The sequence below is a fragment of the Eurosta solidaginis genome, chromosome 4, assembly GCF_040869045.1.
Source record: "Eurosta solidaginis isolate ZX-2024a chromosome 4, ASM4086904v1, whole genome shotgun sequence".
NCBI classification, from domain to species: Eukaryota; Metazoa; Arthropoda; class Insecta; order Diptera; family Tephritidae; genus Eurosta; species Eurosta solidaginis.
The window spans coordinates 15,048,930-15,873,456 of record NC_090322.1 but is presented as its reverse complement, the minus strand read 5'-3'; the positions used below and the strand labels follow the sequence as shown (position 1 = coordinate 15,873,456).

At 37.3% G+C, this 824,527-nt stretch overlaps 6 protein-coding genes across 21 annotated transcripts; 2 read left to right on the top strand and 4 right to left on the bottom strand.

Annotated features, from left to right (window-relative positions):
* Window positions 1-6,328: 6,328 nt before the first annotated feature.
* On the top strand, window positions 6,329-11,214 carry Cht11 (Chitinase 11). Of its 2 annotated transcripts, none has more exons than XM_067778638.1 (4): window positions 6,329-6,620; window positions 6,674-7,480; window positions 10,225-10,372; window positions 10,445-11,214. In XM_067778638.1, exons 1-4 carry the CDS (start codon window positions 6,467-6,469, stop codon window positions 10,803-10,805), a joined length of 1,470 nt encoding a protein of 489 aa, XP_067634739.1. In that variant the 5' UTR covers window positions 6,329-6,466; the 3' UTR covers window positions 10,806-11,214. The 2 variants fall into 2 exon arrangements, with proteins under 2 accessions (XP_067634739.1, XP_067634738.1); XM_067778637.1 differs by having other exon boundaries at window positions 6,674-7,495.
* LOC137247669 (protein FAM32A-like) lies at window positions 11,015-11,839 on the bottom strand. The gene is made up of 2 exons (XM_067778640.1): window positions 11,433-11,839; window positions 11,015-11,378 (listed from the first exon to the last, which is right to left on the bottom strand). The coding sequence occupies exons 1-2, from the start codon at window positions 11,661-11,663 to the stop codon at window positions 11,256-11,258; spliced, it is 354 nt and encodes a 117-aa protein (XP_067634741.1). The 5' UTR covers window positions 11,664-11,839; the 3' UTR covers window positions 11,015-11,255.
* A 2,965-nt stretch (window positions 11,840-14,804) lies between these two features.
* LOC137249119 (dual specificity mitogen-activated protein kinase kinase hemipterous-like) lies at window positions 14,805-38,435 on the top strand. Its single transcript, XM_067780342.1, has 10 exons — window positions 14,805-15,536; window positions 26,368-26,810; window positions 27,154-27,333; window positions 27,400-27,620; window positions 27,693-27,833; window positions 30,777-31,519; window positions 31,582-31,923; window positions 31,977-32,750; window positions 33,629-34,160; window positions 34,233-38,435. The coding sequence occupies exons 1-10, from the start codon at window positions 15,143-15,145 to the stop codon at window positions 34,369-34,371; spliced, it is 3,909 nt and encodes a 1,302-aa protein (XP_067636443.1). The 5' UTR covers window positions 14,805-15,142; the 3' UTR covers window positions 34,372-38,435.
* Window positions 38,436-53,060: 14,625 nt separating this feature from the next.
* Window positions 53,061-116,691, bottom strand: LOC137249118 (uncharacterized protein CG3556). 9 transcript variants are annotated; one of them, XM_067780334.1, is made up of 7 exons: window positions 116,152-116,691; window positions 106,106-106,230; window positions 58,004-59,304; window positions 57,728-57,923; window positions 57,579-57,656; window positions 57,428-57,510; window positions 53,061-56,393 (listed from the first exon to the last, which is right to left on the bottom strand). In XM_067780334.1, exons 3-7 carry the CDS (start codon window positions 59,298-59,300, stop codon window positions 56,332-56,334), a joined length of 1,716 nt encoding a protein of 571 aa, XP_067636435.1. In that variant the 5' UTR covers window positions 59,301-59,304; window positions 106,106-106,230; window positions 116,152-116,691; the 3' UTR covers window positions 53,061-56,331. The 9 variants fall into 9 exon arrangements, with proteins under 9 accessions (XP_067636435.1, XP_067636433.1, XP_067636437.1 ...); XM_067780332.1 differs by having other exon boundaries at window positions 106,106-106,227; XM_067780336.1 differs by having other exon boundaries at window positions 106,106-106,227; window positions 116,164-116,691.
* Window positions 116,692-203,217: 86,526 nt separating this feature from the next.
* LOC137247666 (kelch-like protein 1) lies at window positions 203,218-210,596 on the bottom strand. The gene is made up of 5 exons (XM_067778636.1): window positions 210,326-210,596; window positions 207,378-207,667; window positions 204,881-205,100; window positions 204,711-204,815; window positions 203,218-203,472 (listed from the first exon to the last, which is right to left on the bottom strand). Exons 1-5 carry the CDS (start codon window positions 210,467-210,469, stop codon window positions 203,242-203,244), a joined length of 990 nt encoding a protein of 329 aa, XP_067634737.1. The 5' UTR covers window positions 210,470-210,596; the 3' UTR covers window positions 203,218-203,241.
* A 123,074-nt stretch (window positions 210,597-333,670) lies between these two features.
* bi (T-box transcription factor bifid) lies at window positions 333,671-815,315 on the bottom strand. Of its 7 annotated transcripts, none has more exons than XM_067780324.1 (9): window positions 724,119-725,117; window positions 722,034-722,499; window positions 657,643-660,311; window positions 520,719-520,832; window positions 516,524-516,686; window positions 374,681-374,827; window positions 373,365-373,441; window positions 336,374-336,630; window positions 333,671-336,132 (listed from the first exon to the last, which is right to left on the bottom strand). In XM_067780324.1, the coding sequence occupies exons 3-9, from the start codon at window positions 658,764-658,766 to the stop codon at window positions 335,216-335,218; spliced, it is 2,799 nt and encodes a 932-aa protein (XP_067636425.1). In that variant the 5' UTR covers window positions 658,767-660,311; window positions 722,034-722,499; window positions 724,119-725,117; the 3' UTR covers window positions 333,671-335,215. The 7 variants fall into 7 exon arrangements, with proteins under 7 accessions (XP_067636425.1, XP_067636427.1, XP_067636428.1 ...); XM_067780326.1 differs by having other exon boundaries at window positions 722,034-722,484; XM_067780327.1 differs by having other exon boundaries at window positions 722,034-722,484; window positions 724,672-725,117.
* Window positions 815,316-824,527: the final 9,212 nt, after the last annotated feature.

The window sequence follows — 824,527 nt, the reverse complement described above, 5'->3', positions numbered from 1 at the left end:
CCTCTTAAAATGCTCAGTAACACCTTTCGTTTGATACCCATATCGTACAAACACATTCTAGAGTCACCCCTGGCCCACCCTAATGGCGACATTTCGAAAAGGCGTCCACCTATAGACCTAACGCCCACTCCCTCTTAAAACGCTCAGTAACACCTTTCATTTGATTCCCATATCGTACAACTAGAGACACCCCTGGTGCACCTTTATGGCGATATCTCGAAACGGCGTCCACCTAGGGAACTAAGGATCACTCTTTTCAAAATACTCATTAACAGCTTTCATTTGATACCCATATCGTACATACATATTCTAGAGTCACCCCTGGTCCACCTTTATGGGGATTTCTCGAAAAGGCGTTCACCTATAGAACTAAAGCCCATTCCCTTTTAAAATACTCATTATCACCTTTCATTTGATACCCATATCGTACAAACACATTCTAGAGTCAGCCCTGGTCCACCTTTATGGCAATATCCCTAAATGGCGTCCATCCATAGAACTATGGCCTACTCTCTCTTAAAATACTCTTTAATACCTTCCATTTGATACACATGTCATACAACCACATTCCAGGGTTACCCTAGGTTCATTTTCCTACATGGTGATTTTCCTTATTTTGTCTCCATAGCTCTCAACTGAGTATGTAATGTTCGGTTACACCCGAACTTAGCCTTCCTTACTTGTTTTTTTTTAACTTTGAAAAGACTCCGAACACCATTCCTTCATTATATGACATTCGACTGCCTAGTCCACTGCCTTCCACTCTATTCGCAACATAACCTCTATTTAAGTTGCCAAACTATATAGTAAACAATGCTTGTGTTGGTGTTAGGCGATTGGAATAGAGAGTGAACATAAAACTTTACAGTTCCTGTGTGTTGTGGGAACATAATTCGCTAAATAAGAAGCATTTATTTAAATAATAATTTAAAAGGATGTGAAACTATTTTTTTTAATAAAAATTGACCACCACGGCAGTAAATAATTATAATTGGTGTTGGTTACATTTTGCTTTTACCATCTTTTGACAATCTCTATGCCAGTGAAATGAAAAAATTAAATCAGCTGATGAGATGAACCAACCATATAATTGAGCCATTGTCGCTGCAAATTAAAACATCGAGTATGCGGTTTTTTTCTGGATTCACGCTCCCGGATCCAAAAAGCGTCATTTGATACACCTCTTTATTATTTTGCATATGTATAAAGAGTGTTAAGGGCCAATTAATGGTGACTTCTAACCATAAAACCATAACCAGATAAAACAGCTGATCGAACTTAATGGAAATCAATTTTATTGATTAATGGTGCCATACCATAACGCTAACGCCATAACCATACCATAGCCGAACAATTGGTTTTTGGTTTCTCGCCATATCCATAACCTAAAAATATTTGAATTGGTGAATTTAATAACTTTTTTTAGATTTTATTTATTGTTTTGGATACGTTATACTAAGAGACTTATTTTTGTGTAATATGTTTGTGATTTTTTGCGTTTTCTTCATTTTTATGAAATTTTCACGATTTTTAGGTTAAAGGGCGAATTAATGGTGACTTTTAAACATAAAACCATAACCAGATAAAACAGCTGATCGAACCTACCTTATGGAAATCAATGTAATTGATTAATGGTGACATACCATAACGCTAACGCTATAGCCATACCATAGCCAACTAATTGGTTTTTGGTTTCTTGCCATATCCATAACCTAAAAATATTTGAGTTTGTGAATTTAATAACTTTTTGTATATTTTATTCGTTGTTTTGGATACGTTATGACTAAGAGACTAATTTTTTGTGGAATATGTTTGTAATTTTTTGCATATTCTTATTTTTTACGAAATTTTCAAGATTTTTAGGTTAAGGCACCCGTTGGCGCAGCTTATCAAATAAGTAAAAATTTGTAGTTTTTCTTAGATAAATGTATTTTGTATAATGTGGTAACACTAACAGTCAATTGGTTGAAAAGAAAATGTTAAGCAAAAAGTTGTAAAATTTATATATGGCAATGTCCTAAAATAATTGGTCCGTTATGGCAGGCATTAATTTGCAAAATATTTTCCCGGCATTCGTGGCTGACATTTCGGAGATATCACACAAAAGTGTAAGTAGAGATCATAATTGTATTTATTCGTTATTAAAGTTAATAATTCGTGCAGGAAATAAAACATTTCATCATCAAAGAATGTGTGGATGGTTTTATTTGCCCCAAGGCAAGAATCGGAACAATAGCACTATTAATCGATCACATTGGATATGGGTATGGTTACGATTATGGCGTTAGTGTTAAGGAAATTTAATTGACCCTTAAGGAAGTTTAATTGACACTTTATATTTTCTTATAGAATTACCAATAAGGTTGTCATGCTTACGATAAAATCTCCAAATGATGTTTTTCTTCTGTAAATTGATCACAGTGCAAAACTTTGTTGCCGCTATTTCCAAGGCGAATCCATACCAGGTAGCGGCAATGCGAATTCAACCAATTCGCCGTGCAGAAGAATTTCAAGTAAAAGAAAATTTTCAATGATTTCGATTACCTGACATATTAAAGTACAAGGCTTTGTATGGTAAATTATCAAGAAGAAGCAATCAGCTGTTGGGATAACACCACCTCTACTGAATTCGCCTTGGCTATTTCGTTTATTTACTTCGTATGCAAGGCGAATTCAGTAGAGGTGGTGCCAAGGCGAATCCATACCACAAGGCGAATCTATACCAGGTGGTGTTCAATCAATTCGCCGTGCAGATGAATGAAAAAAAAAATTTTCATAGGTTCGATTAACTGACATTTTGTTCTACAAGGCCTTTTATGGAAAATTATCAAGAAGAAGCAATCAGCTGACGCAAGGCGAATCTATACCAGGTGGTGGCAAAGCGAATTCAATCAAATCGCCGTGCAGAAGAATGTCAAGTGTTATGGAATCGCATTTACGGTGGAAGCAGTAAGGAAGGCGGTCGGCATGATGTGGTGGTGCACAGTGGCTAGTCATTGTCGGCTGGGGCGGGTCCTTGCCAACCTTACTGTTCCTGTTAAAGCTGTCAAATTCAAAAAAAAACCTGACAGAAGCGCAGAGACCGACTCAAAACGCTTATCAATACAAAATAAACGACATCCGGTCGAACCGGATGCCACGGACAGACCGTTAAATTCAAAACTTAAAAATTCAAAAAACTAACGCAAAAAAATGTTACAGAACCGGACATGGCCGGTTACTAACGCTGAAAATGGAAAAAAACGCTGAAAATTAACATGCATAAAGGAAAATGGCCGAATATATATAGGGGGCGCCGGGGGTGGTGTTGCGACGCCCGGTGCTGATCCCACCCTCAAAAACCATGGCCACCGACGCACCTGTATTTCGGTGGCCCCTTACCTGATAACCCTACGTGCATTCTAAATGAGCCAGAACACCAGAATTCCCATTTTATTTACAAATTTTATTCAATACTCATTTCTATTAACGTATGTATGCTACAAAAAAAAATACGATAGTGCAGGTTTCTTAACCAGGGCTACAGCATAGGCTCCAAAGCCAAAAAAAGGCTGCTTATAGCATCGTCCCAAGACAAATTCAGAACGAGAAAAAAAATGTTGAACTATGAATAGCTATTTACACTATGAAAATGTATGTAAGTGTGTGTAGTGTATAAAGTGAGAGAAAAAAAAATGATCCAACAGTTCACACTTTATTGGGCCGAAATCGAAAACGAAATCTAATATGAATACTTAAGTCTGGCTAAGCTTGTTCTGTTGGGGGGTTCTTTTCTTTTCTCTTACTTTTGCTCGTAATATTTCAAGTTATACATATATTTATGTCTCCCCCTTTTTTTTTGATAAGCGTTATAAACGCTTTGTTTGGAAAAAAAAATATGTAATTAAATGTACTTATGTATAGTAAATATACTAGATACAAAGTAAGAATTTGGTTGAATACCCTTTTTTTTTCATTCACAAAACACCTTTTAGGGCTATAAAGTTTGGATACAAATTCCGATAATTGGGGCTTTCTTACAAAATTATTATGTTGTTGTAGTAGAACGTATTTTTGAGTGTAACAAAATATCAATTTGGTATAATGGCATAGTATAATGATAATAATATGTAATATGTACTAAGAAAATTTGTTATAAAAGCAATAAAGATGAAATTGTTATAGCACTATGTACTATATGCACGTATATTATTTTCTTCTGGTTGTTCGAACGATATTGCCAGCAATAGTGATTCATATGTGTATATATATATATTGTATTTGTATGATATAAGAAAAGAAAGTTTAAATCTTCTAGCCAGTTCGTGCATAATCGACCAATGGCTGTGGTCGCAAATTTTTTTTTTCTAACAATTTATGGTTGAGCTCCAAAAATGGATCGCTAAAACGTTTCACGTGATGAAGACGGATTATTATGAATAAAATTTATAGAGCTAACTTCAATCATTTTAAAGCAACAAAATATATTATTAAAATGTTATAAAAAAAATGTATGCCCTTTGTTGTAAAGCTAACAATTTCAAATATTCAATAATAAAATTTGACGAATGTATAAAACTCTCTAAGTACTGCTTAGAAGTTTCTTTTAACTATTTATATCTAAGGTTATACTTTGCTGGTACTTACATAGCCGCCAGATTACGTACCATGGGCCTCTGCCGGCGTGGTTACTGGTGATGTTGTTGTTGATGGTGAAGGTGTCGCTGTTGTCGGTTATGGCGCGCTGTGTTGGTACTGTTGGTGGTTGTTGCGCTCTGGTCCGAGGTAAATGAGTGAACCTGGTGGCGATAAAACTTCGTGCTGACCTTTACGAGCCGGATGACTTGGCCATTTTGACGTTAGTTGTATTACGCGGCAGCGTACTGCTGGCCCTGGAGGCGGAGGTGTCGTCGGACGCTTTTCCGCAGGTGGTAGTGTTCTTCGTAAACGTAGAGGAAGGGGTTTATCTCACTAGGTGTGACTGTGAACGCCGACCTACTTCAACTGGATCTTGGGTCAACACAACACATCCGGGGTAAGGTTTATTACCACCCAAAATTAGACGCGTAGAAACGAGATTTGTCGGAATGAACGGTTTCGGTACTTTGCGCTATCGACTCCTTCCTAGTTTCTGGGCATTTACCTGTTTACGCGCACAGCCGGCGAGGATGTTTTGTGATTAGTTGAGTATCGTTGGGGAGGCGCAGTTGAAGTGAGCAATAAAGTTACTGAAGCAGTATATTAACTGAGCTTGACGCCTTTGCTGTTGAAGTTGTGTCCCTAAGTGTTATATGATCCCTTATGTATAATTGCAGGACCGCCAAAAATTTTGCTCAAGCAATTTACCAACCTTCCTCCTTTTTTTCTTGCCGGAACAAAGAGGATAAATATAATAAGAGCCGTCACTCGTTATTTTTTAGGCATTTACTCGATGTAAACTGTGAGGTAGTCGCTACTTTTGTTTTATGAGGGACATTTTTGAATTGCCTTCCATTTATCCATGCCGTGTTGTCACTTTATGCAAAGGTGTTTTTGGGAAAGAGAATTAAATAATTAATTAAATACAGTCGGAAAAATAAACACAAATACCCCATGAAAATGTATAGAAGACATTTATAAACATCACGCCCAAAAAAAAGTAGCGACTACCTCATAGTTTACATCGAGTAAATGCCTAAAAAATAACGAGTGACGGCTCTTATTTTATTTATCCTCTTTGGCCGGAAACTCATGGCAATTTTCGCTAGTGATGGCCGGTCTGTTTTTTCTTGTTTTTCGATAATTTTTATCGTAACTTTCGGTGTGTTCGCGCGAAAAAGTGGATCGTAGCCGTAGACCGTAGCAGCAGACCGTAACACAAGTCAAAAGAAAATTTTCATAGATTTCGATTAACTGACATTTTGTTGTACAAGACTTTGTATGGAAAATTATCAAGAAGAAGCAATCAGCTATTGGGATAACACCACCTCTACAGAATTCGGCTTGCTTGTACATTGTTTACTATATAGTTTGGCAGCTTAAGTAGAGGTTATGTTGCGAATAGAGTGGAAGGCAGTGGACTAGGCAGTCGAATGTCATATAATGAAGGAATGGTGTTCGGAGATTTTTCAAAGTTAAAAAAAAAAATGATAAAGGCTTTAATATAAATAAAACTATTGTTTTAATAACGACAAAAAACCCCCTTATATTCTGTATACATAAATTTGTAAGGATTATCTCACTTTAAAATTTGAATTAAATAATCTAAAGTTTTGTTTTGAAACTGAATCGAGAACTGTGCGTGTGAATGTGCGAATTTTCACGGATCAGCTGTTAGTTGCGCTACTTGGTAAAATTTACAATGTGCTTGTACGTCTTACGCTTCGCTTTTTCACACAGCTGACAAATTAGGAGGAAATTTACAACGATAGTTCATTTTTCATTAATTTAATTGTTTGTGAGAGAAAATTAGAATAAAAGACACCAATTCAACATATACTGTGAGAAAATGGCCGACTACGAACTTATGACCGAGCCCTCGCAATCCCAATCCTGGTGGCGCATCGGAGCTCTTATGGCACTCTACATGTTTACAACAATATTTGTATTCCTTTTGTGGAATTCTGCATACGATAACATATATTATCCACCCGATGTGCAGAGTAAGTAAAGCATAATTACATTTATGTTGGAAATTAAACATTTTACATTACAGCTGTACCCGAATTCTGGTATCGCCGTGCCAATCTATATGCCAATAGCGTGCATGAGAGCACACTTTCACATGACTTTCGATTGACCAAAAACCAGACAGCGCGTATAAAGTTACAGCATAATGCTTATCCACAAGATGGTGTACTAAATTATGGCCAGCAGCAACAGACGCAACAAAAAATGAAACCTAGTGCACCACAATTGGTAAAGAATGCGCCACCCACAATGAGTACAGCGCCAGAAATGCGTTTAGTTTGCTATTACACAGTACCCGAGGAAAATAATGAATTCGATGACTTGCGTTTGGCAAATGTAAATGCTGAACTTTGTACGCATATTAATGTGGGTATGGTTAGTGTAAATAATGGACAATTGATTATAACCGATAAAATGCGTCGTATTCTATCGCAAGACGTTACTGTATTGCGTACAATCAATCCAGCATTAAAGATGCTTCTGTGGGTAGGAGGTGGAGCTAATAGCGATGGCTTTCCAGCAATGGTAAAAAATCATACCACACGTAAAATCTTTGTACATTCGTTGAAGCAAACGTTGGCTATGTATAAATTAGATGGAATTGATGTGGATTGGGAATTCCCCAGTGCTTATAATAAAGAGCGTCAACATTTTTCACAGCTTATATATGAAATACGTCAGGAGTATAGACGCGAGAGGCGCGATTATATGCTGACAGTAGCTGCAGCTGCACCCGAAGGTATTGCGCTATTCGCTTATGATGTTCAGATGTTAAATGAGTATGTGGACTATGTGAGCTTGATGACGTATGACTACCATTTTTACTCGCACGGTACGCCATTTACAGGTAATTGTGTTGTGTGTTCGTAGTCTAAGTGGTTCTGAGGGCCTCAACATTTTCGGACAATGTCTCTTATCATTACTAAAACAACAACAGGTCCCTTCGCTTCCCAAGGTAGCCGGTTCTATGTAACGGAGCGACTTGGAATTTTTTTCCCGACCAAGGGATGTCATTTCAATGTAGTCCCATTTAATTTGTTGCGTCCCTCCCACAAATGGTCATCCTCTCAGCAGATCCTTGCAGCGGGACTGCGCCATATTCTCCTGCTCCGGGAAGGTAGCGAACCCAATCCGGAACCTATACCTGATCCTGGCCCAGAGAAATTGTTTTGCTTCGTTTGCGGGAAAATAATCTTTTTTTTGGGACGGTTACAGTGTTGTCAGTGTGTCACGTGTAAGGAATGGTTACACCGGACGGGATGTTCAGGGCTAGCCCCAAAACCCGGCGTCCTCGTAACTTTTACAAATCTTTTGAGGCATCATTCTGCTTCCCTGCTTCACTGCAAATTTGCGTCTTGCCAATCATCAGCATGGTTGTTGTTGTAGCAATGCTCGCCCCACCTAATAGCCGCGACCGATCACAAATTGTCATCAATATCCTCTAACGGGAGTCCAAGGAAACTTGCCGTTTCAACAGGGGTTGACCATAAGGAAAGGGGTGTTAGAGGCGTTGGTTCCACATTACAATTGAAGAGATGGTTGGTGTCATGTGGGGACGCATTGTAAGCGGGGCATACATTTTGTATGTCGGGGTTGATTCTGGATAGGTAAGAGTTTAACCTGTTACAGTATCCACAACGAAGTTGAGCAAGAGTGACACGCGTTTCCCTGGGGAGTATGTGTTCCTCTTCCGCGAGTTTTGGATAATTTTCGTTAAGTACTGGATTCACCGGGCAATTCCCGACATAAAGGTCCAACGCCTGTTTATGGAGTTCACCAAGGACCTGCTTGTGTTTTTTGACTTCATACGGCTGTGTTCTCAGGTGCCGCATTTCCTCAAAATGCTTACGGAGATGACTCCTTAAGCCCCTAGGCGGTGCTGGTTCATCAATCAGATGTCTGTTGGGATGCCCAGGTTTCTGGGTATTCAACAGGAACTGTTTGGTCAGCATCTCATTTCTCTCCCTGATGGGGAGTATTCTCGCCTCATTATGCAGATGGTGTTCTGGGGACATAAGAAGACAGCCCGTGGCGATTCTGAGAGCAGTATTTTGGCAGGCCTGTAGTTTCTTCCAGTGGGTGATTTTTAGGCTTGGCGACCATATGGGTGACGCGTAGCACGTAATCGGCTGGCTAATTGCTTTGTATGTAGTCATGAGCGTTTCTTTATCTTTTCCCCAAGTACTGCCAGCGAGGGATTTGAGGATTTTGTTACGGCTCTGAATTCTCGGAACAATTGCGGCTGCGTGCTCACCAAAATGTAGATCCTGATCAAACGTCACACCCAAGATTTTGGGGTGTAGGACAGTCGGTAGCGTAGTGCCATCGACGTGGATGCTCAAAATGGTCGACATTTGGGACGTCCATGTTGTAAATAAGGTCGCGGAAGATTTAGTCGGAGATAATGCCAGGTTTCGCGAGGTGAAAAAACTGGAGAGATCAGGGAGGTAGCCGTTTATTTTATTGCATAGCTCATCGATCTTTGGACCTGGGCCTGTGGCCATTATTGTGCAGTCATCGGCGTAGGAAACGATTGTGACTCCTTCCGGTGGTGAAGGTAGCGTAGATATGTAGAAATTAAACAAAAGTGGGGATAGGACACCACCCTGTGGCACCCCTTGTTTAATTCTCCTTGGTTTTGATGTTTCGTTTCTAAATTGCACCGATGCCTGCCGACCACCCAGATAATTTGCGGTCCACCTTTTAAGACATGGGGGAAGGGTAGACCCTTCCAGGTCTTGCAGTAACGAGACATGGTTGACCGTATCAAAAGCTTTTGATAGGTCTAGCGCTACGAGTACTGTTCTATGGTGGGGGTATTGATTTAAACCGCAATTTATCTGGGTGCTAATGGCATTTAGCGCGGTGGTAGTGCTATGGAGTTTTCTGAAGCCATGCTGATGAGGGGCTAGCTGCAAATTTGCTTGGAAATAAGGAAGCAAAATGGCTTCAAGCGTTTTTGCCACTGGCGATAGGAGCGATTCGGACGATACGACTCACCTATGTTAGCTGGTTTCCCAGGCTTTAGTAGCGGGACCACCTTGGCCATTTTCCATTTCTCAGGTATGACAAAGGTGGAAAGAGACAGGTTGAAGACATGCGCTAAATATTTGAAACCCTCTTTCCCTAGGCTTTTAAGCATCGGCATGGCTATGCCGTCTGGGCCCACTGCTTTGGATGGTTTAGCACGACCAATGGCGTCCTCAACCTCTTTAGCGGTGATGGTGATTGGTGACGCTCTGAATTTGTGTTTATGTGCGTGTCTATTGGCTCTCCGTCTATCTTTTTCGACCGTAGGATGCATTATATATTGTCGGCAGAAAGCGCTCGCGCATTTTTTCGCGTCCGACAGTACTTTGTCGCCAAAGGCGATGGAAACTTTGTCTTTGTGCTTAGTCGGATTCGATAGGGACTTTACGGTGGACCAAAGTTTACCCACAGCGGTAGAGAGGTTACAACCTCTTAGGTCATCAGCATGGTATTCAGAAACTACATATTTCTCAGGATTTTTAGTAGAACTTTGGAACATTGAAATAATAATTCGCTCTATTATCTTTACCTATTTTTTTTTTGTAGGACTCAATGCTCCGCTATATGCACGCCCGAATGAGCGCTCTATACTCGGCACTTTAAATATAAATTATTCCGTCAATTGGTGGTTGGCTAATGGTTTGGATCGTAAAAAACTAGTTGTGGGTCTACCAACATATGGACATTCCTTTACGTAAGTCTATTTTTAAAGCAAATGTATACAATTAGAGTCCCCAAGCAAGATAACATGTGATTTAATTTACAGTTTAGTAAGCGCTTTGAATAATGGGATTAACGCTCCTGCTGAAGGTGTTGGACGTTGCGGAAATTTAGGTTTCACATCCTACTCCGAACTTTGTTGGTTCAATACACACAATATTGTAGTACATCAAACATATGATCAATCAACTTGTTCTCCATATCTTAGCAGTGGTACTGAATGGATTTCATATGAAAATGAAACAAGTATCGCTTGTAAAGCGCTCTATGTCAAGGCACACCAATTGGGTGGTGCTATGATATTTTCATTGAATACAGATGATACTAAAGGCTATTGTCCACGAGCTTACAAAGCCAGATTTCCGCTTGTTGAGACGGTCAGATCAATTTTATTTGGCAAAAGCTGAAGCGTTAACGTTTGAATGTGTTTATTGTGTAGTTTAAGCAGATTCATTGTTATATGCAACGTGATATGGAATTCCAAAGAGCACACAAATACATGTATATGTACGCTTGGGGCGTTGGGTTGGTATAATCTAACGCCTATTTCAGTTTAAGTATCATATAAGACTTCAATGATTGTAAGTAGTTGTAATTACATAGCAAATTTAAGATGTTTTAAGTAGTAAAAGACATCATTTGCGCCCAGCAAACATTTGCACAGTATCTTCATATATAAGTGCTATTCAAGCTTATATGATGCATAAAAGTAGACTTATTAAGGACGACGATATATTATGAAGACGATTGTTTGCTGGAGCCCATTTATTTTAATTCTCAAATAAATATAATAACATGTGATTTAAATCTTAAATACTTTATTTTTTTTTTATTACACAGATGCGTGAACACAACAATTACTTTGTCCAAGAGACTTTTGGTATATCAAAGTGCTCTGTTAGCGTATCCAAATGCTCATTGAATTTTTCGACACGCTCCTTATGTGTTGTTGATGCGCGTTCCATGATGCGTTTGTTGCGCTGTAAATTTTAAAATATAAAATTTTTTTCGTATATAATCTTGACATCACTCACCATCTTTTCCTGCTGCTGCTTAAAAGCCAATTCCGCCTTTGTCAACTTTTGTGCTGTACTGCTTGTGACTTTATCCTCCAAGGATTCATTTACACTCGTTTGTAGTGCTTCCTTGGCACGTTCCTTGTCCTTCTCTTTATGTTTATGCTTACTTTTCTTCTTTTTATTGGCTTTGTCATCATTTTTCAGTTTTAATTTTCCTTTGGCCACAAAATCGTATGCATCCGACATGATGAAAATAGAAAAATGTAAATTAATAAAAGTTTTTTATTTAAATTAGTTTTTCTCTGTTTTGTTGTGTTTCGCCTGTTGACAATAGGGTAAATAAAAAGCTTAAAAGTACCTAAAGAAATCACGAAAAGTACAAAAATTTAGTAAGTTAACCTACAAGAAACGCTGATAGTTTTACTAATACACTCACACTTGTAATTGACAATGCTGATCCTGCGATGACGTAAACATTGATACTCAAATTTATGTATGTTCCTTTGTTCGCTCACGCATGTCCGCATGTTCCCAACGACAGCCTATAATCATGAAAAAGGACTCAAACTGGGAAAGCTTCGGACAACTGATACAGAACAAAAGAACATACAGCAGATACCATTATGCATGTGAGACAGATACATAATTCTCAACTGAATTTTATGTATGCGAGAACACTTTATCCGATTTAATCATGTTGTCACTACTGACTGTCATATGACAATCAAATGATTATCACGGTTGTTTTGTTATTTTTTAAATTCCGCCATTTTCAACCGACAAAAAGCATATAAAAAATAAGTTTAAAAAATGAAAAAGAGAGTATTTCAATGCTCCATGCTAAAAGAAAAAAATCGAAAATAATATTAAAAAATACCAAAAGCTGTCGGAAGGTATGGGGCGCACTCAAAAAATTGATTCGCGAAAAATAATAGTGGTTAGTGGTGATTCCGCATGAGGAAAGCGCTCTTCTGTTGATTTGTTATTTTCTGAATTTTAGTTGAACATTCTGAACTCGAATTCTTATAAAACTATTTATTTTAAACAAATAAAAAACACGTCTGCTTTTATCACGTACAAAATTAAAAACGTAGTGAAATAAAGTAAATAAAAAGCAAAAATCATTGTTTCATTTTTGGCGGAATATAACAATGGTCATTTATGATAGTATAACAGTCAAACCTGATATCTACAGTAAACTATCATTTATGACACTTTTTGATAGTTACAGTGTCATCACTGATCCAGGAAAAGGAATGAGAGTGAGCAGTACGGCTATATACTTAATCAGTAGGCCATGTTGGTGTATAAGAAGGAGACAAAAACTCACACGTACACAGTTGTTTACATCACATTTGCGCAAGTCCCCTTAAGTTTGTGATAGAAAGTTTGTATGAGGCGCTGATCGTTAGGTTGACATTGCTGACAATCAGATGATAGTCATATGATAGTCAGTATTCTTGTAGGGTAGTTAAAAAATGCTACTTTAGCTAATAAAAGTACGAGAAAGGTATATTACCAAAGCGAAAAAGAGTATTAAACACCACAACAGCTTGGTTAGACATTTGCCGTCATCCGGTGGCAAAATCCTGAGCCAGATAAATAATTTCAATTTGTGAACCAGATAATTTGTTAATTACTTCTTTTTAGGTTAGCAACGCGTTGACTTTGTGCTTCCTTCTGGCTTTTCGGCGGAGTTGGGAGATGCAATGCTTCACTGACCTGGAGTCAGATGGTGGTTGTGCACTCCTAACAGGAATTAGTGAAATTATAAGTGATCGCGTATTGAAATATTGGAATTTAAAACATGGCGTGGGCCACATAAAACCAACTCGCTTTACATATAACGGATCGTAACGGGACAATTTTTGCACATGGCAACAGGCCATATACTGGAAATTATAACGGAACAAATTACGGCTTATAATAGACAATTGATTGCTGAATAGTCGACTCGTGTTAAAATCTATGCAATACGCAGTGCATATCTAAATTAAATTGCGATTTTGATTGCAAAAATTTTGAATTCACTTTTTGTGAACATTTATTAATAAATTCGACAAGTTGATTATAACCTGGCGTGGTGCAATTGAAATACAAATCTCAAATTAAATTGCGAACAATGACTAAAATTGATATCAATTCGCAAGCTACTAAACGTGGTTCTGGCCTCTATGGTATTACCATTGTGTACTAGCTGTGGAAAAATAAATATTAAAAACTTTACTTGACTTTGTGACTGGCGTGGGGCCATGAAAGACCTATTGAATAGAAAATACTGTCGGAATATAACCTGGTTTTATGAGGATCTTAAGAATCCCTACCACAGAAATTATATCTCTAAAAAAAATAAGTGGAGTTTAAAGTCGCACTGAAAAACCGGCCCTAAGACGTTCAGCCATCACTTGCCTCATATAAAAGATACCTTACTAGGGTAATAATCTTGAGCAGGTGTCGAATTCTAATACGCGCCCAAAAGTGTCAAACGACGCGTCTTGACATCAGTATTAATAATCCGAAGGCGGAAAATAAAAATCATATCTCTGTTCGGAGAAATTTGCAATTGAAGCTGGTAATTTTCATGTGGTTGTTGTAATGTTGTTGTGCACTGAAAAAAGGAAAGGTAATAGTCTAGTTGAGAGGCCGACTGCTAATACGCTATCAAAAATATCGAGAGAGGTGTCCCCTGGGTAGGTCCAACACCGGTTTGGAGATCAAAACTATATCCGCCCAAAACACTTATGTTCACAATTTTTTTTGTGGGCACTAACATTACAACAACCACATGAAAATCGCTAACTTCAACTGCAAATATCTCCGGATAGAGATAAAATTTGTCTTTTTTTGCTTTCGGGTTATTTTTTTCGAAGTCAATACGCGTCTTGAAATTTCTCTCGATATTTTTGGTAGCGTATTAGCAGTCGACCCCTTAACTAGGCTTTTACCATTTTTTATAAGCCCGGTCGAAAGCCGTCATTGCGGAAAGATGTGTTGCGCAAAAATACTGTGGAACCCACCCCCTGGTTCGGAGGGACCCACGGGTCATTTTTTGGTTTCTCGTTAATATCTTTTGAACGAAATAAAACTTTTATTTTTCGCCTTCGGATTATTAATACCGACGTCAAGACGCGTCGTTTGACAACTCTCCCGAAATTTTTGTTTACTCTACCAGTTGAGTAGTCGACCCCTTCAACTGAACTTTTACCTTGGAATGTTGTTGTGCACTGAAAACAAGAACAGTGTTATGCGCAAAAATACTCTGAATCTAAATTTAGGTTTTTACCCAAGCTGGCAGCTCATTTCCATGTGACATTTTTTCTCGTTTGACATTCGTTGTTGTAATTGACAAATCGTTTTGCGCTCATAATTCGTTGTTGAATTTCACGCAACTTTAGTATTTTTTCTGATGTGGTCTGTAAAGTTGTGAAAAAGGCAAGTTTCATTTTAAAGTTGATAATTGAATTAAAAAAGGAAATAAGTGCACTACAACAGCAATAAAAGTATTGTGCTTAAGCGTGCAATCGAAAGTTTTCGATGGTTCGGTGGTAGTGCGACAGAATTTTGCGGCGATAAAAAATCTTTCGCAGTGAAAATTTTCGGGTGCGCAACATACACACGCACACTCACTAAAAAGCAACCAACCAAACTCGGGTGGAGTGCCAGAGGCAGAGGTGATGTAAAGTACAAACACCACACGGTCAAAAAAAGACAATCACGCACAACGCATGCACCACGCACCAGAGATTAAGCATACCAACGGTAGCAGCTCGAGCACCACTAACGTTAACAGTGGAATCCGTGAACCAACGCTATCGCAGTACCAACAGCAAGGACGTGCCATACACGCCGTCGCTATAGGCGCTGTTGTAAGGACAACACCACAAACGTCGATAACACCAACATTAAGAGCAGTATCAAACCAAACGTGCGCAACAACAATGGAATCGATTGGCCATAAATTGTATCAGCTGGAGAAGCGTCTGGAAGAGGAAAATAATTCACATAATCCATTAACTTTTTTAAGCGATACAACTGCAAGTGGCTCCACACCACGAGTTAGTGACAGAGTAGCTGAAATGTCGTTACCAATTGGCAGGACGAAACGCCCTAATCTAGGTTGTAAGTACCATTGAAAAATCCATATAAAATAAAAGACAAAAGCAGCACACTACACATAGTGCGCTGATAAGTGGTGACTCGAGTACTTGAACGAATGTGTTTATGTGAATGTGTTGCAGTATGTACTACCTTGCTAATACACAAAAGTCACAACTTCGCACGTTCTGTTCTGCATGGTTTTTTTCCTGCTCTAATTTTGCAAGCTGCGCGTCAGGCACAAAGGGAGGTTGCTGACATTAGACGCCAGCGGTGTTGACTTAAGTGGGCAGCTAAGATTTGTACTTGGTATTGTTGTTGTTGTTGTTGTTGTACTTGAAAGACGCTTGCTCTTGCTAGCTTAGCAGAGAGTACGTAAAGCATAGCTGCGGCAGCAACTGCAGCGCAGGCTCTTAACCACCCCTTACTAGCTGGCGGGTACCACCCACATATTTTGTAAAATCAAATTTGAGTATTTTTGTTTCTTACTACCCTCTCTGCATGGCATATTCTGTATGGAGCAATGTACATCTTGCACGATACTACAAGTAAACGCAACAAAAATACTGTCATACCCTCTGTGGTATTTCAACTTCTCTGTGTTTAAAAATCGTCGTTTGCTTTTGTCTTTTAATCAGTCGCTTCTGCTATCGTAGCAGTAGCGTCAGGACGTCCTCAGCAGCTGCGCTCTATTCAGCTTATCCTGCATAAGCTTTTGTTGGTGCTAACGATTCCTTTAGTGGCGTTTATTTCGAAACCTTACATCTTCTCTATGTGCATATGTGATACTTGTTCGTATTTTGTGTTTGACTCTGCTTTCATCATTGATATTTGTGTTATCGTCTTGAATATTTCTGACACTGCGAAGATACGTAGGTATATACATACATACATATGTACATATTAATGTTTCGCCGCTGTAGTCTGTTTTACGTTTCTGGCTTTGTCGTTGGTTTTGTTTTTGCTTTTTCCTTGGTTTTTTTCGATAGGCTAGTTGTCAGTGTTCGGACTTTCAAGAACTGTAAAAATAAAGCTGACTCCTCACAATGTTAAGATATATGTAGATATATTCATCACAAAGTTTTAGATAAGGGATTTGTTGTACAATAGCTCAGTATCTGTCAAAATAGCTTATTTAATATTAAGGTCCGTGAACCCCGGAGTTGTTGTTTTAGCGATAAAAACATACCCCTCCCACTTCCATGAGGAACTTGGGGTCGCCTGTTAAATATGTCTGCAGAAGCGGTGAAGCTATAAAGTTTCGTATTTCGCTTATTAACCCCTTTGAATCCCGGGGTCAGGCCGAATAGTTGCCGGAACTTGCTTCATCACGACCGTCAATATCGATAACACTGCCCGAAGCCTTCAGAGGAGTCTGTTTCGCTACAACAATAACATCGCGGACTACATAAAATTTTAAAAAGAACCCACTTCTAACCCACCTGAACGAAACATCGTATGAACCTGCTGTCGTTCATAGTTTAATTGCGCTCCAAGATTGTTTGCGGCTGCGTAACTTATAGAGACTTACCACTTTGCAGTATGTTCCTGGATGGGGAAAGCTCGGCCATCTAAACTGGTAATATATCATTGGAAAACATTGGTTCGGTTATTAGTCAAAAGTACTGTTTAATAGATAACTAATAAGTTTGACAAATTTTTAGTTAATCCACCAATTTAAAAAAATGTTCAGTTCAGACACTGGTCAGCAGGTTTGTTAACTAAAATGGCTTTGCTACACTTTGTTGTTCAATCACTCAATGTGACTTTGTTACTGTTTTATTGCTCAACTGCTAAGCTTCTGTTGTTTGCTATACATATTGTGTGTATGGTTGGGATTTTGGTATTTCCGTACGAGCAGCACAGAGACATTTTCGCATGTACATTTGAATTTTTCCTTTAGAGAATATTCGTATTCGTATATGTAGGTCTTTATAGCAGCGTTAACATTGACGTTGAACTCATTGTTTTCTGGTTTGGGAGGGATATACCAACGCTGTTTCATACTGAAAAGTTTGTACTGTTGACGGCATCAGAGTCGGCTCCGTAAAAGTTTTTGCGAGCTTTGTTAGTATTGTTATTATTATGGCCATTGCTAAACTAAAACTGTTTTTGTTGTATATTCACACATGTGCAATTCGCTTGCAATAGAGAAATATTTCTTTTGTTGTTGTTGTAGCAGTGCTTCTTATTTCTTTTCGTTTTGCCCATTAGCCAAATAAATGTTTTATTCTGTTGGCAGACCCAATTTGCGTTGATTATTTGGCCTATGTTTTTTGATGTTGCCACATACGATTGCGCTGGTCTCCTGATAGAGATATCAAAATCACAAAGGTTTGCTGAGAAAGGGATGTCTTGTGGTCAATTGTGTATTGAATTTCTTATTTTTGTAAAAGTTGCTTATGCTGATTTGTGGGTGAATGGGTCGGAAGAGCGTTGCAGGCAATCCATTTTTGGTAGCAATACTTCAATCGAAACCGAAATTCATTCCCAAACATCTGCATTGCCACTTGTAGAAAAGGGCAATGGGTCACATGTTTGTATAGTTGAAGTGTTGAAAAGGTTGAAATATTATTTATTGATTGAAATACTTTCAATGAAAACTTGTTTATACTAGGGCTGGGATTATCCGCATATTCGAATATCCGGATATCTATACGGATATCCGTTGACACGGATAAAATCCGGACGGTATGGATATCCGGTTAATATTCGTTTGTGAAACTATCCGGATATCCGGATTTATGAAAATCCGGTTAATAACCGTATTTTTTGATATCCAGTGAAAGCAACAAATTGATGTACCATATTTGTTTATTTAAGACTAGCAGACCCGGCAGACGTTTTTCTGCCCTAAATTTGACCTATTTGCATACATGTTAATACGCTTTTTCCGTCTAACTCTGCCCTACCCCTCTACACTCTTTCCTAATCTCTTTATTCACTCCTCCCTCCGTCTTTTTCGCTTCATCTCCATCTTCGTCTCATTCTATCTCTTTCTCAGTCTCCTTCTCTCTTTTCTTTTCTCTCAAGTTTTTCTCCTTCTTCATATCTTATTGCCAGTCCCAGAGGGTGGTATGTATTTTGTTCCAGTCCCATTCCGAGTCTCAGTCCCAGTCCCACTCCGAGTCTGAGTCTCAGTCCCAGTCCTAGTCCTAATCCCAGTCCCAGTCATCTCTATTATACTTCCCGGAAAAAAGCATCGTTAATACTAATATAGGCAAATTTATATACCAAATTTCAGGCAAATCGAATAGGACGTGTGCAAATAAGTATGTGGGTATTATTAATTCATGTCTTTATTTCGGCTTCGCATGCATATATATCAGTTTTGCCAGGTTGATGCGACTAAATCAAATATCACAATGAACTTCAGAGCTCTCAGCAACAGCTTTCATTTGATATCCATAATACAAACACATTCTAGCGGTATCCGGGTCAATGTTTTGGCCTATATTTCGAGACCCTAGTCACACAGCGGTGTAAAACTTACTCTGTATTATAGCACACATCAACAGCATCAATTTGATACCCATAATATAAAAATACATTCTAGGTGTATCCGGGTCCATGTTTTGGCCTATATCTCGAGACCGTAGTCACCCAGTGATGTAAAACTAAAGCATACATCAACAGCTTCAATTTGATACCCATAATGTAAAAACACATTCTAGGTGTATCCGGGTCCTCGTTTTGTGCTATATCTCGAGAACCTATCCTCCCAGTTGTATGAAAATTATCCTGTACTATAGCACTCATCAACAGCTTTCATTTCATATCCATATTGTATAAACACATTCTAGGGGTACCCAGGTCCACGTTTTGGGCTATATCTCGAGACCGTAGCCTCCCAGTTGTATGAAAATTAATCTGCACTATAGCACTCATCAACAGTTTTCATTTGATATCCATATTGTATAAACACATTCTAGGGGTACCCGGGTCCACGTTTTGGGCTATATCTCGAGACCCTAGACTCCCAATTGTATGAATATTATCCTGTACTATAGCACTCATCAACAGTTTTCATTTGATATCCATATTGTATAAACACATTCTAGGGGTACCCGGGTCCACGTTTTGGGCTATATCTCGAGACCCTAGCCTCCCAGTTGTATGAAAATTATCCTGTACTATAGCACTCATCAACAGCTTTCATTTGATATCCATATTGTATAAACACATTCTAGGAGTACCCGGGTCCACGTTTTGGGCTATACCTCGAGACCTTAGCCTCTCAGTTGTATGAAAATTATCCTGTACTATAGCACTCATCAACAGCTTTCATTAGATATCCATATTGTATAAACACATTCTAGGGGTACCCGGGTCCACGTTTTGGGCTATATCTCGAGACCCTAGCCTCCCAGTTGTATTAAAATTATCCTGTACTTTAGCACTCATCAACAGCTTTCATTTGATATCCATATTGTATAAACACATTCTAGGGGTACCCGGGTCCACGTTTTGGGCTATATATCGAGACCATTCCCTCCCAGTTGTATGAAAATTATCCTGTACTCTAGCACTCATCAACAGCTTTCATCTGATATCCATATTGTAAAAACACATTCTAGGGGTACCCGGGTCCACCTTTTGGGCTATATCTCGAGACCCTAGCCTCCCAGTTGTATGAAAATTATCCTGTACTATAGCACTCATCAACAGTTTTCATTTGATATCGATATTGTATAAACACATTCTAGGGGTACCCGGGTCCACGTTTTGATCTCAAGACCCTACACACGTAGCGAAAAAAAAGGTAGACGTTGGCCGATTCTCAGACCTACCCAATATGCTCACAAAATTTCATGAGAATCGGTTCAGCTGTTTCGGAGGAGTTCAGCCTCTAAAACCGTGACAGACGAATTTTATATATTAGATTTTGAGTATTTTCCCGGCAAGTATTCGAATTTTTCTCACCTTTTAAACCTTCCCTAGACCTCCACGAATAATTCAAGACCAAGATAAGATAAATCCGTTCAGCCGTTCTCGAGTTTTAGCGAGACTAACGAACAGCAATTCATTTTTATATATATAGATTAATTATTAATAACAATAAATTCGTGGGAAATTTAAATCAATTAACAGTGAATACAAAAAGGCTCGCATGGAGAAATATGTAATATGATGTTAAACTATTTTCTTCTTGTTCTGGTGTAAGAAAACAAGTGCCGATATCAATTCCCGACTCAAAAAATTTCGTGTGGGACGACCTACATTCCCAGCACTTGAAAATACCCTTTCAGAAGCTGTTGAAGTGGCAGGTACCGCAATATATCTTTTGGCGATTTTCGACAGAATGGGATATATTTTCCCATGGTCTTGCCACCAATTGCTGGCACTGAGATTGTGGTTTATTTGTTCTTCGAATAAGTAGCGCTGAAACTCGTCTTCCTCCCTTGTGTCACTGTCATTATCATTTAGGAGTATATCCATGGCCGCGAGATCACTGTTTTCCGTAGCTCCTTCTTGGGCAATCATATCAGCAATACCTTTTTTATTGTCATTTTTCCACATGATTTTTTATTTTGTTACGAAAAGCATCGGTCTCAACGTGCTTCAACTGTTTGAACCTCGGATCAAGACAACTAGACATATGTGCAAAAATGATATTTTCCAGAGATGGATCTTCAATTTCAAGTCTGCAGCTACTTTTTCTTTGAATGTTTAGCGATCCTGGTATCAGTGTTTTTAAATTTCAGATGCTTATTAATAATTTTACAAATGATCGGGTTCACTTTAGAAATTGAAATCTCGCTGTCACTGCTAAGCACATTTGTCGCAATTTCGAAAGCGGTAAGTAAATCTATTAGAACATTAACTGCATCCCAGTCACAGCCCGAAATTGCGATATTTTGAGCGGCCTTGTTGAAAATTGAACGATCAGCAATTACTGTAAGAATAGATCTAAGCTCTTTAACTCTTTCCAACATAAAAAGAACTGAATTCCATGTAGTTGGACAACTTTGGATTAGTTTTTTAACTTTCTTTTCAGTTTGTGTTAAATATTTCTCGAGAGCATATGTATGTACGTTGCTCGAATGATTGAAACTCATCACCAGTTTGAAACCTTTTGGATGACTCCACAACATTAGTTTCATTTCTAAATTAACACTCAATTGAAGTATATGTGCACTGCATGGATGACTGGTTATGTCAGGGCTCAAACCACGAACAGCATTTGCGTCCATACCATTATCTTGAAGATGGAAAACTCGATAGTGACCCCATGGACTTGATGTCGATCATTTGTTTTGGATCGTTTTTTCACAATATAAACAAAAGGCACTGTTCTTATTTTCACTTGTTTGTAAAATTGTAGCTTTTTAATTTTTTACGTTAATTTAATAATCTACAAACATATTTTGTGAATAATTTTTCGATGTTTGCTTCGTTCAATTCTGATATGCAGATATTCAACTTTTATATTCCAGAACCGGACATACGGATATCCGATTTTGCCGTTTACGTATCCGGATAGCCGGATTTTTGCTTAGCTATCCGGTTATTCGGTTTATCCGGATAGTTGAAAATCCGGATGCAGTTCACAGCCCTAGTTTATACCCACATATGATGTCTATTTGGTTGTTGTGCATGTAACGTTTATCTTTACGAAAAGTTGCATACTCTTCTGTTTGATGAGAATCTTAAAATATTTTAAAATTTTGTTTTACCTGGTCCATTTGTTTAATTTCATATTTCATATTTCTTTATTTCAGTCTATGGCATTTAAAGCCCTTACAGACTAGATAACAATGTTGAATTAAAATTAGATAATTACTTAATAGTATAGTACATAAGTTGAGTATAGACACAATAAAACTTACATGCAATAACGAGATTGACCAGTACATTTATCTGTTTGAAAAGATATCAGTAAGTATAGTTTTAAAAGTAAACTTAGAAAGAGCAAAATCAATAGCTGAAGAATCAGAGATGCGATTAAAGTCGGTCATAGCTCTAAGCAAAGGTGCGTTTGAGGCATAGAGGGTTCGGACACAATCCGTATAGAAAATCGGTATATTGCGAAGAGGCCTTATAGGGATATGGAATTGGAGACTCCTGAGGAGACAAGGTGCATCAACTACACCATTAATGATGTCATAAACAAACGTGAGCGATAGGACAGTTCTTCTGCATTCCAGGGACTCTAATTTGATAAGTGAGCACCTGGATTCATAAGATGGAATCGGTTCAGAAAAGTTCATGGAGCGCAGCGCGAACCGAACAAACGCTTTTTGCACACGTTCAAGCCTAACAATATGGCATTCATGATACGGCCTCAAAATAAAACAGGCATATTCCAGCTTCGAACGAACTAGTGCAGTGAACAATAACTTGAGGGTGTAGGGATCCGTGAAGTCTGTGCAGGAACGCCTAATAAAAGCCAGAAGTGAATACGCCTTAGCAATAGTAGAATTTATATGAGTCGTGAAAGAAAATTTCGAATCGAAGACAACCCCCAAGTCCTTTATCTCGTTAAGAGTTGAGAGGTGGGTACCATCGAGAGACTAGGAAGTGGGAATGAGGACACGTGATTTAGAAAAGCTTACAAGAAAGCATTTGCTAACATTTAGTGGCAAGTTATTGGCACGACACCAAACAGCAACGTTATCTAAATCAGATTGTATTTTACTCACGTCGTCTGAGTTTGCGATGGTATTAAAAATCTTTAGGTCATCAGCGTATAATAGAAAATTAGAGTGCTGAAAGCAGGTGGAAATATCGTTTATAAAAATTACAAAAAGTAATGGGCCAAGTATGCTACCTTGAGGCACCCCGGAGGTGGCTGTGAATGTGTTTGAAGAGTTATTGTCAATAACCACAACACAGCTACGCTGGTGGAGGTATGATTTACTCCATGATAAAAATATCGAGTGGAAGCCTACGCGAGTCAATTTAGAAATCAGGATAGAATGACTAACTTTATCAAATGCTTTTGAGAAGTCGGTGTACACAGTATCAACTTGACAACGGTCATTAAAAGAAGATATGCAAAAATCAGAGAAGATAGATAGGTTTGTTACAGTGGATCTACCGGCCATAAAACCATGCTGATTTTCAGTGATTAGAGGCTTAACAGCAAAGTACATTTTTTGTTTCACAATATACTCGAATAATTTTGAAACAGATGATAATTTTGCAATGGGCCTATAATTCGCGACATTGTTCTTGCTACCACACTTGAAAATAGGGCTGATGAAGGTTATCCTCCACGCATCAATAAATTCGCCGCACTCTAAAGATTTGTTGAAAATTAAAAGGAGGGGAAATGCCAGAGCCAAACAATATTTCAAAAGATAAGACGATAAGCCGTCAATATCAGTATGGGTAGATGATTTAATATTCTGGATTCCATCGACGATATCTTCAATTGATAGAGTCAGCGCACCAAAGTTAATGGGACTGTCAACCACAGTGGGCAACTCCTGCGGGTCTTCCGGTGGTGTCACGAAATTGGAGCAGAAGAAGGCTGCAAAAAGGTTGGCCGCTTCAGCTGTTGATGAAGCATGCTCAGAATTATAGATGACTGATAGACAGGGATACTTGAGCATCGTTTTTTGGACTTTACATAAGTCCAGAATGCCCTAGGGTTTTCCTTAATGTCGGATTCAAAATTACGAACATAGTTACCATGGAGCCTCTTGCCTAACGCTTTGAACGATTTGGAATAACGCAGGTATTTTTCTTTATACGCCATTAGCTTAGTGGCCTTGAACTTTTTGTAAAACCTTTTCCTCTGATTCTTAAGCCTCTTTAGTTTTCTAGTATACCATGGTATTCTGTAACACCGCTTCATTTTCTGAGGTATATTGTTTATGCAGATTTGATTTACAACGTTTTTAAATAAGCTGAAGCATCGAGCAAGATCACATCCCCAAAACAGGGCTTCCCAATCAACGGAAGAAACTTCCTGATATATACAGTCATAATTTCCATGTCTAAATGAAAAAGTAGGATCCTCATTCAGAGTTCCAATACTTTCGAAGTTATAGAATTCTACTTCGAGGATAAGCGGAATGTGGTGCAAATCAGAGCACGACAATGGTTCCAGGCATTCGGTGACCGTACAGCTAAAATTATCATTAAGAAAGACAAGATCAAGAATTCTCGACAGTTGATTGGTGAAGCCGTTGATCTGAGAAAGACTAACACTTGAGAAACTGTCAATAAGGTAAATCTCAGACGTGGTGTTTACATTGTTCGGAACTAATGAGTAGTTATTATCGACGTAAGACCATTCAATATTAGATAAATTAAAGTCACCCAATATGCAAAAGTTACCACTATCACAAGAACGAACTAAATCAGTAACATTATCTATATGAGACTTATAAAGTAAGTCTAGACTAGACGGTGGAATGTATGACAGATAAAAATTTCAGAGATGCCGCGAACTGAGACACACAGTTGGTCCAAAAGCGAGTCTTGATCCTTCAGCTCCACAAGCGACGAGTTGATGTGCCGGCGTATGGCAATTAAAACTCCGCCGCCTCTAGAGAGTCCAGTTTTGGAAAAATCGCGATCCTTGCGATAGACAGTGTACAGATTAGAGTCAAAAAACTCAGCATCAAGGAACTCAGGATTTAGCCAGGTTTCAATAAGAACGAACACGTCATAGTCCACAAGCGAACTCATATTGTACATTACGTTAGACTTAGTTCGCATTCCGGAGACATTTTGAAAGTAGACACTCAATTGCTTTTGGGTGCCATTTATGGAAATATTATCAACTCCTTCACCTTTTGAACAGGACGGTAGACAGCTATCAAGGTATGTGCTGCTCTCACAGCACAGGACTCTTAGTTTTTTGACGTATTGACATGCTTTTTAGAGTATACATGAACCACAGAATGAGTCGGCCAAAAGGAAGTATCCAGGACCTTATCAAAATATTTATCAGGAACCGATATTTTGAAGGAAGATAAATCTCTCGCATATTTAAAAGTAAACTTGAAGACATTGATGCCTCTATTTTCAACTCCATGCTTAGTGCAGATATAATTAGAAATGTCTTCTTCCGATAGTGATGCATGCAACCTTGATACAAAGATCACTTTACGAGGCGGAACGGCTGTCACTTCTCTTCGAACATTCTGAAAAACAGCAAGCTGTGTTGAAATGGAGGCCAAATGATTAAGATCTTGGCCCAAAATGCCAACAGCAGTTATGCCAATGATGTTTGCAGAGTCTATTCGTCGGGACGCAGCCGGAGAGACAGGGCAGCCGTCAGTAGAAACAGCAGCAGGCCCTGCAGACGGAGCAGCAGAAATAGATTCAACCGTATTAGTAGCATGGTTAATTGAGAGCGCACTACTGATCGCGGCAGTATTAGTATTGTCTGTATTTGTAGCAGCATTAATTTTAGGATCGTTGTTAACAGGTTTATTAGCAGGAGTGGTAACAGATGGCCGTGAGAAAAATGTTATAGGAGAATTTGCTTGTATTCACAGCAGATTTCTCTCTCTTAATGCTACTCCCAGTTTCATTCCATGTAATCTTTCCACCAAATATTAGATACAAATAATTGCTAGGATATAGCATATTTCCCACTTTTTAAAAAACTTATATCGACTAATTTTTATGTAGCATATTCGCAAACATCATTATTTTTGGAAAAAATAAGATTTATTTTGCATGTTGGCGTCGTCCGCGCACTACTTCCAAAACTGTATGCAGCTTTAAAAATACCGAGTGACCTGAACGCGAAAGCGAGTACGGAATTCACCATGCCTTTCATTTGAGACAATTTTCTTTCCACGCGTATGAGTTGTTGATTTCTCTTTCTATTCGATCCTATTTGTTTTTTTTTATAATACTAATTCACCAAACCCATTTTTTTCTCTCCTAGTGGTGATGTCTAACACAAACCGAAATGGACCACAAACAGAAATGCACAAAAAACTTAAACGAATACGACAACAATCTGGAATACTTACGATAAATGGGCAAAAATATCCAAGTAAAATGTCTGATTTAGAGCACTTAAGCGATTTGGGTAATGGCACTAGTGGGAACGTAGTAAAAATGCGTCACAAACCAACTGGAACTATTTTGGCAGTTAAGCAAATGCGTAGCACTGGAAACGATGAAGAGAACAATCGTATACTTATGGATCTCGATGTTATCCTGAATTCACATGACTGCCCCTACATTGTACATTGCTTGGGATATTTTGTTAATATACCAGATGTATGGATTTGCATGGAACTGATGTCAATGTGCTTCGATAAGCTACTCAAGCGTTCTAAACAGCCAGTACCAGAAAGTATATTGGGGAAGGTTACAGTTGCGGTAAGAAAAATGCTGTATTATTAGTTCAAGTGGGGAAAGAAATGGACATACGATCAAAGAAAAAGTTCCAAAACTGTGTTAAATGTGAAAATTACACTAAAGAGAAGAAATGTTTAAATAGTGAAACAGTGAAAGTATATTCAAAAAGCTCAAACTTGTGTAATAGTGTAATATATGTGTTCGTATTGCTTTGCCGATACTAGCCACTATACTATCGAGGAAATATTAATATTCGTGTTGCTTGGCCGATACTAGCCACTACACTATCGAGGAAATATTTATATTCACCACATACCTCACTCATGAAAATTGTGTTATATTTGTGATTATGCTTTTCCTTTAGACGGTGCATGCGCTTTCATATCTTAAGATGACACACAATGTCATCCATCGCGATGTTAAACCTTCAAATATCCTCATCGACGAACAAGGAAATATTAAATTGTGTGATTTCGGCATCAGCGGACGACTAGTGGATTCGAAGGCGAATACCCGCTCAGCTGGGTGCGCAGCGTATATGGCGGTAAAAGCTTGCATCAAACCAAATGTTATGTTGTTTTTCACTATATTTTAACTACAACGTTTTCAGCCCGAACGCATCGATCCTAAAAAGCCCAAATATGATATACGTGCCGATGTATGGTCGTTGGGTATAACATTAGTGGAACTCGCTACCGGCCGCTCACCTTATGAGGGTTGCAACATAGACTTTGAGGTGCTTACAAAAATTCTAGATCATGAGCCGCCCAGTTTGCCGTATGGTGAAGGCTCCGATTTTAGCCAAGATTTTCGTGATTTTGTTGATAAATGGTGCGTGCAATAAGCTGGTTTTCATTCTACTCTAAATTTTGTTTTGAATTTCTTTTGCTTATAACATTACAGTTTAACAAAAAATGTGCATCATCGACCTAGATATCAGGAACTTTTGCAGCAACCATTTTTTCGTCACTACGATGCAGCCGATGTGAATGTAATTCAATGGTTTAAGACTGTTGTCGAATCTGCCGACATAGAAATGCATAGGTATGTTGGAGTATCAGAACGCTTACTAATTTTTTTTTTTGAGCTAGTGTTAATTTTTGTAATCCACACTATTCTTTCGCTGCGAGCTAGTCTCGTTTCTCAATATTTTTGTCTACTTAGGATTTTCAAAATTTTTTTTTAGAAGTTTCGGTCAGGTTTGCATGTTTCTCTCAAAGAAAATTTGTTAAAATTTAAAGTAAAATTCAGTATTAAATCTTAATCTTTTAAATCTTAAATTTTTAATCTTTTGCAAATGTTGCATTATTGAATGCATTTCAAAATTATAATCACTTGAAATTGTTAATAGCGTTGTTACTGTTTTATTTGCGAACGCCGGTTAAAGCGCATGTGTAAGTTTTCTGCGTTCTTTTTGCTATAACGTTTGCTATTTTTATATTTTATCCTGTTAAATTTTCTAATTTTTACTCTAATTTTTTTAATACTTTCTTGTTTTATTAGAACGTCTACATTTCTTCTTAAATATTTTGACCCTTTTAACTCACTGCATCCAATTTCATGAGTTATTGATTTCTATTTGTAGATATCGCTCCTTATCCTCTCCACGATTCCCATTTATACCACTAACATACCTACTAGACTATACACTAATCAACATATATATAAAGAAATTGCATCGAAAATAAATTAATAATAAATTAATAAATTAATTGCTGATTGCTCCCAGCATATTTTTTTGCGTTTTATCATTTAATTTGTTTTTTCTTTCTTTTTATTGAAATTTTTGTAGGTTACCTTACTCCTAATCTTTAAATCCCTCAAAAATATTAAAACAACCAATAAATCATACACTCACAATTCAGTAAGTATGCTATTTTGTTTTTATTGTTTTATTCGTATTTGTTGTTGTATTCATATCATTGTTGCATCGAAAACTTCGTTTCAGTTTTTGGTTAAAAGTGGTTTAGTAAAAAAAAAATAAAGTTGATAATTCCTCGTAATATTGTGTCTTTGTATTGCTTGAACTGTGTTTTCTAAATTATTTTTAATTTATAAGATTTTGACCCTTTAAAATTTTTTGGATTTGGTTTTGTGGTATTTAAGAAAGAAGTAAGTTGATTTATTCTCCACTCTAAGTTTGCTTTGCGTTATACAAAATTGGCACAAAAACTAACTGATTAACAGCAAATAATTTGGCTTTAATAAAATAGAAACAGTATCGCACGCAATGTAAGCAAACATAAGTAAACTAAATCGTAAAAATATAAAAACTTGTGCTTGGGCAGTTACTCCGTAGTGTGGAGGGAAGGTATATGAAAACAACCCGTTAGTGACGTGAGAGCCTTAGAATAACATTGCCTTCATATCTCAAAAGCCTCTGTAGTATATTAAAGGAGCAGGATATAAAGGCTCAAAGCAGAAAAGACCTCTAAGTATTTCTGATTGATGAGCCAACACCGCCCAGGAGCTTAAGGAGTCATCTTCGTAAGCGTTATGGGGAAATATGGCACCTGAGAACTCAGCCGTACGAAGCCAAAAAAGACAAGCAGGTCCTCAGTGAACAAACAGGCGTCGGACCTTTATACCGGGAATTGCCCGGTGAATCCAGTACACAAAGAACAGTACCCAAAACTTGCGGAAGAGGAACGCACACTCCCCAGGGAAACACGAGTCACTCTAGCCTAACTTCGATCTGAATACTGTAACAGGTTAAACCCTTACCTATCCAGAATCAACCAGGGAAGCACCTTAACGTTAAGCTAATCGTTTATCAAAAAATTTCCACCGTTTCCGTTAAACACTTCGAAATATTATCGATAAAGAAATTATCAAGATAAATTGTATCTCGTTTTTAACCGAAACGAAAGGCTTTCGTTAACGTTAAAAACGTAAACAAAAACTTGATACTTTATGTTTGAATTGTGCTGGCAATGCTATAGCCATGATGAAGCCGTAAGGTGGTAACAGCGAGCGGACATACACACAAACTCCATGTAGCTTGTTTGTGTAATTCGTTGGTGGTAATGTCAGAAACACTCCTCCTGGTCCACCCCTGTTGAAACAGCAAGTTTCCTGCGACTCCCGTTAGAGGACATTGATGACAATTTGTGATCGGTCGCACCTATTGGATGGGATGAAGCACTGTTGTAGCAGTATTTCTAAAGCGCTTATATAAGGATGTCATTGTGCTTTGCAGGTTTTTCGCTCAGGCGATCATTTGCATTATAAAGTCGTTTGTTTTGACTCATTGCTTTGGAAGTGCCTTTGCTAGGATTTTGATCTTATATAAGTTTAGAAATGTGTTTACTGCTTTCAAACACTGTATATGTATATGTATGTATATTAACAAAAATAGAAATGAATATTTCTTGAAAATTGGAATTCGGTTAATTCACAGTAACCTAGAAACTAAATAAATTGATTATAGGCTAGTAGCGGATTCAGGCAATGCTAAAGTCTGAGGTATATCTTTTAAAGATATCAGTTTTCTATTTGTCAAATTTCCGACTCCAAATAGTTAATTTGATAATGCAAGAGCGTTTGTGTTGTTTATTTATAGTAATCCTGCTAAAGGTTTGTATGCTGTTAGAAGATATTACCTTTTAAGTTTTTAACTTGAAAATATGAGGAATGATCCTGCTTTAAATGCATCTTGGCACTATAAACTTTAAGCTCTATTCAACCAGTATCAAATTGAAAATAATTTTGTTACCTCTGTCCTCAAAGTCGAGGTGTTAGTTATATAGTTAGACATATGTAGTCATACGGTAGTAGAGCGGTTCATTTTACTTCTCCTACTGCACTCTGAAGGATATTAGGCTCTATATCCCAGTACTTGAAGAAGGGTAAGGGCTCCTAAAAGTATACCACTTTATTAAAAACAACACATTAAATTTCTCACCTGTACCATTTGTCACTATCAGTATTTATATCATGTGAATGAATACAATTTATCACAGTTAACTCACTTCATGATTTTTACAGAACTCACATGCCAATAATTACTGCAACAATAGCTACACTCAGAGGAGAGAAAACAGCAGCAACAACAAATAAACAAAATAAAATTGCCATTGCAAACATGATGCCAACAACAACAGCAATAACAACAGCGACAATTAATTCGAAAATGCCAGCAGCAGCAACTGCAAATCTCACACACATCCCCAGCTATCACAATTCTTACCATAACTCTACCTCATCAACAGCCATACAACCACAAACAGTTGCGTCACGTTACAAAAAAGACGATTACCTGCCACAATATCATCCACACTATGCAAATACGCCAATGCAGGCGTCACACCATCATCAACCATCACATCTACCTCAGCCGATAGCAAGCTATTACAACAACAGCAACGCCAACAATCATTTGCAGGGCGAACGAGGAGGAGGTGGAGGTGGTATTAGTCCTGGTATCGGAGATAGAATTAGCGGAGGTATAGGAAGTAGTATTGGCGGTGTAAGTGGCTATGGTAGTGGTGGTTCGGGAAGCAATAGTGCTAACAGCTGTAGTCCACAATCGCCGCCGAGCAGCAGCTATAAAGATGCATTACCCAGGGACGAGACAACGCATATTGTTAACGAAATGAGCAAATTGTATCGTAAGTCGCCTTTTCTCCAGCGTAAATACAGCAATGGTGCGGGGTTTAAGTATGCGGCCGGGACGAATGCTGTTGGAGGTGCGGAGAGTCCCAAAAAGGAATCTATGCTTAGCAGTATAGGTGATTTTGTGCAGTTGGCGCATTTGTAACTTTTTTTTTTAAATAAATCTCCGTTTTTGCAGGTCAATCGATAATACGCAATCTCACCACATCGCCATTCAGCCAAAAGAAGCATCATTCACCGCATTCGCATCAAGTGAATCCCTTGTGGCGCATGCCAAATGTACATGATATGGGTGGTAATGCTTTCGATACATATGATAGCCCGACAACGCCAAAAAATTTAGGCATTGGTTCACCAGCGATGGCAAGAAAACGATTCCAGACTGGTGCAGCTTCGCCAACCTTGCCTTCAGCAACGGTTGCAGAAACGGCTTTTAAAGAGCAACAGCCATCGTTGATACCGATCAATCGTAGTGAGATGAATACACAACAGCGGGTGCCGGGTAATCATAGTCCAATCGGTGAGTGTATAAAGTCATTTATAAAAAAGTGTTTAACTAATTTTTTTTTACAGTACTTCAACGATTCTATCATCAGCAAAATCAGCTGCGCGAAAAAGAGTTGGAAAAAAGTAAGGAACAGCAACAACAACCAAAGGAATCCACAAATCCTTTTCTCTCTGGGCATTATTTGTCAACAACCGCCGTACCCTCAACTTCACCAGCGTCTAATACGCCATTCCATTACAGCAACAATAGCGAAAGCAGCAGCAGTCAGCACCGCCATCAACTGCCGCAACAAACACGTTATCCCCAACAATATCAACAACAAACACACCCTATGCCACTGACCAGCGCTGCCTCCTCCTCACATTCAACTTCTAGTCAATCATCAACACAATCTTCCTCTTCACAAATTGCCCTAGGGGATTTGCACGATCAACAGCTCAGGTCACCGCCCTCATGCGAACCCCAACTGCCGCCAAATCAAAGTTCAGGTTTAATGGAGGCTGTGGCGATAACCTCTGCATTCGGCAATAGTCCTAGTCAGCTGCAGTATCAACCATTACCGCAGCAATATTTGCCATTAAATGAAACCGCATTACGTAGTTCACGTTCACCACCCACTCCCACTTCGCCGGAACAACTATCTTCCGATTGCGGTAGTGGTTTGGGTGGTGGTAACAGCGGCATGGGAAGCAAATTGAGCAGGTTTTATACGCGCCGTCAGTGGCAAACGACATCTACAACAACGTTGACGACAAATACGCATGCAGATGTGCGAGGAGGTAGTGGTAGCGGAAGTGGTGTTGGCGGTACGACTGAAAAGGATTACAGGAACGAGCATGGTAAGTTTACGTTTTATGGTTTGCTAACTTTGCTATTTGGCTTTTGCACTTAAGAACAGTTCATATGTTTAATGTTGAAGCGCACAAAAGTATGTTACTTGTTTTTATGTTTTTTATCTAAAAGCAAAATTTAAAATGCATATACCGAGAAGAAAGGGAAAATGAAAAGTGGATAAATTATTAATAATCGAACGCACTGAAAAATATATTCGCTCACTTTTCGCTTTTCTAAATTCTTTTCCTTTAAGATCTCACATTATCTTCTGTGCACTTTGCTTATAATTGCATACGTCATATTATATTTTTCTCTTATTTGTTCTCTATTTTATCTGTTTCATTGCTTTGCTTGGCCGCATATTCAAATTACGGCATACTTAATATGCTAATGCTTGCTTGTCTTCAAAAAATATTGCACATTTTGAAAAATGTCTTAACTCACTAATTTTTATAAACACTCGCCATACTTTTGTATTCGACCACTGTTTGAAAATATTAAAAAATCATAACAATGACATGCCACACATTCTCTAACAACACATTTGCATAACCTAATATATCTGCTCTACTCCTCACTCTTGCTACATCATTATTTATCTTAAACACTAATCACCATGTTTGCCATCTTTTCACCTATATCGACCAAAATTACTGTGTTCCTAAAAATCACCTATATATTTCTTATATTATTTCCCCACATGCTGACCTTGAATTTAAATTTTAACTGGCCGCTCGCACTAAACTCATCTTTACAACCATAACCACTTCTACTGCACTCAACACACCATATTTCATCAAACCTCTATTTCATGCACTCGCTTTATTTATCATCTTCACCTTCACTCAAATTCACCACTCCACCAATCCACATACTACCACAGGCTGGTTTAACACATTCACCGGCGCTATGAAACGTCAATTTGCCTCTTATGTTAAATTACAATTGCATTCTTCAGCTTCACCACCAAACAGCAGCAATACGCATGGGAAGAGTAGCGTCTGTGGCGGTGGAGGCAGTGGCGGTGGCGCGACAACGAACGTGCAGTCGGGTGCAAAACCAGCGCTTTCCTACTATCGCACACTATCTGCGGGCAGTAGCAGTAATACGAGCAATAGCACTTCACCAAGCGATGCGCTACCCAAACCTACGCACGCTGGTAGCACCTCCATCAGCAGCAACACTAATACGGGCAGCGATTTCTACGATGGCACCAGCGGTTTTCTTCGACGTTATGCAGCAGCAGGTGCAAGCGGCTCTTCAAATGCGCATCTCGTAACCGGTTTAGATCGCCGACATCGCAGTCCAGATCCTCCACCACGCTATAATCGCGGTCAATCGCCCCTACTGCTACGTAAACAACTGCTGGAATTGAGCGGACAGCCAACAAGCGGCTCACCATTACTCAATCGGCGGTAAGTATTACAAATTTAGTAACAGGTGCTTTGTATTTGTATGGCTAAAGCTTTTGATTATATTTCTCATAGGTTTGTGAGTGCTTCACCTCCCTTGCCACCGCCACGTCGTGGTTCGGAGAGTGTGCCCGGTTCACCTCAACATTTCCGCACGCGTATACATTATACACCTGAACCACAAAGGCGCATATATCGCACAATCGATCAATGAGTAGCGCTACAAATAATGCTTATGTGATATTGGTATGGTTTCGAGGAGGATGCGAGTGGTGATTGTGGTGGTAGCAATAGCTTAATCACTACTACCGCTGGTGCAACGGCGCAAGATGACTCTGCTTTAATAGGTGCGCGATCCACAACGACGCGTCGCTTACCTATGCGTCTCTCGGTTGGCAGCAGCGGTGACTCGCTGCATCCACATATGGCAGGAGGCACGGCACCGATTACCACCAGCCCAACGGTGGATCGTATGACCGCTTCGGATGTGGCTGATGTGTTGGCGCGCGAACGGGATTTGTGGCGCTTACATCGCGATGAGTAGCAGCACGTGAGGGTTATATTTGTGATGGTGTTATTATTTTCTAGAAAAAAAAAAAAGTGCAACATGTAGGTAATTTTCGAAAAAATGTGTTAGAAAATGCCTATTTAGAATTTTTTTACGAAAACTTGTGAGGTCAATAGGTGTGTTCATACAAAAACTTAAAAGTAAACCAGTTAGGGAACTGAAATGTGTGCTAACAATGAAACCGAAAGAAAACCATAAAAGTAAAACAACAATAATAATAAAAAAGAAAAATAAAAAAATCTATTGAAAATGAGTGAAAATTCTGTATTGATAAAAAAGTTATTCAAAAATTAAAAGGGCTATTCATGTAATCTCGAAAATATCTGACCAAGTTCGAAAACCGTGTAAAACCCTCACTCGTCTGTAATCATATCTTTACGAGGTTTACGATGCATTTATACGTTTATACGAATGCCCGTAATATAAAAAATAACCTAAAATACGCCCATTTCAAGGTTTAGAAATTTATATAAAATTATAAAATAATTTTGTTTGTCACGTTAAGTCTTAAAAATCATTTAAAAAGAAGTTGGTATAACTGGTATAAAATGTAATGAAGAAAAAAAAGCAAAAAAGGTAGGATGAAAACATTTTTAGCCACATCCTAATATGTATTCTCGATAGTATAGTTCGACTAAACTTGCTTACTCAAAAACACGCGCTTAAACATTTCAACAAGACATCCGGTTTTCTGCTTCTCAAAGGAACGCATTCAGCGCTCCAAATAGTATAGAATTTTTAATTCAATTGACTGTCATGTATTTAGGGGTTTACGCGAATGCACGAAACTGGTATAAAAATTGTCCAAGTAAAGTGTTTTCAAAATAGTAAATGAAAACTGCATGTTAAACTGGTATAAAATTTATATAGAATTGGCATAAATTTACCATAAAATTCTAGGGAACTGAAAGTGGCATACAAGTTGTTATGACAAATAAAGAGCTAGCGCAACTTTTGTATATTACAGTTTATGCTGATATAAGACTAGCGTATGAAAAGTTTAAAATTGATAGAATTTTGCCTACAGTTTATTGTTACAAAAAAAAAAAACTGGTCTAATAATTAGTACTGCAAAACTGCTTGCACATATGTTCATATATTTTTGGTGTGAAGAATTGGTACCATAATATAATAAAATATGCCTGTTTAAAGTAAACGTTAAAAAAACTAGTCTAAATCTATAAAAAGAGGAAACTGCTTACTAAACATTTTGCAAATATAGCTCAGAAAAATGTAAGTAACATTTATTTTATGAGTAAATTAAATAAACGTTCTGACAAACAAAATTTAGTTCCTTAATAAAAATTACATACAATTGAGCAACAATTTGTAATATAAAAGGGTTTATCTCTGCTGCTAACTTTTTCCAAATGCTAGTTTCTACCCTAACTTGTTTTGTAATAGAAAAGAATTTAAAAAATTTCTTCCAATAAAAATCTAAATTTTTGATTATTCATGGCCTCACGTTAAAATAATTCTTATGACTGATTTAAAATTATTATTAAAATTATTATTTTTTAAATATTTGTTTATTTGGAATTGTAATGTATTTTATAAGTCTAGTCCTTAGTTTAGGTTGTAAGTTGAATGCTAAATATGAATAAAAATATATTATGTAGATTAAATATTAAGCGTAAAATCGAGAAATTTATGCAATATCAAGCGAAGTCAACGAAGCGAAGAAGATAGCAAGAATAATAATATTTTATTATGAAAGAAATATATATATAATTATAGTAGTAGTAGCATAGTTACACAAATACACAATGCCAATCGACTGCAAAATCTGAAAATGACAATCCAAATACTAGCAAAAAAAAAAAATAGATTATTTCGTAAAACGTGTAAACATATATCATTTGTGAAAAAATGTTTCCATAACTTTTTTTTTTAAATACAAATGCAAACACATTTCTTGCAAATATAAGTTTAAAATAAAGTTTTATCTTTAAAACTAAGTACATGTCGAAATATCAAAGCTCATAGTAGAATGTTTTTATTTGCCACGAAAACCAACTGGTCTAAAATTTGATAGCACACATTTAAAAATTAAAATATCTTCAGTTTTCTATTTTTTAGTTGTAAACAAGCGTTTTTTTTTTTAGTTTCTTTGTAATATTTTTTTAAAATCAAAGCTGGTATACAAATTTTAACGAAACTAGTTTGTGTTATGATGACACCCAAAAAATATATATTTTTTTGGTCTTGTTGTTTTATATACTTTTTTTCAAACGTCTGCTTTTTCGAAATATTATTCCTATTAAAAGCCTAAACTTAGATCAAATTTGTTTTAAGCTGTAAATAAAAATTTTTTTACGCTGTAAAAAATAAGTTTTTTGCAAATTTTTTACGTGGAAAAATGTTTTAGACCAATTCAAAATTATTTTATTATTTGTCTTTGTTTTGTTGAAAACTATTTTTTAATACATACAAACATCTCATCACCTCGCCTGAACATGTCCTAATAACCACAAGTTCGAACTTAGCGTTATATAGTCATAACCTATAAAACACAACAGATGTAATAAAAGCATACATTTTATTTCATTTAAAAACGATTTGTAAAGTTTAATTTGAAAAATAAATAACGATTTCTAAATTTAAAATATAAATATATTAATAAGAGTACACAATGAACCCTTAATTACTTATAATTAAAAATTAAATACAATTTATCTTTTAAATGAAAAAAACTTTTTACTGTTCCAAATGCATACATACAAACATAAATTTAAAATATATAGAAATGTATAAAAATACTTAAAAACATACATATAATACTACTTTAGGTTTAACTCAGTGCTTTAGCTTTAATTTATTATGTTATTATGTTAATTACTTAATAGTGAAGACAACAAAGCAACAAGGTCAATAAAGGCAACATAACGTTACATAAAGCAGTTGATTTTTTGTTGACAGTGAAACTCAACTTCTTGAAAATAACTAAAAATGCTGGCATTCATTTTAGCATTTTCGACAACAACAACATTAATGCGTTTTTGTTGCTTTAAGTAAATAAAAAGTTCATTCTAAAGCAATTTAAACTGCACCTTAACTCTGACAAAATAAAAAATCAATAATTCAATACAAAACCAACCAGTTTTCCGTATATACTTTTTGCCTCATTTGCGCTGTTAATTATAAATACTTTAAGCTGCTGTTTTTTAGACTTAAACAAAAAAATAAATTTTAAATTATTAAAAAATTAAATAAAAATTAGTTTATTATTACAATTATTTAATAGTAATCACCTAGTTATTGTATTATGACAACACCTTAAAAATACGCATACTTACTGTATAAGAATATTTATGCTCCAGAAAAAAAATTGAAATTCCAAATAAAAGTAAAAATCAATTAAAAATTATATACAATTTCGAAAAACTGCAATTTTTTTTTAAAGGATAACTCCGTTAAAATTATAAACTGTCGAAATTAACCCTAAATATATTTAACCTTAACTAATATACAGGTTAGGATATAATAAAAAAATATATTTCCGTATAATTACCGTATATCAAAATCCATAAAAAAATTTTTCAATATACTTTCGGCATAAATTTTCGAAATTGTGTATAAAAATCAGTGGCGCCTCTAATTATGGAGAAAGAAAAAAACTAAACAAAATTGTTAAGCATGAATTCGAAACACAAAAAACAAATGCAAAACCGAAAAAAACTAAATAAACAAAAATTATAAACGAAAACGAAAAAAATTCAAAAAAATTAAATAAATATTGGTGTTCTTTTATTTATATAGTTTGCTTGCAGGGTAAGTATAAACTCTTACTAAATTTGTTTTTCAAATGTATGACGATTCGTTTTCATTTTATAATTTCACAGAACGTGAATTGGCCCCCATTACGGAAGGGTACGAATCGCCCAGGAACTATCGAATCAGGAATCAACCACCATCATCCGAAATTAAGTGTCCTTTTTGATCCTAATTCTTCATGTATATTTATCAGCACTTCCGTGTAGTTCGTTCGTCTCCTGAAATCCTTGCGCGATAGGCATCCGACCATAGATACCCTCGCGAAGGAAACTCGCCGACATCATCATATATATATTTAATATTGTTTTCAATATTTCATTTCTACATTTAATATAATCACCCTTATCGCGAGTTTTATTTTCACCCGAAAATATTCACAGTTTTTGTTCACCCTATCGCAGAGGGCGGCGAAACAATTTTTCGTGTTCGAAAAAGATTTCACCTTATCGGCAACTCTTTGTTCGGGCGAAATGAACAGCGGGGAAATCCAAATTTGTTCATTTATATTTTACAGGCGAACGAGAGGAAAACAAAATGTAAGTAATTTTTTGCTTTCCTATGCGAAAAAACGAAGACATGTGCTCAACTTTACAATTGGCGGAACTCCAAATTTTTGTTTCAATGGTGGAATTGGTAAGAATATCTAGCAAATATTAGAACGCCGGCTTGTTTAGCCTGGAAAATTGGAAAAAATGAACTTGTTATTCAAAAGTGCTGAAAGTAGTAATTTTTAGCTTACAGTGAATCATTTAGCTCCAAAGGGTTAGACTGTCTCTTAATTGCCTCCGAATCGCTTTCACATTTATATTCTCCTCGCGTTCAATCATTACCAACCTAAGTGCAACACTAAACGTTATTTTATAAATTTTTTATTTCTTTTTTTTTGTTGTATTTTAAGGAAATATATGCTTGGTTACAAAATTGTAAGTAAATTATTTGTTCACTGCTAATTCCCAATAGAGCATCAGCTGTTTGGAAGTGAATTTTTGTCCGCCTGAAATTGCCGATAGGCGGAAAAAGTTCACCCGAACAAAAGAAGTGAAGGCGAACACTTTTCGGCGTGAACTTCGCGATAAAGGTGAATATGTCATTTGAATTACTTACTTACCTAATTGGCGCTTAACCGTCTAAACGGTCATTTGAATTACTCGACATTTAATTGACTTTGTTAGGATTAAGTGTTAAAGCTCAACAAATAACGTTACTTTAAGCAAAAAGCGCCTTTCGTTTAATTGCGTTGGACATTCGTCCTTACGAACCAAATCTGAAACAGTGGCAACGTAAAAAAGCCAAACACAGGTGCAACATTGTTCGCGTATCGCCATCACTAGATTTGTCTTCATTCGAAAATGTCCATTCGCGTGTGGCGTTCAAGTTTTTACTTCGTTTTGTGAAATTGAAGCCATTTTGGCTACTTCCAAGTGAAATAATCTTAAGTCTTAAGAATGAGAACTGCAAGTATAAGCGGGAAGTATTGGCAACACCAATTTTCTTAACCACGCATTTGTTCAGCATATAATCCCGTTAGTCACCGGCATCCGTTATATATTCACATATATGGACGCACATATGTATATGTTATTCCAGCTCGCTATTTTTTAAAAATCGTGATCCGTTTCGCAAAATTCCACCGTGTAGGTTTTCTTTCGGTCTCAAATTGATGATTCTTATTCTGTGTCCAAATTCGCTAATTATAGTAACAAAAAACTCCGTTTTTTTCATCTTAATTAATATTAAAATAAAATTCGAACACTTATATACGTAAAGAAGCGCACATAGTTTTGCAATTACATATTTCTTAAGTTTTCCCAGTAAAATTTAATTTAATTTAAACATTTAATGTAATAGGCCATCTGAATTACTCAACTTTTAATTTAAGCGCCAAATACACGACACGAACATTTCCGCGAACATTCCGCAATCTTGTTCGCAGCTTTGGCCATACACCAAACGAACTTTTGGCCGAACATTAGTTCTCTTTCAGACAGCGATGAATACGGACAACAATTGTGCTGCAGCAATATTGCTCGCTGTGGCAATTAAGCGTAAAAAAAATTTATACATTTCAATAAATTCACTCAGAAATTTTTTATTGTCCATTTTACTTTTCCGCGCACGTCTGTTCCGTTCAGAAATTACTACGATTATGAGCTATTTCGCCATACACGCACGAACAGCTCGCGCAAATGCTCGCCAAAAATTAAAATATTTTGATTTTTGGCGAACATTTGCGCGAACTGGCAAACACCACCATACACGACAGAAAAGGTCGCAGAAACATGACATAACGGGAATGTTCGCGTCGTGTATTTGGCGCTTTACTCTGTTAGGATTACATGTTAAAGTTCAACAAATAGCGTTTCTTTAAACAAAACCCACCTTTCGTTTATTGCGTTGAACATTCGGCCTTCCGAACAACCAAATCTGAAACAGTGGCAACGTAAAAAAGCAAAACACAGGTGCAACACTGTTCGCGTATCGCCATCACTAGATATTTCTTCATTCGAAAATGTGCATTCGCGTGTGGTGTTCAAGTGTTTACTTCGTTTTGAGAAATTGAAGCCACTTCGGCTACTTCCAAGTGAAATAATCGTAAATCTCAAGAATGAGAACTACAAGGATACGCGGTAAGTCTTTGCAATTAAAATTTTCTTAACAACGCATTTTGGCGGCATATAATCCCGTTAGTTACCGGCATCCGTTTTATATGTTCACATACATATAATATTTATGTATGAATATGCTATTCCAGTCCGCCATTTTCAACAATTCCACGGTGTAGTTTTTGTCTGCAGCTTGCGCTAGCAGCGACTTCAATCGGTCACATTTCGACAATTATTTCTTATTCTATGCCCAAATTCGCTAAGTACTTACTTACTAATTATACTTACTTATTGATCATTTAACTTCTACAATAATTAAATTAATATCCAAATAAAATTCGAACGCTTACATATGTACATAAAGCAGCGGTCACAATGATGCAGTTACAGGTTTGTGAAGTTTTCCCAGCAAAAGAAATTTGTGTAGATCTGCGTACACATATATACAATACCACCAGTTGCATATATGTATACACATTGTACATATAAGCGCCGGTTTTGCATATTCGAAGAAAACAAATAGGCTGTCTTTTGTTATACTTCAGCCGTTTCAGTCGGCATAGTTATCGATATACATAACTAAAGATAGCAATGTTTTCGTTTCGATTGTGTTCGTAGCCCACGATTGCTAAAACCATAACTATGTATTATTTGAAAGACAACCGTATTAATTTTGGCGGAAAACAGCACATTAGTAAATGCGTTAAGGCTCCATTACCGATACTTAGCATAGACTTGACTTGGCTTGCGAACTGTCACTTACAGTTCTGTTAAATGAACATTGCATGTTACTGATTACTCAAAACTTAACTTGACTTAGAAGTCTGTTGAATTTTGATTTTCTATGTAAGTTCTAAGTGACGTTTAAATTTTGAGATGCCATTTGTTTGTTTCCATTTCATTTTGACATTTTGTCATACAAATTGACATTTATTTAAAAATAAATTTCAACGCTGATTATGATGCCAGATTTTATGCGCCAAGTGGAGTATAATCGTGGCTAAGTTGCCAAGTTTACGCCAAGCCAAGTCAAGTCTATGCTAAGTATCAGTAATGGGGGCTTTATTGTGTTGCTTGTGTTCAACCAACACAATTTTTTGGGTAAAAACAGCATATCTTGTTAATTCCAAAAATTGAATATCTTTTCTAGACAGACTACGTTTACTTACACATCACACAAAAATTAGGTAATTCTATACGACAGCATGACATTGCTAATACGCATCCAAAAATATCGAAAGAGGTGTCAAAGGACGCGTATAGACTTGTTGTTGTTGTTGTAGCAGTGCTTCGCCCCACCTAACAGACGCGACCGATCACAAACTGTCATCAATATCCTCTAACGGGAGTCCAAGGAAACTTGCTGTTTCAACAGGGGTGGACCATAGGGAAAGGGGTGTTAGAGGCGTTGGTTCCACATTACAATTAAAGAGATGGTTGGTGTCATGTGGGGACACATTGCAAGCGGGGCATACATTTTGTATGTCGGGGTTGATTCTGGATAGGTAAGAGTTTAACCTGTTACAGTATCCAGAACGAAGTTGAGCCAGAGTGACACGCGTTTCCCTGGGGAGTATGCGTTCCTCTTCCGCAAGTTTTGGATACTTTACTTTGAGTACTGGGTTCACCGGGCAATTCCTGGCATAAAGGTCCGACGCCTGTTTGTGGAGTTCACCAAGGACCTGCTTGTGTTTTTTCGCTTCATACGGCTGTGTTCTCAGATGCCGTATTTCCTCAAAATGCTTACGGAGATGACTCCTTAAGCCCCTAGGCGGTGCTGGCTCGTCAATCAGATGTCTGTTGGGATGCCCAGGTTTCTGGGTATTCAACAGGAACTGTTTGGTCAGCATCTCGTTTCTTTCCCTGATGGGGAGTATTCTCGCCTCATTATGTAGATGGTGTTCTGGGGACATAAGAAGACAGCCCGTGGCAATTCTGAGAGCAGTATTTTGGCAGGCCTGTAGCTTCTTCCAGTGGGTAATTTTTAGGCTTGGCTACCATATGGGTGACGCGTAGCACGTAATCGGCTGGCTAATTGCTTTGTATGTAGTCATGAGCGTTTCTTTATCTTTTCCCCAGGTACTGCCAGCAAGGGATTTGAGGATTTTGTTACGGCTCTGAATTCTCGGAACAATTGCGGCTGCGTGCTCACCAAAATGTAGATCCTGATCAAACGTCACACCCAAGATTTTGGGGTGTAGGACAGTCGGTAGCGTAGAGCCATCGACGTGGATGTTCAAAATAGTCGACATTTGGGACGTCCATGTTGTAAATAAGGTCGCGGAAGATTTAGTCGGTGATAATGCCAGGTTTCGCGAGGCGAATAAACTGGAGAGATCAGGGAGGTAGCCGTTTATTTTATTGCATAGCTCATCGATCTGTGGGCCTGGGCCTGTGGCCATTACTGTGCAGTCATCGGCGTAGGAAACGATTGTGACTCCTTCCGGTGGTGAAGGTAGTTTAGATATGTAGAAATTAAACAAAAGTGGGGATAGGACACCACCCTGTGGCACCCCTTGTTTAATTCTCCTTGGCTTTGATGTTTCGTTTCTAAATAGCACCGATGCCTGCCGACCACCCAGATAATTTGCGGTCCACCTTTTAAGACATGGGGGAAGGGTAGACCCTTCCAGGTCTTGCAGTAACGAGCCGTGGTTGACCGTATCAAAAGCTTTTGATAGGTCTAGCGCTACGAGTACTGTTCTATGGTGGGGGTTTTGATTTAAACCGCAATTTATCTGGGTACCAATGGCATTTAGCGCGGAGGTAGTGCTATGGAGTTTTCTGAAACCATGCTGATGGGAGGCTAGTTGCAAATTTGCTTGGAAATAAGGGAGCAAAATGGCTTCGAGCGTCTTTGCTACTGGCGATAGGAGAGATATCGGACGATACGACTCTCCTATGTTAGCTGGTTTACCAGGCTTTAGTAGCGGGACCACCTTGGCCATTCTCCATTTCTCGGGTATGACAAAGGTGGAAAGAGACAGGTTGAAGACCTGCGCTAAATATTTGAAACCCTCTTTCCCTAGGCTTTTAAGCATCGGCATGGCTATGCCGTCTGGGCCCACTGCTTTGGATGGTTTAGCGCGACCAATGGCGTCCTCAACCTGTTTAGCGGTGATGGTGATTGGTGACGCGCTGAATTTGTGTTTATGTGCGTGTCTGTTGGCCCTCCGTCTAACTTTGTCGACCGTAGAATGCATTATATATTGTCGGCAGAAAGCGCTCGCGCATTTTTTCGCATCCGACAGCACTTTGTCGCCAAAGGCGATGGAAACTTTGTCTTTGTGCTTAGTCGGATTCGATAGGGACTTTACGGTGGACCAAAGTTTACCCACACCGGTAGAGAGGTTACAACCTCTTAGGTGCTCCTCCCATTTCGCCCGCTTGTGTTCATCCACAAGCAATCTGATGCGTTGGTTTATATCCCTTATTTGGGGGTCGCCTGGATCAAGCTGCCTTATAAGGTCACGTTCTCTCGCTAAGTTTGCGGCCTCCGCCGGGAAGTGGGGCCGGATTTCGGGAATTCTCCCGGCGGGAATGAAACGTGCCGAGGCGGATTCAATGACCTTGCGAAAGGCACGCTCCCCTTGGCGGGCATCAGTCGGGATAGGGAGGGCAGCAAAGAGGTTGTCTGTAAAGGATTTATATTCTCCCCACTTTCCTTTTTTAAAGTTTATGAAAGTGCGTTTTTCGGTGACGATGAAGTCGGCGGTACGCTCGAGCGAAACAAGTATAGGCAGGTGGTCGGATGCCAATGATACCATCGGCTGCCAGTTGACGCAGTTTACGAGTTCTGCGCTCACGATTGAGATATCTGGCGAACTGTGACAGCTTCCTACCATACGTGTGGGGGCGTCTCCGTTTATTGTGCAGAACGTCGTTTCTTCTATTTGATCTGCCAACATCTCGCCCCTACTGTCCGCCCGCAAATGCCATAGATCATGATGGGCATTGAAGTCGCCTAAAATAATGCGATTGTTTCCAGTGAGTAAGGCTCTAATATTAGGGTGGTATCCACCGGGGCAACAGGTGGCAGGGGGGATGTAGATGTTGATGATTTCTAGGTTTGCATCGCCTGACCGGACAGATAGGCCTTGACGTTCTAAGACGTTGTCCCTGCGGTCGATGCCAGGATCAAATATGTGATATTGCACAGAGTGGTGTATTATAAACGCGAGGCCGCCTCCATTTCCGCTCTCGCGATCTTTTCTGTGGACATTATACCCAGAGCAGGACTGCAATGCAGATCGTGCTGTGAGTTTAGTCTCTTGAATCGCAGCAATGCGGATGTTGTGCCGCTTCATGAAATTGACTATCTCCGTAATCTTCCCAGTTAGTCCATTACAGTTTAACTGCAGAATTCTGAAGTGCATGAAGGGAGACGTCGCCACTCTGGGGGTAAGTGACGGGTGACTACGCCCGGGTTCAGGAAGGCCAGGACGCAATTGCTGTTGTGGCCCTGGGACTGGGCGTCCTTGGGCAAGCATTGGGGTACCCGGATGATTTGGGTTTGCGACCTGACAACATGGCGCGATGAAACCCGCCGAGGGGTTGCCGTCGCGGAGACCAGAACATCTAGGAAAGTGGCACCACCCGAGGCAGGAGCTGCATTGGGCGGATGTCGCAAACATATATATTCTGTGCTGGCAAACGGTGCAAACGGAGGTAGGGACTAAGAGTCTGTTTCCCTGACCTACACGATTGCTGCCGGAAAAGAGGGGGGAGAAGACGGGGGCAGGGGCTGTTGCTCAGCATTGCTTCCGACTCTACTACGAAGATTGTAGTTATGAGTGGTAGCAGCTGTTTGAGTTGTTGGCGCCGTAAGGCGCGAGCAGCAGCGGGTACTTGTTGTGGCTTGCTGAGCAGCGGGGCTGCTGGAAGGTAATGGGGGGGCGCTTAGACGTAGACTACGGGACGCCCTTGGGCGTGAACAGCAAGGAGCCACAAAAGATTTATAAAAGTTACGTGGACGTCGGGTTTTGGGATCAAGCCCAGAACAACCTGTCCGATGCAACCATCCCTTACACGAGACACACTGAACAGAGTATGACAGTCCTAAAAAGATTCTTTTCCGGCAGATGCAGCAAAACCATTTCTCAGGACCGAGGTCAGGAGACGGACCCGGATTGGATTCGATACCTTCCCGGAGCAAGAGAATATGGAGCAGTCCTGCTGCAAGGAGCTGCTGGGAGGATGACAATTTGTGGGAGGGACGAAACAAATTAAATGGGGTTACACTGAAATGACAGTCCTTGGTCGGGAAAAATCCCGAGTCGCTCCGGTACATAGAACCGACTGCCTTGGGAAGCGAAATAGACGCGTATAGACTTCGACAACAATAATCCGAAGGCCGAAAAGAAAAATTTTAGCTCGTTCAAAATATATTAACGAAAAACCGAAAAATGACCCCGGAGTGCTCTGCAAACGGGTGTGGGATCCATAGTATTTTTGCGCAGAACACCTTTATGCATTGGCGGCCTTCGGCCGGGCTTATAAAAAATTATCCTGGGTGGGTCCAACACCGGTTTGGAGATCAAAACTATATCCGCGCAAAACTCTTATCTTCACATTTTTTTTTGGGTACACAAAATCATTAACATTACAACAACCGCATGAAAATTTTCAATTTCGTTTGCACATATCTCTTGACAGATCCAAAATGTTTGAACTCCTTCCTATGGTTATTGTTGTCGAGGTCAATACGCGTCTTTTGACACCTCTCTCGATATTTTTGGACGCGTATTAGCAGTGTCATGCTGTGGTATAGAATGACCATTGTGAATTCATACAAGTGGCGAATGTATGATAAAAACGTTCACAATAGTAAACAGCCTCGATCACCTGTTCAATCGCTGTTCGATTACTTAAATCATTTGCTCAATAGTGTTGTTCAAACATTTTTGTAGACTGGTATATTGTATTCCCTTCAAAAAACGCGAGTACTCCACAAATAATGTAAGGAATACTCCTTTGGGAGTATAGGAGTATTCCAAAACTAATCTGTATTCATACAAAAAATGTGCTCCAATTAACATTGCGATGTCCTAGGAGAGGAGTAGGTGATCCCACTCTCGCTTTGTTTGTGAGTATTCCATAGAGTACATACGTGAGAGTACTTTCCAAAGTACTTTCACTGTTGTACTCCATGGAGCACCCACAGAGGATCATATGCCAAAGTACTAAAGAGGAATTGTGTCGGAAAGAATTATGGGAGTGAATTTAATTTAAAATGAAAGTAAATGAAGAGGGGCAATACAACTTTTATATTTTTTACTACGAATATTCTTATGTTATTTAGCATTTGTGTGAATAAAGAAACTAATATTTCTCTATACTATAGTATGTATACATAAAACCAGTGCGCATTTTATCAGGGTTGCCATAGTAAAATTTTATTATCAGTTATTTGTATGCAATATTTTACTTTTGGCAACTCTCTTCGATCGTCATCGTGTCGTGATCACGGTCGTTAAAAAACGAGCAATGATCGGCTGATGGTGGGCCGCAAACGCATTGCAAAGGAGTATTATTAGAGTACTCCAACATGAAGAAAATGGAACACGTAATCCAACAATTTTTGTAGGGTTATTTATATATTTTAAAATGTTTGCATAAGTGGCTGTTCAGATTTATTATATTGAATTTAGAAATGAATATTAATATGTAGTCTGATTTTCAGTATCATATATGGCACTTCAATTTAATAACGGCGAGGAAAAAACAAACCTTTCTTGCATTCTCTGGTCATTCGCGACAGCTTGAGTTGTGCTTTTTCGTTCATTTCAAAGATTCGGTTCTTCGTTCTTTCTGATGAACGAACAAGTTGTTTTTTTTTGTTCATCAGTTCCTTTTTTTCAAGCAAATTTGTTCACTGCTGCTCACACCCACGAAAATAGTCAACAAGTATAGATGGGGGTGTGTATGCAGCAATGCTTTGTGTAGGTATATTTAAATGTGATGAATAAATGAGTTAATATATATATACTAGCAGACCCGCCAGACGTTGTTCTGCCCTAAATTTGGCCTATCCGCATACATTTTAATAAGCTTTTTCCGTCAAACTCTGCCCCTTCCCCACTTTTTCTTAATCCTTTTATTCACTCCACCCTCCGTCTTTTCGCTGCATCTATCTCTATCTTCGCCTCACTCTATCTCTTTCTCTGTCTCCTTCTCCTTCCCTCTTTTCTCTTCTCTCAAGTTTTTCCCATTCTAATTCATCCCTTATTGCCAGGCAAATCGAATAGGACGTATGTAAATAGTTATGTGGGTATTATTAATTCATGTCTTTATTTCGGCTTCGCATGCATATTTATAAAGTTTGCCAGGTTGATGCGACTAAATCGAATATCACAATGAAAATTACTTTAAAACTCTCAGCAACAGCTTTTATTTGATATCCGGGTCCAGGTTTTGGACTATATCTTGGGACCTTCCCAGCGGTATAAAAATTACTCTGTACTAAAGCACTCATCAATTGCTTCAATTTGATACCCATAATGTAAAAACACATCCTAGTGTTACCCTGATCCACGTTTTGGCCCATATCTCGAGACCCTTCACAAATAGGTATGAAAACTACCCTGTACTAAAGCACTCATCAACAGCTTTTATTTGTTATCCATATTATACAAACACTTTCTAGGGGTACCCGGGTCCACGTTTTGGCCTCAATCTCGATACCCTAGTCACCAATAGGTATGAAAACTACCCTGTACTAAAGCACTCATCAACAGCTTTCATTTGTTATCCATATTCTATAAACACATTCTGGGGTACCCACGTCTTCGTTTTCGCTTATATCTCGAGACCCTAGTCACCCTCGGGTACGAAAAATACCCCGTATCAAAGTACTCATAAAGAGCTTCCTTTTGATACCCATATTGTACAAACATATCCCAGGATTACCCAGGTGCACGTTTTGATCTCAAGACCCTAGCCAGAGCGGGATAAAAATTATCCTATGTCTGTCTCCTGGTTTTAAGCTACCCCTCCACCAATTTTCAGCCAAATATGTTCATCCATTCCTTCCTCTTCAATCACTCTCTATCCATTAAAAAAGCGCATCAAAATCCGTTGCGTAGTTTTAAATCTTTAAGCATTCAAATGGACATAGGGACAGAAAAAGCGACTTTGTTTTATACTATGTAGTGATGTACATCCATACATACCTATAAACCTACGCCCGAAGTTAAATAACGCAGCGAATGCTATATATGTACGTATGTGTGTGTCGCATCATGCCTCACTCAAAAGCAATTAGCGCGGACAGTTCAGAGCGAACAAACACACATACGCATTTTTTGATAAAAATGTTACTTTTGTTTAAACAATTTGGCTGATATAAGAAAGGAATCAAGTATTTTTTTTGACGCAGATCGAAAGCAAATATTTCAAAGTTTTACTGAAAAGTATAATTTTTTAAATCCATCCTTCCGTTTATGAGTTATAGGTGTGCAAACAAAAATTTTATGATTTTTTACTACATTTTGGCAATTTGCCACGCACCTATAATATATATCTTCAAATTATATTAACTGTACCATCTCACGTAGCTAAGCTTTCAAATGCAAAAAACCGTTTTAAAACCGGAGCATCCTGTGTGAAGTTATGTGCATACATGACATTTAGCGACTTTATTTTATAAGATTTACTAGCAGACCCGCCAGACGTTGTTCAGCCCTAAATTTGGTCTATCCGCATACATTTAAATAAGCTTTTTCCGTCTAACTCGGCCCCTTCCCCACTTTTTCTTAATCCTTTTATTCACTCCTCCCTCCGTCTTTTCGCTTCATCTATCTCTATCTTCGTCTCACTCTATCTCTTTCTCAGTCTCCTTCTCTTCGCTCTTTTCTCTTCTCTCAAGTTTTTCCCATTCTTATTCATCCCTTATTGCCAGGCAAATGGAATAGGACGTATGTAAATAGTTATGTGGGTATTATTAATTCATGTCTTTATTTCGGCTTCGCATGCATATTTATAAGGTTTGCCAGGTTGATGCGACTAAATCGAATATCACAATGAAAATTACTTTAAAGCTCTCAGCAACAGCTTTTATTTGACATCCGGGTCCAGGTTTTGGCCTATATCTTGGGACCTTCCCAGCGGTATAAAAATTACTCTGTACTAAAGCACTCATCAACTGCTTCAATTTGATACCCATAATGTAAAAACACATCCTAGTGTTACCCTGATCCACGTTTTGGCCTATATCTCGAGACTCTTCACAAATAGGTATGAAAACTACCCTGTACTAAAGCACTCATCAACAGCTTTCATTTGTTATTCATATTCTATAAACACATTCTGGGGGTACCCACGTCTTCGTTTTCGCTTCTATCTCGAGACCTTAGTCACCCTCGGGTACGAAAAATACCCCGTATCAAAGTACTCATAAAGAGCTTCCATTTGATACCCATATTGTACAAAAATATCCCAGGATTACCCAGGTGCAAGTTTAGATCTCAAGACCCTAGCCAAAACGGGATAAAAATTGTCCTATGTCTGTCTCCTGGTTTTAAGCTACCCCTCCACCAATTTTCAGCCAAATATGTTCATCCATTCCTTCCTCTTCAGCCACTATCTATCCATTAAAAAAGCGCATCAAATCCGTTTTTAAATCTTTAAGCATTCAAATGGACATAGGGACAGAAAAAGCGACTTTGTTTTATACTATGTAGTGATGTACTTCCATACCAGAAACAATATAATATAGAGACATTGCATAGACGAAAAATCGTGTGAGGCAAGCTTCACAAAATTCTAGTAGGTCACATTCACCACTTACCACAGCAGAATTTGTTAAACTACCACTGTCTGTATTTGTTATTTAACAATTATTTGTACACTTTTTATTCAGCTAATGTGTTCAGAATTCACATTTTTACTCTCTAAAACTCCAATCAGTGTATTTCTGTGCTTAAATTATGTTAAAAATTGTGTTAAAGTTTTTGGTGTGGTGGAAGTGACCTACTAGAATTTTGTTACGCTCCGCTGCTTTCCACCGAAGTTTGCGCCTGCAACATCTTTATTTTCGAAAATCTTTGTCCATATATACCTATAAACCTACGCCCGTAGTTAAGTAACGCAGCGAATGCTATATATGTACGTATGTATGTGTCGCATCATGCCTCACTCAAAAGCAATTAGCGCGGACAGTTCACATGCGAACAAACACACATACGCATTTTTTGATAAAAATGTTACTTTTGTTTAAACAATTTGGCTGATATAAGAAAGGAATCAAGTATTTTTTTTTGATGCAGATCGAAGGTAAATATTTCAAAGTTTTACTGAAAAGTAGAATTTTTTAAATCCATCCATCCGTTTATGAGTTATAGCTGTGTAAACAAAAATTTTATGATGTTTTACTACATTTTGGCAATTTGCCACTCCCCTATAATATATACCTTCAAATTATATTAACTTTACCATCTCACGTAGCTAAGCTTTCAAATGCAAAAAACCGTTTTAAAATCGGAGCATTCTGTGTGAAGTTATGTGCATACATGGCATTTAGCGACTTTATTTTATAAGATTTATAGATAGATAGATAGATATATGTATAATTAACTTCATAAAAAGTTACAAATTTCGGAAGATCCAGGAAGCTGAAGGAGTACAGACATAAATTGTAAATATGAACTTTTAAAGTTTAATAAATGTAATAATTAGTTTCTTACAAAAGATATTTTTCATAAATAGTCCACACATATCTTTTTGTAGCAGTGCCACACATATCTTTAGTGTAAGTGGCATCATCGACATTCGTGCTCACTGTGAAATTCTACGTATGTTTGTATGAATTTACAATGTTCGCGAACGAGAAGAGAGAAAGAATAACATTAGGTAAAACGAACTAAAAGAACAAATAGAACCGAATCTGAAGATTTAGTTCACTTGTTAAGTTGAGAGACCCGGTTAATTGAACAAGTTTAGAACGAAACGACCCAACTCTAGCGACAGCAGTTCTCCCTGTCAGCTATTATTTGACAGGTAGGTATGGCAATGGAGGAATAGAACGATTTTTCACTTGTATGAATTCACAATGAGAATTACCAAAAATTAATATCACACATACATATATTTAAGTTCGGGGCATTCCCTAAGAAAAAGTGCTTAGTAATTTTTTGTGAATACCTTCGTGATCAGTGAGGCGTTCTACAACAAACATTTCTAAGTTTTTTTGTTTTGTGAATTTCTTCGCGACCTGTGGGGCATTCCATAATAAATATTGCTTATGAATGAATCCATTTCCGAGCAGTGCAAAATCATCTAAGTGCGTTTTCGGAATTTCGTTATTATCCATCACAAACTTTCGAGTGACAAACGGAAAGTCCAATTTCCAAATCTGTGTTTCTTGGCTTGTGTCTATAGTGCTGAATTTTCTCGTTTTTTTTTACATAATTTTTTTGTCACAATCCAGCTAATTATCACGTATACTTTGCAAAACAAACCCATTGTCTAATCTTCAATCATGCGTTCATCGACAGAAATAATGTCAAAATTTAACTTCGACTCCCACAATATGGTGAAACTTTGCACCAATTTTCAAAAATAAAAAAGCGGATGAACAAACGGACTCGTTATTGGATGTTATGTTGGAAGAGCTTAACAGCCGGTGGACCTCGTTGAAAACCTCTTGTGAAAATGTCTGCATATCTAAAGAAAGCGTAGTTTCTGCGGAACATAACAAATTTCAGCTTTGCGCTGATTCTTACTACATCTGCCAACGTATATCTTGGATCAATTAAACTCTTCCGGGGGAATCCAAAGTACCTCCGGTAAGTCCTTGCTTTGCAATTCCCAATTCGGTACCATGTATCAAGGTTCCTCTTTTACGGTAGCTATAATTTAATAATAACGACTTTTTTGGAGATTTGCTGTTGAAATATTTCCTTTGGACTAAAATTAAATGAAACAAAACTTTTTTTTTATTTTTTGCTTAAATATAATACGATTTTTATTTCCTTTCTAATATTATATTGATGTTAATATAATGTTATTAGTACTTATTAGCAAATATTGGCTTAAAAAATATTTTAATTTGCAAGCTATAAAATTAACGCATATCTTTTACAAATAATTTCGCAAATAAAATGTTTACAAATTTATTTATTATGACTTAACTTTTACAAAATTTTCATTGGCGTTGTGTTGTTAGTATCTATTTTTAAATTTTTTTTAATAACAAAATTTTTTCTGAACTTCCAAAAGAATATTTCCCTGTAACAGTTTTATAAAAAATACTAAGATTTAAAACACAAATTTTGATAAAAAGATTTTATTTTAATATCTAACTGCATTTTTTTGAAAATTAAAAATATGTTTTATCTTTATTCAACTTATCTTTGACGTGTTTGTTTAATAAAGATCGAAAGCATTTTTTGTAGGGTTTTTAACACAATATTTTTTTATAATTATTAATTATAGTTGATATTAATTTTTCGCATATTTTATTAATTCCACAATAACACGCACATACATATGTAGCTTAAGCATAAATATAGTAGTTTATACATTAATATTAATAATATTAATTTTTAGGCATAAAGACAAGATTTGGGATTAAAGATCAATCTGAAAGAGCTACTAGGATTCTAGCTCAATATGCATATTCTAGAGTAGTATGCGCTATTTCGTTTTCTACAGCGTTGTATATTTCGAAGTGAGGTTAGATACGATAGATATATTTTTTTGTAAGATTATTTATATGGGCATTCATATTTATATTTAATTTTTTAAATGTAATTTTTTTTTGAAAATAAAATATTTTACAAAAGAACAAATTTAAGAAAAAAGTTTTAAAAAATTTAAATTCTTTTTTTGCATAAAGGCAAAAACTTATTTTAAAAATTCAAATGAGCTACAAAATAAAAATTGAAAAAAATTTTCAAAATGGACCACTTTTGATAAACGAGAAAAAAAAGCTCTGCGATGCAGAAAATTAAAAAATTATAAAAATTTCAATAAATGAAAGTAATAAAACAATTTTAATTTAGTCAGTTAATCTTTTGTAGAAAGTTTGGTTTAGTTTTCCCTAAAAAAATTTTAAGACAAAACTTACTTTAAAAAATGCATAATTTCAATTGTAATGGTAATGAATTGTTAACTTCAAAAAGTAAATGTGGAAAAACTTCAAAATGTGCACTAGAGGAATTGGATACTAAAAGTGAATTAAAGGCTGTGAAAAAATTTACAATTTGAAAAATACAAATATAAAAACTAAGCTAAAGTTGTTAACAATCTCATCAATTAGCAATTCGAAATTATCCTATTGAAAAACTGGGTTGTTGTTTTGTTAGATACTGCGAACATAAACTTACTTAAATACAAAAATTTTTTAATTTTTTTTATCTCAGCAAATTTTTATTTATTAATTTTCAATGAATATATTTATTTATTATTTAGTACTATGGTAATTTCAATTTGCTTTCGAATATTTTTTTTCTTTCATTAACTTAAATTTTTATCAAAATTAGATGTTTTTATATGTAAATATATTTTAGTAAGTGTCTTATCTATATTTATATAATTCTACAGTTCTGTATGTTTGTATTATTAGTTGACTACTGTCTGTATAAATATTTAGTCGTTTTTTTGTATCTTAAATGAAGAGCATGTTTAAGGAGATACAATTTTATAAACCATTTAAGAATTGCAGAAGAGAACATGAAGGAGTGAAAAATTAACAAGGTTACATGCCGATAACAGTATTAATATCTAAGCAGAAAAGTGATTGATCTATAAAACTGATCGTTCAGCATAAAGTGGGCATGTGTGGGTGATGACAACAGCACAAAGAAGACCACAGCAAAAAACAACTTGCTCGAAGTGATTTCAGAAGTGGAATAAAGATCTTTCAACATAGAAGTTCCAATCGTATTTAGACTTCTGGATGGTTTATATCTTCGATCAAACAACCAAATGAGCAAACGATATTCCGCTCGGAGACAGTGGCCACGACTGCACACAGAACACCTCAGCGAAAACTACTTGTTCGATTTCATTTTAGAAAAGGGAATGAAGATCTACATAGATTCCGGCCGAGACATGTTAGGGGTTTGCTTTTTGGTAACCAGCAAACGTCCTATTTTAATGTTGCGAACTTCTCAGCCCAGTAATGTGGGCACACCTCTTCGAAAGAGCCCATTTTGTAGACGATAGTACCAGAATCCTGACAGGAATTGTTGTTGGGGCTTGCGCTTAAAAAAAAATTCGGGAAACAGTTCTAGGATTATGAAATATGATAGTCATCCTCTGAAAAAAGTACCCAAAAATACCTTTCAACAGCAGCCCATATTGTATATAAAAAAATTAGGCCGGATTTTGGGGCGTACAAAAAGAGTATATGCAGTGTGTTGTGAAACGATAGGAAAAGTAGTGATTAGGAACGAGGGTGTAGTATACATGCATATGCGTATGACCGGTAGATGCTTACATGGATAAATGTGTGTGTCTTGTGGTACTTTGTATATCACCACCCTTCATTTTGGAATCCCATTTATTATCATCAAAAGACGGCACGACTACTACGTTAACATGGACGTTCGATTTTGTTTACCACTATTTGTGTCATTAATTACTTTCTATCTTTAGATGTGTGTGTGTGTTCGTAAACTTCTCTTCCATGCTAGCTATATGCCTCTATATTTGTCAATGTTTGTGATGACCTTTATATTCAACTACTCTCCTTGTTATTATTTGACATGCCTTATCACGTTTATCAATATTTCTTTCATTATTACTTTACTAAATTTTTGTTGTTGCTGTACTTGTTTGTTTGTTTGAGAGTGTTTTTTATTAATTTTTTTACTTCCTACACCATTCTTTTATTTCTGTTGCTATTTTTTTTATATAATTTGGAATTTCAAAAAATATTTTTCTTGCCTTTTTCTGGTTTTTAATTTTGCGTTTTTGCCTTTTTGCTAAGGCGCGGAACTTTTGTTTGATTATTTTTCTATATTTCTTCTAAGTTTTAGAAATCATATTTATTTATGTGTGTATATTTGTATTCGCATTTGTTTTTTATCATTTATGGCCCCTTGGTTTTGATAGCAGTATATTGTAAGTATTTTTTATATTAATTTTAATTCTAATATTTTTTTAAATTTTAAATTTTTATTTTAAATATTTTTTACTCCCCAATTGTTTTTCGTTTTCTAACACCTACTTGCTCGGTTTTATTGCTGTATATATGTTTACAAATAAGTCGCAAGCTTTATCGAGCTTAGAGCTTTTTATACCAGTATAGATAATGTTCGCCATCCTCGACCATCAGTTCATCCACACCTGTAATTATGCACAAGTTAGAAAAGATATATTAAAAATATACTATCAAGTTAAAAATAATACCATTGAAAAGCTCTTGAAAGCTCACTGCATTCCAATAAAATTAATTTCAAATGTAACGAAACCTTTTATCAACAATTTATGAAGAAAAGGGTTTCAAATCTTTAAAACGATCGTTATTATTGTGCGGAGATTTGGGCTGTATAAAGCTTGTAAAAGCTCAAATCATATGGAATAAAAATAGTTAGGTATTTTATGGGCTTTTGAAAAGGGACGGTTTTTTTTTTTGTAGTAGCATATAGGCAATATGATAACAAGTGCTTAAAAGCTCAACGCTTTTCGCACTCTTCTATGAAGCTTGTTTGTACAAGTGATACACGTTTTTGCCTAAAAGTGTTTAAAATCTCACGAAAACTATCCCCAGCAATAGATTACAAACTTTATTTTTTGAAAAAAGTTGAACTTTGATAAGCTTTAAAAGCTTTAGGGGGATTTTCAACTACTACGATTCTACCAAAAAGCTCATCAACTTGTTAATTATCTCTAAAAAGTTGCACAACGTAAAAATCAGCAGTTTTAAAGCAATCATTGTTACGACATACATATATTCATTGAGTGCAAGCCGATTCGGATCTCCCTTCAGGAGTTCTTCTTCGTAATAAGTAAAGTGAGAAAAAATGCATGCCAAGGCTAAATTTTGTATAACGCCGTGATACTTTGCGCCGCAATGAATGCTCTTATATGAATTTTGGTTTAAAAGAGAAAAGGCCGCATGGGTGCGTTTTACATAATGTGGCCCTAAGGTTAGTAAACTCTTTGATAAACTCGAGAACAAGTTTAATTTAATGTATGACATATAGTGTTTCATCGGTTGATGTTTTATTGAGGTAAAAGGACGGAAACACCACTGAAAGCAAGTTATAGAAGAAAATAAATCCAGACAATATCATTAAGGCCCACGAACTCTAACCTCTGACTCGCCAGTTTCCTTTATTTAATAAAAATGTTCCCTTCTTCAAAAGCAAATTACTTACCGACTGGTGCGATTAGCTGATTACCGGGTGGATTATTAGGATCGGGCAGCTCGGGTAGGCGGTACAACAGCCAATAGTCATATCTGGGTGAAGAGATTGATGCAGCTCAATGACAGAGTTCATAAAAAAGGTGAATTAGTTAGAGCCTTACCCTCTTGGTTCTTCCTTCTTGCCAGCGAGTGTGTGTACATAGTGTCCATTGGGCCATTCGCGCGCCTCAAAAGCAAATCTGTTCAGATGAATTTGGAGATACACAGTACTCAAGATAACCTGACTTCTAGCACATTTAAAGGCACTTACCTATTATCTAAATCAGCTGCTTGTGTCATAGCCTTAAAGAAGCTTGTGTTTTTTGGTGAGACCAGCGATAGTGAGAAAGCTTCTGTGACATTAGACCCAACCCAGAGCGTATATGTGTACGAAACATTTTTCGAGTCCGACTCTTCGGCCGACGAAGTCAGTCCATAGGGTACAGCTAGTTTGGGTTCGCCATTTTCTAAATGAGTTTTTAGAGTATTTTTTAGAAATGTTTTTAATATGTAGCTTGAAAGAGTCAAGAAAATGGGACTAACTTACCTGATGCTGGATCACTGTTCTCGCGTATCACATGATCGCATTGTAAAGCACGCACAGCGCCCAGTCCCTTCCAACCTAACGCCAATATAATATCCGCGGTCAAACCGACGCCGATACCAGGATCTTGTCCATCATGCAACGGCTCTTCAGTCCAACCGCCATCCTCACGCTGTTGGCCCAAAATCCAACGCGAAGCAGCTGTACGATTCCACGAGCCAGCAGGATCATGTTCAAGATCTTGTAAAGCCTGCATAGCCAAAGCGGTGCTGCGTAACGAACCGAAGCTGCCGCGTGGGTCCTGTAAACTAGCCAAACCGCGTGCAGGTCGCCGCACAAAGTGTTGCAGATGGCGATGTCGATGATCGGTCACAATACAACGTAATGCTAAAATAACCATAGCAATTGTGTCCACACCCTGATCCGTGACACCACTCGCAATGTCTAGTAATCGACGTATCTGGCGCTTGCGCACATGCGCAGCCGCACTACACGCCGATAGCGTAGCCAAAGCGAACTCATTATCTTGCACCGGTTCATGGTGTTGCAGTGTAGCGACTAAGTCGTGACCGTGAAAGTGTTTCGGATCCTTGCAGAGCGAACCTAACGCCAGCACGTAGAGCGCTAATTTTTCTAAATTCAACGGCTTCGGTAAAGTATGATGACGATCTAGCATAGCTAAGATTTCGATTTCCATTTCTTTTACAGAAAGCGTATCCTCAAGTTCTTGTATGACCTGCAAATGACCATCCGCATCTGTGGGGTCACGTGCACCGGACAACTCTTTGGCTAATATAACCACGTGTGTATCATTACCCCAGCCATAATCGGCTGCACGTTTCTCCTTCAACCAATCGAGCGCTTTTAATATGGCTTCCTGCTCTCGCTTATCGGGGCCCGGGGAGCCGATGATATCATGCTCGGCTGTGGTTGTGGCAAAAGTTGTAGTACTGGTGCTTGTCGTACTAGCTAAAGGTGAGCTTGTGCTAATGGACTCTAAAGACGTTTCGGCGCCATTTACTGGTTCAATTGTGGAAACACCAAGTGCGGCAAGTGGGGAAGTCGTTGTAGAGGAGGCATTCTCATTCGTTGCCAATGGTGTGATATTATTTGCGTTTGATTCGCTTTGAGGAATGCTAGTCGAGACTTGCGCACCTGCGGGAGAGAGAGCAGGCGCAATCGTAGCGATGGACGAAACGGTTAACGAAGCGAAGATGGAAAGCTGAAAGTAGCCGATCAGTAGCGCTGTAATTACTGCGGAGTGACGGGGCGTTAGCATTCTGCTTATGGTTGGTAACATTTTGCTGGAAATAGAAAGGGAAAAAGATATGAATTTCGAAGGGGATGATAAGAAGACTAGTTACATTGTATATGTTTCAGTATAGAAACCATATCTCTTATGTTATATTCTAAACCATACGAGCATGGTGTTGGTTCTATTCTAAGTAGAACTGAGAAGATCATTGTAACATAAGAAATTATTCCCAAGAGCTTCATCTTATTCACATGTAATTTACTTCGGCGATGCGTACAAAGTCTGAACTTATTTTATATTATTACATTTATCGGAGTTGATCTGTTTATAGGACGGTTGTTTGTTTGTGAAACTTTTGGGCTGGCAAATGGGCTTTGAGGGTAGAGTCGTTTGAACTGCCAACATTTAAATACCTTAAGCCGTACTTGCAAGTGCTCAAACGCTTAGTGCGTATCTCCAAACATTATGTTTGTGAGGACTTATTTAGGCGTACGTCTTTTTATTCATGTATTTTTCAGCACTTGCATGAAGTTCTTCCGTCTCCCGAAAGCCATGCGCGGTAGGCATCCGACCATAGATACTCTCGAGGTACGCCTGTCGTAAGAGGCGACTAAAATACCAGATTCAAGGGGATGTGAGCGCAATCTTTTCAGGTTGCCAGTGCAATATATAGCTTCTCAAAACCCAATTGTCAACCTCACCTATCCGTGGCGAATCCTGTTTCATTAACAGCCGAGGCTCTGGCGACCCCGAACTCTTCATGGATCTAGGGGGTGGGCGGGCGGTCTGGCCTAGAAGGTCGCATGTGGTCATAACAAATCGTTCCCGAGATGGTCGGGCTTGGTACCGGAACGGTCCGGATCTGCATCCGGCAAAGGACCATCAATTCGATAACACTCCCCAAGGCCTTGGGGGAGTGTGCTTATCGCTACAACAACAACAACAAGAACAAAAACAACAGGAAGAAGGTCAACAATATCATCGTTTCTATATTTCACATTGTAATCCTAGTTAATAATTTCATCAAATATCGCTGAAGAATTGTTTACAATATTTAATTTCAACACAGTCATGGACTAGCTTTCATAGAGAACGGTTGTATTTTCAATAGATCTCTCTGTTAATTCATTTTCGCAGTGCAGTTATACACCAACAACTACAGTTGGTATATACACACTTTCCTTTATAGTTTTTTGTTTTTTGCAAACAAACCACGTGCCTTGCTAATAGTAAAAAATTTAATATTATCTTACCATGCCTACTAGAGGCTATAATGCAGGGGATAATAGGTTCACAGCCCTATCCTCTAGCCCACAACGCAAAAAAAAAAACACCAATAATCCGTGACGAGTTCCCTGAGCTACGTACACCCAGAATCACAGTATCGAATCCGAAATTCGTTGTTGTTGCTTCAGCAAATGAACAAAACCCACTATCGAAGTACTCATGTTTCACTGTTCAGAGACCTCTGCACGTAATCAGCAAGGATATTGAGCAAATTTCCGAGCTTAGAGACGGTAACCTCCTCCTTCTGGTCAAAGACAAGGCTACAGCAGAAAAGTTTATCGCCGCCAAACAACTTCCGGGTATATGCGAAATTAATTGCAAATATCATGACAACCTCAACTTCGTAAAAGGAACGATATTCGCGCCATTCCTAAAGCCACTACCAGAGGACGAAATAGTTAAAGAGCTAGCATCTGAGGGGGTAGTGAACGTTTTCAAGTTCACTAGAGTGATAGAAAATAAAACCACTCCAAGCGCTGTTATCCTACTTACTTTCGATGCATTCAAACTACCAGAAACCATTAATATCTCTTGGTACAAGGTCAAGGTAAGAGAGTATTTCCCAAACCCCATGCGTTGCAAATCGTGCCAGCTTTTAGGCCACACAATGAAGCACTGCACGAACGCACCATTATGTCAAATATGCAACCTACCCCCTCACTCAAATGCGCCATCTGAATGCACACGCATCAGGTGTGCCAATTGCAGTGAAGAACATCCATCTAACTTCAACAAATGCCCCAAATTTTTGCAGCAGAAAGAGATCCTTATAATAAAAACACAACGCAAATGTACGTTTAAACAGGCAAGGGAGTTTTACTCTGCTCAATTTCCCGCTACTTCATCTCCATTCTCCTTAGCTGGTATCTTATCCGGCAATAAAACTACCAACACCGCTTCAGTAACCAATTTAAATACAACCATCAACTCAACTACCAATCAAAAAGATCATGCAATAATACCCCGCATCTGAGCGATCAGGCGCCATCACTAAGTTCACCCAACTTTCTGGAAACCTTAAAATCTACCAATAAAACACCAAAAACTTTAAGTAACACTTTGTTAATAAACCAAGCAATCAAATTCCAACAACCTCAAATATTTCTAAACCAATTCACTATACGTCAAACTCGGCGATGCTATCGCCAATTACGCGCTTAACCAATGAGCTGCTAAGCAGCAATCGGTACTTCACCTCGCCAACTCGCGCGGACTCGGATTCGGATCCCGCAGTTGATTTATCTGAAGATGTAACGATGAGCAATCAGTTACCTCATGATGCCTTTTAATATACTCCAGTGGAACATCCACGGACTATATAATAACATCAACGAATTAAAATTACTATTAAAAGATTTATCTCCCTCCATTGTATCCTTACAGGAAACATACATTCCATTCAACAAATCTGCACCTATTTCAAATTCTTTCCATAGCTACTTCCACAACCTTCCACATAATACTACGTCAAAACAAGGTATATGTGTCATGGTCAAAAAAAGAGTATCGCACAAGTTGCTGAATATACAATCTCCGATTTCCGTCATTGCCATTGAAGTTAATATCGGTTTTAAATTTACAATTGTATCCATTTACATTTCACCACAACAACCTTTCGACCTCAAGAATCTGATGGACATAACTGCCAGTATTTCGACAGATATACTGCTAGTAGGAGACATTAATTCGTGGAGCCCATTTTGGGGATCCGATTCAGTTAACCCAAGAGGAAGAATTTTCGAGGATTTGATCCTCTTAAACAACTATATCGTCCTAAACGACCTGTCTCTAACTCACTTTACAACTCATCAAACTTTTACTCAAGTAGATGTGTGTATGTGCTCGGCGGGTTTAGCTCCTAAGCTTTCATGCTCGACATCCTCACAACTCCATGGAAGCGACCACTTTTATTTATACACAAAATTGACCACTGCTTCATCTATCCCAGGTACGCCTAAACCGAAGTTTATAGTAGAGAGAGCGGACTGACCTCTATTTCAACAGTTGACAAATGAGTTTTCAACAAAATTTCCGCAATCCCCTAACATTAGTAAAGAAACTAGCAATTTAGCAAAACTTATTCGGGAGGCAGCACATCGTGCCATACCCCAAACACAACACAAATGCCACAAAAGCATTGTACCATACTGGTCTAAACAACTTGCAACACTTAGGGACCAAAAACAATTGTTGTGGCATAATTTCAAAAAACACCGGTCTACCCCCAATCTGTTGGAATATAAAAAAGCAAATGCCTATTTCAAAAAGAAGCTAAAGGAAGGAAAACGTGAGAGTCTGGAAACCCTAACTAGTTCTATAACCCCAGTTTGCCACCCCAGAAAAATCTGGTCCAACGTTAAGAGGCTTTAGGGCACACACACCCCACCATCGCTAAAAGTAATTGACTCAACTGATGGCCCCATATACTCTTCGGTAGACACTGGAAATCACTTTGGTCTTACTTGGTCCAATTATGCTAAAGATTGCACCAAGACTTTGTTATTAAAAAAATCAAACTCTATCCGAAGAATACTCTATTAAGTCGGTTTCCCCGAGAGCTCAAAAAATAGAGTCCCCCATTACCCTCTTCGAGCTGGAAGTAATCCTTAGCTCAATGACAGGAAAAACTCCAGGGCGAGACCGTGTTTCATACCCTTTACTTCAAAACTTACCAACCAAAGTCAAGACCAGGGTCATCGAGTTATACAACCATATATTCAATCAAGGCAATTGTGGAATGCGTGGAAGAAGGCATCAGTTCTCCCCATTGCAAAAGCGAATCAATCCCCGACATCCATAGCTGGTTACAGGACAATATCTCTTTTGCCATGCTTAAGTAAGACATTGGAAAAAATCGTTGCTAAACGCATCATGTGGTTCGCAGTGTCTAATAACCTATTCGACTCACACCAAGTAGCATTTAAAGAAAACCAGGGAACATTGGACGCCCTACTTATATTTGAAAATTTTGCCACTTCGGCCGTTTCAACAAAAAACCACACATCCGTCCTTAGCATTGATTTCGAGAAAGCATACGATAGAATCGGCCCGCATGTAATTCTTCAACAACTTTCGAGATGGAAAATCGGAAAAAGAATATATAACTTTTTAAAGATTTTTTAACCAACCGTTTCTTCACAGCAAAAGTCAATAATAAGTTCTCAAATACATATAAACTAGTCAATGGCATCCCTCAGGGATCGCCATTATCAGTAGTCCTCTTCATAATCGCGTTTAACGAAATGAACAAAATAATATTAAGCCACAAAAGAATCAATCATGTTATCTATGCCGACGATTTACTGCTTTTCACCAAATGTAAAGATTTATCGGTGGTCCAAGACGACTTCATGAAAATTTTAGTAGACTTAACAAAGTGGGGCCAAGACTCGGGAGCCAAAATATCATTCAGTAAATGCAAACATTTCCATATATGTAATAAAAAGCTTTGCCCACCTATAAATCTATCTTTTAATAATGTAAACATAGCAAATTGTACTACTTTGAAAATATTAGGCCGTGTATTTGATTCTAAACTTACGTACAAAGATCATTGTTTGTATCTGAAAAAAGCCCTTGTAAGAAGATTGGACATAATCAAATATTTATCATCAAAATATAGCCTTGTTCATCCAACAACACTCGTCAATGCTACCAAAGCTCTTATACTGTCGAAAATTGACTATGGACTCCCGATCTACGGACACTGTGCGAAGAACAACATAAAAGTAATTCTGCCCGCATATCACACAGCAGCCAAAAGATGCATACGAGCGTTTCCGACCTCGCCTACGGCAGCCACTTTAACCGAAACCGGCCTTCCTTCCATTAAAGAAAGAACAACGCTTACTCTATATAAGCTGACAATAAAACTTATACAATGAAAGAATGCTGTGATGGAATTATCAGAAGAAAAACTCCATTATCGCGCCCATCAGCTTTCGCTAGATGTATAAATGCAGCCAAAGAACTAGGAATTCCCATCAAGCTGTAGAAGTTCGACTACAAGCAACCCGATCCGTGGTTTGAACCACACAAACTCTTAATTGTCGAAATGCAATCATACAAAAAAAGCACAACTACTTCAGCAGTCTACCAGCAATCCTTCCAAGAAATTTGTACAACCCTAAAAGATCAAGGTTGGACATTTGTATATACGGACGGCACAAAAACTACGAACTCCACAGCTTTTGCTGTTATAAACTCGAATGATGAAACCATTTCAGTAGGACACATGCTAACCTTCTGTTCCATCTCCACGGCTGAAGCCTATGCTGTTCTTCAAGCAGCACAATATGCTCTGCATTCAGGGGTGAAACACGTTATATGCACAGACAGCTTATCCACCATTCGATCAATACTCAACACATCTAACAAAAACTATCTAATCTCCTCAATTCGCAGTATTTTGGCACTAGGAAACAACTCAATAAAAATCATCCATAACCACTACTCAGCCATTAATGTAAGAGGTCTGAAACCAATCCTCCCAAGGGGTGCAAAATGTAAGGACATCACATATTTTTGCAGACTAAGAATTGGCCATAAGATATCTACACATAGCCATATGCTCACGGGTTCAGGAACTCCACAGTGTAACTTCTGTAACGCTGCCGCAGTCTCCGTCACCCTCCTACTTGACAACTGACAACATTTTTCGACTATACGGGCCAACATCTTTGGTAGAAACACCCCGTCGGAGACATTGAAAAGCTACGACATAGAATCCATCAAGAATATCAACGAATTTCTCTCATTATCTGAGCTTAAAAAGCTAATCTAGAGTTAGGCAGATGTAAGTTTATAAGTTATTGTATTTTACAGTAATAATACACACAGTACAAAACAATATATACATATGTACATATCAATCTATCTAAACTAGTATTCCGAATGTAATAACCAGAGAGCCGAAGGTGGCAACACTAGTGCTCCTATCCAGTGTAAAGCAGGGAATCGTCACTCCTTTTCCAATATATAATAATAATAATAAATAATTTCAACACTTAATGTGAAGAGTCATTTGAATTACTAGACATTTAATATACTCTGTCAGGATTAAGCGTTCAAGTTCGATAAAAGAACGTTTCTTTAAACATAAATCACTTTTCGCTTGATTGCGTTGAACATTGGTCATTGCGAGCCAAATCTGAAACAGTTGCAACGTAAAAAAAGCAAAACACAAAAAGAACAACACTGTTCGTGCATCGCCATCACTAGATTTTTCTTCATTCGAAAATGTCCATTCGCGTGTGACGGTCAAGTTTTTATTCTTTTCGTGAAAATTCGTGAAATTGATCGGCTAATTCCAAGTGAAATAATCGCAAATCTCAAAAATGAGAACTACAAGGATACGCGGTAAGTATTTGAGATAAAAATTTTCTTAACTACATATAATTCCGTTAGTTACCGGCATCCGTTATATATTCACATATACGGATGTACATACATATGTATGAATGTATATGCTGTTTCAGTCCGCTATTTTCAAATAGTGTGATCCATTTCCAACAATTCCACGGTGTTGGCAAAGAGGATAGAAATATTAAGAACCTTTAGTTTGTACTTTTCGCGAAATTTATTTTTAATGTCCCATTTGCAGGGTAATTTTAAATTGCTTCTACACATTTTCATGAGGTATTTTTGTTTGTTTTAAGGGAATGTTTTAAGTAAACAATTCATCCTCTTTCCAACAATAACAATACATATATGTATATAGAGATGGGAAGTGGGTAAATATCCGGTAAATGTTATTAGCGAAAGTTTGGATGTTTAGATGGTTGGATGTCCAGACGTTTGACTTTGTGATTCAATCACGCAAGAACGGCTGGGCGGATTTGAATGAAATTTGGCACATATATGTGACCCGGCCTATGAAAAGCTGGCTTATGACTCAAAAAAAATAATGCAAAAGAAAAGCTGCTAAGAAACTGAAGAAGTGCGTTGTTTATCTTTAACAGCTGTTTCTTTTTTGAGTCATAAGCCACCTTTTCATAGGCCGGGTCACATATAGACAATAGTCTAGAAGGATCTACTAGCTATATGTTTTTGAAAAGGGGGGAGACAATTTTTTTCGAAAATGGAAAGAGGTGGGTCGCATGACCCTTCGAACAATTACTTTTTAATAATTTTTACACTTATAACTATACGTATACTGACATTCACCAATATTACAAACACATTGGTCAAATAAGTCGGGGGCTTACAAAGTGAATAGTGACACCCTCCCTGCCCCTCTCCCCCTCTGGTGCAAAATCTATAAATTGTTATAACTCAAAATAAATTTTCTCCTAAATTAATAATTTTTGGTATCTGGCTCATACAGATCGAGATCTAAACAATTCTGGAAATTTGGTGGTGCTCTCCTTCTCCTCCCGCCATCTGCCTACTTCAATTGTTTTTGTTAACACGCTTTTATTAGCTTTACCTCTATGTTTGCTTGTAACTCTTCATTCGCTTCAACGCGCCTGCTGCCTTATTATGGATGGTTTTCGGGATCCGCATGGGATCCCGGCGTGGTAATTTCGGGACTATTTCGGGATCATTTTGGGACTCTTCCGGGATCATTTCTGTATAGTTTTCGGGATCCGTCCGCGATCCCGTCGGTGTTATTTTGGGACTTTTTGGGGGACTATTTCGGGATCATTTCTGGACGGTTTTCGGGATCCCGTCAGGGTCATTTGGACTATTACGGGATCATTTGGGGACCCTTACGCCATCATTTCTGGATGTGTTTCGGGATCCGTCCGGCATCCCGTCGGGGTAATTTCGGAATTTTTCTGGACTATTTCGGTATCATTTTGGCACCCTTCTGGGATCATTTCTGGGTAGTTTCCGGGATCCGTCCGGCATCCCGTCGGGTAATGACGGGATCTTTTCGGGACTATTTCGGGATCATTTTGGGACCCTTCCGGGATAATTTCTGAATGATTTTCGGGATACGTCCGGGACCCCGTCGGAGTTATTTTGGAACTTTTGTGGAACTATTCCGTGATCATTTGGAGATCCTTCCGGTATCATATCCGGATGGCTTTCGGGATCCCGTCAGGGTCATTTCGGGACTTTTTCGGGATTATCTCGGGATAATTTGGGGATCCTTCCGGGATAATTTCTGGATGGTTTTCGGGATCCCGTTAGGGTAATTTCAGGACTTTTTCGGGACAATGTCTGGATGATTTTCGGACCCTTTCGGCATAATTTCTGGATAATTTACGCGATCCGTCCGGGATCCCATCTGGGCCATTTCGGGATTTTTTCGGAATCATTTCTGGATGGTTTTCAGGGTTCATCTGGGATCCCGTCGGGGTTATTTCGGAACATTTTCGGTATTCTTCCGGGATAATTTCTGGATACTGTCAGGGCCATTTGGGGACCATTACGGTATCATTTCTGGATAGTTTTTGAGATCCCGTCGGTGTTATTTCGGGACTTTTCCGGCATCATTTCTGGATGGTTCTCGGGATCCGTCCAGTATCCCGTCAGGGTCGTTTCGGAACTATTTCGGCATTATTTGGGGACCCTTGCGGCATCATTTCTGGATAGTTTTCGGGATTTGTCCGGTATCCCGTCAGGGTAATTTCGGGACTTTTTCTGGATTATTTCGGGTTCATTTGGGGAGCCTTCCGGCATCAGTTCTGGATGGTTTTCGGGAGCAATCTGTGATCCCGTCAGGGTCATTTCGGGATCATTTAGGGATAATATCAGGATGGTTTTCGGAATCCGACCGGGATCCCGTCGGGGTCTCTCCCGTGTTTCGCTACTTAAAATGAGTGCAAGAAATATGATATTGATTAACTTTTGTGTGCCATACCTAAAACAGCATTACTCGTTAGTACAAAAGAAAACGCATCCGTAATTTGTTAGGAAGACCTGCTTCGCCGTCAGATATCTGCTCGAAGATAACTAGGATATGATCGACATCGCAGTTGCATCCCAATTGAATCTCGCCTTCAAGAGGGATTCATTTTGGGTAAAATTTACGCTCTGTAGCAGTTTTATTTCTATGATCGATTCTTGTTGTATGCAGCCTCGTAATAGCTACTATTACTCTCCTATTTCCTCGCAAGCCATTTCCTTTACGCTTCACTGATTACAGTATACGAATCCATATTTGGGGTACAGATATGCTTTAAAAACATTGGCAAGATCAGGGGGCCTACTCTGTATTGCGATGCGAAAGAAAAAATACGCGAAATCGCAAAATCGGTACTCTGTATCTTGACATTCGCATGTATATTTTGACTTTCGCATTCACATTTTGCCCATTCGCAATTTTTCTCCCTTTTCGCATTGCCGGCACTCTGTAAAGCGAAAGCGAATGTCAAACAGCATTCATTTTCGCATTTTTCTTGCTACAAATAATAGGCATTCGCATTGTTCAAATATGTAAGTATTAATTGATGATTTTATAAATTGATATCTTTATATTCATTTAAAAATATATAGGACAACTCAAAAAACAAAACAAACACAAAAGCAACAATTTGTAATCCTAGTGGACTTAAAATACGCAAATAAATAACAATTAAATCGAAACCACTTTTTTTATAAAGCATTTCTATTTGAAATCATGTCATTTTTTATTTGTTCTCTGATACAACTAGCAATATTTCCCATTCTATGATTTTCCACGTTTTCTGTATTTATCACGTTCACTTCTTCCAGTTCAATTTCTGAACTGGGAGGATTTCTTCATTTAAATCAATCCTTTCTTCATTTAAATCGTTCCATAATGCTACAGAATCCTGTTTTTAATTTGTTCAACAAAAATTAATCGTTTGCCGAAATTGTAATCGCCTTGCTTCTTTTGTTCTCTTTCTTTGAGTTTGGTTAGTGATGCATACTCAAGCAAAAACTTAACGAAAAATAAAAAATCGACATTGTTAGCGATGCGATAGCGCTACAGAGTTCCAATTACCTTTCGCATCGCAATTTATTTTCGCATCGCACTGCCTTTCGCATCGCAATACAGAGTAGGCCCCCAGGATATCGCATTGAGAATATGAGGTCTTCGAGTGACCCGCTTCAAGACTGGCATATTTATGCAAACCCTCAAATACACGCTGATGTCAAGCCTTACCCGTCAACTGCTTGAAAAGAGGGTCTTCTTTAAGTAGAAGAGCTTAAACAGAGCGATTGTTTCCCATGATTACTCCTACCGTCCGCAAAATCCCACTCTTCTCAAAATCTCTTTTATGACTTGATAAGTCATTTAATTTTCAATGCGTGAATTGTATTTCCTTACGGGCTGATGAGCTTAGCGAAAGTTTCACAGCATTGGAAGACCCTTATTGGCAACCAAATAAACACACCGTCAGTTACACGCACACAAACAGACAAACCGCAAACCGATATGGATTGATTGCCTTAATTCAAGGCCAAAATCATTCACGCACGTGCCGATTTAAGTTACCTCTTGCGGTTGAGTGATTTCCTTAATAGTGCGCTCACTAGCAATTTAATGTGCTCCTCCCTCCTTAAAATAAATATGAATGAATCAAAAACCTTTTCTGTATTTTGTATTATTAATCAGAAACTAAAGGATGAATGTAAAGTTTATCGTCCGTAACTTTTGTGACCACATTTTGGTAATGCTAAGTGATTTCCGGTGCTCTGGTGCCGCATTTAAAGAAGCATATGAGCAAGAGCTCTGTCCCATTGCCATCAAAGTAATGAAGTACACATTCTTTCATACCGTTAGCTCGAACTGACACATTTTCCTTTTTTTCTCATTCTTCTTCTTCTTATTGTGTCCAATTAAGTGGCGAGATTTTAGGTCGCACGCAACACAACACAACAAACCGGGCAGCAAAACAGCTACTACAATGTCGTTTACAGACACCTTCACTGTCATTATTAATGGTTTCACTTTATAAGCTCTGCGCGTCCCGCTTACACCTACGCGCTCGCACGTTGACTTTACTACATATTCGCTTGGACGCTTTGATGGCACTTCCATCATTATTCTTGATAATGATGGAAAACATCGGATTCCATTTGGTTTTGTCGTTCGTAAATGTCATTGTGCATTCGAGCGTTGGATGAATAAATGTGTTTGCTGAACGATGAATTGGTTGAGGGCATTGGTTGGGTGGAAATAGATGGATTGGTTGAGAGCATGGGGTGGACGGGAATGAATGAATGGGTTCTTAAGTGGGTGGCAATTTCTGGATGGGTGATGCGATGCTTAAATATTCATAATAATGTTAAGTTAACCTTCTGGTACTTTGTTTTTAGTTGATTTGATTTTAAATTGATTCTAACGACTGTTTTTTCTGGACTCAGTTTTAAAAGTTAATAATTTTGGGATAAGTTTTGTGCGAGTATCTAGATGGCCTTTGCAATGTCAAGAGCAGCTATGTACTGATTCATGGAATGTCTCGAGGCGGAATTGAAGTTCACCCCTTAGGGAAAGGATTGGAAAAGATTTATCAATTCTGAGTAACCAATTTTCTGTGATTTTCTCAGTAACTTGCTGATAGGTTTTCCACTTTTCGTATGATATCACATCAAGTCTGGACGCCAGCACTTTAACTTATCTCAAGAAAAGCGAATTAATATACCCAAACCTGTGTTCAACACCTTAGGTTTCACAAAATTTATGGAAGTCCCATTAGGGCAACAATACTCCCAACCACATATTGCATGGGGTATTTTTAATTAGGAGTTAAAGTCACGTCTCCCCTATTGCCAAATCTTCTATAGTCAAACTAAGCAAGATGCTCACTGTAAAAAAGATTAGAAGCATCTGATGCTATTGACTGAATCTTGTCTTTCTCTGACCCTGATAATATTAGATCAATTTTCAGATGTCTTGTAGAGTCTTCGACTAAAAATTGACGAGTTAAAGATCTTACGGCGTATAGAGACCTTTTTTAAGTATTCACATCAGCTATAAACTGGTATAAAGTTAGTCTTTTAGTTTTTTGAAATGCATTTCCTAAAATATGCACTATCCATTTTTTACAAAAAAAAAATTCTGTTATAAAAGTGAACTTATTTTAAGGAGATATACCCTTAAATGCTGGCTTGGAAGCAGTAACTAACCCAGTATGACTCCTTAATAATCGGCAAATCGATATTAGCAAAACTGGTCGAAATCGAAAAAAGTAATACGCGACGCAAGAAAAATTATTTTCTTAACTGGTCTAAAATTGGCCTAACAATTTCTTCTACTAAAAATCTGGCTCAAGAAATTAAGAAGTATAATGGCGGTTGCACATTCAAATTTTCCTTCGATCATTATCCCTTTAACTAGTCTTAACTTTGTGACACTTTTTTAAACCCAACTGTTCTAGAACTGGCTATAAATTGGTGCTTCCCTTTCTCCTCTGGTATAGGAAAACTTTTTCTTACCTTATCTTATGCCTAGTATAATTTCTGCTATAGAAAATCTTTTTGAGTTCGACCAGTTTTGGTAAAAAAATCAAACTGGTATACACTTTATTCAGTATACATATATTGGTTTAAAAAAATGGGTTTTAAACAAGTAAAATGCCTCCCATAACCACTATTAATTTAACATTTCTCTTTTTTTATAAATACACATTGTGAATTAATTAGCAATTAAGCATTAGCAAAAATAAGCAGATTTTCTAACTTGTCAGTTTTTAAAGTGATCTAAAATTTGATACATCTTGGTATATCTATTTTCCAAAATAAATTTTTCAGTATATCCGTCATCTGGTATAATTTCTGATATAGAAAAGGGGTTTGGAACTAGCGAATTTTTTATAAGAATAAAATAAACGTTGAACTCTGGTATAAATTTCCTAAAAAAATTTTTAAATATATATTTTTATAATGTTTATATATATATTTTTTAGATTTTCTAGCCTAAAATTAGCACCGGAGAATGTTTATTGAGATAATCAGAACTTTATAAAAATTATATATAAATATAAACTGGTATAAAGAAAACATTTTGATGAATAAAAAATCTCTACATTAAATAGCTGATCTGGTACAAAAAAAGCTTGTCTCAAATGGTTTAAAATTTAAAGGCAATATTTTACATTTGGCAAAGGGAAATTATTTCCCACTTAAAACAATGGTCGACTGAGAAGAAAGAAGCGTTAAACTGCACATAGTCATCTTCAGAGCAGCCTTTGATGTTGTTGTTGTAATTGAATAAAAAAAGGGTTCTTAATTCTTGAATCTTAGTAATATTGCACTGAAATTGGTATAAGTAGCTTAGACTCGTTTCGATTCTCGAGCTGCCACTACTAGACTTTAAGAACGACATTGACTTTGAGGACCAAAGAAAATGTAGTGACGAATTTTGGGTTACACTCCCCCATTTTATTTAAAGAATTTCGGAATACAAGTGAAGGCTGAGATTATCTGATGGATGAAGTAACTATAAAAATGTAACGACCTTTTCCTCCTAAAAGGCATTGTTCACAAAAATGAGGTATGTCTAAAATTTAGTCTTTTACTGTAGAGAATGTATTCTGAGCTCTGCTTTGAAGGTTACCGCTACCGCTGAGCATATTTAGTTCAAATTACTCTTAGTTAGGAATTTCACATAAGCTGGATCACAAACCTCGACTAAGCTTACCCCCAGCGGGTTAGGGGGTTAGAATATACCCGCGGTAGGTCGTAAGAGGCGACTAAAATACCAGATTCAAGGGGTTGTGTAGCGCAACCTTTTCAGGTTGCCAGCGCAATATATAGCTTCCCCAAACCCCATCGTCAACCTCACCTTCGAGCGGCGAATCCCGTTTCACTAACAGACTAGGCTCTGGTGACCCCAAGCTCCTCAGGGAACTTGGTGGTGGAGAGGGAGGGATGGCCTGAAGGTTTAATGTGGCCATATAAATTGTTCCCGAGATGGTCGGGCTAGCACCTTAATGGAGCTGTGTTACCGGAGCGTACCGGATCTGTATCCGGCAAAGGACCATCACAGCGATAACACTCCCAAAGCCTTAGGGGAGTAACCTTATTGCTACAACAACAACAACAAATAAGTTCACCTTTTCCACAATTAAAATTTTTTGTATGTATTGCGTAGTTTCGATTTCTTTACACAATTTTAATTTCCTCAACTGCTGACACAAAAACTGGCAGATCTACCGGCTGTGATGTTAGCGGCCGCAAGTGAATTAAACGAGCTTTATCGCCGCCCACTTGGGATGTTTTAATTACAAAACTCCGCGCGTTAATTACTATTTTTTTTTCTTGTGCACAACACACGTACTTCCGTGAAGACAAAACTCTTGCTACGATATATTAAAAATTCCTTTCGAGTTTTTCACTATATTTCCGCGCGAATGTCGTCTTTGTTATGGGTACAACCGCTGCCTTTGGCGGTGCGCACAAAACAAAACAACTAACTGAAGTGATGAGCGAACTCTGAGTACTGACCGCCAATGGCTATCTACAAAGCTTAGGCGGCAACTCAAATGGACACAGTGTCACACACACATACCGCCTTGCGTGAAAATGAACTCATTCGTACACAGAAATTCCCAGCCCGAAGATATTATACAAGTCAACTGATATTTGCTGAGACGCCCGTCACGTCAATTTACTACCCACTTGCGTGTATTGCCTGCCTACAAAAATGGCATTAACTCAGTGTGCACGTTGCTCAGATGAGGGGTTAGTGTGTAAAATAGCGGCACTGCTCATCACTAAATACCTGTCAACTGCCGTCTGTGCGTTGAAGCATTACAAACACTTTAATCCCTGAAGGCTGGCTATGGTAAACACTGCAAGTTGGAAGAAAAAGGTTTCGGAGGTGAATTTAGAGGTGGTGAGGTTTGTTGTGGTGGTGTCGGCATATGAGCAGCAAATGTTTTGTTGAACGTTGTCATTGTCAGCGCTGACGTTGCAGCTAATGTAACGTTGAATTACAAATACAAATGTTCGGTTGTGGTCTATAAAGTTAATTGCGCGTCCATCAGTCGCACGAAAGAAATTTGCGAAGACAAGAGTGTGGTGGACAGAGTGATAGCTAACTGGAAAAGCGAATCGGCGAAGTAATAATGCTTTCATAAACCAAAGCCTTGTACACTCAGTCTGGGGTAAAGTAGAACCTTGAACCAATTGAATTGACAGTCCTTGACAGAATATGAATTTAGCTCAGGAGGAGTCCACTGGTGTTCTAGACAAATGTTGTTGTTGTAGAGAGAAAAACGTTCCACTAAGGTTTTTAATATGACCACATTGAAACTTCTAGGCCATCCCGTCCCTCACCCCTAGTGCTATGAGAAGCTTGGGGTCACTGGAACCTCGGCTGCTAAACAAACAGGATTCGCCACAGGTGGGTGAGGTTGACTATTGGGTTGTAAGTTGCGCTCACATACCCTTGAAAGGTTCGAGCTACACTACCCATTGAACGATTTGAGTATTTTAGTGGCATACGTAGCTCGTTGACTTACTTTAGTTTCAGGCACTGCATCTCTATTAGGAAAAGATGCAGGTGTTTAGTCTTGACTTTGTTTAGTTTAGAGAAAATAATGAGTTCTGCTCCACAGTTGTTCGTTGGATTACGTGTGCTAGATACAGCGGTTCTGTTATAACTAAGCGTGAGTTAAAGAGTCCCAAAAGCACAATACTCCGAATATCAAGATGTGGTAAGTGGTAATGTAACTAGGGCGGGGTCACTCCTCTCTCCACGCGACAGAACCGCATAGCGCAAAATCAATTCCGATAATGTTACCACATACCATCATCAATTAACTTAGACCTCTTTATAAGTATTCACCTTACAAGACCCTCTTCAATAGTTTAAGGGTTTGCTCATTTTCATCTGACTTCTCATGGACTAAAGACCCTCCTTTCCTGCATTTTGTTTTCCATATTTGTTTTCATTCCCTTCCATTATGTTTCATTCTCTTCCATTATGTTTCATTACTATCCCACTGTGTTATACCTTCCAACGACAGGGAATACCTTCCCGCTTCATCCCGCAAAAGCTTATTGTCCACATTGTTACACTGAGACGAGCAGCAGTTGACTTTACTCACGCTTGCTTTCTCGACTTTAAAAACGATGTGTGAGTTTCGTATTATTGCTTTATGTTTGACTAGAGGATAGCAAGTGATGTGGCGGTGGTGAAGGCAGCGGGTATAGAAGCCAGCTACTTGGGGGTGATCGGTCATTCCATTCGTTGTCTCGTTAAGCCATACTAATGAAGTGGAAGTACCAGATTGCTATTTCAATTCACTTTTCATGGCTTTTCGCGTGAAGAATTCATTGTAAGCAATTTATGTCTGTGTAAGCATAGGCATATTTGTGTGCGAGGCTGTGTGTCTGTTGTTGACTGCGTATCATTGGTGTGAGTTTGTATTGCGTATGCCGTGTAGTTTCGTTCAGTGAGGCGCTTAATCATTTAGAGCTTTAGATAAATGGATATGAAATTTTGTTGCGCGATTTTTTTTTATTGTTGTAAATTTTTCTTTTTCTTTTGTATTTATTATTATTTTTTTATTGCTATTGTTGTTGAATAAAAATATTTCTTTTCTTATTGTAATAGTCATTTATGTATGTACGTGGCGTCAATGAAAGCAACGAACTCATCTCCCTCTCTCTAAAGCTCTGCTACTGCACATTTCTTTAAGTGTAATTTGTTTGTATTTATGTATGTATGTATGTATGTGGCTTAGTATGTGTGTGTACTTTCTATTTTCCTTTTCTCGTTATTTTCATTGTGATTGTAGGGGTCTGTCTGACTAATCACCACATAAGCTATGATTAATGCTTAACGAGAATAGAAATGAAAAAATAGCAAATAAATATGTAGTAAAAATAACTTAACTAAATAAAGCAATAAAGTTAAGCGGTACACGTGTTGGTGCTTATTGGTGTGTGCAGGTTATAAAAAAATAAAATAAATGTAAGGCGCGATAACCTCCGAAGAGATCTAAGGCCGAGCTTCTCTTCCAATTTGCGTCGTGCTCCTCTTGATTTTCCCTACAAATTGGCCGGACGGGACCTACATGTTTTATGCCGACTCCGAACGGCATCTGCAAGGCAGATGAGTTTTCACTGAGAGCTTTTCATGGCAAAAATACACCCGGAGCGCTTGCCAAACACTGCCGAGGGGCGACCCCGCTTAGAAAAATTGTCTTCTAATTGAAAAACCTTATTTCTAAAATTTTGATGTTGCTTTGCCCGGGAGTTGAACCCAGGGCATACGGTGTGATAGGCGGAGCACGCTACCATCACACCACGGTGGCCGCCGTGCAGGTTATGTTTAGCTTAAATATAATGTTGCCTACAATAGGTCAACAGGGTAATGGAAATGAATTTAAAAACAGTAGCAGGAAATTGGAATATAATGTCATAAAAACTTGCAGGAGGAAATACGATGTTCGTTGAAAGAGATCAAGAAGCAATAGGAGCAAGAGAAAATAGCAGTAGAAAAAGAAGTAGAAAAATATAAGCAAGTTAAAATAGGCCAGCAAAGCTTTTATAAATTGTACAAGAAATAGGAGTAGAAAAAGGAGTAGAAAAATAAAAAAATAGAGGCACTAAGAAAACTGCTGCTTTAAATTTGTCAAAATAGCAACGGTAATTATATTACAACATAGTAGTAGAAAAGAAGCAGATATTATAATAGAAAAATAAAGACAAATTTAAAATAAGTCAAAAAGGCCAAATATGTATTAGTATGGGAGGAATGGTAAAAAATAGTAGAAATAGTACTTAGCGCTAAAAGTATACAAATTCGAATTCAAATGAAAACACGAATGAAAGCCGGCATTGAATTGATGATAATAGGAACAAATAAGAAAAAAAAGTAGAAAAAGAAATAAAAGCTATGCGAGTAGAATGAATAGGAATAAAAATGGGAATAAGCCCAAGCATAAAAAAAGAAGCAGGAAAAAGTATATAAAGACAAATAGGAATAGAAAAAAGTAAGAATAGTAATATATTTAAAATGTGAATTAAGTTAGGAAAAGAATAGAAATGGGAAGAAGGATAATAACCAAAAAGGAAAAACGGACATAAATTTTAATAGGTGTAGAAAAGGGAACAGGAACAAGGGTAGTTATAGGAACAGTCATACCAAAGAGAATAATAATGAAGTGAAACATTTTGGGGACTCTCCTCTGAACGTGTCAGAAAAGAATCCAATCCCAGAATGCAGGTGAAGAATGCTCTATGTCGGCGAAAACCCAACATAACTAGTTTTATTTGAGAAAGGCTCATTTTGAACAACTGAAGGATTTTGCTCTAGGACCTAAGTCCAGGCATAGCTGTCGCTCGATGGCTAGATGGCCAGCGTCAACACATCCATATCGATTTATCCTGCCTGTCAAGCAGCGATAAAGCCCTTTGGCGAATACAGAATGAACATAAATTGTCTTGAAAACTGGCCTCAACGTGTACCACATTGCATACGCGTTGTTTTAAGTCCCAACTTACAGCGATACACCTAAGTACTGCGCGTTGTACAACCTAGCCAGTAAGACCATTGTTGTTGTTGCTTTGTAACAATTACTTGCTGCATGTAGGACAATATTCAAATCGAGGAGAAACAGCCGATCAACATCATGTTTCCTGGTGCTACTTCAAAGCAGTGGGAAAGCAAATTACAGGCCAAAATGTTAGGAGTTCAAACAATCTAGGGTACGCATTGAGGACCCTTATCAAGTTACTCATTATTGTAGTACGCTTCAAAGCGATTTTTCTCATTCCTGTGAGAAAACATCTTAGATTCATCAGTGTAAATTTGTTATACATTAGTTCTTACAAAAAATTTAAGTGAAAAATGTTTATTCGTATACATTAAGCGTTAAAAGCCAGCAAGTGCTCCCACGGCGTTAATTTCTCACACACCCATACATACCGCCGCCATGTATCGTTTTTCTATTTCTATAACTAACTGTGCTGATGCCGTTACAACAAACTGTCGGGTAATTAACGTCATTTAACGTCAGACAATTACTGTCAGTTTACGCGCATACTCGCCTTGTTCATACATGCCTGCTTATACAGAAACCCTTCCATTTGTTACTTTTGTTGCTTTTTTTGTCTAGTGAATTGCATAGCCCTCTGATTAATGTTCTCATCGCGATGGGAGATTTAAGTCTCCGTATGGTGGGTGGCAGAAGGTTTGCTAGTTATGTGGTAAGAAAAGGACGTAAAGTGTCGATGGGTGATTGGGAGCACTGGACAGGGTTGAGACTGATGCTAGGGTATGAAACGTTCCCCTTAAATACTTTGGAATGCCTGATTGATCTTTATGTAGTAAGTAGTATTTGCTAGAGAGTTGTAATAGGCGTCATAATTGGCTTATTCAAAGGACCTACTGATAGGGGTCTGTAATTGGTTGTCAATGGGGTCAATAACGACCATCGAAATGGCCCTACAACCATTGTAAGTCAAATCGGCTCTGTGTTTCTTCATGCTTGAATGTTGGGGCTTCCAAGTGGTAGTCAACGCTGACGATATGCGACTACACATTTATATTGATTATTCTTCACCACTACCACTTGGAAGCCCCAACATTCAAGGAACTGAATGTCGTATAATAGTCGTAATATAAATATTGCTACCTTAAATTTTGTTAGGGAGATCACCCAAAAGGTAGAGACACAGAAGTGACTGCCCTGTATCCATTTCGTATCTTATATCAGCCCCTTCGATGTTGGGGTGTCCTTGGACTCAGTAGGTACAAAAATTTGGATCTACACTTCCACTCCAGGTTGTTGTTGTTGTTGTAGCGATAAGGACGCTTCCCGACGGCCTTGGGGAGTGTTATCGATGTTGATGGTCCTTTGCAAGATGCAGATTCGGTACGTTCCGGTAATAAGCGCCATAAAGGTACTATCCCTCGGAACGATTTGGTATGGCCACATGAAACCTTCTAGGCCATATCGCCATCTCACCCCTGGATCCATCAGCAGTTCGGGGTCGCTAGAAAATCGGCTGTTAATGAAACAGGATTCGCCACGGGTAGGGGAAGTTGACTATTGGGTTGGAGAAGCTATATATTGCGCTAGCAACCCCTTGAGAGGGATTACGCTACATAGCCCCTTGAATCAATTTTAGTCGCCTCTTACCACAGGCATACCTGCCGCTTCCACTCATCTCCAGCCTTTGTGGCGACTTGAATATAAACAAGGAAAGATTATGTGCATCTAAAACTGTCCTGCCCGGCCAAATTCTATAAGTGGACATCTGTTTAAAACACACTCTGGAATGAGATCAGCAGACGATGTGATTGCTTGATTTACAGATATTGTTAGCACTGTCCGGTTTCCGGATTCTTCATACATTTTTTTCATTCATCGGTTTGAGTTATAGGAAAATAGCCCCGAGTTCTCCCCGAACTTTTCCACTTCCTAAGACTCTTGGTACCCTGCAATTTCCAGTCCGTGGCTAAGGTATGAAAAACAGCTACATTTTAAATTCAAGTATTATGTAGGATCAAAAAGTTCTAAGAAGCTTCCGAGCTAAAGCGATTGAAATTCAATATCAGCCGATGATTCAATCGAAGCTCTGTTTGAGTAAATAAATCGATATGAACGTGAGCTCCAGAAGTAAAATAAAATGCATTACAGTAACGATGGTAACACAAGTGCATACTTGTTATATCTTTCTATGGGTTTGTATGCATGTATATGTGTGTGTGAGTATAAAATGTGCGCAGTCTGTAATTGACATTGACTCGTTTTTTCTGGTTTCGTCGTGTTGCAAGTCGTTGCTCTATTGTCGGTGTCATTGAGAAATGCATTCTTGTTTATCCATCGAAACTGAGTAGCGACAATAAAACCAACAACAAAAATGTTAAATTAAACTGACACGACAACAACAACAACAACAACAGACAATAAAATAAATAGGCTTAGAGTAAATAAACAAAACAAAAGTAAAAGAAAAGTTAAGTAATGATTACTAAAACTAAAAATTGCGTGGTAAAATAAAAGTAGAAAAAAATTGCAAAAACTTAAAAATACAATATCCAAATTTTCTAGTTTTCCATGAAGATTTTTATGTTATTAAATTACAAATAGAAATGAAAATTGCTATATTATTAATAAAAAAAAACTAAATTAAATGCGTAAAATTGTTTATAAAAGAAAAAAATAAAAAATTGCAAATTAAAAAAATAAAATATTTAATTTTTTTTTAACAGAAATCGAAAATTGTAAAATATAACATATACATTTTTGAAACCGAAAACTTTTAATAAATTGAACACCTGAAATTTTTTATAAACAGAAATTGGTTGATGAAGTAAAAAGAAACAAAACATTTGAAAAATTTTAAAATAAAGTACTTAAAAATACAAAAATTGCACAAATGAATAAATATAGGTAGGTAGGTGGAACTGGCCGGTCCATGAGGACCTCACATAGACTGATTGAGTCCGTAGTGTTACCAGAAGTTTGTTTTAAAGACCAAACTGAAAAACCCTATCAAAAACCAGGACCTATGTTATAAAATAACTCCGTCCTCTTGGCAAATACTAGAAGCTTCCTAGGACTTAAGCCACTTGCTGCTTCTAGATCTGACAGCTGTATCAGTCCTAATAGCTCGAGTCTTAGCCTGGCAAGTGCAGGGCACGAGCACAGAACGTGCTCGATCGTTTCCTCCTCCAACCCGCACTTCCTACATCTGCTATCACTGACCAAGCCTAGTTTAAAGGCATGTGACGCCAGAAGGCAGTGTCCAGTCAGAATACCCGTCATGAGTCTACAGTCCACTCTTTTTAATGATAGGAGCAACTGTGTTAGTCTAAGGTTGTAAGACCTACACATAATCTTCGACACTTTACAGCCCCGCGCTTGAACCCACGCTTTTCCCGCTTGGTCGATCATGTGCACCTCTCGACTTCGTTTAATCTCGCCCAATCTAATTGGGACATCTACGGAGCAAGCTTAAAGGGATGCGCCCTTTTTAGCTAGTTCGTCCGCTTTTTCATTCCCATCTATTCCCATATGCCCTGGGACCCAATATAGATGTATGATTCTCCCTGTCCCAATTCTCTCCAGAGACTGCTTACACTCTAACACGCATTTAGATGCTGTGCTATGCGAGATTATTGCCTTAATTGCTGCTTGACTGTCAATATAAAAGTTAACACGGTTGCAGCCTAAGCTATTCTCTTGCAGGGTTTCTACTGCTTTAGTTACGGCTAATATTTCCGCTTGGAAAACGCTACAGTAATCCGGCAGCCTGTAGGATGTGCTTATTTCCGGATCAGCGCAGTATACCGCAGACCCTACTCCTTCCACTACTTTGGAACCATCGGTGTACACATGTATCGCCTCGTCCGCCATTTACGCACCCTTGCGCCAACCGTCCACCTCTATTGTGGCCTTAAGATCTCCCTCGAAGCGCAGATAGGGAATCATGTAGTCTGTTCGTCTTGTGATTGATGATGCTATACTACTATGGCCATATGGTCGGCGCTCAAGCTGCCCCGAAGCACCGAGCCTGGTTGCGGTCGTTAACGCTTTGTTCTTTGCTACCAGGTCTACAGGTGGGATGTGCAAAATGGCATACAGTGCAGCCATGGGGGTTGTTTTCAGGGCTCCCGTAATGCTAAGCATCGATATTCTGCATACCCCTCTAATTTTTTGAGGTATGTTGTTTTTTGTGTTTCGGGGAAACCTTTGATAACATTACGAAATTGCTTGATGATAATTACGTGGCGGTTTTCGAAATGGTGCCATCGCAATATGCCAGTAAATGTTTCTTTCTTTCGGTTCAATTTCTCTTAGAAAAACATAATAATTGAATATTCAATTATTATAAGCCGGTGTTAAACTCATGAATTCTTAATAATATGAAAAAGTATAACATTTAAAATGTCTTGTCTTGAAATTTTTTAAACAGAAATTGCCTTGTTTTATTCAAATAAAAATTGAAAAAAAAAAATAAAAAATATAACATTAAAATTTTTCATTTTTGCATGGAAAGATTTTTATATTTCATTCAAAATAAACAATTTACAGTAAAAATGAAAAATTCTGAGTTATTAAAAAAAATAACACGTTAATTTTTTATACACAGAAATTGCGTGGTAAAATAAAAGAAATTTAAAGAAAAAAAAAATTGAAAATTAAAAAATATAAAATTTTATTTTATTGAATCAGTATTAAGAAATTTTGGATCAACAACTCAAATTAAACATATAATAAAAAAATGTGTGCATACAAGTCTTATTTCAAATTTTTAACAAAAACACATGGAATACGCTAAATTTCTTTATACACAAATCTTAATAATTGATATTAGAGAAAAATTGTAAGTTTACAAACGGCGATGGTTACTAGGACATGTTTCTGAATTTCACTTCTTCATCAGCTAGCTTTTCAATTACAAAACCATTGTATAAAGCAATATGAGCAAAGCTCGCTAATTAAATACATATGATCATGTTGATATAACAGTAACAGCGGAAGTATTAAAAACAAATACTGTAAAAATCCGAACAAATGTTACTAAGCTTTCAAAAGAGCGCCTAAAAATCATATCCACGCCATTAGGAATAAACTACATACAGAGTGTATGTGCCTGCATGGTGATCAAAAGGAATATAAACAAAAAGGCAACTCTTAGAGACCAATTGTACAGCGAACAACGCAACATTCATATGGCGTAGCAGCTAAAGGCTTGCACTGATATGAATGTTGGAGATTCGAGTTCAACGCTCAGCTCCCGAAAAGCTAGCTGATGAAGAAGTGAAATTCAGAAACATGTCCTAGTAACCATTGCCGTTTGTAAACTTGCAATTTTTCTCTAATATCAATTACAAAAACCATTGTATAAAGCAATATGAGCAAAGCTCGCTAATTAAATACAAATCTTAATATATAAAAACACTTGTCACAACATTTTTGGGCGCGATGGACTCCTAAACTACTGAACTGATTTTGAATTGGTTTTGCACCCCGTGTGTAGTTTGATCTAACTTGAGAGATATGATAGGTTATATCTTTGTTTATAGTCGCAATATTATTTTATTGTAATTTGTTTTATTTGTTTATACGTAATAATAAAATGTTACGTATACGCAGTGGCACGCATATTTTCAGGTGGTGCGGATATACTTCCGTGTAATTTCTTGGTGTTTAATTAAACAACCTGCTTATCAATAAAAAATATTATAGCGAATGATATCAAGTATAGCACATCACCAGGCCAGCCGAGAGGGGGGTGGGGGGTTCTGAAGGGGCCCGCGATTTAGAGGTACTATGACATTTTTTTTTTAATTCAGGAGAGTCTTTAGTTGTGTAGAGCGTAATTTTCATACCCCTGGGTGACTAGGGTCTCGAGATATAGGCCAAAACGCGGGCCAGTGAATGCGTAGACAGTGTATACAATATGGATATCAAATGAAAGCTGTTGATGAGTGCTTTAGTACAGAGTAATATATTATCCAGAGACAGACTGGGACTGGGATTAGGACTAGGACTGGGATTAGGACTAGGACTGGGACTGAGACTCGGAGTGGGACTGGGACTGGAATAAAATACATACCACCCTCTGGGACAGGCAATAAGGGATGCAGAAGAGAGAAAAGAGAGAAGGAGATTGAGAAAGAGATAGAATGAGACGAAGATGGAGATATATGAAGCGAAAAAGACGGAGGGAGGAGTGAATAAAAGGTTTAGGAAAAAGTGAAGAGGGGGGAGGGCAGAGTCGGACGGAAAAAGCTTATTAAAATGTATGCAGATAGGCCAAATTTAGGGCAGGAAAACGTCTTCCGGGTCTTCTAGTTGTAAATAAAAATCTACATATTATAAAAATTCTGAATAAATTTTTTTAATTAAGCTCGATGTTAAGAAATTTAAATCTGCTAAAAAATATTGCAAAATATTAAATTAAAACAAGTAAAGGTTTCTAAGTTCGGGTGTAACCGAACATTATATACTCAGCGTGAGCTTCAATTGTACATTTCATTTCAGATAAATTACTTTTCTACATAACACGTGGCACCGCCCGTTTAAAAAAAATTTTACGATCCGTTATGCCTCCCGAAACATAGAAAGTTGCTTAGTCATAAAAGGGGCGGTGCCACGCCCATTTTTAAAAATTTGAAGTTTTTCCTATTTATTGTTATAAATCCACTTGGGAAATGAAATACCATTGACATAAAGCTCTTTTTTGCAAAGATATAGCTTATTTTGTTGGTCCACGACCCTTTTAAAAATCTTTTGTATAAATGTGGGCGTGGTCCTTAACCGATTTCGTTAATTTTTCTTCAAAGCATTCCTTATAGTAAAGGCAACCTTTTTGCCGAATTTTGTTACGATAGGTTTAACGATTTTTGGTTTATGATTAATAATATTTGTAAAATTGATTTTATCACAAGTGGCGGTCCCACGCCCATTTAAATTTTTTTTTCAAATTATTATCAAGAGTCTCATTATCAGTCCATATGGCAAATTTCAACATTCTAGGTGTATTATTTACTAAATAATCAGGTTTTTTGTGTTTTCCAAAATGTTATATATATAAAAATTGGGCGTGGTTATCATCCGATTTCGCTCATTTCCAACACTCAAGTTATCGTGTTAACGGACAGATGGACGGACGGACGGATGGACGGACGGATATGGCTCAATCAATTTTTTTTCGATACTGATGATTTGATATATGGAAGTCTATATCTATCTCGATTCCTTTATACCTGTGCAACCAACCGTTACCCAATCAAAGTTAATATACTCTGTGTGCAAAGCACTCTGAGTATAATTAAAATTGTTTTGAAATAATTTTTTTATCAGAGGCGTTTTTCGAAAAACACAGTCTTTTTTTTAAATCAAATATTTAGCAGTTTGGGCTCGACTTCTCAAAATAAAATATTTGTACAATGTAAACGAAAAAAATAAAATAAATATTGAAACATTAAAAAGAAATTGCTGGAATAAAACTCAATTAACCAAACAATGAAAGCTTAACCGCATAAATAAAACGGGGCAAAATACTAATAAAAAAATAAATTTTTTACATTTTTTTAACTCGTAACTTTTTTATAACAAAAAACTTAACTTAAAAAAGACTCATAAAAAATTGTTGAAACTGATTATGGAACTAAAATTAAATCTAAACTGAAATAAAAAATATTGTAAAATATTATTAAAAAATTAAAATTTTTTTCATATCTATTATTTTTTTTCAAATCAGTCAAAACTTTCTAAACTTTTTCAACGCGATGTTAAAAGTTCACTTTTAAGCACATAAAAAACTAGAAAAAAATTGAGTGCGATTTAGGTTAGAGTAAATTTTTTCAAGAAATTGTGCACAGTATAATACAAGAAAAATTTAAGTAAAATGCTTTAAAAGCAAACTAGCATAAGAAAAATAAAAACAATAACAAATATGCAGCACAATTTTTGTAGACGTTGAAAAATGTAAATAAACTTTAATTGAAGGAACGATAAACAAAAAGAAAAATAAACAGTAACAGAAAGAATTGTATTGTCAGTTTGCTGAGTGTAGTGCGAACACACACACACACACACACACATGTATAACTGTTATACAGCGGGCGTGGCGGTGATGGGCGGCAGCGTGTGCCAGCTTGATTGCCCCTATGTACATACGCTTATTTGTTACAACCTAGCAAAGTAAATTGGGTAAACAACAATAAACAAAAATTTGTATGCAGTGGTGTGGGTGATTGCAATACAAATGCAACTATAAACGAATTTCGAATTTTGCTGATGCGGCACAAACCGTTAAGGCAACTAAGGGTTACTGAAGGTTGAAGGGCAACACTTTGTGCCCTTACAAAGAGAATTGAATTTCTAGTTTTGGTATAAATATTTTTTTTTCTATGTTTTGCATAAAAGAAAGAATTCATGCAAAGCAAATAGACAATGTAAGTGTGTGTGTGCGTTTGTGTGGAGGTTTGGATGTTTTCATATGTGTTTTGAAGTTATGCAAAGCCAAGCAAATGCATGAAATTAAATATTCATACGAATTTTATGCTAAAAAACCGAAATTTTTTTGTTTGCAACTCAATCTGCTGACAACAACAAAAAAAAAAAATACACAAAATGCAAAACAAATACAAGCAAAACAATTTCTAATTTAATTTTATTCATTGCTTGCGACACAAAATTAACTTGTTTGTATGCAAATGTTAGCGCCCATATGTTAGGCTTTTCATTCCCATAAACTCAGGCAGTAGGGTTAAGCTCTTAAGTTGAAAAGGGCTATGTAGGAAACATCTTTCATTTCTTTATAACTTACGAAGCTTGTTCGTCTTTTAGGGTTACATTCTACCGATGTGGATATGTGCTAAAATTACAATGTCGAACTCCCTATGGGGTTTGATTGAGCCGAGACTGCTATTGCTTGGGTTTTCTTTAGTAGGACGACTTCGAATAAGTTGGAAAAGCTTCTGTATGTCACAATTTGGTTTTTTAAAAGAAATCAAACTATTTTGCAATGGAACTAGGCTTTCAAGCCTTCACATGCTCTTCTACTCATGGGACTGTATCCCCTGCTTTTTAGTGACTACTAGAAAGTGTGAAGCAGAGCTCCAGCGACTTTTGTTCGATGTATTTTTTTATGTTGGAACTTCACTTCATTGTCACAAATATGTACATACATCACACATTCCGATAGCTGGTCTTAATGGCGTTTGCTTGAGCCTTAATTGTCATTCCTTTGCTCTTGTAAATGTATATCATTTGAGAGCACTTATGCCGTACTTCGAATACCCTCCAGAAGGCTTAACAATCATTTCAACGTCAAAAGCGTTTTTGCAACGTAATACCCTGTGCTAAAACATATCCCCATATTGAATAACCAGTGAGTGCCGCTGGGGATCATTCTACCGGCATGAAAAAAGCACACATTCGGTTGGTGGAGCATAATTCGTTTTTACTTTTGTGCTGGCAAGTCCTATAATTCTATTTAGCGCATGCATCACTTCAATTACGCCTTTGAAACTTCGGGGACCTTTGGTTTGAATACCAAAAGTTTTTGGCCAGTAGATAATCCCCCTGAAACTTGGTTTCTATTTTATTCTTCGTTGTATTTCAGTGACTTCATTAGAAAATCATTTTACCGAGACGGTTATAATCCACATTCTATCGGAGCATTGGCTTAGGGTTTGATTGCGCCCACCTAGAGATTTGTGTGTGTAGTTCATACTAATATTTGTACTTTCCAATAATCCCAAAATCCTTTGTAGTTGTAAATTTTGCAGGAAAATGTGGAAAAGCTCTGCCACTCGACATCTCTGAACACACTCTGGATGGCTTAGCTGTCACATCTTCCAATTTAAGGGCTTCTCACTTTAAGATCTGTATCAGAGCGTTATACGAGGCTAAAAAGCATTAAACACATTTCAACGGCTCTAGAGGATCTGACGACCTTGGGTTTAACCAGAAGTTTATTTTTATAAAGTTTCGAGTTCACTAACTTGCCTTCGACTCACATTTTATGGACGTGGCAATCTTACTATTTTATCGAGCCATATTCTTTGTTCCTATGATTTTTCCTGAAAAAAATTAGGTTAAAAAAAGGATGTGTAGGGAATGAAAAAAAAGTACAGAGTGTTTTGAATATTTGAAAACGGTGTATAACAGGAAATTTTAATAGCTTGCGTACACATTTCGTTATGATCACGGGGTGATACGTATATGCATACACTGATAAATACAATAGTAATATATATTTTTTTAGTTAGTATCACTTTATAACTGACAAAGTGTAGATCCAAAAAGTCGACAAGTCCATTAAAATGTGTGTCTGCATTATTTCTGAGTAATAGCAAAAAGTGCAGGGTGTCATGCATTTAAAATTTACTAATATTATATTACTTGACGTGTAACTTGAAAACATTACATCTTTAAAATTTTTAAAATCTGAAGTTATTGAAATCTGATTATTAAGGTTAGATGCAATTCGTACTTATTTTAAAACACAGGGTGATACGTATACTGATTAAAAGCGTTACTAAAATATTTGTTGTTTTTGTGCCTACACCTTGATAATTGCTAAATGCTCCAACTAAAACATATTTATATACAACTTTTTTTAAAGTACAGGGTACAACTTGAGAAAAAAAATTTAATACATACTTGAATTTTTTCTGGTTAGAAATTGCGCTAGTTTTGCTGTAAATCCCTGGATTGGTAAATATGCACTAGAAAAAAAATTACAATAAATATTTTTCTATTTTATGAAAGTTTTTTCAACTAGAAACAAAAGTTTTTCTAAGCGGTGTCGCCACTCGGCAGTGAATTGGAAAACACTCCGAGTGTAGTTTTGCCATGAATAGCTTCTCAGTGGAAACTCATCTCCCTTGCAGTTGCCGTTCGAAGTAGGCGTAAAACGTGTAGGATCCGTCTCGCACATTTCTAGGAACAATTAAAAATGAGCACGACGCAAATTGGCCAAAATTCTCTTCTGATAAATTATTTATTTTTTTTATTTATTTAACACAGGCTTAATCTATAAGTGCAGGGTGTCGTTTAAAAAGAAAAAGAGCTGCATAGAAACTGAAATTGTTTTATGAATTTCATTGGCAACAAGTTTACTTAGTTGGTTTTAAGGCATTACGGCAGGCTTCTTCTATAAGCACAGGGTGACGCTTAGGAAGAAAGATCTTGCAATTATCAAGACATCCCAATAGACTTCTTATATAAGTACAGAGTATCGGTTAGAAAGAAAAAAAGTTGCACTAAATACTATTCTATTTTATGAATATGTATGCCCTACCACAGGCTTCACCTACAAGTACAGGGTGTCCTTACGAAGAATAAGCGCTATCGAGGAATTGTAATTGTGTTGTGAATTGCGTTGGCAGCAATTTTTTCTTAGTTTCTTCTAAGACTTTACCGAAGGATTCTGCCACAAGAACAAGTGACACCCCACTTAGGGAGAAAGAGAGAAGAAAGAGGGTGTCATGTAAACTGGTAAAAGAAACTAGATTGCAATGATGCGTTTTCAAATTCATGTCGCTCTTTAAACGGGAGTCATTGGTGCCGTATGTCGTATCGCTGTAGTCGTATCCCTAACGTAATCAGCTGTTTATCGTTACGACGGTAAACCAAAAACTAATTGGTTGGCTACGATACGGTTACGACCTTAGCGGCACCAATAATCGATTGCATTGATTCCCATAAGGTTGGTCGAATCAGCTGTTATAAGGTTACCGATACGGTTACCGATAAAGCACCGATGTCTGCAGCTTTAATTTTTTTTCTTAGTCCAAAAGCAAAACTGTAAAAATTCCACGCCAATTGCTTAAACAACATTTTTTTTTTCTACAAAGCACACCATGGCGTATACGTAACATAAGCCAACTTCTACGTATTTTTTGTAGCGTCGAAGGCGTGTGAAAAGGCACAGATAAAAACACGTGGTGAAAAACGCCGTATAATAAAAAAAACCGAATAACAAACCATGTTAGCTTGCATAAATTTCCATGTGTTGGCATGTAAAAGACCCACAAAAACACGCACCGCCATGGACACACGAACTTAAATATGCAAATGTTTGTATGAACCAGTTTGCTTGTTTGTGTGTGTGTACAAACCGGAAGCGATTGCGTTGACTTGGCGCGGTCGTTTGGCATGAAGTAAATGACATGTGGCGGGCAAGGAGGATTTTGTAAAATACATGCGCAGGCAGGCAGTGGGTACTGATAACTGCAAAGAAAGCTTGGTGCGGGGATGTGTTTTTAAAATTTAAAATTCCTTTATGAATTTTTGTGTGCATATGGCAGCTATGAGTTTAAGTATAAAATGAGTGTATGTGCTGTAGAAGGAAGCTTGTAAGAACTTAGCAGATTTTTATGTTTTCTTTTTATACCCAGTGGTGGTTGCAAAGGCATGTGCATACGTGTTAACTAAACTAAAGGAATATATAAAAATAATTTTTATCGTTCGAACTCTTGCAATGCATCCTTCTGTCCAAATAGCGTCTAGTCCCGGAAAATGGAGAGAGTGAAGTGATAGTTAGTCCATAGCAGACCTCATTGTCGAGGTTATAAATGCTGTAAGAAGTGTCTAGACAGCGTGACATCTAACAAAACTGATCGAAGTTAGCTGAACACGCTTTTTTCTGGTGCCAGCAAAAATGGAGATTGTGATCTTCAGGAAGTAGCTTACTCCCACCATCATCAATATGACGTCTGCGCATCAAAGAGTTGGGACAATTATTAGAGCACTTTCGAAAGCGCAAGTGGTTCAAAACCAATCATAAATAAGTTGCTTGCGTCTGTCTCGGATCATGTAGCTCGTTATCTATAGAGCATGGATGCATTAAGAATCGGCGAATATCGAGCAGTTTTCATTGCGTTCCAATACTATTGCGCACTGCTAGCAACCTCAGCTTATATTACGGTATCTGCGGATGATGTACCTCGAGGATTTATTTCTGGAGCTTGAGTCACGTTGTAAGCAACAGCCTGGCGAAATTCGCTTCTACCTGGCAGAACTCTTCACTGGGTACGGTCCTATGAATATCTACATTTCATGTGTATTGCTGACAACTCGAATTGCATAGCTTTTTGGAAGACTATCACTAAGAACAACAACGAATTGCGGTGGCGGGACATTTGGCGATCCGTTTGAGGCGGTGTCTTTCAAAAAATTACCTGCTTAAGTGACAGATGGGATATTGTCAGCAGTTGCGGGAGAAGATGGTTGTGAAGCTCGTTCCCGAATCGAAAGTAACGCTCATTATGGTTTCAGGTACGGAGAAGTACGCTGGAGTAGTCCTTCCACAGATCAAGATATCCATATACTCGAAAAGTTCCGGCTAGTACGTATGCAATAAAAATTCATATCTCACTGAGTTAAAATGTCTATTTTTCATAATAATCCGCAAGTGGGTATATAAAAAGCGCTTCAACTCTATACCTAACTCCTTACTTCTTGATTATTTTGTTACTTTCTTCATTTTGCTATCGCTTCCTTGCAGAGGCACTTAACGTTTTGTAGATTTTACATAAAGTTTGCTTGAAGTGTTGTTGTTGCATGTTGTTGTTGTTATTACTTTGTTCTGCCTTCCGTTGTCTTTCGCTTCATAACAGCTTGCGCGCTTCGTTTGGCGTTATCAAGTCAGTGCCATAATCATTGTAAATTCCTGATTGAGTGCATGTAGCTGGTGTAAGACTATGTGTAGGGCGGTGTATGTTTGTTTGTGTACTTGCTAGTGTACTAGTGTATCTGTATTTGTATTTGTATATGTTACCAAATGTCACTGTCATATAATGTTCACGCTTTGCCGGAAAGCGGTTTTTGGGCAACGGAAACTACAGTAGTTTGTGCGATGCCAACGAGCGTTTGAGTTGTTGCTTTTTAGCTGAGTTATGCACCGAAACGTGCACACTCATGCACATACATGCTGATTACTGTTTGCTGCTCTGTAGAAAATTAAACTAGTTGTGAACCACCACGCAACTGTGGTAAACCGGAGAAATACTACATGAGGTCAACAAACATGCTATGGTCCAACGGAATGATTATGAGATCTCAAGGTCCTTATGGCCATGTGTGAATAAGAAAGAAACAAGCTTCCTCCTCAAACTAAAAAGGTGAATAGTGAAGGTTCTTACAGGCCTCATCACAGGACATTGTGCCATTGCACGGTTGCTTCGACGACGACAGCGACGAAGAGGGCTTTCTCTGCCGCTGCTCAGGAGTACAACCAAGACGACTCAGATTTTTGGGCGTGGAACTTATGGTCTACTTAGGTTCATGGAGGAAAAAAGTGGTTTGTTCAGAACTATTAAGGAAGTAAGTGGTTGGATGAATGTGACCTCCTACCGGCACTCACCAAGGGCTTTCGCAATGGACAAAATGTCTCCAAATGAAAGTCTCTGAAAGTCCCATGTACGCGCCCTGAACCTAACCAAAACATGAATTCGAAGTCCAACTAGTCAGCCAACTGTAAATTTTGTGCCGCTATAACTGAAAATTTTGCCTCATTATATCTATTCCCTCGATAAATAAATGAGAAGCTACCCAGTTCTGATATGTTGAATTCTTCGAAAGGGTCTCGAAGAAGGGATAGTTACCCTTCACCATATATTTCCCCTACAGAAGTTTGTAGTTGCACCATGTACCCTTGTATTCCTAGTCCGACCCACTATGGTAACGCTGGGTTGATCTTGCTGCTCCGGACTCCAAAGAGAGCTCACATGGGCTGGATTTGGCCATTGTGTTACTAGGGGCCGCATGGGTATCATATGCTCAATGATTAATGAATAGTCTAATTCATCCTTTCAATTGCATGTATCTATAAAACTCTAAGTTGGCCCGCCAAACCCCTCACCCACAGTCTACAATGCTTATCCAGGCGAGAGGGTAACACATTTAACCAACGAGATATGACCCTTCAAATTATAAGGAGAAGTATAAACCTCTTTACCTCTAATGCTGCTGCGGTAATCCGCACCCCATATCAAAGAAAGACTCGCTGAGCCAAAAGACCTCTCTCTACATGCCTCAACCGATTATGGGCGTAGAATATATCAGCTTTATAAGGCTAGACGTTTTGATCAATGAAATAAGGCGCTTGAAAAATTCGTGTGAAGCAGAAAGCTCCTTCTCTAATGCATATCCTTATTACTGTCCCATACGGCTATATCCCAAGACTCAAATTAAAGAAAGTGGATTCCAGCTCGCTGAGCTAATAGACCACTCCCTACACACACTCTCCCAGGGGGTTTAGGGTTTTGAATCTACAAGCGGTAAGACATGCGTGTCCGACAAAGTGCTGACCATATCCGTATAACTGGAGTTATTCTTCGAAGTGTTTTTGTCGTTACTACAACAACAACAACTTTACCATGATTAAATAGACTTAATGATATAGTTGTTGCAACAGTTAATCCTATTCCCGGAGCTTCCAAAGATGGGGATATATTGCACAACTCCCGGAAACGTAGTTGAGACCTATAAGATGCATTAGAAGGTCGAACAAAGACAAACCTACGAGGCTATTTGCTGAAAAAGTCGGCAAGTCGGTCTTAGCAAATCGCGGACAGTGCCGCTGAAGACCTCTTATTACATCCCAGTTGTAAAATTATACATTCATCATATTATCAGAGTTTGTGAAGTCATCCTTGAGAGAAAATCTTTCTCGAGCGAACACATTGCATTGACAAGAGCCTATGCACGGACTTAGTTTGCTTTATCACTGAAGCGAGTTCACCGACTAATCTTAGATCTATTGTATAAAGCAGCCGTTACTTTGGCTTTATTTCTATGCTCGCTTGATCAAGTCGGCGTTGTAAAAGATCTAAAAAGGGCAGCCCTTTGAACTACACCGTCCGTCCTCCACTTGTGTGTCCTCCAGACTGAGTAAAATTCTGTCTAAAGAACACCACAACAATCACTTCGTAAGAAGTGAGGCAGGCCTATGGACAAACTCAGCAGAGGACTCCCTGGGCACACTCATCAATACTCACTTCCCTGGATGCGATCTAGCACCAGTAAAAGAATCTCTCTGCAGGGACTCTCAGCCCTCAGAAGGCTACTGGACAGGATAATAGACAGCGAAAAGATCAGGTTTGCCATAAATGGCTTCTCTCCATTCAAGTCGCCCGGTGTGGATGGCATTATCCCGGTAATGCTACAAAAGTTAGGTGATTCAGTGATCCTCTGGCTGGAAGTGGTATACAGAGCGAGTATCGCCCTGACCTATATCCCACAAAGCTGGAGAAAAACAAAAGTAATCTTTCTGCCAAAAGCGGGCAGACGCACACACGAAAATGCCAAAAACTACTGGCCAATAAGCCTCACACCCTTCATGCTCAAGGTCCTTCAGAGGCTTCTGGATATATATATTAGTTAAATAATAACAGGCGCCTTCAACAACATCGAAATCGGCACAATTGTGAAAGCCCTGCAAAGGGCCGGAGTTGACAACCACATTTGTTGATGGACTCAATCAATGCTCGAAAACAGAACCATACAAGCGGATATGGGCTCAGTGACAAAGACCCGCAAAGTGGGTAGAGCTACACCCCAGGTCGGGGTCCTCTCGCCACTACTCTGGGTCATTGCACTGAACGAGATACTATTCGAACTCGACAAGAATGGTGTTAAGGCAGTAGCATACGCAGACGACGTGGTCATTGCAGTCTCGGGGGCTTTTCCCTCCACGCTAAGCGACATCCTTCAGGGTGCGCTAAGCAGGCTACACACCTGGGCGGCATCGTGCGGCCTCAACATCAACCCTAGCAAAACAGAACTGATACTGTTCAGTAACAGAACGAAAATACCAACATTTCGACTGCCCTCACTAGATGGTACGGAACTCTCGCTCTCAACTAGAGTTAAGTACCTAGGCGTCGTAATAGACAACAAGTTAAATTGGAAAACCAATATCGAAAAAAGAGTAGAGAAGGCGTATATCGCATACTACTCGTGCAAGAGAATAGTCAGCAGAAATTTGGGGCTAAAGCCAAAACTCATGATGTGGCTCTATACGGCGATCATAAGGCCCATCCTGGCGTACGGAGCCATAGTATGGTGGCCTGCCCTGAACCAGCAATACAACACTAAAAAACTAGACAAAATACAAAGGGCAGCACGCGCAGGGGTAACAGGGTAGGGTATCCCCTACAATGAGAGGTGTAGGATCTGTAGACAGGAGGGTGCCGAGGATTCGGTTACTCACTTCCTCTGCGAGTGCCCAGCCCTCGCGAACTTTCGGTCCCGAACTCTAGGTAACTATGTGTTTCCCGACTTAAGGGCGGTGTCAAACTGCCGCATTAAGGACATCAGTAGGTTTATTGTTTTAACCAAGTGGTTTGAGTAAAGCAATACGCAGGGTACATCAGCCAACATATAGTTGGTTCCAGGAGAAAGTGCATCAAAAAGGCGCCTAGAGCGCTACTTGGGCCCGGCTCCATAGCCGGGCAGCACAGCAACAAACCAACCAACACCGTCATTGGTGTTGATTATATTATTATACTGTCTTCCCCTGTAGGAGACCCATACTGAACTTAGGATAACTTTGTTTAAGTATTGCTGATACTTTGAACGTTCTTCGGGTTATTCAAAAACTTTGGAGTTAAAGATGGGCAAGTATGGTTCCTTTCGGACCACTTCGATTATCTCATGTAGTTTTGTATTCCACCGCAAAAGTTTGCTAAATACATCGATAAGACACACACAACCCGCTAACGTCAAGCCGAAACGATCACCCACACTACCTTAAGAAGCCCCAAGCACCCGCTTTTATTGCCTTCAAGAGTTCGTCTTGTGTTACAGTTACATTTTTTGTTCTTGGTAAATTTTTGTTTTTGCTTCCTTTTTACTATCTGTCGCATTTGTGAGAGCAAGGCTTTTCCGATGTGTGTGTGTGTGTGTATGTGAGTATTTTTTACATCACACAATTTTCGGGTTGTATATCGATCGATGCTCTAGCAGCTGGCGTAGAAGTGATATCAATAACAACAAAAACAAAAACAAAACAATTTAAACAGCAAGCAAAAATGATGACGCCCGTCAAAAACAGCAATTAAAAGTTGCAAACATACATTTTTGTTGTTTTTCTGTGTTTTCATAAAATTTTACACATCGCTGCCTCTGTTCTTTTTTGTTGGCAACGCTTTTTGTTGTACTCCTTTGGTTGTTGTTTTTCTAAATTTTAGTTATGAGTTTGTTTTGTGAATTTATCTATTTTTGAATTTTTCTTTGTTGTGCTGTGAGTCAATGAAATTGTGATGGCAGTCTGAATTTACTATTCGCATTCACCAAGAGCTCGTTACTCTTTCCGTTTGGTTCTACAACGTCTCTATCTCCTTTCCTCCTTCTTACTCCAACTTTGTTTTAAGAAATCAAAGAAATTTTGTTCATCAACTTTTAATGCTGAAATTTTTAATGAACTGAGAGAGCTCGTATTTCCCAAATAAAAGGTTCAATAAACTCGCTTCTGCGTTTGGGTAAGCTCTAATGGGGTTAAGCGAAGATAATGAGGTATAAGTTTTTGGATTCAAGGGGTTTATAAGCGCAATACAAAGCTGTATAGCTTCACAGCTTCCGTAACCCAATTGTCAACATCACCTACCCGACGGAGAATCATACACATACTCAGCAGATGTGGCTCTGGCGAACACAAGTCCCTCATGGAATTTGAAAGTGGGGTCGGCATGGCCTTAATATAGTCATATTAAATCGTTGCCGAGCTGGTCGGGATTGTACCTTAATGGTGCTTGCTGGTGAAACATACTGGATATTCGGAAAGGGCCATTACCATCAATACCACTACTTAAAACTCTCCGGGAATGTCTTGATTGCTACAACAATACAACTCACAGAAGTTCCTGAAGAAGTTCCCATTTTTCGGTCCCCGTCCCACACCCAATTTGCAACTACTTAAGATAGTTATACCACAGTTAGCGAAAGACATGCATTTGGCGCCAAGAATCATGAACAAAGCGGCGAGAGAAACACAGATTTCAGTAAGCAATAAAATAAACCAAAAGATCTAATGGAACACCATTTGGCCGTAGGATAGACCGATAGGTGTAGGACGAAAGTTTTTGACGAGATCTAATGCTGCAAATGATAATACTAACTCTTTTAACATGCGGTAGCATTTTTTTACGCGCCCAACATGGGACTACTTTATAATTTCAGAGAAATCCAAAGATTTGATCATACAACACCCTGATTGGCTGCTGATACAGTAGTCGTATTAAGCAGTCTAAGAATGACTCCAAAACTTCTGTTTCTTCATTAAGCTACTACGCTTGGCAAATTCCGAAATATCTCCAAACAATTTAGCATTTTCAAACTTTTGAATTTTTATATTCGAGGACTGTACAAACTTCTTGACTTAGGTTAGGTTAGTCGACTCCTTTTCCTTGTCATTCAGACGGCTTCTCTCAAGGAAGCTTGTTGGTGTGCGCCTCTCTCGGAGTATTGGTGCATTAGCATGTGATGACACCCGTAAATACTCTCACTGCAGATTTATTTAGCTTGAGAAGGAAGCCAGTTTCCTTAATAACCATACATGGCCTAAAGGACTTTGAGACCTTGCAATCATCCCGGTTGGTCCACAGCAAGTTCGTTGCCCTAATCCCTTATTCCTCGATTTTCCTCAGGAGATGCCCTAGCGGTGGTCGTACGGAGCTGTCCGCCTCGCCTATGTACATTTCGTAATCTTTCCTGGCCATCTAATCTTTCATTTTATTCCTTTAAAAATCGCTCTGCCCCGGGACCCATCAAAATGAGACAATTAGTTGTCTTATGGACACCAGCGAGTCTCGACACCTCTGTACGATATCCGACTTTATCACAAAGATCGTTACGTTGATACTTGGGACCGTACAAATCCTGGTGCGGTCTGACTGCTCTCTTTATGACATTCACCTCTGCCTGGAAGGCACCGCATGAGTCAAGAAGTCGGTACGATTGATTTACCTGTAGATGCTTTGAATACTTTCCAGATTCAATTCTCTTTTTCATTTTCGAGACCTTTGTGTAGATTGTAATGCCCCTATGTTAATAATATGCACCTGGAAATCAAAAAGCTCTGTGATATGGTCGATGTCGGACGTTATATTGTTCCCGTTCCTGTTTTCGGTTGATTTCCACATGCTGAATTTTTTTTAGACATAGAGCTTTTCTAGAGCACGAACATTTGTAGAGACTTCAAGTGAAAAATTACGTTTAACCCTTCCTGAGGTGTGCTGTTTACTGCGCCTGATATACCCAGACATGCACCTTCCAAACCCAAAGATAAATGCTTTTTTTGCCTGGCCCCTTCCACCAGAAAAGATCTCCATACGTTACTATCGGTCAAATGACTGTACTACACATGCCATGGATGATATGCGGTGACAGTCCACATTTCCTCACGAAAGCTCTTTTGCAGCTTCCAGAGCTTTCTTTCGTCACACATAAAGGCTCATTTTCTAACTTTGAATTTGGCTTACTACAGTGTAATCAAGAATGACTTCACAACCTTCAAGGATGCGAAAGTTATGACGAAAAGCTTGGATCCACCTAAAGTCTAAGCCACTAAGAGAGAAATCATCTAAAGATAATCAGCTATGGACGGTCTTCCCGTGTTCTTAACACAACTAGGGGTTTATAAAGCTGAAAAGTCCCGCTTCTAACTTCCTCTATCTCCGCTTGCGGGTAATACCCTATTACCTGAATAAAGAGATATTACGGGATACATAATCTGAAGGTGATCAGTTAGGGACAATCTATCATTATACTAAGTACAATGAGCGGTTGTCGAAAGCTGAGAAGTCACTCCTCCATCTTTCTCGACCTCCTTATGTGGGCGTTAATTATAAGGCATTACGGGAGAAACAACCTAAAGATGATCAGCTGAGGACGGTCTGTCACTATTCTTACTAGATTTCATAAGCCACTTGTGAAAGCTTAAAAGTCCCTCCTCTGACTTTTTCGATCCCCAATTGCGGTTATTATGTTTCTACCTGAACTAAGAGACATTGCGGGAGAAATAACCTCAAAGTGATCAGTTTAGGACGGTCTGAAAATATACTAATAACAAAGAGTGGTAATCTAATGCTGAGAGGTGCCTCCTTAGGTTCTTTGATCTCCGCATACGGGTATAACATTTTCCTTCAATTTGTTTCCTCCAAAAATCCAATAATTTTAAAGCGTAATAAGAAAATTTGTCAAACAGTTAACACAAACGAGTTCAAGGAAATACAACAATTACTTGTGCAAGTGTGTTTAAAAAAAAAACGGCAACAACAAAAACCAATGCCAAAAGTGGTTAAAAAAATAACCAAACAACAAGTAACAAATTATTTACGACAAAATGGGCGCCTTGCAGTGCCTAAATTATGTAAATTGTTGTATTTGTACACAAAAATTTGTCTAGTTACAACAGCACTTAAAAATAAACCAACGCAAAAAAGAAAAACTTAAAATTTTAGTCACAGCTGTTAACTTAAATTTGTAGTGCCTCCGTATTATTTTAGCTGGTGCCACTCCTCCACAAATACTTCACACTCTTTTTGCCTCACACTTTTTCTTTTTTTGACATTTTCACTACACACTCTGCTCTTCACCCTCTTTCTTTGCCACCAACATCTCAATTTTTTGCACTTAACATTGGGGTTCCATGCTGTGGCTGCTTGTTTACGTTCGCTGCCATTATAATACTTTGTTGTACAGTTGTTGTTGTTTTTTGTTTTGCTTGTGCTCCGCTCGTGCACAACACTCATGCACTCACACACTCACCATACGTGCATAAGGACTCGTACATTTGTCCATTTTCTTATAAGTCGTTAGCCCGACATCGAAGGTCAAAAACAGCTGATTACATAATTAAGAATTCACGAAAATAGTTTCAAGAGTTCCTGTCTCTCTTTGTGCGTGTGTGTATGTAATAATGGGACGATGAAAATGACATTAAAAAAGCACGATTTACAAAGTGGCGCTGAAAAATAATTGACAGCGTGTCAAGTGAATATATATTTTTTTGAAGTCTCCTTATGGCACTGAATTTCATTTTCTCAAATACTAAACGAGCTCGGTCAAAGCGAGTTTGAGCTCATGAATGTTTTAATAGCTTCTCGGCAGGTTCCTAATGAGCTAAACTGATTCATTTTTTTACGTTTCAATATTGCGCGACCCGGAAAGATTCCGGAAGTCTGCCACGTCGCGTAAAACCGCGTAAAACTTTTGTGAAAGCACTTAGTTCAAGCTGACTTACCGCACAAAGTGAACCATCTTCAAATATATCTAAGGGGAGTTTCCTAAATTCTTCCAAAGTTTAGGGAGGCACATAAACAGGCTTTCGCAAGTCGAGAAAATAGGTGGTGATGATCCCTTTCTGATCTACGTGTCATTTCCATAGCCTAGAAGATTCAACGTGCTCACATATAATCGTTTCCGGAATGGTCGGGCTAGTACCTTTATGGTGCTTGTTAGCGGAATGTACCGGATGTATATCCAGCAAAGGATCATCAATATCGATAACACTTCCCAAAACCTTCGGGTAGTAATTGTATCACTACAAGATGAAGAAGAATAATAACATGGCTAGTTAGATGCCTCGACTAAGGGCTCGCATCGGCATTGCAAAGCTAAGGCAAAAAATAAAAAAAGTCAATAGACCTTTCTTAATCCGAGACTGAGAGGCCGTTTGACGACACTGGGCTGAGATAAAACTAACGCAAAAACTATTGAAACTCAGCGAAACTTTTCAAGTCTTACACAGACAGGTCGATTGATGACACCGAGCTTTGGTACAGCTCGCGAAAAGTACACTACCGGCACCAAGTGCCGAGAAGTCTGAGAGCAGCTATCGAACAATGACATAGACGTGATGTGGGTCCTACTGTTATGGTTGATAAGCTAAGGAAATTCTATTCATCTATGGAGCAAACTGTGAAAAAGGGTCAAGTCCAATGCCATTCGGGGCTGTAAGATTTACTTAACGTATCATAATAGAACTATGACCCAGGGGATATGACATTACTGATTAAAATTAGCTTGCGGCAGGGCTTTTCTGAGCAAGGTCAAGAGGTGTGGACATGGAATAAGCCCCATGATTACCTTATAACCTTAGTATGCACCCGAACTATTCGAAGGCTTACACTAGTGATTCTGTAAACCAAATTTCTAACAGCAACAACCCACAGTTCGAAAAACTAGGAAGCGCTATGTTACCGCTGCTGCACAGAAGCCGTTATTGTACAATGCTGAGGACTATCGTATGTACTTTGTGCAGTCAAAAGTCTCACATTGTCCGTAAAATAATTAAAAAAGTCCTTAAATCGTAAGTGAGACGCAGGTTCCGGTCTGAGCGCAGCAGGCATAGGCTATGGGGACGCAATGCGATGTCCGTGGGAGGATACAAAGTAAACAACAACAAAAGCCTTATCAATGCATGAGGGAAAAAAAATTCGGAAGAACATGTTGGTAAGACTACTATAGGAACTCCTGAATAAAAAGCCCGTGCACATACCATAGATAAGGAAGCTATAAAGGTCGACTCTGTGAGATTTCAGTGTTTCGGAGGTTAACAGTGTGTCTTCCTAGAATATACCGGAAACCCAAATAAACTGGGATGCTGATACAATACACTGAATTAACCTTATACCAAAATTAAAAGAAATGTTTTCCCAAAGACTTAAGTTACCCTTTGGAGTAAAATTATGGACTTAAATAATTTCGGGATGATTTTTTGAAGCATTTATTGGTTTAAAGGAGTGTGCCGGCGTCTATTATGTTACTCAGATACTGGGTTAAGCCATTTTCAAATTGAAAACTACTTGGATGTCTTAAGGGACCTAAACAGCAAACAGACTTTCAAAATAAGAATGATTTCAGGTACGGATCTCATTTTATTGTGGTCTCATGCATTTAAGGATGCACTGAAGGGCCGAAAACAATTTTCAGCAACGATATGGGATATTTTGGTAAACTGAAGAAATCTTCAATAGCTTGAGTAAGTAAAGGAGTTAGTTCCCAGAGAATATAGGGGTTAACGAAGACTTAGAGACTTCATTGGTTTAGATAAGAACGGCGCACTTTCGATTAAAGGCTTACGCAGTCTATTATGTGAAATAAGATCCTCTTCTAACTATCAGAAGGTAGCGATGCTAAGCAGAGACGGGCTCACCCACCGAAAGGTCGAACCTTTGGAAGACTTCTTGCCTCGCAGTCTCACGAATCCCGATAGGTAGAGGTCACGGGACCAACAATTTCTCATGTCATCAGAAGCGCTCAGTTGTGTTGTTGTAGCGATAAGGTTGCTCCCCGAAGGCTTTGGGGAGTGTTATCGATATGATGGTCCTTTGCCGGATACAGATCTGGTACGCTCCGGTAACACAGCACCACTAAGATGCTAGCCCGACCATCTCGGGAACGATTTATATGGCCACATTAAACCTTCAGGCCATCCCTCCCTCCCCACCCCCAAGTTCCATGTGGGGCTTGGGGTCGTCAGAGCCTCATCTGTTAGTGAAACAGGATTCGCCGCGGATAGGTGAGGTTGACAATTGGGTTTGGAGAAGCTATATATTGCGCTGGCAACCTGTAGGTTTGCGCTACACAGCCCCTTGAATCTGGTAATTTAGCCGCCTCTTACGACAGGCATAACTACCGCGGGTATATTCTGACCCCCTAACCCGCTGGTCGCTAAACCGCATGAATTTGAATTATTGCAAGATAGAATTTAAAAGCTCCAAATATGCTCATTACTTAATATCCACAAAATAAAATATCAAAACCAAACAAAATTAGACCCACGGGTCAGCTTTAAAAGCAAATTGCGTGCATAAAGATATTTTTTACAATAACAAAAACAAACAATTAAAAAATTTACGCACAAAGGACTAATTTTGTGTTCAGGCGACAAATTTCTAGTCTGATGGGTGTAGTAAATATTTGTGTCGGGCAGCTGACTAAGCGATTTAACAAATGTATGGGTGGACGTATGTATGTGTGTGTGTATTTTTGTAGTTTACTCATACCAAGTATTTTTTTCTCGGGTCTTTTCGATGAGTCCACTTGCCTGTGTTTTGGCGCTTTTGTATTTGTGCATTGGTCATGACCTGCAAACGGACGCTGAAGTAGCATCGTGTTGTTGTTTGTAGGTGTTAGAGCGCATGCATATGGGCTTTTAGGCGCATATAGTTTTGGCAGACTTACTCACGCACACATATACACATTCACAGACGGCAATAAAATAATTATATGAAGCAAAAAATTTGGAATGCGACTGGCAGGATGAGGCAGTTGAGATATTATTTGTGTGCTGAATGTACAGTGTAGCACAAAATGTATCACACGATAGAAGTGTCCAAAGAGAGTGCAGCTGCTTTTTGAAGATCTCGATATTTGTCAACTCAATCCTTAGTCGCAGTGGTCAGCCGAGGTCAAACTTGATTTGGTAGACGTAGTAAAATTGTTTTGAAGGAGGAATTGCTGGCGATGGAAATATCTCTCAGAAAGAACTGTTTAAGGCACACTAGGGCTAAATAGAACTAACTCGAAACACTGTCATAATTTAAAGCCTTTGAATGACAGGATTTTTAAGAGAGAAAGGGTCTGCTGCCTGAAGGACGCAACTAGCTTGAAGGACGTCATATACAGCCGAGCTCGGAATTCTCTATGAAGACATCAATTAAGTTCGAAGTCGACTCTCGCTTAAAAGCCTTCCCAAAAGTTCATTGAGCATGAGCAAGCTTGGGAGCGAGGGTCTTGTAAAGGGATAATAATAATTTGGACTAATTTACAAAAAGGACATATCCGCTGTCAAAGACTCCGACGACTGGTGGCTCTCTTCATTGAAAATTAGCTGTACAACCTAGGGAAGACGGCTTCTTTGCTAAATAAATTTAAATCGACAATGCAATTATTAGAACTATGAGAGTCTACTATGTCAGCAATCCTTCGTAGAGTGGCTGATTCTAAAGGCACCATACCAAACCGCAGTCGCCTCCCATTGAGAGGCGTTTTTAAAATTTTGAATACGAAGGAAGGTCCCCTCAAGATCAGAGAAGTTGCGTCTTCTGCTCCCAAGCCCTATGGTACTAATTAATTATTGATAGAAGAATCTACTTCGCCATTCCGTTTGGTGTAAGGCACGGAGACTAGCTTCTAGTGACTCTAGAACCTTTGCCTCCCAATATTACGAGTTTTCGATTTCCTGACAATTGTAATTGGCATATGTTAGAAAGACATGAGTAAACTTGGTTCATCCGAGATCGAAAGATACTTGAAAGACCTCTTAAAATTTCTTAGGTACTTCTGTGTCTGAAGCGACATGGTTCAAGCAAGGTGGAAACTCACTCAAGCATGTTAGCCTCCAGATTCATCATACAATCAGGGCCCTAAAGGCATCTGCGCCCATCGTATCACGTTTTGTCATGCTACATATTGAATTAAGCTTGTTAAGAACCAAATATACTCTATGGATTAGTATCCATTACTCCCAGCTTCTTGTATTCATCCCCTTGAACCCTCCTGCGCTCAGTAATTGTTTGCCACCATCCTAGATATTTCAATCCTGTGGCTCCAGGATTTCTCAACATCCACTGCAAACTAGCTATCTTTTGGTTTCCACTGCTTCTGCAACAAAACTTTTCCTACTGGTCAGCTTGACGACTTAACACTAGATGACCACATGTTGGACAGAATATTTTATCCGCCTACACTTTGCGCCGCATTATTTCATTAAAACTTTTTACATATTTTGTTACTCACACTCCAAAAATAGTTTCAACATTGTTTTGAGATGTCAACATTTTAGAATGGACTAAGACATTTAGGATTTATGTTGTAAATACTTGAGAATAAATGGACGATGGTTTTTATACGTGTATGAGTTTGATAATGACGGTATGTTGGTTACTCATTGTGGAAGCTCAACCCAGATGGCTTAGCTTTGTCACTTTTAGATAAGTTTTTGGTGAAACAATTGGTAAAGAGGCATTTAGTACGGGAAACGAGTAGTAGCAGCACAAGACAGCGCTGGGTGTTGACTCATGGACAGAAGAATACCCTTCAGTAGAGTGGTTTCAAACGCTGTCTGCAACTAGGTTAACTAGCCCGGTTACTCGATCTTTAAGACCGTTTCAGTATAGAGTACATATCATTGTGGCATAGCCCAAATGTGAGATGAGAGCCCTACCAACTGTTATTAGGTTGCCTTACGCACTGAGCATATAGCTTCTTCCCAAAGTAATGCTGGTATCAATCTACCTCCGGAGCTAAATACCATCCCTGCTTCTTATCTGACCTTAGTCACGATTTAATCTGTCTCATATTTACTAAATACTTTATTAGCTGGTGGATGATTCCTAGAATCAGATTAAGACTGGGCTCGGATAGCATAAATAGTGTAATTGGTAGTCTTTGCCTAATGATGATAGTAATACCATCATTCAGATATGGAGGCATAAAGGTTGCATTAAGAAAACCATGAACTGTTAGCAAAAAAACTCAGACTCAGATTAAATCTAAAACGCTCTGGATGTACTCAAACGTCACCCGACCCTTACTAGAATTTTCACAAAGCGTTTGCCAAAGGCTTAAAAATATGTCCTCCAATCACCTCTTGTTGTAGTTAAGTAACCTCTCTCCACATCATTGTCGCGGAAAGGTAGTATATGAAACTCTCTGATGCATGCCGGAATTTACACTGTACGACATGCTGAGTATATCCATTCTGACTAAGAAGTTCTCTCACCACACGCCATTATATTATAACATTTCCCCCCCTACCGACATCAGGGTTTCTAGTGCTGATAAAAAGAATCGGGTTGAAATTACCATATTGAAGGCGTCATGATAACTTCCATGGTCAAACTGCCAGTCTTTGATTCTTGTCTCTATCGATCTATATCCCTATAAAAATCGGGAGTACTCCATTGAATCATAAAAGGAGTGCTCCTTAAAGTGTATACAAGTACTCACAACTCATCCCCATTTAAATGTAGTAAATTTTTCATTTCGAGGTTTAACTACCCTTGCTCTGAGTATTTCATATCTTTGTTTATGACTACCTCATGGAACTCCCTTCTCAATCGGCATTTTCAGAGGGCCCTTTAGGTGCTTCGCTGCGCCCGATTAGTTTTTGTACATATCTCTTTGACCTAAACCAAATCTTATAAGAAACGTGAAAATAAAAGATATGTATATGTTCAGTTATGTTAATTACCGTCAACTTACCTGATAAAACAATATTCGGTGTAGTTGTTGTTTCGTTCTTCGTTAAATTAGTGTTAAATTAGTTTTAAATAACTTTTTTTCTTTTGAAAATTTAATTTTTTAGTAATGTTTTTAGTTCAGAGCTACTTTCAAAGAAAATTTTAAAAAATTTTTTTGTAATTATTTTTTTTATTTGAAGAATAATTTTTTTTTATTTTAAAATTTGTCCATTTATTTTTGAAACTTAAGATTTAAAACTTCCAAAATTTTTTTATTTCTTAATTTAAAATATTTTCTTTTTTAAGTTACTTTTTTAAGTTTTTAATGTTTGAAATTTTTTAAGGTTCTTTTTTGTATATTGCTTTTAGATATTTTTTGATGCAATTTTTTTTTCTATATTTTTATACTCAGTTGAGCAGAGCTCAGAGAGTATATTAACTTTGATTGGATAACGGTTGGTTGTACAGGTATAAAGGAATCGAGATAGATATAGACTTCCATATATCAAAATCATCAGTATCGAAAAAAAAATTTGATTGAGCCGTGTCCGTCCGTCCGTCTGGGCACTCATCTCAGATCGCTATTTAATCGAAATTTCGAAAAACCGAAAGAGTGCGATAATTCATTACCAAAAACGTATAAAGCAATGAAACTTGGTAGGCGAGTTGAACTTATGACGCACAATAGAGAAAATTAGTAAAAGTTTGGACGATGGGCGTGGCACCGCCCACTTTTAAAAGAAGGTAATTTAAAAGTTTTGCAAGCTGTAATTTGGCAGTCGTTGAAGATATGGTGAAATTTGGCAGGAACGGAGAACGACCACGCCCACTTAAAAAAAAAAAACTGTCTAAGTCAAATTTTATCAAAAAATTTAATATCTTTACAGTATATAAGTAAATTATGTCAACATTCAACTCCAGTAATGATATGGTGCAACAAAATAGAAAAATAAAAGAAAATTTCAAAATGGGCGTGGCTCCGCCCTTTATAATTTAATTTGTCTAGGATATTTTTAATTCCATATGTCGAACAAAACATTACCAATCCTTAAGAAATTTGGTAGGGGCTTAGCTTCTAGGACGATAACTGTTTTCTGTGAAAAAGGGCGAAATCGGTAGAAGCCACTCCCAGTTTTTATACACAGTCGACCGTCTGTCCTTCCGCTCGGCCGCTAACACGATAGCTTCAGCAAAAATCGAGATTTCTTTACTAAACTCAGTTCACGTACTTATCTGAACTCACTTTGTATTGGTATAAAAAATGGCCGAAATCCGACTATGACCACGCCCACTTTTTCGATATCGAAAATTACGAAAAATTAAAAAAAATGCCATAATTCTATACCAAATACGAAAAAAGGGATGAAACATGGTAATTGGATTGGTTTATTGACGCAAAATATAACTTTAGAAAAAAATTTTGTAAAATGGTTGTGACACCCACCATATTAAATAGAAGAAAATGAAAAAGTTCTGCAGGGCGAAATCAAAAGCTCTTGGAATCTTGGCAGGAATACTGTTCGTGGTATTACATATATAAATAAATTAGCGGTACCCGACAGATGCCCTTCTCGTGCTGGCCGCCTTGTCGCTGGCGAGGGGGCTTAAACGACTGCCTGAGGAATCTCTCTATTAGAGAACCTCAGACGGTGGTGAACTAAGAGGAATGCCTCTCGTGGCTTGCAACCGTGGGATTGTAAACAGATCTCAACAGGTAAGTTTACGTCTCCTGCGACTGTAAGCGACGGGAGGATTGCTGCACCAGCACCACCCCAATCCAAGGTGTTGAGGTACCCGTGCCGATGAATGAATAGTCAGCGGGTGGGTTAATACAATTGCGAACGTTCCCCTCCGACGCCCGGGCAAGGTCGGTTGTATAAGTGCCTTCTCAACGCATACCGGCTCTGCGGACGAGTGACCAAACTTTTCCGGCTTACTCGTGGGACTAACATGAACCAAAACACAAATCACCAAACAAACAAAAAAACAAAAACTCGGACGAAACGACACTGGACGCAAACGACTCTACAATGGACGTTACGCTGACGAAGACGGAGACGGCGACGACGATAAGGACAACGACTACGGACATTATTTCGCACAGGCCCCGTTGCCACATGCGACGGAGTCTGAAGAGGAGACGCTTCTCGCCTCCACTCAGGAGACGATTACCAGCGCTGGCGGTAGTACCATCCACAGTACACCAAAGGCTCAATCAGTACCAACAACAACAGATGGGTACCAACCACAGTACCCAGGGACCAACTTCCAACCCTAAAGAGGCTGGTGGTACCAACCACAGTACACAGGCCTCCAAAGGAAAGAAGAGGAAAAAATAGTCAAGGACAGATTAGGCGTAACAGGTACCAGCGAGCGCTGTATACTCTACGGCGAATATAAAGTGGCGCGATCGCAAGCCGTTCTGTTGAAATCGCATCTCTCACATCGGTTGTGGAGGAGTACGAACGCTTCCAAAGGGAGCATCCGACTCCTCAACAACCTAGAAAACCAAGCTCGGCTGGGGACGTTTCTCAAAAGAGAAACAGATCCAGCCATGAAAATAGCAGTGAGGCTGTTTCGAAAAAGCCCAAACGGGCGGACACGGAACAGACATCCAGGAGACACTTCAGTGAAGTCGCCAGAGACCACCTGCAAGTGGCCATAGTGGATGCTGACAGTCGATCGCCAGCAACAATTCAGCAGAACTGGGTGGAGATCGAGGTCGGGCTGTCGAAACTTGCCATGCGGCACGTGCGCGACAACCCGACTGGACCTCTCCTAGTCTTTGACTCCTCCGAGACCCTGAGAGGATACAGGATAATCAGGTGTGCCGACGAGGTCTCGTTGGAATTTCTAACAAGGTGTGTAGCACAAAATAGCGGAGAGATAAACAACCTCCAGCTAAGGCTTATACCTGCCTCAGAGGTTCCGAAGAGACCTCGTGCGCGCATTTGGCTTCCCCCTGGAGGACTCGGGAGAGGAGTTGCTGGATTGTATCAAGTTTTATAACAGCAACATTCCGGTCATTGCAGGATGGCAGCTAATAAAAGAAGAAACGCCGTCGAAAACCAGCAAACCAATCCTGGTGGCCATTTGAGAGGAGTCCCTAGAGGCTCTGGCCAAGGCGGACTACAAAATTGCCTTTGCTTTTCGCATGGCCAAGGTAAATGTATTCCGCGGCGAAACAATCCCTGCTGAAGAGGGAGAGGAGTTGCTGGATTGTATCAAGTTTTATAACAGCAACATTCCGGTCATTGCAGGATGGCAGCTAATAAAAGAAGAAACGCCGTCGAAAACCAGCAAACCAATCCTGGTGGCCATTTGAGAGGAGTCCCTAGAGGCTCTGGCCAAGGCGGACTACAAAATTGCCTTTGCTTTTCGCATGGCCAAGGTAAAGGTATTCCGCGGCGAAACAATCCCTGCTGAAGACGACCCTGATGAAGTTGAAGGGGCAGGTAATCTGCTGCAGGGTGTCAATATCAAATAATCTTTACCACTGTTAGGTCTGCTGTGCTTTAATTTGAACATAAGAAAGCATTTATACCTTTTTTGATTAAAATGCCTGCTCTTGGCTTACCTGCATTCGTTTTGAAGAACAGATTGTGTGTGCTGATGTTTAGCCCCCTGATTTCCTGATTGTGGACCCAGGGCTCTTGGATTAAGGTGATGTGGATGTCCTCCTCACCGATAAGATAATCTTAAAATCCTTCTCGGTGAGGAGGACATCCACATCACCTTAATCCAAGAGCCCTGGGTCCAAAATCAAGAAATCAGGGGGCTAAACATCAGCACACACAATCTGTTCTTCAAAGTGGATGCAGGTAAGCCAAGAGCAGGCATTTTAATCAAAAAAGGTATAAATGCTTTCTTATGTTCAAATTACAGGACAGCAGACCTAACAGTGGTAAAGCTAGAGGGCGTGTCCAACCAGGCCATCTACGTGGTCTCGGCCTACATGGCCCATGAGAGGATGGCTCCACCTCCAGAGCTGGCACACTTTATAAATAATAGCGGCGGGTGCAGCATAATTATAGGCTGCGACGCCAATGTAAGAAACACGATATGGGGCAGCTCCTCAACCAACGAGAGAGGTGAGTCCCTTCTACACTTTATTCTTAATTCTAACCTCAGTATTTGCAACAGGGGCCACAAGCCTACTTTTATATTCCCTGATTCAGACAGGTTTCAGGGCTGGGAGGAAGTTCTAGATCTAACTTTGACAACCGACGAGGACCCGGCGCTAGTGGAAAACTGGAGAGTGTCAGACAAAGCCTCTCTCTCGGACCACCGCTGGATCTTCTTCGACATCAAATTTGGATCTGGCCAGAGATGCCGCTACAGAAACCCAAGAAGAACAAAGTGGGATAAATTTGTAAGGCTATCTAAGCCAGCTTTAGAAATAAGCGAACCAAACATAAACTGCCCGCAAAAGCTCGATGAGCTAGTCGGCAAGGTAGAGCTCGCGTTAACTACCTCTTACAACAAGTGCACCCCATTTAGTATTCGTAAAAAGAAGTCCCCACCCTGGTGGAGCGGAGACCTTAGGAAACTTAGAAGGACAGTATGGAAGGCATTTAATGAGTGCCTCATAACCAAGGAGTGGCAGCCATATAGGGAGGCGCTCAAAGCATACAAAAAAACTATAAGGGTAGCGAAGGCTGTGTCCTGGTAATCCTTCTGCTCCTCAATAGAGAACACTCCAGACTGAGTAGAATTCTGTCCAAAGAACACCACAACAATCACCTCGTAAGAAGTGAGGCAGGCCTATGGACAAATTCAGCAGAGGACTCCCTGGGCACACTCATCAATACTCACTTTCCTGGATGCGATCTAGCACCAGTAAAAGAATCTCTCTGCAGGGACTCTCAGTCCTCAGAAGGCTACTGGACAGGATAATAGACAGCGAAAAGATCAGGTTTGCCATAAATGGCTTCTCTCCATTCAAATCGCCCGGTCTTGATGGCATTATCCCGGTAATGCTACAAAAGCTAGGTGATCCAATGATTCTCTGGCTGGAAGTGGTATACAGAGCGAGTAACGCCCTGACCTATATCCCACAAAGCTGGAGAAAAACAAAAGTAATCTTTCTACCAAAAGCGGGCAGACGGACACACGAAAATGCCAAAGACTACAGACCAATAAGCCTCACATCCTTCATGCTCAAGGTCCTTGAGAGGCTTCTGGGTATATATATTAGATCAATAATAACAGGACCAAACCTGTCAAAGGCACAGCACGCCTACATGAAGGGAAGATCAACGGAGACCGCCCGCCATGAGCTAACGGGCTTTGTGGAAAGATCACTACACTACAAACAATTCACACTAGCAGCTTTCCTAGATATAGAAGGCGCCTTCAACAACATCGAAACCGGCACAATTGTGAAAGCCCTGCAAAGGGCCGGAGTTGACAACCACCTTTGTGGATGGACTCAATCAATGCTGGAAAACAGAACCATACAAGCGGATATGGGCTCAGTGACAATGACCCGTAAACTTGGTAGAGGTACACCGCAGGGCGCGGTCCTCTCGCCACTACTCTGGGTCATTGCACTGAACGAGATACTATTCGAACTCGACAAGAATGGTGTTAAGGTAGTAGCATACGCAGACGACCTGGTCATTGCAGTCTCGGGGGCTTTTCCCTCCACGCTAAGCGACATCCTTCAGGGTGCGCTAAGCAGGCTACATACCTGGGTGGCATCGTGCGGCCTCAACATCAAACCTAGCAAAACAGAACTGATACTGCTCAGTAACAGAACGAAAATACCAACATTTCGACTGCCCGCACTAGATGGTACGGAACTCTCGCTCTCAACTAGAGTTAAGTACCTAGGCGTCGTAATAGACAACAAGTTAAATTGGAAAACCAATATCGAAAAAAGGGTAGAGAAGGCGTATATCGCATACTACTCGTGCAAGAGAATATTCAGCAGAAATTGGGGGCTAAAGCCAAAACTCATGATGTGGCTCTATACGGCGGTCATAAGGCCTATCCTGACGTACGGAGCCATAGCATGGTGGCCTGCCCTGAACAAGCAATACAACACTAAAAAACTAGACAAAATACAAAGGGCAGCATGCGCAGGGGTAAAAGGTGCACTTAGATCGTGGCCGACGGACGCACTAAATGTTATACTTAACCTGCTGCCACTGGCCCTTCACACCAGATATACAGCGATCAGCACAGCCATCAGGCTAAGGGAGTCTAGATGCTGGACAGAAAAACGATATGGCCACAGTGACATCCTAACAAGGCTCGCCGGTGTGGATTCGACAACAGATTAGCTCTCAAAAACACTGATCTTCGACAGAAATTACAAGGTGCAGATACCCTTTAGAACGGATTGGTCGGCCGACAAAGTTGGCAGGGAGGGGGTCACCTCACTCTACACTGACGGATCCAAAATGGACTGCGGCGTCGGCGCAGGTGTCTTCTCCAACCAACTAAATGTCGCAATCCCCATCCGCCTTCCAAACACAGCCATCATCTTCCAAGCAGAGCTGCAAGGAATAGAGAGGGCCTGCATCTTCCTGCTGCAGAACCGGGTAGACGGTAAGGTAGTCATATACTCCGACAGTCAAGCGGCGCTAAAAGCGCTAGAATCACCGTACATATCCCCAAAAGCCGTCGACAACTGTAAGAGGGTGCTACTTGAAGCAGCTAACCAGGCAGCTAACCAGGCAGCTATCACACTCAGCTGGGTACCCGGCCACAGGAACATTGACGGCAACGAAAAAGCGGATGAAATAGCAAAGGCGGGAGCATCGTTAGACATCACAGAAGCAGTCGCGTGCATCGACCACTCACATCAATTAAAAGAGACATTCTCACCTATCTTAGGAAAATAGCAATCCGTGATTGGTACTCTACGGACACCTGTAGAACCACCAAACTAATCTGGCCAGAGTACAACCAGGAAAGAACCGATGATCTACTAAATAGATCTAGGCAGGAAATACACAGAATCACGGCCACTATTACAGGGCACTGGCCGTTTGGCCCGCACGCGAGTAGAATGGGTATCCCCTACAATGAGAGGTGTAGGAGCTGTAGACAGGATGGTGCCGAGGAATCGGTTACCCACTTCATCTGCGAGTGCCCAGCCCTCGCGAACTTTCGGTCCCGAACTCGCGAACTTTCAGCCAACACATAATTGGTTCCAGGAGAAAGAGCATCAAAATGGCGCCTAGAGCGCTACTTGGGCCCGGCTCCATAGCCGGGCAGCACAGCAACCAACCAACCAACCCGACAGATGATGTTCTGGGTCACCCTGGTACACATTTTGGTCGATATCTCGAAAACGGCTTCACATATACAACTACCACCACTCCCTTTTAAAACCCTCAATAATACCTTTAATTTGATTCCCATATCGTAAAAACACATTATAGAGTCACCCCTGGTCCACCTTTATGGCGAGATATCCCTAATTGGCGTCCGTCTATAGAACTACCCACTCCCTTTTAAAATACTCATTATCACCTTTCATTTGATACCCATATCGTACAAACAAATTCTAGAGTCAGCCCTGGCCCACGTTTATGGCGAGATATCCCTAATTGGCGTCCGTCTATAGAACTACCCACTCCCTTTTAAAATACTCATTAACACCATTCATTTGATACCCATATCTACAAACAAATTCTAGAGTCAGCCCTGGCCCACGTTTATGGCGAGATATCCCTAATTGGCGTCCGTCTATAGAACTACCCACTCCCTTTTAAAATACTCATTATCACCTTTCATTTGATACCCATATCGTACAAACAAATTCTAGAGTCAGCCCTGGCCCACCTTTATGGCGAGATATCCCTAAATGGAGTCCACCTATAGAACTATGGCCCACTTCCTTTTTAATACCTTCCATTTGATACCCCTGTCATACAAACACATTCCAGGGCTACCCTAGGTTCATTTTCCTACATGGTGGTTTTCCCTTATTTTGTCTCCATAGCTCTCAGCTGAGTATGTAATGTTCGGTTACACCCGAACTTAGCCTTCCTTACTTGTTTTTGTTTAACGCGATTTTTAAAACATAAATTTTTGTTAAAATGTATTTTCAAAATAAAAAAAAAAGAATTCTAAGATAATTAAATATTTCTTCAGAATTTCTTTTTCCAAAGCTGAACTTGTTTCAAAAGTAAATATGTACTGCATTTTAGTATGAAAAAATGCAACGTTTTTTCTCGAAAATAAAGTATATTATGCAAAACCAAATTTTTTGTGTAATAAAATATATTCTGCAAAAACAACTTTTTAAAATAAAGTTACTATATTGAAAAATTTGTCAAAACGATTTTTTTCGAATCATAAGTTTTAAATTTTTTTTGTTTATGTCGGAATATTTGTTTTTTTTCTAAAATCGAAATTTTTTGAGAATTTTTAGGTCTTTAAAAGTTTTTTTCAAATATTTTGTTTTCTTTTATTTACATCAAAAACTTGAACTGATTTTTTTTTTTAATTTTGAAAATGCTGTCAATTTTAAAACGTTTTAATTAAAATTTTTTTCCAAAATGTTTTCGAAATTTTTTTATAAATGTTGGTTTTTTATTGAAGAATTTGGAAAGTCACAAAAAACAGCGCTTTTTAAAGTAAATTTTTATTGAACTTAGAAATAGAATGAAAATATGAAAAAAAAATGTTTGAAAAAAAAAATTTTTTTCCTTTGCAATATTTAACTTAAAACATTTTCTCCAAGATTTTTTTCCGAAGTTTTCTTTTATAAATTTAAGTCTTTTCATCGAAGAGTTTAAAAAGTGTAAAAAAAATGTAAAAAAAATTATGGAGACCCTGTACGTCGATCGCAACCAAACCTATGTAGTGACCACCGCGTGAGGTTTACGCAACTTGTGTGAAAGTTTGAACAAAATCGACCGACGCATCTCTTCAAACACCGGCGACCAACTAACACACATCTTAGCCTTTCTTTTTATATATGTGACCCGGCCTATGAAAAGGTGGCTTATGACTCAAAAAAGAAATTGCGAGAAACAGCTGTTAAAGATAAACAATGCATTTCTTCAGTTTCTTAGTAGTTTTTCTTTTGCATTATGAACAGTCATGCCCAGAAGGCAAAGCACAGTTTCTGACCGATATTTTGACTCCATTGCCATCGAAAAAAATGCTATCAAAAAAATCTGAGGATGTTTCACCAGCCACCAAAGTGGCATCGAAGGAACCAAAGGCTTCATCGTCTTTCATTTGTGCTCTTCTTTCTCTACATTTATAGTACATTTCTAAGCAAGTTAGGACTTTCTAGTTTTCACCACGTGAAAGAGCGTCTCAAAAACTATCGTAACCAGAAAAAAAGTGGAAAATTTTTTTTTTTAGTCATAAGCCTTTTCATAGACCGGGTTACATATATAGATTTTTATTTTTCACACTTCACTATAATATTAAAACGAAATGCAGATTTTCGTTGCTTTTGAAATTCGGCTTAAAAATTGCACAAGGAACAACTAAAGACTCTCCTGAATTAAAAAAAAATGCCATAGTACAGCTAAATTGCGGGCCCCCTCAGAAACTCCGGGCCCGGGCAAATCGGTTCAGTAGTTTAGGAGTAAATCGGGAACAAACATATGACACAACTATTTTTTATATTCAAATTTGTTTTTTGCTTCTTTAAAATTCTCTTAGCTCTTTTACGCAATCAATTCGAAATATTTTTTCGTTAAATGTGCTTTCCTGTAAAACCCTTTGCTTGCAAAATTTTCTTGTTGTTGTGCAATCAATATGCTTGCTGTGTCACTCCGAAAAACTTTCATCACTTCTGTTTGACTGTGCTTAGGTCTCTACGCACTTTCTGCGTTGTCTTGATTTCGTAAAATACTCCTATTTTCCTTTTAATTAATTAATATTTATGTAATAAACTCGTTATGCTATCTTTGTTGTTGTTCTTGCGCTTGTTAATAACACAGCAGCTGTTGAGGTTTGTTTTTGTTATTGCAGCCTTGCGTTTGACTCAATTCCTTATGACATGCGGTTATTAAGCAATTTTTATGTCATTTTAAGAAATTCCTTTTCGCTAAAAAAATTGAAATCTTGTCTCCAGTTTTTATAACTAACTTTTTTAAATACATTTTTGTTAATTTTACGCTTTTAGTATATTTTTCACTTTTTGCGAAAGCCTTGAAAACTTTTTATAAAACAGCGCCTGAGTGTATGCTTCAATTATACTATTTCTACTGCTACTGCTGTTACTTCACTGTTGCCGCTTTGGGGTGTCGCTACTGTTTTTTTACATTTTCATCCTTTTCGATTGCTGCTTGCAATGTTCGCTTTGTTTTCACGCTAGTTTCTCGTATTTTCTTTTTGGTGTCAAATATCAGTCACGCCACTCAATCACACTAACAATTGCTTTTGTTTGATGAACGATGCGCTGTAAAATTGTTTCGTTGTATCCTTCAACTGATGTTCTTTTTATCCGTTACTAACCTTGTTTACTTTTTCACATGAATTTTTAAAATTATTTTAATCATATTTTCAATGTTGTTTTTGTATTTTTTGTATCACTGTTCAATATTTTATGCTTTGTTCACCACAAGTTATCTTTGCGTCCTATTGTCCTTTCACAAAAGTATTCGCATTGTCGCCTTAAGTCACTTTAATGAATGAATGCGATTGCAGGCGTTTCAATGTCTGACTCATTTGACAGTTGTGGTTTGATTGGGCGCATTGACATTGGAAGTGGAACTCTTGGAAATACGAAGGACATTTTTGTGGAACTTTATTTTGTGTCATTTATTTGTCTTATCCTGGTTTTGTCCTTCAGCTTTTTTCATGAAGCACAAACTCAACTCGCTATTAAACACAAGATGCCGCTGTTTACTATTGTTGCGTGGTTTGAAGAAATACTAGTTGCAAGCATCACCCTGTTTTTCTGTAAAAAGGAGGTGCTGCGTGTGCTTAAGAAAAATATTTTATGGAATTGTCTTCACTTAAATGAGAAAAGCGGAAATGAAAAAATCTAGGAACAACAGAGTGAGCGCAACATTTAGTTAAGGAAAAGAATAGATTGAAGGATATAAAATATTTGGTTTTTATTTATGCGTGGCCTTGAGCTCGAAAAATTTAATAATTTAAATATTGAAGGCCGAAAAACAACAAATAAAAGTTAAGGAAAAGTGTTTTTCCACAAGACTCATAATTTGAAAACTTTTAAAATATGCTCCCATAATGTTTTATTATTCTTCTTGTGATTCTGTACCGAAGGCTGTGCTATTCAACGAGGCTTTATTATACTCAGTTGAGCAGAGCTCAGAGAGTATATTAACTTTGATTGGATAACGGTTGGTTGTACAGGTAGAAAGGAATCGAGATAGATATAGACTTCCATATATCAAAATCATCAGTATCGAATAAAAATTCGATTGAGCCATGTCCGTCCGTCCGTTAACACGATAACTTGAGTAAAATTTGAGGTATCTTGATGAAATTTGGTATGTAGGTTCCTGGGTACTCATCTCAGATCGCTATTTAAAATGAACGATATCGGACTATAACCACGCCCACTTTTTCGATATCGAAAATTTCGAAAAATCGAAAAAGTGCGATAATTCATTACCAAAAACGGATAAAGCAATGAAACTTGGTAGGCGAGTTGAACTTATGACGCAGAATAGATAACTAGTAAAATTTTGGACAATGGGCGTGGCACCGAAGAAGGTAATTTAGAAGTTTTGCAAGCTGTAATTTGGCAGTCGTTGAAGATATCATGATGAAATTTGGCAGGAACGTTACTCTTATTACTATATGTATGCTTAATAAAAATTAGCAAAATCGGAGAACGACCACGCCCACTTTAAAAAAAAAATGTTTTTTTAAGTCAAATTTTAAAAGAAAAGTTAATATCTTTACAGTATATAAGTAAATTATGTCAACATTCAACTCCAGTAATGATATGGTGCAACAAAATACAAAAATAAAAGAAATTTTCAAAATGGGCGTGGCTCCGCCCTTTTTCATTTAATTTGTCTAGGATACTTTTAATTCCATATGTCGAACAAAACATTACCAATCCTTGTGAAATTTGGTAAATGCTCAGATCCTAGGACCATAACTGTTTTCTGTGAAAAAGAGCGAAATCGGTTGAAGCCACGCCCAGTTTTTATACACAGTCGACCGACTGTCCTTCCGCTCGGCCGTTAACACTATAACTTGAATAAAAATCGATATATCTTTACTAAACTCAGTTCACGTACTTATCTGAACTCACTTTATATTGGTGTAAAAATGGCCGAAATCAGACTATGACCACGTCCACTTTTTCGATATCGAAAATTACTAAAAATGAAAAAAATGCCATAATAATATACCAAATACGAAAAAAGGGATGAAACATGGTAATTGGATTGGTCTATTGACGCAAAATATAACTTTAGAAAAAAACTTTGTAAAATGGGGAAGGAAATGAAAAAGTTTTGCAGGGCGAAATCAAAAGCCCTTGGAATCTTGGAAGGATAACTGTTCGCGGTATTACATATATAAATAAATTAGCAGTACCCGACAGGTGATGTTCTGGGTCACCCTGGTCCAAATTTTGGTCGATATCTCGAAAACGCCTCCACATATACAACTACCACCACTCCCTTTTAAAACCCTCATTAATACCTTTAATTTGATACCCATTTCGTACAAACACATTATAGAGGTACCACTGGTCCACCTTTATGCCGACATCTCGAAAAGGCGTCCACCTATAGAACTAAGGCCCACTCCCTTTCAAAATACTTATTAACACCTTTCATTTGATACCCATATTGTACAAAAGCATTCTAGAGTCACCCGTGGTCCACGTTTATGTCGATATCTCGAAAAGGCGTCCACTTATCTATTTAAGGCCCACTCCCTTTTAAAATACTCATTAACATCTTTCAATTGATACCCATTTCGTACAAACGCATTCTAGAGTAACCCCTGGTCCACGTTTATGTTGATATCCCGAAAAGGCGTCCACGAATAGAACTAATGCCCATTCCCTTTTAAAATACTTATTAACACCTTTCGTTTGATACCCATATTGTACAAAAGAATTCTAGAATCAACCCTGGTCCACCTTTATAAGGATATTCCGAAAAGGCGTCCACCTATAGAACTAAGACCCACTCCCTTTTAAAATACTCTTTAACACCTTTCATTTGATACCCATATTGTACAAACGCATTCTAGAGTCACCCCTGGTCCACGTTTATGGCGATATCCCGGAAAGGCGTCCACCCATAGAACTAAGGCCCATTCCCTTTTAAAATACTTATTAACACCTTTCGTTTGATACCCATATTGTACAAAAGAATTCTAGAATCAACCCTGGTCCACCTTTATAAGGATATTCCGAAAAGGCGTCCACCTATAGAACTAAGACCCACTCCCTTTTAAAATACTCTTTAACACCTTTCATTTGATACCCATATTGTACAAACGCATTCTAGAGTCACCCCTGGTCCACGTTTATGGCGATATCCCGGAAAGGCGTCCACCCATAGAACTAAGGCCCATTCCCTTTTAAAATACTTATTAACACCTTTCGTTTGATACCCATATTGTACAAAAGCATTCTAGAGTCACCCCTGGTCCACCTTTATGGCAATATCTCGAAAAGGCGTCCACCTATATAACTAAGGCCCATTCCCTTTTAAAATACTTATTAACACCTTTCGTTTGATACCCATATTGTACAAAAGAATTCTAGAATCAACCCTGGTCCACCTTTATAAGGATATTCCAAAAAGGCGTCCACCTATAGAACTAAGACCCACTCCCTTTTAAAATACTCTTTAACACCTTTCATTTGATACCCATATTGTACAAACGCATTCTAGAGTCACCCCTGGTCCACGTTTATGGCGATATCCCGGAAAGGCGTCCACCCATAGAACTAAGGCCCATTCCGTTTTAAAATACTTATTAACACCTTTCGTTTGATACCCATATTGTACAAAAGAATTCTAGAATCAACCCTGGTCCACCTTTATAAGGATATTCCGAAAAGGCGTCCACCTATAGAACTAAGACCCACTCCCTTTTAAAATACTCTTTAACACCTTTCATTTGATACCCATATTGTACAAACGCATTCTAGAGTCACCCCTGGTCCACGTTTATGGCGATATCCCGGAAAGGCGTCCACCCATAGAACTAAGGCCCATTCCCTTTTAAAATACTTATTAACACCTTTCGTTTGATACCCATATTGTACAAAAGCATTCTAGAGCCACCCCTGGTCCACCTTTATGGCAATATCTCGAAAAGGCGTCCACCTATATAACTAAGGCCCATTCCCTTTTAAAATACTTATTAACACCTTTCGTTTGATACCCATATTGTACAAAAGAATTCTAGAATCAACCCTAGTCCACCTTTATAAGGATATTCCGAAAAGGCGTCCACCTATAGAACTAAGACCCACTCCCTTTTAAAATACTCTTTAACACCTTTCATTTGATACCCATATTGTACAAACGCATTCTAGAGTCACCCCTGGTCCACGTTTATGGCGATATCCCGGAAAGGCGTCCACCCATAGAACTAAGGCCCATTCCGTTTTAAAATACTTATTAACACCTTTCGTTTGATACCCATATTGTACAAAAGAATTCTAGAATCAACCCTGGTCCACCTTTATAAGGATATTCCGAAAAGGCGTCCACCTATAGAACTAAGACCCACTCCCTTTTAAAATACTCTTTAACACCTTTCATTTGATACCCATATTGTACAAACGCATTCTAGAGTCACCCCTGGTCCACGTTTATGGCGATATCCCGGAAAGGCGTCCACCCATAGAACTAAGGCCCATTCCCTTTTAAAATACTTATTAACACCTTTCGTTTGATACCCATATTGTACAAAAGCATTCTAGAGCCACCCCTGGTCCACCTTTATGGCAATATCTCGAAAAGGCGTCCACCTATATAACTAAGGCCCATTCCCTTTTAAAATACTTATTAACACCTTTCGTTTGATACCCATATTGTACAAAAGAATTCTAGAATCAACCCTAGTCCACCTTTATAAGGATATTCCGAAAAGGCGTCCACCTATAGAACTAAGACCCACTCCCTTTTAAAATACTCTTTAACACCTTTCATTTGATACCCATATTGTACAAACGCATTCTAGAGTCACCCCTGGTCCACGTTTATGGCGATATCCCGGAAAGGCGTCCACCCATAGAACTAAGGCCCATTCCCTTTTAAAATACTTATTAACACCTTTCGTTTGATACCCATATCGTACAAAAGAATTCTAGAGTCAACCCTGATCCACCTTTATAAGGATATTCCGAAAAGGCGTCCACCTATAGAACTAAGGCCCACTCCCTTTTAAAATACTCTTTAACACCTTTCGTTTGATACCCATATTGTACAAAAGCATTCTAGAGTCACCCCTGGTCCACCTTTATGGCAATATCTCGAAAAGGCGTCCACCTATATAACTAAGGCCCATTCCCTTTTAAAATACTTATTAACACCTTTCGTTTGATACCCATATTGTACAAAAGAATTCTAGAATCAACCCTGGTCCACCTTTATAAGGATATTCCAAAAAGGCGTCCACCTATAGAACTAAGACCCACTCCCTTTTAAAATACTCTTTAACACCTTTCATTTGATACCCATATTGTACAAACGCATTCTAGAGTCACCCCTGGTCCACGTTTATGGCGATATCCCGGAAAGGCGTCCACCCATAGAACTAAGGCCCATTCCGTTTTAAAATACTTATTAACACCTTTCGTTTGATACCCATATTGTACAAAAGAATTCTAGAATCAACCCTGGTCCACCTTTATAAGGATATTCCGAAAAGGCGTCCACCTATAGAACTAAGACCCACTCCCTTTTAAAATACTCTTTAACACCTTTCATTTGATACCCATATTGTACAAACGCATTCTAGAGTCACCCCTGGTCCACGTTTATGGCGATATCCCGGAAAGGCGTCCACCCATAGAACTAAGGCCCATTCCCTTTTAAAATACTTATTAACACCTTTCGTTTGATACCCATATTGTACAAAAGCATTCTAGAGCCACCCCTGGTCCACCTTTATGGCAATATCTCGAAAAGGCGTCCACCTATATAACTAAGGCCCATTCCCTTTTAAAATACTTATTAACACCTTTCGTTTGATACCCATATTGTACAAAAGAATTCTAGAATCAACCCTAGTCCACCTTTATAAGGATATTCCGAAAAGGCGTCCACCTATAGAACTAAGACCCACTCCCTTTTAAAATACTCTTTAACACCTTTCATTTGATACCCATATTGTACAAACGCATTCTAGAGTCACCCCTGGTCCACGTTTATGGCGATATCCCGGAAAGGCGTCCACCCATAGAACTAAGGCCCATTCCCTTTTAAAATACTTATTAACACCTTTCGTTTGATACCCATATTGTACAAAAGCATTCTAGAGCCACCCCTGGTCCACCTTTATGGCAATATCTCGAAAAGGCGTCCACCTATATAACTAAGGCCCATTCCCTTTTAAAATACTTATTAACACCTTTCGTTTGATACCCATATTGTACAAAAGAATTCTAGAATCAACCCTAGTCCACCTTTATAAGGATATTCCGAAAAGGCGTCCACCTATAGAACTAAGACCCACTCCCTTTTAAAATACTCTTTAACACCTTTCATTTGATACCCATATTGTACAAACGCATTCTAGAGTCACCCCTGGTCCACGTTTATGGCGATATCCCGGAAAGGCGTCCACCCATAGAACTAAGGCCCATTCCCTTTTAAAATACTTATTAACACCTTTCGTTTGATACCCATATTGTACAAAAGAATTCTAGAGTCAACCCTGATCCACCTTTATAAGGATATTCCGAAAAGGCGTCCACCTATAGAACTAAGGCCCACTCCCTTTTAAAATACTCATTAACACTTTTCATTTGATACCCATATCGTACAAACAAATTCTAGACCCTAGGTTCATTTTACTACGAGGTGATTTTCCCTTATTTTGTCTCCACAGCTCTCAACTGAGTATGTAATGTTCGGTTACACCCGAACTTAGCCTTCCTTACTTGTTTTTTTTATGATCTGCTTGAAATTTGGTATACGAAAATCATATTTATGTTTTAGAAAGCGAAAGAGAATGAGGGAAGGAGAAAGAGGGGTAACGGGAGATAGAGGGAAAGAAGGAGGGCGAGTGGAGATCGCGGGAGAGAAAGAAATAGAGACGGAGGAAGGGGGACTAGGAAATACCGGGCAAGAACTTTAGAAATAGATAGAGATCAATAGAGAGGACAAAGTAGAAGGGAAATTGATGAGTAAGTAGAAAACGAGAGAGGACATAGAGTCTTAAGTCAACATCTATCCTATCTTATATCCATATTCTATGTTTAATGTTCTGTATTTGTTGTTGTTGTAGCTACAAAAACAATCCTAAGCCGGATATAAATCCAATCAGCCCAGCTACTAGTACCAGGTGGTGCTAGCCCGAATAAGGCGCAAACGACTTGCGTAACCCCTCACAACTTCGGATGTGTGCTTTTAGGTCGCTTCGTATGACAGGCATGACTTACCGCGGGGAATTTCCCTTTTCCACTTTTTAGTTTACCTAAGTTTTTTCAGCTAAGGGTTAAGAAGCTTCATCCATTGAAGTTTGCAGCTATCATTGTCAGCTTTTCAGCTCCTGCTATGTCTTTCTTTTTTGAAGCATGCCGCAGGCAAACTCACCTTCTCAACAAATCGAGGGGGACGCTTGTCATAACCTCGTTAAATACAATAAAGCAATGTAAAAAGACGAAATATCAAATGTTTTCGAAGGCGTACGTACAGCTTCCGCAAAGTTTTTGCTTCCTTTTACCGCCGTGTTTGGTTGCTGATCCTGCTGATGCTGTTATTGATCCTTGCTGAGATGATTTGTACTTTTCATTGTTCCAAAAAAATGTTGTAGATTTTGCGCACACACACGCATATATGCATGCATGAATGTGTTTGTAGATAGCTAATCATATAGTCCACATTGGTCCAGCTACTCAGGCGCAAACGGCTTTTGTCGGAATTTTCGCGCTAAAGGATATCGTATTACAAAGCGGGCAATTGACTGTGCCTTTCTTTGCATTAAATTGAAATCTATACTCATTTGCTTTTTGGTTTTCGGTTAGGTGGTCACAAATTTGGTGAATAGACATATGTATGTATGTACATAAATAGCTACGACCGTACCTACCTACAGATATTTGAGGCTGATTTGAGTTGTGACGCTCGTAGAGAGTAATTTTATGTGGAGAGCAATGAACTTCTACTTATTTGGATCTATTTATTTATTATTATTTGTAGAACTTTGCTTTTTTGCGAAACGAATATTGCAAAGCTTTCAGAGCTCTCCAAGCTTACATAATAGATAGAAAATGTTTATCATTCGTGGCCCCGCCTCATTTATTTTTGGGCTAGACACTCTTGGTGCAACCCTTACCGACAGGTTCTTGTTCAATGCACTTGAGCGATGTATGCCTTTTAAAGCAAAGCGAGACCGCTTGAATGTATGAAGTGATAAGGGGACTAAGATTTCTAGAATGCTTTTGAGCTTTGAATAACGTGGCAGCTTTTACTTTGGCATCTGGCAGTAGTCTAGAAAACCCAACTTCCCAAACTATTCGCTTTTCATTGTTTAGGAAAATTGTTGCTCGTAAGCTTCAAAAGCTCTGACTGTAAAACCCTTTGGTGTCCCGGGTTTCATAAAAGTATTCATAAAACCGTCGGGTTTATATTGTCAACATCATCGCAACTACTATCCGTACCACGACAGCAGAAGTTCTGAATTCTGTGGAAAGTATTTTACAATATAGCAACAAAAATAACGGTATTCAATGATGACAATACACAACAACAGTATTAACAAGTAAAGTTCGGGTGTAACCGAACATTACATACTCAGTTGAGAGCTGTGGAGACAAAGTAAGGGAAAATCACCATGTTGTAAAAGGAACCTAGGGTAACCCTGGAATGTGTTTGTATGGCATGTGTATCAAATGGAAGGTATTAAAGAGTATTTTAAGAGGAAGTGGGCCATAGTTCTATAGATGGACGCCATTTAGGGATATCGCCATAAAGGTGGACCAGGCCTGACTCTAGAATTTGTTTGTACGATATGGGTATCAAATGAAAGGTGTTAATGAGTATTTTAAAAGGGAGTGGGCCTTAGTTCTATGGGTGGACGCCTTTTCGGGTGACTATAGAATTTGTTTGTACGATATGGGTTTCAAATGAAAGGTGTTAATGAGTATTTTAAAAGGGAGTGGGCCTTAGTTCTATATGTGGACGCCTTTTCGAGATATCGCCATAAACGTGGACCAGGGGTGACTCTAGAATGTGTTTGTACGATATGGGTATCAAATTAAAGGTATTAATGAGGGTTTTAAAAGGGAGTGGCCCTTAGTTGTATATGTGAAGGCGTTTTCGAGATATCTACCAAAATGTGGACCAGGGTGATCCAGAACATCATCTGTCGGGTACCGCTAATTTATTTATATATGTAATACCACGAACAGTATTCCTTCCAAGATTCCAAGGGCTTTTGATTTCGCCCTGCAAAACTTTTACATTTTCTTCTATTTAATATGGTAGGTGTCACACCCATTTTACCAAGTTTTTTTCTAAAGTTATATTTTGCGCCAATAGACCAATACAATTACCATGCTTCATCCTTTTTTTCGTATTTGGTATATAATTATGTCATTTTTTTCATTTTTCGTAATTTTCGATATCGAAAAAGTGGGCGTGGTCATAGTCGGATTTCGGCCATTTTTGACAACAATACAAAGTGAGTTCAGATAAGTACGTGAACTGAGTTTAGTAAAGATATATCGATTTTTGCTCAAGTTATCATGTTAACGGCCGAGCGGAAGGACAGACGGGCGACTGTGTATAAAAACTGGGCGTGGCTTCATCCGATTTCGCCCTTTTCATAGAAAACAGTTATCGTCCTAGAATCTAAGCCTCTACCAAATTTCACAAGGATTGGTAAATTTTTGTTCGGCTTATGGGATTAAAAGCATCCTAGACAAATTAAATGAAAAAGGGCGGAGCCACGCCCATTTTGAAATTTTCTTTTATTTTTGTATTTTGTTGCACCATATCATTACTGGAATTGAATGTTGGCATACTTTACTTATATGCTGTAAAGATATTAACTTTTCTTTTAAAATTTGAGTAAAAAAAAATTTTTTTTTAAAAAGTGGGCGTGGTCGTTCTCCGATTTTGCTAATTTTTATTAAGCAGACATATAGTACATTGGCGGCCACCGTGGTGTGATGGTAGCGTGCTCCGCCTATCACACCGTATGCCCTGGGTTCAACTCCCGGGCAAATCAACATCAAAATTTTAGAAATAAGATTTTTCAATTAGAAGAAAATTTTTCTAAGCGGGGTCGCCCCTCGGCAGTGTCTGGCAAGCGCTCCGATTGTATTTCTGCCATGAAAAGCTCTCAGTGAAAACTCATCTGCCTTGCAGATGCCGTTCGGAGTCGGCATAAAACATGTAGGTCCCGTCCGGCCAATTTGTAGGGAAAATCAAGAGGAGCACGACGCAAATTGGAAGAGAAGCTCGGCCTTAGATCTCTTCGGAGGTTATCGCGCCTTACATTTATTTATTTTTTAGACATATAGTAATAAGAGTAACGTTCCTGCCAACTTTCATCATGATATCTTCGACGACTGCCAAATTACAGCTTGCAAAACTTCTAAATTACCTTCTTTTAAAAGTGGGCGGTGCCACGCCCTTTGTCCAAAATTTTACTAGTTTTCTATTCTGTGTCATAAGTTCAACTCACCTACCAAGTTTCATCGCTTAATCCGTATTTGGTAATGAATTATCGCACTCTTTCGATTTTTCGAAATTTTCGATATCGAAAAAGTGGGCGTGGTTATTGTCCGATATCGTTCATTTTAAATAGCGATCTGAGATGAGTGCCCAGGAACCTACATACGAAATTTCATCAAGATACCTCAAAATTTACTCAAGTTATCGTGTTAACGGACGGACGGACGGACGGACATGGCTCAATCGAATTTTTTTCGATACTGATGATTTTGATATATCGAAGTCTATATCTATATCGACTCCTTTATACCTGTACAATCAACCGTTATCCAATCAAAGTTAATATACTCTGTGAGCTCTGCTCAACTGAGTATAAAAAAATGTCCAAAAAACGCTTTAGAAAACTTTATTTGCGAACAAATTTTCGAAAAATATTTATCTCAATTCTTAGTTCGCGGGATTTACTTAAAGCTCACAAAGCTTTTGATTGCTAGTTTTCACTCTGAAAGCTGTTTTCGATTTTAGTAAGTTTTGAAAAATATTTTATTTCGAAAAATGTCGATAAAATCAATTAGGCTCATTTGCTGAACGGAAAGCTAACTTTCTCAAAGTTAGCTTCATGTGAAGGGTTAAACTTATAAATTTTCCACACATTTCAAAATTAACTTTGTGATAAAAAATGACTTCGGTCTGCAAGTGAGCGTCAGAGGTTTAGTAAAGTATTTTAAATAGAGCCATTGTCTTTTTAATTTTTAAACAGGTCCAAAAAATATGCTTTCCAATAGAAATCATTTCGAACGTTAGTTCAAGATTATTCTTTCCTTATTCTTTTTACAGCGCTATGTGAAAGCTTTGATGTACCACATACTTACTTTTAGATGTTAGTTATGCTATCAAACCATATACTGTGTTGGCTTAAGAAAGCATATTTGAACTTCTAAAAAGCTCCAAAAAGCATTGTTCGATTAAAAAGCTGTTATAGCTTAAGAAATTGTTTTTCTTAAGTTTTCTGAGTACCTTTGCGAAAGCTTGTTATAAACCATAACATGATTTTTTTCTCAACCACATTACTTTTGATTACTTTGAAAGCTTTTAGCAGCTTCAAGGGAACTGAAAAGGCGTCCGTCGATCAATTATATTTTACACCTTTGGGAATGTATTGTAACAGGAAAACACTCTTGATTTCTTTCGTGTTTTGTAAAAGTTTTCATTACCTAAGCTTTTTCAGCGTTTTCCGATTAGTGGCTTGTGATATCTTTATGAAACTTCTTTCTACGGCAGCTTCCATTAGTTTTATAGCGTTTTCTTTTCTGAAATAAATTGTTGCCTAAGTAAATGGTAAAGCCTTAATAGAGTTCCTCCTACCCCAGAAAATTTTCTACATTTATAGTGCATGCAAAGAACATATAGCTACCCCGTGTATTAGCTGATTTTCACAAACGCGCTGTCGATGATAATAAAAATTCATTAGCAATTATTTCCTTCATTTGAATTTTCTTCGCTAAAAATTTGTGAAGTTACGAAAATAAATCGCCATGATCAGCTGGTTTAGCAGAGTTGCACTGCCACACCGCCATTTTATGCAGGGTAAAAGTGTAACGCTTTTGCGTTGCGAGCAGGCAACAATTTTCACAAAAGAACGAAATATCCCGTTAAGGCGTTACCTGCTTTTTAGGATAGAACAAAATATATTTACAACCCTTGCAAAAGGAGTAACACCTTTGCCAGAAAAGAAAAAGCTATTAATTTCTCTTTCTCTCTCTTTTTCTCAGCCTTTACAACCCTTAACCTATGCGACTTACGCAAATTTTCTTAAGAAAAATACAAAGTATGTTAGCTTTTGAAAAGCTCTCAAGTCACTGCGGAGCTTACTCTTTACAACATTTTTTCCTAAATATTGCAATTGATAAGCATTAAAATATATATAACAAGTGCATGATATTTTCAAATTAGCTTTCAGATCAATCCCAAATTTGGTTAAAGCTTTCGTTTAAGCTCCTGTTGACTCCTTTTATTGTTATAAAATTAGATGTTTTCCTGACGAAAAATTTAACAGTGCATTTGAGCAAAGCTTTTTGAAAGCTTTTGGCGAACGTTTATTTTGTATTTTAAATTTAAGCCTTTTTAAGGCACACAAGATGATTTCTGTGCGTTTTTGGTGACTTCTGAAAAATATCGTGAACCGATAAATAAAGCTCTACATGCATAGAAAGATTCTAACACCTTTTAAATTCTTCACAATAATTGATCGAGCTTTCCATTTTTGTAATATTCATCAAATCGTACACACCCTTGTTATTCACCCTCAAACTTTTTACACCCTCATCTATTTTGTCTAGATACATTTGTAAAACCGTATGTACGGGTATCATCATTCTCTAAGCCTTATGAGCTTTGCAAATCGTGTTTTAATTTTTAGAATACTGTCGTACAGGTAAATTGGTTAAAATGTCATTATCCGTAAGGATATTTCAACATGAATATCAAACATTCACTTATATCGCACACACACATTTACATTTTCATTTACGGCATTTATGTCAATTTACTTTATTCTATTGAATCCTGTTATGCTGTTTGGCCAGTCCCCATTTTCTATTATCCATTACGCTTTTAGCTGTGCTGCGTTGACATCTGCTTAAATTTTACGTGAATTAGTGTTCCTTTTATATGGTATACTGCTGTGGTATGGTGGTATTGTGCTTGTCTACCAAAACGCAGACCTTAGTCTCAAGTCACAGAATAAGTAACAACAAAGTGCTTAAAAAAATTGTTCTAAATCGGGTCGTCCTCGGCAGTTTCTTAGCAAAAACTGATCTTACTTGCAGTTGCTATTCGAAGGCACCATAAATTGGAAGAGAAGCTTGGCTTTAATCTCCTCGGATGTATACCAAGCAATAATATTGTTGCTATTATACTGTGGCATTCGAATAAATTAAATTAGAATTTGAGCGGAATTAAGTAGCTGGAGATGCAATGACTTTACTTTCGGTAATTTGAAAAATTCAGCAATATGAATGGATTTTTCAGAATATTTTGCAAAGCCTTATGAAAAGCTTTCTATTTTATAAGAAAAAAAGCTCTATAGAGATCTTAGGAAAGTCAAAAGCCAAAACATATTATTCCCCCCACTCATCCACATTTTCTAGAAGTATTTAGAAAGCTATATGTTTACAAAAAGCTCTCAGAAAGCTTATAAGTCTTTCTTAACAACTTGTGTTTGATTGCCTTATTCAATTTTCTGAAGGGCTCACAGAAATCTGTGTTGAAAATGGGAACCATCAACAAAATATTCAATGCACCAGTACATAAAAATTTTTGATTTAAATATTTTATTACTACGTCAGAGAGAGAGAGAGCTTTTTATTAATAAACAAGTTTTTGAAAAGTTAGTTTTTTTTTTTTAATTAAAATAATCAGTGAGGAGGTCTATCGACCAAATTAAAAAACCAATGAAAGCTTCCTGATGAAGAAAAAATAACTGTTAAAGCTCTCTGAAGAATTGCAGATAAATATTCCCATTTTTTTCTATTCTTTTATTTTATTCACTCATACGAATATATATTTTCAGAAAAAATCTGAAAACTTTCTACTATGTAAAAGCTTCCGAAAAGCTCAACAGGTAGCCAGTGTAATAACCGTAAGGGATTTCAGGCTCTACCTGAGGTTGTAATGCATTTTTTAACCAATGATGTGGAAGCTTTTTCGAGCGAAGATACGTCTCATAAAGTCGGTCTTGCAAATAAACCGTGCCTATGGAAACGTTCGTAGAACTTGTCGGTCCTCGAACAGAAATTAATTTCTTTCCATTTAAAAGCAAGGTTTTATATCTATCCGAGACAGTTTCTTTGGTGCCTACTTCATATTAAAACAAGCTAAGATAAATTTTTGCATTTTCAGCGTGGTTCACCAACAAATACTATTTTAAATGCGGATAGAGATGCACCAAACCTCTTTATGTTCGTACTAGTAAGAGTTTCTGAAATCCAAAGAGAGCTTTATCCGAGCGTAATCTCTTGCACACTTGCTTGAAAGCTCTTAGAAAATGTTTTCTGCTTTATTTCTTCATTTTTTCAAAATTTGTCAGTGTATTTTTTTAACTTATGTGTAAATAAAAAGCTTGAACAAGTTTTTGGATAAAATCATTCCTATTGGATATATCGACCAAGTTTTTAAAATAGGTATGAGCTTAAAGCTTTTAGAAAACTTTTGGATATATAGGGCAAAAGCTTGAGGAAAGCTTTAAGATTATTAAGATTTAAATTAAGCAAATAACTAAGATGTATGGGCGAGAGCGTTTGAAAAGAGTTAGCGCGTATCAGACGAAAGCTTCGAATAACTTTTTCCATAAATTTCAAACAGCAGCTATACTCAATCTACCCAGCGACGTATATTTTCGTCCTGCCGACTTTTATGTTATTAAGCAGCCACGAGGTCCTTGAACCCCAAAAAGCTTGTGTGCCGTTATGATCGCTTACAATTGATTTGCAACAAAAAAACAGGAATTCATAATTTTCAGCTTCATTTACGAATTTGCATTTTCACTTATTTAGCTGACGAAAAAAAAAACTCCATTTCCCCCAAGGCTCTGCACCACCTATGCACCACAACAGTCGTTCTTTTATGAGCTCCGGCTAATAACGTCCCTCAAGCTAATTGTTTTTTCAAGCAGCGTGTAGAACAGTCAACATCGAAAGCGATGAGATTTCACATTTTAATTACTGCAAAAATACTTGAACAACTAAGAGATTTATGTACATTCACACATACATACGCATGCCCGTGCAAATGCAAATAACTCTAAGTGACTCGCTGACTACACGCTCGAGTGCGAGTGACGTTGGCTACACCAAGTGCGAGCGGAGCGAGTTGTTGATGGGTTAATATCAAGTGGGAATGTGGCTGACGCAAATTAATCCGCCTGTTGCCTGTTAAAATGCAAATACAAACACGTTCACTGGGGGGCATGGGGCATGTGAAGAGCTTGCTTGGGTTTACTCTGTACAACAGATTCCCTTCATCCTTCTAATGACGTTCTTCAGCAAAAGATGAAATTGAATGGCGCACACTTGGAGTGGGGATTGGGATCCCGGCAGTCTGGCACTTGACAGTTGCACAGGTGGGTGGTCGCATTTAAGGACGTATGAATGTTTGTTAGTTCGTTGGCAGGCACTTCGGCCATTTGCAAACGTCAGGCGAATCACAAAACATATAATACAACAAAAAAGAGATCCACTCGAAGCTTTGACATTGATAACTCTGGGTGGTTGGGTGGTTGAGGGTGTTGTTGGTTTCTTTAATGGGCGAACTGGAGGAACTGGGTGATACAGACTCAGAGGTGCTGCTTGGTAAATGAACGTGTGCAAGTGCTGAAAAGCTTGACGGAGGTCGGTTGCTGCATATTGGTGTTGTTTATTTGTTTGCTGGCTTGAGTGTGACTGAATTGAAGACGATAAGATGACGAAGTTGATGACGACAACGACAACGACGCAATGCGCTTGGATAAGCTGCATTTGAAGTCTCAATTACGCGACTAAATCAAAAGCAAAATGGAAATCGAAAGAAGCTGTGAATGATGTGGCTAGATAGAAAGTGGGAAGTAAAAATGGCGGCTTTGGCACAGTGTACAGATTTGAAAAATATTTCGTAAAAAATGTTTGCAAAAGAAGAACTTCTGCAATTGTAAAAGCCAAAGCACGAAGTTTTTGTCTCTCTTACGCGTTTCGGTGTTATTTGGTAGCTTCTTCAGGGAGTCTTCTTACGTTGTAGGAAGCACTCAGTTGACACCGTCAATCATTACGAAATCTTCCATTGTCTCGTGGTCGACGGTAGGGATAGCCTAGAATGTGAGCACTCTAAGAAGTCTAAATATCGACTCGGCCACTACCTTGTGGCAGCCAAGATACGTACACGCTTCTGTTCAGCAACGAAAGTGCGCACAGTGACACAAGGAAAGTTTGCCGTCGAAAAGCTGCACAAGGGACAGACAGCTGATGATTACATCCGCTTGGCTCTTACACCAGCTCATTGAGAGCAATCTTCGACCTGACGATGTGACCGAGCATACTTATCTCGTTACTTACCGTAAAACAACAGGTACGATGATGATTGTCGCACTGCCTCGGAAAAAAGCAGGCAGACAGCCAGGACCACGCTGCGTATGGGTATTTAAAGCATTATAACGGCGCGATGAAGAAAGAGATATGCCTTTTTAGAAGAAAAAAATTGGAATATAAATAATGCCTGAAAAGTCTACCAACAAATCTGGCGGAGGACGGAAGGTTTTGAGACCGTGTCAGATTCCTGCGGTAATGATAATGATGACGACCTGGTAACTGACGTACATACTGTGCTTAAGTTATGAAGGCAACACTTCTTATTGCTATCTATCGAGGGAGTAGTCGAACCAGATACTTTTATCGCCAAGGACGAAAAACACGTTCCGGCACGTGATTATGACGAATTGAGAATGGCTAAGGAATACAAAGGCGCCGGATAATGACGAAATATCCGCCGAGCTGTTCAAGCACTGTGAGTAATATGGTCGAATGAGCGTATGTCTCCAGATTGGAATTTAAATTTGCTTTGACCCATCCACAAAAAAGGCGATGGCGCAAACCGCACAGCTATCGTGGAATCAGTCTCCTTAAAAAAAAACTGAAGTCCATAGTCACCTTACTGATTGGACCGTATCAGTGCGGCTTCAGACCTGGTAAATCTACCATTGACTAGATCTTCACAATGCGCTAGATTCTGGAGAAGACTCATGTTAAAGGAATCGACCCTCACTGTCTTTTTGTCGATTTCTAATCAGGGGCCGTATCGTGTCATACGATCCGTGATCGAATGTCAATTTTTGTTTTTTCGATCCGTGATTTTAACTAACGATACGACCCCAGGCTTTGACAGCGCGAAAAGAAGTTGCATATATATATGCTGCTACGTCTGAATTTAAGTTCGCTGCAAATTTAATAAGGCTCTACCATATGACGTTGAGTAACACCACCAGCCCCGTAAGAGAAGATGAGCTGGCTCTTGGAGTTTTCGAGAGAACTGTTTTGTGGAAGATTTATGTTCCTGCTCCGCACAAGAGAGTGTTTCTGTCAACACCGCGGTTTGAAAGCAGAGAAAGGGCGAGGACCTCCACTGTGTTCAGAGAGGCAGTTCGTGGAAGACTTTATCTCCCTTGGACTTGCACCGCAACGTCCACAAATCGCTGAGGCAGCTAAGCGTCAACTTATGATGATGATGATGAGCCTGTTCCACTGTATCTACCAACATCTCGGAGGCATTTCAATTATTTCAATTTTGCCAGTTGTGCAGTCTATACACACTTACCTACATAGATATCCCCTTACATAAAAATATGCGTGTATGTGTGCGAGCGCACTTCTCCTTTTTTATATGGATTTCGCAATATGATGATTACAAGTTTTTTGCATGGCGCGAAAAAAATACTAAAATTGTACGGTGTAATGAAAAATGGAAGACAACATAATAAATAGCAACAACAATAGCAGCAAAAAAGAATGTAACAACAACAAATATGAGTCACAACTGAAATGTTAACAAAGCGCGTTTATTTGCACAAAAGCTGTGGTGGGATGAATGCCACAAGGATATGCGGATTAACAGTTGTTGGCACTTGAAGCAAAAGGAGGTCTACTTCTAGGCTGTCAAGTCGGAGGGTTTTGTTCGCATGTATGTATGTATATGTGCAAGCTATGGAGTATCGCAAGGCAAGGCAGGACTTCAAGCAGCTTTACTGCGTGGCTGAGATGTGTAGAGAAGAGTGTTTTTTATGCTTCTAACGGTAATTGCAGTATGCTGTGGTTGTTGCTAATGTCGCTGATGATGCTGATTTGATTTGTCAATTGCAACAAAAAAGCACAAATGTAAATAAAAATTGTTGAAATAAATTGAAAAATGTTGGAAAAATGTATGAAGGTATGTAGCGTCAGCTCAAAGCTGTCGCTGTCAGCACTTTTGCACGCAACAAAAATAATAACAAAAACAAAAAATAACAACAACAACACAATAACAATCGCATAAGTACTAGAATTGGAAACGTAAGTAAGAAATGCATTTAAGCGCGCTGTCATAAGAATATTTGTGTGTGTATGTAAGGAAGTGTGTGCGTGTTGGTATATAGAGTGCTTGTATATATGCACATGTATTCACATACAAGCAGATATTTATTTATTTACAAACCCTTAGTCATACACTGCATCATGGCATCTTTTCAGTTTGTCCAACCCTCTTCCGTTTTCTACTTTGTTGTTGCTTCGATTTTATGTAAACCAAACCAATCCATGGCGACGACCTTAGTGCGTTTTTTTGTCGTAACAGCGGGGTTTCAAGATAATTACGCTATGACAACAACAACGTAAATGTAATAAAAAAATATGGAAGAAGAAGAAGAAACAAAGTATATATGTATGCATATTTTTTAGACGATTTTGGTTGATAAAACCCAATTCAAGAGTTTTTTGGGTTTAAAAATTTAAATACGCGAAAGTTTGATTTAGAAAAGCAAGTAGCAGAGGTTAGGTTAGATTGAACTGGCCCGTCCGTGAGGACCTCACATAGACTGAAAGAGTTCATAGTGTTAAGAAGTTTGCTCAACGACCAACTGAAAAACCCCATCAGAAACCAGGACCTATGTTATAAAATAACTCCCTCCTCTTAGCAAGTACCAAAAGCTTTCTAGTACCTATGCTACTTGCTGCTTCTAAATCTGATAACTGTGAAACTCCAAATAACTGGAATCTTAGCCTGGCGTGCACATAGCACGAGCACAAAACGTGCTCGATCGTTTCCTCATCCAACCTGCACCTCCTACAACTGCTATCTTTGATGAGACCTAATTTACAACATGTGACGCCAGAAGGCAGTGTCCAATCAGAATTGACCCCACAGTGTCTATTTTCATTGATAAGAGTTACTGTGTTAGTCTAAGGTTGTAAGACCTACACATGATCTTCGACTCTTGAAGACAAGAGAGTAGGTATCCTCCTCTGCCCATTCCACATACCCATTGGATGTCTCTCCTTCATAAGCTTACACAGCTCCACAACATGACGTATCCAGTGAAGCCTTTGGGGTTTCCTTCGTTGCACTATATGCATTAGATTGGGTCGATTTATTAACCGATATCGCGCCATCGATTTTTCGATAGAATTTGGGCTCAGGAAAAAAAGTTCCACTACGCATACCCAAAAAAATAGTTTTCGAGCCTGCGAAAAAAAAATGGCGAAAGGGTAAGTTTTTCGACCAAAACACTCCCCAAAACCCAAAAAAAATATTTTATTTTTCAAAAAACTGTTATCGCCAACGTTTTTACAACAGTTTTGCTCCATTTTTGCTCGCAGGCTCGAAAATTATTATTTTTTGGATATGCGTAGTGGAACCTTTTTCCCTGAGCCCAAATCCTATCGAAAAATCCATGGCGCGATATTGGTTAACTTTCGTCCATACAAATCGACACAGGTAAATATGCATATATGTGTAAAGCTCGCAGATCACCGTTAGAGCTTTTCAATATTCACTTTTGGCGACACGGACAAGACCATACATTTTCAAGAAAACTTTTCAGAGTGATTCTATCAAGAGCTGCTTTGAAGTCGCTTCTATTATCCGGATTTGCTTCAAGTACCCGGCTTATTGTGAAAACATCGGAAGTCGGTAGGAGATTTACCAGGTCCGAAAGTCATATCGTTGGCTTTCGGACTCAGTCTTTCGCACAGTATGGTAGATAAAGTCTTATATCTTCTTGTGGCTGGTCAAAGAACAGTGAAATTCTTATCTTCAGATATGCGCTCAGCTGACCATACTTTGCATTTGTTTCGTACCTTGTTATTCTTCCGTATGTTGCGTCATCAAGGATTTTGGTAAGGGATTCGTCGTATTCTTCTTCTTCTTGGAGCGAAAAGGAGACCCACCGAAGGTTTTGGGTCTTAACGACGTTGATGGCCCATCACTGAATGTTGACGCGTTCCCCTCCGGAAAATAGCGCCATTAAGGTACTATCCCAGCGTTTCGATATGATTCCTTTGAACCTTCCAAGTTATCAAACCCTTGCTTTCGTAAGGATCTTGGGGTCGTCTGCTAAACATGCTTCGCCACGGGTAGGTGAGGTTGAAATTGTCAGTCACGACGTAATCTATTTGGTTTTGTGTTCTTCCATCAGGAAACTACAAGGTCCACGCGAACCTCTTACTGCGGATTGTCACATCTCGATCTTTTAGATGACGTTCAGTGTCGAAGCCTTACCTTTTCTTCTTTTTTTGTGAGAATAGACAGCCCAACTCGCCCTTTTAACGCATGGCTTCGTATGTCGTCTCCATTTTTGTTCTGTCCGTACGACTCTCCTTAAAATTTAATCCTTGCAGTCGACATTTTGATGAAAGAAACACCATTTGTGAATCCTTCTTCCTGTCCGTCTCTCTGCACAAACATTCAGCAAATATTTTTCGCTGTTGAGCCAACAATAGCAACATCGTTAATCCTTTGGCAGAGCACACATCCTATTGCCACTTCAACCACCCACTCAATCAAAAAGTGAGATGACATTTTTTACTCATAATTGAATATTTCCGATTTTGAAGTTGCACTTTTAACTTCCTGCACCTTTTTTCGTATTCTTCATACTCGATTTCCCGGCCTCTTCTCCCTCCTTCACGATCTTCCTACACTCAAATACTTCCTCACTTATAGCCCAAAGCCATTGAAATACTCTTTTGTTGGTGCTCCCCTTCAAGCACCCATAAATTTGTTGTACTGTTAAAATTTTTTAATAATAAATTAGCCGACAAAACGCTTGACGGACGAGCGAAGTAAAGGTGTCAGAGAAGCACGAGGTACGGGAAATCTGCGCTGAATGCGCGCAACGGATGTGAGTTAATAGAAATTGAAGATTTGTGTTGCATATTGTATTGGCATACTACACAAAAAAAAAAAAAAAAAAAAACGAAAAAATAGGAATCACAACAATATAAATGTAGGCAGCTTGATGGCGTATAAGAACAACAAGAATACAAAAATTACAATAATAACAACAACGAATGAAATCAACATTTTTCAGCACTAATTAGAGCGCCTTTTAATAATATAAAAACCATGTTCACCCCATACCTACTTAGAAGTTTGTGTATGTTTGTGCGATTCTACCCAACTTACCACAAAACGAGAATGAAGGTGAAATGGCCTCGTGTCGACTAAAGATATCCTAACGAAGTTATATTTTCTATACCGTAACGAATTTTTGGAAGTTTCTGATATTTTGCACCTTCTGCTAACGTTCGAATCCCTGAACTGTCGAATAAATAACTCCAATATTCAGTATTTCAAAATGGTCTTTATTTAGACTACTTTGGGAGTAGAGCACTACACAATTATACTTCACAACTAATAGCGAGATTAAATGCAATGATCAGGAATCAGTTGCGCTGCTTTTATATTCTCTGTTGCCTCGTTCGCATAGGTCTAGACTTTTCACGAACATGGAACAGTTGTATCGTATACTTGGTTATTTAGCTATACGCGTGTGTATGTATGTGTGTGTAACAACTTCTGCTCTTAGCTGATGACTACATATGTGTTATGTGAGATAATCGCTTTGCTTTAAGCTGCTGGTTATGTGTGTGAAATATGCTTCGTCACCTCCTATGTAAGTGTGGCTGCTTGCTCTAATGTGTACACGTACATAAATGTGGCTGCTTGCTGTTTATGTTGTTGTGATTACTTACTAACCACATTGTGATGCTAATAATCGCCACAATGCGAAACACTGCGTCGATCCGCCAAATTATATTTCATTCAAAGTGTTATCGAGATCAGTCTGCCAAAGTTGTTTAGGTGAACGCGGTGCAACTTTCGTATGAAATCGGGTATTCTATGCCAAAATACAGCTTGTCTCGAATTCACTTGTTCTTAACAAAATGAAGACGTGTTGATGCAGGACTGCAGAAATTTTCTCAAACAATAAAGAAATAAAGTCGTTCCTTACATGCAAAATGCAATGCCGTCTTCCTTTCCATTTTCTCATCGACAACCTTCACGTTCTCATTCCAAACGGAGCGTCATCGGTTGGGGAATAGTCAAAACGGCTCCGTATCGACATAAGGTTTGGTAGATTAAGCTTGCTTGGACATTGTCAAGATCCGTTGAAAAGCTACTCAATTTAAGGGCGATTTAGTCTAAAGAAACTTAAAGAATTTCTGTGTAGAAACGATAAAGCTTCCAAAAGACCTGTCTGGACACTGAGCAAACGTGAATCGAGAGAGATGGAAATACTTCCGCCTGGTTCTAGTCAAAGCTGAACAAATGAGTTTAAATGAGCCCAATAATTTAAACAGATCAGTTGCCATCCACTTCTGGTCTGAAGGATTCCGCTACCCTGCAAAAAAAGTAAAAAACTAGCAAAACTGATTAGAGGCCCATTTTTAAACGAGCAGATCATAGGTTGGCAACCGAACTGCGATTGTAAAGGGTTAGTCAGTGTCGAGCTAAAGTTAATTTGGAATTCGACGTCGTTTTGCGAGCTGGGTACACCATGCCCACTTCTATTTACATGTACATAAGTAAGCATATAAATACACTCATACACACCAACATATTTACAATGGCTGACATAGGCACCCTCAAAAAATTCGATAGCTCCAACCTACGCCCTTTCACATCCCTCACATTTCTGGCACATTCACGCCCACACTTCATGTGAAAGCAAAGCTTTCAGCTTCTTTTTACTGTTTTTTTTTTTTTCTTACTTTCCAATATTGTGTTTTGTCAATACGCCATTTCCTTTCACGTTACCCGCTCCTCCATTGCAATCTCTTTGAAGTCTTAGGCTTCATCAATTCACTTGGTTGCCTGTTGGCTCTTGGATTTTGTTGGTATTGCTGTACTCATAACGAAATTGGGCCGATACGGCTGGTTGACTGCTGCCTAACTGGGTGATTGTTGTTGTGCTGTTTTTTGAACAATCTCTCGGGCACGGCATGTCGTTCGAACGTTTGTCGTCGTCGTGAAGCATGAAAAGCAAGGCTTTCTAGTGGCGCTAACAAAAGCGTCCAACGCTGAAAAGCAAACAGGGTCGCAAGTAAAAACAACAACAACAACGAAAACCAAAATGTTTTCAATTACTCTTCACACATATAGACACACCGACGTGCACATGCTCTTATACCACTTAGGCGTGCACGGACTCTTAGTTCGACCTACACTTCCATATACCTCTGCCCGCAAATGCGAGCTATAGTTCTACTCTATTCAAATTCTCTATCCCACTCCGGCGCCCATTGCCACCCACAGTCCTACAAATTTCCTTCCTTCGCCCTTCTTTCCCTTGTCCTGCTTCTCTACACAACTTTCAACGCAGTCAATTGATACAAACAATGGCGACATTTTCCGTTGGAGTTGCATATTTCTTCGATTCCTTCCTTTTTGCTTTGTGCTCGTGTTGGGTTTGAAATGTGAACTGGCACCCCAAGTGCTAAGCTCTGGCAAAATCAACAAAAAACTCAGTCTACCAGCACTTAAACTCAGTCTACATGCAGCAAAACTCAGTCAAACCTTAGCAAAGCCTTGTAAAAGACGACGCAAGCCCAGTCAAACTCAACCAAAGCCCAGTCGGCCATAGAAAACATGCAACCCTCTTTTGTCGTTCACAGCACATACACTCTTACATATGCCTTTTACATATGTACGGCTATATAACCACCCAATTCACGCCCTCTATTCGTTGAGTCCATTTAAAACTTTTTTCCGGTCTGTATGGCTTTTGAGTTTGCATGGCAGCATTTCAATGACAATTCCGTGCGAGAAATCACAACAAAATACCTAAATAAAAATTGTGAGGAAATGTGCTAGGCGAGCGGAAATTGTTGTGACGGCCGAAGGTGGGTGCGGGTGATATGGGATGAAGAATGCGCGAGTTTGAGGAAGCCACACTTTGAAATCTTTGAAATGATCTCCATATGTTAGTCAACGTGCTTTTAATGAAATAAATTAATTGTATGGTATTATAAATATTTACGTAGGTGTGTGTGTGTGTGTGTGTGTGCTAAGAGTGGACACGTGTTCGCCAATAAAGGCGTAAATCCGCTTTTGATTGCATTTGATTCAATACCAATTGGCATTTCAATCAACAAAGAATTCGTTAAGCAAATATGAAAATGGCCGCAAGAAATATGAGGAGGAAGGCGAAAAGGTCTGCTCAGTTTATCAGCCTTAGGGGAAGGCTATTGCGCCAATCTGGATCCACTGGATATCAAGGTTCTGGTCGCGGCAGATATATGTTCCGATTTCATTGTTATTTCCTCCTGCATGTTTGAGGTAACTGGTCCACTATTCCCACGATAATCCAGGCGGAAAAGTTGGGACTTTCTCTAGCGTAAGACTACTAGGTCAACTGGAGGTCAAGACTCTGATCACGGTAAATATATTTTCCGTTTTCATAGATATTTCCATTTATCCCATCCTGCTTTTTTGGAGCGACTACCCCACACTTCCAACCAAAATTTTCGCATCTTCATAACCAAGGCTATTAAGCTTATCTGGATCATCTGAAGATTAAAGCTCTAGTTACTGTAAAGTTATTACCCGACTTCGTAAATATCTCTGTTTACGCCATCCTACACTTCTACACTTTTGGTGTAACTGGCCCACCATTTTTTTTTTTCTCGGACGTTGTGGCAGCGCACTGCCCTTAAGTGGTCCGATGAAACCAGGCTAATCCTGTTTTTGGTTTTTTTTTAATTCATACATACTTTTTTTTATGCATCCTAATTGTTATTTATGTGTTATTTATAATTTGTGTGTTACCGAGTCTTTGAGAGGCAGTGGCTTCTTAAGCGCCGAGATCTAAAACCGCTCAGCTACAGAGAAACTCATCAGCTGAGAAATATAGATTCACAAAATACAATAGACTAAAAGTAAATATAAATTTTTAATTATTAAGAGAAGATAGAACCGTCTTTTTTATGGCAAAGAGCGAGTCCGAAACATCAATTATTCTCGAGTGAGAGTTATAATCTTCACACAAACATAGAAAAGGTTCGTGTAGTTGGAAATTGCTTCTGCATTGTTTAAGAATTATAGGTTTATAATGCCTTGAAACTCGGCATGGAACATTCAAGTTTACTTCGTTCAAAAGAAAAGGGCTTGAAATCGATCCATTTAAAAGTCTAGCCATAAATAGTACATCTAGCATTTCTCTACGACTTGCAAGTGTAGGAAGACTTATTAGTTTTAATCGATTAGTGTAAGGAGGAAGATTATACGGAGAGTCCCATTGAAGATTTCTCAAGGCGAAAAGTAAAAACTGTTTTTGAATTGATTCTAGTCTATCCACATGAACTTGATAACGCGAATTCCAAATTATCGATCCATATTCCAATATCGGCCTCACCAATGATGTAAAAAGGGTTTTTGTAACGTAAGGATCACTAAACTCTTTTGCCCATCTTTTCACAAATGCTAAAACTCCTCTCGCTTTATTGACTGTGGCATTAATATGAGGGTTGAAACTAAGTTTGCAATTCATTGTAACTCCCAAATCGACAAAAACATCAACGCTTTCCAGAGTTTGGCCATTAATTGTGTAGGAAGCTGGCTGTATGTTCCCACGTGAAAAACACATGGATTTACATTTTTCTGTGTTGAGAGGCATAAAATTCGCATTACACCAAGTAACTAAACGATTTAAATCCGCCTGGAGTACAGAACGTTCTTCAACCGACGCGTATGACTTAAAAAGTTTTACGTCGTCGGCATACATTAAAATTTTAGAATATTTTATAGTTGTGGAAACATCGTTTATAAAGATCAAAAACAAAATAGGACCGAGATGGCTGCCCTGAGGCACACCGGACGGAACATCGATGACATTCGAACAAAGGTTTTTAAAAATGACTCTTTGAGTTCTACCGCAAAGATAGGAGGAGATCCAGCGAGTTAGGCCAGGTTGAAAACCAAGCAATTCGAGTTTATAAACAAGTAATGAGTGGCGTACTTTGTCGAATGCTTTGCTGAAATCAGTGTATATAACGTCAGTATGATGATTGTTTCTAAACCCATTAAAGACGTGAGTTGTAAATTCAAGCAAATTGGTTGTGGTTGATTTGGCTCTACAAAAGCCATGCTGAGAACTATCTATCAATGTAGAAATCGAAACTGTAAGGTGATTAGTAACGATTGCTTCGAAAAGCTTAGGAATAGCGGAGAGCTTTGCTATTCCACGACAGTTTTCAATAGACGACTTGCTTCCTTTTTTATGGAGTGGGATAAGAAAAGATTCCTTCCAAGCCGTCGGGAAAATGTCATTTTTTAAAGAGTGGTTAAACAGATCAGTAAGGGGCTGGTAAATGTATTCCGCACATTTTTTAAGAAAACATGTTGGGATCAAATCGGGACCGTATTTGAAGGATTCTTTTAGGGTCTTTAGATGTAGTAGAACATCTTCAGGCAGCAAATGTGGGGCATATATTGAGTTACTAGAATGCAGCTCATACGGATAATTTGTAGGTGATGAATCAACCACAGCACAGTAATTAGAGTGAAAAAATTGAGCGAAGAAGTTTGCAATCTCTTGATCGTCGCTGGAAATGCTATTTCTAAACTTCATGGCAGAAGGAAACCCGTTAGTTCTACGTTTAGAGTTTACGAAATCATAAAAAGACTTCGGGTGGCAAATAATGTTTCTTTTAATTTTACATATGTAAGCTTTATAACACTTTTTATTAAGTTCAAAATACTTATGACGGAAAATAGCGTACTGTGCATAATGAGAATGTAAACCGGTTCTCATATATAATTTGAATAAACGTGATTTCTTATTTTTTAAAGCTTTTAAATCTTTAGTAAACCAAGCTTGCACTGGTTCAATGTACGAGCATGTGCGTTTGGGCATATGTTTTTCAAATAAAGTATAAATGGTTTTATTAAAATGTAAAACGTTTTCCTCTACATCCTCTTTATATCGAGGCCACGTTATCTCAGAAAGCTCTTTATTTAAATTGTTGAAATTAGTTTTGGAAAAATTAAAGCATCTGGTAGAGACACGTGTTTTGTTAGTGCAGCCGACTTCGTTGCTTATGATTTCGTAAGTTATCTCAAGAGAAGGATGGTAAACGTCTTCTGGCAAAACAAGAGGTTCACACCGATTTATAGAGAATTTAGATACGTCGTCAACAAATGCTAAGTCTAAGAATTTTCCATACTTATTCGGAAAGACGTTGATCTGATTAAGGCAAAGATCAGTAATTCCATCCAAAAAGTCATTGTTATGCATCTTGGATGATACGGGGACAATATTGTGATCAACGGTATTCCAAGATATATGTGGCAGGTTAAAGTCGCCTAAAAGAATCATTGAGTCCGTGGGCTTTATCATCGAGTTGACTGATTGTAACAGTGAAATATGGTGCATATACACTAAAGATATACGCCGCCGCCGCCGATTTTGGTCGTTTTTCGCACGCCGCCGCCGAATGTCAAAAAAATTGGCGCGGCGGCGGCGGCGTCCGACGCGTTACTATATTTTCTACTCGTTTAAGACTGTTTAGGCCATTTATTGTTCATGTCGAAAATTGGTCGGATATGGTCGAAAGTGGTATCAACGGATGCGCATCACTGCCAGTTATAAGAAATTTAACTCTTTATAACCATTCAAAAGTTATTTAAAATAACAGGCGCTTTCGATGTCAGCTTAACACGGACTTTCCATCACCCAATTCAGCAAGTTATTAAAACAAAATACTAAAAAAAAAGTTTTATAATAAATTTATATGCTCACTTTGCATTTTTGAAAAAATTAATAATGAACAATGAATTCAAATAAAATGACCCAAGGCGAACATGTTTTTAAACTGTCCTCAAGAATAAGCGGAATCAGTGATGCAAAATCCTTTAGTAGGTTCTAGGGGCATAAACACTCCTTTGAAATTATTCTTACCTCATACTTAAGTTGAGGATATATGTACATATGAGAAGGGTTTGAAAAATCGCTTGGGCTTACATTCAAACATCTGTTGTTTATTTGCGAAATTATACAATAGCGTCTGAAATGTTAATTTAAATTTTCACAATTCATCCTTCAACACCCAAGTCTCCCGGTTTGACATTTCCTAAAGTTGGCGGCCCTATCCAAAACTAGTCCCTTGGAGTGAATCACATTGATTATAGCCTATCAACCAAGTTTAAATATCACCTACACGTTACGGCTCCTTTTACAATTGTGAATACGTAGGCACATATATCTATCAGGTGAGGCTTTGTCCTTCGAAAAACAATCAAAGTGGTGAAGCAAAAGCTTTTCCAAGACAGTGGAACTAATGACCGTGTGAGATACTACCCTAACGTAGTGGACAGTCGAACTTGTCTGAAAACTGAAGCTACGCGGTCATCCATAATGAGCTCCTATATCGGAAGGGCGGAAAACAGTAGTTAACAACTTTCAACTTAAAATCCGCCGACTTTCATTCTAAATTTGATTTAACGAAGACTATTGAAATCAATTTTGTGAACACAAACGTCTGCAATCTTTGGTCTACATTTTAAAAATTTTATCCAGGGTCCTTGTAAAATTTTAATTATGTAGATGCGCCGAGGATTATATGGATTTTCACCCATGACGCAATGACATCCACTTAGACTGCTTATGATTTCGAGGGCGGCATCTTTGGCCGAATAGTCACTCCCTAACGTTTCAAAGTGTAGCTCGGCAGCATAGCGCAACAAAAGCATCCGTTGGAAAGTCGTCGGAGCTACACCTATAGCTTCTAGGAATGTGACGTCGACGAAGGTATGATTTCGAAGTCGCAGTCGTATAGCTTCTGTACTAGCATATGGTGTGAGGCTCAGGAGGCGTGGTAGCGACTGGTGGTAGGGATTCCTACTGTTCACACATCGGAAATTTTAGCTCTTAAAAACAGCGGAAAAGACTGGGTATTAATAGACCATTCATAGCAACCCTAAGTCGCCTTTATGCGTGACCGCCAAGGAGCGACAAATGATTTAAAGAAATTGTGTTCACGACGATTATTAGGAGTTAACCCTAGGTGAAACTACGCTTTGCACGAGATATACAGGCAAAAGTGTGACTACTTTATGTATTCTATTTCTTTTCAGCAGACGCAGCAGTACCAATTCCAAAGACCGGGGTTAGGTTCGAAGCCTCTCTGGAGCATGCGAACTAGGGACAATCCCTTCGCAAGGAGCTACTCCTGAAAATTTTTGAACGGTCTGCGAGATTTTGATGCAAAAACATCGGCCCTTTCCGAAATGGCCAACACTTTGATTTCCTTAAATACATATAAACAAAAACTTTCCAAAATTTTTTTTTTAAATAGAAAAATCAAGCTTTTAAAGTAAGAACACCGGCGTACGCCGGCGCGCCGCCTATGCCGCCGCCGCCGATAAAGTGATCGGCGTAAACCTCTAATATACACTGATAGATCAGAAGACGGTGGAATATAGCAAACGGCTAAGTAAATATGACCCCGGCCTAGTAAGATTCGGATGCATTTAAACTCGATGGAATAAACTTCGGCTAAATTAACATCTTCAGATGGAATTGAAGAATGTACAGCTAGCAAGACACCACCTCCGGTCCTATTTAAGCGATCATTTCTATAGGTCTGATACTCACCGCAAAAAATTTCGGAATTTAAGACATTGAGTGACAGCCATGTTTCGGTAAAAGCAATAATATTATAGTAACAGTGAATGGTTTTCAAATATAAGTCAGTTAATTTAGTATTTAAGCCTCTAACGTTTTGATAGTAAATGCTTAAGCAAGATGTTAAATTAAGTTTTTTGGATCGGAACTTTGAGGAGGAATTTTTGCTACATTTTGAGTAATCTCAATAGTCTTATGCACAAATTCGCGAACAAAAGCCCCTGGCGGCCAAAATGCGCTGTCCAAAAGTTTATCAAAATCTTTTGAGTGAACATCAATTCTAAATGAAGAAATGTTTCTTTCGTAATTAACGACAATCCAGGCAGAATATTTTGCATTTTCTATAAGAAGGGCTATTGAGCTTATATGAATCCACTGCAGATCGATGCTCTTTTTTCCATCAAATGCCGGCGGGTTTACTTTTTGGTGGTGTCTACGAAGGGCGGAGTAAGTGCGGTATCACAGCTTCGATCGAAAAAGGATGACCAATGTCAAAATAATCTAAGAAGAGGAAATTAATTGATTCTACGAGCCGACCAGCTCAGTCAGCAGTAAGCCATTGGTTGAGACCAAAGTTGTTTCATGCAGTCAAGATAGAAACTAAGAACAAAGTAGAAGTTTTACGGCTTGAGAAGACTAAGAGATCACGCATGAATTTAATTTTTCATTAAAAAGGTTCACGTTCCACGGTGTTACTGGCTGTGAAATAGGTTTTGGAGTACGGTTCCGAGTAAAGGAACTTAATAGGGAAGAAATCACGAAGTACGGAGCTCATACATAGCAAGCTTCTTGGTTATAATTGGTAATAGTTCTGGGAAACGACTTAAAAAGTTTGACGAACTTGAACAAAATTGTTAGAACGACGGTTTGCTAATACCCGGTTCCGAATACCGAACTCATATTCAAACAAGTAAGGAAGGCTAAGTTCGGGTGTAACCGAACATTACATACTCAGTTGAGAGCTATGGAGACAAAATAAGGAAAATCACCATGTAGGAAAATGAACCTAGGGTAACTCTGGAATGTGGTTGTATGGCATGTGTATCAAATGGAAGGTATTAAAGAGTATTTTAAGAGAGAGTAGGCCATAGTTCTATGGTTGGACGCCATTTAGGGATATCGCCATAAAGGTGGACCAGGGCTGACTCTAGAATGTGTTTGTACGATATGGGTATCAAATGAAAGGTGATAATGAGTATTTTAAAAGTGAATGGGCTTTAGTTCTATAGGTGAACGCCTTTTCGAGAAATCGCCATAAAGGTGGACCAGGGGTGACTCTAGAATATGTTTGTACGATATGGGTATCAAATGAAAGCTGTTAATGAGTATTTTGAAAAGGAGTGATCCTTAGTTCCATAGGTGGACGCCGTTTCGAGATATCGCCATAAAGGTGGACCAGGGGTGTCTCTAGTTGTACGATATGGGAATCAAATGAAAGGTGTTACTGAGCATTTTAAGAGGGAGTGGGCATTAGGTCTATAGGTGGACGCCTTTTCGAAATGTCGCCATTAGGGTGGGCCAGGGGTGACTCTAGAATGTGTTTGTATGATATGGGTATCAAATGAAAGGTGTTACTGAGCATTTTAAGAGGGAGTGGGCATTAGGTCTATAGGTGGACGCCTTTTCGAGATATCGCCATTAGGGTGGGCCAGGGGTGACTCTAGAATGTTTTTGTACGATATGGGTATCAAATGAAAGGTGGTAATGAGTATTTTAAAAGGGAGTAATCCTTAGTTCTATAGGTTGACGCCTTTTCGAGATATCGCCATAAAGGTGGACCAAGGGTGACTCTAGAATGTATGTACGATATGGGTATCAAACGAAAGGTGTTACTGAGCATTTTAAGAGGGAGTGGGCATTAGGTCTATAGGTGGACGCCTTTTCGAGATATCGCCATTAGGGTGGGCCAGGGGTGACTCTAGAATGTTTGTACGATATGGGTATCAAACGAAAGGTGTTACTGAGCATTTTAAGAGGGAGTGGGCATTAGGTCTATAGGTGGACGCCTTTTCGAGATATCGCCATTAGGGTGGGCCAGGGTGACTCTAGAATGTGTTTGTACGATATGGGTATCAAATGAAAGGTGGTAATGAGTATTTTAAAAGGGAGTAATCCTTAGTTCTATAGGTGGACGCCTTTTCGAGATATCGCCATAAAGGTGGACCAAGGGTGACTCTAGAATGTTTGTACGATATGGATATCAAACGAAAGGTGTTACTGAGCATTTTAAGAGGGAGTGGGCATTAGGTCTATAGGTGGACGCCTTTTCGAGATATCGCCATTAAGGTGCGCCAGGGGTGACTCTAGAATGTTTGTACGATATGGGTATCAAACGAAAGGTGTTACTGAGCATTTTAAGAGGGAGTGGGCATTAGGTCTATAGGTGGACGCCTTTTCGAGATATCGACATTAGGGTGGGCCAGGGGTGACTCTAGAATGTTTGTACGATATGGGTATCAAACGAAAGGTGTTACTCAGCATTTTAAGACGGAGTGGACATTAGGTATATAGGTGGACGCCTTTCCGAGATATCGCCATTAGGGAGGGCCAGGGGTGACTGTAGAATGTTTGTACGATATGGGTATCAAACGAAAAGTGTTACTGAGCATTTTAAGAGGGAGTGGGCATTAGGTCTATAGGTGGACGCCTTTTCGAGATATCGCCATTAGGGTGGGCCAGGGGTGACTCTAGAATGTTTGTACGATATGGATATCAAATTAAAAGTATTAATGAGGGTTTTAAAAGCGAGTGGCCCTTAGATGTATATGTGAAGGCGTTCTCGCGATATCGACCAAAATGTGGACCAGGTGATCCAGAAAATCATCTGTCGGGTACTGCTAATTTATTTATATATGCAATACCACTAACAGTATTCCTGCCAAGATTCCAAGGGCTGTTGATTTCGCCTTGTAGAACTTTTTCATTTTCTTCTACTTAATATGGTAGGTGTCACACCCATTTTACAAAGTTTTTTCCAAAGTTATATTTTGCGTCAATAAACCAATCCAGTTACCATGTTTCATCCCTTTTTTCGTAGTTGGTATAGAATTATGGCATTTTTTTCATTTTTCGTAATTTTCGATATCGATAAAGTGGGCGTGGTTATGGTCGGATTTCGGCCATTTTTTATACCAAGATAAAGCGAGTTCAGATAAGTACGTGGGCTAAGTTTAGTAAAGATATATCGGTTTTTGCTCAAGTTATTGTGTTAACGGCCGAGCGGAAGGACAGACGGTGGACTGTGTATAAAAACTGGGCGTGGCTTCCACCGATTTCGCCCATTTTCACAGAGAACAGTTACCGTCACAGAATTTAGGCTCCTACCAAATTTGAGAAGGATTGGTAAATTTTTGTTCGACTTATGGCATTAAAAGTATTCTAGACAAACTAAATGAAAATGGGCGGAGCCACGCCCATTTTGAAATTTTCTTTTATTTTTGTATTTTGTTGCATCATATCATTACTGGAGTTGAATTTTGACTTAATTTACTTATATATAGTAAAGATATTAAATTTTTTGTTAAAATTTGAATTTAAATAAATTTTTTTTTAAAAAGTGGGCGTGTTCTTCATCTAATTTTAATAATTTTTATTTAGCACATATATAGTAATAGTAGTAACGTTCCTGCCAAATTTCATCATGATATCTTCAACGACTGCCAAATTACAGCTTGCAAAACTTTTAAATTACCTTCTTGTAAAAGTGGGCGGTGCCACGCCCATTGTCCAAAATCTTACTAATTTTCTATTCTGCGTCATAACGTCAACCCATCTACCAAGTTTCATCGCTTTAACCGCCTTTGGCAATGAATTATCGCATTTTTTCGGTTTTTCGAAATTTTCGATATCGAAAAAGTGGGCGTGGTTATAGTCCGATATCGTTCATTTTAAATAGCGATCTGAGATGACTGCTCAGGAACCTACATACCAAATTTCATCAAGATACCTCAAAATTTACTCAAGTTATCGTGTTAACGGACGGACGGACGGACATGGCTCAATCAAATTTTTTTTCGATCCTGATTATTTTGATATATGGAAGTCTATATCTATCTCGATTCCTTTATATATGTACAACCAACCGTTATCCAATCAAACTTAATATACTCTGTGAGCTCTGCTCAACTGAGTATAAAAATAACTTTCACTGTTAAAGAAGTTCGTTAAACCTTTGGGAAGTGTTTTGCCTTTGCATTTACTTTCGTAGAAGTGTCTCTTGTAAGGCCTGACACTTTCCTTTGGAAGTTGCTACTTCCACTTATAAATTAGTCCTCGCCAGAAACAGCAGATGTACGAAGTTCGGTAGTTGAGGATGCTATTTGTTCGTGTCCTCCGATCGCAACACCAAGGCTTTTGCTACTAGAAGCAGCCAAGTTGTCAGACCTTGAGCAATTGAGCTATGTCGAACGGAGTTATTTCATAACAAAGGTCCTAGTATTTAACTGGGGCTTTCCATTTCGGCGTCAAACAAATTCTGGTAACACTATGAATACATTCAGTCTGTGTGAGGTCTTTATTCAACCTAACCTAATCTCCACATAAAAAAGAACTTTCGGGTTGTTTGCCAAGGACTTCCCAATCCCAGCATCCATTCTACTTATATACATTGTCAACTCTTCTGCAAAATGAAATACTAAGAAATGAGATGTAAGAATTTCTTCCAATAAAATCGGTACCAAGCCTTGCGGTTATGATATTCAAGCTCCCCACTTTCTCTAATGGAAAGTTGTTAAGCTTCTCGGTATCAACTTCCCATACCAATGTAAGTAAATAAGCAATAAAACAAAGAAAAGAAGAAGCCCATAGGATAACAGCAACACTTAAAAGGACATGTGAGCGCACTGTCATCGGAACACGCCAACTAATATGAGTCTGCACAAACACCTTCATACATACACTCTAACGCAAAAATAGGACTACAGAAACTCCAACAGACTCGCATACACACACATAGCCCTGCAGCGTCAAAAGAAACCCTCCACGCATAGAAAGCCTCGTGCACTAAAATTAACTGTACATACACATCAAAAGCAATGAAAATTGAGTTCATGCGGGTATCCAAATATGACGAGATGACGAAAATCGTTGGTGTAAAGCAGAAGCGCAAACATGGCGGCATTGTAAGCAAATAGTCAACACCGACAGACTGACAAAAAGCACTTCGAAGCGCCGACATCGACACCAATCGTCAGCGTGTGATGGTGTTGCTATGACAACGCGCCAACGCCAAAGTCGGCAAAGTCCAAATAAAGGAAAACGAAAAGAAACTGGTAAAGGATACTAGAGCCAGAGTTGGGTGGAGCTAAAATGGGAAGGAGGAGAGAGAGAGGAGAAAGAGCGCAGCTTGGATTGTACGAAGATAGCAATGTGGGCTTCATAATATGCGGGTGCTTGGATCTTTTTTTTTGCTGTCGCTTTATATGTCCTTATGTATTGGTTATACATTTTGTTTCGTGATTTTTGGGATTCTTTTACTTATTTTTTGTTGTCTCACAAAGTTTTTTTTTTAAATGGTGATATTCCAGCTAAGCCGAAATTCATTGTCAATTGCGTGTCAGTAAGAAATGCGAACGTAACGTGAATCGTCAAAATCAGAGCACGCTGAGTTTAAGGCTCTGCTTTCGTATCAGGCTCAAATACAGCCTCCATCGCTGTATCAGCCCCTTTTTCAGTCTTAGCCGCAGCTGCAGTCACAGCGCTAGTCTCAGGCTCAGTCCCAGTCTCAGTCCCCGTTGAGCCTCAAGCACAGTGCCAGTCTCAGGCTCTGTCACAATCAGTCTCAGTCTCAGTCGCAGTGTAAGCCTCAGTCTCAGTCCTAGTCTTAGTAGTAGGCGAACCCGCAGTCCAGTCCCAGTCCCAGACCCAGTCCTAGTCCTAGTGCTAGTCCTAGTCCCAGTCCCAGTCCCAGTTCGAGTCCCAGTACCAGTCCCAGTGCCAATTCCACTTCCATTCCCATGGAGAAAGTCCCACTCTCAGACCCAGATCTTAATCTTAGTCTCAGTCACAGTGTCAGTCTGAGGATCAGTCTTAGTTCCAGTCCTAGTCCCAGGCTCAGTCCCAGTGTCAGTCCCAGTCTCAGTCCCGGTTGAGCCTCAAGCACAGTGTCAGTCTCAGGCTCTGCCACAATCAGTCTCAGTCGCAGTGTAAGCTTCAGTCTCAGTCCTAGTATTAGTAGTAGGCGAACCCGCAGTCCAGTCCCAGTCCCAGTCCCAGACCCAGTCCTAGTCCCAGTCCCAGTCCCAGTCCCAGTCCCAGTCCCAGTCCCAGTCCCAGTCCCAGTCCCAGTCCCAGTCCCAGACCCAGTCCCAATTCCACTTCCATTCCCAGGACTAAGTCCCACTCTCAGACCCAGATGTTAGTTTTAGTCTCAGTCACAATGTCAGTCTGAGGATCAGTCTTAGTTCCAGCCCCAGTCACAATCTCACTCTTACTTTAGCCTCAGTCTCGATTTCACTCTCAGTCTAGTCTCACAGTGCCAGCGGCAACCTCATTCTCAGTCAGAAAATTTAATTTCAGTCTTAGTCGTAATTTTTATCGAAGTCTTAGTCTCAGCCTCAGTTTTAATTTCAATCTGAGTCAAAGCTGCAATTATAATCCAAGCCCCAGCTTCAATTTTGATACAAGTTTCAGCCTCAGATTCAATTTAAGTCTGAAAGGCGATTTTGATCGCAGCCTTCTTCTCAATTCCGATAAAAGTCTTAACCTCAGTTGCAATCTAGTTCTCAGTCAAAGTCTCAGTCTCAACTTCTGTTTCCATATAGGACTTATGTAGTTGTAGAATCCATTAAAGCCTCAGCCAAAAAAAAGTTTTAATTGGTATTTAAGTCTCAGTTGCAATAAAAGTTATATTTGCAGTTGCAATCTCTGTCTCAGCTACCTTAGTAGCTGCCTTAGTCTCAGTTTCAGTCTTAGTCGCAATCTCTGCCTCAGTCTCAGTTTCAGTTTTAGTCCCAATCTCTGCCTCACTCTCATTTCCAATTTCAATCTAAGTCCCAGTCTCTTCATAAATCTTAACCTAGCTTCACTCTTACTCTTAGTATCAGTCTCAGCTGCGTTCCTAGTCTTAGATCCAGCTTCAATCTTAGAATCAATCTCAGTATCTCTACAAGGCTGGGCTTCAGCTATACTTTTAATTTTGGTCACGGGCTCAGTTTCAGTCGTAATCTCAGACTCAGACCCAGCACCTCTATCCCAAGCTCACTGTTGCAGTCTTAAGGCAATAATTTCGCATAGCACAGCATCTAAATGCCTGTTAGAGTGTAAGCAATCTCTGGAGAGAATCGGGCTCCCTGTCCTGTCTATATTGGGTCCCAGGGCATATGGTAATAGATGGGAATGAAAAAGCGGATGAACTAGCGAAAAAGGGCGCATCCCTTGAAGCTTGCTCCGTAGACGTCCCAATTAGACTGGGCGAGATTAAGCGAAGGCGAGAGGTGCACATGATCGACCAAGCGGGAAAGACGTGTGTTCAAGCGTGGGGCTGTAAAGTGTCGAATATTATGTGTAGGTCTGTAGGTGTTAAAAAGTTGCTTCTATCATTAAAAAGAAAGGACTGCAGACTCATGACGGGTATTCTGACTGGACACTGCCTTCTGGCGTCACATGCCTTTAATTAGGCTTGGTCAGTGATAGCAGATGTAGGAAGTGCGGGTTAGAGGAGGAAACGATCGAGCACGTTCTGTGCTCGTGCCCTGCGCTTGCCAGGCTAAGACTCCAGCTATTAGGAGTGACATGGCTGTCAGACCCAGCAGAAGCAAGTAGCTTAAGTCCTAGGAAACTTCTAGTATTTGCCAAGAGGACGGGGTTATTTTATAACATAGGTCCTGTTTTTTGATAAGATTTTTCAGTCGTTGAAACAAACTTCTGGCAACACTACGGACTCATTCAGTCTATGTGAGGTCCCCGTGGGCCAGCCAGTTCAACCTAACCTTATTTCTGATACGCATAAACTGAACTCAATTAAAGCAAAGTCCAATAGCTCTCTTTCAAATGCACGCCATACAAATCTAGTCGCTGTTCCAAAAGAGTCCAACCCGGCTCTGGTTTGCTTTCAGAACCTTCTCACAATACCTATACAGACTCGCCCAATTTTTGTTCAAAACAGCCATCCGCTGCAGTTCAATACTAGTCAGTGAGAGTTGGTCCGTTTGAATCCAAGCCCATCACCTCACTTTTTCCCATAGCGACACAATGGCTTGTCCACTCCACGCAAGGTGCAAGGATTTAGAATGGAACAAACAAAGCTGGTTTGTACCGAATGTGAAGGTACTTACAATAACAAATGCAAAACTTAGAAATAGCTCTGTGCATGGAACTGCACACTAACATGAGCGTTGAAATCCGAAGCTCTTTGGCAATATTTAGTAGGACGATTGTGTATGGATTTCACTTGCCTTCGAAACTCATCTGACCACAGAATAAAAATAAAAATAGCAAGAACAAAATTTAACTTAAATACAACAAAAAATTTCGCGTAAAACCATCACGCGCCACTACAAACTCGAAAAGGACGCGTTGAGGCTTTATTAGCCGTGAAACGTTTCCCTTTTCCCTCGTCTGCCGACGTTATTTTGACAGCTTCATCGACTTTAGAAAGCGAGCATATACTTCACAGCCTGCCTTATGTAGTACAAAAGTACGCGTATATAGTTACGTCCTTATTGGAGTAAATAACAGAAGACAATGCACTGAAAAAAAAGACTGGTAAAATAACCGAAATACGGGTCAATTTAACCGAAATTTCTGTAAATTTTTATCCATCGCAATAAGATGTTGAATCAACTGCGCACAAATCGGTGATTCGTAATTGACCGTTTAACAGTCAAATGAACAAAAAAGTTGTTGCGACAGCTTTGTACGAAAGTACCTATGTTGCGGCATTTGCAAGGCAGATGAGTTTTCACTGAGATCTTTTCATGGCAGAAAGCCACTCGGAGTGCTTGCCGAACAGAGCCGAGGGGCGACCCCGCTTAAGAAACTTTTCTTCTAATTGAAAAACCTTATTTCTAAAATGTTTATGTTGCTTTGCCCGGGGTGTCTAAGCTTTGGTGATTCAGCGGGCGAATCGGTTTTTTATAGTTAGATTATTTTATTTTTAGCGGACTGTATATTATTTTATTGTTTAGAGAGAGGTCGCTATGTGCCGGTTACACCTTGTATGTATGCATTGGGGGCGAGCACTGGGGGCTCCAAGGTATTGGCTGCGGGTTGAGCCACCTTGTTTTGCTTTGAAAAAACCCGCTTTGGGATAAAAAATTTAAACTATATCTTTAGAATATTTCACTAACCAGTTGAGAATTACAAGCACACTCAATGGCTAATGAAACAAACAAACGAAAAATGTTCATAGCTTAAGTCACTTAAACATACTCGCCCGCCCAGACGTCTTAGTCGTCTTGTGAAACTTCCATACGAGCCAGCGATGCGGCTCGAAGGACCAAATGTTGCGGGGGCAGTGTGGACCCGGGGAAGTCGGGCGCGTGCGTCGCAATAAAAAGAAATAAAAAAACCGATTTAATCTCAAACGATAACAATTTATTCACTGTAGAAAGAAGCGCAACTATTCGCTGTATTTAATGAAGGGGTTTAATTAATTCAAATCCAAAATATATTGGTTAAAAGAAAGAATTAATTAAATGCACACTTCACTATGCACTTGGAAACCAAATTTATTAAAATAGTTACGTGCAATATTAATTCAAATGCAAATTGTTAAATTGTAAAAAATATATAAAATGGATATTTGGTAGGATAACTCACCTGGGGCTAGCTGCTGGCTCGTGAACGTTCCAAAATAGAAGTGAAAGAGTTTAAAACGAAAAAGGTCCGCACCACCTGCCGATAGCTAACTTTAGTCGAGTTTTTCCCCTTTGAAGTCAGCGCTCGGCAAGGGTGGGCCGTTATCGGTAAATAATAATATTACTAAAATGTGCATTAGGGTGGTCGTGAATATTTAGGCTGGTGGCCTAAACGCGGGGTGTGAACCCAGCGTCTTCGGTGTGGTAGGCGGAGCACGCTACCATCGCACCACGGCGGTCGCCATATACATACGTAAATATGTGCATACATATAGTACACAGCATACATAAGTACAAAGTAGAGAGCGCAGTGAGCGTAAAATTCTCTTTGAAATTTGCTCATTGACTGTTGATCGCTGTTGAAATGACCAGTGAGATCAGTTGTGTTAACAAAAAAATCAGTTAGATTGATTAGGAATCTGTAAATTTTACAGAATTTTGTTAACTTAAGAGCGACAATTTCTCTTCTGTTGAAATGACTAAATTAATTTGTTCGCTTGACAAAGAACTCGGTCGAATTAACCATAATTCGATCAATTTCACCGAATCTCCGTTAAGTCAAGAACAACATAACCGATTTCTTGATTTTACTAGCTCCATTTCTTTCAGTGTGCGTTTGTGTGTAGTGAGCTTCATGCCTGAGGGATTTGCAGCAAAATGGTTCGTGTGCGTATTCCTAGCGCTGTGGGATTTTATTCAATTATCTTACTGCCTGTATGTTGTTGTATTCATGTACACACACACGTGGCTGACATGACAAAAGCCGAAACACAAATATGTTCTGAACTTGACAAAAAATTCGAAGTATGGTTATAAATACATATGTCCATTACAATCACTATAACAGAGACAGGGGCTTAGCAGCAGTTTTTTCTTGTTCTATATAAAACTAGGACAGTGAGATGCATTGGAGTTGTCTGGGACTGGTTTGAAGTGTGGCCGGGTATGATTTGATAGGAACCCAGTGCTTAGGTTGACTGTATTCGCACTGGGACTGGAAACAAATTTAGACAAGACCTTGGCTAAACTAGAATTTATTGCAAAAGGGTTAATCTGTACACAAAGTGGGTTTTCGCTGAAGCTTATTCAGGCATTCCATGGACACTCTTGATTTGCAATACCAGTTTGAAATGTAGTTCATCCAGTGTTTCCATTCACCACGGAGGTTTGTCCTTTCCACTGCTGTTTTTCAGTAGGTTATCTTAAACCAGATGCTACAGTTATCCGCATCGTCGAAAGATGAATCAATTAAATTAAACTTTCCCACCCGACATCCGAGAGATCACGTCATTAGAGCTCAGCGCGTTCTTCAAACTGTTTACCCTTTTATAAGTTACAAAAGTAGACCCTACATGTCATCCTCTATTTTAAAGTAAAGGTGTGATTCAACTCTTGCACTTGTGTCCGATTTACCTCAGCTCGTATGTTAGGTGCGGTCTCCCACGACAGACCCTACTCCACTGCGTTTGTATGAGCACTGATTTTTCGGCTTACTGCTGGCGGTGACCTATGCTTATTGCTATTGTCAGTCTTTTGTTAGATATGAGTTCGGTACGTTCCCGTAATAGCGATTTCTGGTACTAGCCTAACTTCAACGGGTACCAATTTTTGACCCCTCGAACCTTGGATCTGTGGACTTTTACGCCTTTCCCGAAAGGCATGCCTATCGCGAGAATATCTAGGATCCTTAATAAGCTGGCATGTCTTCTCACTTACCTGGGCGCTTGGGCTTTGACTCACTTCGGGTGCAATGGTGATCTTATGGAACTACACTTCAAAATCAGACACATTATTATCTATGCATCTGTAGTACTGTAGTGCAGACTTTCAATCAGTAGGACTCGCTGAAATTCAACTTTTGTTTTAATCCTAATAATATAAACTGGAGCCTCGAAATTCTTGGGACCAGGCTCTTGGGTGCATGGGGAAGGCAATAGTGGCATAATTCTCTTCTGAGGTAAAAGTCATTCTCATGTTGTTGTTATTGTAGCGATAAGCATATTCCCCGCAGGCCTTGGGGAGTGTTATCGATGTTGATGGTTCTTTACCGGATGCAGATCCGGTACGTTCCGGCAACAAGCACCATTAAGGTACTAGCCCGGCCATCTCGGAAACGATTTGGTATGACCACATGAAACCATCTAGGCAATAACGTCCTCCCACCCCCTAGATCCATGGGGAAATTGGGGTGGCCAGAGCCTCGGCTGCTAAAGAAACAGGATTCACCACGGGTAGGTGAGGCTGAGAATAGGGTTGGAGAAGCCATATATTGCGCTGACAACCCGTTAAAAGGGTTGCTCTACACAACCCCTTGAATCAATTTGGTATTTTTGTCGCCTCTTACGACAGGCATAGCTGCCGCGGGTATATTATAAGCCCTCTAACCCGCTGGGGTACGTGATTCTCATCTTCGTGGACTATGTTGCGGATAAAAGGCTAAGAGTTGCAATGCTGCATCTCTACAAATCCTCCTTCCTTTAAAAGGATCAATCGGCTGCGTTTAAAAATTACGATTTGAATCATAGAACTATTTAATGCTGAGCCATCCAGAATATTGCCACATGATATCGTGTCATATTTCCCACGATTTCTGTCCCTATTTTGTTCATCGTACAGCATCCGACCGTAAGCTTATTTTGTTGATGGCGCAGGCACTTTACTTCCGATACTGGGACAGGTTCGCTCAAGGCCTTGTTAAGCCCAAGTATGGGGGCACTGAAAAGATCTGGGCTTTCCACATCCATAATTTTGGTTTTTCTGTGAAGAGGTTCCCCTGTTATCGGCTAAACGAAACCACAACTAGGGTTAATATACCAAAAACATCAAATACTTTTCTCAAAACCCACTTCAAGCAACCAAATCATCATGCCACCAAGCTCTCGACATCCACCCATGTCAGCCATGATATCTGTTTAGCATGGATTCAGTTTAAGTGGCACTTTTCGTTTAATTTTGGATTTCACTTAATTTTGCGTTTATGTTACTCTTGTGTAGTTGTTGCTGTTGTTGACTACAGTTACTTTATTACACATTCTTTTTCCGGGATATAACACACTTGGGATTTTGAAGAGCGTAAAGCGGATGGTTTCGTTTTGCGCTGCAAGCGTGGGGGGGAGAGCGCATAAACAAATATGAAAGATATACATACAAATAGCGGAGAGGACAGGGATTTTGTTATAAAAGCACTCGTAGCTAAAATTGATTTAATTTTTTTTTATTTATTTTTTTTTTAGAATTTTTTTTTGATTTCTTTCAAATCTGAATTCTTTATGTCCGCTGTTATTGCACTCTCTCGAAGACAGTCAAACAGCCATCAAAGCCAAAAGCAAACAACCCCTATGTATACATGCATGTGTGAGTGTAGATATGTATTTATGTGTCAGTAAATAAGAGTAAATGACGCACAAACTTCCACACCCAATGGAATGTAAATGGCAGATGCCATACAAAAAATTGGAGGTGGACATGAAAATTAAATGCGTATTTTATTTATGTATGACAACGTATGCTATGTACAGTTGCTACCAGGAAAAACTAGATAATATTTTAGTAATAATATTTCTTTCATTTTAAATTTAGGTTTCTTTTAACTCATCAAAAGTTTCACAAAATTCACATTTTTTAAAGAAAATTAAAAAAAATTGTTGGAAGTTTTTTATTTTGTTTATCAACAATTATTTTATATAGAATTTACATATAGATATGCAGTTTTCTAAAATAAAAGGAACTTAAAGTCAAATTCTTCAAAAAAAAATTTGTCACATACAAAAAAAAAAAATTTATAAAAAATGAAGAAAAATGAAAAAAAATTAGATAAATTTTTTTTAATATCGGTGTGAATAGCAAACATGTGTACATACGTAATAAAATTTTTTATACGGTGTGTTGATTTTGAAAAATTTAAATATTGTTGTCTATTAGATATCAAATACATAGCTTTAAAATACAATTTTTGTTATTTTTTAGTTTTTTTTCATAAAAAAAATTTTTATTATAAAATATTTTTGAGTGATTTTATTTAGATGGCCACTAAAGACATTTTTTTCCTATGTATTTAATTAGCGAGCTTTGCTCATATTGCTTTATACAAATTAAAAAAAATTTAAGTACAGAAATACAGTTAAAATTTTAATTATAAATATTTTAAGAGATTTTATTTAGATGGTCGGAAAAGAAAATTTTTTCGTAAAAAAATTTAAATACAGAAATCAGTTAAAAAGGAATTTAAAATAATTTTTGGATTTGGAAAGTTTCGCATGAAACGATTTTTTTTTTCCAATATAGGTAATATAGTTAAAATCTTAAAATATTTTTGAGAAATTTTATTTACAAATTTAAATGTTTCCTTTTCTAAAGTTTTTTCTTGAAATAAATTTTATGGTTTTTTTTAAAGTTCACTCCGAGTTTCCAAGTAAAAAATTATCTTAATTTTAAACTATTTCAGACATGTTTGGATATCTTAGAGATTTTTTTTGGAAAAGTTTTGTTAAAATATTTTGGGGGTCAAAAAAAAATTAAAAATTAATTTTTTGTTTTCGAAGTTTTGACATAAACAAGTTTAATATTTTTTTTTTTTTTTTAAATTTTATTCCGACCAAGTTTTAGACAGATTTTTCAAAATTGAACAAATGAGAAAAACTTAAAAAAATGCAATACCAAAAAAAATTAAAAGAAGTAAGCTCAGTTCTCTGATAGATCAGGCACTTCGGGAAGTACATGCCTGGGCATGAGGAGTCGGGGTAACCGCCAACGCAGTAAAACCGATCTAGTATTATTTACTACGAAGTATAAGGTCCCTAATTGGACTAAGCCTAAGCTTGGAGGGATAACCCTGCAAGAAAAGTATAGCACAAAGTATCTAGATAGTAAGTTGTCGTGGAAACTCCATGCGGAAGAGGGAGCGAAGAAAGTCTCCGCGGTACTCTATGCATGCAAGAGGATGCTAGGATGCACGTGGGATATATCACCCAAACTCTCTTATTGGGTATTTACGGCAATTGTGAAACCCATACTTTACTATGGGGTTCTTGTTTGGTGGACAGCTACACAAAAAAGTACGTATACCAAAAAACTTGAGGGGGTATGCAGAGTATCAATGATTAGCAAATTAGCCTTAAAAACTACCCCCACCAGCAGCATTGCATGCCATTCTACAAATTCCGCCTGCAGACCTAACGGCCAAAACGATCGCGTTAGCAACGGCAACAAGGCTTAAGGCCTCGGGGCAGCTTGAGTGCAGGCCCTAAGGCCACAGCAGTATAGCGCCATCTAATATCGGGCAAAAAGAATATATGGTCCCGCGCCTGGGCTTCGCAAGAGATTTTGGGGCCACAATTAAGCCGGAGGGTTGGTGCTGGGGTGCAGAAATGGTAGAACATGCTATACACGAATGGTTCCAAATTAATGAAAGGGGTTGGGACTGCTGTTTACTGTGTCGACCCAAAAATAAGTGGATCTTACAGGCTGCAAGAGTACTGCAGCGTTTTTCAGGCGGAAATTGTAGCAGTGGAGAAAGCTGCAGAAATTTTAGAGGAAGCGTGCTTAAGCTGCAGTGGCGTCAATTTATATATTGATAGTCAGGCTGCGATTAAGGCAATAATCTCACACAGTACTTCATCAAGAAGTGTTCTGGAATGCAAAGAAGCATTGGGACAACTTCGCCTAGACCGTACCATACATCTTTACTGGGTTCCTGGTCATAAAGGGATATGAGGTAACGAAAAGGCCAATGAGTTGGCAAAGCATGGTGCAACATTCGCTGAGTCGACGATAGACGTCCCAATCCGTGAAATCAAAAGGAGACAAGAATTGCGTATGATCCATTAAGCAGGAAAGGCGTGGACAAAAGCGTGCGGCTTCAAAATTTCTAAGATCATGTGCAAAGCCTACGATATTAGACTCACAAAGTGGCTCATATCCCTGAACAGAGAAGACTTAAGGCTCACGATGGGCATACTGACTGCGCACTGCTTTCTGGCGTCACATGCTTGCAACTTAGGCCTCGTCAGTAACGGCAAGTGTATGAAGTGTGAGCTCCAAGAAGAAACGGTTGAGCACGTTCTGTGTTTAGGTCCTGCGCTCGCCAGGTCAAGGCTCCAGCTATTAGGGGCGGCAGAGTTGCCAGATCTTGAGGCAGCAATTAAGCTGGGTCCTAGAAAACTGCTATTATTTGCCAAGAGGATGGAGTTATTCTATAACATATGTTCTGGCACCTGATTGAGGTTCTTCCGTTTGGTCGTCAAACAAATTCTGTTAACACTATGGACACATTAAGTCTATGTGAGGTCTTTATTGACCGGCTAGTTCAACCTAACCTAAGCTACGTTTTTAAAATCTTGAGAGCAAATGTTAAAATGCTTAAACTTTTGAATGTTGTATGAGACATTTTTATTGCTATTAAAAGTTATTTCTTTGAATTCCGTCTATAAAAATTCGAAAAACTTTTTTTGAAAATTAAAAGAAACTTATAAAATAAAAACGAAAAAAATATAATTTAATTTGTTTGTGTTTTTTTGTTTCCATATTAATATATTTTAAAAATTAAAATTCAACAATTCCTTGTATAATAGTTTACAAAAAAAAAAAAAAACAAAGAAGACAAGTGAATTTAAGCACCAAAAATTTTTGTTTAAAATTAAAAAAATTTTATAATAAATTTTCTTTTATGAGTTTTTTCAATCTGTAGCTTTTAATTAACAGCAACTGTATGTATGTAAATCTGAACATGACAGTGCGTATTTTATAGTGACATAACGGCATATTTGCACAGCTACTTAAATGGGGTGGCTAAAAGTTGTAGCCCTTCCGATTCAAAATTACTGCCTACTGTTTGCATAACGCTACTTTTTCTATATCTTTATCTACTGTTTCTTCTTCTTCATTTTGTTTTGCTCTTTCCTCCTTTTTTCTGCTGTTTCTGCTTCATCAGAATGCGTATATAGCTATCATCCGGTGGCAAAGAGCCTGATCCAGATAAATAATTTTGCATGTAAATGCAACAACAACGATTTGAGCCAGATAGAAGTCTGGTTCAATTTGTGAGTCAGATAATTTGTTAATTACTTCTTTTTAGGTTGGCAACGCGGCCTTTAACATAACTACTTTTTCAAAAATAGATGTCGCTGCTTAGCCTTTCGCCGTATGAGTTAAATGAAAAACAGCGGCGGCATCTGTCTATCACATCTCACGTGTGCGAAAATATTACGACATCTGCTTCTCAAGTCTCTCAATGATCCAGAGCATTCCCTTGAGAATTGAGCGTGAGCCGGAGCTGTAAAACTCACTGGATGACGGCATATAGCTTTTTTCTTTAACAAATTCAAATCATCAGCCATGCGTCACAATCAGCGATGGCAGTCAACAAAATTGCCAAGTGTAGACCAAGCAACACGCCGCATCTTGTTGTTGCGATTGAGCTTGGAATGGAGAGTTTGGAAGGCAGTAGAATTTTGTTTGATGAGCATGCAATCAATACAGACATATTTCTATTTGTTGCTGTTGTTTTTTTGTTGTTAAATCACCCTCTGGGGCAGATAAACGCAAATTAAAAGAATGAAAGTGAAAAGCTTGTCACCCCTAAAAGTAGACTACAATCAACAACGCATTTACAAACACACGCAACATACGCGCTTAAATTTACTATGTGTGCATAAGTGTGTAAATGTCCAATGTATTTTTGTTTGCTTTTTTACTTATACTTCCATATACATAAGTACATAGACACGGCGAGTGTGAGTAGCGTTCGTTGTCAATGTGACAACAAATACCAATAGCAACAACACCGACAGCAACTGCAACAATGCCAACAACAGCTTTAATATCTAACAGCAGCATCATCATCATCACCACCCAAAGTGTTTTCTATGCTTCCGACAGCTGGGCGAGACTATTGAAATTTCAACCACCAAAGAAGCAATGCATGTTGTTGTTGCTTTCAAGTTGTAGCTGATGGCCGCTGGAATTATACATACTTTTATGTATTTAAACATCTTTATATACATACATGTATGAAAATATGTTAGGATGGGCAAAAAATGTAGCACAAACTTTGAGAGTTTAAGAGACCTAGAGCCCCGCAATCTTAATTCAAAGGTACCAAAATTAACAAAGAACCAATGAGCTAACGTTGAAGAGATCCTGAATAATGGAGGTATAAAAGAAATGAGCTCTTTAGAGCAAGAAAGCTGGAGCCTTCAGGAACCAGATAATTTTACCACACAGGAGGACGGATACTATTGATTGGAACATAAATTGTAAAAAAACACGGAAGGGAATAATTTAAGAACCTTAGTTGGGTTCTCCGTCCGACTACGACAAAACCGTTTTTCAATTTGCGCAAAATCGGTATACTTGTCAATCCTGTGTAAAAGGAAAGTAAAGAATTATGCCAATGAGTCCGTTGATCTTCATGAAAATCGCTTCAAAAATTGTAAGCACACCGCTGATCAAGTTTTGGCAGGCGTTGCTTATTAGATTCATAGCAGACCAAGCATCTAAACCAGGTTAAGGAAGAAATTGTGCTATGAAATTAGAACCCTCGTGTACAAGTTTTTGAATCAGCATTAGGCTGATCATTATCAAAAAATAGTCTCCCATATCAGCATGTAGTACATATTTTTTGGACACCCTAACATTTTGTAAGATGGATTTCGTCGAATGCTGGGTCAATCCAGAGTCGGAAAGGCAGTTATTTCCTTTCTAAAAGGAGACTCGTCACTTAATATTTGGTTCACACGCACACACACATACACCGTGGCGGAGAGCTGTACGTAGTTGTGATATTGAAGGGAAACTGCGTCCGAATGCCGGAGGAATCGATGAGCGTTGGCTGGGTTTGCAGAGAACTAGTGTCCTATCGAACAGTAGAGGGGGTTGCGATGGTTTACCAGCGGTTGGTGTCTTGGGGGTGTGAAGCGTTGGAGCGATTTCCTAGCACCCAGTCGTTGGTGAAATGGATGTCCGGCGGTTCGTAGATGGCGAATCGATGGATGTCGGTGGATAGGATTGGTGAATCGGCGATGCGCCGAGGACGAAACGGTTGATCGATTTCCAAGCATCTGGTGGCTAGTGAAATCGATGTCCGGCGAGTCGTCGATGGTGAATCGGTGGATTGGTGGATGTCGGTGGATAAGGTTAGTGAATCGCTAAAAATTTGGCTTCCCACTAATATGTCTTAAAGAAAAAGTAGCTTTCATTTAAATTTTTGAAAACCGTTATACTTATTCAATTAAAAAAAAAATGTAATTCTTTTGAAATTTCGGTTCAGCCTCATGCAAATTAACAAGTAAAAATATAACTTTCAATATAATTTTGGTTCGCCCTAATATTTTTTTATTAAAAAAATTTCCTTCAAATATTTGGTTCACCCAAAAACCATAAAAAAAAAATAGAAATTTTCATATAATTTTGGTTTCCTCTTTTTTTGGTTTTTTAATAAAAAAATGTTCCTTTAAATTTCTGGTTCGCCTTAATAGGTTGCAAAAATAATATAAATTACCAAAACATCGTTTTCCATATAATTTGGGTTCGCCCTAATATTTTATTTTCCAAAAAAAAGTTTCCGTTAAATGTCAGTCTCACTTTAATAGTTAGCACAAATAATAAAAATTAACAAAAACAAAATATAATTTTTCATACAATTTTGGTGCGCTATAAAATTTTTTAGTAAAAAAAAGTTTTCTTTAAATAACTGGTGCACCCTAATATGTTGTACAAATGTCAAATATTTTTTCATTAACATAAGACTTGCCCTAACATTGCTTTTAATGAAGTGCTGATCATTGTTGTAGCTGCCATTTTTGTTGTTGTTGTTGTTGTTGTCGCTGTGGCGTTTGATGTTATTGAATACGACGCGAGCTCGTATTTATTTTTTGTGACAACAAATAGCTTTCATCTACATATTCATTTTACTTATTTATTGATATTGCAATTGTTGTTGTATTTTGTCCCTTTATTAAACATTGCACGTGTAACACACCATCGCCCTATGACTCTCACCTCCTTCCTTTTGCCTATTTGCTTTATTAATTTGATTTTCTTTTGCTCATCGCACAGCAAAATCTATCAGCCATCGAAATTTTCTTGCTTTTATTAGTTGTTGTTGTTGGCTTGCGCTATTTTAATAACAAATGTAAAGAAAGAAAGCATTAAAAGTGCTTCACACACAAATATATGCATACACAAACAAGTACAAACACACACACACACATACACCCAATCACACACATTTCACTTGCCACAATTCCGCTTGAACGCCGCATTTTGTCGCTTTTAATTTCAGCTGAATTTCCTTTTCCGGAAATTCATTTCATTTAACTCCCTTGAGATACTCCCCTCCTCCCTTTTTCCAACTTTCAGTGAGGGTATGTGTGTGTGTAATTGGTGTTACTCTGATGCTGTGTGAAGCACTCAAAGTGCATAAGTAATTGCAAATGGTGATGATAGCTTGGACAACGGTAATGGAAACGTCAACGGAGCTGGAGGGTTCGCTCACATGGTAATGTGGGAACAACAAAACCCAATTTAAGCTGCTGAAGTTGAAAGTGATACGACTGTGTGTCTGTTGTCAATGTGCGGACAACCATTTTGAATAAATTTGAAATTGATAAGCTCTTGACATTCAAAGAACGGATTTAAGTTTTGCGAGTTAAGTGAGCGTAATTTAAAATGACTGGATGGAGCATAGTCTGAAAAACTTTTGGAGGTGTTGTTGGTTTATGTTCTTTGGGAAAGAAAGAAAGCAAGATGCATAGAACTCCTTTAAGACCCCAAAACACATCATAGCCGTGTATTGATTGGTAGAAGAACTTGCAGAGATCTGTTGAAATTTGAAGATATCACTCTTCAAAGATACACATACCTTGGCATTTTGGTGAGGTAAGGTTTGGCAAGGCATCGATCTTTCTGGCTCTTTAGTGTCTTTCAAGCGGTTGTCTATGCTAAATAAAGAGCGAAGGAATGATAATGGAAATATTGGGGCCGCTGGTACACATAGGTCATCTTGATGTCTTCTGTCTTCCACGTACCCCGGAGCGCAGCGACATAGAAAAGAACGAAATTGCTGTTGGAATGGTCGGAAAGGTTCTGAAATGGACGCAAACGAGATGGAAGATTACGTGCGACTATCGTTGGCTAATTTACTGAGAACTGTCGAGAAATATATACTGATAGGTCAACAAACTTGATATGAGCTTAACAGCATGATTGCAAAGTTACTAGAACAAGCTTGCTTCTCAAACTGACGAAATCTGCAGTGAAAGTACTTAAAGTAGTCGCACCGACACGATGTTGGCCAAAAAAGCATTTAATATATGTATAGTTCTCTCTGCAGAAGATATCAGGAAGAAACGAAAGGGATGTCGATTCATCGCTTTCCCCGTCGATGTTCAGGAATGCAGACGAAGATATTGAGATTTCCGGCTACACGTTTTTTTTATGATAGCCCAGCGGAAGTAAGGAAAGTGAATCCCTTTCTCTTAGCAAATTTCATAAAGGACAGTATGTGGTGGGACGAATGTGCACCCCACCCAGTTCTCATTTATCGCGTCTACATTGGCCAAAAATGATTTCGAGTGGTATTGTGCGAAAATATCTTTCATGCTCTCTTAACCTAGCCTAATGTTCGAGGCTGGTTGTATCGAGAGCCTGCAAGTTCAGCTGGTCAAAGCCAGGTTGGATTGAAGAGTTCCGAATGACGGTGATAGGAAGGTTCGCCAGACAGATAACACTGATTTGCTTTGGTGATCGCTAGATATTTCAAACAATATGTTATCGATATAAGTTTTTAAGAAAATGCCGGCAAGCAATTGAAATTTAAAGCTGCTTTTTGGAGGAGTAATTTTTAGGTATCTTCTTAGACATTGTCGGGACTTTCAAGAATGTCTCTAAACAGGCGATCGTCGAGGGTCTTAAGAACATTTAAGTACATCCAGCACTAACCAGAGGGATGGGCTGCAAGTTCAATTGCGATAGGGGCTGTATCAGGCCACAAATTCGATTTACAGGAGCACGCCGAGAGAGGGGTCCACCTCTGCTGTGGACGCTGGTAATCAATCAACTGCTAAGATGGTTAAATATGCGACCCGTCAAACTTACGGCATACGCTAATGCCGTTCCAGTTGTCATAATCGGTAAGTTTCTTTCAACAACATGCTCGGGCTCAGTGCCAAGGCGTACAAGACGAATATGGTGTCGTCTGCTAGGTGATTCAAGGCCCGAATTGGCACAGGGCTAAGCTAGAAGGTGTGAGCCTGCAGAAGAAACCTTGTACCAAATATTTAGGAACCATTATAGACAGTAAGAGGAGGTATGTAGGCTATCAATGCTTAGAATAACGGGCCATTCTGCACTATGCACATGTAGACCTGATAGCGAAGAACAAAGCGTTCACAACTGCAACGAGACTTAATGCCGCGGGGAAGCTTGAGCGCAAACCATATGCTCACAGGAGTATAGCGCTGTCAGATATTGGACGGTTAGACTCCCAGTTCCCCACCCTCGCTTCGATGGGTCTCTCAGCGCCGCAATAGAGGTGGAAGGTTGGCGTGAAGGTGCTGAAATGACAGACGAGGCGATACACGTGTATACCGATGGCGCCAAAATAAACGGAAGGAGTGGGGTGTGCATACTGCGCAGATCCGGAATTAAACAGATCCTACAAGCTGCCAAATCACTGTAGCGTTTTTCAGGTGGAATTTGTAGCCGTGACTAATGCAGTAGAAATACTGGAGGTAAATACCTAAATCTGCAGCCTCGTCTATTTTCACATTGACAGCCAAACAGCAATTAAGGCTATCATCTATCATAGCACAACATCTTAAAGTGTGTTTGAGTGTAAGCAATTTCTGGTAAGAATCGATATAGGGAAAAATATACAACCGTATTGGGTCCCTGGTCATACGCGAATAGATAGAAATGAAAAAGCCGATGACCCAGCTAAACAGGGCGTATGAAAAGAAGGCGAGAGTTGCTCATGATCAACCAAGCATGAAAGACGTCGAATCAAGCGCGGGGCTGCAAAGTGTCGAAGATCATGGGCAGGTCTTAAAATCTTAGACTAACAAAGTTACTCTTAACATTGAAACGAGGGAACTGTAGGCTCATGATGGGTATTTTGACTGGGCACTGCAAGCATGTGACCCCAGCTTTTTAATTAGGCTTTCTCAGATATAGCGAATGCTCGAAATGTGGGTTGGAGCAGGAAACAATCGAACACATTTTGAGCGCGCGACCAGCGCTCGCAAGGCTAAGACTATTAGGAGTGGCACAGCTATCAGATCTAGAAGCAGCAAAGGTCCTAGAAAGCTTCAAGTATTTGCTAGCAGGATGTAATTATTTTATAACATATGTAGGTCTTGGGTTCTGATAGGGGTTTTCAGGTTGGTTTTTGAGCAAACTTCTGGTGTAACACAATGAACTCATTCAGTTAAAGAGAGGTTCTTACGCGCCAGTCCCTTCAACCTATCCCAGTCATAAACGTTTAGAAAGATGGAGAACAGGCAGCAACCAACAAAAATGTTTGTTATTCCTGTCAGCTGGTTTCATGTGCGGGTACATACATACATATTGTGGCGCATATTAGCATCAGTATGCTGTTGGTAAATAATCACAACAAAAAAAAACTGCATGTAGCCACACTTATCTACAAGGCAACATAGAATATTCCATACACATAACCAGCAGCTTGAAGCAGAGATATTATCCCACATGCATATACATAGCCGGCATCTAAGAGCAGAAGTTGTTACTCACACATACCTACACACGTATGTGGCTAGAAGAAAAGCATAAACTACAGATAGGCATGTATATAGCTAATAACCAAGCATGAGATACAACTGTTCTAGAACACATGTTCGTGAAACGACTAGGCCTTAGGAGAAATGGGCGAACGAGGTAACCGAGAGTATAAAAGCGGCGCAAGCTGAGCAATCAGTTAATCAGTTTGATTTAAACAAGCTAGTTGTAAAGTATAATTGAATTGGTGAAGTACTACACCCAAAGTATTCCAGATAAAGACCATTTTGCAATACTGAATGTTGGAGTTATTTATTCGACAGCGCTTAGAACGTTAGTAGAAGGCGCATAATTATCAGGATGCGTTGCAATTTCAAAGGTGTATTTAAAGTTTGTCGCTTAGCAGTCCATATAAAGTTTAAGCGTAAACGTATATAGATGTGAAAAAAAAAAAAACGCAGCTAATATGTACATATGTATATGTAGAACATCGCTGAATCATCTTCATGCATCCTTCCTGCACATTCACTAAACTTCCTTGAGCTTATGAGAATGCACAGAAAGTGAAATTTGCTCAGTTGTTGAGCTCTTATTGAATTGGTTCGTCCATATCTACTTATTTTTTTTGTCTGCATTTTTTTATATTTTCGAATGTTCTTATTTTCTTTTATTTTTTATATTGCCGCATGTTGTAATATTTATTGAAGCCGCGAGCAAGATCTTTATCCTTCTTTACAAATATTTTCTTTTCCTGCTTTTGTTTTTTTGTTGCTGTATTTTCTTGTTGTACTTGAATGCGCATTCGATTGTCGATTGTTGAATCTTGGTCTTGGGTGCTGCTGCGAAACAATTTTTTTCTTAGTTTTATATATAATTTGTTTCTATTGTTGTTGTTGTTGTTACTGTTTTTATGCTCCAATACCGCAAACAATAGGCAGGATACAACTACCGTTGCGTTATTTATATAATAGCACCCTTGAGCCTCCAGCAACACAATTCGCTATCTGTTTATCCTTCAGACGAATTCTGCAATACGCATTTTTGCGCAATCAAAATAAAATCATAGACCTTTATAATATATATGTAGCTATATGTGTATGCACATAGGTATCCTGTTTGCAATGATAGAAGGAATGCAGCTGAGCTCCGTGTATGCAACATTTTGTATGTATATATATTAGCAGACCCGACAGACGTTGATCTGCCCTAAATTTCGTCTATCAGCATGACTTTTAAGAAGTTTTTACCTGTTACTCTTCTTCCCCCTCTCGACCCCTTTTCTTAATTCTTTTGTTCACTCCTCTTTTGCGTCTCCCTCTCCGTCTTTTTCATTCCTTCTTTTCTCTCTAGCTTCCTCGCCTTCTCCTTTACCCGCTTCATCTAACCGTATGTCTCTATCTTCGTCTTAGTCTATCTCTTTCTCCTTCTCAATCTCTTTCTCCTTCCCTCGTTTTTCTTCCTTCTAGTTCTTTGTATTCTCCATCCCTTGTTCCCAGCCCCAGAAGGTTGCGTGTGTCTTTGAATGCTTTTTCATAAAAAATAAAAACAAAAAATTTTGTCAAACAAAAAAAAAAAAAATTTAAGTTCCGAGTCCCAGACCTGCTCAATATGCTCACGAATTTCATGAGAAACGGCAGAAGGAGCTCAACCACGAACACTGTGATACGAGAATTTTATATATAAGGTGATGGTTCTTTTTTTCAGAGAAGGAAGCATCGAAAGCCTCAAAGTAAGCGTGCGACTCTAAACGCACTAAACCTCCTTCCGTCAAGTATCGATCCCCCAGTACTACCGTCAAGTACTCCGTCGAAAGGTGTGCTGCGCACTGCGCTCCATGTCCGTTGTGGTTACGTTGCTTTACTTATCGAGTCGCACGGCGTTTGGGATGGACGGAGACATGGCATAACTTCTTTGAGGTTAGCAAAGTTTTTATTTAGTTGAAGCTATGAAAAATACATTGGTTGTCTCAGGCACTTACAATCGTAAGCCTCCCCCCATTTCTTCGTAACCATCTGCCGATGTTTCTAAAAAAAAAAAACAGCCAAAAACAACAATTACATTAATTGCAAACATTTTCTTTTTTTTCATCAAACATCCCATATTTTTTTTTTATACCGCCCTCATCACTTACCGCTCATCCGAGATTCACTGATCAATATTCCTTAACCGCTGTTATAATTGCTCTTAGCAAACGTTTTGATCCTTTGATCGTTGCAACGAGATTGTGAGGAGCAAATGCAAATAATACAGAAGCTGATGCAATAATATCTCTAATGAAAATAAATGCTAGAATTGTTACAACAACATAACAAAAACAACGCGAAACGTAAAATAAACAATACGAAAATTCGTTTCACTTCTTGTTTTTGTGCTCTTGAACTGTGCGCAGGCGCCTGGGGAGCAGGTGGTCGATCAGCCAGTCTTTTATTCTAGTTCCTTTTTGTTTTCTATTTATTTGTAAGATTCTTTGTTTGGCTTCCACTTCTCTCTCCCTTTATTTATACTCGTGATAAGATCTGCCTTATTTTTTCCAATCTTCATCCGTTAAATGGTTTGAAATGTTTTCTGTGAGAGCTCATTGAAAGGACTATTTTGCATTGTTTTGCGAAATTCAGTTTATAAAGCGAAAGGATACATTTCACTTAAGAATAATACAAATTATAGCAATTGTGACAATTGTTTCTTTGTCAAAGTATTTGTAACTTAAAGACGCGACAAACAGTTTAAAGAGTTAATAAGCCGTTTGAAGGCGGAAAGGATATACTTTGTGTAGGATCAATCGTTAAGTAGCATAAATATTTAGCTGACACATAAGCAAGAAGAAAAGAGTCTCCTCATATGCTGTACGGTGGATCTACAGGAACTGCCTTTCATTGTGTCCTTAATTCTAACCATTTGCGTTGCACTATGACATCATGAGCAACTCCCGTAGAAGCCAGGTCCAATAACATAGTTCGATGCCTAGAACTTGTCGCCCTTGAAGTTGAAAGTTGTGCGACCAGTTGTAGTCACCGGATTTAGCCAAGGCACGTGCGATCACTACACCCTAAAGAAATATGATCAAAAACTATGAGGAAGTTGCTTCCAGTCCGATCGAGACGTTTCCTGTTTTCCTGCTTCATTTTCATGTGTTGATACGACAATGGGTAAAACTTTGAACTCAGCTAATATACAGCTTGCTCATCCATTTTTGGTTTGTCCTGCTTCTAGATGCGCATGGTGATGAGATGAAAGCAACATTTTATCACTTAACCAGGAGGCTCAAGGTCAGCATCAATTCTTGATGATGATAATCACCAAATTCATACCGCGTTGCTTCTCCCTGACCTCACTAACCCTTACTATAGCCAAATATTTGATGAGTAGCTGGTTTTCGATCAGAAAGCTCCCTAGAATCGCCTCCGGCGTCAATGGTTTAGCTACGTAATACCGGCTTAGGCTCGCAGCTTGCAAGGAATATCTGCTGTATGAACTGTCACCAAGTCCGCCCCGATTACAACTCACCCACTATGCCCATACTTCCTTATAAAGTGCGACCGATATTCTAACTTATTCTGTCTCAGTTGCGGACTCTATATCCGGGTAGACCCTGCGGAAACCAATAAGAACTATTACAGAATATTTTCGGGGATTTTAAAATCGTGATTCGGCACCGAATAGACAGGTGTTATATTTAAAAAGTTGTCTACCTTTGGTTCAAATGGATTAACCTCGCTCTCATAGCTTTTGTCTAAGTCACGCATGCTAGAAGGGTCCACCGTGAACTCACTGGCAAATATATTTTCGAATTTTGCCCTTATTTTGGCAGCCGCATCAAGGAGGTTTGACATTCCAGCTATGTGTTGTGTCGACTTTCACTTGGTGTTTGTTCTTACCGGGAAGGCCTTTTCGGCACCGTAGATTTGGTTACCCAGCGGACGCTAGTAAATCTTGGGTTTGGTTAGAAGACTAGTCAAGAAAGGTAATTTTCTCTTGTGCAGTGGTCCGAGGCTAAATTTTTGCTGAAGTTCATTTGTTCTTTTTTCATTTGTTTCGTTCTTACACTATTTACTTAAACGAGACCCTTCGGCCAGAGCCGTAGGCCATATCAAGTCCATAGCTACTCCTAAAGCTGGGTGGATAACCGTTTGACTTCGTTAGAGTCTAGCCAAAATCTCCCGGATGTTACCTTCAAGTAGGCACGGCCTCGCTTCCCTCGATCAGCCCCATTCCGTAGAAAGAACATGTCCAATCCGGCATAACACTCAGTTTCACCGAAGCACAAATTTCGTCTTGACCCTTATGTTTCGAATAGGGCTGTTGTCAACATAATCATTAATCATGCAGTACGGTCTTGTTTATCATCTTTTTCCATTTTTTAAAGAACTTCCGTATTGCTTCGGATCAGATACAACTTTGTCGTCCGAATCAATTACTACTTTGCCATAATATTTTGCTAAATTAGAAAGATGCTTCATGGTTGACCATAGGCTACCCACACCAGCAGAGTTGGAGGTCCTAAGGAATGCCAAAGGTCTTGGTACTTGGTTGGTCTTGATATTGGAAGGTTTTTCCGTCGCGGGGACTTAAATAAATAGCAATGATGATTGGTAATGAGTACGAGGCAACCTCCTCTGCTTCTCCCACGCGATAAGTTTTTGCCTTTGTGAGCATTATTTATGAAACAGACCTTAGACCCTACTGTGGAGCTCAAATTTTTCTATTTTCGTCGCAACTAGATCTCGTTAGTTCAATATTTATTTGCCCAAGCAGCCCTCATATAGTGGTTTCACATACGAACGTGTTCTTGTTACACAATTGCAAACTTTATCTAAACAAGAAATGCGGTTATGTATTCTCCACATCCATACCCCCGCAACACTGCCAACCGCTTAACCTCTTAAATATTATTCTGACGCTCAAGAGTTTGGTTTGCAATTCTTATTTTTCTTCACGCTCCGATTCGTACCTTCATTGAATAAAGAAAAATGTGAAGAAAATCCAAATAGGCGAAGGAAGTTCATTACAAAATGAAGAAGAAAAGAGAGGGCAGAAGGTTGAGCGTGAATGGAGAAAGAGATTGCGATGGAAAATTAGAAAATTAAAAAAGAACTGAAAAAAAAGAAAAAATATAATGCGGGAGAAAAGATAATCAAGAAAATAAGAAACAAAATAAAAGAAACACTAAAAAAAGAACAAAAAAATGCATAAAAAAGCTCAAGGGCTAACAAAGGTATACATTAATACGTACATAGACATACGGACAAGTAAGTACCCTGCAAAAATCGTGCGATTTATCCCTAAAGAGATTGGTCTCCGATTGATCTCTTTTGTCTAAATTTGCGCATAATTTATCCCCTTTAGACCCTTCCGGGTACAGTTGGGCTCAGTTTGAAATCTATGGAGCCCATATTATGTATTATTATATGTATTATTATATATTATATATGTATTATTATATGTATTAAAAAAAACGGTAACGAAATGAGTAAAATAAAAAAGATTACAGGTTATTGAATAGAATTATTAAAAACAAGTAAGGAAGGTTAACTTCGGGTGTAACCGAACATTACATACTCAGTTGAGAGCTATGGTGACAACATAAGGGAAAATAACCATGTAGGAAAATGAACCGAGGGAAACCCTGGAATGTGTTTGTATGACATGCGTATCAAATGAAAGGCCTTAAAGAGTATTTTATGAGGGAGTAATCCTTAGTTCCATAGGTGAATGCCGTTTCGAGATATCGCCATAAATGTGGACCAGGGGTGACCCTAGAATTTGTTTGTACGATATGGGTATCAAATTAAAGGTATTAATGAGGGTTTTAAAAGGGAGTGGTGGTTGTTGTATAGGTGGTCGAATTTTCGAAATATCGCCATAAAGGTGAACCAGGGGTGACTCTAGAATGTGTTTGTACAATATGGGTATCAAAAGAAAGGTGTTAATGAGTATTTTAAAAGGGAGTAATCCTTAGTTCCATAGGTGGACGCCGTTTCGAGATATCGCCATAAACGTGGGCCAGGGGTGACTCTAGAATTCGTTTGTGCAATATGGGTATCAAACGAAAGGAGTTAATGAGTATTTTAAAAGGGAGTGGGCCTTAGTTCTATAGGTGGACGCCTTTTCGAGATATCGCCATAAAGGTGGACCAGGGGTGACTCTAGAATTAGTTTGTACGATATGGGTATCAAATTAAACGTATTAATGAGGGTTTTAAAAGGAAGTGGTGGTAGTTGTATATGTGAAGGCATTTTCCAGATATCGACCAAAATGTGGACCAGGGTGACCCAGAACATCATCTGTTGGATTCCGCTAATTTGTTTATATATATAATACCTGCCAAGATTTTAAGGGTTTTTTATTTCGCCCTGCAGAGCTTTTTCATTTTCTTCTACTTAATATGGTAGGTGTCACAACCATTTTATAAAGTTTATTCTAAAGTTATATTTCGCTTCAATAAAACAATCCAATTACCTTACCATGTTTCATCCCTTTTTTCGTATTTGGTATAGAATTATGGCATTTTTTTCATTTTTCGTAATTTTCGATATCGAAAAAGTGGGCGTGGTCATAGTCGGATTTCGTTCATTTTTCATACCAAGATAAAGTGAGTTCAAGTAAGCACGTGAACTAAGCTCATTAAAGATATGTCGATTTTTGCTCAAGTTATCGTGTTAACGGCCATGCGGAAGGACAGACGGACGACTGTGTATAAAAACTGGGCGTGGCATCAAGCGATTTCGCCCATTTTCACAGAAAAGAGTTAACGTCATAAAATCTATGCCCTACCAAATTTCAAAAGGATTGGTTAATTTTTGTTCGACTTATGGCGTTAAAAGTATCCTAGACAAATTAAATGAAAAAGGGCGGAGCCACGCCCATTTTGAAATTTTCTTTTATTTTTGTATTTTGTTGCACTATATCATTACTGGAGTTGAATGTTGACATAATTTACTTATATACTGTAAAGATATTAAATTTTTTGTTAAAATTTTACTTAAAAAAAATTTTTTTTAAAAGTGGGCGTGGTCCTTCTCCGATTTTGCTAATTTTTATTAAGCGTACATATAGTAATAGGAGTAACGTTCCTGCCAAATTTCATTATGATATCTTCAACGACTGCCAAATTACAGCTTGCAAAAGTTTTAAATTACCTTCTTTTAAAAGTGGGCGGTGCCACGCCCATTGTCCAAAATTTAACTAATTTTCTATTCTGCGTCATAAGTTCAACTCATCTACCAAGTTTCGTCGCTTTATCTCTCTTTTGTAATGAATTATCGCAATTTTTCGGTTTTTCGAAATTTTCGATATCGAAAAAGTGGGCGTGGTTATAGTCCGATATCGTTCATTTTAAATAGCGATCTGAGATGAGTGCTCAGGAACCTACATACCAAATTTCATCAAGATACATGGCTCAATCAAATTTTTTTTCGATCCTGATTATTTTGATATATGGAAGTCTATATCTATCTCGACTCCTTTATATATGTACAATCAACCGTTATCCAATCAAACTTAATATACTCTGTGAGCTCTGCTCAACTGAGTATAAAAAAAACGGATCCCTGTACCGAACCTAAATTACTAGAACTTAACGACTACGCCGGAGTAGAATATTTTTTATTCCTTTCTGAAAACCGATCAAATCATAGGACATGCTCAAACAAAAGGGCACAGTTCAACGCATACAAAGAGATCAAAACTGGCATTAGCCGCATACTCCTTTGCGACTCGTCCCGGACTCATCCTAGACTAATGGCATTTTTTGCAAGGTATGTATGCATGTAGTATGTATTTGTATCTATATCCCATATTATCATTTTGTATGTGTGCTTGTTGTTAGTGTCATTGACGTTTATTTAAGGCAAGAAAAAGGTAATGAAAGCAGCAGGCTGATAAAAGACAAACGGGAAGACACAACTATGGCGAACTAGTGGGATTATAAAGCTTGTTTGCACACATATGTACATGGCTACATACATATATAGGCACTTAAATATATTTGTGCATGTTTTTCAAAAACTATTTACATTAAGAAGTATATAAGCCCATGTAAGTCACATCATGCCCTTAAACCAAGTGAGTCAAGCGAGTTCTGAGCGATTTTTTTTTAATTTGAAGCATATGCGAAGGCGCTTTATGTCTGGATCGGGCCCAAAAACCTTAAATTAGATATTTGAAAAAAGATTTAGCTTAAGTGACAGAATAAATCTTATAGCGTTTTCTTTTCTGAAATAAACTGTTGCCTAAGTAAATTGTAAAACCTTAATAGAGTTGACTTATCTTGTTTGGTTGATTTTCCGACAGGGTGGATAAATGATGTATATTGGAACGACGAACACTGACGATGGCACAACGCCGAAACCGGTTTGTCTCAAAACCAAATTTGACAAGGGATGACGGAAAATCGTTCCAATATACATCACTTAATAGAGTTCCTCCTACCCCAGAAAATTGTCTACATTTATAGTGCATGCAAAGAGCATAAATGGCTACCCCGTATATTAGCTGATTTTCACAAACGCGCTGTCAATGATAATAAAAATTCATTAGAAATTATTTCCTTCATTTCAATTTTCTTCGCCTAAAAATATGTGAAGTTACGAAAATAAATTGTCACGATCAGCTAGTTTAGCAGAGTTGCACTGCCACACCGCCATTTTATGCAGGGTAAAAGTGTAACGCTTTTGCGTTGCGAGCAGGCAAACATTTTCATTGCTTTTTAGAATAGAACAAAATATATTTACAACCCTTGCGCGGCGTACAAAAAGCGTAACACTTTTGCCAGAAAAGAAAACGCTATTAAATCATAATTCTTTCAAAATTCAAAAACTTCCAAAACGAAGTGGCAAATATAAACTTTTTTTTCGAAAAGCTATAGCATATCCTAGGGCGCAGCCCTAAAAAAGTGCGTCTGTTTGATCGAATAGATGATCAAATGTTGTTGTTGTTGTCGTAGCGATAACAACACTCCCCGTGGGAGTTTGCTTCTTAGTTAGCTACTCATATATCTCAAATTTCTAATCCTTAAGACGAGTTGAACTCTTAGACCCTAACGGCTGATGAATTTCACAATTCCGTTTTCAAAACTATTTATTTAGGAAACAATAACAAATAGAGCAAATCATCCCCATACATCTGAGGGAGTATATATAGGTACAGATTTGTATAAGAATAGTCCTTAAGCTATGCTGCTATCGTCAGAATATACAACTTAATCACTAAAAAGGCTTAAAACTATCAATCAAACCATGTTTTCTGGTGTTATTCAGAAATTCTAAGCATATTTTAAGGCGCAGCTGATCTTAACTTAGCCATAGCATCCTTAATTCATAAAGGATGAGCTTGGCGAGCTCAAATCTCATCCATACTTCGAAAGTTGTATGAAACGAACATTTTATAAATAAGTCAGCGGCACATTAGGCGCTAACATGGAAGTATCTGCAAACATGAAGAAACTTATTCTTAATAAACCTATCTTGATGATGCTACCTAATTTAAGTGCTTTTGTTCAAAAATATGAAGCCCTCTTTAAGTTACAGTTTCGCTTAATTAAATAATGATCTAACTCAGTGTATAGAAAAAAGCTTTTTGAATAACGATCGCCATCGCCAATTGTATTTTGTAAGCTTGAGTTTTTTAGAATCAAAAATGGAGCATATCCCAAAGCGCAATAAGAATCAAAATTATCGCCTGCTTACGGAAAACTAACTGTACATTTTTGTTCAGCTATTGATGCATGGTAATTAATATATCCAACTCCTTTTAGACAACCCTAGCAAGTTTGGGAACTTATTTAAAATATATGTAGCATACTTTAAGGCGAAAATAGCACGAAACATTGTTAATACTCATGATATTGTAAATATTTTGAATCCAAATGTTAGCATGAAGATTGCTCTCTGAAATATGTCATGTGTTTTGAAAATGTTATATTCCAATACTTTCAAAAATTTAATTTTTTCAAAACTGCAGTGCACTCAAAAATCACATATGGTGTAATATTTGTAGCTTTTATGTGTAAGAACGTTTCTTCACCTATTTCTGTATTACCCTTCACATGCCTAACCCTCAGCAGATTCTTCAACCAGGCAATCATTGACGCTTAACCGCCTGCGTACCTTTAACTAGGCAATCTTAGCATGTTTGAGCACTTATTTAAGACAAAAATTAGCCTACCTTGAGGCGCAACTCTGCTAAAGTGAGATATGAGGAATTGCAAATAGTTTTGCCTCAATTTATAGCGGTAAGCAAGCATAGATGTATGATGAGTTTTGAAAATGTCGCTCTATAATATTTTGAAAAAATTTATTTAAGAAAATTTTAAATCAGCCATTAGTGGCACTGATTCAGTGCTCAGTATGAAATATCTTTACATTTGCGCATTACAATACTTCAAAATACGGCAGTAAGCTTTTAAATATACACAATTCCAATACGCTTCTGAAAAACATGAAACCAAGCTTGTTTGAAAAAAAAAAAATTAAAAATATGTAGCCTACCTATAGGCGCATTTCGCTTAAAAATTCCTATAAATTGATAAACTTGCATGATATTGAAATACGCTTTAACTGAAATTGCAGCATAGAGGTCGGTGAAGCGTATAAATGATGATTTTTGTAAATGTCGCCTTAAAATGTTAAAAAAAAATTTAATTCAGCCATCAGTGCCGTGTGCGAAATATTTTTAAATTTGCGCATTACAATACTTCAAAACTACAACAGTAAGCTCACAAAGCTACACAATTCCAAACGGTTTCTGTAACGCTTCATTCAAGCTGATATATGTAGAATGGAATGAAAAATATGTAGCCTATCTATAGGCGTAGTTTGCCTGCAAATTGATATAACTTGCTTAGTATGCGAGATATTGCAAACTTTTTCAGGTAAAATTGTAGCATAGAGCTTTTTTGATTTTTAAAAATATTGGCTGTAAAAATTTTGAGAGAAACGCATATTTTAAAATTTGAAGAGTAAACGAAGAAAAAAGTCCATAGATATATATCCACTTAATTCACGTTTAACTTGTTTGGAAGTTTGAACCAAAAATACATAAAATTGCGGATTTTTGCGTTTGAAATTCTGTTTGAGCTTTCCCAGAGAAAGTATTTTTTACTCAACAGATGGCGCTGGCAGTTAAATTTTTTTTTTATATTTTTCATATAATAAGAGACATTTTTGTCGGCTGGAGTAATAGCATCGCCATATTTTTTTTTTTCAAACAAATTTTTTTCTTTTTGTCTTTCTAGTATATATACCCCTTATGGGCTTTCGGCTTAAGCCAAGCGTATGCCTTCAATTGTCATAGGCTTTCATATGCTCGTCATATCACTAAATAACATGCTTGACAGGCTCGAGTGCAATGACAACAACATCATTAAGGCAGACGGTATTAGAGCAGTTCAACAACTCAATGCTGCATAGTGAATTGAAAGGAATACAAAACAACAACAGCAACAAAGAAAAAGTAGCAAGAAAGAAAAAATCACATACAAACCGGCTGATATGTTGAGTACTGTAAACCAAACGAATAAAAAAAGAAGGGGTTTTGTACGAGATGACTTTGTCAATGCAAGCTGATAAAATTGAAGTGGGCCATATGGATGCTTACATAAGTGCATATGCACCCATGAGTCCTTAACACTACATAAAAAAATAAATAAATGTAAGGCGCGATAACCTCCGAAGAGATCTAAGGCCGAGCTTCTCTTCCAATTTGCGTCGTGCTCCTCTTGATTTTTCCCTACAAATTGGCCGGACGGGACCTACATGTTTTATGCCGACTCCGAACGGCATCTGCAAGGCAGATGAGTTTTCACTGAGAGCTTTTCATGGCAGAAATACAATCGGAGCGCTTGCCAGACACTGCCGAGGGGCGACCCCGCTTAGAAAAATTTTCTTCTAATTGAAAAATCTTATTTCTAAAATTTTGATGTTGCTTTGCCCGGGAGTTGAACCCAGGGCATACGGTGTGATAGGCGGATCACGCTACCATCACACCACGGTGGCCGAACACTACATACATAAGTACATATGCCACAACTACTTTGATGCATGTGCTAATAAAAAAATACCTACCAATGTACTTTGCATATATGTATGTACATATGCACATGTATTTGCATATGCATGCACTTATATAAATGCATGAGTACTAACACTCGAATGCGTTACATGTCATTTTCTAATTACACACAATTTTTGCTTTCTTTCGCCTAAACGAACATAACGAAACATCTGCTCGAGCATGCAAAAATCTTTGGTATGCCAAGCATATAAGCACTGAGATGAAGTAATAGCAACAACAACAAAATATTTTTGTTGAAATGTGATCGTAGTAGAAGAAAAATAGATTTGCCGTTGCAGCACTGATTTGCAAATGCTTAGATGCATAATTTTTTAAGAAATTTTCAATTAAAACTGTTGTTTAGCTTAGCATTTTTTTCTTGAAATTTTTTGTTGCTTAAGTTTTCACTTAAGTTTCATGTTTTCTATGAGCTTGAAAAGTCAAGTGTTACAGGTAATTAACATATCTATATGTATTAGATGTTTACGTCGATCACGTTATCGGCGGCGGCGGCGTAGGCTCCATAGTGTATCAGCGGCGACTTACTTTAAAAAACTAAATTTTTCTATTTAAAAAAAAATAATTAGGAAAGGTTTTGTTTATACTAATCCGGGGTTTTTGCCTCAAAATCTCGCAGATCCTTCAAAAAAAATCAGAAATAGCTCCTTGCGGAGGGACTGTTTTTCGTTCACTTACTTTAGGCAGGCTTTGTCCCTAATCCCAGTTGTTGTGAATAAATTGGGATAAAGTTTACAACAACTTAAGCATGATGTGGCTGAATGCGTTTGTAACACTTCAACCATCGTAGGAGTGCGGGTTCAAATTCCACTCCCAGGAGAAAAGGCTTTGAAGAGATTTACAAGGTATAATCGAAACAGCTGTCGCCTTGCCCGTCCTGATGTTACGTTGTTTAAATTTTTCCAAAACTATTAAATAAATTATAAATTAAAAATTGTTTCAAATTAATGTTTTCATACATTTAAAATCCACGAGGGCAGTCCCCGCTTAATTCATACCAGTTGTTGTTGTAGCAGTGCTTGACCCCATACAATAGGCGCAACCGATCACAAATTGTCTATAATATCCTCTAAGGGAAGTCCAAGGAAAGGACATATGAAGCAAGCAGGACGTATACTTTGTATGTCGCGGTTGATTCTGGATAGGTAAGAGTTTAACCTGTTACAGTACTCAGATCGAAGTTGAGCTAGAGTGATTTTCTCAAGGGAGAGTACGTTCCTCTTCTGCGAGTTCTGAGTACTTTTCTTTAAGTACCGAAGCCTGTTTGTGGTTATCACTGAGGACCTGCCTGTGCTTTTTTGCTTCATACGGAGATGACCTCTTCAGCCCCTGGTAGGTGTGGCCTCTTCAATCAGATGTCTGTTTGGATGCCTAGGTTTCTAGGTATTCATCAGAAACTGTTTTTTTCAGTATTTCCTCTCTCTCCCTAATGGGGAGTACTCTCGCCTCATTGTGTAGCTGGTATTCTGGGGATATAAGAAGACAGCCTATGGCGGTTCTGAGGGCAGTGTTTTGGCAGGCCTGTATTTTCTTGCAGTGAGTAACCTTTAGGCTTGATGACCAATTTGGGGAACGCTTAGCATGCAATCGGCTGGCCAATTGATTTATAAGTGGTAGTAAGCGTTTCTTTTTCTTTACCCTAAGCGCTGCCGGCAAGAGATTTGAGGATTTTATTACGGCTCTGGATTTTAGGTGCAATTGCGGTTGCATGCTCACCAAAATGTGGATCCTGATCGAACGTCACATGAAATTTGCTGAGCAAGTTTTGGGTGTTATTGATCACTTGCCAGAATTAGCCGAGGACATTCCCGTCCTTACTTGCTTTCTTCTTGTCTTTTTATGAGTACAGCTTTTCATATTAATTTTTTTGACTTCATTCTTCTTTTTTTCCGTTTTATTGTTATGTATTTACATTTCGTTTTTTTTTTGCTATTTGTTTATTTATTATTCAGTTTTTCTTTTTTTTTGTTTCCATCCCTACTTTCTGTCTTTCTCTTCTTTTTGACCTGCTTTTGCTTTTTATTTATTTTTGATTCCTTTTCTTTTTATTTAATTTTTTATCTTTTTATCTTTTTATCTCTTCCTTTTCGTCTTTTTATTATTGTTTTTCAATTCCGCTTCCGTTCTATCCGCTTACTTTATTTCTCGTTTGGCTTTTTTATTCTTTTTATGCCTTAGTTTTTGTTTTTTTCTGTTCCTTCCTGTTGCTCTTAATTTTTTAATTTTCTTGGTATTTTATTTTAATTTTATTTTTCCTCTTCTTTTTTTGTTATCCTTTTTCTCTTTCTCTTTGTATTTTTTTCCTTAAATTTTTTTTTTTCTTAATACTTTTTCTTTCTTATTAATTTAATCAATTAGTTTTTATTTTCCTTTTTCTTTTTTTTATTTTCTCTCTTTTTTGTCTCTTTTTAATTTTGTTTGTTTCAATTTTTTCTTTTATTGTTCCTCTTTTCCTTAATCCTTTCATTTGTTTTTTTTTTTTTTGTTTTTCTTTTTTTTTTTTATTTTTAAATTTTTATTTTACTTTATTCTTTTATTTTCCTTCACTTCCGCTTATTTTCCTTTACTTCCTTTTATTTTTCCTTTTACTTTTCCCTTTTTTCTTTTCATATAGATATTTGTTTTTTGTTTTTCTTATGCTGATATTTTTATTTCCCTATTTCTTTTTATTGTTCCTTTATTTTTATCTTTCTCTCTCTTGTTTTTTGTTTCTTTTATTTTTTTGCTTTCTCATTTATTTTTCTTTCAGTTTTTATTTTTCCTTGTCCTTCTCTTTCCCTTTTTTCGTTTTTGATTTCCCCTTTACCTTGTGTTTCTTTCTTTTTCTCTTTTTAATTTTTTTATTTTTTTTATTTTTATTAATGTTTTTGTTTTTTTTTTCTTTCCTTTTTGTTTTTGTTTTAAAAATTTCTTTCTTTCTGTCCTCTGTCGTTCCTTTTTTGTAATTTTTCCTTTTATTTTTTCTTTTTATTTTTCTTTTTATTTAGTTTAGTCAGTTTAGCTCTGTTTCTGTTTTTCTTTATCTCAAATTTTTCCTTTTATATTTTTCTTCTTTTTCTTTCCCTCTTCATTTTTCTTATATTTATTGGAATTTTTTTCAATCTTTTTTTTAATTTAAATTTTTACATTTCATTGCTTCTCCATTTTCTTTTTCTTCTATCCGTGTTTCTTTTGTTATTCTTGCTCTAGCCATCCGTTTGGTTCTTGTTTTCCGTTTTTTCTACTTTTTATTATTTTTATTTTCTATTTAGTCTCTATACTTATCTGTAAAGCTTGTTCCCCTTTATCATTTCTTTTGATTCTATTTCTGTATCTTCTTATTCTCATTCTGGCTTATCTAATTCCTTTTCTGGTTCTTCAGCTTTTTCCTTTTATTCCATCTATTTTTTTTTTTTTGTTTTTCTCTTCTTTCTTCCTCTCTTCATTTGCCTGTTTCCTCATTCGCACTTTTTCCACCTTCTTGTGTTCTTTCTCTATATCTTTATTTAACTTTTTACTATTTTCCCTCTCTTTGCCACTTTTCACCCTAATTCTTCTCAAGATACCAATATAATGGCTACAAATTTTGCGTAAAGAAGCTTTCATTCTCTCCATTCAGACTTCACAGGTCTGACCGTTAAATTGGCTTTTCCGTTTGGGAATTCATTCCATGCCATAAATACAACGCTATTATCGTTCGAAAATCGAAGGTGAAGAAATTCACAGACCCGCCCCACTTGATTAGCAAGTTCATTCCCCTACCTGAATTAGCTCAAAGACCTGCAGTGAAGGGCTTTGAAAAGCTCTAGCAGTGTACTGAAGTCAATATTTCTACGTCCGCCTCGATTTGATACATGATATGTTATTTGTGTGTCCCTAGGTATGACTGGTAGAAGAATTCCACAGCTTGAGTCGACCAGTCTCAATTATTACATCAACAGAAGATAACCATTGGTCAATGTCAACTCTTGCCCCTTCCTACCTTTACTATTAGACTACCGGCCAGAAATATTCACAGTTCCGATTGCCGCATTCTTGTCTCATTTTTTAAGTCCTTTATTAATGGAACATTTTTCCCTCTTAAAATAAAAAACGTGCCATTATCTGGACTGTGCAACCCTCCGTTGTAAAAACAACATTTTTTTATTGATAGCGTAGTGATTAACATATTTACATAATCACTCAACTATTTAATTAAAATTTTCCAATATTAAAAAATAAATGCTTTCTTAACAATGTAAGCCCTTCCCCCCTACAAAATTCTTTCCCCTAACACTTCATCTATTCGTTTGATGACATATCAAGCATGGCGACGATGACAATTTTTTTCTATACTGTTGACATATTACATACATACACACACTCGTATCGTTGTGTGTGTGGCAAATTTATATGAGGGTTGCTTAGATTTCCGTTAAACCGTCAGACACGCTGGCTGGCTTGGTTGATTGCTTTGCTAGATTTAGTGTTGGTTGGTGGTCGCAGTGTCTTGTTTGTCGATTGGTTGGTTGACAATTGGCGACATGGCGGCGCCGTTATTGCACAGTGGTCTAAGATGATGGAAAAAATTCGGAGTTTCATAAAATTTAAATGATAAAAGTAAACTGTCAATTTGTGTAAATGTAGCCTTTTGAGACACAAGAAAGAGAGTACGGAGATTTTACGCCTACGCAGTCCTCAGTTACAAGTATGCAAGAAACCTAGACTGGGGTACCACTGCCCACATCCTTCTTCTGGCTTCCTTTAAGTTTCGTGCGAGCACAAACACAATAAGTGGAGCCAATATTCCCTGGCCAGCGCGTCCTACATACGATTCATCAAGATAGTTTTGGCCTTCCTGCACTAACACTCGTTTGACCCTGAATAAGTCAGCCACTGTTTGATAGGTGCTCACACCGCTAAGATGGGCATCGAATCTTACGATTACAATTGCATTGACTAGGGTCGGGCTGGAATTCCCAGTCCATTTAACTAACGAGACAAGCTTCAAATTAGTAAATGGCTAGTTGAAGGATCATAGGAACCAAATACTTATAATTTATTCATCTGAAGGAACATCCGTTAGAGACTGGTTACTGAGAACAAAGTAATATCTTAGGAAATTTTCCATACTGTCCGAAGACTGACATCAGAGAGGCGGCCATATCGGATGGGTTGGTTTGAGCAGAGAGAATACAATAAATTCAGCGTCTTTGTAACCCGTGAAATGCTGCCAGGTATAATTGCCTTTGGTGTTTTTGATGGCTTACAGAAATCCATGGCCTTTTCTCTCGAGGTATATGTCAGGCCTGAAGTTTTTTTACCATACACCTTACTTCCTTGCAGAAAATCTGAATTTGAAAATTTGCGGTGACATGCTGTAGTATTAAAATAAGTACTGTCAAGCCGTCCGTTCGAATAAATCGAGGGGTAGAAGAGGCAATAATGATGATGAGCTTCCTTTGTCCGTGTATAATTTTAATTGGGTTACAGTAACAGCAGGAGAAGTGATGCTGAACATTAAAGTTTTGCAATTGGGAAAAGCTAGCCTCAAATAATCAAATCCGATAGAGATCTGCTCTGCTCTGAGATATTTCCTATTAGTCTCAATATATGGCTTATGAATTTTTGCTGAGTTTACGCAGCCGAAAGGATATCAATTCCGCTTAAGACGACTATGGACGGCAGAAAAAGTATTGAAAACTAAAGCAGAGCTGTGCAAAATTGGCTTAGAGGTTCAATGCAGTCCAACACAAATCGAGCCAAAAGCTAGCAGATTTAATAAGCTTTCGAATAAAGACATCTTGCTTGACATCTTATGGTAAACCAGCGCCTATACCGAACTGATCCGGCACAACATTTGTGATGGTATAACTAGCATCTCCTTCGCACACGAGAACATCCAGCTCATCCAGCGCCTGCCGAAAAATTAAAGAGGGTTTCCGCAAATTAATTCTATCACAGTTACAGTTACGAGGAACTCCCATCTCCTCGCCCTGCCTATATGATCTCAAATAACGAAAATGGAGGTTATTCTACGATCATTAAGGAATGAATTGGTTGGCCTAGTTTTTTTTTTTTAAGTTGAATTTAAAGGAAAATGGCGTTTTATTGAGCAAGCCAAAATCTTCAAAGCAATTGACGAAGTTCCGTATTGTAACGAATTTCGGGGGTTCCTGATAATTATGCATCTTCTGCTAACGTTCGAATCGTTCAATATTGCAAAATGGTTTTTATTTAAATTACTTTGGGAGTAGTACAATTATACTTCAATATTACGTACTTCACAACTAATAGCGTGTTTAAATCAAACTGATTAGTCATTCCTCAGCTTGCGCTGCTTTTATATTCTCTGTTGCCTTGTACGCATATTTCTCCTAAGGTCTAGATGTTTCACCTTCTAGAACTGGTGTATCTCCTGCTTGGTAATTTACCTATATGCGTGTGTATGTGTGAGTGACAACTTCTGCACTTAGCTGATGACTACATATGTGTATGTGAGATATTTTTCTTCGCCTTGTATGTGTACATGTACATAAGTGTGGTTGTTTTTTGTTGGGATTATTTACTAACAGCATAGTAATGATAAGATTCGCCACAGTATTATACCTTCAAAATACTCCAGAGTCTTTTTACGACCCTTCCAAGCGTCTTGTAAAATATTGTCATTTTTTTGAACCCTGACCCGCATACCACTTTACTTTACGCCTGCTCTAGGAAGCTTTTCGCCCCTTTTTCGAGCTTCCACTTCGACAAATATGAGCATACCACACCGCTGTTCTCTGCAGCCGACTGTGCAAACTGCAACTCATTAAATAAATTGAAATTCATGTCACCGGCAAAGCGACAAAAGTCACTGATTTCCTTTGCACTAAATAATGAGCGCCAACTCACACCTACGCTGTATCGGTGCCTGCTTGTAGTGCGCGCGCCAAATGATCCACCGCAAATGTCATTGAATTGCACAAGTGAAGTGTGCCATTTTCCAACTTTCTTGGAGCAACAGCATTCAGTTTGCGGTCTCATTTATTTGCTTGTACTAATTTGCAAACAGTTTTTTCGAGGATTTCCTTTTTTTGCATGTTTTGTTCTTTCATTTACATTTGATTTTCCATTTCTACATTTTTCTCCATTTTCATATTCGTAGCCATTGTGTTGCCCATTAAAAAGTGCTTTCATTTGATGTATTTGCCGAATGAGCAATACTTTTTCATTCTTTTCATTAAATCTTTTTTTTTCATTTCAATATGGTTCAGTGCAATGCACCAACGACGCCGTCGATGTCAACCATGCCAAGCTCCTTACTCGACGTCTCTCACCATGCTCCCTACCAGTCGTTCATATTTGTAGAACGCTCTCATATTAAAATAAAAGTAATAAAAAAAATTTCGTGCTGAATGTGAGAAAGAAAAACGAAGCGGAAAAAATGTCAACAGCTCCAATTAATTTGAAAAATTGACACAAAAAGCGCGCCCAATGCGCTACCAACGCGCTGAAATGGCGGCAACGTTCTTGGCGCTGGTGCTGTTGTTATGTTGGTATTTGCGAAGTCTTGGTTCTGGGTGGCTGTGCTCCTGAGCGGAAATTAAGTGATTTTGTATAACGACAAATATTACAAATGCGTGGGCGTGGAATGTGGGAGGATATGCAGCCACACGGGCTGTTTAGAAGTTTGCGGGTGCAACAGCAGCAACAATTTAAGTATTTATCTTTTTTTTTTTAATTTCAAAGTGCTATTCGAAATTGAAGCTCTAATTTGTATACCCGCATGGGACATTTTAGTTCTACCTGAGTGGATCATCGCCATTTTTAATACATTTTCTAACGCGCCCAACATTGGACACCATTTGTTTCTTCTTTGTTAAAATTTTCGTCACTCACTGCAAGCAAACGAAAATAATGTCTTTGTAAGCATTAGAATGAACTGATCTTCAACAGTAATCCTCAAAATCTTTGCCGAGACAATAGCAACAAAAGCGGAGATCTACTAAATCTAGTGAAAGCTGGTTTTAAGAGAATAGTGCCTGACGTTGACAGTACTACTTAATATAAGCATGGAAACCGATTCAATGCGCAGATCTAACGCTCGAAAGGATGATAAGTCTTTCCCAAACATGTGATGATCAGGTAAAGTAATTTTCCACTGTAGCTGTTAGCCGAGAGTTGCATGGAAATCTACAAAACGATGCTGTGTCTGTCTTTTTCTGGGTTGATCTGGACAATATATAGGTCCCATCGGCTCTTCAGCGGTCAGCCAGAGCTTAAAGTTACTCCTCACATGTTTTTCGGACTATCTTTTAATTTTTTCACAAAAGAAAGTATCTTTTTCACTTAATCTTCCATGTAAACTATCATTCTCACACATCTGACAATCCTCTCTAACGCGTTGTGGCTATGTGGGGAAGGTCTTGTTTTTGCGAAGCAGTGCCATCAGCGTAATCGTTCAAGACGGACTGACATGATCCTTATGATTTCGCTAGCGAAACTTTTTCTTCAGCTCTCAAGCTATTACTTTTTGCTGATCAGATCCACTGGGGTTGTTATTTTAACTTGCCAAGGAAGCTCGTTTCGGTTTTGGACCCATGTTGATTGTTGTGCTCAGGTAGATGGATGAAACTTTATCTGCTGGAATGCGGTACAACAGATGACAATATTCCTTATGACGTGATCTATAAAAATGTTCTCTTACCAGATCTATATCCGCCCAAAGACTATAAACAAAGTTTACACTCACTTAAACTATCGGGGAAAGTCTTTACTGCTATCACAAGCACAACAACAACAACAGTCGCATTAAAGTCGACCAGCTCCTCTACTTCCTCACTAGCTTCAGAGTTTTCAAAGCGTTATAATGAGAGGAAAAAGCGTAGCTAAATAGACGATTCACAAGGCCTCCTATTTGTCGTATGTACTATGCTTCAATAAAATTTTATATTGGAAACCATGGAAACAACACAAATCTTAAAATTTTACATGAATACGACACTTTTGTGAATTGCCAAAATAATATGCTGACGAACCTTAGAGTTGGAGCTCTTAGCTGCACTGTCCCTTTCCCATCTTTCCGCTATCACAGTTGAGTTTTAGCGTGACCAATGTAGAAGAAGTCGCTAGGAACAAGTTACTTGAGCTTCGCATTCATTGTGATACAGTGATCTCCCGTCAAACACTCGGGCACTGTACCACTCCAGTATAGGATCATATATTATAGCTGCTGGCTCAAAAATTGTACTGCTTGGTATGTTTGGCGTGGTCGTTGCTACACGATTATCTAGGCGCTGTGTATAATTTTTTTTTATTAAAAATGGCTTTTAAGTGATATACTTCAAGTTTAGCGCCGGGTTGAGGCTTTGTGGCTGAAGAACATAAACACATTTTATAACAAGCCGTCTGCCTTTAAGCAGACTCTCCTAGCTTCAGTGAAACCTGAGCTAAATATGGAGGAGCAGCCTCACTGAGACTACCTCTCTTCTCTGCCTGGCTGTTTACCGCATCCTACAGCTGTGTTTCTTTCGTGGACAAGATCATACTCAGTGTGGTCTCAAGAGAACAAATTTAGTATGTTCACTTAATAGTGGCTGTTTACCGATTAGTACATTCCGTAACTCTCCACATTTGGGTATATAGCGCTCGAACGCAACCGAGCTTAGATTTCCTCCTCAGTATTTTTGTAATTTCTTATAATTTTCTCTTCTTACCTACCCACTCTACCACGTTCTATTAATTTGGTTGCTGTTATTTCATATTCCATCATACAAAAAATTGAAGTGGCCGCACTGGCAATGGCGACTCCGGTAATTGCTCTGCATTGACTCTCGCACTCATTGAGTATTTAATTTCAATAATTATTTATTCGTATGAATAAGACCGGGCAAAATATAATTAAGCTAAAAAGTATAAGCTTAGAGTAACTTGAGTGGCATTGGGCGGCTCGTTATGATGAGGGCGGGGAACGGTACGAAGCAACTCTGTACAAAATGGCGTTGCCAGCAAGCAGCTCATAAAATGTCACCACTCAACAAGCAAAAACTCATGAATGCATTTCGAGTTCAACTGATTGATTGAACTTTAATTGGAAAAGTAAAAACAGTAAAAAAGAAGAAGAAGAAAATATAAATAGAAAGACAAAGGCGCTCAATTTCCCGTAACTAATAAATTAAGTATTTTTGCGCTGTCTAAAGTATGTACTTGAACTATTCCTTGGTCCGGTAATTAATGTGGATTCAAGTGCTTCTAAGCATATTTTTAATTGAGAAGATTGAATGTAGATCGAAAGCGGTCTTGGGAGGTTGGCGGCTTGTGTTTGTTTCGGTGATGAAAAGGCTTATTAAATGTTTGTGAAATTATATTTGAAAATTTGGGGAGGCAGAGTTTATGCAGAACTTCTGAGGACCAATAATTGATCATGACTAAAAATTTTGAAAAATTTGGTAGCACCAAGGGAGATTAAATCTTCATCTACCTGACTCTTCTATCTCGGCGGAAGTCTTATTCTTCCTCCTTTTCCAAACACGTACGCCGATAAGATTACTTTCTAAGCCGGACTGCCTTCCTTATGATAACAATTGTCTATTCATCCAATACGCTTGGGCTTTTATACGTTGACTATGCCCATGTCTGAGTCATTAAGGTGCCCAAGTGATGTATTCCTTAAATAGGCAGTGGCCACCCCACATAATGTGACCTAGGTTGGGTTAGGTAAGGTTTGGCTCAGTGGTAGCCACCCCGGCAGAGGAGGCTCACTAAGACAACATGAAAAGCGTAGGGTCGAATAAGATCGATCTGGACCCTGGCTAAGTCCCTTGGAGACCAAAGTGAGCTAAGCCCGAAATACTTTCGTCAAGCTGGACAGTAAAGCCTTGAGTTTATCGATGATTACACCTCGTCATCATCCATGCAGCTGCAACAAGAGCGGTTATCTAGTATGGTGAGATGTACCGCATGGACTCCCATTGGACAGCAACTTGTCAAACACCCCATCAGCGGTGAGAGAGGAGCCTTGGTGAATCCAATAATTTCACCAGACCGTCTGCTATTCACTTTAGGCTAGAAGGATATCTCTACCGTACTAGAAGCAGTGTACTTCCAGCGTTTTTTTAAGCTGAATCGAGGTCCGTCTAAAAAGGAGTAGGTCACAGTTGGGTAGAGGTGCTCCGTGTTCCCCACAGCCATCTACATTAGTTTTAATTACGACCTAGAAGATCTTAATCTTAAAACAGTGTGGCGCAACCAGAAGGTAGGTCAGACATTCCCATACCATCCTCGATCGCACGACAATTTAATTTGCCCTTAATAGATGTTGAACTCTCTAACTTCCGCTTGGAAGACGCTGGAATGACAGGCTCACTTAAATTTCTGGCTTACATCGAGATTCTAACAAAACAAAAATCCCACCAAACCTCCCGCCCGAATTCGACCCATCCGTGCACCAGTTAACTAGTCTCCTGTCCCAGATTAGTTTCTTTCCACACACCTCTCTCGAAGGGATGACTGTTGTGAAGTTTTCAAAGGGAGAAACTCAATCTGTATTTCACCTGGTAGCCATTACGCTTCCAGATACCTGGCGTTAACTTGCGGGTCACTTTAGGTTTGGCTAGGTTATAGTGGCAAGCCGATTAGCATTGCGATACAACTGAATCAGCTTATACTCTGAGTTGAACTATATTGTAAGTCTAATGTAGTGCAGTATGCCTTTAATTTAAACGGATCCAAGCTCCGCTAAACAGCTAATAAAGTGCTCGTTCGGACATTCCATGCGTGATCTGGTCCGTAGTCACCATGCTGGTGCCCCGAGATGCTAGTTCGTTTAGCAACAGTCAACATTCTATACCAGCCTTGAAGAGCTTTGATCGCTGTTGACTGTCAGAGTAAATTGCAACGGACATAAGATTCTTAGGCAATAGCCATCGGGAGGCTTCCTTCATGGTTGTTTGTTCTGCCCACATTGTTATTCTGTTTGGAGTTATCCGTGAAGATTGCTGTGGATTCTGGGTATGTATTAGAGATATAATGCTATTTGTCTAGCTCTGAGATTCTGCTAGAGAATTTGTGGACGACTTTAGATCAAGTAGAAATAAACTCATAGAATGTTTAGGGATGCTGGAGTCATGTGTAAATACCACCAAAACGTCATAAAAACTAAAGATGTCACCGACAATCTTCGAGTGATTGGAGTGACTTTAAAAACAGTTAGGAAGGGATCGAAATTCTATACAATAAAAACATCCATCATTACCATGGGAGACGTGTAAGAGCGTCTCCCAAGAGCGCCCTTAAGAAATATATGTAATCGAAAAATTATCCAATTATGAGCTCATAAATTGCCGACGGGAAATCAAGCTGACTTCAACTGTGTCCATAACAATCAAAAACTCTGAGCAAAAGCTTAAGTAGAAAGCCTGATTTTGCAAAAAGCAAGAAAAAAAAAAACAAATTAGGTAAGGGTTCCGTGAATTGCGCTTAACAGACTGACAAAACGGCCATATTGGTGGTTAGTTTTTTGTTTTGTTGTTTTTAGATTTGCATTTTGAATAGCGCTTCGGGTGCGAAGTCTTTAATACCCAACACATCTTATATATATGTGTGTGTATGATGTGTGTAAAGATTTACTACTACCGAATTTCCGCATATCATTTGGTAAAGGATCAAAAGGACGACTAAAGCGTTGAGCCACCACGACGTCCCTGCTGTCAAAGTCGAAAGCGTAAATGGTGTCCTAACAAGGAGCGTCATCACACAGCATTAACGGTATCTATTACGGATTAATGTAAAGCGAAAATATTTAATTATATAAAAGATTCTTCGCAAAGTTGTTTGATATTTTGAAGAGGGTCGTTGCCACCCTTGTGCGATGGATGGCTTTTATATGTACTTGTTTACATACTTTCTTGTATACTTATATAATGCCATACATAGCTGTATATAGGACTCATTCATATACGAGTATATATCGCATCATCTTGCCCTACTGTTTGCATCTTCCATCCACACAATTAACGGAAATCAAATAGACAAGCCTACTGAGCCATGCGGAAAATAATGAAAATACATTTCAGAGTGAGGTTACAAAAGGCAGAGATTCGATTAAATACGCACACACACTTAGCTATATGCGCAAAAGGAAATCTCAGAGTCCCTGAAGGATATTGAGTTCACAAAAAGTGGCATTCGGTCAAGTGAAAATCGAATAGCAGCATAGGTGGATTGAAAACTTTATAATAGAGGACCCCAGTAAAGTGTCCACTCATGGATTTGGCGGTCTTTCGTCGATGAAATTTGAGTCTGTCTGGATACAGAAAACTGCGAAAACATTGAGAGTATGGAGAAAATTCATGGGAAGTCCCCTATTGTAACTACGAGACCCAGCGGCCTCTACGATCAAAATCTCACGGAATTTTGAGGTTTTTATTGTGATGAGAACTCTTTAGGAAACAGGCAATTCATATACTGTGCCCTGACTCAGAGGTCTGGTTCTGCCATCTATGGACCGAACTTCAAGAAAAGGATACCGATGGGATACTACCCTACTACTTTTCAGGCAGAAATCTTTTCAGTAGAAGTTTGCGGTAGATAATGTCTACGCAGAGGCTTATCCTAGAGGATTATCTTCATTATGTCAGATGGCCAGGCAGCCTTACGTGTCTTGCTTGACACAATTACTCCTCCGATTATGGATGAATGCATTGGAGTCCTGGTTGATTTGGGAGCCAAAACAAAGATTTGTAAGGAGGGGACATCAAGGACATGAAGGTAATAAACAGGCAGACTACCTAGCCAAGCAAGGAGCTATAGCAGCATTATATGGTCCAGATCCTTTCTGTGGACACAAAAGGCACACACTAGTGAAACCATAAGTAACAGGGAAACAAAGTAGTTCATACAACACTGGATTGAATAGCCAGCGCAAGGACAGCTTAAATTGTTATTACTCCCATCAACGAGAATATCAGCTATAGTCAATAAACTAAGCAGAGGGGGGCTACGAACTATCAATGAGTGATGCACGGGACACCGTGCTCTACGATATCACCTAACCTTATCTGCCCAAATATTTCGTTGTGCTGCGTGATCCTTTTTCCCTACCCAATCGTGGTATTAATCATTGTGGGGTTCTGCTTCGCCCCGAGGATGAAAATTCTCGCCAGGTTTCTATACTCATGACATTTACGACTTCGGAAACTATGATGTTACTGAAATAGCTCCCACATTCATCTTTAACTGCGTTGTTTCTCAAGGTTCTCAATTATTTTTCCTGCTGTGTCCAGTATGCACAGTGGGCGGTAGGTGACTGAGAGTTGTTGTCACCTTTCCTCTTCGTAATGAGAAGTACTGTATAGTTGCATTTCATGAGGAAGGCTATTGCTTTCGCTGTGAAAGTGTCAAAGGAAGTACTCCGTCAGGCCCCGTAGCTTTCATACTTCGCAGAGCTAATTTAAGATCTCCTTCGCGGCAAGGTTTCACTCTGCTGTTCTCTTGCGTGAAATGCTCATCCTCTTTAACAGCGGGGAAAGTCTCTCCAATCTCTTAAGCTGACGATTACTCGCTTTCGAGGGCGGTTGCGCAGGTGACATCAACTGACATTGAAATGACAATGAAACTGTGGAAACTCCGATTAGACCAATCGAAAGTATGCGAAGAATTTTGGAGATTCGACGACCGCCTACAAATCAGTAATAAACTGGTGGGTTCGGCTCTTTGGAATATCACAGAAAGATTAAGTATCAGAATTAATATCGGTTTACACTTGGATTAATGGACCTCGCTGCTTCACAACTTCGAGTATAACATAAATGTATAGCTAAATGACCCAAACATCATTTGTTGAAGAGGATCCTACTAATTTCTACGCCCGATCCGCTGGTGTTTATTCAGATGATCAGATCTAGAGTAATGGCATTCGGAGTTTGGTCTTTATTCTTGGAAGTGTGAAGGTGAAAATGTTAGCTAATAGCGGGCTCAAATGTTTTTTAAAAAACTCCCTTGCTCTTAATCTGTTTTATCTCCATCACTTTCCGTCACTCTTTGGCCTGCTCTCTCTCTTCCGCTCCCTCTTAAAATTATTACGGACTTGGGAGGTTTACTAAGAATAAAGTGAATAGGACATCAGCGACCGATAGAGACGTTCTGAGTTGTCTCCGGGCAAAACCATAGCAATTAATAGTTTTTTCACCATTTTCAGTCTTTAAAATTTCAAAATTATTTAGAAAGTGGCCAAAAAGTGATTGAATAAATTTTGAAGCGCTTAAAGTCTTTAAAACTTTAAAAATCCAACTATTTGTATAGTTAAATATCTTTTCTGATGAATAAACCTGTGATAAATGCTTACAAGCTTTGCCTAATTCGAAAACATACCACATATGCACGCACACCTTTATCATTGCATACTTTTAGGCGCTTAAAATAACTTTTAAATGTCCCGTGAATAGATTCGCTGCACTTCAACACGCTTTCAAATTTCATTTGAAATTCAAATTGAATATTTTCAAATATTTTTGTTATTGTACGCATACATTTAACTACAAGTGTTCATGTGTATGTGTGTGCGTGCAGGTCAGTGCATTAAGCGATTTTTAACTACAGCCAAAAATATGCAACACGTTAAGGTTATTGCTCAGCGAATTTGCAGTTGATTCAAATATTCATAGTCAAAACTACAACAAATTGTGAATGTAACATGAGAAAAAAAAAAACAACAACAACAACAATTAACTGCACTTACCTGCAAGTGCAATGTATTAAAACTACATTCTTTTTTTCAATAAAGTTTTATGCTGAAAAAAATTCTATTGTATAGAAATGCTGTAAAATTTCTAAAATTCGTATTTTCTAATATTCTGTGGATAAACTTGAAAAACAAATGCATACTAAAACACATACGCTCCAATGCAAATATTTTTTGAGAAAGAGAAAAAAGAAGTATAGTTGAAGCATTTATTCGACTAAAGGTAGGCTTGATGGATATGTACAGAGTTGCCAGGTGTTTTTAATTTTTAAGAACGATATTTGTCGTGCCGCCTTTGATTTTTCTTAATATTTTTGTTTTACTACAAATGAGAGTTCGATTTGGAATGATAGCATTATTAAAGGCTAAATATGTAATGTGAAAAAAATTTCCCGAAAAGGAAATTTAAGGAAAACTATCTTTTGTTGAAAAGTAGTCAAATTTTATTAGTAGCGTATAGTTTTATAAATTTTTTAAAACAGAAATAAAAAATTTCCCAAAACTTCCTAACTGGGAAAAATATGAAACTTTTGGTGCTCGCTTGAAGTTTTCACTGTTGGCATATAAAAAAAATTTCCAATAAGGAATTTTTCATTTATACCACTTTTTTTTATTTTCGGCACGCAAAAGTAAATTGATCCAAAACTAAGAGAAAAAATTTTATCAAAATATTTCCAATTTTTTTAGACAAAAATATTGTTAAAAAAATTGTTTAAAAATAGTAAATAACACAAAATTTCCCCTGAGAGAATTGGTTGTGCTGTGTGAATAAAAGTTGATACATGCATATTAAACAATTTCTGAAATTTTCTTCAGTTCCTCACAGAAAAGTTGTATAATTAGTAATTTCAAATTGATGAAAATCATGCGAGTAAGCAAATTGAAATAAAACACAAAATTATTAGAAATTGTTTTGCCTGATTTAGAAGTTTATGTAAGATAAATTATTGAAATACGTTTCTGCTAGAAAGTGAAATATTCGTCAAAGCGAAATTTTTTTGTAGTAATAAACAATGAATACTTCTGAAATTCAAAACCAATTTAAGATGTTTTACCAAAATAAACGCCTAATAATAGTTTCCCTTTTGGAACATTTTTAAGTTTTTCATACTAATTTCGCAAAACTAGCATTGTCTGTTTAAAAAATAATTTTATTCCTAAGTTTCCGGGTCACATAATTGAAGAAAGTGAAAAGATCCTGAAAGGGAAATATTTTATGTGGTACATAAAAATGAATTCCATAAAAAAATTGTTTTGCCTGATTTAAAAATAGTATATGTTAAAATTTGGAATAATTTTGATAAGTTTTTACCAAAAGTTATTGAAAGAGCGAAAAATTGCTGCGGGGAAATTTTTCCGTAATACCAAATAATGAACTTTTTTATATTGAAAACTAATTTAAGTTATTTTCTCAAAATAAACACTTAAATAAAATTTCCCTTTTGGGAAGTATTCATACAAATTTCCCAAAATTACTATTGCCTTTTTAAAAATATTATTTTATTTCTTTGTTTCCGGTTCGCATAAGTAAGGAGTTTGTTTTTTTTTTTAAATAAAAACCAAAATACTCATTATTGTTCCCAAAATTTCCAGTTCGCATAAGTAAGGAGGTGTTTTTTTATATAAAAACCCAAATTTTCAGTATTGTTCCAAAAAAATTCCAAATATTTGCCCATCAGAATTTTTTGGTAAGGTTTTTGTTGATTTCTTTCTTCGCTAAATTGGCTCGAAAGGCTAAATATTAGAAATTATTACTTTGCAACAAAATTTAAAAAGAAAAATATCATAAATGAAGAAATTTCTTTGCTGATTTAAAATGTCATGTGAAGTACATAGTTTAGATAATTAACATTAGTTAACACTAGAAACTAGTTAAACACCCTTACAATCGACAAATTCACATAAGGGAAATTTTTTGTACAATGCTTAGTGAAAATTTTAAAAATTTAAAACGTCGCATGCGCTTTTAACTTCGTTTAACAGTTTTGCTTAAAGTTGTTAAAAACTTTGAAAAGTGCAAAATTCCTGAAAAGGGAAATTTTTTATATAGTACTAAATATTGAATACTTCTTCAATTGAAAACTAATTTAAGATATTTTCTCAAAATAAACACTGAAATAAAATTTTCCTTTTGGGAAATATTCATACAAATTTCTCAAAATTACTATTGCCTCTTTAAAAATATTATTTTATTTCTTTATTTCCGGTTCGCATAAGTAAGGAGTTTGTTTTTTTTTTTAAATAAAAACCAAAATACTCATTATTGTTCCCAAAATTTAAAAAATTTGAAAAGTGCGAAATTCCTGAAAGGGAAATTTTTTATGTAATACTAAATATTGAATACTTCTTAAATTGAACATAAGTTAAAGATGCGCTGTCTAAATCAACACTTAATTAAAATTTCCCTTTTGGGAAATTTTCAATACTCTCGTGCCAATCCTTCAAAATAACTACTGGCGCTTGGAAGTTTATTGTGTTAAATTAGAAACAGGTTTAAGTTAAATTTAAAATAAGAAATATTTAACTAAAATTTCGCCTTTTGGGAAATTTTAAAATATCCTTTGTGGATCATTAAAATTTTCCAAAATGTTTTAGTGTCTTAAAACAATTTTAGTATCCTTTCGGAATTTGCTTAGCGCTGGCAACTCTAACTTCACCAAAACTAACAGAACCATATACTAACGTTATATTTTTTCTGTTTTTGTAGCCACATTGTGTATGTTCATATTTCATCATGTTACCGGCGATTGGTTTTGTTCAATGCCAAATTGCCTGGAAGCGTTTTAATCGGTCAAAAACAAATTTTATATGTATGTATGTGTGCATACGTAAAGGTGGATAGGCAAACGTGCACTCGTTTGTAAATGTGTAGGTCTTTATATACATATGTATATATATGTGTGTATGGACATGCTTTTGTTTTTATACGTGGCATTTTTTCATAAATCCTTTTTATTATAAGTTTTTATTTCATAAAACAACGCAATCGCGAAACAAGAGCAACGTTGGTAAAAATTTTGCAAAATTCAAATTTTCAACATACATATGTATGTATGTATGCAGGTGTATGTGTGCGCGAGTGGGTTAGTATATGTGGTTGTGCTGGTTAAAGGTGCAGTAGCAGCTTATGGCGAAATTTGTTGCTGCCACAAATTTTCGGTTGCTCAAAAATTTCGTTGGTTCATAAAACAAAACAAAAATAATGATAGTAACAAAATAAAAATAACAAAAGTAAACTAAAAAATGTATATGAAAAGCATGGAAAACAATGGAAAAATATTGAAAAGCTATGAATAAAAAATTGCTGTGAATTAATAAAAATATTGTTTCGAACAATAAAATAAAGAAAATAATTTCACAGTAAAACAGCAAATTTTTTTTTCATGGCTTTAAGCAATGTTTGGTGCAAATTAAGGGAAAGTTTTTGAGAAAAGTAGTTTTTGCTGAAAAGTTAAAATTTTTTGAAAATTTAACTTGAAAAAAAAAAAATTTTTTTTTAAAATTTTTATTGCCATTGTTTAAATTTTGGAATTTGAATTAAAAAAAAAAATAAAAAAAAAAATTTTTACAAAGATCCAAACTTACCAACTATTTTAATGATAAAAAGAAACCTCCCGAAATGCTACCTACATCAGATCGCACAAAGTTCGAAGGAATTTGCCTCTGCAAGCATGACGTAGTTCATCAACTTATGCCATAATCTTCCCGGTCCCCCACCTTGCATCTCTTAAAAATGAGCTTACCGTTACGAGATAAACGGGGAAAGAACACCACCCTAGCATAGCGTCTTATATCAGTCTTCCCCAGTGACGAAAGTACTTTCCTTCCTATTTCATCAATCAGTCCCACTAAGGGTTTATTTACATCCAGATTCATTGCAGCATTGTTAATGGCATCTGTACTAATGTCATTGAATGCTCCTTCAAAATCTAGGAAGGTCACAAAAAAATAATCTTTTTCGAATAACGATGCTTCAATAGTAGAGACTAGGCTGTGTAGCGCAGTCAGCATAGCTTTACCCTTGGTGTATGCATATTGATAGCCAGATATGAGGTTGCTAACAATAGTTGTAGTGAGGCAGCTGCTAATTATCCTCTCTAGGGTCTTGAGTAGGAAGAACGATGTACTGATAAGTATGTAGTCCTTTGGCTCGTAATGAAGGGCCTTCCCTGCCTTATAAATTAAGATAACCGTCACTCTACCATTCGCATGGATTATAGTTTAGCGCCAGGCAAGCGGCGGAAATTTGCCGCAGCCAGTTAGCTGATATCTCCAAATCAAAAATTAGTTGATGGCCATATTCCGCATGATTTGTTGCAGGTGCTTCAGGTGGGTCAAGCATGTTACACGGAAAATATGTGTCCAGGAGCAGCTCTTCGGTTTCCCCTTCGGTGCTGGTCCAGGTATCCTTAGGCCTTCGCAGATAGCTAACATCTGTTAGCGTCTATGAAAGCATGATTCGTAGCCTGGATGTGTCAACGATACGTTCGAATTCAGTGCAGAAATTTCTACACGAATTTCTCTTCGCCTGCCTCAGAAATTGCTTGTATGTCCTTAGTTTTTCTGTTCTAGCCATTGTGACTTATTATCGAGTCTTTTGTCTCTGTTGAGCTTTCCTTTACAAGATTTATTTTATTTATTGTTGAGCTTTCCTTTACAGGATTTATTTTATTTATTTATTTACGGAGTGATTGCAAGTCATGGGACCAACAGTGTAGTTAATGCTTACCCTGTGGTTTTGACACTGGACAAACCTGTTCTAGGGCATTTGAGAGTGCCGATTTAAAGGTTGCTATCAGACCCACCAGCTCATCCGTTGATGAGTGGATAGTGTCGGTAGGTCTCTAGATAACATCCCATCATATAGTTTCCAGTTCGGTCACCAAATTCTTCATCCCTTTGGCGGAGGAGGCTCCTCCGATTTAAAAAATATAAACAAAAAAAAACTTTTTTTAAGTTAAAAAAAAAAATTTAGACAAATAAGCTACGAAATGTGCTTAAAAAATAATTCTTTCACATAGCCTTTAATAAGCAAAAACAATAAAAAAATTATTTTACTTATATAGCACATATATGTATAAAAAGAGGAAAATTTAATATGTTAAACTGATCAAAAAAGTTTTTAAAACATTTAAAAATTATAAAAAAAAAATTAAAAAAAAAAACAAAAAATTTTAAATATAAAAAATTTAAAAATAGGCCATCAAAAGTTCTTGAGAAGATAATATTTTATCCTCTCCCTTGATCAAAAAAAAAAAAAATTAATCCCTCTTTAAAAAATTCAGACATTTTTTTCTTGACTTTCAGTTTACTTATGTTTATAAAAGATTTAATACTTTTACTTTTTTCTCCATTGCTTTTTTTATTTCTACTATTTTTTTTTTAAATCTAATATACAAATTATTGTGAATACTTCCTTTAAACATCATCAAGCGACTCCAATTGCCTAGTCCATTCCGGCGTTGCTAAAACATATGAGAACGGACCTTCGGTTGGCATATTATTTTTTCGACACCATTTGTTCGTCGTTTCATCGAATTCCTCTATGATGGAACAGTCTTCACTAGTGCCGAAGCTGCCACAGGCCATTAGGCGACTATTGAAATAAACAGTGCCGGCAAAACATTTTGGTACTAGCAGTGGGGCCATCTGAAAGGTATGGGGAAAAGAAGCGAGTTAAAATGTATATTAGATGAAAGGGGAAGGTGGAAGAGAAAAAAAAAACTAAGTATCAAAACTGAGGATCAAGATAAGAGAATGTAGCTCAAGGTTAACGACTGAAAGTATCAGAAATTAAAAATGAAACGACTAACGATCAAACCAGTTCAACCTAACCTAACTTAACGATCAAACAGATCAAAGAACGATCATCAGTGATCAAAGACCAAAAGTCAACACTAAGTTAATGAGGATCAAGATAAGAGAATGTAGCTCAAGGTCAACGGCTGAAAGTATCAGAAATTAAAAATGAAACAACTGACGATCAAACCAGTTCAACCTATCCTAAATTAACGATCAAACAGATCAAAGAACGATCATCAGTGATCAAAGACCAAAAGTCAACACTAGGTCAATAAGGATCAAGATAAGAGAATGTAGCTCAAGGTCAACGGCTGAAAGTATCAGAAATTAAAAATGAAACAACTGACGATCAAACCAGTTCAACCTATCCTTAATTAAGGATCAAACAGATCAAAAAACGATCATCAGTGATCAAAGACCAAAAGTCAACACACCATGCTGAAAGATTAAAAAAATATCAAAAATCATTGATCTCTGATTAAACGTGGGGCACCAAAGATTAAAATTCAACAATCGAAGATCAATGATCGGTGATTAAATATTAATAGACCGAGGATCAATGAGCGAACATGATATATCAAAAATCACAGATCACAACTCATATATAAATGAGCAAGGTCATAGATTTTTTATCAAAGAAAGATCAAAGATCACATATCAGGGATTAAAAACCATAGACCGTAAGTCTAGATCATGCAAACAAGTTAAATATCACAGATCGTAGATTAGAGATCAAATGACTTAATATCACTGCGCTAAGATCAAATATCATAGATCAATAAATAGGGATCATAAACGAATGGCCAATCTTAAGATCAATAGCTATGGTAAATGATCTAGTGTGATAAATATTAAAGGCGTAGGGATTAAAGTGATTCCTCGTCAAACGAAAAAACTTAGTTTATTTTGATTTCTTGCTGATGGCATCCCCTGTGAGTTCTATCAAATATCGCTGGATCCCTCAAGAAAGCGCTTATAAGTAGTACAGCTCTAGAAGGACTATAACTATTCGCTCTCTAGTGTGACAGTCATCCACTTTCATGAAAAAGTTACACTTCATAAAAAAAAAATACATTTAACCAAACCTGAGTCCACTGATTATCGCGCGTATCGTACCGTTCCACTATATTTGTTGGTATGTCCCTGCAGTCACCGCCTAATGCATAAATATAATAACCTGCAGAGGCTAACTGTAATAGATGAAGAAGAAAACAAGTGCTGTTATGCAGAAAATCAAAGAAGCTTTCACTCTTACCGCTAGTACACCACGCGCTACTTCCATCGGAGCACAAAGCTCCCAACGATTTTTGCGCGGATTAAAACGTTCCACTGAATTTGTATCACGAAAACTGCCGATGCTACCAACCTGACCGCCAACAACATACAAATATCCGCCATGCTTCAAGCACGCAGCTCTCGTGCGACCCGTTATCAAAAGGGGTATTAAGGTGACAACATCATTGGTGGGATTCCAGCTATAGCAGATGAAGATGGAAAATACAATTTTTATACTCAGTTGAGCAGAGCTCACAGAGTATATTAAGTTTGATTGGATAACGGTTGGTTGTACATATATAAAGGAATCCAGATAGATATAGACTTCCATATATCAAAATAATCAGGATCGAAAAAAAATTTGATTGAGCCATGTCCGTCCGTCCGTCCGTCCGTCCGTCCGTTAACACGATAACTTGAGTAAATTTTGAGGTATCTTGATGAAATTTGGTATGTATCTCCTGAGCACTCATCTCAGATCGCTATTTAAAATGAACGATATCGGACCATAACCACGCCCACTTTTTCGATATCGAAAATTTCGAAAAACCGAAAAAGTGCGATAATTCATTACAAAAGACCGATAAAGCGACGAAACTTGGTAGATGAGTTGAACTTATGACGCAAAATAGAAAATTAGTAAAATCTTGGACAATGGGCGTGGCACCGCCCACTTTTAAAAGAAGGTAATTTAAAACTTTTGCAAGCTGTAATTTGGCAGTCGTTGAAGATATCATGGTGAAATTTGGCAGGAACGTTACTCTTATTACTATATGTACGCTTAATAAAAATTAGCAAAATCGGAGAAGGACCACGCCCACTTTTAAAAAAAATTTTTTTTGAAAGTAAAATGTTAACAAAAAATTTAATATCTTTACAGTATATAAGTAAATTATGTCAAGATTCAACTCCAGTAATGATATGGTGCAAACAAAATACAAAAATAAAAGAAAATTTAAAAATGGGCGTGGCTCCGCCCTTTTTCATGTAATTTGTCTAGGATACTTTTAACGCCATAAGTCGAACAAAAATTAACCAATCCTTTTGAAATTTGGTAGGGGCATAGATTTTATGCCGTTAACTGTTTTCGGTGAAAATGGACGAAATCGGTTGATGTCACGCCCAGTTTTTATACACAGTCGTCCGTCTGTCCTTCCGCATGGCCGTTAACACGATAACTTGAGCAAAAATCGATATATCTTTACTAAACTCAGTTCACGTACTTATCTGAACTCACTTTATCTTGGCATGAAAAATGAACGAAATCCGACTATGACCACGCCCACTTTTTCGATATCGAAAATTACGAAAAATGAAAAAAATGCCATAATTCTATACCAAATACGAAAAAAGGGATGAAATATGGTAAGGTAATTGGATTGCTTTATTGACGCGAAATATAACTTTAGGAAAAACTTTATAAAATGGTTGTGACACCTACCATATTAAGTAGAAGAAAATCAAAAAGTTCTGCAGGGCGAAATAAAAAACCCTTAAAATCTTGGCAGGTATTACATATATAAATAAATTAGCGGTATCCAACAGATGATGTTCTGGGTCACCCTGGTCCACATTTTGGTCGATATCTGGAAAACGCCTTCACATATACAACTACCACCACTCCCTTTTAAAACTCTCATTAATACCTTTAATTTGATACCCATATCGTACAAACTCATTCTAGAGTCACCCCTGGTCCAACTTTATGGCGATATTTCGAAAAGGCGAACACCTATAGAACGAAGGCCCACTCCCTTTTAAAATACTTATTAACTGCTTTCGTTTGATACCCATATTGCACAAACGAATTCTAGAGTCACCCCTGGCCCACCTTTATGGCGATATCTCGAAACGGCGTCCACCTATGGAACTAAGGATTACTCCCTTTTAAAATACTCATTAACACCTTTCATTTGATAACCATATCGTACAAACAAATTCTAAAGTCACCCCTGGTCCACCTTTATGGCGATATCTCGAAAAGGCGAACACCTATAAAACGAAGGCCCACTCCCTTTTAAAATGCTCTTTAAAACCTTTCATTTGATACCCATATCGTACAAACGCATTCTAGAGTCACCCCTGGTCCATCTCTACGGCGATATCTCGAAAAGGCGTCCATCTATAGAACTTAGGTCCACGCCCTTTTAAAATTCTCATTAATACCTTTCATTTGATACCCATATCGTACAAACGCATTCTAGAGTCAACCCTGATCCACCTTTATGGCTATATCCCTAAATGGCGTCCACCTATAGAACTATGGCCCACTCCCTCATAAAATACTCTTTAATGCCTTTCATTTGATACACATGTCATACCCATGTCATTCCAGGGTTTCCCTCGGTTCATTTTCCTACATGGTTATTTTCCCTTATGTTGTCACCATAGCTCTCAACTGAGTATGTAATGTTCGGTTACGCCCGAACTTAACCTTCCTTACTTGTTTAATATAAAATTCACGAACGAAAACTTACCAATAGACACGTCGATCATCTTCAACATCAGCGCCTATCAAATAGAGACAATCCTGAAACTCAGCAAGGCAATGACAACTCCAATATGGTTGGTCTTCCTTCAATGGCATGACGGTACGTATAGCTCGCGTTGTTATGTCATAACAACAAATACGCACGCCTTGTAACCAATCGTGAAAGCATAAAAAGTTTTTTACTATTGCTGTGCGATAGAGTCCCTTCATCGGTATAGTGTGACAAGGTGTCCACTCATCTTTGGAGCAGCTGTATTTAAGCACTGTTATGGAATGCTGAAAGAGATAGTAAATGTTAATATTTCGGAAGAGGTCAACATTTATTTAAGCTGCTGTGCCCTCATTCACTTCACAGGACCTCATCCAAGCCAAACTTCCTGAGGAAGTCCAGTGTGGTGTACGGCTTCAGTGAGTGTATATGCTAACTTTCTCAGTTAAGCGATCCAAGGATCATTAGTCTTAGTTTAGCGACTGAGGCGCTTCCGGGAAGGATGTGTTCTGCAGTTTTATCCTCGCTGTCACAGCAACGACATAGGTTATTGGACCATGTGCCTACTTTTATATGTGGCTATTTAGTCTGCAGTGACCTGTGAGCATGCCTGTTATATGTTAATTCCTCCTATCAGTGGATTTTCTTGCTGGAGCTATGGAATTTTACGTCAGTGTCGTTCTCTCTCCTACTGCTTGAATTCTTCTCTTATCTATCGCCATGATGGGCTAAGATCCTATAGGTCTTTCAACCGCTGCCTTTCTGAGCAGTCCGTGCGCCTCCTCGTTCCCATCCACCCTGGTACCTAAGCCAAACTAAAACGCCAAACAATTCAATCTCTCCAAGCACTCAAGGACTGTTGATAATCTAGTCTCAATTGACGTCATTGCCTCGAGCGCGGCCTGACTGGCGCTGAGTATAACAATTCTCTCATTTGTTTAGCTTCGTTGCATGTTGATCTCATTACAACACACAAAATGGGCTGAAAAATGCTCGGACAATGTCTGAGGGCCATGGATGCCATAGTTCTGGAGCCGTAGCTCACCGCTCCGATGCCCTTTCGTCTCTTTGGGCCATCGATGTTCCTTATGTGACTCTGTTTCTCGTGAAGATGTTCTATTTGGGTAGTGTCCCACGTAACGTTTGTTTCCCAGCTCTATACTTAAATGCTTTTCAAACCTAATCTGCTACTAGTATTACTCTGAGAAGCTGGATGTGTGATATTTGCCCTTTTATTAACTTTATATTCCGGGACTATATCACTTTACCTCTACAGAGCCCTGCTAAGCAATGTTTACCAGTGTGCGCCTGGCCGCATGCTCAATCACTATGTCGAACAGCACCTCTGTTGCCATTATTGGACATGTGCGCTTGGCTCTCGCAATGTACACACGCCAGGCGTTGGAGGTTGGTCAGTGATTTTTTTATAGACATTAGAATTTCTCTTGGTGTCCACGCAACTGCTCTATACATTATGATGGGTCTTACTCTCATGGTGTACATCTACATTAGGGGTTTAGGGCTGCATCCCCCAGGACTTTCCTGCAAGCGTCTGCACACCATTATTGCTCCCCTCGCCTTTGGTAGAATGTTGTCGACGTGCTTCGAGTCGAAAATGACTCCCAAGTATTTCATCTCGGTCACATGTTCCAATCGTACTTCATCCGTCCAGTGTTCTCTTCTGGTAAAGGGAACGATAGCCGTCTGGTTAGGGTTGATACTCAAACCTACCTCCGTGCACTATTATTTTGTTAACCTCAAAGCCCTTTGCAATATATCACAAAGGGTGTTCTTAAATTTGCCCCTTGCAATTATGACAATATAGTTCGCGTACCCCTGACAGCGTTTTCCGTTCTCTGTGAGCCTTTATAGAACTTCATCTCTTATTGGGCTCTATAGCAAGGGTGAGAGGACACCCACCCTGCGAACATACTTTGCGGTCCTAATCTGCACTGTGTTATCCCTAATTGATGTTTCGGAAATCATTGTACGCAGTAAAGCGTTATTCCCATTCGTATTGGCCTCTGAACCGCTCTTCTCTCTGTTGCCAAATGCCCATGCCCACTTTGAATCCCCGTTAGGCTGAGAAAGTTCAGCTCTCATGTTTTTATTTGAGGCTGAAATTGCATCACTCGGAATGTCGTCACTAGTTTTAGTGAACTCTTCACAGGTATAAAGTTCGACAGCCATATCATAAACCCACTTAATTTACTTTCTTCTCTACCATTCTAAATTAACCCATCCCTATATTCCGTAAAATAGGTTGGTGTGCCTAAACAAGTACGCCCTCGCGGTTCCATCAGTTACACTTCCTACAGTTTTATCAATAGGATGATTGCAGACGAAGCCTCTTAAAGCCGCCGCTGGAGAAGACCCTTGTAGATCGGCTGAACAACTTCCTAGTGCTAATTTTGTGTTGGACTAGTGTGGGTAATTTAATTAGCTAGACAGGTTCATGTTGCTTTAAACAATTTTTTTTGTTATGGATATTAGAGAAAAATTGCAAAATTTTCATAAGGCGATACACACCAGGACATGTTTCTGAGTTTCACTTCCTCATCAGCGAGCTTTGTGGGAGCTGCTTTTTGAGCACGAAATCTCCTACATTCATACTGGTGTAAAGGCAGATTCCTCTATCCACTCAGCCTTATGAATGACAAGCTGCACGCTTTGTAATTTTTCTCTTAGTATTGCCTTTTTGTTGCTTATGTTTTAATCTAAATTGTGTGGAATATTTTTAGGCTCGTTCAACGGAGCTTGATCAGTGACATTACACACCCACATCATTTGGGTGAGCAGTTCACACGGTTTTAGGAATTCAGTAAATGCATATTTTTTTGTCTTTCCCTCACTACGCTTTCGACAATTTTTTTCGGTCTGACTCCTTTTCCCCCACCTTCTTACTCTATTTCAATACATTTTCTCTCTAAATCAATCGAGCATACCTTATTATTGAATTGTACTGCCAATAAACAGCTATTACTGTCATCGTATAATATATTGCTAATATCTGATTGATCATTTGACGAAATATCAACTTTAAAGAGGCTTGTGTTGTCTTTCGTCCTTTGAGAGCTTCGGTTGCCCATTTTGGCACTTGTTTTAATTGGTCGATTTTATAAGCACTGTTTTTTTTTTTAAATAGTTTTCGACTTATTTACTTATTTTATAATTCTCTTTTCCCTTTGCTCGCCCGTATGCACCACTAACGTTTTCGCGTCTGATATCGCACTGAGCTTACAGTGGCCGGTGAAGTGCAATTAACTGTTTTTAGACGGCACAATATAAGAGGTGAGTGACAGATAAGAACCGAACAGCACTAATAGTATATGTGCCAGGCATATCAACAGTAAATCTCCTGATCAAATCCTACATATCCATACAAGTGACAGAAACAAGTCTACCTATATAAAGTTTTCCATAAAAGTTATCGGCTCTGCGGTGCTGTTATCACCGACACTTTGGTGCCAAATTTTATTCCAATTCAATAAACCAGGGCCCTAAATGTGTCAATATTGTACAAGTGTATATAAAGATATGTCTATCTGATAAAAAAGTTCCACATTTTAAATTACTAAGGGGTTTTTGTAAGTTCAAGAACAAGAGATTGCATTTTAGAGATGACAATCCCGCGCAGTGGGTGGTTTTAAACACAAGATTGCGTCGGTTACCGGTGAGTACAACCAAGTCCAGGGAGAAGTGGCATTTGAAGTCGTTATTAAGAAAGTCACGGTGCTACACAATTTCATAGTGACAGAGATGAAGTCATATTGGAGTGGACTTCTTAATTGACCATGACATCAAGATCGACACAAAAAAAGATTATGCGATATATGTAGGAACAAGAATGTGCCACTCAACTTCTGCTCTGATAAGGGGTTCAATAATTAACTAGTGCTGGTGGAAGAGAGTCGACAAAGACCACAAAATCGAAGGCAGTAGACCGGGCAGAGATTGGTCGAAAGAATGAGATTAACAAATTCAAACCGAATGTACCTGCGGGAAAATACTAGCATTGACAAAACCAATTGGACGCATCACAAAGAAGGAAAGAACTTAATAAAAAGAATGAAAGTATGGTTTGAAGCCAGGACCCTTTACTGTTGTGAATCATGGAATCGACGCTGATGATGCAAAGCCAATCCGTCAAGCTTTTCGAAGTATTCCATTGGCTGAACGACAGAGTGTGAGACAACGCACCATCATGAGTAGTAAGATGAAACATAGGTACGACAATAATAAGAATTCGGAAGGTTTCTTGTATGGAGATCTGGAGCTGCCTCAATGGCAGAAAGGGGTTTCATTAAAATTCCACTGTAATTGGGAATGCCCATACAAAGTTGTTAAATGGATCAGCGATGTCGTCTACCGCATAGGAGGAATTGGGAAACGTTGAAATAGAAGAAGGCTGATGCATTTAGAAAGGCTAACAGCATTTGGATCGGAAAATTTGTAGATCGAGGCGACAAGACTTAGGTGGGGGCAGTGTGGTGGATATAAGCAATTCCAACTCATCACTATGCCACTAGCAATTGAATGCTGCAAAACAACAGCAATGTGGGCTGAGGCCACAAGAAACGAATGATTGCTCACGCATGTAAACAGCAACAGAGAGCGCAGACTTCACTCACAAACATAGATACAGCAGAAAAGAGCCCATAAAACATTACTCACCATGGACACAGTAATAAAGAGCACGTACGAAATTACATAAACTACAGATGTATGTATATCTGTGGTCACAAGGCTTAACAGCACAAGTGTGTTTTTTGCGTTTTTCAGGAGAGAATTTTAAAGATTTAAATTATAATATGAAACAAGTTTTCGAGGGAATCGAACAAACTTTGTTTGGAATATCTCAGATGATATTATATGCATCTTATGCTGGCAGGTAACTTACGTAAATACTATTAGTTTTCCAAATACACCTAAAAACGTAATTTATACCTTTTTTCCTTAAACTAATTTGACATACACGAAAGACGTAAATAAACCTATGCTATTGTTCCGAACTCACAGTTGTTGTTGTTGTTGTTGTAGCGATTAGTTACTCCCGAAGGCTTTGGGGAGTGTTATCGATGTGATGGTCCTTTGTCGGATACAGATCCGATACGCTCCGGTAACACAGCACCATTAAGGTGCTGGCCCGACCATCTCGGGAACGATTTATATGGCCACATTAAACCTTCAGGCCATCCCTCCCTCCCCACCCCAAGTTCCATGAGGAGCTTGGGGTCGCCAGAGCCTCGTCTGTTAGTGAAACGGGATTCGCCGCTCGAAGGTGAGGTTGACAATTGGGTTGGAGAAGCTATATATTACGCTACACAACCCCTTGAATCCCCCGAACTCACAGTCTTACCATCTGGTGACATAATTCAAGTTATGCCGATATGCCGTAACAATAAATATAATGTTTTAGTATAAGACTACTTGTGTTGTTTTGTCAAAACTACTGTCATATTATTCAACTCAGTTAAGTGCATTTATTTCAATAAATTAACCTTTTGTAAATGTATGTAAATAATGTAATGCGAAAAATAAAAATGAAACATAGGAACTTCAACCAATTTTATCATAAAAAAATGAGATAGTAGTAAAAAAATAATGCAATACGAAAGTAAAAGATCTGAAATGAATTTCAACAATTTGACATAATGATGACAGCATATCCTATTGAGAGGTATCGTTCTCAATATTTTCAGTAGATGTAGAGACATCGGCAATATCTTGATAAATATTCCGTATATTTCCCGAGTTCAGATTTTTGTAAAAATTATGGAACATCGGATCGACTAAGTTCAAAATGCTTAACAAGTCTTCCTTTTTCTCTTTAGATATAAGAGGAGTTGTTAAAATTTTATCTTGGTTCCCAATTGCTAATGAACTGACACCACGCTTCGCAACATTAAGTGTCCTAAAAAGCTGCGTATCATCCAGAGAAGTTTTGTGTTTTACACAACCAAAGCGATTTTGAGTGTAGCGGAGCCACTTCACATCAGACCACGTAAACTTCTAGATCTTTGTCAAAATTCTTAGATTTATACGTTCTATCTGCATCTTTGTTATGCATTGCCTATTTTTACTGATGTGTTCCATTTGGGATTTAAAGTAATTTAAGTTCATTGTGTGGAATATTTTTGAATATTTTGATAAGGTAACAGGAGTTTCAACATCTTTGCAGTACAGACTGTACATTTTTGTTATTGATAAATCGGAGTTTAAATACTTTGCACTTGAATCTCGCCGACAATAGTGGCTTTCGTAGGCAGAAACACTATTAATATGCTCACTAATAGTTTCGAGGCGGCCGCCGTGGTGTGATGGTAGCGTGCTCCGTCTTTCACACCGAAGATCCTGGGTTTACGCCCCTGGAAAAGCAACATCAAAATTTTAGAAAGAAGTTTTTCTAATAGAAGAACATTTTTCTAAGCGGGGTTGCCTCTCGGCTGTGTTTAGCAAGCACTCCGAGTGTATTTCTGCCATGAAAAGCTCTCATTGAAAACTCATCTGCGTTGCAGATGCCGTTCAGAGTCGGCATAAAACGCAAATAGCACTTTCTTTCGGTACAAGGGGAGCATGAAAATTATTTTAAAAAAATGTATCGCATATGGCTGGAGGGATCGTCTTAAAATTTACTTTTTGGAAGGACCATTGATATAGCCCACGAAATTCCGAACCTTTAATGAGACAAATATGTGTCATAATGAAAGAAAACCTATTTAATGCAATATGGATGTTGGATAAACTTTAAACTACCTCTTTCTTCTATTGTTTATTAACTTTAAGTTATGTAAATATGTATTGCAATAAAAACACTATTCAACGATTTCTTGAAGCTAGCAGTTGGAATAAAAAAGTAAGTCAAGTTACTTTATTTGACACAAATAAGTCGTTTTGGAAAAATAACTTATCTCTTATTATGTTTACAAATAATAGGAAATATAGCATATAACAAGGGCATAAGTTAAGTAATGATACGTATTTGTAGGAAAATATATTGAATAAAACATTACAGGTATACTTATGCACGTTTTCGAACAATAAACTTATTATGGAACAAAAGCACAAGTTAGATATGCTGTTTTTCCGCACATAAAAAAATAACAATTAGCCGCTTCGCTTGCTGAATTCCAACAGGGCATATAAACACAAGTGAAGCGAAAATCAGCTGATATTAGAGAACTGAGATGTGTTGTTATTCCCTGTGCAAACTGCAATAAATTTTGAGCTGTTTGCCTTTTCTTAATATCTCGTTAACTATTGGAGTGATCTTCACAAAATTTTGACACAATATAAAATCGAATTAGGAGAATTCAACCATGATAATAACTCAATTTGGCCAAAAATGGACTTGTGCTGTTAAGCCTTGTGACCACAGATATGTATCTAGCCAAAGGCAATATTGAGACAGCTGTTAGCGAAAAGTGAAAATAACGCCGAGTCAACTGGAAGTATAAAAGCCGCACAAATAACCAATTGCTTGATTTTAATACGTTTCAAGTGAACTACGCGAATACATTGCGGAGTTCTACTACCATAGTAGTGCTGTATATAAAGAACATTTTATACGCAGAGCATTTAACTGTACTTATCCGATAGTTCAGTGATTCGAGCGACAACAGAAGGCGAGAATTCTTAAGATTCGTTACAATACGATAAATTGATGCCCATTAAAATGGCTGTCCCAAGAATCCAGAGAATTGAGTTAATTAACGATAGTGATCATTAAACACTCTCAGTACACAAAGTGTCTACTATGGTTCAATACCGCATTCTCTTCATCAAAAGTCAACTACAACTCTACTGTAATGTGTGGGTACAAGTTTCGGGATCTTGATATGAAAAAAATTTACAAAGTACCTAAACTGGTGACATAATAAACGCATACTGCGCTGGTATCGACATTTATTGATAAACATGACAGAGAAATCCCTTTAGTAACAGATACTTGATAATGGTTTTTAATGAAATCATGGCTTTTACTTATCTAAATTCAAATGCGTCAATTCGAGTGACTTTTAGATAACTACACAACATACAAGGTATGTGTATATTAAAAAATTATATATGTAGGCTTGGTTTTTTGGAACGTATCACTCGATTGTCTCTTCGAAAACGCGCTGTCTCCGAAAATGATTGAGGAACGTCTTATCTCAATGATTACTTCAAAAGCGCTTATCGCAATAAATATTTAAATATATATAAATATATATCTAATATATAAAATTCTTCTGTCACGGTTTTAGAGGCTGAACTTCTCCGAAACGGCTGAACCGATTCTCATGAAATTTTGTGAGCATATTGGGTAGATCTGAGAATCGGCCAACGTCTACCTTTTTTCGCTACATGTGTAGGGTCTTGAGATCAAAAGGTGGACCCGGGTACCCCTAGAATGTGTTTATACAATATGGATATCAAATGAAAGCTGTCGATGAGTGCTATAGTACAGGACAATTTTCATACAACTGGGAGGCTAAGGTCTCGAGATATAGCCCAAAACGTTGACCCGGGTACCCCTAATATGGATATCAAATGAAAGCTGTTGATGAGTGCTATAGTACAGAATAATTTTCATACAACTGGGAGGCTAGGGTCTCGAGATATAGCCCAAAACGTGGACCCGGGTACCCCTAGAATGTGTTTATACAAAATGAAAGCTGTTGATGAGTGATTTAGTAGAGGATAATTTTCATACCCCTGGGTGACTAGGGTCTGGAGATATAGGCCAAACGTGGGCCCGTGAACGCCTAGACAATGTTTCTACATTGTGGGTATCAAATTGAAGCTGTTGATGAGTACAGGGTAGTTTTCATACCTATTGGTGACTAGGGTCTCGAGATATAAGCCAAAACGTGGATCAAGGTAACACTAGGATTGAAGCTGTTGATGTGTGCTTTAGTACAGAGTAAGTTTTATGCAGCTGGGTGACTAGGGTCTCGAGATGTAGGCCAAAACGTGGACCCGGATACACCTAGAATGTGTTTTTATATTATGGGTATCAAATTGAAGCTGTTGATGTGTGCTTTAGTACAGAGTAGGTTTTATGCCGCTGGGTGACTAGGGTCTCGAGATGTAGGCCAAAACGTGGACCCGGATACACCTAGAATGTGTTTTTATATTATGGGTATCAAATTGAAGCTTTTGATGTATGCTTTAGTACAGAGTAAGTTTTACACCGCTGAGTGACTAGGGTCTCGAGATATAGGCCAAAACATGGACCCGGATACCCCTAGAATGTGTGTGTATTATGGATATCAAATGAAAGCTGTTGCTGAGAGCTCTAAAGTTCATTGTGATATTCGATTTAGTCGCATCAACCTGGCTAAACTGATAAATATGCATGCGAAGCCGAAATAAAGACAAGATTTAATAATACCCACATACCTATTTACATACGTCCTATTCGATTTGCCTGAAATTTCGTATATAAATTTGCCTATATTAGTATTTACGATGCTTTTTTCCGGAAAGTAAACCAGAGACGGACTGGGACTGGGATTAGGACTAGGACTGGGACTGAGAAGGGGACTCGGAGTGGGACTGGAACAAAATACATACCACCCTCTGGGACTGGCAATAAGAGACGAAGAAGAAGGAGAAAAACTTGAGAGAAGATAAAAGAGAGAAGGAGACTGAGAAAGAGATAGAATGAGACGAAGATGGAGATGAAGCGAAAAAGACGGAGGGAGGAGTGAATAAAAATATTAGGAAAAAGTGTAGAGGGTTAGGGCAGAGTTAGATGGAAAAAGCTTATTAAAATGTATGCAGATAGGCCAAATTTAGGGCAGAACAACGTCTGCCGGGTTTGCTAGTAAATAAATATTTATTTATTTAAAAATATTATGAAATCAGCGGTATTCGGTTATTGACAATTTTATTATGTAGGGGAGCTCGGAGTGTTTTTGAACACTTTGCTAATTTGCGGGAGAATTAAAAAGCAGCACTCCAAAAATAAAAAAGAAAGCTGAGCCTTAATAACTTCGGGTGAAAATCGCGTCGTAATATTATAACTGTTGTTGGTGTAGATATGCGGGCAGAGCATTATTAGGCAAAAAGTTATCGCAATGTCCAGCAATGTGCCATGCTAAATCGTATCCCGATCTCCCCTACTTAAGGGAATTCCCAAATTGATAATATTTTTAGAGCATAGCTTATTTTAGTAGCTCAATAAAACATCGCAAGATAAATAGCTCTCCCAAGGTCGGTGTGTAATGTGCGCTCTCCCAAATATAGAGTTGAAAGCTCAACGCATTAGCTAAGAAATGATGATCTAAAATATTTATCGCGATATATCTGACAAATTAATTTTGTATTCCTGACAGCTGTTGTTGTTGTTGGCGCGATAAGGACACTCCCCGAAGGTTGTGGAGAGTGTTATCGATGTTGATGGTCCTTTGCCGGATATTGAGGCAGTACGTTCCGGTAACAAGCACCATTAAAGCTCTAGCCCGACCATCTCGGGAACAATTTAGTATGATCCCACCCCTAGATCCATGAGAAACTTGGGGTCGCCAGAGCCTCGGCTACTAAATAGACTCGCTACGGGTAGGTGAGATCGACAATTGTGTTGGAGAAACTATAAATTGCGCTGGCAACCCATTGAAAGGATTGCGCCTCAAAAATCCTTTGAATCAATTTGGTATTTTAGTCACCCCTTATGACAAGCGTACCTGCCGCAGATATATTCTAAAACTCCTAACCCGCTGGGGGCTCCCAGTAGTGTGAAAGTGGGGAAATTGAGAAAGAATCATCATTAATAATTGGAGCTTTTTAAAATCTCTACCAGAATCAGACTAAAAAATTATATAAAATTTTACGTTGTTGGTTGCTAGGTTGGGTTGAAGTCGCTGCAGGCATACTTAGGTCAGTGCCAGGAGTCCTGTTGTAATGAGACAAGCATACATCATTATATCTCCTCTACGAGCCGTTTCCATTTCTGATAAAGGCTAACAAGCCCTTGATGTCATACTTCACGATTTGGCGTAGATTTTTGAGAAAGTGAGCACCCATACAGCGCTGTCTGGCACAACTTAACGCCGGGCAGTTGCACACATCTTCCTTCTCCTCGTCATATTTGCAACTCCTACAACTTTTACGATGGGACATGTAGCCTTGCTGCCTACCAACAAGGCAGTGCTCAGTTAGTACTCCTAGAAGTTTGGAAGTTTTACGCCTATTGATGGTGCAAACGTGACGGGATCTCTTAAGATTCCATTTTGACCAGGTGTGCTCAGATGTCTGATACCCTGCGACTTGTGATCTTCTATTGTTGGATTGATGGTGCAGCGGCGGTCTCTGGTTATTGTGATTGACTAGAACAATATAAGACACCCAAGGTCCGTCCCTTGGCAAGCTGGCCGATTATGGTTGTGACGTTTTCTTAGAATTTCGCTAGGTCGCAATTCATAGTGTTTATACCTATCACCTAGGTTGAACTTGCTCGTAAGTGTTCGAGGCTTGTTTATTTAATAGTTTGTTTTTTCAGCCCATTAAAAACTGCCAAGTTTAGGCGAATCCGGGACCTGCTTCTCTTTACACCTTTAAAAACGTATTTCTATTGATTCCATCGTTTGAATGGTAGAGACTTTGTGAATTTCCACGAACCAAGTATTTCAGTTAAAGCTCCTCAATATATGCTGTTAGCTAGCAATGCCTGCCAGCTGTCTAACTCAGAACATTAAATGTTCATTAGACATGAATCTCATTCTGTCGAGTTTTGTGGTCTAACATTTGTCAGTCTATTACCAGATTTGCTTCAAAGAAAGCCTTCACTGAAGTACTCTGTCTCCTTCGAGCATATTTATTTATGTTCCCGTCAATTGAAAGCACTACGTGAGATCAAGTCTTCCTCCACCTGTCTTTCCGAACTCAGTGGAGAACTCCCCCACTTCCTTTGCTTTCAGAAACGGCAGTCGATAGATGTACTTTGTTATCCGACGCGTCTTTGTCGTATAGCATGACCTAGTCGACGAAGGGGATTATTCGTTGCACTATGCCCATTGCTGCATAAAGCTCATATACATAGCTCACCATTATACCTCTTTCGATACTCGCTCGTCCAACACTATCCTAGATTCCGAGCTATATATCAAGATAGGTAGCAGTTATTGTCAAGAGTCATACTCCGATTTATTTCTAAGCTAACACTATTCTCGCGGTTAATGCTGGCCCCGTGATGGGCGAAGTTCTTCTTACTCTCAAATCACTGCCCTCGCGAGAGTGATGCCGTTTAGATCTGCTGCTGGTATTATCTTCTCTAGCATTAATTAAAGAAATCGCACGATAAGCAGTCGGCTTGTCTGAACTCTCGTTTGATTGCGAATATCTCAGAGAAGTCCTTCCGAAACAGTTATTTTACAAGAATAATGCCCTTAATTCACTCAGTCTAACGTACATAAGCTTTACTTATCTTCTTCTTACAAACTCTCAGTACTTAAGAGTTACTTCACACGAAAGGCATCTGCAATTGAGTTTTAATTTCTTGGTTAACAGTTAACTGACTCAATCACCCAGCTCAATGTACATACAGTGAATACGAACACACGCTCATACATACTCTTCTTTATATTTCTACTCCTTAATTGTTCTTGTTTAACCTAACCGCATTTTCTTTGCTCACTCAATTCTCCTCAACTTTACTACTCAACTGCAAACTCAGAAACAAACTCAAGTAGCGGTTGTTCACGTACAAACAAAAAAGCCGATAGATGGGGCTGTAAGTTCTTAAACGTTCGAAGGCAACAGTAATACAAAGTAGTGAGCATAGGTGTCGCTGCAAGCGCGTTTAAAAGTATTAACGTATGTGTGCAGTGAAGAGAAAACAATGGTAAATGTCTTCGTTGGCAAAGAGGGGGCGTGCATGAGGAAGCCAAGAGTGAAGGGACCATCGTACGTATTTTTCGTATTGCTCTTATCATAAATGAAGTTAAATTAAGTAAACCAACGAGTTGGCTTCCTGCGAGCTCGCATAAGCAACAGGTACGATGAGCAATGCCATGCTGCCTCGGAAAAGAAGGATGCTTCCTATAGACTCATGCGTGGCGTATTGAAGCGTTATAGAGAGAAAAAAAAGAGTAGCCTACCTAAAGTTAAAAAAATTTCAGGCAGAGCGGCTTGAGGTGCTTCAGAGGATGGTTGAAAAAATCCGATGTAAGAAGGAAGGTTTCAAGACCATCGACTTGGTAACTATGACGAAGTGAAAACGCAGTGTCCCGTTTAAAAATAGCAAGGCGCCGGGTAACGACGGACTACCCACTGAGCTCAAACACGAAAACGAATAGTTGGTAAAGAGAATGCATTAGCACCTATTCAAAATAGGGTTGGACTAGTGAACGCCTCCTGATTTGATTTAAAGTGTGCTGTGCCCAATCCATAAGCAAGGCGATTCCTAAAACTGCGTGAATCAGCCTACTTAATATCGCGTATAAGGTCCTATTTTGAATACTATGCGTAGATGGGCTTCAGTAAATGAATTGCATGGACCTTATCATTCAAAATTCAGACTTGGAAAATCTTCTTTTAAAGGGATCTTCACGATACGCCAGATCCTGGAGAAGACTCACGATAAGATAATCTATACAAACCATGGTTTTGTTTTTTCAAAAGCCGCTCTTGACAGCGCCAAAAGAAGCTGCTTCTATGTCCGAAATTAAGCTGCTTGCAAAGATAATAGGGATTGGCCAAATGACGTTGAGCTGCGCCACCAACTCCGTAAGGATTGGGAAGAACCCCTCCGAGCCATTCGAAACCAAACGAGGTTTCAGTAAACGCGCATACCTCTACTGAGTTGGAAGTGGCAAGCAGGGATATATTTGGTGTTCATTGGCATTCTCAACTGGTGTCAGCTAACTAAGATAACTGTCGTGACTTCTTAAGAACAGCCAAAATCGCTTAGGCGGTTAAGCGCCAACGAATGATGATGATGATGCCATTGAGTTAGCGAGTAGCCCGTCCTATGTAGGATAATATTATGTACAAAAGTTACATGCCGTATATTTTTGCCCAATGTGTATCGGTGGGGACGGAAATTCGATCATTCAGATATTTCTTACTTAGTCTTTATTGAACTACTTTCAACATGAAGTTAAAAAGAAGCCGTGGTGAAACTCTCCGTAATTACGACAGACTAAGAACCTTACCCACAGATGTCGTACGTCGATTGGTTTATACTTCTGGAAACGGACGATAGAAGTAATGAATTGGTTCTCATTAAGGTAGAGGAAGAGGTAGAGGTATAGGTAGAGGTACAGGAAGAGGAAGAGGTACGAGGTAGTGGTAGAGATGTAAAGGAAGATATATTAGCAGCATACCGACTTGCAGCTATAAGAATAGGAAGTGCTTATCGGACGGTGTCCGACTACGCGATCCTGGTCCTAACCCTGAAAATACGAGTGGACTTACTGGCAATTTATGGAAGCCGGGTATTTATGGAAGCGTAGGATAGAGGAAAATCCTCTTTACTCACGGTGTGCCACGGAGTTAGAAAACGCGGAATACGTCATATTCCACTGCCCCCGTTTTCACGAGGAAAGACTCACCTTGCATAGAGTTTTTGGGGAGGAACCTACCACGAGAAATTTAGTATTACAAATGTGCAACAGGAAGGAATGCTGGACTGCAGTGAGCAAAATGGCATTTATAGTCATGACACGCGTGATGTATGCTGAGATGGAGCGCAGAGAAATGCGCAGCCGAAGCAGTGGTGATTAAATCGACACTCAGAGCAAATAGCAGGAACCTGGACGCAGGGACAACAGTAGGCTCTTAAAAACGAATAATATGGAACGCCACCCTAAAGTAATGCGAAAGGGGTATCCGGGCGATGAGGGCGTCGGTTCCAAAAGTGGGGCTGTTTTTTAGTTTACGGACACACGGTTGCTACGACGGTAGCAATTATGGTTCATTAGGAATTTTTCAGCCCTCCCGCAAAAAAAAAAAAAAATAGGTAAAGGTAGAGACAGGTACAGTCAGAGGTAGTGGTTGTGGTAGAGATAAAGGTAACGGTAGAGGTAGGGGTGGACTTTCAAACTATGACACCACAGACCACTAATACTGCATCCCTCTATATCCTCTCTTTTACATATACACTTTCCAAAAGATCTTACTTGCAACCGCCATTGTGAGCGAAAAACTTCAAAGTTTCTCAAAATAGTCTTAAGATTTTGAGTGGCGCTTGCCTTTTATGGCCAACTTGTCTTAAGTGTTGTTAATTGCGTTGTTTAGTAGCTATTTGTTGCACATTTTAGCGTTGTTGTGGTTTATTAAAAAAATAAGGACACTCAAGGATATAACATAAGAGTGCATAAATCCAAAAACAAAAACATACAAAAAGCATATGCAACATGTACTTGGAAGCGTCTTTGCGTTCTTCTCGCGTGTGAATGTATGTAGGTACCGTTTGCTACTAAGTACTAAGCACCGACTTTAGCACTGTCGGCTTCCTTTTGAAAATCCTTTTTTTCGTGTGAATGAAGTGGCTCTCGAGCTCATACTTAGTACTCAGCTAAAGTGAGAAGCAAAACCAAGCATATCAGATTATCACCGAATTGTGAAGCGTGGAAAAGTGCAAAAGTACTAAAGCTCCGAACTTCTCAAGTACTAAAATGCATGTAACCCCATGCACGCACACATACATACATAAACGGCTAAGAATTTACGACTTTCTTTCTATGCTGTACGTCTACAAAGGCGGTTTCTTCAAAGCGCCATCGCCAAGACTTTTAAGTTGCAATTCCAAGTCAGCTCTCACTTCAAAAATGCTACTTAAAGCATGTGTGGGAGTGTGTGTTGCACTGTCAGACATACGTGTGCTGAATCAGGGCTTTGCATTCTACAGCACAATTGTGCTCTTATTCCATATGCGTCACGGGAGCCACTTTAAATTTTTGGAGACCCATATTCTAAATGGTATCTAGTTAGTGTTGAACGGAAGCTCAATGCGAAAGGGATCTTTAGAGGCAAGAATTATGAAGTGTACGAAACTTGAGGGATGAATCGATAGACTGTAACGAAATACCGACGTTCGTGTGGGGACAACAAACTATGAAAAATCGGGATTTCTTTCAGAAAACTAAGCCATCGCCGTACCCGTCTAAACGTACGCGATAATTCGGCTGTCAAAAACTTTTCTTGGATGTGGCCAGCTGGGGCAGAAAATCAGGCTTTAAGAAAAATAATTGCGAAGTTTACGGTACTTACGTTCATTCCGTAACCACCTAACGAAGAAAAAAAAATCCAAAAATATGCAAGGACATGAAGGTTCTGACTAGTGCCGGTCAAACCAAGCCAAAATATTGAGTTTGTGTGAGAAGACAAAAAATTTCGATTTTTAGGATACGACACAGCGAAGAAGAAATCCCGAATTTGCTTCTAGGATATTCAATTTTCTGGTTGGACTTTGCGCGACGGAGATAATAAATGAGCTGCAAGGCAAGGATTTCAAAGTCTGCGCGTTGGTATGGAGCTCCACGATAACAGAAGAAAAAGATTATGAAGAATAAGGTCGCGTTAATCGAACGAGGAAGAAAATAAATTCAAAAAGCTTTCGGATGTTAATTTTTTTCAGTCCAGGATCTGGCCTGATAGAGACATAAAATCAAGCTTTAAAGAAAGTCATCCCTTCGCCTTTGTCTAATCTAAAAAATATTGGGAAAGGAGCAACCCCAGTGCACGGAGCGCTCGTGAAACTGTCTGAAGTAACTTAAGCCTGGTTGGCTGTTATCTGTGAGTTTGAAACTCTTGAAGAAGTCTGAACAGCTAAAAGCCCGGGGTACGAATTTTGTTCCACTAAAGCCATTCTGGTAAGTTTATAAAGTTTATATACCGGATAAGCTTTACAAACCTAACACCCTTGAATTCTAAGAATCGAAGGCAGAAGGGTTTTAAAGTAACTACGCTAAATGCTCAGGGTGTTTTTCGTAGTACCACGAGTTGAGCAACCACCATGTTCTGGAGCGGTGCTCGCTTATTACAACAGTCAATGTCATATCAGTGGATTTACTTATCGCCGCGAGAGTCTCACTTATAATACCGAGAATATATGTATAGCGTATCCACGTGTAGAGCTAAGGTGAATTCGACTACCCTCATACGGTCGGAAGCAGCGTTATTTGCATTGGGCAGTTCTGAAAGTAATTGCACTTACCTTCTCGTATAAGCTTTCCCACCATATGTACCTTATGAAAATACGGGGGTGAATCTACTCCTTGAAGTAGACTACAGTTTGTACTACATATGTCTGACATACGCCTGCTGTGTAGAAGCAAGTTAATATCAAATCCAAATGCGTCTTCCTCTTAGCAATATTGGAAGTAAGAAACCCTTTTAGAAGTGCGAGATTGACAGACGTGCTGACCATCTTAAAGTAACGATTCCAAATTCTAATTTATCTAGAGAGCGCAATAAGAAGGTATTTTTAAAAATGCAACCTCATGAAACAAACCACAGAGGTGCCACGGAGCATTAAAATCCGGAGCGGCACATTGGCTATGGGAAGTCAAAAAGATCATATATGAAGGCTGAAGAAAAAACCTTTTCTCCGCACCCTTAGGCTATAGCAAATGCGTTGGACAAATCACTACAATGTTACCAAAATGCTTTATGGATCCAGATACTTCGAAAAATACTTAAATTGAGTAGGAAGGGTCGGAAATCTGAAGTGTGTTTACCTTGTAGCAGACGAACATAAAGGACCATGCCAACAAATCACCAACTTCGTAGAGATGACAATCAGAACTCCAGCTGTTCAAGAGGATTACACTACTCTCGAGGTGGGCATGCTTTCATTAGTATTATTAGACCACGATTCACTGAAACCTATATATTGTGCTTGACCTTACAGCCTGTGGAGAATTTAAGTGTATTTGATTACCTCCTCAGGCTTTTTACTCCATATCTCGAGGGGATTAGGACTCACCTTGATGGGAGAGTTTCTGCTTTGGCAGCGCGGTGCTTCATCCTCCAGCTCACAAAAGCGATAGATTTGTGTATCGGATAGATTTAATTTACTGAGGTGATATCGTAGACTACAAGGTTCCATATAGTACCCAGTGAGAGTTCGTAGGTCCTTTCTACTTAGGTGATTGTATTTGGCTGATAGTCTCGTTGCTGGGAGTATAAACTATTTAAGACTGTCTTCGACCTGGGCATGCAATCCCAGCTACTTATGGTCTCCCTAGTGTAAACACAAAAGGGCTCTGAACCATGGAATGCTACTATATTAGACTGCTTGGCTAGGCAGTCGGGCTGATAACAGAAGTGGCTTCTGTATGCGGGGAGTGTGCCATTGCAACAACAACAACAATAAGACTACAGTTAGCCGTACATCGGCACACTTCGTACATCGGTACTTCAAATACCTCTTCAATAGTGAGTAATTCGCAACGTGATCCTGTGGCAATTCCAAAGAGGTACCGGTGCGGGTGAAATTTCTAGGTCCTTTTACACTCGGCTCTTGTAAAATCAGCAAACAACGTGCATTAGTCTATTTTCTTTCACTCTAGCAATCAAAACGAAACATATTGAGCCAAGAGCCGCTATTCAGGTAGTTGAAGCTTAATAGGTTATATGCAAATAAATGTTGCATAATTTCAGGCGCATATGAAGATAATAACAATAGCGTCTTTGTACGTACAGTTGAATCTACTTGAATTGCTTTTTCATGCTTGCTTATTGCGCTCTCCTTTTTTTGCCAAAACTTAAGTAAATATATTTTTACCAATTTGCTAAATTGCACAATACCAAATTACCATTTAATGAAGTTATGCGCCTAATGATATGCTTCAAATTTTCTCTTTCCTTAACAAAATCAAGTTTGCATTAGGCCAGTCCCGATATGCTTATTAGTTTAGCAGGATGTAATTCGATCGCTATACTAATGATAGTAGAGAGAGAGCATTTTCTTGGCCCCGAGGAGGACAACAGCTCTTGACCATTTTTTTGTTGGGAATAAATTCTGATGAAGAGATTGAATATCATTTTTGAAAAAATAAAAAAAAAAAATGAAATGTTGCGAAAAGCTTATATATATATCTATATATCTATTGTATATCAAGTTTATGTATTTACTTTTATCTGACGTTATTTGCTTATTTTATGTCAGAGGAAACTTGCACTCCGCGCCTTAAAACTTTATGTTGATTTGTAAGTGCATAAAAATGTGTGTATCCGCTTTCTCTGTTGCGATTATGTGAGTGTACTGTATATGCATACATATGTATGTGCGTCTGATAATGTATACAGAGTAAATGTGACTAACTTAAATAAGCCAAAAATATGGATGCATTTTCCTTCAAAGCTTGAAGTCGAATATACCCAAAGCCTCACACACCGCACACACCATCTCAAGCAGCAAACAAAAAACGTCATATTCCATAGATACATTTGTAAGTACAACAACAACCCACACAACAGCAGCGACGCACTAAACCAGAATATTATTATCATTATTATGCAAAACCTAGGATGGTCTCAGTATGAAAATTTATGAACGTAAACTTACAAGCACACAAACATACATCACACACACGCCTACATATATGTATGAATATGTATGCACGTATGCACTTGTAATATTATTAGTAGTGGGTGTGGTTAGTCACAGTGCGCCAAAAGGCACACCCGCATATATGTACCTCCAGCCTCCACTCAACTCACGTTGTCCCTTTTCCCCCTCTGCTCTTGCTCTTTCTCCTCCCCTATGTTTCTCGCTTTGACCAATATTTTGCGTAATAATAATAATAATGGTTGTGCATGCATATCCAGTCAAGTCATGTCCAGGCGAGTCGAGTCAGAATTTAATGGACTGGAAAACTGTCCAGTGCGAAGTAGCAAAGATTTAACATAATAATAACAACAACAATGAAACCAACCAAAAATTTACAGCAACTACGAAAATAGCAATGGTCAACAATACAAGCGTGTAATAATAACTACAACAACAGCTTTTGGAAATTGTGTTCATGATTACATGAAACAGCATAATTTTATACCCAGTTGCACTTGTGTAGAACATTTTAAAGGATGGTTTGGAAGTTTTTTTTTTGCAAAAGTAGGCTGTGCCACATCCATCATTAGGAAAAATTGAATTTGCTTTATCTCCGCAAAATGTATTGTAGAGATTCCATATATGAGTGCGTGTGCAGTGTGAGTGGGAGTGAGAGTTGGAGTGAAAGGTAGATTGATAGTGAAAAGAGTTGGATTGCGGGAGTGGGAATGTGTGGGAGAGGGAGTTGTGGTGGGAGTGGGGTATTGAAGTGAAGTATAAAGACGAGAAAGCTTTATTGAGAGAAGAGGGGAAGCGAGATTCACTTTTTGAATGTACGACAACCAATTTTCAGGCAGCGCAAAATCTGCCTGGTTAACTCAGAATATTTTTGAAAATGCCTTACCTCAGGATTCTTTTTCATAAACGTACCAATATACTTAAAAATGTATTCCTAAAACAAATTCTGTGTTTTTCAAACCTTTTCACAAATGGGGCGTTTTCGAAACGGAATCCGAGAAAGGTGGATATTCAAGAAGCAGCCGATATACTATAATGTGGTTAAGGTAATAAGTTTCGAAAAAGCGACACAAAAAAACTGGATGAGTTCGGAAAATTACTACGCCCTCTTTTTGTGACATCAAACGATCGGAAAATTAGGAACTTTTGGAATACCCGTTAGTGATATAATGCCTAAAATTGTAAACAAAAGACACCTTTTTTGATATCGAAAACTTCGAAAATACGCAAAGTATGAAGTTTTTAAAAAACGATTTAAGTTATATGATTGGAATTTGAAACACAAGAAGTTTTGAGAAATCTCGATTTATGTATATAGTCATGTTCAGAATTTGCAATATCGAACGTTTTTCGAAAAACACAGCAAAACCAAAATAAGGTGTCTCAAAATTTGAACTCAAAAAATATAAAATACAATGAAAGTCAAGTGTTTGAAAATCGGATCACGAAAAAGTTTGAGGACATCGAAATATAACCACGCCCAATTTTTCGATGTTAACATTTTCGAAATTAACTGCAAATGCGCATTAGTAACGGTTGATGGAAATTGTAGCTCAAAAATCGGTGCGATAGAACGCCCACTTTTTTGATATCGAAATTGGTAAGAAGCAAAGATAAATAAAGTGTTTCGCTTAACATCTATAATGAAGTTCTTATAATTAGGCCTCGATGCACTGCGATCTTTATTTGGTTGTATTTTCAGCCGTTCACTGTATGTGGAGGCTTTTAATGTATATAAGTACCTCTACAGGCTTTTTACTCCATATCACGAAGGGATTAAAAGTCACGTCATCTGGATGGGAGCGTCTTTGCCTTGCCAGAGCGATGCATTCGCACAGAATGTGAACCGGCGTTTCATCTTTCAGCTCACAAACATGACAGATTTAAGTGATATTGAAGACTACAGTGTACCGGTAGCCAGTGAGAGTTCATAACTCCTCTCTGTTTATATTAATGAGTTTGACTGATACTCTCGTTGCAGGGAGTATAGAAATGTGGTCTCTCTTTATCCAATCCAGTGCCGTCTGAGCTCCTTTGTTTCCCAGTTACTTATGGTTTCCCTAGTGTGTGCCTTTGTGAGTCCACAGAGGAGCTCTCGAGACCGTAGAAAGCTGCTTGGCTAGGTAGTCTGCCTGTTCACCACCTTAATGTGCCTGATGCCCGGCAACGCATCCTAACTATAGTGAAGTTATGATTACATGGCAACAATAAGAAAACTGGGTGAGTTCGAAAAAAACTACCAAGCCCACATAGTTGATATCGAAACTTTCGAAAACAAATTTTCAATGAAGACTAGAGATATGATACTTTAAATTTGGTACACAAGAAAAACGGAAATCCCTTCCACAATTGCCGTACGCATTTTTTCGATATCGTCAGCTTCGAAATAATTTGATTAGAAATTAAAAGAAAACTTATTTTCAGAAATCTCGAAAATTAAGTACGTCCACTATTTTCGATATAAAAATTTTCAAAAATTGCAGAAATAAAGATAAGCTAGTTTCAAACCGAAACTAAAAAAAAGGGCGAGATATCGAAAAAAAGATGTTTGAAAATTCGAATCGAAAACATTTCTGAAATGGCAATATAACGCAAAATTTTTCGATATCGAAAATTTCGAAAATCACGTGAAATATGACCCAGTGATTACAAAATTTACAGAAAAATACAGTGGCAAAGAGAAAGAATTCAATGGAAAGGAGAACTAATTCCATTAGTGCCACGCCCCTTTTTATTCGATTGCATTATTTGCAGTACAACCCTCGAATTTTTCAACTTTATTAATAAATAAATCAATTTAGCTAGTCACAAGAGATGGTCTGCTTGGAAAAAGTATAATATTTTGAAAAATATATACATATGTATAAATATACAATTTTAGAAGGGCGTGGTACTGCCTCTTAATGCACATTTTCTCCAGCCCATTTATATGTTTTGACTGTAGAGAGAACTTAAAAATTGTTAAGGACTCTTAGGCCTACTTTCCGCATTATAGCGCACCAAATTTTTAATACAATCAGCAACTGGGTATATAGATTTCACTGCGAGGCGCATAAACTCCTTTACATTTGTTGTATGCTCGAATTTGCGTATATGTTTGTGATGCATATCAAATTTATTATTGTATGTAGCGAGGGCTACAGAATGCTCTATATATAAAACGGTATGGTCTGATATCAGTGCTGCCCAGCGTCGATGAGACATTGGTATGTGTCTGCTTCGATAATGGAGATTGAAAGCTTAAGCATGGCATGTTCGCATGACAGTTTACTGTTGTAGTCCAGCAAAAATTGTGTTACTGGCTGAATTGTTGGATCTCGATCGCCGTGTTCCAATGGCTTGTATTAGAGGTTTACGCCGATCACTTTATCGGCGGCGGCGTAATCTCTATTATATACCGGCGGTGGCGGCGTGAGCGGCGCGCCAGCGTACGCCGGTATTCTTATATTAAAAGGCTTGATTTTTCTATTTAAAAAAATTATACTTAGGAAAGGTTTTATTTGTATGTATTTAAGGAAATCAACGTTTAGGCCATTTCGGAAAGATCCGGGGTTATTGCCTCAAAAACTCGCAGATCGTTCAAAAATTTTCAGGAGTAGCTCTTTGCGGATGAATTGTCCCTCGTTCACTTACTCCAGGGAGACTTCGACCCTAACCCCGGTCTTTGGAATTGGTACTGCTGTGTCTGCTGAAAAGAAATAGAGATACATAAAATGGTCACACTTTTGTCTGTATATGTCATGCAAAGCGAAGTTTCACCTGGGGTTAACTCCTAATAATCGTCGCGAACACAATTTCTTTAAATCATTTGTGGCTCCTTGGCGGTCACGCACAAAGGCGACTTACGGTTGCTATTATTGGTCTATTAATACTCATGACTCTCGTGGCACACGGCGCATCCAGTTTTTTCGAGCTACAAATTCCCGATGACTAAGAGCTACAATTCCCGATATGCGAACAGTAGCAATCCCGACCACCAGTCGCTACGACGCCTCCAGACCCTCACACCATATGCCAGCACAGAAGCTATAAGACTGCGACTTCGAACTCATACGTACCTTCGTCGACGTCACTTTCCTAGAAGCTCTAGGTGTAGCTCCGAAGACTTTCTAACGGATGTTTTTGTCGCGCTATGCTGCCCAAGCTACACCAGAGGAACACCTTGAAACGTTAGGGAGTGACTATTCGGCCAAGGATGCCACCCTCGAAATCATAAGCAGTCTAAGTGGATGTCATTGCGTAACTCATGGGAGAAAATCGTAAAATCCTCGGCGCATCTACATAACTAAAATTTGACAAGGACCCTGGATACAATTTTTAAAACGTAGAGTTTGCAGACGTTTTTTGTGTTCACAACTTTGATTTCAACAGTCTTCGTTAAATCAAAACGATATTTTAGAATGGATGACCGCGTAGCTTCAGTTTTCAGACTAGTTCGACTGTCCACTACGTTAGCGTAGTAGCACACATTAGTTCGACTGTCTTGGGAAAGCTTTTGCTTCACCACTTTGAGTGTTCTTCAGAAGGCCCAAGCCCAAGTGATTTTACAAATCCTTCTCATACGTATGTACATATATCCTCACCTTAAGTATGAGGTAAGAATCATTTCAAAGGAGTTTTTATGCCCCTAGAACCTACTAAAGGATTTTGCATCACTGATTTCGCTTATTCCTTTAGCCAATCGCAATGTAAATTTTTTTAAAAAATCGGCACCTTTTTTGGGTAATTGGCTTTTTTTTAACAACTTGAGGACAATTTGAAAACATGTTCGCCTTGGGTCTTTTTATTTGAATTCATTGTTAATTATTATTTTTTTGAAAAAAAAATAAAAATATGCAAAGTGAGTATATAAATTTATTATAAAACTTTTCTTCTAGTGTTTTGTTTTAATAACTTGGTGAATTGGGTGATGCAAAGTCCGTGTTAAGCTGACATCGAAAGCGACTGTTTTTTTAATAACTTCTGAACAGTTAGAAAAAGTTAAATTTCGCAATTAGTTTGTTATAACTGGCAGTGATGCGCATCCGTTGATACCACTTTCGACCATATCCGACCAATTTACGACATCAACAATAAATGGCATAAACAGTCTTAAACGAGTATAAAATACAGTAACGCGCCGGACGCCGCCGCCGCCGCGCCGATATTTTTGACATTCGGCGGCGGCGTGAGAAAAACGACTAAAATCGGCGGCGTATATCCCTAGCTTGTATGTGACAGTCAAGTACGCTTCTGAAGCTATGCGCAGCTATTGAGTGCACCACTGATATTTTATATAAACATATGTATGTATAGGTCAATATGTGGCTCTTGAGTCTATATGATGCAGGCATGCATACAAATTACTCTCGATCATAGGCATTTTACACGAAGCTACGCAAGCTAATGGAGCCAAAATTTTGTCCACAAACATTTTGAATGGCCTGTGGTATGTACGTGTGAGTATGTGTCTTAGTTTAAAATCATATATGCATACACATGTATATACGTAAATATGTTTTAACCAAATCTGTTACACTTGTACGCACTGAGTAGGAATTTGGGTTTAGTTGAAGGTTTGGATGACCTGCTTGGTAGGAATTTTCATGCTTTAGTGTAGGACGCGTTCTTGTAAGGCTCTGAGACTGTGGAAAGGAAAGACTAGAAGTTAAAACCGAAACCCGAACGGTTGCCGTGCTATTAGTATGTTATCGAAGTAATAATGGTTTGTTATCGATGTGCTAAGGGTTGTTGTTGTTGTTGTAGCAATGCTCGCCCCACCTAATAGCCGCGACCGATCACAAATTGTCATCAATATCCTCTAACGGGAGGCCAAGGAAACTTGCCGTTTCAACAGGGGTGGACCATAAGGAAAGGGGTGTTAGAGGCGTTGGTTCCACATTACAATTGAAGAGATGGTTGGTGTCATGTGGGGACACATTGCAAGCGGGGCATACATTTTGTATGTCGGGGTTGATTCTGGATAGGTAAGAGTTTAACCTGTTACAGTATCCTGAACGAAGTTGAGCAAGAGTGACACGCGTTTCCCTGGGGAGTATGCGTTCCTCTTCCGCAATTTTTGGATAATTTTCGTTAAGTACTGGATTCACCGGGCAATTCCCGGCATAAAGGTCCGACGCCTGTTTATGGAGTTCAGCAAGGACCTGCTTGTGTTTTTTCACTTCATACGGCTGGGTTCTCAGGTTCCGTATTTCCTCAAATTGCTTACGGAGATGACTCCTTAAGCCCCTAGGCGGTGCTGGTTCATCAATCAGATGTCTGTTGGGATGCCCAGGTTTCTGGGTATTCAACAGAAACTGTTTGGTCAGCATCTCATTTCTCTCCCTGATGGGGAGTATTCTCGCCTCATTATGCAGATGGTGTTCTGGGGACATAAGAAGACAGGCCGTGGCGATTCTGAGAGCAGTATTTTGGCAGGCCTGTAGTTTCTTCCAGTGGGTGATTTTTAAGCTTGGCCACCATATGGGTGACGCGTAGCACGTAATCGGCTGGCTAATTGCTTTGTATGTAGTCATGAGCGTTTCTTTATCTTTTCCCCAAGTACTGCCAACGAGGGATTTGAGGATTTTGTTACGGCTCTGAATTCTCGGAACAATTGCGGCTGCGTGCTCACCAAAATGTAGATCCTGATCAAACGTCACACCCAAGATTTTGGGGTGTAGGACAGTCGGTAGCGTAGTGCCATCGACGTGGATGTTCAAAATGGTCGACATTTGGGGCGTCCATATTGTAAATAATGTCGTGGAAGATTTAGTCGGTGATAATGCAAGGTTTCGCGTGGCGAAAAAACTGGAGAGATCAGGGAGGTAGCCGTTTATTTTATTGCATAGCGCATCGATCTTTGGGCCTGGGCCTGTGGCCATTATTGTGCAGTCAGCGGCGTAGGAAACGATTGTGACTCCTTCCGGTGGTGAAGGTAGCTTAAATATGTAGAAATTAAACAAAAGTGGGGATAGAACACCACCCTGTGGCACCCCTTGTTTAATTCTCCTTGGTTTTGATGTTTCGTTTCTAAATTGCACCGATGACTGCCGACTACCCAGATAATTTGCGGTCCACCTTTTAAGACATGGGGGAAGGGTAGACCAGGTCCTGCAGTAACGAGCCATGGTTGACCGTATCAAAAGCTTTTGATAGGTCTAGCGCTACGAGTACTGTTCTGTGGTGGGGGTATTGATTTAAACCGCAATTTATCTGGGTGCTAATGGCATTTAGCGCGGTGGTAGTGCTATGGAGTTTTCTGAAGCCATGCTGATGAGGGGCTAGCTGCAAATTTGCTTGGAAATAAGGGAGCAAAATGGCTTCAAGCGTCTTTGCCACTGGTGATAGGAGAGATATCGGACGATACGACTCACCTATATTAGCTGGTTTCCCAGTCTTTAGTAGCGGGACTACCTTGGCCATTTTCCATTTCTCAGGTATGACAAAGGAGGAAAGAGACAGATTGAAGACATGCGCTAAATATTTGAGACCCTCTTTCCCTAGGCTTTTAAGCAACGGCATGGCTATGCCGGTTGGGCCCACTGCTTTGGATGGTTTAGCACGACCAATGGCGTCCTCAACCTCTTTAGCGGTGATGGTGATTGGTGACGCGCTGAATTTGTGTTTATGTGCGTGTCTATTGGCTCTCCGTCTATCTTTGTCGACCGTAGGATGCATTATATATTGTCGGCAGAAAGCGCTCGCGCATTTTTTCGCGTCCGACAGCACTTTGCCGCCAAAGGCGATGCAAACTTTATCTTTGTGCTTAGTCGGATTCGATAGGGACTTTACGGTGGACCAAAGTTTACCCACACCGGTAGAGAGGTTACAACCTCTTAGGTGCTCCTCCCATTTCGCCCGCTTGTGTTCATCCACAAGCAATCTGATGCGTTGGTTTATATCCCTTATTTGGGGGTCGCCTGGATCAAGCTGTCTTATAAGGTCACGTTATCTCGCTAAGTTTGTGGCCTCCGCCGGGAAGTGGGGCCGGATTTCGGGAATTCTCCCGGCGGGAATGAAATGTGCCGAGGCGGATTTAACTACCTTACGGAAGGCACGCTCCCCTTGGCGGGCATCAGTCGGGATAGGGAGGGCAGCTAGGCGGCTGTCTGTGAAGGATTTATATTCTTCCCACTTTCCTTTTTTGAAGTTTATGAAAGTGCGTTTTTCAGTGACGATGAAGTCGGCGGTACGCTCAAGCGAAATAAGTATGGGCAGGTGGTCGGATGCCAATGTTACCATCGGCTGCCAGTTGACGCAGTTTACGAGTTCTGCGCTCACGATTGAGATATCTGGCGAGCTGTGACAGCTTCCTACCATACGTGTGGGGGCGTCTCCGTTTATTGTGCAGAACGTCGTTTCTTCTATTTGATCCGCCAACATCTCACCCCTACTGTCCACCCGCAAGTTTGAATGCCATAGATCATGATGGGCATTGAAATCGCCTAAGATAATGCGATGGGTGCCAGTGAGTAAGGCGCTGATATTAGGGCGGTATCCACTGGGGCAACAGGTGGCAGGAGGGATGTAGATGTTGATGATTTCTAGGTTTGCATCGCCTGACCGGACAGATAGGCCTTGACGTTCTAAGACATTGTCCCTGCGGTCGATGCCAGGATCAAATATATAATATTGCACAGAGTGGTGTATGATAAACGCGAGACCGCCTCCATTTCCGCTCTCGCGGTCTTTCCTGTGGACGTTATACCCAGAGCAGGTCTGCAATGCAGATCTTGCTGTGAGTTTAGTCTCTTGAATCGCAGCAATGCGGATGATGTGCCGCTTCATGAAATCGACTATCTCCGTAATCTTCCCAGTTAGTCCATTGCAGTTTAACTGCAGAATTCTGAAGTGCATAAGGGGAGACGTCGCCACTCTGGGGGTAAGTGACGGGTGACTACGCCTGGGTTGTGGAAGGCCAGGACGCAATTGCTGTTGTAGCCCTGGGACTGGGCGTCCTTGGGCAAGCATTGGGGTACCCGGATGATTTGGGTTTGCGACCTGACAACATGGCGCGATGAAACCCATTGGGGGGTTGCCGTCGCGGAGACCAGAACATTGAGGAAAGTGGCACCACCCAAGGCAGGAGCTGCATTGGGCAGATGTCGCAAACCTATATATTCTGTGCTGGCAGACGGTGCAAACGGAGGTAGGGACTAAGAGTCTGTTTCCCTGACCTGCACGATTGCTGCCGGAAGAGAGAGGGGGAGAAGACGGGGGCAGGGGCTGATGCTCAGCATTGCTACCAACTCTACTACGAAGGTAGTAGTTATGAGTGGTATCAGCTGTTTGAGTTGTTGGCGCCGTGGGGCGCGAGCAGCAGCGGGTACTTGTTGTGGCTTGCTGAGCAGCGGGGCTGCTGGAAAGTAGTGGGGGGGGGGCGCTTAGGCGTAAACTACGGGATGCCCTTGGGCGTGAACAGCAAGGAGCCACAAAAGATTTATAACAGTTACGTGGACGTCGGGTTTTGGGATCAAGCCCAGAACAACCTGTCCGATGCAACCATCCCTTGCACGAGACACACTGAACAGAGTATGACCGTCCTAAAAAGATTCTCTTCCGGCAGATGCAGCAAAACCATTTCTCAGGACCGGGGTCAGGAGACGGACCCGGATTGGATTCGATGCCTCCCCGGAGTAAGAGAATATGGAGCAGTCCTGCTGCAAGGAGCTGCTGGGAGGATGACAATTTGTGGGAGGGACGAAACAAATTAGATGGGGTCATACCGAAATGACAGTCCTTGGTCGGGAAAAATCCCGAGTCGCTCCGGTACATAGAACGGACTGCCTTGGGAAGCGATGTGCTAGCGGTCAGTTATAATTGTGCTATAGGTGTGTTATCGACGAAGCATAGACGAGCTATCGATTTGTTATCGAGGTTTTATGAATTTGCTATCGACAACAAAGGTTTACAATAAACTACTGATTTTTTCTTAACGAGTTATCGGTTACTTATCGAAAAGTTATCGGTTATTAATCAAAATGTTACAAAGAAGTTATCGAAAAGTCTTTAAAAAAGTTTTCGATTTGTTGGTGAAATGTTATCAGAGTCTTAACTATCTTTTTATCGGCGTCTTATCGATTTTCTATCGAAAAGTTATCCATTCCTTGTCGAAGAAATATTGATTTGCTGCCAAAATTTTACCGATTTCATATCGGCTATCGATTTTTATCGGAATGCTACCAGTTTGTTATCAGACTCGGGGGACTAATGAGGCAACTCCATGCTAGTAAAAAATAGTACAGTACCAAACAATATGAGCTCAGGTCCTTTCTCAGTTTTATGTGACGAAGGACCGAAGCTCAAGAAGTCACACTCCTATTGCTTCCATGAAGTAAAGCTTATGTTATGGACGCCCAGTGCTGGAGCCCTTGCGACTTTATCGTTTCATAGAAGACCGAGTAAGGAAATAAGCAAGACAGTCTAGTCTATTTGTATTCACATTGATCTTATACCTACATCCCCTTGTTTATCGAAATGCCGGCAGTGGTGAAATACTACTGCATATAACAAACTTGATCATTGGAAGACTTTACTTTAAGATCAGCTAGTGCTCTACCACTATCTAGCCACTTTCGGTTCATTGTTAAATCAAATTTGAACTTTTCGCCAAAAATTCTTTCGCGCACACTTTCCTAATGGCTCTCATCTTTCCCATATTCAGCTTCTGCCCTTTGGACATCGCCCAGTCACCACCCACGCATATATTTTGTAGCTTTGGTTAATTTTCAGCTACTTGTAATTGTAGTGACTATGCATGGCCAACAGCTCGCAGGAATATCAAATGGCCAGATGAGGCTATATACGAACCCTACATACGCATTTAAATTGCCGAGCATAAGTAAGTACGAGATGGATTTTCGTTGCGGGCGAGAAAATTAAATTGGCCAAAAACTGTATCCATAACTTTCGGCTATAACCAACATAAATATGTATATATGTATGTATATGCATGAGTATAGGCGAAACAAGCAGTCGGTTGTTATATTGAGCAAATCGAGCTTGTGCAGGTGGGCATGAATAAGCGACGAACAACAGCTTTTGGGTGCGCTAGCATCGATCTATATATATAGACTACAACACCAATACAAGCAAAAGTGGCATGAAGAGAAAATATATACAGATACATATGTATGCGAATATGAAAAAAGACATATACCTGCTTCTATGTAAAAGCTCACATGTGACCATCTATGACGCTTGGTTGAACAGCTACAAGCGCTAACATAAAATTTCATGGCAAAGCAAACAGGGAGTCGAAAAGCTTATGGTTTGCTCGCCTCCTACATTTAGTTGTTAGCACGTTTTTGTTTGTGTGAATAAAGCTGAAGCCCTGCTGGTTTATGTATGTATATATATATATATATATATATATATATGTGTGTGTTTGTGTGTTATCCTGCTAGTCTTCTTTTATGCACTTTTGTATTGGTGTGACAAGTGTCCAATATTGGTTGGCTTATTTCACTACTATTTTACACGTCTGTTTTAAGAGGAGACCGAGCGAAAAACGGCTTAGGAAGCAGCTTTTCGTTTATTCGAAAAGTTTTGCTTGATTGTTGTTGCTTTTCCTACATAAATAGCTGTAGGCGAATTTTGTTCGTTGTCTTGTAAGCGTTTACATACACCACTGCTGTTTTAACCGGGAATAGGTGTTCTAATTCCTTGCCACTTACCAAATTTACTTTAAGACTTAATCAAAGATTGAACTGAGCTAACTTCAATTACATTTTTTGTTCGACTTTGATTCGTAGACTAGTTTGGATTACCTTAGGTCATTCAAACTAACTGATTAGATTAGATTATATTTGATTATATCAAAATTGTCTGATTTAGATAAAATTAAATTATATAATATTTGATGAGATTATTATATTGTTACGAATATTAGTAACACTAAGGGGTACTGTCATCTCTAAGCGGATGCTAAGCAGTGACTTGTATGCACATCAATAATTCGATCATTATGTCTACACATATGTACGTACACGCAGCGGAGAAGCAACGCACAAACACATGCAGATATCTTATCTGAGATGCTCCCAAAAGTATGCAATTATAATTGTGGAAGTGTCGCTCCCAAATACACGCGCATATGAGAGCTACACACGTGCATCTGCAGTTATAATTATATACCAGTAACTAAGTAAATTCTGGAAGCGCCTAGAAGATGCAACGAGGAAATCGCACAGTATAAAAGCAGCCACAGTAGAGGCGCGACAATTAGTTTTGATTAAGCAAGCTATAGGTTGTGATGTATCATTGTTATTGTGAAGTACTTTAATAAAGGCCATTTTGCATTATTAAATAGTGGATTTATTTATTCAACAGTTTAGTGATTCGAACGTTAGCAGAAGATTGCAAATAAGGGGAATTGCAGTAAATTCGTTACAGTTGGTGTCAGAAGAGGAATTGTTGAATAAATTCCAGAGTTGCAGAGCACAACAAGGACATGGCGAAGCTAAGTGAATTAAGGATCCAGCAACTGAAAAAGGAGTTGGAGAACCGTGGATTCAATACAACCGGAAATAAGTTCGAACTTCAAGCACGGCTACGAGAGGTATTGGAGTTGGAAGGAATTAATGTAGACGAGTATGTCTTTTATCCTGATGTGGAAGAGCCAGCGACTAAAATGGAGGAGAAGATAGAGACTCCGAATCCATTGGCAACTGTTGACACTAACGCAATACTAGCAGTGTTGAAGCAAATGTCGTCACAAATATCAACCGAAATGTCATCTCAACTGGAAGAACAGAAGACTTATATGGCATCACAACTGGATGAACAGAAGACAAGTATTGCATCTCAACTGGAATCGCAGGAGACACGCATAACATCTAAGATGGAAACACAGTTGGAGGAACAGAAGACATATATGGCTGAGCAGTTGAAAGCACAAGAATCTCGCATATCGCCGCAACTGTCAGAACAGGAAGCAAGGGTATCATCAAAACTGGAAGCGCAGGATGGAAAAATCGCTCAACTTCAGGCAGAAGTCGATGATTTGAAGGGTCGTATGGAGCAGTTGCAATTAAATCGTCAAGCTGTTCAGCAAGCAATCCAAAGGTAAAACACCATCCTTTGACGGTTCTGTTCCTTTCCAGTTCTTTAAGCTACAGTTTGAGAAGACCACAGCAGTGAACAACTGGAATGCTGAAGATAAAGTTGCAGCTCTATTCGTAGCATTGAAGGGGCCAGCAGCCGAAATCCTACAGACGATTCCCGAAGGAGAGCGGAACAACTATGAAGCATTGATGGCCACTGTCGAGAGACGTTATGGAAGCGAGCATAGAAAACAATTATACCAAATTGAGTTGCAAAACCGTCACCAAAGAGCGAATGAGACTGTGCAGGAGTTTTCCTCGGATGTTGAAAGATTGGCTCATCTCGCAAACGCGGACGCACCCGTGGAATACACCGAGAGGGTAAAAATCCAGAGTTTTATAAATGGCATACGGGACGTGGAAACGAAGCGAGCTACATACGCAAACCCAAAGCTGACCTTTGCTGAAACGGTATCACATGCATTGACTCAGGAAACTGCCTCCCTATTGAGTAAACCAACATATAAGGCTCATCGTGTGGAAGTAGAAATACCAGACTAGGTAGACACAATTTTGGAAGCATTAAAGGGTACGCAGCAGAAGAATAATGATGCAGTCAAATGCTTTAAGTGTGGAAAGCCAGGGCACATTGCGCGTTATTGCAACACCAACCCTAACAGTTCCAACAATGTGGGTGGTCGTAAACGCAGAGTTGAAGGAGATGAGCAGATCTCCAAGACCAATCAATCGTTAAACTAAAGCAAGTCAGCCCCAAGGGGCGACAGCTGGCTCCCTCGTTTGAATGCCCCATAATCTCTAACAATCTTACTGTCGGAGGACATGTGGATGGAAGGGAACGTTTACTGACTGTAGATATGGGTGCATCTCATTCCATCATTCGAGCGGATTTAGTCAACAAGAAAATAAGACCATTGTATGGAGCAAGATTGCGTACAGCCACTGGAGAAGACACCATGGTTCTAGGAGAAGTATCATGTGAAGTCGCAATTGGGAACGTCACGGTAGTACACAATTTTATAGTGGCAGAGATTGTTGATGAAATCATAATTGGAGTGGACTTCTTAATCGACCAGGGCATCAAGATCGACATGCAAAAGCAAGACGATGCGATATAAGAACATGGATGTACCACTTAATTTCGGCTACGAGAGAGGCTACAGCAGTAAACGAGTGCTTGTGGAAGAGAGTCAGCAAATACCACCAAAATCAGAAGCAGTCATCTGGGCAAAGGTTGATGGAGATTGTGGGACAAACAAAGTGTGGGTTGTCGAAGCAGCAAACAAATCAGCACTGAACATACTTGTAGGAAAAACCCTGGCTATGACAAAACAAGATGGACGTATTCTGGTAAGAGTACTCAATGAGTTCAAGTCACCATTCAAACTAACCAAAGAAGCTATTTTGGGAAGATGCCAAGAGGCTGAAGCAGTTATTAACTGTGAACAGCTCCAGGAACACGTTTCATCTAGTAATACTGATCTTTCAAATGACATCACGGCATGGACGCAGGGGCTAGGGGAAGCCTATCAGAGTAAGGCAAAACAACTGCTCTTAAAGTACGCGAACATATTTGACCAGGATGGTTCCAAACCAGGCCGCACCAACGTTGTGAAACATCAAATTGACACTGGAGATGCGAGGCCGATCCGTCAAGCTCCACGTAGTGTTCCACTGGCGAAGCGGGAAGTTGTGAGTCAAATCATACAAGAAATGAGCGACAGCGGCGTCATCGAACCATCAGCTAGTCCATGGAGCTCACCGGTAGTACTTGTAAAGAAGAAGGATGGAAAAATGAGGTTTTGCGTGGACTACCAGAAGTTGAATGACGTTACGAAAAAGGATAGCTACCCATTGCCAAGAATTGACGACACTCTGGACTCGCTATCTGGTACGAAATGGTTTTCCACACTGGACTTGAAAAGCGGATACTGGTAAGTTGAGGTGAAGGAGAAAGATAAAGAGAAAACCGCCTTCAGTGTCGGTGATGGTCTTTGGCAATTTACAATGATGCCTTTTGGACTTTGTAATGCACCAGCTACTTTTGAGAGACTCATGGACCAGGTACTGAAAGGACTACATTGATGAACATCTTGGGAACTTGGAGGAAGTTTTCCAAAGAATAGCTGGCGCTGGTCTGAAGTTAAGTCCCAAAAAGTGTGCGCTGTTTAAAAAGGAAGTAAATTATTTGGGCCACAAGGTAACGACAGAGGGAATCTGCACTGCGAACGAAAAGATAGAGGCTGTAAAGGATTGGCCAAGACCACAGAACCTACATGAATTGAGAAGTTTCCTTGGGCTGTGCACATATTGCCGCCGATTTGTACCAAATTTTTCCAGCGTAGCCCATAGCCTACATGACCTTACAAGACAAAATAAAGCTTTTGAATGGAAGAAAGAGCAAGAAGTGGCTTTCCAAACATTGAAGGAGCGGTTATGCACTGCCCCAATGTTAGCATATCCGATTCCAGGAGCAACATTTATTCTAGATACAGATGCGAGTGGATATGCTATAGGAGGCATTTTATCACAACTGGTCGATGGACAGGAGAAGGTAGTTGAATATTACAGCCGTTCGATTGGAAAACCAGAGAGGAACTATTGCGTTACACGGAGAGAGCTGTTGGTATTGGTAGAGAGCATTAAATATTTTCACAAATACCTCTACGGGAAGCGATTCCGGGTCAGGACAGATCACGCAGCGTTGAAATGGCTTCTGAAGTTCCGTAATCCGGAAGGAGAATTGGCACGGTGAATCGAGCGACTACAAAGCTGTGACTTTTCCATTGAGCATCGAAAAGGTAGTACCCATGGAAATGCTGATGCAATGTCACGAAGACCATATAGTTTGGAATGCAAGCACTGTTCAAAGGCCGAGGCTAAAGAAGACATTATAGATGTCCGGCTAATGGCTATAACGTGTACGGATGAATGGGACAAGGAACAACTAAAAAGTGTCAGCTGGAAGATACAGGTCTGTCACATGTTATGCTAGGGCTCGAACGAAGCGAAAGACCAAACAGAGAGGAGAGAGAGTCCCATTGCGAAGTCATATTGGGCACAGTGGAACAGTTTAGAATTCATATCCGGCTGCATCGAGTATGGGAGAGTGAGGATGGTCAATGCAAGAAGAAACTGATAGTTGTTCCCAGAAAAAGGATTCCAGACGTGCTCAGCGAGCTGCATAACGGTCCAAGCGGAGGTCATCTTGGAATCACGAAGACGCTCGAGAAGATTAAACAGAGATTCTATTGGGTTGGTTGCCGTCAGTCGGTCACTGAGTGGCTTGCGAACTGCGAGGTTTTCAGGAGAGCGAAAAGGCCCAAAACCCGAAGGCATGGCCAGATGCAGCAACATAACTCAGGTGCGCCATTTGAAAGAATCGGTATGGATGTCGCAGGTCCATTTCCTACTAGCAACTGCGGAAACAAATATGTACTGGTGGTTATGGATTATTTCAGCAAATGGCCAGAGGTATACCCAATCCCAAATCAAGAAGCGGAAACAGTAGCAGAAGTGTTTATAAACAATTGGGTTGCAAGGTATGGTGTACCAATGGAGTTACATTCTGACCAAGGTAAGAATTTCGAATCAGCTGTGTTCCAGGAAATGCGTAAGAAGTTGGGCATTCGAAAAACAGGGACAACTGCATTGCATCCTCAGTTTAATGGTATGGTGGAACGTTTCAATAGAACATTGGAGGAGCATTTAAGGAAAGTAGTAGACACTATAAGGAGTGGGATACACACATATCATTATTCTTGATGGCTTACCGATCGGCAGTGCATGAGACAACGGGCCAAACTCCCGCAAAGGTAATTTTTGGCAATGACCTTCGACTGCCAGTTGATTTGAAGTATGGAATAGATGCCGATGCGGAGAGAAATGTCAAGAAATCCACCGGTGTCTTGGAAGAAGTGCTGAGAGAGATACACGATCTGGTAAGGCAACGAGCCAAGATTATAAGTGACAAGATGAAAGCGAGGTACGATAAAGCAATTAATTCGGAAGGGTTTCAGGAAGGAGATTTGGTGCTGTTATACAACCTACAACGAAAAAAAGGTTTGTCCCCGAAATTGCAGTGTAATTTGGAAGGCCCATACAAAGTTATAAAACGGATCAACGATGTAGTGTACCGCATACAAACCATTGGCTTCGTGGTTTGCCACAAAATGAAAGTGGTTCATTTGGAAAGGCTAGCAGCGTTTAGATCGAGAGATTTGTCTGATCGGGACGATCAGACTTAGGTAGAGGGCAGTGTTAAGAATATTAGCAGGGGTACTGTCATCTCTAAGCCGATGCTAAGCAGTGACTTGTATGCACATCAATAATTCAATCATTATGTCTACACATATATACGTACACGTAGCGGAGAAGCAACTCGCAAGCACATGCATATATCTTATCTGAGATGCTCCCAAAAGTATGCAATTATAATTGTGGAAGTGTCGCTCACAAATACACGCGCATATGAGAGCTAAACACGTGCATCTGTAGTTATAATTATATACCAGTAACTAAATAAATTCTGGAAGCGCCTAGGAGATGCAACGAGGAAATCACACAGTATAAAAGCAGCAACAGTAGAGGTGCGACAATCAGTTTTGATTAAGCAAGCTATAAGTTGTGAAGAATCAATGTTATTGTGAAGTACTTTAATAAAGGCCATTTTGCATTATTAAATAGTGGAGTTATTTATTCAACAGTTTAGTGATTCGAACGTTAGCAGACGATTGCAAATAAGGGGAATTGCAGTAAATTCCTTACAATATGTAGATTCAATTGATTGAAAGTTTAACTACTTCGAGTCAGATTTGCTTTAAAAACAACAAGTAAAGACAAAATTAAATTGGGTGTTATTAGTCGAAATAAGAATTGATTAGATTGAATTGGCTTAGACTAAAATAACAAGATAAGATTACAGAGCTTAGATTAGACGAAATTGCATCATATTAAAAGTAAGTCTACATTTAATATGATTGGATTATATCGTATATGACAAAATGATATTGGATTAGTTTCGATTAAATAAAATAAAATAAGATCAGATTAGATTAGATACGATAATTTTAACTACAATTAGATTAGACTTGATTAAATTAGATTAGTTAAGATTAGATGAGCTTTGACTAGATGAAATAAGATTAGATTAGATTAGAAAAGATGAGATAAGATTAGATTATAATTGATTCGATAAGTTAAAATTGGGTTAGATTTGATTGAATAAGATTATATTAGATTGAACAAGATAAAATTCGTTTTGGTTAGTGGCGCGAGCAGAATCAACCTAGATTCTATTAGAATGCCGGGTCATAACTCGCGAAGCAAATCACTCACCTTTACCCTTCGGCAAAATGGTTGATGTGGCGATGGCGTGATGGACCAAACAATAAAATAGATTCAATCCCGATTTTTTTGGACCCACAGAGATTTTGGTTCATTTGTGTATGGCAGGAACAAAGTACGTTTGGTGTTGTCCGGCAAATAATGGAGCACCCTACCTTCTGGTGGCAATTCAAGTTGTATGTCGATCAATTCACAGGAGCAAATGTTGCGGTCGCTGAAATGTTAGCACCTTCTTTTATTTCCAAGGAATATACGAAAACTCAGCTCTGGTTGTGTCTTATTTATTATTATTGTATAAATAAACTTAACTTTTATTTCAGTTCAAAGAGTTAGATTTACAAAGTTTAATGATAAGTAATGAATATTTTGCCGGTATATATCTAATGAAAAAAGTGAAAATTTTGAGATTACAAATGTATATAAATATAGAGATGACAAAAGAATGGTGGGTCGCCGTACTGGTCACTTATCTCAACTGAGTTATGTGGCGTCCGTACTGGTCGCTTGTGACATCCAACAGTTACATTAGGGTAGATTCGATTGGACTAGATTACAATATATATGGTTTGATTAGACTATTTTAAATAACATTAGATTAAATAATTACATACTTATTATAGATTCGATAAAATTAAATAAGATCAGATAAGATTAGATACGATAATTTTAATTACAATTAGATTAGACTTGATTAGATTAGTTAAGATTACATGAGATTTGACTAGATGAAATAAGATTAGATTAGATTAGAAAGGATTAGATCAGATGAGATAACATTAGATTAGTATTGATTCGATAAGTTAAGATTGGGTTAGATTTGATTGAATAAGATTATATTATATTGACAAGATACAATTCGTTTTGGTTAGATTAGAGTAGATTAGATTGGACTAGATTAGGTTATATAAGGTTTAATTTGACTATTTGAAATAACATTAGATTAAATAATTACATACTTATTATAAAATAAAAAAAAAATGTAAGGCGCGATAACCTCCGAAGAGATCTAAGGCCGAGCTTTTCTTCCAATTTGATTTTCCCTGCAAATTGGCCGGACGGGACCTACATGTTTTATGCCGACTCCGAACGGCATCTGCAAGGCAGATGAGTTTTCACTGAGAGCTTTTCATGGCAGAAATACACCCGGGGTGTTTACCGAACACTGCCTAGGGGCGACCCCGCTTAGAAAAATTGTCTTCTAATTGAAAAACCTTGTTTCTAAAATTTTGATGTTGCTTTGCCCGGGGTGCGAACCCAGGGCATACGGTGTGATAGGCGGAGCACGCTACCATCACACCACGGTGGCCGCCAATACTTATTATAGATTCGATTAAAATAAATAAGATCAGAGAAGATTAGATATGATAAGTTTGATTAAAATTAGATTAGATTAGTAAAGATTAGATGAGATTTGGCTAGATGAAATAAGATTAGATTAGATTAGAAAGTATTAGATCAGATGAGATAAGATTAGATTAGAATTGATTCGATAAGTTAAGATTGGGTTAGATTTGATTAAATAAGATTATATTAGCTTGGACAAGATAAGAATAGTTTTGATTAGATTAGGGTAGATTCGATTGCACTAGATTAGATTATATAAGGTTATATGTGGTTATTTTAAATAACATTAGTTTAAATAATTAGATTGTTATGAGGGGCAATTACATACTTATTAACTTAACTAGATGAAATGCGATTAGAATTGATTATAGCATGTTCTATTGAACTGCTTTACTTTATACATAAGTCAAGTTTAGATTTGATCTTCTTCTATCTATATATAAATGCGAATATCTGTATGTTATTATGTAATGGCGCCTAAACTACACAATACAATAATGCAAAAATGCGCATGCTTATGTATTTTCCTCCACGGAAGTCCCTAGGCATACTTTTATATCGCTAGGTGACTAGGGTCGCGAGATATAGACCAAAACGTGGCTACGGATATGCCAAGAATGTGTTTATACAATATGGATATCAAATGAAAGCTGTTGATGAGAGATTTAAAGGACCGATTTCGCAAATTCTTTTTTTGTTAGAATATTCCTTGAAGTAGGTACGCGGATGGATTTGATTGCGAAATTTAAAAACTTTCCTGAAAAAGTGTAAAAACTAAACTTTTCTATACTCCCATACAAAATATTCGTTATATCTAATACTTAAAAGTCAATTTGAGCTTTAATGTGGAGTTTCTTTCCGTGAAGTGGACTAGGGACTGACTATTCGAACAAATTCTATTCATGGTATGATTTGCCTGAAATTCGGTATATATGTAGGTAGCCCTTTGCTTAGATTAGTATATACGATACGTTTTTTCCGGGAAATGGACCAGGTAGGGATTGGGACTTTGGCTGGGAATACGGGATGGAGAAGAATAGGGTAAACTAGAGAGAAGAGAAAAGAAGGAAGAAGAAAGAGACTGAGAAAGAGATAGGGTCAGACGAAGATAGAAAGTTAGGGATAGTTGGAGCGGAAAATCGGGGGGGAAAAGATGGAGAAGGAGAAAGAGACGCGGAGAAAGAGAAAGACAGAGGGAGGAGTGAATAAAACGACAAGGAAAAGGAGAGGGGGAAAGTAAGAGATAACAACTTCTTAACAGTTATGCAGATAGACAAAAGTTATAGCAGAACAACGTCTGTCGGGTCTGCTGGTTACAATTAGAATTGATTCGATCATAATTGGTTTTATTAGCTTTATTGTACTGGCTGGCAATTCGCGTTCTGTGAAGTGATAAAATGAAAATGAGTTTTCAAACATTTGAACAAATTTTTGTTTGAAATTTTTTTTCATTTTATCACTTCATAGAACGCGAATTGCCCCCCTGGATCAGGTAAGATTAGGTTGAGTAAAAGCTACCCAAGATAGGGAGAGCTAAGAAGCTATATTGTAGAGCATAGATCTTCCATTGTAACACTGACTTGCCGCTCGACCTTGGATAAATATACGGATATCCAAAAACTAATGAACTGAGAAAATTCGGCTTTCTTCTTGTTGTTTTTCATTACTTTCTATGCCAATGCAGTCAGAAGGGCTTTTCAGTAGATTGAGCGGAGTTTACACATATTGGACAGTGTCCTATTAAAATAACAAGCAGTTCCATCGAAATCCGAATAGAAATATCTGGATATGGTGTAGGAGCTAGTGTTTGTTCAAGAGGTGACAATTTATACTTTGAACTTTCTGCATATAAGTTAGCGCAGGGTATCAAATGATACTTATTAGTTGAATGTGATCGAAAGTGTGGTCAGACAATCTCACACCAACGCACACTGTTTTGTGGATTGTCGCCCCACGCCACTCTACTGAGACAGTTCTATGTCCGAACCTCTTAGTGTCTAAAATGAACCAGCGCTATTTTGCTAGTACCAAGTTGGGAAAATTACACATTTGTTTTACTTGTTTCTGCTTACCTGCCTTTGCAATAGATATGCTCGAGAACACGGCAATTTGTGTCGTTTATTTAAGTCACTTTTTAAGAAAAAAACATTAGACTGCTGAGCTGACGTCCTTAGGAGATACTTTATAGCACTTATATGTCAATGCTATAAAAACCACTTTGAGTATAGCCTAAAACTTTCTAGCCCAGTGTAAGGAAAGTTCTCGTACATAGTTGGCAAGCCAGTGTCAGAACATCCCCAGGGATATTTGATTTTGGGCCGACATAATGCCTATTGAGGCTTGTTGCCCTTGAAAGACTTGATAGCACAAATAATAGGGATTTCCCGCAAAGGGATGACAGGCATTCCTACACAGCCGACAACCGCCAACAGTGCATAAAGGGCTTCCTTGTGTTCTTGTTAAGAGTGAGAAACATAAAGAAGAGAAGAAATTCTGTGGGAACACTCTAATAGAAATCTCAGTAAAAAAATTCTAAGTACTTTGCCACATATTATTATGCTACCAGCGTTGCCATATTTTTGTGTCAAACAACTACTATTTACAATTATTACTTCCGTTCGCTTGTAAGGTGTGGCAAAAAAGGAATTAACATAATAAAAGTGATAAAAGTATGTAAAGGCAAGAGAGATTTCTCAGCGATAAGATGGTACGTGCCACAAATATTTGAAAGATCATGGAACAATAGCAAAACAAAAATTACAAAAAAAAAAAATTAAATCATAGACTCGCCCATTGAAAAAAGAAGTATTAAAAAACGCACTTAACTTTGTACGTAGCTACGTGCTTATCCGCCAAAACGTTTGATAAGATCTCAAAAAGTCATAATTGTATTGTGCGCTATTTTCTAGTTTTATTCGTACCTAAATTTTTTGTATTAGTAAGTGGGCCTATTATTCTTGTTGTTATTGCGCGACTTCCACGAACCCACACACACATACAGCCAATTGTCAAATCGTGTCAATTACAAGACTTACATTTATTTTTATACTCAGCTGAGCAGCGCTCACAGAGTTCTATATATCAAAATGATGAGGGCGAAAAAAGAAATTCATTTAGCCATGTCCGTTCGTCTGTCCGTAAACACAATAACTTGAGTAAATTTTGAGATAACTTAATTGTATGTAAGTTCATGGGCACTCATCTCAGATAACTATTTAAAATGAACGAAATCGGTCTATAACCACGCCCACTTTTTCGATATCGAAAATTTCGAAAAACCGAAAAAGTGCGATAATTCATTACCAAAGACGGATAAGGCGATGAAACTTGGTAGGTGGGTTGACCTTATGCCGCAGAATAGAAAATTAGTAAAAGTTTGGAAAATGGGCGTGGCACCGCCCACTTTTAAAAGAAGGAAATTTAAAAGTTTTGCAAGCTGAAATTTGGCAGCTGAGTATGTAATATTCGGTTTCACCCGAACTTAGACTTCCTTACTTGTTTTTAATCGTTTTACATTTTATGAATGATTTGGTCAGGCACTCCAGTACTTTAGCTTGGATTCCTTTTTTTCTTTGTTTTTCGGGTACCGTGACAGGTACTTGATATGTTTGCGATTGATAGCAGAACACCGTGGCACTTGTAGTCACATACGTTATGTAGTTAGCGCCTCTTTTGGAAAAGCGCATAAGTAACTATTGATAAAGAGTGGACTTTTCCGGACTATGAAGGTCAACGGCCTTTATGCACTGCGATATTTGATTAGACCTACGGTGTTTGGCTTACGGTTGAGGTATGAGGTGAAGGCTTTGAATGTATTTAAGATCCTACTTTAGCTTTTTACTGCTTATGACAAACGGATTAGGAGCCAGGCCACCTAGATAGAATAGTATCTGTCTTGCTAGAGCTACGCATTCGCATAGTAGCTCTTCTCTACTCGAGTTAATGAGTTTGGCCCTCTTTGATAAGCTATAAGTATTCTCGGTGCCATAAAATGTAGCACCTTCTTGCAAGATGATTTGTTGGTTCACTCATAGCCCTCAAGTCCCTCACGCCTGGGAAGCCTTGCTACTAAAACCTTATTTTTCGTTCCCAGATCATCGAGGACTGTAATACGGTTACAACTAGTGTAAGATAGCAGCGCACGCAAAGCATTGTTTTGCCATAAAGTGGAGTGTAGGCAAGGAAAGCCAGTATTGCTTTGCTCACGGACAATACGAAATAAGCATTCCGCGTTAGAGTTCTATCCAGCGTAGCTCCAATGTATTTCGATTCTGCAGAGAAACTGACTTTGCAACCGCGAAGTGTTGGTTCAAACATGCGCAGTTTTCTTCTCCTGGTGAGGTTTTATTAGGGCTGATAGATAATCGCTTGGTATTACGCCATATTTCTAGATTGAGTATGGCTTGTTGCATCAAAATGTTTTCCTTCATGCAATCTTTTTTATGAAGATTACCCTAATATATTAAATCCATATGTTTTCAGTAGGTGAGAATCTCATCTAACACTAGCGCTCTTAAAATGGGAGAGTACGCCCTCTAGAGGGATTTGACTCAGTTGTTCCTCCTTTCTCGATATTCCTTTTTCTTCTACTTAGTATGCGTCGTTGGTGGACTTGAAATAGTTGCAGCCTTTGATTAATTTAATTTTAAACTAGCCAGCGAAGCTTCATATTTGCATAAAACATTTCCCATATTCCTACTTCTAAACTCACCGTCATCATCACGGATGGGACCATAAATCTTCCGGAGAACTCTCCATTCCGAACCATACATTAAGACAGATATGATGAGCGACTTACATGAGCATGAGTTTTGTTCGTCGAGGGAGAACTTTATTTTTCAATTGCCTTTGTAGTCCAAAGTAGCCGTTGTGGGCAAGAGCATCTCTCCGTTTGATTTATAAGCTGACGTTGTTTTCGGCGGTTCCCAGATATACAAATTCCTTCACAATCTCGCGAATGCGCCGAATCTTTCTTGGATAACTTCAAGTACATACTTCTTCTTATCCTCATTGACGCAACACCCACTTTTTCTCCCTTTTCATCCTATCCAGAGACATGCGCACACATAGACAGCAGCTCGATGTGAAGAGATATCTCACACACATGTAGTCATCAGCTAAGAGTTGTTACTCACACATACACATGCATATAACTAAATAACCAAACAAGAGATACAACTATTCTAGAAGGTGAAAGGTCTAGACCTTAGGAGAAATATGCGAACGATGCAACAGAGAGTATAAAAGCAGTAAAGGATGAGGAATAACTAATCTGTTTGATTTAAACACGATATTAGTTGTGAAGTATAATTGTGAATTGCTATTCCCAAAGTAGTCTAAATAAAGACGATTTTGCAATACTGAATACTGGAGTTATATAATCAACAGTTCAGCAATTCGAACGTTAGTAGAAAGTGCATAATTACCAGGAAATCCCTAAAATTCGTTACAATATCAATATAATCATCAAAGGTCGGTCATTGTAGAATTATGTTCAAGGAGAGGTCTTTTCCAATCCTTACCGAGCAGAAGGTGTTGCTCAAAGTGAGTTCAAGATAATCTTTGCTTGAGCCTTATTGACCAACTTATACTACCATAGAAACTTCGTTAGTTTTATCATTTTGCATTTTGCTAGTCAAATTCAATCCAATTCAGCGTGTTTTCACTGTTGCTTTTGTTTTTGTTGTCAGCATAAATAATTCAATATTCAATAACAATCACAATTTCAAATGTCATATGACAAAATTTTGAAATTAAATTGAGAAATGCGAATTGAGAATCGCTTGACAGAAGCAAATGAAGGCAAATGTGCAGGAATGGACATGAACTGGGCATATGCTTGATGACCATGAGCTACATTCGAACAAACTTCATGCGTGAAATGTTTGATATAAGAACTTCAATGCGAATATTTGATTTTTAAGCTAAAGGGATTCATACGCCAACACTCATTTTCTCCATATGCACTGTTGCCCATCGCTGAACATTTGCCTTTGCACACAGCTCTCCATATTCGTTCACACATCATGCGTCACAACAAGTCACTTCAACAATTTGGTGACATTTTTAATGTCACCGTTTATAATAATTGCAGCAAAATGTTGCAACTTACAATTGCTACCAAATAAAAGAGTAAGTCAGGGAGCGAATGAGTTAACGTATGACATTGTTTTGCATGTGATTGAGCGTTTGATTGATTGATGAAGGAGTGACCGATTGTCAGGTGAAACGCTGGCTTAGACGCCACATGTCTGTTGTGTGAAATGTACTGGAATGATGCCGCTTGAATTGTAAATTGCTGACAAAGCATTAGCGAAAAGCTACTTACAAGGCGAGGTGGGAAAACGATTTAATAGTTGAAAATAGCAAAATTTAAGCGAAAATTGTAGTGCGTAAATAGGCGCCGGTCAAATTTGATTTGATAATTGGGCTTAGTAAAATACCAATATCAGGCAATGCGAAGGTAAGACATGCGTCGAATATAGAGTTTTCGATTGGTATAGATTTAGAGCTGACATCGGTCGTATTAAATTACAGACTAGCAAGCTGTCGCTCTACTCTATAGAGGGGTCAAGAAGCTAGGTTGAGGATGGGCTATTTGAGAAGATTACGTTTGTTGCTGTAGTAGCGATAAGGACACTGCCCGAAGGTTTTGGGGTGTGTTATCTATGTTGATGGTCCTTGGCGGGATGCAGATCCGGTACGTTCCTATAACAAGCAACATTAAGGTACTAACCCGACCATTTCGGGAACGATTTAATATGACCACATGAGACCTTCTAGGTCATATCGCCCTCCCACCCACTAGATTATCACACCAGATCTTATTCCTTGTGGAGCTGCACCATACTGGCAAGATGAATTTATATCGAAGTGAATTTTTGTTCGATGCAACTCTGGATAAAGTGCTTGTTTTTCTTCATTCCATCGCGGCCTGGTACTCATTTTATCAGGGTATTGGCACAAGCTGCTGAGCTGTTTAATTTCCATACGTACTGAAGAACTAGTGAAGATCGCATCTCATGCCGAAATATTGATCTATCTTCCACATTTCTTCCACTGTTATAAAGGCATAGAGGGTTACGAGAAGGCCGATGAGTTGGCAACCGAGGGTGCAGCACTCGATGAATCTACGATAGGCGTCCCAATCCGCTTGCGAGAAATCAAAAGAAGACAGGCATATGATCAAACAAGTAGGCAAGGCGTTGGATAGGAGCCTCCGGCTGCAAAATTCCTTACATCATATGGAAATCCTACGATATTAGTCTCACAATGTTGCTCATATCTTTGAGGTAGAAGACTTTAGGCTCATGGTGAGCATACTACTAGGACACTGCCTCGTTGGTAACAGGAAATGTAAGAAGTGCATGCGGCACCGTTCGTGTTCTGCGCATGCAAGGCTCGAGCTACTAGGGGCGGAAAAGTTACCAAATCTCGAGACAGCAGTTAAGAAAGGTCCTAGAAAATGTATAGTATTTGTCAAGAGCACGTGGATGTTTTATAACATAAGCCCGGGTACCTAATTGGGGTTTTTCGTTTGTTCGTTAAACAAATCATTTCAGACTTGATATTTTCATCCTGGAAAATTGATAGACCAGGTGATGCTCGCTGTCATTTTCTGTGCTTAGCTTCCGTCGCAGCCTTTATCTGTATGCCATTCAAACATATTGCTCGCAATATGGGGAATCTCTTTGCGATGAGTGATGTGATGGACGTCTTACTGGGACTAAAGTTCCACTTCTGTATACCACTCATCCGTCAGTCCCTGTGGTATAAGCAAAAAGAGGAAGCTTCACTTCATGGTGCTTTATTAATTCCTAAGAATTTCACAAAGTCAAATATAACTTGCAACCTTCTATCTTAGATATACTGCGCCATAGATAATGATGGTTGATGGTCTATGGTACGAAAGAACATTCCCCATGTATGTGACATTCGCAGCCGACATGTATTGCATTGCTTCGTCCATAAATTCACAGTACATTGCCATGCACAACCAACTAAAACTATACCTACTTGCAAAGCTCCTGAATTTATTAGTTAACTTCAGGTCGTCACATTATACACCACAGCTGTATTGCCATACGACTGGGTGATAACATCGGTAATCTGTTCTCGTTACGTTAATAACGGTGGGATGATCAAAGTATCCCTTTCATTTGCATGGTAGTGTGTTCGAATCGCAAACCTCTGGAACCTGGGGACACATCGCTTGCAGGACATTAACTCCGTATGTCGGTGTTCATACTGGGCAAGTAAGAGTTTAACATGTATTCAAAACGAAGTTGGGCCAAAGTAACTCTTGTAATCTGCTTCTATAAAAGTTGGATAGTGTTATTGATAGGGCGTTCACCGGGTGCGACCCAGAGAAGGTTTCTACCGACTCAGGGAGAACTAGACTTAGAGCCTCCTTTTGTTTATGTTGATCAAACAGCTGAGTGTTAAGGTGCTGATTTTCATTATAGTGTTTATGTAGATTTTTTTTTTTCCGTCATGGAGACGGGAATAGATCAAGCAATTGTTTGCTGGGATTTCCAGGCTTGTGACAGTTTAGCGAAAACCGTTTGTTCAGCATTTCATCTTGGTCTTTTATGTTAAGATATTTTGCCTGACTGTGTAGACGATGATCAGGGGTCAAAAGAATAAATCTCGTGGCAGTTCAGCAGCCATGCCGGCATACCAGCAAGCGTACCCGTACGATGATCCGTAATCAGCTTCAGCAAAAACTGAGATGGAGTAGCGAAGATAGGCAAATGGTGCGGGCGGAGCGTATGCCAATACCAAGATTTGTACAAGGGAGGAGCTTGAGAAATGAGAAGCTCAGAATCAAAACATGCCTTAACATCGTCACCCGGGGCATAAAAGAGCTCACGATCGTAACGAATGCCGGTTATATGATAGTCATAGCGAACACAACGAGAAGACTCTTTCACATTTTGCGCTAAGTTTAGTAGGTATCGGTGGGTCTGCCTTATGCCTGAACGATTTAGAGTTAATTTGATATTAAAAGTTGAAAAATGTCTACCCGTGGACTTGTCAGCGAGATACACATTCTTCCATAGAAAATCACCTCAACAGATCGTCATAAAAGCCTCCAAGCACTGGAATGGATTACAGACTAACCGCTCTTTACTTCTACTATATTTTCCTTCGCATTCGAGGTTCAGGTACAATTGAGCTACAGTTTAGTTCAACTTAACTCAGCAATTCGATCGTAACACACGATAACCAAGCTAGTCATATGACTTTTGTGGTTCAAAAATACATTCAGGCGTGAAACGACAAATCTATCGACAATCAGCCAGCGAACCAACCAATCTCGTACACATGGGTGGGAAAGGAAGTTAGGTGGAGTTGTTAAAAGGGCAAGCAATTCTCACATGTATAGTCAACACTTAAGCACAAGTTAATGCGCAGAGTGAGTCAATTATGTGGCGGTGCTAATTTGCATACAAAAGATATTAAAAAAAGAGCTGAAGAGAAGGTTTGTTGGTGAAAAATGCCAATCGATCGACAGCGATCCCAATCGAATTGAACGATCGATTTTGTGTGAAATGTGCATTCAACTGTGTAGAAAACATCCGGAGTTTTGGTATAATGCAGCGCACAAATGGTGCACTGAATAAGAAACGGAGCGGGTGGTGGCGCGATCAGTGCGATAGATGGCCGGGCGGACGATCGCTTGAGCGCTATCGGTATGGAGTAGGTGTGACAATAACAAGAGTTTTTGTTACAAAGAGAAAAAGGTAGATGAGATTTGCTAGACCGCAACTGTTAACTTATGAGCTGATTTTTGATTTTTGGTTTTGATAAGTTTGGACGCGTTGAATTCACAAGTGGGAGTGTAGGTTTTGATATACAAAAATTCAAACCGCGATCAGTGATCTTACTGATCATCAATCTACATTACTTCAAAAACGTCTACTATGCAACCTTCTATCCCAGGTTCTTTAGCATCAAAGAAACAATCGCTCTCTATGGGTTTTGATAGACAAAAGTTCAAACCGCGATCAGTGATCTTACTGATCATCAGTCCACATTACTTCAAAGACGTCTACTATGCAACCTTCTATTCTGGGTTCTTTAGCATCAAATAAACAATCGCTCTCTATGGGTTTTGATAGAAAAAAGTTCAAACCGCGATCAGTGATCTTACTGATCATCAGTCCACATTACTTCAAAGACGTCTACTATGCAACCTTCTATTCCGGGTTCTTTAGCATCAAATAAACAATCGCTCTCTATGGGTTTTGATAGACAAAAGTTCAAACCGCGATCAGTGATCTTACTGATCATCAGTCCACATTACTTCAAAGACGTCTACTATACAACCTTCTATTCCGGGTACTTTAGCATCAAATAAACCATCGCTATATATGGGTTTTGATAGACAAAAGTTCAAACCGCGATCAGTGATCTTACTGATCATCAATATACATTACTTCAAAGACGTCTACTATGCAACCTTCTATTCCGGGTTCTTTAGCATCAAATAAACAATCGCTCTCTATGGGTTTTGATAGACAAAAGTTCAAACCGCGATCAGTGATCTTACTGATCATCAGTCCACATTACTTCAAAGACGTCTACTATGCAACCTTCTATTCCGGGTTCTTTAGCATCAAATAAACAATCGCTCTCTATGGGTTTTGATAGACAAAAGTTCAAACCGCGATCAGTGATCTTACTGATCATCAATATACATTATTTCAAAGACGTCTACTATGCAACCTTCTATTCCGGGTTCTTTAGCATCAAATAAACAATCGCTCTCTATGGGTTTTGATAGACAAAAGTTCAAACCGCGATCAGTGATCTTACTGATCATCAATCTACATTACTTCAAAGACGTCTACTACGCAACCTTCTATTCCGGGTTCTTTAGCATCAAGTAAGCAATTGCCCTCTATGGGTTTTGATAGAGAAAAGTTCAAACCGCGATCAGTGATCTTACTGATCATCAATCTACATTACTTCAAAGACGTCTACTACGCAACCTTCTATTCCGGGTTCTTTAGCATCAAGTAAACAATCGCCCTCTATGGGTTTTGACAGACAAAAGCTCAAACCGCGATCAGTGATCTTACTGATCATCAATATACATTACTTCAAAGACGTCCTTCTATCCCGGGTTCTTTAGCATCAAATAAACAATCGCTCTCTACAGTATGCGCTGAAAAAAAAACACATCCGATAAACAATGGCAATTAATTTAAATAAATTGGTCACACTCACCGCCATTCGCTGCCAAAATTCAAAGTCAGTAATCAGCAGTTCACAACAAGCAAATGCGTACAATCTACAACCCAAGACTGTTGAGGGCAGGAATGCTAGTGTGCAATAGAACGACCGACAATGACTATGGGTTAAGCAATTTGTATGTGTGACCGCGGTCGGATGTAGTTTGTGTCGCTGCGATCAAAGTGTCGTTGTTGTTGATCTTGTTGGGGTGTCGATTGGAATTTTAAACGGTGATCGCACTCTCGTTTCTTCTTACGGTAGCCTATTTACGACTTTTAGGTCCTCACCCAAGCCGAGTAAAGCTGTGGATGGCAGAAAACGATTGAGGTTTCACTTTTTGAATTCAAGTTACTAAGAATTCGTTTATTTTAGGAATCTACGTAATAGGCTGGATGGAACCGCAAAAGACATTGCATCGACGTTTAAAAGATGTTGACTCTTAATTTCACTTCAAGATAGCGTTAAATTCAGAATTAGCTCCTAAAGTTTACTGCGCCTTATTTGGCTTCTTTAGTCGTGAAGAAGTTTCTTGTTGACCGTGAGAATGCCAAACTTTCAAAGCAAGATGTGAAGAGTTGATCTGAACTTATATTTCTGAAAGCACTCAAAGAGTTCAAAAACACGAGAGAAAAGAAAAAGCAAGGACCTTTTAGCACCTCATCAAGGAATGTCCAACGTCATAGGACTGGATCTGCAAAAGGAGATTTTTCGATGTAGCATTCTCAACCTTGGTATGGAGTCTGTATATATTTGGGATTTTCACCACCAGATGTCCTCTGCTAAAAAGTATTATGAGGGCACATTTAGCGTTGCTTTACATTCTGATGAAAGCCGAAAGCAATGTTAATAGCCAAGGCAGGAGAAAAGCATTTCGTTTGCACTACAGTGTTAAACGTGTCAGGGTGAGGGGTCAAAATTAGAACTAAATCCGTCTCCTAGTACGATAGTTCTGCGCTAACTCGGAACGTATATGGTGCTATGCAGAGGATGTAATACGGCGCTGCAGACAAGACGCTATAGGTTTCTAGAAGCACGCCTCTACCTCAGTTAATATCGGTAAGAAAGTAAGAAGGTATAAATTATGAAATATGTATTTCTTTTCAAGAATGTGCCCCCATCCGTCACTCACTGAGACCGTACACAATCATGGGTATTAGCGAACAAAAGAGGTAAACGCTTTAGGGTTATCCAAGATCACATACGCATTCTGCCCCCTATCGACTTACAATTATTGGCTGAAAAGGCCATTCATGATGCAGAAAATTGGCTCACCAGCTACAGACATCAATTGCAGACGCTGATTTGACGAAATAACAGTAAGCGTGAGAAATATCTACGGCTCGATACTAGATGACATAGTGGGTTGCGGTATATACATGGGAGAACATCCGGAAATTATCGCCTTAAAAGAAGTCCTATAGAAAAACTCAACAGATATGCGCAATTCACAAGAATGTCGTTTTCATTGAAAAGTTTTAAGATCTTAGTGGTCTCCATGGTTTCTAAAATTTGATTGAGACATAGCGTATAAGACGAATAGGAGACCTAGTAAATTCGCTGAAGTTGTATAGCAGGAGCGCCACGAATCTAGCTGTCAGCGGTCAACAGCTCCAGACGTACCCTTCCTTTGTCTGCCAGAAAGCGGTTGCACTCTCTTGCAATGTAAATAGGCAGATCTGGCCCGACAAATAAAGTGTGTACCTCTTCTGGTCAGATCGGATGCCCTTTATTCGGCTGGATCATATAATAAAGGTAAACTGATGGATTTGGTTACATGTAAAATACTAAGGACTTTCCAAAAATGACTGCTGCGGTAGAGAGCTGAGGGGATGATAATGAGCTAGAAATGTAGACAAATCCGTTTGTCGCTAGCCTGCACTGTTCAGGACAGGACATTTAATTAATGGGTTGCAAAAATCGGGGACTTAGATCGCTATAACAAAAATAAGTGCGACAGGACAGTTTTATGAGCTCTTCCGAGTGGGATTATAATGGGCGAACGGACTAAATGCATCTCTCTCCCTTGGGCAGGGACAAACACTCTATTTAGCCCAACCTAATATCGGTAGGAACATACCGAAGGCAACTATTATCTCTGACACAGTTGCAGTTCAGTTTTATGAGCTCTTCCTACTGGAATCATAATAGGCCAGCGGCTTGAATAGATGTGTGTTTTTCTTCTTTTTTTTGGAAAGGCGCAGTCACCACATCTAAAGCCAACCTAACATCGGTAAGAGCACAAGGAAGATGACTATAATCTCCAATGCAGTTGCAGGAATGCTTCCTTCTTTGAAAAAAAGTTACAAGATTTCAAACAGCATTGCAACTCTTCTTAAATATTTATTTCTACAAACAACTTAGGGATATCGATTTTCTTAAAAAAAAAAACGTGCCACGCTAATCTGACTTAGATTTACCGCCTGTGCTAGTTGCCAATGGTTTCAAGTCTTCTCCAAACGAAACTGAAATATTTTTCTAATCACTAACCGATGCAACTACAGATACGCATATCAGACCGCACTTTGAAGTGATTGAGAAATTATTTTAGCGAGCTGTGGCATTAAGGTCCCGACGGTACGCACTTAAGCTGTCAATGACAATTGCCGCTCCAACTGGTCAGCCGATCAGCTTGGACATTCGTGACGCCAACAACTCTGTTCACTTTGCTTCAACAGATGAACGAATGATTTGGAAATTATCGACCATTCAGTCTTCAGCTGCTCTCGCCCTGCTTGTCAGATAATCCCAGAGCTGCAGTGTCCAGCAAACAATGTGCACTCCCAAACAACGACCAAAGACTCCAATCGAGACTGGTGGTGTCAAGCAAATCAACATTGGAATTTCGCGCAATCCAATTGTTTTGGTCAAAGCAATTTTGTTGTTCCTGTGTTTGCGATTTGCGCTTAAAAATTAAAATAATAAAATTTGTTAAACCAAAAAGATCGGCGGCTTGTTGGCGTGAATTGCTAAATTGGCGGCGGCTATGGCTGTGTTGGCAGTGGCGATGAAGATTGCGACAGCGTAGCACGGCAGCAACTTATCAAAGTGACACCAAACAACATCAGCAAATTCCAGCAAATAAAAATTTCACTCTCAATTGCGCGTATTTAAGGCTACCGGGGATACGTGAAGCTGCGCGCGGAGCCAACGAGCTGTCGCTATTCACGCATACCAATAAGTTTAATGAGCGTAACAGCAACATACGGCGGAGTGTAGCAACGCTTTGTAGGAAGGATGCTGATGTGATGGTCAAATTGGATGCGATCCGTTTATACATAGCTCAGACCAGACTCAAGTTGGCTTGTCGCCATGAAAAGAAAGACATTTGAATGCCAATGTCGCTTGCGAGGTTTATAAATTTTTAGCTTTTCGGCGGTGCAGCACATAAAATGGAACTGTCAAAGCGAACAAGCAATTGTCTTATTGTGCTGCAGTGAGCTCATTGAGACGGCGATGGCAACTGCTGTGGCGTCAATACGCGTACGCGCAAAGAGCGGCATTGTAATATATGAAATTGTAGCAGCAGTGTTGATGAGATGACAGCGTCATTGAGTTACGAATACCGTGCGTTATACCGACGGCTTTACTTTACAAGTTTTCTCTTTATTTTCTTCTTTTTTTTCTGTCATCACTACTCAATCGCGTCAGCGCTGAGAAAAAAATCGAAGCAAGGATTATTGATGAATTCAATAAAAGAAATAGCCAACGCCACTTGCGCTACAGCTGACGTTTCAACCGCAAAGTCACCCTAGACGTGTGGTAGGACGAGGGAACAATTACTGAGTTCGCGATCGCATTTCGGACTGTCTACGGAAGTGCATGATAAATTCAACGATCAAATGCATAATAAAAAGAAATAAAATGTTGAAAAATGTATGCAAATGAATTATCGATAATTTGAAATGTCATCCAAAAAATGCCTCTATATAAATTAGCATGTTGCATGCAACGCGGTTTGGCTGTATGGTATACGCTTGTTAAAAGCGCGCAGTAGAAGGGGTGTCGACGATCAACCACGATCGACAACAGCAAGCGTTGAACAAGAATGTCAGCAGACGAGAAATAAAAACTATTCGAAAAAAAGTTTTCGTTTCAGTAATATATTGTTAAATTTTTGACTGAAGGCCAATTTAAATAAAAACACAACTTTTTGTATTATAGTTGTATAATTTATTCTTTTCGATATTTCGGCTAAAGGCTATTAATTCTTATCAAAATGTTTTCGTTTAAGTTTCGGTGTCGGTTACGTGTTAGATCAGGTAAGGTTACAAGCACTGGGCCTAGAAGTTGCATCCTAACAACGTCACCTACGGTCTCGTTGTGATATCCTAAACGATAAGTAACCCTTACTGCACGAGCTACTGCGGATCGTACCACTTTTTGGAGTCAATAAATTTAGATATCTCCGCGAAATCATTTAAAAACGACTGAACGAGAGCAGGCAATTCCTTCTACTTAGTATCGGACAGTAGTAGAAAAGATGCTTCACGCTTTCCACCTCCTCAATACCTCTGCAGCTACATCAGTAACCTTAATATTAGATGCCCATTCTAGAAACGTGAGCACCCATCAAACCATGATCGGTGCGTCATTTAACGAAGGAGGGCCTTTATTATAGGAAGGCCAAACCAACCTTGATAACTCGCAAGCAGGAAGCGCCGACCAGAGTCGACTTTGTGTTGTCAACAAATGAGTCCAAAGCTTTAAGCGCAGCCTAGTTGTCCGATAGAAATATCACTCTGTAATGGACGGGAAAAGCGGAAGGACATTCCTAGTCCCAGGTGCGGTGAAAGACCACGCTCCATAACTCCGAAAAGAATGAGGGTGGTAGCACTAAGTAAAACTCCGCCTACTTATCACGTGATTTTGATATAATTTGATTTATTAGGATTTACTTGTTATAACAAGTAAAGTTTGGGTGCAGTTTGTTAAGTTTTAACAACTTCCTCTTTAATTTATTGCTTTTGTATTGGAATTTATTTTTTTTTTTTTTCTTATTTTCCGTTTTCATTTTATTTGTTCCCACCGCTTTTTAATTTACACCAACGCTTACCAATTGTTATGGTTGATTAATTTGGCTACCGCAATTGTATTGGCTTCCTGTATGTGGGAACTACGCTTATGTCTCACAAATGTAATGAAATTTCATCAAGTCATGATGTCACCTAAAAGCATATGATGTGCATATGTGTTCGTAATTAAAAGTAATGCGATGAAAATAAACTTATGAGTTGGTCAAAAGTCGCCTCTGTACATATTTCATATGTTTCTCTTCAAGGAATTCATTGAGATGAGAAGTTGATAAGATGGGCTGACCAACAACATGCGATATGTTGTAACGGCATACTACTAGTATAAGATCATTTGATAAGTTTACGATCATATTTCAAAATTGTATTCAGTGATATTACTAATGGAGTATACCAATGTTTTTGTTTCTATAACATGTTTGGTATGATGTGATGCTTTGCAAATATTATTGTGATGTGTTTTAAAATCACGTGATATGGGCATTGTGCGGGAAGCGTCTTTATCTACAAAATGTTTAATTGAACGAAAGTCATACTTAAACGCTTTTTTTTGTAAAAAACGTGCGTTTTTGAGTCCCTTCACCTATTTATATTACAATGCTTTTGATCTCCCGCCATTAATTATCTACTAATAATCGCATGATGTGGACCATATGATATAATATGCATAATATTGGTTTGTTTTTAATAATAATTTTTTTTGGTTAAAATATATGTATATATAAATAATCCGTTACTCTTTTATTAGTTTCAAATTCAATTCTGCGATAAGCATACGCATGATTTTCATGTGATGTGATTCAACATCATACCACGTATGTCGTATGATACTTGCTTAATATGCACTTACCTTTAACTTTTTCTCACATGAGTTGTGAATATGTAGTTGGTATGATGCGATATTTTAAAAGCTAACACATGATTCAATTTAAGTTAAGTTTTGCCAAAACATTGGAAGTGAAGTTCCTGGTAATTACATATATCATACGATGTTAAAAAAGTCTTATGATGTACATCATATGATGTGTATATGTTATGCGAAATATTATTTTGTATTTAAATTTAGCTCACGTTAAACACTGATCTTTTTATGAGATATTTTGAAGGCGTAGTGATAGCTGAATGATGTTCACGGGATGCGATCTGCAATCATATGATGTATGCATATGACATTTGAGCGTATGAAACAAGTGTATGAATAAAGTGGAATAGATATTTCGCTAGAGAGTTATTCTAGCTGATGTTAATGGTAAAAAATGTTGCTTTTTCAAAACCGTTGATTTATTGACCTGTCAGATCCACATTAAGACTCTTAAAAGTAGTTTACAAGGGGCTAATCCGATTATTTTGGCCAAACCAGAATCTCAGTTATTTTTCAAAATTTTCTTAGCTTTGCACTATAAAAGTGATTCCAAAATTTAGAATTGACGTCCCACTGTTAGTAAAAGCTCTGACCTGTTCTTCTAATAGCGCCAACCTGTTCCTAGTCATAGCCTATTCACCTTATAAAAAGAAACCTTAATAACCATACAAACACTCTTTTGGTCTTTGGCTTGCAAAGAATTTCTCATCAATGCGTGGTAGAATACGAATCGCTAATGAAGTTTCTGCAGAAATCAATGCCATTTAGTAACTGATTTTACATGCGAATTTGTGTAACGACTAAATACCTTTTGTCCGAATATTTCCGCTGAATAAATACTTGTTTAAATTTCTTACTTTCGTGCTTTTCCTTTGTTGGTGTTGTTGTTGTTACTTTGTTGATATTCAACATTACCTTGAGCGTGTAAAATTTTTAAAATTCTCTCATGTACACTTGACGCAATTTTGTTGCAGCAATTATGCAACAACAACAACACGCGAAATCTCAAAAAAAGGAGATCTCTGTTACTTTCATGTTCAAATGGAATAAATTCAAAAAAGAGCAAAAAAAATCAACAGCAATCAACACTCACATTGCCGGTCGATAAGTGATTTGTTTCTCAGCTTCTTGTTGTGCTGTTGTTGTTTTTAATGATATTTTTTTTTTTTTTCGTGCACGCTCACACAATTGCTGGCAAATATGCGTCCCCAACATATAAGGATATGCAGTGACAATAATTGAGATATCAATGCCAAACGTCAGCGCCGCCACAGCTGCAATTTACTCGTTTTCACGTAGAGCTACTCACTGATTCAGGTCGGCAATTGAATGCGTGATATATGTGGCTGATGATGTTTTTGTTATTTGTTTGCTTCCTGCGCGATTTTACATTGATTTGTGGCTTTCATGGATCACCAAAATGAGAAAAGAGAAAATCGTTGATATCAATTTAAGGTGTTTTATTGTTTGCTTCAAATTTCTGCAGCCTTTCCAGGTGGCGGTAACTATATCTAAGTCTTCAACTTACACGGTCTTCGATTTTAAGAGCTCAGTGCTTCATCTGAGACCGAAGTTATCGGTTACTTTATGGGCCATTTCGTAAGTTGAAACTATGAGACTTACTCTTGTTGTTGGAATATTTTTTGCGCTTAGTTAGCTATCAGCTCAGCCTGAATGTTACCAGCTTTGCTGCATCTAAACCTTCTCTCAAGACGTTTCTCGTTCCACTATCCTTACTAAGAAATTCAGGCTAATTGTTTCCATAAGTAGAGACTCTAGAAACTGTTGTCTTATAGCATCATAACTTCGAAAAGATCTCACAGCTTCTGACTGGAAATCACCGCCAAAATATCTATAGTAGACTTTTGCGAACTATAAAAGAAGCTCGAGCCGTTAGACTGTTACATAGCGGAACTATACAAAGTGGCAGCACGGAACAGTTGATTTGTACTATTTTTATTTGATTTCATATATCAACTTCCGGCGCAGTTCGATTTTGACATCAGTCCATCAAATTTACAAAAACAAAGTACATGTAACTTTTATTTATGTTTGTAGGTTTGTAACCATGCAGCCACCTTGTATGGTTCCGCCATGCGATGTTATTAATATGATGTTGTTGTTGTTGTACCCGTTAAACAAAATAAGCACCCTCTCATGCGTAGTAAGCTTTCTACCGATCCAAAATAATGAAATGTATATGGGGTATTCCATCCCATTTCAACCAATTTTGAACCCGACCCCTTTAGAATTGGCTGAAAGTTTTTCTTCTTTTTCTAGCTTACGAAAGACGTTTTTCAGAATTTTTTCAAACTTTTTCATCCAACTCAAAAAAAGTTATGAATTTAAAAAAAAAACACCGTTTTCGTTTTCAAAATGCCATAACTTTTTCCAAAATTGACCGTTTGAGATCTTTTTTTTTTTAATTTGTTTTTAAATGTACTTTTCGGAAAAAATACAAAAAAAATTTTAGTTTTTTTTTTTTCAATTAAATAAAAAAAAAAAAATAATAAAAAAAATCGGCCCACTCCGGGATTAGTGGGGATGATTGCAGGATTAATTGAAGTTTTTTATGAGAAAAAAAGAAAAAAAAAAAAAAAAAATGGCAAAATTCGAAAAATCTCGAAAAACTGAAAAATTACAAAAAAAAAATGTTTTTAATTTTTTTGTATTTTTTCCGAAATGTACATTTAAAAACAAATTTTAAAAGAAAAAGATCCCAAACGGTCAATTTTGGAAAAAGTTATAGCATTTTGAAAACAAAAACGGTGTTTTTTTTTTAAATTCATAACTTTTTTTGAGTTGGATGAAAAAGTTTGAAAAAATTCTGAAAAACGTCTTTCGTAAGCTAGAAAAAGAAGAAAAACTTTCAGCCAATTCTAAAGGGGTCGGGTTCAAAATTGGTCGAAATTGGATGGAATACCCCATATGTATGCAGTTCTGCGCTGCCTTCTTAAAATCCACTCTCTGAAGATGACGTCACATAATCAACACATGAAGAAAATAAAACAAGTGCGTTTGACTATCTCACAGAAAACATAACGCGGCTTTCGCTCTCATTACTTAGAATTTGATAATGTGACACAGTTGCGCAGATTGTAAAATCGGGTGTTCGTTGTTATCCCGATCTTTGCTGCAGCCTAAACTTGCTTTGACAATCTGCAAGTCTTCTGCCGCTATCTGCGGTCTATACACAAAACCCAATTATGCTCCTGAAACGTTCTGAGTGACTTGTTTAGTTGTCGCATATACAATTTTTTTCATCACATGCTATTTTTCAACAAGGAAAACTGCAAACCTCAACTAGAATACCAACTGGATAAAGCACAAAAACGAATATAGACCGGCGTCTACAAGTGTCAAAGAGGTAGATGTAATCTGAGGTCCTTATCAATTTAGATTAGCCTTTATTCACTATGTGAATAAGGCCAATAAAGACCTCACATATGCTGCATGTGTCCATAGTGTTGCCCGAATTTGTTTGAAGACCAAATGGAAAACCGCCAATTAGGTAGCTGGACTTATGTTATAAAATAAATCGGTCATCTTGGCAAATACTAGAACATTGCGCGAGATCTGGCAACTCTGCCGCCCCTAGAAGCTGGAGCCTTGACCTCGCCAGCGCAGGATACGAACGCAGAACGTACTCAATAGTTTCTTCCTGCAGCCCGCACCTCTTACATCTGCTGTTACTTATGAGGCCTAATTTATACACAGTAAAAATTTTAGTTTACTTTTAATACCAATTTTGCATTTATATATAACAATACCAGAAAGTATAATATTAAAACCGAAAAATATTAAAACGCGACAATCAGCGTTGATTAAAGTTTTGTTTCAAAGCCATTTTGGATTAAAATTTATATTTCATGGTCTTAAAATAAAACTTTTTAGAATTAAAACACAAATTTAATACCAAAAATGTTTAAGTTCAATAGCAACTGGTATTAAAGTAAGATTCCACTTTTTACCGTGTAAGCACGTGACGTCAGAAAGCAGTGCACAGCTAGTGCGCCCATCATAAGCCTTAAGTCATCTCTTTTTAGAGATATGCGAAAGTCTAAAATCGTGGGACTTGCAGATGATCTTAGCAATTTTGCAGCCAGGCACCTCTATTTCTTGCCTGATGGATTATATGCAACTCTTGTCTCCCTTTAATATCTCCCTTACGGATTGATATATTTATCGTAGTTTCATCGAGTGCTGAACTCTCCTTTGGCCACTTATGCACATTTTCATTACCATTCATCTATTTATGACCGGAAACCTAAGTGAAGACTCTCTGTATTCCAGGACACTTCTTGATGAAATGCTGTGGGAGATTATTCGCTAAGCTTCAGCTCGCTTTCTCCAGAATTTCTGCTCATTTCTTCAGGGATACAATTTCCACCTAAACGACAATTCGGTGATCTGGATCATAATTAAATCTTCTCCGGTAAACTTCGCCACGAACGCGTCGAAGTCTACTTAAAGACTCCCGGAACTGCCTTATCTAATGTTGTCAGCGTCCTGGGTATTTGCATCATAATGCAAGCTGGTACGATGAGCGACTTGTAGAGCTTGATTTTCGTCTGCTTTTATAGGACTTTACTTCTTATTTGCTTAGTTAGCCAAAAGTAGCATCAGTTGACAAATTCGATGAGGTCAACAATCATCTGCACCATGGATATCCAAAAATTGAAAGTGATCGCCCTTACGCATAGCCAATGAGAGCACAATTGTGCTGTGGAATGTAGACCTCTTATCTACATTCATTATAAATTGTAACTTAATCGCCAAAGAGATCGCTTTTTAGCTCTGGCCGTGGGGAAATCGAATAACAATAGAAGGCTAAGTCTTTCCTTTCCAGCACAAGTCACTCTTCGCCGTTTCTTTCCAGCTCAATCCAAGCCGTTGAGCTTTAATGTATTTTACCGTGATAAGAGCAAATCTCTTAGAGCTCATTCCTTAGAAATATGCTATCGGCATTACCGGTTGGGTTATCAATCTGAAGCAAAACTTTTCTCTCGTATACTTCAAGCGCCGTTATATCTTCTTTCGACACCGTGCATGTTTCTGAGATATAAATCACGATAGGTTTAAAAGAGATCTATAGAGCGTAACATTTGTTACTCGAGAGAAAACTTGTCAATTGCCTACTTAGCACCAAGTACGAATTTTTCGTTGCTAGGTTAGTTTCCCTCGGTTGCTTGGAACACTTGAGAATGAGATCAAGTGAGAAAACAGAAATTGTTAAATATCGCGCAAGCTATGCAAACGCGGCGTTGTACGATCTGATTTTTCTGTAAACTTTGGTCAGAAGACAGCCATCTTAATTGATCATATCTAAGCCGTGTCATGAGTAATCTGTAAGTCTGGGGCCGAACCCTTCATATCAGTAAGGTCACAGCCAAATATATATGAAATAAGAGCTCAGACCCGAAAAGGTTCATCTCAGAGAGTAACATTGATTTGACAGCACAGGGTTGTGACAAGTGTGTACAACATACTAGGGGGGTACAACACACAGCCACGTTTAACTGTACCAAAATCATTCTCAGAATTTTAACAGGCCTACTCACAGGTCACTCCAGACTCAAAGGTCACATGTACAAACTAGTTGTTGTTGTTGTTGTTGTAGCGATAATGTTGCTCCCCGAAGGCTTTGGGGAGTGTTATCGATGTGATGGTCCTTTGCCGGATACAGATCCGGTACGCTCCGGTACAACAGCACCATTAAGGTGCCGGCCCGACCATCTCGGGAACATTAAACCTTCAGGCCATTCCCTCCCTCTCCACCCCCAAATTCCATGAGGAGCTTGGGGTCGCCAGAGCCTCTTCTGTTAGTGAAACAGGATTCGCCGCGGATAGGTGAGGTTGACAATTGAGTTTGGAGAAGCTATATATTGCGCTGGCAACCTGAAGGGTTGCGCTACCCAGCCCCTTGAATCTGGTATTTTAGTCGCCTCTTACGACAGGCATACCTACCGCGGGTATATTCTGATCCCCTAACCCGCTGGGGAGGTACAAACTAGTCTTATAGTCTCGTAGTCTCTGTGATCCTGGAATTCCTAAAGGTACTTCGATTGAATGAGGTGCAATAGGTTGAAGGCATATAAGACCAAAAGGTTGCACTAAGCCATGCGCACGAGCCTAGGGCCAGGGGCTTAGATATATCCGCGGCAGGTGTGCCTGTCGTAAGAGGCAACTAAAATACCAAATTAATTCAAGAGGTTGTATAGCACAAGGTTTTGCCATCGCAAAATATAGCTTCTCCAAACCAATTGTCAACCTCATCTTCCAATGGCGAATCCTGTTACTTTAACAGCCGAGGCTCTGGCGACCCCAAGTTCCTCATGGATCTGGGGGTGGGAGGACGGGATGGCCTTGAGGTTTCAAGTGGTCATACTTAATCGTTCCCGAGATGGTTGGGCTGGTGCCTTAACGGTGCTTGTTACCGGAATGTACCGGATCTGCATCCGGCAAAGGACCATCAACATCGATAACACTCGCCAAGGCCTTCGAGGAGTGCCCTTATCAACAACAACAACAGAGCGTGGTCTAACTGTCGAATTGTCCTTTATGAACCGCCGAGTAATTTGGTATAAAACATTCAACCCTGTTTCGATACTTAATTTAATATCTTTTTTTTTTACAATTTTACAAACAATATTGTACTTGCTTTGAACTCGAAAAATTATGTGAATTCTCGAACCCATTGAATATTTGCGTATGTAAATTTATTGAATTAATTTTGTAATTTCTTAGCGAGCGCAACTGACATCTGGTTAACTGTTTAGATAAATGACAATAATAAAAACGATAGTAAATATTTAGAATAGTGATAAAAATGGGGAAATTGAATAAAATTTCAAAAAGTTAAAATTTCATAAAAAATATGTACAGAAGTGAAGGGAAAGAAGTGCAAGAATTGCAGACTGTAAGGCATAACAAAACGGAAGCAGACACCTGTGACCACAGGTGATCGATAAATAGCCAACAAAAAAATTAAACAAAAATTCCACTTCATAAAAAAAAATCCAATAAAATATGCAAATCAACAACAAAATATTGTAAAAAGGGTTGAGCTCGCTGTTTGACTGTTGTAACAACTAGGGCGTGGGTGGTGACAGGAAAGCCATACCTGGTCAGGCAATGAGGAAAAAAAAAATATATAAAAAAATTAAAAAAAAAACTTAATAAAAAAAACTTTAATTTAAAACTGCCAATAAAAAAGAAAAACTTTGAAAAACATTTAATGAAAAACCAATTCGATAAAATGTAAATGAGCAACAATAAATCATTTGCTACTGTCATGCGCTCACCCCTCGTTAACGTTTTTACGTTTGCTTCACATGTAATTTGACTGTTGATCCGTTTTCGATTCGCCACAATGTGACCACAATAAAAGTCAATCGAATGTGATGAACTCACCCTCGCTCGCTGACCCTAGAGATGCTAATATAAATTAATAAATGTAAAATTTTCAACGCATTTACATACACTTGGGTACTAGCGATGTATAGGACCGAGAAATAGAACCCATGTTGGCAGGGACTTTAAAAAAAGCCGACCTATTCTAATTTTTGCTTAAAGGGAACTTCGTCAGTGCTGATATTGCACACTTTAGAGCTGGCCCTGTAAAATAATGTCCAAAAGAAGACACTTTATGTAAAATATTGCAGTGACGACTTTAAGTATTTTATAACAATCAAAACCCTGACTTATGAGGGCCATTACCTCGGTCCTGAGAGTACCGCAACCAATCTGAATATATATTTCCCATTAGTCTTTAAAACGGCTGAAAATCGTAGATATCTGCAATACTGCAATCTATTCTTTAAACCATCGCTTAGTGATCAGTTCACACCGCGCATGGACTTCCTACGCTTTTGAAATATCATGAACCGAGGACTGGCTCGTAGCCCCACCGAACGCTCGTAGCTTAATATGTAGTGATAAAGATATATGTGGCATTTGTATTGCATATCATGTTCACAGCAGACGTAGGGCATGATTCATGATGGGGCAGGCGACCGGTTAACTTGTTCACGGGTGGGCGGAAGTTGAACGGAAAAGTTGGTTGGGGGAGGGGGGGGGGGTCTTCAAGAGCTAAATGTAAGCCGCATGTTTAAGTGTATTTCAATCGGAAGTTGCTGCGATTAAGGATGCGGTGGATGAAATACTATCCAGTGCGGGATTTCGCTCCGCTGGCAACCTGTGGGGGGACACCACCTCTTGCAGGGTAGCAAGATCTTTCTGACCGAAAGTGAATGGCAGGAGGTCTGCCGAAATAATTGGGTACACTAAGGCTCAGCTATCAATGGCCATTGGGGTTTTACCAGGGCACTGTCCCATTGGATACCCATGGTACGTCTCAATATACTGGAAACTCCATCCTGCTGCAGCTATATGGAGGATGATTAGGTGGAATCGTCAAATCACCTTATGCTTGATTGCCCAGCTTTTGCCAAAACTAGGCGAAAGTACTTCGGTCGTGAATCACTTGGATCTCCCGAGGATTTATCCAAGGTTGAGGTCGGTATCATTCGAAACTTTATCGTTGCTACCCAACGATTCTTTAAGTAGCTAGATCTACGTCACCGTTATTTTATTGTATGTGGTATCAAACGGACCTTTACGTTGTCCAAGTAAGCTTCCCCTATCAGGGCAGCTACCACCTAACCTAACCTAACCTAACCTAGGGCATGATCTAATCACACTAAAGGTAGCTTTTTACCAATAAGATCGGTCGAATCAGCGAGTTTTGGCCTTAGATCCCATTTTGTGCGTAATATTATTTTGCAGGCTTACTGGGCCGGATTCATTCTGTGCTTTGCACTTAGCCCTCAGTTCAACTAAGATGTATGAAAGATTTCGAAATAACGTAAGTAGTTTTCTGAACCCATCGGGTACTAATTATATCCCAGTTCTTATAGAACAAGTTTGTACGGAATATGACTGGGCTATGGTCTCATGATTACGCAGTAAGATTACTCAAGAAATTTATAGAAAAGATCATATTGAAATATATTAGTTACTAGGAGTTGTTGTTGTTGTAACAACAAAAACAAAACCTGAAAATTTAAGAAAGTTAGAACGGATAAGCATCGTGCGCTACAGTGCGAGCACATTCGATCTCGATCGGATCTGTAGATTTCAGCTGTCTTCTGCGACCGGCATTCTTAACTCGCTGGGCTTATAAGAACGACACTAGTTAAGTGAGTTAGCCCAGCTCACCGGTTTTGCCGGGAGTGTTCGAGAGAAAAGTTCTTCGAAAGATTTATGGACCTCTACGCGTTGGCGATGACGTGTACGATTAAGACGATTTAACGATGAGCTGTACGAGCTTTACGTAGATATCAACATAGTCCAGAGAATTAAAACGCACCGGCTGGGTAGGCCATGCTGTGCGAATGAAAGATGAGGCGCCGGCTAAGAGAGTGTCTATCGGAACCCGCCTATGGAAGCGGAGAAAGAGCACGGCCCCCACTCCGCTAAAAGGGCCAGGTGGAAAACGAAGTGACTTGCGTGCCATGTTGGACGGCCATAACCGTTTAAACGGTTAAGCGCCAATTAAGTAAGTAAGTAAGTAAGTAATGACTGAGACTTTGCCCAAATAAGGATTGTCTTTTGAGCGTGGAGCTACTTTATCCGACCAATTAAGCCATACAATTGTCAACTGCAAAATAACTTCAAATAATAGGTTTACCCCTCACCGTTTTTTACTAGTATGGCTATTGACTCGAACCCATGGCTCCGTAGATTATTTTTACCACTCCTACATGAAGAAGACAATTCCAATATATCTGACATAGTTTTTAAAGAGTGTAAAATGGTTGGTGTCATTTTTTAAAGGGTAGCACATCAATTCTGTGGCGCCTTGGTGTTCGCTCCAACCTGCGCATCCGCCCTACACCATAGTTATTCCAAGCAATTTGAAGACTTGCTGTATAAGGCCACGTACTCTGGTCCTTTAAACATTTCTTATCCACCTTTCATTTCAGCGAAACGATTGCCACCTGATCCATTGGTCCTCGTTTAAATATGGCGAAAAGACTGTCACCTCGGCAGCATAATTTAAATTAGCATTCTAGCTTCCCGAAAGTCACCACGTACGATATGAGGTCTGTATGGCATAGCTCTGTACATCGATAATTTAGCTTCCAACAGTGATAGTTTCTTACAAGATATTTGTGTAACGATAAGGTATGGGGGGAAGGTGCGATTAGATATTCCAATCTCAAGTTTTTGTAGTCGCTAAGATAATAAGCTACATTGGAGGGAAAAGGTGGAGATATGTGTTTTTTATGAGCGCTGATAAACCGTTCTTTAGCGACTTCCGCTCGTAGCTCTCTCTAATACGGTAGGAGTGAGGATCATAAAAAAATTAAGTGCAGCATCAAACTAAGTAGACTTTGTTAGGTCGTTGATGTCCTTAGTAGATAAGATAACTTCTTAATCGTATTATAAAAGCTTTTGTTGTTGAAGTTGTAGCGATAAGGACACTCCCCGAAGGCCTTGGGGAGTGTTATCGATGTTGATGGTCCTTAGCCGGATGCAGATCCGATACGTTCCGGTAACAATCACCATAAAGGTACTAGCCCGACCATCTCGAGAACGATTTGGTATGATCACATGAAACCTAGATCCATCAGGAGTTCGGAGTCGGCAGAGCCTCGGCTGTTAATGAGACAGGATTCACCACGGGTAGGTGAGGTTGAGAATTTAGTTGGAGAAGCTATATATTGCGCTGGCAACCCCTTGAGAGGGTTGCGCTACACAACCCCTTGAATCAATTTGGTATTTTAGTCGCCTCTTACGACAGGCATACCTACCGCGGGTATATTCTAAGCCCTCTAATCCGCGGGGGGTGTATTATAAAAGTCGTAACTGGCACTACCTAACAAGCCCACTCGTCCTCCCTCCCTTGAATGTTATGATACGGCAGGAATCTTTCTGCTCTAAAGATAAAACCTTGCTACAAGTTTTACTGGATAACTAACATCTAATCTCGGCTCTATAATTCTAGTACACGACCACCTCATAAGCCATGCGAAGGTATAAGGCAAGACTATAAAAAGGTGTCGAAGTGCATGATCTATCAATCCTGGCAACAACTAATCTAAAGGCCTAGAGGCAGGTTGTAAACAGGTACGTTTGGTGCAATAAGACGTATGGTGCTTCCCTTTGCTTATCATGAACTTGGTACAAACAAAAAAAAAATACCATAAAAGCTCCCGAATTTCAGAAGTAACTGCCCCGAGAGTCATCCCGCGTGAACTTTCAAGTATACATTAATCCCCTTTACTCACTCTGAAGATAGTCACGGTATCCGTCCTTTTCAATTTCTAAGCTTTAGTGCACATTCCAAATACATACTTCTTTGTAGCACCTCCCATCCTCATTTCTCAAGAAACATATTGTGATAGTCAACTTTAGCTACAAGTAAGCCAAAAGCTTATTGTTTTGACTTTCTATTGTTTATGAACTTTGCACAACTATTTCCATGAACTGTCCGCTCATTTGCATACATTATTGCTCCGAGGCGACAGTATGAGTGGGACTTTATGAGCAGGAGGAAACTTTACATACAAATTGGCGTTGGAGCTTGCAGCTTTTACTGAATGCAGCACATGTGTAGTTATATGTATGTGGCATTTTTCTAAGTTTTTGTGTTAATGATTTCATGCTCGTCCTAATATTTTGCTTGCTCTTGTTTTACAGACTCCGACTTTTTGCGGTCGCTTTAGTTTTGGCCTTTTTTTTTAAACTTGGTGTTAAACTATATCCAACAAGCGTGCAATAGATGGCACATTGTTCATATTTCCTATGTTTCCATAAGAGAGAACATCTGCTAGAACGAGTTGGTGGGAGAATGAGTGCGAGTAGAAGAGTATGAGTTGGAATGGTAGATGCAGATAGTGAAGCAACTGTTTTATGGGATAAGTGAAAGCGGTTAAGGGATTGTTACTGGAAAGACAGTTCGGGGATAAAGGGTGCTTAAAAAGCTTAAAGGATATTTTCGTTATTTCCTCATAAACGGGTTTTGGATCACATCGCTCAAATCAGCATCTTCATCAGAGTCTATCAACTACCTCTCATTTGATGATGGAAAAGATCGAAAGTAATAAACTTGAAAAGACTTCTTAGTAGCAATAGGACTCATTACAGGTTTTGTTTTCAGCCCTTATTTGCTCCTATGAGAGGGGAGCATACGAAACTTCTTTAGCCCTTGTAGCTACTAATACTATAGGGGTAGGATATTATTATTTTGGTGTTGTTGTAGCAATACTTCGCTCTGCCTAGTCGTTGGGTTGGGTCCGGGAACTTTTCGGATCAGGGTACTCTTTTAAAACCGGATATTTTTTAATCCCGGCGGCCACCGTGGTGTGATGGCAGCGTGCTCCGTCTACCACACCGTATGCCCTGGGTTCGCATCCCGGGCAAAGCAACATCAAAATTTTAGAAATAAGGTTTTAAATTAGAAGAAAATTTTTCTAAGCGGGGTCGCCCCTCGGCAGTGTTTGGTAAGCGCTCCGGGTGTATTTTTGCCATGAAAAGCTCTCAGTGAAAACTCATCTGCCTTGCAGATGCCGTTCGGAGTCGGCATAAAACATGTAGGTCCCGTCCGGCCAATTTGTAGGGAAAATCAAGAGGAGCACGACGCAAATTGGAAGAGAAGCTCGGCCTTAGATCTCTTCGGAGGTTATCGCGCCGTACATTTATTTTATTTTTTTTATTTTTTAATCCCAGGAACTGGATACTTTTTTAAGTCCGGGTACTTTTTAAGTGCCGGGTACTTCTTTGAACCGGGTACTTTTTGGATCCGAGTACTTTTTAGAACTGGGTACTTTTGCAGAACATGATACTTTTTCGAATCTGGGTACTTTCTTAAAACCAGGTAATTTTTCTATACCGGACACTTTTTAGAGCCGGGTACTTTTCTGGAACCGAGTTCTTTTTTAAAAGCGGATACTTTTTAGAACTGGGTACTTGTTTGGACCTTCGGGGAGTATCCTTAGAGGTACAACAAACAACAAAAACAACATGCTTTGCCATCTATTAACTCTGCTTGCATGTTTTAAAAACTGAGGAAGTACATCTACAGCAGATTCTATAAATGCGTCGTATTTGGGCCGCTATCATTAACTTATCTTATAAGCCGAGCTACACGTCTTGCGTCTATGCGACTTTTGGATTCTCGGCCTATGGCACTAGGTAGACTAGTCCGTATTTCTATACTTGCCTACGGCCTATGTACATATATCTTTATAAAGAATTTTTCATATACTTACTTACACTTTTAATCTTCAAATTCCTTCCAGTCATTTCCCTTTACACTTCTAAAATTTATTTCGCTCTTCAATGCCGTCTCGGTTTCCGTTTCAATCATAAATTATGCCACTTCCTAACTTCCGTTCGATCTCCTGCTGTGATTTTATGAGGCGCGTAAATAAATTTCTAACAACTCAGCAAAAGTACAAATTTGTGTTGTGTAAATATTCTTGTCATAACTAAGCGATTAGTAACCCCTTTTGTGGTCTCCTCAGCCAGCACAGTGTGTTGGAAAACGAAAAATAGAAACCGAAACTAGGTATACATTTCTTGCAGCTGCAAGGCTGACTGAGATGACTTTTCACTGAGAAGGTTATCATGGCAGAAATACACTCGAGTTGTATGCCAAATCACTGCCCCGAACGGCGTCCCCGTTAAGATAGACTTTTTTCTAAATGAAACGACTTTTTTCTAAATGTTTGATGTTCCTTTTCCGAGATATGAACCAAGGACCTTCGGTGTGGTAGGCCGAGCACGCTACCATCACATCATGGAACTCGCGCTATTCTTTGCAACATAGTTCAGCCTGGTTCTGTGGCTGCTTGCATCTTCTCTCTGATACCACAGCTCAAGCCTGACCCAATAAAAATATTTAAAGGATGCTTTTGAATTTTAAAGATATATGGTGGAAGGCCTGTTCCAATATTTACCATTGAAATATTTATGAAGCTCTACGGGCTTAAAAATTTGCCAGTTCTCAATGGCTCCGAAAAAGATTTTCAAAGAAATTTTCTTCTCCAACAACTGTGCGGTGGTCATTCGCACATGAGAGCGCAATCGTTTCACCTGAAAGAATGTAGTAGCAGCTTGAGATACTCTGTTTCATTCCCATCCGGAACACATATATCGCAACAGTCCGGTGCTAGACGAGTAACGTGTCACGCCACTTGAATTTAAGAGACGCTGTGCGATTCATCGCATTCATTCTAACCAAAGAATTTAAAAAAAAAACTCTAAAATTTTAGATCTTTCAACTTCAACAAGCGGGGTTTGTTAGCTCGAGTTCATCTAGAAACGATTTTGCGAAGAAACACAACACAAGTCGAGTTTTGGTTATGCTTAATGTCTCTCGTGCTCCACCACCGGCAAAATAATTAAGGTTACAGTCCAAGCAGGCCAGTAACACTCTCACTGGCGTTCTGGACTTGTGGAGAGCACAAGACACTTCTTTCACGGGCACAAGACACTTATTTCGTACAACACCTACCCTAGCACTAAACGAAATGCTGAATCTGTACCCGGCTAACATCGGGCGCAAATCGACCGCAGCCCGGGTGTCAATACGCTTCTTGACGCGGAATACAAGTTTGTGAACGACGAGCACTCCAGCATTCTGATAGTGTTCGACTTCATCCCTGGCTGGACGTCGACTTCCGCCCTTTGGTCACTTTCACCACTAATTTTGCCTCAAATGAATGGAGTGCGGAATTAATATGGGACGTGAGACTGGTGAACCTGCTCATGGCTGGATCCAGGCTAGACGGGAGGGTGGGTGTGGAATATTCTGCTATAGGATCGGTGTTAGCAGTAAACATAGGCTGCTGATAAACGCAACGTCTTCTGGGCGAAGATCACCGCTAAAAAGAATGCGGTTCATGGTATAATATATGCCGCTGTAAGTAAATTTACCATCTACTCAGATTGTCAGGCGTCTATCAAAGCGCTAAGCTCTGCCACCGTAAGTACGAGGGCTGTGAGGAACTGCTTGACCTCGCTTGCGGTGGAATCTGACTATTTTTTGATAAAAATGGGTGGTGGGAAATAAGGATATCCCTGGCAACTGTCAGACTGAGCCCTTGACCTGGCAAGCACGAGCGAACATGTCTGTCAGTAGAAACTTTCAAATTCCTCTGGCCACTTGCACTCTGCTTCTGGATAGCGCTTAGCGGAGCTATAAGCGTTAACAAAAGCTCATTTATCCATGATTATTGGCGAGGTAACCGGGCACTGTCTACCGGGAGTCCATGCGATACACCTTTATATATTTGACAGCCCCAGCAGTGTAAGCTGTATGGAGGATGAGGAGGTGATATCATCCAGTCACTATATGCTCCGCTATATAGATTTTGCGAGGGCTGGGATAAATATCTCGAATAGGACGTATGTAGGTTAGACTTGCTGGCTGCCAGTCTATTAAAAATTTAGATTGACCTCTATTTGATACTGATATAATTGCTTAGATGCCTGGGGCGGATATGTTAGATACGGGCCCACATATATGAGTTAAAACGCCCTCTGGCTTCTTCGATGATTGATATTAGGAAATAAGTAATCGCTTAAGACACTGCGACCTGGATAGTTTAGATGGGCACAGATATGTTAGATTAGGGTCCGCATAGATGAGCTACAGCGCCCTCTGGCTTCTTGGATGATTGATATTAGGAAATAAGGACTCGGTTAATATACTCAGACTAGGATAGTTTATATGTAACTGGTCGCTCAACAAAGGCGGGAGGTCTTTAGACCTAATGTATATTTAGTGCTACCGGACTCTATTCGAACAGTGCATCCATTTTGAAGCCTTGTACCCAAACCGTTTTGAACAAATATGTCCTATCGTCCATTGAGCTTTGGATGGAAGATTTTATTTTGGCAGTGGATCTCTCTGATGTTTGCAGATCAGACTTCAAAAATACGTACAAAATGTAATTCCTCCTTTGTGGGCCAGTGTGACCTTAGAAAAAACACAGTGGAGAATATCCTTGTGAAGGGTGGTTCAATGCACCCGCTGCGATGTTGTTGTATCAAAGTCGCAAGGACAAAAGAGCACGTATGAATCTATCGATGGAAGGAACTTGCACACATTTTGCGCCAAACGACTCAACTAACAATTGCGATACATTTCAGCAATCAAAGCAACAACAACGAAAACAAAAAATCACCAAAGCAATAATAAACACACTATCATAACAACAATTACACATGTCTAACAAGCGGATAGCGGATATATTATAACGACGCCTGTGGTGCGACAACCACGACGCTCAAGGCGATAGAGCTATAGCCGACAGCGACGATGACGACAAACGGACGTAGGCAAAATATCTAACAAATTATCGCTGTCGCGCGCATTTTTCCTCAACAAATTATGCAGGAAGCGTGGAAAGAGTGGAAGCTCCACAAGGAGGGATGAGTGTATAGAAGATAAGCAGGCGAATGGTTTGAAGGAAGATGCCACAGAGGTACTACGCTGTGGTGAGATAAGCTGCTAAAGGTTTTTGAAACTTTCTGCAGACAAATAATTCATTTGTAATTTTGTGGTTGAGTAAATTTGATGGAGTAAGCGCAAGAGGGAGGGGATGAAGAAAACAAGTAAGAAAGTAAGAAAACCGCAGAAATAACTTAGCTGAAGCGTTGACGTCATCAGATGAATGCGGCGTCTGATTTGTGATAATTTGCGTTGATTTGGATGAAAATATGCCCAGCAGAAAAAATGGGAGACAGTCGTGGAAAGCGACAGTTTCGCACAACAGATTTAATGACTACCTCCGGACTGGTGGTAATAGGAAGTAGACCAAGACAGTTAGTTATACCAAAACCGCAGGGTGGGACGACATGCTTGAGGCACTAGAAAGCACTTTCTTGGTTACGCAATACTTGCTTGAAATCTTAAGTGACTACCTGAGAGACAGGTATTTAATGTATAAAGCTCATATTCAAATAATGGTATAAATAACAAACGGAGGCCCAGCGCTCGGTACTAAGTCCCCTTCTTTGGAACATTACTTACGAAAGGCTTCTTCGATTTTACATGCCAGAAAGCTCATTTCTCACCGCTATCGCCGTAGCTGCTATAATAACAGCACGAAAATGCGAGCTGGCACGGCTGAAACCGAGATCATCGTCTTCACAAAGAGGCGAATTCCCACTATTAGGAATATGACGGTTGAGGACCAGCAAATAGAAACACGCACTTGAACGATATATCTGGCCGGGAGGCTAGATAGTAAGCTCATCTTCTCGGACGACATCCGAGGGGTAAATTAATGACAAATACATATGGTCAAAACCATATCCAAGGAAGCTTGGGTCAGCCTCGGATTCTATACTTTTATAAGGTGCAGAAATCTGGGTGGAGCCTATGACACACCGGATGAACCGAACTGCCTTCACCCCGGGCCATCGCAAAGTGGCGCCGCGAATAGCTTTGGCTTACCGCACGGTCTCGGCTGCAGCTGTCCTGGGCGTTGTGGAAACCATACCGATATATCCTTTTGCTGAGAATAGAAAAGCAATATACGACAGAGGATAGGAAGCGAATAAAGCTGCTGTTGTGATATAAGTGCGAGACGAATGGATTTTAGCTGGCAAAGACCAATAAAGCAACAGCACCGTAGGAAAGTGGACCAGGGAAGAAATTTCTGAACTGAGCCCATGGTTGAAGCGACCACACGAGAAGATCGACTTTTACCTAACTCAATTTTCAACTGCACATGGTTACTTTCGCAAATATCTCCACAGAATTGGCAAAGTTTAAAACCCGAACTGCCTGTATTGTGGAAAATTAAACTATTTATGCCACACCTTCTTCGAACAACGAAAGAGAGTACAAGAAATACTTGGCGATATATCCCCAGGCGGTTTCATTAAAAATTTGAACTGCCGAAGCGACAGATAAGATACGATCACACATATGTGAAGCATATACTTCTCAGCAAGCGAGAATATGGATGCCTAGCCCATTAGCGTGAGAGGAGCCATGGTGTTCACGTAGCACGCACCCGAAGTATTGCCAAACGTGGTCCCAACTAGGGGGAATTGCACGGGCCGTGGGAGGCTAGGTTTTAGTTAGGTAGCCCATAAAGGAGGAAGAGACCCCTTTAATCGAAAATTCTCGCAGTGAAGCTTAAATATGCCGGTCAGTGCCTAAAGCATTCCATCCTTCTATGAAACTAAAACAAAAAGTTCTGTTTTTTGTTCCAGTACGGAACTAGTGCGATTTACTGCAGGGTGCTGTACTAACATGGATCTGAAGCTGGGGGAACGAAGTGGCTATAGAGTAGAGTGTTGATGGCTTATAAAGTGGTGAGAAACTTAAGAAAGTCCGGTCTCCTAAACCACAAAAGTCACTAAAGCCCTAGGTATGCTGTTGTCCCTCAGTTGGTTGCTCTGCACACTGGCGTCATTGGTTGAATTATGTGCTGATAATGAAGTTAATATACACGAATGCGTCGCAGTGGGAGATCTTAGAGCTAATGGTGTGAGTTAAGCGAGTTCCGTTACAAGAACACTGCATGAGCTCATTTTATTACACCCACTCCGCTCGGTTGCTCACTTGTGGCCACACATTTCTGTGCCAACTTCAAGATTAGAAATCTGAGAGTAATACAGCGCAGCCGTTGGACTTTGGTGGTAGCGTAGCAGAACTTTTGCGGTTTCACTAAGTTTTGTGTTTTTTTTTTTGTGCAATCTTCCACAGAAGCTAAATCTTTTATTGCATTGACAAAAGAAATTGATTATGGTATTATGTCGCCTCAGCGAGACAAGTGTGATTAAGCGTATTTAACCCTCGTCTTGTTTAGCTCCCATAATATGCGTCGTAGCTTACGTTTCACCGTTTGTTGTTGTTGTGCTTTTTTGTCAAACCACACTTACACTGATACTTTGCACCATAGAGAGTTTCGTCAGAGACCACCAACTGCGTTAATTGCTGTTTGACTGGATTTATTAGGTTTTGTTACTTTTCAGAGCTTTATGGAGTAAATGTGGGCTTAGTACTTGGAACTTTGAAGAATATTGAACATGATATGAAGTGATGAAAAGAATCGATAAGCTGGACAGAAATATATCTGTCTATCGCTTTATTCTTAACGAAGTCCTTAACGAAACCATGTCTGTCTTTCCTCCGGCCTTGTAAGTAAGCGCAGCTTTGGATATCAAGTAAGGTTAGTGAAGGTGAGGTTGAGAAGGCGTGTCTGGGTACTTTCCACACTTCCACTCGTAGAAATTTTTGTTCATTGTTAACGCCCTCGGTGAGTGCCACGTGGCGGCAGATTCGTCCAACCAAATTACTTCGTAGTAGTCCTGAACGAAACTCTTGATTTGTTTGATAACCTTGAATTGGCGCGATAGACCTTTCTTCCCAGCCTCCCAGCCTCTGTCTGACTATCGAAAAACCGCATCGAAACAGTCGTCTTGTCTGCAGTGCTGGATATCGGCAGAGAATTCGCTAAATCGACTCCCCTTGCTCATCAGCCTGACAGCTTCTTTGGGAGTTTGTCGATATGCGCCACCGTCGGAGCATCGGTGCATAAGCGTGACGACCCGTGCTTACACTAGTAAGTACTTTCACTACACATTTGTTAAACTTGTGAAAGAAGCTAGTCTCTTACCTAGCCAAACATGACCTTAAGTACCTTGATGCCTCAAAACCATCAAGGTTGGTCCACAACAAATCCATTGCCCTTATATTATATTCTTCTACTTTGCTCAGTAGATAAACCAGCGCTGGTCGTACGAAGCTGTCCGCTTCGCTTATGTCGATTTCGGAACCTCTCGTGGCCATTCCATCTGCAAATTCATTCGCTTCCAGACGCCAGCGAGTCTCGACACCTCTACACGATATGCAACCTTATAAAGATGGATTCTAATATGTCTTTAAGGCTGTCGTCAAAGATCGTTGCATAGGTGTCTGAGACAGTGCTGCCTTAGAGCAGTCTGTCTGCTCTCCCTATGGCATAGACGTCCGGCTGGCAGACACTGTAAGAGTCAGAAAATTTTTACGACAGATTGACCTGCTAATGTTTCGATTACAGTCCAGCTTCAGCTCCCATATCCGATTCCGGGCCATCTGTGTACATTTCAATGCCCCTGCCATTGTCTAAGCCTTCCTCCCATTCCTTCTTCGAACGATATCTTATGTTCTGCACTTGGAAGTCAACAACTGCCATAATTCCTGTCAGACGTTGGCTCAGTTATTGACCGTTTAGTCGACCATTTACCATGCCAGCTTATATCGTCGCGTGCCCGTTTTGGTTGACCTCAACATATGGATTGCTCGTAGTCTTAGAGCCCTATTCGCGGCCAAATTCTGCACGAGGATTTAGCCCAAGAAATAACAGAGACTCCAAGTTCGTTTCGTTTTGGAAGACCGCTGCCTTAGCTGATTACCTGTAATTTACAAAGACAACTGTCTGGTGACGTTGGGACATAATTGTCACTTCTACTATGTCGCCTGCCTCCTCTATAAGTATAGAACAACTTTCTTAGGCTCCGAAGGCTACTTACTTAAATCCTTGCATGCGAGCTCAATCGAAAAAAAAATTATTCACAGCTGGTTTTGTTTAACAAATTTCCAAGTCAATTAACATGCCACGCCAAAACAAAACTTACAAATATTTTCAGCAGTCGAAGTTTTCACTTTGCCACTTTTTCTGCGCCTTCGTAGCTGCCTTTCTGGGCGTATATTTGTGTGCGTGTTTCTACGCTGTTCGTTTTTTTTTAGAATTTTGGAATTTTCTGATTGGCGAGCTACAATAAATGTCTCCCTTAGCAAAAGGCGAGAGGATTGAGATCATGAGAAGTTAAAAAGTTTTTGTAATGTCGTGCTAATGCAATCACAGTTGAAATGTCAAAAAGGCTGTCAAACTTGGAACAAGTAAATTTCACAAACTTAATGGGATATTTATGCATCCTTTCGTCATGAACTTTACTAGCCAAACTGCTTACTTATATAAGTAAATCGTTTCATACTTTGAACTTGAGAGTGCTGATGAGATTTCGGATAATAAATAAGTTGGATTAGTGCTCAGCAAGGGCAACTCGCTAAGGCTTGCTGAGCTTGTCAAGCTTTGAGTGGGAAATGTGATGTCATGCAATTTCTCTACGATAGATGCTGAGGGCTACGAACTCCCTCTATTTATGGACTGCTATTATAGCCGAGCGATAGTCAAAAAAATGGTTTCCATGTGCTCCGTTGAGCGTTCGTGGTTATTTCCGGGTCACTTTCGCAAGATTTTAAGGGTATATTTCGTACTCATTCCGGGATAGTTTAAGGTAAGATTTTAAGAACCATTTCGTACTCATTCGAGGATATCTTAAGGTACCATTCGGTGTAATTTCGGGTCCATATTGGGATCTTTTTAGGGTCGATTTCTTAGTAAATTCAGGGTCGCTTCCGGACTATTTTCAGAGTCATTTCGACATCATTCTGGGGGATATTCGGACTCGTTAAGGAATCATTCAGGTGTCGTTTGGGAGTCTTCCGGGGTCTTTTACAGATGAAATTGAGGATGGTCCATGGTAATTGCGGCGTCAGTTTGGGGTCATTTCGTGATGATTTTAGGGTGATTTCGAGTTCCTTACAGTGTTATTTCGGGGTAATTTAAGGTTCATTATGGATCACTTCGGGACGATTTTAGGTACTATTTCAAGGACCTCCCGGAACATTTTAGGATTTCTTCTGAAACATTTCGGGTTTAAAACGGGCTCAATAAAGGGTAATTTCCTGCTGATGCTTGGGACTGCTTCAGGATATTTCCGAGATCATCTTGGAATCATTTAAGAGTTTTTTGGGAAATGGAAAATACTGATCCAGTTTCGTTAATATATTACAAGGCTCGTTGCAGAAGTTTAGTTGTTTGTTTGTTTTAATGGTGTGTTCAATTTATACTTATTATTAAGAACTCATGAGCTTAACGCCGGCTTATAATAATTGAATATTCAATTATTACGTTTTTCTAAGAGAAACTGAAAAGAAAGGAAGAAACATTTACTGGAATAATGCGATGGTACCATTTCGAAAATCGCCACAAATTCATCTTCAGGCAATTTCATAATGTTATCAAAGATTTCACCGAGATTCGAACCGCGAGTCACACGGCGAAACTGCAGTTGGTGGTAAGCTCATAATAAGTATAAATATAAATTGAACACACCGTTAAAACAAACAAACATAAATATGTAAAACTGAGCCCTAGTTTACAAAGCTTCTCATTCGCAGCGAAAAAGAAACTTTACAAAAACAAATCTACATACACACAAATTAATAGAGGTAGAATGTCTCAGTTGTGTTGTTAGTGTAGAAATAAGATAAACTGAATTAAGCAAGGAGACAAATACAAGCAGGATAGCCTAGTGGTTAAGGCAACTGCAGTTTCACCGTGTGACTCGCGGTTCGAATCTCGGTGAAACCTTTGATAACATTACGAAATTGCCTGACGATGAATTTGTGGCGATTTTCGAAATGGTACCATCGCAATATGCCAGTAAATGTTTCTTCCTTTCCTTTCAGTTTCTCTTAGAAAAACAAAATAATTGAATATTCAATTATTACAAGCCGGTGTTGAGCGAAATCGGATGATAACCACGCCCACTTTTTATATATATAACATTTTGAAAAACACGAAAAACCTGATTATTTAGAAAATAATACAGCTAGAATGTTGAAAATTGACGTGTGGACTGATATTGAGACTCTTGATAAAAATTTGAAAAAATTGTTTAAAATGGGCGTAGCACCGCCCCTTTTATGACTAAGCAATTTTCTATGTTTCGGGAGCAATAATTCGAAGAAAAATTGTCGGATCGTAACAAAATTGGGTACACAGATTTTCCATACAGCAGGAAATATTTCTAGAAAAAATGGACGAGATCGGTTAAAGACCACAGCAAGTTATATATAAAAGAAATTAAAAAGGGTTAGACTAGAATAATAAGCTATAACTTAGCAAAAAATAGGTTTGACTCTATGATATTTCACTTATCAAGTTTTATTGGAAGAGGAAATGGGGAGACATTTTTTTTAAATGGGCGGTGCCACGTGTTACGTAGAAAAGTAATTTATCTGAAATGAAATGTGCAATTGAAGCTCACGCTGAGTATATAATGTTCGGTTACACCCGAACTTAGACACCTTTACTTGTTAACTTTAATATTGAATCGGTTGCGGACAGCGGACGTCAAACTGGTCTAAAATAAACGTGAATCTCATATTTCCGTGTAAAGTTATAAGTTGTGGGATACTTGGATCTCCAATCAATTCAATCAAATCTAAAATAGCCCCGCATTTGTATCAATCTGGTGAAACTGAACCGTAAGCGCAAATCTAAGCAAGTGTCAAAGTTATGGGCAATTCCAATTTTCGGATGATTCAATGCTTTGTGCTACTTTTATTTCGTTAGGGAAGATGCCATATCTAGTTCAAATATCTTTTAGGACGAGGACCAAAATTGAAACCTCATGAACGAAAAACTTGTATTCAAGACTGATTTAGTGTCTCGAATTTTCGATTGGACTTTTGCGCAACTCTGGCATATCTCTGCTGAACGTAAAGTTAGATCTGAAGATGTTCTAGCAAGCCTCAAAGTTCTGGGTAAATATGATATTAAACACCCGATTATCGAGTGGACGTCAAAGCTAGGGGCATTTATGATGTTACATCACTGACTTTCTGGTGAACCTATGAACAAGTCTGATATCGAATTATTGATGACGCTTCGCCTTAATACATCTTCGTTCTTTGTCACGAATACAAATCTTCAGACTTTGTGCTACTTTCGGTATGTTGGAGAAGATGAAAAAGGGTAGGGAATTTGAATCTTATAATCGACCTAAACCCATTATGGATGCTAAGAGGTAAAACGATGAGAAATGAATACCAAACAAGATCTCGTTTACTGAACTAAGACGTCTTATAGCGACTTCGCTTTGAAATCCTGAAGTAAAAACACGCCATACTCTGTTCGATGTAAAGACTTTCCATACCTTGCTCTAGGGGCAATAATGAAGCAAAGTTTTGGCTGTCAATTTTTTAGCGGCTATGAACAAGTTTATAGCGCTAGATTTTGTGAAGCGGATTAGTTAAACTTGCTCCCAGCCCAGATCAAAAAATTTGGGTAAAATAAAATGAGTTAACATAAAAGCTTCGTGCCCACGATCGAACAAGCCTCCGCGGCAAGTGTCTGTTGTTAGTAACTTCGTACGCTTTGTAAACAACACCAACTGGCGTTACAAGTTGCGTGTCTTAAGCGTAGCTCCCCAGCGCTATTCTTCCAAAAATATGTAGAAGCTGCTTGCTCCGTAGAATAAATGCTATAATTGCATATGAATTGGAAATTAATTTCTTACGTCAACTGACGATTGCGCGCCATAAAACCCACCTTACATCCTCATAAGCACGAACTACGCCAAGAAAATATGAGACTCCAACAATTTGTTAATTGCCATCGTAGCTTCTGCATTTGAATGGCGTTGTTGACAAACGAACAACGCCAATTTCTAAAAAGAAAATGTTTAACCCAGCAAGTTTGGTGGAAGCAAGTTCAGATGGACGGTAAATAGTCCGCAGCGCTGCTTGCTTATTATATTATTAAAAACTATAAGCTCACATTTAAACAGACAACCAATAAACAAACCAACGAAACAGGGATGTGCGCCCAATATTTAGGTTGGGATGGGATGGCGTTTAAATATTTTGCAAAGTGAACGCCTTTTGGGTGGCTGCTAAATTGGGTTAAGCCAAAGTTGGTTGTGAGAGACCTAGGTTGGCAAATTTTTTTCGCATGCTACATGCAATTGAAACTCTTTGTCACCCGCTTACACTCGCAGCGGTGTTGACAATATTGGCGGCTTACCATCGTCGGTTTGTTGTCATTGGACGCGTGGTTTGCTAGGGACGCGCCGGTGATATCGCCGCCACCGTTTGGCATTAATAAAGTGACTTTATGATAATTTTTCATTTTCAACAGTTTTCTTGTGTCGACTTATTTATCAATGTTGTTTTTGTTTTTGCACTAACAACTCAACCGACAAATTGTCGTTCCATCCTTTTAACGGTATCTTCATGCGAAGCGTGATTATCCTTTCGTTTAACTTCTGCTTCTGTAATCATTTACAATTTTCGCATGGAAATTATTAAGTAAAGGGCTATGGAGTGGGGATCGTTATTTGGTGAAGAGTAGCCAGATTAATTGAACGATTTTGTAATTCAGAAAAGGCTCCAGAGATCTGAGGAATAAAGTGCGAGAAAACCCATGGTTTCTAGCCTGCAGATAAGCTCAGCTCCTGCAATAACGCCAGCCATGATATATTGGCTTCTTAACAATTTCAGGCAGCCCTATGAACTCGTTCCTGGGCCTCTGATGCAGTAGCAATAGGATTACTATATCAGTTAGTCCGGCTTGGTTCGAGGTCTGCATTAAATAATTTTTTTTTGTGCACGTACCATCGGATTTCCAAAGCAACATCAAAAATTTAAAAACAAGTTTTTCCAATTAGAAAACAATGTTTTTCTAAGCGGATGCGCCCATCGGCGGTGATTTGGCAAACACTCCGATTGTATTTCTACCATGAAAAGCTTCTCAGTGCAAACTCATCTGCCTTGCGTATTCCATCCAGAGTCGGCATATAGGTCCCGTTCCGCTAATTTGTAGGAAAATTAAAAGGAGCACGACGCAAGTTGCAAAAGAAGCTCGGCCTAAATCTCTTCGGATGTATATCGCGCTTTGAATTTTTTTATTTTCATTTTACTATCGGATTTCCGTACACTTCCGAAGATTGAATGATTGATTTTCTTTAGGAATAGTTGGCACTGCCCAATGATCGCTTCTTGAAAATGTACTTAGTCTGAAGAGTTCGTCCTTTTAACATGTAGGATAAAATTCAGTGACAAATCTCCTTTTTTCTGAGTAGGAGCTTGGAGTTACGGTTTGAAAGGGTAGTTCTGCTGCTTCGGTAGCCTCTATAGTTAGTTCCGTGATTGATTGTGGCAGCTTACCTTGTAGTTACTTTTTGTGGGCTAGAGCCGGCTTGGCAGGATCGGCGGCCAATCAACATAATTGGAGCCTCCGGCTCTAATCAGCTAGAAAATGTTGATAATAACATGGTAGTCGCATGCAGGTTGACAGCCCTCTACAGTATGTGAGGTAGGTTTGACATTGTTCGATAAGGCTGCTCCGGCGCATACGAGTGCGTGGATATTCATACCTTTTACGCAAACGGCAGCGCATAGACGTTCATATATGCTTTTTTTGGTTTTATATTTGCAATTGGGGCTATGTTTTTATCTTGCTCTGGTTGTGGCAGCTTTATCAGCGTACTCCACGCGCCAAGCGTTTTACTTCGTCAACATATTCTCCGACTGTCCCATTCTTCACCCAAGGAGTCCAGACAGTGTCGCATCAGCTTGGGGTAGGCTGGCGTCCTTAGTTTTCAGCAATTGGAACCCGCCCCTTACCTTCATTAATTTTTCTGCCGTCTAGAACTTCCTTCGTTTCGTATTAAACTCGCAGTTCGTTCTAAATGTTTCCAAGGTCTTCTACCCGGTACATTCTCGAATGATTGCGAATTTTTTTTGCAAAACTAAACTGAAGTCCCTGAAATTTTCCAACCTTGTTGTCTTTCTTTTTGATATGACTTCTTGCAGCAGAAGAACGCTTAATAACCGACTTACTGGCTATCTTCGTCGTGCACATCCTCGTCTTCGTCTCTTAAGATGTAGAGGATCAAATGAAGATGGTCATGATGAAGAATATTATTAATGAGATAAGAATGAAAATGTGAGGATTCAATGGGCTGCCAGCGCAATTTTTGACATCCCCAACCCAATTGTCAACATCATCCACATTTGGCGAATCCGTTTATTTAGCAGGCGAGGCTCTGGCGACCCCAAATTTCACAAGGAATGAGGAGATTAGTTGACCTGGAAAGTTCAACGTGGTCACAGTGCTAGTACATCAACAAAACTCCCACAAATCTTCGGAGAGTTTCCTTATCGCTACAAGAAGAAGAAGAATGAAAATGTGAATAAAGATAAAAAGGAAAACCGACACGGAAATGTAGATGAAGAAGAACATGAAGATGCCAATGAAGGAGAAAATTCAAAAAGGGTGAAGATGAAAGACTAAGCTGAAGATAAAGACTAAGATGAAAACTGGGTCGAAGATGGAGATAAAGATGAAGGTAAATGAAAACTAGTAAGGAAAGCTAAGTTCGGGCGTAACCGAACATTACATACTCAGCTGAGAGCTTTGGAAACAAAGTATGGGATAATCACCATGTGAGAAAATGAACCTAGTGTAACCCTGGAATGTGCTTGTAAGACATGGGTATCAATTGGAAGGTATTAAAGAGTATTTGCAAAGTGAGTGGGCCATAGTTCTATAGGTGGACGCCTTTTCGGGATATCGCCATAAATTTGAACCAGGGGTAACTCTATAATGTGTTTGTCGATATGGGTATCAAATTAAATGTATTAATGAGGGTTTTAAAAGGGAGTGGCCCTTTGTTGTACATGTGAAGGCGTTTTCGATATATCGACCAAAATGTGGACCACGGTGACCCAGAACCTCATCTGTCGGGTACCGCAAATTTATTTATATATGTAATACCACGTATCGGCGGCCACCGTGGTGTGATGGTAGCGTGCTCCGCCTACCACACCGTATGCCCTGGGTTCACACCCCGGACAAAGCAAGCTCAGAAATAAGGCTTTTCAATTAGAAGGAAATTTTTCTAAGCGGGATCGCCCCTCGGCAGTGTTTGACAAGCGCTCCGAGTGTATTTCTGCCATGAAAAGCTCTCAGTCAAAACTCGTCTGCCTTGCAGATGCCGTTCGGAGTCGGCGTAAAACACGTAGGTCCCGTCCGACCAATTTGTAGGGAAAAATCAAGAGGAGCACGGCGCAAATTGGAAGAGAAGCTGGGCCTTAGATCTCTTCGGGGGTTATCGCGCCTTACATTTATTTTATTAATTTTTAATACCACGAATAGTATTCCTGCCATGATTCCAAGGGCTTTTCATTTCGCCCTGCAGAACTTTTTCATTTACTTCTACTTAATATGGTGTCACACCCATTTTACAAAGTTTTTTCTAAAGTTATATTTTGCGTCAAAAAGCCAATCCAATCACCATACTTCATCCCTTTTTTCGTATTTGGTATAGAATTATGGCATTTTTTTCATTTTTCGAAATTTTCGATATCGAAAAAGTGGGCGTGGTCATAATCGGATTTCATCCATTTTTTAATACCAAGATAAAGTGAGTTCAGATAAGTCGTGATCTAAGTTTAGTAAAGATATATCGATTTTCGCAAGTTATCGTGTTAACGGCCGAGCGGAAGGACAGACGGCCGACTGTGTATAAAAAATGGGCGTGGCTTCAGCCGATTTCGCCCATTTTCACCGAAAGCAGTTACAGTCATAGAAGCTATGCTCGTACCAAATTTCACAAGGAGTGGTAAATTTTTGTTCGACTATTTGGCATTGAAAGTATCATAGACAAATTAAATGAAAAAGGGCGGAGCCACACCCATTTTGAAATTTTCTTTTATTTTTGTATTTTGTTGCACCATATCATTATTGGAATTGAATGTTGACATAATTTACTTATATACTATAATGATATTCAATTTTTGGTTAAAATATGTCTTTAAAATATTTTTTTTTGAAAGTGGGCGTGTTCGTCATCCGATTTTGCTAATTTTTTTTTAGAACACATATAGTAACAGGAGTAACGTTCCTGCCAAATTTCATCATATCTTCAACGACTGCCAAATTACAGCTTGCAAAACTTTTAAATTAACTTCTTTTAAAAGTGGGCGGTGCCACGCCCATTGTCCAAAATTTTACAAATTTTCTTTTCTGCGTCATAAGGTCAACCCACCTACCAAGTTTTATCGCTGTATCCGTCTTTGGTAATGAATTATCGCACTTTTTCTGTTTTTCGAAATTTTGATATCGAAAAAGTGGGCGTGGTTGCAGTCCGATTTCGTTCAATTTAAATAGCGGTCTGAGATGAGTGCCCAGGAACCAGATCATTTTGATATATAGAAGTCTATATCAATTTTGATTAGTTTATGCCGTTACGGGGTACCGTTATGCGAACAAAATTAATATACTCTGTGAGCTCTGCTCAGCTGAGTATAATGAAAGGTCCGAGCTGAAGATAAATATTTAGATGAAAATTAGGTTGGAGAAGAAGATGACTAGGAAGATGAGAGTGAAGATAAAGAATAAATGTATAGGTAAAGGTGCAGATGAAAATGATTGTGAAGGGAAAAGTTAGAGCTGAAGACGAAGTTGAAGATGGAAATGGTGATAAATTTGAGGATGAAGATTAAGATGGAGTTAAATGAAAATGAAAATGTAGAAGAATATGAAGATAAAGATGAAAATGAAGATGAGAAAGCAGATGAAGATGAAGATGAAAATGTAGATGAAGATTAATATGAATATGAATATTAAGATAAGAATTAAGATTAAGATGAAGATTAAGATGAAGACGTAGATGTAGATCTAGATGAAGATGAGTATGAAGATTGAGATGTGAGATAAAAGAAGATTCAAAGATGACGTTGGAGACGAAATGGACGAAATGGAGACGGAGCTGAAGATAAAAATGATAAAATGAGGATGGAACAGAATAAAAGGACGAAGATCAGGTTGGAGGTAAATATTTAGGTGGTTTTGAGTATGGGAATGGTGAAAAATTTTAAGTTGAAAACGAAGGGGGAGATGGTGGTATATATGAAGAAAAAAAGTGAGCTCAAAACGAACGTGGAGGTAATTTGAAAGTGCAAATGAAAGTGGTGATACAAAGTAAGACGCAGATGGAGATAAAGGTGAAAAAAAGACAAAGCTAAAGTAGAAAATGAAAGTTTAGATTAATATGAGGCGCAATTAAAGATTGAGATGATGATGAAAATAAAAATGGGGGTGGATATGAAATTAAAAATAATGACGAGAATGAACAGAAGGAAGAGAAAGAAGAGGAAAATATTAAGTGAAGAAAGGAGCCCCGCTGTTCAATGTACCAAAGTAAAAATACGCAACTGTGGCAACCTAGCCACCCTCCCAAAAACTTTATAAATAACTCGACTGATATAAATAGCAAATAACTTGTTTTTTAGTATCATTTATATACTCATACTTAAACTTACACAATACAGAGATAAAAATAGCATTCGATTATGCGACAGCTTTTAAAATGACCGAGCTGCGCTGGCAGCAATGAGCGCCGCCTTCTTTTCACTTTGCATTATGCTTATTACGAATTGACTACAGCACATTTTATTTTAATAAAAATTTAAACATTTTTTTTTTGCCAGCATTTTGTTTGCGCTTGTTACTGGTGGCACCTGCAGCGCCATTCAGGCGTGTCATCATCAGCAATTCGAGCGCTGCGTTAAGTTAAAATATTTACATTTTTTTCACAATTTCATTTCGCGTTGCATACTTTGCGGCGTTCAAGTGCGGTAATAAATTTTATTTTCATTTGTAGGTGTAGCTTTGTATGTATTTTCATAGCTTTTCAACAGCAATGTATTCATTTGTAAATTACAAATTAATATGCGTGCGTTAGTTGTGCGCGGCTGTTAAAGGGTTAATATTGGTACAAGTACAATGGCGTTGACATGCGAGCACATAAATCAGACAATTGTATGTGGTGCGTGTAAAGGGAATTTATGTGTGTAAAGGTGAATATATGAAATGTGAGGTAATTTTCCAGATGTATAGGAAAACAAATGCAACCACCACTTCTCGGTTCCCTGGTTAGACCAACTCGATTTGTCTATTTCGTGTGACTCCCTATATGTACTCAGTTCACTTAGAACTGCAAAAGTTCTTTATAGAGCCGAAGTCTACCGTCATAGGAGTCAGTGATAAGCTAAGTAATCATTTCATATTTTTTAATGATTTCATGAAACTTTCAAGCAATGCTTTAAGGCTGACAAGATCACAAAAATGTGCTAGGCTAGTGAGTTTATAGCTCCACAGTATTGTTGGCGTTATCATAACATACTTGGTTAGGAAGGCAGAAATTTGCTTCATGTACCATAGCCAGTGCTTGGAGGGGCGTGTCCTTGCTGTCTTATTAGCAATTAATACTGCCTACCCAACAATTCTACTCAAGAAATGCCACTGAGGTGAGCTAAAATAGTTCTTCAATGGAGTCGGCCCATGATGACAATGGAATTGGTTGTGAAGCTTTCAAGAAACACGTGAAGCGTTTCGATTAGTAGAAGTTTGACCCCTTACAGTATACACATCGAAGCTGTGTCAGATTAGCACGCGTTTGCCTGAGCCGGTTTCGTTCTTCCTCTACAATGGGTAGTGATTAAGTAGAAATAGATTGGCTCGAAGGGCGGTAGTCAACGAAATAAACGACCGACTACTAATGATTGTAGTTTTTTGGTTCGTTCATATAGATACCATCATAGAAATGGGCTGTTTTATAGATGTGGTCATGGAGGTGCGTCTTTATATAATGGGAAGTATTTTTATAATTTATTTAATAATTTGGGAAAAATTTAAACAACGTGACATCAGGACGGACAAGGCGACAGCTGTTTCGATTATACCTTGTAAATATCTTCAAAGCCTTTTCTCCCGGGAGTGGGAGTCGAACCCGCACTCCTAGAAGTATTTTTGTTTTAGTTGTCCGTTTTATTATTAGATAAAGATCAGTCGCCCGTGCTAGGAGGATCAGATAGGGGTTTGCTTGAATTCAGTTATGCAAAGGAAGACTCCATGCCATTGACTCTAGTATAATGAGCCTGGATAGCCTATTTTCAGAGATACTGACTTTATTGCCAAGTACTGTTATTCACATCCATGAATGCTTCAAAAAAGAAATAGATTTGTGAATCTATGTACAGTTTATCTGCATATATTTATTAATTTCCGACGACCTTTGTCAAGGTATGAAAACATCGGACAATAATGAGCTTTGAACCCGATTGGCTAGTAGGAATTAGCAAATTATTCGAATTGAGCTATCCGCAAACCTATACTTGCTCTGCACAGCTGGAAACATGCAAATTATTAGATGAGCTTCACTAATGTTAGAAGCGCTATGGACAACAGCAGGGACTCATTCGGTCTATGTGAGGTCTTCACGGTACAGCTAGTTCAACCTAACCTAATGATGGAAGCTTAGCAAGCCAGACCCAGCTAACCTTTTCGCATTTTGCAACAAGAGTTTTTACAAAAGACGCAACAAGAGTTTATACCTTGAATGTTTTCAAGAAAGTGATGCAGCTTAATTGTTTTGTCAAATTGGCCCACCCCTGCTAAATTTTTCTCAATGCTTTAGTACGCCGCAAATCCTAGTTTAACGGAGGATGTTTTTGATGACGACTTTTGCGAAGTCAGCTTCCGCTTACCAAAACCATGTGACCCAACTTATTTTTCTTGTTTGATAACCCCTTGGCAGTACATATTACGAGGTTGGTAATAGGGTGTTCTTACTTTCTGAAGGTGATTCAACCGAACCACGTAGACCTTCTTCCTTCCAACGAATCAAGCTGTCTCAAATTCGTTCACAACGTTCCTGTTCCTTATGAGTGTAAAATGGTATCAAAATCTTGTCTGAACTCTGGACTAAAGGAAGTGATCTACCCTGAACAAGTTATCTTTCTTGAGTTCCATTAGATAAAGTAAAGGACTTTAACAGGGTAGCTGAGCTTTTTTGTCTTCTAAATGTGGTACAGCTAGACAGATCCATATTTCTTCCTAATCGCTGCTTCTTCGCTGTTTTAAATAAACTGCGCTGGTCCAAGTTCGATGATTTTCATAAAATGAGCCAAAAATTTGCTCAATCAAATACCCGCGCCATTTTCTTCGTACTTCAGTGTTTATAAAGTCTTGCTTCTTCGCTCCTTCTTGATCTTAAGTGCGCTTACGCGTCTTCTAAAGTTAAAAAAACCCAAATACAACTAAGATCACACGTCTTTTGAAAGCTTAAGCTTAAAGCTGCCATCAGCCGCATAGATCTATATACTACACTGAAGCACTGCCCATCCCATTGAAAGCCTCTTTGTGCTCATATTTCTTTAACCTAATTTAAAATGCTTTTGAGAGCTTCAATTACAGCTCCCAAATTTTCCAGGAATTGAAGCAATGAAGTTGGCAAGACCATGTACCCTAATAAATGCGTACATAAGAAATTACGGGCTTAAGTAGAGCAATTCATATTCATATAAAGAAGGGGAGTAAGTGCATGAAGTAATAAAAAAGGAGGTACAGCTCCCTCTTCAACAAAAGCAATGTACACATAAAGTGGGTGTGTCAGCTACATGCTCGTACACCGCAACGTTAGCCAACTCAATTTATATGCAAGCGTATGGACGCTGGTCAAGACATGTGGCACCGACACACGCACCCCTTAAAGAGGCTGACTGACTGAGTGATGCTGATAAATGTTGGTTAGTGAGTGAGTGATGGATGTATGTGGTCGATGGTTGTTGGTCATTGGTGAATGGTGGCGTTTGTTGTTCATGCATCACTGAATGTGGTAAAGGATGTGACAATGGATTTGGCAATACTAGCACGAGGAGTTTAGGTATGTAGAATACCGACGGTTGCATGTTTGTGATTTTGATGGTTGTGGCTTTGGTGAGCTTATTTGGCAATTTGCTTAATGCCAAAATGCGTTCAACACACATTCGCATCCACACGTACATGCACGAACACTTGCACCGGACTTAGTTACTCACAACACATCATATCGCATCAGCTGCCCGTTTGTGTGTTGTTATCCCTTATAGCCGCAGCAACCATAGACGCCACAGCGCCAATTCAATTCAATTCCATTCAATTCACTTCACTTCACCAAACAATTCAGTTCCATTTCCTTTGAAATCACCAAGGCACAAGCTCGAGTGACACATTCTCACACACACATACATACGCACACACACTTGCACACGTACTGCCCCCTTAACACATGCGTTGCCAGTCGAACTCGGACGCTTGGAATGTACCAGCATTTGAATAGCTAATGATCCGACAACGTTCGATTCAGTCGTGCTAGTTCATCCGTTCGTCAGTTCATGTAATTGAAGAGCAGCCGTTTGGATGAGGCACGTCCCTGTGCGCACTAACTATTGTTATTATCCTGCAGCAAATGTTTCCGAGATGTATTTTGTGTATTACACACTGGACGCTCAGGCCTATGTGTGCGAGTATGTGTGCATGGCTTCGTAGCTCTTTGATAGTTTTTGGCCATTTGCGCTTCAATTTGTTTAGCTGTAAGTACGTATGTTTTGAATACATGTGATTGAGGATTTTGGCTCATGTGTGGTTGCGTGTTTAAAACGCATTTTCAATTTGACCAACATGAAATGCCAGCAGGCGCAAGCTGGAGGAGAACATATGTATGTTGCGCAAGTTGCGAAGTCGAAAGTGTCCCAGTGGTTGGGAAGCTGAACGTTTGCGGATTTTTGGAGTTGCTCTTTCAAAATCCGTATCAAAATCTAATAGACAGCAGTGAGAAAGCCCTAAATTAAATGGGGTTAAGGGATAAAACGACCGATTGCATGCTACGCCTCTCCGATATGGTCGCCAAGCCTAAAGGTTACTCACTGGAAGCAAATACAGGCCTCCCAAAATACTGCCCTCAGAACCGCTACGTGCTGTCTTCTTATGTCCCCAGAACACCACCTACACAATGTGGCGAGAGTACTCTTCATTAGGGAGAGAAAAGAAATGCTAAACAAACAGTTTCTGTTGAATATCCATAAACCTGGGCAGCCCAACACACATCTGATTGATGAGGTTACACCTCGCAGGGGCTTAAGGGGTCATCTCCGTAAGCATTTTGAGAAAACACGACACCTGAGAACACAGCCGTATGAAGCATAAAAGCACAAGCAGGCCCACAGTGATATCCACAAACAGGCATCGGACCCCTATGCCAGTAATCGTCCGGCGAATCCAGTACTTAAAGAAAAATACCCAGAACTAGCAGAAGAGGAACGCACTCTGCCTAGGGAAATGCGCGTCACTCTAGCTCAACTTCGATCTGTGTACTGTAGCAGATTAAACTCTTACCTATGCAGAATGCACCCCGACATACAAAATGTATGTCCTGCTTGCAATGTGTTCCCATATGACACCAACCATCTCTTCAATTGTAATGTGGAACCAACGCCTCTAACACCCTTCTCATTATGGTCCACCCCTGTTGAAACAGCAAGTTTCCTTGGACTCCCGTTAGAGGACATTGGTGACAATTTGTGACCGATCGCACCTATTGAATGGGGCTAAGCACTGCTACAACAACAACAACAACAACAACATGAAGCCCTGAAGAATACAAATCCCCACTAAGCAGATTTCTTCTGAATGGTTTGTGAGAGCTGAGACGATGTTTTCAGTACCGTACTTCAACCGATTTCTTCACCTCTCCCTTAAAAAATATGCTATCAGCGACTAGTTGAAGTAAATTGGCTTCTGGGCTGGCTGGTCCTGAAGCAGAAGTCTATACTTTCAATTCGAATTTTTGTGGCGATGTACTCCTTTCTAGAAGATACAATTTTTTGTGAGCTATCAGTGAGATATCTTTCACTGGGTTCACTACAACAATATGGCTTGCGTGAATAAAATTCATGCGAGTTCGAAGACTGCCTTCTGGCCTGTAGTTGAAATGCAAAGTGATTTGATGGCTTAGCTGAAAACACGACAAAATGGCTCTAACACATACATTCCTTGTACATACATATGTATACACTATTCAAGGATTTGCTGTGACAATTCCATTCACACATACACGCACAAACCTTTATCTCTGGAAGCTAGCATCGAGCTTTGTTGGATACCTCAAGGTATAAGTATTTGTCGAATCTTTTTTGTGCCCAATACAAAAAGATGAGTAAGCAAATGACATTGACTTCAATATTCGGAGTACTTTCACAACCCATCTACATAATCCATTGAATAAGCGGTATTGTGAAGGGAAAAAGTAAGAGCCATGTGATCTCCGGTAGCATATTTTAGCCGGATACATTCAGCTGTGTTGGGAATGCGCTTTGCGACAAAATTTCCATGACGCAAATGAAGACGAAGGCGTTTAGGAAAAAAACAACGAAAAACTTGCACTGAGTAAATAGTGACGTTAGTAAAGAAGCGCAAAGAACGCGGAAGTGCAGAGGCGAAAAGTATTTTCAAACACATGCCTGGTTTTGGCAGCTCTGATGTCATGCATAGATTGATAGATCGTATTAGAGCTTGCTGTGGGGTGAGTAGGTAAGCACCAAACGGCGTTAGCGCGTTGAAGATGGTGAACCCGGTGTATTACGCAGTCGCAAATGTCACCTCAGCCGAGTTTCTGAAAGCCTTATGTGAATAATCCTTCGTCACGGTCAATCGCCACGGTCAACTCTTATCCGCTGCGAAGTTTGGTGTGTTGTGTGATGTACATTTTTGCGCCAAGCATTGCGCTGCTTTGTTATTTATGCTGTTCGACGACACATACACTGCCATAAATCCCCCCGGCTTGTGTGCTTGACATTCACTTACTTTGAATAAGTTGTCCAATATCTCTTAACAATCGAGCTCAGTCACGCCCGCATCTGCTAAATATTCAACTATTCAGTCTGTGAGCTCGCAAATCTTTAGGCAAACATATTTCTGTTGTAACTTTTTTGTTGACTTTGAAGCATGGAGCTCAGCCACTGGCCAATTTGTAAAGCTTTTAGTTTTTGGCATGGAGGGCATGGGACGTTTAGTCGAGCATTCGTCTTTTGTTGTATTTATAAAACACATTCTCGGTGTCACTCATTTTATGTATTATTGTTTCTGTTGTGCATTACAACAACAAAGACTCCATTATGTAAAGCATATTTTTGTTGTAAGTACGGCTTTGGCGATGTTCTAGGAAGACTTTTGCTAAGTTTTTTCATAGTAAGGTTATAGGCACAATCTCACAGAGAAAAATAGGGTCGGGAATTGAGCAAGGACTGCTGGTATGTTGGGGGGATATTTCGAACTCATTACACACCGCTACCATGGGGCCAAAAATGTCCAGCAAATCTGCAAAACCAGCTGGTGCGATAAGAGAAGTCGCAGTGCCTTGGAAGAAAAACACGCTGCGTACCAGCGCAGCAACGCGAAGAAGGATAAGAGACACCTACTTAAAAAAAATTGAGGCAAAACAGCGTGAGTGCGGGAAGCTTCAAAAGCTTGCTGCTGGGAATAAATCTCGAACAAGGAGTGCTTAAGCTGTTTAGGGAATATTTATTCTCAATGCTAGATAGCGAGGATGAAGACGTAAAACAGTATCCCAATCGCTGACGACGGAAAGGCAACTGCAGTTTCACCGTGTGATTCGCGGTTCGATTGGCGGTTTTCGAAATGGTACCATCGCAATATGCCAGGGGGGAAAATAGGGGGCTGCTATTCAACTTTAAAAGAATAAGGACAAAGAAAATTCAAATGGCAATAATTAAGGATACAGTATTTTTTGGATAAATCGAAGATGAGCATTTGTTTGTATTATCGGTAGCTATCAAATAATAACTTTGTTGCTCAAAAATCACTTTCAGAAATTTTCACTCTGTGTCTTTAAACATAAAATTTATTTACATTGTTATTATTAAGTACATTGTTTATTAAAATTATATAAGTATGAAATGTACACACCCAGTGATAATAAAAGTACCAAACAAAAAATACAAAAAGTATTCAGGGCCGCAGAGAGCTGAGCCGGACCCCTAGGGCAATTCGCGTTTACGGGCCCCCTGAAAAATATCCTCAATCCATTAAAAAAATAACATAACATACATAAATTTTTCAATTCACATTGTTAGCTTTATTTCAAATAAAATAAGATTTACTGGAACACTTACATAAATGAAATGTTAGATTTCATTGTTTGATTTGCTTACATTAACTTTTTCTAAATATGTACATTTTAAGAGCTTGAATCAGCCAAGGAAAACCTTCCGTGCTTTTTGGTCTCAGAATATAGAAATTACCGATTCAAAACTATTGCTGCGAGCAAGGCTGGACTCCAACGCCAATGTTCCAAGGCTTGTCAAGCGATTTTGGCTCATAGTAAAACGTTAAAAATTTTTCACGCAAAATAATAGACTAAAAGAACGCCCCCTTCAGCCACACTGACTGGAAGTGTGCAAAATATTCTTAATGCTATGAAGATGTTCGGAAATAATACTTCCATCTTCAAGTCATGAAATTTGTTCAGAAGTTGAAATGGTGGCAGCGAATCATATCCCAAATTTGCTAAGTGGGTAGCTTTGAGATGAATGATTTCATCTATTAGATCCGTAGAAATATCGATACCATAAATCGTGCAGAATGCCGCTGCCTTTTCTCTGCTCTTCTTCCGTCAGATCCTGATACTTCCACAAAAAACTAAATTTAATCGCAATGTTACCAATCAAGGAGTCGAAAAGAACGTAAAAAACTTGCTGTTTGAATTGAGTTTCGGAATCACACTAAGGTGATTCGCCAGGTAATTCATCGAACTGGCGCTTTCTTATCTTCCTTCTTTTCTTCTTTTCTCTGCAAAGGTATTCACAACTCCTATACTCCCTGCCAGAACTTTACATTCTTGAAGTATGATCGACCATTGATGCCTGAACTTCTTCAACTCATCAATCAGGCTACGTATATTTTCTGTTTCCACGTCCAGTGTGGCATTTCTAGCTTGCAGTACCAGATTTCGATGGTTGATTACCGCCAACACTTTGAGCCAAATGGAGGCTAAGGGGATACACTCAAATTTCCCCATATATGCTTCAATACCTTTCAAATCCGTTAGTGTTTCTGAACTCAGATTCAAAAGCTTGATTTCATCAATAGCTTTCAATATTTGGGGAATGTGAGTTGCGAAAGGTTTCATACTGTCCACACGAGCAGACCATCGTGTTTGTGACATGCTGTGCAAGGGGCAATTAGTTTTTTCCTTGAGAATTTCCCATCTCTGAGGGCTTGCGCTAAAGATATTATACAATTTCTGCATAATACCGAAAAATGTGATGACTTCTGCAGCAGCTTGCGCACTCCACATAAATTTAAACTATGACAAGCACAAGGTGCAAATATTGCCAGGGAGTTATCTCTCAGGATATGACTCTGCGCTCCTTTGTAATGACCGCTCATATTACTGCCATTATCATAACCTTACCCACGGCAGTCATCCAGGGGAATAGTGTGCTTTTTTAGAGTTCTGCGAATCAGCTCACCGATAGCTTCTCCTGTTTTTGCGTTACAATCGACAAACTCTAAAACGCGTTCTTGGATTTTCCGGAGTCCCTGTCTAATAAAACATAACGCAATATAAAAACAGTATGTTCAATATGCGGCGAATCAGGGGTTGCATCCACTATTACTGTGTAATACTTGACGGACTTTCTCTCGCCTTCTATCTTTCTAATAACTTGACTTGCACAAATTTCTATGAACTTATTTTGTATTCCATCAGACAAATAATGTGCTTGGAGGCGATTCTTTTTCGTTTGAAATTCCCTCACCTTCTCCAAATGTTCATGCAATAGGGGGTCATAATTGCTGATCAGTTCCAAAATATCAAGAAAGTTTCCATTTTTTGGATTTCCGATCAATGAATTATCCCCTCTAAATGTCAATCCTTTTTCTCCAAGAAATAAAACAACATCAAGAATTCTGCGAAGTATCTCTCTCCAGCGAGCTGCTTCATTTTTAAGGGTTTCCGCTAGAAGAAAATCCACTGAACTTGCATTTCGAATTCTCATTTCATATTGGCGCCACTCTATATAGCAAGTTTTATGATTTTGACTATTTTCATGTTCAGGAATTTTGTCGTGTAACCTCTTCCAACCTTTTTTGTCAAAGATGATCGGGTATTTTCGGAAATTTTGCTGAAAAGTCGGCATGGACAACAAAAAAAGCGCTTCTTTTGTTGCACTCCAAACGAGCCAATCACGCTTTACTTTCGTTTTTTTAGAGTAGTATGGAGTATGATTTGAAGGAAATGGCGACCACTTAAGTCGTTGGGAAGTCGAAATAAAATGCAATTTTAAGTTAGTTGAATCATTTTTGACAGATAGCGCTTATGAAATTGTGTCAAAAACGTTTATCTAACTTAAAATCACATTTTATTTCGACTATGAATATGCCCCATAGTATTTGATCGGGTGTTTATGATTTTAGTTAAGTGATTTTCAATTTTAAAACAATTTTTTGTAGCAACAAAATATGTATGTATCTATGAAATCCCAGTTAGAGTACTGTTAATACTGCTTTGCCTTGCCGGGCCACCAAAAACCTTCCGGGCCCAGGAAAATTGCCCTGGCTTTGTTAGATCCGAGGACCTTTAATGGGTGCCAGTAGGGGCAGCCGCAGCAGCACATTTGGTAGTCTACTTACATTCGATATGATCTAGTTGCGAGTACTGGACAGATCAATTGAAAAAGATATTTAAAAAATTGATCTTCTTTGTTGAGTACTGCAGATGCTGGGCGTATCATGAATGTCTTGTCCAAACATCGATTTCGAGGTAACAAAAGCGAATATACAAATGTTACCAAACAGAGTAGTTTTGTTATCGGAAGTAAAAGCACAACTGGGAATATTTTGATTACATTTAAATTCCCAAAAAAAAAAAACAACAAAAAAAAATTAAATATTAAAATTAATTTCGTTTTTTGAGGCTGGAGTACAAAAAATTTTTTGTTGTAATTGAAAAAAAAAAAAAAACAATTATTTGCGCAATTATAATTTCTTTCCCAGTACTTTCGAAGGGAATAGGAAATGTAATCCAAATTTCTTTCAATTATAATACAAGGAATGGAAGAAGTACTTTTGAATTTCTCATTCCATTTCTCAAAGGAATTGCGAAAGTAATTGAAAAACTGCCAGTTAGTCTGTGTATAGGAACTTACTCCGGTTGATGTGGGTGATTTTTCGGGTCACACTTTTCATTATTTCATCAGATTTTTCTTGTGAGTGATAACTGAAGGCATTAGGGAACACCAATGAATATCAAGTATTATTCTCTATCCCTCTATCCCAGCTAAGTAAGGGCATTTCTTTTCCTTCCTCCGCTATCAAAGGGTGGAGGCTATAGGAAAGCAGCATACTTTTTAATTTTCTTTGATACATTCAGGTATAACGTAAACATCATAAATTTTCTGGAAAACTCCTTTCTCATATTCTTGATCTTTTGATCTTTGTACCTGAGCCATGCCAATGCTAAACACCTTGGAGCTAAAGGTGTAAGCTATCTGACGCACCTTTTCAAGCCTAGAAAACCGGCCAACGAAGGAGTCATAACCACCGGTATCACTCCGTTCGCCAGTAGCGAAGACATTGGAGACCTTCCTGCCCCGTCAGTTTACTGCGAATCTTCGTCTAGCCACTCATCAGCATAGTATCGAAAAAATGCATAGCACTACCAGCTAGAAAGTTCACACTTTCCCCTTTGTATACAAAAATTGACTGCAAATTATCTGAACTAGCCGACCAAATATACAGACACTCGGTTTTCCGACGAGGAATATTGGACGTTCATGTCGATGGTGTTGCGCTACCGATTGTCAGTCATCCAAAGATCTTAGGGGTAACATTCGGTCACACCCTCACCTTCAAGGCGTATGTCATCGAAGTTGTATCTAAAGTACAAAGCCGCAATAAAATCCTCGAGTCGCTTGCCAGTAGCATTTAGGGTAAAGATGAAGAAACGTTGCTAGCCACGTACAAAGCAATTGGCGGGCAGCTCAACATCAAGTCTAAACTAGGGTGATACAATCTTACCATACCCTTCCTCATATATGGCGAGAAGAAATGAATTGCCAGTCATAGGAGACAGTACTTCTGTTTTACAAAAATGTTCTTATGGTCCAAGGAGTTACTGTGGCTTCATAAAATTACAGCTTGAATCGCAAAAATATTTTTTACAGCAAGAATTTTTCAACTACTTTTGCAATTCTTTGAGGAATGGGAGATTATTAATTAATTTTGGCATTCCTTGTAATGTAATTGGAAAACTTTCAATTACATTTGCATTTCCTTTCGAAAGTACTGGGGTAGAAATTACATTTGAGCAAAGTATTTGTTTTCAATTACAAACAAAAAATATTTTGTACTCGAGCCTCAAAAAAACGAAATTACTTTTGGTATTTTTTGTTTTTTAGGAATTGAAATGTAATCAACTCCTTTACTGCGGAGAAAAGAAATTGATTACTCTCCTCAAGTACATGTAATGGGCAATTGTTGGTAATTGAATATCTAAAGTAATCACTACTACCCAGCTTTGATTGTGATCAACCAGCAACTAACTTCAGTGGCTTAGGAAATTTTCCCGAAGGTTCTTGGTATTTCGCAATATGAAAGGCCTCTGCCACGACGAATCTATACAAGGTGATAGCAAAGCGAATTCAACCCAACTCGCTGTGCAGCAGAACGTCAAATCAAAAAAAAATTGCATTGATTTTGTTTAACTGACATTTTGCTGTATCAACTGATGCGATGACACCACCTTGTACTGAATTCGCCTTGCCCTCTGCTAACAACTGCTGCGGGTAACCGATGAGTTCCTGAAAGAAGCACATAGTTTTTTTTTACCCAAAAAAATGCCTTGTTGTTGGTTTCTGAGTTCGAAAAAAAACAAAAGTAATTGCTCTTGCTGTTGCAATGACATTTAACACTCAATTGATTAGGAAATTTATGACTTGCTCAGTTGACAAGGCATTATACTGAATCGCAATTATTTTGGACAAAACATAAAGAAATGCATGCTTTGCACTTTAGTAGGTTTGCATGTGTTTCAACCACCAGCTAAATTGTTAGTCGGACAAGATGTTAATGCAGTCAACTTGGACGTTTAACTGTACACTTATAACGAACTTTTTATACTCAGTTGAGCAGAGCTCACAGAGTATATTAAGTTTGATTGGATAACGGTTGGTTGTACATATATAAAGGAATCGAGATAGATATAGACTTCCATATATCAAAATAATCAGGATCGAAAAAAAATTTGATTGAGCCATGTCCGTCCGTCCGTCCGTCCGTCCGTCCGTCCGTCCGTTAACACGATAACTTGAGTAAATTTTGAGGTATCTTGATGAAATTTGGTATGTAGGCTCCTGAGCACTCATCTCAGATCGCTATTTAAAATGAACGATATCGGACTATAACCACGCCCACTTTTTCGATATCGAAAATTTCGAAAAACCGAAAAAGTGCGATAACTCATTACAAAAGACAGATAAAGCGACGAAACTTGGTAGATGGGTTGATGTTATGACGCAGAATAGAAAATTAGTAAGATTTTGGACAATGGGCGTGGCCCCGCCCACTTTTACAAGAAGGTAATTTAAAAGTTTTGCAAGCTGTAATTTGGCAGTCGTTGAAGATATCATGATGAAATTTGGCAGGAACGTTACTACTATTACTCTATATGTGCTAAATAAAAATTAGCAAAATTGGATTAAGAACACGCCCACTTTTTAACAAAAAATTTAATATCTTTACTGTATATAAGTAAATTAAGTCAAAATTCAACTCCAGTAATGATATGATGCAACAAAATACAAAAATAAAAGAAAATTTCAAAATGGGCGTGGCTCCGCCCATTTTCATTTAGTTTGTCTAGAATACTTTTATTGCCATAAGTCGAACAAAAATTTACCAATCCTTCTCAAATTTGGTAGGAGCATAGATTCTATGACGGTAACTGTTCTCTGTGAAAATGGGCGAAATCGGTGGAAGCCACGCCCAGTTTTTATACACAGTCCACCGTCTGTCCTTCCGCTCGGCCATTAACACAATAACTTGAGCAAAATCCGATATATCTTTACTAAACTTAGCCCACGTACTTACCTGAGCTCACTTTTTCTTGGTATAAAAAATGGGCGAAATCTGACCATAACCACGCCCACTTTATCGATATCGAAAATTACGAAAAATAAAAAAAATGCCATAATTCTATACCAAATACGAAAAAAGGGATGAAACATGGTAACTGGATTGGTTTGTTGACGCAAAATATAACTTTGGAAAAATCTTTGTAAAATGGGTGTGACACCTACCATATTAAGTAGAAGAAAATGAAAAAGTTCTACAAGGCGAAATCAACAGCCCTTGGAATCTTGGCAGGAATACTGTTAGTGGTATTGCATATATAAATAAATTAGCAGTACCCGACAGATGATTTTCTGGATCACCTGGTCCACATTTTGGTGGATATCACGAGAACGCCTTCACATATACATCTAAGGGCCACTCGCTTTTAAAACCCTCATTAATACCTTTAATTTGATATCCATATCGTACAAAAACATACCAGAGTCACCCCTGTCCCACCCTAATGGCGATATCTCGAAAAGGCGTCCACCTATAGAACTAATGCCCCCTCTCTCTTAAAATGCTCAGTAACACCTTTCGTTTGATACCCATATCGTACAAACATTCTAGAGTAACCCCTGGCCCACCCTAATGGCGATATCTCGAAAAGGCGTCCACCTATAGACCTAGTGTCCACTCCCTCTTAAAATGCTCAGTAACACCTTTCGTTTGATACCCATATCGTACAAACATTCTAGAGTCACCCCTGGCCCACCCTAATGGCAATATCTCGAAAAGGCGTCCACCTATAGACCTAATGCCCACTCCCTCTTAAAATGCTCAGTAACAGCTTTCGTTTGATACCCATATCGTACAAACATTCTAGAGTCACACCTGGCCCACCCTAATGGCGATATTTCGAAAAGGCGTCCACCTATAGAACTAAGGATTACTCCCTTTTAAAATACTCATTACCACCTTTCATTTGATACCCATATCGTACAAACACATTCTAGAGTCACCCTGGCCCACCCTAATGGCGATATCTCGAAAAGGCGTCCACCTATAGACCTAATGTCCACTCCCTCTTAAAATGCTCAGTAACACCTTTCGTTTGATACCCATATCGTACAAACATTCTAGAGTCACCCCTGGCCCACCCTAATGGCGATATCTCGAAAAGGCGTCCACCTATAGACCTAATGTACACTCCCTCTTAAAATGCTCAGTAACACCTTTCGTTTGATACCCATATCATACAAACATTCTAGAGTCACCCCTGTCCCACCCTAATGGCGATATCTCGAAAAGGCGTCCACCTATAGACCTAATGCCCACTCCCTCTTAAAATGCTCAGTAACACCTTTCGTTTGATACCCATATCGTACAAACATTCTAGAGTCACACCTGGCCCACCCTAATGGCGATATCTCGAAAAGGCGTCCACCTATAGAACTAAGGATTACTCCCTTTTAAAATACTCATTACCACCTTTCATTTGATACCCATATCTTACAAACACATTCTAGAGTCACCCTGGCCCACCCTAATGGCGATATCTCGAAAAGGCGTCCACCTATAGACCTAATGCCCACTCCCTCTTAAAATGCTCAGTAACACCTTTCGTTTGATACCCATACCGTACAAACATTCTAGAGTCACCCTTTGTCCAGCTTTATGGCGATATCTCGAAAAGGCGTCCACCTATAGAACTAAGGATTACTCCCTTTTAAAATACTCATTACCACCTTTCATTTGATACCCATATCGTACAAACACATTCTAGAGTCACCCTGGCCCACCCTAATGGCTATATCTCGAAAAGGCGTCCACCTATAGACCTAATGCCCACTCCCTCTTAAAATGCTCAGTAACACCTTTCGTTTGATACCCATATCGTACAAACATTCTAGAGTCACCCCTGGCCCACCCTAATGGCGATATCTCGAAAGGGCGTCCACCTATAGACCTAATGCCCACTCCCTCTTAAAATGCTCAGTAACACCTTTCGTTTGATGCACATATCGTACAAACACATTCTAGAGTCACCCCTGGCCCACCCTAATGGCGATATCTCGAAAAGGCGCCCACCTATAGACCTAATGCCCACTCCCTCTTAAAATGCTCAGTAACACCTTTCGTTTGATACCCATACCGTACAAACATTCTAGAGTCACCCCTGGCCCACCCTAATGGCGATATCTCGAAAAGGCGTCCACCTATAGACCTAATGCCCACTCCCTCTTAAAATGCTAAGTAACACCTTTCGTTTGATGCACATATCGTACAAACACATTCTAGAGTCACCCCTGGCCCACCCTAATGGCGATATCTCGAAAAGGCGTCCACCTATAGAACTAAGGATTACTCCCTTTTAAAATACTCATTACCACCTTTCATTTGATACCCATATCGTACAAACACATTCTAGAGTCACCCTGGCCCACCCTAATGGCTATATCTCGAAAAGGCGTCCACCTATAGACCTAATGCCCACTCCCTCTTAAAATGCTCAGTAACACCTTTCGTTTGATACCCATACCGTACAAACATTCTAGAGTCACCCCTGGCCCACCCTAATGGCGATATCTCGAAAAGGCGTCCACCTATAGACCTAATGCCCACTCCCTCTTAAAATGCTCAGTAACACCTTTCGTTTGATACCCATACCGTACAAACATTCTAGAGTCACCCTTTGTCCAGCTTTATGGCGATATCTCGAAAAGGCGTCCACCTATAGAACTAAGGATTACTCCCTTTTAAAATACTCATTACCACCTTTCATTTGATACCCATATCGTACAAACACATTCTAGAGTCACCCTGGCCCACCCTAATGGCTATATCTCGAAAAGGCGTCCACCTATAGACCTAATGCCCACTCCCTCTTAAAATGCTCAGTAACACCTTTCGTTTGATACCCATATCGTACAAACACATTCTAGAGTCACCCTGGCCCACCCTAATGGCTATATCTCGAAAAGGCGTCCACCTATAGACCTAATGCCCACTCCCTCTTAAAATGCTCAGTAACACCTTTCGTTTGATACCCATATCGTACAAACATTCTAGAGTCACCCCTGGCCCACCCTAATGGCGATATCTCGAAAAGGCGTCCACCTATAGACCTAATGCCCACTCCCTCTTAAAATGCTAAGTAACACCTTTCGTTTGATACCCATACCGTACAAACATTCTAGAGTCACCCCTGGCCCACCCTAATGGCGATATCTCGAAAAGGCGTCCACCTATAGACCTAATGCCCACTCCCTCTTAAAATGCTCAGTAACACCTTTCATTTGATACCCATATCTTACAAACAAATTCTAGAGTCAGCCCTGGTCTACCTTTATGGCGATATCCCTAAATGGCGTTCATCCATAGAACTATGGCCTATTCTCTCTTAAAATATTCTTTAATACCTTTCATTTGATACACATGTTATACAACCACATTCCAGGGTTACCCCAGATTGATTTTCCTTATTTTGTCTCCATAGCTCTCAACTGAGTATGTTATGTTCGGTTACACCCGAACTTAGCCTTCCTTACTTGTTTGTTTTAATGTTGCGCTGAATTGACCAATGAAGCGTGTCATTTGGCAGTTCATATAATTTGTATCCAGACGTGTGTGTGTGTAAATGTGGGTGTGCGTATGTATGTATGTAAGTGTCATTATACGTGGGCTGACACCCTTTTTTTGGGTGATGCTCTTAATATAATAAGAGCTATAAAAATTGGGAAAATAAATTGTTGTAATATTTGAAATTGCTGTGCCAACAAATTAGAAGCATTATTGAGGGTTTAGACATTTCATTAAATTGAAATAAATTTGTTTTAAATGACGGTTTAGTTTCTAAAGCATTTGAAGGGTATTAACCTTTCTATGACTTTTTTAAAACTCTTATTTTTAAACATATTGTGACGAATATGAGTGACATTAAGTGATACTCACATCCTTAGTCTGATGCTAAGTAAATGAAGTCACAACAACAATAAAGCACACAGTCTCTTGTATCTACATAAACGAATCAATCATTATGTCTACACATATGTACGTACACGCAGCTGAGAAGCAACGCACAACCACATGCATATATATGAGATACTCCCGAAGGTATGCAATGAGAGAAGCTATAAAATCGTGCAATTGTAGTTACAGCTGAGAAATTTGATAGCTGATGGCCAACTAGTAGATTCTGGAAATGGAAACGCCTAGAGATGCGAACGAGGAAATCAGAGGATATAAAAGGCGATACCAGTAGAGGCGCTAAAAGTAGTTTTGATTAAGACGCTATCTGGCTAGCAATAGCAGTATTATTTATTGCGAAGTACTTTAATAAAGGCCATTTTTTCATTATTCAATATTGGAGATATTTATTCAACAGTTTAGTGATTCGAACGCTAGCCAAAGATTGCAAATAAGAGGATTTGCAGCAAATTCATTACAATATTCATCTATTTCATTGTTATTTTAAAGCAATAAGAATTACTCAGTGAAATTTTGTGAATATTTTGTAATTTGAAATTAAAAAAAAAAAACGTGCACTTAATCGTTACAAACACTTTTAAACAAAAAAAGGATGCAATGTATGTGGATTGTATGTGGGTCGCATGTGGAACGTACATGAAAAGTGTGAAAATCTTGAAAAGCAGCTATCTAAACAAGAAACTATGAATTTAAATCCGAAAATATTTGTGGAGCGTTTATGAAACCGTATGTGGAATGCGGAATTAAAAAAAAACTTATCATAGAGAAAAGAATGTATGCAAAAGCATGAACTTGGTGAAAGTGGAGAATTTTTTTTTTTTAATTTTTTAGTGATTTTAAACTCGGGGTAAACAAAACCTTACTGTTAATTGAACTCGCAGATGAGATGGCTAGGAAAAGTTCCGATTTAGACAACAGTGAGGTGGACAGCTCCGTCCGACCACCGCTGAGTTATCTTCTGCGGAGAATCGAGGAATATGAGAACAGGGCAACGGACTTGCTATGGACCAAAAGGTTTGAATGCGGTCTCAAGGTCCATGTGACCATGCTTGGATAGGAAAAGCACCAGTTTCCTTCTCAAACTGAACAAATCTGCGGTGAGGGTACTTACGATTGTCATCACAGGTCATTGTGCTATCGCACCAATGCTCCGACGGTGGCGAATACCAACAAGCTCCCTCCGCAGAAGCTCTCAGGATGAGGGGTCGATCTACCACTTTCTCTGCCGATGTCCGGCTCTTCAAAGAAGAAGGCTCAGATTTCTGGGCTCACGATTCTTCCACAGCCTGGCAGAGGTTGGGAAGGCTGACGCGTAGCTTCTTCTTGGATTCATCAGGGAAAGCAAGTGGTTCGATGTGCCGCCACCCTGCACTTACTGAGGGCACTCACAATGGACAAAAATGTCTCAGAGTGGAAGTGTGGGTAATACCCACGCACGCTCTCTTAAACTAACCTAATCTTACTGTTAATCCTCTAGAGTCCACTAAATATGTAAAAACGTTTACTTGATTTTTCTTATTTTTATTAGGCCTCGATGCACTGCGACCTTTATTTACATTCTGCTTGAACTTTCAGCATACTGGAGGCTTTTAATGTATTTAGGTACCTCTTCAGGCTCACAAAGATATAAAGGGTTAGGCCGCCTAAATGGGAGAGTCTCCGCCTTGCAAAACCGATGCAATCGCAAAGAATGTGAGCAGGTTTTTCATCATCCAGCTCACAAAAGCGACAGATTTGTATAGCGGATATATCTATCATATTTAGGTGATATCGCACACTACAGTGTTTCGTATAGTAACCAGTGAGAGTTAGTAGGTCCTTCCTGCGTAGCTTAATGGGTTTGAACAATACTCTCGTTGCTGGGAGCATAAACAATTTGGCCTATCTTTCTCCAGCGTGGTCTGAAATGCTTAGTTTTATAGCTTGGTTTCCCTTGCGTGTGCCTTTGTGAGTCCACAGAAGCTGATGCTAAAGCACCCTGTTTGGCTAGGTACTCTGCCTGCTCATTACTGTCACTGATGCCCGGGAATCCATCATAACAAAACATTGTTCTTGGCTGTCAGATCATTTAGGACTGTAAAGCCATTGATCCACTAGCTATGAAACAGTTGAGTAACCTGGTTGTTTGACGTAATGAGGACACTCGTAGAGGATAAGCCTCTCTGTAGGCATTATCTACCGCAAACTTTTATTGCATGGATTTCTGCGTGAAAAATACTGGAATAGCATCCCATTTGTATCGATTTATTGAAGCTCGGCTCATAGATGATAACTCCAGTTTCTCCTTAATCAAATTTTAAACCATCCGTAAACCAGACCTCTGAGTCAGGGTCAGTTTATGGAGTCCCTTTTTACCAAAGAGCTCTCTCCACAATGGGCAGCTCAAAATTTCATGTTACTTTGAGCGTAGAGGTTATAGCAACACGTAGTTTCACGTTTCCGCTCTATAGTTCAGATATATTTTGAAGTCCTACTGCAGTCTCTTTCTCTTTCAGTGTTGGTTTTCTCTGTTAGAACAGGGATAGGAGGTATTCCCACTAAGGGACTAAGTGCATCAGCAAGACACGTTCTTAGTTTTCTTATTGTTGTTCTTAGCGTAGTCTTTGGCCACCACGAGGACCCATATTAACAGCCCAGCAATCTGCTGTCTTCGCGAAAGGACAGGGATTATATCGCCGAACCAGTGTAAAGCTTAGAGCCGCCGCACAAAACTATTCAACTCTCAACTTTCTCTTACAATCCACCTCTTTTAAAGAACCCTAAACTGTCTCGTACAGGTAGCGTTGCTTTGTCTTTCGTTTGCATATTATCTAGCACAAATTGGATTAACCTAAAACTGTTGGATAAATTTCGGGAAGGAACACCGTTTCATTGTAAATTGAATTTAATTCATTTTATTGCCGATTACAAGGGTGCAACACCGCTATAAATGCGCGAGATGCTTATCTTAGTCACCATTTCTGTGGCAAATTCGTTAATCGCAGCGCGAGCAACAGCTAATCTCTTGCGACTTATCGACCGAGGGACGCGTTAAACCGCATTAGAAATATCGAAGTGGTCGTTTGCAAAAAAGCAGCGAAAAGTCGTCCTCCTTCCTTATTTTCCTCAAACTAACGAAAATTAGGGCTACTCGCATGACTGATGTTGGCTTATGATTACAGCAACAAATAGCAAAAATTTGGCACTTGAATTTAGCTTACGCTAATCCATCCGTACTCACTTCACGTCACGAGCAACTGGTACCGTTAGCTTTCGCACCTTTCGTGTTGTTGGGCTTTTTTTGTTTTGGTGGCGTCAAAAGACTCATTAGTCCATTGCATGCGATTAGCAAATCCATCGTCACTCACACTTCCTATGCGCGCTCAGGTATGAGTGGAATGCTCAAATTCTTTTTGATGGAAATCAGGATAAAGTAGCAAGTTATTAGAGGGAGGGGCGTGGTAGGACGTATTTTTATTTGGATATACTTATTGAAGTATATTTTGGTCACCTTTTAAAAAAAGAAGGTGCGAATTTCGTATAGTTTCTACTGGCATTGTTTGGCTGGCACCCGGAGTTTTTACTCAAGCGTGCATGCAGCAATCTTCTAAAAGCACAGTCGTCATAATAAATATGAGTTTTTTCGACTCGTGTCAAGTACTTTATTTAATTAGACGGCTATTAAAGTGCTTTTCGCTTGAAGGAATGTTAGTTTGAAGTAATTGGGTCGGAATGGAATTTTTGTATGGAAACTATTAAGAAAATCTACTACTGACGCCTTAAAGTAGGTTATAAAACATTATTATTATTATTATTTATTTATTACGACTGTATTGAGTCCAGATCAAAACAAATTTCTTATAGAGTAGGCTTAAAACTAATTACAAGTAACTTAAGCCTGTAGGAACTCAAGGGATAAAGCATATGCTTTCATTCATTCATAATAAGTTTTAAAAGTAAACGGAAGCAAACGTAAAACAAAAATAAAGAGGCGAAAAATATTTATAAATGCAGAGATTGAGAAAAAAAATATATTTATAAACTCTTTGCTATAATCTAAGAAGTAAAAATAGTCTTAAAATATTCAAACAAAATTCTTTTAAATTTGGTTATGAAATTGCATTGCTTAATGTTATTAGGTAATTCATTAAAATATTTTAGCCCTTTGTAATAAAGATTACATTTATCTGACTCATATCTGAACGCGGATAATTTAATAACATTTCTTCTTCGAGTGCCTATGTTGTGTATATCATTGTCATACTTTATATTGACCCTTAAGTAACATGAAGCTCAACTCATTAATAGCTTAGCCATTATGATTTCACATGCAGTAAATTACTTTGTATTTAAATTCCGCGAAAATAAGTTGTGGAACTTGTGTGGAACGCATGTGGAGTACATGTGGAACTTGTTTGGTTTATTATATTAACTTTGAATAGTACTTTGCGGGCGCTTTTTTGAGATTTACAGCATGAGATGTAGAAAAAAGATAGTGGAATACAAGTGGAACATAAGCTTAGTTAAAAATATGAACAGACTGTATGCTAACAGCAACATGATAGTTTTTCTTAGTAAAAGTATGGCAAGCTTGCCTTCACTAGGGTAGGCAAATTGTTAGTGATTTGCGGTCCTAACCGAAATCCGTGGCGCCCGACTATGTGTCTGAGCCGTTTTACGGGCTTCCACCTACGTCATTCTGCCTGATAGGTGGGCGACGGGGAGTTAGAGACAAAGTACCGCTAGTTCTGGGTGTTATGTGAACCATGCATATTGGATACCCCTGATTTGTTGGCTGCATTTCAGTAGAGACGATAATGGGCCGCCTCGGTAACTAAAAGTGGTCTTCTGTGGTAAGGTTGGCTGCAGTGACAGACGACTGACCCCATCCTGTCGAACAGATGGTCGTTTGAACAAGATGAACAATACATAATATCTATAAGGAGGAGAAGTGAAAAAGAACTTGGTCGAAAGCCAAGGAAGACAAAAGCGTGAGAACGTAGTCAGCACGGCGAAGGTGTAAGAGGAGGCACTGGCCTATGGTGCAACGAAAAAATTGAAAGGTACCTCGAAAGCCTTAAATTATGAGGTGAAGATCAGGTATGCAAATGTCACAACGAACATGTAGGAGGGGGACAAAGAGCCTTATGGTGCTTCAAATATTACAAATAAACTTCCAACAAAGTAAAGTGGCATAAAGCGAACTCCTGTTAGAAGGGGGATGAAAGGTTTCTGGGCTCAACACGTGTTTCTTCTTAACTTTTACGTCGCTTCCACAAATAAAGCAAATAATGAACTAATTTGTCAAATAAAAAGGTTTAGCAAAAGATTCACTGATTTGGAGCCTTAAACTCGCGAATGATTATGGAATGTTTATGTATCACAATCTGGTGCTCGCGGACCTGCCAGTTCAACCTGACCTAACCCATATTACAATCTAAGAGATATTTGAATATTTGAAATGTGGCTACAGGAGACTGAGGATATGTATGTGTATGCGCTTTTAGAACGCAGTTTGAAATTTAATTTAAAGATCTAATTTATAGCTGAAAACATTAAAATATGTGTGGAATCTAAGTTATGTTGAGAAAATTAAGAAAAGTATAATTTTATTTTTAATCTAAGCTTTTTTCTGAAAATACGCTCAAAGTTGCATGTGAAATGTGTGTGGAGCATGTGTGGAACTTGCTTGCTTAAATGTCTATATACCTGTGGATCGTGGATGTGGAACGTATTCAAATTTTACCAAACGCACTTCATTTTTAAATTTATAATAAAATATTGATTAGCGAGCGCCATTACAATGCTACCACACGCTCGATTTCATTTGCGCCCCTCAACCTTTCTCGCTGTTATTTCTACTTTTAAAATTCATATAAATCATAAAATAAATTTACTGCCATTAAAACGTCAACAAACGCATTCTATCATAACTTTTCAAACATTAACACATTGTCAATGACGTTGACAACTACCTGACATTTGGCATAGCTTCTACAAAAAAGTGTAACCTCAACAAATCAACTGTAAACGCCCACAAGCAAATTTCCGTACATACCATTTGACAAAAGTCAAGTAAAAAGTCATAAAAATTTATGAGCTACAATGGATATGAATTTTCATAATAAAATGGAAAAGGTAGATAATAACAACTAAACTGCATCAATAACGCGCACAAAAATCATCGCTGAAGCGCACACGCACTTAACACACAATTATGTGTAAGTGGAATGGCTGGGTGGTCACAAGGTGGGCCCCAACGGAAGTCATGGTAGCAAAGGGTTAAACACCTACAAAAATGTGTCAGGAAAAAACGAAAAATGCGTGCTCAGTCATTTGTTATGTATGATTTGTGAATTACTTATAGCACGCATTTAGGCGCACAAACAAATTGTGCTGAATAACAATAAAAGGGTTAATTTAATAGCGCTAGAAAATTTTGACTTAGTGATGTAGCATAAAAAAGTCAAGACAGCTGCGTTTTTCGTGGCACTCAATTGTTGTTTTTTTTTATTTTTTGTTAACATTTATTATTTACTTGTGTTTGTTTATGTGGCGCCGGCTAAACTTCTAAGCCTTTTTTGTCACGCATTGGCCACAGCAAAGTAATAAACATAAATTTTACGATATTAAATGCTGTAGGCGAAGAAACCAAATAGTGGATGACAACTTTGTGAAAAGATGAAAAGAGTTAAAAACAATTAATTAGGCACCGCTTATGTAAGCATTTGTAATGTCATTTGTAGAAATGCATATCCGATTTTGGTTGCTCTAAACAAAATAATAAACATTAATCAGTGTGTAGATGGATGAGGGTGTTCAAGAAACAATGACATTCAAGAAAAACTAAAAAAAGGTATTCTGTTAGTGGTATATTTTAACAAGTAAGGAAGGCTAAGTTCGGGTGTAATCGAATATTACATACTCAGCTGAGAGCTTTGGAGACAAAATAAGGGAAATTCACCATGTAGGAAAATTAACCTAGGGTAACCCTGGAATGTGTTTGTATGATATGTGTATCAAATGGAAGGTATTAAAGAGTATGTTAAGAGGGAGTGGGCCATAGTTCTATAGGTGGACGCCATTTAGGGATATCGCAATAAGGGTGGACCAGGGCTGACTCTAGAATTTGTTTGTACAATATCGGTATCAAATTAAAGGTATTAATGATGGTTTTAAAAGGGAGTGCCCCTTAGTTGTATATATTAAGGCGTTTTCGAGATATCGACCAAAATGTGGACCAGGGTGACCCAGAACATCATCTGTCGGGTACCGCTAATTTATTTATATATGTAATACCACTAACAGTATTCCTGCCATGATTCCAAGGGCTTTTGATTTCGCCCTGCAGAACTTCTTCATTTTCTTCTACTTAATATGATAGGTGTCACACCCATTTTACAAAGTTTTTTTCTAAAGGTATATTTTGCGTCAATAAACCAATCAAATTACCATGTTTCATCCCTTTTTTCGTATTTGGTGTAGAATTATGGCATTTTTTATACCAATACAAAGTGAGTTCAGATAAGTACGTGAACTGAGTGTAGTAAAGACATATCGATTTTTGCTCAAGTTATCGTGTTAACGGCCGAACGGAAGGACAGACGGTCGACTGTATACAAAAACTGGGCGTGACTTCAACAGATTCTGCCCTTTTTCACAGAAAACAGTTATCGTCCAAGAATCAAAGCCCCTACCAAATTTCACAAGGATTCGTAAATGTTTGTTGGACTTATGGCATTAAAAGTTTCCTAGCTAATTAAATGAAAAAGGGCGGAGCTACGCCCATTTTGAAATTTTCTTTTATTTTTGCTTTTTATTGCACCATATCATTACTGGAGTTGAATGTTGACATAATTTACTTATATACTGTTAAGATATTAAATTTTTTGTTAAAATTTGAGTTAAATAAATTTTTTTTTTTAAGTGGGCGTGGTCGTTCTCCGATTTTACTAATTTTTATTAAGCATACATATAGTATTGGGAGTAACGTTCCTGCCAAATTCCATCATGATATCTTCAACGACTGCCAAATTACGGCTTGCTTAACTTTTAAATTACCTTCTTTTAAAAGTGAGTGCTGCCACGCCCATTGTCCAAAATTTTACTAGTGTTCTATTCTGCGTCATAAGTTCAACTCACCTACCAAGTTTCTTCGCTTATCCGTCTTTGGTAATGAATTATCGCACTTTTTGTGTTTTTCGAAATTTTCGATATCGAAAAAGTGGGCGTGGTTATAGTCCGATTTCGTTCATTTTAAATAGCGATCTGAGATGAGTGCCCAGGAACCTACATACGAAAGTTCATCAAGATACCTCAAAATTTACTCATGTTATCGTGTTAACGGACGGACGGACAAGGCTCAATCAAATTTTGTTTCGATACTGATGATTTTGATATATGGAAGTCTATATCTATCTCGATTCCTTTATACCTGTACAACCAACCGTTATCCAATCAAAGTTATTATACTCTGTGAGCTCTGCTCAACTGAGTATAAAAAGAGTTGATTGCATGTGGAACATACCTATGTGGACTGCATGTGGAACATACCTATGTGGACTGCATGCGGAACACTTTGGATAATATATAGAACGTGATCGTTTCCATCCGGCACTACACGCGCTAGATAAAACTTTCTAGAATGCGAAAATTGGCTTAAAATTGTCTGTGGAACGTATGTGAAAAAACTTTTGGTAATCCCCAGTGAGGAATATTTCTACTTTGGTAGAAGTGTTAAATTTAGTGTGGAACACATGTGGATTGCATATGGATCGCATCTGAAACATTTACATTTTTAAGCACTTATCGGCCATTGATATTTTAACAAAATTTTTGTAGAAAAGACAATGCTTTGAATGCGTATCTCAAAGGTTTTCAGCCTGCACCTTCGAGGTTTTCAACCTGCACCCGGAGCGAGGCCACCCTCTTCCATAGGCGTGCTTGAATAAGAATACTTTTTGGGTCGGAGCATAATCAGCTGTGTTAAAATTCGCTGGACTATGTTGGTGTCTGTATAATCTTCTTCGGTATTCGCCGTCACCAACGCGTTGAGGCCATTAACTATTTCGAAGAACTTTTCTCTCGAACACCCTCAGAGCCGACTCATCTGATGTTGTCATGGTCCTTGCCTCTGCAATATATAGCAGGACTGGTACCAAAAGCGACTTGTATAGCATGATCTTCGTATACCAAGAGAGGAATTCACTTTTCAATTGACTACACAGCCCAAAGAAGCATTTGTTGGCAAAGTGATTTCTAGGGTCAAATTGTTGTTTATGTTAATGCTGGTTTTGAAATAAACGAAATCCTTTACTCCTTCAAAGTTATGGCTGCCAACAGTGACGTAGTTGCCAAGGTGCAAACACGCTGATTCTTTCCTAGCTCACAGCAGGTGCTTCGTTTCGTTCCCTTTCACCATTAAACCCATCTTTTCCGCTTATTTTTCCAGTTTGGAGTAAGCAGAACTTACCTAGAATACTTACCTAGAATACTTAGATTCCAATCTTCGGCTATGCACTCGCCGACCATATTTTGCACATAAGCTTATGCATGCGCCTAACCCACTCCTCGCCATCGTATCTGAAAGACTTCACAGGCAATCCATCATCGACAGCGCCATTTTTGTTTTTTAATCTAGTTATTGCTGTCATAATAGCATAGTCCATCGCCATCTATTGCGAGCTCTGGTTCATTATCTTTCCTCAGCGTCTCATCGCTTCTTCCATTTATGAGCCCGGAGACGTGTACATTAAATAATCTAACAACCTTCTGGACATCTGTCAACAGACAGCTTTTTTGTTTTTACAAGACTTGGCTTAAACCCTTCTGCCTGTAGCCAAATTTTTTAGTAAAATTTGCGGGCATTATTCCTTGTGCCTAGCAGCTCAAACTCTTTTCTCTCACGCCTTTCTGCCTTTGCTTTATTTATCCTTTAAAGACGTCTCGCTTCCTTTTTCAACACCCGATAGAGTTCACACACTCTTCTTTTCGCGTTCGCTTTTAACATAGCTGTATGCAGTGTCCATTTTTTCGGTTGCAACGTGGCATTCTTCATCGTACCAGATCCTTGCTTCGTCTATTCCATTTTTTAAGGCTGTGATTTCAGCATTTGTTTTCACACAACCAGTCGGGCATCGGCACCAATCCCGTTAAGGGAACGGACACTCCTGGCACATACCCTCTAAACGTAGGCATTAAACGTTTGTCGTCATCAAGAAAAAAGGTTCTCTTGATCCGAGCTTTTATTAGTATCTTCATTGGAGTGTGGTTTTACGTGGCAGGTCATAAGTCTAGCGCACAAGCCGGTGAGATGGGATGACGTATTATAATACACGCCTATATAGTGAGCCACTTGATCCAACAGACGCCGGCTTGCAGCCAAACCTTATGCTGATCAGACGTTGCTTATAAAGGCCCCCATCTAGACCTTAAACCGATAATTTTGTAGTGGGCATCTAGGTTGTCGCCTTCCCACATTAGGTCACCTCCAAACGTGACGTGGAAATATTATTTTCTTGTCGTACACGTGCGACTTCGACGAAATAAAATTAACTATTGGAATATATGTGGGCGTAATATAATAAGATTTCGTTTAATTTAGTATCCTATCATTCCCCTTTTGACAGATGAACGAGGGATTATTTCTTCGATCCATTTGGTTATCCATTATGTGTTTTTAATTTTATTTAAACATTCAAACTAAAATTTTTTAGGGTCAAAAAAGGTGAGTGCGAAAAAGTAAATATGCATTTTCGAAAGCAGTACCCATGGTCAACTTTGTTGTAATAGGGCGACGAAATGTGCTATTCCGAGGGCAAAACGCTAAAAATACCTTGTGGAACTTTTAAAGAATTTAGGTTTATAGTAAAATTCAAAAAAAGATTATTTTTAAAGTCTAAAATTTTCAAACTATCGGCTATTTTTCACGTAAAAAACAAAAAGTTTTGTGGATCATATGTGGAACGGCGGCCGCCGTAGTGTGATGGTAGCGTGCTCCGCCTACCACACCTAGGATCCTGGGTTCACGCCCCGGGCAAAGCAACATCAAAAATTTTAGAAAGAAGATTTTTCAATTAGAAGAAAATTTGTCTAAGCGGGGTCGCCCCTCGGCACTGTTCGGCAAGCACTCCGAGTGTATTTCTGCCATGAAAAGCTCTCAGTGAAAACTCGTCTGCCTTGCAGATGCCGTTCGGAGTCGGCATAAAACAAGTAGGTGCCGTCCCGCCAATTTGTAGGATAAATTAAAAGGAGCACGACGCAAACTGGAAGAGAAGCTCGGCCTAAAATCTCTTCGGTGGTTATTGCGCCTTACATTTAGTTTATTTTTTGTGTGGAACGTATGTGGAACTTAATTTGTTTTATATATGAAAGAAAAATATAAATAAAATCTGTTAGTCAGCGGTTAAGATACCGAAAAATTATGTGAAACAAAGGTGGAACGTAAGTTAATACACGTATTTTAACTATCGTCATGTACATATTAATATTTGGCATTTGTGGCGCGCTATGCCATACAATGTAAGGCCAATATGTTTATACGCAAATGCAATTACAAGTTTTATGCTTCTGCACTATATCCTTGCGCAGCGGCTTGTCCTTTCCCCCTTTATAGCGCTTCCCTTTTAACAATAATTACCAATACAAAAAGAATCCCATTTATTTGATATTTTGTGTTCGTTTTGTTTTGATAACTCTATCAACTAAAGTGCATACGCTTATCCACTAAACGTTGAACCCTTATACAAACAAAGCGGCAAACACAAAGCTGCATCCCTCACACTGCCTTCCAACTACACTCATGCAATAAATTGTAGTATATAATTTTAGAAATTGACAGCCGCAGACAATCGAGTCTCATACATATTGATTATCAGCTTAATATATCGATGAGGTCCCTCAGCAATTATTTGCCACCCCCAATGAATTAATGAAAGTTAGCCACATTTATAGTGGAGACACATGTGCCACATGACACTCGCACAGCAGCAGCAGCAGCAACAAAGCATTAACAGCAGCTATAACGGTCAGTTAAACAGTTATCTGTGTGTGCGCGTGTGTATTAGTAGTAAGGGTCAGCCGATAGCCGTTGACCTCTGATGTGTCCTATGTACGCGTATGCGTTGTGCTGTTGCAATTTGTCACACAACCCAAAAGTGAAGTGTCAATTGCACTGAAGGTGAGTGCGTTGCCGAGGAACGCTTTTAGGTTGTAACTTTTACTAGCTTATTGTTGTTATTCGATTTTTATTGCAACTACATGCAACTGATGCTAATCAAACAGTTACTTATTGATGACTTTTGTCACGAGGAGGTTTTACCATAGTTGTGGGAAAAGTAAAGGTTATGCGAGTGGTTGGACCACAGTCGAGGGTGGAGCGCTGTTGAAAAAATAACTTTCTTTACTCCTTCAAGCTCTCGGTTACAGGAATGATACCTTGGAGCTCTATAATCCAACTCCCTCACATTCCTTATTGGAACAAACACAGTTTTAATATAGAAACTACAGCCAAGTTGAAGAGAATCGCAGTTGGTTACTTGTAAACAGTATTCGAAGATGTTGTCACCCTTCCTTCCACGCTTCTTAAATTCAGGACTGAATTTACTTTAGCTGAAACCCCTTCTATCAGCAAGAATTAAATTTTGAAATAGAGCCAGTCATTGAAGCTGGCAGAGAAGGACTGCTGGCTTTTGTCACCGAAGTAAGTTGCCACACGCTACCTTTCTCAAGCGAGACTGCTTTTTTTACTCCTTAGTTTTAGAACGAGGTTTCTAGGAAGAGAGTTGAAGTATAGTCTGAAACCTACTATATCTTTTTTATTGGGTTATGGGAGCCATTATAGTAGCTCGCTGTTTATTTCATGTAGCCTGCAGCTCTTAAAGGAAGGAGCAACAAATGGCTCACTTCTGGGGCTAGACAAGCATAATTTTGTTGGCAGTAATGAACGTTAAAACCGTCCTTCCTGCCTTAAAGAGAATAATAAGTCAAAAATAAAAAGTTGGTAGAATTTCGGTGTTCATGAAATCGACGCCCGCTAGTTCGATGTGCTATCGATGCCTTGAGTATCGAGTTGTTTTGTATCAATATTGTGGGTACTAGGTATTTTTAAAGCGATACCGAAAACTAGTAACAGTTCGATCATTTCCAATCCAAGAGCTTTCTTTGTTATTTTTTCAAGCTCGTACGTGTCTTCCTTTGGCTGTATATAGATACCCCAATCCGTATGGGTTAAAGCTTCCCCGGACTGTTGGTGGTGAAGCGTCAGCGAAGCTAAAGAAAATTATTGTAAACAGCCGGAACGCTATGAAGTTACAATCCATTAAGGCCTACTGTGTAAGTAGCGGATATATGACTTCAAAGCCTTCACATTTTTACCGCAAGACTACGTAAAAAACTCTCCAAGGATTTTCTTCGCTGTTGAACCAACTGACTCATATACAGGTGAAGTTTTTTTTTTGTACTGATTCCATAATGTGTTGATCCAAACCTTTAAGGAGAGAAGAACTGGGACAATTGGTGGATGCGAAAAGTGCACGTGCTTAGGCCTAGCCAATAGTCAACAACTCTCATAACTGCTTTTTGTACGCCTCAATTGATTATAACTTCATAGCGCCCCTGGCTGTCTACACTAATATTCTTTAGCTTTCCTGACGCTTCACCACCAGCAGTCCGGGGAAACTTTAACTCATACGTATTGGAGTATCTATGTCTGTGCCTTTATTGATATATGAATCGATTCAGTCTGAAGTTTGGTGGCATAACTGACTCAACTGTGGACAGTGGAGGTGCGTCACGAGGTGTCTTCTAGTAAATCACTAGCATTGATGCGAACATGCACCTACCTTATTCTGACAGAGAAAGAGGATACGCTTGGTGCATTCAGACCTCAAAATATTTCTGAACTAAAGATTCTATGCTTAAAATCTTACATAGATTGAGGTATTCATTGTATACTAAATGATTAGGGAGACAGCTAGTTGATGTACGACCACTGATTTAGTGGCTCGTTAAACGGAGGGATCAAAAGTGGATAGTAGTTTCAAAATTTGTTTGTTGCATTGCTACTCACCTTTAGGTTAAGAAAAAATATGATTCAAGGTTCTATCGTTAACGGTTATAGCTTCAAGTGGATTAATCGGTTCTTCGATAGTTACTCTTCCTTTGTGTATATCTCTTGAACCAAGCAGAGTGTAAAACTTTTTGTTTCTGAAATATATTAGGATCTTCCTGAGGATTAATACACGTAAATTATCGGTACACAAATGGCCCAGCAGCACAACTCTAGAACCAATCAAGATTTCCAAAAAAATGTTTTCGTATTTTATAGCCACCTATTAGTAGATTAAGGCACGATTTGATTCAAGGTTGCATCGTTAACGGCTCGTGAGATAGACAGAGATGCACGATTTGATTCAAGGTTGCATCGTTAACGGCTCGTGAGATGGACAGTAATAATCGAAAAACCGATTAATGCATTTAGCGCCTTAACAGGTAATGATAGAACCATGAATCGTATTCTTCCTTAACCTACAAGTGAGTAGCTATATGATGAAACAAAAAAATTTTGAAATTTTACTTGGCCCAAGAGATATACACAAAAAGCTGATGGTAGTCAGCACTGATCGATCAATCGGTAAATCGCTCATAAAATTTGAACCTGTAATGATAGAACCTCGAATCAAATTCTGAGTTAGAGGCTATACAATGCAAAACGATAATTTAGAAAATCTGTCGTGGTTCAAGAGATATAGGCCGATTTAGTTGCTGGGTCATCTGTGTACCGATAAATTCTAGTTTTCGCCTTGAAGGGTTAATGATGGAACTTTATATCAAATAGCAAATTAGAATACGAGGTTATACCTACATATTGAAAAAACAAAAGCTTTGTTACTTGGCTTGGTTCAAGACATATACACAATAATCTGCCTGTCGCCAACTACTAACGATCAAACCGATTATTGTGTATATCTCTTGAATCAAGAAAAACTTCAAAATTTTTTTGTTTCATTATATAGCAACCCACTTGTAGATTAAGAAAAATATGACTCATGGTTCTGTCATTAACGGTTAAGGCGCTAAATGCATTAATCGGGTTTTCGATTATTACTGTCCATCTCACCAACCGTTAACGATGAAACCTTGAATCAAATCATGCCTTAATCTACTAATAGGTGGCTATATAGTACGAAGAAAAGGTTTTGAAAATCTTGATTGGTTCTAGATATTTGGTGCGGGGTCATTTGTGTAGCGATAAATTCTAATTTTCGCCTTGAAGGGTTAATGCCGGAACTTGTTCTGAAACAGTAATTTAAAGTACAAGGTTATGCCTACATATTGCAAAAACAACAACTTTGTCATTATGTTTAGTTCAAGAGATATATACAATAATCGGCCTGTCGACAACTACTAACTATTAAACCGATTATTGTGTATATCTCTTGAACCAAGAAAAATTTAAATTTGTTTTGCCCGAGGGGCGATCCCAATTAGAAAAACTTTTTCATCATTTAAAAAACCTTTTTTTATAAATTTTTTATTTTATTTTGCCCGGTAGTTGAACCCGAAACCCTCGGTCTGCCTATGACAACTGCGTTAGAGAGGCTTTAAATTGTGCTGACAAGCTCTGGAGGGGGTTGCGCTACACAACCCGTTGAATTCCTATGCTAGCTTATACGTTTTTGTGGGGATAAACATAATTTGGTATCTTCTTTGATTAATATTAAGTTTTTACTTCACGTAACTATCAGAGTAGTTTCAACTTATTTTCTTGATTATGAATTGGTTCGAAGTATTAATCAACATCTCCAATTTTTATTTCAGATACGATCAATGCTGACTTATTTCGAACGCGCACGTTTCAAGTTACATTCTGCGCTTTAAGTGTTGGATGACAAACCCAGATCGTCACATCCATTAGCATAGCATATTCAGGTGAGGACTGAGCAAAATTTTTGGCAGAAATCATTTATGTGTTTCTTAATTCACTAGTTCATTCTTACCCGGCAGGTCACATGCGCTGGCACCAACCTCCAACGAAGCATATTGAAGGTACCTCTCTGACTAAAGAATAACGAACAATTAAACCAAAACGACAATACATCTCTGCATGAGAATGAATACGAATCCATGTCACGATCGAACAATTCATCTAACTCCAGCTGTTCTGATCTTAGTAAGTTCACAGAAGTATGCATCGATATCATTGATAAGACAAAAACGAAACGAGCTAATATTGATGATCCGTACAGCGATCGTGGACAAGCTGATTGCGGTTCCTATCAACCAAATCCTGATTCTGATGAATTAATTCCACAGGGTGAGGATGACAATGATCAAACAATAATAACCAGCGCGAGTCGCAAAGGGCATAATTCGTTTATAGAGAGAGCACATATACAAATGGGGAGTGGCACAGCAATAGCAATATCAAGAGGGGCGCTGGCAACGGCAGCAACACCGGCAGTTTATCTAAATTCTGCAGAGTAACGTAACGGAAAAACCAATGGTTATGAAAATGCTGATGTCGCAACAGGGATATTGAGCTGATGTAAGGCTCTGTATAGCTATGCACCAAAATTGACCCTTGGAGAATGGGTTGCAAAATAGTACTTCTAAAGATTTGGGCCAGGCTGCCGATACCAGAGCTAGATATAGCTTAAATGTATAAAAAGCGTAAAAGAACTTTTCCCCTTCCAAAAAATAAGGAAAGATAGCGATTTCCACATAAGTACACCTGAAGACCCCACGCCATTTACCACAACTTTGCATTAAGAAGCTTAAAAAAAAATAATACCCCAAGGCCAGATGGCAGTGCAGAAGAAGCCAATGAAGAAATCGCAAGAATGCGCTCAGAAGTTATGAAATACAACATAAGCAGTTCTTGGTCTTGAGAATTAAAAATACCTTAGGAAGGTAGACTATCACATACTCTCCAAGAGAAAACCGTTCAACTGATCTGCAAGTTCATCTCTATTGTCTGCAACAAATGGTCCATAGCATTAAAAAAAAAAACTCCTCAGTAAATGCAATGGTGTTATGGAATCGTAAAGCATTGCCTGTGAGTCCATATCCGGAGCCCCAAGCAGTATCCAGACACACTCCACTTATACCATCATATCCGTTAATTATATTGCACTTTTGGAAGAGAAGATCCATATAATGTCGTTTTTTCCAACGCTGTGGTTTTTTAAATCCTCCATACCTGAAAATCGAATTCAGAATCTCTGCTTTATCTTTACCAACTATACCATAGCGGCGTCACAATCATCATCTCATCCATGGCGGAAAATTTTTTTCCACATCGGTTTTTGCATCTACAGCGATCACAAATAGTAAAAAATACCAGGCGCGCAGAACTACATAAGCGGATGCCACTCTCTAATACGCTACAACTCTCTAATACGTGTGGACGTGTGAGTGTGTGTAAAAATGTGTTGCTTCTTCTAACTCACTGACACGGACGTTGCATACTTTTAGGCTGCAGTTGTTAACTTGTATACACAGTTCCGCTCTATTAACATCCCAGTCGCCTTTGAAACATATGACATCAGCCTAAAAGTATACAATGTTTGTTTTCATGGATGAGAGGAGGCAACAAAATTTTACTCACACACAGGCAAGTCCAGTATCCGCTTCTGTAGTTCTGCGAGCCTGGTAGAAAAAGCGATTGTGGTAGATGCGAATGGAAAAAATTTGCCGGCAGGGAAATTATGAATTTTCTGTACTGTGGAAGGTAATTTATGGCAAACGCATTCATGAATTGATTAATTTCTGCGGCGCTACAAGGGTTAATCGGTTTATCGATAATGACTGTCAGTTTGAGTATATATCTTGAACCAAGCAAACTTTCTAATTTTTTTTTGCATTATGCAGCTAATTACTTGTAGTTAAATCCACAATGTGATATAAAGTTCCATCATTAGCCCTTCAAAGTGAAAACGGAATTTATCGGTATAAAAATGGCTCAGCACTAAATCTCTAGAACCAATCAAGAAAAAGTTTCTCGTATTTTATAGCCACCTTTTATTAGATTAAGAACGCTTTGATTCAAGGTTGCTCCGTTAATGGCTCCAGAGATGGACAGTAATAATCGAAAACCCGATTAATGCATTTAGCGCCTTAATCGTTAATGATTCAACCATGAATCGTATTCTCCCTTAACCCTAGAGTGAGTAGCTATATGATGAAACAAAAAGAAATTTGAAATTTTTCTTGGTTCAAGAGATATCCACAATAATCGGTTTGGTCGTTAGTAGTTGTAGACAGGCCGATTATTGTGTATATCTCTTGCATCAAGTCAAATAACAAAGTTTTTGTTTTTGCAATATGTAGGTATGCCCTTGTAGTTTAATTTACTATTTGATATAAAGTTCCATCATTAACCCTTCAAGGCGAAAACTAGAATTTATCGGTACACAAATGATCCAACACCTAAATTAGCCCATATCTCCGGAACCAAGCAAGATTTTAAAAATTTTCTTTTTGTCTTATATAGGTACGTATTTTTAGATTTATATTCAACCAGAAATAAAGTTCCATCGTTAACCCTTCAAGGCGAAAATTGAAATTTATTGGTACACAAGTGACCCAGCGCCTAAATCGGCCTATACCTCTTGAACCAAGACAGATTTTCTAAATTCTCGTTTTGCATTATATAGCCACTTACTTGTAGATTAATTCAGAGTATGATACGAGGTTCCATCATTACCGGTTCAAATTTTATGAGCGACTTACTGATTGATCGATTAGTGCTGACTACCATCAGCTTTTTGTGTATATCTCTTGAAACAAGTAAAATTTCAAAATTGTTTTTGTTTCATTATATAGCTACTCATATGTAGGTTAAGAAAAAATATGACCCATGGTTCTATCATGAACGGTTAAGACGCTAAGTACATTAATCGGTTTTTCGATTATTACTATCCATCTCTGGAGCCATTAACGATGCAACCTTGAATCAAAGCGTGTCTTAATCTACTAATAGGGGGCTATATAATACGAAAACAAATTTTAAAATCTTAATTGGTTCTAGGGTTTTGGTGCTGGGCCATTTGTGTAACGATAAATTCCATTTTCACTTTGAAGGGCTAATGATGGAACTTTATATCAAATAGTGGATTAATCTACAAGTGAGTACCTATGTATTCCAAAAACAAAAGCCTTGTCATTTGGCTTGGTTCAAGAGATATACACCATATTGAAAGTAGTTATCAATAAACTGATTAACCCAAGTAGCGCTTAAATCGTTAATGATATAAGCCTGTTCGCCTGTGGTTACTGCGAGAGCATGATGATTCGTAGGATCTGAAAGCATTACTTATCCTTTTTTCCTTTTTTTGTAATAAAAATATTTTATTTGAAATTTTATTTTTAATTAATTAATGCCTCATATAGAAGCGTCTTTATTACTAATCAATATGCATTTTAATATATATATATATATATATTTGTGTGTTTTATTTTATATTTATATACGTATGTATAAATCTAGTTGTTACTATATACATTAATGTGAGTTCTTATATATATAAATTTATATGCAAATAATTAATATATTTTAATATTTATTTTTTTATTTTTTTTTTATTTAACTCACTTTTTGTTTTTGTTTTGTTTATCTTTTTCATTTGTCTTAGTAATTTTATACAAAGAATACGAGGTTTTTTTTAACATTTTTACACTAAAGAATTAATTAATATTTTTATATATACTTTTTATTTTTATAGGAGTATATAAATATATATACTTGCAGTTTTTATAGGTCTAATTAATTATTTTTTTAATAAGTGGCTAATTTTCATATACAATACATACATTTAAACTATTGCTGAAAATGTTTGTTTTTAATTTTCAATTATTTTTTAAGCTTACAATTTACTTTTCAGCATTTTTGCACTCCGTTTTTTTTTTTGTTGTTAATAAAGTGCTTGCTTTTGCGATATACATATTACAAAGTGTTTGGTTTTGTAATGCAACTGTCAATTTCTTTTATGCATTTCAATTTTTTTTTACTTGTTTACTTTTTCTAAACTTTTTTAGGGTTTACTGCTTGAAATTGAAAAGAAAAAACATTTAACAATTTTTTGGAAATAAAAAACAATATAACCGTTATAAACTTTTTAAGGTTTTTTCTCGATGTAAATCAAAAAAAAAAAAAAAAATAAAAATCAAATATTAAATTTTTTTTAATTGAAATGATTAAAAATTGGAAGAATAACTTATGTGCGTACATATCTGCAAAAAAAGTTTAAAAAAGTGTTTAATTTTTTTTAATTTTTTTAAGTTTTTTTTTTTTAATTCAGTCAAAATTTTAAACATTTCACAAAAAATTTAAACTATCTGTAAATAAAAAACACATGTTTAAAAATATTTTGTTTTTAATTTCAAATGATTTTAAAAAATATATAAACTTCGTATATTTAATCTATCTGCAAAAAAACTAAAAAAAAAAGTTTTATGGGTTTTAAATTTTTCATTTAGTTCTCAGCTCGTTTTTGAAAAAAACTGAGGTGTTTTACATTTTTTTGAAACAAAGCTTTTAGTTTTAATTTTTTCTGTGAAAGTGTGAATTTATTTGTTTATTTTTAGAAAAACACTTTTTTAAGAAAGCAATTTATCGCTTTACTTACTAGAATTTCAAATCGTTAAATTAGAGAAAAGAATTTTTTAGTTGTTTTATCGGCCTATTGATTTGTAAAAATAATTTTTTGTTATTATTATTGTTATATTTTTTTCTTAATTGAACATTTTTTTATAATTTGCTTCTATACTAGTTTATAAAAAAAGTTTTTATTATCAGAAAAAATAATGATAACAATTATAATGACAAAAAAATTATTGAGTTCGATTCGAGCACGCAAGAATTTTTTTTTTTTTTTTTTTTGTAAATCTCTACATGTTTTTCTTATTATTATTTTAAATCACTTGAATTTTTGAAAATTTTATTTTTTTATGAAGAGCCCAAAATTTTGATAACTCCATGAAAAAAGAGAATAAAGAAATTAAAATTAAAAAATGTTAGCTTAGAATGGAAAAGGTTTCACATGAGTTCAAATAGATACATGGAAAAAAAAAAAGAATTTATGTAAACAAAAATTGTATAGTTTAAATTTATACAAAACATTTTTATATGTTTCGACCTGCAATTCAAACCAATTTTGATAATTTAGAACTATAAAAAATAAATTTTAAATAAAAGCAAAATAAAACTAAAGTTTTACAAATTAAATTTAATTAAAAAAAAAATTAACAAAATTTTAAGAACAAAAAAAAGTATTGCAATTCTTACAAAAAGTAAAAAAGTTGAAAATTTTCAGAAATAAAAAAAGATATAAAATTTTAAAATTATTCCAAAAAAAAATTGAAATTGTTTTGCTTGGAATTGAAAAAAAAAAACAAAAAAAATAAAATAAAACAATAGAACTTGTTTGCTTGAAATTGAAAAAAAAACAAAGCAAATTATTCACAACTTAGAAACATTTTCCGACGTTTTTCTGCTTGTAATTTAAAAAAATATTTTAGAAATGCGCTACAGAGTCATATTTTTAATGTTTTTTAACGACCACTTAAAAAAAACCTTCACTGGGTTAGATTTTACAAAACCTGCGAGAAAAATGAATACTGTTTTTTGCTAAAAAACAAGAAAGCATTAAAAAAAAATGTATTACTGTTTTAAGCCGGAGAGGTCGCCTATTGATTTTTTTATATAAAAACATATAATAAAACATAAATGTATGAAAATGTTTTGAAGCCATTTTCAATCTTAATTTTATTGAATATTTTGAGAACAATTGAAAACCCCAGACAGCCGGGCGGACAAAAAATCTGTTTTTTTTTTGTTTTTCTGCTTGAAGTTAATAAAATGTCAAATTTTTACATAAAAAATTAAAAAAAAAAAATACACATTTTTAAGTTTCTTTTGAAATTCTTTGTTTATTTTTGCAGATTGAAGCCATGTGTAATTTTTTTTAATGTTTAAATATTTTTAGTTTGAAGCAATAACTTTCTATTCAAAAATAAAGAAAAATAAAGAAAAATATCAAATTGTAACAATGACTTGAATTTTTAAATATTTTTTAGTTATATTTTTAGTTTTCATGTCTAATTTTAAAAACTTGTATTTTAACGAAAAAGAATTAAGATAGGGTGCATTGTTAGTTGAATTTTTCAGTGCATTAATTAACTATAATTAGTATTGCTTTCCCATTTTGTTTTTACGTTCTTTTTAATATACATTTTTTATTTTTTTTTTTTTGTTTTTTGGTTTTGTTTTGTTATTTTTTGAATGTTTTTGATTACCTCTTAATTGAACTTAATATGCCTTAACTAAAAACTTATAATATTAAAAAAAAGTATTAAATATAAGTGAGGAACATATTGAACTGTTACAAAAACAAATTATTTTTATATTTTCTTAAAGAACTAAATTTAATTAAATTCACATTTTTAACGCTTTTTACAACATTATGCCAAAAAAATTATACATTTATACATTTATATAATAAAAAATGTTTTAATACTTAGAAAGTGTAATTTTTAAAGCCCAGCATACGCTTAAACTACTGGCAACAGCTCTGAGGGGGCAAGTGGTCAATCGCATATGCGGCGCTCAAGAGAAAAAATATTACTATGCCATTATATTTACACATTGGGTGCATTGCGAAATAACTGGGAACAATTTCTGTTGCTAGTTTAAATTAAAACTTAGCTTAACTTATGAAAAATTAATAGCGTTATTATGTAGAATATGTAATTTAATTAGTTAGAAATTTCTGTTAGAAAAAAATTATATTTTTTTTTTACAATGAAAGCAACTCTTTGGTTTGAGAACTTAAGAAGTTAAATTAAATACAAATCAAGTTTAAAGAAAAACAATTATGCTACAATTAATACTTATGAAACTAATTTTCGTTATAGGTGCTTGCAAGAAAAGTACTTTATGCTGACAAATGTGCAATATAAGATGAAGCAACTGCGAAAAATGTGTGGAACATAAGTGGATCGCACGTGGAACTTAAGTGGTGTTGATCCGTTCGCGCTTTGAAAGAACAGACAGCAACATTCAAAGCTACCAAAAGCAAGTAAGCTTACTCAAAATATCGTTCTTTGTGTGGAACGTAAGTGAAATTCGCGATACATTCGAAATAATTTGTTTCTTTATTACGAATTTCGCAAAGTATGGAACATAATCCAATGCTCAAATATTTTTTTAGATTGTGTAACGTAATAAAAATAGCGAATTTCTTATTTCAGCTGCATTTTTTAAATAGCGACGCATTTGGGTAAGCATAAAAGTGGAAAATATGTGGATTGTATATGGAGCAAAGGTCGTATTATCTATTAAAACATTGCAATTGCATTTAAAACTATTTAATACACTACTTAAGCTAGTTATATGCATACAACTTTTACTATATACAAGCCAAGACAATATGCATCTTGGCCACCAAGCCGACCTTGGAAAGGCTCTAGAGTACTTTATATGAGCTGTGCAGCAACAGCAATTGACATATTTTCACGCAATATTGCATTTGAGTTGAGCCATCCCACGAGCTTCGTTAACTTTGCAGAGCAACCAAATGAAGCCCACTAGAGTAACAGGAAGACCTGCTCTTGCGGTCACACATCGTCGAGATCGATAACGGACGAACGGTCGTTTTCGTCCCGATCAAATATATGTCACTGATCCACTTGTGTTGGCGTCTTCCGTTGCAATTCCTCTAAAGCGCCACTCACTAGCGCACCAATACCAATACCCATACCCATACCGCCACTGCCACTGCTGCCATTATGTTGCACTTCTAGACCATTGACCATTTTTTCGATACTCTTTAGCTCGGAGGGTGAGTTTTGTCGTTTGAGCAGTGATGGTGGCGTCGTTGGTGACATTGAAATAGGACGCGTAGGTGGTGAATTCGATGAGGCACGTGGTCGTGGACTTGAGCTGAGACTGCGGGGTCCATTTTCTATACTGCTACCTGGTCCGCTACTGCCGGGTCCGAGATTTGAAGCATCGCCTGTCGTTGGACCAATACGATTCGCATTTGAGCCAGGTGTTACCGCATCAAAAGCAGATCCTAAACTACCTGGCAGACTGTATGGTGAGAAGCGATGACCCTTCAGACCCTGCAGCGGTGATACGGGCGTATGTCCTGAGTAATGTCCGAATAAGGCGGGATGTTGTGCAGCGAGCGCCAATTGCGCATTAAATAACAAACCTGGATTGAGACTAGCCGGATTCATGGCGGCAGCTGCCGCCGCTGGATTATGTAGCAAACCAAGATGTGGTGGCGGATAGAGTCCGTGCGGATAGAGGTAAGGCAATAAATGTGGTGACGGATGTATTGGTGGTCCCACAGATATATTTGGTGATGGATATGCGCCAGTGGCATTTAAGCCACCAGCTGTGCTCTCTTTCGGGCTACCCGAAGAAGTGGGGCGGAATGCGCCAACCGTACTACCACCACCCATACTTTCGGAACAACTTGAATCGCTGCCATCACGTTCGACATCATCTGACTGTAGGCGACGACGTAGAGCGTCTTCGTTCGCATGATCGCCGGCGCCGGCCAAATGATTGAACCAGGCTGCAAGGGCTTTAAATTGGTTAGAAAAATGGAATAGATTAAAATCAACAAAAAAATGAATGTAAAATTGGAGATGAGAAAAGAAAAAAACAAATATGAAAGAGTTGTGCAACATTTAAGCGCCACAAAACTCAAAAACTGTAAAGAAATGTGCCATGCGCTTTTGTGCTCTACTATTTAGAATGCGCATATTTGCACACTACTTACTTTGTTTTAAATTTTTTAATGAATAAACTTTTTTTAGACTTACCGGATTGTTGATGCGCATGCATCTGCTGCAACGAATGGCTCAAAGGCAATAGTGGACTCTGCGGCGGCCCGACTACGTCCAGCAATTTATCATCATCGTCCGCCTGATTGTCGTGTAAGCCCGCATGTGGATGCAGGTGATGTGGTGGTCGTCCTGTGTGACCCAAATGCAACGGTGCACGTGAGCTGCTGACATGTGTTGGATTGAGTTTGTCCGAATCGGACCCGCGATTCGACATGAGGGCTTGCCTGTAACAACAGTTGGGAGAAAAACAAAAGGATAATTAGAATATCCAAGTACAGGTTGTAAGATGTATATCGATAAAAGTCAAAGCTAATTGCATAATGATATGTGGTTGGTCTTGTGAGATACTAGGATATGCTCAGACAGCTTGTGGGTCTTACGGATACATAAAAAACTGATAACTAGAGAGTCAGAACAGAGGGTGAAAATGCTTAAAAAGGAGGGAAAAATACGCCTACGAAGTAGCTTATTTAATATCCTCGCCTGTATTAGATGTATACTTTTCAATTATCTATGCAAAAAGTTGTGGAAGCTATGTTGTTTATGTGTGGAACTTATAAAATTAGTGAATCTTGTCTGGTTTTTTAGGGCTCAAAGATATTTAAGATATATTTAATACCAATTATTTTAAATAAAAGGAAAATTAATGTGTATATTGTATGTGTTGTATGCGTTATGTTCCACTTCCGTGGCATGCTAGTTCAATTGCTGAAATAATAAAAAGCTACTTTTGAAAGCAAATAACAAACATATTGAGAGCGTTTGGAAGTGTGGAATTACTCTCCCTGCTATTCTACCATTTTTCTTCTGTCAAGTTTATCGATTACAATTATGGAACGTATGTGGATTATATGTGGAACGTATTCAACTTTCACGAAAAGGTTGCTCCACTATAGCAGCTAAATGTTTAAAACCGTAAAACATTTAAAGATATGCGGATTGTAAGTTAAACGTAAGTTAACTCGAACGTTTATAAAATAAAAATATCTCGTATAATTGACTTTTACCTTTTCAATGTCAAATACATAAGTATATCAATTAGGTTTGAAAGAACTGAGAGCCACCTTTTTATACTCAGTTGAGCAGAGCTCACAGAGTATATTAAGTTTGATTGGATAACGGTTGGTTGTACATATATAAAGGAATCGAGATAGATATAGACTTCCATATATCAAAATAATCAGGATCGAAAAAAAATTTGATTGAGCCATGTCCGTCCGTCCGTCCGTTAACACGATAACTTGAGTAAATTTTGAGGTATCTTGATGGAATTTGGCATGTAGGTTCCTGAGCACTCATCTCAGATCGCTATTTAAAATGAACGATATCGGACTATAACCACGCCCACTTTTTCGATATCGAAAATTTCGAAAAACCGAAAAAGTGCGATAATTCATTACAAAAGACCGATAAAGCGACGAAACTTGGTAGATGAGTTGAACTTATGACGCAAAATAGAAAATTAGTAAAATTTTGGACAATGGGCGTGGCACCGCCCACTTTTAAAAGAAGGTAATTTAAAATTTTTGCAAGCTGTAATTTGGCAGTCGTTGAAGATATCATGATGAAATTTAGCAGGAACGTTACTCTTATTACTATATGTACGCTTAATAAAAATTAGCAAAATCGGGGAAGGACCACGCCCACTTTTAAAAAAAATTTTTTTTTAAAGCAAAATTTTTACAAAAAATTTAATATCTTTACAGTATATAAGTAAATTATGTCAACATTCAACTCCAGTAATTATATGGTGCAACAAAATACAAAAATAAAAGAAAATTTCAAAATGGGCGTGGCTCCGACCTTTTTCATTTAATTTGTCTAGGATACTTTTAACGCCATAAGTCGAACAAAAATTAACCAATCCTTTTGAAATTTGGTAGGGGAGTAGATTTTACGACGTTAACTGTTTTCTGTGAAAATGGGCGAAATCGGTTGATACCACGCCCAGTTTTTATACACAGTCGTCCGTCCGTTAACACGATAACTTGAGTAAATTTTGAGGTATCTTCATGAAATTTGGTATATATGTTCCTGGGCACTCATCTCAGATCGCTGTTTAAAATGAACGATATCGGACAATAACCACGCCCAATTTTTCGATATCGAAAATTTCGAAAAATCAAAAAAGTGCGATAATTCATTACCAAATACGCATTAAGCGATGAAACTTGGTAGGTGAGTTGAGCTTATGACGCAGAATAGAAAACTGGTAAAATTTTGGCCATTGGGCGTGGCACCGCCCACTTTTAAATGAAGGTAATTTAGAAGTTTTGCAAGCTGTAATTTGGCAGTCGTTAAAGATATCATGATGAAATTTGGCAGGAACATTACCCTTATTACTTTATGTCTGCTTAATAAAAATTAGCAAAATCGCAGAACTACCACGCCCACTTTTTAAAAAAAAATTTTTTTAAATTCAAATTTTAAAAGAAGAGTTAATATCTTTACAGCATATAAGTAAATTATGCCAACATTCAACTCCAGTAATGATGTGCTGCAACAAATTACAAAAATAAAAGAAAATTTCAAAATGGGCGTGGCTCCGCCCTTTTTCATTTAATTTGTCTAGGATGCTTTTAATTCCATAAGTCGAACAAAAATTAACCAATCCTTGTGAAATTTGGTAGAGGCTTGGCTCCTAGGACGATAACTGTTTTCTGTGAAAAAGGGCGAAATCGGTTGAAGCCACGCCCAGTTTTTATACACAGTCCACCGTCTGTCCTTCCGCTCGGCCGTTAACACAATAACTTGAGCAAAAATCGATATATCTTTACTAAACTTAGCACACGTACTTATCTGAACTCACTTTATCTCGATATAAAAAATGGCCGAAATCCGACCATAACCACGCCCACTTTATCGATATCGAAAATTACGAAAAATAAAAAAATGCCATAATTCTATACCAAATACGAAAAAAGGGCTGAAACATTGTAATTGGATTGGTTTATTGACGCAAAATATAACTTTGGAAAAAACTTTGTAAAATGGGTGTGACACCTACCATATTAAGTAGAAGAAAATGAAAAAGTTCTACAAGGCGAAATCAACAGCCCTTGGAATCTTGGCAGGAATACTGTTAGTGGTATTCCATATATAAATAAATTAGCAGTACCCGACAGATGATTTTCTGGATCACCTGGTCCACATTTTGGTCGATATCCCGAGAACGCCTTCACATATACATCTAAGGGCCACTCGCTTTTAAAACCCTCATTAATACCTTTAATTTGATATCCATATCGTACAAACACATTCTAGAGTCACCCCTGGCCCACCCTAATGGCGATATCTCGAAAAGGCGTCCACCTATAGACCTAATGCCCCCTCCCTATTAAAATGCTCAGTAACACCTTTCGTTTGATACCCATATCGTACAAACATTCTAGAGTCACCCCTGGCCCACCCTAATAGCGATATCTCGAAAAGGCGTCCACCTATAGACCTAATGCCCACTTCCTATTAAAATGCTCAGTAACACCTTTCGTTTGATATCCATATCGTACAAACATTCTAGAGTCACCCCTGGCCCACCCTAATGGCGGTATCTCGAAAAGGCGTCCACCTATAGACCTAATGTCCACTCCCTCTTAAAATGCTCAGTAACACCTTTCGTTTGATACCCATATCGTACAAACATTCTAGAGTCACCCCTGGCCCACCCTAATGGCGATATCTCGAAAAGGCGTCCACCTATAGACCTAATGTCCACTCCCTCTTAAAATGCTCAGTAACACCTTTCGTTTCATACCCATATCGTACAAGCATTCTAGAGTCACCCCTGGCCCACCCTAATGGCGATATCTCGAAAAGACGTCCACCTATAGACCTAATGCCCACACTCTCTTGAAATGCTCAGTAACACCTTTCGTTTGATACCCATATCGTACAAACATTCTAGAGTCACCCTTGGTCCACCTTTATGGCGATATCTCGAAAAGGCGTCCACCTATTGAACTAAGGATTACTCCCTTTTAAAATACTCATTACCACCTTTCATTTGATACCCATATCGTACAAACACATTCTAGAGTCACTTCTGGCCAACCCTAATGCCGATATCTCGAAAAGGCGTCCACCTATAGACCTAATGCCCACTCCCTCTTAAAATGCTCAGTAACACCTTTCGTTTGATACCCATATCGTACAAACATTCTAGAGTCACCTCTGGTCCACCTTTATGGCGATTTCTCGAAAAGGCGTCACCTATAGAACTAAAGCCCATTCCCTTTTAAAATACTCATTACCACCTTTGATACCCATATCGTACAAACACATTCTAGAGTCACCCCTAGTCCACCTTAATGACGATATCTCGAAAAGGCGTCCACCTATAGACCTAATGCCCACTCCCTCTTAAAATGCTCAGTAACACTTTTCGTTTGATACCCATATTGTACAAACATTCTAGAGTCACCTCTGGCCCACCCTAATGGCGATATCTCGAAAAGGCGTCCACCTATAGACCTAATGCCCACTCCCTCTTAAAATGCTCAGTAACACCTTTCATTTGATACCCATATCGTACAAACAAATTCTAGAGTCAGCCCTGGTCCACCTTTATGGCGATATCCCTAAATGGCGTCCATCAATAGAATTCTCTCTTAAAATACTCTTTAATACCTTCCATTTGATATACATGTCATACAACCACATTCCAGGGTTACCCTAGGTCCATTTTCCTACATGGTGATTTCCCTTATTTTGTCTCCATAGCTCTCAACTGAGTATGTAATGTTCGGTTACACCCGAACTTAGCCTTCCTTACTTGTTTGCTCTTCATCTTCTGCTTTACGATTGTAATTGAATTCTTCAATACCATTTAAGCGCTTCCAAAGACTCTTTCACCCACTAATTAACTGGAATTACAAATATGTACGCACATAATCCCTTAAATACAATCAAATGCTGGCGAAACACTTACTAAGCTCCCACACCACAGAAGCTTAAAAGCTACTGATAGCAGTGGATGTTTGGTAAGCGGTGGAGAGTGGAGGCTGGTTTCTGCATTTACTGGAATCCTTAATGAAATGGGTCACTCAAATGCTGGAAGAAATTTATATGCTGGGCAACTATGGCTAATGAATGTGGGCATTCAGTGAAAGAGTGTTCTATATGGAAAAAGGGTTGGCTATCGTGATATACAATTTATGAATGCTTCTCGGTGGCGCATCACTTCAGTTATGATGATTACTAATAGCTACGAGCTGAAGGGTTCTCAAGTCACTACCTTTGATTCCTTTTTCAAATATTTGTGTATGTTTGCTATTTGTTTTGTTTTACTAATATCAATAGCACTTCAGGGAGATCCCTTCAGAACAGTACAAATAGAGCGCATTAAATGTGAAACATGCAACATGCCGCGACAATCAAAATAACAGGCGTTACACATGTTGAGAAAGAAGAAAATATGGAAGGAGCGGCCACAAATAAAAACATTTAAGACATTAGTAATAACGGATAAACGTTACAAATGCGAACAATAAGGGCTATTTGAGGGACTCAAAAGAAAAAAGTTGCGTATGATAAATGCAAACGATACTAAACAAATTCATTAGAGTGCAGGGCGGAAGAGAAGGGTAAATTCTAAAGGAATAGAGTTTCATACATCGAGCAGTGCTTTTGGGGTGATTTTGCAATGCCAGCGATACAAGCACTCCTGAAGAGCGCACGGCTGGGCTACAAAGCAGTCAGGATTAATGTTGATGATGTTATTAGTGATAATGAGTTTGATATTGATGACGATAAGTGTGAGAGTGTGAGGCTGCAGTTGCTATACGCACTAACCCTTTCTGTTCACAGTTGAATTTTTTTTTTTTCGAAACCAAAGGCACTAGGCAACATAAATTGCTGAGATGCTTATCGTCGTAAAGCGGCGGGTGACAAATAATTGTAGCGCCAAAAATGCCTGTGGTAATTATTGTGGGTTGCGGTTAAATTTAAAGAAGTTAGCGGTAATGCGCGGCAGGAGTATTCAAATAATGAACGGTAATAGAAACGCGCAAAAAACTTTGAAACAAAAGCGAGAAAAATAGGTGCGTATGACCAAAAACGGTTGCTGTGAGTAAGCGATTTCAAATAATTTTATTTCACTCTATTTTTAATTAGTTTTATAGAGATTTATTTATTAGAGGAAAGAGTAAAACTTGGCGAGAGTGTTTGCAACGCACTTTGAACAAACAAACAAAAGCAAGAGTAACAAGTAAGGTAGGCTAAGTTCGGGTGTAACCGAACATTACATACTCAGCTGAGAGCTTTGGAGACACAATAAGGGAAAATCACCATTTAGCAAAATGAACCTAGGGTAACCCTGGAATGTGTTTGTATGACATGTGTATCAAATGAAAGGTGTTAATGATTATTTAAAACGTAGTGGGCCTTAGTTCTATAGGTGGACGCCTTTTCGAGATATCGCAATAAGGGTGGACCAGCGGTGACTCTAGAATGTGTTTGTACGATATGGGTATCAAATTAAAAGTATTAACTTTTTCATTTTCTTCTACTTAATATGGTAGGTGTCACACCCATTTTACAAAGTTTTTCTCAAAGTTATATTTTGCGTCAATAAACCAATCCAATTACCATGTTTCATCTCTTTTTTCATATTTGGTACAGAATTATGGCATTTTTTTCATTTTTCGTAATTTTCGATATCGGAAAAGTGGGCGTGGTCATAGTCGGATTTCGGCCATATTTTATACCAAGATAAAGTGACTTCAGATAAGTACCTCAACTAAGTTTAGTTAAGATATATCGTTTTTTCGCAAGTTATCGTGTTAACGGCCGAGCGGAAGGACAGACGGTCGACTGTGTATAAAAACTGGGCGTGGCTTCAACCGATTTCGCAACCCATTTTCACAGAAAACAGTTATCGTCATAGAATCTATGTCCCTACAAAATTTCACAAGGATTGGTAAATTTTTGTTCGACTTATGGCATTAAAAGTATTCTAGACGAATTAAATGAAAAAGGGCGGAGTTATGCCCATTATGAAATTTTCTTTTATCTTTGTATTTTGTTGCACCATATCATTACTGGAGTCGAATGCTGACATAATTTACTTTTATACTGTAAAGATATTAAATTTTTTGTTAAAATTTGACTTTAAAAAAAATTTGTTTTTTTTTTGAAAGTGGGCGTGTTCGTCATTCGATTTTGCTAATTTTTATTTAGCACACATATAGTAATAGGAGTACCGTGCCTACCAAATTTCATCATGATATCTTCAACGACTGCCAAATTACAGCTTGCAAAACTTTTAAATTACTTTCTGTTAAAAGTGGGCGGTGCCACGCCCATTGTCCAAAATTTTTCTAATTTTCTATTTTGCGTCATAAGGTCAACGCACCTACCAAGTTTCATCGCTTTATCCGTCTTTGGTAATGAATTATCGCACTTTTTCGGTTTTTCGAAATTATCGATATCGAAAAAGTGGGCGTGGTTGCAGTCCGATTTCGTTCATTTTAAATATTGATCTGAGATGAGCGCCCAGGAACCTACATACCAAATTTCATCAAGATACCTCAAAATTTACTCAAGTTATCGTGTTTACAGACGGACGGACGGACATGGCTAAATGAATTTCTTTTTTCACCCAGATCATTTTGATATATAGAAGTCTATATCTATCTCGGTTAGTTTATGCCATTACGGATTACCGTTATGCGAACAAAGTTAATATACTCCGTGAGCTCTGCGCAGCTGGGTATAAAAATTACAGATGCTAATTGAGTAGCTGGCAAGTGATGTCGATAATAAACTGGAAAATTTAGAGTAAATGAGCAGCTAACGGTAATTAATTTTGTATTTGTTGCAGCAGCAACGCAAGTAGAGGAGAGCAGAAAAAAGTGCGAAGGCTGGTTCTAATTGCTTATTTAATTTATTTTAGTGCCTCACAAATGGAAGATAAGGACGCGAGTGATCAATGGAGATTGTTAAAGAGACTAAAGATCAGAGAAGTACGAAAAATAAACCCATTTGGCGGCTTGTTTCATACAATTGGATTCCCTTTCCAGGTGAAAAAAAGGTAATACAATACTTAATACTAAAAAAAAAAATCAAGCCGCTTGAACGATAGTGATTTGAAATGGGGTATTATGCAAGAGGTGATAACCGAATGCAGAAGTAACTTGCCATATACGTAAAAACGTATAAAAATAGAAAATATAAAAGATGGTGGAAGGAACTAAACAATCGATTAAAAGTGCTTGGAAAGAAAAAAATTTGGATGGAAACGTAACTCAGAAGTGGAATAGAATTCATGTACAGCAAAAATTAAATATTTTAAGGCTATTTATATATTCAAGTTATGTGCTGAAAAAACCCATATATGTGACCGGAATCATCAAACGACCCTACTGTGCAAAAACAAGTTTTCGAGAAAACGCGTTTAAAGATATGAAACAGAAGAAGCTCAATTGTTCACTTGTACTTTAAATACGATTTGTGAAAAAACGCAGAAAGAAGGAAAACTGCGGTTTGTTCCATAAGAGTCGCTCAAAAAGTGAAAAACGGTCGTTTGGTGATTCCAGGTCACACATATTTTTGACATAATATCCGGTGCCATTGACTGGTCCGAACTTATTGGACAGTTAATTTCCAATGGACCTAACAGGGCTATCCGCTTTCACAGCACATTCCGTATTGAAGTGTTGCAATCGAATCACTTCAGCTTTCGAACTTCATTTAAGAGGACTTGTACAATTTTATCGCTTAAGAAAGAAGTTCTGATCTTGACTTTGGAATGCTAAGTTTATTATTTGGCACACTAAAACTTGTTTTGAATGTGTTAAATTCTAAGCTAATTAGTAATCTTGTTAATGACCTATGAAATTAATGAAATGCCACTGTAGAGCTCTCGGTTTCCGCTGCGATTTTGAAGCCGACTAAAATTCTGGATAACCACTACTGAACATGGTTGCCAGTACAGTAAGTTTTTACAAACCAGGATCACCTTATATTACAACTTTTTTGCTGACTTAAGAATATATCAAATATTAAGTGAATTTAAAAATTTTCCTCATCTAAGTTTTTATACATTTATTGAAGAATGTTACTTGTGTGACTGGATATGAATTAATTTCTGTCAAAACTCCTGATTTGAAAGACCAGTATCTTTAGAGTGTTTGAAAACTACCCCGAATGTAGATAATTGAGGAAAGTCAGTTGTAGTCATTTAATTTTTTAGGAACCAACTTTTACGCCATATTTGGTTACTACACGATCCGGCAAGTATATTTGTGGACTGTCGGACTGAAAAAACTTTGTATCAAGGAGACCACAGCAAAATATATACCACAGAATACCGTATGCTTCGTAAAGAGGTGGCTAAGCGCGACGAAGTGGCCGCTCGACCTAGATTCAGTGTTATTAAACTACTTTACAGCTGTCAACTTGGCGAGTAGAGTCACGACTTGGACTTTCACAAAAAGATTCGGTTGGTACACTTTTGACCTTTTTTAAATGTTGTGAGAGCACGGAAACTATTAAAAGTGTTACTGGGTGCTTGGTAGATCATTTGACTCGTACGACATAAAAGCTCACTGGAGATACCGAGAGTCGTGATACCAAATTACAGGGCGCTACTCACTAAGAACTAAAGTCGTTATAATTGGCATCTTACGATTGCGGGCACGTGCACACTTGAGTGTAAATTTAGGGGGAAGAAATACCCCGATTAACCAAACACGATTGCTCTTGCGGATATTACTGGTATGAAGAACTCTACTTACTGGTACAGGGCAGAGTAAGAGAGTGTATGTGAAATTTCTCAAATTTATAAAAGCAAGGGATTTTCTTTAAAAAAAATGCACATGGTGCACCCTTTGCAAATAAATCGCTCGATTTCCATTGTCATATTTAAATTTTTGTTTGTGCCACCTTTATTAACACTCATTACTTTTCTATTTGCAAAACTTTATACTTTTGTTTCCGCAACAATTTATTTAACTTTGTTTCTTTTTGGGAGTTGGCGAATAAACGCTTCATCGCTCAGCATGGCATCTTCATAATTTACACCCAAACCCTTTCCACACCAGAGTTGATTGTTTAACGCTGCGCAATTTTTTCTCTCATACACCCTGCACATTCACATTGGAATTTCATCCAGCCTTTTGTTACTTTTAATCATACCGCTTTCGCACAGCATAGTTACAGTTTTTTAAGTAGGTATATTTTCAATTGCCCGCGGGCGTTTGGTGCTTTTTATCGCTCAGCGCCTTTTATATTTGTCCTACACAATCAGCCATTGCCATCATCAGGGCTTTTCTTTGTGTGCTGATTTTTATTATAGTTTGTTTTATTTAAAATATTTCCCTTTATAATATCCTTTGCTTGTGTGGCATTTGTCGCCTGGTTATTGCTAGCATACCTTTGTGGTATGTAAGTGGCATTTTGTAGCTTTTTAAGCGGCAAGCGGAAATTTTAAGCGTCACCAATTAGCGCATCCTTAATTGTGTTCAAGACGTTCTTTTTTTTTCTTGTTTTTTCGATTATTAAATTCATACTTCACTGAGAGCGCGCAAAAAAAAAGGAAGTTCTAAGATTTTTATTTTATTAAAAAAAAATATAAAGGATTTCTGATAATTAAAACTGATTTTTTTTAGAATTTTAAAATCTGAAAATGAGTGAACTTTTAAGAAATTTATTCATTTTAGGAAACTTCCAAAATCGTTGTAAGAACCGAAAAACAATTTAACAAAAAAAAAACTCGCAAAATGCATTCCAAAATAAAAAAAAAACATTAAAACAAATTTGAAAAATTATTAAACTTAATTACAAAATGACTTAAATGCACAGAAAAGGTTAAAACAACCTTAACAAAAGAAAATATATAGAATTATTTTTTTAATTTAAATATAACAAATAAACAAAAATTATAAGTAAACAGTTTGCGGAAAAAAATTTGGGTAACGTAAAATGTTTTTTTTTTTTTTATTAAATACATTAATTTAAATCAAAGAAAAGGCGGGAAAATTTTGAAAATGTAAGAAAAAATCAATATTATGCAACTAATGAAATTTTGCTGAATTTGAGTTTTTGATTTTTTTAAATTTCTAAAAACTCAAAGTTATAGACAAACAAAATTTCATAAAGCATAAAAAAAAATTTCATATATAAAAAATTGCTTGCTCATTATAAAAACTGAAAAAAAAAAATTATTATTGTTTAGTTTTATTACAAAAATTTAAATAAAATAAATTGGTAACTATTTTTTAGTAAATAAAGTTTTAAAAATTGCCAAAAAGTAAAAAGAAATTCATAAATAACAAGTAAAAACGGGACTGTCTTCGGCTGTGCCGAAGACTTCATACCTTTCATGAATGGGGCTGAACAATAATCTTATCCCGCTCGTAATCTCCGAATAATCGGATGTATAAGATAAGAAATATATAGTGAACAGATCTACATACCTTAACGATTTTTAAGATAAATATAAAATAGAAAACAGGTAGGTACTTTGTGTGAGGATGCAAAGTTTCAGGTTTTTTGTGGTGTGCGTGTAAAAACTATGACTACGAATCACGTATTTCAACAATATATGACGTAAACCTAACTATTTGATGAAATTTGATGAATTTTGAAGCTTCTAGCCGTAAAAAGGGGGCAAAAATTAGAGTTTATATGGGGTATATAATATATATACCACCGATCTCAATGATTTTTTCAGACATCAATATATGCTATACACGTAAGCAATCGGTGAAATTTGAAGCTCACATCTGTTAAAATGGGGTAGAAATTGCGAAAAGTTTCTTATCTGAACAATCGGTTGTATGAGATATATACTATATATACAACCGATCTCTATGATTTTTTCAGACAACAATATATGCTATATACGTAAGTATTCGTTGAAATTTGAAGCCTCTAGCTCTTAAAATAGGGCATTAATTACGAAAAGTTCCTTATCTGAACAATCGGTTGTGGGGGATATATACTATATATACGACCGATCTCATCAATTTTTTCAGGCAACAATACGTGCAATATACGAAAGTATATGGTGAAGTTTGAAGCTTCAATCTGTTAAATTGGGTAAGATATTACAAAAATCCTCTTTTTCTGAAAAATCGGTTGTATGGAGGATATATGCTATAGTGGTTCGATCCGGTCGGTTCCGACAAATGTCTAATCGGACACCCAAATACACCCGCTCACCAAATTTTATCAAGATATCTCAAAAATTGAGGGACTAGTTTGCATACAAACAGACAGACGGACAGACGGACATGGTTAAATCAACTTAGCTCTTCAACCTGATTATTTCGGTATACTTAATGGTGGGTCTATCTATTTTCCTTTAAGGACTTACAATTTTCGGTTTCGTGACGAAATTAATATACCATTTCATTTTCATGAAAGGTATAAAAAGAGCTTGCAAATAATAATATACATAAAAAAATGCAAAAATGATTTGAGGAAATTCAGAAAAATTAAAAAAAAATATATTAATAAAAATTTAGTTATTTTTTGGAATTTATAAAAATTCAAAGTAATATTATCATCTCAAATATTTTAAAAATTGAATATTTTTGAGTAATTAAAAAAAATTGAAATATTAGATTTTTCTATTTCTAAAAACTTAAAAATACATATTCGAAAAAAATTTTAAACCCCAAAAAAAATGGTATCTTCTTTTAAGAACTGAGTTAAAAGTTGTCACATACATTTCCAAACGGATATTTTTGATTTAAAACAAAGCTGAAAAGAAAAATTAGGTAAATAAAGCAATAAAAATAAAACTAAAGATTTTTGAATAGATAATTATAAAAATTATTTTTTTTAAATTTTTTAATTTAATTTTCTTAAACCTAAAATATGTGTAAAACGTTTAAAAACTTGAATAAAACTGGTATATACATTTAGTGAACTCAAAAAAATTTTTAAAATTTTTATAAAATATAAATATTTCAAAAATAATAAAAGTATTTAAAAAAATTTAATTACATTACGAATTTGGAAGAATTTGCATCCTTAAAAATAAAAAAGTTTCGAAAGTTTTACCTAAAAATTCTGTTCTCTCTTTCCTTTGTATACAAGACTTAAATTTTAATCAACTGAATAAGCTCCTTTAATTTTCCACAAAACAAAAAAAAAAAAAAAAAACGTTATCTATAATAACAAGTGTGAATGTGCCGCCTACGAGAAATGCGCGCATTCAAAAAACCGCAATGAAAATGAAAATGTCTATTAAATAAAAATACATGGCATGTGGGCGAAGGATCTAATGCCTACACACACAGGCGCATATTGGATAATTCGTAAATTATAGTAGAGCTACTGGATAATGTGTGGTAATCATATGCCTGACTAACAAGTAATAAATAATGTGGTGGGTATTAAAAAGAGATAGAGAGCAAAAAAAAATAAAAAATTGGAAAAACAATATAGTACCAACACAGAACTAATAGACATGTTTAGGTTAATATGAGACGCACGTACAGGATGTATTCAACCGTGAAAGGGCAGTGGGGTGACGAGCGCCTGCTTGAGCGCTAAAAGGTAAGAAAAGCGTATGAAGTGAGCTGAGAAGGTAAGAGGCAAGTAATGTGATGTGCTTTTAAATTGATTTAATATTAAATTAGACTGTTGGCACGACCGCAAAGCACATTGAAGGCGAGTGTGAAGATATGTGCTTTGAATGTTGTTGAAAGCCAAAGAAGGCAATTTGCGGTAGGTGAGAAGAGAAAATTATTTTTATTATGCCTTAGGACATTGCGAAACGCCCTTCTTCTACTGCATTCATAAATTACACAGGACTGACCTTTTCTAATAAACTGGCTTAGATATGTGTAAAGGGCACACACAGACACTTGGTTTTATACTCCTTTACATGTTATGCCGCCTAAAAGTATGCTAGGAAAAAACAATTTCACCAAATATTAAACTTTTTCGTTTTTGATAAAATAATAGAACATATGTGGCGTTTACTCTCAAATTATCGCACACAATTTTGCTAAAAGTGCCAAATTCAAATTGCGTAAAGGACGAAAATGATGAAGCAAAAGAAGCAGTAGTAGAGGAAGTTGTTGAGACCAAAGAGGCAAACCTAAAAAAAATTACTTTAAACTAAATTATAGCGCCTTTGATGTATGTGAATAGCAATTTAGTGTAGCAGCGACAGCACTACACAACAATAACAGAACCAAAAAATAAAAAATAACAACAATAACCACAAAAACAGCAACTAAGAGCGTTTTGTTTAAATAAAAAAATGTTATAAAAATGTGCGCAAAGTTTAGCGCGAAAGCAAATTGAGCAAACAACAAAAGCAGATTGAAGCGAAGTGTGGCATGCAACGCCTTTTTTAAGTTTGTGCAACTTGAGGTTGCAAAATGTGAGTTTACCAAGCAGTAACGAGGGAAAAAATTGCAATTGCCACAGTTATATAGAAAATTGGCTTATGTTAGTATTTTTTTTTTTTTTTTTGAACTTAAATTGGGTGTTGCTTTGTTGCTTCTTCTACGATTTTCCTCAATAAAACAATTTTTTCCTTTTTGTCAGTTTCTTTATTTAGCGAGAGGATAATTGAAAAATTGTTAGCATGTGTGTGTTTGAGTGCACGTGTGTGGCGTGAAAATTGTAGTAACGTGTTGTGAATAAATTTTGTTTATTTTATTGATATGTTTTTTTGGTGCTTCTTAGCCATTTTTTTAACGTAAAAATGAGAAAATAAAATGTGTAATCAATTACGAAAGTAAAAGTAAATAACAAATTTTAAAGATCTATAAAAATTGAATTTTTATTCTTTCTCCGGAAAAAATAAATATAGTGAAAAAAAAAAACAATAAAAATTAAAAAAAAATATGTTTTTGAGAAGATCCTTACTATTCTGTAAATAAAGGACCTAAGCAGAAAAGATAAACTTTAAACAAACACATTTCAGCTGTGTTAAGTTGCGCGTTAGTTTTATTTTTTTTTTTTTAATTTTCAAAAATGGAAAAAACATTTTTTTTGATTATATTAAATGAATTTATACTTTCTAAAAAACTTGAAATTTTTTAAAATCTGAACTAATAAAAAATAGTTTATTTGAAAGTTTTCTTTGGAGTGGCTATCCATCCGTGAAACTTTTTTAACTTTTTTTATACAGAATAAAATAAATAAAATAAAATAAAATAAAATAAAATACAGCAAAAAAAAAAAAAAACAAATAAAAAATATAAAAATTAATCGGAAATTTTTATACCTAATATTCTCTTGTTTGTTAAAAAAAAGAAAGCTAAATTTTTGGCGAAGTTTTTGTCTCTGCAATGGCTAACAGTACGGAAAATGTTTTTTCTTTGTCTAGAATGAAATATGTAACAGCAAAAATGCCAAAAAAGAAACACAAATTTAGTAGTCAAATTTGCTCTAATAAAAGGCCCAGTCATATCTAAAAAAAAGCAAGAGTTCAGGTTTCTTCAGTTAATAATTAAAAAAAAATTAAAAATGGTTGTTGGGAATTGCGCTTTCTGCTCCACTCTAACTTAGAATTCTCTTCTTGAATTGTAACTAATGATATAATTGAATTTTATTTACCGCTCTACTTGTGTACTTATGTATATACACGTACATATGTTTACATGTTTAAATGAATTGCTGAATATTTTACCTAACTGTTTTCTTTGCTCATTGCCTTTTAGCATAAATGGATTTTCACATTAAATTTTAGTTTTTAGTCATCGTATGATCTTTGTCAAATAAATACATATTTGCAAACCGCTAAATAAGGTGTTATTTTTATTTGCTTGTACATTGGATCAAAAGGTTATGGGCCCAGATCCACGCTAAAGCAAAATAAAATCTACAGTGGGCAAATTCGAATGGATAGCGATACCAAGACTAAGGAAGAAAATATCAGCATCGTTGAAGATCCTGAAAAAGCCACCATCACCAACGCTAACTCCGAGGGTCCGAAAGAAGATAACATCGCCAGTGCTAACTCTGAGGTTCGCATAATTCATAAAATGGCAGAATCAAGAGTCTACCATATAAATCGTTTTAATGGCGCAAATTATCAATTGTGGCGGCGGCAGATGGAGATCTACATGACCGAAAACAAACTCAAGGGCTACGTTTTAGGAAAAATTCCTAGACCGGACACAATCACACAAGAATGGGACGAGAAGGATGCCGAGGCGCAAGCATTCATTATGAAAGGTTTGGAGTTAGATCAGTTAAAGTATATGACTAACTGCACAACTGCAGCACAGATGTGGTCACGTCTTCAAGTGGTTCATTCAGAAAAAAGTGACCAATCCGCTCAAATTTTATTAGAAAAATTTATTAATTGCAAAATGATTGAGGATGAAAATGTGTCTAATTTTATTGCTAAGGTAACCTCGCTAGCACAGAGGTTGAAAGACTTGGACCTTGAGCAAAAGGAACCCATGATCATAGCAAAAATTTTAAGCAGCTTACCACCGAAATTTGACCATGTGAGGACAGCTTGGTATGCAGTACCACGAGCTGAACAAAATCTCGATCGTCTCACTGATCATCTAATAAATGAAGTCTCTCATTAATTCACGTTCAGCTGAAGAAAACAAAGAAACAAAAGCTGCTTATGTGCTTCAAGGCAACAAGGGAAAACGGCGACCAGGGAAGTGCAACTATTGTGACAAACAAGGGCACTGGGCAAGGGAATGCTACAAGCGGCAACAAACGGGTAAGCAAAAAGGTCGAAATGAGAGGTCCGACAGTCATTCTATGTCAGTTCAGAAGGAAAGTACAACGAAAGCTTCGGTTAGTACGGTAGGTCCATCAGCAAAGCATTTATTCGTTTTACATTCCAAAAACACGGAAGGGAAAATTAATGATGAGTGGTATGCAGATTCGGGTGCTACCGATCATATGTCATTTCAAGAAGAACTTTTCCATAACTTCAGATCCCTTTCAAAAGGTGGGTGCCAAGTCAAAGTGGGAGATGGAAGGAAGTTGGAAGTGAAGGGCATCATAGGTGACATAAAAGTTCTAACAGAGGCAACTAAAGAGATTTGCTTAATTAAAGACGTTTTGCTTGTGCCCGATTTGAACAGAAATTTTATATCTGTATCCAGAGTGACAGAGAAAGGTATTAAAGTAATTTTCGCTAAAGGTGGAAAGCTGGTGCATTTTGAGAAAAATCGGCCAATTATAGCTAATGGAGAACGCGATGACAGGTTATACAAGATGGATTTAAAGGCCATAAAAGAAAGCGAATTAAACGCGGCATCAACTTCATTGCGTGTATGGCATGAGCGTTTAGGGCACGTGAATTTTGAAACTCTCAAAGAAATGTCGACCAAAGAGATTGTAAGAGGTATTCACATAGAAAATATAGGTGTATCAAATCCATTTTGTGAAGGATGCGTCTACGGAAAACAGCATCGCTTCAGTTTTCCCAAATCTGGTGCGCGACGTGCTACCAAAGCTGGTGAGGTTTTTCATGTTGACTTATATGGTAAGATGAGTACGCCTTCAATAGGTGGAGCAAATTATTTCATGCTATTTAAAGATGATTTTTCGAGATATAGTTTCGTTTATTTTTTAAAATATAAAACAGACGTTTGAGTCAACTTAATGAAACTCTGTGCTGACGTTGAAGCAGATGGGCATAAAATCAACCGTTTGCGATCTGACGGCGGACTAGAGTTCTGCAATGAGTCTGTCGAAAAATTTCTCCTTAAAAAGGGCATAAAGCACGACGTTACTACGCCAAGAGCTCCTGAACAAAATGGGTTCATAGAACGGCAGAATAGGACGGTAGTTGAAGCCGCGAAAGCAATGCTGCATATGAAAAATTTGCCTATACATCTATGGGCAGAAGCTACAAATACTGCTGTATATTTGAAGAACAGAACGGCATCAGATGTCATTGGCGGTGCAACACCATATGAGAAGTGGTTTGGAACGAAGCCATCGGTATCACATCTTCGTGTTTTTGGCACTGAAGTTTACATGCATATTCCAAAAGAGCAAAGAACCAAGTGGGAGAAAAATTCTATCAAGGGTGTGCTAATTGGTTATAATGACGCAAGTAAAGCTTATAGAGTTTACGAGCCACATGGAAGAAAGATTTTTATCAGACGAGATGTGATATTCAACGAGTGCCTTGACAGCGTGCATGAAGTGAGAGAACCGAAACATGTTGAGCAAGAAATCAAGGTAGGCAAACATGACTGTGAACAAAAAGTTTACAAAAATCCAAGGCTTCCCATTCCTCGAAGCCCATACTTAACACGAAAACGTAGCCAAGAGGGCAACGAAATTACCGATGAAAAAGAGACAGTGGCAGAAGTGTGTATAGCTGAAATTGAGCCAACAAATTTAGAAGAAGCTTTGCGTAGCGACGAAGCAAACATGTGGCTTGCTACGATTAATGAAGAAATAGAGGCGTTGCACAAAACCAATACTTGGACGCTTGTACCCCGCACGCTGGACATGCACGTAATTTCAAATCGCTGGGTGTTCAAAAAGAAATTTAAGGCAAATGGAGCTGTGGATCGTTTTAAAGCCAGGCTTGTGGTTAGAGGTTGTGCACAAAAACGTGGTGTTGATTACAAAGAAGTGTTTTCACCCGTTGTTCGATACGATTCAGTTCGGGTTATTTTAGCTATTGCAGCAGCAGAAGATTTCGAGATTTTTCAATTCGACGTAAAAACCGCATTTTTACATGGTATTGTAGAAGAAACAATTTACATGGAGCAACCTTATGGCTTTGAGAAGGATGACCGGGTGTGTTTATTAAATAAAGGCCTGTATGGTCTCAAGCAAGCATCCAAGCAATGGAACAAACGGATTGTTGAGTTTTTACTGGCTTATGGATTAAATCAATCTAAAGCAGACACATGTGTTTTTACTTATAACAAAAATTCTATTTATTTATTCATGGCACTTTATGTCGATGATGGTTTACTTTGCGGGAATAATAAGACATTCATCGAAAGCTTTTTGGTTGAATTGAATGCAGAAATTGAAATTGTTTCCAAGGAAGCAGAATTTTTTGTGGGCTTCCAAATTTTGAGAGATCGTGATAAACGTAAACTTAAAATTTTTCAGAGTGCATACACCAAACGTGTATTGGAAAGATTCTACCACCTTGATTGCGTTCCAGTTTCGATACCTGCGGAACCAGGCATTAAATTTTCAAACAAGGAGATTGAGCAACAAAAAACTAAAAATTTTCCCTATCGCGAGGCCATTGGTTCACTTATGTACATAATGATTATTACGCGACCTGATATTGCATATTCTGTTGGTTTGCTAAGTAGATTTATGGAGCAGCCTACTGGCATTCACTGGAATGGTATTAAACGAATTTTCAAGTACCTGAGAGGTACACAAGAGCGGGGTATAGTTTTTGCAATTGGTACACGTGATACTAAATTAAGTTTGTTCTGCGATGCCGACTGGGGAGGTGATGTTGATACTCGACGCAGTACTTCAGGTTGGATAGCCTTTCTCAATGGAGGGCCAGTTGCGTGGAGTTCCAAAAAACAGAGCGTGACGGCTACCTCTACTACTGAAGCTGAATTTGTCGCTCTTTGTTCAGCAACAAAATTCGCTGCATGGTTACGCAAACTGCTGGCAGACTTAGGGTACAATCAGTCTACTCCTACTTTAATTAAATGCGACAACCAAAGAGCAATCACGTTAGTTAAAACTCCAGAGTCGTCAAAGCGAACGAAGCATATCGATGTACAATACTTCTATACGTGTGATATGCAACGAGAAAGTCAGATTAACGTGGAGTTCGTGCCAACTGAAGACCAGCTCGCCGATTTTCTGACCAAAGCATTGCCGAAAGACCGATTCAATATGCTCATCAATAAATGTGCAATGATTGACAATTGATTTTTTTTTTATTATTACGAAAGCGAGTGGGAGTGTTGGGAATTGCGCTTTCTGCTCCACTCTAACTTAGAATTCTCTTCTTGAATTGTAACTGTGGCGGTTTACTAACTAGCCTTTTTACAATAGTCAATGAGAGTCATTTTACTTCGCGACACGATTCACATGTCATTCAATGATAAATGTCAAAATGAGTTTTATACTCTTTCTTACTTTGTTCTTTGTTCGAGCGGCCGTGACAAGCGCACGCAGTCATCATAAATTTGTAAAAACTAAATCGCAAACACTGTGGTTCATCCACGAATAAAATCAAGAAATATTTATATAAAGTTATACAGTGTGTTTCCTTGATTCGGCAGCGATAAAGCGTTTCATTAGAAACCATCATTTGTTGGAATAATTCTGCCGACAAAGAAGCCCACAATGATATAATTGAATTTTATTTACCGCTCTACTTGTGTACTTATGTATATACACGTACATATGTTTACATGTTTAAATGAATTGCTGAATATTTTACCTAACTGTTTTCTTTGCTCATTGCCTTTTAGCATAAATGGATTTTCACATTAAATTTTAGTTTTTAGTCATCGTATGATCTTTGTCAACTAAATACATATTTGCAAACCGCTAAATAAGGTGTTATTTTTATTTGCTTGTACATTGGATCAAAAATGGTTCTATTAGCAGATATTAAATGGAAAATATTTTGTGAAAGGAGCACACAAACTCACAAATGAGAGGACAAGAAACAACAGGGTGACATTATTTTCAGAAATTATTATTATTTTCACTTCCTTATCAGCTTTTTGGGTGCTGAGTTTTGAACCCAAGTTCACCTGCATGTTATGGCAGATGCCTATATTCACTCAACCATTTGAATACCCCACTGCAGGCTTTGTAATTTGACTCTAAGCATTGCCTTTTTGTTGCTATTCCTTTTAAGTATAATTCGGTATATACGAACTTCATGTTTTTTAATTCGAAACTGTGTGGAATATTTTTTGGATCATTCAACAGAACTTGAAGAGTGACATTGGACTTTAATACGCTATTTTTATTAAATTTATTTATAGGTGTTTTTAAAAATTTATTTAAATAAGATTTCATTATTTGTGTTTTTAAGTGTGCATCTGCACATTGTGCATTTTTCCAGTTAACGCTAAAAAAGAAAATATTTTATTTCACACAAAAACTTGCTTCCAATAGCCAAGCGTTTTCCAGCCATTCATTGCTTGTTTTTGAGAAAGCTTATGTCGACACTAATTTGCTCGGTGGCGCGAAATGACAACATAAATCCGCTTGTAAAACGGAGCTCAGACGCGCCTTCCAGTACATACAAACGAGGAAATGCAATTTTATATAGCTATTTTATGCGCACAAGGTAACAGCTCATTGAAGCTTACAAAATTGTAATATATAGGGATACATATGCTTTTGTATGTATGTTGGTGGGCATGGTTTTTCCGAAGTTATTATGAATTGTGTTAAATATGAATCGCTCGGCTTATTTTAAATGGCTTTTCATTTGGCCCTTTTCATTTATCCTGAAAAATTTAAAACATGTTTTAAGTTTTCTTTGGAAAAATTTTTTAATCTTTTTTAATTTTTCGAAAATTTCTTTAAACCGTTTAGAAGTCTCTTTTTCTTAAAAAATAATAATGTTTTTTACTCAACTTCTTTTTGGTTTATTTGTTCTTTTTTAGCAAATGTTTACCCTTTTTGCATTTTGCGGAATTTTTATTCCAAGCTGCCTTTTTAATGACTTGTAATTTTTATTTTTTTTGTAAATTGTTTTTCAAACTCGGTAAAACTTTTTGTTCGATTTTCAAAAAAAGTCATGTGAGTGAGAGTGGAAGTGAGAGTTGGAGTGAAAGTTGGAGTGTGAGCAAGAATCGGAGTGGGAGTGAGATTCGGGTAAAAATCGTGAGGTGAGAATTAGAATGGAAATTGTAATGGTAGTGAGAGTTGGAATGGTTGTGAGAGCGGGAATTAGAGGGGGAGTGAGAGTTGGAATGGGAATGGTAATGGTATTGGAAGTTGGAGTGGGAGTGAGTGTTTGAATGAGAGTGGGAGTGGTAGCGGGATAAGTGGAATAAGGGATGAACAAGAATAAAAAGAAAAATGGAGGACGAAGTAGACGAGAATGATATAGATAGAGAAGAGGGCAAACTGGGCCCACTTTCTGAATGTGGGCAAACCAATTTTCGGGCAGGATAAAGTTTGCTAGTTTAGAAAAAATTTAAATACATAAAGATTTAAAATGCTTTTTCTTCCACTCTAATAAAGAAATACGTCACATTATTCACATTTGTAAACATTTTCACCGTTCGCATGTGTGCGCTTTAATCTCCGCTGCATGTTGCACGTGTTGCATGTTATTAATGCAAGTAAGTATACAAAGAAAATATAAATAAACTAAAACCAAAAGCTAACCAAAGAAAGAAAATCAACGTCGTACATGAAAAACAACAACAAAAAAAAATGTCTGGTCTGGCATTTGCTGTACGTAGGCGTTTTAAGCCATGCAAGTGGAGGTTGAGGAAAAGCCAACACAGCTACTAAGCACTATGGCATTGACCCTGGACCATTCAACCGTTTTTATTGTTATTATTTAATATGAGACAGTAATTTTGAAATACAAACTTTTTCATTGCATACTTTAAGGATTAAAAGCTTTTATGTGTACATATGTACGTATGAAAGGTTTTTTGGCTGCAGGCGCTTATTTAATGTGTTTTTGTTTGAGGTTGTACAACGCAGCAGCCACAACTAATAAACACAACAGCAATGCAACTAGCAACTATTAGTGTATTTACAACAACAAGTTTGCAGTAGGACACAAATTCTATGATATTCACAAATTTTTCGTTGCATGTGTCGAAAATTGAAAATTTTTTCAACAACCACAAATAGACCAAAATATTTATTTATCGCACAAACAAACGCACGCACGCTTGAACATATTGAAAGTGCTTGAAAAAGCGCCTTAAAATATGCAAATAATTTTTGGTGGCAAATTTTTATTCGCACTAGCGCCTAAAGGTATGCTAAGCTTATAAGCGAATAGTGCGCGAAAATTACAACAAAAATCGGGACGTTTGTAGATAAATGAGCTTTTGTGTGGCATGTGCAATGAAATATAACTGTGTTTTAAGCTTTTTAATAAAATTTAAGAAATTCAGCTAAATAATAAAAATGGTGGAAAAATATTATATCAATTTTCAAAAATATTTAACTGTTTGAAAGTATATTCAAATGAATAAGAATATTACTAACAGTTGTCAAATATTAATTGTTTTGTATGAGTTAAACGGGGATTGCCCGTATTGCTTTAAATGTATGAAAACATTTATTTGAAGCAATTTTTAATTTTATAATTAATTTAATAATTTGGGAAAATTTTAAACAACGTGACATTAGAACGGACAAGGCGTTGTTTAAATTGTTCCCAAATTATTAAATAATTGTTTTTGTTTTTATCGGCCTATTGATAAATGATTCAAGGTTTAAAGCGTAATGATGAAGGCTTAACACCCGACGAAATGGATCTATCTGCGCAACTATGGCAGGTTGTCTGAAAATTTTTCTACTTACTATCCCAAAAACAAAATACAATTTTTAAATTATAGAAAAATTAAAAAATGACAATAATTATCATTAGAAAAAAATTATGTTCTGGCCTTGAGCTCGAGTCGAACCTTGAATCGTTGTCACACAATTTTAAAAAGTTAAACTGTATAATTAAAATAGTTTTGGACTATTTTTGAAATTTTGAAAAATTTAATACATTTTTTTTTTTTAATCGGTCGGTTTTTAAAAATTTACCAAAGTTTAAAAACAGCTTACAACGAACTAAAAATAGCTGTCGGGCTATGTTATGCCCATATATGTTTTTCTTTTGACTTAAAGTGATCTCGGAAAATGCAAGGAAATTTAAATACAAATTTTCGAAATTTTTTCAAAAAGAATTTCTACATAAAAGTAGCTTTATCGATTTACCAAAATTAAAAGCCTGCTGAGCAAAAACCTTTTATCACGATATTAACAGCTTAGGCAAAGTTGTGCGCATTATCTGCCAAAATGAAAACTGGCGCCTAAAAGTAGACAACATTTTATCACCCTGAAATTTTTCATATTTTTTAACATAGATTATTTACTATTAGTGAACAAAATGGATGGGCAACTTTTTTCCACCTGAATATAATTTTGCGGGTTTGCTTTTTTATAATAATCTACCAAGTGAAAATGTTTATTATTGCGCCTAAAACTAGACTATTTTTTCAGTTAATTAATCTGCATAACTCACAAGTTTTCTCTCCTTAATAATAAACATATGATTGTTGTTTTGATAGATTTTATAATTTTCACATAATCAACAAAAAATTATAGGAAAAAACGTACTTCCACTAAATGGAAATTACAACTATGCGCCGAGCTTCAAGGCATCGGTACAAATGGGATGCTACCACACTATTTTTCAGTCAGAAATCCATTCAATAGCAGTTTGCGGTAGAGAATATCTGAAAAGAGACTTATCTTCGAGAAGTATTCTCAGTAATTTCTTCAAAGCTAGTGGATGCATGCATAAGTCTTAAATGATATGGGAGCAAAAAACAAGGTTTTGTAAGGACGGGTTCCCGGCATCAAGGACATGAAGGTAATGAACAACAACCAAGTCAAGCAGCGTTCTATGATCCAGAGGCCTTCCTTGGACTCACAAAGATAAGCACTAGGGAAACCATAAGTAACTTTAGATCCCAGTTCAAACAACACTGGATTGAATGCCCGGGGCAAAGAGAGGTGAAATGGTTTAACTCCCAAATTCATTAATCTATGCAGCGAGGACCTACTATACGGGAGACAGTAGTCTACGATATCACCTCCGTAAGTTAAATCTATCCGACAATTATTTGCTTTTGTGATCTGGAGGTTGAAACGCCGATTCACATTACCTGTGAATGCGCCGCTCTGGCAAGGCAGAGACTCTCCCATCTATGTGATATGAAGTAAAAGGTCTGAAGAGGTACCTAAATACATAAGAAGCCGCCACATACAGTAATAGGCTGAAAGGTGAAGCACGATAGATCTAAATAAAGGTTGCAGTGCATTGAGGTCTAATAATAATAATAATAAATGAAAATTAGACAAAATTAATATTTGAACCAAAACATACAATACATACATACTACATACTAGATAATAATAATAACAAGTAAGGACGGCTACGTTCGGGTGTAACCGAACATTACATACTCAGTTGAGAGCTGTGGAGACAAAGTAAGGGAAAATCACCATATTGTAAAAAGAACCTAGGGTAACCCTGGAATGTGTTGGTATGACATGTGTATCAAGTGGAAGGTATTAAAGAGTATTTTAAGAGGAAGTGGGCCATAGGTCTATAGATGGACGCCATTTAGGTATATCGCCATAAAGTTGGACCAGGCCTGACTCTAGAATTTGTTTGTACGATATGGGGATCAAACGAAATGTGTTAATAATAATTTTAAAAGGGAGTGGGCCTAAGTTCTATAGATGGACGCATTTTTGAGATATCGCCATAAAGGTGGGCCAGGGGTGACTCTAGAATTTTTTGTACGATATGGGTATCAAATGAAATGTGTCAATGAGTATTTTTAAAAGGAGTGGGCCTTAGTTCTATATGTGGACGCCTTTTCGAGATATCGCCATAAACGTGGACCAGGGGTGACTCTAGAATGTGTTTGTACGATATGGGTATCAAATTAAAGGTATTAATGAGTGTTTTAAAAGGGAGTGACCCTTAGTTCTATATGTGAAGGCGTTTTCGAGATATCGACCAAAATGTGGACCAGGGTGATCCAGAACATCATCTGTCGGGTACCGCTAATTTATTTATATATGTAATACCACGAACAGTATTCCTTCCAAGATTCCAAGGGCTTTTGATTTCGCCCTGCAAAACTTTTTCATTTTCTTCTACTTAATATGGTAGGTGTCACACCCATTTTACCAAGTTTTTTTCTAAAGTTATATTTTGCGTCAATAGACCAATACAATTACCATGTTTCATCCCTTTTTTCGTATTTGGTATATAATTATGGCATTTTTTTCATTTTTCGTAATTTTCGATATCTTAAAATTGGGCGTGGTCATAGTCGGATTTCGGCCATTTTTTACACCAATACAAAGTGAGTTCAGATAAGTACGTGAACTGAGTTCAGTAAAGATATATCGATTTTTGCTCAAGTTATCGTGTTAACGGCCGAGCGGAAGGACAGACGGTCGACTGTGTATAAAAACTGGGCGTAACTTCAACCGATTTCGCCCTTCAGAAAACAGTTATCGTCCTAGAATCTAAGCCTCTACCAAATTTCACAAGGATTGGTAAATTTTTGTTCGACTTATGGCATTAAAAGTACCCTAGACAAATTAGATGAAAAAGGGCGGAGCCACGCCCATTTTGAAATTTTCTTTTATTTTTGTATTTTGTTGCACCATATCATTACTGGAGTTGAATGTTGACATAATTTACTTATATACTGTAAAGATATTAACTTTTCTTTTAAAATTTGAATAAAAAAAAAAAAATTTTTTTTAAAAGTGGGCGTGGTCGTTCTGCGATTTTGCTAATTTTTATTAAGCAGACATATAGTAATAAGAGTAACGTTCCTGCCAAATTTCATCATGATATCTTCAACCACTGCCAAATTACAGCTTGCAAAACTTCTAAATTACCTTCTTTTAAAAGTGGGTGCCACGCCCATTGTCCAAAATTTTTCTAGTTTTCTATTCTGCGTCATAAGTTCAACTCACCTACCAAGTTTCATCGCTTAATCCGTATTTGGTAATGAATTATCGCACTTTTTCGATTTTTCGAAAATTTCGATATCGAAAAAGTGGGCGTGGTTATTGTCCGATATCGTTAATTTTAAATAGCGATCTGAGATGAGTGCCCAGGAACCTACATACCAAATTTCATTAAGATACCTCAAAATTTACTCAAGTTATCGTGTTAACGGACGGACGGACGGACATGGCTCAATCGCATTTTTTTTCGATACTGATTATTTTGATATATGGAAGTCTATATCTATCTCGATTCCTTTATACCTGTACAACCAACCTTTATCCAATCAAAGTTAATATACTCTGTGAGCTCTGCTCAACTGAGTATAAAAATAAGCACCTAAAAGCAGACCAAGTGCAAAACTTAAATATTCCGCACTCTGCTTTAACAATTTAGCATAACTTTTCCCTTAGTTTGCTATCACTCTCCTATTAAAAGTTTATCTACAATCACATCCAATAGCTACTCCCCCTACACCCCTCTGTCCATCCACTTTTCACTCAATTGATTATTCTATCAAAAATTACCGGAAATCCGATATCATCGTCGCGGAAGCGTATACGAGTGACTCGAGCAATATATGAAACAATAGAAAAACACTTAAAAGCGTTTGTAAATTGCTTTCGAGGCGCTTAGTAGCACTAACGCAGGATATTCATTAAGGATATGCCGCTAGCATTGAAAGCAAATAATATGGTGTACTGAGGCAAATAAACTGGTGTATGAGTTTGTATGTCTGTTTGTGTGTTATACTCTGGTTTGCTGTTTTTTTCGTTTTCTGCGATTTAACGTATTTCTTTTTTTTTTGGGTTTTGGGTGAGTCAGCGAATATTTTTCTCGATGCTGGTTTTATGTGAGGGTGAAGAGTGCGTAGCGTCAGGCAAGACGCATGGGGTAGAAATCAAGTGATTGACATAATTGCAAAGATTAAATCTATAGAACTTTTAAGCCTAAAAAAATGTGAGTCTTCTTCTCAGTGATAACAATATAGTAGAATGCGTGTTTATGTCTACCCTCCCGGAAATTCAGCGGACGACTACTGTTATAGTATTTTTCTAAGCCTCGTGGAATCATTGCAGCCTTCTACGTTTTCGCAGAAACTTCGCCATGAATCTCCTTATTTCATATTTATTAATCCCCAGACTCACCTTATAGAGCTGCTAGTCCGAGGGTAATTTACTCCTCCTGGCTCTGTTAAAGAGCCGCCTACTGGACGCTCTTAGGTCGTCAAGAGAATCAGACCACCAGGGCGGCTGGTCTGGTGGAAAGCACTGGACACGGCGAGCACCTCCAAAATGTTAGTGTCAGTGCAACGGAGGGCGCTTATTGGTATCAGTGGCGCTCTGAGAACAACACCTACCTTGGCACTGAATGTCATGCTGAATATACATCCAGCAGATATTGCTGGAAAGGCAGCCGCGGCCCGGTCGTTGGTCAGGCTTCGCGATATGGGTTATATGCTTTCTGATTTCGGACACTCTAGCCTTCTTACTAGACTCGACTTATCCCGGACAGGACGGACTATTGCATGCCGATAACCGCTCCCTATGCAACCTTCACCCCAGTCATTCCCCCGAGGGAGGAGTGGGGAAGAGGAATTATCTGGGGCATGGGACCGGTTAACTTGTTCACGGATGGGTCGAAGTTGGAGGGAAAGGTTGGCGGGGAGGGGTCTTTAGTCAAGAGCTAAATGTAAGCCGCAAGTTTAAGTTGGCTGATCACTGCAGTGTATTCAAAGCGGAAGTTGCTGCGATTAAGGATGCGGTGGATGAAATGCTATCCAGTGCTACTACGGTTAGGGAATTTAACATCTACTCTAACAGCCAAGCGGCTATAAAGGCCTTGAGCTCAACTACAGTGCGATCGAGGATGGTCTGGGAGTGCCTGACCCACTTGCGTTTGCATCGAATTATTTTACAATTAAGATTATCTGGGTCCAGGGTCAAAGTGATATTCCGGGTAACGGTGAAGCGGATCTCTTAGCCCGAATCGGTACAACTGAACCGGATGAAGATGGCTGTAGGGATTTCGGGATTCCGCTAGCCACCTGTGTATTGCTCTTCCATAGCTGGGCCTCGAGTCAGCTCAGCAAACGTTGGGCGGACACTACGTCTTGCAGGGTAGCAAGATCTTTCTGGCCGAAAGTGGATGGCAGGTCTGCTGAAATAATTTTGTTCACTAAGGCTCACCTATCAATGGTCATTGGGGTTTTGACAGGGCACTGCCCCATGGGTATCCATGCGGTACGTCTCAATATATTGGAAACTCCATCCTGCTACAGCTGTATGGAGGATGATGAGGTAAAATCACCAAATCACTTTATGCTTCATTGCCCAGCTTTTGCCAGAACTAGGCGAGCGTATTTCGGTCGCGACTCACTTGGATCTCCCGAGGAGCTATCCAAGGTTGAGAACGGGATCATTCGGAACTTTATCGTTGATACGCAACGATTCTCTAAATAGTTATATCTACGTCACCGTTATTTTAGTTTATTATATGTGGTATCACAACGGACCTTCATGTTGTCCAAGTGAGCTTCCCCTATCAGGAAAGCTACCACCCAACCTAACCTAACCTACTGTTATAGTTGAATTAAGAGTTTATTTAACTAACTCGTGCAGTTCTAGAGCAAACGGAACTAGTTCGTCCTCAATCTGTTTAACATGCTGTCAAATGTCGAATGCTGCTTTATCTTTTCTATAGTTCCGAACTAGATAAAACTTAGTTACTAAGGAAATAGTTCTTATTTGGTACTTTAGGTCTAGTTCTGAATCAAAAATTTGGGTAACGAGTAACTGGTTTCACTACAGGGTGGCTAATTACTGCTGACAGCTTATTATTGACTAATTTCAAAATACATATATTGAATTCGAGAAACAACTAAAAGTTGAATATCGCAAAAACAAAGGATACAAATAATAAATAATTTTGTATGTTTCAACTAACTAGAAACCAATTTATAAATAACAAGTTTCTAGTCAGTTTATAAATAACTATTTTCTAGTGTGTATTTACAAAACGAGTTTTAACCAATTTTTAAATAATTAGTTTCAACTAAGAAAATAAATGCAAAAGGTAAGAAAGCATTAATATAAATAAAATGAAAAATATTCGTTTACTAACTAAACAAAAATTACTTAAAAAGTAACCAATGTGTACATAGTTAGCTCAAATTATACTTAACATTTTCCAACTCGAACAACGCTTTCTTTTATCTGGAATCTAAAAATGTAAAGTGCGGTGTATAATAAATTAAGCAACTGAATACAAACTAGTTTATAAACAAACTATTTGAACTTGTGAAAAATATTTACTTTTTTTCAATAAAGTATTTTTCAACATGAAAACCAAAAAATGGGAAATTAGAAAAATATCTTTCTCATTGACTAACCACAAAAAAATATTCTTAGGGCAACCATTTTGTAGTTAGTTGTGAGCAAACAAACTCTAAACTAAAGTGGGTTATTAAATGTATCAACTAGCTACAAACTAGTTTATAAACAACCAGTATTTACTTTTTTTTTGTTTTTTTCAATAAAGTAACATAAAACACGAAAACTACAAAAATCGCAAATTTGAAGAGTATTGCTTTTTCTAATTAAGTGCAAATTAGTCTAAGAGAAACCGGTTCGTAGGTAGCTGCAATCGAGTAAGTTTTCGTAAACTGAGGCAACTGTACAAAAAAAAAACAAAAACTAAAAATAGTGAGTACAGTGTATATTTAATTTACCATCTAACTATAAACCAAATTATAAGAAGGTAGTTTGCAGTTAGTCAACACGAAATTAGGTTTCCCGCCCATCAATAAGGAAGAGTAGTGAGCTGAAAGTCGCTTGAAATAGACTGAGCAGCGTGATTAATACCTGTAAAATAATCAACTTGCGGCTCACTTAGTTAGCTTAATTTCCTACAGGGTGTCCTATTTAAGAGTTCTACTTTTGGTTTTTTTTCTTCTCTAAAATTCTTGATGCTACTGATATGACAACTGCAAATGCTTTTAGTGCCCAATCTGCGCAAAATTAACTATCAGTTGATGATATGTGATTTTTACTTTTCTACATACCATCTCTCGTCATCCTTCTCTGCTTCCCCCATTTCCAAATCCTATCGTCAACTTCTTGTTCTTCTTCAACTTTAACTAGCATCATTGGCAACTCCCGCTTGATCTGTGGTTCTGTTGACTCTATCAGTACCACAAATCGATGTAGTCAAATTGGTTGTGGCGTCAGTGTTGCGTGAGTTTCTTACTAGGCAGGAGTGAGGGGTCATCATACGTTAGAGTGAAGAAGAACGTTTTGTTTAACGTAAAGTGGTGTGAGTTAAATAAAATATCTAAAAATTGCCTTCGTTTGTAGTGTCACGCTGTTCTGATGCGTAATGTGCTCACACTGACATCTGACACTTGTCAAACGTCGATACATACAAGTCACTTACACGATACCTGGAATAGTCGGCGGAAAATTTGGTGGAGGAAACTTTGGCACGGAACTTAGTTTTCTCGTTTTAAAACGGTGACTTAACAGAAAAAAAATTTCTCTTGATAGGTGGGGCGAGCTCTTAAATAGATATAGACGAGCATTCAGTCTAGCTAAAGGGTTAATGAAGAGAACGCACGAAATTGATTGAACTACGTTAGGTTTTATTTCATTTTCCGAGATCTGGAGAAACAAAATTTCTCTAGAAGTCATGCGTTTCAAAGTAGAATACTGTGCATGACCAAAGTGAGTTTACGTCTTCAAGATCTATCTCGGTTTCACCTTTCACTTCATTTGAAGCCGGTTCAAAGGCGTTTTGAGATCGTTTTGTGATGGTACGGTTATAAATAAGTTACTACTGAAATCAGTGATGCTTATGTAACAGCAAAACCGAATTTGGCAGATCCGGACAAAGACTAGTTTAGGGTAGCTCTTCTCTGAAGATTGTGAACAGAAACGATTCCTCTTCACCTACGCCTGTGATTATTACAATTATCTTGAAAAATCTGAAAAAAAAGTTAGAGGCAGCGACCTTGTTTTAAGAGTTTGAATTTGTATCCTTTTAATATGACCTGTGTCCAGGTAGACCCCTGTGTTTAGATACACAAGCTTTAGTAGAGGCACATTAGAAGGAAGCTTAAGACGTACATGAGGATGAAGTTGGGTTCCATTGTTGTTATTATAGTGACAAAATCAGCTTCTAGATTTGCGTTACGGGATAGGAAAAGACTAAGCACCATTATGACCATAGGAATGGTGGGGGACTTGCTAAGCCTGAGCCCTCAGTGAGAACAGTTCACTATAAAAACTCAAACCCGAGCTGTGCTATTTCCTTAATCGCTTTGGGAACCACTTTTTCAACCATGGACCGTGAAAGTATGCACCGAGGACCCCATAACATAGGCCACAGAAAAAAACGAGGCATTCCCCTAGCGCGAGAGCTAATGGACTTCTCTTAAAGCAATGAAGGGAAAAAGATGCTCACACGAGCTTATCACGCACTGCACTGACTTTGGAGTTCTTTATTGACCCTCGTGTGGTCAGTCTGTATGCTTAAGTGTAATTGGCCAATTCTTAAAAGCCTAACATAGACTTAATGTGGGTCCCAATTTTATCAGGCTGTACACCGCTATATAAGATTTAGAAGACCCACTGAGTAACGGCGCCCGCCTTGGTGTGGTGGTAGCGTGCTCGTCACACCAAAAGTCCTGAGTTCAAAAGTGCCTTAAAAGTAACATCATTCTTTTTTTAATGCGGTCGCCCACCGCAGTGGTTCGGGAGATATTTCGAGTGTGTTTCTGCCATTAAAAATTCCAAAGCGAAAATTCAACTGCCTTACAAATGTTATTCGGAGTCGGCATAAAACTTGTACGTCCCGATAAGTTGTAGGAAAATGTTAAAGGTAGCCCTATGAAAATGGCCTCAATCTCCTAGGAGGTGGCGCCAAATTATGATTGCTATTGTTATTTACTCACTGAATCTAAATGTGCGTACCACGAGCAGAGTCATACAGCCTACAAAAAGAACCCTGTCTTACTATAGAAAGTAGTTCCCAGGAAATGTCATGTTCGCAAAGCAAGGTTTGCGCATCGAATGGATTAAGCTTACTTAGGTGATAGCGTAAGCTACAGTGGAGCTTCATGGTCTTCTTTGGATACCCTTTCCCTTAGAATGCATTGTTTGTCAGTTTGCAAAAGAGTCTCTTGATCTATGACTAAAGTCCTCAACAGAGCTGGGGGCATCTCCTAGTGGCCACACTTGAGTCAGTTGTCTATCCTATTCCCAAATTAATATTTTTTTCTTTGGCATGATCAGCGCACAGCGAATTATCACCAGGCCTGAGTTGTCATTAATCGCAGCTTTGAATGACCTCATGTGTCGCATTTCGGAAGCCTTTGGTGTGTCAATAAAATTGCGGGGTACTATATTTTTGGTCTCCACAGCCTATTGAATGTTTCATTATTTTATAACCTACTGCTTGGATTTCAATTACCTTAAGACTTTTCTCTGTCAAGCTACTCCTCATTACATCAATGAACTTCATAACTACTTTCGATTCATCATGACCCCCACGCTGCCTAAAATCGGTACGAAATTGAGTAAATCAAACAACAAATGTGATAACCATTGACTTGTTTTCTAATTGAGTGATTATGTGACCGTACTAATGCCAGTGACTTGAGTGATAGACTGACCAACTGACTGAAGCGTTGATAGATAGGTAGGCTTAAAGCGTTACGCTAGCAACCACCACCCTAAAACCGCGTTTTCCTGTCTACCAGCACAAATCTTTTACATCCTGCAGGACTTAAGTTAGCTGTCTATATGTCACTGCTTCCGAAAATTTCGACACACAAATACTTTTACTTGACAACAGCTATTGTCATGCTCACTCACTGCTTCTGCATTTCAACTGCCGATGACTTGCTGACACCGCTTTTCTTCCGTCATCTTTCCTAAAGTTCTGTACGTGTGGGCGAATTCTCATCATCACTCTTGAGTGGGTGAATAATTTTGAATGTGATGCTGCCACAAACAAATTGGTTGTGCTCGTATTTGTATGTATTTGCAGCACTGCGTATACATGGGTGTGTGCATGTGTGTGTGTGTGTGTGGGTGAACATTACGTCCGCAATCAAAAAGTCAAATTTGCAATTGTGCTTGTTTGTTGTGGCAGGAAATTAAAATCAATCAATCAAAATGGATTTCCGTTTCCTGTCACTGATACAGATGTAGCACGTTGAATGTCTTAGTATGCGGGGTAAGCGAAAATTTTAAAATAAAGTAAGAGTGACATAAAAGATCTGCTTGAAGGATATTGATGAAATGCTGATTTTTGCAATTTGTTGTTGTTGGTTATTTAATAACAGTTGTACTCAGGATCATTGATGTGCCGAAAAGTAACACATATTTTCTCTAAATATGGCTTTCAGTATTAGTTGAATCAATAAGCACCGAACCGGAACTGTGCACTAGGGGAAACCCATGCCCTTGGCGTATACCGCAGCAAACAAAAAGTGGTTTTAGTTGCTTTTACCCAAAAATAATATATAAAGATGGTCACACACCTGTCAGTGTGCCAAGTGCAAAGGATGCTTGCAACGAATGGAGTGTTTAGAGGTAGATTCCAGTAACTGTGGACCACATTTCCAGCTCAACTGGCCGCCCCCATTGCTACTATCGCCCTGTGTTACCCTCCACTTTCCGACACCAGCACACGAGAAGGACAGGGAAAAAAAAAATAATAAAAAACAACAAGGACAGGGAAAAAGACGCATAGTCGCAGTCACGATGTGCAGTGTTTGGAAATAAAGGATATATACATTTGCGCAATCCTGTCTCGGACGATGCCAATTTTCTAGATATTCTGGGTTAAGAAAGGGTACTTCCCCGATGGGTGCTTTTGTTGCACCCTGCTGCTAAGCGACTATCCCTTCAGGTGATGCAAATTTTTAAATCACAAACATCTACAGCCCCTCTGTTACCTGCTGCTCCAGAGGCTATTGCCCTGACGTTAGTGCTCTACTCACTGTCGAAAAACGCATTATTTTAGGAATTTTAAATGCCAATCACAAACTGTGGCATTCCAACCTTCAAGCAGAGAGCATGGGAGAGCATGCGGCTGCTAAAAAAACATTGGTAATGAAGGATTCAGCTTCCTCGTTCTTGTCTTTAACCTGTCTCTGTCCATCTTTGTTGTGCCTGAAAAATGACAAATGGCGAGGGTGGTGCCGTACTAAAGCTTGGAAAACCAGAACCAAGGAGACTAAAATCGTCCGATGTCTGTCCTGTCGCAAATAGCTAAGACACTTGGAGCCGCTCTCTCGTTTCTCGCAAGCTTCCAACTAAAGTGAAACGGTTAAGATGGTTGCCTACATTTCGTTCCATATGACATATACATTTTATAATCATTGCAAAACGGAATCCTGATTGATCAGTTACGAGCTGAATGAAGAGTGCGTAGAAAGATGATTCATATCCATAGAGCATTCATCATATTGCTTGCCGTGGTAGCTTAAACTACCTTCTTCTACCTATGACCAAAATCCTTCGTCTCCTCTCAGCATTTAATTCCAACACCCTCAACAACGTCGCGCTCTTTTCAAAACTAACTTTCGTTTAAATGCGCTGTCAAATCAAAGACGTTGCAAGTTTACGCGCTTGCTGCATTTGGCAGCACTAAAATGACAAGCGTTTTTGTGTCAGCATTATTATTGCTTCATTTGCACCGAAATTCGAAAATTCTTCTATCTCTCTATTCAAATAGAACCAAAGTAGTATGAACTGACAGCTAGCGGTCGCAATTTGTGTGAAATCAAATGTCAACACCAGTCACACGATGATTGCTCATTTACTTGGCAAAGTATCTTCCGTGTGGATGTATTCTTGCCACATTTTCAACATCACGCTCCATACCCCTCATGACATTCTTCTTGCAGTTACATGTCACTTTTGTCTAACTGACTGCTTTAACGCCTGTCAGGCGCAACCGTTAAAGCTACTGCTCGACTTAACTGTAAATATTATATCGAAGTCGATTTCTTAATACCTCCATGGATATTTTTGTAAAAGTGGGCGTTAACTGTTGGCCAATACGAAGTGTTTACTGGTTCGCTGCTTTGCGTTGAAATTTTGTAAAATTCAGTTTTTTTGTTGTTGTTGTATTAAGCTGATAGTTTGTTTGTTTGTCGCTCTGACAACTTGGCACGCGAAATCTGTGTTTGAGTTTTAAGGCGTTGCCAATGTTTATTGAGTTGTCATTTTTAAACAGTGAAACTGAAAATCATGACAGTTGACAGTTGTTATATACCCACATCAATGACAAAGCCAATAAAGTTTGGTCAGTGGAGGATGAGAGTTTATGGGGTTGACTTAGCTCTACTTTTTGGTTTGAATAGAAGAAGCACAATTTAAAGCGAAATTTGAGAAAACCGTGATTGCAAAAATGGATAGGAAATATGAAAATGTATCTAGAAAGAAATTTTGAAAAAGCTTTCCCATAGTGCCATCTATGGTTCTCGAAAGAGTTATAACCCCACATAAAGCTTTCTCATTACAATGCGATTAAGCTCTGAGAGAGGCGAATTTGTTGGTTTTCTCTTAATCACTACTTGCCGATTGCGAAAATAATCCTAAATTTTATATAGCCCGATCAATAATACTCCATTAAACGTTGAATCAGAGTTCAAAGCTCTAAAAAAGTAAAATGGGAGAACTGAGCTTTTATTATAAGATCCCCATACCCAGAGTGCCATCAATTGTTGGTAGTTCATAAAAAAATTCACATTCATCTTCGATTATACCATCTTCTTACATTTTCATCCCAACATCCTTCACTAAAATATGAATTTCTTGAAAGACACCTCAGATTAAAATTGAACCCAAAAATACATACTGCTAAGCATAGCGCCATCTAGTGCAAGCTTTTAGGCATGAGCTTTTGATACAAATATTTTTGGTTTTTTAAATGGCAGTAATTGGCGCGATACATAGCCTGTCAATACGCAGCTTCTCTCGTGAATATATTTTTGCAATAACTTAGCACGAAAGAAGGCTGCCGTTCGGAGAGTTACAATAAAATAGAACAATATGATTACTCTCAAGTAGAAAAATTAGAAAAAAGGAGTATAAACTAGTGTATTCACTGAGATTCCCTAATAATCTGAGCTCATGATGTCTAAAAGGATATCCAGTACAAAAAAACTGCGCTGAACTGATAACAAAGTTTGCCAATTGAATAGGAATGTTGTGTTCAAAGCAGGTCTTCGCGAAGGGCGTGAGTGCCATAGAAACTTAATACATCCTAAACTAGTCTACTCAGAAAACATACTTTAGTGATACTTACTTCTTTTCCCGCTTGCCAGCGCCAGTATCACGAAAGCCTTTTGCAAAGGGGTTGTTGTCGATTTTTAACTGAGTTATCTGTAAAAGAGAAAAGTTCGGGGTAAAGTTTTAAACTTACAAAACTGTCGCTTTCACAAATTTTTATAATGTTTTGTTTATTTTTCAAATTCAAATAAACAATTTTAATATTTAAACCTTTTTTGTTTGTTTTGTGCAAAATTTATTAGTTTTTTTTTTTAATTTTTTTTTATTTATACTACCATTAAAATAAAAATATATTATTTTCCAAGGTTCGATTCGAGCTCTAGGCCAGAACAATATTTTTTTTCTAATGATAATTATTGTTATTTTTAAATTTTTCTATAATTGAAAATTTGTATTTTGTTTTTGGAATAGTAAGTAGAAAATTTCTCAGACAACCTGCGATAGCTGCGTATATAGATCCATTTCGAAGGGTGCTAAGCCTTTGCTTAAGTGACTTAAACTATGAACATGTTTCGTTCGTTAGTTTCATTAGCAATTGACTGTGCTTGTAATTCTCAACTGGTTAGTGAAATATTCTAAAGACATAGTTTAAATTTTGTATCCCAAAGTGGGGTTTTTCAAAGCAAAACAAGGTGGCTGAACCCGCAGCCAATACCTTGGAGCCCCCAGTGCTCGCCCCCAATTAATAAATACAAGGTGTAACAGGTGCATAGCGACCTCCCTCTCTAAAAATAATAACATAACATCCAGTCCACAAAATAACAAATAATATAATAACAAAAAACTATTCGCCCGTCGAATCACCAAAGCTTAGACAGCCTTCATCATCAGTGCGCTTTAGGCACGCTGCGCTAACCATTTAGCTATACAGCGGTGGTTTGTTTGACTGATAAATTGCTACTTCTTACCAACTATATTTATTCAGCGTTGCGCCATCTGTTGTTTTGACAATTCCCAAGTGCTCATGGTTTATTAACAATTGTTTTTGTTTTTATCGGCCTATTGATAAATGATTCAAGGTTCGATTCGAACTCGATATATTTTTATTTTTTTACTCCTATTCATTTTAGCACTTAATTTGTTTTTTTTTTTTTAATTATGGTTTTCTTTTTAATTTTCCTTTTTAAATTAAATTTTTGGTTATTTTAATCTTATTTTTATTTTCTTACTTCTATTCATTTTAATCTTATTTTTATTTTTTTACTATTATTGTCTATTCATTTTACCACTTAATTAGTTTTTTTTTTTATTTATGTTTTTTTCTCAATTTTTCTTTTTTAAATTAAATGTTTGGTAATTTTCCTTAATTTTAAAAATTTCTTATTTTCTCACCTTCTCATTTTGATATGCTGTAACTGCAATAAATTCCGTCTCCTTAAAAACATACGTCCGAAATGTCGAATACGGCAGCTTGAGTATATCATTAGCTCGCACCAAATGGAAACGTGGCTGGTATTTATGCATTGAATTGAGTATCGTCTGGAATTACAAACAAAAGAAAGAAATTGATTAGAGCCTGAAAAATATTTTCAAGTAAAAGAAAATCGTTTTAAAAATGCTACAGCAAGTGTTTGATTATAAGAAACAAAATTGAAAAAAAATATGCCATCAAAAAAATTAAATAAAAATACAAAATTTTTTAATAACTTTTTCATGAAAAGCAACCAACTTTGTGAATTGAAAAATTTATCAACGAATTAATGCAATTTGACAAGTGTTATAAAGTGCCAATTATTTACGTCGAATATATACGGCATATATGTACGTGTACGGTCAAAAGTAGCAAAAACAGAAAACGACATTCACGGAAACCAAATACGCCATAAATAAACACTCCTGTGGGAAGCTTGACTAACTAGAAGTGCCATGAATATGTACAAAATGTTGCCGGAGCTACTTAAGTAGATATTTACCGGCGGTGTATGCGTTGAAACGCCGAATTTATTTACAATTGGCCATATACTAGCCATTTTTAAACTAGTTTGTAGTTATCAATCATAATGATTTAGTTATCCATCAAATTAATTTTTTGTTGTACATTCACGTATGTGAAGAAAATAAAAAGCTAGTGGTAATAAGTTAGTCAAAAACTGGTTACATTGTGCTTGCAAATTTCCTACAGGATCGCACACCTCACATCAACTCACACTCATGTATATCATATCCAAAAACATATGTGGCATTCAAAGACTTGCTGCATGCCACAACTAAATGTTGCATGCAATCAATTGCATTTGTACGTGCATTTATTTCATAGTTACCAATGCGTTTTGTTATTGTTTTGTTTGTTGTGGTGTTAACACTTAAGTGCCAAATTCATTTGGCTACCTGCATAAATCGTCGAGTGGCTTTAAGTTTTGTGGCTATCAAAGTAAATAAAAATTATAGTTAAAAGCAAGTTTGAAGTGATTGCCGATGGGTTGTTGTTGGAAGAGTCGCAAATTGAGTGGGCTAGGGTGTTGGTGATGATGATAGTGCTGGTTTTGGTATTGGTGCTGGTAGAATTACATGCTAGCAATCGCAGTCAGTGTAATGTACGCTTAGGATATGCGAGATGGAGCGTAATGTGAGCGATGCAATTCGAAAAATCGATGAAATATTCAATTTCATGGAAACTGAAAAAAAGTTGATCCATCATCAAAACCAAAGCAATAATTAAAACTTCAGATATTTATTGAAAATATTCATATTGTAATCCAAAAAAAGGACATTTTTTTCTATTCTTTTTATTTTTTTTTACCTATAAGTGACTCTTGTCCCACAGTGCGCACATTTTAAATCTTCGAAAACTTGTTTTTCTCTTTTTGTGTAATAAAAAAATATGTAAACACTTTTTTAACATATTTAGCTTTTTTTAATTTGTTGCCGTCCAAGTAAATTTGTCCCACTGTGTAAAATTGTGAAAATATGTTTGTTATGCATATTGTATTTAAAAAAAAAACAACAAAAATTAGTTTGGCACTATTTTTATTTTTATTTACTTGCAAGTGGCGTTTTGTCCCACTGTACTGCTGTTTTAAATCTTCGAAAGCAGTTTTTTTATACAAAGCCCTTTAAATATCAATGATTTCTTTCGATTACATCGACATTTTTTTTCTATAATTATTTTTTACTCCCAAATACCTCTTGCCCCATTGTACGAAAATCTGTAAACTTTCAATATCTAATTTTTAAGTTGCATATTGTTATTAAATAGGCATAAAACATTAATTTGATTATTACTTTTTGGTTAGCTAGGAGTGACTCTTGCCCCACTGTTCGCTTGTTTTAAATCTACGAAAACAACAGGGTTAAACTTTTTTGTAAATTTGTTTCACTTTCTGACACTTCCTTGACTGTACGCTAAATTATCATATCCGAATATAATTTTTATGGCGATAATATACTTGAAAGAAGCAAGTTTTCTTAAAAACCTAACAATTACACGCAAACCTGAATAGACGGGTTACGGGTGAGAATAAACAAATAAGTAACATGTTTTTTTTTTATTATTTGGTATAACAGCGTCACATACATACATACAAAAGTACAAATTTAGCTGGTATAAGCGTGTTAAAAAACTTATTTGTACGCTTCAAACCTCCACTAGGCCCACTGTGCGCTAATTACAACTCACTTTAAGTATTACAAGACTTGTCATAACTAAATAAGTAAATGTGAGGTGGCAAGTCAAAACAACCTAAGTACGAACGCGCTTTTCATGTCTAATTAGCCGACGTGGTGCATAACTTTGCACCAACAACAAGAAAATAAAACTGCTGCACCCAGTGATAATTCAGCAACGTTTGGTGAACTGTAACGCATGGAGGTCTACATACTTAGTACATTTGTAGATATGTATTTAGCTTGCAGAAAGTCTTGTGCGACCGTACTCATAAGCGAACAAAGAGAATGTCTGCGACAGTACGAGTAGAAAGACAAAGAGAACGTGTTGAACAGTGCCCGTAGGGGACAAAGAGGACGCGTCGAATAGTATCCATGGGTTTATAAATGTGACTAGAAAAAGAATTTGCCCAACATTGCCCATTGGGGTATAAGGTGGATCAGCCCGACACTACCCATTCAGACAGGACGTTCTTAAACAAAAGTGATCACTCCAACCTATATAAAGAGATTAAAACTGGCTTTAGTTCCATTTTTCATTGCGACTCAGCCAGGACTCATTGCATTTTTTGTACGGTAATGATATATATTTTAATGAATTAACTCACTGGCTCATATGGTAGCCATAAATATTTTTTTATTATTTTGTGCAAATTTGATACTTTAACCTTTTACAGCTTGTTGTTACATTTATTGTTGTTGCTGTTTTTTTGCTTTTATTGCATTTGTTGCGGCAGATAAATAACTGATTTTCGCCATTATTTAAGTGATCATGGCAATCATAATAGTTTTTATTATCCAATTGAATGTCAATGCGCAAGCATGAAATTTTATTTGTTGTTATAATTGTCGATTATTTTTTTTTTTTTTTTTTGACTTTCTAGCTGTTGTTGCAGTTATTATTGCATTAATTACCCCAACTGGCTCTAACAACATTTTCAATTCATCATCATTCACAAACAAATAAACAACAACAAACATATTTATTGTAATAAAATAGAAGAAATATTTATGTGACTACGTTTGTGGCAGCGTTGCCATATTTGTATAATTGTTAGCACATTCATGCGTACAAATGTTTTTGTAAAAAAAACAAAACAATTGTTATATGATTGAATGAGTACGCGACTCTTTATAATAATGTTGTAGAAATGTTAGCGAAAAAAAGTTTGCGTTTATTATTACAGTTTATATACAAGGTTGTTTTTTGTTGTAAATTTATGTATTTTCAAATTAAAATTGACATTAAAAGTATGGAAATAAAATTTTGCAAAATGAAATGATTGCCGCTGAGCAAAGTATTCATCATCATTAATTGGCGCTTAACCGCCTAAGCTATTTTGGCCGTTGCATAACACGTGACGCCAGCTCTACCTGTTTGGCGATAACTGTCCCGATTGGGAGCACCGTGTGAAGTCAAGTTTTCCCTCATCTGCCTTGCCTCTTCCAGGTCAGTAGAGATCAGCCCTTCTTCTGCTTTCAAAGATGTGTGCCGACTGAAATACTTTCTTTGCCGGAGCGCCTTCATACACATATGTTTTTATCAGCTGCACTAACGTCATATCTGCGTAAAACTCATACAGCTCATCATTATACCTCTTTGATACTCGCCGTCGGCATCGGACAGGACCATAAGTCTTCCAGAGAACTTTTTTCTCAAACACTCCAAGAGCCATCTCATCTTCTCTCGAGACTGTACATGATTCCCAGCGATACATCCGGACAGGTATGGTGAGCGACTTGTAGAACGTGATTTTTGTTAGACGAGCTGAGACTAGGGTTTCAATTGTTTAGTCAGTCCCAAGCAGCTCTTGTTGGCAAGAGTTATTCTTAGTTTGATTTCTAAGCTGAAATAATTTGTGCTGTTAACGCTGGTTCCCAAATAAACGGCATCTTACACAGTCTCGAATTTATATCCGTAAAGAGTGACGTAGCTGCCAAGGCACGAATGCGCCGTTTCTTACTTGTATGAAAGCAAGTATTTCGTATAGTTCTCATTTACTGCAAGACGGTTTAGTTTTGCTCCTTTGAAGTTTCCCTACTTATTGGCGGGACTGGATCTACATATTTTATGCCGACTCCGAACGGTGTCTGCAAGGCAGATGAATTTTCCCTGAGACGCTTTTCATGGCAGCAATACACTCGGAGTGTTTGCCAAATCACCTCAGAGAAGCGCCCCGATTAGAAAAATTATGTTATTTTGCGCAGAGTTGAACCCGGGAGTGGAAGGCAGAACATGCTACCACCACACCACGGCTGCCGCCGCTTCCACTGACATCTACTAAATTAGTAAGCTACTTTTTGTGCACTGCCGAACTTGATCATATTGTCCTCTAACTGGAAAACGGAACTATCGGACGAGCTTCATAGTCTTCTGGAGATTGAGATTAATAAAGTTCCTTGTTGAACCTTCTCACATGCATATTAATGACGCATTATACCAGACGCTCTCAAACTCTTCCAAGTCCGGACGTGCTATCCCAACTACCATGGATTATGAGAATATGCGCCTTGGTTAAGCGCCACCTTTACTTATTGAGTCCGCGCTCGCCGTGAGTTGAAACATTTATTTATTTATTAGCCTGAGAACCAACTAAAGCTCGAAATTCAGTTATATAAAAAAGTGTTGAGTCGCAATGCACGTCGTCGTTGAAGGTCAGGATAATTGCTGGTTAGTTGTTGAGCGTGCGATTGCGTTGATAGTTTGTTGGCGCCAGGATTGCGTGCACATACAAACTAACCTCACATTACTAATTTGGTACACAAGAAACAACAGCAGCACTACCACCACCACCACCACCATCATCATCACCAGCAAGCAAATCGTGAGTTCAAGAGCTTGTTTACTTACTTACACACAAACACACACACACATTTGACCGATTGCTCATAAGTTAGTTGGTTAGTTGTAGGTTTGTTGTTGTTAATATAGGCAGTTAACAAGTTATGTTTGTGCATACAACATGTTGATGAGTCTTATTCCGTGGCGTCGCAGCGCTCATCATCATTCCTCCGCACGCTCCTCTTTGCCCTTAATCAAGTTAATGCGCTCTTGTGCTGTGCGCATCCTTTGGCAAGTTTGTGTATTTGTTGTGACCTAGCATCTATCTTTATTCAATTGTCTGTCCGTCTTTAGCTTGTTTCGTGTATGATTAACAAGCGTGTTGAGTATTGGGCGGTCCCGACATCTATGCCGAGGATGATGAGGATGGCGTCGAGGTTGTTGTAGTTGTCTCATTCGTTTTGCTGGTTCTAATTTGCCTGGTGATTTATTGAAATCAAATGCCAAACAAGGCGCCAACAACCGTGCAACAACACAAACATACACACACATCGGCGCATGGAGCGTGATGCTGTGCAACTGCAACAACAACAACAACAACATTAACTATATTTGCCATACACGTAATCCCAATATAAGCGACACGTCTTACCAAAAATGGCCTGCTTCGGATTCAGTCTGTCCTGTCCATAACATGAACTGTTTGTTTTTGTAGTTGTGTACACAAATAAGTAAAAACGCTTTTGCAAATTAAGACAAATCGATCAGACTGATGATTAACCTTTGTTGTTAAGAGTTGACTGCTGTTTGTTTTTGGTGTTTCTATTTGTTTTTGCTTTGGCAACACCCTGCAGTCGCTCGCAAGCCTTATTTAGTTAAAGGTTGCTTTGGGATTTAGGTGTTAAGCAATGAGTGGCTTTGAGTTAAGCTGAAGTGTTTTGTGTGTATGTGTAGTAGTTGGTTGAAGCTTTTTATTTTAGAAAAAAGCTGGAACGAAGTAGGAATTGACTGTTTTAAAAAATATAATTGGATGCCTAAGCTCTAACGGCGCAGACGCTGTCCAGTCGGTTGTTCCAATTTCGAACGCCAAAGAGAAAAACAATGAAGAAAGCTTTTAAAAGGATGTTATGTGTATACATTTTTTAAAGTGTTAGAAATTTTATAAAAGCTTTCGTCAATGATTGAAATAAAAGGTGTGAAAAGTTATTAATTCTCAGTCAATGGGTCGAAAGGACCCTCAGAAGTCTAGCACTTAAAATTGTAAAGCATCTAAAAACCCTGCAAAGCTTTAAAGATTTATAAAAGCTCACCTAGTATGTCAAAAAATGTCTCTCACCTTCTTAAAGTATATAAAAGTTTTGAAAACCTTTTATCCCCTTAAATTTAAGTAAAGCTCCCCAAATAAAGCAAATGTAAAATTGCATTAATTGTGAGTCGCCAGCTCTCTACCATTTCGACTTCTAAAAGCTTTTGAATTGTTAACGACCTCTACTCAAATCCGTCACTAGAAAAAGGATAAGCTGAAGAATATTGATCCAACCTTTGAGAAATATTTAGTTCTCAAGTTGATATTCAACATGGTTCTCAAAATATTCTCCAACCTTCGAGAAATGTACATATATCTTCCAAATATCTCGCAGATATCCGACATCATTCTCTAAATATTTTTTCAGCTTTGAGTAATCTAAAATTCTAATTATATATATATAGTATATATCAAACTTCAATCTCCAATCTCAAATTGATATCCAACATCATTCTCCTACACTTGTCAAATTTTTGTTGGAAATAGCGTATAAATGAAGAATCTCAGCATCGGAAAAGAAAGCCGTCGTTTGGAATAGTTATTGGTTTAGTTTATTGACCTCAGTCAAAATCGCTCAGTCAATACGCTTAGGACTTTCAAAAAGAAAAGATGTTGTGGTACAGAGAGGTTCTTCAGAGACCTGCAACTTGTAATTGATTATAAAGATATACCCTTTCCAGAGCAAAAACAAATCGGTTGGGAATAAATCGTGGTTCATTGATTAATCCTGACATTGATTAGGTAATATTATTTCGATGCGCTGCTACCTTTATTTGGATCTATTATGCTTGTCCTTTCAGTTTATTACTGTATGTGGCGACTTTTTATATATTGAAGGACCTTTTCAGGATTTTTACTCCATATAACGTAGGCATTAAGAATCACATGTAGATGGAAGTGTCTCTGCCTTGCCAGAGCAACGCATTCGCAGAGAATGTGAGTTGGCGTTTCATCATTCAGCTCACAAAAGCGACAGAGTTGTGAGTCGTATAAATTTCACCTTACTTTGGTGATATTGTGGACTAAGGTCTCCCATATAGTATCCTGTGAGAGTTCGTATGTCCCCTCTGCTTAGATTAATGAGTTTGGCTCATAATCTCGTTGCTGGGAGTATAAACAATTTGGCCTGTGTTTGCCCTGGGCATTCAATGCAGTGTTATCTGAACTGCCTTGGTTCCCAGATTGTGACTTGCGTGTTTCTTTAGCAAAGGCGCATATAACTATAGTCTATTAACACCTTTCTCTTTGAACCCTTCCTTACAATTACAGAAAGACTAGGCTTTGTATTGAAATTAAGCTGCACTTCATAGGCGAGAGTTGTCGAAGGCTCAATTTTCAGTTCTGTGTGTCGCTTCAGATATTTGTTCAAGAATCTCAAGTTTGACTCGCAGAGGGGAACAGAGCTTGCCCTTAAACAAGGACCAAAAACAGGAAGATAACAGGTCATTGAAAAAAGCCTTGAAATGTCATCTTTAAGATGTTATTATGACCACTTATCAGTTAATATGCATTATATATTTTATATTTTAGAAGCAGTTCTGGCTTAACTTTCGTGAGCACAAACGGCTACAAGAACTTCACTGCAAAGAAGAAAGCTCGAAAGCTAAGCTGAAATTGCAAGTCGCAGGTATTTGATGAACAAGTGAAAGCCTTATACGGAGTATGAGGAAATTCTAAATCTTTGTTTATGGCACCTTCTACTTAGCTCCGCACGTTACCTCCAAAAAAGTCGCTAGCTAAGCAGAACGAAACGAGCATCTATGACCGAATAGCAATGGTATTTGAGCGTCACCTTGTATGTAAGAATATGAACCACAAATAGCCAATGAACACGTAATCCCACCATTAACGCAAACTAACACATGCGTGACGTGTATGTAATCCGCGTGGTAGTCCAAAGGAGAAGCACAACACACTAAGCGTTTCAAGCTAAAGTAAGCTTCAATGAGCAGCACTGGTAGCGTTAATTTATTACACGATTAGTGTAATTTTTTTTCTCTTCTTCTTTATCTTTTTTATTAAGTTTTATTTTTTTCATCCTGGCCCGCCCGCATTCACACGCATTCGCATTGGACCTTCCTACTCTGATATATAGAGACATTCACATTTACCTCATAACAGCAATTTAGCTTTTAGGAATGCCGTTTTTGCACGACGTCTGAGCTTAGCTTCACGGCGGTCCAATGCGGTGTATACAACATCCACACTTACAAACCTGTCTCACCTCCATAATTCAACGCTTTCTCTAAATAATGTCATCGACAGCAACGGTATTGACGCATCAGCAATGCGCGAGCTCGTGCAAATGAAGTGGTGTCGAGCTGAATGTGCGTCGCTTGTGTGTGAGGCGCGAGGCAGGGGTGTAGCTGAGTTTCGGTTATTCGGTGACTAGAAGTCAAGGCATTGCTCTAAACTAGTAAAAGTGAATAGTGCATTTTGCTTTCGAGTTCACACGGACTCCGCATACTTATACATTCACCTTGGAAGTACACCAGACTATCTGGAATTTGTAACCCGTGGTCTCAGTGTTTATCATCAACCAGACTTCCGATATTTCAGATCCTATGCTTATCGAGCACACATGCTTCATTGCACCGCATTCATCTGCGTTCGTATTTGTTCGATCAGAGCACTCTTACCCTTGAGCAATTTCTAAATTTTGCATAGAGCTGCACTCGGCAAGGGCTATACGTTCGCAGCGCGTTGAGAGCGTTAGAATATTCCCGCGGTAGGCATGCCTGTCGAAGCGTCATAAGAACAGAACCCGAGGCAGACTATAATCATAAGGTGCTAGTACTGGATTCATAACCGGCAAAGGACTGCCCACGTCTGCAACACTCCTCTCAGCCTTCGTAAAACAGTAACAACAACGACCAGCTTAATTTTTAAGCATGGACCAAAAAAATGATCTCCGTTGAAGAGAATTTTCTCGGATCTGATAAACGTTTCGACTATTACTGTCTGGAGGGAAATTATTAAGATCATTCTCTGCCAGCCAGATGAATCTATGAGCTTTTGGCTAAAAAAGACTAGTTAGACATTGTAAAATATGGACCGTGGCCTACAAAAAATGGGCACTAAGTTAACCTCTCCTGGCTGAGCTCTGAGTGCTGCACTCTTTCGAGGAAAGAGCTAAGAATTGATAAAACTTCCAGTTCATTCATATCTATGCTACTTGCTGATTCGGCTAAGGATATTTTCCATTAATTTTGGTTCTTTTGGGACCCCTAAAGTTGCATTAATACGTTGTTTTTCAACTTAAATTTCCTTGAACAGAAAAAATGGCAGAGATCGTGAGAAATCCTTCATTGTAAGCGTCTCAGAACTGAAGGATAAACAACCCAGCGAGTGGAGGGGCTCAGTACTTGAGGTGTAAAAAACGCATTCCCGCAAGAGGAAGGGGTACCGGAAGGTGCTGGTACGAGACTCATTACAGCAACAATGATTGCCCACAGCCACAACACTACCTTATACCCGTGAAGTGCTTTTGCAGTTACAACAACAACAAATAAAGAGTAACAGATGCTCCGATTTATAGCATTCGCCATACTTTGGGTCAACTGAAACTAGCATGGGATTTCACCTTCTACTGACTAATAGGTATCGGCTTACTAGTTCGGCAACTCTAGGTTTCTCGCTTTATACGCCATTACGACCCTGACCCACTTTGCTCCCACTTGTCGATGATCCCAACCCCTATTCACCCCATCCTAGATACGCCTCTACCAAAGAGGACGTACCATAAGTGCCTACAGCTCATTTAGAGATGATCTTCACAAGCAATTTATATGTTTTAAAATATTAAAAAAAAAATTTTTTTTCTTGTTTTGCTACAGAAATGTTAATTAGTCAATAGAGCAGACAAACACCCGCTCTTAGTTTAGTGGTTACTTTTTTTTAATCATCTTTTTCTGACCACACTAGTTGCTGTGGCATTTGTTGTTGTTCTTATTTACTTGTTCTTTCATAATGTTACACACAATCACTTTGTGTTGTTTTTTGTTTTTTTTTTTTTTCATATGCTACCGTAACAATCTTTTCCCAATCCCAGCATCAACCGCCGGGCTGCAGCAGCACCAACAGCTCCATCTTCGTTCACAATTCACTCTAAAACTTCGTGTAGCTCTTAATGAATGTGCGATTAAGTGGCTGATAAAAATTACATGCCATAAAAAAATTGTCTCGTATTGATGAAGAATAAATGACAACATTTAATATGGTATTTGTATTTTTTTTTTTTATGAGAGCGGAAGCCTACAGAGCTGGGAACATACGAAATGCCCGTTTTGTGGCATGAGAAAAGAAATAAAAAGAATTTAAGGCTATTGACAAGAATTTCATGCTTCAAAAGTTTGTATATTTGACCTTTGAAGGATTTTGGATGACGAAGCAAGCCAGGAGTTCTACGAAGAATGCATTCTAGGAAGTGTTGCCAACTTGTCAGAGTTACTCCTTGAGTCGTGTTCTCTACAACTGCTACTATCACATTTGCATGAGCAGAACTGATTGACTTCAAAGATTCCTACATTAACAATAAGGGAAGTCTTCTATGTCAGCTAACAGACTATGAGTTTTCAGAAACGAGCTACGAACTATTGGAAATATATCAAACTCGCACAGAGATTTGACGTTTCTGTTGTTACGGAAAAAACCTTGCGTAGCAGAAGTTAGGATATGGAGTAAGAGGGAGAATCGCCGCGGAGTTAGCGAGCGTGGTCAAAATATTAAATGCTATCGACAGTGCACGTTGTCCAAACGACCTTTTGATACAGCCGTCCTTTGCACGCGAAACAGTGATATGAGTGTGACCATCCTAAAACAAAATGCGTTTTCGGCAGGCACAGCAAAACTATTTCTCTAGGCCATTACCAGAGCAAGAAAGTATGGAGCAGTTCCGCTGCAAGGACAAATTGTGAGGGGTCCAAAAAATTAAATCTAAAATCACTGAAATTACAGCCCTTGGTAGGGAAAAATCCCGAATCGCTCCGGTACAGGTACATAGAATCAGCTGCCGTGTGAAGGGAAATCTGTTAATGAATCGTAAGGCCACCTCAGGCGGTTGGTTGACTAAATACCACAGACCCAGAGGCCTTAGAGATCAAAAATATCGTTCCTGAGGCAGACGGGTAAATACCACAAGGTACTAGTAACGGAACGTATCGGATTCATATCCGTTAAAGGACTGCCCACAGTTGCAACACTCACTTAACCCGTCGGAGGTGTTTACAGGGTTACGACAACAACAACGTCAAAGATTCCTGAGCAACCGCTTAACGAGGCTAATTATGACGATTCGATGAAAAGTCGGATGAGTCTGTAGCCTTTACAGAATGAAATACTAACTAAACTAACGAAAGAAAGGAGGTGGGATATATTTAGTTTGTTTGCGGTGTGCTGCGGGTGGTTGGCTCTTGAAACCCACTTTTTTCTAATGCGAATGAAATATGTTGTCTAATGTAGTTACAAAACTCAATTTTCTAGCTCGAGAGCTCTCTATTAACCCTGCATTAGACTTCTTTTCCAGACCATTATCAAAAAATATACGAGAACTGTAATCTCTTCGAGCTTCAAGGTTTTAGTGTGGACTAAAAAATCCAAAACACATACAAAAAATTACGCCAGTGCTTATCGACAACAAAATGGCGCGCTGCAACCATAAACCCAAACAATACAGTACTGCCAAAGTCAGCTTCAATGCAACACAATTAACTTAACAACGGCGTGGTGTTGTCTATGGCGCGCGCGCGGTGTGATTATGAGTCGGGTGTATTACAACAATGGCGTGAACAGCACACCAAAACTGCGGTAAACAAACAGCCAACGAACGACAGACGTGAAAACAAAACTAACAAACTTTCAATGCGCCAGCCAGTCATCTTTAAGTGAGCCAAGAAAGTCGTGGGGCGTGCATAAAGTATAAGACGCCTGGTGTGGTCTAAAGTACAGCTAGCTTTGAGTGCTAGTGTTGGCGCTAGTGTTGGTGCTAGTCCTAGTGTAACTCGCGCCAACGTGAAGGTAAGCGCGTGTGGGGTCCCCAGTTTGTTGTGGCTGTGCCGTAGTCGATTGTGTAAATTATTTTTTTTTTTTAACGAGCGCTTGACCGAATCACTTTTGCAATGGCGCTTGCATGGTACTGTGGGCTGTAAGCTGCGTGTGGCGTGACGTGACCAGCCGACACGATGAATAAAGTGATCAACTTGAATGGATAGGGATTGTTTTTGCTTCGCCTACCAGACAGCAGGATAGTAAAGTGAAAAATGTTTCAAAAGTGAATAGGTGGTGACGTTGATGAAGCGCGCTTCAAACCAGCGGTGCGAAGAGAAAAAGGACAGACTGAAATAAGCAAGGATTCTGTTACGACTGCTTAGCGTTCGGCGCCTAGGCGCGGCTTTTAATTAAACTTGTTTTAGTAGTTTTGTTGTTTTTCTTCTCAATGGCATAACCGCATAACACGCAACGAGAGGCGGAACGCAACGTAACACGGCTTTGTGGTGCTACGCGCTAATCCTCATACGCTAGGCCTAGGTCTTTATGTCCGACTTTTTTTTATTTCAGCTTGTTTTGTAGCTTTTGCCTCAGTGTGGCAAACGCTGCGTGTGCGGCGCGGCATGGAGAAAAAATTATGATAATTAAAAACACAGCGAAGCCCCAAATGAGCTTGAAAAGTATAAAAGTGTTTTTGATTACGAGAATGTTTTTTTCTCGTCATATAGCTTTTCAGACTTACACATGCACTTGCACCACTATAACATATTGCCCTCTGCAAAAGTGGACGACAGCGCGTAGTGCGGCGCCCGGTTTATATTTGGTAGTCGACGGTTAGCAATCGATTTTTATATGAGCGCTGTAAACTTGTCGCGCATGCTGTGCGGTCTTTTGATAAAAACAACAACAACTTATTAAGCTACCATGCCAACATGAGAAGTTATTATCATACCCCAACAACAACAACAACAACGCTTAAGTCAAACACTATTCAGGCAGCCAAATCCACATGTGCGCTTGTCGCCACTGCAAAGCGTTTCATTTCATTTTCACTGTAGGCAATTAAAAACCCAAAGCCAGTTCAACTTTAGCCATTTCTTTCTCAGCCTTTTAAGGCGCTCAATCGCAGATACAGCTATTAACGTATCAAATCAATATTTTATGTTTTAACCGCGCTGCACCCGCTGCTGGTGCTGCTGTGGAGCGACCGTGTGACTAAATTGAGTGCGCGTTGTCGTATATATTCATTGTCATATATTATTTCTTTGTATTAAGGTATTAAAAGCAATAAATGCGTCGACAACACCATCAACGCGCGCTCGGTGTGCGCGGTAAATCGCTTGGGTGGTCTGCAGCGTTAGCGTGGTGCAACGGGTAAGAGAGGATCTTGACAGAAAAAAACACCGAAAATTGAGTAAAAATGTAAAGACATTTTACTGGATGAACTGAAAATGGCTGGTCTTTGTCATACAGCTAGCTTTACGTCGTATAAGCGAGTAGTATTCTAATGCCTATATGGTGCACTCAGGTGCATAAATAAGCGTGGTGACTTAGTGCACTCACAAGTCAGAAGCATTCGCTTGAAAGCTTCACTCAACTACTCCAATCTTGTTTTCTTCATTTCGGACAGGCTAATGAGGTATTGTAGCTCAAGTACTTTTTGATTCTATTCACTTATAATTCACAAGAATGTTGAAAATTCGATCAAGATTAAAAAGCTGAGGCTACCAGCTCAAGAGTATGTAAGGGGCCTATAGCGAAAATTTCAACTTTGGATAGTTTTCGCTGAACAGCTCTACGCTGGCTAGCTCAAGGCTTAGTAAAGACAACTCCGTTTACCCATTATGAGCCCTAAGTAAGCGCTAAAATAAAAAAAAAAACCCACATTAGAGATCAGCAATTCGGTTGGGAGAACGACAAGGTTCAACATGGTCATATCAAATCGTTTCCGAGATAGTCGGCCTAGTACCGTAATGATGCTTTTTTTCAGAGTGTACCGGAACAATATCCGGCAAAGGACCATCAACAGCGGGGAAACTCTTTATCGCTACAAGAAAAAGAAGAGGAGGGATCACGGAGAAGCTGCAATTTACCGCAATATGAGCTGTATGAACAGGGCAGACAATTTGACCCTTAAATTCTAGAGTATCGAATGCTACATAACGCAGAGGGACTTATTCAGAACTTCTTCAGGTGTGTTCCATTTGAAATCTATTTAAAAATAATTTGAAATCATTTTAGTAATTTATAAAAGGGGTTCGCGGTACGTTGAACCAACGCGACAATAACTTCAGATTAGCCGTAATCCGATTTGAATAAAAATTACTTTACAGCTGGATTTTCTTAGGTTTATATGGAAATCCCTTAATTGGAAATTGACTGCAGAGCGTGGATAAAATCAGTAATGAGCTATTTGTTGATCGACTAAATCCCAAGCAGTACTTTTGGATACACTCCAAAGCAGCTCATGACTAATCATCATTAATTTTTGCTTTTATTGAAGCGTAAGAGTTTCCTATTGAATTTGAAAGATTGTGGATTGCAATCGAAAAATTTCAGATTAGTTTGGAATTAGTTGTTGTTCGACTAAATCTCAAACAGCAAATTTTGGAAATATTTTAAAAGACTAATCATGCCAGTTTTGAATTAAAGCGAAAAAGTTTTACAAAAGTATTGCAATCGGAACTAGTTATAAGCTTGTTTGAAAAAATTTTGTTTCGAAGCTGATTCGAAAATAGTTTTCAATGACTTGAGTAGTAGACAATCATTGATTTATGAATCGACAAAAGTATATTTATATGAGTTAACCGGGGATTGCCCGTATCGCTTTAAATGTATGAAAACATTTATTTCAAGCAATTTTTAATTTTATAATTTATTTAATAATTTGGGAAAAATTTAAACAACGTGACATCAGGACGGACAAGCCGACAGCTGTCCCGATTATACCTTGTAAATCTATTCAAAGCCTTTTCTCCCGGGAGTGGGAGTCGAACCCGCACTTCTACGATAGTTGAAATGGTTATAAACGCATTCAGCTACGTCATGCCTTAGTTGTTGTAAAGTTTTTTCCCAATTGCCTTCTTCGCATATATTATCTTCCCACTCCCGGGAGAAAAGGCTTTGAAGAGATTTACAAGGTATAATCGAAACAGCTGTCGCCTTGTCCATCCTGATGTGACGTTGTTTAAATTTTTCCCAAATTATTAAATAAATTATAAAATTAAAAATTGCTTGAAATAAATGTTTTCATACATTTAAAGCGATACGGGCAATCCCGGGTAAATCACATAAGTAGACAACATTTGGTTAATTCGTTGTAGTTCTATAAATAGAACAAAAACAACAACAAATACCAAGTTTCTCTGAAAACCGCCTTACAAACAGGCATAACTTCAACACATAACTACATACGAATTACGTAATGTGTGGAAGATAATATATGCGAAGAAAGCAATTGGGAAAAAACTTTACAACAACTAAGGCATGACGTAGCTGAATGCGTTTATAACCATTTCAACTATCGTAGGAGTGCGGGTTCGACTCCCACTCCCGGGAGAAAAGGCTTTGAAGAGATTTACAGGTATAATCGAAACAGCTGTCGCCTTGTCCGTCCTGATGTCCTGACGTTGTTTAAATTTTTCCCAAATTATTAAATAAAAGTATATTTAGTTGGGTTAAGTTTAGCATTATGTTGAAGTACGTGATAAATTTTACATTAGTTTTCAACTAGTCATAGATGGACTCGTGAGCATTGGCAATCAGAGTGTATTTGGAGGTTTCTCGAAAATATACAATTTCGAACTTTGAAATGACATATTGATATGGAAGCTTCGCAGAAAATTTAATCAAATCGAGACAAATTTTTATTAGCCAGCGACTGATAAGATAATAAAATTAGAATTTATTGCAAGTTAGTTCAGGACTAATGAAAAATAGATTCGTTAATTTATAAAAATCAGTTTCGAATTTTAAGGCAATGCGGGACAAGATGTAGTGAGTATTTATTAAAGACCAAGACTCAGCGGTTAAGAAAAGTCCCCCCACATGAAATTAATTTCAAATAACTTCGACATAGCCATAGATTGATTTTTGAATAAAACAATTTAGATCTTATTAGAAGTTATTCTAGCTCAATTCAAGGATGACTATTCTCGGAAGTGGCAATATTGTAACGATAAGCAGTTTAGGACTAGTTATAGACTAATCATAGATTTGAGAACTCAAAAATTAAATATAATTAGAACTTATTCTTATTTATTACCGGTTTATTCAATGGTTTACTTTAAAATATATTACAAAGTTCATTTGGAAACATTCTAAAATCTTGAAATTTGGTATCGATGCGCAGGGTAAGATTAGTTGTAGACTAGTCGCAGATTTAAGCGTACAATCACTAATAAAGATCGGGACTTATTGCAGTTCATTCCAGGTTTCATAAATGAATGATTCGAAAGTGAAATTTGGAATCTTGGAATTTGGTTTTTCTGCGCAGACTAAGACTAGTTACAAATTAGTCACAGATTTGGGAGCAAAATAATTAAATATGATTACAACTTATTCCAATTCATTTCAGGCTTATTCATTGATTAACTCGAAAATATACCACAAAGCACATTTCGAAACATTCTAGAATCGTGAAATTTAGTATCGATGCGCAGACTAAGACTAATTATAGACTAGTCGCAGATTAGTAAGAACTTACTCTAATTCATTTCAAAATTATCAGCGATTGGTTGATTAATGACTAACACGAGAATAAATCAAAAACAAATTAGAAAATACTATCTAAAATTGAAAACTCCCATTAAATCAGAACTAATTCGGATTAGTTATCGCATTCAAACGACTAACGCTCATGGCTTGCCATGGAATAGCGGTCATACATGCTGATACGACCGGCATTTAGTTATTAAATGGTCTAATGAGCTATCTAATATGGCGTAAAGAAATGGGTGAGTGACTTAATTAACTAACTGTATTTAGATAAAAGAATGTATGCACTCCAACTACTAGATAAGTTGGCAAAATATGTAACAGAATAACCAAAGATATTTGAGGAATGCGGAAGCGCTATAAATATGCACTAAACGATTAATAAGTTGTTTAAATCAGCCAACATCAGACAATGCTACTATCTTTCTAAGAATACCAATTGCTTGTAACGGCTCGTAATAAATTCCTAACGAAAAGAATATGGCACCGCATAGTGTTGAGTATCATGCACGCTTAAAGTGCACTTATTTATTAGCGAGTTGGCTTAAACACAAGCGCGTTAACATATTTGGTGCCTGATGCAACAACTTAAAGCGTCATATCAATCCTACGAAGGTAATGACAAGCACGGCGGCATGGTAGCGAAAAACGACGGAAGAGGACGGTGAAAAAGGCGATCCGCAGCCGCAATTGCAAGTCGCGGCAAATGCTATTATTTCATGAGCTCGACAGTAGCAGCAATTTGCAACGGATAGTTCAATTAAATTGCAAGAATGCTTGAAACAAATAAAAATAAACACCAAGCCATTGTGTTGCTATAATTTAAAGATGAACCAAACAAAACAGAGGAATACAACAAATTCGAGCGAAAACGTATTTAAAAAGGTGCCGGCAAGAGCAGACGCACCAAAGAATCAAGTTTAATGTGTTGCTAAATGCAAGTTTCAAGCTGCAAACTGCTCATCACAAAAAAATAGCACGTACTGTGACAATGCGCACACGATCGAACGTCAATGTGATCGATATGTTAAGGCGCGCGCAGCAAAGCGCGCTTGAAAAAAGTCGGGCGGTAGGTGACAGGCGGAATACACACGAAAGTGGCAAGCTGCGCGCAGTTATACCTGATAAATGAGTGAAAACGTTCTACATGCCACAGCGGATTAACGCTATTCCAACATAAAGTAATCGACACATTAAGCGACGCAAAGGCACAAAGGCGTGTTTTTGTGGCGAGAAAAGCTTAAACAAAACAAAAAGTGTAAAATGCGCACAAATAAAATAAGAGATAAAGAAACAACAGAAGCAAGCCCAAACGCGCGCATTGCTGTGAAGATGCGCTAAAACTACATGCATGTCGATATGTGCGGAAGCGCGCGCGCTTTACAAATGAAGTTAAAACACTGAAGTGGCAATGACATGCCGTTAATGTGTTGCCACGACATTGACAACAAACAGAAATGATGAGCGCGCATATTTTTTTTGGACAGCAAATAAGTGCGCGCAGCAGTTGCACAAATGCTTGCTACGCGCGCTGACCATTTTTGGTGAGGCCACTATCAGGAAGACATATGTAACAAAAGCGAAGCAATAAACACAAAAACACAAACAACAATAAACACAGAGAACTGTTTTGCGCTAAACTTGATTATGTTGCATGTGACTGCGCTCGCCAACAGCCAAAGCTTTACGCGCGCAGTATGTGTCAGCATTTTTTTGTGCACTGTTGATGCAGTCAGTTGAGCGCGATAATTTATTGTAATGACAATATGCTGCACAAAAACAACAACAACAAAAATAGTGATAGCACCAATGCGTACGTGCGCAGCAAGTGGCGGCGCGCAACTTGGGTTTAATTTTGTGGATTTGTGTTAAGCTGTTAACATCAGCTAAAGAAACAAAAAAGCGCTTGTTGAAGAAACACATGAAGATCAACAAATTAAAGTAAGCTCAACAACAAGCCGCTTTGCAACACCAAAAACACTGCGCGCTATAACACTTAGCTGTGTAAAATAAAACGCCAACAGGATTACTTTGTTGCAAACTGGCACAAGCAATGCAATTACATTGCTACGTGTGATTATGTCAACTATTACAACAACAATCGCACGTGATTTCAGCAGCAACAACCAGAAAATGTGTTGCCATCAAAAAACGCAGACACGTACATATGTATTTACAATAATGTAACAACAACAACAATACTGTAACAAAAATGCTTTGAATGCGCCAAATGTTTGTTGAATGTTCTGTTGGCATATTTGGTTAGAGCGCACTGACAGTAGACACAAAAAACAAACAAACAAAAAAACAAAAAAAACAACAACACCAACCTAGTAAATGTTTTATAAATAAATAAATGCGCTTAAATAAAAGTTTGCCAACAGAAAGTATTAATTAAGACATTGGTTAGCTATGTGGAATTCTTACGCGCGTTTGTTTTGCGCTAAAGACTTAGATGGCGCGCTCAGCAGTTGCACAACAGCAGCGTGGCAGTACACTTTATGGCGGGGCGGAAGCAGCCGCAGCGCGGTGGCAAAACTATTTGCCAACTCTTGAAATGGTTACGTCGACAAAACAAACGCAATCCCCATGGAGATTCATTACAACACGAAAAGTGTGCATGTTTACATTTAATTGTTATTGTCATTGTTGTTGTTACTCATTATTAATCACTGATAGCTTTATTTCAGGCATAATTTATTTTGTAATTCTCAAACGGTTTATAAACATTGTGTTGACATGCTCTTATATGGTATGCTCTTAATGGTACGCGCTCGTGTTTTGGGCAAACTGTAGCACTTCAGGTATCAAAGAGCACAAAAAAGGCTCATTAGCTGTAATTGCAAAAGGACACTTCCATATCGGAGTTGCTATAATGAAGTGTGAGCTCATGAGCGTCAGTGCAAGTTCATGAGTATAGAGTACGTGAGCTAACAAAAACTCCATTTTAGTGAAACACCACAAAAACGCATCTTAAACGCTTTAATTAGGGCAGCAAATGAGGTTGTAAGTTATTGAAATTATGAGGTAGCACTCAGTAATTCCACAGATAAGTAAAGGGCACATTAACCCTTATTGAATATATACATAGATAAGCTGGTACATAAGGCCAAGAAGAGAGCAGGAAGAAAGAGAGAGAGAAAATACAAAAAGAAGGTGCTTAGTTTTTGATTTCTGTTCATACGCGACCGTCAACGGCGAATAACGGACATTGAAGTAGATTCTTTTCTCAAGCGAGGGACCGGCAAGCGTCAATCAAGCAGAGCGACAATTGAAGCGAGAGAGAGGATTATTAGTTATTGACCTATAGGTTCTTTCTCAACTAAGAAATTCACTACCGCTGCTTCACTTATAAAGCAGTGGTTAATTTCAGCGCTCACTTGATTGTTGAAATAGAGCAGACGTCGGCAAAATGAAAAAGCAGATGTGTTAGTGAGAGCGCGATGATCGCATTTGATGCATCGTTCATTCGCTTACTAGCAAGCAACAAGACATAATCCTTTTGACCCCCAGCGGGTTAGGGGGCTTGGAATATACCTTTCCGTGGCGAATCCTGTTTCATTAACAGCCGAGGCGCTGGCGACCCTAAGTTCCTCATGTACTAGGGGGTGGGGAGGGCGGGATGGCCTAGAAGGTTTAATGTGGTCATATAAATCGTTCCCCAGATGGTCGGGCTAGTACCTTAATGGTGTTTTGTTTCCGGAACGAACCGAATCTATATCCGGCAAACATCGATAACACTCCCCAAAGCCTTCTGGGAGTGTCTTTATCGTTAATACAACAACAAATCTGTTATTATTTTTTTCAACTTTGCCAATTCTACTCACTAAAATAATGGTTTATCCTAAGATACATTTTTTTGCAGCAACACCCCCTAATACTTTTTTTTTATTACAAAATATACATATGGACAACATTCGTCAACATAGCGAGCGACGCATACAATCGATGTTACTGCGCCAAATGCTAGTCGCTGAGCACTGATGAGAATAAGAATACGTGTGAATTGAGTGCGAATAATTGTTTCATTTTTTCCGACGTCTGAAATAGAGTCACAAAAACATTTGAAATTTAGCCGATTAACGTGCAAATACGTGTTTGTTTTTGTACTGCTGGTCGGCAGCTGAGCGATTTACTATTGCTCGAAAGGTGGCTGATTTGTCATGGCTCACCGCTTTGCTATTGTGTTGCAAGGTGTCGGGCGTTAACAGTTTGGAAATGAATCTCTGAGCAAACTAGAGTATCCATGCTACCTTCTACCCGCGGTGTGCAAAATTAATATCTCGCGCAAAGTAGCCATGGGATTTATCTCAACCCATTCTAGCAAACCACGTATCGGGAGGAAGGATTCGGATACAGCAGCTATCAAGTCTTAAAGGGACACCACAAACTACGCTTGTTCGTTTGCAGGCACTCGTACCATAGTAAGACCTTGCAGTAGGCAGGCACCTTTAAAGTCCCACTTTGAAGCTTGCCTTGGTCTATATGGCCTCGACGAATGGTGAAAGTATACATGAAGCTTAGTTTGTAACATATCAAATTAAAAATTTAATGAAACCTTTTTTCAGCTCCATACTGACCTCTATCCGCAAATGGAGTTCAATAAAGTAATAAATATGACAATGGGAATCCACTGATTAAAAGTGATTAAAAACTACACATTACCAAGCAATTAAACATAATACCGCACAAGTAGAAAAGGCACCAATAACATAAAGACATAACAAAAAAAAACTAATCATTGAGACGCTAAAAGATACCCTCACAGCAGGATGCCAACATCAGCGTCATCAAAATTGTCAGCTAAAACGAGTTTCAAACAAAGTGAAGAGTGAAGAAAAAGCTGCGAATTGATTGGTTTTGAGAAAAAAAATATAGCTACAACTTTGCAATAAATGTGTAAAAACAAAGAAGAGAATAAACAAGAAACAAAGACACATTCAAACCGATGCAAGTACGGGCACATGCGGACATACGAGTGCTCCAGCAAAACAGCGCGGTTGAGGAGTGTCCTAGCAAGGAGAAATATAGTTCAAAGACTAATAAAAAATAGCACGGGGAATGGTCACGTGGTCGTGAAGAGTTCCATGAGGCGCTTTTTGATACACATTTCCCATCGGAGGATGATTTAGAAGAACCAGTCGACAGCACTTAACTCTTCGATGCCGGGCTTGATACTAAGCGGTGAAGACTTTCTCTTAGTTTAAATTGCCGGCCCCAGATGATATATTACCTTCCATGCCACATATTTCAAGTAGACTGATCGTGGAATCTCTTAAAATAATTTGCGATGGGTGCATAAGAATGAATCATGTACCCCATACTTGGAGAACTACCCGTGTAGTTTTCCTACCAAAGGCGGGAGGGGAGGATCGGTCATATGTATTCCAGAGAGGGTGATGGTAGTGTACATAAAATCCAACATGGCTGAAAAACTGTTCTTCATACGGCACTGCATAGGGTGGTTATAAATCTTGAGAAAGCTCTGGAATATAAGAAGTACGCCGGAGTCTTCTTAGACATTAGTGGGACTTTCAACAATGTCTCTCTCATAACCAGATGAATCGACTGCATGTAAAATTAAGATAACTGCAAAATTAGGATTGTATGAGGCCACGAAATCAGTGGACAGAAGCACGGCGCAGGACGGAGTTTTATCACCTCTGCTGTGGACGCTGGTCATCAACCAACTGCTTAGGCAGTTCGGTGAGGGACCAGTCAAACTTACGTCGTGCGCAATAACATTGCAGTTCTCATAAGTGGAGAATGCCTTCCAACAATAGATCTAATATCCGGTTGACCGCCAACGCGAAGAAAAGGGAAATGGTCTTGTTTACTAAGAGGTACAAGTCCCAAATTGGAAGCCCAAATAGGCGTAAGCTAGGAGGGGTGAGCCTCGCACAAATTGTTGTCGTGGAGCTTAACGTAAAGGAGGGAGTGAAGAAGTCCTCGCGGGGGTGTAAGTGGGGTATATTGCCCTCATTCTTATTGGGTATTTACAACGTTCGTAAAGCCTATCCTATACTATGGAGTCCTTGTTAGTAGACAGCCACATAAAACAAAAACCTACCTCAAAAAATTGGAGGACGTATGCAGACTATCAATGCTAAGAGACTGAATGTTCCAAGGCAGTTTGAGCGCATACCATAGTAAAATAGCGTAATCACTTATTGGACGGACAGACTACCTAACTGTTGTACCTGCGTTTTGAAGGAACTCAAGGGTGTCCAAATAGCATACTTCCAAAGTAGTGGAAAGAGAAGGGTATGTGGTATACTGTGCTTATCCGGAAATAAGCAGAGCCTAAAAGCTTTTCTGATGGAGGTAGTAGCCGTATCCAAAGCAGTAGAAACACTGGAAACTTTTATACTGGCACGACTTCTAAAAGTGTGTTAGGAATTAAGCAGTCCCTGGAAAAAATCGGGATAGGAAGATGGGAATAGATGGGCGCATCCCTCGAAGCATGCTCTATAGACGTCCCAATCAGATTGGGCGAGATTAAAAGAAGACTAAAGTTGAACATGATCAACCAAACGGAAAAGGCTTCGACCCAAGTGCGGGCTGTTAACTATCGAAGATCGTGTGTAGGTCTTACAATTTTATACTAGTTACTCTTATCATTAAAAAGAGAGGACTGTCGACTCACGACGAGTATTCTGACTGAGCGGTGTCTTCTGGCGGCACATGTTTTTGAACTAGGCCAAGTCAGTGATAGCAGATGTAGAAAGTGCGGGTTGGAGAAGGAAATGATCGTACACATTTTGTGCGGGTTCCCAGCGCTTGCTAGGCTAAGACTTCAGCTATTACGGGTGATACAGCTACCAGATCTTGAAGAAGTATCATAGGTCCAAGCAAGCTTCTAGTATTTGCCAAGAGCATGGAGTTACGGACCAGCCAGTTCAACCTAACATAACCTACCAGCTAATTAAGTTTGGCTATATTTTTTGATTTCACCATTTCTATCACATTTAATCTTTTGTATCACTGCCATAAATTAGCTTATCACGTTACCGTTCTTTACCTATGTTAATACCAAATTACGCTCTATTTGTCTATAGAAATACGAAATTGTATGCTTAACACTTAATTATGACCAACACAATGGCATTTCTGTTATTGCATATATATTTTCATTAATATAATTATGCTTATTTTCTTTTTCTTTATTTAAATGTAACATAATTCAAGATTTCCATTCTTTCCCGTTTTTTGTTTTTTTGTTAGATAGGTGGTGGGTAATGACGCAATTTTTCGGGAGCTCATACCATGCGACCAGCGCCACAATAGCTATAGGCTCAATTACAATATATCTTTTGGCACTGCTCCACTTGCGTGTATGTCGAAATGGACACAAAGGCAGCGATAAGCTTTGGGGGCGTACACATTTTTTCGTACCGAGGAGTTTCGTAGGCTCACAAGGAATGACATGTGCGCAGTTGTAAAGAAAGTGTAAAGACAATCACTTTGAAGATTTGCTACACCTTTTCCAGTTTAAGTTCAGAAATTTACAACTCAAGTTCAGAAAATTGCAATTCAAGTTCAGGAAACTACAATTAAAGTTTAGAAAATTACAATTCATGATCAGAATTTTCAATTCAAGTTCAGAAAATTACAACTTAAATTCAGAATTTTCATTTCAAGTTCAGAAAATTGCATTTCAAGTTCAGAAAATTACAATTCAAATTTAGAAAATTATAAGTAGGGTGTTATTTTTCAAAAGTTATTCCAGTTCATACTACATAATGTAATACTTACATACATATATGTTATTTGCGGAAGTGTTGAAGCTACGTTGACAATTGTGGCTTGAATATACTGCACCACAAGTTTTCTCCAAGGCATGTACATCCCATGCTAAGAAATCAAACGGAGGATAACTCTTCGCAACAAGTGGAAGACGACGCTCCAGCTATGAAAGTACTTAGTCGACACCGCAGTTAAGAAGCAGTGGAAGGGAGTGGAAGGGGGACAACTGCACAGAGTTGCGAGAGGCAGGCGGAGGAAGACTTGATTTGTGCACACTTATACGTTACTTGCGGAATTGTGGACGCTCCGTTGATTTCGTCATCACTGCTATTATACTCAAAGCAGATCAATCCTTGTGACCTTTAGAATATAGCTGGATGTCCTTGTAACTGACCTCTTATGAGAGGAAGAGAGAGGAAACGGGTTTTTTCGCTATCTTCTTCATGTGAGCGAAATTGGTTTAAGAATTCCAATGCTTCCTTAACAGATAGTAGGCCTTTATATCCTTGTATAGAATTATTACTGCTAACATTTACCATCTTACATACTTTTATTTCAATTGCATGAAAGAAAAAAATCATGACAAACTTTCCGAATTTGAATCGCTGTTTCCTGAACTTGAATTGTAATTTTCTGAACTTGAATTGTAATTTTCTGAACTTGAATTGGAATTTCTGAACTTGAATTGTAACTTTCTGAATTTGAATTGTAATTTTCTGAATTTAAATTGGAATTTCTGAACTTGAATTGTAACTTTCTTAACTTGAATTGTAATTGTCTTAACTTGAATTGGAAACTCTGAACTTGAATTGTAAATTTCTGAACTTGAATTGTAAATTGCTGAATTTAAATTGGAAATTCTGAACTTGAATTGTAATTTTCTGAACTTGAACTGAAAAAGTGTAGACGTGGTTAATGAGAAATTGGAGTACTATTGAATACCTAGCCATTAGGCGTGCCACTATCTCCCAAGGTTGTGGCCTACTATCGCAAGCTCAATATCAACTCAATAGCCGTAATCCGCGCAGTGTTACACAACACCATTAAAGCACACCTTTGTCACCATTGAACTAATTTATGCGCCCTAGCACTTGTAGTCCCTAAGTTACGAAGGTGAGTGTGAAGTGGATAACAGCATCAAGCGCGTTACCTACTACTCGCACCTACTTAAAACCTGCTTCTGTTTTATATTTATGATCGTGCACATACATAACTTACTTTTTTTTTTGTACAAAATTTAAAATTCGAAATAGTTTTGATTGCATTGAAACATTTGTATAATTTTCCCACATATTTGGTGCTTTGTAATCTACATCACACCTCGAATGAGTTGGCTCACTTAATGGTGTTCGTAAATAAATCGCTCCCATACAAAATTTGAACTTGAACTTTTTCCGAATCTGATTCCATTTTAGGTAAAACGTACGGAATTTTTGTGTATACTAGTTTTATTTTACTTAAACTTTCCTTAAACAAAACCTGTCTTAAACAAAACAAAACCTGTCTTAAACAAAACCAAACCGGTTTTGTTTTTCTGTGTTCACATCATAGCTCACGGTAGGGGGAATCCGGAATGTCAGCGTAAGGTAAGTGTAGTTATTGACGAGTTATCGATTTTTATAAACGAGCTATCGGTTATATATAGAAAAGAGATCGGTTTGTTATCAAAAACTTGTCGAGTATTTATCGCAAAACCTATAGATTTTTTTTTCAAAAATCATTGCTATCGATTATTTAACGAATGTATTGATTGTTATCGATTTATTATTGATTTGTTATCCGAATTTGTTATCGAAGACACTTCAGTTTTTTATAACAAGCCCATACTAAACGAAAAAGATGCCTATAACTCTCGGCGATAACAATCCGATAACTTAACGATAATAAAACAATAACTTGTCGGTACTAGTTTTTACCGAGAAAAGAAAAATATTAGTTTTTTGATGCAGTCAAAAACGGCGTCCGAAAGAGAAAGAGGTAATTTAGTTCCGCGGCTCAAATTATATGAATGGTAGGCAGGCATGGAAACTGTATTCCAAGAAGTTGGAAAAACTACTGTGTGCGCTGAGTATGGATTTGTGTAAAACTGCGATAGGCGTTCTGGCGTAAAACTAAACCACGGCACGCAACAGCACCTTTCAACACTCCTGATCGATGAAAACTTATTGGGGGGAAGGGCAAGCCCTATTGTTTGTCAGTTTGGAGTTTCTAGTAGACGGCTTTTCAATACAGCCACACTCTGGCTGGGAGCAGTATAAGGTGAGTTTGTCAATTTACAAGAATGATATAAGGATATCCAGCGGGATTCTGGGAGAAACTTCTGCGAAAATGTAGAAAACTGCAATGAGTCCGCGGTGCTCACGAAAATTCTCTCCAGGGATACCGCTTGGGCTACCTGAGGGATATGAATGGTGGCTTGACGAGTAGCAAGGAGTTTCTGAAGCCTCTGGTAGACAGCCCTTTTCCTTATCTCGGTTAGATAAGAGTATCTACCTGAAACGCCGGAGATTTTTGACTATGATGGAATTCTTGCCATCCCGCCTTCGAGAGAGTCAACATGACCTAAGGACTTTACTACAATCAGTATCTCTTAGGCTGCAGAGAATACGGAATACCCTTGGACACCTGTGGTCTGTTCCTCTAAAGATAGGCAAACGCTGAGCGGACACAACCTCTTGCAGGGTAGCGAGATAATTTTGAGCCGAAATGGATGGCCACGGCCTGCTGAGAGCCTCATATATCAAAGGTGATTGTGCTTTTAACGGATCACTGTCCAATGGAGTGTATGCGGTACGTCTCAACTTACTGGAAAACGTCTCTTGTTGCAGCTGCGTGGGGAATGACGAGGTGGAATCAAAGAGACACTCCACGCTTGACTGTCCAGGTTTTGCCAGAACTAGTCGAAAATATTTCAGTCTCGGCTCAATAGCATTTTCGAAAGATCTCTGAAGGACCTAGTAGCTATAGTTCAAGTCACTTATGTGGTGTCACAACGGAGCTATGCATTCGCCTTCAGATACAAGTTGTCTCTTCGTCTTCAAATTTGCTTCGGACGTCTCCTTTATCCTCTTATCTCCTCCTAATTTCATTTCATTCCCTTGACCTTCTCATTTTCTCTCTCCTTCAACTAATTTTTATTTTGTTCTGAGCTAGTTTATGTACACTTACTTAATATGAGCCAGTCTCTGCAGCACTTACACTCAGCCATATATTTTTCTTAAACACTATCACTTATCAAATATTATTGCGCCACAAAACCCAGCATACTCAATCGACCACCAAAGAAGTCGCAAATTTTGCCGACAATACATAAATACTCTCACATCACTTATTCCCCATCACATTAGCATCCGCATTGCCATTGCACTATCAGCGCAGTGTACTGCGACGTATAAACTTACTAAGTTGCGCGAACCAACTGATAAGAGAGTTCCAGAGTGTTGCGAGCGTCGACAGCATCACAACAGCATACGGTGGCAATAATTTTATTGCATGCCACGCAGCGACACGGCCTGGCCGCCAAAACGAAAATGCCGCCATTGAGCGAGCGTGAGTAAGCGCTGATAAAAGTGTTTGTTGCATCTGTGACATTAGCGCCCTCTCACATGCATGCATACGATCGGCTAGCTGAGTCCAAAAACGAGCAACCAAATGACTAGGTAGTAAGTCAGACTGATAGTTTTTAAGATAGCCACTTTCGGGCCAAAGGTGGCAGCACCTACAGTGCTGTAAACGGAATGGCCGCACACATAGTTCCCGCAGAACCCCAAAAGCCATTGGCGGCTTAAGATCAAAAGCAGCAATAATCGAGCGACATTCGTAGCACTTGGTGGTGTGGCTGATGTTTCGCAGAGGGAGGGAAGCGCATTGATAGTGTTGCTATTCGTGTTGGTAGTAGTGCATTTACACTTAACCATCATCAGCGTTACGGTAGCTGCTGCTTGTGGACATTAATCGATAACACTTGAGTATTTTTTCATGTAGTAAGGCGAGCCATTAAGCGATTGTCTAAGGCGACAGGGCATTTATTGCCACCGTAGTCGCAATGTTTGATGGTATGATCTTAGTTTTTATTGTTATTTCTGTTGTTCTTATGCAAAGTGCGAAGTAACAACAAGCCAGTTTGGCTGTCGACTGCAATGCGGTGGTACAATGAGTTTGTGGCATGCGATGATAGCGCGAGCATGTGCGTGATTCTGTATTCATTCCGGATATGAAGTTAAATGCAGGGTTTTTATTTGGAGGCAACAACAATTGGCTATTTCACTCCAGAAGTGTGCTTAATCCTTAGGGATAAATTGAGTTATCTACACCTGAAAGCGCCGCTAACAGGTGCTGGGGGAGGATACACCTCATGAAAACCCTTAGCGTATATAAGATTCTTGGGCCTTCCGTTAGTGTACCATCGAGAAAACAAAATTTCCTAGTAAACAATTTTTGTTCCAAATCAAGTTTTGGCTGCAACACTAATACCTGAAAAAGTTAACTACTTTTGCCGTGCGTAGGTTTGTAACGAAAAAACTTGAATCCAGAAATCTGAGTCGCCTTGTCTGCAATCTTGGACATGAGAGTATTTATACATCTTGATTTTCCACAAGAGATCACCGATGGATGGTCGCACAGATTTCTCAGCCCCTTCAATAGGCCTTCCTGACCATTTCATCAGCAAAGGGAGACATTCAGATGCAACAAATTAAATGGGTTAGACTGAAGTGACAGCACTTGGTCCGGAAAAATCCCGTATTGCTTCGGTATATGGAACCGGCTTCCGTCGGAAGCTGAGCTTTGTTGTAAAATTAACGAAGGAAATCTTATAGCTAATTATATACAATTGGCAAGTCACTTACATGCTACGCGTCACCGATACCGTCGCCGAGCTTAAAAGAAATGCACTGACGGAAAGTGTAGGCCTGCAAACCACCGCGCTGAGAACTCTGCTTATGTTACCAATACTCGTCATGAAGGAGAGAAATGAAATACTGCACAAAAAGATTTGGTTGAATATCCAGAAACCTGGGCATCTCAACAGACATCTGATTGAGGAGGCTCGCCTCCCAAGCACTTAAAGAGTCATCTCTGTTAGCACTTCGAAGAGATCTGGCGTATATGAACTCAGCAGTTTGATTCTGATCTCAGTCTCCTCCATGATGATTTGCCACAGGCTTATGCGGGTAATTGCCCGATAAACCGCGTTCTAAAAGCCAAATAGCCGAAACTTGCAGTTGGGGAAAGCAATATCTCCTAGGAGGAGCGCGTTACTATGGCAAAACTTCAATCTGGATACTGTAATGGCCCATTAGTCATCCAGAATCAATCCCGACATTCACAATGTATGTCCCGCTTTTAACGTGTCTCTACATAGCACAAACCATTTGTTCAATTGCTGTGTGGAACTAACGCCTCTTATACCCACATATCTTTGGTCCAATCCTGTTGAAACTGCAATTTTCCTCGTACTCTTGTTAGAGGATATTGATTACAATTTGTGAGTACTCGCAGCTATTGGATGGGGCGAATCACTGCTAAATCAACAACATTGAGATTCTCTATGTAACTTAAGATTTTATCACCTTAGGCCCGAATGCCTTTTCGGCAATCTGGTTGTCAAAAAAGATCGTCATATTGGTAGCTGATTGGCCGCCGTGGTTTGATGGTAGCGTGCACCGTCTACCACACCGAAGATCCTGGGTTCACGCCCCGGGAAAATCAACATCAAAATTTTAGAAACAATTTTTTTTCAATTAAAAAAAAAATTTCTAAGCGGGGTCGCCCCTCGGAAGTCTTTGGCAAGCACTACTAGTGTATTTCTGCCATGAAAAGCTTTTCAGTGAAAACTTATCTGCCTTTCAGATGACGTTCGTAGTCGGCAAAAAACAAGTAGGTCCCGTCCCGCAAATTTTTAGGAAGAATTAAAAGAAGCACGGCGCAAATTGGAAGAGAAGCTCGGCCCTAAATATCTTCGGAGGTTATCGCGCCTTTCCTTTATTTTTTATTGGTAGCTGAAGCTCCATTTTTTTGGCACTTTCCACAACTGTAAGGATTAGTAAGTCGATATGGCTGAGCGACCTACAGAAACTTGGATTGTAGCGTAGCCATTTTCGAATCGTCCTTTTTTTGTCGGTCTGTTAGATTGAATTTGTGCTTGACCAAAGTCCATCTTCTGCGAATCCTAAGAACCTGATTTTACGGGTGTCATTTTTAAGCGGCTTGTTGTGTGAAACAGCCCTTCTTCTAAGAAAATTTTTTCGCGAACCTATCCTTACCAATCGACTAACGCAGCTCTACAAACTTAATTCTTTTTTAGTTCGTCTCTCTGAATCAAACCTTAATTTAATGATGTAATCAATATATACATAAATAAGCTTGGGCCTAATGTGTATTGCGTGTGTCGGGGCCACTAAGCTGACCATGCATCCTCAACGCACGTTCTCTTCCCCTTCATCCACACTTTACCCTTCACCCTACAACACTCTATTGAAACAATGCTGCGCTTAGGCGCGAATGTTTCAGGCACAACGGAAGACTTCAATATGCGGGAACAACAATCAAAATGCACGAAAGCCTCAAAGTATCCAAAGCCGGTTGATTACCCAAGTAAAAACAGTAGCGCGGCAATACTTAAAACGTAAAATGACGATTTGCTACTTAATACTTAAGCGTTAATGCAGTTGAGAAGAGGAGGTGGACAGCAAAGGTGTACACAAATTGACTGAGCAAGTCTGGGGATGAGTGTGAGGTTAAGCGGTTTGTTGTTTTTTTGTCGTACATTTTCATTTGGCACCTTCAGTAGCTGGGCGCGTTTGATCGTTGGACTGCCTAAGTAATATGGGCGCGTTGCGTTTTCGTTGCTGTCGTCGTCGTCAGGTGCTAATCACAATTAAGCGCTACTGTGCGACAGCATAACTTTGCATTGTTGTTGTTTTTTTTTAGCGTTGATTGGTACAACTTGTGTTTTTTTTATCCTTTGTTGGTGTCGGTATTTGTGGCAAATTATTGCCAAGACAAATTTATTTATACGACGACAACGATGCAATGAAAGCTTAATGCAAAAGCGGCCGCGGTATAAACAGAAGAAGCAGTAGAGGAACGAGGGTGTGTGGATGAGCTTGTTGTGGGTTGCTATTAACGGAAGGCTTTTAAGTGGCGGCGTATTTTGATTTTGTATGCCTTTTTTTCATTTTTTCCCAGTCATTCATTTTAAATATTGTTTTTGCGTTTGTTGCCACACTTGCAACAAGGGGTTGCGGTCATTGTAGTGCTGTGGTGAAATTTGTGGAGAAAATTTGAAAAACCAAGTAAATTGTAATATGAGTTTGAATTGCAGTCTTATCTCTAGAATGTGTTCGAAGGGACTTTATATATGTACGGTGTAGAGTTGATATGAGCGAAACTAAATGGCAAGGCAAGGCGTGCTGTCAATTTGTTATCGATGAGTTTTGGGTTTGCTATCGACGAGTCTTGGGTGTGTTATCCTTATTTCTTATCGACAAGTTATCGATTTATTATAGGTGCGATATCAGCGCGGTATGGACAAGTTATCGACTTTTATTGAAATATTATAAATTTGATATCGTTAGCAAAGATATTAAAAGAGTTATCGATTTTTTAGCGACGAGTTATTGGTTTATTATTTTAAAGATATTAATTATTTATCGACAAAATAACAACATACTACCAAAAAGTCATCGAAAAGTTATCGTTTTGTTATCAAAGTTGTTGATTTATTCTTAAAATATTCGCAAAATGCAAATAAAGGAGCTATCGTAATATTGATCGAAAAATTATCGACTTACAGCAAAATAGGTATCGATTTGGTATCGAAAAGTTATCGATATGGATACCTAAAAAACTTCAATATAATATCTATATAAGTAAAAAATCTACATTACAAACCTGCAGAAATGTCCCACAATTTATAATCGATTAAACGATAAATTTATACTTAAATTGATATAAATCTTTAAAAACTTAAAAAGCCAAATACAGCAAAAAAACCCTTCAAAAACTGTGGTAATCGACATTAAAAAAATAATCAATACAATAGAGCAAGCTAACAAAAATCAAATACTTCGATAGGAATTCAAAAACTTATCGGTTAATCGTTAAATTTTTACATAAACTGCTAAACATCCCTTCAAAATGAAAAAAAGCAAATTCGATAACCCGCGAAAATAATCGATACAATATAACTAAAGATACAATCGATGCAAGCCAAAAAAATCGATTATTATAATATTTATCAGCTTCTTTGGGTGTTAATATAACAACAACAACAACAGAAGCAGATAAAATTCAATAATTAAAAAGAATAATAATAATAATAAACATACAATTGGATTCGACAAAAAACCAATGAGTCGATAAGATAATCTATGAGTCGATAAGAAAATCGATAACAACCGAAAATAACCGACACAGCGAAATAATAACAAAAAGATCGATAATAACGAAAAAAATTTACATAACATAACGATGGATAAAATCAATGCTGGACAATAAAAATCGATTAATATAGAAGCTGAAAAATCGCATAGAGCAAAATAAAAAAAAAATCATATTAGTGAAGAATTAAAGTGAAATCTCCACACCAGAAATGTTGGGATTCGTCTCACAACACTTCAGAGAAAATTTTGCGTCAAATTATAAATCATACTATTCATCACTAGTACTACAAATTAAGCAGGACTGGGTAATGGCGTAATTTGTTTTATGTTTTCATGCATTTCTGCAAACGTGCTGTATCTCTATGGCTTTAGTCGAGTTAATGATCGACCTATCACAAATGCGTGGTATGTTAGAGTGATGCAGATGTAGTGTGCTAGCCCAGCTAGCCAAAAGTATGCAAATCAATCAATTAACATCAAAATATGCCGGTCTTAGGTTGGCAAGCACTTCGAAGGTATTTTTGCTTTGGAAAGCTTTTCAGCAAATTAATTTACATTGGTAGATGCCGTTCGTAGTCGAAAGTTATGTATGTAGAATGCCAGCACGTTGCCGATGTCTGATGGCAACATTGAAGGTTAGCGCAATACCAAAACACAATGCATTGCAGCGCCATGCAACGCTGTTAAGTGAAATGGGATACGATTCTACGCACGCAATGTTTCTTTGATTTCTAATGAGTTTTAACAGCTGTTCTGCACGGCGTGATCTTGCGGCCAGGTAACCGGTTATCCCTGCTAAAAGCGCGTTGACTCTTACATGTTTTTTTTTTTTTCTTCTAAATTTCCAGCTGCAAAAAGACGAATAAAGTAATTGAAGCATTTTTCGCTCCCGCCTTCATGCTTCATTTCTGCGCTGCAATTAAATTTTAAACATGTAAATAATATACCAAAACTGTTCAGCACTATTGAGCATCAGCGCGCAATATGTGCGCGCATTCAACGTCAACTTTGCGCTCGACGCTAGAGTGCGCGCTTTGGCGTTTCGCTTCATTGCAAAGTGCGCCTAAGCATGAATTACTATTTAAGCGTAGCAGAATGTGAACTCTCCTGCTGCTAAGCTTCTCCTGCCTACTCTTGCTGCGTCAACCACACTCACCGTCACACAATTCAGGTAACCACCCACGCTCGTTTCTCGTATTGGTATATTTTTGTTGTTTTTTTTTTTTGCTACCGTCACCGTTAACGTTGGTTGGCGCGCGCTCGTTTTGTTTTACCTCATTTGTTTTGTTGCTTGTAAATTTGCAAATTTTACAAAAGCAGCGATTTGTTGCAACATTTTATGGTTGCATGATTTACAACAACAACAATGTATATATAAGTGCATTCAACTAGTAGAACTACAAATGTGGCGAAAGCAAAACTAGACAAAAAAAAAAACAAAGCAAACAAAACACCAAAATTGGCAGCAAAACTACCATTTAAGGTGAAGGCGGTAACGCTGCTACCTATTTGTTTTTCAAATGTTGTTGCTGCTAGTTTGCATTGTTGTTATACGGTAGTCACCATAACTGTCAGCCTGCAAAAGTCAAGCGCCAACCAAACAACCAACCAAGTTGAACGAATTAAAATTGATGGCTCATTGGTTGTCTGGTTCGCTGCGTTTTTTTTCCTTTGCATGTTGCATAATGTTGCGGTTGTTGTTGTTGTTGTTCGCTGTTGCAACACGCCTAATAGCAGCTACTAAATTTCGAGTTCATTTAAATTTTTTTTTTTTTTGCAAAAATTTCTACTTTTGCATTTTTCTATTTGATTTGATTTTGTGTGGCACACCAGCCAGCGTCCACCCCTGTCACAGCGCGCTGCAGCATTACCTGCGGCGTTTGTGGTGCCTCCGGCTATTCGTAGTGCATTTTGTGACCGCCCGCGCTGAAATTCATGTTGTTATCCGCGCATGCGCGGCCAAAAGCTAAGCATTTTGCATTTGCTTTGTCTCATTGCTACGTACTACGTAGTTACGAGTTACAAGATGCCTCATTAGTGGCGCATATGCAAATGAGTTGCTTAAACTACAAAAACAATAACAAACAAAACTAGCGCATATTTGATTATACAAATGCTTACTGGCTTGTGGCATCTGTTAAAAATGTTAGAAATTGCTTGTGGCAGACAGTAGTTGTATGTAATCACAGTTGGTAGGTAGTAGTCAAGTAGCCAGCAGCCTGCAGCCAGCAGCTACATACAATTCACTTTGTTGCTGCCACACGATTTGTTGCTTGCAGCCGAAATGAATTTGAAAGGCAAATCTTTTTATTTACAAATATTGCTGATGCCACAATCACTTAGACAGCCATTGCTCGAGTGCAGTTCCAAACAAATTTTTACTTGTTGCAACAAGCTGCAGTTAGCGTTGCCAACATTCAACATGCAACATGCAAGTGTTTGTAAGCTAAATGGTTAGAAATGGCAGAAAAATGTATAATAATAAAGCAAAATATGCAATGAATCGCGGGAGACGCCTTGAGCGTGTTCTGATTTTTTATTTTTTGAACCAAGTTGTCGGTGGCGCACCATAAGAGCAGACGAGTGGATGGCGCCAAAAATATTGCACTTTACATTTTTGGAGAATTTTGATATTAATTCCGATCGATTCTTTTAGCGCAGCTGTATTTAGCATATTTGGCAAGCGGAGCAAGTAACGAGAGGAAATAAGAACAGCATAAAACTTGGGGAAGCAAAGAAGCACTACCAAATACTTACAAAGCAAATGAGTCTGTGACGTCATCTTCAGTGTAATGTTTCATACGAATTCAAGAAATGGTCCTGAAGATGTCACAACACGATAGGCGGCTGAACACCGAAATCGCTAACCAAATTTGACAAGGGATGACGTAAAATATACATCAGTTTTTTTAATATGTTTGATGCGCTATGTGGATTACATTGAACACTGTGCCATCACCTTGCCAGAAAGTCGAGCTTAAGTGAACACAATAAACAAAGGACAGAACGCCTTCCATCCCTTTTCGGTCGAAATACTTTCGCAATACAGCAAGAGTAAGTATCTGCTCTATGATTGGTATTCTAAATGTGTCAGTGAACTCCGAGTTCACTGCAGGTCACCAAAAATTGCACTGCTTTGAAAGATGATGTTAGTCCTTAAGTACATCACGGTACCCAAAAGCTAGGTCTGTCAATCCAAAATCACACTTGATCCTACCACTTCAGAGCTAAGAACCATAATTGCGTAACAGTGGTGGCACGATCCACGACTTACATTAAGCTCCCAATAGAAAAAAATCGTCCAAGTTACCCTTTTAACATCCCAAATGCGCCCCTACCCAAATCGAAAGTGTTGGAGCTAACAAACTATCTTGCACGCAATGAAGTCAAAGTCAATAAGTATGCTACAGTTCATGAAGTCCGGAAGCTAATAACTGATCACAGTGTATGATTAACAAACAGACCGCAACCGCCTTGTACACTTTGTCGACTAAGTTGTTCAACCAACATCGTTGATACCAACCGGTGTTAATTGTTGTATACATATTGAGATTTTGGCAGTTTTAGCCGTATCAAATGCATTGTACTAAACAAGCACCCCGTACAAAGTATCGGCTTGATTGTCAACTCATAAAACCAATATAGGATCTTCCGCGAGAGGCTTTAGCTCTTAACGAAGCCTTGCAGGCCTTGGCTACCGTATACGGTTTCTTTGACAAGTATCAGATATTAACAGCGCTAGTCACTTAATCACTAGAAGGAATGGGCTACGGAAGATAAGAGGCGCGCCTTCAAATTATTTTACGCATTATACAGCCTCTGTCGATCTTGTAAGACGGTCCGCGAGACTGCATATTCTTATCGAATCCTATGCTGGTGGGAGTATATTTGATTCTTGAGTATATATAATTTCGTGCCTATATTAAGCATTGTGCCGTGAGAGGGGCCCAATATACAAAAGTTCGTTGCGCAGTCTTCACAATAATCCTATGCTAGCCTCCATACCTAGGCAAGGCCGCCGAGAGAAAATCCGGGCCCGGGGGCAAAAAAAATACGGGTCCCCATACTAAAATGAACGAATTCTCAAAATCAAAATTACCATCTTTTACATATTTATATGCATTTTAAATACATGTATATTTAAGCGTATGCACGCATACGTATTAGGCTGGGTCGATTTATTAACCGATATCGCGCCATCGATTTTTCGATAGGATTTGGCCTCAGGAAGAAAACGTTCCACTACGCATACCCAAAAAAAATAATTTTCGAGCCTGCGGAAAAAAATAGCGAAAGGGTAATTTTTTCGACCAAAACACTCCCCAAAACCCAAAAGATATCTGTTCAGAAACTGTTATCGCCAACGTTATTACATACATACATACATGTATATCACTGTATAAGAATTTGCATCATACCGAATTTTTCTGCTGCAACAGAAAACGAATTCAACTTTATGCTACAAAGTCGACTCCAAAAACCAACAACACCTTGCGCGGGGTGCAGACACGAGAATAGATTTTTAAAGTCTGTTGAAATTTAAAATGATTGCTATCTACGAAAGGTGATTAAAGGTGTGGTTTGTTTATTTTCTGTAAGCAAAAAGTTTGGATAGCATTTTGAGATTCCCGGACCCAGGGTAAATGACCCCCTCAGGGGCCATTATTTTATTTTTAACTCTGAATTGGCCTCTTCTCAAGCAGATGAACGCTTTGAAGTTTGCTAGCGCAAATCAATTACCTCCAAAATCTCTCAAATGTTTTCTTTTCTTTACTAATCTTTTATAGTCTTCGCGTGTAGTTTGCTGACAATTTGGTAGCGTAATTGTGACAAATGACCGTTGTGAGTAGCCATAAATAATTCTAAATAAAACGCTCGCGCTTCTATATCAACTGCACCGTCGAACGGCTAATTCGAAGCGCATACGACTTACTTACCGACTTATCTTTTATAAACGTAGTATATACTTAAAAGTAAATGTACAAGTACTTAAGTGGTTGCCAAGTTGGCTGACGTATGAAACCGTAAGGGACCAACGCATATATGGAGCATTTAGTTGAGCTCGTTTTTTTCGTTCGTTCATTTTCATTGTACGCACCATTCTACAACTTATTAAGATTATTTATTAGATGACAATGCTGGTTATTCAATGTTTGCTACTTGCTAGTCGCTGGTCACTATGACGGTTGAGTAGCGGAATAATTGTGACACGAGCCTACTTACAAACGACTTATAAGCGTAAGACTAAATGGCTATGCGGTACTTTTATGAAGAAGCACAGTGATGCACAGTGTAGAAAGTTTCCAATATGATACTCGTATAGAGCTTATCTACAACAGGATAGTGAGATATTCGGGAATTGCGAGACAACTCGCTTGCTAAAAAAATATCCCCAAAATTTCCCTAAAAGGAAATTTTTTAATTGATATTAGAGAAAAATTGTAAGTTTACAAACGGCGATGGTTACTAGGACATGTTTCTGAATTTCACTTCTTCATTTTTTAAATTATGCTGTTATTATCAAAGACTGAAAAAATAATGCTTTGAACTTGCTAAGCGCAATATATATAGAGAAAATTGAAAATTTTCCTTTTTGTGATATTTTTTATTGTACTATAATGAAAAAAACTAAAAAAGCTTATGCTTTGAACTATTTAGGCACTCTATAACTTTAATTTAAAATTTCCCTTTTTGGGATATTTCTAATCATGTTATAATAATTATTTAATAGTAAAGAGCATGGTTATAAATACACTAAATCTAACCTCAACTAGGCATTTGAGTGCAGCACTGCCACACAAAGACTTTATTCTTATGCAATTTCTTGTATGTGCACGAACATTAGTTTGACACTTTGTCGGCAGCACAAACGCAACGTAGCTTTGTCACTTAAATGGAAGTGCGTGAATACTTGATTAAAAGCTCATGCTCATACTAAGTTTTACTTATTTAATTATTTATTTGTATGCCTTTCTAATTTATTATGTTTTCCTGCTAATATGGTATGGCAAAATTCCGGCAGTTATTGAACCTTTAGCGGTGCTTTGGTTGAGTAGGAAAAAGAGGAGTAGAGAAATAAAATATTGAAACAAATCATGGTTTGCGTGACAAGTAAGGCCTCTAGCCTCAGTAACATTACATTTAAAATAAGAATTCCCTTCGCATTGATAATATACCTAAGATATTCCTCAAAAATTTTCTTTAAGGGAAATTTTTTAATTATGTTAAAATAAGAAAAAACTAAAAGAACTAACTCCTTGAACTTATTTCAGAAGGCTAATGATTTTTGAAAATTTCCCTTTTGGGATATTTACTTCAGACCTTAAAATACTTCAGAGTTGTGTAGATTGTTCTACACTTTTTCCAGTTTAAGTTCAAAACTTTACAATTCAAGTTCAGAAAATTACTATTGAAGTTCAATTGGAAAAGGTATAGTTATGAAATTATTTATAAAATTAACCAAAGTGTTACAATTTTTTTTTGTACTCTAGGTTTTAAATTTATTTGTAAACAGGAAAGGAGGCCACCTGATGGCTGCTATCCAAGAATCTCAAACAGCGATCACAACTCTTTACGACAGGAACACTTTCTCAAAGGTTGCAATAGAATGCAGGTAGTCGCTTAATGAACTCGCCTCTCAGTGCAACACAATGTGGATTCTCCGTTACAGTGGTGAACCTGGGATCTATGTGGCTGATGAGCTAGCGAGGAAAGATACTGAACACACCGAGATAATTCAGTAAAGGATCATCGCTGCTCCTCCCGCCAGGTACAAACATGTAAAATACGCAGTCGTCTTTCCTTAGGTATAAATAAAAAAACATACATTAAATGTAAGGCGCGATAACCTCCGAAGAGATCTAAGGCGAGCTTCTCTTCCAATTTGCGTTGTGCTCCTCTTGATTTTCCCTACAAATTGGCCGGACGGGACCTACATGTTTTATGCCGACTCCGAACGGCATCTGCAAGGCAGATGAGTTTTCACTGAGAGCTTTTCATGGCAGAAATACACCCGAAGCGCTTGCCAAACACTGCCGAGGGGCGACTCCGCTTAGAAAAATTTTCTTCTAATTGAAAAATCTTATTTCTAAAATTTTGATGTTGCTTTGCCCGGGGTTTGAACCCAGGGCATACGGTGTGGTAGGCGGAGCACGACCATCACACCACGGTGGTCGCCAGGTCCTTAGGTATACTGATCGGGATATACGGGACAACGGGAGTTGTCAACGAATCCCAACGAATGACTTCTGTCGAAGCTACAGGGACGAGGAGGAAGTGTTGAATATTTCCGCTGCAGATGCCCGACTTACCCAGAACACGCATGGTATGTCTGAACAAGCACTTCATTGGATGTTAGCGGAGCTTGGGATCGGTGAAATTTAATGTTTTGTTTTAACTTTTTACATTAAAAAAGGAGGAAGGGCACACGCTTCGTTAGAGGTATCACAATTGGTCAGCTGGTCTAAGTGTGCCCTACGGCCCATAACGTAACCATACCTTAAAGTCTTTAGAGGAGCGCGATGTGAAAATGGTAATCGTTTCGGAAGTTAAGTAAAACGCATACCAAGTCCGAGTAAACTTGCTGTTTCAACAGGATAAGGGTGTTAGAGGCGTTGATTCCACATTGAAATTGAGGGGACACGTTAGAGGCAGAACACCCATTGAGTATTTCGGGGTTGATTCTGGATAATTAAGAGTTCAACCTGTTACAGTTTCCATATCGAAGTTGAGCTGTGGTGTCTGCTTTCCTCACCAATGAGTTCAGGGTATTTGTCCCTGACAACGGGTTTTACCGGACAATTGTTGGAAAAGTAATTCGACGACTTTTTGTGGATGTCTCTGAGGGCCTTTTCGTGCTCATTTTCTTTATGCAGCATACTTCTTAAGTGCAGGATTTGTTCAAAGTGCTTACGGAGATGTTTTCTTAAGTTCCTGGGACGCAGGGCGTCTTCAAACAGATGTTTATTGGGATTTCCAGGTTTCTGCGTGATTGCGTCTATTGAATGGGGCAAAGCACTGCTAAAACAATAACAATAACAGCCCATTTTAACTGCAGCAGCGAACTTCTTGGTATTGCTGTTATTTAAACATCTTGATGTTCTCGCCAAAAATGGCTTCTCAATTATGCGAGAATAAAGTGAAAGCTACAAAACAAAGCAAACCACATGCACACATACACACAAAACAACACAAACAACTACTTAATTCCCCAGAGAATGAAGGGAATAGATTCTCAGTTGGTGAATAACTGAATAACAAAGAAATCTTAAGTGTCAATGGGATTAGCTGCTATTTAAAGTTTATTGTGAGAAACCTAAAGTAGTGAAATAGCGCTGATGGCAACAACAACAACAACAACCAGAGAATACAGCAAATTTATGTCAGGCAAACAGTAGCACTTAAATTGCCAACTCAGCTGCCAACACAACAAAGGGCCATTATAATTGTCATTGATTTGAATTGTTGTAAAAGTGTAGAGGATGTAAATTGATTTTTCATTTGCTGCATTTTCTTGTCTTTTTTATTTATTTTTATTGCTTTAGTATTTAAATTTTTTTAAGCTGCTTGTCGCACTAATGAGAGCGGATGTGACAACATTTTTATAGCTTAACAGTTTTATGAGACGAAAAGTTGTGAATGGTCACATGCGTAAGACTTTGTAGTGAATTTTATGCAGAAAATTGTATGAGAAAGCTATTAAAAAAACAACAAAAGCATACATTTAAATAAAAACATATCAACTGACTCAACAGTAGTCGTGAGCTGAGTCATTTGATGTGATAAATCAAAGTAATTGAAGATCAATTGTTGTTTTTGTTGCTAGTAATTTATTGAGAATATCTTTAATTGTAACTTTTTCTTGAAAATAATTAAAATATAAATTATTGGCGAAAATGTTTAATTATTGCAAAAAAATTCAACTTCAATAAAACTTGAGTCGCATAAAAAATCTTCTCCTTAAACGCTCATGCATTAATGGCTTTTCAATTAATTTATTGCCTCAGTCCATTTAATTTACCAAATATTGATTGATTGTTTGATTTATGCGTTGACGTGCAACCTTTTCGTTTTTTCAGTTAGAACGTTGACTGCTCTTCAGTACCCTTACATTTCTATGCCGAAACACGATATTTGGCAAATTGTGTTGTCAAGTTCGTGTCTTCAGTCTTTCGTATGATTACGCCGGATTTCCGGGGTTTGTGTGCTCATTCATAAAAAACAAGCTTAGCGTTTAATATGTACGATATGAATGAAATGTTAAATACATGCATAGAACAAATGTATATGTTTATAACTAAGCATGTACATTTGTATATGTAGAAATATGTGACTATGAATGAATTTAAATTAATGTGTAAAATAATGAAAAGCAATTAAAATACGAGCCTAGAAATTCGACTTTTTATAAAAGCATTCCCACGTCAGTTGAGGTTTAAGCACTCAAGTCTGGCAGAGGACAGCCTATCGGTATTACTCGCTGAACTGTTGGAAAAGTTGCTAAGCTACTGCAGCAACATCAGTGCGTCTAAGGCCGTCAGCAGCCGCAAGAGGTCGCTTGTAGCTAACTTACACAAACATATCTATACCCGAAGTGTGAGCAGGGTGGGGTATTCACAGTAGTGTGTGACTGTTTCTTTGCTGCCTTCTTCGCCGTAGCTCCAGCAGGGATCTCCATGTAGGCCGGGCGACCAGTGTCACGTGATTATGGCAGTGATTCTAAAGATATCTTTCCTTGATCTATTTAGTATGTCCTCCGTTCTCCTATTATCGTAATTCGGTCAGAATTGCTCGGTTATCTTGCAGGTGTTCGGGGAATACCAGTTGGATACCGCTAACCACTTGAATCTGCCTTTGCAAGTTCATCTCTCTTACCGTTGCCCTCAATGTTCCTGAGTGCAAGTTCCATTACAAGTGATTAGCAAGTTATGTACTGCCGGAACTTCAGGGAGTAGCCACATGCTCTGGAAAAGATATCAGCAGGTCCAATGTCCGCACCAATTGGTTTGAACGGAGCACCGATACTAAAACAGAAGCAATTGGTTCCAGTAGAATGTGCATCAAAGTGCCGAAACCCTTTTATGTACATATTTTTAAATTATATGAGTTTGTGCAAAGAGATAAATGTGAAACAAAAACTTCCCAAATAGGAGATTTCATGCAATGCGTTGCAAAAAATAAAAAATCACCCGGTTAGAAATGATTTAAGCAGTCTTAAAGATTTTAGACAATTTTCTTTATTTTTTTCTTTGTTGAAAAAATTTCCCGTAAAGGAAGTTTCATGAATTACGTTAATAAAATCAAAAGGCGTTAGAGAGTAACGCTTTTAATTTTCTTACAACACTTAATGAAGATTTTGGAAAATTTCCCTTTTTGATAAATTTACACATGAGTCAAAATTCACCGTAATTCATTTACAACGTTTTAAAGTAAACTGATGCAGATCTCATTCTTCAACGCAAGTGATAACTTATATTTTCATAAGTTTGGCCCTTCAAAGCTTGCTTAAAATCTATTACTAATTTTCATTCTAACTGCGATGTGAAACGAAAAATGTCCCAAAAAAATTTAAAAGGGAAATTAAATCTACGCTTTGTACTTATTTAAAGGCTTTGTTAAATTTTTTTTATAAATTTCCCTTTAACTGTGCAAATTAAAACTTTTTATTCTGATAAAGCCAGCTCTAGATTTCTATGTTTACAAAAGGCTTACCGCTCATAAATTTCTTGGTACATAATCATAAAGCTTCATTTTTAAAGAATATACAAAACAAAAAGGTTTGAAAGCGAAATTTTTTAAATGTGAAATTATATGGGAAATCTCAATACATCTATATATGACTCAGACATGTTTAAGTGATTATGTTAAATTTTTGTATACTCAGCTGAGCAGAGCTCACAGGGTATATTAACTTTGTTCGCATAACGGTAATCCGTAACGGCATAAACTAATCGAGATAGATATAGACTTCTATATATCAAAGTGATCTGTGCGAAAAAAGAAATTTATTTAGCTATGTCCGTCCGTCCGTCCGTATCTTGATGACATTTGGTATGTAGGTTCCTGGGCACTCATCTCAGATCGCTATTTGAAATGAACGAAATCGGACCACAACCACGCCCACTTTTTCGATAACGAAAATTTCGAAAAACACAAAAAGTGCAATAATTCATTACCAAAGACGGATAAAGCGATGAAACTTGGTAGGTGGGTTGACCTTATGACCTAGAATAGAAAATTAGTAAAATTTTAGACAATGGGCGTGGCACCGCCCACTTTTGAAAGAAGGTAATTTGAAAGTTTTGCAAGCCGTAATTTGACAGTCGTTGAAGATATCATGATCAAATTTGGCGGGAACGTTAGTATTATTACTATATGTATGCCTAATAAAAATTAGCAAAATCGGATGACGAACACGCCCACTTTAAAAAAAAACATTTGTAAGTCAAATTATAACAAAAAATTTAATATCTTTACAGTATATAAGTAAATTATGTCAACATTCAACTATTACTGGAGTTGGTGCAACAAAATACAAAAATAAAAGAAAATTTCAAAATGGGCGTGGCTCCGCCCTTTTTCATTTAATTTGTCTAGGATACTTTTAATGCCATAAGTCGAACAAAAATTAAGCAATCCTTGCGAAATTTGGTAGGGGCCTAGATTCTATGACGATAACTGTTTTCTATGAAAATGGGCGAAATCGGTTGAAGCCACGCCCAGTTTTTATACACAGTCGACCGTCTGTCCTTCCGCTCGACCCTTAACACGATAACTTGAGCAAAAATCGATATATCTTTACGAAACTTAGTTCACGTACTTACCTGAACTTACTTTATCTTGGTATAAAAACTGGCCGAAATCCGACTATGATCACGCCCACTTTTTCGATATCGAAAATTACGAAAAATGAAAAAAAATGCCATAATTCTATACCAAATATGAAAAAAGGGATGAAACATGGTAATTGGATTGGTTTATTGGCGCAAAATATAACTTTAGAAAAAAAGTTGCAAAATGGATGTGACACCTTCCATATCAAGTAGAATAAAATGAAAAAGTTCTGCAGGGCGAAATCAAAAGCACTTGGAATCTTGGCAGGTATTACATATATAAATAAATTAGTGGTACCCGACAGATGATGTTCTGGGTCACCCTGGCCCACATTTTGGTCGATATCTCGAAAACGCCTTCACATATACAACTAAGGGCCACTCCCTTTTAAAACCCTCATTAATACCTTTAATTTGATACCCATATCGTGCAAACACATTCTAGAGTCACCCCTGGTCCACCTTTATGGGGATATCCCGAAATGGCGTCCACCTATAGAACTATGGCCCACTCCCTTATAAAATACTCTTTTTCCATTTGATGCCCATGTCATATAAACACATTCTAAGGTTACCCTAGGTTAATTTTCCTACATGGTGATTTTCCCTTATTTTGTCTCCAAAGCTCTCAGCTGAGAAGGTAATGTTCGGTTACACCCGAACTTAGCCTTCCTTACTTGTTTAATTTCCCTTGATGCAACTTTTGCTCCTATAATTTTTTTTACATAAGCCCAGCAAATAAATTTCCCAAAATATCGGACTTATTTAAAGGCTTCGTTTAAATTTTTAGAAAATTATCCTTGAAGAAACTTCTGCTCATTCTCATTCTGTTTTAATTCTTAATACAAAAGCTTTACTGTCCAGAATTTTCTCTATACATTTTATCAGGTTTTTTTAACAAACATGTGAATAAACAAATTTCCTAAAAATTATTTTAAAGGGACTTTTTTATTGTGCTGAAAATGCGAGCAATCTCCATAAATCCACGTTTCGCACTTGTTTTTGTGCTCCAATCGAATTTTTGGAAATTTCCCTTTGGGAAGTTTATTTTCCTGACGAAAACTAAATTAAAGTAGTATAATATAAGCATTAAAACGCGTTACTTTGTCATATTTGCCTCAATACCTACATACGATGTACATATGTATGTACGTAAATATATCGAAACTTTTCAGTTAGATTAATATTTTTTGTGCTTTTGTTAAAAAAAAATCCCAAAATAGCTGTTAACACCTTCTTAGATCTTATCGCTCATCGTTTTTGTTTTTATTTTAATTGAGTTCCATAATCGTGTTTTTTTAATATATCCGCGCATACCATATTCGTATACCCAAAAGTTGCGTTTGTTTTCCAAATATGTGTCGTCAATTTTATATGTATATGACACGACATTAAGTGACTGCTAACTAACGCCAAAAGCGTCAGCTATGGCGTCAATTGTGTGTCAGTCATAAATGTGGTATTTATAGACAGAAGAGCCAACATCTTTTTGTATTTACAACATACGGCAAAATGTTTGCTTAGGTCGAATATTAAAAGGAATTTAGTTAAAAAAAAAAATTTTTTTTTATGACACCTGCATTTTTGCGCACCCGCAATTTCATCAAGAAAAAATATGCTGTCAAACTGTTAATTATTGACTCTCACGCTTCTTTAAAGTTGACATAATTTCTGCAAGTGTATTTAATTTCAAGAGTTCCCAACATAAACCCTTAAGCCCTTAACATTCACACTAACAAATACATATGCTGTCACTAATACAACTGCGCAGTCATGCATCCAAAAAAGTCAATTGAGCACCAGAGCAAATTACGAGCAAATGTAGATCATAAAATTGCGTTAATATCCTTACCGCCAAAGTAAATTTTTTGCCCATAAATTGGCAAATTCATTTCGAAGCTACAAAGCGAGCAGAAAGCACAAATGCACGCGTATATATTTGTATGAAAACTTCAACTTGTGTATGTGTATTGGTGTATACTTGGAGTAAGGTGGTGCCAACTAAATTCGAAACACAAGTAGTGTATATGTTTATTAAGCAACTAAAGTACCTATTAATGTGAGAATATGTTAACTTTATTTGTGATCAAACTGTGGTACAAGTTCATATATGTAGGTTGTTGTAAGTTTTAAAGGTTGTACACCCAACAGATTTCAGTAATTTGGACATAAAAAGAAAAATAACTGAAAATTTATTTTCCATTTGGGATTTTGGTGTATTTTTATACCATTTTATATTACTCTAAGAGTTCTAGTGTTACTGTGCTATCTTGACTTTGCTGTCAATGGCAGCAGTTCATTTTCCTGGTAAGGGACATTTTTGGAAAACTTTGCAGAGTGCCAAAAAATAGCCGAGAACATTGCATTATTAAACTTGAACATATTTTAAGCAAAACTGCAAAATTTCCCTTAAGGGAAATTTTTGGGATATTTGTTTTTATACAACCCTTAACAATAAACGTTCAAAGCTTAGTTTAAGAATATTTTTTCTTTAATTTTGACTTTTATTTGCAATATTTTCTTGCTTAAATTTTTAAAATTTTTCTCAGTGCTTCATTATCGAAAAAAACTGACGCCAGTTAAGCAATAAAGTTTGTAAAACAAAAACAATGCATGCACATGTAGTGATAATACCCACCAAAAGTCGCAACCGCAACAACATCAACAACAGCCGTACTTAGCAACTAAAAACTCATCAGAAAGCCATAATGTCCAGCAGCAAAAGATGCTGCCATGACGACGATGGCGGTAGCTGCATTGATTTTGTGCACTTAAAAGAAAATGATTGAACAGAGTTTGCGCGTAGCTTCTCATTGGTTGGCAAATTATTGGCTACACAAATGTTTCGATTTGTAGTTTTTTTTTACTGAACGTGTGACTAAATTCGAGGGCCTCGGTAAAATGAACTTAAATGAAAAGGAAGTCAGAGGGTATTAATTTTTTATTTTGATGTTTTTAAAGAGTAATTGGGCACAAATTCCCACGGGAATGCAAAGTGAGCTTTATGAATAGCTGCACAGAATTTCAAAATTAAATAAAAATCAAAAAAATGTGAAATTTTCTAGTTAAAATTATGGTGTCCTTTTATTAACAAAACTTAGCTATTCAAGCACTAAAAAGAATTAAAATTTAAAAGACTGAGGATATTAAACTTGATCAAGCATAAGTGTTGCCATACAAGTGCTCCGAGCTTTGACATCGCAACATTCCTTTCATTTTTATCTTTAATCTTAACAAGACGTAGGGGATGTCTTTAAATCTAAAAATTTTATTCAACACTTGCTCTCAACTTTAAAATTCTTTATATTTCAAGAAAATTAAGGCACTAACTTGACGAGGGTAGGCTAACAGGTTGATATTTTAAATGTATGAAATTGAAATCAGTATTCGTTGTAAAATGTATATAAAAATTAAAATTTCCCAAAAAAATCCCAAAAGGGAAATTTTTTCTTTTATGCTAAAACATGCTGAAATTTTATAATCTCATGGCTTTGACTAATTTTTGCACCTTCCACAGGTTTCAAAAATTCCACTTATTGCATAAACATATTTTTCCGTTTAAGAACTATGTTAGAGTAGCAGAGAATCATTAAAACAACGAAATTGGCAACTTGAAGAAATTTCATTACTTATTATCGTTTAAAACTTCATTAAAAGTTTGCAAAACTTCATCCAAATCTTGTAAATAACATAAGTAAAATTGATTTAAAAAAAGTCATACTTTTTTCGGATTTCAGAGAAACATCGAATGGACAGTGATATATTTCTTTTTTGTTGTTCTGGTAACCCTCCTAAAATTTTTAAATCTTATCGCAATGAATCATCTTTCGCGAAGACGAAAACCAGCACATGGCTGATAATCAAAAAATTTCACACCAAATATCCAAGTAATTTTTAAGAACAAAATAAAAAAGTAAGTCTCCTCTTTATCTACTAAATATGAGTCTCTAGCTTGGCGCTTCACAGCACCTTTTTTGTAGTTAAACCAAATTTGTTTATCATGCGAATCGCTACATGAAAAAAAGTCATACATTAGCGTGATGTTTATCAATTCGACGAATTTATTTTGCTGCCAATATTTTTTTTTTTGTGCTGGCATAACTATAAATGCCCTTGCTGCTTTTGATTTGCTTGTGGACTTAATTTTTTGACTGGGTTTTTTTTTGTCTGTTTAGCAAACAAGGTCGGACAGTAGCTGTCATCGTCGTCGTGGCCGTTATTGGTGTGGCGATAAGCATCAAATCAATGTTTTTATTGTGCTACTGAATAAATAAATACATTTATTTGTTATTTAAATTAAGTTTTTTGTTTGTTTTTTCTTTGTTTATTTCTATGGCTTATGTAGGCGCTGAACTAATGATTACGCCATAGAATGTTTGGAACATTTTTTAATATAAAACTTTACATTTATTATAAATTAGGCAGCAGTTTAAGCGAGCAATTTTGAATTTAAAATATTTTGAAGTTATACTTCTTTAGGCGCGTTAAGAAAACTTGATGAGAGTGAAATTTTTTAAAATGTGACACAAAAGTCACATGTTGAAAATAATATTTGAGAGACTCTTCATTCCGGGAAGTGGACCAGGGGCCGACCTATTCTACATAGTTATAGTGGGATGTGCTTGAAATTCCGTATAGGGGTACTTCCTTTCTTTTCGCAAAGTGGATCAGCGTCTGATCTATTTAAATAAACCGCATTTATAATTTTTCTTGTTTCATTGTGCGAACGCGGAGAGTGTTCCTGTGCAGTTTCTTTCCGGGAAGTGGACTATTGGACCGACCTATTCGACGAAATTTGACACTGCTCGATTTGGCTGAAATTTGAAAATCGCTTGATTAGTATTTACTACATTTTATTGGGAAGTGGAACAGGTAGCGGTCTATTCCAACAAATTCTATTCATGGTTCGATTTGCCTGAAATTTGGTGTATAGGTAGTAGAGATATACGCCGCCGCCGATTTAGGTGGTTTTTCGCACGCCGCCGCCTAATGTCAAAAATATCGGCGCGGCGGCGGCGGCGTCCGTCGTGTTACTATATTTTCTACTAGTTTAAGACTGTTTAGGCCATTCATTGTTCATGTCGAAAATTGGTCGGATATGGGCGAAAGTGGTATCAACGGATGCGCATCACTGCCAGTTATAAGAAACTAATTGCGAAATTTAAGTCTTTCTCACTGTTCAAAAGTTATTTAAAAAAACAGGCGTTTTCGATGTCAGCTTAACCTTTGCATCACCCAATTCACCAAACACTAAAAGAAAAGTTATAGAATAAATTGATATGCTCACATTGTATTTTTTTTTTTTCAAAAAATTAATAATGAACAATGAATTCAAATAAAATGACCCAAGGCGAACATGTTTTCAAATTGTCTTCAAGTTGTTAAAAAAAGCAAATTGCCCAAAAAAGGTGCCGATTTTTTAAAATTTTTATATTACCATTGGCTGAAAGAATAAGCGAAATCAGTGATGCCAAACCCTTTAGTAGGTTCTAGGGGCATAAACACTCCTTTGAAATGATTCTTACCTCATACTTAAGAAGGGTTTGAAAAATCACTTGGTCTTACATTCAAACGTCTATTGTTTATTTGCGAAACTACACAATAGTGACTGAAATGTTATTTTTGATTTTCACACTTCATCCTTCAACACCCAAGTCTCCTGGTTTGACATTTCCTAAATTTGGCGGCCCTATCCAAAACTAGTCCCTTGAAGTGAATCAGATTGATTATAGCCTATCAACCAAGTTTAAATATCACCTACACGTTACGCCTCCTTTTACAAATGTGAGCACATATATTTGCCAGGTTAGGCCTTGTCCTTCGCAAGAACACTCAAAGTGGTGAAGCAAAAGCTTTCCCAAGACAGTCAAACTAATGACCGTGTGTGCTGCTACCCTAACGTAGTGGAGAGTCGAACTAGTCTGAGAACTGAAGCTACGCGGTCATCCATAACGGGCTCTTATATCATAAGGCCGGAAAACAGTAGTTAACATATTTCAACTTAAAATCGGTCGACTTTCATTCTAAAATATCATTTTGATTTAACGAGGACTATTGAAATCAATGCTGTGAACACAAACGTCTGCAAACTATGGTCTACATTTTAAAAATTTTGTCCAGGGTCCTTGTAAAATTTTAACTATGTAGATGCGCCGAGGATTATGCGATTTTCACCCATTACGCAATGACATCCACTTAGACTGCTTATGATTTCGAGGGCGGCATCCATGGCCGAATAGTCACTCCCTAACGTTTCAAGGTGTTTCTCTGGTGTATCTCGGCAGCATAGCGCGACAAAAGCATCCGTTGGAAAGTCTTCGGAGCTACACCTAGAGCTTCTAGGGAAATGGTATGAATTCGAAGTCGCAGTCTTTCAGTTTCTGTGCTGGCATATGGTGTGAGGGCCAGGAGACCTGGTAACGACTGGTGGTCGGGATTGCTACTGTTCGCACGTCGGGAATTGTAGCTCTTAACAACAGCCGAAAAAACTGGAGGCGCCCTGTGCCACGAGAGTAATGAGTATTAATAGACCATTAATAGCAACCGTAAGTCGCCTTTGTGTGTGACCGCCAAGGAGCCACAAATTATTTAAAGAAATTGTGTTCGATTATTAGGAGTTAACCCTAGGTGAAACTGCGCTTTTCACGAGATATACAGACGAAGGTGTGACTATTTTATGTATATCTATTTCTTTTCAGCAGACGCAGCAGTACCAATACCAAAGACCGGGGTTAGGTTCGAAGCCTCTATGGAGTAAGTGAACGAGGGACAATCCCTCCGCAAGGAGCTACTCCTGAAAATTTTTGAACGGTCTGCGAGATCTTGAGGCAAAAACCCCGGATCTTTCGAAATGGCAAACACATTGATTTCCTTAAATACATAAAAACAAAACCTTTCCGAAATATTATTTTTTTAAATAGAAAAATTAAGCTTTTTAAAGTAAGAACACCGGCGTACGCCGGCGCCGGTATATAATAGGGCCTACGCCGCCACCGATAAAGTGATCGGCGTAAACCTACAATAGGTAGCTTCTTTTATCATAAGCCACTGATAACTGAAATTCCGATTCAGTCATTACCGGAAGATGATATTGCAGTGGAGATAATTTATAAAAAAAAAATATTCGATTACTTCGCGAATTAATGCTACACTTAGAGGCAAATTAAGTATAGCGCAACAAGTCATTTTTCTCGTGTGCTCCAAAATTCGTATGATATAAGAGCACTCATTCACTGCATTGAGTTACAGTAGACCTGCGTGCCTTTGTGAAATTTTTTGTCAGTGACTGCGACGCAATGTGCCACGGTGTCATATATAATCTGGCCCTTAATGTAGGAAAATAAATATTTATCTATATAATTTTTCAAATTTAAGCTGAACTTTTTTAACTTTTCTGACTATCTTTTTCCAGTCCTTTTATTATTTTATTGTAATTAAATATTTACATAGGATTAAAGACAATTTTTTAATGCCAAAGAAGTTTAACTTCTAAAGCGCGTACATAAGTACGCGCATACATTTTTTTTTTTTTTTAATTTTTATTAATTTGTTGTTTTTATATATTTTTTAAGTTTATTTTATTTATTATTTCTTATAATTTATTTTTGTGGTATTTTTTTCTGAGCGCACATATTCAAATAACTTTATGCGCAATTTTTTGGCCTTAGAAAACATTTGAGATGCCGCACGCTTTTTTTTTATGTTCATTAAAGAGCGACATATAAATTTGAACACCAACACCATAAATGCCAACTCGACGATAGCGGTAAGAAACGATGTGACAATAAATTGAAGCGCAAAAATTTGTTAGCAATAAAAAAGAAATATTCAAAAATACTAATTTGAAAAAACTGTTTATCAACGCTGATATAATAAAATTGGAAAATTTATAAGCTTTAAATTAATTAAATGAAAAATTATAAATGTGCTAGTGCAGCAATGAATGTGGTAGCTAATGAGTTAGATAATTGCACTCACACACTCTGCAGCATATAATAGCATGAAGTAGAGAACTTTATGGTCTGATAAAAAAAAATGTATGGCACGTGAAGCTGTTAAGCGTGAGAAGTGGTGATAGATATTTGTTTATTTTTTCCAAATATCTCTGATACGTTTTCTTGAGCGCTATTATATGATCAGGTTCGTGTCTTAAGTCTTTCGAGTTTGATTGCTGGAATGAAATTTGTGATCCTTAGGAGCTGTAAAGGTTTCGCTCAAGCATAGTTTCATAAGTTTTGCTGTTTTTTTTTAGTGGAGATCTAAATTAATTTTAAGTCGTTTAAATTTTTAGTGATATTTTGATTTTTTTACTGTTTTGAGTAGAATTTTGTCTTATTTGCTGTTTATTTGAATCATTGACATCATAAATAGGCGCTTAGCAAACCAGGCGATTTTGCCAGTTAATAGGAAGAAGGAAGAGACACGCCTATTTAGAAGAAAAAAAACGTGAGGAAGAAAGGCGTGAGTGGGAAGAGCTTCAGATGCTGGCTGATAGGAATAATGCCTGAAAATTTTACCCAAAAATTCAGCTGATGACGGAAGGTTTCAAGACTGGGTCAGTAGTTATAAAGGCGACCTGGTAACTGATGTACAGCGTCTTAAGTGCAGTTCCTCTTATATGTACATACATAGCTCGCTAGCGAGGGAAAAGACGAATCTGATACCCTAATCGCCGATGATGGAAAGCGTTATCCCGACTATGACAAAGTGAGAATGGCAATATATCGGCTAAAAAATCACAAGACGAGGTGTAATGACGCCTGGTCAAAGACGGAGCGCTTGTGCTATGCCCAATCCACAAGGAAGGTGACCCCGCAAACTGCGCCAATTCCTGCGGAATCCGCCCGCTTAATATCGCGTATAAGGTTCTATATAGCGTTCTGTGCAATAGACTGAAGTCCATAGTCAACACACTGATTGGACCCTTATCAGCACGGCTTCAGACCTGTTAAGTCTACTACCGACCAGATCTTCACAATGCGCCAAATCATGGAGAATACTCACAATAATAGAATCGACACTCACTATCTTTTTGTCGACTTCAAGGCAGACTTTGACAGCGCAAAAAAATGTTATTTGCATGCTGCTATGTGTGCATTAAGGTTTCCTGCAAAGTTAGAAGACGCTGCCAAATGAAGTTGAAGAACACCACCAGCCAATTAATCTGAAACTGTAAGTGATTTCGTCTATTTCGGAACCATCATCACAGAGGAAGGTTTAATAAGAAGCTGTATGAGCTTTGCGCAGATATGAAGATAATGGAGCGAATAAAAACGCAGAGGTTTCGCTGGCTAGGTCATGTAATACGCTTTGAAAAGCAGGTGGAGTTACACTTGATCTGACTTGGTGCTCTCAATAGGCGCCAGTTATCGCGAAACAGGTATAGCTGGCGTAACTTGCTACGAAGCGGCCAAAACCGGTTGTTGATGATGTGATTTGGTATTCTTTTTTTGGTTATTTTAGTAATTATTAGCATTTTCGGCGAATAAGTTTTGGTGATTGTTGGAGTGATTTATTTTTATGAAATATTTGTTGATGTCTTCTAGGCGATTTTTATTAATTACTTAAATCTTTGGAGATTTTTCTTTAAGTTTTAAGCTGCTTTCCAACTTCATTACTTTTTTGTTTTTTTTTTTTATAAACTTTTATTAAAGTGTTTATTTGAAGAATACTTATGGTGATATTCAGCGGAATTTTCCGATGTTCTTTCGATACTTTACTATTTTTTTTTTGTTTGTATAATTTGTCTGAGTTATCAGATTAGAAATTCTGGCTCTAAGTTTCTGGTTCTCTGTTTAGATTTATACATTTTGAAATATATTTCATTAGGTTGATTCAGAAATTGATTTAAAACGATCGGTCTATAAGTCAAGTTCGTTTCTTAATTCTTTCGTTGAAATAGAAAAATTAAGGTGAATCACTTTTTTTACTAAAGTAAGCCATTGCACGCATTTCATAATTTATTACTTTACCAACTTCTTTCATATATTTCGACTTTTATTTTTATTAAATTGTTTAAGACATATTTTCTTGTGAAATGGTAGGAATGTACATTTTCTCAGCATACTTTAAATGCAGTTCTTCATTTTGTTATAATTCTGTGCTATACCGCTAACTATTGCACTTTTACAAATTAATTATGTTTAAGCTGATTAAGTGTGCACAGCTATACATAAAAATATACGTATATATGTATTTACGACATTTTGTGATGATCACAACGGCTTTGCTTCACGGTTAAGCTAATAATCAGCGCTGATCGTAAATGATCAAAAGTTAATTATAAGAGTTAAGCGTTTAATTTCTATATACAGCGCCATTAAGCTGCATATTTATGCTAATGAAAATATATGTATATAGCTGCATACATGCACATACATATGCACTTATACATGCAGATTTCAAAGACTGCTTCAAAGCATTAATGAATGAACGCATGAATGAGGGCGATCCTCAAGTTGGCGTTGGCTATCACACGCTTGGATTTTTTGGGGTTATTTTTGTTGGCGCAAGCCCATTTTCAATGCGATGCGCTTTGTAATTGTTTTTGTTTGCTATGATATTGATCTTGCCGCTGTGTTTTTTATTGCTTAAATTTTTTTTTGTGTTCGTTATTTGGACTTCGATTTTATGGAGTTTTTAATTTTGATTGAGTATTTTTATCAAGGTTCATATTAATTAGAAGTGTTTTCAAATTATGGAAAAAAACGTATGCTTTATTGTTGCTTTATTAGCTTTATGAAATGATTTTTTTGAGGTAATAAAATTTGGGTTATTGTTAAGAATCCACTTGTGCTTTTATACCACAATTTAAACATCCATAATCCTCTTTTGGTAGCTACAAAAGTTTTTGTGTTATATTGGATTTTGTTATGTTATGCTATGTCGTCTTATGATACGTTATGTTATGTTACGTTAGGTACTGCTATATTGTTAAGTTATATTTTCTTTTGTTATGTTGTTTTACGCTACCTCTACTAAATTAACTTTATTATATTTTAATAGATTTAAGTTTTATTGACTTGTGGTTTTATGCTATAATATGCCATGTTACGTTAGGCTATGTTATATGTCCATATGTATAATGGGATATTATGCAATATAGTGCTGTATCATCGAACTTGGTTTATATTGTGTTATGATATACTATGCTATGGCATGATATACCAGGTTATGCTAAGTTATGTAACACTACGTTATGTTTCGTCAAGTTTTGTTCTAATTTGGCTTTACCATGTTATGTAATACGGTGTTATGTTGGACCACAGAATGCTGCTAAAGCATCCTGCTTGGCTAGGTAGCCTGCCAATTCATTACCCGCATATCCCTGATGCCCGGAAAGCCATCCTAACAAAACCTTTTTAGGCTCCCAGATCATTGAGAACTCAAACGCGTTCAGAAGCTTAGAGGTAATATGGGATGTTTATTAACAAAGCTTGACAGCCGAATTTTGTGAGATGATTACTAAGTTTTACCCTTTTCTCACACGCGTTTCGGTACTATTTTGCATCTTCATCAGGGAGTCGGGTAATTTTTGATATTTGTTTTGTTAATTAATAAATATATGGATGGAAAGGTTGGCCATTTCTCTTCGAAATTGCGGTATGTATGGTTCCTTTGTTGTTGTTATTGTATTAACGACAAAGACACTGCCGAAGGTTTTGGGGAGTGTTATCAATGTTGATGATCCGGCAGGGGATCCGGTACGTTCCGGTAACAAAGCACCATTAAGGTAGTAGCCCGGTCATCTCGGGAACGATTAATATGACCACAATAAACCTTCTGGGCCATACCGCCCCATACCCCCTAGTTCCATGAGGAACTTGTGGTCGCCAGAGCCTCGCCTGCTATATATGTGTATGATACATTCATATTTGTAACAGGATTCCCCTCGCGTAGGTGAGGTTGACAATTGGATTGCAGACGCGTTGAAGCTATAAAGCTTTGTATTGCGCTTATCAACCCCTTGAATCCCATGGTTCCTTTGTCGCATTCCTTAGCGTTATTGCAATCGATTGCAAATAACGCGCCTCCCATAAAGTTACCAGCACATCATACTCTAATAAAATCGTTAAAATATCCGATATAAATCACTCTCTTTTATCTCCAATACTCTCTATCAATTCAAACGTAATCTTGCACTTCAACAACCATCCCAGTAACCATCAATATACGCAACGGCATTAGTAGCAGCAACGCTATCGCAGAACATTTATCACTTTAAATTATTTTCACATCAATCGAATTACTTTACTGGCCACTGGTTTACACCCAATACATCGCTTCATACTTCTACCTTATTTTTTTATATGTATTTAGTGCTTTTGTATATTTGTTTTGCGCAATTTTATCGGCGCCTCAAGGTTATTTTATGTTTGTGCGTGGCAGCGATTTTAGCCACTTCCTTTTCTTTGTTTATTTGCTTGGAGCGCGCGTCAATGCTTTGACTGCGCGTTTACTTCTAGCGCTCCACAGGAGATGAAGGTGCGCTTATCGCGCTTGTGCGTATAATCAAAGCGCTATTAGCGCGCTTATTTACACAAAGCCTTGGTGTGCGCGCTGTAACGTAGTAAAGGTTCTTATTTTTATTTTTTATTTTCGGTCGTAATATTGATGATCCAACGGGCTCAAATAGCCAATTCCCAGGCTGCCACGGTAATTAACGCACTTTAATACTTATACGCGTAACAGCAATGACAACAAATGTGTGTCACATGAAAAATAAAACATTTTCTCCATATCTTGATAGCATCACAACCGCCACGCACACGCATATAACGCATTAGCTGCACATAGGTAACTAACTTGTGTGTGTGTGTGTTCAATCGCATTGTCGGTGCGCGCTTATATCTTCAACTCATACTCATCATATACATGATTGCCACATTTGTCAACAAAGCGTGTTGACAACATGCGCGGCCTTGCCACCGTTTCATGTTGCTCCCATCCATTCATTCGCTTGTGCCCAACCATTATTTGGTTGGCGCGTCCTCACCCGCGTACACACCGCATAACACACAACCTCAATCAGCACAATCGTAAAAAGTCCAATTTTACTATGGTCGCCGCGGCGCTCGCAGATTTGGCATCGTGATTGTGCACCGCTAATGACAAAAGCAACAGCAACAAATAACTACTAGCTTTCTGTTTAGGCTATAAGGATACGCATAACGCGACTCGCACTCAATGGTCGTTCGCTCGTATCATTTTATATTTACTTGTGGCTCATAAAATTATCCACCTTCATTAAGCTGCCACCGCTGCTGCTGGTGATGTTCAGTTGTTTGTTGGTTATTGTTGGTGCTGCTGATAGCATTTCATGATAGGCCTATCAATTTATGTTATGCTGCAACATTTGCTTTTGTATATATATAAACTGGTGGCAGTTGTTGTTGGTTTGCGCGATTGGTGGCAATCGTTCTGTCGTTAATAGACCTCGCCTAAGGCTCCACCGCTAACGCCGCTAGTATTTTATCCCAAATGGTAGTTTACTGTTGACACGGTAGTGTGGTTGGCGGTTTAAATTAATTACAACAGGCGCTAGCAATCGTATGTAATGATTTTTTATAGTCTCTTCTCACGGGCGTAATGGACATTGTCGCCGGAGTAGGAGGTGGTAAAGGAGACAAATCAGATTGTGTGAAATCTTGACTAGTTTTTAATGGTCTTTTTGGGTGTGTGAAATTTTTGTTTCTGCTTGAGTGAAATGTTGTAATTGTTAGACCAAACTCTCTCTTAGGCATCTGAGGGCACATAGCAATACTAGGGGTGATACAATTTTAAAAAAATTTTTTTTTTTTTTAGTTTAAAACTTTGCTGGCATTCTGATATACAAAAACCAGGCGGCTATTGAATCCCTCCGTCATTCAATGCTGAACTAACACTAAAGTTTCACCAATCTCTTCAACAGATTGGCTCTACAGAACCGTGCCCCCCTCACGTTGTTCCCTGAGTACAGGGAAATCGAGTGAAACTGCATTGCAGACAAACTCGCAAGACAAAGTGTGACTAGAAAAATTCTTCCTGACAAAGAAAAGCCAATGCTAAAAGAGCACATTTGCCGACGAAAGGTGGCTACTAACACCGCGATGTCGGGCATCTATCCCGCCTCCCTTAGTAATATTAACTGGGCACTGCCTCATATGTAGGCATACAGAATGGTTATGAGCGCCTTATCATCGGTTCTGCAGGAGTTGCGTGGAGGATGAAGAGGAGGAAACGATGGTTCACCTCATCTGCAACTACGCGTTGCAGGGTTGAGAATATACCCACGGCAGTTGTGCCTAGTGTAAGACAAATGATTCAAGAAGTTGCCAGTGCTATTTATAGCTTCCCCAACCCAATTGTCAATGTTACCTAACCGTAGCGAATCCTGTTTCTTTCGGAGGCGAGGCTCTGGCGACATCAAGTTCCTCATCGAACTTGGAGGTGGGAGAGCGTTATGGGCTAAAAGGTTCCAGGTGGTCATATTAAATCGTTCCCGAGATGGTTAGGCTTGTACCTTAATGGGCGCATTAAGGTTTAAGTCTTCATAAATAGATACAAATTGGATCAAAGTGAACAAAGCTGTAGACTCAAAGTGCAAGTACGACTAACGAAGCTTAAGCAATGCTGCATGGAGTATCGTAAACTCGCTTAACATACACTCGCACCTCACAAATTTTCCCACACCACACAAACCACTCAAGAAGGAATGTCCAGAATGCGCTTTGGTAATTGATTAAATAATTACTAATAAAAATTTGTACGCAATTTAACAAATAATTAGAAATATTCAAAGATTACAAATGCAAGCTCGCTACAGATCGCAGATTATGGTCACCAAGCAAATATTTGTCGGAATATTTAAAAAGCTTTAGCTAAACATTTTATCGACATAAATTTGCTGATGCCAAAGATGGTAAAGCCAAAGAAAACACCAAAAATCTACATGCTTACAAAAACAAAAATCGGCTCCACGCGCAGTGGTGGTAATTGGATTGTAGTTTGCCGGTTGCAGTTGTTGGCTGATAGTTGGAGCTCACAAGGCTACACACGACATGTTGTATGACGATTCAACACTGTGCATGGTGACTATGTCCGCACTTGTGGCGCTTATCCTGGCGCCACGAATGACGCAAAAAATTGAACGAATTTAACCAAATAATGGCTACGGCGCGCCGCGTCGCGTAAGCTGCAGGTCATCAACCAAGGGGACCGCGGCTACAGTGGAAAATTAAAGATGCCTCATTTACAACATTTACACAATGTTGGAGGATAGATGAACCAACAGTCATACAAACGTGTACACAGTGCTTGCCTATGCCGACTACCCCAAATATGTTGATGACAAGTGGCGACGCCGAAAAGCCGAACCTGCGCAGCCAGTAGCAACATGCAAACAGATCAGCGCAGACACCAAAAACGAAAGAAAGCATGGATGGGCGCAGGAAGTTTGGAGAGGCGAAGAGACAAAGTAGGGAATCAGTGGACTACTGGGTAGATGTACGGACAAGAAGACGTTGAAAGCGCACATCGATAAACGAATAAAGGAATAAATATAAGGACGGAAGAGTAAAAGAGTGGACGAGCAAACGGACGTTAACTCAAACAAAGCTTATATGAAATCAGTAGACGACAATTGTGCCTGATGAGGTGTGTACAGTTCAAGTTTTTGTCTTTTAGGCGCATGCAAAGCAACACAAAGATTTCGTAAGAAGATCATACTAGGCCAGACGCAGCTAACACGTAAGCGACGCGCGGGGCAAGACAGTTGCTGAAATGAAAATGGGAACAGAGACACTGTAAACGACATCTACGAGAACGGTTGTAACGATTGCGAACGTTTCAACAAGTTTGTTTATATGCCGAGAGCATTGTCTACACAGGTTGTCCGCAATAACAAAGGCATGCCGGCAGGCGCCAGCCAGTCATCACCAAACAAAGTACCATCAACGCAAATCTGTGCGAAACGAGGCGCACAAAATTCAAATCAAGACGCGCACGCGCGCACTTACATATAACAAAATTGTATAAGAGAAAATGGAATGCGTTAAATGTTGCGCAAGCGCTTACGCTAGCCAACATACACACACATGCACCGTAAAGCAGCGGGCGCAGATTAAGTTGGATAACTCTGTATAGCGCGCTCTGTAGATGAAGAAAAGACAATGCAGACAAAAAACAAATATTAACTAAATTTAGCGCACCGCATTTAAAAAGACAGAAGGGCAGCCAGCGACGCGCACTAAGAACTGAAGTCTTTTTTTGAAATGACAAAGTTGATATGGGAAGCAAAAGGATTGCTGCAAATTGAATATATCAACTATATATTTGGAGCATAAAGTGTGACGAAAAGAGGTAAAGAATATTTCTTTTTTTTTATTTTATAGTTATTTGGCTGCTTTACGAAATGATGTGGCGCACATTGTTTTGAAGATGGCGCTCAAATGACGGAAACTAACTAAGCTAATCAAGTTTGAGATTTGCATTGTGTAGAAAAATAAGCGCGCACTGAATTGATGACAGGCTTGTCACACAAATTGAAGGCCAAAGGACGTATAAAGCAGGGGAGCACAAAAAAAGGTACTAGAGATCGCTCACAATCCAAGTGATGTGGGAAATTGAAGCAGAAATAGTAGCGCGCATGAGAACGCTTTGCAAGCTATGAGTGAAGACACGATGGGCCTAGATAGCCAAGAGTAGAAAGGCGAGAATAATTGATGAAGAGTTGTGGCAGTGATCAGACTGTAAGCTACAAGGGTAACTAATTAACGCATTGTTGGTGAAATGCTTTAAGAAGGCAAAGGTTGAAGAAGATTTTAAGATCTTGCTTACCAGTGTGCGTACGATTAAGTCGACAGTACAGACACAATCGAGTCCCCATCATACATAATCACCACAGGGGAGAAAATCCTTACATCCTCACCATTTTATGGCGCTTAACCGCCACAGCGATTTTAGCCGTTCTGTAACAAGTCACGCCAGCTATCGCTGTTTTGCGATAACTGACGCCGATTGAGAGCACCAAGGGAAGTCAAATCTTCTTCCACCTGCCTCTCTCAACTCAACTGCCTCCCGCTTCCTTTGCTTTCAACCTGCGGTGTCGACTGAAATACTTTCTTGGTCGGCGCGTATGCGTCCATTCGCATAACATGACTTAGCCAGCGAAGCCTATCTTAATAACTCAGCATAAAACGCATACTTATATCAGCTTCGATACCCGCCATCAGCACCACGGACAGGACCATTAATCTTTCGGAGAACCTTACTCTCCAACACTCCAAGAGCCATCTTATCTTCTCTCGACACCGTCCATGACTCCGAGCCATACATCAGGTAATGTATGATGATCGATTTGTACTCAGTTCAAAGTAGCACTTGTTGGCAAGAGTTATTCTCCCTTTGATTTGTTAGTTGATATTATTTTCGCTGTTCCCAGATAGATTGAACAATACGCTCTGTACTAATAATTGAAGTCAGTATTTCATCTGCATACCACACCAATCTCACACTTTCTGCTTGCAACAAACTCACCTCTACTCCATTGGTCCGACTATCTCAATGGCCGATCGGTGCTGCTTGTGGCAGCTGCTGTTTTTCCAGCTACTGCTAACAAAAATGCCACGTTTTCTATGCTGACCTCTTGGGCCAACGATGACAGTGCGCGATAAGTGACAATGGTATAAGGCGGCGCACGGCGGTGGCTGCAAAAGTGCTGACGACAGTGTCAAATAAGCATAACAGAGAAACAAGTGCGCTGACACCCTGTGCCAGAGACGACAAAGCCTAGGGCGAGCAAGTTGAGTTGGAGGACGCCAAGAGAAAACTAATATTTTTTGGAAATGAGTAAGAGAGAGAGATAGAGTCAGTGAGTTATATGCAGACACCGATGAGATGTATGTATGTAGCTAAACCCAAGTAATCGCAATATGCTTCGACTTTATCTACACCAGTTTCGCACAGACAAATCGTGCATTACACGCTGCTGCAAATATTTGCACTTATTTTTGTTGTCATGACTTTTTACGCGATTACTCTAATACGTATATCTTTGCAAAGCGCGCGATAAGCGCAACGAATTTTGAATAGCGTATTAGACAAAGAATGCTTTGCAGCGTTGAGCAGACGTACGGGTGGAGTTGCAAGCGCGCGCGACAGCAGTAACCAGTCTATGAGGATGCGGTGACAATATGCATGTAGCGCTGGCACTGGCAATGACGATGGTGGCTAACCACTGTTGGTGGTTACCACCGACTGTGGCGTCGCTGGCGGTGGTGGCGACATCTGCTCGACATTCATTGGAATTTGTTTCGGCGTACACAAACGACCAGTGGGACAACAACCAACGACAGCACCAGCAGTAGTAGCAAGCAACTTGGGCAACAAATTGGAATGAACAAACATTTAAGATACTTATCAGAAAATGGAAATACAAATGAAATGTAGTTAAATAATATTAAAAGGAAATAAAAAAAGCATCGAAAGGGTGGCACGAAATCGAAGTGCGGCACAGCGTATCGCATCGATTGAAATCGAATTTTGAACGTGCAATAGCAAAGTAGTGCAAAAGACAAAGGCGCACCAAATGACATTTGTTGTGTGGCGCAAGTGTATTGTTGTTGTGTGTTCCTTTTTGAAGGTGCACACGAAAGTGGCATAAGAATAAGCAAGCATAGGCACAAACTAGCTATCTAATGCCGCGTTGTCAAGATGGTTAGCAGCAACTGTGGAGCGGAGTGCGCGCACTAGCCTGTGTTGCAACATATGTTCCATAGCACAATTGTAATAATTTCTTTATTTCTTTTGCAAAAAAATTAAATAAAAAAATTTCTTTTGCGATGTTATGTTTTTTATTATTGTCAGCATAAAAAAGGCGTGCTTAATCAAACAAAGGCAGAGTTTGTTGGCCATTTTAGTCGTCACGCGGCGCGCTGCGATTCGTTGCGCGCGCGCCCTTCATATATGAGCGAGACAATTGACGCAGCCAAGCTAGCGTACGCGCTTATCGCAAATTGGAAATCATTTGTTAAAAATATTTAATATTAAAAGAAATTGGTTGTAGCAAAAGAAACAAAATGTGTTATAAAAATAACAAAATAATATTTTCAAGATATAAAGTTGATTTTTTTGTTGATTGCACGTGGTATGAGAGATGGCGTGATGACAGCAGCGTGATGAGCACTGCCAACAAAATAAAGACGATATTCTGACGTTTAGAAATTAATATTGGTAGACAAGGTAGTAAAATAAAACAAATACTTGGGTCGATTTAACCTCCGTAGAGATTTAAACGGGAGTCATTTGTGCCGTATGTTGTATCACTGTAGTCGTATCCCTAACGTAATCAGCTATTTATCGTTACGACGGTAAAGCTGCAGACATTGGTGCTTTATCGGTAACCGTTTCGGTATCCTTATAACAACTGATTCGACCAACCTTATGGGAATCAATGCAATCGATTATTGCTGCCACTAAGGTCGTAACCGTATCGTAGCCAACCAATTGGTTTTTGGTTTACCGTCTACCTCAAGGGTCTGTGCTGGCACCCATACTGTTCAATATATATATTAATGATATAACTAGCTCCATTAAGCACTGTGAAATAAATTTGTTTGCTGATGATAAGTGGGAACAATATTACTGAAATATATGCTAAGCTGCAAGAAGATCTTAACAGCGTATATGGTTGGTTATGCGTAAACAGACTAAAAGTGAATGTCAATAAAACGAAATTTATGGTTATATCTAGACGCAATTTTCAAAACAGTGAGCTACAAAACTTAAATATAAATAACGAACTAATTGAAAAAGTCAGCACCTTAAAATAGTTGGGAATAAAAATAGATGATAAGCTGAATTTCAACGAGCACGTGGATTATACGGTAGGAAAAATAGCGAAAAAGTTATATTTTACACAACGAACCTGCAAATATTTAAATAGAAGGTATAAAATCATCGTCTACAGATCTATAATCGAACCTCATTTTATTTATTGTCCAACTATATTTTTCATCTTGCGAGATAGTCAGATATACAAGCTACAAAAGCAACAGAACCGCGCTATGAGATTCATTCTCAAAAAACGGTATGACACACCTATCAGAGACATGCTATGCTCTCTTAATTGGCTTAGCATTAGACAGCAACTTTTTTATTATACCATAAAATTTATTAAAAACATAATAGAAGGAACTTTGCCTGCGTATTTGAGGACTAATATAAAATATGTAAAAGATATGCACTCTGTAAATACTCGTAATAAAAATGATTTTAATCTGCCGGCTTATAAAACTGAAGCAGACAAATGTAAGCTGTATTATAAAGGTCTTAAATCCTATAATGAACTACCGAATGATATTAAATCATGTCATTCCAATAAATTTAAACAAAAATTGTACAATTATTGCAGAACACTACCAATTTAGTGCTGGACAAGCGGACTTCCATAGCATCGATAGAAGTGCAGCGAAACTATCCTGCTATGTAGCGCCAAGACTTCCAAGCTCTTGTACGCATACAAAAAAGGTTGCCGAAGCACATACTGAAGCGCATCACTCGATTAACTCAGTGCATCGCCGTGCAGATGTTGCCTTCGCGCTTTACTAACATGCGTAAAATGCCTACATACTACACAAGCACAACGCTTTGTTCGCATGATCTGGAAGTCTCCCATCCATAGTACTCCAAGGTAGGACATAGATGTAACTATTCTAGATTTCATAGTCCAGAAGACAATTATAAACATGTAAAATAGATTTAAGTTAGGCTTAGGAAAGCCGTAATAAATAAATACATTACATTACATTATAAACAGCTGATTACGTTAGGGATACGACTACAGCGATACGACATACGGTACCAATGACTCCCGCCTTAGCGGCACCAATAATCGATTGCATTGATTCTTATAAGGTTGGTCGAATCAGCTGTTAAAAGGTTACCGATACGGTTACCGATAAAGCACCAATTGTCATAGGGTTTAAAGCGCTACCTTTCACTATTTTAGTAAAAAAAAAAGCATGAGCAGCACAATGCTGTAATGCAGCTCACCAGCCAACTCGCACTCAGTTATAAACTTTCTTGAACTTTACTTCGACTTCGAAATTGGATCATACTTCACTTTCATTTCGCTTTAAATTTGGCTAACTCGTTTTCCTTTTATAGTTTTCCTACTTCTAGTTCTTCTCATCATGTATTGCTCGGAATTGGTTTATGTACACTCACTGAGTCTTTTCTGTTCCCTAAAAGGTTTCGGAGTAGGTAGATTAGGGCGGATCGATTTAAAAATCGCTGATTGCTCTGTGAAAATCGTATTCTAGGGATCAAAATAAGAAACTTTACCCAAGGAATCATACCTCTAAAACGAATTCTGATGTCCCCCCTTTGGGTCGAACTTTTGGGTAGGAGCAATTTCAATTCTACCTGCTGTGTCTTGTGGTGGCTTAAAAAAAACAACACAAGCAATTTTACGATCTGCAATTGTGTCACAGTGATACCTTGGTTTTAAAAGGGGGTTGTAAAAACGCTAATTTCTAATGATTTTTTTTAATTTCTTTTCTATTACTAAGTTAAATTCATTTTTTCATTTACATATGTTCTGACTAAATAAATTTCTAAAGAGAAAAATAAACTCCAAAAAGAAAAAACATAGGCATTTCAGTGGGATTTTTCAAAATTTGCCCTTACGACCCAAAGGGGGGACATCAGAATTCGTTTTGGAGGTATGATTCCTTGGGTAAAGTTTCTTATTTTGATCCCTAGAATACGATTTTCACAGAGCAATCAGCGATTTTTAAATCGATCCGCCCTAAGGTACATAGAGAAAAAAACTGGCTAGAAAACTAATTATGCTACTGAAAGTTTCCAGATATTTTCCCTGCAATCAGCAACCATCCAGAAACAATGGTGTGGTAAGCGTTATCACAGGCCAGCTCAACATATACAGAGTTCCTACTTGAAACTTCATCCTTTCAGTAGAATTATAGTCACACAATCCTTTGTGCGGAAAAAGTAAGACAGATTCGTATTAACTCGCTAAGTCTCATGAAGAATGTACTGCATAACGGATAAAAAAGCATAAGTAGACATATGTAAGGATCTGCTCAGTAATGTTTAAAGAACGCAAAGCAAAGCTGGGTAGCTTCGGCAGAAAATGTTCATAGCGTGCAATGCATGGAATTTCGTAGCACAGTTCGAGCGCAAGCCATTAGAAGCGGGCATGGTGACACAGTTGTCGCAGCTTGTACGTTGCTAAAAACTGTAATTTTGCCACCAAAATAGGTTACGGGTATGGTACATCTCTCGTCTGCTCTGTAAGAACTAACATAATATAAAGGGTCTGCAAATAATTGTTATTCTTTAAAATTAATACTAGAAAAGGCATACTAATTCACGATCGTTTATATTTGGGGTCGAGCAGGGACCATTCCCAGGACCAATTTTAGATAACGCCTTGTCTGTTGGGATATAATTTATAATTTTGGTATCAATACGAGATTTATTTATAGTAACGTTGGGAACGTTCCGGGATTATTTTGAGATCATTTCGGGTTTTATTTTGATTCATGAGTTCAGCAAACAAAAATTCAGAAACACATTTTTTCAGAAAACATTAGTCAGAACCGTTGTTTTAGAAAGTCAAAATACGGAAGTCAAAACTCAGAAACAAAAATTCAGAAATCAAATATCAGAAGTCAAAATTCGGAAGTCAAATTTCAGAAGTAAAATTTCAGAAGTCAAAATTCAGAAAGTAGTCAGACAGCAAAAAAACATTAAATTTTGCGCAAAATTTTATGTTTTTTTGCTGTCTGATTACTTTCTGAATTTTAACTTCTGAAATTTTACCTCTGAAATTTTTTCAGCCTGGAACACAGCAACGTTGAAAGAAGGTGTTATATTCAATCGAATTATGGAATATATATAACATCACCAAATTGGGTGAAGTCTCCGTACAAATAATTCCATCGAAAGGTAGCACAACGTCTTTCGAAGTGCGTTTGGTGCACACTCTAACATATTTAATATCATAAATAAAATAAAAAACGAACAGGTAATAATAGAAACAAAACTGCAGCAATTTTCATCTAGAGGCAAGCCATATCGGAAACGCAAGAAAAAATATAAAGACTTCTTTTTTTAATATCAATATCAATTGGCAAGAAACAGGGTAGAATTAGAAATAATGAAGACAAACAAACAACCGCTGTGATAGCAGAATGGTTTTAGCAGCAGCGCCTAAACGTTGCCGATGAAGGAATTTAGCAGTTCCCGAAATGGATCTATGCAACGAGCTTTGGCAGTTGTCTAAATTTTTTTCTTTCATCTACTCTAATTTAAAATTTTTTCAATTAAGAAATAATGTATCATAACAATAATAATGATAAAATAATTATTGTTAGGCCTTGAGATCAATTCGAACCCGCGATCTTACAAATCAGTAGGCCGATATAACAACAAAATTTGTAAATTCATTTGAAAAAGATAGATTGCACTACTTTTTCTTTATACATAATTCCTTCCAAATAAATAAAGGTTTTTGAATTTTGAGAAAAATTTCATGTTTTTTCTGTCGCCTGATTACTTTCTGAATTTTGCCTTCTGAGATTTGACTTCTGAATTTTCACTTCTGAAATTTGACTTAAGAAATTTTACTCCTGAAATTTGACTTCTGAAATTAGACTTCTGAGATTTGACTTCTGAGTTTTGACCTCTGAATTTTGTCTTTCTGAAAAAAGGGTTCTGACAAATGTTTTCTGAAAAAATGTGTTTCTGAATTTTTGCTTTCTGAATTTATGGGGGCACCTTTTATTTTAAAGGTACTATTTCGAGATCAATTTTAGAATGAGTTAAGGAACAGTTCGGGATTGTTTGCACTATTTTTTCGTTATCATTTCGGGACTATTTCGAGACTATTTTGACATCGTTATGGAATTGACTTGGAATCAATCGAGAGCTATTTTCAAATAATTAAGAGATTATAATGACGAGTATTTCGGAATCATTTTGGTACTATTATGGAATTATTTTACAGGGTTTCAGAAAATTTATTAACGAATACCAAAAATTATCGACCTATTTGTTATCGAAGTGTTGTTGACTTGTTATCAAAAAAATATAGATTTGTTATCAAAATGTTATCGTTGTGTTGCCGAAAAGAAAAAATAAATTTTTTATCGAAAAAAACTTCAATTTGCTATAAATTTGTTTTTGAAATAATTTAAAAAAATGTGGATTTGTTTTCGAAAAGTTAGCGATATTTGATATTTTCCCGTTAACAAATTGATAACTTTTCGATAAGAGATTATATTTATATAACTGTTTCATTTGAAGATATCGGTTTCGGGAGCTGTTATTTGCAATCTCTGCTATAAAAATCGTCGCCTAACGAGAGAGATTGTGAAAAAAAAAACAAATCTATAGCCATAATCCAGTGAGTTCTCTAGCTCCGTATAACGTTCAATTCTCACGGGAATGCTCTTGATCATTGAGAGACTTGAGAAGCAGACGTTGTGATATTTTTGTACATATGAGTTGTGATAGGCAGATGTCGCCGTTGTATGCTAAAGACCAAGCAGCGCCATCTATTTTTGAAAAAAGTAGGTTTATTAAAGGCAGCGTTACCAAACTAAAGATAAAAAATTAACAAATTATCTGGCTCACAAATTGAACTAGACTTCTATCTGGCTTAATCTGGCTCGGGATGATGGCTTATATTGTACAAAAATGCATGAAAGCACCCAACTAATTTACTAACTTTAATTTTAAATCTGTAGAAATTTTAAAAATTGATGTAACTCATTGCCGGAAGTGCGTTTTTATTGCTAATTTATTCCTTTTTTCTTAGCAAAGGTTTAAAAATGCAATAATTTTTAACGCTGGCAACATTGATGCCACAGAAATTCAGCTCAAATTTGCTGCCTAAATCATGGTATCCACAACGCAAGAAATAAAAAATTTCAAATAAAAACTGCTCAAGATAAATTTCGTTTTTCAAGTAGTATCCGCCACTCAAGAAAATGTATACGCTTTCTACCTTTTACTAAAGATTTCGCCAAGAAATATGTATGTTGAGCAATGACCCTATAAGAACACAGTCGGTTAAATACCAGGATAACCGTGACTGTATTTTACGTTTTTATGAATTAAATTTGCAAATATATTTAAGCGCAAGCGTTCTTTGTCTCTTATTTAGTGTATGTTCTGTAGCTGAAATGCATTTTCAATACGAATATGTCAATTTTATCAAATTTTCTTCTAACGCATTGCTGAATCTGACTTTCGTGTCTTGCAGGAAGTGACGCCGCTTCATAAAGAATAGAGAGATAAAATAAATTTCAAAATTACTTGGCTGCTACTATTTTTCACACAAAAAATATAAATGAAATTTTTCTTGAAATTATATATTCTGGCTAATATGTTAATGAAAACACTACGCTGAGCGGATGCTACTATTGAAAGAGAAAGATGACTGCTATGAATAATTAGCTGCTCATGCATACACTTTTACATACTTTCTAAAAATGCTCTCCCTTCTCTTGCTTACAGAGCTACTTTGAGGCGCCTACACAATTATTGGTCATAATTTAACACAAATTCTCACATCATTAATTAAAGCAGCGGCAAAACCCCAATAAATGTCAGATTATTAAATGTGAACGAGAAAGCAGGCACAGGGTGAAACAAAAATTTTATTAAAAAAAATTTAATTTATTACATTAATAGCTTGTGAGCGCACAATTTCAACTATGAAATTGTAGATTTAAGCTGGAGCCAAGTTAAATATTAAAAAACTAAAATTTAAATAAAAAAATGTTACATGCCACGAATATTAGGCAGAGGCAGCAATGACGCCGGAGGCTAATAGAAATTTCATAAAAAAATCTCAACGAGCGTGGGAATAAAATTTTTGTTTAACGAAAATTTTTTCTTTTTCATTAATTTGACGATAGTCTGACCAACAAGTCAATAGCCCAATGGCAAATGTAAATGACCAGTAGCCGCGAGCGAGCAGAAAACAAGTAATCGAATATTTAAAAAAATACGAAAGTAACGGTGCAGTCAGAGCAAAGAAAAAAACCTGTATCGATAGGCGTCAATGTATGTAGACAATGACTTGTGGCGACAGTCAGACTGACGTTGCGATTATATTAGGTATTGAACTGGCAGCAATTATGAATATTTTAATTTGTTTGTCAATTTATTATTATGATTTATAAGTGCATAAATCTTAGTTTTTATATAACAGGAGTTTTATTTTTTTTTTAATTACACACTTCAAGCCTTTCTATGGCAGACTTATGAAACTTAGTAGTAAAATTTGACGTCGCTTAATTAATCTTATTGGCAACTCTTGCAATTGGCCGACGACAAGTTGGATGCTCATCATTGGCGAGATATGCTGAAATGTCACAAGGCGTTGATATTTATGTCTGTACACATTTGCGCATGTGTTGGTAGAGCCAAAGGTAAGTATTGGGTAAGTATATAGTATGAGCCAGCTAAATAAATATTTCAATATTGATAACCGCAAATAATGAGTAAATCTATGATGAGTGATTTAAGGGAATTATACGCTGATTAACTAGAAGATTGATGATCTTGCAACAATGACTAGGAGAGAGGCAGTGAGAAGCAATTTGGAAGCGGAATATGTTGAAAATTGTTGCTGGAGTTTGCCACGGGGAATGGAATATTTAATGAAGTATAATGACAACAAAACGTAACGATACCTCATTGGTGTGGGCAATAATGTTGAAAGCAATTAGTAAAATTTCGTTGAAAAATAATGCCCGACTTAAACGAGACTATTCCAGGTTAGCGTGTCGTGATATAAAATAAAATGAATTAAAAACAGTGCAGCGGATCAAGAACGTCTGGAAGCTTGTACCATATGCAGTTCAAACTAACCTTTGCAGGCGTTCCCATGATAATCGTCAACAGGCGCAGGAACTAGCAAGATTAATCTTTGTTTGAGGACTTTAATCAATCTTTACTCTTCAGTTAATCCATAACTTAAAACTCTACTTACCAAGTCGATTCTCAATTCAAATATGAAAAACCTAACATTATGTATTAGGTCTTCCGCAGCCAGATAGATATACTGTGAGATGGACATTTTGTAACATTTTCGTAAACGAGCAGGTAATGACAAACTTATTCAAGGAGTCAGGATATCAATGAATTGGACTTACAATTTTTTGCTTTTTTTTTGTAACAATAAAAACACTTCCCGAAGGATTTGCGGAGCGGTAGAGTAAATAATAACCCTCGCTTGAGTACAAGCCCAACTACTTTGCGAATTATAATGTGCCTTATCACTTTCAACCTTATTTATATGTATATGGGTTTTTCGAAAAAAGTAAATTAGAAACGATGGAGAAAAACAATATTGTATACAAGATACCATGTGCAGGAGACGGAGATAACATTTGTGCGAAAGAATATGTTGGCACAACGAAAAATAAGTTAAAAACAAGAATAGCAGGGCACCGATCTGACATCAAATGTTTACAATCAAGCAATACACATAAAACAGCACTTGCGGCCCACTGTGCGGAGAGCGGACATAAACCAGACTTTGACGCTGTGAGCATACTACAGCAAGAACAGCATTACAACAAACGCTTTACTTTGGAGATGATCCACATAATAGACACGGACGAGAACAAAAGATTGAACTACAAGAAAGACTCTGAAATGTGTGCACACATCTACCGCCACTTTCTTGACTCGCGAAAATTAGTTCAACAACAGCATCTCGAACAGACGCTGCCCACCTAACATCTGAACTAATGTATGTATATTTGCAGTAATGCTAATATGTTTATACATACATATATATAAATTTGCCTGTGATAAATTGTGTAAAATAAAGTGTTTATTTATTTATTATTGTAGTACCCGATGACGATCTCCGTTGGAGATCGAAATATATTGGAACAAAAACAACAACAACTTGTTTAATTTATTGACCTAGAGCCAGTTTGAAGAAATAATTGGTAAAAAAAAAATCGTTTACGGTGCAGTCGAGCTGGTACCAGTAGGTACTAGTGCTGAAGGGTACCGAACTCAGTCCGGCAGAGGGTTTACCATATACATACATGTAATGCGCACTAAGCCTTCGAAGCGTCAAACGACAAGATTTTGTCTATTAATAATATGACACTTCCCGCCCCACATTATCAATTTTCTGCTCTCCTTTACATTAGGGGTCACTTTTAAGCCAAACATGTCTTGGAGAACAAATAAATCCAGGTAAACCGGCCTGACGTTTCAAAGCATTAAACAAATTGTCCCAGCAGCAGTTGACCTAGTATCAGAAGTTAGTAGTACCGGATCGTCGATATATCATAAGATACATAAGATACTCATCGGCAACACTCAGCTTAACCTTCGGGGACTGTTTTCACCTCTAAAAACTCACGAACAACAACAACAACAACAACAAAACTTTAACTGAGGTTCTAAGGTCGCTGGAAATGTATTGAATGTATAATTTCAGGCAATATTTTGTATGGAACGTTTTTGATTTTCGAGAAAAGGCTATCCTGTTGGATCCTCCTATGTTTCGAACTACCACAGAAAGTTCTGAGAAAATGCGTAGTTTTTGAAAATGTTTAAAGGATAATGTGTTGGGTAGCCGCCAAAAATTTTGGTGAAAAGGATAATATAGTGTAAACGATTTTGAATTTTGAAGTAACTTTCTTGACTTAGGTAGCTTGACCAAGCTTGAAACTGACAAGAAAAAATTAAGATGAGCTTATCAACAGTTAGATGATCCACGTTGAACTTCAATGGAAGCATAACTTAAGCTGATATGAGCTCTTTTTTAAAACTAAATTCTCGACTCAGTCAACGAAAACTTGTGTAAAAGCGAAGAATTTTCAGTAGGGTATCGATTCTGGACTGCACCCCTCACGCCAGAATATTTAGTGCACAAGACTGAACTTACTTGCTTTTGCTATTAAATCTCTCACTGCTATGCTAAGCTTAGAAGCAGCGCTCACTCCACTGAGCTCAGCTATTTACGATATGAAGTGCTGGTAATGAGTTGGATTAACCGCTTAGAGAATGTGTCTCCAAAATAAAGCGGACACTTTTTATAATTTATGCCATTTTCTAGAGCTACATTACCATTCAAACTTAAATAAAAATATTTCATGAAGCTATTTAAGGCTTTCAGGCATAAGGACAGCTTCCGCAAAACAAATCGAAAAAAAGATTTACGATACAATTTAATTTTTTTTTTTTTTTTTTCGAAAAACAATACATACATCAAATCCCATTAATGCTACGCGCTAAAAAATTAACTCAAGAGCATTGTAATGCTAAAAAATGCTGCTATTTGAGTGAGGAAATTGGCATAAGAGGGAAATTTCAGGGTACAAAATCGTGCTTCAATGGCACTCGAAACACATTAGCCCACTTGAAATGGTTGAAAACGTTAGCGCCAAAAGGTAAAGCCAAAGCGCACGCGAGTGTGAGAAAGAGACAGATAAAGCATGCAAAATAGCGCTGATACGACACAATAGTGTTGTGGCGTTGCCAAGTGTTGCATGGGTATTTGCTTAAGGGCTGCACTACGGTAAAGGCCGAACAATTTGAACGTTGGCTGTCATTAGAACAGAATGATTGGCGTGAAGTGAAAAAAATATTTTAGCGCAAGGGTGGATTTTGCCAAACGTAGCTAGGAGTATGACAATGCCACATTGATAAAATGTATGTATGTATTCAATCAATGAAACACAGACTGAAGCTTTTAACGCGCAATACTCGTAAAAAAAAAAAAAATAGGTGCGAAAGTATGAGTATTTGAGTTCGTAGTGAATTTACAGATTTTAATTTTAAAACGCGCCGCCACATTTATGCGGTTAAGTGGAATTTGTGAGTGCACAAATGAAGTGAGTTTATAGATTTTTAGTAAAAAAATTGTTTAGGCTATGGCAGCACAACAATTGCAAAAGGGCGCGAAAATTGGATTGTATAACAGCTGAGGCTACTTAGCCTTCGTCGCTTTTGAAAGCTATAGTGGATTTATTTTAAAGTTCAATAGGAGGTTGGTAAGTGAGTGGAATATTATTGTTGGTAGATTGTTTTGCAGTATATTGATTGTTTTGATTTATTGATACTTTTCATAAACAGGATTTCCGGTAATCGGATGTTGAAGGTGGAGAGAAGGTGTTAAGGGGAGGAGAGAAATGTTGCAGATGTAAGGAAAAGTAGCATTGCAAAGTGCTTCAGCAGTGCAATGGGAGAGGCAGTGCATTAAGATGCTAATGAAGGGTTTCGTGACAGCGAGGGAAAAAGCAAATTCGTAATCAAGAATAAAAAGAAAAAAAAATATAAAACGTGTAACACACTGGTACAACTTGGCTTATCCATAAGCTTACTATGACGTGCTGAAGAAAGGAGTTAAGCGTTTTTTCGCGTTAGTATGTTTAAGAGAATGCAAAAAGTTATCATGTATTGCCGACTGAAAGGAACACTATCCTATCTCGCCTACCTGTACAAAAACCATAACAACTCAGCTTTTTTTTTTTAAACCGTGCTATTTTCGAATAATATAATATGTACATACTTTCATCAGCGGGTAAGGGGTTAGAAAATGCCCGCGGTAAGTATGCTGGTCGTGAAAGGCGCCTAAAATAGCATGGCTATGCAATCCAGAGTAAAACACCACTCCAAAAGAAGAAGTATTGATGCTGTGTATCACTTGCGCGAAGAATGTCGAAGTCGGTTCACTGGCCAAGACTTTGTTACGAGCAATACTAAATTTTGCAATCGCATAGAAGATGAAGAAGCTACAAGGGGCAACAGCCAGCGATCGGCTGAACCCGACAAGGGGCAGAAAGACGAGGGCAAACGTCCTAGTAACGAAACAGAAGGCGAGCTAGCCGGAATGACAGGAAAGAGGTATGCAAAGCAGAGCGAAGAGGGAAGTCTAAGTGCTGAAAGGACATGTCCCTCAAAAGCTGCACTGCAGAAAGAGGAGGGCAATAGTGGAATAAAAAGTAGAGGCGAAAAGGTTAATAAGCTAAGGGTGAAAGCGATCAGACTCCAGCTTACTCGGGAGAAGGAAAAGCCGATTGAGATCGGTCGATTTATTAACCGATATCGCGCCATTGATTTTTCGTTAGGATTTGGGCTCACTTTTGAAGAAGTTGACAATTAAACATTCTCTAGGGAGCTTTGCGGTCTCTTGTGAGCTTGAATTTGACAATAAAGCATACAGTTTGGAGGTGAGAAACAATTGAAGATAGATTTAATTCTATCTTGTTACGGTAAGAACTTCTGTAGAAAATATTTCCTACTTGTTGTAATTTTGCGCACGTCATGAGTCAACAAGGTTCAGCGATCAACGAGTTTTGCGACTTTTTATTCATAACAAGAGATTCTAGTCGTAGATCGTACAAAGTTTAAGTTATGGGTCTTTTTAACTCGTGGTCATCATTTTTGTCATTCATTGATAGCAACTGGGTATTATTTAACTTAAAATGAACTGAGTTTTTGTGTAGAGAATCGAAACAGGGTTGTTCTCTGCGACCGAACCGCAATTGCGACTTCGTAGGACAGCACAATGTTAAAAGTGTCAGTTGAAAGCACTACGAAGGTACAGAATTAGAACTACTACCGTCTCTTAATGAGATAATTCTGTGCTGGTTCGGAGCTGGTACGATTAGCTGCAGGGTTACTATTGTCTGAGCGGCAGGCTTGCTTAAGCCATATATAAGCTTTTTCATTTGAGCTGGAAACTAGCTGAAAAATTAAAAGAGCTGAACAATGTCTTGGAGGATATTGTGAGCCGATTGAGAAGGAAGGTTGTACGCTTCAATTTGATACGAATCTTAATGAGGGCCTAACGAAGAATCACAATGGACATTAGGCCGGGTCGATTTGTGGGGAGGCAAAAAAAATCGCCCATTGCTCTGTGAAAATCATATTCTAGGGATCAAAATAAGAAACTTTGCCGAAGGAACCATACCTCCAAAACGAATTCTGATGTCCCCCCCTTTGGGTCGTAAGGGCAAATTTTGAAAAACCCACTTTGAAATGCCTATGCTTTTTCTTTTTGGAGTTTATTTTTCTCTTTAGAAATTTATTTAGTCAGAACATATGTAAATGAAAAAATGAATTTAACTTAGTAATAGAAAAGAAACAAGTAAGGAAGGCTAAGTTCGGGTGTAACCGAACATAACATACTCAGTTGAGAGCTATGGAGACAAAATAAGGAAAATCAATCTGGGGTAACCCTGGAATGTGGTTGTATAACATGTGTATCAAATGAAAGGTATTAAAGAGTATTTTAAGAGAGAGTAGGCCATAGTTCTATGGATGAACGCCATTTAGGGATATCGCCATAAAGGTAGACCAGGGCTGACTCTAGAATTTGTTTGTACGATATGGGTATCAAATGAAAGGTGTTACTGAGCATTTTAAGAGGGAGTGGGCCTTAGGTCTATCGGTGGACGCCTTTTCGAGATGTCCCCATTAAGGTGGACCAGGGGTGATTCTATAATGTGTTTGTACGATATGGCTATCAAATGAAAGCTGTTAATGAGTATTTTGAAAAGGAGTGATCCTTAGTTCCATAGGTGGACGCCGTTTCGAGATATCGCCATAAAAGTGGACCAGGGGTGTCTCTAGAATGTGTTTGTACGATATGGGAATCAAATGAAAGGTGTTATGAGCATTTTAAGAGGGAGTGGGCATTAGGTCTATAGGTGGACGCCTTTTCGAGATATCGCCATTAGGGTGGGCCAGGGGTGACTCTAGAATGTTTGTACGATATGGGTATCAAACGAAAGGTGTTACTGAGCATTTTAAGAGGGAGTGGGCATTAGGTCTATAGGTGGACGCCTTTTCGAGATATCGCCATTAGGGTGGGCCAGGGGTGACTCTAGAATGTTTGTACGGTATGGGTATCAAACGAAAGGTGTTACTGAGCATTTTAAGAGGGAGTGGGCATGAGGTCTATAGGTGGACGCCTTTTCGAGATATCGTCATTAGGGTGGGCCAGGGGTGACTCTAGAATGTGTTTGTACGATATGTGCATCAAACGAAAGGTGTTACTGAGCATTTTAAGAGGGAGTGGGCATTAGGTCTATAGGTGGACGCCCTTTCGAGATATCGCCATTAGGGTGGGCCAGGGGTGACTCTAGAATGTTTGTACGATATGGGTATCAAACGAAAGGTGTTACTGAGCATTTTAAGAGGGAGTGGGCATTAGGTCTATAGGTGGACGCCTTTTCGAGATATCGCCATTAGGGTGGGCCAGGGGTGACTCTAGAATGTGTTTGTACGATATGGGTATCAAATGAAAGGTGGTAAGGAGTATTTTAAAAGGGAGTAATCCTTAGTTCTATAGGTGGACGCCTTTTCGAGATATCGCCATAAAGGTGGACCAAGGGTGACTCTAGAATGTTTGTACGATATGGGTATCAAACGAAAGGTGTTACTGAGCATTTTAAGAGGGAGTGGGCGTTAGGTCTATAGGTGGACGCCTTTTCGAGATATTGCCATTAGGGTGGGCCAGGGTGACTCTAGAATGTGTTTGTACGATATGGGTATCAAATGAAAGGTGGTAATGAGTATTTTAAAAGGGAGTAATCCTTAGTTCTATAGGTGGACGCCTTTTCGAGATATCGCCATAAAGCTGGACCAAGGGTGACTCTAGAATGTTTGTACGGTATGGGTATCAAACGAAAGGTGTTACTGAGCATTTTAAGAGGGAGTGGGCATTAGGTCTATAGGTGGACGCCTTTTCGAGATATCGCCATTAGGGTGGGCCAGGGTGACTCTAGAATGTTTGTACGATATGGGTATCAAACGAAAGGTGTTACTGAGCATTTTAAGAGGGAGTGGACGTTAGGTCTATAGGTGGACGCCTTTTCGAGATATCGCCATTAGGGTGGGCCAGGGGTGACTCTAGAATGTTTGTACGATATGGGTATCAAACGAAAGGTGTTACTGAGCATTTTAAGAGGGAGTGGACATTAGGTCTATAGGTGGACGCCTTTTCGAGATATCGCCATTAGGGTGGGCCAGGGTGACTCTAGAATGTGTTTGTACGATATGGGTATCAAATGAAAGGTGGTAATGAGTATTTTAAAAGGGAGTAATCTTTAGTTCTATAGGTGGACGCCTTTTCGAAATATCGCCATTAGGGTGGGCCAGGTGTGACTCTAGAATGTTTGTTCGATATGGGTATCAAACGAAAGCTGTTACTGAGCATTTTAAGAGGGAGTGGGCATTAGGTCTATAGGTGGACGCCTTTTCGAGATATCGCCATTAGGGTGGGCCAGGGGTGACTCTAGAATGTTTGTACGATATGGGTATCAAACGAAAGGTGTTACTGAGCATTTTAAGAGGGAGTGGACACTAGGTCTATAGGTGGACGCCTTTTCGAGATATCGCCATTAGGGTGGGCCAGGGGTGACTCTAGAATGTTTGTACGATATGGGTATCAAACGAAAGGTGTTACTGAGCATTTTAAGAGGGAGGGGGCATTAGGTCTATAGGTGGACGCCTTTTCGAGATATCGCCATTAGGGTGGGACAGGGGTGACTCTGGTATGTTTTTGTACGATATGGATATCAAATTAAAGGTATTAATGAGGGTTTTAAAAGCGAGTGGCCCTTAGATGTATATGTGAAGGCGTTCTCGCGATATCGACCAAAATGTGGACCAGGTGATCCAGAAAATCATCTGTCGGGTACTGCTAATTTATTTATATATGCAATACCACTAACAGTATTCCTGCCAAGATTCCAAGGGCTGTTGATTTCGCCTTGTAGAACTTTTTCATTTTCTTCTACTTAATATGGTAGGTGTCACACCCATTTTACAAAGTTTTTTCCAAAGTTATATTTTGCGTCAATAAACCAATCCAGTTACCATGTTTCATCACTTTTTTCGTATTTGGTATAGAATTATGGCATTTTTTTCATTTTTCGTAATTTTCGATATCGATAAAGTGGGCGTGGTTATGGTCAGATTTCGCCCATTTTTTATACCAAGAAAAAGTGAGCTCAGGTAAGTACGTGGGCTAAGTTTAGTAAAGATATATCGGATTTTGATCAAGTTATTGTGTTAATGGCCGAGCGGAAGGACAGACGGTGGACTGTGTATAAAAACTGGGCGTGGCTTCCACCGATTTCGCCCATTTTCACAGAGAACAGTTACCGTCATAGAATCTATGCTCCTACCAAATTTGAGAAGGATTGGTAAATTTTTGTTCGACTTATGGCAATAAAAGTATTCTAGACAAACTAAATGAAAATGGGCGGAGCCACGCCCATTTTGAAATTTTCTTTTATTTTTGTATTTTGTTGCATCATATCATTACTGGAGTTGAATTTTGACTTAATTTACTTATATACAGTAAAGATATTAAATTTTATGTTAAAATTTGAATTAAAAAATTTTTTTTTTAAAAAAGTGGGCGTGTTCTTCATCCAATTTTGCTAATTTTTATTTAGCACATATAGAGTAATAGTAGTAACGTTCCTGCCAAATTTCATCATGATATCTTCAACGACTGCCAAATTACAGCTTGCAAAACTTTTAAATTACCTTCTTGTAAAAGTGGGCGGTGCCACGCCCATTGTCCAAAATCTTACTAATTTTCTATTCTGCGTCATAACGTCAACCCATCTACCAAGTTTCGTCGCTTTATCTGTCTTTTGTAATGAGTTATCGCACTTTTTCGGTTTTTCGAAATTTTCGATATCGAAAAAGTGGGCGTGGTTATAGTCCGATATCGTTCATTTTAAATAGCGATCTGAGATGAGTACTCAGGAACCTACATACCAAATTTCATCAAGATACCTCAAAATTTACTCAAGTTATCGTGTTAACGGACGGACGGACGGACGGACGGACATGGCTCAATCAAATTTTTTTTCGATCCTGATTATTTTGATATATGGAAGTCTATATCTATCTCGATTCCTTTATATATGTACAACCAACCGTTATCCAATCAAACTTAATATACTCTGTGAGCTCTGCTCAACTGAGTATAATAAAAAAAAATTATTAGAAATTAGCGTTTTTACAACCGCCTTTTAAAACCAAGGCATCATTCATATAAGAGCCTTGAGCCATAAGAACGAAACTGAATTGTTCAACGCTGGCATTTGATCATTGTAGTTTCTAATCGATCTATTGTTTTACGGCCAACGAGCTCTGGTATTACTTAACTTAGCAGATGTACCCTTTGTACAAGCGAATCATCGGGATATCTCCATTTACATTTTAAATTTCTAAGAACATCCATGTCAAAAAATTACACAAACCCTTTCAAGCTACAGTGGAACTATAGCCGTGCTCAGAACGTAAAGTTTATGCCAGAGCGTCATTATTACACCTGTTATTGACGTTAATGATTTAATTGAATAACTTAGTTAGCTCTAATGAATGTGAGTCGTGAATTCGTTTGCTGAAAGTTTATTTACTATCCGCAAATAAACATTTTCGATTGGCTCCTCTCTCCATCCACTCATACTTTATCTCGTATCCCTAAACTACTTGTGTTTTTTTTCTAATAACTAAGACCTGTCCCCTATAATGACTTTGGCCTTAACACTAGTATTCATAAGAATCTACTCGACTCAGTACTCTTCACTGCCATCAAGCAATCGCAAAATTTACACCTTCAAGTAACATAAGTATTTTTTTTTTTTTGCAATCGCCAGTTACAGCTATTCAACTCTTTATCGTTCAAAACACTGATCACATGTCACTGATCATATGTTACGATATGTTCGCTTGGTCACCCACTCGCTACCCAACACCCGCTACAGCGCCATGAGGCGGTTTCTAGTCTGCTTTTCACACTTGTGCGCAACCAGCACCTACGCACACCGCACAATAAACAAATAGCGCACTCCTCCCATTCTCGACAGCTAGCACACAATCTCTTTTCATCTCGTTCTCGCGCTTGGCATTCTGGTATGCTTTCCTTTCACAACGTCACACGCGCTTTATACACACACACAGTTAATAAATGAATCAGCGAAATAATAATTAACAACAAGAAATCATCAATTGCCACCTCACCTAGCTGTCACTTCACAAATGATTTATTCTCACACTTCAGCGCATTTCACGCCTTTTGCTTGTTGCTTGCTGCCTCGTTTCTGTTTTGCACTTAATGCAATTGGAGTTTTTTTTTATTTATTGTTGTTTTTTATAATGAGTATTTGTTGCATTTATCTTATTTAGCCTAAACGCTTGGTGGGTGCTCGCTAACATTTATCAAGTCAACACTCCTACAGCTTAAAGTCTTCGCGTGCATCTGCCTGTCTGGCAACGCTCAGATTGTCAACGCGTTGACAGCAGTGTTGCATGCGATTAGCGGTTTTACAAGGTCACTGTAACTACTCATTTGTAGTTTGTGATTTGTTGTGATTATTTTTTTGAAAATCTTTGATTAAATTAATTTTAAATTTAATTCATCCGCCGGCACTTTTCTGAACATCAAAACACAACAAAAAATAAATCGTCATGGATTTTTAAATTCGTTCTGAGCCATTATAACATTGCAACCTGGAGTAGCAGCATGAATCCAACAAATTCATAGCGATTGCACAAGCATTGGTGTCAAGTTTCAGCAACATGGCACAAGTAGGAGGTAAGAAGAAGATCACCCAAAATATGCCGCCATAATTGCATATGCATTTTTTTGTAAATAAATTTGATGGAAAATAAACCCTGTAAGGAAAAAGTTAGCTAATTGCAAACATAAAACCTAGAGGTAGTAAGCTTTTCAGAGCTTTTATTAGGTTAGTTTGAACTGGCCGGTCAATAAAGACCTCACATAGCATACTGAGTATGTCCATAGCGTTACAAGAATTTGAACACAAACTGAAAAAACCCATATCAGGTACCAGAACTTATGTTATACAATTACTCCGTCCTCTTGGCAAACACTAGAACGCAACTTTGCCGCCCCTAGTAGCCATAGCCTTCATCTGGTGAGCGGCGCACAAAGAGGGTGCTCAACTTTTTCTTCCTGCAGCTAGCACTTCCTACATCTTCTGTTACTGACGAAGCTTAACAATAAGCATGTGACGCCAGAAGGCAGTCCCCACTATGACCATCGTGAGCCTTAAGTAATCTTTCTTTACAGATATGAGCAACTTTCTGGTCTAACTAATTTCATAGTTTTGCATATGATTTTAAAAATTTCGCAACCCCATGGTTCTCGTCACGTTTTTCCAGCTTAATGGATCACATGGAACTCCTGCAAACCTTTGATTTCTCTCAAACAGATTTGGACGTCTACCGTCGATTCAACGAGTGCTGCGCCCTACTTTGCCAGCTCATCAGCCTTTTCGTTACCTTTCATTCCTTTATGAGCCCAATATACATTTATGGACCGGCTTGAGCGAAGTCTCGTCAATACTTCTTTGCATGCCAGGGCTCTTCTAGATGAAGTACTGATGGAGATTTTTGCCTTAATCGCCGCCTGACTATCAATTTATATATTCTTCACGGCTACAATGCAAGGATCTGGGAGCCTGTAAATCTACTTATTTCTGGATCGACACAGTTAACGCCAGACCCGTGAATTTTCAACCACCGGTATAAACGTGTATAGTATGTACTACCGATTTCGCACCCTAGCGCCGACACTCCGGCTCTTATATGGCCACTCGACGTTTGGGCATGGGTCCATGTAGTCTGTTCGCTCTATATTCGATGTCGCTATACTGCTTTGGCCATACGGCCTGCACTCAAGGTCCCCCAATGCCTTTGTAGTTGCTAGCGCTATGCTTTTGACCATTTGTTTTGCAGGTGGGATGTGCTGAACGGCAAATGCCGCTGTCGGGGTAGTTTTCAGGGCTCCCATTATGCTTATCATTGATAATCTACATACCCTTAAAGTGTTTTGGTATACGTATATTTTTTGTGTGGCTGTCTACCAAACTAGGACCCCATAGTAAAGTATGGGCTTGACAATTGCTATAAATAACCAGTGAGAGAGTTTGGGCGATGGGCATTCATCGCTCTCTCTTCCACATGGAGTTTCCCCGACAACTAAGTATCTAGTATAATTCCTAGATATTTCGTGCTGTACTTTTCTTGTAGGGGCACCCCTCCAAGTTTAGGCTTAGTCCAATTAGGGATTTTATATTTCCTAGTAAATAATACTTGTTCGGTTTTTTCCGCGTTGTCGGTCATCCCGACTCCAGATGTCAAGGCATGTATGTACATCTTGAAGCGCCTGATCCATCAGAGAGCTGATTGTTGCCGCTTATGCTGACCAACGCTGCGGACCAACGTCCAAAGCATTGATGATGAAACCCCACCCTACGGCGTTCCTCTGTTTACAGACTTTTGGCCGTTGCGACGTGATCATTCTGCATACGGATGTCCTTCATTCGAATTGATGTCGATGATTGCCCGTGTCGAGATATTGTTGAAAGCCCCGGCATGGTCGTGAAAAAGCCGTGTTGGAAAAAATTTGATCGGTGTTAGCTTTTGCATTCTATATTGCAATGAGCAAAATTTGTTTAATATGAAGTGCATATACTTTGTTCTTTAATTTATTTCCTACAGGGTCAACCACGAGTATTTCAGCTGCTTTTTCTACTTCTTTATTGTTAAAGAGAGTAATAAATATGAACACACTAGAGGAAGACGTATGTATGTGTTGGTACAGCCATATGCAAAAAGTTGTTGCTTGAGGCCTATACAGCATTATTTTTGTTGCAACGGGGCAGTGCAGCTTACTGTGCACTACGTCACTGCTGCAATGGAAAATAAAGCAAAGGACAAACAAAAAATGGCAGCAATGTGCGGAATAAAAAAAAACAACGAAAGAAAAGAGTTTTGTAAGAATCATGTTGCACGATGGCGACTTGCAAGCACAACAATAAAAGAAACAACGAATAGATGATGGTCATTGAGGCAACAACAACAAACGCATCGTATTGTTGTTGATAACTTTTTGCATTCTTTTTATTACTGCATACTTTTTGTTATTGCAACTGACTACGGCAAAGGTGTGGCAAGTGAACACGTACTTAAGCATCTGTGTGTGTGTGCGAGAGTTCGAGATGGCGCGATAATTAACGCAATAACAACAAATGCAAACATAAAAACTAGCAGAAAACAACTACAAAATGATTTTTTAAGGAATGAGTCTGAGAGCAAAGAAATTTTGAGTTGTTTAGTTGGCGTTGCATGTGTTGCACGTTGGATGTAGGTGTTGGCACTGAGTAGTGCCTCAAGTGAGCGCATGTATGTTGTTATAAATTAGTGTTGGAGTAAAGAAAAAGTTGAGCTGAGAAGAACACAGAACTGAATTTCTAAAGGCGTAGGGGGAAAACGAATTTATGAACGAAAAGAAAAAATGAGAACTATTGAAAGTTTGGTGTATGCGAAGTGTTGCAAGTGTGAGTCGCCAATATATACACACTCGCGCGTTGGAGGCTGGGCAGGAAACTCACAAAATGGACGCAGCTGGGGATTGTTAGAAATGGAGATGTATGTATGTAGATTAAAGAAATAAATGTAAGGTGCGATAACCTCTGAAAAGATTTTAGGCCGAGCTTCTCTTCCAATTTGCAAGGGCAGAGAATAAGAAGGCGCAACGAAGGAAGTGAAGTTCTAGGAGGCATAAAATAGCAAGAAAAATATGTCGAATAACAGAAACAGAAAAAGAGGAAAAAATATAGTGAAGAAGGAAAAGAAAACTAAATCGAAATAGAAAAGGGAAAGGAAAAACTTAAAGAAAATGAAAAAAATAATTTAAGAAAAAGAAAGGCAAAATAATAAGAGTACAAAAAAATTACTAATAAATAAATTTAAGGAAAAAGAAAGAGTTAACGGAAAGAGAAACGGAAAAGGAAAAGAAAAAAGGAGTGGAAATGGAAATGAAAAAGGAAAAGAAAAATAAAAGGGAAAAGGATTAGGAATGAGAATAGGAATAGGATAAGGAATAGGAAAAGAGAAAACGGGGACATAAACAGAATAGCAAAAAAAAAATGGAAGGAAAAGGAAAACAAAAACATACAGAACAGAAGAAAGGAAAAAGATAAGAATAAGAACAAGAGAAATAATAATTAAAAGAAAGGCGAAAATAAAAAAAAAAAATAAAAAGAAAAGAGAAACAGAAAAAGGAATATTTAAAAAAAAAAATGATCCCAAACGGTCAATTTTTGAAAAAGTTATAGCATTTTGAAAAAAACACCGTTTTCCAACTCAAAATAAGTTTTAAATATTTTGAAAAAATGGTGTTTTTTCAAAATGCTATAACTTTTTCAAAAATTGACCGTTTGGGATCATTTTTTTTTTGAATATATTTTTAAATGTATTTTTCGGAAAAAATACAAAAAAAAATTCTCGGCCAACTCCGGGATTAGTGGGGATGATTGCAGAATTGATTGAAGTTTTTTATGAGAAAAACAAAAAAACAAAAAAAAGAGCGAAATTCGAAAAATCTCGAAAAACTGAAAAATTACAAAAAAAATTTTTTTAATTTTTTGAATTTTTTCCGAAAAGTACATTTAAAAACAAATTAAAAAAAAAAAGATCCCAAACGGTCAAGTTTTGAAAAAGTTATAGCATTTTGAAAACAAAAACGGTGTTTTCTTAAAAATTCATAACTTTTTTTGAGTTGGATGAAAAAATTTGAAAAACTTCTGAAAAACGTCTTTCATAAGCTAGAAAAAGAAGAAAAGCTTTCAGCCAATTCTAAAGGGGTCGGGTTCAAAATTGGTCGAAGTGGGATGGAATACCCTATATATATTTGTCGAATGGTTTGTCTTGCCAATATTTCGACTTCAATCTGAAGTCATCTTCAGGAACTTATGACTGCACCTGGTCGACTCATTTACTGTATTTTAATAAACAAATGTATATATTGGCCTAGAGCTCAAAAATACCTTGAATATATTAACTAAAAGGCCGGAATACAAGAAATTAAGAAAAGAATAAGAGAAGACAGTGGAAAATTAAAGGAGCATAGAATGGATGAGACTAAGAGAAATAAAGAAGAACATAAAATAAAAAAATAAAACTGAAAAGAAAGGAGGAGAAAATTAAAAAAAATTTACAATAAAAAGGAACATCAGAAGAAGCAAAAGGAAAACGAAACATAGGATAAAACGTGAAAGAAAGAGAAAAATAAAAAGTAAAACATTAGAAAGAAAAAGATACAGAAAAGGGAAAAACGAAAAACATAAACCAAAAGAATTAGAAGAAATTAAAATAAAAAGAAAAATCAAATGGAAAAGAACAATGAAAACAAACGAGAAAAAAACCAAAATAAAGAGAAAAACGAAAAGAAAAACGAGAAAAACAAAAAATAAATATAATAATAGAGAACAAGGAAAATAATGAGAAAGAAAAATGAATAATAAGAAACAAAAAAAAAAATAGAAAGGAAAATTTTAAGAGAAAGAAAAATAACAAAAAAATATTGAAAAAAATTAAGGAAATAAAAAGTAAAAAAAAAATTTAAAAATTTGAAGAAAGAACCGAAAAGGAGGAAGATGTGAAAAAAATAACATAAAATAAAAAAATTTAATAATAATAAGGAATAGAAAACAAGGAAAATAAAGGGTATGGAAAATGAATAAGAAACAAACAAAAATGGAAAGGAAAATTTTAAGAAAAAGAAAAATAGCATGAAAAAAATATTGAAGAAAATAAAAAGTAAAAAAAAAAAAAAAAAAGTTTGAAGAAAAAACCGAAAAGGAGAACTGACAGAAAAACGAAAAAATAGAAAGAAAAAAAATTTAAAAAGTAATTGGAAGCGAAAAATTGGAAAATAAAATGGAACATACAATGGACGAAAAAAAGAAGAAAAAATAAAAGGAAAGAAAATGAAAGCTTAAAAATAAACTAAGTAAAAAGGCAATAAAATAAAAAATGCATATTTAAGGCCAAAAAAGGTGGAAAATATCGAATGGCATCATGAGAATAAGAAGATAAGGAAAAAGACATAAGTGAACAGTTTTCCAGTGAAATTCGAGGAAACTAAGATATAACTGAGAGCTCATTTTGACGATATAAAACAAGAACTTGGCGCGATATACCTCTGAGGAGATTAAGGCCACTCTTCTCTTTCGTTTTACCACGATAATCATGCCATGATAATGCTACAAATTGGTGGCCCTAAATGTTGTATGATTACTACGAATGGCAATGGAAAATATTTTCGAAGATGGTTTTCATGGTAAAAATACACTCAAAATGCTTGCAACAAAAGAAGTAATGAAATAATGCGTAATAATCCAATTTAACACATTTTGTAACACCTGAAATAACTTTTTGATTTCTTTTGTGCAACTAGAAACTAACTAAAAAGCAAGCATATTCAATCATACAACACCTGCAACTGACAACGATGAATGCTTGAAAATTTTGCAAGTTAAATAAATAGTGAAGTTGCTTCAAAGCACACACACATACATATACACACATACATGTAATTTAAAGAAACACACTTTATAAAACTGTAATAAATTCTTGCAGCAAAATGTTTGACTTTTATGCGTGCAATAAGGTGTGGCAGCTATCAAGTAAGTGTTTTATTAAGATTAAATGGATGCAGCAAATGTGGCAGTTTGCCAAAGAAGTGTAAAAGAGTGGTGGGTGCAAAAGAGGTAGATAATCAAATTACTAAATAGACATATGTATGCGAAAACTTTTAGGATCACACAATATTCTTTTAATGCAAGCTTTTAAAAAATTTAGAAAACTACTTTAAAGTTATCTTCTTTGTGAGCTTTACGGAGTTTAAAAACGCCACAGCCCCTTATATAAGTGGTTGACAAAAACAAGCTTCAGGTTTCGAACATTTTAGAGCTTTTACGATGTTTGCAGGCTTTGTAAGTGGCACTGTTACTCGAGTTTGAAAACTATTTTTTGAGCTTTCTAGAGCTTTAAAGCGCTCTTAATTTAGTTGAAGACAAACTGGTAGTTAGAACGACTGCAACTGAGTTCGCTCCATTAACAAGCCGTTCTGATGGAAAACACAATTTATATGTATACGGGAATGTATATGCGATAATACGAACTTCATGTTTCATAAAAGCAAGTTTAAAGCTTCTAGAAGAGCACGAAAAGCGTTACTAAACTTCCAGTTGCCTGGAAGCTTCATGAAATCAAAAACGTTTGCCTTTAGTAAAAAACAGGGTTAAAAAATTAATAAGATGCAATATACAGTTTTAAATAGGAGCTGCTAAACCAAAAATTCTTTTGGTACACGAATTTTGAACGTAAGATTTTTGGGAGCTTTGAAGAGCTTTTAAAGATTTATTTGCTTTTGTATCAGAGCATCTTCTTAAATTAGAATATACAGTTCCTATACGAAAAACAAGATTTTACGAAGAGCTTTTTGCGAGCTTTCTGCGCATTTTAAAGTTTTTACAAGTTTACGTATTTAAGACTATTGTTAGAGCTTAGCATACAAGTTTTGTACAACAAACATCAATAAGAAATCAAAAGCAAGAAAATAAAATCTAATACACAAATTTTTAACGCAAGCTTTTTGGGAGCTTTTAAAGTATTCCTAGCTTTTGTATCAGGACCTCTTCTGAGTTTAAAACGCAAATTTCCTGTATGAAAAAAATCCTTTATGAAGAGCTTTTTGCGAGCTCTCCGCGCATTTTAAAGTTTATATGTTCAACACCGCTGCTGGAACTTAGCATACAAGTGTCGTATTAAGCTTTGTGCAAAAAACATTTAAGGAAGAACTTTTTGAGAGATTTTTAGAGCTTTTACAAACAGGATATACATACATATGTAGAAGAAGGTCTCTTATATTTTTTGCTGAAACTACACAACAACCAGAGCAGAAAACTCAGACTAATTAATGTTTCCGCAACTCTTTAAATATATTTTGAGTCTACCGAAATTCAGAATACATATGTGACCCGGCCTATGAAATGGTGGCTTATGACTCAAAAAAAAAAAAAACAGCTGTTTCTCGCAATTTCTTTTTTGAGGCATAAGCCACCTTTTCATAGGCCGGCTCACATATATGTATATAAAAATGTCTGGAAGTCACGGAGGCCATATATCCCCGTCTCCTAACAAATCTACCACAAAAGCTTTATACTTATTGCATTCGACTGCTGTGCAGAGGTGGAGAAAATGCTCTACCATCTCACACTCCTCGAGACAGAAAACATACAGTTGAGTATTCGTTTGGACGGGTTTCTTGGCGTTTCAGTGTTTTTTGACGACATGCAAGCCTTACCTTACCCCCAACCTGCTGAGTTGAAATAGAAATACCTACGTACAAAACTTAAGGTAATTGTTTCATTATTTACTTATTGTTTGAAAAACTATAAGGTACACAATGCCTCACGTATATGCAGACACACACATACACATCAACACATACATATGTACAAAATGGGAGTACCTACGCATACATAGACGAACTTAAACCAGTTCAAATTATATAATCGTCAATTATTGTGTGGCATAATTGTTTAAACATGCCATAAACTGTCAACAACAACAATTTATTATGACCTTTTGTTGTTGTTATTATTGTTATCAGTGTTTGCTATTTACAATATCTTATTATTGTTATTGTTATTCTAACAGTGTGCGTATTCGAAAATTATTATGCTCCGCAACGTGAAGTTGCAAAGTGAAACTTTTGTCAAAGCAATTATTGACAGTTGCATGCAACATACATGTGACAAACATATTATATATTATATATTCGAATAATTGTTATTGTTGTCACAAGTGGCAGGTGGCTAAAGTTTTCTTATCCATTTGTGCAGTGCGAAAAAATCTGAAACTTTATTTGGCTAGGCGAACTTGCAGCAATAATGTATAACTGTAATAACAACCACAACAAGAAAATACAATTTAATTTGTCGACTGTTTGACGAAGTGTAAATAGTTAACATACACACATATACATATGTGCATATATCTAATACCTTGTAAGTTCTTCGTTGCATGTTTCTTGCAAGTAGCATAAGCCATACGTCAAATTGTTTGATAAATCTCCCCCCATATGTAAGACAGATTGCCATAACCTTTGTTTTATTTATATATGCATGCCACACATGTCAATGTGCATGAACGCAAATTCTTTCTACAAGCTGCCACGACTTATGGCAACTTCATAGTTTACTTTTACTCCTGTGCAGGTATATCTCCACTCGTGAAGTTAGTGCACTTACTTGCCTGATCCAAATTTCTTTATAATTGTCATCGATAAATCAAATTGTCGTTAAAATTATTAAACATCTTGTTATTGTTGTTTTTGTGCTAATATATGGAGTTGCCACAATTTGTTGCACCACTGCTTTAGAGCCTTATTCCATGGTTTATACCAGTTGCCGTTGACCAATTTTGGTAAATTAAGTTACTAAAACCTTAATTGTTCTACACGCTTACTCGTACTAGTAGGCGTGGCGAATTGTTGTTGTAACGTGCAGGTGTTTATTTGTCAAAGTTGTAGTTGGCGCTTATTAGCTTACTTGTTACAGCAACCACAAACTTATAAGCGCTTTAGTCTGCAACAATTAATGGGAAAATTTAAGCAATTGAAATCCAATACCCAACCACATTCTCCCTTCCTTAAGAGGCGTGGCCTTATTTTCCATTGTTGACATTTCTTAATACAAAAATTTTAAGTTATTAGTCAGCGAGTAATGAATTAAATTAAAATTTTTTAAGAAATAGCTTTGTTAGAGCTTTTCCAAAAAGTTTTCAAGTCCTTATTGTATCAAACCCACAAGTAACTCAAATGCAGCACTAAAATTTCGTTTTCAAAATGAGCTTTTGCGAAAAACTTTCAGGTATGGGTTAATAGCATTTTCTTCTTTTACCAAAGCAACAAAAAACCTCCAATGTAATATAAGTACGTTTCTAGGAGCATTTTAACAAAAAAAAAAAAAAAACGGTCAGTAGGAGCTTTTTCTAGAAAGTAAAGCTTTCATGAAGCTTTTAGTTAGTTTGTAATACTTATACTTTAATATTAGTTCTGCCACCTGTTTGCGGTGCTAACGTTTGATCGTCAAACAAATTCAGTCTATGTGAGGTCTTTATTGACCGGCCAGTTCAACCTTAGCTAGTTTGTAATACATAAACTTCAAGTTATTAGTCAGCGAGTTGTTAGTCACAAGTAAATCAAATGTAAAATTAATACCTTCGTGGCATTATATGAAAAGAGCTCTGCTGGAGCTTTAACAAGAAAGCTTTTAAATTTTTTTTACAAAACGTTGAAAGGAAAATGTATTATGGTAGTTTTGTGTCCGCTGACACTCTACATGTGAAAAGTGCGTGAAGCTTTCATAAAGTTTTTAGTTAGCTTTTAATACAAAACTTTGAAATTATTAAGTTATTTTTCAGTTAACTGTTGATAACATTTCCTTCTTTTGCTAAAGTCAGAAAAATAAAAAGTAGCATTCTAACAAAAATAAAACTCCACTGAAGCTTTTTCAAGAAATTAAAATTTTTTTTTGTTTTTAATTGAAACATATTATGGTAGATTCGTTGAAGAAGATACTCTAAATGTAAAATGATGTAAAGCTTCACGAAAAAACGGTTGCATTTAAAAAATATTCGCTTCAACAACGTAAAAGCAGCATTACAGAAAAGAAACTTTCACAAAAATCTCGTTTGGTGCTTTCTCAAAAAAGAGAGAACCTCATTTGAAAAGATACACAAAAACTCGGTGTAAGGATATACGAAAGCTTCTTCCGAAGCTTAAAAGCGGGGTAAGATATATGAAAGCGCTGCTAGAGCTATTATTTAAAAATTAATTTAGCTTTTGAATGTTGCAAGAAATCAAACATCTTTTTTTAATTTATTTAATAATTTGGGAAAAATTTAAACAACGTGACATCAGGACGGACAAGGCGACAGCTGTTTCGATTATACTGTGTAAATCTCTTCAAAGCCTTTTCTCCCGGGAGTGGGATTTGAACCCGCACTCCTACGATGGTTGAAGTGTTACAAAAGTATTCAGCTACTTCATGCCTTAGTTGTTGTAAACCTTATCCCAATTGCCTTCTTGGCATATTTTCTTTATTCATAGTCCATACTTTGTATGACATCATTTTTTCCCAAATTATTAAATAAATTATAAATTAAAAATTGCTTCAAATAAATGTTTTCATACATTTAAAGCAATAAGGATAATCCCCGCTTAAAAACTCATACAAATATACAACATTGGTTAATTCGTTGTAATTCTATAAATAGAACAAAAGCAACACAAAGTTTGTTTGAGACCGCCTTACCAACACAGCTTTACCATATGATGCCCTACGAAATATGGACTATGAATAAAGAAAAGATGCAAAGAAGGCAATTAGGATAAGGTTTACAACAACTAAGGCATGACGTGGCTCAATGCGTTTGTAACACGTCAACCATCGTAGGAGTGCAGGTTCAAAACCCACTCCCGGGAGAAAAGGCTTTGAAGAGATTTACACAGTATAATCGAAACAGCTGTCGCCTTTCCGTCCTGATGTCACGTTGTTTAAATTTTTTCCAAATTATTAAATAAATTGAAAATTGCTTCAAATAAATGTGTTCATACATTTAAAGCAATAAGGGTAATCCTCGCTTAAAAACGCATACAACTTTTTTTAAGTTTTACGACTTAAATCGATGAACGAATGTTACAAAAACAAAACATAGCAAGGCATATGCACATATAATAATAAATAATAAATGGGAGAGTTGAAAGCTCGGTTTAAGCATGTCAGTTTTGTTTAGCATAAGTTTTAACCTGGAACTATGTTAGCCAAAAAAATTAAGCTAGGTTTAAAAATCATGCAGAACTTTTAATGCTTTCAAAAGCTTTGTGGCGGATAAAGCTCGGTTTAATGATGTGTGAAAGCTCTTTTGGATACTTAAAAGCTGGTTGAGTTATATGAAATCTCCGTAAAAGTTACATGTTAAAAATTCAAGTTTTTTCTTTAATTTTACGACTCACATCGATTAATAAAATATTTAACTGCGTATTTTATTTAAAATAAAATATGTAAAAAATTGTATTGCATTTTAAGTACTTTTCAAATTTTAATTTTAGACAATTTCTTCGCTTCTAAAAAAAATCATTACAAAATAGTTTGTTAAGTTGTAATAAATGTTAAGTGCTTGTACGTGCTACAAGCGGGCAGGTGGGTATGTTGTTAAAGGACGCGAACTGGTATTGGTAAGGCTTGTGTCAACCCAAGCGCATATTGGTTATGTATGTAACAACAAAATTCCGAACACAATTCAATGGAATGGACGTGCCACAATTACGTAATAAGTTATGAAATCAAATGACATGCGCGTCAAGTGCGCGCGCTGCATTTAATTTTATTTTTGGTTTTCTTCTTGTTATGAAAACTCACATTTGCCTCTGATATTGATGCAATTGAAAAAAAAAATGTTGAGTGCATATTTATATTTCACAGATTTTATTGTGGATGTAACACAAACTTATATGTAATTCTGAGTTGAAGAATGGCTTGGAGGAGGAACCATTTGATAATGAAATATGTGAGCGCGCAGCACGCTTAATAATAAGCGCATTTACTGTTGGTATTTCAAACGCAAGTGGCGCCACCGAAAATTAAGAATGCAAATATTGCAGAGAAGCACAAGACAAGAGAGAGGGTGAAGTAGGTGTGCAGCAGCGGGTATTCAATCATAATTGTGCGTGACTATAATGCGCAGAGAAAAGGCAGCACAGCGCGCGGGTTTTTTTTATATATGCGTGCTGTGGTGTTAAGAAAGTTGACAAACGCATTGGTATAAGTAGCGCCGATATATGTATAGTACATAAGAAAGTCTAATGTATTTCGTTTAAAGCGCAAGAATCAATGTCTACAACCAATAAAGCGCGCTGGAAGTTCGTGAAAAACATGATTTCTAAAAAAAGTGTTAAAAATTTAGAGATATTGTTTGCAGCAAAACGCCTAGTTTTTGCGTGCGTAGCGCTGCTTGGGCGCGTTATTAAGGCGCGCGCTAAACGGGACTGATATCACTGATGTATATATCCGAATGTACTCTTGCTTGCACGAATTTCCCTGACACAGCAATTTATGTTTATTAAAATATGAATTTCTGTGCCGCGCTTTGCTTAAATTATTAAAGTATGTTAAATTTTTGTCAAGTTGAAGACTGTGCTCAGCTGACGCGCATCTACACATATGATACGCCATAAAAACGCGCGCTCGTGCGTGGCTACCAACATACTCGCTTCTTTATACTTACATATGTAAGATGCGTAACAGAAGAATATCTAATCAAATTATTGACTTATTTGCAACTTTGATATGAATCCATGTACCGCCTAAACAATGCTTAGAAAATACTGCAGCGCTTAATGCGCGCTCAGGCGTCATGAAGACGCGCGCATTGCTACGTTTCGAACAAATCGAGCGCGCTTGATACATTGATATATACATATGTATGTATATATATTCACCAGACATTTTTCCAAATAATTCATTAATATTTTGGTAATTATGACTTGACGACGTCGCATATTAAGCATATGAATTCAAAAAGAAAACGAAAATATTACAACAACAACATAATAAATTTGAAGGCGGCTTGTCGTGTGTGGCGCTTATTTGCCACAGCATGTAATCGCCACGTAATCGCATTTTAAACAGAAAAGAAATGTGAATATATGTATAAACCAACAATAACAAAAACAAAAAATTATGCTTGTAATAACATTAATGAGACGCATGTTTTGAGCAAACAAATAGAAAATGAATGGCACGCATACACACAAAAGCGCGCTCGCACACAGTAGTAACTGTTCAACCTCTGCGTGTGTAGCAAATCTTTTGTGTCCAGCGCGTACAACCAGCTGTGCTCTTGCGGTTTGGTAAGGAGCGGTAATGTAAAATAGATACTGGTTATTCCTTTTTTCAGGCATTGGTATACAAAAGTATACACAAAAATGCATTACAATAATTGCGGTTGCGAGCGCGCTCATTCACTCTTGGATTTCTACTTGCGCGCTACCACCATTCATGCTACAAAACAATATTTATTTTCTTAATTTTTCATCTTTTTCATTTAATCTTTTTTCTCTACTTCAATTTCTTTTGTTGTCTATTGCTCATGCTTTTGTTTTCCTTGAGTGAAATTGGAAATATCTTTATGGTAGCCAGCGCGCAATTTGTCCAGCCGCTTTGTATTATCCAAATCACTTTGCTACCTTACTTTTCTTTTGTCTATTGTACGATTCTTTCTACCTATTTTGCTTTGCGTCTCAGCATATTCGTATTTGACCTTTTTCCCTCAACATCTTTTACTCTCATGCCTATCACTTTTTTCCAATCTTATTTAAAAACCCTTAACTAATTGACGTTTTGTAATATATCCTGACAGATAATCCCATTTGTTTTTGTTTTTTTTTTCCTTTTTGAGTGCTGCTTGGGAGGCTGTGTGTGCAAGGTAGGCGCGCTACTCAATGAGCGCTTGAGTGAGTGCTGAATTTTCGGGGTACGAAGGGATTAGTTGGGATATCTTTATTTCAAGTTTTTTTTCATGACTTTGTTACAAAAAAAAAAAAAAACTGGGGAAAGTCAGATAAATTTTTTTTTAAATGGGATATGCCTTCGATAACCTGTTAATTAATTCTGCATAATTTTAGGCGCAGATTATTTGGTTATGTTAGGTTGAACAGCAGTTTGCTCAATCCCCAACGATTGGCTGATGGTACTTAAGCGAAATTCGTATATTGAAACTGAGTTTTGAGCTTGAACTCTCGAAACTACTAAAATCAAGTGAGCAAGAACATTAATTCCCGCCGTGTAACAGTCGTGAACTAGCTCTGGTGCTGTACACTGCATGCTTTTAGGCGGAGCTGGTATTACGTTTAAAAATATGTAAATCTAACGCTAGCTCTGTCGCCCGTAGTAGCTAGAGCCTTGACCTCGCGAGCGAGGATATGAATACAGAACATGCTCAACCCTTTCTTAATGTAGCTCACATTTCCTACATCTGCTGTTACTGACGAGACCAAACTTGCATGCGTCGTAAGAAGGAAGTGTCCACTTAGTATGACCATTGTGAGCATTAAGTCTTCTCTCTTTAGAGATATGTATTTGCATTTTTGTGTGTCTAATGTTGTAGGTTTTGTAAATGATTTTAGAAATTCTGCAGCGCTACGCTTTTGTCCACACCTTTACTGCTTGATGGATCATATGCAACTCCTGTCTTCTTTGGACGGATTCTACCGTTGATTCATAGAGTGCTGCATCCTACTTTGCAAACTAACCGGCAATTTCCTTACCTTCTATCCCTTTTATTACCTTTCTAGCCCGGCCCGATCGAAGTCTTTTCAATGGGTTTTTGCATTCCAATACACTTCTTGATGAAGTACTGTGTGACATGATTGACTAGAGTATATATATTGACGTGACTGCAACTTAGGCAGGCTTGCTCCAGAATTTCTGCTGCTTTCTGTGATCTGCCAGCCTGTAGGATCTACTTCTAAAAAATACACTTGTGGAAAAAATATTGTTAAACTACATGAAAAACGCGTCACTAAGTTGCAATTTTATGAAAAATACGAGCTTATGCTTTAAATTCAGCCTATGCACCTAAAAGTATGCAATGTTAGTACAATAGCAGGATGGACGAAGCTCTTGGTGAACATTTTGATTAAAAACACAAAAGGATCGTGTCGATAAGGCAACATTTGACAGAAAGTACAATTTTATGCTTTAAGTTATATAAGGTGCGCCTCAAAGTATGCAACATTATTACCATGGGGTGGATATTCTACATCAAACTTGGTTTCAATTTGAAAGCTACAAATCATTGAGAGGAGATAGCAAACGTCATGTTAAAAGGTTTTCAGTGCGTCACAAAATAATTTTATGGCATCAATTTTGAAGGTATAAATCATTATGCTGGAATCAACGAAGTCATGTTTAAAGGTTTTAAAATTAATCACCATGTCGTCATTAAACAATAAAACGCTGCTACTTCCCATTCTCTAATACGCTAATCACGTTTATTTTCATTAAGTTTTTTTATTCATCAATTTTTCATTTTGTAGTCACTAATGAAGACCACCCGCAGTTGCGACAACTTCCTTTCAAATCACATTGTCCCTACAGCTAATTAAACAAAATAATCTGCGCTTAACGTTGTAACCAAATGAATTAAAATCTTTTAACGGTAGTCAATTTTTAAAGGGAATAAATGTAAGTTACCTGTTTTAATATCGTTTTTTTTTTTGCTGTTTTTGTACCACACACTTACAAGGGCAAGTGCAGGGCAGGTGATATCATTTAAAAATTTAAATGCTTATGACTCAATACATAATTGACTGAGCGCGATCTTTATATTAAGGCCATGAAATTGTGTAGCAGATGACTTAAAAATGAAGAAGCAAAAATGTCTCAATACCTTTTAACAGAGGCAAAGCTGAGCGTGTGATTCATATGTGATGTTCTAGTGAAAGAGGTAACTTAATTTGTGGAAAAATGTTACTGACCTGCATGGCAGAGAAGCGCTCAGCATTAACGTCAACTCAAAAAAGAGACAAATGCGTTTGAGGCGGCGCACGCAGCTGAGTTAAATAAGTTGAGCAGCATAAATAATATGGATTAATGATTGAAATAAAAAGCAAATGTAATCAAGATGTAATGTAGAAGTACGAGTCTAGAAGATGAAATCGTAATTTTTTTTTTTTTAAAGAAATATTAAATCAGCGCCCAAAAATATGCCTCCATTTTTTGGGATAGGGCGCCTTAAAGCATGCTAAAATGTTTCTTAATCCTCTAAATTAAGTGTCAATTCTCTTATAACGCGGTACACAGCTTCGGCTTTTATTACTTAAGTCTGTCTGTGTGTGAATTCCAGAATCGGGACCCAATATGAAGCAATATTTTTTGTTAAAATTAGCTATGGGATATTAGGCGCATTCAATAGCCACTAGGTTATATATACTATCAGCAACTGGACATGGTAATATGAATATGAGTATATTTAGTTGTATTCAATAGCCGCTAAGTTGGATATATCATTAGTTATTGTTAGTTGTTCATCTTAATAGGAGCTTATTAGCAGTTGACTGGCTAACATGTCTCAGTAAATTTAACCGAAGTTGCTTTGATAAACGATTGCAAGGATAAGTTGACGGCTTTAAGTACACCAACTATTTTTAATAAAATGTTTTCGTTTGCAGAGCAGTGGACTTCAATTCCTTTGCCAAATATTATTTGACCCTAAGAACTTCTTTGAAAACAAGTGATTTGCCTAAATAAGATCAATTCTACACTACGCTCTTGAAAAAACTTGTTTCGTTGATTATAGTGCCTAAAAGCATGCTATGCATTTTTTCTTTCCTTTTTTTAATTGTCTAATTTTATCATATTCTTTAAAAACTAGCACTTTTCTACCAAAACTGCACATACATACAAATTTAAAGATTAACGTCATTTTCTTACTACTTAACTACTTAAGAGTAGTTTAGGTTGAACTGGCCGGTCAGTAAAAACCTCACATAGATTAAATGCGACCATAGTGTTGCCATAATTTGTTTGACGACCGAACTGAAAAAAAAAACAGTAAGGTAGACATATGTTATATAAAAACTCTGTCCTCTTGGCAAATACTAAAAGTTTTGTGGGATATAGCTTAATTGCCGCCTCGAGATCTTGCAACTCTGCCGCCACTAATAGCAGGAGCCCTGACCTCGCAAGCGCAGTACACGAACACAGAGTGTACGCAATCGTTGCTTCTTGCGGCGCGCGCTGCCTTCATCTCCCTTTACTAACAAGGCTTAACTTATAAGCATGTGATGCCAGAAGGCAGTGTCCATTAAGTATACCCATCTTGATTCTTCTGTCTTTGAAGATATGATCAACTTTGTGAGTCTAACGTCGTAATATTTGCACATGATCTTATAAATTTCGCAACTGCGCCGTCCGCTGTCCACACTTTCCTGCTTGATGGTTCGCAAGCAAGTTCTGTCCCCTTTTTATTTCCCCAAACGGCTTGGGACGTCTACCGTCGATTCATCGAGTGCTGCACGCGCATTTGCCTTTTCATCACCTCTCTCTCTCTCTCTATTGTGGCCCCAAGATATCCCTGGAAGCTCAGGCACGGAAACATGTGTATCTCTAAATTTTAAATAATGTTTTTATACTTTTTTTGGCACTTTGGTATGTTCTTAATTTATTATTGAATCTTCTTGGCCATTTTCTTGCCCTCACATATTTTTTAAAGTTTTGCTGTACATTTTCACAATTTTTTCAACAAAAAACTTGTATGTCTCTCAAAGCGGCTCCTCACTTGTGCAGTTTTAAGTACGGTGCATGTGTTATGACCCCAAAAATAGAAACATCTAAATTTCTGCGCTTCAAATGTGAAAAAATCCCCACCTCAAAACATTTTAGCAACTTAATTTCAGATTTATTATTATTTCACAAAATACACTGCAGGCTATTGTTGCGCTTGCGTTCTTGTTATTCTATAATCATATATTATTGTTGTTTTTGTTAGCGCGCTCATTAATGACAACTCCAAAATATGAGCTTTTAGCATTTTTAGCGCTTTTTCGTACTTTTTTTTTTGTTTTTAGTCGTTCATATGCGCTTATCATATGTGCAATTTTTCCAACTAAGTGTTGTTATTTTTGTTATACTTAGTTGTTGTTATTGTTGTTGCTCTTGTTGTTTTTGTATGCGCTCGCGGTTATTTGCGTTAATTAGCGAGGTGATTAAGTAAAGTGTTTTTCGTTGTCGTTGCAAGCGCACAAAAATGTTTGTGAAATTATATTATTGTTATTTTAAGTATATTAGTTGTTGTTGTTAGTATGACTTTTAGTGTCGTGCCTTTTTTTTGGTGCAAAAATATCATGCAAACACCGTAATGCTTCAGCGCCCAGCTGCATTGAGACGCACGCACACACACATGCATGCAGTTCAGTTTATAAATATGTTAAATTGTTGTTGTTTTTGCACGCGCGATAAAGTGTTGAACATGCAACATTATCTACTGCGCTTTCAAAACACAAAACATTTTCCAAAGCGCGCAAAAATATTTAAATATTCTTTCTCGCGTTTCATGTTTGTGTGTGTGTTTGTGCTGCACACTTTTGTGACACCAAAATGCAGTTAACTTTAACTGACATACATTCAATATGTCAGCAAATTGAAGTAAGTAAAAAGATCAAACATAAAAAAAACAAAAAAAAATTATTGATGATTTTAAAAAAAATTAAATTTAAAAAAAAATTTTTATTATAAAATCTAAATTTTGTTTTTGCATTTATTTCTAAAAAAAAGAATATAAAAAAATTTTAAGGACTACCTTTATATAAATGGACCAAAAAATAGAAGGCAATTTTTCCTTTAATACAGCCATAGTCTTGTTTAATTTTGACTAAAAAATTTTAATAATAGCTCTTTTAAAAGAATTTTGGGATTCAAAACTATAAAAGTGGAGCGCAATCTTTCAATTTAAGGCAAACCATGTACTTGGGATTAACTAATTGATTATTTAAAATTTAAACACGTACTCCACCTTATAATTTTAAATCCCAAAATTCTTTTACAAGAGCTATTGTTAAAGTTTTTTAGTCAAAATTCAACAAGACTATGCCTGTATTAAAGGAAAAATTGCCTTCTATTTTTTGGTCCATTTATATAAAGGTAGTCACTAAAATTTTTTTGATCAAACATTGCACTGTTAGCGAGTTTTAAATTATATTTCATGTTTCAACTCTCTAGATATCCAGGAAGTTAGTTAAAAATCGATTGCAAGATTCCCAATTTAAAACTAGTTTTCTCAATATCTCGATCCATGCGCCACCTAGCGGAATTTTTTTGATATAATATTGCATTGTCACCGGGTTCTGACTTACGGCTCAAGTTTCATATCTCCAGCTCACCGAGAAGTTACTCAAAAGTCGATTGCAAGATTCCCCTCGTTTTTCAAGGATTTGTAGTTATCTCAATTAGCGCGCCACCTAGCGGAATTCTGTTTTCTGTACATTGTATTGTCACTGGCTCTCGAACTATGTGCTAAGTTACAAGTCTCTAGGTAACCGGGAAGTTAGTTAAAAATGGATTGAAAGATTTCCAAATTAAAATTCATTTTCCTAATATCCCGATCCATGCGCCACCTAGCGGCATTTTTTGATCAAATATTGCATTGTCACTGGGTTCTGACTTACGGTTCAAGTTTCATATCTCCAGCTCACCGGGAAGTTACTCAAAAGTCCATTGCAAGATTCCCCTCGTTTTTCAAGGATTTGTAGTTATCTCAATTAGCGCGCCACCTAGCGGAATTCTGTTTTCTGTACATTGTATTGTCACTGGCTCTCGGACTATGTGCTAAGTTACAAGTCTCTAGGTAACCGGGAGTTTAGTTCAAAATGGATTGAAAGATTTCCAAATTAAAGTTCATTTTCCTAATATCCCGATCCATGCGCCACCTAGCGGCATTTTTTGATCAAATGTTGTATTGTCACCGGGTTCTGACCCACGGCCCAAGTTTAAAACCTCTAGCTCACCGGCAAGTTACTCAAAAATCGATCGCAAGATTCCCCTCGTTTTTCAGGGATTTGTAGTTATCTCAATTAGCACGCCATCGAGCGGAACTTTCTTTTCTATAAATTGCATGTTCACCGGGTCTCCAACTATGTGCTAAGTTACAAGTATCTAGGTAACCGGGAAGTTAGTTAAAAAAGGATTGAAAGATTCCCAAATTAAAATTAATTTTCCTAATATCTCGATCCATGCGCCACCTAGCGGAATTTTTTTTGATAAAATATTGCATTGTCACCGGGTTCTGACTTACGGCTCAAGTTTCATATCGCCAGCTCACCGGGAAGTTACTCAGAAATCGATCACAAGATTCCCTGCGTTTTTCAGGGATTTTCGTTTATCTTGATTCGTCTCCCACCCGGCGGCATTTTGTTTCCCACGAATTATAGTGCCATCGACTCGCAAACTATGTGTTTCAAGTTTCAAGTCTCTGGATCACCGAGAAGTTAGTTACAAGTCGATCGCAAAATTTCCATTTTAAAATTAATTTTCTGTATATCTCGATCCGTGCGCCACCTAGCGGATTTTTTTCCACTTGTATTGTAATGTCTCTCAGATCTGAACTATGTTCTAAGTTTCAAGTGTTTAGCTCAACGGGAAGTTACCGAAAAAGACTTTTCCGTGGGTCAAAAATTCGTATGGAAATGAGGTGACAAACATGAAAGCGACTTAATATAAAGGTAAAAAATACTTTTGTTTTAGAAAATTTTTTGCTTTAACGGCATTATTAATTCAAATTCATCTGCAGAAAACTGTTGAAGTTACAGACATTTTAAATCAGCGCCTACGGGTAGGCTATATTTTTTTATGTTTTGAATGAGATATGCATGTATTTCGTGAGAACAAAGAATCGCGACACCAAACTTGAAAAAATGTTAGTACACACTTTTCTGAAGGTACACGAGATACCGCAAACAAAAATGCGCCTACGGATAAACAAAACTTATTTTAAAGACTTCAAGCGGTATATAGAGATTTTTTTTAATAGTGAAACTTTCTTAATATATAGTTAAGTGGCAGATATCATTGACTTTGAGATTTCAGATCAATTTCTTGAGTTTTAGCGGCATTTGTGTGAACTTAAAAGATTTTTATGAAATTAATTTATAACGACGCCTGCGGATAGGCTTCACACTTAAAGATGGCATTGCAGCCTCTCGCACAAACACTATTGATCTAGTTATAGCATACTTTAAGGCAGAAAAAAGTTCTAAAAAGTGCAAGATTGAGATAAAAACCCGTAGAAAAGCTTGGCATATTTTAGGCGCAATATCTAATTGAAGTCGAGACCTATGCTTGCGTAAACATTTTTTTTTGCATATTTCAAGGCGTCGAGCTAATTTGAAATTTATATGTTAAATTATGCTGAGCTCCATGTGGCCTGAAGGTTTTAGAAAAAGAATTAATAAAATTTAGCATGCTCATAAATTTGCCATACTGGTAGAATTGAACTTTTTTGGCATCCTGTGTAAAGAGCTTAATTTGTTTTTCGTTAAAACTTTCTAACTTGACGTGCGAAATTCGTAACAAAGGGCAGTTTCGTTCACATAGTAAATTCGTTGTATTTTTTACGAACAATGTGGTAAGTCTTTAATTTTTCATGATTCTCTCTTGCTAGTTGATGTATATGCAATACAGGGTGTTGGTTTAGAGAAAAGCTTCGGTGCTTCAGTGCTTCATCTTTGAAAACTTTTACAGCTGAATTAGAATAATAGAAAACTAAAACCAATAAATGGTAGATGGTATACTAATAAAAAACTAGATACAATTTTAAGTGTTAAATTATGTATAAGAAAACATGCTGCATACCTTTAGGCGCTAAATAGTAACCCCTTATATAGTGGAACGTTTGACAGTAGCAGAAAACACATAGCACAAAATTTCTGTTGTCTGATGTTTTCAACAAATAGTATTAATTTGGAAAATAAATTTATTACTGTTGAAATATAAACTTATCATACTTTTGGGAGTTATACTAATTTTTATGAATTTTTAAGTTAAAAAAAAACCTCATTTTGAAATTTATACATCTGTGCATTATTTGTTGGTAAGTGCTTCTTTTAAGAAATATGATAGATCAAAAAAAGTAAAGACAAACTTGAAAGCATGCTTTTAGGCGCAATTAAATACGGAAGGAAGGCTTGCTCAAGTGAGGAGTGATCACTAGTGTTTGCATATCTTTTGTTTTTAAAGAAGTTTTTAAAGTCAAACAATATTTGTCTTAGGAATCGCAAAGATCTTTTCCAAAACCCTTAAAAATAAAAAAAGAACAATTGGAACTGAAAATATTTAAATAAAAAATGTTTTAAAATTAAAAAAAAAATGTAATATATAATTAAGTAAATTCAAAAAAAAAAAAATTTTAAATATTTTTAATAATTTTGTGTGAAATGTCACAAAATTGAACAAAATTGCAAAACTGCTACTTTGCTCTGGCCGCATTCATGCGCCTTAAAAATTTTTAATTTTTGCAAACATTATTTTCATTTAATCTCACTCATTAACACTCATAATTTTTTGTTGTTGCTTTGCACACATATTTTGCTGCAATTTGTTGCGCTTCGTTGCATTTAGTCGCCTGACAACGTTTTAAAAGCGCATGTCACAAATTGTTGTTTAGCTGTTACTTTGTAATAAAACAGCTATTCTTGTTATTGTTTCGTGATTATTATTGTATTACTTTGCAAATTTAGATGCTGCTGTTTAGCGCATTTGTTGTTGCTGCACCAGTTTTTTTATTGCATTTGAAGTGAAAATTGACACGCTAAAGTCATGTCGTAAGCGCGTGAAACACGAAAACACCAAAAGCAACAAAAACGAAAAATCTTATTGAAACGTGCTGAGTTACAACAAAATTAAGCTGTGAAAAAAAAATACTAAAGCAAAAATGTGCAACAATTGAGTTTTAAGTTATTAATGGGTTTGAGTATGCTGCGAATCAAATTTAATTACCGCTAATATGCGAAATCCGGTGAGGAACGGAAGCTTTAATTTGCAGAAAATGAGACACACAAACATATTTGAAAGATGTTTGGAAAATATTTTTTACTATTTTTTTGTTGGAACAAATTTAATGTATTTTTTTTTTTTTAATTTTTTTCAAAAACATATAAACAATTTTGAAAATTTAATTTTTTTTTATATATTTTAAATTTTTCAAATAATTATTTTAATTAATATATATTTTTGTTGTGCCGAGCAAAAGTTATGTTATTACTTTTTTGGAGCCTTTCAGCCGATTATTTTAACAGGCCCTGATAAAGACGAGAACATGTTTCGAAACACTAAAGGGTCGAATTACGCCGTGTTTTAATTAAAATGGCCGGCTGAAAAGTCCCAAAATATCAACAAAAAATAAAAATATTATTTTAATTAATTTTGTAATTCGAATTCAAATTTTTACAAAGTGCTTTAATTTAATTTAGATAGAAAAAGTAAAGAAGGAACTACTATGTTTGGAAGTTTTTGAACACTTTTCAGAGCTCATGAAATTTCAAAGCAGAACTGAGCCTTTTTAACATCGAAATCAGTAATAAAAACAAAAATTTCACAATTTACGAAAATTTTGAAAAATCTTAAAATATCACACTGTTTTAATGAAAGCACAGCATCAAAATTTTAATCTGAAATTTTTTTAAACTTCAAAAATTTTCTTCTAAAAAATTTCAAGTTTTTACAAACTTTTCGGATTGCAGTTTTTAGCAATACATAAACACTTTTCAAAAAGTTTGGAATTTTTTTTTTAATTTTCAAAATTTAATTTTAATTCAAAAATATATAAATTCTTAAAAACTTCAAAATTAAATTTTTATAACTTTTCGGAACTTATGAAATTTAAATGCAGAACTGAAAAATTTTTGAAATTTTCTAAATCAATTCCGAAAATTTTTAAATTTTCTATAGTTTTATTGACAACAAAGCATCAACCTTTCAATTTTTTTCAATTTTCAGTTTTTTTTTACTTAAAGAAATGTCTAGCTTTTAAAACTTTTTCAGAATTCAATTTTTTGGTAATATATAAAAACTTTGTAAATGTACAAAAAAAAAACACAACTTTTTTGGGTTTTTTCAAAATTTTAAAAATTTGCTTTTTAATTCAAAAACAAAAAAAAAAATTAAAAACTTTTGGAATTTTTTGTATACTTTTTAAACTCATTAAATTCCATGTAGAATCAGTTTCTTTTCAATTTTTGAAATCTGTATAAAAAAAAAATTTTTAATTTCACGATTTCGGAAAATTTTGAAAAATACTAAATCTTTCGACTGTTTTAATGAAAATACATCATCAAAATATACTTCAGAAATTTTTCAGTTCACAAAATTTTGTATCTAAAAAAATTTCTAGTTTTTATAAACTTCAGATTCCATTTTTTGTAATGTACGCAAAAATGCTTCTCAAATTTTATAAAAAATTCAAAAACTTATTGGAATTTTCTAAGTTTTAAAATTTTTCCATTAATTCACTAAAAATAATATTTTTGAAAAAAAAATGTAGTTTTTAAAATTTTCCAGACTCCTATTTTTTTATTAATTTTATACGTTATTCAAAATATATAAATCAAAACTTTTAAAATTTTGTTTTTGAATTAAAAAAAAATGTACTTTTTAAAAACTTTAAAAAATGTAAGCTTTTCATACTTTTCAAATAATTTTATGCAAATTTCCCCTTTTTTTCAAAAACTATCATAAGTTCTCAAAACTTTTCATAGCTTATTTCAAACGCTTTCTAAACTTTTTTCACCTTTCTTTTCATTTAACAATTAAGCTAGCATTGCAGTAACAGCTACGCCTTAAAGTATGCTACGCTTTCAACACTAACTCTATCCCATGCAATTGTCATCATATAAATGACTAACGTAATGAATTTTGACATTAGTTTTGCGTGTCAAAAATACATTACGCTCATTTGCTTACATATGCCAGCACACCTGCCCTAACACACACTTGCTCGTATGCACATACTTGCATATCCTGACGCTTATATATTGCAATAAAAGCATAAGTAAATAAAATTAATATGTGCATTAGAGCATAAATTTCAGATCTTTGCTTTATTCTATTACGATTGTGCGTAAGTGATATTTGTTAGACAATAAATATGTCAACTCGAATTTTGCATTGCATAATTTTAGGTACTCCCAAAATTGTGTTGAAAAATGTGGCATGGCATTGTTGTGACAGCGGTATTTATCAGCTAAACTAACACTTGTTGCAGTTTTTGTGTGAAATTTACTCCTAGTGCTTGCCATTAGTTTGACAAAAATGATTGTTGAATACGTTTATTATCCTACCTGCGCCTCGAAGTATGCTACCATTGCATGTTTTTACTTTTTTGATGACTTTTGGTGTTGAATTTTGTCAATTAATTAACTTAAAATATTAATATACGCTAGCTTATATTTCTATTGTTGTTTTTCAGATTTTGTGTTAATAATTTTTATAATTGTAGCTGTTGTTACTATTTTTCTTCTGTTAATTTTTTTCTTTTTTTTTTTCATTTTAACTCATATTTGTACTCCAACATCTCGTTTCCTTCATTATTGATATTGCCTTGCGTGTCATTTAGCATTCTATGACTATTTAGAGTCGCTTGCATTTTTCGATTCATTCGATTGCTCAGCCGATAAGTATGCAATCAAATTAAAATAAATTAAACTCGATTAATTTTATGCATTAAGGTTAGTGAACTTTATTTGCGATTTAATTTAGATTGTACGACCACTGACACAAGCATTGAATTTGTGGAGGTATAAATTTCAAAAATTTCAAATAATTTTATTTGATTGCTGTCTCAAATCCCTGAGGACTTTTTAGTTTTAATATTTTCCGAAGAAGTTTTTCTTTGCAATTTTAAACTTTTTATTTGTATGTAATTGTTATATTTTATTTTTGTTATTTCTTTTTTCGTCAGCCGGAAGTTCAACGTACGCTGATGAAAACCAACAACAAATTTTAGACACAAATGAATTTTATGGTTTCAAATATTGTGTGACACGTAGAAATCACACTTATTGTTTGCTTTCAAGCATTCCACAATATTTTTTCGGGTTTCTCTTTGCGGTTAACAATAACAAATTTAGCGGGACAGGCATCAAATTTCAAATATAAATGAAATGCTCACAAATATCGCGAAAAAGAAATGTCTAAGAACTCAAAAACATATTTGATATATGCCCATGTTTAACAAAGTAAGAGTTAAGATTAGGCGCCCAACGTTGGGCATTATGAAACCAGAAGAGTGAATGATATCAAAGGAGCTTACAAGAAAAAAGACCTATAGTGAACTATCATTGTCTCAGATGCACAGTGAGTTCTTCCAACAGTTCCTGGCATAACAATTAGATAATAACTTCTTGTGAACCCTCACCACACTCTCAATGGCTTTTAGCGGTTTTCTATACGTTCAGCTCAATTACAACCCATCGCTTTGGTAGGCATGAGAAAAAATGCAGTGGCGTAAAGTAAGATATTTTCGTAACTCTTATCTTTATGTACATAACTAATGCTGTCGTTGTGTAATCTGGAAGCTAAAACATAAATTCAATGACAGTGGCGCCACCAGCTTATGACTTGTTGACTTTGGTGTTAAGCAAACACCAAATAAATAGTTGCACCCAAAGAAGAAGCTGTGCGCATCTCAAACGGATGCACTTTTATCTTAAATAGGGTGAGTACTCAACACAAACAAATGGAACCCTAAAAATGTTGTTTTTGTAGAGCAAATAATAGCCAAAATTTAAAAAAAGAGCCTAAGGCCTTTTTAAATTCTTTTGATATTTGAAAACCCTTAGAGCGAATTTTTGTTTGTCATTTCACTGAACGAGATTCCTTAATTTGACCTCCTTGTAATATGTGTAGCATACTTTCAGGCAAACTGCCTTAAATTGGGCTTGGATTTGTAGAGCAGATGAATAGTCAATATAAATACTTTTAACTTTTATATTTTGCTATTTTATTTCAATATAATTTTACAATCGAACATGCATGGTTTGCTAAATGCGGCTTCATTCAATCATTAGGTGTCTAAAGTGCCTAAAAGTAGACCGCTAATTCGTGTGCAAAAAGTATCACAAACCTTATACAGTTTAAAGAACAATATCTCAAATCGCAAGGGGTGCCTTCCAAGAAACAAAAGTACATTTTCAAGGAAAATAATTGCACTTTCAAATTTTATTTATAGTTTTGTTATAAAAAGAAGTTTTCGTGATGAAAAAGCAAAGTGAATATAGCAAAAAAAAAAAAAAAAACTCGCTTTCGGCAGTTTCAGGTAACTTCGTGATCGATTAGGTTCATTGAAACATGAGGGACTATATAACCCTGAACTTATTTCCCAAAATACAAAAAAAAAATCTTTTTGGAGTAAGCGAAGAAAAATTTCACTACAGCACATAAATATGTTAAACGCCGTGACACAGTCACCCGTATAGCCGCTGCTGTTTAAATGTAAGTATTTTTCTTCTTTTACATTTTCTTTTCTGATTATAAGTTGATTAAATGACAGTTGGACACCTTCATGGCGGCTACCAGGCTTTACGCGACGGACTGGCACCTAAAACTGTGCAACGAAGTAAACAAAAAAGTGAAAAAAACAAAATGTATTTAAAAATGTTGTAGGAATATGTCAAAAAAACATTTGTAGTGAAATAAATATTTGCACTGCTGCTGGCGTCTTTAGTAAAACAAAGTTGCGGTACGTAAAAGTGAAAGTAAATTTAAATTTGAATCAAATTTTGTTGGTATTTGTTTAACTGATGATGGGTACGCCTTGTTGTTTTATCGTTTGCATACAGGGGAGGAAAAAATACTGGATTTCACTCAAAAATACGCTGATTAGAGTAAGATAGCGAAATATAAGCCAACATGGCTTCGGTTACAACTGACCGTCTTGTGAGCAGAGGAACTCCCTGGGGAAGAGACCTCTCACTGCTTCTATGGGTGGTCCCGCTGAACGATATTCTACTGGAGCTCAATAAAAACAAGAGTGAAGATAGTCGCATACACAGACGATGTCGTAATCGCTGTACCAGGGCCACTTTCCTTTTTAGTGAAATACGTATGATATGTATATGGCTTGTCAAGATATCGACTGGAAGTCTCGCCTCCTCGGATGTGAAATACTAGAGTATTTAAGGGCTAGAAATTGTATATTTCTTTTACGTCTTATAACTGTGAAGCAGCCTGTATGAAAAACTAATTGTTCCTAGATCTTCTCGCATAAAGGACCTTATTGTTCGTACCTACTCTCTTCTTTCCTCTGCAAGACTATTTTTCGTCAATGCTATTCGAATTTGGAACTCTATTCCGGCATCTATTTGGACAAATCTAAACAAAGGCAACTTTAAGAAAATATTATATTCGCATTTTCATTGATTTTATTATTATTTTTTATTATTATAATTATAATTTTTCCTTAAGATTTGCGCTCTAATCTTATAGTTATTATATTATAAGACAGTTAATTTACTGAATTTATATAACAATTTTACATGTATTATGTATTTGGTTGGATACTGGCCGCTCGGGCTGCATGCTGAAAGAATGTGGATCCTTTTCAACAGCATTTGCAGGAGAGCTGCGGCGAGGTATTACAAAGTACTCTGAAAGTAGCTCTTGGAGCACTACAACGTGATTTTTAAATTTAAACGTGAATATCTACAAACTTGATCCACAGCTCAACGTAAGACGACTTAGGCGAATATGAAAATAATGTCACCTGAATTCAAGTAAAATATTTGCATGAGCCAAACGAATCTCAATTTACAATAAAACGAGCTTAACGTAACACAAAAACAACAACACGAAGTGAATGGTGATAAAATTAAAGGCCAGTAGCTGTTAATGTTCAAGTGATTTAATTTGTGTAGTTGCTGTTGTTGTGCTTATGAAACGCATAGAAAATATTTCATGTACTGAATGAATGGCATGAAGGGCAGGAGAAGGCGAAAAAAAGGTTAAAAAAAATTATGCAAGGCAGCTGGGTAAGGCAGTAAAACCAGTGGCAATGGCGGCTTATAATGAAGAGCTACACAGGCACACACATACATGAACACATACATAGAAACACTAAATGACAAAGGCAAACAACCAACATATCTTGAAGAAGCTGGAACTTGATGACAAAAAAGCAAACACAACAACAAGCACGGGAGGTAAAAAAAAATTTGAAAAAACTTAAGTAAAAAAATCAAAATTAACTACAAAAGCGACATAAATATGAACAAAGCAAATACCGCCACACTGAGGTTGTTTAAAACAAAAAAAATTGAAAAAACAAAAAAATTATCCAATGCTTCCAAGCTGAAATTAAATGCAGAGCAAATGCTGAGGCGAGAGTGGGACGTAGAGGGCATGCGGGCTCCAGGGCTCAAGAGCATGGTTAGGCAAGTGTAAGTAAATAATAGTGGGTGAGATGCTGAGTAGAAGCATGGAAGGAAGACCGAGTTACGGCGGCGCCGGCGTTTGCGTGCCTATTAAAACAAATGAACTAAAAGATTGAAAACAAAAAATTGAAAAAAAAAATTTTTAAATATGAAAAAAGTTGAAAAACTCGTTCGCTAGAAAGAGAGAAGCTTTATATCACTTTTTCTTTACATACACATGCGAACACACACACACACCCACATACAAAGGCGAGTGCTTGTATTTGTGTCATGGCATCGTATATGGCTGACAGGAAATTTGTATTTGTCAACTACTTGCCAAGCAGATAAAGTGATTTTGCCGAATATTTATTAATAAACAAAAGAAAAGGAAACGCACCACCAAACCTACATTAGGATGGGTCACTTCTTTTTGTTAAATTTTCATTCAAATTATTAATAAATTTTATTAATAAATTTTATATGAAGGTTAACAAAAGGTCTGGCCGTCAGCCTCTACTAGGAACTTATACACATATGGCGCCTTGAGTATTTATTAAAATTTGTGCGATTTAAGGTCCTGCAGGTGAGCGTGCGATGCTCATTTGCACGGTTGCTCGTCGTCGGTAAGTTTCAGTGTTTGTTGACACGTACGCTACTAGAAGATGAAAAACAAAATTTTCTTTATAACGTAAGTACCTGCCGTCTTTGGCCTAGCCTTACTATGCACCAATGCACACGGGTAGAAGCGCTCAAGAATCGCTTTTCGGTACTCAATATAAAAGCTATAGCTTCTCACGGTCCGTAACCTGGGCTTAAGCCCGTTTCAATATTGCATCAATACCAAATTCGAAATCCAGTAAAAAAGCAATTCCTGCGTTAATAAAATTTTCTTAAACTAATTTTTTGTTTAACCCAACTTAAACCTCGGTAGCTAACAAAAAAACCCCTTTTGTGTTTCCCCGTAAGTAGTTTCAGCAAATATTTGCTTATGCGCTTCATTGAATACAAGCGACCCACACGCACATAATCAAATTCATTCAACACAAATGTGCAATCCGAAAAAGAAGCAAAGTTTGCCTACTGCAAGTGCACTGACATTACCCTGCATTGCTATTTATTTGTTTCATTTCTTCTATTTTCTACTTTTATTTCAACTTTGTTGCCCATTTTTTTGTTTTTCTTTTGTGGCATGCTGATTTTGTAGCGCCATTAAGCTACTTAAATTTCACAAACTCAACAACATCAAGCGCAACTGTAAGTGTAAACATAAGCTATGCAAATATTTGTTAAACAACAACAACAAAAGATGTCAAATACTTGTATGCATTTAGGTGTACACATACAAAAACGCACATGTACGGAAAAACAAAATAAGTTGAATGGAAATGAAAATGTCTTTTAAAATTTTTGTTAAGTGAAATAAAAAAAAAAAATAGTGTTTCCTGGTTTTCTGAAATATTTTATTTTTAACTTTAAACATTTATTTTCTAAATATTTTATTTTCCGTTTCTTTGCTTATACGTTTCTTTTTTAATTATGAATTTTTTTTAATATTTTATTTTCTAACTTTTAGATTTTTTTATTCTCACAATTTTTATTTTCTGAATTTTTTTTATATATCTACGTTTAGTTTTTTCATTCCTTTTTTGTTTTATTTTTCTGAACTTTTTATTTTCAGTTTCTTTGTATGTATCTACGTTTCGTTTTTTTTTTTTTAATTTCATGTTTTTTGAAATATTTAATTTATTAACTTTAAATATTTTTTTAATTATAGCAATTTTCCACTTGTTTTTTCTTTTATTTTTTTTTCCAACGTTGATTTAAACAGTTATCAACTTTTTGTATTTTTCAACAATTTCCCTGATTGTAGTATAATTTTACACATTCGGATTCTTAGTAATTTTCAACTGATCTTTGTTGAATTATAAATTATTTTTCTCAAAATTGTTTAATCTTTTTCCAACTGTAATATTTTTTTTTTAGCCATATTTTTTTTTCTCATATAAATCGTCATTCTTTCAACTATTTATCAGTTGCTATATAAATTTAATTCTAAATTTCAAATTAAATTTGAAAAAAGAAATTAGTTTTTCCAAACATTATTTACTTATTTAAATTTTTATTTTTTTAAGGGTTAATTTATTAATTTCGTACTTCTTTGCAAAAACAGTAGATACGATTCGTTGTGAGACATACTTTTAGGCAATTGCTAATACTTTTAAGCTGAAATGTCGCTTATAAATGAACAAACAATATTTAAAGTGATTACACGCACTAGTAAAAGCTACTTAAAAATGCTTAACACATTTTAAAAAACCCTTTTTCGAAAAAAAAATCATGAAAACACAATTATTGGCATTTAAAAAAAATTTTTTTTGAAGCCTAAATGCATGCTAGGAATATCCTACGCATGATCCCCGACCATTGGAAAAATAAATCTGGGACAAAAATGGTACATGCAGAAGCATGCTTTCAGGCGCTTGTCGGTTTGCCCATTTGCTTTTCAAAGCCCATTTAACGAAGTTTTTAATATAATTTGTTGGTTCGATTGCCTTCACATGGCACATATTAATATATAATAATAAGAAATTCTGTATAAATATTATAGATGAATATTTTTTTAATTTTTAGACACAGTATTTCCATCGCACTTTTGCTATTCAAGGTTCATGCTTCGCAGTTCAAATGTAGGTTTAAATAACCTGAAAAAAAAAAAACAATTTAAGAAAGCATACTTTTAGGCGTTCGATAACAAAATTTTATCACGCCTTTATACTTTACGATACTTTTATATTTTGAAGACAGTCAATAATATTTCCTAGTTGTGTGTAGCTCATAGCTTGGCGCAGGTTATCAGCGCTTTCACAAAGCCTTATATGTACATAGAATAAGAAGCGATTGTGGTGCATACTTTTAGGAGTTTGCAAAGATTTTGAAGCACACTTTGCCGCTTCTAGTCGTAATAATAAAAACTTTGAGTAGTTTACGTAGAACCAATTTTATCACAAAACACAAACTTTTAAAGGCGCAAACCTATAGGTGTTTGATAAAACTTTAAGACCCCTTTCCTCACAGAATTATAGAAAAATTATATTAATGAAAAGTAGCTCGTTTTTATGAACTTATCTTTCCATTGGTGCTGAAAGTATCAAAGCACGCCTATTTCAGTCCTATTTCATTCATAATCGCTGTGGTTAAGTTTTGTGTCGAAGTTATGGCATACTTATAGGCGCTCTATATTGTTGCAGCACCTTTTACGGTTAGAGTAGGTTAGGAGGGATAAACAAGTTTAATAAATATATCAGTTACAAGATTTCAGGTTCTCGAAAAAAAGTGCTCAATACTTTCAAAATATTCGTGCTAGAAAGCAAAAATTTTTAAAATGTTGAAGCAAATGGAATTTAAGATAATAACAATCCTCGCAGAGCAGTCAACTCAGTATTTTTTAATTTTTAAGAGAATCATATACGAAATTTGGCAAATTGCATGTATTCCGGTTAACAAAACAGTTTGTGTGATTTTGAAACACAAAAAATTTAAAAACAATCAGAGTACCGGGATTATTTGATAATTATACCGTAAATTTTGAAAAATCCAAATGTATATATCGGGATCAACCCATCATTGACATCTCCAATACAAACACTCACATCCACTCCACTTATCAACCAACATTTACACTTACATAAAAAGATATTAAATAGCGCAACAATAGAAATTAATGTCAACTATAGCAACCCCCCGCAGTTGTAACATGACAGTTATGTATGTAAGTATAGGCAATGAAAGAAAAGGTTACAAAATTTTTGGAGCGAATCAGAACACCAAACAAAAAAAACTAAATAAAGAACATAAATGAATTTTAAGGAACTGCGTCTATAAAAGAGCAACAAAGCGCCAGCCTTAAAGTTGCATAAGCCTGCTAAGAAGATTTCCTCGAATCTTTTGAGGGCGTTTCAAATAGGTGGACAACCACAATGGGATTATGGGACAAAGAGAATAAAGGTATAACTTCTTTAAAAGGTATATATTTGGTAAGAATTATGTACGTTTGCATAGGTACGCAGATAAAAAAAAAGATATGAGGTTAATTTTGGAGCATATGATATTGTCAGAGATGTTGTTGATTTATATAAATTGGGCCAAAGGCGGAGAAACTGGTACAATTAACATAGCTATAGAAGGGTCGCTCCAAAAACAGCTAAATATTTTAAATGCAGGTCATTTGGAACTAATTTAGTCGTTTATACCAGTTTTGAAAAGTTCATACCAGGCTTCGACCAGTTGAAAATAATTTTTTTCAAGTACTTCTACAACAGAAATTTCAAGTTACTGATGAAGAGTGAGAGGTGCTGATTATTTAAATAAATTGGGGTTAAGGCGTGCTATGGTATAACTAGTATAAGGTAACGCCGAGAACTGCTATAAATATGTTAAGCTTTAACGTAGCTCATTTCGAAACGATTTAATCTATTATACTAGTTTTAAAAATGTATACCAAATTTCGACCAGTTTATACCAGTTTTATTTTAAACCATTTTCATGTCGGAAAGTGCTTTATGAATGCATTTTTCAAGTTTCTGATGATATTATAAAATTTTGCGTTATTTTACAACATTTGCTTTTCGCACATGTTCAGCTCAGCGCACCAATTTTTTCACTTATTTTGGGCTAACGCATCTTTAATCCTTTTTATGTGCATAAATCTTTAGCAAATTCAAAAAATGTTCGAAGTAACTACCGCATACGTACCATTTAGCTGCCCTTCATAAAAGAAAATGCTGACTCCATCTATTACCTAAATTTTCTTTGAAAAAAATCTGAAGAAATTTCTTTGAAAAAAGGCATAAATGACAATTCAGTCAATTGACACACGCTTAAGTGCCAGCATATAATAGTAAGAGCTATTTTTGTTGTTGGGGCAAATGCATTCAAACTCAAGTGTACGACAAATGCGGTAAGTAACTGATATCTTGTGTGTATTTGCGATATGGGACGACTAAAAGTGGCTTAGCAGCTGGAAGCGGATTATGAGCGGGGAACATAAGCAATACAAAAAATTTGAAAAAAAGTTTGTTATTTGCCTTTTTTAAGGTTTTAGCATGCGCTGAAGCGTATAGGCAGGTGTTTCGAAACAATGTGGGTTGAAGGGTTAAGAAGAGGAAAAAGAAGGAAAAAGATTTTTTGCTATTAGACAATAAAACGGATTTAAGTCAAGGGGAATTTTGGCTGGTATACAAGCGTTGTAGGTTCGGGACAATGATTTCGAAACAATAAATTTGCAAGAAAAATGTATTAAAAAAAAACTTCATAAATAAAAATATTTATTGGGAAATAAAGCCAATGAATGATCCGTTGGAAATAAAACAAAAGATAAAAGAAAATTTCAAACTTTAAAACAATTTCGAAAAAAATTTAATTTTTAAAAACTAAAAAAATTTGATTCGAAAATTAAATTCCTGAACTGCACATAAAAACATATCTTAGAAACTAAATACAAATAAAAAAATTTATTTGAAAAATAAATTTGTAAATTGTACATAAAAAAGTAAACGACATTGTAAATATTGTAATAGCAAAATTAAAATAAAATTAGCATTTAAAAATTACAGAGGCAAAAGAAAATGTATAATTGAAAAATGTAATTGTTAACACTTTGGTCGAAAAAAAATTCATTTAAGAAGTGAAATGGTCCAAAAATTAAAAAAAAAATAGTTTAAAAAATTGTTCAGGAATTTAAAAAGGCTCAAAATAAAATTTTGTGAAAAATGAATATAAATATATCCTTGAAAATTCATATTAAAAAGGGCTTTAAAAAAATTTTAAATCACTAAAAAAATTTACTGATAAAATTAATTTTGAAAAATAAATTTGTAAACTGCATCTAAGAAATTAAACGGTCTCGACATTTAAGAAAAAGGAACCAAAATTGCAATAATTTTAACAGCAACTTAAAAATAAAATTAGAATTAAAAACCCTAAAAACTAAAAAAAAACTAAAAAAAAACAAATAAAAGAAAGAATGAATTCCGTTAAGAAATGAAAAAGAAAAATAAAAAATAGTTTGAAAAAAAAAAACGTTAGAAAAGTAAAAAGGCTTAAAAACTAACAAAAAAAAAAAATTGTGAAAAATTAAAAATATAATGCCAAAGATTTCTTGAAAATTCCTATTTGAAGGAATTAAAATTTAAAAACAAGAATCTAAAATTTATTTTTGTACGTATACGACATTTCTAAGACTTTGTTGGAAATAATCTCTTGTTTATCAACAATCAAGTTCCTATTTTGGTTTGCCTTCACGTCATTGTTGTGGGCGTGCAAAGGATTTTCAACACAGCATGTGGTACCCACATTGTTCTGCTGTACCCATAGCACTCCTTCGTACTTTTCTATTTATACCTTTCATGAACATGAAATGGTATATTAACTTTGGTCCGATGTTTGTAAAGTTGAGAAATATAGAAGATGGTGAGTATCCATTAATTATACCGAATTGATCAGGGCGACGAACTGAGTTGATATAGCCATGTCCGTCTGTCCGTCCGTCTGTCTGTTTGAACGCAAACTAGTCCCTCAAATTATGAGATATCTCAATGAAATTTGGCACAAGGATGTATTTTGTATTATATTAGACATTTGTCGGATCCGGTAGGATCGGACCACTATAACATATATCTCCCATACAACCGATCGTTAAGATAAGACGATTTTGGCCATTCCTGCCGCAATTTAGAAAGTATAAACGTGAAACTCGGTGATATATATTCTAATATATCATAGAAGATATCCTGAAAAAATCACTTTGATCGGAGCTATATATAGTATATATCCCATACAACCGATCGTTCAGATTGAAAGATTTTTGGCCATTTCTCCCTTAATTAAGAAAGTATAAACGTGAAACACGGTGATATATATTTTAATTTTTTCTGAAAAAATCACCTTGATCGGAGCTATATGTATATTGTATATATTTTTGCCATTTTTTATTTTATATTTATCTTAAAAATCGTTTAGGTATGTACATCTGTTCACTATATATTTCTTATCTTATACATCCGATTATTTGGAGATTACGAACGGGATAAGATTATTGTTCAGCCCCATTCATGAAAGGTATGAAGCCTTCGGCACAGCCGAAGACAGTCCCGTCCTTGCTTGTTTTTTTTAATCTCCTCCTTTACATAAATAGCTATTATAATCATGTATGTCTATTTGTCTACTTCTGTCAGCGGTTGCATTCATGCTGCGTCCCAATGCTCCTACGCTCATTATCACTCAGCCACTGTTGATCTTCAACAACAGAGCGGCGCGGCTTGCTTAAGAAGGTATCCTCAAACTATATAAGTATGTATCCACAATTGTAGAATTTTTGTTGTTATATTTTTCTTTTGTAGCTGAAAATCAATAGCCAAGCCAAGTCCGAGTCCGCCGTCGTCAGCATTCGCTTGCATTTCTCATACAAATAGTTTTGTTTATACGAAAGAGGATCCACTTAATGAGCTACTCATGCGACAGACAGTTGTGGCATTTTAGCCACAGGAGGTGCTGCAATTTCTTTGTAGCAGCAACAACAGCTGATTATTTACTTTGAAGGCGGCCTCTATGAGCTATCTTCTTCTTCTTATCTAACAACAAAAGCAATTACTCTGCAGGTAGTCAAATCATAATAGGTTTTTCGGTGCGGTTAAGTAGCGGCGCCTATGGAGATTTCATATGTGAACAAACACATACACACATACAAACACGTATAAAAGCACACACAAACATATAGCTAAAACTATTTTGTTATTGCCTTTTGAAGCATATTAAGACGTTTTTACTTATTCTCTATGTCAATCACATTCTAAGCCTTGCTTTGATGTTATTTTTGTTGCTGTTGCTTTCTCTCATATATCATATAGATAGGCGTGTTGTTGGTGCTTGATGTGTATGAGTGCATATGTTCCTTTCGCTAATTAAGTTGTACTACAAGTCCATATCATTGTAATGGACATTGTAATTAAGATGATGGAGGTGAAGTGACCAGTTACTTAAGCTGAAAACGCAACTAGTAAGAAGCAGCTGTTGTGCTGTGAGAACTAAATATATTGATTTCTTTCCTATATAGTAAAGCGTCTAGCAGCTATAATGAAAAGGAGTAGTCTGTGCAACAAAGCTTTTATGTGAGCTTTAAGTGTGAAAGCTTTTTTTCTACAAAGTTTTTATAAGATGTTGCAGAAAAAGAAAATATGACATTATATTCCAAAAGTTCCGAGAGAGCTTTGTCGAGGTATCAGCTGACCTTAAAAGAGTTTAAAGGCTATATATTCCAGAAAGTCGGTCAAAATCTCACTGCCAAAACAGCGAAACCTTCTCACGACTACGAACTTGATAATGTCCTAGAAAGGGCCGGACACCAAATGCGATTGCTTCTACAAGCTTTAGTAGGGGTCGATGGAAGTCATATCAGTAACAGCAAATGTAGAGAAGTAAGCAAAATTGCGAGTAAAGATTGTAATGCCCGCTTATTTCTAAGAGATATTCTAAATGAAAATGGTAAAGCTCCAAAAGCTCCACAAAAAAAATTACTTGAAAAATAAAAGCACAATATCAATAGCACAATGATTTCTAACTTAAAGGTTTACTTTTTTTGAACTCTCCACTGGAATTTTGCGTCACAAAATTTATAGTACGGCTTTTACGAACACATTTTGTTAAATTTTGAATAAGCTTCGAATGTAAAAGCTCAAAAGCCCAATATCTAATTTTGTTATTTTTCAAAAAGTGTTTAAAAGCACCAATTTCATTAGCAAATGCATAAATTCTGCAAATCTGCGGAAAGGGGTTAGGTTAGGTGCGGAAAGTGGACATGCATAGTCTTTTTCCAAAATAGGGAACACATAAAGTTCGTATGAAGCTAGCAAGAGCGAGCTTATACCGTAAAAGTTCATTCTACTAAACTTTTTACGCAAATATAGGCAAGCTTTGAAAACTCAAAAAGCTCATTTTGAGAAAAGCATATTTTTTTTACTTCTGAAAGCAACAAATTCAAACCAAAACACGCTAGACCAAGCTTTTAAAATTTTTTGAAAAAGCTTGTTTTGAAAGACGTACTTTTTCAATTTTGGAAAAATTTATTTAGCTGTTTACTAAGTATATTATTTCACCGACTATTATATTTTGCTACTGGTTTCATTGTAAACCATTATCTACATTTTCGTGCAACAAAAGCTTTTATAGAACTGGTGACAAAGTAAAGTACTATAAATTATACGAAGCAAGTAGTTGACACTAAATTAAATTTTCAGCTAAGTCACACCTAAGTATTTTTGCGTGCTTTTATATTAAGCTTACATGCAAATATTTTTATAATTATTTTAGTATTTTCTTGTTTAGCATAGTTTCGTATTTTAGGGCTTGTTTAGGTGCCGCAGCAAACACTTTGATATTGCAGCTACTAAAGTGAAGTAAGTGGTGACTTGGAGTGTAATAAAAATAGTGACAAAGGGGTGGTGAGAACATGGCGTCACAGAAACAAATAGCAATAGTGATGAAAAGAATGGAAGGTAGTGTAAAATTTTAGTTATTTTTTAGTACTCTTTTAGTACTTTTTGCTTTTTTTTAACATACAGCTAGCGACATTTTTGCACTAACGGTAGGCTAAAAAATATACGTAAAACTAAAAATTGGCTGATTTTATTACTCTCTTTTGCCCTTTGCATGTCACTACTTCTTTCATAGCTCTACAAGCGCCAAAATATGTTCATGTTTTCCTCAAACTAAAATATTTTTATCTTTTTTTCACTCCTTACCAACTGTAAGTTATTGTTGTTCTAGTACACGAAATTCTTTTGCTGGAATTTTTCACCTTTCTCCAGCTTTTATGAAATACAACATTCAACTATTTTACTATGCTACGAGTATTTACTTGCTGCCACTTGACCTACACACCTTTACGCTAGTTTTAACTACCTTTTTTTACTACCATTTTACATGTCTAGAGTTTAGCCAAAGTATTTGCAGTTTTTTTATTTTTTTTTCGCCAGCCTTTTGGGTGAAATATGGCCAAGTTAAAGAGGTCCAAAATTCTTGGCGTTATACCAGACGCGCCAGTAAAAAAAAAGAATAACACCACTATGCACTTTATACGTAGCCAAGTGGCTAAAACCTAATTTACATAATGTTTTTAGCGCGTACATTTGACACTATCAGCGTTAGAAAAATTCACGAGCGTGTGTCGTTAACACGACAACAGGGGTTGAGGGTTGCAACGGTGAGGTTGTAAAAATTTCAAGAAATTTTTGTGTGACATTTGTACTGCCATTATAGCGCCGCGTCGGCCATTTGCGCGCCATTAAAAACAAATACGAATAGGGAGGTCCGTTCGTGCTTAGATACCAAGTAAGCAATAAAACTGTTTTATTCCATTTAAGTGATAGTATATATATGTATTATGTATACATATATACTATATATAATATATATATGTATATGTAACATACTTTCAGACGCTTTTGAACTAGGCGAATTTGAGTGCTGAATAGAAAGTTAAAATTTTAGCTAAAATTCATTAAAACCAAATATACTAACTTTGAATTCGTTAAAGCGGAAACGTATTTCATTTCTTTTGCCCCTCTTTTAAATGAGCGTTTTCATAGCTTCCGTTTTTTTCTATACAGTGCACCCTGTACTTATATCCGAATGCATTTTTCGCTCTAAAAGTAAACTAAAACTTAAGTGTTGGAGCGGACTCACTTAATAATTAATACAAAACTCTTTCAGTTATATTACTTCAGAAAAATATTGAAATATGCACGCTATACAGCTTTATATATTGCATACTTTTAGGCGCTAGCGTCTTTATTATGCAAAAGTTGTTTGGTTTACAAACTAAATATACACACCCTTATTTTGCGTGAAAAAATACGCTGCGGCTCATAAGCAGTTTTGTTGCCGATTTATTATTAGTTTTATTGTATTATATTCCTTTTATTTCTTGGTATGCACCCTGCACTTGCGCCAAAACTCTTTATTTATTTTATAACAACAAGGCAAAGCGTGATTAAAATTTTTAACGTCAATTCAAAAATGTATAATCATTCTAGCAGTTATCCCTAACTGAAGACCAAAAACTAAGTAATCAGAATTTTTTACTTTGAACGTGGCATACATTTAGGCGATTGTTAGTTTACGTTGCGTACATTTAGGCGATTGTAAGTGACTTGTTTAGGCTAGATTTGCTAAAAGAGAAGTCAAGACTATAACTTTAAAAGCGGAAGACCTTCTGACACTTTCGGGTGGTATAAAACCTTGTTTTTATTTGAACTCTGTTGACATTTTCTAGTAGAAAAATAAAAAGTAATGCTTTTATTATTATTTCTTCAATGCTGGACACATCATTAACGTTTTCGCGAGAAATTTTTTGTTTTTTAATATACCACCTTGTATGCCATTTCAAGCCTCTGAAACCCTCTATAAAAGTTTGTATAGCAGCTTGATCTAAATTGAATATTTGCAACTTTTACAAGCTGAATGACTGAAAGTCTTGCAAAGTGAATGAATGATTAATGAAGCGAAAGTAGCTGGCCTTAAACTGTCTTAAAATGCATGGATAACTTATTTGCTCATATATTAACTTTTTTATTGATTTTCTATATACCTAATTTATTTATTGATTGGTCAGTATATTTTTTTTATTTAATCAGCGACTTATTAATCACTTATTTATTTTTTGTTTAATCATTCACTTATTTGTAGATTTTCAGGCAGAAATCCATGCAACAGAAGTTTGAGGTAGAGAAAGTCAACGTAGAGTATCCTCATTATGTCAAACAACCAGGCACACTTACGTGCTTTGAAGTCTTACACAGTTAATTCTAAGCTAGTGAATGAATGCATTTAAGTACATTTGTCATGGGAGCCAAAAAAAAAGTTTTGAATTCCCGAGCATTAGGGACATGTTGGTAATGAAAAGGCAGACTACTTAGCCAATCACGGTGCTTTAGCAGCATCCTGTGGTCCAGAGCCGCTCTGTGCACTCACAAAGACACACACTAGGCAAACTCTTTTCCCTTACACACTTTTATATAAATACAAATACCTTCTAGGCATATTATTATTATTTTATTTTTTTCAGTGTACTTTTCTTTATGCTTTTATAATCCTGTTCCTTTCACACACTCCTTTCTAATAACAAAAAAAAATTAGACAGCAACATACACTAAAAATTTCAATAGCTACACTTCCCATCCTCTCTTTCTTTTTCTAATACATTTTAACACTGTCTTTCACTCCCTTGTCTGCTCTACCCTACTCCACTCAACTTGCATCATTATCATGCGCTTTTGTTAATCTTTAAAATTGATCGTAACCGATACTCCCAAAGGTCCTTTAATGCTTATCTTACCGCACATCTCGATAAATAATACAATTAGCAGGGGCAAGCAGTTATTTTCTTTTTAAATATGTGTGTATGTGTGTGTTGACTATATATGATAGCTATGCATTTAATAGGCAAGGGTGACAGGATATGAAAGATATTTTTTTCTCATTTTCTTTTTGCTGTTGAAATTCCAGTCTGGCGCTGCGGTTTTTGTTTTTATTGTTAAACGTAGTTTTCTCATTTTTATTATGCGTATTGAATAGTCCGTATATGTATATTTGTTTCGATATTTGCAACAACTGTCTCAGGTCAAAGGGTAGCATTTGGTTGAGCGCCTGAAAGCGCACTAAGCATTAAAGGAAGCTGAAACAGCGGCTGCTGCGAAACGACAGTTGTTCGCTCAGATAAAGATCAATTGAAATTCCATTTCAAAGTGTTTTTTTCTTTCATATGTACATATATCTGTATTATATGTATAATATTAATAAATATGTGGTATAAATACTTCTTTTTTGATTGGAGGAGAAAGCATCAGCCAAGCTTCTTGGATAACGCAGCGTTTCAAGTGTTCAAGTAGCGCTGTTTCTCATATTTTTTCTGAATTTTTTGAAACCTTTAAGGAATTTTTTTTAAATTTAATTTTATTCCTTGAAGAATTTGTAATTCACAAATATTCACAGAAATTTTCGAATTATGCATGAAAATGTATAGTTATTCCTACATTTCCCAGCATTACTGGGCTCACGATAGAGAAAACTTTTTTTTTTTTTGCTTGGCTGAGCGGCGACATTTTTTCGCTTTTTAAATGACATGCAAAAAATTTTTATATTTGCTATTTGTATATTTTTTACGCAGCAAGTGAATTGCTTAACAAGTATGTCAAGTATATACACTTACATATGGGGTATTCCATCCCATTCCGACCAAGTTTGAACCCGACCCCTTTAAAATTGGCTGAAAGTTTTTCTTCTTTTTCTAGCTTACGAAAGACGTTTTTCAGAAGTTTTTCAAATTTTTTCATCCAACTCAAAAAAAGTTATGAATTTTTAAAAAAACACCGTTTTTGTTTTCAATGTGCTATAACTTTTTCAAAAATTGACCGTTTGGGATCTTTTTTTTTAAATATGTTTTTAAATGTACTTTTCGGAAAAAATACAAAAAAAACTTTAAAGTTTTTTTTTCAATAAAATAAAAAAAATAAAAATAAATTCTCGGCCCACTCCGGGATTAGTGGGGATGATTTCAGAATTGATTGAAGTTTTTTATGAGAAAAAAACTTTAAAAATTTTTTAGAATTTTTTCCGAAAAGTACATTTAAAAACATTTAAAAAAAAAAAAACGATCCCAAACGGTCAATTTTTGAAAAAGTTATAGCATATTGAAAACAAAAAACGGTGTTCTTATAAAAATTCATAACTTTTTTTGAGTTGGATGAAAAAATTTGAAAAACTTCTGAAAAACGTTTTTCGTAAGCTAGAAAAAGAAGAAAAACTTTCAGCCAATTCTAAAGGGGTCGGGTTCAAAATTGGTCGAAATGGGATGGAATACCCCATATACAAACCATGCCATGCAGCAAATGCAATAATTAAATTCCTTACAGGCGCCTTGTTGAGAATGCCATTTACAAATATTTTTGGGTGCACAGCAGCAATTGCGAATTATTGAAAAGAAAGTCGACGATTACGTAAAGTTGGCAGGTGAATAAATTTCAGATGAATTTTGCAATGAAAAAAGTTGATTAATAACGTAAATATGTACGAAATTTCATTAAATGCAAAATCTTTCAAAGGCACCACCTTGAGATGAGATCAAAGAAAGCTCTGGCAGCGCTTTATACCTGCAAAAGTGGCTTTCGGGAGGAACTGGAGACTGTCGCCGCATATCATTCATTGCATGCAAAATACAGTCATGCGACCAATACTAACGTATGACGTATCGAGCTCTTGTCTGGTGAAAGATGCTAGACAAGAAAAGCAATCAACATAGAATTTGGAAGGTACAAAGGCTAGCATGCCTGGGTATGTCAGGCGAAGTGAGCCGAGCAACTCAGATATGCTTAAACGTAATTTTTCACTTCAAGCCTCTACAAGTGTTCGTGAGAAGATTGACCGCGAAAAGGGCTATACCACTTAGAGAATCCAACATGAGGAAATCAGCCGAAGGCGGGCACGATTAAACGGATTCACAACTCATCCAACTTCCGACTCCGCCCACAGCACGGCGATTTTTGACTTCCAGGCGCAGAACATAAGATATCCTCCAAAAGAGGACGGACTAAACAGTGGTAAGCGCGTTAGAATCTAACAGACGGGTCAAAAATGGAAAGGGGAACTGGAGTCTATGCTATCGAGAGAACAGCCAGACTGCTCCAGGAGAGTACGGTTCGAGAAATCAATGTAACGATCTCTGTCGATGACCAAGCCGCGGTATTAGAATCCAAAGTGATGAAATTGGATATCGTGCGGAGGTGTCGAGCCTCGTTGGCATCCGTAAGGCACCTTAGTCTCCTTCTTGCTGTATTCCAGGGCACGGCGATATTGAAGGGAATGAATTAGCAGATAATATGGCCAGGAAAGACTGCAAAATGAACACAAGCGAGACGGACAGTCCCGTACGGCCATCGCTGGGTTATCTTCTGAGGAAAATCGACGAACGGTGGCACATACCAACAAGCTCCATCTGCGGAAGCTGTCATCCCAAGATGACGAGGAAGAGTAGTCAATTAATCACTTTCTGCGCCGTTGCCCAGAACTGCAAACAAGACAATTCAGATTTCGGTGCGCACGATTTTTCTAAAGTCTGGCAGACGTTGGGAACGTGAGTATTTCACTCCTACTTACGTTTATTAGAGAAAGCAGATGGTTCGTTGAGGACCACTAGGAAGTAACCTAGCAGCGTCTGAGAGTATGCAACATTTTTTTTAAGTTACATGTCGGTTAAAAGCTACAAGTCACAGCAAGGCAGCTTCAGTGTTTATAAAGCCGCTTCTTTTCAATAAAAAAAAAAAAAAAATGAGAAAAAAAAATATGTTTTTTAAGGGTGAAATTTAGTCAAACAAAATATTTGAAAACAATTTTATAGCTAAAATTTTTTTCGAGAAATAAAAAAAAAAATTGCTAAATAAGAACTTCTTAATAACTCTGTAAACTTTCCCCTTACTCAACGTCAAAATTGCATTCAAATATTTTAATTTTATATTTTAGCGCCTGCGGGTATGCTACATTTTTTTTGCAGTTAGATGCGTGTTAAAAGGTTCAAATCACGGCAAGGCTTCAGAGTTGTATAAAACCGCTTCTTTCCAATAAAAAAAAGCGAGTATCAGGCATTATTTTGGGAAATTTTGATTCCCCTCTAATACCATGCCTCTTTTAGGTACGTTCTGCAGGTGTTTGCGCAATTTGTGAAGTGTCAAGCGTGGTGTGAAAAATGCCTTTAAGTGACACAAAGAAACACACACATCTTAGCAAAGGAAATGCATTTTTTCAACCTACATTCTTTTTAGATTTGCATATACATAAGTACCAGAGTGCAGCAGTAACCCCCTTTTCATGGCAATCACTCGACGTCACTTTTATTGTTGTATTATTTTAACGCCTCACAATGGCAGTCAATTAAATTTTTTTTCTAAAGAATTTTTTTTTTCTTTCAAAGAACAAAAAGTCATTTCATTGCAGCAGTCATTTTTCATTGTTTTTATGTGCAGGTGTTAAGTGGGCGGCTAATTAGTGTGCAAAAAAAATTTGAAAGAAAGCTTTTTTTAGAACAGCTATAAATAAATATAGAAAGGAAGGATTTGAAAAGAACAGTGTTAGAAAAAAATTCATTTTAATTAGCAAGACGTGCTGTAAAAAAATGTGAAAATTTTAAATTTCTTGAACTCTTTAAGCTTGTTGTGTGCGCTAACCAATTTTTACACAGCGCTTATATTTTCTGCCAATTCAATGCATATTTGCTGTAAAATTGAGAAAAGTGTATACAGCTGAGCAATTTTCAAGCTATTTTTACATATATGAATAAGGTGGCAACTGAAGGATGCGCATGTTTCAGCAGAGCAAACTTATGAACTATGTCTGTATGTATGTGTTGTACAAATCAATGGGTGGACGTAAGAAAGTGGACTAACAAGGTAATCAAAAGAAAAATGTAGCAAAAAGTATGAGGGGGAAAGAAGTTTGGAGGAAAATATGTAAGTGCTAAGACATGTATATGAAAGGCATACAGTGAGAAAAATTTAATAATTTTTAAGTAGCTTTTTCTTCAAGGATATTGGAGTCCTCTATAAAAAATAGTGTTGTTTTACATTGTATTTGCATGAGCGTGCTTAGAAACACATTTTTCGCTAAAATTTCATATTAATTTTTTAAAGGACATTATTATCCTGCGAAAAAATGTTTAGGAAAATGTTAGTTTTGCTGCAAATAAAAACTATATCAAAAATTTGCGTATTTTGGAATTTTTTTTTGAATTTTTTTTTTAAAGGACATTCGTTATAACTTATTTTGTTTTGTTGATTTTCCGACAGGGTGGATAAATGATGTATGTACATATGTATATTGGAACGATTCTCCGTCATCCCTTGTAAAATTTGGTTTCGAGACAAACCGGTTTCGGCGTTGTGCCATCATCAGTGCCGATTTTCGTTCCAATATGCGACATTCGTTATTTTTTTTTTTTTGTTTTTTTTTTTTTGCTGTAATATCAAATGTATGCATAATTTTGTGATCCTTTGTAAAAAATATTTTTGCTTAACAACTATTTTGCTTGAGCATGCCAACAAACACATTTTTCGCTAAAATTCCATATTAATTTTTTAAAGGACATTATTATCCTGCGAGAAAAAATGTTTAGTTTTCATATAAATAAAAGCTAAATAAAGAGTTGGTGTAATTTGAAGCTATTTTTGTAACTTTTTTAAAAGGACATTTGTGTCCTCGAAAATTATAATCATTGTTTTGATATCATATGTAATCTATGCAGAGCCTAGGCCTCGCTAAAGCAGTTTGTTAGAGAAAAAATCAGAAAGGACATTCGCGTATACACAACTAAAACGATTATTGCTTCATACTAAAACTTAATTTCTTCTAGTGTTACACTATAATATTACACATATGTAACTGTAACACATGAAGCTTCAATGCATGTATTTGTTAATAACCTTGCTACGGACGACTATCCAACGAACTAAAAAAAGGTAAAATTCGCCAGATGCTTTTGATTTTCTATCTGAATTGTTTCAAGTATCCCGCAGGAGGACACCAAAAGGTGAATCAAGCAAAAGAAGAAAATACGCACAAAGGATATATGTATTTATATGTAACAAGCAAATGGACTATTAAGAGTATATGTAAGAGGTACTGAGGCGTGCGTTGGACACGATGGAGGAGGAGGGAGCATCTCAACCTGAAGGAGTATACATATGCGTGTATGACGCAATTAAAGCGATACACGCACGTTTGCACTTGAGTGCACACACCAGAATAATGGCTGGCAAGAGCGTGAGCTTGAAAACGTATGCGGTAGATGAAGCTGAGTGGAGAGATGATGCTGAAGAGGGCAGTAACTGAAGAAGAAAAAGTGGCTAAGATAATGTTAAGCATTTTTAAAGCAGGAGCATGTGTATGAGAGTATGTGCCCTTTGAGCAGCAATTAATTTGGTTGAAGCGCTCAAACTGTGTACATTAGACTGGGTCGATTAATTAACCGAAATCGCGCCATCGATTTTTCGATAAGATTTGGGCTCAGGAAAAAAAGTTCCACTACGTTTACCCAAAAAAATAATTTTCGAGCCTGCAAAAAAAAGGGTAAATTTTTCGAACACTCCCCAAAATCCAAAAAATATTTTCTTTTTTTTAAAAAACTGTTGTAAAAACGTTGGCGTTAACACTATTTGAAAAAAAAGTATTTTTTGGGTTTTGGGGAGTTTTGGTCGAAAAATTGACCCTTCGCCATTTTTTTTCGCAGGCTCGAAAATTATTTTTTTGGGTATTCGTAGTGAAACGTTTTTACTGAGCCCAAATCCTATCGACAAATCGTTGGAGCGATATCGGTTAACTTTGGTCCATACAAATCGACCAGGTTAGTGTACATGCATACAAAGGAACGAAAAAAGTATACGAAAATATATATGAAATGATTTGATGTTAGTAGTTATAATATTTTAAGAAAAGAATTAGAATAGGGCGAAGCGTGCATCTATATTGGGTCCCAGGACATGGGAATAGATGACAATGAAAAAGCGAATGAGCTAACTAAAGAGTCTGCCCCGTAGACGTCCCAGTAAGATTTGCGCGATATTAAAAAAGGCAAAAACTGCTCATGCGGATAAGGTAGCTAAAACGGGCGCATCTCTCAAAGCTTGTACGGTAGATGCCCCAATTAGAGTGGGCGAGATTAAGAGAAGGCGCGGGTTTCACATGATCGACCAAGCGGGAAAAGCGTGGAGCTAAATGCGCGGCTGTAAAGTTTCGAAGATCATGTGCAGGTCTTACGACCTTAGACTAACAGTTACTCTTGCCATTGAAAAGTAGTGGGCTGTAGGCTGACTGGACACTGCCTTCTGGCGTCACATGTAGAAAGTGCGGGTTGGAGCAGGAAAGTATCGGGTATGTTTTGTGGTCGTGCCCTGCGCCCGCCAGGCTAAGACTGCAGCTATTAGATCTAGAAGCAGCAAATAACATAGGTCGTAGAAATAGGATGGATTTATTTTATTTATAGAGGACCTGGTTTTTGAGAGGGTTTTTTGATTTGGTCGTTAAACGAACTCCTAGCAACATTATGTTCTCATTCAGTCTATGTGAGGTCACGGACCGGCCAGTTCAACCTAATCTTACCTTGGTCTTGTATACTATATCGAGAAAAGAACTAATCTTCTCAAATTCTTTACATTACAAAAAAAAGTTAGCTGTCTTCAAGTCTATTGACCCCTGAAAGTAATATACCGTGTAAAAAAGCTGCATATATTGTTGTAATTAGTCCTGAAAACTTGTCACTAGTCATGAAAATTATATATTAGTAGTTACTAAAAACTTCTAAGGGTATTTTAAATTTCCAGAGCTAGTCTTCGAATCGAAAGGTTTCCAAGGTCTTTGATATGTGCAATGTTGTTTGAAGTCAAAAAATTAAAATAGTTTAAGAAGAACTGTCAGCTGTTGTGACAATTGTCACCTGTCATGAAAATAATCAGGAGTCATGAAAACGTTAACAATGTTAACCTTTAACCTTTTATCATCGTAAAACCCAATATTCATAATTTTTTGCGTAGGCATCAAGACGATCAGTGGATATCGAAATGCTTTTGCAATGCTAAGTGAAATACATAGTAAGAATGGAACACCTTGTCAGCCCTTCTCGCTACACATTAAGAGGTGTCAGCAGTCAGTCAAAACTTGTCATTAGTCACGATATCGTGCTCTTAACCATTAATTGCGTAAAGCACTTGTCAAAAGTCAAGTAAAATTTTGCATTAGTTTTAAGATCCAAAAGCCCACTTGTTGTTATTTCTCAATGATAAACTTTATGAAGCCAAACATTGAGACACTCTAAAGCTTTTTATACCAGCACCAAAAGTGTGAGTAAACCTTTTGGTACGAATTGCTCAAAAACGCAGAAAATTAAGTGCATAGACGACCAATATACTAAATGAATATGAAAATTACGAAGACCTCTTTGCATCATTTCTATTTTAGTCTGGTTAAACGAAAAACATCATTATCATTTACCCAGCAAATGCTCTTTGACCATGTCTGCATGGTAATAATGATAGTTTTTACTTGCCACTTTCTACATTAGTTGCAATGTTCACCACATGTGTTATGTAGCACAGCTATAACAAGGGCACAAAGGTCACCATTGGTGATGCAAACCGCTGGAAATATGTGTTCTCTTTGCACTAATCATTGAATTGTGTATCACCCATATGCTTTGTTGTTTGCTGTATGTCGAGGAGACAGCAGCTCACGACCTTTCCTTTGATGGCTCACGACAAATCTCAGAGGTCGATGAAAATATTTATCTCAATCTAAATTGACACTTAATTTGAAAGTAATTGGCATATTTATTATATATTTAGTGCTCTCCCTGAAGCGTAAAAGTCTGGTAGTGAGGGCAGCTGACAAAACATTGCATACTTTTAGGTGGACTTTAAGTTCTTTGATTGGATTTTTGAAGTCCAAGTTTTAGCTGCAGGGATTCGCAAAATTATCTATCAATCTTATTTTTCAAGAAACTTTACTATTTGCAATTCATTAAAAGTGCCTGAGAATAATAAAAATAACTATTGAAGAATTAGGTATGCATTTCAGCCTAAATATGCTCTTCACTCAATAACAGTTTGGAAGCTACGGAAGTTCTAGCAAAAAATGTAATGAGTTGAAGCGTATAAAAACAACCGAGTTTTCAAAGCTAAATATTGTTGCTCGCTAACTAAGCACAGCTTCAGCTCTAAAATTTACTTTCGAGTGCTCTTATTTGGCAATGCTTAGAGAAATGAAATTTTGCGCATAGGTATCTACAACTCTTAGACATTCCCTTTCAGCCAACAAATCAACTGAAAAATTACACTAGGAGTCAAACTGTATTCTCTAGTTGCTGTAAACAGTTTGAGAGCTAATGATCTAAATTTTTGCAACAGCAAAAAGGCATTCTAAAATCACCATATAAATTGCATATAATTTGTGAGTCTGCATGCTAACAAGTAGAACTTGAAAAAGTGAAAGAGGCGTTAAAAATAAGTAACTAACAGTTTGAGAGACAAAGATTTTCAGAGAAGTTGAGATATGATTTAGTCGAGAAGGCGACCGAACTCACTTTCCATTTATTCCAAACTGTTTGAGAGGTAATGCCTTCAAGTACTTCGTCAACAGAAAGAAATAACAACTTCCACGTAATTTATGAACCTGAAAGCTAACAAGTAGAGAGAGAGATCTATTGATTCGGGAGAGGATTAGAAGGTTCTATACTGCCTTTTTCTATAAGTCACTGTCTCTATAACTGTCACTTCAGACTTAAAATCACATCAAGCACCTCTGTATAAGAAGGTCGAAGGTTCTTTGAAATTTATATTCAAGTATTTCGAACAGTTTGAGAGCTAATGATTTTGAGACCTGTGCTTCCACAAGCGGGCATAATTTTTATTACAACGCGATGAGCTGATCTTATTTCGTAGATCGAGAGCAGCGTGTTGAGGCAGCGCTTCCAAAAGAGGACCTTAAGATCTTGAGAAAGTTTTAGAAAACAATGTACTCAGCATTTTAGGCATAAATATGTTTTCTGGTCATATTTGAGGAGCCGGTAATGTGTGAATAAAAAATGTAAGGCGCGATAACCTCCGAAGAGATCTAAGGCCGAGCTTCTCTTCCAATTTGCGTCGTGCTCCTCTTGATTTTTCCCTACAAATTGGCCGGACGGGACCTACATGTTTTATGCCGACTCCGAACGGCATCTGCAAGGCAGATGAGTTTTCACTGAGAGCTTTTCATGGCAGAAATACAATCGGAGCGCTTGCCAGACACTGCCGAGGGGCGACTCCGCTTAGAAAAATTTTCTTCTAATTGAAAAATCTTATTTCTAAAATTTTGATGTTGCTTTGCCCGGGAGTTGAACCCAGGGCATACGGTGTGATAGGCGGAGCACGCTATCATCACACCACGGTGGCCGCCGGTAATGTTTGAATAGAACAAATAAATTTGACTGAGAGTCCTTCTTGAAATTTCCCACAGTTGCTAAGTTTAAATTAAAATCAATATTTAAAGTTTCTGCATCAGCTTTACAGTTTTCTAAAACTATTATAGTTCTAACATTTTGAATGCCTCACATCTCTTTGGCTACTAACTCATCGTTCAAGGCAGCAGCAACGCAGCGCGTCGCAAATGCGCTTTACCAAAAAAAAAAGGCAACACAGAAAAGCGCTTCACAAACCGCATACAAAATCAAAGAGAATTTTTGACAAAAAGCGCACGCCGACAAAGCGTAAAATGCGACATACGCTAAGCAGCGGCGTGTTCGAGAACAAATATATAAAAAAAAGGTAGAACAACAATTTAAAAAAAAAAATGTTTATGTAGAAACTTTATTAAGGGCATTTTTCAGTTGTAGAAGCGCAGCAACAAATCAAAGCAACATCAACAACAAATAAAACTAAAGCGCAGTAGAGAAATTATTACTACTAGTAAAATCCGTTAATGGTAAACGTTGTTGTTGTTGTTTTTAGCTCAAACGGCCATATTGATTCGCGCTTTTTTTGTACGACTTTCGCACCCCTTGTGTCTGTGGTTTTCTATAGCTAACGCGCGCCCTCTGCAGCGCGCTCTCTACGGCGCTTCCCTTTCCGCGCGCCCCTTACCGCACGCCTAGCTTATAGCCTACAAGTACTTATATATGTTATTTTTTTTTTGTCGCTTAAGTAGCAGCCATGCTACTCGCAACAGCTGACGTTGGGGTTGAAATTTTGAACACACATGCAGCTACGCAAACAAGCTATCCCTTTTTACACGCTCCGCGTCTCTTTGCTTGCTTAGCTCTATTTAAAATTTTTTCCTGAATTTTAGTGCTTTACTATGCGTGCGTTTGTGTGCGTTTTTGTGTTTGTAGCACACACTTCAACACTTCGTTGAACGCGCTGCTTTGCCGCATTGCCAATTGAGGTGTGACGCTGACGACGTACAACATATTGCGTCAAGTGTTAAAATTAATTCCTCTTGTATGCATTCGCACAATGCTGAGCGCTCTCGAAAAGTGGGTAGCTTCTTTTTAACTCACCTCCTTTTGAAAAGTTTAAAGAAGCAGTTCAAGCAAAAAGTTATGCTGGATTAAGTTGAATGCCAGCCCTTTGCCCGTCCTTCTCGTCTGCATCTACACTTTTTTTGGGTGTTAGGTGTGTGAATTTTTCTCATACTTTTATTCGATAGTTCGTCATGCCTTGGCACGCAACCATTTCTGGTTCCATAAGCTTATTTTAAGCTTACATCCCTTTAACTACCAAATCAGCTACTGTCCGTTTCCGACGGAAACCAAATTAACTGAAGCGCCTTTCCTTTAGTTTATCCATAGCCTGTTTAAACTTCCAGCGCAACTATCGCAGGTAAATATTTAAAATTTAAATTACCTTGAAAATATATAGAAACCACGAACTCAAAAGAGAATATTAAAATTAAACTATAATTAAAGTGCATAATTTTTTATTTTTGGAAAATCGAAGCATGAATGAGCAGTAGGTCAAATTGGACATACCTTTGCCACTGCTTTCATTGGTTAGATATTTTGACATGCAGTCAGTCGCATAGTTTAACAGTTCAAAAGTGTTTGGTATGAGTTTCGCCAGCGCGCAAGGAAGTTGTGCTCAGCGAGGGCTCATATAGTTCACTAACTTTTAAGGCACACAAGAAAGGCGCAACGTTTGATATTGGGGCGTAGGTGCTACAGTAAACTGGGAATACAAACATATGGACAAATTGTGGGCGCGCGCGTGCTAACTTGAGTGCGTGTGCCAGAGCGCGCAGCTATGGGGGCGTCTACTTGCTTGCGACTGAAAACCGCAAACACGCGCTCAACCTGAAATTACATATGGTAGTTGGTGGTTTTTTGGGCGCATATGGTCAGCGGGTATGTGAAACAATACATCTGACGCTGGGCGTATAATAAAAACCGCAACGACAAATTAGCAGCTCAAAGAAAAAAAAACAACTATTAATAGCTGTATTTGTAAGTAAGTAATTTCAAGTAACCCTTCACAGCTAGCGCTGCGCTTTCAAACACTACGCGGGTACGTTTCTTCCGTTTTCGGTTGAAGCTGGCGGTTTTTCCACCTGCAGCGCGTGAAAAATTACACAACAAATGGCATATGTCACATTACAGCAACTAGCGCCCACCAAAGTGTCAGAGTTCATGGGTTTGGTTGTGTAAAGGAGAACTCAAAATGTAATAACAAGCATCTCTAAAGTAAACTGTTAGCTAGAAAGTCTTGCGCTTAAATAGCGCGCTAACATAGGTGCTAGCCAATTCGATGAAAACCCCGCCAAACGTACAGCGTATTGACTACATTTGTACTTGCCTCCTCTAAAGCTCATCACAGCGGGTGGTGGCGACAGCGCATATCTACAAAGCCTCCATAAGCCTACAACGTGATCCACCAATTGCAACACACTCCATCACAACTGACCACGCATTATGCGCGCGAAGATCAAAAGCAATACTGGCAAATTGCCGCCAACACCAACACTAACACACCATATACAATTCGTTGTAGGTTTGAAAATGGCGCGCAACGCGGCAGTCAATTTTTGCCGATAGCGCACATTAATAAATAAATTTTTCTTGTCTGATCATTGCGGCATCAGCGGTAATCTCGCGCCTATTTAAACAATTTTTATTTTCATTTTATTGCGCTATTTAATCTGCATGCAAGCAACTACAAGAACACAAGTACTACACCAACTGAAATGTAGCGCGTGCATGTGTATGCCTGCATACGCTTGTACAAGAGTTCTTGAGAGCGCAAGCATATGCAAATCGATGCGCAAACACCATACAACTATTGACCAACCTAACCGGACTTGGCACGACCAACCACTACTCTAGCACTAGAGTTGTGAGCGCGGCGGCGGCGGCGCTAGATCATATTTATTACCAGCATCGTCGGCATGAGATCAAACGTTTGGCGAAAATCAGGCGGAATTGGCAAAAAGAGACTGATTGAAAAACAACAAAACAAGAAAAAAAATATTAATGGCGCGCGCTTGCTGGTAGCATAGGGGCTGTATTTCGATAGCATAAAATGCGTTGCATCGTAGCTTGTTTCTTGGTGGTCCTTTGCGCACCAACGCTTCAATTGCGTTGCCGAGCGCGCACTTGCAGGCACAATCATTTTCGGTGGGCCTGTGCAGGCGTGCAGACAAATATGAATCGCTATGATCATCGCCACTGCCAAACGCCACTGTAACGCTGCCCCTTTGATGAGCCACAGCCGAAGCAAGCTCTTCATCTTATGTATTTTATATCTGCGTTGCTCGTACCGCGTATTGCCGCCTTATGGCGTATGGCTTTGGCGGCGACATGCGATTATTTCTATTTGTTATTAAAGCTGATCTTTTCATCTTTGGTGGGATCAATACTATTCATATTATCAACTGATGGTCCAGCTGTTATATGTGTGTATGATATGCGCGTGAGGAAGTGAGCGGTGCTGCGGTGCGGATATAATTAATGAATAAATAAAACTTGTGATGGAAAATCAATAAGGAAGCTGGAGTTTTCTGCATATCTCACATAAAATAAGACATGACGATTGCAATTAAATGAAGTTTGCCCATAGTTCCATGAGCTAAAGAGGACAGTGTTAGTCACACGCGTAGCACTTTTAAGATGAAAGAACGAAAAGCTTAGGCTGCATTTGAGTAATGCTTTGGTTCAGAGATCCGCCAGATACAGCTTAGAGCTCAATGAAATGAAGCGCATTTTATTTTTCAAAGAAGCGTTCTTGGGTATATAGAAGAGAAGCAGAAATTCAGCTCTACCCAGAAGAAAAGTCGCTATGCTGTTACTGCGAATAAAGAACCTAGAAATATTTTAACTAAACGGGAGATACCTAGTTAAGTTCTGAAACTCTGAGAAGATAGTTTTGAGTGATCATGCCATTTTATGCTGGGGAAAACCGTTTGGGTGAGGACTTCTGTAAATTTAGGCATATGACAACGTTTAGACTGAAAATTTGCATTAACTGACGGAAATGTTCGGCCGTTTGAAAAAAACTACTTGTCAGAGTAATGACAAACAATATAATCAGGACGACGAAACAAATAAACTGCCGGAACTTGTTGGAAAGCTCCAACATACATCGTTATCAACAATTGTTTTTGTTTTTATCGGCCTATTGATAAATCATTCATCTTCATTCAATCTTGAATACATCGTTATCTTTCAAAGGTATTTAAAAGACAGGAACAGGAAAACGCCAAGCATAAAGTCATAACTACTAACCCTACCCAACGTTGGGCGCAACTGTGACCCGAATGTAGAGGCAAAATGCTCGACCGTTCTAAAATTAAAAGGCTGATCCTTGAAGTAAAAATCGTAGGTGATATACAAAGCACAAGGAGACTTTCAAGATGGACTTAAGCATCCATAAAAGCGGGTGTTCTTTGAAACCTGATCCCTTCAAACGCCTCTTTACTTCCCCACAAATTAACCGTCAGCATACATGACAGTTTATAGTCGAAGGAATAGTCGGCTGCAGCCACGAAATTTACCAAAACTACCCGACACGGCTTGTGTCGATATAATAGACAAGCAATTTATAAATTGTTAACATTTTTTTTTTTTTTTCAATTTTCAAACGATTTTTTCTTGCTTGCTACACAATTGCTATTTTTTGTTTGTTTGTTGTGCTTGTTGTTATTGGTGCAATACACTTCTTTTTTGCAGCTTCGACAGCGCTGAGCAATAAATAAAATGTACAACAAAAACAACAGAAAAAGGCATACAAACATAAAGCACTCGTTGTTTTGCGCGAAATTCAATTGAAGTTTCCGACGAAAATGGCGCTGTTTAGAGGCGGCATTTGATGCGCGACGACGGCCTTTATATAATCAAAATGGCGTATTGATATGAATAAAAAAAAATTGATTTGAAATATTTGCTATCAATAAGTTATATGTTATCAAACACTTGCATAGTTCTACTTAAATAAATATAATGCGAAATATTTAAATGTAGATAAGTAAAAAATTTTATATGAATGAGCCAATAAAAATGTTTCTCAATTTAAACTTTTCGCTTTTACACAACAAAAATTTGCGAATGAAAATAAATTTTGTAGAAATTTTAAAATTTATGTTTAACGTGTGCAATTTATAGATGTTTTAATTACTAAGTATTTTAATTTAAAAAAGAGGAAAAAAAGCTAAACCTTTTTTTTTTAATTTTTTAATATTTTTAAATATTTTTTAAAATTTTTTTTTAAATAAATTTTTATTTTTTTTTTTATTTTAAATATGTATTTATAAATTTTTCACAAAAAATTTATTTAATATTTATCTCCCATACATTTTTGTTCGTAACTTATTAATTTTTTAAGTTTTTAAAGTATTTAACTGAAAAGTAATATCTTATCTTTTTATACTCAGTTGAGCAGAGCTCACAGAGTATATTAACTTTGATTGGATAACGGTTGGTTGTACAGGTATAAAGGAATCGAGATAGATATAGACTCCCATATATCAAAATCATCAGTATCGAAAAAAAATTTGATTGAGCCATGTCCGTCCGTCCGTCCGTCTGTCCTTTAACACGATAACTTGAGTAAATTTTGTGGTATCTTGATGAAATTTGGTATGTAGGTTCCTGGGCGCTCATCTCAGATGGCTATTTAAAATGAACGATATCGGACTATAACCACGCCCACTTTTTCGATATCGAAAATTTCGAAAAACCGAAAAAATTCGATAATTCATTGTCAAAGACGGATAAAGCGATGAATCTTGGTAGGTGGGTTTAGCTTATGACAAAGAATAGAAAAGTTGTAAGTTTTTGGACAATGGGCGTGGCACCGCCCACTTTTGAAAGAAGGTAATTTAAAAGTTTTGCAAGCTGTAATTTGGCAGTCGTTGAAGATATCATGATGAAATTTGGCAGGAACGTTACTACTATTACTATATATGTGCTAAATAAAAATGAGCAAAATCGGATGAAGAACACGCCCACTTTTAAAAAAAAAATTTTTTTAAGTCAAATTTTAACAAAAAATTTAATATCTTTACTGTATAAAAGTAAATTATGTCAACATTCAACTCCAGTAATGATGTGGTGCAACAAAATACAAAAATAAAATAAAATTTCAAAATGGGCGTGGCTCCGCCCATTTTCATTTAGTTTGTCTAGAATACTTTTAATGTCATAAGTCGAACAATCCTTCTGAAATTTGGTAGGAAAATAGATTCTATGACGGTAACTGTTTTCTGTGAAAATGGGCGAAATCGGTTCAAGCCATGCCCAGTTTTTAAACACAGTCCACCGTCTGTCCTTCCGCTCGGCCGTTAACACGATACCTTGAGCAAAAACCGATATATCTTTACTAAACTTAGTCCACGTACTTATCTGAACTCACTTTATCTCACTTTATAAATGGCCGAAATCCGACTATAACCACGCCCAGTTTTTAGATATCGAAAATTACGAAAAATGAAAAATGAAAAAAATGACATAATTCAATACCAAATACGAAAAAAAGGATGAAACACGGTAATTTGATTGGTTTATTGACGCAAAATATAACTTTAGAAAACAACTTTGTAAAATGGGTGTGACACCTACCATATTAAGTAGAAGAAAATGAAAAAGTTCTGCGGGGCGAAATCAACAGCACTTGGAATCTTGGCAGGAATACTGTTCGTGGTATTGCATATATAAATAAATTAGCAGTACCCGACAGATGATTTTCTGGATCACCCTGGTCCACATTTTGGTCGATATCGCGAAAACGCCTTCACATATACAACTAAGGGCGACTCCCTTTTAAAACCCTTATTAATACCTTTCATTTGATACCCATATCGTACAAACAAATTCTAGAGTCACCCCTGGCCCACCTTAATGGCGATATCTCGAAAAGGCGTCCACCTACAGACTTAAGGCCCACTCCCTCTTAACATGCTCAGTAACACCTTTCATTTGATACCCATATCGTACAAACAAATTCTAGAGTCATCCCTGGCCCACCTTTATGGCGATATCTCAAAAAGACGTCCGCCTATGGAACTAAAGATCACTCCCTTTTAAAATACTCATTACCACCTTTCATTTGATACCCATATCGTACAAACACATTCTAGAGTCACCCCTGGCCCACCTTAATGGCGATATCTCGAAAAGGCGTTCACCTACAGACCTAAGGCCCACTCCCTCTTAACATGCTCAGTAACACCTTTCATTTGATACCCATATGGCACAAACAAATTCTAGAGTCACCCCTGGCCCACCTTAATGGCGATATCTCGAAAAGGTGTCCACCTACATACCTAAGGCCCACTCCCTCTTAACATGCTCAGTAACACCTTTCATTTGATACACATGTCATACAAACACATTCCAGGGTTACCCTAGGTTCATTTTCCTACATGGTGATTTTCCCTTATTTTGTCTCCATAGCTCTCAACTGAGTATGTAATGTTCGGTTACACCCGAACTTAGCCTTCCTTACTTGTTTGAATTGCTTTTGTGCTTACAATTCTTTTTATATGGATGAAATTGTTTGCCTAAATAATTTTAAGTATTTCAAAAAAAAAATTTTTTATTAAGAAATTTTTTAAAATAAATTTTTGTTTCTATATTTTTTTTAATTCCTTATTTATATATTTTTCTCAAAAAAATAATTGAACACTTATCTCGCATAAATTTTTGTGCGTAACTTATTATAAATGCTGAAAAATTTCAAATTGACAAATATTTTTATTTTTTTACCAAACTTTTTGTTCACGCATAAACAGCAGTAAGGCGGCCATTTTCTGTTTTCAACATCGAAAATTACGCGACTGAATGCTTTTGTATTTTCATATACATAAATATACTTTTTTTTGTGTCATGAAATTTTCGGTAAACAGAGAAGACGTACAGTACTTACAAATCCATGTTTATCACTAATATTGTTGGTCAATTTTAATTTGTGAAATGAGACGACCTTCTGCATCCACTGTTCGCCAGTTGTTGGCGAATCGGGGTGAATGTACATGCGTTTTGGCATTTCTGGATCCGCTTTGCCGGCGATCATCCAGCGACTGAAAAGAAAAAGGCAGGAAAGTAATAAAAAAATTATTTAATGCATATGAAAAAAATTTAAAAGTAAAATTTAATTTTATGAGTTTGCCGGGGATTGCCCGCATCGCTTTAAATGTATGAAAACATTTATTTCAATAAATTTTTAATTTTATAATTTATTTAATAATTTGGGAAAAATTTAAAGAACGTGACATCAGGACGGACAAGGCGACAGCTGTTTCGATTATACCTTGTAATTCTCTTCAAAGCCTTTTCTCCCGGGAGTGGGAGTCGAACCCGCACTCCTACGATAGTTGAAATGGTTATAAACGCATTCAACTACGTCATGCCTTAGTTTTTGTAAAGTTTTTACCAATTGCCTTCTTACGCATATATTATCTTTCACACATCACATAATTCGTATGTAGTTATGTGTTAAAGTTATGCATGTTTGTAAGGCGATCGCCTTGTCCGTCCTGATGTAGGTAGGTAGGTTGAACTGGCCGGTCCATGAGGACCTCACATAGACTGATTGAGTCCGTAGTGTTACCAGAAGTTTGTTTTAACGACCAAACTGAAAAACCCTATCAAAAACCAGGACCTATGTTATAAAATAACTCCGTCCTCTTGGCAAATACTAGAAGCTTCCTAGGACTTAAGCCACTTGCTGCTTCTAGATCTGACAGCTGTATCACTCCTAATAGCTGGAGTCTTAGCCTGGCAAGTGCAGGGCATGAGCACAGAACGTGCTCGATCGTTTCCTCCTCCAACACGCACTTCCTACACCTGCTATCACTGACCAAGCCTAATTTAAAGGCATGTGACGCCAGAAGGCAGTGTCCAGTCAGAATACCCGTCATGAGTCTACAGTCCTCTCTTTTTAATGATAGAAGCAACTGCGTTAGTCTAAGGTTGTAAGACCTACACATAATCTTCGACACTTTACAGCCCCGCGCTTGAACCCACGCCTTTCCTGCTTGGTCGATCACGTGCACCCATCGCCTTCGCTTAATCTCGCCCAATCTAATTGGGACGTCTACGGAGCAAGCTTCAAGGGATGCGCCCTTTTTAGCTAATTCGTCCGCTTTTTCATTCCCATCTATTCCCATATGCCCTGGGACCCATTATAGATGTATGCTTCTCCCTGTCCCGATTCTCTCCAGAGACTGCTTACACCCTAACACGCATTTAGATGCTGTGCTATGAGATTATTGCCTTAATTGCTGCTTGACTGTCAATATAAAAGTTAACACGGTTGCAGCTTAAGCTATTCTCTTCCAGGGTTTCTACTGCTTTGGTTACGGCTAATATTTCCGCTTGGAAAACGCTACAGTAATCCGGCAGCCTGTAGGATGTGCTTATTTCTGGATCAGCGCAGTATACCACAGACCCTACTCCTTCCACTATTTTGGAACCATCGGTGTACACATGTATCGCCTCGTCCGCCATTTGCGCACCCTTGCGCCAACCGTCCACCTCGATTGTGGCCTTAAGATCTCCCTCAAAGTGCAGGTAGGGAATCATGTAGTCTGTTCGTCTTGTGAATGATGACGCTATACTACTATGGCCATATGGTCGGCGCTCAAGCTTGCCCGAAGCATTGAGCCTGGTTGCGGTCGTTAACGCTTTGTTCTTTGCTACCAGGTCTACAGGTGGAATGTGCAGAATGGCATACAGTGCAGCCGTCGGGGTTGTTTTCAGGGCTCCCGTAATGCAAATCATCGATAGTCTGCATACCCCCTCTAATTTTTTGAGGTATGTTGTTTTTTGTGTGGCTTTCCACCAAACAAGAACTCCATAGTATAGAATAGGGCTTACAATCGCTGTAAAAACCCAATGAGAAAGAGAGGGCGATAGACCCCACGTACACCCCAGCATTCTTTTACATGCATAGAGTGCCGTTGAGGCCTTCTTGACCCTCTCCTCCACGTTGAGCTTCCATGACAGCTTACTGTCTAGGATGATTCCTAGATATTTTGTGCAAGGTTGCTCCTGTAAGGTCACCGCTCCTAAGTTAGGCCTGGTCCAATTTGGGACCTTGTACCTCTTTGTAAACAAGACCATATCCGTCTTCTCCGCATTGACTTTCAGCCCGACATTAGATGCCCAGGTATGAATATCCCGAAGCGCCCGATCCATCAAAGAACTAATCGTTGGAAGGCATTTTCCACTTATGACAATTGCAACGTCATCTGCGTAAGCCGTAAGTTTTACGGGTCCCTCATCGAATTGCCTGAGCAGTTGGTTGATGACCAGTGTCCACAGCAGAGGTGATAGCACCCCTCCCTGCGGCGTGCCCCTGTCCACTGATTTCGTGGCCTCGTACAATCCCCATTGTGATGTAATCTTTCTGCAATTTAACATGCAGCCGATCCATCTGATTAAGGCAGGATGTACTTTAATGTAATTAAGACCATCCATAATCGCCCATTTTGCAACATTATTGAAAGCCCCGGCAATGTCCAAGAAGACTCCTAGAGCATACTCCTTATATTCCAGAGATTTCTCTATGCTTATTACCACCCTATGCAATGCGGTGTCTACCGACTTGCCTTTGGTGTACGCATGCTGTGTTGTGGAGAGCAGCTTTTCATCCACGTTGGACTTTATGTACACATCTATCAGCCTTTCAAAGGTTTTGAGAAGAAATGATGTTAAGCTAATGGGTCTATAGTCTTTGGGATACACGTGACCGATCTTCCCCGCCTTTGGTAGAAAAGCTACACGAGCAGTTCTCCAAGAGTGCGGTACATGATTCAGTCTTATGCACCCATCGAATATTATTTTAAGCCATTCCACGACCGCCCTACTTGAGACTTGTAGCATGGCCGGGAATATACCATCTGGGCCCGGCGATTTAAACTTAGAAAACGTCTTCACTGCCCACTCGATCTTGGTATCGGTCACCAAGCCCGGCACCACTAGCTCCGTGATCGTAGTGTGAGTGATGTCTGCTGGTTCTTCTAAACCGTCTCCCGATGGGAAATGTGTATCGAGAAGCACCTCAAGGGATTCCTCACTATCACGTGACCATTCCCCGTTCTCTTTCTTTATTAGTCCCTGGACTATGTTTCCCTTTGCTAGGACTTTTTTCAACCGTGCTGTTTCACTGGAGCACTCTATGTCCGTACAGAAACTTTTCCATGGGTTTCTCTTCGCCCTGGTAATTTCACGCTTGTAGATCCTCAGTAGATCCCTGTACTCGTCCCGACACGCTTCGCTTTCCGCGGTCTTTGGGAGTTTAAACATTTCTTTTACCTGCCATGGCGGCCTTGCTTTTCCTCTGAATCTTCTTAGAGGGCAAGCTTTGTTATACGCAGTCATAAGCGTCCTTGTTAGGAATTCATTCGACTCCTCCAGTTCCTCTACATTAGCAACCTCTTTGGGTTGTCCCAGTTTTGCTTCTACATGTTCCTGGAATTTAGTCCAATTCGTTGCCCTAGGGTTTCTAAAGGTTCCTCCCTTCTCTACCCTCTTTAGTGGGATGCTGAAGCTTATATACGCATGGTCGGAGAAGGATGGTCTATCAAGAACCATCCAATCATACCTTGATATATCACGCTCGGAGCTCAATGTAATATCCAGAACATTGCTGGATGTTGGACCAATGTATGTAGGAACATTTCCCCTGTTGGCTATCTGCAAATTGGTTTGCAGGATCCTGATGTCACGTTGTTTAAATTTTTCCCAAATTATTAAAAAAATTTAATTTTATTTTGCATTTTTTTTACATAAAATCTGTATTGAAGCTTTTTTGATTTAGAGCTTCTAAAAAAATAAAAAAATAAATTAAATTTTTCCAGTTTTCATACCAATTTTATTTTCGGTTTTTCTGATAGTTAAAATATCATTTATAAACATGCCATTAAACTGTCTTAACTGTTTATTTAAAAATTCTTTCAAAACTTTTTAAAATTTTTTATTTAAAAAATTTTTTTTTTTATTATAAATTTTTTTTTAAGTTTTTTTATTGTACTATATTTATGTATTTTAATTTAGTACTAGTGCATTTATTTTTGACACATAAAAACTTATACAAATTTAAAACTCACCTATTATGAAATTTGTAACGGTAATCGTCTGCTGCAACGATATCCAATAGCAAAATGTATTTCGCCTTGGCGTCCAGACCCGAAACTCGAAATTTCATTTGAGGAAACATTTGCCTGCAACGAAAAAAGTGAGAAGTTTTATGTTATATTTTTTTGTACAATAGTTATTAAGCATTATAATACTTAATTATCTGTGTTAATAAATATTTTGTTAAAAATAAATTTGTTATACTAATTATTCCTTCTGAAAAAAAAAAGAAAATAAAATTAAAAAAAAATTTTTTTCTTAAAATTTTAAAATTTCAATAAATGAATCTAATAATTGCGATTTTTATATTTTTTATATTACAAATTGTATATTATAAAATTTTACTTTTTTTCATACTGAAGCTTGTTTCAAATCAATCAATCAACTAGAATGTTTATTTTTTTTATAAATTGTTATAAATTGGTTTGAACTCTCACAAAATATTTTTTGTTATTTTCTAAACCTTAAAATTTTAACTTGAACTTATATTAAAAAAAATGGAATGTGAAAAATTTACATAAATTAATATATATATAAATGAAAAATTTAAAAAATTTTAATGTAATTTGCATTTAATTATTCTAACTGCATACAAAAATGCAAACATTATTTATTCATTTCTAATCAAAGTTTTTTTTTTAATTTTTAGAGCATTCGATTTAAAAAAAATTGAATTTATTGGAAAAAAATAAGATAGTATTTTTTTTTATGTACTTGTTTGTTTTAATTTTAAATTAATAAAATGTAAGAACTTTTTTTATTTAACTATACAAAAATTGTTATTTGATTTCAATACCTATGCACAACAACCAAAGCAAAATAAGTAGAGATTTTTTTTGTTAGTTTCAAAGATACATAGTTTTTTTACATTTTTTATTCTAATTCATTTTTTTTATATTTTTTTATTATTGTAATTGATATTAGAGAAAAATTATAAGTTTACAAACGGCGATGGTTACTAGGACATGTTTCTGAATTTCACTTCTTCATCAGCTAGCTTTTCGGGAGCTGAGCGTTGAACTCGAATTTCCAACATTCATATCAGTGCAAAGGCAGATGCCTTTAGCTGCTAATCCATATGAATGTCCCGTTGTTCGCTGTACAATTGGTCTCTAAAAAGAGTTGCCTTTTTGTTTATATTCCGTTTGATCACCATGTAAGCACATACACTCTGTATGTAGTTTATTCCTAATGGTGTGGATATGATTTTTAGGCGCGCTTTTGATAGCTTAGTAACATTTGTTCGGATTTTTACAGTATTTGTTTTTAATACTTCCGCTGTTACTATTATATCAATATGATCATATGTATTTAATTAGCGAGCTTTGCTTTATTATTTTTTTTTTACCTTTATATTAAGTCGCCTTCATGTTTGACCCCTCATTTCCATACGAATTTTTGACCCACGGAAAAGTCTTTTTCGGTAACTTCCCGTTGAGCTAGACACTTGACACTCAGAACATAGTTCAGATCTGAGAGACATTACAATGCAAATGAAAAAAAAAAAAAAATCCGCTAGGTGGCGCACGGATCGATATATACAGAAAATTAGTTTTAAAATGGAAATTTTGCGATCGACTTTTAACTAAATTGTGGGTGATCCAGAGACTTGAAACTTAGCACATAGTTTGCGAGTCGATGGCACTACAATTCGTGGAAAACAAGATTCCGCCAGGTGGCAGACGAATCGAGATAAATGAAAATCCCTGAAAATCCCTGAAAAAATGCAGGGAATCTTGCAATCGATTTTTGAGTAGCTTGCCGGTGAGCTAGAGACTTGAAACTTAGGCGGTGTGTCAGAACCCGGTGACAATGCAACATTTGATCAAAAAATGCCGCTAGGTGGCGCATGAATCGAGATATTAGAAAAATACATTTTAATCTGGGAATCTTTCAATCCATTTTTAACTAACTTCCCTGTTACCTAGAGACTTGAAACTTGGCACTTAGTTAGAGGCCTGGTGACAATACAATTTGTAGAAAACAAAGTTCGGCTAGGTGGCGCGCTAGTCAAGATAACTGCAAATCCTTTAAAATGGGGGGAATCTTGCGATCGATTTTCGAGTAACTTCCCGATGAGCTAGAGACATGAAGCTTGGGCCGTAATGCAATATTTTATCCAAAAAAATTTCGCTAGGTGGCGCATGGATCAAGATATTGAGGAAACCAGTTTTAAATTGGGAATCTCGCAATCGATTTTAAACTAACTTCCTAGTAATCTAGAGACTTGAAACCTGAAATATAGTTTAAAACTGGGTGACAGTGCAATGTTTGATCAAAAAATTTGAGCTACGTAACGCACAAGTCCACCTTTGTAGTTTTAAATCCCAAGATTCTATGACAAGAGCTATTGCTAAAGTTTTTTAGTCAAAATTCAACAAGACTATGTCTGTATTAAAGGAAAAATTGCCTTCTATTTTTTGGTCCATTTATATAAAGGTAGTCCTTAAAATTTTTTTATCATCTTTTTATTTTTAAATTTTTTTATTTTTTGAAATTAAGTAAAATTTATCATTATGCATGCAGGAATTTCTAGTCTCCAAAAAATTTCACAAATATCAAAATTTCTGAGCAAATGTATATATAATATTTTTTTTACACAAAAAACCACACAATGAAGACATTCAATTAAGCAGGAACAACATTACTCAGCTGTGCAGCTACAACAACAATAAAAACAGCAACAAAAAATCGACTTTCTTCCTCAACAAACTGCATTTTTGTATAATTTGACCACCAAAATCTCATTCAATTTACCACATATAATTTGTTACAACCATATTTTCTACACGCTCAACGAGTGGCGCCTGCCGGTGGCGCCACCAACATACATACACACTCACGAACACGCCTCCAGAATATCAGTCAAATTTACAAATTTTCACTCAAGACGTCAACGACGTTTATAGCAGAGCTTGCAGCGAACTAAATTGAAATTGGCTGCAACATAAATGAACAACAGTAATATCAAGTAACAACAAAAACACCTAACCATAACATTAATACTCAGGAAAAAGTTGCAAATTCGAAAATTGCCACCGCGCGCTGTAACCATAACAAGAACATTATAGAGTATGAAATCATGCCATAGCAAATCATAGCAAATCATGCCACACACAAATTCAGCAACAACAAAATTGTTAAGGTAAAAAGTAATAGTAACAACAATAGCAACAACAACAACAAACCACTTGCAATGCCAGCGGTCATTATGTGGGCCGATCGTGCTAATGTTGCAACTTTGTGCAGTTCAAATCACCACAGCGTGCATGAATACAGAAAAAGTGCATATGTTTGTGTGTGTGAATGAAGCTATGTGTATGTTCGTGTGTGTGTGATCACTTCGACAGCCATTCTATATATAGTGATATGTAGTTATGTCCCAAAAAACCAACAAACCATTAAATTCGAAAGCAAACATTTTTATTTAGGCTGCAGGTTGCAAGTTCATCAAACAACAACAACAACACACACACTCAACATTTTTGTTTAGTCCTTAAGCAGCCCTAATGCTGTATTAAGCTGTGGCCGCTCGTCTGGCGCTTGCTTGCCCATTTACAGCAAATGTGAAAATTATAACTTTAGGCAGCAATCACTCAATCTGTGCAGCCAGCAGCAGCAAATGCAGCAACAGCAAATTGTGGTAGAAGTAGTTGAAAAAGCTACAATGGAAATTACACTTGAAAAAATAAGCGGGAATAGATGGGTGAAGTTATTTTAACAAAAAATATGTTGATTTTAAGTCGAGAGAAAGTCACGACTCTATACAAATTACGATTAAATCTCGAACTGAAAGTCAAATCTCTGGTAGGAAAGCTTATATCACTTTAAGAATATCCGAAGTTAGCACTTCCACTCGGAGACAACCAGATTACTTCCTAGTGGTCTTTAACAAACCAATTTCTTTCTCAGTGAAAGGTCCACCATGGCCATAAGGACTATGAGACCTCGTAATCATCACGGTTGGTCCACAGCAAGCCCGTTAACCTTATCTCTTATTTCTCGATTTTCCTCGGGAGATAACACTGTGGTGGGCTTACGAAGCTATCACCCCCGCTTCTGTACATTTCGGAACCTTTCCTAGCCATCCCATCTGCAAAACAAATTCATTCCCTTAAATATCTCAATGCCCTGGGACCCAGCAAAGGGATACAGGTTAGTTGTTATTCTGTTAAATTTTCCCCTTGCGATATCATCTTATATCTTTGCGTGCCCTTATACGGTTGATTTCCACATGTTGGATTCTCTTATTCATAGATTTCCTTTCGCGGCATCAAGTGAAAAATTACGTTTAACTCTTCTTGAGGTGCGCTGCTCACTGCTCCTGACATACCCATGTATGATATGAGATGATAGTCCTTAGTTCCTCCCGAAAGCCCTCTTGCAAGTGTGGTTTGATGTTAAAGCTTTCTGTGATCTCACCTCAAGGTGCCCTTTCCTGCTTCATTTGGAGTCGAGTATCATGCCAAGATATTTGGCCTCAGACGAGAGATTTTTCGTTGTGCCGTTTAGCCTCGGTAAATTAAACGAGGGGATTTTCGGTTTTCCTGTGAACAGGACAAGTTCGACTTCTGTTGGATTTACCCCTAGCTCGTGTTTCGTTGCCCATCGCGAAGTGCCGTATTACAGCTCGCTAATCGTTGGCTGGAGTTTCGCTGTGACCAGAATCACTAAGTCGTCCACGTATGCGACTACCTTCCTTCCCTAATGTCTTAAGTTCTACGGGCACTCAATTGGAAAAGTTGGATCTACGTGCTAGAAAACATAGAGCGCCTTCTGTACCAAAGTTTCTCTAGATGACTATTTACACACTGAAAAATTTACTCTTCAAATTTCACAAGCGTAATTATTTAAACTGCAGCCAATATCACCGCGCTGCAGAGACGCCAGATCATACGCGGCCGTCAATTCTTCTGCATGTATGAGATCTCAAACTTTAACGTGTCTTAACTTCACAAATAGCATAATTCAAGTTATTGAAAGCTGAAATTTATGGGGGCTGGCATTATTTGTTTTCCAGCACAGACAGCAACAAATCAAGTAACACTACAACAACAACAATAGGTCCACAAACATATTACCAACCTCATAGCTGCAGCATCACCAGCAACAGCAACGGCATCATTCATTGCCCAACAACTCATTCATAATCATCAAACTCATCACCCTCAGCAGCATCAAGAGGGCACGGGCAACCAGCGAACGGCCAGCAAATAATAACAACAAACAAGGTAACAAACATACTCGCACCATCGTTCTCGATCGTCAACTGGGCGGGCCATTTGCGACGCCATATAGCGCCAGCAGTTAACCAGAGAAACCTAGTTAACGTTCATAATGGTTCTTATGGTGCTGTAACTGAGGCTGTTGCTAACGATGATGATGACTTGTTTTTGTTGTAGCCCCATCATCGCATATTTCATGTATTTTTTGGTTTGGTATTTGATTGTTGTTGTTGTTGCTATTGTATTTATTGACGTTGTCATCATTTGTGCTGCACGCGCAGTTAGTTCGTTAAATTTGATTCATGAGTCTGGCGCACTGGATCGCAGCTCCATATTTGTTGTTTTTCTGCTGCTTTGCCATTCTTGGCTTGTTTGTTGTGGGTCCTCGGGTATGTGTGTCAGTCCATTTGTACGTCTTTTGTCTGCTGGGGCATCTGCCTCTTTACCTTGTTGTCTAGCTATTTAACTGGCTGCAATTCGTGCCAATTTTGACCCTTTTTTGTGCTGTGGGCGCTTTTGGTCTGCATCTTCATTTCGTACGTTGAACGGCGATCGTGATATGTTTTTACACAGTGACGAAAGAGTGTACTCTTTCGCAATTCGAAAGCGGAAAGATTGCTGAACTCAGAGTGTGAGTTGTTTCGAGTAGACCTGTGAGCTATTTAGACTATTCAAGTGATCTTACTATCTTGAAAATCCTTTGGTTGTTAGATGCTTTAAAATACTTGAACATCAACTTTTTTTTAGATATTTTAACCGGGCGAGCTTTTAAATACACTGACCACCAAACGGTCTACCGATCTCTTGCTGCATTTATCTTCGAACGAGTTCTGACAATGTTTGATTGATCTTCCTTGACTGATCACGTCATGTGATATCTCCAAGTGATTTCAATTAGTTTAAACATAAAACGATCATTATGTGTTTAAGTGGTCTCGCTTAAGTATTATCTATGCATTTATATAACAAGTGAACTTCACGTGATGCTCATAAATTTACAATAGCGAGGTGTTTGATGATGTGATTTGAACTAAGTATTTTGTTTAAGCGAGGTGTATGTTGTAAGCATAACTTTGCGAGGAGCAAAATCACAGTGATCCAGTTGAAAATGGTGTTTCATCATTCCATATATGAGGGACAATTCAACATTAAAAAAGATATCCTAAAAATTGTGTGATATAGATTACTAATACCATCAACCAGGCTATGTTAAGCTAATCATGAAAACGTTTCCCAAATCGTTAATTTGTAGACTCAATCAACTAAACTGAATGTAAAATATATACCTGTTGCTCAAGATTTACATCTCTGACTTCATGACCTAAGGCATCCAATCCTTACGATCTATGATTCAAGTGATCTTGTGATCACTCGGTGATTTTAACAAGATCCAGATGCAAGGCCGCGTGTTGAAACTAACAATAGGTAATTGGTTTATCACCAAAGATTTTCAAAAAAACCAACATGGCAATAACTTTCTCATTTACGACTAAGTCAGAAGCTATAACACATTGAGCGAATGAAACGCGTTTGATTTTGTTAACAACTATTTCAACTGATCTTTCTTAATTTAGATGGGAGTGATCCTGTTATAATAGGAAAAGGTGATACAATGTCCAATATTTAATAGATGATAACGATTTACTAAAAATCTCTTACGCTTACACACATTCATTCCCTCTCTCTCAGGACTTTTTCGCTTCTCTCCGTTTCTCTCCGCGCAACAACCTTCTCTTCTCTTTGTAAGAAAAAAAGCCATCAAAACTTCATCCACAAACGGAATTGATCAAAAATGCACAAACTTTGGGTTGAAATATTCAATTTTTAGACGCCGCAATACTTGCAGCTTACATCATCAAACAAGAAGCTGTCAGCACCTACAACAGCGCAGGCGCACTGTGATGTGTATTTTTGTGGTGCGTTGATAGCCAAAGCCGCAGCAACAAAAATACCAATAAAGAGGCGCCGCTAAGTTGATGATTTTATATATTCTTGATTTTTTTATTAGTTTTTTGTTGTACTGCCACACATTCAAGCCCGTCTTGTTGATGGCTTGTTAACAAGCTGTGATGTCTGCTTGTACGTCGTATTATTGTTGTGTGTTGGCCTTGCGTGTTGTTTCAATTGTTCTGACGGCACACGGTTGACGGATCGTCAAACCGAACAATCGGACTAAACGACTGTTTGGTGCGATGGTCAAAATTTGGCTGCTTTAACAAAGCATTTTTTTTACCTTTTGTTTTTCAATTTCTTTTTTTCAACCGTTTTTATCCAAATATGACATCATTGGATGCATAGGATCTGGTGGCGTTTGCAGCAAATAAAACAACAACAAAAAAAGAAGAGACAAGCGTTGCAAGAATGTTGCCATTTGTGGCATTTCACTTTTTCGGCGTTTTGAGAGCAAAATATTGAATAACAAACGAAGTTGGTTATGCACGTATTAAGCCTTGAATTCAAGATGAAAATTAAAAATATATTTTTGTTTTCTATAAATATTCATTTATAATTTAAGATTTCCAAAAATTTAATTTACACAAAAAAACAAAAAAAAAACAATAAGCATTTATGAAGTTGATTGTTGCATATTAATTTTTAATGGTGCATAAAAATTTCAATTCATATTTAAAAACCAAAAAGAACTTATTAAATTTGTGAAATATTTTTCAAGCGAAATAAATGAATATTAAAAAAATATATATATTTTGCAAAAACGAAAATTTAAACTTCGTTTTACTGCCATTTATACACCTTTCAGCTGCTGCTCACGCTTCTGCGCGATCATTCATCTTAATTTTGTGTCACATAAACAAAAACTAATATTTCAGAAATTCATATGCAAGTCACGTGCTTAAGCGCGTCCTGTCTGCATATGTATTGCAGGTAGTTGAAGTGTTGCAAACACGCATACATCGCCAAGTCCAGTCAACCATTACTGCATGCCAAATGTGCGAGTATGCAGCACTTGATGTGTTGAGTGGGCAGGTAAATATTACGGGTGATATGCGCATGCAAAATGACTCCAGTGGAAATTGGAAAAATTGTATGAGTATAAAAATTTAGTTATAATATATGACCAAGTGATTACCAGGTGATCTAGTGACATTGTATCTTCTTGTTTCGATCATGTCATATGATCACCATGTGTTCTAGTGTGATTTTGCATCTTCTTGGTGCGATCCTATCAATAATTGCTATCAAATACACTTAGCCTGGTATTTTTATTTAAGAAAAGTGCTTACATGATCCGCTGATCACCAAGTGATCAAGAGATTTTGAATCTGCTCAATCGCATGCTTATAATTATTTTCAGTTAAGTCACAGAGACTTTTTCTTAGGCAAAGTGATCTCGCAGTGATCAAGTGATCTTAAATTTCATTAGGGCTAAATTTAAAGCGATTTCAAGATTCTTCTTTTTTTTTGAAAATTGATCACTATACGATGTGATCTTTTATATCTTTGAATCGATTATGTGAGGATATACGCAGTGATCACTTGGCAGGAAATTTCAGCGATCAAGTGAACTTATGGTTTTTTTTTAAATGTAGGCAGCACGATTTTTTTCAGAGGACACCGCCTAACTTTTTTGCTTTAAATGAAATCATGATCATATGATCTAGTGATGTTACATTTGCTTGTATCGATTATGTGAGGATTACTTAGATCATCGGGGATATATTTCAAGTAAACCACCAATACTTGCTTTCGATTAGGGCCAGTTCGTATAAGCGTTGTTTTCATATACGTAAAGTGATCACCAAGTGATCAACTGATCTGATATTCAAGTCAAGCTGATTCTACAGTAATTTTATGCTCCTACTAAGACCAAGCGGTTGTAACCTAGTAACAAGCTAACCTCGGATCTTTCGCTACTGTTTTTTTAAGTGATGAACAAGCAATGCAGCTGGCCTTTTAGAGATAAATCAGGTATATCGTCATATCTTGCCTACGTCATGTGATCTTTTTACTGCCTTTGTGTGAGCGAGCGTTCTGACATTAGCTTTCCTTAAACAACTTTGGCATAGCGTTCCGAAGAAACGCACATTCTCGAATCTTGTGATTTTAGCAATACTTCTTATTAGGATTGAAACAAAGTTATCCTCACATGATAAACCGATCAAACGCTGGCTCCACTTGTGATTCTAACTTTTTTATTCTGTTTTCTTGTGTTGTTCTACAGAAGAAAATATTTCGATCTTCCACAAGTATATCTTTTGTGTAGTGTGATTTTCTCTTAACTGAAATAAAATTCAACTGAAATTCTCAACCAGCTTGTTAGAAAAGGTCTTCTACTCACAATATATGTGCTTGATTTCCTAATGGGTTCCTTAACTTTTACTACTCAATACTCACAATCTCCAAAACCCCTTTCATGCATAGCATAAATGCTCCACCAATCCAAATAAACGCCAAAGCACTTCTGCCAACAATCCTTTTTTTTTTTTAAACAAACACCAAACTAAGAACCGACTACCTGAGCGCCCATCAACCATTGTTTAAACTTGCAACAAGCGCATGCTTAGCAGTCTATACTATTGCTACTAGTCGCACTTTTGTTTTTGTTTCAATACACAATTATTTATTTAAGCAGTTTTTTTGTAAATCAAAAATGACATTGAAATTCCAGACCATCAGCAGTGCTAGGCTTGACAGCGTTGTTTAAAAAGACCACCTAAGTTTGACATTTCTTTTAAAAAGTTATGGTTGATGATGACATGTGACAAGGCAGTGCGGGAAAATAGTTGCAATAGAGTTGATGGACAATGATGATGATGAAAGTGAAAAGGAAATTATATTTACTAAGAAGAATTATTGTACAGCAGAGCACGTACCATGTCGATACTTCTAAGAGCATTTTCGTTTAAACTAGAAAATAAACAAAATTTCTTGAAAGTTTTATAAATATTGGTTGGAAGAATATTGCGACCACTGAAGGCTCATTACGTTCGCAGTTATTGAAGGATAGTACTCACAAAGCCTCAACGTTCTCTCTTTCTCGACCACATGCTGATCTTCAAATTTTATAATCATTATAATAGATTAATTACAATCCCTTAGTTGTGGGTGTACTGTCAGTAACACACAGATCACGGTGACCTATCAATATAACACTAATCGCTGAGCTCTACCAGTAGAACGCTAACAGAGGAAGCCTATCAACAGATCTTTGATTTTATTCGAGTCTTGAGCGAATCCCTGAACACAACCGCCTATCAGTACATACCAATTACTCTAGCTATGAAAAGGATCATTAATCAATGGAACAGTTATCATGTTGATTCCTCGAAAATTGTCCATGTTGTTCTATTATTGGATAAATGATCACGCAGGTCGTATCAAAATAATACTAAAATGAAAAATAATATTAAAAAATTTGTGCCCAATGTAGCTTGCCAAAATATCACTGATTTTTTAAAAGATCAGTGGTTTCTGTGGTTTATCAATAGATCACTGATCATATTGGTCGTATTAAAAGACCATTGAATTCTAATAATCCAGCAACAGATCACCGATCAGTATAGGATCATTTATAAATGGAACACTTATCATGTTTATTCCTCGAAAATTAATCATGTTGTTCTATTAATGGATAAATGATCACACAGGTCTGTCATAATAATACTGATCATGTTGGTTTATTTAAAAAAATCTGTGTTGGGCACAGCTTGCCAAATATCAGGATCACTAGTATTGAAAAGATCAGTGGTTTCTGTGGTATATCAATAGATCACTGATCATATTGGTCGTATTATAAGCCCCTTGAATTCTATGATCCAGCAAGAGATCACTGATCAGCATAGTCTCACAAGTATTATATATTACGATGATCTGCCATTAGATCTACTTTTCCTATAGATGACCACTGATCGTAAGCACGAATACTGATCGCTGTGGTATATTGAAAGATTACTGATCACGACTTTACCAATAGAAGACTGAATGCTGTGGGCCATCAAAAGATGTTTTATCAATAGATCACTGATCTAGTCGCTGCTGCTGATCATGTGATCATTTGTTATTCTTTCTAAAAAATATTTTAGCGCAACTATTTGCACACCTATACTTGGCTATATCACAACAGCCACTGCTGACCATCTCTAGCTAAATATATACCCAGCAAACGAGCTATTAATGTGCTACTAAATGGAGTGATCAATCAATTTGAACGCCGAAGTTAATAGCAAAACAAGTTTTACCAAAACACGCTCAGTGCCTTGGCATACTTCTTTTATATTTCATTTAATTTAATTTTTTTTTCACTCTGCTATACTTTTTGCTGGAAGCTACCTAAAAAAGAAGAAAGGTTATATATATATATTTTTTTTTTTTCTATGCCTACCGTTTACTAAAAGAAAATTACACCTGCCGCTTGCCACAAAACCGAGTAAAAAATGCTGCATCAAAAACAAAGCATTGCACTTGTTGAAAGCAAATGTTTACCTTTTTTCTTCCCCCAAACTGTTTGTAATTCACTCAAGAGTTTGTCAACAACATCAATACGAAATAGCAAACAAAAGATGTTGGAGATATTGATGATCTTGCTGATGATCGCGTTGACGTTGTACTTAGGTTAAGACACAATGATCGAGCTAAGCTGCGATCAATAGCTGATCGCTAGCGACTTGCAGCAAAGTAAAATAAATATATGCAGACAATCGAATTAAAATTTCAAGGCAACAAAAAAAAAAAAAAAAACAAGCAAACGCAAAACGCCTAGCATGACAACGTAGGTCAAGAGATCAATGATCTTTTTGATGATCGTTGGAACGGAAATTGGCGTCGCACCTTTTTTCGTCAACTCTTCCGCCTTAATGTCGCCACTTACAGCAAACTTGCTAAACTTCAACTAAAATGTGGGCACACGAAAAACGAAGGTAGCATTGATGAACCAACTGACAACCACTTAACCCATTGCGAACCGAAGAAGAACAAAAAAAAAAATATATATATAATAAATAAAGGGTCGTCAATGAAATAAAAGATTGTTATGCAGATTGGAAGCTTTGCAGCGCAACAATAACGCAGTGCTGCAAAATTTAAATTGCATTTGACATTGACAATCATTTGAATTTGTGACAGAGCAGGGCGTAATGCAAATTTTTCGTAATATTTTTCTCTTGTAGGCAACCAAGCAGTGAGCGAGTGAAGATCACTGTTTGCTTGAGAATTTTTTTTTTTTTTTTTTTGCTCAAAAAAATGTTACGCATATGCTTGTAGGCTTCTTTGTAACAGCTGCAATTTTATTGGATTTTTATCAGCGATAATTTAACAACAATTTCGTCAGGGTACGCAAGCAGATATGCAAAAATTTATTTGACAAATAATGAATATATGTACGATCGAAGGAAGCAGGAAATTGAAGGTTTTTGCATTTATTTAAATGGCAAAACGATTAAGTAGGGCCACCGGAAAGCATCATGGAGAGTAAAATAAAAAATAAAAAAGTAGAGGGCCACCGTGGTTGAGCGCGATTTCTGAACTTTTGTTGATGGGATATATAACTTTGGCTTGTTATAGCTTCAATTGTAGAGTATATTTGTTTTTTTTTCCATCAAGTAAAAAAATTCGCGCAAAGTAATAAGCAATTTACCCAAAAAACCCCTTTTTGGTTAAGCGATATGCTTCAACTTGGCTAATTTAGTAAAACTTAGCCTGAAGATGATAACATAGTTTGAATACCACTGTTAAACACTTTTATTCAAAGGAATACTAGAAGCTGTTATCCTTAAAAGGCCTTAATTTAAAAGATTTAGAATTCATTGACGCCTATCTGCAGTTCTTACCTTGCTTATGAAAACTTTTTTATTCAAACATAGGTGATGGTTTTGGAAGCACTGTCAAAAAACTCTGTTTCGACCAGCGATATGCTTCAACTTGGGTAATTTAGTAAAATTTAGCCTGAAGATGAAAACATAGTTTGAATACCACTGTTAGACACATTCATTCGTTCAAAGGAATACTAGAAGTTATTGTCCTTACAAGGCTTAAAAGTTTTAGAATTTATTGACGCATGTCTGCAGTTCTTAGCTTGCTTATGAATTTGTTTATTCAAACATAGATGATAGATGATAGTTTTGGAAGCACCGTTTGTCATACAGTTTTAAAAGCACTCCAAATGTATGCAGAAATTTACGAAACTATAAATGATTAAATTTTCAACGCATTGATTATTAAAGTATTACGGTACCAAGTACCATTAAGTTACAAGCTCTATCATCTCAGGAACGATTAAATATGATCACATTGAACCTTCTAGACCATAATGCCTCTCTTCCCCGCACCACCTTGTTCCGTGAGAAGCTTGGGGTCGCTAGAGTCTTGCCTTCGAAATAAGTGTATGATATATTCATATTTAGGATTTCCCTCGATTAGGTAAGCTTGGCAACTGAGTTGCGGAAGCTGTGCAGTTTACGCTTTATACGCGTTTTTGAGCCCCTTAGTACATATTGTGTTAATGAAGTTTTTTTTATGCTTATTTTATTACTTATTTAATCTAAATACCGACGATAGTTTTGTAAGCACTATTATACCACTGAGAAGGCTTTAAATTATTCGCATTTCTTTACTAGTTTAAGACTAGAAAACAAGTTCAGAAGCACTGTGCTGCAGGTTTGTAAGCAATGTGTTACAATGACAGTAACTACTAGATTGTTTGCATTACGCTTACGGTAGCTATAAATTACGGATATTCGTTGACACTTAAGTGATTTTCATCCTTTTTTCTTAATAAGAAATCAGTTAAAACTACTGCAAATAAATAGTTTTATAAGCACTGTGAAAAGTTTTACTATTGCAGTAGATATTTAGTTTTTTTAACCAGATCGGGAAATTGCCTGCCTACCTCTTTAGTCTTTTGAGAAGTATAATTCCCTAAAGCTACAGAGAAGGAGTGTGTGGTTCACCATACTGACAACTTTCAATCACATTTAAAACCCTTCTGTAATATCAGACTTGTCTTTCGACAGATCGAGTGCGGCGAGAAATATTGTACACTAGTCCTATGTAAAGCGACTGTTGTCATTTGTCGGATCGATCCTTCAATCGGTATTCATATTTCATAGCTCCGCTGGTTTTCATAATTCAAAGGATGCTTTGAAGCTATTAATTAGGCAGTTTACAAGAGACCCATATGCGTTGTAAAGTTTAAAGTAAAGTTAAGTTTTATGTGGTTTCCATAGTTTCCAACTTCTGGAAACACTATGGACTACGACCACGTGAAACCCAAATCTATGGTTTCTAATGCAAAACTTGATTAAAATATATCACATGAGATTAATAAAACAACTTGTGAGTTTCAGACATCGAATAATAAAATACGGAGGATTAGAGTTCTTGTCAGGATATGAAGCTGAAGCCAACGAGAGACGCATATATTGGAAGGGCAAAACTGAAAGGTTAGTAAGTGAAATGAAAACTGACACCTTTCTTTCCTGCGCGTGAAAAACTACCAAAGTTCGTTATTTGCGCGGAAGACTAGCACAGCTCAATGTTCACGTGGAAGAATATCATAGTTCATTGTTCACATCGAAAATTTAAACATTTTAGTCTTTCAAATGACAATTGTGAATTAAAAATATATTCCAGGCCTGTACTATGGCCGTATAAGGAGCATAATCCCAAGCCAAATATGCGAGTAAATAAAATTAATAAATCAACAAAGGGACAGACAACAAGGAGAACAACAAAATGCAGGCTGATGGTAAGAGATTATTTCAGTATATCCACTTTCACTTTCAAGGAGGTGGACAAATTTTAAAGGTAAGTAAAATTGTTTAGCGATAAAATGATTACTTTAATTTATTAGCTGTCAGGTGTGTATGTAGAAGGCCAAATTAAAGAAATAAAAATAAATCTGCGTAAATGACAAAACATTTACTACGAAGTATGCGAGAGCATGCCACGAAGCAACAATTTGGAAATACTAGGAAATAAAAATGAGTGAACCAAAGGACAACAATAAAACGCAAGCTGAATTCAAGCCAAAAATTTAATTCTGAGCTACTGTTGTACTTTTTTTTTTTTTGAAAATGAAACCAATCATATTTTATCAAGACCGCATGGACATTTAACACAGCGCGGAGTACTTAGTAACTTCTGCAATGAATGCAGCTACTCAAAAAGTAAAATGCAGCTGCAATATTTATGATAGCTACAAAAACAATAATACTAATATTGGCAACGACGCTACAACTACAAATACAAGAAATACTACAGCTAATTAACAAAGTAAACAAAATAAAAGGCAATAAATTATACTTAAATGCGTAAAGCAAACGTAATAAACGACGTGCATAAAAAAAATGTGGAGGTGAAACGAAAATGAAATTAAGCCAGGTAAGTGTAGTATGATATACTTAAAAGTATACACTTAAAAATAATAATGATGCAAGAAGCTGATAAGGGATAAGAAGCAAGAAACATAGAAGATATATATGATGGAGCAAACAGACTTGCAAGTAAATTGATGGTGCTGATGACAGGCGCTTGTTAGTTGGTGGTTGTTAAGTGAAAATTAATAATAATTCAGAAGTGGAATAAAAAATATAGCAGAAGTTGAATGTGTATAAGTTAAAGACAGGGTAAGACGAAAACGAGAAAGTGAATTAAGGTACGCTTCTGACGAGCGCAGCTACGCCTACACGTCTGCGCTGCGATGAAGCTATCAACAATTAGTAGTAGCGAAATATTTTACGCCAGAAATCTTTTCTAAGGCAATTTGAGCAATCAAAAGTAATAATTATGTGCTTGTTAACACTGAAAGCTATTAAATATATTATTTTAAGATTTTTTGTATGTGACAAGCCATAAAACGCATTTAATGATTTTACAAAAATAAATCACGAACATAACAATTAAACGCTTATCAAAATATGTAGACAAAATAAGAGCGCAACGCAATTCATTAAAATTGTCACTTGTAGCTGAAAATCGTAACGAATGAGATTCAAAGATCAAGCGAAAAACAAGCTGAGAACAAATCAACATAACAAAACAAATCCACTGGGAATACAAAGAACATAAACAATAACGACATTTTGACCTGCGCTGTCCTCGAAAAAGAAAAATTAATGTTTTGATGAAGGAAGAGACAAAAAAATCAAAAAAAAAAAAAAAAAATTGAGTAAACAACAGCAGCACATTAAACACTTTTGTGAAACAAAACGTCTTACACACAAAAAAAAAAACCCTTGGCACACGCAACCTTACAAGCTCGTAAATCATTCGAAAATAAGCAGCCGCTCTAACGCACTTGCGCTACACATATTTTTGTCGCATAGCACCAAAGTGCAAGCATATGTGACACACGATAAGCTGCAAAGTAGAAGTGTAAGTAGCATGTGATCTTGCTGAGATCACTTGCCAACTGATAAGCGCTCTGGAACAGCCTGTCGAACAACAACTTGCTTGCCACCAACCTAGTTACTTGTGCAGGCAACACATCAAGGCGTTTTGGGACGGGCGATCAAATTGTTTGCTTTTATATTCTGATTTAGTGTCAACTGCGCAAAAGCGGTCTAAGCGAGAAACTCTTGCGACTGTATAGCATTTATGAGTTTATCTGTTTGGAATATTTTTGGACAGTGTCATTTTTTCGGGTTTGATTTATGTTGTTTGAACTTGTCTGACTGTAGCAGCGCCATTATCAGTCTATAACCGAAAAGCGCTTCAAGGCATTTGTTTGCTGTTTATGAACGCAAAACTGGGTTATGTCTAATTTCAAATCTTACTTTGAAGATTACTGGCAGTGAGCGACTGCATTCAATGTTAGAAAATTTGGATTTTTCCGGCTCTGAAAAACCACTAAGCTTTTGTCGCAAAAATGCGTTGCATATTAGTCCGTTCCGAGAATATATTCATGACAAGACGAGTCAGTGACGCTATTTACGTGATAGCACTTTAGTCGCAAGTTGACTTTGTCTGGTTGCTGTGCTGTGATGCCCGCCGACAAGACCGTGCCCAAGTAGCGCTCAAGGCGCCTTTAAGATGCACTTTATCCTTGAACTAATTAGTTATCATGTATATTAAATTACTGTAAAGTGGACTTGTTTTACTTGAACCATTTGGCTAGTTTAATACAACTGTTGATATCATTAATGAAACAGGTACCAACTCTTAGATCGAACAGCGTGAAACCGCCTAGAGTACGGTACGTTATATTCACCAGTGCTGGACATTCGCAGAGGAAATGGGTAACCGTTTCCTTGCCATCTTCTTGATTTTAACTCCTGCAACTTTCGTTGAAAGGGATTCCCATACTTTCTACGTATAGGCCGAATGGCCTGTGTCCTGTAATTGTACTTTCATTCCTAATATTTCTTTCCTAGACAATTTTAGTAAAACCTATGTTCTTTTTTGTTTTGGTTGTAGCCTGGCCAAATCTATTTGGTTATCCTAAATGAGTCTGTAGAGTATTAATTTTGAATAGTGTTTTTCTTCAGATAGGTAAGTTTGTCACTTTTTATTGATGTAGGTGGTTGATGCACCGCGACTGCCTCAGTGATGTCTAAGGATGCACCGGCCTTCGCCAACTCATCCGATTTTTCAATGTCGTCTATAATCCTGTTACTTGGCACCTATGTAAGTGTAATTAAAATCATCTGAGCAGAGCTCACAGAGTATATTAATCTTGTTCGCATAACGGTACCCCGTAATGGCATAAACTAATCAAGATAGATATAGACTTCTATATATCAAAATTATCTGGGCGAAGAAAGGAATTAATTTAGCCATGTCCGTCCGCCCGTCCGTCCGTCTGTCCGTAAACACGATAAATTGAGTAAATTTTGAGGTATCTCAAAATTTGGTATGTAAGTTGCTGGGCACTCATCTCAGATCGCTTTTTGAAATGAACGAATTCGGACTATATCACTTTTTCGATATCGAAAATTTCAAAAAACCGAAAAAGTACAATAATTCATTACGAAAGACGGATATAGCGATGAAACTTGGTAGGTGGGTTGACCTTATGACGCAGAATAGAAAATTTGTAAAATTTTGGACAATGGGCGTGGCACCGCCCACTTTTAAAATAAGGTAATTTAAAAGTTTTGCAAGCTGTAAATTGGCAGCTGAGTATGTAATGCTCGGTTACACCCGAACTTAGCCTTCCTTACTTGTTTTCACTTAGTTTGCTGCATTGCGCAGCATATTTTTACAGTTATCGACTGCTTTGGAGGACGTAAGTGGTGAATCCAACACCAAGAGTCCTTTGCTGTCTTATTGTATGTCTACCTATCGATATAGTAAAGAGTTCTCCAACAAGAACCAACAGACTCTCACTATTCCTAGTAGCTCTGCTGGAGAGATATTAGCTGAGTATTGAAACGAATGAAGAATGTGACTTCTGGCTGCTCAGAGAAGACCTCTGCACCAACACCGCAGTGAATTTTGGACGCAGTGAATTTTGGACGCAGTGAATTTTGGACGTCGACTGACCAATCCGTGCTCAAGGGTAGCCACACCTTAAAGTTTTTGTTAAAGTTAAATATAGGCGAACGATAAACTGTTGTCCCAGTGGCCATACTGCTTTTCGTTCCAGCATTTGGACTCCCTAAGTCTGTTAGCAGAACTAGTAGCTGTACGGCCTATGTGGAGGTCAAGTGGCCGCTGGATCAAGATAACATTTAACGCTTCCGTTGTATACGATCTAATTGCTTCTATTACTCCTGCAAAGCAGGCTGTGTTTGAATTTGCCTCGAGCAACGTCCATGTTTTTTAGATTAAAACGAGACTTTGCTGCAACAAACCAAGCAAATTGACTTTGCCAGCAAATAATATATAAACTGGACTAGACAACGTAACAAGCTAAGAACACAATGGATCATGGTATTACTTAAGTTAAAAAACACTTTGCGTGACCCAAGGAGCTTTATGCCGAGTTCTTCTTCGTGTTTTTAGTTTTTCCTACAAATGGTCGGGACGGGACCTACATGCTCTTTGCCGACTCCAAACGGCAGCTGCCAGGCAGACTAATTTTCACTGAGCAGCTTTTCATGGTAGAAATAAACTCGCGAGTGTTTGTGAAGCCACTGCCGGGGGTCGACCCTGCTAAGCAAAACTTTTTTTCAACTTGAACCTAGGACCTTCGGTGTGGTAGGCGGAGCACGCTACCACTTACCACGGCGACCGCTTCCCAGTGTTAGTCTAACTGTTTCAGTGCTAGTCTAACTGTACGCCTTAGGAAAAGTATCTCCAACTTATTAATCTTCTTTTTTTATAAGTAAAGCCCCAACGTGTGATGGTAGCGTGCTCTGCCTACCACACCGAAGATCCTGAGTTGACGCCACGGGCACAGCAACGCCAAAATTTTAGAAACACTTTTTTCAATTAGAAGAAAATTTTTCTAAGCGGAGTCGCCCCTCAGCAGTGATTGGCAACCACTCTGAGTGTATTTCTGCCATGAAAAGCTCTCAGTGAAAATTCATCTGCCTTGCAGATTCCGTTCAGAGTCGGCATAAAAACAAGTAGGTCCCATCCCGCCAATTTGTAGGGAAAATTACAAAAGGAGCACGATGCAAATTGGAAGAGAAGCTGGGCCCAAAATTTCTTCGTAGGTTATCGCGCCTCACATTTATTTTAAGCCCCAAGGTTATAAGAGACCAACTTTAAATTTTTCTTAAATCATCAGCTTTCAGCAACTTTTCAATTTAATATATTCTCTTTACACCAAGTCTTTCTATAAATTTAAAAATTCTTTTTCTGCTAAATTTAATGGCTTATGAAATTCATAAAATGCGCACTAAAAGCACTAAAGCAACAAACATGAAAAAGTCATATGAACAAAGAAAATAAACTGAAACTGTAGCTGAGCGTAGAATAAATCAAATGAATGTTGTTTTGGACACTATACAGGGTGCCAGGGATGATGAAAGTCTGAAAGTTGTAAATTTTAGGTAGACAATTTCTTTTAAATCTATGCCAAAACCTACTCGTCAGAGCCACTCCTCAGGCAAACTCATATGAGATCCTTACAAGACGGCCAGTTCAAGATATCGTCAAATGAAGCTATCTTAAGGCGGATGGTGTAAATGGCCCTAAGACCCAGATCTCCAATGCTAGTTCCCGCAAACGGTTCTCAAACACCCTGTATAGTTAGTTGCAAATAAAAAAAATACCCAAAACATTTATATGCAAATAATAAAATCGAGCTGGTGAAATAAATACCGTAACAATAATAAATAAATAAAATCAAAAAAAAAATTTGCAAAAGTTGCAAATGCGCGCGCATTTCGAGGTGCAAAAGGTTTACGGAAATAAATAAAAATTTAGCATTTTCATTGCAAGTCAGCGCTGCCGGTGATGATTATTGTGTGAAAAATCACACAAGCAACTGTGAAACTATAAGCGAAAATAAATAAAAGTGTGCTCAACTGCATATAGAAAATTTTATTTTTTTTGTGATTGCAAATTGAAAGCACAACTGGCAATATTTCCTAGTGATTTTCGTATACTGTGAGGGTAGTGACAAAGGCTCGCTTTTTGGGGACCTAAAGTTTTTTTTTTTTACAAATACAACAAGATCAGCGAATTTCCAGCTTCTGTTATCAGTCTTTTGGGGAAAGGCCTTAGTCGTTAGAGCATTATACCTTTTTCTCCGACTGCCGCGTTTTGGCCCCACGTTGGACGCCATTTTTTTGCAGCTAGTGGCAGAACCCTCACCTAACCAAAAAGAAGTTTATTCTGCATTCAGTTGAAAAGAGCAGAAAATATACGTAATAGAAATAGAGTAAGTAAAGAGGGCAAATACCGTCCTTTTGTAGGAAATGAGATCTCAATATATCTAATGCGATAAAGCCAGATTTACAATGAGCACTCTACCAAGAGATTCAACTTTGTCATAAGAGGTCTTAACTTTTCGCTTCGTTTACCGTTTATCAACTTTTGCGTAGCAAGCGCGCACCTAAACCATATATTTAACTCATATGTATGCCAAAGCGAAGCACTGGGCAAAGTGTTCTATGTTGTTCCGGATTCGGATACAACGCTTTGTTTCGTTGCATCGCCTGACACAAAGTTTCTGGAATGTCAAGCGAGGTGAAAAGTTAAGATTTTCTCTACTTATGGCGCTGCCAAAGGGTTAAGGGGAAGCAACGCGGCAAGAGCTCTGTGTAGATCCGGCCTTGCAATGATCAATGACAATTTTGATTGAGGAAACAAATTAGAGAAGAGCAAACATAAATAGCAGTATATTTGGTCGATAAGCTTTTCCTTGCATGTATCTCTCTTACTTGCAAGACGAAACTGCTTTCTAAGTAGCAAGTGGAATAGGTCCTAGAAATCTGCTAGTATTTGCCAAAAGGATAGAGTTATTTTATAAGAGGTGCTCACGAACCGGCCAGTTCAACCTAACCTACCATCTAGGCGGTATCAGTTGCCCTTCAGCGAAACTTGCGCTGATCCATGGCGCACTGTAAGGAGTCGAAGAGAAATAAGAGAGGGGTTGCAACTTTTTTACACAATATCTAGCGCACAGCACTGAGAGAAAGATAAACCTGGTTGCGAACTGCTATGGTCAGAATCAATCTAGCGAACCTTTATTAGTCTCCTCATGTGATGGTGAGGCTTAATTTTATTTTGCAAGCACGTTAACTTTGAAAAGTAAAAAATATTGACAAACAGGATAAACACTTTGTTGGGAGCTTAATTTTAAACAATGCGAAAAATTGTGAATTTTGTTGAAGTGTTCAATGTTGAACGCGTGAGTTATAAATTAAAATCAACACAAGCAAATATATTTGCAACAAAATTAATTGAAATAAAATGAAAAAAGTATAGAAACATTCAAGCGACAATAAATAAACAAATAAAATCTGGCAACACTTGACAATCAACAAAATCACTGCAGACAACGCTAAAGTGATTGCGACGCGCCAAATGGGTGAAATGTCAATTGAACGAGCGCGCAGCAGCCGTACGAACGAATGATGACCTGCAAAGGACGCTGGTAAGTCTGGGTATTAGCGCATTTGTTACGATGTTGACAACATGGCACCAACTACAAACTCGGTTTAACTAAGTGAGTTAGCGCAATGACCCCAAACGAATTTTTGATGCGAGTTGGTGGCGTTACTTGCGCTATTAAGGCGACTGATATTTGTGTGTCAGACACAGCTTTCGCGTTAACCAAGGAAAGCGGTTATTATACGTCGCTCGCTTCCTTAAACTTGTAGGGCAGGATTTTCAGCGGGAGTTTAAACCCCTGTTAAAGTTGACTAGAGTTTAACTTTGCCACTTTGTTCGACAACATACAATTTTGCTGCTCATCTCAGTCCAAGCAGCCTAAGTAGCAGGGTTAAACTCTGGTCAACATTAACTGGAGTTTGAACTCGCTATAAAAGCCCGGGCATTAGTAGTCGTAATTGAAGTGACTAAAGTGCTGCCAGCTTAAAATTATTTTATACTAGTCTGGTACTACTTGCGCCATATTGCGCCACGTCATCAAGAAATAGTAACGCCACCCCCCTGTGTCAGCTCAATATCTCAACACCATACAGAGTCACACAGCCTTAGACGCTTGAGGTATGGGCGCAAGTAGCAGCAAAGTATGGCAGGAAAGAGTTAATAAAATTCAAAGGAAGACAAAGCACACTTCATACAGTGGGAAGCGCAACACATAACAGAGAGTACAAAGGCCGTACAACCATGGAGTGCACAACAACAGCCAATGCCATGCATAACCGTCATGTGTGAGAAATATTGCCACTAGAGTAGGTAGTGCCATAATCGTATGGCATACGTAAAAAGACTGCTATTGTCAATTGAGCGTAAATGATGGCGGCGCTGCGTTCAAAATGGCGTGCTGACCACAAAGCTGGCGCGCCAAACAAACGAGTGGGAACAAATATATGCGGAGTAGAGCATACGAAAAAAAAAAGAAACCGAAGCGCGTTTGTGACAATTTTTGCGCGCTACATGGACCAAGCGGCGGCGACGGTGGCAGCGGCAACGACAAGTGAGTGAGAAATCACACATTGCCATAGAAATATATAAAAATGTATGAAGCAAATTAAAGTTGAACAAATAAAATAAAACGATGAAAAACAACAACAAATAAGCTTTGCATGCTAAATTAACTAATAAAAACGCGCCGCCGGCAAATTAATAAAAAACAACGAAGCAATAACAAAGCATGCAAAATACACACAAAAGAAGTTGAATTAAAGTGTATATTAAAACAAAAACAACAGAAAAACAAGGCGTGCAATTTAATTAATTGCGCGTCATATGCAACACATAAATGGGCGCAAAGTAGCGCGCACAAACAACAGGGTGACACAAGTGTTAGAGAAAAAAAAGAAAAACAAAAACAAAAAAAAATATTAAATAAAATTTATGAAAAAACGTTGTAAATTATGTAAATACGGTTTAAAAATATAAAAAAAACATTGTATATTAAATTTTAATAAACTGCAAATAACAAAAAATTAAATATATGTAGTTGAAAGCTGCTTAAATAGATTACAATTTCATATATTAAAGCACCATATTTAGTGTGAAAAAATAGCAACAAAATTAGGTGCATTAAAAAAATTAAGTGCGCTGGAATTATAAAGAAAAACTAAGGACATATAAAAAATTTATAAAAATACAAAAATGTAAATTTTGCGCAAAATAAATACGGAAATTAATAAACTCACATATTTCCATAAATTAAGCCGTTTAAATAAAAATTTACTAAAAAAAATGCAGTGTCACTTAAATAGCAGCTAAGTTAGTGGCGCGAATACGCACAATTTGGTAGGCAGTGAAGCGTTTTGAATTAATTAATTTCAATTCGCAACCCCAATCTCATACCTGCCCTTTGAGAGCAGCACAAGTCAACCGAACGAAATGCAGGAGCAGCGGGAGTATATCTCTAAAGCACTTCGGACCGCCGCCGAGAAAAAAAAATTGGTTGCCAGCGACCACGGAAAACACCTAGCGGCTAAACGGGGCTTAGAATACACCCGCGGCAGGTTTACCTGTCGTAAGAGGCGATTAAAATGCCCATATGATTCAAGGAGTTGTGTAGCGCAACCCTTTCAAGTGATTGCCAGCGCAATATATAGCTGCGCCAACCTAATTGTCAACCTCAGGTACCCTTGGCGAATTCTGTTTCTTTAGCAGTCGAGCCACTGGCGACCCCAAGTTCCTCATGGGACTAGGAAGTGGGGCGGGATGCCCTAGAAAGTTCAATGTGGTCATATATTAGATCATTACCGAAAAAGTCGGGCTTGTACCTTAATGGTGCTTATTACCGTAAGGTACCAGATCTATATCCGGCAAAGGACCATCAACATCGATACCCAAAACTTTCGGGGAGCGTCTTTATAGCTACAACAAAAATAGCAACCTGGTAGGATGAAGATTGCCGCGTTGAAACCGAAAGAAAAGACGCTGCCTACAGGGCTATGTTAAAAGCGAGCTCAACAACAAAAGTGTGTGAACGCTACCGTGAGTTGAAAGGGAAAGCAATACGCCTTTACAGTATGTGAGCAGCTCCTGTAAGAACGAAAACGGCCACCTTGCAACCGATGTTCAGAGAATACTGAGATTATGGAGGGAAGACTTCTCTGCACTCCTTAACGGCGACAGCGATGTACCTTCCAGGCATGATAAACCTGAACCGCAGTCGGTGATGATGGACTATGACGAAGTGGAATAGCTATAACCACATTAAAAAACAACAAGGCCGCAGGCGCTGATGGGTTGCCTACGGAGCTGTTCAAATTATAACGCTGTGCGAAAGGACGTGGAGCAACATCGTCAGAGTTAAACAATTTAACAATTTTAGTTAAATATTTTCGTTTTTATAAAAATTACAATTAAAAAATAGCTCTAAGCAAGATAGGGTCGTTATTTTGTGTATAGATAGAAGATAAATATTGTACCCATCGGGTTTTATTATTTTAATGAAAACGCACGATAAGGAGTCGTCTTGCTTGACGCTTCTTTTGGTTTTGAATGACTCTGAGAGGTCCAAATTCTTACGAAGTTGGTGGTGTTGCTCAACAACGTTTGACAAAGCCTCATTAGCTGTATAGGGTCCTTTTTTATTAAAATGCCAATTAAAGAAGATTTTAAGACTTGTATTAGGAAAAGCGGCTTAGCTGTAACTCGGAGTCTGTAACTTTATCCATATTTAAGATTATACCGTCGCGGTGTAGATCTCCTGCTGGAATCATATTATACAGCATTTAGTTAAAGAAGACGCACAATAAAGAGTGGCCTTGTTTGAAGACTCCTTTGGGTTCGAATATCTACGAGCAGTACTTCAAATCCTTACGGAACTGGGGATGATGCTCAGTGTCATTTGGTAAAGCCTCATTAGCTTAGCAGGGTATTAAGCTTAGGCATAGCGGAAAACAAGCAACTGCTTTAAAGTCGACAAAAAGATGGTGCGTATTGATACTCTTATCGTGAGTCTCCTCCAGGATAGTTTTCATAATGAAATAAGCCTGGAAGGATATTTCTAAGTTCTTATAAAAGCAGGCTGTGCAACCAATTCAAGGAAGGTTCAGTGATACTGAAGCTGTCAGCAAAACTAAACACATATGTGGCGAATGTTGCATCACGTTGCTGTTAGTAAATTATCACAACAACAAAAACGGCAAGCAGCCACGCTTATGTACAAGGCAACGAAGAATATTCGACACACATAGCCAGCAGCTGGAAGTGAAGAGATATCTCACATACACACATGTAGTCATCAGCTAACCAAGTATGCGATACAACAGTTCTAGAAGGTGAAACGTCTAGACCTTAGGAGAAAAATGCGAACGAGGCAGCAGAGAGTATAAAAGCAGCGCAAGCTGAGGAATGACTAATCAGTTTGATTAAAACACGCTATTAGTTGTGAAGTATAATTGTGAAGTACTACTCCCAAAGTAGTCTAAATAAAGACCATTTTGCAATACTGAATATTGGAGTTATTTATGCGGCAGTTCAGCTATTCGAACGTTAGCAGAAGGTGCACGATAATCGGAATCCCCAGAATTCGTTACACATACTTGGCGTATAAGTATTTTATGTACTTAGGTGAACCCATACACATAGATACGTAACGTAGGTATGTAATTAAAAGAGCAGCACAACAGAAAAAACATACGCCCACTCAACCCACGTAGGCTAAAAATTCTCAGTGAAAAAAAATAAAAAATTTACAAAAAAAAATAACAAAAAATTACCAGCCCCAAAAAAATCTAATGCAAATACTTATCAGTATGTAGTGATTGGGAAGCTTTTGGATGCTGTGCTTTTCTGCGCATGACAACGCCTTCAGCGTCCACCCACAAGGACAGATAAGAGTATGTACACATATTTGCACTCTATATACATAAGCACTTAAGTTTATATATGTAAATATGCATACAAAACTATGTAACTATATGAAAAAGTGGATACAAGCATCCAAACGCCTACCACTAGCTGTTGGCTGATGGCTGAAGGCTGAAACTCTGCTCCACCACCTTTTTTCGGGTGTGTACATATTTTACGCGCAGCAGCTGAATATGTGTAGTAGTAAATATGTATACTGATTGGAGTTATACATATGTATATGGATGTTAATTGTAAATAAGCGCGCATATTTGCATATATATTAGACCGTATCAAAAAGATAATTTGGTTGCTTTGAATAGGTGTTGGCTAAGTTAGGTTGGAACTGGCAGGTCCTTGAGGACCTCACATAGACTTAATGAGTCCATAGTGTTTCAAGAAGTTTGTTTAATGGCCAAACTGAACAAACCCATCAAAAATTAGGACCTCTTGGTCGATCATGAACAGCTCTCGCGTTCACCTAATTTTGTCCAATCTGATTGGGACGTCTGCGGCGCAAACTTAGAGGGATACGCCAGTTTAGCTAGCATTTTCATTCCCATATGTCACGGGACCCAATATAGATGTATGCTTTTCGCTATACCGGAATTAAGTATAACTCATTCATCAAAGAACTTAGAACTCAATGATTTACTTCATGAGAGAAAATGTAGCACAGCAGCGTGTGAAGGAGCTTTGGATATACCCGGGGTTGATACGCCTGTCATAAGAGACGACTAAAACCCACAGATCTAAGGTTCGATGAAGCCATATCAAATCATTCCTCGGATTTTTGGTCAGGTATCTTAATGTTGCTTATTTCAGCAACCTATCGGATCAATATCCAGCAAAGGACCATCGTCATCGATAATACTTAGGAAGCTATAGTATAAAAGTGAAAGTGCTTAGTATGGAAAACGGCTACTAGACGAGATCAATATACGAATATTTTAGTAGATTATCTCACCAGGACCAAAGGACCACCAACATCGATAAGACTCCCCAATGTAGGAAAAAAACTATTTCTTTGTCTGAAGGATGATGTAAACAAGGCTGAAAATCAATCCGGCACTTGAAACTATGATAGCGCCATAAGATAACAATAGAACGGTATTGCCGCTTTCTTCGCTTTGAAGCCACCAAAACCATGAACCCATGCTATTCAGAATGTGCGAGGTACATATTTCGTCCTCTTCACCTCCGGTCTTCTTAAATTTTATAACGGTTCTAAAGATTTTTCTTTAAAGTCTCAACCTCAAGTACAATTGCTTGATTGCTAGGGGCAGTTAATAGGATCAAGCCGTTAGCATAAGGATTTAAGTGTTAAAAATTTACGAAAATTTTGAAACGGTAAATGTTTTCGAAAATTTTTCAAAAACAAATTCTTTTTCAATACGGTCTATTAAATATGAATGGATGGTCTCCATTATCTGTACATAGTTATGTGCAAGCACAAATTATTTGCATAGTGAGCTCACTCTCATTTTCAATGTGTTTTATTTACATATTTATTTACACACATGGAATTTAAAAAAACAATTTAATTCTTGATTTTTGCTGTCTATCACGGCTGGTAAAATTTAATTTACTCGCACATTTACTGATGTTGCACGTACAAGCAATGTAAAAAATGTGTACACTTCATTGCTGTTGCGCCGACACATACAAACATATTTAAGCCAAAAAAATTAAATTAAATAACTTAACACACACAAATACATACACACTAAGTAAGTAGACACACATACACACACATATAACATTTTTGGCTTTTTGACTGTAAATGCTGGTACTTGACTGAGTGACTAGCAAGCTTGTTGGATTATAGGGGCTTGTTGACGCTTTAAAGTCTCGCACACAGTAACACTGCTCTTGTTGTTTTTGTTGTTGTTAGCGCATAAATATTGACGCGAATTATAGCGCTTTCATTTGCCAACGTTAAGTGAATCTATGTATGTTTGTATGTTTATTTTTATAAAATGTGTACGTTTCTATTTTTTGGCTTATTGCTTCGTTGGATAACTATGACTGACACTGGCTGTTTGGTTATTTGGTTGGTTAGCTGTTTCATATATCTGTCGCGTTGCTTAGTTTTGGCATGAACGTCATTGAAGCGCATAAACGCAAATGTGGCATTCTACACACCGAAAATTAAATGTGAAGTGAAATATGTTTTACTAAAAATTTTTGTTCAATAATGGTCAAGCCTTATCAATCAACGTCAATCATATGCAAGCCTTTTTAATTTATTCAAAATCTCCTATAATTTAACACTACATGCAGTCACTTTACGTGGGTTGGCAATTTTTTAACAGTTGAAGCTTGTCAATCAAGCTCAATCATAGGCAAATATTATAGCTAATGTGCTGTCTGCTTATATTAAGCATATAAAACATTTCTGTTTGAGCAAAAAATGCACTCTGTAGGTGTTGGTTTGCATTTTTCAACAGGTTAAGCTTGTCAATCAAAATCAATCATAAGCGTGTGCTATAACTAGTGCGCTAGCTGATAATATAAAACATATAAAACGTTTCCGCTTGCAATATATGAGCACAAAATGTTTCGCGGGTTAAACATTATCAATCACAACTAAAAATTATTTTATAGTAACAACAACAACAACAACATTTTATAGCATTTATTTAATGTATTTATTTTTTACTTTTTTTTAGATTTAAAATCTATTAATCAATTATTGCAAGCAATACCAGCTGACTAAGAAAAAAGGAGTTCGTAAAGTTTACTTTAAATGCTCAACTTAAATCCAAGCAAACTAGTTGAACTAAATTTAGCATAGATGGTCTACTACAGATGCTTCAAACCAGACACCATTTGAAAAGAACTGCTAAACAAATAGAAAAAAGCTATGCGCAATATTGTGTACCACTACGCACCCGACGTCTGTATGAGAATATAGAACTTTCACCACATTTAACAATCTACTGCGTCTAACAATCTTGTCAATCAGAAAAAAGCGCTATCAAGCATGCTCAAGCATACTTTTTACGTAATTTATTTTTAAGATCAACCATTTGCATAGAGTAAAAAAGGTTTGTCTGGTAATTTTTCAAGCTGTTAGGATGCATCAATCATGTTCAAACATTAAAAAAAATATAGTCCCACTCTCTAGGTTAAGCTGAGTTTATATAAAATGTGGCATTTTTTTCTTGGTTAGCTGTATATCACACCTCAATCATAATAGAGTCAACGCTAGCATAAGAATATCTGAAGTTAAGAGAGTTGGCTGTTTTTTGCATTACTGAAGACTTTTCAATGGTTTATGTCACTATCAATCATTTTGGATTCCTTAAGAATTTTTCGGCTAATGTTAAAATGTGTACAACAAACTCGTTTATTTTTCAGTGTAGTATGCATAATATCTTATTTAACGTTCCACCCTTTCCTTTCACACTTCGCCCTAATCTGTCATTCAATCACTTCTCCCCACCCTCAGTCTTCATGAGCCACCTGTCATTTGCATTTACTCATTTGTGTTGAATGTTTTTTTTTGATCACTGATTAATTTAATAATTTTTTTCTCGCTCACACACTTTTTTAGACTGTTTTAATTTTGTTGGTGTTTTTCCGCTTGCTTGCTTTGCTTTTCGGTTTATCTATCTAATTGTTTTTTGTTGCTAATCAAATTTTCAGTTGGCTGACTAAAAATGTTTGTGCGCTCGCTTTGGGTCTTTTCACGCATTTATAATTATAAATTTTTTTTGTTGCTTTACTTTTGTGTTTTTTTTTTTTTTTGTTTTTTAAGGCCAATAAAAAACAGGCGGTGCTTTAAGTTGCGCGCGCCATTATTGATTTTTGCTTAATGTATTTAAATTTATTTGATTTTAGTTTTTTTTTTCGCATTCGCATGGCTGCTCGAGAGTGAGAGATGATTCAATTTCTTTTATTTTTGTTGGTATTGGCGTTGCTTGATTGCATTGAGTTTATTTTCTTACATTTTTACTAAATTATAGGCGAAACGCTTTTTGATTCTGATTTTAAGTTACTTCAAATCAATTTCAAGCTCATCAATAACGTTAAAATCGTATGTTTGGTTCATAATTTACAATTAAAATACATAAATGCGAAGCTATAGGCTATGCAACTTTTGCAGTTTGGAAAACATCAGGCTTCAAGCATATTGAATCTTCATCAAGCATTAAAAAAGGAAACTTAGTCAATTTTGAAAAAATTGTTTTATGCAGAAGGCTTTGTATTAAAGGAAATAGGTGTTATAATAGCTTTTTAAAACCCCAAGTCATACTTAGTCGTCAATCACGAATCAGTTTTTATCAATCGTCGTCTATCAAGCATAAAGAGCGTAGCTTGAGATCCCGAAGCGGGTATGACCTACTGGCTACAATAATCACGCATAAAGTAATATTTTTATAAACTAATTAGCTAGAGACACTCAAATAAGAAAAATAAATGTGTATATCATAATTCGGTTAACACAGAGTTATATATTTGAACTGTAAACTCACATTTTAATAATTAATAATTAATAAACGGTAATATAATGCTGATAACGCAAAATAGAACTTAAAAAACCACAATCATCTTCAACAATAGATAAGCAGCGATAAAAAAAACCCGCAAGCACGTGTCAATCACAATAAATATGTGAAATATATGTTCAATTTTTCTGGATATAACGTCTAACGTTAAAGGATTGTAAAATTAACTACTTTTTTGTATGATTGAAGGTGCAAAAATGCAAAATACTTGTGTCAATCATGAGTAAGGTCAGCGTTAAGTGTTTTAACCACAAACTGACATCTAAATAAGTAATAAATGAAAATATTATGAGTAATACAGCTTGCTTGACCATCAGTCATCTTCAATCATAGTTTATCAGCGTTTAAAAACGGCATCTTATCGCAACTAGAATCAAATGTCTGCATTATATATACTTTTCACCTCAATGTTAACCATCAATCATGGAAAGCAAGCCACCAATCACTTCATAAATGCTAATAAACCAACCAAGCATTTTAACAAGTGTTGAATTTTGCACATTCTGTAATACTAAAGCACATTGTATCGTCAATCATACAGCTTATCTTTATTGCACATTCTGCAGTGACAAAAATATGCAAAATTAATCCACGCGTAAATTCCAAGCAACTGGAAGGAGCATTATGTATACACAAGCGTATTAACGCACACACAAGCCAACCAGGCAGCTAGCTACATATCTACATACATACGCGCATACTCAACTGGCTAACTTGGCACACCTCAACACAAAATCTCAATTACAACGAATAATAAGTTTTAATTAAAATTTATGTAAATACTCAGATGTGGCACAAAACGCCTCAAGCCACTAGCAATTTGGCATTAGTGCAACGAATGAATGACTAAATTTATAAAATCGACATACAACAGCACAACATTGAGTAGAAGTGTGCAACAAGCGCTTTAGATATGCGTATGTGTGTATGTGGCAAGCACCGCGCTGAGCAGTGCAAAGCCGCGCATCCGGGCTATTCAAAGGAAATTACAGGTGCGCCTACGGCAAACAACAACGACGATCGCGACTAAATCACCGAGAATAACGAAACGTTGATAATTTTTTAAAGGAGTATGAAGAAAAAACAGCAAAGCGTTATGTAAAGGAGAGAAGGTGGCGAAGTGGCAACCAGACGACCACCAACAGCCATCAAGCAACACAAGCGCGGAATCGCAACATTAGCGCAGGCGATCGATAAGCAGAAGTAAACGAGGCAACAAAAAATATGTGGGTTTGTCACAAACTTTGTTGCTTTTATTTGTAGTTGCTGCTGTTGTCTTCGACAATATTATCACATCGTTTACATGCGCAGTTGCTGTTAATTGTGCAATATGCAGCATTCGAATAAAAAGTGCAAATAAGAAATTACATATAACACAAGGAGATCAGCACTACATACATACATACGTGCAACGCACAACAAAGCGACAACTAGTACGCGAAATCAATATCAATAAAAACAACAACAAGCATCTACACCAACATGTCTTTTGCACTACAGCGCGATTTGCAAAGTGGGCGCACTACGCACACCTACATGCCGCGGCAGGCGGATGCTTTGCACGCATGTGGCAAACAGCGGGAGATGCAACCAAAGCATAAGCAATAGCATAGAACAGCTACAAATAATTTTGCATCAAAAAACGGCGAAGAAATTGGTGGTATTGATGAAAAAAAGGCACCAAAGCGACCCAGAATACAAAGCGCGCTGCCTGTGTGGCAGGCTGTTAGCAGAGTCGCCAATTGGACATTATTGTTGTTGTTACGTTGGTAACACAACTAATAACAGTCATCACAGCTAGTAGACGTTCATAAATCGTTGCGCAGCACCAATAACGACAAAAACAACTACAAGCACGAGTCATTTTTTAGTTTGCTTGCAACGCGCACCAAGGTTGCGAGAGGAGGCCAGTCTGCGCAAGCGAGATTTCAAATCGAATGTTGAGTTTTTTTTCTTACATTTCTGCATCGAAACTTGGTGTTGGCGCTGCAGTATGTGTGATGTGCGGCAAAAGATAGGTGGCAGCAGCGCTGACCGCGGCAACGAAATAACAACAAAATATATGTACAGATGCGATCAGCGCCAAAAACAGAAGAAGAAAACTTGGACCAAATTCTTAACAAGCAACGCCTGTGTGGCCAGTGTGCGTAGGGAGTTGCAAGCAAGTAAGGCTATTGCCACGCACCATGTATGCGTATGGACGCCAAAGGCAACAATGACAATGCATCATCCATTGGCAGCAATTGTTGTGGTTGTTAGCAAATATTGGCGAAACTAGTGTGTGGCGAGTATATTTGATGCGTTTAATGTGATTGTTACAAACTCGTTGTATATGTTGCAAACTATGAAGTTTTTTTGTTATTTGTGTAAATGCAAATTTGTAAAGCATTCAGAAGGTCACCTACGTAACACCATTTAGGGCCATTTTCACCATCTTCGGTTATATCTATAAATTATCAAAATTCTTGTTCTCTTCATGCTTTTGATGCCACAGAAAGTCAGTTTAGTGCCAGGTAAAAGTGTAAACAAAATTCAGCTGTTTTGATGTGTATTCACAACAGATTTTTATCAACAAATATTCACAATTATGGACTAAGTGGCGGTGGGTCACCATGTCTTTGTGTATACGAAAATGACAAATGAAGTGTACTCAAGGATTGCTCTCCTACAGAGATGTTGCAAGTTGTGAAATTGCTTGTTGTTGTTGTTATATTAACAGCGATATTGCTTGCTCAAGGTAACCGAATTCCGAAATCGTGCTTGAACAGTTTTCGCATGTCTCAAAAAATATTTATTATGTGTATATTATTTAACACGTGGTTTTTTTTGTTATATTATTTTCAAACCCATGCTTGAACACTTGCTAAGGTATTCAATCAACTTCAATCATGCATATATTACAACTATTTAGTTTCAACATCGATGCGCGGTTTCTTATTTAAGTATAAGAGCATGAACCATGAACTTCAAAACACAATAAAGTTAAACAATCATTCATCAATCATGAAAAAATCACTATAAAACGATTAGCTTTTTCCTGGTATAAGCTCTGCAAATATAGGTATGACAGAATTTACTATTATCTTGATTGAATGCAGCAAACGGCAGGAAAAAACTTATCAATCATGCTTCAGCATAGCATAAGTTGAGTTGTTATGCCTTGCATTGGTATTTCAGTAAGATAACACTAATGTTCTAACGGTTTTAATAAGTTATAAGTTTGATTTGGTTATCAATCATATTCAAGCATAAAATATGAGTAACCCGGCTGGGTATTTTACCAAAGCTAGAACAAACAAATTCTTATGATATATTTATGATAATATTTAACTGTAAATCACACTCAATCAGCGCATGTAAGTCATCAATCATTTAATAATTTAAAAAAAAAAACAAGCATGAATTCAATGCTGATTTTATAACAGTTGATCATGGTAAGAAATGGTGGTAGCTAACAATCAGCCGTCAATCATCAAGGTCGACCTGATTAAAATTTTGGAATTGAAAAAAAGGCATTTTTTAAGTGTTGCTTGGCAAACAACACCCATGATGAATCTTTTGATATTCAAAGTGCATTTTTTTGATTTTCAAACATTGTATTATAGTCGAAAGGCTTGCAGTTTACAGATGCAGTACAATGTTGCAAGTGCCTTTGCAGTACCAAAAATCAACAGCAAAATTAATGTTCTGCTAACGAAACGAAGCTCACAAGATATAACTTTAATTGATATTCAATTATTGACAATCAAAATTAACTGAAATGTGTTTCCGCAATATGTTGCAAGTGAATTTTATGTGCAACATTAATGTAAGATGCCATAAACTGCTGTAGAATTAAAAGTTACAAGTTGCAGCATCAATCAATTAACTTTTATAGTTACAAAGTACACTTCATTCATGCAGCTAACAACAAAGATCGTCATGTTGCAATAACGACTGGCATGTCGCAATAATAAAAGTGTATGATTTTTATTAAACAAACCAATTCGAATTGGTTTTACTGTTATGATAACTCTAGCAGATTAGATAAGTGCAGTATGTGGCAAGTTTGCACACTGTCTGTTGCAGCTTGCTGCAGCCCATTTTACAAACAATAAATCAATTCAACACAACAAATTCGCGGAAATTAAATGTACGCACAACAAATAGACAGACTACATTTGACAAGTAAAGTTGTTGTAAATACCGCCCCACTTGCCATAGCAGTGGCAACGGATGTTGCAGCCCACTTCCAATACACACACATACACACTCTTGCGAACACTAGTATTGAGAGCTTATCGAGCTGACAATGAAGCGTCGCCAAATTGATAGTTGCTGTATGCTTGCCACACATACGAGCATATGTTGCATGGTGAATAGTGCTGGTACCTAGCATTTGAGTAACTACTAGTTTGCACCATGCACCATTTGGCGATAAATAGTGCTAGCATCAATATTTATGCATAGTAACATTATAACTGTAATTAATAATCATGTGGCAAAAAGCGCAATAATATGTAAGGTAAAAAGTGGCAAGCATAGCAGCAGCTGCTGTAGCAATAAGCACCACAAGCAATTGCTGAATACGACGGCGACGGAGACAACGAAGGCGAGCGCACTAAGCACTCAAGGCACACAGCATAGTGGTAGCAAGTAGCAAATTGGCTTATTTCTACAGTATTTTGTATTGTTGCTACACTTTTTTGTTGCTGTTGCATGTTTAGTTATGCGCTTGCGTGCAAACGGCAACAGTTGTGCTCAAGGTAGTGTGCATCGCATAGCCTAAGCTAGCAAACCGGTAGCGCTCAGAGACAGCAAAACACGCATGCGTGTGGTTAACAACAAATTGTGGCAAGTCAGTAACTGTTGTAATTGTACTCAGTAGTGACAGTAATGGCAGTAATGTTACAAAGCAATCGTTACAAACGCATAACGCGTGAATTTAGATGCCGTCTGCTGCATAAAATAGTATCGCGTTGAAAGCGTTAAACAATTGTTGATAAAGTTGCAAGCCAAGTGGCAAGTGTGGCAGCTACATAACAGCAAATAAAAAACAATGCACAAGCGACAACTAACAATAGCATGGCAAGCCGAAGTGGTAACCCCAAGTGTTGATGAGCATATTAAGTGCAGCAAAACACAATAACACATCATTGTTGCAAGTTTAAATTATACATGCAACAACAGAATAAAGCAAAAGTAATAAAACAGCAACAGCAAGGGCGCAAACAATGCACAAATCGTAAAAATGAAAATTCAGTAGCAGCATCCGCGCGGTAAGCTACTTTTTATTGCCTGGCTGCCGCATAATTTGTTGCATGCAACAGTAGAAACATGAAACAACATAAAACAATTAACATTCATAACAAGTACTATGGATAGTTTGCTTTATAAATAGTGTCACCTAGACGCACAGTAGCTGACAAATTAGCAAATTGTTATGTTGTTACCGCCACATGTGGCAAGCGCGACAAAAGTGTGAATAAGCGCATGTTGCAGCTTTTGCGGCACTAAAGCGCCAAATACACGACACGAACATTTCCGCGAACATTCCCGTTATGTCATGCTTCTGCGACCTTTTCTGTCGTGTATGGTGGTGTTTGCCAGTTCGCGCAAATGTTCGCCAAAAATCAAAATATTTTAAGCGCCAAATACACGACACGAACATTTCCGCGAACATTCCCGTTATGTCATGTTTCTGCGACCTTTTCTGTCGTGTATGGTGGTGTTTGCCAGTTCGCGCAAATGTTCGCCAAAAATCAAAATATTTTAATTTTTGGCGAACATTTGCGCGAACTGTTCGTGTGTGTATGGCGAAATAGCTCATAATCGTAGTAATTTCTGAACGGAACAGACGTGCTCGGAAAAGTAAAATGGACAATAAAAAATTTCTGAGTGAATTTATTGAATCTTCTCTCTTTTTTTACGCTTAATTGCCACAGCAAGCAATATTGCTGCAGCACAATTGTTGTCCGTATTCATCGCTGTCTGAAAGAGAACTAATGTTCGGCCAAAATTTCGTATGGTGTATAGCCAAAGCTGCGAACAAGATTGCGGAATGTTCGCGGAAATGTTCGTGTCGTGTATTTGGCGCTTAACGTGTTCGTGAATGCTTATAGATTTAAGATTTACTTTAAAATGCAACTAAGTTAGTTTGAGTTAGCAAGTAACGCACTTTCTCGGTTAAAAGCGCAAGGAAAGCTTTTGGCGAGCTGTATTACTTGTATCGCTTTCTTTACCAGTTTTCGCTTAACTGACAATTTAAGTTGACTAAGGTTCGAATTTTTGGTTCGATTTGAAATTAAAATTTAAATTTCCTTTACGAAATAGAAAAATTTTTTTAAAGCTCTTGTGCTTTTTTATGCACTTTTCGCATCTACTAACATTATTCGCCATTTGAGCTCGATCATTATTTGCGTTATAGAACTTTTAAATATCTGAATATAGAAAAGGGAATAGTTAGAGCTCTTGTTGATTAAAGCTATAAAACTACAGAAAGCTTTAAAAGCTGCTTAAGCTTTTCAAGAATTTTTTACATAAGCTTTTCAGCAAACGGTTTTAAGTTGCTTTCGTTCAAAGACGTATAGCCTCTTATAACGCTCATAAAGCTTTTGTCACATCGTTTGTGTGTTAAGCTTTTTCTATTAAAAGCTTTAAAAGAAACTTACCAACAAAAAATATTGCCATAGTGAAGCTTTTATAAGTTAAAGTGCAGGTGAACACAAAAAACGTGCACTGCAAGCTTTTTATTTCACAAATCGTGTAAGATGTACTATCGAAAAAGCTGTTAAGCTAAGCATGAAGAGCGAAGAAGATATTAGAAGTGTATTACATTTGGGTTTGTGATATGCACTGGATTTCCTCAAAAAAAAAAAAAAACTTTCTCAATCTTGAAAGCACGCTTAAAGCTCGCATTTCTTAAAAGCTCTCTAAGCGCAAGTAAACTAATTTATTTAAGTTCATCCATAATTTCTTACCTTACCGTACGCCTTTCCAATGTAGATCTGGTTTTTGAGCAAGTTAGCTTTATAGAACCTATGACCTGCGTGTTTCCCACACAATTTGCTCCCCACACTTCTCATCGCAACCACCATCCCATCTTGATACTGCCTGCCATAAATCGCTTGTTGAAATAGTTCTGTTGATTATCAACACATATTTCAACGCAACCATCCATCTTACACTCCCTCTCCACTCACACCAGGCACTCTCAACCTACGAGTAGTAATCATCCTCATCAACCAACATCTTGCTCATCATTCATCGCATCGAAAGTCAGCGCGATCATAAAACCAACCAAGCCACCAAATGGATTGCAGCTCAGCGGAGGAGAAGAAAAAAATCTGAGCCAAAAAGCAAAATTAAAAAAAAAAAATGCGACAAAACGCCTTGTGGACGTGGTTGTCCTTATCAACACATTGCATTTAAAGTGTTCATTGTTGGTTTTCTGCACCTAACACCAGCCAAAATTAATACACATAAAACAATTTAAGACAAGACGAGAATGAGAGAAAACAAAAAACAAAGATATGTTCAACAAGGCAGCAAACCAACGAGCCAGTAAACCTTCCAGCCAGCCCCCAAAAAGAATTGTGTCGAATGCTTGCGGCTTTGTGAGCTAGTGATTGCAGCGGGACTCAGTAGTTAGCCTCGTCGCCTCTTTTAAAAGTATTCAACTTTTAGGTCACGATGCTCTGAGTTTGAAAATCGTGCATATGATTATCCGAGCATGCTTTATTTTATACTGAGGGTTCCGTTTCTTCCCGGAGTATTGGGAAAGGACTGCGGTTAAGTTTCGCCTTTTAGCATCAAGGTAAGCCCTTTCGAGTCTAGTACCGCGTGTCTTGCGCATACCGATATCGTACGCTCATCTCTAATTCGACGTACCAACTGAATTCGTACTTATCTACCTACATAGGTACCCCTCAAGTATTACAAACGAGGCACGGACATCAGCACTTCAACGCATACGAGTTTGTTTGCTTGTGCGTTCGTTTCGCCTGCAGCAACGAGATCGAACGATCGTTTGTTTTGTTATTTGTTGTTGCATTTTGGATGGTTGTCTGCTCAAAGAATACAATGCAGGAGGCGGTTGTTTTTTTAGTATTTTTTTCGCTTTGACGTATGTTGCAATTCGCGTATGAATTTTAGTCCTCCGCCGCTCTTCGCGTACTCTGCACGTTGGCGCTCAATCGTGAAATAATCCATTATTTTTTTACTTGAGTAATATGCTCAACGATCAGGAAAACAAACAAGCGGTATTGCTGGGCAAAAATTCAAGATCGACTGCGGTAGGATAGTAGTTGGGCCTCGGTGTAAGTTGAGGACATCAAAAAGGGGTACGCGAAGATGTTGTGTAGGTGAAAAAGGAAAGGCGGACGAACTGGCTTGCATGTGTTTGCTCTGAACGGAAAAGGGAGGAAAGGTAGAGTTTGAAGGTCGAAAAGACCAAGGCGTAAATAAACCAGCTTGGTGTGGTGTAACAGACCCAAAGCATATGGATTCTTTGAGAAACCATCATACCTGTCTCGCTTTTCAAATAATCAGGCTCAGAGTCACCAAATCTTAAGGTAACTGGGGCTTCAAAATAAATATATATGAGACAGCCGGAGGTAAACCCGCTGATGATGCAGTATGTAAATATTCTAACGGAAAGCTATTTCAATCAGATGAGGTTGTTTGAATGACGTAAACCCAGGCGATCACTTCACCCTTATATAGATGATACCCGGTGCGGAGCCATCGCCTACCTAGAGATGGTAAGTTTTTTGCAGCCCGTTGTTGTTGTTGTAGCGATAAGTACACTCCCCGAAGGCATTGGGGTGTGTTATCGATGTTGATGGTCCCTTGCCGTATCTATACGTTCCGGTAACAAGCAACATAAAGGTATGACCACATGAAACCTTCTAGGCCATTCCGCCCTCCCACCCCCTAGATCCATCAGGAGTTCGGGGTCGCCAGAGCCTCGGCTGTTTATGAAACAGGATTCACCACGGGTAGGTGAGCTTCACAATTGGGTTGGAGATATATTGCGCTGGCAACCTCTTGAGAGGGACGCCCTCCACAACCCCTTGAATCAATTTAGTATTTTAGTCGCCTCTTACGACAGGCATACCTACCGTGGGTATATTCTAAGCCCCTTAACCCGATGGGGGTTTGCAGCCAACCGCTTGAAGCATACTCTTTGTCAAAAATTAGCGCGATGTAACTCGTTCGTACATGGGGCACATTGCAAGAAGTCGCTAGTCTGAACCAGAAATATCTTGGTGTAAGACCTTCGGAAGTTTCACAAGCGAATTATGTTAAGTCTGTACACTGCAATGACCGCGTCGAAACAACCGGTTTTCATATTCGGTCAAGTACTGTCATAATGGTATTCATGTATTCTGTCTTTAGCGATATGAGCAACTTTGTGAGTCCAAGTAGTAGGATTTGCACATGATCCTAGAAGGTTGGAGGACCCCCTTTTTTCTGCTTCATGGATCATTTTTTTCTCTCAAACGGATTGGGACGTCTATCTTCGATTCATCCAGTGCTGCACTCTGCTTTGCCAAGTCATCAGACTTTCAAAAGATGTTTCATGCAGACTCTTTTTCATCATTCGTAGGCTATACTGGGAGTAACCCCCACTTGAAAAACCTGTCATCTAAGGTAGTGTAAAGCAGTATAATCTGCATTAAGACCAAAACATGTACTGGTCTTTTGATAATTCCGTCGGCGATGCCGAATTTTAAATTTATAGAAATTTTCTGCTGAGTTCCGACGTGATTATGAAGTTCTTTAGAGGTTCCAAATATTTCAAAACAAAAGGATATTTACGCTATAGATTCCCGGCATAGTAAAGAGTTATTCATGACTTTTTGATTGCAAGCCTAAGCAAGAGGCTTCGTAAACTTTAAACTTCGCCTTATAAAGCAAAATTTGCGCGACCAAGACACGAAAGCAAGAACAAGAGATCGTGCTGCACAAAACGTAGAAGCAAGAAATACAAGTCTTAAAAGCTATAAAAATAAAATAAAAAAATAATAAAAAGACGATACGCAAAATAAAAAGCTATAAAAACAATCACACAACCAAGAGATAGACATCAAAGCGAACGCATTTTTGGACGTACCCAGCAGACAAGCAGTGCAAAGAAAAAACAAGATGAAATTAAATATGACAATGCAGAAAAAGAACAGTGCCAGAGAACACCGAAGGAACACACACAAAACAAGTAAATAGCATAATGGGATGTAGTAGAAAATGGACAAAGGTAAGACGAGAGCCAAAAAGCGAGCACAAAGCCAGAATTAGCCGGATTAGTTAAGTGACAGGTAATGAGTAACACGATCATTTCAATTGAATTAAAAGGATGCGGAAAAAATTTAAAGTAAAATGTTTGCAAATTAGCGCAATGCGAAATGAGGTGATTATCTGTGAAAAGATGGACGTGCTGAGGAAGGGAGCGCTAGTGAGAGCTACTTATCGACGACAGTAGTAGTGAGCAGATTGCAGCTAACGAGTGATGGTGTGAGAAAGCAGTGGAGAACGCAGTGAGGCAAAAGGTAGCCAAAGAAGAAGCGGGATGAAGTAGGGAAAGATCAAGTAAAAGGAGAAAATGCGAAGTAGAGGAGAAGATGTGAAAAGCAGGAAAGGTCGCTGAAGCGCAGAAATGAGGATGCAGCCGAAGTTGCAAACTGAAGAGAACTGAACAAAAATGCTGTTGGGCACATGAGCGCCACATTTGGTTGATTAGCTGTCGAGTTTGGATGCTGATCGCGCTGTAGGGCAAAACACATATCATTACTGCAGTAAGTAAATAATATTTTCTAAGGTAAGTTTATTTTTTTAATGACGGTGATTAAGAGTTTTTAGTGTATTTACTCAACAATTTTTTTGGCTATCTCTCAGTAACTCTTCAAACGGCTGCCAACACGAAAGAGAAGATTACTACTTAGTTAATTGGCACTTTTGGTTGGGGGTCGCCTTCAAGCGAATGCTTTTTAGTGATTAAGCAGAAGTCACAAGCAGCATTAACGAGCCATATGAACGAATGATCTTTAACAATCAGTCAGACAGACAACAGTCAGAAATGGAACAGCAGTGAGCGAACAAATGATTAACGATGTGTGAGACAATGTCAGAGGTCCAAAAAGATGACCAATGAAGTAAAAATGAGAAAAAGTAACAACGAAGGCAACGAAAGGGTTGGGCTGCATATCAAATATATGAAAAACAAAAACATATTGAGAAGAAAAAAATTCAGGCAGCATATGTGTTTGCCTACGCCAACGTAAAGTTGAAGCGTACAAGCTCGAGTTGGAGTAATAAACGGGGTTTCGCCCCGAAGGGATCATAATAATCTTATGCTCACAAGTAATTTAGTTAGCATACGAATCTGCGTCAACACGTAAAAGAAAAATGTATTGACCAGCATACGCAATGCAGGGCAGAAGAGACTCGTTCGAAGCTCGGCTTGCACGCACAAGACAACGCAGCAGTTAAAAAGTGGGCGGAGTTGACACTGAACAAACAGACAGTCAAACTGGGACGTAGTTGTTAATCAGCAGTGGCTGGATTGCAACGAAGTTAAGAATTATGTTTAAGCAGCGAAGTGTACAAGGGATTCTAGCACAAAAGATAAACAGATAATAAATAATAAATACAAAAACAATGCGTACCAACTTGCATGAATTTTGGAAGGAATGCAAAGCAGACTTAAGTTAACAAGCAAGCAAGATAGTTGGTATAAGTCGAAGTATACAGTAAACTGACTTCATTTAACAGATGAATTGAGTTTTATGGTTACAAAGTGGTCTCTGGACAAGCGGGTTGAAGGCGAAATTGGGGGCGCCAGCTTGGAAGCATAATTTCATTCACATCAGTTGTTGAGTATGGAAAGAAAGCGCCAAGTGTCTACGTCTGCTTTGCAACAATTACTCGTTTCTTCCATATTTCTTTGCCGGAGCGACCTTCTGCTCCGCCACACCTTGCGCTTCTCTTCTCCTACTCATGCAGCCTCAAATTTGTGTGCTGTTGAGCTCATGAAATGCGTTTGCTTACAAAATGAGAAAGCAATTAACACTATAAACGTTGCATATTTGTTTTTCGGATTCCAAATTGACTCAACGTGCAACAGCAGCAAAAGTAGCAGCAGCAGCAACGTTTTGTGGTAATTTGCTTTGTCGTTGATTGCACCAGCTGTGCGTATCGTGTAACGTGAAGCGAGTGTTGAGTCGAACCGGTAATTTTAAGTTGTTTATTATTGATCTCTAAGCTGTTGGTGCTATTGTTGCTGATGCGTATTCGTATTATCAATGTAACTTGATATGTGTAAGGTACACTGTAAAAAAGCGTAGAGAAATTGAGTTTAAGAAACATTTGCTCAGTGAGCTTTGAAAGCACTTAACAGCTTTTTTACAAAATAGAATAACTTATGCGTGAAAAAGTCCATTCAACAACACAGCTGGAAAGTTTTAAAAGATGCGTAAGTTATTACTAACGACCATTTAAAGTTACGATCACTGACTGAAAAGGGAATTTAAAAGCTTAAAACTCAAAAAGCTTAAAATTTATTTTCTCAGTGGTGGTTTAAACCTATGAGGTGCAATGAGAGCAAGTGTATTTCAACGATTTTATGATATTGTATATTGGAGCTTTTTGCGATAAACCTTTTTAGAAATTCGAAAATAAAGCTTTCAGCAGCTTATCTCCTAATTTTTTTGCCAAGTATATCAAGTTTGGTATATACATATACACCAAGAAAGCTTGTGGTTTAATTTTTTGGTGAGGTAACTGATATAGAGAACATCATCCAAGCTTTTAAAATTTGGTATTTATTTATATATTTTGAAGCACAATAAATTTATAAGGTTTTAAGATGAGTTTTTAACAGCTCATCTCACAGTTGTTTTGTCACAGATCTTGAGGAAATTTTGCAAGCCTATAAAGTTTATATATTTTAAAGCACAATTAATTTTAAAGGTTTTAAGAACAAGAAAGCTTATTGGGTAGAGTTTTCGAAAATATGGAGCTTTTGTGAGCTTGGGAGCTTTCTCATGCTTTTTTGTTTAGTAACTGAGCAAACTGGATCTTAAATTCTCAAAGCCTTGTAAAACAAATGTGCTCTCAAGTATATTAGTATTTAAAAGTATTGTTAGTTCTAGAGCCTCGTAAGCTCAACGTTTTCAGCAGTCTGCAGGGCTTAACATTTCAAGGTTATGCGTAATGTGCTCTTTATAGATTATTTAAAGCTAATTGTACGCATAAAACCAAGGCGGGACGATACAAGGTGGCAGCATGGAACAGCTGATTATAAACTTTTTTTATTTGATTTGATACATAAACTTCCGGCGCAGCACGATTTTGACATTTGTCCATCGAATTTACAAAAACAAAGTACATGGAACTTTAATTTATATTTGTAGGTATGTCACCATGCTGCCACCTTGTATCGTTCCGCCATGCATAAAACTAATACAGTTGCTTTCGTGATCTACCGAACAATAAAAGCTAAAAGCGCTTTTTAAATTTTTCTTCAATATTTGTAGCCACTAATTTACCTCCGGATGTTCGTATGTTCGTTTACGACTTAGACATGTTAATTAAGTCGGCATTAGGGCTGTTAAAGGTCATACAGTTTTTTAGTTTTTATTCTCAAAAGCTCAAACAGCTTTTTAAATTTTTCTAAAATATTTCTAGCCAATAATTTATCTAACGATCTTTATATGTTTTTTTTTTTAGATATACACATGTCAATTAAGTCAGTCATTAAGCTATAAAAGCTCATAAAGCTTTTTGTTTTTAATCTAATTTCTCACATTTTTTACAAGAAAAATATTTTGCATGTTCCTTTTCAAATCTGTCTTCAACTAAATAGTTTTAATTAATTGCACAGATTCTTGGATTTTATAGACGCGTCTCAATTGCCACTTAATTAAGTTTAATTAAACCGTTACCGCATTTGATTTTTTATTGTTTGAACTGTGCTTTTTGTGGCATAAGAATACGGGCATGCAATTACTTAAATTACCATTGAGGGAGGATTTTTACAACAACACTGCGCTCAGAATTGGTAAAAATTTGCTTAGCATTCATGCAAAGAAGACAGAGCGGTAGATAAAGAGGGGGCTGAGAGCTGAAAGTGGTAATGTGAAAAAAAAAATTGCAATCAATCAAGCCTGATCTTAGGGATTGCGTGCAGTTTTTCTTTGTTCGTTTTAATATTTGAACTGGAAATTCCAACTGCTATAAAAATAAGAAAACAATTACTTATGTGCAATTTGGCTTGCTTTGAAGCTTCAGTTCGTACGTGCAACGCACTAAAATGATAAATTTTGTTGCAAGTGTCACACTGCCGCCAACGACAACTTACATGACAATGCTAATAGCAATATCAAAAACAAGAACAATAACATCTGCATTGATGTTAAACGCCTAATGAAAATAAATAAATCGTAACGATAAAAATAAAAGCAGCGACATTAAAAGTGGAAACTTAATGCGTGCTGAATGAATGGCGATAAGCGATGTGGGCATTTAATGTCAGGAGCGGAGTACGCGGGGGTCAACGGAAAAAGAACTTGTTTTCGAAAAAAAAGAATTTCGAAGTTTGTAAATATTTTGTTAAAAATTATTTCACAAAATTTTTGTAAGAGGAAAATCAACTTGTTTTCGAGATAAAAATTTTCGAAGTTTGCAAATATTTTGATGAAAATACTTTTAAAACATGTTTGTTTAAGAAAATGGACTTATTTTGTAAATATTTTGAAAAAAAATATGTTTACAAAATTTTTGTTGGAGAAAAATTAACTGGTTTTTGAGATATAGAATCTCGAAGGTTTTAAAAAAAATTTTAAGAATTATTTCACAACTTTTTTTAAGCAAAACGAAGTTGTTTTCGAGAAATAAAAATAATTCTACAAAATGTTTGTTAAAATCTTCTATTTATAAAAATATATGAGTGTTTTCTAAAGAATTTTCAAAATTTTGTCCAATAATGCAGGCGGATCTAAAATGAAAAAAATTTTTTTGCTTATAAATCTTTCAAAATGTTGATTATAAGATTTCAACAGAGTATATTTGTCAGAAAATGTCTAAGAAAATAAACTGGTTGTTTTGAGCAAGTATCAGACAAAGACTTACAAAAGTGTAAGTTACATTTAAAAAAAAATATCATAAATATATTAGAATAAATAAATAAATTCAATATTTTTTTTAATTGCTGGGATCTCTTATTATACGAAAAGTAAGTCTTTTGGAATAGTTGAAAAAAAAAATATTATTTCATTTGTTCATATTTATTTTTTGGAAAAAAAAAAAATTATTTATATTTTAAATTTCTATCAAAATGCAAAAAAAAAAAATTTTTGAATTATTTAATTTCCCAAAAGGACGTTCAAATAGTCCTTTTGGGAATTTAATTAAAAATTCAAATGCAAAAAATACTTTTGTTTTGTATTTTGATGAAAAATTAACAAAAAAGTTATAAAATTACAAAATTTTTTCTCGATAAAGTAAACATTTCCTCAACTTTTTTGATCAACAATATTTAGAGAAATTTTTGGCATGCAAAAGCACTTCCTTGTTACAGTTGAATCCTCCACAACTTCGCACCAACCACCCTCCGCTACTGGCACTCAACAACAACTTCACTCAAGCACTTTTGCAAGTGGCAATCGTAGCTGCAGTAGCAGCAATAGCAACACTTAAATACGATGCGCATGCGCAGTTTCTGTTGCATATTGCTGTTGTGTAGCACAAAGAAGCAACTGCATGCAATAACAAAAACAAACAAGAAATCACGCAAATTGTACAATATTTATGCTCGTCGGCATGAGAAGTGGCAGTGATTGTGTCGATTTTATTAATGCAACACATGCAAGCGCATAAGATGTTGGCTCTAGGAAGCGCGCAGGCGAGTAGGCGTTGCAGTGATAAGTTTGTTGTAATTTCATTTAATTTGAATTTATTTGTTTCTATATCAATGGAATTTGCTAAGCAGCTAAGTAGTGCTTTCAGTTTCGTATTTCACTGATTTTTATACACATTCAATTGATACATAGGAGTGTGCTTAAGAGCGATGATGCCTTTTTTAGTGGAACAGTATAGCTATGTTGAAGTTGTTTGTGCTATTTTTTGTTTTTTTTTTTTGTTTTACTGTACAAAAGTAATGCCATCTTTTTGTAAAACTTTGAAATTACAATTTAAATTTAAATTTTTTTGTTTAAAGACAGTTTTGTCGTTTTTTTTTTTTTATTACTTTAATCAAGCAAAAAAAATTTAGATTTTTTATTATTTTTATAAATATTTTTCAAAAAATTTATACATATGCACTTCTTACCAAAATTTTTGTTTTGAAAATTGAACGATGTAAGCATTAACACGTTTTTCAAATTTAAATAAAATTGGAATATATCTTTAACTTGTTAGCTTTTCATAAAAACTGGTTTCTGAATTTTTTTTTAATATTTTTGAATCGAAAATATTAAAAATTCTCTAGTACATTTTTGGTTTTCAATTTTTTTTTTTAATTGTTGTTTTAGTTTTATCGCGCCATCGATTTTTCGATAGGATTTGGGCTCAGGAAAAAAGTTCCACTACGCATACCCAAAAACATAATTTTCAAGCCTGCGAAAAAAAATGGCGCAATGGTCCCCAAAACCCAAAAAATTTGTTTGTTTTCTTCAAAAACTGTTATCGACAAAGTTTTACAACAGTTTTTTGAAAAAACAAAATATTTTTTGGGTTTTGGGGAGTGTTTGGGTTGAAAAATTGACCCTTTCGCCACTTTTTTTCGATGGCTCGTAAATTATTTTTTTGGGTATGCGTAGTGGAACTTTTTTCCTGACCCCAAATCCTATCGAAAAATCGATGGCGCGATATCGGTTATCGTTCGTCCATACAAATCGGCCCAGGTTAATATACATAGTATGTATGTATGTATGTATGTATGTATGTATGTATGTATGTATGTATGTATGTATGTATGTATGTATGTATGTATGTATGTATGTGTGTATGTATGTATGTATGTACAAATGTATACATTTTTATTTTTCTTTTAATTAAAAAAAAATATATTATGTTTTCGCTTGAAGAAGGCTCTTTTTAATAAATTTTTTTTATTTTGTTAAATAAATATAATGGCAAGACCAGATGTTTTTTAAGTATGGAATACAAAAACTTTAATTGATTTTAATTGTTTTTAATTCCGCTGTTAAATGTATATATTTAACTGTTCTTCTAATTTGAAAAAAATATTTTGTTTTCGCTCGAATCTTTTCAATTAGAAGGCTCTTTTTTATTTAAATTTTTTTTTAATATTTTTTTAAATAAAAATAATAGAAAGACTTGATGTTTTTTAAGTACGAAACACAAAAAATCTTTAAATTATTTAAATTGTTTTTAATTTTGTTGTTAAATAATTTAATTAAATTACAATTTTTTATTTCATTTTTAAATAATATCAGCTCTTGTGATTAATTTTATTGTTGGAAATATTTAAATTACGGAAAAAAAAATTTATTAAGGTATTTAAATTGAAAAAAAAAATTATTAAAGTATTTGAATTGAATTTTTTTTTATTTGAAAATGTTTGTGTATCGAACCCTTTTTCGGAAACTTAAAATTTGGTTCATGTATCAAATTTGGTTTGCTTCGTATGCAGGGCGGGATGAAAGCCAACAAACAACAAAAAAAATCAGCCTAACCCAATTTTGAAAATATTTTTTTATTAATTTTTTTTTTTTTATTTAATTGTAATTTGTTTTACTTTAGAAAACTTAAAAAAATAAATCAGAAAATTAAAATATTTTCATTTTCTAAAAATTGTTTGTTCCTCATACTGGGTGGGATAAAAGCAAAAGCAACAAAAGAAAGATGGTCGATTAACAACTTTGATTACTAGCACAACTATTTCCCTGCCTAAAAAAAATAAAAATTTAAACCGCATATTTTTGTTCCATCATAATACGAGTATTACTTTCAACTCTTTTTTTTTTTGCCTTTTAGATGCAACACATTGCTCTACATTTTATATTTGTTTTATTTTTTTAATTAATTTGTGCTTTTTGTTTATTGTGTTGGAAATTGCCTTATATGTTTTTTGTTTGTTTTTCACCTTTGGGCATTGCGCTGGCTTTAGTGTAAAGATAAATTGATTTATTGCAAATGTTGTTGCTGTTTTTGTAATTCTTGTGCACTTTTTGTTGCCCCTACTTGTTGTTGTTATTGTTGTTGTCAATGCGTCAGCGCCCCATTAATAGCTTGCTGTCATTTGGTGTGTTACAACTCGATTACACGTTAAATGCTGACGGCCATGAAAGTGCGCATGCGTACCACACCACTTCCCGATCTATTTATTATTTTCTGCTACTTCTTTTTCTTTCGTTTTCTTAGTCTAAGAAATGAATTATTAATAATAAATTTATGTCCATACTTACTTACAAAAATTTATGTCCATACAAGTACTTACAACTCTTACTGCAGCGGTTCCAGCAGCTTTACAACAACAATAACCTACTCACTAATAAATGCAACAGCCACCTGCACTCATAAGGCGCTGCACATCCGTCAGCAAAAGCAACAACAAAATGAAATTATTGAAGAAAATATACAAAGCGCAAAAATCAAAACTCTAGTTTTGCACACGAAGTAGTTACAAGCAACAAAAACAATCAGAAAATGTGTTACTAAAATAAGTAAACTGCTGCACCTAGTATGAAGCTATCGCTGACAACAACTGCATTCAACAACAACAATAATTACCAAAACAAATGTTCATTGGAAAACAACAACTACAGTAACAAGAGAAAAAATTTTAGTAATAAAATAACAACTACAAATGACATAACAGCGGTGCCTGTGCAAATGCACAGCAAAAGCTTTTTAGGCGCCAGGTTCACTTGATAGGGAATGCATGGTTAGAACATTTGAGCGAATACGGGAGCGTTGGAGGGAGTGAGCACAACGGAAGCGCAATTGACCCCAGCTAGCAATTATGGTTTATTGTTGCTTGCATGACGGAACGATACAAGCTGGCATGACATACCTACAAATATAAATAAAAATTCCATGTATTTTGTTTTTGTAAACTCGATGGACAAATGTCAAAATCGTACTGCGCCGAAAGTTGATGTATCACATAAAATAAAAAAAGGGTATAATCAGCTGTCCCATGCTGCCACCTTGTATCGTTCCGCCATGGTTGTTTGCTTTGGGATCATTTTAAATCAGACATGAGCAAATCATTACAGGCGTGTGAAGCTTTATTGAGCTTTCTCACATGCAGCCTCATACAGTCATTACAAAACCACGCTTACACGAATTTCCCTCGCTCGAATAATATTTTAGTCGATGTTCAGCGTCTAAGCCAAAAAAAAGCTTTTGAAGCTTACACTGAGCTTTTGCAAAAGGCCAAAAGCCGTTGAAACTTAAAGATATCTCCTAAGAGGTAAGATATATTCATAAACTTTAAAGCTACGTCAAAGCTCTTAGGCAATTTTTGCTTGCAAATAAGTTTTAACTCCGCAAAAGCTCACGATGGTGTTTATTTGAAACATTTTCGATTTCAAGTTATGCAAACACGTGCAAGGTGGCTTTGATATAAAAAAAAACATATTTTAATGTTTAAACGTATTGTAAAATCTCTTTTATTTTTCGATACGAAAATACTCTACACTTTTAAAGAACTATGATTGCAAACGCTTGGCATTTCACATTATATTTATACATTGTATGAACAATATTTGGAAGCTTCAAAGCTTCGTAAAAGCTCTAAAAAAATCATTAAATAGAAATTGATCTGCTTATGGGGGCTTTCTCAATAACAAATATGAACTCTTGAAGTATCGAAAGCTTTTTAAAATGACAAAACGAGCAAAAAGCTTCTTCAAAAGCTGTCGAATTTGGTTTGTTAAGTGAAACGTTTTATCTTCTGTTACATAGTATTTTCCCAGCTTTTGACTGTGCAGAACAAATAATTAAAAAAAAAATATAGTTTCAGAGCAAGCACATAAATAATTTTATAGATTCAGAATTTCTCTCCTTTTGTCGCTACCTAGTATTTTCTTTTTCGTCATACATAAATATTTTTATAATTTTGCAAGCACCTTGTCAAGATCTTCAAACTCAATGAAGTTGATATGGCAGTTCCAGCACATTGAAGAGAATGTTATAATAAAAGCAGCAACAACACAACGCAAATTTCAGGCGAATAACTAACCACCAAATTTTGTGCACTCGTTTCATGCTTACAAAACCAACAAAAAATAGCTTAAGTGGTTCTAAAGTTATTTTTTTATCTGTGTATAAACCTTAATATAATCTTCTTATATTATTTTAGATATATAATTATCATGCCTTATGTAAGCCTTATTTGATATATGACATGATTAGCCTTGTACAACACGATATCCTTCAGATAACCTGTACGGCGGCCGCAGGGGGAGAGTTTTGGGGGTTCCACCCCCCCCCCCCCCTCTCCCCCAAGGAGAATGGACTTCATGATATAAAAATTTATATTTTTAAAGCATCATCATATTATTTAAAAATATAAAAGCTAATTTTAGTCGCATGAAAAAAAATTTTTAGAATATGGAACGTAAGTAACAATCAATAAGGCATTCAAGCCCCCAAATAAGCCGAAATTCGTTTTTATTGTAAAAGTAACACTTTCGGTAATACGGTCGCTTAAAAATCGCTTGGAATTTTTAGAATTGTTTTTGGGTCAAGGCGACTTTAAAACTGCTCAAAAGTGCCACCCTGTTAGACTAAAATTTAATGGCTACAAAACTGTTTCTCGGGTTTTTTGATCTTGAACTCTTAAAATATATGAACGTTGTGAACACCTTAGATTTATACGGCTTTGAAATAAAATTTCTATAAAAACAATTTTGAAGTAAAAATTAAATTATATAAATGGTTAAAACATGTCAGTTATGAGTGGGTTATATGTATGTATTTGAATTTGGGAATATTATCGGTTATTTACTACTTTATTAATGACAAAAAAATAATAAGATTTAACCTAACACCCACGCCCCTCCCCCGCCCCTCTAATTCTTCCTTCGAACACAAGATTCCTTAACCCGGCAGTAATATTTTTTACTCAAAACCCCCCAAATAGAAAATCCTGCTGCAGGCCCTGGCCTGAAGCATGATACTCCTTACAGAGGCCTCTTGTTAAAGCCTTTTGGAAGAATAAATAAGCTCATATGAGCTCAACATTTTTTGGCGGGTACTTATATGTATGGTTGGTTAGTTTTGTGCGGCTGCAGCAGGAAAAGCACTCGAACAACTTTATTAAGCCACATAATCAAATGTATTGCAAACAGTGTAACCAACATAAACTCACTTATTCAGTTAAAATGAAGTGCTATCATGGAAATATGTTTTTTTGTTCCTTCACATTCACATTCAACACGCCTTCCGCCTTTAGCTTCAGGCTCAAAGCACTGCGTAGTTCTGGCAGTATTTACGTTTATTAGTGAACTTACACATTCGTGTGCTTAACTTTATAGATAATTGAAATCAATTTTCCTTTTTGTTTTTAAACCCAAAAACTGAGAGTTTTAAAACGTTTTTCTTGAAGCTTCCTATCACAAATTTGTCGAAACTTTTTAAAAAGCTGCTTAAAGCTTAGCTAAATAGTCGCCATCCTTTAGGCTTTACTTCAAAGCTTTCATGAAAGAATTGTATATGTAAGCTTTTGAAAAACTTTCATAGGGAATTCTCAAGTTTCCTACCTTTCTTTAATCAACTTGATATATTGGCAATAGAAATATGGTCCGATCGAAGCTCTGTTGTTCTGTTTTGATGTGGACAAGTGAAATCAATAAGTATTAATTTTGTTTATCAAACCGGAAAACGATGAGTTTTAAAAAGTGCGTCTTGAAGATTTTTTCATATCTTTGTCGAAGCCTTTTCAAAAAATGTTTGAAGCTTTTTTCAAAACCTGCTAAAAAGCTCAACTAAACGTTCACCATCCTTTAGGTTGTTTTTTTTTAATTTTCATGAATGATTTCTATACGTCCGGAAATTTTAAGTTTCATATTTTTATAAAATAGGCAATAGTACAGTAGGATCGTTACCATATTTTTCTGTTTGGATGTGGACAAGTGAAATCAACGTTTAACTAAATATTCATCATCCTTTAGGCTTTACTTTGAAGTGTTCATGTGCTTGAGTGTAAGCTTTCAAAAGAAGACGAAAAAAGTTTTCAAAGAAATTTTAAAATTTCCCCCAAAAAAACTTTATTCTAAAACATATTTGAAAGCTCTTAAATTTCGAACTAAGGTGCTCGTAATCATATTCGTAGTAGTCATAATCATAATAGTACTCATATTTGTGTATTAAATTCATATTTCTACTTGTTGTTGTTGTAGCAGTGCTTTCCGGCCCCTCCATATTTCTACTCACAATCGTGCTCTCATTCATACTCATATATCACATTTTCAGATTCGCACTCATATTCAATTTCTTATTCTCATTAGTACTCATATTCATATTAACACTTTTACTCATAATGATACCAAATTCATACCAGTATTCGTATTCATAGTCATACTCATATTCATATCATACTCATATTCATGTCATACTCATACTCATATATATAATCATACTCATACTAAAATTTATGTCCAAATTCTTAACCATCATTCTAGCCGCATCATTGTACATTTTCATAATCGCTTTCGTTACATATCCGTTGGGCTCTTCTCCCCCCGCTTCCCTCGTCAACCAGCTTCCTTATAGCAACCCAATATTTCTCCTCGTCTTTCCTTAGTTGGATATTCAAAATATTATACCTTTCTACCCTTGAGGCGCTTACCAATACATTGGCCCCATTTATGCTCTTGCAACATCCTCTTTCGCAGTCATATCTTTATAATTTGTTTAAAAAAAAGCTTACATTTTAAATGTTATTCCTCCCACTTCCTCTCACACTTCCTTCTATAACCAATTTCTCTAACCACTTCAAAAGTGAGAAAAATTTGCATTTACATTATAAAAGTTACACCACCGCAGCCAACTTCAAATCCACTCATTGCACATAACGCACAAAGCCACTTTTGAGTTGCTAACAACTCAACTGTCCTACAAGTGGAGCATATGAATGTTATTTCTGCCTCGCGCACTCTGCTTCACAGCACCTTCATCTACTAGTACCCATCACACATGCAGCGGACAATGCATTCGGCAATGTTTCACTTCATTGTTTTTATTTTGCATTATCTTTTTTGCTACATTTCTTGGCGTTGTTATGACAAGCTAATTGTTGTTGGCATTGATTGTTAGTAGCAAGTGTCAGTCACTTAGTCAGCCAAGAATCAGTCATTTAGTAAGTCCATTGTGTGCTCATATTGCAAGTAAATTGTTTGCAAAGAAAAGGTGTGAATGAATTACACATCACTGAGTAAAAGAGCTTTTCATGTGTGTATTTTTTTACAACTTAGTATTGTGAACATATAGCTACACAGTGAGAATTTTATAGGCTAGGTTACAAAATTAAATGCATTGAATTTTAAATTCATGCAAAACAAAATATGAATCGGTTGAGAATTACAAATTTTTTGAATGAATGAAAAATGTTTTAATTTGAAGATAAAGCTTAGACAACTGGAACAGTAAACTTATACAGACAAATATCTCTCGGTGCACACATGGTGGGGTACCTGTGCCCCCTTCATCATAAAAAACAAAACCTGATTGAGAACTACATATAACAATTGGTGAAACGGGTGAAAGCATTAGCAATAAATCTGACTTGCAATCACTTAATTTAACACTTCAAAATATATATTCAACAAGCACACGCATGTGTCCCTCCGCAAGCGTCAATCTCCATCCTTTACTTGCTCAACTTCGTATCTCCAACTTGTGCTTACCTCCCTTTTCAGTTCACGCTGCCCTTTTCTCTTAACCATCCATACACCCGTGTAAGTGTTCCCTAGTTTTTCTTGTGTGTCGCTAGCATTCGTGTTGTTGTAGGACGAGTATTGTTCCATGACCCGTTGTTAGCGGCGTCGGCGGCGTTTGTCGGTTGTTAACTTCAATGGGATTATGGCTACGGTTTTTTTTTCCACAATTTTTTTGTCTTTTTGTTAATTTAGTTTTTTATGTTGCGTACTGTGCAGTTGTTGCCATTGATGTTGCACACGTTATACTTACATAGTAGTTTTTATTTTCAGTTTGTTTCTTTTTCATTCAACCTACGAGGCTTATCGACTTAGAAGCCAGTGGACGAGCGAACGTGTTGAGAGAGCTGATGATACCGGAAGCAGGTAAACGATATTGTGTATTTCTAGGAAAACTCCATGTATCGACATCACGCTATAACAGGTGCGCCGAGTCTTCTCAAAATAGGGACGACAATGTCATCTCCAAAACTCTGCTGAAATTCCAAACGGCTTTAAAAAAAGGGCTCTTCAGTGAAAAACAAAAGTACAACCGCACATAGTCCAACCCCGCTCAGCATTGTTTGTCCAAACATGTGGCTCAAATGAGCCTACATCCACCGAACTTAATCAACGGCGTTGCTCGGTTTGAGGGCGGAAAATCTTCGAATGATTACAGCCACATATTTAGAAATCTAAATTGTAGAAGTCACAGGAGATTGGTATTTTTGAGACTTCGTTCACCTTAAACGGGAAGACTATGACTACAATACAGGCCCATGACTCTCTGCAGTGAAAACCGTATCAGAGCATAAGAGCGGTTACGGATGTCCAAGATTGGCGCACTAAATTTGTTCATATATACTGGGCATAGCTCGCTTGTAACTCTTTTCTGCACAAGTAGTTTACTAAAACTGCGCTTAATTGGCATACCAAATGTTCCGGTTAGTCAGGCTAGCTGCCTTTATAAACTTAGCACATATATCTTCTATGTGTTAAGAGCTCCATAACAACGAACCAGTGCACTTCAATGCTCTTGGAACTCTGTTTACTGTTCCATAAAAACTCCGATCCGAAGGCCTTTCTGCGACAGGACGTTGTTAATGGTGGGCCCATTTGTCGTATGTATACTGCACTAAGCCCGTCTTCCCCATAAATCTAAGCATAATATCCTCTCGATTATAAGGGACTAATAGCAGTAACTTCCGTTGACATCACCATGTTGAGGCTAATCGGCCTCCTTCCAAGAGAAAGCTTTACTCAAGTTTTCTACGAGCAATTTTTTAGGATAGCTTCTGTGAAATTAGGTACGTTTCGGAAGCAAAGTTTCTGCGCGTTTACCGCTCTTTTACGGCCTTCAACGGCCGACTGCGGCTAAGACCGAAATCATCATATTCTCGTTTCATCTATACGGGATCCCGCAAGCAATTAATTGCAAAAAGAGTGCAACCACACATGATTTTTCTAATCTCTCATGCTCTGTCAATATTTTTTGTCACTAGGATTTTTTCGCACCACTGCAAAGTATTTAGCTCGTTGGCTGAGTCGATGCTCGTAGTGGCGAGTAGAGGTCATCAGGTCGTACAAAACGTATATTGCTTCAAAACTATGACAGCGTCTATTTGAGTTTCACTTGCACCACTACTCAGTAACTTTTTACATTTTTCAAAACAGAAAATTGATTTATTGTTGCATTTTTGTTTTTGCCTTTGCCAGGTGCAATTTGCACGTCTGTTGTTTTTTTTTCACGCCCAGCGTTTTGCTCGCAGATATTCTTCAATAAATATAGATTGAATGCAAATGACCGTGTCAAATAGATATGTGCGATTTGTATCGATTTGTTTGCTTGATTGCAAATGTTTGTTGGCAGCAGCAGCGGCATAGGCGTGTTGGCTGCAAACGGGGGTCATAATGCGCACCTTTCAAATTTCCCCTTAAGCGCATTGCTAACTAAATTTGCATAAACTTTGGTAGTTATGCCAATGATGTTTAGATGCCGATGTGTGATGTGAGTGCGATTTTGTGTGTGTGTGCAAGTGCCTAATACTCAAACTAATTCAAAAACACTTTTCATTCTCTGGTCGTGTCAGTATTTGTGTGTGCGATGAGTGGCCGTGAAGAGTGCGAATTCAATAAAGCAACAACTATTAAATAGTAGTCAGCGCAAATACATCACACGCACATTAACACCAATATGCACATACTTAAGCACACTTGTAACGGCAACCACACATTACGTGCTACAATAAGGTGCTGCCACTTAACATTGCAATTTCATTGCATTACGCTGCACTGTTGTATTGGGTGCGAAACGTTATCGTGCATTTTGACGTGCAAATTTTCACACGTTGTTGTGTTGTTGTATGTACATACTTATTTGCAAATACATATATATGCACTAAATAGATAGAGACTTAAATAGACAAGCTCTCGTACATGCATGAGATATTGAAATTTGTAAAATATAATTTTAAATAGCAGTTATGCATACACACACATTCTCTCAACACATAGTTGTGTGCAAATTAATTTGTGTGCGCGAACAGTGCTGTGCAAATATAAAGCGCAAGCTATATCAGAACTCAAACAAAAATTAAGATTCAATTCTGTTTCCGGATGAAAATCAGCCATTGAAGCCATTGTGCTACCACTGACATGAAAAACCTGTGTGACGTAAGTGTTAGTTTCAGAGAGTGACGTGAGTGTGAGGTTCAGTGCCGCGTAGAAACTGCAGCGAAAATCTATTTATTTTCTCAGTTGAAACTTGCGCTAGGCAGTCAAGGAATATCTCCGAATTAACCGAGATAATTTTGATATGACATCTTTATCTTTCCTTTATACTAAAGTCGTTTGTTGGAAACTTCATTCGTATACTACATTGTCCCGCTGGAGGGTGCCTTGCTATTGCTGCACAAATTTGGCTTAGTGGAAGCCGATGTAAAAGAGCTTCTTTCTGATTTCGGCAAGGTCTAATATTCTGGTTGCAAGAAGAAGAAAGGGCAAAGTTTTGTACCTTATTTTTTTTCCGCTCTCAAAAGCGACAGTTTTGTGTATCTGCGCAGATTTAACTTACTTAGGTGATATCATATACTACAATGTCTCATATAGTACCTTGTAAGAGTTCGTAGATCCTCTCTGCTTAGATTAATGAGTTTGAATGATACTCTCGTTGCTGAGGGCATAAACAATTTGGCCTGTTTTTGCCGTTGGCATTCAATCCAGTGTTGTCTTTTATTTACTTTGTTTCCCAGTTACATATGGTTTCCCTAGTGTGTGCCTTTATGAGTCCATATAAGGCTCTGGGCCATAGAATGCTGCTAAGGCACCCTGCTTGGCTAAGTAGTCTGCTTTTTTCAATATCATGTCCCTGATACATGGAAACTCATCCTAAAAAAACTTTGTTTTTCGCTACCAGATCAATTAGAACTCCAATGGATTCCTCCACTAGCTATGATGTAGTTGTGTAAGACTGCGATGCACGTAAGGCTGCCTAGGACAGGGTCAGTATATGGACTTTCTGTTTCCCAAATAGTTTTGTCCTATCTTGTAGTTGCATTATGTCATGTTTTGATTCTTTAGCTTAGAGATATCTTGAAGGCTTAGAGCAACCATTGTTGGCTCTTTCTCTGTTAGCATTGAGAAGGCAGTTATTCCCACTAAGAGCTTTAGCAGGTGACGTCCTCATCGCATACCCTATGCCAATACAAACTAGAGGCTACAGTTTGCTTAGTTTTGTTATTGCTGCTCTTCGCGTTGACTTCGTCCAGCAAACTTAGCAGGTATATGGGACTATTTACTTCAGTGTATGTGTTGCCATAGAGTCAATTCAGGCAAAGAAAGCTCACGTAACTTTGTTTAAAGTAACATCTACTTTGCCCATATGCGGATCCTATGACGGTCATTCGAAGAAAAAGTGTGAAGTGGAAGTTTTGGGTATATCTTTACTCAGACTGCTTACAGTAATGGACAGAGTACTCAGGTCTGATTATCTTCTCCGCTGCCTCTCCCAGCACTTTAAACTGCCTACCTGGTAGCCAGATTGCACCCAGCTGAAGTAACACCATCGTCCAATAGTCTGTTTCTATTTCATTGCACAATACTGCATAAATGCTCATACCTAACTGACTATCTCTATCGCCCATTAGGTGGGTGGATATTGAAAAGTAATTTATATGGTAATTTTTATGTGTGGCATATAGTTAGTGTTGTTGCAATTGCAATTGCTTGTTTATGTTATTTTTGTTGCATTGGTAGAGTTGTCGCATGCGTTTGGGGAATTTCGCTACCTTTTGGCGTACATCCAAGTGTTGGCATTGGCATATTGAAAATAATGTGGTGCGTGCAACATGAATTGATGGGCGTAATGATGGCGCTATGCTCTTTGAAATTGGCAAGTTGTTAGAACATTAACTACCTACCTACTTGCATATATTTAATTTATTCTTTAATAGTTATTTACATGCATATAAATATTTTTTGCATTGAAAGTTGGTGTCGTGTTGAAGAATGAGAGCGGCAAGTGAGAAAATTATAAATTATGTGAGGGAAAACAGAAACAAAGTATTTTTCATAAGAATTCTTGCACGGGTTGTGAATGCACTACAAAGTAAATTTATAGTTTGGTGTTAGATGGGCGTGTACTACTGACTCTCAAATGTTGTAGGGAGGTTTTGAGATGCCGACTCCAGTCTTTGTATCGAGCAGAATACTTTTTCTTATTACTTATTTTCTTTCTCCTTCCGAAGGCCAATCGCTGCTCTCCTCTTTCAGAACATTGTTCTGCTAACACATCTTCTCTTCTTATAAGAAAATAGACGCGAAAATAGACCAGACATAATCGCTTTTTCCGCACATTTCATCCTATTGTAACGAATTCTGGAGATTTCTGATAATTATGCACCTTCTGCCAACGTTCGAATCGCTGAATTGTCGCATAAATAAATCCAATATTCAGTATTGCAAAATGGTCTTTATTTAGACTACTTTGGGAGTAGTACAATTATAATACACTATCACGTACTTCACAAAAGCGTGTTTAAATCAAACTGATTAACTGATTCCCAAGCTTGTGCTGCCTTTATACTTTCGGTTACCTCGTTCGCCCATTTCTCCTAAGGTCTAGTAGTTTCACGAGCATGTGTTTTAGAGCAGTTGTATCTCATGCTTGTTTATTACCTATATACATGTATATCTGTAGTTTATGCTTTTCTTCTAGCCATATGCGTGTGTATGTGTGAGCAACAACTTCTGATCTACATATGTGTATAGGATATATCTCTTCGCTTCGAGTTGCTGATTGTGTGTATGGAATATTCTTTTTGTACATAAGTGTGGCTGCTTGCTTTAATGTGTACATGTATATTAGATGTGGCTGCTTGCTTTATTGTTGTTGTGCATTTATTTAGTAGCAGCATAGTGATGTTAATATTCGCCACACTATTCTACCCCCAACCGAATAGTCCTCGGTATTACGGTTTATTGGAAACCTAAACTAACCTAAAACTGACCCTTCTTCGAATACGGACTGAAAGCTTATACACGACAGTTCACCACTACGCTTCCATGACTCCCCCAGCGGGTTAGGCGATCAGAATATAACCGCGGTAGGTATGCCTGTCGTAAGAGGCGACTAAAATACCAGATTCAAGGGGCTGTATAGCGCAACCCTTCAGGTTGCCAGCGCAATATATAGCTTCTCCAAACCCAATTGTCAACCTCACCTATTCGCGGTGAATCCTGTTTCACTAACAGATGAGGCTCTGGCGACCCCAAGCTCCTCATGGAACTTGGGAGTGGGGAGGGAGGGAATGACCTGAAGGTTTAATGTGGCCACATAAATCGTACCCGAGATTGTCGGGCTAGCACCTTAATGGTGCTGTGGTACCGGAGCATACCGGATCTGTATCCGGCAAAGGACCATCACATCGATAACATTCCCCAAAGCCTTCGAGGAGCAACCTTATCGCTACAACAACAACAACAACAACAACGCTCCCATGACAGTCAGGTCTAAGTACAACAACAAGTCGTATGAGCAGGCCTCAGAAATTGTGTCTTCAACACTCGCTAAAGTAACGCAGTAAAGAACTGCTTCGTTACAGCAACAAGTGCTTCTTCACTTTGGTTTTCAAAGTAGCCATTGCATTCATTACAGTACCTGACAGATAACGATAGTCAGAATTCCCTAACAACCCAAGCCCATTTCCGCCAAAGATCTATGTCGTCACCCCTTTTAACTTGTCCAAGTTATTGTTACACTTTACAGCCACACCTTGCTCAATTCGACCATAGTGAAGTTTTCTTAACTTCTGCAGCGCGCTTCAAATATGACTAAGTTGTTCTTCGACAGACGACAGCCACTTTTTATCAACCCAAAACCCGCTTTGTGAAAATCCACGAGGCTGCAGGAAGGGTATGGTAAAGTTTCCTTTGCTCTACTAAAAGTTTTCGCTGAAGATTTCGCTGGAGGTCCCCATTTGGTCGGCGAAACAAAACTCATGGTATTCGCGTCAAATTATCTTCTCTCCCTACCTTATAACATCATAACTCATTTCTACTCAGTGGTACAATGACTAAATTTTGTTGTGGTGTTGTTTTAATTTAAATTTTCACAATATTTACACTCTAGCAAAAGCAAAGTGACAAGTTTATGATGCCTCATCAGGCAAAGCAGCCAAGCGCGTGGAGAGCCAATAGCCAGCAATTACATAGCTGACTATAAGAGCCCAACAACAAAATAAAACGTCAATGGTGGGATTTTGACTTCGAAACGCAGCGTTTATAGTATGAATATGGCAACTTCAACACGGTCGATCGTTTTTTTTTTTTTTTTTTTTTGTTGTATTTCTTCTTCAAATATTTCTTTTTTTGTTTTTGGTATATTCACCTTTTTGTAAAGTTAAAACGTTTTATGAATATTTAATTGTATAATTTTATAAATACAAAAACAACATTTGGCAGCACTACCACTGAATAAAATTGTAAATGAATATTAAGTGAAAGAGTTGGTGAGAAAGAGAGGGACAGTAGAGGGCGAATTTAAAAACATTTAAGTGATAATTGTTGCTGCGCGTTGAAGTCGAAAGGAAATGCAAATAAGAAATTATTTAAACAATTAAAAATAAAAAACTCCAAAAAATGGTAGCACCATTACTGAGCAAAAAAAATTTCAACTGTGGATGTATTGGTAAGAGTAAAATCATCGTACTTGAAATGGTTTATACGCTGATTAACGAACAAAGGCAAGACGTATGCACGCACGATTGTTAAGTATTGTAATATTTCTTGAGATGAGACTAGCTGAGAATAATTGTAATGAAGAAGTTTTGAAACAAAAAAAAAATAAATTATAAAATGCTTGGCGAGGAAGCGGTCTGCTTTGGAACGAAAGCTTAAATGAGCCACCTTCTGATTACTTTCACTGTTACCGGTTAAACTGTTTAATATTATTGCGCTTGCTCCCCTTCTTTTCTTTAATAGACGCTTTAAGAAAATATTAACAGAAAATTAACTCCAAGCGCGACCTCTTAAGCTTTCAATTAAAAAACAGTGCTGAGTAACGCAGCTAAGCGTTGCTCTCGACATAGCTGCATTGCTACTGATTGCGGTATTACCCACTACTAGAGCGCAAAAGAAAATTAGAAATTCATATTTTTTATCATTTTACCTGTCTCCTGAAGGGTTTATTTCCATCACATGGCTCTAATGCGTAGGAATTGTTTTACAAAAATTTAGAATACAACTTGTAAGAAAAAATTAAAATTCAGCATTGTGCGCTATTAATGGATTGTCAGCAACATTTAAAACGAATTTCTTGGAAATTACGCGTCAGTAAATTTAATAATAAAAAAACTGTATAAAACAAAGTGTTTAACGAATACAGCATATGAAAAGAAAAACAGAGCAACAATTTCAGAGGAATGCACGATCAAGAGCGAAATCACGTTCTTTAAACGCAGCACTGCAGCAGACGCGCGCACGTCTTACACATTTGTCGCGTCAATTTTATGGTTTATTAAATTAAAGCGTCGAACAACAATACCAAACAAGCAAAGCGTACGCTAAGCGAGCTAAAGAAATGCTCATAAACGTGGCATGTTGCAGGATGCATATTAAACATAATTGTGGCACCTACTGGCTGGCTGATGGGCGCGACGCTGCGTACTGGCTTGTGCGCATTGCTAGAAGACGTTTTTCTTAAGTGTGTGGCTGAATTTCAGTGGAAATACCATAATTTGTTTGGTTAGTAAAATTATAGTGCTAAGTATTCGGAAAGAAGTGGTAATTAAACGTTTTTTTCCTTTGCTTTCACAGTAGTCGACATGAATTGGGTCATTTAAGAATTTAGAATTAATAGCAAGGTGTGTATTTTATTACTATTTTTATATTATTTTTATTTTACTACTTTTTTACTCAATATTTTTTCATTACTCTAGAAGCGCGTTTGGGAGAATCGGAGAGAACGATGCATAACAAAATAAAATAAATTGCTTTGAGAAAGAAAAACATCAATAATAACGATCGTTTTGAAATTGTGGCTTTGTTTGTAAGCGTAAAGCTAGTGGTTTAGTCGTTGATTACCGAGCAACGAGGCAAGAAATATGCATATAGGTTTGTTAACATTATAAAAAAACAACAATATGCTATAAAACAGTATTTATTGCTTGAATCTAACAAAAAATCATATTTTATTTTTAAATCATGCAAAGAACACCTAGGCGAATAAACCCAAATCTCTCGCTGAGCAGACGCCAAAAGGTTTAACAGAGACTAAGTGGAAATACTATCACTAAATGAGTTAATAGATGGATTCAGCAAAGTGACGCTTTCTACCTGTCGCAAGCATATTTCAGCCTTTGACTTCGAGAGAACAGCAACATTCTCTCCACAAAAAATGGGCACATTCCAGGTAGATGCTCTTAAAGCGGTTATCATGATAATCTGCAAAAGAAAATTGCTTTGCGTCTTTAGACTTTTCAGAGAATGGCTTTTGTTCGGCGGGTCGCAAGAATCTCACAATGCTGCTCATGAATTTGCCATGATAACCAGAATAGCTCTAAATCGCCACACAATACTGTTTTGATGATAAGCAGAAGATTTTGATATACACCATTCACCATTAAGGTGATTGGGACTTATTAAATTTTCTTGAATCATATTGGATAAATTTCTAACAATTTGCATATATAATTAATCCTTTCTATTTCCTATACCTATTCAAGTTGCTATACAATATTTTAGTAGCGAATTATGTCGGTAGTAAATAAAAGCTGAACAACTAAAACAGCAAGCTGGGACCAGTGTTGCCAGGTGATGCAAAAAAAAGAAGCTAGATTGGCAAAAAAAAAGGTTAGAAAAGGCTAAATTTAGAAAAAAAAAGAAGCTAAAAAAGCCAGAAATTTTTTGGTTAATTCATTAAAAATTTTTTATATAATAAAAACTTATAAATATAACTTAAGCATAACTTCCTGTTTCAAAACATATCAGGCACATTTTCTTTGACTAGCACATGGAATTACTTTAAATGATTGATATGTGTATATACATAAAAAAATATTACAAACTAATTATTTATATAAAATATTCCCCGTCTGAAGAATCAGAAGAGCTTATGCCTGGGTATAAAGTTTGGCTATTTACCATGGATATGAGATCATAGGTAATTTCATTCATTACAACATTTAGATAAGCGTTTTAACGAGCATCTAATATTAAGCAGCGCATTAAGCATTTTAATTTTTAGTTTGTTCATTAATTTAGTTTTCAGAATTTTCATGCCACTAAAAACTCTTTCAACCTCCGCGTTACTGAGTGGTAATACTAAAAAACTAAGTATGAATTCGACAAGTTCTAAAATAGGAGGTTCGTTTAATGCATTTTTATGTTCTCGACTTCCGACCAAAATTCCATGGTGGAGTGTACATTTTTCCATTGTATAGTTACAAGTTTTCGCCACTGCAGCTCTATTAATGCTATTTGACTTGAAGAATAACTATACTTATCTTTTTCAAAGTAAGAAAATACATTTGGCTTTGAAATTTTCAACGAATTTTCAGCAGAAAAAGAATTAATCTTTTGTAGAGAACTCATATTATTAGGTATTAGGTGTTCACAGGAACTATTGAAATTATTTTATTTTAGAAATTTTTAAAAATATATTCGTAGTAAAAAAGGCTAGAAAAAAGTCACGAAGCTAAACACAAAATTTCGAGGCTAAAGGCAAAAAAAAAAGGCTAAATCTAGCCTCGAAAAGGCTAACCTGGCAACACTGGCTGGGAAAACAAATAGCTACACACACATAGACACGGCAGCTAAGAGAGTAGTCGACATAACACAAACATGTAAACAGCAACAAAGAGTGCTGAATACACACTTACACATATACATACAAGACAATAGCGAATATGAGTAGTGTTGTCATTTTGGTGCTTTTGGAGCCAGATCTGGCCCTTTTCTTTGCGCTTAGCTCCAAAAATTCCTGTTTAGCTCCTAGCCCTTTTTTTTGGCCCTTTTTAAAATGTTTGCCTCTTTTTGGCTCCAAATCTCTTTCGGCAATACGTATTGTGAAATTTGTAATGTGTTTTATGTGTGTCGAAGTTTTATTTGTTTCGTTATGTATGATGTTGCAACTCGGAACTCAACTGATAACAAAAACTTTAATCGATGAACTGTGTCATGATGTTGTACATTTGATTTTCCAGCTTCAGCAACAGCATAGTGTCACCTTCAAAGAGTTTCGACCCTTTCACTTCAGATTACAATAAATTTTTGTCTCCCGTACCTTTTAAGAATATATACGAATTAAAAAAGAAGATAAATGTATAGACGAATTTATTGAAAGAAAGACACGTAAAATATGACCCGACTTCATAATTAAATTAATAGAGCAATTAAGGCAACACTTGCAGCAAAATATAGAAACGCTTAGCAAAATAGATTTCTTTTCGGTCGAAAACACATTGAGAATTGTGAAGCCTCAATTGTTTTCATATTTCACAAAAGAAAAAAACAAGTATAGCACTGATGAAATAACTAGGTTAGAAATGTAGTGGAATAATATCTATCTCCAAATTTGGAAAAATGTGACTTCATCTTTAAGTATTTGGTTTGAGGTTAAAGAGTTTAAGAACGCGTTAAATGAAAACCCTTTCCAAGAGCTTGTCGATTTTGTGCTTACATTTCTTTTGCTGACAATAAGTAATGCGGAAGTTGAAAGAACGTTTTCAATCATGAGTTTAATTAAAAGGAAACACAGAAACAAAATGAATTTAGTTATGTTGAATTCGCTTCTGATAATAAGAAGTGGTCTTAAATGGCTGAATATATTCTGTCATGACTTCGAAATAAACAACGATCTCTTAAAATTAATGAACACAAAAATTATTTATGAATGTAGCAATAACACATCTTCTGAGGAAGAAATCATAGATTTTGAAGTCTAAACATAAACTTAAATATCGCACGATACCTTACCGCCAAATGGCAAAACAAAAGTTAAAAAATAAAACGTATTTTTGTTGTTAAAAAATATAAAATGAACTATAAAAACAGTATTATTTATGTACCTCTATTGTACCTTATTTTTTTTTTTTTTTTTTTTTTGTGAGTTTACTGTACCTTTTTTATACCTTTCATGAAAATGAAATGGTATATTAATTTCGTCACGAAACCGAAAATTGTAAGTCCTTAAAGGAAAATAGATAGACCCACCATTAAGTATACCGAAATAATCAGGTTGAAGAGCTGAGTTGTTTTAGCCATGTCCGTCTGTCCGTCTGTCTGTTTGTATGCAAACTAGTCCCTCAATTTTTGAGATATCTTGATAAAATTTGGTGAGCAGGTGTATTTGGGTGTCCGATTAGACATTTGTCGGAACCGACCGGATCGGACCACTATAGCATATATCCTCCATACAACCGATTTTTCAGAAAAAGAGGATTTTTGTAATATCTTACCCAATTTAACAGATTGAAGCTTCAAACTTCACCATATACTTTCGTATATTGAACATATTGTTGCCTGAAAAAATTTATGAGATCGGTCGTATATATAGTATATATCCCCCACAACCGATTGTTCAGATAAGGAACTTTTCGTAATTACTGCCCTATTTTAAGAGCTAGAGGCTTCAAATTTCAGCGAATGCTTACGTATATAGCATATATTGTTGTCTGAAAAAATCATAAAGATCGGTGGTATATATAGTATATATATGGTGGTATATATAGTATATATATAGTATATATATAGTATATATATATATATTTTCGCAAATTTTAGCCCCATTTTAACAGCTAGAAGCTTCAAATTTCACCGAATATTTACTTATATAGCATATATTGTTGTCTGAAAAAATCATAGAGATCGGTTGTATATATAGTATATATCTCATACAACCGATTGTTCAGATAAGAAACTTTTCGCAATTTCTACCCCATTTTAACAGCTATAAGCTTCAAATTTCACCGATTGCTTACGAATATAGCATATATTGTTGTCTGAAAAAATCATAGAGATCGGTTGTATATATAGTATATATCTCATACAACCGATTGTTCAGATAAGAAACTTTTTGCAATTTCTACCCCATTTTAACAGCTATAAGCTTCAAATTTCACTGATTGCTTACGTATATAGCATATATTGTTGTCTGAAAAAATCATAGAGATCGGTTCTATATATAGTATATATCTCATACAACCGATTGTTCAGATAAGAAACTTTTCGCAATTTCTACCCCATTTTAACAGCTAGAAGCTTCAAATTTCACCAACTGCTTACGTGTATAGCATATATTGATGTCTGAAAAAATCATTGAGATCGGTGATATACATAGTATATATCTCATACAACCGATTGTTCAGATAAGAAACTTTGCGAAATTTCTGCCCCGTTTTAACAGTTAGAAGCTTCAAATTTCACAAAATGCTTTCGTATATAGCATATATTGTTGTCTGAAAAAATCATAGAGATCGGTGGTATATATATTATATACTTCATATAAACTGTCATATTGACCCCTTTTTTACGGCTAGAAGCTTCAAGATTCATCAAATTTCATCAAATAGTTACGTTTACGTCATATATTTTTGAAATACGTGATTCGTAGCCATAGTTTTTACATGCAGACCACAAAAAACGTGAAGCTTTCCATCCTCACACAGATTACCTACCTATTTTTATACCTTTCATGAAAATGAAATGGTATATTAATTTCGTCACGAAACCGAAAATTGTAAGTCCTTAAAGGAAAACAGATAGACCCACCATTAAGTATACCGAAATAATCAGGTTGAAGAGCTGAGTTGTTTTAGCCATGTCCGTCTGTCCGTCTGTCCGTCTGTCTGTTTGTATGCAAACTAGTCCCTCAATTTTTGAGATATCTTGATAAAATTTGGTGAGCCGCTGTACTTGGGTGTCCGATTAGACATTTGTCGGAACCGACCGGATCGGACCAGTATAGCATATATCCTCCATACAACCGATTTTTCAGAAAAAGAGGATTTTTGTAATATCTTACCCAATTTAACAGATTGAAGCTTCAAACTTCACCATATACTTTCGTATATTGAACATATTGTTGCCTGAAAAAATTTATGAGATCGGTCGTATATATAGTATATATCCCCCACAACCGATTGTTCAGATAAGGAACTTTTCGTAATTACTGCCCTATTTTAAGAGCTAGAGGCTTCAAATTTCAGCGAATGCTTACGTATATAGCATATATTGTTGTCTGAAAAAATTATAAAGATCGGTGGTATATATAGTATATATATGGTGGTATATATAGTATATATATATAGTATATATATATATATATTTTCGCAAATTTTAGCCCCATTTTAACAGCTAGAAGCTTCAAATTTCACCGAATATTTACTTATATAGCATATATTGTTGTCTGAAAAAATCATAGAGATCGGTTGTATATATAGTATATATCTCATACAACCGATTGTTCAGATAAGAAACTTTTCGCAATTTCTACCCCATTTTAACAGCTATAAGCTTCAAATTTCACCGATTGCTTACGTATATAGCATATATTGTTGTCTGAAAAAATCATAGAGATCGGTTGTATATATAGTATATATCTCATACAACCGATTGTTCAGATAAGAAACTTTTCGCAATTTCTACCCCATTTTAATAGCTATAAGCTTCAAATTTCACTGATTGCTTACGTATATAGCATATATTGTTGTCTGAAAAAATCATAGAGATCGGTTCTATATATAGTATATATCTCATACAACCGATTGTTCAGATAAGAAACTTTTCGCAATTTCTACCCCATTTTAACAGCTAGAAGCTTCAAATTTCACGAACTGCTTACGTGTATAGCATATATTGATGTCTGAAAAAATCATTGAGATCGGTGATATACATAGTATATATCTCATACAACCGATTGTTCAGATAAGAAACTTTGCGCAATTTCTGCCCCGTTTTAACAGTTAGAAGCTTCAAATTTCACAAAATGCTTTCGTATATAGCATATATTGTTGTCTGAAAAAATCATAGAGATCGGTGGTATATATATTATATACTTCATATAAACTGTCATATTGACCCCTTTTTTACTGCTAGAAGCTTCAAGATTCATCAAATTTCATCAAATAGTTACGTTTACGTCATATATTTTTGAAATACGTGATTCGTAGCCATAGTTTTTACATGCAGACCACAAAAAACGTGAAGCTTTGCATCCTCACACAGATTACCTACCTATTTTTTATTTTATATTTATCTTAAAAATCGTTTAGATATGTTCAAATTTCACCAAATGCTTACGTGTATAGCATATATTGTTGTCTGAGAAAATCATAGATACCGGTGGTATATATAGTATATATCCCATACAACCGATTGTTCAGATAAGAAACTTTGCGCAATTTCTTCCCCATTTTAACAGTTATAAGCTTCAAATTTCACCGATTGCTTACGTATATAGTATGTATTGTTGTGTCAAAAAATCATAGAGATCGGTGATATATATAATATATATATGATGGTATATATAGTATATATATAGTATATATAGTATATATATAGTATATATATATTTTTTTTACGATTTCGGCCCCATTTTAACAGCTAGAAGCTTCAAATTTCACGAACTGCTTACGTGTATAGCATATATTGATGTCTGAAAAAATCATTGAGATCGGTGGTACACATAGTATATATCTCATACAACCGATTGTTCAGATAAGAAACTTTGCGCAATTTCTGCCCCGTTTTAACAGTTAGAAGCTTCAAATTTCACAAAATGCTTACGTATATAGCATATATTGTTGTCTGAAAAAATCATAGAGATCGGTCGTATATATATTATATACTTCATATAAACTGTCATTTTGACCCCTTTTTTACGGCTAGAATCTTCAAAATTCATCAAATTTCATCAAATAGTTACGTTTTCGTCATATATTTTTGAAATACGTGATTCGTAGTCATAGTTTTTACACGCAGACCACAAAAAACCTGAAACTTTGCATCCTCACACAAAGTACCTACCTGTTTTTATACCTTTCATGAAAATGAAATGGTATATTAATTTCGTCACGAAACCGAAAATTGTAAGTCCTTAAAGGAAAATAGATAGACCCAACATTAAGTATACCGAAATAATCAGGTTGAAGAGCTGAGTTGTTTTAGCCATGTCCGTCTGTCCGTCTGTCCGTCTGTCTGTTTGTATGCAAACTAGTCCCTCAATTTTTGAGATATCTTGATAAAATTTGGTGAGCAGGTGTATTTGGGTGTCCGATTAGACATTTGTCGGAACCGACCGGATCGGACCACTATAGCATATATCCTCCATACAACCGATTTTTCAGAAAAAGAGGATTTTTGTAATATCTTACCCAATTTAACAGATTGAAGCTTCAAACTTCACCATATACTTTCGTATATTGAACATATTGTTGCCTGAAAAAATTTATGAGATCGGTCGTATATATAGTATATATCCCCCACAACCGATTGTTCAGATAAGGAACTTTTCGTAATTACTGCCCTATTTTAAGAGCTAGAGGCTTCAAATTTCAGCGAATGCTTACGTATATAGCATATATTGTTGTCTGAAAAAATCATAAAGATCGGTGGTATATATAGTATATATATATAGTATATATATATATATTTTCGCAAATTTTAGCCCCATTTTAACAGCTAGAAGCTTCAAATTTCACCGAATATTTACTTATATAGCATATATTGTTGTCTGAAAAAATCATAGAGATCGGTTGTACATATAGTATATATCTCATACAACCGATTGTTCAGATAAGAAACTTTTCGCAATTTCTACCCCATTTTAACAGCTATAAGCTTCAAATTTCACCGATTGCTTACGTATATAGCATATATTGTTGTCTGAAAAAATCATAGAGATCGGTTGTATATATAGTATATATCTCATACAACCGATTGTTCAGATAAGAAACTTTTCGCAATTTCTACCCCATTTTAACAGCTATAAGCTTCAAATTTCACTGATTGCTTACGTATATAGCATATATTATTGTCTGAAAAATCATAGAGATCGGTTCTATATATAGTATATATCTCATACAACCGATTGTTCAGATAAGAAACTTTTCGCAATTTCTACCCCATTTTAACAGCTAGAAGCTTCAAATTTCACCAACTGCTTACGTGTATAGCATATATTGATGTCTGAAAAAATCATTGAGATCGGTGATATACATAGTATATATCTCATACAACCGATTGTTCAGATAAGAAACTTTGCGCAATTTCTGCCCCGTTTTAACAGTTAGAAGCTTCAAATTTCACAAAATGCTTTCGTATATAGCATATATTGTTGTCTGAAAAAATCATAGAGATCGGTGGTATATATATTATATACTTCATATAAACTGTCATATTGACCCCTTTTTTACGGCTAGAAGCTTCAAGATTCATCAAATTTCATCAAATAGTTACGTTTACGTCATATATTTTTGAAATACGTGATTCGTAGCCATAGTTTTTACATGCAGACCACAAAAAACGTGAAGCTTTGCATCCTCACACAGATTACCTACCTATTTTTTATTTTATATTTATCTTAAAAATCGTTTAGATATGTTCAAATTTCACCAAATGCTTACGTGTATAGCATATATTGATTTCTGAAAAAATCATTGAGATCTGTGGTACACATAGTATATATCTCATACAACCGATTGTTCAGATAAGAAACTTTGCGCAATTTCTGCCCCGTTTTAACAGTTAGAAGCTTCAAATTTCACAAAATGCTTACGTATATAGCATATATTGTTGTCTGAGAAAATCATATATACCGGTGGTATATATAGTATATATCCCATACAACCGATTGTTCAGATAAGAAACTTTGCGCAATTTCTTCCCCATTTTAACAGTTATAAGCTTCAAATTTCACCGATTGCTTACGTATATAGTATGTATTGTTGTGTCAAAAAATCATAGAGATCGGTGATATATATAATGATGGTATATATAGTATATATATATAGTATATATATATTTTTTTTACGATTTCGGCCCCATTTTAACAGCTAGAAGCTTCAAATTTCACCAACTGCTTACGTGTATAGCATATATTGATTTCTGAAAAAATCATTGAGATCGGTGGTACACATAGTATATATCTCATACAACCGATTGTTCAGATAAGAAACTTTGCGCAATTTCTGCCCCGTTTTAACAGTTAGAAGCTTCAAATTTCACAAAATGCTTACGTATATAGCATATATTGTTGTCTGAAAAAATCATAGAGATCGGTCGTATATATATTATATACTTCATATAAACTGTCATTTTGACCCCTTTTTTACGGCTAGAATCTTCAAAATTCATCAAATTTCATCAAATAGTTACGTTTTCGTCATATATTTTTGAAATACGTGATTCGTAGTCATAGTTTTTACACGCAGACCACAAAAAACCTGAAACTTTGCATCCTCACACAAAGTACCTACCTGTTTTTTATTTTATATTTATCTTAAAAATCGTTAAGGTATGTAGATCTGTTCACTATATATTTCTTATCTTATACATCCGATTATTCGGAGATTACGAACGGGATAAGATTATTGTTCAGCCCCATTCATGAAAGGTATGAAGTCTTCGGCACAGCCGAAGACAGTCCCGTTCTTACTTGTTATAACTGTGTTTAAGTTTGATTTGAAATAAATGTGCTCTTTCTGCAAAGTGTCTTGGATTTTCTTGAAGAAATTTATTTCTTTCAAGCCCTTTTTTTCTAGATTCTAGCCCCAAAGAAATTTTTTTCCTGGCAACACTGAATATGAGATGCAGAGTTAAGAGATAAGTAAATAACACTGATGACCTGATACGAAACATTCATTCTCTCTCAATTCGTTTCCAGGAAAGGGTCTTGAAGTTCATTCGATTGTAAACAATGGCTCATTCGATTGTAAACAAAAGTTCATTCCTTCCAAGAATGGGTCTTGAAATCAGATGGCTATAGAGTTGCCTAAAATACGCAAAAAAAAACTTCAAGATATCCGTTCGGTTTCATTATTTTCAAATAAATTAGCAAGTAAGCTGATTAAACTCATTAAAATTTATAAAAAAGGCAGAGTTTTGTAGAAATATTTTGTGGTAGATAAGTGAAAAAATATGAAATATTTCGATTGCGTTGCTTTGCTTTGTTGCTCTGGCACCGCCATAAGATAACAATGAACGGCTAGCCCCTTTTTTCACTTTGATGCGACCAAAACGTTTATGTACATATATATGTATATCCACATACAATAAAAAACGCAAAAAAATTATAAGAAATTACGAAACTAGATCACTTGGTGAAGTATCTGCGTTGTCGTCCGCAAAAAGCTGTTAATTAAACATGTTGCGTTAACCTATACGTATACCTAGAATTTATCTCAGCTGTCAAAAATGGAATGTCGCAACGCTCCACAAAAACATGGCCTTTATGCATCCATTTACATCAATGCGAAAACTAAGCTGACTTTTTTACCAATCGAAAGTTGCTACCAAAACCCGTTTCGTGTGCAGCCCTTCGATGAAAGTTGTTGTCACTGATACATTTTCCACGGGTGAAAAAGATTCATTTTTTTCTTCGGATTTGTAATCCTGACAAAAATTCGAGTTTTTTGATATCCCATTTGACAATCTTGAGTAAATTTTCGGCGAAAATCATAAATTAAACCTTTACCATGTAAAATACCCCAAAGTTATTCTGAAATGCCCAAAATTGATTTTGAGCATGATGGCATCTATGGCCAATATTATAAAAAATGCACATTTTCACGCGCTCTCAGAGAGCGAGAAGTTTCATATCAGGTCATCAGTGGCAAATAAGCAACTAATTGAGCGGGCGGTTCGAGAAAAGTCTAGACGCTGGGAGAAATGGGCGAACGAAGCAACTGAGATTATATAAGCGGCGCAGTGTGTGAAAGAATGAATTAGTTTGACTTTAACACGCTATAAGTGAAGCAAGCGAATACGTTCAATTGTAAAGATCTTTTACCATTTTATATACAAAACATTTGAGTTTATTTATGGGTCAGTTCAGTGATTCGAACGGTAGCAGAAAACAAATAATAATCGAAAATTCTTAAGATGCGTAACAATACTGCAAACCGTTGCTCAAAAAAAAACATGAAATCAAAAAAAAAACTAAGCGAATAATTAGAGCTCGAAAGAACAAAAATTAAATTATGAAAATAAACTGCAATAGAAAAAAACAAATAGTCTACAATTATTAATACGGCTGGGCACATACCAGAGCACAAATACCAACAACTTGAAAATATCTCGTTCAACATTATTACACATTGGCGGCATACACTCTAGCGTTCACTTTTTTGATTTCCTGAACTTACTTAAAAATGCTACATTCAATGAAAAATCAGTGAAGTATAAAAAAACCTTAAATCAAAATATTAAAAAATTAGTTACGCAAAAATAAAACGAAAAAATTGTATTGAAAAATCTGCACTCTATAGCAATTTTAAACCACGTTGAATGATTGAAATTCCTACCACTTGAGCTAATCGCTTGAAAATGAGCGCGCCAAAAACGTTTGTCGGCATATTTTGCAAGCAGATTTTTTTTTTTTTTATTGTAACTTGGCGGCGGAACGTCTACCATAATTTTTGCTGTTATTAGTTTTTTAAATGTAATTGAAGGCAATGAGTTTTAATTACGTGTAAAATTAAGTTTCCTTATTATTTTTTTTTTTTAGAGCAGCTAGCTTGGAAATATTTCTCACATGTCTTGAAAGGGATGGGGGAATGCAAGTGAAGCCAAATATTTAGGGAATGGGCAACAAGATCAACATACATTTTTCCAACACCGATTCTAAAAGCAAATCAATTCAGTAAACAGAGTAGACCGTCTATCTGAGTGGTTGACGCTGACTGGCGGCAGTTTATTTGCGGGATTACCGAATAAATCACTAAAATAAAATGAAATAAATGAAGAAAAAACCACACCTAACTACCAGCAATCCATTTGGCGGATATTTAGCTTGTATTGGCAGTCCAGCGTCTAGCCGTAGTTTTTGAATCTGAACTTAAATCACTCACTGCGCACCAATATAGCGCAAAATTTACGAAGTATAAAACTCAGAAGCCAAAAAAAAAATTAAAACAACCAGCATGAAAAAAATTAATTACGCAAAACTAAAACAAAATCAAAACAAAAAAATATATTAAACAATCAGCTAACCACTTTAATTTAACACAACGCTAAGCTATTGATATTTCTAACGTATGAATTAATACCACGAAAATGAGCGCAATCAAAGCGTTTGTCCGAGTTTTTTAGGCATATTGTGGCATTGGCGGCGTAAAGTCTAGCGAGAGTTTGCTGTAAGTATGCCGTATTTTGCAATTGGTATCCAAAGTGATGTTAAATGGTATTTAGCTTATATTAGTTAAGTAGTCTTACATGGAAATATGGTATGTCTTGGATTGAAAAGCGTAATGTGATAGTAGAAGCAGAGTTGTAGGTATTAAACTGATAAGAGTGCATGGTCGGAACAACCAAGCAGATGCACTAAACCAAGTAAATTGATTGAGTGCGATCGCACTTATTGGATGAGGCGAAGCAGTGATACAAGAAGAATATTCAGAGCAGCTGAGTGGAAGACTTTATTGTCCTTCAAACGTTTGCCATGGTCGTCATCAATAGAGAGTGTTCTTTTATCCGAGGCTTGGTGTTGCTTTTCATTGGAGTATGGTTTGACGTGGCGGGTCCCAAGCCCAGCACACAACCCGCTCAGCAGGGGGTGAAAATATTACTTGCACGTCTATATAGCGAGCAGCTTGCTCCAAGACAGACGCCCGCTTGCAACCGCACCTAGTGGTGAACAGACGCTGCCGATGGGAGAATCCCCCGGCTAGCCTTTAAGCCGATTATGTCAGAGTGGCCTAGCCAGGTTGTCGCCTTATCACATTAGCTCACCACTAAAGGGATGTTTAGTGACTACCCAGAGGATACTTGGCCGCAAGCGACTGCTTGAACCACATGCAAAAGAATCGCTCTGGCCATTTCCAGGTGAATGGCGGTCAGAAGTTTTCCCCACTTTCGTGGACTTCTACACACGGCTCCACCCCCAGACTTTATATAAAGCCAAATTTGATTAGATACAGGTAAATTAATTCTCAACATTAAGCATAACGTCATCTAATGAAATTTTGCTTATAGGTTTTCTGATACCATGGAATGAGCATCAGCAGCAGTCTAACAGTTCAAATCACTGATTTTCAAAAGTGGAATATTATAAGCACAAATGGATCTCATGCTGATATAAAATAGCACCCTATCTCGCAGCCATTACCAAAACGCTATATCTCGGAAAACATCTGAATAACGCCGCATTTCAGAATTTGTTTCAGAATTCGTTTGAAGAACGCCTCATAGTTTTTTATATAAACACCCCAGCTAATGTCAAAATGTATTGAATTTGAGCTCAGATTTGGCGTTTAACAAGCAAAATGTGACATAGCGCGTTTTGAAACAAGTTCTGGATTAGTTATACAAACGTTTTCTGAGATAGACGGTTTTCGACAAAACATACGTGATAGGGTAATATTACAATCAGCAGTCAAAATACCCAATGAATGGCTAGAATATTATGCTGCGTTGAAATAAAATGAAATAAGAACAAACATTATACAATCAACACGAAAATTCGGCGTGAATTACCTTGCATTGGCGGGCTATCGTCTACCAGTGTATCTTGAGTTTCGACAAAGTATACAACTCTAAAGCAACATAAAAACAAAAACAATGAAGGAGCAAAATTGTAATTACACAAAACTAAAACTAAATAAAGAGAGATGTGTTAAAAAATCAGCAAATAAATTTTACACAACGCTAAGCTATTGATATTGCTAGCGTACGAATTAATAGCACAAAAATGCGCACAATTAAAGCGTTTGTCGGCATTTTTTAGCAGCCAGCGAGTTTTTGCGCGAAATATTGAACGACATTGTTTTGGCATTGGCGGCGCATAGTCTATGGAGAGTTTGCTGTAGTTTTTTAATTAAAACGTGTTCAAGTGTTATTAACAATATTGTATTTGTCTTTCTGCAATTAAATAATCACACATAAAAAAAATAAATAATAATCACACATGGAAATATGTATATTGTGTCTTGTATTGGGAAAGCGGAATGCGGTTACAATAAGACATTTAGGAGGACTAGTTTTCAGTGAAAGGCAACAACTTGAGTATTTAGTAATATCAGTTAAGGAAAACCAGGAAATCAAGAGAACTCAACTTGAAAAACAGCTAATTTGAAGGTTTTAAGAAAAATGAAGCGTTATAAAAAGTGAAAAATTAATTGCACACAAATAAAACGTAGTTTAAAAACAAAAAAAAATGTTGTTTTAGTAGCAACAATCTGGTGCAACTTTGCGCAACACTAAAGACCCGCACACATTGAACTTTTGCGTTGCGTTGCGTTGCCTTCGGATTGAAAGCACAACAATTAAGACGTTTTTATACAAAAGTAACGTTACAATGACGCATGTACAGATACGGATAGAAATTTAACATGCAAATGCAATGATGCAAATGATCACAACGTTATCCTGATATTTAGCTGGTTATCTGGTTCAATTTCTGATCCGCATAGCAGTTCTGTTCGTTTTGTTTTCTGTAGTAGATTTTTTGACAGCTAACCACTTTTGAGTTGGTAGCACTGAAATAAATATGTGTACATATGTATGTGTATACGTAAAAGATTTCGCTATATTTAAAAGCAAAAACACGGAAAGAGTAAAAACTTGAAGAAAACGTAAAGAAAATAAATAGTTTGTTTACGTGCGAAACTATTTAAATGTTAATAATTCTATCACTGTCTTCAATTTCTGTGTAATTTTCTTCTTATTTTCAACAAAACAGATGTATTATATTAGTGCTGCCAGTTCTCATAAAGTTGATCCAGATCGTTCCAATGAGATTTGAGCTAGAGCCAGAGCTCGATAACTGAATGGAACGGTCCTAAAGCCAGTAGTTGACGCAACGTAAGCGCCAAAACGCTGCAAAAGTTGAAAGTGTTTTGGCCTTAAGCCACTGAGTTTGCTGCTCAAACACCAAAGGCATGAAAATTTGCACATTTAAAGCTTTAATTTGTCGGATTTTTTGTTAGCGTTCAATGTTGTTTTTGATGATATTTTTTATGCCGACGTTACTTTGCATTGGCGGCTTAACGTCTGCGAGCCATTTATCTATTAAATTTATATCTTTTGTACTGTATTTGTGTAAAATATTTAATAAATTTGTTATAAAAAACATCGCAGCATACATACATGATGACTTTGATTTGGACGCGCCCGTAAGCTCGACATTTCATTGAGATCACGTTTGGCATGTGCACATTTCTGCGCTAAAATCATTTACAATTTCAATTTCAATAAGCTTTCAGCAGCCAACGAGTCGGCAAGCCAACTCGCTTGCTTTGTGGCGCGTTTGCGGCTGGCTTTTATTTTTTATTTATTTTTCTTGTCCAATATTGTATTTGTGCGCTCATTAATGCAGTTGGTATATTGAAACTACGCATCGCTGCCAATTTAACGTAATTGCTGAGCCATAAATACAAAAAATTTATACTAAAAAAGACGCAACTAGCCACAAACTGCGCGGCCAACGGTAATTGTGGGTAAAGCAGTTGGCGGTGTTGGGCTACACAAAATGCAAACGTTTACACGTTTAAAATATTTTCTGGAAGTTGTTGCTGTAATGCGACTAAGGCCGGGGTTTTCAGTACAAGTTCAACTCAATTTGTCAGTTAAACTACGCTACTGAAGGTTTAGCTGAGCTTAAGCGACCGGTCTGGCAGGGTTAAACTCTAGTTAACCTATCGGTGATTTGCGTTCGTTCGAAATGGCGTCGAATATACCCAACAAGCATTTGGACTTGAGTACCATTAGAGCTCATGTTGATAACTAGGCATACCTCTAAAATCTCAAGAATTGTTACGAAACAGTGGCTCAACTTGAGAATCATAGTGTACTCAGCAAAGGAGGGAATTTTTATAAAGCAAAAACTGCTATTACTTAAGTTGAAAAATGATAGTTCCCAACTTGTGGTTCTTTGACTGGACTTAGGTGTAAGATTCCAATACTACAGTATTTTCACGAAAATAAAATAAAATATATATTGTTACGAATATTAGCAACACTAAGTGGTACTGCCATCTCTAAGCCGATGCTAAGCAGTGACTTGCTTGCACATCAATAATTCAATCATTAGGTCTACACATATGTACGTACACGCAGCGGAGAAGCAACGCACAAACACATGCAGATATCTTATCTGAGATATGCAATTATAATTGTGGAAGTGTCGCTCACAAGCACCCGCGTATATGAGAGCTATACACGTACATCTGTAGTTATAATTATAACAGATAACCAACTAACTAGTAGATTCTAGAACAGAAGCGCCTAGAAGATGCAACGAGGAAATCAAAGAGTATAAAAGGCAGCAATAGTAGAGGCGCTACAATCAGTTTTGAATTATGTATGCTATCTGTCGGGCAATAGTAGTGTTATTGTACTTTAATAAAGGCAATTTTGCATTACTAAAAAGTAGAGTTATTTATTCAACAGTTTAGTGATTCGAACCTTAGTAGAAGATTGGAAATAAGCGGAATTGCAGTAAATTCGTTACAGTATGATTTATTTTTGATAAATTACGCTTCATTACTGCTATCAATCAGGTGTTTATTTCTCACAATAAATAGCTGTTGGCTTTAGTGGTACCACCTTGGGGATTTTTTTCAGCTTCACCTCAACTCGATATCCAATGCAGGATATCCACTGGAGAAACGTGTTGAAGATTCATTTGAGAACTGTATATTTCTCAAAATCTCCCAAAGGTTGGATAATAATTTGAAAAGGCTAATGACGTTGGAGATCAACTCGAGAACTATAAATTTTACAAAATTTCTCAAAGGTTGGATAGTAATTGGAGAATGAAGTTGGATATCAACTTGAAACTTTCTGGTTTAAGAATAACTAGATAATGATGTTGGATATCACTTCCGGAACTAGATATATATTTCGGTGGAGCAATATATTATAAATGTTTGTTGGGTAAGCAAAATCCAGCTGTTGTCGTATCTACAAATTATCTAGATAATAAAAAACCAATGTTGCCGTACAAAAAAAGCTTACCCAAAAGGCGGCCTTAAACTGTGACTGAAAACTGCTCAGTAGTTTAACTAGAGTTTAAGCAAACTTAGTTTAAGCTTAGCTTAACCGACTACTGAAAAACCGGGCCTAAGCTTAGTCACCAGCTGTATGGTTGATTGGTTGTGCAGTGCAAAAATACAAAGCTAGTCACGCACGGTAACTAGCAAACAGCAAAAACAAAAATTGCAATAAAAAGCATTGAAAAAATTATATATTCATAAGAATTGTAGTAGAATAATAATAATAAATTAGTAGCGTCGCAAAAGCATCAAAGGCGCGTTTATTGTGCGTTAATGCAAATCAAACGCGTGAGTGAAACAAATGAATGGAGTGGACGGCACGTATGAATGAGGTAGATGACTAAGGTAAAGGGGAGCTGATGATGGTGTGAATGCGAATACTAGTGGACTATTAAACTGTGATAAATAGCTATGGAAAAATGATGAATGGGAGACTTTAAAAATGAAGCTATGGATTCCAGGAAAAGTAGCCCAAGTTAGTGAACCGGGCCATAGTGATATCCCGGGCAACTGTTAAGCGGATCCGCATCGGTACAACTGAACCGGATGAAGATGGCTGGAGGCATCACGGGATTCCGTTGGCCAACTGTGGTTCGCACCTCCATAGCTGTTCCTCGAGTCAGCTCAGCAAACGTTGGGCGGACACGACATCTTGCAGGGTAGCAAGATCTTTCTGACCGAAAGTGGATGGCAGGAGGTCTGCCGAAGTACTTGGATTCACTAAGGCTCACCTATCAATGGTCATTGGCGTTTTGACAGGGCACTCTCCCATGGGTATCCATGCGGTACGTCTCAATATACTGGAAACTCCGTCCTGCTGCAGCTGATTGCCCAGCTTTGGATCTCCCGAGGATTTATCCAAGGTTGAGATCGGTATCATTCGGAACTTTATCGTTGCTACCCAATGATTCTCTAAGTAGCTATATCTACGTCACCGTTATTTTATTTTAGTGTATGTGGTATCACAACGGACCTTCATGTTGTCCAAGTGAGCTTCCCCTATCAGGGTAGCTACCACCAAACCTAACCTTACCTAACCTAGAGAACTTAAATGTCTCCGAAAAGGAATAGAGAATTTGAGTTAAATTAAATTAAGAAGACTGCCGGTTCCGAACAACAAAGTACATGCATGAAACCGTGTAAATTGATTGAGTGTGAACGCACTTATTGGATATGGCGCAGCTTAGCTGTAAGAAGAAGATTGAGCAAAGCTTGACGAAAGACGGTGTAAGTGTGGAACTTAAAAGTACGAACTATAAAAAACTAGTTTTTAAAAAGCTGAACTCGATGAGGTAGAAGTAAGTTGTTTATCAACATCAAGCGTAGCGCAATCTAATGACATTTTTTTTAGGTTTTCTGATACCGTGGAATGAGATATGCATACGTCAGCTGTATTCGAGGAGCTCACATCATATATTTTCAGAAGTGGAATATTACAAGAACAAACGTTTTAAGTTTGTTTTTAAATCATCAGCGACGAATATTACAAGAACAAACGTGGAACATTACAAGAACGAAAGTTTTAAGTTTTTTTTTTAATCATCAAGGAAAAGCGGTGATTAGATGGAGGTAAATTGATTGTCAACATTAAACAAAAGGCCATCTAATGAAATTTTTCTTTTGTACCGTGGAATGAGACATACGTCAACCGCTTCGAAGAGTTCAAATCATATATTTTCAGGAGTTAAATATTATAAAAACTACAATTTTAAGTTTGTTTCGGAATAGTCAGCGAGAAGTCTTGGCAGTAATACATTATCTTAGTTAATTTCCTGAATTTAAGACAGCTTCTATGGGAGATAAGTTATGGAGATGCTGATTAGCTAATGGTAAGTTCATTGTCAATATTAGGAATGACAACATCTAATGAAATTTTTCTTTTAGGCTTTCGGACACCATGGAATGCGATATATCAGCTGCATTCAAAAAGTTCAAATCATTTATTTTCAGAAGTGGAATATGAGACAAGGGAACTTCAAACGTTTTTGTTTTAAATGTGCCGAGAAGTTTTGGCGGTGGATACTTTATCTAAGCTTATTTCCTACTGTGGCGAATATTAGCATCACTATGCTGTTAGTAAATAATCACAACAACAAAAACGACAACACTTATGTACAAGGCAACGAAGAGATATCTCACATACACATGTAGTAATCAGCCGAAGTAGTTACTCACACATACACACGCATATGGCTATAAGAAAAGCATAAACTACAAATATACATGTATATAGCTGGTAACCAAGCATGGAATACAATTGTTCTCGAGCAGATTTTCGCGAAATGACTAGACCTTAAGAGAAAAGGGTGAACGACAAAACCGAGAGTATAAAAGCAGCGCAAGCTGAGGAATCAGTAATCAGTTTGATTTAAACACGCTTTTGTGAAATACGTGATATCGAAGTATAATTGTACTACTCTCAAAGTAGACTAAATAAAGACCATATTGCAATACTGAATACTGGAGTTATTTATTCGAAAGTTCAGCGATACGAACGTTAGCAGAAGATGCAAAATAACCAGGATTTCCCAAAATTCGTTACACTACGTTAAACACAGGTAGGGATATTTTATCACCAGTTGGTCTTCTGCGGAGACTCAGACTATTTATACGTAAGGTGAGGCTATAAGGAGCTGCTAAACTATAGAGGGAGTGCGAATACTAAGTAACTATGAAAGAGAGATGGTTTCAGAATAGAAGTATAGCACTGGGGAAAAAAATTAGAGCAAGCTTGAGAAAATCTATAAATAATTCGACAAAAAAGGTTCAACTTAATAAAAAAATATTTCCTAGATACAGCACATTTAAATACATACATCTTCTAGCCTGCCTTATGTCTTAGCCTTATTAACTCACACCAACCTAAGTTATTGCCTTCGCAATCTCCTCTACCTCCATCAATTTGTACATCACACTGATCTACACGCTGTGTGGCTTACTGAATACTCAACTCTTTCCAAACCTGGACTCAGCGTTAATTCTTGGTAAAAGACGTTTTAATATTAACAAATCATTCGATTTTTTTTTTTTTTTTTCAAAAGCCAAAACAAAACGAAATCATTCAAACGAAAAAGGGTAACTGAAGCTGTTTGTGGTGTAGAAAAGAAAAAAGTGTCTCTCCTTATTCAAACGCAACGGTGCCTTTTGCTCTATTTCAGTTCTTGTTTTTTGTTTTTCATTGCAGCATTGACTCGTGGCAAATTCGCGCTTCAGACGCGCATTGATCTTCGATCGTTTGCAACAGTCACTTATGCGGATTTAAATGGTGCGCTTCATTTACTAATCGTTGTCACTTCGTTTTTTGTTCAAAAGCTTTACATTTTTTTTCCTCATTTTCAATCTTATCCTTCAGATCACTGCTAATGGAACCACAATCGCTTGAGCTTCTAAAGCAAGTTCTTAGAAAATTGGAGCGCCAGCTGACATTGGATAACACAATATAAGGGTAAATTCAATGGGACAGCCGCAAGCGAAGATGTGCAGAGATTTTAACTAGAATAGATTTCATTGAATGATAGGGAAAGGCAGAAATATTGAGAACTTCAAAAGTCTGGCTTTTAAGGGTAGCTTGAAAATATGTTGATAAACAAAAAACTTAATTAGTATCTGCATTATTATCTATGCTTATTTCAGAAAAATATGGGTTGACATTTGGACTTAGTGTTGTAGAGCGAAACGAAAGGTATATAAATGAAGTCTTATGATTTCTGGTAAGGATGACAATCCAGTTAAGAAATGGACAAAACTTCAATGAGGTAAGTACACTTGTATGAGTTTCTGTACCCAAGGTCAGGGCCGCGTTTTCCAAAGAAGTCTCAAGAAGAAAGTTTTAGGGGGAGCAGTGCTGGTAGATGTTATCCAAGAGGATTTCCTCGGTATAAATAAAAAAATACGGATAGAACTATAGCACTAAAGCCACGACAGTTGTATCTTTATATTAAGCTATGAGTTTAATATCAAGATGCATGCGGACCTTCATGCGACTTCCTTAAAATGCGGTGTGATGAATATCCGTAACTGTCTCACATTCACCTCACCCCACCCGGCTATCAACCTAAATTTCATTACACATTCCGCACAAGTCTCATGAAAGCTCTACCAGCCAACGGGCACGACAAATGCTTTCAACCAATGGTTTAACGCTTCAGTTCGCTGTGAAATTGAAATAAAAACACTAACCAAATCAGTTCGCTGTGAAATTTAAATAAAAACACTAACCAAATCAGTAGCTTAAATACCAGCACAAGACGCTTATCGCGCATCACTTATTATGAACGCGCGCGCTCGTATAGGCGGAGCATAAAAGCACCAAGTACAGCATGGTTGAGTGACTACTGAGATGTTAATTTGACTAAAAAATTTCTCTTAATACATATTTAATTTACATGTAGATAAAATTTTGTTAGCAACGCTATTAAATCAACGTCAGCAACATCAAGTCATCAACGCCATACGGAAAGCGTGCAACAAAATGCCAACAATGTTGCGGTAGAGCAGGTTTGATTTTGCTAAACTTGGAAGTATTTAGGAAAAACGCGCTTCATTTACAACGTTTACCATGTGTTCGAACTTTTTCCAGATAGGAGTTACACCACGTATGCTTGAAAATCTCTAACAGCTTAGCAAAGCTTCGATGACCATATTTTCTCGCTCACTTTCGTCCTTCCATGCAAGCATCTCTATGGAGGCAGACTAGATACTATATGATTCTTTAGCACTCGTATAACTTCGCATTTCAGATTTCTGCTTCAGAATCAAAGGAACTTCAGAGACAACTAGCAATAATCTGTATAAGATATGTATGACATATAAGTAAGCATTTGGTAAAATCTGAATCTTCTAGTTCTTAAAATTAGCCAAAAGTTACAAAAAAACCCGCTTATTTTAACAATCGGTTGTTTCGAACTGTTCCGAAAAATATCTAACCGTACACCAAAATATTCCCGCTCTCCAAATTTCATTAAGATATTTCAAAAATTGAGGGACTAGTTTGCGTTTAGAAGAGAAGCTCGGCCTTAGATCTCTTCGGAGGTTATCGCGCCTTACATTTATTTTATTTTTTTATTTAGTTTGCGTTTAAACGGACAGACGAACATGACTTAATAAACTCAGATCATAGCTTCCCACGAAAGCCATTTCCATGTACCGGAGCGACTCGGGATTTTTCATGACCAAGGGCTTTCATTTCAGTGTAACCACATTTAATTTGAGCCCTAATACAGATCGTCATCTTGATCATTTCGGTATACTTGTAGGTGGGTCTATCACGTCTCGTTTGAGGACATACAATTTCGAAATCCGAACAAAACCAAATTTAGCATTTCATTTTCATTAAAGGTATGGAAACATATTTAAATAGGTCAGTGAAATATTGTAACTAAACTCAGATTAGCGAAAGCTGTTAAAAAATAATCGTATTTGGAGCAGGTATATTCCCGAAACTCCTTTTGCTTTTGGATGGGATGATTTATCATCTTCAATCAGCTTATCAACACAATACTTCTTTGTAGATGGAGGCTCTTAAAGGTTACCTGCGTAATTGCGAGGTTTTGTAGAAGATGCAAAGATTATGAGAAAGAATGATCGAAAATACATCTCCTAAACAAATACCCTCCACTCTGAGCTTTCCCCACATTTCGCTACTTCAGTTATACATTTTTTAAGCGAAGTTGATCAGCTACTCTAAAAGAGGTGATACATTTTATTCGACCTTTCTGGTTCGCAAATGGATAGTAAAATACTTTGAGTATCACAAACAGACATTCATTGCCTCACTGCCACATTGAACTGCCCATATTTAGAAGAATACTTAAGTGGTTAGTTTTCATTGCAAAAGATATTGTTCTGGGAAATTCCTGATATTTTGCACCTTCTTCTAACGTTCGAATAGCTGAACTGTCGAATAAACAATTCCAATATTCAGTATTGCAAAATTATTTAGACTACTTTGGGAGTAGTACTTCACAACTAATGACGTGTTAAAATCAAACTGATTAGTCAGACTTTTCACGAACATGGAACAGTTGCAACACATACTTGGTTATAGAGTTGTCACGGATATTCGGCAACTATTCGGTATTCGGCCTATTCGGCCACTTTTTTGCTATTCGGTATTCGGCCGAATAGTACGTATTATTCGGCCGAATACCGAATACCAAATCATGTAAAAAAGACACGTTATATTACTCAAAATTATGTATTTATTTCCAAATTACAACACTTTAGTATTTAAAATTCATCAGTGGTAAGTTAGGATGGATCAAAACAAGCTTTTCAGCATTTTTGCGTAGCGAACGATTACGCTTTTCATCGTAAATGTTACCAGCCTCAGAAAATAACCTCTCACTATACACGCTACTTCCAGGAGTAGAAAGATAAACTTTAGCAAATTTCGGAAGGTTTGGGTATTGTTTTTCGTTTACTAACCACCACTTGTAAGAATCGGCCTTCCGATCTAGGCGAATTGTTTTCAAATAAAAATCCAACTCGTTTGCGACAGCATTCTTCGCCACGTATTTCAGTAGTCCTATCATTTTTATTCAATTTTCTTTTCTTATGAACTGGAGAAGAATCGTCATCGGTACTACTAGATTCATCACAACTTATTTTCAGAGCTTCTAGAAGCATTTTTTGTCTTGCTCTTTCTGCTTGAACCAATCCCAGGAAACTCGTTTTGAAGCGAGGATTCAGAAAAGTAGCAACCAGATATTTGTTTTTTTCATCGAAGCTGAATCGCCTTTCAAGCTCGCCCTGCAGTGAAGATCTCATTGTTACTACTTTCTTGTGTACTTTCTCAGCTATCTCTGCTTTCCCCAGATATTTTAATAAAGTTACTGCACGTGGAATCACTTCAGAGATGCAAGAGATACCTGAGATGGTTATTTTTGTAATCTCTTCGAATGGTTTGAGGAGTTTGATACATTGTTCCAATAGTTCCCATTGAGCATGCGTCAGATTTATTAAAGTTTCATGATCTGTTATGTACAAGGATACTACTCGCTTTTGTTCTAATAATCGCTCCATTAAATCATACGTACAATTCCAGTGTGTGCTAACATCTTGTACTAGTTGGTGGTTTGGCAAGATAAGTTCTTGTTGAATGGATTTAAGTTTCTGCTCTGCTAAGCCAGAATGATTAAAATGGGTAACAATTTGTCTCGCAGCAGCTATCATCTGTAGCACTTCTGGTTGAGATTATAGTGACTCCTCTATAGCTCGTTGCAGTGAATGAATAAAGCACCTGCCTGAATCATATACTGCATCTCGCACACCCTTTATCATATTAGAGCCACTATCATCGACAAGTAAATGGATCTTGGATTGAGGAATATTCCATTTTTCGGTAATAGCATTGAGTTCTTTTGCAATGTTGATACCAGAATGTGAGCCAGGAAATGATTTCATATTTCAATTGAAACAAATACTCGCACGCGCTGTTTAGTGTTTGCTTGCACATCTCCACGTGCGCCCGCCGTCGTCGCCTGCCACGCCAACGCAACGAGGAAAACAGGTTGCGACTTGTCTTAATTCAGCTAACGCGCCCCGACAAGCATGTATTTCGTGCCGAATATTCGGCGGCCTAATATTCGACGCTTTGGCCGACAGCGTTGCCGAATATTCGGTATTCGGCCAATTCACTATTCGTGGCATCTCTACTTTGTTATTTAGCTATATGCGTGTGTATGTGTGAGTAACAACTTCTGCTGATGACTACATATGTGACCCGGCCTATGAAAAGGTGGCTTATGAATCAAAAAATAAATTGCGAGAAACAGCTGTTAAAGTTAAACAATGCATTTCTTCAGTTTCTTAGTAGTAGTATTTTTTTTTTTTTTTTTGAGTCATGGGCCACCTTTTCTTAGGCCGGGTCACATATGTGTATGTGAGATAATTTCTTTGCTCTAAGCTGCTACATATTTATGTGTGTGGAGTATTCGTCGTCGCCTTCTGTGTAAGTGTGGTTGCTTGTTTTAATGTGTACGTGCACATAAGTGTCGCTGCTTGCTGTTTTGATTATTTACTAACAGTATAGGGATGATAATATTCGCCACAATATGAAATCTACTACTTTGTTTACCAAATTCACCACTAATTCTAACAAATTCTACCACCAAGCAAAATTTTGAAGTCCGATCACTGTTTGCAGTGCTGCCTATTTTGGAGAGTTCGTTCGGAATTTACTGCGCGCTGGCAATGTGACTAAACACAAATAGGGCAGCATAAAAGAGTGTGGTGTTTGTTGGCGTTGATGCAATTGGCGGCATTTAGTGCTTTGCCAACCCATTTAAGGTACAAAAAACAATTTCAATTTCCCGCTATGACCACTTAGCGGCTATTTGGTTATTTATTTTTATATTCAACAAAATTTGTAAAATTCATTTAAATTGTATGCGCCACTACTAAGTACTTTTACGGCTATTCTTCAAACTTTTTTATTTTTTTTTTGTAAATTTTTTATTTGCTATAATTTTATATGCGTTCGGTACTTTTAATTTCTCGCCATATTTAGCGCTCAATTAGCAGCATTTAAACGCAACATCCTGCTATCAAAAAAAAAAAAATATAATAAAAAAATTTAAGGAAGACAACACAACAATAAAAGGTATTCTAATATAAAACTAATAAAATTTTATAGTATGAACGATAAATGCTTAAGCAGCACAGGTGCGCTGCGCATTTACAGTTGGAAATTTAATAGCCAACAGTTAGATTGGAAGTCATGTAGATAAGATTATGCGGCGGGTGCTGTAGTGTTGTTGTTAATGCGCACAAATGCTGCTCTTTAGATGTTGACGTTCAGTCAAGCTATTTATTTGATTAGCTCTTTTGTTTGACGCACTCTTAATTAGGCGTTGATTTAGTAACGTGCTCACACAAAAATTTCATAGTATTCAATTTATTGCTAATTAGTTAATTATATTATTTTTATGTTGTGCATATCAGTGACAGCGAATATATTTTATGTTTTGAAAATAGTTTTAAATATTTTTTGTTTGTTTATAATGTTTTATTTAAAGCTCTACTGATTTTGATGTTTGATAAGTTGCAGGTCTCAGTGAGAGTAGTAATGTTTAAGCAGCTATGAAGGCACGTCCGTAAATTTAATTTAATTAAGAAAAGTAATAAACTTCTTTCTTTTTTTCAGGTTTTCACTAGAGAACAACTTTTATGTTTTTTGAATAAATTTTTTCTTATCGTATTGTTATTATTTATAACTCTTTATACAGGCAGTAGCAGAAACCTTTTGGACTGCAGTTAAATTATGCCTTCAATTAGCATATCATAATTAGCTTATCTTATTCTATTACCCATTTTAGAAACCTTAATTTATTGTGGCTAAAAGATGAATTGTTGAAGAAACCGTGACGAGTGAAGAACGTTACACAGCGTAACTCTCTTTAACGAAGTTAATGCGAACTATAACTTCGTGATTATTTTGTAACTTCTACAAGGACTCATGTATTGCATGGATAAGTGATTCAAAGCAATTCATGATCGACAGTCTTGGAGTAGCACTGAGGGGACGAGTTTTAAAATGTTTGCTAACCCAAAACGTTTGTTCTTTTTCAAAAGCAACGAAATTCCAAATTCAGCCACTAGATTCTTAGGTAGTGACTGGACAAAGTTTGTAAGCGAACTGGGGGATTCTTGTTAGCACAACAATCCACCCCCTCTGCACACCAGAATATTAAGCGAAAATGCCGTAGGCGTTTTTCCTCTCTTAATTAAACACGTAGGCAGCTTCAAGTGGTAGTGGAAGTGGAGCCTTCAGATATTTGTTTTGCCGTATTAAGCCCGAGTTTTCACTGCGAGTTTAAACTCCAGTAAAAGTTGACTAGAGTTTAACCCTGCCACTTCGACCGCTTAAGCTGAGATGAGCAGCAAAATTTGTTGTTATCGAACAAACTGGCAAGGTTAAACTCTATTCAATTTTAACTGAAGTTTAAACTCGCACTGAAAAACCCAGTCTTAGAAGTTTTCTTGTTATAAAGTGCTCAGCTTGCGTTTGCTCTGGATTATCACAAAGGACAAAAATAAAAAAAAATACTTGAAAGCTTCAGAAAAGATAGCGTGAATGCTGTATGAGATGCAAACATTTAAGATCCGCGAGTTAAATAGCATAAACTAAGATAATCTTCATTTAGAATATTGAACACAAGTTTTAAGCTATTTTTAATTATATATTTTGCTTTTTTCAGAGTAAGGAGGCTCAGGTCAACATTTTTTGGTACAGGAATGTAAACAAAATTGTAGGAATGCAAAGAGTAAACTAAATACTTCCCAACAAATTCAGAAGTGGAATAAATAACGCAAGTAAGGGAAAGAACCGGCGATTATTTTTCTGCGACTTACATAATTCATAAGTGGAATTATTAAATAAAAGAGGAGCTTTTCCTCAGCCTTTTAAAATCAGTTTCAGCTGTGTTTGAACAAGATATTAAACTTTCAATTGTAGAAGTCATACCTGAATATCTGCTCTAAGAGCTAATTAGCTGTGAAATGCGTATCTGATTTTATGCCTTGTATGAGACATATGTCAATTAAAGTTGCTTTCGAAAATGACCTAAAAAAAATATAAATAAATGTAAGGCGCGATAACCTCCGAAGAGATCTAAGGCCGAGCTTCTCTTCCAATTTGCGTCGTGCTCCTCTTGATTTTCCCTACAAATTGGCCGGACGGGACCTACATGATTTTATGCCGACTCCGAACGGCATCTGCAAGGCAGATGAGTTTTCACTGAGAGCTTTTAATGGCAGAAATACACCCGGAGCGCTTGCCAAACACTGCCGAGGGGCGACCCCGATTAGAAAAATTTTCTTCTAATTGAAAAACCTTATTTCTAAAATTTTGAACCCAGGGCATCCGGTGTGGTAGGCGGAGCACGCTACCATCACACCACGGTGGCCGAAAAATGACTTAAAATAAATGGAAATCGTTACGAATTACAGGTACGTATTACGTCCTAATGAAAACAAATCAATATAAATATGTGTGTGTTGTAGCTACATTTAACGCTCCAAGGAAATTTAACGAATATTTTAACGATACATTTATTTACTGGTCTAAGCGCAAAGTTTTAATATCTAAAATAGTTACATATTCAATATTAAATGAGTTAATTGTGAAATAGGACTAAAACATAACTCTTACTTGTTCGTTTAATTCCCTCGAAAGTGCAATAGTCTGCGGTGTGCCTCAGGGGTGAATTTTTGGGCCCTTTCTGTTTAGCTTATTTATCAATGACATTTTTACAGTCTGTAAATTTGTTACTATGCACGCTTATGCAGACGATGTCCAGCTTTACCTTTCTAGCCGTATTGATGACGCCGATGATCTCTGTTCTAAACTTAATACTGACATCTCAGAAATTTTCCATTAGGCTAATAACAACAGGCTTCTTCTTAACGCAAATAAAACGTATGTCTTACCTATATAAAGAGAAAGTTGGCTGAGACGGGTATTCCACCGATTTGTATTGGTGCCGACCAAATTAAACTGATGAGTAAAATTACAAACCTCGGCTTTGTAGTCAACTCCAGTTTGACTTGTGTTGACCACGTTAACCAGGCTATAGGAGGGGTGTATGGCGCACTGCCAAATCTGAGCTATCGGCAATGTTTACTCCTCGTAACATCCGCCATAAATTGGCTGTCCAACTAATTTTACCTTATTTGACATATTCCGAGTTGATATATAATAAGCTAGATTCACACTCGGCTCATCGGTTAGACGTGGCCTTTAACCATATAACACGCTATGTGTACGGACTTTCGAAGTTCGACCACATATCCCGTTGGAAATCTAGCTTCTGGGATGTCAAATATCCGACTATTTCAAAGCCAGGAGTTGCATTTTGCTTTTCCGACTCATGCTCACTAAGACGCCCTTATATCTTTATAATAAGTTTTCTTTCACAAGATCCGCTCGTTCAAACGACCTTATAGTACCCACAATTAAATCTGTTGCGTCGACTAGACTATTCTTCGTGAACACTATACGTACCTGGAATTCTATTACCAACGCTATAAGAAATAGTATAAGCAGGAGCAACTATAAGAATGTTATCTATAACTATTTTTCTGATAATAGTATGTAGACTGGCCGTGAATTTGATCACGATACTAGAATAAATTACAATTTAGCTTTTATGGATAGGCTTACAATATATATATATATATCTATATATATCTGTTTATACCAGTATCATGTAACTGTTTATTTTCTTTTTGTACTACTACTTAGAACTATCTTTCCTTTCATGTTGTACTATAAAAGACCTCAAATCTTATTGTACTAATAATTTTGATCATTAAATAAATGAAATAACAAAAAAACGTTCCTTTTAAAATGAAGTTTAAAGAAGCGACTTGGATTTGCTAGTAACGCTTCGCTCAACTTATTGTTTTAACGAATAACATGTGATATTCTTTCAAAGGGATGCCATACTTAAAGTTTCAAACTAAATAAAGCTTATAGTCTTTAAATATTACGAAACGTTTACAATATTTTCTAGAAATTGTAGTTTTATTCAGCAACAGTGTGTGACACCATGTTTTTCTGCCTTCCCTTCTATGTCTATTTCTAAACACCATCGTCTCTTCTCTATTAATACAGATTGAAATTTGAGCTAGCTCAAATGCCTTGAATATATATATTATTTTCGTGACATATTCCCCACACTGTTCTGCATTTCTGTTAGGCTTGTCTTCCCATTTGTTTAACTTACAGAATAGTTACTCTGGGCGGCTCATACTATTCCTAAGAAGCAATTTCTGCCTCAGTTATGTAGTGAACCCTTCGTTGGGCGCATTTGAACTTTGAAAGGTGGTAAATTAGGCATTTTGTGAAGCACATATTCTATTACATCTAGATTAGGAGTAATGCATTTAAATCAGAATTCCAACTCCACGCGGTGAACTACTTAAAAAGAACGTCAACATGGAATAATAAAAGAAATAATAAATAAAATGCCTTCAATATATCAATTTATAGCGCAAATTATTTGGCCTTGAGCATGGGAACTGAAAACAATCACACACAAGCCTCCTACTGTAAATCGTCTTTTGCGCCGTGTGATAGCACATGATGGACAACAATAATCATTATGACGCCAATAATGTGGTGCTGATGTGTTGTTACCACAATGTACAACATTGTTTTTCTGGCAGCATTCCTCCGCAGTTGAAACAAGTTGTTGCACAGCATTTCTTGGACTCAGCTCATGTTAAGCACGTTTCACGGCAACATTGGCGCCGCCAAGGGCATCTGCGAAATACTTTATTGCATATCTGTACTTTTCTCTTTTATTTAGTTATGGTTTTGCTTTATTATAATTTTTTATTTTTTTTGAGTAGACATCAACGTTAAAAAGCACAGAAAGCGACAAAACAAGTATAACAATTTGCAGCACAAAAGTAGCATTTTTAAATGCGCAAGCATCAAATTGAATCAGAAAAAAAGAAGCAGCACTGTGTTGTTGTTTATCATACTTTTTTTTGCATTTATTTTTTCGGTGGTGGCGATAAGCGCCAAAGGGCGCCAACAAAACGGACACGGAGTGTACCACTAACTATGGAGACGCAAAAAATCTGCACGACAAATGTAAGAAAACAAAACGGGATAACAAACAAAAAACAACACTAAAGCAGCGAACTTTTTTTTTTTGCGCTAACAAAGCTCCCTTTTCTGCAAAAAAATTTTTATTTTCTTGTCTTCCTTAGCCGTATGAATTACGTTAAGCGGCATACGAAAATGTCAAAATCGATAAATTAGCGGTTCAATGAATGTGACAAACATTTCCTAGATACGCGCTGACAGATCAAAGAGCTGTTGCTAGCGTACATGGGCTCGCACATTCGCAAAACCATTTAGGCATACTTTATTATCATTTTTCACTTTCATTTCATTTCAATTCAGTTTTATTAAATCACTTAATGATGACTTTGGTCACTAGATAAGCAGCAATTGCTTGACGCTGATAAAAGTTGTCGCCAGTTTGTTGCGTGCATATATTGATTTGTTGCTGGACATTTCCTGTTAAGCATTTTTCAGACTTTTTTTTTTCAATGACAACTATGCATTGCTTGATATTGCTATGAATTTTAAGAAATTCTTGATTATTCTGCGTCTTCTCAAATATTCAGTATAGCATAATGTCGTTATTTACAACACTACTGTGGTAGTAGTACTTCACAATTAAATTACTGTTGTTGTTGTTGTAGCGATAAGGTTGCTCCCCGAAGGCTTTGGGGAGTGTTATCGATGTGATGGTCCTTTGCCGGATACAAATCCGGTACGCTACGGTACCATAGCACCATTAAGGTGCTAGCCCGACCATCTCGGGAACGATTTATGTGGCCACATTAAACCTTCAGGACATTCCCTCCCTCCCTACTTCGCGTCCTTCACTTACGTTTTAAAATCAAACTGATTCTCTTCTCCTTAGCTTGCGCTGCTTTTACACTCTCAGTGGCGTCGTTCGCCTATTTCTTCCAGGGTATATACTTTTCACGAACAACCTTTACAAACAAATGATTATATATTTCTCGTGCCTGTATCTCGCACTGGATTTGGCTATATATATGTATGTATATCTGATGAGCTCATGTGCGCTCTTTATTGCTTGTATATCTCTCCATCTCACTGTTACCTTCTATGTATATCTGTGTATATGCCTGAGTAATATGCGCTGCACATCTCTGGAGCTCATATTCTCTATTGCATTCTATGTATGTGTAAGTAACATGCGCTCATTATTTCTGTATATATGTATGAGTGCCTGTTTTCTAAATCATCTGCTTGCCTTGTTGTTGTTGTCCAGCATTTATTACTAGCGGCGTAGTAACGTATCGAAACTGCTTATATTCGCCTCAAAAGTTGTCTGCTCAATGAGTTGATGTGAAAAGATGAGGTATTATTAATTTAAGCAAAAGAGATCGTTATAACAAAAGCTGATAGGAAAGCTTTGTTTGGTTAAACTTGATCTTATTCTGCGGTCGCTTAGTATTTTGTACGCTAAACGGTTACCTACCAAGGCTCGTTAATCTATTCACCGCTATATCTGCATAAGAAGATAGGTTGGCCCAAAAAGTATCCCCTCTTTCCCTCATATTTAATTTTTGTATGCCTCTCTTTAACCACTTCAATTTTTGTTCGTTTGTCACATTAAAAATTCAGTCAATTTCTGCTGCCCAATGTTGTTGCAGCGTTTTATGTGCTTATGAATTTTGTTGTAGAAATCATGCTGAATGCCGCACCGCTTTTGGCTTAAGCGGTCAACTTGCCAGATTTTGGCGCATTTTTTATTTTTTATATTACTCGCATTGTCCTTTTTTTTTAATAAAACTCATTGTTCTGCCCATTTTGTAGTTGTTGGAGCGCATCAGTTGTTAGTTGTGGTTCTTGCTACTAAAACGTTCTTTTGTTATTTGTAGTTGTTCTTTTTTGTTTTTTATACTTGGCCGAATCATCCTTTTTCATAGCTGCTTCGCTGGACAATCGAAAAAAGGAATCTTTGATATTTCTGCGCTCAGGCGTATGTGGCACACATGCTCGTACTCATATATTATGGTCGTTTTATGTTTTCATATGCTTTGTGTGTGTATGTGTGTGTTGAGCCTGGCGCCATAGAGACGCTTTGCGGTCGCCGCTGCTTTTTCTGTCGTTGTCTTTCAAGCTGTATACCCCAACAAAGTTTTGGGCTTTTTGAACTCCCCCAGTCGTTTGTATGCAGAAGCGTGGATGCGCGGATAAGGGTAAGTGTATTCCTTTAACTTTAACTTCAAGTTGTTTTAAATGCTTTATGATTTAAATTTTATCTTTTGATTACAGCTAGAGCTCTTTAGGCATTGGTGGAAGACACCTTTGCTTTGAATGGAGATGCAGTCTTATAATTTGGAAGTGGAAGATCCCACATCATCCCCGAAATTTCGGCTGCCGGTCCCTTCAATGCTACAAATAGTGGAGCGACTTTGTCGTCTACATTCCAGGTACAAAGTGCTGCGATATTTTCTGATTGTAGCTTACAGACCTGCGGGGTCTGCAAATTTTTGTGATCATTAAAAAAGCAACGCGCAACAAAGCGGAGCTTGGATTTAATCCCGTCGGAGTTATACTGTTCAGAAATATTATTTTATAATTTAGAAGAAGAAGAAATAAGTGAACACCAAGTATATGAAGGGCTCAGAACCAAAAGGATCTAATTGACGTTTTTTTTACATTGAGTTATACCCATATTTGTATATTTAATATAGTGTATATTTGTTGACAATGCGATCCAAGCCATTTTGGACATTTTAGTGCCATATATTTGCCAGGCCAAAAACGTACTAAATTTTATTGCATTAATGATTGGAGCCAAAAGGATCTAAGTGCGCTCCTCCAAGCAATAAAATTTAATTGCTCGGCCAAAAGAACATGCAGAATTTTTTCAAGTGTGCAGTTTTGTAGCCCGTTTAATTTTAGTATAATAAAGTGCTAAACTTAAGTTCGTAGGAAGTCTCGCTGATTTGAAAGAGGTGAAGAAGCCTCTCCCCTCTCTCGCCTGTGCCGCAGACTTGGGTTCAATACTTGACTAATGTAAAAGCAGGCTTACATGTATGTTGTATTTTATGTTGTATATTTTCTGTAAATACTTAATATAAAGTCACTATGCCTAATGTATGCCAATTTCGTGAAAATTTGTTCTTTTGGCCGAGCAATCAACGTTCGAAATTTTTGCAATAATTTTTGGAAATTTACAGTTATTTTCCATCTGCAGTAAACATCCTTTGAATTATATGACTAACCTGGATTCATTTAGACAGGAATCATTTCAAACGCATTTACCCAGAATTTACAATAAGTAATTTACATTTACCTTAATTATCTCAATTCAACGTCGATGTTACTTAGATCCTTTTGGTTCTAAGTCCTTCATATGTAATATTAAGTCGATTCTAAGTATAATTCAGAAGTGAGATAAATATGATCATTGGGTTATTGGCTTGCATAACTCGGAAGTGGAATCAATAAATACAGGGTATGACCCACCGACTTCTATGTGCAATGGTGAGCAGTGGCAGAGTCGCTTTTATTACTCACAATTTGCATAAGTAAAATGGTAGAATGACAAGCTACGATAGGGATTCAAGAGGTTGTGTAACGGAACCCTTTCAAGGGGTTACCAGCGCAATATATAGCTTCTTCAACCCAATTGTCAACCTCACCTACCCCTGGCTAGTCCTTTTTTCTTTAGTATGAGGAACCTGGGAGTATGGCGGAATGACCCAGAAGGTTAAATGTGGTCATATTAAAGCATTCCCGAGATAATGGTATCCGGTAAAAGACCATAAACATCGATAGCACCGCCCAAAACCTGCAGGAGTGTCTTCATCGCTACAACAACAAAAACTAACTAGATAAATTAACACTGTATCCATTTGAAGCAATGTTTGATTTTTCAATTACTACCAGCAGTGCAACGCCTCGATGCACTGCGACCGCTATTTAGATCTATTGTCTTTGACCTTTCAGCCTATTATTGTATATGGATGCTTTTAACGCATCTAAGCACCTGTTAAGGTTTTTTATTCCACATCACGAAGGGATTAAGAGTCACGCTGCCTGGCTGGGAAAACGTTTGCCTTGTCAGAGAGACGCATTCGCAGATAATGTCTACCGGCGTTTCATCCGCTAGCGCACAAAGGCGATAGATTTGTGTATCGGATAGATTTAACTTACTAAGGTGGCTTTTATTGTATTTAATAACCTCTCCAGTCTTTTATTTTTTCGAATGGGTTAAGCGTCACGCTACCTAGATGAGAGACTATCTGCCCTGCCAGAGAATGTGAACAGGCGCTTCATCCTCCAGCTCACAAAAGCGCCAAATTTGTGTATCCTATAGATTAAATTTACTTAGGTGATATCGTACACTACAGTGCCCCAAGTGAGAGTTCGTAGGTCCTCTCGGTTTAGCTTAATTGAGTTTGGCAGATGTTTTCTTTGCTGTGAGTATGAACAATTTGAACTGACTTTGCGCCAGTCATTCAATCCAGTCTTGTCTGTACTGCTTTGTTGAGAAAACAGTTCACAGCATATGAAAAATATTTGGACAACGACTTCCCTTTACGTTCAGAAGTGGAATGAATTAGGCAAAGAGGTTCGTAAAGATACAGCCTGTACTGCAATCGCAGAAAAAACACTGGCATGGTGAGTATCAACTGTTTAGATGCAGAGGAAACTGTCTATAAAAAACATCCTATTGAGAATTAGTGGCAAACAACCGACCTAAAATTGGTGAACAATGCGTAAAATGGCAGTAAAGAAAACTTCGATTGTCCAAGGTAAGCAAGAGTTTCCTTTTAAAAATCTCCTAATGATAGATTTCCAAGTTTCAAACCTAAGCGCAACATTACTGTTTCAAACAGAAGAAGTTTTTAACCAAAATATTTCAACCAGACCTCAAGAAAGACATTCTCACGCGTGGAAAATTTACCAACTGTTTTTGAAAAGCAACAACAAGATTTTAATAATTTCTTATTTTTAAATATTTTATTGGTTCGTAAAGGAGTAGAACAAACTTTCGTACACTTTGACAAAGTATATCTAGATGACATAAAATAATTATTGCCTGAAGTTCAAAGAGCACGCAAAGCTCAAAACTTTTATAGCTAAGCTTGAGAAATAGAAATCGGGTGCTCAAATCTTTTTGCTGCAAACAATTTTGTTGATATTATTAAGTAAATGAGCACAACCCAATAATTAAAAGTTTTGCAACTTTTTTTGTTTTCAGTTTTACAAAAATTTCATAGCACAAGGCATGTGGGAAGGACGAAGCAAATTGATACAAGACTATATGCCTTAAAGCATTTACAAGTTAATATTTGGTCTAACAATAAACCCCCCTACCCCAAAGCTGCTAATGTTGTTGCAGTTGTTGGAGGTGGTTGTGGCATTGTACGGTGGGCGTTTTGTAATTGTGTTAAAATTATGAATGTGCTAAGTTGTAAACTAACGCTAAGGAGGGAACAAAAACTACAACAAAAAAACTTGCCACATTGTCATACCTAAATGGACGTCATCAAAAACGTGCGTTGCAAGTTTCACTACATTTGACCACATTTGGTACCAACTGAACGACCAGCCAGCCAGCCAGCCATTTGGACGACCAAACGGCAGTTGGGACTCATTAAGTATTTACACAATAATTGCATTGGCATGTGACAACAAGTGTGTATGCATCACTTTTGTTTTTGTACAACAACAAAAAATAGACTAACATTAGTAAATGTGACAACTATGTACGAGTATGTGGCATGTTACAAGTTGCAGCTATTAAATATAAATTATTTTAACATTAATAAATTTTCACTAAATGTTGTTTTTGTTTGCAAAGCTATCATTTAATTTTCTATTGCAAAGCTATTCGGTGCGTTTAAGCAAATTGCTTTAAAATCGACGAAAAATTAGGCGCACTTTCAATATTTTAACAGTTGAGAACTATATGGCGGCATTGGCAAGCAATAAACGCATGATTAAAGAGGGCAGGTGACCATATAAGGAAAAGCGCATATCCTAGTTAAATTTCTGAGTTTAAAATAAAAGCCACAAAGTGAGCGAAACGACTGAAACTTTCAAGCTATGAAATCAGACGGTTAAGAAGGTTGAAACTGTGACTGGGTTGATAAGAGTAAAGTCATCGTAGTGGCAGTGGTTTAGTTGTTGATTAACGAACAACAAGGTAAGACGTATGCACGAATGTTTGTTAACACTCAAAAAAAAATTTGTAACTATGAGTCTTAAGCTTAGAACGCTTGAAACTGTGGCTGTGTTGGTAAGAGTAAAGTCATCGTGGTAGCAGTGGTTTAGTTGTTGATTAACGAACAACAAGGCAAGACGTATGCACGAATTTTTGTTAGCACTCAAAAAATAATTCGTTAATAAGCTTTAAAAATATTGGTTTATTGCTTAAATCATGAGTTTAAAACGGTAGAAACTGTGGCTGTGTTGGTAGGAGCAAAATCATCGTAGTGGTAGAGGTTTGGTCGTTGACTAATGAGCAACGAGGCAAGACGTATGCACGAATGTTTGTTAACACTCAAAAACTAACTCGTAAATATGATTTAAAAATATAATTTTATAGCCTGAGTCTAACAAAAAATTTTAACAACAAAACAAGATAAGTCATATATTACTAACTACAAAAATTAAAATATTCTGTGTATAAGCGGTTTTTTTTCTTTTCAAAATATGTGTTTTAAAATAAGCGATTAAACATTTGCCTCTTTTGATGTTGCTACTCTTCTTTTTCAGCGCGCATAATTATTTCACAAGCTGACGACCTCTGGTTTCTAGTATTACACATTATACAGTGTTTGTGCTAGAAAGCGCTCTAAACTCTGTTGTTAGTGCTTATCCCGGCATATGTAATATTTTGTTAGCTACCATATATGTATAAAGAACCAGTCATTTAACCCACGCTATTCCATATTCCTAAAGACTTTGACTTGTTTGCCAAAACGAGCAACCACTTAACAGCCCGCACACTTCTTATTTGCACTTAGTGGGCGTTTACGTGTCATTAGGTAACAATTGAAGCATACGCTTTTTCTTATTGATTCCATTTTAACAGCCCATATATTTAAATATCGATGACTTAATATTTAATAGCTGTATTTTTTTATATTAATGCGAATATAATCATAGTTTGATTAGCGTTATGCGCTGACTTTTATGAGCTGTCATCAACTCAGATTAGTTGGACTCAACCTTTTTGTTTTTTACTTAAGTTCTGTATTCAAATGTTATAGTCTTTTAAAAATTTAAACTGGTAAGTAGTAAGTGCAATGAGTGTGCACATTTGCGCTACGCTCAAAGTTCGTTAGTCAAACTTGTTTGAAATTAAATGGCACATAAATATCGATGGTGTGGCTGATTTGAGTGACTTGATTGTTAGGTAAAATTATTGCAATTGAAAAAAATCTATATATTATGAAGCTAATTGTAATTAGTGTTGATAAGAAGTGCGAAATATTAGTATATCTTAATTAATAAAAATGATAGAAATGAGCTAGACCGGTAATAAGTCATATTTAAATGCACTTTGTGAGCTTTTAAAATTTTCAATTTTAATTAATCGTAAAAATAAAAAAAAATAATAATAATGTGCTGAAGCAAACTTGTTTCATTATATATCATTAAATTTAGCCTGAAGCTTTCCGTCTTACTTTCATAACGAAATAATACGCATTTGCATATTCGATTCTTGCAATTACTTTCACGTGTGAAACTTTAAAATTTTCCAGCCAAAGCTTAGTCTACAAATTAATAAACAGCAACTACGGAAAAACTTGAAGAAGTGGAGGAGGTGAAATGATAACTCGACGGACCCAGGTGATGGCGTAGATAATAGAAAACAAAATTGTACGTCAAAACCGACTAAAATGGAATATCATGAAGAATTGAACGAGGCGAAATAGTTACTCGGCAAATCCAGATGAAGAGATGAAGACGGAGATGCCGGAAAGCAAAATTGAAACTCAAGATTGTTTCCAAAGGAAAGACGTTTTTCGAGAGCCGCAAATTTGCCATCAGGAGGTTTGTACAATCTAGAAAAGTGGTCAAAAAATTAGAAGAAAAGTAAAATATTCATAAAATTCAATGTCAGAAAGACTGTTTCTGCTGGTGAAGACTTCAGTTGACTTTTGATTAAGAGAGATCGTTGAAATATATGACAACTATTGGCTTTTAGAAGAGAGTAAATTCAGAAGTAGAATAAATCCAAGGGAATTTTAACCAAATACTAAGATGTGTAGAATTCACTTACGCAACCTACTTAACTGAACCATTACATGATTCAATCTTGTGAGTATTTCTATTTAAACAAAGTCTATTAGTTTATTCAGAGAAATCATAGAATGCTTTTAATAAGAATCTTATATATATTATTTCTAATTGCTGTTTTTATGTGCAGGTCTCTTTTTCGCTCTTATTTGAGCACATAAAGAAATTTATTTGTACTATAGCACTATTGTGAATATTTGATTAGAACTAACACTGATAGAACAGCTGATTTCTGTTGATATTTGATATGAGACTTTTATATTTGTTGCGCAAGATGCACACGGGTCCGATTCGTATACAAATTTGATTTTTTATTACAGTCCGGAGTAGTGTTTTAAATTTTTGGTACGCTTTGGCGAGACCTACAGTTTTTACACAAACTCGCTACGATACCATATATGCATTACATTTAACTGATTATTGGAATTTTAACAAGGCCTGATGCTGCGGAATACACCTGACAATGTCTTGAAATGCTCCCTCCTTTGAAGATTAAGCTGTTAACAAAAGTAGAATTTTTTTAAAGCCTGTCCCCATTTGCTATTGAAAATGTAACTTTGACCTTAATCACAGGGGCATAGCATATATTTGTACAACATGGCGGCTTGTAAACTCGGCGTCTGATGCAGTGAGCTCACTAGCACTCCCAGAAGCAACATCTCTCAAATTAAAAAAAAATTTTATTTCAGTAACATCATTCCCAGATAGAAGCAACACATTATGTTGTCGAGTTTTACTTGCAACATTCCTATACATACATATCTGAATATTGTCACCAGCAACATCATCATGCATATATGCCACTTGTCCTTCCAGTTGCCTTGAAAATGCACTTGAGCACGTGTGCATTGCACGTATTGTAAGTAAACGTTTCATAGCACAACGGTGGCAATGGCTTGGAAGGAAAGCAAGCAAACCAAGTATTTGGGGTGTTAAAGTTTTATTTAATTTTTTTAATTTCTTTTGCATGTTGCTTGCGTTTATGCCACGAAATATAGGTTAATGTACTTGAACTTAACTTAACGTTAGCTAGAGCATGAACCTTTGGGAGTAAGATTGAGAATACTTGATATTTTAAAAGATTTTTTGCTTTAAAACGTTTTAATATCTATTGCATGTCTCACTCGGAAGATTTTGGCTGAAGAAAGCTGCAAACTGCAAGAAATCCTGTTTAATTTTGCGTAGTATTTTGTTGAATTTTCAAAGCTGTTTGAGTGCAGATATGTAGCTCAGCTCGCTTTTGGAATGCCTTGTATATTAAAGTTTCTTTTTAAGTCCAAAATTATAGATTTTTTTTATCTGCATCATACATTTTTAAGCACCGTTTTCACCATCTTCAGTTAGTCACTTATGTCAAGTTATCGAAATTTTCGTTTTTTCCATGCTAAATGAAGCTTCCGAGTCTCAGGAAAAAGTGTAAACAAAAATCAGCTGTTTGGCGAGTTTTCGTGTATTCACAGTATCTAGATTTATGCGATTTGAAACGATCCTAGGTGGCATTTTCGCTTTATCTTCTCCACTGTTGTCACTACGTCATGTTATTGTAAAGAGGTGTGAAAAATGCTTTGGAATCAAAGCACTTACGCATATAATCCGCAATTCGCACTCATCAACGCAATCTCTATGCATTATATCTACTTCATGCTCGACTCAAGTACGCTCTTTGCTTACGCACGTACTCTTCATACAGCTGAACTTGTGAAACACTTAGCCAAGACACGCACTCACTCATAATTGTAATTTTGTATCGCGTAAGTGCAAAACGTGTTAAAGCGCAAAAATTATCGTTACTTTGTTTATATGAAAATTTAAATTTTTAGTATTTTTTTAAGGAAAATATAAGAATTCAGTTCGGGATTATTTCGACTTCTGAGTGGAATATCACCTTCTGAAAACTTTTGCATAACGTCCTATTTCAAAACTTGTTTCAAAAACGCCCTATCTTGGGTCCTATTATGTTCGATTCAAAAGAAATTTCTTTCGGATTTGAAAAAATATATACGTGGTTTGACAGCTTTCGAATCGCATTTCCATTCGAATCGAGTTTCATAATAAGTCCTCTGATCTCAAACTCAATATCTTTTTTACATTAGCTGGGGTATTTATGAAAAAAAATCTGAGATAGCGCATTTTTGAAGCAAATTGTAATAAAAGGCGTTGTTCAAAAGTTCTCTGGTATAGGGCGTTTTTGAAACGGCACTCTAGATAGGTTGACAGCTTTCGAATAGCATTTCCATTCGAATCGAGTAACAGAACAGGGCTTTTAAACTGAAGAAACGTAGGTGGCAAATGATATAATTATAACAAACTATTGCTATTTAGAAATTCAGATGTGGAATACTGACTACAGCTCGACCAGGGGTTGAAGTTAAAGTAAAATCACAATTCATCCCGAGGACAATTCATTCTACGGACAATTTATCACGAGTACAACTCATCCCGAGGACAATTCATTCGACGAAAAATTCATCGCAAACACAATTCTTCCGTACCGTGAGCAAAGATGTTTACACATCACAAAAAAAAAATAAAATAAAAAATAAATATACATAAATAATTGCTTTAAATATTAAAATTTATGCTGCCTAAAAAAAATAGTTTGTTAAATATTTGAGCACTTTTCCTTTTTCAAGTTTAACGCGCTCTACAGACGCCTTTTACTTTCAGCATTTACTTCGCGAACAATTTTTAATTCTTTTTTGTGGCTTTGAAAAAATTTGTTTGTGTGCTTAAAGTGAGTGCGGTCGGCCGCCATTTTTACTTGAAAATGTTTGGTTTGAATTTACTAAAGGGAAAATATGAGCAAAGTAAATTTAACAACAGCGATAATAGCTTCTCACACCAAAATTATTATAAATATTTTTAAAACGAAATTTAGTTTGATTTTCCTTTTAGAGCTTGTAAATTATTTAAAGCAGAAGAAGGACACAAATTTAGCAAACTATGAAATTTCAAAACGATATAATACAATTCTGAAATGGGATATCTGCCAAGCAGATGCTGAAAAGTAAAGATACATAAATCAAAAGGAAGTCATGTGCGTAATAAAATAATAAAATCTCCAAAAGCTGTTCGGTATTGAAAAGAAAAAAAAAATAAGTGCAATATATTTTAAAGATCGAATCGAAATTAAAAAAAAAAACACGTTATCACAAGCGTATTGCAACACCTATAGGCTAGAAAATTTAAAAGTGGAATACGTCTTGAATATCTAAGCAAGTTAAAAGTGATTCAGGGCCTGTGGTATACATCGCGGATTCGGAAATAAACAAACACTACAAAACTGGGTTTTCACTTTAAGCCACAAAATGACATCGGAAAGCGCATTTGATGTTTGTATTTGAGCAATTTCAGTTTACATGTTGCAATTGTGGCATGTTGCAAGTTAAATTTATTTTGACTTGGAACATAAAAACTGTCAATTATTGCGCCGAAAATATAAAACACGTTTTTTTTTATTTTATTTGCAGCACTTGCAATTGTAACGTGGTATGTTGCAAGCAGTATAGCATATGTTGCTATTGTTTTTCTTATAAAAAGCACAAAGTAGTATGCATATTGTAACGAATTCTGGGGATTTCTGATAATTATACACCTTCTGCTAACGTTCGAATCGCTGAACTGTCGAATAAATAACTCCAATATTTATTATTGCTATATGGTCTTTTTTAGACTACTTTGGGTGTAGTACTTCACAATTATACTTCACTTCACAAATAATAGCGTGTTTAAATCAAACTGATTAGTTATTTCTTAACTTGCGCTGCTTTTTTACTCTCTGTTGCCTCGTTCGCATATTTCTGCTAAGGTCACCTTCTAGAAGAGTTGTATCTCATAACTGGTTACATAGCTATATAAATGTATGTGTGAGTAACAATTTCTTCTCTTAGCTGATGACTACATATGTGTATGGAAGATATTATTCGTCGCCTTCTCTATGTGGGTAAGTGTTGCTAGCTTTAATGTGTACATGTACATAAGAGTGGCTGCTTCCTGTTTTTGTTGTTGTGATTATTTACTGAAACTGAACAAAAAACAGTAGAGCTCGTTTTTATGCAATTTTATGATTTATATGTCTTGTGTTGCAAGTTAGTTTTTTGCTGTGAGATACAAAACAACGTTCTATAGCGTATCAGTTTAGCGAAAAAAAATAGTTTAAGCGCTTGCAAACCGAATACTGCATGTTGCAAGCAGATTTTCTTATATGCGCGTTGCTTGCTGCAAGTAGGGCACATCTTGCATGTTGTCATATAATAAAAATTTTTACATTTTCACTGCTTTATAAACGCTTAACTCAAAAATAAACAACTCTCTTAACTTAAAGCTACTTTGCAACGTGTTGCAAGTTACCACAATAGCCATTAAGTGCGTTACAAATCACTTCAGTTCACACACATCTATACATACATACATATGTAGGTATGCACTTACTAAAACTCATTACGCGTTTGCCTTTTGCATTTGCCAATACACTTTAACCAAACTTGTCATAATAAATTTTGCCGCAAAGTGCTTTAAATCGCACTATTGTTGCAACATTAGTAACTCAATTAAGTTTAATTTGTGTTTTGCAAAGTTAGTTAGCAATCAAGTGTATGACACATTTAAATGCCTGGGTGTATAATGCTAATGTGGCAACAAATGTGGAATGCAAAATATAGCAAGAAAACAATAATAACAAACATTTGTATTGTTGCACGCACAAGAAGCTACAAGAAACAACGAGGGTAGGTGCACCATATTGTCACGGATATTAGCATCACTAAGTTATCCCATCACAAGCCAAGCAGTATTTACGTTAATAATCAAATCAAGTATACACATATATAAGGCAGCCCAGAGAGATGTCACACACAGATGCATTTACTTATACGCCTATGTGCGCGCGAGAGACTGTAAACTACAAACATTCACATCAATAATTCAATCTTTATGTATCTACATAAACGAATAAATAATTGCGTATACACATATGTACCATGTACGAATACGAGCAGCGGAGAGTCAATGCGCAAACACATGCATATAGCTGAGAAGTTTGAGAGCTACTGGACTAGTAGATTCTGGAAGCGCCTAAAAGATGTATAAAATTGTGCAATTTTAGTTATAGCTGAGAAGTTTGAGAGCTCATGGACAATGCTAGTACATTCTGGAAAAATGCGAACGAGGAAACCAAAGGGTATAAAAGGCAACAGATGAAGAGGCGCTGTAATTCAGTTTGAGTTGAGCTATCAATCAGTTTGATTAAGCACGCGATCTGGCTGCCAATAGTAGAGTTTCATTTGAGTTATCAATCAGTTTGGTTATTAAGCCAGCGAGTAGCAAAGTATAAGTGTTATTGTGAAGTACTTTAATAAATGCCATTTTTCCATTATTCAATATTGGAGTTATTTATTCAACAGTTTAGTGATTCGAACTTAGCAGAGGATTGCAAATAAGAGGATTTGCAGAAAATTCGTTACAATATGTTGATGAAGTTAAATGTAGAAATATGTAGCTTTACATACAAAATTTTCGCAGCGTTAGGTAGCATAACAGTTTAACAACACAAAGCCTTATGCATAAGCGGAAATATAACAAATTTAAATTTAAAAAAATTGCGCATTTATTATTTCGCTTAATAATTTTTTTACTCAGCGTTTTTTTCAACGCTTTTCTTTTATACTATTACAACAACGTTGCACGTAACGCATAAACATGCATTTGCCACAAATTGTTGCAAGTTTTGCAAATTTGTTTTAACGCCACAGCACGCAAGCACAGCTTCAAAGAGAGGAGCCAACAATATAAACTTGGGTGGGAGCGTCAACGTGCAACATGCCACACAATTTACACCCACCTCCTCACACACACACACACACACACGCAGCGTTGCATTAAGGGCGCTGTGCTTAATTTTACGCCGTTATTTTTTGCGATTTTTTTATTTCTTTAGCCACATTGTTGTTTTAGTTGCTGGACCGTCTAAAATAAACGCCATAACTTTATTTTCGGTTGCAGCTACAGCGCTGTTATTGTTGGTTGTGCGCGCAACGTTAATTGTATTCAACGCTTGTTTTGTGCGCTTTTGTTGTTTTTTTCATTTTCGTCGCTGTGTAGCTATTTTCATTATATCAAGTTACAACATTTTGTGGCAAGTATGCGCGCACGTACACAAACACCGCTGGTCATACGCAATTTAATATGCCTTATAGTTGTTGTTGTAAGTCATTTTCACTACTGTTTTCGCGCGCGTTTGGGGAATTTCCTCGGCAGCCAGCAGGCAACAAGCAACTTGCAACAACACTCAAAACATATGCTGCTCGCTCGCCGGCTCGTCTGTTGCACTTCAAAACTTTTCGCAAACTCAACTTCAATTTTGCAAAATATTTGTTTATTTTTCAATGTTTTAATTTTGGTTGTTTGTTGTTGGTTCATTTTCACATTCCTGTTTAACTTTATGATTTTCGCATAGTTGCTCCAAGTGTTGTAAACATTGTTGTTATTGTTGGAGTAATTTTCATTATTTGTTAGAAGGAAAGTGAATTTACCCTACCGCGAGACGCCTGCGAGACGATTGAAATTGTGGTAGAAGCCTTTGGGACTGCAGCTGTTTTGATACAAACACTTTGGAGTAGCAGCGTAAGAAGCCGCAGCAGGGGAGCGCTTTCGGTAAATGAGAAGGCAGTGCGTTGCAAGTTAAGAGTTTCGGCTATGGAAGCCTGATTGGCGGCGTATTGCGCCTACTCACGTGCGCGTAGAGTAGGAAAGTTTTTAAGACCGCCGGTAAAACAATTTTACAAATATTTGCCTTTCAAAATAAAATATAAAAAAATGCAAGTGAAAATGACGGCTATTGATGCAACCAAAAGCTTAAAAATAAAAATTTCAAAGTCGCATAAAATTAAGAAATGTTTTTTGAAGTAAATATTGAAAGTGAAAGCTGTCTGTAAATACAAATGAAATGCGATACCTCGAAAAGGAGACATTTGAAGTGTTACAGAAATTTTAATTTTAAGTGACCTCATTTGCTTAATATTAAATTATTTGAAATAATAAACATATGGTATAGTTAGGTTAGGTTGAACTAGTCCGTGAGGACCTCACATTGACTGAATGAGTTCATCAGAAGTTTGTTTAACGACCAAACTGAAGAACTCTATCACAAACCAGGACCTATGTTATAAAATAACTTCATTCTCTTGGCAAATACTAGACGCTTTCTAGGACACTTGCAGCTTCTAGATCTGATAGCTGTATCTCTTCTAATAGTTGTAGTATTAGCCTGGCAAGTGCAGGGCACGAGCACAAAACCTGCTCCATCTTTTCCTCCTCAAACTCGCACTTCTTACATCTGCTTTCACTGGCTAGGCCTTGTTTAAAAGCATGCGACGCCAGAAGACAGTGTCCAGTCATAATACACGTCATGAGCCTAAAGTCTTTTGTTTTTAATAATAAGAGCAATTTTCTTAATCTAAGGTTGTAAGACCTACCAAAAATCTTTGACACTACAGCGCCGCCTTGGGTCTATGGCCGGAATGGAATGAGAAGAGATTGCGTGAGCTTCTCACCCTCCGTAAGTCGATATTTCCTTAGTTGTGGGGCTTCTCACTGGTCACGTTTGTATGGGACCGCATGCGGAAGGGATTGGCGCTCCATTTAATGATTATTGTAGTAGCTGCGGCAACGAAGAAGAGCCTGTTAGGCATCTACTCTGCGAATGTTCAGCGCGCGGTAGAAGAAGGCAATGTTTTATGGGCAAGATGTTTCCCGAAGATCTCACTAATATAGCTGAGATCAATACACGACGCTTAGTTAGCTTCACAAACTCAACGAAGTGGCATAAAATCCGCGTGGTTTCACAATGGGTCTATAAAGGCCTGGGTGTTACGATCCGCCGCGGACAGCAGCCACTTGAACCTAGCCTAACCTAACCTAGGGTCCAAGCCCTTCTCGCTTAGTCGATCATTTGGAGCTTTCGCTTTCTTTTAATTGCGCCCCATCTGCATCTTTGAAGGCTCTATTTTGTATTTATAACCAAAATTCCTACTTGCAACTTCAAGCTCATTGAAAATAATTTTTTTTTTCCCACTTCAATAGTCCATAAATCTTTAAGTTCACACACTCGTTGCATTATCTACTTGCAACACAAAAATCACAGCGCAAAAGTGTAAGCCAACATTAATTTTGTGTGCGCACAAATTTTACATAAACGACAAGCTTTGATCTATTTGAGGGCGTATAAATTATTGCAATGAAAAGCAAGCAAAAATAGCAACAGCAACACACAAAATAAATGCAATTTCAAGTAGCTGCTACCAATACAATCACAATCCATTAAAGTGAAAGGCTGAAAGAGAACGAAAAAAATAATATTTTTTTCACATTCAAATCTTGCTTATTACAACAGTCGTTAGCATACAATTAATGACAACTGACAATGACAATTTGCCAAATGTTTAAAGAGACCAGTGTGACAACAAAAACAGCTACAACAACGCCAACAAACCGCCACCACAAAATGCCAAAGTGCTTAAACAGCCCAAACCCCTTTAGCGCATTTTATCGCAAAATCGTTTGTGTATGCGCGCGCTTTATTTGTTGTTGTGATTATAACATTGATTTGTTGTTTTAAAATTTTTTTTATTAATTTCTTTTTCTTATATTGCTCAGCACACAAATATGATTTTAATTTTATGCTATGGCGCATTGACGACACATTTTGACACGTTGCACGTTGCACCGCATTGCCCATTGCCATATAGCGCGCTACACATGGCTGTATCTGTCGCCGCCGCCGCCACTGCCACCTCTGTCATGCTGTGTTGCAAGCGGCAAATTTCGCGCCCCCATGTGCTCACACTAGCACTAGCGCGACATTTTTCGTATGACAGACGCACAAATAAATGCAATAAATTGAATTGAACGGATAACAACAACAACACCAACATTAGCAGCACTAGCAATAAATGCAATTCAAAAATCGCAAATTTGCTATGGAAAATCCCGGACGTGCCTTGTTAAATCATTTTCCCACCAGCAAGTGGTGACGGCTTTGAATGTTGGTTTTTTGCTTCTCCTTTTTTTGTATTTGTAATTTCGTTCACCCGTTTTGTTGCTGTCATTATAGTGATTTTTGTAATGGCTTTAGTTGACATTATAAAATGTCTTTGTTGTTCTTGTTGTTGCGCTTTGTACTTAAATTGCATCTGATTTGAATTTGATAAAAGAATTGCTAATTATTATGGGTTGCTTATGTTGTCTGTTGTTAAGAGTTGCTTCGCTTGTTGTTTATGTTGTTGTTGTATGCGCTGTATTTAATTTTTTGAGCGCATTTGCTTTTATCTACTATGCGTTCTGTGTTTTGGTTGATTTGGTTAATAACTATCGAGAGTTCTCAAAAATATAATATTTTCTCGAATAACTTATTTGAAACATTCCGGTGTTGTTCTCGAGCTATTTATATATTGGTCAAAAACCAACAATGAACTTATTTATATAACCATTCCGCCTTACAAGATGGTGTCTTCATATTCGAACTTTATAGTATGTGTTGCCGTTGTTTTAGCCCCAAAATTAGTCCTGCAAGTTTTTGAGAAGTGCTGCCAAAGTGGATCATATATATCATTCTGATTCGAGGAAAATATAATTTGTGGTTGTGTAGTAGCAGCGAGAACAGCTTATAAACACTTATAGAGTTTCTTCTAAAAACGAATATCTTGGCAGATATAACATTGTATTCAAATTTCTTTGTACTCTCTTCTAATCCTCGTAAAGGTTGGCACAAAAAATGTGCACCTGAGCTACTGAGCACAATCTTCGCGTTTTGTGATTTATGAAATAGGGTAATTCTCCAACTTAGTTCTGAGAAAAAGCGTTTTAAAGCTGGCGGGTGAGGAAGGGTGATATTCCACTCAGCAATCTATATGGCATCTGTTCCACTCAGCAATCTATATGGCATCTGTAGTTTTTGTATCTAATGCTTCGAAGTTCTTTACAACTTTGGAGAAAGAAAGATTCTGTGAAACAGAGATGTACAATGAGAAACTAACGAAGTTTGTTGTCCATCCAAGTTTACACAGCTCATTTATCGAACCTCGATTTTTTGACAGACGCCAAGAACTGAGTAGTATTTCAAAGCAGCACGACCTTCTTGATACAAAATGTAAGTACGATTTAAATAACACCTGAAGATCTTCAAGCAAAGGTGGTCGATGAGATAGGATGCATAGGTCGCCTTTTTGTTCGTCCAACTACTTTAAGTACAAAATGTAAGAAGCTTGTTTCAGAAACTGTTGATTATGCAATGCATATATGAATATATTTCGAAATATAATACCTTCAATCTGTCACACAGCACTTCCGTCACTAAGAAACTTGCATCTTATGTTCAAGTGATAGCAGGAATCAGAAATATTTGAAAAGCCAGCTGGGGTTTCTCTATGGAATCAGAGGAACAATAGCACCCCATATAATAAGTTGTTTTGAAAGTAATGCTGCTTCCAGAAACTCTTTGGGTTTTTCTCGCCTAAAAGTCACAGTATTGTTTGTAATGAATGGAGTTGGGAATTAGCCACAAATTCCATAAGATTTACCACAAGGACTGAGATGTATGAGATGTGGTGTTCAAAACCTATTCAATAAATCCCTACTTGTACTATATTGTGGCCAATGTTGACATCACTATGCTGTTAGTAAATAATCACAATAAGAAAAACGGCAATCAGCCACATTTATGTACATAGAAGGCAACGAAGAATATCTCACATACACAAAGTACGTGATATTTAAGTATAATTGTACTACTCTCAAAGTAGTACAATTAAAGACCATTTGGCAATATTGAATATTGAAGTTATTTATTCGACAGTTCAGCGATTCGAACGTTAGCAGAAGGTGCATAATTATCAGAAATCCCCAGAATTCGTTACAATATATATGTAGATTTTATTTTTTCTAACAAATCATTTGACTATGAAAAAACACCCTGCTACCCCCAATTACTTAAGCGTAATAAACACATCTTACGATCTCTTTCAATGAATAAATGTATTCAATTAGCTGTCATGAGCGCGTGAAAGTAGTTAAAAATTTTACAATTTTTAATAACAGTTCATTTATAAAATTTAGTTTTTTTTTCTTAAATAAATTGGAAGTGCTCAGTGAGCTTTGATTGAAAGGTTAGTGACATTTTTAAATTAACTATTATTTTATTTACTTACTTATTTCAATAACGAAATAAAAAGTTTCTTAACCGTATATTAAATTGCATTGAACTCTGATTAGTTAATGGAAAGCAAATATCAAAATGTAAATTGAATGCAAAGCTTTTAGCGCAAATGTACTAAAATATATGTGAAAAGTAAGGAATTTGTTTAATGCTTAGTACACATATACATACATATGTAATTTACTGTTGATTTAAGAAGGATTCTAAAATGCTTACATACTCGTATGTACACTTACTTTTAACACGTTTGTGTTAAGAGTGCCCAAAGATACTCGATACTAACCGACTGAATGTGTCCATCATGTTACGGGAATTTGTTTAACGACCGAAACGGAAAAATCCCATTTAGGTACCAGGACTAACATACGTTATAGAATAACTGCGTTGCCTGCCGCCCCAAGTAACTGAAGCCTTGACCACACGAGCGCAGGAGACATAAAGACAGACCGTGCTCAACCATTTCTTCCTGCAGCTCACACTTCCTAAATGTGTTGTTACTTACGAGGCCCATCTTATAAGCATTTGAGGCCAGAAGGCAGTGTCCAGTTAATATGCCCATCATGAGTCCATCGTAAGTCTTCTCTACCTCTAGAGATATAAGTAACTATGTGAGTCTAACGTCGTAGTATTTGCACATGATCTTCGAAACGTTGCAGCTCCGCGCTTGTTCATGGCTTTCCTGCTAGATGTATCATATGCAACTCCTGTCTGCTTTTGATTTCTCTCAAATGGTTTGGCACATCTACCGTCGATTCATTGAGTGCTCTGCCCTCCTTTGCCAGTTCATATGCCTTTTCGTTACCTTCTATCCCTTTATGACCAAGAACACAGCATAGATGTACAGTCCAGCTTGGGAGAAGTCTCTTCAACGCTTCTTTGCATTTCAGAATACTTCTTGATGAAGTACATAAATTGACGCGACGGCAGCTTAAGCACGCTTCCCCCAGAACTGCTTTCTTAACGGCTACAACTTCCACCTGAAAGGAACTGCAGTGATCTGGCAGCCTGTAAACAGCCGACAAAGTAAACAGCATACGAGGCCCCTTCCGTTTATTTGGAACCATCGCACATAGGTAGATTTTCAAGTTTTAGGCGGCCAAAAATATTTTATTGCCTATATCTTCATAAAACTGTTTAATAAATGAAAAATTATAATAATTTGTGTAATTAATCGGTTATATTAAAAAAATAGATATTACACTGTGTAACACTACAAAAATTTCTACGCAGTGAGGCTATTTTTCTTGTTGTACAGCAAGAAGTGTAATAACTTAGTTCTGTCTTTATCTAGGGTAAATTTTTAATAGGTTTTATGAAAAATTATAATAATTTGTACAACTAAGCGGTTATATTAGAATAGATATTACACTGTGTAACACTAAAAAATACCTGCGCAGTGAGACTATTTTCCATGTGGTACAGCAACAAGGGTGTATCAAACCCTCTATCTAACCCCCTATCTGCAAGTATCTGCAGCTAAATGTAATGCAGTTGACAAGCTAATTGTGCCAAGTACCATGTTCAAAACGAGTTTTCACTTGGACGGACTTGGAAACATAACAAAACTGGTTTTGAACGCCAAAAATAAAAAAAATAAAAATTTTTTTTTACATCCTAAATAAAATGGGTTCTTTATCAATTTATAACTTTTAAAAATCACAAGCACCATTAATAATGTTAGTTTTTACCTGAAATATCAGAATCCATCACAATTACTCAATTCAATTGTCTTAAAACTTAAAATATTCATGTTAAAACATGCGATTAAAAAAAAAAAAACCTAACACGCGTTTCAGAAATACCTAAATTCCGATTACTTGACAGCTAACGCCAGATATGCGAAGGATGGGAAGGGGTGGAATTATTGTTCCCCTCTCTATTCTTATGTGGCGGTGCTTTTTTTGTAATTGTGGCAACTTTCAAAAATTCAATTATGGCCGCCTAATTGTCTAAAATCTACCTATCTGCATCGGTATACACATTGATAGAATGTTCTGTCATTTCCGCACCCTTGCGCTAACCCTCCAGACCTAGAAAGTATGATAATGGGATTTTGATGTGTAAATATGTATCTTTCCTCACGGTATGAGGGAATGCAAAATGTAAACAGGGTAAGCGTAAGTAAGCATAGTTTTTTGGAAGTAGTATGCTGTATTGGGGAGTACAGAATGTATGCGTAGTTGTATAGTCACTACACGCTGGCGTAATGTGAGACCACTGTACTTGGTAGAGTTGATTCATTTCTTATCAACGAGTTATTGGTTTGTGTTAATTGAGTTTTCGACGAGTTATGGAAATTTGGTAAGGATAACACAGGTTGTTGAGATGTTTTATCAACGTGTAATCGATCTGTTATCGATTTACTACCGAAAAGCTACCGATTTGCTATTAAAAAGGGTTTGCTTTGTCATCAAAATGATATCGAGAAGTTTTTGATTTATTGTCAAAAAATTATGTATTTGTAGTCGACGAGTGGGTTCTTAACGAATATTATCGAAAAATTATAGACTATTTATCGATTATTTTATTGTTTGTTTTATCATGGTGTGTTTTTCTTAATTACTACATTTTTATGCGTTGTTGTTATATTATGCTTTGTAATATTTTACTAAATTTTTGGTTTTATTTTACATTGGTATTTTATTGTTATGTTATGTTGTGCAATGTTATGTTATATTATGTTCTGTTATGCTATGCAACGTTATGTTTTGTTATCTTAAATCATGTGAGCTTATAAAAAACTATATATTTTCGTGTCTTTTCGTGCTATTTAATGTAAGGAAATGTGGTGCGATGTTATGTTATGTTATGTCATGTTATGTTAAGTTATTTTATGTTAAGTTTTGCCAAGTTAAGTTACTGTATACCATTTTATGTCACGCTGTTTTGTTACATTTTCCCTTTTTCCTGTATTTTATGTTGCGTTATCCTGTGTTATAATGACCTATGCCATGTTACTCATTTTTATTTTATATTAAGTCAATATCAATATCATTACCAAGTCATGAAAGCAACAACAACATCAGCACTCAAAGCGATTTGTGCTGGAAAAAACAACAACAAAAGTCAGCATAAATATCGATAAGAGTTAAAATCACTTGAAAAGCGAGTTTGAATAAAGCAAAATTTCAATTCAAGTGGCGTAGAGTAATTGTATGTGTGTGTATACGTGTGCATGTCTCTTGCAGATGTTTGTGTATGTAAGTATTTAAGACGTTTTGGGGCGGTATTGCGCTAACACCTTTGACGCGTTGACCGCACATTAACACTAATTAATGTCAATAGCAATAAAACAAAATACTTTGCAAGTTATTGCAACAAAAACAGCAGCAACAACAACTAATACATTGCAGTTAGTCAAACAGCAATAAAATTGAGAAAACGAAAACTTTTTGAGTACAAAATAAATTATATTAAATTAATGCGATGCACTGCGCTGCGTTGTTCAGTGTTGTGTTTTGGGCAGGTGCCACATTAAAGAGAAACAACAACTAAAAATTAATTCAACATAGTTGCATGCATTATTGAGCGAGATGTTGCGGAGGGTGATATGGAAGAAAAAAAATATCGCACAAAAATCGACAGCTGCATTAAGCTTGCGATTTTTTTAACACTGAATGAACGTGTGTGCGTGTGTGTGTTTGTGTGCGTGTGTAGCGGTCGTACGTGCAACACAAGCAAGTAGCAATGCCACAAGCAACAATGTAGTTAGAGCAGCAGCGTAATGATTAAAATAACAAATGTATTCCACTATTTTTTGTTTTTTTTTGTTAAAATATTTGTTTTTGTTTTAGTACCTTTTTGCAGTTGTTTTTCTCATTGTAAATATGCCATAGCAACATTGTTGCAACAGTATACAAAAAGTAAAAAAATATAATAATAATTGAATTAAAAACTATTCAAAATTTTTATTAGAAATGCAATTACATGCGGTGGTAGGTTGTTTTACAAGGCAATATGGGTTTTTGGCGAAATTTGGCTAAAAATTTAATTTGAAATGTATAAATTAGAAATAAGTGATAATTTGCAAGTTTCTTAAAACTGAAATATACAACGATAGGATATTTTTGAAAGTATGCAAACTGCTGTGGATTTTCTTAGAAATCTCAAATACAAAATGATTGAACTTTGTATATAACTTAAAAAAAATATTAAAAAATTAATAAGGAAATGTCTTTGAAAATATTCTAATGTAATAATCTACAAATATTTTTGTTTTTTGTTTATAGAAATTATTAAGCTGTATGGATTTTAGTTGTTTCGAAATTCAGGTAGTTATAAAAAAAATAAAAATAATAATAATTTTTGTTGTTATATCGGCCTACTGATAAAAAATATTTCCATTAAAAAACGATTTGAAAAAATATATATGAAAATTAGGGCCTCTTTAAACACTCTAATTAGAAAATGAAAAATTAGAAAATTAAAATACTTCTAAAAATTAAAAAAAGCCGATTAAATAGCTTTTTGATATACATATGTACATACGTTCGACTTTATGCATTTTTTTTAAATATCCCAAATTTTAATTTAAAAATAAATTAAAAACGAAGTAAAAATTTAAAACTTTCTTTGGAGCAATTTATAAAACTATTTAAAAATTCTAAGAAATTTATTTCGTATTATATGTTTTTAACAAGCATTACAAAAAGGAAATTTAAATTGGAAAATTTGAGTATGAAAATAGAAAATTTACGTTGAGCAAATTTTGAAAACCAAATTTTAAATTTTTGGGAGATTTTAGAAATAACATACATAAATGAAACAAGTAAGGACGGGACTGTCTTCGGCTGTGCCGAAGACTTCATACCTTTCATGAATGGGGTTGAACAATAATCTTATCCCGTTCGTAATCTCCAAATAATCGAATGAATAAGATAAGAAATATATAGTGAACAGATGTACATACCTAAACGATTTTTAAGATAAATCTTAATATATAAAAAACACGTGTCACACAATTGAGGCCAATGGAATCCTAAACTACTGAACCGATTTTGAATTTGTTTTGCACCCCGTGTGTAGTTTGATCTAACTTGAAATATAGGATAGGTCTCTAGGGTCACTAGGGTCTCGAGATATAGACCAAAACGTGGACCCGGATACCCCTAGAGTGTGTGTATAGAATATGGATATCAAATGAAAGCTGTTGATGAGTGCTTTAGTACAGAGTAATATATTATCCAGAGACGGACTGGGACTGGACTGGGACTGGAATAAAATACATACCACCTTCTGGGACAGGCAATAAGGGATGCAGAAAAATGAGAAGAAATTGGGAGAAGAGAAAAGAGAAAAGAGAGAAGGAAATTGAGAAAGAGATAGAATGAGACGAAGATGGAGATAGAAGAAGCGAAAAAGACGGAGGGAGGAGTGAATAAAAGGATTAGGAAAAAGTGAAGAGGGGGGAGGGCAGAGTCAGACGGAAAAAGCTTATAAAAATATATGCAGATTTTCCAAATTTAGGGGAGGACAACGTCTGCCGGGTCTTCTAGTATAAAATAAAATATATGTACTTTGTGTGAGGATGGAAAGTTTCAGGTTTTTTGTGGTCTGCGTGTAAAAACTATGACTACGAATCACGTATTTCAACAATATACGACGTAAACGTAGGCATTTGGTGAAATTTGAAGCTTCTAGCTGTTAAAATGGGGCTGAAATTGCGAATATATCTAATATATAAAATTCTCCTGTCACGGTTTTAGAGGCTTAACTCCTCCGAAACGGCTGAACCAATTCTCATGAAATTTTGTGAGCATATTGGGTAGATCTGAGAATCGGCCAACGTCTACCTTTTTTTCGCTACGTGCCTCGGGTCTTGAGATCAAAACGTGGACCCGGGTACCCCTAGAATGTGTTTATACAATATGGATATCAGATGAAAACTGTTGATGAGTGCAATTGTACAGGATAATTTTCAAACCCCTGTGTGACTAGGGTCTCGAGATATATCCCAAAATGTGGACCCGGGTACCCCTAGAATGTGTTTATACAATATGGATATCAAATGAAAGCTCTTGATGAGTGCTATATTAAGGGAAAATTTTCATACAACTGGGAGGCTAGGGTCTCGATATATAGCCCAAAACGTGGAAAAGGGTACCCCTAGAATGTGTTTATACAATATGGATATCAAATGAAAGCTGTTGATGAGGATAATTTTCATACAACTGGGAGGCTAGGGTTTCGAGATATAGCCCAAAACGTACACCCGGGTACCCCTAGAATATGTTTATACCAGGCATGCTTAACGAACGAAACGATATCATTTCGTTACGATAATCAACGTTAATAAACGAAACGAAGTCATTTCGTTTCGTTTATTAACGTTAAGAACGCCAAATTAACGTTAATTTGACGATCTTAACGTTAATAAACGAAACGAAATGACTTCGTTTCGTTTATTAACGTTGATTATCGTAACGAAATGATATCGTTTCGTTCGTTAAGCATGCCTGGTTTATACAATATGGATATCAAATGAAAGCTGTTGATGAGTGCTATAGTACAGGATAATTTTCATACAACTGGGAGGCTAGGGACTCGAGATATAGCCCAAAACGTGGACCCGGATACACCTAGAATGTGTTTTTACATTAAAAAAATAAATAAATGTAAGGCGCGATAACCTCCGAAGAGATCTAAGGCCGAGCTTCTCTTCCAATTTGCGTCGTGCTCCTCTTGCTTTTCCCTACAAATTGGCCGGAATTGGGACCTACATGATTTTATGCCGACTCCGAACGGCATCTGCAAGGCAGATGAGTTTTCACTGAGAGCTTTTCATGGCAGAAATACACCCGGAGCGCTTGCCAAACACTGCCGAGGGGCGACACCGCTTAGAAAAATGTTCTTCTAATTGAAAAACTTTATTTCTAAAATTTTGATGTTGCTTTGCCCGGGGTTTGAACCCAGGGCATCCGGTGTGGCAGGCGGAGCACGCTACCATCACACCACGGCGGCCGCCGTGGGTATCAAATTGAAGATGTTGATGTATGTATGCTTTAGTACAGAGTAAGTTTTACACCGCTGGGTGACTATGGTCTCAAGATATAGGCCAAAATATGGACCCGGATACACCTAGAATGTGTTTTTATATTATGGGTATCAAATTGAAGCTGTTGATGTATGTATGCTATAATACAGAGTAAGTTTTACACCGCTGAGTGACTAGGGTCGCGAGATATAGGCCAAAACATGGACCCGGATATCCCTAGAATGTGTGTGTATTATGGATATCAAATGAAAGCTGTTGCTGAGAGCTCTAAAGTTCATTGTGATATTCGATTTAGTCGCATCAACCTGGCAAAACTGATAAATATGCATGCGAAGCCGAAAGAAAGACAAGAATTAATAATACCCGCATACCTATTTACATACGTCCTATTCGATTTGCCTGAAATTTCGTATATAAATTTGACTAAATTAGTATTTACGATGCTTTTTTCCGGGAAGTATACCAGAGACGGACTGGGACTGAGACTCGGAGTGGGACTGGGACTGAGACTCGGAATAGGACTGGAACAAAATACATACCCCCAAAGGGGGGGACATCAGAATTCGTTTTAGAGGTATGGTTCCTTCGGCAAAGTTTCTTATTTTGATCCCTAGAATATGATTTTCACAGAGCAATGGGCGTTTTTTTTTTGCCTCCCCACAAATCGACCCGGCCTAATATATATACTATATATATATACTATATATATATGCTATATATACTATATATACTATATATATATACTATATATACTATATATACCACAATATATATACTATATATACCACCATATATATACTATATATACCACCGATCTTTATGATTTTTTCAGACAACAGTTTATGCTATATACGTAAGCATTCGTTGAAATTTGAGGCCTCTAGCTCTTAAAATAGGGCAGTAATTACGAAAAGTTTCTTATCTGAACAATCGGTTGTGGGGGATATATACTATATATACAACCGATCTCTATGATTTTTTCAGACAACAATATATGCTATATACGTAGGCATTTGGTGAAATTTTAAGCTTCAATCTGTTAAATAGAGGAAGATATGACAAATATCCTCTTTTTCTGAAAAGTCGGTTGTATGGAGGATATGTGCTATAGTGGTCCGATCCGGCCGGTTCCGACAAATGTCCAATCGGACACCCAAATTGTTTGACGCATTATCAAACCATCAACCAATAAAAAACCAATCGATTTAGAACACTTATCAGTATGGAGTAAAAATGATCTGATTGGTGAAACGAATCGGATGGGCAAGGATCCAATTCGTTAGCACCAATGGAAAACAGCTTTTCAACGTATTGCTATGCAGCTGACTTCACGTTCGCAAGTGACAAAATCACTCATCTCTATATTTTCGCTGAATACACACCTACAAATTTTTTAAAATCATTTAAACATTGTAAATGAAATTATAAATTAAAGTTTTAAAGTAATTATTAAATTAATAATAATCGAACAACTAACCCAGCTGAGTTTTCATCAATTTCAAGGAAATTAAAGAAGGTAATAACCTTTCAGCGGCCGTGCCATTTTGCTCCTGTGAATTGAAATACAGACAACTCTAATTGCCACCAAACGGTAGGGTGCTACCGTTTTGCCGGATAACCTCAAACTGACTTTGTTCCTGCCATCCACGTAAGTGATAATATAACATTCATTGTAGTAAAGTTCAATATTGCATTGAACACAAATACACCCGCTCACCAAATTTTATCAAGATATCTCAAAAATTGAGGGACTAGTTTGCATATAAACAGACAGACGGACAGACGGGCATGGCTAAATCAACTCAGCTATTCATCCTGATTATTTCGGTATACTTAATGGTGGGTCTAACTATTTTCCTTTAAGGACTTACAATTTTGGGTTTCGTGACGAAATTAATATACCATTTCATTTTCATGAAAGGTATAAAAATAGAATAATGTATATACATATATATGTAAATAAATGAAAAAAAAATTTTTTTTGTATAAATAAAAATAGAATAAAAGATTTAATATTTTAAATATAGAAAAAAAAAAAAAAACAATTGACAATCATTTTTATTTATTTTATTTTTTTTGGAAAAATCTGTATGAATTTATAAAAATTTTAAAACACAAAAAAGTTTAAAATTAAAAAATTTGCGTATGAAATCAGAAAAAGTTAGGGTCATAAAATATTAAAAATGAAATTTTAAATTTTTCAGATTTTGTAATATTTTGCAACCCAATAAGGGGTTTTCAAAAACCACAAAAATGAAGATTGTCAGTTTTATTTAAATATACTACTTGACGAATTTCTACATATCCAGCTACTGGGGCGGTTTGACGAAATATTTTTTTTACATATCTCCGGATGAAATACGGATTTTTTTCGCTATGAACAAACGAAAAACTCAAAACAATATTTTTTCAAAATTTTACTACAAAAAAATTTTTTTAAATACCCCACTATGAGGGCGGTGATTTGGCTTTATTGCACAATTTTCTTTGTTGCTTTTTATTTTGTTAAGATTCTTACCACATTTGCTTTTGATGTAGCTGTCGGTTTTTCGCATTAGCTTAGCAACAAAGTATACAGCGCGCGGAAATTAGCATACCAAACTGTTTGCAATTAAAATGCGCTCAAAAGCGAGCAACAATTGCAACAATAAAAAATAAATCAAGAAAAATTATTCAGAGGCAATGAAAAGTTATTAGCGAGAAAAATTCAATGCTACACCTTTATTAAAAGCATAAAAGTATTATTACTAATTTTGTTGTTATTGTTGTTGTTATGCACCTGAAAGTTGATTATAGGTACGCCAGCAACAATCATAAGTAAAATGATTGTTTTTGAGACAATCATGCTCAAATGCATAACAATCTTTTTAAATATTATTGTTGAGTTTTTGTTGTTTTCCTGTAGTTGCTGTTGTTCTCTTTGTTGTTGTTTTCCTTGCAATTGTTTTTCTTTGAAATTAGCTGCCGTGTGCACATAGAGAACCGCCTTTCACAACAATCTTTTCCAACACTTTTGCCAACAACATATATGTGTAGCTGAGTGCGATAATTGTTGCAAATATCACGCGGACACACACATACACACACAAGCACATTTGCAATACATTTACTTATTTAAACACAAAATGACGGACAGATGTACAAATTGTTAGACAAGCAGCGGATGAGTGATGAGTATGTAGCGCAACACGGGTTAAAATTTTCAAATTCTGAGTATTGGTGCTGGCCAAACAACATGGCTGTCGGATAGCTAGCGGACAGCCTGACATGTGAAGGCGAAAACAAAAGTCGATAGAAAACGCTTGTGAGGTGGGTAAATGTGAAGCGACGAGGCAGTGAAACGGTTAAGCAAGCGCGCGGTAGCTACAATTTGATATTTTACATTAGACTATGCCGCCTTAAGGCTTGGTTTCCTCCAAAAGCGGCGCCGCTTTATTATGACCGCTAAAAAGCGGCCGATATACTCACCGTTTTCAGCGGTACCGTTTTGTTGGAAACTACGAATACTTACGGCATGCGATCCCGTAAATTTCAAATTTTCATTTTCGCTTGTTTTTTAGTTTCTTTATTATTTTTTTAAACGCGTATGTGCGAAAAAAACTGATTCAGAAAAAATAAGCTTCAAAAATGATGTTTATTTTATAAATAACTAGCAGACCCGGTAGACGTTGTTCTGCCCTAAATTTGGTCTATCTGCATACATTTTAATAAGCTTTTTCAGTCTAACTCTGCCCTATCCCTCTACACTTTTTCCAAAAATTTTATTCACTCCTCCCTCCGCCTTTTTCCCTTCATCTATCTCCATCTTCGTCTCATTCTATCTCTTTCTCAGTCTCCTTCTCTCTTTTCTCTTCTCTCAAGTTTTTCTCATTCTTCTTCATATCTTATTGCCAGTCTCAGAGGGTGGTATGTATTTTGTTCCAGCCCCATTCCGAGTCTCAGTCCCAGTCCTAGTCCTAATCCCAGCCCTAGTCCGTCTCTGGTCTACTTCCCGGAAAAAAAAGCATCGTAAATACTAGTATAAGCTAATTTTTATACCAAATTTCAGGCAAATCGAATAGGACGTATGTAAATAGGTATGTGGGTATTATTAATTCATGTCTTTATTTCGGCTTCGCATGCATATTTATCAGTTTTGCCAGGTTGATGCGACTAAATCGAATATCACAATGAAAATTACATTAAAGCTCTCAGCAACAGCTTTCATTTTATATCCATATCCGGGTCCATTTTTTGGCCTATATCTCGAGACCCTAGTCACCCAGCGGTGTAAAACTTACTCTGTACTAAAGCACACATCAACAGCTTCAATTTGATACCCATAATGTAAAAAACACTATCTAGGCGTTCACGGGCCCACATTTTAGCCTATATCTCCAGACCCTGTGCGTCGATCCTGAACCGACCCGATCCCGAGACCTTTCCAAAGAATGCAAAACCGTGGAAATCGGTTCGTGCGTTTTGGAGTTATAGCGTCAGGAAGGAAACCCCGACTTATTTTTACCGTTACGTAACGTGCGCCATATAGCGGCACCGCTTTCGAGGAAACCAAGACTTTATGGAATGATAGAAACTACCGGACAAAATATCCATAAGAAAAAGTATTTTTCAAGACAAGCACACGTTTGTTAGTTTTTCACATAAAATCTTTGAATTTGCCTTTAAGTTTTGAAGAAATTTGTCTCTGTTTTTTTTTTCGGAGTATCTTGGTTAAAATTTTATCAGATTTTATAGACGGTGGATTATTTTTTTTTTGGATTTACATATTTTTGTTGACAAAAACAAATAAAAAAGTTCAGGTGTAACCGAACATTATATACTCAGCGTGAGGTTTAATTGTACATTTCATTTCAGTTAAATTACTTTTCTACATAACACGTGGCACCGCCCGTTTAAAAAAAAAAAATGTCTCCCCATTTTCTCTTACAATAAAACTTGATAAGTTATATATCATTGATTCAAAACTATTTTTTGCTAAGCTTATTATTCTAGTCTACGACCCTTTTAAACTTGTTTTATATCTAAGTTCCCGTGGTCTTTAACCGATCTCATCCATTTTTCTAGAAATATTTCCTGCTACAGGGAAAATTTGTGTACCCAATTTTATTACGATCCGTTAATTTTTCTTCGAGTTATGGCTCTCGAAACATAGAAAATTGCTTAGTCATAAAAGGGGCGGTGCCACGCTCATTTTTTTTAATTTGAAGTTTTTCGCATTTATTGTTATAAATCCACTTGGGAAATGAAATACCATTGATATAAAGCTCTTTTTTGCAAAGATGCAGCTTATTTTATTCCTCCACGACCCTTTTAAAAATCTTTTATATAAAAGTGGGCGTGGTCCTTAACCGATTTCGGTAATTTTTCTTCAAAGCATTCCTTATAGTAAAGGCAACCTCTCTGCCGAATTTTGTTACGATAGGTTTAACACTTTTTGATTTGTGATTTATGTTTGTAAAATTGATTTTATCACAAGTAGGCGGTGCCACGCCCATTTAAACACATTTTTATCAAGAGTCTCAATATCAGTCCACACGTCAAATGTCAACATTCTAGGTGTATTATTAACTAAATAATCAGGTTTGTTGTGTGTTCCAAAATGTTATACATATATATATGTAAGTGGGCGTGGTTATCATCCGATTTCGCTCATTTTCAATACCAATCTATTCTGGGTCCAGGTAAGCTCGTGTACCAAATTTGGTGAAGATATCTCAATATTTACTCAAGTTATCATTTTAACGGACAGACGGACGGACGGACATGGCTCAATCAAATTTTTTTTAGATACTGATGATTTTGATATATGGAAGTCTATATCTATCTCGATTCCTTTATACCTGTACAACCAACCGTTATCCAATCAAAGTTAATATACTCTGTGTGCAAAGCACGCTGAGTATAAAAATTGTTCTAATGTTTTTTCGAAATTCGAACTTTTTTCGATATTTGAACTTTTTTCGATATTCGAATTTTTTTTCGAAAATCGATTTCTTTTCCAAGTTATAGTATTTTAGTTTTCCTAAACAAGTTAAACTTTTGTTCATAACTTGTGCTGGTGCTGGCCGATTTTGTTCATTTCATGTATCATAAATGTCTTAACTTTGCGATTCAGTTCTTGAAAGGAAATCATTTGAAGTTCGTTAACTTTGAGCGAAATAATTTCAGTTTACGGGAAGTACTTGAATGGTATTCTGAAATCAGTATTGTCTGTCCTAAAAAATGTTCTCCGAAAACAATGCCAATTGATAAAAGACAAGGTGTAAATATTTCACTGGAACGCAACACTTGTCCAAGAACATACAAGAGCTGTATCTCCCGGAAAACGTGTATCTTTCTTTCTTAACAGTTGCTCCGAACAAGACTCCCCCCTCCCTCCCCACATACATCAGTTTCTTTGAACTATTAAATCTTAAGCCATTGCTAGGACAGGCAGCTTGTCACAGATATTAGGGCTTAGAGCCCTACTATGTAGTTGAGCAGCTTAGGCGTTTGAACGCGTGAATTGCGCTGTATTTTAACAGACTTCCGCTGACTGGACCGTTCCTGCAAAGTACAGTGGCCTTGTCGCAGGAAAGGGCGCTGCTGCTATGAAGTGATTGATATGCTAAAGTGTGCTGACACAGAAACTCCGGTTCTGCATAAGAAGATGAACGGAGCGACGAAGCAGTCCCATACTGTGACGCTATTAGATGCAGGAACTGCGTATTCCGAAACACTGAACTGGATAATATTAACACCTTGATATAAATAAATGAAGTTTTTTTAAACTGCTGAAGGCAGGATAAGAATCCCATAAGAAGGTTAAATCTGAGGACTCCCCGAATCTGTTGCATAATCAAATCCGTAATATACCGACACGGCATTGAAAAGTACTCCGAATTTATCCGTTCTTCTACTAAGCAAAGAGGCGGAGCGAAATGTTGGAGGAGGGCAAACATACAAACTTAGCAAGGGTTTGCTGGGTGGTTTAACACTTAAGAGGTCAGAGTTTAAGAAGCACTACTTTCCCTAAAGGAGTATACAGATTTTAATTAAATTTTTGGCTGCGGCATTTTAGTTGGACTCAAATCAGTTCACACCTTTTAACAGCTCCGTAAATATTTATACTGTAAATATTGTTAGTTGAATAAAATTTAAAAAAGAATTGGAAATTTCTAAAAAATAATTTGATTGAGGAAATTTTTAAAACATAATTTGATTGAGGTGGCAAGGATTTTTCAGCATTAGACAAATTGTATCTCTAACTAACTAAAATAGTTTATGCAAATACGTTAAAGTGGAACCACCTTGTTTTCTTGTATGATGCATTTCACCATTTCACAGAACAGGAATTTCAACAGAATAAATACATATATATAAAATAAATAAGTTTAATTCTCGAATACGAAGGCTAGAACATGGCTGTTGTGTTGTTTTCCGAGAAAATTCAAATTTATCTCTACTTTTTTTTGCAAAATAAAATTTACAAATATATTTGCTATTTTTTCAAGTACGTACCAAATTTACACACTTTTCGACACATTATCTTTTTAGCAACGTAAATTAGTATGAAATTGGACACAATTTAAGATAAAAATCTGATTTTTTGTTTGCTCTGAACAAATATTTTATTATAAATTTTATTTTCTTTTTCAGTAAAAACTTGCTTGCGAAACAAATATTTTCGCTAAGATAAAAAAAAATTGCTTCAGCATACACTGGATATGCTTATAAATTACAAAAAAATACAATTGCAAATATTTAAATATTAACTCAGCGCTTAGTCAAAAGTTGTAAAACAAAAAGCGAAAGTGAAATCACCGTTGAGTTGATAAAAGAAAAATCTGGCAGATAAATTTGCTTGCACTTACTTGCACACTCGCGTAGATAACAAGAACAAAAAATATCTGAAGTACAAATCTGAAGACAAACGCCATCAGCAAAATTAATTATGTACTTAAATAAATTTAGTGTAAACAATAAGGTTAAGCTAATTTGACAAAAGGTCATTTCTGAGCGATTTTTTTCGCCTATAAAAAATTAAATGGCTTAGTTTACTTATTTGCGGGTATGAATGTAATGGCGTACATACCCATAGATAACGCAGATAGCCTTAGATAACAATTGGCCATGAACTGCAGGAAACTTCTGGCAAAAAAGCGCTGCAAATGATATACGAAAAATGAAAATGAAAGAAATGAATGAAGTTTACCACGAAACCCAAAATTTAGAGGAGACGCTAAAAACTCACTGTCTGTTTGTCCGTCAGTTTGTATGTCTGTTTGAACGCAAACTGGGCCCTCAATTTGGAGATATCTTGTTGAAATGCGGTAAGCGTGTATATTAATCATTTGTCCGAATCGACCAGATCGTACGACTATATCATATATGTATCTCCCACACAACCGATTTTTCGTATAAGAGGGGTTTCGTTATTTATTCCTCATTTTATTAGCTAGAAGCTTGAAATTTCACAAGATGGGTTTCAACGGATGAGTACATATAAGGCATATATTGTTGTTTAAAAATATCGTTATGATAACTCGTATATATAATGTATATCCCATACAACTAATGGTTCAGATTTTATGAACTTTTGAAAATTTGTAAGATTACACTGGATCGCAAATTCCAATTTTTTTTCTGCACCAGATACGCGATTATGAAATTCCTATGTAAAATCACCCCCTGATTCCGAAAATCAAGGTTATTTTTAATTCTATGGTAACGTTTTTGAGATATTTACGAATAAAGGTTTTTTCAAAAAAAAAAATTGAGTCCACTTAATCATATATATCTCAAGAACGAATTGAGCAATTCCAAACTGTGCATACAACACTTTTTGCTAGGCCCTGCAGATTCAAAGATAACGAACAATCATTGCGGATTTTTCCATTTTTTTTGTAAGAAGCTCTGTTTTATTACAAAGAAATAAGCTCTCATTCAACAAAAGCGATGGACTAATACAAAAGTTATAAATATTCAAGTAAATATATCCATTTAATACTTAAGTACCCTACTGCTACATATGTGTTAGTATTCGTATATCAGTTAGTTAGCAGGTAAATTTTCGAAGGGTTATTAGATACAAAAAACTGTTACGCCCCGATTCTAGTGTGGTAACAACATTCTTCACCACGGTAACGAAATCATGTGACAACTTTTACATCCTTTTGGTATTCTACCCGCGAAAGTAGCCGCATAATTTTTTACCCACAAAAGTAGGTGGTTACATCGAAATAAACTCACAACAGCTGTTGTTTAGAAAAAGCAAAATTGAAAAATAAAGAGTTGTAAGCCCAAATAAGTAAAGTTAATAGTAAAAAAGTGTTGCCTCTTGCTATATATTATATATTTGTTTACATTATGTACTTTCACAGAATAAATTACAATATACCTGTGTAGAAACTTATCATGCATAATATGCATATACACATCGTTCCGTTTCTTCGTTAACCTCGTATCTACAAGTGATACACTTTCGGCAAAGCGAACACGGTTACCACACCATGTTTTCATTTGGGACCAAAATTCATCGAAAAAAAGGACCAAATTTTTGTTTTATTTTATTAGTATAAAATACAAAATTTTAGGATGTTTCCATATAAAATTTTACTAAACATGGTGAAGTGCAACCAAAAATGGTAACCTAAATCATTCCCTCCTTCTACATTAGAAACATCTTAATTTTGACATAGGATAAGTTTATGTCTTCCACCAACCAAACGTTGTGAACCTAGTTTTGGTCACAAAGCTCTTGGTTCTAGCATTATGTTGTTGATTGCAATGAAATAAAATGTATAGTGCAGTTAGGTTTTAGTAAGAAACGGTTCAAAATTTGCGTTCTGATGTTGCCGAACTATGTATGTGGAAAACTCAATAAATCATAAACGAAACTAGGCAATTTTGTTAGTGCTATTTTTATAGATGCTTACTTTTTCCCTTAACGTTTAAACTTCATATCAGAGCCTAGCTTCGGTAAGTGTGAGTTTTGATCCCAGGTCTCAGGGGTTCTGCTAGCACCTACGGGCATAATTTTATACAAAACATTTCTTCCGAAATCAAACCTCTTTTGCATTTGCTTCCTTCTGTCTTCGAGTTAAAATATTTGTTGTGCCACGATACTTAATTTTCAACTACCTTGCGTGGCTTAACACCACAATAGTCCTGGAATACCTTGAACTCATTGAGCTGGGTGAGAAAGATTTAAATATCAAAGTGCCAAACGAGAAGTAATGCATAGAATTTCTTTGTATAAGTTTTGAAAGTGTTAGGCGCACGGCAGAGTGCTCGCTATAAGCTATGCTTGGCGAGAAGCAAGTTTTATTTTCATATATTTTACATAGTGTTGTATAACCGATCGAAATATCTAGCCGTTATTAATATTATTATAAAACAAGAGTTTTTTTTGATTAGTCGGTTATTTCATCAACAATTAACGACAATGTGTTTGCCAGCACTTTTTTTTAATGCCTGGCATAAATTATATCCTAGGTGAAATGTTACTGTTCTGGTACATTTTACTGACTGAGAAATTTTTTATGGTGAGAGTTCCATTGAAGTAAATTCAAAATTATATGGGGGCTAACGAAAGTGTGGCGAATTTTTGGGCAATATTGTGAATTTTTACCTGAGTGAAAAAGAAAGAAAAGTACCAATCGTAGCTACTGCCTAAAGAGGACCAAAATTGAAGAAAAGGGACCAGCGAACCAAATGGGGTTGGAAGGTACCATTTTTGGTCCAAATGGACCAAAGTGGCAACCGTGAAAGCGAAGAAAACTACCTTTTAAATTTCTCCACAGACACTGGTGAGTTTCTAGGTGATGACAGCGTTACCACTTGGGCCAGAATCGCGAATAAAAGAACTGTTAACGATATTTGGTTACATAAATGTTCTGGGAACTATTTTACCGGTAACGCTCAGAATCGGGGCGTTAGTGTCGTTTTCTCAAACCCAGGTACATTTCAAGCAAGAGCATATTTTTAAGGCAGGTAGTATTTTCTTTGTAGAACTAGGGAACCTTTTTGTCTAGGTAGGCTTGAATTTTTACTTGATCTAAGTATAAATAATAGTACATGCGCCTTGTTCCTTCGTAATATCTGCAAGGCTCGCCGGATACTATTCAGTTTATAATTGCAGTTTATAGCCCGTCATTTGTAATATGAGTAAAAGAGCGCGAGAGTTTGAGTGACCAAATGACCCAGATATGTTCTGTTTCATATGCGGTCAATTTATCGTTAAAAGGATGCGACGTGTGTTTTCAAATCCTTTGAAAGTTACATACTATAAGTATTTTGAAATTGAGCCTAAAAACAATGAAAAACCATGGACACCGAATAATGTGTGCACCACATGTCGAGTCGAATTGATTTTTTCGGAAACTGGAACAAAAAGGTGCGTGGTAAAATTAGGAATTTGCTCCCTTTTAATGCATAGCTGACTAATTTCTGAAACTATCTATTTAGGCGACATATGAAATTTGTTACACCAATAAAGTGGAGGGAACCAACTTGCCATTCAACGGACTGCTATATTTGTACTACAAAAGTACTTGGGGTTGGAAAGTCAAGAAAAGTAACCTATGCGAGCGTATCTACAGTGTCATTACCAGAACTAAATTCAACGGAGGCTACATTGCCAGAATCAAATTTAACTTTATTTCCGGCTCCAGTTTCATTGTCAACAGCAGTATCTGATTACGCGGCATCATGTTGTACTGGATTTCAAACGGAAAACGAAAGAAACTATTTGTCACAAGCACAACTCAATGATTGGATGTGGAATTTGGAATTGTCAAAGGAAAAGGACTCTCGTATGCAACAATTTAAATTTGTTTCATCCGATGTTGAGGTAACATATTATAGAACTCGTCGCGAACAATTTTCCAAGTACTATACGAAGGAGGACAGTGTTTGTTACTGCTGGTCTATTCAAACAGTTTGGTGAACCATATGGTTCAAAAGAGTGGCGATTATTCGTAGACGGCTATAAATTAAGTTTAAAGGCCGTATTATTGCATCATACGTAGGAAACGTATGAGATAATGCGAAAATTGCTCAAATTATCAAATACGAAGAACATGATTGGAAAATATGTGCCGATCTTAAAGTCGTTGGAATGCTATGTGGTCTACAAAGTAGATACACAAAATACAGTTGCTTTCTATGCAAATGGGTTAGCCGAGTTCGTCAAGACCACTACATCATAAAGGATTGGCCAGAACGAATCGAGTTTCAAGTTGGGGTGGATAACATAAAATACTCCCAACTTATGAAGAAGGAAAGAAGGCGAAGCTTTTCATCATTTGAAGACAATCTTTCCAGAGATTTCAGAAGCAAAAATAAAGGAAGGGATTGTTGTGGGACCGCAAATAAGGAAAATGACCAATAACCATTTCAAAGAACTATTGTCACCAGTGGAGGCAGCATCGTGGGATCCTTTTGAAAAGGTCGTTGCTTCTTTTTTAGGCAAACACAAAAGTCCTAACTACGAGATGATAAATGAACGACTTAATCAAAAACTATTCGGAAATAGGTAAATAAAAAAACATATGTAAGACCGTTTTCTCAGTTAACTTTAAAACTTATCTGCCCGATAAACAAAAAATTTGTATGAAAATTTTTAAATTTACATGAGAATATATAGCTCTAAATCTGAATTCATCGTCCAGTTCCGAACAAACAAGAACGAGGAGAATGTGAACAAAAAATTTGTTCTGAATTGAAAGATAAATCCAGCCTAAGAAAATTATATACTAATGTGTCACTTATGTATTTATCTAATTTTTTTTTTATTTTCTTTCAGGAGTAAATATTCATTTCTACACTCCCATTGAAATTTTTTCCCGCAAAATCTTAGCGACGAAAGTGACGAGCATGGCGAAAGGTTTCACCATCGAATGAAAAAGATTGAAAGTCGGTATCAAGGATTCTGGGATGTCGCTATGATGGGTGACTACTGTTGGTTTCTCATAAGAGAAACCGATCCTAATCTAAATAAGCGTCAAAACAAGACACATAACTTTTTCAATTATAAAATAAGATCATAGAGTTAAGACAGAATCATATGTACATAGTTATGCTATTATTTGTAGGGTACTTAAGTTTTACTATATGGATATATTTATTTGAATGCTTATAACTTTTGTATTAGTTCATCGATTTTGTTGAATGAAAGCTTATTTTTTTTGTAATAAAACAGAGCTTAGAGAGAGAAAAAAAAATATGCAAAAAAATAAAATTTTCGAGATCCTTCCTCGCAAAGTACAAAATTTTTATATTTATACAAAAAAAAATTTTAGAAATCCGTAATGATTGTTCGTTATCTTTGAATCTGAAAGGACTAGCAAAAAGTGTTGTATGCACAGTTATTTTTATTACCTTTTAAAAGCTTCAAACCGTTTTGGAATTGCTCAATTCGTTCTTGATATGATTAAGTGGACCCAATTTTTAAAAAAAACCGTTATTCGTAAATATCTCAAAAACGTTACCATAGAATTAAAAATAACCTTGATTTTCGGAATCAGGGGTGATTTTACATAGGAATTTCATAATGGCGTCTCTGGTGCATTTTGGCTGTAAACCAGTGTTATTATTCAGCTCCATTCATGAAAGGTTTGAGGTCTTCGGTACAGCCAAATCTCAAAAAGCTGTCGAATCAACTTCGCACAAAGTGTTGATTCTGAATTACCTACTTCAATAGTCATATTAGCAAAAAAAAAGTGCATCAAATGTAAGCTACAGCTCTGTTAAAAAAAAATACAAATAAATATCCTTTTTCTACAGATAAAAATCCATCTTCTACAGATAATTCCAATCTAGAATAAATTTTTCCTATTTCTTTTGATCAACGCTTTGGTGTGTTCCTAGAAGCGTATACCTTTTTTCTGGAATAATCTAATACCAGCTCTTATTGACTTGAATTAAAAGATCACGATTTAAATAAAAGCAAGTCTGGTCTTAAATAGTATATTTTTTATATAGAAGAACTTGAGTTTGGATAACTTACTCCAGGGGTCGTCAGTTCTATACTGGAACAATTTGAGAACAATTTCTGTGCGCTTCATAAAACAAGCCACAGCTTGAAATTTTTTCAATCTCCAAAACTGTAGATGAAAATGAAAACAATCGTAGACTAGTTCTAGTTTATTATTCTATAAAGTCAACAACAAACACAACGCGGTCGACTGTAATTTAATTTCGCTGCGGCAGTTCTCTGTTGGAACAATCCTGCATTATCCGAATTTATGTCATGAAACATTAGCCTCTAACTCCGTCAATCTTTATAGAAGCCTTCAACGCAAAGAGAACCTTTTATATGTTCAATTATTTCAGGGCTTTTCTAGTAAGATCTATAAAAACTTTCAGCTTCTATTCTGAAACAATCACTACACTTATTCCAACTCGAAAACATAGAAATGAATGCATTCAACTTTTCTACTTTGATTAATCATTTTTTTGTGTGTATAAATTGCAACTATAAAATGCGTTATTTATCAACATTCATCATCCCTCCACCATTATTGTGGCATTCCGGCTGTCATTTGCACTCACGAACAGACGACGGGGTTGTTGATTTTGATGGTATCATAGTGTATTAAAGAGGGTATGTAGAACAAGAACACGTACACACCCATATGCCCTGGTGCACATATACTAATGTACATCTAACACTTATACAAACGGATTAATTCACGCCATCTCAATGATAAGCTTCGTATAACTGACAACTTGACGAGAAATGCCATTTACCGACGGTAAAACGGACTAAAGGTTAGAGAGCTTTGAAGAGATGATAGAGGTGATTAAGATAGCAACCTTATGGTCAATGAAATTTAATTTTTGAATTTTAAGTTTTTGAGACATAATTTTGAGTATACTTTCTCATCGAAACACTTTTGCAATTAAAAATACCTCCTAAAAAGTTGAGATTAAGTTTTCCGCAACCAAAATTTTAAGTTTTTATGTGGCACAATTTTAAATGTTCTTTCTAAAAGCCTTTTTTGAGGTTGGATTTACTTCTACACTTTTAAAATATTTCTTTTCAAATTAAGTTTCCTTCAAATTTTAGGTTAGGTTTGCGGTAATGCAAATTTGGGGTTAAGTTCTGAACTATACATTTTTTAATGCCTTTTGGTTTGAAGTTCCACTAAAAAATGGGATTATGTTCTCTGCTAACCTTTTTGAAAATATTCATTCCACCAGAGTTTCTCTAACATTTAAGATTGTGTTTTCTTTTTTCAAAATTTGAGATTAGGTCTTGTGAGACGCACTTTTAAAATAAATATATTTTTTTTTACCCCAATGAGCTCCTCTAAAATTCGAGGTAGAGCTTTTGGTACTTAAATTTCAGGTTATGTTACCTAGGATTTAGTTTTGAAATATTTAAATTTTCAGGTTAAGTTTGCAGCAATGAAAATTTAAGGTTAAGTTCTAAACGATCCATATTTTAAATACTTCTTGAATTAGCGCTTCGCTAAAAATTAGATTTATGTTTTCTGCTACACTTTTTTACAAATATTCTTTCCAGCAGAGTGCCTCTAATATTTGAGGTTGTGTTTTATGTTCTCGAAATTTTAGGTTAAGTTTTCTGTGTGACAGTCATTAAACACATTTTCACAAAAATTTGGGTATAGCACTTTTAAAATATTTATTTATATTTTTCAAAATGAGCTAATCTTAAATTCGATGTTATGTTCACTACAGTGCCGTTTTAAAATATGTCTTTCCAATAGAGTTCCCTTATGTCATACAAATTTGAGGCTAGGTTCTCTGCGATACATTTTGAAAAAGTTGCTTCCTAGTGGAGTTTTCCTAGAATTTGAAGCTAGGGGTTAGGGTTAGGTCCTTAACGATACCCTTAAACTGTTTCTTCTCAATAAATTTTAACCAAAACTAGAGGTTGGGTTTTAATCTATGCAATTTTCACAGGCCTTTCTTTTCAATAGAGTTCACTATAGTTGAATGTTAGTAACACAAATTTGAGGTTAGATTTTACAATATACTTTTAAAATGTTATTTTCGTAATAGTTTACCTCAAATGTGAAATTATAGTCACATATATTTGAGGCTAGTTTGTTTACCATTCACTTTTACAAAGTTTTCGTTTCAAATAAAACTACCTTCAAATGTGAGGTTAGGAGTGCGGTAACACTTTATGTTAGTCTCTTTTCGATTCAGGGTTTCACTATAACCTTGAAACTTTATTCACACTTTTTCACTTTTCAGTTTAAAAAATAGTAAACACATTTGTTTAATAATAAAAAAGTTTTGTTCAACTTACCGTCCACTCTTCGTGATCACCATCTCCGTACCCAATTTATGAAATTTCTCCCACAAATCTTTACCCTCCAGAGTCACCTTTGGATCATCCACCACACCATCGTCCTCCGGTTGTAAAGCACGCAACGGTCTCATCGCCGGATGTAATTGATGCGCTACGGCAGATGCAAGCACCACGTCTTCAGCGGTCGTATAAGGTGTACCCAATGGATGATGGGCGTGCGGATGATGCGGGAAACGTAGACCAGCCGGATATAGACCTGGATGTGGACCAGCCGGACTGCCGGCGAGCGCTGCTAATGCGGCCGCTGGAAAGTACGGTTGTTGTGGCAGGTGTGGTCCGAGCGCGTGATGTCCCGGCACTGGTGAGTGATGCGGATGTTGGGATGCGGGATGCGCGTGCGGATGTGACGGGGGTGGTGGCGGGTGTGTTGGATGTTGTGGCGTCGTAGGTTGTTGGTGATGTGACGGTGGCGACGATAAATGTGGCGAGGTCAAATGTGATGTGGCGGCTGGATGCGCTAAGGGCTGTTGAGGCGCATGCGATAACGGCGATGTTAAATTATTATTACTAGATTGAGGATCGTTGTTGTTGTTGTGGTTTGTGGTGGGTGTGTTACGATTGTTATTATTGCTATGCGTTTTAATAGCAGCGTTATTGCTTATACTGCTATTGTTGTTGTTATTATTATTATTCCCAACACCACTGGGCGATAACAATGGCGGTTGTTGTCCACCCAAAGGCGATGCTTGACCAACACCACAAAGTGCTTGTTGATGTTGTTGTAATTGCAATTGCGCTGTTGTTGTTGGAGATTGTTGTCGTTGATGCGCTTGATGTGGTTGTGCCGGTGAAGTAGCCGCACTTAATACGGTATTACCACCACCAGAATTTGCACCAAAATCACTAGCTGTTGCGGCCGCGGCTGCTGCTGCTGCTGCGGCGGCGGCGGCTGCCGAGGCGTTATTAGCCTGTGCTTGTGTGCCTGCCGTCAACAGCGACGATACGCTGAAATCAGTGGGTCGGGAGAGCTGCAGAAATGGATGATATGCCATCCCATTTGCGAATCTAGCGAATGGATCCTCAGCTGACTGATGAAGCAATTCTTGAACGTCGTATCTCATTACATTACAATTTACTGAGTACAGCGGGTGCTAAAACAGCAATTTTGTAAGGGAGGGCAACTACTTTCTAGGTAAAGACCGAAAGGGGTATGTGAAGGAGGTCGTGCAAGATTGTTCGGTGGTAGAGCTCAAAGTGGTTTTCGATGCGCAAATAAATGCGTTAAGCTGGTAGAATTTTTCCACCTCTTCGGTGATAGAGATCACTCCTGTTTGGTTTTATATGCGGCAATTGCTAGACGTCGCTTCATTCAAATCGTGCTCGTTTGCTAAAGTAAATTCTTCCCTTATTATCTTTACGACGTCTCAGTTACTTAAAAGAGTTTATATAGAGAGACCCAGCTGCTAGTTCCACTTGTTGGTACACTGACAGAGCTTCGAACTACCAAGATCTCACGTTTTGTTAAGTTTTTGCGAACTAAACGTTGATCCAAGCAGCTCTCAAAAATTAGCGAGTGTTCTGTTCCTCAATTCAATCCAAATAAATGCTTTAGAGGTCGGCAGAATCTCTCTCAGTTCTTGCGTTAGGTTGAAACCTTTTACTTAGCCAGTAGTTTGAGTTTTTAACACCCTAGACCGCTTCTAGACCAAGTTTCTAGGTTTAGAGATCTCCCTTTCTGCGCAACTCGTGTTAGTACTGGAGTTTTGGTTGTGTTGTATGAGGTTTTAACCCTCAAAATTCGTTTCTTTGTTCTCTCACTCAGCGCGTATTTTCTCTAAAGGCTCACTTTTCGATACAGTTTCTTTTCCCGAAAGTACTATTACTTCAGTTAAGGTTTACCTATGCCACAAACAACTACCCAGCGTCTTTGAGGATTTTCTTTTCGAAGCTCAGCTTCTTTTGACTGTGTTTTTTGGGATATAGCTGCACTCTTTAAATTTTTTTTAGCCGACCTTTTTCTTAAAGCCTCGATCAGCTGAGCTCTTCCCTCTCTTCGATTTTCTTGTCGACGTAAAAACCAAATTCGCAAAGGTGCTGCGAAAATCACTTCCGAGCACGATTGTTTTCAAATATTTTCCAGTTGCCGATAAGCAGTTTCGAAACTAATTTTCGCACTTTCTCCAAAATTAAAACACTTTTTTCTTCTTTTAGAAATTATTTACTGTTGTTGTAATGCGTTACTTGCCCCTGCGACTTTGTTGTTGCTTCAAACAGATTTTGATTTCAAATTCCAAAAGCAGGTTTTACGAAAAAAAATTGCTTTGCTTTAGTTTGTGTCACATTTCACAGATATTTCTCTTAAACAGATTTTTATTTTGGACTCTTTTAAAAATTTATGTTTTTAATTTTTTCCGAATTTTTAAAATTTTTGCAATTATTTAAAATTTAAGCTATTTTCTATCACTTTATTGCTAGAACGCTAGGTTTACTGCTAAAATTGCACTTTGCCACTGAATTTTTTTCTTTTACAGCTATTTACAAATTTAAAAAAAAAATTTTGTTTGTTTTGATTTTTCCACAATTTTTTGTAGATTTTCTCTTTTTGTCCGCTTCAGCGTTGATCTTTAGCATTTTGACGCTGACAGCTGCATTGTTTTTGTTGCAAACTGAAATTTGATAAGAAAAATGAGTTTGAAATTTTGTTTTGCCTACATTTCTAAAATTTGTTTTTGTATGCACTCTACACGGTTTATGCGCTGTGTGCCGTCTAAACACCGGCGGCTTTACGCGGTAACATTTTGCGGCTTTTAAAACCAAATATATGAAATAAAAATATTTCTTTGCGCATTTTCACCGAAAAGCGTTTAAGTTACTTTCAGCAAATTTCCAAAAAAAAAAACTTGATTACATTTTTTCAAAATTTTCAGCGCAAAAACTATGTTTTGCAGGCGTTTTAGCGCCGGCTAGGGTTGTTTCTTACTACAATTTGTATGGGCGAACACCGCAGATGATAAAAACAACAAAATCGTATCTGCTGCACACACACGTCATAACGAATTAGAATTTTGTATGCGTTACAGAAAGAAAAAAACAAAAACAGCGCACGATTTTCAATAACTATATATATATAATATTTGTACGTAAATAAACACACAGTGCCAGCCGAGACACGCACTACACGCCGGTCGCTTTCAAACTGGAAAATACAAATACTCGCTGAGGCGGCGCAACCCCCCAAAACCAGTCTTGAATGGTTTGCTTTGCTCGCGCTATCAGCAACAGCAAAAAGAGTAGAGCAAACATATTGGTAGCGCGTCGCGCCGCGCATGTATACGCTGAGACAAGCTGAGATGAGCGCATACAACTGAGCGCACGACAGTAACGAGTAACGAGTGATGTACGTAAACAACTAAAATGTTGATTTATCAACGAATTGTGCAAACACATCCAAGTAGCGTTGGCAGTGTTCGAACTGCGCGGCAGCACGCTAGCTAAAGCAGCATGAAATTAAGCACCAAAAAAACGGTATGCATTTGCGCGTGTATGCGCTTATTGGACTAACTTGTTCAATTCCAATAAGAGTCCGTAGACGTGAGCGCTGCATATTTAACTGTCAGCGCCCGTTGACGAAAAACGCCATAGTTCTAACAAGACTGGTGACACTACCAACTAAAATTGATTAAAGTAGAATATATATAAAGAGCGCTTGCAAGCCCTTTAGAAAAGCGCTATTTTTTGTTGTTATTGTGGCTAACACAAAGTTGCTGATTTTAATTTTTTTTTCGCAACGTATGTTTTCTGTGTGCGTGAGTAGAAGTCTTCGTGTGTACTTGGACAGCGCGCCAAACAACGTGCGTTGAAAAGAAGTAAGATTTGTTGCGTTTGTGGGTTGAGTCGAGGCGCGGTGTGGTGCGGTGCGTTACGGCGTCAGCATTGGTAGGTGGTGCTGAGCTTTGCTGTGCCTTTTTTGTTATTGTTGTGTTAGTGTAGGTGCTGGTTTTGTCGCATTCGCAAATACTTGCTTATGTATGTTGGCAGTTTGTAATAATTGCAATGTGTTTGTGTTGAATGTGCGATAAGTACAGTGGGCTGAAGATTTGAAAAAAAAATAAATTTTTTAAATAAATTAAGTTTAAAAAAGATTAAAAAAACATTAGTTTTGTATGTCTAGCAAATTTGTTATGGTGCCCCCTTTACGTATGAGTCTTGGTTCGAGCCTTGGCCTAAGAAAGTGAATAAAAAGCTCTATCGATTTTGTACATAACCAATCACCCTTTGCCAAAATCTAATATAAATCTGTCAGGCTTGATAAATGCCGCACAGCGGTTTAAGCTATACTCACCAAGTTATGAAGAGGCAGGTTACCTAGCCAAGCAGGTTGCTAAAGCAGCATTCCATGGCCCAGAGACCTTTTGCTGACTCACAAAGATACACACTATAAAAACCACACGAACTGGGAAACAAACCAGTTCAGACAATACTGGAGTATAGACATAGCAAATTGCGCACACGTCCAGTAACGAGAGTATCAGCCAAACTCAATAATCTAAGCAGAGAGAACCTACGAACTTCACTGGAACACTGTAGTTTACGATATCTGAGTAAGTTAAATCTAGATACAAATATGTAGGTTACTAACTGAAGACGACCATAAAAGCATCACATACAGCAAAAGACTGCAATGTCAAGCACAAATAAATTCAAAGCTTTTTAAGGTCGCTGATTACGAATTTTAAAATGTGCTCAAGAGTTTTAAATGGCAGATAATGGTGGATGCGTTGAAAATACGTATTTGACTAAAAATTAAATTTCCCTTACCATACCCTAAACGTTTATCATCCAAGAACTATTAATCAACTATTTCCGTGAAATCATGAAATCGAACAGGCCCTTGGATCTGCTGGAATTCCCATATGCTTTAAGCTCACTTTCCATGCATATAAAATAACATGAGGAAAAATTAAGCATTTTCAATGAAGAAAAGTTGAAGTTGTTTATACAAATATAAACAGCATTTTCAGATATTAACGAATTGAGGCTAGTTGACTTCGCCGTTGCTCTGGCTCAAGCTTTAAATATTAAGAGATCCTTCCATCGACAGATGGAGGGCATACCTACAATATTTTGAGTATGTGCAAGATTATAGGTCCCAACTCGCTGAAGCCAAAATACGCATAGACCTGCTCTCTAGGAGCACAAGTCAACCAGCGGGAGCACATCTCTAAAGCACTTCAAACTAGCGCCGAGGAAAAATTGGGATACCTCCTATATACCGAACAAACATCTCGTACGATAGGTTTCATTTCCGGAGCGAATTTCTGTCAGAACGAACAATGCGACCAATGTTCAGAAAATGCTTAGTTTTTATGGAATAAAAAAAAAAAAAAAATTAAAAAAGAAAAAAACAAAAAAACGAAAAATAAAAATAAAATAGTTCGTAGTTAAGGCATTTTGAATTTCCTAAACTTGTCTTATTGGAGAGGGACCTATCCATAAGCAAACCCATTTTTAGGTATAAAATATAAAGCATAGAAGAATATTTATAGTCCGACTGCAACTTCAGAAAATGTTTTCAATTCTGTAAATTATCTATTTTATAAGCTTTTATTTAGTTTCACTTGCTGTTGTATGTAAAGAAACCTTGCAAGTTAAATTTGATACACTTCCCGGTGACCGATTGAGCTGAAATTTTGCACACATGTATAACTCCGATGACAATGCAATATTACTTTGCGAGAATTCGATAAATTAATCGATAAAACAGTTGTCCATAAAGATTTGTGTTTACTTTGGCATAACAGCCTAAGTCCAATACAAAGCCGGCGGTACCTAACCGTCGATTCCGAGACTTAGACGTGGTGAATCACATGATATTTATATGAGAAAATTTTCTTACAACGTGGTGAATCACACGTGGTGAATCCCACGCTTGCGAAAAGCGGAGACACAACCCTCTGTTGTATTTCTGTGTATAACATGGCTGAATCAGTTGTGATAAATAGTACACTGTAAACGTATAAATATATCTACACCTTTTCAAGTTTATAATGAGAGAATGCAAGTTTATATTGAGAAAATAAAAATTCATAATGAAAAATGTAATTTTATAATGAGAATATATAAATTGATAATGAGAAATGTAACTTCATATTGAGAAAATATAAATTGATAATGAGAAATGGTACTTCATATTGAGAAAAAATAAGTTGGTAATGAGAAAATGTAAGTTCATAATGAGGAATAAAAATATTTAGGTTTTATTTGTACCTGTTTTTACTTAAGTGGACTTGTATTGAAAGGCATTCATAGCTTAAAAATGTCTGTTGTGGATGGCGAAATCGACGGTAGTGGTTATAATTTAAAAAATTTTACTTAAGTAAGGGAGCAAATAAGGTAATACCTTGAAAGAGCAGTGGATGCAATAAAAAATGTTTTAACGGGATGGGAATGTGCGGGAGCAATACCGCAGATACCTACATTTTAAACAGATGTTTTACTTTAGTTGATATACAAGTAGAGACTTGAATGTACGGTGAAGTTTGTCATTTAGATGCGTTCAACGCAATCTTATGCATTCCAGTAACACCGCAACCCAAAAACTCTGTACAATATAATTTCCGTATTTGACCTCAAGCTTTTAAAATGCTTCCGAGTGCTTTAACCAACGCTATATTTTAATTGTCTTTATGCTGTACCCAGAAATGTTGCAGAATTGGCTCACCGACTCCTCAGATTAATTGCAACTTTTCATTCTTAAAATTTTATATTTTCTCAATATTTAATTATCTTTTCTCATTATCAATTTATGTATTCTCAATATGAAGCTCATTATCATATTTTATTTTCTCATTATAAAGTTGGATTTCTCATTATCGATTTGCGTTTTCTCAATATAAATTTATATTTCTCAATACAAAGTTATATATTCTCATTATAAACTGGAAAAGGTGTAGTGCGTAAACGAACTGTCAAATTTTGTATGAAAAATCATTTACAACATTTCGTGGTGTAAACGCGATAAACTCAAAGGAATGCAACCTTTCAAACAACAACCGTCATTTTCATGTGTAAAAATTCTGTGATACAACGAACGCTAACGCGGTTAGGCTGTTATCGGTAAGTGTTGCATACTTTTCTGGGCACTTGATTTTGTTTTACAGATTTTTGGCGATGGAATTTTAGTTAAGCGAAAGTTGGAATTTTATTTTAAAACAGATTTAACGCACAGAGCAGAGATCTGCAATGAGTAGTTGTAAACTGAACGCGACATAGGCAAAGTCACAAAGAAATATGATTTTAAGTTAGTTAACACTCGAATAGAAGAACTTGACTGTTCAAAGCTGACTTCGAAGAAACCTTGTAATGTTGATGCATTAAAAGAAATGGATAGGATGAGAAATGTTACAAATAACTAAGTAAAGATTAAATTTAAACAACATTTTACCCTACTAAAAATTAAAAAAAATTCATATTTAAATTAAATTTAAGAAAAAAGCCTTTCTAAGAACAAGCTTCTATCACTTCTTAATAAAACGAGCTAAAAAGTAAAAAATAAAATTAAACAAAAAAAACTTTTTTTAAAATAAGCTTTTATTATTGGTTAATAAAATTAACTAAAAAGTAAAGTAAAAAATAAATTGACTGTAACATTGTGATAGCAAGAAAAGGAGATCCTAAATGTTCATAATTATACCATCAATATTTAACACGCTTTTTATTAGAACAATTAGTACTGTGATATAAACTGTAAGATTTAATAATTTAGGTGTAAAGTTTTTATGTTAAAAATATATAATTATGTACAATATAGAATTTTTTTGTCGCAGACGAAAAAGCCTAATTATCGTTAAAGGTTACAATGAACTTATAAAGTGTTATATTTCTTTACAGTCAATTTATTTTTTACTTTTTAGTTAATTTTATTAACCAATAATAAAAGCTTATTTTTAAAAAAGTTTTTTTTTTCTTTAATTTTATTTGTTGCTCAAATACAGTAGATACAGTTCAATAGCGACGGCATTTATCTTCAACAATAATATACAAATTTTATTCATTGCAGCTGCAAAATGTTACACTGTAAACTAAAATATGAGAAGCAGAAGACACCATTCTAAAAGAAACAAACACACACATACTCGCATTCTCACTGAGGTGTTAGGCGACCATGTCGACTTATCTCTAGCCGCATGTGTGAAAGTGTTGACTGAGACGGCAACGAATTCGGCGACTTCAACGACACACACACAAGCACACAACTACGAGAACGGTATTGGGCCGTATTAGCAGTTCAAATGTGGAGCCGTCATACAAAGATGGCGCTTGAAAGAGTATGAAAAAAAGAGACAACGCTATGGTATTAAGTGCAGGTGACAAAAATACAACAAAAATAAGAGCCAAACACATATAACAGCAACACCAACGTCAGGAAACAACAAATGAAATGAAAACTGCTGTGTTAGCAGCCTAAAGAAAAACGAAGAAAAAGCAAAGGAAAATGTTTCGGTTGTTTATGTGTGGTATGTGTGTGCGTATGTGCCTGCTGTGTTGTTGATGTGAATAGCAATGGCGTTGGAAAAGGAGCAGGTAGATATGGCAAGTAGGCTCACAAGAAGGGAGCCTTAGACGGTCGCCTGTCGGTATAACGTGCTTGAAAAGTAAAAAGTAACAACAACAAAGAGGTGTAAAAGAGCTAACATAGAGGAGGTGTTTGATTTGGCAGGCTTTAATGTATGTGTGTGAACGTGTGATTATTGTATTACACTGGACTTGACTGAGCTGTGAACGATGGACGTTGTTGGCGTCAAACGAATGGAGTGTCCGCGATGTGTGGCAGCGATAAAATAAATTAAATACAATAATAAGGTGATGATAATGAAGTCGAGGAAACCAGCTAAGAATTAGCGTAAAGTATGCGTAGCGATAATGATAAATATGTATGCATAATGAATGAATTGGCTGTAGGGAATGAAACTTGTGAAAGAGAAATCAAAACAAGAAGTTAGGTTTGTTTATATGACAATAAAAAAATGCGACTGAAAAGTGAATTAAAATGAAATATCCAACAATTTAACTGTAATTAAATTTTAAATAAAATAAAATACAAAAATAAATTAATTGAAATCGAACAAAATAAAATAAAGTAAAATAAAACAAAATTAAGTAAAATAAAATAAAGTAAAATAAAAGTAAAATAAAATAAAATAAAATGAAGTAAAATAAAATAAATTAAAATAAAATAAAGTAAAATAAATTTAATTTAAATTAAATTAAAAAAGCAAAATAAAAAGAAATAAGATAAAATTAAATTACACAATTTAACTGTAATTAAAATTTAAATAAATTCAATTACATTGAAGTCATTTAAATTAAACTTAAATGCATTAGATTTAAAAAAACTAAATTAAACAAAATAAAATAAAGTTAAATAAAATTTAACTAAAATAAAATAAAGTAAAAAAAAACAAAGGAGTTGAATTTAATTAAAATAATATAAAATAAGATAACATACAAAAAATTCAAAATTTATTAAATTAAATAAAAAAAAAAAATAAAAAAGCAAAATAAAAAGGAATGAGATAAAATTAAAGTACACAAGTTTACTTAATTGTTTCAAGAACCGCTTAAAAAGTAAATATTTCGGAGCAGTAATACAACCTTGGACATTTTGGCTAACTTTGATAAGATTCTACTGCATTTGTTTTTTAAAATATTATATTAATCCCTATTTATTGACAATTAATTGCCCTTTTTTCAAAATTTAATAACTGACGATATTCCCGACCTATTTAAGTACATTTTTTTTGTTCAAATTCAAGAGAAAAAAAGTATTTTTATTTTATTTATTTATAGAGAAGCGACTATAAATAGTTATTACACAGGCGGCTGGGTCATCGGCGACGAAAAAAAAAATAATAATAATAATAAAGATTGTATATTCAAAATCTTTAGGAGGAAGTTGTTCGCGCAAAAATATGTGATTTCCATACCGCGGATCATTTTGTAGAAAGTAAAAATTAATTTTGTAGAAATAAAAAAATATTCTCTTGAAGAGTTTTTGTCAGAGAGAAATTTGGTGCTTGAATCAGCAAAATCGGTGGAGAGTATCACCATTGAAGCCATAAGACAAAAAAAAATGTATTTAAATTAAATTAACACAAATAAAAAAAACGTATCTTGAAGAGATTTTAAAATCGAAAAAATATGCGCTTTAATTATCAAAATCGGATGTTATTTTACTTTACAAGAAAAGGGCAAAAATTTAATTGAGGTAGTATATATATTTTTTTTTTTTTTTTTTTTTTGAAAAATCAAATAGTATTTAATATATTTGCTTTTATAATAAATAGTGATATCATTATTGCTCAAAAATAAATTATCTTCAGTCAGTGATAACTTATTTTGTTTAAAAAAATGCTGACCCAATGGCACTATTTTTATCAACGAAAGTGCTTTCGGGCATTCCACGGTTGGTACGGAACAAATCGTACGCATTTATTCCGTTTGCGATCTTAACTAAAGGCAAACTATAAATTTTGGTGATCTTGTTTATAAATGGAAATGTACACCCCTTTGCTTATGTTTATATATTCTATATGCAGTCTATTTCCAGGGAATCAGAATTCTGAAATATTCCAGATATTTATTATGCCGAATTAAAAAAAAAACTGGTTTGTAAGGAAAATAGAGGTAGTGCTTATTCGAGTTTTAATAATTTTTTGCAATTGTTTTTTCTTTTTCTTAAGTTGATTCTAATATTACATATATTTTTTTTAGCACGTTTAGGCGTGAAGTATTTAAAATATATTGGCATTTTAAATTGATTAATAGAGCATTTCGAAAATCGGGAAAAATTAAAATTTTCCATGGTATGCTCGTTAGTACAGTGTAAAATTTGAAAAGCAATTTTTTTTTATGAATTAATCAGAAAAATGTTGGTGTAAAAGCCGCACTAGTGTGAATTTCGTTTTAAAGAAGTGTTGAAAAAGAACTATTCTAAAGATAGAATTCAAATAATAAAACCCTATAAAAAAAAATGGATGATGCTTCGGCCTGGACTTGAACCCAAGACGTCGGTGTGGAGCTTGCTATTCAGATCATTACGCAATACAACGAGCAATAGCATTGACTCCAAAATAAGTGTTGATATTATTCCGAAAAAGGTTAACACTGCACACAATTTTTTTAGGTGTAGATACACTAAAAAAACATGTAGAAAAAGGTAATTATCGCAAATAAAAAAGAATACTTTTAAAGTAGCAGGCTATTTAAAGAAAAGTAAGGTGTAGTCTGAGTAATTATCATATTAGGAATGCAAGTGCGAATAAGTGGCCATATAGATTGTTAAATGCAATTACCGCGAGAATAGTAAGAAAGAGAATGTTTGAAATCAGCCAATAGTCATGATTATCACCAATATTGGAATTAACGCACATTTTATAACAACGCATCAAGCTTGTTTAGGAAGAAACTATTTTTCAATGAAAATTTTCTTCAAGCTATACAATTGATTTGTAAGCAGACTTACACCACATACTTACTTTAAGCAAACTACGCTAAAAATTTCACGCAAATACCTTAAAAGTTGACAAAGTTGAAGCTGTTTAAGGTGAGAGAATCCGTTGGGGATTGGCTGCATGGTCAATAATCAAACAGAATTTGTAACATTTCCGTCGCGAACACATTTTAGACTACTGAGATGCGCCTACTTAAGCCAGGGAATAGGAGGTGTAGAATGCTTAACATGCATACATGCATACATACACATATAAGCGCGCAGCAGTGCCTCGAAGACGTAGCAAACTGAAAGTAGTTAAATTCAGCAATGGAGAAGCAATCCTACTATACAGCTATACTAATTTAAGTCAGCATGCGAGTACATTTGTGTGCATGTGTGTATTTGCAATAGAACAAATAAACAAAGCCAACACCAAATCGGGTGACAAATTCTCACACGTTGAAGTTGACAAACGACAGCAGCGAGTAAGTAGGCGACTGCGGCAGAGCAAGCGCTTGTGGTGGCATGTGTGTGTGAAGAGCGAGCTGTTAAAAGTAGGGAGCCCAAGTGTGAAGAAGGCGTTGGCATCGGAAAAGCATTGTTGTTGTTGCAATTGCATATAGCACGTTGGCAATGGCGACAAATGCTAAGCGTAAGTGAGAAAAAATAAGAACAAGTCACGTTAGCGCGACGAAGATGACACCATTTGTTTCGCACACTAAGCGAACTAAGGTGACGTACATTTAAGGCGTGAAAATGGGCGCATAAGAAAGAGATAACAAGAATAACTAAGCAAATGCGTTAACGGAAAAGCTTAGGTAGTCCGTACGGGAGAAGAAGTAGGCGCATCGAGTGCAAATAAATGATGGTGACAAATTTTCTAATAAAAGTAACCAACAACAATAGAAAACGATGTCACACATACTGTCGTGTGTATTGTCAAAGTGTAGGTAGAAGAGCTTCAATACTGAGGAAACCAGAGTCGTACTGTCCTTTACACAAGCTAACGGGCAAATAACAAGAAAGGGCCGCTCAGGGAAAACTGAGGATTTTGTTCTGAGGATTTGCATGCGTTACAAATTAAGTTTTGGTAAAAATCTATTCACAGTAGTATCCCTTGAACTCTACACCACAATGATTCCAACCTGTCTCCCATGATTGCAAGTACTCTTGGTAGTCCCTCGTCCCCCAGCCCGTTTAGCGCGTTGGTTACAGCTTCTTGGACCTCCGCTACGCCGCTTCAATGAGTTTCCTTGGGGTGCGACTACATCTAGGGGTATAGAAAATAAAAATCTTGCACAATGAACGAGCAAAGGGTCGGTGCATTGTAGTGATGCAAGTTCCAGCCATCCTTTGGCGACTTCGGGTGGCACACGGAAAACACGTACCCTTACATACAGAACGTGGATATCAAAAAAAATCAACAACGTCTTGTTACATACACAGAATACGCATAAAACGCAAAACAAACATGCTATATATTTCAACTTTAAACTCTAACTAAGATGAGATCTTCCTTCCCCTCTTAGACACTTAATGACGAATGAAAAAGTGTTGCAGTTTTAATATTATAACTTAATTCCGGAGCTTAATTGCTATACCACGTATTTAAAAAAATTTTGTATACAAGGATTTCATGAGAAAAAGTTTATACATATAAATGAGGCTTAAAACGTCTGCCAGATTTTTTCGGTACGTTTCCATATTCGTTGGTATTTAGTGGACAATGCGATGCACTGAAGATCCAGCCATTTACTTTTTATTTGGCTTACCTATGTATGGTGACCGCCGTGGTGTGATGGTAACGTGATCCGCCTACCATACCAACATCGAAAATTTAGAAAAAAGTGTTTTCAATTACCGAATACCCTGAATCTGGCCCTGGAAAAATAAACAATTATGAGAGTCGAAGGAGATGCGCAGTGTGAATTGTTAAACGTTGTTGCTGTTAAGTCCAAGTGACAAGCAAACAGATTATCCATTAGACACCACAACAACACCAAAATCAAAGGCACATACATATATGACGATCCGAGAGCGAGTATAGGATTCTTGCCATTTTCATTTTCGCCTTAGCCTTCATTTTCCATAGATATACATATTTTGTCACTAATACTGCCCGACGCCAAAGCGTGTTGGTGACATTAACACCCAGCAAAAGCGTCCCATATACACACATAAGGACAAAATTGAAGGTGTTTTTGAGGTGCGTCTGCGCGCTGTTGGGGAGAGTGCCAATGAATATGTGACGAAGGCGGCGCCGAGCTCACGATGGCAAAAGATACTTTCAGATGTTGACAACAATAAAAATAACTACAACGAAATATAACAACAACAACGGTACACATAGTGCAGATAAGCTGAGGCATATTGAAGCAACAAAAATAAGACAAATTCCAAGCCGAGTTAGGTTGACAAAGTTTCTAGGGCATACACGCCGTTAAAACAGTTTGTCACCAAAATGCACTGCAACAAAGCCAAAGCACATGCATATACATCTATATGTACATCGTTGAATACTTGCTGTTAAGAAATATTTTGACGTCTGTGGTGTTAAGGTACCACTGTATACGCTTAAGCGAGAGGGTGCGATAACGTAACGCTGATGTATGAGGGAGTCAGCAGGCAGTTTAAAATCTTACGTTTTCTCAATTGCGCTCCAATGATTAAGCGGAAAAGAATAAGAAGATGCGCTAAGGTGACAATTTGTTGGATTTGAATTGTTGTTGGAGAATCAGCTATGTTGTTGAACTGATTGTTGTTGTTGGTTGGACAGTGTCTAAGCCGCAGTGTCAGAAAAAGGTAGGAAGCTGGAATGCGACACGGAAGTGCAAAAATGAGCAGCGACATGATATCCAAGGTGATAAAAAGTTAGCTTAGAAAAAAAAAAAAAAAAAAATGAGAAGAAAATAATACCAGAAGGACGTAGAAACTCTGGCTAAGCTAAGTTTTGGTAAAAGTGAATCGGCTTTTGCCTCCGTAATCTAATGCCTTCACACAGATTGTCAAAGAATTTATTTGAGATATCATAAGGCTACTCAGTTAGCAGTATTTTCAAATTTCAATACGATACTATCCCATATTCATTCCATGCCGAGCTGTCCTTTTAATGAACGGCGACCACCCAACCTTACTTAACCTGGAGGCTATATAATAGAGGTTTACGCCGATCACTTTATAGGCGGCGGCGTAGGCGGCGCGCCGGCGTACGCCGATGTTGTTACTTTAAAAAGCTTGATGTTTCTATTTAAAAAAAAAAAAAATAATATTAAGGAAAGGTTTTGTTTGTATGTATTTAAAGAATCCAACGTTTGGGCCATTTCGGAACGATCCGGGGTGTTTGCCTCATAATCTCGCAGATCGTTCAAAAATTTTCAGGAGTAGCTTCTTGCGGAGGGATTGTTCCTCGTTCACTTACTCCAGAGAGGCTTCGAACCTAACCCCGGTCTTTGGAATTGGTACTCATTTGAGGCCTTGGCGGTCACGCACAAAGGCGACTTACGGTTGCTATTAATGGTCTATTAATACTCATGACTCTCGTGGCACAGGGCGCATCCAGTTTTTTCGAGCTACAATTCCCGATGTGCGAACAGTAGCAATCCCGACCACCAGTCGCTACCACGCCTCCTGACCCTCACACCATATGCCAGCACAGACGCTATAGTTCTGTGACTTTGAACTCATACCTTCGTCGTCGTCACTTTCCTAGAAGCTTTAGCTCCTAAGACTTTCTAACGGATATTTCTGTCGCACTATGCTGCCGAGCTACACCAGGGAAACACCTTGAGACGTTAGGAAGTGACTATTCGGCCAGGGATGTCGCCCTCGAAATCATAAGCAGTCTAAGTGGATGTCATTGCGTAACTCATGGGTGAAAATGTAGACCAAAGTTTGCAGACGTTTGTGTTCACAGCATTGACTTCAATAGTCTTCGTTAAATCAAAGTCGACCGATTTTAATTTGAAAGATGTTAACTACTGTTTTCCGGCCTGATGATATAAGAGCTCATCATGGATGACAGCGTATGTTCAGTTTTCAGACTAGTTCGACTGTCCACTACGTTAGGGTAGTAGCACAAACGGTCATTAGTTCGACTGTATTGAGAAAGCTTTTGCTTCACTACTTTGAGTGTTCTTGCGAAGGACAAAGCCTCACCTGGTAAATATATGTACCTATGTATTCACATTTGTAAAAGGAGATGTAACGTGTAGGTGATATTTAAACTTGGTTGATAGGCTATAATCAATGTGATTTACTCCAACTCCAAGGGACTAGTTTTGGATAGGGCCGCCAACTTTAGGAAATGTCAAACCGGGAGACTTGGGTGTTGAAGGATGAAGTGTGAAAATAAAAATTAACATTTCAGACGCTATTGTATAGTTTCGCAAATAAACAACAGATGTTTGATTGTAAGACCAAGTGATTTTTAAAAGCCGTTCTCATACGAACTTAAGTATGAGGTAAGAATCCTTTCAAAGGAGTGTTTATGCCCCTAGAACCTACTAAATGATTTTGCATCCCTGATTTCGCTTATTCTTTCAGCAATATAATTTCTTTTCTTTTTTGGGTAATTTGCTTTTTTAACAACTTGAGGAGAATTTGAAAACATGTTCGCCTGGGTAATTTTATTTGAATTCATTGTTCATTTTGTTTTAATAACTTGGTGAATTGGGTGAATCAAAGTCCGTGTTAAGCTGAGATCGAAAACGACTGTCTTTTTAAATAACTTTTGAACAGTTAGAAACAGTTAAATTTCTACTATGTAAGGACCGGGCGGCTTATTTTACTTAAAAATGTATAGGGTTCCGACAACGGATGTTAAAAAGTTATAATAATGGTTTCTTGTTAACAACGCCGAAATGCTTAAAGTCAAATGACCAGTAATATAAACTATTATGAGAGTAACCATCCTCACACCGTTAGTCTTGGCAACGCGATGTAGCCAACTATTAAAACAAAAAAAACCTAATTTTTTCACAAAACGGCTCTTGAATTCTTTATCTACAAAAAATTTGGTCTGGTATAGGTAGACCGCTCTGAAGAGCTCTATGAGAATTATTAATAAATTTTTTTTCCTTTGCATTTAATCCGGGAAAATAGAGCCATTCGATCTAAATTATGTATCTCCATTAATTTTTGTAATTCAGATAATTATTTTACAAAAAACCAGCCTAATGCAGTAGTGTTTTATTATAAAAATTTATTAAAACCTCGCTTTGAGCACATAATTGCAAGAGGTACCCAAAATTACTAAAAATCAAGAACAGTTTAAATATAAATAATGATTTATCATTTGCTTGTCGACTCTGCAGCGAGTTCTGCCCGCCCCAACTATGGTCTATCTGCATAAATTTTAGAGATATATGCCGCCGCCGCCGCCGATTTAGGGCGTTTTTCGCACGCCGCCGCCGAATGTCAAAAATATCGGTGCGGCGGCGGCTTCCGGCGCGTTACTATATTTTCTACTCGTTTAAGACTGTTTAGGCCATTTATTGTTCATGTCGGAAATTGGTCGGATATGGTCGAAAGTGGTATCAACGGATGCGCATCACTGCCAGTTATAAGAAACTAATTGCGAAATTTAAGTCTTTCTAACTGTTCAAAAGTTATTTAAAAAAAAACAGGTGTTTTCGATGTCAGCTTAACACGGACTTTGCATCACCCAATTCACCAAGTTATTAAAACAAAACACTAAAAGAAAAGTTATATAATAAATTTATATGCCAACTTTGCATATTTAAAAAAAAATTAATTATTAACAATGAATTTAAATAAAATGTCTTAAGTCGAACATATTTTCAAATTGTTATAAAAAGCAAAATAACCAAAAAAGGTCCCGTTAACATCTTTCAACTTAAAATCGGTCCACTTTCATTCTAAAATATTGTTTTGATTTAACGAAGAATATTGAAATCAATGTTGTGAACAAAAGCGTCCGCAAACTTTGGTCTACATTTTAAAAATTTTATCCAGAGTCCTTGTAAAATTTTAAATATGTAGATGCGCCGAGGATTAGACAATTTTCACCCATTACGCAATGACATCCACTTAGACTGCTTATGATTTCGAGGGCGACATCATTGGCCGAATAGTCCCTCCCTAACGTTTCAAGGTGTTTCTCTGATGTAGCTCGACAGCATAGCGCGCCAAAAGCATCCGTTGGAAAGTCTTCGGAGCTAGAGCTTCTAGGAAAGTTACGTCGACGAAGGTATGAGTTCGAAGTCGCAGTCGTATAGCTTCTGTGCTGGCATATGGTGTGAGGGTCAGGAGGCGTGGTAGCGACTGGTGGTCGGGATTGCTACTGTTTGCACATCGGGAATTGTAGTTCTTAAAAACAGCCGTGGAGGCGCCATGAGAGTTATGAGTATTAATAAACCATTAAGAGCAACCGTAAGTCGCATTTGTGCGTGACCGCCAAATGATTTAAAGAAATTGTGTCCGCGACGATTATTAGGAGTTAACCCTAGGTGAAACTACGCTTTGCACGAGATATTTAGCCAAAAGTGTGACTATTTTATGTATCTATTTCTTTTCAGCAGACGCAGCAGTACCATTCCAAAGACCGGGGTTAGGTTCCAAGCTTCTGTGGTGTAAGTGAACGAGGCACGATCCCTCCGCAAGGAGCTACTCCTGAAAATTTGAAACGATCTGCGACATTTTGAGGTAAAACTCCGGATTTTTCCGAAATGGCCAACAAGTTGATTTCCTTAAATACATACAAACAAAACCTTTCCTAAATATTATTTTTTTAAATAGAAAAATCAAGCTTTTTAAAGTAAGAACGCCGGTGTACGCCGACGCGCCGCCCACGCCGCCGCCGCCGGTATATAAAAGAGCCTACACCGCCGCCGCCGATAAAGTGATCGACGTAAACCTCTAATAACTTTAAAGAAGTTTTTACCTCTTATTCTCCCTCCCCCTCACACCCCTTTTTCTCATTATTATTTTATTCATTCCTTTTCTGCCTTTCTATTTCTCTGCATCTCGTTATTCCTCTCCATCTTTTCCGCCACTTATTTTCCGCTCCATCTATTTCTATATCGTCTAACTCTATATCTTTCTACTTCCCTATTTTCTCCCTTCTCTAGTTATTATTCTTTTTAATTCTTCTTTCATAATCCCAGCCACAGTTACAGTCACAGCATATGTCCAAATCTGCCAGTCCTAGCCCCAATCCCGCTCCCAGTTGATCCCTGGTCCATTTCCTGGAAAAGTGTTGTAAATATTAATCTGGGCAAAAGGCTACCTATATACCAAATTTCAGGCAAATCGAACCATGAGTAGAATTTATTCGGGAAAAATACAATTTTTATAATTTTTTTCTCGGTAATAACCATCCTCGTACTTCAAGAAATATTCTAAAAAAGAGATACCGAAATCAGACCAACCGTTTCTCGAGTTATGCGCTTAGCAACACATTCAGCGACTCATTTTTATATTATAGATATACCCAATACTGAAGCACCAAATTTGGTACTGGCACATAACATAAATCGCCCACACTATAAAATGTTAGATTTTCAAGCGCTTAGAGTTACTAAACAGAACACTGTACAACGGATGCCACACCAAAACTCTATCTACTAATGCGCGCCGCAAACACAACTAATTTGGTTAGTCCGTAACACGTTGTTGTTGCTTGTGACAATCGTATTGTTCTTGCTGTTTTGCCACCATTAAATCTGGCAGCGTCAACATACACTGCCCACAATGTCTGCATGTTTTAAGTATTGGTAAGTTAACTTCTGCACTACCACCGGAAACAACTCCACTTCAGCCACTCACTTTACGAGAGCATAACGAATAAATCATCCAACGAGTTGAGGCGCATAAACTAACGAGTAAGCGTCTCAAATTCTCAACAGTTTGTAAAAAACGCAGTTGTCGTTAACGTAGGCAGCGCAATTTGGAGCGCTCTTTGAGTTTGTCTACGCTTTTTGACAATTTTAACCACATAAGCGGAAACAACTAACACCATACGCGCCACACCACCAACAAAGTATTCTTTAGCATACATTCTTACACACACTCTCACTCTCGCCTTTGGGAGGCGTGCGCCTTAATGATGGCGTATATTTTGTTTACTTATGGGCGGACGTAAAGCCTCACACACGCATACACAACCAAGCTGGGTATTGAGCACATATTCGCTCTTACACCCATCTACACACCGTACCGAAAGCAGCGTTGGTGTAAAGGTGACAAAACGTTCGACACTATTCTACAAAATCCAGAAAAACTAATGGTGAGAAAGAGCACACCAGTTTACATACATAATAAAAAAATGTGGCTGCAGCAGCGCTAGTGTTGGTGAGGGCAAGTGTACCATATATATTTGCTGAGAACGCGTTACAAAAAATTGTTGGTGGTATAACTGTTTTTGGTAGTGTTGTTTGTTTATTTGGTGATGATGAGCGCGGCGTAAGCGACAGCTACAGCGAGCGCCGCCAACAAAACCAACACATCAAATTGCTCTCAACGACGAAAGTGTGAAGTGTTGTTTGGTTGACGTTGCGGATGGTCAGATGAGCACCCATGTTTTTGTTGTTTAGTGGGAGAATTTCAGCAGTGTTGGTTTGGTTGGCGTCAAACAAGGCGGCGCATTTAACATTTGAAGCGTTAAAAGAAGAAAAAGCTGTAAGAATTAGTGAGGAAACAAGTTTTAGGTGGCTATAAGCAAATTGTTGTGAAGGTAGGCAAAGAAAGTGAGTGTGTTGGACATAAGTTTTGTGACACATTTGTGGTAAAAGCAGCGGATGGAAGGAAACTTGCAACAGTAAAATAATGGGCAATAAATAGCGACGGGTTTTTGAGTTTGAGGCTCAGGAAAAGTGTTGACATAAAAAGGAATTAAGTTAAATATTTGAAAATATATTTAAAAAGAGAGGAAAATTAAATAACATTGAATTAAAAAATTATGAAATTAAATAAAATAAGATAAAATGAAATAATATAAAATTAAATATAATTCAATAAAATAAAGCAAGACAAAATAAAATAAAATAAAACACAAAATAAAGAAAAAAATAAATTAATTAAAAAGAAATAAAAATGCATTAAACTAAAGTAAAATAAAATAACCTAAAATTAAATAAAATGAAATAAAGTAAACTAAACTAAAGTAAAATAAAATAATATAAATTAAAATGATGTGAAATAAAAAATAATAAAAAAAATGAAATAAATAAAATAAAATAACCTAAAATTAAAGAAAATGAAATAAATAAAATAAAATAAAATAAGGCAAACCAAATTAAAAAAAGATATAATTAAATTAAAGTAAGATAAAGTAAAATAAAAAGAAATAAAATAATAAAAAATATAAATTAAATTAAATGAAATAAAGCAAACTAAAATAAATGAAAATAATATAAATTAAACTGAAATAAAACAAAATGATAAAATATGATAAAATAAAATAAATAAAATAAAATAAAAAACTAAACTAAATTAAAATAAGATAAAATAAAACAAAATAAATTTAAATTATGTGAAATAAAATAACATAAAGCGTAATAAAATAAAATAAAACAAAATAAAATATATTTAATATAATATAATGAGATAAAATTAAATAAAATAAAGCAAAACAAATTAAAAAAGATAAAATTAAATTAAAGTAAGGTAAAGTAAAATGAAAAGAAATAAAATAATAAAATATATAAATAAAATGAAATAAAATAATATAAATTAAAATGATGTGAAATAAAAAAAAAAAATCATGAAATAAAATAAAATGAAATAAATAAAATAAAATAAGGCAAAACAAAATAAAATTAAATTAAATTAAATGAAATAAAGCAAAATAAAATAAATAAAATAAAATAAAATATGCAAAAAGAAGGCAATTGGGAAAAACTTTACAACAACTAAGGCATGACGTAGCTGAATGCGTTTATAACCATTTCAACTATCGTAGGAGTGCGGGTTCGACTCCCACTCCCGGGAGAAAAGGCTTTGAAGAGATTTACAAGGTATAATCGAAACAGCTGTCGCCTTGTCCGTCCTGATGTCACGTTGTTTAAATTTTTCCCAAATTATTAAATAAAATAAAATAAAATGAAATAAAAAACTAAACTAAATTAAAATAAGATAAAATAAAATAAAACAAAATAAAATAAATTAAAATGATGTGAAATAAAATAAAATAAAGTGAAAAAAAAAATAAAACGAAAAAAATAAAATAAAACAAAATAAAATATGATTAAATATAATATAATGAGATAAAATGAAATAAAATAAAATGAAATAAAGCAAAAAAACTTAAAAAAACATAAAATTAAATTAAAGTAAGGTAAAGTAAAATGAAATGAAATAAAATAATAAAAAATATAAATAAAATTAAATGAAATAAAATGAAATCTTATAAAATAAAATAAGAAAAAAATTATTCACTTCAAAAATTTAACAAAATAAAAAAATCAGCCAGAAAAAAATTTAATTCCACAAAGAAACCAATTGAATAAATAAAAATATATAAAGAAGTACTGTTGATTGGAATATTGCCCTATCAAGGCGGCGTTTCGAAAACACCCCATCTCAGCAAACTTTCAAATAACGCGCTATTTCAAGAATTTGTTTCGAAAAGTTCTATCTCATTCTGTTGAAAAAGCCCTACCTCAGAATTTGTTTCAAAAACGCTCTAGCTGAACTTAAATTCAATGGATTTTGACATGGGGCGTTTGTCAAAAAAGTTTTGAGATGGGATTTTCCTTAAACCAATACTGAAATTGAGAAACAAATTCTGATATAGTGTGTTTTTGAAAACAAATTCTCTTTTTCGATTTAAGAGTCGAGATAGCGTAATATTTCACTCAGCCGTTGAAATGTTGTAGGGTGAGCTCAGAGCTCTACCGAAATAGCAAAAATTTATAACTAGTCCACGTTTAAGAGCGCTAGCGAGGAAATGCTGGACTAAAACGCACTTTTCGATAAGCATGTTAAGGATTGAGTCCATTAAGATCCTTATAGACAGAATTGGAAACACGTGATCCAAGAATAGTGACACCACATGCACAAGCCAGAAAGGTGAATGAGTTCGAAATAAGAAGAAGCAATCTATATAGTTAAACCTTTTCAGGGCAGAAACTAGGCTGAAGTAAAAGACAAAGGAGCCGTCATCAACATAAAGCAAACAAACCAACTTATACATAGCCTACATTTTAAAGGCGTAAACCCCCATCTGATCCCGTTGAACAAGGTCGGCATTGAATTTGAAAAAAAAAAATCTTTGTTTGAACCTGTCTAATGTACGATTCTTGCAACGGATGAAGTGTGCTTGTGTTTACTTACTTATAATGCATTAGTTGTTGTTATTATAAATATACATATACATGTAGATAGTTATTGTAATTGTTGCTGATGTGTAAATAAACATTTCCGTTGTCATTGGAGCTTCGAAGGCAGCCTCCACAATACAAGCAGCTTCTACATATGACTGACTGACTGCCGTGTACATATGCGGAACGAGTTCAAATATTTAATTAGTAGATATAAATAAAATAAAACCACTATATACTTTGCCAGCCAGAACTTTTTGTGAATATACTCAGATACATACTGACGCAGGCTACCAGCTGCCTGCCTACCCCCTTGTCCGCCCATAGCCCTTCACAGCATTCTCTCAGTATCCCGGTCTCTCCCTCCACCAGCGCCCAATGACCTGACATCTTCCTTTTGACTACCTGCCCCTTGTTAAGCCGCTGCTTAGTATGTACTATCTAGTGCAAGTGTCTGTTAATTTATCTGTCACACTGTTTGCTAATTATTTCCCGATTTCATTTACTGAACTGAAGTTTGTATTACCCTAAAATGTACTTCACATTAATGTGTGAAGAGAGTGTGGAATAAGCTATTTACGGATGAAGCTGAATTTGGTTTTGTCATCGTGAAGTGTCGGCGACAGCTACAGAAATCAAGTTTGATTTAAGTCACTTTTAATTCATCTAATCACCGACGAATAACTACGTCACACATCACCGAGTGATCCTCTTGAAGGGTTCAAGCATAAAACAAAACTACTTGAAATGATCTGCAAGGAAAAAATGCCCCTACGGAAAGTTATATTTGACCGGTCGGATTGGTCTTACTCAACACTGACGATCAGTCTTTGGATAGTAGAGTACTAGAATAGTTGTTGCCCAACATATAGTGAATATTACTGAAGCAGCGGATATTTCGGTCGAAGATACTGAACCACACAAACGGTCTTGGAGCGTCTAAAACCGAGCGCACTGTTGGAACAATGAAAATACGGGAATACTTTGGATGCGAAGGCCCGCGACTAACGCACACAGGTTTACGCAGCATGAACCTTTCTTTTTAAGATTCATGTTTTCCAAGGTTGGGCTAGCGAAAGAGGATGGGCTATCCTGGGTTAAACTTAGCAAACGAAGCACAGTGAAAAAACAATATTTTTCCGTTTTCCTAAGTTATATATGCCGGAGAACCTTAACCTTTTTGTATCCTAAATTAAATGAAGTTATGCAAAGTGTAATGGGAGCGAATGATAATAATAATTTTCAGCAGCGAGAAATACTTTGGTGTGAGGTAAGCTGAACTTCTCATATACTTTTAAGTAACCTTGTCGTTTTAGGCGGGTCAAGGCCATATAAAAGAAAGTAGTTTACCGCCACCCGCATTCTGCGGAAATCTGCGGAAAATCCGAATGCAACTAAATTCTGAAAGTACAGTGCGTCGTCTCAGCTTATCACACAATTTCTATACCTTTACCAGTTTAAGTTCAGATAATTACAATTCAAGTTTAGAAAATTACAATTCAAGTTCAGAATTTCCAATTTAAATTCAGAAATTTAAAATTCAAGTTAAGAAATTTACAATTAAAGTTCAGAGTTCCCAATTCAAGCTGAGAAAATTACAATTCAAATTCAGAAATTTAAATTTAAATTCAGATATTTACAATTTAAATTCAGAAAGTTACAATTCAAGTTCAGAAAATTACGATTCAAGTTCGGAAAATTACTTGAAATGAAAATTCTGAACTTGAATTGTAATTTTCTGAACTTGAATTTAAATTTTCTGAACTTTAATTGCAATTTTCTGAACTTGAGTTGTAAATTTCTGAACTTAAACTGGAAAAGGTGTAGTCTTGAAAGTGTTCTGCTTCTTACAGAGTACATACCGATGGAGCAGCAGTATCACAAGAGAGAAGACCTGGGACTCATTTCATGATGGAATTCATTTCAGAGCTGAAGCCATGTTTGAAGTGGCTACGTAGTGAAATCGGTGAGGTTGTAGTGGGTTGGCCTTCGAAAGATCATGCAGTCAGTACCGAGGCCTCATTTATCTCCACTGACTTCTATTTACTTGATTTAAATTTTATTCAATTTAGTTCATAGTTAATTTAAGTCAAATATATTTGTTTAAGTAAATATACCTTCTATATATTTCCCTACAATCTACCAGCCCTCTCTCTCCTCTTCAGAAACATATTCTCATGCATTTAAAATACCACAGCTTCCGCAAATAAACAAAGTTCGCACAAAGCAAAAACAAAACTTAACAAACTTTCCCACGATTCGCTTTCGCCGCCGCCGCTGCAAACATTTATTGACTGTATTGCTGTTGTAAGTACTACTTGTAGTTGTTGTTGTTTGTATGCGTAAATAGGCGCATGGCTTTCACATTTTACCGATTTACAAAAAAAAAAAAACAAAAAAGTCTGTAGTCTGTTATAATAATAAATAACAACAAATTGCAGACAGTAAACCAGACAGGCTGTGTATCCCAATCTAAAGCGTTCGCATTCCTGATAATCGATTAAAAAGTGCAACCAAACTCTCAATAACCTTATATGACCTTCAAAATATTTGCATACGCACTTTCATTTATAAATTTTTATGTGTGCGCTGATGCAGATGATATGATGTTGAAAATGAATATGTAAATGTTGCTGACTATTGAGATTTTTGGTAAAAAAATTATAAAAGTGTAACACAAACTGAGAGAAAAATATTACTCCGAAAAGTGCAAAGCAGTCATACAGCAGAAATATTTATAATTTTGTATTTAAAATCACATCGAGAGAGCATCTCAATGAAAAAAGGACTCCAAAAATTTTCGGAGTAAAAAAAATTAAAAATGATGACATTCCTTGTTTAAATTGCTATGGATTGAGAATATTTTTGAAAATTCATGCCTAAAACAAGCTGCATAATAATTTACGTACATAATTCCGAAAATATTCGGAGTAAATACATTATGCTACTGCTCGGTATTATTTTTTCAGTCATTCAAACAAAACACTATGTACAAAAATTTCAACTAAGAACAAAAAGTAAAAAATCAGCTAAAATTTAAAAAACTGCAACTCCGAAAAATTTAGGAGTGAACTAATTGACTAATACTGTACAATGTGTGTGTTTTAATAACTACTTATTAAAACAATGCTATGTTTTATGTTATTCCGTAAAACGTATTAACGAAATTCGAAGTCTTATATTACTCCGAAAATTTTCTGTATTAACTTTAAGATATTTTTTTGAACTAAACATAAATTAGCATATTTTACAGTGAATTGAAATAAAATCTATTAGACGAAAAAATCTATTTATCTCAAATTTCTGCAGTTTTCAAACTAAATTTAAATTTTCGGAATTATAGAGCGAATCTTTCAGGATTTTTTAATTCCATGTATGTATATACCCATACAGAACACGTATTTTCCTTGGCATGAACTTCTAAATAAGTGCTTGATCACAGTTGAGTACACGGAATGTTGTCGTGTTAAAAAAACTTTGAGAGTACAAAAGGCTGCTTCTATATCTTTATAAAATTTTTTTTCGAGAGATTACGAAATTTACCCCATATAATTTTTTTGTTTGGAAAACCTTTGACTTTAGCAATCCTCTAAAATTTTCGGAGTAAATGAAACTGCCACCAAACCAAATGAATCACATCATAAAAACTGATTTTCCAATATAAAAAAATTTACTCCGGATTTTCCACAGGCTAACAATTTATAAGTATTCCCAGCAAGAGCTTTAAAAAAACTGTTTTTGCACATGTCTTTTAGCTATTTTACTTACAAAAAAATGTTACAAAAACATTACTCCGAATTTTTCGGAGTACAAAATGTGGCAGTATTTTTCGCTAGTAATAACAACTGATTTAAATATTTTAGCTTTTTTAATCACAAAAATATTACTTCAAATTTTTTGTGTGAAGTAAACATTACTCCGAATGTTTCGGAGTTTAAAATCTTTAAGAATTTTTAGCAATCACTTCACAAAAGCTGGTTTTTGTACATGTTTCCTGCTTCTTTACACAAAAACCTTACTCCGAATTTTTCGGAGTACAACATATTACAGTATTTCTAGCTTGTACTTTATAACAACTGATTTACAAATGTGTTTTACCTATTTTATAACGCGTGAAATTACTCCGAAATTTTCAGAGTTGCACAAACATAATAAATTTGAGGCGTCTATGCTTTTCTGGCAAAAATCTACACACAACTTATTTATAGCAATTAAAAACACTAAATTACCAACGCCACTAACATAAACCGTCTGATGACTCATCACACTTAGCAACCATAATAATCCTCAAGCATCAGCAAATTTATTTGCAACAGCATCATTATCTACCAGCTCATCAACATTAGATGTTTTGCCAGCCAAATGCCAACAAACTGCATCAGCTAGCGCCTACAAGCGTGTCGGGTCAACACTCGAGGTGCGATTGTAAACACTAATACAAGTGCACGAATAATTTCGTAATAAATAAACAAAAGTACAAATGCAGTCTGCCAACAAGAACAACAACAAAAAGCAATAAAAGTGCGCTAGCAAATAAAATGGCGTAAAAACAAGAATACGCAACAAAAAGTACTAAAGCAGAGGAAAAAGTCGAAGAATTTAAAAGGGAATAGATGAGACTGTACATAGGTATGCGAAGAGGTAAAAGTGTGGAGGAATAGAGTAAAACGGAATGGTGCTGATGGTAGATTTAATACCAACAAAAAACCAGCCAGCAGCCAATTTTCGCCAACCTAGCATCGCATACATATTTGTTGTTGTTAGCATTTATTTGAATTTGTTTTACCTTATTTGCCATTGTTGTTGTTGCACTTTTGCTGCACCAAATGCGCTTGCAATAAACTGCACACCATGGCAACCAACAAGTCAGTTTGGGGCCAAGCAACCTTTTCACAGTGCAGTTTATTTGGAGCACAAAATCATTTGCGTTGGAAAATATAAGAAAAATGTTAGCAAAAAAACCTTAATACATATAAGCAACAACAACAACATAAAATATTGCTCTAGACGCCTGCACCATTATGAAGCGAAGTGTAAATAAAGTCTGGGCGTCGGTGCCGATTCTAATAGGCTACCTTTTATATGCAGTGAAATGAGTGCATGCGTACATGTGTGTGTGTAGATGTGTGTGGTCTTCTACCGTCCATTACACTGTGGGACTCTGAGTCTATTTTTAAGTTCAAAACTAGCTGATCAAATTTAAGTTGAGTCTCTTTTTTGATGTCGCGGATTCCTAATCGATATAGAAATATTGAAAGTTATCATCAAGGCGATGCCATCTAGGCATCAATGTGCAATTTTTGCTTATTTTTTTTTCGTCATCAATGATCTTATGTTATTGACATTTTCAAAATATTAGTTTGATACTTGTATTTGTCAAGTTAATAGACTACATACAAATTTAATGCGTTTTATAATCAATCTAGTATTAAATGTTATCATAATGAAACTAGGAAATTTATACAGTTATCATTTTGATACATTTTAAGGGCGAAACAAATATTTTCCATGGGCAAATCAATAGTCAATATACAAAATTGATACTTTTAGTTATACTTTTTATAATATTTATCGTTGCATTGATACCACGAAAGTTATACCGTTTATAGTTTCATTTTTGCACATCGTGTATTAAAATGATAGTGATACTTTTTTTTTGAATGTGGAATGCCAACCAACACCTTCAGGAGATCAGGCTGCGAAGAAACAATGCCTCATCTAATTTTTTTCAAAAAGTATCAAAGGTGGTATCAAAAGACACGTTTCGACATCCGTTTTAAGAATCAGAAAGCGGAAATTATAAAATTTATTTCTATCGAAAGATATTTACAAAAACCCATAAAATGGCCCAAGAGGGTCCGAAATTTGAGGCCGGATCCATAGTTATTTTGCACAGAATACCTTTCTGCGTTGGCGGCATTTAGCCGCGATTTGTAAAAATAAGCCTGGGTGGGTCCAACACCTTTCTGAATTGGTGTGTAGAAATAATCTGCAAAATACAACAACCACATGAAAATTTGAACCGAAATGATGTGACAGAAATGAAATTTTTAATTTTTTCTTTCGGATTCTAAAAACGGGGGTCGAAACGTGTCTTTTGATACCAATTTTGAAAATATTTGTTAAAAATTAGGTGGTGAACCGTCTTTTAAAACGTTACCTTATTTTCAAACACCTGCAAAATTCTATGAGACAACTGCTAGTAATCAGTTGTGAGATTTTAATGTCTTTGACAACTACACCAACACAAAGTTGTAAACGGTAACTTCAACCGATATTTTTTTTGACAGGTTGAGTTGTAATCTGTAATACCAAATTGCAAAATTTTTAACTGAGACAGAATTGAGTTGTAAACGGTAATAGGGACATAAGGCTAGTATATGCAAGGGCCAGACCTGTCGAAGCAGAGTCAAGCAAGAAAGAGAAAAGGCATCTGAAGGCCCCTTTTACTAACACCAATGGAAGAGCTTCGAGAAAATGTCAACAGATACCCCTTGAGTACTAATAAGGGCCAGTATGCCGACACCGGAGCAAGATACAGCTGAAAAGCACTTTTTCCGTACCCTCGAAGTAAAGGGAGATAAGGAAAGATTGTGACTTACACATAAGTACACACTTAAAGAACTACCGCCATTTACCTCAACAGAATTTCAACTTGCAGTAAGAAGCTTGAAAAATAATGAGGCCCCAGGGCCAAATGGTATTCCAACAGAAGCCATTAAAGGAATTGCAAAAGTACGCCCCGAGTTTATGCTGGATATGTATAATGCATGTCTAAAGGACGGATTGTTCTACGAAACTTGGTAAAAGCCGCAGCTTGTGTTAATTGGTAAAGGCCCGAATTCGACATCACCATACCGGCCGTTTGGCATGCTCGACTCAGCCGGAAAACTCTTTGAAAGGCTCTCAAAACCGCGTATTGCAGATGCCGTAGAACAAGCAGATCGACTTTGGGGATCATAGCAACATGGATTCAGGCCCAAAAAGCACTGCGAGGTTATACTAAATCAAAGCTAAAGTTGTCCTCCTTACAACCATAGGCGTAAGAAACGCTTTCAACAGCGCGAGATGGGCAGACAGGCGGTTCGCCTTAGAGCAGCGATTCCACATACCGTGCTACCTATAGCGCGTCATCAGGCTACATCAGTGATCGCATCCGCAGTTAAAACGCAGCGGCTACGCTAGCTAGGCCATGTTATGCGAATGAAAGATGACGGAACGGACTAAGAAAATTTTAATTGGCGCCAGTAAGCAGAGCGAAGAAGCGATTAGCGCGCTTTGTTGAACGGTAGTAATCGTTGAAATGGTTAAGCGTTAATAAACTACTTCCAACTACTTCAAGTTGATTTGTATTGTTTTATCGTTTTCGAAAATTTATTTTTATTCCTCAAAGCAAGTCGACTGGCCCATTATGCGCTGTAATGCTCGTTGTGTGGCATGTTACGTATACGACCTGTAGTACTATTTTCAACAAAGCTATGACGAGTAGTACTTTGCACTTCCTTAATGGTGCGATGGTGCGACTCACTTGTAAATATGAGTAGCTAAGGTTATATAAATACTTGCATACATACACACACACACAAAAATATATAAGCTACCAATTGCTTATGCTTATATAAATATTTGTATATGCAAAGTGCGAGTATTATGTGTATTCATGCATGTGTCTGCCTGGTTGTGTAGGTTCATACGTATGCATTTGTGTACTATAAAAGCCAAGTGTGTAAATGACTGTCGAATGACTGTTGAAGTGCTGAAAAGATTTGCAAATTTTCAAGTGTTACTTAGACGGCGGCAAAGCCAACACATCAATGTTGATGGAGTTTCATATTTATTTACATTTAACTGCACTCAAGCCGACATACATATGTATGTATACGTATATTCCCAAATATATGTATATGTATGTATATTCAGAAGTAATAGATATTTACTTGCTTTGGTGTGCTTTTCAAATGGCATAGACATAGCAGTTTACGGCGTGTAAATCGCTGAAGAATGTGAGGTAAAAGCATTTCTATTCCATTGAAATAAAAAAGTAATAGGCAAAGTGAACTAAAAGCGTTCGAAAGCGTTTGAAAGAGCATTGGCAGCCACAGGTCAAAGATCATATATATATAATACAGAACTCTAAAAACTGAAACTAATGCTTTATTCGACTTCGAAAATAAAACTAATCGTACTTCACAACTTGTTACATACTCCGAAAAATGTCAAACGTTCAAACTTTATCGTCAGATGTGTAGCACAAACAATGTTTTGATACAATTTCTTCGTTATAGTTTTTTTATTATTTTAAACTTCGAAATAATCGGAGTAAAAAAATTCTTAAAAAACCCATAGTTCTGAGGAAGAATTACAAATTTTGCATTCTGGGCTGTTAAACTAAAAAATTGCGAGCTCAAAAATTTGGAGTAAGTAACTCATTTTGAAAACTACTGAAAATATGTTGGAATCATGCAAGTAATACCTCCTTATTAATAGGGGTGTACAAATTGATCAATTTTATTTATAAAAACGACTTAAAATAGAGGAAATTTCTATTTCCGAAACATTCGGACTAAGCATGGTTGAATTTATTCTATCTACTTTTAGTTAGTTTTTTCTCCACGACAAGGCTTTACATATTTTGAACTTAGTTCCTAGTTGCGAATTTTAGTAGCAAAAAATAATCAAAATGGTATCAAGCTTGAATGTATGTATTCTATATATTTCGAAATTTTCGAAGTTAGCATTTTTTCCTTATCTCAGCTTTTGTTTATATTGCTGCTGTATTAATAGTTTAGTGGCAAAAAATCCCTAATTATGGGTAATTATTACAAATTTTGCATTCTTCGCTGTTAAACTAAAAAATTGTAACTCCGAAAAATTCGGAGTAAGTAAATTGTTTTTAAAACTACTGAAAATATGTTGGAATCATGCAAGTAATGCCTCCTTATTATTAGGAGTGTACAAATCAATCAATTTTCTTTATAAACACGACTTAAAATAGAAAATAGAGGAAATTTCTATCTTCGAAACATTCGGACTGCGCATAATTGAAGTATTTTTATATACTTTTAGTTAATTCTTTTTCATGACAAGGCTTTAGTTCCCAGTTGCGAATTTTAATGTAATGTATTTATTTATTACGGCTTTCCTAAGCCTAACTTAAATCTATTTTACATGTTTATAATTGTCTTCTGGACTATGCAATCTAGAATAGTTACATCTATGTCCTACCTTGGAGTACTATGGATGGGAGACTTCCAGATCATGCGAACAAAGCGTTGCGATTATGTAGTATGTAGGCATTTTACGCATGTTAGTAAAGCGCGAAGGCAACATCTGCACGGCGATGCACTGAGTTAATCGAGTGATGCGTTTCAGTATGTGCTTCGGCAACCTTTTTTGTATGCGCACAAGAGCTTGGAAGTCTTGGCGCTACACAGCAGTATAGTTTCGCTGCACTTCTATCGATGCTATGGAAGTCCGCCTGTCCAGCACTAAATTGGTAGTGTTCTGCAATAATTGTACAATTTTTGTTTAAATTTATTGGAATGACATGATTTAATATCAATCGGTAGTTCATTATATGATTTAAGACCTTTATAATACAGATTACATTTGTCTGCTTCAGTTTTATAAGCCGGCAGATTAAAATCATTTTTATTACGAGTATTTACAGAGTGCACATCTTTTACATATTTTATATTAGTCCTCAAATACGCAGGCAAAGTTCCTTCTATTATGTTTTTAATAAATTTTATGGTATAATAAAAAAGTTGCTGTCTAATGCTAAGCCAATTAAGAGAGCATAGCATGTCTCTGATAGGTGTGTCATACCGTTTTTTGAGAATGAATCTCATAGCGCGGTTCTGTTGCTTTTGTAGCTTGTATATCTGACTATCTCGCAAGATGAAAAATATAGTTGGGCAATAAATAAAATTAGGTTCGATTATAGATCTGTAGACGATGATTTTATACCTTCTATTTAAATATTTGCAGGTTCGTTGTGTAAAATATAACTTTTTCGCTATTTTTCCTACCGTATAATCCACGTGCTCGTTGAAATTCAGCTTATCATCTATTTTTATTCCCAAGTATTTTATAATGCTGACTTTTTCAATTAGTTCGTTATTTATATTTAAGTTTTGTAGCTCATTGTTTTGAAAATTGCGTCTAGATATAACCATAAATTTCGTTTTATTGACATTCACTTTTAGTCTGTTTACGCATAACCAACCATATACGCTGTTAAAATCTTCTTGTAGCTTAGCATATATTTCAGTAATATTGTTCCCACTTATCATCAGCAATGTATCATCAGCAAACAATTTTATTTCACAGTGCTTAATGGAGCTAGTTATATCATTAATATATATATTGAACATTATGGGTGCCAGCACAGACCCTTGAGGTAGACCAACAGGTACCTCCCTTTTATCCGATACGGACGTTCCAATCACTGTTCTTTGGTATCTGTTAATTAGGAAGTCTTGAAACCATTTTAGTTCTATACCAGAAACGCCAATGCAAGAAAGCTTTTTCAGCATTAATTTTTGGTCGATCGTCTCGAATGCACGCTTTAAATCCAAAAACACAGCTAATATGTGTTTTTTCCTGCTTAAGTCTTCTTTCCAGTTAGCTAGAACCAAATTCAAAGCACTTTCACATGAATGTTTTTTTCGAAAACCAGATTGTTGAGGTATAATAATTACATTATCTTCTAAATATTTTACCAGCTGATTTTTTACCACTGTTTCCAAAATTTTTTCATCACATTGTAACGTGTTAATAGGTCTTATCTCCTCAGCTTTGATGGTATTTTTCACTTTTTCTAATGGCACAACTATAGAAGATTTCCATAAACTAGGAACGAGACCTTTATCTAAGCTCTCATTAACAAGCTGAGAATAGAAAAAACCTGTATACGTTATGGAATCTTTAACGACTCCTTCCGACACAAGTTTCTTCCCTCCAATTTTATTTTTAAACTTACTTACTATATCAACTATCTCTGAAGTGGAAACTTTCTGAAACTTAAAAACATTACGGCCATTTTGCTCATCTATAGTACCTTCATTACTAAAAGAAGTAGGAATATTCATGCTAATCTCCAATATACTATCAATGAAATAGTCATTCAAAGACTGCGCTATTTCATTTTCATCTGTGTAGAGTTGGTCGTTTATTTTAATTTTTTTAATACCATTATTTTCTTTAGCCATGCTTATGGAATTTTTCAAGTTTTTCCACATGACCTTACTATCACCAGCACTATGGTTGATTTTGTTTTCCATGTACTTGGCTTTTTTTATCTTAATTAGCCGTTTATATTGGCGTTTCGCAATATAATATTCACACCATTCTCCAGTGGATAGGCTGATCTTGTAAAGATTTAGCTTACGTTTATTTAAGTTAGCCAGCTCAAAATCATACCACTTGTTCATAAGTTTGACACTGACTTCTTTAGAGTATGTCAGGGTGGTCACTGCGCTTGATAGCGTATTACATAGGAATGTTGCCTTATTTTCGATGCTCAGATTTTCAAAGTCAGTGTAGTTAAGCTGTCGTAATTCATTAACAAGGCTGTCGCTTGTATAATTTTCCCAGGAAATTATTGTTCTCTTCGTTCTCATCTGAAATAGCTTATGTAATTTGATTTTGAATTTAATCGTTTCATGATCTGAAATCTGAAACTCTTCTAATTTTAAACATGATATAGAGCTACTATCTGTAAATAACAAGTCGATCAATGTATCTGTCTTATCGCCCTTTCGTGTATAAAAATCTATTTTTTGCTCCATAGCAAAGGATCGAAATAAGTCAACTAACTGTTTACTATAAGTTGTGCTCTTGTAAAGGTTTATATTGAAATCGCCCACGAAGATAATATTATCCTGTGTTACGCAGTTATTATTTAAAATGTCGTATAAGTACGTTATAAATTCTGCATCACTTGAGCTCAGTGAGTGATATATCAGAGCTATTTGATATTGGGGGAAAATATTTTTAACTTTTAGTATGATACACCAGATGTTCTTGTTTAATGTTCTGTTGTAACTTATTGAGTATTCAATTGTTTCATTTATATATATTAGCACACCGCCTGTGTGCCTGCTGTGGGAATCGCACCGTACAAGTTTATATGTTTGTATCTGTAGCTCTTGATTCGTTATTTCTTCAGTCGAACAAGTCTCCGAACAAAATATTAAATGTGGTTTATGTACATCTATCAGACGCTCTAGTTCAGCTTTATTGGCGACGATACTACAAATATTTAAATATATACAACTTAGCTCCTCTGGTATTCGTTGCTAAACTCGTGCCTTATTTCTTGGCTGCGAATATTTTTTATACGCAGGACAATCTTTGCTGAAAGCGTAATGGCTAACATCGGCGTCAATAACTTTTTTTTGAACAAGTTCGCTACAGTTTACACATTTAACAATGTTAGATGTGCACTCTTTGCTATCATGGGGTCCAGCACATTTGCTGCAAGCTACTTTATTCGTGCACTCAGCTGCTTTGTGCTTATATCCCAGACATTTAAAACACCTCAAAACACTTATATGCTCGTAAGCGACGCAAGTATCCCACTCTATATATAGTTTCTTTTGTTGCAACACATTATCGAATGTTACTGCATCTGTTTCCACTAACGCAATGTAGCTTACTTCTCTACGATTGGTATTTTCATACAGTTTTAACACTTTAAAATCCTTTCCGTTACATGAGTCATTTTGCTTAGTTAAGCATTCTACCAAACGCTCATTGCTAACTTTTTCAGTTAAACCAACAATTTTTATTTTCTTTTTTATTTCATCCTTATTTTTTGTTTTCTCTGTTTCGTAATCGTTTCCAATACCTTCTCTTACCTTTAGCTGGACTTTTTCACAGGCGTCTTTATTTTTACATTCTACAATAATGGCACCACTATTTACTTCTTTAACATTTTTAACAAGGCCTTTGGTAGGTTCGACAACTTTTTTTAGAGCTTCCTTGGTTTCCTTAGCTTTTTTGCCCTTCTTTTTCGGTTTAATGACAATTTTATTCTCATTTACAGAAGCGACCTGAGCATAAGATAGTTTTTCTGGCTGATCATTTGCCACGCGTAAATCGCTAAGCAATTCATTGCTCTTTTTTAGTCAAAAAGTCAGCAAGCTTGAATATGTGCCTTCTTTATATTTCGAGATTTTCCAAGTTAGCATATTTTCCTTATCTCAGCTTTTGTTTAAATTGCTGCTGTATTAATAGTTTAGTAGCAATCTTTGGCGTCATAAGCAAATATGAGCGAAGAATCGGAGTTCATTGGGAATTAGATTCTGCTTTCTATATCTATTATTGGAAAAATCGCTGCTTGTTAGAATTAACTGTACTTTTATCGCAAATTAATTGATAGAGTTGCAAAAAGTTATAACAAAAAAACCACGCAAGTGCATTCAGAATTTTCGGAGTCGTAATTTTGTTCAAATTTCAGGTTTTGTTTATATTACTCCAAAAACTAGTTAGATTTTGCACTAAAGACACAGAGTTAGCGCCAGTAGAGATTTCTGGGCGCACTGCTCTTCGACAGCATGGCAGACGTGGGGAAGGCGGATGTCTCGCTTCTTCTTGGGTTCATCAGGGAAAGCAAATGGTTCGTTGAGGACCACTAGGAGGAAATGGTATTAAACGAATGTACCGCCACCCTGCACTTACTAAGGGCATTCACAATGAACAAAAATGTCTCCGAGTGGAAGTGTGGGTAATACCCACGCACGCCCTCTTAACCTAACCTAACCTATCGCCAGTAGAAAAAAATGTTATTTATCAGTTTTGTTTCATTCGAATTTGTTTGAAGAATAATTTTTGTTTGGTTTTTAATGAAAATTAAATTTTTATTGGGCTTACAGAGCTAGTTTTGTATATAAAAAGGCAGATAAGACAAGTTCAGTTGTTTTTAAAACACTCCGAAATTTTCGGAGTTGATATTTCGCCCATACTTTTATGTTTATCTATTTATTCTTACTTTACACAGAATCTTTTTACGTTTACAGTAAAGCTTTGTACAAAAGAATTACTCCGAAAAATTCGGAGTTGAGACTATAGTAATATTTTGATATACATGTTATCTGCAGTCAATCGTTTTTATGATCAAAGCTTATACTAGCATATAATATTACTCCGAAATTTTCGGAATACACTCCTGAAGCTCTCTTTCAAATGTTTGTTATCAGTTTTAATTTTTATTACTCGAAATTGGTTAAAATCCATTTGTTTACTTATACATATGCTGCGATTCATATAAAAATTCGGTATTTAAGTATTTCACACTTTAGATACTTTATTACAACTCCGTCTGCTGTTTATTTTCCTAAAATAGCGCAAAACTCATTCATTTAAACACATTTGTTAGTATCTTATAGCAAAGATTGGCAGATTTCCAAAAATTTATTGACTGCCATACGACGCCAAAAATTGCAGACACGAAATGGAAGCGTTGTGAAAGAAGTTTTTTGTGTTTAATGACAACTAGCTAGCCATTATGTATATACACAGATATATATATTTATGTTCAATATTACGGTTATGTTTGTATGTATGTATATCTGCAGATATCTATATTTATTGCTAAATATTTGTAACTATTCAGTTGTATCGTTTTCGAAAATGTCGTGTTGCTTTGAAATTTCCAGCTCGTTGCCTTTCATTTCATTTGATTATTACATGTTTCTGTTTGTAAATATATGACACTGTAATAGTGGTTATATTTACTTATATAAGTATACTACAATATACTATATAGAGCGTAAATATATGAATCACTGAACCTAAAATTGTATATCCTTACATGAATTTGGTTTCGCAAATAGTTGAAATTGTATCTATGCTTAACTTCAGTTTTTGCTGTGATGTATAGCTATGTATAGCACATGTCTATATGTATGTTTGTACGCATGTGTATGCATATATCATATAGATATGCATATATACATATGTACGTTGCATATATGTATATATTTAAGTTCAAAATTATTACGATCTTTACTCTTCCAAGTATTTAAAATTAGATTTCCTCCATCAATTTATTGCTATACTCCAATACACTTAAATTTTGTTTTTAAATTACTTAATATTTTATGAGCGACACAAATTTGCAAATTTTTTTACAGTAAATATAAAAAATTGTATAGCAAATAATTTTATAAAATGTAGCAAAATCTGTCTTCGTCCAGTGAAAGGCACAAAGGAAGGAAATTTATTTTTTAAAAGACTAAAAAATATTTGAGTAAATTTTCGTACTCTTTTTTTAGTCCGAAAATTTCGGAGTTACTACAGAGCAGGTCCTAATATTTTGCAATTTTAATAAAATCTTATTAGCAGATATGGAAAAACTCCGAAAATTTCAGAATTTTTTTTTTCAAAATATTAATATTGTTAAACTATACTAATAAGCTATATAAATATCTCATAATATAATGTGTGCAATTTTGAGCAATTTTTTACAGCTCCAAAAATTTCGGAGTTATTGGTTTGTTAAATATTTAGAACTTCGTATATTTTATGAAATGTGCAATATTCATTAGTATGAAAATAGTTTTTTTTTTCATCAATAAAGTTCGAAACTGAAAATTTTTTGAATTCTTTTTATTTAAAAAAATATTTGTTATTATACTAAATTCGAATTTTTTAATTAAAGATGTAAAAAAAATTGCAAATTACTGTACAAAAGGCTAATTTGATTGATCCGTAATTGTTGTTTTGCATTACTCCGAAATCTTCGGAGTCGCTTTTTGTAAATACAAGTGAAAAATAAAATAAATACTTCATAGGATATAATTTTTAGGGTTTTTTCTTTTTTTTACATTTTGTCTAGTTTTCGTAACTAAGGCGAATTTTTAAAGATGGAAACAGGAAATCGTATATTTTCATAGTTCACAAACTATAAAAGTGTCTTATAACGCAATTTTTTATAACTTGACTGAGGAAGTTTTTAAACCTCCGAAATTTTCGGAGTTGCTGTTGTGAGTTTAAATATTTAAAATTTTTGATATTTTATGATTATATTATACTCGTGTCCAATATTCATTAGTATAAAAATAGTTTTTTTCCATACATAAAGTTCTAAACTGAAAATTGTTTCGATTTTGTTTGTATTTAGAGAAATATTTGTTATTGTCAAATTCGAATTTTTTAATTAAAAATATAAAAAAATTTGCAAACTACTGTTCAAAAGGTTAATTTAGTTAATCAGTGTTTATTATTTATAGTTAATACCAAATCTGCATAACGCCGAAATTTTCGGAGTTGCTTTGCGTTTTTTAAATTTTAAGAAAGTGGTGCTATTTTGCAAATTTCATTAAATCTTCAGAGATTACAAAACTCCGAATACTTCGGAAAACCCTTTTCACATCAAAATATTGCCAAATTTGTGTAATAAAAGCGAAGTTCCAAGCGACAGAAGTAATCCGTTTAAGAATATTGCTAAACCAAAAAAATCGCAAAGGATTAGGAAGGCCTTACTATACCGATTAGTTTTGTTTTCCGTCATGCCTTGTCAAATTTGGTATGGAGACCAACCGTTACGACACTATGCCATCTTCAGTGTCTTTTATAGTTCGAAAGTAATGATGGAAAATCGTTCTTAAAAATAGCATACCAAGGACAGAATGAAAACGAAATCTTTGAATTCTGCAAACTCCGAAAAATTCGGAGTCATTTTTTTTTTGTCGAACACCGTAAGCTCTTTTTTAGTAGGGTCCAAAAAAGTAGGACTAATTGTTTTGGAAAATTTCGTTTTGTGTAATTGAGCGTCTATAACACTTTTTGCTAGGTACCATTCAATCCACTGAGCTTTGAAAGGGTTTTCAGCCAAGTTTTTCAGGTACTTTTTTTCATTTTTATAGATCTTCATACTCTCTAGCGAATACTGTGTCATCTTCAGTGTCATTTTTCGTTCGAAAGTGATGATGGAAAATCGTTCTAATATACAGCATACCAAGGACAGGATGAAAACAAAATCTTTCAGTTCTTCAAACTCCGAAAAATTCGGTGTAATTTTTTTTTGTCGAACACCTTAAGCTCATTTTTGGTCAGGTTCGAAAAATTAGGAGTAATAGTTTTGGAAAATTTCGTTTTGTGAAGTCGAGCGTTTATAACACTTTTTGCTAGGTACCATTCAATTCAACGATCATTGAAGTATTCCAGCCAAGTTTTTCAAGCTCTTTTTTCGGAAATTCTTTTACTACTTTTTTCTTTCCCTCTCTGTTTTTTTTTTTTCGTTTGTATAGCTCTTCATATTCTCTAGCGAATATTGTGCCATCTTCAGTGCATTTTTCGTTCGAAAGTGATGATGGAAAATCGTTCTAATATACAGCATACCAAGGACAAGATGAAAACCAAATCTTTGAGTTCTTCAAATTCCGAAAAATTCGCAGTAATTTTTTTTTTTGTCGAACACCTTAAGCTCATTTTTGGTAGGGTCCGAAAAATTAGGAGTAATAGTTTTGGAAAATTTCGTTCTGTGTATTTGAGCGTCTATAACACTTTTTAGTAGGTAAGTAACATTCAATTCAACGAGCTTTCAAAGGTTTTTCTGCTAAGTTTTTCAAGCATTTTTTTTGGTATTTTTTTATTACTTTTCCCTTTCCTCGTTGTTTTTTTTTCATTTGTACAGCTCTTCATATTCCCTAGCGCATATGTGCCTAATTTTTCTGTATGCTATTTTTTCAATCTCTTTCTCCCCAATGTCATTTCCTTAGCTCGTTGACAGTTTGACAGTTTTCGTTTTTCCACTATTTCCTGCTGGTCTCAGCTGGTGCTCATTTTTTTATCAACTTTTTTTTTAATCCTGTGTTTAATAGTGTTTCTGGTGCCATCTACAAACTTATGTAGTGTCAACAGCGTCACATTTCATTTGAGCGATTTTTTTGCTTTTATTTTATATTTCTCTATTCATGCCTGCTTGGGGGAGTCGCCAAATTAGATATCTCCCACAACGCGGCAACTTGGCGCTGCAACTCAGCTTTATAGTTGTCACTACTGTCACATACATTTCACATACCCAGCTCCTGTGTTTGTGCACTCACTGGCCACCCACTGTTGGTGGACAAACTGCACATATGTATCTTATGTTGTGTAGATACTCTCCCGTGGTCTCTGTGTACGGATATAGCATCACGCTGTCACTTGTCATTTGGACACCAACCCAACACTCCATTTCTATTTCCACTCTACACTCAAGTATGTGCTGCTATTTCCTTCTCTTTCGAGGTGTGCGTGCTACTAAATGTAGGTGCATGTATTTGAGTTGCACTTAAGAGTGGACACCACCCAAAATCAAACGCTCGCAATCTTCTATTTGGGGGGTGGTGTAAAGGGTATATACGAAACACTAACACTTCATAGCGACTGTAGGATCATTGTCTGGCACATGGGTGCAGTTTGCTATTTTTGCTGTAGCACTTACAAACCAGTTCTTGCTTTTTACACCTACTACTCCTCCTCTGCTTCTCTTTTTTTCCTTTCGCTTCAGTTATGTTTGCTCTTCCTACTACCAACACGCTTCCAACCAGCCAGCCATTGTTGCTGCCAAATCCCACCAACACTTGGCAAACAAAGTTACTCTCAGCACCACGTCTTGGTGTTTGGTGCCAGTTTTTGTTGTTATTGTTTACTTCTTATATACTTTGTAGATATATTTGCTGTTTGTTGTTGCACTCCATTGCCATTGAAGTGTTGCAAGTGGTGTGAATTTTGTGTACTTTAAGCCACTCCTTTTTGGTATTTGTTTCTCAGTCTCAGCGAGTAAAACAAACAAACAAATAAACTCGCGCGAATCCAAACACAAACCCACCCACTGGTATGGAAGTGGTTCCATACAAATATCGTATGAAGGAATTTCTATTTACTTTTAGTCCAATCGTTTTACATATATCCGTTTCACAGTTTCTTACACTCAGATGTGGAGATGGACGTGCGATATCGGGTTCCGTGAGACCCATGGTACCCCATGTGTCAATTGCATAGCCATCGGGATAGACGGTATTGCTAAGATCTTTTGAAGTTCGCAAGCTGGACGGTATGAACGCTTTTTCTCAAAACTCTCAGAATATTCCGTTGTTTTCGAAGCCCTTTAGAAACATCCCAAGATAATTTGGACAGTCGTTTTGCACACACATCCATGGGATCTGCCATGCGTGAAACGTATTTTCGAATGTGGAACGGACCAGCACTCTCGGAAAAGTTCAATTTCAAGAAGTTAGAGAAACGGCGTATCGGATAAAAATTCATAGTAGGTACCCAATCCCCAAAATACTAAAGAGGATTTGAGTGAACGACAAGGATCTGACGTGAGGCATCTTAAGGGATAATCGATTGTGAACAGTAGTTGGGAAAAGGATCGATTGAAAAGCCAAACAACTCAGATTAGTAAGCAACGAGGAGGATCGAAACCATTTTGGTATTAGAGCGGGTGTGTTAGAGGGCGGCATCAGCTGAATATCAGGCCGAGCAACGCTCGTAGTATTAAGGGAGTATATCGAACCGGCAACGGCTGAGCGGTGGTGTGATAGCGGGGTGTACTCGAAATATCGGACGTCCAAGGGTCGTAGTAGACACAAAGAGTATTGTGACGACAACAACTGAGCGGAGGTATGATAGCGGGTCATACCAGTTGAGTAGAGGGGCGACCAACAGCGCATGCTAGGACTTGCCAAGATCCGTTTCCACTTTACTGGAAAAAAAGCATTGAAAATCCCCCACCAAAGGAAGGCAGTGATAACTGCCTTTAAGGTTCTGCAAATAAGCAGCAGGCCCTTGAACGTTACAGACGGAAATGTTATAAAGGTCGTTGTAGAGATTAGCTTCTATGCGGTTTTATTTTCCAAATATGTCTCCGTTTTAATGGTAGCTCTGTTTGACGCGCTAGATTGAATTGCAGTTCAAAAAATACAGAACTGGGCGAGATCTATCTCTTAAAAAAAAAGTGTGGAACATCACTCAGAACGGGCCAACAAAGAAGATATTAGGACGTCTGCTTTATATGGCTTGTGAGTCTCTGATAGCTTCCTGTTCAACCTAATGACGTCGCATGCGTTCTCATTTTGAAAACTTTTAACCTAAGGAGGTCGGGTATGAATATCTACAGGATTTCTTCCATATAAAATGGGTTCTAGAGTGCTAAGAACAGATGAGTCTAGCAAATGTTTCCGAAGGCTTCGCACGGATTTTGGCGTTGTGCCATCTTCAGTGTAATTTTTCACTCTCAGTACAATACCGATATATGAAAGTTGGCACACAAAAACGGCTTGAACTCTTCGTTAGAGCATGCCTACTTTCTGATATGGATGGATATGGTTAAGCTTGAGAGTCCGTGTTTGGTATTGCACATAATAGCAGCCGCTAAAACCCTACCAAAAAGAATGCGTATTACATGACTTGCTTTTCTATTTCTAAACATCGGACTGACTATTGTCATCTTCCTGATTTGGTTTGTCTACTGTTTCGACATAGACGTTATGATAGCTTCTATTAGCCTCCGATTTCAGCAAGCTGGTAATAATATCTGATATTCTCTCAAGACTGCTCATCTTCAGGGACTTGCGCTGGATGTTACTCATTGACTTATGAATATCTCAAGTTGTTAATCATTTGCTGCAGCCAACTTGCTCAAAAATGATTCCAAATTCCATTACAACTTTACATACCCATTGCGGCTCGGGTTTTAGTTATTTTCACATTCGATATCATACCCAACCGCAAGCTAACTCTATACGAATTTTACTTTTAGCCGACTCAAGCCAAATAATAGTTCATTCCATAGGTACTCCATAACAGTTGCAGCATATCCATAAATACCTTTGAGCTTCATCAGAATACGTACGAGTAGGCAACATTCCGTTTTGGCTTCTTCAACGATTTTCACAAATAATTTAGCCGTATGTTGCGCGATTGAACTTACAGCATTCACATTTCGTTTGCCAAGGAATAGAAAATATATAGCCTGCTTCATCCCGGCTTCTGGCTGCAAACGCTTCCATATACTCCAGTGACCAGCTCGGCTACTGCAGACGCACATGTGCCATTATTGGGTGGCATCCACTTGAGTGAGCTTGAGTTCATTCGTGTAAGTTTATGTTTACTTGAAAATTTTTATTTTTTTTCTGATCATTTGCTCGAGGATATGCGAGGAGTTTGTGGAGTTTGAGGCATGTGGATACAGAGTAAGTAGTAAGCAGGATTTTTCGGTCTTTTCTTTTCATTTCAATCATTTATGTAGTCTGCAGCATTAACACAACATACAACTCCCTGTATACCGACTTCTTCTCACATTTCTCTCACCACCCTCCTACACTCCACCTATAAATATCACTCTCCCTCCAACCATACCAATGGCCGTTTGTAGATTTTGCTATGTCTATCATTTATTATGGTCTTTTGTTCTACGGCCATTGTTTAGTTTTTACTTAACATTGTTGGCTTTGATAATTGTTGTTGTTGTAATTGTGCGCTTGACGCTTTTAGCCGTTGGCATTGCAGCGACTTTTGTGTGCTTAATTGCTTGTGAAGAGCATTCCTTTCATTGGCAACGGAAAGTGTTTTTCGCTCGTCGCGCCAACTTAGCCACCTCCGGTGCAATGCACACAAACACACACACCGACATACATCTATTACTCTACTTCTTATTACACCACATTGCTTTTCGTACTCATTTTCCTCACTACGTTGTGTTTGCTATTGTCGGGTGATGATGAATGATGGCCACCGCATCATATCCGCATCCGGCACTTGCGTAGTCGGGTAGCCAGTCATACCAACAATAAACCAGCAAAACAAGCAAGCGACCAAATGACCGACCATTCGTCCAGGCGACTAGCGTTCCCACCCAACACCGCTGAACTTTTAATCCATACCAAAATGCTCGATTTGACTTGTTTGCTTTGTTTCTTGGTTTTTCTTGAGCTCGGAGCTCTTGCTGGTGGCTGTTGTTTTTATTATTATTCAGCTCTTATTGTCGGTGTCATTTAGATGCATCGCTGCTTTTGGGTCATTATTTTTATGAAGTTCGCTTGGACTATCGTCTCGCTCTTTCGTTTGTCTTATGCTACAATTTGGCTCAAAGACTCAATAATTTTACTGATTTCTTGTATACCTCATTTTATGCGCGCCTCCAGTCCTTATCAAGTGGGTCATTGAGCGACAAACGCAAGATTGCATAGCAATTTTGAAAGTCACTTGTCAATTCAAATATAATGAGGGACGGACAATGGCTTGTTGAAGGAAAATGGCGTTCTGAGAGCTTATTTTGTTTAACTTCTAGGAGTGGATTTATTCACGGGAGTTAGCAGCTGATATATCAATCCAGATTCCCATAGAGCAAAGTAGAGGTTGGAAAAACAGAGCTGCCCAGTCGCAGACCTCAAAAATGTCTCCACAATGGTAAGCAGAGATTCTGTTAAGATAACTTTGGAAGAATAAAATCAAAAATCTAACCCCAGAAATCTACGCGAAGCTGTCAATGTTATCTTCAATGTACGGAATCCCATGCAGAACCCAGCGTACCTTATAGGGCTGTAAGGCGCTACTAGAAGTTTATTTCCCCAAATCTTAGACCACTCTACCCTACCAACTACCTCAAGCTTTACGGGGATTTACTAGGCCCGGACTTAGCGAAGTATAATAATAGTATCATCCTTAGCGAATATTGTTCATCTCCAATACAAACAGGATCAGAGGATTATTATCAACATCGCCAAATCGAAGTACTCGTATTAAGACTCTTCTAGAACATGGAAATCTATCGATACCTAAGTGCCGCCTATGCCTATATAAGAGGATTTTCAGACACATCTAGATGCTTGAAATATGGAAAATAGGATTATCCTTTCCTCAATGAGGTGATTTTAACAAACACTTGACTGACTTGATTATAATAATGTGGCGAGTATTAGCATCACTATGCTGTTAGTAAATAATCACAACAACATTAACAGCAAGCAGCCACACTTGTGTACAACGCAGCGAAGAATATCTCACATACACGTATGTAGTCACCAGCTAAGAGTAGAAGTTGTTACTCACACATACACATAGCTAAATAACCAAGCATGCGATACAACTTCAATGTTCGTGAAAAGTCTAGATCTTAGGAGAAATATGGGAGCGAGGCAACAGAGGGTATAAAAGCAGCGCTAGCTGAAGAATAACGAATCAGTTTGATTTAAACACGGCTTTGCGAAGTACGTGATAGTGAAGTATAATTTTACTACTCCCAAAGTAGTCTAAATAAAGCCCATTTTGCAATACTGAATATTGAAGTTTTTTTTCGGCAATTCAGAGATTCAAACCTTAGCAGAAGGTGCAAATAAGCAGAATTTCCCAAAATTCGTTACAATAACAAACCTTTGCACACAACTATTCTTGTTACAGAAAGGCTACTAAGCCATCATAAAATAAGCTACAGTAAGAAAGGAGGACTGTGAAGGCTAGCTTATTCCATCACTAGGAGAACTTAGCTGCAGTTGGAAAAAGCTGGATATCCACCTTGGTTTCCTTACATCGAAGGGAAGATCATACGAGAATAATTCTCTACGACGATTATCATAACATCCCCTCGATAGTTCCGTGTATATTGAAGGAAGGGTTTGTAATTCCATAGCGCAATTCTGCTCGCATTTCGTATGCGTAAGGGTAATCACTTTCAATTTTTGTAGGCCCTTGGTCTGTAATCAGGGTCCTACTAAGATGAGTTTACTTTCAATGCCTGATGAGTTTACTTGAAGGGCAATACCCCCTTCTTTTTTAGAGTCTCGTGAAGAAAAATAAACTGATCAGTTAAAATACTTCCTAGACAAAAGCAACAATACACAAACTTAGGCATTACCAACTTTTATGGCGCCGGTATTTCAATATTGTAGACCATGTAAATTTGGATATCGAGCCGTTAACAGAACGAGATGAAAAATATTACTAATATAGTTAGGTCAATGAAAGACGAGTTTTATATCCACTCAAATTTGTCGTAAACGGCCCTTAAATTTCAGTGACCAAGTTCCGAGTATGGTCTTATAACTAACAGGCTGGAAGTTCTGCCCCATTCACTGTTCTTCCTACTCTTTGAAAAACTAGACGTCTGCGTATTTTCTGCGTACCTACTCTGCCTGCGCTAAATCATGTACGAGGTCTTTGGTGTAAGATATCGCTCCTTAAGTTCACTAAAGCTTTCCTATATTCGATGATCAGTGTTTTAGCAGCACACTGTCTTATGGGAGCGCGGTAATGTTTAGGTATACACCTTAAACGCCATCCATTTTATCGGATTACGACTTCCATGTCCACCGTCCTGGGGCGCGATGGAATTCAAGGCGTTGATAAGCGCAGTACAAAGCTTTATAGCTTCAAAGCTTCCGCAACCCAATTGTCAACCTCACCTACGCGAGTAGAATTCTGTTACAAATATGAATGTATCATACACATATTTAGCAGGCGAGGCTTTGGCGACCCCAAGTACCTCATGGAACTAGGGGGTGGGAGGCGGTATGGCCATGCAGGTTTAATGTGGTCATATAAATCGTTCCCGCGATGGTCGGGCTAGTTAGTACCTTAATGGTGCTTTGTTCACGGAGCGTACCAGATCTAAATCCGGCTGAGGACCATCAACATTGATAACACTCCCCAAAAACATTCGAGGACTGTCTTTGTCGTTAATACAACAACAAGAACAACAACATGAGAGCGCGGTTAAGTCCAAAGATTCAAATATTTGAAGTTACCCAGCTTTTTCAGGCTACGTGACCGAAGTCTAGTGGAGCCTTATCTAGACTTTATCTCTCCTCATATTAGTGGTACTTTTCACTTTATGCATTACTTTCGTATTTTGACTGTCGCACCCCTTACGGTTTTTCTATTTCAACTGCGTGCGTGACTCCAACGCATTTTCTGCGTGCGTATGTGGCCATATGACCAACGCCCAGGCACTTCATTTTAAAGCGTAGCCCTAGCGCTGATATTGACTTTGTTCACCGCACCTTACAAGAACTTGTCTCATATATTATCTTGCGCGTGACTTTATCGCACCCTTGCACTTATGTCACTACCCTCCAGGTCATCGCACCACCTTTCCAGGCAACTGGGGCTCGTGCGCCTCTAGAGCATTCGTACGCGTTATAATAGTCAACTTTACAGCTTTTCCTTATCGTCAGTGATATGCCCAACAAATCAGTGAGGACAAAAAAAAAATTAAAACAAAAATTGTACAAAGTCTCATTCTACGTTCGTTTCTGTCTTTGAGTCATCCCATTTGAGCATGACACACTTTTCAAACACACGCTTTTATTGCTGAATTGAATTTTATTGTATTTCCATTGCTTTACCAAAGCTTTTTTCCAACCACCCGCAATCCACAGCTGCTGGACTTTCAGTTGCTTTGTGTGATCTCTGCCACAGAAGCCGTCCGACACTTGGCATTCAAGTTAAGCTTCTTCAGCACCATCTTATAATGAAATTCTTTTAATTTATTTTATTTTATTTTTTGTTGCTTTTTTAGCGCATTTTTCTGTTCTTCGTCAGATGCGTTGGGGGTTTCGCTGTCTATTTTTCCATCCGTATAGTGAAACAGAAGCTTCAATAGCACACGCACATTTGAAGTTTATCCAGTCTACTCTTTAGGTTGGATATTGTTTTGGGGTGGAAGAAGTCTAAAGTTCCTTTTTCTCCACTATCAAAGCCACATACTTCCTCCACCTTATCCCAATCAACGTTTTTTAAGCTTCCTACGTTCACCATTCAAATCTGCTGCCCTTTCCCCACAATCCATCCTCCCAATCGTATCATTCACGCAGTCAGCCAGTAGTTAAGTTCTTCGCATCATCAGAACACATCAATCGCATCCTCTTTTCTTTTCATACGTCCTCCTCCTACTCCTCTTACTCCCTACTCATGGCCATCATAAACATTTATCCATCTATCTTCACTTCTCACTTGTCCATCTTGTTTAATCTTCACGAACTCACTTCACCTCATCGTTTTCAATCATCTTTAGATTTTTCCTCTTCCTTTGTGTGTGTAGCTGGGTGTTGTGCCATCTTGAACACCCACTTGAAATCTCTTCCATCACTCATTTTTCATCCACTTATATCATTGAATATATAATTTTTTGTATGTAAGAAAACAAAACAAACGACATGAAGTGGAAATGAATATCTCATGAGCATGAGTTTCAAGTCAAGTCACGTCAAGTCACGTCAAGCAGCTCGTTTAGTTGTCAATTCTTTTCGAGTTTAAGGAGTACTGCAGACTTCTTGGAAATTGGGTGAAAGTGTTGCTATAGAGACGAGTCAATGGTAACAAATGAAGACCACGGCTTCTCAGTGTTAAAAGAGTCCAAAAGATTTCAGCTGAAGATAGTTTGATGGATCAATGAGGCTGCAGTTAAAGCATTGAAGTCTTTGTGGAGCGCAATCCTTCCAAGAGGTTGCAAGTGCAATTTATAGCTTCTCAAACCCGATTGTCCACCTCAACTACACGTAGCGAACCCAATTTTATTTACAGGAAATGCCTGGCAACCCTACGTTTCTCACGAAATATGAGTGTTGGCTGAGCTAGAAGATAAAATATGGTCATATAAAGACGCTCACTCGATGGTCGGGCTTATACCTTAATTGTATGGTGCTATTTTCCGGAATGTGCCGCTTTAGTATGCGACCATCAACATCGATAAAACACCCCAAAACCTTCGTCAAGTTGCCTTTCACTACAAAAAGAAATAGAGGAAGAGCCCATCCCAAATACCCAAATCGAAATCTTCAGAACAAGATCCTAAACAGCCTGTAAAAATGCATCAATCCTTTGAGGTACTGAAATATGTGGACGGCAACCATTTCGAAAAGAGACTGCAGCTGCCATTCTGAACTTTCGTCTACAGAGCTGGAGACCAAAATGCATACCAAGGGACAAATTGGAGGCTTCAATTCTGATATCTGTTTCAGCAAATTCGTTCGAAGATGAACTAATATACTGGGTGCAATTGTCTTCAGTTTTGGGGACCGAAAAAGCCGACAGTAGACAAATATGCAACTTAAATCTACGCTACTGAAATCTGCTCCCAGGATTACTTTCGAAGAAGAAATTATAAAGCCACTGGAAGCGATCGTCTTCGAATTCATTCAGACAAAGACTGATGATACTTCGGGCGACCTTTTTTAGATCGGAGGGCCAACAATTGTTAATAAAGGGGCTAACACCCAACTGAATTTTTCGCCAGTGAAATGAATGTGGCAACCAAGAATGAAGTTTTCGATATTGAGATCTGTGTCCGCGACACCATTCGAAAAAGGAGTAATGAAACCACTGCGGACTATACTGCCTTCAGATCTTGAGACCTAAAAAGTTTAGCAGTTTATCAAGAGACAAATGCTCAACTGAGTTTTTCTGCACTTAAGTCAAACTGGAGAACGAGGAAATTTAAGCACCTTACTGAAGTGTTCGTCACTCCCAGCGGAGAAATTGTAATGAAGCCATAAAAAAGGATCAGGAGCCCAATAAATTGTTTCAATGTGAAAATAATGAACTGAAGATTACGCTACTGAAATCTGTGTCCACGAATCCCTTCCAAAAATACTAACTAAGAGAAATGGAACGTCTTCAGGTTCGCTAATTAGAAAAAGTCTAATACGCTACTGAAATTGATCTAAAGACCAAATAGATCTAATTGATATTATATGCATTAAAAGCTGTGTGACCGAATCATTTCGAAGAATAGTTAATGAACCCACTAGGAAGAAGCGTCCTCAGATCTGGAGACCAAGAAAATTCTTTCAAGAGACAGATACTCAACTAAATCAATCTGGCGCAAAAATGGGAGACAGTCACGCAAAGCATTAGTTTTGCACTATAGGTTTAATAACTACCTCAGAACTGGTGCTAATCGGATGCACAGTGGGACAGTTGATAGCCACACTTGTACCAGCAGTGCTTTATAAATTTAAGTTAATTACTCAAAGGCAGCGACTATATCAGAACCACCTACGACTGAACCAGTTAAAAACCCGTTCAAAAGGTCCGCAAAGGGACAGAAATAAAACTAGTACCGTCCATAAATGAGATAGTGCTGCGCTACATTGGAACTGGTGAGGTTCGCTGCAGGTAAGTAACTACTGAATCCTATACCTGTGAATCCTATTGAGAGACGAATGAAGCCATGACCGTCTTTGGACCAGTGGACCCAAAACAAAGTTCAACAAGGGCAAGTACCAGGCTGAATTTCCACCAACTATAAACTGTAGTAGCGAATTCCTTCGAAGAATGACTACGCAATCTCGAAATCTCTAACTTATTACTTATTTTTCTCTCAAATGAAGTATTGTACGTGAAATATCAATCGCCTAACAACTAACGTTTGCTTAGTTCTCCATAGAAAATCTCTTGGCGGAAGACATACCACAGCCAGTTTTTGGACTGCACTTGTGTGAGAACGAAGGCTCTAGCTATAAAGGTGTCCGATGCGTGTAGTCTTTCTTAAATTATAGTTGCGGAGGTGTGAGCTCTGGGAGTCTACATGATCCTGATACAGTCATAGAGAGAGATGAGGTAATTTTTATTAACATTTAAAGACCACATCTCTTACGATTGCGGAATAAATTGTTCTGTTTCCAATTTGAATGAAGCCTAGGAGTGCTAAAGAGTGTATTAAGAAAGCTCTCGATGTCCTCGTTCATAATTTTTCTTACAAGGCTAGCTAACGAGTTCAGCACAATTGATGGAATTGATATTTTGGTTTGCCGCATTCGCATTTCACAAATGAAATCAATTTCGACAATGTCAATTGCCATGCTTTTCTCATATCCATATTTCCTTGGTGTGCGCACATGCTAAACCTGTGTTTGTGTGTGTGTATGTGGGCGCTTGTGCGTGTCTACCATTTAGCCCTTGGTGCTGTCGTTACTTTCGCCATACAATAGAAGGCTTCATTGATTTGCTGCTACCACTGCCACCATCACCCCCAACACCCCAATCATCCACAATGTCAACATCATACTGTCTTTCAGAAAATCGATTGCCAATTGGGTGGGATGGCGGAAAATACATTTTGTAGTCACCATTTCGCTGATAGAGAGTTTGAACGCAAAAATTAGTTCTGGCATAGCAAGAAATTCAATTTGCTGATTACTTTTCTGCGAATCATGAACGCAAGTACTTTTTTCACTTAGCTTAGTCTTACGAATGTGTGTTGATAGCACCTTCGGAACAGGTGTTTTGTATTTGATTAAGATGGCAAATTGAAACAGCGCCATGAAAGCCTGGAGTGAGGAACTAAATAAGTTGTATACTTTTAGGCGCTCAAAACGCGAAGTTGAACAAAGAAAACGCCATCATATCAGTAGTAGGTGGAAAAGTGCTGCTGTGAATGCGCTGTCACTCCACTTTCGAAAAGACCACGTTTAAGTGACCTTTCCTGACGAACTGTCTTCATGAAGGCATATGACTTGAAACTGTTACATCCAAAAGTCAAAGGACATACTTTAGAGGACACCAGACGCCGCAGGGAATACGCTACATATTTGTTCCTATTCAAATAACCTTGCAAGAAATGTTTATAAATGACAACTTCTTCACATAAAGTCAGAAAATCGTACCCTTAACGCAAACCAAAATAAGTTTCATACTTTTAGGCGCCCGGGAAACACATCCAAATCCACAGAACGTGTTTAAAGAACGTCATACATACTTCGCAAGGAACTAAGCAGCGCACCGATGCATAATTTTTCACATTCACAGCATCTCTTGAAAGATGATTGACAAGCTCTTCAGGTAAAATCACAAAATCAAATATTCAGCGTGATATAAATTAAATTGTATACTTTTAGGCGCATAAAACTTGAAGTTACATACAGAACTTGAATGAGCTGAAAAATCTCAGCAGCATGAGGGTGGATTTTTTTATAGAGCAATACTTTTACGCAACGAATTCGATTAACAATGTACATAAATGTTAGTGTTATTGTATATGTTGTTGTTCGTATAGTTGTTGATATATGTATATTGCGTTCACTACGGCATTGTTTTTTTTTATTGCCAGCGTTCAATGCGCGTAAGTTAATGGCAATAGCAGTAATGATATTAAAGAATGAGAAAAAAAAGGGAGAAAATCAGAAGAGGCAAAGACAGCAGAAAAAAGGAAGAACGAGCCTCAGAAGGAAAACAAGAAAACCATACATTACGCATACGTAACAAAGGAGCTTCAAGCAACATAACAGCAGCGTGCATAACACAGATACACATACTCTTACAGCAAAGCTACTGCTCCAAGAAGCAAACAAAGCAGCCGCTGAGTGGCAAAGCGCTTTTTACAAAAGTGGTTGATGCGATTTGCGAAGGCGCTTCCTTTTGTGCTGCTTCAACTTTTTTCCCACTTTTTCACTTTCCTTGCTCGTTGTTTCTGTATTTTTTTTTGTTTGTTTGTTAAGCTATAATTTTTGTTTTCGGTTAAATTGTTGTTGCTGTCGCTTTGCATTACAATTCAATGTAAATTGTTGAAGTTGTTGTTATTTGTTGTTGTTATTACATCGATGGTGGTGGTGGTGGCTGTATGAGCATAGCTTTCAGCTTTTCGCCTTTCGGGTAGGTGTTTTAATCTCATTTCGTTGAATTGGCGCGCACGAAAATCAATGGCATCAATTACAGCGGAAAATTTAATAAGTTGAAATGGAAGCACACACACAAAGATGTGTACAAATGCATGCGAAAGTATTGTGTGTATATACTACATATACCCACATACCTATTTAAATGAAAAGCGTTTCTTTGTAATGAATGTAATTTTTTTTTATTACTCCTCGATGTATTAATATCTTTTGTCAATTATAATTGCTTCGTATGCCTTAATTTTACATGCTACAACTACTTTATTTTCATAACTTAATTAAAATAAATGTATGTGCATCTAAATTAAATTAATCAAGCAAAATAAATGAAATTTGTATGATCTTTTTTTTTTTTTAAATTTTTGTGTTTGAAATTTTTTTAGCCAAAAAAAAATATTTAAATTTTGATGCCAGTTTAAGCTGTATGAGTTAAGCTAACAATATCAGCAAGTTGTATGAAAATCGCACAAAATTTAGTGAAGTTATAGCAGTTTTAAGTTAGTTTGCGCCTGGGGGCAGACTACATTTTCCATTTTTAAATGTATTCTTGTTAAAGGTTCAGGCATAGTTAGTGTATTCACATAAGCAAAATTAGGTTTTATATAAGTCTACAGATAGGTTTATTCGCAAGCTAGGATAGATTCGCAAGCTTAAATTGTTAATTAATATAAAAGTTTATTATTAAATTATTGTATACAAAATTTTTATTCAAAAAATGTGGATTAAAATTTTAAATCACCCCTATTCTGCATTTCGATTACGTTCCCGTTCTACGCTCCGCTTTAATCGAAGTTGGGTATTCTGCATTACGACGGAATCGTAACTAGAAGAGGAAGAGCAAATGATTTTTCGAAATGTGTGAACATTGGAACAAAATAAATTAAAGAAAATTTGTAAAAAACACTGAAAAACGTTTATATTTTATTATCCACGCCATTTTGTAAAAAAAGCAATAGAATATATTGCCGCAATGTTATATTTTTTTGAGTGAGGTGCTTTCATAATTGTATGTGTGTTTTTGTCGTTCTTTTGGCCAATTCCCTGCCGTGGCCACCAAGTTTTGTTAAAACAGATTCCTGCACGAATATAGTTGACACTTTCTGAATTTTATGGATGCTAATTTCATTGCACTGGCCTAAAATACTTTATGAAGATTTATTTATTCTTTCCGCAAGGATTGTTTACGTTTTCGCTTCACCTTCCTCTACGCCGGCAGCTTGCTTTGGCATATAACTGGACCCAACGAACAGACACAAATTATAGCTGTTTTTATAGTGGAATCAATAGCTGAGGCATTATTAGGGGGGTTTGGAAAGCAACGCATACGAAAATGGCCAGGCGAGAATGGAAAGGCAAATATTGCGAGATTTGTGTAATCCATTTGAGATGAGTGACGAATTGTAAGAAATTGTACTTAAAAGTGGTAAAGTTTAATGACTTATTTTCTTATTTAGCTTCAAAAAAAAACTTTCGACTTAATAAGGATGCTTTCAAGTATGTGTTAGATACTTTTGCGGGGCAAATACGTCCAAGGACTTCGACATCGACATGTTGTTTTTGACCTGGAAACATATAAAAAACAGTCATCATCAATCCTTTTACGTTTTTTAACAAGATTTACTTACATTTTTGTTAAAATTCTGTTATAAATTAATAAAAAAATAAAACGAAAATATTTTTCCGCCAACAAATTTGCAACTTAGAAAAACGGAACTACGATCGAAATGCAGAATACACAAAATCGAACGATTCGAAGTTGGATCGAAAGAGATTGGAACACAGAATACCAAAATTGCCAAATCGAAAAAATTCCAATCCAAGTCGAAATGCAGAATAGGGCTGAATATTTTTTAAGAAAACATTACCATATGTTGTAAGCTAATAAATTAAAATAAAAAAATTGTGAAAGTTATAGCACTTTTAAGGCAATTTACGCCTGTGGGTAGGCTATATTTTTTAGTTTTTGGTATATTTTAAGCAAATATGTGCTACTTTACTATTAATTTTTGTATAAAAGCAAATTAATTCATATCAGTGAATAAATTAAACAAACTAAAAAAGAAGACTAAAAAAATTAAAAATAAAATTTAAAAACTTTCCACACAAAAAATACCATAATAAAAGTTAAATTTATTTCGAAAATTAAAAATTTTTAAACGATTTAGTTTAACGAAATCAATTAAAAAACTTTTGTTTTCGAAAAATGACTGAAATCATATCGGAAGCTGAGGCCCAATGTATTCCAATAACAATTAAAGTATGTTTTATTAAAATCTGTAGAAAGTATAATAAAAGTAATTCACGCCTGGTGGTAGGCTACGTTTTTCTGCTTTTGCGTTCCATAGCTGTTGCGCTCCTAGTGCATTTGCATAAGGATTGGTTGATATAAGCTTAAAAAATCAGCACATTTCTCAATATACATAAACAAAAATGACTACTAAAATTCTTTGCAATAAATTAATAACCAAAAAACTTTAAATTTTAATTTTTAAGATTTTTCAAATTTTATATCAGAAAAATAATGACTGTGCGGTTATATTTTATAAATCAATAATCATTGAGGTTTCAAGCGGAATTTACGCCTGAGGGTGGACTATATTTTCTATTTTCGGGTTTCAATTAAAGGTTTATACCAAAGGGCTGCTGAAACCCGAAACAATTACTTATATAATATGCAGACAAGTTTTTTTTACATTTTACAGTTCATTTGTTGTTTAATTTTAACTAACTTTTCGGAGAAAGCCAGTCATTACGCCTTTTAAAACAAGTCTTGCAGAAATAAAAACCAAATGCTTGTTAAGTTTTTTGTAGTTATGGCAATTTAGAAGTATACGGTTGCTGTAGGAAATAGTCGAATAAGTGGATTGTATTTGCTATTTAAAAGAGCCTGAAAATAGGTTACATTTTACGGTTGTTTTAATAGTTTAACACAGTTTTCCACACTAAGTTTACTGAACATAGGAAATCTCGCAATTACTAGATATACAAATGATGTTTTGCAACTCTAACTAATTAAGCGCCTGTAAGTAGGCAGTATTTAATGTAAAATTTCAAAAACAGTCCTAGCACGACATTGAAAATAGTAATAATTTTACGCCGAGGATACGTAAGGAATCCTCGAATAACTGGATATACGAATTATATTAAGAAGTTCAAAAGAGCACTAAAATAGCGCCTGAAAATAGGATACATTTTATGGTTGTTTCAATAGTTTAACATAGTTTTCCATACTATGTTTAATTAATCATATATCTTCCAAAAAGACTATACTAATTATATCTGGCATCTCTAATTTATAAAGCGCATGTAAGTAGGCTTTAATATAAGATTTCAAGAAATTTCAAAACCATTCTTAGCACGAGATTGAGAATAGTAACTCTTTTATGGCGAGGGATTACTAGTATTTGGAAAATTAAAAGAGTAGAACGCCTTTTTGCGGTTTTTTCCATTAGTTTAACACAGTCTACAGTTTCTTAAGAATAAAGCGCCTGTAGGTAGGCTGTTGAACAATTCAAGAATCACTTAAAATACTGAATTTATAGATATGGTAACAAAAAAGGAACTTTCAGTAGTTCCTGAATTGCAAAACACTTCCTAATACGAGATTATTAACACTATGCTCCTGTGCGTAGATTATATTTCGACTGCTCTGGTAGATTATCACCCTATCTCTGCTGCCCTCTTGAAAATGCCTTATCTCAGAAAACCTTAAAATAAAACCATATTTCAGAATAAGTATTTGGCATTATCCTTCGCGTCGATGAAACATTTCTGAGATAGCGCGTTCTTAAACCGACTTCTGATATAGGGCGTTTTTAAGGTAAATTTGCTGTTTTTGCAAAATATTATCAGACAAGACGTTGGCAGCGGAGATAGGATGATATTCCACTCAGCCGTATATTTATTTAATTCAAACATTAGTCAAAATAATTGTAATACCTTAAGGCAGACTATCCGTTTTTGTTTACTTTGTTTAAGAGAAACAAAACGTTAGTCTTATTTAAGAAATTAATTTCTGAAATTTTTTATAAAAAAACAGAAATAAGATGTTTTAACATAAAATGCGCCTGACTGTAGACTAGGTTTTTTTTGGAACTCAAAACCTTAACATTTTTTAGCGCCTGCGGTAGCTTTGTTATTTATTCACAAAATTAACCAATAAATAAAGAGGTATACAACGCCTGTGGATAGGCTATATTTTTTGAGGGAAACTACATCACTTGCAGCAGTTCCAAATATGCTGGTATACTTATAAATTATTAGTGTGTATTTTCTATGCACAACTTTGGCAAGCCTAAAAGTATGCTTTGAGTTTTTTCTAAATTTTGATCTAAAGCTTGGTCAGCCTAAAATATGCTACATTTATGCAAACTTTTGATTTTAAATTGTCTTTCAACTATAGAAAGCGTGAAAATAATTTGCTTGTACAAAATTGTTTAAGATATTATACACAAAAATTACAAAATTGTACTTAGAAGTAAAGACATACAACGCCTGAGTGCAGGCTATATTTTTGCTAAGAAACTATGATATTCGAGCTCATTCAACATGCCAAGACAATTCAAAGGTGACAAAATCAGCAAATGGCTTACGAGCCGCACTTGTGTTATAAATATGAACAAAAATTTAGTACAACAGCAAAAAAAGGTATGCCACACAACAACACTGCTGTAGAGTAAAATAGTGCAAGTTACTGCAGTGATACATAAATTCTATGTCGTCAATGATGTAAGTAAATGTTACACGCACGCATGTGAAAAAATGCAATAAAGTACAATGACAAAAAGTTTAAAACAACAACAACAAATGCTAGACTTATTATTGTCACAAAGCGACCAAATTACAAAACTATCAATAGCGTGCAAATGACAACAAAAGTAATAATCCTGAGCAGGCCCGAGCGGGCGTAAAAAGTGGGTAGCAGTTATATAGCTGCAAAATAGCTACTGAAAACTATAAAACTAAACACACATCCACTCATACATTGTTGCCGTAGGAATAGTGTGGCAGCATCAATAATTTCCAATTGACATGTTAGATAAATTATTTACAGCAAATTGACACAAAAACTAATAAATACATGCAACAGCAGCATTGATGCTGACAAATAAATGCAACGGCAACAAAAAACAAATAAGGACGGGACTGTCTTCGGCTGTGCCGGAGACTTCATACCTTTCATGAATGGGGCTGAACAATAATCTTATCCCGTTCGTAATCTCCAAATAATCGGATGTATAAGATAAGAAATATATAGTGAACAGATGTACATACCTAAACGATTTTTAAGATAAATATAAAATAAAAAATGGCAAAAAACCCCCTTATCTGAACGATCGGTTGTATGGGATATATATTATATATAGCTCCGATCGAAATGATTTGTACAGGAAATCTTCTATGATATATTAGAATATATATCACCAAGTTTCGCGTTTTTATATTGGAAATTAAGGGAGAAATTGCCAAAAATCTTTCTATCTGAACGATCGGTTGTATGGGATATATATTATATATAGCTCCGATCGAAATGATTTTTTCATGAAATCTTCTATGATATATTAGAATAAATATCACCAAGTTTAACATTTTTATATTGGAAACAAAGGGAGAAATTGCCAAAAATCGTTCTATCTGAACGATCGGTTGTATGGGATATATACTATATATAGCTCCGATCAAAGTGATTTTTTCAGGATATCTTCTATGATATATTATGATATATATCACCGAGTTTCGCGTTTATACTTTCTAAATTGCGGCAGGAATGACCAAAATCGTCTTATCTGAACGATCGTTTATATGGGAGATATATGTTATAGTGGTCCGATCCTACCGGATCCGACCAATGTCTAATATAATACAAAAATACATAATTGTGCCAAATTTCATTGAGATATCTCAAAATTTGAGGACTAGTTTGCGTTCAAACAGACAGACGGACGGACGGACAGACGGACATGGCTATATCAACTCAGTTCGTCGCCCTGATCAATTCGGTATACTTAATGGTGAGTCTATCTTCTATATTTCTCAACGTTACAAACATCGGACCAAAGTTAATATACCATTTCATGTTCATGAAAGGTATAAAAAAAAAAAACACAAACAAGAACAATAAATTGCTGCGCAAATTGGCAGTTTTTGCCGTTTGGTTGACGGTTGCTTGTCGTTTGTTGGTCGGTATTAGGCATCACTTTTAACACTACAAGTGCTATACAGTAGTGGTGAAGACAACAAATAAAATTGCTAACAATAATTTACAACAAATCACATATTTTACTATGCACAAAAATAACAACAAGCATAAAATTGTAAATAAAATATTGTTAGATTTGCTTGCTTGCATTTGATTGCATGCAATTTAATTTGTGGCTATGTACTGCAAATGCAATTGCTATAATAATAATGTCTACAGCAATAACAACAACTACAGTACTTTAATCTATGACAACAACAATAACAACAACAGCAACAATTTTTATTATTACACCTATTGTTAACTAGCTAACCAGAGCTAAATGCATACTTGGTTTGTCAGTTAGTAATGATGATGTCGGTGTTGCTTGATAACAAGAAACAAACACGCAGCCATACACACACACGCATACATACTAATACACACATGCACATACATACATATATTCATGTCAAATCAAATAAATCAAGTGTTAAGTTGTTGATTCGCTGTTGCTGACCGTTGACTATTTGCTGTTGCATGTGCCAGGTATTTCGTATATGTTAAGCGTGTTGTTGTTGTCATATTTGTTTTTTTTTTTTCAAATGCTACAAGATTATTAAAAAGTCTTCACAATTTTCTATTTGCTTTTGTTGTTGTTATTTTTGTTTTTTATATTTGTTGTTATTGTAATTTGTCTTCCTGCTCTAAATATGAGTTTTCTTTGTATTACCAGCTAAAATATTGTTTACTTGAGTAATAATTTTATAGAAACTAAAAAAAAATTTTATATTTCTAAAGTTTTGCTTTTTTGAGTCTGAACAAAGTTATCTATCGCTGTATTAAAATATTTCTTATATATAATTATTTGTTAGAAAATATTGCTAGCGATACTCGTCGATAAAAACGTACAAGTTCAAAGAAACAAGTCCATAGGCGCCTTAAAGTATATCACCACCATTTAAAACTTTCTTTGCATTCTTAAAGCTCGGTTTTCAATACAAGTTCAACTCAGTTTGTCAGTTAAACTACGCTTAAACGTATTCTGCAGTTTCTCAGTCTACTTTAACAGAATTTTAAGCTGAGCTTAAGCAGCCGGTCTGGCAGAGATAAACTCTAGTTAATCTATCGGTGATTTGCGTTCGTTCGAAATGGCGTCGAATATACCCAACAAGCATTTCGGTTTGAGTACCATTAGAGCTCATGCCAATGTATGATATCAAGTGGAGAAACGTGTTGAATATTAATTTGAGAACTGTGCATTTCTCAAAATTTCTCAAAGGTTGGATAATAATTTGAAAATGCTAATGACGTTGGAGATTTCTCAAAGGTTGGATAGTGATTGGAGAATGAAGTTGAATATCAACTTGAGAACTATCTGTTTAAGAATAACAAGATAATGATGTTGGATATCACCTCCGGAACTAGATATACATTTCGCTGGAGAAATATCTTTTAAAAGTTTGTTGGATAAACAAAATCCAGCTGTTGTCGTATCTACAAATTATCTAGATAAAAAAAAACATGTTGCCGTACAAAAACACCTACCCCAAAGGCTGCCTTAAACTGTGGCTGAAAAGCTTCTCAGTAGTTTAAGTGGAGTTTAAATTTTACTAGAGTTTAAGCAAACTTAGTTTAAGCTTAGCTTAACCAACTACTAAAAACCGGGCCTAAATGAAATAGCTGACGAAATTCATGTCTGAAATATCTATTCGGTAAATGTTTCTATAGTGAAGTCTTAAGCAAGTTATATAAGAAAACAAAAGAACCCTATCTAACAGCTTTTATGCAGAAATGAGTTTGATCGCTCTTTTTTACTCGGACTAATATAAAATTGAGAGCTCCATTGAGGGTTAAAATACTCTGCAGAATAAATCGCATATAAGGCCCGCTAAAGCAATTACCAAAAAGTTCACTGTGACTAAAACCGAACAAACAAATATGCGCCTTAAAGTAGGTTAACACTATTTTAAATATCTTGCGTTGCATATTTTTAAGCAATAATGCCATGAGAAAGAGTTAAGACGCTTCGACTTTTGCAATTTGAAAAGGGAGTGCAACAAAGAGTTGTGAAAAACAGACAGTTGTTGTTGTTGTAGTAACAATGCTTCGCCCCATACAAGAGGTGCGACCAATCACAAATTGTCATCAATGACCTCTAACAGGAGTCCAAGGAAACTTAAACCATAATGAGAGGGGTGTTAGAGGCGTTGTTTCCACATTACAATTGAAGAGATGGCTGGTGTCATGTGGGGAAAAAGTAGACAGTGCGTGACTTGGGTTCCATTGGTGTTTCAAATTAATGTTGGGTAAAGGTAAGAGGAGTGACTTCTCTACAAGAAGTTCAAACGCAATGATCATGAATGACTAGAGAATTAACGAAAAACTATTTTTAAGTTGGGCTCAAACTAGGCGTGACATAATTTGATCCGTTAACGCCACGAAAATCGACCGAAACATTGGTAAAAGACTAAGCAATTTGTGTGTTCTTTTGGCCTCCCAAAAATGTTGACGTAATAGCCAAAGCACTAAATTTTTCAGAAAAGCGTATCGGCGGCTGACTAGGATGGCACCAAAATATTAACTGATTATGAAATCTTTGAGTGATTTTATTTCAGAAACAAGAAAATATGACAATCTCGTATAAAGTGCAAAAGCATGAAAAAAATATTTTCCAGACTTTTCATTTTCTCGCTTTTTGTCTAACGTATAATGTTCACCATTTCGTTTTATCTCATATCGTTTTATCTGTTTGCGTGAAATTGACCATGAACTAGATACATATGTAAATTAATTTCTAAAGTTACTTTTTATAAGCCCCTCGTTCCCAGTAAGCACTTATTAATCACTGAGAAAAAAAAATAAAAGAAAGTGTCATAAGCATTAACGTTAATAGTCCGCTTTTCAAACAAAATTATCAGACTCCCTGAAGAAGACGTGAACACATCGAAACGCTTAGAAAATGATTTTTATGAGTGTACAAATGTAAGCAAAATCAGTGACACACTAAACAAAAAATTTAGTTTAAGCGAGACCCCTTTCAGTTTCACGAGATTCAAGCTTCAAAATCAGCAGGATATCGGTAGCGAAATCGATCTATGTAACAGTTTAAAACTTTATATTCCAAAATGTGATATATAAGGCATATTTTATATAAAAATTAGTTTGGAAAATAGAATCGATATTGTGGTGAGTTCCACCAAAGAAATTTGCTTTATTTCCCCATTTTATTAGTTTTTTTACTGTTTCTTTCTATACCACCCAAATTTCCAAAATAAAATTTTAAAAATTCGGAAATTCAAGTTAATTTAAAAATCTTACGGCAAATTTGGAATATTATACAAAAATCTTTAAGAAACTTTTCAAGCATGCAGTTTATATTCAGATTAACTTTAGTCTTACAAAGCACAACTTTGATTTTTTACCATGTAGAAATAAAACTGCGCACGCTTTTTATTGAAGAAAATCTTCCTAGGAAAAAATTGTAAAAAATCAATGCAAATTTGAGAACTCAAAGGTTTTAATTAACTAAAATTGCATTACAAAACTACGTACTCGAGAACTTTCTGTGAGTACTAAGTATAATTTTTAAAAAAATTTATGAAGATTTTAAAGTGTCTTGACTTTTTTTTTTTTTTTGAAAGCGGTAATGAAATTGATTAAGGTTTACTAATCAAATGTCTTATGTTGAAAAAGAAATCGCAGAACAATTAAAAATTTAATTTATTAAATAATTTGGGTAATGCCAATTTCACACAGAGGCTTAATGAAATAATTAGTCAAGTTCACTACATTAAAACCCTAATTGCACTCAATCTTCCATACAAATTACAAGTTCTTAATTATCTCATTATTGCTTTATTGAATGCCTAATAGAGTGAAATATCCAAGCGGTTTTGCTTGGTGCTTCGAATTTAATTGTCCATAAAACAAATGACAATCAAAATCGCTACAACAACAACAACAATCAAAAATAAATTATTTTCAATAATTTACGAAAAATAGAAAAACACGAAAAAATTCAAAATTTATTTTACGCTGCATTTGCTGCAATATGGTAATATGGCTTTTTCGAAAATAGGCACATATTTGGTTAGGTGCAACATCTATGGGTAGTTGGGCTGTTGACAGATGTTCGCTTAATGAAGCGAAAGGCCCTGTATGAAAAGGGAAACTTAATTATTTCATTAAATAGAATTGTGATTCGATTAAGATTCTGTGTGAAAACGGTATAACATTGATTCAACCCAACATTATTGCGGTCGGAAAACTTCTAGTATTTACCAAGAAGACGGAGTTATTATGGTGGTTCTTCCGTTTGGTCGTCAAACAAATTTTGGTAACACTATGGACACATTCAGTATATGTGAGGTCTTTATTTACCGGCCAGTTCAACCTAACCTGACATCAAGGCGCCCAAGGCGACGTCTGTTTCGATTATACCTTGTAAATCTCTTCAAAACCTTTTCTCTCTAAAGTGGATTTTTAGCTCTCCTGCGATGATCGATTTGTTTAAAACACTCCTGTTTAAAAACACTCTCGACCAAATCCACATCAGGCCGAAATGCAACACACTTTGTTTGTTAGTGAGTAGGGAAAGCAATGCAGTTGTTGTTGGCTATAGTTTTTTTGTGAAAAAATGACTCTAAACAAACTCCGGAAATCCTTAAATTGCTAAAGATGGTTCATGATTTGAATTTTCCTTTTTTATGTCTAATGGCTTCTCGATGCGCGGCTTTCATAAACCGTGAGAGTGCATTTTATATTTTTTAAATATAATAAATATATAATGTAAGATAATTTTTTTTTTTTAATATGTTTTTACAAACCTTCTTTCTATATGTTCAAAGAAGAGCGTTTCATTTAGGTTTTGTATATGTTCGAATTCAAATATATGTATTTGTTTCAATTGGCATACAATCCTCTCATTTTTTTTTTTTTTTTTTTGTTAAATATCAATGCACTTGTTTATTTAACACGTTTTGTTTGATTTCATTCATATAGAACAATTGAGTTGATTGTTAACAACTGTTGTAGTTTTACTTTGTTTCTACTTTGTTTCGTGTTATATGTTTTGAAAGCATTTATTTGTTTGACGAACTTGTAACACGTTTTAAGATGTTATTTTTGTATTGCTTTTGGTTTTAGCGCAAATATTTTTTTATTTTTTGCTTATATTTTTTGAACTGAATCACTTTTTTTTTAGTTTTTCGAGTTTGGGTTTTTGAGCTGGCTCATCATTTTGTAGTTTTTTGCGCTTTTTTATCATAAACTTTCAGACTAATGGATTTAGGACTTATTTAAATGGTTTTTTTTTCTTATAATGTATTATTTTAAAAACAATTTATATTTAAAACTTGCTACATAATATTTAGCATTAGAAATATAAATTCGAAACAATTATAATAAAGTGAGAGAAGGGAGGACTGAAATAGTTTCAATATAATTCTAGCTCTTGTTTACCCTTTGTTGCCTCAAAAAATTTGATTTTTTATGAGTTTATTGTTATGTTTCATTATTTTTCCTGATTTATATCACCTGATTTATTATGATTTTCGGAAGTTTTACTTCTATCCCCTGTACACATGTTTTTTTTTTAACTGCGAAGTTTTTTGAACCATGAATCTTGTACTTTTAAAAAATGTTTAAATCGATAGCTAAATATTAATAATTCAACAAATTCAAGTATAAACAATAGACTCCCTGAAGAAGACGCTAAAGCCTCGAAACGCCTAGAAGGATAGAGAAAGCTTAAATTTTTGCCTTCTTGTTTATTGGGTATTAAGTTCGAACCCAGGTCCAACCCGTGTACCAATAAAAATGTTCAAATGGATGTTTCCCTTCGTGGACCACATATTCCTATTTGTGCATTCGACTCTAAGCGTACCCAAGGCTGCATACAAAAATTTATTTTATCAGTAGCCGAATAGTTTAGTTTTTTGCATTACTAAATACTGTTTTCAATTAAGAAGACTCCTTGAGGAAAACTCGAAAGCATCGAAACGCGTCGGAAAATAAAATTTTTGCTTTTTTATTTACTGACCGTTAAAGTTAAACTCCAGCCCAAGTTTTTGTGTTAAGATAAAAATTTTTAAATAAACATTTCACTACGTGGGCCCCCATATTTCTATTTGTGCATAATTGAGCCCTAGGAGTATCCAAGGCTGCACAAAAAAAATTGATTTGTATCAGTAACCGAGAAATACATTTTGTTGCAATAACTAAATAAATTATTGAAATAAAAGCAATAGACTCCCTGAAGAAGATGCGAAAGCATCGAAACGCGTAACCGCATAGAGGAAACTACATTTTGAGCTTCTTATTTACTGGGTGTAAAGCTTTTACCTAGCACCATTGTGTCTCGATACAAATTCTTCAAATAAATATTCCCTTCGTCGGATGAATGCTCCGATTTTTGCATAATTCGGCTGGAATTACCCAGGGCTGCATATAACAAAAAGTGATTTTATCAGTAGCCGAAAAATTCAGTTTTTCGCGATTAACGAAACAATTCATTTTAATAATAATATAAAAGAATTATCAAACAAATTTCTTAGCGTTGGAAAAAAGAAGTGGCTATTCGTCCAGAACTTTTTTTATTGGGCCGAATGAAAAAAATGAAACCAAAAATTCGAAAATGTTTGTACTGAATTTTCCTCACAAATAGGGATAGCCTTTAAAAAACGAAGCTACAAAATCGTTTCCAGCATATGTACATATTTATGGCAAAAAGATCAACTCAAAGATTAAGAAGTAGATATTAAGGAGACGAAAAATGTTTAATACCCTTAAAAAACTTTAGTTTTCCATAGAGGAAACGCTGTTTTTCCCTGCAATGGTTTGCCCCCAAACAATGAATTAAGAAAAAACAATAAGCGTGTCTTATATAGTTCGATATTTTCTATATTATTTACTTTTCTTTAATTTTTGCTGATATTGTTGTGCAGCCCTGCTTTCCGTTGAAACCTCAGTATTTGAGCTCTTTGTAACTCTTTGCTCTTTGTTTTTTTTTTATTTATTTATTTTTCTTTAATATCAAATTTTGAGTTTTTACATATTAATTTTTTTAATCAAAAATTTTAAATAATTTATGAAATATAAAATTTGAGTCAAACAAATTTTGTATGCACTGAAATGTTTCCGCGGACAGAAAAAGTACAACTTCTTCAAAAATAATTTTTTTTTGTATTTATATTATATTATTTTATGTGTTTTTATGTTTGTTCTAGTTCCTCTGAAGACGATTACCGTGTGTAATTGAAATACATTGGGAATAAAATAAATAGAAGCTGCGTTTTCATTTATGAACCACGGACCTCAATCCAGCTTAAAACATACTTATCGTGTAAAAAAAATAGTTATTATTTTGAGACAAGTTTTGGTTTTTCTTATTTTGAAGAACTTACAAATTATTTAGATGTATTTTTATCTGTTATTTTTTATTTGTAAGAATTGCAAGTCAATTACCAAATTTTTTAAATTTTCACCGACACGAAATGGAAGCCAAAAGCTTGCTTTTCTTTTAAACAAAACTTGTTCAGCGTAATCAACTTTAACGCATTCATTTAAAAATTCACCACATTTATTGCAATTAATCAGTCACTAAACAAATTTATATTCAATTGTAAATTTTTTACAAAAAATTTTGCCGACAAATGTTGACTAAGCACAAATCTCCCAAGTCACACACAAATTCGCACAAAATTTTAAACGAAATTTTCCATATTCGCATTTGAATGCATTTCAGTAATTTTCGGAATTTTCAAAATCTCCTTTAGGAATTCCCAATTGGCGACGGCTAAAATACACCACAAACACAAACCGTACGCGACGTTCATCCGACGCGACGTAACGAAAGCGAAAATATTTCAGATTTTCAGGTTTTCAAAAAGACATACGAAGCACAAGACAAATAAAAAATATAAACACGTCTATGGCGGCGGCAGCGGTGACAGCAGCAGCAACTTGTGTATGCGCGTGCGATGGACACACGAGACGATGATGACAAAGAAGAAGAAGATACAAAAATGGCAAACAAGCAAAAAGTCAGACACAACTCGGCCAAACTGATATGCTGTCGAGATGGTAAATATGTATGGGCAGACATGAGGACGTAGCCACAGTCAGCAGCAGAGCGCAAAGATGAGAGGGTACTATTACGTGAGGGAGGTGAATTAAGCGCACAGTTGCTGCGGGCAACAGCAAAAAATTTGAGCGAGTTGAATGAAATGTGGCGAATGGCGAGAGTGAGCGCGCATACCGCAAACCAAGTTGGTAATGCCACTGCACTGCCTCTAAAATGCTGTGGCAAGCGTGAGCGACAGTGAATGGCAAACGGTGGGCAGCGCTTAAAGTCAGATTGGCGTGATTGCGCGTACGTTGTAACCATGGAACGTTTAGACGATTGGAAGGTGAATGCTGAGCTGATGCTGTTGCCGCTGCTGTAGGGCGCGCTGCGCTTGGGTAAGTTGCAGCTTTTTGTGCGCGATTAAGCTTTGCTATAGCGCAACGCTGCGCTGTATCGCGCTGATTCTAAAAGACAGCGTCTTGCCGCAGCTTTTGCATCCACTTTGCTGTTGTTATTTTTGTTGCGCATGCCAGCTTCAACATCGGCGCTGCCACGCTAATGTTTTTACGCTAACGTGGAGAGGTGCTCTTCAAAGTGTTGTTGTCGCTGTTACGCTAACGCCGTGCCTGAAAGCTTATAGCGCGTCACTATTGTTCTTAGCGTTGATTTGGTTGCAATGTTGCGGGAACATGTTTTTTTTCTCATGCGCGCTAGATTTTGTGTGTTTTTTGTTGTTGTTCGACGAGCCTTTTGGTGCATCTTCAATGCAGCAGCAACCAAATCGGTGAACAGCAAACTGCAATGATTAAAAAGTGTCAATGTATGTGTTCCTTAGGCGTTTAGTTGCTGAGTTTGTTGTTGGGGTCAACACTAGTGACCTTTGCTAATAGTGCTACCCAATGAGAAAAAGTAACTAAAGGAGCGCTCGTTTTTTACTCAAATTATAATATTCAGTTTTAAGCGAGTTGGGTAATAGTGTGTGTTCTATGCGTCTTTCACTACTGCTCTCTGAGTGCAAATCACCGGCCCGGCTTTGGGAGCATATTTCTAAACAGTGCGAACCTAACTTAATGATTTAAAAGACTAAACGCCAGTCCCAGAAATGGCTTGTGCGATGGCGAATGTTCTTCTGTTGTTCTAAAAAAACACTGGTTACTTTTCGTAAGTTAGGGATGTGGAAGAGATTTTGAAAGGTCTAATGGGAAGACAGGTGTCTGTTAGAAAGAGCCGAAAAACTGGAAGCACGTAGGACAGGCTGTTTTTAGCCAGTAGGTTTTAGTTTTCAATGGAACTTTTATGCTTGCTCGAAGCAGAATATGATATAACCCTTACCCAGCCGAATTGGCCGTGATCTATTTGGACTGTTGAATGAAGAATTCGTATGGTATTCAGTGACTTTAATGTGGCGCAACTTGTGAGTGGTCTTTGGAAATCGCGATCCAGGATAATAACTATTGGAGCGCGTCTGCTTACAGACTTAATATCTGGACGACCGTAAGCTCTTGCACCCACCTGTAAATACAATTAACGGATGGCAATCGCCTTCGATAATTGTGATTTGTTAGATATTTGATTCAGCCAGCATTCCACCATATACAAGTACTAAGATGGAGTTATCAGAAGGGATTCAAGGAGTTTCCAGTTCACGGCGGACCTAGAAGGTTCGTCGTCGGGCTAGTTCGTTAATGCTGCTATTTTAAGGACGACCAACATCGATCAAATGCCCCAAATACTTCGGGGAGACTCCTTATCACCACAAGAAGAAGCTTTCAGAACTTTAATCTGAAGATGAAGATATCCCCTCAAAGCCTCAAACACTATAGGCCCCGATGGGGGTGTTGAGTTTCGAAAAAATTGCTTCCACCCGGTCTTTGAGCATTTATATATTTCTGATGGAGGAAAATGGCTGTAGTACTTCCGTGGCCTAAATCAGAGAAACCAGTTAGCAATGTGAGCTATTATTGACAGATCCTTCATCCCGAAGAATTCTAACCGATCACTGATCATTTCGCGCTGATATTAATAGTCGACGGAAGTATGAATGGTGAACGCAAAAAAGGAGGCAGCTCTTAAAGCATTCGAAAGAAAATTTTACGCAGTATTTATGGACTTTTTCGTTACTATCGGAGCGTTGTAACAAGCCTTATTCAGACATCGAGATGTTCGACAACGAAGCGACTTCTGAGCAATTTTGATAGGCACCCAAGGCGTTCTCTACAAAGTCGTCTCCTTAGTTTGCAATGTTGAAGAACTAATTAGGCGCAGCAGAACTAACCTTACGACAACAGACAAAGACAGAGACACAAAACTGTTGGAATATCAGATCGGCAAAATAACTTGGTTAATCTCAGTCGTTGCAAACTAAGATTTATCCACAGCGAAAACTATGGACGCCAGGACTAAAAACTACAAACGAATTAACCAACACTAAAACTTCTCAAGAGCTACATTTCCTCGCACGCGTCGAAGAACATAAATCAAAAATTTGCGTTATAACAAAAAGATGTTCTTGTTTCCACGAGGTTTTGTTTCGCCCCACCGTCTTGTAGCAAAATAGCACAAAAAAGCTCTATTCTCAATAATCCATAAAAAACAAACTAGCAAAAACAACAACACCATTAATACCTATCAATAGTAAAAGTAGTACCTACATAAATACATACTTGTAGTACAGCGACACTGTTTCCGCGGACAAGCACTTTGACACCGTCTGTTGGCTGTCAGCCAGCCGCAACGTTTGTCGCCAAGAAAACAGCGTCACTCTCGCCACCGCTCGAACCATTGCTAGAGCAACTGTCTGAGGCTGCGGCTGTGATCACAGCTGCAGCAGAAGCTATTGTCGCTGTGGGTTGTTGTTTTAATACACTAGCTTTGTATGAATTTCTAATGCCACAACATGCCGACTTAGAACATTGGTAAAAGACCCATGAAGAAATGGGCATCTGAAGTTGATATTCATTTATATAACAGTTTGAGTGTAGAGCAAATATTTTGTATCTTTCCATCGCAACGAAGCAGTACTTTCGATAGCTCGATACGAGATCTTGAATGCTGGTTGAGCACCGTAGGGAATGTAGTCATATTAAAAGACTCATGTTTTGCAACTTGAACTTCGAAATCTCAGTTACAAGCCCTCCGCCTAGACGGTTTGTGAGTTAGAATAACTGAAGATAGTCAGGGGCAAAGTCAGACAGTTTAAAGTCCAAAATTTGTCGGCCGGTCTTAAGGTAAACTCATTTGCAGTGCGAGTACGTACGGGTGCTATCACAAGTAATTGCACTATTGCACAATTGTGCAGAAATTGCCAAGACGAGGTGGAAGACTAGTTGATTCATTCCTTTCTCTGCTGACGAGACGAAAGGTATGAAAGGTGGATCCTTCTATCCAAAGCAAGTGGTTTGTTGAAAACTAGCTAGGAAACAAGGTGGTTTAACGAAGGGGCCTCCCTCTGCACTCGTTGCGGTCATTCACAATGGACAACAATGTCTCCCAATGGAGGTGCGGAAAGTTCACATGTACACCCTCTCAAGCTAACTTATCCTAACTTGTGTAGGATCGTCGAATGCTGTGGCGCGTCTCCACTTAAGCTAACCGGAGTAATAATTTCAAATACATAAAATGTAAGGCGCGATAACCTCCGCAGAGGTTTTTGGCCGAGCTTCTCTTACAATTTGCGTCAAGCTCCTATTACAACAAATTTGTGGGACAGGACGTGTTTGTTGTTTGCCGACTCCGTACGACATCTGCAAGGTGGATGGGTTTTCACTGAGAGCTTTTCATGGCAGAAATACACTGAGTGCTTGCCCAACACTGCCGAGCGGCGACCCCGTTTAGAAAAATTTTCTTGTAATTGAAAAAACTTGTTTCTAAAATTTTAATGTTGCTTTTCCCGGAGCGTGAAACCAGGATATTCGGTGTGGATGGCGGAGCACGCTACCATCACACCACGTCGGGCGCCAGGGAAAATAAGGCATGACTGTTTGAAACCAGGTGAGTTAATTGATCTCCCTTTAAGATATAATTAAGTTGGGAAAGGCTTTTGAAAAAGAGTGTTCGAAGGAATATCAAAAGTCCCCAATAGATGCGTTTACTTTTCTAGCACTCTTGGGAGATTGCAGCTCCGATATGGGGTGTTTTAATTCTGGTTCCCGGTATTTCTTCACAGCAGCTCATCCAAGGCAGGCATTCCCACAAAACCAACAATCGTTTTTGGCTTCATAGAGTGAATACGCCTACTCTTCAGTTGCAGTCAGCCTTTTCGTCTGGCTTTAATAGAGATAGCTTTATTACAGCTTTGTGTTACATTGGCTTTCATCATCCACTCCGTGCATTACATTTGCTTGTGGTTGTACTCAACTGTTTTGTTACGAATCCCTTCTTCACTAGTGAAATCTTATTTCACTGTGTGGGACGCTATTGCCAAGATGGCTTCATGTCGTATAGGCCTTTCTGTAGCTTTCTTTCTGGTCAAGCTATCTCCTTAATTGAAGTCGTCAGCCCAGTCACGGCACGAGACCAAGTGAATTGATTTTCCTGAGGGGAAATGGCTGTAACGTGATGTTAAAGTTGTGGCCGTTGTTGTTGTAGCCGGAAGAACATTCCCCAAAGGTACGGGTAGTGTTGCAGAAGTGGTCAGTCCTTTTTTGGATATGAATCCTGTACGCCTCGGTTCCAGCTCCTTTTGGTACTAATCCGACTACCTTTTTTTACCCCTTGAACCTTCGCTTTAGGGGATTGTAGTCATCGCTAGCGACAGGCATGTCTAACGCAGAAATAAACTAAGCCTCTTAACCCGCTGGTGTCGAGGGGGAAGTTTTTAATGTAATTTCGGATTCGGGCTGACCTCGTGACGCATATACATAGAATGAAACCGATAATATAGTTTTAATGGCAAAAACACTCCTAGATACTTTTTGTTGCATATGCAGCCCATACCATCCGGTACTAGCATTTCTGATATTAACCCGACCGCTACGGATGCGATTGCTTTGACCTCTCAAACCTTCTGGTCGACTCGTCTTGCTTATCGTTTCTCCAAAAGGTTAATGGGGTTAACAGTGAGGCCTTCTGAGTAGGAAAACGGCAGAATTGGGTTCCCCCCATAAATTCAGAAAACAAAAATTCAGAAACACATTTTTTCAGAAAACATTAGTCAGAACCCTTTTTCAGAAAGCCAAAATTCAGAAGTCAAAACTCAGAAACAAATCTTCAGAAATCATATTTCAGAACTCAAAATTCTGAAGTCAAATTTCTGAAGTAAAATTTCAGAAGTCAAAATTCAGAAGTCAAATTTCAGAAGTCAAAATTCTGAAAGTAATCAGACAGCAAAGTTTTGTGCAATCATTGCCATGAAACAAGTCCAATTTTCACATCCATTCTGCAACAAATGTCGCAGAACTGTGAATATCAAGCAAGAACCAGAATAGAAGTAGAAATAATGAAGACAAACAAACAACCGCTGTGATAGCTGAATGGTTATAGCAGCGGCGCCTAAACGTTGCCGATGAAGGAATTTAACAGTTCCCGAAATGGAACGAGCTTTGGCAGTTGTTTACATTTTTTTCTCTCTTCTATTATAATTTAAAATATTTTCAATTAAGAAAAAATTGATCATAACAATAATAATGATAAAATAATTATTGTTAGGCCTTGAGATCGATTCGAACCAGCGATCTTACAAATCAGTAGGCCGATATAACAAAAAAAATTGTAAATTCATTTGAAAAAGATAAACGCGAAAAAAATTAATTAATTACATGCTTGCTATTGCACACAATTCAAAATTTAGATTGTACTACTTTTTCTTTATCTATACATAATTCCTTCCAAATAAATAAACGTTTTTGAATTTTTCGAAAAATTGTATGTTTTTCTGTCGTCTGATTACTTTCTGGATTTTGACTTCTGAACTTTGCCTTCTGAAATTTGACTTCTAAATTTTCACTTCTGAATTTTCACTTCTGAAATTTGACTTCTGAAATTAGACTTCTGAGTTTTGACCTCTGAATTTTGTCTTTCTGAAAAAAGGGTTCTGACTTATGTTTTCTGAAAAAATGGGTTTCTGAATTTTTGCTTTCTGAATTTATGGGGGGCACCGCAGAAATGATAGGAATAATAGTGTATATCGAATTGTGCGTGATTACACTTTTCCTTAGATTCAGGGACTATACTGAAATAATATTGTAACGAATTTGCTGGATTTCCTCTTATTTGCAACCTTCTGCTAACGTTCGAATCACTAAACTGTTGAATAAATAACTCCAATATTCGAAAATGCAAAATGGCCTTTATTAGACTACTTTCAAAATAACACTTATATTGCTCGCCAGATAGCGTCTTAAATCAAACTGATTGTCATGCCTCTACTGTTGCTGCCTTTTATACTGTCTGGTTTCCTCGTTGCATATTTCCAGGCTTTTGTATTCTAGAATTTACTACTTAGTTATCAGCAATAAAATTACCAGCTATAACTACGTTTATAGCTTCTCATATGCGCGTGTATATGTGAGTAATACCTACACAAATTATTGCCTTCTTTTGTGAGCATCTCAGATAAGATATGTATATGCATGTGTTTGTGCGTCTCTTCTCCGCTGCTCGTATGGACATATGGGTAGACATAATGATTGATTTGTTGATGTGCATACAACTCACTGCTTAGTATCGGCTTAGAGATGATAGTACCCCTTACTGTTGCTAGTATTTGTCACAATATTTACAAAATTCGATTTGACAACCTTCCAAAGCTTTCTTATCACATTTCGAGCAAGCTGACTAGGGGGTCCTCATGTTGCTTTCAAATATAACCTTAAAATTAGTTACAAAATATTTTTGTTATGTACAATTTCTGAACTTAATTGAAATGCAAATTGTAGCAAGAAAACATGCACTCAGTGGTGGCATGTTGTATGATGCATGCACATTGAATTGCATAAAAAAAACAGCAATTGTTGCATATTTTTATTTGTACGTATGTATCTTAAGCATAACTATTTCCGCGCATCTTCTACACTTCGTGCAACAAAATGTGGCAGCATAAAAAGTTAGTGGCTGCTAGTTTCTACGCTGTTTTGTTGCGCTATCAGTGGCTGAAATCTGTGTACAATTGTGGCAGGCAACGCGAAGGCTGTACAACAACAATTCACGAACATTGTAACACATACATATGTACTTACGTATACATTTTTATTTGACATGTTTTGCTTTTGTTGTTGTTAAAGATATGAAAGGAATAAAGAAACGTGTTTTCTTATATACACATTTCAACAGGAGAGTACGAAACTAAAGAGCGTGAGAGCGAAAGAGAGTGTTGATGGCTAATAATGAGAATGAGCGATTAAATGAAAAAGATTAAGAGTAATGAATTAGGCATATAAGGAACTTCATAATGAGCATGTTGCGCTGTGGAGTGGTAAGCAGCATATTAACTCTAGCAACATGTTGTTGCAATATGTTGATTTGTAAATTTGTAAATATACAGCAAGTTTGCTGTTGAGGGGATTTTAAAACTGGTAGATTGTTTTATATTCTGGAACTGGCCAATAAAGTGTTTCTATCGGAACCCTCCTATGGAAGCAACGGTAGAGGGCGGCCCCCACTCCGCTGGAAGGACCAGGTGGGAAACGATTTAAACTCCCTTGGTGTGTCCAACTGGCGCCGGTTGGTAGAGAGAAGAAGTGACTGGACGGCCATAACCGCTTAAACGGTTAAGCGCCAATTAAGTAAGTAAGTAAATGGAGGATTAGCCGATTTCTTTATGTTTGAACACTAAACCTTACTCAAGTTGAAGAAAGCTAATTGAAGGGCTACAACGGATTTACGGTGCGTTTCTTTTCTGTTCTTGTTGTTGTTTCAAAATCAAATGTGCAAATAATGGGAACATTATGAAATGTTACATTTGAACTCAAATTATCCGCAAGTATTTTTAGATCAAATGAAACTTTTACCAATTAAATGAAAATTTTTCAAATCAAATGAAAACCAAATGAAACTTTTTTCATTTAAAATTAAATCTTCTTCAAATAAAATGAAACTTTTTAAGTCAAATAAAACTTGGTTAAATCAAATGGAACTTTTTAAATCAAATGAAACTTTTTTCATTTCAAATCAAACCTTTTTCAAATCAAATGAAACTTTTTTATTTCGAGTGAAACTTTTTCTAATCAAATTAACCTTTTTTTATTTCGAATCAAACTTTTTTCAAATCAAATGGAACTTTTTAAGTCAAATAAAACTTGTTTAAATCAAATGAAACTTTTTCAAATTAAATGGAACTTTTTTAAGTCAAATAAAACTTGTTTAAATCAAATGAAACTTTTTTCATTTCAAATTAAACCTTTTTCAAATAAAATGAAACTTTTTTATTTCGAATGAAACTTTTTTCAAATCAAATGAAACTTTTTTAAGTCCAATAAAACTTGTTTAAATCAAATCAAACTTTTTTCAAATCAAATCAAATTTTTTTCATTTCAAATTAAACTTTTTTCGAATCAAATGAAACTTTTTTCTTTTCAAATTAAACCTTTTTGAAATCAAATGAAGCCTTTTTCATTTCGAATGAAACTCTTTCAAATCAAATGAAGCTTTTTTAAGTCAAATAAATGGAAGTTTTTTAAATCAAATGAAACTTTTCATTTCAAATTAAACCTTTTAAAATCAAATGCAATTTTTTTTATTTTGAATTATACTTTTTTCAAATCAAATAAAACTTTTTTCTTTCCAAATTAAACCTTTTTGAAATCAAATGAAGCCTTTTTCATTTCGAATGAAACTTTTTCAAATCAAACGAAGTCTTTTTAAGTCAAATAAATGGAACTTTTTTGAATCAGACGAAACTTTTTTCATTTCAATTGAAACTATTTTACATCTTATGAGATCTACAAGGTTTGAACATTGCTTTTAGACCTGTGGTATCTTTATACAGCGACTGCTGGGTGTAATATCACGATTCGAAAACGCTTTTAAATTTTACTGCTATATAATTATAACTACAGATGTACGTGCATAGCTCTCATATTCGCGTGTACGTGTGCTTAGAGATGACAGTACCCCTTAGTGTTGCTAATATTCGTAACAATATTTTGTAGTGAGAGAGAGAGATTATGATAAAAATTTTGAGATACGGCGCTTGCAATCAAATTCTGAGATATACATATAAAATACGTCAACATTGAGATCAAGTGGCTACCGTATATGCACCAACGAGTCAAATGTGAAAAGCACCCTGGGACCTACAACTTTTGTGTTTCGGTAGGCAAAGCCAGAAGATGAGCCATCACAAGCTGTGTGTGAGCTCTTGGACATTCCGACTTCTTGGATGGAGTGACTAAACTACCTAACACTTCTTTTCAATTTGTCGCTGTTCTCCTTTTTAATTTCTGAAAACTCGAAACAGGCAAGAGAGGTGCCCATATTCAAGAAGAAGAATGTCGACTCAAGAAGAAATTTCGACTCTGGGTGACAACACATACCGCTAGAAGTTGGCTTTGAGACCTTCTTCAAAAATATAACTAAGGAAGAAGTCACATTAGACTCCCGACCAATATACTGGGCGCAAATTCAACATGCGACTGAGAAGGCACCCAAAGAAGTATCGGAGCACAAACAGAAAGCAAAAGCAAGCTGCTGATGGGCACCACCCTATCCAGATTACTGTACAGCTACGCACTGTGAGCAAACACGCCCCTAACATCTGTACAGCGACTTGGATAGTATCCCCACTTATCAGTAAGTTCGTTTGCAGCAGAAGAAAGCAGACTACCCAGTAAGACACCTGCCCATTTGGCTCAACTTCGGTCTGGTCATTGTAACAGTCTAACTATTACATATCCAGAGTCAAAACCTGTTGTACTCAGTGTATATCCTGCATAAGAAGTATCTCCACACGACACAAACCATCTTTAATAGAATATAGTCTTTCTTTGAGTAATTCAATGGGTCCTCCTTCCATTTCTACCTGAAGTTGTCACGGAACCGGCTTAGTCTAGTCTGGGAAGATTGTTCCTGTCACAGCCACTCTTCTCTCTAAACGCACACTACCATCTGCCGCTATTTACAGACAGCGTTCCAACATTTGAAAAGCGATTTTTTCTTTTAATCCTGTAGTCTGTGCAACAAACACATTGCTCAGTGAATGTAGGCACATTAAACCGACCTGAAAAGAGTGAAATTTTCGACCGTTATGCTCCATATCTTTCTACAATCTATTACATTCTAAAATCTTAATCTGATAAATTAGTGTAAAATAATAACTCAGAGGGCAGAGTTGGGGTCTATATCAACTTTTTGAAGGTACTCGTCGTTTAATCTACGGCTATGCAAAATATTTTCGTCGAGTGGCTCTTCGTATTGAAATATTTGGAAAAAACCCGGTAAATTATCCGATGGCCTGTTTTTGTCGTTTGGTTTTTGTTGGGAGCCAATTAGAGTCAAAAAGAACGAATGTCTATCGATTATCTTGCCGATCGTTTGACTGTGTGGCATGTCGGCAACAACGCAGTTTAAAATTTGTATTTTATTTGAATTTCAAAGCATGCTGCTTCTATTTTCTGAGTTATTCTACCGAAATCCATTTGATTGTTGTTGAGAGCCAGCTGGAGACAACGTGATGTTGTTGGGAGCCACGCGGAGCTAAAAGAGCCATTGTGTGGGCATCCCTGGATCTAGCGAGGCGGATTGTAGTGTTCTTAAAACAGTAAATTTAAAAAGGTACCTGATTGACATTGTAGAGAGAAGTTTCGAGGCTTAGGGTCATAACTACTCACTGAGGGAATTACTTTGTACAATATGTTAAGATACTTTAAAAATACATTCTTGGATTTTAAGAAGCTTCACTTTGTTCTAATAAGGACTGTGTGCAAGATTCGTCGTATGCTTTTTTGTTTTTTCAACCAGTACTTTACTCTTCTTTTACGGTTACGGTTTCTTCAAACTTGTTCCATAGTTTTTATCTTAGAAGAAATGGGAACAACTCTTGCGCCTCTTCGTTGTCTGAGACATTGCAAACTGCTGAACATCATTTTTTGCAAGAAATGTTCAATTTTGCTTTTAAACAATGCCAAGTATCCTTCAATTGGTTGGCAATCTGGGTAGTGATATGCTTGGAGTAACATTTAAAAGAAATTTTTTTGTGAAAGCAAGGACCGCGTCAATTCAACCTAACCCAAGGACAAAGGCCAACAATATGGACATATTCAGTCTATGTGAGTTCTTTATTGACCGGCCAGGAATAGGAGAAACCTTGAAATATCTTAGAAAAAGCTTCATGCCTCTCTCAAGCAAACCTTCTCTATCTTTGGAGGTTTTTAGTTCAAGTTTGAAAAACCGCCTTCTTTCGCTACGCCTGACTCAAGAGGGATATAGGAAAAAATTTAGGCTGTACTTTTTACATCAACTTATCGCCTATATGTATATCAGAAAGAGTTATCAAAGTGAAACTATATACCTGGACGTGGGATAAGATATACACAGCATCGGATTTCTCGTACATAATTAGTACTTTTGTTGAAGAAGAATAAGTGCTTAGCTTTTGACATATACACGTGGTTCCCAGAGTTCATCTGGAACTCTTTTGGCCTTGAATCTCTTGATACTAGTGTGCTCGCTTGGTCTAGTGGAATAAACTCGAAAGATTTCATTAGCTACCTTTCTGCTCTAACTGTTGGATTTTTTTATCTCCTTGAAAATGAGTTTTGGGACTACTTCGGGGCTCAAGCAAGAAATTTCTCAAAAGGCACTAGTTTTACAAGCAACAGGTTTAAGTTAGTTTATCATTTACAAGTAAATAAAAGCGTCTGATGGAAATATGTAAACATAGTAAATTTCTATTTCCAATCGTACTATGAAAACATTTTCAAAATTGAGTAAATTGAAAGGAAAATATTGGTTAAAATATAGATGAGAATATTTTCGAACGCAGTCCTTAGTTTGATGAACGAATATTATTTATTATTAATTGGTCTGGAAGCACTGCGACCTTTGTGCAGATCTATTGTGCACGACCTTTCAGCCTAATTTTGTATCTGGAGGCTCTTGATGTATCTATGTACCTCTTCAGGCTTTTTACTCCATATCACATAGGGATTAAGAGTCCCACCACCTAGTTGGGATAGTATCTGCCTAGCTAGAGCGACGAATTCGCAGAGAATGTGAACCGGCGTTTCATCATCCAGCTCATAGAAACGACAAATTTGGGTATCAGATAGATTTAATTTACTTAGGTGATATCGTAGACCGCAGTGCCCCGTGTAGTACCCAGTAAGAGTTCTTAGGTCCTCCCTGCTTAGGTTAATGAGTTTGGCTGATACTTTCGTTGCCGGAAGTATAAACAGTTTGGCCTGCCTTTGCCCTGGGCAATCAATCCAGTGACGTCTGAATTGTTTAGTTTCCCAGTTACTTATAGTTTCCCTGGTGTGTGCTTTTGTGAGTCCACAAAATGGTTCTGGACCATAGAATGCTGATGTAGCACCCTGCTTTGCTAGGTAATCTGCATCTTCATTACCTTCATGTCCCTGATGTCCGGGAACCCATCCCAACAAAACCTTATTTTTGGTTCCCAGGGCATTAAAGATTTCAGTGCATTCATCCACCAGCTTAGAAGTAACTATGTAGGATTGCAAGGCACGCAATGCCGCCTGGCTGTCCGACATAATGTAGATGCTCTTCGATGTTGAGCCTCTCCGCAGGCATTCTCTACCACAGACCTCTATTGCATGAATTTCTGCCTGAAATATGGTGGAGTAACATCCAATTGGTATCGATTTTTTGAAGTTTGGCCCATAGATGCCAGCTCCCGTTCTTCCGTCATTGAATTTCGATCCATCCGTGTACCAGACCTCTGAGTCAGGGTCGTTATAAGGATTCCCTATTTCCCAGTGGGTCCTGTCCACAATGGACACTTCAAAGTTCCGTGAGATTCTGAGCTTAGGGGACATTACGTCACGCAGTTGTAATGAGGGATTTCCTATGAATTTTCTTATTACTTTCATATTCCCTATCATATTTCCTTCCTTCAACTCAGAAATATTTGGAAGTCTTAGAGCACCTAGTGTTGCCTCTTTCTCTATCAGAATAGGGAAGGGAGGTATTCCCACTAAATCACTAAGTGCGTCAGCAGGGGCGGTTCTCATCGCACCGTTATGCCAACGCAAACTAATCGATGCAGTTTGCTTAGTTTAGCCGTTGCCTTTCTTTGCGTGGCCTTCTGCCACCAAACTAGCAAAGCATAATGTTTAGCACTAGATGTAGAGTAGCAAGCGGTACATTGAAAACTTATAAAGTCTAGAAGTTTTATTTTATTTTGTCGGATCCGTCTAATACACATACATATGTGTATGTGGCATAATGGCTGCCAATCGAGTTGCATGTTGCACAAAACTGGCTTCCACTGCAAAACATAGCGCGTAGAACAAGATATTACCACAACAACAAAAGAGCTATATACATTTTCATACATGAAGATATGTACAAAATAAGCCATGTAAATACTTTAGGCCTTGGCTTTTTCATATATTTTAGGAAATATTCGTACAAGATCTTTGAGTTGAATTCGAGCCAGTATATTTGTAGCATTTCAGTTCAAAAAAAAAACTATTAGAAAGCACTCTTCAAGCAGTTTATAAGAATGCGTGTTAGCAGAAATAATTTTGAGCCTCACTCATTACCTACGTTTCATTCAGCAAAATCTCTAGCTTGTATCCATTAATGAGTAGTTTTGCTTCCTGTTTCTCCTCATTCAGGAGTTGCCAGCTGTTTTTTCGCTCACAAATGGCCGTCATCTACTCTCTGCAGCATAAATAAGAACAAACATATGTACATATCACAGTCGAGTCTGAGCTCAGATTCATCAGCATGATTTTTTCTCTTCTTAATTTGTTTCGTCCTTATTTTGTATTTTAGCTTATTTATTTCTTTTATTTGTTCTGTTTATTCGCTTCTGTTTTTCTTTACTTCAATAAAATTTCTTTCTACAAATTTGAGTTGCACAAATTTCCGATTTCGCACTTTTTTCATCACTTTCCGTTACTTATTTTAATTGTTTTGACGCACAAATGCTTTCCAATCCCTTCCGCTCTTTTGCCATCCTTTGAACAGAATATATTGTTGTTGTAAGCATTTATTGTTGTTGCCGCCTTATTGTCCTATATTAAATGAATGAATTTTCTCGTTTATTTGATTTTCTGCTTTTCAAGTTCACATTTCTGTTTCAGTAGTGTGAAATGGAATGAAATAATATCCTTTCCAGCATGCATTACTCCAATTTTAAAAATTCAATTACATATATTAATATCTCAGCTTAGGTACTTAGGTAGTAATTGTTTTTAGGCTTCCTTTCCAAATGGTTTTAAAGCGATTCTGCTTTATCTTTGTAATTCTAATGAAAGCGAAGACAGCATCATTCAGAGTTACCTCTGACATTAGGTGGATCAAAAATAAGATAACCATAAAATTTTTCACTCATGATCACCCAAACGAAATCCCTAATAAACAGCGAAAAATGATTAAAGCCCCCGTACATACCGAAGATAGCATTGCCGGATGACTCTGGAAGCTAAGAGGAGGATAAACCTATGCAACATTTTTTTTGGAGTAGCCAAACTGAAAAAATGTGAGCCGAAAACTATAAAGAATAAAAATATCGATCGAGACTATCGCGTTAGGTACACGGAAATTATAGGGAAGGAAGCAACTAAGTAAGCAGCTGATTCTGAGATCTTTAGATCTTTGGAAAGGCTTTCATTTGTTTTGTGGTTGTTGTTGTTGTTGTGGCGATGCGGTTGCTCCCCGAAGGCTTTGTGGAGTGTTATCGATGTGATGGTCCTTTGCCGGATACAGATCCGGTACGCTCCGGTACCACAGCACCATTAAAGTGCTAGCCCGACCATCTCGGGATCGATTATAAAATTATTATTAAACCTTCAGGCCGTTCCCTCCCTCCCCAACCCCAAGTTCCATGAGGAGCTTAGGGTCGCCAGAGCCTCGTCTGTTAGTGAAACAGGATTCGCCGCGGATAGGTGAGGTGGACAATTGGGTTTGAAGAAGCTATATATTGCGCTGGCAACCTGAAGGGTTGCGCTACACAGCCCCTTGAATCTGGTATTTTAGTCGCCTCTTACGACAGGCATACCTACCGCGGGTATATTCTGATCCCCTAACCCGCTGGGGTTTGTTTTGTGGTCTTAATCAGTTTTAACACTTGCTCATTCGGTTTTCGGAGATTCAAGGCAGACATCCATAATTAGGGTCAGCCTTTGTAGAATTTCACCTCGTTTGTCAGCTGTTTTACTTACATAGGTGAAAACGCAATGAAGGTCGTTTATATGTCAAAATCCAAAAGTACGCTCTTCGACTTGTTGCTTTTTTTATTGACTGTCCTTTACAACATGGACGTCCCAAATGTCGACCATTGTGAACATCCACGTCAATGGAACTACGCTACCGACTGTCTTACACCGCAAAATCTTGGGTGTGACGTTCGATCAGGATCTATATTTTGGTGAGCATGCAGCCGTAACAAAATCCTCAAATCTCTTGCTGGCAGTACTTGGGGAAAAGATAAAGAAACGCTCATTACCACTTACAAAGCAATTGGCCAACCGATTGCATGCTACGCGTCCCCAATATGGTCGCTAAGCCTAAAAACTACTCACTGGAAGAAGCTACAGGCCTGCCAAAATACTGCCCTCAGAACCACCACGGATTTTCTTCTTATGTTCCCAGAACACCATCTACCCAGAAACCTGGAATTGATGAGCCAACGCGGCCCTGGGGCTTAAGTAGTTATCTCCGTAAGCATTATGAGGAAACACGGCACCTGAGAACACAGCCGTATGAAACCAAAAAACACAAGCAGGTCCTCAGTGAACTCCACAAACTGGCGTCGGACCTCTATGTCAGGAATCAACCCCGATATGCAAAACATATGTCCTGCTTGTAACGTGTCCCCCCAATGCCTCTAACACCCTTCTCATTATGGTCCACCCCTGTTGAAACAGCAAGTTTCCTCGGACTCCCGTTAGAGGATATTGATGACAATTTGTGATCGGTCGCACCTATTGGATGGGGCGAAGCACTGCTACAACAACAACAACAACAGTTGTTGCTTAACTGTCTGACCTAGCAAGTCTAAGAAGCTGTATTTGGACTAAAATGTGTTGTGATTAATTAAGAAGAGTCTAGTTTGCTTTTTTTTTTCTTATTTTGGAGAAAGAAAAGATGATAGCCAATGTGCCATCCCTGCAGTCTGTGCGGAACAGTTGACATTGTCCGAGCTCTTTTGTGCTGGAATCCCCTAGGTATGAGATTAAAATAGATATGTTGGGAGATGAGTACCTAAACTCCTTCATACTCCAAAATATTCTTTCTATTATATAGAACATGCGAAATAAATTTTACTGAAGAAACCGATCCGCCGGCTCAGTATTTGCCTAGGTGAAAACACTATTGAGACCTGTCGGAAGTGATCAGTGATCGTAAGCTACGCGAATACAATCCAGAATACAATCATATTAGGAAAGGCAGCAGCTTACATAAAACTGGCTTAATTCAGGTACCCACTTAATGTGAAGTTCAGTATGTACATACAATAAGTTCTTTTAGCTCTTTACAAAGCCATAGGTTAGGAACTGGCCGGTCAATAAAGACCTCACATAGACTGATAGACCATAGTGTTAGACTGATAGACCATAGTGATAGACTGATAGACCATAGTGTTAGACTGATAGACCATAGTGATAGACTGATAGACCATAGTGTTACCAAAATTTGTTTGACGACTAAACGGAAGAAACCCAATCAGTTGTAGAATAACGCCGTCCTCTTGGCAGATACATAATAGCAGTTTTCTAGGAATCAGCTTAATTGCTGCCAGCTAATAGCTGAAGCCTTCTGGCGAGCGCAGGACACGAACACAAAGCCGTAGATCTTCAGAAAATGATTTAGAAAAATTCCATTAAGCCTTTTACTAAAAGGTGATACACTGAAATTTTTTTAATTTTTCAATTGACCAAATTAATTTAGTAGAATAGAAATTTGCAAAGTAAATTGGACGTGGAACATCATTTCTGCGACATTAATATTTATGAAGATTTGGGATTTTGTACAACACTTAGCGCTGTTAGTTTGCCAGAGGGTAATTAAAACCGTCGGTTGACTGCGAACGAGATCGCGCGCGTCAATGGAAAATGAATGAAAATACTAAATAAACGCGAAACGTTTGATGAAGAGAGAAGCGCTGTGGGAAAGAAGAAAACTTTATGAACAATTTTCTTTAAAAATAAACGGCGAAATGCAATATCAACTGAGCGGTAAACAACAAAATTGTATTGGCGATTGAGATAACAACGCTAGGAAACGGACCAGATTTCAGGTGGCCTACGCGGGGATTCAAACACATCAGTAACGTTTGGTAGTCGACGGATATGAGACAGTACGAGTTGCAGAATGTTTTCCAAGCCCTTTGTGGGATCTCATGCAAGGTTATTTAAGCGTAGTGCTAGGAAGGTGGTCCCAAAAAAGGTTGAGTGAGCATTGATTTTAGTTACACAGGAGCTTCCTATCTAAAGTTGTACATAGTCTTATAGCCGGCAAAACACTGTCAATCCCAGTTCGCCAAACCCCCTGCAACACTGCAAATGTCCTGCTACCGTTACAACAACTGAACCAACAAAGAATTTTTGGTCGAGTACTGTTAAATATTCTTCTTAAAAACTTATCTTATGTTAACCTTTTTTTAAAAATGAGAACTGCTACTGTTAAAGAGGTTGTGTCGTTGGTGATCTTTAGCTAGATCGGCCGACAGAGCATTCGAAATCAGTGCATGGATGTTAGTAAGGAGGTGCGGAGGCCATTTCCTCCGATAGCCAGGCAGCTCTTGGGGCACTCGGGTCAGAGACGATATCATCAGACCTGGTTGGGCAGTGTAGGGAGAGCGCCATGATTCTGGCGAGCCGGCAGATCGTTACCCTGATATGGGTGCCGGGGCATCGAAACATACAGGGTAACGAGATGACGGATGAGCTGGTACGGCGTGGAGCGGCTCTTGATGTCTCAGGAGCGAAGGAGGTACTTGCACCCCTGGGAATCATCAAGGGTCGCATCTCCCAGCACTGGTTGGGTGATGCGCCAACAATAGGTGAAATCGGTTGCGGACCTGTAGAGTTTCCAAGAGCATGCGGCCACTATATAACGAAAAACGATCGGTAGCTGTCCTTAAGATGAACAGAAGGGATATATCCAGAGTAGTTGCGGTGCTCACGTGGCATTGGACAATTGGGGTACATGCGGCGCGGATGGGACTGGAACACAATACCTCCTGTCGCAGCTGCAAGCGTCCGGAGGCGGAGGAAACGGTTGAGCATCTGCTGTGCGAATGCTCAGCACACTGTCGAAGCAGAATAAAGTTTCTTGGAAAGCCCTTTTTCGAAAGCCTCCCAGAACTCTTAGTATGTTAGGGCGGAAGAGCTTCTCAAATTCATAAACTCCACGGGATGGACGTAGGGAGACGGGTTTTTCCCTGAGGCGCGTGAAAATGTTCATTAGTATTCTTACAACACCCTTTCATTGGTTCACTCACGAGTATGTGTTATCAAAACGGCGCATGAGCGCTAATTGGAGTCAATTGGGACTCGCCACTCCAACCAACCAACCAACCACATGCCACTATGGTCAAATACCACACGGGCGAAGCCGCAGGTTTAGTCTAGTAAGGTATAAAACGGAATCAAAAAATATATCATAAAGTACCGATGTTTGTAACCGCGTGACCCTTATATGTGATAATATCCCAGCTCAACTTGAAGCCTGTAGTAGCCGCTAATTATAGCCCTGCCCGAAAATAAACTTGTTGCCGTTTAGAAATTGCACTCTCTCCGCTGCACACCTCGCCATCCTTCCACTATGTAGTTCACATCACCACATTATGCTCCCTCTTCCTCCTCTTTTTCCAAACCCTCACGACCTACTTCTCCTTTCTCGCTATTCTGTTATTACCGTACTCTTCCTTTCCTGCCTTTTTCTGCCAACTCATACCCTTATTCCTCCGCTCCTTTTCCGTCCTATTCCCTTTTATCTTCCTATTTGTGCATCCATTCAAGAACCTACTTATCTATATCTCGTTATTTCTGTCTCTCGTCTTACTTTTCAATATTTTCTTTTTACCTGAAACCACTTCACTGTCGTCTTCTCGGATGGCTCCATACATAATCGCAAAACACTGGTATTTATGCCGGGAATTGCCCGGTGAATCCAGTACTCAGGGAGCAGTACCCAAAACTTGCGGAAGAGGAACGCATACTCCCCAGGGAAACGCGAGTCACTCTGGCTCAACTTCGTTCTGGATACTGTAACAGGTTAAACTCTTACATATCCAGAATCAACCCCGACATACAAAATGTATGCCCCGCTTGCAATGTGTCCCCACATGACACCAACCTTCTCTGTGGAACCAACGCCTCTAACACCCCTTTCACTATGGTCTACCCCTGTCGAAACAGCAAGTTTCCATGGACTCCCGTTAGACGAAATTCTGACAATTTGTGATCGGTCGCGGCTACAAGGTGGGGCAAAACATTGATACAACAACAACAACAACTGGTATTTACTCAGAATACCTTTCAATCTGCTTAATTATTAACAGCTATAAAGAAGGCCGCTCGTTGGCTGCTATTCAAGATCCCACATCCGTAGCAATCAACTCTGCCGTACATGGCAGAAACAATTAATCGAAAGTAAAAATAGATTTCGGACTGTCATTAAACAAACTGAGCCCTAGGTACGTGGGTCAGCGGTGATATGGGTTCCATGCCACAATAGTGTAGCAGGAAACTGAGCTTTTTGCAAGTCCCATGTTTTCAAAAGTGACTATATGAATCTACCCAATTTTTTTAAGGACCGATGCACATTCGTTTTTACTTATAAGATTATTTAGTAATGTTGATTAGCTTATTTTATTTATTCACCCCTTCTATCCTTCCAACGATTAGCTCTTTGATGGATCGGGTGCTTCGGGATATTCATACCTGGGTATCAAATATCGGGTTGAAAGTCAACGCGGATAAGACGGATATGGTCTTGTTTACAAAGAGGTACAAGGTCCCAAATTCGATAAGGCATAAGTTAGGAGGGGTGACCCTACAGGAGAAACCTTGCACAAAGTATCTAGGAATCATCCAGACAGTAAGCTATCATGGAAGCTCAAGGTGGAGGAGAGGGTGAAGAAGGCTTCATCGGCACTTTATGCATGTACAAGAATTCTGGGGTGTACGTGGGGATTATCGCCATCTCTTTCTCATTGGGTTTTTACAGCGATTGTAAGCCATATCGTATACTATGAAGTTCTTGTTTGGTGAAAAGCCACACAAAAAGCAACCTACGTCAAAAAATTAGAGGGATACCCCCAGACTAACAATGCTTAGCATTACTGGAGCCCTAAAAACAACCCCGACAGCTGCATTGTATGCCATTCTGCACATTCCACCTGTAGACCTCGTAGCAAAGAACATAACGTTAAAAACTGCAACCAGGCTCGGTGCAGCTTGAGCGCCGACCATACGGCCATAGTAGTATAGCGTCATCAATCACAAGACGAACAGACTACCTGATTCTCTATCTGCGCTTCGAGGGCGATCTTAAGGCCACAATAGAGGTGGGCGGTTGGCGCAAGGGTGCTCAAATGGCGGACGAGTCGATACATGTCTATACAGATGGTTCTAAAGTAGTGGAAGGAGTAGGGTCTGCGGTATACTGTGCAGATCCGGAAATAAACAGATCCTACAGGCTGCCGGATTACTGTAGCGTTTTCCAAGCCGAAATAGTAGCCGTAACCAAAGCAGTAGAACCCCTGGAAGAAAATAGCCCAAGCTGCAATCGTGTTAACTTTTATATTGACAGTCAAGCAGCAATTAAGGCAATAATCTCGCATACCACAGCATCTATATACGTGTTAGAGTGTAAGCAGTCCATGGAGAATCGGGACAGGGAGAGGCATAAATCTATATTGGGTCCCAGGGCATATGGGAACAGATGGGAACGAAAAAGCGGATGGACTAGCAAAAAAGGGCGCATCCCTTGAAGCTTGCTCCGTAGACGTCCCAATTAGAGTGGGCGAGATTAAGCGAAGGCGAGAGTTGCACATGATCGACCAAGCAGGAAAGGCGTGGGTTCAAGCGCGGGGCTGTAAAGTGTCGAAGATTATGTGCAGGTCTTACAACCTTAGACTAACAAAGTTGCTTCTATCATTAAAAAGAGAGGACTGTAGACTCATGACGGGTATTCTGACTGGACACTGCCTTCTGGCGTCACATTCCTTTAAATTAGGCTTGGTCAGTGATAGCAGATTTAGGAAGTGCGGGCTGGAGGAGGAAACGATCGAGCACGTTCTGTGCTCGTGCCCTGCGCTTGCCAGGCTAAGACTCCAGCTATTAGGAGTGATACAGCTGTCAGATCTAGAAGCAGCAAGTGGCTTAAATCCTAGGAAGCTTCTAGTATTTGCGGACGGTGTTATTTTATAACATAGGTCCTGCTTTTCAGTTTGGTGGTTAAAACAAACTTCTGGTTACACTACAGACTTATTCAGTCTATGTGAGGTCCTCATGGACCGGCCAGTTCAACCTAACCTAACCTCACCCCTTCCATTAGGTTAGGCCTGAGAATCAGTACGAATAAGCCACTATTTTAGCCTAACAGCCTACTTAATCAATCTCATGGAATTATTGTGCACATCATAAAAATCAACATAGAAAAGTGCTAACGCATCTAGCCTTTTGTAGCAATATAGGAGTATTACATATCCATATGCCTAACGTAAATTATCACCACACAACAAACTCATACAATCAATCACACTCATACTATATAAACAAAAACAAATAACTCTAGCGTTGCGTCTTAGCCGACTAATAGGGGCTCATGTAACCGTATAAATGCCTTATAAAGTGTGTAAACGTATAAATTTATCTAGTTTACGCAGGAGCTGTCAAATTTTGTATGAAAAATCATTTACACGATTTGTATAAATTTACGCGCACATTTCATTGTGTAAACGCGGTAAACTCAAAGGAATGCAACCTTGCAGACATTACAGACGGCATTTTCATCAAAAATCTCCAACATCAGCAAGTAAAGGCGTTTTAGTTTTGATTTTACACTTAATCTTGGTATTTTTTAATTTGTATAACAATCAAAAAAATTTTTTTGGAAATAATACAGCTGAAAAACAATCAAGTTTATCAAGAGTATTACTAGGTGCGTTCATATAACCGCGTGTGTAAATGGATATAATTTTAAACCTTATAAGTTTATATGCTATCATGAGTCCCCCTAATGTCACGCCTTGCCGGCATTCCCAATGTGAAATGTGATATCAGCGATGGGTTGGCTTCAAGCGACCATTTTGCCAAACAAAAGCAGGGGAAATAAACAAAGCGCAAACAAAAGCAAAAAACAAATTTGCAGAAAAGGCTTACAGGCAGACACACAAATGTAAAGCAAGAGCGACATTGAACAACAGAGCGCATAATTACAGTTCTTTTACTCATAGCGAGAACTAATACCGTTGAGAGTGTGAGAGCTTGAGTGTGATTAGAAATTTCTGCGCTATATGCCATACGCTTCGTGTGAGCGAGGGAGCACTATAAGTGGAGTTGATCGGTGTGTGTGTGTGTGTGTTTGGATTAGGAACGTTATTCAGCGCACTTATTTTCTTTAGTGAAGGTATTTGGTGTTGGCTGTAAAGGGGAAATTGTTACTCTGACATTTTGAAGCGTGTGAGGGAAGTAGATAGGCGCCTGGTAGGTGGTGTTCTGTTGTTATTGGAGTAGTAACGATAGTGTGGAATATTTGAAGCCCAACAACAACAATATATGAGTGAAATCATAATTGAAGGGGAAGAAACGAGTCAGTTTTTTGAGTGCGATTGGCTGTTTCATAGCAAATGTGGTGAGTTTTGGTGAATTTTGCTCTCTTTGCGATGATGTTGTATTGATTCCTTTCCCATTCTATCAAATAGAGATCACCGCAATTGTCAAAGTTTCATTGTGAGCTGATCCTTATAATAGAAAGCGAACCAAAAGGATCTGTTATAACATCACATAACTACCGGTGACAGCGCTCCCAATCACCCACCGAATCTTTGCGAATCGAAACGATATGAGTAGTTCGGAATAAGGCTGAGCTAGTGATTTACAAGGTGTAATCGAAACAGCTGTCGCCTTGTCCGTCCTGATGTCACGTTGTTAAAAAAATCCAAAATTATTTAATAAAGCGCCGCGGATATTCAAAGACACGACGTTTGAGAATTTATCCTCTTTTCCTTGCAAAACTCAAGTAGTTAAGCATAATGTGATTAAAACAGCTGATACTAAGAAAAGATTAGAAGAGTGATGTGGAAGTGGGCAGTTCTTTGTTGGATACAAATTTGGTACGCTTTGGTACTAGCTCCTTCTGGTACTTAGACGCCTTTCATGACCGGTACTAGCCGGGCTGTCTCGGAAACTATTTTGTATTAACCCTCGAGCTTTCAAGTCAGTTGTGTTTTGTAACGTTATGAATGGCCTTCCGCGTGATGATTCTAATCCCGCCGTGCTATTCTTAAAAGGTGGTTTCGTCAACATGATATCACCATCTACTAGCCCGACTGCCTAGGCAACGATTTTTGGACCACTCGAACCTTTGTTTCAGTGGATTTTAGTCCACTCTTACGACAGGCACTAGCCCGGCCGCCTCAGCAACAATTTTTTTGACCCCTCGAAAATTGAGTTGATTTTAGTTAAATTTAACGTTAGGCATGGCCTACCGTGTGAATATTTTAAGCCCCTTAACCCATTGGGTTATTTTTGCAAGGTAGCTTGGTGAACAAGACCTAAACATCTTAAAATTGGACACCGCATGTCCTGTCAACAGCAAACTGCAAGTAGTCGTAGTTCTATTTGTCATGCGGACCACCCAATATGCTTGACAATTATCCGTTATGTTCTTATGCCTTAGAACACAAATGATTTGTATTCTGAAGTAATTTGAGACAAACTAGAGCGTCTTAAGCATTCCGAGGTTAAACTTCTAAAGCTTCACATCCAATGCTCCCATAAAACTTAGAGTCATTTTCGTTTAAGTCCAAAGACCTCAATCACTTCTTGGGCAATTGGAAATGCCCAGAAGGTAAATACACTCGACATTTCTCTTTTCCAATTCAGTGCGGGCATCGAACTTCTTTCTCTACCAAAGTCGTCGTTCATATTATGGAGTTTTGATTTAGTTGCATACAAAGAGGCAAAGGGCAAGCTGTGTGTCGATTGTGCGTATTGTAAAACTCTGGTCGATAGTAAGCTTACAATAGCTGCATTCCTACAAATAAGGTCCGTTCGAACCATAAATGCAAGTAGACTGACCTCATTATAGTTGCAGATTAAAGATTTCTCTCAAAAGGTTGAATCAAAAGCCGAGCGCAGAATCGATCATCTCTCTGTTCCGTAAGCAAATACTTTTTAGCAAACGGTACGATCACTGAGCGCACTTCCCTCTGTGAATGGCACAAGATAATGACCAAAAAGATATTGGGACTGGTGCTAAGTCTGGCGTTGATCATTTCCTGAGTAAATTTGGTTTTAATGAGGAGACACTTAAGTAGATTAAGTGTCCCTTTAAATGCCGAAACCTGGTTTGACCCGCATCGAAGTCGGTCAACCTCAACCGGTTGGGTGGTGATACGAAGCGGAGGCTGCCGTTTAAAGTTTCAAGCATACGTCGGTCGAATTTTTAGTTGGCGCTTAGGGGCAGATAAATGATATGCTGAAGAAACTTCATGAAAAGAAAGGTTCAAGTTATCAATACTTAATTCAAATCAGCGCCTGCTTTAATTTATGAAAGCAATCAGGGCAAATAAAATTACTGAAGTAAGTGGTTTTTAATTGCGTTGAAAAAATAAAATTAAATACCACTTTTTTCATAGTTAGATAAAAATTTAAAGATGCGCATTAGGGTGGACCTTATAAATCAAATAAACGATTTTTCCAGTCTCATACCTTCAGGTGGTAATATCAAGATCAAAATTAGATTGAGGACCCTTAAAGGGTTCCGCGCAGGGGTCATAGTTAAAAGACTGGTCTATTGAGAGTCAAAAAATTAAATAATATTTTTTTTTAATTTTTACAGGGATCCAAGCGCAGATCTATGAAGACTCAATATATTGAAATATAAACTTCAACCACTACCCCTTAATCGTTTCTTACACTGAAAGAAATGGTGCTAGTAAAATCAACAAATAGGTTCTGTTTTTCTTGACTTAACGGAGATTCGGTGAAATTGATCAAATTACGGTTAATTCGACCGAGTTCTTTGTCAAGCGAACAAATTAGTTTAGTCATTTCAACAGAAGAGAAATTGTTGCTCTAAAGTTAACAAAATTCTGTAAAATTTACTAGATTCCTAATCAATTTAACTGATTTTTTCGTTAACACAACTAATCTTACTGGTCATTTCAACAACGATCAACAGTAAATACATGAGCAAATTTCAAAGAAAATTTACGCTCACTGCGCTCTCTGCTTTGTATTTGTGACGATGGTGCCACTAGTTAAAAAATAAACACCAAAATAAGAAAACCACCAAATCGAAAAAAAAAACAAAATGGGAAAACAACAAAAAACTAGTTTTTCAGTTATCAATACAAAACGAAAAACTCTTTTTGAATTTACTGTGCAAAAAATTATGAGATACCGGGACACCTATTTATCGGGTACAATTTTGCAACTTCTCCTCCAAGCGAAATGCAAAATTGCGCCCTCTTGTTGCAAAAGTATTGTTTGAACGAACAGGATTTTTCCAAAGTTAGTACCATTTTGTTCAAGTTTTTACGAATTTTCACTCACGCGAACAAATCTAATAAGATAATAAAAAACATCCTTTTTTTAATGGTGATGTTTCCAACAACATAAATGTTTGAGTTGTTTAGAAATCGTTTTAACTCAAAGTGTTACGAAAATTAAACTTGCCGAATTACATGTAAAGTTACTCCATTGGTGAATTACCTTCCTGCGATTTGATTCTTTACTTTTCCATAACTTACAAGTTCTCTATTTAAAATGTTATATCAAACAGTTATACTACAACTTTTGTTCGAAACAATCAAGTGTGGCAACTACATGTGAGAGAAGAAATTGAGAATGAGCTGAGCTGCAACTGAAAGAATTGAAAATCAGTTTTGTGACTACTATTTTCATTTCTATTTGCAAAGCGAAGTTCAAAACTATAAATTAAATAAATTATAAAATTTGGTGAAAGTGCGTTTAATAAAACAAAATAATAAAGTGTATAATGTTTAATGCATATTTGATGTACGCCCAATTGAAGTTCGTTTAGTAAGTGCGTATATATGTATGTATATGTAGCAAGCATGCGTATTTATGTATTCACATATTTACGTATGTATGTATATGGCCACCGTGGTGTGATGGTATCGTACTCCGCCTACCACACCGAATGCCCTGGGTTCACGCCCCGGGCAAAGCAACATCAAAATTTTATAAATAAGGTTTTTCAATTAGAAGAAAATTTTTCTAAGCGGGGTCGCCCCTCGGCAGTGTTTGACAAGCACTCAGAGTGTATATCTGCCATGAAAAGCTCTCAGTGAAAACTCATCTGCCTCGCAGATGCCGTTCGGGTCGGCATAAACCAAGTAGGTCCCGTCCCGCCAATTTGTAGGAAAAATTAAAAAAAGTAGCACGACGCAAATTGGAAGAGAAGCTCGGCCTAAAATCTCTCCGGAGGTTATCGCGCCTTACATTTATTTATTTATTTATGTATATGGCAACATAGGTACTTTCGCAACAACTTTTTTTGTTCATTTGACTATTAAAACGGTCAATTACGAATCAACGATTTGTGCGCAGTTGATTCAACATCTTATTGCGATGGATAAAAATTGACAGAAATTTCGGTTGAATTGACCCCTATTTCGGTTGATTTTACCAGTCTTTTTCTTTCAGTGTACGTGTTAGCGGTTTCGGCAATTTGAAATCACAAACATCTACTTTTAAGTTTTTGAGTCTCTATAGAGAAATGTTAACTTTAACCCCTGTACGATACCCCTTAATCGTCTCCAATCGGGACCAAAATTTCTATGAGATATTCTTGTCCTTGGTATTATCGTTTAAAGGGTCTGTTGTTTACAGTTTGTCTTTATTCACCGATCAGTTCAACCTTACTGCCAGCAATCGGTTACTTCTTTTTTTTTAAGGGCAGCCCTAATGTGGATATTCGCTTTTGCAATGCTTTCAATCAATTCTGTCGCACTTCCCTGATTGTTTTCTTACTCAACGTCTGATCGTTGCAACACTCGCCCGCTACCAGACCGCCGCGGCTTTTCTTTGGTCATTTCGTTGCGGTGACCAATTCTTTGACTACCGTTCAGCGGCAAACCCTTTTATTTTGTTACGTTTTTTAATATATACTTTTTTCCGCTCTTGCTCTCTATTATTAACGTTTCGCTTCGCTGCCGTTTTGATGTTGTAAAGACAGCTTAATAATTACAAAAAGTCTATGACAACAACAAAACAGCAACATTAAAAAAACTAAAATTAATTGCAGCAACAGCCTTAAATTAGATGGAAAATAATATATTAAAAGATATTACAAACGAGTGCAAAAGTAGTTCGCGGGTGTGACGCAACATGCGCTTACTTGTCATATTAACAACAACAATAACAGGAAACCACATTTGTACTTTTACACGTTACAAAGGTTGGGCGGCAGGTTACAAACTATCAACTTACATTGTCACCTTGTTGCATTCCAACTTGTGAGCTCGTATTACGTAAAGAAAATTCCACAAAACATTGTAGCAATTAAATCAAGAACTTAAATTCTAATTCCTTAACTAATCTCTTCGATTTCAGAACTATAGCGTACCCGTCTTAAGGGCCCATTACTGATACTTAGCATATACTTGACTTGACTTGGCGTAAACTTGGCAACTTAGCCACGATTATACTCCACTTAGCGCATATAATCTGGCATCATAATCAATAAATGTCAATTTGTATGACAAAATGTCAAAATGAAATGGAAACAAACAAATGGCATCTCAAAATGTAAACGTCACTTAGAACTTACATAGAAAATCAAAATTCAACAAACTTCTAAGTCAAGTTAAGTGTTGCTAAGTTTTGAGTAATCAGTAACATAACAGAACTGTAATTGACAGTTCTCAAGTCAAGTAAAGTCTATGCTAAGTATCAGTAATGGGCCCTTTAGTGCCTTCAAAAGTGATTGGAGAAAAAATATCTGTTGAATTCGAGCAAAACGAAAGGCGATCCTAGTAAGCGTAGGGGAGCTTTAGAAGAACCTCGTAACTGACCCAAAGCGGATCATATTAAATCGTTTTCGAGATAGTCGGACGCATACTTTACTGGTGGTTGCTACCAGAACATACCGTATCTATATCCAGCAAAGGACAATCAACATCGATAACACTCTCAAAAACCCTCCTGGAGTGTGTTTATCGTTACAACAACAACCTGATATCTGAAATTAAGGAGCCATTACTTTTTCGCTGCTCCTACGCAACGTTACATAGCGACAGGTTATCTATAACTACATCCCGGTGACTGTGTGGCCTCCGACCAGAGACAGCGGGTTATGGTGTTAGAACATACCCGCGGTAGGTATGCCTGTCGTAAGAGGCGACCAAAAAAAAAGCGCAACCCTTTCAAGGGATTGCCAGCGTCATATATAGCTTCCCCAACACAATTGTCAACCTCACCTATCCGTGGCGAATCCTGTTTCATTAACAGCCGAGGCTCTGGCGACCCGAACTCCTCATGGATCTAGGGGTGGGAAGGCGGGATGGCCTAGATGGTCGCATGTGGTCATACCAAATCGTTCGCGAGATGGTCGGGTTGGTACAGGAGGCCAAATAAAAACATCTAGTTACTAGGTGGTTGTGCAAACAGAAGAACAGGGCGCAATCGCTGATTCTCTCTCTCCTTCGTTGAAGCGCAGGAAACTATTTTCAATTTCAAACTTTTTTTAATTGATTTAGTCTGATTGACTTTGCCTTTGCCCGAAATATGTTCATACTCACCTCCAGGTATAAACAGAAAAAGGTCCATCAAGCTACATGTCTATCACCCGATCGAAAAACATATAACCAGATCATCCATATTTCTAGGTCTCTATACCGCCGATTCGGGTCACTATGTCGCCGCAGGTCTTTGGGAACAATTCGTATTGCAAATGCTACGGTAAGGAATGGCGAAAAAAAGAGGCTGTCGACCGACTGCGTTGATATCGAATGCAATGAAAGGAGTGTGTGAATGCCGTAGGTTGAAGTAGGAAGCGAGGCGTCCTTTCACAAAAAAAGTAGGAAGCACAGAAAGACGTGTGTGAATTGCGCTCGATTTTATCAAAAAATTCGGTGGAAGACGGAAGGTTTCTATTATGGGTTGAGTTCTAATATAACTGTGGCCTGGTAAAGAGTGCTTACACTATCTGCGCTCTAGGACGGACGGCAGCAATGAAGCATGCAAGGAGATACTGATCAATATGCAAATATTGCGACAAACTGTGCAAGCTGCCGCGCAATCTACCTTCGGACTGATTGGGTCTTTTGAATGCGGCTTCAGACCTGATAGATCTACCACTGCGCAGATATTCGTTATGCCACAAAGTGCAAAAATATCATGAAAAAAAAAAAAAATAGATCACATCACCACTTCGCCGATTTTGAAACCGCCTATATGCCGCTTTGTCTGAACTTGATTTCCATGCAAAACCCATAGGACTGTGCAACATGGCGTTGAGCAACACTATCAGCTTCAGGATTCCTCTTGGCAATATATCCTTCTTAAGAAAAAGTAAACAACTGAGAAATTTAGTCATGTCTACGCAAACAAAAATCTAACTCGAATATTACTTAAATCCATACCACGATCCCTCTACTCGAAATTTGTAGCATCGCAGGGAATGTACCACCTGGTCCCGGCGATTTAAGCTTAGAAAAGGCGTTCACACCGTCTATTGGTCTTGGTATGAGGCACAAGCCGGCACTTGCCGCTCCGTGTTCGAAGTTTGTGATATCTGCTGGCTCTTCTGCATCATCTACAGGCAGGATATATTTGTCGAGTGTATTACGCGTCTCTTTTCTTTGTTAGTCCCTGGACTATATGGCTGATTCTCCACAAACTCTCAGTTTTGTGAGTGCAAAATTGAAAAAAATAAACGTGCGAGTTTTGAATATTTTTTGATATTTTAAAGTTCATTTATACTTGTGAAATGGACTGTCAAAGTGGCCAAGCTTAAAGTATAAACTTATAGATTTGACAGGTAAATCTCCGAAATTAATTTCCACGGTTGTGACATTAGTAACAGTCGATATAAAAAAAATACATTACAGGACATAGTTCACATTCTTCGCTTTATTTATATAAAAGTTTAATAATATTTAACCAAAATCAAGTAATTTTTCTATGTTATTTGGTGTTTCCAGTTTAACCTTGACTAACTTTATTAAAAACAAATAAGAAAGGTTAAGTTCGGGTGTAACCGAACATTACATACTCAGTTGAGAGCTATGGTGACAACATAAGGGAAAATCACCATTTAGCAAAATGAACCGAGGGAAACCCTGGAATGTGTTTGTATGACATGTGTATCAAATGGAAGGTATTAAAGAGTATTTTAGGAGGGAGTGGGCCATAGATCTATAGGTCGCCTTTTCGGCATATCGCCATAAAGGTGGACCAGGGGTGACTCTAGAATTTGTTCGTGGCGTGGTCGTTCTCCGATTTTGCTAATTTTTATTAAGCATATATATAGTAGTAGGAGTAAGGTGCCTACCAAATTTCATCATGATATCTTCAACGACTGCCAAGCTCGCAAAACTTTTAAATTACCTTCTTTTTAAAAGTGGGCGGTGCCACGCCCATTGTTCAAAATTTTACTAATTTTCTATTCTGTGTCATAAGTTCAACTCACCTACCAAGTTTCATCGCTTTGTCCGTCTTTGGTAATGAATTATCGAACTTTTTGTGTTTTACGAAATTTTCGGTATAGAAAAAGTGGGCGTGGTTATAGTCCGATATTTTTCATTTTTTTTCGATCCTGATGATTTTGATCAATAAGCAAATGAGTACATGAAGTTATGAGCATCATATGTACATATGCATGCATATACATTAATACATACGCGTGTACATATGTGAAATATATTAATTAACGTATATATACATATATATATATATATTTAAAGGTAAGAATTGAGAAGTAAAGAATTAGATAGGTACAGATTACAAATGGTGTTGACTAATGAAAGAAAATTATCGATTGTTAATTATTGAAGCGTTCGATTTAAATTTTATAAGCAAAGCAATATCAGCCATAAACAATTAGTTTATTTACTTCTTAGCTTAAATTATCTTACTAGATGTGCCAAGATACTAAACAATCATTTAGAACTAGAGTAACAATATTCAAATATTTCGACTGCTCTAATATTTCGGGAATGTATTTCTGTCTTTATCATCAGAAAGACTATAATTTCAATTAATATTAACACTAAGTTATACATCAAAACCTCACGAAATTGTGACATTTTCCTCAAAAGTAGACAACCTGCCACGGTTGTGACATTTCAATGAATAACTGTACATTATAAAAATGCATTTCAAGCTAAAAGATTTTCCGACCGTTTTGAAGGTTGTGTTAGCGAACGTGTTGAAAAACCCGTAAATTGCAGTACACACAATGTACCCTTTCCGAGTGGCAGGTGCCACGGTTGTGACGTGCATTTTCGAAACATACCGTTTTTGGTTTTCGATTATATATAAAAAAAAGACCGGTGTGATTAAGAACGCTATATTAACAAAAAAAACTTTCAGTGATGCCTGCTGATTGAAACTGACCCCTACATGGTGCAGGCAAGCTCGCACTGTAGTAATACTCGCATAAACAATTGGACGACATTATTTTTTTCAAACCTAATCGACACTTTTCAAAGTAGAGTTAGGAATCGAGAAATTAATACCAGCAACTCAGAAATTTGAAATATTTATCAGTGAATAACGTATTTAATATAAATAAAAACTATTATTCCCATTATTAGCGATTTGAGTCTGAACCAAATTAAATCATTCAAGAATTGAAGTTGGCGACATGCCACGGTTGTGACATTCGTATGGTATTGCCAATGAAATCTTGATAAAATTTTAATATGATACAACAATTAATCCTAAACTATTTGAAGAAAGTCACTTTTCAACATTTAGCGTGCATAGTTCATTGATAATCCTTAATGAGTATTAGAAATCGCCAAGCGACACAAAACTGAGAGTTTGCGGAGAATCGCTCATATGTAGATCTTCCCTTCCTTACAATTTCAAAACTGTGTTTAAAAAAACTAAGCTCATTGACTTTGCACTACATTGCACACATTCCAGATCCAAGATCTTGCAAAGCTGATACCTAGCATCTCCTGCAGCTGGCAAGTTTGCCCTTATAAGTCACCCGTGTTGTCTTCCCTTGAAAAAAGACGCCAACTTAGTTGCGTTGAATATTTATGGAATATTTTTCGCCTTAAGGAAGTTATACAAAAATTTTCCGCTTTCTTTTCAAACATTTTTTCTTGCGGTTGGCAGTCAATTTGCCCGCCCTAATTGGGGGCGCATACAGTGAACTGGCTCATTTATTAGTTTTGGTTATGTGAATTTCGAGCCGCATAATATTTGTGTATATTAAAGGTCGAGTTTTTTTTTTACCCCCTTCTTCTTCTGTTCTCTCATCACCCTCACCTTTGCAACTTTTACTGCAACTTGTCTTGCAGCATTCAACATTCGACATTTGCCACAACTGCATGTTGCACACGTTCAGCTTAAATGCGCGTAATTAATTGTGACGTACAATCGCCTCGATGGCAATGACAACCAAGAACAACAACAACAACAACAGCAGCAGAAGAAGCAACAGCAACATTTATAAAATCATCAACAAGCGGTTGGAAAGCAACAGTGCAACAGGCAAGCAATCAGTCACTCCGTTAAGCAGTCACTCAGTCACTCATTTAGTTGGGCAACAACAATAACAACTACAACAACAACACACCAAAAAAAAGATGCAGCAAGTCAGCAATCATTAACACACAGAGTCAGATTCATGTTGCCAATGAGCTTTGACAGCAGCACTTTTTATTTTTGTAAAAGGCTCCTCATCTCGCAGGACATGTTTGCAGCTGCCTATGAGTGCGTGTATGTATGTGTAGGGGAGTGTGCAACATATGGTCATGTGGCAAGTTGAGTTGTTTGTTTTAATGAAGTGATGATGGCTGCTTTTTTGTTGTTGTTATTTTTATTTTTTCCTACACATTACAATTTGAATTCATATTAAATGCAGCAGCAATTATAAAACAAACAAAAAAAGCAATAACAACAACTTTCCGTAGCAAGTATTTTGCGCTGCATGGTCAGCATGAAATTGTTGCATTGCTAATTGGTTTGGCCACTTGAACGCTGCGTCGGTTGTTCATAAGTGATTTGAAATGTGTAGTTGTTGCTGTTGCTTAAATATTGCTATTTATTATTGTTGTTGGGTTCATGATTTTTTTTTTGGGTGTCTGATTTGCCCAAAAATTGCGTTCTGGCATGTTGGCGCTAAGCAAATCAGCAGCCAAATACATTTACACATGTGCAGACCAAATTAGAGTGCAAACAAACATTATATACCCAGTAGTAGCGAATTACAGTGATATATGTATAAAGAGCGAACCTTTATTGGTACATAAGATCGTATCACTAAGTCATTTATCCGCCATACAACTTTTTGTTCAAATAAGAGCAATTTCTTGTACGCCCATCATTTATCTATTATATATCCTATACAACCCATCGTTGTTGTTGTTGTTGTTGTTGTAGCGATAAAGACATTTCCCGAAGATTTAGGGGATGATGGCTCTTTGCCGGATATAGATCCGATACGTTCCGGTAACAAGCAACATTAAGGTACAAGCTCGACAATTTCGGCAACGATTTAATATGAGCCCAGTGAACCTTCTAGGCCATTAAATCCATGAGAAGCCTTGCCTTCTAAAGAAATGCTTCGCAACGGGTAGATGAAGTTGACAATTGGGTTGAAGAAGCTATAAAATGCGCTGGCAACCGCTTGAAAGGGTTGCGCTACACAACCCCTGGAATTCCATCGTTCGTATAAGAGTTTCTCGATTCGCCTCCATCTGCCAATCCCTTTCCTTGGCAGCTTTACTCTTGCTCAAACTCTTACTGCTCACTTTTTTCTCCCAAAAGTCTCTTTTTACGTCCCTCTGCATCGTTCTCCTCTGCTCTTTTCCCAGCTTACTTATATATATTTTTATTTTCTCTTATTCCATCTGTTATTCCCTTTATCCATTTCTTTCCCCTATTTCTTCTTCTTCTTCCTATTCTCCCTATTTCTTACTTCTTTGTCTTCCTCTTGTTCTTATTCCTCTTCTTTTGGCAGTGCTTCGCCGCTTCAAATGTGATCACTCCCGAACTTTCATCGTTATTAACTAGGGGAAGTCCTAAGAAGCTTCCAGTTCCAAACGTTATAGACCGTTATGAACATGCAGCCACAGTTTTATCTAAGGCGCAGAGCCGCAATTCTCTCACTGACAGCACTTGGAGCAAAGACAAGGAAATGCTGCTAACTAGCTATGACTTTTTTGGTTCAGTTGCTACACGCCTTCCATATAGTCGCCTAGCTTAAGAAAATAGAGCGGAAAATACAACAGATCTGTGGAAACGCCCAGAATTCAGTTGCTGTAAGCACTTCATAGATATCTGGCATGTGGAACCAAAGCCTCGGACTTGTTTTCTGCTCCTTCGCATCGTCTAGCTTTCCTCCCTCTTTGTCTGTCTCCCTGGTTTCCTTAGTCTTAGTCATGAAGGAGCGGCCGTTCTGTTGTTTACGCCTGTGATTATGATAGGAATGAAGTAAAGATTCTTGAATATTTTATTCATCGGCACCAGCGCACCAACGGAGGAAAAGTACGATTGGCATGATTGAGGACGTCAACGGCAGGGTGGTCAATGGACGTATCTTTGGCTCCACAACCGGAGAGTTTGTCGAAGAATATCGCAACGCAATGGAAGGAAAATTTGCTGCTACAGGGTCATGTTTGGATCGTGGAAGCACGAGATGCCTTCTACGAAAGGAAAAAAAAGAGGCAGTGGAAAATGCTTGAGATGATAGCCGACTAAAATAGCTAACCAAAATTTTAGCCGGAAGCTGTAATGAACATAAGCTACTGACTTGCGTGCGCCCTTAATTCAGATATGTACCAGCGGGCAGACTAGAGCTCCAAGCTATTAAACAGGTTAATCACATTAACCAGAGCTAATAAGCCAGAACGTAACGAACTTTCGTGGCATACACAGAAGTCCAAGAATACACCGTGAAGTAGATGTGTGTATATTATCGGCATTGAGCCATCTTCAGTGCAACTTTTCGTTTTAATCTATTACATCTAGCACTACTGGGTATAAAAAGAGATCGGCATGGCTTTTATTTGTCATTGTATAGTTGTGTTTTGTTCATTTTTCGGCAACTGTTTACTAGTTGTTGTCTTTGTTGGTGTTGTTATGCTGCATTGCTGTTGCACGTCTGGCAAGTTGGCAGCATTTACGCGTAATTTAGCGCGCAATATTAATTACTATGCAGCTAAGGAAATTGTTGTTGCTGCAACAAAGTGCAAACTAAGGTTGAATTGTGTTATACAATTTTTTTTTTCTTCAAACCTAGAATTTATGATTTTATTTTGGTTAAGTAATAAAATGTGGCAAGTTTGTTTTCAAAACTGCAACAACATAAATTGTCTTGCCACCAAATTGCATACCTGACAGCGATTTCCAGCATTGACGTTCAAGTGTTTCCCTTTCTCCATTTTTTATACTCAGTTGAGCAGAGCTCACAGAGTATATTAACTTTGATTGGATAACGGTTGGTTGTATAGGTATAAAGGAATCGAGATAGATATAGACTTCCATATATCAAAATCATCAGTATCGAAAAAAAATTTGATTAAGCCATGTCCGTCCGTCCGTCCGTCCGTCTGTCCATTAACACGATTACTTGAGTAAATTTTTTAGATATCTTGACGAAATTTGGTACGTAGGTTCCTGAGCGCTCATCTCAGATCGCTATTTAAAATGAACGATATCGGACTATAACCACGCCCACTTTTTCGATATCGAAAATTTCGAAAAATCGAAAAATTGCGATAATTCATTACCAAAGAGGGATAAAGCGATGAAACTTGGTAGGTGGGTTCAGCTTATGACGCAGAATAGAAAATAACTAAAATTTTGGACAATGGGCGTGGCACCGCCCACTTTTAAAATAAGGTAATTTAGAAGTTTTGGCAGTCGTTGAAGATATCATGATGAAATTTGGCAGGAACGGTACTCCTATTACTATATGTATGCTTAATAAAAATTAGCAAAATTGGATGAAGAACACGCCCACTTTTTAAAACATTTTTTTTTTTAAGTGAAATTTTTACAAAAAATTTAATATCTTTACAGTATATAAGTAAATTATGTCAACATTCAACTCCAGTAATGCTATGGTGCAACAAAATACAAAAATAAAAGAAAATTTCAAAATGGGCGTGGCTCCGCCCTTTTTCTTTTGATTTGTCTAGGATACCTTTAATGCCATAAGTCGAACAAACATTTACCAATCCTTATGAAATTTGGCGGCGACTTAGATTTTCGGACGATAACTGTTTTCTGTGAAAAAGGGCGAAATCGGTTGAAGCCACTCCCAGTTTTTATACACAGTAGACCGTCTGTCCTTCCGCTCGGCCATTAACACGATAACTTGAGCAAAAATCGATATATCTTTACTAAACTCGGTTCACATAATTATCTGAGCTCACTTTCTATTGGTATAAAAAATGGCCGAAATCTGATTATGACCACGCCCACTTTTTCGATATCGAAAATTACGATTACGTCGATCATACATATCCATATGTATTCTTGATGATGACTTCAGATTGAAGTCGAAATATCGAAAAATAAATATATTTTGAATACTACTAAAAAAGAAGTTTTATTCAATAATCTGGCCTAAAGCTCAATCAAAATCATCAAATTATGAAAATTACGAAAAATGAAAAAAGTGCCATAATTCTATACCAAATACGAAAAAAGGGTTGAAACATGGTAATTGGATTGGTTTATTGACGCAAAATAAACCTTTAGAATAAAACTTTGTAAAATAGGTGTGACACCTACCATATTAAGTAGAAGAAAATGAAAAAGTTCTGCAGGGCGAAATCAAAAGCCCTTGGAATCTTGGAAGGAATACTGTTCGTGGTATTACATATATAAATAAAATAGCGGTACCCGACAGATGATGTTCTGGGTCACCCTGGTCCACATTTTGGTCGATATCTCGAAAACGCCTTCACATATACAACTACCACCACTCCCTTTTAAAATTCTTATTAATACATTTAATTTGACACCCATATTGTACAAACAAATTCTAGAGTCACCCCTGGTCCACCTTTATATCGATATCTCGAAAAGGCGTCCACCCATAGAACTATGGCCCTTTCCCTCTTAAAATACTCTTTAATACCTGCCATTTGATACGCATGTCATACAAACACATTCCAGGGTTACCCTAGCTTCATTTTCCTACATGGTGTTTTTCCCTTATTTTGTCTCCATAGCTCTCAACTGAGTATGTAATGTTCGGTTACACCCGAACTTAGCCTTCCTTACTTGTTTTGTATATCTTTTTCATGTTGCATGTTGCATAAATACCTAGAACATATTGTGGCGTGTCTTCGGCGCGCATATGTTGCATGTTTTGTTGTTGCAAGTTCATATGTAGCCTGCAATTATTATTGTTATAAGCGTAAAATTCAAATTGACACGCCAGTGACACTTGGCTAACACCAATAATCAGCTACAACAAGTACAACAATAGTATATTTTAGCTCTACAACAACAATAGAGACGTTATTTGTGGTTGCAACAACAAACACATTGGATAATTCAATGCATAACGTAGAAACACGGCAATACAAATTATTTTATATAGCAACACGCTACAATGCTTTTTATATTTTGGCAGTGTTGCATGACTGCCGCGGCTGACAGTGTCAACGCTACAGCGGTTTTAGATACTCAATACTTGAGAAGTAGTGTATGTACATTGGAACATGAGGGGGAAAATGGCTTCTACTTATTATCAGCTTAGTATAAGGAGGTAGTATTTCCATAAGTAAACGCAAATACTCTATTTACATTCATATTAGGGTGGGTCGACTTTGTGATTGTATAGCAGCTGAACAATTCCTAATAAGTAGCAACAAAAGCTCCACTAGGATCAATACCTACTGACTTAGGCAAACAATAACACGACTCTCTGATCCGACTAAGTATCACAACAGAGTGGCATGACCGACTATGCTTTGTAAGTTGCCGAGGAGCTATCCCAACTTATTCTTCGATGAACAAGGCCAAAAACTTAGTATTAAGAAAAAGCTATGTTCGCATTTCCTGCATAAGACAACACTTTGAGGTAGGCATCTAGAAAGCCAAATCCTTCTAATCATTAGCCTTCGTCGAAGCATATTGATATTGAAAAATTTGCGCTCCAAGGGCGTGCTTTGCAACTTCGAATTGTTAAATGTACAAATGCATTTATCAAAATTTCGCTACGAATCTCTTCCCTCTTCAGTAACAAAGATTATTGGAATCTAAACTGTAATCGATTAAAAAAGGGCTCACATGAGCTGGAGCTCTACCTATTTAGTCTTAACAGGGTTGGGTTAGGTTGAACTAGCCGGTCCATGCGGACCTCATATAGACTGAATGAGTCCGTACTATTACCAGAAGTTTGTGTTAACGGGCAAACTGAAAAACCCTATCAAAAACCAGGACCTATGTTATAAAATAACTTCGTCCTCTTGGCAAATAATATGCTTCTAGATCTGACAGCTGTACCACTCTTAATAGCTGGAGTCTTAGCCTAGCAAGTGCAGGGCACGAGCATAGAAAGTGCTCGATCGTTTCCTCCTCCAACCCGCACTTCCTACATCTTCTATCACTGACCAAAACTAATTTAAAGGCATGTGACGCCACAAGGCAGTGTTCAGCCAGAATACCCGTCATGAGCCTACAGTCCTCTCTTTTTAATGATAGAAGCAACTTTGTTATTCTAAGGTTGTAAGACCTACACATAATCTTCGACACTTTACAGCCCCGCGCTTGAACCTACGCATTTCCTGCTTGGTCGATCATGTGCAACTCTCGCCTTCGCTTAATCTCGCCCACTCTAATTGGGACGTCTACGGAGCAAGCTTCAAGGGATGCGCCCTTTTTTGCTAGTCCATCCGCTTTTTCGTTCCCATCTATTCCCATATGCCCTGGGACCCAATATAGATGTATGCTTCTCCCTGTCCCGATTCTCTCCAGATACTGCTTACAGTCTAACACGCATTTAGATGCTGTGCTATGCGAGATTATTGCCTTAATTGCTGCTTCGCTGTCAATATAAAAGTTAACACGGTTGCAGCTTAAGCTATTCTCTTCGAGGGTTTCTACTGCTTTGGTTACGGCTAATATTTCCGTTTGGAAGACGCTACAGTAATCCGGCAGCCTGTAAGATCTGTTTATTTCCGGATCAGCACAGTATACCGCAGACCCTACTCCTTCCACTACTTTGGAACCATCTGTGTACACATGTATCGCCTCGTCCGCCATTTTTAGACCATAGAAATATTGGTGTTAGAGGCCATATCCTCTCCACCATTTCTTAAAACGTCACACTCTTTCCTATCAGACCAAAGCGGGTTGAATTAAATCTAGATATGGTGTCAACTCTAAAAACGTAGAGTAGTCTTGCTCAACTGAAACGCCCAATATAATCTCCAGAAGGGAAGCACAGGATGTCAGGATGTCATTATTTCAGGAAACTTAAGTGCGGATGAGGAATTACAAACGGACGTGGCAAAACCCATCTGATTTACTTTCAAAACGCAACTAGGTTAGAAAGCTAATACTTTTAAAAAAGGTCTGCTTAGAGAAGTGTTACAAATGGAAGATCTTCAGCTAACAGACTCCGCCTCCACTAACGCTGACAGATTAAAAGCAATGGTGCAAAAGTCTCTAAAATTACGTAGCTTCACTCCGTATTTAACCAGGTGGGACGGAAGTTGGCTTTTAGTTTGAATCCCTACCAGCTAGAGTGATTTTTGATTGCTGCTAAGCACAAACAATTAAAAAGGGCGATTTGATCGAATAGAAGGGAGAGGTATATAAATAAGTTATCAAATGCTTCAAAAGAGGTACCGAATCTCTGACCCTAGAAAGTCTGATAACATATATCATAAGAGCATTTGCTTTGCAGTGGAAATCTACCCAGCCAGTCTCCAGTCAGTCGCCAGTTCAAATGACTGACGAGTTCCTCGAAGTATTTAGAAAAATTAGTTCCAGCAAAACCCAGGGGCCGATGATATTCCAAGCCTTGCTTCAACGTAACTCATAAAACTTAACTTGGAAGTCTTCGCTGGATTTATGTACGCACTAGCCGGTCCTTGAGGGCCTCACATAAGACTGAATGAGTCCATAGTGTTCACCGGAAAGGTGCATGATCATCAACTGTTCAGAAATCGTAACACACGATGTCAGGGCAGTAGAGATTAGTAAGAAGTTCCAAAGTTCCCTTGAACTAAATGTGCCACCCTAATGTTCACACGCATGTATATGTATGTATGCATTCACCAATTCTCCTTTCACACTAATTTACATGCAAACAATGGATTAATAAGGGACACTGACCCACCAATGTAACTTTTTCTTAAAATTGGCTAAACCACAATTATAAAAATATCAATAATAACAACAATCAATATTAACCACAGCTGTTTACAGTAAACGAGACGTAACAGTTGGTTTCTTTGGAAAAATACAAAAATTACATGGTTAACAACACCAAAACAAGTAGATCGCAGCAGGAGAGGCACTCGAATAGGGTAGTATTGACATGCAAATGCACATCTGTGGAATTTCGACCAAAGCATAGACTGAATGAGTCCATAGGGTTACCACAAGTTTGCTCAGCCACGGAACTGAGAAACCCTGTCAGAAACTAGGAATTATGTTATAAAATAGCTCCGTCCTCTTGGCAAATACTAGAGGCTTTCTAGGACAAATGCTAGTTGGTGCTTCTAGATCTGATAGCTGTACCGCTCCTTAGCCGGAGGCGCAGGGCACGAGCACAAAACGTTCGATTGCTTCTTCCTCCAACCCGCACTTGTTACATCTGCTTTCACTGACTAGGCCCAATTTAAGAGCATGTGACTCCAAAAGGCAGAGTCCAGTCGGAATAAGAGTAGCTTGGTTAATTAGTATAAGGTTTTCGACAGTTTGCACCCACGAACTTTGTTCCACGTCTTCCTGCTGGGTCATGATCATGTGTGCCTGCTTTTAATCCTTTCCACTCGGGTTGGGACGCCTACGGTACAAGCTTCGACGGATGCGCCCTGTGAGCTAGCAAACTCATCCGCTTTTTGATGTACGTTTCTCCATATCCCGATCCTTTCCAGGGATTGCTTACACCCTAACACACTTTTGGCTGCTGTACTATGAGAGATTATTACCTTAATTGTTGCTTGGCTGTCAATGTAAAAACTGCCGCGGCTGTAGTTTAAGCGATTTTCCTCCAGTGTTTCTACTGCTTTAGTCACGGCTACTACTTCCGCCTTGAAACATTACAGTGATCTGGCAGCTTACGGGATCTGTACATTTCTGGTTTAACGTAATATAACGTAGACCCTACTGTCTGCCATTTGGGCACTCTTGTGCCAACCATTTACCTCTATTGTGACTCTAAAAGAGCCATCGAAATGCAGGTATAGAAGTAGGTAGTCTGTTTGTACTATATCTGATGCGGCTAAACTACTATGGACGTATGGCTTACGCTCAAGCTGCCCCGAGGCATTGAGTCTCGTTGTACCGTCGGAGTTGTTTTCAGGGCGCCTGTTATGTTTAGCATTAATAGCCTACATATTCTTATAACTTTTTGATGTACGTTCATTTCTTGAGTGGCCGTCCACCAAACTAGGACTGCATAGTATGACATAGGCTTTACAATCGCTGTAAATACCCAATGAGAGAGAGAGGGCGATAGAAGACACGTACCGCCCAGCATTTTTTTAAATGCATAAAGTGCCGTCGAGGCCTTCTTCATTATCTCCTTCCCGTTTAGCTTCCACGACAACTGACTGCCTAAAATGATTTCAAGATATTTTTTACAAGGTTTCTGCTGCAGGGTCACCCCTCCTAGCTTAGGCCTAGCCCAATTCGGGACCCTTTAGCTACTAGTAAAAAATACCATATCCTTCTAACCCGACATTAGATGTTCAGCTATGTACTAGTATATCCCGAAGCGTCCGATTCATCAAGGCACTTTCCATTTATGACAACTGCAACGTCTTCTGTGTACGCCTTGGCGGTTCCCTCATCGAACCGCCTGAACAGTTGGTTGATAACCAGCATCCACAGCACAGATGATAGTACCACGCCCTGCGGCGTGTCCCTGTCCTTCGATTTTGTGGCCTCATACAGCTTCCACTGCGAAGTAAACTTCTTGCAACTAAGCATGCAGCAGATCCATCTATTAGGGCTAGAAAGTGAAGAGTAATAGCGTATAAGATGAAACTAGCTCTAAACTGTATAAGGTTTTTTGAAGTAGAATAATTGCAGCGCCTGATAGTAGACTTCGATTTTTGTTTAGACTTTATTTTTATACCTTTCATGAACATGTAATGGTATATTAACTTTGGTCCGATGTTTGTAACGTTGAGAAATATAGAAGATAGACTCACCATTAAGTATACCGAATTGATCAGGGCGACGAACTGAGTTGATGTAACCATGTCCGTCTGTCCGTCCGTCTGCCTGCTTGAACGCAAACTAGTCCCTCAAATTTTCAGATATCTCAATGAAATTTGGCACAAGGATGTATTTTTGTATTATATCAGACATTTGTCGGATCCGGTAGGATCAGACCACTATAACATATATCTCCCATACAAACGATCGTTCAGATAAGACGATTTTGGTCATTCTGTCGCAATTTAAAAAGTATAAACGTGAAACTCGGTGATATATATTCTAATATATCATAGAAGATATCCTGAAAAAATCACTTTGATCGGAGCTATATATAGTATATATCCCATACAACCGATCGTTCAGATGGAACGATTTTTGGCAATTTCTCCCTTAATTTCCAATATAAAAACGTTAAACTTTGTGCTATTTATTCTAATATATCATAGAAGATTTCATGAAGAAATCATTTCGATCGGAGCTATATATAGTATATATCCCATACAACCGATAGTTCAGATGGAAAGATTTTTGGCAATTTCTCCCTTAGTTTCCAATATAAAAACGTGAATCTTGGTGATATATATTCTAATATATCATAATTTCCTGTAAAAATCATTTCCATCGGAGCTATATATAATATATATCCCATACAACCGATCGTTCAGATAAGGGGTTTTTTTGCCATTTTTTATTTTATATTTATCTTAAAAATCGTTGAGGTATGTACATCTGTTCACTATATATTTATTATCTTATACATCCGATTATTTGGAGATTACGAACGGGATAAGATTATTGTTCAGCCAAATTCATGAAAGGTATGAAGTCTTCGGCACAGCCGAAGACAGCCCGGCCTTACTTGTTCAAATTAATTTTAATGCAAATCTGTTTGGGTAGAAAATATACATTAGTAGGGTATTTTTCATGCATACATATTTATGTAAGTCGCCCCCAATAAACATTTTTGTCAATTCTCAGTTTGAGATACATTTGAGAATCAGTCCATTTCTCACATTTCAAATGTTAGTTTTCAAATGCATTTCAAATAACCGTTGATAGCATTCTCAAGCTAAAAGGCACATTTTTAAATGGAATTTTTCTTTATTTTCAAATTGAGAATTTTTGGATTCTCAACTTTTTCTCAAACGAGAATAAAGCGGAACGAAATGGAATCCACTTTTGTGCCACTTTCGGTAAGCAAGTTTATTATTTGACTCACTTCACTTTTAACTCGTTTAGATTTATGCATAATGTAGTACAATATCACTTAATATTATTAAAATGTATAAATACTTCCTTATTTTTTCACTTTATGTCCAACTTCACCCAATAAAATGGCTTGTTTACATTTCCAGCTCAAGCAAGAACGAGTGGAAGAGAAACCCGGGCATAAGGGTCGACGACATCCAAATCTACACTGACGGCTCCAAGATGGAATCGGGAGTGGGGGCCGGAGTCTTCTCTGAGTCCCTAGATTTGTCTGCATCATTAAGACTCCCATCGCACTGCAGCGTGTTTCAAGCAGAAATCCTCGTGATTTTGGCAAGCCTGCAAATCACTGGAGGGCTTGAATGTAGCTGGTAAAGTTTGCATCCTGTGGGATAGCCAAGCAGCGATAAAAGCGCTTTCCTCGCCACACATTAACTCAAAATTAGTGTGGGCTTGTAAGCGACTCATATCCCAGTTATCCACCAATCTAGAACTACGTGTTATCTGGGTCCCGGGTCATAGGGGGATAGAGGGTAACGAGAAGTCCGGCGAGCTAGCACGCAGGGGCTCATCGGTGATGCACGAGGAAATAACCAGTGCCGAAGTAGGCATACCCTTAGCAGTAGCCAAGGGGTATATCCAAAGCTTCTACTTGAAGAATGCACAAAGAAACTGGAATAACATCACCACCTGTGCAATATCAAAATCCATTTGGCCAAACTATGATGGAAAGAGGACGAGAAGTCTTCTGAACAAATCCAGGGCTAACACACGCAAACTGATAGCAGTCTGCACCGGTCATTGGGCAGTAGGTACGCATGCGGAAAAGATGGGCATTCCGTATAACGACTACTGCAGAAGCTGCAAAGATCCAAATGCCAGGGAGACAGTAGAACACTTTATGTGTAAATGGCCGGCTCTAGCTAGAGCCCGACTAAGGTTCCTTGGAACCCCGTTTCTAGAAGCCCTCAGAGGGTTATCTGTGATAGCAATCGCGAATATTCTTAATTTTATCAACATCTCTGGCTGGTTGTAATACATTTACCGTAACATTCTGTAGGTTTTTAGACGAGTTACATGGCATCAAAACGGCTTTAAATAGCTACTTGGGCGACCAGGGTCGCAACCATTTCACCTACCTACCTACTACATACCAGCTAAAGTATGTAAATTAGAGATCGACGAATTATCAACGGCACTATGGACGACATTATCGATAGCATTGATGTAAAATAAGTATGTTGTACAATGTTTTATTTTATTTTGGAGTTTCATGAATACTTATTATGTACTTTAAATTGGCGCAAAAAGTATTCACATTATTATTAACGAAAATATTCCATGATATCGATGGTTTTCAACCAGAATGTAACGAAATGCAAGTATATCTCAAACCATTCTCAAGTTGAAGAACAACGTTTGAGAAAAAGTTGAGAGAATATTTAGCTTCAAATGATTAATAATGCTGAATATCAAATTGAGAATTAATGTTTTCTCAAACATTTGAGAGACAAAAATTTTCAAGTATGCCTCAAATTATTCTGAAGTTGAAGATCGACGTTTGAGAAAAAGTCGAGAAAATATTTTGTTTCAAATGATAAATAATATTGAATATCAAACTGAGAATCAATTTTTTTCTCAAACATTTGAGATTTTTGTTTTCAGTTTTTTGTTTTCAGTGTTTGTTGGGCCAGTCTAACATCCTGACTATTTGTGTTAAGTGGCTATTGAAAAGACGTTGAAGTGTGTATGGTTTGGGTGTATGTGAGTAATTTCCTGCGGTCTGGATTAAGCAAATAATTAGCTGCTTTAACAAAAATAATAATAATAAGCACAACAACAAATATAACAACAGCAATTAGCTTGTGAAAAAATAGCACAATTGTGCATTATGAAGCCAAAAAGCGACAGCGCCACCAACGGTGCTAATGTGACATGTTGCACACTCAAACGGGCACATTTATATACTTGAAATTGTGCATACATATATGGCGCGTTATATACTTTAGTATATATTGAAATGCTGCAAAAAAGGCTGTGTTACTAACAGCAACAACATCAACACCCATCAAATGTTCGTTGGCGCGAAAAATTCTTCAAGAATCAAGCCGCACAAAAGCCGCAATGTTGTTGTGGCAATGGCAGCAATTTGTTGTTTTTGTTTTACATTTGTGCAAATGCTATTATTGTTGTTGCTATGACAAATCTTTGTTGTTTTTTATGCTGCTGCCATGATTAGCGCATTTACGCAAATCGCATTTTTTTTTTTGAGAAGCCACTCGAACCCATTCGTGCGACTCAACCCAAAAGCAGACTGCCTTTTCCCATTAACCCACTCATTGTCAACAATCGTAAACGCGTCACACTCATAGCTAATATTGTTAGCAACAATAGCAAATGAGCATATTTAGAGCAGCAAAGCAAAGCAGGCTTTCTTTCAACGCCCTTTTGGGTGGTGGTTTATGATTTTTCTATGTTTTTTGTTGGTACTTTTGTGGGTGTTAGTCTGTCGCCACCTTCAGCTTTTGAAAATAAATTTTTTGTGCTTTTAGCTGCTTTGAATGGTGGTTTAAAATTTTGGATTTTTTGTATATTTTTTTATATAATTTCTAAATTTTTTTCACAATCTTTTTAACCTTTTGTTCTAGACATTTTATTTGAAGTGGTTGTTCACACACCCTCATTAGCGTGCATGAGAACGCCGACAATTGCTAATGACGTTCGAGACCAAAAAATTGACATAAATTTTTGATGCATATGCCTTTAAAATTAAGCCTGCACTAATTTTTTTAGGAAGGTAGTTCTTTAATAAATAAATAAGTAAATATCCAATAAGAGATGTCCTCATACACTCCTTCTCGAGGCCTTCTTCACTCTCTTCTACACGTTGAGCCTCCATGACAACATACTGTCTACAATGATTCCTACATACTCCTGCAGAGTCACTCCTCCTAGATTAGGACGAGTCCAATTCGTGACGATATACCTCCTAGTAAACAAGACCATAATCGTCTTCTCCGAGTTGGCGCTCAACCCGTAATTAGATGCCCAGGTATGTTACTCCTGAAGCACCTGGAAGGCAACTTCCACTTGTGACAGCTGCAACGTCATCAAAGTACGCCGTAAATTTGACGAGTCCCCCATCGAACCATCTGAGTGATTGATTGATGACCAGCGTCCACAACAGAGCTCATAATACTCTGCCCATTAGCGTGCGCCTGTCCACAGATTTCGTGGCCTCATACAGCCCCCAACGCAAAGTAGTCTTCCTGCAATTAAACATGCAGCCTTACATACTTAGCCAATAGATCCATTTATTACTTGTCATAAAATCATTTAGGCAAATGTTGACATCACTATGCTGTTAGTAAATAATCACAACAACAAAAACGGCAAGCACACATAACCAGCAGCTTAAAGCAAAGAAATTATCTCACATACACATATGTAGCCATCAGCTAAGAGACGAAGTTCTTACTCACACATACACACGCATATGGCTAAAAAAAGCATACACTACAAATATACATGTACATATATAGCTGGGTAACCAAGCATGTTCGCGAAACGAGTAGACCTTGGGGGAAATGGGCGAGCGAAAAACTGGGAGAAGTACGTGATATTGAAGTATAATTGTACTACTGCCAAAGTAGTCCAAATAAAGACCATTTGGCAGTACTGAATATTGGAGTTATTTATTCGACAATTCAGAGATTTGAACGTTAGCAGGTGTATAATTATCAAGAAATCCCCAGAATTCGTTACAATATGTATCCCAAAGACTACAGACCCATTAGCTTAACACGATTTCTGCTCAAAACCTGTGTGAGGCTAATAGATATGTTAATAAAGTACAACATGGATGAAAAACTGGTCTCGAAAACCCAACATGCGTACACCAAAGGCAAGTCGGTAGACAAGGCGCTGCATAAGGCGATAATAAATATAGAGAAAGCCTTGGAATATAAGGAGTATGCCTTAGGAGTCTGCTTAGACATTGTTGGTGCTTTCAACAATATCTCTAAACAGGCGAACATGGACGGTTTAAAGTACATTGAAGTACATCCAGCCCTAGGCAGATGGATAGGCTGCATGTTTAATTGCAGTAAGATTACTTCGCATTGAGGGCTGTATGAAGCCACAAAATCTGTGGACAGGGGCACGCTACTTGGCAGGATATTATGAGCTCTGTTGTGGACGCTAGTCATCAATCAATCCCTCAGAGGGTTCGATGGGTGACTCGTCAAATTTACTGCATACTTTAATGACGTTGCAGTTGTCACAAGTAGAAAGTACCTTCCAGGTGCTTCAGGAGTTACATACATGGGCATCTAATTACGGCTTGAGCACCAACGCGGAAAAGACGTTTATGGTCCTGTTTACTATGAGGTATAATACCCCGAATTGTGCTCGTTCTATTCTAGGAGGGGTCACTCTGCAGGAGAAACCTTGTACAAAATATCTAGGAATCATTGTAGACAGTAAGTTGTCGTGGAGGCTCAACGTGGAGGAGAGAGTGAAGGAAGCCTCAAGAAGGGGTGTACGAGAGCCTCTCTCATTGGATATTTACTTATTTATTTATTAAAAACCTACCTTCCTTAAAAAATTAGAGGGGTATGCACGCTAATGCTTAGCATAAAGGGAGCATTGCAAATAACACCCACTGCTGCACTGTGTGCCCTTCTGAACATTCCATCTATAGACCTGGTGCCGAAGAACATAGCAGTAACAACTGCTAAGGGACGCAGTGCTTAGCGTAATCAAATATTGAACGAACAGACGACCTAGTTCCCTAGCTGCGCTTCGATGGGTCCCTTAGAACCACAATAGCGGTGGACGGTTGGCGCAAGGGCACTCAAATGGCAAACGATGCCATACACGTCTACACCGATGGTTCCAAAGTAATGGAAGGATTGGTGTTTGCGGTATACTTCGCTGATTCGGAAATAAACAAATACACCAAGCTGCCAAACAGCTGTAGTGCTTTTCATGCGGAAGAAGTAGCCGTAACCAAAGCAGTAGAAATACTGGAAAAATAGTTTAAACTTTAAACTGTCGCGTAAACTTTTATATTGACAGCCAAGCAGAAGGTCAGACAATACTCCCTGCAAAGAATCCGGATAGGGAGAAATATACATCGTTATTGGGTCCCTATGCATTTGGCAATAGATGAAAATGAAAAGGCGGATGAGCTAGCTAAACAGAGCGCATCTCTCCAAGCTTGAACCGTAGACGCCCCAAACAGAGTGGGCGAGATTAAGAGCAGACGAGAGTTGCACATGATCGACCAAGTGGTAAAAGCGTGAACTCAAGCGCGGCGATGTAAAGTGTCAAAGATCACGTATAGGACTATATAGGGTATTCTGACTGGACACTGCCCATCAAATGCTTTTAAATTAAGCCCAGTCAGTGACAGCAGATGTATAAATGCAAGTACCATAGGCCCTAGAAAGCTTTTAGTATTTGCCAAGAGGACGGTGTTATTTTATAACATAGGTCCTGATTTAAATAGGGGTTTTCAGTTTGATCGGTAACCAAACTTCTGGCAACACTATGAACTCATTCAGTCTATGATGCCTCACAGACCGGGCTGTCTTCTGGCGTTTTCTTTTCTGAAAATAGTGTCGCACTGTTGGTTCTTCTCACCTCTCTCGTGAGTTTCCGTGTTTATTTCACAAAATATTTGCTTCTGAATAAGAAAACGGGTCTCATTATCTACAAAAAGAGCCTTTCTGCATAGGGCAAGGTGACCTAGTTCGAAAGTTTGAATGCAAGAGTGCAACATGAGGGTAATTTTTTTTTTTTTTTATACAAATTTAAATTTAAAACATTAAAAATAATGGCATTCAAAAAATTGCTGCTCTACTTGAAGCTGAAAGAATTTCTACTCTAAACTATTTTTATAATTTTTCCTCTCAAATATAAAAAATGGCGATAATTTTCTTGAAGCAACGCCTTCGTCGCCATATTTTCTTAAAAAAAAATATTATTACTTACGATTTTGCAAAGCTATTTACATACATAAGCACATAGAAATATACATACAAACATGCATTAACATTTATCCATTTGCAAATATTTCTGGTTTTTTGTGTCAACATTTTACGGACTGGTTACATTTTCCACACGACTGCAGCACAGGAATGCAGCGTTGAAGGAATGACGTCCATTGAATTCTTTAGTTGAGGTTGGAAAGAAAAACAAAAACCCGACAGCTTTGCTGCATGTAAAAATAATGACGTAAATGCAAATTCGTTAAGAAGGCAAAATTGTTTGGCTTCAATCAAATATTTATTGTTGTATTTAGGTTACTTTTTATTGTACTGCATGTAATCCAAAAAAAAATCATTCATTGGCTTTGTGAGCGTCAAAACAACACGAAATTCGGGCTCTTCGACATTCGCATGCCGTCAGAGTGCGTTCTCCAACGCTCTCTATGCCTCTCAATAGCTAAATGAGAGCCTTCCTGCATGTTTTCAACGTATCTCTCGCTAGCCAGATTTATAACTGCACTCGTGCATCAAATTATGCATCAAGCTCCAGATAGTTAGAAGCTTTTCGGATTTGATAGTCCCCGAGACAATGACTAACTTCTTTCAAGAGCACCAATCTTTTCATTTTTCGATTGGAATTTACTCCGTTGGTTCCCAGATGTGTCTGAGATAAAGCCGGGCTTAGAAGACATACTCTCAATTCCAAATGTAGATAATATGGTATATAGCTCGTCCAGCTCATAACTCAAATTTGCTGTTATCGCAGAGAACTATTGTTCGGCTATAATTGTACGATGTGGTAAAAGTCATTGGCTCGACTGTGGCGTGGGAAGAAAGCTTGTAATTGGAATATCTAAATTTTTCTCATCGCAGCAACAAGATACAGAAATCTTTAGAAAATCTTGATTATTCTAGCTTAAGAAAAAAAAACAGTTGCTAGTTGGAATACTATCTCATTTCCAGAGATTTATGGGGATAGTCAGTACGCAGCAATGCTTCAGACTACGCAAGTACACTTTTGGCGTGAGTGCAGAGATTCTTTCTGGCGAAGAAGTAGCACAGCAAGCTTCATATACCAAACCACATATAACCGAGAACCATGGATGTTATATGCCGCGGAGATCAATTATCAACCCTGACATCTAGCGTGTCACGAACAAATTATCAATCTGGAAATGCTTAGTTGGATACGCTGGCCGGCCGAAACCCAGAAGAATCACGCAGTAAGCTTAATCGCAGGAACGTAAGCAGGCTGATGACAACCAAGTAAGAGCTCAGATGGGATGTCTTCTTATATCGCTGGAATATCATCCACACAATGAGGCGAAAATAATACCCGTAAAGAAGAGATACGAAATGCTACACACAAAGAGTTTCTGTTGAATACTGGGAAACTGGACATTCTAACAGACATGTGGTTGAAGAGGCTCCGCCTCCCAGGAACATAATGGGACATCTCCGCAAGCACTACGAAGAAATGCGGCATACAAGAAGTCAGCCGTTTGAACGAAAGGAGCATAAAAGGACTTTTAAAGCCATCCGCAAAGCTTGGGAAAAGTCCTATGCCTATAAATGCCCGGTGACTCAATGTCAAATACCCGAAACTTGCAGTTGAGGAAAACACTTCGCAGAGAGGCGTGCGTCACTCTGGCGTAACTTCGAACCGGATATTGTTGTAGGTTAAGCTCTTACTTATCCAGTATCAAGCCCATGTCTCCACATAACACCAATCACTTTTCAATTGCAATGTGTAACCAACGCCCCTAACACCTATGTCGCTTTGGTCCAACCCTGTTGAAACTGCGAGATTTCTTGGAGTTCTGTTAGAGGATATCGATGAAAATTTGTGAGCAAATTGGATTAGGTGAATCACTGTTACGACAACAAGATCGGAAGACCAACAGTAAGGAGGATAGGCTGCTGGTGGACATTACGTTAGCCTTGCTCCTGTCCGAACTGTTCGCAAAGCTACTTAAGATGAAGAACATTTGTACGGTGAACTTCTGGTTATCGCACAGAAACAGGATGCTAGAGGATATCGATGACAATTTGTGAACAAATTGGATTAGGCGAAGCACTGCTACAACAACAAGATCTGAAGACCAACAGTAAGGAGGATAGGCTGCTGGTGGACATTACATTAGCCTTGCTCCTGTCCGAACTGTTCGCAAAGCTACTTAAGATGAAGAACATTTATACGGCGAACTTCTGGTTATCGCACAGAAGCAGGACGAACCGTCAAAATGAAAAGAGGGGACTAGGTAGGCAAACATATAGATGGTCCAAGAGCGCATGAAAGTCGTTAACAAAAGCGCAAGGAGGAAACGTTTCAATGTGAGAAAAGAACGCTGAGAAAATTAGCAAGAAAGCAAATGGCGAGTGTTGAAGCATAGAGCCTTGACGCGGAACTACCACGTCGATTTTCGAGGATCGAATATCGTCAATGCAGGAACTGCGTAGAAAACCAAGGAAAGCGCGGAAAAGCGCCATTTTGGCGAACGAGCACAGAAACTAGTTCTTAATAATTAAAAAAGCGGAATGCCATGCGAAAACGGTACAGAAGAGGGCGTCGAATACAAAATTTGGAAAAAGTCTCCTGACACATGATTACTGCGACTGTAGCAGTTGCAGAGCTTTAGAAATTTTTCATTTTCAGCCTTCTCCTGGTATTCGCTTCACAATCAATATTGATGGATGGATGGATGGTATTTGGGATGGGATGGATTGCATTTAGTGGGCAAAGAAGCAACTTTCCCATGGCTTTTGAATAGCCGAACAATCGTGGTTAAGTTAATTCAGGGGCTAATACTAGGAGAACTCACTTTCTTCACTTACCCTGAAACACCAATAAAAACTCTTTCCTTCCTTACATTTCCATAGTGATTGAGCTATGAACCCAAGCACTCTGCCCAGTCTTGTTCTTATACAATACTTCTCAGAGCAAGTAATAGCATAAAATCTATAAATCTGCATATATATGAATGTATGTCTGTAATAAAAATAACATTGTTGAGAAGTGTAAGCTATTAGCGAATACAACAACACAACAACCGGAAGCAAATGGAACACAATTCAAATGTGAGTGGCTCAAATAGCTAATATATGCGCCACCATTACATACAAACACACTGGGTTATATGCATGAAAGAGTATGTGAGTTTAAAAAGTTCTTTCAACCAAAAGAGGAAAAAACAACAACATACTAAACAGTCGCCTCTTAACACCGCCATAAAAAGGAAGCACTTATACACTTACAACGCGTTCGCACTGAGTTCATTTGCAACAGAACGAGGGCGGAGATGAGTATGTCATAATTTTATATTTCTACATACCGACGTGCACACAAACGTAGTATGTAAATAAAAAAAAAAAAAGCCAATTCGAGTAGCTAATAAGAGCCAGAGCAATGTGAAGTGCTCTGTATGACGCGCTGTACCGCAGTAGTCGTCTGCACATCGTGAGGTGAGTCCTTTAAGTGTTTCCTCCTTTCGCAACAAGGGTTAATTACAATCTCACCCCTTCTTTGTTGTGTTTTTATTTTTTTTTTTATTTTGTGTGCTACCTACTTACAATTATGGATATATGGAAAACAGCGGCCATTATGCCATTGACATCATGAATAAAATAAAATATGGTTAATGCTAATTTTTTGGCGGTAATGCAGCAAAGATGCGGGAGATGGAGAAAATTTAATTTTAAAGAAATAAGGTACATCATATGTGCGCTAAAACCAAAATAAATGTCAAACTGTTTGCAAATTTTCTATATTCCGAGGATACGCGTAGCCTGGAGAGGTCCTTCTTAAAATATACACTGAGACGTAACTATGTTCGTTTAGTTTCCATGACAGAAAGTTTTTAAAAACCTTAAAAAAGGATCCTACTTATAGCTCAATACCACACGAATGCCTTTAACTGTTCTCTTATACAGGAAGTCATGATTGACTATAGCAATCACCACCAAATGCGCTCGCGGAACTCGTGTCTTCGCTTGAATCGAAAGTTTCAATAACAGGAGCACTCTTCAGGAGCTGGAATGGAGGCTTTCTTAAAACGATTCCTTAAAACATATGTTTCTGATCGTCGTCTGATCGTAACCACTTCTAAAAAGACTTGTTTGATAAAGGCTCTCTCTCTCCAGTCTCTCTTGCGATTGTTTGCCTTTTTTTGCAATTTGCAACCGAGCGCCTACCTAGAAGAGGCTGTTCCAATTGGCTTAAAAGCTGAAGGTAAACTCGATCAAAATCTTTAAAAAAATCTTAAGACATAATGAAAGTATATTTTAAGCCCAAAAATCTTCTTGTATTGATTTCAAGATAATATGATTTTGATGTAATCACGTTTTTATTTTAAAATTATTACTATCTTATACTTATCTAGTATCTTATCCCTTTCTTAAGTCAGCAGCCTTTTTGCAACGCACAGTGTTTCGTGTAGAACAAGTTAGCTGGACAAAAACAAAGTTCTTATTCCAAGAAAAGTGTAATGAGAAATGAAAGAAAACAAACAAAATAACGGGATTTTTGCTCATATATATTGAGTAATTGAAGTAAGAAGGCAGGAGTGGCCGTAAAATGCATTGATTAATTTGCAAAATTCTTGTTGAATATTAAGATTTATATTTCTTTTAAGTGAACACTTTTACATAATTTTTTTGATGGATTCTAAGATCGAAGGTAAGTAAAAAATTTTAATAGTAATTCTTTCATAATTAGAGTATTTTCAATATATTTAACATTCCGTTATTAAGAAAAAAGGGTATTTTTTCCCTATATTTTTAACTTTAGGGACAAAAAAGTTACATACATCCGCGGACATACGGGCTTAATCTTACATATGTTATAGTCGCAAGTATTCTCTAATAGTCGAAAGAAAAAAACCATTGCGAATTCTTTGCACATCTATTTTTAATTTTTTTTTTTTTTGTAGATTTAGTTATCTCTACATATCAAATAGGATGTATGTACGTACCAGCTCCGACGAGATATTTGAACCTTTAAAGCTGATCTACAAACGGCAAAACCAATTCCCTGGTACAGGGAACAAACACGTAGCCATAAAACATACAAAAATAAAAGCGCAAGTCAACAAGAGCACACCAAAAGCAAAAAGGCGAAGATCATTGACTTCAACCTGCCACAACCTACCGCACCAGTCACCAAGGCATAAAAACAGGTACATACAATGGATTGATGAAGATAAACCAAAAGCAGGTTTCGGCAATACCAATGACGGCAACACTGCTCGTAAGTTTTTCGAAAATTCTGAGGCTAGTGCTGAGATTACGGGATTGGATGTAACGCTCATCAAAAGATTCGACACTCTCCTTCGCGCATTAGCATCTGGGTACAATATAAATATCCAAAGATTTGAAAAATTTGCGGTCGAGACTAAAAAACTCTACATAGATCTCTATCCATGGTTTAATATGCCTGTTACAGTTCATAAATTCTTAGTGCATAGTACTGAAATTATAAAATCAGCAATTTTACCTATTGGTCAACTTTCCGAGGAAGCACAGGAAGCCCGTAACAAAGATTTGAGACGATTCAGGGATTATAACACACAAAAGCAGACGCGTGAAGCCACGAATAGAGATCTTATGAATATGTTGCTTATAACATCGGATCCTTTTGTTAACAGTTTTAGGGAGATACCTATGAAAAAATTTAAAAGTCTGACTTCAGAAGTCTTAAATTTACTGTCCCCCGATAATGTTGAGGAGTCAATAAATACCCCAGTTGTTTCAAGCTTTCACAGTCGTGTTGCTGATGTTCATGACTATTCCACAAGTGACTCATCCAATGAAAGTGATGATAGCGAATAATAACATAATTATAAAAGATAACCTACCCAATAACTTTTTGTTGGATCAGGTTTTATTCAATTTAAATCTATTGTCTTTTCTACTTTGTATGATACTTTACTTTTAAGTTTTTTGTAATAAGTAATTTTCACATAATTAATTTAATTATTTACATTGTTATTATTATTATTGTAATTCACTTTTACATTCCTGACTGGTGCTATAAAATAATTCTGTAAAAATTGTAGTGCCAGGATAAATACTCAAATAAATACAAAATATGTATGTACATATGTATGTACAGTCACTCACATAAATAAGTAGACACACCTTTTTGGACAATTCTTACAATTTTCGCTTTCGCAAATTTTTTTTAACTAATTTCCCATAAGAAAATTTGTCACGATCTATAACAAAAACTAAACTATATTTAAAAAATTCGACGAATTTTCATAAAAAATTTTTATTTTTTTTCCGAATTTTTTAGAGTATTGAGATTTGTATTCCATTCAATTTAAGTACAATAAAGTAACATTCTTAAGTCCTTTAAATTTTTTTGGATCTATGTCACTTATTCACATGAGTTACTGTATATGAAATAAGCAAATGTTTGCATATGAAGTAAAATTTTGGGAAAAAATAAAAAAAAGAACATATGCCTGATAAAAATGACGTAGTTGTAATAAATGACTGCAAATCTCATAAAATAATTTTGTCCAGCTAGCTTGTTTTACACGAAACACTGTGCAACGGTTTGCTTATCTTAAAAAAATTAAATAAGAGGTAATAGTAGTGCTTAACCTTGGGCTCACTTTAAAAGCTTGGCCCATTAATTGCGACTCTAAGCGATAATTTAATAGAAAGAGTAGTCCAATCGGAAACCAATATGAGACTCAATAGATATTCTGTATATCAAGGGATATCCCCTCTTAGCGAGATCCAAGGGGTTGATAAGCGCAATACAAAGCTTTATAGCTTCACTGCTTCCGCAACGCAATTGTCAACATCACCTTCCCGTGGGGAATCCTGTTACAAATATGAATGTAGTCTACACATATTTAGCAGGGAATGACCCAAAGTTCCATATGAAACTAAGGGTGGTTCAATAGAATCATAATAAATCGTTCCCGAGATGGTCGGGCTTATACCTCAAAGGTACCTTCCACACAATACCGTCCTTTTGCTGGGAGAAAATTCCCAAAGATTCCGGAGAGAAGCGAGTGGACAATTTACATGAAGCCGGGAACAACAGAGTTGACAGTGGAATATTCTCCAGGTAGCTCAAGCAGGTGTTTTATAAGCTGAGCTTGGGGAACCTACGCTGCTGATGAGCTAGCAAGGGAAGGCACCAGCTTGCAAACAATCACCACTGCTGGCTAGGTGAATTCTCCTCTGAATACTTGTTAGCACTGGTTGCGATCTCAATCACGGAACAAGCTAACTCGAGATGAGCCATGGAACCAACATGTGGAGTGTCCAGGCAAATCTGACCCAAGCTAGACGAAAAGATATTGCAATCAGGCATACTTCTGAAACGCTTCTAAAGAAATAATTTTTGTATATCAGTAGTAAAATAATATAAAAAATATAATATAATAAAAGGTCGAATCCCACTACTGGAAGAAAAGGCTTTGAAGAGATTTACAAGGTATAATAGATACAGCTGTCGCCTTTTCCGTCCAGATGTCACGTTGTTTACATTTTTCCCAAATCATTAAGTAAAAAAAATTTGAATATTTTAATAACAGAACAGAAAGATTTTTTTTTTTAAACAAACTTTTTATAACAAAATTTTTTGCAAACTGTGTTTTTAATAAAAAAATAAAAGAGAACATATTCCCTCAACTCAAACGATTTTTCTTTACATAAAATAAGAAAAAATATTGGGAAAATATTTCTATCTTGAGGTCAAAAATTTAAAAAACAAGTAAATATTTTTTGAAATAAAAATTCTTAAGGTCACAAAAACAATAAAAAATTTAAATTATGTACATAAAAAAACTTTAATTTGGCAAAACGTGAGGAAGCCATTTTATTACAAAGAAAAAACATTTAGAAGTAATACCTTTCACTGAAGTAGTATGTAAATACCAGTTCTAGACAAAATGGAGAAAGGAAAAATGAGAAAGGAAAAGTATATACACACCGACACACATATATACACTGCAAAACAACTTCGTTGCCTACATTTAGGCGCATCCGTTCAAAACTGCAAATGTGTGTGTGTGTGTGAACTTTGTGAACCCAGCAAGAAATCGAGTGATTGATACTGATCTGATCAGTATCAGATCAGTATCTGATCAGTATCAGATCAGTATCTGATCAGTATCAGATCAGTCTCAGATCAGTATCAGACCAGTATCAGATCAGTCTGATCAGATACGGGTCTGATACCGATAAGTCGCTCGATTTCTTGCTGGGTTCACAAAGTTCACGCACACACATACACACACACATTTGCGGTTTTGAACGGACGCGCCTAAATGTAGGCAACGAAATTGTTTTGCTGTATATATATGTGTGCCCGTATGTATATACTTTTCCTTTCTCCATTTGGTCTAGAACTGGTATTTACATACTACTCACTGAAGTAAAGTTCAAGAGACTTTAGGTCAAATGATTTGTTTTCATGAAAAAAATTGTCTTTTTTGAGAAAAAAAAACACAAAGATCTTCTTTTACCGACTTGAAGTCGGATTTTTTTTTAAATAAAACCGTACGTCTTGAATTTTTATAAAATGCATCGGTTGCTAACCGTCCCCAGGTTAAAACATCCTACATATTTTTTCTTGAGTTAAAATAATTTTTATGCACAATTTTTTTTTTTAACGTATTAAAAAGTTATATTTCCGCAAACAATTTTGAAAACAAAATTTGTCTTTCTTCTATTCCAATTTAAAATTTTTCAGCTAAAAAAAATTAGAAGTAACGTTCAAAAAAAAAAAAAACAAAAAATTAAAAAAAATCGAGTTCGGCTTTTATACAGCTCCGTTAGGCTGTCTATATAAATTTGCTTAAAAAAAGTATTTTTCAATATTTCTGTAAAAACTTTTTTAGAAATTGAAATTTTTTGAATTTTCTCCTCTTCAAACAAACACTTTTAAATTTAAACACAGCAAAGCGTACAAAAAAAGAGTGGGAATTAAAATTGCTCTGTGAACTCGTCGCCACGGTTGCATGCCACATGCGTGCAACATAATTAATTCATGCGCTTTTGCAGTCATTAGAAGCTACGCACACACACACACACACACACGCACACACACACATAAAAACCTGGCACACGTAGTGTAATAAAAGCATTTTGCAGAAAATAAAGAATAACAGAAAAAATAGCTTCTAGGAAAGAATTTGAAAAATAATTACCTTTGCTAAGAAAGTCAAACAAAATGGCATGAGAAGGTGTACTGCAACTCATAGCAGAAAAGCGGCCACAATATACATACATTTCTAATGATGCACAGTGATGTAGAGTTGTTGAAAATGTAGTAGAAAAAGTAATGAATCAAAGTTCGCAAAGATACTCGGCTATTTTAGGGAAAAGGCTTGAATTCTCTCTTGACAATTCGAAAATTGGAGTTTAGAGCGCAAAAAGTAGACGAGTTATTTCATAGCTTTTTTAAAACTACTGACTAGTTTTTTGTCCCACTAATGCAAATTTCAATAAAAAAGTTGTCGAAAAAAGCTTTGATTTTAAAAATTTAATGCTGATTTTTAAAATTTAATAGAACTGTGCCTTGAAAAATAAAAAAACTCTAAAAAAAGCTCCCCCGAAAGCTTTCATCTCAGTTATCATTCAAAGCTCAAACGGTCTATTATGTGTTATTTCTACAGTACTTAAGTATTCCCTTTCTAGCCACCTTGCCTTCGTGGTTTGTTCCAGAAAAACAAAAAGATTGAAAGAAACTTTCAAACGCTTCAAAAAAGCTCCTGAAAAGCTTCGAAGTTCTTTTAAACGTTATTTTCCTAGAAAGATTTTCTTTTAACATTTTTCGCCATTTCGCACGTGAACCAGAAAAACTTTCGAAAAAGCTCTTGAAAACATTTTATACAAGTTTCAGTTTGTAGTTTCAATTTTAAATCATTCTTGGTTTCGGAATTAGTCTAAGCTTTAGACAAACAAAAAGCTTGAAAAAAGCAAATGACCCATAAACTCTCCCTTTTAAAAACTTTCTTAAGCTCTTTATACATTATTCAAAGCTTTGAAGTTCTCTCAGATATAGTTTTACAATATCCAACATTTTTCTTACTACTTCTTCCTTTTTACTACACTGTATTCGGTCTGCAAGGGTTGTTTTTTGGTTTAGTTTAACCTTTTGCTATGAGGTGTTGTTGTTGTTACCTCTAGCCAAGCTCAGCATTTGTTAAAATTTCTTTCGTGACGCTCTTTTTCTACTTCTTTCAACCCATTTTTTTTCTTCCCCAATTTTTTTTCTTCTGCCAACCCATTTTTCTTCTTCGACTACTTTTTTTCTACCAAAGCTTTTATTTATTCATGCGCCATTTTTTTCACTCTACCCTCCCAGGTGCTTGCTCATAAGTCGAATAACACGGTTGATGTGAAAGCCTTTCATGTTTGGCGCTTCTTGAAAGTCATGCTGACGCGTTAAATATGTCGCTCTACCCCAACATTGAGAGGTTATGAAGAAGCAAAGGAAGCAGAAGAAAAAATATATAAAAAATTATGTGCAAATATGCGATTAGAAAAAATTGTAAAAACAAAAAAATATGAGAATGAAAAAGTCAGAAACGAGTCAGAGTGAATATGTGACCTTCTACTAGTGAGAAGCTAGCATTTATAAACCGATTTATAACACCAACAAAGCCTTCACTCACACTAAAACACGCGGAGCTTACCTGCCACGAAACAACAAACTAACCAGGAAAAGCTTTGACTGCAGCAGAACCAGTCCGAAAAAGGCTTCATTTTCATTATTTTTCAAATAATCAGAATATGAGCAAAATATTCAGACAGTTCCTCATACTTTGGAGCCGAGATGCGACAGTTCTAATTGCTGTTCGGAGTTTGATCTGAGTAAGGAAAATAACCCAGATTCATCTAAAGGTGAGTATCTTCCATCGGAAGCTTTCCCCTGCGGTGGTCAAAAGCACAGCAAGCCAAGGCATGTACCCACTTAGATGGACACACTTTGGTTTGCGTTTGAGAAACCTGACACTCTTTCACACACTAATACAGAACACTGCGAATACTGCTCCGTATTCGCATTCAACATTCATAAGCTTTGAGTAGTGGCGATAGTCATGGCTAGTGCCCAGAGTTACGTAATATTTAACTTCGGTTATTCACTTTCATCCCCGGGTCTCCATGATGTCTAATGTTAGAGTACATACGACATTCACCTATACAGCCCAGACCCGCTGAAATTTGTCGCAAGCAGGAATGTTTGCTGAAAATCAAAGCTATTATTGAGCATGAAGTTTGTATTTTGTACCGTAGACGGTCTGGGCGCAATTAGACATCACAAGTTTTAGACTGAAGGGCGTCGTGACTGTTCCATACCATGCCCTTCGAAGGCTTACACTCTGTTTCCTATGTGTCCCGCTGATTACTTTTCCTGGTTTCGTCAAAATTCTGAAGGAATCCTGCATTTTTTTTTTTACACATTATACATAAATTCCTTGCATGCCATCTACACCTTTCCTAACTTAAGCCGGGCATCAACTTAAATGCGCAGTAAAAGTGTACTCCACGTTAAGATAGCGCTTCAGTAAAGGATGTCAATCGATTTCCTTCGACAAGTGGAGGCAAGGAGAGCGTAGGAAACCAGTTGGCAGATCAACGGTTTCAGCTATAATTTTTCTCAGCGGTTTCCATCGCTTACTTGGTGATTTTTCTCTCTTCCGGCGACTTAAACTTATCAAATACCCGCGCAACTAGACAACAAGTCGAAGGCTAAATGAGTTGACATAAGTCGAATAAGTAAAGCAAATGAATAGAATTAAGAAGAGTGACAGGAGAAACAGCAGAGGGAGTAGGGGGAGAGGAGACAGAAGCCGAAATGGAAGATAAATGGAAAGTTATTGGAAATCCGAGTTTGGTGGCGATCGCAAATGTGAGCTCCAAGCCGAACCCGAGTGGGAAAAAAAGGAATTAATGGAAAGGAAAGGAAAGTAGAGGAAACTAAAGGAAAGGAAAGGAAAGAAAAGAAAAGAAAAGAAAAGGAAGATACCCTCACTAGGGTAGGCACCTTGTCGTTGGTGTGAGGGCCTAGCCGACGGACTATGAGGGGGAGCGGTTTGGGACTGGCATCTACGCCATTTCGCCTCATAGGAGGGCGGCGGGATGTCGGTGACCAAGAACTGCCAACCCCCTAATCCAGGGGGTTATACGGACCGTGCCTATTGGACGATTTGCAGGCAGGGGATAAATTCAGCTGTATTAGAATGGATCCTTCCCGATACCGGGCGACCTCGGGAAGTATTGATGGCCTTACCACAGTAATAATACTGGACCGCTGAGACCGCCTTGTCGGGCAGGTGGTCGTACGATTAACGACTCATTACCTAATTGTATAAGGACGATGATAAGGGGAGAACTGAGTCGCAAGCCGAGGACGACAACAACGTATTATGCGATGCGTCGGACTCGGAGAGCGGGAGTAGTGCTGATTGAATGAAAAGCATACAAATGAAAACGGAGTAGTAGAGCGGAGAAGGGTACGGAACAGAGGAAGTAAGAGATAAATGGTTATTTAACTCGTTCTCCGAACTTCTCAAGGTTTTTTGTGCATTTTTAACTAGATTGAGATTTTTTATTTTTTTCGTTGAATCTAAAAAAGTTCAGTTGACAGACAAACTGCTTAACATCGGCTGCATACTCGTTGTACTTTGCAACTAATCGTTTTGACTGCATGGTTTTCCAGATAAAGCAAATCCTGCTATAATCTTGGGTGGGGTTCTTTCCTGCTAAGCTCTTTGCATATTCGCATTTTCTTTGGTCTGTTTGACAAACGACGTATATTTTCCAATAGCCACCTTTGCAATCGCTTAAGGCAAGAACATGTTGTTTGTATATAAAAAAAATATGAAAAAATTGCTATGAAATTGATTGCGATTAATTTTTCACAAGCTAACACATCATCATCATCGTCACGGCAAGGCGGCGCGTCGCGTATTGGTAATGATAGGATATTTTATGTGCTGATAATAGTGCTGAAATTAAATTTAAAATTGAAGGTGATCATTTATTTATTGAATGGAGTGTTGCGACTTGGAGCTGGAGTCGCGAAAAAGGTATATATATATATATATATGTAGCAGGCAGAAACAAAAGAAATATCTGTGGGCTGGTCAAGTCGGAGAAGCAGTTCATTTGTGGAGCTTTGCTTCTGAAAGAAAACGGTTTCCTAATATTGGAGGTAAGCCTAGACCATATCAGCAGTGTTTTTTTACATGCATATACATCTACATATGCGCGTAAAAAAACGCTTATTATCACTTAGTTAATGTTTAGGAGACCCTTCTGAATATTCGCGGCGCTTCCCACGGTAGACGGTTCTATGTACGGGAGCGACTCGGGATTTTTTTCCGACCAAGAGCTGTCATTTCAGTGTAACCCCATTTAAATTGTTGCGGCCATCCTACAAATTGTCATCCTCGGAGCAGCTGTTTGCAGGTGGACTACTCCATACTTTCCTGCTCCGGAAAGTTTTTGAACCTAATCACGGTCTCAGGCTGTGGTTTTGCTGCATAGGTCGGAAAAGGATCCACCTCACACGGTCATACTCTTGCCAGTGTGTTACGTGCAAAAGATGGTTGCACCGTTCGGGTTGTTCTCGGTTATAACCCAACGTTCGTCCTCCTAGAATTGTCTACAAAACTTTTGTGACGCCCTGCTGTTCGCGTCAGAGGACGTCCCGCGGTTCACGCTCAAGCGTACCTCCGCCGCCTTCTACCAGCAATACCGCTCTGGAGGCCACATCAACTGTCCGCTGTTGCTCGCTCCAAACGGCGCCTCCAGCTAACGCCTTTTCCGCCACACGTACTCGCGTAAGGAGTCATCAACTCCTAGACACTGTTAACACAACAACAACATAGAGAGTTCGATTTCAAATTTGTAAATTTAAACTAATTCACAAGGACCACGACCAGTGGAGAAACTACTTCTTATTCTTGTAGCGGAAAGGAGACTCCCCGAAGGTTTTGGGGAGTTTTATCGATATTAAGATCGTTTGCTAGATATTTATCTGGTACATTCAGGAAAGTAGCACCATTAAGGTACTTATCCGACTATCAAGCGAACGATTTGGTATAATCACGTTGAGCCTTCTTGGTCAAATCAGAACACCAAAGTAGGAGGATTAAAAGAATAAGGAAAAAGCTAAGTGAAGAGTGAATAGAAGGAAAAGGGAAGAGAAACTGATAGGGAAAATGAAATGGAATGTGAAAAGTAGGGAGAATAGAATTGGGGAAAAAGGGAAAGGAAAAGGGACAGGAACAGGAAAGGGGAGGGAAACGCAAAGGGACATGGAGATGGAAAGGGCAAGGCAAAAGCAAATCCAAGGCAAAGAGCAAGCCAAGGGTAAAGGCAAACAAAGAAGCAAAGGCAAAAGGAAAGGGGAATGCAAAGAGTACGAGAACGGAAGCGAAAACGAATGAGGAAAAAGTTATGGGTAAAAGGTGGGGTAGGAAACATAACGGAATCCTGAAAGAAAGTAGAAGAGTAAAGGAAAGGTTAAACAAGGGGAAATAAAGGAAGAAAGATGATTATGATGGCGATGCTGATGTGGATATTGACGATGGTTAATATATTGGAGATGAAAATGGGGAAGAGAAGACAGAGTCAGAGTGGAAGGCGCTTATGTAGACTGAAGCGAGCAAGGAGACGAAACCGAAAATGAAGCGGAGACAAAATCGGCACCGAAGGCCATAAAGTAGTCGAAAGCAACCACAGAGAAACTAAAGGAGGTTACCGTTAATATTCATAACAGTTACAAGTACCGTTACAGAAACAGTTACGGATCTGATTTACGCCTGCTTAAAGGACAATTTTTACACAAAGATTGGATGGGTGAAGAAAATCGTTTCCGATGCAGTCGAACCAAGAAGTCCAAGAAGGCGCTAGTACTAGAGCATACCGGATTCATTTTCGACAAAGGACTGGCAACATCCGCAACAGTACTCTAACTTTCGGGGAGTGATTTTGCGGCTACAACAACTACTCCAGCGGCGGCTATGTTTGCGGTAACGGCTACTGTTATGGTGAAAGTTCTGGTTTTGGTTACGGTTACGATAACAGCTTCGGTTATGGTTACGGTTAAAGTTACGGTTCCGGTCGAATAGGAAGTTTCGGCCACTGTTACGGTTGCAGTTCCGGTTAAATTTACGTTTCCGGCCGAATTGGAGGTTTCAGCCACTGTTACGGTTGCAGTTTTTGTTATGGTTACGGTTACAGTTTCGGTAATATGTACGGGTACTGTGTGCTTACGAGTCTTTTTATAAGACTGGATTGTCTTCATGTCACGAGCCTATGTCAACACGATTGCATCCAGTTTTGTGTGAACATGAAATTAAATTGACCCATCTCATGGGTTAACTAACGTTTTTCTTTGCATCAACCGAGCAAGGTGGGGGCCTGCTGTTGCAATGTCGCTGCTTATTGGTCTATTACGTTGAGATGGTGCAAGATAATTATGTAGATCTGGAAGATAATAACTTCACTTAGCTATGAATGCAGTCTGTTACAACTGCTATTGTTGATGTTGTTGTTGATTAGCGATGCATGTAATTGATGTTTATTGTTGTAGTTGTCAAAATTTTACTGTCACCGTGTGTTGAAACGTTCTCACGCTATATATTAAAGTAATCATCGAATGAAGAAAAGCTTTGGTGCAAAAAAAATTGCACGCCTTGTTGTTGCGACTGCTTTGCTGATGACATTTATTGTTGCAACATGTGTTTTTGTTGTTACAAAAACCACTATAAATACCTAAATTATTTGCTGTTTTAATGCGAGTAATTTTTTTCGCAATCGTTTTTGTTGTTCTATAATTTCTGTGAAAAACGCTAATTGCGTTGATTTCTCTGATGAAGGCGGCCACACAAACGCGCGCCATGTAGCTGAAACAGACAAAACAGCCAACCAACTCTCTCACTCACCCACACGTAGCTGTTGTGGTTGTTATTGCTGCCACTTACTTGTGGCATGCCACTTAAAGGCCGCCCCCACTTATTGCCTATTTCCTGTCGTCCTAAGCGTCTTAGTTAACAATGCTCCCTCATTTCATTTGATTTTTTTGTCATCCCACGCCTTCTTCTGCAAAATTTCTCACACTCATAGGAAGAGCAGGCATCGTATTGTAGAAAAGTGAGTATATATGCGTGTGTTTGTGTGCGTTGATCGGACCACCAACATCAATTCGTCGTAAATATGTAACAACAAGAACTACAACAACAATATATGTTAACTGCCACCTACAATTGAGCCGCCACAGTCTGTTCACTTCGTGCCGTACTGAACGCAATCAGCGCAGCCGCCAACAAACAGCACCAACAACCCCATAGCTGTCATTAGCTGGAACATTCGTTCGATCGAAGTGGCTAGCGATCTACGTAACATCCACCTCTAGCGCTGCCTCTACCCGCCTGCCGCTATAAGCAAACTTCTACCCGCTTCGCTGTTCGCCAACCTCAACTCTTCCACCACCACCACCATCATTCTCATCATCATAATAAAAATAATTGAGTTTAATTGAGTGATTGACTTTTTTGACTTTTCCGTATGCCTTGCTCGCTATGCTTTCGCTAAGATAATTCCTACAACAACAACTATTTCTACGAATATTATTGTTGTTGCTCACCCACAATTTCGAAAGTCTTGTTTGCTAAATATTCCAAGGAAAATAAAAAGAGCACAGAAATAGCAAAAACAAAAAAATAGAGCATCGACAGCGTTTACGTTGAAATTCGGCAGATGAAATTATGAGCTCAGTCCAGCGCCGTGCGACTATTATCATTTCGTATTATAACGGTAAAAAGTGTATATTGTTGTTGTAATAACTCATTTAGTAGCGCATGAGGTTTTAAAAAAGTTTTAAGCAATAAATACATATCGTTAGCTTAATGTGAAAATGTGCTAAGCCACTTTTTACGAATTTTAGAGGAGACGAAAAAAAAAATGAATAATTTTTGAAATACCTTTTTTTTCAAAACTGTGAATGAGGATACCTTAGTTTCAATACTTTTGAGTGTAGAAGCTTTGAAAAAGATAAATAAAAATCATGTATGCTAACCCAGCAGCTATTTTATGACTTAGCACAATTTCCGCTCTCAAAACAAATTTTTATACCTTTCATGAACATGAAATGGTATATTAACTTTGGTCCGATGTTTGTAAAGTTGAGAAATATAGAAGATAGACTCACCATTAAGTATACCGAATTGATCAGGGCGACGAACTGAGTTGATATAGCTCTGTCCGTCCGTCTGTCTGTTTGAACGCAAACTAGTCCCTCAAATTTTGAGATATTCCAATGAAATTTGGCACAAGGATGTATTTTTGTATTATATTAGACATTTGTCGGATCCGGTAGGATCGGACCACTATAACATATATCTCCCAAACAACCGATCGTTCAGATAAGACGATTTTGGTCATTCCTGCCGCAATTTAGAAAGTATAAACGTGAAACTCAGTGATATATATTTTAATTTATCATAGAAGATTTTCTGAAAAAATCACTTTGATCGGAGCTATATATAGTATATATCCCATACAACCGATCGTTCAGATAGAATGATTTTTTGTAATTTCTCCCTTAATTTCCAATATAAAAACGTTAAACTTGGTGATATTTATTCTAATATATCATAGAAGATTTCCTTTAAAATTCATTTTGATCGGAGCTATCCTCCAACCGATCGTTCAGATAAGGGGGTTTTTTGCCATTTTTTATTTTTTATTTATCTTAAAAATCGTTTAGGTATCTACATCTGTTCACTATATATTTCTTATCTTATACATCCGAAAATTTGGAGATTACGAACCGGATAAAACTATTGTTCAGCCCCATTCATGAAAGGTATGAAGTCTTCGGCACAGCCGAAGACAGTCCCGTCCTTACTTGTTTCTCCTGACTTAGCACTTTTTACTGAATATGTTTCCCCATCACCCCCCCCCCCCCCATCCCCTTTAATGATTAAAATATAATACTAAAACTATATATTTCACAAAAAATACTATTTATTTGTCAAACTCATTCTAACGGTTCTGATCTGGACTCTTTTGCCGGATAGTGCACAGGCAATAATTTATTTTTAAATTCAAAGAAATGCTGTGTTGTGTCTTATTCCATAAAGACAACTGCCACTTACTTTATTTACAAACTAAATGCTAAATCTCTTTATCGTTGTCAAGAGAGTAAAGACTTGGGTGTAATTTTCGACTCCAAACTCTCTTTTTCTAGTCACATTGACATTCATTGTTTCAAAATTTGTTGCAATGGTTGGGTTCAGTAGACGTAACACCAGTGACTTTAAGGTTCTAATGACGTTGAAGGCACTTTATATATCCTTGGTCAGAAGCGGTCTTGAATATTGTTCAATAATATGGAATCCTTTCTATGAATCTAACTCCTATAAAATTGAGAAAGTTCAAAATTTTTTTACAAAAATTGCTTTACGTATGCTTCACTGGCCAGACAGCCTGTCATCATATACCAGCAGGCACAAATTGCTTGGTCTTCAGGCTTTGCATGACAGAAGAACTTTTATCTCACTCATGCTTGCCTATAATGTAATAAACTTTAGCACGAACTGCTCTGATTTATCTAATTTGTTCATTCCATATATTCCACTGCGTGATCTTCGGCATTATGCTATGAATGAACCTATAACTAGGACTATACATCTAGCAAATCGGTTCAGTAGTATGGTTGCCAGACGTCCCCACTTTCGGGGATTTGTCCCCGATTTCGACGATTTGTCCCAGCGTCCCCACTTATACTCTAAATGTAATGCTCATCTGTCTTGTAGAGTACATGTTTGCGTATACGTACATACACGCATATATGTGCTTTTGTTGCTGACAACACGAATACGAATTTCGGAGGAGTCAATCGCAATGGAAAAAATAACATTTTTGACAGACTACAAAATCTCAATAATGCTGAATTGATTGGGATCGGATGTTCCGCACATATTATACACAATTCGGCCCATCATGGATTGGAGCAGTTTGTTCTATTTGATTTGTGTACAATTTGTACACAATTTGTACACAATACAAATTGTACGAATACTTCTCTATTTACACTGTTCGAACAACGGAATTGAAATCCTTTTGCGAATTCGTTGAGACATATTATAGAAATCTGCTCAAGCATTGTAAAACGCGCTGCTTAAGCTTTTCCCTGCAGTCGAGAGGACTTTGAAAATGTTTGAGGCCTTGAAATCTTATTTTTTATCTCAAAACAAACCAGCTGCAATTTGCGTTTTTTTAATAATGACCTCAGCGAAAGTTATCTATTATTTGTCCATTCATTTATGGCTTTGTTCCATTCAAAAATCGCTTCTATTGAAAAAAAGACAATAGCATTTTGGATATAATTTCAGTTTACGATGATCTCCTATCAAAAGTGGATGAACGACAAAAATCGAATTTTATTCCATTAGCTGTAAGGACGAATTTGGCACAATTAAGAAAAGATGGAAAGGACCATGCTTGCGACGAATTTTTGGCAAAAATCGATAATGTTTACAGTGAAACATTAGAATAACTGAAAACTGGACGTCAGGATTTTCGGAATTCAAAGTTTTCAAATGGTTCGATTTCAAAACAGATCAAAACTTGCAATATAGTGAAGTAGAACCATGCCTCTTTTATTTGCTTGAAAAAAAAGTGACCGTCAATGATTCTTTGTTACATAATTAAATACTAAATTTGAGAAAATTTTTGGAATCAAGGCCGATGATCACGATTTTTTTGCACAAAAATCTGCAAGCGCCAAAATGGCTGCGTTCAGCTAATAAAGATCTCGAAGGATATTCGCAAGTGCTCAAAATTGCTCAATTTTTCTATTCGATAACATGCCATAATGCGAACTGCGAAAGAATTTTCTCCTTAATGAACTCGCAATGGACAAAAGAAAGAAATCGTTTGACTATTGAAAATGTTTAATTTTTCAGGTCTTACATATCTCGAATTCCAAAAAATTTTAACCCTTCCTGAGAATACTGAACTTTTGAAAAATATCAATAATTCCCAGAAATATGTCGGAAGGTGCTGACAGAAAAAGAGCACGAGATTCTTGCAATTAGAAGTAAGAAAAAAGAATGTACAAATAATTATCTCTAATAAACATATTTGTGCGAATTATTAAATTATTTACAATATTTCCCTACCCTTTATAAATTTTTTTGCAGTTGTCTGGGTGCAATTGCCCGTCTCCGTCTGCGTTTAGAAGGTTAAACTTGGACAAGCTTGTTCCTATTGAAATTTGATTACCTTTTTTGTTCGAAGTGTCCCCGATTCATATCTCGGGCATCTGGTAACCCTATTCAATAGTGTTATTAATTTTAATAACAGCTTATATAAGTTTAAGCTTGAATTGTTTTCTAATTTAAACTAGTCTGTAAGAAAGCATGTTGTATCGACATGTAAGAATTTAAGTAGATTATGGTCAGCGCATAGCATTTATCAAACACCAAAGGCATGTCTCCATTGGGTGAATCCAATTTCAAGGGGTTGTGTTCGCAACCCTCTCAAGGGGTTGCCAGCGCAATATATGGCTTCTCCAAACCAATTGTCAACCTCACCTAACCGTGGCGAATCCTGTTTCATTGACAGCCGAGGCTCTGGCGACCCAAAGTTCCTCATGGAACTAGGGGGTGGGGAGGACGGGATGGCCTAGAAGGTTTAATGTGATCATATAAATCGTTCCCGAGATGGTCGGGCTAGTACCTTAATGGTGCTTTGTTACCGGAACGTACCGGATCTATATCCGGCAAAGTACCATCAACATCGGTAACATTCCTCAAAGCCTTCGGGGTGTCTTTATCGTTAATACAACAACAACAAAGCATGTACTTTTATACTGAATGAATTAAATAAATAAATAAAATGCGACCACAAAGAAATGACTAGTAATTCAGATTGATATTATTGACTGGTTGACTTAGCACATTATTTTTAACAGCTGACGACTTGGTACATTTACACTTGATTGTCCAAAGCACATAAAAATTAAAAATTAAAATATTTTTTTTTTGTGATCGATGTATTTTGAATTCAGTTTTAAAACTGAATTAAAATAAAAATTTTCAAAAAAAAAGTGACTTAGCACATTTTCACATTAAGCTAACGATATATGTTTGTTCGTATCTATTACGAAGCATCTAAAATCTAAAAAACTTCCATTTTCATTCACGCGTTCTGTTTTCTTTAGCAATTCTCAACGGGCTTATAAAATATTTTTTACGGAAAAAGTTGATATTTTTAACATTCCAGTAAGTTTATAAAAAGTCCATTAGCCAAAAAAAGTTCGCTCCTAGATAGGTTTGCTAGTTAAGCGAGTTGGACAAGTGCTGGGATGATTCTCCGGGGTAATTGGTGGCAAAGGTTCGCCAGAGTAGTAATGCTCACTGAAGATCATCTCTCTAAGACAATTTGTGTTTTTACTAGACACTAGCCGATGGCAGTGCATGCGGAGCGATTGAATATTCTAGACAACCCCAGCTGTAAGGTGCTTGTAGGAGGACGTCGCGCAATCATGAAGTCATTTCATGCGAAGCGTTCACGGCCCCTACACACTTCTGGTAGTGTCCACCCAAGACTCAGTTAATCATAAATTCAATGTCCCATTTAATGTTGCAATCGACACCTATTGCAAAGGATTATCTTGATTCGAGAGACCCTTCTAGGTCCGCCACAAAGAAGCTCTATATTCTGTAATACATCGAATTTCCACTCATCCTGCTTCAGCCCAGTTCTTTGTCCTCCATCTTGAAAGTTTATTGAAGTTTCTATTTGCATGTGCCTTCACCAAAAATGCCTCTTCTGGAACGACTGTTTGATTTCATTAAGGTTTATGAGCTTCAGGGTTGGTTTGGCCTTGAATGGGTTAGTCTTTGAAAGTATTTGAAAAACACCTCGCTTTCGCTTCATACATCCGACATAAGTGAAAAAAAATTTTATTTCACACTTCGATTTTTAGAAGCCCATTCGGCGTTTGTGTCCCCAAACCTTTCTGGGAAGTGCTCAAACAAATTGTAGAAACCTCGAACTCGATGAGTCATAACTCTGAGCCAAAAAAACTACAAAACAACTTTTTGACAGCAGCAATAAAAAACTGCTTTGTTTTACTTATGCTTTTAGTGCCATATTTGTTGTTGCCACCGTTGTTGCAGCAGCGGCGGCTGCTGATGCCGCCACTCATCAATGCAATAATAATTCATTTTACTGATCGTTTACTTAAAATGGAACTAAAAAAAAGACAAGAAATTGTTGTCTTGATTTTTGCTACTTTTGCTAGTTTTTTTTGTTGTTTTTTTTTTTGCTTATTTGAAATTTAAGACAAAAATTTATGAGATGCTGGCTGCTGAATAAATGTTTTGATTCTCTTATTGTTTTTGTTCATAATATTTTCTATACTTTGTGCTGTAAATGTTGTTGTTTCAAGCATCTTCATAACGATCATTTCATTGGAAAGCCATAGGTCTCATTGTCTTGTCACCGCCGGCGGTGGCGGTGTGCTGATGCTAGTGCTAGTGGTGATGGTGGGCCATGGAGCTGGGATCGCAGTTACTTTGCTGTCACTAAGAAACTCGCTGGTTATTTAGCTGATTTGGTGTGCGACATCAGCAGCAGCATAGTCAATTCGCTATTCCAGTATATTTCATAAGTTGTTGTACTTTTGTTGTTGCGCTTGTTATTGCCTTAGTCAGTCGTCATGGTGGTCCGCAGTCAATTAAAAGGGTCGCCTTTGATTCGTCGTTTGATTTATTCAATTAAGTCAATGTGTGGCAACTATGTGCGGCAGTTATGGCTATAGCTCTGGCTGATACTGAGGCTGGCAAGCTAGAGCTGTGATCGGTGCTGCGGTGGCGTAAGACGTCAAATCCACTCACTCATTGTCTATTTGCAATATTGCTTAATTGATGACTGACAGACTAACTATGCACATAGTTCAAGTAGCCAGATCTAGAATGCATTCAGTTCATCAAATATGTAGTAGCTGTAACAGCGCGCCGCCATGCGGTGTGGCATGAATTACGCGTTGGGTTGGCAGCATTTTTTCTTTTTGTCACTAATCGGTTAAGGGGTTTCTGAATTAAAAATTTAAATGTAACATTTTTATGCGAATTTTAGTTGGGTTTTTTTTTAGAATCCTTTAATTTGTTGTTGTTATTTTTATATATGCAAGATATCGTTTTTTCTTCTCAATTTGTGAATTGCGTGTGGTGTCACCCTGTGGGTGGTTGTCTACTTGAGCTTAGTACGATATTTATTATTCTATTGACGCATCATCTTCTTCTTCCAAAATCTAGGTTTTATAAATTTTCCTCTTTGGAGCCGCTGCAACCTCTTGAAGCGCGCGGAAATGTGAGCCGCAATAATAAAACGCTTTAGCATGATTGATTGACCTTAATTGTCTAAATCAGCATTAAGAATATTGGAGAAATATTGAAGAGGTGTGACGCAAAGATATACATAGCACCGAATGAGGCAGACATCGGCTTCGCATATGTCTCCCTTAGATTCGGTGACTTCCCAAGCGGTGGGGATAGACTAGCATGCTTTAGGAGATTACCTTTAACAACGTTGTGATTAAGGTCTGCCTTTTTGTGATTACTCACACCAATTGGGAGCACCAAGGGAAGATGAAATCACGCTTCAATCAAGACTTCAAGAGGAGGGTTATCTCGACTACGTCTATGATTCCGAGTCATGATTCAACGAGTGACGACTATACTTTTCAATTGCCGGCTCAGTCCAAAGTAACTCCTTTTGATTTCTGTAGTGACTGCCGTGATCGGTTAATCTATACCCCAGCGGGTTAGGGGACTTAGAATATACCCGCAGCAGGTATGACTGTCGTAAGAGGCAACTAAAATACCTAAATGATTCAAGGGGTTTTGCAGCGCAACCTTTTTAAGGTGTTGCCAGTGCAATTTATAGCTTCTCCAACCCGATTGTCAACCTCACCTACCCATGGCGAATCCTTCCTTTAGCAGCCGAGGCTCTGGCGAACCCCAAGTTGCATGGAACTAGAGGATGGCAGAGGAATGGCCTAGGAAGTTCAATGTGGTGGTCATATTTAATTGTTCCCGAGATCGTCCGGCTTGAACCTTAATAGTGCTTGTAACCGGAACGTACCGGATCTATATCAAGCAAAGGACCATGAACATCGATAATACTCCCAAAAACCTTCGGGAATGTATCTTTATCGCGTCAACAGCAACCAATGTAAATCTAAATCAATCTCAATCTAAATCTAAGTAGATCTAAATTTCTAACCAAATATGAAATCTTGGCTCAACATGCAACCCCATGCACAAATAAGTTTATGAAACCACTGCTTCAGAGGAGCGCCACAGTGAGATCGCAGCTGCTGGATGGGGCGAAGCACTGTTAGAACAACAACAACAGGAGACCCATATTAAGGTCCCATTCGAAGGACTAATAACAGCCAGAGCTGCGTCCGGTTTGCCACGAATGTTAACCGGGTACAACTCAGCACTACAATCAAAGCCCGAGTGTGTGTTAATTTCAATCCATTAATCCATTAATTTTGTCGCAATCTACTCCCCTTTGCCCTATGGTATTGCGCGGTTGGTAGTTTGTACCGATTTCGGAGCGCATAATGATTCTCAGCCCCGTATGGCTGTATATACCGTTATTCCCATTCCTTTTTCTCATCGGCTTTACCTGCAGAGGCTTTCTGTATCCTATCTGTCAAGTCCGTCTGTGAGAATCTCGCTACAGCTAGTCTGACTGTCGACCCCATTCTGTTTTTAGTATCCATTTTTTTCTTGTCAATGCCCTCTTTATTTCAATTGCTATCCCTTCAACGATTGTTCCAACTATGTCCCGCTTTTGCGTCCGCACAATTCCATTCCGGAAACTTTCCTACGCAGAAAGACATGCTACAACAACAAATTGAAAGTGACGAAAACTGTCTTGAGGTCCACCATTGAACAGGATGGCGTAGGGGCAATAATGGCTCGCTATCCATTTCGATTTGGTTCACTCTAGCTTACCAAGTTGATACAAGAGTACAACCGAAAGTCCAAAAGCAAATTGATCAAATATTAGCTTTATAAATGAAGATCCCAACGGAGCAGCCACGGTTAGTTACCATACTTAGAGCGGCTTGAAATGTACTGCGGGTAGACGATCTTGTCGGCACCCCAACAAACGATATTGGTAATTCTACTCGATGACATAGAAGGGACATTTTCTATTTTCTAAGGATTTTTATTGGTTTAGGCAAAGGTTAAATGTTCTCTCTGTAAGATTCATAACCATCAGCTTTTGCGAGTTTATATCCCTTCAAAACTGCCGAGTTCACGCTGAGCCGAGCATCGCTTTTCGTGCGTATCGATGGGAATGTCTTCTACCTTCCCAAAGATAGGCAAACACATTTTTTTGTCTATTATGCTACTTTAAGATAAAATTTTAAGGTACGATCTTTATCAAACCAAGTCCTTCAAAGGCTAATCTAATACATTTCAGCAAATGATGATTTTCGTACACTGAATCGAATGAGCTCTCGTCCTAATAAAAGCTCAGTGATTTCCAAATTGATATGATAACTTTATGCATACATGGGCATGGTGCAACAAATAAGAGCACAAAGGTTTCGCCGACGAGGTAATTTTATGAGAACAAAAAGGCATAAGACGCTCCCGTTCAGTAAGTTTTACTATAGGCACCCGTATTTGGAAGCAAAAGAAGGGGAGACAACCACTGAGCTGGAATATACAGGTGGCTAGGGACTCGATCTCCCACGTTGCTCCAAATAGGCATCAATAATCGCAAAACAGGGATAGCTGGCGTGACTTGTTACGTAACGGGAAAATCGCATAGGTGGTTAAGCCTAATTTAAAGTGATGGTAAGAGAAGCTAGTTTTAAAGCGATGCCGTCTTATACGGAAGGGCCTACCTTAATGAGGTCTTATTTCGCTGGAAATCCTTAAAAAATTACCTAAACAAATCCCGGGATTTCCGGAACTTTAAAAAGACCGGGATTCCAGTACTAGCATCCCTAATATGTATTTAATTTTAGCACTGCCAATATTAATGAGCACTTGGACGCATAGGCGTGGCAGTACGTTATGCGACAATAAATTCATCGCTATATAGAGGAATGTGCGTCTGAAGTTTTGGGCTATACTGTGCTGGAAATCGCTTTGTGGTAAGCGTTGAGCTTTGTTAGATTTTGAATTTCCCTCTTTCACGTACGAAGTAGCACGAAGGTGGCCATTAATTAGTTGTTTGTGGCAAAGTTACCGTTAAACAGTGAAGCGTAAGTATTTAATGACAATTCAGGTGCACAACTGTGCGAGTGTGTGTGTCAGTGCTGGTGTTTGTGTGCAATTGCATGTGTGACAGGTCGACGTTTGTTGAGCGTTGCATTTGTGACTTGAATTCGAATTGTGTTTGTGGCATGCAAATAGTTGTGCAACATAAGTAAAACTAATGTTGCAAGCTTTATCAAAGCAAAGCCAGGGAGAGCTGTAAGTATGTAAGTAGTAATGAGGGCGAAGTAGGGCGCTGACGATGATTGTGATGATGAATGAAATGACGCTGAAGTTAGGCAAGATGATGATTATGACGCTGGTGGTTGTGGGAAGGAACTGTAATTATATGGGGAAACCAACAATAACAACATATTTTGCGGCGGTCGCTGACCATTTGTAACCCGATGGTAGTTGCGAGTGTTGTTGTTGTTGCCGATTTTTGTTAGCTCGCCGCAAATGTGAAACAAGTCACAGCAATTAGTGGTTCACATAGAAAACTTAAACGTACTACAAATATACACAAGGTGTTCCAAAACATTATTTGCTGCCCGATTTTCTGCGGCTTGTTTCCCAGATCCCGGTTCCCAGAAACCAAGCGTTTCCCGTATTAACTTATAGCGTTTTCTTTTCTGAAATAAATTGTTGTCTAAGTAAATGGTAAAGCCTTAATAGAGTTACCCCTACCGCAAAAAATTTTGAACATTTATAGTGAATGCAAAGAACATAAATGGCAACCCCGTGTTGCACTGCCACACCGCCATTTTATGCAGGGTAAAAGTGTAACGCTTTTGCGTTGCGAGCAGGCAACAATTTTCACAAAAGAACGAAATACCCCGTAAAGGTGTTACCTGCTTTTTTAGAACAGAACAAAATATATTTACAACTCTCGGGTAGCGTACAAAAAGCATAACACTTTTGCCGGAAAAGAAAACGCTATTAGATTCTGTTGTCACTACATGTAGGTGCTACTAGCTAAAAAGGGCGCATCCCTTGAGGCTTGCTCCGTAGACGTCCCAATTAGATTGGGCGAGATTAAGCGATGGCGAGAGGTGCACATGATCGACCAAGCGGGAAAGGCGTGGGTTCAAGCGCGGGGCTATAAAGTGTCGAATATTATGTGTACGTCTTACAACCTTAGACTAACAAAGTTGCTTCTATCATTAAAAAGAGAGGACTTTAGACGGGTATTCTGACTGGACACTGCCTTCTGGCGTCACATGCCTTTAAATTAGGCTTGGTCAGTGATAGCAGATGTAGGAAGTGCGGGTTGGAGGAGGAAACAATCGAGCACGTTCTGTCCTGCACTTGCCAGGCTAAGACTCCAGCTATTAGGAGTGATACAGCTGTAAGATCTAGAAGCAGCAAGTGGCTTAAGTCCTAGGAAGCTTCTAGTATTTGCCAAGAAGACGAAGTTATTTTATAACATAGGTCCTGGTTTTTGATAGGGTTTTTCAGTTTGGTCATTAAAATAAACTTCTGGTAACACTACGGACTCAATCAGTCTATGTGAGGTCCTCATGGACCGGCCAGTTCAACCTAACCTGACCTAACCTGTAGGTGCTACTCTTCTAAACGCGTTTGCCTTTTATGATAGTCTAGGACGTCCTTATATTCTTTCACACCTTCATTAACTGGCTCGACTGTGGTGCGAACGAGCTGATTTGAGCGTGGCAAGCTTTAAATATCATCTCACTTTACATTTGTAAGATGGGTCTCGTCGAAGGCTGGAGTAGCAGTTAGCCATTCTAGAGGTATTTGGTTGCAGACCGATGAAGCGACTGTCACGCCTTGTGGAACGACCATAACCGTTCGAACGGTTAAACGCGAATTAGTAAAGTAAGTATTAGGTTCAGACGCACGCACACACACACATACACACCGTGGCTAGAAATTGTACTTAGTTGTAGTATTGAAGGGGAACTATATCCATCCAAGGACTTTGTTGTAGATTTGTTCTAGAGATGCAATATCAGGGTCATGTGCCTCAAATATAAGAGTGCTTTCGAACGTTATACCTAAAATCTTTGGGTGAATTACCGTCGGTAGCATAACGGCATCGACGTGAACGTCCAACATTTGCATTATCTGTTCCCTCCATGTCGAGAGGGTGACCGTGGACTTGATCGGTGACAGTGCCAGATATCGCGAGGTAAAAAAAACTAGAAAGACTGGCGACATAGCTATTTGTTTTAGAAAATACTTCATCTATTGAAGAGTGAGCCTGTTGCCATAACCGTACATAAGAAATAATAGTAACTGCTTCTGGTGGGAAAGGGAGCTTTAATATGTAGAAATTAAACAGAAGTGAAGATAAGATACCACCCTGCGACACCCCCTATTTAATTATCCTAGGTTTTGAAGTTTCTTTCCTAAAATCAAATGTTAAGGGGCTTACGGAGTTGGTGGTGTTGCTTAACGCCATTTGGCAACTCTCTTAAAGCTCTGCATGTAAGCCTAAATTCGCGCTGTCAAAAGCTGCTTCGAAGTCAACAAAGATGTGCTGCGTGTCGATTCTCTTATTGTGAGTCTTCTCCAGGACATGGCGTATCATGAAGATCTGGTCGAGAGCAGATTTACGAGGTCTGAATTGTCAGTTCGCTGACTTTGGGCTTCAGTTTTTCTCATAATACACGATATCAAGCAAGCTCATTCCTCATTGATTAGCGCTGCTTCCGGGATCACTTTTTTTGTGGATAGCACAGGGCACACTTGAACTTCATCCTGGAGGCATGCGCTCGTCCGTATAGTTATCATTACTTCGCCAAAGTCGTGTTTGCGTAACATATGTATATTCCGTTAGGGGATCATCATCGGTATCTAGCAATGATGAGAAGTGTTCCCTCCATAATTAAAAATTCTTATCAGCCAGCATCTGAATTATTTTCTATAAAAATGTATTCACTCCGTGGTCTACAATTATGGATGACTTGAGGGTCGGTAAAATGTTCCAATTCATGACTGGGTGAAGCAGCGGCTCATAGTCAGCCAAAGATATGATTACTTTAACAGGCCGTTTTATAGGAAGCCAAAGCAATCTAAGAGACCTCGAATATCCCAGAAGGTTCTCTCGTAAAACGCGAAAAAATACACCAGCACGAAGGTTCGAGGTGGGAAAAAAATGTGACCGACAAAGGTTTGCTCACATTCGCAAGCAATCCGCTAAACCAACAACATACGGATCAGTTGAAACCACAAGTAACTCGTATTTGTTGTTTGCTTTTTTGTAAGCAGAGTATTGACCTGATCATCTACAATTTGAAAAATCTTCCGAATGCAATGACAAACTTGTACAGCACCCTGTATTTGTACATACTCATATACACACATACTAGTCATTTCTGTGTTACCACTGTTGCACGCAATCGGGTTTGCTGGCGGGCTTCCGTCTAATTTGAACATTTTTTTTTGATTTCGTTGAACTTTTGTTTTGCGCCAGATTTTGAAAGACCACAAGCAACCACAACAAAAACAACAAAACGCAATTGCACAAATTGCCGCAACTAATGGACAGTTTCAGCTTAAATGCACACACAGACGCGAAACACGCAATCTTTGGTAGCAGCAATTGCCACATGCAGGCAACCAAATTATGCAGCACCACCCCCAAATTTCAACATTGTTAAAAACATAAACAAATATCTAAAAAAAAATAATGCATTTAAGAGCTTCCCTTCTCTAGATGCATTCAACCATAAAAAAGTGAACGCATTGCCCCAGCCAAGTGTGGGCGGTCGTTGGTAGTGTGGCAATCGTTGTGACAGCAAAAATGGTAGCAGCTAAAATAAGAGTAACAACAACAAGCGACACGATCGTTGACCAAGGCTTGGAAAACGTTGGTAAAATAAATATGTATGTGGTAATAGGAAAAACTACAACTCAAAATAGTAACAACAACTACAACCCCAAGTGCCAAGTTAGCGTCCTCGGTCGCTTGTGAAAATTTTCAAAAATATTCATTGTTGCACGAATGGTGCGCGTGATTGTATTGTTGTATTTATGATCAATCTCTTTTTAAGCAAAATTTTGTTATAAATTTGTGAAAAAAAAGTTTCTAAAATAATTGGTTTTGTTATAATGCTGTGTTTTTTTTTTAATTGTTGAGCATTGTTGCAAACCTTATTGCACTTTTCGTTGTGCTTGTTGTTGTTATGAAATTACCGTTGACCAATTATGCATTTTGATAATCAGCGTACTTTGCACACAGCGTATATTAACTTTGATTGGATAACGGTTGGTTGTACAGGTATAAAGGAATCGAGATAGATATACACTTCCATATATCAAAATCATCAGTATCGCAAAAAAATTTGATTGAGCCATGTCCGTCCGTCCGTCCGTCCGTTAACACGATAACTTGAGTAAATATTGAGATATCTTCACCAAATTAGGTACACGAGCTTATCTGGACCCAGAATAGATTGGTATTGAAAATGAGCGAAATTGGATGATAACCACGCCCACTTTTTATATATAACATTTTGGAAACACAAAAAACTTGATTATTTAGAAAATAATACACCTAGAATGTTGAAATTTGTAAAATTTTATCAAGAGTCGCAATATCAGTCCACATGTATTGCGACTCTTGATAAAATTTTATAAATATTACTAGCAGACCCGGCAGACGTTGTTCTGCCCTAAATTTCGTCAATCTGCATACATTTTAATAAGATTTTTCAGTCTAACTCTGCCCTATCCCTCTACACTTTTTCCAAAAATTTTATTCACTCCTCCCTCCGGCTTTTTCCCTTCATCTATCTCCATCTTCGTCTCATTCTATCTCTTTCTCAGTCTCCTTCTCTCAATTTTTTCTCATTCTTCTTCATCTCTTATTGCCAGTCCCAGAGGGTGGTATGTATTTTGTTCCAGTCCCATTCCGAGTCTCAGTCCTAGTCCTAATCCCAGTCCCAGTCCGTCTCTGGTATACTTCCCTGAAAAAAGCATCGTAAATACTAATATAGGCAAATTTATATACGAAATTTCAGGCAAATCGAATGGGCCGTATATAAATGGGTATGTGGGTATTATTAATTCTTTTCTTTATTTCGGCTTCGCATGCATATTTATCAGTTTTGCCAGGTTGATGCGACTAAATCGAATATCACAATGAACTTTAGAGCTCTCAGCAACAGCTTTCATTTAATATCCATAATACAGGCACATTCTAGGGGTATCCGGGTCCATGTTTTGGCCTATATCTCGAGACCCTAGTCACTCAGCGGTGTAAAACTTACTCTGCATTATAGCACACATCAACAGCTTCAATTTGATACCCATAATGTAAAAACACATCCTAGTGTTACCCTGATCCACGTTTTGGCCTATATCTCAGCACTCATCAACAGCTTTCATTTGATATCCATATTGTATAAACACATTCTAGGGGTACGCGGGTCCACGTTTTGATCTCAAGACCCCAGGCACGTAGCGAAAAAAAAGGTAGACGTTCGCCGATTCTCAGACCTACCCAATATGCTCACAAAATTTCATGAGAATCGGTTCAGCCGTTTCGGAGGAGTTAAGCCTCTAAAACCGTGACAGAAGAATTTTATATATTAGATTAATCATAAATCAAAAATCGTTAAACCTATCATAACAAAATTCGGCAGAGAGGTTGCCTTTACTATAAGGAATGCTTTGAAGAAAAATTAACGAAATCGATTAAGGACCACGCCCACTTTTATATAAAAGATTTTTAAAAGGGTCGTGGACGAATAAAATAAGCTATATCTTTGCAATGATATTTCATTTCCCAAGTGGATTTATAACAATAAATAGGAAAAACTTCAAATTAAAAAAATGGGCGTGGCACCGCCCCTTTTATGACTAAGCAAATTTCTATGCTTCGGGAGCCATAACTCGCAGAAAAATTAATGGATTGTAATAAAATTGGGTACACAAATTTTCCCTATAGCAGAAAATATTTCTAGTAAAAATGGACGGGATCGGTTAAAGACCACGGCAACTTAGATATAAAACAAGTTTAAAAGGGTCGTAGACTAGAATAATAAGCTTAGCAAAAATTAGTTTTGAATCAATGATATTTCACTTATCAAGTTTTATTGTAAGAGGAAGTGGGGAGACATTTTTTTAAACGGGCGGTGCCACGTGTTATGTAGAAAAGTAATTTATCTGAAATGAAATGTACAATTGAAGCTCACGCTGAGTATAGAAATATTCGGTTACACCCGAACTTAGACACCTTTACTTGTTCTCATTAAAGTTTCATTTGTATTCCCCAAAGATGTTTCTCGAACGCAGTCCTGAGATACTCCATAGACTGGTGATACAAAAGGGACGTATGAAACCGTGGATTATATTATATGCGGCTCGAACTGGAACCTGGGAGTAGAAATTCGTTGTTGTTGTAGCGATGAAAACACTCTCCGAAGGCTAACTTAAAGCTGTTTTCTACAGTCAATGCATACATATTCATCGTAAGGTCTGTCTTCAGCTTGTCTTTTGACTTATCAAATATCTAAAGAACCAGCCGAAAAAAGATTCTCTCACCCAATTTGGTATATATAGAAGTCCTATTTAAGTTATTCAATGATAGGAGAAGCCTTACGAAGGTCCTTACGTAGCAATTTCTCCATACTGACTTTTAAGGACGCTGGAATCTCACTCTCTTGGTATGGTTTCGTTCTATATTTGGTGTTACTAAAGTTAAATTCAGTCTGGTTTGTCTTTTTCGTCGAATATTTATAGAAGGAGGGAGACTCACAAGCTAGCTAGAAGCATTATCGATGCGGTATTTGGTATGCGTGGGGAGAAGCTGAATTCACATTATTAAAAGGAATGAACCTTCATACGAAATTTCCTCCTACGTCAAGAACATTTATTTTTTAGAAGCATACTTAGTTCTTGCGCAAGGTTTGGTATTAGTTCTGTCTTTAAAATTTTCTCTGGTTTGTAGATTGAAAGTCATGCTGGAGTTTTCGTCTCCTGGAGGGGATAGAGGTGTTCTTGTTGCAGAAAACTTAGAGCTCTTCGACCTATTTCGCCAAAACAAGAGAGGAAAAAATTGATAAGACCACCCTCTGCGACAAATGGAGTTACTATAATCTCATACGGAGAAGAAATGTCGATAATGGAAACAAACACGTGCATTGCTCAGTTCCGCTGCTGAATAAACGGCTATACCCAACACTCTGTTGAATTCAGACTCAAAGGAATACCTATCGTCGACCAGACGGTCATTTTTACTTGCTCGAATCGTCCGCTAATTGACGACTTTCAGTTTCTTGGATCGTCCGCTCTTCAAAAATGTTAAGGAGTGCAGGTTTCTTATGAAACTTTTTTATATACTTATGGAGCCGTGGGATGGAGTGGAGTGGAGGCTAAGTCCAACGGAGAGTAAAGAAGGGTTTGCAAAGCGTTGGCCCCTATGCTTTGGGTGCTTGTTGGAAGCGGCATTCTTTTGCATCTGCCAAACCACGCTGATGAACTGGTAATCCTATTCAGAGGTGCATATTTGGGATCCGAATCAACCAGCGAAAGCGTCAGTTAATGTAGCATCATGTGAAGCGCACTCTCACAACCCAATATAATTCCCGGGTTTCTCAGTTAACGGATTTCTATTTACCAAAGTGTGTAGCCCAGGTTTCTGAAGCCAAATATGGCTCTTTTTATAACCAGTTTGGTTTTTTATAATAGTATGTTGTTGCTGATGTCACCAAAAAACACTCCCTGGCAGTCTTTTGCCGCATATGAACTTGGGACTCTCGGTACTAGCACCGCTTGGTCCTATCCCGGCTGTCTCAGGAATTATATTTTTACCCATCGATACCTTGAGCTTTTAGATTTTAGTGGCCTCTTACAAAAGGCCTCTTAAGGCCTGGTCGATCTTTTACATTATATGTTCCTTTGGCCATATCATACTTTTCTCATTGGAAGCAATAGATAATTGCAAGTGGCTGCCTAAAATCTATCTAGAGCCTCTACCGTATGCTCCAGTGAATTAAAGAGAGGTATTCGTGAAAATTTTGCAGTTTACAACTGGACTCTTACGAAAGCGATCGGAAATTGCTGTGGGTATTCTAGACACAATCTGAAGATATAAATTATCATCAGTTAAATACCCTATTACTATTCTTCTGAACCGTTGGGATCAAATTTTCGAGGACTCGACGTAGAAATGAGGACTATAAGACAATAAATATAGTATGGCTAACATAAGTTATAAATGTCAAGCTAAATGAATACCGATGAGTTTGCCTTCCTGCCGGCTGTTCCCTTTTTTTGCGCCATTGGTAGCGTAAAGACTCTCTACGCCATGGTCCTCCGCCAGTTAACGCTGTCGTGCACCACCAGATCTCACAATGGCACCCGCAATGCCGAGCTCATGTCTTCTAAGAAGCTTGCGATATGCATTCAACCAGGTCAAAGGTCATTTCAAAGTTTACATGCTCGACTTCCGCTAGCGCCATCTTTACGCCTTTATTCCTTCTTCCTCATCTTATAAACTCGTTTGAACGTAAGCTAAAACATTTAAATGACACTTCAAGTGTCTCTTTGGACAACACTTGACAAATTTAAAAGCCTTGTTACCGGTGCACAGCAGTTGGCAACAGCAAAAAAACACTTAACCCAACAACGAATAGAAAACAAGGAAGCAGAAACTGTTAGAACGCCAACATGGAAGATCAAAAGCGGTGTTGCATTGGTTGCATGATTGCACCAAAAGATGGGGTGATAAATGTGTAGATGGATGTATGATTGTGCCTTTGGCTCGTTGATTGTATAGTTGTTGGGAGTTTCGTTGGTGGGTTTTATGGGTTATTCAAGAGTTGGACAGTCGGTGGGTATGCCATTTGAATGATGTCAGCGTCAAGCGATGCAAATAAATTTACACAGCACTTGAGTTGCATACAACAAAAACACCGAGTAGAACAATTAACGCACAACAAGTGGTGAGAATTTCAAGCAAAGCTCCACTTTTTCAAAACAAAGTGTGTCTTTGATACGGCAAACATTACTGCCGTTAGAGCGCCTAAGACGCTGCATATGGGGGCAATCTATAAAATTTATGTTAACGCTAATTTCCTGGAATTTTGGCGCATCTCACACGCTTTGCAAACAGAACGTCAGTGTGTTAATGCCCAACTGACAAATCACAGTCACAAAGATGAGACGATGAGACGAGGCCAGCGCCTCTCTTATGAAGATGAAACATTTGATTTCGCACCGTGCTGGCCGAGGTGGCAAAAGAATGGCGGCGTTCGTGTCAAAGCGGGCATGCGCCACAGTTTGTGCGCCTTTAAACGCTCGATTGAAAGCGTAAAACAGTAGCGCCAGTGTGGAGCGCTAAAACTTCAAAGGTCCGCAATGTCAGCTCATCAAAATTTCGCAGAAATCAGCAATCAGTTGTGATGCGAACTAAAAAGCATCCAGCGCAACAGCGGTTTATAGCTGACGGGAGCGCAAGCAGGGGACTAGGCATGTATGTACGATGGCGGGTGTAGAGGTTTACGCCGTTGTCTTTATCGGCCACGGCGGTGACATCGGCGGGCCGGCGTACTTAGTAAATAAATGTTTATTTCCAAAATGTTTTCAATTATTCTTCAACCTTGATGAAATTTAGAAAAAATATGTGGTTCTCAAATTTAATTCCAGCATATTTCTCCTGAACGCTTAAGTTTCAGCACTTTGTAAATTAAAAAATTAAATTGAAGATTTTAGAGGAAGGTGGAGATATATCTCTTTATAAGGTTTATTGCCGATATTTTTGTTGTCACGAATAACTGATATATGTATATATTTTAATAAAAAATAGTAGGGATAGATATATGACATCAACCAACAGCGACCTTTTCATGTTTACCTTTTGCTCGTGTCTGAAGGTTGATTTCTATTTACGTACCCAAGGCCAATTCAGTACCAGGTATTGTTATCCAAACAGCTGATTGCTTATTCTTGATTATTTTCCATACAGTGCCTTGTACGCAAGGCGAATTCAGTACAGGTGGTGTTATCCCATCAGCTGATTGCTTCTTCTTGATAATTTTCCATACAACGCCTTGTACTACAACATGTCAGTTAATCGAAATCTATGAAAATTTCCTTTTGACTTGACATTCTACTGCACGGCGAATTGGTTGAATTCGCTTTGCAACCACCTGGTATAGATTCGCCTTGCTTGAACGTTAATACGCCAGTTAATCGAAATACATTAGAATTTTCTTTTGACTTGGCATTCTTCTGCACGGCGAATTGATTGAATTCGCTTTGCCACCACCTGGTATGGATTCGCCTTGTTACGTACTGTATCCTGTGAGTTTGACGTCTTTAACCAAATAGTCATCAAAATGATTGTCAAACAAGATCCGGTTCAATTTCAATCAATCAAGTACTTCGGCACACCCTGTGTCGACCGAAATAGAGAGTGAAGGGAATAACGTCAAATATCCCCAATATATACAAAACCGCTTTAAAAAAAACGAATGTCCTGTTGTTGTTGTTGTAGTAGTGTAATGGGGTTACACTGAAATGACAGTCCTTGGTCGGGAAAAATCCCGAGTCGTTCCGGTACATAGAACCGACTGCCTTGGGAAGCGAAACGAAAGTCCCCGCTGGTAGCATTTGTTAGAAACAGATATGCGACTGAAGCAACTTATAAGGAGATCAGCTGGCAAACTTCAAGTCTGCCAACATGTTTTATTTTCTAATATTCTCGTCTTTATCTTTTAAGGAAATGGGGATCTCTAAATCAGTGCTTCTACTAAAAAATATGTATATTGATTTAAAAATTTTAAATTTCCTCTTTGACGGGGTTGTAATTGCATCCGACAACAAGACACTTGATACACGTTGAAAAATATCGGCAGAGGTGTCAAAAGAAAACGGAAATCAAAAGTTCCGGGTAATAGTCTAGTTGAGGGGTCGACTGCTAATACGCGTCCAAAGACGCGTATTTACCTCGACAACAATAATCCGAAGGCGGAAAAGAAAAATTGTATCTCTATCCGGAGATATTTGCAGTTGAAGTTGGTGATTTTCATGTGGTTGTTGTAATGTTTGAGTACCCACAAAAAAAATTGTGAACATAAGTGTTTTGCGCGGATATAGTTTTTGACTCCAAACCGGTGTTGGACCCACCTAGGGTAATTTTATATAACCGCGGCCGAAGGCCGCCAATGCAGAAATGTGTTCTGCGCAAAAATACTATGGATCCCACCCCCGGTTTCGGAGGGACCCTCGGGTAATTTGGTAACGTTTTACAAGACGGTGCACCACCTAATTTTTATCATAAATTATCAAAGGTGGTATCAAAAGACGCGTTTCGACCTCCATTTTTAGAATCCGAAAGCGAAAATTTTAATTTTTATTTCTGTCAAAGCATATAAGCAAAAAATCGGTTCCAATTTTCATGTGGTTGTTGTTTTTTGCCAGATTTGTTGTACACACACACACTAATGCAGAAAGGTGTTCTGCGCGCATTTAGTTTTGATCCCCAAACCGGTGTCGGACCCACCCAGGGTAATTTGTTATAAGCGCGGCCGAAGGCCGCCAACGCAGAAAGGTAATCTATGCAAAAAACTATGGATTGGGGCCCATGTTTCGGACCCTCTCGGGGACATCTTACGGTTTTTTGTGAATAACTTTCGACAGAAATAAAATTTTTGATTTCCGCTTTCGGATTCTTTAAACGGTGGTCGAGGGGTATCTTTTGAACCCACCTTTGATAAAAATTAGGTGGTGCACCGTCTTGTAAAACGTTACCGGTAATTTTTCGGTTTTAATATCTTTCGAATAAGTTAACATTTTTATTTTCCGCCTATGGATTATTAATACTGATGTCAAGACGCGTTGTGGAATAACCAGGTGAAGTAAGCCGTCAATTGTCTGGCTCTAAATTCTTCTCAATTCTCATTGTGCTATCTGAAAAATGTTCATCAATGTTGTCCCCGAAAAAGTGTTGCTTTTTGCATTTTTCAGGAGTAAAATATGTCACTTTTAGTACTTTTTTCACATAAACTATTAGGTGAATATCGATGGACATTTACTGGATTTAATTACAGAAATTCATCATTTAGGGTAGCTTTGGTGTTGACTTCCATAACTAAGGCCGTGCTAAACCAATAAGCAAAAAAATTTAAACAGGTCTTTGCATTCACGTCATATTCAACCAAGGATCTTCCCCTGCACACTACTACTGAAGACTTCCGAAAAATGTTTTTCTCATTCCTACAGGAACCCCAAAATTGTCGTATTATATCTTATTTTGAAAGTACTTCGCCTAAACAGTGGTATTCTAAATATAAAAAAAATTGTAACTCACTATTGCTGTTTGGCCATAAAAATCAGAACACTAGGTAAGGTTAGGTAAAGAGGGCGTGCGTGAGTGTTACCCACACTTCCACTCGGATACATTTTTGTCCATTGTGAGTGCCCTCAGTAAGTACAGGGTGGCAGCAAATTCGTTTAGCCCAATTACCTCATAGTGGTCCTCAACAAACCACTTGCATTCCCTGATGAACCCAAGAAGAAGCGAGACCTCCACGTTCCCAACCTCTGCCAGGCTGTTGAAGAAGCGTGAGCCCAGAAATCTGAGCCTTCTTCTTTGAAGCGCCGGACATCGGCAGGGAAAGTGGTAGATCGAATCCTCTTCCTCCTCATCCTGACAGCTTCTGCAGAGGGAGCTTGTTCAGAACAATAAGATGAGAGGAATGTTACACTTAAGTTTGTTATTATATATGAGAAGAGCATATGTTTTAAATCCGACTGTCAATGACAAATCAAATGAATTTTAAGGGACGGACTTAAGACTATCACGATCACTTCCAAGTGAGACTGTAAAACTTTTCATCGAACCCGAAACCCATTTAAGTTCGACCAAAGGTAGAAAAGTCCATTTAATAATTTGGGGAAATTTTAAACAACCTGACATCAGGACGGACAAGGCGACAGCTGTTTCGATTATACATTGTAAATCTCTTCACAGGCTTTTCTCCCAAGAGTGGATTTGAACCCGCACTCCTACGATGATTGAAGTGTTACAAACGCATTCAGCCACGACATGCCTTAGTTGTTGTAAATAACTGACTTACATATGTACATTATGAAGAATAACACATGTGTCTTTTATGTCCGGTTTTTCAATTCAAGTTCCAACTGCAGTTGAAATTGAGGTCGGTTAAAGTGGCCAAATTGATTTTTTTATTTTTCTTCGATCCTAAAAGGAATGTTAACTCGCACTGGTCCTTTGTATTCAATTTTGCATTGGTGTTAGGTGGCACTGATATAATGAAAAAAAGCAATTTCTGTAATGGCTTTTTCTACTCTTACTTTTTCAAAGCGGGTAAAAATGTTACCCCCTTCTCACCCTCGAAAATACATTACTTCCGTTTCAGATAGCGTACATCTTGTCTTTTTTTATTTACTTCACCTGGTGATTCCACCATGGGTAGCGTATTTGCAGTGGACCCCTCAACTAGATCTTTTGACACCACGCCCGTTGTTTTTGGACGACGTTGTAAAGAATTACCATGAATGCGAAAATTGAGGATTTCGCGCGTCACAACGGCGAAAATCCTGACAAAGATTAGTGCATCGACGTCCAAAAGAACGAAAGAATTACCTTTGAAGCAACTTTATTTTATTCCAACAACTGAACTGGAAATTATTTGCACAATTTCGACCATGGCGGAACGTTCCGCCATGATTTCGACAGAATACACTCACACACATCACATTGAAAATTTACACTCAATTTGTAGGGATGTGATAGTTCGCTTATCGATAAATCTTATTGAACTTAATAAGGCTGTTCCTTTGTAAGTGGATGGAGCTAACAATTGAACGTACAGGCTCGTTTACAACATTGGAATTTGTAGCGACTACTGTTTGACGCTGAATCATCAATGGCGTTGTCATTTCGGTTTGTGTCAAAATATCGACCATAATGCAATGTAAAGGGAACCACTTAGCAACCCAAGCATTTACAAAAAAGTTTGTTTACACTGAAAACCTATAAAATTTTACGCCATAATTCGACTTTAACAGTCAAGAGCAGCAAAGCAAATGGTATGCAACATTCAGCTGCTTAAACAAAAAGGTCATTCTGGGCGCATATCACAGGTAATTTTTCCAGAACAAAAATCTCGATTAATAATTTTTGTTAGGGCTCGGGGATTCAGTACAAGTTAAAAGCCTAAAACATGAGCGCAGAGTTGCTGCGCAGCAAAATTTGCGGATAGTATGGGTAACAAAAAATATAAATAATCACGAACAAGTACAGAAGAAAATGCCGATTAAATAAACTTTTCTCCGTCATATCAATTGTTTTACTTATTTAAATTCAAAACTTTATATTCAAAACAATTTTTTTTTTATTGTAAAATTGTTTTCGGATTATCAAGTTTATTATAAGGTGCTTTTGTAAAACATACATTTTTATACAAGTCTTTAACACAAGTCGTTGCACAGAGCTGCTAGGTAAATACAACTGCACATGTGTCTACAAAGCAATCACACAGGAGAAATGCTATACATTTAATATGGGCATAGACTCCAGGTAAAGTTGATTTGAGCTTAACCTTGCGACTTTGTTCTATAACATCAAAACGTTTTTGGTCATCTTAGCTTAAAGGACCGTTTAAACTTGACGTATCCATATCCATAAAAAACAGCTAATCCAACCAACCTAATGGAAATTAATGTGATTGGTCAATGGTGCCATACCATAACGCCCTAGCCATAACCATACCATAGCCAACCAATTGGTTGTTGGTTCTTCGCCATATTCATTACCTAAAAATATTTGAGTTGGTGAATTTATTAGCTTTTTGTATATATTATTTATTGTTAGGATACGTTTTGACTAAGATGCTTATTGTTTGTGGAATATGTTGATAATTTTGCGTTTTCATCAATTTTATGGCAGTTTTACGATTTTTAAGTTAAAGCAACAATAATTGATCCCAATTGATATGGATAAGTAAAAATATGGTTATGACCATGGCGTTGTGACTATGTCAACTTTGTCAGGCCGTTAAGTCGTTCGTGGATGCTACAATTTAGTGGAGCTGGAAAAATATACGGGCAATTATAATTAATAATATACATATATCAGTGTATACTAATTAAAAAACTTAAGATTGTTTAATTATTATTGTATGTTATGATTGTCAATGTATATTAGAATTATTAGCCGTGTTTTTTTACACGTATATACGTCTACGTTTGCGCGTAAAAAACGCTTATCCTCACTTAGACAATGCTTAGGAGACCCATCTAGCGGCAACTAGCTACAGAATATGTTGTACTGAAAAACGGAGACACAAACCTCTGTTGTATGTCTGTGTATAACCTATTGTGAAACGGTTGCGTTGAAATAATGCGTGTTATAATTTAAGAGCACTTATTTTATGCGCAGCGATTTCAGAAGAGTAGATAAAGTGTAATGCTTAGCAATTCATATAAAGTTTAAGTGTAAACGTATATAGATGTAAAAAAACGCATTAAAATTACAAAGTTAAGTTTGTACAAAATTTAAAATATAACAATTGGCCTTAAAATCCCAATGCTATAGCAGTCACGTCCGCGAACGTATTAACTAGACGAAGCTACATGGTTAAACTGCTGTAAACTTTAACTGGAGTTTAAACTTAATCTAAAATAAATCATCAATAGATAATATATGCGTTTCTGTCCATTTTTTGCGTTTCTCTATTATTATGTGCTTCTAATTAGAGATCACACTTAAAATTGGATCATTTTCTATGAAAAAAAAAAAAATCGCCAGCTCTAAAATTGTATCATAAATCGATAATCGATCGATGGAAAAATTTATATGGGGAATCTAGTTAAATAATTAATAGTTAAGTACGAAAGTGAAGATAATCTCGTTATATATAAACTAGGTCTTGAAAAAGAGTATCAATTGGGATTTTACCGGCTGATTGTTGTATACCATTCGCTTTGCTGCTCTTGACTGTCAAAGTTGAATTATGGCGTAAAATTGTGTAGGTTTTCGGCGCCAACAAACATTTTTGCAAAATGCTTTGGGCTTCTAAGTAGTTGCAAATCACACAGCTGCACTATCCTACGCGGTAAACTATTATTTGCATGCTTTAATATGGAGCAATTCACATTTCGCCGCAGCAGCACTAAGCGACGCGGCCAGCCATCAGCGGCAATGTTAGTGTATTGCTGCTGTCGCTAGGTAAGAATTGCTCATGGTGAATACATGCAAATATATGTTGCCGCGTAGTGTAGTGCAGCTCAATATAGGTCACAGCCATTAAAGAAGCCCTTACGATCAATTTCAAAGGAACAGTCATAATAATTTTAACGATTATCGATTACCTCTGAGAGCTATCACATCCCTACAAATAAAATGTTAAGTGGAAAGTGTGAATTCTCAACTTTTGTCGGATCTTCACAAATATATATCAGTTCAGTCGTGGGAATAAAAGTAAGTTTGCTTCAAATAAACGGTAAAAGAGTAGATCAGCGGCCAACTGCTAATACGCCTCCAAAAATATCAGGAGAGATGTGAGAAGATATGTTGCGACCTCAGTATCTGTAGAAGAAGAGTACAAATATTGCGTGCATAAATTTATGGTGCATCGTCTTGTAAAACTTTACCAAAGGTATTCACGAAAAACTGAATGGCCCGGATCTCTCCAAAACCGGTGGTGGGATTCATAGCTTTCGGCCGCGCTTAGAAAAAATTACCCAGGGTAGGTTTAACACAGGTTTCTCCACAACTTGGTCCTGTGCACAACAAAATCAAATTTATAATTTACATGAAAACTTGTTGAGCTTGAGACATGTCGCTTGACACACTAATATTATTGGACGCGTATCAGCAGTCGACCGCTGCTCTACACTTTTACTTACCTTTAACAACAATTTACTGAGGTATTATTTTATAAGACGGTGAACGACCTAATTATTATCAAAGGGGGTATCGAAAGGAGCGTTTCGGCATCCGTTTTTAGAATTTGAAAGCGAAAATTAAATAATAACCTGTTAATTTTCATGTTCTTGTTATACTTTGCCAGATTTGTTGTACACACACTAATCGATGATTGTGTTATGCGCGGATATAATTATCTTCAAACCGGTGTTGAACTCACCCAGTGTTTGATCGGGCACCTGATTTCTGACCCTCACGGACTCTTTTCGGGTTTTTCGTAAATATCTTTCGACACAAATAAAAATTTAAATTTCCGCTTTCGGACACTAAAAACAGTCGAAAACCGTATTTTGATACACCCTTTGGTAATTTATGATAAAAATTAGGTGGCGCACTGTCTTGTAAAATGATGCCTTCACTTGAGTAGATAATTAAAAATTTTGTAAATTTGAATAAAGAAACTGTACAATAATTTTTACACTGAATTCCATTTAAAAAGCTTCTTACATTTTTATTCAAACCTCGGAAAGGCAGATTAGAAATGCATATCTAACATCTGTTTTGGTAATTCTTTACTTAAGCTCTAAACTGCTAAAACTCTCGCTTTGGAACAGGACCACAAATCCGAAAAATTTTATTTCTGTCAAAAGATATTTACAAAAAACCGAAAAATACCCCGGACCCTTCCCAAACGGCGGGGTGGGACAGTAAGAAATTGCCGTAGTGCGAGTCGTTTAATAGGTAGCAACTGTCATGTCATCGGACCCATTTTGATGTAGATCATTAGCGTCATACACAGTCTAAAATAAGTACAAAATATTAAAATTCTCCGAACGCCGCCGCTCCTATAACTAAAGCATTCAGCGGCGGCGCACAAAAATCAGCGGCGTATATCTCTAGACGAGTAGGGCTGCTACTGGTGTTATAGTTGCTACTATGTATTAGCTTTGCGCCGTTTTTTTTTTAACTCTTCCGCAGTCCTGTGATTTTATCTGCCCCATAATATGTGAGATGTATGATTGTTGTTTCAGTTGTTGATTGTCACTTCTGTTTTTGGCGGCATCGTCATTGTACGCAGTGGCGGCGCTTACTGTCATATCGCATCTTGACACACAAACGTCACTCATATATGTCAGCAAATCACAGCTTTGATGGCTTGGTTGTCAGCTTCAGGTTCAAGAAAGGCTATTTGTAGCTGCGGCAAGTGTGGCTAGAACAAATAAGGAAGAAATATTTAGATTGCCTCTTAAGTTTAGCAATTTTTGGTGGGAAATGAATTTGGATGCATGCATTTTAGGCGCAAATGTTTTGTGAATGTTGCATGAAGGTTACCATATTTAAATTTGATATGTTCTTAGGGAGACGTGCAGTGGCGGATCCAGGGGGGAGAGGGGGAGATCGCCCCCGCTCTGATCGGAAACTTATGAAAATTATAAAAGTTTGTTTTAATTACATTCTATAAAATCGTCCTAATCGCCACCCCAACCTCTCCCGATATCTGCAATTTATAATACTTCGGTTGAAATATTTTATGAAATGAATGGTTTAGCTATATATTCATTTCCAATTTCCATTTGTTTCGCTATGGGTAAAATCAGCCAAAAAAATGTACCATTCTGGTATTTGAAGAAAGAATTGCATACTTTTCGATGAAATTTGGCAGCCTTGGCCACTATTTCATGATCACGGTTGCCACACCAAATCTTTTTTCTGGACGAAAATTCCTTCTGAAAAAACAAAAGAAGGATCAATATTTTTAAAATGTCACAAAAATATTATTTATATAGGCCTTCGCGAATTTCAGTCACATCGCGTTAATGTGTTACTATTTGGCAGCAGTAATACATTCACGCCGGGAAATCTCCATTATTTTGGGAAATTGTGGCACGCTCTGACTTATACTATACATAATTCTACATAAACATAAAGAAAAAGATATATAAAATTAAGTCAACCTATAGTTCTTTGGGCAGCTCTTAGTAGTTGATGGAACCAATCTTCCTCCGGTCCGAAATTCGGTTAATGCAGCAGAAATTCTTTGAAAGTCGAGGGCTCGTACTTTATGAACAATGTGGAGAGTTGCTTAAATGTGGATAAACTTTTAGTATTTTTCAGCTAAGATAACTAATAAAATTCGTCGTGAATTAGCCTAATTGACACATTTATAATGTTTAAAAGCCTGTATAAGAGCTTTCAGTACACGACCCGAAAAAACGGAATAATAAGATATCCTTTCCAACAGGTTGTTTAGGGTTCACAATAAGCGTAAATTTTTCATGAAACATAAACTTTCTCATCAAGATCAATAAAAAATGAGGGTTTTCCCAAAACAAAGTGAACACTTGTTATTTTCGTCTTATAATTATTTAACCGGAATTTAAGCTTAACTTATATTGCTTTTGCTGGTTCAAGACTCTGGTGGCGCCGTGGTGTAGTGGTAGCGTACTCCGCCTACCACACCGAGGGTGCTGCGTTCAAGACCCGCGCAAAAGCAACATAAAAATTTAAGAAAAAAGTTCATTAAATTCCAAAACAGCATTTCTAAGCGGGGTCGCCCTCGACAGTGGTTTGGAAAACACTTCGAAAAGTTTCTGCCATTAAAAAACTTCTCAGTGAAAATTCATCTGCCTTCCAGGTGCCGTTCGCAGTCGGCATAAAAAATTAAAGCCCCGTCCCGTATATTTGTAGGAAAAACTATAAAGGGGCAAGATGCAAACTTGAAGAGAAGCTCAGCCTAAATATTTTCTGAGATTAATTGCGCCAAGTATATATTTGTTATAATCAGTGTGCTTTGCACACAGAGTATATTAACTTTGATTGCATAACCGTTGGTTATACAGGTATAAAGGAATCGAGATAGATATAGACTTCCATATATCAAAATCATCAGTATCGAAAAAACATTTGATTGAGCCATGTCGGTCCGTCCGTCCTTCTGTCCGTTAGCACGATAACTTGAGTAAATTTTGAGGTATCTTGATGAATTATGATGTCGGTCCGTCCGCCCTTCTGTCCGTTAGCACGATAACTTGAGTAAATTTTGAGGTATCTTGATGAAATTTGGTATGTAGGTTCCTGAGCACTCATCTCAGATCGCTAATTAAAATTTAAGATCTGACTAAAACCACTTTTTCGATATCGAAAATTTCGATAAACACAAAAAGTGCGATAATTCATTACCAAAGACGGATAAAGCGATAAAACTTGGTAGGTGGGTTGAACTTATGACGCAGAATAGAAAATTAGTAAAAATTTTGACAATGGGCGTGGCACCGCCCACTTTTAAAAGAAGGTAATTTAAAAGTTTTGTAAGCTGTAATGTGGCAGTCGTTAAAGGTATCATGATAAAATTTGGCAGGAACGTTACTCCTATTACTATATGTGTGCTAAATAAAAATTAGCAAATTGGTTTGACAAACACGCCCACTTTAAAAAAATAAATTTTTTCCCTTTTGCCCTTTTTCATTTAATTCGTCTACTTTTAGTGCCATAAGTCGAACAAAAATTTATCAATCCTTGTGAAATTTGGTAGGGACATAGATTCTATGACGATAACTGTGAAAATGGGCGAAATAGGTTGAAGCCGCGCCCAGTTTTTATACACAGCCGACCGTCTGTCGTTCCGCTCGGCCGTTAACAAGATAACTTGAGCAATCATCGATATATCTTTACTAAACTTAGTTCACGTACTTATCTGAACTCACTTTATCTTGGTATAAAAAATGGCCGAAATCCGACTATGAACACGCCCACTTTTTCGATATCGAAAATTACGAAAAATCAAAAAAATGCCATAATTCTATACCAAATATGAAAAAAGGGATGAAACATGGTAATTGGATTGGTTTATTGGCGCAAAATATAACTTTAGAAAAAAAGTTGTAAAATGGGTGTGACACCTACCATATTAAGTAGAAGAAAATGAAAAAGTTTAGCAGGGCGAAATCAAAAGCCCTTGGAATCTTGGCAGGAATACTGTTCGTGGTATTACATATATAAATAAATTAGCGGTACCCAACAGATGATGTTCTGGGTCACCCTGGTCCACATTTTGGTCGATATCTCGAAAACACCTTCACATATGCAACTACAACACTCCATTTTAAAACCCTCATTAATACCTTTAATTTGATACCCATATCGCACAATCACATTATAGAGTCACCCCTGGTCCACCTTTATGGCGATATCCCGAAATGGCGTCCACGATTGATCTAAGGTCCACTCCCTTTTAAATACTCATTAACACCTTTTATTTGATATCCATATTGTACAAACGCATTCTAGAGTCGCCCCTAGTCCACCTTTATGCCGACATCTCGAAAAGGCGACCACCTATACAACTACCACCACTCCCTTTTAAAACCCTCATTAATACCTTTAATTTGATACCGATATCGTACAAACACATTCTAGAGTCCCCCTGGTCCACCTTTATGGCGATATCTCGAAAAGGCGTCCACCTATAGAACTAAGCACCACGCCATTTTGAAATACTCATTAACACCTTTCGTTTGATACCCATATTGTACAAACGCATTCTAGAGTCACCCCTCGTCCACCTTTATGGCGATATCTCGAAAAGGCGACCACCTATACAACTACCACCACTCCCTTTTAAAACCCTCATTAATACCTTTAATTTGATACCGATATCGTACAAACACATTCTAGAGTCACCCCTGGTCCACCTTTATGGCGATATCTCGAAAAGGCGTCCACCTATAGAACTAAGCCCCACGCCCTTTTGAAATACTCATTAACACCTTTCGTTTGATACCCATATTGTACAAAGGCATTCTAGAGTCGCCCCTGGTCCTCCTTTATGGCGATATCTCGAAAAGGCGTCCACCTATAGAACTAAGGCCCACTCCCTTTTAAAATACTCATTAACACCTTTTGTTTGATACCCATATTGTACAAACGCATTCTAGAGTCACCCCTGGTCCACCTTTATGCCAATATCTCGAAAAGGCGACCACCTATACAACTACCCCCACTCCCTTTTAAAACCCTCATTAATACCTTTAATTTGATACCCATATCGTACAAACACATTCTAGAGTCACCCCTGGTTCACCTTTATGGCGATATCTCGAAAAGGCGTCCACCTATGGAACTAAGCCCCACGCCCTTTTAAAATACTCATTAACACCTTTCGTTTGATAGCTATATTGTACAAACACATTCTAGAGTCACCCCTGGTCCACCTTTATGGCGATATCTCGAAAAGGCGTCCACCTATAGAACTAAGCCCCACGCCCTTTTAAAATACTCCTAAAAAGGTTTTCAAAAATTTCCTTTGCTGATTTCTAAACTAAATGTAAGAAGTGGAAAAACTCGATCTGCATATTTGGGTAATCAAAAATACTTATATTCGAATGGACTATCCAAAACTTCAAACAAGAACGAAAATTTCCCAAACTCGAGCAACTCTCCTGTTTACTCTTTGACACAAATTTAGGTTTCAAAATCTTTTGGTCATATGTACACTATTAAAGAACGCTTATAACTTAACTGATTAAGAACTTGTTCCAGTTTTAACAGAAATATTCCAAGAATGGAAATTGTCAACAGCACTGAAAACAAAAGACCTCACCTATTTACTTAGCGAGATAAATTTAAGCGCTCCCGAAAAGGTTTTCAAAAATTTCCCTTTTTCGGGAAAATTTCCTTTGCTGATTTTAACTAACTGTTAGAAGTGTCCCAACAAACACTGAAAACATAAATCTCAAATGTTTGAGAAAAACATTGATTCTCAGTTTGATATTCAACATTATTTATCCTTTGAAACAAAATATTATCTCGACTTTTTCTCAAACGTCGATCTCCAACTTGAGAATAATTTGAGACATACTTGAAAATTTTTTCTCTCAAATGTTTGAGAAAACATTAATTCTCAGTTTGATATTCAGCACTATTAATCATTTGAAGCTAAATATTCTCTCAACTTTTTCTCAAACGTTGTTCTTCAACTTGAGATTGGTTTGAGATATACTTGCATTTCGTCCCATTCTGGTTGAAAACCATCGATA

Excerpts from the sequence above, each read along its gene's own strand:
- Cht11 (XM_067778637.1), top strand. The coding sequence starts at position 6,467 with ATGGCCGACTACGAACTTATGACCGAGCCCTCGCAATCCCAATCCTGG. Across the intron at positions 7,496-10,224 it reads GCACGGTACGCCATTTACAG|GACTCAATGCTCCGCTATAT; the intron begins GTAATTGTGTTG and ends TTTTTTTTGTAG. Across the intron at positions 10,373-10,444 it reads ACATATGGACATTCCTTTAC|TTTAGTAAGCGCTTTGAATA; the intron begins GTAAGTCTATTT and ends TTTAATTTACAG.
- LOC137247669 (XM_067778640.1), bottom strand. The coding sequence starts at position 11,663 with ATGTCGGATGCATACGATTTTGTGGCCAAAGGAAAATTAAAACTGAAA. Across the intron at positions 11,379-11,432 it reads AGCAGCAGCAGGAAAAGATG|CGCAACAAACGCATCATGGA; the intron begins GTGAGTGATGTC and ends TAAAATTTACAG.
- LOC137249119 (XM_067780342.1), top strand. The coding sequence starts at position 15,143 with ATGCACCACGCACCAGAGATTAAGCATACCAACGGTAGCAGCTCGAGC. Across the intron at positions 27,621-27,692 it reads CGTGATTTTGTTGATAAATG|TTTAACAAAAAATGTGCATC; the intron begins GTGCGTGCAATA and ends ATAACATTACAG. Across the intron at positions 31,520-31,581 it reads ATCTATGCTTAGCAGTATAG|GTCAATCGATAATACGCAAT; the intron begins GTGATTTTGTGC and ends CCGTTTTTGCAG.
- LOC137249118 (XM_067780334.1), bottom strand. The coding sequence starts at position 59,300 with ATGTTACCAACCATAAGCAGAATGCTAACGCCCCGTCACTCCGCAGTA. Across the intron at positions 57,924-58,003 it reads GAACAGTGATCCAGCATCAG|AAAATGGCGAACCCAAACTA; the intron begins GTAAGTTAGTCC and ends AAACTCATTTAG. Across the intron at positions 57,657-57,727 it reads GCAGCTGATTTAGATAATAG|ATTTGCTTTTGAGGCGCGCG; the intron begins GTAAGTGCCTTT and ends TCATCTGAACAG.
- LOC137247666 (XM_067778636.1), bottom strand. The coding sequence starts at position 210,469 with ATGGGCAACCGAAGCTCTCAAAGGACGAAAGACAACACAAGCCTCTTT. Across the intron at positions 205,101-207,377 it reads GATGATCGACGTGTCTATTG|CTGGAATCCCACCAATGATG; the intron begins GTAAGTTTTCGT and ends CATCTGCTATAG. Across the intron at positions 204,816-204,880 it reads TAGCGCGTGGTGTACTAGCG|TTAGCCTCTGCAGGTTATTA; the intron begins GTAAGAGTGAAA and ends CATCTATTACAG.
- bi (XM_067780328.1), bottom strand. The coding sequence starts at position 658,766 with ATGAGATACGACGTTCAAGAATTGCTTCATCAGTCAGCTGAGGATCCA. Across the intron at positions 520,833-657,642 it reads GTGATCACGAAGAGTGGACG|GCAAATGTTTCCTCAAATGA; the intron begins GTAAGTTGAACA and ends TTTTCGTTGCAG. Across the intron at positions 516,687-520,718 it reads CGTTACAAATTTCATAATAG|TCGCTGGATGATCGCCGGCA; the intron begins GTGAGTTTTAAA and ends TTTTCTTTTCAG.